General features: G+C 44.1%; 2 protein-coding genes across 2 annotated transcripts; both read left to right on the top strand.

Moving 5' to 3' along the window:
• The first annotated feature begins 2561 nt into the window (after nt 1-2561).
• On the top strand, nt 2562-373076 carry LOC115471048 (VPS10 domain-containing receptor SorCS1-like). The gene is made up of 3 exons (XM_030204717.1): nt 2562-3248; nt 372786-372853; nt 373070-373076. The coding sequence occupies exons 1-3, from the start codon at nt 2562-2564 to the stop codon at nt 373074-373076; spliced, it is 762 nt and encodes a 253-aa protein (XP_030060577.1).
• A 1141-nt stretch (nt 373077-374217) lies between these two features.
• On the top strand, nt 374218-962767 carry SORCS1 (sortilin related VPS10 domain containing receptor 1). The gene is made up of 27 exons (XM_030204718.1): nt 374218-374247; nt 477684-477793; nt 484003-484102; nt 600281-600439; nt 615354-615427; nt 668928-668992; nt 721964-722082; nt 729674-729763; nt 748977-749156; nt 753573-753719; nt 793194-793296; nt 796662-796738; nt 802335-802426; nt 806235-806342; nt 806607-806724; nt 813113-813243; nt 821467-821580; nt 838460-838631; nt 869567-869753; nt 902311-902444; nt 907281-907404; nt 915920-916032; nt 930981-931112; nt 942345-942444; nt 953333-953438; nt 953528-953688; nt 962327-962767. The coding sequence occupies exons 1-27, from the start codon at nt 374218-374220 to the stop codon at nt 962389-962391; spliced, it is 3111 nt and encodes a 1036-aa protein (XP_030060578.1). The 3' UTR covers nt 962392-962767.
• Nucleotides 962768-1153433: the final 190666 nt, after the last annotated feature.

Genomic DNA, 1153433 nt, shown 5'->3' on the forward strand with positions numbered 1-1153433 from the left:
GCTCCGTAACCTTTATTATAAATGTGCATTCCTTAATGTGCTCTGTTTATTCAGTGCACACTCCGTAGAGTGATCATTGCCTTGGCATTTCCTTAACCACATTAGCAAAGCTGCCACATATAGGGGAGCAATTCTATAACTGGGCACCTCCGTTTAGGTGACCTGAGGGCTTACAGAAGGAGTCTAATCTATAAAGGAACCTAGGCCCTAACTTCCATTATAGAATACTGGTGTAACTGGTGCAAACGTACAAACATTCTATATATGTTATTCCTGGAATTGTGGATTTTTCCCAAGTCCATTTAGTAGTGGACTTGTCCTTTAGGAAACCGTCCAAACCCTTTTTAAAGTCTGCTAAGCTAATCGCCTTCACCATGTTCTCCGGCAACGAATTCCAGAGTTTAATTATGCGTTGGGTGAAGAAACATTTTCTCCGATTTGTTTTAAATTTACTACACTGTAGTTTCATCGCAATGCCCCCTAGTCCTAGTATTTTTGGAAAGCGTGAACTTACATTGCGTGCACAAATCCGGTTGTATTCTGGATTTGCGTGTGCAATTTAATTAGCTAAGAAGCCAATCAATGCCAATAATTTCCACTTAACAAGCAATTATTGACACTAGTTAGCATTAATTAGAATTTATGTACACAACTATGTAAGGGCTCCTTTTACAGAGTGGCAGTAAGCCCAACGCGGGCTTACCACTCGCTCTTCGGGGACTACCACCGGCCCAATGTGGCCGTCAGCAGTACTTCCACCCTGAGCATGCGCCATTTCTGGGGGAAAAAGGACTTCCCCCCCAGAAATGGCTTGCCTGGCGGTAACCCAGCAATAATTAGCACGAAAGTCCTTATCACCACCTCAATGGGTGGTGGTAAGGGCTCCCCGTCGCATGGTCATGCGTGAGGGGAAAAACGGCTCCCACCGCTAGCGCAGGGCCCTTTATCCAGCAGCTTGGTTAAAAGAACCCCTAAGTGTATATTGTAAAGTGATGCACATAACTTCTAAGGTGCATAACTGAAAAGGGGGGCATGCAATGGGCGGGTCATGGGTGTTTCTAAAATCTATGGGCCTCTTTTATCAAGCCGCACTAGTGCTTCCCATCTGGCAATGCTGACGGAGCCCCTTCAAAGCAGGGGCGTAGCCAGACTTTGGCGGGAGGGGGTCCAAAGCCCGAGGTGAGGGGGCACATTTTAGCCCCCCTGGTGCCACCGACCCCCCCCCCCCCGGCGCCGCCACCACCAACAACTTTTACCCCCCTGCTGCCGACCCTCTAGACCCCCCTCCCGCTGCCAACCCTCCCCTGCCGCCGCCATCAGTTACCTTTGCTGGCGGGGGACCCCAACCCCCGCCAGCCAAGGTCCTCTTCTTCCGGCGCAAGGCTTTGTTCTGTTTCTGTGAGTCTGACGTCCTGCATAGGCATCGCCATTTACACCAGGATTTACTTGACGCAACTGTCCTATGTGTATTCTATAAACCACGCTGAAATGAAGGCGTATTTTATAAAGTATGCCTAAATTTAGGCATTCATTATTATTACTATTATTATTATTATTATTATTATTTGTTACATTTGTATCCCACATTTCCCCTCCCTTTTGCAGGCTCATTGTGGCTTACATTTAACTGTTAACGGTGTTAGCCGATTACGGTTTGAACGAATACATAGTATGAACGAATACGCTAGGCATATTTTTTTCAGTGCAGATATTTTAGGTGCCATATATATAAAATCTACCCCATTATATAAACAGCCAGATACAGTGGTGGTTATATATGTTGGTTATTATACACTTTTACCTATGTTAACACCCACTTTAAATGTAGACTCCTTAGGTTATGAGAACGTCCCTTATACTGTCCATCTTAACCAGCCCCTGGATATCAGACCAGCCTGACAGAAATGAAACTCACCTATAACTCTGGATCGATCGGGCAGCAATCACCCCCCCCCCCCCCCCCGAATAAAAGCCAAGCTCAGCTCGCCCAACTGCTAAAAGTTTATGACCCTAACAAGTGTGATCTCTCTCACAGTGCTCTACTCCCACGTGGATCGCCAGTGGCACACGAGTTTTTCCAATTTTTTTTTTCAGTAACCAAAGATGCATTATGCAAAAACAGAAAAAGAAATCCATGCACACAGGTATGAATGAAAATATAGCCGTAGCTGTATATAAAATGCATGCATAGGTCTGAGTGTTCATATACCCCCCCCCCCCCCCCAGTTCTTCAATAGGATGCACCCAAAGATGCTATGCATGACCCACAATCAGCAATCGGGAGCAGTACTTTGCCAGCCAAAGGCGCGGAGGCAGCGCGACCTGTAACTCGCTCCTGCGCTAATTCTTCGGCTTCCCGGGCTCGGGCTTGGCGTCGGCTCCTCCCGCTCGGCATCGCCAGCCCTGGGAGGCAGGCGCGGGGTGGGGGGAAGGGAAGGCGCTTTTTCTCCCGACCGCAGCAGCACAGCGCACCCCTCTCTCTCTCTCTCTCTCGGAAACTTCTCATGGAGTGGCCTGTCTGATCGCGCAGAGGACGGGCGCAAAACAATTGCGCTCCGAGCATGGGGAAAGTTGCTGGCGTTTGCCCAGGCTGGCGCGCTGCGCTCCTCTGGATCTGGCTTTTGCTCTGCACTTTGGAGTTGAGCGGCGCGGACATAAGTTGCCGGTCTTGCCGTGCCCCGGTGAGGCTGCAGCCCCGGGGGCTGCGGCGCCTGCCCCCGGCAGGAGAAGCGAAGGAGAGGCGATCTCCGGCCAGAAGCCACCGTCCTCCCGACAGGGCTGCTGTGCTCGGAGCGGAGGGCGCGGACAGCGCCAAATTCAAGAAACCGCGCAAAGGCAGAGCCCCTGCGTTGCTGGGAAAGCCCGCGGTCGGCGTGCCGCAAAAGTTGGCCCCCTTTGCCCAGCCTGGTGCGGCTGGTCCCGGGCAGCGAACCGCGCCGGTGGCCCGGGTGGACAGGCTGAGGCTGGACCCGGCTCACTTGCCACGTCGGAGAAGGAGCCAGCCCGGGGGTCTGCAGCTGTCCCCGGGCAGTCACGGCTGGAACCCCGCTGCTGAGAAGAGTGCCAGGGGATCCTCGGTTGAAGGGGCCAAAGGAAACGGGGGAGAGAGCCCCGATCCCGCCGGGGAGCAAGGGACGGTCAGCCGCTTCAGGGTGGACGAGCTGAAACTGACCAGCACCACCTTTGCGCTGACCGGGGACTCGGCTCATAACCAAGCCATGGTGCACTGGTCCGGTCACAACAGCAGTGTAAGTACCCGGTATTATCCTACTCACTTTGGGGAGCCCTGGCGCTGAAGGGGGTCCGGGGTTCAATTAGTGGCATTTATATTTATTAAGGATGTCCACTTTCTTCAAACGTTCAGCAAGGGTGGCTTTCAGAAAGTATTGCTCTAATCATTAATTAGAAACACAAGTTTGACCCAACGGCGTTTATACTTTAAATACTTCTGCTTGAGATCTCTTTGGACTTTGAAAGGTTCGGCAGTCAGAAACCGAAGGGTTACAGGTTCGGCAGCTGCATTTTCTTCCTTTTCTGTTGGGGTTACCTGTGGCAGAGAGAGAGAGTAGCACCGTGGAGGGGAGAAAAGGGGGCTGCAAGGTGATTTATAAGGCAATACCCCCCACCCTCCCCTTAAAGCGCTGCTGTAGGGTTTTGTTTTTTTTACTGCTCATGGTACAGTGCAAACTAATCTCCTGTAAACTAGAAAGTTGCCTCTCAAGTTTGAAGCTAGACACAGAGAACCCAGAAGGAGAGTGTGCATTTACGGAAAAGCTGGCTCAGTCCAGCTCCTTATTGACTCAGATCCTCTGCTGATAAAACAGTGAATTTCAGATTGCCAGCTTCACACGTGGCGTGCATTAAATAGCGATTCGTTTATGTATTTGCTTTATTTCTCGCTGCCTTTCTGAGCAAAAAAGTAGTTCGTCTGTTTCAAGAAGAAAGGATTAAAGCCTTTTTTTTTTCTCTACGTTAATCCGAATCCTGCCCCTTCCAAGAAATGCCATTCCAGCGTTCTGACCCTGGCTGCTGTGAACCCGCATCTTGAAAGCGCTTCAAAGCTTAAGGGTAGGGAGACAGATTGTGTGAGAGCTCTCCAAGGTATCAGTGAGGGAAAGCGCAGAGAACATAAAGGCAGGGAAGAGGAGACAAAATGTTGGAAGTGTTTTGTTTACTGCGATGTTTCGCATAACTCAAGAGTATATGCTCGGGTACTGTCAACCTTCAGATAACCTATAACCATGCTGAAGAACTTTTTAATCAAATAATTGAATCAGAAAAGTGTGATTTAGTTTTAATTCCATTTAACCCATATATCTTTATACTTTTTTTTATCCTGTAGAAAAAAAATAATAATGTTTAATGCTTATCTATCTATCTATCTATCTAGATAAATATAGATATTTCTTATACTGTGGCCACAAACATCACACACATGCTTATATATGTAAGTTTCTTGCTCCTGCTTTCTCTGGCCCATTGGATATATCTCTGCCCCCCCCCCCCCCCCTCCAAAAAAAAAAGACAGGATAATTTGCTGCTGTCATAGATGATGGTGGAGCTCTTTGCTGACCATCCGGTCAGGCTCGTTTCTTCCTTAAGCCTCAAGAGCAAAACCTCCAGGTGCTGGAGCCCAAACTCAACTTCCTTGTTGGCTTCTTGTTATTTCTTTCCTCAGAGACAGTTTCATTTAGCAATACGATTTTCAGGTTTTGGGTGTTATTGGCTATAAATTTGAACCCTTTTAGAGAAAAAAACAAAAGTGAGCAAAAAAATAGGTCAATGCCAACCCCTTTTTTATTTCGAAATAATTTAAGAGATATGCCCCTACTGTGAACAATAGCTGATATGTTTTAAATGTATGTTTCTGAAGTCTGGACGAGAGTCCATTCTTCAATGGAAAGATGATGTTATGGGTTCTTTTGGCTTTTTTTATTTATATGTGTAGTAAAATGAGGCAGATGTGCACAGATATGTCCATTTTCACGGGGGAGGGGACTTTGTTGCTATCGCTGTTTTCTTGTTAAATATTGCTCCACAGGAGAGAGGCAGGATTGCAAACTCAGAATAATGCAGTACTAAAATAATTGAGTGGTACAGGGGTTGAGATGGAGGGGATGGGAAGGAGAGGGGTGGGATGGGGGGAGGGAAGGGCGGTTTACAAGCTGTATGGTTCATGCATAGTATCTTATTGTTTGTAAGTTGGCAATATTGAGTATGTTGTGTGTTGTGTTGCTTAACTTTGAGTTATCAATAAATTTACTTTAAACTTAAAAAAAATAATAATAATAATAAAAAGGAGTCATCCTTTTTAGGCTGATGTGTATGAGAGACTTGTTTGTTCACTGTTTGTCTAATAACTTCTGTGAGTAGCGTCCTATCCACAGCAAATATGTAATAAGGTCAGCAGGTCCAAGGGGATCCTGACAATTTTTCTTTCACCCACACGTATGGATGGTGCAGGCAGCCCTTCCAGGCAGTGGGTTTCATTAGTTCTGCATGGAACTTTTTTCTTTCCTTTCTTTTAAATTATTTCAGCTTCTGCTAGTGAACTCGTGGTTGACTGCTCCCACATTTACTCTGAACAACAGGGTGATAAATCTCTCTGCTCGCAGAACACATTTTTATGTAACGAGTGAACTAATTGGCAAGCTCTACCTGTTGTGTACCGAACGCTACTTGCACTGTGGGCTCAGATGTGTTCATTTGAGTACCAAACTGCCCTGTACACTAGGCGATTCTTTGCTAGAGCAAAATTTGCATTCACTAGCACATCTACCATTTTTCCAGTAGCAACAGCCAGTGCCGTGCAGGTAGAGGGTTGATCTAGTGGCTTTAATGAGTTTATATGGCAAGTAAATTGTTGGTATGAGAATTTAGACTTTCACAAATGGATCTGGGCTAGGGATTCTCAACCCAATCTTCAGCATACATCTAGCTTGTCTGATTTTCAGAATATCCCAATGAATGTGCACGGGCTAGATTTGCATACACTGTCTTCATTTTATGCATATCTCTCTTGTGCATATGCATGGCGAATATCCTGAAAACCTGACTGGTATATCCTGAAGACTGAGTTGACAACTCCTGGCTTAGGCTAACTGGTACCCTGTGCAAAATTCTGAAGTTGGTGTTCGCCCCTCCCCCTTAGTTCTGATGGCGATGTAATGGTAAGGCACAGCACCTCTCCTTTAGTACAATATACCATTTTCTCTCTCCCCACCCCCCCTTCTGCCCAGCCTCCACTGCCCCCTTGCCCAGATGAGATGGAAGAATGCAAGCTTGGCTTCCATATGATGGCTAAAATGCAGTTCACTTGCAATTCCGTATTTAAAATGTGGAATTTAATAGCATGATAAGCAGTATTGATATTATTCTGCACTTTCTATTTTATTGTTTTGTATTGGAACTGAAAATATACCATGGGAGATTTCCTAAGACTTATAGTCTTGCAATTTAAATCAAGGCTTATGCTTAGTGGGGACGTTTACTCTCGATTGTAATGGATTACCCCCATCAATCTAGTTGTATGTGGCTTAAAATCAAGTTTTTGGGTTTTTTTTTTGGCACATCTGATACACAGGCCATTGGGATGGGTCTGTAGTGGTGGAAACCATTATCAAACTTACTTCCGCTCTGTACGTTCTTCTGCATTGATGTGGTGCACAGAGCAGTAGTATAATGAATGTGTAACCCATTAAGATAAACAGTGAACAGCAAAATTCAAGTTTGATAGGAATTATTTGGGATGGGCAGCCAGAAAATTTTCATTTTATTTTTTTATTTATTTATTTATCTATCTATTTATTTATTTATTTGTTTGTTTGTTTAAGAAATGTATAATCTGCACCATCTACTATTCTGGGTGGCTTACAGTACTACAATCACAATCATTTCAACATAAAACAACACATACATAATAAAATCCAGCATAAACCAAAATAAACTTACAAATCAACACCAGCATTATACTACAGTTAGGTCCATCTATAAGCATTAAACTGTAGCAGAGGCTTGTTGGAATTAAAATGTCTTTAACTGTTTCTGAAAGAGGAGGATCTGCTGAGTGTCATGCAGATACTGTGGTAAGCCTATTTTGTGCCATTTCCTGTGTCGTTCCCAGGAATGTTCATTTTAATCGCTGGTGTGCGGCTATTTTTCATCCCAGGAGCAAAGTTGTTGAGTGCACATATTTTTGAAACAGGATGTCTACTGAAAGAGTGCGCACTATGGCCAAAATTCTATCTACGGTGCTGAAAAATCGGCGTTGATTGCTAAGCACTATTCTACAAAAACGGCGCTCATAGTTGGGCACTTTATAGAATAGCATTTGGTGCCAGGATTCATGCCCTAATTTAGGCACACGGATTTACATCAAGTAAAACCTGGTACAAATCCTCATGCCGAAATGATGTGCAGATCTCCCTTATTCTATAAAAATGCACGTAATTTCTAGGAATGCGCCATATCTGCTCGTGCCCCCTCCCATGACCGTGCCCCTTTTTTGGATCCAAGTATAAAATTTATACATACAGTGGTGGAAATAAGTATTTGATCCCTTGCTGATTTTGTAAGTTTGCCCACTGACAAAGACATGAGCAGCCCATAATTGAAGGGTAGGTTATTGGTAACAGTGAGAGATAGCACATCACAAATTAAATCCGGAAAATCACATTGTGGAAAGTATATGAATTTATTTGCATTCTGCAGAGGGAAATAAGTATTTGATCCCCCACCAACCAGTAAGAGATCTGGCCCCTACAGACCAGGTAGATGCTCCAAATCAACTCGTTACCTGCATGACAGACAGCTGTCGGCAATGGTCACCTGTATGAAAGACACCTGTCCACAGACTCAGTGAATCAGTCAGACTCTAACCTCTACAAAATGGCCAAGAGCAAGGAGCTGTCTAAGGATGTCAGGGACAAGATCATACACCTGCACAAGGCTGGAATGGGCTACAAAACCATCAGTAAGACGCTGGGCGAGAAGGAGACAACTGTTGGTGCCATAGTAAGAAAATGGAAGAAGTACAAAATGACTGTCAATCGACAAAGATCTGGGGCTCCACGCAAAATCTCACCTCGTGGGGTATCCTTGATCATGAGGAAGGTTAGAAATCAGCCTACAACTACAAGGGGGGAACTTGTCAATGATCTCAAGGCAGCTGGGACCACTGTCACCACGAAAACCATTGGTAACACATTACGACATAACGGATTGCAATCCTGCAGTGCCCGCAAGGTCCCCCTGCTCCGGAAGGCACATGTGACGGCCCGTCTGAAGTTTGCCAGTGAACACCTGGATGATGCCGAGAGTGATTGGGAGAAGGTGCTGTGGTCAGATGAGAAATTGAGCTCTTTGGCATGAACTCAACTCGCCGTGTTTGGAGGAAGAGAAATGCTGCCTATGACCCAAAGAACACCGTCCCCACTGTCAAGCATGGAGGTGGAAATGTTATGTTTTGGGGGTGTTTCTCTGCTAAGGGCACAGGACTACTTCACCGCATCAATGGGAGAATGGATGGGGCCATGTACCGTACAATTCTGAGTGACAACCTCCTTCCCTCCGCCAGGGCCTTAAAAATGGGTCGTGGCTGGGTCTTCCAGCATGACAATGACCCAAAACATACAGCCAAGGCAACAAAGGAGTGGCTCAGGAAGAAGCACATTAGGGTCATGGAGTGGCCTAGCCAGTCACCAGACCTTAATCCCATTGAAAACTTATGGAGGGAGCTGAAGCTGCGAGTTGCCAAGCGACAGCCCAGAACTCTTAATGATTTAGAGATGATCTGCAAAGAGGAGTGGACCAAAATTCCTCCTGACATGTGTGCAAACCTCATCATCAACTACAGAAGACGTCTGACCGCTGTGCTTGCCAACAAGGGTTTTGCCACCAAGTATTAGGTCTTGTTTGCCAGAGGGATTAAATACTTATTTCCCTCTGCAGAATGCAAATAAATTCATATACTTTCCACAATGTGATTTTCCGGATTTAATTTGTGATGTGCTATCTCTCACTGTTACCAATAACCTACCCTTCAATTATGGGCTGCTCATGTCTTTGTCAGTGGGCACACTTACAAAATCAGCAAGGGATCAAATACTTATTTCCACCACTGTAGATCCCGGCACATAAAATTGAATTTATGCCAATTAGCACCAATAATTGATTATTAATGTCCAATTACCAGTGCTGATTGTCTTGTTATTTAATGAAATTGCGTGCAGAAATTGGACACGCACCCACATTTCTGCACACAATTTTGAGCACCAGATATAGAATTAGGCCTTATGGACTAGATTCTATATATAGCACCTGAAAAACTGGCACGGAAAATATTTCTGCCTAGGTGTGTTTTGTAAACCGCGCTTAGATTTAGACGCGGTTTATAGAATACACCTAACCAGTTTATAGATATGCCTAGCAGCCGTACCTGCACCTAACTCTAGGCGCGTCCGTTTACACCATGTAAAACATGGTGTAAATATCGTGCCTGCGTTAGGCATGAAGCAGGTGTATTCTATATCCATGAATGTAGATTTTTGGCATGTCCACGGTCCACCCATTCCATGCCCGTGGCCACACACCCTTTTTGGCAGGGCCCATTAGAATTTATGTGCACCACTTTACCTAATACGCCTAGCAAGCTGTCTGTGTAAATTCTAATTAAAGCCAATTAGTATCAATAATGGTTTGTTAAGAGGCAATTATTAGAGCTGATTTGCTTATTACGTAATTAAATTGCATGGGCAAATCCAGAATATGACTGCACGTGCAATGTCAGTCACACTATATAGAATCCGGGAGTATGCATGCTTGTGCATTAGTTTGTGTTTGTGTGATAGTTCACGCACGCACAATGGTCACCCTCAATGCAAATGGTGCACAATCTCTAGGAAGAGTGTGTGCACTATTATCAGGAAATGATGAAACATGAATTTTCTTTTTTTTTGTGCTTGTTTTCATTTGATAACATTGACATTCACCATATCATTGCAAACAATACACTCTATTCTATACCTGGACTAGCTTGCTACACACACTGCAACCTAGACCAGTTCTTTATATCTTGATTAACTATTCAAAGAACTTGCCTTTAGTTTAGCCACCCATCGATTTATCCCAACTGATTCTGTACCACGCATCTTGCCCCCATCTATATATCTGCATTTGGCACCTCAGCTATATGGTAAGCTGTATTGTGGAAAAGCATTAGTATCATAGCTGTGCTATTTGAATGTTCTTATTGTGTGCTTATTAGATATTCCATCACTATTATGCTTATATTGTATTACTAGTAAAAAAGGCCCGTTTCTTAACGCAATGAAACGGGTGCTAGCAATGTAATGAGTTCCTGCCATTAATGTTTCCACGGTTGTATTCTGAATATAATTGTTGTTTACATGTGTAAGATTTCTTTATATACAATATTTTTTGTGTAAACTGGGTTACAATGTGGTAAAGGTTTTCCTTGTTCAGGCCCTTCAATCAGTTTAACAATCACATCAGAAGAGCTCCTTACTCGTGAGAATGCAACATACAGTTGCCCATGTGAGAGACTGAGAGTGACAGTGTGTTTTATAGCCAGTGTAAGAGACAGATACACAGAGTGATTGTGTGTGTGTGTGATGTCTGTGTGCGCGTGTGCGTGTGTATGTGCGTGAGTGACAAAGTGATTAAATGTTTGTCTTCCCTTCCGTTCTGCCTCCACTGATGTTCGTACCTCCCTGTATATGATTGTTTGTTAGAGATTCAATCCACTCCACTTCCCTCCTCCAAGTTCCGTTCTGTCTGACTGGTTCTTCATTCCTGTGACATCACGTTTGTTTGCTTGGCAACTATGCAGCATTCCGTTTCCTCGACGTGAGGGCGGGTACAGTGAGAGCCAATGAAACGCTGAACTACAGACTTACGAACCCTACACTGTCACAGTGCCACGGAGTCAGCTTCAGAATATTGGAGGTGCTTTTTATTATATGGGATGTCTCTGTTATTTGAATTTCAGTGATGTTAACTTTGTATATTTTTGATCCTGTTTGATGGTAGTCTTATTATTAGGTTTCAATTAGCAGTTTTCAAGTTTTCCTCTTTCATTGTATTTATGTTTATACTTATACATTTTACTATTGTTATGCTGTTAACACAATTGTAAGTTTGATGTTAAACTGTATCTGCTGTACACCACCTTGGGTGAATCTCTTAATAAAGGCAGTTAATAAATCCCAATAAATAAAATGCCTATCCCTAGGAAATATTGATGTCTAATGATTCTGCAAGATCTTTTCTAGTCTCCGCCTTCAGTTCCGCAGGTTCTTCATAATGTACAGATTTACTCGTAGAGAAACTGGAGCTAAAGTATTCAATAAACTCGGAAAGAACATTTTAAAATTCAGTAGGACTTCAGCTGTAAAAATTGTTCACAATAACACACTCATCTCCCCCCCCCCCCCCCCCCCCCCCCCCCCATCAAACAAACTAAATATGCCTGACTGTAACTCACCTTGAGTTCAGGTTTGAAACGATGAACAATTACATCTAAAATCCACTCCTTGTGGAAATCTGAATATTATTATTCAACTTCTTTTCAGGTTAAAATGTGACTGGCTAAAAAGCCATCTATGCAAACAGTTGCACGTTTCCTTATAAGTCTCTTAAGATCATTAAGGCGGGTCAAGAGCAAGAAATTTGGGATCATTGATGTTAGGGATCGCTACAGAATTGCTCATGGTCTACTAATGATGCGTATTATGCAAGATGCATTGTAGCCCAGTAATGGATAGCAGGTGTGTGTGTGAGGAGGGGGATTTGGGAATTTCTCTGAAATCCTGTGTCTCATCTTCAACAAGTACCTGAAGCAAAGGGAATGCTCTAAACATGAGAGTTACAGTCCAACAGGAAGAGGTAAATGTATAAGGAACAGTTGAATTATTTTTTGGATGAGCAAAATCACGTGGCAATAATGGTGTGGATTTCGGATATGAGTGCTACGTTAAGTATTATTTGTGTAACTCTTATTATTATTATTGTCATGTGGAAGGCTAACACTTGCTTGGCTTAATGATCGATTCTTGTTCATCCTAGTGCGAGAATGGGGGATGGTTTTTGGAGACAGAGACCCTAGAGTTCGCCCAGATATTGGAACCCACCCATGGAAGGACGCACCGTTAAGTAACTATCTTTATGGGTGTAGAACTATATGAAAACTCTTACCGCGTTTTCGATGCAAAGCGAGTCCTGCTCAGATCTCTTCTCACACAGTATAGTCAAGACGTCAAGTAGGTATTTGAAACAGACGTGGCTTGCTGTATTGGCAGTGTCTGTTATGAAATACAGTGTAGAATCCCAGCTATCACCAGTTCTTTTCCTCTTCAAGGCCAAACCTTAAGAAGAGGCGAAGCACAATAAGGCTTCCTTGCCTGCCCAGAGTAATGAGTGCTATTTGGGAATCTGGCACCTTTTCACTGCAGTTCGATGCTTTTTATAAATATTACATTAGCCATATCATCGCCGTCTCTTCTTACCATTGTTCCACTGCCAAAAGTGTTCATTTTAAAGAGCTTTTTAATGATTCATAATGGGAATTATGATGATGCATATTACATGGTCTAATCAAGAAGTGATTAGCTATTGCAGCCAAAACTATTAAAGTGGCAAGAAATGGTAAAAACGATAAGCAGATTTTGTGGCACACACTGAGCAATTGATCCTGGGGAAAGCGGGGTGCAAATACTCTACTCATGTCATCTGTGCAGTTATATTGGTAGGTATGACATAGACTTCTTCAGGCTCAATAAAGTCCATTTGTGTAAGAAGTGTAACCTATTTGCTGATAGTTCATTCTTTTTGTAGAGTGAATACTAATTAGGGTAATGCATTCTAAAGCTGCAATTTCCATGTGTAAATTCTACTACTTACATATGTAAATGCTGTCTGTCTGTCTTCTGAAATAACCTCTCTAGTGAAGTATTGTGTGGCCATATGTCTTCTTCAAAAAGTGAATGATAAGAAAATAGAAGTGGGGAGAGAAATAATGATTGTAAAGGACATAAATGGATTGTATACTGGAGGGTTAATACAAAATATAGATGCCTGATGACAATATTGTAGAGCATGCAACTCCTTTTAATTTTTTTTTTTTTTTTTTTTTTGGGGGGGGGTGTTAGGGGTTGGAGAAAGACAGAACAACTTTCTTTGTGTTTGGGTTTACAGCTCAGTTAGAACTAGTTTCTATCCTGTCATAAGTCTTCACTTGCATTTACCCAGCCCTTATCCTCTCATTTGTAACTTGTCTCAGAGCTTAGGGGCTCATTTCCTAAGCCGCACAGATGCCTACGTGCACCCAATGCGCATCAATTTTGAGTTACCTCCCAGCTACCACGTGACCCTTGCGGTAATTTCATTTTTGACGTGCCTCCGCTAGGCACGCTGGAAAATATTTGTATTTTCTGGCGCGTGGGCGGTAATCAGGTGGTAATTGTCACTCTACACGCGTAGGCCATTACCGCCTGGTTACCACGTGAGACCTTACCGCTAGGTCAATGGCTGGCGGTAAGGTCTCAGACCCAAAAGGGCCACGCGGCAATTTTCATTTTGCCGCACGTCCATTTTCGGCAAAAAATGTTAAAAAGGCATTTTTTACAGGTGTGCTGAAAAAAGATTCTGTGCGTGCCTAAAACACGCCTCTATACTGCCACAGGCCATTTTTCAGCACACCATTGTAAAAAGGCCTCTTATTCATTTAGCTTGGCAGAGTTTAAAAAGGGGTTGGACGGTTTCCTAAAGGACAAGTCCATAGACCGCTACTAAATGGACTTGGGAAAAATCCACAATTTCCGGAATAACTTGTATAAAATGTTTGTACGTTTGGGTAGCTTGCCAGGTGCCCTTGACCTGGATTGGCCGCTGTCGGGGACAGGATGCTGGGCTCGATGGACCTTTGGTCTTTTCCCAGTATGGCATTACTTATGTACTTATTGTAATGACCATCCTTGGCCTAGTGCCACCAACCATGGGTCCCTATGGTACCTGCAACCACAAGAAGAGCGGAAGAAACCAAAAGGATCAGACTGAAGACCACAAAGAGTAACAGCACCAAAATAGTTTTATTAGGTCCTAATAAAACTATTTTGGTGCTCTTATTCTTTGTGGTCTTCAGTCTGGTCCTTTTGGTTTCTTCCACTCTTCTTGTGGTTGCTTGTGCATTTTGTGGGAGATTTGGACCCTCTTTTGGTTGGTCCCTATGGTACCTCTCAGTGCCAGATGACGACAGCGTTTGTGTTCGTCCTACAGCTGTACTTTCTTCCTTTGAGCAGACCTTTCTGTTGGTTATCCAGCATATTGCACCAAGTACAACGCACTACAGCAGTCACAGAAGGGTCCTTTTACAAAGTGCTTTTAGCGTGCACTAAAAATAAGCATGTGTTAAACGTTAAAGTCGCCCATATATTTCTATGGGTGTCACTAGCGTTTAGCGTGTGCTGATTAGTGTGCCATAAAACTGTTAGCACACCTTTGTAAAAGGACCCCAGACTGTTTGTACGTGATCTCTGAAGCAGGTGGATTGTCCGCTGAAACACAGACCCATGTTGGGTCTTTATTGTTGGTGCTATAATAAAGTGGTCTGATCTGCAGCTCCCAGCCTGTGAGTCACGTATCATCCTACTACAACTACTATTACTTAACATTTCTAGAGCGCTACTAGGGTTATGCAGCGCTGTACAGTTTAACAAAGAAGGACAGTCCCTGCTCGAAGGAGCTTACAATCTAAAGGACGAAATGTCAAGTTGGGGCAGTCAAGATTTCCTGAATAGAGGTATAAAGGTTAGGTGCCGAAGGCGACATTGAAGAGGTGGGCTTTGAGCAAGGATTTGAAGATGGGCAGGGAGGAGGCCTGGCGTATGGGCTCAGGGAGTTTATTCCAAGCATGGGGTGAGGCGAGGCAGAAAGGGCGGAGCCTGGAGTTGGCGGTGGTGGAGAAGGGTACTGAGAGGAGGGATTTGTCTTGACAGCGGAGGTTACGGGTAGGAACGTAAGGGGAGATGAGGGTAGAGAGGTAAGGAGGGGCTGCAGATCGAGTGCATTTGTAGGTTAGTAGGAGAAGCTTGAACTGTATGCGGTACCTGATCGGAAGCCAGTGAAGTGACTTGAGGAGAGGGGTGATATGAGCATATCGGTCCAGGCGGAAGATACTCTACTCCTTTGTTTTTGTTGGATTGTCGTAGAGGGACTTCCTGATTTTTGCTCTTTTGGATCCCTGTGGTACCTCTACAGCATTCCCACCCTTGGTTGACTGAAGGCACAGGAGCCAGGCTTCTCGATCAAACTTGGAACTCTAATAAACTTGTTTTCTTGTACAACCTAATTTCATGCTGCTTTGTTGAACTGTATTTAACTCATGGTAAAAAAAAACAACAACCCAGAACAATTTATTCCCTGTCCCATCAATTTTTCATGCAATTCCTACAGGACTCATCAGAGAGATGTCATTGCTACACAGCAGATGGTAATATTTAGTGCACCACTGGTTTGCTCATTTAGGGACTGATATTATTGGTCTTGGCATATGACGATTCTGTTATGCCTCATGTCCCTTGCATGTTCTATGTAGTGCAACCAACATCTGATAATTGGAAAACTACATTAGATGGGCCAAACAGATTTAGAGCAACTCAAATTCTCTAAAAAAGAATCTTCCTGTTAAAAAATACTATCACTGCTAATTTTAAAATTTGAAACAAGGAATATTTTTTTTGTTTGCTGGATGAAGACCAGAGGAAATACATAGTTAGAACCATTTGTATCTGAGATCTCCCGTATGGTAGCGCTAATGTTTTTTCAGAGAGTAGCAAGATCTATCAATATTACATTTACATTGATTTTGTTGTATTTAATAAATTGCATTTGTGAGTGAAAGGATGTTTTATTTTCATGTGTTCAGACTGTAAATTAGTAATATCAGATGGCGCCTTTCTTTAATATCAGATGAAAGCTTTTCATGCAACAGATTTAAGCTTGGAACAACTGTCTACAGTTGATTAGCATGTCTGACTGTAGCTTAGCCAAATGTCTTGCTGGTAATACAAAGTACATAATCCCTTTAATTTTGCTGGTTTTAATGCTCCACAACATTGTCCAAGTCAAGCGTTTCAAAATGAATTGGCTTGATTCGGCGACAGCAGGAAGAACTCCTACTGCATTTTGACAGGTTCAGAGGCACGGAATTGATCAGTAACTTCAGAAATGTGTTGCAAACGGTTACATATAAATCAAAGCAGCAAACCGATAAGAGATTCGGCTGGCATTACGATGGAGGGAAATGTAAAAGTGTTTGGTTACGAGATTGGTTAATGAATTAACCTAGTTGATTGTCATCAAAAGTTTTTTTGGGGTTTAATAAAGTTACTGTGGGGTCCTTTTACTAAGGTGCGCTGAAAAATGGCCTGTGGTAGTGCAGGTGCATGTTTTGGGCGCGCACAGATCCATTATTCAGCACGCCTGCAAAAAATGCTTTTTAAAAAAAAATTTTGCCGAAAATGGACATGCGGCAAAATCAAGATTGGCGCGTCCATTTCGGGTCTGAGACCTTACCGCCAGCCATTGACCTAGCGGTAAAGACTCACGCGGTAACCGGGCGGTAATGACTTATGCGTGTCAAATGCCATTCGGCACGCATCCAATACCTGCGTCTGAAAACAAAAATTCTTTTTCAGACACGCGTATCGGACTTGCGCCAAAAATGAAATTACTGCAAGAGCCACATGGTAGCCAGAGCGCTAACTCCATTTTGGTGCACGTTGGGTGCACATAGACGCTTATGCGGCTTAGTAAAAGGGTCCCTGTGTTAACAAATCTCATTCAATTTTTTTTATATTTTTGTTTTCAAAGTTCCAAGTAGAAGTTTCATGTGGGAGATTGGAGTGTGCATGAGGAAATTTGTACTCAGCATCGGCTATATTTTCGTGTAAGATGGATGGACAAGTTCTGTTGTGTGGCTCTCTGGGGTAACTTGCACGAGAAAGGAATTAATGAATCTAGGTTGCTGTACTCACAATGGGAGACACATATTCAATACAGCAATACATACTAAATCAGAGGAAAAAGGAAGCATAAAGGCAGATTGTATAATGCAGAGTCAGGAGCAAAATAATTAGATATACGAGTGAACCCAATTCCAGGTTGAGAACAGGCGACTGATGCTTAACCAACTTGTACTGAAATGCAAGTGCTGACTTGCTAGAAACCAAGTGAGCTCAATATTTTCTCATGAATGAATGACTCTTAAACAATTTCTTTGATCTATTTACTATCAATATGCTTCCGAATCAGAGAATGCAGAGAAGAACCAGAGGGTCCATCTAGTCTCATTCCTGGTGTAATGCCATAAGACAGGCTGCCCGATATTTAAAACCATTTAACCAGCCAGGAATGGCTCTTGGATGGTTCAATGGTACATAAACGGCTATCCGGCAATATTCAGTGGGAGATAGCTGATTATCTCCCGCTGAATATTACCAGTTAGCGCTTAGCGGATAGACGGTTACATCGCAGCGATATAACCGGCTATCCGCAGAAATTCAACGCATCACCGGCTAAGGGGCCCTTTTACTAAGCTGCGTAAGTGTCTACACATGTCCAATGCATGCTAAAATGTGTGGCTTTTGTGGTAATTTCATTTTTTTGGCTTGCATCTGATACGTGCGTCCGAAAAATATTTTTGAACGCACATATCGGACGCGCGCCAAGTGGCATTTGACACACGTAGGTCATTACCGCTCGGTTACCACGTGAGTCTTTACCGTTAGGTCAATGGCTGGTGGTAAAGTCTCAGACCCAAAGTGGACACAAGGCAATTTTGATTTTGCCGCATGGCCATTTTCAGCAAAAAAGTTTTTAAATGGATCAGTGCGGCTGCTTTTCCTCTCAGGGCATGCTCGGTTTCAAAACCCATCATGCCTGAGATGAACAGCGGAATGGGCGGAAGAGCAGCACTGGAAGAAGCTCCGGGTCCTCCCCAGCCTCAAAGGGAGGCCAGGCGCCTTCTTGGCGGCCCTGATAGATAGATAGATAGATAGATAGATAGATAGATAGATAGATAGATAGAAGCTGCCTTTCTTCCGATTCCCCTCCCTCTTGCCCAACCCCCTCAGAAAAAAAAAACCTTCCATTTCCCCCTCCTCCCAACTCCCTCAGAGGCAGTCCTCCTCCTGATCTTCCTTTCCCCCTCCCTCTCCAGCCCCTTCTCAAAGGCTAGAAGAGCTGACCTATTCTATTGGTGTTGTATTGTTCGTTAATGGCCACATCCCTCCTGCAGGAGACTTCTTGGGCTGGTGGCTGCTGTGCTGGATAAGCAGAATAAAATGTATTGAACCTTTGCGGGATCTTGCCAGGTATTTGTGACCTGGATTGGCCACTGTTGGAAACAGGATGCTGGCCTTGATGGACCTTTGGTCTGTTCCAGTGTGGCAATACTTATGTATTTCTGTACTTATGTCAGCTAAGCCTGTCCCTGCTGCAGCTTCCTGGAGGTTTTTCTTGGGCTCTGGGGATTGGCTGTCTTCCCAAGAGCTGTCCTCCTCTGCTGGTATACTAGGGTAAGCCACACCTAAGGAGCCTTCTCCCTCACTGGGCCTAGTCCAGATCGCACCCCAGAGTCCTTCCCCCTCGTTGGGTCCCTAATGCCAATCGCACCCTGGAGGTTTTGTCCCTTGCTGGGCCCCTAGTGCTGGCTGCACCCCAGAGGCCCTCACCCTCATTGGGCCCATAGCGCTGATTGCAACCCGGAGGCCCTCACCCTCTCTGGTCCTCTCTTCAAGAGGAGCCTCTGGGGTTTCTCCCTGCTGGGGTTCAGGATTACCAGACCTTAGCAGGGCTCTGCAACCACCAGTCCCAGGGATGCCCACTAGAGGGCTGCCTCTGCTCTTCCTGGCTGTAGGCACCAGTAGTGCCCCTGCAGGCCATTTTCTTCTGCCCTTAGCTGCTCCCTAAAGTTTCTTTGCTTTGAGCCTGCTTCTAAGCGCTACTGTCTCCTTCTGCCTCTAAGGATACTCTCTTTACTTAGATTCAGAGTTCCTAGCTCTTAATAAGACTCTGAAACCACCAATAGCAGGATTTTCCCACTAGAGGGTTAGCACCCACTCCAGCCACAACCATCAGAGACACTGCATCATGAAATAAATACCCTCCATAGGCTCTCCTCTCTCTCAGCGAATTCCCAATGTGCGCTTGTCTTCTGTCTGTATTCTTGCATGAGACTGTACTTTCCTATTCTGCATTGTAGTTCCTTTCCAACTTTTTTGTTTAGTCTGTAAACCATTTAAATCTGTTTCCAGTTTAGCGATTTAGTAAATGCACGAAAAAAAAAAAACATATTTTGTTAAGGACACCTGGGCGCTCAGGTGTTCTTATAAAATTCCAGCATAACCCAGTTGGTGCATCAATTTCTTATTGAGTAACTTACGTTCCTTTCATGAATCTAATCACATTATTGAATTGATTTCCTTAGATTTGTCCATGGCTTTCAATCTGGTTGACCAAAGGGTCATACACTTAGGCTACAAAAATCCAAGGGAACGGTACAATATAGGGGGTGAAGTACTTCTGTGTATAAAAGAAGAGTGAGACTTGGGTGTGATTGTGTCTGATGATCTTAAGGTGGCCAAACAGGTAGAAAAGGCAACGGTCAAAGCTAGGAGGATGCTCTTGTATTGGCAAACCAAACAAAAAGGTTCCCCACACTGAGCTAAAAACGACAGTTTAGCTCAGTGCGGGAAACTTTAGTCTGAATATCATGTCTGTTCCTGCGTTGCCTGTTTGGCATCATTCAACTAAGTACAATTGTCTTTTTCAAGACAATAAGTATTTCCTTACAGTGGATGATTGATATCCTTGGAAACAGATATGATCTATAGACACCTGACGCAGGAATGTTTAGCTGAAACACGGACCGGGTTGGGTCTCATTAATAAAGTGAAGCTCAGACGACCCTAGCTTGAAGGCTTCTTGTGCTTTTTTGCTATTTTGTTAAAGTAGAACCTCGCACCTGTACTTGCTCCTCTGAACTGATGAAATATGATTGAAAGCAATGGAAAACCGTAGAACCAGTCCCAAGTTCCGGCAATCGTCATAGCAATTTGTAGTCTACAGAGACAAAGGCATCAGAAATGTCCAAAAAGAGAAATGCAAACCCATTCTCCTTTGTCCCCAGACAATCATTATTATTACTGGTATAATTTTCACAGAGGAAAAGTCATGGAATTTAAATAATGCATGTCAGTGGCCATTAAAGCAATTCAAAGACAGTAACACGGTGACAGGGTCACTGTGTTCTCACCAGTGTTTATTCCTATAAGGTTGTCTAAATTATAGTTTTCTGCGTTTTAAATGTTGATTTAATAGAAAAATAAGTACTGGGTGGTCTGACATATGCCCTAGTTGTTCAACTACCTGTAAACAATTAAAAAAGCAAAGTAGCAACCTACAATATCTATCTATCTATCTATCTATCTATCTATCTATCTATCTATCTATCTATCTATCTATCTATCTATCATAAGTATAATCTGGGTGGGCATATGGATTGTACACCCCTCAAATGTTGTGGGAATTAATTCTGTATTTGTTCCTCTCTCTCCCCCTCCCCCCACTGCCAACATGAGTTCCTTACCCCTCCCCCCCCAAAAAAAAAAGTACGCAAACTACATTTAAGCCATCTATTACTTCAAATAAGGATCGTAATGTTGACTTGCAGAGAAGGGAGAGGTTGTTATGATTTGTATGAGAAATTCAGCTGTAGTGAGTGCCTTTTGGCAGCCAAGAACTATAACAAATATTATGAGGCAAAAAGATGGTCATACTCCTCTGGGGACTGTGCGACATTTTAAAGAAAAGGTTTCACTGAACCGTAAAGCATAAAAACAAATTGTTTTTCTCTTCTTTGTACTTGTTGAGTATTCAGATGTCTTAAAGGCTCCAGTTACATTGTACTTTAACAAGCAATGAAATAATGTCTCACAGCAGAGTGCTGAGAAAAAGCAGATTGGGAGGCTGCACAGCAGGAGAGAGCTTTAGTGCAAGCAATTGATTTAAGGGTCTGTGATACCCCGAGTTGGGGTTTGAGGGTGGGCCTGCAAAATAACACTGCCAGGCAAAGGTATACAAATGAAAATACGTGTTTTATTAACTGAAGCCTGATATGCCACAGGGCCAGGAACACAAGATGAAATCCCTCTGTAATTCAGTAAATACAGTCTCAAGCAGGCTTCTGGCTGGCAGGACCAAAACATAGTCTGTGGCTGGGGGGCTGCCATGCCCAAGCACAGCCTGTCAGTTCTTCTTGGTTCTTCTCTGAGCAAGGCTTGCTGTTCTCAAGTCAGGAAATAAAAGTGACTTACCTCAGCCAGGCCACAATCATCCTATATAATAAAAAGCACCTCCAACATTCTGAAGCTGACTCCGTGGCACTGTGGCAGTGTAGGGTTCGTAAGTCTGTACTTCAGTGTTTCATTGGCTCTCACTGTCCCCGCCCTCACGTCGAGTAAACGGAATGCTGCATAGTTGCCAAGCAAACAAACGTGACGTCACAGGAACGAAGAACCAATCAGACAGAACGGAACTTGGAGGAGGGAAGTGGAGTGGATTGAATCTCTAACAAACAATCATACACAGGGAGGTACGAACATCAGTGGAGGCAAGTGCACAGAACGGAAGGAAAGACAAACATTTAATCACTTTGTCACTCACACACAGACATCACACACACACACTCACACACACACACACACACACACACACACAGAGTACAGACCTGTGGTGAAGAGGTGCTGAAAGGAGAGCTGCTGTACCCTGTGGCTGCTGAACAATGCAGAGGGGAGGGGGCCCCCCTGCAGGAGGGCCCCAGGCTGAAAGGCCTAGCACACTTGGAGCTGAGAAACACTATGACGGGGAGGCTTCCTCCACCCAAGCCCCAAGCATGCAACCAGGAGAACCAGGAGAGCCCAGGCCTGTGGACGGAGGAAGGACCAGAGCCCAGCAGCGCTTGCTGAGGAGCCAGCTCACCCTGACTGTAAGTCCTGGCCATAACATTCCTAAGCTGGGTGAAGAACAGGGGGCAAGAAGGCAGGGCCCGGGTTCCAGAGCAGGGTTCTCTGCATCCAGTATCAGAGGAGAGGTGGTGGAAGAGAATAGCGGAGAGTCTGAAGAGGACGTTAGTGAGGAAGAAGAGGAGGAGAAGGAATCCAGGCCTAGGGCCTGGCAGAAGAAAGAGGCCCAGCATATGACTCCTGAAGAGGTTATTAGATCAGTGAAGAAAATGAATCGAGTAGAAGGTGAAATAGAGGTACTGAGGAAGCGGCTGAAGCTAGCAAAAACTATGTGTAACCTGGCTTCCACTGGCCCACGAGACAAGTATGTTAAGGGAGTTGAAGCACTCCAGAAGCGGCTTACAGCAAAACAAAGGCAGCTGCAAAAACTAAAGAACTGCAGAGATAATCCCCTTCGTGAGGTTTTCCTGAACAGGGAACGCATGCAGCAGACCCAGACGCAGTCCCAGATCCAGCAGGAAGCAGAACCCAGAGACACACAGGACTCCGTGGTTCCAGACACCCCAGAGGCTATGCTGGAAGGGACAGCAGGGGAAGAGAAACAGCAGCAGCCAGAAGGAGGAAAAGACAAGACTGACACAAATAATTCCCAGTTATCACCAGTATTTTATTTCCTACAGGATTCCCAAGAGCTAGGTGCTCCATCCACTTACCAGCCTTGTAGAACAGAGGCTCCTAGTCCAGTTGTGGCAGGTACTGTGGATAAGGAGGGGCTCCAGCACTGCATGCAGCAAGAGAGCCTGGCAAGTTTGGAACACAAAAGAGCTATGAAACTGAAAAAAATTCAAAAACGTCCCTTATACTTAGAGAGCTGGCAGGGCATAGCCGAACCCACAGAGAAGAGCTCAGGTTTGCTGGGAGAGACAGAGAAGAAAGACAGCCTGGAGAATCAGAACAGTTTGAATGCTGAGGAGAATCAGAACAGTTTGAATGCTGAGGTAGGAGAAGAATCACTACACACTGAGCAAGTACAGAAGTTACCAGGAACAACGGGAGGGAAAGTAGAGCAAAAACAAGGGGTTTTGCAGATGGAGACAGAGACTAAAGAGGATGGGAAAGTACAGGAATGGAGTAGTGGAGTACTACAAGAGATGGAAGAAGCTGAGAGCAAATATGGTGGACAGAGGGCGGGAACATCGTGGGAACACCACAGTCACTCATGGACAGAATTGATAGGGCAGACCTCTGAGCAGGGCTGTCCAAGAGCTGCCATCCAATCTCAATCAGAAGTGCTGATGACATCATGGGGGAAGCTCAGTGACAGGCAGGGGCTCCCAATAGATTCTGCCACTCAGAAACAAGAAGAAAGAGCAGAAGGGAGCTTCTCAGAAACTCATGCCCATCAAAGCAGGAGTCCCAGAAAGGAGAGAGAGAATTGTGGAGAGTGTCAGCTGCACCAGGAGGCGGAGCCAAGACCCAGATCGAGTGAGACAGGGCATGGAGGAGAGTGTCAGCTGCACCAGGAGGTGGAGCCAAGACCCAGACTGAGTAAGACATTGCCAGATACAGAGAGAGTACATGAAGGAGAGTGTCAGTTGCACCAGGGGGCGGAGCCAAGTCCCAGACCCAGTAAGACAGAGCATGGAGGAGAGTGTCAGCTGCACCAGGAGGCAGAGCCAAGACCCAGACTGAGTAAGACAGTGCCAGATACAGAGAGAGTACATGAAGGAGAGTGTCAGCTGCACCAGGAGGCGGAGCCAAGACTCAGACTGAGTATGACAGTGTCAGAAACAGAGAAAGTGCATGGAGGAGAGTGTCAGCTACAAGAGGAGACAGATCCCAGACCTGGTCTGAGTGGGACAGTTGCAGAGCAAGGGAACGAGTGCTGGTTGGGAACAGCAGCAACTGGCAAAGGACTGGAAGTAGAATATTGCAGAGGGGGAAGAGACAGAAACAGCACAAGTGAACTGAACATAGTGGGGTTAGTGGACATGGGAGAGGAGGGAGGGGAAGAGAGGGGGAGGGGAGGAAGGCAGGAAGGGAGTGGGGAAGGGGGGAGCATACTGGTATCAGCCCCTTTATCCTTTGCAGCAGTAGTACGGGGAGGAGGGGCAGAGACAGGGAAGGAGGAGGGGAGGCAGGAGTCAGACATGGAGACAAGGGGAAATCCATTTTCTGGTCCGTTGCGGGGTCCCGGGAGCGGTGTTACCCCAAAACGTCGAAATGTTGTCCAGCTGCGTTGGGTGGGCACAGGGGTAGCACCACCTAGAGAGGTTGTTTTAAGAATGGTATTCTCCCTTGGCTTTATCCCTGAAGATTTGTATGCATGCATACACCCTGTGGGAATCCCTGAATATGATATTAGTTTCTTAACAGGGCGAGGTTTGGACCTGTTTTGGGAAAAGTACACAGAGGTGCAGCATCAGGGTAGATGGGTGGATTTTAAGGCTGTCCCCATCAGTAGACAGGACGCAGTCCAGATTACCATTTTGGTACGTAATGAATCTCTTATGGCTGCAGACCTGTCATACTGGTTGGGACGGTATGCCGAAATTAGGACCCCATTAAGCAAAATACCAGACCAGAGTCGTGTGTGGGCGGGGGGGTGGAGTGCCCTTGTAAAATTAAAACAGGCAGGCTATGTCACCCAACATATACCTTCAGCCGCATACATTGGAAGGGATCGAATTCAATGCTTTTATGCAGGACAACCCAGACAGTGCTACAGGTGCGGATCTTTCCGTCACTTAAGCATGTCATGTACAGTGTTAAAGTGCTCGCGATGTGGTAGTGCAGATCATGACACCAGCGACTGCACTACCATACGCTGTAACCTGTGTGGAGGCTTGGGGCACCCTTTTAGCAAGTGCCCACAAGCATCGCACAATCAGGTAGAGGAAGAGAGGAGGGGGGAGGAAGGGGCACAAGCAGAAACTACAAGGATACAAGGACAGAAGCGGGAAGCATTAAAGGGATTAATGGATAAATCAAATACCACTATTCATACAGAGGCAGGCACTAAGGGAAAGGGAAAGGGGGAGAAAAGGGCATCAGGTTTGGATCACATTCAAAGAAGGGGTATTTGTGAAAGGATGGAAGAAGGAGGTGGGGAGAAGGGGGGAGAAGAAGGGGAAGCATGGACCCTGGTAGGGAAACATGGAGGGAAGGGGGGTCGGAGGAAGGAGGGGAGGGGGCTAGCCCGAGCGGGGAGAACAGATATTCTGGAGAAGAGCCAGAGTAATCGATATGCAGTGTTTCAGGTTTCAGGTGAAGGAGAGGGTGATCTTGAGATGAATCCACCCCAAAGGGAGGTTTTGGAGGAGAAGAGGAGGGAGGGGAGGGGAGCAAGGAATGAATCATCTGAAAGACTTAACAGAGAGGAGCCAGCAGTGTTACCCCCCAGTCTAACATCACATCCTACTAGTTTAACGAAGGGCCTCATGCAGGAAATAGAGGAGGGTAAGGAAGGGATGAAAGGGGAAAGGGCTGGTCCAGAGGAAACCAAGAAAAAAAAGGGTAGAAAGAAAGCCGGGGAAGATGACTCAGAATGGGAGGATTTGGAATTAGAAGAAATTATAGAGGATCCTGAAGAAATGATGGGGGCAGGAATATCTGTGAAGAGGGATTGCGGTGAAGAGATGAGGAGGGGTAAGAAATTTAAGAAATAAACCATGGCTGCCTTATCCTTAATCTTTGCAACTCTGAATGTAGCCAGCATAAAGGCAGAGAGAACTAGATTTGTCGCCTTTAGCGATTTGACCCAGTGCAAGGTAGACTGCATCCTGTTGCAGGAGACTCATTTGGATTCTTTGCAGCTCCTGCACCGGGCCAAGAGAGATTGGAAAGGGGGGCCCTCATTCTGGTCTCTGGCCAAAGAAAGATGCGCAGGGGTGGCTATTCTTTTTGCCACCCGAGAAGTGGAGATTACGAGGGAAATAGAGGTGGAGATAGGGAGGTGTGTTGTCTTAGACGTTTTCATTAGAGGGGTAGCAGTGCGAATCATTAACTTTTATGGGCCCCAGATTAGTTGGGAACGCAAGCAGCTGTTGCTCCGGGTGAAACCGTATTTATATACAAGCAAATTGGTGGTATTTGGAGGAGACTTTAATATGGTCTTACAGCAAGCAGATAGAAAGGGGTCCAGGCGTCAGGTGGGTTATGACAGCCTCCAGCTGGCAGCAATTGTAAAACAGGCAAGACTGGAGGTGGCGGGAGGGAAGGGGTTCACTTTTAGAAGGGGAGACACGGAGAGCCGTATTGACTGGCTCTTTGTAGGCGGGTTGGCTAAGTTTCAGGGGCAGCCGAATAGATGGACGGAATATTCAGATCATGCCTTAGTTTCCACAGTCTTAACAATATGCGAAGGGGCGCAGAAAGGCCCAGGATTTTGGAAACTGAGTGCAAAGTTATTAGAAGTAGAGGAAAACAGACAAATATTTGAGGGTTTTTTAGCAGACCAAGAAACACTATGGGAGGTGATGGATGATAAGGGAGCCTGGTGGGACATGGTAAAGGGGCGAGTCAAGGCCCTTTTCCGGTCCCTAGCCAGGAAGCAGAGTCTGGGGTTACAGGCACAGTGCTGTCGTCTTCGTAAGCAATTGGACCACGCGGTCTCCAACCATTTAGAGAAGGGAGAGATAGAAGCTTTGCAGGCCCAGTTGAGGCTGTTGCAATATGATCGATACGCTGCTTTGCTTCTGGAAAGGGAATATGGGCATCGGTATTCCCCGGATCCTTTCCAGAATTGCAAGGTAGCAGTAGGACACAAGGTCATTTATGCTATGAGAGATGAAGCAGGGCAGCGATTGACGAACCAACGTTCAATCGAGGCCAGGGTCATTCGGTTTTACACCCAATTGTGGGGGAAAGAGAGCTTGGTTTCTAACTTCATGCTATCATACGTGCAGAGTGCCCCAGGCTTGGAAAAGGTTTCGGAGGGGGAGATGGAACAACTGCTTAGGCCCATTACCACAGGAGAGGTAGATGATGCTATTGATACGCTATCAGCACGTACAACTCCGGGTCCCGATGGGCTGACCCCAGAGTTCTACAAAAAATTCCGTGTGGTCCTGATTCCAGTGTTAGCTGCAATTTTTAATAATTGTTTGCAGAACGGGCGTTTGGCCCCTTCACAGCAGTGTTCTATTTTGGTTCTCCTCGCAAAGAAGGGAAATCTGGAACTTATCGAGAACTGGAGACCCATAAGTCTTCTGAATGTAGATAGGAAAATAATGGCCAGGATTATTTACAACCGCCTGGCTGGGGCAGTGGGTGGTCTCTTGTCCTCAGCACAGTTTTGCTCGGTGAAGGGGAAAGGGGCAGTGGAAGCAGTTTGTACCATCCGTGAAATAGTGGAAAGGAGTCAAGGTGGGACAAAGGGAAAGTATTTGCTGACCCTTGATCAGTCTAAGGCTTTTGACAGGGTGTCCCAGGAGTACCTATGGCTAGTGCTTCGGTGCTATGGGATACCCGACCAGTTTATAGGGTGGATCCAGACTTTGTATCGCAATGCAAGGAGTAGCACTCTAATAAATGGTTGGGTGGGCAAGAGCTTTGCAGTGAGGTCAGGGGTACGGCAGGGGTGTCCCCTCAGCCCCTTGCTGTACGTCCTTTCCTTAGATCCTTTCCTCAGAAGGTTGAGTGGAGGGTTTAGCGGTCAACTAGAGGGCATCTCTTTGGGTTCACACACATGGCGATGTGTCGCCTACGCAGATGATGTCACAGTAGTAATCAGTAGCAAGGAGGAAGCCGAGCGAGTTCAGACCTGGATGGCAGAATACACACAGGCTGCGGGGGCCCAGATAAACCAGGATAAGAGCTCCGCAATTTGGGTAGGACAGGGCAGACCAGCTTTCAAACTTCCCAGTCAGTACCCAGTAGCAAGGGATGAAGTACGGATCCTGGGTCTCTGGGTAGGCAGACAGGACTATGATACGATCAACTGGGAGAAGGGGCTGGGGAGAGTCGAGGAAAGGGTGGCCCAGTGGAAATCATATAAGTTGCGGTTTGTGGAAAAACTGCATGTCATTAAGACCTATCTGATACCCCTTCTCCTGTTCATATCCAAGGTCTGTTTACTGCCTATATCGTTACATGCCAGAGTATACAGCTTGTTTTTCCAACAGCTATGGGGGAACAGGATGAATATTATCCGGAGGGAGGTGACCTATTTGCCCAAAAGGGAGGGGGGGTTGGGAATGGTCAACCCTGTGGTACATTTTAGTTGTTTCTTTTTCCAACAAAATCTGGGAGGGGTCTTGCGGGAAGGGAGGCCGGCTTGGGCAGACTGCATGGCCTCCTGGCTTCAGCGGTACTTGAGGGATTGGGTGAGGGGAGGTCAGGCAATGCCCCTGCGAGGGAAGGCGGGATACTTGCCACAGTACATCTCACCTCTGTTGAGATTGGTGAAGAGATGGGGTATCACAGTACAGGAAATCCAGAAGGAGGACAGGAGGCAGCTACAACACCGCATTATTCAGACACACTTTTCAACACGTCTAGCCTTGAGGGACTGCCCAGGTCCACTACAGGAGGAAGGTCTGGCTTTCCTCAATTCATCACGCCTCCCCCGGAAGATTGCGGACATGGCCTGGCTGACTTTCCACAGCCGGCTTTATGTTCGAGCTAACATGAAAAATAGAAACAGCAATGATCGTAAGTGCCCGAGGGGGGGAGTGCGTGACGGAGGATGAAACAATGGACCACTTCCTCCTCAAGTGCCCGTTCAATCAACAAGTCTGTCAGGCAGTAGCCCGCCAATTAGGGATTCCTTTCTTCCACCAGCTATCTTATGCAGAATGGGCCTATGGAGGGTTTCCAAAAGGAAAGGGGTGGTGTAGGGAGACACTGTATATCATCGCTGCAGCCCTTTGTTACTTCCTGTGGCAGGCACGCTGCCAAGCTTCATTATATCGGAAGTGGCTGTCTGTACAGGAGGTGGCAGGGGATGTGGTACATTTTGTCCAGCAGCTGGCAGTGAGGGAGAAGGAGCATTGTTCTGGACTACAGTGGGCAAGGCATTGGAGGGGTTTTTCGTTTCAGCCTCCCTGAGTGGGAGGGTTTGTTGAGGGGCGGGGGTATTGGCCAGTAAGGTTTTATTTATGTATTAGTTAGCGGGTTTTATTGCTTGTTTTATCGCTTGTTTGTATGCTTGGTTTGTCTTGTTGCAAGTTTCAATAAAGACAATATGACACACTCAATCACTCTGTGTATCTCTCTCTTACACTGACTGTAAAACACACTGTCACTCTCAGTCTCTCACATGGGCAACTGTATGCTGCATTCTCACGAGTAAGGAGCTCTTCTGATGTGATTGTTAAACTGATTGAAGGGCCTGAACATGGAAAACCTTTACCACATTGTAACCCAGTTTACACAAAAAATATTGTATATAAAGAAATCTTACACATGTAAACCACAATTATATTCAGAATACAACCGTGGAAACATTAATGGCAGGAACTCATTACATTGCTACCGCCTCTTTCATTGCGTTAAGAAACGGGCCTTTTTTACTAGTTAGACATAAGCTGTAGTTGCATGTGCTGGGGCTCCCTTTCTTCCTTCTCTGGGCCTCCTTAACCTCAGTATCGCCCTGCCTTATATACTTCTTGGTTTTGACTCCACTCTTCCCGGATCACTTCCTCCCGGGGCGGGACCAGTGACATTAAGGTGACTCAGGTTATTCTAGGGACAATTCTTAAGGGTGATGGGCAGTGTTCTTTAACCCCTTGTCAGAGGGTCCTTTTCAAAGCTGTGGTAAGCACTAGCACATGCTTACCACAGGTGAAAAGGCCTTACCGCGGGGTGTGTTGAAGTGTACCATATTAATTTTGCAATGTGCATGCACAAACTATGTGCTAAAATTGTTTAAAAACTATTTTTTTGCCAAGGGAGCATACCTGGCGGTTAGAAAGTGGGTACTTCTGCCATTGTAGAATAGACTCTTATTATGTGGCATTGGGTATACCTAAATAGAGGCACCCACTTATAAAATTACCCCATAAATGAGTCTCTCATGACCTTAGTTGGTATGCACGAAGAATGAATGCTTATTTCCATAAAAAAGCAGGACTATCATGTGAAATTAGGCCTTAGCAGATATATTGGAAATAGCATGTCATTTTCTTCTTCAAACAACATGCGAAGAATAGCAAAGTAAAAGCTTCACAGCCGATAAAACCAAGGCCACTTTGCTTCGTCAACTAAAAGGGAACAGTCAATTGTCCAACCGCATTCCAAACACAGAGTAAAGGACCTCAGAATAAAACACCTCAAGCTTGACTTGTACAGGTTGCAAATTTTCAATCATAGGTCCATAAAAAACCCACTCAGGGGGTATCAGGAGGATGTTCTAGTTGTGGACATTGGAAGTTCTATGAAATAATCTGACAACAACTATAGTCTGAACAAGGCAAAGATGGAAGCACCATGAATAATTTTGTGGACTAGTGTGCATACTTTAAAAGTGATGCGTTCCTTGAGTGGGAGCCAGTATAGCTTCTCTCGTAAGGGTTTCGCTCTTTCGTATTTTGGTTTCCCGAAGATGAGTCTGGCTGCTGTGTTCTGGGCTGTTTGGAGCTTCTTCAGTAATTGTTCCTTACACCCTGCATATAGTGAGTTGCAGTAGTCCAGATGGCTGAGCACAAGTGATTGCACTAGGCTTCGGAAGATGGATCTTGGGAAGAATGGTTTTATTCGTTTCAGCTTCCACATGCAGTAGAACATCTTTTTGGTTGTGTTATTTGCGTGGGTTTCAAGTGTTAGGTGGCGGTCAATAGTAACTCCAAAGATCTTTAAAGTTTCTGAGATTGGAAGATTTAGTTTTGGTGTGTTTATAGCGGTGAATTTATTCGTGTTGTATTGGGAGGTAAGTATCAGGCATTGAGTTTTTTCTGCATTCAGTTTCAGTCGAAATGCATCAGCCCAGGTGTTCATGATGAGTAGGCTTTGGTTGATTTCATTAGAGATTTCTTTAATGTCTTGTTTGAATGGTATGTATATATTCACATCATCAGCGTATATGTATGGGTTAAGGTTATGGTTTGATAGTTGTTTGGCCAAGGGTGTCATCATTAGGTTGAAGATAGTTGGTGAGAGGGGTGATCCTTGCATGACTTAAGTAGATATCCAAGATATGTTTTAGAGACTGTGCTTAAGCAGCTGAACCTGAAGTCCCTTACAAAAGGCAAGGAAGCTAAGAAGGATGGTGAAGAGGCAGCCTTTTGCCAATCATAGTTGAGCACCACTTTCCAGTCTTTCTACTTGTGGTCCATGTCCTTCTGATTGAACTACTACTGCATGCTATGGTTGGACTGAAGACCACAGAATGGAAATAAATAGCTTTGGATGATGGGGTACGTATTGTTAGTTGCTTGAAATCACTTTGCTGGGGTATGGCAGTGGTCGTAGCTTTCATTGATGCAGTTAGTCTGTTCCAAGATGACTGCAGGATTGCTTGGAAACTTTACAGAAACTGCTGTCAGAGCATCTACGACTTTTTCCTTATCAGACATTCGTATTGATTAGGCATGGAGGGAAAATAATATTTGTAGTTTGTAGGCTCTCTGAAACTGTCATATTTTTGCTTCCCAATATTGCAGGGTGTTCAGTTCATTAGATATGAGATGTTTCAGTGTCGATACCCTCCTGACTTCTGCTAATCATATATGGAGTAGATGTGCCAAGCATGGCCAAAGCTCCATCTGAAACCAGTCCTTTTCTTCTTCCAGGCTATCCAGACCGGATATCATATATCATTGAGCCTGCAAATAGGTGGGAAAATGTGGGATACAAATGCAGCAAATAAATAAATATGAGGTTATGGGTCTGTCCGTTGTGGTGTGCACGACCTTAAGACTGAAACTATTGCCTGCCTGCTCTCATTCCTGTATTTCAGTAATAGTCAGGGACAGATGTTGTAATATATCCAGCATTTCATCCTGCTCTCCACAAACTGACCACACCTGGAAAAAAGGGAACGATCAATGTGGTGTGTTGCCGGAGCAGGTACATCTCTATCTTCATTTGAAAAGTCAGACTCCCCTGACCTGAAGTAGGTGCTCCACCAAGACCCCAGCCAGCCCTCTGATAGTGCTTTGAGTTTGCGTGGCTGCTAAGATGTATTGTTTTGCTTTGCCTGAAGCTACTCTTTACTGCCTCTGAAAAGCTGTTGTGGTAGGCGACCATCTACTGTAGTCTGTCTAATGGTTCGGGTGGCCCTGGCTAGTGTGTATTCCGGAATGTTGCTATTCTTGGGGGTTCACCATGGAATGTTGCTACTGTTTCAGACTGTGCATGGAATCTTGTCAATGGGACTTGATATACCACCTTTCTGAGGTGTTTGCAACTACATTCAAAGCGGTTTACAAATATTCAGGTACTTATTTTTGTACCAGGGGCAATGGAGGGTTAAGTGACTTGCCCAGAGTCACAAGGAGCTGCAGTGGGAATCGAGCTCAGTTCCCCAGGATCAAAGTCCACTGCACTAACCACTAGGCTACTCCGAGATGCCCATAGGAGTATAACAGGCATCTCGACTTTTACCACTAGCTGATTTCTGCTGCGAGCTAAAAAAACACTACCGCAGCATAGTAAAAGATCCCCTAAGTTAGACACACAATTGGCACTATTTTAAAGCTTGTGTGATAGTTGAAAATTTGGGAGTGGAGCTTTATAGAAGCTGGTGGAATATATCTTAACAATACACAGCAGCAATATTGTGAACCCTTTTCCTGAAAGGCACACTCTGCAATTCATATTGTGCGCTTTTTCAACTAAAGAAGATTTCCGACTTTTTAAAATGATTCAAGTAGCAAGCTAACAGTTCTAAACTCCGGAAAGCAACCCATTAGCAAGAGGTCCGTCAATGCCCCCTCATTTACTGAATCCAATTATGACATTCCGTGATTTGCATGAGCTGGTTGGTTTCCAGTTCACGTAAGGTTATATGGGACACTTTACTGAACAGGGCTGCTCCCAGGGGTTCAGCAGAACTGCAGAGGAAAAGCTGAAAATTGATCAAAACAACAATTTCATAGTCTATTTTGGGTTAATAGAGAATGCAAATTCCACTGCACAGCATGCTGAGGGTACAGCTTTCTCTGAAATATCTCATTCAGTCCAAGATATTATCCCTGCGTTAAACAACAGGTGTGCAACTGCAACCAATTTCGTTTTGAATAAATCAAACCCTGTCTGTGGCAGCAGTATCTAAGGAATTGCCGTGGGGCAGGCATGTGAAGGTCTTTTTTTTTTTTTTTTAAGTGAATACATTCAAATCAAATCAATGTGCGTGATCCCAAATTTCCTGCCCAGTAATCCCATCATCAGGACTACTGGCTGAGAGCTGTGGCTGCTTGAGGCTACAGGATGGGGAATCATGCTGTTAACTGGAGGAAGCCAATTGGACTGCGGCATCTCAGGCGACCAACTCACAGCAGGACTGGGAAAATCTCAGACAGCAATTTGTATAGAGCAGACTCTTAAAATGGAAAAAAAAAAAGCCCTACTGGAAAAAAGCCAGGCACAACTGTATAAATTGAGAGGTGATAGGATTAAGAGTTAATGGTTCACGAGGTCCGGTTGTAGCACTTGTAATGAATGCCCTGCTGTTAGGGCAGGTGTACTCTTTACAAATGGTTTTGGTTGACAGGACAGCCCTGCAGAACTCCATCAATCAAAGGGATGCCACCAGAATATTCAGCTCACTGGTTATCAATTAGCATAGGAATGATCGATTCAAGCCTCCTTTATCCGAAAAAAAAAGGTGATTACTGATGCTTTCAAACTCTGAAAACGGATGTTCAGTCAAGAAGTGAATTCTGGGAAATCATTTGGGGGACAGGGTAGGGTTGAAAAAGTGTTAACACTGTATCATCAAATCCCTTTCACCATTTGCCTTTATTCTTTGTACTGTTTTCTAGAGCATCTGTGTCTGGGCTTCCCAAAACAGTCCGAAGGATCCCCAGATTTTTTTTTTTGTTACATTTGTACCCCGCGCTTTCCCACTCATGGCAGGCTCAATGCAGCTTACATGGGGCAATGGAGGGTAAAGTGACTTTGCCCAGAGTCACAAGGAGCTGCCTGTGCCTGAAGTGGGAATCACTGTTCCTCAGGACCAGAGTCCACCACCCTAACCACTAGGCCACTTCTCCACTAGCAACATTCCATGTAGAAGCCTGCCCTTGCCGCGCAGGCTTCTGTTTCTGTGAGTCTGACGTCCTGCACATACGTGCAGGACGTCAGACTCACAGAAACAGAAGCCTGCGCAGCCTTCTACATGGAATGTTGCTAGTGGAATAGCAACATTCCATGTAGAATCTCCAATAGTAGCAACATTCCATGTAGAATCTCCAATAGTATCTATTTTATTTTTGTTACATTTGTACCCTGCGCTTTCCCACTCATGGCAGGCGCAATGCGGCTTACATGGGGCAATGGAGGGTTAAGTGACTTGCCCAGAGTCACAAGGAGCTGCCTGTGCCTGAAGTGGGAATCGAACTCAGTTCCTCAGGACCAAAGTCCACCACCCTAACCATAACCACTAGGCCACTCCTCCACTGTTGCTACTATTTGAGATTCTACATGGAATGTTGCTATTCCACTAGCAACATTCCATGTAGAAGTCGGCCCTTGCAGATCACCAATGTGGCCGCGCAGGCTTCTGCTTCTGTGAGTCTGACGTCTGGACGTCAGACTCACAGAAACAGAAGCCTGCGCAGCCTTCTACATGGAATGTTGCTAGTAGAATAGCAACATTCCATGTAGAATCTCCAATAGTAGCAACATTCCATGTAGAATCTCCAATAGTATCTATTTTATTTTTGTTACATTTGTACCCCGCGCTTTCCCACTCATGGTAGGCTCAATGCGGCTTACATGGGGCAATGGAGGGTTAAGTGACTTGCCCAGAGTCACATGGAGCTGCCTTTTTCAGGATATTCCCAACAAATCTGCATGAATTACCTCTATTGCATGTAAACCTGCCCATGTTTATTCATTGGGAATATCCCGAAAACCTAACTGGCTTGGACTCCCCCAGGACAAGTTTGTGAAGCTCTGCTCTTGGCATATGACGATTCTGTTATGCCTGCTGTCCCTTGCATGTTCTATGTAGTGCAACCAACATCTGATAATTGGAAAACTACATTAGATGGGCCATACAGATTTAGAGCAACCTATTTAGAGCAACTCAAATTCTCTAAAAAAGAATCTTCCTGTTAGAAAATACTATCACTGCTAATTTTAAAATTTGAAACAAGGAATATTTTTTCTCTTTTGCTGGATGAAGACCAGAGGAAATACATACTTAGAACCATTTGTATCTGAGATCTCCCGTATGGTAGCTATAATGTTTTTTCAGAGAGTAGCACCAATCCATGTAGGATAATAAGGATGTGCATTCATTCTCGAAACGGGAAACGTTAATCACAAGAGAAGCAAGACGACATGCCTTTGCATAAGGTAAAAACAGAATTGGACCAGTCTGGTCTAGAAATATGAAGTCTAGTAGCAACCCCAAATGTAAATCTCATTCTTGAAAACTTCATATATTAATGCACGTGGTGTAGACTGTGATGGGAGGACAGATGGCACTCAAAACCCACCTCTTTACCACTGCTTTTGACTCCTAACTCACTTGCCCTGTCCTTTATCCTCACCTCTTTATTCCCTTACCCTTAATTGTTCCGTCTGTTTACCTGTCCTATCTAGATTGTAAGCTCTTTGAGCAGCGACTGTCTTTTGTGTATGGTGTACAGCGCTGTGTATGCCTTGTAGCGCTATAGAAATGATAAGTAGTAGTAGTATTTTAGTTTTGTTGCCTTATCAAAAGGAGAGACAGTCCCTTGTACCAGTGAAGATATTACTCACTGGAACTCTGGATATCTGACAGCTGGTGACTGGGACTGAGAAAACATTGTTCATGTTGGGAACTCAGGAGAAGAGGGTAGAATAAGTGGAAGCCAAGTGACATCTTTACAAACCCATATTAAGGGTAAGGGGCATGAATTTGATATACTGTCTTTCTGTGGTTTACCTTTATTATATACAGGTACTGTTTCTGTACACTGTGGGCTCACAATCTACGTTTTTGTACCTGGGGCAATGGAGGGTTAAGTGACTTGCCCAGAGCCAAAAGGATCCACAGTGGCAATCAAACTTGGCTTCCCAGGTTCTTAGCCCTCTGCACGAACCATTAGGCTACTGTTCCATAACAGGCTGGAGACTGTAGGGCTAATAAGTTAAGAATTCTGATTTTTTTTTTCAAACAATAGGGTAGCCTGGCTCTGGAGTTATTGAAGATGTACATGGGAGATGTGTTAGGAGAGGCCATTGTGGTCTCCAGAATGTTCCACATCCTGTATGGTAGCAGAAATAATGAGTCATGGACAGAGAAGGGGGTGTCATGCGAGGAGCTAGCTGCCACCATAGGATTGTGCTCCAGATGGTACCAGGGAGATGTGGGAAGAGAATGGACAGGCCTCAAAGTTATCTAGTTAGTGTCAGGGGTGTAGTCAGAAAACCATTTTGGGGGAGGGCTGAAAAGTGGATTGAAGAGGACAGGTATTCTCTCCACCTTCCCCGCCCCCTCCGCTCCCGTCCCACCTGACCCACATTAAAGTATACCTTTGCTGACGGGGATGCCAAGCCCTGCCAGCTGAAGAGTCACTGAACTGAGCATGTGCGAGAAATCTAGCATGGGTGGCCTAAGCATGCCTGATGATTGAAGTGCTGCTCAGACAGCACAGGTAGGATTTGCGTAGGAGACATCTTCAGATGGCAGGGCTTCGCATCCCTATTAGCAAATATATAATAATAATAATAATTATTATTATTATTATTAATTACATTTGTACCCCGTGCTTTCCCACACATAGCAGGTTCAATGCAACTTACATAGTAAATAGAATTACAAAGTCTTGAAGGAGAATGTTATAAGTTGTAGTAAACATAGTAGTGGGGTTTTGAGGATATGTAAATTGATCATGGAGAGGTAAACAAAGATAGGATGAGCAAAAGGAGAAGAGATTGGGAGGGGTAAGGAGTAGGAAGGATGGAGAGGAAGAGATTGAGGAATGAGCATAAGGAGATTGTGAGACATGGTCAAAGGTATAATAATATATACTTTAATATGATGGGGTGGGGTGGGGTGGGGTGGGGTGGGGCAGGAGTGGTGGAGGCAGGTGGTGAGAATATCTGGCCCCCTCAGTCCACCTATGGGCCACCCCCAAAATAGACCTGCCAGCCATTAAAACAGAGGGGGCCCAAGGCGAAGATAAGGAGGCCTCGGCCCCCCCCAAGTCCCCCGCCCGTGGCTGCGGCGGACTTGGGGTTAGTTGTGACATTCAATTCTTTAAGTGGATAACTGGATAAAATTCAGATAGCAGTTGGCCTTCAAGGAGCCAAAGAATAGGTACAGCAAAGGCAAAGATCATCACCGATTCATGTATCCGATCAAATACATATGTAAGCATTTATTCTACCAGAACATACACACTCAAAGTTATTGCTGCCTCGGAGCATCTGTACTTTTGTCTGGCAGATTTTATAAAGACAAATATGTTGCAACATTTGTGCCTGTGTGTCTTCACAGCTTAGGCATTCTGTTACAAAATTATTTTCCTTAGGAGGAATTTTAAAACGCTTTTTGATAGGTAAAAGAGTGTTTGTTTTTAATTTATACATTTTTAACCAGTACTTCAAGGACCATTACCCGTAAAAGAGTGCTTTCTAGATCTGTGAATTATGCTTCTGCAGCAAACCCAGCCCTGGCTGATCCAGGGTTCAAACTCAGGCTCTTTTTGTATGTAGTGGGATAAACATAAAGGAATCCTGTTCGGATGGAATGGATCCTCAGAAGCTTAGCCGAGACTGGGTGGCAGAGCCGGTGGTGGGAGGCGGGGCTGGTGGTTGGGAGGCGGGGCTAGTGCTGGGCAGATTTATACGGTCTGTGCCCTGAAAATGACAGATACAAATCAAGGTAAGGTATACACAAAAAGTAGCACATATGAGTTTATCTTGTTGGGCAGACTGGATGGACCGTGCAGGTCTTTTTCTGCCGTCATCTACTATGTTCCTATGTTACTATTGACAGTGGTTGAGTTGGGCACACAAGTGGATGATGTCATCACAGCTTAGTAAGAGGGAGGGAACTGGAATTTTAAAATGTGTACTGTGATTAAAATGTTCAGTTGTTACCGTTTCCTAACATGTGATGCATTCGGGAGGGTTGTGGGGAGGGGGTTCAATAAATGGCACCCAAAGTTAGGTGCCAGGGTGATTCATACTAAGGGGCCCTTTTACTAAGCTGCAGTAAGAGGGGCCCTGCGCTAGCAGCGGCTGTCATTTTTGCCGCACACTGAGGCCCTTTTTACCACAGCAGGTAAAAAGACCGAAAAAAAAAGAATTGGCCATGCAGTAAGATTGCACTTGTCACGTGGCCATGCGGGGGGAGCACTTACCATGACCCGTTGAGGTGGTGGTAAGGGCACACACGCTAACCCAGCGGTAACCGTCCGGCACGTGGTGCTGCCAGATTACTGCCGGATAACCCCGTGTGGAAATAGTTTTCAAATATTTCCACTAGCACTGGAAATGCCGTAAGCTGGGGGCGGAGCTGCCATCAGTGCCTGCATTGGGCCGGCAATAATTCTGGATTGCCATACGGTAAGCCCGCTTTGGTCTTACCGCTGCTTTGTAAAAAGACCCCTAAGTATTCTTTATAGAGTGCTCTGAGCCAGGGGCATAGCTACGTGGGGCCAAGGGGGCCTGGGCCCCCGTAGATTTGGCCCTGGACCCCCCTGCCGATGACCCTCTCGAGCCCCCCTCCGGCTGCCAACCCGCCATCGCCATCGCCGTCGCCTACCTTTGCTGGCGGGGGACCCCAACCCCTGCCAGCCGAGGTCCTCTTCTTCCTTCGTTCTGCAGGACGTACGTGCAGGATGTCAGACTCAGAAACAGAACGAAGGAAGAAGAGGACCTCAGCTGGCGGGGGTTGGGGTCCCCTGCCAGCAAAGGTAGGCGATGGCAGGGGAGGGTTGGCGGCGGGAGGGGAGTCAAGAGGGTCATTGGCGGGGGGGGTCAAAGTTGTTGTTGGTGATGCTGGTGGTGATGGCGGCGCCGGGGGGTCAGTGGCGCCGGGGGGTGCTAAAATGTGCCCCCTCACCTCGGGCTCTGGACCCCCTTCCCGCCGAAGTCTGGCTACGCCCCTGCTCTGAGCAGAGCAACCTTTAAAGAATAGTAGCTTAGCATATATTTTGCCCCTAGTTTTAGGTGCGAGCATTTATTCCTGTCAAAGGCGGGTGTAAACACTCACACCTAACTAACGGCAGTTAGGCATGGAAATGCATTACGCCTAAATTCCAAGAATGCCCCTGACCTGCCCACGCCCCTCCCATGGCCACATCCCCTTTGAAAAATGAGTGCACTCGTTATAGACCAGGGCAGATCCACGCGTAACTCCTAATGACTGCCAATTAAGTGTTAATTGCTATCACCAGTTTAGCTGATTACTTTGTGATTCATGCACAAAACTGAAGACCCTTTCGACAAAGGCATGCTAGAGATTTTAGCGCATCCTAAAAATAAATGTGTGCTAAACGCTAGAGACACCCTTATATTCAATAGTCCCTTTCCCATATGTCCTTCTGTCTGTCCTACCTTTATCCCTTATTTGTCCTGTCTGTCTGTCCTGATTTAGATTGTAAGCTCTTTGGAGCAGGGACTGTCTTTTCTTCATGTTAAATTGTGAAGCGCTGCGTATGACTGGTAGCGCTATAGAAATGATTTATAGTAGTAGTAGTATATTCCTATGGGCGTCTCTAGCATTTAGCGTGTGCTAAAACGCTAGCGCACCTTTATAAAAAGACCTCCTGAGTGCCTGATTTTGGGCAACATATGAAGAATCTTCCCTATACGTATTACGTTTGTGCAATAAAAAGGCATTACCTGTAACTTGTATGTGCCAAGTACATCCATTTTTTAAACATGATGTCCCTTCCCCTTTTGCAGTCAGAGTTAAGTGTACATATTTGGCTTCTCCCTAGCCCTGCCTAAACACCTCCTGGCCACATGGACATGTTACAAGAAATGATTTATTTTGGGGAAAATAGCTCGAGAGCAACTCGCCTCTCTTTATAATTTAAGAGCAGGTGCTGTATTTATAAGTTTTAGGATATTAATTTCTCCACCAATCACCAAAGGTGATAATTGCAATAAATTAAATAAATTAAGTATCAGAACACAAAGAGACCGTATTTAGCTTCAAAAAGGTTGATTTAATATACAATTGCACACGAGAGGTAGGTTTTAAGAAATCTTTACAGGTAATCTGTGCTTAAAATAGAACAAAGTAGCAGGTAGGTTAACTTACAAGTCCTTGTTACAAGCATGCTGTGGTCCAGCTGATTGATGAGCACATGTTTCAGGAGCAAAGCATCAGCAGACCCCAAGAGAGCAGCAGGTCCCAAGAGGAGGCAGTTGATGAGAATCTGACTCTTGGGAAACAGCTTGTCCTTTTATATCTTGCAAGCTGCAGGAGGATATGCCATGTGGATCTTTGTCCTGGTTTCCACACAACCCTTGGGCATTTGCAAAGCATTGTGGTATCTTGGTCTCATGTCTGCACACGACCCCTGAGTTGGTCTCATGTCTTATGACATCACGAGACTTACAGTCTGGATTTTCTTTTGATGTCCTGCTCAGTCTCTGGGGCAGATAGACATTACAAGTCCTTCCTTTCTGCACATGTCTGAAAGCTGATGGGAGGGGCAGGTATACCTTTGACAAGCAAATGTCCTGTTTATGCTTCCTCTGAGTTCTTTGTTTTATTCAGGTGCCCACCTTAGTCCATCTTTTGTTAGGTGGGAGGGCAGAGGAAGCTCTTTTGTGTTTGTTAAGTGTTTATAATTAACTATCCCTGCTCTGAGAAGTTCCCAGAAAAAAGAATGGAGAGAGAGGGGCTTGAAATGAAACTATTCTCTAAAAGCTGCACAAATATATATTTTTAAAAGATACACAAATATATTGGTGTATATATAATCCAGCAAATATGCTACATATTTCAGTAATAAACTGATACCATTACAGACATACTGCAGTTTTAAACATCCATATCGTGGCTTTATAAAATCGAGAATTCAATATGGATGTCTCAATGCTGGTTTTCAGACATCCAAAACACGAAGAGCCCCTCAAATAATTACCATATTTTTTCTTTTTTTAGACCTTTTTCAGTTCGGAGTTCTTGAACTATTTGTGTCCAGTTAAACTACAGGCCTGGAAATTTTTCACAAGACAAGCCACATAGAACGTTTCAAGGATCCCTCTGAGAAAATGTGCTGTGCAGTGAAAGAGTTTGCTCATCTCAGTTTGTTGAGCTGGAGACACCGTCTCCGTTTCCTTGATGGTTTCAAATGCTGGTGAAGCGCAGAAAACATGGGACAGATACTAAGAAAGGGGAAGGCAAGGGTTAGCACACTTGCCAGCTTATAATTGAAAAAGAAAAACGCCTATATTGCGACCCAAATCGGGAGATAGACGTTTATCTCACAAAAACGAATAAAGCGGTATAATCGAAAGCCGAATTTGGACGTTTTCAACTGCACTCCGTCGCGGATGCGGACAAAGTTGATGGGGGCGTGTCGAAGGCGTGGTGAAGGCAGAACTGGGACGTGGTTATCGGGCGATCAGAGATGGGCGCCTTTCGCCAATAATGGAAGAAAAATATGCGTTTTTAGCGAGAATTTAGGGCACTTTTCCTGGACCCTGTTTTTTCATGAATAAGGCCCCAAAAAGTGCCCTAAATGACCAGATTACCACCAGAGGGAATCGGGGATGACCTCCCCTGACTCCCCCAGTGGTCACAAACCCCCTCCCACCACAAAATATGCCGTTTCACAACTTTTTATTTTCACCCTCAAATGTCATACCCACCTCCCTGGCAGCAGTATGCAGGTCCCTGGAGCAGTTATTAGGGGGTGCAGTGGACTTCAGGCAGGTGGACCCAGGCCCATCCCCCCCCCCCCACCTGTTACACTTGTGCTGGTAAATGGGAGCCCTCCAACTGCCCCCAAACCCACTGTACCCACATGTAGGTGCCCCCCTTCACCCCTTAGGGCTATAGTAATGGTGTAGACTTGTGGGCGGTGGGTTTTGAGGGGGATTTGGGGGGCTCAACACCCAAGGGATGGGTGCTATGCACCTGGGAGCTCTTTTACCTTTTTTTTTGTTTTTGTAAAAGTGCCCCCTAGGGTGCCCGGTTGGTGTCCTGGCATGTGAGGGGGACCAGTGCATTACGACTCCTGGCCCTTCCCACGAACAAATGCCTTGGATTTATTCATTTTTGAGCTGGGCGCTTTCATTTTCCATTATCACTGAAAAACAAAAACGCCCAGCTCACAAATTGTCGAATAAAACATGGACGTCTCTTTTTTTCGAAAATACGGTTCGGTCCGCCCCTTCACGGACCCGTTCTCGGAGATAAACGCCCATGGAGATAGACGTTTTTGTTCAATTATGCCCCTCTTGGGAGTGTAGCAGATTGCCAGTAATAATATTTCTACATTTCTCAAGAGTTGGCAACCCCTACAGAAACCTCTGGGAACCATGTCTCCTTCCACTTGCTCTCCCCTTTACCATAAATCGCCTCCCTTGTCTTTTCCCCTTCTTCGACATCTCTATGCCTTTCTGTCTGATATGCATAGCGCTATTTAGTGACAATAACTACATAGCAAATAACCATATAGAAACTCACAAAAATAGCTGCTTTCGGGGCTTACATGTTCTGTCATTCTTGGTTTGTGAAATGTTGCATCTTTCCCGAATCGCGGTATATACTTCTTCACCAGCTGCCATTGTCCTTAAGAATTGAGTAGATAGTTGGTCATTAACACCCAGGTGGAGATCACTCTGGTGAAAATGCATTTTTCCAATTTTAGCTTTATTTCTCACTTGTTGGAACAATGTCTATAGTTCACTCCTGAAAAGAATATTCTTCATGTAATCCAGTGATATGTCAGTAGCTCAGCCTTCAGCTATCAGATTTCGGGAGCAGTAAGTTTGAGCCCACAAAACAAGCAGAATTAGCCCCCTAACAACAAACCATTAAATGGTGAAAAGAAGAAAGAGCAGGGGGTAGTCCAAATCTATTTCCAAATAGTGGGTTTATTTAAAAAAAAAAACTCGATAGGTATATTCAAACAATTTTTATTCAAAGGACACGATGCAGTCCTGCGTTTTGGTGCTAACCGCACCTGCCTCAGGAGTCAAACAACTACTACTACTACTATTTAGCATTTCTATAGCGCTACAAAGCTTACGCAGCGCTGCACAAACATAGAAGAAAGACAATCCCTGCTCAAAGAGCTTACAATCTAGTAGACAAAAAATAAAGCAAACAAATCAATTAATGTGTAGAAGAAAGAGGAGAGGAGGGGAGGTGGAGGCGAGTGGTTACAAGTCAAAAGCAATGTTAAAGAGGTGGGCTTTCAATCTAGATTTAAAGATGGTCAAGGATGGGGCAAGAAGTAGGGGCTCAGGAAGTCTATTCCAGGCATAGGGCGCAGCAAGACAGAAGGAGCGAAGTCTGGAGTTGGCAGTAGCGGAGAAGGGAACAGATAAGACGGATTTATCCAGGGAACGGAGTGCACGGGAAGGGGTGTAGGGAAGGATGAGTGTGGAGAGATACTGGGGAGCAGCAGAGTGAGTACATTTATAGGTTAGTAGAAGAAGTTTGAACAGGATGCGAAAACGGATAGGGAGCCAGTGAAGTGACTTGAGGAAAGGGGTAGTATGAGTAAAGCGACCCTAGTGGAAGAGAAGACGGGCAGCAGAGGTTTGAACCAACTGGAGAGGGGAGAGGTGACTAAGTAGGAGGCCAGCAAGAAGCAGATTGCAGTAGTCCAAACGAGAGGTGACAAGGGTGTGGATGAGGGTTTTGGTAGAGTGCTCAGAAAGAAAGGGGCGGATTTTACGGATGTTGTACGGATTTCTGGTCCACTGATGATAATAATAAACAGGCTAAATAATGCAATGGTACAGCATAAACAAATGTAAGACAGCAAAGTGTCACTGAGGAAACACGTTCCAAGCAAAAAGCGTGTCTACTAAAGAGAAGCAGTAAGTTTGAAATAATTTCTAATGCTGTGTAGTTTATTTTGTATTCATGGCAGTAAAGCTTCATTTGGAGTCTGCCAAGCAAGTTGTCATTCAACTTACCACAGTTAAAATTTATTCTACCCCAGTACTTCCTTATCTATAGGGAAGAAAAGAGAAGAAAGACTGAAAACAGAGTCCTTTATATTCTTAAAAGACTAATACTACACTTATTGCCATATTTACTTGGAAACAGAGAAAATGACAGCAGATAAAGGCCATGCGGCCCATTCAGTCTGCCCATCCATATCATCGTCTTTCTGTTCCCCCTTCTAAGTGATCCCACATTTCTGTCCCATGCTTTCTTGAAGCACAGAAGAAAAAAGTAGAGGCTGACCAAAGACGATTCACCACTAGAGACTTGAATCCAACAGTCTTTATTGATGTAAGTAAAAGAAGGACCCTTCTTTTACTTATGTCAATAAAGACTGTTGGATTCAAGTCTCCAGTGGTGAATCGTCTTTGGTCAGCCTCTACTTTTTTCTTCTGTGATTTGTCTTCGTAGAGGATTCCCCTGTTTTGTACTTTGGATTTTGGTATCCATGCTTTCTTGAATTCAGAAACAGTCCTTTTCTCTACCACCTCCACAGGAAAGTCGCTCGACGCATCCACTACCCTTTCTGTAAAGAAGTATTTCCTTAGATTATTGTTAAATCTATCCTCTTTTAACGTCATCTTATGGCGTCTTGTTCCAGAGTTTCCTTTCAGTTGAAAGAGACCTGCCTCTTGTAATTTTGTGCCACAGAGATATTTAAAGGTCTCAATCGTATCTCCCCCTCTCTCTCATCGTTCTTCCAAAGTATACATATCGTGGTCTATATGTCTGTCTCTATATGCTTTATGATGAAGATCACTGACCATTTTAGCAGCTGCCCTCAGAACCGACCCAATCCTGGTTATATCTTTCAGAAGGCGTGGTCTCCAGTAAATGGGGCCTCACCAGAGACTTATACAAAGGCATTATCACTTCCTTTTTCCTTCGTCAGGAGTTCTAAAAAAAAAAAAAACAGAATAGACAACAACAATATCAACAACTTTTAAATGATATTTTAAGAGTAAAAAGATGTGAAAGATTGAGCAAAAGCCTCAAAGAGCTCCAAGACCAGAACTTGATCTCACGGATCTCAGGCTGCAAATGGGGATCCCGCCATGCTCTCTATGGCAGTGTGAGACCCTGAAGAAGCAGCAAAACGCTGGCCACCGTCGGCTCAGGGCAGCAAGTGGAGGACCGCATAGCGGAGAGCAGCATCCAGTAAACACTACTCGATTAAAGATAAGTAGTGCAATCGGATAGCGTGTTTAAGCTACAGTGTTCTATGCTCAGATAACTATTTGTTTTGGTATATTATAAAAGAACAAAAAATAAAAAAAACAAGATGTATTTAGCACAATCACCACAGGCACTTAAAGTTTTTTCGATCTGTGGTATCGGGGTTTTTTTGGCCTATGATGAAGAAAGGACCGTTTGGTCCACTATCAGCTCCCTGAGATCAAGTTCTGGTCTCGGAGCTCTTTGAGGCTTTTTCCCCTGAACATTGAGCCATTTTGAACTTTGTGGAATTTGTTGTTCATTTTGAGATTTTTTATACGTCCGTACCACGTGATTAGTTGTTTAAAAGATTGAGCAAAGCAATAAACTATAAGTAAGCACGTTCAAAAATTCATACAGGATCAGTTGATCACAACATCACAGATCACAGGAATGTGTGAACAAAAGATAATTACAAGGAATTATGATCACAGATCACGGATCACAATTCCTTGCAATTATCTTTTGTTCACACATTCCTGCCAGGATTATTATCCTCACCGTTTTCTGTATAATCACAACATAGAGTCATCGTACTTTCTCTGTACTTCCATATTTCTCTCTAATCTGTAGTCAGAGAACGCAGTCTTTTACAAATGTTTTTTAAGCAGTCATCTTTGTTCGCATTATTATTCCTTGCCTTGTTTTCACTCTTTTCTCACTCCATCACAATACACAATCACTAGCACTTACTTTGCTCAATCTTTCACATCTTTTTACTGTTAAAATATCATTTACAAGTTGGTCATATTGTGGCTATCTGTTTCCGTTTTTGAGGACTTCTTTCATGAAGTTTAATTTTTGCTTTTTCAAATTATTCACTGGTTGTCTTCATCTCCTGCTTAACAAACATATGGAGGGGCATAATCGAATGAAAACGTCTATCTCCATGGGCGTTTATCTCCAAGAACGGATCCGTGAAGGGGCGGACCGAACCGTATTTTGGCAAAAAATAGACGTCCATGTTTTATTCGACAATTTGTGAGCTGGGCGTTTTTGTTTTTGAGCGATAATGGAAAATGAAAGCGCCCAGCTCAAAAACGAATAAATCCAAGGCATTTGTTCGTGGGAGGGGCCAGGAGTCGTAGTGCACTGGTCCCCCTCACATGCCAGGACTCCAACCGGGCACCCTAGGGGGCACTTTTACAAAAACAAAAAAAAAGGTAAAAGAGCTCCCAGGTGCATAGCACCCTTCCCTTGTGTGTTGAGCCCCCCAAATCCCCCTCAAAACCCACTGCCCACAAGTCTACACCATTACTATAGCCCTAAGGGGTGAAGGGGGGCACCTACATATGGGTACAGTGGGTTTGGGGGGGGTTGACGACTAAGCATTAAGTAGCACAATTGTAACAGGTGGGAGGGGGGGATGGGCCTGGGTCCACCTGCCTGAAGTCCACTGCACCCCCTAACAACTGCTCCAGGGACCTGCATACTGCTGCCAGGGAGGTGGGTATGACATTTGAGGGTGAAAATAAAAAGTTGTGAAACATCATTTTTTTGTGGTGGGAGGGGGTTAGTGACCACTGGGGGAGTCAGGGGAGGTCATCCCCGATTCCCTACGATGGTCATCTGGTCATTTAGAGCACCTTTTTGGGACCTGTTCGTGTGAAAAAAGGGTCCAACAAAAGTGTACTAAATGTTCGCTAAAAACGCCTTTATTTTTTCGATTATCGCCCTAACGCGTACATCTCTCCTTGGCCGATAACCACGCCCCAGTTCCACCTTTGCCACACCTCTGACACGCCCCCATCAACTTTGTCCGCATCCGCGACGGAGTGCAGTTGAAAACGTCCAAAATCGGCTTTCTATTATACCGATTTAATCGTTTTTGTGAGATAAACGTCTGTCTCCCGATTTGGGTCGAAATCTAGGCGTTTTTCTCTTTCGATTATAAGGTGGATAGTCATGTTTCAACAATAATATGGAAAAACAACTGATGCAGATCTTCTTCAGTGTATTCAATGTCCGTTGTGCTAAAGGCGACTCGGGTTTCTGAACTTTGTTCTATTTCACATCCGTAACAGCAGATGCAGCCTACTGAGGGGTCCTTTTACTAAGGTGCACTGAAAAATGGCCGCGGTGGTGTAGGAGCACGTTATGGACATGCACAGAATCATTTTTCAGTGTACCTGTAAACAAGGCCTTTTCTTAAATTTTTGCCAAAAATGGACATGCGGCAAAATAAAAATTGGCGTGCGTCCAAGTCAACATGGATTTAGTGAAGGGAAATCTTGCCTCACCAATCTACTACACTTCTTTGAAGGGGTGAACAAACGTGGATAAAGGGGAGCCAGTTGATACTGTATATCTGGATTTTCAAAAGGCGTTTGACAAAGTACCTCATGAAAGACTCCAGAAGAAATTGGAGAGTCATGGGATAGGCGGCAGTGTCCAATTGTGGATTAAAAACTGGCTAAAATATAGAAAACAGGCAGTAGGGTTAAATTGTCAGTATTCTCAATGGAGAAGGGTAGTTAGTGGGGTTCCCCAGGGCTCTGTGCTGGGACCGCTGCTTTTTAACATATTTATAAATGACCTACTACTACTACTATTACTATTTAACATTTCTAGAGCGCTACAAAGTGTACGCAGCGCTGTACAAACACAGAAGAAAGACAGTCCCTGCTCAAAGAGCTTACAATCTAATAGACAAAAAGTAAAGCATGGGAGTAACTAGTGAAGTATTTAAATTTGCTAATGACACAAAGTTATTCAAAGTCGTTAAATCGCAGGAGGATTGTGAAAATTTACAAGAGGACCTTACAAGACTGGGAGACTGGGCGTCTAAATGGTAGATGATGTTTAATGTGAGCAAGTGCAAAGTGATGCATGTGGGAAAGAGGAACCCGAATTATAGCTACGTCATGCAAGGTTCCACGTTAGTAGTCACGGACCAAGAAAGGGATCTAGGTGTCGTCGTTGATGATACGTTGAAACCTTCTGCTCAGTGTGCTGCTGTGGCTAAGAAAGCAAATAGAATGTTAGGTATTATTAGGACAGGAATGGAAAACAAAAATGAGGATGTTATAATGCCTTGTATCGCTCCATGGTGCGACCGCACCTCGAATATTGTGTTCAATTCTGGTCGCTGCATCTTTTCTATTACCAAATGTACATTCTTTTCTATTTCCAGTATCCACAATGAATTGTAAGCCACATTGAGCCTGCAAAAAGGTGGGATAATGTGGGATACAAATGTAATAATAATAATAATAATAAAAGATATAGTGGAATTAGAAAAGGTGCAGAGAAGGGCGACAAAAATGATAAAGGGGATTGGATGACTTCCCTATGAGGAAAGGCTAAAGCGGCTAGGGCTCTTCAGCTTGGAGAAAAGGCAGCTGAGGGGAGATATGATAGAGGTCTATAAAATAATGAGTGGAGTTGAACGGGTAAATGTGAAGCGTCTGTTCACAGTTTCCAAAAATACTAGGACTAGGGGGCATGCGATGAAGCTACAATGTAGTAAATTTAAAACGAATCGGAGAAAATATTTCTTCACTCAACGTGTAATGAAACTCTGGAATTCGTTGGTAAAGGCGGTTAGCTTAGCGGAGTTTAAAAAAGGTTTGGATGGCATATAAGCAGTATAAAATGTTCTGTACATTTTTGGGATCTTGCCAGGTATTTGTGACCTGGATTGGCCACTGTTGGAAACAGGATGCTGGACTTGATGGACCTTTGGTCTTTCCCAGTATGCCAATACTTATGTACCACCAGCCATTGACTTAGTGGTAATGTCTCTCATATTAAGCGTGCGATAATCACCTAAGCATGTCAAGTCAGAGTTACCACCCGATTTTCACCGTGCACCAGGAAAAAATATATATATTTTCTGGTGTGCGTCGTGGACGCATGTAAATAATTAAGTTACCACACGGGGTACACGGTAGCAGGGCGGTAACTCTGAATTGATATGTGTTGGGCGCGCATAGGCGCCTATGCAGCTTAGCAAAAGGGCCCCTGAGTCCCCCTATTTAGGACAAATATCTTTGTAAACAAAATGGCTTTGCTGATGTATTTTTTTCAGATCTATTTTTATAGCTTATCCAAATTCAAGCTTTTATTATTTTCTCTGCTATCTGTAAACTGTGTTTTTACAGCTCGAATCTCATATATTAAAAAAAAAAAAATATCTATGTGTCAAGACTATTCCTAAACTCCTACTTGTATTAAAATTATGACCACCAATTTAAAAACACATTTGCTGGTAACTCAATGAAGTTTATAAGGCATGGAGAATGACTTGTATGAGGTATTTGCTGTTGTATCATTGAATCTCACAGTTCTATCATGTAAATAAGTTGAACACATTTTTGCAATGGTAAACTCATAATAATTCAGGATATGGCTTTGAAAAAAAAATACTATGGAGGGAGTTTAGAGAATTGTGATGTCACGATGGATCACACATATGCCATTTGCACTGCAGGTCAAAATGAGTCTCTTTGCAGGACACATTCTCATTTCAATCTTCTCCAGTAAATTAAACAGTCTGTAAGACTTCTACTGTGCTCTTTGCAAAGCTGCATGAGACAACCAACAGGGATGTGCATTCGTTAGTACCTGTTCCTTCTATTCATCGCATGCCTTGAAATATTCAGGGGCAAAGTTATATTTGTGGGCAACAGTTAAGATGGTTTATTTTACTGTTAACATAGGTTATTAGTAACTAGGTTTCACTGCATAAAATAGTTCATCGACACTAACTTTGACCCCAATGATACATCGGACTTTATTCACTAATCCCCTTATAATCAATCCCTTATCTTCTCCCCTCCATCCTTTTACCATTTCCCTCCCAATCTCCTTCCCTTTCACCTATCCTATCCTTGTCTACCTTCCCTATTCCAACTCAACGTGGCCACGTTTCGCCCTCAGGCTGCGTCAGGGGTACAAACTATAAAAACAAAACACAAATATAAAAACATATATAACCATTTAACAATGTCATAAGCATGATTCAACTAATAAAAAGCAATTATTTAAAACGCAATTATTTTAAAAAGACAATTCAATGAAGAGGGGAAGACATTTCTTTATACATACGTTTTGTGTTTGTATCCATTTGTTTAGATGAGCTTTTACTAATTTAGATCATGTTTTGTCATTTTTATGAACATTTTACAATTAAGTACTGTTTATTTTGTAATTTGGCTCTCAAATGCAAAATATTTATCTGGCCCTTTAAGGTAATTGCAATGTGCTTAGAGATGACCTTTAACCTCATGATGATGCTATATGAGTCATGGGTCTCACAGAAGCTAGTAACTTTAATGCATATCAGCAGTGTTGCCAGGTGGCGGTTTTACTGCCCAATTGGGCGGTTTTTCGCCAGCGGCGGGGGGAAAATTTCGCCGGCCGCAGGATGCGGTTTTTTGGGCAGTTTTCCCGTTGCCACTGTGCGAGTTCGGCGTTTTTTTCCGGGGCTTCTATTGGTCCAATTCGGTCCAATAGAAGCTTTTCCGGGGCTTCTATTGGTCCAATTTGGTCCAATAGAAGCTTTTCTGGGGCTTCTATTGCCCCAAATTGGACCAATAGAAGCCTTTCAGGGACGGGGTGATGTCAGGGATGACGTAGGGGGCAGGGTTAGTGACGTAGGAGGCGGGGTTAGTGACGCGGGGGCAGGGTTAGGTGATGCAGGGGCGTGGTTAGGTGACACGGGGGGCGGGGTTCGGTGACGCGGGAGACGGGGATTGGCTACGGGCGGTTTTTGGGCGGGTTTACGCTCGTTTGGGGCTGGGAAAATTTTTCCCAGTTGGCAACCCTGCATATCAGTTCAGTTGGAAGTAACAGACAATTTGAACAGGTTATTTATTCCTAAAGAATTTTTGTTTTTTGTGTTAAGAATATCAGTGGAGAAACTAGAATGTCTAGAGTCTTTAAAAAGATATGCATCTTATCTGATGATACTTTATTTTTTGTTTTTACATCTGTGTAGAACTAGATTTTTGGAATAACTGTTCTGATCTCAGTACAAGTGTATATGATATACTTATATACACTTTTGATAGGTATGTATAAAGAAATGTCTTCCCGTCTTCATTGAATTGTTTTGATTCTAACTGTATGATTTTAACATTTTTTTATTGAGAGGTATAAATGTGATGTGAGTAATTGTAGATTAAAAATGTTACATGATGTATGATTTTAATGATAATTATAAATATTTGTTTTATAGATGGTATCATGTAGGTCCATACATGTTTTTTTAGAACTTTTGAAAGATTGTTTTATATATGTTGAATCTTTTTTAAATAATTGCGTTTTAAATCATTGCTTTTTATTAGTTGAATCATGCTAATGACATTGTTAAATGGTTATATATGTTTTTATATTTGTGTTTTGTTTTTATAGTTTGTACCCCTGACGCAGCCTGAGGGCGAAACGTGGCCACATCGGGTATTATTCCAAATAAATGCATTTGATTCCAAAACAGGGGTGATATGATACAGACGTTCAAATATTTGAAAAGTATTAATCCGCAAATGAACCTTTTCCGGAGGTGCGAAGGCGGTAGAACGAGAGGACATGAAATGAGATTGAAGGGAGACAGACTCAAGAAAAATGTCAGGAAGTATTTTTTCATGGAGAGAGTAGTGGATGCTTGGAATGCCCTCCCGCGGGAGGTGGTGGAAATGAAAACGGTAACAGAATTCAAACACGCGTGAGATAAACATAAAGGAATCCTGTTCAGAAGGAGCTTAGCCGAGATTGGGTGGCAGAGCCGGTGGCGGGAGGCGGGGATAGTGCTGGGCAGACTTATACAGTCTGTGCCCTGAAGAGGACAGGTACAAATCAAAGGAGGGTATACACAAAAAGTAGCACATATGAGTTTGTCTTGTTGGGCAGACTGGATGGACCATGCAGGTCTTTTTCTGCCGTCATTTACTATGTTACTATGTTTTGTAAGCAGTTGTGTGCCTTTTTGGTTTTTTTTGGCCTATTCCAACTCATACATTCCTGGGCGCTGTTGCCAATGTGTTTTTCTCAGTTCATAATATTCTTTTCACGTGTCCTTTGTAATGCTTTTCCCCTATGTAAGTAGTTATGATCATCACAGCTTATAATACTCTTCCTACATTTCCTTGTTTTGCTTTATTTTCTACCATGTAAGATGCTTTCTTTTACTACGTAAGCCGCACTGAACCTGCTGTATGTGGGAAAGAGCGGGGTACAAATGTAATAAATACATAAATAAATAAAATAACTTGCCTTAACGGTAGTCAGTGTTGATAACTTCCCTCCTTAGTGTGCACTAAATTGATTTAATTGCAAGCTAATCACGTTAGTTGATTGGGCTCAACGGCATGATTTGATCTTGTAAAAGTAAACCTCTGACCATTAAGCCAATGTTGCAAGATATTGTTTAAGGATGATATTATTACCTTGGGTTTTCATTGTGATAATTCATTGAGGTTCAGCTTGCAAACTGGCAGTGTTTTGCAATTTTGATTTTTCCAGTTATGTATGATCCATCAGTTAATACCATTTCTCAATAAACCTAGGGGCCCTTTTACTAAGGCACATACGTGCCTATGCGCGTTCAACGCATGTCAAATTGGAACTATCGCCCAGCTACCAAAACACGCGGTAGAAATTTTCTACTGCGTAGTGCCTACCTGGCTGTAATGGGCAGTGTACGTACGCTGACCATTACCGCCCGGTTAACAAGTGAGACCTTACTGCTAAGTCAATGGGTGGCGGTAAGGTCTCAGGCCAAAAATGGATGCGTGCTTGTTTTTAAGTTTGCCGCATGTCCATTTTTGGCCAGAAAAAAAGCCTTTTTTGCAAGCATGCTGAAAAATGGACCTGCATGCATCTAAAACACGCACCTACACCAGCGCAGGCCATTTTTTGACTAGCCTTAGTAAAAGAGCCCCCTAAGTTGGTAAAGATGGGCTATCGTAACTCATTTTTTCAAGGACTCACCAAGGCTAGTTTAAAGAGACTTCAATTGATGCAAAACACAGTGGCACACCTAGAAGATTGGGAGGGGGGGGGGACGTATTTCCCCAATCTTATCTGTAATCCATTGGCTACTAGTTTCTGCAAGAATCATGTGCCTTGCCTATAAGGCAGGGGCGTAGCTAGGTGGGGCCACGGGGGCATGGGCCCCCACAGATTTAACCTTGGCCCCCTCGTTTTCACTGCCCACGCCGACGCTGACCCTCCCCGCCACATTCGACCCCCCCCACCACCACCGCTGCCAACCCTCCCCCGCTGCCGCCGTCAGGTACCTTTGCTGGCGGGGGTCCCCAACCCCCACCAGCCGAAGTCCTCTTCAGCGCCAGTCTCCGGCGCGTTGCTGATCTGGATTCTGTTACTGTGAGTCCTGAACATAAGAATTTGCAGGACGTCAGGACTCACAGAAAAAGAATCCAGATCAGCGAACGCGCCGGAGTTGGAGACCAGCGCTGAAGGGGACTTCGGCTGGCGGGGGTTGGGGACCCCAGCCAGCAAAGGTACCTGGCGGTGGCAGGGGAAAGAAGGGGGATGAAAGGGACAGGGGAGGGGCGCCGGGGGGGGGGGGGGGCAAAAGTGGCAGGGGGGGCAGAGGCACCGGGGGGGGGGGGGGAGCTAAAATGTGCTCCCTCACTCGGGCTCTGGATCCCCCTCCCGCCGAAGTCTGGCTATGCCCATGGTATAAGGCCTTTTGTATAAGCCTTGTATGCTTTCTCCGTTGAACTATGCAGACAAGTGCATCAGTGTCTATTGAGCTCTTCCCAGCATAGCTTGATCCAACTTCTTTCACTCAGTACAGTTAAACTGACTTCTAGGTAAAGAACCTTTTGTTATACGGGACCCTTTTTGTGTCAGTTTAAATTAGCAGTATTACAAGCCAGGGGCGTAGCCAGGCTTCAGCAGGAGGGGGGTTCAGAGCCCGAGGTGAGGGGGCACATTTTAAACCCCCCCCCCCAGCGCCGCTGACCCCCCCGCCATTGCCGCCACCACTAACTTTGACCTCCCCCCTGCCAAAGACCCTCTCGACCCCCCTCTCGCCGCCGCCGTCGCCTACCATTGCTGGCGGGGGACCCCAATCCTCGCCAGCCTGGGTCCTCTTGTTCTGGCACAAGGCTTCGTTCTGTTTCTGAGTCTGACATCCTGCACGTTAACAGAACGAAGCCTTGCGGGGTCCCCTGCCAGCAAAGGTAGCCCACGGCAATGGCGGCGGGGGGGGGGGGGGAGGGTTGGCGGCGGGAGGGAGGGTCGAGAGGGTCGTTGGCAGGGGGATCCAGGGCCAAATCTATGGGGGCCCTGGCCCCCGTGGCCCCATGTAGCTACGCCACCGTTACAAGCTATGTTGGCTTTCTCGAAGCCTTAAAGACCTGCACTTTTGGTTTGTTCATTTTCCTTCACTGTAATATTTTTCGACACATTGTTGCGAAGCTGTTATGTTCTGTTTGCTTTGTTGTAAACCACTTTCAAACCTTCCTGTGTTGTGATATATTAAATTAATGAGTCAAATCAAATCAAAATAATGCATGTTAACCTATGAATTAACGTGTCTTAAGTTGTTCACGCATCTTAAAATGTTTTAATGCACATTGAACAATTCTTTTAAAACAAATGTGTGAAATGAACTGAAAAGAACACCTGAAAATCGGGGAAACAAGTCCAAATGAGCCAAAACTTAATCAAAAATTTTTTTGCCTCCTGCATGTCTTTAATAATTAGTTATAAAGAAGGTAACATTATACGGGGATGACTAGTATAAGTGTGTTTTCAGGTGACTATTTTTTTAAATGTAGGCACCCACTAGTGCAAATGACAGAAATTGTACCTATGCAGACATCGAGGGGCATAATCGAAAGTCGCCGGCCAAATAGATCGCCGGTGATCTATGTTGGCGGCGGCGCTACAGCTGACTGGAACCGTATTATCGAAAAAGATGGCCGGCCATCTTTTTTTTCAATTACGGTTTAGCCCAGCCAAATGCCTTGGAGTTCGCCGGGTTTGAGATGGCCGGGTTTGTTTTTCAGCGATAATGGCCATCTCAAACCCCGGCCAAATTCAAGGCATTTGGCCGTGGGAGGAGCCAGCATTTTTAGTGCACTGGCCCCCCTGACATGCCAGGACACCAACCAGCCACCCTAGGGGTCACTGCGGTGGACTTCAGAAAAGCTCCCACGTGCATAGCTCCCTTACTTTGGGAGCTGAGCCCCCCAACCCCCCCCCCCAAACCCACTACCCACAAATGTACTGCACCCACTAAAATTGCTCCAGGGACCTGCATACAGCCTCTAGGACTTATTGCTGCTGTTTGACTTTGGTACACCAGTTCACACCTGAAGACTAATCTCTCTGAAAAAGTTATTTCTTGAAATAACGACCTTTACTCACAGTTAACTGCAGATCAGAGGTTGTGCCCCACTGGCAAAGAGTCCCCTGGTACTAAGATTAGCAGTAGGTCAGAGCTGGCAGAATGGTGTACAGTGCCCTCTTTCAGCACCATTCAAGGTAAGAACTACATTCTCTAAGGTGGGTAACAGAGGAAAGGGAACTAAAACTGGCTTACAAAAATGGCCACTACCGCATGGACTACAACAGGAAACAAAACAGGGCACACTCTGACCCAGTTAGCAGGGGGGAAAAGCACCATGGGAGTAGAGCCCAGTACCCTACACCCACCACAATGCATTGCTAATGTGACTTTGCAGGGCACCTAACAGAAAAGGTGTCACACTCACCCGAGAGCCACATCGCAACCAGGGAAAGGCTGTCGGAGGATACAACACATTCTCTGTCATGTAGGTGGGTACGGCATTTGAGGCTGGCATACAGGCTGGCAAAAAAGGCTTTTAGTTTTATTTTTTTAGTATGGAAGGGGGTTGGTGACCACTGGGGGAGTATGGGGAGGTCATCCCCCATTCCCTCCAGTGGTCATCTTGTCAGTTGGGGCACCTTTTTGAGGCTTGGTCGTGAAAATAAAAGGACCAAGTAAACCCGGCGAAATACTGCTTAACGTCGCTTTTTTTTCCATTATCGGCGAAAGTCGGCCACCTGGTAGCCACGCCCATGCCCACCTTCTCTAATCTACCGACACGCCCCCTTGAACTTTCGCCGGCGAAGCGACAGGAAAGCGGTGATGCTGTCTAAAATGCCGCTTTCGATTATACCAATTTCGTCGCTTTTAAGAAATCGCCGGCCATCTCCCAATTTGTGTTGGAAGATAGCCGGCGAGCACTTTTGATTATAAGCTGGTTTGTCACCTTCCTGCCCTGGAACAGATGTAAATGGCCATGCCTATAATTTTTAAGTGTGCACATAGATTTCTGTATTTTATAATCTACTTTCAAGCTCATTTTCAAAAGAGATGGACGTCCATCTTCCGACATAAATCGGCACTTGGACGTCCATCTCTCAGACATGTCCAAATCGGTATAATCGAAATCCGATTTTGGGCGTGTCTAGAGAAAGTCCGTCGCAAGGATGTCCAAATCTCAAGGGGGCGTATGGGAGGTGTGGTGAAGGCGGGACTTGGGCGTTCCTAAGAATTGGACGTCTTTGAGCCATAATGGAAAAAAGCAGAGACGTCCATGTCTAACACTTGGAACGTTTTCACCTGGACATGTTTTTATTATGAATAAGGTGCCCGAAATGACCAGATGACCACTGGAGGGAATCGGGGATGACCTCCCGTTACTCCCCCAGTTGTCACTAACCCCCTCCCTCCCTCAAAAAACATCATTAAAATATTACGTGCCAGCATCTATTCCAGACTCAGATGTCATAATCAGGTCCATGACAGTGCATGCAGGTCCTGGAGCAGATTTAGTGGGTGCAGTGCAGTGCACTTCAGACAAGCAGACCCAGGCCCATACCCCCCCCCCCCCACCTGTTGCATTTGTGGAGGAAACAGTGAGCCCTCCAAAACCCACCAGAAACCTTCTGTACCCACATATAGGTGCCTCCCTTCACCCGTAAGGGCTATGGTAGTGGTGTACAGTTGGGAGTAGTGGGTTTTGGGGGGTTGGGGGGGCTCAGCACACAAGGTGAAGGAGGTATGTATGTACCTTAGGAGCATTTTATGAAATCCACTGCAGTGCCCCCTAGGGTGCTCAATTGCTATTCTGGCATGTCAGGGGGGACCAGTGCACTAGAAATACTGGCTCCTCCCACAAGCAAATGGCTTGCATTTGGACATATTTGACTTGGACGTCTATGGTTTCGAAAATTGCCAAAACTCAAAGACGTTCAAGTCTAGGGATGTTCAAATCTAAGGACGTCCTTGGTATTTTCAAAATGAAAGATGGACGCTGTTCCCCGCCTCCGGATTTGGACGTTTTACAAAGACGTCCAAATCCCAACTTAATTTCTTTTGAAAATGCCCCTCCACATAACCTAAAGTCCACCCCTGTACATGCCTACCGGCAACACATACACCATCATGTCAAAGTACATACATTTACACTGGTCATAATTTTATAACCGGCAAGTTACTTGCCCATGTGGACACACATGACCAAAAATTACTTTATAAAATTACCCCAGAATAGTCCAGAAACCTGGTCTGGAAGGGAGATTTTAAGACAGTGCTGGATTTCTGACAACCCTATCCCAGTGCACTGTGGGAATGGAACCAGGACCTCATTAGGTAGGATTAAGGACTACAAATACCTCACTGCTTTGTGATATGAGTTCAAAACCAGAACTGGCCAAGATGTCTTCCTCCTGGAACTTGGCAGCTCAGAGAAACTAACAGATCTGCAGCAACTACTGTCCAAGAATACATTACCATTATATGTAAAGTTCAAAGTTTGCAGTAAATGTTCTAATTCAACTAATTTGAGTCTTAGGGCTGAAGCACAATCCAGCTCCCTTCATCAACTTCACATATAGAAATATTTTGCAGTATAAGAAGATCAGATTCTATAAATGGATCTGAGCAATTGGCGCCAAAACATTTAAGTACTGAGCGCTATTCCAGAAAGGATCCACGCCCTTTAGAGAATAGCAGCTAAGCGCGGAAATGGCATCTAACTTAAGGCACTGGGAATTACTCCTGTTGAAAGCAGGTGTAAACGCTGCCACCTAAGTGCTCTCCACACCAGAAATCTCAGCCGAAATCCAGGCCAAAGTATCAGCCTGCCTGTCTGACATTGCTGCCTGGATGTCTCAGCGCCATCTGAAACTAAACATGACCAAGACTGAGCTTCTTATCTTTCCCCCTAAACCAACCTCTCCTCCTCCCCCATTCTCTGTTTCTGTGGATAACACTCTCATCCTTCCAGTCTCATCAGCTGGTAACCTTGGGGTCATCTTCGACTCCTCCCTCTCCTTCTCTGCACATATTCGGTAGACTGCTAAAACCTGTCCTTTCTTTCTCTATAATATCAGCAAAATTCACCCTTTCCTTTCTGAGCACACTACCAGAACCCTCATCCACACTCTTATCACCTCTCGCTTAGACTATTGCAACTTGCTTCTCACAGGTCTCCCACTTAGCCATCTCTCTCCTCTTCAATCTGTTCAAAATTCCGCTGCACTACTAATATTCCGCCAGTGTCGTTATGCTCATATTAGCCCTCTCCTCAAGTCACTTCACTGGCTTCCTATCCGTTTCCACATAAAGTTCAAACTCCTCTTATTGACCTATAAGTGCATTCACTCTGCAGCTCCTCAGTACCTCTCCACTCTCATCTCTCCTTACATTCCTCCCCGGGAACTCCATTCACTGGGTAAATCTCTCTTATCTGCACCCTTCTCCTCAACTGCTAACTCCAGACTCCGTTCCTTTTATCTTGCTGCACCATATGCCTGGAATAAACTTCCTGAGCCGGTACGTCAAGCTCCATCTCTGGCCGTCTTCAAATCTAAGCTAAAAGCCCACCTTTTTGATGCTGCTTTTAACTCATAACCCTTATTTTATCATCCTCACTTTAATATTCCGTTATCTCCTATTTGTCCTGTTTGTCTGTCCTAATTAGATTGTAAGCTCTGTTGAGCAGGGACTGTCTCTTTATGTTCAAGTGTACAGCGCTGCGTACGTCTAGTAGCGCTATAGAAATGATAAGTAGTAGTAGTAATACCTAAGTTAGATGCTGATCAGGTCTCTTGTATAACAATGTGAGTAAATTCTGGGAACGCCTGTCAAAATGCCCCCAGCCATTCCCCCTTGAATTTATGTGCTATTGGATTTCTGCGTGCATCATTACAGAATGCAATGGACGTGTAAATCCCAATTAAGGTCAATTTGCCTCATTAATCAATTATTTTGTGGTCACAAATTGTCTACGCACGCTGATTTGCATGCACAAGTTTGATCACCATATATGGAAACGTGTAACATCGGTAAAGACAATGGAACAAAATGAAAAATTATTCTAATTTTAAAAAGGGTAGGCTGTTTGTACTATTCTTATTAATAAACAATGTAGTTTCTGGGATTCATATGGAGCCTAATTTGCGAAAACTTTTTTTTTTTTTTCAAATCTGTGTGTATAGACCCTTTAGAGTCTTTGATAATACTTGTTAAAGTTATTTTTTTTTCTCTATGTCTGCTACCGAGCAATTCATTCCACTTGTTTTGAAGTTCTGGCATGTAAAGATGACAGTCTCCCGTTTCTCGTATTCATTTCTCACTTTCTGTCACTATAGCTACTAAATTCTGTTTCAATTCCTTGGTTAACAAAAGGCTCAGCCTAGAGAGATACGTACAAATGAATGGCTCCAGACAGTTATGATCCCATTCATTTGCTCTTGTCTGTTTGCTGTATCTAGAGAGCAATTATTGTTGCAACCAGTGTTCTCATACTTACCGAGTATGTCAATAGAAACCATCGAAAAGAGGCTAGTGTGAGACTGTGTTAGCATCTGAGGCCTCTATATAACCCTTAATGTCTTCAATGGCAAAAAGTGAAAGTATAAAATGGAAATATTGCTTCTGGCTCAAGTAATCTGCATTGGTTTCCCCATTTTTTATTTGCTTTGGTGACACAGCGAGGATCTTGTTTTATTCCTGGTGAGCTCTTCCTGTGTCTGAGGTATATAAAAACACTAGGATCCAAATTGAAGTTAAGCTGTATGTTCTGAGTTTTTGCTTCAGTTTAGAAGATTACGCCTTTTTCTTTTCAAGTCCCTAAATTTGGCTCCATTGTGCAGACAAACTAAAGAGTCTAAGGTGGCAAGGTGAGGCAACCAGAACAGTGTCATCAGTGGAGTGGAGGAGTAGCCTAGTAGTTAATGCAGCGAGCTTTGATCCTGGGGAACTGGGTTTGATTCCCACTGCAACTCCTTGTGACTTTGGACAAGTCACTTAATCCTCCATTGCCCCAGGTACAAATAAGCACCTAGTAACATAGTAAATGATGGCAGATAAAGACCTGTATGGTCCATCCAGTCTGCCCAACAAGATAAACTCATTTACATGGTATGTGATACTTTATACCCGAGTTTGATTTGTCCTTGCTATTCTCAGAGCACAGACCGTAGAAGTCTGCCCAGCACTGTTCTTGTACTAAAAGTTCTGAAGATTCTGGAATCCTAAAGAGTTACAAGGTTCTGGAATCCCAATTAGTAGCAACATTCCATGTAGAACCCCAAAGAGTAACATAGTAACATAGTAAATGATGGCAGATAAAGACCTGTATGGTCCATCCAGTCTGCCTAACAAGATAAACTCATTTTACATGGTATGTGATACTTTATATGTATACCCAAGTTTGATTTGTCCTTGCCATTCTCAGGGCACAGACAGTGGAAGTCTGCCCAGCACTGTTCTTGTACTAAAAGTTCTGAAGATTCTGGAATCCTAAAGAGTTACAAGGTTCTGGAATCCCAATTAGTAGCAACATTCCATGTAGAACCCCAAAGAGTAACATAGTAACATAGTAAATGATGGCAGATAAAGACCTGTATGGTCCATCCAGTCTGCCCAACAAGATAAACTCATTTTACATGGTATGTGATACTTTATATGTATACCCAAGTTTGATTTGTCCTTGCCATTCTCATGGCACAGACAGTGGAAGTCTGCCCAGTACTGTTCTTGTACTAAGTTCTGAAGCTAACATTGAAGCCCTTTAAAATTTACACTCCAGCCCATCCCCATCCCCATCCCTATCTATTCAGTTACGATCAGGGCGTAGACCGTAGAAGTCTGCCCAGTTCCCATTTCGTTTCCCAATTACCGGCATCACCACCCAATCTATGCTAAGATTCCGTGGAACCTGTATATACTATGTAAACTGCTTTGAATGTAGTTGCAAAACCCACAGAAAGGTGGGATCAGTGATAAGGAGTGAATTATTAGGAGTAGTTAAGGGTATTCATTTTGGTTTAATATTTACTCACAGTCTGGGTTTGGGTACGTTATCCTGGTCCCTGAGGCTCCGCAACTCGAGCTGTGTCGATGGGTGGAGATAGGAGCTGGGAAATGAAGCAACAACCTCAGACTACGCTGCTCTGCACCGGGTCGTGGGCCGGTGGCACTGGGCTTCACTGCCGTGCTGCTTTTGTTTCGTTTTCCGCTGCCGTTGCTCCGATCGTCTGGGCCACGAGGCACCATCAGTCGAACCCTCAGCGATCCGGAGGTCTGCTTTGAACACCTTCACGTCTCCCAGCCTCTGTTACATGGGCGGCCACGCTGGATGCGGCACCTCGTTCCACGCTGCTTTTGCAGAGTAGGCATACAGAGTTGTGAGGTGGGGGTCAGACATCCGTGTGGTCACAGTGTGAAGGAGCTCAGTCGCCTCTCGTTGCTCCGGGCGGGCAGGCGGGCGTGAGGCAAGGCTGGATGCGTGAACACTGCCGCGCGGGCCTCGCACGGTCCCCCATGGGGAGAGGTTCTGCTGCCTCTCCCTGCACCGGGGGCGGCTACAGTATCGCTTGCTGCCTCCTCTCGGGTTTCGTCGTCCGGTTTGGCTCAGAATGCCATTTAACACCACCGGTCTCCACCTGGCACTGCTCCGAAGCCTGGAGCCTAAGTATCTGCAACTTTCTCAGTCGCCCTCTAACAGGCCTGACTTTTTTTTTGTTGTTACATTTGTACCCCGCGTTTTCCCACTCATGGCAGGCTCTATGCGGCGGGCAATGGAGGGTTAAGTGACTTGCCCAGAGTCACAAGGAGCTGCCTGTGCCGGGAATCAAACTCAGTTCCTCAGTTCCCCAGGACCAAAGTCCACCACCCTAATCACTAGGCCACTCCTCCACTGACTAACATCTGAGACTGTCATAGAGGCTGGTAAGTTATATTTTTATTCACTTATTTGGGGGGGGGGGGGGTCAGTGACTACTTGGGGGGTATTGGGTAGTCATCCCTGATTACCTCCAGTGATCATCTGGTCATTTAGGGCACCTTTTTGTGCCTTACTCATTCTGAAAACAGGTCTAGACCAAAACGTCTTGATTTTTGTCCTTCACATTTTTGTTTTGTTCCATTATGGCTGTAAAACGTTCAAGTGTTAGGCACACACCCTAATCCCACCTTCAAAATGCTCCCAACACATCCCTTTGTGATTTGAATGCACTTTTGACGGACCTCACAGAAAAATGTCTACACTATGGTTTTGAAAATACTAATTTTGGATGTTTTTCTCTTTTGAAAATGAGCCCCATAGTAACATAGTAGATGATGGCAGATGGTCCATCCAGCCTACCCAACAAGATAACTCATGGCATAAGGTATGATGTGATACTGCATATGCACACTTGATCTTCATTTGTCTTTGTCATTTTCAGGGCACAGACCATAACATAGTAACATAGTTAATGATGGCAGATAAAGACCCGAACGGTCCATCCAGTCTGCCAACAAGATAAACTCATTTTACATGGTACGTGATACTTTATACCCGAGTTTGATTTGTCCCTGCCTTTCTCAGGGAACAGACCATAAAAGTCTGCCCAGCACTGTTCCTGTACTAAAAGTTCTGAAGCTAACGTCGAAGCCCCTTAAAATGAACACTCCAGTCCATCCATATCAATTCAGCCACGATCAGGGCGCAGACCATAGAAGTCCACCCAGTACTGGTTTTACTCTCCAATTACCGGCGTCGCCACCCAATCTCCGCTAAGATTCCGTAGATCCATTCCTTCTAAAGAGGATTCCTTTGTGTTTATCCCACGCATGTTTGAATTCCATTAACGTTTTCATCTCCACCACCTCCCGCGGGAGAGCATTCCACATATCTACCACCCTTTCCCTGAAAAAATACTTCCTGACATTGCTCCTGAGTCTACCCCCCCCTTCAACCTCGATTCATGTCCTCTAGTTCTACCACCTTCCTGTCTCCGGAAAAGGTTTGTTTGCAGATTAATACCTTTCAAATATCTGAACGTCTGACCATAGAAGTCTGCCTGGCAATGGCCTTCTTCTCCAACTACTGAAGTCATCATTGAAGCCCCACTCCAGCCCATCCAAATCTGTCCAGCCATGATCAAGGCACAGACAGTAGAAGTCAGCCTGGCACTGACCTATCTGTCCAGTCATGATCAGGACACAGGTTGCAGAAGTCTGCCCAGCAGTAGCTTTGCTTCCAAATTTCTGGTGTTGCCTGCTAAGCTTATTTGGTTCCATGCCTTCCATACAGGATTCCTTTGTGTTTGTCCTATGCATTTTTGAATTCCGTTACCATTTTTATCTCTACCACCTTTTCCATGAAACAGTACTTCCAGACATTATTCTTAAGTTGGCTCCCCTGAAATCTGAATTCATGTCCTCTAGTTCTACCACCTTCCCATCTCTGGAAAAGGGTTGTTTGCAGATTAATACCTTTGAAATATTTGAACAACTGTATTATGTCACCCCTGTTTCTCCTTTCCTCCAAGATAGACATGTTCAGGTCCTCAAGTCTCTCCTTATACTTCTTGCTATGCAAACCCCATACCATTTTCATCACTTTTCTCTGAACCGCTTCAAGTCTTTTTACATCCTTAGCAAGATGCAGCTTCCAAAACTGAACTCCTAGTGGGGTCTCACCAATGACTTGTACAGGGGCATGAACACCTCCTTTCTTCTGCTGATAATACCCCTCTCTATGCAGCCTAGCATCCTTCTGGTCTTGGCCGCCACCTTGTCACATTGTTTCGTCACCTTAGGTCCTCAGACACCATCATCCTAAGGTCCTTCTCCTGAGCTCTGCTTATCAGTCTCTCTCCTCCTATCTGGTACATCGCCTTTGGATTTCTACACCCCAAGTATATCACTCTACACCTTTTGGCATTAAATTTAACTGTTGGACCTTTAACTATTTGTCTAATTTTTGGAGATCATACAATATGCGTAACTGATAATATTCTATAAGTTGTGCACGTTGCTTAGCAACATATCCATAACATGTCCATGCTCCATCAATATGTACATCCCCTTACAGCTGCATGCTAATTTAGATATACTGTTAATAGAATAGTGCTGTCATGGCTCTAGGTTGGTGAGCTCTTGCAGTTGGGGAACACCAAAGCCAAGCTATAGGCATAGTAGCCCCGACAGACAACAGGCAAGACAAGCCTGGGAGAACTGAGCTAACTAGGATGTCTGAGAGTAACCCAGGAAGCAGGTTCAACAAAAAGATGAACCTGTGGATGGCTCTGAAAAGAGCCCTTGGGGGCAGGCCTGACAGATCAGGACCTGGAGGTGGCTATGAAAAGAGCCCTTGGTAGCAGGCCTGGTGGACAACAATCAGTACGCTAGCTGCGGAAGCCTACGAGAATACATTTATTTATTTTGAAATCTGTTTATTAAATTTCAATATGTGAAAATATATATTGTGAAGGGGAGGATAAGGGTTTTGAACAGATGGAAGTGGAGGGGGGAGAAGGAAGGAGGCTCAAGAGCCGAGGGAGACAGAGCAGAGCCTTACCTTTAATCATTCCTCAGGGAGAGAGAGAGAGAAGGGAAAAGGTAGTGCCCCCTAGAAAATGGAGGTGGGAGAAGGACTACATTTCCCAGCATCCCCAGGGAAAACCCTGGTATAGGGATTATTGGCCTCAGCATTCCCTGGGAGAAGGCTCTGACAAGGCAAGGGAGGGGCACCTGGAACCTAATCAAGTAAGAGAGGAACAGCCGCCCAGAATGGAGGAGAATGAGCTCATGGACTGGCAAGCTGCTGGAGAGAAGGAGCAGGAGGCAGGCTCTGAGGAACCCATGGACCTTTCTGCCTGGGCTCATGCCCTGAAAGCTAAACTGAAAAACCAGGTGAACTCTTGGTGTCACAGCTGGGCTGAAAGTGGAAAGGGGAAAGGTCATGCGGGAGAAGGGTCAGTGAAGTAATAGAGTGACCCAGAAAGGGGGGGATCTTTTCCTCTTTCCCAAAAGAGTTCAGGCTGTGTTCCTTGAAGAGACTGTGTGTCTGAACTGAGTGCTAAGGCACTAAGCACTGTGGACTTTGAACTGTTGGGGAAACGAACCTTCTTTTGTGTGGGGGAGGGGAAAGTAAGCTACAGTGTTTTTTTTTCCTTTTTGTGGGCTGAAGTCCACAGAACTGTGTGTTTTGAACTGTTTGCAGAAACCCCGTGGGGGTGGACAAGATACAGGGATTCTTTTGGGGGTGTGAAGTTGGACTACAGAGGAACCTATCTGTGGGGACTGTTAATTTGGCTCCAGCTGATTTGTGCAGCAGCTGAAAGGGGACGTGGTTGTGTTTCTGCTGTACCTGGGCCCTGAGAGAAAAAAACAGGAGCAACTGTTTTGAAGGGCTGCAGGATTCCTGTTGAAAGTTACTGGACTGTGAATCCCTGACAATAAAGGAGCTTGGTGACTTTTACCTTTTTGGAGTTTATTTTCTTCGAGCCCTGCCCTGTGGACTGCAGTGGGCCGGGAGGCTGAGTGGCCAGGGTGGAGGCAAGATCCCCAAGACCCTCCGGCGGAGGGAAGGATCTATCACAACATTCTAACTAATACAATCACATTACTCATATTACAGAGGCTTGGTGTCCATCCAATAACATATATATATCATGAAGAGCCTTGGTTCTTATAGCTCTTCATTATAGTCCCCGCCTCAGAGAGTTACTGCATCTTAAGTATTCCCAGAGTTAAGTACTAATTAACAGAACTTCAACACTCATATAATTCTAAGATACACTTGATTGGCTACCTATGTTCTGTGGTGTTACTAAGGTCAAGACTGAAATCAATCCTATGTCACAAACCCAAATCTGAACCTAGGCAAAGTCCATGTATCTCTCAAATCTTAGGCATGCTAAACGTGCCCAACACCTAACATTCCTAAAGGTAACTCCCCCCCCTTTAGTCCTTCCCCCTCCCATTCCTCCTCCCATACCCTCCCCTTTCCCCCCCTTGTATTCTTAACCAGTCTCCTCTGCAACGTAATGACCATTTCAATTTACATGTTTAGTATGCGTCCTCTACCCCCTGGGGGTATAGTCTGCCAGAAAGGGGACCAAATGCGATAAAAGTCTTTTGTAGTAAATCTCCGATCCCGTTTGTAGTCTGCCATTTTCTTTTCAAACATCATATAATCCATCATCAAACCTCGCCACTGTTGTTGTGTGGGTGTTTTATTTGTAATCCACTCTGTGAGAAGCCTACGAGAATACATAATTACATTCTTGAGATAAGAATTTAAGGGCCCTTTTTAGCACAATAGAGACAAACATAGGAATATATGTGTGTCTCTAGTCTTAGCAAGTGCTAAAAACGTTAGCGCACCTACTTAGTAATCAATACCCTAAGGCTTCTCCATTTATAAGAAGATGTTGTCAGTTATATCACTCAGGGAAAATATCTGGGCAATGTATGTAAGTAACAGGGGCAACAGGTACACTTGTGCGTTTAGCTTCTGCTTGAGTAATCTGTATTCTAGGGAAGTGTATTTGTTAGTGATTTCTTTGGTTATCTAAAAAAAACTTTTGTGCATGCAAGCTTCATTGTAGCACGTAGACCAATTTATTAACCCAAGTATAATCGGTTTGCTTGTGTTAAAAATAGTAAACAGGAGTCTTCAAAAAAATGTATTAAAGTGTCTGTGTAAAATGAGCTGAAAAAAAAAATCAAAAGAAAATTCAGAAAAAAAATTTTTTTTAAAGAAAAATCCAAAAACATACTAAATGTTTTTTGGCCTCGCACATACCGTGTTTCCCCGAAAATAAGACAGTGTCTTATATTAATTTTTGCTCCCAAAGATGCGCTAGGTCTTATTTTAAGGGGATGTCTTATTCAGGAGTAGTAGGGAGACTGTGGCGGTCGGGAACAGTATTGAAGTGGGGGACGGTATCCTGCAGGAGTAGGCCGTGGCTCGCCTATCTGCCCACAGTGACCGCAGGACTCGAGCAGAGCAGAGCCGCCCTGGCCGGGCTGGGAATGGAGGAGGGGTATGAACTAGGGAAGGTAATGGAATGTGGGGCCGGGCTGCTCTGGCTGGGGGTCTCGGGAGGTTGTGAGAGGGCTTAGGGTGCAGGATCATCCCTACCGTATTACAAACGTTAAAAAAAAATTCTACGGTAGCTCCGTTCCCCGTTGGTGGCGCTTTATGCGCTCCTCCTGTACATTCGCAACACTTTCCATCCTTCTAGTCTGACTTAGCCCTTGGGCGATGGAGCAGCGCCGAAAGGGCTCAGTTACTCATTTTCTTTCCTTTTATTATTTCTGCAAGGGGGATGTTTCTTTTCTTTCCGGGCTCACTTTTACTGGTAGTTGATCTTCACAAAAGCGTGAAGGAGGATTGTAGGAGTCCGCTGGACGATAGATTTTCCACCTCAGTCTTGTTTCTTGCATTTCTTTTATGTTATTTCGTCTTTGGGTTGCAGCGAAAAAAATTAAGGTTTCTGTGTCCATGTCCCATCGGGGCCAAACAAAAACTTTGCTAGGTCTTACTTTCGGGGGAGGCCTTATATTTAGCAATTCAGCAAAACCTCTACTAGATCTTATTTTCAGGGAATGTCTTATTTTCGGGGAAACAGGGTACCTACAGCATTCTTCCTACCACCATCTTCTTATCTTGTTTTTCTAATCATTTCCCATGGAGAAGACAGTTACTGTACAGTACTTTTTTAAAACAGTAACTCAGTTGAATAACAATGTGGAACATTTATTTTTAATCGCCATAGCTGTAAGGAGCAGTGATGTGAAAGCACTTGTGTCTGCCAGCTAACAAGTATAAAACCTTTTTTATTATGTTTTTCCTAACAAAGGTCAAACACCTTCTGTACTCTAATACCAATTCCTCCTGTCCTCCAGTCAAACATTAATTACAAGGACTTGCCCTCTTTCAGAATTACTTAAATAAAGATTTCTCCATGGTGAAATAACAAATTAGCTTCTGTTTTAGATAGCGAAAGGAAATAATTAAAACAGTAGCATCGATAACTCACTATTCCTCTCCTCCCCAAATGGTTTCATCAATGACTGTAATGATAAGAGTAAAAGATTGCTGGTCAAGTTTGCTGGAATTTCCAAAACAGAACATTGCATCAGAATTTAAGACTCCTACATAGTATGAGACCCCAGAGTGTTAGATATCTCGATATATAGAGTCAGACATGCACAGCCCATGAGCAAATACATGTATAGTTTTAATTGTGCAAACACTATTTGTCGTTAGTCATAGAATTTTTCATGCAAATGGTATAAAAAGAGATGCAGAGACTGGTGGGTTATTAAAATTTTGTAGCTAAGTTGGATAGTAATTTGGAAATGCAAACTAAGAAGGCAGTCACGTTTTTTTTTAAGAGTAAATGTCACACACTTCATTTTTTAAATTATCTTTATGAAACTTTCTGATTGAAAATTCAGTATCATTCAGTATATTTGAATTTAGCTTTGGGAACGCATGACAAGATGCATTCAGGTGCAATAACAGTAAGTAATTCCTTATCCCAAGAGGGTTACAGGCTAAGGGCTTAGGGGTCCTTTTACTAAGCTGCAGAAAAAAGGGCCCTGCGCTAGGAGCAGGGCCTGTTTTTCCCAAGTGCCAGGGCCCTTTTTACCGCAGTGGGTAAAAAAGCCCCCAGACACACATGGCCATGCGGTACATGCGGTATAGAACTCTTACCACATGGCCGTGTGGCAGGGAGCCCTTACTGCCACCCTGCAATAAGGGCTCCTGCGCTAAACCGGCGGTAACCGGGTAGCACGAGGTGATGCCAGATTAGTGTCAGGTTACCGCTGTGCAGACCATTTACGGGGATTTTCTTTTTCACTTGGAAATGGCACATGCTTGGGGCGGGACTACTGCTGGCAGCCGCATTGCGCCGGCGGTAGTCAAAGAAGAGCAAGTGGTAAGCCCGCACTGGGCTTACTACCGCTATGTTTACTAACTTATCTATTCAGACCTCATTCATAATATAGAGACTTATGGTTAAAAAAAATGTTAAAAAATCATATTATTACAGATTATTAAATTTAGACCTAAATTTGTACCTGAGCAAGTGGAGAGTAAAGTGACTTGCCCAAGGTCACATAGCATAAGTATTGCCATACTGGGACAGACCAAAGGTCCATCAAATCCAATAGTAGCCAATCCAGGTCACAAATACCTGGCAAGATCCCAAAAAAGTACAAAACACTTTATACTGCTTATCCTAGAAATAGTGGATTTTCTCCAAAGTCCATTTAATAATGTTCTATGGACTTTTCCTTAAGGAAGCCATCCAAACCTTTTTTAAATTCCGCTAAGCTAACCGCCTTTACCACATTCTCTAGCATGTCAGTGGGAGAAGTGAAACAGGAATCCTGTTTTCTCTGGTTTTCAGTCTGCTGCTCTGCTAAGCTATTCCTCCATTCATTGTGGTCACTGTCTGTGTATCTCTTACTGATGCAGTCACTACATGGCACTCTTCTCGTGTTCATTGTCTAGACAAAATTGCTCTTTGGAAACAACATAGTTTGAAAAGATCTAAAAGTGCACCATTGTTTTCTGACATGTTAAAACCACTCACTCCTGCCTCTTGTGGCTGCCTGTAGAAAATGGCTGCCTTGACCTTTTGTACACAAGTAACCACAGGCTGCCACAAGAAGTCACAGCAGCCAGGGCCGGTCCTAGGGTCTCTGGCGCCCCCCCCCCCCCCCATGAGACTATGAGTTGACACCCCCCTGATCTCCTTTCTCTCTTCTCCCACCCTGCCCCTGTCCAGCGATTCTCCTTCACCCCATCCCCCGCCATACCGCGCCACCCTTGGTACATTAAATCTTTAATTTACCTCCGTTCCAGCAGCCGCGTCATTTGAAAGCCCTGCCCTGTCTCTAGCCTTCCTTCCCTTCGTGAGTTTGTTCCCTCAGAATCCCGCCCTCGAGGAAATGACGTCAGAAGGCGGGACTGCGGAACGAACTAACGAAGGGAGGGAAGGCTAGAGACAGGGCAGGGCTTTCAAATGACGCGGCTGCTGGAACGAAGATAAATTAAAGATTTAAAGCACTAAGGGCGACGCGGTATGGCAGCACCCTTGAAGGCAGGCGCCCCCCTGCGGTGCTTACCCCGCTTACCGGGTTTGACTGGCCCTGACAGCAGCAATTTATAAATTATATTAAAAAAACTACTTTATTGGCCAAAATAGATTACTTTAATCATTCTATTGCCAGTTCACTATCTGCTCCCAATGAATTATTTAGAATTGTGAGAAAACTGACATCAATTCCAACATGCACTTTTGATTTGATGAATTTTGTAAAAATGTTCAGGATATTATTTCTTCTTTTAAGAATGCTGAACTACCATTAACAGACAATTTGAGCTATGACACTTACTGGACAGAGTTTCCCCCTATTACTTATCGACAGGTTGCAAACATTATTAAGAGCTTAAATCCTTCACATTGTCCTTTGGATGATTGTCCTACAATAATTAAATACTTGAGAAATGATTTGACAGAATTAATAGTGAAATTGCTTAACAAACCTTTTGCAGAAGGTTGGCACCTTCATATTTTGAAACATGCTGCTGGTAATCCACTGTTAAAGAATGAGAAGTTCTTGTTAGAGGGAATTATCGTCCTGTGTTTCCTGCGAAGGTTATGTAGAAGGCTGTCTTGAAACAATTACAGGAATTATTGGACACGAGCAATACTTTGGATACAGTCCAATTTGGCTTTAGGCCAAGAGAGTTGACAGAGACACTTCTAATTCCGGTATTTGACTCTTACATGTGCTGGATTTGACTTGCAGTACACAATATTTTCATGGTTATCTTAGATATCACTATGGCATTTGACGTGATAACACCATAATATTTTGCTGCATTGTTAAAAAAAAACATAGGAATTGAAGGGAAGCTACTACTACTACTATTTATCATTTCTATAGCGCTACAAGGCATACGCAGCGCTGTACACCATACACAAAAAAGACAGTCCCTGCTCAAAGAGCTTACAATCTAGATAAGACAGGTAGACAGACAGAACAATTAAGGGTAAGGGAGTAAATAGGGGGTTAAAGGATAGGGCAAGTGAGTAGTGATTAGGAGTCGAAAGCAGTGGTAAAGAGGTGGGCTTTAAGTTTGGACTCGAAAACGGCTAAAGATGGGGCTAGACGCACAGGCTCGGGAAGTCTATTCCAGGCGTGGGGTGCAGCAAGGCAAAAGAATCGGAGTCTAGAATTAGCAGTAGAGGAGAAGGGGACAGATACGAGAGATTTATCTACAGAACGGAGTATTCGAGGGGGGACGTAAGGAGAGATGAGAGTGGAGAGGTAATGGGGAGCAGCAGAGTGAATACACTTATAGGTCAATAAGAGAAGCTTGAACTGAATACGGAAACGGATAGGGAGCCAGTGAAGTGATTTAAGGAGAGGGCCAATGTGAGCATAGCGACTCTGGCGGAAAATGAGCCGTGCAGCAGAATTTTGGATTGATTGAAGAGGAGAGAGATGGCTAAGAGGGAGGCCGGTGAGAAGCAGGTTACAATAACCAAGACGAGAGGTGATAAGAGTGTGGATAAGAGTTCTGGTAGAGTGCTCAGAGATGAAGGGACGGATTTTGCTAATGTTATAAAGAAAGAAACGACAGGGTTTGGCAATCTGTTGAATATGAGCAGAGAAGGAGAGAGAGGAGTCAAAGATGACCCCAAGGTTACGAGCTGATGAGACAGGGAGAATGAGAGTGCCATCCACAGAAATAGAGAAAGGGGGGAGAGGAGAGGTAGGCTTAGGGGAAAAGATGAGAAGCTTAGTTTTGGCCATGTTACGTTTTAGATGACGTTGGAACATCCAGGCAGCTGTTAGTATGGGTCTTTTTAAAAAATACTTTGAGGTTCTTTAACAAAAGAAGTGCTGAAAAATGGCTTGTGATAGTGTAGGTTTTGGGCGCATGCAGATCCATTTTTCAGCGCACCTATAAAAAATGCTTCTTCTTTTTTTTTTTTTTGCTGAAAATGGACATGCAGCAAAATCAAAATTGCCGCGTGTCTGAGACCTTACCTCCAGCCATAGACCTAGCGGTAAAGCAGTTGGGCAGTAATGACCTGCGCGCGTCCCTTTTGCGCGCCAGAAAATATATATTTTTCAGATTCACGTAGCAGACGCACACTAAAAATGGAAATTACCGCAAGGGCCAGTTGGGCGGTAGCTCCAATTTGGCGTGCATTGGGCGTGCATAGGCGCCTACACGGCTTAGTAAAAGGGACCCTTTCTTTTTAATTTCCAGTAACTTGTTAAAGGAAAAAGGAAAGCATTGAGAACAGTAGAAAACATTCATAAAGGGAATCAAAATAACTCCTTCTCAGACCACAATTATAGAGGGGGGTGGGAAAAAGAAAAGATAAGGAGATCATATAAAGCTAATAATAATAAAATCATTGAAAGGCTTTAATGTAAAAAAAACCCTATCAAAATCTCTAAGCCAACCCTCATATTAAGTGCCCCCAGTTATGATTTTCTTGAAGTCCCACCCAACTGCTCTGGAGTAAAAAAAATACCTATTTTATTCCAGCATATCTAACCAAACATTTGCACAGATAACGTAGGGGGTCCTTTTACTAAGGTGCACTAACGTTTTTTTAACTCATGCTAAAAATCAACTGGCATGTCGGACAATTGAACCCCTGGTCCGACTGAAAGAGAGTTTAAAAAGATAAGTGAATTTACCTAAGAAGTGTGTTTCTAGAAAAAATTGAGTAATACATGAAGATGCTGATGTTATCTGCATTGCCATAAAATAACCTCTGGATTGTTGGCGATGAACATCACTGAGGTCACTAAAATATATATAAAAATATATTAAGAATAAATGCAAAGTTAATGAAGTGAATTAAGAGCTAAAGAAGTAGATTCTGACCTTCATTCAGACGAATTAAGTCTATTGAGTACTGACTGGATACCGAGAAACCTGGGAACTGTTATTTGTATGGTTTCAGTTAAAATACTTTGAATCAAGCCCCTAGCTTAGTATTTTCTAAAGCCATGTGGAACAGAATTTTAGAAAGGACGTCCAAGTCGGAAAAGGAATGGTCACGTCAGTACATCTCTGGTTTGTTTGAATACATCCAGATTGACTAGCCATTTTACAACCTTGAGCATCTAAACTATGGACGTAACCAGGGGTGTGCTGGTAAATTTTTAACAACAGGCTCTTTCTCCGGACGTAGCCAGCTCTGCAGTTGGAAGGGCTAGGGGTGGCCGGGATGAGGGGGAGCAACACTTGCCTTTCTCTCCTCCCTCCCTTCGTGCGGGCACGCTAGGCATACCTTTGCTGGCAGCAAATAAATGGACTGCCACCACTCCCAACGTCTTGCTCTGAGCAGCATGCTGAAACTTCTCACACATGCTGGAGAAGTCCCAGCCTGCTGCCCAGAGCTGGAAACAAGGAGCGGGGAGCAGCAGCAGTCTATTTACTTGGCTGGCAGGGCTCAGCATCCCCACCAGCAAAGTAAAAGAGAATTCAGCAGGGGGCCCAAGCCCACATTTTGGGAGCCAGTTGTTAAAGTAGCCATGGAGGGCCCTACTTTAACAACCGGCTCCCAAAATTCTTAAAAACTTAACAACAGGCTCTCGTGAGCCTGTGAGAGCCTGCTTCATCACACCACTGGACGTAACTAAACCAGAGCATGCTCTAAAATGGCCACGTAGATGTCAATATGCCAGGGGACATGAATGTCCATGTCAGACATTTTAGTACCATGAACATCCATCTTTCCTGGAACTGTGACATAGCCCCATTTTCCTCGCTAGTGTCACTTTCTGGGGGATGGAGATGGAAACCGTATGGGGAATAATACCTTCAGGGAAGCTCTGCTCACTCCAGGCACCTTTCTGTAACCTGGATATTCCCGGAAGCAGATCTAAATACCAACATTCATTTTATGGACATAGAAGTCTGTTCCCCTTCTATAATAAGGAATAGCTGGCACATGAATACCCACGCGTCAGCCCCTCTAGTCTAGTCTAGTGTAGCCTCTCTAGTCCTACCCAAAACGTGCCCAAAGCACATCTTCTTGCCTTTTGGACTTTCTGCTGTTTTGGACAGCCCTCTCCAAGCAATGTAAAATCAGCATTTGGGAATTCTTGCACTTTGGACATCCAAAATGTGAAAATAACTACAATAGGCAGACTTCTATGTGACGTTCAAAGATTCTTTTTTCTAGCAATCTTTTATATTATATAGCATTACCCAAGCTTCATATTTGTTTTAATTATCCCAATTTTATTGTAAGTTTCCTGAAACTCTGTATAATTGTGCAGTTTGAAAGCATGGTTATAGATGTACTTAACACCACTGGGGAAATTGCATTAACTGACATTTTTCTGAAACCCAGAAAAATGAGATGCTAAACATTTTCTTATATTTAATTACTGCTCTATTAGAAAACTGAAAAACCCGTCATGATGAAAACTATGGTTGTTAATAATGAGCTTAAAATGTCCTTGTTTGAGTCATGATTCAATTTCTACTCCTATCAGAGAGAGAAAGCTATTGTGGCCTACTTCTCTTAAAAATAAACAATGATGGTTAGATTGCTTTGGTTTGAAAATGTCAGACTAAATTTTAATGGTGGCAGATGAAATGAGACACTCAGTTGCTGATGCTTGGGACCCATTCTTAGCTGGTTTAATATTCAATCCTCTGTAGTACTGCACAAAGGCTGAAATTTATTAAGCTGCATTAAGCATGTGTCAGCTGTTAACAAGGGGCTTCTAATTACCATATTAAATGCCTAACATGGAGTTTCACTTGAGGGGTGAGTAAGGGGCAAAGAGTGTGCTTTGCAGTGAACTCAGATGTTTCAAGTTTATTAGGACTTTTTATCCCACCCAACAGTGAGCTATCTAGGTGGCATACGATTTAAAATAGGAGAAGAAAGAGCTGACATACAATACTGACATAAAACAAAAGGAACCAGGGCAGCACTATGATATAGATAGGAAAGAGGGGTAATGTGGAAAAAAGGCAAGGAAGTCTGAATGCCAGGTACCCATAACGTTATCAGTGGAAGAGTTAGGAGTAAGCTCTATTTTTGAAAAGAAGTAGTGAGATGTATTGTGTTAAATAAGAAAGCAGACAATTCCATAACTTAGGACGTTGAAAGGAAAACACAGTATGTCTGCTGTGCTCGTGGTAGAGTTCTCGATGTGATGGAATAGCTAGAAGATTAAGTTGTGCTGATCTAAGTGTTCCTGTCTGCATATACAGGGTGAGATATCTTATGATATGAAGAGGTTCAGAAGCAGCTAGAGTTTTGAATATCAATATTCAAATAGAAATAGGGAGCCAATGAGCGGATCTAAGATAGGGAGTGACAAGATGAATTTCTTTAGATGATGAAGGACTCTGATAGCAGTATTTTGGATTAATTGAAACCAATATTGATCTTTGATTCAAAGACCTAAATAAAGGGAATTGCAGTAGTCAAGTTGAGAGATAACCAAAGAATGTATCGGGATGTTCGGGCAGAGGGAGTTAATAAAGGCTGTTATGGATCTGATAAGGGTTTTCAAGAAAGAGCGTCGGATAACTTTTGAGATTTGGTCTTGAAATGAAAGAGAGGAGTCAAATATAAATCCCACCCAGGATGCATGTGGATAGGACTTGATGAATAGGAAAACCATTTAGAAGTATAGGAGAGGATAAAGATGGGTAACCAGCTTAATTTTGGATTTCTCTAGATTAATAACCAGTTTAAGAGCCAAGTTGTAATATACTGTGCAGACCATGCAACTTGACATGAATACAAATGTTCTTTACCATTGGCTGCTCAGTAATGCTGACAGTACAGTAAAACAATTGTCTAGAAAAAAAACTGACAAGTTTACATTATTTTAGATAAGTGAAATTGAGCAACGAAGCAGCTCAATTTCACTTGTCTAAAACTACTTTGAATTTCTGTTGGCAAGCTTTCCATAGGTCCTGAACTACTATCATGAGAGCAATGATACTGAAAGCAGTAACAAGTCCACATGCACACTCCAAGGCCAGAGACAGGTTGATCTCATAGGAATCTTCATCGACAGTTTCTTGGAAATTCACAGGTCCTTCAGCTGTCTGTGGACTTAGCCTTGACTGATCCAAGGTCAAACTCTTAGCTCTTTTATTTCTTGGCTTGCAAATAGTTGAACAGGATTCCATTGGAGAAGTTAACTCCATTCCACATTTTATTTTTCTTACATTTGTACCCCATGCTTTCCCACTCATGGCAGGCTCAATGCAGCAGGCAATGGAGGGTTAAGTGACTTGCCCAGAGTCACAAGGAGCTGCCTGCGCCTGAAGTGGGAATCTAACTCAGTTCCTCAGTTCCCCAGGACCAAAGTCCACCACCCTAACCACTAGGCCACTCCTCCAATCATGCTTCGAAAGGGTAGTGTAGATAAACAGAAGAAGGATGTGGTCCTGATATTGGTGAGTGGATAAAAAGCAAGGACGAAGCAGGCAATGGAAAGCGTCTTATCAAAACATGCAATCGTTATTAAAACATACAGTTCATTCAATAAGAAAATTTGTGACATTCAATAACATCATTCTGTAGCATGAAGGACTGTATTTGTGACATTCAGTAACATGAATCCATGGCATAAAAGACTTGACATGGCCAAGTTTCGGCACTAGTCCTGTGTCAGGAGTCAACAATACTAAATCATGATTGTATCACTGGTGAGCTAAAAACAACTTTGATGAGTAGTTTAAAGCATCAATATAGACACTGCATGGAGAAGTCCAGCCGCACGCATCTGTACCTCAAAAGCACTCCTATAAAATGCCCTCATAGATACATAGATTATAGTAGGCATAAATTTGTGCAAGATAATGTGTGTACCCTTAATAAAGGCACATAGGATCCTATATTGCCTTTGTAAAATAGACATAAGGCAGGCACATTTTGGACATTTTAGAATGAGAGGGCATAGGATGAATGTTCAGAACTCTGCTGCACGTCTCATATTCCGCCAGAACCGATATACTCATATCACCCCTCTCCTCAGGTCACTTCACTGGCTTCCGATCAGATACCGCATTCAATTCAAGCTTCTCCTTCTTACCTACAAATGCATTCAGTCTGCTGCCCCTCATTACCTCTCTACCCTCATCTCCCCTTACGTTCCCGCCCCGTAACCTCCGTTCACAGGATAAATCCCTCCTCTCAGTACCCTTCTCCACCACCGCTAACTCCAGGCTCCGCTCATTCTGCCTCGCCTCACCCTATGCTTGGAACAACCTTCCTGAACCCTTACGCCAAGCCCCCTCCCTGCCCGTCTTCAAGTCTTTGCTTAAAGCCCACCTCTTCAATTCTGCATTCGGCACCTAACCCTTACCGTTCAGTGAATCCAGACTGCCCCAATTTGACTGCCCCTATCGGACCGACCGTTCACTTGTCTATTAGATTGTAAGCTCTTTGAGCAGGGACTGTCTCTCTTTGTTAAATTGTACAGCGCTGCGTAACCCTAGTAGTGCTCTAGAAATGTTAAGTAGTAGTAAGTAGTAGTAGGATAGACTCAGAAGAAACCTGAGGAAATACTTCTTTATGGAAATGGTGATGAATTTGAGGAACGACTTCATGTTGGAAGTGGTGGAGACGAAAACAGTATCTGTATTCAAGAGAGCTTGGGACAAGTACATAGGATCTCTAAGAGAGTGATAGGGAGAATAGATGGCATGGATGGACAGACTGGATAGGCCATATGGTCTTTATCTGCCTACATTTTTCTGTTTCTATAACTGTTGTTGTCTTGTGTTCTCTCTGGCTCTGTTTGCTTTTGTGAATTAGAACATAAAGTTGTATTTACACATTATAACTCAGCAGATGATATTATGTTATTAGAACATAAGTGACAACATATGTTAGTCAACACTGAGCCAACAAAATACATATGTCACGACAATATAAACTTCTGCATATTGAGAAGATATGCTAGCTTATTTCCCTGTTTGTGCAATATGATATATTGTGAAAATAGTTCTGAATTTCTTTAAATTTAGTGGGGTAGTTATCAATGTAAGCTACTGTTACGATGTGTTATTTTACCACTAACTGGTGCCCTTTTAATACAGATACCATTTATGCAATGAGACCTAGGAGTCCTTTTACTAAGCCGCGTAAGCACTTATGCGTGCCCAATGCCTGTCAATTCTGAGTTACCACCTCATGGTTCGGGATAAGGTATCTTTCAAAGATATCACCATAAAGATATCACCATAACAGGGAAGATAGAGTATCCTGATAGTGAGGTTGCAAAAGAGATTGTAGTAGATCGGGTATCCTTAAATAACAATAAAAATCAGACAAAAGATTGCCAATTAATACTGTCAAGTACTAAGCATGATGTACTTAGGAACAACAAACATAGTTTGAAATGTCTATATGCGAATGCCAGGAGCCTAAGAAATAAGATGGGGGAGTTAGAATATATTGCACTAAATGAAAAATTAGATATAATAGGCATCTCTGAGACCTGGTGGAAGGAGGATAACCAGTGGGACACTGTCATACCGGGGTACAAATTATATCGTAGTGATAGGGTGAATTCGGATTGGTGGAGGGGTAGCATTGTATATTAACGAGAGCCTTGAATCAAATAGATTGAAAATTCTGCAGGAAACAAAACACTCCTTGGAATCACTGTGGATTGAAATTCCATGTGCAAAGGGGAAAAGGATAGTGATAGAAGTGTACTACCGTCCGCCTGGCCAGGACGAACAGACGGATGCGGAAATGTTAAAGGAAATCAGGGACGCAAACAAACTGGGCAACACAATAATAATGGGGGATTTCAATTACCCGCATATAGACTGGGTTAATGTAACATCTGTACACGCAAGGGACATAAGATTTCTTGATGAAATCAAGGACAGCTTCATGGAACAGCTAGTTCAGGAGCCGACAAGAGAAGGAAAAATACTAGACTTAGTCCTTAGTGGTGCTCATGATCTAGTGCAGGGGGTAACGGTACGAGGGCCGCTTGACAACAGTGATCATAATATGATCGGTTTTGATATTGGCATTGAAGGAAGTGAAACTAGGAAATCAAGTACGCTAGCGTTTAACTATAGAAAAGGTGATTACGACAAAATGAGAAAAATGGTGAAAAAAAGACTGAAAGGAGCAGCTCGCAGAGTAAAAAACTTGCGTCAGGCGTGGATGCTGTTTAAAAACACCATCCTGGAGGTTCAGGACAAATATATTCCACGTATTAGAAAAAAGGGAAAAAAGACTAAACGTCAGCCGGCGTGGCTAAACAGTAAGATAAAGGAAGTCATTAGAGCCAAAAAACAATTCTTCAGAAAGTGGAGAAGAGAACCAACTGAAAGTAACAGGATAGATCATAAGGAATGCCAAGCCAAATGCAAAGCGAAGATAAGGAGGGCAAAAAAGGACTTTGAGAAGAAATTAGCGTTGGAAGCAAAAATACATAGTAAAAATTTTTTTAGATACATTAAAAGCAGGAAACCGGCCAAAGAGTCGGTTGGGCCACTGGACGAAAATGGTGTTAAAGGGGCGATCAGGGAGGACAAAGCCGTAGCGGAGAAATTAAATGAATTCTTTGCTTCGGTCTTCACCGAGGAGGATTTGGGGGGGACACCGGTGCCGGAAAGAATATTTGAAGCGGGGGAGTCGGAGAAACTAAACGAATTCTCTGTAACCTTGGAGGATGTAATGGGTCAGTTCAGCAAGCTGAAGAGTAGTAAATCACCGGGACCTGATGGTATTCATCCCAGAGTATTAATAGAACTAAAAAATGAACTTGCGGAGCTACTGTTAGAAATATGCAATCTGTCCCTAAAATCGAGTGTAGTACCGGAAGACTGGAGGGTAGCCAATGTTACTCCGATTTTTAAGAAGGGTTCCAGAGGAGATCCGGGAAATTATAGACCGGTGAGTCTGACGTCGGTGCCGGGCAAGATGGTGGAGGCTATTATTAAGAATAAAATTGCAGAGCATATACAAAAACATGGACTGATGAGACAAAGTCAGCACGGATTTAGTGAAGGGAAGTCTTGCCTCACCAATCTAATGCATTTTTTTTGAGGGGGTAAGCAAACATGTGGACAATGGGGAGCCGGTTGATATTGTATATCTGGATTTCAGAAGGCGTTTGACAAAGTGCCGCACGAAAGACTCCTGAAGAAATTGCAGAGTCATGGAATCGGAGGTAGGGTATTATTATGGATTAAGAACTGGTTGAAAGATAGGAAGCAGAGAGTAGGATTGCGTGGACAGTATTCTCAGTGGAGGAGGGTAGTTAGTGGGGTCCCGCAGGGGTCTGTGCTGGGTCCGTTGCTTTTAATGTATTTATAAATGACCTAGAGATGGGAATAAATAGTGAGGTAATTAAATTCGCCGATGACACAAAATTATTCAGGGTCGTCAAGTCGCAGGAGGATGTGAACGATTACAGGAGGACCTTGCGAGACTGGGAGATTGGGCGTGCAAGTGGCAGATGAAGTTCAATGTTGACAAGTGCAAGTGATGCATGTGGGTAAGAGGAACCCGAATTATAGCTACGTCTTGCAGGTTCCGCGTTAGGAGTTACGGATCAAGAAAGGGATCTGGGTGTCGTCGTCGATGATACGCTGAAACCTTCTGCTCAGTGTGCTGCTGCGGCTAGGAAAGCGAATAGAATGTTGGGTGTTATTAGGAAGGGTATGGAGTCCAGGTGTGCGGATGTTATAATGCCGTTGTATCGCTCCATGGTGCGACCGCACCTGGAGTATTGTGTTCAGTACTGGTCTCCGTATCTCAAAAAAGATATGTAGAATTGGAAAAGGTACAGCGAAGGGCGACGAAAATGATAGTGGGGATGGGACGACTTTCCTATGAAGAGAGGCTGAGAAGGCTAGGGCTTTTCAGCTTGGAGAAGAGACGGCTGAGGGGAGATATGATAGAAGTGTATAAAATAATGAGTGGAATGGATCGGGTGGATGTGAAGCGACTGTTCACGCTATCCAAAAATACTAGGACTAGAGGGCATGAGTTGAAGCTACAGTGTGGTAAATTTAAAACGAATCGGAGAAAATTTTTCTTCACCCAACGTGTAATTAGACTCTGGAATTCGTTGCCGGAGAACGTGGTACGGGCGGTTAGCTTGACGGAGTTTAAAAAGGGGTTAGATAGATTCCTAAAGGACAAGTCCATAGACCGCTATTAAATGGACTTGGAAAAATTCCGCATTTTTAGGTATAACTTGTCTGGAATGTTTTTACGTTTGGGGAGTGTGCCAGGTGCCCTTGACCTGGATTGGCCACTGTCGGTGACAGGATGCTGGGCTAGATGGACCTTTGGTCTTTCCCAGTATGGCACTACTTATGTACTTATGTACTTATGGCTACCGAGTGGCCCAGGTGGCAATTTCATTTTTGATGCACGTCCAATACGCGGGTCAGGAAGTATTTTTATTTTCTAGTGCGTGGACGTGATTCAGCATTCTGATACACATTGACCATTACTGCCTGGTTAACACGTGAGACTTTACTGCTAAGTCAATGACTGGCAGTAAGGTCTCAGACCCAAAATGGACGTGCACCAATTTTCATTTAGCCACACGTCCATTTTCAGCCCCCCCAAAAGACATTTTTTTTACAGGTGCGCTGAAAAATAATCCAGCGCATGGCCACAACCCATGCCTACACTACCACAGGCCATTTTTCAGCGCACCTTAGTAAAAGGACCCCCTAGTTACTAATAACTGGTGTGTTAACAGTAAAGTAATATGTCTTAACAGTATCCCATGTTGATAACTTCCCCCATAATTAATTTAAAGAGAAATGTCTCTAGAAATCATAATCACTGCTATATGTAATAAAAGTGAGGCAAGAATTTATTTTTGTTACATTTGTACCCCATGCTTTCCCACTCATGGCAGGCTCAATGTGGCAATGGAGGGTTAAGTGACTTGCCCAGAGTCACAAGGAGCTGCCTGTGCCTGAAGTGGGAATTGAACTCAGTTCCTCAGGACCAAAGTCCACCACCCTAACCACTAGGCTAGCCTCCACTCCTGGTAATCAAGCCATTGTGACATCACTGATGAGGTTGGCTCTTAGGCATTGGTGGAATGAGGCTTTATGACATCACAATATCAGCTCTGGTAAACCGGAGACTGAAACTTTTCACAATAAGGGGGGTAGCTATCAATGTGGCTACTGTTAAGATGTATTATTTTACCACTAATTCCTAACTTGTCACCTGCTCGTAACCTTTATCTTGTCTTCCTCTCTTCAATAGTCCCTTTTCCCTATGTGTCTTATCTGTCTGTCCTACCCTTATTCCTTATTGGTCCTGTCTGTCTGTCCTGATTTAGATTGTAAGCTCTTTTGAGCAGGGTATGTCTTTTCTTCATGTTCAATTGTGAAGCGCTGCGTACGACTAGTAGCGCTATAGAAATTATTTGTAGTAGTAGTAGTTTTATGCAATGAGACCTAGGTACTAATAACTGGGGTTAGCAGTAAAATGACACATCTTAAGCCCAAGTTGATAACTCTCCCCCCTCCCCCACCTTAGAATTTCTAGGGAAGTCCTGGAAGCTAAATTTTTGTAAACGTTTTAAGGAGCCCTGATGAACTGAATGCATGCTAAAAAAACGCACAGCCCTAGTTTCTAATTTCCATCTAGGTCAGAGATGCAGGAGTTCTGGCCTCAACTGCCACAAACGGTCTAGGTTTTTATGATATCCCCAATGAATATATATGAGATACATTTGCATACAATGGAAATGAATATGCACAAGATAGCTCTGCACAGATACTTCAAAGCTGCAAGTTAAAATCCAGAGCATCGAGGGTAGTATTCTCAGAAATGCTCCCTTGTTCCATGTGCTGGACCCAAGAACAAGCATTGCTCCAGAATCTCACTTGGGGAAACTTTAAATGGGCTAGTTTTGCACATACTTTGACAGGAATGAACCTCTCTCCTATAAAACTTGCATTGTGCCAAAGGGAGCTTCCTTCTGGAATTAGTAAGATGTAGCACGTGTGTATGTCCTCAAAGCTCCTTAAATGCCAAGACGACACAGCGAACCACTAGTCCGATGACTCCTCAATGTTTTACACATTCCTTGGTTGCACTTTGACCATCTCAACGTTCCTTCTGGTAGCTCTATAACACACTGTAACTTGTTCATTCCATTCTGTCTCACTTTGACGACCACAATGATGCATCGGGGTATTCTGAGTTCAACTTTCACCTCAGTGCTCAACAGTGCCGTACTGCCATGACCATAATAAAGTTTTGTATATGGCATAGTTGCTGTGCAATGCTTATAAAATATGTGTAACTATTAAGCAACCCAGACAAGAGTGGATAATGAATATGCACGAGAGAGACTTGCATGCCCAGTACTTCTTCTGTATGCACATCTCTCTCATGCATATTTATTAATATTTATCTAGCAAGTACCTTATTCTTTTTCATTTTTCTTACACTTCTTTATTTAAACCTCTCAACAATAGATCAATAACAAATATATAATATATTCTACGCAATGTTGACCTCACTCTTCTCATTCAATCTATCTGTCATTCACATGGATACACTCAAGCACAATATTTTTGTCACCATAAACATTTCCAATACCTACTTCCAAAAGATTACACCATAATTCAAAATACATTTACTTTCTTTCACGAATAATTTCAAAATTCCTCTCTTGATAAGTGTCCAACATCTTTCACTTATTTTGCCAATATCCACTTATCTCCATTACAGTATTGCAGGGGGTCCATTCCCCATGATTATCTTCGTAGGTTGTAGCCATGTGCATGATAGAAAGATTGAATGGTGTGAATGAGAAGAAGTGTGAGGTCAACATTTTGTAGAATATGTTATATATTTGTTATTGATCTATTGTTGAGAGGTTTCAGTAAAGAAATGTAAGAAAAATTAAAAAGAGTAAGGGGTACTTTTACTAAAGTGTGCTGAAAAATGTCTTGCGGTAGTGTAGGCGTGGGTTTTGAGTGCGCACTGAGCCATTTTTCAGTGCACCTGTAAAACAAAAAGGCATTTTTTAAAATTTTTGCCCAAAATGGATGTACGGCAAAATCAAAATTGCTGCGCGTCCATTTGGGATTTGCGACCTTACTGCCATCCATTGACCTAACGGTAAAGTCTCACACGGTGACCAGGTGGTAATGACCAAGGTGCATCACATGCCACTTGGCACGTGTCCGAAAATAAAAATTGTTTTCTGCCCATGTGAATCAGACGTGCCATAAATGATATTACTGCAAGAGGCACACGCAGGGGCGTAGCCAGACACCCAATTTTGGGTGCGCCTGGGCCCAAGATGGGTGGGCAGAACTCCGCCTTGTTCCACAAGTGATTTGGTCTCTCCCTCTCTCGCCTGCATACCATATGGTCTCTCAAACATCCCCCCCCCCCCCGCGCATACCTTTTAAATAGATTTTCACCGGCAGCGAGCAGCAACTAATACACACTGCTCATGTTGACCCTACAGCATGTATCAGTCGCTGCTTTCTGCAGGTGAAGATCTATTTACAAGGTATGCAGGAGGGACAGTTGTTGGGAGTTTTCGGCTGGTGGGGCTTGGGAAGAATGCCTGCCAGCCACATCATAGGTGTACTGCTATTGGATGGGCCTGAGCCCAAAGTGGGTGGGCCTGGGCCCACCTGGGCCCACCCTTGGCTACGCCACTGGACACACAATAGCTAGTAAGTAACTCCATTTTGGCATGCATTGGGCATGTGTAGATGCTTATGCGGCTGAGTAAGAGGGCCCCTAAGGTAGTTACTAGATAAATACTAATTTGCACTGTAACTAGACTGAAATGGAGATACTCTGAAGGTGATTTGTATGCATATTTATTAGGGATATCCTGAAACCCTGGCCTGTTTTTGGTCCTTGAGAGCTGGACTTGGACAAGCCTGATCTAGTGCATGTCATTGAATGTCATTTAGTACTGATATATTTCTTTTGGAAATAAACACATTTTGAAGGATGTACAAAATGGTATAAAGGAATTATATAGGAACTGTAGAATAGAGATTCAAGCTGCAGACTATTACAAAGATTTGTGCTAATTATAGCAGTGTGTATTCTACCAAGCATAAACAATTAATGTGGATAATAATTTAGATATCTGCTTTGCTTGCGTTTGTACTTCAGGAACTGACTAATGTCCTGTGTAGTTTGCTGCCTTCCTATTGGTTGCAGCTGGAGCTAGCCAGGAGCTGCTACTGGCCTCAGTGGAGCAGTAAGGGGAGCTTGGGAGATAGGAAGGATACAGAGTCTGCATGCACACAGACAGGCAGAACATGGCAACCGCACTGGAAGTTGAGAAAGTGCTTCTGTACGGAGGGGGAGGAGCCCTGGGGTCTAATTAAATGGAACATTTTAAGTCCAAAATCTGGGTATGCAATGAACATTTAAATAATAACATTAGCTTCTTTCCAGTATGATACAGTTACAGTTCTTATATTCCGCTTTTCCCAAATTTAGGGCTCCTTTTACCAAGTTGCGGCAAAAGGGGGCCAGTACTGGCGTTGGCACGTGTTTTACACTCACGGCAAGGCCCCATTTTACCGCAGCTGGTAAAAGGGAAGTCTCACCTTCCTGCAGGAAATGGCCATGCGGCAAGTAAAGTACTTGTGGGTAACCCTACACTCCAGTGCTACAAAAATAAATTTTTGTAGCGCCGGAAATGACTGCGCGTCAGGGGTGGGAAGTACTACCGGGCTACTGTGGTAGCCTGGCGGTACTTCCTGTATAATGAGCGGTAAGCCCGCCTCTTAGTAAAGGAGCCCTTAGTTCTAAGCAGATTACATAAAGAGTGCTAGAACATACATCTACGATCATACATGAATGTGTGAGATATTAACAATACCTAAAACATGTTTTTCGAATAAATAGGTTTTCATTTCTTTCTTGAAAAGGTCACAACTGAATAGAGATCTAATCATGTTTGGGAATGATGATCAAAAGACAGTTGTTTGCCGGATCCTACTGGGAAGCGACAGCCTTCGATCTTGGCGAACTAATGTCCCTACTGCTTTGTATTGATGTTGCCGGGCCCGTCGGCATCTTGGGCCCCGCCTTCATTGAGTGCGGTCAGCTGTGCGGCCGAGCGCTGTCTTATCTCCAGCATGGACCATTGCGGCTGGGACATTGGGCCGTTTGGAATTGCGTCTCCTGGCTGCTGCAGCCATCGTCTGAGAAGCTGGAGTGGACGGTTGACGAGCTGCTTTTGGCGCTTTCTGCAGCCTGCTGTTTCGACTCTCATCACATCCTGCCCCACACGGTCCTGCTCGTGGCATGCTGCTTCTTTTTCCTGGTCGAGCTATGATATCTCATCTGCACTCTTTTGGATTGCCTTGCTGGAAGTTGTTCTAGTCCAGTGATGGCGAACCTTTTAGAGACCGAGTGCCCAAACAGCAACCCAAAACCGAATTATTTATCGCAAAGTGCCGGTACTCATTATAGGCGGGGTCACCACATATGACTCCACCCCTATGATAGCCACACCCCTTACACCAGCCATGGCGCATATAAACAGACATCATTGAAAATATTATACTAGTGTAGGATAAAAAAAATAACATGATTTTCTTCCATTATAAATCATTTCTGTAAGCTGTTACAGCTCCAGTATGCCCAGTGCAAAATAAGACAGCAGATGTAAATTCTCCAATTCGACATATTCCAAACACTAAAATGAAAATAAAATGATTTTTCCTACCTTTGTTGTCTGGTGATTTTGTTTTTCTATCCATATTGGTTCTAGTCGCTGATTCTGCTGCTCTCTATCTGTTCTCTTAACTCCGTTTCCAGGGCTTCCTTTCCATTGATTTCTTTACTTTCCTCCTTTCTTCTTCATTTCTTGCCCTCCATCCATGTCCAGCAACCATCCTCTCCCCTCCAGCCACAAATGTCCAGCAGCCCTCCTCTCCCCCCCTGCCCTACCTCCCAGCACCTGGCAGCACCCAGCACCAGGCCTCCCTCCCACCCAGCACCCACCATCAGGCTTCCCTCCCACCCAGCACCCACCATCAGGTCTCCCTCCCACCCAGCACCCACCATCAGGCAGGCCTCCCACCCAGCACCCACCATCAGGCCTCCCTCCAACCCAGCACCCACCATCAGGTCTCCCTCCCACCCAGCACGCAGCAGCAGGCCTCCCTCCCACCCAGCACCCACCATCAGGCTTCCCTCCCACCCAGCAGCACACAGACAGCACCAGGCCGGCCTCCCGCCCTCCCTCCAACGCAACGAGCATCAGGCCACCCGTCCATCCTCCCTCCCTCCCGCACCAGGAACCCCCCTCCTCCTAAAATTTAAAAAGCGTACCTCCTCAGTCGGGGTTAAGGCGGCGTGCATCGGCAGCGAAGCACTTGTGCTTCGCTCGACGCGCCTTCGGCCTTCCCTGTCTCTCAAGGTGGGACCAGAGCTTGAGAGACAGGGAAGGCCAAAGGCACGTCGAGCGAAGCACAGGCACTTCGCTGCCGACCCACGCCACCTTAACCCCGACTGAGGAGGTACGCTTTTTAAATTTTAGGAGGAGGGGGGTTCCTGGTGCTGGGAGGGAGGGAAGAAGGGAGTGAGGACGGGCGGGCTGTTGCTCGTTGGGTTGGAGGGAGGGCGGGAGGAAGGCCGAACTGGGAGGGAGAGTGGGCGTACCAGCGATGGCAATGGCGCGCCATCACTGTTCTAGTCGTTTCAGCGCCTGGACACCAACTTTGACTGGCCTGTCTTGGATAGCCTCCTTCTGTATCACCTCATCTTCCTTTCCCTCTTTCTAGCCCTTTCCCCCTTTTCTTCATCCCTCTTCCGTCTATTCTTCTTTTGAGATTTGTAATTCTCCAAATGTAGTTTGGCCTATTCTGCACATTGTAAGCCACATTGAGTCCGCACGACTGTGGGGAAAAAAGTGGGGTATAAATGTTCAAAATAAAAATTGGCGCTTGTCCATTTTGGGTTCTGAGAACTTCCAGCCATTGACCTAGCGCTAAAGTCTCATGCGTTAACCAGGTGGTAATGGTCTACATGTGTATAATGCCAATTATTGCCCGGTTAGCGCCGCACACTGGAAATTTTCCGGCACGCTTAGTGGATGCGCGTCAAAAAATTTAAATTACCGCCCGGGTCACGCAGTAGCTGGGCGGTAAAATTGATGCACGTAGGACTCGCATACGCACCTATGCGGCTTAGTAAAATGGCCCTTAACTTGTCTTCGGAGCCCCTGCTACTCAACGTCCTTTTCTCTGGATTTTCAGCAGCCTTTCTAGTTTTAATTGACAGGCATTTACCAGTCTCTTAAGTAGTCTATTAAGTGTCTGACTATCAGATATTTAATCACAGAAAAGGCCAAACTGGTTCATCTGAGCAGTTCATTACACTTCCAAACTGGCCTCTTGGTGTGATTGTGCATGCGTAGAGGCATATAACATTCTATTTTGCCAAATACCAGGTCTGCCTACTAATTGCTTGAGACTAGAAGGGTAAGAGAGTTTCTAACAGCAAGAGAACCATTTAAAATATAGTTCTCCCACAGAGAAAAAGAATACGGAGCTCAAGGTTTCAGCTTTGGGCAATATGCAATATTTAAAAGAAGGAGGGATCTAATTACATGTATTTGTAACACAGTGTGCCTGTAAAGAAGCCACGGCAAAAATAATTTAGCACAATAACATCTGCTTAACTTTGTAGGGACTCTGCCAGCAATGGATGGGCCAATCTTCACACCTAATGCTCTCCTCTGGGCTAATCGCACGCATGTATTAATAAACACTGCTTATGAGTTCCTTGTTGACAGCATAAGCAAAGCTAATTATTTGCACATCAACCATAGGTTAGAGCCTGCCGTTACCTCTCATTTTTCTGTTGTTTCCTTGATAACGTAATACAGCAATGATTAATTATGTTGCAGATCCAATTTTGCCCCTCCTTGTGATCTTCCTAAATCAAAGTGCCCCAGCGTAAATTACTAAACTGTGTCAGGCCACGTTGATTAAAGAATTAAACAAATACTTTCTGTGTATTCCATTCTCCGCTGGCTGCAAGCTTTGGACTGAAGCCCAGAGAGAGAGGAGAGAGAAAGAAAGAAAAATTCATTTGATGGAAAAGACTTTGCAATATTTGGCACAATTTTTTATCGAGGGAAGAAGATTGATAACCAGCATTAGTGAGACAAAATTACAGTGATTTGTATGGATCCTCGGGAGGCTAGGTATAGCATTAAGAAAATACCGTGTGACGGTCTAGCAACAAAGAACTTTTGAATCCTTCTAGTCTATATCTTTCCTTGTAATGCACTGGAAAGGTCACATAGGGGACAACTTTCAAATGTTTGCATTTATTTTATTAATTATGGTTTATTAAGCTCCTTCGTAATGAGTTTCGCCAGAGGCAGTGTACAGCAGGTGTAGCTAGACATTAGCAACTTACACTGTAGTAACACTTGTTTATAATAAAATGACTAGATGTCTGTGTAGAACACAATTAGAACATAAACCTTGCTATACTGAGACCAGTGGCGTTCCTAGGGGCGCTGACACCCGGGGCGGATCGCCGATGCGCCCCGCCCCCCCGGGTGCAGCGCCCCCCCTGTGCAGCGCGACCGCCCCCCCGCGAAAGGACGCCCCCCACCCCGGCGAAAGAAACCCCCCCCCCGGGTGCACACCGCTGGAGGGGGTGCCGCACGCCAGTCAGCGTCGTTCATTTCCATGCTCCCTCTGCCCCGGAACAGGTTACTTCATGTTCTGGGGCAGAGGGAGCATGGAAACGAACGACGCTGACCGGCGCGTGGCACCCCCCCCCCCCAGCGGCGTGCACCCGGGGTGGACTGCCCCATCGCCCCCCCCCCTTGGTACGCCACTGACTGAGACAGACCAAAGGTCCATCAAGCCCAGTATCCTGTTTCCAACAATGGTCAAACCAGGTCACAACTACCTGTCTGCCTGTCTGTCCCAGTATGGCAATGTTTATGTTATAATTTTCTTACAATTGCCTTGCTAGACAGACAAGAAAAGGAAGATAGAAGCACTGATATTACAAAAAAAAGTGGATGGCTAGATTGAGAGTACATTTATTATATAATTGAATAAAGTAGTGCAGGGCCGTGCCAAGGGTCTGTGGCGCCCCCTGCAGATGATCAGTTGGCGCCCCCCCTGCAGATGAACAGTTGCACGCCCCCCCCCCCCCGCTCCGTGAAGGTGATCGCTGCCCTCCCACTCCCTGTGCCATGTCCCAACTGCCCGCACTCTTCTCCCCACCCCCAAGATCCCTTTTAAATTTATCTCCGGCAGCGAACGAAGGCGCAGCGTCAGTGAAGGAGGCGGCACTCCCGACGTCTCTAGTCTTCCCTTCGCTCAATGTCCCGCCTTCTTCTGACGTCATTTCCTTGATGTCAGAAGAAGGCGGAACACTGAGCGAAGGGAAGACTAGTAGAGATGTCGGGAGCGCCGCCTCCACTGACGCTGCGCCTTCATTCGCTGCCGGAGGTAAATTTAAAAGGGATCTTGTTGGGGGGGGGGAGAAGAGGGTGGGCAGTTGGGACATGGGAGAGGGCGAGGTAACCATGGCGCGGCGGGGCGCCCCCCAGGGGACGGCGCCCTCCTGCCGTTCTTACCTCGCTTACCGTGTTGGCACGGCCCTGAAGTAGTGCAAGTGGTCTTGTTAGAAGCCATGTAGCAAGCTAGTCCTGATGTAGTATGAGTGATTGACTGGTCAGTCAAGACTTGGGAGATGAGCCAGGATTTTACCTGCGTCATGAAATAGACGCAGATTTGCATTAGTTGCATTAGCTGTGAATGAGTTCCAGCGGCGTACCGAAGGCAGGGCGGTGGAGGCAGTCCGCCCCGGGTGCATGCTGCAGAAGGGGGGGCATGGAGCAGCCATGCAGCTGTCGGCACCTCCAGTTCCCTGCTCCCTCTCCTGTTGCTTCCTGTTGCAGGGCAGAGAGAGCAGGGAAACAGCGGAACTGACAGCCTCGTGACTGCTCCCAGCACCCCAGCAGGTAAGAAAAATGCACCGGGGGGGGGGGGGGGGGGGCTTGGAGGTGATGCACCGGAGGGGGGACAATGCTGTACCTGGGGGTGTCGCGCTGCACCTGGAGGGGGTGCGTAGTGGTGATCCAGCGGTCAGCTTCTGAGCTGGCTTCTGTCTGTTCTTCCTGAGTTAGTTCTGTCTCTGTCTCTGTGGGCTGGCTGCTTCCAGCATGGCTCTGATTATTCCACTATACTGCACCTGTGTGTGTTAAGCCTCTATGTGCTTCAGTATGCTTTCTGCCTGTGTCTTGGTTTGTGTTCCTCTTGCCCTCTGGTGGCCAGAACCGGTGGCTGCCATAGACTTTCCAGACTTTCTTTCTGGTCCGGTCCGGTCCAGATATTCCAGCCCTCCAGACTTGGTTTGAAGTTTGGCAGCTAGCCTCACCCGTAGCTGCCTCATGATTGCTGAGTTTCAGCTGCTGATGGGTTTATTACCACCTGGAAACCTTCTGAGTTTGCCTTTGCATCGTCTAAGGTCCCTGGTTTGTTGGTGCTTGTTGCATTTCTGCCTAGTCTGGTTTCTTGTATAGTTCCTTGTCTGATTCTAGTTAGTCTGTGTGTAGTTTAGCTTAGGTTTATTTGCTTATTTCCCTAGTCTTGTTTCTGGTCTGTATTCCTTGTGTTGGGTAGTGCAGATTTAGATAAGATCATGTTGAATCGGATGTATTTCTAATTGGTAAGCCCCGAGATACATGACAGACTTGAAGTCTGTCATGTAACTCGGGGCTTCTCTGTAGATGATTTTGGGGGGCATAATCGAACGTCGCCGGCGGAATAGATCGCCGGCGATCTATTTTGGCGGCGGCGCTACAGCTGGCCGGAACCGTATTATTGAAAAAGATGGCCGACCATCTTTTTTTTCGATAATACGGTTTAGCCCGGCCAAATGCCAGAGTTCGCCGGGGTTGAGATGGCCGGTTTTGTTTTTCAGCGATAATGGAAAAAAAATGCTGGCCATCTCCAACTCGGCGACATCCAAGACATTTGGTCGTGGGAGGAGCCAGCATTTGTAGTGCACTGGTCTCCCTCACATGCCAGGACACCAACTGGACACTCTAGGGGTCAGTGCGGTGGACTTCAGAAAACGCTCCCACATGCATAGCTCCCTTACTTTGGGTGCTGAGCCCCCCACCCCCCCCCAACCCACTACCCACAAATACACAACACTACCATAGCTCTTAGGGGTGAAGGGGGCAACTACATGTGGGTACAGTGGATTTTGGAGGGCTCCCATTACCAGCACAAGTGTTACAGGTAGGGGGGGTGGGCATGGGTGCGCCTGCCTTGAGTGCACTACGGTACCCACTAAAAGTGCTCCAGGGACCTGCATACATGCAGGCCTCTAGAACTTATTGCTGCTGTATATCCTTGGCACACCAGTTGACACCTGAAGACTAATCACTTTGAAAAAGTCCTTTATTGGAATAAGCACGTTTACTCACAGTTAACTGCAGGTCAGAGGTTGTGCCCCACTGGCAAAGAGTCTCCCTGGGACTGAGATTAGCAGCAGGTCAGAGCTGGCAGAATGGTGTACAATTCCCTCTTTCTGGTAAACAGAGTAATAACCAATTCAGGTAATAATTAGTTGTTTGAGATATGGTTGCTCTTTGTGAGGATTTGTTTGAATAGGAACAATTTGAAGAGTTTGAAGAATCTAGTATATTCCTGTATATTTCTTATTTTGGGTGGTAAGGAGTTCCACCATTTGGTTCCTAGGTAAGTGAAATCTGCAGAGTGGATAGTTTTGTAGAGCACTTTTTGCAATTTGGGAGGTGTGGAGGGGCATAATTGAACGCGAACGCCCATCTCCATGGGCGTCTATCTCCGAGAATGGGTATGTGAAGGGGCGGGACAAACCGTATTTTCGAAAAAAATGGGCGTCCATCTTTTTTCTGATAATACAGTTCGTGCCAGGCAAATGCATCGGATTTGTGCGGATTTGAGCTGGGCGGTATCGTTTTTCAGTGATAATGGAAACCAAATCCAAGGCATTGGGTCATGGGAGGGGCCAGTATTCGTAGTGCACTGGTCCCCCTCACATGCCAGGACACCAACCGGGCACCCTAGGGGGGCACTTGTAACAATTAAAAAAACAAAGCAAACTACCTCTGAAGTCCATAGCTCCCTTCCCTTGGGTGCTGAGCCCCCCAAATCCCCCCAAAACTCACTCACCACAACTCTACACCATTACCATAGCACTTATGGCTGAAGGGGGGCATCTAGATGTGGGTACATTGGGTTTTTGGGGCGGTTTGGAGCACTCCCATTTACCACCACAAGTGTGATAGGTAGGGAGGGGATGGGCCTGGGTCCACTGCACCCACTAACAACTGCTCCAGGGACCTGCATACTGCTGTGATGGAGCTGGGTATGACATTTGAGGCTGGCATACAGGCTGGAAAAAAACGTTTTTAAGGTTTTTTTTTTGTGGGAGGGGGTTAGTGACCACTGGGGGAGTCAGGGGAGGTCATCCCCGATTCCTTCCGGTGGTCATCTGGTCATTTAGGGCACTTTTTTGGGACTTGTTCGTGAAAAAAAGGGTCCAAAAAAAGTGCTCCAAATTCCCGCTAAAAGCACCTTTCTTTTTTCAATTATCAGCCGAGGACGCCCATTTCTCCTCGGCCGATAAACACGCCCCCAGTCCCGCCTTCACCACGCCTCCGGCACGCCCCCGTCAACTTTGGCCGTTTCCACGACAGATTGCAGTTGAAGACGCCCATAATCGGCTTTCGATTATACCGATTTGGGCGCCCACGGGAGAAAGATGCCATCTCCTGATTTGGGTCGAAATATGGGCGTCTTTCTCTTTCGAAAATAAGGCGGATAGTGTGAGATATGTGGGTACAGTAGGGTTTTGGTAAATTTGGGAGGGGTCACAGTTTCCACCACAAGTGTGACAGGTAGAGGGAGATAGGGAACTGAATCCCCCGCTCCATAGTGCACTGCACCGACCACTAAACTACTCCAGGGACCTTCATGCCTGCTCTAATAGACCTGACATTAACATCTGAGGCTCTCATAGAGGCTGGTAAGTCATATTTTTATTCATATTTTTGTAGGGTGGGAAGGTGTCAGTGACCACTTTGGGGGTATTGGGGGGGGGGGGGGTCATCCCTGATTCCCTTCAGTGGTCACCTGACCATTTAGGGCACCTTTTTGTGCCTTATTCATTATAAAAACAGGTCTAGCTCAATCGTCTTAGCCTTAGTCCTGGACGGTTTGGTTTTGTTCCATTTTGGCTAAATGGAATGTTTCTACTATTTGGGTTTCTGCCAGGTACTTGTGACCTGAATTGGCCGCTGTTGGAAACAGGATAATGGACTTGAAGGACCATTGGTCTGACCCAGTATGGCTATTCTTATGAGTTTAAGCAGCTTGTCAAACTCACCAACTTTGTTTTTATGTAATACCTTGTCCATATTAATTTGCAAATAAATATGTTAAGAAAGGGCCTTGTTAGAGCTGCAGTAAATACTTTAGCTCCTACCTGTGACTAATGAGTTTATGGTTGTTGAATGTCTACATTGTTCTCTAAATCAAATATTATTGCTGCATAACACGTAGGGAGACTAGGCATAAAAAGAGCTGTTACACATCCTCACAGATTTTCAGTTGGGAGTATACTGACATATTTTTAGATCTTGCTATTTGTAAAATGTCACTGTTGTAGAGAATGTCATACAGTCGTATACGAGATTAACTCGGAAGGCACTTAGGGGCAAATTCCATATAGGTCACTAAACATTAGGTGCCAAAAACATAGTAACATAGTAGATGACGGCAGAAAAAGACCTGCACGGTCCATCCAGTCTGCCCAAGAAGATAAATTCATATGTGCTACTTTTTTTTATTTGTACTGTCCTCTTCAGTGCACAGACCGTATAAGTCTGGCCAGCCCTATCCCCGCCTCCCAACCACCAACCCCGCCTCCCAACCACCAGCTCTGGCACAGACCGTATAAGTCTGCCCAGCACTATCCCTGCCACCCACCACTGGCTCTGGCACAGACCGTATAAGTCTGCCCAGCACTAGTCCCCCCTCCCAACCACCAGCCCCAGCACAGACCGTATATGTCTGCCCACACTAGCTCCGCCTCCCAACCACCAGCTCTGCCACCCATTCTAGGCTAAGCTCCTGAGGATCCCTTTCTTCTGCACAGGATTTGTATTCTATAACAGGGGAGTTGCTCACCAGGGGGTGAATTCTATATATGGTGCCGAAAAAATCAACACTAACTACATGTAGTTTCGAAAGATGTTAAAGACTTTTTTAAGGAAATTTCTTTTAATGTAGGAAAATTAATTGAGCTTTTAGTTTCAAACTACACTAATGGTATTTTTTGTAAACTCAAGCTCACTGCACTATTTTTTTCTAGGAATGTAATTCTGTTTTTATTATTGTAAAGTCATTTTATGATTTCTGCTGTAATATTCTTGTAATTGACGTAAGCCTCATAGGACCAAAGAGAATTTAGATTTTTGTGGGTTATAAATACTAATAAATGAACTGAAATGGTGAAATGGGCAGTGGTGATATTAAAATATAGAAATTTAAGGATTATTGGATTTTATGCAATCTCACCACTAGGCTAAGGAACTAAAATGCAGGCTATTTTTTAAATACTTGCATAGGGGTGGTTATGCATGCAATTATAGAATAAGGGGGCTCCATGCGTAAATTTAGGCAGAGTGTACTGTTCTAGGCAAAGCACAGAGTAGCAAACAGCCAGCTTAAACCATACCCAAGTAGAAGATTTTCCAATAGACTCTCAGTTCTTAAGCAAATATTCTTTATTTTAGCATTCATAATAAACAAAGAAAATCCAACTTACAGTTCAGTTGCTTAGAAGAGAATTGTTGCCTTCTGCACATAGAGTCTGTATCTAGCCACCCCAGAGGCAAGGAGATGGCCAGAATCTCATCCCAGCTGAGAGGAAGAGCAGTAACACATCATTTTAAGTCAGATGCCTCCATGACTCATTACTGTTTGCTATATCGATGCTTTATTTATTTATTTGTGACATTATATCCCACATTATCCCAAACAAGTTTGAGTTCAATGTGGCTTACAACAAACAGTATAGGATACATAACAAAGAATAATGTATAAGAAATTAATTTGTTGTAAGAATCCAATTTTACAATACAGTATCATAAACATACTGGAATAGCTATGGATGTTTAACATTTAGAAAATCTATTATGAATGAGAAATTGTACATGAGGCAAAGAGAAAGTTAATGGTAACTAGAGTAATTACTGATGTTGTGCTTAACATTGCTTATTTTAATGAATCATCCTTCAAGCAGAAAACTGCCTTTGACCTAAGACACTGATATCATTGACTCCTGAGGCTGGCGCTTGTGGGCCAAGACACAGATCTGCGTTGAATCTTCCTTATTTCTTCAATACAACTTTTTTTTTACATTTTGCCAGGTATTGGTTTTAGATTGGTGCGCCCCTATCTTTTTCTCCGTTTTTGGATATGTTTTGTGTTAGGGGAAGATCTTATTCTTCTTTTGGCTACAGTTCCATAATGACATCTTAATGTCAAGATTCCATTACGGAATATTTATTTATTTATTTAATTGCTGCATTTGTATCCCACATTTTCCCACCTCTTTGCAGGCTCAATGTGGCTTACATTATGCCGCCATGACAGTCGTCATTAACGGTATGAGAAGAACAGAATATTGTTACAATTAAGGTACATAGGATATCAAGAAAATTAAAGTAAAGAAATAATTAATACATATCAGAGGATAAAGTATAACGTTAAATAACAGTATGATTAAAGTAACCAAATTGAGGAGTTCAATGTTGATTAGTTCTAATGCAGATGTGATAGTGAGTCTTTTATGAAGGATTCATATTATAACTCTCGTTGAATAATTTAGTTTTCAGTGACCTCCGGAAGGCTGTTAGATCGTGAGTTGTTTTAACATAATGTTGGCATTGGTGCATCCATGTTTAGGCATGTCCTATTATGCCATGTCAATGGCACATGAAAGTTAGTTTACCTAAGTGTACTAAGTGATGCATATAATGTATAGCATTCTATAAACTGTGCACAGAACTGGGAGATATCACCCATTCTCAGTGCGTTTATTCTAGCAAAAAAGGTGCCGAAAAATGACCAACCCTACAATAGCCAGGGCCCTTGCAACTAGTCACAGAATCTATGACAAGGCAGAATTGGTGTGTAGAGCCTGAGCTCGTTCATTAAAACTTGGGGACCAGGGGTCAGTTTTAGCAGTCAATAGAAAAGGTGCTGGTACTCAGTACCCCCAAGTACCCCTCAAAAAAAGCCCTGCCCATTCTCTGCCCACATGTACAGCCCCCCTTGAAGCTAGGCACAATGGCATTTAGAGGAGAAGCCTAATGGTTAATGTAGTGGGCTTTGATCATGGCATCCTAGCTTCAATAACCACTGCAGCTCCTTGTGACCTTGGGCAAGTCACTTAGGGACCCTTTTTTCAAAGGCTCATAAGGGCCTACACGCATCCAGCATGCACCAAATCAGCATTACTGCCTAGCTACTGCGTGCCCCAGGGGGTAATTCTGAATTTGGCATGTGCTGAAAACACGCGGTAGAAAATATTTTCTATTCTCTACCACGTGACGCTTACCCGGCAGTAAACAGCAGTGGCGCTTGCTCCATGCCTACTGCCCGGGTAGCGCATGAGACCTTACCGCTCAGCCAATGGGTGGCGGTAAGGTCTCAGGCCAAAAATGAACGTGCACTGTTTTTTTATTTTGCTGCACATCCATTTTCCAGCACCTTAAAAAAAAAGCCCCTTTTCCAGGACGTGGTAAAACTGGCCCAGTGCGTGTCGAAAAGATGCGCTTGCACTGCCGCAGGCCACTTTTTGCTGCGGCTTAGTAAAAGGCTCCCAGAATTCTCTATTGCCCCAGGTGCAAAAAACTTAGGGGCCCTTTTACTAAGGCGCATAGGCGCCTATGCACATCCAATGCAGGTCAAATTGGCACTACCACCCAGCCACCACATGCCCCAGGCGGTAATTTTGTTTTTGGTGCGAGCCAAAAACACACGGTAGAAAATATTTTCTATTTTCTACCCTGTGGCACTTACCCTGCGGTCATTGTCAGTTAACACGCGCTGGCTGCTTATCACCTGGTTAGCGTGTGTGACCTTACCATTAAGTCAATGGGTGGCGGTAAGGTCTCAGGCTGAAAATGGACACGCGCTGGTTTTAATTTTGCTTCGCGTCCATTTTCCAGCACAAAAAAAAGTTTTTTTTCCAGGCGCGCTGAGAAAATTGACCAGCGCGTGTCCAAAACATGCACCTACACCAGTAGTGCACGCCACTTTTAGGCGTGCTTTAGTAAAAGGGCCCCTTAGATTGTGAGCCCTCTAGGGACAGAGAAAGTACCTGCACATAACATGTCTAGCAGCACTATAGAAATTTTAAGTAGTAGTTGGTGCTACTTTATAGAAAAATGCCTAGTGTACATGGAGGGGCATAATTGAACGAAAACGCCTATCTCCATGGGCGTTTATCTCCGAGAACGGGTCCGTGAAGGGGCGGACCGAACCGTATTTTGGAAAAAAATAGACGTCCATGTTTTATTCAAGAATGTGTGAGCTGGGCGTTTTTGTTTTTCAGCGATAATGGAAAATGAAAGTGCCCAGCTCAAAAACGAATAAATCCAAGGCATTTGTTCGTAGGAGGGGCCAGGATTCATAGTGCACTGGTCCCCCTCACATGCCAGGACACCAACCGGGCACCCTAGGGGGCACTTTTACAAAAACAAAAAAAAAGGTAAAAGAGCTCCCTTCCCTTGGGTGTTGAGCCCCCCAAATCCCCCTCAAAACCCACTGCCCACAAGTCTACACCATTACTATAGCGCTAAGGGGTGAAGGGGGGCACCTACATGTGGGTACAGTGGGTTTGCGGGGTTGTACAACTAAGCATTAAGCAGCACAATTGTAACAGGTAGGGGGGGATGGGCCTGGGTCCACCTGCCTGAAGTCCACTGCACCCCCTAACAACTGCTCCAGGGACCTGCATACTGCTGTCAGGGAGGTGGGTATGACATTTGAGGGTGAAAATAAAAAGTTGTGAAACATCATTTTTTGTGGTGGGAGGGGGTTAGTGACCACTGGGGGAGTCAGGGGAGGTCATCCCCGATTCCCTCCAGTGGTCATCTGGTCATTTAGGGCACTTTTTGGGGCCTTATTCATGAACAAACAGGGTCCAGGAAAAGTGTCCTAAATTCTAGCTAAAAACGCATACTTTTTTCCCCATTATCGGTGAAATGCGCCCATCTCTGTTCGGCAGATAACCACGCCCCAGTTCCGCCTTCGCCACACCTCTGACACGCCCCCATCAACTTTGTCCGCATCCGCGACGGAGTGCAGTTGAAAACGTCCAAAAATCGGCTTTCGATTATACCGCTTTATTCGTTTTTGTGAGATAAACGTCCATCTCCCGATTTAGGTCGGAACTTGGGCGTTTTTCTCGTTCGATTATAAGCAGGATAGGCACCTGTCAGTGGCACCTTTGGCATGTACCTCTGGGACATCAGTTTATAGAATTGCCCTGTAGATGCATAAAGTTATTCTTTTTGTTATAGTTTTGCATGCTGGCAATATAAGATTTCCTCCAGTTTCTGTATAGGCTGCCCAAATTTGGCACGAATCCCAGAATCACACATAAACTAATTAGTCAATTAGGTTCTAACAATCAATTATCAGAGTTAACATGCACTTAATTGGCAGTAATTAGGAGTTACGTGTGGATCTACCCTACACCCTATTCTATAACAAGTACGTCTAAGTTTCGCAGTGCATGACTCCAAAGGGGATGTGGCCATGGGAGGAACATGGGTGGGTCAGGGGCATTCCCAGAAATAAGGCGCACTGCTATACCTGCATTTGTGCACTTAACTGCCATCGTTTCGGCTCAAGAATTTACACCAGCTTTTGGCAAGCATAAAGAGTCGGGCCCAAAGTTAGACTTGAGAAGCACGCCAAGCTAGAACTCTATAAGACGCGTTCTGCACGGAACACCCTATCTTAGCATGGATCATAATGGCACCTAACTTTGGCTAGAGGATGACTCACGACTTCCACACGTGAATGGAGAACAGAACATCTTTATTGAAGCATGTAACCGTGACCTGACAAGGGGCCGTGTCAGGTCTTGATTTGGTGCTTCAATAAAGAACTTCTGCTCTCCATTCACGTGTGGAAGTCGTGAGTCATCGTCTACTTCTTCGGTGTTTGTTTTGGACTTACGTAGAGGTTTTCTCCACTTTCCCCCGTGCAGTAATTCCATTTTTGGCACGCACCCAAAACACACGATAGAAAATATTTTCTATTTTTTTTACCACACGGTGCTTACCCTGTGGTAATCAGCAGTTTATGCACGCTGGCCGCTTACTGCCCGGTTAGCACGTGAGACCTTACCTCTAAGTCAATGGGAGGCGGTAAGGTCTCAGGCCGAAAATGGATGTCCGCCGGTTTTAATTTTTCCACACGTCCATTTTCAGCCACAAAGAAAAAAAAAGCCTTTTTTTTCCCAGGCCTGCTGAAAAATTGACCTGCATGCATCCAAAACACATGCCTACACCATCGCAGCAGGCCATTTTTAGGTGGAACCCTTTGGGTTCCATCTACTAAGTCTAGCCCTATGTGTAATAATTATACTTGCTATTTTGTGCCAGCAGTTGCACTTATATATTTAGTGGCTGCTGAACAAATAAGTTGTAAGACTACCCTCACAGTAACTGTAAAGTTATACTGTCTCATCACCTCTGTCTATCCATTACCCCTTTTATTGAACTACTAGTGGAACCATGCCCGTTTCCTCAACAATGAAACGGGCCCTAGGTAGGCTGTCCTGTAAGCTTTTTTTTCTCTCTCCCCTGCCCTCCCCTCCATGTCCAGCGATTCTTCCCTCCCCTCCATGTCCAGCGATTCACCTCTTTCCTGCCCTCCCATCCGTGTCCCGCGATTCTCTCCTCTACTGTCCTCCCGTCCCATCCATGTCCATCAATTCTCCTCTGCCCTGACCTCCCCTCCCCTTCTCTTCCTTTCCTTCCTTCCTCCCTCCCTCCCCCCTTCCATGTCCAGCGATTCTTCCCTCCCCTCCCCTCCATGTCCAGCGATTCTCCTCTTCCCTGCCCTCCCATCCGTGTCCCGCGATTCTCTCCTCTACTGTCCTCCCGTCCCATCCATGTCCATCAATTCTCCTCTGCCCTGACCTCCCCTCCCCTTCTCTTCCTTTCCTTCCTTCCTCCCTCCCTCCCTCCCCTCCATGTCCAGCGATTCTTCCCTCCCCTCCATGTCCAGCGATTCTCCTCTTCCCTGCCCTCCCATCCGTGTCCCGCGATTCTCTCCTCTACTGTCCTCCCATCCCATCCATGTCCATCAATTCTCCTCTGCCCTGACCTCCCCTCCCCTTCTCTTCCTTTCCTTCCTCCCTCCCTCCCCTCCATGTCCAGCGATTCTTCCCTCCCCTCCCCTCCCCTCTATGTCCAGCGATTCTCCTCTTCCCTGCCCTCCCATCCGTGTCCCGCGATTCTCTCCTCTACTGTCCTCCCGTCCCATCCATGTCCATCAATTCTCCTCTGCCCTGACCTCCCCTCCCCTTCTCTTCCTTTCCTTCCTTCCTCCCTCCCTCCCTTCCATGTCCAGCGATTCTTCCCTCCCCTCCATGTCCAGCGATTCTCCTCTTCCCTGCCCTCCCATCCGTGTCCCGCGATTCTCTCCTCTACTGTCCTCCCATCCCATCCATGTCCATCAATTCTCCTCTGCCCTGACCTCCCCATCCCTTCTCTTCCTTTCCTTCCTCCCTCCCTCCCCTCCATGTCCAGCGATTCTTTCCTCCCCTCCCCTCCATGTCCAGCGATTCTCTTCTTCCCTGCCCTCTCATCCATGTCCCGCGATTCTCTCCTCCCCTCGATTTGTATCTGAACGTTCTCTGGCTGGCTGGCGCTGGCTTCCCATTCGTAACATCCCTCCTAACGTCAGCTCGCCTCCAGTGTTCCCTTCCCTCTCATTATTCCGCCCTCTGACGTCATTAAGTTTTGACGCGAGGGTGGGGCAATGAGTGGGAATGTATGTTACGAACCCAGGCATCCAGACGTAGAACGTTGGAGGTGCAAATTATTATATAGGATAATAGTACATGCAGAAAGCACAGAACTTAGATCACTTTCTACTATTGAAACCCAGTGAATTGTTTTTTTTTTTCACTGCCTGAAGAGAGGATAACTCTTGAAAGCTTGTCACAGATATATTTAGTCCAATATAAAGGTGTCACCTACAACTTTTTTATTTCTCCAGAAAGTGATAGACCTAATGCGTACTTTATTGAGGTGGCATTTATAGCGTCTGAGTCATTGTTTGTGATGGCCTGTCTGCATGTGTATAGCTTTGAAAAACTCCTTGTGGTGGCTGAGCTGAAAATATTCTAAACCTGAGGCAAGTCTAGGCTGAAAACTCCTGAGCAGCGTTGACTACCTTTGAACAACCTGACTTATCGACGTGTTCTATTCGTTTAAAAATGTCATTGTTTTACTTTATGTGAAATGACTAATTCTACAGCAAATGGTTTTTGACACGGAAGCAGCCTGAGGGAGCCACGACTGATCCCAAATCAAGGTCTTTCAACAGAAAACTTTGTGAGAGAAATATAATCTTTCAAGCATATTTTAGTTTTATTTCTGTGTGGGTATAGCCTTCCCTCTGCTCCCCCCCCCCTCCCCAAGAAAAAAAAGAAGTTTGCAAAAATAATCTTTGACCTTCAAGAAATGGCTACATGAGACAGCCCTGTTTGACTGCATCTGAAAAAGTGCTATACAAGAAATGACTGAAACAACAGCAAAACACTGGAAACTGTACTCGGGTGAAACTCCACTGGTTTCTGGTTCAGGCCCAGATTGTATTCAAATAGCTCTACCTGGTTTCAAAATCTTAACAGGATCAGCTCCAAAATAAACATATGATTGATTTTTTTTGTTATATTTTATTGTATCTAAGATACCTGTTTGTTCTACATAACATTTAATTTTATCAGTGTCATTGGTTAAAAAATTGTTCTTTTATATAGCAATCCTGCTCAGAAGGAATGGATCCTCAGAAGCTTAGCCAAGATTGGGTGGCAGAGCCGGTGGGGGGAGGCGGGGCTAGTGGTTGGGAGGCGGGGCTAGTGCTGGGCAAGACTTCTACGGTCTGTGCCCTGAAAATGGCAGATACAAATCAAGGTAAGGTATACACAAAAAGTAGCATATGTGAGTTTATCTTGTTGGGCAGACTGGATGGACCGTGCAGGTCTTTTTCTGCCGTCATCTACTATGTTCCTATGTTCCCATGGAATGGAATACCCATGGAATGTAGATTGCATCAGAAATTATACTTTTTGTCGCATCATTAAGACATTACTGTCTTATTATTGTTAAGACATACATTCTTAGGGCCAGTATGGAATCAATTTTTTATACTCTGTTTTAATTGATATTATTTAATGCATATCTTTGGTCTTGCCTGATCCTCTTTCCTTGATACCCGCTTGAAACAGTTTGGGAATTAAGCAGGATATAAACAACGATGTTAAATTAGATTAGATGCTGCTTGGGAAAGCAGTAGAACTAGAGGACATGAATTGAGGTTGAAGGGGGGCAGACTCAGTAGTAATGTCAGGAAATATTTTTTTCATGGAGAGTGTGATGGATATGTGGAATGCCCTCCCGCGGGAGGTGGTGGAGATGAAAATGGTAATGGAATTCAAATGTGCGTGGGATAAACACAAAGGAATCCTGTTTAGAAGGAATGGATCCACGGAATCTTAGCGGAGATTAGGTGGCGACGCCGGTAATTGGGAAGCGAAACCGGTGCTGGGCAGACTTCTACGGTCCATGCCCTGATTGTGACTGAATAGATATGGATGGGCTGGCGTGTAAATTTTAAAGGGTTTCAATGTTAGCTTCAGAACTTAGTACAAGACTTTTACGGTCTGTGCCCTGAGAACGGCAAGGGCAAATCAAACTCGGGTATAAAGTATCACATACCATGTAAAATGAGTTTATCTTGTTGGACAGACCGTTCAGGTCTTTATCTGCCATCATTTACTATGTTACTATGTTATTCTTTGGGGTTCTATATGGAATGTTGCTACTAATTGGGATTCCGGAATCTTGTAACTCTTCAGGATTCCAGAATCTTCAGAACTTTTAGTACAAGAACAGTGCTGGGCAGACTTCTACGGTCTGTGCCCTGAGAACGGCAAGGACAAATCAAACTCGAGTATAAAGTATCACATACCATGTAAAATGAGTTTATCTTGTTGGGCAGACTGGATGGACCGTACAGGTCTTTATCTGTTGTCATTTACTGTTTTATGTTATGTTTTAAGTTTCCTACCTTACAGCCTCATTTCCTGCCCTTTAGTTCTGTAGTCTTTCCATGTTTGAAAGATACAAATCAACAAACAAACCTTTACCCAAACAGGAAAGGCTACAGAACCAGAAGACATGAAATGAAGCTGCAACAAGGAAAACGTAAAAGCAGCACCAGGAAATACTATTTCATGAAAAGGGTGATGAAGGCCTGGAACATTCTTCCACTGGAGGTGATGGAGTCAAAAACTCATAGGATAAACCCAGAGGATTCCTGTATGGCAAAAGGATAGAGTAAAAGTATACAGTAATTCTACTTCAAGCAATTTGACTTTCATGTAGCGTAGGGTTAACTACTACTACTACTACTTAGCATTTCTATAGCGCTGCCAGGGTTACGCAGCGCTGTACAAGTTTAAACATGGGGAAGGACAGTCCCTACTCAAGAGAGCTTACAATCTAAAGGTAAAAACTATGTAGTCAGTGTAGGTATCAGGAATGGGAAGGTGGTTAGGCGCCAAAAGCAAGGGAGAAGAGATGGGCCTTGAATAAGGACTTGAAAATGGGCAGGGAGGGCGCATGGCGTATGGGCTCAGGAAGTCTGTTCCAGGCATAAGGTGATGCTAGGCAGAAGGGGCGGAGTCTGGAGTTAGCGGTGGTGGAGAAGGGTACAGATAGGAGTGATTTGTCCTGAGAGCGGAGGTTACGGGTAGGAACATATGGGGAGAGGAGGGTAGAGAGGTAATGGGGGGGCTGCAGATTGAGTGCACTTGAAGGTCAATAGGAGAAGCTTGAACTGTATACAGCAGCGGATCAGGAGCCAGTGAAGCGACTTGAGGAGAGGGGTGATGTGAGAGTATCGGTTCGCGCGGTAGATAAGACGTGCGGCGGAATTTTGGACAGATTGAAGGGGGGATAGATGGCTAAGCGGGAGGCCAGCGAGGAGACGGTTGCAATAGTCAAGACGAGAGGTAACGAGCGAGTGGACGAGGGTTCGGGTGGTCTGTTCAGAGAGGAATGGGCGAATTTTGCTAATATTATAGAGGAAGAAGCGACAGGTCTTAGCTGTCTGCACAGAGCGGCAACCTGACCCTGCTGGACTTTACCTGTCATCATTTACTGTGGGGAACATTTTCTAAACAGAAAAATGTCCAAAAAATGGCACAAAGACGGATGTTTTTTCTCGCAAAAATCGTTATTTTTTTTTTTTTTAGAAAACTCATTTTAAGATCTTTTTCTATTCTGTTCATCTTAATTTCAAGGAAGCGTGTTGAAGGCGTGTTTTGGATGGGACTAGGGTGGGCTTACAATATGCTTTTCTGTGATAATGAAACATTGTAAAAACATCCAGAGCAAAACATAGTATATGTTTCGTTAGACCTGTTTCAATAATGACTAAGGTGCTTTTTACTAAACTGAGGCAAAAAAGTGGCCTGCGGCAGTGCGAGCAGGTCTTTTGGGCGTGCGCCAGGCCAGTTTTTGCCACGTCCTGGAAAAGGGGCCTTTTTTTAAGGGGCTGGAAAATGGGACGTGCAGCAAAATAAAAACCAGCGCACATCCATTTTCAGCCTGAGACCCATCACCGCCACCCATTGACTTAGCAGTAAGGTCTCATGCGCTACCCGGGAGGTAGGTATGCAGTGTGTGCCCACTGCCGTTAACCGCTGGGTAAGTGCCATGCAGTAAAAAACGGAAAATATTTTCTACCGCGTGTTTTTGGTGTACACAAAATTCAGAACTACCGCTCGGGGCACGTGGCAGTCAGGTGGCAATGCTGATTTGGTGCATGCTGGATGCACGTGTGCCCTTACACAGCTTTGTAAAAGGGTCCCCCCTACCCGCCTTATTTTCGAAAGAGAAAGATGCCCATATTTCGACCCAAATTGGGAGATGGGCGTCTTTCTCCCATGGGCGCCCAAATCGGTATAATTGAATGCCATTTTGGCTGTCTTCAACTGCACTCCATCGCGGAAACGGCCAAATTTGATGGGGGCGTGTAGGAGGCGTGGTGAAGGCGGGACTGGGGCGTGTTTATCGGCCGAGGAGAAATGGGCATCCTCGGCTGATAATCGAAAAAAGAAAGGCGCTTTTAGCGCAAATTTGGGTCACTTTTTTAGACCCTTTTTTTTCACGAACAAGTCCCAAAAAAGTGCCCTAAATGACCAGATGACCACCGGAGGGAATCGGGGATAACCACCCCTGACTCCCCCAGTGGTCACTAACCCCCTCCCACCAAAAAAAAACAACTTTAAAAACTTTTTTTTTCCAGCCTCTATGCCAGCCTCAAATGTCATACCCAGCTCCATCACAGCAGTATGCAGGTCCCTGGAGCAGTTGTTAGTGGGTGCAGTGGACTTCAGGCAGGTGGACCCAGGCCCCCCCCCCCCTACCTGTTACACTTGTGCTGGTAAATGGGAGCCCTCCAAACCGCCCCCAAAACCCACTGTACCCACATCTAGGTGCCCCCCTTCAGCCATAAGTGCTATGGTAATGGTGTAGAGTTGTAGGCAATGGGTTTTGGGAGGGGATTTGGGGGGCTCAGCACCCAAGGGAAGGGAGCTATGGACTTCAGAGGTAGTTAACTTTATTTTTAATTGCTACAAGTGCCCCCTAGGGTTCACGGTTGGTGTCCTGGCATGTGAGGGGGACCAGTGCACTACGAATCCTGGCCCCTCCCATGACCCAATGCCTTGGATTTGTTCGTTTTTGAGCTGGGCGCCTTCAGTTTCCATTATCGGTGAAAAACGAAACCGCTCAGCTGAAATCCGCACAAATCCGATGCATTTGACTGGCACAAACCGTTTTATCGGAAAAAAGATGGACGCCTATTTTTTCCGAAAATACGGTTTGTCCCGCCCCTTCACGTACCCATTCTCGGAGGTAGACACCCATGGAGATGGGCGTTAGCATTCAATTATGCCCCTCTATGTGCCCAAACTGACCAGATGACCATGAGGGATAAAGGCATGACCCCCCCTTAATCTCTCCAGTGGTCATTGACCCCCCTCCCACGCTCCTAAGAGGTGAAAGTGACAGTACATACCAGGCTTTATGACAACTGTAGAGATATAATGGCCATTTCTCTTAGAGCAGCAAGCAGGTCCCTGGAGTAGCCTAGTACTCAGTGCAATGCAGTGGCGTAGCCACGGGTGGGCCAGGGCCCACCCACTTAGGGCACAGGCCCACCCAACAGTAGCACAAGTTTAGCCGTAGCTGGTGGGAAATCCCAAGGTCCACCAGCTGAAGACTTCCCCTGATGGTAGCGAAAACACTACTCTCCACGATACCGGCATCTGCGCATGCTCAGTTTTCAGCGCATGCCTGCTGCAGACTGCCAAAGTGGAAAGAAGTGTTTTTCTGCCAGCTGAGATATTTTTATGGTGGTGGGGGGTGGGGGAGAACACTTGGTGCCCACCTACTTCTTGCCTAGGCCCACCCAAAATCTCTTGTCTGGCTATGCCCCTGGTGCAATGGACTGTAGGGAAGGGGACCCAGGCCCATATCCCACCCTAACGTTTACACTTGTGGTGGAAAGTATGAGTGCCCCAAAAATCACAAAATACCTACTGAACCCACATATAGGTGACAGCTGCAGGTATAAGGGCTATTGTAGCAGTGTACAGTTGGGTCCAGTACATTTTTCGCCATTCTTGGATGGATCACCATATTCTATAAGGGGGTTATGATATGATGTATACCTGGGATCTTTTATGTGAAGTTCACTTCGGTGCACCCGAGGCTGCCCCACTGCTCTGCTGGGATATCTACCTGGTCAGTCTAGTAAGACTATTGGCCCCCAGACATCCCAATGGTTTGTTTTTGTGCATTTCTCCCTTGAATGTTTTTTATTTGACAATGGCCCTTAAAGAAAGATGCACCGAGCACAAAAAAGTCTAAACTAGGATGATTTTCAAATCAAAAACATAGGCATTTGTCTGGTTCGATAATGACCATGTTTGGCACTGGATTTTGGACTTTTTTTTTTAAGCAAAATGTCCAAAATTGGATTTGGTCGTCATATCGAAAATTCCCCTTCACGTAACTGTTACTATGTGTATGTTGGGAAAATAATCAGGTGATATGTTGTGGATTTCGTTTTTCTAGAAAAGAGTGATGCAGCAGACACTTTACCTGGCAATTTACGGATAATAATTTTGGTCTTTTTTAGTCTTTTTTTATAATTTGTTTCCAGTAGCAACGGTGAGTAACAAGATTCAGAACTTGACTCATGCAAATTCCTATATTTAGAAACATTTCTAGCAGAAAATGCCCATGTCTGTTTTAGGGGTAGGCAGCTGGAAATGCTTCTTTTTGTATTATTTCCCATGTCATTTATGGGAATCTTCATTGTGTCCAGTTATTTCTTTCCCCGTGTCGTTGTTACTGGAACAATATCACTCTGATAACAATGTCCGCTTTTTTTGCATATAGTATGAACTATTTATGAAAAGGGTGCACTATTTTTCAAAGAGTATTTATTTATTTATTATCATCTCATTTGTACCCCACAGTTTCCCAACAATGTCAGGCTCAATGTGGCTTACAGTGCACCACAGAGGCAGACGCCAATGCAGTAAACTGAATCTAATACAGCAAACCTACAAGAGATAATGGGGAAGAATAGGAATGGATGGAGATAGAGGGCAAACTGTGAGGGAAGGGGGATATGTCCAAATGTCTTTAGGTCGGTGTGGTTCCAGCAGTGGAGTCACTGGGAGAGCCCGCAGGGTAGGCACTTCTGAATAACATGGTCTTCAGTGATTTCCGGAAAGTTAGATGATCTGTAGTGGTTTTGATGGACTTCGGCAAAGAGTTCCAAAACTGAGTCCCAATGAAAGAGAAGGAGGTAGCGTACGCAGTCTTGTACTTGACTCCATTGCAGTTTGGATAGTGAAGGGTAAGATACTAGCGGGAGAGCCGGGACGCATTCCGGAGCGGTAGGGAGATGTGATCTATCAGATAGCCAGGTACATCACCATAAAGGATTTGGTGGACTAGAGAGCAAAGTTTAAAGGTGATGCGTTCTGTGACAGGGAGCCAATGTAACTTCTTTCGAAGGGGCGTGGCAGACTCGAACTTGGACTTACCACAAACCAATCTTGCCGCTGTGTTTTGGGCAGTCTGCAGCTTCTTAAGCAGTTGCCGTTTACATCCAGCATGCACTCCGTTACAGTAATCCAGGTGGCATAGTACGATGGTTTGTATGAGGCTCTGGAAGACTACTCGAGGGAAGTACTCACTAGAGAGTTGCATGGGGACAGAAATCTTACCCATCCCCGTCCGTCCCTGCTGGAATCTTACCTGTCCCCACCCATCCCCACTGGAATCTTACCCATCCCCACCCATCCCTGCAAAACTTTAACCCATCCCAACCCGCCCCCGCAAGAATTTAACCCATCCCCACCCATCCCCGTAAGAATTTCATGTACATAAAAGAAAATTCCGGTCAGCTCCCTCAGTCTCTCTCTGGATTTGAGCCATAGCATTGTAGGCAAGGAAGGAAAATGGAAGCTGAAACTTGGAACACTCTGGTGTGCACATGTAAAATTTGTCTCTGATTTCTGGCACTGTGTGCTGAGAGGTCACCACATGCACGCGCCAGTAGGTCAGGTGACATCCGATGCTCTTGCCTGTGTCAGAGCTGAGGTCTGTGCGTCAGCCCAGGAGCAAAGAGGATTAACTGTAACATAGTAAGTGACAGCAAATAAAGACCTGAACAGTCCAGCCAGTCTGCCCAATAGTCACACTCATTATCAATTCATGATTAAATCAACAAGTGTGATATTATATACTTGATTATGGTCTTTCGTGGGAGGTTGCTCAGCTGTATCCCTTAAAGACCACGGTAAATTGTTGGTGGTGTTATATGTATCAGACAGTGTAACATGCTAACACAGTAGATAGTAGTAACAACGTGATGGCAGAAAAAGACTGTACGGCAGGAGTGTAGCTAGATTTTGCATTAGGGGGTGCAGACCTTTTGTAAAATAGGCACCGGTGAGAGGCTGAAGAACCAATCCAAACAGGTACCATTTCATTCAAAATTTGTTTGGGGGGGGGGGCAACTGCTCCCCTTGCATTCCCCCCTAGCTGGGGGCTATCCAGTCTGTCATACGGGCTATCCAGTTTGCCCATTTATACCAACGGAACTCTACAATCTTTTCCTTTCCCTCGGAGATCCCTGTTTTGCCCCATGTTTTCTTGAATGTAGGCATCGTTCTTGTCTCCAGGGCTTCCATTGGCAATGAGCAGCATTTTAGAGGGGGCCTCCAACTCATAATAAGAACATCCAGGTTGATAAGTCACCAGTGGTGCTAGTATTTAAGAACAGGATCTTCAGACGTACAGCCTGTTTTAAAACACATGAGAAATGGACATCCAGGTGCTGGTAAGCTGTCCTGTCCATGCAGGCTCCTATCCCAAAATGGCTGCAGTGACCTCCAGCGGCAATCTCATGAGACTGCCACTGGAAGGTTGTGGCAGATATTTTTGCTATGGAGATAGCATGGACAGGAGCTTGTGGGGAATCCCTCCTGCCCCAGCTTGCTACTAGACCACCAGGGGGGACTACAGTTGGGTCAGGGAGGGGAGGGGGGGTTGTCTGCTGTGCAGGAGGGGTTTGGTCTGGGGAGGGAGGAGGGATGGTGGAAGTAGGAGTGGGAGCTCTTCTGGTTCGAGAGAGGAGCGAACGACTGGAGTGGCGGCGGAGGAAGGACACCACGGAGGAGGGAGGGAACAGGAGGAATGCGGGACACCGTGGGGTAAGGGAAAGAAGAGGAAAACTCGAATATAAAACCTTGGTTTTTATTTGAGATAACATTTTTCCACTCTGTTTTAGGGGAAAAATGTTATCTTGATTTATGTTCAGATGAGTTTATATTCGAGTATATGGTACATCCAGCATGAGCATCCATTTTACAAACTGAAATGTCCAAACTATGAATGGGGCAAAACAAGTGATGTCTAGTCATGAAAACACTGGATGAGTGATTTCTTTTCTTTTGAACAGCACTCTTTAATTGCTACAATTTTTCTAACATTCTAGCTTCACTTTTTCTCATGAGATATTCAGCACTAAGGGACCGTCAAGCCTTCTCTTTTGCCCTTTGCTGCAATACAAGGTTCCTTAAAGTCCCCTGGCAGCAGCAGCCGGGCTGTGGAAGGCCTCACTAGGATGTGATTAACTTGCTGTCTAGTTTTATTGGCCTTATAAATAGTCTATCTGCAATAAAAGTGAAAAGATAAATTATAGTGTTTTTATGATACGGTCTGATGTTGAATGGTAAGCTACCTAGAGGGCACAAGTTAGATTTTGCTCTAACTGGGTCTGAGATTAAAGTTGTCTTTTTCTTTTTTAATCTATTTAGAAACTGTAATCACCAGGATTTTAACTTTTTTTTTTTTTTTTTTACAAGAACTGTGGGAAACTGCCATTGTTGAATCATTCATCTTTTTTTTTTCTGTTGTAGTCAGTGTCTAAGATTTTATTATCCTTTCAGTTTGTACAATATGTATGTTGATATTTATTTATTTATTTTATTTTTTGTTACATTTGTACCCCGCGCTTTCCCACTCATGGCAGGCTCAATGCGGCTTACATAGGGCAATGGAGGGTTAAGTGATTTGCTCAGAGTCACAAGGAGCTGCCTGTGCCTGAAGTGGGAATCGAACTCAGTTCCTCAGTTCCCCAGGACCAAAGTCCACCAGCCTAACCACTAGGCCACTCCTCCACTGTTGCTACTATTTGAGATTCTACATGGAATGTTGCTATTCCACTAGCAACATTCCATGTAGAAGTCGGCCCTTGCAGATCACCAATGTGGCCGCGCAGGCTTCTGCTTCTGTGAGTCTGACGTCCTGCATGTACGTACGTGCAGGACGTCAGACTCACAGAAAGAGAAGCCTGCGCAGCCTTCTACATGGAATGTTGCTAGTGGAATAGCAACATTCCATGTAGAATCTCCAATAGTAGCAACATTCCATGTAGAATCTCCAATAGTATCTATTTTATTTTTGTTACATTTGTACCCCGCGCTTTCCCACTCATGGCAGGCTCAATGCGGCTTACATGGGGCAATGGAGGGTTAAGTGACTTGCCCAGAGTCACAAGGAGCTGCCTGTGCCTGAAGTGGGAATCGAACTCAGTTCCTCAGGACCAAAGAGTCCACCACCCTAACCACTAGGCCACTCCTCCACTGTTACTACTAGTTGAGATTCTACATGGAATGTTGCTATTCCACTAGCAACATTCCATGTAGAAGTCGGCCCTTGCAGATCACCAATGTGGCCGCGCAGGCTTCTGCTTCTGTGAGTCTGACGTCCTGCACGTACGTACGTGCAGGACGTCAGACTCACAGAAACAGAAGCCTGCGCAGCCTTCTACATGGAATGTTGCTAGTGGAATAGCAACATTCCATGTAGAATCTCCAATAGTAGCAACATTCCATGTAGAATCTCCAATAGCATCTATTTTATTTTTGTTACATTTGTACCCTGCGCTTTCCCACTCATGGCAGGCTCAATGCGGCTTACATGTATTCCTTCTTTCCCTGGTTAAATGTATTACTTTTTTTTTCTTAACCCATTAGTGCCCAATGTTCCCATAATAAAATCCCATATGGGAACGTTGGACACTAATATGGTTATGGTGAGCATTAGTGCAGTGTCTGACTAGTGGATTCGAAAGAAGTCATCTCAGTACTAGTCCCCGAGGTCCACGAATAGGACTCATATTCAGAGTAATCAAGATATGCATGGAGACCTCTGAACTAGAATGATGGCTCTCCACCTGATCTCCAGGTACTGCCTAGCTAGTGTGGTTTCCAGGATACCCCTAAGGAATATGTATATGTTTGTCTGCACTGAGCATTGTCAGCAAAATCACGCATTAATTTGAATGTACCAATGGAGCTGTAGTTAAACTACATTGGGTATGATTGTTTCACTTTTCTAATGCAAATGTAGACAACTGCAGGCTCATTTTCGAAAGAGAAGGACGTCCATCTTTCGACATAAATCGGAACATGGACGTCCATCACCCAGAGACGTCCAAATCGGTATAGTCAAAACCCGATTTTGGACGTCTCCAACTGAAGTCCGTCGCAAGGACATCAAAATTTCAAAGGAGCGTGTCGGCGGCGGAGCGAAGGCGGGATTTGGGCGTGCCTAACACTTGGACATCTTTGACTCATAATTGAAAAAAGCAAGGATGTCCATGACGATCACTTGGACATTTTCACCTGGATGTGCTTTTTTTAAGAATAAGGCAGAAAAAGGTGCCTAAAATGACCAGATGACCACCGGAGGGAATTGGGGATGACCTCCTGTTACTCCCCCAGTGGTCACTAACCCCCTCCCACCCTCAAAAAACATGTTTAAAATATTTTGTGCCAGCCTCTATGCCAGCCTCAGATGTCATACTCAGGTCCATAACAGCGCATGAAGGTCCCAGGAGCAGTTTTAGTGGGTACTGCAGTGCACTTCAGACAGGTGGACCCAGGCCCATACCCCCCACCTGTTATATTTGTAGAGGAAACAGTGAGCTCCCCAAAACCCACCACAAACCCACTGTACCCCCATATAGGTGCCCCCCTTCACCTGTAAGAGCTCTGGTAGTGGTGTACAGTTGTGGGTAGTGGGTTTTGGGGGGTTGTGGGGCTCAGCACACAAGGTAAGGGAGCTATGTTCCTGGAAGCATTTTATGAAGTCCACTGTAGTGCCCCCTAAGGTGTCCGGTCGGTGTCCTGGTATGTCAGAGGGACCAGAGGTTCCTCCCACGTCCAAATGGCTTGCATTTGGACGTTTTTGACATGGACGTCTTTGGTTTCGAAAATCGCCAAATGTCAAAGACGTCCATGTCTAGCGACTTCCATGTCTAGGGACGTCCAAATTCAAGGACATCCTTGGTATTTTCAAAACGAAAGATGGACATCCATCTTTTTCCAAAAATATGGTTTTCCCTGCCCCTGGATTTGGATGTTTTACAAAGACGTCCAAATCCAAACATAGACGTTTTTTTCGAAAATGCCCCTCCTGGTGATTTAAATCTTGCAGGAAAAGACTTCAAAAGCCCCACAATGCCCAATCAATCACACAAGGCTTAGCAAAAATCTTCAAATTTGAAATAGGACAATAATTGTTGAGATCATTTATATCACTTTATTGACTCTTCATAAATGGAATCACTGATACTTTTTTCAAATTGGAGGGAACAATAGCTTCTGATAAATACTTATTAACCAACCCATTTATAGGGCCTACCAAATCATTTTTTAAAAACCTGTATTACAGAGGGAAAACAAACTTCCAAAGAACACGTGGAGGGGCATAATCAAACGGGGCGCCCAAGTTTTCCTGAGGGCGTCCTCGCAGGACGTCCCCATGAAGGGGCGTGGAAACCTGTATTATTGAAACAAGATGGGCGGCCATCTTTCATTTCGATAATACGGTCGGGGACACCCAAAGCTCAACATTTAGGTCGACCTTAGAGATGGTCAACATAAATGTTGAGATGGTCGACCTTAGAAATGGTCATCCCCGGTTTTCGGCGATAATGGAAACCGAGGACGCCCATCTCAATAACAACCAAATCCAACTCATTTGGTCGTGGGAGGAGCCAGCATTTGTAGTGCACTGATCCCCTTAACATGCCAGGACACCAATCGGGCACCCTAGGTGGCACTGCAGTGGACTAACTGATCCACTAACTGAATGGAAAAAGCCCTTCCCTTACCGATCCCTTAGCGATTCGGAAAGGAACGGGCATGCATGAAGGAAATCGCATGCAAATGAGCTGCTCGCTGTTAGCTCATTTGCACACGATTTCCTTCCTAAGGAGGGGAAGCCAATGCACAGCAGCCATGCGTTATGCGTGGCTGCTCTGTGCATGCCAAAGATGGCGTGCATAATAGCCATCTACAAACTTTAAAAAAATACAAGTCTAGGTGAAAACATCCAAGTGCTTGTCTGGGATGTCTTTTTTTTTTTTTTTTTTTTAGTATGGGTGAAAAACATCCAAGTGCCTTTGCTATGCCTCTATGATGGGCAGTTGAGGATGTCCAAAGGGTGGATGTTTCTATGAGAAGGACATCCATGCCTTTGCTATGTCTCTGACACCCCCTTTATTTATTTGGATTTTGGATCACAAGTAGCAGTAGTGGTCACCTCTGGATTGCAAGACCAGTGCTCTAACCATTAGGTCACTCCTTGCCCTTGAAATGTGGCCGTCCCTGGAGGGGGGCAGTTCAGGACGTCCAAAATTTTTGAAAGAAGGACGTTCACGCCTTCGCTATGCCTTCCGCTGACATACACCCCCCCCCCCCCCCCAGGGACCTGCATACTGCTGCGATGGACCTGAGTATGATATTTGAGGCTGGCAAAAAACGTTTTTCAGGGTTGGAGGGGGTTAGTCACCACTGGGGGAGTCAGGGGAGGTTATCCCCGATTCCCTCCGGTGGTCATCTGGTCAGTTCGGGCACCTTTCTGAGGCTTGGTCGTAAGAAAAAATGGACCAAGTAAAGTCGGCCAAGTGCTCGTCAGAGACGGCCTTCTTTTTTTCATTATCGCTCGAGGATGCCCATGTGTTAGGCACGCCCCAGTCCCGCCTTCGCTACGCCTCCGACATGCCCCTGGGAACTTTGGTCATCCCCGCGACAGGAAGCAGTTGGGGGCGCCCAAAATCGGCTTTCGATTATGCCGATTTGGGCGACCCTGAGAGAAGGACACCCATCTCCCGATTTGTGTCGAAAGATGGGCGTCCTTCTCTTTCGAAAATAAGCCTGATAGACTCTTATTCAACCCTTTCAGAATCTCTTCTATCTGTCTGAGAGTAGACAAAATAAAATCAGACCAAATTATAGATGAAATATTGAAGTCACATTGAGAGACTGAGAGACCTGGATAAGACTGAACCTACCCATTCTTGGCTCAGGCCCACCCAGCAGCGGCACCGCACTGCTTTCTCCCCTCTTTCCTCCATGGTGTCCAGGCATCTGCCCTTCTGTCTCTGAACACCATCCCTCCCTGACACCTGCAGGGATTCATTTTTGCTGCTTGTGCTGGCCCCGCAGGCTTCCATCTGCCAAGTCCAACCTTCGCTGACGTCATTGACTGTTTGCTGTCTGGTAGGATGTGGGAGATAGAAGCCTGCAGGGCAGGTGCAGGCAGAAAAAATGAATTTGTGCAGGTGCCAGGGATGCCTGTAAGGTACACTGGGGAGGGATAGGGTTAAGAGATAGAAGGGCGGATGCCGAGTTGCCGCAGAGGAGAGAGGGGAGATATGTTGGATGCGGTGTAGGTGAAAAAAAATGTCTCTGGGAAAATTGGTGGGGGGGGGGGGGGGATGTGTGGAAGGGCCCATCCAAGTTAACTCTGGGCCCATCCAAAATACTGGGTCTGGCTATGTCACTGCCTGTTAAATATGCTAATTCAGTGGTTCTCAAGTGGAAAAAAGCCAGAATCATTGCTACCGGTAAAGTCAGGCTATCCATCCCACACCCTGTGCATAACACTGCAGACGGCAACAGGAATTGCCAAGCAACTACTTACCTGCTGTTTTCTCCTCTGTCAGTTTTCTCTGCATTAGCACAATGAAGTACCGAGTATTCTTGCAAGACCCACTGGCACCACCTGCAGAAGAAAGTAGGTAGACAGGAAGGAAGCAGCAGTTAAGAAGCACTTCTCATCAACTCCTGGCTGCTGAAGAGGGAGGTTGGAATGATGGAAGTGATTATGCAGGGAGTGCTGTGTGTGTATGTGAATGGGGGGGGGGGGGGGGGGGTGTAATGATGCAAAGGGGTGGGGTAAAGATCAACACATTGGTATTCACACATTCGTAGGGGTTTAAAATATTACAGTGGGGATCCAATATACTTGTTTGCTTAGGGCCCACTAAAGGTTTGGTTGAATCCAGTCCTGCAAGGCCTGTGCTCTCTGGGGAGAGTAGATCTTTCCACCTATGTGTTTACAGGTATCAGGCGAGTTCCCACCTGGACAGTTCCCACTGGACTAATGCCCCCTCCCCCGAGACAATTCCCCCCAGGACAATTCTCACTTAAGGGGGACAATTCCCACCGAGGACTCCCCCCCTCCGGTCATTTCCCACCCTCCCTAGCAAAATTATAACATATTGAATTTTATAACTGAGCCCCCTCCCAAGGGCACATAGAATATTGTGACTTAAGTGTCTAATTGCCATTAGTCAGATGCCAGCATTTACGCAAACATTTGGTAGGTATAAATTCTCAGGTCCAAAGTTAGGTGCGAATTGTGAAGGTCATTTTGCGCAGAGTGTTCTTTTGCAGAATATTAGGTTACTGTGGATCATCAAAAATACTAGGACTAGGGGGCATGCGATGAAGCTACAGTGTAGTAAATTTAAAACGAATTGGAGAAAATGTTTCTTCACTCAACGTGGTGGAAATACCGGCGCCTAAGTTAGGCACGGTGCAGGGGTGTTCTATAACCATGTGAATAATTTTTTGTAACGCCCACGATCCGCCTATTCAACACCCATGGCCACACCCTCTTTCTTGGCTGTGCATCTTAGAATTTATGCGCACTACTTTATAGAATGTGCCTGGCAAGTTGTGCTTGTAAATTCTAATTGAAGCCAAGTAGTGTCAACAATTGCCTATTAAGCAGCAATTATCAGCACCGATTGGCATAACTAATTAAATTATGCATGCAATTACACCTGGATCTGCACATGCAATTTTAGTCACGCTATATAGAATCTGGGGGATTAAGTGCAAAAACGTAGGGGCCCTTTGACTAAATGGTTGCTCAGCGTCAACAGGTTTGCCGTGCGGCAACCCAGAACTACCGCCAGCCTAATGTGGCCGCCGGCAGTAGTTCTGCCTCAAGCGCACACCGTTTTTGGCACCACAGGAAATCATTTCATAATTTACAGCGCAGTGCTACCGGTGGTAATCGAGCAAGCACCGCTCGCTGCCCGGTTACTGCCAGGGTTACCGCGAGAGCCATTACCACCACCTCAATGGGTGGTGGTAAGTGCTCTCCCCCGCATGGCCATGTGGTAAGAATAATCTGACCGCATGGCCATGTCTTTTTGGGGGCTTTTTATCTGCTAGGGTAAAAAGGGCCCTGACGCGTAGCAAAAACGGCCCCTGCCACTACCGCAGGGCAGGTTTTCCGCAGCCTGGGAAAAGAACCCCTTAGTGCACTGTAGTAAAAGGCTTCCTTAATTGTAACGAGAAGTAAATATTTGGCCCGTCCAGTATTGCTTTTATCCTAACTCTTTCTGGAGAACTATTAAAGAGCTATTAGTAAGTTAGTCTGTTGACTTTAGCGCTGTCAGTCCTGCTGCATTATTACTCTGGCTAATATGTTTCCCATCCCGAAAGATTATGCTCCGTGCAAGTGGTGTATTTGGGGGCTATCAGTTAAAGAACGTTATCACCTGTGTTTAATTAAAGCAGCAGATCAGGAGATAATTAAAAATAATTGAAAGCTCGCAACAACAACAAAAAGAGCTCAATAGCAGCTTGGCAAGGTATGCTAAAAAGAGCAGCCATTACTAGCTCCTTAAATTTGACCTTGGCTAATCTGCCAGTGTGGGAAATGGGATAATGAGACTCAGAGCAGAAAAGCAGTGGCGAAGGTAAACCAGAAAAAAAAATGGTAATTTTTTGAAGAGGTCTGATTACATATGTGTGCATATATTTACTTCTATTTGCGGATTGCTTTTTCTAAAATTACTTGAAGCAATTTACACAATCCTTTAGAGATACATTTTCAGAACAAAAAAAAAACATTAAAATAAACAATAAGCATAAAAATAGCAATGATAATGCAGCATCTATGTGAGCAATCAATTATTATACCAGATGCAGATGTGACAATACAGAGGATCAAAAAAATACAACTACAGTCACAAAAAAATATTTATTACGTAAAAATATACTGGATGTAAAACATCTAAGATTGACTTTTAAGGTACCCTGGGGTACTTTGTGTATTTTATGAGTGGCTTCCCTTTTCCCTTGAGTGCTGTGTGGAATACACAAGGTTGGCCATGCAGCACTCAAGGGTAAAGGGGAGCCAACTGTAGAAATACGCTCTAGGCTGTACCATACAGCATTCAGGGAAAAGGGAAGCCACTCATTTTCCCTGAGTGCTGTATGGTACAGCCTAGAGTGTATTCCTATAGTTGGCTCCCCTTTACCCATGAGTGCTGTGTGGCCAGCCTTGTGTATTTTATGAGCGGCTTCCCTTTTCCCTTGAGTGCTGTGTGACACAGCCTACTGTATTCCTATGAGAGGCTTCCCTTTTTTCCTTGAGTGCCTAGTGGAATACACAAGGCTGGCCACGCAGCACTCAAGGGTAAAGAGGAGCCAACTGTAGAAATACAGTCTAGGCTGTACCATACATCACTCAGGGAAAAGGGAAGTCACTCATAGGAATACACAGGGCTGGCCACATAGGACTCAAAAGTAAAGGGAAACCACTCATAAGAATATACAAGACTGGCCACACAACACACAAGGGTAAAGGGAAGCCACTTATAGGTATACACAAGGCTATGCCACAGAGTCAAATAACAGACACTAGAGACAAAGGGAAAAGTAAGCAAACAGGGAAAGCTACCTTTACATACACAGATCAGATAAGGAGCAATGCTCACAAGAATCAGGAGACACAGCAAAGAGTTAAAGCATGCTAAAGGGAAGGGCTGCTTCTAAGACACATCAAAAAGAAGCAGGGCTTACACTGAAGTCAAAGGTTTAAAGCAAACAAAGGGAAAACAAACAATGTTCTTACCATAACTCAGCCAGGAAGAGAAGGGAAAGGCAGGCAGAGACAGAGCACACCCAGCTACATGGGAGCAAGGTAATCAAAGAAAGCAGCTAGGCTGTGGAAGCAAAGTAATCAAGGAAAGCAGCTGGGCTGGTGTCAGACTTGTGAGTTCTTGTACCAAGTAGAGTGCTGCTGAGCCCGGTACTTGGACCAGGTTCTGCTTGGCAGTCGGACAACCCTGGGTTTCACCTGCGCTGACCACCGTTCCTCAGAGGTTGAGCCCCTAGGTGCGGGCAGCCTGCAGGGGTTACGAGACGGAGCTGGAAGCGGGGTAGTGAACGTATCGACCAGGCAGGCAGCAGGCAAGAGAGTGATCCAGGTACAGGCAAAGTCAATAGGCAGGCAGCAGGCAGGGGAGTAATCCAGGTACAGGCAATGTCAATAGGCAAACAACAGGCAAGAGAGTAATCCAGGCACAAGTAAAGTCAATAGGCAGGCAGCAGGTCAAGAGAGTAATCCAGGTACAGGCAAAGTCAGTAGGCAGGCAGCAAGCAAGAGAGTAATCCAGGCACAGGTAAAGTCAATAGACAGACAGCAGGCAAGAGAGTAATCCAGGTATAGGCAAAGTCAGCAACGAGGGACAAAGAAGAGAAGAAGCAAACTAATGAGCAAGTAGCACCTACCAAAGTAGAAGCTGAAGCATGGAGTCCAGGAAGAGCTCAGCTGATAAAGTGCTGGCCTCTGACATCAGCAGGAACCAGCAGGGAGAAGGAGCACAGCCATAGGACAAGACCAGGGGAAGGAGGAACCGGAAGACCAATAGGAGAGAAACAAGAGAAGCCAGGCAGAGGGAAAGCAGACACAGGTGGTTGGAAGCAAAGCAATCAAGGAGCCTGGAAGCCAGGCAGAGAGAGAACAGACACAGGTGCATAGAAGCAAAGCAATTAAGGAGTCTGCAACCACTGCTCTCTGAACAAACCCAGAGAAGAACTACACACACATGGCTCAGGGCAGTGCCAGTCAAGTGTGCGTGTCGACGGGACCCCGCAAAGCCCGAGGACGCCGCTTGCATTGAGGTAGGGGACATGACAGCTGGCAACAACTGGCTCTCTGAACAGTGAAAGGTAACAAGGGAACTACACAAGGAAACAGAACAGGCTTAAGCTGGGGAGCCTAAACAACAAGAAAATAATCTATTCTGATTCAAAGCAAAATCACACACAGAAAAACAGGACAGGGCTTTGCTTGGAAGTAAAGTTAACAGGCTAGTAATCCATACAGGTTTAAAGCAGAACAATACACACAGAGAAACAAAAGAGGGTTTTGCTTGAGAGCAAACCTAACAAGGAAGTAATCCATACAGATTCAAACCAAAACCACTCACACAGGGGCTCAGGGCTGTGCCCAAAGACACAGCATAACAAGAAGACCAGTTCCCTCAGAATCAAACAACAGTACAACAAGGAAAGGAAAATAGACCTGTTGCAAAGGCAACGCAGGAAAGCTCCCTGGGTCCTTATAAAGGAGTAGATTGATGATGTCACAAGTAGGAAATGAAGCAGAAGCAGGGAGACCAAAGCGAGGCTTGGCTAACAGGAAGAACAACAACAGGAATAAAGGCAGACTGGAGAGGTTACCGAGCTAGATACAGAGAAACAGTAGGTCTGAACATAAGGGCACGGCCACGACCTTGACTGTGCCCAAGTTACCTGATTTGTGCAGGGCACATCTACTCTCCACCCATGGACATGCTTCTCATGCTGAAAAATAGAAAATATTTTTCATTGTGCATTAGCATGCATTGAGCAGTGCACCACTGTGGGATGCCTGAGTGTGTCCCATGGTAGTGCTTTTTAGCATGTGGTAGCCCTTAACTAGGGCTATTGTGGCTTACTAAAATGGCCCCAAAGATAGGGCAGCCTTTCTGCTGGCCAAAATGTATCCACATAATTACACAGCACAAAAAAAAAAAAAAAAAATTTTCGTGTGCTACTGGGCAAAAACCATTTGTCCTATACTAAATTCAGTGTGTGTATTCCAAATCCGGTCAGAATTTTTGTAACACGTCAGGAAATTTTGTTATGTATAAGTTTGCCCAAATGAATTAAGCACTTGGAAAGCATTGAATAATTTTTTACAGAACGAGTTTTACTCCAACAATTACCTGATCTACATCAATGTTTTCGTAGTAAACAGTATCAATTTCAAAAAAGTCTCGTGTTCCATTTTAAAAGTCTTACTTCAGCAAGGCCCAGTACTGTAAAAAGTGCTTCAGGCATTTACTTTTGCGTTTGTGACCGGTCATATTTTCCCGTTGCAAAAAAACAGCAGTAGTCCCTCTTCATGTTGGGATTCCAGCGGCCTCGATATCTGTTCTCCATTGTAGAAATGTCTTTATGGAACCTCTCTCCATGTTCGTCACTTACGTGTCCCAAATTGGGTGGGAAAAAGTCAAGATGGGTGTGTAAGAAATGCATTTTCAATGACATTCGGCAGCCGAGTTGTTCATACGCTTTAAGCATGTTGTCTACTAGTTCAGCATAGTTTTCAGCTCGTCTGTTCCCAAGGAAGTTCTGCACTACTAGCACAAATGCATCCCAAGCATTAAAATTATAAGTGAATAGGCTTTGCATGTATAACTTAAAATCTAGACGTGTCAGGCAAATTCGGAGTTCATATTTGGAATTGGCGGGTTCAATTTAGTATAAATCACATGTTTTTCTCTCAGTAGCGAAATCATTGTTGCGTTGTGTTATCAGTTAGCAGAATGAATATTGATGCTAACCAGATTATTCAGTGAGCCACTCTTGCTCCACCCACGGCCGCCCTAGCACTATTCAGTGCCGCGGTGATCTCTAAGGATATTAGGTACTGCTAACTAAGGGGCCCCTTTTACAAAGTATCAGTAACCCAATGCGGGCTTACCACATGATAAACCAGAACTACCGTGGGCCCAACTTGGATGCTGGCGGTATTTCTTGCTTGAGTGTGCAGCATTTCCTACGTGCCGTAAAAAAAATTTCTAGCACAGCGCTAACCTGTTGGTAATCGGGCAACGCGCACGCTACCCAGTTACCACCAAGTTCCTGTGGTAGCCCTTACTGCCACCTCAGTGGGTGGCAGTAAGTGCTTCCCGCCGCAAGGCCACGCAGTAAGAGTTATCTTGCAATATGGCCATGGGGGGGGAGGGGGGGCTTTTTACCTTCAGCAGTAAAAAGGGTCTTGGGGAAAATGTCTCCTGCTTCTTCCCCAGGGCCCTGTTTCCCGCAGCTTACTAAAATGACCCCTGGGTGATTTCCAATGAATATTAGACAGTATGAGCTAGATTCTATATATAGCACCGTAAAAATTGGCATTGAAAAAATACATCTAGGAGTATTCTATAAACTATGCCCAAAGTTTGGCGTGGTTTATAGAATATGCCTAGCACCTGTCCGCACGACTAAATTTAGTTGTGGACATGTACTTCAAGCAGTGGCGATCCTAGGTCGGATGCCACCCGGGGCGGATCGCCACTGCGCACCCCCCCCCCCCAAGTGCAGTGGCGTCCATCCCCCCAGGGTGCAGCACGGCACCCCCCTCCCTGGCGTATCAAGCCCGCCTGGCGCATGACACCCCCCTCCCCGGTGCATCAAGCCCCCCCCCCCCCGGGTGCATTCTTGGCTGCTGGAGAGTGCAGAGAGCAGCCGCGCGCCTGTTGGCTCCACTGGCTTCCTGCTCCCTCTGCCCCGGAACAGGAAGTAACCTGTTCCAGGGCAGAGGGAACCAGCGGAGCCGACAGGCGCACGGCTGCTCTCTGCACCCTCCAGCAGCATGCACCCGGGGTGGACCGCCCCCACCGCCCCGCCCTTGCTACGCCACTGACTCCAAGTAAAACTTGGTGTAAATGTCGACGCCTAAGTTAGACGCAAACTGGGTATATTCTATAACAATGCAGCGCATAGTTTTTAAAAATGCCCATGACCCGCCCATTCCACGCCTATGGCCATGCCCCTTTTTCAAATATGTGTCTTCGAATTTATACTCATTACTTTACAGAATACGCTTAGACAGTTGTGTGCGTAAATTCTAATTAATACCAATTGGTGTCAATAATTACTTATTAAGTGGCAATTTAGGTGCTGATTGGCTTGTTAAAACAATTTAGTTGCATGCGCTAATCAGAATATGACCTGATTTGCGCACGCAACTCAAGTCATACTATATAGAATCAGGAATATATTTTTGTGATTTTTAGTTTTATTCTTTTGATGTTATTTGTCACCTCTGCATGGTCAAAACTCTTCAATAAAAACATGGGGTTTTTTTTGGTGCATTCGATGACTAATTTTTTTGCTGATCTTGCTCCCAACAGTGTGAGAATTCTTGTTTTATTTCCAAAAAGAACGTCTCTCCCTAGTCACTTAGGAGAGTAATTATTAAAATGTTGCAAAAGTTGGGGTTTTATGGCTCTTTCATTTCTTGTGGAAATGACTAATCTGCTCTATCTCAGAATCACAGGTTAGTCGTTCCCATAGTATGTGAATATCACAGCTTATGATCAACATCACAAGCTGTACTATTCATACTGCCTGGGAATATCAGGCACTAAGCTACAGCCCAATGCTCCCAGGCTGCATTTTGGTTACCCAGAATTGCGTTTGGTATTTGTGCGTCTTAAAGGAGCCAGCTATTAGTTTGTCCCATTACCTTCAGTGCCTGCAATATCAGATCCCCCGTCCCAATGTCTCCATATTATAAATCCCTCAAAGTGCAGAAATCTCACCCATGCCCAGCCTCTCTACACACATACCCTCCTGTAGGCTCCTCTGAGGCTAACTTTACTCATCTCTGGGCTCTAATGGATATGAGCCAGGCATGATCCCCAGTAACTCCTGTCCCTGCTGGTGCTGGGTTCAAAATGATGCTGGTGGCTCCTATCAGTACTCTCAATGCTGCTACTGCTAGGGGACATGCTGCCGTATAAGGCCTTTATATAGCATTTTGATCCTTAGCAGTAGTACATGAAACTACTAGGGGTTGGTGGTCCCATTTTAAACCTAGGAATGACAGGGGGGGTGCTCTTGCCCCATACCCACTAGACCACAGCGATTTGTAAAGTTAGGCCCGGGAGGCCTACAGGAGGATGGGGATTTGGAAGGAGAGGACGCTCTTCAAGGGGATATGATATGAAGGCATTGGGAGGGAATATCTGATATGAGGGGCATAGGCAATGGGATCCAATATGGAGGGGCATCAGGGGTAAAGCACTGCACAGGCCCTTAAGGTTGCTCCCAGCCAGGAAAATCATGCCTTATAAAAGCTGGCATTAGTTTTCCAGAAGTAATATCGTTTACATTGTTCACCACATGCAGCGTTATTCAGTTTATGTGGAGGGGCATAATTGAACAAAAACGTCTATCTCCATGGGCGTTTATCTCCGAGAACGGGTCCGCGAAGGGGCGGACCGAACCGTATTTTCGAAAAAAAATAGACGTCCATGTTTTATTCGACAATTTGTGAGCTGGGCGTTTTTATTTTTCAGTGATAATGGAAAATGAAAGCGCCCAGCTCAAAAACGAATAAATCCAAGGCATTTGTTCGTGGGAGGGGCCAGGATTCGTAGTGCACTGGTCCCCCTCACATGCCAGGACACCAACCGGGCACCCTAGGGGGCACTTTTACAAAAACAAAAAAAAAAGGTAAAAGAGCTCCCAGGTGCATAGCACCCTTCCCTTGTGTGTTGAGCCCCCCAAATCCCCCTCAAAACCCACTGCCCACAAGTCTACACCATTACTATAGCCCTAAGGGGTGAAGGGGGGCACCTACATGTGGGTACAGTGGGTTTGGGGGGTTGGACGAGTAAGCATTAAGCAGCACAATTGTAACAGGTAGGGGGGGATGGGCCTGGGTCCACCTGCCTGAAGTCCACTGCACCCCCTAACAACTGCTCCAGGGACCTGCATACTGCTGCCAGGGAGGTGGGTATGACATTTGAGGGTGAAAATAATAAGTTGTGAAACATCATTTTTTTGTGGTGGGAGGGGGTTAGTGACCACTGGGGGAGTCAGGGGAGGTCATCCCCGATTCCCTCTGGTGGTAATCTGGTCATTTAGGGCACTTTTTGGGGCCTTATTCGTGGAAAAAACAGGGTCCAGGAAAAGTGCCCTAAATTCTAGCTACAAACTCATACTTTTTTTCCATTATCAGCGAAAGGCGTCCATCTCTCCTCGGCCGATAACCACGCCCCAGTTCCACCTTCGCCACGCCTCCGACACGCCCCCATCAACTTTGTACGCTTCCGCGATGGAGTGCAGTTGAAAACGTCCAAAATCGGCTTTCCATTATACCGATTTATTCGTTTTTGTGAGATAAACGTCTATCTCCCGATTTGGGTCGAAATCTAGGCGTTTTTCTCTTTCAATTATAAGGTGGATAGTAATGTGGTGCTTTGCATGCATTTACATATTTTGCATCTCATTACTAAGTATCCTGCGTTAACTAATATCAGTGTGCATTACAGTAATATAATGTGCATTATTGTCATTTAATACATGTTAAGGGGCACATAATGCGCGTTACGACCATCATGCACCTTAATAACAATCCTCCTTACAGGAAAATAGCCTAGTGGTCAGATCAGTGGGCTGAGAGCAAGATTCAAATCCCATTGATGCTCCTTGTAACCTTGGACAAGTCAATTCACCTTCCATTTCTTCAGATATAAACTTAGATTGAAAGCCCACCGTGGACAAGATACTTGAGCTTCTACTGAAAAGGCCTAAGCTAAATCAAAATAAATATAATTGTGGAGAAGAAAGGCAGGATTGGTAAGAATAAATTTCTCTGTCTGTCACCCTTGTTACATGATAAGTTGACCCAACCCATGAACCCTCTGTAAGAGATTAAGGCCGTAACGAGGTATGTATGGCCAGTGTAGGAAGGTGGGGACATCAATATTGCACTCCACTCATTGGCCACCAGGCAGCGAGTGGGATGGAAGCACTTGGAGGCGTACTGCACAGGGCATATTTCTGGTTTGGGGCACTCTTGTAAGAGATATACAACTCTAGATCTTGAGTGCCACAAGCCAGTTGGGTATTCAAAATATCCACAGGCTAAATGTGTATCAGATGTATTTGCATGCATGTTCATTGCAGATACCTTAAACCCTTGGCTGGTTTGTTGCTCTCTAGGACCAGAGTTGCCTTCTCCTGTCCAATAAAAATGAGAAAATTTGTCATCCCAGAGAATTCTAGATAACTTCTGCTTCCTACATTATTAAATTGTCAGTCTCGAAGACAGATGGGGAGTTAATACTCCCTTCAAATGGTCTGTTTCTAGTCACTGGAATCTGTGATTGATGCTAATTTTTTTTTTTTAATTAAATTGAATGATTTTCTTGACTGTGAACATGCCAATTAAGAGGAAAAAAATGTGCCAAAATTTAGACCATTGCAAAACTCCTGGATGTATAGGTACAGGCCACATTGCCCGTGCTAACAGGCATAGCTGTTTAGTCAATACATTTACAAAGTATTCTCCACTATTTTAACATCAAAGGACTATGTGATATAAACATGTTGACACTCTTTTGCTCATCTAAGAAAGTTAATTGATATATATTGATCTCAGATTAAGAAGCTAGTGTACTGTCCTGTGGAATTTCCCATGGGGTTTCCCACACACTCAGCAAATGCGCTCCATAACAACAGCGCCTGCAGGAAAAATAATTACACCTCATTGAGATGTAGCAGTTGCAGAGATTTAAAAGAAGCACATGACGTGTTTGCATGCTGGGTTTTGCTGATTTATGAACCGATGACCTACTTTACATGGGATTCCTCCCAGTAGCTCATAAATTCAGATAAGAACATTTTGTGCATAGCAGACTCCGCAAAAAAAGTTTACTGGTGGTGGTGGTTGAGGCATTAGTTTGGCACAAAACAGTAACATTTCAGCATTCTTGCATGTTTCAAGGTATTTTGTGCCTTTTTTTTTCCACATTTTGACTTTATTGGATTATTGATTTTTCCTGGCACAGAGCTGTCCTAACGAGAGGTCCAGACCTCTCGTTAGATTTCCTGCCTTTTTCCTGCGTAAAGGCAATCGGAAAAGGTTAGTGCATGTCGTTTCAATGGGGTTTTCACACTAATTGCTCATCTCCATTCCATTTTCGTTAGCTGCTAGCTTCCTCGGTAAAAGCCCTTTGATGCATGCAACGGATCAAAATTTCCTCGTTGGAGGGTCATTAAAGGCTTATTTAGCTTTAGTGCATCTGCCTCTAAAACTGGAAAGGATAGGATTGAATTGGATTTTTTTGAAATCATGTTGCACTTTAGAACTGCATCCTCTAAGGTAGATGGCACAGTGGGCAACTTCATAAATACTACTACTACTACGATAAATCACTTCTATAGCGCTACCAGTCGTACACAGTGCTTTACAATTGAACATGAAGAAGAAAGACAGTCCCTGCTCAAAAGAGCTTACAATCTAAATCAGGACACAGACAGGACCAAAAAGGATAAGGGAAGGACAGACAGAAGGACACATAAGGATAAGATAAAAGTTACAAGTCAGGAGTCGAAAGCAGCACCAAACAGGTAGGCCTTTAGCCCGGATTTGAAGGCAGCCAGGGATGGAGCTAGACGTAACGGCTCAGGAAGCCTATTCCAGGCATAAGGTGCGGCAAGATAGAAGGAGCGGAGTCTGGAGTTAGCGATGGAGGAGAAGGGTGCAATTAGGAAAGATTTGCCCAGTGAACAGAGTTTTAGGGAAGAAGTGTAGGGAGAGATGAGGGTGGAGAGGTAGTGAGGGGCTGCAGAGTGAATGCACTTATAGGTCAACAAGAGGAGCTTGAATTGTATACGGAAACTGATAGGGAGTCAGTGAAGTGACTTCAGGAGAGGGCTGATATGGGCATAACGACTTTGGCGAAAAATTAGTCGTGCGGCAGAGTTTTGAACAGATTGAAGAGGAGAGAGATGGCTGAGTGGAAGACCTGAGAGAAGCAAGTTGCAGTAGTCTAAGCGAGAGGTGATGAGAGTGTGGATGAGGGTTCTGATAGTGTGTTCAGAAAGGAAAGGGCGAATTCTGGCGATATTATAAAGGAAGAAATGACAGGTTTTAGCAATCTGTTGAATATGGGCAGAGAAGGAGAGGGAGGAGTCGAAGATGACCCCAAGGTTGCGAGCAGACGAGACAGGAAGAATGAGCGTGTTGTTGACAGAAATAGAGAATGGGGGAAGGGGAGAGGTTGGTTTAGGAGGTGTTTTAATATGGGGGGTTTAGAGAGTTCAGTTTTGGACCTATTGAGTTTCAGGTGGCGGTGAAACATCCAGGTAGCAATGTCAGAGAGGCAGGCAGATACCTTGGACTGGATTTCTGCCGAGATTACTGGTGTGAAGAGGTAGATCTGGGAGTCATCAACGTAAAGGTGATAGTGAAAGTTCTAACATGTTAGAACTGATCCATATACAAAGCAGAAAAGCAGAGGCATCACTAAGGGATCCCTTTACTAAGGTACGCCAAAAAATGGCCTGCCGTGTTGTAGGCATGTGTATTGGATGCACGCAAGTCCATTTTTCAGCACGCCTGCAAAAAAAAAGGACTTTTTTCTGCCAAAAATGTGCGGCAAAATAAAAATTGGCACGCGTCCATTTTGGGCCTGAGACCTTACCGCCACCCACCGACTTAGCGGTAAGGTGTCATGCGTTTACCGGTCAGTAATTGTCAATGCACATGCACTACTGATTACCGCCTGGTTAGCGCCACGCGGTAGAAAATAAAAAATATTTTCGTGTGTGCGTATCGGACACACGTGGTAGCCGGGCGGTAATTCCAAATAGACATGCGTGAGCGACTGCGCACCTTAGTAAAAGGGGCCCCTAAATACATGAGAAGAGACTCGAAGACCCCAATATGAATACCCTAGAGGAAAGGGGGGAAGTGGTGTATGATACAGATGTTTAAATACTTAAAAAGTATTAATATGCAAACTAAACTTTTTCAAAGACAGGGAAGTGGTAGAACTAGAGGCAATGAGTTGAGGTTGCTGGGTGGGAGACTTAGGAGCAATTTCAGGAAATACTTTTTAACAGAAAATGTGGTGGGTGCTCAGAATACCCTCCCGTGGCAGGTTGTGAAGACCAAAATGGCGATGGAAGTCAAGAATGTGTGGGATGAACATAGAAGATCACTGTATAGAAAAGGGATGGAATCTAAATTGAAGCAAAACTAAAATGACCATATAGCTGGTGTGAGCGATGGCAGTTTTAGAGGTTGGGAAGTGAGACCAATGCCAGGTAGACTTCTAAGCAGTGGTGTGCTGGAGCAGGCTCTCACAGGCTCGCCAAGAGCCGGTTGTTAAGTTTTTAAGAATTTTTGGGAGCCGGTTGTTAAAGTAGGGCCCTCCATGGCTACTTTAACAACTGGCTCCAAAAATGTGGGCTTGGGCCCCCTGCTGAATTCTCTTTTACTTTGCTGGTGGGGATGCTGAGCCCTTGGTCCCTTTTTTTCACGACCAAGCCTCGACAAGGTGGCCGAACTGACCAGATGACCACCGGAGGGAATCGGGGATGACCTCCCCTTACTCCCCCTGTGGTCACCAACCCCCTCCCTCCCAAAAAAATAAAAATTAAAACACATTTATTTTCAGCCTCATGCCAGCCTCAAATATCATACCCAGCTCCATGACAGCAGTATGCAGGTCCCTGGAGCAGTTTTTAGTGGGTGCAGTGCACTTCAGACAGGCAGACCCAGGCTCACCCCCCTACCTGTTACACTTATGGTGGTAAATGGGAGCCCTCCAAAACCCACCCGAAACCCACTGTACCCACATGTAGGTGCTCCCCCTTCATCCCTAAGGGCTATGGTAGTGGTGTAGAGTTGTGGGGAGTGGGTTTAGAGGGGCTCAGCACACAAGATAAGGGAGCTATGAAGCTGGTAGCAATTTGTGATATCCACTGCAGTGCCCCCTAGAGTGCCCGGTTGGTGTCCTGGCATGTGAGGGGGACCAGTGCACTACAAATGCGGCTCCTCCCACGACCAAATGCCTTGGATTTCCATTATCGGTGAAAACCGAGGTCGCCCATCTCTAAGGTCGACCTAAATGTGAAGATGGTTGACCTAAATGTTGAGATTTGGGCGTCCCCAACTGTATTATCAAAATGAAAGATGGACGCCCATCTTGTTTCGATAATATGGGACGCCCCGTCCTTAGAGATGAGTTCCCTTAAAGATGGGCAAAACATGAGTGGCACTGAAAGATAGATGTCTAGGGCCAAAATTAGGATATTTTTGGCTAGGCCTAAGTGACCAAAAGGTGCCCTAAATGACCAAATAACTACTGGAGGGATTAAAGCATTACCCCCTTGCTCCCTCAGTGGTCACTGACCCCTCCCACCCCCCAAAGTTGTGAAAGAAACACTACGTACCAAGCTCTATGACAGCTTCAAATGTTATGGCCAGTCCTATTAGAGCAGCAAGCAGGTCCTTGGAGTAGCCTAGTGGTTGGTGCAGTGGACTGTAGAGAAGGTGACCCAGTACTATAACTGGTACACTTGTGGTGGAAAGTGTGAGCCCTCCAAAACCTACCAAAAACCTACTGTACCTGCAGACATAAAATCTATTGTAGTGGTGTACTGTTGGGTATAATAGGTTTTTTGGTGGAGTAATGATGAGATGCTTACATGGGACCTTTTATGTGAAATCCACTGCAGTACCTCCTGGGGTGCCCCCGAGGAGATGCTTACATGGGACCTTTTATGTGAAATCCACTGCAGTACCTCCTGGGGTGCCCCACTGCTCTGCTGGGATGTCTGTGTGGTTGGTCCACTAAGAATACTGGCCCCTCCATACATCGCAATGACTTGTTTTTGTGCATTTTTCATTGGGCTTTTTTTTTTTTAATGGTCCTAAAAGCTAGACACACTGAGCAAAAAAACGTCTAGCAAATGGTCATTTTTGAAACAGAAAGTGGGATGTTTTTCTGGTTAAAAAATGGTCATGTTCGATACTAGATTTTGGGATGTTTTTCGCATAATGTCCAAAACCGGATTTTTGACGTCATATTGAAAATGCCCCTCTAAGTATGCCAGTGCTTAATCATGAAGATGTGGAACCTGGGTTGAGTGCCAGATTCAACTCTGGCCACCTTGTTGGGTAGACTGGATGGACCATACAGGTCTTTATCTGCCAATATTTACCCCGTTACTATGTTACTATATTTGATTTAAGGGGTTGGGAGAGGGAGGGTTTGCTCATTTGACCTGTCCTTAAAGGCACAGAGCCTCATGGCTCAGTGTGATGATAGCGACATTTGGGTTCTATCTCTTAGAATTGGGGCATGGAGCCTGTATGCCGGTACCTAGCAATGAACCTGTGGCAAAGCTTGTCCATAAGTAAATGTCCTAGTTACAAAATACTATTTTTTTTTTTTTAATAACAGAGCCTTCTCTAAGCTGGGCTCTTGCTGTCAGTTTAAAGGCAGAGCAACAGCTGGTTCTCTATTCCTGTTCACTTGCATCTATTTTCAGGTAGCATTGGCCTTCCATTCGGAATCTGAGCTTTTCCATCAGCTTCAAAGTACAAGTGCTGTTATGGTTTATCCCCTCATAAATATACATGCAGCAGTAATCTTAAAAGTTTAAATTGGATTGATCTGTTATCCCGATATAGGAAATGCCATCTCAAGTCAGAGATGGAAATGAAATAATAGAAATAAATGTGTATTGCTGCCAATGTGGATATTCCTTTTGTATTGCTAGCATCCACCTTCCATTGGTTAAGGTCTTAAAATACGGAGATAAGTATTCGTTGTCAGATTACAGCATGATCAACAGAAGTAACCTGGCAAACTGGTGTTTGGAGTTATGCATTTGGGAGATTTATGAATTCAGTCTAGATTTTCTAGACATTTCACATGTGTTGCCACATTTGTGGCGGCATCAGTCTTGAAAGTAACATACATAGTAGATGACGGCAGAAAAAGACCTGCACGGTCCATCCAGTCTGCCCAACAAGACAACTCATGTGTGCTACTTTTTGTGTATACCCTACTTTGATTTGTTCCTGTGCTCTTCAGGACACAGACTGTATAAGTCTGCCCAGCACTATCCCCGCCTCCCAACCACCGGCTCTGGCACAGACCGTATAAGTCTGCCCAGCACTATCCCTGCCTCCCAACCACCAGCCCCGTCTCCCACCACTGACTTTGGCACAGACCGTATAAGTCTGCCCAGCACTATCCCCGCCTCCCAACCACCAGCCCCGCCTCCCACCACCGGCTCTGGCACAGACCGTATAAGTCTGCTCAGCACTATCCCTGCCTCCCACCACCGGCTCTGGCACAGACCGTATAAGTCTGCCCAGCACTATCCCCGCCTCCCAACTGTTGGAATGTAATTGTATTTTACATGCATTGCCTGTCACCTATTATTTCTCTGTGATTACTCTGTGACCTCTGATGTGAATTACTTAGAGAGGTCACACAGCTATGTAACTTCCTGTGGGGGTTAGATACAGCAGACACAGCACATGCAGCACATGGAGCACATGGAGCTCATGATCTCTCCTAACCTGAGAGGATCTATGGTGGTGTGAGCATCCATTACCATCTAAGCACATGGAAGGAGCTGATAATACAAATGTATAGTAATATGTATATATAAGCCTGTCTGATTATAATCTAACTACAAACTGTGAGTAAACAGATGTTTTGTTACTTCAACTTTAAAGTGACTCAGCAGTGAATTATTCAGGGGTGAATGAGAGAGAGATGAAGAAAGAAATTAACATTTCTAAAGCTGAAGCTGTGTGTACTAAAATCTGCTAATTATTTACTACAAATAATCCAACAAAAGGGTTATGGGCCCAGGGTCCAGGAATTGAAAAAGAAGAGAAATATTACCAGGCAGAAAAAAAGGCCACATTTTTCTCTTAAGTTTTAAAGGAAAGATTCAGTCTGTCTCTCTCTCCCCCCACACAGCAGACAGAAGGCTAAGAAAATGGCTGAGGGAAGAAATTCACCATTGTTCTATTCTCTCAAGGTGCCTAGATTAACTGAGTTTAATTATCAGCAATGGGAACTAAGATTCATATGTCTCCTTCGAGCAAAAGGATTAAATATATGCTTAGACCAAGACAGAACAGCTGAAAATATGGCTGAATGGGACAATGCAAACTATTATGTGAAGTGCATGCTTTTGGAAGCTCTCTCAGAGAAACAAGCCATATTAGTGGAGGGAAAAGATACACCAAAGGACATTTTATATAAACTGAGAACTATGTATGCAACTACATATGCAAAGCAGCAACCAATTTGGTTGGCAGAGTTGAATGAAACCAAATTAAGGGATAAAAGTAAATGTAATGATCATAAGTACATAAGTACATAAGTACATAAGTACATAAGTAGTGCCATACTGGGAAAGACCAAAGGTCCATCTAGCCCAGCATCCTGTCACCGACAGTGGCCAATCCAGGTCAAGGGCACCTGGCACGCTCCCCAAACGTAAAAACATTCCAGACAAGTTATACCTAAAAATGCGGAATTTTTCCAAGTCCATTTAATAGCGGTCTATGGACTTGTCCTTTAGGAATCTATCTAACCCCTTTTTAAACTCCGTCAAGCTAACCGCCCGTACCACGTTCTCCGGCAACGAATTCCAGAGTCTAATTACACGTTGGGTGAAGAAAAATTTTCTCCGATTCGTTTTAAATTTACCACACTGTAGCTTCAACTCATGCCCTCTAGTCCTAGTATTTTTGGATAGCATGAACAGTCGCTTCACATCCACCCGATCCATTCCACTCATTATTTTATACACTTCTATCATATCTCCCCTCAGCCGTCTCTTCTCCAAGCTGAAAAGCCCTAGCCTTCTCAGCCTCTCTTCATAGGAAAGTCGTCCCATCCCCACTATCATTTTCGTCGCCCTTCGCTGTACCTTTTCCAATTCTACTATATCTTTTTTGAGATACGGAGACCAGTATTGAACACAATACTCCAGGTGCGGTCGCACCATGGAGCGATACAACGGCATTATAACATCCGCACACCTGGACTCCATACCCTTCCTAATAACACCCAACATTCTATTCGCTTTCCTAGCCGCAGCAGCACACTGAGCAGAAGGTTTCAGCGTATCATCGACGACGACACCCAGATCCCTTTCTTGATCCGTAACTCCTAACGCGGAACCTTGCAAGACGTAGCTATAATTCGGGTTCCTCTTACCCACATGCATCACTTTGCACTTGTCAACATTGAACTTCATCTGCCACTTGCACGCCCATTCTCCCAGTCTCGCAAGGTCCTCCTGTAATCGTTCACATTCCTCCTGCGACTTGACGACCCTGAATAATTTTGTGTCATCGGCGAATTTAATTACCTCACTAGTTATTCCCATCTCTAGGTCATTTATAAATACATTAAAAAGCAACGGACCCAGCACAGACCCCTGCGGGACCCCACTAACTACCCTCCTCCACTGAGAATACTGGCCACGCAATCCTACTCTCTGCTTCCTATCTTTCAACCAGTTCTTAATCCATAATAGTACCCTACCTCCGATTCCATGACTCTGCAATTTCTTCAGGAGTCTTTCGTGCGGCACTTTGTCAAACGCCTTCTGAAAATCCAGATATACAATATCAACCGGCTCCCCATTGTCCACATGTTTGCTTACCCCCTCAAAAAAATGCATTAGATTGGTGAGGCAAGACTTCCCTTCACTAAATCCGTGCTGACTTTGTCTCATCAGTCCATGTTTTTGTATATGCTCTGCAATTTTACATTATGCATCTTATGTCTTCATTTCAAAAGCTAGAACTTTCTGGAATTCCCATGTGTGATGCATTGAAAAGAGCATTTCTTTTTACCTCACTATCAAAGAAGTTTGATGTTTTTAGGTCTGTAAATGAGGCCATTGAAGGGCAATCTTTTGAACAGACAACATCAAAACTAAGGCAGGAATGCATAATAAATGATTCTGAGGAGATGTGTTCTCAAAGCAAGTCAGAGAGAAATGAAACAAATTTCTTGGCAAAGAACAGAGGAAGGCGGAGCTATGGGAAAACTCCACCCAAGGGCAAGCTGATTTGCTACTCATGTGGAAAGGAGGGACATGTATCTAAATGGTGTAAGGAAACACAAAACACTCCCTCTAGCTCACCTAAGCCAATGGAACTAAAGAATTTTCAAACCAGGAAATGTATGAAGGACAAAGATAAACACAAGGGCTTTCTAATGGCAGAAAAATCTTTGACTATGGTAAATAATAATTCAAATGAAAGTACTTGGATTTTGGATTCAGGGAGCACATGCCATTTAACCAATTGTAAGAATTTCTTTCAGGAAATGTGTCCAGAGGAAGGTATTCTTAAAACTGCAAACGCAGGGACTGCTAAGATCCAAGCAAAAGGTATTGGATTCTTAAATGCAAAGTGTCTAATGAAGTTAAAGAAATTCCTGTAAGTGATGTCTTGTATATTCCCCAAGCAGTTTGCAATATGCTTAGTGTATCTACATTAGATAAGAAGGGATTTGCGATTCATTTTGAAAACAGTAAGTGCACAATCTCTAAAAATGATGAAGTGTATGCTGAAGCTTTTATGCATAATGATGTTTATAAGCTGAACATTTCAGGTGAAGCCTCACATATGGCGCAAGTAAGGAAGAATGATGGTAAATGTAGTCTGGAAATCTGGCACCGCCGCCTGGGACATCGTGATTCTAAGGTGATCCAGGATCTTTAAAGTAGGCAACTAGCCACAGGCATTCAGATAAGTGCAGATGCTGGTAAAATGGAGAAATGCATAGACTGTGTTACTCAAAAAGGTGTGAGACCCTCATTTCCTGCATACACAGGAAATAGGAGTAATAAAGTACTGGACTTAATACACAGTGACTTATGTGGACCGTTTAATATCCCATCATTGGGAAATAACAGATTTGTGCTAATATTCTTGGATGATTTCTCTAGATATTGTGTGGCCTATTTGCTGAAAGAGAAAAGTCAAGTCACAGACATGCTGAAGAAATACGTAGCCATGGTGAGCAACAAATTTGAAAGAAAACCAAAGGTTCTTCAGACCGACAATGGTGGTGAGTTCACTTCACAAAGCATGCGCACATTTCTAGAACAAGAAGGCATTCAGCATATCACAACAGTAGCTTATACACCAGAGCAAAATTCTGTTGCAGAGAGAAAATTTAGGTCACTTGTGGAAATGACCAGATGTATGCTGTCAGATAGCAATCTCCCTAAAAGACTATGGGGGGAAGCCATTCTCACAGCAGTGTACCTACAAAACAGAATGCCAACTAAAGACGCTGAGCGCACACCACATGAGACATGGCATGGTAGGAAGCCAAACCTGTCACACATAAGAACATTTGGAAGTACAGCATATGCTCATGTACCAAAGCAAAGAAGGCATAAGCTGGATTCCACAACAGAAAGGGGCATTTTAGTTGGCTATGCTCCAGGACACAAAGGATATAGAATTTTGAATCTGAAAACTGGCATTGTTGGCATAAGACATGTTACATATTTTGATGAAAACAAAAGGGTTGATAAAGGCTGGATTATCCCAGATGAGCCTTATCATCCAGAATATGAAACTAGAACCATAATAGACATGCCAGTGTATATAAATGCCATACCAAGGCAGATGTCTGAAAGCAACTCATCTGTATCTAACGAGGAACAGGCAGAGGAAGCAGACACAGAAAGGATCATTGAAGAAGACAGTACAGTTGGAGAAGGGGAATCAATTGGAGAAGAACTCTCAGATTTAGAGGATGCAGAAAGGTCGGACCAACCTGTTGTCAGACGCTCATCCAGGGAAAACAAAGGTGTTCCACCCCCAAGACTGTCTTACTTAACAAAGTCAGCAGAAGCTCAAGAGCTCTTAACATGGGATGAGATTGAGAAAATGCCAGCAGAAGAAGCTGCTGAATGGCATAAAGCTGCACAAGAAGAAATTGATGCATTGGATAAAAATAATACTTGGATTCTTACAAAATTACCTCCTGGCAAGAAAGCTATAGGATGCAAATGGGTATTCAAGTTAAAAAGGAATGCACAAGGAAAAGTGGAAAGGTATAAAGCCAGATTAGTGGCAAAGGGATATCTTCAAAAATATGGAGAAGATTTTGATGAAGTGTTTGCACCTGTAGTGAAACACACGACAATCAGAACACTTCTGAGCATTGCAGTCTCAAAAGGCATGCAAGTCAACCACATTGATGTGAAAACAGCATTTCTTCACGGAGATATAACTGAAGACTTGTACATGGAACAGCCAACAGGTTTCATAAATACAAAACAAAGACAGCTAGTGTGTAAATTGAACAAAGGTCTTTATGGATTAAAGCAAAGTGCAAAATGTTGGAATGAAAAATTGCATGAAATATTGACAAATTTAGGATTTAAGCAAGGTGAAGCAGATAAATGCTTGTACACTAGGTGCAGAAATGGACAATATGCATACATTTTAGCTTTTGTTGATGATCTGCTCATTGCAAGCAAAAGTGAGCAAGAGTACAAGGACATTGTAAAGTGTTTAAACCACAATGTTGAGATAAAAGAACTGGGTAATGTGTCATACTATCTTGGTATAGAAATTGAGAAACAAAATGATGGTTCTTATCTTCTAAGCCAGAAGCAGAAAATAAATGAGCTTATTGAAAGTTTAGGTATGCAAGATGCCCAAGTTGTAAGCACTCCCATGATCACTGATTTTCTGAAGGATGAAACAGTAAGAGAACCTTTACCAGATAACATCCAATATAGATCAGCCATAGGTAAGCTTTTATATCTAGCTACCACATACAGGGCTGATATAGCAAATGCAGTAGGAATTTTGAGCAGAAGGGTCAGCTCACCTACCAAATCAGATTGGACTGCAGTTAAAAGGATGGTAAGGTATTTAAAGGGTACCATTGATTGTAAATTAAAGGTTTCAGCCAATAGTAATCCAAAACTAATATGTTACTGTGATTCAGATTGGGCAGGGGATCATTCTGATTATAAATCCACAAGTGGATATGTGTTTATGTATGGAAATGTACACATTTCATGGGCCAGTCATAAACAAAGTATTGTGAGTTTGTCTTCTACAGAAGCTGAATATGTGGCCGTATCGGAAGCGTGCAGAGAACTGATGTGGATTGAAAAACTTTTGCTGGATTTTGGAATAGCTGAAAAGAGACCAATCCAGATAATGGAAGATAATCAGAGCTGCATCCGACTGTCACAGAATGACAAGGTTCAGTCACGCACCAAGCACATCGCAACGAAATACCACAACGTGCGAGAGTTGGCGAAAGAAGGGGTCATCAGTCTACACTATTGTCACACCAGTGAGATGACAGCTGACATCATGACCAAACCGTTACCCAGAGAACATTTTGTGAATCTGCGTATAAAGCTTGGACTTTGTATGAATAAATAATTGCATGACAGTTATGCATGAGAAGGGGTTTGTTGGAATGTAATTGTATTTTACATGCATTGCCTGTCACCTATTATTTCTCTGTGATTACTCTGTGACCTCTGATGTGAATTACTTAGAGAGGTCACACAGCTATGTAACTTCCTGTGGGGGTTAGATACAGCAGACACAGCACATGCAGCACATGGAGCACATGGAGCTCATGATCTCTCCTAACCTGAGAGGATCTATGGTGGTGTGAGCATCCATTACCATCTAAGCACATGGAAGGAGCTGATAATACAAATGTATAGTAATATGTATATATAAGCCTGTCTGATTATAATCTAACTACAAACTGTGAGTAAACAGATGTTTTGTTACTTCAACTTTAAAGTGACTCAGCAGTGAATTATTCAGGGGTGAATGAGAGAGAGATGAAGAAAGAAATTAACATTTCTAAAGCTGAAGCTGTGTGTACTAAAATCTGCTAATTATTTACTACAAATAATCCAACACCAACCACCAGCCCCGCCTCCCAACCATCGGCTCTGGCACAGACCGTATAAGTCTGCCCAGCACTATCCCTGCCTCCCAACCACCAGCCCCGCCTCCCACCACCAGCTCTGGCACAGACCGTATAAGTCTGCCCAGCACTATCCCTGCCTCCCACCACCGGCTCTGGCACAGACCGTATAAGTCTGCCCAGCGGTTGGTACTGCATGAGGAGCTGGCCTGTATCTGTTCACGTACGATTTTCTTCAGCTTGCATTCTTACATTGAGCCGCATCTATTCACCAGGAGTAGGGGCGGTCCAATGTACCAAGAAATTCTTTCTACATGGCAGAATTCTATTCTGAAAGAGGTACTGTTGAGCTGAGCATGGGAGCTATACATGTTTACAAATGGTGTCATTTATGCAGTTAATAAGTGCGTGCACTGAAAATGTAATGGGATCATACCATGATATTCTATGATGTGGCTTGTTAAATTGAATTGAAAGGAAGCTGTTTGTCTCATAGGAAGCAATGACTTCTGATTGATATTGTACCACAGCAACACACTGGGGAAAAAAAATCACTTTATTAAATACAGTGCACTCCATTTAAGTGCACGTCGGATAAGCGCATGCTCTGTTTAACTGCATGCCGTACTTCGGTCCCATTTTTGGCGCCAACAATTTCTATGGGGACAAACTTCGGTTTAGCGCACCACTGATAAATGCAAGATTCACTTATATGCATGGTTTAAGACCGCTCCTCTGCAAGAAAGACTCCGCATAAGCGCGCGCACGGAATATGGAAGCCAAATGGCGCGTGGCAACCAACGAGATTTCAAATTTACCGCCCCTTTAACTGCCACAGGCAAAATAAGCGAAAGAATGTTGTTAGAGTGTACACTGGAGTCGTCGTCGCGCAACTGTAAGACTTTAACACTGGCTGAACAAATAGAAGTTCTTAAAAAATTAGAAAACAAAGTCAAGCATCTATTGCTAAAGAATATGGTGTCAATCCCAGTCAAATTTCACATATCTTGAAGCAGAAAGATCAGCTTCTGGAAGACTGGCAAAACAATACAAATCCACACCGGAAACGAAAACGGGCAGGAAAAGCTGAGGAGGTAGAAGATGCTCTTCTTCGGTGGTTTTCTCAAGTCAAGAGCAGACAGTTTCCTGTCAGTGGTCCACTGCTTTTGGAGAAAGCTAACCAGCTAGCTGAAAGTCTCGGACTAACTGAATTCAAAGCCACTGTTGGATGGTTGGAAAGATGGAAGGAGAGGAACAACATAACATTCAAGAAACAGCATGGTGAGAAACAAGACGCTGAGGACTTTGGTGCTGAAAATTGGGTTGTTTCAGTTCTTCCTACCATCTTGAACGAGTTTGCACCTCGTGACATTTTCAATGCTGACAAAAACGGTCTCTACTGGCGAGCGATTCCTGATGGAACACTTGCATTCAAACAAACCACCTAGGAGGAAACATTGAGCCTTTTGTATTTATCTGTGAAATTTATATCCTTCACGAACTAAACAAATCCTTGATGGTTTACTGTCAAAATCATTCATAATTAAATTTTACAGTAAATCCAAACAATACGTTTATAAACATAGGCAATGTTCATTAAAATCATCGAGTCGGCCAGCTATATATAATGCTTCAACAAGCTTAAACCTGCAATTAATTTCAGATGTATTCAGTTTGTTTATTTATGAATATGTATACTCCAACCCAGGAGTTCTCAATCCAGTCCTCAGGACACATCAAGCTAGTCTAGATTTTAAGATATCCACAATGAATGTGATTGAGGTAAATTTGCATTCAGTGTCTCCATTGTATGCAGATCTATCTTGGATATATTTATTGTGGGAATCCTGAAACCTGACTGGCTAGCTGTGTCCTGATGACTTCGTTGAGAAACCCTACTTAACCTGCAGTCGGTTCCTAGTCAAGGCCATAATACTGCTGGCACAAATTAGTCTGCAGTCCTCTTTAAAAATAAGTCAAATTTCTTTTAATATTTTCAATTCCAGAGGTAGGGAATTCCAGTACTTTGGGCCAATCACTTGAAGAATAGAAGATCTATATTCTTTTGGTCTTAGCTCCTGAAAAGATGTAACGTCTGATATTTATTCACTCAGGGGCCTGCAGCAGTGCGGTTGCATATTTTTGGTGTGTGCCAGACCCTTATTGTACTGCGTCTGGAAAAAAAGGGATTATTTTAATGGGCCGAGAAATGGATGTGTGGCAAAATGAAAACCGTACGCATCCATGTTCAGTCTGAGACCTTACCACCACTCATTGACTTAACAGTAAGATCTCATGTGCTACCCAGGCGGTAAGCATGCAGCTTGCCCCAACTGCCATTTACCGCCAGGTAGGCGCTACATGGTAGAAAATATTTTCTAGCGTAATTCAACTCTGGAATTCATTGCTGGAGAACATGGTGAAGGCGGTTAGCTTAGCAGAGTTTAAAAAGGGGTTAGACGGTTTCCTAAAGGACAAGTCCATAAACCGCTACTAAATGAACTTGGGAAAAATCCACAATTCCAGGAAAAACATGTACAGAATGTTTGTACGTTTGGGAAGCTTGCCAGGTGCCCTTGGCCTGGATTGGCCGCTGTCGTGGACAGGATGCTGGGCTCGATGGACCCTTGGTCTTTTCCCAGTGTGGCATTACTTATGTACTTATGTGTGTTTTCAGTGCATGCCAAATTTGGAATTACTGCTTGGGGCATGCGGTAGCAGGGCAGTAATGCCAATTTGGCGTGCTGGACATGCGTAGGCCCTTATGCACCTTTGTAAAAGGGCCGCTCAAGGCGGTGTACAGTAAGAATAAATCAAACATAAGCAATAGACAATTACAGCAGTAAAAATATTCAAATAACAATACAAAGTATGGTATAGTATACTACTTGTGAAGAATCAGTGCTTTATTCTTTTGTTACATTTGTACCCTGCGCTTTCCCACTCATGGCAGGCTCAATGCGGCTTACATGGGGCAATGGAGGGTTAAGTGACTTGCCCAGAATCACAAGGAGCTGCCTGTGCCTGAAGTGGGAATCAAACTCAGTTCCTCAGTTCCCCAGGACCAAAGTCCACCACCCTAACCACTAGGCCACTCCTGTTGCAAGAAGTCCTTGAGCTTTGCAAAAGACTCTCGACACGGAACAGTGTTTCGGCTAGTGCCTGCCTCAGGAGTCTTAAAGTAATTGGTTCAAGCGATAACACTAAATAGCTACCAAACAAGGTAATCCAGAGGTCTTGAAAAAGACCATGTTAAAAAAAAACAAAACAAAAAGTAATACAACACTCTGTTCTAATTTCTAAAGCAGCACCGCGCTTCTTAAGATGAAAAAGTCACGTCCACAAAGGAATGGCAATACATCAGGATCATGTCTGGGCAGCGAATAGGCAGGACACACCGTTACATGCGTAAAATGACAGCATACTGTAACATATCAAGCTAGCTATGAGTATTTTCTCCAGCTCTGTGGCTGATATAGGAAGTCACACCTAAAATGTATGCACACATTTGCCTTGCTGTGCTAGTACCAGAAAAAAGAAAAAGAGAGAACCAGGTAGGTGCACCACAGTAAAGGCCAGCAAAAGAAGAGTGTACACAAAAAAAGTAACAGCAGCCATTTTATGGCCGCAGTTGACATGGGCAGGAGCAACTAGGAATTGCCTCTGTCTTAAAGACCCTGTTGGACCATCAGGGAAGGTTAAGATAGGCTTTGGAGGTCCAACAGAGTTGGAGGTGGGAGTTCAGGAAGGGGCCTTCTCCTTGGGGTGGTCGGAGGAATAAATGGGGCCTCCTGCTCTTTGAGGGGTTGGGAGAGAGGGAGGGACATATTGCTTTTTTGGGGGGGTCAGGAGGTAGGGAGGGGAATATTGCTGTTTGGGGGTAGAGGGAGGGAGGGGGAGAGAGGGGCCTCCTTTAGGAAGGAGAAAGGTGCTGTATTTCTCTTTGGGGGTTGAAGAGAGGCAGAGAGACTACTGCTTTTTGGTGGGGTTCAGAGGGAGGTAGAGAGACTGTTGCTCTCTGGAGGGGGGTGAAATGTAATCAAAGGGCAGGAAAATGGATATACCCTTATATAGGTTCTGGCTGAATATTGGTGTGCACAAAATGAAGGTCATGGCGGTCATTATGGGGCTGCACCATTTCCACATTGCAAAGATAAATTCATGTTATATTTTGATGCAGTGACTACTGTACAGGTAATCGTAAGAGCAAAAAAAAAAATCTATCTATCTATATATATATATATATATTTTTTTTTTTAAGCCAGAGTGGAGGCAAGGTACCTTAAGCACTGCATGATTCTTAATCATTTTGGTAAGGAGTGCCTTGAAAACGGTCTGGCAAATTTTGGTCTTGCAAAACTGATTTGGCTTTAATAAAAGCACAAGTACTCTTGCAGGCTTAGCTGCAGGACACAGCTAAGTTAATTTTGCTCAAAGTAGAAATGTACCCAGTAAGAACAGAAATTCTATTTACCGCAGGGACCTCTTGTCTGTGCTAGATTAATCATTCAGTGCAATGACCGCATTTAATGCACCGTTCCCTCAGCTTTTCCATCAAATTAGTTTCAGCTTTTCTTCCTGCTGGAGATCATTTTCTCTTACCTTTCTGGATAAGATTAGCTGTACCAGAAGTGGCAAAAGAGAGTCTATGGTTTTTAATTACCCATTTTGGAGTGGGGGAGTAGCCTCATAGTTAATGCAGTGAGCTGTGATCCTGGGGATCTGGGTTTGATTCGCACTGTGGCTGTGACCCTGCACAAGTTACTTAACCCTCCATTACCCCAGGTACAAAATTATTTTTAAAAAACACCCCTTCGCTTGTGAGCCCAATAAGTAACCTGCCTATAATATGTATAGTGCTATAGAAATAGCATAGTAGCGTGACAGTAACATAGTAGATGACGTCAGAAAAAGACCTGCACAGTCCATCCAGTCTGCCCAACAAGATAAACTCATATGTGCTACTTTTTGTGTATACCCTACCTTGATTTGTGTCTGTCATTTTCAGGGCACAGACCGTATATTGAGGTGGGAAAATGCAGGATACAAATGCAATAAATAAATAAATAAGTCTGCCCAGCACTATCCCTGCCTCCCAACCACCGGCTCTGGCACAGACCGTATACGTCTGGCCAGCACTATCCCCGCCCCCCAACCACCCGCCCTGCCTCCCACCACCGGCTCTGGCACAGACCGTATAAGTCTGCCCAGCACTATCCCCACCTCTCGCCCACCAGCCCTGCCTCCCACCACCGGCTAAGCTTGTACTTATAAAAATTGACACTACTCTAACTAAATGACTCCCATTTCTCTACAGAACCGATAAAGTGCAGACAGTAGCAAGTCAGGCTTCCTGCTTATACCCTCTCAGGATGGTCTGGGAGGGTTACCTTTCTTGGCTCCAGTGCGTTTTTTCTAGCAAAAAGGGTGCCGGTACTCAAATGCTAGGCCACCCTTCAGGGGTAGGGTGATCATTGAGGGACCTACCGCACAATAGCCAGGCCCCCTACAACCAGTCACAGAATCTATGACAAGGCAGAATTGCTGTGTAGAATACTACTACTACTACTACTACTTAACATTTCTAGAGCGCTACTAGGGTTATGCAGCGCTGTACAATTTAACAAAGAGAGACAGTCCCTGCTCAAAGAGCTTACAATCTGATAGACAAGTGAACACTCGGTCCGATAGGGGCAGTCAAATTGGGGCAGTCTGGATTCACTGAACGGTAAGGGTTAGGTGCCGAACGCAGCATTGAAGAGGTGGGCTTTAAGCAAAGACTTGAAGACGGGCAGGGAGGGGGCTTGGCGTAAGGGCTCAGGAAGGTTGTTCCAAGCATAGGGTGAGGCGAGGCAGAATGAGCGGAGCCTGGAGTTGGCGGTGGTGGAGAAGGGTACTGAGAGGAGGGATTTATCCTGTGAACGGAGGTTACGGGCGGGAACGTAAGGGGAGATGAGGGTAGAAAGATAGTGAGGGGCAGCAGACTGAGTGCATTTGTAGGTAAGAAGGAGAAGCTTGAATTGAATGCGGTATCTGATCGGAAGCCAGTGAAGTGACCTGAGGAGAGGGGTGATATGAGTATATCGGTTCTGGCAGAATATGAGACGTGCAGCAGAGTTCTGAACAGATTGAAGGGGGGATAGATGGCTAAGTGGGAGGCCGGTGAATCTGAGCTCTTTCATTAAAACTTGGGGACCATGGGTCACTTTTAGCAGACAATGGAAAAGGTGCCTGTACTCATTACCCCCCAAGTACCCCTTCAAAAAAAGCCCTGGTTTTGGCTCATTAATCCTTTTGCAGTGACAGTCAACTCGTCCAAACTAATGCTGTTTCTGAGGGGTTTGTTATGTATTGTGTAAACCTGTTTGTTTGTTTTTTTTTAAACATGAAGATTACAGCAAGATGCTTTTCTAAATTAAAAAGCAACATACAATCAACCCTGACTCCACCTCATCTGTGCAAATTCTCAGGTGAATGTAGAACTTTTGTCACGACCTGTAGAGCTGGAAGCCAGTAAGAAAGATGCATGCTGAATCATTAATATCTGGACAACAAACTCTGAACCATGCAGCTGCCAGAGAATGTGGTAATGGCGGTTAGCTTAGCGGAGTTTTAAAAAGGTTTAGACGGCTTCCTAAAAGAAAAGTCCATAGACCGTTATTAAATGAACTTGGAGAAAATCCACTATTTTTGGGATAAGCAGTATAAAATGTTTTGTACATTTTTGGGATCTTGCCAGGTATTTGTGAGCTGGATTGGCCATTGTTGGAAACAGGATGCTGGGCTATAAGCACATAAGCACATAAGCACCGCCATACTGGGAAAGACCAAGGGTCCATCAAGCCCAGAATCCTGTCTCTGCCAGCGGCCAATCCAGGCTTCAAAAATCCGGCAACCCCCCCCCCCAAAAAAAAAAAATAATAATAATAATAATGTTCAATGGACTTTTCCCTCAGGAATCTGTCCAAACCCCCTTTAAATTCCGTAAGGCCAGCTGCTGTCACTACGTTCTCCGGCAACGAGTTCCAGAGTCTAACTACACGCTGAGTAAAGAAAAACTTTCTCCTGTTTGTTTTAAATCTACCATATTCTAGTTTCATCTTGTGTCCCCTGGTTTTGTTGTTGTTTGAAAGTGTAAACAATCGCTTCACATCTGTCCGCTCTACTCCGCTCATTATCTTGTAGACTTCTATCATATGACCCCTCAGCCGCATTTTCTCCAAGCTGAAGAGCCCTAACCTTCTCAGTCTTTCCTCATAGGCTCGATGGACCTTTGGTCTTTCCCAGTATGGCAATACTTATGTACCTATGCTTCTACAGCCTGCTGGTCAGCATTTCACATGCATGAGTTATGCCTTATTGAATAGCAGTTGCAATCTTGATGATAATAGCAGTTGCATGGTCTCAAATACTTTTGTCTGTGGGTTCCTCTGGTCTGCAAGAAAAGTGTTTTGAAAATGATACATTGCACCAGGAAATTTAGCTGTCCTTTTTGTAATAGCATGGAAGACCAAAGCCCTTACTACGATTGTCTTATCTAAAATAAATACTTTATAATTTGCCGATGGCATTTGTTTTCAACCTTGTGGTTCAGCAGTAGGTATTGCTTTCAAAATGCAGTGTTACAGCATCAGAATTCATGTCACAGTTCTGCTATTTGGCGAGACGGCTTGCAGGCGAACCTGGATCAGAGCAAAACCAAACTCTCTGCACTCTTAGAGGTGATTTCTGATTATGGGAGACGCACTTAATCAGCTTTTGGGCGCACAGAGTCAAATAAACGTTTGAAAAAAGAGCTAGAATCAATGAAAATATGAAACGTTGTTATCCCAGTTATAAGCCAGTTTAAGAAGTCACATTAGGTGGAAGAAAATCATAAGATAAAATAGTTTTTAGCTTCACTCCTTGTTGTGCATTTTCTGTTGCATTTCAATTGCATGATGAGTGGGAAGGTTTCTTGCAGAAGAGATCAGGATACAGCCCTTAACTATACAGTTTGTTTGTGACTGCAATCTTTAACCCGTGTGGATGTTGAGGATGAGGGAATCACCGTCCTGATGTGGTGCCTGTGATTTCGTTTTGGCAGAGTACTGCAGTGCTTTTCCATTGTCCTCTACAGCCCACAGTGGATGTGGTTAGTTTGAGTTAGCTCAGATTTGGAAAGACGTGTAATTAATTCAAACTGTCCACTTGCCCCCAAGTTTTCTGTCATTTATGTAAATTATGCAAGCATCATATCTATGGTATGTGTTGCTTATTAAGGTGGACGTGGCCAGAAGGATGTTAGACTGCATAGAGAGGGGTATAACCAGTAGCAAGATGTACGAGAAGAGATTTGATGACCTGAACATGTATACCCTGGAGAAAAGGAGAAACAAGGGTGATGTGGTACAGATGTTCAAATATTTGAAAGGCATTAATCCACAAACAAACCTTTTTCAGAGACGAGAAGGTGATAGATCTAGAGGACATGAATTGAGGATGAAGGGAGGCTGACTCAGGAATAATATCAGGAAGTATTTTTTCACCGAGAGGGTGATGGATGTTTGGAATGCCCTCCCATGGCAGTTGGTAGAGATGAAAACCATAACGGAATTCAAAAATGCATGGGATAAACATGTAGAAATCCTGTTTAGAAGGAATCAATCAAAAGAAGCTTAGTGGAGACTAGGTGGCAACACTGGTAATTGGGAAGCAAAGCCAGTACTGGGCGGACTTCTCCGGTCTGTGCCCTGATTGTGACTGGATAGATTTAGATGGGCTGGAATGGAGCTTTACAATGACTTCGATGACAACTTCAAACGTTTTAGTACAAGGACAGTGCTGGGCAGACGTCTACATTCTATGCCCTGAAAATAGTATGGACAAATCAAGATCAGGTATACATTTGTTATATCATCTCATACCGTATGTAATGAGTTTATCTTCTTGGGCAGACTGGATGGACCATACAGATCTTTATCTGCTGTCATCTACTATGTTACTTTGTTTCATTTGTTCTGTGCTAACGTTGTGAGCATTAGGGATGGAGATCCCCAAAAATTTTGTTTTTGTGTTCTTTATTTTTCAACTTGTACTCTTGAGAGTCCCAGCATCAATGTTTGTTCACGGAGAATCAGCAGTAAGTTGACAGATACTACTGCACAGTTTTTAACAAGTATACAACATTATATGAATTTTCAAAAAGGATAGCTAGGAAGTCTGTACATTCAATAGAAGACTCCTGAGGCAGGCAACTCAGGTTGAGTCCCGGATGTTGTAAATAAAGCTTCAATATATTGGACATCGTCTGCTGTTTAGTTTTATTGTCGCCCTCACTGTGTTTGACTTGCTTGAGAGACTGTGTTGGTCTGTGTTCTTCTGTTGTTATTGCCAAGTATTAGGGGTGGACACTCCCAAAAAGTTTTGTTTTTATGTTCATTATTTTTCTTATCAATGTCAAATGAATGTTGTTAAGAATGCGCTCTATACGAACAATTGCACATATGCGTCCTCTCAGCAAAGAGTGTACACCATCCTCCGGATTAAATATATGATAGTTTGATTTGTGCATGCTTCCGAGATGCACATGCAAATAATTGGCTAACAAGCCAATTAATATCAAGAATTGGGTGCTTACAACCAATTATTGAAGTTAATTGGCACCTATTAACATTTGCACGTTCAACTGGCTGCGTGCTGTTCTACAAGGCATGGGCCTCACTCTACTAGCGAGTAACTCAAAAGGGTGTGGCCATAGATGTGTTAGGGGCATTCTGAAAAGTTGTGTATGTAGTTACTGAACGCTGTCTCACTGTGCGTAACTTGGGCGTCAGCATTTACACCAGGTTTCAGCAAATGTAAGTCTGACACCTAAAACTAGGCATGGGAATCAGTGCTAAACGTGATTCTGTAAAGGCCGCGTACCTTTATAGAATCATGCTTAGCACCAATTTTTTCCAGCTCTGAATTTTGAGTACCATTTATAGAATCCCCCAATGTGCTATTTATTTATGACATTTGTATCCCACAATTATCCCAAACAAGTTTGGGTTCAGTGTGGCTCACCTTAAAAGTAGAACATTTGATAACAAATCCAAGTTACATTAGTTACAAAGACAGAAACTTATATGAACACAATTTAATAACAATAATAGAATGCAAAACTCAACAGGAATAGTACATCTTAAAGACGGAACAATGAATTAGTTGCTTTCGTCAATGAGAGATGATCTTAATAAGCAGGTTTTGAGCAATTTACGAAATATACTATGCTGTTCTAATGTGTACACTGCTGAAATTGTACAACATTATTGCTATTATTAGGATACAATCAGTTCAATATTCAAAAGCAGTTAACCAGATAACAGTACCCGCTGTCCAAATAAATGTTTCTGAACGGGATATTCTGAGGCACACAGACAACGTATCCAGATAACGTAGGACAGAAATTGTCCTAAGGTATCCAGATAGCAAATTGAATAATGCCAGATAAGTTCTGGCATTAAATACCCATAATGTGCTCTGAAGTTTACCTGATTGTTCTAACTTTGTATTGAAGTAAAATTTAGTCATTTTGCTATTGTTATGCTGTTAATACAATATTCATTTTATGCCACCTTGGATGAGTCTCTTCATAAATAATTCCTAATAAAGAGGTTACTATTATACTACTGGTGATATTGATATGGCCAACTGCTCAGATATTGTTGTTATGGTTCCCAAGTGCACTTGTTGATATGGCTGATTTGTGTGTTCAGATTACACAAGATCCACTGTTTATCCCTAGGAGTGAGCAAGAAGTTTTTGGGTTCCTGTCAGGCGACCTGAATTCATAGGTAGTGGAATGGGGTGGGCCACTGGGACTGTGGCCTTACCAATGTTGTCACAACACAGCATCAGCAATAAGAGAGATTGGTTTGCATGGCCCCTCCAGTGAAAACGTGTTCTGTTGCCCGTTCTTGGATTGGCCACTGTGGGAGATAGGATAGTGAGTTCAGTGTGGTCTAACCCAATATAAAACACCTTTTGTTGTTAGGATGCAACCGATTTCCAGCTCTCAGGTTTATAGGTAACACATTAATATAGTAAATTCTGGCAGATAAAGACCTGCACGGTCCATTCAGTCTGCCCAACAAGGTGTCCAGAGCCACACCTGCCACTCTGTGCGGGCCCCAATCATCCATGCTTAAATCTTAGTTGTCAAGTCTCCACCATGCCAATCTTATAGGCAGCCAAACACGACGAGGGTGATATGTGGTTATAACCAAGACTCTTAAGTATTGCTGACAGTATTAAACTGACCAGTCAAGATGTCTTCCCTCCCCTCTAAGCTACACAGCACCCTCACTTGCATCACATGCCAATAAAGTGATCTACAACGCAGGAGTTACTGAAGCATCACCTGTCTTTTGCCATTTGTGGGACAAAGACCATAGAAGTCTGTCCAGCAGCAGCCTCAGTTTCCCCAATGCTGGAGATGCCGAATCTTCTTTTGATCTTTGCTATTTTTTTATTTATTTATTTTTTGTTACATTTGTACCCCATGCTGTCCCACTCATGGCAGGCTCAATGCGGCTTACATGGGGCAATGGAGGGTTAAGTGACTTGCCCAGAGTCACAAGGAGCTGCCAGTGCCTGAAGTGGGAATCAAACTCAGTTCCTCAGGACCAAAGTCCACCACCCTAACCACTAGGCTGCTCCTTCGCTGTTGCTACTATTTGAGATTCTACATGGAATGTTGCTATTATAGTAGCAACATTCCATGTAGAAGTCGGCCCTTGCAGATCACCAATGTGGCCACGCAGGCTTCTGCTTCTGTGAGTCTGTGGTCCTCCATGTACGTGCAGGACGTCAGACTCACAGAAACAGAAGCCTGCGCAGCCTTCTACATGGAATGTTGCTAGTGGAATAGCAACATTCCATGTAGAATCACCAATAGTATCTATTTTATTTTTGTTACATTGGTACCCCGCGCTTTCCCACTCATGGCAGGTTCAATGCGGCTTACATGGGGCAATGGAGGGTTAAGTGACTTGCCCAGAGTCACAAGGAGCTGCCTGTGCCTGAAGTGGGAATCAAACTCAGTTCCTCAGTTTCCCAGGACCAAAGTCCACCACCCTAACCACTAGGCCACTCCTCCACTCCACACACCTTAGAAGTCTGTCTGGCATCAGCCTCAATTCTCCCAGTGTTGATGTTGCCAAATTTTCTTTCAGTCTTTTGCCATTTGCAGGACACAAACTGTAAACGTCTGTCCGGCATCAGCCTCAGTTCCCATTACTCTTGCCCAAGATAGTATCTCAAAAGCCATGTTGTGATCCCATCTTCTTTCCATTTAGCCATCCCCGTGTCTATCCCATGCATTTTTGAATTCGCTCACCGTTTTTGATTCTACCACCTCTCCTGGAAAGGCATTCCAGATGTCTACTACCTTCTCTGTGAAAAAGTATTTCCTGATGTTACTCCTAAGTCTGCCTACCTTCAACCTCCATACATGTCCTCTAGTGCTACCGCCCCTTCATCTCTGGAAGAGGTTTGTTTGAATATTAATACCTTTCAAGTACTTAAATGTCTGTATCATATCACCTCTGTTTCATTTTCTCTAGCATATACATGTTCAAGTCCATCCTGTACCATTTTTGTCACCTTCCTATGAGCTGCCTCAAGTCTTATTATGTCCTTGGAGAAATGTGGCCTCCAAAACTGGACACAGTACTCCAAGTCGGGCCTCACCAACTTGTACAAGGGCATGAACACCTCCTTTCTTCTGCTGGTCATGTCTCTCTCTATGAGTGTAGATCTTTAGCCACTATCAAAAGAACTCTAAGTAACCAAGAAGATGCTTTTAAACAGAACAATGGATAATCCACTCTGGGCCCCTGCTTTCAGATTCTGAGAAAAGCAAGATGCAATTTTCTGCCTAGTGAAAGGCATTCGACTGTTAGTAATGGATGAACGGTTGAGAGAATGCGGGTACAGAATAGTTCTTCGGGGTTACATGTCTAAAGCGCAGTTGGCTCATGTGTTGGAGCCAGTTAGTTCTGCCTGTTCTAAGTGTGTGTGTGTAGGGGGGTCCTAGCTTCTTTTACCACGCATTGTGGCAATGCCCAAAGGTGCGAGCATTTTGGCAACGGGTTTGAGGGTTTCTGATCAGGCTAGGGAATAAAATTGAGGGCACGGTGGGGCAGTTTTTGCTAGACCAACCAAAGGTTTTTGCCTCTTTGTGCACTCCTGCAACTAGGCTATGCAGAAAGCTTGGTAGCTCAAAAGTGTATAATGCAATATTGGACCTCTTCGGAAGCGCCCGCCTACTGGCATTGGCGTAATCAGGTGCACCATTTAGCTTATTGGGAGGCAAGAGATTCCAAACTGACGCCTAAGCGTAGAAAACAATTTCTCCAGATATGGATGCCTTATCTTCAGGTTCTAAGCCCAAGGGGTTGGAGTTTACTTATTAATGCACATTGATTTTAGATGAGGAGTGGGCTGCCAATAAGACCTGGGTTACTGGTCCAATTGTACTTACTGGAATCAACACGGATAGCAACAGGAAGGTGGGAGGGGGGTTGGGTTGGAGGGGAGGGGAGGGGAGGGGGGAAACAGGGCGATTTACCAGCTGTAGGGTTCATGCATGGTATCTTATTGCTTGTATATTGGCAATATTGAGTAAGTTGTGTTGTTTAACTTTGAGTTATCAATAAAGTTAAATTAAAAAAAAAAGAAAAATACAAAAAAAAAAACAGTTTTAGGAAATATTTCATATAGAAAACCAGGAAAATGTAAGATAATATGCATTTTCTTTAGAAAGCATGCCACTATTTAAAAGTTTTAAAAAAAAAACATTTAACTTGATACAGTATTCTTTAGAGAGCATACTAATACTTTTTAAAATTTAATTTAACTTAACGCATTTGAAGCACATCTGCTGCTCATTGTTATGGTTGAAACTGTGATATCACGGCTACTGTTAATTCTGCTAGTTAGTATTAGTAGATGTTCGTAGTATTGTTTCCGCTTTTTGCTTTATCTTTTGAAGCACATCGGTTTGCTCATTCCTATGACTGAAAATGTGATATCTTGACTATTATTTCATACATTTTTGTTGTTGTTCACTGAAAAAATGTTGAATAAAGATTATTTGGACATTAAAATTGGACCTGATGCAGTACATTTGAGTTGGTGCATTATTGTAAACACTGGTGACACAATCCTGCAGACTTTCAGCATTTGCACTTAGTTCAGATGAAACTGGGGGTGCTGTGTTAGGGAAAAAAACACTCGATTGACTTTACTGTATCATAAAGGGTGTATGCAATTACAGTCTGAGTTCTAGGCCACTTCACTTTTCCATTCTCTTTTGATCTTTACGGCCTTTTCTTTTTTTTTCGTGAATTCCCATTTCACATCGAGTCCCAAATGAATTCTAACTTGCAGATGAGGTCTTAGGTCACCTTGAAGTGAGCTTAGGGAAACAATAATTAATGATGTAAGCATGCCCTAATGCTAGAAGTTGTAGATGAGGGGAGAAAGAAAGCTTAAAATGAAAGTGTCGTTTAAAAATAAAAAAAAGATTTGTGACATTTATGGCCTTCAAGCTGCTACAATACTGTAAGCCTTCTCGATCAATATCTTTACACACCATTGATCCAGGGGAATGTACTATAAAACTTCAGTAAAATTGCATCCCATGTGCCAATTTTCTCTCCCTGCCCCTGGTTTGACGCTACATGCACGGGGAGATTGAACTACACCATAAAATTCAATGAATAAAACTTGTCATTAGGTTTCATGCTGCAGGAGGAGTTGTTAATTTACAGATTTTTCTTTTTTACTTATGCTCAAATGTATACCTGATAAAGAATAGGAAAAGATCAAATATATAAGGGTTTAAAAAATCTGTTTATATTGCTATCATTTTCATATGATTATTGTTAGCATTGAGTTTGATGTTGTGCCTTGCATAGGGCATTTTTTTTAAGTTCAATACATTTTATTGAGGTTTTTGAAGAAAGAAAGCAAAACAAAAAGATAATGCAGACAATGTTTGAATATCCCAAATTATGAATGCTATAAATAAATAAATATACACAAACCAAAAACAACAACAACAACAAAAAACCCTGATTTATTCCTAATACACATTACTCAAACTTGAACCATGGATTGATAGAGGGATATGTTTTATTGTCTATTCCGTCCTGAATAATCTCTAGCATTCTATTCTCTTTCTAAGCCAGTGCCGTAGCGAGGGCGGCTGACACCCGGGGCGGGTCGCCGCTGCGCACCCCGCCCCCCCGGGTGCAGCACGGCGCCCCCCCCTCTGGCGCACACCCTCCCCCCCAGAGTGCATTCTTTCTTACTTGCTTGCTTTAGAAGTGAGGGGCGGGCGAGAGGCCCTATCCGCCCCCGAGTCCACGTCGCTGGGAGCTGCGTCGGCTCCATTGGTTCCTTGTTCTCTCTGCCCCGGAACAGGAATAACCTGTTCCTGGGCAGAGGGAGCAAGGAACCAACAGAGACGACACACCCCCAGTGGTGTGCACCCGAGGCGGACCGCCCCACCCCCCCCCCCTTCCTACGCCACTGTCCTAAGCTAAGAATTTTCAAACTGTAGTCCAGGATGAATCAAAGATCTATGTTTAAGAGAGCAATAAAGGCTACTCTGTTCAGTGAATATGTTATATCTCAAGAACAGTAAGCTGTTATTTATTTTATTTGGTCACTATTCCCTGGATTCTATATAGTGTGACCAGTGGCGTACCAACGGGGGGGGGGGGCGGTGGGGGCGGTCCGCCCCGGGTGCACGCCGCTGGGGGGCTGCCACGCGCCTGTTGGCCGAGTCTGCTTGTTTCCTCCCTGCTGCTTCCTCTGCGCGGAACAGGTTACTTCCTGTTCCGGGGCAGAGGGAGCAGCAGGGAACGAGCGGACTCGGAGCCGACAGGCGCGCGGCACCCCCCCCCCTGCAGGTAAAAATGCACCCGGGGGGTGTAATTTCTCCGGGGGGGAGAGGGGTAATTTCACCGGGGGGGCCGCGCTGCACCTGGGGGGGCGCATCGGCGATCCGCCCCGGGTCTCAGCCAGCCTAGGAATGCCACTGAGTGTGACTTGAGTAGCACAAGCAAATCAAGGTTGTCTTCTGATTAGCACACGCAACTTATTTATCTTAATAAGCCAATCAGCACCGATTGCCACTTAACGAGCAATTATTGACACTAAATGTCATTAATTAGAATTTGTGTACAACTGTGTAAACATATTCTGCAAGGTGATGCATGTAAATTCTAAGGTACATATTTGAAAAGGAGGCATGGCCATGGGTGTTTAATGAGCATTTCTAAAAATGATGTGCGCTATTATAGAATAAACCTGTTCCATGCCGAACTTAGGCGCAGGTATTAACACCAAGTTTTACTTGGTTTAAAAGCCTGCGACTAAATTTAATCGCTCTGATGGATACTAGGCATATTCTATAAACTGCGCCTGACTTTAGATGTAATTTATAGAATACGCCTAGGCATATTTTTTTCAGCACTGATTTTTAAGGCACAATATATAGAATCTAACCCTGTTTGATAAACTGTACTTCTATAAAGGATGCACGTCCTTTATAGAATTGCACTTAGCACCGACATTTTGTGAGTTATAAAATCTGGCCCTAAGCTTGTGTTTTACATGCAAACCACTTATGTAGTTGTTTTGAACTGGAACAATGCCCAGGAAAGAGGAAATACACAAATGTTTTCAAAAGATAAAATGCTATTTATTTATAGCTAGCCCCAAGCTTTAAAAGCAAATGCAATATATATATATGGGTCTAAGCAGGTTAGGGACACCATGTGGAAGGGAGGGTGGTAAGGACTGGACAGAGCAGCTGCTACGGCCGACAAGGGCCAGAAGGGGGAGCCGGGATGACAAAGCTCAATTCCCTTGGGTCAGAAATCAGTACAAGATTCCTCCCACCTGGGAGTCAGGAGGGCCCAGCACACCAGGTTTGGAGGAACCGATTGACATGGACTGTAATTGTACTCTGGGGCTGAGTTGAAGGGATTGAAGGCAGGGGGTGGTCACAGGAGTCAAGTAGCTGTGTTGTGGGAAGTGTGCTGCCATTCTGCAACCACCCAAGCGGAACGACTTTTAAAACTGAAACCCAGGCGGTTGGAACTGGGAGAACTTGGATTTAAATGGAGAGTTTTTCTTTTTGCTTTGTTTGAACTGAGTTTTGTGAAGGAGGGGAAATAAACTGGTTTGAATTAAAAGCTGGGTTGTCTGGAAGGACTTTGTTGTGGACTGCTGAAGGGAGCTACAACCCTCCAGAGGGATTGCTACCGGGATGACAGTTATTACAATATATATATTGTATATATATATATATATATGAATTATAAAAGCTAATGGCCCAGTCACCATATTCAACTCTGGCTGGGAAAGTCCCTTCGACTACTGGAGTCAGGAGTGATACTGCAGGAGGGTCTGGCGACATGTCTGCCCTGGTGCATGAGACTTCAGCTTCTGGAATTCTTCAACTGAGTTAAATAATATTGTCTCTTCCTCATTCTTATCCTGCCCATTTGGGTCAGCCGGTAAGACCCAGACCAGCATGCTTTGCTTAATTCCTTTTATGGGTCTCTCTCTCACTGAGCATGCAGTGATCATGCGTTTACACCATGATCTGAACAAAACAACATATATAACATAAAGCAGTAAGGTCATTTACAGGACAGCAGATGTTGTAAGAGTCAGCTGACCGGTTTACACAGCATAGGCCCGAGGGCAATGGACAATAATCTAAACTATTACTACTATAGCAGTGAAGACCTGCTGCCTGCCTGGATTCTGCCATACCAAAAGCTACCAGTCTCTGGAAAGCAGATATTTTCAGGTAGCAGGTTTAGATTCTATGATTTTCATTTGGGAAACTATGCCAAACAGCTGTGAAATGTTGCCATGATGATCAACCTCCTCATTCCTTCTCTCCTTTTTAAGCATAATGGAATTGTATGAAAAATACAGTCTAGTTGAAAACCAAAAAACGTTAGAAGGATGTAATGACACTAATGTAAAGCTCCATTAGGTTCCTTACTAAGCAGTGTGACCTAGTAGTCTGGTCATGTTGTGTAGTGTAGACTATAGGAAATTGCCATGAGAGGTTGCTACAATAGTTCTATTACTGCTATTTTACTGCAGCGAAGCTCCACTGGCTCCCCATCAAAGAAAGAATAAATTTCAAGATCAACACAATGACCCATTAGATCATACACGGAGAACCCCCCCCCCCCCCGACTACATGAGTGATTTGATTGACCTCCCTTCCAGAAATAGATCTTTTTCTTCACAAATTTATCTCAACCCACACCTTCCCAATTGTAGAGGAATTAAATACAAGACCTACTACGTGTCCAGTTTCTCCTTTTTAGGCAGCCAGTTATGGAATGCTTTACCCAGACCAATCCGATTTAATTAACGACTACTTGCCCTTTAGAAAAATGCTGAAAGCTCATCTCTTTAAGCAAGCCTATCCTAATGTCCCAACCTAATCTCACCAACTTCCACTCCCAATTCTGTTCTGATTTAGATAACGACCCCATCATTGGTTCTACTTACCTCTCCTCCCCCATTCCCCCTCTACCCATCCCATCCTTCTCTTCCCCATCTCCCCTTTTTATCCCTCCTTACCCCATTTCTCCCAAATTTATACTATCCTATCCATCTACCTTCTCTTATTCTAAGCATACATTATCAAGATCAACTTATCATACACTGTCAAGCTCAACTTATAATGATTTGAAATTTCTATTATATGACTTTGTATTTCAAATTACTATGTAAGCCGCATTGAGCCTGCATTGTGTGGGAAAGCGTGGGGTACAAATGTAATAAATAAATAAAAAATAAATAAATAAATGTCTATAAGTGGATTTATTTTGCACATGCCATGACAGAAACGAATCTCTCTCCTCTTTCAGGATGTGCTGGAGATTATCTCAGTCTCTTAGCTCAGTGAGAGACCCCTAGAATCTGAGTTGGACTTCAAGACAGTGGAAGCTTTTGTCTCCTGCTCCTGTTTATTTGATTTACAGGCCTAATGACTTGAAACATAATCCTTGGTGTCCAGTAATAATTTAACACCCATTGGCTAGTGAGTTCTCTTTTGTAGTTTTGTTTTGAAAGGAAAATTTTGTCTGGCCTCTTTTCCTCAAAAAATAGAGCAGAGGTTACCTAAGGTGAGAAAGAAGGCCTAAAGTTTCTCTAAGGCCTGGTGTCTTGAGAGAAAACCCCACCGTAATATATATTATTTTTAATGTAAGAATTTCTTTTATTTGGGGGGGGAGTGGCTAGAGATTGCTATGATGTTTTTGGAATCTTTTCAACCATCCCTGTGTTCTTCAGCTTGTGAAATACAGTGCCACCATGGCAGAGATCTAAAGAAGGTGTGGCTACCCAGCAGATGCCATGTTGGGAAGAGAGAAGTGGTAAAGAAGAGCCACCCATATGGCCCTCATCCAGCAATGAAAGCAGAAAGAAGCTGCCTACAAAATAAAACAGAGAGGGAATGAATTGAAGAGTATAGCTCAAGCAGTGGATCTCTGGGGCAGAGGGAAATTTATATTAGCTAGGAGGAACCTTCTCACCCTATGTAGGGGCAGTCTCAAAGTTCAAAAAGGAACTGAGGAAACACCTTAGGAGAAGAACAACAGAACACAGTTTTACTAATTCACTGCTTTCATTTGAAGTGTGGATATATTAATTTGTTGAACAAATTCTTAAGTTAACTTATATAGAGGGGCATAATCGAACGGAAACGTCTATCTCCATGGGCGTTTATCTCCGAGAACGGGTCCTTGAAGGGGCGGACCGAAGCGTATTTTCGAAAAACATGGATGTTTATCTTTTTTTGAGCTGGGCGTTTTTGTTTTTCAGCGATAATGGAAACCGAAAGCGCCCAGCTCAAAAACGAATAACTCCAAGACATTTATTTGTGGGAGGGGCCAGGATTCGTAGTGCACTGGTCCCCCTCACATGCCAGGACACCAACCGGGCACCCTAGGGGGCACTTTTACAAAAAAAAAAAAACAAGGTAAAACAGCTCCCAGGTGCATAGCACCTTCCCTTGGGTGTTGAGCCCCCCAAATCCTCCTCAAAACCCACAAGTCTACACCATTACTATAGCCCTAAGGGGTGAAGGGGGGCACCTACATGTGGGTACAGTGGGTTTGGGGGGGCGGTTTGGAGGGCTCCCATTTACCAGCACAAGTGTAACAGGTGGGGGGGGGTGGGCCTGGGTCCACCTGCCTGAAGTCCACTGCACCCCCTAATAACTGCTCCAGTGACCTGCATACTGCTGCCAGGGAGGTGGATATGACATTTGAGGGTGAAAATAAAAAGTTGTGAAATGGCATATTTTGTGGTGGGAGGGGGTTTGTGACCACTGGGGGAGTCAGGGGAGGTCATCCCCGATTCCCTCCAGTGGTCATCTGGTCATTTAGGGCACTTTTTGGGGCCTTATTCATGGAAAAACAGGGTCCAGGAAAAGTGCCCTAAATTCTCGCTAAAAACGCATATTTTTTTCCATTATTGGCGAAAGGCGCCCATCTCTGATCGCCCGATAACCATGCCCCAGTTCCGCCTTCACCATGCCTTCGACACGCCCCATCAACTTTGTCCGCATCCGCGACGGAGTGCAGTTGAAAACGTCTAAATTCGGCTTTCGATTATACCGCTTTATTCGTTTTTGTGTGATAAACGTCTATCTCCCCATTTGGGTCACAATATAGGCGTTTTTCTATTTCGATTATAAGCAGGCTTGTGGAACACCTCACTAGAGTCCAATGATTGCTGTTGCACAGAACTATATTTTATTTATTTTTGTTACATTTGTACCCCGCACTTTCCCACTCATGGCAGGCTCAATGCGGCTTACATGGGGCAATGGAGGGTTAAGTGACTTGCCCAGAGTCACAAGGAGCTGCCGGTGCCTGAAGTGGGAATTGAACTCAGTTCCTCAGGACCAAAGTCCACCACCCTAACCACTAGGCCACTCCTCCACTGTTGCTACTGTTTGAGATTCTTCATGGAATGTTGCTATTCCACTAGCAACATTCCATGTAGAAGTCGGCCCTTGCAGATCACCAATGTGGCCGCGCAGGCTTCTGCTTCTGTGAGTCTGACGTCCTGCACGTACGTCAGACTCACAGAAACAGAAGCCTGCGCAGCCTTCTACATGGAATGTTGCTAGTGGAATAGCAACATTCCATGTAGAATCTCCAATAGTAGCAACATTCCATGTAGAATCTCCAATAGTATCTATTTTATTTTTGTTACATTTGTACCCCGCGCTTTCCCACTCATGGCAGGCTCAATGCGGCTTACATGGGGCAATGGAGGGTTAAGTGACTTGCCCAGAGTCACAAGGAGCTGCCTGTGCCTGAAGTGGGAATTGAACTCAGTTCCCCAGGACCAAAGTCACAGTCTATCCATTCAGTGGCAATCCTGGGGGTGGGGTGGGGTGGAGCGGCAGTGGTGATGATCCTGGGGGGGGGGATGCGGTCCTGCCTCGGGCCCGGCTCAGTCTCTCGTTGGCCCTGGGTGGAACACCTGCTTCCATATTTTCAAAGCCGAAGGCTAAGTGGAAGCTCACCTCTGAAGATCTATTATTGAAACTATAAATAATCTAGTATCGTGTTAGATGGTTAGACAACAGTCTGTCAAAGAATACTGCACTGTCTTTGCAATGTGTACTATTGAAACTTAGTGTGTGCATGCCCCCTGAAATAATTTTTTTTTTAATAAAGAAAAGAAAACTGCTATAAATGATCCAGAAACTAAATAGAACAACATTTTGCCCTGCATCCCTCTACCTGGCATGCTGTTTAAGGATAGCTGATGGCTGGGATGCAAATACAGTAAAATTTCAATATAGCCAAATTAGAATTGAATAGACTTCGTCATTTATTTTACTGACAATGAAAATGCATCGCTTTTTTTTTTTTTTTTTTTTACCTCTGCTGTAGGTGCACCGTGTAGCACATCGAGTACTGGAAAGCAATCTGTTCTACAAGAAAAACACATTACTTCAGTCTAATTTCCTGGGATTTTGTTTTCCATTCCAGAAAGATGTGTCTCACTATTATTATTTTCTGAAAGATATGGTACTTTATGTACAAATCTTTTAAGCTTCTTTCATTGCAAGATACAAAAAAAGAAAAAAAAAAACCTCCGAACTAACAAACCACAAAGCAAAACAAAACCAAAAGCTTCAGCAGTTTAGCTGCACTCCTGAGACTTCATAGAAAAATATGTTGGCGGAGAATAGTCCTTACTTCCTCGATCTGATTGGTTTCAAAAGGTCAGGACAGACTTTAGCTTGAACTGTTATTATTTTACCCCTGAACTTAAATGATGTGCATACATGGTTTAGCCATGCACCACCCAGAAGGTTAAGTAAGTGGACCTTGGGAAGAAAAAAGATACTCCGTTCTAATGTGTTCTATGCCTGCCGCTAACCGTAGCCTGGATTTATTTCCCATATATTCTTGCTTAGGTGAATAAATTGACTGCTCGCTGGAAATAGTGGAAGGAACATGAAAAACAATGTAGAGATATTAGCTTTTCAGAAGACTTTGAAAAGTTTCTAGATGCATGGCCAAGAGTTCTGCTTTCTCGGTGAACTCTTATGAGCTTATTTTGAACATGAAACTAGATTATAATGGTTTTATCTTCTCTTAGATAAAGGTATTAACGTACTGTAGAATGTTTATCCACTATCATCAGCTTCTGCTTGGATTAATACAGCCTACTCCTTGTGATTTCAATGGTACGATTTGTCAACAGTTCAGTGGGGACACGGCAATTATATAGCGTATGTTCTTGGTTGTCCTTTTTTATTCTGTGTGTTTTTACTGACAGCTGCTTAGTGTATACCGTATTTTTCGGACTATAAGACGCACCGGACCATAAGACGCACCTAGGTTTTAGAGGAGGGAAATAGGAAAAAAAAAATTTTCCCTTTTCCCTCCTCTAAAACCTAGGTGCTCCAGTGCATCTTGTCCGAGTTCGGGATCACCCTCCCCTACTCACGTCACGCGATGTTCCCTGGTGGTCTAGTGATGTCAGGGCAGGAATGAGCCCCCTCTTTCCTGCCCAGCGCGCTGCTCTCCGTCCTCCTGTATGCTGCTTGACGGTCTCGGCGAGATTCAAAATGGCCACCGAGAATTGAAGTCTCGGCGGCCATTTTGAATCTCGCCGAGACCGTCAAGCAGCATATAGGAGGATGGAGAGCAGCGCGCTGGGCAGGAAAGAGGGGGCTCTTTCCTGCCCCGACGTCACTAGACCACCAGGGAACATCGCGTGACGTGAGTAGGTGATGGCGATCCCGAACTCGGGGGGAGGGCAATCCCGAACTCGGGGGGAGGGCGATCCCGAACTCTGACCTCGCTACCTTTGGACTATAAGACGCACCCCCCATTTTCCTCCCAAATTTTGGGGGAAAAAGTGCGTCTTATAGTCCGAAAAATACGGTAAGTGTGTAATAAATAAATAAAATGCCATGGCAATTATGAAATCCCTCTTCTCCAAAAAAAAAAAAAAAAGCATTGGCCTCTTTTATCAAGCTGTGCTAGCAGTTCCCGCCAGGGGCGTAGCTACGTGGAGTCACAGGGGCATGGGCCCCCTCTACATTTGACCCCCCTGCTGTCACCGCCCGCCCCGCCGCCGCATCAGGTACCTTGTTTGCTGGGGGGGGGGGTCCCCAAACCCCGCCAGCCGAAGAGTTTTCTTCAGCGCCGGTCGACTCCGGCGCCTTCATAAGTACATAAGCACCGCCATACTGGGAAAAGACCAAGGGTCCATCAAGCCCAGCATCCTGTCTCCGACAGCATGTAGCCCTGTGCAGGACGCAAGGCGTCAGAAACAGATGATCCCACAACGAAGGCGCCAGAGTCGACCGGCGCTGAAGAAGACAATTTTGTCCCGATTTTGAAGGCTCCTGTTGCTTTCTTTCGCTATTAGGACTTTGCTTCCTACTTTGTACTCTCTCTTTGCTGTGCTAATTTAAGATTGGACACACGGCAACCAAAGCCAAAAAGAACAATATTTGCATGCTTATGAAACTTGTGCGCAGTAGGGTAAGTTTGCACAATTTTCACTCCCATGCTTGATAAATGAACATTATAGAAGTAAAAAAAGAGCCGTGCCATTACTTTGTTAGGAAGAAAAAGGTGCAAAAAGTAACGAAAGCCATTAAGAAAACTCATAAGGAGAAAGTGGAGGAGAAAAAGGAGACAAGGAAATGCAAGCCATGTGTGAAAAAAAGGAAGACAAGCACAAAGAAATATTATGGCCTTCTGAAATTCCCAACTAAATGGTGAAATAGAAAACTATGTAAGGAAGAAAATGCATATGCCCTTGATTAAATGGTTCTTTGCACAATGAACATTGTCAGTGAGTTTTCTAAATTTCATCCCGTGTTTCTTGCTGACAATGTGGAGCCTTGATGAGCTCAGCTGCTTTCATTGAGGTTGATTTGGCAGCTGCCCATGGGACTCTTCGAAATTAGTTTCGAAGATACCACTGCAGACGAAGGGAGAAGAAAGATGGCGAGTCCCATTTGTACTCTAATGAATGCAATTCCTTCTACGCTAAGCAGCAAAATTTACACTAGGGATGTGTGAACTTTTAGTATTTGGGGAATGGAAAAATCTCTAGCACATTATGAATAGCGTTAAACGTTTTGCAAAAATCTTCTGAGGTTCAAAGCTTCTAAAAAATGTGTGTGTGTATTTATTTTTTTTCCGTTTTAATAATAAAGCATCAAGCTAACTAGAAACCTAAGCTGTGATGCTGATAGAGAGTTTAGCACAGTAGGTGAATCTTCAGTCTTGAGGCCTTTCCTTCCCTCCCAAAATTACTACTGACTTCAGCTCCATGACACCATTCTCTCCCACTAGCAGCTGTAGTGCACATTCCCTCCTGTTGTAGCACTGTCTCTTACACAGCATTTCCCCTCTTTCTCTGTACTTTCTCCCCAGTATCCTACTACTACTTAACATTTCTAGAGCGCTACTAGGGTTACGCAGCGCTGTACAGTTTAACAAAGAAGGACAGTCCCTGCTCAAAGGAGCTTACAATCTAAAGGACAAAATGTCAAGTTGGGGCAGTCTAGATTTCCTGAATAGAGGTATGGTGGTTAGGTGCCGAAGGCGACATTGAAGAGGTGAACTTTAAGCAAGGATTTGAAGATGGGCAGGGAGGGGGCCTGGCGAGTGGGCTCAGGGAGTTTATTCCAAGCATGGGGTGAGGCGAGGCAGAAAGGGCAGAGCCTGGAGTTGGCGGTGGTGGAGAAGGATACTGAAAGGAGGGATTTGTCTTCAGAGGGGAGGTTACAGGTAGGAACATAGGGGGAGATGAGGATAGAGAGGTAGGGAGGGCCTGCAGATCGAGTGCATTTGTAGGTTAGTAGGAGAAGCTTGAACTGTATGCGGTACTTGATCGTAAGCCAGGCGGAAGATAAGATGTGCAGCAGAGTTCTGAACGGACTGAAGGGGGGATAGATGGCTAAGTGGGAGGCCAGTGAGGAGTAGGTTGCAGTAGTCAAGGCGCGAGGTAATGAGAGAGTGGATGAGAGTTCGGGTGGTGTGCTCTGAGAAGAAAGGGCGAATTTTGCTAACGTTATACAGGAAGAAGCGACAGGTCTTGGCTATCTGCTTCCTTCCTTTTGCAAGCATCTGTGCCTGCCTCCTCCTCCATCCCCTCCACATCATCTGTCCCCTGCATTCTTTCCCAGCATCCATTTCTTCTACCCACTTCTCTAGAACCCTTCTTGCTTGGCTCTCCTCCATATTCCCCAGCATCTGTCCTGATTCTCTCTCTGAAGCATGTGTCTTCAACACCTCTTTCCTCCCTCTAGTAGCATCAGTACTTCTCCCTCCTTTGAGTATCTAGACCCAGATGCACAAAGGTCCCCATAAAGAACTGCTCTGTATTTCCGCCTCTGTAAAAATTACTGATTTGGAAATATAGAGCAATTCTCAAAAGTGAATCGCATGCAAATGAGCTGCTCGCAAAAGCAGTGAGCAGCTCGATGGAGGAGAAGCCAGTCGGTCAGCTGAGCATGTGCAGAACAGCAAATTGCTAAGCGTGGCTACTCTGTGCATGCTCAGAGTGATGCATGTATAGTGCTTTCATACATGCAAAGAAGCTGCGTGCATTCAACTTCCTTTTGACACTGCCAGAGGAAATAACTTCATAACAGGAGCCGTGACCTTTTGTTTACTTCTAGCTTGTCCTTTCCTTCTGGGGAGGTTTCCTTTTCTTTGGTGCTGTTTGACTCACATAGCCCTTTTTAAACTGCTTTCCTGGGGCACTCGAGTCTTCCTTAACCCCCCCGCCACAGTCAACGATCTCCCTGTTCCAGCGTGCGGATCCTTCTCCTCCTGCAGAAGCGGCAGTGGACCTTTGCAACCAGGAAGAACTGTCAGGACTGACAGCTCCAGACCTTCCGTTAAATTTTCCACGGTAAATGTAGGGGCTGCTTCTGTGCATCTTAATTTTGCATGCACATTTGTATAGTACTTAGCTCATTATAAAAAGTTTGCTTACAATTTTCGTTAGCTGCTACCGTGACAGGAAAAGAGCTCAGAGAACTCTTTTGTTCATGATTCGCTGTATTCTATGTTTGCTGAACCACCTACAACCAGTGTAAAAACCATGTTGCTGGCTTATTAGGTTTTGTGCATCTGAGCCCTAGTTCCAGTTCTTCTCTTCTCTTCCTTCCTCTCTAAAGCGAACAGCACCAGAAGCCTCTGCTGCGGCTCCCTACTGCTACATGCCAGCAGGGCCACCAAAAGACTCTAAGCTAGGTCCAAGGCAGGGCCGCAGCTGCTGGCCCCCTCAGGATCATAACTGCTGGGCCCCCCCAGGACTGCATCTGCCACCCCCCCCCCCACACACACACAGACCACCATGTAGCCAGATAACCAAAATTGGGGGGGGGGGGGAGCCCAAAGTGGAGGGGCACAGTTTGCCCCACTTCCCTGCCCCCCCCCCCCACAACTCCACATTGGACGGCAGGGGTCCCCAAGCCTTGCCAGCAGAACCACTGTTCTCCGCCGCATTGCCTGCCCCATGGCTGCTTTTCTCTTCATGTCGCGCATGCTCGTTTGCTGTTTTAGGCACTTATCTAATTTGAGCACATTGGCAGTATTAGCAGGAAAATGTAGCAGAGGTGGCCTATAGGAGGTAGTCTTGAGCCAAAGAAAATACTTTTTTGATTAAAGATGCATTCTTATAAGATTGACCAGACTGTATAGATCCGTGCTTGTCTGTGCATGGGAGTGGAGATCATGGAAGCCTAGCCACTGGACCTATTACTGACTTTCCTATCTGCTGCACTATTTAAATTGTAATTTCTTTTCATTTTCTACTACTAGTAAAAAATGCCTGTTTCTGGGAGAGATGAAACGGGCGCTAGCAAGGTTGTGGTGTGCAGGGATGCTCGTGTCTCCTGGCGTGTGCAGCCTCCCCAGCCATCGGCACCCACAGTGAGCGACGCAGGTGTCCCCCAACCGCCGGTTTTGGTGTGCAGCGATCCTCGTTGGGGCCGGCGCGTACAGCCTCCCCAGCCATCCGCACGCATCGTGAGCGACCCAGCTGTCCCCCAAGCCCCGTGCAGACAGGGGGAGATCATGTTTCCAGCGCCGGCACCCCATCCGCACGCATCGTCAGCAACTCAGCTGTCCCATGGTCAGCGACCCAGCTGGGCCGGAAGCTCCCTCCAGGCACTTGCGCACTGTGTGATGCGGGTCCCGTCTGAGCCACCAACATGGCCGCCGAGGGGCAGGGTGAGATCGCGTGTGCCCGTGGACTGTGCTCCGCCCTCATCGTCATGACGTTCTGACACGAGGGCGGGCCACAGGACACCTCAGAGTTCCGGTTTTGAGACATGGGCAAAAAGGATATCTCTGGCGCCTCACACTTCCGGTTTGTAGGCTTCATTTCGAACGTTGGGGTCGTGAATTATGTCCAGAAGGGGCGTGGCTGAGGGCGTGTCTATGAGTGACAGTGAGTGGTGTATGAGTGAGAGTGAGTGAGCTGACAGCCTAGCCTTTACTGTTTCCCTCCCACAGAGTGAGCTTCAGAATGTTTTCCAGGTGAGAATTATTAATATAGATTATCTATTAGTTGTAATTTCTACAGCACTCAGAGACTTTTCTGATGGACAGTATGAGAAGCATTAAATAAACTTGAAACTTTATTCACAAAAGTCTGATGACTTGACATGCCCAGGTTTCAGCTAATTGTATGAATCAGGGGGTTCATTAATCACAGAAGAGCCTGAATATTTATAGAACCTCTGATGCAGGCAATTAGCTGAAACATGGCTGTGTCAGTTTCTTAAATTTTTGTAAATAACCTACATATCTGCTATGTTGTGATGAAGACAACCTGCTTTAGGCCAACTGTGTTGTGTTTCCCTGGTTCTAGAGTTGTGGAGTTTGGTCTGTTCTCATTTTCCATTACATTATCTTGAAAGTTAATAATATAGAAACAAATCTTTTCCAGAGACAGTAAAACTGAGGACATGAATTGAGGTTGTGGGGTGATAGAGTTAGGAGTAACGTCAGGAAATTCTTTTTCATGGAGAAGGTAGTCGATGCCTTGAAATCCCTCTTGAGGGAGATTGGGAAGATTAATAAGTCAATCAACGCCGATAATCGATAATTAACCACACTAATTGGCTTTAATTAGAATTTACATGCAGAAGTTTCTAGGCATATTCTATAACACGGTGCATGTAAATTCTAATATGCACAGTTGAAAAGGGGGAGTGGCCATAGGTTGTGGGTGTTTCAAAAAACTATGGGGGTCTTTTACTAAAGATTAGCTCAAGTTATCTGCAGCAGGGCCCATAGGAATAAAATGGGCCCTGCTGCAGATAACTACTACTACTACTACTTAACATTTCTAGAGCCCTACTAGGGTTACGCAGCGCTGTACAAATTAACAAAGAAGGATGGTCCCTGCTCAAAGAGCTTACAATCTAATAGATAAGAGTGAGACAAATATAGGACAATCAAGCCATTGTGACATCACTGATGAGGTTGGCTCTTAGGCATTGGTGGAATGAGGCATTATGACATCACAATCTCAGCTCTGGTTAAATCACTGCTATATGTAATACTACTACTACTACTTAACATTTCTAGAGCGCTACTAGGGTTACGCAGTGCTGTACAATTTAACAAAGAGAGACAGTCCCTGCTCAAAGAGCTTACAATCTAATAGATAGGAGTGAGACAAATATAGGACAATCAAGCCATTGTGACATCACTGATGAGGTTGGCTCTTAGGCATTGGTGGAATGAGGCATTATGACATCACAATCTCAGCTCTGGTTAAATCACTGCTATATGTAATACTACTACTACTACTACTTAACATTTCTAGAGCCCTACTAGGGTTACGCAGTGCTGTACAAATTAACAAAGAAGGACGGTCCCTGCTCAAAGGAGCTTACAATCTAAAGGATGAAATGTCAAGTTGGGGTAGTCTAGATTTCCTGAGTAGAGGTGTAGTGGTTAGGTGCCGAAGGTGACATTGACGAGGTGGGCTTTGAGCAATGATTTGAAGATGGGCAGGGAGGGGGCCTGGCGTATGGGCTTTAGTAAAAGACGCAGGTATTTAGGCCTAGGTTTAGGTGGCCTAAATGGGTGCACCTAAATTTTAGTCAAAAGAATGGCACGTGAGCATATTATATAGACTACTCTTAACTTTAGGTATAGTTTACAGAATCATGCTAACCCACGTGATTTTATGGCGCTGATTTGTACGGCATCAGATATAGAATTTCCCCCATGGTCTAATTATTATATAATTTTCTTGTAATGGGCTAAGACGATCTCTGATCAGTAAGAATTTTGGGCTTCTTTTACAAAGCCTCGCTATTGAATCCTGCATGGCAAATGAGAGGAAGCCCGTAGGAAATGAATGGGCTTTCTTTCGTTTACTGTGCAGGAATTGCTGGTGCAGCTTTGTAAAAGAAACCCTTTGTCTTCTCCACATTCAACTATAGATGATTTTTTTTTTCCAGCCAGACCTCTTATTAAGCAGATACTGGAATGAATATCATTTTTAGACAATTCAAGAAAAGATGAAATAGGAACGAGGACAGTTATATCGTCTGTGTAGATAAAAGATTGAAAACCAGCATTTTCTAATGTAAGCCCAAGAAAGAACATGAATCAAAATAGGTGAGAGCGGGGAGCCTTGTGGCACCCTGCCTGGATTTGTCCAGCTTGTTGAAAATCCATCCCTCATTCGAACCCTATAGGTTCTATTATGGAAGCTCTTAAACCAATTCAATGCATTATCAGACATTCCTAAGCTCTTTAAAATCTGTAAAAGAATTCTATGATCCACTGAATCAAATGCTGATGATAGATCGTACTGCATTTTCAAAGCTGTTCTGCCTGCACTATTTAATGTCCTGATAGTATCCCAAAGAGAATCCACTGCCATCTTTGTGCTGTAACCCGAACAAAATCCCGACTGAGAGTTATGCAAAATATTACGCCGTTCCAAAAATCGTCCTGAATGAAGGGCAATGATACCTTCCATAATTTTAACAAATAAGGGAATGGAAGCAATAGGTCAATAGTTAGATACAGAGGTTGGGGGGGGGGGGGGGTCTTTGGGATTCTTCATGATTAGAGTAAGAATGATTTCACTCAAATTAACTGGAAACTTTCCAGTTTGTAATAAAGCACATAACCAATTCAAGGGTATAGATATAAAGTTTGTAGGAGCAAGTTTCATAAGATAAGGGGGTCATGAATCAAGTATATGATAAGAATGAACATATTTATTGAATGAAGAGGTAATATGTAAAAACTATAACTATTAGTACAACTAATAATTTCTAGATGTATGCAGCGCTGTACACATTATGAGCAGGTACTTTCTCTGTCCCTAGAGGGCTTACAATCTAAGGGGTCCTTTTACGAAGCCACATAAGCGTCTATGCATGCCCAGCGCGTGCCAAAATGGAGTTACAGCCCGGCTACCACATGGCTCTCGCGCCAAGTGGCATTCAACGCACATAAGTCATTATCATCCGGTTGCCGTGTGAGACTTTACCGCTAGACTCAAAATTGACGCGTGAACATTTTTGCTTCAGTTTCTAGTTACTCTCTGGATGTAGGCTTAATACTGAAGTCTAGGGGGACTGTTAATCTATTTTGATTTATATTACAGGGGAATGTCCTTGAGACAGCCCATTATGGGCGAAACGTGCATGTCGGGCAGATGATCCCCTGAGTCCGACAAGTGTGATAAATTGAACAGATAAGTGATATATATTTAAAATTAAGAAATTAGAAAAATTAGAAAAAGAACCGGTGAAGAGCTTGATGTTATTGAAATCGCTTTTATCTAAAAGGATAGCGATTAACATCACTGAGGTTCTGAGATAAATATATGATCAATTTTTGATTTTGAAGTATCTGTGTTATAAGCTGTGCTTTTGTAAAAGGAATCTATTATACTAAAGATCTAAAGGCTCTAAAGAAAATCTAATCTGGATTGCATTGATAATAATAGCTATTTGTTATAATCCAGCTTTAAAAAGATTTATTTTGCCTATATGCTGAGTGGCATGCTATTCCACTAGCACGTCAGACTCACAGAAACAGAATCCTGCGCGGCCACATTGGTGATCTGCAAGGGCAGGCTTCTACATGGAATGTTGCTAGTGGAGGAGTAGCCTAGTGGTTAGTGTAGTAGACTTTGATCCTGGGGAACTGAGTTCAATTCCCACTGCAGCTCCTTGTGACTCTGGGCAAGTCACTTAATTGTCCATTGCCCCTGGTACAAAATAAGTGCCTGAATATATGTAAACCACTCTTGCAAAAACCTCAAAAAGGCAGTATATCAATTTCCCTTTGCCTTTTGATTGACCCATGTTAAATGGGACCATAGATGAGAAATCCCTGACAAGTGTTACTGATTTGCGACATGGTATTGCTACACACCGTTGATATGCTTATTGCACCTCTGTGTGCTCCAGATGCTGTTCTTTGAATGTCACTCTTTTAATACCCTACATATAAGTAGGTCTTCCATGCACCATTAAGCATGATCTGCCATGCGTGGCCTCGTAGATCATGCTTGCATAATAGCTGCCTAAGACTGTGCTTTCATTTCAAACATGAGCAGCCATTAAGTGATTTAGCCAAGCTAAGCTATCAGCTTTTCTATCGCTTCTGAAATGGATTGGACTAGCACAGTAGGAAGAGTTACATTCCCGATTGGTGATTCTGTTATCGTTGTTTATGCTATGTAATGAAAGCTAATGTATTTAGCATGCATTATAAAAGGGATTCTCTTTGAGATGACCGTTGGTGGTGGCCTGAAGAATTGGCAGTGCCCTGAGAATGCACAGGTCTATAATATGCACCCTTATATTAACCAAAGCAAAGTTCCAGTAAATTGGACATTATAGTTGAATGAACTGGCATGAAACTAAAATGTCTGTCATTAAGTGGGTGTAAAAACTGTAATCCCTGGCTCTCACCTAGAAGCCAGTGATCAATCTGGCATAGGCAGGCTGGTGAGCAGATGGAGAGGAGGATTGATTTTTCCTCCATTCCAGATGACCACAGAAATTTGTACGGCCTTGGTGAAATTGTACAATGTGGGAACTAAAAAAGAGCCGAACCCTATATTGTTGGGCAGCGCATGGGCTCCATCCTTTTCAGGTGGTTTCATTCTGCAGAGCAATTCCACCATGATTATCCGGTGTAATTAAATGTTGTCGAAAAACAACATCAATAAAATAAATTACCATGTAGGTCTTCACACATAAAAACATGAGCACTTAGAGAAAATTAACATAGTAAACAGAGGGAAATAAGCTGGTAATTGTACAACACACACACATACGCATCTCATTATGTAGTGTTTATTCCTAGGATGTATACTGAAAACTGTCAACTGTAGCAGAACCTCACTAAAAATTGTTCAACCTCATTTCGGTTTCTCTTTGTGTAACCAGTTGCTGGTGGTAGGGTGCAACTCCCATCCCTGGTTACTGGGGTTCTTAGAATGACAGTCAAGCAAATGGGGCTGGATTCAGTAAATGGGTCTACAAAATCCTGAGCGGTGTAGAACGAGTAGAAGTAAATCGATTTTTTACTCGTTCGAAAAGTGCAAAGACTAGGGGGACACTTGAGGAAGTTACATGGAAATACTTTTAAAACAAATAGGAAGAAATATTTTTTTCTCTCAACGAATAGTTAAGCTCTAGAACTCTGCCGGAGGATGTGGTAACGATGATTAGTGTATCTGGGTTTAGAAAAGGTTTGGACAAATTCCTGAAGGAAAAGTCCATAGTCTGCTATTGAGACAGACATGGGAAGCAACTGCTTGCCCTGGGATTTGTAGTATGGAATGTTGCTACTCTGAGATTCTGCATGGAATCTTGTCACTCTGTAGGATTCCAGAATCTTGCTACACTTTGAGATTCTTCATGGAATCTTGTCACTCTTTAGGATTCCAGAATCTTGCTCCACTTTGAGATTCTTCATGGAATCTTGTCACTCTTTAGGATTCCAGAATCTTGCTATTCTTTGGGGTTCTACATGGAATGTTGCCATGATTTGGGTTTCTGCCAGGTACTTGTGACCTGGCTTGACCACTGTTTGGAAAACAGGATACTGGGCTAGATGGACCACTGGTCTTACCCAATATGGCTACTCTTATGTTCTAAATGGCACCCAAAGTTAGGCACTAGAAAGATCTATGCTAAACACGGTGAGCACTCTTTATCAAATACTAGCTTAGCGCCGATTTCAGGCTAGATTCTATATATCATGTCTAAAAAATCAGCACTGAAAAAAATACATCTAGGCATACTCTATAAATTATGTATAAATTTAGGCATACTTTTTAGAATATGCCTAAATTTCCATGCGATTTATAAAATACACCAAGTGCCCATCTGCGTGACTAAATTTAGTCACGGGCAGTTACACTGATACCTAAATTAGGTGTGGACCTGGAATATTCTATAACAATGTGCATAGATTTTAGAAATGCCCATGACCGGCCTATTCCATGCCCATGGCCATACCCTCTTTTCAACTATGCAACTTAGAATTTACTTGCATCACATTTCAGAATACACTTAGTTGTACATGTAAATACTAATTAAAGCCAATTAGTGTCAACTGCTTATTAACATCCAATTATCGGCGCTGATTGACTTCTTAATTAAGTTGCATGCTCAAGTACAGTATACGTCTGTGCACGCAACTTAAATCATGCTGTATAGAATCTGGGAGTTCTCACCTAACTTCAGGCACTAGCATTGACGCCTGCTGAAAACCTGGTGTAAATACTGGTATGACGGTATTCTATTACATTGTACCTAACTTCTAGGAATGCACCCTGATCCACCCATATCCCTCCCATGGCTATGCTCCTTTTGAATTGTGTGCTGGAAAGGTTATGCTTAGATGTTATAGACCAGAGACTAGGGCAGATGTGTGTGCATATACAAATTGTTGCCAGTTAACCAAGTTTTGGTTGGTAACGCCTCGTTAACTAACTGATTTATGCTTACAACTTGCCCTGGGTACCTAAATTTGGGCGACCAACTTCGGGCAACCTATATAGAATCCTGGGGATGGTGTAGTGAACTCTGCAGGAGGTAATGTTAGTTTACTGGTCAGAGATACCTATCCCTCCATTGCCGCTGAGAGGGGGCAGGGAGGGAAAGATTCCTCAGGCCCGGCGCCAGCGATCAAAAGAGACTGCTGTGTCGGCCTCAGGTCCTTCTTCCTGCTGCATCCTACCTATGAGGAACCAGGAAGTTACTTCACAGGAGGCAGGACATGGCAGGAAGAAGGACCTGTAGTTGGCAGAACACTCTCTCTCTCTCTCGTTCTCTGCTGTGGAAGGGGCAGAGGTGGCAGTGAGGGGGAGCAGCAGTGGCAGTGGCAGGGGGGGGCAGAGGTGGTGGCAGTGGGACCCTGAAGATTGTTTGCTCGGGGCTTAGCTTTGTCACTCGGCAGCCGTGCCCTAAATGAACACCTTCTTCATACTGGTATGTTCAGTCCAACCATGAAATGGTGGCCCGCAACAATGCTTAGCTTTATTCAAATACTATAGGATTCCTCGGTAGAAGTCTACAAAGGCAATATATCAGCACTGTAGTTGCACATAAATCATCCCATCATTTTGTATTTATCTCAAGGCACATCCAGTACAGTTCATCAAAAATATTAGAAAATCCTCTAGCTTACTGTTGAAAAAGGCATATATGATGAAGCTTCTGTAACTAGAGTCTCCATAACCCTACCAGGGACTGATCAGAAAAGAAAGGCTACAGGCTTAGGAGAAAGGCATTTTAATTGTTCCCTTTATGGCACAAACTGAAAAAAAAGAGAGATAATCTCTTTCACAGATGATCAGAAAGTAAAAATACAACAGCAAAATAACTCCTCTCCCCATCTCAGAATTTAAAATATATAAATAAATAAATATATACCAACCGATCCATAAAAATCCCAACATAACCTTGTCTTGGCATGTTGCCTACACCAGGAAGTCATTAAAAAAGGTCCCCTCCCAGCCCCCCAAATTCAGCCCATAGTAGTCAACGTATTTAACACCATGTGGTACTGAATATTCAGGCATAACTTGGGTGCTGCTACTCTTTTTTGCACCAAAGAAATTCAAACTAGGGGCCTGTTTTTATGTATCTGCGTTGAATAAAGATCATTTTATTTCACTACGTGCCTCTTCTTTTTTGCTATTCAGTGTTGTATCCATAAAGGGGCCTGCACTGATATCTGGGTCTAATTCAGTCACAGATGGCCAACATTTAAAAGAAATGTTGGCATGTCTATGGCTGAATATTGACCATCATACCTGTAAGTGCAGCTTCTCACAGATGGGAATGCTTTAAAAATGACCTCAATTATCACACTGGGAGCAAACTGCAGCTGTAAAGATCATTGGTGCTAAATAAGGTCAAAAATGTAACTTTCATATCTAGAATAGTAACCAAGAATTTGGAACACCAATGTGTTAGAAAAGCAAGGCCAGGCCTACCGCTGGGTGACTGTTTTTTTCGTACATGGCTCCACTTTTCAGCCCCTACTAACTTATGCAAATGAAGCCTCAGGAAGAGTATCTGCCCATAGCCCCATCTCTCTTTGCATTTTTCATAGAATGCTCCTTTAGAACAGAACAGAAAAACCATTAGTGAACCATTGATCTTTCCGCTGCTTTTGACACTGTCGATCACAGCATACTTCTCGATACCCTGCCCTCACTTGGATTTCAGGGCTCTGTCCTTTCCTGGTTCTCTTCCTACCTCTCCCTCCGTACCTTTAGTGTTCACTCTGGTGGATCCTCTTCTACTTCTATCCCTCTGCCTGTTGGCGTACCTCAGGGTTCTGTTCTTGGTCCCCTCCTCTTTTCTATCTACTTCCCTTGGTTCATTAATCTCATCCCATGGCTTTTCCTACCATCTCTATGCTGATGACTCCCAAATCTACCTTTCTACCCCTGACATCTCACCTTGCATTCAAACCAAAGTTTCAGCGTGCTTGTCTGACATTGCTGTCTGGATGTCTCAACGCCACCTGAAATTAAATATGACCAAAACCGAGCTTCTCATTTCCCCCCCCCCCCCCAAACCCACCTCCCCGCTCCCCCCGTTTTCTATTTCTGTTGATGGGTCTCTCATTCTCCCTGTCTCCTCAGCTCGAAACCTTGGGGTCATCTTTGACTCTTCTCTCTCCTTCTCTGCTCATATCCAGCAGATCGCCAAGACCTGTTGTTTCTTTCTTTACAACATCCATAAAATCTGCCCCTTTCTTTCCGAGCACTCTACCAAAACCCTCATCCACACCCTTATCACCTCTCGTTTAGACTACTGCAATCTGCTTCTTGCTGGCCTCCCACTTAGTCACCTCTCCCCTCTCCAGTCGGTTCAAAACTCTGCTGCCCGTCTCATCTTCCGCCAGGGTCGCTTTACTCATACTACCCCTCTCCTCAAGTCCCTTCACTGGCTCCCTATCCATTTTCGCATCCTGTTCAAACTTCTTCTACTAACCCATAAATGTACTCACTCTGCTGCTCCCCAGTATCTCTCCACACTCGTCCATCCCTACACCCCTTCCCGTGCACTCCGCTCCATGGATAAATTCTTCTTATCTGTTCCCTTCTCCACTACTGCCAACTCCAGACTTCGTGCCTTCTGTCTCGCTGCACCCTACGCCTGGAATAAACTTCCTGAGCCCCTACGTCTTGCCCCATCCTTGGCCACCTTTAAATCTAGACAGAAAGCCCACCTCTTTAACATTGCTTTTGACTCGTAACCACTTGTAACCACTCGCCTCCACCTACCCTCCTCTCTTCCTTCCCATTCACATTAATTGATTTGATTTGCTTACTTTATTTATTTTTTGTCTATTAGATTGTAAGTTCTTTGAACAGGGACTGTCTTTCTTCTATGTTTGTGCAGCGCTGCGTATGCCTTGTAGCGCTATAGAAATGCTAAATAGTAGTAGTAGTAGTAGTAACGGCCCCAAAACAGCTCACTCAAATCTAAAATACAGATATAAGATAAAATGTTGCTCTAGCTCTAAGGTGAATGTCACAATTAGTGTTATTATTAATAGTACCAATTGCTGCCTGTTGACGCAGTAACTTCTGATGCTATATAAAATATTCCAGACGCAGGTGGAATGACTTCTATAGGTACTTTCAGATTCTCCCAAAAGTAATTCTTGATTTATTTATTTTATTTTTTATTTGTTACATTTGTACCCCACATTTTCCCACCTATTTGCAGGCTCAATGTGGCTTACATAGTACCGTAACGGCGTTCGCCAGTTCCGGTATGAATAAATACAAGGTGGAATAGTGGTAGAATAAGGTTCATGTATGGTAGATACATTGGGGGAACATTAGAGAGGAAGAGGGAGAGTTGGGGTGTGTTTGTTACGATCTTTGGTTTAGTTGTGTTGCAGATAACTTAGGTTCTTATGTTGGGTCGGTGGGATATGCCTTTCTGAACAGGTTTGTTTTTAGTACTTTCCGGAAATTTAGGTGGTCGTACGTTGTTTTTACTATTTTTGGCAGTGCGTTTCATAGTTGAGCGCTTAAATAGGAGAAGCTGGATGCATACGTTGATTTGTATTTGAGTCCTTTGTAGCTTGGGTAGTGAAGATTTAGGTATGTTCGTGCTGATCTTGTAGTATGTGCTCTGTTCATATCAAGGGAGATTTGGGAAGTTAATAAACTAAATATTAAGGGATCCTTTTACTAAGATGAATAGGCACCTATGCACGTACAATAGGTATAAAATTAGAACTACTGCCCGGCTACCGTGTGCCTCCGGAGGTAATTCTAATTTTTACGCACGTCCAAAATGCACAGTAGAAAATAATTTTTATTTTCTACCGTGTGGCGCTAACTGGGCGGTAATTGGCAGTGTACGTGCTAACGATTACTGCCCGTTTAATGCGTGAGACCTTACCGCTAAGTCAGTGGTTGGCAGTAAGGTTTCAGGCGCCAAAATGGACGCACGCTGATTTTTATTTTGCCGCTCATCCATTTTTGGAACAACAAAAAAAGAGGCCTTTTTTGCAGGCACGCTGAGAAATGGACCTGCGTGTGTCCAATACATGTGTCTACACCAGTGCAGGCCATTTTTCAGTGCACCTTAGTAAAAGGACCCCTAAATCTCCGTGCATGATTTTTCCATTTTCCTTTGTAAAAGGGCTCCTAATTTTGTGATTACTGTGTAGCAACTGCAAATAATTAGCACAGGTAATTGGTTACCACCATGTTAGCGCAGGAGCCCTTACCACCATCTCAGTGGGTGTCGGTAAGTGCTCCCCCCAGAACTGTCCGGGCAGCAAGTGCTTCAGTTGCCGCACGGCCATTTCCTGAAAAAAAGAAAGACCTGCCTTTTACCCACTGCGGTAAAAGGAGGGCATCAGCATGCGGCAAAAACACGTGCCGACACCAGCACAGACCCCCCTTTTGAGCAGCTTCATAAAAGGGGCCATTAATGCAGCAGTAATTTTCAGGGTTATTGTATATAGTATGCCACAGTAAGTTTGGAGAGCTAGTTTCACAGTAAAGCTATGGCTCTACCATAAGGCTTTCTGCATTGACCCCAGGCTTAGAGAAATAGAGATGCAGACAAAGGGGTAAATTCAATAAATGGTACCAAACCTTAGGCACCAGGATGATGTGCATTGAGTAGGAATTCTATAATGGCAGCTCTACACGGAACTGCCATTATAGAATACTAGAATAAATTCATAGTTTCATGCCTAACCTTAAGCATAAGTTCTTGTGCCATGTCAAAGGCTGGTATACGTACTCATGCCTAAATGTTGGTAGTTAAGCACATAACCCCTAATATTCTGCAATCTGCATGCATAACTCCTAGGCATGCTCTGACCCACCCATGTCCCTCCCAAGACCACACCCCCATAAGACATAAGCATCGCCACACTGGGACAGACCAAAGGTCCATCTAGCCCAGCACCCTGTCTCCGAGAGTGGCCAATCCAGGTCACAATCACCCGACAAGATCCACGGAGCAAAGCATTTTGTACTGCTTGTGCCAGGAATAGTGGATTTTTCCCTATATCCATTTAATAACATTCTATGACCTTTTCCTGCAGGAAGCCATCCAAACCTTTCTTAAACTCTGCTAAGCTAACCGCCTTAACCACATTCTCCAGGCAACAAATTCCAGAGTCGAATTACGCGCTGAGTAAAGAAACATTTTATTGTATTTGTATTAAACTTACTGCACTCCAGCTTCATCACATGCCCCCTTGTCCTAGTATTTTTGGAAAGCGTAAACAGATGCTCCATAGCTACCTTTTCCACTCCACTCATTATTTTATATACCTCTATCATATCACCCCCATAGAAGTTGCATGCACACCATCTAGAATAGTAACTAAGGACAGTTGCAACGCAACTGCCAATTGGTGGCATCATCAATTAACAATAATGTAAGCCAATAATTGTCTGTTAACAACAATTAACCACTGATTTATTAAGCTGGACGCACAACGGACCTTAAAGTTGGGCATCCTTTTTTGCGGAATTAGGGGGATCATATATACCGTGTGTGTATGTGTTAAACTCATATACTGTTCATTGTATATTTGGGCTGGAAGGCTAAGCATTTTTGAGCTTCTAAACTCTAGCACAAAACACCTCATAAAATGCAGCCCTCGGGGTTGCTTAGCCGAGAATCTTTCCTGACTTGAAAAGCACGTTAATGACCTGCACCTGCTGCATATGCTGTAGGGATCTATAACCTTCTTAGTTGTCTTAGTGTTTGCTGTAGGGAGTAAGTAAAGACCTTTGAAAGATGAAGCTTGTGAATCTGATTCTCTTACTAGAGATTATGTAGAAACTAGTAAAAAGGTCCGTTTCTGTTTGAAAGGAAACGGGCGCTAGCAAGGTTTTCCTCTGAGTGTGTATGTTTGAGAGAGTGACTGTGTGAGAGAGGCTTCTGTTCCTGCTGCTGTGCATTCCCCGCGTTGTGCTGATTCGCTGCTCCCTGTATCGTGGCTCCGCCCCTCTCCCTTCTACTGGCCAATCTGGTGTGGGTTGTGTGACATCACTATTATCTACTCCAACATGATCCACGGTTCCAGGTAACCTCAGAATGTTGGAGGTGAGAATTATTATCCTATATAATAAAACTCACCCTCAACGTTCTGAGGACACTGACGTCACTGTCAGGTCCTCCGGGCACTTCCTTCCGGTTCGAAGCCTTCGTGGTGGTGAAGCCACCGAAAACACTGTGTTGGGGCCCCGCCCTCGCGTCAAACGTGATGACGTCGAGGGCGGAGCTATGTCAGCAGATTGAACGTGGTGCCAAGGTCTGCAACAATGGCGGACGAACGCCGACGGGGTGAGTAGGGATGGGGGGGGAGGTCCGGAAGGAAACCGTGCTAGCGCCCGTTTCATTGCCGCAAGAAACGGGCATGTTTTACTAGTATAGGATAAAGGTCAAAATAAATTGTGGTTAACACCTTTTTATAGGACTAACTTAATACAGTACATTTGTGAACAGCCTCCGGTGCTGTGCTCCCTTTATATTGGGTCAAAACAAAAGTAAGCTGAATACGGTATCAACTGAGCACCACAATGCCCTTGAAAGTCACTGACCTTTGGCATAATCATTGGTCCAAGCTGTTTCCTGTGCTAATGGTACGAGAACTGCTATTTCAAGCGAATAAAACGTTGTGTTAAGAGCGGTTTCTCTTGGGTAGAGCAGGGGTTCTTAACCAGCGGTGCCTGTAGAAAAGGTCAAATGGGGAGCAGAGAAGGGTCTTGAAATCTGAGGCAATTTATTGCAACTTTCTAGACAGAGTGAAGGCAGTTATTAGGCATTTTACAGGTTTTTTTAGAAGTGCTCATTTTGGCCAGGGCTCTCTATGAGGAATTACAAGTGTCAATTTCCTTAATCTACTACTACTACTTAACACTTCTATAGCGCTACAAGGCATACGCAGCGCTGTACACCACACACGTAAAGACAGTCCCTGCTCAAAGAGCTCACAATCTAAATATGGAATGTTGCTAGTGGAATAGCAACATTCCATGCAGAATCTCCAATAGTAGCAACAGAATCTCCAATAGTAGCAACATTCCATGTAGAATCTCAAGTAATAGCAACATTCCAGAATCTCAAATAGCAACAACATCCCATTTTGCACTGCACTAACCACTAGGCTACTCCTCCACTAGCAACATTCCATCTAGAAGCCTGCCCTTGCAGATCAGCAATGCAGCCGCCAGGCTTCTGTTTCTGTGAGTCTGACGTCCTGCACGTATGTGCAGGTCGTCAGACTCATAGAAACAGAAGCCTGCGCAGCCGCGTTGCTGATCTGCAAGGGCAGGCTTCTACATTACTACTACTACTTATCACTTGTATAGTGCTACAAGGCATACGCAGCGCTGTACACCACACATGTAAAGACAGTCCCTGCTCAAAGAGCTCACAAACTAAATATGGAATGTTGCTAGTGGAATAGCAACATTCCATGTAGAATCTCAAATAGTAGCAACAGAATCTCCAATAGTAGCAACATTCCAAGCAGAATTTCAAGTAATAACAACATTCCATGTTCCACTGCACTAACCACTAGGCTACTCCTCCACTAGCAATATTCCATGTAGAAGCCTGCCCTTGCAGATCAGCAATGCGGCTGCGCAGGATGTCAGACTCACAGCAACAGAAGCCTGCGCGGCCGCGTTGCTGATCTGCAAGGGCAGGCTTTTACATTACTACTACTACTTATCACTTCTATAGCGCTACAAGGCATACGCAGCACTGTACACCATACACGTAAAGACAGTCCCTGCTCAAAGAGCTCACAATCTAAATAGGACAGACAAACAGACAGAACAATTAAGACATAAGGGAATTAAAGAGGTGGGGATAAAAGGTACAGGCAAGTGAGCAGTGATTAGGAGTCAAAAGCAGTGTCAAAGAGGTGGGCCTTTAGCCTGGATTTGAAAATGGGCAAAGACGGGGCTAGACGTACATGTTCAGGAAGTCTATTCCAGGCGTGAGGTGCAGCCAGGTAAAAGGAACGGAGTCTGGAATTAGCAGTAGTGGAGAAGGGGACAGACAAGAGAGATTTATCTACAGAACGGAGTGCCCGAGGGGGGGGGGGGGCGTAGGGAGAGACAAGTGTGTTAGCACCTCCAAAATGAAGCAAAGTTAAAAAGGTGGCTTTGCTACTTAACTGGTGGCACTTACCCATGTGCGTCTGTAAAATGGGGCTCCTAAAAGTGGCTGGTGCCACTTAACACATAGGAGCTACGAAACATCCACTTCCACATGTATGGGCTGCCACCTCCAGACGTTATGTGCAATGTTATAGAATACTGTCATTTGCACATCTAACTGCCATAAGGGTCGGTGTTAGGGGTGGGCAAACAGGGCAATTGCACTGGGCCCCATATCACTGGGGGCCCCAAACTTTATTTAGGTTGAAAGAGGGACAATCTGCAAGCAAGCTTTGGGGCCCCCTCCCTGTGTCTGCTCTGGGCCCCATCATGCCTAGCCAGTGGCGCAGCCAGACCCAGTATTTTGGACGGGCTCTAAGTTAACTTAGGCTCTACCCTTCCACACCATGCCACACCCATCCCCCTGAGATCTAAAAAAATGTGGGGGGTTTTTTCACCTACTTCAACAACATCTTTCGTCCTCCGCAGTGTCTTGGCATCTGCCTACTCATCACTGAACCCTGTCCTTCCCTGGTATACCTTAATGGCGTCCCCGGCACCTGAAGTGATCCATTATTGCTGCCTGTGCCGGCCCCGCAGCTTCTCGGCATCTGCCCGCCCGTCGCTAAACCCCATCCATTCCTGGTGTACCTTACAGGTGTCCCCGATACCTGCAATGATCCATTATTGCTACCTATGCCGGCCCTGTAGGCTTCCATCACTGGTGTCAGCTAAACGTGCTGTGATTTGCTGAGAGAGATCTGGAGGGACATAATCGAAAGGGACGTCCAAATAGTTTTGATTTTGACGTCCTCGCACGTCCCGATCCCCGATTCTCTCCGGCATGGTCATTTCGGGCACGTAAGAAAAACACATCCAAGAGAAGGACGCCCATCACAAAATCTGAAGGGAAAAACGTTCACGTGCTTGTCAGGGACGTGTTTTGAGTGCAGGGCGTGTATGAAGCCGTCTTTGGTATGCGCAGAGCAGCCAGCATAACGATTGGCTGCTCTGCGCATGCTCAGCTGGCCAACTGGCTTCCCCTCCTTAGGAAGGAAATCGCGTGCAAATGAGCTAACAGCGAGCAGCTCGTTTGCACGCGATTTCCTTCATGCATGCCCGTTTTTTTACCGATTCGCTAAGGGATCGGTAAGGGAAGGGCTCTTTCCGTGGGGTTAGTGCATCTGGCTCTAAAAGACAGCGCTCTGGCTGACAATGTTTTTGAAACAAGTTTCAATAATCTAGCATATTTATCTGGCCCTAAACTGCCTTTGTACTACTACTACTACTATTTAGCATTTCTATAGCGCTACAAAGCATACGCAGCGCTGCACAAACATAGAAGAAAGACAGTCCCTGCTCAAAGAGCTATGTAATAAAAGTGAGCCAAGTATAGGACAATCAAGCCATTGTGACATCACTGATGAGGTTGGCTCTTATTGGTGGCCTGAGGCATTATGACATCACAATATTAGCTCTGGTTACAAGAGACTACTAACCTACTATTTATCACTTCTATAGCACTACAAGGCGTACGCAGCACTGCACAAACATAGAAGAAAGACAGTCCCTGCTCAAAGAGCTTACAATCTAATAGACAAAAATAAAGTAAGCAAATCAAATCAATTAATGTATACAGGAAGGAGGAGAGGAGGGTAGGTGGAGGCGAGTGGTTACAAGTGGTTACGAGTCAAAAGCAATGTTAAAGAGGTGGGCTTTCAGTCTAGATTTAAAGGTGGCCGAGGATGGGGCAAGACGTAGGGGCTCAGGAAGTTTATTCCAGGCGTAGGGTGCAGTGAGACAGAAGACGCGAAGTCTAGAGTTGGCAGTAGTGGAGAAGGGAACAGATAAGAAGGATTTATCCATGGAGCGGAGTGCACGGGAAGGGGTGTAGGGAAGGACGAGTGTGGAGAGATACTGGGGAGCAGCAGAGTGAATACATTTATAGGTTAGTAGCAAAGAGTTACAGCAGTTAAAAATGTAGCATGTTGCAACGTGGGAGCTGAAAACAATTTCTCAAAATGCCTCACTGCCTACAGTCTCTCTAGCTCTGGCAACCAGCGAACTCATTCTGACACCCTTTCTCTCTGGGCATTGAATGATAATGAACATAAACCAGGAATGTTCAAAGGGTTCATCTTTCATTTTGAAAACCTGGAGTAGTCAGCACAGAGAAAAAGTGTGCGCCTTCTTTTCCCCTCTGACTGCAGTTTTAAAATCACCCTCTTAAAACACGCTGATCTGCAGGAATCAGTGGGGAATACCCAGCACTCACATATGTGGAAAAAATGGTGCTTATTAGAATCAGAAAGCAAATAGCCAAATGCCTTAAGAAGCTGCAGGGAATGAGAAAGTGCTGATATGCAAGCCTAGCATGTGCCCATCTGTAAAAAAAAAAAAAAAAACTTTTTATATTTACACAATTTATATTTACACAATCCTTTGCTCGCAGTTATCCTTCCCAGGGAGGGGCAGCATTTGCAGGGAGGCAGTCATATATTTTCCCTTTGCATATACCTTAAATTCCTCAATCCCCCCCCCCCCCCCCCAATCATTTTCATACCATTTTGACCCTTCCACTCACATCTACAAAGCTAGGGGCAGTCTAGCTGCATGGTGGAGTCCAGGCCACAGAATATGCAAATACCTTTGGTGTCATCTACATAAGTACATAAGTATTGCCATACTGGGACAGACCAAAGGTTCATCAAGCCCAGCATCCTGTTTCCAACAGTGGCCAATCCAGATCACAAATACCTGGGAAGATCCCAAAAAAGTACAAAACATTTTATGCTGCTTATCCCAGAAATAAGCAGTGGATTTTCCCCCAAGTCCATTTTAATAATGGTCTATGGACTTTTCCTTTAGGAAGCAGTCCAAACTTTTTTTTAAACCCCGCTAAGCTAACTGCCTTCACCACATTCTCTGGCAACAAATTCCAGAGTTTAATTACACGTTGAGTGAAGAAAAGGTTTCTCTGATTCGTTTTAAATTTATTACTTTGTAGCTTCTCTGAATGCCCCCTAGTCCTAGTATTTTTGAAAAGAGTGAACAAGCGATTCACGACTACCCGTTCCATTCCACTTATTATTTTATAGACCTCTATCATATCTCCCCTCAGCCATCTTTTCTCAAAGCTGAAGAGCCCTAGCTGCTTTAGGGAAGTCGTCTCATCCCCTTTATCATTTTTGTCGCCCATCTCTGCACTTTTTCTAATTCCACCATATATTTTTTTGAGATCTAAATCCATATCACTTTGAGTCTACCCTTTACTTAGGAAAACCCTTTCAAGAGTAAAAGAAGGAGGTCAATTTAGTAGCACTGGTGCATGGGTGTAGAGGAAGATAGGCCAGTTTATCCCACCGAAGTGTAGAAGCAGCATATAGCTAGTATAACTTGTTTATACGAGAGAATTCTAATATCCCTATTGGGTTGCGACAGCCATTTTCTTAGGGGAGCTGCAAGGAACAGGAGCAAGGAGGCTTTGTTTCTGCCTCCAAGGATCCCACAGGCCATCAAGGACATCAAGTAGGCCTGGGGGACTTACCTAGAGTGTGTCATATTGTCTTTATTGAAACTTGCAACAAGACAAACCAAGCATACAAACAAGCGATAAAACAAGCAATAAAACCCGCTAACTAATACATAAATAAAACCTTACTGGCCAATACCCCCGCCCCTCAACAAACCCTCCCACTCAGGGAGGCTGAAACGAAAAACCCCTCCAATGCCTTGCCCACTGTAGTCCAGAACAATGCTCCTTCTCCCTCACTGCCAGCTGCTGGACAAAATGTACCACATCCCCTGCCACCTCCTGTACAGACAGCCACTTCCGATATAATGAAGCTTGGCAGCGTGCCTGCCACAGGAAGTAACAAAGGGCTGCAGCGATGATATACAGTGTCTCCCTACACCACCCCTTTCCTTTTGGAAACCCTCCATAGGCCCATTCTGCATAAGATAGCTGGTGGAAGAAAGGAATCCCTAATTGGCGGGCTACTGCCTGACAGACTTGTTGATTGAACGGGCACTTGAGGAGGAAGTGGTCCATTGTTTCATCCTCCGTCACGCACTCCCCCCTCGGGCACTTACGATCATTGCTGTTTCTATTTTTCATGTTAGCTCGAACATAAAGCCGGCTGTGGAAAGTCAGCCAGGCCATGTCCGCAATCTTCCGGGGGAGGCGTGATGAATTGAGGAAAGCCAGACCTTCCTCCTGTAGTGGACCTGGGCAGTCCCTCAAGGCTAGACGTGTTGAAAAGTGTGTCTGAATAATGCGGTGTTGTAGCTGCCTCCTGTCCTCCTTCTGGATTTCCTGTACTGTGATACCCCATCTCTTCACCAATCTCAACAGAGGTGAGATGTACTGTGGCAAGTATCCCGCCTTCCCTCGCAGGGGCATTGCCTGACCTCCCCTCACCCAATCCCTCAAGTACCGCTGAAGCCAGGAGGCCATGCAGTCTGCCCAAGCCGGCCTCCCTTCCCGCAAGACCCCTCCCAGATTTTGTTGGAAAAAGAAACAACTAAAATGTACCACAGGGTTGACCATTCCCAACCCCCCCTCCCTTTTGGGCAAATAGGTCACCTCCCTCCGGATAATATTCATCCTGTTCCCCCATAGCTGTTGGAAAAACAAGCTGTATACTCTGGCATGTAACGATATAGGCAGTAAACAGACCTTGGATATGAACAGGAGAAGGGGTATCAGATAGGTCTTAATGATATGCAGTTTTTCCACAAACCGCAACTTATATGATTTCCACTGGGCCACCCTTTCCTCGACTCTCCCCAGCCCCTTCTCCCAGTTGATCGTATCATAGTCCTGTCTGCCTACCCAGAGACCCAGGATCCGTACTTCATCCCTTGCTACTGGGTACTGACTGGGAAGTTTGAAAGCTGGTCTGCCCTGTCCTACCCAAATTGCGGAGCTCTTATCCTGGTTTATCTGGGCCCCCGCAGCCTGTGTGTATTCTGCCATCCAGGTCTGAACTCGCTCGGCTTCCTCCTTGCTACTGATTACTACTGTGACATCATCTGCGTAGGCGACACATCGCCATGTGTGTGAACCCAAAGAGATGCCCTCTAGTTGACCGCTAAACCCTCCACTCAACCTTCTGAGGAAAGGATCTAAGGAAAGGACGTACAGCAAGGGGCTGAGGGGACACCCCTGCCGTACCCCTGACCTCACTGCAAAGCTCTTGCCCACCCAACCATTTATTAGAGTGCTACTCCTTGCATTGCGATACAAAGTCTGGATCCACCCTATAAACTGGTCGGGTATCCCATAGCACCGAAGCACTAGCCATAGGTACTCCTGGGACACCCTGTCAAAAGCCTTAGACTGATCAAGGGTCAGCAAATACTTTCCCTTTGTCCCACCTTGACTCCTTTCCACTATTTCACGGATGGTACAAACTGCTTCCACTGCCCCTTTCCCCTTCACCGAGCAAAACTGTGCTGAGGACAAGAGACCACCCACTGCCCCAGCCAGGCGGTTGTAAATAATCCTGGCCATTATTTTCCTATCTACATTCAGAAGACTTATGGGTCTCCAGTTCTCGATAAGTTCCAGATTTCCCTTCTTTGCGAGGAGAACCAAAATAGAACACTGCTGTGAAGGGGCCAAACGCCCGTTCTGCAAACAATTATTAAAAATTGCAGCTAACACTGGAATCAGGACCACACGGAATTTTTTGTAGAACTCTGGGGTCAGCCCATCGGGACCCGGAGTTGTACGTGCTGATAGCGTATCAATAGCATCATCTACCTCTCCTGTGGTAATGGGCCTAAGCAGTTGTTCCATCTCCCCCTCCGAAACCTTTTCCAAGCCTGGGGCACTCTGCACGTATGATAGCATGAAGTTAGAAACCAAGCTCTCTTTCCCCCACAATTTGGTGTAAAACCGAATGACCCTGGCCTCGATTGAACGTTGGTTCGTCAATCGCTGCCCTGCTTCATCTCTCATAGCATAAATGACCTTGTGTCCTACTGCTACCTTGCAATTCTGGAAAGGATCCGGGGAATACCGATGCCCATATTCCCTTTCCAGAAGCAAAGCAGCGTATCGATCATATTGCAACAGCCTCAACTGGGCCTGCAAAGCTTCTATCTCTCCCTTCTCTAGATGGTTGGAGACCGCGTGGTCCAATTGCTTACGAAGACGACAGCACTGTGCCTGTAACCCCAGACTCTGCTTCCTGGCTAGGGACCGGAAAAGGGCCTTGACTCGCCCCTTTACCATGTCCCACCAGGCTCCCTTATCATCCATCACCTCCCATAGTGTTTCTTGGTCTGCTAAAAAACCCTCAAATATTTGTCTGTTTTCCTCTACTTCTAATAACTTTGCACTCAGTTTCCAAAATCCTGGGCCTTTCTGCGCCCCTTCGCATATTGTTAAGACTGTGGAAACTAAGGCATGATCTGAATATTCCGTCCATCTATTCGGCTGCCCCTGAAACTTAGCCAACCCGCCTACAAAGAGCCAGTCAATACGGCTCTCCGTGTCTCCCCTTCTAAAAGTGAACCCCTTCCCTCCCGCCACCTCCAGTCTTGCCTGTTTTACAATTGCTGCCAGCTGGAGACTGTCATAACCCACCTGACGCCTGGACCCCTTTCTATCTGCTTGCTGTAAGACCATATTAAAGTCTCCTCCAAATACCACCAATTTGCTTGTATATAAATACGGTTTCACCCGGAGCAACAGCTGCTTGCGTTCCCAACTAATCTGGGGCCCATAAAAGTTAATGATTCGCACTGCTACCCCTCTAATGAAAACGTCTAAGACAACACACCTCCCTATCTCCACCTCTATTTCCCTCGTAATCTCCACTTCTCGGGTGGCAAAAAGAATAGCCACCCCTGCGCATCTTTCTTTGGCCAGAGACCAGAATGAGGGCCCCCCTTTCCAATCTCTCTTGGCCCGGTGCAGGAGCTGCAAAGAATCCAAATGAGTCTCCTGCAACAGGATGCAGTCTACCTTGCACTGGGTCAAATCGCTAAAGGCGACAAATCTAGTTCTCTCTGCCTTTATGCTGGCTACATTCAGAGTTGCAAAGATTAAGGACAAGGCAGCCATGGTTTATTTCTTAAATTTCTTACCCCTCCTCATCTCTTCACCGCAATCCCTCTTCACAGATATTCCTGCCCCCATCATTTCTTCAGGATCCTCTATAATTTCTTCTAATTCCAAATCCTCCCACTCTGAGTCATCTTCCCCGGCTTTCTTTCTACCCTTTTTTTTCTTGGTTTCCTCTGGACCAGCCCTTTCCCCTTTCATCCCTTCCTTACCCTCCTCTATTTCCTGCATGAGGCCCTTCATTAAACTAGTAGGATGTGATGTTAGACTTGGGGGTAACACTGCTGGCTCCTCTCTGTTAAGTCTTTCAGATGATTCATTCCTTGCTCCCCTCCCCTCCCTCCTCTTCTCCTCCAAAACCTCCCTTTGGGGTGGATTCATCTCAAGATCACCCTCTCCTTCACCTGAAACCTGAAACACTGCATATCGATTACTCTGGCTCTTCTCCAGAATATCTGTTCTCCCCGCTCGGGCTAGCCCCCTCCCCTCCTTCCTCCGACCCCCCTTCCCTCCATGTTTCCCTACCAGGGTCCATGCTTCCCCTTCTTCTCCCCCCTTCTCCCCACCTCCTTCTTCCATCCTTTCACAAATACCCCTTCTTTGAATGTGATCCAAACCTGATGCCCTTTTCTCCCCCTTTCCCTTTCCCTTAGTGCCTGCCTCTGTATGAATAGTGGTATTTGATTTATCCATTAATCCCTTTAATGCTTCCCGCTTCTGTCCTTGTATCCTTGTAGTTTCTGCTTGTGCCCCTTCCTCCCCCCTCCTCTCTTCCTCTACCTGATTGTGCGATGCTTGTGGGCACTTGCTAAAAGGGTGCCCCAAGCCTCCACACAGGTTACAGCGTATGGTAGTGCAGTCGCTGGTGTCATGATCTGTACTACCACATCGCGAGCACTTTAACACTGTACATGACATGCTTAAGTGACGGAAAGATCCGCACCTGTAGCACTGTCTGGGTTGTCCTGCATAAAAGCATTGAATTCGATCCCTTCCAATGTATGCGGCTGAAGGTATATGTTGGGTGACATAGCCTGCCTGTTTTAATTTTACAAGGGCACTCCACCCCCCCGCCCACACACGACTCTGGTCTGGTATTTTGCTTAATGGGGTCCTAATTTCGGCATACCGTCCCAACCAGTATGACAGGTCTGCAGCCATAAGAGATTCATTACGTACCAAAATGGTAATCTGGACTGCGTCCTGTCTACTGATGGGGACAGCCTTAAAATCCACCCATCTACCCTGATGCTGCACCTCTGTGTACTTTTCCCAAAACAGGTCCAAACCTCGCCCTGTTAAGAAACTAATATCATATTCAGGGATTCCCACAGGGTGTATGCATGCATACAAATCTTCAGGGATAAAGCCAAGGGAGAATACCATTCTTAAAACAACCTCTCTAGGTGGTGCTACCCCTGTGCCCACCCAACGCAGCTGGACAACATTTCGACGTTTTGGGGTAACACCGCTCCCGGGACCCCGCAACGGACCAGAAAATGGATTTCCCCTTGTCTCCATGTCTGACTCCTGCCTCCCCTCCTCCTTCCCTGTCTCTGCCCCTCCTCCCCGTACTACTGCTGCAAAGGATAAAGGGGCTGATACCAGTATGCTCCCCCCTTCCCCACTCCCTTCCTGCCTTCCTCCCCTCCCCCTCTCTTCCCCTCCCTCCTCTCCCATGTCCACTAACCCCACTATGTTCAGTTCACTTGTGCTGTTTCTGTCTCTTCCCCCTCTGCAATATTCTACTTCCAGTCCTTTGCCAGTTGCTGCTGTTCCCAACCAGCACTCGTTCCCTTGCTCTGCAACTGTCCCACTCAGACCAGGTCTGGGATCTGTCTCCTCTTGTAGCTGACACTCTCCTCCATGCACTTTCTCTGTTTCTGACACTGTCATACTCAGTCTGAGTCTTGGCTCCGCCTCCTGGTGCAGCTGACACTCTCCTTCATGTACTCTCTCTGTATCTGGCACTGTCTTACTCAGTCTGGGTCTTGGCTCTGCCTCCTGGTGCAGCTGACACTCTCCTCCATGCTCTGTCTTACTGGGTCTGGGACTTGGCTCCGCCCCCTGGTGCAACTGACACTCTCCTTCATGTACTCTCTCTGTATCTGGCAATGTCTTACTCAGTCTGGGTCTTGGCTCCACCTCCTGGTGCAGCTGACACTCTCCTCCATGCCCTGTCTCACTCGATCTGGGTCTTGGCTCCGCCTCCTGGTGCAGCTGACACTCTCCACAATTCTCTCTCTCCTTTCTGGGACTCCTGCTTTGATGGGCATGAGTTTCTGAGAAGCTCCCTTCTGCTCTTTCTTCTTGTTTCTGAGTGGCAGAATCTATTGGGAGCCCCTGCCTGTCACTGAGCTTCCCCCATGATGTCATCAGCACTTCTGATTGAGATTGGATGGCAGCTCTTGGACAGCCCTGCTCAGAGGTCTGCCCTATCAATTCTGTCCATGAGTGACTGTGGTGTTCCCACGATGTTCCCGCCCTCTGTCCACCATATTTGCTCTCAGCTTCTTCCATCTCTTGTAGTACTCCACTACTCCATTCCTGTACTTTCCCATCCTCTTTAGTCTCTGTCTCCATCTGCAAAACCCCTTGTTTTTGCTCTACTTTCCCTCCCGTTGTTCCTGGTAACTTCTGTACTTGCTCAGTGTGTAGTGATTCTTCTCCTACCTCAGCATTCAAACTGTTCTGATTCTCCTCAGCATTCAAACTGTTCTGATTCTCCAGGCTGTCTTTCTTCTCTGTCTCTCCCAGCAAACCTGAGCTCTTCTCTGTGGGTTCGGCTATGCCCTGCCAGCTCTCTAAGTATAAGGGACGTTTTTGAATTTTTTTCAGTTCATAGCTCTTTTGTGTTCCAAACTTGCCAGGCTCTCTTGCTGCATGCAGTGCTGGAGCCCCTCCTTATCCACAGTACCTGCCACAACTGGACTAGGAGCCTCTGTTCTACAAGGCTGGTAAGTGGATGGAGCACCTAGCTCTTGGGAATCCTGTAGGAAATAAAATACTGGTGATAACTGGGAATTATTTGTGTCAGTCTTGTCTTTCCCTCCTTCTGGCTGCTGCTGTTTCTCTTCCCCTGCTGTCCCTTCCAGCATAGCCTCTGGGGTGTCTGGAACCACGGAGTCCTGTGTGTCTCTGGGTTCTGCTTCCTGCTGGATCTGGGACTGCGTCTGGGTCTGCTGCATGCGTTCCCTGTTCAGGAAAACCTCACGAAGGGGATTATCTCTGCAGTTCTTTAGTTTTTGCAGCTGCCTTTGTTTTGCTGTAAGCCGCTTCTGGAGTGCTTCAACTCCCTTAACATACTTGTCTCGTGGGCCAGTGGAAGCCAGGTTACACATAGTTTTTGCTAGCTTCAGCCGCTTCCTCAGTACCTCTATTTCACCTTCTACTCGATTCATTTTCTTCACTGATCTAATTACCTCTTCAGGAGTCATATGCTGGGCCTCTTTCTTCTGCCAGGCCCTAGGCCTGGATTCCTCCTCCTCCTCTTCCTCACTAACGTCCTCTTCAGACTCTCCACTATTCTCTTCCACCACCTCTCCTCTGATACTGGATGCAGAGAACCCTGCTCTGGAACCCGGGCCCTGCCTTCTTGCCCCCTGTTCTTCACCCAGCTTAGGAATGTTATGGCCAGGACTTACAGTCAGGGTGAGCTGGCTCCTCAGCAAGCGCTGCTGGGCTCTGGTCCTTCCTCCGTCCACAGGCCTGGGCTCTCCTGGTTCTCCTGGTTGCATGCTTGGGGCTTGGGTGGAGGAAGCCTCCCCTTCATAGTATTTCTCAGCTCCAAGTGTGCTAGGCCTTTCAGCCTGGGGCCCTCCTGCAGGGGGGCCCCCTCCCCTCTGCATTGTTCAGCAGCCACAGGGTACAGCAGCTCTCCTTTCAGCACCTCTTCACCACAGGTCTGTACTCTGTGTGTGTGTGTGTGTGTGTGTGTGTGTGAGGGGGGAGGGGTACGGTGGGGGTTCTGAATGATGGTGAGCTAGGGAACGTCAGGACGTCAGGACGACTCACACAGAAGAAACAGAATCCTAGGCTTCCACATCAGCTGCAGCAACGCGCCTGCCCGGCTGAGGAGGACTTCGGCTGGCGGGGGTTGGGGACCCCCGCCAGCAGAGGTACCTGACAGCAGCGGCGGAGGACTAGGGGGAGGGTTGGCGGCGGCGGAAAGGGGGGGTTCGAAAGGGGGGAGCATCAGGGGTCAAAGGTGGCAGGGGGCCCGTGGCACCGGGGGGGGGGGGCTAAAATGTGCCCCCTTACCTCGGGCTCTGGCCCCCCCCTCCCGCCGAATTCTGGCTAAGCCCCTGGCCATGACATTTGAAACATTGCAGTAAGCAAATAAGTGTTCATGTTTGGTTGATGTGTGATTATCAGGATTGTTTTAACAGTTTAAGTAGTTATGATCAATTATGTTGGTATTTATATGCCTGGTGCAGAAGCAGAAAGGAGATAAGTGAAGCACAAATGAGAAAGTTGACCAAGTGATAAGAAATTTGAACCCAAAGGCACATAGCTAGCGTTATAAGAGACCTTATGCCATGGAGCACCATTGGTTCATGCTCTTCCCTCACTTGGGGGCCCTTTTACAAAGCCATTTAGGTGCCTACACACGCCCAACATGCGCCAATTCAGAACTAGCACCTGGCTACTGTGTGGCTCGGGTGTTAATTTCATTTTTTACACGCACCCACTACACGCGCTGGAAAATATATGTTATTTTACGGTGCTTGGCGCTAACCGGGCGGTAATCGGCATTGCACATGCACTGACGATTACTGCCCGGTTAACGCATGAGACCTTACCGCTAAGTCTCAGGCCCAAAATGGACACGCGCCAATTTTCATTTTGCCGCCTGTCCATTTTCGGCCAAAAACAAAAGAGGCCATTTTTGCAGGTGCGCTGAAAAATGGACCTGTGCGCATCCAGTACATGTAGCGCAGGCCACTTTTCGGCGCACCTTAGTAAAAGGAACCCTTGGCTTTTTATTTGTTTTTTTGTACGCTGCGTATATTTTTGGGCTTGTTACTGGGCAGGGATTGGCGAGCCTTACTTTTTCTTAGGATATTGATTTTAGTACGGAATTCATACAGTAACCCTTCTTTGGTCTGGAATAGCCAAGGTCATAAAGGGGTTCGACGGCTGTAAAAATATACAACTGCTTCTTACAGGTGTCAATAGGAGGCTTTACTTCTAATTTTCTTGCACCCATTTTCTTTTTTTCTGTTACAATTTGCCGCATGCATTTAGTCTCTGAGCACAAGGAGCTCTCCGGTCCAATAAATATTCCTTAAGCGCTGCCGTCATTCTTCACTTAGCTCTTAATTACAGTGTGTAAATATGCAGACAGCTCTGTTATTGATGGTAATCCCAAAGCTGATAAGACAGCATGGAGGAGAATGGGAATACATTTGTGAATGGATAAACTGTATTCTCTCATTAGTCTTCCAAAAGCAATCACATTCCCCCCCCCCCCCCCCCCCCCCCCCCCCCCCACTGGAGATAATATATATCCTTCAGATACACACCACACTAATTACTTTTGGCTTCCTCCATCCTAGCTCTCCTTGAGCTAGAACGGAAAAAGGTATGAGCTAAATCCAAAATTCCATCCCCTTTCCTTCCATCAGACGGGTATCTTCATTTACCTTCCCAGGATGATCAAATAACTTTAGATGCCAGTTTATTCATATTGTGCTGACCTCCTCGCTGAATTTTAAGAAACTACACGTCTCAGTGTCAGAATAGGCACAGTGGCTGCTCCTTCTGCTTGTCGCACTTGAAATTCCTTCCAGCTGTGAAGGAAAATATACAGATCGATAAAAGTAATCCAGGCATGCGATATTACCTATAAGTGTATCATCTGGGTTCACCTGCTAGAGGCCAATGGCTAAAGAAACTGCTGGAGAGAGAAACTGAGGCTGAAGGATAAATAATTGCTCTGAAAAAGAAATGCAGGCTGGGTTTTGAGACCACATGTAGATGGCAGAGGCTGGGCAGCACTGGAGATCGAAAAGCACGGAGGGATTTTAGTTGCGGACAAGTGAAGATGACAGCAGAGGGCATGCGGGTTCTGCAGTGTCGTGGACAAATTGAATATCAATATCCTAAGGCTCAATTTTTTTTTTCCAAATGAATCGGTAGCAAATAAAGATTTAAGTGCCTAACTACAAATAATTATTCTATCCATACCTAGATTTGCACATTTGCTTATAAATTGTAATTGAAGGAAAAAATTAGTAGACATGGAGTAAATTGCAAAATAAGAAATTATTATGCTGCTGAGTGAATATTTCTGGTGGAAGTCTAATTTACACCAGATTTCAGTTGGTGTAAATCCTCATACCCCAAATTGGGCGCGGATCCTGGTGCTAAGCGCTATTCTATAAATTGCGGCCAACTCCGAGTGCCATTTATAGATAGAAGAGCACTTGGCCCTCATATTTTCTGCTGCCCAAATTTGAGCATTACTTATTGAATTTAGCCCATCCTGCTTATTTTCGAAGGAGATCACCGGCCATCTTCCGACACAAATCGGGAGATGGCCGGCCATCTCCTGAACCCGGCCAAATCGGTATAATGGAAAGCCGATTTTGGCCGGCTCCAACTGCTTCCGTCGCAGAGCTGGACAAAGTTAAAGGGGGCGTTTCGGAAGGGTATGGAAGGCAGGACGGGGGTGTGGTTATGAGATGGCCAGCATTGGCTGATAATGGAAAAAAGAAGGCCGGCTCTGACGAGAATTTGGCCGGCTTCATTTGGTCCATTTATTTTTTAGGACCAAGCCTCAAAAAAGTGTCCCAGTTGACCAGAGGACCACCGGAGGGAATCGGGGATCACCTCCCTTTACTCCCCCAGTGGTCGCCAACCCCCTCCCACCCAAAAAAAAAAAACAAACAAAACATTTTTTGCCAGCCTGAAATGTCATACCCAGCTCCCTGACAGCAGTATGCAGGTCCCTGGAGCAGTTTTTAGTGGGTGCAGTGCACTTCAGGCAGGTGGACCCAAGCCCACCCCCCCACCTGTTATGCTTGTGGTGGAAAATGGGAGCCCTCCAACCCCCCCCCCCCCCCCACAAACCCACTGTACCCACATGAAGGTGCCCCCCTTCACCCCTTAGGGCTATGATAGTGATGTTGAGTTGTGGAGAGTGGGTTTTGGGGGGGATTTGGGGGGGGCTCAGCACCCAAGGCAAGGGAGCTATGCACCTGGGACCAATTTTTGAAGTCCACTGCAGTGCCCCCTAGGGTGCCCGGTTGGTGTCCTGGCATGTCAGGGGGACCAGTGCACTACAAATGCTGGCTCTTCCCATGACCAAATACCTTGGATTTGGCCGGGTTTGAGATCGCTGGCATTAGTTTCCATTATCGCCGGAAACCAATGCCGGCCATCTCTAAAGCCGGCCCAAATGCTGAGATTTGGCCGGCTCCAACCGTATTATCGAAACGAAAGATAGCCGGCTATCTTTTTTCGATAATACGGTTGTGGCGCCGTTCGATTATGCCCCTCCATAATACTTGATGGATACATGTGGAGGGTAATTTTAAAACAGGGCACCTAATTTAATAGGGCAACAAAGCTCCTATTTAGCTTATTTAAGATATATGGAGAGGCATTTTCAAAAGAAACGTCTACATCAGTATTTGGACGTTTTACAAAGATGTCCAAATTCTGAAGAAGAAAGAAGGTCATTTTCAAAAAAGATGAACATTTATCTTTTGTGCTTGAAAATACTATGGACATCCTGTGATTTGGACGCCCTTTTTTTTGGTCCATTTTCGAACAAATGACGTCCAAATGCAAGACATCTAAAACAGAGAAGGAGTGGCTTAATGGTTAGTGCAGCAGGCTGTGATCCTGGCAACATGGGTTCAGTTCCCATTGCACTCCTTTTAACTTTGGGCAAGTCAATTGCACAAGGGCTTTTTTTCATACAACATCTAAGTCTGAATTTGGACGATTTTTGTAAAACGTCCAAAATCAGAACAGGAAAGGTCATTTTCTACCAAAAAAGTGGAGGAATGGCCTAGTGGTTAGGGTGGTGGACTTTGGTCCTGGGGAACTGAGGAACTGAGTTTGATTCCCACTTCAGGCACAGGCAGCTCCTTGTGACTCTGGGCAAGTCACTTAACCCTCCATTGCCCCATGTAAGCCGCATTGAGCCTGCCATGAGTGGGAAAGTGCGGGGTACAAATGTAACAAAAATAAAATAAAAATATCTTTTCCTTTTGAAAGTGCTGTTTGGAAAAATGTTTTGTGATTTGGGGGAGTAAGGGGAGGTGATCCCCGAGTCCCTCCAGTGGCCATCGGGTCATTTGGGGCACCTCTTGTGTGGCATGGAGAAGTAGACTAGTGGTTAGTGCAGCACACTTTGATTCTAGGGAAGTGGGTTCAATTTCCACTGCAGCTATTTGGATGTCTTTGTTTTGTTCCATTATGGCTGAAAAGACATCCATGTCTTAGGAACGCCCAAGTCCCACCTCGAACACGCCCCAGGCACACCCCTTGAGATTTGGACGTCCTTCTGATGGACTTCAGAGAAAGACATCCAAAAAGAGGTTTTGATAATACTGATTTGGACATTTCTGTGAGATAAACGTCCAAACTCTGGTGTCACCTTTTGGATGTATATCTCTTTTGAAAATGAGCCTGATAGGCACGTATTTTTCTTTACAAAATACTGACATGAATTCTGCAGTGACAGTGCCTAGATCGAAGACATAGACACCATAAGCCTGGAATAAACTTCCTGAGCCGGTCCGTCAAGCCCCATCTCTGGCCATCTTCAAATCTAGGCTAAAAGCCCACCTTTTTGATGCTTCTTTTAACTCCTAACCTTTACTCACTTGTTCAATACCCTTATTTTATCATCCCCACCTTAGTAATTCCCTTATCGCTTATCTGTCCTGTTTGTCTGTCCTAATTAGATTGTAAGCTCTGTCAAGCAGGGACTGTCTCTTCATGTTCAAATGTACAGCGCTGCGTACAACTAGTAGCACTATAGAAATGATAAGTAGTAGAAGAGAATAGAACATTTGAAGGGAATAAGTTTTCCCTGTGACCCAGGTTAGACTGAGTTGAACCTGTTGGAGCGTGAGACCTGGGTTACGGATAGCTAAAGTGTCAGTATATTTTTCATAGTTTAGCCCTCTACAGCTCTCTGATCTTTCCCTTCCAGTGCAGAGACTGTGTGGAATTAAACCAAAAGGAAAGCTTGTAGTCACGGGAAGTTGTGGCTGAGCTCAAGTGCTGTGGAGAACACTGAGCTCTGCATGGGACCTTGGAAAGAGCCAGTGAAATCAATGAGCAGTGGCGTACCGAGGACAGGGCAATGAAGGCAGACCTCTCTGGGTGCATGCTGCAAGGAGGTGCAGGAAGCAGTTGTGCTGTTGTTGGCTCTGCGGGTTCCCTGCTCCCTCTGATGTTACTTCCTGTTCCGGGGCAGGGAACCGGCAGAGCCGACAGCCATGCAACTGCTCCCAGCACCCCCAGGAGGTAAGATGCACAGGGGGGAGGTGATGTGCCGGGGGGGGGGGGGGTGCATAGCAGCGACCCGTCCCAGGTGCCAGCCAGCCTCAGAATGCCACTGTCAGTAAGTGTTGGTTGAGGCAGGGGAGTGTTGTTGAGGAAAGATAAGAAGATAAGAAATGAGGGGAGGCCTAGTGGTTAGGGTGGTGGACTTTGGTCCTGGGGAACTGAGGAACTGAGTTTGATTCCCACTTCAGGCACAGGCAGCTCCTTGTGACTCTGGGCAAGTCACTTAACCCTCCATTGCCCCATGTAAGCCGCATTGAGCCTGCCATGAGTGGGAAAGCGCGGGGTACAAATGTAACAAAAAATAAAATAGATACTATTGGAGATTCTACATGGAATGTTGCTATTCCTAGCAACATTCCATGTAGAAGCCTGCGCGGCCACATTGGTGATCTGCAAGGGCCGACTTCTACATGGAATGTTGCTAGTGGAATAGCAACATTCCATGTAGAATCTCAAATAGTAGCAACAGTGGAGGAGTGGCCTAGTGGTTAGGGTGGTGGACTTTGGTCCTGAGGAACTGAGTTCGATTCCCACTTCAGGCACAGGCAGCTCCTTGTGACTCTGGGCAAGTCACTTAAGCCTTCATTGCCCCAGGTACAAATAAGTACCTGTATACAATATGTAAGCCGCATTGAGCCTGCCATGATTGGGAAAGCGTAGGGTACAAATGTAACAAAAAAAATGTGAGGGGGTGGTTTCTGTAGGCTAAGAAAAAGGAGGTGCAAGAACTTTACATGATGGTGGGCTGATTGGGGGTGGCACACTGAATGATCCCATTAGCAGCAGGCAGCAGCACAACATCAGGAGAAATAATGTGTGAGTGTTTCAGTTTGACTGAAAAGTGAGGGTGCATTTGTGTATCTACAAATTAAGGGATGCAAAGGAGATGAGGGACATGAGAGATAAAGTAAAAGGTTGGAAGGGGAGGAGACAGGAAAAAGGAATTGAGGGATAAGAAAGACTCAGAAAGAACGAGAAAAGAGATGCCAACAGGCGTTTGACAAGGTACCTCATGAAAGACTACAGAGGAAATTGGAGGGTCATGGGATAGGAGGAAAAGTCCTATTGTGGATTAAAAACTGGTTGAAGCATAGGAAACAGAGAGTGGGGTTAAATGGGCAGTATTCACAATGGAGAAGGGTAGCTAGTGGTGTTCCTCAGGGGTCTGTGCTAGGACCGCTGCTTTTTAATATATTTATAAATGATTTAGAGATGGGAGTGACTAGCGAGGTAATTAAATTTGCTGATGACACAAAGTTATTCAAAGTCGTTAACTCGCAACAGGATTGTGAAAAATTACAGAAGGACCTTATGAGACTGGGCGGCTAAATGGCAGATGACGGTTAATGTGAGCAAGTGCAAGGTGATGCATGTGGGAAAAAAGAACCCGAATTATAGCTACGTCATGCAAGGTTCCACGTTAGGAGTTACGGACCAAGAAAGGGATCTGGGTGTCGTCGTCGATAATACACTGAAACCTTCTGCTTAGTGTGCTGCTGCTGCTAGGAAAGCGAATAGAATGTTGGGTATTATTAGGAAAGGTATGGAAAACAGGTGTGAGGATGTTATAATGCCTTTGTATCGCTCCATGGTGCAACCGCACCTTGAGTATTGTGTTCAATTCTGGTCGCTGCATCTCAAGAAAGATATAGTGGAATTGGAAAAGGTGCAGTGAAGGCCGATTAAAATGATAGCGGGGATGGGACAACTTCCCTATGAAGAAAGACTAAGGAGGCTAGGGCTTTTCAGCTTGGAGAAGAGACGGCTGAGGGGAGACATGATAGAGGTATATAAAATAATGAGTGGAGTGGAACAGGTGGATGTGAAGCGTCTGTTCACGCTTTCCAAAAATACTAGGACTAGGGGGCATGCGATGAAACTACAGTGTAGTAAATTTAAAACAAATCGGAGAAAATGTTTCTTCACCCAACACGTAATTAAACTCTGGAATTCATTGCCGGAGAATGTGGTGAAGGCGGTTAGCTTGGCAGAGTTTAAGAGGGGGTTAGACGGTTTCCTAAAGGACAAGTCCATAAACCGCTACTAAATGGACTTGGGAAAAATCCACAATTTCGGGAATAACATGTATAGAATGTTTGTACGTTTGGGAAGCTCGCCAGGTGCCCTTGGTCTGGATTGGCCACTGTCGTGGACAGGATGCTGGGCTCGATGGACCCTTGGTCTTTTCCCAGTGTGGCATTACTTATGTACAACATAAAGTTAAGAAATAGAAACTTATACGAGAAAGATGTAAAATGACTGAAGAAATCAGTGACTTTTAATGTTCAGAATAAGTCTTGGCTTCTAGCCAGGCAGAAATAATTTATTTCCTGGTGATGCATGAAAGTGTGGTGTAAACTCCTACTGAGAGTTACCAAGCTGTGTTCCATCACTTCATTTAAGAACGAGGGCTATGTATACCTCTTCAAATTAGACAATTGATGCTGTGCTCCCTGCTAGAAACAATACGTCTTTATTTCAGATGACAGCACAATAGCGTTGCATTAATGAGAGTGTGTAATGTGCGTTAGATGAAGAGTGTGCTGCTTACAAATAGGTTTCTGTGTGACTCATGCCGGATTTGATGACTGTGACAGAGGAAAGTATCTGTGATGGTCAGTTTCAATGGTTTTTATGCCAGGTTTTCAAAGTCACAAAAGAGGAAGAGAAAGATAGCCATTGATGTCATTTCTGGGCATTTGCAGTGTCATGTACAAGGCTTCGCACACTTGTATATCTTTCACATTCTGTCGTCTAAAAACTGCAATTCAAAACGCATTAAAATAGGAGCTTGTTTCACCGATCCACACACCTTACTCCACACTTTCAGCATGAATGAACAATTACTGAAATATTCCAGAAGTCAATATAAACCAACATGTCTTCATACTTCCTATGAGGAAAGGCTAAAGCGGCTAGGGCTCTTCAGCTTGGAGAAAAGGCGGCTGAGGGGAGATGTGATAGAGGTCTATAAAATAATGAGTGGAGTTGAACGGGTAGATGTGAAGCGTCTGTTCACGCTTTCCAAAAATACTAGGACTAGGGGCCATGCGATGAAGCTACAATGTAGTAAATTTAAAACGAATCGGAGCACATTTTTCTTCACTCAACGTGTAATTAAATTCTGGAATTCGTTGCCAGAGAATGTGGTAAAGGCAGTTAGCTTAGCGGAGTTTAAAAATGGTTTGGACGGCTTCCTAAAGGAAAAGTCCATAGACCGTTATTAAATGGACTTCGGGAAAATCCACTATTTCTGGGATAAGCAGTATAAAATGTTTTGTACATTTTTGGGATCTTGCCGGGTATTTGTGACCTGGATTGGCCACTGTTGGAAACAGGATGCTGGGCTCGATGGACCTTGGTCTTTCCCAGTATGGCAATACTTATGTACTTATGTACCTATTGATTCAAGGCTTAGTGAAAGACCCTTTGCAGCTACCAACTTTGCATCAATAAATAGTATGGAGTAGAAATTAGGAGAACACCACCAAATCCCAATAAATTCAATTTTTTTCTTCATATAAAGGTTAAGAACATAAGAATAGCCATACTGCGTCAGACCAATGGTCCTTCTAGCCCAGTATCCTGTGTCATCTGCAAATTTAATCACCTCACTTGTTGTTCCGATTCCGAGATCATTTATAAATGTGTTATATAGCACCATCCTCAGTACAAATCCCTGTGGCACTCCACTGTTCACCCTTCTTTTAACCTTACCCTCTGTTTTCTGTTCAATAACCATTTCCTAATCCAGAAATGAACATTGCCTCCTATCCCTTGACATTTTAATTTTCTCAGGAGTCTCTCATGAGGAACTTTGTCAAAAGCTTTCTGAAAATATAGATAAACTACATCAACTGGCTCACCTTTATCCACATATTTATTCAAACCTTCAAAGAAATGAAACAAATTGGTGGGGCAAGACTTCCCTTGGCTAAACCCATGCTGACTCTGTCCCATTAAACTATTTTTGTCTACGTGTTCCGTAATTTTATTCTCTATAATAGTTCTAATCAAATTTAATCTAATCTGAGATTGTACATCACACTACTCCCAGATTGAGGTTCAAGGTGGTTCACAAACAAGAAACTCACAATAACATAAGGAATTACATAAAGTCAAGAAAATGTTTTAAAAAACTTGTTATTTGTCAACTAAATTTTTTTTAAACCTTCAACGTAGGTGCATATAGTTTGCCTCTGAGCAAATACGCAATGGTATTGCATTACAGATAGAAACTGCACGAAAAGAGAACATAGCATCAAAATTGCACTTTAACCATAAACTGTTAAATGCTGAAAATTTTAATAAAACGTTATCATGCACCCAAGAGGAAGTAAAAAGAAAGTCCAAAGAGAATTGAATACGCAATTCTGAAGTATTACCATGAAAAACATGAAAAAAAAATCATACAAACAGTTTTAAACGCAATAGGCGTTTCAACAGAGAGCCAATTAAGTTTCCTCATATAAAGAGTGATACTATTGTATTTTTTCAAGCGAAAAATCATTCACACAGCAGTATTCTGTATCATTTGTGTAAACGTTTGGCATTCAATCCAACACAGAGCTACAATAATCCTGATGGGATAACACCAACATCTGAACCAGTACAGAAAAAACATGATTGAAAAAAATAAGGCCTAATCAGACGTAGTTGACGCATGCGATAGAAAATTCATCTCCACAGGTTGGTAATCTGTGGTCCTAAAGATTGCCTGGCACTGATGTCAGTCTTACCGGTCTGTAATTACCTGGATCACCCCTGAAATCCTTTTAAAAAATTGGTGTTACGCTCCAATCTTCAGGTATTATGGGCGATTTTAATGACAGGTGACAGATCACTAACAGCAGATCATCAGTTTCATGTTTGAGTTCTTTCACTGCCCTGGGATGTATACCATCTGGTCCTGGTGATTTATCACTCTAATCTTGTCGATTTGGCTCAGTACGTCTTCCAGGTTCACCGAGATTTATTTTAGTTCTTCCGAATCATCATCCTTGAAAACCATTTCCGGTATTGAATGAGGAGGAGTTACTCTGTGAGTGAGAACATTGCTGCTAGCTGCTTAGCTGTTAGTTCCTGCTGTGTTTATTTGGACTAACAACTATTAACTGCAAGTGCCCTTTGGGACTTTAATAGTTGTTGCCCCTCTAGGAAGGTGTAATGTGGACATGTCGGACATTGTTTGAGTTTGAAGTGGTGGAAATAAAAACCTTTTAAGAACATAAGATGTGTGTTCTGCTTTTGTGGACTGCCCTGACAGGTAGATCTCTTACATCTTCTGTAAAGTCTTCACCCAATCTCTCTGTCTCATATACCTCACCAGCCTTCACCTGTTCTCTCTCTCTCTCATGTAGCCCCTCACCAGTCTTCACTTAGTCTATCCCTCTCTTGCTCTCTCTCTTTCATATATTCCTTGCCTTCACCCAGTCTCTTTCTCATATCTTCTCAGCTTTCATCCAGTATATTTCTTTCTTATACCCCCCCAGCTCTCATAAAGTCTCTCTTTCATACCTCCTCCCCAGTCTTCACCCAGTCTCTCTCTTGTTCTCTCATACCCCATACATCCAGTCACTCTCACATACCCCTTCCCTCCCCCTCCCCTCACTTTTACCCATTCACACTCATATATGACTCCCAGGCAACTATCATGCTTGGGAGTCTGGTACCTACTACTACTACTACTACTACTATTTAGCATTTCTATAGCGCTACAAGGCATACGCAGTGCTGCACAAACATAGAGAAAAGACAGTCCCTGCTCAAAGAGCTTACAATCTAATAGACAAAAAATAAAGTAAGCAAATCAAATCAATTAATGTGTACGGGAAGGAAGAGAGGAGGGTAGGTGGAGGCGAGTGGTTACAAGTGGTTACGAGCCAAAAGCAATGTTAAAGAGGTGGGCTTTCAGTCTAGATTTAAAGGTGGCCAAGGATGGGGCAAGACGTAGGGGCTCAGGAAGTTTATTCCAGGCGTAGGGTGCAGCGAGGCAGAAGGTGCGAAGTCTGGGGTTGGCAGTAGTGGAGAAGGGAACAGATAAGAAGGATTTATCCATGGAGCGGAGTGCACGGGAAGGGGTGTAGGGAAGGACGAGTGTGGAGAGATACTGGGGAGCAGCAGAGTGAGTACATTTATAGGTTAGTAGAAGAAGTTTGAACAGGATGCGAAAACGGATAGGGAGCCAGTGAAGCGACTTGAGGAGAGGGTAGTATGAGTAAAGTGACCCTGGCGGAAGACAAGACGGGCAGCAGAGTTTTGAACCGATTGGAGAGGGGAGAGGTGACTAAGTGGGAGGCCAGCAAGAAGCAGATTGCAGTAGTCTAAACGTGTCTCACAGTGTGTCATTTGTATTGTGATTCAGCCCTTTCTAAGCTTGAACCACTCAGTGGAGGAAGTTTGGAAGTCTTGCAGTTTCAAGTCAACCTGAAAGAGTGAAACCAGCCTGAACATTTTGCACCCTGTGGCTCAAGCTTAGAGAGAGCCAAATCACAGTGCAAACATGGGAGATATACTTTTTGTGAGGCACCTCTGCAAAACAAACAACATTCAGGGACATGAAATCCAGGTGCCAGTGTGAGCATTCCTGTACCAATGTTGCAAAGCAAGCCCAGAGAATACTTCTGGCACTACAATGCTTTATTTAGGGTTGGTGACACAGACAACATTTCCCCCAATCTCAGTTAGGCACCTTTGTTGTTTTTAAAATATAGAAACATTGTAAATGATGGCAGATAAAGACCTGTATGGTCCAGCCAGTCTGCCCAACAAGATAAACTCATTTTACATGGTATGTGTTACTTTATATGTATACCCGAGTTTGATTTGTCCTTGCTTTTCTCAGGGCACAGACCGTAGAACTCTATCCAGTACTGTTCTTGTACTAAGTTCTGAAGCTAATGTTGAAGCCCCTTAAAATTTACACTCCAGCCCATCCCTATCTATTCAGTCACGATCAGGGCATAGACCGTAGAAGTCTGCACAGCTCCTGTTTTGTTTCCCAATTACCGGCGTCACCACCCAATTTCCGCTAAGATTCCACGGAATCATTCCTTCTAAACAGGATTCCTTTGTGTTTATCCCTCGCATGTTTGAATTCCATTACCGTTTTCATCTCCACCACCTCCCGTGGGAGGGCATTCCACATATCCACCACACTCTCCGTGAAAAAATACTTCCTGACATCAGGGGCGTAGCCAGACACCCAAGTTTGGGTGGGCCTGGACCCAAGGTGGGTGGGCAGAACTCCGCCTTGTTCTACAAGTGAGTTGGTTTCTCCCTCTCTCGCCTGCATGCCATATGATCTTTCAAACATCCCCTCTCCCCCATATACCTTTTAAATAGCAGATTTTCAACGGCAGCAAACAGTTGTTGGGAGTTTTTGGCTGGTGGGGCTTGGGGTCCCTGCCAGCCACATTACAGGTGTGCTGCTACTTGGTGGGCCTGAACCTAAAGTGGGTGGGCCTGGGCCCACCCCAGCCCACCCTTGGCTACGCCACTGCCTGACATTAGTCCTGAGTCTGCCCCCCTTCAACCTCAATTCATGTCCTCTAGTTCTACTGCCTTCCTGTCTCTGGAAAAGGTTCATTTGTGTATTAATACCTTTCAAATATTTGAACGTCTGTATCATATGTCTCCTGTTTCTCCTTTCCTCCAAGGTATACATGTTCTGAGAAGAGAGCAAGGGTTCAAGCACTGATATTGTAATTCACCTGGGGACAAATGACCTGGCCAACAATAGCAAGTTTACAGCACAGAGAGCGTTCCAGAATCTTGGGGAGGGACTGAAATCTTTGGTTCGGACTGTGACTTTTTCTGAAGTAATTCCTACATTGGGGCGGAAAGACTATGCAAAACAGAGGAATTCAATAAGTGGCTTGAGTCTTGGTGTAAAGAAGAAGGTTTTAGATACATAGGAGAATGGTGTAATACGTGGAAAAATAACAGGCTGTACTGTAATGATGGGCTACATCTTTCTGTGATGGGAAAAAGGATCCTTGAGGAGAAATTCAGACAGTATGTTTCTAGACATTTAAACTAAAGGGTGGGAGTGACAAAAGGAAACAGGGGATTTTGGAAAGTTACCCCCAGAATAAACATGATTGCAGAGGGAAAGGTCATGTAAATATAAAAAACCGCCCAAACTCACTAAGCACATGGAAAGCTATGTGCACAAATGCTCGTAGTCTAAGTAAAATGGTTCAAGACTTGCAAGCCCTGATGGTTGAAGAAAATGTGGATATAGTTGCTATTATGAAGACATGGTTCAACGATTCTCATGAACGGGATGTGACCGTACTGGGCTATAATCTTTTTAGGAAGGAAAGAGAGGGCCGAAGAGGTGGAGGAGTGGCTCTGTATGTGAGAGAGAATATCAAAGCGACTGAAATGCAGTGAACCTGTAGAAATAATTATAGGGTTCACATTGGAGGAATAACCTGACTGAGTCAGTGTTTTGGTGATGGCAAACTGTTTCGCACGTTACAGTGATAGGCCTGGCAGCTCACCAAGGGATACTCAAAAACATAAAAATGTTCTTGTAGTCATCCCCCAATCTGTATTTTTGCATAACTTTATCCCAGAATTCTTTCTACAGCTCTGTGTTTGGTATATTTAGTCGAAATATACAAAATACATTCAGATAAATCAGTACAAGCCACCAAGAGGCAGGAATAAGCAATTGGAGAAAAGACCTTAGTGAACCTTGAAGGTACGACAGTAAATAGCTTACTCAAGGGGAGTATCACTGGTCAGAAAAGCTCTAATACCCCACTCAATGCAAACATTGTAGTCTATATAATAAATTTCTTCCTTAGAATTCCTTCACAATGTATTTAAAATTCAAACTTAACTCTCCACAAAAACAGTGCACGTGGTGTCTCAGATGGGTAGAGCTTCCATCAACCTCCAGGCAATAAGGCGTAAAAAAGTGCAGGCAGAACACTGGTAAAGCAAGTCATCTGGCTTGTCTAAGCACTGCTCCAAAGGGACAACCTCAGATTCCCAACAGATGCCCTGTTTCACTCAAGCGGCTTCAGGGGAATCAACTTCACAAACCATGTTCACTTGTTATGTTTAGACCTTTGCTTCAAATTTCTTGCTTACGATGAGATTGTCCCCTGTATATTCAGAAATATTTGAATGAGCTCAGCAACTGTGACTGAACACAAGAAGGTTCTGTCAAATGTATTGTGGGCCTTGTTAAGGCAATTTAGGTTAGCTATAACAAATGGACTAAAGACTAGGGGTTATTTTAGCAAAAGTTGTGCAATTCTAGCTGTGTCCCATTTTATGCAGGCTAAAATAGCACAAGTTAGTGGTAAAAGAACCCATCTTAACGGTAGTCCATGTTGATAACTTCCCCCCTTAAGCATTCAATGTTTTTTTGTTTCATACTCTTAATTACTTTTTGATTATTCGTAAAATTGTTCTTTCACGTTGAAAATACACAGTAAATTGTGTAGGTCAGTGAAACAAAGTCCTATTTTTAGGAAATGGAACATTGGAAAATGGACAAGGGTGGGAAAACTTTTATAAGGCACTGTACTATTACATTTATATATAAAAAAAAATTAGGATCAGTATTACTTTACTGCCAATAGCCATAGTACCCAAACTGAAGTTTGTGCTAAAGATTAGTTCCTGTGCAACCCATAAATACATAGTCCCACCAGGGCTGTTAAAATTACTTTTAAAGTGCAATGAATTAGATTACTGATTATTTGCTAACGAGTAATTAGTTATTGATTGCTTCTGGAAAGGTAATTATTATTGATGACTAATTACTGATTACTTGAGTACCAACCAGGGAGAACAAACCATGCATAATCTAGTAACAAAGGAAATGGTGACTGAAAAAGAGGAATCAACGTTCCTGATGTGCTCAGTTCATCCTGTCCGTACTGCCAAGGACATATCCCAGCATACCAGCCATAGAGTGTGGCTGCCTGCAATATAAAAGTCTATATCCAAGACAGGTGTTTGACCTTTGTATTCAGTCCAGTCCTGTATTTGGATTTAGCTCGTGCCTTTCCCAGCAGTGGCTCAAAAGTGAGCCCCTTGTGATATAACTCATCATGAGCAAAAAATCAGTAAGATGGATTATATGTGCTCAGTTAACATGAACAAACAAAGTAAACACTGGGCCTTCAGGAATGAGAAAAATGCAGTCCTTTATTTATGATGAAAACCCGACACGGGCCGTGTTTCGGCGTACAAACGCCTGCATCAGGGGTCAAAGAGCTCTTCTAGGTCAGCTAATTAGCTAGTTGATAAAGATGATAAACAATCAGGTTATATTCCCCGATGTTTGAACAGCTCGTAAATAGAACGCCTTCAGCCGCATAAACCGCCAAACATTGGGGAATATAACCTGATTGTTTATCATCTTTATCATCATAAATAAAGGACTGCATTTTTCTCATTCCTGAAGGCCCAGTGTTTACTTTGTTTGTTTGTTTGGTTGCTTTTGTATGCTGTTTTCCCTCTTTTTTGTGACTGTACTCAGTTAACATGAGGCATGAATAGCCTACCAGAAAGAATAACTATGTGAGTACCTGTTTTCCCCCTAGAATAAGGATGTCATACATAAGGGCCATGGGCTGCTTCCAGCCAGATGATCCTCTTCATTCAGCCCATCGGCTGAATGGCAATACTAGCGGAAATGCTCAATGGCTTCCCCATCCTGTGCTGTGCCAACCTGCAGTTAGGAGGAGGAAGATAGCAGCTGTGCGTCCAAAACGACTCCCTCCTTTTGCAGGCACTGAGGAGTTAATTCTATAAAGTAGATACTGACATATATATGTCAGCTAAAGGTGTAAATATTTAGAACACTAGGCATATATGTGCTTGTATGTGCACATATATGACAATGTTTTGCCAAAGTGCTGTTCTGTAATTTTGCACGTCTTCATTAATACATCATTTTGCAAGTGGGTCTACCCAAGGAGCATGGGTGGGATGCACAGTTATATGTGTAATTTACAGAATACCAGAACCTAGGCACACACAATTACGGTAGCTCTTTCATTGGCATTGGGAAAGGTGGTAGATGTACCTCTCCACTCTCATCTCTCCCTACACTCCTCCCCCGGCAACTCCGTTCACTGGATAAATCTCTCTTATCTGCACCCTTCTCCTCCGCTGCTAACTCCAGACTCCGTTCCTTTTATCTTGTTGCACCATATGCCTGGAATAGACTTCCTGAGCCGGTACGTCAAGCTCCATCTCTGGCTGTCTTCAAATCTAAGCTAAAAGCCCACCTTTTTGATGCTGCCTTTAACTCCTAACCCTTATTCACTTGTTCATAACCCTTATTTTATCATCCTCCCTTTAATATTCCCTTAGCTCTTATTTGTCCTGTTTGTCTGTCCTAATTAGATTGTAAGCTCTGTCGAGCAGGGACTGTCTCTTCATGTTCGTGTACAGCGTTGCGTACGTCTAGTAGCACTATAGAAATGATAAGTAGTAATAGTAGTAGCAGTAGATGGGAAGGTGGTAGAACTAGAGGACATGAATTGAGGTTGAAAGGAGGAAGACTCAGGAGTAATGTCAGGAAGTATTTTTTCACGGAAAGGGTGGTAGATACATGGAATGCCCTCCCGCGGGAGGTGGAGGAGATGAAAACAGTAATGGAATTCAAACATGCATGGGATAAACACAAAGGAATCCTGTTTAGAAGGAATGGACCTACGGAATCCTAGCGGAGATTGGGTGGCAACACCGGTAATTGGGAAGCAAAACCGGTGCTGGGCAGACTTTTACGGTCTACGCCCTGATCATAACTGAATAGATATGGAAAGTTCAAGAACAGTGCTGGGCAGACTTTTACAGTCTGTGCCCTGAGAAAGGCAAGGACAAATCAAACTTGGGTATACATATAAAGTATCACATACCATGTGAAATGAGTTTATCTTGCTGGGCAGACTGGATGGACCATACAGGTCTTTATCTGCCGTCATTTACTATGTTACTGTGAGGAAATTCTATAAGTGGGAGCCTGGACAATGCTGAGCAACTGATATAGCCACAAGACTTGCTCGCAACCTCAAATGTTTCTCACCCAATAACCGAGGGGGTGTTTTACTAAACTGCAATTCCGTTTTTAGCTCGCAGTAGAAATCAGCTGGCGGTAAACACCGAGAAGCCCATAGGAATATAATGAACGTCTCTGCTTTTACTGCCATCTGATTTCTACCGCAAGCCAAAAAACTCTACCATGGCTTAGTAACCCCCCCCCCCCCCCCCCGCTCCCCCAGTCTCTTGCAGGAGCACAATTGTGGCTGTATTGAAGATAAGATAAAACTCTCTTCCATTTTATTGGATGATTTATCTCATTTGCATTCCAAGTAGTTAACCTATATTGCATAGTCACTAAATATGAAAATGCAAAACCCCTAAGAGAGAAACTTCATTGGCTCCCACTTAAGGAACGCATTGCGTTCAAGATCTGCACAATTGTACACAAAATCATCCACGCAGTCGCCCCAACTTACATGCTAAACCTCGTGGACCTACCTCCCAGAAATGCCAGAAGATCATCCCGCAAATTTCTCAATCTGCACTTCCCCAGCTGTAAAGGACTAAAATACAAGCTGATGCATGCCACTATCTTCTCTTACTTGAGCACACAGTTATGGAATGCATTACCTACAGACCTGAAAACAATCGATGAAATAACTAACTTTCGCAAATCTCTGAAGACATAGTTCTTCAACAAAGCCTACAAAGAGAACCTTTAGCCTCATTAATCCACTTCACCAATACACCCAGTTATGAAAGTCCACCTTCTATACTCATCCCCTAATCACTTCCTTCCTTCTTCCCTTACTTAATCTTTGCACCTTACTAATAACTGTATCTGATAGCCTGGAATGACAATGTAATAACAAAATTATGTAAGCCACATTGAGCCTGCAAATAGGTGGGAAAATGTGGGATACAAATGCAACAAATAAATAAATAAATAAATAAAATACTCGTAAAGCAAAACATGTCAGGGTTTGATAACAGAAAACCAATGTTGCTTATAGTGTTTTCCTCTCACCACTCATACCTAAAAAACCCAAACACAACACAGCAGGCAGTAAAAACGTTCCGCCAAAGACACGCGTCTCAAAATACACCTGAGATGGAAGTGACTTTCTCCTCATCCTGAAAAATAGAGCTAGTTGCTTCATCATACAACATCATAATTATCAGAGCAGGGAACCTATCTCTTAAGACCATTATTAGTAATAAACTCCAATAAAGCAGCGATGTGTTTCTCAGCAATGATAGGTAATGTTGATATAGAAGCCATTTAAGGAAGCTGAGGAACAGCTGTGTCCACAGCTGTGACTGCAGAAGTTTCTTGAGATTCAGAAATATGCCAACTGTCACTAGCTTTCTTGAGGTGTTTCAGCATATTGTTTCCATCCATCAACGTTTGTCTTCCTCACTTTAGAAATATAAATGCGTAATTTCCTAGTGCTCTCACAGAGACCAGTACCACTTTCCAGTTTGTTTGTTTTATTTATTATTTTTATTTTTGGGGGGGGGGGTGGGGAGAGGGGGAAAAACTACTGGAAGGAATGGATCCTAAGGAGCTTAGCCGAGATTGGGTGGCAGAGCCGGTGGCGGGAGGCAGGGATAGTGCTGGGCAGACTTATACAGTCTGTGCCAGAGCCGGTGGTGGGAGGCGGGGCTGGTGGTTGGGAGGCGGGGATAGTGCTGGGCAGACTTATTCGGTCTGTGCCCTGAAAAGGACAGGTACAAATCAAGGTAAGGTATACACAAAAAGTAGCACATATGAGTTTATCTTGTTGGGCAGACTGGATGGACCGTGCAGGTCTTTTTCTGCCGTCATTTACTATGTTACTATGGGGGCAACCTTCCCTAATCCCTCCAGTGAAGAGTTGTTCAATAGAAGCATTTTCCAGAATCCTAAATGTCCTTTAGGATATGGATGTTTAGTCCCCTTCTAAAATGGGGGATTAAGGGCTAGATTAGCACAGAAAAAAGCACTGTTCTATAAGCCACGTTTAAAGTTAGGCACAATCTATAGAATAGCATCCGAGAATGGTGCTTAACTTTAGGCATGGCCATTTGCAACAACTGAAACGTGGTACAAATGTGCGTGCCTACATTAGACGCGTATCCCCATTTTTCTACAACAATACGTGTTAATTGTAGAAGCGCCCCCTATCATGCTCACGACCCTCCCATTTCCATGCCCCCTTTTTTCGGATCACATGTACATTTTAGGCACAGACCCCACACCTAAATGTACACATATAAATGCCAATTAAATCTAATTAGTGCCAATAATTCCTTCTTAGAAGGACAATTATTGGTGCTAATTAGCTCATTATTCATTTAAACTGCATTTGCAAATTGGGATAAAACCAATAGAGAGGGTAATTCAGCATACATAGAAAGTATACAAACAAAAAAAGCAACACTGGGCCTTCAAGACTGGGACAACTGAAGTTCTTTATTGACAAGTGACCCCGACAGGGGCCGTATTTCGGCGTTAATCAACGCCTGCCTCAGGGGTCAAGATATAGTTCTGTAATAGGTAAGTTGTATAGGGTCGTTGCCCCAAGATGTTTAATGATGATTATGAATCGCCGCACTTGCGAAGGTAGACTTAGATTTAAACTGGTCAGACATATACGGTCTGTCCCGGGGCTGGTGGTTGGGAGGCAGGGATAGTGCTGGACAGACTTATACGGTCTGTGCCAGAGCTGGTGGTGGGAGGAGGGGCTGGTGGTTGGGAGGCAGGGATAGTGCTGGGCAAACTTATAAGGTCTGTGCCAGAGCCGGTGGTGGGAGGCAGGACTGGTGGTTGGGAGGCGGGGAAAATGCTGGGCAGACTTATACGGTCTGTGCCAGAGCTGGTGGTGGGAGGCGGGACTGGTGGTTGAGAGGCGGGGATAGTGCTGGGCAGACTTATATGGTCTGTGCCCTGAAAAGGACAGGTACAAATCAAGGTAAGGTATACACAAAAAGTAGCACATATGAGTTTATCTTATTGGGCAGACTGGATGGACCGTGCAGGTCTTTTTCTGCCGTCATCTGCTATGTAACTATGTAGAGCTCTATGAAGAGCCTTCTCATTTGCACAAAAGCGCTAATTAGCTCATTATTCATTTAAATTGCATGTGTAGTAGAGAGGTGTATGCTTAATTTGCACATGCAATTTTTGGTGACTTTTATAGAATTAAGGATCAATGTCTATTAAGATGCCACACCCTTGTCCCACCTAAAACACGCCCAGACCATGCCCCCTTGTCATTTGCACTCATTTGGGTTTGAGACATACGTATCTTGCCTTTGTAATATAGGGAGTTAGGCATTTATGCAAGACGAACATTTAAGTGGAACAGAGGAGCGGCTGGTTAAAGCACCAGTCTTGACATCCTGAGGTGGCCAGTTCAAACCCTGCTGCTGCTGCTCCTTGTGATCTTGGACAAGTCACTTAACCCTCCCTTACCTTAGGTGCAAATTTAGGGCCCCTTTTACCAAGCTGCGGCGAAAGGAGGCCTGCGCTGGCATGGTCACGCGTTTTTTACGCCAGCCGAGGCCCCCCTTTTTTCCGCAGCTGGTAAAAGGGAAGTCTCGCTTTCCTACAGGAAATGGCCATGTGGCAAGTAAAGCACTTGCTGTGCGGCCATTTCGGGGGGAAGCCCTTATTGTCACCCATTGTGGTGATCGTAAGGGTTCCCACGCTAACCTGACAGTAACTGGGCAGCTCGCGGCGCTGCCTGTTTTCCGCCGGGTATGCTCCAGCAGTACAAAAATAAATACATTTCTGTAGTGCCGGAAATTATAGCGCGCTAGGGATTGGAAGTACCGCCGGGCTGCTAGCAAGCGGTAAGCCCGCGTTGAGCTTACCGCCGCTTAGTAAAAGAAGTTTTTAGATTGTGAGCCCTCCAGGTACAAGGAAATACCCAGTGTACCTGAATGTAACTCACCTTGAGCTACTACTGAAAAAAGTGTGAGCAAAATCCAAATAAGTAAGCACTGGTTTATGCATTACTTAAATGTGAAGAGTCCTAAAATGATTGCAAAAGTGTCAGGTTTATTAGTTTTAATACATCACCTTTTTGGTAACGGCAAAGTGGTCTACTACTAGTACTACTACTACTTATCATTTCTATAGCGCTACAAGGCATACGTAGCACTGTACACCAAACACAAAAGACAGTCCCTGCTCAAAGAGCTTACAATCTAGATAAGACAGGAGACAGACAGAACAATTAAGGGTAATAAAGAGGTGAGGAAAAAGGACAGGGTAAGTGAGTTAGGAGTCAAAAGCAGTGGTAAAGAGGTGGGATTTGAGTTTGGACTTGAAAACGGCTAAAGACGGGGCTAGACGTACAGACTAGGGAAGTCTATTCCAGGCGTGAGGTGCAACGAGACAAAAGGAACGGAGTCTTGAATTAGCAGTAGAGGAGAAAGGGACGGATAAGAGAGATTTATCTACAGAACGGAGTACTCGAGGGTGGATGTAGGGAGAGACAAGAGTGGAGAGGTACTGGGGAGCAGCAGAGTGAATGCACTTATAAGTCAATAGGAGAAGTTTGAATTGAATACGGAAACGGATAGGGAGCCAGTGAAGTGACTTAAGGAGAGGGCTAATATGGGCATAACGACTTTGGCGGAAAATGAGTTGTGCAGCAGAGTTTTGGATTGATTGAAAAGGAGAGAGATGGCTAAGAGGGAGGCCGGTGAGTAGTAGGTTACAATAATCAAGACGAGAGGTGATAAGAGTGTGGATAAGGGTTCTGGTAGAGTGCTCAGAGATGAAGGGACAGATTTTGCTAATGTACAATAATACAAATCAAAAATAATTGGTAGGTCATAGAAAAGAACTATAATGCTTAGGGGCCCTTTTACAGAGCGGTGGTAAGCCTAACATGGGCTTACCGCTCGCTATTCCGGGAATACCGCTAGCCCAATGCGACCCTGTAAATGCTTTTGCAGTGATAACCTAGCGGTAACCAGACATCGCCGTGCATTGCCCGGTTACCACTGGGTTAGCTCAGGACCTTATTGCCACCTCAATGGGTGGTGGTAAGGGCTCCCGCCGCACGGCCAAACGGTAAGAGTTATCTCACCATGTGGCAATTTTTTTTCATTTTTTACCGGCTACGGAAAAAACGGCCCTGGCGTGCGGGAAAAACAGCCCCAGCTGCTAGCACAAGGCCTTTTTTTTCCACAGCACGTATGATTTGTAGGACCCGGAGGGATGACAGAGTAACACCTTTACTACATCAACTGCATTGGCTTCCGGTTGAAGCAAGAGTTAAGTTTAAAGCCTTAGTTTTGACCCATAAGGCTTTTTATACACTGAACCCTGACTATCTGTCAAATCTAACTATTCCTTACACTGCCACACGAACCCTTAGATCCCTGACAGACAACAGGTTAGTGATTCCTCCTCTCGCTAGGGCTAGATGGGAATCTACACGGAATTCGGCTTTTTTTCTATTTGTCTCCCTCTCTTTGGAATGGCCTTCCAAAAGAGATCAGACTTGAGAAATCTTACTTTCATTTTCGGAAACTTTTGAAAACCTTCTACTTTATCAATTATGTAGAACAGAATTTAGAATAATGGAAGAAAGGTTATAAATGGGCATCTGTAATATATATTAAATCAAAACTGTATTGTTTGTCTGTGTAGATTATATTATGTATTTAATCTTGTATTTGCGGTGCTCTCCTGTATACTAAATCATGAGTTATACTGTTTTTCATCTTATGTAGCTAGTTTGTGGGTTTGCTGTGCTTTCCTGTAATGACTGGAGTTCTAATGTTTGTCCAACCTGTACATATTGTATTGCTTCTTTTTATAAATTGTAAACCGTTGTGTCTTGCAGTAGCAATAAGATACGGTATATAAATTGACGTAAGTAAATAAATAAATAAATAAATAAATAAATAAATAAATAAAAGGACCCCTAAAACAGGTAAGAAAAGAGAACACAGAGAATATCAGTAGCACATACTGGTAGCTGTGACAGAGAGCACAGTGCAATTTAATGAATTTTGTATTTATTTTCATTAGCTGCATTTGGATTTCAAGAGGGCAATTTTTCAACTAAGGGCTCCATTTACAAAGCTGCACTACTGATTAGTGGCGTCCTGAATGCGAAGAAGTCCATCGTATTCAGTGTTCCGCTAATGGCAGCGCAGCTTTGGAAAAGGAGCCCTAAGTGAGGCGACTGCAAACCAGCGGGAACATACAAAATTTCTAAAGGCTATTTTATAAAAGCTAAACATTTTTAAAAACTCACTTAGGGCTAAATTCTGTAAATGATGCCTAAAAAATTTGGTGCTGAAAAAACTCTGCTTAAACGGTATTCTATAAGCCATGCCTAAAGATTGGCACATTTTATAGTGGATGGGTCGTGTGTAAATTTAGGTGCCACCATATGCACCAATGAAAACGTGGTGCAAATACCCGTGCTTAAATTTACGTGCTGAGCACCATGATTCTATAATTATGCTCGTAACCTCAAAACCACACACCCAATCTGCCCCCAAATACCCATGACCCTCCCGTTTCCACACCCTCTTTTTCTGACCAAGTGTACATTTTAGGCATGGATCTCGTGCCTAACTTTATATGTGTAATTCCTAATTAAATTTAATAAGTATCAATAATTGCTTGTTAAAAAGCCAATTATTGTATTAAATTCTGTTTGCAAACCAGGGGTTGGCTGCTGTTGTGGACAGGATGCTGGGTTCGATGGACTTTTGGTCTTTTCCCAGTGTGGCATTACTTATGTACATTTGCCTGTGCAACTTCTATAGAATCAGGGGGTTAATTTATTTATATGTTGCTCACACTTTTTCAGTAGTAGCTCAAGGTGAGTTATATTCAGGTACACTGGGTATTTCTCTGTCCCAGGAGGGCTCACAATCTAAGTTTGTACCTGAGGCAATGGAAGGTTAAGTGACTTGCCCAAGATCACAAGGAGCAGCAGTGGGATTTGAACTGGCCACCTCTGGATTGCAAAACTGGTGCTCTAACCACTAGGCCACTCCTCCACTAGCAACATTCTGTCTAGAATCTCAAATAGTAGCAACATTCCAGAATCTCAAAACATGGCAACATTCCATGTAGAATCTTCAATAGTAGTAACATTCCATATATTTATTTAGATTTTCCTCACACCTTTTTCAGTAGTAGCTCAAGGTGAGTTATATTCATGTACAATGGGTATTTCTCTGTCCCAGGAAGGCTCACAATCTAAGTTTGTAGCTGAGGCAATGGAGGGTTAAGTGACTTGCCCGTGATCACAAGGAGCAGCAGTGGGATTTGAACTGGGCACCTCTAAATGCCAAGATTGCTGCTCTAGCCACTAGGCCACTCCTAATGCAGCCCAACATCAAACTGAGTTTCATACCTCTGCTCTAGAACTTGAGGAGGTCAATTTTCAAAGCCATCTATGCAAATAAATAACAATTTTATGCATAAATTAACTATCTGAAAATTACTTTTCTTCATTCCTGCTAAACGTGCACATGTATTTAATTATTCTAAGAAGCATGTTGAATGCGGGATGTAGCAGTGCATGTAGATTTTTATCAAAGTTGGAGCCCTTGCCAGCATGGGCTTTTTGAAAATGACTTCTGCTTCACAAAGGTTAGGCCATTGTCAGTAAGGTAACTCGGAAAACTGTGGGTGAAGCCTGGCCAAGTAGTTCATGTACAATTATCTTGCCTCTGAATCTGATGGCTAAATGGATGGATTGAGTTATCCGCTAAGCACTCATCTACATGCACAAAGACAAGTCTTATAAAGGCTTTTATTTCAGTGCACTGTAAACACTGCTCTTGATATCCAGAGCCCTCCATTATTCAGAAGGGTCTTGATGCATTATTTATTTTCCTTTACTTGAGAGTATGTAATGTACATTAGATGTGGCGCTAGCTCTGTGTGCTGGAGAATAGCTAAAATGTTGAATTTCAACGGAACAGCTATTGAGAAATGGGGGAGAAGTAACTAAGGAGGGAAGAGTTATTAACATGGGCTATCATTAAGATGTGTTATTTTACCACTATTTTGTTGTTATTTTAGCATAGGTCCCATTGTATACATAGTAACATAACATAGTAGATGACGGCAGAAAAAGACCTGCACGGTCCATCCAGTCTGCCCAAGATAAACTCATGTGTATACCTTACCTTGATTTGTACCTGTCTTTCTCAGGGCACAGACTGTATAAGTCTGCCCAGCAGTTTTTCCTGCCTCCCAACCACCTGTCCCTCCTTCCATCACCGGCTCTGGCACAGACCGTATAAGTCTGCCCTCCCCTATCCTCGCCTCCCAACCACCAACCCCTCTTCCCCCCACCTGCTCTGCCACCCAATTGTAGCTAAGCTTCTGAGGATCCATTCCTTCTGCACAGGATTCCTTTATGCACATCCCACGCATGTTTGAATTCCGTTACCGTTTTCATCGCCACCACCTCCCGCGGGAGGGCATTCCAAGCATCCACCACCCTTTCCGTGAAAAAATACTTCCTGACATCTTTCCTGAGTCTGCCCCCTTCAATCTCATTTCATGTCCTCTCGTTCTACCGCCTTCCCATCTCCGGAAAAGATTCGTTTGCGGATTAATACTTTTCAAATATTTGAACGTCTGTATCATATCACCCCTGTTCCTCCTTTCCTGTCAGGCCTATTTCACGATCAGTGAGCCCCTGTGCCAAACACGTCTGGCAGCCAGACAGTTCTGATCTTACCTGGAGAATCAGGACAGGAACTTCCCCAGGGAGGAAGGACTGGAACCCAAGAGGGACAGCAGACAGATGGCCAGAGCCCAGCACCAGGTCAAAACAGAACTTCAAGGCAGACGGCAGGCAACAGCTAAGTCCAGGTCCAATCCAAGGTTCTGGGCAGGCGGCAGGCAAAAGCAAAGTCCAGGTCCAATCCAAGGTTCAGGGCAAGCGGCAGGCAAAAGCAAAGTCCAGGTCCAATCCAAGGTTCAGGGCAAGCGGCAGGCAAAAGCAAAGTCCAGGTCCAATCCAAGGTTCAGGGCAAGCGGCAGGCAAAAGCAAAGTCCAGGTCCAATCCAAGGTTCAGGGCAAGCGGCAGGCAAAAGCAAAGTCCAAGTCCAATCCAAGGTTCAGGGCAAGCGGCAGGCAAAAGCAAAGTCCAGGTCCAATCCAAGGTTCAGGGCAAGCGGCAGGCAAAAGCAAAGTCCAGGTCCAATCCAAGGTTCAGGGCAAGTAATCCACAAAACACAGAACTCAGGAACCACACAAGCAGAAGCCGAAGCAACGAGTTCTGCCAGCCTCTGTCCTTAAGTAGCCCCCTCCATCAGGAAGACAATCCTCAGCTGTCCAGGGGGTGGCGCCTGCAACCCGCTCCAGGGCTCTGGATAGGCTGGTCACCGAGAGAGGGCGGAGTCCCGCCGCGACCAGCCAATCCAGGCCTCGAAGGAGCGTTCTCCCTGCTCCCGGGCCCCGCGCCCGGAAGAGACTCTCCAGCTTGTGAGCGCCGGCCATTATGGCAGCGCCGGCGCTCTCCAGCCGCCACCGCGCAATAGCGGTGAACCGGCGCCGTCCAGGAGGTCAGCACGATTCCCTGCACACGCCGCCCGTAGCCAGCGATACCCCGCTCTCTCCTGCTCGCGGAGCGAGGCATCACTGCGGGCAGGGCGGCACAGGTAAGGGACGTGACAGTACCCCCCCCCCGTAAGCCCCCCTCCTCCGTCTAGGCCCTGGTTTTTTAGGGTAACGAGAGTGGAAATCGTGCAACAAGTCAGGGGCCAGGATGTTACCAACTGGCTCCCAAGAGTTATCCTCAGAACCAAAGTTCTTCCATGAGATCAAATAAAATAATCATCCTCTCTGGAATCTAGAATCAAGAATTTCTTTTACCTCAAACTCAGCATCAGGATCCGCGTCTGGAACCAGAATCTTCTTTGGTGCAGGATGCCAGCGGGAAGTCCGAAAAGGTTTAAGCAGAGATACATGGAAAGCATTGTGAATGCGAAGGTTCCCAGGTAAGTGAAGACGATAAACCACCGTCCCCACTCTAGACTTCACAGAAAAAGGCCCGATGAAGCGAGGAGCAAATTTAAGGGAAGGAAGTCGAAGTTTGAGGTACTTGGTGCTGAGCCATACTCGCTGTCCTGGCTGGAATACGGGAGCGGCACCTCGATGTCGGTCAGCAAACTGCTTATATCGTGCGGCCGCCTTCCCCAACTGCTGACGAACCTTCCTCCAAGTGGCATGAATGGTGGTAAGAGTAGACCGGATCAGTGGAGAGGCTTCATTCAAAGGAATCGGAGGTGGCAGACGAGGGTGACGTCCGAAAACGGTAAAGAAGGGTGATGTCCGAGAAGCAGAATGGAAGCTATTGTTGTAGGCAAATTCAGCCCAGGGCAGGAGATCAGTCCAATTATCTTGCCGATCATTTGTAAAGGCCCGGAGAAATGCTTTAAGGGTCTGGTTAGTGCGTTCTGCCATGCCGTTGGTCTGGGGATGGTAAGCTGAAGAGAAATGCGTGGTAACTCCAAGGGCTGAGCATAAGGATCTCCAAAATCTAGAGGTGAATTGAGAACCTCTATCACTGATGATGCGGTGTGGTAGTCCATGTAACCGAAAAATGTGCTGGATAAAATGGGAGGCAAGAGCCGCCGCAGATGGCAGGGACCGCATGGGTACGAAGTGCGCCATGCGGGAAAACCGATCCACCACCACCCAGATGATAGTGTTGCCCTTGGAGCAAGGAAGATCCGTTATAAAGTCCATCGAGACCTCCTGCCAAGGTAACTGGGGTATCGGCAATGGTTGAAGAAGCCCCCAGGGCTTGCCCGGCAAAGACTTGGTACGGGCACAAGTAAGACAAGTAGAGACAAACTGCCGAATCTCCTGAGCCATGTGCGGCCACCAAAAATAGCGGGAAATAAGATGAAAAGTCTTACGAAACCCAAAATGTCCCGAAAAAGCAGCAGAATGACCCCACTGGAGAACCTTGCGACGAGACCGGACAGGAACAGGAGTCTTAAGGTAGGCGGATGCCCCCACCATAGGGGAAAGGCAAGCAGGATTGAGCATAGGATAGAGCTCCTCAGGTTCCTCTGGTACATCAAAAGCTCGGGAAAGAGCATCCGCCTGTATATTCTTCTCCGCGGGACGGAACACCAAGTGAAAGGTAAAACGCGCAAAAAACAGGGACCATCGGGCCTGCCGGGGATTCAAGCGTTTGGCATCTTGTAAATAAAGTAGGTTTTTATGGTCCGTAATGACCGTAATGGGGTGAGCCGCCCCCTCCAGCAGGTATCGCCATTCCTGAAAGGCGAGCTTCAGAGCCAGCAGCTCTCTGTCACCGATGGTATAATTACGCTCTGCTGGAGAAAACTTCTTAGAAAAAAAAAAACAAGGATGTCTCTTACCAGAGGAAGCAGTCTGGGACAGTACGGCCCCCACCCCCAAAGCAGAGGCATCCACTTCCACAACGAAAGGTTTAGTGACATCCGGACTTCGGAGCACAGATGCAGACAAGAAAGCCTCCTTCAAGGTAGAAAAGGCGTCCAGAGCAGCTGGAGACCAGTGCCGAACATCCGCACCCTTCCGAGTAAGGGCTGTTAAAGGAGCTGTGAGGAGAGAATAATGGGGAATGAATTGTCTGTAGTAGTTAGCAAATCCAAGGAACCGCTGCAGAGCCCGGAGACCTTGGGGAAGAGGCCAGTCCCGGATAGCCTGTAGTTTAGTAGGATCCATTTGTAATCCAACAGCAGAGATAATATGTCCCAAAAAAGGAATAGTGGATTGATGGAATGCACATTTTTCCAATTTGGCAAACAGTCGGTGATCCCGGAGCCGTTGAAGTACCGTGCGCACATGCCTGGGATGATCCTGAGGAGAAGTGGAGAAGATCAGAATATCGTCCAAGTAAACAATGACTGAAGAATAAAGGAGATCCTGGAAAATGAAGTTGATGAAATCTTGAAACACAGCCGGAGCGTTACAAAGACCAAAAGGCATGACACGGTACTCAAAGTGGCCTTCATGAGTATTAAACGCAGTCCTCCACTCGTCCCCCTGGCGGATCCGGATCAAATTGTAGGCCCCTCGGAGATCCAACTTAGTAAAAATGACCGCCCCCTGGAGTCGATCAAAAAGCTCCGGAATGAGCGGAAGAGGATAACGGTTCTTGACCGTGATGTTGTTAAGCCCTCGATAGTCAATGCAGGGTCGCAAGGACCCATCCTTTTTGGAGACAAAAAAAAAAACCTGCCCCGGCAGGAGAGGAAGAAGGTCGAATGAACCCTTTACGAAGATTCTCCCGAATATAGTCCCGCATAGCTGCAGATTCATCCCGGGACAAGGCATATAATCTTCCTCTAGGAGGCATCGTGCCCGGCAACAATTCAATGGGACAATCAAAAGGGCGAATGGGTGGGAGGGAATCCGCCTCCCGGGCATCAAAGACATCCGAAAACTCATCATATTCCTTCGGCAGACAGGCCTCACAGGGATGGAGGATTCCAGGCAGAGCTAGCACCTTAGTAGGAGGAGGGTGCACTGGTGTCAGACAGGTCTCAAAACAACGAGTACTCCATTGACTGATCTCTCCTGAAGGCCAGTCTATGCAGGGCGCATGCAGCCGCAGCCAGGGCATACCTAAAATTACAGGATGAATGGCTTGAGGTAAAATAAGAAACTGTATTTCCTCATGATGAAGAAGGCCCACCTGCATCCGAAGCGGAAGGGTGAGATGAGTAATCGGCTGGGGAAGAGTAGAGCCATGAATAGAAGTCACCTGCAGAGCTGGTTTACAGGGAACCACCGGCCTTCCTAGCCCCTGAAGTAGGCTAGCATCAATGAAGTTGCCCCCTGCTCCTGAATCCAGTAAAGCTAGGGTGTTTATTCTAAAGTCTTGCCACAGTAAGATAATCGGTACAGTCATCAAATTGTCCGGAAGGGTTCCTGACTGACCCAAAACCACCCCTTCCACAAGGCTAGGGTCTAAGCATTTCCCGGCTTGTTGGGACATCCCTTCACAAAATGCCCAGGTTTCCCACAATACATGCATAATTTATTACTCCTCCGGTGGGCCCGCTCAACAGCTGATAGTCGGTGTCTGCCAATCACCATAGGCTCCTCCGCTCCCTCCGTAGCTGGACCCGCAGCCCCCTGAGGGGAGACCGTACGGTGTCTTTGAGGAGAGGTCCTTCGAGACATACGAGAGGCACCCTGTTCTCGTGCCCGTTCCTGGAAGCGGACATCAATCCGGATACATAGGGTGATTAAGGCGTCCAGAGTACTTGGAATCTCACGGCCGGCTAATTCGTCCTTAATACGCCCACTCAAGCCTTGCCAGAAAATGGCCGTAAGGGCCTCTTGATTCCATTTAAGTTCCGCAGCCAGGGTGCGGAATTGAATAGCATAGGCTCCAACCGAGCTGTTCCCTTGCTGAATCCGTAGTAGCTCACTAGCAGCGGAAGAGGGACGCCCTGGGACATCAAAAACCATGCGGAACCTACGTAGGAATTCTCCTAGTTCTGAGAGGAGAGGATCCTGTTGTTCCCAGAGTGGTGAAGCCCAGGCCAAGGCAGGACCGGAGAGTAACGAAATGATGTAGGTAATCTTTAATTTGTCCGTAGGGAAGGAGGCAGGTTGCATGTCAAAGAGCATTTGACATTGATTCAGGAATCCGCGGCATGCGGAGGGTGTGCCGTCAAATCGGGGAGGTTCGGGCAAACGAAAGGCAGGATGGGATGGAGACGTCCTACTTGCTCCAGACGACGACCCTCGCTGTGCTGACATCTGAGAGCACACATCCTGTAGTACCCCAGACAATCTGTTAAGCTGAGCCTGCTGTTGTTGAAGGGCTTGGGCCAAGTCGGTCAGATCAGGCTTATCTGGCGAGCTCATGGCTTCGGCTTTCTGTCAGGCCTATTTCACGATCAGTGAGCCCCTGTGCCAAACATGTCTGGCAGCCAGACAGTTCTGATCTTACCTGGAGAATCAGGACAGGAACTTCCCCAGGGAGGAAGGACTGGAACCCAAGAGGGACAGCAGACAGATGGCCAGAGCCCAGCACCAGGTCAAAACAGAACTTCAAGGCAGACGGCAGGCAACAGCTAAGTCCAGGTCCAATCCAAGGTTCTGGGCAGGCGGCAGGCAAAAGCAAAGTCCAGGTCCAATCCAAGGTTCAGGGCAAGCGGCAGGCAAAAGCAAAGTCCAGGTCCAATCCAAGGTTCAGGGCAAGCGGCAGGCAAAAGCAAAGTCCAGGTCCAATCCAAGGTTCAGGGCAAGCGGCAGGCAAAAGCAAAGTCCAGGTCCAATCCAAGGTTCAGGGCAAGCGGCAGGCAAAAGCAAAGTCCAGGTCCAATCCAAGGTTCAGGGCAAGCGGCAGGCAAAAGCAAAGTCCAGGTCCAATCCAAGGTTCAGGGCAAGTAATCCACAAAACACAGAACTCAGGAACCACACAAGCAGAAGCCGAAGCAACGAGTTCTGCCAGCCTCTGTCCTTAAGTAGCCCCCTCCATCAGGAAGACAATCCTCAGCTGTCCAGGGGGTGGAGCCTGCAACCCGCTCCAGGGCTCTGGATAGGCTGGTCACCGAGAGAGGGCGGAGTCCCGCCGCGACCAGCCAATCCAGGCCTCGAAGGAGCGTTCTCCCTGCTCCCGGGCCCCGCGCCCGGAAGAGACTCTCCAGCTTGTGAGCGCCGGCCATTATGGCAGCGCCGGCGCTCTCCAGCCGCCACCGCGCAATAGCGGCGAACCGGCGCCGTCCAGGAGGTCAGCACGATTCCCTGCACACGCCGCCCGTAGCCAGCGATACCCCGCTCTCTCCTGCTCGCAGAGCGAGGCATCACTGCGGGCAGGGCGGCACAGGTAAGGGACGTGACATTTCCTCCAGGGTATACATGTTCAGGTCAGCAATCTCTCTTCATACGTTTTGGAACGCAAATCCCATACCATCCTCGTAGCTTTTCTTTGCACCGCTTCCATTTTTTTGACATCCTTCGCAAGGTACGGCCTCCAAAACTGAACACAGTACTCCAGGTGGGGCCTCACCAACGTCTTATACAGGGGCATTAAAACCTCCCTTCTTCTGCTGGTCACACCTCTCCCTATACAGCCTAGCAATCTTCTAGCTACGGCCACCGCCTTGTCACACTGTTTCGTCGCCTTCAGGTCCTCGGATACTATCACCCCAAGATCCCTCTCCCCGTCCGTGCCAATCAGACTCTCCCTGCCTAACACATACGTCTCCCTTGGATTTCTACTCCCTAAGTGCATCACTTTGCATTTCTTCGCATTGAATTTTAATTGCCAAACGTTAGACCATTCTTCTAGCTTCTTCAGATCTTTTTTCATGTTTTCCACTCCCTCCGGGGTGTCCACTCTGTTGCAAATCTTGGTGTCATCCGCAAAAAGGCAAACTTTACCTCGTAACCCCTCGGCAATGTCACTCACAAATATATTGAACAGAATGGGCCCCAGCACCGATCCCTGAGGCACTCCACTACTCACCTTTCCCTCCTCCGAGCAAACTCCATTCACCACCACCCTCTGGCGTCTGTCCGTCAACCAGTTCCTAATCCAGTTCACCACTTCGGGTCCTATCTTCAGCCCATCTAGTTTATTTAAGAGCCTCCTGTGAGGAACCGTGTCGAAAGCTTTGCTGAAATCTAAATAGATTACGTCCATAGCACGTCCTTGATTTAATTCTCCCGTCACCTAGTCAAAGAATTCAATGAGATTCGTTTGGCACGATTTCCCTTTGGTGAAACCATGTTGTCTCGGATCTTGCAACTTATTTGCTTCCAGGAAATTCACTATCCTTTCCTTCAGCATCGCTTCCATTACTTTACCAATAACCGAAGTGAGGCTTACCGGCCTGTAGTTTCCAGCCTCTTCCCTATCACCACTTTTGTGAAGAGGGACCACCTCCGCCGTTCTCCAGTCCCTCGGAACCTCTCCCGTCTCCAAGGATTTATTAAACAAATCTTTAAGAGGACCCGCCAGAACCTCTCTGAGCTCCCTCAATATCCTGGGGTGGATCCCGTGCGGTCCCATGGCTTTGTCCACCTTTAGCTTTCCAAGTTGTTGATAAACACTCTCTTCTGTGAACGGTGCTCTATCCACTCCATTCTCAGGTGTACTTTTGCCAGTCCCTAGCGGTCCTTCTCCAGGATTTTCTTCTGTGAAAACAGAGCAAAAGTATCTATTTAGCAAATTGGCTTTTTCTTCATCATTTTCTACATAGCGTTGTGTTGTATCTTTTAGTCTCACAATTCCGTTTTTAGTCTTTCTCCTTTCACTAATATACCTGAAGAAGTTTTTGTCTCCCCTTCTTACATTTCTAGCCATTTGTTCTTCCGCTTGCGTCTTCGCCAGACATATACAATGAGGTAATTTTACTAAACTGTGGTAAAAGGGGGCCTGCGTTATTGTCAGCATGTGTTTTTGATGCGCTTTGAAGCCCCCTTTTACCGCAGCAGGTAAAAGACTGTCTTATTAGGTCAAAAAGAAATGGTCATGCAGTAAGTGTCACGGTTGTGACTGTGCCCTTATGTTCAGACCTACTGTTTCTCTGTATCTAGCTCTGTGACCTCTCCAGTCTGCCTTTTTTCCTGTTGTTCTTCTTCCTGTTAGCCAAGCCTCGCTTTGGTGTCCTTGAAGCAAAGCCTCCCATTGGTCTCCCTGCTTCTGCTTCATTTCTTACTTGTGTGTTCTTCCTGTTAGCCAAGACTTGCTTTGGTTTCTGCTTCTGCTTCATTTCCTACTTGTAGAATCGTATAATCACTATGTATCCATATATCTCTGGTAAATATATCCAAAATAACTCATCAAAACCAGAAAACTATTCGCCAACTGCTAATATTATTCTTCGTGATCGTGATCTTCTTGATTAAAGAGCACCCTCAGATATTCCCACTAGAATTAACACATAGTAAATTTCTGTGGCTGAATGGTGTAGCACCTCATTCATCGGGTTGCTCTAATTTTTTTAATTTTATTAAAAACGCCTTATCCCAATAAAAGTGCTATCAGACTGGTGCAATTATTTTTATATGATTTTTCAATGAGAAATTTTTTTGTACCCAACAAGTCCTACATACTTAATCGCTGCCTCATAGTTATTACTTCTGTCTCAACGTGTATGTAATAATGTTAGGCAGCTACCATTTAAACATAAGCAATCACTTATCTGAATCGTGCATCTGAAGCTTCTTATCCTGACTGCATTGTTATAACACTGTATGTCTCCATGTTCCTCCACGTAATTGGGGATCACATATAATCCTTCGCCTTCCCCTTTTTTGTTTCTATGTGTGTGTTGTTCTGCTTTAAACCTGTATGGATTACTAGCCTGTTAACTTTACTTGCAAGCAAAGCCCTGTTCTGTTTTTCTGTGTGTGTGGTTTTGCTTTGAACCAAAATAGATTCTTTTCTTGTTGTCTAGGCTCTCCAGCTTAAGCCTGTTCTGTTTCCTTGTGTGGTTTCCCTTGCTACCTTTCACTGTTCAGAGTGCCAGTTGTTGCCTGCCCAGCTGCTTTTCTTGGTTACTTTGCTTCTACAGCCTAGCTGCTTTCTTTGATTACCTTGCTCCCATGCAGCTGGGTGTGCTCTGTCTCTGCCTACCTTTCCCTTCCCTTTCTGGCTGAGTTCTGGTAAGAACATTGTTTGTTTTCCCTTTGTTTGCTTTAAACCTTTGACTGCAGTGTAAGCCCTGCTTCTTTCTGATGTTTTAGAAGCAGCCCTTCCCTTTAGCCTGCTTTAACTCTTTGTCTGCTGTGTATGTCTCCTGATTCTTGTGAGCATTCCTCCTTATCTTATTTGTATATACAAAGGCAGCTTTCCCTGTTTGCTTATTTTTCCCTTTGTCTCTAGTGTCTGTTATTTGATTCTGTGGCACAGCCTAATGTATTCCTATAAGTAGCTTCCCTTTACCCTTGTGTATTGTGTGGCCAGCCTTGTGTATTCTTATGAGTGGCTTCCCTTTTTCCTTTGAGTGCTAGGTGGCACAGCCTAGAGGGTATTCCTATAGTTGGCTCTCCTTTTCCCTTGAGTGCTCTGTGGCACAGCCTTATATATTCCTAAAAGTGGCTTCCCTTTACCCTTGTGTGGCCTGCCTTGTGTATTCTTATGAGTGGCTTCCCTTTTTCCCTTGAGTGCTGTGTGGCATAGCCTAGAGTGTATTCCTATAGTTGGCTCTCCTTTTCCCTTGAGTGCTCTGTGGCACAGCCTTATGTATTCCTAAAAGTGGCTTCCCTTTACCCTTGAGTGCTGCATGGCCAGCCTTGTGTATTTTATGAGTGACTTCCCTTTTCCCTTGAGTGCTGTGTGGCACAGCCCAGTGTATTTCTATGAGTGGCTTCCCTTTTCCATGCTGGTAGGAGTAGCTTAGTGGTTAGTGCAGAGGAGTTTGATCCTGGGGAACTGGGTTCAATTCCCACTGCATCTCCTTGTGACTGTGGGCAAGTCACTTAACCCTCCATTGCCCCAGGTAAAAAATAAGTATCTGTATATATGTAAACTGCTTTGAATGCAGTTGCAAAATACAACAGAAAGGCGTTATATAAAGTCCCATTTCCCTTTCCCTTTCCCATGTGTGCTGTATGGTACAGCCTAGAGTGTATTCCTATAGTTGGCTTCCCTTTTTCTCTTGACTGCTGTATGGCACAGCCTAGAGTGTATTCCTATAGTTGGCTCCCCTAGTGCTGTGTGGCCAACCTTGTGTAGTTTTATGAGTGGCTCCCCTTTACCCTTGAGTGCTGTGTGGCACAGCCTAGTGTATATTCCTCTAGTTGGCTCCCCTTTCTTTTCCCTTCCTTCTGGTATGATTCGGTTCCAGATTGGCCATGAGGCCCATCTTCTTGATGTGCCTCTAGGGGTCCTGCTGTGGCCCAGAATATCAGCTCTTAGAAGAACTTTACAACCAACAGTCCCAAGGTTCCCCACAGAGGGCAAACTCTTATCTTCCAGTCTCCAGGAGGAGACCATAGGGTACCTATCTCTGCTGTATCCCAGGATACCAGCTCTTAACAGAGCTCTCCAACCATCAATTCTAGGGTTTCCCAATATAGGGCAACCTCCTGGCTCATCCACAAGACCAAGGACAGACTTTCTGAATATCAGAGAACTGAAGACCCAGAACCCCCTTCCCAGTCAAAAGGTCACTACCAGTATGTTCCTCTTTTATTATTGTGAGTACATTTTCTGACCCACCCCCCACACCCAATTAGCTTCAGCTATCCTTCCACTGTGTACTTAAATTACTAAACCAAAATTACTTTTATCCCCTTTAATGGATAACATTCCCAAAGTGTGTACAGTAAATGTGGTTCCCTCAGCCTTTCCTACAGTGGACAACATAAGGAGCTGCCCACCTCCCTCTCTGCATAGGTCAGCCGTGTAACATTTCCTCCAACTGATATGTTTCTCCTACAGGGTAGCTGCCCAGGCAAAATGACAGAAACCTTTCCTGTTTTCTCAGTTTAATACAGACAGAGTAAATCTGCTTTTGAAACTCACTGTGACCAAAGATCTCTTTTCTCCCCAACCTCTCATTAAAGGGGGGAAGGGGTGCTCAGTTCCAATGTTCCCTCTGAGCTGTGCGAGAGTCCTCCAACCTCATTTATGCCTGTGAGGGGGTGATGCTTCAATATCATGTTTTAATCACTAGGGACAAGGAGGGACCTCTGGAGTCCTGCAGAACCTGCCTATGCCTCGCTATTGAAAATGTGATATTGAAACAGCACCCCTACTGGCAGGAAAATATTTGGAGGACTCCCACACAGCTTAGAGGGAACATCGGTTCCAAGACAAGGCAGCAGAGACTAAAGAACTGGCAATGCAGCTGACACATAGGCTGCAATTTGAATATTCAAAGGGTACCAAGGGGAAACACACTTGTGCAGTCATACCATTAGTTTATCATTGTAGTTGGGTTTGACTTCCTGAATCCTCGGTTGATTACAGGCTCTGCACAAACATGTGCCATATTCCACATCTCTGGTGCACCAGGAAAACGTGACATATGAGGATGTATTGTTATGATTAATCTGTTGCCTGCCTTAAAAGCCTTGTATCATCTTTTTAAACATGGTGATTATTTGGCAGGGAGAGGGGCAGCAGTTGATGAATGATAGTGAAATGATGCATGACAACCATTTCCTTTTTTTTGTTTTTTTTTTAAATCTGCTACCCTTTCATTTTGTAGCTATTGATTTTCACCTTTTTTGGACTGTATACTACAGATAACAGCCCCAAGGTTGAAACTGACTCTTTTGGGAAAACACAGCATTTATATTTCTCGGTACCCGGTCAAAATAGACCCGACAAAACAGCCCGAAATAAAAAAGCTCCCGACATAATAGCCCCTGACATAACAGTAACTGGAGTGGAGGAGTGGCCTAGTGGTTAGGGTGGTGGACTTTGGTCCTGGGGAACTGAGTTTGATTCTCACTTCAGGCACAGGCAGCTCCTTGTGACTCTGGGCAAGTCACTTAACCCTCCATTGCCCCATGTAAGCTGCTTTGAGCCTGCCATGAGTGGGAAAGTGCAGGGTAGAAATGTAACAAAAATAAAATAGATACTATTGGAAATTCTACATGGAATGTTGCTACTATTGGAGATTCTACATGGAATGTTGCTATTCCACTAGCAACATTCCATGTAGAAGGCTGCGCAGGCTTCTGTTTCTGTGAGTCTGACGTCCTGCACGTACGTGCAGGACGTCAGACTCACAGAAGCAGAAGCCTGCGCGGCCACATTGGTGATCTGCAAGGGCCGACTTCTACATGGAATGTTGCTAGTGGAATAGCAACATTCCATGTAGAATCTCAAACAGTAGCAACAGTGGAGGAGTGGCCTAGTGGTTAGGGTGGTGGACTTTGGTCCTGGGGAACTGAGGAACTGAGTTCGATTCCCACTTCAGGCACAGGCAGCTCCTTGTCACTCTGGGCAAGTCACTTAACCCTCCATTGCCCCATGTAAGCCGCATTGAGCCTGCCATGAGTGGGAAAGCGCAGGGTACAAATGTAACTTTAAAAAAAAAACTGTCAAAATGGCCTGCCTACAATATTGCCCTTGACAAATTAGCCCCCCGACAAAAGGACCCGATCAGGCTGCCCAGAATATGGCACTGCATTTTTTTTCCTAATAACTTTACCTTGCCAAACAGGCTAAGGTTGGTAAGACTATGAAGATTATGACAATATTGTGGGTTTTTTTTTTAAAATTTGCATGTTGATGGAAGATAGTTTCCTTAAACAGCAGAACAGATCATGAATATGTATTTATTTGTACCCCACATTTTCCCACCTATTTGCAGGCTCAATGTGGCTTACATGATACTGGAGAGGTGTTAATAGACTCCGGAGTAAAGCAAGTACAGATAATGGTTAAGTTGGGGTAGGAAGGGTAGGGACCACATGAAGGAACATATGGGGGGACCGTATAGAGGATAGCAAGAACAGATGAGATTGGTGATCAATACGAACTATGGTGGTATAGTGTCGCTGATTTCAGGCATTTAAGTTGGGTCGGGGGTGGGGGGGGGTTAAGCCTTTTGGTATCAGTTGGTAGCTATAGAACTTTATTTATATATGCTTTATACAATGCAATGTGGGTAGGAGCCTTTACCAGTGAAGATTACACTAGTAGTTTATCATCTTTTTTTGTGATGTGTTATTTTTTTTCTAGGGGGCTATTTTGTCAAAGGTTATTTATTTATTTTTGGGTTACATTTGTACCCCGCGCTTTCCCACTCATCGCAGGCTCAATGCGGCTTACACGGGGCAATGGAGGGTTAAGTGACTTGCCCAGAGTCAGAAGGAGCTGCCTGTGCCTGAAGTGGGAATCAAACTCAGTTCCTCAGGACCAAAGTCCACCACCCTAACCACTAGGCCACTCCTCCACTGTTGCTACTGTTTGAGATTCTACATGGAATGTTGCTATTCCACTAGCAACATTCCATGTAGAAGTCGGCCCTTGCAGATCACCAATGTGGCCGCACAGGCTTCTGCTTCTGTGAGTCTGACGTCCTGCACGTACGTGCAGGACGTCAGACTCACAGAAACAGAAGCCTGCGCAGCCTTCTACATGGAATGTTGCTAGTAGAATAGCAACATTCCATGTAGAATCTCCAATAGTAGCAACATTCCATGTAGAATCTCCAATAGTATCTATTTTATTTTTGTTACATTTGTACCCCAGGCTTTCCCACTCATGGCAGGCTCAATGCGGCTTACATGGGGCAATGGAGGGTTAAGTGACTTGCCCAGAGTCACAAGGAGCTGCCTGTGCCTGAAGTGGGAATCGAACTCAGTTCCTCAGTTCCCCAGGACCAAAGTCCACCACCCTAACCACTAGGCCACTCCTCCACTCCAAAATGGGAGGGCCCATTTTGTCAAGGGCTATTTTGTTACAAGGCTGTTTTGTCGGGGCTATTTTGCCAGGGCTATTATGTCAGGGTGCCATGTTTTTCTTTACTATGGAGTAAGCACTAATGCATGCTTACCACAGGTTAAAAACCCCACTACCACCAAAAAGTTTAGATTGTGCAGTCCATAAGCCCTGAAAAGAAATAGTTTGGGGATCGGCGCACGCCCTGGGGACGTCTCTGAGAACGAAGAATAGTCGTGTACTGCTGGCGGAAATGCCCCGCACTGGGGATAGCGCTGGCCACGTTTTAGCACAGGTCAGTAAAAAGGGCCCCTGTGTTTGATATGCTGCTTTACTTATACAGAGCAAAGCAGTTTACAGTACAATTAAATCAGCATCTTATAAAAGCATAAATATAAATAAAACCTCTCAAGACTGTGAAAGAACAAAACAGTTTATTTGTGTGAAAGGTGAAGAGGATTTATTCATTATTATTTTATGTTTTAGAGGATAATGGAAAAGGTATCATTTAGCAGTGATGTATAATTCAAATCCATTCAGGGGGAAACAAAAAGAAAGGTATGGTGCCCTTTTCTAATGTAGAGAAGATAATAGCAGTTCTGTTTTATTGGACATTTGAAAGTGGATGACATTGCTCATTTTCACACTGGTTTAATTTAATAGTACTTAGAAACAACTTGGAGTGGAGAAGTAGGCCTAGTGGTTAGTGCAGCAGCCTTTGATCCCGGGGAAGTGGGTTTGATTCCTACTGCAGCGCCTTGTGACTCTGGGCAAGTCACTTAACCCTCCATTGCCCCTGGTACAAAATAAGCACCCGAATATATGTAAACCGCTTTGAATGTAGTTGCAAAAACCTCAGAAAGGCGGTATATCGTCCCATTTCCCTTTCCCCCTTTCCCTTATGACATCACAATATCAGAAGTGAGCCAAGTATCAGGCAATCAAGCCATTGTGACATCACTGATGAGCTTGGCTCTTATTGGTGGAATGAGTGGAGGAGTAGCCTAGTGGTTAGTGCAGTGGACTTTGATCCCGGGGAAGTGGGTTTGATTCCTTCTGCAGCTCCTTGTGACTCTGGGCAAGTCACTTAACCCTCCATTGCCCCAGGTGCAAATAAGTACCCGCAAACACTATGTAAACTGCTTTGCATGTAGCTGCAAAAATCACAGAAAGGCAGTATATCAAGTCCCATTTCCCTTTCCCTATTTGAGATTCTACATGGAGTGTTGCCGGGGAACTGGGTTCGATTCCCACTGCAGCTCCTTGTGACTCTGTGCAAGTCACTTAACCCTCCATTGCCTCAGGTACAAAATAAGTACCTGCATATATGTAAACTGATTTGAATGTAGTTGCAAAAAAACCATAGAAAGGCAGTATATCAAGTCCCACTCCCTTCCCTTAACACCTATGTTAGTCTGCCCCAGTATGGCTGTTCTTATGTAAAACTCTGTACAAAAAAGTCTCATTGTGACAGGACGTGTATTACCTCTCAATGGGAAGCCCATGATATCAAAGTAGAGCACAAGAGGTTAAACCACAGCTTCCCAAACTGTGGGTTGAGCCTCAGTTGGGGTCATAAAACCTGTTTGGGGTCATGACTTGAATGAGCTCTCCATAGGCTCATCGTAGGGGTCACACAGTTTTATTTGACTGTGATCATGAGGTCATGGCCACAAAAAGTTTATAAGTACTGGGTTAAATCTTGGTTACCATGTGATGCTGCAGGGAGCTCATAGATGTGCAGTGGCGTAGGAAGGGGGGGCGGTGGGGCGGTCCGCCCCGGGTGCACGCTGCTGGGGGGGTGTCAGCTCCGCTGGTTCCCTGCTCCCTCTGCCCCGGAACAGGTTACTTCCTGTTCCGGGGCAGAGAGAGCAGGGAAGCAGCGGAGCCGACGCAGCTCCCAGTGACGTGCACTCGTGGCGGTTCGGCCCTCCCACCCATCCCTCGCCACTTTCCCTCATCGCCTTCCCTCGTAAGTACGTGCTCCGGGGGGGTGCTCTAGAGAGGGGAGGGTGCGCTGTGCTGCACCTGGGGGGGGGGGGGTGCGCAGCGGCGACCCGCCCCGGATGTCAGCTGCCCTCGCTACGGCACTGTAGATGTGGACTAAGGGTTGAGCTGTTACATTCAAGCTGTCATGAAGGTGTAGGGACAGGTGATCCACCTAGGTGGATGAACAACGAAATCCCACAGATCAACAAGAGTATGGAGAGAAATTAGTATGGAAAGCAGGAACAAAGTCAAGGCCAGAACAGGGACCTTAATACATAGGTAAGGGATAGCAATCAGCAGGAATGAACTCTGGCGAGCAGGTGATGCGTACACAAAAGTAGGTCAGGGAAAAGTACAAGCGTGACACCGACAGCTCTGACTAGTACCAGCAACTCTCTAAAGCTAACCAGAAGGTATAACTAGAGAATGAGGATTAGTCTTTAGATAGCCAATCTTGAGCAAATGGTGCCTGTATATTAAAAAAAAAATTATAGATTTTTTTTCACCTACCCCCACATCAACATCTCTCCTCCTCCACGGTGTCTCGGCATCTGACACCTGTTGCTGAACCCTGTCCCTCCCTGGTGTACCTTACAGGCATCTCTGGTGCCTGCAGTGATTCAGTTATTGCTGCCTGCGCCGACTCAGCAGGATTCCATCGGCCAGGTCCCACCAGACAGGAAATGATGAAAGCGAGGGTGGGATCCTGCCGATGGAAGCCTGCAGGGCCAGCGCAGGCAGTAATAATTGAATCACTGCAGGCGCCAGGGACACCTTTACGGTACACCAGGGAGGGACGGGGTTCAGCGACAGGCGGTCAGAAGCCAGGACACCACAGAAGAAGAGAGATGTTGATGTGGGGTGCTGCCGCTGGTTGGGCCTCAGCCAAGAATGGGTAGGCCTGTGCCCACCCAGGCCCACCCGTAGCTATGCCACTAAATGGTGCATGGCCAGGATAAGCTCTATGAGCCCAATAACTTATTTAGGTTTCTAGCAAACCGACAGCTTGCTACCTCATTTAGGGGTCCTTTAACTAAGCCGTGGTAGGCTCTACGTGCATGTAGCATGTGGCCAAATGAGACTACTGCCAGGCCAGTGCACCCTCCTGGCGGTAATTTCAGATTTGGCGCATGCCCATAACGCGTGGATGAATTATTTATTTATTTCTTCTTACGCACATCGGCTCCAGCGGTAATCGGCTCTTGACGCACACCGATCAGTCACCACGTGTGTAGCACATGAGCCTTTACCGCTAGATCAATGGGTGGCATTAAGGGCTCAGGCCAGTTTTGGGCACACGCTGGTTTCATTTTTACCACAGGCCCTTTTCCCGTCCCATCTACATAAGTACGTAAGTATTGCCATACTGGGACAGACCAAAGGTCCATCAAGCCCAGCATCCTGTTTCCAACAGTGGTCAATCCAGGTTACAAATACCTGGCAAGATCCCCAAAAAATAGAAAACATTTTATGCTGCTTATACCAGAAATAAGCAGTGGCTTTTCCAAAGTCCATTTTAATAATGGCTTATGGACTTTTCATTTAGAAAGCGATCCAAACCGTTTTAAACCCCACTAAGCTAACTGCTTTTACCACATTCTCTGGCAACGAATTCCAGAGTTTAATTAAACATTGAGTGAAGAAATATTTTCTCCAATTTGTTTTAAATGTACTACTTTTGTAGCTTCATTGTATGCCCCTAGTCCTAGTATTTTTGGAAAGAGTAAACAAGCGATTCACACCTACCTTGTTTCGTGGTGCTCAGCAGTGGTGTTCCTAGGGGGGCTGACACCCGGGGCGGATCGCCGATGCACCCCCCCCGGAACAGCGCGATGCCCCCCCCCCCCAGTGAAAGAACCCCCCCCCCCCCGGGTGCACGCCGCTGAGGTTGGGGGGGTGCCGCACGCCTGCCGACTCTTCGTTTTCAAGCTCCCTCTGCCCCCGAACAGGAAGTAACCTGTTCCGGGGCAAAGGGAGCATGAAAACGAAGAGCCGACAGGCGCGAGGCACCCCCCCCCCCCAGCGGCGTGCACCCGGGGCGGACCGCCCCCACCGCCCCCCCCTTGGTACGCCACTGGTGCTCAGGAATGGTCTCTTGGACGCCTCTTGGATCTGCTGTGTGTATCTATATATTGTGTGAACATGTGACTCTTTGCTATGATATTTCTTTCCTATTTTATTTTAGTGTTCCTTTCTCATTTTAATATATTTTATTATTGTGAACTGCCTAGATTTCGCTTGAGCGGTATATCACATTTTAATAAACTTGAGAATTCTCTCAAATGCACAGTGCCAGAGTTTCCTTCTAGGTTTCTTAACATGTGACGTGTATTATAAGCAACCCATCAAAGTGTGCCTGGAAATTGATTTTAATAAAGCCTGAGGCACCCAGTAGAATGGAGACTATCACTGTTTCCTTCTGCCATATTGTTTTGGTCTCTGACTGCATTTCATGGTACTTGAGGATCTTTTCCCTTTCCACACAATATACAGAATAATCACTGGGCACTGACATCTCTGTTAGCACTGCTGTTCTTGCATTTTTCTTTAGCATGCTGTCTGTTTTTTTTTTTAATTTTTTTTGCATTGCCCTTTTTATCGGTTGGAATGGGAATATCCCAGGTGATCACAGCCTATTCATTCTCCACAGTTGTCTTGGTTCTTGATTCCAGTGCTTTTCTGGTATAATATTACAGTATTTCCTACAGTTTCTGGTGGATAAGATGTGCCAGCTTAATGTGTCTTTCTGTGGATAGATTTTCTACGATCAGATATTTGTTTGCATGCAGCAATTCAATGAATAACTGTTCCCAGCTCTTTCGTAACAGATCATGCATTTGTCTCTTTTACTAATTTTCTTTTTCTATGCTTGCTGTGAACCTTATAATCTGTGAGCTGAAGCTTAAAATTTTCAGTTTGATAATTGCCTGAGCGCACCCTGCAATAATTCCTTTTGGTATTTCAGCACCTTTTGGCCATTAATTTAGAAATATGCCCATGTGTGCATAGCAGTATTTGCACATATGTAAATACCGATTTAAGCATACCCCTCATTCTATAAATGAGGTGCACAGTTGCATGCAAATTTATAAAGTTGTACTGCTTATGCACAAAACTTAGGGCTCCTTTTACCAAGCCTGCGTTGGCATTGGTGCCTGTTTTTGATCCGCGCCTTGGCCCCCTTTTTACCGCAGCGGGTAAAAGGGTAGGTCTTTCTTTTTGGCAGGAAATGGCCATGTGGCAAGTAAAGCACTTGCCGCATAGCCATTTTGGGGGGGGGGGGTGCCCTTACTGCCACCTATTGAGCTGGCGGTAAGGGCTCCCACACCAACCCAGCAGTAACCAGGCACTGTGCAGCACTGCCCGATCACCACCAGGTACACACCGGCGCTACAAAAATAAATATTTAATTATTTATTTTATTTATTTGCTGTATTTGTATCCCACATTTTGCCACCTCTTTGCAGGCTCAATTATGCCACAATGACAATCGCCATTAACGGAGCAGAGTATTGTTATAATTAAGGTACATAAGATATCAAGAAAATTAGAAGTAAAGAAAATAATTAATACATATCGGATATGCAAAATGTAGGGTAAACTATAACGAGGGCAGCAGTCTTTTTCAGCGTTCCTGGCAGCGGTAGTGATGTACACGCTGCCTTCGGTCTGCCCCGGAAGCCTTCTCTTCAAGTTCCTGTTCCCACCTATGCGGGAACAGGAACTTGAAAAGAAGGCTTCGGGGCAGAGCTGAAGGCAGCGTGTACATTGCTACCGCTGCCAGGAACGCTGAAAAAGACTGCTGCCTGCGCCGGAGGGAGGGAGGAAGAGAGGGGGGTAGATGGACACGCTCCTCTCCATCCGCTAATGACTTCCCTGCCCTCTCTGTCTGCGTCCCACCCGAAAGGAGGAGGGCGGGACGCAGACAGAGAGGGCAGGGAAGCCAAGCGGACGGAGAGGAGCGCGTGCCTGCTTGTTTATTTTTTTTAAAACTATTGGCGCGGCGGCGCCTCGTCCTCGTTTGGGGGGGCATTGCCCCCCCTCGCCCCCCCCCCAGTCTACGCCCATGGGCAATGGATGTAAATTGTCTAGCACATAACTGCAAAGGGGAGGGGCCAGGGCAGGTCACGGGTGATCCCACTATTCTCATGCATGCTTTCTAGAAAATTCTCATTTACACATGCGACTGACACTTTAGACTCTAACATTCAGAGGAAGGCGACAAAAATGATATGGGGCTTGTGACAAAAGATGTACAAGAAGAGACTTGAAGACCTCAATATGTATATCCTAGAGCAGACTTGTCCAACCTACAGTCCGAGGGCTAGAACCCAGCCCACCAAGTGTTTTTTTTTTCTGGCCTTCAGAAGCTTGGTAATTCTTGTGGTGCTTGCAGCAAGATTCCTGCTTTCCCACCTCGACTCGGCTCTCTGTGGCTCAAACTTATGGAGAGCCATGGTAGGGAAGCAGAAATCCTGCCATTTTCTTCTGAAGCCGAAGCCAGATGAGAGAAAAGAAACTAGGTGAAGGCTGCTGGTGTGTGTGTGTGGGGGGGGGGGGGGGGGGGGGTACATGAATGAGAAAAAATAGGTGAAAGCTGGGGGGGGGGGGGGTTACACGAACGAGAGCGAGACTGGGTGAAAGCTGGGGAGGGGATGATGCACCCTCATATTTTGCCACTATTTGACAAAACATGCAGCAAACTGTACTCTTACTGTACCCCGCATTGAGGCCCCCTTTTACAAAGGCGCGTTCACATTTTTAATGCGTGCTAAAATTAGGCATGCGCTAAATTTATTATTTATTTATTGTTCGCTTATATCCCACATTTTCCCACTCATGCAGGCACAATGTGGCTTACAAAACATTAAATAAAATTACAGAATAGGAAGCTTAGAAATGTATACAAGGAGTAAGCAGGGGGAAAAGCATCAAACAGGGTGAACTAGCGGGGTAAGGGACAGGAGGGGTGTATCAGTCAGCGGTATAAAGTGAGGGGTAGGTCTTGGCAAAGAAGTAGGTCTTCAACAACTTCTTAAAGAGGGCGTGGTCCGCTTGAGTTTTGAGGTGTTGCGGAAGAGCATTCCAGTGCTTAGGGCTCCAATAGCGGAAGGACGAGGCGAAGATCTTCTTGTACTTGACACCCTTACAGTTTGGGAAGTGCAGATGAAGGTAAGAACGAGCAGCAGGATTGGCGTTCCTGGGCGAGAGGTCGATCAAGGGGTGCATATACTCCAGGGCAAGCCCATAGATGATTTTATGGGTCAAGGAGCAGAGCTCCTAAAAAATGTATTGGCATCTCTACATTTAGCGTGTGCCCAATTAAAGTATGCACTAAAAATGTGAACGCGCCTTAGTAAAAGGGGGCCTGAATGAATTCTTTCAAAAAGGTGGTAAATATATCCTAATCCTATATATTAATTCTCACCTCCAACGTTCTGACTTGCTGCCTGGGACCGTGGCTCATTCCAAGTTGGTCTGCTAGGCTCCATAGATCAGGCTGACATCATAGCCATTATAATGTCAACTTCAGAACCCGGGGGGGAAAAAACATGCCTCACAGCTGATCCATGTCCAGAGGAGGGTCGCTGGACATGGGTGGCTGGAGGGGGGCAGGGGAGAGAGGAGGGTTGCTGGACATGGGTGGCAGGAGGGGGGGCAGGGGAGAGAGGAGGTTCACTGGACATGGGTGGCTGCAGTGGGCGGAGGGGGAGAGGAGGGTCGCTGGACATGGGTGGCTGCAGGGGAGCCGAGGAAAACCTTGCTAGCGCCCGTTTCATTTGTGTCAGAAACGGGCCTTTTTTACTAGTGAATATATAAAACACAACAATGTGTGTTTTGGCCCTTTGAATGTTACAAAATATAAAATGTGGTCCCCGATGAAAAAAGGTTGGACAAACCTGCCCTAGAGTAAAGGAGGGATGGGGGGGGGGGGGGGGATATGATACAGGCAATTAAGTATCAAAAAGATAGTAATATGTTGCAAACTAATCTTTTTCAGAGACGGGGAAGCGGTAGACCCAGAGGTCATGAGTTGAGGTTGCAGGATGGGAGACTTAAGAGCAATGTCAGGAAATACTTTTCACAGAAAGGGTGGTGGATGCCTGGAATGTTCTCCTGTGGGAGGTTGTGAAGAGAAAACTGGTGACAGAATTCAAGAATGTGTGGGACCAACACAGAGGAACACAATGTAGAAAAAGGTTTTAGCTAGTCCATACTTGGACTCGTGGTTCTACTGTTCTGACTGATTTCCATTTTAAAAAAGACTGCATTTCAGTTGACAGCTTAAGGGACGTTTTCACATGATTTAAATTTCAAAAGCTTAACCAGCGGGCGTCTTGAAACAGCCTCGGCGAAACATGGACCATGTCGAGATGCATTTTTCAACTGAACAACCTACGTGAAAGCCGATCATTTTCAATTATATAAATTAGCTTTTTTTTTTGTACAGAAATAACACTATAAAGGGTGGCACTTGGAGGCATCCTTTCAGAATAATGGAGATGTGCTGTGATTAAATGCCTGAACGGTTTTTGAAGATCTTGGAAACAGTGATTGTCCGAAGAAAACACACGAGCACGTCCTTATACACTTTTTAAAAATAGGTATAATAGATTTTTAAGAGTTCATATGTGACATTATAGATGTTTTTTTCAGATGGGAAGTTAATATCAGGTGGTTGTTTTTTATTATCCTATCTAGGAATCAACCAGATTTTTTCACGGGGCAGTGGGCAGCACTGCCGCTGAGTCACCATGTCAGGTCAAAATACCTAATCATAAAATATAAGATTGGTTATAAGCTTTATTTTGTGCAATTATCTAAAATTCTTATTAATTTGCTTTTCAGAAAATGGCACCAAGCTCAAGGAGAGCAAGGTTTCAAGTTTCTAAAATGTCACCTCAGTGACTGTTTAGAATTTCCAGACGTCTGCCAGTGGAATGCTGTAATTACTCTAAATGTCCTTTTAGCATACCGTTATTAGTAATTGCAAGGTAACTAGGACTGTAATTTTAATTTGGTTCTAAAAGTACTATATAAATGTCAAATAAACACAAGTGCAAAGCACCATGTTAATTACTTTGCTGGAAGCCACTGGCATGGGCTGCGGTGTGTAGCAGAGATTAGCTCTGTTAATTCATGATTATTACTTCTACACCCTGTGCTAAAGTAAGGATCCATGCTTTACCCCTCATCAGGGCCGCCAAGAGGGGGGGGGGGGACAGAGGGGACAAAATTCCCCAGGCCCGCCCGCCCTCCGTCGCTCCCTGGCATTGAATTTAAGCGCCTCACCTTCGAAAGCGCAGCAAGCGGCGGCAGACCACTCCTTCCTTCCGTGTCCCGCCCTCGCCTGACGTAACTGCCGTGAGGGCGGGACACATAAGGAAGGAGTGGTCTACCGCTGCTTGCTGCGCCTTCGAAGGTGAGGCGCTTAAGGTCAGTGCAGAGGGCCCGGGGGTGGAGAGAGGGCCCAGTGGCGGGTGGAGGGGGGGGGCGGCGACCTTGGGGGGGCGGCCTTGTCCCGGGCTTGGTCTAGTTTCTCGGCGGCCCTGCCCCACATATGAAAAGTCTTCAGGATTTCACAGGCTAGTGGAGTTACAACAGGTTCCAGTGAATATCCAGTTAAGGCTTTGAAATTACATAACTTTATACATTCAGACACCGCATTCTTGAAAACTTGGAAGAGTGCTGATCCACACAGTTGGTTTACAAACAAATCCTCCCTAACGAAACATAGTGCCCCTTTTACCAAGCTGTGGCAAAAGGGGGCCTCGGCACTGGCGTCGGCGCACGTTTTACATGCGCGCCGAGGCCCCCTTTTACTTCAGCTGGTAAAAGGGAAGTCTCGCCTTCCTGCAGGAAACTGCCATGCGGCAAGTAAAGCACTTGCTGCGTGGCCATTTCGGGGGGGGGGAGGCAGAGCCCTTACCGCCATCCATTGAGGTAGCGGTAAGGGCTCCCACGTTAACCCAGCAGTAACCGGGCAGCGCGTGGCACTGACCGATTAGCACCAGGTTTAGTCTGGCGTTACAAAAATAAATACATTTTAGTAGCGCCGGAAATGACAGCGTGCTAGGGGTGGGAAGTACCACCAGGCTGCTGCGGTAGCCCGGTGGTGCTTCCTGTATAGCAAGCGGTAAGCCTGCATTGGGCTTATCGCCACTTAGTAAAAGGAACCCATAATAAGGCAAACCATGGCTCATGGTGGTTTTTGGATACTTTTGGAAGGTACATTTGTTTTCCATGTTCATGCTGCTTTTAGATTTAACATCATGAGAAATTTAGCTGTAAAGGGCCAGATTCTATATATGGTGTCTAAAATTAACATGCATTAGGCAATCATGCCTAAGCTATTCTAAATATGTGGTATTCCGGAAAGCATTAAAAACTAACCTGTTCAGAAAAGCATACCCCACCGACCCAACATAAAATACCTGGATACCTGCGACATAACGTAACCAAAGACTGTAAATGATATATCCTAACTTTTCCTCTCCCTCTCTAAGTTCCCCCCAATTGTACCTGTACCTGCCATACATGTACCTCATTCTACCACAATATCACCTTCCAGCTTATAATTGAAAGACAAAAACGCCTATATTGCGACCTAAATCGGGAGATAGGCGTTTTTCTCCCAAAAACGAATAACGCGGTATAATCGAAAGCCGAACTTGGACGTTTTCAACTGCACTCCATCGCGGAGTTGACGGGGGCAAGTCGAAGGCGTGGTGAAGGCGGAACTGGGGCGTGGTTATCGGCCGATCAGAGATGGGCGCCTTTCGCCGATAACGGGAAAAAAATATGCGTTTTTAGCGAGAATTTAGGGCACTTTTCCTGGACCCTGTTTTTCCACGAATAAGACCCCAAAAAGTGCCCTAAATGACCAGATGACCACTGGAGAGAATCGGGGATGACCTCCCCTGACTCCCCCAGTGGTCACAAACCCCCTCCCACCACAAAATATGCCGTTTCACAACTGTTTATTTTCACCCTCAAATGTCATACCCACCTCCCTGGCAGCAGTATGCAGGTCACTGGAGCAGTTATTAGGGGGTGCAGTGGACTTCAGGCAGGTGGACCCAGGCCCATCCCCCCCTACCTGTTACAATTGTGCTGCTTAATGCTTATTAGTCGTCCAACCCCCCAAACCCACTGTACCCACATGTAGGTGCCCCCCTTCACCCCTTAGGGCTATAGTAATGGTGTAGACTTGTGGGCAGTGGGTTTTGAGGGGGATTTGGGGGGGGCTCAACACACAAGGGAAGGGTGCTATGCACCTGGGAGCTCTTTTACCTTTTTTTTTTGTTTTTGTAAAAGTGCCCCCTAGGGTGCCCGGTTGGTGTCCTGGCATGTGAGGGGGGACAGTGCACTACGACTCCTGGCCCCTCCCACGAACAAATGCCTTGGATTTATTCGTTTTTGAGCTGGGCGCTTTCATTTTCCATTATCGCTGAAAAACAAAAACGCCCAGCTCACAAATTGTCGAATAAGACATGGACATCTATTTTTTTTCGAAAATACGGTTCGGTCCGCCCCTTCACGGACCCGTTCTCGGAGATAAACGCCCATGGAGATAGACGTTTTCGTTCCATTATGCCCCTCCACGTATTCGCTCAGACTGTGAAAGAACAAAACAGTTTATTGGCGTGAACGTTGAAGAGGATTTATTTATTATTATTTTATGTTTACAGGATAACGGAAAAGGCGTCATTTAGCACTGATGAAAAATGGGAGGAGGTTAGCACTTATTTTCAGTATTAGGCTCTAAACAAATTGCAGTCCTACATTTTTAGGAGCGTACCAGTTAGGGTTACCATTTTGTGTCCTCTGAAAAAGAGGACACATGTCACGCCCCCTACCCCGCCCCGCCACGCCTCATGCCCCGCCACGCCCCCTTCGGGTCCTCGTTCCGCCCCTATTCCCCGCCCCCCCGTCACATAGTCCCCTCCCTCCCCCTCTCACATACCCCCCCCCCTCACTTACTATCTAGCCCTGGTGGTCTAGTAGCGTCTTCTCTTCGGGGCAGGAAAGAGCCCCTTTTTCCTGCCCGGAGCGCTGCCTGCCCTTGCCTGCTGCATCCTCCTCAGTCTGGCTGGGGATTCAAAATGGCCACCGAGAGTTGAAGCGGCCTCGTGAGAGTTCAACTCTCGGCGGCCATTTTGAATCCCCAGCCAGACCGAGGAGGATGATAGACAGCGAGGCAGCACTCCGGGCAGGAAAGAGGGGGCTCTTTCCTGCCCCGAAGACATCACTAGACCACCAGGGAACATGGTAAGGAAGGGGAGGGGAAGGGAGACCAGACCCACGGCGCCGATCGCCCGCCCACATGCATGCGCCTGCCCGCACCCGCGCCCACGTTTGTCCAGAAATCCGGACAAATGTGGGTGCAGGCAAAATCCGCCGGACGCCCCGGACATGCCCTCAAAAAGAGGACATGTCCGGGGAAATCCGGACGAATGGTAACCCTAATACCAGTCAATATTCAGCCCATAGCAGTCAGTGGGCTTTTTTTTTTTTTTAATACTGACCACCTGTGGGAGGAATTAGCCCCATGTATGGGTACCAGCATGGAATACCCGGGGCTAATTAAAGTTGTGCTGGCCAGTGAATCTTATGCGGGTCCTGGCTTAAAATTGGTAAGCGACATGATCACATTGCACCATTTTTTGCAAATATTTTACTAGTAGAATACCGGGCTAAATTTAAAACGCTATGTCTAATTTTTAAGACTCTTAAAGGAAATGGCCCAGAGTACTAGAAGAACAGGATCTCCCCCATTGCATCTCCAAGCCCAGGAAGGTCCTCCCAAGGAGTATCCCTAACCACACCCTCTCCAAAGGCCATCATGTAATGTGATATCGCCAGCAAGCCTTCTCCGGAGAAGCCCTCTGCACTCCAATGCATTCCCTGAAAGGCTTTGCTTAACACAAGACTATCTCTACTTCAGGAAGCAGGTGAAAGCTTGGCTCTTCACCCAGACGTTTAATGGAAAAAGAAGCTAACTTGCTAGTCACACAAGGAGTAAGAATGGCTGCACATACTGGGACCTGGGACCGATATTCAGTGCTATTTAACCGTCCAGAGATGGCTCCTGCAAGGTTAAATAATGTTTAGCAAGCTAAGGAGTCCTTTTTACTAAGGTGCGCTAAAAATTGGCCTGGGCTAGTGTAGGCGCATGTTTTGGACACGTGCAGATCCATTTTTCAGTGCATCTTGTAACCAGGCCACCCTTCCAGGTGAGAGCCGGGGTCGACCCTGCTTAGCTTGGCTAGCTTTTCCCCGGTACGAGCTGCAACCACCGCCTTGCTGCACTGCTTGGCCTAGTTTAACTGCTGCCCAGCTGACCTGCGCCCAGGATCCGCTCACGACTGGGACACACAAAACTCCAGCAGTCTTATAGTTCTTGAAAACCACAGGTCTTTATTCTCTCAGCATCTTTTAATACAGCTTTAATCTTCAAGCAGTTTCTTCATCAAGAATGCAAGAGTCAGTTCAGTTTTTCCACATTCAGCTTATTAACACAGTCCAATCTTAACTCAGAATATCACACCCAGCAAACCTTTGTCTTGCTCCCAATTGTAGCCTCTCCTCATCAGCACTATCTTCTACCCTTAGATAGTTTATGGGTTAGTTTCTTCCACCCGTGGCTTCCCCACTGGATTATTTTATCCTCTCCAAGTATGCACAGCTTGGGCCACACTCCCGCCACCAGAGCCTTTACCTTTCCTGAGGAAGTTTGAGCAAGCCCTCCAACCTCCATGCACTCCTCCTTACCTTCTCCTTCTACCTCCTCTTTATTCCACTCCATCTCCTCCTCCCCAAGCTCCACCAGCTGTTCCCCATCTCCAGGATCAGACCTCATCTCCCAATCAGTCACTCCACCCTCCCCCTCCTGGGAGTTCAGCTGACCCTGCACTGGCTTCTGGGGAGTGTAGTTTTTTTCCTGCATTACAGCTTTCCCTGGCAGTTTGATCCCTAGAGGGCGCCCTGTTCTCCTAGCTGGACTGAATGAACGGGGATGATGCCGGCTGAAAGACCCACTATCCCCTTTCCCTCGCACCAGCCCTCCAGAGTGCTCACAATCTGTAAAAAATGACTTTTTTTGGCCGAAAATGGGCGTGCGGCAAAAATAAAAATTGGTGCGCTTCCATTTTGGGTCAGAGACCTTACCGCCATCCATTAGCTTAGTGGTAAGGTCTCATGTGTTAACTGGGTGGTAATCGTCTATGTGCATACGATGCTGATTACCGCCCGGTTAGCTCCACGCGCCGGAAAATAAAATATATTTTCCTGTGCATAGTGGACGCATGTAAAAAAACTGAAATTACCACCCGGGCCACATGGTAGCTGGGCGGTAGTTCCAAATTGGCGCACATTGGGCGCAAGTAGGTGCCTATGCAGCTTAGTAAAAGGACCCCTTAGTGTTAATATTCAGCATGAGATAGTCAGTTATATCTGCTACATACAGTGGGGGAAATAAGTATTTGATCCCTTGCTGATTTTGTAAGTTTGCCCACTGACAAAGACATGAGCAGCCCATAATTGAAGGGTAGGTTATTGGTAACAGTGAGAGATAGCACATCACAAATTAAATCCGGAAAATCACATTGTGGAAAGTATATGAATTTATTTGCATTCTGCAGAGGGAAATAAGTATTTAATCCCTCTGGCAAACAAGACCTAATACTTGGTGGCAAACCCCTTGTTGGCAAGCACAGCGGTCAGACGTCTTCTGTAGTTGATGATGAGGTTTGCACACATGTCAGGAGGAATTTTGGTCCACTCCTCTTTGCAGATCATCTCTAAATCATTAAGAGTTCTGGGCTGTCGCTTGGCAACTCGCAGCTTCAGCTCCCTCCATAAGTTTTCAATGGGATTAAGGTCTGGTGACTGGCTAGGCCACTCCATGACCCTAATGTGCTTCTTCCTGAGCCACTCCTTTGTTGCCTTGGCTGTATGTTTTGGGTCATTGTCGTGCTGGAAGACCCAGCCACGACCCATTTTTAAGGCCCTGGCGGAGGGAAGGAGGTTGTCACTCAGAATTGTACGGTACATGGCCCCATCCATTCTCCCATTGATGCGGTGAAGTAGTCCTGTGCCCTTAGCAGAGAAACACCCCCAAAACATAACATTTCCACCTCCATGCTTGACAGTGGGGACGGTGTTCTTTGGGTCATAGGCAGCATTTCTCTTCCTCCAAATACGGCGAGTTGAGTTCATGCCAAAGAGCTCAATTTTGTCTCATCTGACCACAGCACCTTCTCCCAATCACTCTCGGCATCATCCAGGTGTTCACTGGCAAACTTCAGACGGGCCGTCACATGTGCCTTCCGGAGCAGGGGGACCTTGCGGGCACTGCAGGATTGCAATCCGTTATGTCGTAATGTGTTACCAATGGTTTTCGTGGTGACAGTGGTCCCAGCTGCCTTGAGATCATTGACAAGTTCCCCCCTTGTAGTTGTAGGCTGATTTCTAACCTTCCTCATGATCAAGGATACCCCACGAGGTGAGATTTTGCGTGGAGCCCCAGATCTTTGTTGATTGACAGTCATTTTGTACTTCTTCCATTTTCTTACTATGGCACCAACAGTTGTCTCCTTCTCGCCCAGCGTCTTACTGATGGTTTTGTAGCCCATTCCAGCCTTGTGCAGGTGTATGATCTTGTCCCTGACATCCTTAGACAGCTCCTTGCTCTTGGCCATTTTGTAGAGGTTAGAGTCTGACTGATTCACTGAGTCTGTGGACAGGTGTCTTTCATACAGGTGACCATTGCCGACAGCTGTCTGTCATGCAGGTAATGAGTTGATTTGGAGCATCTACCTGGTCTGTAGGGGCCAGATCTCTTACTGGTTGGTGGGGGATCAAATACTTATTTCCCTCTGCAGAATGCAAATAAATTCATATACTTTCCACAATGTGATTTTCCGGATTTAATTTGTGATGTGCTATCTCTCACTGTTACCAATAACCTACCCTTCAATTATGGGCTGCTCATGTCTTTGTCAGTGGGCAAACTTACAAAATCAGCAAGGGATCAAATACTTATTTCCCCCACTGTATTACTACTACTACTTAACATTTCTAAAGCGCTACTAGGGTTACGCAGCGCTGTACAATTTAACATAGAGGGACGGTCCCTGCTCAAGGAGCTTACAATCTAATAGACAAGTGAACGGTCGGTCCGATAGGGGCAGTCAAATTGGGGCAGTCTGGATTCACTGAACGGTAAGGGTTAGGTGCCGAACGCAGCATTGAAGAGGTGGGTTTTAAGCAAAGACTTGAAGATGGGCAGGGAGGGGGCTTGGCGTAAGGGCTCAGGAAGGTTGTTCCAAGCATAGGGTGAGGCGAGGCAGAATGAGCGGAGCCTGGAGTTGGCGGTGTTGGCGGTGTTGGAGAAGGGTACAGAGAGGAGGGATTTGTCCTGTGAACAGAGGTTACGGGCGGGAACATAGAGGGAGTGCTTAGCAGATGGGGTGAATTCTATAAATGGCACTTAAACAATCATAGTAATGTGAGTAACATAGTAGATGACAGCAGAGAAAGACCTGTACGGTCCATCCAGTCTGCCCAACAAGATAAACTCATATGTGCTACTTTATGTGTATACCTGACCTTGACTTGTATCTGCCATTTTCAGGGCACAGACTGTAGAAGTCTGCCCAGCACTAGCCCCGCCTCCTAACCACTAGCCCCGCCTTCCACCACTGGCTCTGCCACCCAATCTCCGCTAAGCTTCTGAGGATCCATTCCTTCTGAATAGGATTCCTTTATGTTTATCCCACGCAGTTTTGAATTCCGTTACCGTTTTCATCTCCACCACCTCCCGCGGGAGGGCATTCCAAGCATCCACCACTCTCTCCGTGAAAAAATACTTCCTGACATTTTTCTTGAGTCTGCCCCCATTCAATCTCATTTCATGTCCTCTAGTTCTACTGGCTTCCCATCTTCAGAAAAGGTTTGTTTGCGGATTAATACCTTTCAAGCAACACAACTATTGTTGAGTGGAGGAGTGGCCTAGTGGTTAGGGTGGTGGGTGGACTTTGGCCCTGAGGAACTGAGCTCAATTCCCACCTCATGCACAGACAGCTCCTTGTGACTCTGGGCAAGTCACTTAACCCTCCATTGCCCCATGTAAGCCGCATTGAGCCTGCCATGAGTGGGAAAGTGTGGGGCACAAATGTAAAAAAAAAAAAAAAAAACTACAACTACATTACCCATCTTGCAGGGGTGTTAAATACAAGCTTCTTTTTGTCTCTACTTTCCACTACTCCAGCCCGAAGACTTGGAATGCTCTTCCCCTGTACCTAAAATCACAAGCTGACCACCATCTTTTCAAGAAGCTGCTGAAAATGTACCTTTTTAAAAAAGTGTATTCCATCAGTAACTCTACTGTTTAGGCGTCCTAATTGCTGCTAGTGTTTTATCCTTATTCTACTATAAAATTCATGTGTTGTATCTTTTAACTTTTGTAATTCATGGAAGCCACATTGTGCCTGCATTTGTGGGAAAATGTGGGATAGAAATGAACCATAAATAAATAAATAAATAAATAAATAAATAAATAAATAAATAAAATAAAAAACCCCGCTTGTGTTACTCTATAAGCCATGCCTAAAGTTTAGCATGGTTTATAGGATAATGCTTTAGCAGAAAGTCACTAGTAAATTTAGGCACTAAGTAAATCTAATTGGCACTAATTGGCTCAGTATTCTATTAAATTGCATGTGTTAATTGGGGATGCCTAAATTTGCACACACAATTTTTGGTGACTTTTATAGAATCAGGGGGATACCGGCTAACCACCTTCATCAGGCAATATAGCCTCCGTGAATATTCAAGCACTGGCCAGCTAAGTCTAGCATGCAGATCAGACCGTATAAATATCAGTCCTCTCTTTGCCTGCTATTAACTTAACCGACCAGTGCTAAATATTCACATAGCCAATTAAGTTAGAGCCAGCCAAAAAAAAACCCTGGATAACCAGTCGGTCACTGCAAGCAGCTCAGCACTGAATGTCCAGTAAAAGGATCCGAATGAAGAAAATAAGAAGCAATATAAGCACTGTCAAGTTAGACGAACTCTCGTCCACGCTCTCATTACCTCTCGCCTTGACTACTGCAACTTACTCCTCCCCGGCCTCCCACTTAGCCATCTATCCCCCCTTCAATCCGTTCAGAACGCTGCCGCACGTCTTATATTCCACCAGAACCGATATACTCATATCACCCCTCTCCTCAAGTCACTTCACTGGCTTCCGATCAGATACCGCATACAATTCAAGCTTCTCCTCCTTACCTACAAATGCACCCAGTCTGCGGCTCCTCACTACCTTTCTACCCTCATCTCCCCCTATGTCCCCGCCCGTAACCTCCGCTCACAGGACAAATCCCTCCTTTCAGTTCCCTTCTCCACCACTGCCAACTCCAGGCTCCGCTCATTCTGCCTTGCCTCACCCTATGCCTGGAACAATCTTCCTCAACCCCTACGCCAAGCCCCCTCCCTATCCATCTTCAAATCTCTGCTTAAAACTCACCTCTTCAATGCTGCTTTTGGCACCTAACCTTTCGAGAAATATAGTATGCCCTATCAGATCGACTCTACACTTGTCTTTTGACTGTACACTTGTCTTTAGATTTACACCTGTCTTTTAGATCGTACACTTGTCCTTAGATTGTACACCTGTCTTTTAGATCGTAAGCTCCTTGAGCAGGGACTGTCCTTCCATGTTAAATTGTACAGCGCTGCGTAACCCTAGTAGCGCTTTAGAAATGTTAAGTAGTAGTAGTATCAAGTTAGATGCAAAGCACTGATAAAGAAGGCTAAAAGAGAATATGAAGAAAAACTTGCTGTGGAAACAAAAAAATCATAGTAACACCTCTTTTCAGGTACGTCAGAAGCCGAAAGCTTGTGATGGCATCTGTGGGACCATTAGATCATGAAGGAGCAAAAGAGGCACTCAGGGAAGAAAAGGCCATAGCGGAGAGATTGAATAAATTATTTGCTTCAGTCTTTACAGGAGATGTAAGAGAACTACCTGTACCAGAAATTGTTTTCAAGGTTGACGATGCAGAGGAACTGAATGAAATCTTGGTGAACCTTGTCGACATACTGAGCCAAATCGACAAGGTAGAGTGATAAATTACCTGGACTAGATGGTATACACCCCAAGGTACTGAAAGGACTCAAACATGAAATTGCTGATCTGCTGTTAGTGATCTGTAACCTGTCCGTAGTACCTGAAGATTAGACGCTGGCCAATGTAATGCCGATGTTTAAAAAGGGTTCCAGGGGTGATTCGGGAAATTACAGCCCAGTAGCCTTACTTCAGTGCAGGGCTAAATAGTGAAAACTGTTATAAAGAATAAAATTCCTCATGTTGTTGGTGCACAAAATCATCTATGGCGATGCCCCTTCCTACATGGACACTCTCTTTACCCTACCGCCCAGGAATTCCCGAAGGTCGGCCCACTCGTACCTCAACCTCCACTACCCTGCCCCTCATGGCCTCAAATATAAGACCATCTATGGTTCCTCTTTTCCTTACCTCAGCACTCAATTGTGGAACGGGTTGCCTCGGGAGGTTAAATTCACTTCCGATCACCTGACCTTCAAGAAGCGGCTCAAGACCTTCCTCTTTGGCAGTGCTTACGCTAAGAACCCTACAGGTGCCATACCCTTTTAGGCCACGACTCCTTCCGTGCTGATTTATCACCTCTCCTCCCTTCCTCTTCCTCCTTCGTTGTTTTCTCTCTCTCCTATGACCTTGTCTACTGTACTTTGTACTATTGTTTGTTTATTAATTGTTGCACGCCACATTGAGCCTGCCTACGGGTGGGAATACTGTGGGATATAAATGTCATAAATAAATAAATAAATAAATAAATAAAATTTCTTGTTTTTGAACAATCTTGAACCTCAAACTGGGAGTAGCATGATGTACAAATCTTAGATTAGATTAGAACTATTATAAAGAATAAAATTATGGAACGCATAGACAAACATGGTTTAATGGGACAGAGTCAGCATGGGTTCAGCCAAGGGAAGCCTCGCTTCACCAACTTGCTTCGTTTCTTTGAAGGCGTGAATATACATGTGGATAAAGGTGAGCCGGTTGATGTAGTACATCTAGATTTTCAGAAAGCTTTAGACAAAGTTCTTCATGAGAGATTTCTGAGAAAATTAAAAAGTCATGGATCTAACCACATCTGGAAAGATCCAGATTTTATGACCACAAGATCGTAGAAAAGCATTTCTTGCCTACAGAGAGGAGGTTAAAGCATTGGGAGCCTCTTTTGTATTGGCCTATCCATGCAAATGCTGTATTAAATACCTGGGAAATAAGTACATCTTTTTTGAACCAGGTCAGCTCAAAACGTTTATAGATAGTAAGAAACTGTCCAGATAGTGATTGATGAGTATTAAGAAATAGTATATAAAGCTGGAGGTATACGAGCCAGGCCATTTACGTTAATGTATTACTTTTATGTTTCTCCTTTAACTAGATGTCTCCTCTCCCTATATTGATTGTGGTCTAAGAAAGCGATTTATTTCTTCTTTTTATGTTTATTTTACCTATTTTTAGAGAAAGCATATTAGTTGTGGAGATTAATATTTTTTCCTTTTTGGATATTGATGAATAATGCTATTTCTCTAATTACTTCGCTGTATTTCTGATTTATAAGTATCATCTTGTAAATTTTGAAAACTTAATAAAGAAATTAAAAAAAATAAAATAAAAAGTCATGGAATAGGAGGCAATGTCCTTTTATGGCTTAAGAATTTGCTATTGGACAGAAAACAGAGGGCAGGCCATTTTTCTTAATGGAGGAAGGTAAACAGTGGAGTGCCACAGGGATCTGTGCTAGGGTCGGTGCTATTTAACATATTTATAAATGTTCTGGAAATCGAAACGATGAGTGAGGTGATTAAATTTGCAGACGACACAAAACTATTCAAATTTGCCAAAATATATGTGGATTATGAAAAATTGTAGGAGGAACTTAGGAAACTGGAACATTGGGCATCCAAATGGCAGATGAAATTTACCCCTCTGTTTACTAAGCTGAACTAGCAGCTGCTGTGTGCTAATGCCGACACAGCCCATTCACTTTGACCCTGGTGGTCTAGTGGCCTATGCGGGGGGGGGGGGGGGGGATCATGTTCTTTTCTGTCCACTGCGCTGCTGCTATTCCCCACATGCCAGCGCCACCATGTTTTCAAAATGGTGGCTGAGATTTCTCGCGGTAGTCTCCAGGTCTTGACAGTCTCACGAGACTTCTGCAAGGAGGCTCGTCTGCCATTTTTGAAGTACCGTGGTGTCAGGCAGGGGGAATAGCAGCAGCACAATGGGTAGGAAAGAACATGATCCTTCCCCCCACAGAGGCCACTAGATCACCAGCGGCGCACCTTTAAAGGTAGGACTGGGGAGGGCTGTAGTGTGCAGCAGGTATTCGGCCAGAGCCTCTGGGACCCCTAGAGCCTCTGGACCCTCGGACACAGCCCGGCTGCCCGAATGTTCAGTCCGCCCCTAACTATGATCCCCCAACACACAACATAATGCCCCATCCCCTGATTCCTCCAACACACAGCATAAATCTATCTACTCCCAAATCCCCTCCAGCACCCAAGATAACTCCCCCACCCCCTTGAACCACAATGTGTAACTCTCCCTTCCAAACCCCGTTGGCACCCTCCGGGACTCCCCTATTGTCCAGTGGGTGAACAGCAGTGATCCCCAGTCACTCCTGTGCCATTGATTGCCTGAGGCAGAATGGTTCCAGTCAAACCCTAATGACAATCTTGCAGAGTTACAGAATCACTAAGGAACGAGTCAGGGAATATATTTATGATTTTAAAAAGTGATACCATGATTGTCGTTGCACACCAAATAGAGCAGTTTGGTTGTACACGTAAGTAAATAAATACATGTGGTAAATCAAGTTAAATTTAGGTGGTTATTTTCTCCACTTAGCTGCTGCTTGATAACTGACCCCCTAAACCCTTTCAAATTTGTGCTGGATCTCACTTTTCCTCTGCTTTGTCCCTTCTCGCTATGAATATCGGTTTCAGACTTCTTTTTCTTCCTTATTTTGAGGAATATGTAATGAGGCTTCTCGACACTCCTTTCAGAATGCTAATGCTGCAGTAATAGTGACTAATAAGATTGCTTATGAAAATGCCTATAAATTATCCACGGTTCTGTTCACCAGGCAAGTCAATGTAAGTATTCGTGCTTGGGGTTTCCAGTCTTCCTCTGATATCTTTATCACTCATGAAATAAGTTCAGTAGTTCATAATGAGCAAGAATCATGTGTGAGCAGAAGTGCTTGCAATTAATATAGTTATGATGTGTCAACAGAGTGTGTCGCTCATTGAATTAAATAGCCTCATTTTCATAAAATGAAGGGAACTGTACTGGTGCACTACAGAGGCAACTAATCCTCGTTTTGATGGAAGAAAAGTAACGCCCTGCAAGAACTAATCAGAATAGGTCTTATATATGGATTTTCTGCCTTACAAGCATATGCATAGGTTGAGCTCAAAAAGTGATCCTAAGCACAGGTCAGAGGGCAATTTCCAGAAGCCATTTACTCAGTTAAGTGACTTTTTATTTATGTATGTGGATTTTCAGAAAATGTTCCACCTTTAACCTGGCTAAAAGCTTATGCAGGTTCCACAACACACTTTTGGCAACTGTGAGAGGAGGTGTGTTTAGGTCACAGTACAAAAGCCCTAATGCTTCTAGCTAACATTTCCAAACATTTGCATATTATGTTTCATGAAAAAGTACCGGCGGACAGAAATGGGAATGAGCGTTTTGTACCTATAACAGCCTAATATATAGTTCTGCATCCTGAGTAGAGCCATGTGTGTTCAAAATTGCACTAACCATTTGCCTCGTGCAATCAATTTGTGCACCTATAATCTCTATACACATAATTTTACTACTACTACTTAACATTTCTAAAGCGCTACTAGGGTTACGCAGCGCTGTACAATTTAACATAGAGGGACAGTCCCTGCTCAATGAGCTTACAATCTAAAAGACAAGTGAACAGTCAGTCCGAAAGGGGCAGTCAAATTGGGGCAGTCTGGATTTACTGAACGGTAAGAGTTAGGTGCCGAACGCAGCGTTGAAGAGGTGGGCTGTAAGCACACCTGAACGGTGTGTGATGAGGTTGGTACACACATCCCCATTAGGAAGCAGAATACCCCAAGACTACAATACCCAGAACCCCTTGTGAGACAGGGTGGGAAAGGTCAGTCCAAAGAGCAGGAGTGGAGTCCTAGCAAAGATTTGGGGGGGGGGGGAGTAGCTCAGAGAAAGACTTGCCAGCAGTGTTGCCAGGTGGGCGGTTTTACCGCCCAATTGAGCGGTTTTCTGCGACCTGCCGCGGGAAATTTTTGCCCGCGGCAGGTTGTGGTTTTTTGGGCTTGTTTTGTGTCTTTTGGGCAGTTTTTTAAGCATTTTTTTCGGCCACGGGGGGCGGGGTTAGTGACATTTTGGGCGGGGTTAGTGATGTTCTGGGCAGGGCCGATGACGGGGGAGGCGGGGTTGATGACGGGAGGCGGGGCCGATGACGGCGGGGCGGGGTTGATGACGGCGGGGGCGGGGGTGATGACGCGGGGTGGGGGTGTCAGGGGCGGGGTTTGAGTTTGGGTGGGTTTTGGGCTGGATTTGGGCTCGTTTGGGTGGGAAAAAAATTTTCCACCTGGCAACCCTGCTTGCCAGTTTTCCCAGCCCCCACTAGAGGGAGTGTCAGGGATGAAGCTCAATACCCTTGGCTGAGAAAGCAGTATGTAATTCCTTCTGGGTGTGGCAAGCAAAGGGAGGAACATATGAGGGCTATCTGAGAACAAGAAGCTCATAGAGGTGGCTCTGACGGGGAAGAAACTATGGAACAGTGGTATAGCTACATGGGGCTTGGGGGCCTGGGCCCCCCCCCCCAAATTTCCTCTGGGCCCCCGGTTTTGTTGGCGTAAGTCCCCAACCCCTGCCAGCTGAAGCCTTGTCCGGTGCCGGTCTCCGACACAACCATGTTGCCTGCCTTGCTCTCTCTTCCCCCTCACGTCCTGCACGCTCCTTGTAGTGAAACTGAGCATGCTCAATTTCACTAAAAGGAGCGTGCAGGACGTGAGGGAGAAGAGAGAGTAGGGCAGGCAACGCGGCGGGGCTGGAGACCGGCACTGGAGAAGGCTTCAACTGGTGGGGGTTGGGGATCCCCGCCAGCCAAAGTATTTGCTGCAGCAGTGGGTAGGGAGTGGCAGGGAAGTGGGGGTGGGGGGGGTAGGGGGTAGGGGGTGAATAAGTACTGTGTAGTGGGAGGTGTGCTGCCAGCTCTTTTTAATAGAAGGCCTTCTTGTGTGAACTGGAGAAGTGAAAGTAAAAAGGTTGCTGGTATTTTTGCAGAATTAATGAACTTACTAAAATAAACTGTTTGAACTGCTTGGGAGAGGGGGAATTGGCTGAAGCCTTACCAGAGACTTAAGGGCTATAGCTAGGGGCTGCTGGCCCGGAAGCCTATAAACAGTTGTAAAGAATTGCTCACTGGGATCATTATTAGGGGACCTTTTTTCTCTGCTGCATAACCAGCACCAACCTGGATGAGGAGAATTCAACTCCAGGGGAATACTCTAGATGAGGCCCCATCTAGAGTATTGTGTTCAGTTTTGGAGGCCGTATCTTGCTAAGGATGTAAAAAGAATCGAAGCGGTGCAAAGAAAAGCTACGAGAATGGTATGGGATTTGCGTAACAAGACGTATGAGAAGAGACTTGCTGACCTGAACATGTATACCCTGGAGGAAAGGAGAAACAGGGGTGATATGATACAGACGTTCAAATATTTGAAAAGTATTAATCTGCAAATGAACCTTTTCCGGAGAGGGGAAGGTGGTAGAACTAGAGGACATGAAATGAGATTGAAGGGGGACAGACTCAAGAAAAATGTCAGGAAGTATTTCTTCACGGAGAGAGTGGTGGATGCTTGGAATGCCCTCCCGCGGGAGGTGGTGGAGAGGAAACGGTAATGGAATTCAAACATGCGTGGGATAAACATAAAGGAATCCTGTTCAGAAGGAAAGGATCCTCAGGAGCTTAACCGAGATTGGATAGCAGAGCCGGTAGTGGGAGGCGGGGCTGGAGGTTGGGAGGCGGGGATAGTGCGGGGCAGACTTATACGGTCTGTGCCAGAGCCAGTGGTGGGAGGCGGGACTGGAGGTTGGGAGGCAGGGATAGCGCTGGGCAGACTTATACGGTCTGTGCCAGAGTCGGTGGTTGGGAGGCGGGGCTAGTGCTGGGCAGACTTATATACACAAAAGTAGCACACATGAGTTGTCTTGTTGGGCAGACTGGATGGACCGTGCAGGTCTTTTTCTGCCGTCATCTACTATGTTACTATGTTACTATGAATCCTACCTGGACCCTTGGGGGTCTTTTGAAGTGAACTGTGTGTTTGTGAGAGGAAACAGGGTTTTAGAGAAGGACCTACTGCAGCTCCAAGAGCCTTCAGCCACAGCCCCGAGGGATTACAGGTGCAGAGGCATTCCTGGGATTAGGGTTGGGGAGGAATTTGAATTTATATGCACATTAAAAAATAAATAAATGCATATGTATGTAAGTTAGCCCCACCCCTCCCCCCAAAAAAAAAAAAATTGTGAATGACAAAAGGTAAGTGTATGTGTACTTGCAAAAACTTTCCCAGCTAACTTTGAACACAGAAGTCTGCATGTACTTTTGTTTTGAAATTTTGCTGGTTCTTGCACAGGGAAGAGTGAATCCTCACTATTTATGCGTACCAGTTATAAAATTACCTCTTCTTAGTGTACTTTGATTTCTGCTGAGTAAATGTTGGAGCAATATTTTAGAGATATTTTGCAAGTGGCCTAGTGGTTAGAGTGGTGGGCTTTGGACCTGGGTTTGATTCCCACTGCAGGCACAGGCAGCTCCTTGTGACTCTGGGCAAGTCACTTAACCCTCCATTGCCCCAGGTACAAATAAGTACCTAAGCCGCATTGAGCCTGCCATGAGTAGGAAAGCGTGGGGTAAAAAAAATGGCCTACAGTGTCTAAAGCATTTTATGTTCCTGGTATGGTTAAGTCCATTCTAGAGACTAGTTTAAGTGATGCCAATTTACATAAGAATAGCCATACTGGGTCAGATCAATGGTCCATCTAGCCCAGTGTCCTGCTTCCAACAGTGGCCAATCCAGGTCACAAGTACTTGGCAGAAACCCAATTAGCAGCAATATTCTATGATACTAATCCCAGGGCAAAGAGTGGCTTCCTCATGTTTGTCTCAATAGTGGACTATGGGTTTCATCCAGGAACTTGTCCAAACCTTTTTTAAATCTAGATATGCTAACCGATGTTACCACATCCTTTGGCAGTGAATTCCAGAGCTTAAATATTCTATGAGTGAAAAAAATACTTCCCTCTCTTTCCATGTAATTCCATTGAGTGTCTCCTGGTCTTTGTACTTTTTGAAAGAATGAAAAATCAATTCATTTTTACCCATTCTACACTACTCAAGATTTTATAGGCCTCAATCATATCCCCCCTCAGCTGTCTCTTTTCCAAGTTGAAGAGCCCTAACCTCTTTAGCCTTTCCTCATATCGGAGAATTTCCATCTCCTTTATCATTTTGGTCGCTCTTCTTTGAACCTTTTCTAATTCCACTATATATCTTTTGAGATATGGAGGGGCATAATCGAATGGGGGCGGCCATCTATAAGGGCGGGCATCTCTAATGACGGCCCCGTTAAGCGGCGTACCCGACTGTATTATCGAAACAAGATGGCCGGCCATCTTTCGTTTCGATAATACAGTTAGGGCCGGCCAAATCTCAACATTTGGCCCACCCTTAGAGATCGCCAGCGTTAGAGATGGCCGCCATTGTTTTTCGCCGATAATGGGAACTAATGGCGGCCATCTCAAAACCGGCCAAATCCAAGGCATTTGGTCGTGAGAGGAGCCAGCATTTGTAGTGCACTGGTCCCCCTCACATGCCAGGACACCAACTGGGCACCCTAGGGGGTACTGTAGTGGACTTCAGAAATTGCTCCCAGGTACATAACTCCCTTACTTTGTGTGCTGAGCCCTCCAAAACCCACTACCCACAACTGTACACCACTACCATAGCCCTTACGGGTGAATGGGGGCACCTAGATGTGGGTACAGTGGGTTTGTGGTGGGTTATGGAGGGCTCCCATTTACCACCACAAGTGTAACAGGTAGGGGGGATGGGCCTGGGTCTGCCTACCTGAAGGGCACTGCAGTACCCACTAAAAACTGCTCCAGGGACCTTCATAGTGCTGTGATGGAGCTGGCTATGACATTTGAGGCTGGCATAGAGGCTGGAAAAAAATGTTTTTAAATTTCTTTTTGGGTGGGAGGGGGTTGGTGATCACTGGGGGAGTAAGGGGAGTTGATCCCCTATTCCCTCTGGTGGTCATCTGGTCAATTCAGGCACCTTTTCAAGGCTTGGTCGTGAACAAAAAAGGACCAAGTAAAGTCGGCCCAAATGCTCGTCAGAGCCAGCCTTCTTTTTTCCCTTATCGGCCGAGGCCGGCCATCTCTTAACCACGCCCCACCTTCGGTACACTGCCAACACGCCCCCTTGAACTTTGGCCGGCCCTGTGACGGAAAGCAGTTGAAGCCAGCCAAAATCGGCTTTCAATTATACCGATTTGGCTAGCCTTAGGAGAAGGCCTGCCATCTCCCGATTTGTGTCGGAAGATGGCTGCCCTTCTCCTTCGAAAATAAGCAGGATGGTGACCAGAATTGAACGCAATACTCAAGGTGAGTTTGCACAATTTGACAGTTGTCTTGGATTCTTCTGTGCAGGCAACGGTATGTAAGGGTACCATGGTGGTTACTTTCACTAATACCTCCAACTAGGATTTATATTAGGTTTTTTTTTTAAGAAACAGTTGACTCCTTTTCATGGTTATAGTATTTATGTCTATACAGAAGTTTCTCCCAAGACCTAAGAGCTTAATAGAGAATTTTTTAAGGGGCCCTTTTACTAAAGGGTGTTAAGCCCTAATATGTGGGGAAATGCTTATCACAAAATGTATTAAAACAATTATGCATTTTCTGTATGCTAAACGCATGAATTTTGAAAATTATTTTATAGAAGTTGTATTAGAATCCAAAATACAAATATAAAGCAAAATGTTCAGAGTTACAGGAGAAAAAATCCACATCATAAATGCAACACCTGCAAGCCTGAAACACAAAAAGTTAAGTGGCGACCAAACAAAGCTCCTCATGGATTCCATGACAGAAATCAGGAACAACAAGAACAATATTCCATGAAACACTTCTGAGTTTTACAAGTTTAACATATAACCCCGAAAATCCCCAAGAAACTCACCCAATTCCCCACAGTCCACCCACACCCCAGTTTCAATGAGCAATATGAATTAAGACTAGGAGACAAGGCAAGAAACCACTTAGCGGAAACACCAATATAATGCACAATAAATCAGGGAGAGCAATGGGTCAAAAGACGCATCCAAATCTGTTCCCAAAGAGGCAGAGAGTGGGTCCAATGGTCAACTAAACGCTCCATCGCACAAAGGTACCATGCTTTAGTCATCCATTTAACCAATGAATAGACTTGCGACTGTTTCCAATGACAAGCCAGATTGAGCTTCACCGCATTCAGTGCCTGGCAAAGAAACAACGATTAAAAATAAGAAAGACCTGTTGGTCTCATGCCTAAAAAGAAATACCAAAGGATTCTATTGAATAGAGCGGTCCATCCAATGCTAGAGACGATTCTGTATAGTTCTCCAATAAGTCTCTGCTGCCCGTCTCGTCTTCCGCCAGGGTCGCTTTACTCATACTACCCCTCTCCTCAAGTCTCTTCACTGGCTCCCTATCTGTTTTCGCATCCTGTTCAAACTTCTTCTACTAACCTATAAATGTACTCACTCTGCTGCTCCCCAGTATCTCTCCACACTCGTCCTTCCCTACACCCCTTCCTGTGCACTCCGCTCCATGGATAAATCCTTCTTATCTGTTCCCTTCTCCACTACTGCCAACTCCAGACTTCACGCCTTCTGCCTCACTGCACCCTACGCCTGGAATAAACTTCCTGAGCCCCTACGTCTTGCCCCATCCTTGGCTACCTTTAAATCTAGACTGAAAGCCCACCTCTTTAACATTGCTTTTGACTCGTAACCACTTGTAACCACTCGCCTCCACCTACCCTCCTCTCTTCCTTCCCGTTCACATTAATTGATTTGATTTGCTTACTTTTTTTTTTTTGTCTATTAGATTGTAAGCTCTTTGAGCAGGGACTGTCTTTCCTCTATGTTTGTGCAGCGCTGCATACGCCTTGTAGCGCTATAGAAATGCTAAATAGTAGTAGTAGTAGTAGTAGTGCTATAATACACAGCCACCAGATCTGACCCATGGAACCCGATGCCCCACCGCCTTTCCAGCATAGCACAGATACAGTAGGAAACATATGATGAAGCCTAGAAGGTGTCAAGTAGCATCTATACAAAACTTTAATAGCATTCTCCTTGACTGAGACCAACTGAGAAATCATGAGCAGAGATTTCTCTATGGTAAGCCCACCTCTCTGAAGTAACTTCCTGTTTCCTCAGAAGCGGGCTGGGCTGTAGTAGAGAGAAGGGGCTGGGACAAGTAGCAGGGCAGCCTATGGGAATTGCTGCATCCACCTCCGCCTTTTAAAAAAACAAACAAACAAAAAAGGTACGTTCAAGGAAGGGGGTTTGGGAAGGAATGGAAGAGGGGAGATGCTGCCTCAGAAGAGTGTCGCCTGAGACCCCAGCCTCAGGAGGCTTAATGGTAGTGCTTCCACTGGGTGTGGAGACTCATTATTCTATAACATTGTGTGCAACCTTTTGGTGAGAGGAGTAGGACAAGCTGACTCTACACAGCTGCTGTGTTTTGGCGCAAAGGCACCTACCTCAGGAGTCTTGTGGTGTGATAGAATTATATTACCTTGTTTTCAGGTTATTAGTAAAAGTGACGAAGTACTGTTGAAGAAACCAAGAAGGTTCAATATACTTCTGGAGTCTGCCAATGTCTCTCTCGTTGTTTGGAAAGGGCCAGCTTGTCCTACTCCTTTTCTCTCGTCAAGACTGACTCTCGTAGCAATCCAGAGTACCTCCACTTTTGGTGGTTTCTGTTCCGTGCAACTTTTTGAAACACCCATGACCTGCCCATGCCCCTCCCATGGCCACTCTCCATTTGGGGGTGCACGCTATGGGATTTAGGCACCCAGCGTTATAGAATAGTGTGCAGCCAGATGCATGCAAATCCTATTTGGTGCCAATTAAAGTGAATTATTGGTTGTTGGCATCCAATTCTTGAGGGTTAACAGCTTGTTAAAGCAAAACACTGACAACTGGAGAGCAAATTAATGATCACTCAAAATACTTGAAACAGCTACAGTTGACTTAGAACTGTTAAAACAGACACTTGCTAAGGATATATGCTTATAATGTAAATAACACAAAGCCTTAAACACCCCGAGGAAAGTCTTAGACATTTTAACAAACTTCAGCGGGGATTCAATCACAGGCTTCCATATGGCTGAATAAACAATGGTGGAAAACAACTCCCTGAATATAACAAAATATTGTTTAGGGAGAAAAAGCCACCACTGGAAAAAAAAAACACAGACACAAACCATCCTCAAAAATCAACGTGTTCCAGTGGCGTAGCCACAGGTGGGCTTGGGTGGGCTGGGGCCCACCCACTTAGGGCTCAGGCCCACCCAACAGCAGCACACATTTAATAGTAGCTGGTGGGGATCCCAAGCTCCGCCAGCTGAAGACTTCCTCCTGATGGTGCTGAAAACATTGCTCTCCACTTCAGAAGTCTGAGCTTCCTAAGCTGCCGATACTGGCAACTGCGCATGCTCAGTTTTCAGCGCATGCCTGCTGCAGGCTGCCAAGGTAGTGAGCAGTGTTTTCTTGCTAGCTATTTTTTTAAGTTGGTGGGGGGAGGGGGGGAGAACATGTGCCCACCCACTTCTTGTCTAGGCCCACCCAAAATCTGCTGTCTGGCTACGTCCCTGACGTGTTCACTTAACTACCTACCCAGTTATGAAAGTCCACCTTCTACACTTCCCATATTCACTTCCTTCTTTCTTCCCTTACTTAATCCCTACTACTTAACATTTCTAGAGCGCTACAAGGGTTACGCAGCGCTGTACAGTTTAACAAAAAAGGACAGTCCCTGCTCAAAAGAGTTTACAATCTAATAGGCGAAATGTCAAGTTGGGGCAGTCCAGATTTCCTGAAAAGAGGTCTGGTGGTTAGGTGCCGAAGGCGACATTGAAGAGGTGGGCTTTGAGCAAGGCTTTGAAGATGGGCAGGGAGGGGGCCTGGCGTATGGGCTCAGGGAGTTTATTCCAGGCATGGGGTGTGCTCTGTAATCCCATAACTTTTATAACATTCAAACTCCACCCCAACTATGACATCTCTTGACACTTACTTTCCCAATACGTCCCTCTGGGCTGGGCTCTTCACCCACCCACTCACATTGTTCCTCCCCCTACTACTACTACTTAACATTTAGAGCGCTACTAGGATTACGCAGCGCTGTACAGTTTAACAAAAAAGGACAGTCCCTGCTCAAAGGAGCTTACAATCTAATGGGTGAAATGTCAAGTTGGGGCAGTCTAGATTTCCTGAAAAGAGGTCTGGTGGTTAGGTGCCGAAGGCGACATTGAAGAGGTGGGCTTTGAGCAAGGCTTTGAAGACGGGCAGGGAGGGGGGCCTGGCGTATGGGCCTGCACATTGCTAATTGTATCTAATTGTATCTGATATCCTGAAATGACAATGTCATACCAAAACTATGTAAGCCACATTGAGCCTGCAAATAGGTGGGAAAATGTGGGATACAAATGCAATAAATAATAATAATAACTCAGTTCCACAACAGCCACTTTTATAACAGTTCCATGAAAATAAAGCCAAAACGGGATTCAAAAGATACAGCTCTCGTGCATTTGGTCATAAAGACTATAAAATTCCTCAAGACATCCCGTATCATCCAGGCTCAAATCCTAAAACCCAACAAGGGGCCCTCTTGTTTCGCTGAAGTTGCATCAAGAGAAGGAAACTTTTTCTCCCTAAACAATCTATTGTTATGTTCAGGGAGTTGTTTTCCACAATTGTTTTTTTCAGCCAGACGGAAGCCTGTGATTGCATCCCCATTCGGGTTTGTTAAAAAGTCTAGGAAGTTCCTTGGGGTGTTTGAGGCTTTGTGTTATTTAAATTATAAGCATATATCCTTAGTAAGTGTCTATTTTAATAGTTCTAGAAGCAAACGTAGCTGTTAACAGCTTGTTAGCCAATTAAGTCATATGCATATTTCAGCAGTACACCCAAATTTGGGTGTCATATACAGAATCCGGGGATAAGTACATAAGTATTGCCACACTGAGGCAGACCAAAAGGTCCATCAAGCCCAGCATCCTGTTTCCAACAGTGGCCAATCCAGGTCACAAATACCCGAAAAGGTTCAATACATTTTATGCTGCTTATCCCAGAAATAAGCAGTGGATTTTCCCCAAGTCAATTTGATAATAGTCTATGGAATTTTCCTTTAGAAAGCCATCCAAATCTTTTTTAAACCCCAGTAAGCTAACCACCTTTACCACATTCTCTGGCAACGAATTCCAGAGTTTAATTAAACGTTGAGTGAAGAAAACTTTTCTCCAATTCGTCTTAAATTTACTACTTTGTAGCTTCATTGCGTGCTCCCTAGTCCTAGTATTTTTGGAAAGAGTAAACAGGCGATTCACGTCTACCTGTTCCACTCCACTCATTATTTTATAGACCTCTGTCATATCTCCACTCAGTCGTCTCTTCTCCAAGCTGAAGAGCCCTAGACGCTTCAGCCTTTCCTCATAGGGAAGTCATCCCATCCCCTTTATCATTTTCATCGCCCTTCTCTGTACCTTTTCTAATTCCACTAAATGCTTTAAGGACACAACTAATACACAAGAGGTGTCCGCATTCACTACTTGATGACCAGATATATACCAGGAAGTGCTTTAGGAGGACTTTTATACCAATTATTCACTAGAACCCCAACCTGGTGTAAGGTAGATTACATAGAAAACATGTAAGGTTGAAAAGGACTTCTACTGTTATCACTACGTCAGTGTGTTTTTTTTCTAGCAAAAAAGGTACTGGTACTCAAATGCTAGGCCACCCTTCAGGGATGGAGTGATCATTGAGGGACCCACTCCACAATAGCCAGGCCCCCTGCAACCAGTCACAGAATCTATGACAAGGCAGAATTGGTGTGTAGAGCCTGAGCTCTTTCATTAAAACTTGGGGTCCATGGGTCAATTTTAACAGAGAATGGAAAAGGTGCCGGTACTCTGTACCCCCAAGTACCCCTCAAAAAAGAGCCCTGCTACTACTTATCATTTCTACAACAACACTACTAGATAGATGCAGTGCTGGGCAAAGACAGTTAACTGTCGTCGTCCCCCCCCCCCCCCCCCCACACACACACAAAATGTGTGACAAGAATAATAATGTACATCCTTTATTCCACACACAGGCATAAGTGTATTAGCTCAGAAGACAAATGAGGTCTGTGAATTAAACCAGAAAAGGAAGCAATGGAACAAAGAAACAGCTGTATTAACATTTCAAACCTTTTAGCTGGCGCTGTTGTAGAGCCTGTGTCCAGGTTTACATTTCTCAGAAATCAATAACTTTTTAGCAGTCAGCGTAATTGAGGTGTTAAGTTTGTGTTTTGGTGTTCCCTTCTCCTACAGTGATACCAGGGTGAAACATGTATATCAAAGGGGTAAATTTATAAAATATTGACTGTGTGTAAATCTTGTTTTTCACATGGAAACTGTCGCATACAAAATAGAGCACAGCTGCACACATGAAAATATAGGCCCACTGCAAGATCTGCACTCAAAAATAGAGTTGGACAGCAATCAAAGTCAGAAGGATGTTGTCTGTATGCAGACAGTGTTCTGTATGCAGATGAAAGCTCATACACTGGATATTGATATTGCTTGCAAGATGTGGCCTGGATTTGACTTGTGACTGCTTCCGGGGCATATGATGTTACCCAAGTGAGAAATCTCAGGCAAAATGGTCTTTTCAATACCCAGTGAGGGATTGAGGTACATTCCCTTATTGAGAAATCTCAAGATATCCAGAAAAGAGCAATGATTGATTCCTCTCGGTGTCTCCGAATCTGTTGCATCTTCTCCACCTCCCTCCCACCATCACTGCTTCTCTAGACCACCAGCACGGGCAAAACAAGCTAATCAAGAGGCTGCACTGTGCATAGGCCCAACTGCCAGCTCTACCCTAGAACAGGAAAATGACATCAGAGGAGGCAGGACCGGCAGCCAGGGTTGCCAGGTGGAAAATATTTTTCCAGCCTAAAGGAGCCCAAAATCCAGCCCAAAACCCGCCCAAACTCAAACCCCGCCCCTGACCACCCCCGCCCCCGCGTCATCACCCCCGCCCCCGCCGTCATCAACCCCGCCCCCGCCGTCATCGGCCCCGCCTTCCCCGTCACTAACCCCGCCTTCCCTGTCACTAACCCCGCCTCCCACGTCACTAACCCCGCCTCCCACGTCACTAACCCCGCCCAAAATGTCACTAACCCCGCCCACCGCGGCCGAAAAAGCCACCTAAAAAACCGCCCGAAGCACAAAAACCAGCCCAAAAAACCGCAACCCGCCGCGGGCAAAAATTTCCCGCGGCGGGTCGCGGAAAACCGCCCAATTGGGCGGTAAAACCGCCCACCTGGCAACACTGCCGGCAGCCACACCTATAGCCAATGATGGGTTTAGTTTGTTTTGCCACCACTGCTGCTGGTCTAGAGAAGAAGCAGCAGTAGTGGAAGTATGTGTGAGTGGGGGGGGGGGGGGGGGGGGGGGAGGGGACAGAAAGAGAAGGATGATATTGATGGAAGGGGCAGAGAGAGACAGAAGACACTGAATGAAGGGGAAGAGAGGGGGAAGAGAGAGGGCAGAGAGGAGAGAGAGCAGATGCTGGATGGAAGGGGAGAAAGAAGGCAGATGCTGGATGGGAGAGGGAGAGAGAGGACAGATGGAAGAGTGAGAGAGATGACAGAGAGAGAGGGCAGAAATTGGATCGCATGAGAAGAGAGAAACAGCAGCGAAGGAAAGCAGACATTGGATGGAAGAGTGACGAGAGAGGGCAGATGCTGGATGGAATGGGAGAAAGAGGTGCAGTTGCTGGATGGAAAGGGAGAGAGAGGGCAAAGAGAAAGAGAGAGGGGGAGAGAGAGGGGGGTCAGATACTGGATGGAAGGGGAGGAGAGAAGGCAGACCCTGAATGGAAGATGAGATAGAGAAGGAAGATGCTGGATGGAAAGGGGCGAGAAAGGGCAGAGAGAGAGGAGAGATAGATGCTGGATTGAGGGAGGAACAGAGAAGAGGCAGATGATAGACTGAAGGAGGAAAGAGGGCAGATGCTGAATGGAAGGGGAGAGAGAGCATAGATGCTGGATAGAAGAGGGAGAGAAAACAGACACTGGATGAGAGAGAGAGGGCAGACAGATGGAAGGGGTAGAGAATGCAGACAGATGGAAGTGGAGAGGACAATTGCTGGATAGAAGGGGAGAGAAGGCAGACATGGGATAAATTGGGGATAGAGAAGGCAGATGTTGGATGAAGAAGGGATGGAGAGAGCAGATTCTGGGTGGAAAGGGGAAAGAGAGGGCAGAGAGAGAAAGCAACCATTGTGGATGGAAGGGCAGACGAGAGCACAGAGAGAGAGAGAGAGAGAGGGTGGATGGAAGGGGGAGAGAGAGGGCAGAGAGCAAAAGTAGAGATAACCGATGTAGGGATAACAGAGTAGATTCTAGATGATGGGGGGGATAGAGAGAAAGATAGGGCAAACACAGCATAGAACAGGAAAAAGAGAGGGCAGGTGCTAGACTGAAGGAGGGAGAGAGGGCAAATTCTGGAATGAAGGTGAAGAAAGAGAGGTCAGATACTAGATGGAGGTGAGAAAAAGGACAGATACTGGATGAAGGGGGGCGAGATAGAAGATAGAGTTTTTGATAGACTGGGGAGTAAGTAGAATAGGAGAGCTGAAATGAGGGAAAGAGATGGAAAGCTGTAGGTAAATATAGCAAAAAAGAGAGAAATTGAAGACTGGGCAGGAAGAAAGAATTATATCTGGATACAGAAGTAGCAAAATAAATTGAATAAATTTGAAAGGAAAAAGAGGAGAAAGAAAACATGATGGACAGGAAATCATAGCAAGACAAGAGAAGATGAATAAAGCAGAAACCAGAGACTGGGACCAACACACTTGGAAAAAGTAAACGGCCAGACAACAAAGATAGAAAACATATTTTAGGTTAAAATAGTGTGGTAGCTTTGTTAATAAATAGAATAAAGTGATATAGTTGTATTTTATTAATTTTAAAATATGTTTGTCTTAATTTAATTGGAGACCAAAACCTCCGTCCCCAGATCAGAACAGGATACCATAGCAGCAGTATACTGTCCTCACCTGAGGAAGCAGGTTTTGGCCTCTGAAAGCTAATTGAAATATTTTTAGTCCAATAAAATGGTATAATCTTATTTTCTATTTTTTGTTTTACTGGTATTTGTCATATTTTGCACTACACGGGGGGTGGGAGGGTGGGGGGGGGGGGGGTGCATCACTGTTTCTCTTTCTGTCTGCACAGTCTGGGTTCTTGAGGGTTTAGTTTATTTTTTCTCGTGCTTCCTTCCCAATTCAGTGGCTCAATAAACAGAAATCATGTGTGGGGTCATAGATCTCTGCATGCCACTGACAGCTCTGCTTGTCCGCCCCTATGCTGTAGCTTCCTGTTTGGGTGGATCAGTCAGCGGCGCACAGAGCTCTATGACTCCACGCATGGTTTCTGTTTATTGAGCCATTGAATTGGGAAGCTGGCAAGTCAGGCAGGCAGGCGGTGGGGAGGTGAAGCTTCCATTTTTTTTCTTGCTGCGGCCAGGAAGAAGTGCCCATGAGCGAGTGGGTAGGGAGGAAAAAGAGAGATGGGACTCTGTGCTGGAATTGAGAAATGGGAGGAAAGAAAGAGAGGATGATGGGGAGAGGGAAGAGACGGAGGGGCAAAGCTGGATAGTGGGGGAGGGGAGGAGGGAGAGGTAGGGATCATAAGAGTAGCTATACTGGGCAGATCAATGGTCCATCTAGCCCAGTATCCTGTTTCCAACAATGGCCAAGCTAAGTCACAAATACTTGGCAAAAACCCAAATCATGACAACATTCCATACTACAAATCCCAGGGCAAGCAGTTGTTTCCCATGTCTGTCTCAATAGCAGACTATGGACTTTTCCTCCAGGAATTTGTCCAGAACTTTTTTAAACCCAGATATGCTAACCGTTGTTACCACATCCTCTGGCAAAGAATTCCAGAGCTTAACTATTTGTTTAGTGTAAAAATATTTCCTCCTATTTGTTTTAAAAGTATTTTCAAGTAACTTCCTTGAGTATCCCCTAGTCTTTGTACTTTTGGAATGAGTGAAAAATCGATTTACTTCTACTCATTCTACGTCACTCAGGTGTCTTCTTACTAAGGTGCGCTGAAAAATGACCTCCACTAGTATAGGCGCGGGTCTTGGGCACGTGCAGATTCATTTTTCAATGCGCCTGTAAAAAATGCCTTTTTTTATTTTTGACAAAAATGGACATATGTGGCAAAATCAAAATTGGTGCGCGTCCATTTTGGGTCTGAGACCTTACCGCCAGCCATTGACTTAGCGGTAAGGTCTCATGTGTTAACCGAGCAGTATTGATCTACGCACATATAAAGCCACTTGACGCACGTCCGCCACACGCGACACTGACTGACTGACTGAGGGTGGGAGGCGAGGCACACACACAGAGGCTTAGGAGTGAGGTTCATTCCTGTCTTACTATGAGAAAACTAACCCACTTGGAGAAATTGCCCTCCAAGGAGATGCACTATGGCAGAAAAGCAGGAGGGTGCTGGGTGAGGGAAAGAGATGGAAAGCAGTAGATAGACACAGGAAAAAAAAAATTAAGCCTGAGTGGACAAAGAGCCAGAAAAATGAAAGAAAACAGAAAGGAAAATAGTGTCAGAGATGGATATTGCAGAAGCTGTGGAGACATGAGGTAAGAGAAAAATGACAAATGGACAAGAGTCTATGGAAAGAGTTAAGAGAAGACAGGAAAACAGTAACCATAGGACTGCAAAATTAGAAAAAGAAATTACATGCCAGATAACAAAGGTAGAAAAAAAGAGTTTTATTTTTAATATAGAGTGAAATAGTGTGGTAGCCTTGTTAGTTCACGTTAAAGGTTAATAAATAAACAAAAAAATGGAAAATAAGGTGATAATTTTTTTTTTAACTGGACTAAATAGATTTATGACTACCTTTCAGATTTAGTGAGTGGAATGTACCTTTTTTTTTAAAATTTACATCTGCTATCTTTGGTGGTCTTTTACAAAGCTGCAGTAGCATTTTTAGCTCATGGTAAAAAATCAGCTGGCAGTAAATGCCAAGACATCCATAGGAATATAATAGGCATCTCGGCATTTACCACCAGCTGATTTCACTAAAATGAGCGTGCACACTACGTGAGTGGAACAGAAGGGCAGGCAATGTGGTGGAGACCAGCGTTGGAGAAAAGCTTCAGCTGGCGTGGGTTGGGGACCCCCGCCTGCCAAACCAGGGACCCCAGAGCCAATGTGGGAGGACCCAGGTCCCCGTGGCCCCCGTAGCTACGCCATTGATTGCCATGTGGCTTGATAAAAGAGGCCCTATTTGATTAGCACTAATGCCCACTCTCTGCCCCCAGGCATGGCCCCTCAGCCAAAAAATAAAAAAAATATTTTGGGGTGTATGAGTAGCGGGCACACTTGCAACTTACCACGGGACGCCTCAGTGTGCTCTGCATTACCATTTCAAGCTGCGGTAAGTACACAGTAGTGTTTACTGTACTCGGCAAAAGGGCACCTTATTGTTTCAATAACATGTATTTACTTTCTTGCCTATTTTTATGTTTTATTTATTTTTAACTGTTTGCGGTTCTTTTCTTGAGTTTGCATTCTTTGTTTTCCTAATTCATGGCACTGCTTTCAATTCTTCCCTATCCCAGCCTAAAATTATTTGGATAATGTCAGGCCATTTAGCAGTTTAATCAGCCTGTATAATTTCTAAAAATCTACAAATAGGGGAATTGTGTGTTGGCCATCTGGCGGCCAGTGCATAATTCCCTTTGAGTATCGGGCTGAATAAGTTTGCCAATGATACTTAGAAAAATAAGCAGATGAAGTCTCAGTTTGCCAGTATCTCAGGATCAGATAATATCAAAGATTCTCATGCTTACTGCAACTGCGTTTCCTGTGCTGGAAATTAGTCTGAAGTCCAGGCTGCCATAGCACTACACTCTGTGATATAATGGGATGTTATTTTATGCATATTAGATTGATTAATAAAGAATGCTGGCCATTGATTTTTTTTTTCAAAAGCATGTAGTAATTAAGCATGGTGAGAATACTTGGTAATGTACAAAAAATGTACAACACAATCCTTGCCTTCACACCACAGAGGTTTAATAATTACATGATCAGTTCTTATGATCTAATTAAATCTGGAAAAAAAAAACCATGGAGGCAGAGTAATCTGGATGAAGTCTAGTCAGGCCCAGTATCATGAGGGAGTCTTGGGGGCTTTGTCTCCACAGTTTTCCCAGTCCTCCCTCCTCTTCTCTTCCTTAGCTCAGTCTCATCTCCCTTCTCCCACGGCTCAGTCTCCCTCTCTCTATAATGCAGCAGGAGAGTAGCAGTTAGCGTATCTGGTTTAGAAAAGGTTTAGACAAATTCCTGGAGGAAAATCCATAGCTTGCTATTGAGATGGACATGGGAGAAGCCACTGCTTGCCCTGGGATTCGTAGCATAGAATGTTGCTACTAGTTGGGTTTCTGCAACGTACTTGTGACCTGAATTGGCCACTGTTGGAAGCAGGATGCTGGGCTAGATGGACCATTGGTCTGACCCAGTACGGCTATTCTTATGTTCTAACGATGATTTAGGTTATGATTGCCTCCTCCAACACTTTGGCTGTTTGAATGCATTGAACTCCATAGTCTTGTGGGTTCTGCTGACACCATGTGTTCAAGTCTCCAAAGTGAAGCCAGCTCACAAAGCAGAAAGACATGGCATGAAAAGGATTAAAGACGAAGACCATATGACCTGTCTAGTCTGCTCATCCATACCTCCCACTCAGGTCTAAAATTATCTCTCTCCCTTAGAGATCCACTGTGCATCCTTAATGATTTTTTGAATTCTGATACTCATCTCCATTATCTCTACTAGGGAAAAACAGCCTCTCTGAAGAAGGTCGTACGCTCTGTACAAAAACGTTTCCTGTGGTTCTCCCCAGAATAGGGTTACCATATGGCTCCAGAAAAAGGAGGACCGATTGATCCAGTCTGGGTTTTACTTCCATTGTTTTAAATGGAAGCAAAACCCGGACTAGATCAATGTGTCATAAGTACATATAAGTACATAAGTAATGCCAAACTGGGAAAAGATCAAGGGTCCATCGAGCCCAGCATCCTGTCCACGACAGCGGCCAATCCAGGCCAAGGGCACCTGGCAAGCTTCCCAAACGTACAAACATTCTATACATGTTATTCCTGGAATTTTGGATTTTTCCAACTCCGTTTAGTAGCGGTTTATGGACTTGTCCTTTAGGAAACCGTCCAACCCCTTTTTAAACTCTGCTAAGCTAACCGCCTTCACCACTTTCTCCGGCAACGAATTCCAGAGTTTAATTACACGTTGGGTGAAGAAAAATTTTCTCCGATTTGTTTTAAATTTACTACACTGTAGTTTCATCGCATGCCCCCTAGTCCTAGTATTTTTGGAAAGCGTGAACAGAAGCTTCACATCCACCTGTTCCACTCCACTCATTATTTTATATACCTCTATCATGTCTTTTTCTGGAAACAATAGTACGAGGATCACCGTAAAGGACTCCAAAATAGAAGGTCACCAAACAGACAAAGAGGAATCCAACAAGACCTATATGGAAATATAATGTTTGATTTCTTACAGAATATTTCAAAAAAAAATTTCAAAAAAAGCAAGGAAAAGACCTCAAAACGCCCGACCGCTTACTTTCAAATTTCAGCGGCTTTAATTGGGGGCGTGGTGTTCATCACTGGTCATAAAAGCCTTGCTTAGAACAATTACTTCAATTACTTCAATTTTATTTTCAAAAGTAATTTTATGCTTTTTTTATTCTTTAACCAAAATTTATTTTTATTTTATCAATGCTAACTTCAAATTTTGTTTGATTTGGAGAACCTTTACTAATTCTTTATGAGATACTATGAAGCAGCTATTTTCACATATAAAGTAAGGTCGAGCACTTACGGGTCCTTATGCATCGATGACACCAACTTGAAAGAAAATGGTAAAAATCTCACCTTGACGAAGACAGGTTCTGCTGTAAGAAATACATGGCAGTGTACCACCAGACTTTATCACCAGCCAAAAAATAGTATTTCAACTCATTGAACAAGCTGCTAATTCAACCAAGCAACTATTTAAAATAGTAAATAGCTTACTGCACACCCCATAACAGAACCAGCCTGCCCAGTCATAACTAACCAGCAGTGATTTTTGCCACATACTTTACCAACAAAATTAAAGATCTCCTTCAGGACCTATAGACTGTCCCATCATGGCATGGCATGGAATCCTAATACAGACTGAGGCCAGTGCAGTGCCAAAAGGAAAGGTTTTATTCTGTACAAAAAGTGGAATAAACATGCCTGCTTCCTCACAGGCTTTTCACGTTCAAGGAAATCTGTTAAACATAATCCTGGAACCTTGTCAGACAACAATCAGTTCAACAACATGGAGGGGAATAATCGAATGGCACCGGCGAAATAGATCGCCGGCGATCTATTTTGGCGATGGCGCAACAGCTGGCCGGAACCGTATTATCAAAAAGATGGCCGGCCATCTTTTTTTTCCGATAATACGGTTTAGACCGGCCAAATGCCTTGGATGTCGCTGGGTTTCAGATGGCCGGTTTTGTTTTTCAGCGATAATGGAAAGAAATGTTGGCCATCTCCAACCCGGCGACATCCAAGGCATTTGGTCGTGGGAGGAGCCAGCATTTGTAGTGCACTTACATGCCAGGACACCAACTGGGCACCCTAGGGGTCAGTGTGGTGGTCTTCAGAAACAGCTCCCACATGCATAGCTCTCTTACTGTGGGTGCTGAGCCCCCCCCCCCCCCAAACCCCTACCTACAAATGTGCACCCACTAAAAGTGCTCCAGGGACCTGCACACACTCAGGCCTCTAGGACTTGTTGCTGCTGTATAACCTTGGTACAGCAGTTGACACCTGAAGACTAATGTCTTTGAAAAAGTGCTTTATTTGAATAAGCACGTTTACTCACAGTTAACTGCAGATCAGAGGTTGTGCCCCACTGGCAAAGAGTCCCCTGGTACAAAGATTAGCAGTAGTTCCGAGCTGGCAGAATGCTGTACAATGCCCTCTTTCAGCAGCATTCAAGGTAAGAACGTTTTCTAACGTGGGTAACACATGAAAGGGATCTAAAACTGGCTTACAAAAATGGCCACTACCTCATGGACTACAGGAAACAAAACAGGGCACTCTCTGACCCAGTTAGCAGGGGGGAAAAGCACCATGGGAGTAGAGCCCAGTACCCTACACCCACCACAATGCATTGTTAATGTGACTCTGCAGGGCACCTAACAGAAAAGGTGTCACACTCACCCGAGAGCCACATCGCAACCACGGAAAGGCTATCAGACGATACAACACATTCTGCTGTCATGGAGGTGGGTACAGAATTTGAGGCTGGCATACAGGCTGGCAAAAAAGGTTTTCATTTTAACTTTTGTAGTATGGGAGGGGGTTGGTGACCACTGGGGGAGTAAGGGGAGGTCATCCGCCATTCCGTCCGGTGGTCATCTGGTCAGTTGGGGCACCTTTTTGAGATTTAGTCGTGAAAATAAAAGGACCAAGTAAACCCGGCCAAATACCGCTTAACGCCGCTTTTTTTTTTTCCCTTATCCCGGAAAGCCGGCCATCTGGTAGCCACACCCATGCCCGCTCATGCCCCGCCTTCGCATTGCCGGTGACACGCCCCCTTGAACTTTTGCCGGCGAGGTGACGGGAAAGTGGCGATGCTGTTAAAAAGCCAGCTTTCGATTATACGCTTTTAGCCGCTTTTGCGAGAATCGCCGGCGATCTCCCGATTTGTGTCGGAAGATGGCCGGCGAAAAGTTTCGATTATAAGCTGGATGGTTACCTTGGGCACTGAACTGTGGGGTGCCACAGGGATCCATACTGCCTCTCATTTTATTTAATATCTACTTCAAGCCTCTGGCTAAGCTGCTGTGGTAGATGGACACAAAATTCTCACCGACCATCTAACTGTTTTTTTTTTAAATTTATTTTCTATTTTTGGCTTCATTTGTCTAAGATCAATAAATGTGTCTTTAACTGGATTTCTACTCAAAGCGTCGTCCTCTTCATTTTTGACTCATCTTCGCTGTTTTGGGGGTTTTTTTGCACAAAATTCTATATCCATGCTGATGATGTGCAACTGCTCATACTCATTGAACCAGGTCTACCCACATCCTTGAGTAAATTGAGTGCCTGTCTGACCGCAACTCAGGAATGGGAAAACAACAACAAAATCTTCCTGAACCCAAGTAAAAGAGAGATTTATTGGGTACCTAAAACAAGTGGACAAATACCTGCCTTGAGAATACCTTTGGGAAGTATGAACTCCCCCTAAAATCACAGGTCAAGGATCTTGGGATACTGCTAGACTCATCACTCACTCTGACCCTACAAATTCAAACAATCTTTAAAAATTGTCTCTCTCAACTGTGGCAGGTGATTCTTACTTTAGAAGGTCTATTTATGTTTTGGACATCTGAAAACCAGAATTTAGACATCCATTTTGCATGGATTGCCGAAGGGTTAGAAGGTAAAGTTTGCCTATTTGCGGATGATACTAAGATCTGTAACAAAGTGGACACCCCAGAGGGAGTGGAAAACAGGAAAAAGGATTTGAAGAAGCTAGAACAATGGTCTAAGGTCTGGCAATTAAAATTCAATGCGAAGAAATGCAAAGTGATGCACTTAGGGAATAGAAATCCACGGGAGATGTATGTGTTAGGTGGCGAGAGTCTGATAGGTTCAGACGGGGAGAGGGACCTTGGGGTGATAGTATCTGAGGATTTGAAGGTGACGAAACAGTGTGACAAGGCGGTGGCTGTATCTAGAAGGTTGTTGGGCTGTATAGAGAGAGGTGTGACCAGCAGAAGAAAGGGGGGTGTTGATGCCTCTGTATAAGTCGTTGGTGAGGCCCCATCTAGAGTATTGTGTTCAGTTTTGGAGGCCGTATCTTGCTAAGGATGTAAAAAGAATCGAAGCGGTGCAAAGAAAAGCTACGAGAATGGTATGGGATTTGCGTAACAAGACGTATGAGGAGAGACTTGCTGACCTGAACATGTATACCCTGGAGGAAAGGAGAAACAGGGGTGATATGATACAGACGTTCAAATATTTGAAAGGTATTAATCCGCAAACGAACCTTTTCCGGAGATACGAAGGCGGTAGAACGAGAGGACATGAAATGAGATTGAAGGGGGGCAGACTCAAGAAAAATGTCAGGAAGTATTTCTTCACGGAGAGAATGGTGGATGCTTGGAATGCCCTCCCGCGGGAGGTGGTGGAGAGGAAAATGGTAACGGAATTCAAACATGCGTGGGATAAACATAAAGGAATCCTGTTCAGAAGGAAAGGATCCTCAGGAGCTTAACCGAGATTGGATAGCAGAGCCGGTAGTGGGAGGCGGGGCTGGAGGTTGGGAGGCGGGGATAGTGCTGGGCAGACTTATACGGTCTGTGCCCTGAAGAGCCCAGGTACAAATCAAAGTAGGGTATACACAAAAGTAGCACACATGAGTTGTCTTGTTGGCATACTGGATGGACCGTGCAGGTCTTTTTCTGCCGTCATCTACTATGTTACTATGTTATAAAGTAAAAAAATGGACACCGAAAACTGTTGTATGTCCATGTGGAGCATGTCCCAACCTGAATGAATCAATTGCTAACTATGCAAACTGGGACTTCAGTTTAACAAAGACTAGAAAAAAGACTCGATAATTTTTTTTTAGGCCCTATGACATGAACATGCTCATGTCTAATAAAGATACAGACCCTGGAATAATTAGCAAGGAATGCTGCATACAAATCACCCAGCATGTAGTACAAACCCTGGGGGGAATATTCAGCTGTCAGTGCCAGGCTGCCATATAAATGTAAGTGGATATCTTTGTCAGGAGACATTCCTAAAGAAATGTTTTGGTGGGGGAAGAAAAATAATACATGCAGATTGCATTTTTCAGTTCAGGTAAAAATGAAAGCTTGATTTTGTTATACAAGATTTTTGATTATTAAGCTGAATCGCAGCATTCTTTGGATAATTTCCCTGCTAAAATTCTGCTACTTTCGTTGTAATTTTTTAATTGTCCCTTGTGAGGGAGTATATAGAACACTGCCCCTCACCCTTAAAAATAGTCCCCCAGATAGCCTGAGCCAACTTAAAACCACTAGTCCTGCCCAGGGAGGAAGTGATATATATGGGAGGGGTGGAGTCAGGGCTGCCGAGAGGGGGGGGGGGGGGACAGGAGGGACAAAAGTCCCTGGGCCCAGGCCTCCAGGGGGGCCCGGCGCCGCCGCCGCCTGGCCCGCCCTCTGTCGCCGCCTGGCCCGCCCTCCATCACTCCCAGAACTAACCTTTAGCCTCCTTTCACTTCGCAGCAAGCAGCAGCAGGTCAGGACACTCCTTCCTTCCATGTCCCGCCCTCGCCTGACGTAACGTCCGCGAGGGGGGGACACGGAAGGAAGGAGGAGAGGTCTGTCCTGCCGCTGCTTGCTACGAAGTGAAAGGAGGCTTAAGGTTAGTTCCGAGGGCCCGGCCCGATAGCGGGTGGAGGGGGGCACGGCGACCTCGGGTGGGTGGGCAGCGGGGGGGCCCAGCGATCTCGGGTGAGCAGCGACCTCGGGGGGGGGGGGGGGCGGGGGCGGCCTTGTCCCGGGCCCGGCTCCAGCTCTCGGCGGCCCTGGGTGGAGTCAGAAAACCAGCAATTATAAAAGGCAGGGCTAGAGTGAAGTTAAGGAGGCCCAGGGAAGGAAGAACTCGAGCCCCAGCATATGCCTTTACAACCTATGTATAGCGACCGTGACCTGGCTGAGGTAAGCCAACTTTTGGATTTGAGACTTGTAAGCCCTGTTCTGAGGTTTGGCTGGAGCCAGACCTGGAAACTCAGAGAGAGAGAGAGGGGCTGTGTTTGGTGTGTGGCAGTCATCAGCCACGTATTGTGTTTTGAGGCTTGTCAGCCACAGGCCCTGGTTAAGACTGTGTTATCTGAACTAAAGAGACTTTTCATCTTTCGTTCCTGGCCCTGTGACATAACAGGCCTCAGGTTTCTGTTAATAATGCACTACAGTTAGCATTGACATCAAACTGTAACTGTGGCATTTAAATTCAAATCCAGATATTAAACTCTGGACCATACCTAGATTTCAACTGTCGTGATATTCATTTGTGGTCCTGAATAACTATCCAGACAAGTCAAGTGAGGACAGTTTTTTATAATTAAGATTTATATTTCACCTTTTTAAAAAACAATTCACCCAAGGAAGTGCACAACAAGAATAAGTTGAACATAGGTAACACATTGGGGGGGGGGGGGGGGGGGCGGTGCTGGTAAGCACCAAGTAGGATGACAGCACAGAAGGAAAGCTCCTGGAGGAATCTCTATAAATTCTCAATTATCTAGCTTTTTCAGCACTCCTTACCATAGGAGCCAACTTTTCAAAATGATTGGGGGTGCTGAAATTTTTTTTTTTTTTTTTTTACAGGCAGTGTCCCCCACCCCCCCCATACCTTAAAATTATATCTACTGCAGTCTTCACCTGGGCAGTGGCCGCGCCACTCATAGGCTGCCTGCAACCTGCACCAGGACTTCTTCCCTGAACAGTCCCACCCCTCAGTCCCCCTGTACTGTGCAAATATAAAGAGATGCAAATTTCAAAAACTGACATATTTCAATCACTATACTATAGGTTAACAAATACAAATAAAACAAAAAATAGAAAATATGATACATTTTTCAATTAGCTTTCAAAGGCCAAAACCTCTTTCCTCAGGTCAGGACAGTATACTGCTGTTATGGTATTCTGTACTGACACAAGAAAGGAGGGTTTGGTCTCCAAACATTAGTCAAAAATGTATTAAAATTAGTCCAGTAAACATTACTTCCATTTTCTGTATTTATTAACACAGCTACCACACTACTTTATCCTAAACTAAAAATAAAATTCATTTTTTCCTACCTTTGTGGTCTGGCCGTTTACTGTTTCTAATTGTGTTGGTCCCAGTCTCTTGTTTCTTCTTTCCTCAATCTTTAACTTTCCCCCCTTTCCATCCATCGTCTACCCCTCTCTCCCCCTTTTCCTTCCAGCATCCGCCCCCTCTCTTCCCCCTTTCCATCCAGTATCTGCCCCCTCTCTCTCTCCTTTCCATCCTTCATCTGCCCCCTCTCTTCCCTCTTTCCATCCGGCGTCTATTTTCTTCATTCATGTGTAGTTTTTCTCCTCTTTTCCCTTTCCCTCATCTCTGTCAGTATGCCTCTCCTTCCTCTTTCTTCACTCTCCTCCATCCATATGCAACTCCTTCCTCTCTCTTCCCTCTCCTCCATCCATGTCCACCATTTTTCTTCTCTCCGCCCCTCCATCCATGTTCATCTCACTTCCTCTCTTCCCTCCCCGCCATCCATGTCCAGCATTTTCCCTCTCTCCCCTCCATCCATGTGCATCTCCTCCTGTCTTCCCTCCCCTCCATCCATGTCCATCATTTCTCCTGCCCTCCCCTGCATCCATGTACAGCAACTTTCATCTCTCCCCTGCCCTCCCATCCATCCATGTTCAGCAACTCTCCTCTCTCCCCTGCCCTCCCCTGCATCCATGTTCAGCAACTCTCCTCTCTCCCCTGCCCTCCCCTGCATCCATTTCCAGCAACTCTCCTCTCTCCCCTGCCCTCTCCTGCATCTATGTCCAGCAACTCCCCTGCCCTCCCCTGTATCCATGTTCAGCAAATCTCCTCTCTCCCCTGCCCCCTGCCCTCCCCTGTATCCATGTTCAGCAAGTCTCCTCTCTCCCCTGCCCCATGCCCTCCCCTGTATCCATGTTCAGCAAGTCTCCTCTCTCCCCTGCCCTCCCCTGTATCCATGTTCAGCAACTCTCTTCTCTCCCCTGCCCTCCCCTGAATCCATGTTCAGCAACTCTCCTCATTCCCCTGCCCCATGCCCTCCCCTGTATCCATGTTCAGCAAGTCTCCTCTCTCCCCTGCCCTCCCCTGTATCCATGTTCAGCAAGTCTCCTCTCTCCCCTGCCCTCCCCTCTATCCATGTTCAGCAAGTCTCCTCTCTCCCCTGCCCTCCCCTGCATCCATGTTCAGCAAGTCTCCTCTCTCCCCTGCCCTCCCCTGTATCCATGTTCAGCAACTCTCCTCTCTCCCCTGTCCCCTGCCCTCCCCTGTATCCATGTTCAGCAACTCTCCTCTCTCCCCTGTCCCCCCTGTATCCATGTTCAGCAACTCTTCTCTCTCCCCTGCCCTCCCCTGTATCCATGTTCAGCAACTCTCCACTCTCCCCTGCCCCCCTGTATCCATGTTCAGCAACTCTCCTCTCTCCCCTGTCCCCTGCCCTCCCCTGTATCCATGTTCAGCAACTCTCCCCTGCCCCCTGCCCCCTGCCCAGCATCAATGTTCAGCGATTTCTTCCCTGCCCTACCTCTTAAAACTAATTTTACCTGACTGAACGAAAGAAGCAGAGTACAGCCGGCTCCGTCTTCACCTTTCTTCTTCCCTCTCAGCTGTGGGCCCGCCCTCATTTCCTGTTTATGCAAGGGCAGGAGCACAGGTGAGAGGGAAGAAGAAAGGTGAAGACGGAGCAAGTACTCTGCTTCTTTCACTGCCGTTCAGTCACCTAAAATTAGTTTTAAGCGCTGGCTGAGCGGCAGGAAAGCAAGGAGGGCAGGTTTGAAAATATTGGCCCCCTCTACATTTGACCCCCCCCCGCCGCTGCATCCCGCCCTGCCCCCGCATCAGGTACCTTGTTTGCTGGTGGGGATCCTCAATCCCCGCCAGCTGAAGAGTCTTCCTTGGCGCCGGACAACTCCGGCGCCTTCGTTGTGTGATCATCTGTTTCTGCCACCTTACGTCCTGCACCGTGCATGTAGCCCCATGCAGGACGGAAGGCGGCAGAAACAGATGATCGCACAACGAAAGCGCCGGCCGAAGAAGACTCTTCGGCTGGCGGGGATTGGGGACCCCTGCCAGCACACAAGGTACCTGATGCGGCGACGGGGCAGTGGGCGGGCAGGCAGTGGCAGTGGGGGGGGGGGGGGGGTTGCGGTTACAGTGGCAGTCCAAAGCGGTGGGGGGAGGCGCCTAAACAGTGTCCCCCCCACCTTGGTTTCTGGCCCCTCTCCTGCCGAGGTCTGGCTACGCCCCTGGTGCAGGGCTTTCCCAGGCGCTGAAGACACTTTTAATGCGGCTGTCAAATGGCTGCATTTCCTATTTTCTTTATTAATAGCTGTGCACTATTAATAGTGCACTATTAATAGTGGCCATTGGCGTGAGAGCCCCTACCGCCACCTATTTACTAGGCTCCCATGCTAACTACATGCTAATTTGTTAGCGTGCGGCTATGCAGCTGCTCTAACTGATTAGAACTGGGCATGCCTACTCTCTGCCCCTAAACGCACAAGGGTATTTATTTATTTAAAAAGATATATATTCTACCTACAACTAAGTGGATTACAATAACACATACATAATCAAGTTTAAACAAATAAAACTCAAATCAAAAACAAATGTAAAATTATAATAAAAATGTAATTTAAATATATTATCAGCAATTTAAAAAAGAAAAAAAAAGAGAATGCTTTGCTGTAGCAATATACAAAATTTGACATATTAGCTCCATGCCTATACACACAGAAAGTTATGGAAAGATGTCAGATTACTACACAATCTGAATGAGCAAGCATGTACCAAACACAAAATACTGCAGGATGCCTGAGCATGCCCTGCATAGTGGATTTTAGCCCGCAGTAAGCAAGCATTAGTGCTTACTGCAGCTTAGTAAAATGGCCCCTTAGATTTTGACCAGAGATTTTTGCTCTGCATGGATCAGGTTGAGCTTTGTCAGTTACAAGAGAGGTTGATGAACTGCACAGCTTCTTCTAATCTGAGGCAAACATCTTTAGAATTTTGTGATTGATTTCCTGTCAAAAAAAAAAGGGGAAGGATAATGAGCTGGTGCTGGTTGACTTGGCATTTTCTTTCTGAAAAGCTGGGAATGACTGGGGACAGAACTTTTGCTTCCATCAAGGGCTGTGTTGTACAGAAGCATTGCCTTGACAGAGAACCTGGGGTGACCTCTTTAGTTGCACACACACTGAGGCTTAAAGTTTGAAATCACATGAATATCAACACTTCATTGCCAGGCTCCTCATTATCAACTCTCTCTCTAGCTTATCTCTCCCTACACCTCTCCTTGCAAATTGCACTTATCAAGCAAGATAACTCTTATCTATGTCCTTCTCTTCAGGCCAAAACCTGACTTCAGGCTTTTCACCTTGCAGTGCTGTATTCCTGGAATATTTATTTATTTATTTCTTATTTATTAGATGTATGTTTATGTTTGTTAGATTCTTCATATACTGCCCTTCTGTGGTACAACCAAAGTGGTTTGCAAATTGCATACAGGTACTTTACTCGATCATTTCACAACAGTTTTTAATTATAGTGATGAGGAGCAAGAAAATGTATGCGTCATGTCATTCCCCGTGTCATTTACAGGAATGTATTTTTTTTCCACCTGCACTTTTCCTAAAGTGTGTATTGTTGAAAGTGAGTGTGCACGCTTTACCTGATAGTGCACACATGTGTGCATGCACAGTGGTTCACACATGCATGCACTGTTAGGAAAATAGTGCACACTCTTTGCTATTAGTGCAGATTCTTTATGAAGACTGTACCCTCTTTTCTGAAATAGTTCACGGTCTACAAACAGTGCACATTCTGTTCAAAAAGTGTGCACTATTATCGGCAAAAGGGAAAAAAAAAACACGTGCTTTATCTGCTAGTTTTTGGTTGTTAGAGGCAGATGCAGCAACCAAACGTAAAAAAATCTAAATCGTTAAAGTCCCTAACGATTTTAAAATAACGAAAAATGCACCAAAAAAAAAAGTCACACATGCTGAGATCGGTAGTGAAACGTACAATGTATCAAAGAATCACAATACACATCGGTCTGGACCTCTCGTTAGGACAGCTCCGTGGCAGGAAAAAGTGTTAAGTGAAAAAATAAACAAACTTTGAGCCAATCCCAGAGCATTAGCAGAGCTAAAAGCGCTGTGATTGGTCCAAAGGACCTCAGAAAACACATAAAAAAATAAAAATAAAAAAAGGATCGGGAGGGGGCAAGGGCGCTCATCAGGAGCGTCCTGTACGGACGGCCTTGCCCCCCCCCCGCTGCTCCCCACTTTCCGCCGCTCCCCCCACCCCCGAAAAAGCAAACTTCTAGAAGCCCCTGCCCCCCTCCCTTCCTCACTACTCTCACCTAAGCTCCGCCTCCCGACATCCTCCGTCCGTGCCCCGCCCCCTTTTGGGGTCGTCGCCGCCATTCCCCTCCTCCATCGGGCCCCCCTTCCTCTTACCGGGCCCGTGCAGCGCCTCTCTCCTCTGTCCGAAGGCGCTGCACGGGCAAGAAGAACGCTGAATCAGCTGATGCCTGCCTTCGCCTAGCTTCCATAGAGCGTCTGTTTTCTGAGGTCCTTTGGACCAATCACAGCGCTTTTAGCTCTGCTAATGCGCTGGGATTGGCTCAAAGTTTGTTTATTTTTTCACTTAACACTTTTTCCTGCCACGGAGCTGTCCTAACGAGAGGTCCAGACCTCTCGTTAGTTTTCCTGCCTTTTTCCTGCGTAAAGGCAATCGGAAAAGGTTAGTGCATGTCGTTTCAATGGGGTTTTCACACTAATTGCTCATCTCCATTCCGTTTTCGTTAGCTGCTACTACCGTCGAAAAATAGGCTTTAGTGCATGGAAAGGATCGGAAATTCTTCCCCGAGGGCTCCTTTAACGATGAAAAACGTTTAGTGCATCTGCCTCTAAATGACATCCAGCATCAGACGTTCCCCATGTCATTGCAAATGAGAGCCCTTCTTTATACCATAGCTATACAAAAAAATAATTTGTGAGCTGTTGTTCTGTATTTGATTAGGGTCTTTCTGTGTTTTGGATATGTGGTATTCTGTCTGTATGTAGTTTCTGTGTAGAACACGTTAGCAGTTCCACTGGTTCTGTTTTGCCTGTAGTTGGTGTATTTTTTTTTTTAGGGCCAATATAATGGTTGTAGTGCTGCCTATTCATAGGTAGGGTTCTTGCTGTTTGAACCATAGGATTACTGTCATATGACATGTTTGTTATATTTATGTTGTTAGGATTTTTACAGGTTTTGTATTTCACAATGAGCCTGGAGGTGGTGAGATTTATGTTGTTACTCCTCAGATGACATGAGAATCAGAATATGTTTTTTTTTTGTATGGTGACTTCCATGGAGAAATTATAAGTACATAAGTAATGCCACACTGGGAAAAGACCCATCGAGCCCAGCATCCTGTCCACGACAGCAGCCAATCCAGGCCAAGGGCACCTGGCAAGCTTCCCAAACATACAAACATTCTATACAATCAAACCATTGTGACATCACTAATGAGGTTGGCTCTTATTGGTGGAATGAGCCACTATGACATCACAATAGGTTAAATCACTGCTCTATGTAATAAAAGTGAGCCAAGTAGAGGACATAAGTGCATAAGTAATGCCACACTGGGAAAAGACCAAGGGTCCATCGAGCCCAGCATCCTGTCCACGACAGCGGCCAATCCAGGCCAAGGGCACCTGGCCAGCTTCCCAAATGTACAAACATTCTATACATGTTATTCCTAGAATTGTGGATTTTTCCAAAGTCCATTTAGTAGTGGTTTATGGACTTGTCCTTTAGGAAACCGTCTAACCCCCTTTTAAATTTCCTAGTTCTGATCTGCACCTGCTGTTGGGAAGAGGTTGGAGTTTTGTGTCTGCCGAGTATGTGTACATTTAACCAGGGGTGTGCTGGTAAATTTTTAACAACAGGCTCTCTCCCCGGTCCACCTCTGCACCCCCCCCCCCCCGTCCACCTCTGCGCCCCCAATCCACCTCTGCGCCCCCCCCCCCCCCAAAAAAAAAAAATTGCAGAGCTGGCTATAGCCGGGGGGCGGGAGGACAATGCATTACTCTCTCCAGGAAAAAAATTTAAATGATCCCAGGTTCCAATCTAATTCATGTTTAATGTGGGATAAAATGCCATAAATAAGTAAATAAATATAAACTTTTAATGCTGAGCACCTGATTCTCAAAGTGAACATATTCCAAACACTATAATGAAAATAAAATGATTTTTTTTCTACCTTTGTTGTCTGGTGACTGTTTTTCTGATCATGCTGGCCCAGTATCCGATTCTGCTGCTATCTGTCCTCTTAACTCCGTTTCCAGGGCTTCCTTTCCATTTATTTCTTTCCTCCTTTCTTCTTCATTTCTGGTCCTCAGCTTCTGCCTATTTTCTTCATCCATGTGCAGTTTTTCTCCTCTCTTCCTTTTCCCTCATCTCATCTCCTTCCTCACTCTTCTCTCCCCTCCATCCATGTCCAGCATTTCTTCTCTCTCCCCTCCTCTCTCCTGCCCTGCATGCACCCATGTCCAGCAGTGACCCTCCTCTCCCCTGCCCTGCATGCACCCATACCCAGCGACCCTCCTCTGCCCTGCCCTGCATGCACCCAGATGTCCAGCAGTGACCCTTCTCTCCCCTGCATGCACCCATGTCCAGCAGTGTACCCTCTCCCCTGCCCTGCATGCACCCATGTTCAGCAGTGACCCTCCTCTCCCCTGCCCTGCATGCACCCATACCCAGCGACCCCCTCCATCCACCCTTGCCCAGCAGTAACTCCCTTTTCCCCCCTGCCACCCCCTCCCAAGTTGTTTTACAAATTCTTCTCCTCCCTCCCTCCCTCCCTCCTGATCCGGTCCCTCACCACCCGCTTGTTTTTTGAATTCTTCGGGGCAGGCAGTCTTGCCTGCCCGCTTCCAGCGCCGACTGTCCTCCCTTGCCAATTCGCGCTTCAAAATGGCCGCCGAGACTTCAGCCGAAGTCTCGCGAGGCCGCCTCTGGAAGTCTCGGCGGCCATTTTTAAAGTGCGAATCGGCAAGGGAGGACAGTCAGCGCTGGAAGAATTCAAAAAACAAGCAGGCGGTGAGGCGGATCCGGAGGGAGGGAGGAGGGAGGGAGGAGAGCCAGAGCTGGCTCACTATTTTCAACAACCGGCTCGCAAGCTGGAAGAAAATTTAACAGCCGGCTCTTGCGAGCCGGTGCGAGCCAGCTCCAGCACACCACTGATTACAACAGATGCAGAGCCAGTAATCTGTCAGATGGGAGGTTGGTGAGGGCATGACCCTTATTGCCCGGGGGCCCAGATCCCTGTCTGTCAGCCCCTGACTATAGTAATATATCACTTTACACATAATAAAGTTTCCTCAAAGGTACTTTGTTCTGGCCGCTTCACACTTTGTTCTGAGCAGAGAATAAAAATGTCAGCTGCACATGATAGAGAAAAAATGTTCTGTTCAGCCAAAGAGCTCAGATACATATTAAATAACAGAGGAGACAGAAGAGATCCTTGAGGGACTCCGCAAGAAGATGGCCAAACAGAAGATTCTTCCCCATTTTTTTCGGACATTCTATGTTCTGCTTTTCAAAAATGCCTGAAACCAATTAAATACCCTGCCTGTAATTCCTATCTCACTCAATCTGATCAACAATAAAGAGTGGTCTATAGCATCAAAGGCTGCAGAGATGTCAAACTGCAAGAAAACTACTTTCTTTCACCCAAATACAAAATTGTTCTCATTTCCATTACAAGTTTAAGTGAAGAGTCTCGGTGCTATGTATTGGGCGAAAGCCATGCTATGATGAAAGTAAATGTGTTGATATAGCAAGATAATTTGAGAACTGCATGTTGATACAGGTCTAAAATTTTCTATAGATATCAAATCTGGCCCAGTGCCCTTCAGTATATTGTAAGGAGATGTAGGATCTGGAATCCAAGTTTATGTTATAAATAATATTCCTGCTTATAAATTGCTAATTATGACCTTGATCAACTGCAATTTATTGCACACCGAATGAACATTAAAATGAAGACATTCAGTAATAATAAGTTTGCAAACAGAGTGAACTCAAGATTCCAAAGTTATAGGAATAAGATTCTCAAATCTTCTTTTTCTCTCTTTGTAAGAATTGCCTAGTTTTATTGCCATATATAACTTCAGGTATTCGCAAAGGGAGAGCAAGACAATCAATTACATTATAACAATTATTTTGTCATAAAACATGTTGTTTGCTACATCAAGACCAGTTTTATATTGTTATCAAAAAAGAGTTTAATCTCCCCACATTATTTAGCCTTTCCCCTCCTAAAAGGTCCAACCCTAAATGCAGCAAACACAGAAACTTAAGATAATGCATTTTAAAAACCATTAGAATAAATAAACAATGCTAAAAATAAACAGGCAACTTCTCTACTGCCATAATTATTTGAAGATCATACGAAAGTCATATGAAGGGGCGTACAAAGGGGCATGTCCTGCCTCTTTGGCGTGCCCCTTTGGCTCGATGCCAGAGAAACTGGTGTCTCTTTGTAAGTCAGTTTAGGTGAAGTCACTGACTTGCGCTTCGCTCCTCCCACAGAACTTGATGTTAACTTAAAAAGTAAATTTTCAGATGACAATGACGGTTCTTGAAAGCAGGAAAGAGCTGAATCCAACTGGTTCCTGTGGGTAATGACTCAGTCCTTGCCTCAGAAAGTGGCGTCGCTTTGTAATCAGTATAGGTGACATCACTGACTTGTGCCGCACTCCTCTGCTTCTATGCATCTATTTCATGTTTTTATGCTATCTCTTGTTAACACCAGGTGATTTACCTGATTGAGGGGCCCTTTTACTAAGCCACATAAGTGTCTATGCGCGCCCTACGCGTGCCCAACACACGCCAAAATGGAGTTACCACCTGACTATTGCGTGGCTCTTGTGGTAATTTCATTTTTGGCGCGTGCCCGATATGCTAATCTGAAAAAAAATATATATATATTTTGGGCACGTGTAATGGACACGCGCCAAGTGGCATTTGTCACGCTTAGGTCATTACCGCCCGGGTACCGTGTGAGTCTTTACTGCTAGGTCAATGGCTAGCGGTAAGGTCTCAGACCCAAAATGGACAAGTGGCAATTTTCGTTTTGCCCCACGTCCGTTTTCAGCAAACATTTTAAAAAGGCCTTTTTTGACAGGCATGCTAAAGAATGGATTGGCACACACCCAAAACCCGCGACTACACTACCACAAGCCATTTTTTCAGCGCACCTTTGTAAAAGGACCCCCCTGACTCTTTAACACATTTTAATAAACTTGAAACTTAAAATGATTAAGTGGGGGGAGGGGCAGGAACAATCCCTAGAAACTCTTGCCCTTTGAGTGCTTGGTTACAAAATGATGCCTGTAGTCCCTTTGCTGCAGTAGAATTTCTTGGTGCCCAGCTGCTAAATTGGGGCTGCCCTCATCTGGCAGCTTGAACCACTAGCTGTTACGCTGTGATGCTACTTATAAGGGTTAAGCAGAGCTATTTTGCACCCTGGCACCCATAAGGCAAAAGAGCATATGAATCCCTCTTGATCCTACTATTAGCCACCAAGAAAACCTTCTTTAGGTTGGGGAAGAAGCCATCACTGGTGAGTTTTGGATTGGGGTTAGAGTGCTTGATGTTGGGGGTTAGGTGGTACCTGATGTCTTGGGGGGGGGGGGGGTTGGGGGTCAGGGGTTTGATGCTGTCGAGAGCTGTGATTGTAAAAGTCTGCAGTACAGGAATGCTCTTTATTCCCATGCTCAGGAATTTAAAATCATTGCTCCCACTGCATGTGCCGTCAAGATGCCACACTCAACAGAACATTTTGTATCATGCAGGGGGCCTAAGCATGTCCCGACCTGGATATTTCAATTCCTGTCTCCATGACCTATCTAAAATGTGGCTTTACCATCTTCTTTTGTTGTTTTCTGATTAGAATTTGAAATAGGCATAGAGAAAATTCAAATATAAAAAAAAAAGGTTGCATGGAACTATGTTCTTTTCTTCACATTGAAATACGGCAATATTGCATTGCTTTAGATTTCTAGCTCAGATAATGTTCTGCTACAACATTCACAGAAATGATATGAAACATCAATTACACAGACATTTTAAGAGATAGAAATTGGAAAAAATATATCACTTTTTATAAGGAAAGAATTATGACAGGCAAAACTGTTTTTATAAAAAGTAATAGCTGTGATGATTACATATAACAAATCTAAATTGAATAGAAAAGGGGCAGAAGAAAGCAAAACAATGGAAGAGAAAATAATAAATGACCCTAGACTTGTGTTTTAATAAAGGATAAGAAAACATGATCACACTAGAGGTCAATTGATAAACAATAGAATAAGTATTATATCATAGTAACATAGAGGGGCTTCCTTAGACCTCAATAATAGGGGGATAGGAATTAGTGAAGATAACACAATCATAATATGTAAATAAAAATTAGTATGGTTCCGTCAGTCCCATATATATCTCAACTCTATCGTTGTTTATTGTCTAGGAAGGTCTGAAGCTGATCAGGCATATAATATATATATTTAACTTGATTTAACCTGATGACATATTTACAGGGATAGGCCAGGAGGAAAGAACCTCCCAATTCCAAAACTTTTGACCTCATAGAGAGAAACGTTTTACGTTTTTCTTGTGTAAACTTAGTCACATCCGGATAAAGCCAGATTTTCTGGCCAACAAACACACGGTTAGTTGATTTAAAGTAAAGGCGCATTACTGCGTTTAAGTCCTGTTGAAATACAAAAGAAATTATCAACGTCCCTCTTTCAGATGGTTCTTCAATTGTTTGCTCCAAAATGGCTGTGACATTTTGTAGATCTATTGAATTCTCTGTCCCAACCTTTTTCATCGTACTTGATATGTAATAAATCTTGTTCAAAGGAGGAAATACTTCTTGGGGAAAATTTAAGTTTTCTTTTAAATATCTCTGGAACATATCTTTTGGGGGTACTCCCAGTATTCTAGGAAAATTCAATATTCGGAGATTTAATCTCCTATTAAAGTTCTCTACTTGTTCCAATTTTCTTCTAATTTCCATATTATCTTTTATCACAGCCATTTTAAAATCATCAGTTTGCTTTGTCTCTCTCTGTAAGGCATCGATCTTAGAAGAAAAATCTTGTTTTGCCATATCTAAAGAGTTTTTCACTTCCTGCACATTCAAACTCAGAGTCTTTACCGCGTCCGAAGATTGTCTCAGGGTTTTTTCTATTTCCAGTAACTTCAGCCAGATCTTACCCACGCTCACCTCCGTCTCTCCTGCAGCTGCTTTTGTCCTTACAGAGTTGGACTCCCCTCTGAGCTCCTCGGAATCACCCTTTCCGGGTTCCGAGAGAAACCCTGTCCCGCTCAAGGCAGTTGCAGGGCAAGGAGGCGTCGTAGAGAAAGGCGGGGAGAGAGATATTTCTGTTTCCTGCAGGGGGATCGCTTCACCTTGTCCCTCCCGCTAAGGACTCTGCTCCGCTTCTTCGGGACAGTGCGGGGAAGAAGCGCTCCAAACCTCCACTTGCCGGCGTGGACGTCGCGGGGTGTAGAGGAACCCCCCGAATCGTCCCCTTATGTTTGGTATGCGGCATATCTCAAAGCAGGTAATTAAATCGAATTTCAGCAATTAGTAGGCAGGAGCTCGCTTCTAACGCCACCGCTCACGGCGCCATCTTGACACGCCCCCTTGTATTTATTTATTTATTGGGATTTATTAACCACCTTTAAGAAGAGATTCACCCAAGTCAATGTACAGCAGGTACAGCTTAACATAAACTTATAATTTTGCTAACAGCATAACAATAGTAAAATAACCAAGAATAAACTAAATACAATAAATGAGATAAACTTGAAAACAGTACTTTGAAGCCTAATAATATAACTCCCATGAAACAGTATCAAAAATATACACATTTAACAGCACTGGAATGTTTTTACTAGATGATAGAGTTTTTCAGTCGGTCAGAAAATTTAGACTCCATTCAAAAACTGACGGAACTCACAGTTTTTGAAAGGAACCTACATTTTCTGACTGACCCTGATGCAGCTAACGAAACGCTGGCCACCGTTGGTCAATGTCTGATTTTTTTCGGCATAGCTGGAAGAACGAGACTCCACAGCTAAGTATTTAAAGCTTGGGTTTTTTTAAAAACATTTTTGCTATTTAAAGTAGGCTCTTTACAATTAAACTTTATTGGGGAGGTTGTTTTTGTCAACGATGAAGAAACCCTGTTCTTTCAGCAGTTAGCTGAGAGCTTCTTGAGGATTTTTCCTCCGTTTTTTATCAAGCAATATAATTTCATTGCTTAGAAACATATATAAAAAAAATTCTCTGTTTTTTTTTTTCATTTACTGTATAACAGTGCATGGCCATTAATTGTGAAAATGAAAAACTGGACATTTACTGGCTGCGAAAAATGACCTTGGTGCACAGGAAATTCCCGCATAAGAGCATGCTAAGGCCACATTTTACTGCAGCCTAGTAAAAGGACACCTGAGAACTTTATGCCTCTTTAACTGTGTGTCCCATAGAGAAGAGGCACACAGCATAAAGTGAAAAACAATTACAATATTTATTTATTTAGATTTTGCTCACACCTTTTCCAGGTGAGTTACATTCAGGTACTCTGGATATTTCTCTGTCCCAGGAGGGCTCACAATCTAAGTTTGCACCTGAATGTTTAGGTTTAACACCAGCTAGTGACAATAACTTTGCTCTACAATTTACTCATTGTGGTAATGAATGCAAGTCATTCTTAAATCACTACGTTAACGTTTATACACTTTCTTTGGTACATCGAGTTAATGATATCCAAACTGTGAAGATTAATAGGAACAATTAAAAATAGCAAAAATGGAAACCTTATGGAGACTGATGTTGAAAAGCTCTTATGGTTAACAAATGTCTTACTTTTAATTGATTATCCATAAGATCTTTTCAGCATTAGGCTCCATGAGATTTGTTGAAAAAGTAGATACGTGAACTCTGTATAAAGTAAAAGTGCCGTTGACAAATGTAGTTACTCGTTTCTTGTGATGTATTGCCTGCCTTTGTGAAACTGAATACACCCGAGGTGGGAGACAGAGGCTTAAAGAAGCCGAAATGATGGAAAAGCCCATCTAGTTAAGCTATTATTGATGAAGCACAGGAGAAATGATCCTCACGCATAGTTATCGCTATAATGTTACACGTACTGAATCAGATAAATAATGATAATACATAGAATAAATACATGGCTGTGAGACAAACAGTTAACTTTCTCAGCTGTTGGTAGGTCTGGATCCACAGATAAGAGATGATGTGCGTGAGAATAAAAGTGTAGGGGTTGATATTCAGCCCATGGCAGCGAGTGACTTATAAGTCGCTCGCTGCTACAAGCTGAGTTAACCCCGAATATTTAATGCCAGAGTATGTCTGGCCTCTTGCACTGAACTAACTGTAACTAACCTACCTCTAACTCTTGTAAGCCACATTGAACCTACAAATGTGGGAAAATGCAGGATACAAATGCAGATATAAATAACTGGCTGAAATTCAGGCTGGGGCATGATTAGCATGGCAGATAAAGGCTGTCCTAATTTTATCTGCTCACTGATCAGGGTAGTGGACTGTTTATCATCTCTGCCCTCATGCCGCCTCTGGACCATCCCTAACCTACAGGCCCTTTCAAGGTGCGTCAGATTGGTACTACCGCCCGGCTTCCACGTGCCCCGGATGGTAATTCCATTTTTGACCCTCGCCCAAAACATGTGGTGGAAAATATTTTCTATTTTCTACCGTGTGGCACTTATCCGGTGGTAATCGGCAGTACACGCGCACTGGCCACTTACCGCTCGGTTAGCGTGTGAGACCTTACCGCTAAGTCAATGGGTGGCAGTAAGGTCTGAGCCCGAAAATGGATGCACGCTGGTTTTATCGTTGCTGCACATCCATTTTCCGGCACGCTGAGGAAATGGATCAGCGCACATCCAATACATGCGCCTATACCAGCGCAGGCCACTTTTAGGCATGCCTTAGTAAAAGAGCCCCCTGGTCGGTTAGTGCTTTGACAGGCAGAGAGGACAGTCAGTGACATAGGCGCCGACTCCATGGGTGCTGTGGGTGCTCGAGCACACCCAATATTTCACCCACCGGAAGTTTGTTCCCTCCCTCCCTCCTCCCATCGAGTTCCAGGCCCCCTCCCTCCAAATTTTAAAAGTCATCTATTTTACCTCGTCGGGGTTAGGGCGGCAGCAGCGGTAAAAAGCATGCAGGCTCGGTTCGGTGCTTAGTTGTTTTCCCTTCTCTCTCTCTCAGCTCTGGTCCCGCCCTTGCGGAACCAGGGACTGGAACTTGGAACTGGGAGGGGGGACCCTGGGACTGGGAGGGAGGGAGGAGGGGGGACCGTGGAACTGGGAGGGAGGGGGCCCTGGAACTTGGAGGGAGGGGGAGGGAAAGGAGAGAGAGAGTGGAGGGAGGGGGCCTGGATCTCGGAGGGACGTGGAGGGGGGATGGGGACAGAGGAGGGGGACAGGGAGGGAGGGGAGGGGGAGAGGGAGGAAGGGGGGACAGGGGACAGGGAGGGGGGAATGCACTACCTGTAAAAAAAAAATTCAGCACCCCCAATCATTTTGAAAAGTTGGCTCCTATGGTCAGTGACACCATCTGGTTAAGTGCCACTGAATTTCCAGGAATGGCAGCTCAGTGTGCTTTAAACATGCAGGAGCCTGTCCTGCCCAGTCAAACCCTTTTGAATATTGACCCTATCAATTTTAGTCAAAAGACTGCATCAGATAATTTAGTGGATGAGGTAAATGTTGAACAAAATGGGGGTAGTTTAGATCCATATGTGATCTAATCTAATCCAATCTGAGATTTGTACAATGCACTATTCCCAGTTTGAGAATCAAGGTGGTTTACATACAAGAAACTCACAATAACATGAGGAATTACATGAAATTAAAAAAGATTTTTAAAAAACAAAATATTTATCAAATAAAAACGTTTTCAACCTTCCGTGCAATTGCATATAATTTACTTCTAAGCGTATACAGGATGGCAGTGCATTCCAAATAGAAACTGCAAGAAAAGAGAGCATAATATCAAACTGGTACCATATACACTGTGAAATGCTGGAAATTTTAATAAAAAGCTGCCATGCACCTAAGAGAGAAGTAAAAAAAAAAGAATCTGAAAAAAATTGAATGAGCAATTCTGAAATGTTACCATACAAAACATGACAAATCATAGTTTTAAACACAATCCACCTTATAATTGAAAGAGAAAAACGCCTAGATTTCGACCCAAATCGGGAGATAGACGTTTATCTCACAAAAACGAATAAATCGGTATAATGGAAAGCCGATTTTGGACGTTTTCAACTGCACTCCATCGCGGAAGCGTACAAAGTTGACGGGGGCGTGTCGGGGGCGTGGCGAAGGTGGAACTGGGGCGTGGTTATCGGCCGAGGAGAGATGGACGCCTTTCGCTGATAATGGAAAAAAAGTATGCGTTTGTAGCTAGAATTTAGGGCACTTTTCCTGGACCCTGTTTTTTCCACGAATAAGGCCCCAAAAAGTGCCCTAAATGACCAGATTACCCCCAGAGGGAATCGGGGATGACCTCCCCTGACTCCCCCAGTGGTCACTAACCCCCTCCCACCACAAAAAATGATGTTTCACAACTTTTTATTTTCACCCTCAAATGTCATACCCACCTCCCTGGCAGCATGCAGGTCCCTGGAGCAGTTGTTAGGGGGTGCAGTGGACTTCAGGCAGGTGGACCCAGGCCCATCCCCCCCTACCTGTTACAATTGTGCTGCTTAATGCTTAGTCGTCCAACCCCCCCCAAACCCACTGTACCCACATGTAGGTGCCCCCCCTTCACCCCTTAGGGCTATAGTAATGGTGTAGACTTGTGGGCGGTGGGTTTTGAGGGGGATTTGGGGGGCTCAACACCCAAGGGAAGGGTGCTATGCACCTGGGAGCTCTTTCACCTTTTTTTTTGTTTTTGTAAAAGTGCCCCCTAGGGTGCCCGGTTGGTGTCCTGGCATGTGAGGGGGACCAGTGCACTACGAATCCTAGCCCCTCCCACGAACAAATGCCTTGGATTTATTCGTTTTTGAGCTGGGCGCGTTCATTTTCCATTATCACTGAAAAACAAAAACGCCCAGCTCACAAATTGTCGAATAAAACATGGACGTCTATTTTTTTCGAAAATACGGTTCGGTCCGCCCCTTCACGGACCCGTTCTCGGAGATAAACGCCCATGGAGATAGACGTTTTCGTTCAATTATGCCCCTCAATATATGCCTCAAGAGAGAACCAATGAAGTTTCCTCACACATGGATTGATACTATCATATTTTTTTTCAAACAAACAAACAAGCAAACAAAAAAAAAAAAAACAATCGTAAAGCAGTATTCTGTATCATTTGTAATTTGTGTAAAAATTTGGCATTCAGTCCAACATAAAGGGATTTACAGATAACTCAGATGAGATAACACCAACATCTGAACAAGCACTGCAAAATGTGATTGAAAAAAATAAGAGCTAATCAGACATAGTTGATGCACACAATAAAAAGTACTTCTCAGGTTGCCAATCTGTGGTCCAAATTAAATGAGGAGTCCAGAATCCCCCCCCCCCCCCACCAAAAAAAACAAAAAAACTCTAGTCTGTTTATCTACCTTTAAGGTTGTACCATTAGCCAACAGTATAGTAGAAGTAATGGCCAACACAGAGTTGGAAAATCATAGCACTTTAGATTTATTTGGATTTAATTTAAGCATATTTGCTAAAGCCCAGTTCTGAATTTTATCCATGCAGCTGGAAACTCGGATACAAGTATCATCCAAGGTAGAACTGACAGGAACTGAAATCAGAATATCGTTTGCATATGAAAACAAGCGTTCACCTTCAGTAAGAGGAATGGATGCAAGAGAACTCATGAAAAGATTACACAGCATAGTGGATAGTGGTGAGCCCTGAGGCACCCCGCAGTTCAAACGCCAGCTTTTAGACTGGATCATTACATAAAAATTCCTTAGACTAATTGAAAACAGGACCTATCAAACCAAGATCACTTAACTTCCGTGTGATGGGGTCTACAGAACATTGCCCCTCTCCCTTAAGGAAAGTCCCTCTGATTGGCAGGACCACCTTAAGAAACATCCTTCTGTAACTAACCAGGGCCACCTTAAGAGCAAAGGTCCTGCCATGGGAGAAAATGAGACCCACAGAGTGGAGTTGAGATGGAAGAGTTTAAAGGGAAGGGCCAGACAGAGCTAAAGGGAGCCTAGTGGACAGGCCCTAGTGTATGCCTTGACTGAAGACATCCCAACACTGTGATTGGGCTGGGGTAAGCCCTTGCTGTTAACCAGTGGCGTACCAAGGGGGGGCGGTGGGGGCAGTCCGCCCCGGGTGCACGCGGCTGGGGGGGGTGCCGCGCGCCGGTCAGCGTCGTTGGTTTCCTTGCTTCCTCTGCCCCGGAACAGGAAGTAACCTGTTCCGGAGCAGAGGGAACATGGAAACCAATGATGCTGACCGGCGCGCGGCACCCCCCCCAGACGCGTGCACCCAGGGGGGGTTCTTTAGCCAGGGCGGGGGGGTGTCCCTTCACCGGGGGGGGGGTCATGCTGCACGAGGGGGGGCGCTGCACCCGGGGGGGGGCAGGGCGCATCGGCGATCCGCCCCGGGTGTCAGCACCCCTCGGAACACCACTGCTGTTAACTGTTTGAACTTTGCAAGTTTGCTGGAGGTCTGACCGGAGCCAGACCTGAAGAGTAAAATAGAACTGAAAAGCTGTGTTTGGAGCATAGCAACCCCGCAGCTGTGGACTATGTTTGAGACTACAGCCAGAGGCAACTTATTGCTGTTTACCAAAACCGCCAGGGTTTTCCCCTTCTATGCCCCAAGCTCTGTGAAGAAACAGGCCCAGGAATTTCTGTTCTTGTAAATAAATACGTATTTTTGCATTCTACCTTTTGTCCAGCTGTATTATTTTCTCTGGCCGTACCCAACCCCGCAGTGACTTCATACTGTAAAAGGAGTATCCGTTTAACGCTACATAAATAACTTTGAATTTCAGTTGTTAATAAGGAGTGATTCAGTACTGTGCTGAGATCTAGAACCAAATTGTGATGAGTGAAGACATGAATAAGTCTATATGTTGAGATAATTGTTTGCTAACAAAGGTCTCTAGTAGCCTAGTCAATAAAGGAGTCCCTGCAATTGTTCGAAAACGGGAAACAAGAGACAGATCTAGATTCTGTGATTTGAGTATAGGGGTGACTGCTATATGGCCCATTTCTAAGGGGAGTTTATCTGAAGTCACAGAACTATTAAAAAATGATACTAGCCATAAGATAATATTAGATGATGGATTAGTTAACAAATAAAAAGGACAATTATTCAACGCATGATGACACTTTGTAAGTTTAGGCATTAAAGAAAGAACATCTTCCATTGTAGCAGGCTCTAAAACACTCTATATTTGATCAGCAGTAACACCTGAACAAGGAATTGTGCTATTCTCAATCTGTTGTACTGTAGACAGTGGCGTACCAAGGGGGGGGGGGGGGGGGGGGGGGTGGGGGCGGTCCGCCCCGGGTGCCAGTGGGTGGGGGGTGCTCCGCTCCCGCCGCCTCCCATGGCCGTTCCCGCGGCGCCGCACATTTAACCGGCGAAGCAGCGTCGCAGGCAGCGCCTCGTGCCCTGCTTGTAAAAAAAAAATCAAATCTCCTTCTCCTCCTCGTCTTGACGTCGACTCGGGCCTTCCAATCAAATTGATTGGAAGGCCCGAGTCGACGTCAAGACGTCAAGACGAGGAGAAGGAAGGAGATTTGATTTTTTTTTTACAAGCAGGGCACGAGGCGCTGCCTGTGACGCTGCTTCGCCGGTTTTAACGGGACTGAGGTGGGGAAGGAGAGGGGCAAAAGGGACTCGGGTGGGGGTGTTCAGAGGGGAGAAGGGGACTGGGGTGGGGGTCTCAGACAGGAGAAGGGGAGGGGAGAAGGGGACTGGGGTGGGGGTCTCAGAGGGGAGAAGGGGACTGGGGTGGGGATCTCAGAGGGGAGAAGGGGACTGGGGTGGGGGTCTCAGACAGGGGAGGGGAGAAGGGGACTGTGGTGGGGGTCTCAGACAGGAGAAGGGGAGGGGAGAAGGGGACTGGAGTGGGGGTGTTCAGAGGGGAGAAGGGGACTGGGGTGGGGATCTCAGAGGGGAGAAGGGAAGGGGAGAAGGGGACTGGGGTGGGGGTGTTCAGAGGGGAGAAGGGGACTGGGGTGGGGGTCTCAGAGGGGAAAAGGGGAGGGGAGAAGGGGACAGGGGTGGGGATCTCAGAGGGGAGAAGGGGACTGGGGTGGGGGTCTCAGACAGGGGAGGGGAGAAGGGGACTGTGGTGGGGGTCTCAGACAGGAGAAGGGGAGGGGAGAAGGGGACTGGAGTGGGGTGTTCAGAGGGGAGAAGGGGACTGGGGTGGGGATCTCAGAGGGGAGAAGGGGACTGGGGTGGGGGTCTCAGACAGGGGAGGGGAGAAGGGGACTGTGGTGGGGGTCTCAGACAGGAGAACAGGAGGGGAGAAGGGGACTGGGGTGGGGGTGTTCAGAGGGGAGAAGGGGGCTGGAACTGGGGGCTGAAAAAAGGGGCAGAGAGAGAGAGAGAGGTGACAGATCCTAGATGGAACGGGGAGCGAGAGGGAGGGCAGACCATGGATGGATGGGAGAGGGAGGGCAAATGGTGGATTGAAGGGGCAGAGAGAAAGGGCAGGCAGTGGATGGAAGGGACGGCAGAGAGGGCAGACACTGGATGGCAGAGAGAGAGAGAGAGAGAGAGAGTGAAGACAGATGCTGGATGGAAGGAAGACGGTGAAAAGAAGATGAGGAAAGCAGAAACCAGAGACAACAAGCTGTAAATAAAATATATTTTTTTATTTTTTTTGCTTTAGGATAAAGTATTGTAGATATGTTAAATGTTTATAATAGAACATGTAAATAAGGTAATCTTTTTATTGGACTAATTTTAATACATTTTGACTAACTTTCGGAGAACAAAACCCCCTTCCTCAGGTCAGGATAGGATACTGTAACAGCACTATACTGTACTGACCCGAGGACGGAGGTTTTGGCCTCTGAAAGCTAAATGTATTAGTCCAATAAAATGGTATTATTTTACTTTCTATATTTGTTTTATTTCTATTTGTTAATTTGTAAAGTGGTGATTGGTACTTGTTAGGTTTTTTTCAAATTTACATCTGCTGTCTTTATATTTTGCACTGTACTAGGGGACAGTTTCTGTTTCTGTGGTGTTGCATTGTATGCAGAGTCTGGCATTGGGGGTTCAGTTTAATTTTTGTCTAAATAGAAAGTTTATGATTACTTATTCTATAGTGGATTAGGGTGTATCTGTGTTTGTGAAAAAGACATGGCTTTCAGTTGGCATTGACTGTGCAGGATCTACGATCTGTACTATTCTGTCTGGTTTCGTTTTACAATAGGTGAATTGATGTTCTAGTGCTCACTGTAGTGTTTAAGATGCTTTCCTTTTCCTTGTGTGACTCGTAGAAATGACTGCTTATGGTATGGTAGAATTGCTCTATAGGTCCTGAGTGTTTTGTATTCTCGGCATGCCTAGTACTGGATTTGGGGGGGGGGGGGGTGTTAAAAAATGACCGGCCCCGGGTGTCAACTACCCTAGGTACGCCACTGACTGTAGATACTTGGATTTTGATCACTTATCAATTCTTCTCAGATTAATTCTATTTTCTTTAGAAAACAAAACAAAACAGAAAGCTCCTGAGCTGTAGGTTGTAAATTAGCAGCAGAGCCAGAAGCAACAGGAAGTGATGTCAAATTCCCTACAAGTTGGAAAAGCTTCCTACAGTCTCCAGAATAGATACCAAGAATCTTTGCATAAAAAGTTCTTTTTTTGCTTCTGCAACATAAAATTTGTATGACCTCAAAGCTTCTCTCCATTTATGTTGAACAGAATCAACCTGTTTTTTTGTTTTCGCCAATTTCTCTCTAATTGGCTGCATCTCTGCCTCATTTCCCTTAATAATTCATTAAACCAGTGAGCTGGCTTTCTGAACTTTCTGAACTTTCAAAGGAGCAATTGAATTTAAAACATTTCCTACTGCATAATCCCAGGTTTGTTTCATAGCAATCAAATCAGTCTCAGTTGAATCAATATTAACAAAAACTAAAGGCCAAAATATATTAGCATCTACCTTTCCCCTTGTCTTAAGCGAACGCTGAGAATGTGTATTTAAGCCAGGTGTCATTAAAATTAAAATCAGCTTTAAAATGGACAGATCATGGAGTGGCAGACCAGACAATATCAGGATGAAGCCCAAGATGGGGATGAGAAGCATCAGCACCATGCTGAGCTATAATTACATGGTAAAATAGTAAATGACGACAGATAAAGACCTGAACGTGTGTGATACTTTATACCCCAGTTTGATTTGTCCTTGCCATTCTCAGGACACAGACCGTAGAAGTCTGCCCAGCACTGTTCTTGTACTAAAAGTTCTGAAGATTCTGGAATCCTAAAGAGTTACAAGATTCCAGAATCTCAATTAGTAGCAACATTCCATGTAGAACCCCAAAGAGTAACAAAGTAATATATAGTAACATAGTAAATGATGGCAGATAAAGACCTGTACGGTCCATCCAGTCTGCCCAATAAGACAAACTCATTTTACATGGTATGTGATACTTTATATGTATAACCGAGTTTGATTTGTCCTATTGCGCACTGAGACTCGTTCACTAGCATACTCCTCTCATCCCACCCACTTCGCCACCACCAATGAGGTGAGATGGCTGGTTTGGAGCAGTTTTTATGCCTCTCCATATTTTAATTATTATAGTGTCCCAGACACTTCCAAATATCTTAATTTTTATAGACTAATATATCTTCCACAGTCAAAGTACATCAATGACTTATTTCAAAAGTTTTCCAACGGGGATCATCAGCATCTTTGACAGCATACACCATCTGGGAACAACGCCCCAATGTAGGGGCCCCAATGAAGGATTGCACTACCAAAAAAAAAGGAAAAAAAAAGCTATAAAAAATAGATAACATACGGATAGATCAATGACGATGTGTGCAGCGCCATGATTACATTGGGGCGTTGTTCCCAGATGATGTATGCTGTCAAAGATTCTGATGATTCCCGTTGGAAAACTAACGTTTTTGAAATATGTCATTGATGTACTTTGACTGTGGAAGATATATTAGTCTATAAAAGTTAAAATATTTGGAAGTGTCTGTGACATTATAATAATTATATACTGAAGTAGTCCCCACACTAGAATTGTAAGGTCTCTTTAGGTCTCCATATTTTAAGGCAAAGACTTGTTATTCTGATTTCTTTATTGAATTCCCTAGGAAAAAACAAGAATATAAGTCCCAGCATGCACTGGAGCAAACCTTGTCCTGCGAATACGGAGCCAGTTGGCAGCCTTACCATGTTTGATCCATGTGGCTACACTGCTCACATAGCCCTTGGTGCAGTGCTGTGCCACAGACTGTTGCCCATCAGACAGACAGGATTTGAAGTAGGTTAGAATTTTGCCTGTCAAACCAGCCTCTTCCAGCTGTGATAGCTTAACGGTTTGACCAACAGCGCCGATTGCTTCTGAGAAGCCAGAAAAAGATAGACAAAACTCCCTAATGCAAAGCAAAAACAAGAGATGTAACACTATTAGTTAAGATAAATTTTAGTGTAAATAAGGGCTCCTCTCAGTTATCCAAGCTGCGGTGCTCCCGCACCTAAAGCTCCTATAGGCAATCAAGAACTATGAGCTTAGCATGTGGGACCCTCATTTGATGCCTAGATACATCCCAAAGGAAACCATAATCAAGGTGAATATGCTATATGTGCAAAATCAAACAATTCTACCTGTCCAATTACTGGTGGGTAAACACTGGAAATGGCGCACACTGGGGAAGGGAACTACCGCTGGACTGCTGCAGTAGCCCAGCGGTAGTTCCAGAATAGTGAACGTTAAGCCCGTGTTGGGCTTGCCGCTGCTTAGTAAAACGGCCCCTCAGTAATTTTTAAAAAAATGTCTGCACATGGGGCTCCTTTTACTAAGCAGCGGTAAGCCCAATGCAGACTTACCGCTCTCTAAACAGGAAATACCACAGCAGCAGCCTGGCGGTACTTCCCACCCCTAGAACGCCGTCATATCAGGCGCTGCAAAAATAGATTGACTTGTTGTTAACATGTATAAGGGCCCCATATGAGGGGAATTCAGTAAATGGCATCCAAAATTAGGGGCTGAAATGATTGGTGTTAAACTACTATTCTGCAAAGGGCGCCCCATGCAGAACGACCTTTATAGAATACGAGCTTAGCACACAGTTCACGCTTAACTTTGGGGTGCAAGTATTTACGCCTGCCAAAATCTAACTAATGTCTTGTTGGCTAACTATCCAAAAGTATTTAAAGGAGTTTGTCTATAAATTGTTTTATGAAACACCCTGGCTCCAAGTTATCTCTCCCGATAATGTTCTTTACGTTCCAAATTTAACACAACGTTATAATCTTCCTTTAGATATTCTTCAAGAACCTCAGTGGTGCTCACTGCTAATTTAAGAAAGCAATGTTTACAGTATCCAATTCTTCATCGGCTCTTCCGATGACCTCCTCCTCTTTTATATATATATATATATTTTTTTTTTTTAAACCATTTGTTTCATTTGTTATAACTTTAAATACCCATACTTATCTTATGGGTTGCGTCTGGCTCAGGGGTGGGAGCGTCCGACACGCGTGTTTCGCCCTCCCTCGGGCTGTCTCAAGGACCTTCCCCCTTAGCCGTATCTAGCCCCAGCTCTGCTGCTATTTTAAAGTTATAACAAATGAAACAAATGGTTTAAAAATATCTGTCTATATAAAAGGCAACACCAACATTCTATGAAGCCTCCAGCCGGAAGTGTGAAGGGGGCGAGATATCCGGTTTCCCTATGAGTGTCTGCCCCGCCCTCTCTGTAACACAGTCAGTGAAGGAAAACAGCAGAGCACGAAATCAAATCGCTGGCTCTGTAACAGTGAAGGACTCAGAGGGGGGAGGGGAGAGAGGCCAGAGGGCAGGGACACACACACTCCCACATGCACACAGAAGAAAACCTTGCTAGCCCCCGTTTCACTTGCATCAGAAACGGGGCTTTTTTACTAGTTATCTCTCTATATAAAAGGCAATACCAACGTTCTATGAAGCCTCCAGCCGGAAGTGTGAAGGGGGCGAGATATCCGGTTTCCCTATGAGTGTCTGCCCCGCCCTCTCTGTAACACAGTCAGTGAAGGAAAACAGCAGAGCACGAAATCAAATCGCTGGCTCTGTAACAGTGAAGGACTCAGAGGGGGGAGGGGAGAGAGGCCAGAGGGCAGGGACACACACACTCCCACATGCACACAGAAGAAAACATTGCTAGCCCCCGTTTCATTTGCATCAGAAACGGGGCTTTTTTACTAGTATATATATATATATATATATATATATATATATATATATATATATATATATATATAAAAGAGGAGGAGGTCATCGGAAGAGCCGATGAAGAATTGGATACTGTAAACATTGCTTTCTTAAATTAGCAGTCAGCACCGCTGAGGTTCTTGAAGAATATCTAAAGGAAGATGATAACATGGTGTTAAATTTGGAACTTAAAGAACATTATTGGGAGAGATAACTTGGAGCCAGGTGTTTCATAAGGTGCCCAACTAATGACAGTTAGGTGCATAAATGACAGCATTCTATAATATTGTGTCTAAATTCAGTGAACACCCCTGATCCACCTATGCTCCTCCCATGGCCACACCCCCTCCAGAGTTCCACACTCTGAAAATTAGGCATGCACGGTATAGGGTAGGGCTTAGGTCAGATCCACGCACAACTCCTAATTACTGCCAATTAGCAGCAATAATTGTTTTTTTAATCACCTAATTATGTAGTTAATTTAGGTGCAGATCTCAGATACACACCCAAACCTGTGTGCGTAGCTTTGAATGACCTATACAGAATCTGGCGGTATGTGTCTTTATGAAATCCCAGTTTATGTGGTAGAAGTGCTTTTGAATGCAGGTGTGGTGCTTTTACACCTGCTCTAGAGAGCACTAAAGGATCATCATCTTCACTTTAAATTATAGGAATTTATTAAACAAACCTATCTCTAATTTAAACATGATACCAAAGCAGATTTACAATGCTAATTAAGTAGTCTTTAATATGCTTCATTTTAGATTACAGTTGTTTCTTCCACAGAGCACCAATTCTATCACTGAAGAAATATCCAAAATCTGATCTATACTTAAATGGAACCAGCAACTACAATTCCCGGAAGGTTTGTTGTCAATTAACAAGCAAGAGAAGAAACAATGTAATAAAAAGTTTATATGAGAACAATTCTACTCTCACTAATTTGAATCAAATCAACTTTTACCGCTCATCCACTTAGAAAGCGATACACAAATTTCCCAAGTCTCAGTTTTTATGCTTTTAATGTAGACATTGTTAATGTATATAGAAAACAGCCAGACATTCTTTCTACTACTACTACTACTACTTAACATTTCTAAAGCGCTACTAGGGTTACGCAGCGCTGTACAATTTAACATAGAAGGACAGTCCCTGCTCAAAGAGCTTACAATCTAAAGGACAAGTGAACAGGCAGTCCGATAGGGGCAGTCAAATTGGGGCAGTCTAGATTTCCTGAAAGGTAAGAGTTAGGTGCCGAAAGCAGCATTGAAGAGGTGGGCTTTAAGCAAAGACTTGAAGATGGGCAGGGAGGGGGCTTGGCGTAAGGGCTCAGGAAGGGTGAGGCAAGGCAGAATGAGCGGAGCCTGGAGTTGGTGGTGGTGGAGAAGGGTACTGAGAGGAGGGATTTGTCCTGTGAACGGAGGTTTCGGGCGGGAAAGTAAAGGGGGATGAGGGTAGAGAGGTAGTGAGGGGCAGCAGACTGAGTGCATTTGTAGGTAAGAAGGAGAAGCTTGAACTGAATGCGGTATCTGATCAGAAGCCTAGAGAGATTAGGGGACAAAAAAGATATTGGGAGAGGGGGTGGGGGCTTACCGATTTCTTTCTGAATTATTCTGAAGTCAGACAGCTATTGGAGAGTAAAGAAAGGTCATCGGGCAGATGCTTTGTCAGATGACAAGGAGGTATTCTTGCAGCCAGGAGAGAATTATTGATATGGCCCTAGTTGAAGAGTGCGGAACTTGATTCTCCTTAGATATTGAGACGAATGGGTGTTACCACAAAATATAGGGAATTCCATTTGGCCACAGAGATGAGCCCAAGTTTGATTCCATGAGTAACTCCAGAGCTCAGACGGTAGGTATGCAGGCAGAAAGGTCGAGCTGCTAAGTTTTGAAAACAATCTCCTTTCTGTAAGTATTTATTGCTGTAAGGATGCCATTCTGCACAGACACACATAACCAAAAAGTCTATTATTCAAGGACTCTGCCCTTATCTCCCTTGTACTTGCCTTGTGGCCACGCACACCATTCAATAAGTCTGTCAACTACTATCTTTGCCTTCTGACAGACTACTAAACCGTGATTTATTTTTTGGAATACACTTTGCTTTGCTTAAAGTGATTTGTTTAAGCAACGCCAAAATGCTAAATAAATTATTCATTGCATGCTAATTCTTCACTTCATGCACTGTAGGATGCTTCAGAAGAAGCGGCTTTGGAGACGCTTGTGTACCACATTTCTCCCGACTGATTATGTTTTTTTTTTTTTCCAAAGTCTCTCTGCTTGAAGGTCTTTCACTTCACCTTTCCCTCTAATGGTTACAGGAGTTTTAAAGCATGAGCTGATAATTTGTGCTCGGCACTCTCTGGGGTAACTGGCCTTACTGTGAATGAAGATCCTTAGGAATTTTACAGGGCCAAGAGAAAGTATCTATTAATACAGCTTTCCAAATTCATTCTGTTCTCCAGAGGTGACTGCAAATGGTGAAAGGTCAGACTGTTGCATGGACCATTCATACATAAACTCATTATGCTATTAGGTTTGTTTCTTTTATTTATTTATTTATGGGGCTTCTTCATGCATCTTTCACTTTACACTGCTGCAGCTCTTTCTGTATGTAAATGGTGCATTGGTTTGATGAGATTATTTTTTTTTGTTACTGTTTGATGGATTTGTTTTATATTAGAATCCTCTAAATAATCAAAGTAGTGGTAGTGGAATTTGAATGGATTATATTATTATACTAGTAAAAAAGGCCCGTTTCTGACACAAATGAAACGGGCGCTAGCAAGGTTTTCCTCGGAGTGTGTATGTTTGGGAGAGTGTATGTGAGAGTGACTGTGTGAGAGACAGAGTGAAAGTGTGAGTGTGTGTGTGTGAGAGAGAGAGTGAGTCTGGGTGTGAGTGTGTTTGTGAGAGAGTGTGTGTGTGAGAATGAGTGTGTGCAAGTGTGTATGTGAGACAGTGTGAGAGAGCGTGTGTGTGTGTGCGAGAGAGAGAGAGTGTGTGTGAGACACAGATTCTCTGTGAGAGTGAGTGTATGAGACCAAGCGAGTGTGTGAGTGACTGTGTGGCACATAGAGAGTGAATGTGATACAGTGTGAGACAGAGTGTGTGAGAGTGTGAGTCAGAAAGACATTGTATATGAGAGAGAGAGTGTGAGCCCTGCCCTCCCAATCCATGTCCATCTGTCCCCTGCCCCCTCCATTCATCCTTTTCCAGCAATTCCCCTGTCTCCCTGAGCCCTGCCCTCCCAATCCATGCCCATCCATGCTCCTCTGTCACCTGCCCCCTCCATTCATCCCTATCCAGCAATTCCCCTCTCTCCCTGAGCTCTGCCCTGCAATCCATATCCATCCATGTCCATCTGTCCCCTCCATTCATCCCTATCCAGCAATTCCCCTCTCTCCCTGAGCCCTGCCCTCCCAATCCATGCCCATCCATGCTCCTCTGTCACCTGCCCCCTCCATTCATCCCTATCCAGCAATTCCCCTCTCTCCCTGAGCCCTGCCCTGCAATCCATATCCATCCATGCTCCTCTTTCCCCTGCCCCTCCATTCATCCTTTTCCAGCAATTCCCCTCTCTCCCTTCCATGACCCCCCCTCGCATCCATGCTCCTCTCTCTCCCATGTCCCAGCCTGGCCCGCCCTCTTTCCCCCCCCCTTCGCATCCATGCCTCCCCCCTTCGCATCCATGCTGTCGTTTCTCCCCTGCCCTCACGCTCCCATTTTTCAACTTTACTGCCCACCCTCTTCTCTCCCCCCAACATCCTTTTTTTTTTTTCTTTTTAAATTTACCTCCATGGCGGTTCTGGCAGCGCAGCGTCAGGGAAGGAGGCGGCGCTCCCGACGTCTAGCCTTCCCTTCGCTGTGTTCCGCCTTCTTCTGACGTCATCCTTGACGTCAGAAGAAGGCGGAACACAGCGAAGGGAAGGCTAGAGACGTCGGGAGCGCCGCCTCCTTCCCTGACGCTGCACTGCTGGAACCGCCACCACGAAGGTAAATGTAATATAATAAAACGCACCGTGCGTGGGTGCGATCCGTTTGTTTTGTTTTTTTCCGCCCTCGACGTAATGATGTTTGACGCGAGGGCGGGGCAGAGAAGGCTGGCTGGCTGGCTTCACACCATGAATCCACGAACCCTACAGCCAGGGAGTGTTTGAGTGACTTCAGAACGTTGTCTTCAGAACGTTCACGGTGCGTTTTATTATATTAGATGATTCACTGGCTATATGTGAAAATTTATTTGAACTGAAAAGAGGGGCATTTAAAGCCGATATTTATTTATTTATTTATTTTTTGCATTTGTATCGCACATTTTCCCACCTATTTGCAGGCTCAATGTGGCTTACATAATACCGTGATGGCGATTGCCAATACCGGTATGAGAAATACAGAGTGGTAATTGCATTAAGGATCAATAAGTGATAGGGTACATTGGGTAGTCAAGGAGGAAGGGTTACATTTTGTCCAGTTCTTGTATGAGTTTCGTTGTGTTGTGGGGTTCCGGTGTTTAGGTTGGGTCGTTATGGTACGACTTTTTGAACAAATTGGTTTTTAATAATTTCCGAAAGATTGTTAGGTCATGCTTTGTTTTCGTGATGTTTGGTAGTGCGTTCCATAGTTGGGTGCTTATGTAGGAGAAGCTGGATGCGTAGGTTGATTTATATTTTAGTCCTTTGCAGCTTAAGTAGTGGAGATTTAGATATGTGCGTGATGACCTTTTTGCATTTCTGGTTGGTAGGTCAATGAGGTCTGCCATGTAGATCGGGGCCTCGCCATGAATGATTTTGTGAACCAGGGTGCAGATTTTGAACGCAATTCGTTCTTTGATTGGGAGCCAATTTAGGAGCACGCATTGAACAGTAACGTGTCCTGAAAATAGAAGCTTTTTGCCAACGATGAGGAACAGATCATTTGACCAACATTAAGGTCAGTTTTGATCGATTTTGCTCATCAGACCTGCGGGTCTTGAGTGCCTTGAGGCTTTTCCTTCTTTCAATGGACAACTGAGTATTCATTTTCTGCTATCATTGCTAAGTGTGGATCTTTTAAAGAGAGTTACTTCAGTTTGTTTTATATTATGAATGTTTTTATTGTAACCCCCCTTTGTTTTTTAAAACTGGGATATAAGTCCATGAAATAAATAAATAAATAATAAATACGTACTTTATGGGGGGGGAGTTATCAATGTGGGCTACCATTAAGATGGATTATTTTATCACAAGTTGTGCTATTTTAACACAGGGGACCATTTTATAGAAACGAGACATGACTTATGGATGGTAAAATAACTCAAGCTAATAGCAAGTCATGTTGATAACCACCTCTCCTAAATCTATCTATAACATGCAACTTCAGGTTATATCTTTTAGGGCACTGTTTTATTGTGTTGGGATGACCTAATGACTCCAAAACATTACAGCAATGTCTCTAGTCACGGCATAGCATATCTGGGTTTAAAAAAAGGTTTGGACAAGTTCCTGGAGGAAAATTCTCTAGCCTGCTATTGAGACAGACATGGGTAAGTCACTGCTTGCACTGGGATTGGTAGCTTGGAATGTTGCTACTTTTGGAGATTCTGGAATCTTGTTACTCTTTGGGAATCCGGAATGTTGCTACTATTTGGGTTTCTGTCAGGTGACTTGGATTGGCCACTGTTGGAAGCAGGATACTGGGCTAGATACCACTGATCTGACCCAGTGTGGCTATTCTTATGTTTCTGAAATCTTATCATTTTGTGGCAAAGCAGATGGGAGGGCATGTGGAATCTCAAACTGTAAAGGTTTACTCATTCCCAATTCTTCTGTATGCAGGGTAGCCATTTTGCTTCTTGGTTATGCTCTAGAGGGTCCTTGTATAAGTTTCTGCAGCGTATTTGTGTTTCAGCTTTAGTTGGTAGTGTTTTCACTTGTATCGATGTTCTTCCCCAGTTCCCTGTTGGACTGATTTTGGTTTTCTCTAAATAATTTATTTTGATATTTCTCTTTTCTGCTTTTTTTTTTAATATCTCTGCAATTTTTCTGCTTCAGCTGTTACTTTCAATGTATTATTGGAACATATAAATTTAAGCTCTTCCTCTGTTGATGTAGCATATTTCATTTTGATGTTTTGTATCTTCCTCAGTATCTTTGGTGATCTTGATTCGTTTAGATACGTAGCTATCTAGGACAACTCTGCTTGCAATGATTTAATTTTCCCTGAATGTGATTTTTCCAAACAGGAGTTGTTATCTTTCTCTTTTGTCTCTGGCCCTGCATCCTGGTGTGTAAAATTCTCGCAGTAACAATTTTGGCTGCGCAATACGGTTAATTTCTGCAATATCAGTAAGTTGTCTCTTTACACAGGTTATGGGCTTATTCATCTTACATATCATACTCATTACTTTATATCAGCGAGTCCCAAACCTGGTCCTGGAGGCACCCCAGCCAGTCAAATTTTCAAGATACCCACAATGAACATTCATGAGAGAGAGATTTGCATGCAGTGGAGAACATGCATTAGCGTGGCAAAATCAGACGAGACAAGCCACAAACTCTACCACAGTAATTAGTAGCTAATTACCTTATTAGCCCTACAGGCTCAGTCGGGTGTTCTGCTGTAATTTGGGGATCAGTGTGCGCGCTCTCCACGCTGTAAGAAATATATATTTTTCTGCACTGGGGGCAGGTCTGGGGGTGAAGAGTAGGCATGTTCTGTGCTAATCAGTTAGCGCAGCCACATTGCCATTCACTAGACGATTAGCGTGTGCTTAGCGCATGAGCCCTGACTGCCTACATAATGGGTAAATTAGCATGTGGCCGTTAATAAGGAAAATAGGAAAATTGTCCATTTTACCCCGGCTTGGGATATATTTCCTTCCTTTCCATTTAAGTAGGCAGACCTATGTCCAATGATATGGCCGTTCAATTATATAGCCTTTCATGTCATCCCCCTCAAGGAGTTGTAGTCCATTTTTCATAAAGTTTTACTTACATATAATATAATTTTATGCAGGTCCATAACCATTTGTTTTTGTGTCTCTGGATGAGCCGTTTTTTTCAGGATATTGTCCATACATGTGAGTCTCTATATATATTTTTTCATGATATCTTTTTATCATATGTTTTTTCTATATATTTTTTCTTTTTAATTGTTGATCCACATTTCTCTTTTTATTTTTTATTTCTTATCTATGTTTTTAGTTGCCTTTACCAAGCATACCTTTTGTTTGGTAGTGAAGAACCACTCTTTAGGTGGGTGTCCTTTACAATATATTATTGAAGATGGCTGTCTGGTGTCTAGTAAACTTCTGTGTTCATAATTATAATTATCTCTATGTACTTTCCATGTGTCTTCTCTAGATGTTTGTACAATATGTTTCTGGACTTCTGTAATATATATGTGAATATGTATGTTGTAGATACATTAGCCACTTTTAAAATTTGAATAATGAGCCTGTGGGACTTTGATATTATACACTTTAATGCCATAGCTTCATTAGTATTTGGCTCTCAATAGTACAAGTTTGCATCTGACTGTATTTTAATGTTGTCTTTGTAAATTTATATAATTTCTATGATATCATTTTATATTATTATTATATGATTTTTATTTAGATGTTTAGATTTGCTATTTATTACCTATTTATTATTATTATTTTTTTTTTTTTAGCCCCTGAAGCAGCCCAGTTGGGCGAAACATGGCCTGTGTCGGGCTATTCTATGTATACGGACTATTGTATGCATATTTTATCTTTATCATATTAATAAAATATCTCTTTGGTTTATCTACGATCTGCTTTGTACAGTTTCCACTTTGGAGTTTGCAGATCGTCTGCCCCTTTGTTTTCTTGGACCCTCCCTTTTAGGCATTATAGAACCTGTTTTTACAGGCAACATGTCTTTTTCACCGTGGAAGGATATTCTCAGTTTTAAGGACGATTGTCTACAAAATATGTTACCACCAGATCCCTTCTTCAAAGAACCAGATGTTTTAGAGGACTATCTGAAACATTGGGAAGAAGTGGTGAAGTTAAGTAAAAGATGGAAGAGAACAGAACTTCATGGGTCGGCACTGCTAGAATATTGCAGATACAAAAGGATACCAAGAGGGTTACGTATTAATAAGGCATCCACTATGTTTACCGATGATAATACATTTATGCTACAATGGGAAGCTATTCTAAATAAATGCTCACTAGATCTTATGATCCTGCTTATTAAAACCTGTAAAGAGAAAGAGCAAAAAGTAAAGGAAGAGTTAGATAAGGAATTAATTTTTTTGAAAGAGAATGACACTTGTTTTGACATATTACACGAAGATTTTAAAAAAAGCACTGACCAATTTGAACGTGATCTCAGACTGATTAAGTTTGAGAAGTTTAGAAGAGACGATCAGGATTATAAATACCATAATGTATACCCATGGCATAGACAAAGGAATCAGAAGAATAGAAGTACTTATAGATATCCAACTAAACGGATGGATAACCCTCGTAGGACTATAAATCATAACACCCAATATAATAAGGTGATAGGAAGCAATATTCAGACAAGTCCACAAACCGTAAGAGAAAGAAAACGACCCAGAAGTGACCAAGATGATATATTCGATCCATCAGCCTCCCTCTATACCACACCCCCGAGAATGAATGTTGATAAACAGGTACATCATTTAGGTCAACTCTGGAGGAAAAAATCTGCCATAGGCAACTCCACCTCTGAGTATCCACGAGGATACTCATCATATAGAGGTAGGGGCCGTGGTAGAGGCAGAGGAAGAGGTGGCATTTTTCAACAAAGATATGGACAGGAAAACATAAACGGGTATTGAATACAGTATACAACCTTTCAGATAGAAAACTAACGGATACAGAGAAGAACGTTTTGAGCAAGGGTCTGTCATTTATACCTACGCCAAAATATAATGCTTTTAAAACTAGAATAGAATTTTTTTAATTTATACGCAAACTGAAAATTATGGAATTCTTTTCAAAAAAACCATCAGAATATAATGACCAATCTATAGTTAAAAATAATAGCAAATGGCTCCCGCCTGCCAACACCCATCATCTAATACAAGCCTATGAAACTGTCGTACTTAAAGACATAGCAACTTTAGAGAAACAAGGTAAGAAAAGGACTTTCTATAATTTAACAAGGGAAGAAAGCACTGCTATTAAGATATTACAGAAAGACCATAGTATCATTATCAAACCGGCAGACAAAGGTGGAGCCGTTGTAGTCATGAATAGGAAAGACTATATAGACGAGGTTTATAGACAACTTAATGACCAGTCCTTTTACAAAATATTGAGCAAAGATCCCACAATAAATATTCAAAATGAAATTTTCTCTTTGGTTGAAATAGGAAGAAAAGCACAGTATCTAACTGAAAAGGAAGCTAGTTTCCTAGTGGTAAAAGAACCCACTATACCAACTATATATATTCTCCCAAAGATACACAAGTCCCTGTCCAGACCCCCAGGTAGACCAATTATATCTGCCTGTGGCTCTTTATTAGAACCGTTATCAATTTTCACTGATAAATTTCTACGTCCTCTGGTTCATAAAATTCCTTCCTATACACGTGATTCGTCTGATATTATCAATATGTTGAATAAAATCACACCAAGTAAAGATATGTTATTGGTGACTTTTGACGTAGAGAGTCTGTACACCAATATCCCACAGAAAGAATCAATAGAGATTATTAAGGAAAAACTGTTAAATCAAAATGTAAGACCTAGGATACCAACACAACTCATTGTTGAACTTGCCACAATAGCACTTACAAAGAATTTTTTTGCGTTTGATGGTAAATATTACCAACAGATTAAAGGTACAGCGATGGGTGCTACATTCGCACCATCCATTACTAATCTATACGTAGCCCAATTTGAGGAAAAATTTATTGTAAAGAATAGATATATAGATCATATATACATTTGGAAGAGATATATTGATGATATTTTTATGATATGGAAGGGCACAGAAGAGGAGCTTAAAGATTTTTACAATTGGTTAAATACTCTGGATACCAATTTAAAATTCCAAATGCATTTTGATGGTAGAAAAATCCCTTTCCTGGACATTAATATAAACATAATGGAAAATAAGTTCACTACTGACATTTACCGCAAACCCACGGATGTGAATAAATTTCTGCATTATGAAAGTTGCCATAGTAGAAGTTTGAAAGCAAATCTACCATATAGCCAATTTTTACGTCTAAGGCGGTTATGTTCAGAACAAAAAACATATACACTTCGTGCTCAGGATATGTCCAGGCGGTTTGAAGAAAAAGGGTACCCCTTAAAATGCATCAAAGAGGGATTCTATAAAGCATCCAATTATTCAAGAGAAACACTGCTCAATCCAATCCAGAGAACAAATGAGAATAAGATAGTCTGCACATTGCCATTTACCGGTATGTCTAGCTCCATAGTCAATATTATTAAAAAACATTGGCATTTGTTGGAAGGTCTAGAACCATTTCAGCAAAAGAGAGTAATAGTTGCATATAAACGAGAACGTAATCTAAGGGACCTTTTAGTTCCCTCTGCACTATCTAATGTTTCTACTGCATTGAACAAATTGCCAACCGGCATTTCCCTTGTAGTAAATGTTCGGTTTGCAAAGTTAACATTAAGACCAAAATCTCTATGTACCATCAGCAAATAGAGACATCCATCTCCGACATTTTTCAAATTGCCAAACTAGTAATGTGATATATATTGCTATGTGTCTTTGTAAATTGGCTTACGTGGGAAAAACAAAAAGGAAACTTAATACTAGAATTATTGAACACAGAAGTGCAATTAAACGAAAATTAATAGATAAACCATTAGTACAACACTCAATATCATTAGGTCACAAATTTGATGACTATAGGTTCTGTGCCATTTATGTATATAAAAGCAAATGGAGAGGTGGACCGACTGATATGTACTTATTACGGAAAGAACAAGAATTTATCTTTGAATTAAATACCCTCCATCCACATGGTTTAAATGGTGAAACGGACTACTCTGTATTTTTATGATCATGTCTGCTCATTAGACATCCATCTTAATAATATGTAATATATATTTTTTTTATTCTTTTTATTTTTTTATTTTTAACTATGGCACCTCTTTTAGTGCCCCTCGTTTTATTTTCCATTCATTCATTTTTTATTATTCCACTCACCATTCATCATTCTTCATTTACTATTTCCAGCTCTTGACTTTACACACATTACTCATCAATACAGTGATGATACTTCATCTTTACACTCATTATATTGCTTTTGGTTGTAGTGAACATGCGCAAGTGAGCGAGTGTCTGTTTAAACTCAGATGACCTTTGACCTGTACCTCCGTAGTTTGCCTCCCCATTTCATTAACTATTTTTTTTCATAAGGTTTTCATCATTCAATACACCTATCTCAGTTTTGATATGGTTTTTTTCTGTCCATATAATGATTTGTTTATTAGAGTTTATTTGCTTTTTTCGCTCATCCCGATTGGCTATTTTTCGGGCCTGCTTATATGTTTTTATTCGCACATTTTTATAATACAAGAACTTTTTATAATACAAGTACATTTTAACATTCTCATTCATTGATGATCACTATTCATCATTTGCACTGGACCTAATATATCTCTGTGATAAACACGGTCCTTTGACCTTTGACCCCTACCTTCCTTTAAATAACTTCCGGTTTTTTCGCTATAGTTTTTTTCGGCATATTCGGAGATTAGAGGCTGCTCATATGACCTCAGGTAAGTCTCGGGCCAAATTGATTTAATGTTTTATTATTTTTTCTGCTTCACTACGTCGCCCTTTAATATAGTACGGCATTTACACCTCCCGATATTGAGCCGGAATAAAATAGAGTAACGCGCCACCGTGTCTTTATAACGATTACCGCATCATTACAGGCTTTCTCTTTCGAAAACTACGTTTGCCCTTTAACTTAGCATAGTAATTATACTCTCCGATATTAAGCCCGAATTGATAAAGAGGCGCCGTGACATTACCATAGAGGACTACGGCTTGGGATATATTTCCTTCCTTTCCATTTAAGTAGGTAGACCTATGTCCAATGATATGGCCGTTCAATTATATAGCCTTTCATGTCATCCCCCTCAAGGAGTTGTAGTCCACTTTTCATAAAGTTTTACTTACATATAATATAATTTTATGCAGGTCCATAACCATTTGTTTTTGTGTCTCTGGATGAGCCGTTTTTTTCAGGATATTGTCCATACATGTGAGTCTCTATATATATTTTTTCATGATATCTTTTTATCATATGTTTTTTCTATATATTTTTTCTTTTTAATTGTTGATCCACATTTCTCTTTTTATTTTTTATTTCTTATCTATGTTTTTAGTTGCCTTTACCAAGCATACCTTTTGTTTGGTAGTGAAGAACCACTCTTTAGGTGGGTGTCCTTTACAATATATTATTGAAGATGGCTGTCTGGTGTCTAGTAAACTTCTGTGTTCATAATTATAATTATCTCTATGTACTTTCCATGTGTCTTCTCTAGATGTTTGTACAATATGTTTCTGGACTTCTGTAATATATATGTGAATATGTATGTTGTAGATACATTAGCCACTTTTAAAATTTGAATAATGAGCCTGTGGGACTTTGATATTATACACTTTAATGCCATAGCTTCATTAGTATTTGGCTCTCAATAGTACAAGTTTGCATCTGACTGTATTTTAATGTTGTCTTTGTAAATGTATATAATTTCTATGATATCATTTTATATTATTATTATATGATTTTTATTTAGATGTTTAGATTTGCTATTTATTACCTATTTATTATTATTATTATTATTTTTTTAGCCCCTGAAGCAGCCCAGTTGGGCGAAACACGGCCTGTGTCGGGCTATTCTATGTATACGGACTATTGTATGCATATTTTATCTTTATCATATTAATAAAATATCTCTTTGGTTTATCTACGATCTGCTTTGTACAGTTTCCACTGCAGTGGAGGACATGCATTAGCGTGGCAAAATCAGACGAGACAAGCCACAAACTCTACCACAGTAATTAGTAGCTAATTACCTTATTAGCCCTACAGGCTCAGTCGGGTGTTCTGCTGTAATTTGGGGATCAGTGTGCGCGCTCTCCACGCTGTAAGAAATATATATTTTTCTGCGCTGGGGGCAGGTCTGGGGGTGAAGAGTAGGCATGTTCTGTGCTAATCAGTTAGTGCAGCCACATTGCCATTCACTAGACGATTAGCGTGTGCTTAGCGCATGAGCCCTGACTGCCTACATAATGGGTAAATTAGCATGTGGCCGTTAATAAGGAAAATAGGAAAATTGTCCATTTTACCCCATGGTAAAAATTGCCTTAGTAAACGGGAATGACCCGCGTAAGAGTGCGCTAAAGCCACTTTTTACCGCAGGTTGATAAAAGGGCCCTCAATTTTTTCCTGCTTATTTTCATTTGATAACAAGATGCGACGACATGGGAGATACGTTGGCATTTCCATATTGCTGTAAACGAATGTCCATCTCTAATATAAACTAGAGATTTTCTCCATGTGTCCTTGTGATTTTAACAAAAATTTAGCTTCTGCTTTAAAAGAGGATCGAATTTGGTTATTTGTTTTTCAAACCCATGATCAAAGCAAGTTACAATTCAGGTGCAGTAAATAGGTTCCAGCTTGGGAGGGCTTTCAATTTAACCCAAAATCCGAGGCAACAGAGGACATACTCAGGGCTGCCGAGACACACAGCCAGGCCTGGGGCAGGACGGCCCCCACACCTGGGTCGCTGCCAAGCCACACACCCTCACACTCGGGCCACCTCCCACACTTGGGCCACCGCCCCCGCCCTAACCTCTTTAGCCTTTCCTCATATGAGAGGAGTTCCATCCCCTTTATCATTTTAGACGCTCTTCCTTGAACCTTTACTAATTTCGCTATATCTTTTTTGAGATATGGCAATTAGAATTGAATGTAGTGACAGCAGCTGGCCTTACGGAGTTTAAAGGGGGTTTGGACAGATTCCTGAGAGAAAAGTCCATTGAACATTATTAAAATATATTATTTTTTTTATGGGTTTTGCCGGGTTCTTGAAGCCTGGATTGGCCACTGTCAGAAACGGGATGCTGGGCGCGATGGACCCTTGGTCTTTTCCCAGTATGGCGGTGCTTATGTGCTTATGTACTCAAGGTGAGGTTGCACCATGGAGCGATACAGAGGCATTATTTATTTATTTATTATTTGTTGCACTTGTATCCCACATTTTCCCACCTATTTGCAGGCTCAATCTGGCTTACATAATGCCGTTGTGTCAGTCGCCACTTCCGGATCTGAGAAATACAAAGTGGTATAGCATGTACAAGATAGGATATCTTACAAAGTGGTGCTGCATTATAATATTCTTGGTCTTATTTACACGGTAGAAAATAGAAAATATTTTCTACTACGTGTTTTGGACATGCAACAAAATTGGAAATACCATCTGGGCCCCTCAAAATTTGGCACCAAAAAAAAAAATTTGGTGCTGAATGGTATTCTATAACATGCATGGGATCCATGCCTTTTATAGAATAGTGCATAGTGCCAGGATCCACGCTCAACTTTGGATGAAAGGAGTTTCGCCAACTGAAATCAATTGTATATCCCGGTGCATAACTTGGGTGTGAATCCCCACTATTCAGTAACACGGTGCGCTCTTAAGGGAATACCCATGCCCCTCTCTTAGCCATGCCCCATTTGCAGATCCGCACTGAGGGGTCCTTTTACAAAGGCGCGCAAGTGTTTTTAGCATGCGCTAAAAATATGCACATGTTAAATGTTACATAAGTACATAAGTATTGCCATACTGGGAAAGACCAAAGGTCCATCGAGCCCAGCATCCTGTTTCCAACACTGGCCAATCCAGGTCACAGATACCCGGCAAGATCCCCAAAATGTACAAAACATTTTATACTGCTTGTCCCAGAAATAGTGGATTTTCTCCAAGTCCATTTAATAACGGTCTATGGACTTTTCCTTTAGGAAGTCGTCCAAACCTTTTTAAAACTCCGCTAAGCTAACCGCCTTTACCACATTCTCTGGCAACGAATTCCAGAGTTTAATTACACGTTGAGTGAAGAAAATGTTTCTCCGATTCGTTTTAAATTTACTACATTGTAGCTTCATCGCATGCCCCCTAGTCCTAGTATTTTTGGAAAGCGTTAATGATGCCCATATATTTCTATGGGCCTCTCTAGCATTTAGTGCACACTAATCATTAGCATGCATTAAAATGACTAGCGCGCCTTTGAAAAAGGACCCCTGAAAAATTTAGCTGCTATCCTATAAATGGGCACATAAGTTTGTTTTCGCTTGGATCTGCTGTTTCTGTCCCATTACAGGCCCTGATGATAAAAACTGTGGCACTATTCCAATAGCGCTGTAAAAATACAGCTGGAACAGCGCAGAACAATTCCCTAATGCTCAGTGTTTATGAGATGCAAATATGGGTGCACTTATAGGATTCAGCATTAGGGAGGTCAGTGGGTGGATTCTGCTTGGGTGTGGCAGGATTGTACTGGCGCATGTGCGGAAGAGTTCCGTGGAAAGCTCGGCTCCTGTGCACATGCACCTGGTAAAACCCAAATGAGAAGCATACAGTGGTGTCTGTTTTCTGCAGCCTAAATTATAAGCATTTTAAATTTTTTAATAGCTTGGGTGCTTATAATTAGATGAAGGAAACAGATGCCACAGCTTCGTAAAAATAAACCCTAGTGCATTACATTTACCTTGCTCAAACTGGCTAATGCAGAGTTAATGCAAAACCACATACCATCTCCTAAATAAGCAGTACTACCAAGGTCGTGGCAGACATTTTGTTGAGGCAGCCACTAGGGGCAGGAGCGAGTGAGGTTCACTCCTACCCCATCACCCTGTGGGACCACCAGGGACTGGAGTAAGCCCAAGGGCCTTTCAGAGCTCAGAGGTGGCAGAGGGATGGGGTTAGATGCAGCTTCCGGGGGTGGGAGGAGGATTGTAGCTGCATTGGGGGAATTGGAGGTGGTTAGGATCTTCATTGGAGGAGGGAGGAGGATCAGAGCTGCTTTGGTGGGGGGGGGGGGGTATGAGGTGGTTAGGAGTTGGTTCAGAGGGGTCAGAGGAAGATTGGAGTACATTGGGGTGAAGGGGTGGGAGGAGGATCGGGGGCAAATTAGAGCTGGTACAGAATATATGAAGGAAATTTATGTGGGTCCCAGCCAATATTCAGCTGGGACCTATATAAGTTTTTTAATGTGGGTCTCTGCTGAATATCACTGGGGACTCACATAAGCTCTGGCAGTTAGAACCTAAAGAATTAGCTCCATACAGGACCTGGAATTAAATATCTGGGACAAATTCTGCCTGCAGCAGTCTACTTAAAAAAAAAAACATTGACTGATATGGGCTGAATATTGACCGGAATATTTCCAAACTAGTATTATTTCAGTGAATGGACTCAAAGCTTTATAGGTACATGCAAATTACATATGCCTCAACCAGGGGCGTAGACAGACAACAGATTTTGGGTGGGCCTAGGCAAGAATTGGGTGGGCACCAAGTGTTCTCCACCCCCCCCCCCCCCACCACCAAAAAAATACCTCAGCTGGCAGGAAAACACTTCTTTCTACCTTGGCAGTCTGCAGCAGGCATACGCTGAAAACTAAGCATGCACAGGTGCCAGAACTGTGGAGAGTAACGTTTTTGTTACCATCAGGGGGAAGTCTTCAGCTGGCGGAGCTTGGGATCTCCACCAGCTACTGCTAAATGCCTGCTACAGTTGGGTGGGCCTGAGCCCTAAGTGAGTGGGCCCCGGCCCACTCAGGCCCACCTCAACCATCATCTCGTCATCAGTCCGTAAAACTGTAAATATTGTAAATGTCCAGGTGCTCAATGTGCTTTCACTTTGAAAGAAAAATCTTTAAAACAAACCACATAAATGGTCTTCGTAACATTTAAATATTTAGAATGCAGCAGCAAATGACTTAGGGGGACCTTTTACTAAACCTTAGCGCATGTTAAAAGAATTACCACGCACTAAATTCTAAGAAGCCCATAGGAATAAAATAGCATGTGCTGATTCCATAGCACTCTAAGCTTTAGTTAAAGAGCCCCTTAAAGTTCAAAGTTTTCACTTAAGTGCTGTCACATTCTAAATATCCAAATGATCTTAAAAGCCCAAGTTCTCACTTCAACTAACTACAAGTTAACACTCGTTCATGATCGCTTCGGTGCATGCTCATGATCTTGTTGGCCATGCAATTTTAGAATTGCCATTTTCCATTTCTAATTCATGCTTTATACATTGATGCCTCTATAAGTTCACATTTTTCTATATGTCAGCATTGAGTTTTACAGCACTTTCTCTGGAATAGCAATCAGAATCTGTTCCCTTCTCCACTACTGCCAACTCCAGACTTCGCGCCTTCTGTCTCGCTGCACCCTACGCCTGGAATAAACTTCCTGAGCCCCTACGTCTTGCCCCATCCTTGGCCACCTTTAAATCTAGACATCTAGACTGAAAGCCCACCTCTTTAACATTGCTTTTGACTCGTAACCACTTGTAACCACTCGCCTCCACCTACCCTCCTCTCTTCCTTCCCGTTCACATTAATTGATTTGATTTGCTTACTTTATTTATTTTTTTGTCTATTAGATTGTAAGCTCTTTGAGCAGGGACTATCTTTCTTCTATGTTTGTGCAGCGCTGCGTACGCCTTGTAGCGCTATAGAAATGCTAAATAGTAGTAGTAGTAGTAGAATATACAATGAGCTATCAAACGGTCTGGAGACAGCACCCCCACCCATGTTAAGGGCAATTTTCAGAATGTCCACTTTGCGACAAAGTCTGCAAATACATTTCATGGATTTTACGCCAAACGTCAAAGAAAAAGTGCGCAAAAATCACCCCTGAACATTTGTCTCTGTTTTTTTTGTGTGGGTAGATTTTCTACAGCAATTAAGATGAAAGGCCATTGTACTAACCTGTGCAATTCCTGATAAGTTAGTGGCTTCTTTTCCCACACATGCCTTTTCAGATACCAATAACCTCTGTAACAAATTTGCATGAGAAAATCAGCTGCTATAAGGCCTGAAGAAAGAAAGAAAGAAAGAAAGAAAGAAAGAAAGAAAGAAAGAAAGAAAGAAAGAAAGAAAGAAAGAAAGAAAGAAAGAAAGAAAGAAAGAAAGAAAGAAATATTGACACCTCATTGAAATGTAGCTTTCTGTTTGGCAAAAACCAGCCCTAGGACATGATTCTGCATGCCAGTTTTCACTGAACTCTGTTTTAATTACCTGCTTTGCAAGATATTGCATTACAGTAGCTCATTAGAGCATAAGACTATAAGGTGTGCCATTATGGATCCGATCAAAGGTCTATTGAACCCAGGCCCAGCATCCTGACTCATTCAAAGGTCAATCCTGCAGACTCCGAGGAGTAAAAATAGTCCCAAAACTGTAGCTTTTCTAAACCTACCTACTGACGAGCTACAACTGAAAAAGGCATGAGCCAAATCTTAATAAATTAATGATAATAATATTGAAAGACCTGGAACATCTGAACATACTGGCCATTGACAAAATCACTATCTGTCAACTACAGAAGGCTGCATTGCTTGGAACTGCCCTGTGTCACTTCCTCTGAATATCCAAAGTTCTTGGGAAAGATTCAGTATAGAGTGCCTGTGAAGAAAGTGTGGTTTAACCCTGTAAGATGTATTGGATATTTTCCTGCATTAATTATGTCTTGAAGTATATTTCTCCTATTTGGTGGTGTTTCTTTCTTGTAAAGCTGTTACAGAGAACTGGATGTTCCTTTTTTTTAGTTTAATACAAGCAGGAAGCAAGCAACAATATATTTTTGAAATCTTGTTGATTGGATTCTGAGTGGCCCAGGAGCTCATTTATTTTAAAGTGTACTAGTTTTGCCTCCAGTTTCAGTCAGGAAGAAAAGAAAGCAGGATCTCTTTGCTGAGGCTCAGTAAAAACAAAGTTATATGTCCTGATCTTCCCAGGTACTTTTTAGAAAGCAAACAAATGTTTAGTTAGTTATAATTGATCCATATTTCAGTTACCTGTTATTGTTTGCTGATTGCACATTTTCTGTCCACTGTTCAATATTTTTATGAGAATAAACATAATCATTTTTTCGCCCTGCTTGTCTGGACTGATAAAGAATCCTGGTGGTTTGTGCGTTGGGTATGTGAGTGCTTTCTGGGAACTGTGGGACCACTGGGAGCGTGACCCCAGTAACCTAGAAATCACTGGGGATAATTTGAGAGCGGGAGCCTCGCACATAAGCAGTTGTGACCCAGTCAATAGGAGGAGGGTGCTAGTGTAGAGCACAAGTGGCAGGTGCAGGTGGATCTGAGCTGTGCTGGGGATAGATCCTCTAAGTGGTCACGAGTAACCCTAGGCAGGTGACTAGGCATTTTGTGACAGTGTCAAATCCAGCCAAGAGCTTCTGGTAGGATGTATGAAGTCACAATAATAATAATAATAATACAAGTAGTAGTAGATTTTTCTCCAGAATCTTGTCCAAGCCAATTCTAAAGCAGGCTATGTTACTCACTTTGGTCATATCCTGCACTTTAAAATGTCATCATTTTCTGTTGACTGAAAAGATACTATTTTAAATGAGTTTTAAATCTGATGCCAGTTTGCTTCATGCAGGATTCCCTAGGCCTAGTTCTATATGAAATGATAAATAATCACTCTCTGTTAACCACGAGTACCACACCGCTCATGATTCCGTAGATTCTTATACTAAACCTTTATTCTACAAGCTGAAAAGCCCTATTCTGTTTAGCCTTTCTTCATGGGGGGGGGGGGGGGGGGGGGGGGGGGGCTGTTCCATTCCGTTTATCATTGTTGCCCTTCTCCATTGCTAGTTCTAATTGGGAATTGTATTGAACTTTTGTGCATAGTGGACTCTGTGTGTACTTTTAGCCGTATTGAGAGAAGGCAGTGTTCAGACAGTCAATTTACATACATAAATTACCAGATACCCACGTAAATGATTTGGAAAGTTTTCTTTGTTATACACTGTTCCGCCTCCCCATACACATTGTCAGATTAATTCCAGATACCAATTCTAGCACAGTGCAAAAATGCTTGGCATGAAGTGCGACATATTTTCTTTTCTGTGCTATGAACTGAAGACAAATTGACAGCATTGACACGCCTAAATCCATGGGGCACAGTTATGCTATTTCGAAACTTTGAAAGTAAACTTACAGACTTTTTGTGTTGTTGTTTTTTGTTTCACCCAGTTTTAGGGAATCTATTGTGTTTGTGCCTGGATGGCCCCTTAGGATTTTAGTAATAGAAGCTCGGGGACTAGACAGCTGTGACACATGAAAGGAACAGTAAGCGCTCGGATTATTTCAGCAAAGCTTAAGACACCCTATTGCTGAATTCTATAGGCTATAGGGGGTCTCACAAAACCAGTAAGGGCTTAAAGGCACAGAGTGATGTGGTATGAGAAGGGCCCCCAACTAACACTTTTGAGCATCTGGAAATATCTATTTATTTATTTTATTTCATACTGTTTAATATGCCGCCATCCATTTAAAAGTTACATATCAAGGTGGTTCACATTAAAAATTACAATCGGCTTAAAAACAAATTAGCCCAAAACAGCACAAATCACAAAAGGAAGGGATTCCAAATAGCACAACAATCATATCCAGATAACAATGGCAAAACAATTAGCAGAGATAGGCCATGAAAAACACAGATACCAACTCCCCAATTACCACGGAAAACAGCAACAGTCAAAACATTGCCTGAACAACCGTGCCTTCATCGGTTTTTTAAATCTCATCATCCCAGGTAACCACTTATTACAGTGATTGGACTGTTTTAAAGAATTACAGTGATGTACCCTTAGCTGGATCCAGGGCCGCCGAGAGACTGGGCCAGGCCCGGGACCCCCCACCCGAGGTCGCCGGGCCCCCTCCACCCGCCACCGGGCCCTCTCTCCACCCCCGGGCCCTCTGCACTGACCTTAAACACCTCACCTCCGAAAGCGCAGCAACAAGCAACGGCAGACCACTCTTTCCTTCCGTGTCTCGCCCTCGCGGAAGTTACGTCAGGCGAGGGTGGGACATGGAAGGAAGGAGTGGTCTGCCGCTGCTTGCTGCGCTTTCAAAGGTGAGGCGCTTAAGTTCAATGCCAGGGAGCGACGGAGGGCGGGCGGGCCGGACTGCGGCGCCGCTGGGCCCCCCCCCCACCCCGGAGGCCCGGGCCCGGGGAATTTTGTCCCCCCTGCCCCCCCCTCTCTCGGCAGCCCTGGCTGGATCAGATTCTGGTTTAAAAAAACCATTCCAACGGAGTTGATGGAAGTGGCAGAAGCAAAACAGCATAAAACATACACAGAGCAATTCTACAGCAGGGCAATCGAAAGGGCACTTGTGGGAGCTTATTCTATACAGGAACATAGGTGCCTAGTTTTCTTTGTAGAACACTACAGCAACCAAGTATATACGTGCCTAACATTTAGGTGTGAGCTCTTATACCAGCCATTGAGCAGGTGTCGCTGTTAGCATCAAAGTGTTGCAGATACCTGCGTTACAGCAGTTTATAAGTTAACTGTCAAACTCTATATATTGCACCTTAATTTCCACGCAGAAATCGAAGCATGTTTTATAACAAAACTCATAACTTAATTGGTTAACTAGCTAATCAGCACTGTTAATTGGATGTTGACAAGCAATTATCAGCACTAATTGGCATTAGATATGATTTACGCGTACAACTCGCTAAGCGTATTCTGTAATGTGGAGCGCATAAAATCCCAAGTTGCATAGTTGAAAAGGGGGCATGGTTATGGGCATGGAATGGGTGTTTCTAAAATCTATCCACGCTATTATAGAATGCACCCACTCTGCTCCTAATATAGGCGTCGGGATTTAGGCCAAGTAAAACATTACCTAAATGGATGTGACCAAATGTGGTCATGTGGAGATTAAGCGCTTGGCATATTTTATATATTTCATGGGAATTTAAGCCTATTCTATAAAACTTAGGTGTATTTTAAAGAATATTTTTCCACTCGGATTTTTTAGGTGCCATATATAGAATCTAGCCCTATGTAGATAGGTTTGAGCCCTGCCCAGGCTCCTCCTATGTGCATGCTTCCTTGCAATTATACTTGGAATGCCCTCCCGCAGGAGGTGGTGGAGATGAAAACGGTAACTGAATTCAAAAATGCGTGGGATAAACATAAAGGAATCCTGTTCAGAAGGAAGGGATCCTCAGAAGCTTAGCGGAGATTGGGTGGCAGAGCCGGTGGGGAGAGGCGGGGCTAGTGGTTGGGAGGTGGGGCTAGTGCTGGGCAGACTTCTACGGTCTGTGCCCAGAAAATGACAGATACAAATCAAGGTCAGGTATACACATAAAGTAGCACATATGAGTTTATCTTGTTGGGCAGACTGGATGGACCGTGCAGGTCTTTTTCTGCCATCATCTACTATGTTAGTATGTTACTATCCAGCTTATTTTCGAAAGAGAAAAACGCCTATAGTGCGACCTAAATCGGGAGATAGACGTTTGTCTCGCAAAGGCGCCCAAATCGAAAGCCGATTTTGGGCGTTTCCAACTGCACTCCGTCGCGGAAACGAATAAAGTTGATGTGGGCGTGTCGGAGGCGTGGTGGAGGCGGAACTGGGGCGTGGTTATCAGCCGAGGAGAGATGGGCGTCTTTAGCTGATAATCGAAAAAAAGGCGTTTTTACTGTGATTTTGGGTCACTTTTTTTTTTACCCTTTTTTTTCATGAACAAGTCCCAAAAAAGTGCCCCAACTGCCCAGATGACCACTGGAGGGAATCGGGGATGACGTCCCCGGACTCCCCCAGTGGTCACTAACCCCCTCCCACCAAAAAAAACCCCACTTTAAAAACTTTTTTCCCAGCCTCTATGTCAGCCTCAAATGCCGTACCCACCTCCATGACAGCAGAATGTGTTCGATCCTGTCACAGCCTTTCCCTGGGTCAGATGTGGCTCTCGGGTGCACTACAGGGTCACATCAGCATTGCATTGTGGTGGGTGTAGGGTATTGGGCTCACAATCTCACAATGTTGGTAGTTGGTAGGCTCTTCTCCCATGGTGCTTTTCCCCCTGCCTACTAGGTCAGAGTGTGCCCTGTTGTGTTTCCTGTTGTAGTCCATGCGGTAGTGGCCATTTTTGGAAAGCCAGTTTTAGTTCCCTTTCCTGTGTTAGCCACGTTAGACAACTTAGTTCTTTCCTTGAATGTGGCTGAATAGGGCATTGTACAGCATTCTGCCAGTTCTGACCTACTGCTCATCTCAGAACCAGGGAGACTCGTTGCCAGTGGGGCACAACCTCTGATCTGCAGTTAACTGTGAGTAAAGGCGGTTATTCCAATAAAGGACGTTTTTGTAGAGATTAGTCTTCAGGTGTCAACTGGTGTGCCAAGGTTATATAGCAGCAACCAGTCCTAGAGGCCTGCGTGTATGCAGGTCCCTGGAGCAGTTTTAGTGGGTACCGCAGTGCATTTCAGCCAGGTGGCCCCAGGCCCATCCCCCCCACCTGTAACACTTGTGCTGGTAAATGGGAGGTCTCCAAAACCCACTGTACCCACATGTAGGTGCCCCCTTCACCCCTAAGAGCTATGGTAGTGTTGTACATTTGTGGGTTTTGGGGAGGGGGGTTGGGTGTTCAGCACCCTTGGTAAGGGAGCTATGCATGTGGGAGCTTTTTCTGAAGTCCACGCACTGACGTAGGGTGCCCAGTTGGTGTCCTGGCATATCAGGGGGGCGAGTGTACTACGAATCGTGGCCCCTCCCACGACCAAATGGCTCGGATTAGGACGTTTTTGAGCTGGGCGTTTTTAGTTTCCATTATCACTAAAAAAAACAAACGCCCAGCTCAAAAACGTCAATTTTTTCGAAAATATGGTTCGGCCTGTCCCTTCACGGACCCGTTCTCGGAGATAAACGCCCATGGAGATAGGCGTTTCCGTTCGATTATGCCCCTCCACGTATTTCATTTTTAGCATGTGTTAGGTTTTTTGACTCATTTTGAAATAAAATAAAAAGAATGCGTTAAATTTTGTTTCAAAATAAATTTGCACCTCTAATTTCTAGAACTTCCACTGTGGGATCAGTCCTCTTAAAGATTTGTTTAATAAATCCTTGGAGACGGGAGATGTTCCGAGGGATTGGAGAACGGCGGAGGTGGTCCCTCTTCACAAAAGTGGTGATAGGGAAGTAGCTGGAAACTACAGGCCGGTAAGCCTCACTTCGGTTACTGGAAAAGTAATGGAAGCGATGCTGAAGGAAAGGATAGTGAATTTCCTGGAAGCCAATAAGTTGCAAGATCCGAGACAACATGGTTTTACCAAAGGGAAATCGTGCCAAACGAATCTCATTGAGTTTTTTGATTGGGTGACAGGAGAATTGAATCAGGGACGAGCTATGGACGTAATCTACTTAGATTTCAGCAAAGCTTTTGACACGGTTCCCCACAGGAGGCTCTTAAATAAACTGGATGGGCTGAAGATAGGACCTAAAGTGGTGAACTGGATTAGGAACTGGTTGACGGACAGACGCCAGAGGGTGGTGGTGAATGGAGTTAGCTCGGAGGAGGGAAAGGTGAGTAGTGGAGTGCCTCAAGAATCGGTGCTGGGGCCAATTCTGTTCAATATATTTGTGAGTGACCTTGCCGAAGAGTTAGAAGGTAAAGTTTGCCTTTTTGCGGATGATACTAAGATTTGTAACAGAGTGGACACCCCGGAGAGAGTGGAAAACATGAAAAAGGATCTGCAGAAGCTAGAACAATGGTCTAAGGTCTGGCAATTAAAATTCAATGCGAAGAAATGCAAAGTGATGCACTTAGGGAATAGAAATCCACGGGAGACATATGTGTTAGGTGGCGAGAGTCTGATAGGTTCGGACGGGGAGAGGGACCTTGGGGTGATAGTATCTGAGGATTTGAAGGCGACGAAACAGTGTGACAAGGCGGTGGCGGTATCTAGAAGGTTGTTGGCTGTATAGAGAAAGGTGTGACCAGCAGAAGAAAGGGAGTGTTGATGCCCCTGTATAAGTCGTTGGTGAGACCCCATCTAGAGTATTGTGTTCAGTTTTGGAGGCCGTATCTTGCTAAGGATGTAAAAAGAATCGAAGCGGTGCAAAGAAAAGCTACGAGAATGGTATGGGATTTGCGTAACAAGACGTATGAGGAGAGACTTGCTGACCTGAACATGTATACCCTGGAGGAAAGGAGAAACAGGGGTGATATGATACAGACGTTCAAATATTTGAAAGGTATTAATCCGCAAACGAACCTTTTCCGGAGATACGAAGGCGGTAGAGCGAGAAGACATGAAATGAGATTGAAGGGGGGCAGACTCAAGAAAAATGTCAGGAAGTATTTCTTCACGGAGAGAGTGGTGGATGCTTGGAATGCCCTCCCGTGGGAGGTGGTGGAGAGGAAAACGGTAACGGAATTCAAACATGCGTGGGATAAACATAAAGGAATCCTGTTCAGAAGGAAAGGATCCTCAGGAGCTTAACCGAGATTGGATAGCAGAGCCGGTAGTGGGAGGCGGGGCTGGAGGTTGGGAGGCGGGGATAGTGCGGGGCAGACTTATACGGTCTGTGCCAGAGCCAGTGGTGGGAGGTGGGACTGGAGGTTGGAAGGCAGGGATAGAGCTGGGCAGACTTATACGGTCTGTGCCAGAGCCGGTGGTGGGAGGCGGGGATAGTGCTGGGCAGACTTATACGGTCTGTGCCAGAGCCGGTGGTTGGGAGGCGGGGCTGGTGGTTGGGAGGCGGGGCTAGTGCTGGGCAGACTTATACGGTCTGTGCCCTGAAGAGTACAGGTACAAATCAAAGTAGGGTATACACAAAAGTAGCACACATGAGTTGTTTTGTTGGGCAGACTGGATGGACCGTGCAGGTCTTTTTCTGCCATCATCTACTATGTTACTATATTATGATATGATAATATGCTTTGATTTAGAGTGATACCCAAATCTCAGTTATGCTTCTGATTTATTTGGTCCTCAACGTGACCTGCTTAAAAAAAAAAACCTTTTTGTCCATTCTTCTTACCCTGAAAACACTCATATACCTTTTCCCTCCCCTCACACCATATGGGAATGCGACAATAAAGTCTGACCATCCTTTCTTGGGACCAGCAAATTTTTCAGCACAGTGTTCAGTTTTTCTGAGATGATCACAATGTGTTCTCAGTTCAAAATAAAAAAAAAAATAAATCTGACATCTGGCCCCACTAGGAGAAAGACTAAGATTAGAGAGAAAAAAATATTGACCCCCCTAATTCTATAAAGGTTACCAAAAATTGCACCCAATTTAATTGAATTAACAAGCTAATTAGCACCAATAATTGACTCTTTAACAAGCAATTATTGGCACTAGTTAAATGTAATTAGTATTTACACGTGATCTGAAAAAGGGGGTGCGGAAATGAAAGGGTAATCGGCGTAAGGGAGGTATTCCTAAAATTAACATGCGTTGTTACAGAATAACGGGGATATGTGCCTAATGCAGGTGCAAATGGCCACACCTAATGTTAGGTGTGATTCCCCGGTGTGAGCGCTATTTTGGGGCCCTTTAACAAAGCGGCGGTAAGCCCAACACAGGCTTACTGCTCACTGAAAGGGAAGTACCATTGGGCTAACCCAGCAGCCTGGTGGTAGTTCCCGCCCCCCCAGCATGTGCCATTTCCGGCGCTACAATGGGTGGCGGTAAGTGCTGCCACCCAAAATAACCTGCTTTTTACCCGCTGCAGTAAAAGGGGGCCTCAGCGTGTGTCAAAAGCACGCACCCATGCCAGCGTGGCCCTCTTTTGCTGCAGCTTCGTAAATGGACATGAAATGAGATTGAAGGGGGGCAGACTCAAGAAAAATGTCAGGAAGTATTTATTCACGGAGAGAGTGGTGGATACTTGGAATGCCCTCCCGCGGGAGGTGGTGGAGATGAAAACGGTAATGGAATTCAAAAATGCGTGGGATAAACATAAAGGAATCCTGTTCAGAAGGAAGGGATCCTTAGATGCTTAGCGGAGATTGGGTGGCAGAGCCGGTGATGGGAGGCGGAGCTAGTGGTTGGGAGGTGGGGCTAGTGCTTATAGAATAGTGCATTTTTTGGTGCTAATTTTTATGGCACTATATATGAAATCTAACCCTGAATATACCTACTGGAATGCTATGAGCATAAAAGGTTCACTTTTACAGGGGCGTAGCCAGACACACAACTTTGGGTGGGCCTGGGCTGAAGATGGGTGGGCAGAACTCTGCCCTATCCCACAAGTGATTAATCTCTCCTCTCGCCTGCATGCCATATAGTCTCTCAATCATCCCCCTCCCCCATATACCTTTTAAATAGCAGATTTTCACCGGCAGCAAGCAGCAACTAATGCACACTGCTCATATTGGCCCCACAGACTTCCCTCTGATGCAACTTCCTGTTTACGCATAGGCAGGAATACATCAGAGGAAACGCTGTGAGGCTGGTGCGAACAGTATGTATCAGTCGCTGCTCACTGCAGGTGAAGATCTGCTCTATACAAGGTATGCAGGAGGGACAGTTGTTGAGAGTTTTTGGCTAGTGGGCTTGGGGATCCCTGCCAGCCACATCATAGGTGTGCTGCTACACCCACCCAGGCCCACCCTTGGCTACGCCACTGAGTAAGGTGATTTCCCTTTGGGCAAGAAATGATAAAAAATATTATTAATTAGAATTATCATATTGCAGTTCTTTGTTTTGTTAGATAACATTTATTCTGCCTGCCTCTTTTTCGCTCTCCCTGACTGATGTTACTGGCACCTTGCAGCACCCAGTCAAAAGCAGAATGGAATCCCCAACTCAAGTAATAAAGCTAATAGAATGCAACACAGACATTGGAGCTAATAATGAACACTGTGCAGTACATCTTGTCCCCATTCTCCTTAGAAACATATTTTTAAGAATCTTAGATAATTTTTTTAAAATGGCTAAAGTGATTACATTAAATACAGTTTAATTGGAAATTACAAAAGAGCTAATAATTTAAAAAAAAACATGCCTTTGCAGTTAAGATAATGACTATCACACCTAGATGTGTGCTACAAACACCTCAAAGTTGCTGTAATTACTGTAATTGGGACTTTACTGTTAATTATGAATCCCAATCAATTTGCGGTACACAAAACATTGAACATTAAGGGGAAAAGCTGGAAGAGAAACTCTAAGGTAAGGGTAAGTCTACAATAGGATGCCTAGATAATAAAATAGATACCCACAAATTCTAGAAATGGTGCTCAAAATTGTGCACACAAATTTGCATGCACAATTTAATTGAGCAACGAGCCAATTAGTGCCAATAACTGGGCACTAATAATTGTTGGCACTAATTTGAATCAATTTGAATTTACGCATGCATCTTCCTAGACAACTGTCACAGCCCTCACCTGTTTTCCATGATCTCCAGCAGCGTTCTGTGCCAGAAGAGTCCAATTTACTTCCTGGAAACCCTGCACTTCCTGTATAGCCCTGCAAGAGGGTGATGACTGATGTCATCACTTCCTGTCTGGTAGTATATAAGAAATTTCCTGACTCCCATCCAGTGCTTTTGCAACAGGCCTGGTCTAGTGTGTGTTTCAGCCTTGTTCCAGCTTTGTTCCACTCCTGTTCCAGCCAGTGTTCCAGCCTGTATTCTAGTCCTGTTGTAGTCCATGCTTTCAGCCTTGTTCCTGCTACTCCCTGGCCTCAATTCCATCCGGCTAGCCCCAAAGGACTCTCTTAAGAGCCACTCTGATTTGGTATTTGGCAGGGCATGACTCACCTGCCACCAGCAAGTGCCCACCTAGACTTTGGGATGGGTAGGAAGCATAAACCCGACTGCAGCCCGAGAGCTTACCCCAGAAGTGTAGTGAGGTTGAGGGTGTGAGGGGAGCAGAGAGCGGACTGCCGATGGTGCTGGTGTGTATTTTAAAGGCGACGGATTGCATGAAAAATAGGCACTGTCGGAAGTCCATTTGGGTGTGCGGCCACTCCCTTGGTGACCCATCTAGCTACGCCTCTGGCTTACCCACCCTGAGCCATGACAATGATATTCTATAAAGATGTACATGCAATTTTTTAGAGTGCAAATGAAAAGGGGTCATGGCCATGAAAGGGGCATTGGCGGGTCAGGTGCATACATTTAAGATGAGCACAGTATTATACAACATGGCAGATCTATGCCTAATTTAGAAGCGAGAATTTATACCAGGTTTCAGTCTATGTAAATCCTTGTGTCCAAAATTGGCTGCGGATCCTGGCATTAAGCGCTAGTCTCTTAATGTCGCCCAACTTGGAGCGCCATTCTTAGAACAGCACTCAGCGCTCATTTTGTTTGACTAAATCCAGCCCACAAGGAGCATTTGTTCTGTATTTTTATAAGGGCAATGCATACACTTATATGTCTTTATAAAACAGCTTGCCTGAAAGTTTCCTTACAAAGCTACACCTGATCTGAGGTAGATTTAACTTTTTTGCCTATATTCAGGGCTTTATGTGAAGTTTTCAAACAAGCTAAGTCAATATCTCACTTCACTATAACCATGTTCAGCTTTGTCATTAGCTAGACTTGCTGTTCTCACTTGAATATCAGTCAAAATCTAAACAAATGTGGAGGAAAAAGTCTCAGATAGTACAGGTCGTTTTAATTCTTTGAGTTCTTTGAATAAACCTACTGCATAAATCACTGACATAAAAAGCTTGTCCCGATACCAACTGAAAACATTTATCTTTAACTCAATATTGTAATATTTTTTTAATCTATTTTGTAATTTATACTTTCATGGTATTATCAAAAAATCAGCTACAGTGGGGGAAATAAGTATTTGATCCCTTGCTGATTTTGTAAGTTTGCCCACTGACAAAGACATGAGCAGCCCATAATTGAAGGGTAGGTTATTGGTAACAGTGAGAGATAGCACATCACAAATTAAATCCGGAAAATCACATTGTGGAAAGTATATGAATTTATTTGCATTCTGCAGAGGGAAATAAGTATTTGATCCCCCACCAACCAGTAAGAGATCTGGCCCCTACAGACCAGGTAGATGCTCCAAATCAACTCGTTACCTGCATGACAGACAGCTGTCGGCAATGGTCACCTGTATGAAAGACACCTGTCCACAGACTCAGTGAATCAGTCAGACTCTAACCTCTACAAAATGGCCAAGAGCAAGGAGCTGTCTAAGGATGTCAGGGACAAGATCATACACCTGCACAAGGCTGGAATGGGCTACAAAACCATCAGTAAGATGCTGGGCGAGAAGGAGACAACTGTTGGTGCCATAGTAAGAAAATGGAAGAAGTACAAAATGACTGTCAATCGACAAAGATCTGGGGCTCCACGCAAAATCTCACCTCGTGGGGTATCCTTGATCATGAGGAAGGTTAGAAATCAGCCTACAACTACAAGGGGGGAACTTGTCAATGATCTCAAGGCAGCTGGGACCACTGTCACCACGAAAACCATTGGTAACACATTACGACATAACGGATTGCAATCCTGCAGTGCCCGCAAGGTCCCCCTGCTCCGGAAGGCACATGTGACGGCCCGTCTGAAGTTTGCCAGTGAACACCTGGATGATGCCGAGAGTGATTGGGAGAAGGTGCTGTGGTCAGATGAGACAAAAATTGAGCTCTTTGGCATGAACTCAACTCGCCGTGTTTGGAGGAAGAGAAATGCTGCCTATGACCCAAAGAACACCGTCCCCACTGTCAAGCATGGAGGTGGAAATGTTATGTTTTGGGGGTGTTTCTCTGCTAAGGGCACAGGACTACTTCACCGCATCAATGGGAGAATGGATGGGGCCATGTACCGTACAATTCTGAGTGACAACCTCCTTCCCTCCGCCAGGGCCTTAAAAATGGGTCGTGGCTGGGTCTTCCAGCACGACAATGACCCAAAACATACAGCCAAGGCAACAAAGGAGTGGCTCAGGAAGAAGCACATTAGGGTCATGGAGTGGCCTAGCCAGTCACCAGACCTTAATCCCATTGAAAACTTATGGAGGGAGCTGAAGATGCGAGTTGCCAAGCGACAGCCCAGAACTCTTAATGATTTAGAGATGATCTGCAAAGAGGAGTGGACCAAAATTCCTCCTGACATGTGTGCAAACCTCATCATCAACTACAGAAGACGTCTGACCGCTGTGCTTGCCAACAAGGGTTTTGCCACCAAGTATTAGGTCTTGTTTGCCAGAGGGATTAAATACTTATTTCCCTCTGCAGAATGCAAATAAATTCATATACTTTCCACAATGTGATTTTCCGGATTTAATTTGTGATGTGCTATCTCTCACTGTTACCAATAACCTACCCTTCAATTATGGGCTGCTCATGTCTTTGTCAGTGGGCAAACTTACAAAATCAGCAAGGGATCAAATACTTATTTCCCCCACTGTACGTAACTCAAATGTAGCAATCATAGCAGCATAGGTGGTCGGTGGCCCAACTGTTTGGGGAGGCTAAAGGGGGTGGGGTTAGGGGTGGGGCCAGGGGTGCAGCTTAAATCCATAATTGTCTGATAACATGCAGAAAAAATAAATAAATAATAATAAAAGTCACAATGAATACCTTTTATTAAATTTAGATATTAGCTATGTATCATATGTCAAAGAATAAAGTGGTTGCTCAAAGCATATTCTAACCACAGTCACTCAACTGCAAAACACTATGCACAACTTTGTCCAAAAACACACTCAGAACCTTACTGTACCATAAATGTTACACTGGGCAGAACCTAATACACCAATATACCACCCATACGGAAAATGCAGACTGTCAACAATATGAAACAAGGGATCATATCATCACAATTCTCATGTAGAGTCACAAAACACCCTAATTCATGTTTAATGTGGGATAAAATGCCATAAATAAGTAAATAAATATAAACTTTTAATGCTGAGCACCTGATTCTCAAAGTGGACATATTCCAAACACTATAATGAAAATAAAATGATCTTTTCTACCTTTGTTGTCTGGTGACTTTTTCTGATCATGCTGGCCCAATATCCGTTCTGCTGCTATCTGTCCTCAGTGCAGGTCAGGAAGTCATCCTCCTTAAATATCTCCCTGGCAACCCAGGACACCTCCAGCCAACCCCCCCACCCCCTGCTTTCCCAGCAGTAAGGTAAACACACCATAAACCAATTTCTACAACTGCTAGAGGGCTTTCACTGCAGCTCCTGCTGTGAGGATGGAGGTAAATCAACAATTTAATCCCCTCAGACCAGCTGGACTCCACAGCTGATCCATTCTGCTGCAGCAGGGGGGAGGCTTAGCCTCTCCAAGCCTCTTATACCGGGCGCCTATGCATAGCAGCTATATCTTTTACCCCGATGCTGGCCACCGTTTCGCGGGACCCATCCACTGCTTTAGGGGGGACTTTATTAGACACTGCAAAATGAAAAAAATATATATTATCAAATACTCTTAAAATACTTTCCTTCAAACCAACAAATAGAGCACTTACTACAGCTAATGATAAAGCTGAACATGGTTATAGTGAAGTGAGATATTGACTTAGTGTTATTGTATAAGATACACGCATCATTGCTGCTCCCTCCTTCATCCCAAGGAATACCTGTGCATATATCAATTAATTTAATTTAACAGAGTCTTATAATCCACAACTTTCAACAAAGCACCATACAGTGTTGACGTCCTGGTGCTGATTCAAAATGGTCGCCAAGAGTAGAAGCGGTCTCGTGAGACTTCAACTCTCGGCGGCCATTTTGCATCGGCACCGTGACCATCAGCAATCAGCATTGCAAGGGGAACAGGATGCAGGGCAGCGCTCCGGGCAGGAAAGAGGGGGCTTTTTCATGCCCCAAAGAGGTCACTAGACCACCAGGGCAGTAGAGTAAACAAGGGGAGGGGAGGCTTGGATGGGACACCATTAGGCCCGCCCACCAGTCTACCCGTTTGTCTGGAAATCTGGACAAATGGGCAGGCTGGCAAAACCTGCTCGGTTGCCCAGCCATGGTTCCTTTGCACAAAAGTGGAAGGAAGAGGTTGGGAATTACAGACCTGTCAGTCTGACCTCGGTGGTGAGTAAGCTAATGGAAACGCTTCTAAAAAGGAGGATTGTGACATTTCTTGAACTACATGGAATGCAAGACCCGAGGCAGCATGGCTTCACTAATGGCAGGTCGTGTCAGACGAATCTGACTGTCTTCTTCGACTGGGTGACCAAACAGTTGGATGTGGGAGGGGCGCTTGATGTGGTATACTTGGATTTCAGAAAAGCCTTTGACACAATTCCGCACAGGCGACTGATAAATAAATTGAGTGTCCTCGGTGCGGGACCTAGAGTAACTGATTGGGTAAAAAATTGGTTGAATGGTAGGAGACAGAGGGTGGTGGTAAATGGAGCTTGCTCTGAAGAAAAGGATGTCGTCAGTGGAGTACCGCAGGGATCGATCCTAGGGCCGGCTCTTTGTAAGCGATATTGTGGAAGGGCTGCCTGGTAAGATTTGTCTCTTTGTGGATGATACTAAACTCTGCAACAGGGTGGACACCCTGGAGGGTGTGAAGCTAGAGGAATGGACCGATATTTGGCAGCTAAGGTTTAATCCCAAAAAATGCAGGGTCATGCACTTGGGTCGCAAAAATATGAGGGAACGGTACAGTATAGGGGGTATAGTGCTTCAGTGTATGAAGGAAGAGCGGGACTTGGGGGTGATTATGAGGGGCATAATCGAACGTCGCTGGCCAAATAGATCGCCGGCGATCTATGTTGGCAGCGGCACTACAGCTGGCTGGAACCGTATTATCGAAAAAGATGGCCGAACATCTTTTTTTTTCAGTAATACTGTTTAGCCCGGCCAAATGCCTTGGAGTTCGTCGGGTTTGAGATGGCCGGGTTTGTTTTTCAGCGATAATGGAAAGTTATGTCGACCATCTCAAACCCCGGCCAAATTCAAGGCATTTGGCCGTGGGAGGAGCCAGCATTTTTAGTGCACTGGCCCCCCTGACATGCCAGGACACCAACCAGCCACCCTAGGGGTCACTGCGCTGGGCTTCAGAAAAGCTCCCACGTGCATAGCTCCCTTACATTGGGAGCTGAGCCCCCCAAACCCACTACCCACAAATGAACTGCACCCACTAAAATTGCTCCAGGGACCTGCATACAGCCTCTAGGACTTATTGCTGCTATATAACTTTGGCACACCAGTTCACACCTGAAGACTAATCTCTCTGAAAACGTTCTTTCTTGAAATAACCACATTTACTCACAGTTAACTGCAGATCAGAGGTTGTGCCCCACTGGCAGAGAGTCCCCTGGTACTAAGATCAGCAGTAGGTCAGAGCTGGCACAATGGTGTACAATGCCCTCTTTCAGCACCATTCAAGGTATGAACTACATTCTCTAACGTGGGTAACACAGGAAAGGGAACTAAAACTGGCTTACAAAAATGGCCACTACTGCATGGACTACAACAGGAAACAAAACAGGGCACACTCTGACCCAGTTAGCAGGGGGGAAAAGCACCATGGGAGTAGAGCCCAATACCTTACACCCACCACAATGCATTGCTAATGTGACTCTGCAGGGCACCTAACAGAAAAGGTGTCACACGCACCCGAGAGCCACATCACAACCAGGGAAAGGCTGTCGGAGGATACAACACATTCTGCTGTCATGGAGGTGGGCACGGCATTTGAGGCTGGCATACAGGCTGGCAAAAAAGGTTTTTAGTTTTATTTTTTTAGTATGGAAGGGGGTTGGTGACCACTGGGGGAGTATGGGGAGGTCATCCCCCATTCCCTCCAGTGGTCATCTGGTCAGTTGGGGCACCTTTTTGAGGCTTGGTCGTGAAAATAAAAGGACCAAGTAAACCCGGTGAAATACTGCTTAACGCCACTTTTTTTTTTTCATTATTGGTGAAAGCCGGCCATCTGGTAGCCACGCCCATGCCCGCCCATGTCCCGCCTTCGCTAATCTACTGACACGCCCCCTTGAACTTTCGCCGGCGAAGCGACGGGAAAGCTGCGATTCTGTCAAAAATGCCGCTTTCGATTATATCGATTTCGCCGCTTTTAAGAAATCGCCAGCCATCTCCCGATTTGTGTCGGAAGATGGCTGGTGATCACTTTCGATTATAAGCTGGTATGTCTGGCAACCCTAAAGCTTTCAAACAGGTAGAAAAAGCGACCGCCAAAGCCAGAAGGATGCTTGGGTGCATAAAGAGAGGCATGACCAGCAGGAAAAGGGAGGTGATAGTGCCATTGTATAAGTCTCTGGTGAGGCCTTATTTGGAGTACTGCGTGCAGTTCTGGAGACCGCACATACAGAAAGATATAAACAGGAATGGAGTCAGTCCAGAGGGCGGCTACGAAATTAGTAAGCGGTCTTGAATGCAAAAATTATAGGGACAGGCTTATGAACCTCAACATGTATACGCTGGAAGAGAGGAGGGAGAGAGGAGACATGATAGAAACGTTTAAATATCTCAAGGGCATTTATGTACAGGAAGAGAGCCTTTTGCAAATGAAGGAGAGCTCTGGAATGAGGGGGCATATGACACAGTTAAGAGGGAATAGGCTTAGGAGTAACCTAAGGAAGTATTATTTCACAGAAAGGGTGGTGGAGACGTGGAATGGCCTCCCGGTGGAGGTGGTGGAGTCGAGGACTGTTCCAGAATTTAAAAAAGCATGGGATAAGCATGTGGGATCGCTTAGGAAGAATTAGGAGTTACAGAGGATGGGCAGACTGGATGGGTCATATGGCCTTTATCTGCCGTCATGTTTCTCTGTTTCTAAAATCAGACATATGGTAACCCTACCCATGCAAACTCTTTTCTCTCTCTGAAAATAAGAGAGTTTTCTTTTATTCGAGGCCTGTGAGAAAACAGGCCTCAGATTTAAGTTAATAAAAGCACTTATTTCATGTTTACAGTCTTGTTCGACTGTGTTATTGACAGGGCCATCCCATAATTCTTGCCTGGGGGTCTCACAAGGTGGCGAGGGCTCATGTGCTAATCTTGCACTAGTTAGTTAACCCATGGTATGTAGATGTACTGATTAATACAGAAACACCCACTCTATGCCCCAGACATGCCCTCTCCACAAGAAAAGATGTATATTTGCTGCGAGGGTAGCATGCACAAATTAGCAACTTATCACAGAACACCTTAGCATGGTAAGCACTCAAGCTGCATAGGCGCCCCGGTATAAGAGGCTTGGACAGGCTAAGCCTCCCCTGCTGTGCTCTGAGGGGTTTAAATTGTTGATTTACCTGCAACCTCACAGCAGGAGGTGCCGTGAAAGCCCTCTAGCCTTTTGTAAGCAGTTGTAGAAATTGGGTTATGGTTTGTTTACCTTACTGCTGGGAGGGGGGGGGGGGGGGTTGGCTGGAGGTGTCCTGTGTTGCCAGGGAGATATTTAAAGAGGATGACTTCCTGATCTGCACTGAGGACAGATAGCAACAGAATCGGATACTGGGCCAGCATGATCAGAAAAAGTCACCAAACAAAGGTAGAAAAGATCATTTTATTTTCATTATAGTGTTTGGAATATGTCCACTTTGAGAATCAGGTGCTCAACATTAAAAGTTTATATTTATTTACTTATTTATGGCATTTTATCCCACATTAAACATGAATTAGGGTGTTTTGTGGCTCTACATGAGAATTGTGATGATATGATCCCTTGTTTCATATTGTTGACAGTCTGCATTTTCCATATGGGTGGTATATTGGTGTATTAGGTTCTGCCCAGTGTAATATTTATGGTACAGTAAGGTTCTGAGTGTGTTTTTGCACAAAGTTGTGCATAGTGTTTTGCAGTTGAGCAATTGTGCTTAGAATATGCTTTGAGCAACCACTTTATTCTTTGACATATGATACATATCTAATATCTAAATTTAATAAAAGGTATTAATTGTGACTTTTATTTTTATTTATTTATTTTTTCGGTGTGCTATCAGACAATTATGGATTTAAGCTTCACCCCTGGCCCCACCCTAACCCCGCCCCCTTTAGTCTCCCCAAACAGTTGGGCCACCGACCGCCTATACTTGCTTGATAATAAATTGAAATCATTCCCAATTCTACAAATACAATTTGGATTGCATCCAAATCAACACTATCGGTGGATCCAGTTACAGCACTTTATGGTGTCCAACCATTATCCCAGTTCTTTATGCACTCTCCAACCTTCCATATATCAATTTATCATCCCAGTTCACCAAAAAGGGCATGTGGCATCTCAACTCTATTCATTTCTCATTCAATCCACTTTAAAGGAAAAGATAGGTCTGCGTTCCGTATGGGAAGCTGACTTGCAATGTTCCTTTCCTGATCATCAATGGAATACTTTTTGGGCTAAAACAAGCAAACGCATTGCTTCCTCAACCTTCCTTCAATGGCTTTTTTTTTCTCCATCGTAGGGTCTTACGGACTCCTCAAAAAATGAAGGTGGCTGGTTTGTCAAAGGATAATTCCTGTTGGTCATGTCGTGGGCAAAAGGGAACTCTTCTCCACTTACTCTTTGAATGCTATGATACTAATCATTTTTGGACCAAAGTATGGCAAATTATCTCATCCATATTCAACTTTACTGAAATTCTAACCCCTGCAAAGGTAATATTTGGTTCAATAAAGTTGGATCATTTTTTGGATGGGTATGATTCTAAACTTTTTGACACAGTGGTAGCAATAACTCTCAAATATATTTTATCCAATTGGAAGAATAATTCAAAACTCAACATTCACTTTTGGTGGAATAATGTTATACTAATTCATAAATATTGTACAGCCTACACTGGTCACTTCCAGATGTCTAATAACAAAGTTTGGTTAACCCTGCAGCAATATTTGGAATCAAATACTGATAGGTAGTCATCTACTACTACTACTATTTAGCATTTCTATAGCGCTACAAGGCACACGCAGCGCTGCACAAACACAGAAGAAAGACAGTCCCTGCTCAAAGAGCTATGTAATAAAAATGAGCCAAGTATAGGACAATCAAGCCATTGTGACATCACTGATGAGGTTGGCTCTTATTGGTCGCCTGAGGCATTATGACATCACAATATTAGCTCTGGTTACAAGAGACTACTAACCTACTATTTATCACTTCTATAGCACTACAAGGCATACGCAGCGCTGCACAAACATAGAAGAAAGACAGTCCCTGCTCAAAGAGCTTACAATCTAATAGACAAAAAAAAAAATAAGTAAGCAAATCAAATCAATTAATGCGAACGGGAAGGAAGAAAGGAGGGTAGGTGGAGGCGAGTGGTTACAAGTGGTTACGAGTCAAAAGCAATGTTAAAGAGGTGGGCTTTCAGTCTAGATTTAAAGGTGGCCAAGGATGGGGCAAGACGTAGGGGCTCAGGAAGTTTATTCCAGGCGTAGGGTGCAGCGAGACAGAAGGCGCAAAGTCTGGAGTTGGCAGTAGTGGAGAAGGGAACAGATAAGAAGGATTTATCCATGGAGCGGAGCAATATTTGGAATCAAATACTGATAGGTAGTCATCTGAGCACAACCATCTGATCCCCTTTTCCCCTTTCTTCATTTTCCCCTCTGTCCTTTGTTTATTTTTCCCCTCCAAATTATCATTTATTTTTATGCCTCTTCCATTTTTGTATACCTGTTGTATACTTAATTCAATTTTATGATCTATACCAGTATTGTAGTCAGTGTGTTTTCTAGCACAAAAGGTACCGGTACTCAAATGCCAGGCCACACTTCAGGGTTGGGGTGACCACTGAGGAACCCACCCCACAATAGCCAGGCCCCCTGCAACCAGTCACAGAATCTATGAGAAGGCAGAATTGGTGTGTAGGGCCTGAGCTCTTTCATTAAAACTTGGGGACCATGGGTCAATTTTAGTAGACAATGAAAAAGGTGCCGGTACTCAGTACCCCCAAGTACCCCCTCAAAAAAGCCCTAATTGTAGTTATATGTTTGATATCTTATGGTTCTTCTTATGGAATGGCAATTACTTTGTACTTTGTAATGCATTTGGATGGATGTTATACTTAAAACTAATTAAAAAAAAGGACCCCACAGAATGAAGAATTTTGCAGAATTTTAAAATGTATGTACAGAAATTTCAAAATTTTGAACAGAATTCCCCCAGGAGTAACCAGGACCACACTGTAATAGGTGCTGGACACTGGCATCCTTGCAAAAACGGAGGGAAACATTTCACAGCTTGATACAATCAATGGTACTAAGCCATGTAGACTACTGCAACGGAATTTATGCAAGATGCAAAGAACAAATTATAAAGAAACTTCAGACCGCTCAAAACATGGCAGCCAGGCTTATATTTGGAAAAATGCAATTCGAAAGTGGCAAACCCCTCTGAGAAACCCTGCACTGGCTCTCAATCAAAGAGCATATTGCTTTCAAAATCTGCACCCTGGTTCACAAAATTATCTACGGCGAAGCCCCGGGATACATGACAGACCTCATAGACCTACCAACCAGAAACACAACAGGATCAACATGAACATAACTAAATCTCCACTACCCAAGCTGCAAAAGACTCAAATACAAATCAACTTATGCATCCAGCTTTTCCTACATAAGCAGACAACTATGGAACGCATTACGAAAAGCCGTGAAAACAACTTATGATCACCTAAACTTCCAGAAATCATTAAAAACTAACCTGTTCAAAAAGGCATACCCTACCGACCCAACTTAAATGCCTGTACCCTGCAACACAACGAAACCAAAGAGCGTAATGGACATATAATAACTCTTCCTCTCTATGATTCTCTTCCTCTCTACGATTCCCTAATGTGTCTGTTACACATGAACCTTATTCTACCACAACATTACTGTATTTGCTCATACCAGAATTGGCGAACGCCTTTACGGGACTATGTAAGCCACATTGAGCCTGCAAATAGGTGGGAAAATGTGGGATACAAATGTAACAAATAAATAAATAAATGTAAGTGGTGCATCTATATGCATAGTAGTGTAATCAGGAATTTTTAACAGTGGGTGCGTCTCCTGCACCCCACCATGCCCCTTGTCCCCTGTACTACCTTAAAATCAACTCTGCTCTAGTCTTCGCCTGGGTAGCAGCAACAGCCCTCATAGGCCTGCCTACGGCCTGTACGGGGACTTTCTCTCTAACCCGTTCCACTCTTTGCAAAACATAAATTTTTATCTGTCACAAATATTTTAGTGTGGAAGTGAAAAGGGGACATGGCCATGGGAGGGGCACTGGCAGGTCAAGGGCTTACACTTAAGATGAGCACAGTATTAAAGAATATGGGAGATCGGTGTCTAATTTAGGAACCTTTGCTGCCTGAGCGACGACTGGAGCAGAGGTGATTTTAAGGCATGAGCAGGGGGTCAGGAGGCTGGGTCTGACGGGGTGCAAATGCAACATATGCACCTTGAATAAATACGCCATCGTAAGTGTGCCATGCAATGCGCGTGACTGATAGTATTCTATACATTGTGTAGATCACTTGATGACACACTCACGACATGCCCATGCCCCCCTGACAGATGTACGCAAGCTAAGTAATCTAGGCACACTTTTTTTTACAATAGCATCTAGTTCTTACAAGCGTAACTGGCAATGACTGTCATCACTCACACGTATAAGCACCACTATTCTATAAGCTAGGCTTACTATTGGCTTCTAAATGTAGACACCAGCTTATAGAATTGCCTTTCACATCTATTTTTGTGAATGGAAAGCTCAAATATTTAAAAAAAGATTGATGGAAACAATATGTAGAGAGATTGGAGATTCTGGAAAGAAGCTCTTCAATATCAACTTAAAGGAATAAGAAAGCTGGCCACCAAGAACCAAATGTCTCCTAACACTGGAAGAATGATGACGACCTCAAAGTGCAGGCACAGAAATAGCCCAACAGGCCAACCAATCAGCATACACCTTGTTCAACATATACTTGAAAGTACAGATTTCCACATCATATGTATTTCTTGCTTTAGCAATAACATACTTTTTCATAATGCATATATTTTCAGACATGTTGTTTTCATTGTACACCAATTTATGAGCTACTAGTAAAAAAGGCCCGTTTCTGACACAAATGAAACGGGCGCTAGCAAGGTTTTCCTCGGAGTGTGTATGTTTGAGAGAGTGTATGTGAGAGTGACTGTGTGTGAGAGAGAAAGTGAATGTGCGAGTATATGTGTGTGAGAGAGAGACAGTGAGTCTGGGTGTGAGTGTGTCTGTGAGAGAGAGTGTGTGTGTGTGAGAATGAGAGTGTGTGCAAGTGCGTATGTGAGACACAGTGTGAGAGAGAGTGTGTTTCACACAGATACAGTGTGTGCGAGAGAGAGTGTGTGAGGCACAGACTCTCTGTGAGACTGAGTGTATGAGACCAAGAGTATGTGAGTGACTGTGTGACACATAGAGAATGAAAGTGATACAGTGTGAGACATAGAGTGTGTGAGAGACAGTGTGTGAGAGTGTGAGAGAGAAAGACATTGACTGTGAGAGAGAGAGAGTGTGTGAGAGACAGAGAGTGTGTGTGTGACAGAGATACCTCCCCCCCCTTCTCTGGTGTCAGGCCCCCCTCCCTCCCTCTCTCTGGTGTCAGGCCCCCCCCCCTCTCTCTCTCTGGTGTCTGAGCGTTACTGTGCAGGACGCTGAGCTCTGGCTGTGCTTCAAGGAACTGACCAATCCTATTTAATAGAATGCACCTCCAACATTCTGAAGCCGAGAAACCTCGTGTGGTTGGTCACTTCTCCTTGTGACGAACCCGGAAGTACGTGATGTCAATTCAGGAGATGGATACAGAGAGCAGGACTGCCTCAGCCATGCAGTCAGCTTCAGAATGTTGGAGGTGCATTTTATTATATAGGATAATATATTGAGTGTTTTTCAGGGTTTTTTTTTCTGATTTATAGGTTCCATGTATTTCTGAATACAATTTAAAGTGCTTTATAGTAGCATTTTTAAGGCAAGCAAATTATGTCAGAAGACAAGCTTTACAGTGTATCTGAAAGCATCTAAACTTAAATAACCTTGAAGCCGTCATCTATGAAAATGGAGTGAATTTTGAACACGTAGAATGAAATTTGGTTAATGGCCTTTATATCCATGTCTCCTTCTATTGGAAGGAGGCCCTTTTGCTTTCCATTAGGAGAAAGATCCATTTGTCGTCTTAAAATCCTCAGGAGAAATACACTGGTTTATTGTGTAATCACATATTTGTCTTAAAGTGTAGCAATTTTCATTTTTTAGCTTGTAAAATGTTAAGAAAGAACCTTGAAATACCAAACTGAGTCTATTTAATTCCCCTGTGAGTCTGTTAACATAAGCAGATGGAATTCACCCCTCCCCCCATAGTATACACTCCTAGTTGTCCCTTGCAACAACACCAGGTAAAGACAGTATACAACTGGATGGGTTATCAAAACATAGTAGCTTTATTAACACACTTCAACAACAATAACTGAACAACCTGAGCCTTTGCTTACCAGCCCATCCCTCCATAAGCTTGGGGTTCACCCCATTGCAGATACACATGTAACTTGCCTTACTTACCAACCTAGGTTCTCATTCTGCATTTTGGTTGACCCCTGGCCCACCAAAACAGCACCCTCCATGCCAATCAGCTAGGTGCTCTGTATGCTTGCTAGTTGGCTAACTGTTCTCCCTGGTGAATTCTGTTTATGTCACGTTTCACCTTGTCAAATAACACTTTCAGGTGAATTTTCGAAAGAGAAGGATGCCCATCTTTCGACACAAATAAGGAGATGGGCTTCCTTTTCTCAGGGTCGCCCAAATCGGGCATAATCGAAAGCCGATTTTGGGTGTCCTCAACTGCTTTCCATCGCGGGGATGACCAAAATTCATGGGGGCGTGTCGGCACCGTACCGAAAGCGGGACTGGGACGTGATTTAGAGATGGGCGTCCTCGGCCGATAATGGAAAAAAAGAAGGGCATCCCTGACAAGCATTTGGCCAACTTTACTTGGTCCATTGTTTTTTACGACCAAGCCTCGAAAAGGTGCCCGAATTGACCAGATGACCACCGGAGGGAATCGTGGATGACCTCCCCTTACTCTCCCAGTAGTCACCAACCCCCTCCCACCCAAAACAAATAAATTTAAAAACATTTTTTCCAGCCTCTATGCCAGCCTCAAATGTCATACCCTGCTCCATCACAGCAGTATGCAGGTCCCTGGAACAGTTTTTAGTGGGTGCAGTGCACTTCAGGCAGGCGGACCCAGGCCCATCCCCCCCCTGTTACACTTGTGGTGGTAAATGTTGAGCCCTGAACCCCCCCAAAACCCATTGTACCCACATGTAGGTGCCCCCTTCACCCCTTAGGGCTATGGTAGTGGTGTACATTTGTGGGGAGTGGGTTTTGGGGGCTGTTGGAGGGCACAGCACTGAAGGTATGGGAGCTGGGAGCAATTTGTGAAGTCCACTGCAGTGCCCCCTAGGGTGCCCAGTTGGTGTCCTGGCATGTGAGGGGGACTAGTGCGCTACGAATTGTGGCTCCTTCCAAGACCAAATAGCTTGGATTTGGTCATTTTTGAGATGGGCGTCCTCGGTTTCCATTATTGCCGAAAACCTTGGACGACCATCTCAAAAATGACCTAAGGATGACCATCTCTAAGGTCGACCTAAATTTCATGATTTGGGCATCCCGGACCGTATTATCGAAATGAAAGATGGACGCCTATCTTGTTTCGATAATATGGGTTGCCCCGCCCCTTTAAGGGGCCGTCCTGCGAGGACGCCCTCATGACAATTTGGGCACCCCATTCGATTATGCCCCTCTTTGTGTCATCAAGGTTTGGATGCTCCACAAAGCTGCAATAATTTATAAACAAAATATCAAAATAGCATGAATTAATGGCTGTTGTACAGAATTAAATTATTTGTCATCAGGAGAGTGCTGGATAGGCAGGGATGATCCAGTAGTTAATTATGCCCTATTTAAATAGAACCAAATCACAAATGTGCACAGAACTATCAGTGGAAGAGAATGTGGCTATGCCATTGCCACAGGTACAGCAAATCAAAGTAGATGGGTGGGGTGGGGTGGGGTTTGGTGACCTGTCATGATGCCAAAAATAGTGCTGGGGCATTAGTTGCCCTTTAAGAGCCAGAAGCCTCTCTGCGCTTGATGCCTGCATGTGAAAATCATACATGTGATAGCCCACCTTGATGGGCTTTTGACTGTCCTTCAGGACAACCAAAAGGGGAAGGAAGGGTGGGCGCAATCCAGGATGCCAGCCAATCACCTGCTACCATGTTAACAGCAGAGTCAGTCTCAGCCTTTTCTCTAACATAGGCAACTGGGCTTCCCCCCTCCCCCCCCCCCCCCCCCCCCCCCGTTCTCCCTTACAAAATCAGGAATGACTATTGACTAACACATAAAAGACTGTACAACTGGATGGATTATCAAAAGCCCACAGCTTTATTAACACACTACAACAATAACAATAACTGAGCAACCCAACCCTTTGCTCGACATACTAACTCCATTCAACAGCCTGCCTCCTGCCCCTTCTGCATAAGCTAGGGGGTTATCCTATCATAAATACACAGGAAACCCACTTTGCTACCAAGCTAGGCTTCCATTTTACATTTTGGATAATTCCTAGCCTAGCAAGATAACACCAGGCATGTGGACCAACTAGGTGCCTTGTATGCTTGCTATTCAGCTAATTACTATTCCAGGTGAACAGTGGCTGTGTCATGTGTAAAAGACAGTAATTAAGTTCCAAGAGAGACACATTAACTATTTGATTACTGGGACATTGTTTGTACTTCTTTAACTGTTCCCTGACTTTTAGAGTGCTTGAAAGTCCAGTAGTGCTGACAAAGGAGTGCTTATTAGAGTTTGAACTATATAGTTGAACACATTGACTAGTTAAGCATGAGGTGCACTGGACACTTCAATACAGGAGTTATGCTGATGACTACAATAGGCTTTTAATACCACTTAACCAGCTAGACAAAATAATTGTGACAAGAAGATGTTTCTTGCATGGTAGGTCTAATATGAGCTTCATTCTGAGGCTTCTTCCTATTTCTTAACTATATTTTGGTGCATTTTGGGACAAATTTGATTTATTTCATATTTAACCCAGCCATCGATAAAAATTTGTAGTCATCAAGTTTCAGGTGCTCCACCACTGATCCAGGGTAGCGGAGCTTGCCCCATGTCCCCACAGAAGCAAAGATCCAATAGCCAGGAAAGATTAATTCCAGTACCTACAGTATATCATTCACGAACAAGTTCTGAGTGACAATGACAAGTAAACTCTGTCCCCCTGAAGCATCCAAGGTGTTTTTCACACCCTTGCTCCTTTTGAAATTGGAAAACTGGGCATCCAAATGGCAGATGAAATTTAATGTGGACAAATGCAAAGTGATACACACTGGGAAGAATAATCCGAATCATAGGTACCTGATGCTTGGGGTCAGCACCGAAGAAAAAGATCTAGGTGTTATTGTAGAAAATATGCTGAAATGTTTTGCTCAGTGTGTAGCGGCCACCAAAAAAAGCAAACAGGATGCTAGGAGTTATTAGGAAAGGGATGGTTAATAAGACTGAAAATACTATAATGCCTCTGTATCGCTCTAGGGTGCGACTTCACTTTGAGTATTGCGTTCAGTTCTGGTCACCGTATCTCAAAAAAGATGTAGCGAAATTAGAAAAGGTTCAAAAAGAGTGACCAAAGTGATAGAGGATAGAACTCCTTCCGTATGAGGAAAGGATAAAGAAGTTAGGGCTCTTCATCTTGGAAAAGAGACAGATGAGAGGAGATATGACTGAGGTCTACAAAGTCCTGAATGTAGAAGTGAATCGATTTATTACTCGTTCCAAAAGTACAAAGACTAGAGGACACTCAAGAAAGTTACATGGAAATACTTTCAAAACAAATGGGAGAAATATTTTTGCACTCAATGAATAGTTAAGCCCTGGAACTCTTTGCCTTGGGATGTAGTAACAGCGGTTAGCGTATCTGGGTTTAAAAAAGATTTGGGCAAGTTCCTGGAGGTAAAGTCCATAGTCTGGTATTGAGACAGACATGGGGAAGCTACTGCGTGCCCTGAGTTTGGTAGCATGAAATGTTGCCACTATTTGGGTTTCTGCCAGGTACTTGTGATCTGGCTTGGCCACTTTCGGAACAGGATACTGGGCTAGATGGACCATTGGTCTCACCCAGTATGGCTATTCTTATGTTCATTCACAGACTGCAGAGGAGCTATCTCAAGTACTGGAACAGCACAAGGTCCTTGGAAGAGAATGTTTCAGAATTAGAGATTGTTAATGGTTCATTGGTAAATGAAAGGGAGTATCTGAGTAGATGATTGGAGTTCCTGGAAAACCAACTGAGAAAGAACACAATGCATTTTCTAAACTTCCCTTAGTCACCTCTGATATCTCCTTCTGATATGGTACAGAATACCAGTTGGAAATTTTGAAAATGCCTCCAGAGTCTATTCCTCCTATTACAAGGGCACAATATTTGTCTCTGGTTTTAAGAGACCAAGGTCAACTATCCAACAAGGAAGGAATGTCTCACCAATGAATCTTATAAAATACTGGGAATCATCTCTGCATGTAGTCACTCAGAGTCACATTAGAAGTGATTTTTGCTCTGGAACTTGACTGGAATGAAGCCTAGCGGATATATTTCTGTTTTATGAATTCTGAGTATACTAGTAAAAAAGGCCTGTTTCTGAAACGCATGAAACGGGCGCTAGCCAGGTTTTCCTTGTAGTGTGTATGTTTGAGTGAGTGTGTGTGTGTGTGTGATAGTGACTGTGTGAGAGAGAGAGTGTGACTGTGGGATTGTGTGTCAGAGAGAGATTGAGAGTTGGTGCTTGTGTATCTGTGAGTGAGTGTGTGTGTTTAAGAATCAGTGTGCGCGAATGCGTATGTGAGACAGTTCTGGGTGCTTTTGTATCTGTGAGTGTGTGTGTGTGTTTCAGAATGAGTGTGTGCGAGTGGGTATGTGAGACACAGCGAGTGTGAGAGAGTGTGTTTTCCCGCCGTTCTCCCTTCCCCCACCCCTAGTGTTCCCGTTTGCCCCCGTCCTGTTCCTCCTTTTCGCCCCTCCCCTCTCTCCCTTTCTCCCCCCACAATTGGCATCCTGCAAAGTTTGTGGCAGATTTGGAACCATGCGACTGTACCACAGCGAAGCGTCGCTCAGAGAAAGGGTGACAGCGAGTCCTGACATGTGCAATCTGGCAAACTGTAAGGCTTGTTTGTTAGATGTGTTCACGGTGCACGCAACTTTCTGCCCTCCCTCTGACTGAAAAAGTTGAGAGCAGCCTTACATCATGCGGGAGCGGGGAATAGCCGCTGCCTGGCGAAGAGGCAAGTGGTGCTATGCCCCATGGAGCAAGGACAACAGCTGTGGCTGCAGCAGTTGCTGACTCACACGTCCTTGTTTGTGTCAGCGCAGGTACCGGAAATGACGCTCCCAGCTGATGGTGTCGGCTCGCACACACACCTCCCATTTGGCGCTCGTGATTGGCCGCCTTTATTTCCCTCGGCTTTCCGCAAAAGCCGCTGCTGCACCTCCTTCGCAACCCTGATGGAGGAGGTCGGGAAGAAAGGGGAAGGGCTAGCAGGAGGAAGAAGGGTTTACTAAGCTCCATGGCTGGGAGGGTTGACGCGCGAACTCAGGCGGTGGCACTTGCGGCACCTTCGAGTGGTTGGAGGTCGGTCCTGTAGCCGGGTCGCTGTGGCCAGAGCGTGCGGGCAGTGAACATCGGGGAGGAGGGTGAGTGAGGGAGGGATGAGGGTGGGGTGATGTGCAGTGGCGCCGGCGACTTGAGAGAGGAGGGGGCCCGGGGGGAGGGAGAGAGCGTGCTGCAGGTCCAAGGGCAGGGCTGGAAGTTGGAGGGGAGAGAGGAAGGGTGCTCCATGGAGCGGCAGGAGGCAATCATAGCCAATCGGAGAGGGAGTGTGAGTGCTCTGCCCTCGTCATCACATTGTGACGCGAGGGCGGGGCACACAGTAATGGGCAAAAAGTGGTCTCGACGCCTTAACTTCCGGTTGGAGGCTTCATTTAGAACGTTGGGGTTGCAAATTATGTCCGGAAGGGGCGTTGCTGAGGGCGGGTCTATGAGTGAGAGTGAGTGGTGCATGAGTGTGAGTGAGTGTTGCTGACAGCCTAGCCTTCAGTGTTTCCCTCCCACAGAGTGAGCTTCAGAATGTTGCTGTTGAGAATTATTTATATAGATAGGATCGAAAGTGAGAATATTTCCTGATATAGGCATGGCGACTGAAAAAAAGGTGTCATGAGTTCCTATCCTTGAGATCTAGGTCCTGGCCCTAAGAGCTACTTTCTTTTTTTGATTACCGTGTTCATGTGTAGTTGTTCATCTTGCTTATGTATTTTTTCACCCTAAACAATTGTTAGATTATCATTGTGAATAAAGAACAACTTACTGTTTCTGCATGAGGATCTCAGAATTATATCGTTAAGGCTGGCTGGGATTAACGCGCAGGAATTAGGGGCCCTTTTACTAAAGGACGGTAGGGCTACCACCGGCTTGGCACGTGGAAAATCAGCCCTACCACCAGGCCTCACCCAGGAGCCCGGTGGTAGTTCAGGTTTTCCTAGGCACCAGTTTTGGTGCTAGAAAATACTACTACTACTATAAATCACTTTTACAGCGCTACCAGTCGTACGCAGCGCTTTACAATTGAACATGAAGAAGAAAGACAGTCCCTGCTCAAAAGAGCTTACAATCTAAATCAGGACAAACAGACAGGACCAAAAAGGATAATGGAAGGACAGACAGATAGGACACATAGGAATGATTCTAAATGGAATGTTGCTACTATTTGAGATTCTACATGGAATGTTAATGTTGCTATTCCGCTAGCAGCATTCCATGTAGAAGCCTGCCCTTGCAGATCAGCAACGCGGCCGCGCAGGCTTCTGTTTCTGTGAGTCTGACGTCCTGCACGTATGTGCAGGACGTCAGACTCATAGAAACAGAAGCCTGCGCGGCCGCGTTGCTGATCTGCAAGAGCAGGCTTCTACTACTACTATAAATCACTTCTATAGCGCTACCAGTCATACGCAGCGCTTTACAATTGAACATGAAGAAGAAAGACAGTCCCTGCTCAAAAGAGCTTACAATCTAAATCAGGACAAACAGACAGGACCAAAAAGGATAAGGGAAGGACAGACAGAAGGACACACAAGAATAAGATAAAAGTTACAAGTCAGGAGTCGAAAGCAGCATCAAACAGGTAGGCCTTTAGCCCGGATTTGAAGGCGGCCAGGGATGGAGCTAGACGTAATGGCTCAGGAAGCCTATTCCAGGCATAAGGTGCGGCGAGATAGAAGGAGCGGAGTCTGGAGTTAACGATGGAGGAGCTTTGTATTTTCTAGTGCCTGGGGGGGGGGGGGGGGGTGCCCAGTGGTAATCAGGCAGCGCCACACGCTGCTCGATTACGGCTAAATAGAGGCAGTGAGGGTTCCAGCAGTAAATGTCTATGCAGCAATTTTTAATTACCTCATGACCATTTACTGGACCTTTTTTTTTTTTAAAAAAAAGCATTTTTACTGCTGGTGGTAAAAGGTGGCCTCGGCGTGTGGCAATCCCACCGTTTGATAAAAAGGGCCCCCTGCAGAATCATATTGTCAAACCACTTAGACTTACAAAGTTACGTCAGTGTCCTTTCTGTTTTTTGATCTTTTAAAAACTTTTCTAATTTCCTGTGTGCTGCCTCCATTTTCTAAATTGTAGATGAATGTAGGTTTAGTTTATTTCATAAATATTATGATGATGGCAGCAGACCCGATATGCCATGCGTCAAGCCTATGCTACCCCTTCCACCCTTTATTAAAGTGCCCCTTAGTTTCTTATATTTTGTATTATTTTTTTACGTTTTGATCAGTGCATTATTTCTAGCAAAAAAGGTGCCGGTACTCAAATGCCAGACCATCCTTCAGGGATGGGGGTGATCACTGAGGGACCCACCCCACAATAGCCAGGCTCCCTGCAACCAGTCACAGAATCTATGACAAGGCAGAACTGGCGTGTAGAGCCTGAGTTATTTCATTAAAACTTAGGGACCATGGGTCAATTTTAGTAGACAATGGAAAAGGTGCTGGTACTCAGTACCTCCAAGTACCCCCTCAAAAAAAGCCCTGGTTTTGATCATGTATTTGATTTTGATTCCACTTTTTATTGTTCCGACTCTTATTGTGAACCGCCCTGAGCTCTTGGTTGAGCAGCGTATAAAAATAAGGATTATCATGATGATGATGATCAACTCATGGTATTTTTCTGAGAAGTATTTTTTTTATTTCAGACAATCATTTTTTGCACCTGCTTGCAGACTGAATAGTTGTAACAATACTTATTTTCCTACACGCTGCCTTTCTCCTCTTTGAAGTTAGTCAGTAATCCCTGGATTCTATATATAGCGCCCAATTTTAGGTGCCAAAATTTCGTAGCTGTGCGTGAAAATAAATTGTATAACAACCCAAAACAATCGATCATTGATGTTATTTGGCAGTGATTTAGATTTGTGTGTGCATGTGCCTGTGTGCTATTTCATAACTCCTGGACACCTAAATCTCATTGGACTTTTTTTTACAAAACCACACTAGTGATTCCTGCGCAGCAAATGAGAGGAAGCCCATTCAGTTCCTATGGGCTTCCTCTCATTTGCCACATGGGAATCGCTAGGGCTTTGTAAAAGAAGGCCATAGTGCACAACCCAAAAGGGGGCATGGGCAGGTCAAGGGTGTTATGAAATAAGGGGGTCTGTATGTTCAATTTGGGTGCTAGGAATTACACCACGTTTCAGCAGGCGTGGTGTAATTCCTAGCACCCAAACTGTCAGTGCAGTGGCAACTTCCAAGCTCATGCTCTACAAGATGCAGTCCCTCATTGGCTCATTAAATTTCACCTGCTTGGTCGTCCCAATGGGCAGAGTATTCATCCACAGACTGGCAAGGGCCACGGCAGGCATAACACGCAAGCACCACTACGTGCAGGTTACCTTGTCAAATCTATGAATCTGGTTGAGCTTCCTATATGACTAACAGGAAAGCCTTGATCCAGTCAGAGGCAATGTCAAGCATTGACCTCAACCTCTTCACGAATGCAGCAGGAGCAACAGGGTGTGGAGCGTATTGCAATGGGGCCTGGTTCGCAGCTACATGGCCATAGCAGTGGATCCAGCTGGGACTCACCAGAGACATCACCTTCATCATACTATTCCCTATAGTCTCCACCTTGCATGACTGAGGCGATAGACTGGCAAACAAAAATGCCATCCTTTGGTTGGACAATATGGCTGTAGTGGAGACCATTAAAAAGCAAACAGTGTGCTGCCCGTATGTCACTGAGATGATCCAGATTTTTGTACTCCGTTGCCTGAAAATTAACCTGATTGCCTATGCAAAGCATGGGCTGGGAGTGCACAACTGCATTGCAGATGCTCCCTCATGATTTCAATTTTCACTCTTTCAGCACCTCAATCCGTCAGCGGATGAAAATCCCACCCCAGTACCTAAGGACTTATGGCAACTGGGGAATCCACAGCAGACTTGCTGATCACCAGCTCCTTAGCACACTCTACATGGCATGCTTATCAGAAGGCCTTTGACCATGTCTGTGCCTACCTGCTACAACAAGGATGGGAAAGTGGACCAGTTTCGGATCATCTCACTACATTATAGACACATTTGAAGGAGGCATCACCAGCTCACACATTACAGGCTTCACCTTCTTTGCCAAACTTCAAGGATGGGGCAACCTATGAGCCAGTGTCCTGATTTGGATACTGCTGAAAGGATGGGTCAGAAGCAGTGGTGTGCTGGTAAATTTTTAACAACAGGCTCTCTCCCCGGTCCACCTCAGAGCCCCCCCCCCCCCACCATCCACCACTGCGCTCCCCCCCCCCCCCCGTCCACCTCTGCACCCCCCCCAAAAAAAAATTGCAGAGCTGGCTATAGCGGGGGAGGGGGGCAATGCATTACTATCTCCAGGAAAAAAATTAAATGATCCCAGGTTCCAATCTAATTCATGTTTAATGTGGGATAAAATGCCATAAATAAGTAAATAAATATAAACTTTTAATGTTGAGCACCTGATTCTCAAAGTGAACATATTCCAAATACTATAATGAAAATAAAATTATTTTTTTTTCTACCTTTGTTGTCTGGTGACTGTTTTTCTGATCATGCTGGCCCAGTATCCGATTCTGCTGCTATCTGTCCTCTTAACTCCATTTCCAGGGCTTCCTTTCCATTTATTTCTTTCCTCCTTTCTTCTTCATTTCTGGTCCTCAGCTTCTGCCTATTTTCTTCATCCATATGCAGTTTTTCTCCTCTCTTCCTTTTCCCTCATCTCATCTCCTTCCTCACTCTTCTCTCCCCTCCACCCATGTCCAGCATTTCTTCTCTCTCCCCTCCTCTCTCCTGCATGCACCCATGTCCAGCAGTGACCCTCCTCTCCCCTGCCCTGCATGCACCCATGTCCAGCAGTGACCCTCCTCTGCCCTGCCCTGCATGCACCCAGATGTCTAGCAGTGACCCTCCTCTCCCCTGCATGCACCCATATGCAGCAGTGACCCTCCTTTCCCCTGCCCTGCATGCACCCATACCCAGCGACCCTCCTCTGCCCTACCCTGCATGCACCCAGATGTCCAGCAGTGACCCTTCTCTCCCCTGCATGCACCCATGTCCAGCAGTGACCCTCCTCTCCTCTGCCCTGCCCTACATGCACCCAGATGTCCAGCAGTGACCCTTCTCTCCCCTGCATGCACCCATGTCCAGCAGTGACCCTCCTCTCCCCTGCCCTGCATGCACCCATACCCAGCGACCCTCCTCTGCCCTACCCTGCATGCACCCAGATGTCCAGCAGTGACCCTTCTCTCCCCTGCATGCACCCATGTCCAGCAGTGACCCTCCTCTGCCCTGCCCTGCATGCACCCATGTCCAGCAGTGTACCCTCCTCTCCCCTGCCCTGCATGCACCCATTTCCAGCGACCCCCTCCATCCACCCATGCCCAGCAGTGACTCTCTTTTCCCCCCTGCCACCCCCTCCCGAGTTGTTTTATGAAATTCTTCTTCTCCTCCCTCCCTCCCGATCCAGTCCCTCACCGCGCGCCCGCTTGTTTTTTAAATTCTTCACTTCCAGCGCCGAGTCGCCGACTGTCCTGAGTCCTCCCTTGCCGATTCGCACTTCAAAATGGCCGCCGAGATTTCAGCCGAAGTCTCGCGAGGCCGCCTCTGGAAGTCTCAGCGGCCATTTTTAAAGCGCAAATCGGCAAGGGAGGACTCAGGACAGTCGGCGACTCGGCGCTGGAAGCGAAGAATTTAAAAAACAGACAGTGAGGCGGATCCGGAGGGAGGGAGGAGGGAGGGAGGAGAGCCAGAGCCGGCTCGCTATTTGCAACAACCGGCTTGCAAGCCGGAAGAAAATTTAACAACCGGCTCTTGCGAGCCGGTGCGAGCCGGCTCCAGCACACAGCATTCCCACCCCGCGTAATTCCTGGCGCCCCATCACCCATGAAATGCTGCACCTACTGTGATTGGCACTCGGGTATGTGTGTGCCACTGAATATGAGGCAGGATTGCTCAGGGCCACATTCTCATTGCCCTTTTTTGCAGCTTTATGTATTGGCGAGTTGACCATCCAATCCAAAATTAATGCCAGGGGCAGGCTGCATCTGGATGACATCTCCATTGCACAAGAACAAATCAGCATCTGCATTTCCAGGTCAAAAACAGACCAGAATGCTGAGAATGGAAAGGGCCACACTATCACCTTACATGGTGTCCCAAATCTGCTTACTTGCCCACTGGCCAACTTTCGGTCCTACTTGAAAGCATGACCACTAGGAGGCCAGGCTCTTCTGCTGCACCAAGATGCCAGCCCCCTTACCAAGTTTCAGTTTGTGGCAGTTTTTCATAAAGCTCTCTGCAAGGCTGTTCGTCTCTGGTCTGACATTATCTCTCAAATACAGGTGGGTGGATTCAAGACTGTGTTCCCAAGGAGTAAACAAGGTGAATCACAAAATTGGGATGTGGATTGAGCACCTCAGCAAAGTGAAGATCTGGCACAGTTGAACTTCCCCTCTCATCCCAGGATACTACAGGCAGGACACATTTCATCTGTCAGATTTTGCACAGGATCTGCTCATTAATTACTTCAAGGAGGCCTTGGAGAGACATTGCTAATGGGGATGTGAGGTTGGACCCATAGAATGCTTCACAACCCTTGATTGTGGTGGAGGCACCAAAGCCTAGAAACTGCTAGAGGTGCTGGGAAAGTGGGAGAAAGGGAGTTCAGCCCCTCGAGGCAAGGACAGGTGCACCCACTGGCTATGGATTGACCACCTCGCTGGCTCTAACGGCAGGTGGAATTCTAGACTGGGGTGAAGTCAGAAAGCAGACACTGCAGCCAAGCTGGAGAAGGAGGTATGGCTGGCCGCTGCTTCCTAGCTGGAAAGGCATGGTGGGGAGAAACCATCTACAACACAGAACTCAAGGCTCGGGTGCTTCCTAGGGGGTTATGATATTCTGTATTAATAAAGCTGTGGCCATTTATTCCCAAAGCTTGCCTCTTGCCCAGTTATTGTGTGCCTTCCGTATGTAGGCCGGGAGTGAGGGTGTGTGTGGCCTGCCTATGTTAAACTGGAAATGAGATAGTCAGCCTTAAAAACCCAGATATTCAATGCCAGTGCCCAGACGTGGCCCAGCATCGAACATCCATGCATAACGCCAGTAGCCTACCAAGGGCAGGGAGGTGGGGGCGGTCTGCCCCGGATGCAAGCCACAAGGGTGTGCATGGGACAGTTGAACAGCTGTTGGCTCTGCCGTTCCCTGCCCCCTCTGATGTTACTTCCTGTTCTGGGCTGGGCACTGGCAAACCTGACAACCGTGCGACTGTTCCGTGCACTCCCGTGCTAGGAGGAAGGGTGCTGGGGTGATGCATTTTGCGGGGTGATGTGCCTTGGGGACTGACATGCCTCTGGCATGCCACTGGATAATGCCGGTGGTGGCCAAAAAAACACGACCGCTGCAGGCTGAATATTTACCCTTTTAGACTTTTTGTACCTCCCTAAGCAGGGGAAAGTTTAGGTCCTAATCTCAACAGAATAATAATAATTATTATTATTAGCATTTGTATGGCGCTACCAGACGCACGCAGCGCTGACCACCTGAGACAAAGAGACAGTCCCTGCTCAAAAGAGCTTACAATCTAAATAATACAGACAGACAAGACAGTTACGGGTGAGGGAGTGATGGGAGCTAAAAAGCAGCAGTGAAAAGGTGGGTTTTCAGCATAGATTTGAAAACAGGTAGAGATGGAGCTAGACATATAGGTCCAGGAAGTCTATTCCAGGCAAAAGGTGCCGTGAGAGAAAAGGAGCGAAGCCTGGAGATAGCAATGGAGGAGAAGGGGGACGACAATTAGGCAGAGATGCACAAGGCATTTCAGCAACATTTTTGGAACTCACTATTTTATTTGCCCATGATGGTAAATACATTATTATTTTTCTAGAAATAATGTTACAGTCCTTCTTTTGGAGTGAATCAACCTCATTGAATACATGCATATAGTGACCAAGATAAATATGCAATGATTAAAACAAACCTAACCTAAAAATAACCTTGATACATATTCAATTCCTCGTGCAGTAAGCCAGACTAATTTTTCAGAAAACTGGCATTTAAAATCTAGGAAACTATAAAACCATCAATAGAAGGGATGCACCCCAATGGGCTGTAGGAGACCTTTTGGGTAGTGGATGCATATGATTAACAAAGAACCCTGCCAATTAAGAGCTAATAAGCACTACATTTCAATCACCACCAATCTCAGCGCACATTGCTCTGCCAGCAGGGAGGCTGTTTGCTGGAAACACATATCAGTGCTGCCTTTGTACCTTCGCACACCTACAGACCGGATCTATAAATCCCCCACTAAGCAAATGGTGATTGAAGCATGAAAAACGTTTGGATAGCTGCTCTCTTGATACAATGCCGAAATCAACAAAATAATGAAGTTTAGTCATTAGGGCTGTTTACCATTTACATCCTTATTTCAAAGTGGAACTAGGGGACTGCCAGTAATGAAATCTGATGATCAGCTCTGCAGCATGGCACGGAGAGCTAAAACTGTGAATATTCCTGTAGCAGGTCCGGATTACAGTTATGCCGTAATGAAACTACCAAAGGAGGTGGTTATGCTAGCCTACAGAAGCAAAAACGTCAGAGAGGTTGGTGGTATCTTGAAGATTAACAGATTTGTGGAAGGATAAGCTTTTTGAAGACAAATATAGTTTGGTGATCTGAGATTAATACTCAAAAGTTAACTGCAACTTTTTTTACACTTAAAAACTATATTATGCTGTTTTTCCAAGACTTTGTATAGCTCTGAGCCCTCCCTAAATTCAGTAGCAGTCTGAACTAATGTACAATTTGTTTTCTAAGGACAGATCAGTGTGTGTGTGTGTGTGTTAACCTACCCCCTTCTTAACTCATGAACCTGACTGTAACTCACCTTGAGCATGGATTTGAAAAACAATAAATCAAAATCCACAGATTCACGTGGAGGGGAATTTTCGAAAGGGACGTCCACGTTGCTATTTGGACGTCCTTGCAAAACGTCCCGATCCGGGGCGGGGAAACCCGTATTTTCAAAACAAGATGGACGTCTATCTTTCGTTTCGAAAATACCGTCAGGGACGTCCAAACCCTTAAATTTGGTCGTTCTTAGAGATGGACGTCCCTAGACATGGTTATCTCTGATTTTCAGTGATTTTTAAAACCAAGGACATCCATCTCAGAAATGACCAAATGCAAGCCATTTGGTTGTGGGAGAAGCCAGCATTTGTAATGCACTGGTCCCCCTGACATGCCAGGACACCAACCGGGCACTGCAGTGGACTTCATAAATTGCTCCCAGGTACATAGCTCTCTTACCTTGTGTGCTGAGCTCCCAACCCCCTCACCCCCCCCCAAACCCACTACCCACAACTGTACACCACTACCATAGCCCTTACGGGTGAAGAGAGGCACCTAGATGTGGGTACAGTGGGTTTCTGGTGGGTTTTGGAGGGCTCACTGTTTCCTCCACAAACATAACAGGTAGGGGGGTGGGGCTGGGTCCACCTGTCTGAAGTGCACTCACCCACTATATATATATATATATATATATAAGTATCGCATATCAATTAAAATGAGTTTATCTTGTTGGGCAGACTGGATGGGTCATACAGGTCTTTATCTGCCATCACTTACTATGTTACAATGAAAACATAATATTGAAGCACTACCCCCTACTGGTACCAATGCAGTTGCACCGAATAGCAGCAGATATTGAACTAGCCACCAGACTCTCCTGGCCAGTTAAATCACTTTGAATATCAAACCCAGTAGTTTTTAAAGGCACCTATGCTTAAAAATGCCCAGTTTCAGTGTCTGCAGTCTATCTTCTTAATTGATACATAACTCTCCTGCCTATAAAGATATAACACTGGCTCCAGATAAAGAGCATATTTTCCAAGCAATGATATGTGGACGGACGAACAGACAGACAGACTGACCCTTAACAATAGGTGCATCACCTGATGTGAAACATGTCTAAAACTCTCACTTTTTGCTAATTAGAAAGCATATCCACAGTACTTACTAAGGCAATTAGGCTACATTAATGCCCAATCTATCTCTTGCGGTAGAAAGGATATCAGAGTGCTTTTGTATACTTGGAGAGATTGAGTACAATTCTCAGTTAAATGTGACAGTCCTATGTACTTCTATTTCCTATAACTCACTTCTGTTGCTGGGAGAGTGACTCTTGATCTAACAGCACTTCAGCTGGTTTGACCTTTCTGCCAAACCCTGTGTGATAGAGCTGGAAAGGCGTTGTCAACATGGTTATATGCTAATTCAACCCTTTTGTGAGCATGTTGCTGTAAGTTCTGTTTATGTGGGTGTGCTTTTATGGCATATCAGAAGAGGGCATGAATTTATTTGTTATTATTATTATTTGCAACGCTTATACCCTCCCACTCATTAGCAGGTTCAAAGCGGCTTACATAGTACAACAAGTTAACAAAGTAATATAGAATGGATGTAACTGTAATATAGTAAACTAGTAAAAAAGGCCCGTTTCGTTATGAAATGAAACGGGCGCTAGCAAGGCAATCCCCCACCCTCCCTCGCTGTCTCGGTCTGTCCCTTCCGAGATCCAGACCCCCCTCCCACCCAGTTCAAGGCCACCCTCCCAGTTCAAGGCCTCCCAGCCTCCCACCCACCCAGTTCAATGCCCCCACCCAGTTCAATGCCCCCTCACGCCCCTCGCACCGAGTTCCAGACTCCGCCCTCCCTCCGATTTCAACACCCCCCCCTTTGGCGTTACAGACCCCTGGACCCCCCTGCCATGACCCTGTCGACCCCCCCCCTTCCCGGCGAAAAACGTCCCCCGCCGCCGTTGTGTACCTGTGCTGACGGGGGATCCCAACTCCCGACAGCTGAAGCTTTGTTGTCATCTGTGCCAGCATTGCTTGTTGAATGATCATCTGTTCAAGTTTCTGTGCGTGCGTCTGACGTCAGACGCATGCACAGAAACGAACAGATGATCATTCATCAAGCAACACCGCGCAGCCAAGAATAGGACTTCGGCTGTTGGGGGTTGGGGTCCCCCGTCAGCACAGGTACACGACGGCGGCGGGGGAGTGTTTTCGTCGGAAAGGGGGGGTCGACAGGGTCATGGCAAGGGGGTCCAGGAGGGGGGGGGGGGTTGAAATCGGAGGGAGGGCGGAGTCTGGAACTCAGTGGGAGGGGCGTGAGGGGGATCACGTCACTGATGGTGCCTAGCAGACCACAGGAGCCACCGTCCCAGGCAGGATAGAACGTTGGAGGTGAGTATTATTATATAGGACAAAGAGGTGGTCGTTTAGATATGGATAGGTATGATGGGCAAGGAAGGAGGATGGTAGAGGTAGGGGAATGAGAGGAGGGCGTGTATTGGGATTAGTGTATTGTTTCATGTGGGAAATGTAATGGAGGGTTATGAAGAGGGATGTATTAGAGGATGTAGGGGGGTAGGAAGAGGGATGTACTCGAAAGGATTAAGTAGGGGAGCATATTCCAGGTACTGTTTTCATGGTCTGATCTGGTAGTGCAGATGGACTCGTAGTTTAAGTCAGGTCATTGGTGTAGGCTTGTTTGAAGAGGTAAGTTTTTAGCAGCTTCCGGAAAGGTTTATAGTCATTGACTGTTCGAATGGATCTTGGTAAAACATTCCAGAGTTGGCTGCCTATGACGGAGAAGTTGGATGCCTAATAATTTAGGAAATATGAGGAGTAAAATTGAGACATTTGAAAACTTGATTAGACTTTTTATCTTCGCTTCTTGAATTTTCCATGGATATTAACAGTCCCACCTAGAGATATGCTGAAAGTTATTTTAGGGATGTTTTGGGTGTTGCTGAAGAGAATTTACCAACTTTTGCACAGGTTTATTATTTATCATCTAACCCATTAGAGAGACAGAATAATTTGGAGCAAATAAAGTTTCTTTAAATGTTTCAGCTATATTGGAACTTTCAGATACAGAGACGGCCACAGTGGCAACTTTGGTTGCTTCTGTGGCATTAACATCGGATAAAAGCTCCCCCTGTTTCTCACCTAACTGTCATTGAAACGCCTCCGTGTTTCACTTATATATATATATATATATACTGATGTTCGCCAACATTTGCTTATTTCTGATCTGAAGAAGGGTTACATTTGAAAGCTAATCAAAAAGTGTATTGTTAGTCCAATAAGAAGGTATCATCAGCTTAGGAGTGGAGGAGTAGCCTAATGATTTGTAGTAGTAGTAATAGTGGTTAGTGCAGCAGACTTTGATCCTGGGGAACTGGGTTGATTCCCCATTGCCCCAGGTACAAAATAAGTACCTGAATATATGTAAACCACTTTGAATGTAGCTGCAAAAACCTCAGAAAGGCAGTATATCAAGTCCCATTTCCCTTTCCCTATTTGAGATTCCACATGGAATGTTGCCACTATTGGAGATTCTACATGGAATGTTGCTACTATTGGAGAATCTACATGGAATGTTACTACTATTGAGATTCTGTTGCTACTATTGGAGATTCTAGATGGAACGTTGCTACTATTGGAGATTCTAGATGGAATGTTGCTACTATTGAGATTCAGTTGCTACTATTTGAGATTCTACATGGAATGTTGCTATTCCACTAGCAACATTCCATGTAGAAGCCTGCCCTCGCAGATCAGCAACACGGACGCATTGCTGATCTGCAAGGGCAGGCTTCTACATGGAATGTTGCTAGTGGAGGAGTAGCCTAGTGGTTAGTGCAGTGGACTCTGATTCTGGGGAACTGGGTTCAATTCCCACTGCAGCTCCTTGTGACTCTGGGCAAGTCACTTAACCCTCCATTGCTCCTGGTACAAAATAAGTACCTGTATATATGTAAAACCGCTTTGAATGTAGTTGCAAAATACCACAGAGAGGCGGTTTATCAAGTCCCATTTCCCTTTCCCCCTTTCCCTTATGACATCACAATATGAGAAGTGAGCCAAGTATCAGGCAATCAAGCCATTGTGACATCACTGATGAGGTTGGCTCTTATTGGTGGAATGAGTGGAGGAGTAGCCTAGTGGTTAGTGCAGTGGACTCTGATTCTGGGGAACTGGGTTCAATTCCCACTGCAGCTCCTTGTGACTCTGGGCAAGTCACTTAACCCTCCATTGCCCCAGGTACAAAATAAGTACCTGTATATATGTAAAACCGCTTTGAATGTAGTTGCAAAATACCACAGAGAGGCGGTATATCAAGTCCCATTTCCCTTTCCCCCTTTCCCTTATGACATCACAATATGAGAAGTGAGCCAAGTATCAGGCAATCAAGCCATTGTGACATCACTGATGAGGTTGGCTCTTATTGGTGGAATGAGTGGAGGAGTAGCCTAGTGGTTAGTGCAGTGGACTCTGATTCTGGGGAACTGGGTTCAATTCCCACTGCAGCTCCTTGTGACTCTGGGCAAGTCACTTAACCCTCCATTGCCCCAGGTACAAAATAAGTACCTGTATATATGTAAAACTGCTTTGAATGTAGTTACAAAATACCACAGAAAGGTGGTATATCAAGTCCCATTTCCCTTATGTTTTTTCTATGATTTTATTTCTATTTATTACCTTTGAAAGTGGACTAACACAGCTACCACATCACTTTTTCTCTTTATAATGATGTAACTCTCTTCCTATTTGAAGATTGATTTTTAAAATTGATTGTAAACCACTCAGATGGCACTGTCGATAGGTATATCAAGTAAGAAAGAAACTTGAAACTTCACGGCGGTCAGCGTTTAAAATAACCACTGACTGTTGCTGGGTGAATACAGGTAGATATACAGATCTCAGCTATATTAGTTATAGGTTAATCAACAATTTATGCCACAAATGCATTTGACAGTAGATTTATAAGAAGTCTGCACCAGCTGTCATTCATTGCGGATGACACTAAATATTTTAAACTCAATTATTTCAAGCACTTATCACCCTAAGCCACTTGTACACTTTTGGAAACAGTTCAATTATACTAGAAGATGTCTCAATAGGGCTGCATCCCATAACTTAATTTAAACCTGAGAAGACACAGGCTTGTAATATCAAAACATAATAATATCCCCTAAAGTGTTCTAATTCTCTGTATAATGTGATAGGCAAAATAATTAGGTACCACAATTTAGCACATGCTCTTCATCAGTGTTTTAGGGCAAATAATTACCTTATTAATCTGTATTAATAAAAACAGGTAAATACCTCTGAAGTCTCCTTTTCTATTGCAGTTTATAAATACACCAGAGGAATATCGTGAAGAAAGCACGTTATAGAAACATCAGGCCCAATCATGTAATACAGCAAATAGTAACCTATCCTATATAATAATTCTCACCTCCAACGTTCTAATCTTGCTGCCTCAGACCGTGGCTCCTTCGGAGTTGGTCTGCTAGGCTCCGTAGATCGCTGACGTCACCGGAAAAGAGACACCAGATTGGCTCGGTGATAAGGAGCAGGAGCAGAGCTTTCACTCCGAGTGTCAGGAGCTCCCTCCCTCCCTCCCAGATCCCTGAATTTCAGGGTCTCCCTCCCACTTCCAGGATCCTCCCTCCATCCCTCCTTCCCTCCCAGTTCAAGGATACCCCCTCGCTCATAGTTCCAGGATCGTCGTGCCTCCCTTCCTCCCTCCCTCCCGTCCACTGCCAGCCCCCCTCCTTACGAATTTTTGAAGTCTCACTTACCCAGTCGGGGTTACAGCGTACGGCAGCAGCAGCATCGGTAAACGGCGTACAAGCTCGGGCCGTCTCTGTCTCTCAGCTCTGGTCCCGCCCTTGCGGAAACAGCAAATGAGGGCGGGACCAGAGCTGAGAGACAGAGACGGCCCGAACCGGGGGAGGGGGGCTGTTGGATCACTTCGGGGGGTGGTGGAGGGGGGAACAGAGGCGACCTGGGGGAAAACCTTGCTAGCGCCCATTTCATTGTGCTCAGAAACGGGCCTTTTTTACTAGTTAATTTATAAATCTCTTCCTGGGTGCTCAAGAGGAAGAGTCCGATACTACAAAACAAGAACAATAATCTTAATCTGGCCAATGTTCAAAGCGAGTTAACTGGACAGGAACGGCCGCTGACAGGTTAACTCACTTATATGCAACGAGTTGGTCATTTTCGGTGACCCTTAACCAGTCAGCACCGCTGAAAATGATCAGTTAGTGCTGAAGTGGAAGCCTGCTATATGGGGTTGTTCTGGGGTGTTTCAGGGGAAGAGTTTGGTTAGCTCCCAATATTCAGAGCTAACCAGCTATGTTTAGCATATAAATAGGACCACAAAAATCTCCGGGGTAAAACTCCTGGTTCTTAATTATTGATTTTTGGCATAAAAATCCTTCCTGTTTATCCTTTATCTTTCAGTGTTTGCGTGCTTAATATATTTTCAAACCCAAACCATAAACAGTTTCCATGTCTAGAAGGGAGTCAGAAGGGGTCTAGATGTTGGGAGGATTGGGTGGGCATGTTGGGGGAGGGGATCAGAAGGTAGGTTGATACCATCAGGGGTGGGGGCCAAGGGGTGAATGCATGGCTGCTGTTGAGAGCAGTGATATCAAAAAGTGCTCCGAGATCAAAGTGGGATAGTACTGCATGTTTTTTCCCCATGTGCTGCTTTTTGACATCTCTGCTCTCATTGTACATGATGGAGGGACATACGTGTGCAGTCCTGCACCTATGTTGCAAGAGACTCAAGTTTTGGCAAAGCCTCTTGTAAAATATTATGGAAATTCTCTTTGTCCTGACCTACACATGTGAATTCCCCTTTCCATGTACTATTTTAAAATCCGCCTCTTAATGTGTCTTGATGTGTAGGTTTACATGCATCAAATTGTCATTGTACATACTAAAATTTGTAAGATGTGTTTCCAAATCAAAAGTGTACTAAGGAATGTGCATAACTAGTTTGTACATAAGTACATAAGTATTGCCACACTGGGACAGACCAATGGTCCATCAAGCCCAGCATCCTGTTTCCAACAGTGGTCAATGCAGGTCACAATTACCTGTCAAGATCCCAAAATATTATAAAATACATGTATATGCGCTAATCCTGCTCCTGCCCCACAAGACTATTCACATATGTGAATGGCAGTTCTGTAACAGGAGTCCTGGTAAGATCCTATTCTAGAAAGGAAAGGAAGTGCCTACTTTCCATTATAGAATACAAGCCTAAGCAGGTATACGCGTGCTTAGAATTTAGGCATGCCAGCCCTAGAGTGGTGTAATGGTGCATGTCTATATGGCGATGGTATGTGCATATTAGAGCTGCAAGAAATCACGAATTGTAATAGTGATTAATCGTGCGATTAAAAATGTTTTTCACAATTAATTGCACAATTAAAAGTTGCCTGCCAGTATGTTATTTCTGCATCTCCCTCCCTCCTCTTTGCCCCTCTTGATTCAACATCTCTTCCTCTCTCATCTCCCACCCCTACAGGTCCAGCATCTCTCCCTCTCTCCTCCCCTTTCTATGGACACCATCTCCCTTCTTTGTTCCATCCCCTATTTTGGGTGCTTGTCTCCACCCTCCCATCCCTTCCCTTCCTCTGCACTCTGATATCCCTCAATCTCCCCCCCCCCCCCCAGACTACAGTTCTTTCTCTTCTTAATTCCAAGGGTCCTGGCATCTCTGCCTGTCTCTCCCCTCCCCCCTGCACTCAGGTATCTCACCTTGCCTCCCCACCACCTCCCCCCTCCCCCCCACACATAGTCTGCTTGCTTCATTCTCTTGTGGGTCCTGACATCTCAGCCTGTCTGTTATGTTTTCCAGTCACTTTCTTTTATTGTGTATATGATATGTCAATTTTATGAGAACTTACTTGGATGTGCAAAATGCTGTTCTACACACCAGTAGCTTATATATTTACTAGAGATGTGAAACCCAAAAATCCCATGTTGGGTAGTTGTCCATGTCATTTCCAGGATTGTTCCATTTTAGAGAGAATTTTCTTTCTGAAAGGATATGCACTGTTAGCAAATAGAGCCGGATTATATCAATCGTGCTCAAAAATGAATGCCGGAAAAGATCGGCGCTAAGCGCAGTTCTTAAAGGGCATACAGCTTTTATAGAATCATGCTTAGCACTGATTCCTGCACCCATATTTTTAGTGCCAGACTTACACCCATTGGTGTAGCTATGGGGGGGGGCATGGGGGTCTGGGCCCCTGGTTTGTCTGGCAGGGGTGTTTGTCCAGCGCTGATCTCTGTCTCTCCACCACATTACCTGCCCTGCTCTTCCCCTCACATCGCGTGCATGCTCGTTTTAGTAACACAAATAGAGAGGGTAATACAGCATACATAGAAAGTATACAGACAAAAAAAAGCAACACTGGGCATTCAAGACTGGGACAATTGAAGTTCTTTATTAATGACCCGACACAGGCCGTGTTTCGGCGTTAGACAACGCCTGCTTCAGGGGTCAAAGAGAAACACTGTAAAATGCACGTGGTGTAGATTCAATGCCCCAACACGTAATATAAATAATCGCTTTTATGCACACGAGAAGGCTCCTCACAGAGCTTTATTTTCGCAAGTGCGGCGAACAGCAATTATTTATATTACATGTTGGGGCATTGAATCAACACCACGTGCATTTTACAGTGTTTCTCTTTGACCCCTGAAGCAGGCGTTGTCTAACGCCGAAACACGGCCCGTGTCGGGTCATTAATAAAGAACTTCAATTGTCCCAGTCTTGAAGGCCCAGTGTTGCTTTTTTGTCTGCATGCTCGTTTTAGTGAAACTGAGTGTGTATGCGATGAGAGGAGAAGACCTGGGCAGGCAATGCGGCGGAGACCAGTGCCTGACAAATGCTTCAGCTGGTCGGGGATCCCACCAGCCAAGGTATGTGAGGCAGCGGCAGGGAGGCAGGGAGGGAGTGGTGTGGAGGCAGGCCAAAATGTGCCCCCCCCCCCCCCCACACACACACTTTGGGCTCTGGACCCCATCCATGTTGAGGTTTTGCTATGCCACTGCTTACATCTGCTGAAACCAGGTGTAAATGATGGTGCTCAAGTTGAGCATGCTGAGTCCGTATTCTATAACTACACATGCAACGTTTTGGAAAGCACTATGGGAGCGCAACCAGATATGCGAGCAAATTCTAATGTGTGCCAATTAACTTCAGTAATTGGTTGTTAGCACTCAATTATTGATGGTTAGTAGCTCATTAGCCAATTAATTTGCGTGCGCGCCTCGGGAGTGCGCCCAAATTTAGGTGCTCAAATCTTGGAACCACATATAGAATCTGGGGGTAGTGTGCACTCTCTGTGAATAGTGCACACTTTCTGCAAACAGTGCACACTTTTCTGAAAGAGTACGTTCTCTTTTGGAAGAGTGCTCACTATTGACGTCAATGAAAAAAAAACATGCAATTTCATGTGTCTTTCAGCTTGTTTTCCTTGATGACATTTCTTATGTTGTTTCAAATGAATGCACATAGCTAAATAATATCCCCACTGTAAATATTATCTGATAAGCAGATTTTCTTTTTGAAACCCAGAACTCCGGGGAGGTGAAGCTGCACAGTGGTGGTCCGCATCCTACATTGTCTGGTCACTCCAGTGCAATGCCTACCAGGCTTCCCATCCACGTTAGTTTGAGGAAATACCTTAGCAATTCATTCAATTATATTAAATACCCATTAAATAAATGCTAATTCTTCCCTTGGGTTATTTCAATTATACTAGACAGTATAATTGTTTCTCAAACTAATCATGATTCTCTTTCCTGTTCTGCCTTCAGGTAATTCTGATTCTGACCAAGCTGTATGACTACAACCTGGGGAGCATCACCGAGAGCTCACTGTGGAGGTACGTAGATAAATTGAGTTACTAATTATCAACTTACTTAAACATGAACTCTGCAGAACAGCTATTTTGCTGAAATTAATTGGATTCCGTCCATGCATTGCGGCTGACAGCAGCCCTGTTCCCTTAGTCATCACTTGTCCTCTGACAACAGTCAGAGTTAATTGCCTGTGTGAGATCTGAATGTCTTCTTCAACTGATATTCTCTTTCAAATTTAGATATTAAGCCCTAAGGGGGGGGGGGGGGATATAACAATTGGACTGTAGTAGGTTGGAATATAAGTGTTGCTACAATAGTAGAAAATGCAAGAACATGTGAAGGGACATTTTTGATATGAATTTCAAATGGCGAAATACATTGTTTATCGGAAAACATTTAAAAATACAAGCCTATCATGGAAGAAAGAACTAAATGTTTTGTGAGATTTGAAAATACAAAAAAAATGTTTAGAACGAGGACTCGTTGCAAACGTCATAGACGTTTGGAGATGCACGTCTCTGCCAATCGGAAATGCACTACGCAAAATGTGCAATGGTGGTACTGGTCGCTGCATTGAGAAAACATCTGTGGCCATGAAATATAAGTGTTGCTACAATAGTAGAAAATGCAAGAACATGTGAAGGGACATTTTTGATATGAATTTCAAATGGCAAAATAAATTGTTTATCGGAAAACATCTAAAAATACAAGCCTATCATGGAAGAAAGAACTAAACTACCACTACTACTTCTGTACAATATAACATAGAAGGACAGTCCCTGCTCAAGGAGCTTACAATCTAAAGGACAAATTGGGGCAGTCCAGATTTCCTGAATAGGTATAAAGGTTAGGTGCCGAAAGCAACATTGAAGAGGTGGGCTTTGAGCAAGGATTTGAAGATGGGTAGGGAGGGGGCTTGGCGTAAGGGCTCAGGAAGTTTATTCCAAGCATAGGGTGAGGCGAGGCAGAAAGGGCGGAGCCTGGAGTTGGCGGTGGTGGAGAAGGGTACTGAGAGGAGGGATTTGTCCTGTTTTCTGAGATTTGAAAATACCAAAAAAAAAAATGTTTAGAACGAGGACTCACTGCAAATGTCATAGACGTTTGGAGATGCACGTCTCTTTCAATCGGAAATACACTACACAAAACGTGCAATGGTGGTAGTGGTCCCCGCATTGAGAAAACATCTGTGGCCATGGCAGGATGTTCCCTCCATGTGAAAAATTTGCATATATACCTCTGCACATAGTCATGTCTCTTCAAAGGGAGTCAAACGTCAGTGTGTCAGAGACAGAGCTCCTGGTCCTCCTGTGCCTCAAGCACAGGAGAGAAATCTTTGAAGACCACCACCACTTGCCTCTTCCCTCCCCACCAATGCCTCCATAAGGACATGGAGATCCATCAGAACCGTCCTGGCAAGGTGAGTGTGAAGCACTGCCCCACAGCATCACAGCACCACTCATGTGTAAGCACCATACATAGGCAACTTAACATACAGTGAGGTCCCTTTGTTGTTGCAATACATGTTATTGATGTTCCAATTTTTCTTCACCCAACATGTAATTAAACTCTGGAATTCATTGCCGGAGAACGTGGTGAAGGCAGTTAGCTTGGCAGAGTTTAAAAAGAGGTTAGACGGTTTCCTAAAGGACAAGTCCATAAGCCGCTACTAAATGGACTTAGGAAAAATGCACAATTCCGGGAATAACATGTATAGAATGTTTGTACGTTTGGGAAGCTTGCCAGGTGCGCTTGGCCTGGATTGGCCGCTGTCGTGGATAGAATGCTGGGCTCGATGGACCTTTGGTCTTTTCCCAGTGAGGCATTACTTATGTACTTATAAAATATAATAACAAAACTGGTGAAATCAGAACATCCAGAATATCCAGTGACAAGTAATCATGCCCCCCCCACACTAACCATTCAGTGTTAAAATGAGGGGCTGCACATATCTGGAACCTCTCCACCACAGCATCGTTCTTCATGCCTACATACCGATGGGAACATTGGCAGTAGCTTACTAAAGTAGAAGAAGCCACCCAATACACACCTGCTTTACAACACTGCCCATTCCCACCTCCCAGCAACAATGCACATGTTGCAAAGAAAGGCCACCAAGCCATCCTCTGTCCCCATGGTCACCTCAGCTCACCCAGCACATGTGCCTGTGCAATGCATACCCACAGATATATTCAGGGCACAAGCTGTAGAATCCATATTGGTTATAAAAGAATGGTTCAGGCTTTTATAGGCCCCGGACCAGCAAATAGCGGGAAAATACCCCTACAACACGCATGACAAATCATTTCAGTTCATACAAAACATACACAATAATTCTAGTTTTTATTCAGTCCCCTTCCAAAAAGTTTGGTTCTTAAGTTTTTGCATATTTATATGTGTAAAATTTTCGTTCCTCTTAAGCCATTTTCATTAAGAAAATTTGTTTATTTATAGTTCTTATTCTATTCTGGAGAGTACATTTTCTATTCCTATTCAGTTTTCGTTCTGAAAAACCCCCCATTGTTTTTTACTTCTAGTTCTCATGAACTAATGGCCCAAATTATTTGTTCTGATTCTTATGAAAACATCACTGGTAGGCAATAACATTTACACACTGGTTATGAATATGCCAATATTCCTCCTAGCCATTATTCCGTTACTATGTACATATTTTTAATAGCGCATAGTTTTCGGGTGAGCATACACGGGGGCAGTATCTGGGTGGGGTATTGATGGGCACAGATTCACAGACAGAATTGATAGAATGCTGTAAGTTTCATGTGTATCACTGGATACAGACCTGAATGGTCCATCTAGTCTGCCTAGCAGTCACATTCGTTATCAATTCAAGATTTAAATCAACAATGAATGTGATATTATATACTTGATCATGGTATGACTTTGGTGTTTCTGGTCCGCCCGGCTCTGTCCTTATGTTCCAACGACTGGAGTTGCCGTCAAAGCTCACTCCAGCCTATTCAAATCCAACTTGTCATTTGTGGGACACAGATCGTAAAAGTCAGCCTGGCGCTGTCCTCACATTCCAAATTATTGGCGTTTCTGTCAAAGCTCTCTACAGCCCATCCTAAACCGATTTGCTATAAATGGGACTCAGATCATACAAGCCGGCCCAGCACTGGCCTTAGCTGATACAGCCAGAGTTGCCGTCTAAGCACCACTTGACATGCAAACATACATGCAACCCTTTAAGTTTTGTTTTTCATATGATTCATTTTCTAATTAGAGATCTTCTGTGTTCATCACACACCCTTTTTGAAATCCGTCACAGTTTTTTTCCCACCACCTCCCTCGGGAGGTCATTCCAGGCAACCGCTACTCTCTCCATTAAAAAGATTTTTTTTTAATTAGATTTTAATTATACAACAAATTCAAAAGATAAACACAACAGAATAAAATACACAATAAAGCTGAGTTCAATTCATAATGTTAGTCCGCAGTTGAAAGAAAAAGGTCTAAAGATTTCCATTTTTGAAGACCAGTTTTATGACTAAGAATGGAAATTACTGCAGACTGTTCATATTTTTTGTAAAGTAAAATCCAGTTCCACCAAACCACCACATTTACTTGGGCATTGTCTTTCCAGTGCGAAATGACCAGTTTCAATGCAACTGAGACCAAGAAGTCAAACAATAAACTTATCATTTTCTGACGATAGAAAGGAAATGCAAGTGGATTTCCATATGATATATTTGGGTAAAAAAGATTCATCTCATCCAAAAATCTCTTTCAATTTCCCCCAAACATCTGACCAGAATATTACAAGATTAGGACATTCCAACAACAGGTGTACAAGAGTTCCAGTTTTGGTTTTACATGACCAACACAAATCACACCTAGAAGATCCAGACAATTTACTCTTTCTAGGCGTCCAAAGAGCCCTGTGATACATAAAGAAAAGGGATTGTGTTATTGCAGCCGACAAGGAAACCCTTGGGCCATACTACCAAATACAAAACCATTGAGTATCAGACAAGGTATCATTTAGATCCAGTTCCCACACATGTTGTGCGGAACTACGTGACGCAGCAACACGAGACCTCATAGCCTTGTAAAAAGAATTTTCTGACATTACTCCCAAGTCTACCACCCCGCAACCTTTATTCATGTCCTCTAGTTTTGCTACTTTCCCTTCCCCTCACCCTGTCAAGCTAGTATTCTATAAAGGAAAGTAGGCACCTCCATTAGTGTATAACATATGCTCCTACCTAGTGCTCTCTGGTCACCTAGTTATAAACACACAGTCATAGAATTACTGCCATATTGCCAAGCAGCCATGCCTGTCAAAAACGACAGAGAAAAATGGCTTCCGTGTATAGCTTCTCTCCCTTTGCAGCAGGTCATGTGCATCCTTCTATGTCTAGTGAAGCTGTATAAAGTAGCAAATTGTGACTTACACATGACTTTGTGCCCCAGGGAGTGGTCACAGACAGCGGGCACAAACCAGTTCCATTTTAGTAACTTGATATTCCACTATATGCAAAACAGTTAAGTGGTTTACAACCCAGGTTTCCCTGCCTATTACAGATTGCTCATGCCTTTAACCACAGAGAATTCAAACAGAGTAATGAAGCATAGTTAACTTATGCATACACTGTCAAGCTGACATTCAATTCTGTCCCAAACAACCCGACTTTTATAAGGTACACAGTCCAAAAATCACTTATTATTCAGAACTTCATCTTAATTATATTACTTTCTTTCCAGGGATCTTCAGAGTAACTAACAGCATAGACCATTTGGGATCAGCGTCCCATACATTTATGGCGCTGTACACATCGTCATCGATCTGCCCATGCTCATTGAATAGATGTCAAACGATATTTTCAATTTTTTTTAACTTTTTTAAAACTTTTCTTTATCATATCTAAACCACTTATAACTTCTAGTTTTAGCTTTTGAGATGCGTAATCATACTACTTAGCTTTGGCCGCACTTTTTCAACTGAGTCAAACCTCCGCCGACATGGCCAGGTTTCGTCTCCTTCTTCAGGGAAGAGGTTCGCATCTGCTGGTTTGCTCCTGCACATGAAAATATGGCCATTTTTTTCATGTGTAGGAGCAAACCAGGAGATGCGAACCTCTTCCCTGAAGATGGAGATGAAACCTGGCCATGTCAGCAGAGGTTTGACTCGGTTGAAAAAGTGCGGCCAAAGCTAAGTAGTATGATTATGCATCTCAAAAGCTAAAGCTAGAAGTTATAAGTGGTTTATATATGATAAAGAAAAGTAAAAAAAAAGTAAAAAAAAAAATTTGAAAATATCATTTTACATCTATTCAATGAGCACGGGTAGATCAATGACGATGTGTACAGCGCCATAAATGTATGGGACGCTGATCCCAAATGGTCTATGCTGTCCATTACTCTGAAGATCCCCGGCAAGAAAGTAATATAATTAAGATGAAGTTCTGAATAATAAGTGATTTTTGGACTGCGTGCCTTATAAAAGTCAGGTTGTTTGGGACAGAATTGAATGTCTGTTGGAGCAAGTCCCCACACCATTACTGTATGGTCTTTTAAAGTGGATTACACTGTCAAGCTAGCATGAAACAAGAAAAATGCTCCTATCAGTTGAATTTCTTCCTTAATATTCCCAGGGGACAAGGTTGGGTGAGATACTAGGAGGGAAGTGTGAGATGACATCATTCATCATATGTCCCAAAAAGTCATGGCAAATATATGTTTTCAAGCTTCACATACAAAGGGACCAACTCGTTCCGTGAGCAAATCATATTTATATAGCATTAATGTAATGAAAAGGGGTTTTGAGCCTTTCTTTCTGCCCCTTTTACTAAGCCGCGTAGGTTCCTATGTGCGCCCAAAGCATGCCAAAATAGACTTACCACCCGACTACCATGTGTCTCTTGCAGTAATTTCATTTTTTGCATGTGTCCACTACGTGCATCTGAAAAATAACGCACATAGGTCCTTACTGCCCATATTCTTTACCGCTAGGTTTATGGCTGGCGATAAAGTCAGAGACCCAAAATGGACGTGAGGCAATTTTGATTTTCCAGCACATCCATTTTCGGGGGGGGGGGGGGGGCGGGGGAAGAGGCCTTTTTTACAGGCATGCTGAAAAATAATTCTGTGCCCGCCCAAAACCCGTGCTAACACTACTGCAGTCCACTTTTTACCGCGGCTTAGTAAAAGGACCCCTTTGTCACTATACATTGATTTCATCTAAATATAGACCAATCTTTCCATGAATCAGGCCACATCAATTATGTTTTATGGCCTTTTTCTGTTGGATGTTTTCTAAGTTGATAGTTATTGATGCTTAGTCCATGAATTATAGGCTGATGCGCGAGCATACTGATGGCTGAAAAGGCCCATTCCACTTTTACTGAGTGATAAAGTTTGAAACGTTTGGGAAGGTTCCCCATGTCAGAATTAAGCATAAGCAGTTCTGGTTATAAACGGATCACAAATGTTCGTATTTTCCCCTCTCTCTTTTATTGTATTGATAACCATTGACATCAGAATCTAGAGATTCACAGCTGTCTAGTAAAATGAGTTCAAAATGTAAAAAAAAGGCTGCCACTTTATGGCATTTTCATGTCTTTCTACTTTATTAAAACCCCCATCCTAAAGTATCTTTGCTCTTGTATCTCTGTTTTTGTCCGTTGAAATAATAAGTTAAAATCTCAGAGGCTGTTGCGTGCGTCTATCATCCTTTCTCTGAAATAATATTTTTATTCTATAATTTTCTTCCACTGAAAATATGCTTCCTTTCTGTCTGTGCAAACAAAACCACAGTGGCACCTTGAAACTATATCATTATTTATTTATTAATGTATTAATACTACCCCACATTTTCCCCACAGACATGCAGGCTCAGTGTGGCTAACATAAAATAGAGAGAGAGAGAGAGAGCTCTCCGGGTGAAATCAGATACAAATGAGAATAATAGAGTAGAAGGGCAAGAAAGAAAGAATACTTTGCATAGACCCAGGGCTTTTTTTGAGGGGGTACTTGGGGGTACTGAGTACCGGCACCTTTTCCATGGTCTGCTAAAATTGACCCATGGACCCCAAGTTTTAATGAAAGAGCTCTGGCTCTACACACCAATTATGCCTTGTCATAGATTCTGTGACTGGTTGTAGGGGGCCTGGCTATTGTGGGATGGGTCCCTCAGTGATCACCCCACTCCTGAAGGGCAGCCTAGCATTTGAGTACTGGCACCTTTTTTGCTAGAAAAAAATGCACTGCATAGAACAGTACAGAAGAATAGGACTAAACAGGATCCGCATATGCCAGCTGGCAGAGGCCAGAGTCCTACATTGTTCCCGGTGAAAACGCTTTGGTAAACAGATGCGTTTTCAGCGTCTTGCGAAAGGTAAGGTAGTCTCTCAGACTGTTGATGTCTCTAGGAAGTGCATTCCATAGTTGCGCACTGATGAAGGGAAAGCTTGACGCCTGAATAGATCCGTGCTTACAGCCTTTCCAACTGGGGTAGTGCAAAGTGAGGTATAATCCTGAGGACGGGTCAGCATTTCTAGCTGGCAAGTCAACCAGGTTCAGCATGTAACTTGGGACGACCCCGTGGCGGATTTTGTGAACCATGATATTCGTGATATCTTTTGGCCATTCACAACAAAGGTCTTTCTAAAGACCACACATTTTTTTTTCAAATGTTTATTTTTGAAGATATTATCCAAAAAGATTGTTTGACACCTTGATCAAGATTCCTGGAGAAGGCACTTTTAGTGCTGAAACATGGTACCATGTTGAATCATACTTTAATAAACTTTATATCTGCACTGGATGCCTTTGGTCTATTTTTTGAAAAGCCTGATTTTGTTCCCACTCATTTTCTGCTCCTTCCTGTCTCTGTCATATTCTTGCCCTCTATCTGTATCTCTAGTGCAGTGTTTTGGAAGCAGGTATCCTATAACACTGTACTAATTTCTGGGAACGCCTCGGACCCAAACATTCCCTCCCATGGCCATGCTCTCTTTTGAGTTTCACTCTATGAAATTTAGATGTGCATGCTATAGAATATTGTGTAGAGCAGATCCATGTGTAACTCCTAATTACTGCTAATTAAAGGCCCCATTTATTAAGCGGCCGTAAGCCCAACATGGACCTACCACTGGCTAAACAGGAAGTACCGCCGGGCTACTGCAGCAGCCCAGCAGAACTTCCCACTCCTAGTGCACCATAATATCTAGCGCTACAAAACTATATTTATTTTTGTAGCGCCGGAGTGTATCCGGCAGTAATCGGACAGTGCCGCGTGCTGCCCAGTTACTTCTGGGTTAGCACAGGAGCCCCTAACGCCACCTTAGTGGGTGGCAGTAAGGGCTCCCCCCCTGAAATGGCCGCGCGGCAAGTGCTTTGCTTGCCGCGCGGCCATTTCCTCCAGGAAAGAGAGACTTTTCTTTTACCCACCGCGGTAAAAGGGGGCCTCTGTGCGTGTGAAAAACACACGCTGACGCTAGTGCAGGCCCCCTTTTGCTGCAGCTCGGTAAAGGGGGCCCTAAGTGTTTGCCAACTCCAATAATTCATTGTTATCACCTAATTGACTAATTAGTTTACGCACAGATGTAACATCCATACTCAGATTAGGGTAACCTATACAGAATCCGGAGTATGTGTGCACAGCATACATTTGCCAATGGGAAAAAAAAACCATAAACATTTTTTGGGTGCCCATTCCTAATAATTAAGGGAAAAGGGGATGGGACTTGATGTACTGCCTTCTCTGTTTACAAAGCTGTTCTAGCATTGCCGACACAGCCCATTCAAAGTGAATGGACTGTGTCGGCAGTACAGCACTGCCAGCTGCTAGTACGGCTTTGTAAACAGGGAACCAAATGTTTTATATATTATCTACAGGCACTTGTTTTGTATCTGGAGCATTAGAGGATTAAGTGACTTGACCAAAGTCACAAGGAGCTGCAGTGGGAATTGAACCCAATTTCCCAGCTTCTTAGGTTACCACTAGGCTACTCCTCCTTTGAGCAGACCATTAAATCAATGGGTGGTGGTAAGGTCTCAAGCCAAAAATGGATGCGCGCTGGGTTTAATTTTGCCGCATGTCCATTTTCGGCCACAAAAAAGGGCATTTTTTTCTAGGTGCAAAATTGACCTGCGCATGTCCGAAACACGCGTCTACATAAGTGCAGGCCACTTTTAGACGTGCCTTAGTAAAAGGGCTCCTATATTTGTAACTCTGGGAAATCAGGCCAGAGACAAGTAAAGTGTGTTGCTATACTGAGAGACAGTAATGTATGCTGTGACCCTGCAGGAGTGGCCACTGGAGAATCTTCATACATCTAAGGAACATTTTTATATTTTTTTTCTTTCCATCACCTGTGAATGGAATGGAAAAGGAAATGGGACTTGATATACTGCCTTTCTGAGGTTTTTGCAACTACATTCAAAGTGGCTTACATATATTCAGGTACTTATTTTGTACCAGGGGCAATGGAGGGTTAAGTGACTTGCCCAGAGTCACAAGGAACTGCAGTGGGAATTGAACTCAGCTCCCCAGGATCAAAGTCTACTGCACTAACCACTAGGCTACTCCTTCACTGGAACAAGACCTCTACCCAACACATATACTGCCAGATTCTATATAGCGTGCCTAGAGATCCGCGCCAAAATCCAGGCATATTCTATAATGACACACGTAACTAATTGGCTTAACAAGCTAATAAGCATTTTTAACGGCACTTAACAAGCATTAATGAACATTAATTGGCAAAAATTAGAATTTATACGCACAACTCGGTAAGCATATTCTGTAATGAACTGTGTCTAACATCTCACATGTGCAGTTCAAAAGGGGTATGGCTATGGATGGGGAAATGAGCGTTTTGTGGGCGTTCCAAAATTTACACCTGCAGTTATAGAATATGACTCAGTGCGCGTAAATCTTTGCGCAGGGATTTAGACCACGTTTTCATTGGTATAAATGGATGCACATATATAGTTTTAAGCACTAGGATTTCCGCCTAAGCGTATTCTATATTCCACGCCTAAATCTAGCCACCGCTAATAGAATACGCTTAAGCGGAAATCATTTTTACGTGGATTTTTTTTAGGCGCCATATATAGGATCTGGTCTATAATAAATAGTGTTTTCCTTTGCCTGCACCTGTTATGTGGTTCCAGTTTGTCCTGGCTCCGGGCCTGCCCTTGCTCGAGTTTCCACAACACACTATGCAAGACGCACATGCATTTACAGAGTAATGCTTAGGCAGAGTATTGGCATCTATATGTGTGCAAGTAAGCATATATGCCGCTGTTCTAATAAATTACAAGCATAAGCACCACATATCTTATAGAAATGCCCTGGTAAAGTGTACACATGCTTTACAGCCAAATGTGTTTGTCAGCAGTTTATTAGATGTAATATACTGCTTTTCCTGAAGTCACAAGTAAGAAAGAGAAATGGAAAGAAACGCCAATCTCCTTAGGAAGCAAAAAGAATCGGAAAGAGAGGGATGACATGTCAACCAAACTTCTGCAATTGAACAGGTCAAGCATGCAGTCACAGATAATCATGCACGTCACTCACAGCAGACCAACAGCAGCAAGAAACAGCAGAAACGACAAGAATCAGTGTACCTTGAGGCCATGCTGCTGCCTATTTGATCATCAAAAGCTTCAAAAAATAAATAAGTCGTTAAAGTGGAACTTACGTTGTGGTAGTTGAGTTCCAAATGTTTGGCAGCTGTTGGGGGGAAGCGCATGATGTCATCCAGCATGGACGCTTAGAGTTTTTTCTCCTGCCGGCTTTCTCTCTGATGCCACGATAAAGCACCTGAAAATTTCATTTTATCGCGTAGAACTTCACTCTCAGCGTATATGAACAAGATGGCTTCAAATTCCAATCGAAATGAAGGTTCGTACTCTCTCCACTCAGCCTCTAAATGAAACAAAACAGACCTCTCCACACCAGAAAAGACCTTGCAGTCACCGTTACCGCTACTGCGTGAGAAAACAGAATCTCTTGCAGACGATATAACGGCTCTACATATTTTAATGCAGCAAAATCTCAGCACCACCTCTGAAACTAAATCAGAATTAATCACAATCTCTACTCAACTTACCCAATTCAACGAATTTCTCGAAGACTGTATGTCAGCTCATGACGCACTTCATTTGGAAATGAACCATAAACTGAATAAAATTGAGCTCATGCTGCATGATATTGAGGACTTATCTAATAGTTTGACAAGAAATAATATTCACATACTTGGAGTACCTGAACAAATTGAGGGTAAGGATATGTTTCAGTCTTTGAGATCGTTCTTCATAAAAATCACTGACCTGCCTGCTGACACAGTTATAGATATAGAGCGTGCTCATCGTATTATGTTGCAGCCTACTCCTGGGAAAAATTACCCAGGTCCTATCATTGTTAAATTTCTTCGTCATGATCAGCTTATGTTGTTACTTAATACTACTCGTTCAAAATCTCCTCTGATGTACGCTGGAGTGAGAGTTCTTCTGGTACTGGATTTCTCTAAACCCACTGCAAAAAAAGCAAGATGTTTCTAGAAATGCGCCCTAAACTAAAAGCCATAGGCGCTCAATATGGCCTCTTATACCCTGCAACCATGAAGGTAACTTTTCAAAATAATACTAAATATTACAGTGATCCTGCTTGTCTGCAAAAATTTCTTGATAAAAACTCTTCTACTAATATATAATATTTGATCAGTTTAAAAGGCCTGAATTTCTGGAGAGTAGCAGTTAGAGAAGTTTTTTTTTAAGATATTCACAGATTCTCTAAATCTCTAATAATATATTTGCATTGGTGCTATATACAAAATCATATTTTTGCAAGCTGGCTTAAACTCTTTTTGTGTCTAAGTTGGTCACATGTACTCCATAAGCGATTTTCATCTCTCTTATACATGGAACAAACGTTTTAGTCTTGTTAAGATTATTATTTTTCTTGTTCCGTTTATTGACATCTTTTTATTTCTGAGGTTTTTACACCTGCTAATTATCTGCAAATCTCTCTTCATGCATGGATGTGTTATACTAATCAGTTGGATACAAGTCTTCAATATTATCAATGATGAAGCTACGTATATTATCCCTTAACATTAAAGGGATCTCTAATCCTATGATGCGAAAGAAACTCCTACTTTATCTGAAAAAAAACCTCTGACATTAGATACACAAGAAAGCTCCAAACGTATAAATAAATGGTTTGATCAATGCTATTTAAGCCCAGCAAATGGTCGTAAAAATCATGTTAATACTCTCATTTGAAAATCTTTGCTCTTTCAACTAATCTCCCATATTCATGATAATGAAGGCAGATGGTCTCGACTAGAAGGCTCCTTAGAGGGCAAACCTCAAACTTTAATTAATGTCTATGCTCCAAATGTAGATGACCCTAATTCCTTTCAAAAATTAACATTTCTGGGTCAAATGCTCTCAATTATCACACTGTAATTAGAGGAGACTTCAACTTCCCAATCAATCCTTTTCTGGATCGCTCTTCACACTGCAGACCCACCAAACTCAAAGTTCGAAATTCACTGAATGTTCTTATGTAGTCCAATGGGTGGTCTGATTTATGGAGATTACTGTATCCTACAGCTAGAGATTACTCTTTTTTTTCTGCTCGTCATCACACCTATTCAAGAATTGATTATTTTCTGGGTACTAAGGACTTGATTCCTATGTTATCTGCTGCTCAGATACATGAAATATCGATCTCGGACCATGAAGCAATTTCCTGTGACTTTATTTGGTCTTCCAATAAAGCAACTTCCTCTACTTGGAGACTTAATACTTCTTTACTCTCAGATCCAACATTGCTGCAACATATTTCTCAGAAATCTGTTGATTTTTTTTTGATAATAATAAAGACTCTGCATCATCTTATATAACAGCTAGTAAAAGAGGCCCGTTTCAGAGCAAATGAAATGGGCGCTAGCAAGGTTTTCGTCGCCAACACCCCCCCCCCCCCCGGCCAACCCCTTCGTTGTTCTGCCATTGCTCCGCCCCCAATGTCATGACGTTTGACACGAGGGCAGGGCCCGGAGCGATTTCCCCCCCCCCCCCGACCTCCCTGCCTCCCTCCCTGCCAACCCCTTCGTTGTTCTACCATTGCTCCGCCCTCGAGGGTGGGGCCCGGAACGATTTTGATGGCTTCACCACCACGAACCTTCGAACCTTTTTGAAGGAAGTCAGGGCTTGGCTTCACTGACGTCAGTGTCCTCAGAACGTTGAGGGTGAGTTTTATTATAGTAGATATAGGAAGCATTCAAGACATGGCTAAGAGGTGAAATAATTAGTTATGTATCTCATCTTCGTAAAACCAATTATGCTAAACTTAATAAACTTGACAAGGAAATTCACCAACTTGAAATGACTTTATACTTCTCATCATCTAAGTCTACACTTCAAAATCTCATATCCCTGAAAATACAGTACAATTCTCTTTTATCAAACATCTCCAACATTATCACTTTTAAGCAAAATGCTATGTATTATACAGATTCCAACAAAGCTGGTAAATTGCTACCATCTTATCTTAAAGACAAAAGAATAAAACAATGTTTAGCCATTATAAAATCTTCTACTGGAACCTCTTTGACATCTTCTCATCAAATACTTGAAGTTTTTGAATCTTTTTACACGTCATTATATTCTTCAGAATGCGCAGCTCATGATATTGAAATTTCTGAATTTCTTACATCACTAAATCTGCTTTGCCTTACTGATCAACAAAAGAGCCAGCTAAACCAACCCATTTCCCAAGAAGAGATCATCTCTACAATTAAAAAATTATCTTCTACAAAAGCACCAGGTCCAGACGGTCTACCAATGGAGTTTTATAAATCATTTCCCACCTCCATTTCATCTCATTTAATGCTTTACTATCAAACCTCGTTAGATTCATCATCTCCAGGCCATTTTTTTGATACAAATATTATAGTACTACCAAAACCTAACAGAGACTGTACCCTTGTACAAAATTACAGACCAATTTCTTTACTAAATGCGGACTATAAGATTTACACAAAACTACTATGTTGCAGAATGGAGACTATTATTCAATCGCTTATACAAAGAGATCAAGCTGGATTTGTAAAACTCAGATATGGTGCTGATAACACTAGGATACGTTGTCATCTCATCCACTTCACCCGGTTTGAAAAATCTCCTGTATTATCTGTTTCTCTGTATGCTGAAAAGGCTTTCGACTGGGTGAAGTGGAAATATTTGTTTAATGTACTTAGACATTTTGGTTTTCATGAATTTTTCATACATATGCTGCATTTATTCTTCTGCTCGAATTGTAGCTAATGGTGAGCTTTCTGCCCCATTCACACTACACAGGGGTACCAGGCAAGGATGCCCTATTTTTCCCATACTGTTTAATCTGGCTCTTGAACCTCTTTTGGTGACTATTTGAAACTCAAAAGGTATTACTGGAGTTGCTATGGGCAAAACTGAGTTCAAGCTTTCAGCATATGCTGATGATATTATGCTATATCTTACTAAACCACAGGTATCTACGAAGGCACTTATTCAGCTAATTTCTCAATTTTCAATGTGGTCTGGATATAAAATTAACTGGGATAAAACTGAGTTGATGCCTTTAAATGATGCCTGTATTCCTTTCACTATCCACCTTATAATTGAAAGAGAAAAACGCCAAGATTTCGACCCAAATCGGGAGATAGACGTTTATCTCACAAAAACGAATAAATCGGTATAATGGAAAGCCGATTTTGGACGTTTTCAACTGCACTCCATCGCGGAAGCGTACAAAGTTGACGGGGGCGTGTCGGAGGCATGGCGAAGGTGGAACTGGGGCGTGGTTATCGGCCGAGGAGAGATGGACGCCTTTCGCTGATAATGGAAAAAAAAGTATGCGTTTGTAGCTAGAATTTAGGGCACTTTTCCTGGACCCTGTTTTTTCACGAATAAGGCCCCAAAAAGTGCCCTAAATGACCAGATTACCCCCAGAGGGAATTGGGGATGACCTCCCCTGACTCCCCCAGTGGTCACTAACCCCCTCCCACCACAAAAAATGATGTTTCACAACTTTTTATTTTCACCTTCAAATGTCATACCCACCTCCCTGGCAGCAGTATGCAGGTCCCTGGAGCAGTTGTTAGGGGGTGCAGTGGACTTCAGGCAGGTGGACCCAGGCCCATCCCCCCCCTACCTGTTACAATTGTGCTGCTTAATGCTTATTAGTCGTCCAACCCCCCAAACCCACTGTACCCACATGTAGGTGCCCCCCTTCACCCCTTAGGGCTATAGTAATGGTGTAGACTTGTGGGCAGTGGGTTTTGAGGGAGATTTGGGGGGCTCAACACACAAGGGAAGGGTGCTATGCACCTGGGAGCTCTTTTACCTTTTTTTTTTTTTTTGTAAAAGTGCCCCCTAGGGTGCCCGGTTGGTGTCCTGGCATGTGAGGGGGACCAGTGCACTACGAATCCTGGCCCCTCCCACGAACAAATGCCTTGGATTTATTCGTTTTTGAGCTGGGCGCTTTCATTTTCCATTATCACTGAAAAACAAAAACGCCCAGCTCACAAATTGTCGAATAAAACATGGACGTCTATTTTTTTCGAAAATACGGTTCGGTCCGCCCTTCACGGACCCGTTCTCGGAGATAAACGCCCATGGAGATAGATGTTTTCGTTCAATTATGCCCCTCCACATCTGGTTATTCTCTTAAATGGGTAGTCTCTTCTATTAAATATTTGGGTGTCTTTTTTGATAGAGATTTTCCTACCATGATTAAAATAAACTCATAAGATTATAGTAAAAGTTGAAAATTCCCTTTCATCCTGGTCCCCACTTAACATGGTGGGGCAGACTTGATACTATCAAAATGATGGTAGTACCCAAAATTACGTATACTTTGAGCATGATTCCTGTCCTTTTTCCTAGTTCTTTCTATAAAAGACTGGAAAAATTACTCTCTAATTTTTGGTGGAATCTTCGGTCACTCAGAATCTCCTTAGGTAAATTAAAGCTACCTAAATCGCAAGGTGGGGTAAAATTCCCTGATCTATTAACATACCATAAAGCTTTTATTATTTGCCAGGGCTTAGAATAGATCACTCCTTTCAATACTTCTTCTCTGCCTAGATGGCTAATTCTTGAACAGTCCATTATAAATCCATTAATACACTCTCATCTAATGGGCATGCAACTCCCTAAAAATATTGCTTCTAATCCCATTATTAGCATCACTCACAAATCATTATCCTCTTTTGATAAGCAACTAAATATACCTTGGTCTGCTACCACACACATACCTATATGGAATAATTCTAAATTTATAATTAATAGAAAACAGATTTCCTGGTCACAGTGGCAGCGTATTGGTATTTGGGATCTTAGCAATTTCCTTGATTTAAAAAATCATACTTGGAAATCATTTTCTGTTATGAAAGCAGAATTCTCTTTATTAGACTCTCAATTTTATCAATGGTTACAACTTAACTCAATGCTAAAAAAAAGCAATTTACAAATTCAAAAAATGTCTCATGTGCCTGAACTTATTGATATGTCCAAATGATTCCAACTCTCTGGGCATGTGGCATCTAATATATAAAAACTAGTAAAAGAGGCCCGTTTCAGAGCAAATGAAACGGGCGCTAGCAAGGTTTTCATCGCCAACACCACCCCCCCTTCCCTCCCTCCCTGGCCAACCCCTTCGTTGTTCTGCCATAGCTCCGCCCTCGAGGGCGGGGCCCGGAGCGATTTTGGTGGCTTCACCACCACGAACCTTCGAACCTTTTTGAAGGAAGTCAGGGCTTGGCTTCACTGACATCAGTGTCCTCAGAACATTGAGGGTGAGTTTTATTATAGTAGATTTATCTTTAATAAATCTCCTATTGAATGTATAGGTTTACGTGAATGCTGGGAAGACGATATCCAACAACCTATCTCAGACAAAATATGGGAACAGAATGGAGTTCACTGTTTAAATGTTCTAGATCCTCATTGTTAATGCAATCTCTTTATTTTTTTCACGCATAGGTCCTTTTGGACACCTCTCAAATCACACATGATTGACCCTTCTATCTGAAATTTATGTTGGTCTTGCCATTCTCAACAAGGCACTATCAAACATATTACATTTGATTGTATATGTATTCAAAAATTCTGGAAGAACATATGGTCTTTATTAGTAGATATATTTCATCTTTCTGGTCCAATACTATATAAATATGTGATACTTAAAGATCAATGTTTTAGAAACACTTTAAAGACTAATGAATGTGCACTTGTTAATACCATGTTGAATTTAGCTCTGAGAGTAGTCTTTCTACATTGGAAAATTCTACATCAAGCTACTTATCAAGAATGGTGGAATCTGTTATTTCAAACTTATAAATTTGAAACATATTTTGCCAAAAAATCATCTCATTTTGCTTTGTATAAAGATAAGTGGTCTCCTTTGATATCTTATTTTCAAGATGTAAAATGAGAAGTGCTCTTGTATTTATAATATATTACATGCATGAATTGTACTCTGTTGTATACTTTTTTCTCTTCTCTTTCCTCTTTCTAAAACTTTCTTTCTATATTTTCCAATGTTAAGTCAAATTATATACTACATTTATTGTTACTCATGCTTCTCTTGTACTAAAATTAATAAAAATGCTAAGACTTAAAAAAAACGTATGGCAACTGGAAGTGAATTCCAGAGGAAAGGCACTGTGCAGTAAAATGCACAGTGCCTAGTAGAATCAAACCGTGCTTAGAAGAGGAACAATCGTTAAGAAATCACAAGACTCTAGGGGAGGAGTATATAGGGAATAACAAAAGAAAGGTAAGGGGGATTTAACTCTATGTAACATTTTATGGTAAAGGGTAGGAATCTGATACTGAATATGGTAGGTAATGGGACTCCAATGGTGAGAGATAAATAGAAGGGTAATGTGATCTATTTTTGAGTCCACTGGCTGCCCTCATTCAATCGAGAGGATTTCCTTTCACTTCTACACAGACGACATTCTATTACTTTTTTCTACAAATTCATCTAATCCTTCATTGGACCCTTTGCAGAACTGTCTTGACTTAGTCTTTAATTGGTTATCTGAACACAAACTGGTACTTAATAAAGAAATAATGTGGCCTTTTGGTTTAAAGGTGGTCTGATCATTTCTACCTCGACCTTGAATCTGTTTGGAATATCTATTTTACCAGTTGAATCATTTCATTATCTAGGGGTGAATTTTGACTCACATTTGACCCTTTCTCCTCTTATATTGTACTTATCTAAAATTTGCTTCTTTATACTTTGTCAATTATGTTCTATTCTTGGTCATTTTGACCAGGGCATTTTTCACTCTCTAGTTCTCTCTCTTCAAGTTTCAACTTCAAGGCTAGACTACTGTAATATCATTCATCTTAGCTGCACCCGGGCTAACTTAAGGAAACTCCAATCAATCTGAAACATGGCTACTAAATTGATCTGCCACTCAAAGAAATTTGATCATGTCACTCCCCTTTTACATAAATTTCATTGGCTTCCTATACACCATCAAATTATTTATAAATGTCTTATATTGACTTGTAGAGCTTATTTCTTCTATGTTTGTGCAGCGCTGCTTACACCTTGTAGCGCTATAGAAATGCTAAATAGTAGTAGTAGTAGTAGTAGTAGAGCTTTCAGACTTGGTCTCCCTGATTACTTGGCCTCTTTATTCCCTATTCACTGGTACATTTGTTACACTGTATCAATGATTTACGATTCTCCCTGGTTCCAAATCCGCCCAACTTGAGTCCACTCATTGCCATGCTTTTTTCTTCACCATACCATTCTACTGGAACTCCCTTTCTCATTCTGGTCAGAGCTGAGTCTTCATTTAAAAAATTCAAGTCTTTAATAATTGTGAAAACATTCAAGCATTACTATGACAGTCTGACAGGGTGGGAGGATGGGGGTGGGTAGGAGGTATGCATGGGGACATCAAAGCATATCATTGATATTCTAACAGGATAGGTGTGGATAGGTGAGGGGAGGGGGATCAACATAGAAATACAGCTTTATGGTTTATAATGGGCTAGAAACCCTAGATCCTTGTTAAGTCCTTTCTGTTGGGTGTTAAAATATTCAATCATTCTGACTTCAAAGGTCTTACGTTCTTGTATGGTTTTAAAGTTACCTTTCAGGATTCTCACTGTGAAGTCACTGGTATACCTCCTACCCACCCCCATCCTCCCACCCTGTCAGACTGTCATAGTAATGCTTGAATGTTTTCACTTATATACACTGTCAGCTAGCACATTTGCTTATTTCCGATCTCACGAAAAAGGGCAACCTTCGAAAGCTAATCAAGAAATGTATTAAGTTATGTCCAATAAAAAAGGTATTGTCTTATTTTCTTTTCCATGTTTTATTTTGTTTGATTTCTATTGATAACCTTAAGAGTGGACTAACACAGCTACCACACTCCTCTACTTAAGTCTTTAATAAAAAACCTGGCTTTTCAATTTAGGCCTACAATATGACTATCTGAGTTTGTGAGTACTCATTTTGGGTTACCATTGATTTTCTCACCTTTCCTGTTCCCTTTTCCCTTCTGTCTTCAACCCCTTTTGTTACCTGTTTGTTTACCCTCTTCTATACTACTTACAGATAGTATGCATGTTGAGCTCCCTTTGCTCATATAGAATGAATGGCAAGTATCTTTCCTATTTTACACTGGAGTTCCTTTCTGTTTTGTTTTATTATTATAAACTGCTCAGGTCTGCCAGTTATTATGGGCAGTATATTAAACTTTAATAAACATAAACATAAATATCAAATCTGCTGGTGCAAGAAAATATTTGTTTGGCTGTATTTTGCACAGATTGGTGATGATAATTGATCAATTGTGGAAGACCAAGATAAATCATGTTACAGTAGTCTAGACAAGAAATAAGGAGTGCATAGAAAAGAGTTATCTGAGGGGATTTATCTAGGTTGGACTGGATCATGGCTGTAGGGCATCTTTGAGTGGGGCATTTCCTGAGATGAGACCTTTGGCCAGATATTCCCCTGCCAGTTCTTGGGGGCACCCCAGCCCCTCAGGTGGTGAAGAGATGCCCAGGGCATCTGCCTGAGAGAGAGAGAGAGAGAGAGAGAGAGATGTGCAGGCATTGTTGCCATTGCTACACATCACCATTGCACTCTGTGGCCATCTGTCTCCTGGTTGTTCATAATCTGTGCATAATCCTATCACAATGTTGTCTACAGAGATCTGGTCTGTGGGATAGTTGGGGTTAATGGGGCCGCATGGTACATGACAAACATTTGTGGAAACCAGGATGCTAGGCCCCAAGCCCAGCTCCATGCTAGAGCATGGGGCCAAGTTCCCATTACAGGTGTCCCTTGATAAAGAGGATAGGTAGACCTTTGCACTGCTGTCCTCGGGAAGGAGGAAGCAGCTACTCATGTCAGCCACAATTGGCTAACACGGCTAAGTATCACCATATCTATGCCAACCAGCTTGCAGCAGGAGTCCAGCCCCATATACCTCCTCCACCCTGCAGACCCACACCCATTTTCCAGATTGCATACAGCTAATCTTAGTAGAGGTTTGTTGTCTTGCACTAATCACCAGTATGGTGCCAACCAGCTGGTGTTACTAGGCAGTTCCCAGACTACTCTTTTTAGTATGCTGCTTTGTCCACAAACAGCATGGCAGAGGGCTTAGGACGATATGCAAACAGCTGCTTTCTATCTACATATTTACATTTTTAAAACAACATATAAAATTACAGGTGAGGGAAGAGAAAACAACTTTATACAAATATGGAGGATATATGCATATTATAAATGTCTGTTATCTCACAATAGTGACAAGTCAGGTACAAACCAGCAGGCCTCCTTTGTCATTGCACAGACTAGAGTTTACTCTGTGTTCAGTAGGCCAGAAGGCAGTGGAATAGTCTAGGCAACCCTGTAGGGGGCAGGATTCACAGACCTAGGTGTGTATTTGTATGTGGACCTTGTGGGGTGTGGGTCATGGGTGTGGGTTCTAAGGTCATGTTGAGGGAGGTAGGGTGGTGATATAAGGGGAGGGAGTGGCTATGGGGGCTAGGAATCCCAGTACTGCTTACCTAGGAGCCAGCCACTGGTGATTTCCCCTCAGTCAAACTGCGGTAGTTTCCAGAATGTTGTAGAATATGTGCCTATAGGTTTCCTCAAGTACTCAGGGGAGGGAAGTAATCTGAGTGCAATGTATGTGCAGTTGATGTTGAAAATGAATGAGGGTAAGTAGTCTATGGCATATAACTGAGCCATGTTGTTCTGGAGGGCCTAGGTGGCAGTGGGGAGAATAATATATTGTGCAATGTAGGTGAAGAAGGCATTGAGGAACTGGGCAAGGCAGTTGGAGATGGTCAACTGGGTGAGGCTTGAATTGACTGGTAGCACTGACTGAAATCTGCCAGTGGTAAGAAAGGTGAGGGAGGCAGTGACCTTAAGGTGGCCTGGCACTGGATTATTCCTGCATGTCCTTGCCTGAAGGAGAGGTTGTAGCTTTTCACAGGTGCTGTATGGCAGCCCTATCAAAGCGATACCTAGTAAGGCATTGTTGGTCAGTGATGTCCATGAAGTTGGTCCTGAGCCTAAATATTCATGGATTGGGGTATCTCCTCCTGGGCCTCACCTCCAAACTCTCACCTACATCCATCAAAGTGACAACCACAATAGCATTCAACATATCCATGACTGACATGTAGGTGTCCCACTCCACAGGTGCAACCCAATAAGCCCAGTAACACCACTGTACACTCCACCACCTACTGTACCCAGTGAAACTCAGCATCAGCACCCAGAACTCATTCTCCCAGCACCAGCACATAGTCCTCACACAAATAGCAGCAACACACAGCACAGTCTCTCCCAGCATCAGAACACAGTCCTCAGACAAACAGCAGCAACACAAAGCACAGTGACAGACTGGGAGTGGACAAACAGAGAAACAATGAGAAACAAAAGACAAGCAGATAGGTGGTTTGGGAAAAAATGAGGGTTGGATGGGGGAAGGGGGTGAGATACAGAGCAAGGGATGAGGGTGGCTGGGAGACTGGCAGGTATAGGCAAGGACTTGGGGAGGTGAGACACAGAGGAGGCAAGACAGGAAAGGTGAGGGTCCAAAGGTTCAGACAGGGGCATAAGTACATAAGTATTGCCATACTGGGAAAGATCAAAGGTCCATCAAGCCCAGCATCCTGTTTCCAACAGTGGCCAATCCAGGTCACAAATAACTGGTAAGATCCCAAAAAGTACAAAACATTTTATACTACTTATCCCAGAAATAGTGGATTTTCACCAAGTCCATTTAATAATGGTCTATGGACTTTTCCTTTAGGAAGCAGTCCAAACCATTTTTAAACTCTGCTACGCTAACTGCCTTTACCACATTCTCTGGCAATGAATTCCAGAGTTTAATTACTTGTTGAGTGAAGAAAAATTTTCTCCGATTCGTTTTAAATTTACTACATTGTAGCTTCATCGCATGCCCCCTAGTCCTAATATTTTTGGAAAGGGTAAACAGACGCTTTTCATCTACCCGTTCAACTCCACTCATTATTTTATAGACCTCTATCATAACTCCCCTCAGCCGCCTTTACTCCAAGCTGAAGAGCCCCAGCCGCTTTAGCCTTTCCTCATAGGGAAGTCATCCATCCTCTTTATCATTTTCGTCGCCCTTCTCTACACTTTCTAATTCTACTATATAACAAAGGTTACAGTCCAGTCAGCAACTCTCCACAAACCAATAATTCCACCTCTCCACTCTCCAACTCAGGAAAATTACAAAAGGTTCCAAAGACAAGGTCTTGAGCTAGTCACTTTTAAAGCAGGTCTAATTCACAACGTTTTCCATTCTGGCATAAGAAAATCATTTTACTATCCATTATCACAAAAGAACATGCATTACGTAACCCTGCCCATCTCAACCCTCACTCTCAAAATGTTTTTCTTTCAGTGAATATTGGACTTAAAAACTTTTTAAAAAATTATTATACGGTTTAGATGTTTTCCTGTGAGAAACATGTCCATCTGCCCCTTGTGCCATTTTTTCTTTTAAAAAATGAGTCTTATAATGTTATGATAAAATATTGCAATATGCCTCATCAGGAAAAAAAGAAAATACATTGTTACTCTTTCTGTAATTTTGCACCTTATTCCTAAATGCTACACCTACACTGAAATGGACAGTCATTATGGGTGAATCACTACAACCACACTGCTTTTTCCCCTACGATCGATCAGGAAATCACTGCGTGAGCAGTGGGAGTGCAACTGGGGAGGGAATATATAGGTTATTTTGATGCAGTAATATTTGCAGCATGCATAACATCTTGAATGTAAATTTCTTTGTTGCTTTATGCTTATGTTTCTTACATGCTTAGTACTATACTAGGTATTTGTATTATTGAACCTGAGCCTACCTCTACGGTATTGTGTAAGCCACATTGAGCCTGCAACTAAGTGGGAAAATGTGGGATATAAATATGTTAAATAATAATAATAATAAATGGAACTGTTTTGAGACTGGTGTAATGTGGCCTGTACTGATTCATGTTAGCAAACTGCATAGGGAACGTTGCACAGACCAGTCAGTTTAAGATCAGTTGAATAATCTAAGTACGAGAAGACAGTTCACACTGTAGATCGCCTAAAACGCTAAGCCTCGCTTGGTCAATGCACATGATGGGAACCAGCGCCCCACTGGGACACAATGAGATTTTTGTACAGATTGGACGTGACTCTCATTATAGTGTAATCCCACAGTCATTCCCCACTCCTCACTTCCAGAATTCTAGAAAGAGTTAACAGTAAGGGAGGATTAGCTGACACCTAGCAATTACTTGTTAGGATTTTCAGGTATCACCAGCATCACACAGAGGATTAACTCGGAGACTTGGCCGCAACTACTGAAGCAAGAGCGGCTTAGAGTCGAGATAAATAAAATATGTGAATCTTGAGATCTGTAAAGGAAAGAAATCTTTGCAGGAGGTAATCACTGCTGGTGCTATACTTTTTTCTGCTCATCTAACCTTTGTATAGGTTTCTATAGAATAACGGACCCATTCTAATAAAATCAAGATTATGGCAGGAATAAAATGATTTAATGGATGACTGTATTTCTTAGAAAAAGGTAACATGTTTTAATCCATTTCAGTGAATCTACAATAGATGAGTGCTAAGGAAGAGTCTAGGGAGGTAACGCTAGGTGGTTTCAGGTCAAATATAAAAAGGAATGAGTGGATACATAAGAACACGAAAAGAGCAATGCAAGGTCAGATCATTGCTCAACCAAGCACAGAATCCTGTTGGAATCAATGTAGATAGCCACATGGTACAGCCAAGTGCAAATAGCTGAGTGCACTGTTTCTACCACGAACTTAAAACTGTGCCATGTAGAATGCTAAATAGATGTAAATTTTATGCATGCAGACCTTAGTTTAGTTTATTACTTATATTCCACCTTTATTCAAGATGAAGTACAAAAGATACATACATAATTAAAACAACAGACAATAAATATACAACACAATCTCAACTAGCACAGGTCATCGTTATATGATACAAGGCTCCCATCACCTGTCGCTTTAGTCAAGTTTGTGAGCAAGTTGGAACAAATACCTTTTCAACATCTTTTTAAAATGGTTTAAATTGGGATAGTTGTTATTCAGGACTGTAGTTGGCCTGATTCCTCGATGTATGGTTTCTCTTGTATGCCGACCAAATACTCAAATTCTCTCTACTTTTCTTTCCCCAGTCCTCGAGGGTGTATTTGAAGAAATTGTTTATAAGTTTATTTGCATATCAAGCAGTTAGCGTATGAAATTCCCTTTCATTTAAACTAAAGTATACGTCTAGTTACAAATTCTTTAAGAAGGGATTAAAGACAATAGTTTTGCAAATATATGATAAGGAAGTAATATGTTAACCTTAGTGAAGATGTGTTTCTGTTAGGTTATTGATGACCATGATATTAATATCTGTGATAATTCGGGATTATTTTCTTACATCCTTGATTTATTTTTTTTATCTAGTATCTTAATTGCAATCTGATATGAACTATGGGGTCCTTTTACCAAGCTGTGGGGGAAAGAGCCCTGCGCTGTTGGTGGGGGCCGTTTTTCCTGCATGCCAAGGCCCTTTTTATCACAGTGGGTAAAAAAAGCCCCTAGATACACATGGCCATGTGGTAAGAGAACTCATTGAGGTGGTGATAAGGGCTCCCACACTAACTTAGGTGGTAACTGGGCAGTGTGTGGCGATGCTCAATTACCGCCACACAGGCCATTTCTGGGGTTTTTCTTTTTCCTACTCACTATGTTTGAACGATACCTAGGATCTACCTACTTAATGTACTATCTCACTGAAAAATCCTAACCAAAAGAACCTTACGAATTTGTGTCTACGTGCTCTTTTACGGAGGGAAAAGCCTCAACAGACTCCTTGAACAAGCTCTCTGGCTTTTAAACGCCCTGAGTTCTTGCTGTCATCATTGGCAAAAAGACTCCTCCCTGTGCAGACTCACTTACTAATTATTATTTTCTACCAGTATATTCTAGCGAATGAAACCAGCACTGCTGCATTCAAACTGCTGTCGCTTAGTCGCTCCACTCCACGGCCAACGTTTTCACTTCCTGCCTCAGGGTCCGTGGTACTGGCGACTTTCACTGCAACTCATTCTTCTCTCAAGATATTCTCCCTTTCGAGGATCTAGTTAATAAATTTCACCTTCCTAGCGATCAATATTTTAAATATTTACAATTAAAATCTGCACTCACCAAGTGATTGAATAAATAATATACCACACATCAAACTTCAGATATTCTCCATATATTTGATTCTATTTCTAAAACAAAGGAAATAGCCTCACAATTTTATTCTGTATTATTACCACCCAACCACTCAAAAATTGTGCCTCTTCAAAATACTTAGTTAATGGACACTAACCACGCATTGTCAGATAAATTAAGGAAATTGTTTTGGACTAAATCAATGAAACCTATTGCTTCGGCCCCCATACTACAATATCTTTTTCTATTGGCTCATAAAGCATTATGGACCCCAGTTAAACAACATAAAATAGATTTTTTCCTTATCAAATCTGTGCTGGTCCTGTAATAGTGGTATAAGTACCCTAGAACATATGTGTTTCACTTGTCCTGACCTCCAATCATGTTGGTCAGCAGTTTAGGAAAGTATTTTATTTTAATTACATTTGTACCCAATGCTTTCCCACTCATGGCAGGCTCAATGTGACTTACATGGGGCAATGGAGGGTTAAGTGACTTGCCCAGAGTCACAAGGAGCTGCCTGTGCCTGAAGTGGGAATCGAACTCAGTTCCTCAGGACCAAAGTCCACCACCCTAACCACTAGGCCACTCCTCCACTGTTGCTACTATTTGAGATTCTACATGGAATGTTGCTATTCCACTAGCAACATTCCATGTAGAAGTCGGCCCTTGCAGATCACCAATGTGGCCGCGCAGGCTTCTGCTTCTGTGAGTCTGACGTCCTGCACGTACGTCAGAAGCCTGCGCAGCCTTCTACATGGAATGTTGCTAGTGGAATAGCAACATTCCATGTAGAATCTCCAATAGTAGCAACATTCCATGTAGAATCTCCAATAGTATCTATTTTATTTTTGTTACATTTGTACTCCACGCTTTCCCACTCATGGCAGGCTCAATGCGGCTTACATGGGGCAATGGAGGGTTCAGTGACTTGCCCAGATGTGTACTATTCTGCATATAGGGTCTCCTCTCTCATTTTACCTTATAATTTTTCGTTCTGCAGGGTTAAAACAAACGGCTCATAAATGTAAATATTAATTACCTAAACGTATTGAGTAGGGAATGGGAGAACAGTATCGCTAGATAACATAAATCAAAATTTAACCCATTATCGATTGCAGACCCACTAAGGCTTTTCATTAAACTATGCTGTACTGGAAGGAAAAAGGCCTCAAAGAGCTCCCTAATGTACCATTCTTAGCAAAGCTTAGCACAGTGATGGGCAACCTTTTGAGCTTGGTGTGTCAAAATTCACCAAAAAACCGAGCATAACTCGGGTGGTGTGTCACTTCAAGAAAATTCACTGCTACTAGGACCGCCCCCGGGCCCCCCCTACCCGAGATCGCTGCCCACCCAAGGTCGCCGGGCCCCCCCTCCACCCGCTACCGGCCCCGGAACTAACCTTAAAGCCTTCTTTCACGTTGCAGCAAGCAGCAGCAGGGCAGACCTCTCCTCCTTCCTTCTGTGCTCTGCCCTTGCGGACGTTACGTCAGGCGAGGTCAGGACACGGAAGGAAGGAGTGGCCTGCCCTGCTGCTGCGACGTGAAAGGAGGCTTTAAGGTTAGTTTCCGGGAGTGAGGAGGGAGGGCGGACCACACTGCGGCGGCGCGGCGTGTCATCGAAAATGGCTACGCGTGTCAGTGCTGACACGCGTGTCATAGGTCGCCATCAGGAGCTTAGCAGATTCATTTAATCCTGTCTTCATCATCGGCCTAAAAAAACCTTCCAAATGTTTTAATGTTCAAAAAATGAAACTTGAAATGTTCTAATTTTCTTCGTTTTTAAATTCTTAGCAGGTACGCTAAAACACTTTAACGGCTTCCTTAGAATACTAGTAGTATGTTAAAACATTTCAAGTTTCATTTTTTGAACATTAAAACATTTGGAAGGTTTTTTTTAGGTCGATGATGAAGACAGGATTAAATGAATCCACTAAGCTCTGCTAAGAATGGTACATTAGAGAGCTCTTTGAGGCCTTTTTCCTTCCAGTACAGCATAGTTTAATGAAAAGCCTTAGTGGGTCTGTAACCGATAGTGGGTTAAATTTTGAATTATACATTATTTGACACATTACTGGCTGTAGCGCTGGAAAAACCACAAACTAGTCTCTTTTTGTTTTTGGTGGGCTAATGTCTGTACAATTTTTTAATTCTATGCATTTGTTTCATAAAACATGGGACCCGGTAACTAAATTTTGTCAACATTAAGAAGATGGCCTTGATGTATGATTTAAGTTAAGACTTCTCCTTTTGTATGACTTTCTTTCAAGTGAACCTTTGCATTATTATTCTTTTTTATTTATATGAGGTTGCACGGATTTTCAGAATGACAATGCAATGTATAGAATATCTATGTTTCATGTATATGATTGTTTGTTGTATATGATTGTCTGTCGTTTCTTTCTTTACAACATCCGTAAAATCCGCCCCTTTCATTCCGAGCACTCTAACAAAACCCTCACCCACACCCTTGTCACCTCTCGTTTAGACAACTGCAATCTGCTTCTTGCTGGCCTCCCACTTAGTCACCTCTCCCCTCTCCAGTCGGTTCAAAACTCTGCTGCCCGTCTCATCTTCCGCCAGGGTCTCTTTACTCATACTACCCCTCTCCTCAAGACCCTTCACTGGCTCCCTATCCGTTTTCGCATCCTGTTCAAACTTCTTCTACTAACCTATAAATGTACTCACTCTGCTGCTCCCCAGTATCTCTCCACACTCGTCCTTCCCTACACCCCTTCCCGTGCACTCCGCTCCATGGATAAATCCTTCTTATCTGTTCCCTTCTCCACTACTGCCAACTCCAGACTTTGCGCCTTCTGTCTCGCTGCACCCTACGCCTGGAATAAACTTCCTGAGCCCCTTACGTCTTGCCCCATCCTTGGCCACCTTTAAATCTAGACTGAAAGCCCACCTCTTTAACATTGCTTTTGACTCGTAACCACTTGTAACCACTCGCCTCCACCTACCCTCCTCTCTTCCTTCCCGTTCACATTAATTGGTTTGATTTGCTTACTTTATTTATTTTTTGTCTATTAGATTGTAAGCTCTTTGAGCAGGGACTGTCTTTCCTCTATGTTTGTGCAGCGCTGCGTACGCCTTGTAGCGCTATAGAAATGCTAAATAGTAGTAGTAGTAGTTACCTGATTTTACTTTTTGAAAATCTAATAAACATATTTGAACTAAAAAAAAAAAAAAAGAAAAGGTACAGAGAAGGTATGAAAATGATAAAGGGGATGGGATGACTTCCCTATGAGGAAAGGCTAAAGCGGTTAGGGCTTTTCATCTAAGAGGAGACGGCTGAGGGGAGATATGATAGATGTTTATAAAATACTGAGTGGAGTAGAACAGGCAAATGTGAATCACTTGTTTATTCTTTCCAAATATACTAGGACTAGGAGGCACACAAATAAGCTACGAAGTAGTAAATTTAAAACGAATTGGAGAAAATATTTCTTCACCCAACAAGTAATTAAACTCTGGAATTCATTGTCAGAGAATGTGGTAAAAGCAATTATCTTTGCAGGGTTTTAAAAAGGTTTGGATAATTTCCTAAAAGAAAAGTCCATAAGTTATTATCAAGATGGAATTAGGGAAAATCCACTGCTTATTCCTTGGATAAGTAGCATACAATTAATTTAACTCTTTCTGGATCTTGACAGGTACTTGTGACTTGGATTGGCAACAGTTGAAATCAGGATTCTGTTTTTGATAGACCTTTGGTCTGTCTCACTATGGCAATTTGTTCTTATGTTCTTAAGGTTTGACAAAACTAATGCCCTTCTCTTTCATCATCATGGATATGACACTTGATAGCAAGTGTGCTGGGCTAAACTCCAGTAAGAACTTAGCTGCCTCTAGCCTGATGAACTGGACCCAAATGAAATTTCAGAGTTGGAAACTGGTCTTGTTGGGTGCCATCTTGTCTGTTCCTAGTAATGACTGACAGTTAAAGCATTTTGATGCTTTTTTCTGTAGAAACCTGGCAGTTCCTGACTGTATATCAGTACTCAAAGCATAGACAATTGCTGTATAACTAATTATTTGACATTTTTCTTTTTTCTTTTAAGACCGTCAGAGTTAGACCCTGACTTAGAAAGTCATCACCATATCAGTATTTTGTATGGAATAAAGGTTCTTGTCTTCTCCTCATCGGCCCAATTTATCTTTATATCTTTACAAATTTTCAAAATTATTTGTATTTTTTCAACAAATTTTTTTGATGACTAATCGTCTTTTACTTAGCTTTATATAGAAGGCTGAAGTCGGTTAGGCATTCTATTCTACTTCTTCCGAAGTTAATATCAAAGGTAACATGCCGACACGTGTTTCACCTCACAAGCTTTCTCAAGGCATGTACCTTAGTCTGTCCCAATATGAGTATGAACTGATTGCATTCTTGGCTGTCGGGAATGCAATCAGTTGATACTCGTATTGGGACAGACTAAGGTACATGCCTTGAGAAAGCTTGTGAGGTGAAACACGAGTCAACAGTATTTGACAACAGTTGTTATTGATGAGCTTTTGACTCAAAAGTATATTTTCTTGCCTAGATAAATGTGGCTTTAATATAGTATGGTCATAGAGTTTCTTAATGTTTGGAATTGATAGGAATACATTTGCCATATTCAATTGTTTTCCCTCCCCCCCCCCCCCCCCCCCTTTGTTTTGCTTAATTATCTAGACAGTGTCAGAGTGCACCGGGGGCAGAGCTTTGCTTTCTTAGAACTCAGAATTATCCAGGCACCTCTGATATTCAGCGGCTGTACCCAGATTGCTACCCGGTTAACTTCTGATAGATGCCCAAGACCCTGGTTTTCAGTCCTGATAGCCAGATATGGCCCAGCACAGAATATCCGTGTCTAAATCAGCCTGTGGCAGCCAGGATTTTTAAATATGCTGACTGCCATGGGCTGAATAATGGCTAGTATGTAAAGTATGGGAAGTCTAAGAACAATTGCTCTCTCAAATCAGTTATTTCAAACAGTTACCAAAATAAGCAGTTTGCTGAAACGTATGCAAACTTCAGAGGAGATGCAAAAGCAGATGTGATATATATATACATACTGTACAGTCTCGATTATCCAACCTTCACTGATCTCACCATCCGGCATATCCAGCAGACCCCCGGTGACATCACGCGCTTCTCTTTCCATTTCCAGAACCCAGAATCCTACTTTCACTGCCTCTGTTTCTGCATTGTTTGAGGAGTTACCATTGTTTTCCATATTATCTGACAGGTCAATCCTGTTTAGGTTGGATAATTGAGACTTTACTGTATATGTTTTCTCAATGTGAAATAAGAATTACATGCAGAGCTGTATCATTTTTAAGCCATCTAAATTATACCCAAAACATACCCCCCCCCCCCTGTTTTTATGTATTGATGCCATATGTGGCTTCTACAATGACTTCCTTTAAATATTGAAATTTGTAAACTTTGGTGTTCTGAAGAGCAAAACATACTTTTATAGAATGGGTAAAGAGTTTGAAAGTGCTTTGAGTAACATAAAAGTGCTGCTCTTCATTATCTGGTCTTTTTCATAGGTTTCATAGATTTCATGGCTTTCAGAGTGGTTAGAAAAGGAACTTAATGCAGTCATGTTGTGAACATCTAAAAAAGAATCAATACAATGTGGAGTGCATCTGAACATTTTGAAAACAGTGGTTTTACTCTCATATTAAAATTCTATAGAAATGGAGAAAATCAATGCTTTTCAGCTATACTTTCTACTACTACTACTACTTAGCATTTCTATAGTGCTGCCAGGGTTACGCAGCGCCTTACAAGTTTAAACATGGGGAAGGACGGTCCCTGCTCAAGAGAGCTTACAATCTAAAGAGCAAGAGAGAAGGCCATGAGTTAAGCAAAAGGACCAAAGCTTTATTCTGGAATATAAGAAGAAAACATTCAGCCTATCAAGGCTATGCATCAGTAGCAAAAAAAAAAATTGTCAGCCCTGTGCTTTGCAGGAAATCAGTGGAAGTTTGATAGTAGGGGAACTTAACAATGGTGTTCGGTTTCTCACAGTAAGCACTTCAGTAAGTGTTAATGATTAGGCCGGAAGAGCTAGGAAGTAGGTTCAGGACCTTGGAGAGTACCTTGAAAAGCCTGGGGACAGCATAATTAGAATGGTGGAAAATGTCTTCTGCCAGCACAGTGAAAAGAAGCAAGAAAAATAGAGCTAAAATAGGATGGTTTATAACAAGTAAGAAAAAGGCAATCAAGCATCAAAGATTTTCAAGAAGTTGAAGTGTGGATAGTTTTCTCTCTGATCTTCAAGTTTTAGTTTGTTTGTTTGTTTTCCTCCAGTAGCTGTGCTTTTCCTGGAGAAAACTGCATTCTCTTAATGGACCAGTTAAAACAATATTTAGTGATAATTTTATGTTTAATCTTTTGAGATTGTAGAATTTGATGAATGGGATTATGTGATCTCTAAAGCTAAAGTACAACCAATATTTTTGGCTGTTATATTCATCCCACATATAGCATCATACTCATTGCTGAAGGATGGGTAAAACTCATTTAGTATATTTGGGTTTTGAAAAAAAAGTTTAGGTGAGTTCCTGGAGGAACAGTCAATAAAATCTTGCTATTTTGGGGAGATTCTGCCAGGTATTAGAAGTCTGGATTGACCACTGTTGAAAGCAGGATACTAGGGTGCTTGTTTTAGAAGCCCCTTTGTGATTTAGACATTTGAATCCTGGAACATAAACATCTACTCGTGGAAAAAATATATAATCTGATTCTAGGAAGCCAAGATTTAAACATCTAAGTCAGCAACATGTCTATCTGGAAAAGATGTTTGGTTTCGGTAAGACTAGGGTGGGATTAGGGTGGAATGAAAACATAGATTTGCATTTCCCATTTTAGAAGGGGAGTGCACATCTGTGACCCCTGAGTTAAATATCAGTAGTTAGTCCTGCTCTTGAGGACATCTAGGGCCCTGTTTACTAAGCTGTGCTAGCATTTTTAGCACCCGCTAAAAATAGTTCCTATGGGTGACATGGATGGGGCATAATCGAAAGGGATGCCCAAGTTTTGCTGAGGACATCCTCGCAAAACGTCCCAATGGAGGGGCAGGGAAACCCGTATTATTGAAACAAGATGGACGTCCATCTTTTGTTTCAATAATACGGTTGGGGACGCCCAAATCTTGAAATTTAGGTTGTCCTTAGAGATGGTCGTCCCTAGACTTGGTCGTTTCTGATTTTCAGCGATAATGGAAACCAAGGACACCCATCTCAGAAACGACCAAAATATTCTGTGACAGCCTGTATACCAGCCTCAAATGTCATACTCAGGTCCATCACAGCAGTATGCAGGTCCCTGGAGCAGTTTCAGTGGGTGAAGTGCACTTCAGGCAGGCGGACCCCAGCCCATCCCCCCCTACCTGTTACGCTTGTGGTGGTAAATGTGAGCCCTCCAAAACCCACCACAAACCCACTGTACCCACATCTAGGTGCCCCCTTCACCCGTAAGGGCTATGGTAGTGGTGTACAGTTGTGGGTAGTGGGTTGTGGGGGCTCTGCACACAAGGTAAGGGAGCTATGTACCTGGGAGCAATTTCTGAAATCCACTGCAGTGCCCCCTAGGGTGCCTGGTTGGTGACCTGGCATGTGAGGGGGTCCAGTGCACTACAAATGCTGGCTCCTCCCATAAACATGAAACTGCAGTTCATGTGGGATGGCAATGCCCACCCCCAAACTAGGCTTCAACCTAATTCAGCCCCTCAAAATGACACACTGATTATGATTTATAACAAATTACTACTTTACCTATGAAAAGTTATTGTTATTATACGTCCTCTATACATCCGTATGCTGTTCTCTCCTTGTTCCAGATGTCATTAAAATCCTGGATCCTGGATTAAATATGAATTAGATTGAAACCTAGCTTGGGAGGGTGTGGGGGGGGAGGGGCATTGCCCCCATATACAAACTGCATGTCTGGAAGAGGGAAGGGATGTGTAAAAGATAATATTGGGGGGGGGGAGTGTGAGGGGGGTATTGCCCCCTCCAAATGATCTGGAAAAGAAAAGGGAGGGAGATTATTTGTCCTAGTGAGATTATGGATGGGAATTGTCCTCCCTGGTGTGGTGGTAATTGTCCAGGTGGGAACTGACCTAGAACCATACTAGCTATATTTACTTTCAGGCTTTTCCAAAAGCATGAACTCGGTTTCTGAGCCCTTGGGCCACTGCTGAGGAGCAGCAGTGGCAGGCAAAACCACCCCACACAAGGATAAGGCAGAACTCTGACAGGGCCAACTAGACTTCACCTGCACTTGACCACCGTTCCTCAGGAGTTCAGCCCCTGAGTGCAGGTGGCCGGCAGGACTTACCGGACAGGGCCAGAACTGGATACCAGCAGGATACACTCAGGGACTAGAGCACACAGGGATGCTGGGCAGACTACCAGACTAGGACTCTCAGACAGACAAGAGACGGAACTGAAAGCTGCAAGCAGCCACTGAAACAGGGAACAAACACTGGTAGATAAGACAGAACTGAAAGCTGCCAGGCAGCCACTGAACAAGAAACACAGACAACCTAGAACTAGACAAAGACATACAAACAAGAAACAATACTGGGAAACAAGCAATACAGTAAACAAGCAGTACAGAACACAAAGCTACACAAAGACTAAACTAGAATCAGGCAAGAATACAGACTATAAACTGGACTAGGCAGAAGTGCAGCAAGCACCAACAAACCAGGGCCTTAGGCGATGCAAAGGCAAAGCAGAGAGTTTCCAAATGGCTAATAAGTCCAGCAGCAGCTGAGATTCAGCTGCAGCAATCACCAGGCAGCTATGGGTGTTGTGCAGGCTCAAACAAGCCAAGCAAGTCTGGCAGGCCGGAAGATCCGGACTAGACTAGGCTGAAGTCTGGAACGGAAAACAGCACAAAGACAATCCAACGCAGCCACCAGGTCTGGCCACCAGAGGGCAAGAGGAACACAAACCAAAAAACAGGCAGAAAGCATACTGAAGCACAGAGAGGCTAAACACACACAGAAACAGAACTAACTTAGAAAGATCAGACAGAAGCCAGCTTAGAAGCTGACCGCCAGAAATAAGGTAAGGCAGAGAGGGGTCACGACCACAGACGTGACATTTACAGTGCTACTGAATATAGGAATAATTTGAAATATCTAAAGTAGATATGTTCAATTATTCCCAAGACGTTTTACTGAAAACTGACCTAAGTGTTGTAGCCCTTTAAAAATGATAAACAGTCAAGTAATAGCAGTAACGGTACTTGTAGTCTTCACAAGGAAAAGATCCCGTAATAACGAGTGATGTTTTTGATTAGAGAAGAAAGCAAAATATTTCCTGTGTAACTTTGTAACTCTGTGTGCTTTGAAAATGAGCACCTTACTTGTCTCCGCCTCTTCCGCATCATCAAGGACACAGGCCAAACGCAGGTCTCCACTTTTTGAAAGTACAGTAATAAAGTTGTGAAATGCTGTCGCTTGCACTCATACCTTTGCAGGTTTCCTCATGTGTTTAAATATAGAAGCAAGGAATTAGGTTAAAAGAAACCTTGCCTGAGCATTGAATGGCAACAGCATGCTCTAAAGTAAACTAAGTATGATAAGGAATTCAGCTTCTCCAGAAACAATAGACTGGCAACTGTCAAACGTCAATTCAAAGTGATATGCTGTTAAGATTTGGCTGCCAGAGACCACAGAGACGGCCCTTCATCAGAACAATTTCAAAGTGCTGATATAATCGCCCTGCCCCTGACAGCTCAAACTATATGTAAGATCAGCCATGGTAATTATGGTGCTAGGCATGGATATCTCTCTCTTTTTTTTTTTACCACCTAGATGTGCGATCGATTAGTTCTAAATTTACCATGTCAGTTCCTGACATTTCCATGATATTTTTCTAGGGCCAACTAAGAAAGTAGTTGTTTCAGGCAACTGCAGCTTGGCAATTATATTACAACTTCAAAATTGCATTTAACGCATTAAGAAAAAGAATATGGCATATCAGTAAAAGACCTTTCCGGTAATGTCTCACCAGTGATAATGTTTCAGTTCCAGTTGTCAATAAAGTGACACCAGGGAATATAGCAACCAGTGACATGCCTTTAGTAACTGCAGATAATTCACTGCACTTCCACGCTGTCGTTCTAAAATGCAGTATTCTGCTGAGATATGCCAAGGTTTACTTCACACCATGTCAGTTTTTTGCATATCATTGCTTCATAGCTGCCAATTAGAGGTTGATCATTTTAAAACATTTATTGTTGATGGATGTTGCTTGTGACTGTCTAAGATAGCAAGTGTAGCCCCTCGTCCATCATCCCATAAAATGCTGGTGCTTTTTGGGTAGTTTGGGAGATAATCTGTTCTTCTTGGTTGGTCATGGTTTTGATATACCACCTTTCTGTGGTATAACCAAAGTGGTTTACATATATTATATGTGGGTACTTTCTCTGTCCCTATTGGGCTCACAATCAAGGTGCCTGGCTTCTTTCCTGATAGGAAGTAATAATCCTTCAAGATTCTAGACTTCTGGAATGATCCTCTTGCAGTGTTTGTATTTAAAAACTGAAGTAAGCACATGGCCACATAATGAAGTGTTGTTCCAAACTAAATCTGTTACTGGGCTATTTGATGCAAATGAATAATCCGGCATACAGTGCATTCATACAATTCATACACCAAGTGAAAAAAGTATGGATCCAAATAATTCTCAAATCATTGGGACTTTCTGCACATGCTAGGGTTTCTTCAACCACTCCCTCCAAGTCAAGGCACTCTAATGATAACCCCGCTCCCAGCCTTCACCTTCTTGGTGCCCATTCTGAAGGTGCAGGTCTCTGTTGTTTCACAAACTTTTGAAAAGCTCTTGACAAATGGAGGTGATCGTCTTCTAACTCTTCAAAACTGCAAGCCTAGTGACTTCCACCTGAAATGCAAAGCTATGGATGCGTAAAACATTTCTCAGTAAACTTTAGCTTACCAAGTTCAGCTTCTGGTTTTTACTCATCTTCAGAGTCCATTTGGATCTTCAGATCCCCGGTTCTGGGTGCCCAAAGGCAACTCCTGCCTCAGCACACTTCCAGGAACGAATAGAGAACATTAGCAGGTGATCGAAACCGAATCTGCGGCAGAAATTAGCCACTTGATTTCAAATGAAACTGAGAGGGGATACCAGGCTCTATGACAGAATCAGCTATTATTGGCATGTCCAACAAAGCAGCAAGCAGCTTCCTGGGAGTAGTCTAGTGATCAATGCAGTGGATTGTGAACAAGGAGATCCGAGTCCAAATCTCACTCCACCTAGTACATTTGTGGTGGAAATTGTGAACCCTCCAAAACCACCAAATGACCTACTGTACCTAAATATAGGAGACACCTGCAGGGTGGAAGGCAATTATAATGGTGTATAGTTCAATACAGTAGATTTTATTCTGTTCTTGAAGGGCTCACAATACAACATAAAGGAGTTATGGTGGGAATTACACCTGGGTGCCATTGCTTAAAGTCCACTAAACTGACCACTAGGCTGCCCCTCTGAACTGCAGGGATGTCTTTGTGGCCATTTCTCGCAAAATGATGCCATATGGATGTTCTTGTGTCTGGTTTTAGGGAGTTTATAAGTTGGATGTGTCAGTTTGGAAAATGGCTCTTCCAGATGTTTTCCTATTCCAAAATGACTCTTAAGATGGGCTTTTTTTGTTGGACATAATGCCCTAAATGACTCAATTCTCATTTTTTTTCAAAACTGCCCCTCTAGGTCTATGCCTTTTCCAACTGAAGGTTTTATTTTCTGTCCTATTCCTGCAGAATTACTCATCATATTCCTCAACGTCCTGTAGGCTTCATATCTTATATTGCGTTAAATTACTTGTCGACAGTATGAAGTCTTTCAACAATACATCTCTTCAGTTTGGCCTTTCTGAATACAAAGAACTCTATTTGAATTTTACCCACACCCTTTTCTTAATCTCGTTTCCCATCTAGTCCTGCCTAATTATGTTCTCACCTACCCACCCTTATTTGTTTGTCCTTGAGATAGTCTAAATCCCTGGTTACTTACTGCACATGTAGTAATTTGCTTCTTGAAGTTATTATCATTTGTGTTATATTCTGTACATTATTATGTTTTATTCACTTTATTGTTTGTTTGTAAGCCACATTGAACTTGAGTCTATTTCGGGCTAATGAGAGGTATATATGTCATGAATAAATAAATAAATAAATAAATAAATAAATAAATATCGTTGGCTTTCTTTTCATCTGGTTTGCAATTTTCCCTGGCAAATTCCAACTTGCTTTATTAAACAACTAGCCGTTGAGCCCGTAAAAACGGGCTGGTATTGGGGTTTTCCTTCCTTCCTTCCTTCCCCCCCCCTCCCCCCCCCCCCCCCCGTGAGGTCACCACCGCTACCGTTCCCCCCCCCCCCCCCGGAGTCGCTGCCGCCGCCACCATCCCTCCACCCGGCCCGGGCCCTCTCTCTCTCTCCGCTACTAAACTTACACATCCATTCGCCGGAACGCAGCACGCACATCAGCTGAGCTGCCGTCGGCCCTTCCTTCTCTGCCTGTGTCCCGCCCTCCTGTGACGTAACGTCAGCGAGGGCGGGACACAGGCAGGGAAGGAAGGCCAACGGCAGCTCAGCTGATGTGCGTGCTGCGTTCCGGCGAATGGATGTGTAAGTTTAGTAGCGGGCCGGGTGTGTGTGGGGGGGGCTGGGGGGTAACGGTAGCGGTGACCTCGGGTGGGTGGGTGGGGGGGAGCGGTATCAACCTCGGCGGCGCAGTTTCCCTCTCTGTCCCGCCCTCGTCATCATGTATTGACGCGGGGGCGGGACAGAGAGGGAAGTCTCTACTGCGCATTTGCGAGTGAGTCGGTCACTCGCCGTTTATATGTTTGATGATCATATATCAATATATTCATTTTTCCAGATGTTTTCCTTCACTTCTGAGGGTATGTGGCCTCCCAGTGTACTGGCAGTAAATATATTTTAGAAATGTTTAGCAACTGTTTACCCTCCATTGCTGTTCCCTATACTTTCCTGCCTCTCTCTACTGTCTCTTTCTTGCTTTCATTGTGTGATTTAACCACTTCATTTTAGTTGTTAAATCCCACAGTTCATGTGCAAGCCTGACCTGGATGCTGACCTCAGGGCATACCTACCCAGAAAAAGAATTCTGGACACACTGAAGACCCAGCATTCTAGAGTCAGATTGTAGTGGCTTAAATACTCACCACTTCTCAAAAAAAAGATATAGTGGAATTAGAAAAGGTACAGAGAAGGGTGACGAAAATGCTAAAGGGGATGGGTCGACTTCCCTATGAGGAAAGGCTAACATGGCTAAATCCTTCAGCTTGGAGAAAAGATAGCTGAGGGTAGATATGATAGAGGTCTATAAGATTATGAGTGGAATGGAATAGGTCGATGTGGAGCGTCTATTTACGCTTTCCAAAAATACTAGGACAAGGGAGCATGCGATGAAGCTGCAGTGTGGTAAATTTAAAACGAATCGGAGGAAAATTTTCTTCACACAATACATAGTTAAACTCTGGAATTCGCTGCCGGAAAAAGTGGTTAAGGTGGTTAACTTAGCGGACTTCAAAAAAAGGTTGGACGGCTTCCTGGAGGAAAAGGCCATAGAATGTTATTGAATGGATGAGGGAATAATATACTATTTCTAGGAGGGGCGGGACAAATTGCTTGTTCTTTTGGCCGCTGTCAGTGACAGGGTGCTGGGCTCGATGGACCCTTGGTCTGTCCCAGCATGGCGATGCTTATGTACTTATGTAGGTCTATAAAATAATGAATGGAGTGTAACGGGTAGACATGAATCGCTTGTTTACTCTTTCCAAAAATACTAGGACTGGGGGCACACAATGAAGCTACAAAGCAGTAAATTTAAAACAAATTGGATAAAATATTTCTTCACTCAACACATAGTTCAACTCTGGAATTCATTGCTACAGAATGTAGTAAAAGCAGTTAGCTTAGCGGGGTTTAAAAAAAGGTTTGGATAGCTTCCTAAAAGAAACGTCTATAAGCCATTATTAAAATGGACTTGGGTAAAATCTACTGCTTATTTCTAGGATTGGCCACTGTTGGAAACAGGATTTGGGGCTTGATGGACCTTCTGTCTGTCCCAATATGGCAATACTTATGGACTTATCTATTTTCATAGTCCCATTTCTTCCCTCAGGTAGTTTTTGAATGGTGTATGCATCTCCTTTAACTCTTAATATATTATCAGTCTGTGCACCCCACACCTGCTGTATTCCTTCCCCCTAGCATAGCAGATGAAACACTACCATTCTTCATATTTGCTTGGTCTTTTACTGTCTCCCCTTGCCTTGTGGTGCCCCTTATGCTAGCGTACTCCCCCTATTGGGTGGGATCAGGCTGGTTTGGCATAGTTACAGATGTTGATTCGCTCTGTTGCCAATATTCTCCTATTGCTTTCTCTACTTGTTGGCCTATTTTTCTCTTCATGATGAGCTTTGTTAGAACTCACCAGGTAGGGCATGCTAGCATCCCACTCTGTGTACTAGTTCTCGGATCCGTGTCTTCTCTTCCTGTGATCTAGATGACATGTTTGAGTGCTGTGCTGGTTCATCAACAGCTCTTTCTTCTAGCCACTGAAGATGGTACTCCACCAATCATGGAGCTCTGTTTCTCCTCCTTCTATGTGCCAACTATAAGGTGTTTCTTTATTTTAACCCTTTTATTTGTTAAATGCTAAATAGTAGTAGTAGTAGTAGTTGTTTCCTTATTTATTTATATTCTACCTAAGCGCAAGTTGATCACAAGTCAACATACATAATGAAGCAATAGTGTGTCATGGTGATGGCCCGCTAGTGCTGAGTATTCTTTAGGCTAAGATTGACGCAGACCATTTGACCCTGAGGCAGGTGACGAAACGTTGGCCACCGTTGGTCATGGTCGCATTTAGCGTCTCGAGAGCCTGGATGGGATACAAGCTAAGTAATTTACATATTTGACTTCTAAGATTAAAAAGAAAAATTAAGTAAAAATAGAGAAAAAAATATTTGCAGCAGATCATTTAAATGCCGTGGGGTGTTTGCCGATGATGAAGCAGTCCAGCCTCCCGAGAGCTCTTTAATCATTGAGCCGGGGGCTTCTTGAGGCTTCACCTCTTTATTTAATGAATTTATGATCAGAGTGAAAGCCAGTTGAGTCTCTACCTATCTGCTTCATTATATATGGTTTTTCAGATAGAAGTATTGGAAGGAGATTGCCTTCAGTATTAGTTCTAATCATTGGATACCTACTGCTTTTCATTTCCTTGGCACTCTGATCTTCTCAAAAATGGGGGTGGGCTTCTGGATGTATTACCTTCCTTATGCTGCCATTCTTGCAATTGTTGCTTCTCCTGCATTGCTGCCTAGCTATTAATTTGGATCTTTGTGTGTGGTACCAGTCTTCATATCCTTGATAACGTGCTGCAAGTGATTGTCTATTTTACAGCTCATGTGCAAGCCAGACCTGGATGATACCCTCACAACTTTTAAGATGGTTGCAAATGGTCCAAAACACTGATATTCACATTTCTATTAAGCCCACTATTATGACCACCATAGTATTTACAGAGTTTCATTTTTACATGGGGAACCATGTGTCCGCGGGGTTTAAACCGGGAAATTGAGTGGCAATAATTGGGACAAAATGGTGTGCTCTTCTTTAAATAACGGAATAGGGGTTTGATCATGGTATCTTCCATTTAGGAAGTGGTGTATTCCGGGCTTGGGATCCCCACTGGGAATGATGGCCGCTGCAGGCAGGTAAATACTATGATTGGACTGTCAGTAGCTTATAACACAGAGTATTTGTTTTGTGCTGTCTTTATGCTGTAGCGTTTCCTTCTGAAGAAGCAATTTGCAAAACCCTGCAACTCTGCATGAGCTTCTGCATGAGCTAAGGAAATACACTTTTGTGGTTTTTAAGGGAATACGCCATTGTGGTTTCTTATAAAAGGCTACACCATGGACAGGGCCGGTCTTAGGCAGAGGCGACCAAGGCGACCGCATAGGGCCCCGCGCCTAAGGAGGCCCCGCACGGCACGCCTAAGGGGGCCCCGCGCAGCGCTTCAACTCTGCCTCGCTCGTGCCTCCACTCCGACCTCCGCCGCTGCTCGCCTTAGTCACCTGAGATGATCCCCATTCCCGCGGCTCGGCCACTCCGCTCCTGCCACCACCGGCGCGGCATCCACCCCCCGGCTTGGGCCCGCTACTAATTGTAGTGGACTTGAACTGAATAATTTCTGGGGAGGTGAGGTTTCATGATAGCATTGTGCTTATTATTTCAATCAGTTTTTTTTTGTACAAGTTTAGCTTCATTTGTCTTTATCTGAAATTTCGTAAATAAAAAAATGTTCTAAAAATGGAATAATCTTATCAATGGGGTGGAGCTAGGGTGGGGGCGGGGCTAGGGTAGGCGGGGCTAGGATGGGGCCCCACCAAATTGGTCTGCATAGGGCCCCGCACTTGCTAAGACCGGCCCTGACCATGGAAGTAGTCTAGCACTGGCAAAAAGACTGACTTTTACATTTTCAGAGAAATATGTCAGCTCCAAAGAACAGGAATAGGGTTACTTTAGTTATATAAGTAATCCAAAAGAGATAATTTAAAGACAGTCAAGGAGTGACTGTTATTTTATCCAGGATTGGTCACATTTCCCTTTTTTTCATTTAACATGTTTACAACATTGGATAACTGCAATCACGAAGTTCATTAATATCGTGGTGGAGAGGAGAGGTGTAATTGTCCATTGGGATTTTTGCTATATGGACATAATCATCTTAATTTAGACTATCTGGATATTGTAACGATGACTTTTTAGACAACATTTAGCTGTACCTTTTAATGATGTTTATTTAATAAAGAATTGCATGTCAAGCATTTCTGTTTGCTATTGAAAAAGTCCATTGTTTATGAAAGGAATGGGTTTAGTTTGGCTAAAAAGTTTATATATGATGACATTTTAAATTAAATCAAAGGGATTAATTGTGCTGAATTTAGATAGGTGTGTTTGTAGAGCACAACATTATGTTGATTATATTCCCAGATATAGAGATTAGTTAAACTTTAATGCCAAGAAGTACAAAGTGATGCACTTGGAGTGCAGAATCAAGTACTTTCAAAAGCCTTGGACACCATTGCCCCTTATAAACTAATTAAACAGAGATTGAAATCATCTCAACCATGGTATCACACTGGGCTAACATTATGTAACATAGTAACATACTGTAGTAGATGACGGCAGAAAAAGACCTGCATGGTCCATCTAGTCTGCCCAAGATAAACTCATATCTTGAATTTGTACCTGTCTTTTTCAGGGCACAGACCGTATAAGTCTGCCCAGCAGTATTTCCCGCCTCCCAACCACCAGTCCCGTCTCCCATCACCGGCTCTGGTACAGACCATATAAGTCTGCCCTCCCCTATCCTAGCCTCCCAACCACCAACCCCTCTTCCCCCCACCTGCTCCGCCACCCAATTTCAGCTAAGCTTCTGAGGATCCATTCCTGCTGCACAGGATTCCTTTATGCATATCCCATGTAAACAATAGGTACGTAGAGCAGAGCGCCTATGGAGGAAAGGAAAATCAAACAAATTAAAAAATATCTGTAAGCAGTGTCAGCGATACTAGATATCGCAGATAAAAATAGCCAAGACTACATATTATTCAAAACAAATACAAGCTGCATCGAATTCATCTAAAGAATTATTTTTCATAATGAAACAATTAACAAGTAAACCTAAAGCATCCACTGAGGAATGTCTTATAGAATCTGAACTTTTGGCTAAATTCTTTATATCTAAAATAGAAACACTAAGAACTAATTTAGTTTAGACTACTGCAATCTGCTTCTTGCTGGCCTCCCACTTAGTCACCTCTCCCCTCTCCAATCAGTTCAAAACTCTGCTGCCCGTCTCATCTTCCGCCAGGGTCGCTTTACTCATACTACCCCTCTCCTCAAGTCGCTTCACTGGCTCCCTATCCGTTTTCGCATCCTGTTCAAACTTCTTCAACTAACCTATAAATGTACTCTCTCCACACTTCCCATGCACTCCGCTCCATGGATAAATCCTTCTTATCTGTTCCCTTCTCCACTACTGCCAACTCCAGACCGCGCCTTCTGTCTCGCTGCACCCTACGCCTGGAATAAACTTCCTGAGCCCCTACGTCTTGCCCCATCCTTGGCCACCTTTAAATCTAGACTGAAAGCCCACCTCTTTAACATTGCTTTTGACTCGTAACCACTTGTAACCACTTGCCTCCACCTACCCTCCTCTCTTCCTTCCCGTTCACATTAATTGATTTGATTTGCTTACTTTATTTATTTTTTGTCTATTAGATTGTAAGCTCTTTGAGCAGGGACTGTCTTTCTTCTATGTTTGTGCAGCGCTGCGTACGCCTTGTAGCGCTATAGAAATGCTAAATAGTAGTAATAGTAGTAGTAATTTGAACAAAGCAATAATGCCAACAGCTGTATGCCTGTTACCATCTTCAGAATCATGGACTACATTTGAGATCCCCTCATTAAATTCTTTTTCAATAATTATATCACAACTTTCTTTAACCTACAATCAACTAGATCCAATACCATCAACCTGGTTAAAAAAAACTCTTCCTTAGAAATACAAAGTTATCTCTACTCAATTATTACAAAGAGCCTCATAGAGGGAACAGTCCCTTAAGTTCTTGAAGAGGATTTAGTAAAGCCTATTCTAAAAAAAAAAAACTACATTAGACCCTCAACTTCCAGGAAACTATCGCCCAGTTTCCACTCTTCCTGTATATCTAAAATACCGGAAACGGTTGTGTTTAAGCAACTACAATCCTATGTTGAGAAGAAGAATATATTACATCCTAGACAGTCTGGTGTTAGAAAAGGCTACAGTACAGAAACGGTTTTAACATCATTTTTAAGCGAACTTCATTCCAGATTAGAACAAGGTTGTGTTGCTCTAGTTGCTTCATTTGACTTGTCCGCAACGTTTGATCATACTTTATTACTACAACGGCTAAAAGAAATTGGGATTTTATCTAGAGAACCGCTTCTTTAAAGTTATTCAAAATCAATCAACTTCTAATTCATATTTCAGCATCTGTGGAGTACCCCAGGGATCAGTGTTATCTCCTATGTTGTTTAACTTATATGTCAGCACACTTTCTCTACTCATCCAACCTTTAGGTATTAGTTCCTATTCATATGCCAATGATTTTCTTCTAATTCATTATGTTAAAGCAGATAGATAGATAGATAGATAGATAGATAGATATTTTTTCAGTTTTGGATTACTTTTTTAGAGTCTCTTGCTGTTGTGTGGGGTTTTTTTTTTGGATGAGAGATTTAAGTAATGTTTTACATTGGTTAGATGGTATAGATGTTCTCATTATTCTGTATATTTTTGACAACGTTTATTTTGTATTCTAATTGGTTTTTGAAGTGTTATTCTTGTTCAAGGGTCCTCCTTTCTCTTTTTTAAATTTTTACTGTTGCTTGTATGTCTTCTAGAACATTTATATACAGTGCACTCCATTTAAGTGCACGTCGGATAAGTGCATGCTCTGTTTAACTGCATGTCGTACTTCGGTCCCGTTTTTGGTGCCATCAATTTCTATGGGGACAAATTTTGGTTTAACGCACCACTGATAAGTGCAAGATTCGCTTACATGCATGGTTTAAGACTGCTCCTCTGCAGGGAAGATTCCGCATAAGCGCGCATATGGAATATGGAAGGTGATTGGCGTGTGACAACCGACAAGATCTCAAATTTACCGCCCCTTTAGCTGCCATAGGCAGAATAAGCAAAATAATGTTGTTAGAGTGTACACTGGGGTCGTCGTCGTTGCGGCGGAACTGTAAGATTTTAACACTGGCTGAACGAATAGAAGTTCTTAAAAAATTAGAAAACAAACAAAGTCATGCATCTATTGCTAAAGAATATGGTATCAATCCCAGTCAAATTTCACGTGTCTTGAAGCAGAAAGACCAGCTTCTGGAAGACTGGCAAAACAATACAAATCCACAACGGAAACGAAAACGGGCGGGAAAAGCTGAGGAGGTAGAAGATGCTCTTCTTCGGTGGTTTTCTGGAGTTAGGAGCAGACAGTTTCTTGTCAGTGGTCCACTGCTTATGGAGAAAGCTAACCAGCTAGCTGAAAATCTTGGACTACCTGAATTCAAAGCCACTGTTGGATGGTTGGAAAGATGGAAGGAGAGGAACAACATAAAATTCAAGAAACAGCATGGTGAGAAACATGCCGCTGATGACTTTGGGTGCTGAAAATTGGGTTGTTTCAGTTCTTCCTACCATCTTGAATGAGTTTGCACCTCGTGACATTTTCAATGCTGACGAAAACGGTTTCTACTGGCAAGCAATTCCTGATGGAGCACTTGCATTCAAACATGCCGAAACTACTGGAGGTAAAATGTCAAAGGACCGACTGACGATCCTCCTTTGCTGCAATATGGATGGGAGTGAGAAGTTGTAACCCCTCATTATTGGAAAGAGCAAACAGCCCCGTTGTTTCAAGAAAATTAAGTGACTTCCTGTGTCATACGAGGCTAACGCAAATTCATGGATGACTGGGGAGATTTGGAAGCAGTGGCTAAAGAAGTTAGACACTAGAATGCGGGCACAAAAGCATCATATTTTGATGCTTTGTGATAATTGTGCTGCATACAGGGATGATGTCAGGCTGTCTAACGTCAAGGTGGTCTTCCTGTCACCAAACACTACCTCTCTGATCCAACCTATGGATCATGGCATAATACCAATTTCAAACAACATTATTGGGCTCTTGTGCTACGTCATCTGATGAGCGTTATGGATGACCAGACTGGCAAGGATAAATGTGCTGTTGAACTGGCTTGTAATCTATCACTGTTGGATTCCCTACATATGCAGAAAGAAGCCTGGAATCATGTTACACAGGCAACCATTGTGAACTGCTACAAGTAGGCAAGCTTTGTTAAGGATGTGGAGAGGGACGAAACAGATGCAGCTGTTGCAAACACGTCAGATGAACAGGTTATTGACATTCCAGCCAGTGTTACTGAAGAGGAGTTCCATCGCTACGTAGTTGTTGATTACGATCTACAAACAGCTGAAGACAGCACTGATGTCGAGATATGCGCCTACACACAGGCAACAACGGCTGATGATGGAACAGATGATGAAATGAGCAGCGAGGCACATGCTGACGAAATTCAACAACCTCCTCCTGTCACTTTTACAAGAGCGCTGGAGAGTCTCAACACCGTGCAGGCCTATCTGGAGGCCACTGGATGTCAGTGCTATGACAGTTTTTACCGTCTGGCAGACGTAGTCTATAGAACTCACAGACCCAATAGTGTACAGAGGACTATAACTGATTACTTCAAGTAAGCCCAACATCAGTTAACAGAGACGGTATACTGTATGTATAATAATAAACAGTACTGTACATATGTTTATCAGATGTCAAGCTTCTTTCAGTCACAACGGTTAAGTGCACGCTCCAGTTAACAGCATGCATTTCTTTGGTCCCAGACCCTTGCACTTAAGCAGATTGCACTGTATATCCATATATAGAGACATTTTTAGCACTGTAAATATTTTGTTCCCTTTCTGTTTATTTAATATAACATACATATTTATTATGTTTGTTTGTAGGCTGTTTGCACTTTTATGCTTTGTTATGCCAGTGAAGAATTGTGCGTTTGGTAATGCATTGGTGATGTTTTGATATTCATTATACATATATTTTTAAATATTTATTTTTAGTTTTGTGTGTTTTATTTGTTATAATTATTGTTTTATGTATGCTTAAAGACCCCTGACGAAGGCATAAGTGCCAAAACTTGGCCAAATGGGGTTATTTTCCAATAAACTTTGTTTATGGCTGAACTTGATCTCTTCTCTGCCCTGGACTCACTCTGTTTTGTTTTTGTTTGCTTCTTTTGCTTGTGCAGAGAAGTTTTGCTTCTGTTTTTTGTTGATTAGAAAAGCTACAACCATCTCAAAAGTTGTGATACGTACCCTGCCGTATGTATGTGACCTCAATTATGCATGGTTTATGGCCTGTATAACTTCAGGCGTATAAATGTAAAGCACGTCAATGCTGAGTTATGCCAGTGTTTTATAACAGAATCTTGGCACCCAGATGTCATTATAGAATAAGAAGGTAATACACATGTATTATAGGTGGTCCCAGATGTGAAGAAATTTCTAAAATGTCAAGATAAGGCGTTTGACAAAGTACCTCATGAAAGACTCCAGAGGACATTGGAGAGTCATGGAATAGGAGGCAGTGTTCTATTGCGGATTAAAAACTGGTTAAAAGATTGAAAACAGAGGGTAGGGTTAAATAGTCAGTATTCTCAATGGAGAAGGGTAGTTAGTGGGGTTCCCCAGGGGTCTGTGCTCGGACCGCTGCTTTTTAACATATTTGTAAATGACCTAGAGATGGGAGTAACTAGTGAGGTAATTAAATTTGCTGATGACACAAAGTTATTCAAAGTCGTTAAATCGCGGGAGGATTGTGAAAAATTACAAGAGGACCTTACGAGACTGGGCGTCTAAGTGGCAGATGACATTTAATGTGAGCAAGTGCAAAGTGATGCATGTGGGAAAGAGGAACACGAATTATAGCTACGTCGTGCAAGGTTCCACGTTAGGAGTCACTGACCAATAAAGGGATCTAGGTGTCGTCGTTGATGATACGTTGAAACCTTCTGCTGTGTGCTGCTGTGGCTAAGAAAGCAAATAGAATGTTAGGTATTATTAGGAAAGGAATGGAAAACAAAAATGAGGATGTTATAATGCCTTTGTATCGCTCCATGGTGCGACCGTACTTCGAATATTGTGTTCAATTCTGGTTGCCGCATCTCAAAAAAGATATAGTGGAATTAAAAAAGGTGCAGAGAAGGACGACGAAAATAATAAAAGGGATGGGATGACTTCCCTATGAGGAAAGGCTAAAGTGGCTAGGGCTCTTCAGCTTGGAGAAAAGGCGGCTGAGGGGAGATATGATAGAGGTCTATAAAATAATGAGTGAAGTGTAACGGGTAGACATGAATCGCTTGTTTACGCTTTCCAAAAATTCCCTAGTGACTAGGGGGCATGCGATGAAGCTACAATGTAGTAAATTTAAAACGAATCGGAGAAAATATTTCTTCACTCAACGTGTAATTAAACTCTGGAATTTGTTGCCACAGAATGTGGTAAAGGCGGATAGCTAGCGGAGTTTTTAAAAGGTTTGGACGGTTTCCTAAAGGAAAAGTCCGTAGACTGTTATTGAATGGACTTGGGGAAAATCCACTATTTCTGGGATAAGCAGTATAAAATGTTTTGTACTTTTTTGGGATCTTGCCAGGTATATTGTGACCTGGATTGGCCACTGTTGGAAACAGGATACTGGGCTTGATGGACCTTTGGTCTTTTTCAGTATGGCAATACTTATGTACTTATGTATAAATCTATTTTTAAATATTGAGATAAAAAGGTTTTATACTGCTTATACTAGAAATAGTTGTACTAAGGTGCACTGAAAACTGGCCTGCGGTAGTTTAGGTGCGTGTTTGGGCATGCACAGATCCATTTTTCAGCATGCCTGCAAAAAATGCCTTTTAAAATTTTTTGCTGAAAATGGATGTGCAGCAAAATAAAGATCGGCTTTTGCCCATTTTGGGTCTTGGACGAATGCCAATTTTTATTTTGCTGCACATCCACCAGCCATTGACCTAGCAATAGATTCTCAACACGGTAACCGGGCTGTAATGACCTATGTGCATCAAATGCCACTTGGCGTGTGTCCAATACGCACATCCGAAAATAAATTTACCACAAGAGCCACACAGTAGCCGGGCAGTAACTCCATTTTTGTGAGACGCTTATGTGGCTTAGTACAATGGCCCCTTGGTCCCTTGTAATGAACTACATTAGGCCCTAATGCATACGTAATGCAGCTTGAAAGGCCGTACAGTTGGACATGCTCAGGCATCATGCAGTAACTACCAAATTAGTATGTATTAACGTCGCACTAAAATATTTTTAATGCTTTTTGAGGAGGAGTTTCAAGGGGAAGAAAGTAGGCATTCCTGCGCTAATTAGTTTGAGCAGCCAAATCAGCATATTACTAACTGGTTAGCGCAGGAATACCTCATGAGCCCTTACCATCCACAAAATGGCAGTAAGTGCTCACACAGTAAAATTGTTTAATGGTGCGTGCTAATGGCGATATTACCGCATAGCCTTTAATATAAAACACTAAGACCACTGTTGCTGCAGCTTAGTAAAAGGTCCACTTTGAGAATTATTGTTTATTTCTGGACATCTTAAGAGATAATCAGAGAACAAACAATTTCTCCTTTTGAGCCCAGGAATGTTACAACTGGGGGATTTATTTATTTTTCTTAAATTTCCTTGCAAGTGTGTAATTAAATATCAATCTATTTGGTTATTTTCTTTGATCTGGCCCATTTGATTAGTTTTCTGGCCTCTAAAAGGTCTTTGGTGACTGCTTCACCCCCTGTGCCTGTCGCATCTGTTGCTGATTAACTTTCTGATATACTTTATGAATCCTAATAAGCATGGCTCTGTGCTGCTTGTTTATTTTTCATTTTTTTTCTTACAAGGATAATTCCTCTGTAATTATCTTACCCCTGCATATTGTAGACTTGAACTGATAATATGATTGAGATATTTTCTTCTTTATTTGATTTTTCTTTTATGGTGTTCTTCAACTTTAACACCTTTCTGTACAATAGCTATTCTTGATAAAAATGTAAAAACGTTTCTATAAAAATAAGAAAAAAAAAAAAAAAGAAAGCAGTACAGTATAGGGGATGGGGATGAGGTTCTTCTGTGCAAGAAAGAAGAACAGAACGTGGGGATGAAAGTATCTGGTAATCTTAAGGTGGTGAAGGAGGTAGGCAATGCAAAAGTTCTGAAGACTGCACCTTCAAAAGACACGTGAGAGAATGGAATATAAGATATAACAATACTGGGCTTAATGGACCTTTGGTCTTTCCCAGAATGGCAATACTTATGTATAAATCTATTTTTAAATATTGAGATAAAACATTTTTGAGTTTTACTAAGGTGCGCTGAGAAATGGTCTGCGGTAGTTTAGGTGCGTGTTTTGGGCATGCACAGATCCATTTTTCAGCATGCCAAAGATAACAATAGCCAATCTAGGGCACAAGTACCTGGCAGGATCCAGGGACAAGCAGTGATTCCCCCCCCGAAATCCCCCTTAATAATATTTTGTGAACTTTTTCTCCAACAAAATCCTTTTGTCTAAATCCTTTTTTAAACCCAGATACACTAACACCTGTTACCAATAAAATTACAAAGCTTAAACATGCATTTGAGGGGCCCTTTTACTAAAGGGATGCTGAATGGCAACAGGCTTGCCGCAGGGCAACCTGGAACTACCGCCAGCCCAACATGGGTGCCGGCAGTAGTACCACCCCAATGCGTGCCATTTCCGGCACTAGCAGAAATAGTTTAAAAATATTTCCACAGGGGGGTACCCAGCGGTAACCAGGCTGCGTCGCGCCCTACCCAGTTTCCATCGGGTTAGCGTGGGAGCCCTTACTGCCACCTCAATGGGTGGTGGTAAGTTCTCCCCCCTGAAATGGCCATGCGGAAAGTGCAAACTTACAGCACAGCCATTTCTTTTGTGGCCTTTTTACCCACCTCACTATAAGGGGCCCTGGCACGTGGCAAAAATGGCCACCACCACTAGCGCAGTGCCCCTTTTACTGCAGCTTATAAAGGGCCCCTGAGTGAACAAATATATTTTCCAATTAATTATAAATATATTACTTTTTATCTTCGTTTAATTATATTGGAAATTAACAAAATTAACTAACAGATGGGCGTCCTCGAGCGATGATGGAAAAAAGAAGGGCGTCAAAAAGGTGCCCGAACTGACCAGATGACCACCGGAGGGAATCGGGGATGACCTCCCCTGACTCCCCTAGTGGTGACTAACCCCCTCCCACCCTGAAAAATAACAACTTTAAAAACTTTCTTTTCCAGCCTCAAATATCATACTCAGGCCCATTGCAGCAGTATGCAGGTCTTTGGGGGGGAAGTTGTGTGTGTCAGCGGAGGCATAGCGAAGGCGTGGACATCCTTCTTTCAAACATTTTGGACGTCCTGAACTGTCCCCCCCCCCCCCCCAGGGATGGCCATATTTCAAGGGAGTGGCATGGAGTCTAGGAGTGGCCTAGTGGTTAGAGCACTGGTCTTACAATCAAGAGATGGCAGGTTCAAATCCCACTGCTGCTACTTACAATCCAAATAAATAAAGGGGGTGTCAGAGACATAGCATAGGCATGGATGTCCTTCTCACAGAAACACCTACATTTTGGACATCCTCAACTGCCCGTCACAGGGACGGAGGCATAGTAAAGGCACCTAACACTTGAACGTCCTTCACCCATTCTCAAAAAAAACCAGAAAGACATCCCTGACTAGCACCTGGGCTTGTGTTTTTTAAGGTTGTAGATGGCAATTTATTTAAGGTTGTAGACGGCTATTATACATGCAGCTTGTCTGCATGTGTGAAGCCGTCTTTGACATGCGCAGAGCAGCCACACATAATGCTTGGCTGCTCTGCACTGGCTTCCCCTCCTTAGGAAGGAAATCATGTGCAAATGAGCTAACAACGAGCAGCTCATTTGCATGTGATTTCCTTCATGCATTTCCGTTCCTTTCCGAATCGCTAAGGGATCGGTAAGGGAAGGGCTTTTTCCATTCGGTTTGTGCATCAGTCCACTGCAGTGCCTCCTAGGGTGCCCGGTTGGTGTCCTGTCATGTCAGGGTGACCAGTTCACTACAAATGCTGGCTCCTCCCACGACCAAATTAGTTGGGTTTGGTCATTTTTGAGTTGGGCATCCTCGGTTTCCATTATCGCCAAAAACCGGGGATGACCATCTCTAAGGTCGACCTAAATGTTGAGATTTGGGCGTCCCCGACAGTATTATCGAAACAAAAGATGGCTGCCCATCTTGTTTCGATAATACGGGTTTCCCCGCCCCTTCGCAGGGACATCCTGCGAGGACGCCCTCAGGAAAACGTGGGCGCCCCATTCGATTATGCCCCTCTATAAGTATCCCTATCTCCCTACCGCTTGTTTTGTTGTTTGATAAATCACAAACCTCTCCGCTGTATTGTCACATGAAAGATTTTTTATATGTCAGTCAGAAATCTCTGCATTATGCTGTGGTCTTAAAAGCTTATGAAATCTCGAAAGTCTTCACTTATCTTGTAGGGACATGCTGTCCCACACGTTCTTTAATAGTGTTGATTGGTGGGTTATGGCTCAAGTTATCCGTTCTTTTTTTCTTCATTTTCTTTTGATTATTCCATGCTCCCCAGTTCCATCTGTGAATAATGTAGTGCTACACGCTGGGTTCTCTGTCTTAGTTCTTTTAGTCCCATTCACTACATTTAATGAGTTACCCATTAGCTCAATGATATGCACCCGGAACTGAGCACTATTACACACACACACATATATATATATATATATATATACTAGCCGTTAAGCCCGTAACAACGGGCTAGTTTTTTGTTTTCCTATCCCCCCCCCCCCCGGGTCCACCAACCCTGCTCTCTCCCCTGCCCTCCCCCCAGCGTGTTTCCCTCAGTTCCGCCCCCTCCTTCCCTCCCTGCTCCCTCCTCCTCCGATTTCCACGCCCATGTCCAAGCCCTTCTCCCTATTGGGCTGTACTGCTGGTGGAGGCGGGGCTTGGATTTCTACCCTCTTAGCGTTCTGAGTGACTCTACTGCGCATTTGCAGGTGAGTCGGTCACTTGTCGTTTCTATGTTTGATATATATATATATATATATATTCATTTATACACTTTTGAGAAATGAATTAGGTTTCTTTACTATTTTGAGTATTTACCAATTATGAAACCGGAACTTTTATTTGATTCCCCAGAGTGTAGCAATTAAATTTTAACTGCCAGACCCTCAACCGTTCTTCTAACTTTTGGAGATCCCTTCTCATTTTTTCTACTCCCTCCAGGGTATCAACTCTATTGGCTATCTTTGTGTCATCCACAAAAAGGCAAACCTTTCCTTCCAACCCTTCAGCAATATCTCTCATAAATATATTAAACAAAATGGGCCCCATCATCGAACCCGGAGGAACCCCACTGCTCACCATCCTTTTCTCCGAGTGGATTCCATTTACCACCACCCTCTGCCACCTGTTGGTCAACCAATTTTCTATTCAGTTCACCACTTTCGGTCCTAAGTTCAGCCCTTTCAGCTTGTTTACGAGTCTTCTGTGGGGGACAGTATCAAAGGCTTTGCTGAAATTCAAGTAGATTACATCTAGTGCACGGCCTTCATCCATTTCTTTTGTCACCCAGTCAAAGAATACAATGAGATTCGTTTGGTAGGATTTTCCTTTGGTAAAGCCATGTTGCCTTAGGTCCTGTTACCCGTCGGCTTCTAGAAAGTTAACTATCCTTTCTTTCAGCAGCGACTTCATTATTTTTCCTACCACTGACGTGAGACTTACCGATCTGTAGTTTCCCACTTCTTCCCTCCCTGTCTCCACTTTTGTGAAGAGAGACTACATCCACTCATCTCCAATCTCGCGGAACCTCTCCTGTCTCTAAAGATCTATTAAAGAAATCTTTAAGAGGTCCCGCCAGGACCTCTCTGAGCTCCTTCACTATCCTGGGATGTATCTCATCCGACCCATAGCTTTGTCCACCTTCAGATTCTCCAGCTGTTTATAAATTCTTTCTTCCGTAAATGGCACAGTATCCACTCCATTACCAAATATTCCTTCGGTAGCCAACCGCGGTCCTTCACCAGGATTTTCCTCCATGAACACCAAAGAGAAGTAATTGTTTAGCACATTCGCTTTATCCTCCTCACTTTCAACATAACCATTCTCATTATCTTTCAGTCTCGCAATTCCATTCCTATCTTTTCTCCTTTCTCCAATATATCTGAAAAAGGTCTTGTCACCTCTCTTTACATCTTTAGCCATTTTTTCTTCCACTCGCGCTTTCGCTAGCCATATTTCCCCTCTTTGCTTCTTTGAGTTTAATCCTATAATCTTTTCCATGATCCTCTCAATGCGTTCTTTTGTATTTCTTGAATGAAGCCTCTTTTGCTTTTATTTTTTCAGCTACTTGGTTGCACTTTTTGAAAGAGTAAACTATCGATTTGCTTTATTTATTTATTACATTTGTACCCCGCGCTTTCCCACTCAAAGCAGGTTCAATGCGGCTTACATAGTAATTGGGATTACAAAGTATTGATGAAGAGAAATAAGTTGGGTGTTAGCGGAGTAATAATCCTACTTAAGATTTTGTAGCTCTCTATGATATCTCCCCTCACCCATCTGTTCTCAAAGCTGGAAAGCCCTGAACTATTTAGTCTTTTCTCATAGGGAAATACTACTACTACTACTACTTAACATTTCTAGAGCGCTACTAGGGTTACGCAGCGCTGTACAATTTAACAAAGAGAGACAGTCCTTGCTCAAAGAGCTTACAATCTAATAGATAAGAGTGAGACAAATATAGGACAATCAAGCCATTGTGACATCACTGATGAGGTTGGCTCTTAGGCATTGGTGGAATGAGGCATTATGACATCACAATCTCAGCTCTGGTTAAATCACTGCTATATGTAATACTACTACTACTACTACTACTTAACATTTCTAGAGCGCTACTAGGGTTACGCAGCGCTGTACAATTTAACAAAGAGAGACAGTCCCTGCTCAAAGAGCTTACAATCTCCATTCCCTTTATTATCTTGGTTACCTTTATTTGTACCTCTTCTAATTCAGCTATATTTTTCTGGAGAGCTACCATCAGATTCTATAAATCTAGCATTACGTGCCAAAATCTAAGCATATTTTACAACAACATGTGTAACTTAATTGGCTTAAGCCAATCAATATTTTTAACAGCACTTAAAAAGCAATAATGAGCACTATTTGGCAATAATTAGAATTTATGCGCATAACTCGAGCGTATTCACACACAGTGCCTAAATTCTAATGTGTGGAGCCAAAATGGGCATGATTATAGGTGGGGAAATGGGCGTTTCATGGGCATTCCAAAATTTACGCACACTGTTATAAAATATGCCCCTCTGTACCTAAATCTATGCTACAATATTTATACCACATTACCCTTGGTGTAAATGGATGCGCATAACCTCTAGGCGTAGGGATATCAACTAAACATATTCTATATATCACACCTAAATCTAGATGCCATTTATAGAATATGCTTAGATAGAAATGTATTCCACGTGGATTTTTGTGCCATATATAGAATCTAGCCCATAGTGACCAGATTTGCACAGAATACTCGAGGTGAGGCCCCACCATGGAGCAACATACAGACATTATGATATTCTCTGTTTCATTCTCCATTGCTTTCCTAATAATCCCTAACATTCAACTTGCTTTCTTGGCTGCCGCATTTGATTATCTCAGATAAATGAATAAGTTGATTGTATATCTCACTAGAAATGTTGTAGAGGGAATTGTAAAAGGCATTGTTAACTGGGTCTGGATCTGTGTGCCATACAGGGGCAGACTGAGAGTACTGTGGGCCCCTGGGCACCGAAAGTATTCTTGGCCCCCCCTACCACTGCTGCTGCCCCCACCCCCCACTGCCACCGCTGCCACCCCCTGACCCTCGCCACTGCCCCTGACCGTCACCACCCCTGTTGCCTCTGCCTCCCACATGCTACCGCTGTCCCCGCAGCCCTTACCTTCATCCATGTCCAACAGCATGCCCTCTGATCTCCCCTTTCCCAATTTCTTCCATCCCTGCTGCTGCTGCCCGCAGTGGCTCCATAGTTTAAAATGGCATGTGACCTCTAACAGTAGCCTCATGAGAGTTCGCAGCCACGATTTTAAACCACGGAGCCAGCACAGGACACAGGCAGCGGCAGTGTGTGGAGGCAGCAACAGCGGCAGCGGAGGACAAGGGCAACTGGGCAGAGCCTCTGGGCCCTCGGGCACTGCCCGGTTGCCCTAATGGTGCCATATTTGTGAGGTTGCTCCTATCTGGGTCAGGCTTCATTCTTCAAGATCTCATGTCTGCACTGTATTAACTATACTATATGTATTGCTGTAGAAAATGTTCCAGATATTTGCCTTGTTTCCTTCTTTTCTTTGCTCAGTAAGCAAATTAAAAAGAGTAAGACCTTTCTTCCCAAGGACTGTCTTCCGCAACCTTGTACAATCAATGGTACTCAGTCATTTAGATTACTGCAATGCACTCTACACTGGCTGCAAACAGCAAATAATCAAGAAACTTCAGACAGCTCAGAATACTGCAGCGAGACTCATATTCGGCAAATCAAAATATGTAAGTGCTAAACCCCTATGAGAAAAGTTACATTCAGGCTCATTTTCAAAGCACTTAGCCTCCCAAAGTTCCATAGAAACCTATGGAACTTAGCCTCCCAAAGTGCTTTGAAAATATGCCTCATTGGCTCCCACTCAAAGAACGCATCACGTTCAAAATATGTACCCTAGTTCACGTGGAGGGGCATAATCAAACAAAAACGTCTATCTCCATGGGCGTTTATCTCCAAGAACGGGTCCGTGAAGGGGCGGACCGAACCATATTTTCGCAAAAAAATAGATGTCCATGTTTTATTCGACAATTTGTGAGCTGGGCGTTTTTGTCTTTCAGCGATAATGGAAAATGAAAGCGCTCAGCTCAAAAACGAATAAATCCAAGGCATTTGTTCATGGGAGGGGCCAGGATTCGTAGTGCACTGGTCCCCCTCACATGCCAGGGCACCAACCGGGCACCCTAGAGGGCACTTTTACAAAAACAAAAAAAAAAAAGGTAAAAGGGCTCCCAGGTGCATAGCACCCTTCCCTTGTGTGTTGAGTCCCCCAAATCCCCCTCAAAACCCACTGCCCACAAGTCTACACCATTACTATAGCCCTAAGGGGTGAAGGGGGGCACCTACATGTGGGTACAGTGGGTTTGGGGGGGGTTGGACGACTAATAAGCATTAAGCAGCACAATTGTAACAGGTAGGGGGGATGGGCCTGGGTCCACCTGCCTGAAGTCCACTGCACCCCCTAACAACTGCTTCAGGGACTTGCATACTGCTGCCAGGGAGGTGGGTATGACATTTGATGGTGAAAATAAAAAGTTGTGAAACATCATTTTTTTTGTGGTGGGAGGGGGTTAGTGACCACTGGGGGAGTCAGGGGAGGTCATCCCCGATTCCCTCCGATGGTCATCTGGTCATTTAGAGCACTTTTTTGTTCGTGTGAAAAAAGGGTCGAACAAAAGTGTCCTAAATTTCCGCTAAAAACGCCTTTATTTTTTCGATTATCGCCCTAACACGTACATCTCTCCTCGGCCGATAACCACGCCCCAGTTCCACCTTCGCCACACCTCTGACACGCCCCCATCAACTTTGTCCGCATCCGCAACGGAGTGCAGTTGAAAACGTCCAAAATCGGCTTTCGATTATACCGATGTATTCGTTTTTGTGAGATAAACGTCTATCTCTCGATTTGGGTCGAAATCTAGGCATTTTTCTCTTTCAATTATAAGGTGGAAAATCATCCACGGAGACGCCCCAGCCTACATGTCAGACCTGATAGACCTTCCATGCAGGAACACCAAAAGATCATCCCGCACATTCCTTAATCTTCACTTCCCCAACTGCAAAGGTCTAAAATACAAACTTACACATGATTCAACCTTTTCCTATGTGAGCACACAATTCTGGAACACGCTACCGCGCAACTTAAAAACACTCTATGAACTATCCAACTTCCGCAAACTATTGAAAACCCATCTCTTCAACAAGGCATACCACAAAGACCAACAATTATGAACTCCAATTCAAATATTCAGAACTGCCTTACAATATTTGCTTGTTAAACTACTAGTATGTTCTATCTTTTTCATGTACCCAAGATCCTTCTATAATGTTAAATGTATATCTTCATATATGCTTCCACTGTTCATGATGTATTGTAAGCCACATTGAGCCTGCAAAGAGGTGGGATAATGTGGGATACAAATGCAATAAATAAATAAATAAGGATTGCTTACCAGAGAGCTTTCGTCCTTAATGATCCTACTTTCAAGCTATTCCACGTATTACATAGTAACATAGTAAATGATGGCAGAAAAAGACCTGCATGATCCATCCAGTCTGCCCAACAAGACAAACTCATATGTGCTACTTTTTCGGTATACCCTACTTTGATTTGTACCTGTCCTCTTCAGGGCACAGACCGTATAAGTCTGTCCAGCACTATCCCCGCCTCCCAACCACCAGCCCCGCCTCCCACCACTGGCTCTGGCACAGACCGTATAAGTCTGCCCAGCACTATCCTCACCTCCCACCACTGGCTGGCTCTGCCACCCAATCTCTTTATTTTCAGCCTTAATTAAAAGCTGAATCAAAAGATGCTCATACCTATTTACAGTTCTCATCTAAATTACAAAGAAATAGAAATATGTGGGTTAATCTTCAGCCAGGGCAGTTGTTGTAAAATCTTCCCCCACCACAGGAATAAACCTTAATTTTCAGCACCGGTAAGACAAAGAACATCTGGATTCAGTGGCAACCACTGGTACTGTCCAGATAATGGCAATATTCAGATGTTGCTGCTTCCTGTATATGGCTTTGAATATTGAGCTGGTAGTTAATAAATATCAAATTGCAATACAGAAGTTATACAAGAAAACAGTCAGCACACAAGAAAATAACAAATGCATTAAAAATTTTGATAAACCATTTAATCATAATTCAGTATAAAAGTATGAACCATAAACAACCCATAACACTCCAAACATATCGTTCTGATCCAAGTTGTCAACCACACGGTCTACTAAATTCAAATCAGTAATAGCAAACTGTAAACCTGTATATGCATGGGATATCTGGCAACAAGGAGTCAAAATCTTTCTTCTTATTAACAACATAAACCTGAAATGCTCTCATTGTTTTCCTCATATTTATTAATGGACAAGGCCAAATAATCACATAAACTACTGCCAGTGTCTTAACATGATCGTGCACACAATCATAAGGATAACTCCACTTAAAATAACAAGAACCCATATCATATGCTTGCAGTTTAAATTCTTCATCAGAACAAATGTGTCACAAACTGAAATGAAGCCTCCTGGTAAATCAGTTCTTCCATTTATCGATGGATCCCCCTGTTGTGGCTCATTTGCTATCCTTGATTATGTTGGTAAGAAATTGTGGAGGAGGTGATCCACCAAGGTGGATGAACACTAACTCCCACGACAAATCAACAGATAAGGGGAAGTGGGAAGTGGACCAATGACTCCAGGGAAACGGGATACTGGTGTACAAAGTACCACTTTATTCATAGACTCGACACAGTACCGTGTTTCGGCCACAGGCCTGCTTCAGGAGTCTTAAATGATTCTGGTACTAAGAATCGATCTGGAGATAAGGAAATAAGGATCAGTCGGAAGGTAAAATGGTCTTTAGAAAGACCCTTGAAGTTTTGTAGTCTGTTAACTGTTGGTCAGTTGTAAACAACAGTTAACAGACCTTCCGACTGATCCTTATTTCCTTATCTCCAGATCGATTCTTAGTACCAGAATCATTTAAGACTCCTGAAGCAGGCCTGTGGCCGAAACACGGTACTGTGTCGAGTCTGTGAATAAAGTGGTACTTTGTACACCAGTATTCCGTTTCCCTGGAGTCATTGGTCCACTTCCCACTTCCCCTTATCTGGTAAGAAATTGTTGCATGTGAACAGCAATAGATTTATAAACTGAAAACTATGGCCCCTCATGAGCTAAACTCTTAACCAGAGTGGTCTGCGTGCCATTGAGCTGCTGTAATGGTGCTATCCATGTCTGTGTATATTTTAATGGAGCTATACTGTCCTGAGAGTTTGAATGGAACAAGTGAAATGGTGATTGGCTCATGAATAATGATGATGTAATTTGGGAGGTGGGGTTTGAAGATGCTATAATAACAATAGTAACAGGTCCAGTTTACTCAATGGCTTGTTTCAATATGATTAGCTTCTGTGAAGATTCCTCCAAAGAAAAGCCGCCTTTTCTTCTAGTGGGGGTTCCCATCTCTCCACAGGAGTCATTCCTAGACTGTTATGGTCTGGTATGTACCCCCAAAAGAGTGTTGCTGATACAACCCTCATAATAATAAGTTCTAGAATATAACCATCTCTGTCTTGCCTTTATCCATCACCGGAAACACTGAGGAAAATATCACATGGCCCTGTCTGCGGCATCATCTTACTCATATCTATCCAGTAACTTTTGATAAACTCCAGGTGGCCCCTTGCAGTATTATTTGTGCATGGGACAGTAGTCTTTTGACTAGATTTGTAGTAACTCTTCTATAATGCCTTGAATCTTACCTGTTGGTAGACAACACATATCCAGGGGCATTATGTAAGGATTTTATTTTATGAGTCATTCAGGATAATATACTCAAAGAGAGACTCCCACTGCAACTGAGTTTATAATAGTGCATTTTTTAAATTTAAAAGTGATCCTTTAATTGTAAATATTTACAGTGGAAATCAGAAGTGAAATATGAGCAACGGCTTTGTATTAGAAGTGGGACTTGGCAGACTAATGTAGTTAATGGGCCTTATCTGCTTACATATTCCATGACAGCAGTAGAAACAGGGTTAGAGATTCAGAATTGTAAACAACTCAAGAGCCTGGGCAAGAGGACAAGTAATATGGATAAAATAAGGAATAGAAACGCAGCCTAGAGATACTGTACACCATGGGGTAGTCAGGATGGTACCAGCAGGCTACAGCTCACCACAAACCAACCAATTAGGTTCCAGCACATTGGTGGTGGACAAATAAATGTGTTTGGGCATGCTAAGCATGTATGTGCATATTTTATAAAGTATATGTTGTGACAAGCAAGCTAGGGCAAAACCCTCGGGAGCCAAGAGATTAGAATTTAAAACTTGTGATCACTTGGGAAACCCTCTATTCCCATTGGAGTCAAAAGGAGAATATTTAATAATATATCCTTACCTGCTTGCTTCTTTGTCTATGTCCAAGGAACTTCCTGTAATCAGGCAAAGCAGAATGCATAGGGGAGGAGTATTAACAGGAAGTAGTATGCAGAAAGTACCTCCAGCGGCCAGATGGGGTCAGAGAGCAGAGCCTCTTGGGACAGGTAGTCCAGGAGCTAGTATCTCCCTAGCAGGGGCAGATAGCTCATTAGCTGCCTGGGCAGAAGCAAGAGGGTGTGTTTTGAAGCACACACTGCCGGCAGTATTTGAGAGAGAGAGATCACAGAGGGGAACAGACTCAGGCTGAAATTCCTTGGATATGGGAAGGTTCCTAAAGCATTGAATCTAGCAAAGGGGAACACACGCAGGCTGAAATTCCTTGGGTAGTAGATATACCTTAAAGCATCAGGAACACAGACCGTCTGAAATTCCTTGGGTATTGGATAAACCCTAAAGTATTGAATCTACCAGGAAGGTAAAAAGAGGCTGGGAGAGAAATGCCTTTGGGGAAAGTATAAAGGATTTTATTGCGGCCTGGAAAGAGAGCCTGGAAAGAAAGTTTGGGCTGGCGGAAGCAAAGCTATAATTGGGGAAAAATCTCAGGCAGCCACAGCAGGGCCTGGGTGGGCTCGGGCCCACCCACTTAGGGTTCAGGCCTGACCAACAGTAGCACATGTTTAGTGGTAGCTGGTGGGGATCCCAAGCTCTGCCAACTGAAGACTTCCCCCTGATAGTAATGAATACGCTACTCTCCACGATACTGGCACCTGCGCATGCTCGGTTTTTAACGCATGCCTGCTGCAGACTGCCAAGGTGGAAAGAAGCATTTTCCCGCCAGCTGAGATATTTTTTTGGTGGTGGGGGGAGAGAACACTTGGTAACCACCCATTTCATGCCTAGGCCCACCCAAAATCTGTTGTCTGGTTATGCCTCTGCTGTGGGCTGAGCTTTGTAACCCAAGGGAACAGTTCTGGTGGGCTGAACAGGGAAAAAGGTTTGAGATCCTAGGTGTGGCACATGTTATATGCATGGAACAGTGGTTTAAACCAGTGGCGTAGCTACAGGTGGGCCTGGGTGGGCCACAGCCCACCCAATTTGGACTGAGGCCCACCCAAAATTGTAGCACTCTTGCTGTGGCTGGTGGGAATCCCCAAAGCCTAAAGATTTCCTCCTCAAGCAGCCAATGCTCTTCCAAACAGCAGCTGGCACCACATATCGGCCCCTCTGCACATGCTCAGTTTTCACCCATGCAGAAGCACTGAGCATGTGCGGACTACTGGCAGCAGTGTCAGCTCAAGTCAAGTGCTGCCACCTGCTGTTTGGAAGAGCACTGGCTGCCTGAGGAGGAGGAAATCTTCAGCTAGTGCAGTTTGGGGATCCCCATCAGCTCAGGCATTTAACATGTTGTGTTTGAGAGTAGGGGGAGAGGCAGAATGCAGAGCAGAGTGGAGGGGGGCCAGGAGGCAGTGGCGTAGGAAGGGGGGGCGGTGGGGCGGTCCACCCCGGGTGCACGCCGCTGGGGGGTGTCGGCGCCTCGCTGGTTCCTTGCTCTCTCTGCCCCGGAACAGGTTACTTTCTGTTCCGGGGCAGAGAGAGCAAGAAACCAGCGAGGCGCCGACACCCCCCCAGCGGCGTGCACTCGGCGGATTGGCCCTCCCGCCCGCCCCTCACCGCCTTCCATGTATGTTCTCGCGGGCGGGGGGGGTGTTGCGCTACGGAGGGGGGAGGGTGCGTCACACTGCACCCGGGGGGGGGGGGTGCGCAGCGGCGACCCACCCCGGGTGTCAGCTGCCCTCGCGACGCCACTGCCAGGAGGGACTGAATTCCGTGCCCATCCATTTTGGGCTCAGGCCCACCCAAATTTGGCTGTCTGGCTATGCCCCTGGTTTAAACCTCTGTACAGTGTTGTGCAAACAATAGAGAGGGCACTGTTAGGCTGAACCTGGAAGAGAGGAATTGCCCATGAGTAACTAGTACTGTGTGGAGACAGAGAAGGGCTTTGGTAGGAGTAAATCTTCACTGCTAATATGTTTGATGCCGTACTGTTTGTCAAGAAAGGAGAATTTTACTTTATTACTGGTGCTTTTGTGTGTTCTGAAAACCCTGTAAGCAAATGCCAAGAATAAAGGCTCGTATTTTCTATTTGTTATAACCACAATAAAAGCTTGGTTTGGGGAAATGCTGGGAATTGTGGTCATTTTAAGGACAAGGCTTTCGTAGGGTTAGGTTGAGCTAGTTCTGGGGGAAGTAGGAATAGCAGGAAGGCTGCAGCTCCCTCAGTACCAGCCTTACCTGTGTGGAGACACCTTCAAGGACTGCTCCCTCACCCTACCAGCCTTTAGGACCTGGACTTGCACCCTAGGGTGCTCCCTAGGGGACGAAGAGAGCGGAGGTGCCTAAGTGTGAGGAAGAAAGAGGAAACCACATGCGCAATATACACTAAGGCCATTTTTACCACAGCAGTAAAATGGCCAAGTTTCCAATTTTTGTATTAATGGCCATGTGCTAATATTGTCAGAGTGTGACCGTTAAAAAAATGTAGTGCGTGTATACTTACTGACACCTATTTTGTAGGCAGTATGGGCTTACACACTAATCCTGCATTAACCAATTTTATTTATTTATTTTTTTGCATTTGTATCCCACATTTCCCCACCTTTTTGCAGGCTCAATGTGGCTTACATGATACCGTAATCGACGTTAACCGATTTCGGTATGAACAAATACAAGGTGCGATTAATATCAAGGTGATATTATGGTAGAGTGAGATACATGTATGGTAAAGACAATTGGGGAGAACTTAGAGAGGGAAAGGAAGAGTTAGGATAAGTCCGTTACGATCTTTGGTTAAGTTGTGTCGCAGATGTCCAGGTTTTTTATGTTGGGTCAGTGGGGTATGCCCTTCTGAACAGTTCTGTTTTTAGTGCTTTCCGGAAATTCATGTAGTCGAGTGTAGTTTTTACTACTTTTGGTAGTGCGTTCCACAATTGTGCGCTCAGGTAGGAAAAGCTGGAAGCATAGGTGGATTTGTATTTGAGTCCTTTGCTGCTTGGGTAATGGAGGTTTCGTTATGATCGTGCTGATTTTATGGTGTTTCTGGGTGGTAGGTCGATGAGGTCTGTCATGTATCCCGGTGCCTCGCCGTAGATGATTTTGTGAACTGTTGTACAGATTTTGAATGCGATATGTTCCTTAATTGGAAGCCAGTGCAGTTTTTCTCGGAGTAGTTTGGCGCTGTCAAAACGTGTTTTTCCATATATAAGCCGTGCTGCTGTGTTTTGTGCGGTTTGAAGTTTCTTTATGATTTGTTCTTTGCATCCCACATAGATTCCGTGGTGCCTTAAGTTGTGCACACTAATTTGACCGCATGGCCAAATTGCCTGCACACTTTAATTGATAAGCCAATCAGCACTGATAATTGGTAATTAACAACATAGGCATAGCTAGGTGGGTCGCCAGAGGAGCAGCCCCCAAATGGACTCCCAACGGCACCGGCACCTATTTTTCATGCAATCTGTCTCATTTAAAATACGCACTGGCAGTGTCAGCAGTCCGGTCTCTGCTCCCCCCGTGCCCTCAACCTGGCTACACTTCTGCTTAACAACCACTTAGCGGCACTAATTGGCTTTCATTAGAATTAGTGTGCACAACTTTCTAGGCATACTCTATCATATGGTGCATGTAAATTCTAATATGCATAGTTGAAAAGAGGGCATGGCATTATAGTCAATGTAATCTGTGGAGTAGAGGAGTGCCATAAAGCCCTATCAGGAAGACAACAATCTATGAACTGGCTCATCTCTCTTCAATCTTTTAGTCAAGTAACCTGGAGCTCCCGTCTGAAAACATGTGTGCATCAAACAGGCCATTTCAAACATAGGCCCCAGAACAGGGGGAGCCATAGGTGCCATGGCACCTCCAAAGTTTTGCTACCCTTCCTCTCTCCCCATGAGGCCTTTCTTCTCTTACCTTGCTTCTGCGCATACTCAAGGCTGGCCAGATAGCTTCCGTCCCCTCTGAAACAGAAAGTTCAGAGACGGTGGAAGAAGGTAGGCCTTGAACATCTGAAGGCCTTGCATCAGGCCAGCTGTACAATGTCTCCAACGTAGCTTACAGAGTTGCCACCCCAGGGGAGCATGGTAAGAGAATAATTATCTCACAGACACAGCAGAGAAGAAGAGAAATGCTGAAGGTGACAGGGGGGTAGGTTTGAATGATGGGACACCACAGGCAGAAGGGGGAGAAGAGGAGAGAGATGCTGAAGGAGAAGGGAAGGAGAGAGATCCTGAAAAGAGGAGGGTGAGGGGGCCAGAAGGGAGAGATGAAGACCATGGCGGGTTGAGAGACAGGAAAGGAGAGATATGCTGACCATGGGGGGGGGGGGGGTGGAAGTAATGTTGACACCACAGGAGGAGGGTGAGGGGGCCAGAAGGGAGAGATGAAGACCATGGCGGGTTGAGAGACAGGAAAGGAGAGATATGCTGACCATGGGGGGGGGGGGGGGGAAGTAATGTTGACACCACAGGAGGGACACCACAAGCAGAGGGGGAGGTAAGGAGACATGCTGAAGAGAAGAGGGGGAGAGCAGGGGAGGGGAGAGATGCTGTAGAAAAAAGGGGGTGTGAGAGGGAAGGAAAGAGAAAAATGCTGGAGACCTTGGGAGGTGGAATGCTGGACACTACAGGTAGGGGGTGGAAGAAGGTAAGGAGAGATGCTGAAGGGGAAGGGAAGGAAAGAGATACTGCAGACCATGGGTGGAAGGAGAGATGCTGTAGACCATGAGGGGTTGAGAGGGGGGGGGGAAGAAGAGAGATGCTGGATAAGATGGGGGAAGGGAGTAGGGAAGGAGAGAAATACTTAACAATATGGGGGGGAGGTTGAGAGGGACAGAGAGAAGTAGAGATATGATGAATGCCATAGGAGGGGACCAGGATGGCATGGAAGGGTTGGGGGCAGAGCTTTGGCACTCTCAAACAAAAAAGTGTTCTGCAGCACCTGATTTCAAACATACCACCCCCCCTGATTACAAAGTTGCGCTAGCGGCTGTTCTGGGGCCTATGTTTGAAATGGCCTGTTTGATTCACACATGTTTTCAGACGGGAGCTCCAGGTTACTTGACTAACAGATTGAAGAGAGAAGAGCCAGTTCATAGATTGTTTTCTTCCTGATAGGGCTTTATGGCACTCCTCTACTCCACAGATTACATTGACTACAATGCAGGTAAAAACCAACACATATAAAGTCCCTTCCATCTGGAATAGGCTTCCATTGAAGTTGAGAGAGGAGACTAGTTCCATTTTATTTAAGAAGCCTCTTAAGTTTTTCTATTTCATTATGATTGTCTTGTAGATTATTAGTTTGCTTTATGCTTATTAAGATGATTTATTATAATTATTTTTTTATTTTTGTTACATTTGTAACCTGCGCTTTCCCACTCATGGCAGGCTCAATGCGGCAGGCAATGGAGGGTTAAGTGACTTGCCCAGAGTCACAAGGAGCTGCCTGTGCCTGAAGTGGGAATCGAACACCAATGTGGCCGCGCAGGCTTCTGCGAGTCTGACGTCCTGCACGTACGTGCAGGACGTCAGACTCACAGAAACAGAAGCCTGCGCAGCCTTCTACATGGAATGTTGCTAGTGGAATAGCAACAGTCCATGTAGAATCTCCAATAGTAGCAACAACATTCCATGTAGAATGTCCAATAGTAGCAACATTCCATGTAGAATCTCCAATAGTATCTATTTTATTTTTGTTACATTTGTACCCTGCGCTTTCCCACTCATGGCAGGCTCAATGCGGCAGGCAATGGAGGGTTAAGTGACTTGCCCAGAGTCACAAGGAGCTGCCTGTGCTGGGAATCAAACTCAGTTCCTCAGGACCAAAGTCCACCACCCTAACCACTAGGCCACTCCTCCACTAGCGTTATTTGCATTGCAAATGTTAGAACAACAAGTTAATAAATAAAATAAAATGAAATTTAGAAAGGTTTTCAGTTCACTTCAAGAAAAGTAGATGCTGATGTTCTTTGCAAATGTATTTGTGATCGTGGAAACACCCAACGTATTCCGTTTCTGTAATCTGATGTCTGTTGGACTGGTTATGCTGAAAAGAAACATAATGTTCCTTTAGGCTGTCTGGCAGCAAAGCAAATACCTCACATGAGGATTTTGGTGATGTATTAGATAAGAAGAAATATTTTACCTTGGCAACTAGGAGTGGATGAGTTTTAGGGACTGTGAATATTACAGCTTCTGATAAGAAATGCCCCTCATCCACTGGCAACATATAATGCCTACTAGGGCTGATATGCTTGCAGTATATATGGACAAGGACTTGTACATTGGCTGATAAAATCACACTGAGCTTAACGATCATGGCTTATCTCAATTCCCTGTACCCAGATCACACAAACAAGTCAAAATAGCATGACGTGCCGCAAACACTTCTGGCGTTGAGCTGGAAACAAGCTCACAATCAATTCAGAAGTATGATTACATCCTCTAGCTCTGCTCAGAGTGTTATTAATGTAATTAAAACACAATTAAAATACATTTGATTGGGCTGTTGCCTTCCTCAATTGAGCTGTTCTTTACTTTCCAACAAGTCCTGCTGAGTCAGTCTACTTATCAGAAATAAACCACGCTTCTTAAGAGAAATGATTTTTGGATGCAATATTTCATACATATTCAGGGGTAGAAAATAAAGAGGAAAATGCAATTATGGCAGAGTACTTCAGTTCAAAAATTGGTTTTCCACCTGGAGTTTATATTGGTTCTTCCTGTGGAGGAAACGCAACCACCGCTGTATCATTGAATATTGTTCAATTTTAGCTTTGCTGTTGCATAATTGATATACAGTGCATGGTCTACAATAGCACCATTGAGAAATAAAGAACAGACAAATGTGAAGGAGTCTTCATGGGAGAATAAAAGGCTGTCAGAGATCAAAAGCCATATTTTCCCAACCAAAGGGACACCACCTTGTAGTGGTGGAGGTGCTTCTGTGTTTCAGTGACTCAGAGGGCCATGCTGAAGGGTTACCTATATCAGACAGGCCTCTGAGGAGAAACCAGACAAAGAGTGTCCCAAACTGGGAGAGTGGTAAGATGGTTACCTGAAGTTCATATGCCCAACGGCCCAGCTGCCCTCTGAAGTTTTGTCTTCTTTACGTAAATTTCCTCTCTGCAATTGTAGTTACCTTAACTGAGAGGAAGGGGACAACTGGAGGTCAGCCGCCAATGGCCAGCGTTTTGTCCCCTGAGCAGCAAGTGCGGGACCGCTGCGCGATGAACTGCCTACAGATGAAAGGGTTGGCGAGTCCTTTGATTAGCGCTGGCGAAGGAGCATCTACGCTCTTGGATCTGGAAAAAACAACTCCATTGCTCCCGAATTATTCAACCACCATGTCCAAAGGAGTGGAGGAGTGATTTAGAGGCATATGCTGAAACGGAGGACGTTTACAGAAGAGCCCGAATTGGCAGAACCACTCCTAAACACCTAAGAGAAATCAACTTGGAGTTTTTGACTCCCGTGGAGGTTACATTGAATACCATCTGGAAGGTGCTTCGGGACCTAACGGTGGCAGTAAATAATTTTGTTTCAGATATAATTTTATTAGAGAGTTACATGGACAATTTAACTGAACCCTTTGAGAGTAAAAAATTGATACAACAAATGATTCTACACGAGCAGGAAGTGGTTATGATTTTGAAAATGATAATAGACCAGAAACTTTGAATAATAAAATGAACATTATTATAGATGATCAATATCGAGATTATTGTTTTTCCCAGAGTTCCGGGTATGACTCCTAAATCTTTCCTCAGAAATATTTCCTCAATTATTACTTTAAAAGGAGTGAAGCCTGTGAAAACTGGGATTACTTTAATCAGTGGGATCTGAATTAGAGACTTAAGTATATGTATTGTTAAATAACTTCTGGTTTTTAAAAGAGAAAGAATGTAATCAGATGTATTATTTCTAACTAATATTGGACAATAAGTATGTTTTCAATGAAATGATTTGACTATACACCGTATTTGCCTTGAAGAAGCCAACCAGATGATCAATGTGGAATAATGAATTAGACGAGTAATATCTGGGGATAATCAGGTTAAAACTACGTTTTTTTTCTGTTTACTGTTTAATTGATCTCTTTGTCTTGTTTCACTCTCCTTATTTAGTGGTCTAAGGAAGAGAATAGAATTACCTGACTGAAATAATTCCTATATATTACTTTCTCTGTATTTCTGGCAAGTTGTTTTATCGCTTGCAAAAATTTAAATGGTTATAAATAAAATTTAAAAAAATAAAATAAAAAAGCCATATTTTGACTACTGTAATGGTCTATTATTAGGGATTTCTCATTGTTCACTTACAGCCTTTCAGGTTGCGCAAAATGCAGCCACTAAGAGTGTTCTTTTATAAGATCTACATTGGCTTTCTATCGAATATAGCAGTGGTTCCCTTGTGGAAGGACTGTCTGGTAAGGTTTGTCTCTTTGCAGATGATACCAAACTCTGTAATAGTGTGGACACCCCAGAAGGTGTGGATGGCATGAGGAAGGACCTAGCAAAGCTTGAGGAATGGTCCAATAATTGGCAATTAAAATTTAATGCTAAGACATGCATGGTCATGCACTTGGGTTACAAAACTCCAAGGGAACGATACAATGTAGGGGATGAAGTGCTTCTGTATACGAAAGAAGAGTGGGACTTGGGGGTGATTGTGTCTGATGATCTTAAGGTGGCCAAACAGGTAGAAAAAGCAACGGTCAAAGCCAGAAGGATGCTCAGGTGCACAAGGAGAGGGATGACCAGCAGAAAAAAGAGGTGATAGTGCCCTTATGTAAGTCTCTGGTGAAGCCCCATTTACAGACCTGGGTGCAATTCTGGAGACCACACCTACAGAATGATATAAACAGGATGAACTCGGCCCAGAGGGCACCTCCAAATTTGTAAGTAGTCTCTGTCATAAAACATATAAGGACAAGCTATTGAACCTCAACATGTACACACTGGAAGAGAGGTGTGAGAGAGGGGATACGATATTTAAATACCTCAGTGGCATTAACGTACAGGAGGTGAGCCTTTTTCAAATGAAGGGAATCTCTGGAATGAGAGGGTATAGGATGAAGTTAAAAGGAAATAGGCTTAGGAGGAATCTAAGAAAATAATTTTTCATGGAAAGAGTGTATGGATACGTGGAATGGTCTCCCGGAGGAGGTCATGGAGACAAGGACTGTGCCAGAATTTTAAATTTTTTAGGCTCATCCACTATGTGCGTTGGAAAATATATTTTAACTTAGACCTGCAATATTTATTTATTTATTTATTTATTGCATTTGTATCCCACATTTTCCCACCTCTTTGCAGGCTCAATAGCTAACCTAACCCAAAAATATGAATGGGATAACATTGAATATCGGTGTCATCTGGTTTAATTTTTAGCCATAGTCCCGGTATGTTCTTCAATCTGTCTTAATATTAACTAATTTAATTTTATGTGGACAAGTTATCTAGTTAAAAAGCAACTGGACAGTGGACCTGAATTTATAATCTTAAAGACTTTGCTCATTAACTTCCAAAGTTAAATGAATAAATCTGCATTTCGACCCCTTTACGGTTTACAGCTGCTGCATCTGCTGTTGTATTGAGTGTCTTTGATGCTACTGAGCGATTATAGACAATACTGTTCTACTTTAAGGTTCTGACAATCTATGGGTGCTATTGTAGATGTGGAGGGGCATTTTTGATATGACTTGTAAGTCTGATTTTGGACATTTTGCACATAGGAAAGAAGGTCATTTTCAAAGAAGAAAAATGTCTATTTTTTTTTTTTTTCGAAAATATGGTTTTCTGCTTTGGACGTTTTGTTTTTTGACTCGTAGCCACTTGTAACCACTCGCCTCCACCTACCCTCCTCTCTTCCTTCCCGTTCACATTAATTGATTTGATTTGCTTACTTTATTTATTTTTTGTCTATTAGATTGTAAGCTCTTTGAGCAGGGACTGTCTTTCTTCTATGTTTGTGCAGCGCTGCGTACGCCTTGTAGCGCTATAGAAATGCTAAATAGTAGTAGTAGTAGTAGTTGATCCATTTTCCGAAAAAAAAAGAATAAGTGCAAAACATAGAGATTCATGCCATTGGAGGAGCCAGCATTTTTAGCAGACTGGTCCCCCAAACATCCAAGGAGAGAAATGGGGCACCCTAAAGTGCACTTCTGTGCACTTCATAAAAATTCTCCCAGGTACGCATCTCACCTTTGCTCTCTTAATTTGTCCCCTGAGCCCTCCAAAACACACCCCAAACCCACAGTCTCCCACTGCACACCATTACAATAGCCTTTATAGGTGAAAGGGACACATATATGTGGGTAAAGTAGGGTTCTGGTGACCTTGGAAGGGGTCACAGTTTCCCCACTGTGTACTGCACCGACTGCTACACTACTCTAGGGACCTGCATACTGCTCTAATAGACCTGACTGTAACATCTGCAGCTGTCATAGAGGCTGGTAAGTCATATTTTTGGGGGTGGAGGGGGGTCAGTGACCACTGAGGGGGGTATTAGGAAGATCAGCCCTGATTCCCTCCAATGGTCATCTAATCTTTTAGGGCACCTTTTTGTGCCTTATTCAATCTGAAAACAGGTCTAGACCAAAACGTATTGGTTTCAGTCCTGGACATTTTTGTTTTGTTCCAGTATGGCTGTAAAATGTCCAAGTGTTAGGCAAGCCCTAATCCTACCTTTGAACACCCCCAATAAGCCTCGTTGAGGGGCATAATCGAACAGGGCACCAAAGTGTTCCTGAGGGCATCCTTGCAGGACATCCCCATGAAGGGGCGGGGAAACCCGTATTATCGAAACAAGATGGGCGGCCATCTTTCATTTCAATAATACGGTCGGGGACGCCCAAATCTCAACATTTAGGTTGACCTTAGAGATGGTCGTCCCTGATTTTCGGCGATAATGGAAACCGAGGACGCCCATCTCAGAAACGACCAAATCCAAGCCCTTTGGTCGTGGGAGAAGCCAGCATTCGTAGTGCACTGGTCCCCCTCACATGCCAGGACACCAACCAGGCACCATAGGGGGCAGTGCAGTGGACTTCAGAAAAAGCTCCCAGGTGCATAGCTCCCTTACCTTGTGTGCTGAGCCCCCCAACCCCCCTATCATAGCCCTTAGGGATGAAGGGGGGGCAACTAGATGTGGGTACAGTGGGTTTGTGGTGGGTTTTGGAGGGCTCACATTTACCACCACAAGTTTAACAGGTAGGGGGGGGGATGGGCCTGGGTCTGCTTGCCTGCCTGCCTGAAGTGCACTGCAGTACTCACTAAAACTGCTCCAGGGACCTGTATACTGCTGTCATGGAGCTGGGTATGATATCTGAGACTGGCATGGAGGCTGGAAAAAATATTTTAAATTTTTTTTTGAGGGTGGGAGGGGATTAGTGACCACTGGGGGAGTAGTGGGAGGTCATCCCTGATTCCCTCCGGTAGTCATCTGATCATTTAGGGCACATTTTTGTGGCTTGGTCATAAAAATAAAAGGACCAAGTAAAGTCTGCCAAGTGTTCATCAGGGACGCCCTTCTTTTTTCCATTATCGGCCGAGGATGCCCATTTGTTAGGCATGCCCCAGTCCCGCCTTCACTATGCTTTCGACACGCCCCCGGGAACTTTGGTCGTCCCCGCAACGGAAAGCAATTGAGGATGCCCGAAATCGGCTTTCGATTTTGCTGATTTAGGTGACCCTGGGAGAAGGACGTCCATCTCCTGATTTGTGTCGAAAGATGGGCGCCCTTCTCTTTCAACAATAAGCCTGTTTGTGATTTGAACAGGCTTTTGATGGACTTCATAGAAAAATGTCTAAAAATAGGTTTGGACAATATTGATTTGGACTTTTGTTGTGAGAAAAATGTCCAGATGCTGCTTTATGCCACTTTTTAGAAATGTATCTCTTTCGAAAATGAGCCCCATAGTATTGTGGCACCACTGGGTTAATACAGATGGAATTGTATGATAAATATTCAGTACTATAGAAATAAATACTACTGCAATTACCTTGTAAATGTAAGGACCTCGGGGCATATTGTAAATATGTATTTTTGCAATATGAATTGAGTAAGTGTGTGATGGAAGGGAAATGATGTAAGGAAAACAATATGTGACCATCTCTGGGAAAAGATGACTGAAGCTTCCAGAAACAAAAAAATGAGGTTTTAATGAATTCTATTAGACAAACAATGTGTAATACAGCAGTCCAAACCTCATCCTTTTATGTAAAATAATAAAAAATGGTACAGAAATTCAAACATGTAACTTTTCCAGACGACCTAAGTACCTATGACATAAAAAAATTGGCCATTCTCAACATTTTAGATCTGCTACTTTAGGGCCCCATTTACTAACCAGCTTATTTTCAAAAGTGATCGCCAGCCATCTTCCGACATAAATCGGTTGATGGCCAGCGATCTTTCAAATCGGTATAATCGAAAGCTGCTGTTTTGACACCATTGCCGCTTTCCCATCACCGAGCGAAAGTTCAAGGGGGCGTGTCGGCAGCGTAGCGAAGGCGGGACATGGGTGGGCATGGGCGTGGCTACCAGATGGCCGGCTTCACCCGATAATGGAAAAAAGAAAGCTGGCCGTAACGAGAATTTGATCCACTTTATTTGGTCCCTTTTTTCAGGTCCAACTCCCAAAAATGTGCCCAAACTGACCAGATGACCACTGGAGGAAATCGGGGATCACCTCCCCTGACTCCCCCAGTGGTCACTAACCCCCTCCCACCCTCAAAAATACAAATTTAAAAACTTTTTTTGCCAGCCTCTATGCCAGCCTCAAATGTCATACTCAGGTCCATCGCATCAGTATGCAGGTCTCTGGAGCAGTTTTAGTGAGTGCAGTGGACTTCAGGCAGGCGGACCCAGGCCCATCCCCCCTACCTGTTACATTTGTGGTGGAAAATGGGAGCCCTTCAAAACCCACCCGAAACCCACTGTACCCACATGTAGGTGCCCCCCTTCACTCCTTAGGGCTATGGTAGTGGTGTATAGTTATGGGGAGTGAGTTTTGGGGGGGAGGTGGGGGGCTCAGCACCCAAAGGAAGGGAGTTATGCACCTGGGAGCTATTTTAATTTTTTTTTTTTTACTTTTTAGAAGTGCCCCCTAGGGTGCCCGGTTGGTGTCCTGACATGTGAGGGCGACCAGTGCACTACGAATCCTGGCCCCTCCCACTACCAAATGCCTTGGAATTGGCCGGATTTGAGATCACCGGCTTCGGCTTCCATTATGGGGAAAAATCGATGCCGGCCATTGCAAACCCGGCCATCTCTGACATTTGGCCTGCCTCAACCGTATTATCGAAAACAAAGATTGCCGGCCATCTTTTTCGAAAATACGGTTGGCTCCAGCCAGTTGCGGAGCTGGCCTCGGAGATGGCCGGCCATGGAGATGGCCAGCTCCATTCGATTATGCCCCTCTATGCCACGTAGGTGCCTATCCACCTTATAATTGAAAGAGAAAAACGCCTAGAGTTCGACCCAAATCGGGAGATAGACTTTTATCTCACAAAAACGAATAAATCGGTATAATGGAAAGCCGATTTTGGACGTTTTCAACTGCACTCCATCGCGGAAGCGTACAAAGTTGACGGGGGCGTGTCGGAGGCGTGGCGAAGGTGGAACTGGGGCGTGGTTATTGGCCGAGGAGAGATGGGCGCCTTTCGCCGATAATGGAAAAAAAGTATGCATTTGTAGCTAGAATTTAGGGCAATTTTCCTGGACCCTGTTTTTTCACAAATAAGGCCCCAAAAAGTGCCCTAAATGACCAGATTACCACCAGAGGGAATCGGGGATGACCTCCCCTGACTCCCCCAGTGGTCACTAACCCCCTCCTACCACAAAAAATGATGTTTCACAACTTTTTATTTTCACCCTCAAATGTCATACCCACTTCCCTGGCAGCAGTATGCAGGTCCCTGGAGCAGTTGTTAGGGGGTGCAGTGGACTTCAGGCAGGTGGACTCAGGCCCATCCCCCCATACCTGTTACAATTGTGCTGCTTAATGCTTTGTCGTCCAACCCCCCCAAACCCACAGTACCCACATGTAGGTGCCCCCCTTCACCCCTTAGGGCTATAATAATGGTGTAGACTTGTGGGCAGTGGGTTTTGAGGGGGATTTGGGGGGCTCAACACACAAGGGAAGGGTGCTATGCACCTGAGAGCTCTTTTACCTTTTTTTTTGTTTTTGTAAAAGTGCCCCCTAGGGTGCCCGGTTGGTGTCCTGGCATGTGAGGGGGACCAGTGCACTACGAATCCTAGCCCCTCCCACAAACAAATGCCTTGGATTTATTCATTTTTGAGCTGGGCGCTTTCATTTTCTATTATCGCTGAAAAACAAAAACGCCCAGCTCACAAATTGTCAAATAAAACATGGACGTCTATTTTTTTCGAAAATACGGTTGGGTCCGCCCCTTCACGGACCCGTTCTCGGAGATAAACACCCATGGAGATAGACGTTTTCATTCAATTATGCCCCTCCACGTGTGCCCAATGTGCGCCAAACTGGACTTACCACCCGACTACCGTGTGGCACTGGCAGTAATTTCATTTTTGGAGTGTGTCCGATATGCGTGTCTGAAAAATATTTTTTTTATTTTTGGATGCATGTAGCAGATGCATGCCAAGTGGCATCTGATGCGCGTAGGTCATTACTGCCCAAATTCTTTACCACTAGGTCTCCTATTCCCTTCTGTCACTCAGTCCCCATTACCACATTCTACCCTCTATACACCAGGGGCGTAGCCAGACACCCAATTTTGGGTGGGCCTGGCCCCAAGATGGGTGGGCAGAAGAACCTCGCCCCGTCCCACAGGTGATTTGGTCTCTCCTTCTCTCGCCAGCATGCCATATGGTCTCTGAAACATCCCCCCTCTCCCGTATACCTTTTAAATAGCAGATTTTCACCAGCAGCGAGCAGCAACTAGTACACACTGCTCATGTTGGCCCCACACCCTTCCCTCTGATGCAACCTCCTGTTTCCACCTAGAAATACATCAGAGGGAAGGCTGCGGGGGCCGGTGCAAGCAGTATGTATGTCACTGCTCACTGCAGGCGAAGATCTGCTACTTACAAGGTATGCAGGAGGGACACTTGTTGGGAGTTTTCGACTGGTGGGGCTTGGGGATCCCTGCCAGCCATATCATAGGTATGCTACTACTGGGTGGGCCCACCCATCCTCTTACTGTTTTTGACTGCTCCCGTGGATTTCCCCACAAAATTCCATCATGCCCAGAATAACCTCTTTCTCTATCCTTTTCTTCCCCTTATTTGCAGCCCATTTTCCCCTCTTTCCACCTCCCAACACACTTCTAACCTAGAATCTTCATGTCCCCTCTTCCATTCTACACCCATCCCAACAGTGCTGGATTATTGGCAAAGCAAAAACTAAAGCGAGAAATCTTGTGGTGAGCACCTTTAATGCCCATAGTCAGGAAAACATACAATTGCTATGAATATAGGGAAAGGGGACTTGATATACTGCCTTTCTGTGGTTTTTGCAAATACATTCAAAGCGGTTTACATGGTATTTGCAAGTACTTATTTGTACCTGGGGCAATGGAGGGTTAAGTGACTTGCTCAGAGTTACAAGGAGTTGCAATGGGAGCTGAACCCAGTTCCCCAGGATCAAAGTCTGCTGCACTAACCAATAGGCTACTCCTCCACTTATATGGGGATGGGGTGGGGGTGTGATTATAAAGATTGCCCAAATTTGAGCTCTAAAATGCAGGGCATTGAGCGTGAATTCTATAATAGCATCTGGGCACCCAGTTTCTCTTACAGAATAGAGTATAAGTCAACATTTGTACCAAAAAAGAAGTATTAAAAGCAATGTCTTTATTGAAAATAACCCATCTGACTGTGGACAAGTCACTTAGCCTTTCACTGTCCCATCTCAACACTTGCTCTCCACCTGGTTTATCCATCCAAGAAAGGAACAGAATGATCTCTCTGATCATTCATGGGAAGGCTTTTGCAGTGTTCAGCTGAAACCGTGTAATTCCATTATTATAAGCTGCAGAAAGGATCAAACAGCTAAATAAATGTCTGCCAAGGACAACGAGTCAGATAATGTGCAAGGATGAGAAGTTCATCTCAGAGGAGCAGAGAAATGGATTGGCAATAAAAGAACTGAGCCACTGTCAATGAACAGAAGGCAAGAAGGCACATTACTTGGCCCTAGGAAAAAGAATTCCAGATTGTTCTGCTGAATCCTTGCATGTATAAGGCACCTTAACCTTCAGTTGCTTTCTTTAAAAAATTTATGGGTGCCATTATGGCTGATTTTCAATTTCCATTAATAATATCTGCAACTGATATACATTTAAGTGAATTTAATCATGCTCAGTGACAGGTTTAGCTTAGAGCAGGCCTTCCCTTAGAACTATAAAGAAAATTCCTGTTGAAAAGGTCAGTATCTAACATTTCACAAGATGGTCCCAGACAAACTACATTTTACTCTTCCTGTCTAGAGGGTAGAATAATACTTTGGAGGGGGTGGGGAGGATTTGTTGCCAGCAGTTTCCTGAAGCCCTCATCCTCTTCTGGAAAGTTTGTCTTTCAAACAATATGAGAATAGTTTTATAATAGACCACCTAAATTTTGCAGCAGGCATTCATGTAGGTAGCTATCTTTCAAGGGAAACTATGCAGATACATTCTTTTAGAACAGGGGTCCTCAACCTAGTTCTCAGGACATACCTAGTCAGTCAGGTTTTCAGGACAACCACAATGAATATGCAAGAGATAAATTTGCATACAGTGGAGGTAGGGCATGCAAATCTATCTCATGCATATTCATTGTGTGTATCCTGAAAACCTGATTGGCTAGGTGTGTCCTGAGGATCAGGTTGAGAACATAGTAACATAGTAGATGACGACAGAAAAAGACCTGCACGGTCCATCCAGTCTGCCCAACAAGATAACTCATATTTGCTACTTTTTGTGTATACCCTACTTTGATTTGTACCTATGCTCTTCAGGGCACAGACCGTATAAGTGTGCCCAGCACTATCCCCGCCTCCCAACCACCAGCCCCGCCTCCCAACCACCGGCTCTGGCACAGACCGTATAAGTCTGCCCAGCACTATCCTCGCCTCCCAACCATCAGCCCCGCCTCCCAACCACCGGCTCTGGCACAGACCGTACAAGTCTGCCCAGCACTATCCCCGCCTCCCAACCACCAGTCCCGCTTCCCACCACCGGCTCTGGCACAGACCGTATAAGTCTGCCCAGCACTATCCCCGCCTCCCAACCACCAGCCCCGCCTACCAACCACCGGCTCTGGCACAGACCGTATAAGTCTGCCCAGCACTATCCTCGCCTCCCAACCATCAGCCCCGCCTCCCAACCACCGGCTCTGGCACAGACCGTATAAGTCTGCCCAGCACTATCCCCGCCTCCCAACCACCAGAACCCCTGCTTTAGAAAAAAAATACCCCAGAGAATGAATAAGCAAAGCTTTATCCCTGCTATCTAATAAGCACTGATTTCCTGACTTATTTCATCTGCATATGTGTGTATTTTTCTCTGTTTTTGACTGTCTATGGGTTGTTCATTTATGTTTTGATGAATGTTTTTTATGCAAACCACTTGGTTCAATCACTAATTTGTATTGTGTAGCAGTATATAAGAATCTTAAGAAAAAAAAAAACCTGCATGTAAAAACTACCTTCAGAGTTCTTTTCCAGGGATGCCTCCATTCAAGTTTAGCTAAACGTAGGAAACTTGAATACAAAAAGAGTTATCCCACATTTTTTTAGGAATATTAGATGAAGGTCATAGCTCATTGCTCATTGCATCAACATGTCTCATAAGCTACCATACATGTATCAATAATCATTGCTTCCAGTTTTCAATCCATGCAACCTTCTGTGTCCAATACAGTGTTAAATACTGTAGTCTCTTTTCTTCAAACACAATAACAAATTACTTCCCTTCAGGAGTTCTGTTGGCATAAAGTTTAATTTTGAAAACTTCCTGGCACCCATAGAGAGAAAAGTATTTCACCAATTGGTCACTAGTGTGCTCTGTTTTAAAATGATCCCATTAGGAGGGTATTTTATAAGTAACTTGATCGTGTAAAACAGAATTCTCAAGAGGATGCCCATAAAATAGCCTAAATTCCATAAATGATGCCTTAAACATCGGCACCGCAAAACCACGCGTGTAGCTTGATTCTATAATATACGCCTAAAGTTAGATTTAGTTTATACAATATGCTCATGCACTGTTCTTGTGACTGAAATTTAGGCGCATCCTGTTATGATTCTGTTAGAATTCTGCTAGTCAGACAGGGGAATGCTTGGAACCGCTCCTGATTGGTCCGTCACGGGCTGAGCTGATGTCAGTCTGAACTACTTAAGCTGACCGTCCCCTACATCCCCTGCTTTGGGGTTACTTCAATTCTGCTGAAGCCTTACCTTTGCTCTCTCTGAGCTATTAGCTCTGTGCTTGCGTGGAGTTATTACTCCTTTCCTTTGCTTGCAGTGTCTGTTGCTCTGTCTCTGTCTGCCGGCTGCTGCCTGCGTGTGTCTAATTACCTCTCTCACTGCACCTGGGTTTCTCTGTTTGGGCTGTAGTGCTGTGTGGTGAGCTCCTACCTCGTTCTGTTCCAGTTTGTTTGTTTTGCTTCCCCTTCCTTCGGAGTTCCCTTTGTGCACTGTTTGTTTTCTGCTTGGCAGGTCCTGCCCTGGTCGTAGACTCGGGACCCTTTTGTTTCTCTCCCTGGGGGTTGTTTGATTGCTGTTTCATTGTGCTCCCGATTACTCCATTGTCTGCAGTCTTCCCTGCCTCTGGTTGCTGTGTGTGTGCTGAGCTTGGGTTAACCCTTTGTCTGCAGAGATTCTCTGCTTCTGGCACTTGTCTGTTTACTGCAGTCTTCCCTTTGTGACTGTTTCAGTCCTTTCTTTGCTGTACTACCTCCTGTATTGCAGAGCACTGTCCCCTTCTGTGCGGGGTGTGGGTGTGTAGCTCCGCACTCCGTTTTGTGGCCTTTTCCCTTCCCTGTCTGCTGAGGGTCTCTGCCTACAGTATCTTATATTCCAATCCCTATCCTTCTTTGTGTGTGGTGGGCTACGGCTTGACATGTTTCTGTGTAGGCTTCCCTTTCTCCTTGATTACCAACATCAAGGGTGTTGCTGGTGCTCCAGTCCCTGTGGGGTACCCCTCGTTTAATCTCTTTCTCCCCTCCCTAAGTATGAGTCGGTTCCAGTTAGGCCATGAGGCCCGCATGCTTGAATTCTGAGTGAATCGGTAACCAATAGGCCGTGAGGCCCGCCTGATTGCCCTATCTTCCCTTTTCTGGAGGTGCAAGTTGGTTGCTGCGTGTGTGTACAGGGCTTGGTAGCTGGGGTAGTGTGTAGTGCCTGCTCGGCCCACCCTAGGTCTTGGCCTAATCCCTAAACTAGGCCTCAGCCGGGGCCCAAGGGCTCACAACCAGACTAACATTCCATTTAGGCCACCTAAAACCAGGCCTAAAAACATGCTCCTAACTTAGGCGCAGATCGGGTGTATTCCATAATGGTGCACATTATTTTTTTTTAAACACCCATGACCTGCCTATTCCACACCCATGGCCATGCCCCATTTCGGCTGTGCGCATTAGAATTTACATTCACCACATTATAGAATATGCTTAGAAAGTTGTGCATGCAAATTCTAATTAAAGCAAATTAGTGCCACTAATTGGTTAAGTACCAATGATCAGTGCTGATTGGCTTGTTAGTCAATTAAGCTGTGTGTGCAATTTGGCCATGCGGCCAAATTAGCACGCACAACTTAAGGCGCCATTTATAGAAATTGGGGATATGTGTATACATGCATAAAAATAAGCACTATGAAAAAAAAAGGGCCCAATATTCAAAAGGAATTCTTTAGATAACTAGAACCATTATCCTGATAATTTCCTTAGTTGGTGGTCACCGTGAATGTTCAGCAGTACTATTCATGTGGAAAAAATACTATAAGTAGTTGCCTTCTTTGTAGACACTCCAATGTCATGCAGTGAGAGCTTATTCTCTAACAAATCTGGATTCCTGGATTACATTAAAAAGTACTATCATAACCTTGCATTGGTGCACCTACATGCATGTGAATGCATTTATACCAGCCATAGACCTGGTGTAAGTGTGAAGTTGACAGTATACTGTACATTTACAATGTAAGGGTTCTATTACAGAATCACCCTTAGAATGCTTCTGAATATGCTTACAAAATGCCACTTTGGCCTTATAAAATAATAATTTTGTGTTTAACAATGAGATCTATTTACAACTTTCTGGAGTAGTGATGGAGGCATCCTTTGGCCTGTCAGTTGCAAATGACAGGCCAACTCAACATACCTATCTTACGGTATCAAGCGAGTTCAAAACAAACCAAATGTAAGTATTATGACACCTATATAGAATCAGGCCAACTGAACACCACAACACTATTCGGTATAGTCAACATCCTCCTCGACACCCAAACAGAGTGTCATCCAATGAAACACAACCCACAGCCACCGAACTATTTCATTGGATGACACTCTGTTTTGGGTGTTGAGTAGGATGTTGACTATACTAAATAGTTTTTTGGTGTTCAGTTGGCCTGATTCTATGTAGGTGTCATAATATTTACTTCAAGCAGAAAGTAGCCAAGATCATACAAACCCTACCCACAATGAGACTACACCCTGCAAACTTCCTAGAAGACATAACATGGGAAACTACTCCCATGAAGGAGAACAACACTTGGACCACCTTTGTGACACCAACTTCCTAAGTCATTTATAAGCTGATGAAAAAATACACAAAACCCCTTTGTCAACTTGATGCCTGCCCAACTATCATAATGAGAGATGCTGCAGATAATTTCATAACACTCTTGACAAACCACATAACTACACTACTACACAAAGGCCTCTTTCCTAAATGCAAAGGTAGTATCATACGGACCCCCATCCTCAAGAACAACCTGGACAAGAAGGGTGATGTATCAAACTATAGATCGGTGGTGTGGATTCAAAACAGATACAATCTATTTTAGGGTGTTTTGGGGGCACCTGATAGTCCAGACCTTCCTGGATCAGCATGGTATCAACAGTATCCCTTGTTGAACATGTACAGAGGAAAACTGTACAACTCCTCACTCCACTCATCCCAATAGTTAATATAATCAGAGTGTCTCATCAGAAAGATAACGGATGTTAAATTCGATCTCTGCCATCCTAAATCCACACTGACTATAAGAAGCAAATATACTAAATGAAGAGTAATTACAGTAATGAAATGAAGAAGCACTGTTTTGGTAACAGGAATAAGTAATGTGTTTTTACTGTTTTTACAGAGATTACTCCTTTCTCTGTTGCTGCTATTATTCAGTAGTTTCTAGCTCACACTACTGCCAATTAATTAGGTCCATATAGCCAATTACTCTTCTAGGGAACAGCCTTCTAATATGGACAATGTGGTTCACTGTCTGTATATAACGAACAGACCTCCATGTCTATGAACATATAAAACAGGCTGTCTCTGAGTTTTACAACACAACTCTCATGCTTTGAACAGCTTATTAGACTGTTCTCTCACTTAGCAGAAGTGAAACCGTGTTCAAGGACTTTAATCTGGGAAGTATGCCAGAAGTAAAATTATTATATAAACATGTTCTCAACTAACTATAAACAAAGATAATAAGCTACTGGGAAGCAGTCCAAAGCTTCTAGTAGCATGGTTAATGATGCTAAATGACAGATAATAAGTAAGCTGAAACCCTTGGACCCTAGAATTTAATATTGGAATGTAAAGTAATTAATAGCTTGTATACATATCTGGATAACTATCTTGGTGGAACCTCCAAAGCTATGGGTGCAAAACAGATACACTCTGTTTCAGGGTGTTATTGGGGTACTTGACACTTAATGTTAGTTATAACAAAATTGGGTTCCAACCAGACTAGCATTGGTTATGGAAGTGTCAGAAGTAAATGTATCAACCCTTATCCTTAGATCCAAGCCCTATGAGCCAAAATAATAAAATAAACTAACTCCACACCCAAATATTACAAAAATAGAGTCTTATTTATTTTCAGTAGCAGCAAATGACATAGAGTAAATAGCAATAAAGGAAAAGACAATCCTATTACAGAGACAGCTTGGAGTAAATGTATTTAAATCCCTATCTAGACTCTAAAGTGTAAAGAGTCAATCTAACCACAGGGCACTATACAAAGATGTTTGGCACCTCTATGTATGTTATGTAGGTCCATATAGAAGGGCATAATCAAACGAAAATGTCTATCTCCATGGGCGTTTATCTCCGAGAACGGGTCTGTGAAGGGGCCGACCAAATCGTATTTTTGCAAAAAATAGACGTCCATGTTTTATTCGACAATTTGTGAGCTGGGCGTTTTTGTTTTTCAGCGATAATAGAAAATGAAAGCGCCCAGCTCAAAAATGAATAAATCCAAGGCATTTGTTTGTGGGAGGGGCTAGGATTTGTAGTGCACTGGTCCCCCTCACATGCCAGGACACCAACCGGGCACCCTAGGGGGCACTTTTACAAAAACAAAAAAAAAGGTAAAAGAGCTCTTAGGTGCATAGCACCCTTCCCTTGTGTGTTGAGCCCCCCAAATCCCCCTCAAAACCCACTGCCCACAAGTCTACACCATTATTATAGCCCTAAGGGGTGAAGGGGGGCACCTACATGTGGGTACTGTGGGTTTGGGGGGGTTGGACGACTAAGCATTAAGCAGCACAATTGTAACAGGTAGGGGGGGATGGGCCTGGGTCCACCTGCCAGAAGTCCACTGCACCCCCTAACAACTGCTCCAGGGACCTGCATACTGCTGCCAGGGAGGTGGGTATGACATTTGAGGGTGAAAATAAAAAGTTGTGAAACATCATTTTTTGTGGTGGGAGGGGGTTAGTGACCACTGGGGGAGTCAGGGGAGGTCATCCCCGATTCCCTCCGGTGGTAATCTGGTCATTTAGGGCACTTTTTGGGGCCTTATTCGTGAAAAAACAGGGACCAGGAAAAGTGCCCTAAATTCTAGCTACAAACGCATACTTTTTTTCCATTATCGGCGAAAGGCGCCCATCTCTGTTCGGGTGATAACCATGCCCCAGTCCCGCCTTCACCACACCTCCGACACGCCCCTGTCAACTTTGTATGCTTCCGCGATGGAGTGCAGTTGAAAACGTCCAAGTTCGGCTTTAGATTATACCGCGTTATTCGTTTTTGTGAGATAAACGTCCATCTCCCGATTTAGGTCGGAACTTGGGCGTTTTTCTCGTTCGATTATAAGCAGGATAGTCACATGGATGGCTATGCATAGTGCCTAGTGGTTAGTGCAGCGGAGTTTGATCCTGAGCAACTGGGTTTGATTCCTACTGCAGCTCCTTGTGAATCTGGGCAAGTCATTTAACCCTTCATTGCCCCAGGTACAAATAAGTACCAGTATATATAGTTACAGAAACCACAGAAAGGTGATATATCAAGTCCCATTCCCTTCCCCCCTCATAGTGCTTCAGTAGTGCTTCAGTAGGTTTGCTCCTATATGTGGCATCCATCCAACTACTGATCAAGGTCATCAAAGGGCTAGCATCACAATAACTGATGAACTACCTACTGTATCTAATCACTCCATACTTCACCAATCACAGTCAGGTTTCAGACCAGGTCATAGCATGCAAACAGACCTGATATCCGTCAAAAGTGACACAAGGAAAGAAGTAAGCATGGGCCACAAGGATTATTGTTACAATTTGACTTATCCAGCGCCTTCAATGTGGTAGATCATGACATCATTTTCTACCTACTTGACAACACAGACATTGGAGGCATCATGCTAAGATAGTTTGAAGGTTTCCTAAAATCAAGATCAAGTTGCTTGGCCATCACTTCCCTCACTGGGCCCCAGAATGTGGAGTACCACAGGGATCCCCTTATCCCCCATCCTGTTCAATATCCTGATTACCCCCATGGGCAACAAGTTAGAGCTCTAAACAGCTCAGAACACCACAGCAATATTAATCTACAGAGCAAAAAAATACCAAAGAGCCACCTCTCTATTACACACTTTACACTGGCTACCAATAAATGCCAGAATACACTTTAAACTTACAACACTCATTTACTCCATCGTATATGGATCGGTACCAGACTATCAGGCTCATTTTCAAAGCACTTAGCCTCCCAAAGTTCCATAGAAACCTATGGAACTTAGCCTCCCAAAGTGCTTTGAAAATATGCCTCTATATGTACAAATCCCATCAACCTCCCACTTAAAAACACTCTGATAGGTGCCAGAAACTTTGTTCTCCTTCAGATGCCTAACTGTAAAGGAGTATCGTTCAAGTCCATTTTCAGCAAAGGGTTTCCATTTCTGGCCAGCTGACATAAGACAGTCTTTAGACTATCTATGCTTCAGAAAAAGACTAAAGACTCGTCTATTTATGAAATACCTAATAGAGAACGGTTAATGCTTCAGACTCCAATGATTCACTCCATACACTAATTGTCATGTCATCTAATCTGTACATATTCCCCAAAATAATGTAAGCCACATAGAAAAGGTTCTACTATCTTTTGTGCATCTCTTTTCACATCTTAATCAATCTTTTGTGTATCTCTCTGCAAAACTACCTAATTTGTATATCTTCCACTAAAATATGTAAGTCACATTGAAATGAAATGGTTGTACAATATGGGATATAAGTACTGATGAATTGAAACTGAAATTTATTTATGGCCCATTTGGAACATCCGAAAATATATTATTCTTTGAAATTTGAATCTATAATCTGCTGGTGGTGCAATATTGGTGACATCTTCATGCTTTGGTATGATACAGAGCTTGCTCTGCAGGAATTTGTTGATGAATTAAATAGTGTTCACTCGACAATTAAATTCCAATATGTTTGCCAATGGTCTGAGATCAAGTTCCTGGATGTCAAGGTTGAGTTTCAGCAGGGTCGGTTTAGTACCACTGTTTTTTTTAAACCTACAGACCATAATACACTGTTGGCCTTTAATAGTATGCATCCATTCCATATGAAGAGCAGTTTGACATTTTCTCAATTCCTGTGGTACCGCTACATTGGTGATTCGGTACCTTCATTTAAAAAAAGCATCTATACAGCTGGAGATTAAATTTCTCAATAGAGGTTACCTGTGGAAAGTGATTAAACAAACTTACAAGTGGGATCTGTTTAATAATCATGAACTTTTACTTCAGGCTAAAGAAAAGTCAACATTGGAGTGTGTGGTTTCTTGCACATAGAAATATATTGATGTCTTGCCTAAAATAGCAGACATCATTAAGAAACATTAGAAAGTACTATCTGTGCATGAAATATTTAGGAAGTCTCAGTGCACGATTGCTTATTCAAGAAATAAGAACCTGGCAGACCTTCTGTGTAAATCGGATGTGTGGTCAAGTGTTTCTACTGCACCACCTGAACACAGGAAGTGTGATAAAATGTTTGATTTGTGCAGTGACAGAAGGCTATGAATTTTGGTGGGAGAAGGAAGTTCAGATGTTCCAGCTCTGTTGTTCCACTTTGTGTATATCCACTGGTGTGATCTATAGAATTACATGTCCTTGTGGACTTCTTTATATTGGACAAACTGCGAGCATGTTTTAAACAAGGGTATTTGAATATAAGTATTATATTTCAGCTGGGAAAATGTTTTGAGTTCCATCAGTTTGAAGATTTGTGGTGTATGGTCACTGATCAAACTGTACAAATAGGACATCGGAGTGATATTTCTAAGTTATTGCACCAAAGAGAACAACGTTGGATTTATAGATTACAGACGGTAATACGAGATGATGTCTTAAATGGCACTATTGAATGGGAAACATTTTTTCGATCTTCCTGAGATTTTTAAACAGCTGCCTTGCAGTATCTCTGGCTCTTTTAATTTGAGTACAATTGTGATTGGCTATAATACAGTTCTCAACACCTTTTTCCCTCAGTGCCATCTTGGGGCTGCTGATTTGGATTTCATTTCCTCCTGCTAAAGCAACAGATAGTAAAACAAGGGAGCCCTTGTAGGCGATTTGAAATTTGTACTACAAGAGTTTGTCTCTAAAGAATGAGCTTGGAATTTGTGTTTGCCTTGCTGTTCAGATAAGTGGTGGCAAGCTTTTTTTTCACTTTTTCTGTGCACAGTTTTTTCTGGAACATATTTTGTGAAGTGCCTATTTTTTATTTGCCAGTTTAAGCGCATATCATACCAATGTTACTGCATATTTATATAGATTCCAGTTTTTTTTGAGTAATGTTTTTTTTCTCCCACATGAGGGGAGCTGTTTTCCATTATTCTTTTTTCTGGTCTCAAGTGGAAACTTGTGATAGTTTAACCAGTTGAAAGGTTTGTTAAAAAGTCTGTGACATGTCCCTGGGTGAGTGAGGATTCTTCCTTTTTAATATATTCTTTGTATGGATTTGGCATAATGTCCTCTTAGCTATCGTATTAAGCAAAATTTGATATTAATGGTATATGATTTGATTCTTTGCTCTCTGTATTATAATAGTTCAGATAGTATCCAAATGGCACATGGATATAGCAAGGTTGGAGAGTTATCTGAATAATTATCTGGATAGATTGGGGTTTGGGTTTTAATTAAGAATCACATCCTTCAAGAACCTTGTTTATCTGGTTCAAGTTTATTTCACTTGATCAACCGCTAAGAGAAAATCTTTCAAAGTGGAATATAATATAAAGGGATTCATATTGTCCGAAAGGAACTCCAGTATCATGATAAAAAAGTAAAGATTCTGTCTACCCCTGCTGCATAGTTCCAGCCAAACCAAGCACACTGGCCACACAAGTAACAATAAACAAATTAAAAAATCAACATCAAATGCTTTCCCCCCCCCCCCCCCAAAAAAAATGTGTTTTTAAATATTTCTTAAAGGAAGACAGGGAAGACTGAACATATTTACCACCAGCTAATTTTTACCATGAGCTAAAAATTCTAGCATGGCTTTGTGAAAGACTCCCTAAGATAACTTGAGAAATAGAATATTTTTTGTATGGCGAATTCCATGGAGACATGTCCTAGTTCTGATCTGCACCTGTTGTTGGGGGCAGGTTGGATATTTTGTGAATGCAGAGCATGTTTACATTTAACTAATCAAAACTGCTATCCTCAGGTATTTATATTTTGCATTTGGGCAGGGGGCATGGTGGAAGGGGGGGAACATTTGGTGCCCCTCTCCAATCAGCTGACCAGCTACCCCACTGAACACAATACAAAGAGATCTGTGATGTACAAATTCCAGTTAATAAATTCAAAATAAAACAATTTTTTCTACCTTTGCTGTCTGGACATTTTATTTTTCTATTAGGTTGGTCCTGGTTTGTCTCTTCTGCTTTCCTGTGTCTTCTACTAATTCTCTTTCCAGTGGTTGCTGTCCATTTGCCTTGACTGGAGAGAGGAGAAAAGGCAAATGGACAGCAACCACTGGAAAGAGAATTAGTAGAAGACACAGGAAAGCAGAAGAGACAAACCAGGACCAACGTAATAGAAAAATAAAATGTCCAGACAGCAAAGGTAGAAAAAATTGTTTTATTTTGAATTTATTAATTGGAATTTGTACATCACAGATCTCTTTGTATTGTGTTCAGTGGTGTAGCTGGTCAGCTGATTGGAGAGGGGCACCAAATTTTCCCCCCTTCCACCATGCCCCCTGCCCAAATGCAAAATATAAATACCTGAGGATAGCAGTTTTGCTTAGTTAAATGTAAACATGCTCTGCATTCACGCACTGCACCTGTCTCTGATATACTGATCTTTCCCTTTCAGTTCTTTCCTCTTATTTTCTTTTCTGCTTCACTGTCCACTCAAAATTCACCCTCTTTCTCAACCTTCTCCTTTTTTCTTTTTTTTATACTTTTGCCCTAGCAATCCTATTTTTCATTTTGCTCCTTCCCCAGCCTCCTGTTCCTTTCTATCTTTCATCTACTCCTTACCACATTTTAACCTCTCTACTCACTATCCTCCTTTCACTCATCTCCTTGCCCCACCCCCACACATGATGACACCATGTCCAGCATCTCCCATCCTTCTACTCTTTTAGCTCAGCATCTCCTTTTCCTCTCTTCCCCACCTCATGGCCTGACATCTCTCTGTCCCTTTCCTTCTACCGTTGTTCTGTCCGAGCTGTCTTACTTCTTGCTCCCTCCCCCATGGTCCATCATCTCTTCTCCTCTTTATCCTCTCCCACCACAGTCCAATATTGCTCTCTCTCTTTCCTGCTGTTCTTCCCTTTTCCCTCCCCTTAATCTAACATCTCTCCCTTCTTCCCACCCTTCCACCCCCAGGTCCAACATTTCTCCTTCTCTCCTTTCCATTGTCCAGCATTTCTCCCTCCCTCTCTCCCTCCTATCTCTCTCTTTTTTTCCTGACTACTTTCCCATCCAGCATCTCTCCTCCTCTAGATCCAACATATCTCCCTTTCTTTTCCTTCCCTCCATCTCATTGTCCACCATATCTCTCTCTCTCCTCTGTTTCCGGGCCCATCATTTCTTTCTCCAGTCATCTTCCCCCAACTCCAGTCCAGTATTGAAACATACTAGTTGATGGCAGATAAAGACCCATATGGTCCATCCAGTCTGCCCAACAAGAGAAACTCACAGCACATGGTATGATGCAATACTAAATACATATACTTGATCCTGATTTGTCCTTGCCATTTTCAGGGCACAGACCTTAGAAGTCTGCATGGCACTGGCCTTGTGCTCCAGATACTGAAGCTGAATCAGGCTAGCCACGATCAGGGCACATACTGTAGAAGTCTGCCCAGCACTGGCTTTGCTTCCCAACTACTGGTAACACTATACTCCAGGGAGCCCTGGGGTCCAGCATCTCTTCTCTTTCTCCCCACCCTGTTCTTATGTCTCCCTCACCTTCCAGGACTACGTTACAAAGCATTTCCCTTCACTTAGGGTTACCAGCATTCTTTCTGTTGCTTGCCACCCCATTCTGACACAACTTCCTGTTTCCGCCAGGATGGAATGAGGCAGAGGGAAAGTTTTGTAGCAGCACCAGGCAGCGTATCAGAATAGCTGCCGTGCTGGCACTAGTCCATCAGACAGTAATAGTAGTAGTAGTAGTAGTAGTAGACAGGTTGTATTGTTAATGAGCTGAGAAAACAATATTGAAATTTACCAGCTCTTTACTGTGACCATAATTTATTGACCTGTAACTCACACACAAGGCTTCACAAACTTCACCTCATCTGACAGAAGAATGCTTGGTATTGATATATTTGAACATCTCACCTTGACCATGTCTGCCTGGGTCTCACTATATAGCAAAATGGAAGTCTTCATTGAACAGAATGGCACGCTGCACACTTTTCCTGGGGTCTAAAACTGTATTCATTTATCCTCTCACTTCACATTCTTGTAGAAATTTATCTTCTTGCACCAGAGTTGACCTAAGGTTAGATATGAAGAGAACAAATTACTGAATGCATTTTCTTCCAAGGATTGCTATAAATAGCCTGCTTCCCTGCATAAGCCATTTGATCTCTAGATACACAGCAATAAATATGTTCCTCCTGCCCAAAAGTGTTATATAACTCTTTGGAAGCTGTGGTTGATACATCAAGTGTAAAGGAAAAAAAAAGGCCTTTGACTATTTCATTTGAATTATTCATGCAGGTTTTAAAATGCCAGTGGTTCATTTGTGAGCTTTAATGCAATAATCCGTTATTCTTATCTTTTCAATCAGCTGATAGCTAATTTGTTTTCAATTCTGAAATTGCTCTTGTTTGTGACATTTTAAAAACCCAGTGATGTGAAAATAGCATCAAACTGTATTAGGTCCATGGTTTGAGTACCTCGATTGCTTTGGTTTAGCTTAAAAGGCATTGATTTTGATCTTATATTTTCTTTGCCAAAGGGTCATGCCAGTCATTGCATAGTGCAATGATTTAGAAATGGGGATGACCGTTTGCTGCATGAGGTTTCACTTGCTGTGGTTCTGCCCCCAGCCCACCAATCCCATTTAATATTTTTTACTTATTTTTTGTTACATTTGTACCCCGCGCTTTCCCACTCATGGCAGGCTCAATGCGGCTTACATGGGGCAATGGAGATTTAAGTGGCTTGCCCAGAGTTACAAGGAGCAGCCTGTGCCTGAAGTGGGAATCAAACTCAGTTCCTCAGGACCAAAGTCCACCACCCTAACCACTAGGCCACTCCTTCACTGTTGCTACTATTTGAGATTCTACATGGAATGTTGCTATTCCACTAGCAACATTCCATGTAGAAGTCGGCCCTTGCAGATCACCAATGTGGCCGCGCAGGCATCTGCTTCTGTGAGTCTGACGTCCTGCACGTATGTGCAGGACGTCAGACTCACAGAAACAGAAGCCTGCGCAGCCTTCTACATGGAATGTTGCTAGTGGAATAGCAACATTCCATGTAGAATCTCCAATAGTAGCAACATTCCATGTAGAATCTCCAATAGTATCTATTTTATTGTTGTTACATTTATACCCTGCGCTTTCCCACTCATGGCAGGCTCAATGCGGCTTACATGGGGCAATGGAAGGTTAAGTGACTTGCCCAGAGTCACAAGGAGCTGCCTGTGCTATTTAAGCTGTACCTGAAGCAATGGATAGTTAAGTACTTACCCAAGTTCACAAGGAACTACAGTGGGATTTGAACCGGGTTTTCCTCGTTCTCTGCCTGCTGCTCTAACTATTATGCTACTCCTCCACTCTGAAGTCAATAAAAAAAGTGGAGTCAATCAATGAAGATAGGAACCAGATGATTCTTTGATATATTCAATGACTGAAGATGGGGTAAACCCGACACGGCTATGTTTTGGCACAACACGTGTCTGCTTCAGGGGCATAAACTCTAAAAACAAATATAAGAAAAAAACTTAATAAATAAAAATGTATTGTAAACATAAATACATAAAAACAAAGCAAATGGAAAGTAAAACCTAAAACACCAGACATCAGTTCATAATTATCGTAATTATTATCTGAAAACTATTGACCTCATCAACTTTCGAATAGCACTAAAAACTTTTCTTTTTAACAAGACTTACCAGAATGATCAACAATAGGAACTCTAACACATCGCCAATTACTTGTTAATCTAACTGTTTTCTGATATGTTTTTTTTAATTGATTATATCCATTATGTTACACCTGTTCTTTATGTAACCAATTGTTTATCTACTCTTGATTAACACTTGCTTTGATGTACTATTGTAAGCCACATTGAGTCTGCAAATAGGTGGGAAAATGTGGGATACAAATGCAACAAACAATCAAACAAACAAATAATACAGTATGTCTTAGTGTGCTTTCAATTACTTCTTCAACAAAAGAAACATACGAACTGATGTCAGATAAAGATTATATAGCCCATTCAATTTGCCCATCTGTTCCTCTGATCTCTTTCCCACCCATCTACTCAGCTCTATCTCCCTTACAGTTATCCTTTCTATCTGTCATACACTCAAATCACTTTCCATTGCAACTGTTCCTGATGTCTTCAGACATACTGTGGTTACACCATCCCTTACTAAACCATATCTGCACTTCTAACTATTGTCCTGTTTCCCTACTTCCTTTCTTAAACGTGCTGTTCATTGCTGCATCTTGACTTTCTTTCATCTGAAGCCAGGGGCGTAGCCAGACAACAGATTTTGGGTGGGCCTAGGCAAGAATTGGGTGGGCACCAAGTGTTCTCCCCCCCCAAAAAAAAAAAAAAATCTCAGCTGGTGGGAAAATGCTTCTTTCCACCTTGGCAGCAGGAATGCACTGAAAACTGAGCAGGCGCAGGTGCCGGTGTCGTGGAGAGTAGCGTTTTTGTTACCATTAGGGGGAAATCTTCAGGTGGCGGAGCTTGGGATTCCCACCAGTTACCACTAAACATGTGGTACTGTTGGGTGGGCCTGAGCCATAAATGGGTGGGCCCTGGCCCACCCAAGCCCACCTGTGGCTAAGCCACTGTCTGAAGCTATTCTTGATCCACTATGATCTGGATCTCACCCTCTAGGTTCTATAGAAATAGCCCCTGCCAAGTTCTCCAGTGACCCATCCCTGGCCGGATCCCAGGGCCTTTACTGAATCCTCATTCATCTTTACATTTTTACTGCTTTTGCTATTGTTGATCATCACCTATTCATTGATATGCTGTCCTACCATCATTAAGTCTTGGAAATTGGAAGGCTTTAAACCCAGAAAAGAAATATCATTCTAGTAGAAAACAAAAAAAAAAACCCATCTTCAAAACACAATCTCAATCCCTGGCCAAAGGAAAAACCACAAATAATGTAGAAGGCACAGGGTCCACTTCCATTGAAGTTTGCAAACTCTGAGACATCTAAACTCAACGGATACCCGAGAGGTACTCTGCATAAGCAAATCCAAGGAAGAAATCTTTTTAACTGGTACATAGTAATACTTTTTGAACTACCCTCTGGCTGAAATGATTGGATTATGATGAAAATTCAAAATTTAAATCTTCTCTGATAGTCGTCCATGTTCTCAAGTTTAACAGGGAAGTTTGAGATAATGTAGAAAAGTCCAAGAGATCTTTTTCAAGACTTTGAAATGTATTTAGCATGTTTTACCAAAGAATTGTCATAAATCCTGCATTTTCCCTGGAAATCCTTAGTCAAAGTTGTAAGGTGATCATATCCCAGATAAAATCTAAAGTAAGCACTGCTGGTTTAACCACTCCAAGCTGACCTGAGATCACCACAATTCCGTGACCTCAGAGATTCCTCCTTCATCAATAATTATCACCTTTCATGGAAAACTCAATTTCTGTGTCTCCAAAGAGAGAACATTGCTCCTGTAGCCAAGAAAGTCTCTCTGAATCTGTTGACGTCGGACCAGTGACTAGCTAGTTAGTCTTCTCTTGTAGCAACCAAGGAGCACACTTCGGTTCAGCTCTATGGATCCTGAAACAGGAACAGTGGAGGACTCTAAAGTTTGGAGGATAGACAGCTAAAGGAAGATAGAGCGGATGTCTATAAAATCCTAAGTGGAGCAGAAAGGATAAACATGAATCAATTATTTACTTTTTAAAGCACCACTAAGACTAGGGTATATGCTGTGAAGTTAGTGACAGCTTCAGTAGTTGGAGAACAAGGCCAGTGCCAGGCAGAATTCTACAGTCTCTGCCCTGAAAATGGCAAGGACAAATAAAAGATCAAGTATGCATATTGTGAAGGAGAGGACCTGGGGGTAGATAGGATGGAAGTGGAAGAGGAAGAAGGGAGGCGGCTCACGAGCAGATGTAGGCAGAACAGAGCCTTGCCTCCATTCCATCCCCAGAGAGCGAGAGAAGTAGTAATGCCCTCTAGAAAATGGTGGAGGGAAAAGGACTACATTACCCAGCATCCCCCGAGAGAGAGCAGAGAAAGGTTCGTGACCCCTGTAAAATGGAGGAGAGGAAGATACTACATTTCCCAGCAACCTCGGGGCAAAGCCTGGTACAGAGATTACCTTCCCCAGCAGGAACAGGGGGAGAACTCTAACAAGGAAAGGGTGGTGCCCCTGCAGGGTAATCAAGGGAAAGAGGAACAGCTGCAAAGTGGGTGGGACGGGGAGCCCATGGAGTATCAAGAAGCTGGGCAGAGAGAAAGAGAGGAGAGCGAGGAAGAGCCTATGGACCTCTCAGCCTGGGCTCACTCCTTAGGTAACAAAATAAGAGAGCAGGTAACCTCATGGTATAGTAGCTGGGCTAAGTGAGGAAAGAGGAAAGGTCATGTGGGAGAATGGGTCAGTGCTTAGAGAGAGTGACCCAGATGGGTGGGGCCTTTTCATTTTCCAGAGCTCAGGCTGTGATTGAACTGTGAGTTTAAAGAGTTCTGGTTGAAGAGGGATGAGAGATTTTCTCAGAGTGGGCTGAGCCCCAGCAGGAGGAAGGTGGAGTGTGAACTGTGGCTAAAAAGCCTAAAAGAAGCTGAAGGGGTTTGAGCTGTGTGCTGAAGCCTCAAGAACTGTGTTGGTTTGTTTTTTTGGAACTGCTTGCAGTATTTTGCCCCCTCCCAAGGGAGAGGGGGGGGGGAGAAAGAAGACCCAGGGCTATAAAACTGTCTGAAAGGAACCCAGCTGGGTGCTGGAAGCCTGGGAGTTAAAAGTTGTTTTTTTTCTTGCTGTGTTTGTACCCCTGAGAGGAGCAACAGGGGAAATTGTGAGGTTTTTTTTTCTGCTTCAAGTATTTTGTCTTTTTGAACTGCTGGACTGTTGGATCCCAAGCAAAATGAAGAACTTGTTAGTTTTGCTTTGAAGTTGATTTCTTTGAGCCTGCCCTGTGGACTGCAGTGAACCAGGAGGTTGGGCAGCAAAGGATGAAGAGGAGATCTCGAGGACCCTCAGGCGGAGGGTAGGATCATTTTTACAATATATAGTATCACATCATTCCTTATGCCAGTGGTTTCCAAACCTGGTCCTGGAGGCACCCCAGTTAGTCAGGTTTTCAGGCTGTCCACAATGAATATTCATGAGAGAGATTTGCATGCAATGGAGGCAGTGTATGCAGATTTCTCTCCTGAATATTCATTGTAGATATCCTGAAAACCTGACTGGCTGGGGAGCCTCCAGGTCCAGGTTTGGAAACCACTGCCTTATGCTATGAGTTTATTTTGTTGGTAGAGTAGGTGGACCGTACAGGTCTTTATCTGCCATCATCTACTACAGTGGTTCCCAAACCTGATCCTGGAGGCACCCCAGCCAGTCAGGTTTTTGGGATATCCACAATGAATATTCTTGAGAGAGATTTGCATGTAGTGGAGGCAGTGCATGCAAATATCTCTCTTGAATATTCATTGTGAATATCCCCAAAACCTGACTGGCTGGGGTGCTTCTAGGACCAGATTTGGGAACCACTGATCTACCATGTTACCATGTAACATTTACAAAAAAGAGGAGAAAAATATTCTTTTTGCTCAACACAGTTAAGTTCTGGAACTCATTGCCAGAAGATAAATGTTCCCTTTATGGCATGAAGATGGAATGAAAGTATGACGGGCAATTTTATAATCTTGGCATATGCATTAGTGTGCCCCTTGAACCTGTAATGCTTAGAATACTAGCACTTGTGTGCATCGGTGTACACTTCTCCAAAAAAATGCAAGCAGGGTGCATACAGATGGGTGAAGCATGTGAAGGCTATGGTCTGGGCTCCTAGTTCAGTGACTACCATAAGTTGTATCAGGGACGTAGCCAGACTTCGGCGGGAGGGGGGTCCAGAACCCAGGTGAGGGGGCACATTTTATCCCCACCCCCGCCATTTCCGTCCCCCCCCCCCGCCGCCTTCACCAACTTTGCCCCTCCTGCTGACGACCCTCTCAACCCCCCCTCCTGCTGCCAACCCTCCCCTGTCGTCGTCGACTACCTTTGCTGGCGAGGTCCTCTTGCTTCCCGTGTAAGGCTTCGTTCTGTTTCTGACGTCTGTCAGAAACAGAACGAAGCGCTGCGCGGGAAGCAAGAGGACCTCGGCTGGCAGGGGTTGGGGTCCCCCACCAGCAAAGGTAGCCCACGTCGACGGCGGAGGAGGGTTGGCGTCGGGAGGTGGGTCAAGAGGGTCGTCGGCAGGGGGGTCCTGGACCAAATCTACGTGGGGCCCAGACCCCGTGGCCCCACGTAGCTACGCCCCTGAGTTGCTTGTCTCCCTGATACAGTCACACGTTTGTGGTTACGTCAGGTCTGTAAGTGCGTAAATGTTAGGTGCACCAATACTGGGTTACACTAGTATTCTAGATCAGAATCTGGGTGCCCATGTTCCATTATAGAACAGGATCCTACTGCATGCCGTTGGGGTGCCTATGTGGAAGTGCCCATTTATAGAATTACCCCATGCTACATGAAGAATGTAAGTTGCGAGAAAGCACACAAACTGTGTTCTTCATGTTCCTGGAAGCATCGGGTCCTATGTCACAGCCTGATACGCTTGGGTGGCAAGTTATAGGGGCTTTAGCAGACCCCTGGTTCTCATCTACCTCTGAGGCTCCTTCCAGTCTACCTTAAGGATTCTGCGTTGTCTAATAGGTTTGCGGCAAGACTGAATCCCTATCGCTCTTGACCCTGCCAGCACTAGGTTTAAAATGGCACCAGCAAACACTAGTGGTAGTCTTGTGGTATTACTGCAGGGGCCAAGTTGCCTTATCAGGCCTTAATGTAGGCCCAGAGTGCCTACAGGGAGGGGGGGAGAGGTCTTATGAGGGAGTTTATTTGAGAGGGGGAAGCTCTCCAGGGGGAGTGGGAAGCAGGAAGCCCTTGGATGAGGGAATTGTTTGGGAGGAGGAAGCTTTTCTGGGGGGGGGGGAGATGAGATTGTTAGGGAGGGGCAATGGGGCGGGGGGGGGGGTCCTCAGGAGGAGGTAAGGATCAGGGTTCTGTTAATGCCCCTATAAAATTATTCCTGGAAGCAGTGGCTTAGGAAGGGGGGCGGTGGGGCGGTCCGCCCCAGGTGCATGCGCTGGGGGGGGGGGGTCGGCTCGCTGGTTCCCTGCTCTTTCTGCCCCAGAACAGGTTACTTCCTGTTCCGGGGCAGAGAAAGCAGGGAAGCAGCAGAGCCAATGCAGCTCCCAGTGACGTGCACTGAGGGTGGATCGGCCCTCCCGCCTGCCCCCCGCTGAAAGGTAGGGTGCGTTTTGGGGGGGGGTGCGCTCCGGAGGGGGGGGCGCTGTGCCCTGCACCCGGGGGGGGGTGCGCGGGTGCGCAGCGGCGACCCATCCCGGGTGTCAGGCACCCTCGCTACGGCACTGCCTGGAAGCATTGTCTGCCAGCTCTCTGACGGCTGTACTTTTCCAGGAATAACATGGCATGAACCATGTTTTTAAATTTACATATTAATAAGCTGTTTGCATGCATTCTTATACTTTCTCATTACTATGTAACCCACAGTAACTTCAAACAATGTGCATTACAGTAATATAATGTACATTAGTTCCTTTTAACACATGTCAAGAGGCAAATGACACATGTTACTCTGAAAAGAAGACAGAAAAACTCCACAGCAATGAAATATAAAGCATTAGCAATATTTCTTAAGGAAATGTTTTGATAGGTATTCAGAAGTCAGGAAACTCATAACTATTTGTTCTGCACAGCAGAGGAGCAGAATTTGCATATGCACAGAAACCTGCATTCAGATAGGGAAATGAACTTCTACAACATTAAAAGCAGACAAATAGGAATCAGAGTCAGAAAATACATTCATTTTGACAGTTCATTTAAGAAAATTACATTTTTCTCCAAAGTTTTCATCCGAACACATCAATTAGTTGAAAAAAAAAAGGTGGTTCCAATAGGTTGTAATGTAATTTTAATTCATGAAGGCAATAATTTGAAAGTCAGAGCCCTTCTCTTTACAAGAAAATCATTAGCACTTTTTTTTCTTTCAGACCTTCACATAATGTCACCGCTTAGGAATGGCAGCTTCCCAGAATGAAGGATAGTGAACTTGTGGCTCATAGAACATGTCAGTCACTCTGGCAGAGTTGTGGAGGAGCATAGGCGTAGTTTGACTGTTTCATTTGGGGGGGCAAAGAATGGGCGGAGCATATTAGCATATCATTTGCATATATACATATGCAAATTAATATGCTAATATGGAGGAAGGAATTGAAATTTACAGGCAAAATATCACAGATGCACATTTCAAAAAGCTGACACATTTCAATTAATAAATTATGAATAAAATACTTTTATCTACCTTTGTTGTCTGATCATTTAGTTTTTCTATTTGCTTTGGTCCCAGTGTCTTCTGTTTTATGCAGTGTCTTCTTTCCAGTAGGCTTCCCTCTGCTCCACACCCCTCCCAGTCCCATCCATCTTCTGCTCCTTCCCTCTGCTGTGCCTGACCTCTCCCAATCCCATCCATCTCCTGGTCCATCCCTCTGCTCCCCACCCCTCCCAGTCCCATCCATCTCTTGCTCCTTCCCTCTGCTCCCCACCCCTCCCAGTACCATCCATCTTACTACTACTACTTAGCATCATCTTCCCTCTGCTCCCCACCCCTCCCAGTTCCATCCATCTTCCTTCTACTGCCCCCCCCCCCGCGAGGTCCAAGATCGTGACTCCGTTTACCCCCTCTCTTCCTGCCTCCCTCCGGCGCAGGCAACAGTCTTCAGCTTTTTCAGCGTTCCTGGCAGCGGTAGCGATGTACACGCTGCCTTCGGTCTGCCCCGGAAGCCTTCTCTTCAAGTTCCTGTTCCCACCTATGCGGGAACAGGAACTTGAAGAGAAGGCTTTGGGGCAGAGCCGAAGGCAGCGTGTACATCGCTACCGCTGCCAGGAACGCTGAAAAAGACTGCTGCCTGCGCCGGAGGGAGGGAGGAAGAGAGAGGGGTAGACGGACACGCTCCTCTCCGTCCGCTTGGCTTCCCTGCCCTCTCTGTCTGCGTCCCGCCTTCCTCTGAGGAAGGCGGGACGCAGACAGAGAGGGCAGGGAAGCCAAGCGGATGGAGAGGAGCGCGTGCCTGCATGTGTTGTTTTTTTTTAAACTAATGGCGCGGCGGCGCCTCGTCGTCGTTTGGGTGGGCATTGCCCCTCCCCCCCAGTCTACGCCTATGTGGAGGAGACAGGGGGTTTATCGCCTAGCCCAATGGGGTAGATCTTCAGCTGAAGATGATGGCCGTCACCAGTGTTATTCCTGGGTTTTTCATGCCAGCTCATGTCCAGGCACCGGCTTAGAATATCCAGGTTTATGCAGCCAGTTATCTTTTTATGCGGTTAAGGGGTCCTTGTACAAAGCAGCGGTAAGCTCACCACGGGCTTACCATGTGGCAGTCTGGAAATACTGTTGGCCCAATGGGGTTACCGCTATATGAACACCCGCGGGAGGTGGTGGAGATGAAAACGGTAATGGAATTCAAACATGCGTGGGATAAACATAAAGGAATCCTGCGCAGAAGGAAGGGATCCTCAGGAGCTTAGCCTAGAATGGGTGGCAGAGCTGGTGGTTGGGAGGCGGGGCTAGTGTGGGCAGACATATACGGTCTGTGCTGGGGCTGGTGGTTGGGAGGCGGAACTAGTGCTGGGCAGACTTATACGGTCTCTGCCAGAGCCAGTGGTGGGTGGCAGGGATAGTGCTGGGCAGACTTATACGGTCTGTGCCAGAGCTGGTGGTTGGGAGGCAGGGTTGGTGGTTGGGAGGCGGGGATAGGGCTGGCCAGACTTATACGGTCTGTGCACTGAAGAGGACAGTACAAATAAAAAAAGTAGCACATATGAATTTATCTTCTTGGGCAGACTGGATGGACCGTGCAGGTCTTTTTCTGCCGTCATCTACTATGTTACTATGTATATATGGAGTGAACACTATAAGAGCAATTCTTTAAGACACCCCCAATCCAGTCCAAAACTCTTTCTTCCTCCCAATCCAAATGAGCTGAGGACTGATAGCAATATATCATGATCTACCAAGTGGAAGGCACAAGACATCAAACTGTAGTAGGCCTGCCCTGTGCCCTCTGCTCAGCAGAGAACTTCCCTTGGCCTATAATGTCCCTATAACAATTTTGGTACTGAACTGTCTATGGAAACCTGACTGAGTAGTGTAATAGCTCATATTTCTCCAGATATGATTGTAATTATGTGATTACAAATCCTTCCATAAATTTTAATAAATAGTGAAATGGATGTGCAATTTGTGACGACATGCAACCCTACCTTTGGATTTTTTTGGACTAGGTGTCAAAATTATTCCGCCCCCTAATGGAGGAAAGTTCCCATGGGTAACATATCAGAGATCCAGATCCTGAGACACTCCCCAAAAAAGAGATGCAGCCTTCATCAGAGAGTTTGGACAACAATCTAAAGTACAAATAACTGAATTATATTTATTGAAAAGTATATTAAACTCACTTATGATTGGTGCACTAAAAACTTCCCAGGTTCTGTCTAATGGTACATCCTCATTACTGACCAACAAGAAAAGGTCTTTCCCTTTAAAAAAAAAAAAAAACTAATCTAAGTTGTTTGCCCCAACTTGACATTTCGTTCTTTAGATTGTATGCTCCTTTGAGCAGGGACTGTCCTTCTTTATTAAATTGTACAGCGCTGCGTAACCCTAGTAGCGCTCTAGAAATGTTAAGTAGTACCGTGTTTCCCCAAAAATAAGACACTGTCTTATATTAAATTTTGCTCCCCAAGACCTGCTAGGTCTTATTTTCAGGGGAGGCCTTATTTTTCGGGGAAACATCGGGGTCACCCCCCCACCCGAGATTGCCGGCTCCCCCCCTCGATCGGCGGCTCCCCCTGCCCTCAGTCGCTCCCGGAACTAACCTCTTAAACGCTTCCTTTCACCATTCATCTTCGCACTCGCCGCAAGCAGCAGGGCAGGCCACTCCTTCCTTCCGTGTCCCGCCCTCGCCTGACGTAACGTAACGTCAGGCGAGGGCGGGACACGGAAGGAAGGAGTGGCCAGCCCTGCTGCTTGCAGCGAGTGCGAAGGTGAAAGGAAGCGGTTAAGAGGTTAGTTCCCGGAGCGACTGAGGGCGGGGGGAGCCGCCGATCGAGGGGGGGAGCCGGCTATCTCGGGTGGGGGGGTGACCCCGATGTTTCCCCGAAAAATAAGGCCTCCCCTGCTAGGTCTTATTTTCGGGGGAGGCCTTATATTTTCAAATTGCAGCAAAACCTCTACTAGGTCTTACTTTCGGAGGATGTCCTATTTTCGGGGAAACACGGTAGTAGTAGTTAGCAAGGGAGCCCTTACCGCCACCTCAGTGGTAAGTTTCCCTCTACATGGCTATGCGGTAAGTGCAATCTTCCTGCATGGACATTTATTTTTTTTTTATGGCCTTTTTACCTGCTCTGATAAAAAGGGCCTCAGCATGCAGTAAAAACAGCATGGAATTTTATATCAGCTGGTGACCCAATGCCCCTGATGCAGCCATTTTATACTTGCGAAACATGGCCATGTCGGAGATTTCTTGTTAAATTTCTGGGAGCTTTTAATCTATTAATAAAAACTATGTTTTTTTAACAAGGTCTGCCTTGTTGTTTTATCTTCCATGTTAGATTTGGCAGACCACCTGCCTGGCTGCTTTTTGTTTCATTTCTTTTTTTGGCCTTTTTACCTGCTGCGGTAAAAAAGGCCTCAGCACGCGGCAACAACAGAAGCTGCCACTAGCGCGAGGCCCCTTTTACCACAGCTTAGTAAAAGGGCCGCAAAACAATAGGACTATTTATTTTATTTTATTTATTTTATTTGTTACATTTGTACCCCACATTTTCCCACCTATTTGCAGGCTCAATGTGGCTTACATAGTACCGTCAAAGGCGTTTGCCCAGTTGGTGGATAACAAATACAAAGTTGTATAGTGATCATATGAGGTATAAGTGGAGGGTCGGAATGGTTGAAGATTGCGTGTTGTCCTGTTCGATCATAGTCATGCTGTGTTGGTAGGTGAGGAGGGTTACATGAGGTCATTGGGGGTAGGCCTTTTTGAAAAGGTTGGTTTTTAGTGATTTCCTGAAGTTCAAGTGGTCGTGGATTGTTTTCACAGCTTTTGGGAGCCCATTCCATAGTTGTGCGCTTATGTAGGAGAAGCCGGCTGCGTAAGTTGTTTTGTATTTCAGTCCTTTGCAATTTGGGTAGTGTAGGTTTAGGTAATATCTTGACGATCTGACTTTGTTTCATATTGGTAAGTCTATGAGGTCTGTCATGTATCCTGGGACTACGCCGTATATGATTTTGTGGACTAAGGTGCAGATTTTGAAGATGATCCGTTTTTTGATTGGGAGCCAATGCAACTTTTCTCGGAGGGGTTTGGCACTTTCAAAGCGTGTTTTGCTGAATATCAGCCTGGCTGCTGTATTTTGGGCGGTTTGGAGTTTTTTTTTTATGAGTTGTTCTTTGCAGCCCGCGTAGATTCCGTTGCAATAATCTATGTTTTATGCAGTCTGATGTGACTGCTTAATTTAGGGGGTTAAGTACTGAATATTGGCAGTTAACCATGTAAGTGCTGACTCCACCCATGGACCACCCACAAAAATAGTTCATTTTTACGATAGTGGTCTGTGGTGATATTTAGCCGCACTACCCATTTAAGAATTGGTGAATGTCAGCCGATAGCTCTGCACCGGCAGCTTAACTGGCCAAGAGCCTTTTCTGACCAGTTAAATCACTTTGAATATCGACCCTGATCTGTCTTAGCATCTGAGATTCAGGCATAGTTAATCTTTCTCCAATTAGTTAGTTATGCATCTAAGCATTAATTAGTAACAAAGCTGCTTTGATTAGGTTACTAACTGGTCCATAATAGTATTATACAAAAAATAAATTATGAAGAATACTGTCTCACTTTTGAGAGCCATTCGAAACACAGAAAATGTCAATTATTTTTCTGTGTAACATCTGTTTATAAATTCTCCATAGATCATCAGAATTTTTAGCAAGCTGGATATGGAACCAGTTGTATTGAAACATTTTCTAGATAAAATAAATACCAATAGATGTTGGTCTTTTTGTGTGTGTGTGTGTGTGTGTGTGTGTGTATGTGAAAATACCAGTAAATATGATGCAACCACCTTCACTTAAAAATTTAATGTGCTGTCCATGAAGAACAGATGGGTTGGAGCAGTGAGCCCACCTCTTTAACGCTGCTTTTGACTCCTAACCACTACTCACTTGCCCTGTACCCTTTTATCCCCACCTCTTTAATTCCCTTACCTCTTAGTTGTTCTGTCTGTTTTGCCTGTCCTATTTAGATTGTGAGCTCTTTCAGCAGGGACTGTCTTTTCATGTATGGTGTACAGCGCTGCGTATGCCTTGTAGCGCTATAGAAGTGATAAATAGTAGTAGTGGGCTGAGAGTTAGGGGACCCAGGGTCAAATCCCACGTCATCTGTTTGTGATTTTTCTTTTCAATTGTGAGCCCTCCAGGAACAGAAAAATACTTATTATACCCGAATGCACACCACTTCAATAGCCTTCAGGTTTGCAGGTGTCTTATATACTCAGATAAAGTAGGTATTTTTTTTGTCCCTGAAGGGTTCACAGTTTGAATCTAGATCCCTTGTTTCTCAGTCTACTGTACTAACAGACCTGCATGTGGTTCTGTTAAGAATGTCCATAAATACCCAAAGCTATCGTAAAGCCTGGTATCCCTTGCCAGTTTCACATTCAGAGGAGAGGGAGCAACCATTGGGAAATTAAAGAGGTGCCTTAATATCTCCAGTAGACAACTGCTCAATCAGAGCAACCTTCTGTAACCTGGAAGTGACAAATACCAGGTCTAAATAACGATGTTCCTCCTTTTAGACTTGGATGTCCCCTTCTCCTTCTGTGATCAGAGTTGGAGATCAATATTTTGAGCCCTCCCTAGTCTACTACTACTACTACTACTTAACATTTCTAGAGCGCTACCAGGGTTACGCAGCGCTGTACAATTTAACAAAGAGAGACAGTCCCTGCTCAAAGAGCTTACAATCTAATAGACAAGTGAACGGTCGGTCTGATAGGGGCAGTCAAATTGGGGCAGTCTGGATTCACTGAACGGTAAGGGTTACGTGCCGAACGCAACATTGAAGAGGTGGGCTTTAAGCAAAGACTTGAAGACGGGCAGGGAGGGGGCTTGGCGTAAGGGTTCAGGAAGGTTGTTCCAAGCATAGGGTGAGGCGAGGCAGAATGAGCGGAGCCTGGAGTTGGCGGTGGTGGAGAAGAGTACTGAGAGGAGGGATTTATCCTGTGAACGGAGGTTACGGGCGGGAACGTAAGGGGAGATGAGGGTAGAAAGATAGTGAGGGGCAGCAGACTGAGTGCATTTGTAGGTAAGAAGGAGAAGCTTGAATTGAATGCGGTATCTGATCGGAAGCCAGTGAAGTGACCTGAGAAGAGGGGTGATATGAGTATAACGGTTCTGGCGGAATATGAGACATGCAGCAGAGTTCTGAACATGCTCAGACCACGCTCTGTTGCCATTTGGCCATACTGGTGGGTTAGATGTCCATATCCTGCCTTTGTAAGATTGGGATTTGGCCATCTATGAAATGTGGATGTTTAAATGCCAGTTTTCAGATGTCCAAAGCAAGAATAGAGTTTCTAAAATAACCACCTTACTATCCAGGAAGTCAATCAATTCACTAAGCTACCTCAAAATGCTTTAACACTATTAGCATCAAACGTTCATTTATCAGTTCTTTAGGGATCATACCTCTATTGATTCCCGTTGTCTATTGTACTATTGCTGCAGCCTGAGAAATACATTTAGAGCTACTGCCTTGATGGAAGGTGACCAAATAGAGTTCTATTTAAATTCTGCATTGTTAGTATACTGTAATAGAAATGTCAGTTGCTCTGATTTATTATACTGCTCATGCATAATAATAGTTACTTAAATGCTTACATTCTTGCAAACTTTATTTTAAATAATTCTTATTTTAGATTTTTAGCATCTTAATATACTGCTACGATAGTTATGGATTCAGCGCATGGCTCGGTGTTATACGCAATGAATTTATTCACACTGGAATGAACTGGTGGTAATGAAAACCTTTTCACATTTGTTTCATTCCAGGAGGTTGCTCTAGATTAGAGTTAATGCTTTTCCTTTGAATATCAGATTATGCCCTATTCTGATAGTTCTTTGGAGAAGAAAAAGTTACACTAAGGTCAACGTTCAAAGGGTTCGCTGCCGCTGATAGATATCCAGAGATATCTTAAAAACAGATTGGCAACTGCACAATTTGTCTAAGTTAGACCACTGAATGTATGGCCCCAGTAGCGTAGCCAGAAATGTTTTACAGGGGGGTGCGTCTACCCCCCCCTAGTGCTGCCCCCATGCCGCCACCACCCCAGTCTCTCCCTGCTCCCATGTCGCCCCTGCCACTGACCTCTGTCAGCCCCCGCCCCTGCCACCACCCCCTGTGTCCCCTCTCCCGCCCCACTGCACCTTAAAATTCCCTCAGCTTTAGTCTTCACCCGGGCAGCAGCACTCATAGACTGCCTGCTGCCTGCTCCGGGACTTCTTCCCTGAAACGTTCCACCCCTTCTGATGTAACTTCCTGTTCTGTGAAGGGCGGGACAGTTCAGAGAGGAAGTCCCGGAGCAGGCCGCAGGCATCCTATGAGTGCCACTGCCTCTGCCCAAGTAAAGACTAAAGCTGAGAGGATTTTAAGGGTCTGACAGGGGATGAGTATGCCACTGATTCACCTAGTTTAAACGCACCACTCTATGGCCCTGAACTTAAAGAGGTACTGTAAGTTATCTGGCTAGTGTTGAATATTGGCTTAATCTATATAGGAGGCACTTCTATAGCCAGGCACCATCCCCCAGATCCTGTGTATGACACCTAGACTTGGGCACGCTTCCAAGATGAGCGTGCAAATTCATTGGCTAATGAGCCTATTAATGTCAATAATTGAGTGCTAGCAACCAAATATTGATGTTAACTGGCACCCATTAAAAGTTGTGTATTTATTTATTTGTTACATTTGTATCCCACATTTTCCCACCTATTTGACGGCTTAATGTGGCCTACATAGTACCGGAGAGGCGTTTGCAGACTCCGGTGTGAACAAATACAAAGTGATGTTGTGGTAAGATACAGTTCATGTAGCACAGCCACATTAGGGAATCGTGCAATGGAAGAGTTATGTCCATTACGTATTTTAGTTTTGTTGTGTTGCAGAGATCAGGTATTTAAGTTGGATTGGTAGGGTATGCCTTTTTAAACAGGTTAGTTTTTAGTGATTTCCGGAAGTTTAGGTGGTCGTACGTCATTTTCAAGGCTTTTGGTAGTGCATTCCACAGTTTCATTCTATATATGGATCTGGCTATGCTTTCTGTACTGCATTATTATTAGAATCCCAGCGCCAAACTCAAATTTAAACACTAAAAAGAGCCATCAGTGGCAACTTGTTTCACGTGAGTTACAGCTCAAGCCTTTCTCTTCATTGGCTCCTATTTTTCCTAAATCCCTTTTTAATATCAATTTATCAAAATTTTCAATCTTTTCAAAATTTTCAAACATCTTTTATATAAAATCGATAGAGCCCAAATATACTATGCATTTATCTGAAATTATGCAGACCACCAATATGGACCCTTTTTCATCTCTGCGTCAGGGTAGGTCGTCGGCATATACTGTCCCTCTCTTCATAGCATCTGCTCTATCGTTAAATTGAATATAAGGTGATTCTGTAAGGGATGGCACCTATGTCTAATAGCACATAACTCAAAAGGAGGTAAGTTCATGGGAGGGGCATGGGTGTATCGGGGGCATTCTGAAAAGTTACGCACTTTGTTACAGAATACTGCCTCCAAGAACCTAATTTGTGTGCCAAAATTTATATCAGGTTTCAGCAGGCATAAGTCTGGAGTTAAGTTTAGTGAAGCGTGGGAATCTGCGCAAAGCGCAGTTCTATAAAGCATGCATGGCCTTTATAGAATCCCGCTTAGCACTATTTCTTTTCTGTTGCCAAATTTTGAGCACCATTTATAGAAATTCCCCACTCATATTTTCTTTGGTAGTGAGCCTGCTGTATAAAAACACTTGCACACATATGTGTTCCTATGGAAACTAACACAAACCAGTGGTGTAGCTTTGGGGGGGGGGGGGGGGCACGGGGGCCTGGGCCCCCACAAATTGGCTCTGGGGCCCCTGGTTTGGCTGGTGGGGGTCTCCAACCCACGCCAGCTGAAGTGGTTGTCTAGCTTTGGTCTCCACCACATCGCCTGACCTGCTCTTTCCCTCACATCTCATGCATGCTCGTTTTAGTGAACCTGAGCGTGCACGGCACTTCGCGGCGCATGCTCAAATTTCATTCAAACATGTGTTCAAACAGCCCAAAACACTGCAGCCAGACTCATATTTGGAAAAACAAAATTCAAAAGTGCCACACCCTTAAGAGAAAAATTGCATTGGCTTCCACTTAGGGAACGTATCACGTTCAAGGTTTGCACCCTGATTCATAACGTTATTTATGGAGATACTCCGGTCTACATGTCAGACCTTATTGACATATCAAACCAGGAACTCTAAAAGATCTTCGCGCACATTCCTAAATCTTCACTTCCCGAGCTGCAAAGGACTAAAATATAAATTAATACATGCATCCAGTTTTTCCTACATAGGAGCGCAGCTTTGGAATGCATTACCACTTGATGTGAAAATAATTACCGACCTAATCAACTTTCGGAAATCACTGAAGACTTATCTCTTCAATAGAACGTACCACAATGACCCATCACCTGAACTTTAGTGCATTACAACTTTAACTGTCATTTTATTATTGAGCCCGTTATAACTTATTTATTTATTGCATTTGTATCCCACATTATCCCAACTTTTTTGCGGGCTCAATGTGGCTTACAATTCATCGTGGATATGGGAATTGGAGGGGAACATACATTTATTGTTAACAGAGTTTTGGGTTAAATGATAGTACTGAAGCAAAAGATATTAAGGAACATTTCTGGAAAGTCCAAGATTATACAGTTACATGTGTTGATCTTTGTTGTATATCTTGTCGAAGAGATAGGTTTTCAATAGTTTGTGTAAATTTGTCAGTTCGTAGACAGTTCTCAGGTTGCGTGGCAACGCGTTCCAGAGCTGCGTGCTTGTATAGAAAAAGGTAGATGCATGCATTGATTTGTATTTTAGGCCTTTGCAGTTTGGTGGATGAAGGTTGAGGAAAGTGCGAGAAGATAAACTAATGCTTTATCTCATTTGTTACATATATACTTCTGTAATTATTAATTGTATCTTTACTCTGCTATGGCAATAACCAGGGCGGAATATTGTAAGCCACATTGAGCCTGCAAATAGGTGGGAAAATGTGGGATACAAATGCAACAAATAAATAAATATGACTGGATTTGCGCATGCAACTTAAGTCACACTATATAGAATTTGAGGGATAGTGCCTCTATCCCAAACCATAGGTATTGCTATTCTTCACCAGTACTAGCCAACTACACGGGTCGATCAATAGGCGTCAGTATTGTATTTCTTTAGGGCGTATTTATCACTCCTAATATCGTGGTCAGAATTAGAAGTAGATTACCGCTGTATGAACAGAGCCTACTGTGGCTCCGTTTCCCTTAGACCTTGACACCGATTACGATGGTACCATAGGCATGATAAAGTTACCCCAGAGTGATAACAACAATGACAAATTTTGCAAATCCTTTGCTTTACTGTTTTCAAAGAAGCTAACGTGCCTCCTGCCTCACAGTCAACGTTTAAAACTCGTTTGGTAAGGATAGGTACTACCAAACCCCATTCTCTTCCTTTGGAGTTTTATAATTGTAAAGGTTTATGGGAATTACCCATAGGAAATGTTGCTACCGTTGTACTCTGTGATGGAAGCCCTATCTGTTGTCTTCAGCCTATTCTTAGTTACACCATTGGCAATCTTGAACAACCAGACTCCCCTTACTAGTGTCTCTCGTACTTACTATCCACTTCTTAGTGCTGATGATTGGGTGGCCATGATGGGTAAAGTAAGGCCCGGGAATCCCAACCTGCTTAGGGATTTTAGAATGCCTGCAACCTAAGACAGCCTACAAACAGAGCACTAACCATGTCCTTTTTGAGCTGTATGTTTAGTAACACTTAAGAAAGCTATATAGTTCAATCACTTGGTTTCACAAATAAAGTGAAATATACATCTAAATCACTAAAAACCAGCCCATCAAGGCATGTGTGTGACAACAGGGAGGGGCAGGGAGGAGGAGGGGTGCATGCATGTGTGTATGGGTTAACTCTGGGTATATGTGATACAAGGAGAAAAGATGGGAGGAGATGGAAAGTTTGAAATGAGCAATTCCCTAATTGCTATCTTTCAGTGTATAAATGTTTCTGGGCTGCAGCTACTGAATCTGCCTCTCTCATAGAATTATGTTGGGCTATTTCTTGGGGGACTTTATTTCTCTGAAATCTGTGGTCCAATTAGTCCCATTTTCAAACTTGATGTGATTGTTCCCCCCATGCCAAATTTGGTTCCGTAAGTTTTTTTGGTGAGTTATTCTACCCCTGGATAGATCGACGGACATTTTTCTCCTTATGTGTAATTTCTTTACAATATTCCACTGAATTAGACTGAATACAACATTAACGAGTGCACATTTTGAACAGAAAACACAGATTTCATGATATTTCTGAGCTATTTGCATTCTGCTTGGTCATAAAACCAAATGTGAAAACAACAATTAAGCAACTGTGTATACAGTCCAAATCATTTCCAGCCCCCATGACAGTCGTGATGCTGAGTGAAGCACCGACTGCTCTAAAAAGCGTCAAAGTGAGTTGTGCCTTAGTTCGCTATTAAATATTTGCCCTGATTAAAATTTCAGTTTGACTTTGCAGGTCAACGGATTATGGAACCACCTATGAAAAGCTTAATGAGAAAGTTGGCCCGAGGACCACCTTGAGCTACCTTTACGTCTGCCCGACGAACAAACGCAAGGTAAACAACAAAATTATACAAATATGTGCTTATTTCCAAGGTGGCTTCTGTTTTGGTTGACTAACTTTATTCCTAAAAAGGACTCTTTTACTAAGCCTGGCATGCGTCTACACGCGCCAAACGCGCGTCAAAATGGAGTGACTGAATGGCTACTGCGTGGCCCTTGTGGTAATTTCATTTCTGGCGAGTGTCCGCTATGCGCACTTGAAAAATATTTTTTATTTTCTGGCGAGCATCAGCTATGTGCGCCAATTGGCATTTGGCATGCGTAGCTCATTACCGCCTGGTTACCGCACGAGACTTTACCGCTAGGTCAATGGCTGGCGGTAAGGTCTCAGACCCAAAATGGACACGTGGCAGTTTTCATTTTGCCGCACATCTATTTTCAGTAAAAAATTTAAAAAGGCATATTTTGCAGGTGCGCTGAAAAATGATTCTGCGCAGGCCCAAAACACACGTCTACACTACCGCAGCCCATTTTGCAGCGCACCTTAGTAAAAGGACCCCAAAATGCATTACTGCTACTACTGTAGGTGAACACAGAAGGTACTGTCTTGCACATAATCATTTCTGAACTGCTTGCTGGGGGAGGTGGGGAGGAGAAAGGACTCATTAGGATTTTATGAATGATGTGAGAGAGATGGACTTATTGTTGGATAAATTGCTTATTTATTTTATTTTATTTGTTGCATTTGTACCCCACATTTTCCCTCCTATTTGCAGGCTCAATGTGGCTTACATAGTACCGTCAAAGGCGTTTGCCCAGTCAGTGGATAACAAATACAATTCTACCTGTGAGAGAACGAATCACATTCAAGATCTGCACTCTGACACATAAAATAATCTACGGCTTAGCTCCAGAATATATGATTCCTCTCATAGATCTCCCGCCTAGAAATGCCATCACAACAGCACGCACCTTTTTACAACTACATTACCCATCTTGCAGGGGTATTAAATACAAGCTTCTTTTTGCCTCTACTTTCCACTGCTCTAGCCCGAAGACTTGGAACGCTCTTCCCTTGTACCTAAAATCGTAAACTGACCACCTTCTTTTCAAGAAGCTGCTGAAAACGTACCTTTTTGAACAAGTGTATTCCATTAGTAATTCTACTGTTCAGCCACCCTAATTGCTGCTAACGTTTTATCCTTATTCTATTGCTAAATTCATGTATTGTATCTTTTAACTTTTGTAATTCGTGGAAGCCACATTGTGTCTGCATTTGTGGGAAAATGTGGGGTAGAAATGAACCGTAAATAAATAAATAAATAAATAAATTGCTTATTAGCTGCCCGCAATAGTAAGCTGCAGTCAACAGAACCGGTTGTGACAAAATATTACAGGGCAGTGCCTTTCAGCAAGGCGAAAGCTTTTAATCATGCGTGTATCCTGACGAGGAAATGTAAAGAAAAGAAAAAAGTGTGTGTTAACCAGAGCCACTGTGATGTTTTTGAAGAAAATAATGGAGACTCTGGACAGCACAGCATGGATTTGAATTACGGTACTTTAGTGGCTGCTGTATAAATCAGTACAATCCTGACAAAATATAATTATCGGTGTTTAGGTGATGCACATGTAGATAGAGTGTTTTTTTACTACAAAGTTTAAAACAGTTCACGGTACAATCAACTTTGATACCAATAGAAAAGTCCTCCTAGCTTTAGGCATGGTTGCTGCAGATGACCAGGACAGGATTTGGGTACGGCAACAATGGAGACAACCCTCAGTGTCAAATTTTAAAGGCATCTGGTCTGCCTCTGTCGTGGTTCTGAAAAATCTCCCAGTCAGCGGTGATTTGGGAGTGACTACAGCAGCAGTGACCGAAACAAAAGCGCCAGCAAGCGCTCATAGGCCTTGCAATGACCCAGCTCCTTCTATAGGTTTCCATAGTAACAGGAAGCCTGTGGAAGGAGGGGGCACTAGTCCAGAGGTCGTGTGCTGATGTTTTATTTCCTTTTTATTTGCTGCTGGGGGTCACTGAGATGAAGAAGGATGTGGGAAGAAGCCATATAGAGGATCCAAGTAGGAGTGGAGTAGAACAGTAGAAGTAAATTACTTGTTTATTCATTCCAAAAATACTAGGACTAGGGCACATGTAATAAAGCTACTAAGTAGTAGGTTTAATACAAATTGGAGAAAATATTTCTTCACTCAATGTGCAATTAAAGTCTGGAATTAGTTTCCAGAGAATGTGGCAAAAGCAGTTCCTTTAGTAGGGTTTTAAAAAAAGGGATGGGACGACTACCTTATGAGGAGAGGTTAAGAAGGTTAGGACTCTTTAGCCTGGAGAAAAGGCGGCTGAAGGGTGATATGATAGAGGTCTACAAAATAATGAGTGGGGTAGAGCGGACAGATGTGAAGCGTTTGTTTTCGCTTTCTAACAATAATAGAACCAGGGGACACAAGATGAAATTAGAATGTGGTAGGTTTAAAACAAATCGAAGAACGTTTTTCTTTACTCAGCGCGTGGTTAGACTCTGGAACTCATTGCCAGAGAAGGTAGTGACGGCAGCTGGCCTTGCTGAGTTTAAAGGGGGTCTGGACAGATTCCTGAAGGAAAAGTCCATTGATCGTTATTAAATTTTGGCTGCTGTCGGGGGGGGGGGGGGGAGGGGAGTGCTGGGCTTGATGGACCTTTGGTCTTTTCCCAGTGTGGCAGTGCTTATGTACTTATGAAAAGTCCGTAAGCCATTATTAAGATGGACTTAGGAAAATCCACTGCTTAACCCTGGAATAGGGAAAGGGAAAGGGAATGGGACTTGGTGGTTTTGGCAACTTCAAAGCAGTTTACATAGTATATACAGGTACGTATTTGTACGTGGGGCAATGGAGGGTTAAGTGGGTTACAGTCGGAGCTTTTCAATCATTGGTCTGAAACTACATCTTTAGATTTTAAGGGCGTCTTTTACTAAGGTGCGCTCACATTTTTAGCGCGTGCTAAAATTGTTGGTGCGCTAAATGTTAGAGAGACACCCATAAGAATGCATTGGCATCTCTAACGTTTAGCGCACCCACAGTTTTAGCGCGAGCCAAAAACATGAGCGCGCCTTAATAAAAGACCCTCTAAGATTGTTGAGATCAGTTTTAACTGGTCTTTTTCTTCACGTCAATAGACTGGGCGGCTAAATGGCAGATGACGTTTAATGTGAGCAAGTGCAAGGTGATGCATGTGGGAAAAAAGAACCTGAATTATAGGTACGTCATGCAAGGTTCCACGTTAGGAGTTACGGACTGAGAAAGGGATCTGGGTGTCATCGTCGATAATACACTGAAACCTTCTGCTCAGTGTGCTGCTGCGGCTAGGAAAGCGAATAGAATGTTGGGTATTATTAGGAAAGGTATGGAAAACAGGTGTGAGGATGTTATAATGCCGTTGTATCGCTCCATGGTGCGACTGCACCTTGAGTATTGTGTTCAATTCTGGTCGCCGCATCTCAAGAAAGATATAGTAGAATTGGAAAAGGTGCAGAGAAGGGCAACTAAAATGATAGCGGGGATGGGACGACTTCCCTATGAAGAAAGATTAAGGAGGCTAGGGTTATTCAGCTTGGAGAAGAGACGGCTGAGGGGAGACATGATAGAGGTATATAAAATAATGAGTGGAGTGGAACAGGTGGATGTGAAGCGTCTGTTCACGCTTTCCAAAAATACTAGGACTAGGGGGCATGCGATGAAACTACAATGTAGTAAATTTAAAACAAATCGGAGAAAATGTTTCTTCACCCAACGTATAATTAAACTCTGGAATTCGTTGCCGGAGAAAGTGGTGAAGGCGGTTAGCTTAGCAGAGTTTAAAAATGGGTTGGCCGGTTTCCTAAAGGACAAGTCCATAAACCGCTACTAAATGGACTTGGGAAAAATCCACAATTCCAGGAATAACATGTATAGAATGTTTGTACGTTTGGGAAGCTTGCCAGGTGCCTTTGGCCTGGATTGGCCGCTGTCGTGGACAGGATGCTGGGCTCGATGGACCCTTGCTCTTTTCCCAGTGTGGCATTACTTATGTACTTATGTCCGCCATTGACCTAGTGGTAAAGTCTCACGTAGTAACCTGGCGGTAATGACCTATGCGTGCCAGAAAATAAAAAATATTTTTTGGGCGCGCTTAGCGGACGCACATCAAAAATGAAATTACAGCAAGGGCCATGGGTTGCCGTGCAGTAACTCCATTCTAGTGTGCGTTGGGCACTCGGGCACACTTATGCGGCAAGAATAAATGGATTAAGAGCAGGAGTCTGCACTGGTAATGAAATACTGGGTTTAGCTTCCTGATAAGACATTGTGGGTTCCTTTTACCAAGCTGCGGGAAAAGAGCCCTGCTGTAGCAGTGGGGTCCATTTTTCCTGTTTGCCAGGGCCCTTTTTACTGCAGTGGGTAAAAAAGCCCTAAAACTAAAATAGCTATGTGGTAAGAAAACTCTAACCATGTGGCTATGCAGCAGGGAGCCCTTACCACCACCTATTGAGGTGGCAGCAGTGGCATAGCAAGGGTGGGGCAGTGGGGGCGGTCCGCCCCGGGTGCACGCTGTTGGAGGGTGCAGAGAGCAGCTGCGCGCCTGTCGGCTCCGCTGGTTCCCTGCTCCCTCTGCCCCAGAACAGGTTACTTCCTTTTCCAGGGCAGAGGGAGTAGGGAGCCAGTGGAGCCAACAGGCGCACGGCTGCTCTCTGCACCCTCCAGCAGCCAAGAATGCACCCTGGGGGGGGCTTGATGCACCGGGGAGGGGGGTGTCATTGTGCTGGGGGGGGGGCTTGATGCGCTAGGGAAGGGGGTGTCATTGCGCCGGGGGGGGGGGTGTCATGCTGCACCCTGGGGGGATGGATGCCGCTGCACCCGGGGGGAGGGGGTGCGCACAGCGATCCTCCCCAGTTGGCAGCCGACCTAGGATCGCCACTGGGTGGCAGTAATGGTTCCGGCAGTAACCGGGCAGCAATGCCCAATTACTGCTGGGTTACCATCACACTAACCATTTACGAGGGGCTGGGGGTTTCCCTCAGAAATGGTATGTGCTTGACCCAGAACTACTGCTGGCGGCCAGGGTATTCCAGAATAGCGAGCGGCAAGCCTGCGTTGGGCTGACCGCTGTTCTGTTAAAGGACCCCTGTGTGAGATGCTCTGTTAAGATCAGGATAATGATTAAAAGATGAGGTGAAATAGGCTATTTATCCAAAAGAGCATTTTCATAAAATGGAAGAAGTATTTGAATGAAGAAAACAAGAAACAACATAAATACTGGCAAGTTAGATGTGATACAGACATTTAAGCATTTGAAACGAGCCTCTCCCTGAGATGTGGAAAGAGGACGGGACTTGATATACAACCTTTTTATGGTTACAATCAAAGCGGTTTACTACTACTACTACTTAACATTTCTAGAGCGCTACTAGGGTTACACAGCGCTGTACAGTTTAACAAAGAAGGACAGTCCCTGCTCAAAGGAGCTTACAATCTAATGGGCGAAATGTCAAGTTGGGGCAGTCTAGATTTCCTGAATAGAGGTATGGTGGTTAGGTGCCGAAGGCGACATTGAAGAGGTGGGCTTTGAGCAAGGCTTTGAAGAAGGGCAGGGAGGGGGCCTGGCGTATGGGCTCAGGGAGTTTATTCCAGGCATGGGGTGAGGTGAGGCAGAAAGGGCGGAGCCTGGAGTTGGCGGTGGTGGAGAAGGGTACTGAAAGGAGTTTACATAGTATATACAAGTACTTATTTGTACCTGGGACAATGGAGAGTTAAGTGAACTGCAGTTTCCCAACTGTTGCACTAACCATTACACAACTCATCCACTAGGACTAGAGAACGTGATCGGAGGCTGCAGGGCAGTAGAGTTAGATGTAATGTCAGGAAATACTTTTCATAGTGAGGGTAGTGGATGTTTGCGACACCCTTCTCCAGGAGAGGTAGTGGGGTCAAAAACAGTGAAGGAATTTTAATAAATGCATGGGATAAGCACAAGGGTTGCCTAAATAGGAGGATGGTAACAAACCAAGGCTGTTGAGGTATTTTGATGGAGAAGAGTAGTTAGGAAATAAGGCCAGTGCCGGATGACTTTTATGGTCTGTGACCCATAAATGGCAAAAGACAGATGTGGATCAGGGAACTAAGGCTAATGCTGGACCGACTTTTACAGTCTCTTTCCCCCAAATGGCAAAAGAAACAGGTGTGGATTAAGGAACTGAGGCCTGTGCCAGACAGACCTCTATGGTCTGTTTCTTACAAATAGCAAAGTACAGATGAAGATCAAGTGTGTGTATTGTATATCGCTTTATTATCATATGGTACGAGTAAGGGTGCTGTGTATCTCAAGGTGCAGGGTAAGACATCTTAATTATAAAATTAGCATGTTATCCACTCCAATCCTAGCTGAGGTAATATTTAACCATCTCTCTGACCTCATGTGCAACTTTCTTTAAATTAGTCACCTTATTTTCGAAGTCTTCTTACTCTCTTACCTATCTATGGGCCCTGTTTAGGCACGCTAATGTTTTTAACACATATACAATTAGCGCATGTGCTAATCGTGTAGGTGCCTATAAGGATATTGTAGGCGTGTATACTGTTAACATGCGCACATGGTTAGCATACATTAAAAATGCTAACGTGCCTATAACATGGCTTAGTTAACAGGGCTCTATATGGTCCATCTTTGCTTATTCCCTTCACTATCAATTAAAATGTTCTATTATGTATTGAGTTCACATTGTAAGTAGTATATACTATGCCATACTTTGTATTGTTATTTGAATATTTTTATTGCTGTAATTGCCTATTGCTCATGTTTGATCTATTCTTACTGTATAACACCTTGAGTGAATTTCTTAAAAAAGGAGGCAAATAAATCCAAATAAATAAATAAGTACTATTAGAACTTGGATTTTGATTATTGGACCAAAGCTACTTTTATTCCATTTGAAGTTCAATGAGTCTTTGGAGTGGGTAGGGAGTATAAGATAGAGCAGTGGGTACAGTGAGTATGTTTAGGGACATGCTATAAATAATCAAACACCTGCTTAAGCCAATCCATTTCTTAATCTGAAGAGATAAAATACGAAGTGTTTGTGAAAGGTTAAAAGATCATAAATATGGGCTGTCTTAGATTTCACCTTCTGCATTAATGAGTATGAATGAATGAAGTTTTTTCAGTTGTAGATCTCAAGGACACCTTTTTGAAAGAGTAACATTTGAAAACATTTTGGGACATAGAATGTCCTTAAAATCAAGGTAAAAAAAAATCAATAAAGTTAACAGAGAGTGGGAGTACATAATTTCTCTTGCTGTAAGATGACATTGTCCGAATGAAATATGAATTTTATATCTCCAAAAAGTTATTTGGGTATCAAAAGGCTTCTGCTACTCAAAGAACCTGACAAAACCTGGTAGATGACAGAGATGTCTTAAAAGACGTAAGCAAGATGTGGAGAGTTGCTGCAACGTTTTGGAAAATGTAAACTTGTAGAAGATTGAAGCATTTTTCCATCAGCGACCGAATCTAAGATCAGTCTTACAATTGGCTTGTCTACTATAATTCTGCTTTTCTAGAGTTGCCCGATTTCCTAATTAGGGTCATATTGAGTTGTCCAGAATGTGGAAGCTTAATGTTGCTTTTACAATGGCATCACATTATAGCATGAATTCCTTTTACAATCTTAAAAAAAAAAAAGATATACTTCCTTCTCATGAAAGACCAGTTTTGTTATAGTCCAAAATAGCCAGCCAATAGGTATAATTAGCAATAATAGTAATTATAATTAGTAGCGTGGCATAGAGACAATAAAAGTATACTAAAATCCCAGTTGTGTCCCACTCCATCTAAGAGGCTCTTTTACTAAGCCGTTGCAAAAAGCACTGCCGAGGGGTGCGCTGAGGTGTCCCCGCGGTAGTGTGCTCCTTAACGCGCTCTAATAACGTGCTAAAAAATATATATTATTTTTCAGCACGGAAGGCATGATTATGGGTGGACAGTAGGACGTGCCCTGTGTTAATCGGATAGCACAAGCACATTGCCGCGTGCTGCCTAATTACCTTGGGATTAGCGGGGAAACCCTTAGCACCTACACAGTAGTTGTCGGTAAGGGCTACCACGATAATGGCCACATGGTAATTGAGAAATTAACATGTGACCATTAAAGAAAAATATGGAAATGTGTCTTTAATGGTCACCGCCATGCTAAAAGTGTCCGCAGTGCATGGAAAAGCCCACTTGCTGCAACAGCGCCAGACACTTTTTTTTAGTGCGGCTCAGTAAAAGGGCGTCTAAATCTTTTTGGGGCCCTTTTACTAAGCTGCCTGAGTCAATGAGTTTAATGCACCCTTACACAGATCTTTCCCGTGTGCTAAGCCCACTGTAGTTTGGCTATACATGAGGTACTTTTCAATTATATTTTTTTCTGGTTGCGCATTAATGTTTGCATGGGTTGCATCGAATATGTCTGTGTTATGGTGGACTGCTCCTGAGGAAGAGTCTAATCGAAACAGAAACTCTGTCAAGCAGCTGCCTGCTACAATTCTGAAAGATAAGTGTCGGCTCCTTGAATATTTAATGTAAGACTAATGTTGATAAGAAATCAACAAAAATCCACAATATGAAAATGTTCATATAAGGAAGGAAAAGGCCTGAAAAAGCTCAAAATTTAAAGTGATTTACAGAGCTGAACAGATCAAAAAAATCTCTTCCTCATTGGCAAAAAAACCCCTTCCTTATTAATCTCTTTAATCTTTTTTAGATTGTAAGCTCAAAGGAGTTTACAATCCTTTAGATTGTAAAATCCTTTGAGCAGGGACTATCCTTCTTTGTTAAACTGTACAGCGCTGCGTAACCCTAGTAGCGCTCTAGAAATGTTAAGTAGTAGTAGTAGTTTTTTATCCAAATTTTTCACACCCAAAAAAATTATTTTTGTTTTAGTGAACAATGTTGATAAGACATTTCCGTGTGACTAGTCACAATATTGTGTGGTTTGTTTCACCACTTTATTGAAGAGGGCATGCAGGACTTAAGTGACCTTTAAACTAGTCAACTTTAGGAAGGTTTTATGAGGTGAGGAGAGATTTTTGAACAGCATATTGATTGAAGGCAAGTTCAGATTTATGGCTCTCGGGCTGTGGTTCAGCCCTTCGTTTTATCACCTAGGGCAGTGATGGCGAACCTATGGCATGTGTGCCAGAGAGGGTACGCAGAGCCCTCTCTGTTGGCACGCGCGCCCAGCCACTTTCCCTTCATCCTTCGTGGCCACTACAAACAGAAAAAGAAAAAAAAAACAAGCAATCGCAGCCCAGGCAGCCATCGCATTGGCTGTTCGGCTCTGCAGCCAGTAGGGGGGGTGTCGCCGGCATGCACCTTCCACTTATGCCGCGTTCGCTGCCTCGCTCACTGCGTCGTCTCCTCCCACTGCGTCATCTCCACCTCTCTCCCGAGGCCCGCCCAAGGAAGTTTGCTCCGTCTCCAGTCCAGCCCATCTGGACTAAACGTCACGGCGTGCATAGAATGACGATTACCGCCCGGTTTCTGCCGCGCACCAGAAAGTAAAAATTATTTTCCGGCGTGTGTAGCAGACGCATGTCAAAAATTAAATTACCGCAAGGGCCATGCGGTAACTGTAAATTGATGTGCATTGGCCACGTGTAAGCGCCTACGCAGCTTAGTAAAAGGGCCCCAGATTGTATGTGTATGGGAGGGGGATAGGGCTGGGTAGATGATGGGATTCTCTTGACACGCATTCTTTTTTGTTTAACTATGATATAGGGCAATTGATGTGCTTCTTGACTGCCAGTAGCGCTGCTGTATTTTATTGCCACCTCTTGAGGTGGTGGTTGGGGCACCCATGCTATCAGCTGTCCGGACAGCTAGCGCGTGGTAACATCCCATGCAGTAGCTGTCACTGTCGGCCAAACCCCATCACCACCCAAGAACCCCCCCCCCCCCCCCAGCTCCTTCCTCTGCCTACACTGACCAGCTAGTTGAGGATTTTTACCACACTGGGCTGGTTGTAGTGTACAGTAGCCATTAGCACAGGTCCAGGTAATGGCTATTGTACACTGTACACCTATGCTAACTGCTATCTTCTTACAAACTAAAATGATCAGTTGTCTTCGTCATAAAGCCCATGGGAACAGACTTAAAGATCTCAATATGTATTCTTTGGAGAAAGGCTGGAGAGGGGAGATATTTATTTATTTATTTATTTGTTGCATTTGTATCCCACATTTTCCCACCAATTTGCAGGCTCAATGTGGCTTACATTATGCCGTGATGTTGATCGCCATTTTCTGGTAGAGAGTTACAGGTGGTATTACATTAAAACAGAAGAATAGTGCAATAAAATACAAAGAGGTATTGCAATGACATTACTCAATGAGTTAAAAAGTAAATTAAATAATCAGATATAGAGAGTTCATTTCCGGCATGAGCGATACACTTCGTTCCGGCATGAAAGCTAAAGTGGTGGTGTGAATTGTGTTGCTTTATGAGTGGTAGCAAGAGGTTAGATCTGGTGCTGCGAGTTCATTTTCATCTATTTCCGGGGTGGCTAATTATATTTATTTAGGATTGGTCGTTGTGGTATGCCTTCTTGAATAGGTTGGTTTACAGTAGTTTTCGGAAGATTGTTAGGTCGTGAGTTGATTTTATGGCCTTTGGTAGTGCGTTCCATATTTGCGTGCTTATATGAAACAGATGTTTAAATAATCCATGATATAAATGCACAGGAGGCAAATCTCTCAACTAAAGGAAGCACTGGGGGCATAGGATGACGGTGGAAGGGGAGAGCCTCAAGAGTAACCTAATGAAATATTGTGGAGTGGACTCCTGCTGGAGGTGGTGGAGACTGTTTCTGATTTCAAGAAAGCTTGAGACAAGCATATAGAATCTCTAAAGGAGAGGAAGGAGAGTAGATGGTATGGATAGGCGGACTGGATAGGCCACGTGGTCTTTATCTACCTTTTTCTGTTTCGTCGTTTTTATTTCGTTCTCATATTTCTACATTTCCGTTTGTAAGAGCTCAAGGCAGGAACACAACAGCAGTAAAGCAGTTGTCATAAGAAATAACAACCATTCCAAAATGCTTCAAGATGTGCAGTGTCAGTTTTCCAACTACACCTATGTTAGTTTGCAATCCTCTTCTGGGACACAGGCTACAGCAAATATCTTTTTAAGAAAATAAGCTATTCTGACTGCTAAACAGCAGTTTAAAAAGCGCTGCATTGATTTATCTCATAAATAAAACAAGCAGCCACATGTGATATCTTGATGAAGATTCATGTCCAGAGATTCCTTGTGGCCTGTGTCATCAATCACAGTGCAGGATGACATTTGCAGAACTGCAGACAGAGTACAGTTAACATGTTTTTGTAATATCTTAGGCCACGGTGCCGCATTAATGGAGTTCCGTAAAGTACTTTGAAAAGTGATTCTTGTGCAATTTTTATACAGACCACAGAACTGGAGTCCAGGTAGGACAGGGGTAGAAGCTTGTTTTGTATGTTGAATACTCACTGTAAAAGGAGGTGCTAGAGTCTGTAGGTATTTTTCCTTCCGCTGTTTTAAGGTAAAAGTATTACAGACTTAAAATTCTGAAAATTCATGCAATGTCCTTGGGTAAAACAAATTCTTATTTATTGATTTATTTGCTGCATTTATATCCCACATTTCCCTACCTATTTGCAGGCTCAATGTGGCTTACATTATGCCGCAATGGTGGTCACCATTAACGGAATTATAATACAAAGGAGTGGTACGATCAAGGTACATCAAAATATCACTTAAATTAGAAATGAAAGATAAAAAAATCAAGTGAATTAGGAGAGATAGATAATTTTGTAGCAGGTGCATAAAAATAGAATAGTCCATGTAAAACGTTCAATATTGCTAATATAAATTAAAGTAATCAGATTGGAGAAATCAGTGTTACTTTGTTCTGATGCATTTTAGGTATTAAGTCTTTAGTGAATGGTTCGTGTTGTAAGTCTCTTGACTTACATGATATCCAAAGGGCAGTTGATCTCAATGTACCAAACTCTATATTTAAATCCATGGTACACGACAGAGGGAATCCAAAGAGCACACAAGCAAGAGCAGGTAACCAAAAAAAAAAACACACACACACACATTCTCTAATAGGAAGGGAAGTATTGGATAAAAGAGCAGGGCGCCCACCAACTTTACCATGTCACATAAAGGAGTAGCCTGAAGGATTGCACTGAGACATATAGGACCAGATTCTATATATGATGCTTAAAAAAATCCATGTGGAAAACATTTCCACCTAAGTGCATTCTGTAAGATTTAGGCACAGTATATAGAATGTGCTTAGTTGATATCCTAGTGCCTAAAACTATACACATTCATTTACACCAATGAAAATGTGGCATAAATTTCAGCACGTAGATTTGGGAGGAGCAGTGGAGGAGTGGCCTAGTGGTTAGAACACCAGTCTTGCAATCCAGAGGTGGCCAGCTCAAATCCCAATGCTGCTCCTTGTGATCTTGGGCAAGTCACTTAACCCTCCATTGCCTCAGGTACAAACTTAGATTGTGAACCCTCCTGGGACAGAGAAATACCCAGAGTACCTGAATGTAACTCACCTTGAGCTACTATTGAAAAAGGTGTGAGCAAAATCTAAATAAATAAGATTCTGGAATCTTAAAGAGTGACAAGATTCCATGCAGAATCTCAAAGAGTAGCGACATTCCATGTAGAACCCCAAAGAATAGCAAGATTCTGGAGTGGAGGAGTGGCCTAGTGGTTAGAGCACCAGTCTTGCAATCCAGAGGTGGTCAGTTCACTACTGCTCCTTGTGATCCTGGGCAAGTCATTTAACCCTCCATTGCTTCAGCCTTGTGATCCTGGGCAAGTCACTTAACCCTCCATTGCCTCAGGTTGTGAGCCCTCCTGGGACAGAGAAATATCCAGTGTACCTGAATGTAACTCACCTTGAGCTACTATTGAAAAAGGTGTGAGCAAAATCTAAATAAATAAATAAATAAATAAGCATAGTGGGCCATATTCTATAGCAATACACACATAAATTTTAGAACACTCACAAAACGCCCATTTCCCCGCCTATAACCATGCCTCTTTTTGCCTAAGTGCTTTAAAATTTAGGCACAGTGCATTACAGCGTAGGCTTAGGGAGCTGTGTGCGTAAATTCGAATTATTGCCAATTACTGCTTATTATTGCTTGTTAAGCAAAGTTAACAATGCTGATTGGCTTGTTAAGCCAATTAAGTTATGTGTGTTGTTATGCTTGGATTTTGGTGTGAAATGCTAGGTGTGATATATAGAATCCGGGGTATAGGAGCTCATTCCTCCCCCCACCCAAAAGAAAATCCAAAAAAATGTCATAAGGTGGTGGTAGATGGTTGTTTTTCTCTCAAAAAGTCCAAGTTGCGATTTTTGACACTCCGATTTTAGGCGTTTTTCTCAACAGTTTGTCCAGATTTCAAGGGGGCTTGTTGGGGCATGTTTTGGGCGGGACATGGGTGGCACCAAAAGACAGATGTTTTTCTGTAATAATGAAACAAAACTAAAACATCTCAGACAAAATTAAGACATTTTTGGCTAGACGTTTCAATTATGAGTAAGTGACCAAAAGGCGCCGTAAAATGACCAAATGACAATTGGAGGGATTAAGGCATAAACCCCCTTACTCCCATCGTGGTCACAGACCTCATCTCATCCCCCCGAAATGTGACAGTGACAGTACATACCAGCTTCTATGACAGCTTCAGATGTTATGGCCAGTTCTATTAGACCAGCAAGCAGGTCCCTGGAGTAGCTTTGTGGTCAGTGCAGTGGACTTTAGAGAAGGGGACCCAGGCTCATATCCCATTCTAACTGGTGCACTTGTGGTGGAACTTTGTGAGCCCTCCAAAACTACTAAATACCTGATCTATCTACATATAGGTGATACCTACAAGTTTGAGGGATATTATAGTGATGGGCAGTGAAGTACAATATACTTTTCTCTGTTCCTGGCGGGCTCACCATACAAATAAGGGAGTTTTGTGATATGTACCTGGGAACGTTTATGTGAAGTCCACTGCAGTACCCCTTAGACTGCCCCATTGCTCTGCTGAGATCTCCTAACTTTGAGAGTTATGCTCATAAATTGGCTTCTTTGAATATTTTATATGTACGTTTCTAAGCAATGAAATTATACTGGTTAATAATAAACGGGGAGGAAAAAGCCTCAAGAACTTCCCAGCTAACAGCTGAAAGAGCAGGGCTTCTTCATCGTTGGCAAAAAAAACCTCCCCTAGCTGTGGAGTCTCTTTCTTCCAGTTATGCTGAAAAATTATGACCGTGACCAACGATGGCCAGCATTTCGTTAGCTGCATCAGGATCAGTCGGTCAGAAAGTCTGCAGGGAAAAGAGAAAAATAACATCATACAATCCATAATCACCTATTACTTATCATTTCTATAGCGTTACCGGACATACGCAGCGCTTCACATTTGAACAGGTGATTTCACTGGCCAGGAGGCATTTATGGCCCGTTAAAACAGTTTGAATATCAACCCTTCGGTAAAATTGTCATTATGAATTTATGCATTCAGCCCTGGTAAATATTCAAAGAAACAAGCTAAAAAAATAAATGAAAACGAATCAAAAGAATATAACCACATAAATAAAAAAAAATATATAAATTCTTTTTTCATATATTTTTTTTCATAAATATGTTTTCATTTATATGGTTGGAGTCTAAGTAAGCAATGATGAATGGGCAAATCTCACTTATCTGCACCCTTCTCCTCCACCGCTAACTCCAGACTCCGTTCCTTCTATCTTGCTGCACCGTATGCCTGGAATAAACTTCCTGAGCTGGTACGCCAAGCCTCATCTCTGGCCATCTTCAAATCTAGGCTAAAAACCCACCTCTTCGATGCTGCTTTTAACTCCTAAACCTAAACCTTCAACTGTCCCCTATCCCCGATATGTCCTGTCTGTCCTAACCCTTATCCCTTACTTGTCCTGTTTGTCCTAATTAGATCGTAAGCTCTGTCGAGCAGGGACTGTCTCTTTATACATAGTAACATAGTAACATAGTAGATGACGGCAGAAAAAGACCTGCACGGTCCATCTAGTCTGCCCACGATAAACTCATATGTGTATACCTTACCTTGATTTGTACCTGTCTTTTTCAGGGCACAGACCGTATAAGTCTGTGCAGCAGTATTTCCCGCCTCCCAACCACCAGTCCCGCCTCCCATCACCGGCTCCGGCACAGACCCCGTATAAGTCTGCCCTCCCCCATCCTAGCCTCTCAACCACCAACCCCTCTTCCCCCCGCCACCCAATTTCAGCTAAGCTTCTGTGGATCCATTCCTTCTGCACAGGATTCCTTTATGCCTGTCCCACGCATGCTTGCATTCCGTTACCGTTTTCATCTCCACCACCTCCCGCGGGAGGGCATTCCAAGCGTTCACCACCCTCTCCGTGAAGAAATACTTCCTGACATCTTTCCTGAGTCTGCCCCCCTTCAATCTCATTTCATGTCCTCTCGTTCTACCGCCTTCCCCTCTCCGGAAAAGATTCGTTTGCGGATTAATACCTTTCAAATATTTGAACGTCTGTATCATATCACCCCTGTTCCTCCTTTCCTCCAGAGTATACATGTTCAGGTCAGCAAGTCTCTCTTCATACGTCTTGGAACGCAACTCCCATACCATCCTCGTAGCTTTTCTTTGTACCGCTTCCATTTTTTTAACATCCTTCGCAAGGTATGTTCAAGTGTACAGCACTGTGTACGTCTAGTAGTGCTATCGAAATGATAAGTAGTAGTAGTAGTAGTAGTTATGGAAGCCATAAGATATATGTGCAAGCACCAAGCCCATTCTCTTCCACCAGTTCTCCACCCCTGGCCACATCATGTTGTGGGGGTAATTTCATAATAGAGTATCTGAAACATTTTCAAAAAAGTGCCTATTTTAAGTTTGTATTAAATAGGGCCTCGGGGTTTTCTTTAGTAGTGCAGAAATGCTCTCGGACGCATTTACATCCTCTCCAAAACAGATATCAATGCATGCGTTTTCTCTACATGTGCATTCGTGTATTTACATAAAGCACACACCTACATCACGTACATCAACCCAGCTCTGCCTAATGATATGCGTTGGAATTCTTCTTAATGTTCTCAAGGAGGGCATTTCAGTTGTGCGATGCATCTTGAGAGTCTTGGTAGCGCAGTATAATCTAGGGTTGCCATCGGATACTTTGTTGGATATTTTTGCATGATTAAGGTCCCTGGCTTTTCCCACATTCAAATTGATTTTTACTTTTTGCATGTCAGCATTTTGTAATGGGTGGCTTGGCTTTTCTTTTCAAGTAGCTGAATGTAATCAATGTTCCACACTTGCTGTCATGTAAAAAAAAATAAATGAACCTCCAGTGCTTTTCATTGTTTCATTTTCCTTTTGTTTATTCAGATGATTAACGTCTTTATCAATGGAAATTATGGATTGCCTGCCTTGCGCCTTTCCAACACGCATAGCCTTTATAGCGATCATAATTGGAAGGGTTTTATTTTTAGTAGGATCATAATAAGTCTTTTCATGGTGGAGCCACACATTATTATTCTTAAGCTGGGTGTTTTCGCTGCAATAAAGTTTTAATTACTGCGTTTTCCAGACACAGTAGGCTGTGATTAATGTACTGTTTACTGCAAGATCATTATTGTTATATTATCAGCATCAAAACTGGAAAAAACACACTGGCTGCCCAATGCATCTTAAACAGTCTCCCATTAGTTTTCACAGCAAGGATTCTTCTTGCCAATTTGAATCCAGTCGTTTTTCTTCCCATCACCTTGTCGGCCTCAGTTGTTCAAATATAAAGAAGTTTTCTTTCAGAAGTTCCTACCTAGATTTCAATATTTATAGAGGAACATGACTAGCTGTCACATTCTCCTGTGATATTTGTAGGCTTGGTTTGTAAACTGGTTTCTCTGGTTCCTCTCCGGAGATGAAGGTATTCTCCTGAAAAGTCTGTTTTGTGTCTAAGTGCCTCCAGGTCTATTTATCATGATCAGTGGCTTGACATATCTCCAGTGTGAGATTTACATGCAACTTCTTTAAGGATATGCATTTTTTTCTACCCATCTATCATTTTAAGCCCAATGTGATTTTCCTAAAATAAATGGATATAGATGAGTAGCCAGCACAATAAACACATAGCCTAGATTACAACACTGTAGTTGTTTCAGAACAATATATTAGAACCGTTCTCTTAAGCCAAATGTTAATTTGAGTTCGATGAAGTAAAAAGTCCTACAGAACGTGCATTTTTGTATTTCCTTCCCCTCCCCCAGCCCCAGACTCTCACTCCAAGAAGAATTCCAGCACAGTAGAAGATTATTAAAGTAGCCAAGACATTTATTGCGAGCTGAAATTGCGGTGAGCTTCATTCTCTTTCTGTCTGTCTTCTTTATTTCTTACATTCACAGATTGCTAGGTTTGTAAAGACCCTCTATTGTACAAACTCCAGTGCTTTACAAACAAAGGAATGTAGGCAGGTTAAATCTCTATGGAAGAGAATCAATTATCCCTTCAGGGGTTGGCCCAGATATCTTTTGTGTTTCTCAGCATGAGAAAAAAAATATGTATTCCAAAAATTGGTCATTTATACATTTCATTGGCAAACAAAAACACCCAAGCTTTGCCCAATCCACTTTTTGCCCCTTTTATCACCAAAACTAATCTGGTACTCATTTCCGTGGGTGCTGAGCACCTCCAAAATGGGATATGGGTCATTCATTTAATATACTGCCTTTTGTTGGACAACCAAAGTGATTTACGTTTATTGCATACTAGTAAAAAAGGCCTGTTTCTGACACAAATGAAACGGGCGCTAGCAAGGTTTTCCTCGGCTCCCCTGCAGCCACCCATGTCCAGCGACCCTCCTCTCCCCCTGCGCCCACTGCAGCCACCCATGTCCAGCGAACCTCCTCTCTCCCCTGCCCCACCTCCAGCCACCCATGTCCAGCGACCCTCCTCTGGACATGGATCAGCTGTGAGGCATGTTTTTTTTCCCCGAGTTCTGAAGTTGACATCATAATGGCTACGGTGATGTCAGCCTGATCTACGGAGCCTAGCAGACCAACTCGGAATGAGCCACGGTCCCAGGCAAGTCAGAATGTTGGAGGTGAGAATTATTATATATGATAGGTGCTACCTGGGGCTATGGAGAGTTAAGGGGCCCTTTTACAAAGCCACATAACGGCCCATGCGCATCTAGTGCATGCCAAATCTGCATTACCGCCTGGCTACCATGTGCCCCGGGCAATAATTCTGAATTTGGTGCATCCGAAAAACACACAGTAGGAAATATTTCTGTTTTCTACCGCATGGCGCTTACCCAGAGGTAAACAGCAGTGGGTGCATGCGCATGCCTATCGCCCAGGTAGTGCGTGAGACCTTACTGCTATGTCAATGGGTGGCGGTAAGGTCTCAGGCTGAAAACGGAAGCACCCTGGTTTTTATTTTGCCGCATGTCCATTTTCCGGCCTCTTTAAAAAAGGCCGTTTTTCCAGGACGTGGTAAAACCTGGCCCACATACACCCACAGGATGCACTCTCACTGCCGCAGGCCACTTTTTACTGCGGCTTAGTAAAAGGGCCCCTAAGTGACTTGCTCAGGGTCACAAGGAGTCGCAGTGGGGATTGAACTTGGTACCCCCAGTTCTCAGCCTACTGCACTAATCATTAGGCTACTCTGCCACTTGATATTAAGCAAGCTCCTTCATTGTGTCCAAGGATGGATAATTTGAAATTGTGTTTGCCCCTCCCCCCAATTAGCTGGAAATGTTGGCACCTATGGTACGCACACTCTTCCACATTCTCTTGATTTCTGCTTTATTGTTTTTACTACTACTTATCATTTCTATAGCGCTACTAGACATACACAGCACTGTACACTATTATTATTATTATTATTATTATTATTATTATTATTATTATTATCACGATTGAAGTTTAATCTTATACCTTTTTACTTCTCAGCATGAAAATGAACTTTCTTTACCTGAATATCTAATCCACTCTGTCACCTCCATCTTAACTATGTATTTTCTCTTTTCCGGAATTGGTGTTCACCATTACGGAACAATGTAAGCCACATTGAGCCTGCAAATAGGTGGGGAAATGTGGGAAATAAATAAATAAATAAACATGTAAGACACAGTCACTGCTTGACAAAGCTTACAAGCTAATCAAGACAAACAGAACAAATAAGGGGCAAGGGAATTACTTAAGGTGGGAATGATAAAACAGACATGGGCACTGAATAAGTGAACAGGGGTTCGGAGTTAAAAGCAGCCTCGAAAAGGTGGGCTTTTAGCCTACGTTTGAAGATGGCCAGAGATGGAGCTTGGCGTACTGACTCACAAAGCACTTAGCCTTCCAAAGTTCCATAGAAACCTATGGAACTTTGGAAGGCTAAGTCCTTTGAAAATATGCCTCAAAAATCTATTCCAGGTGTATGGTGCAACAAGATAAAGGAACCAAGTCTGGAGTGGGCAGTGGAGTAGAAGAGTTCAAATAAGAGAGGCAGAACACTCTGTTATGTGCTCAGTGGTACCCTAATCATAGGCCGGGCCAGTCTTAGCAATTGTGGGGCCCTGGGCAGACCAGTTCAGAGAGGCCCCAGCCCCACCTAGCCCCACCCCTGCTGGCAAGATTTTTTTAAAGTTCTTTTGTTTAAGTTTTATAGCAGAAAACACAAACTGAAATAAATATTCTAAATTTAAAAAAAATTGTATTTATGAAATGTCAAATAAAGACAAATCAAGCAAGACTTGTACAGAAAAACTGATTCAAGTAAGCACAATGCTATCATAGGAAGCCCAATATTAAGAGATGAAAATAATTAAAATAAATGATTTAATTCAAGTCCAGTAGAATTAGGCATTCCAGTTCTCATAACGTAGAGGACAATAAAGCAAAAAATATTAATTAACTCACCCCCCCCCCCTTTTACAAAGCCTTGTGGCAATGCCAGTGGCATAGCGAGGGCGGCTGCCACCCGGGGCGGTTCGCCGCTGCGCACCACCCCCTGGATGCAGCATGACACACACCCCCCAAGGTGCACCAACCCCCCCCCCTTGGGCGCATCACCCAAGCCCCCTCCTGAGTGCATTCTTGCCTGCCGTGTGCACGACGCTGGGGGGGGGGTGTCGGTTCCGCTGGTTCCCTGCTCCCTCTGCCCCGGAACAGGAAGTAACCTGTTCCGGGGCAGAGGGAGCAGGGAACCAGCGGAGCCGACACCCCCCCCCCCTCCAGTGGCGTGCATCCGCGGTGGACCGCCCCCACTGCCCTGCCCTTGCTACGCCACTGGGCAATGCCAATGTCAGCATTAACACACAGCATTGTAAAGGGGGGGGGGGGGGGGTGTAAGAATAGATGCGGGTATATGGACAGAGTACTTTCAAAATTCCCTATTCCTGTCAAATGTTTATGTTTATATTAATGATTGGATGAATTGCCAAATCCTGGGAAATCCCATATCTAAGCGATATACAACATTTCACTAATATATAAAAAGAAAAGAAAACAGAATGCCATTGAGTGACAGGACAGGTCACAGGTACACCAGAAAACAGACGCTCCCAAAACTAACTTTAGAAGGCTACAGAGGAAATTAGAGGTGACTAAAGCTTGACAAATAAAAGCTGTAACTAATTGTTATTGCTGAAAAGTTCAACAGAACTAACACCAGGGATTTTTTTTTTTTTTGAGGGGGTACTGAGTGCTGCCACCTTTTCCATTGTCTGCTAAAATTGACCCATGGTGGCCAAGTTTTAATGAAAGAGCTCAGGCTCTGCCCAACAATTCCACCTTGTCATGGATTCTGTGACTGGTTGCGGGGGGTCAGGGCTGCCGAGGGGGGGGGGCAGGGCTCCCGGGGCCCGGTGCTGCGGTCCCACCTGCCACCGCCACCGGGCCCCTTCCACCTGAACCCCAGCCAGCAGAAGTGCTGTCTTCTGATTCCGGCGTGCGCGGCCCACACAGACGCGCTCCTCTCAGCTGATCTTCACTGTACTCTGCAGGGCTTCTTTGTGTCTGTGAGTCTGACATGCAGGACGTCAGAAGCCCTGCAGAGTACAGCGAAGATCAGCTGAGAGGAGCGCGTCTGTGTGGGCCTCGCACGCCGGAGTCAGAAGACAGCACTTCTGCTGGCAGGGTTTTGGGTGGAGTAGAGGAGTGGCCTAGTGGTTAGGGTGGTGGACTTTGGTCCTGCGGAACTGAGTTCAATTCCCACTTCAGGCACAGGCAGCTCCTTGTGACTCTGGGCAAGTCACTTAACTCTCCATTGCCCCAGGTACAAATAAGTACCTGTATACAATATGTAAGCCACATTGAGCCTGCCATGAGTGGGGAAAGTGCAGGGTACAAATGTAGCAATAAAATATTAAGTTATGTCCAATAAAAAAGGTATCATCTTATTTTCTTTTCCATGTTTTATTTTGTTTGATTTCTATTGATTACCAAGAAAAGTGGAGTGACAGAGTCCCAGCATCTTGCTCTTCACAAAAATAAAGAGTGGCTTCTACATAAGTATTATTTTTCAGTGGTATTCCACATAATGCAGCTGAAAATTACCACTGACCACCCAATGCTATCTGGACAGTGGTATGGTGATCCATGATCCAATGGTGGCTCCCCAACCTTATCAAATTCAAAATGGCTTGTTTGGTCTTTCAAATCTTATATGGAATTACCTCAAGCCTATTAATCAATACAGTGTCCCTAAACCTAGCCCACTTCTTGAGACTGAGTGACCAAGCTGTTCATTTCCTTACAGCCTCAGAAGGGAATGAAGCTACTACTACTACTACTACTATTTAGCATTTCTATAGCGCTACAAGGCATACGCAGCGCTGTACAAACATAGAAGAAAGACAGTCCCTGCTCAAAGAGCTTACAATCTAATAGACAAAAAATAAATAAAGTAAGCAAATCAAATCAATTAATGTGAACGGGAAGGAAGAGAGGAGGGTAGGTGGAGGCGAGTGGTTACAAGTGGTTACGAGTCAAAAGCAATGTTAAAGAGGTGGGTTTTCAGTCTAGATTTAAAGGTGGCCAAGGATGGGGCAAGCTCTGGAAAACCTTTGGTTTGTTCTTTCCTGTAGTCAGAACCTCCCTTTGGAACTCTCTACCCATCGGAATTAGGACAAAAAAGGATTACCTCAGTTTCAGAAAGAAACTACAAACTCACCTGTTCCACAAATCTGCCACTTAACTCTCTTTCTTAGCCTGGATTGAATTTCTTGCTATCCATTGTAATCTCTAACTAATCTATGTAAACTGCACTGAACTCTATTTAGGCAATATTAGCAGTATATAAGACCTCACTTGAATTGAATTGAAACTAAGATGGAGTCAGGAGTTACCCAGTTGATGGTGATATTCTGGCTGCTAACCGAGTGATTATCTTCATAAAGTTAGGACAGCAAAAAGGCTGTCCTAATTTTACCAGTCTAAGGGGTCCTTTTACTAAGCTGTGCTAAACAGTGGCCCACTCTATTTCTAGGGCATGGGTTTCATGTGCTAAGGCCACTTCTAGTGAGGCTGTAAACATGGCCGCATTTTCCATTTCTTCAATTAACGGCCACTCGCTAATTTCCCAATTAGCACGTGGCCATTAGCGCGGGAGCCCTTACCAATACCTATTTACTAGACAGTAAAGGCTCCCGTGCTAACCATGTGCTAAACAGTTAGTGCATGGTGATGCAGCTGTGCTAACTGATTAGTGCTCAGCACACCTACTCTCCACCCCCAAACACACCCCCTGCACTAAAAAAATAATTTCTAATTTTTAGCACCTGGGAAGCGCACACCGATCCCCAAACTACCACAGGATTCCTTAGCACCCCCCCCCCCCCCCCCCCCCCCCCCGGTAGGTGTTTTTAACCTGCAGTAAGCATCTGTTAGTGCTTCCGACAGTGTAGTTAAAGGGCCCCAAATATCATCAGTAGCTGGTTAACTTCAGAATCCTCCTTAGCGCCTTAGCTCCACTCCTGGATGCCCCCTTCCGTAGTTCATAGAATGTAACACGTACAGGCAACTTGTCAAGACATGCTTGGACGTTCCTTTCAATCAAGCCATGCCACATTTTCTTGGGCTCTGACTGCATTACTTTGTACTTGAAGATCTTCTCTTTCTCCATCCGATGCATAGAATAAGTACTTGGCACTGAGAAATGCCTGTTGTACCTGAATGTTACTGTTTCCATTCTGTAGTTTTTATTTTTAAAAGTGTTCTTGTCAAGGTTGAACACCCAAACTAAGCCAGTTGAGAAGAATAGCTTGAACATGCCGTTACTGAACGTCCATAAGCCAGTGGTGTGCTGGAGCAGGCTCTCACAGGCTCGCAAGAGCCGGTTGTTAAGTTTTTAAGAATTTTGGGAGCCGGTTGTTAAAGTAGGGCCCTCCATGGCTACTTTAACAACTGGCTCCCAAAATGTGGGCTTGGGCCCCCTGCTGAGTTATCTTTTACTTTGCTTGTGGGGGTGCTGAGCCCTGCCAGCCAAGTAAATAGACTACTGCTGCTCCCCGCTCCTTGTTTCCAGCTCTGGGCAGCAGGCTGGGACTTCTCGAGCATGTGAGAGAAGTTCCAGCATGCTGCTCAGAGCAAGACGTTGGGAGTGGTGGAAGTCCATTTATTGGCTGCCAGCAAAGGTATGCCTAGTGTGCCCGCACGAAGGGAGGGAGGAGAGAGAGGCAAGTGTTGCCTCCCCCCCTCCCCCCCCCCCCCCCCCCCCCCGCCACCCCTGGCCCTTCCAACTGCAGAGCTGGCTACGTCCGGAGAAAGAGCCTGTTGTTAAAACTTTACCAGCACACCCCTGCCATAAGTCATTCCCTTTTAATTCTTGATAGCCACTAGGAATTCCAGTATCCCAGAGAGTGTCACCAGCGACCTCAAGAAGAATGATTCAGGTCTACAGGTGTTTTATACTCAGAAATCAGCAAACAAATTTCTACTTGCTCAACTCTTAGCTGGACAAATGCCTCTAGAACTGGCCTCGGAATAGTAAATATTTGTAGGGGAGGAGAGAGGTTTGGGATGTCTAATGACCCCGTTATCAATATGAACCATCAAGATACTATTATGCATAATACGGTTTCTCACATTTTTACCATTTTGGCTGCTCTTTAGAGTTTAAACATTATAACATAAAAGGAGATTTAGGAATACTTTTTATTTGATATGTTATTAAGTCCTTGCCACATGCTCATTTAAAATATTGCCTAGTACACGGTGAATACAGTTTCCTCTTGAGACCTTATATCATATGATAAGTTGTTCAGTCTCCCTCTGTTATCCTTCACCTCCCACTGTCTTTTCTTATACAAGATATATTACCTTGAAAATATAAACTTCTGCAAATTATCATTTCCCTTGGCCTTTCCAAGTGTGTAATGACAAAATGTCCAGGTGCCATCAAACATCTGTGAGGTCACACATAGAGCAGTATGTCGCCAAATGCAATATAAAAGGAGAAAATTACTGTGCTCCTATTTGCTTTTCCTCAAACTAATAATATGTCTTGCAGAATAAAACTTATTTTTTTTCAGTAAGTATAGTGTGAATCTCTGTTCACAAGTCTGATGGGAAAGTATTGTCTCATCAGTACTAAGGCTAAGCATAAACAATCAGAGCTAATGCTGAAACCCAGAGCAAGAGCCTTGCTGTTGATGTACTACCTTATTACAGAAATGTGTTGAACATTCGTATTTTTAAATTTTATTTATTTATTTGTTACATTTGTATCCCACATTTTCCCACCTTTTTGTGGCTTCCATAGTACCGGAATTTACTGTTTCCGGTGTGAACAAATACATTGTGCTGTTGTGGTAAGATGAAGTTTATATGGCAAAGTCGTAATGCGGAAGAGTAGTGTTGCGATCATGCGTGCTTTGGTTTTCTTGTGTAGCCGAGGTTAGTCTTTTATGTTGGATTGGGATGATATGCCTTTTTTGAACAGAGTGGTTTTTAGCATGTTCCGGAAGTTTAGGTGGTCGTAGGTCATTTTCACTGCTTTTGGTAGCGCGTTCCGCAGTTGTATGCTTATGTCGGAAAAGCTGGATGCATAAGTAGATTTGTATTTAAGACCTTTGCAGCTTGGGTAGTGTAGGTATAGATATGATCATGTTGATTTGGAGGCGCTTTCGGGTCGTAGGTCGATTAAGTCTATCATGTATCCTGGCGCATAAGCCTAATGGGTTAAGGGTCACTTGATGCTCCTTGAGAGGATCTTAGAGGTCTCAAATGTGTGTAAAGGGTTAACTTATTCTTTAAGTACTCTGGCTCATTTTGTCTGAGAGCCTTGATAATCAAACATAGAGTTTGAAATTTAGCTCTTTAAGGTACTGGTTAGAGAATGACACAGGGATGGGGACCCACGGTAACCGTGGGGATTTGGATGGGGATGGGGATGGGGACAGAGCCTGCAGGAATGGGGCGGGAACAGATCAATGGAACAGGGTGGGGATGGGGACAGATCCCATGGGTATGGGGACAGAGCCCGTGAGGACGGGGACAAACGTTGTCCTCATGTCACTTTCTACTTTGAAATGAACTGGGCTGTTATTTGTTTGATTGATGCAGACGACAATATTTTTATTTTTTTGGAGAAACAAGCAAACATGCTGACCACAGCTAGCAAAATTTGCATGGGGGATCCTGTAAATAATCATGATTTCTACTATTATCTATTTTCCTAAATAAATTTCTGCAGTCGCTAAGTCTTATTATGCTGTGGGGCCAAGTTTTTCTTTGTGGTGATTCAACATAATACTACCACTGACACTTTCATAGTCCCAGCAGACGTTTTGACCAAAGACACCTGTTGTTCTTTCCGAGCTGACCTTTCCCCTTGAGCACCAAATTAGAATGTATTGCTTTTGCCCCTGCTGTGCTTGCAGTAATTGGATGTCTTTGACATTCTTCAAGACTTAAATACATTTATATGAAATAAATCAATAAAGACAATGATGTTTAAGTAGAGTATCATGTTTCTACAAGAACAGAAACTGTCATCGTAGAAATGAAGGGTTTTAATTATGCTATTTTTAATCGGCAACAGAAGCAACCTCTTCTCCTCTATTAACACTTTTTTACTGGAAGGTGAACTGGTGGAGTAGCCCAATAGGGTGGTGAGTTGGAAACCAGAGATAGTGGGGTTCAAATCCCACTGACAATTTGTGATGTTGGGCAAGTCACTTCACTCTCTATTGCTGTAGGTATGATCTTAGATTACAAGCACTCTAGGGATGGAAAAATATATACTGTGTCTGACTATAACTTGCATAAACTCAATCCCAGTTCTTTCCCTTTCATAGTAACGTGTTAATTCTAAAAAGTTTTAGGGGTCCTTCTACCAAGCCACATAGGCACCTACGCGCGCCCAATGCGTGCCAAATTGGAGAAACCACCTGATTACCGTAATTTCAATTTTGGCGCACGTCTGAAAAATATTTTTTATTTTCTGAACCGCAGCAGCTATGCACATCAAGTGGAATTTGACGCGCATAGACCATTACCGCAGGGTAACCGCGTGAGACCTTACCACTAGGTCAATGGCTTGCGGTAAGGTCTCAGATCCAAAATGGGCGTGTGGCAATTTTCGTTTTGCTGCACATCCATTTTCAGGAAAAAAAAAAGCATTTTTTGTAGGTGCGCTAAAAAATTATTCTGTGTGCGCCCAAAACACGCGTCTACACTACCGCAGGCCATTTTTTCAGGACCCTTTAGACAGCAGAAAGGCATATAAATTCTCGTCATTTGCATGCATGAGTGGTCTTCTGTTATGGAATATGTGTACATGTTGCCAGTGGGCAAGGTTTGGGAGGAGTGTGGGTAGTGCACATAGTTATGCAAGTAAATTACAGAATTCTGTCACTCATGTTAACATCTAGGTCAGAGGTTTTCAACCCAGTCCTCAGGGCACACCCAGCCAGCCGGGGTTTTCAGGATATCCCCATTGAATACAAAAGGGATATCCTGAAAACCCTGACTGGCTGGGTGTGCCCCGAGGACTGGGTTCAAACCCCCTGATCTAGGTGTACACAGCAAAACAGGGAAACACCTCTTCATGAAGTCCAAGAAGAAAGAAGAAGTAGAGAGTGTGACACAAGCTTCAACGCAGGGAGTGTCTGTCACAATTCCTTTATTGCACCAAACAAAGACCTGACACGGGGTTGTGTTTTGGCGGTAAGAGCCGCCTGCCTCAGGGGTGAAAAATACAATGTCTGTTGTTGAATGAATTAGAAATTAATAGTGCCCAAAAGGAAATGTGTTGATTACACAGGGTCCAAATGTGTGCAAAAAAGGCCTTGGCACCAAAATCACCACTGTAGCATTTCCTTTTGGTCACCATTAATTTCTAATTCATTCAACAATAGACATCATATTTTTCACCCCTAAGGCAGGCGGTTTTACTGCCAAAACATGGCCCCGTGTTGGGTCTTTGTTTGGTGCAATAAAGGAATTGTGACAGACACTCCCTGTGTTGAAACTTGTGTCACACTCTCAACGTCTAGGTATAGCATTTACACCAGCCATAGGGCTGGTGGAAGCAATAGCTCCTTAACATACATGTGTTTTTGGCCATTTGTTCCAATGATCATAAGTACATAAGTAATGCTACACTGGGAAAAGACCAAGGGTCCATCGAGCCCAGCATCCTGTCCACAACAGCGGCCAATCCAGGCCAAGGGCACCTGGCAAGATTCCCAAACGTACAAACATTCTATATATGTTATTCCTGGAATTGTGGATTTTTCCCAAGTCCATTTAGTAGTGGTTTATGGACTTGTCCTTTAGGAAACCGTCTAACCCCTTTTTAAACTCTGCCAAGCTAACCGCATTCACCACGTTCTCCGGCAAGGAATTCCAGAGTTTAATTATGCGTGTTCTCCAATTTGTTTTAAATTTGCTACACTGTAGTTTCATCGCATGCCCCCTAGTCCTAGTATTTTTGGAAAGCGTGAACAGACACTTCACATCCACCTGTTCCACTCCACTCAATATTTTATATACCTCTATCATGTCTCCCCTCAGCCGTCTCTTCTCCAAGCTGAAAAGCCCTAGCCTCCTTAGTCTTTCTTCATAGGGAAGTCGTCCCATCCCCGCTATCATTTTAGTCGCCCTTCGCTGCACCTTTTCCAATTCTATATCTTTCTTGAGATGCGGCGACCAGAATTGAACACAGTACTCAAGGTGCACCATGGAGCGATACAAGTAGGCACCAACTTTTCTTTATAGAATAGGCTTAAAATAGATGTGATAACCAGCGTTTACAGAGGGCGCACAGTTATAGAATTACCCTCCACTTTGCTTACTTCTAAAAGCTAGGCATCCAGGTGTCCTGTGCCCCCTCCTGTCAGACAGCTCCTGGGGTACTTAGGTGTTGAAGAAGTGTTCAGTTGACTTACAATGAGTCTCACGTAGTTGAGAAAAACGGTTCATTAAAAAAAATATGTTCTTCAGTTGAAGGTGTACAGCATGACACGTGATTGGAGGAGTAGCCTAATGCTTAATGCAGTAGCCTGTAAACCAGGGGAAGAGTGGGAACAATAAGAGATTGACAAAACCCAATAGCATAGGCCAGCGGTATATCCAATGCAAAAGCATTCTTTAGCTGCTGTCACACACCGGTTCAATATAGTTTTAAGTAATTACAATAAAATAACAATTGCAAAATGCTTCCTTTCTCACAATTACAAGACCATCAATTACTTAGCAAATTGGGGGGGGGGGGGGGGGGCTACAGAGCCATACTTCAAAAATGACTGCTTAAAATGGAAGCTCCACACACATCCTGAAACATCCTGCTTTCATATCTGGTGGGTGTTTTGCCTTTGGAAGATTGTTCCCTTTCACTTATCACTATGGGTAAGCATAGTAAACTCAATTTTGCCAGTGCTTCTGGTCAGACAGCAAATAGATCAAAGCCTGACTCCCCACTGACAAAGCCTGGAACTTAAGATGCAGATGTCTCTTTGTCAGCTGTTATGAAGGAGATCCTGTAGGTGAAGGATCTGCTTCAAGATAATAATATCTCTATTAAATCAATTCAAAAGGATTTGACACATAGTACATAACAGCTGTTGATACTTATAACAAGGATGGAGACTTTGGAAAAACAGAGAGGGATTTTGAAGACTCAGGTTATGGCAAAAGAATAGTTTAGTGGACTTCCCAGAAGGTACTGAAGGCTCTGATGTGCCGTCATTTCTTGAGCATTTTCTTCCAGAGCTTCTTGGCTTCAGTTCAGTCGGTCATTTGAAGTGGAATGTGCTCACTGGGTATCATCAAATAACACTAACGGCTCGAAATCTTCTAGACCTATTATAGCAAATGTGTTGTGATAGCTATAGGTTGTCCAGATTATGCAAATAGCTAGATTGAAAGCCCCTCTTCAGTTTCAGGGGAACAATTTAGGGCTATAGAAGATCTACCTTGGAGCAAAACACCTGGACTAGATGGTCTCCCATCTGAGATGTATCAATTGTTTGTGAAAACATTGGCCCCAACCTTTCTGGCAGTATTTAATGGGGAAAGGGGAAGATATTTGATATATCACCTTTCTATGGTACAATCAAAGCAGTTTACAAATTATATATACAGGTACTTTTTCTGTCCCTAGCGCAATCTTGTTTTGTTTGTTTTACTTGGGGCAACTGAGGCTTAAATGCCTTGACTAGAGTCAAGGATCTGAAGTAGGACTTGAATCTGGTTCCCGTGCCTATTTGTAAAATGGTTCAACTTTAGGGTCCTTTCTGGAATTGAAAATAGTGGTGGCTCCTAAACAAAATAGGGATTCCAAATTATTAAGAAATTATAAATCAATTTCATTAATAAATGTGGAATGTAAAATGTATGCAAAAATGTTGGCCCTTTGGTTGGATATTATTCTTTCTTCCTTAATTCATAGAGATGAAAATGGATTTTGAAAGGGCGTTCCACCACTGATACCTCTTTGTTATGTAATATATTGTCACAGTCAGAAAATTCAAATGAGTCCTTGTTTGTCCTGTCTTTGGATGCTGAAAAGACATTTTTTTTTTTTTGGGGGGGGGGGGGGGCAATGAGGCTTGTAACTACATTCAAAGTATATATAGGTACTTATTTGTACCTGGGGCAATGGAGGGTTAAGTGATTTGCTCAGAATTATAAGGAGCTGTAGGGGGAATTGAACCCAGTTCCCCAGAATCAATGTCTGCTCCTCTAACCACTAGGCTACTCCACCACTAGCAACAGTCCATCTAGAATCTCAAATAGTAGCAACAGCAACATTCCATGTAGAATCTCAGATAGGGAAATATAAATGGGACTTGATATATTGCCTTTCTGTGTTTTATTTTTTCAGCTACATTCAAAGCGGTTTACAAAGTATATACAGGTACTTATTTGTACCTGGGGCAATGGAGGGTTAAGTGACTTGCCCAGAATCACAAGGAGCTAGTTCCCCAGGAACAGAGTCTGCTCCACTAACCACTAGGCTACTCCTCCACTATAATTATTTGATATGTATTTTACAGTGCTTTGGCTTTGGGCCATTGTTTTATGGTTTAGTTACTTTATACTAATTCACAAGCCCAAGTGTTGATTAATGGTCTCCTGTCTGGAAGTTTATTACTGAAGGGAGAAAATCGGCAGCTTTGTCTTCCTTCCCCTCTGCTGCTCGATATAGTTTTGGAACCATTAGCACTTGTTGTCAAACAGGAGTCTACTATCATAGGCGTTGTTGCAATGGAGGTTCATTACAAGCTTTCTATATATGCAAATGATATTTTAACTTATCTGCATGCTTCTATTTCATCTTTGTTTTCCCTTTTCACAGAATTCTTGATGGTGTCAGGCTATCAGATTAATTGGGACAATGGGCCACTATGCTATGAAGGTTCTGATAAGTGGGAGGGGGATAATCGAACGGGGGCGCCCATCTCTAAGGGTGCCTATCTCTAAGGATGGCCCCGTAAAGGGGCGGGGCAACTCATATTATCGAAACAAGATGGACGTCCATCTTTCGTTTCGATAATACGGTCAGGGACGCCCAAATCATGAAATTTAGGTTGACCTTAGAGATGGTCGTCCCTGGTTTTCGGCAATAATGGAAAGCGAGGATGCCCATCTCAGAAATGACCAAATCTAAGCCATTTGGTCATGGGAGGAGCCAGCATTCATAGTGCACTGGTCCCACTAACTGACTGGAAAAAGCCCTTCCCTTACCGATCCGGAAAGGAAAGGAAATGCATGAAGGAAATTGCATGCAAATGAGCCGCTTGCTGTTAGTTCATTTGCACATGATTTCCTTCCTAAGGAGGGGAAGCAACAGCAGTTGAGGACGTCCTTCCCTGCCACGGCAGTTGAGGGGGTCCAAAATGTGGATGTTTCTATGAGAAGGAGGTCCCTGCCTTTGCTATGCCTCCAACACCCTCTTTCTTTATTTATTTATTTGGATTACAAGTAGCAGTAGTGGGATTTGAACCTGCTACCTCTAGGTTGCAAGAGCAGTGCTCTAAGCACTAGGCCACTCTACTCCACTCCCTTGAAATTTGGCCAACCCTGTGGGGGGCAGTTGAGGATGTCCAAAATGTTTGAAAGAAGGACGCCCACGCTTTCATTATGCCTCCGCTGATACACACATACCTCCCCGCCCCAGGGACCGGCATACTTCCCCCCCCCCCCACCCCCCAAGGATGGACATATTTCAAGGGCATGGTTTGGAGGAGTGGCCTAGTGGTTAGAGCACTGGTCTTGCAATCCAGAGGTGGCCAGTTCAAATTCCACTGCTGCTACTTGTGATCCAAAATCCAAATAAATAAAGAGGGTGTCAGAGGCATAGCAAAGCCATGGATGTCCTTTTCACAGAAACATCCACATTTTGGATGCCGGAGGCATTGCGAAGGACATACTCTAAAAAAAAAAGTTTTTAAAGTTGTTTTTTTTCAGGGTGGGAGGTGGTTAGTGACCACTTGGGAAGTCGGGGGAGGTCATCCTCGATTCCCTCTGGTGGTCATCTGGTCAGTTAGGGCACCTTTTTGATGCTTGGTCGTGAAAAAAAATGGACCAAGTAAAGTCGTCCAAATGCTCATCAGGGACGCCCTTCTTTTATCCATTATTGGCCGAGGACGCCCATCTGTTAATCATGCCCTCGTCCTGCCTTCAGTACACTGCCGACATGCCCCCTTGAACTTTAATCATCCCCGCGACAGAAAGCAGTTGAGGATGCCCAAAATCGGCTTTCGATTATGCCGATTTGGGCGACCTTAGGAGAAGGACGCCCATCTCCCGATTTGTGTCAGAAGATGGGCACCCTTCTCCTTCAAAAATAAGCAGGTGGATATCCTTTTTGTTGGACCCCTTTTGGAATTCTTTGTTTGGGAGTCCATTTCTGTTCAACGCTTGATGAGATGAGGCGGAATGAGGAGGAGCTGGTCTCCACTCTGTCTCTCTTGATGGGGCAGGCTGAAGGCCATTAAAATGACTATTGTGCCAAAGATAAATTATATTGTGAGTGCTAATCTCCATGAATTTCCAATTGACATGTACATGGTGTTGGTGCATAAACTGGTTGCATTTTTGTGGAAAAATATGCCACCTCGCCTAGCTTTGAATATTAAAATGTACAAGAAAGGAGCGAGATTTCTTGATTGTTAGAAGTATTATTTGGCATGGAATCTTGCGACTATTTGGGATTCCAGAATCTTGCTAATCTTTGAAAGTCTATCAGGTACATATGACCTGGATTGGCCACTGCTTGAAGCAGGATACTGGGCTAGATGGACCATCGGTCTGACCCACTATGGCTATTCTTATGTTTAAATATCCTCCAGACAAATCTCAGACAGCAAAGAGCTGCACTTGAGAACCCTCTAGTTTTATAGCATTATATTAGTTTTATTAACTCTAGCATTCCCATACTTTTAAATGGTTCTTTCAGGTCATTTTTTCTATCACCTTAAGCCCAGGTAGCTAAATTGCTTTGACTTAATCCTACTTATAATAGGTATTTTATCCCTTAAAGTCCTGGGATCATCTATGTCTACCTTCACTGTGCCTTCTCTATACAGAGAATTCTTTCAGATGGAAAGATGGGCAAAAGTATGCAGTATTTTATTGTGTTCTCTTTCCACGTATTTATTTATTTATTATACTTGATCTACTGCCCTTTGGGTAAAAACCCATCAAAGTGGTTAACATTTGAATGGCTCGGGTGATATATCTAAATAATTCATAAAGGTCCGTATATCGTGACATCCTTTCATGGAAGATCTGCATTGAGTCAATGGCTATTTGTTTGGTAAGCTTTCAGTTCTTTTCTTTCTGATGCACAAATGTTTTGTAGTGTTGATTTTAGTCATTGTTTTTTAAAAGAAGAAAGAGTGCTGTATGTCTAGGTGCTGTCTGTCTTTTTGACTGTCACTCTTCGTGTATGCACCAGGTCTGTGCAATGTCCTCATACCATACCACAGATTCTATAAAGGTCACTCAAATTTGGGTGCAGATCTTGAGATTGTAATACCGTCTCCCTTTCCTGGGGAATGTATGTAGCAATCTAGACCTCTGCAGCCGAGAGGGGGGGACAGGGGTCCCTGGGCGCTGCCGACGTCCGGCCCGCCCGCGCTCCGTCGCTCCCGGAAATTAAGTGCTCCTCCCTCACCTTCGCGCAGCAAGCAGCAGCAGGCCACTCCTTCCTTCTGTGTCCCGCCCTCGCCTGACGTAACGTCAGGCGAGGGCAGAGCACGGAAGGAAGGAGAGGTCTGCCGGTGCTTGCTGCGCGAAGGTGAGGGAGGCGCTAAGGTTACTGCAGAGGGGGGGGGGCGGCAGCAGGTGGAGGGGGGCCCGGTGACCTTGGGGGGGGGCGACCTTGGGGAGGGGCCCGGGGGGCAGACCTGTCCCAGGCCCGGCCCAGTCTCTCGCGGCCCTGCCTCTGCCTCCACGCTTGTGCAGCACTCTTGAAGCAGGACTGTCAGAGCAGAAAAAGATTTAATACCAACTCCATCGGCAAGCAAACCAAACCAAATCCTCTTACTATTGGGGCCCAGTTTTAATTATCCACACTGTCCCCTTCGCTTGATAGCAAAGTTCTGTTTTCCCTTATTTATTCAGGTTTACCTTTAACCCAGTTCCACTCCGCATTCAGCACAGTTCAGTTCTACTTTTAGCAAAATTTCACCCAGCATTTAGCAAAGTTCAGTTCAGCATTCAGCCGAGTGCAGTTCAGTCTTGAGCAAAATTCAGTTCCAAAAAAGAATACTCTCCAAAGGAAGAGGAAGAAATTATATGAAATAGGAACATCATACCAGTGGCATAGCCACGGGTGGGCCTGGGTGGGCCGAGGCCCACCCACTTAGAGCTCAGGCCCATCCAACAGTAGCACACGTTTAACGGTAGCTGGTGGGGATCTCGAGCTGTGCCAGCTGAAGACTTCCTCCTAATGGTAACGAAAACGCTACTCTCCATGATACCGGCACCTATGCATGCTCAGTTTTCAGACTGGCAAGGTGGAAAGAAGCATTTTCCTGCCAGCTGAGATATATTTTTGGTGGCTGGGGGGGGGGGGGGGGGGGGGGGGGAGAGAACACTTGGTGCCCACCCACTTCTTGCCTAGGCCCACCCAAAATCTGTTGTCTGGCTACGCCCCTGCATCATACCTTTCCTTCTCCAGGTCAAATGCAAAAAAACAAACAGACAAAAAAAAGCCAGGACCAAAACCTCTATGTGCGTATGACAAGCATCCAAGAAAGAGTACAGGATGATGCAAATGATGATGAGCTGTAGGGATGAAATCTTCAAATATTTATTAAAAGCACTAGTGAAAGTACACCCGACACGGGCCGTGTTTCGGTGGGCACAGCCACCTGCCTCAGGGGTCACAAGCAGGGGCGTATCTGAGTGGGGGCCACAGGGGCCTGAGCCCCCGCAGATTTCGCCCTGGCCCCCCCCTCCCACCACCAACCCTCCCCCGCTGATGTTGTTTACCTTTGCTGGCGGGGGACCCCAACCTCCGCCAGCCGAGGTCCGCTTCCGCCTGCTTTTAAAAATAATTCTTCAGCCGGCGGGGGACCCCAACCCCCGCCAGCTGCCGAGGTCTTCAAAGTTCTTGTTCGTCGCACCACGTTGTACGCACGCACGTACAACGTGGTGCGACGTCAGACTCCGAATCAACAGCGTACAGCATGGCCACGGACGGAGGACGTCGACCAACAAGAACTTTGAAGACCTCGGCGGCTGGCGGGGGTTGGGGTCCCCCGCCAGCTGAAGAATTATTTTTTAAAGCAGACGGAAGCAGACCTCGGCTGGCGGGGGTTGGGGTCCCCCGCCAGCAAAGGTAAACAATGTCAGCGGGGGAGGGTTGGAGGTGGAGAGAGTCGTTGGTGGAGAGAGTCGTTGGTGGCAGGGGGAGGCTCTGGCAATGGCGGGGGGGGAGTCGTTGGTGGCAGGGGGGGCTCTGGCAATGGCGGGGGGGGGGTCGGTGGTGCCGGGGGGGGGGGCTAAAATGTGCCCCCTCCCTCTGGCCCTGGCCCCCCTACTGCCAGAGTCCAGATACGCCCCTGGTCACAAGTATTACTCTAGACTAGTATCAAGCTGAAAAAAAGTGTCTCTGATGCACAACATGAATACAGCAGACAGAACTTGACTGTACTGTGAACGCGGTACACAGTATAACTGAAATGAAAGCGTTGGAGATGCTTTTAATATGGATTAATGCTTTACATTAATGTTACTGCTTTTTAATACATTAACACCAGAAGAGTAGAACTGGCTTGATTCCGAAGCCTGAATTCTGTTTTTTTTCAGGCTGGGAGTGGTGTTGACAGTGCCCCTGAGAGGAAGGCTCAGTCATCACCCAACAATGATAATTACTGGCCAGGCTCAAGATGTGTGCAGACTGGATTCCATTACCCTCACTCTTCTCAAAGTAAACAAGCAAATAAATAAATAATAAAATAGATTAATAAATTGGACTATGATGATTTATAATTTGCAAAAACTAAAAAGTGTCATTTACAGATGATTGCAAAGTGTGCTGTCTATATTACAGAAAGTCCATTTTACAATGCTCTTTCATTTATTTTTACACAATTGAGCTTGAAACACATTTCATTTGAGTTGCAAAGTCAAGTGCACCAATTTCAAGCTCATTTAACTTACGTTAAAGCATGAGGATCAGCAACACAATTAAAAACAAATCACTAATTCCCTTTTTCATTGGACTTTTATTTCATTCTTTGTAGTGATAAATGATTTTCAAAAATTCCACTGGCTCAGCTACTCCCACCACTGTGAATCTCAGAAAGTCCTGGAGTAATTGTGTTGATCTGCGTCAGAATGCCATGCTGTCTCGCTCATAAACTCAAGGAGGATGGCAATATTTACAGAGTCTCTACTCTTGGTTTCCTAAAATGAAAATATGGCAAAACAGAATAATCAAACATATAAACGGCGAGTGACCGTACTCACTCGCAAATGCACAGTAGAGACTTCCCTGTCTGTCCCGCCCCCGCGTCAATACGTGATGACAGGGGGGGGGCGGGACAGAGAGGGAAACTGCGCCGCCGAGGCTGCTACCCCTCCCCCCCCCACTCGGAGTCGCCACCGCCGCCACCCCTCCACCCGGCCCGGGCCCTCTCTTCCCTTCTGAACTTACACATCCATTCGCCGACTGCAGCAACGCACATCAGCTGAGCTGCCCCTTCCTTCTCTCCCTGTGTCCCGCCCTCGCTGACGTTATGTCACAGGAGGGCGGGGCCACAGGCAGAGAAGGAAGGGCCCATGGCAGCTCAGCTGATGTGCCTTGCTGCATTCGGCAAATGGATGTGTAAGTTCAGAAGCGAAGAGAGGGCCCGGGCCGGGTGGAGGGGTGGTGGCGGCGACTCCAAGGGGGGGGGAGCGGTGGCGACCTCGCAGGGGGGGGGGGAAGGAAAACCCCAATACCAGCCCGTTTTTGCGGTCTCAATGGCTAGTGATCTAAATAAAAGGCAAGCACTTAATGGCATTGTACAAAAAAGCAGGCAAGTTGATTGTTTGAAGAATGAAGACTGTACAGTAGTATGAGATGTGTAGTTAAAATAAAGACAACATTAGCCATGTTTTGACATACATATTAACATAATTATGAAAGGGAAGTTCATGCCAGCCATTTTTCATTACATTTCATTTGGGAGAGATGCAGGGGTTTGGTTACTTTTGTTCAAAACTTCTATTTTGTCCACTTTATTGTATTTCATTTGTAGTGAACATAGGGCTAGATTTACTAAAGTGTGTTACTGCATAAGTATGAGATAATACCATAAGTACAGAAGTAATGCCATACTGGGAAAAGACCAAGGGTCCATCGAGCCCAGCATCCTGTCCCCGACAGCAGCCAATCCAGGCCAAGGGCGCCTGGCGAGCTTCCCAAACGTACAAACATTCTATACATGTTATTCCTGGAATTGTGGATTTTTCCCAAGTCCATTTAGTAGTGGTTTATGGACTTGTCCTTTAGGAAACCGTCTAACCCCTTTTTAAACTCTGCTAAGCTAAACGCCTTCACCACATTCTCCGGCAAGGAATTCCAGAGTTTAATTATGCATTGGGTGAAGAAAACATTTCTCCAATTTGTTTTAAATTTACTACGAGAGGGTGCGCAGCGGCGATCCACCCCGGGTGACAGCCGACCTTGCTACGCCACTGCTGCCGGGTGCACACTGGCGCTACAAAATTAAAATTTTTTTGTAGATCTGGATATGACGCGTGCTGGGGGTGCGAACTACCGCTGGACTGCTGTGGTAACCCAGCGGTACTTCCCTTTTAGTGAGCGGTAAGCCCGCATTGGGCTTACCACTGCTTTGTAAAAGGGCCCCATAAGAAGTACAAGGGTTCTTTTACTAAGCTGCGCTAAAAAGTGGCCTGCGGCATCAGTAGTGTGAGCTTTCCTCCACTGAGGCCACTGTTACCTCGGCTGTAAAATGGCCACAATTTCTATTTCTCCGTTGATGGCGTTGAGCTAATTTCTCAATTAGCGCATGGCCATTAACGTGTTAGCCCTTACCACCACCTATTTATTAGGCAATAAGGGCTCACACGCTAACCCCGTGCTAATTGGGCTTTATGTAGTGATTTACCCGTGCTACCTATTTAGCGCAAGGCACACCTACTCTCCACTTCCAAGCACAAAATCTATTTTTTAGCGTGCGCTGATCCCAGGACTACTGCAGGATGACTTGGCACAACCTGCAGTAGTGTCTTTTAGTTTGTTAGCCCACTTAAAGGACCCCCCACAATCAGCCCACATTAAGGGATCCTTTTATTAAGCTGCATTAAAACATGAACTTAGCGCACCTTTACTCAGGTCTTTCCTGTGCACTAAGGCCATTTTCACCGCTGCCGGAAAATGGCCAATTTCCCATTTTCCCAATTAATGGCCATGTGCTGATGTTATCATTACTGCATGTCTTCTACCAGAAAACTGTAGAATGCAATGTAAGTTGCTCATAAATATTCTTAAAAACTAAAGGAGACAAAGACCTCAAAAGACCCTGATGCTCAAGTGACCTTGTCACTGAAGTACTTTCACGGGCCATTGTATCATCATTGGCCAAAAACCTCCCTAAGTATATTTTTGTACTTTTTTGTGTTCAAAAAACCATATTGTGCTCATCCATATATACGAACAGTGAGATGACGCAAACTTATAAGAAAAACAAAAATGTATATAGAGAGCGACTTAGCTTCTCATTTAATCCAGCTGCAAAACTCCTGACGGGGACCCGTTTCGCCCTCCGGCTTTTTTCAAGGGAGATAATGGAAGCACTTTTTTCTTCTTCCTCAGGGCATAATTGCATAATTGAGGTATGTTTGTGCTAACACCGCAGATTAGTAAACAGAGCCCTTAGGGGGTCTTTCACTAATCCACAGTAGCGTTTTCAGTTTGCAGTAGAAATCAGCTGGCAGCAAATGCCAAAGCGCCCATAGGAACGTAATGGACGTCTCGGCGTTTAACACCAGCTGATTTCTAGCATAAGCTAAAGACACTACAACCGGCTTAGTAAAAGACCCCCTCAATCAGGAAAGCCTTCAAAACTCAATAAAGAAATCTCAAATAGAAAACAAAAGATTCTTCTTATTTGTGTCTCTTTGTTAATTTCATACCGAGGCTGGATGATTGTTCATCAGGCAAATAATGGCCCTTCATCATTTTCGGTTTGATTGAAGAACTGAGGTATTGCACAGGTGACAGGTTTCACTTAACGGGTAATTGTGCCTTTTATTATAGTGGTGAGATGAAATGCCCTTCTCTGATGTGCTGTTATATTTTTAGCTATTTTTAAGATCCTATGGATGGTGAACAAAATTAAATTGAATCAGCCACACGAAAACTGGCAAGGATGGGGGTCCAAGGCTAAGAAACAGAGAAGGTGTCTTTCAAAGACAGAAATTTGATTTTAGAGTTGATCGGACACACAAAAATATTGCAGATGGATTAAAATCATCAGCCGCAAAGAAACTGACAGAGGTGCATAGAATTAAAAGTCAACAAAAACGTTGTAGATGATGCATTTTGAGACTAGCTTTGGGCAGCTATATTTCACAAAGGGGATAATTCTATGAAGGACAAGAATTGTATAATGGATGCACAGGAGAGCATCCATTATACAACAGGTTCAGATGCTGCGTTCGGCACCTAACCCTTACCGTTCAGTGAATCCAGACTGCCCCAATTTGACTGCCCCTATCGGACTGACCGTTCACTTGTCTATTAGATTGTTAAGCTCTTTGAGCAGGGACTGTCTCTCTTTGTTAAACTGTACATCGCTGCATAACCCTAGTAGCGCTCTAGAAATGTTAAGTAGTAGTAGTAGTAGATGTTAGCCATCTATCCCCCCTTCAATCTGTTCAGAACTCTGCTGCACGTCTCATATTCTGCCAGAACCGATATACTCATATCACCCCTCTCCTCAAGTCACTTCACTGGCTTCCGATCAGATACCGCATTCAATTCAAGCTTCTCCTTCTTACCTACAAATGCACTCAGTCTGCTGCCCCTCACTATCTTTCTACCCTCATCTCCCCTTACGTTCCCGCCCGTAACTTCCGTTCACAGGATAAATCCCTCCTCTCAGTACCCTTCTCCACCACCGCCAACTCCAGGCTCCGCTCATTCTGCCTCGCCTCACCCTATGCTTGGAACAACCTTCCTGAGCCCTTACGCCAAGCCCCTCCCTGCCCGTCTTCAAGTCTTTGCTTAAAGCCCACCTCTTCAATGCTGCGTTCGGCACCTAACCCTTACCGTTCAGTGAATCCAGACCGCCCCAATTTGACTGCCCCTATCGGACCGACCGTTCACTCGTCTATTAGATTGTAAGCTCTTTGAGCAGGGACTGTCTCTCTTTGTTAAATTGTACAGCGCTGCGTAACCCTAGTAGCGCTCTAGAAATGTTAAGTAGTAGTAGTAGTAGATGTTGGCATAAATCTTAGCAATCAAATGCAGTGGGCCCATACATAGGATATCCAAATTGAGGAGCTAGCAAGATGGAATTCCAGTTGTACAACATTTTTTATCTATTGTTTTATTTATTTATTTGTTGCATTTGTATCCCACATTTTCCCACCTCTTTGCAGGCTCAATGTGGCTTACAATACATCATGAATAGTGAGAATGCATGAGAAAGTATACAATTAGTAATAACAGAAGGATTTTGGGTAACATGATAATGATAAAACATGGTAATGTTTTAGCAAGCAATCACAGTAAGAAATATATAAGAATTATATAGAAAATGTACATTTAGTAATAGCGAGAGAAAAAAACCTGATAGTGGTTTGGCAAGCAAATATTGTAGGGGCAGTGGATCTGTGTACAGGAGTTCATATTTATTGATCACTAGTAAAAAAAGGCCCGTTTCTGTCACAAATGAAACGGGCGCTAGCAAGGTTTTCCTTGGAGTGTGTATGTTTGAGACAACGTATGTGAGTGACTGTGAGAGAGAGAGTGAATGTGTGTGTGTGTGCTCCTCGGAAGGAACAATAAACGTCTGTGTGCTTGATTTTGAGTGTATGGGAATGACGGCTTTGTTGGGGAGTGGAAACAGAGATTAACCAATGGGCTTCCTTGCTCGTGTGTAGTAATCGTCGTGCACCATGGCCGGAGTTGGAGAGGAGAGGGAGGGCGGTGGAACGGTGAGCGAGCGGCTGCGGAAGGGTGGGTGAGGGGGACTGTGGGCGGGGGGACGGGGTCCAGCGCCGATGTTGGTTGGTTTTGAGTGTATGGGAATGACGGCTGCATTGGGGAGTGGAAACAGAGATTACCCAATGACAATCCGATTTGTTGAGTGTCATTGCTCCGCCCTCAACGTCATCACGTTGTGACGCGGGGGCGGGGCAGACACTCATGGGATCTTGCAACTACAAATTTAGAACGTTGGAGGTGCCTTTTATATTGAGAGATTGTTGTATGCCTTGTTGAAGAGATGGGTCTTCAGTAGACTTCAGAAGTTGGCATGTTCATAGGTCGTTTTTAGGGATATTTATTCACCAAAATTTATGCTGCCTAACTATGCTTAATTATGGGAAGCTGGTCCAGACTGTGAAATTGGCATTACAGGATTGAAAAGATGTCTGTATCCTGGTTAGGAAAAGTCATTGTAATCAAAGTGCTTATTTTATCCCAGATTTTGTTTACCTTCATGCTAATTTTTAGCATGCCCTAAAAACACTAGTGCACCTTAGTAAATAGGGCCCCAAGAATTTCTTCCTCTAGTCTTACCCAATGAAAAGAGGGGTGGGGTCAAGGGGTTAGATCTTCCAAATGTATTAGTCTGTACCTTGAGAGCATGCTCATGGGCTGTTCATTTTTGGTCTGCTGAAACTAGCATCCCTATTTGGGTTAAATTAGAGCAGATTTGGGTTCACCCACTGCCACTTACAACTGTGCTATTTCTTCCAGGTGTAGAAATTTGACAAAAGATACTGAGACATCCTTTTCTTGAGCTGTTATGGGGTTTCTTTTTCTGGAAAAGGATCTATAAATTGAAATAAGTATCATCTCACATTACTTCATATGCTTCTCTTGAAGATATGCCCAGAAGTATTTGATGGAAGAAGGTGAGGGATTTGGGTTCCCCACATATTGCTTTGCTTTTCTATGGGGCGGGGTAGACGTTTGTTCCAGGGAGGGAAAGCTGAAGGCATTTTGAACATGGTTTTTGCCACAGGATTATGGAATTTTGGTTATTGATAAAACAAATGAGCTTGTTAATTGTTAAAATATATTTAGCAGTAATATGGAGGGCTTTGTCTTAAGAGCTGATTTTCCAACTTGCAGATTTATTTTTTTATTTATTAGGATTTATTTACCGCATTTTTGAAATAATTCACGCAAGACAATGTACAGTAAGAATAAATGAAATATAAGCAATAGACAATTACATCACTAAAAATATTCAAATAACAATACAAAGTATGGCCTAGTATACTACTTACAATGTCAACACATATGGATAATCCTGTTTAGAAGGAATGGCTCCATGGAATCTTAGCAGAGATTGGGTGGCGACGCCGGTAATTGGGAAGCAAAACCGGTGCTGGGCAGATTACTATGGTCTACTCCCTGATCATGACTAAATAGATATGGATGGGCTTGAGTGTAAATTTTAAGGGACTTCGACATTAGCTTCAGAACTTTTAGCACAAGAAGAGTGCTGGGCAGACTTCTACGGTCTATGCTCTGAGAATGGCAAGGGGAGGGGTTATTTGGCCATTTAAGGTAGCGAAGGCGGGACGGGGGCATGGTTACAAGATGGCCGACTTCGCCCGATAATGGAAAAAAGAAAGCCGGCCCTGACGAGCATTTCGCCAGCTTCACTTGGTCCATTTATTTTTAGAACCAAGTCTCAAAAAAATGCCCCAATTGATCAGATGGCCACCGGAGGGAATCGGGGATCACCTCCCCTTACTCCCCCAGTGATCACCAACCCCCTCCCACCCAAAAAAATATATATTTTTTCCAGCCTCTATGTCAGCCTGAAATTTAGTGGGTGCAGTGCACTTCAGGCAGGTGGACCCAGGCTTAGCCCCACCTGTTACACTTGTGGTGGTAAATGTTGAGCCCTCCAAAAAACCCCAAAACCCACTTTACCCACATGTAGGTGCCCCCTTCATCCCTTAGGGCTATGGTAGTGGTGTAGAGTTGTGGGGAGCAGGTTTTGGGGGGATTTGGGGGCCTCAGCACACAAGGTAAGGGAGCTATGCACCTGGGAGTAATTTTTGAAGTCCACTGCAGTGCCCCCTAGGGTGCCCGGTTGGTGTCCTGGCATGTCAGGGGGGCCAGTGCACTACAAGTGCTGGCTCCTCCCATGACCAAAAGGCTTGCATTTCGACGGGTTTGAGATGGCCAGGCCCGGTTTCCATTATGGCCGAAAACCGAAGCCGGCCATCTCTAAATCCGGCGATCCCTAATCCCGGCAATCTCAACATTTGACCTAAATGTTGAGATATGGCCGGCGCCAACCGTATTTCCGAAAGAAAAGATGGCCGGCCATCTTTTTTGATAATACGGTTGGCGTCGCCCCTTTACGGCACTAGCCATATAGATGGCCGGCCATATAGTTAGCTGGCGCCTTTCAATTATGCCCCTCATAGTAACATAGTAAATTATTTCAGATAAAAACAGTCCATCCAGTCTACCCAACAAGATAAACTAATTATACATAGTATGCGATACATTATATGTATACCCAAGTTGATTTGTCCATGCCGTTCTCAGGGCACAGACCGTAGAAATCTGCCCAGCACTGTTCTTGTACTAACCTCTCTAGAGATAGCTGCCTGCCTATTCAATCAGCCGTAGACCCTCTCCCAAGCTCGCCTTACTTTCAAATAGTCCTTCTTGTGACCAGGCTCTGGGAACAGCTTCCTCATTTGAGGCAAAAATGAGCCTGGCCTGCAGGAGGATGTCCTCCTTACTGAAGCTGGGCATACAGATGGATGCTATTTTCTTGGATGTTTCCTTCCTGTGATGTTATTGCATAGGTCATGGGTATAACAAAAGAGAGGGAACAAAGTACAAACTAAAGTCCAAACAAAAAAAACAGCACCACGGGCCTTTAAAAATGGAACACAGTTCTTTAATGAATGAGCCTTGACAAAAAGACCCGACACGGGCCGTGTTTCGGTGACTAGCACCTGCGTCAGGGGTCTACATAGAATACAAAACATAGAAATAATATATTTTTAAAAAAATTTTTAAAATATAATGAGTAAAACCAAAGATTAATATTTAGACTCATCAAGCATACATATATAAGCCTATATAAACACCTAAAGCATTTAATATTTTAACATTGCATTTAATATTTTAACATTCTCATATATTATTATATAGTAGTTTGAAAATAAATGGATAATTAATCAAAACAAAAATGGTAACTCACCACAGTGATGACGTGGAAAACTTGGGGAATAACTCGAAATGCAACCGTTTGCTTAGAACACTGGGCATACTGACACATTTGAGCCCTAAGGGACCCTTTTACTAAAAGGGTTGCTGCCTGGCAACCTAGACCTACCGCCGGTCCAATCTGGGTGTGGGTGGTAGTTGCAGCGCCAGCATTCACCATTTCTGGTGCTAGTGGAAATATTAAAAAAATGTCTTTAGGGGGTTACCCGGCGGTAATCGGGCAGCATTGCACGCTGCCTGGTTACCGCCGGAGCCCTTAACACCACCTCAGTGGGTGGCGGTAAGTGCTCCCCCCCTGAAATGGCCACATGGCAAAGTGCAAACGTACTGCATGGCCATTTCATTTATGGTTATTTTCACCCGCTACGGTAAAAGGGGCCCTGGCACGCAGTAAAAACGTCCACCGCTTCAAGCGCAGGGTCACTTTTATTGCAGCTTAGTAAAACGGTCCCTCAGTTTTTTATCAACATGCCTGCATGCCCATTATAGAATGATTGTGAAGGATGCTTGGGTGCATAAAGAGAGGCATGACCAGCAGGAAAAAGGAGGTGATAGTGCGGACCCATTTGGAGTACTGTGTGCAGTTCTGGAGACCGCACCTATGGAAAGATATAAACAGGATGGAGTCGGTCCAGAGGGCGGCTACGAAATTAGTAAGCGGTCTTGAATGCAAAAATTATAGGGACAGGCTTATGAACCTCAACATGTATACGCTGGAAGAGAGGAGGGAGAGAGGAGTCATGATAGAAACGTTTAAATATCTCAAGGGCATTTATGTACAGGAAGAGAGCCTTTTTCTAATGAAGGAGAGCTCTGGAATGAGGGGGCATATGACAAAGTTGAGAGGGAATAGGCTTAGGAGTAACCTAAGGAAGTATTATTTCACAGAAAGGGTGGTGGAGGCGTGGAATGGCCTCACGGCAGTGGCGTACCAAGGTGGGGCGGTCCTCCCCGGGTGCACGCCACTGGGGGGGGGTGCCGCACGTGCCTGTCCTTCGTTTGTTCCATGCTCCCTCTGCCCCGGAACAGGTTGTTCCGGGGCAGAGGGAGCATGGAACGAACGAAGGACAGGCACGCGCGGCACCCCCCCCCCCAGCGGCGTGCACCCGGGGGGGAGGTTCTTTCGCGGGGGGTGTCCTTTTGCCGGGGGGGTCGCGCTGCACCCGGGGGGCACTGCACCCAGGAGGCGGGGCGCATCAGTGATCCGCCCCGGGTGTCAACCCCCCTAGGAACGCCACTGCCTCCCGGTGGAGGTGGTGGAGTCGAGGACTGTGTCATGGGATAAGCATGTGGGATCGCTTAGGAACAGGAAGAATTAGGGGTTACAGAGGATGGGCACACTGGATGGGTCATATGGCCTTTATCTGCCGTCATGTTTCTACTCAATTGTGGCTGCTCATGTAGATGGGTACCCTTTATTGAGTGTGTCCATATGCATGCAAATGTTTGTAACGGGCACCCGAATGCTGGCATCTATGTTACAGAATTATGCCCATAACACATAGGGGTGAATTCTTTAAATGGTGCCTAAAAGTTTAGCGCTGAAAAAATAGGCACTTAAAGTTTGGCGCGGTTTATAGAGTAAAGTGTAAGCATAGAGGTCACGCGTAAATTTAGGCACCTCCATTTCTACCAACAAAAGCGAGGTGCAAATGCCCGCACCTACATTTGTGCACAGAGCACACATATTCTGTAATTACGCATGTAACTCAAAACCACGCTCCAGATCCTCCCCGAAATGCCCATGACCCTCCCATTTCTGCACCTCCCTTTTTGGGCCACACAAAAATTTTAGGCGCAGAACCCATGCCTAAATTTACGTTCATAAGCCCCAATTAAATCTAACTAGTGCAATAATTACTTCTTAAAAGGCCAATTATTGGCACTAATTGGCTTGTTATTCTATTAAATTGCGCGTGCAAATCGTTGGTGTTCCTAAATTTGTGCGTGCAATTTTTTGACGAATTCTGTAGAACCAGGGGGATAGTAGTGGGTGGAGTGCAAAACCCAACAGGGACAAAGAAGGAAACAAAACAAAAATCCTGAATAAAGGGAGAGACGGGAGAAATGTGGAGAGTAGATTTCCAGGAAACAAGACATAAATCGGAAGGGAGAGGAGTGGGGAGGGTTAAATAATCAACAAGGAGACTCAGCTATAGTCTAGGAACAGTCAGAAGCTGAAGAGAGAGAGAGACACATAATAAATGCGGCAAAACAACAAAGATTAAATACATAATTTATTATTTTTTTTCATTACCTCTGTATGAAACTCTGGTAAACTTTATATTTATTACTAGATTCAGCTTTAATTATCCTAGAAGAAAAGCACATTCATTCTGTGAACTTTTAATGCACTGTACAAAGCAGTATTTTACATACTGTCCTACTGTAATTTAAATGCAAATGATCATTTCAACCCATTTCTTTACTAAAGGCTCATGCGGTATGGATTTGACTTGTGTTTAATCAGCTTGGCCTCTTGGTGGGTGTTTAAATATTAATCAGGGAACCAATCAGAACACCTTACTCAGAGTTATTTTGGAAGTTCCATCATCTTTAATTATGACAAAGTTCTCTCTCTCTCTCTCTCTCTCTCTCTCTCTCTGCATTTCTATTTATAATTTGATAAAGCAGTATAACGTATCCTAAAAACAAATCCCATTGATTTATTTTTTTTAATAATTAATTCAGCTGCCAAGGGTCAAGGTCAGACAGTTGCCAATGGCTAGGTTCTGTCCAGGAGAGCTCCAGAGACCTGTGACACCCAATGTCTGGGTGACAATTTAATTAGTTTTGGTAGCCGTTTAAATTATTAGAAAGTTAGATTTGCGGATAGAGCAGGTAATACATATCTTAAATAAATAAATAAAGTAAGACTTGAAGGGCTGGCGGAGGGGAGGTGGAAGTAGGTGGCGAGTGCTGTATTATTTATGGGATTGTGATAGAGTATGAGAGGTTTGAGCCTGGGTCTTCTGAATTACAAGCAGACAAAGGTAGAGAGAAAACCAACACAAATGCTGAAGCCTGTTCCTTCACAGGCACAATGAATGAGGAAAACGTCCCTGGAAACTCAGATGCAATCTCATAGGGGCCTGTTGTTGCTGACAGGGTGCAAGTCACGGTTTACGCAGGCTTCCTGCAGATTTGCACAACCGCTGGTCTGGCTCCAACCAGGCCTCAGGACCAGCTTCCTCATAATACCCAAGTTGAAGTTTGGCCAACCTTAGCCAGGTTCAGGTACCTTATATATAAGTTGCGAAGGCATATGCTGTAGGATGATTTCTTTCCTCCTGAGCCCTCCCTGCCTAGGGTTACCATACGTCCAGTTTTACCTGGGCATATCCTCTTTTTGACGACGCTGCTGGGCATCCGGGTGGGTTTTTCCAGCCTGCCCGTTTGTCTGTAATTGCAGACGCGGGCAGGCGAGCCTCAGGGTGTCCTATCCTCCCCTCCCCTCCTTTACATTATTATTGTGCCCTGGTGGTCTAGTGGCCTCATTTGTGGAAGAAACAGCCCTCTCTTTCCTGCCCAGCATGGCTGTAGACCTCTCTTGCTCCTGGCGCCGCTTCAAAATGGTTTTGAGTTCAATGCTAACTGCAATATTCGGCGGCACTAAGCTAGTTAAGTTCCACTGAGGATTAGTGGCTGGCTTCAACCAAGCAATTTAACTAGTCAGCAGCAGGGGAGTAGCTACATGGGGCCACGGGGCATGCCCCCCCAGATTTGGCCCTGCCCCCCCCCCGCCGACGACCCTTTCGACCCCCACTTCCCACCGCCGCCAACCCTCCCCCGCTGCCACCGTCAGGTACCTGTGTTGGCGGGGGTCCTCAACCCTCGCCAGCCAAAGTCCTCTTCAGTGCCGGTCTCCGAGCCGGCGCGTTGCTGCAGCTGATCTGGATGGAAGGATTCTGTTTCTGTGTGAGTCATCCTGACCAGGGGCGTAGCCAGACTTCGGTGGGAGGGGGGTCCAAAGCCCGAGGTGAGGGGGCACATTTTAGCCCCCCCCCCCGCCATTGCCGACCCCCCCCCTTGCCGACCCACCACCACTTTTCACGACCTCCTGAACTCTTGACCCCCCCTCCCGCCGCGAACCCTCCCCCACCGTCGCCTACCTTCGGTTTTGCTGGCGGGGGACCCCAATCCCCACCAGCCAACTCTTTATCCTGCAGTCAAAAAAGTCTTCGTTCTGTTCTCTGAATCTGACCTCCTGCACCTACAACGTGCAGGACGTCAGCATGCAACTGAACAAAGACTTTTTTGACTGCAGGACGAAGAGGACGTCGGCTGGCGGGGATTGGGGTCCCCCGCCAGCAAAAGCGAAGGTAAGCGGCGGCGGGGGAGGGTTCGCGGGGGGGGTCGAGAGGGTCGTTGGGAGGGGGGTCCAGGACGAAATCTACGGGGGCTCAGGCCCCCTCAAGCCCCACGTAGCTACGCCACTGGTCCTGACGTCCTGGTGGCAGCGGGAAGGGGGGTCGGGGGAAGGTCAAAAGTGGCGGGGGGAGTCGGCGGCACCGGGGGGGGGGGTAAAATGTGCCCCCTCACCTCGGGCTCTGGACCCCCCTCACGCTGAAGTCTAGCTATGCCCCTGGTCAGCAGCTGGCTAACTTGTTTTGAATATCGGGTTCTGTCTATACAAAATTACCATGTGCAAAGCTTTAACCAAAAAGAGGAATAGAACAACATTATGTCAAGCCTTGGTGTAAGTCTCAATGCATTTCTAATGGCAAAATTTTTAACTTTGCACCCCTCTGAAACCACCTCCCAGCTTTGAAAACTAAAATGGCCTGATGACCTCACCAGCTCCATACCAAAGGGCCCCTTTCACAAAGCTGCAGTAAGCACTAACATGTGTTTACCGCAGCAAAAAATGGCTTATCGCAGATTGCGCTGAGGTTTCCTCAAGGTAATTTGCAGATATAAGTGCCTTTCCCATGTGGGTCTAAGGGCGAAGAGTAAGCATGTTCTGTGCTAAGGGCCAGATTCTATATATGGCACATAAAAAATCTACGTGGTAAATATTTCTGCCTAAGCGTATTCTATAAGTGGCACCTAGGTTTAGGCACGATATATAAAATTCCTTAGTTGATATCCCAGCGTTGGAATGCCCATTTCCCTGCCCATAGCCGTGCCCCTTTTGAACAGTGAACATTAGAATTTAGGCGTAGTTCATTACAGAATATGCTTAACAAGTTGTGTGCGTAAATTCTAATTATTGCCAATTAGTGCTCAGTATTGGTTGTTAAGTGCTGTTATCAACGCTGATTAGCTTGTTATGCCAATTAATTTACGCACGTTATAGAATACACCTGGATTTCCACACAGATCTCTAGGGGGCCCTTTTACAAAGACGTGCTGAAAATGGCCTGCAGTATTGTAGCCGCGTGCTTTGGGCGTGCGCAGAATCATTTTTCAGCGCACCTGTAAAAAAATGCTTTTTTTTTTTTGCCGAAAATGGGGGGGGGGGGGGGGGGGGGTAATGACCTACATGCATCAAGTGCCAATTGGTGAGTGTCCAATACATGCGTCTGAAAACAAAAATTGCTTTTTGGATGTGCATATCGGACATGCGCCAAAAATAAAATTACCGCAAAAGCCATGCAGTAGCTGGGCAGTAACTCCATTTTGCTGCACATTGGGTGCACGTAGACACGTATACAGCTTAGTAAAAGGGCCCCTAGGTGCGCTATTTAGAATCCGGCAGTAATTAGTTGGCAAATGTGCATTGCTTCCTGTTGGGTAAAAGGGCCTACAAGTATGGTCAAGTCAGGTGCAGCAGTTCTAAAGTGATGGAGAGATAAACACAATGGAAGACGGAAAAAAAGACCCCATTAAAACTATAGTATCATTTTAACAATTCTCTGTTTCCAGCTGTGGCTAAAAAAGGGTCTGGCCTGGGGCTTAGCATGAGTGGGGCTTTCAAATTTGTATAGTGGAGGAGTGACCTAGTGGTTAGAGCACTGGTCTTGCAATCCAGAGGTGGCCGGTACAAATCCCACTGCTGCTCCTTGTGATCTTGGGCAAGTCACTTAACCCTCCATTGCCTCAGGTACATACTTAGATTGTGAGCTCTCCTGGGACAGAGAAATATCCAGAGTACCTGAATGTAACTCACCTTGAGCTACTACTGAAAAAGGTGTGAGCAAAATCTACATAATGACTGCACAAAGAGCTAACTTAAATTTAACCATACAAGGTTTATAAAGGCAGATTTAGGGATGAAGATATCAACATGGGCTACCAGTAAGATGGGTTATTTTAGCACTAACTCATGCTATATTAGTAAAGGTCCCATTTTATGTAATGAGATTTAGGGCCCAATATTCAAAGGATTTATGCTCCTAACTTTGAGAGTTATAAATTGGCATCTTCGAAAATTTACTAGGGATGAATACATAAATTGTTACTCAAAATTTTACTAAGGGGTCAATATTCAAAGTGATTTAACCAGCCAGAAATGCTCCTGGCTGGTTAAATTGCCTGTTTGGGCCTAACCGCTAATTTGAAGTGGCATTTAGGGGGGGGGGGGGGGGGGGATTCTATATATGGCACCAAAAAATTAGCCAATGAAGGTGGAGTGGCCTAGTGGTTAAGGTGGTGGACTTTGGTTCAGGGGAACTGAGGAACTGAGTTCAATTCCTGGCACAGGCAGCTACTTGTGACTCTGGGCAAGTCACTTAACTCTCCATTGCCCCATGTAAGCCGCATTGAACCTGCCATGAGTGGGAAAGTGCAGGGTACAAATGTAACAAAAATAAAAATACTATAAGCGGTGCTTGGATTTAGGCACGGTATCACAGTGAAAATGTGGCATAAATCCTGTTATGTAGATTTACATGCTTATTTTCGCAAGGGATCGCCGGCGATCTTCTGACACAAATCGGGAGATGGCCGGCGGTCTCTTAAAAGGTATAATCGAAAGCAGCTTTTTTGACACCATCGCCGCTTTCCCGTTGCCAAGCCGGCAAAAGTTCAAGGGGGCGTGTCGGCGGCGTAGTGAAGGCGGGACATGGGCGGGCATGGGCGTAGCTAACAGATGGCCGGCTTCAGTGCATAATGGAAAAAAACAAAAGCGGCGTTAATGAGTATTTCGCCGGTTTTACTTGGTCCTTTTATTTTCATGACCAAGCCTCGAAAAGGTGCCTGAACTGACCAGATGACCACTGGAGGGAATCGGGGATGACCTCCCCTTACTCCCCCAGTGGTCACCAACCCCCACGCACCCACCCACCAAAAAAAAACAAATTAAAAAAAAACATTTTTCCACCCTCTATGCCAGCCTCAAATGTCATACCCAGCTCCATCACAGCAGTATGTAGGTCCCTGGAGCAATTTTTAGTGGGTAGTGCAGTGCATTTCAGGCAGGCAGACCCAGGCCCATCCCCCCTACCTGTTACACTTGTGGTGGTAAATGTGAGCCCTTCAAAACCCACCCGAAACCCACTGTACCCACATGTAGGTGCCCCCCATTACTCTTTAAGGGCTATGGTAGTGGTGTACAGTTGTGGGTAGTGGGTATTGAGGGGGGGTTTGGGGGTTCAGCACCCAAGGTAAGGGAGCTATGCACCTGGGAGCAATTTGTGAAGTCCACTGCAGTACCCCCTAGGGTGCCTGGTTGGTGTCCTGGCATGTGAGAGGGGACCAGTGCACTATGAATGCTGGCTCCTCCCACTACCAAATGGCTTGGATTTGTTCGTTTTTGAGATGGCCGTCCTCGGTTTCCATTATCAGCGAAAACCGAGGTCGGCCATCTCTAAGGTCGACCTAAATGTTGAGATTTAGCCATCCCCGACCGTATTATCGTAACGAAAGATGGACGCCCAGCTTGTTTCGATAATACGGGATGCCCCACCCTTTCGCAGGGGCACCCTTAAAGATGGGCGCCCAGTTTGATTATGCCCCTCCAGGTTAACTTCATAAATAAAACTGCATAAAAGTCATTCCTATCTGTAACCCAGAGCTGGTTGTAATCTGAATGAATTCGATATCAGAGGCCAGACATGGCCTGGCATTGAATTCCCAGGTTTAACACCGGTTGCAGTCAGCAAAATGATGATGATCTCCGGCTGAATATCGGGCCCTAAAGTCCTAAATTTAAGAACATTAAAAGTGGGTGGCCAAAGGGCGGATTTATGTTGGCACTGATGTTTAGCGCTAGGCTCATTAATCTGGGCAAACAAATGTAGGCTTAAATTTATGAGCATAATTTTCAAGCTGCTAAATTAAGATGAATTTTCAGAGGAAACGTTATGCTCTTAAATTTGGTTGAAAATATGGTACACATTTATGAGCCTAACTTAGGAGCATAAATTGAGGAACTCAGCATTTTCTGACTATTGGGCCCTGACGTTACTAATAACCTGGGTTTACAGTAATGTAAGCTGTATTAATGGTAGCCAGTTCCCTGCAGCTAGACAAATTTAACTGGTTAAAATTAACTATCAACTTTTGCCATTTGTCAGTCTGAAAATCAACCCATAACTGTTAATTCTGACTTTCTCATAAGCTAAAAAGAGCCATTCTCCATAAACGAATGAATAAGCAAACAATGCGTAATGAGGAGAGAGGAGCAAAGCCCAGAGTTAAATTCTGAATAATCTAGTTTAAGCAGAAATTGATCTCAAGGCTGTGATTTGTTTCCCTTGACAACATAGGAAATCGAAATGCATTAAAAGATTTAGAACTTGCAAAGTGCAGAAGGAAGCTATTACACAAGCATTTTGAGGTAAGGTACGGTTAGGTACATGACAAAAATGAACGTCTTTTCTTTTAGGCATCCATGACATTTATTCTGTTGACTGCTCGATGTTCTGCTCATTGGCTTTGCTTTATAAAAGAGCTGGTGGAAGTAAATGTGCAACGTGCAGGCCGGGACCGGCTCCTTGTGCAACAGTTCCTAAAAGTTCAACAGTATAATGATAGCTGCTTTGTCATAAGGTTCCTGATCCTCATGGGTGAAGCTGTCAAAAGGAACAACCCTGTACATCAAATGAAAAAAAATGTACTTCTTGTAGGCTGGGAATATAGATCGAAGAGTGTGGTAGCATTCTGAGCCACCTGTCATGGACCAATGGTGTCTGTCAGTGACAAGAATGTTCATACTTCCGTTTTTAGCAGAGTGGTGTACATGTTCCTTCTGTGATCCTTTCTAAACTGTCAGTTCTGTGTTTAATAGTCTTTAATAGTCTCTAGGTCTTCGTAAAGAGAAGAAGATGATTGCTAGCTTTCTTTCTGCATAACTAGCCCTGGAAGCATAATATACATCACACATTATCTGAGATGCTGGGTTCATTGAGAAACTCTCCCTGACATCGAGGGCTAGATTCTATATATGGGATCTAAATCGGTGTCGAAAAAAATAAGTTACATAAGTATTGCAATATTGGGACAGACTGAAGGTCCATCAAGTCCAGCATCCTGTTTCTAACAGTGGCCAATTCAGGTCACAAGTACCTGGCAAGATCCCAAAAAAGTGCAATACATTTTGTGCCGCTTATTCTTGAAATAAGCAGTGGATTTTCCCCAAGTCCATTTTAATAATGGTCCATGGACTTTCCCTTTAGGAAGCCATCCAAATGTTTTTAAACCCCGCTAAGCTAACCACTTTTACTACATTTTCTGGCAATGAATTCCAGAGTTTAATTACACGTTGAATGAAGAAATATTTCTCTGATTATAGAATAGCACTTATGCCAAGGAATTGTGGTGCAAACCCTTGCATATAAATTAAGTGCACAGCCCCCTTATTCTATAACTATGCATGTAAATACTAGGAATGCCCCAATTCACCCTTGACCCTCCAATTTCCATGCCCCCTTTTCAGACTTGCACATAAAATTTTGGCACAGATCTGGTGCCTAAATTTACATGTGTAATTGCTAATTAAATCCAAGTAGTGTAAATAATTGCTTGTTAGGACACCAATGAGTGCTAATTGGCTCATTATTCAGTTAAGTTGCATACACAAATTGGGTATACACACAAATGTGCACACGCAACTCAAAGCGCCATATGTAGACTCCGGGCGTAAATGCAGTTAATTACTTAAGAGATTGTTTTGAGGCATCTGTAGATTATAGAGAATTCAAAGATTTTTATTGAGCGTTCTTTGTAATTATATCCTTATCCGATCAATTTGGAGCACAGCCTTTCACCTCATCTCTATCCAGTAATACCATATTGGTTGATCTCAGTTTTGTTCTGAACTTTTACGTTGTAATCAACTGAAAGTTGCTCTTCTAGGCAGATATGTAAAGCTCTCTCCCACCTTGTTTTTCCAAAATGACGTCCCACCTCTCCAACATCATAGACTGGCAGCTTTTACCCACAGCTAGATACCTGTTTAGGGTAATGAATATGATTTCTATGTGATTATTTTTTCTGCAGAGATCCTATTGTACCAAAATCTCCTTCCTTTGGATGAATTTTAGCCTTTCCTCATAGGGAAGTCATCCCATCCCCTTTATCATTTTCAACACCCGTCTCTGTGCCTTTTCTAATTCCACTATATATATGCGGTGACCAGAACTGCACGCAGTATTCAAGGTGCGGTCGCACCATGGAGTGATACAAAGGCATGATAACTTCCTTATTTTTATTTTCAATGCCTTTCCTAATAATACCTAAGATTCTATTTACTTTCTTTGCCGCCTCAGCACACTGAGCAGAGGGTTTCAATGCATCGTCAACAATGACTTCCAGATTCTTTTCCTGGTCGGTGACTCCTAACGCAGAACCTTGCATCATGTAGCAATAATTTGGGTTCCTCTTTCCCACATGCATCGCTTTGCACTTGTTCACATTAAACATCATCTGCCATTTGGATGCCCAATCTCCCAGTCTCGTAAGGTCACCCTGCAATTTTTCACAATCCTCTTGCGATTTAACAACTTTGGATAACTTTGGACATAGGGCTTTATATAAGTACTACTAAAAAAGGCTCGTTTCTGACACAAATGAAACGGGCGCTAGCAAAGTTTTCCTCGGCTCCCCTGCAGCTACCCATGTCCAGTGACCCTCCTCTCCCCCTGCCCTCCTCCAGCCACCCATGTCCAGCGACCCTGCTCTCTGCCCTGCCCCCCCTCCAGCCACCCATGTCCAGCGACCCTGCTCTCTGCCCTGCCCCCCCTCCAGCCACCCATGTCCAGCGACCCTGCTCTCTGCCCTGCCCCCCTCCAGCCACCCATGTCCAGCAACCCTCCTCTGGACATGGATCAGCTGTGAGGCATGTTTTTTTTCCCCCCTGGGTTCTGAAGTTGACATCATAATGGCTACGGTGATGTCAGCCTGATCTACGGAGCCGTCCTGACCAACTCGGAATGAGCCACGGTCCCAGGCAGCAAGTCAGAACGTTGGAGGTGAGAATTATTATATAGGATCTCCCTCTTTATAATTTCTTCAAACCTTATAATCCTTGCAGAAATCTGCAATCTCAAACTCTAAACCAGTTGTCAACTCCTCCCCTGGCAATCTCTCTGTTGAATTCCACTAGGCAGCCAGCTTGAGTTTTTATCCCACTTCTGTTCTATGGAACGCGTTACCTTTATCATTAGGCTCTGAACCTAAATTTAATAAATTCAAAAAAAGATCCATAGACCTATTCTTTACAATAGCCTTTCCAGATTCCAGTTCTAGATATCTGATTGAGAGCTCTTGGCTGCAAGAACAGATAATGGGCTTTTATTAATCTTTTCCCTGGTTGTGCTTCAATTTGTCATGCCTTATTTAGTTTGGTAAACTACTTTGATTTCGGTATGTGAGGATCAGTATAGCAAATGTAAAAAGAAGTAATAAACATTTAAACAGGATAAAGGACTCCATTTGGCATAAAAGTAGTTAAAACAATTCTGCAACTACAGAAGATTTGAAAACAACCTTACAGATAAAAGGACTTACATGAGCCGGTTTTTGTGCACGATTAGAGAATAAGAAGGATCTGAGCGTTTCCTTTTGTGATAAGCGTGTCTTTAACCAAGAGTCCTGAAGTACTGGCCAGAATCTTATATGTCATGGTAATTAACCCCCAGATTCTATGTATGGTACTCACAATTGGGCACCGATCCAAGATGTGCACCCAACTAAATTGGTAAATGAGCCAATTAGTGTCAATAATTAGGTGCTAATTGGTACTAACTACCACCAATTTGAATTTGCGCGCACATCTTGCTTTGCGCTCTTCAACAATGTTCACCCAAATCCCATCGTGTGCAACCCAAAAGGGGGCATGGCCATGGAAGGTGCATGGGTGGGTCAGGAGCATTCCAAAAATTTGTGTGCAGTATTATTGAATACCCCAGATGTGGGAATTACTGTTGGTTTCAGGGCACCAAAATCAGGGCACCAAAATCAGCACTCATTGCTATTCTATAATGGGTGCTCATCTTTATGCGTTCATTATTGACTAGCATTGAGCACTGATTTTTTTCAGTGCCAAGGTTTGAGCACCATTTATGGAATTTAGTCCTAAGGGTCTAATACTGTTGACTTTTGACGTAATGATCTCTACATTCACTGGTGTGTAATTTATCTAGCACCTGGCCTGGAAAGAAGCGTGTGAGCAGCTGAACCATTCAAAAATATATTTTTTTTACCTTTTCCTCTGTCTCAAGAACCTCCTATATTCCATGACCTCTTCTGGTCCTTCGGTTACTTTCTATCCTCGCTTTTTCTACTCTCCTTTCATTCCCCAAGGGACTGATATTCAGACCGCGGGAGATAGCCGGTCTGCCTCCCGCAGTCAATGCTGAGCCCAGATATTCAATGCCAGGCCAATTCCAGAAACAGGCATTGACTATCTGGTCTATTTTTGGACAGTTCCAACTTAACTGACCAAGCCGATATTCAGCACTGGCTAGTTGCATTTGAACCACCCAAAGATATTCCAGGTATTGACGCAGCCATATTTGGTCGCCAAACTTGACTGGCGACGTACTGAAAATTGGTGCATAGCCAGTTATATCACGCGATATAACCTGCTATCTACTATGCGAGAGACAGCCGACTATCTTCCACTAAATATCACTGGCTAGCCTGCTAAGTACCATTTAACAAGCCAGGTGCCATTCTTGGCCGCTTAAATGGTTTTGAATATCGGCCAGCTTATGCAGTGATTGTAATTTCTCCTTTTTCTGATTCTTTCCTTTTCTCTTTAGTCTTTAATTTTGTGGTATGATTGGTGGTACAGCAAGCCTCTGTGTGTGTGTGTGTGTGTGTGTGTGGATAGATAGATAGATAGATAGATAGATAGATAGATAGATAGATAGATAGATAGATAGATAGATAGATAGATAGATAGATAGATAGATAAAGTAAATAAAACCAGAAAGGACTAGTTTTCCTGATTGCATTACTACCCAACATGTGACTCAAGTTCCTACAAATGTCAATATAATATCATAAAGAGCTTAATAGGATATCACTTATAATCAAAGTTCACATCACAGCCAACAAAGATATCCTAACTAGTCCTGAAAATTCTAGATATTAGGAGGAAAAAACCTCAAATTATAAAGGCACACTCCTATTGTTGGTATCACCAACTATTGGGAGGTCCTTTAAATCATCACAGGTAAAAAACCTCCTTCTTTTTTGTTATTTTGCAACTACTATAATATTTGTTCACTCTATTTAAACCAAAATAACACACCCGTCTATTTCTAGTACGGGGAAAGGCACTTATCTTATCCAATTTACAGTCAACTCGACACCTTCCATGGCCCGACTTGGCCTCAGTTTCATGTCCTTCTTCAGGGTGCCGTGGTGTCTGACTGATCGAATAGAGTGCTCTCCAATCTGTTCACGCTTCAAGTTCCTACAAGCTAACAAGGCAATTATATGAGTTCATCTTAAGCCTCTCTTTTTCTCTCTGGTTCTTCACCTGAAAGATAGAAGGGCTCTCTTTGTTTCCACTACTCCCCCTTCCCCATCCACTCTGCAAGCAAGACAACTTTCATCTCTACATAGGGTTACCATACATCTGGTTTTACCCGGATATGTCCTCTTTTGGAGGACATGGCTGGGCATCCGGGTTGGTTTTGCCAGCCTGCCCATTTATCTGTATTTGCGAACAAACAGGCAGGCTGGTGGGCGGGTGGACGGGCAGGTGGGCATCCTCTCCTCTCCTCCCCTCCTTTAACTTAGTATGGTGCCCTGCTGGTCTTTCCTGCCCGGAGCATCTGCACACTGTCTTGCTCCTGGCACCACTTCAAAATGGCTGCTGTGAGTTCAAGCAACGGCCTTCCGAGACTTCCGCAGAAGTCTTGCAAGGTCACTGCTTGAACTCTTGGCAGCCATTTTGAATCAACGCTGGGAGCAAGAGAGGTCTACAGCCACACCGGTCAGGAAAGAGAGGGCTCTTTCCTGCCCCAAAAAGGAAACTAGACCACCAGAGCACTACAATAAGGTACAGTAGGGGAGGAGAGGGGTAGTGAATGGAGTAATGCGGGTGCAGGGAGGCTGGAAAATTGGGGAGGGGATATACATGAGGGGAGAGAGAGGGAATCTGGCTTTCCTTGGGTGGGGTCAAAGTGACAGGGGGCGGGGTGGAGTGTGACGGGGCATGGCGGAGTGCGACAGGGGGTGAGGTGGGGTGCAACAGGGGGTAGGGCATGTGCCCTCTTTTTCCTTTGGGCAAATATGGCAACCCTATCTCTACAAGAATCATCAGCAAACTCCTTTCTAAAAACAAGAAAGCATCGCTGCAGAACCATGTTCAGAAATATCCAGAGAAATACAACACACTGACCTGCGACAGGCAGAAGAACGATGCTTTCCAGACCTAGAGCCTGGCTACTGTATATTTGCCATTCGCAGTGAGTTCACACTGATCCAGAGTAATTAATAATGCAAGATTTAAATCAATATTCATCTTGATGCATATTCTCTTTGAATAGGCTCCCGAAAGAAAATTTATGAATAAAGCTAAGTGCTGTAATGAATGCCAAGCTTGTAATTATCTTTAAATAAAAGTGCTCTGCAGCTTAAGAAAGAAAGCCTAGTCCTTCCTTAACTTTATGAATATGTTTTATTTATGTATTTTGTATATTTATATTTAAATTTGTTTATTGATTTATCATTTAAACAAAATGAACTAAATCCACAAGAATAATCTTGCTACAGAAACACAGCTCCATATACAAAACATTGTTGTTTTATACATATATATATATATATAGATTTGATACATTTAAAGTTAGCTTCCTTAGACCACAATAAGTGTGGGGCGTACTCAATTTAGGGAAGATTCAAAGGAAAAGAGGAAAAAAAAAACTATTTCTAAACTTGACGAGTGCATGTCTCTATTTATTCTATCTAGCGTCAGTTCTGTTGTTTAGCATCCAGAAAAAACTTGAGCTGCTCCGGTACAAAGAAAACATGTTTGACCATCCCTATTTTCACTATACATTTACAGGGGTATACTAACAAAAAGGATCCTCCCAGCTCTAAAGTCTTTGATTTTAAATTCAAAAATTCTTTCCTCCGTTGTTGCGTTTGTTTAGTTACGTCTGGGAACATCATTATCTTTGCTCCACCAAAAGGAGTTTTTGCATTTCGAAAATATAATCGTAGTAAGGAGTTCAAATCCTGTTCAAACACAAAGAATATTTATTTATGGTTCATTTCTACCCCACATTTCCCCACCAATGCAGGCACAATGTGGCTTCCATGAATTACAAAAGTAGAGAGATACAACACATGAATTGTACAGTAGAATAAGGATAAAACGCTAGCATAAATTAGGACGCCTAAACAGCAGAGTTACTGATGGAATACACTTTTTCAAAAAGGTACGTTTTCAGCAGCTTCTTGAAAAGATGGTGGTCAGCTTGCGATTTTAGGTACAGGGGAAGAGCATTCCAAGTCTTCGGGCTGGAGTAGGGGAAAGTAGAGGCAAAAAGAAGCTTGTATTTAACACCCCTGCAAGTTGTAGAAAGGTGCGTGCTGTTGAGATGCCATTTCTTGGTGGGAGATCTATTAAAGGGATCATGTATTCCGGTGCTAATCCGTAGATTATTTTATGTGTCAAAGTGCATAAATGTTTGCAATGCATGTTTTCAATGAAGGCTAGATAAAACAAAAAGGAGGTAAAAACCCTCACGAAAATGAATGAGGATACCAAATAATTTGTTTATTCACATAAAAAATTACGTAATTCGCATTAAAAATGACCCGACACGGCCGTGTTTTGGCCCAAAGGCCTGCCTCAGGGGTCTTTGTAACCTCAGAGAGTACGACTTGAAATGTGTACTCCAAGGGAAATAATGAGACAAAACTCTCTTGGGTCTCCTCTCTTCCAAAAAAATGTTAACAAAACGGAACGAACTTGTTATACTCCTCTCCAAAGAGATGTATACAAATGTGTCGGGTCATTTTTAATGCGAATTACGTCATTTTTTATGTGAATAAACAAATTATTTGGTATCCTCATTCATTCTCCTCACTTTTTGTTTTATAATTCAATGAAGGCTAGTGCATATTCCTTGATTTATATCTATATTTATATATTATAGAGTCAATATGCAAAGGCTTTACACTGTGATGAGAAGCTCCTGCCTAATTAAACCCCACTAATCTGCCCAGCCGTCAATATTCAGCAGTATTTAACCACGCAGTGCCACTGATTATTGGTTTTAACTAGTTATTCCCTCACCGGCTCGGTTAGAGGCAATCTGGGGTGGAATTTCGGCAGAACCACTGCTTTATGGGCAATGCTGAGTCTGCTAACCAGTAACTCCAGGATTCTATAAATGGCGACTAAAGTTGCGTGCGCAAATCAGCGTGCGTAGTCGATTTGCACGTACAAATCATGTGCAAATTAATTGCGAAACAAGCCAATCAGCGCCAATAATTGGCTGCTATCTACCAATTATTGGATTTAATTAGACATTAATTTGTCTTAATTAGGATCTGCACATAAATTTTAACATTTAAGTTTTTAGGGGCATGGCTTGGGGCATTCCAAAACTTTACACATGTAAATACCTAATTCAGCCGAACTGCACCTAATTTAGGTACCGGCATTTACACCAGGTTTTAGCAGGCATAATTGCCAGCACCTAAAGTTAGGTACGGTTTATGCCCTAAGCGCTATTCTATAAAGGATGTATACTCTTTATAGAATAGCGCTCAGCACATATAGGAGTAGATTCTATATCTCGTGCCTAAAAAATCAGTACCGAAATGAAATTCACCTAAACGTACTCAATGTGGAGTGGACAACTGGAGGAGTGGTCTAGTGGTTAGAGCCCTGGTCTTGCACTCCAGAGGTGGCCGGTTCAAATCCTGCTGCTACGTCTTGTGATCTTGGGCAAGTCACTTAACCCTCCATTGCCTCAGGTACAAACTTAGATTGTGAACCCTCCTGGGACAGAGAAATATCCAGTGTACCTGAATGTAACTCACCTTGAGCTACTACTGAAAGAGGTGTGAGCAAAATCTATATAAATAAATATATGGAATGTTGCTACTATTGAAGATTCTACATGGAATGTTGCCACTTTTTGAGATTCTGGAATGTTGCTACTATTTGAGATTCTACACCAAATGTTGCTAGTGGAGGAGTGACCTAGTGGTTAGCGCACCAGTCTTGCAATCCGGAGGTGGCAGGCTCAAATCCCACTGCTGTTCCCTGTGATCTTGGGCAAGCCACTTAACCCTCCATTGCCTCAGGTACAAACTTAGATTGTGAGCCCTCCTGGGACAGAGAAATATCCAGAATACTTGAATGTAACTCACCTTGAGCTACTACTGAAAAAGGTGTGAGCAAAATCTATATAAATAAATATATGGAATGTTGCTACTATTGAAGATTCTACATGGAATGTTGCCACTTTTTGAGATTCTGGAATGTTGCTACTATTTGAGATTCTACACAGAATGTTGCTAGTGGAGGAGTGGCCTAGTGGTTAGAGCACCAGTTTTGCAATCCAGAGGTGGCTGGTTCAAATCCCACTGCTGCTCCTTGTGATCTTGGGCAAGTCACTGAACCCTCCATTGCCTCAGGCACAAACTTAGATTGTGAGCCCTGCTGGGACAGAGAAATATCCAGAGTACCTGAATGTAACTCACCTTGTGCTACTACTGAAAAAGGTGTGAGCAAAATCTCAACAAATAAATGTAGTACACCTTAATTTAGACATACTTTTAGAATAAGCCTAAATTTCCATGCAATCTATGGAATACAGTGAGCACTGGTCCACGCAACTAAATGTAATCACGGGCAGTTAGGCCAAGTAAAGCTTGATGTAAATCCCGAAGCCTAAATTAGGCACAGTCCGGGTGTATTCTATAACAATGTGCATGGATTTTAGAAACACCCATGAGACACCCATTCCATGCCCATGGCAATGCCCACTTTTCAACTATGCGAATTAGAATTTACACGCATCACATTATAGAATACACTTAGTTCTGCACATAAATTCTAATTAATACCAATTATTCTCAATTGCTTGCTATTTGGCAATTTTTGGTGCTGATTGGCTTGTTAACTAATTACGTTGTGCACGCATATACAGAATATAACTGTATTTGTGTGTACAACGTTAGTCTCACTATATAGAATCTGGGGGAAAATGTTCAGCGCTGACTTTTAGGCACCACTTATAAAACTTAACCCCTAAGTGGATAAAGTTAGGTCAGCAGAAAAGGCTATTGTCTGAATTTTGCCTAGTGCCCTGTTCAGTGGCGTAGGAAGGGGGGTGGGCGGTGGGGCAGTCCGCCCCGGGTGCACGCCACTGGGGGGGGGGGGGGTGTCGGCTCCAGTGGTTCCCTGCTCCCTCTGCCCTGGAACAGGTTACTTCCTGTTCTGGGGCAGAGAGAGCAGGGAACCAGCGGAGCTGACGCAGCTCCCAGCAACGTGCAGTCGGGGTGGATCGGCCCTCCCGCCCGTCCCTCGCCACTTTCCGATGTAAGTACGCGCTCCATGGGGGTGCGCTCCAGAGGAGGGAGGGTGCGCCGTGCTCTACCCGGGGGGGAGGGTGCGCAGCAGCGACCCGCCCCGGGTGTCAGCTGCCCTCACTATGGCACTGGCCCTGTTAACTTCTAGCTGCCTCACTAGAATGGTGAAGTAACCAGAGGGAATGGCCTGGCATTGGATATCCAGGGTTAATTCAGGCCATGGCTCTGAGTGGCTTATAATCCACTTACCACTACAGGCTGAATATCAGGCCATATAAATTATATGTCTCTATCTATCTATGTACATCTATTTCTTTCTATCTATCTAGATAAATATATATCCCACCGACCCAACATAAAAAACCTGGACACTTGCGACACAACGTAACCAAAGACCGTAATGGACATATCCTAACTCTTCCTCTCCCTCCCTCTCTAAGTTCCCCCCAATTGTCTCTACCATACATGTACCTCATTCTACCATAAAATCACCTTGTAATTGTTCATACCGGAATTGGCTAACGCCGTTTACGGTACTATGTATGCCACATTGAGCCTGCAAGGAGGTGGGAAAATGTGGGATACAAATGTAACAAATAAGTAAGTAAATATATATATATATATATATATATGCCTCGATCCTGCAACACAAGGAAACTACTACCCGACCTGGACATAACTTAACCCTTCCTACCTGTTCCCTAATGTGTCTATCACACAGGAACCTTCTACTATATCACTCTGTATCTGTTATACCGGAACTGGCGATCGCCACCACGGTACTATGTAGGGCTCTTCAGCTTACAGAAAAGGCGGCTGAGGGGAGATATGATAGAGGTCTATAAAATAATGAGTGGAGTTGAACGGGTGGATGTGAAGCGTCTGTTCATGCTTTCCAAAAATACTAGGACTAGGAGGCCTGCGATGAAGCTACAATGTAGTAAATTTAAAACGAATCGGAGAAAAGTTTTCTCACTCAATGTGTAATTAAACTCTGGAATTCGTTGCCAGAGAATGTGGTAAAGGTGGTTAGCTTAGCGGAGTTTAAAAAAGGTTTGGCCGGCTTCCTAAAGGAAAAGTCCATAAACGTTATTAAATGGACTTGGGGAAAATCCACTATTTCTGGGATAAGCAGTATAAAATGTTTTGTACATTTTTGGAATCTTGTCGGGTATTTGTGACCTGGATTGGCCACTGTTGGAAACAGGATGCTGGGCTCGATGGACCTTTGGTCTTTCCCAGTATGGCAATACTTATGTACTTATGTAAGCCACATTGAGCCTGCAAATAGGTGGGGAAAATGTGGGATGCAATAAATAAATAACCCACTGTATTATGATTAAATATTAATCCCTTTTAATTAATATTTAATCATAATACAGTGGGTTATTTATGGTTTTTACCACAGGCAGATTGTGCCAATTGACTCTGACTGATTTTTTCATTTTGGAGACTAGAGATTTAGACTGAGGGACGGTGCCGGACATGGTTTCCTTGGGTTTTTAGCAAAGCTTTTGATACTGTCCCACATAGGAGACTCATGAATAAAACTAAGCAGGCTGGCATAGGATCCTGTGGGTGGTGGATTAAAAATTGATTGACTAACTGAAGATAGACGGGAGTGATAAATAGAATTCACTCAGAGAGAAAGATGGATAGTGGAGAGATTCAGGGATAGGTGCTGGGGCCACTTCTGTTCGATATCTTCATGAATGACATTACAGAAGGATTAAAATGAAAAGTCTGCAGCAAAGTAGACAATATGAGACATTTAATTTACTGACAGATTTACTAGACCACCTTTTGGTCGAATAGCAGCAAGGTGGTTTAAAACTAAAAGACATCATGTAACAGTAAAGGGCAGAGAGAGAGAGAGGGAGAGAGAGAGAGAGAGAGGGAGAGAGAAAGAAAGAGAGAGAGAGAGATGGAGGGAGGGAGAGAGAGAGAGAGGGAGAGAGAGAAAGAGAGAGAGAGAAAGAGAGAGAGAGGGAGGGAGAGAGAGGGAGAGAGAGAGAGAGAGGGAGAGAGAAAGAGAGAGGGAGGGAGAGAGAGAGGGAGGGAGAGAGAGAGGGAGGGAGAGAGAGAGAGGGAGAGAGAGAGAGAGAGAGAGAGGAGAGAGGGAGGGAGAGAGAGAGAGAGAGAGAGAGAGGAGAGAGAGAGAGAGAGAGAGAGAGAATGAATAGAAGAGATGCTGCTGCTGAAACCACTCATCCCCTAATTTTATAAAGGTTGCAAAAAATTGAACACGTAAATTAGGGCGTGCACCCAATTTCTGCATGGAATATTAGTGAATAATGAGCCAATTAGTGCTGATAATTGGCTTTTTAACAAGCAATTATTGACACTAATTAGATTTTATTGTTAGCTACACACAAAAAGTTAGGCACGGGATCCATGCCTAAATTTTACACATGGCCCAAAAAAGGGGGTGTGGAAATAGGAGGGTCATGGGTGTTTTGGGGTGGAGTGTAGATGTGGTTTTGAGTTACATGTACAATTGGGGCACTGGGCATAAATTTAGGTATGGACATTTGCACCAAGTTTTCATTGGTAAAAGTAATGGAACCTAAATTCAAGCTCAACCCAGGGGCAGGTTTACAGTGGTCAGGGCCCCTGGGCAGTAAAGGTCATTGGGGCCCCCCCAGCCACTGTACGCCACCTCACCGCTGCATGGTTGCACTACCGCTGCTCCCACACCACCGCCACACTCCCTGGTCCTACCTTGAAGGGCCTGGTGGTCTAGTGTCTTCTTTGGGTGGGGGGGGGGGGGGGGCAAGAAAGAACTCCACTTTATCCTGCCCACTATCGCTACTCTGCTCAGCAGCTGTGAGTGTTTTTCAAAATGGCTGTTGAGACTTACCGTGATAGTTTTGCTGGTCTCAGCAGTGTCGTGAGACTTCCACAGGAGGCCTCGGCTAACATTTTTTAAACACGATGGCGCTGGCTGATCGTCATGCAGATTGGTGTTAGCAGGCAGGAAAGAGTGGGATTCCTTCCTTCCCCCGCAGACCCTTCAAGGCATGGCCCAGGCGGTAATTTCATTTTTTACATGCACCCGCTAAGCGTGCCGGAAAATTTTCCAGCGTGCAGCGCTAACCGGGCGGTAATCGGCATTGTACTCGCACTGACGATTACCACCTGGTTAACATGTGAGAACTTACCGCTAAGTCAGTGGGTGGCAGTAAGGTCTCAGGCCCAAAATGGACAAATGCCAATTTTCATTTTTCCGCAAGTCCATTTTTGCCCCCCCCCCCCCCAAAAAAAATGTCCTTTATTCTAGGTGCACTGAAAAATGGACATATGCTCATCCAATACACATGTCTACACCAGCGCAGGCCATCTTTCAGTGCACCTTAGTAAAAGGACCCCTCAGATGGTGATTATCTGACTTGTGCATTGATTTTAGACCAATTTAAGAATGGCCCAGAGCGATCTTTATAGAATAACAAGTAAAACAGGCCCATTTCTGACACACATGAAATGGGCGCTAGCAAGGTTTTTCTCGGAGTGTGTATGTTTGAGAGAGTGTGTGTGAGAGTGACTGTGTGTGAGAGAGAGAGAGAGAGTGAACGTGCGATTGTGTGTGTGTGACAGAGAGAGAGTGAAACCGTTGGGTGCGAGTGTGTCTCCTCTGTCCCCTACCCCCCTCCAGCCACCCAGCAATTCTCCTCTCTCCCCTGATCCCCCTCCATCTACCCAGCATTTCTACTCTGTCCCCTGCCTCCCCTGTAGCCACCCAACGATTCTCCTCTCTCCCCTGCCCCCCCTCCAGCCACCCAGTGATTCTCCTCTCTCCCTCCTGCCCCCCTCCAGCCACCTAGTGATTCTCCTATCTCCCCTGCCCCCCTCCAGCCACCCTGCGATTCACCTTTTTCCCTTGCCCCCCTCCAGCCACCCAGCGATGCTCTTCTCTCCCCTGCCCCCCTCCAGCCACCCAGCAATTCTCCTCTCTCCCCTGCCCCCCCTCCAGCCACCCAGTAATTCTCGTCTCTCCCCTGCCCCCTCCAGCCACCTAGCAATTCTCCTATCTCCCCTGCCCCCCTCCAGCAACCCTGCAATTCTTGTCTCTCCCCTGCCCCCCCCCTCCAGCCACCCAGAGATTCTCCTCACTCCCCTGCCCCCCTCCAGACACCCATCGATTCTCCTCGTTCCCCTGTTTACCTCCGTCAAAGCGGCCGCGTCTTTGAAAGCCCTGCCTGTCTGTAGCCTTCCCTTCGACTTTGTTCCCTCTGAGTCCCGCCTGCTGACGTCATTTCCTATTTCCGCGAGGGCAGGACTCTGAGGGAACGAACTCGAAGGGAAGGCTATAGACGTTGAGTCTGTGCCTCGTGCTGCTATCCTGTGGTTGGTCAGTGCTGTCTGTGACGAACCCGGAAGTACGTGATGTCAATTCAGGAGATGGATACAGCGTTAGAGGCAGCACGAACCCTTCAAAACTTTCACTGCCACGGAGTCAGCTTCAGAATGTTGGAGGTGCTTTTTATTATATAGGATGTTGAGCGTCAATTTTTATCAGTGCCTAATTTTCGATACCATGTATACATTTCCTTCAGTATGATGGCATTGGGAATGTAGAATAGGAATGGGTGTTGCCAAGCATCAAATTCAGTCAAATGCTGATGCTAGGCTCCGCTGGAAGTTCAACCATGAGTCTTTTCACAAGGGCACTTGCATCAGAAATCTTTCCTATGAAATGATCTACATTAGATGCAGCAGTGACGTCACTATGGCGTCTCTTTAACACAGGAGTCCTGTACACTGTGCCCGGGTACTCAAAGGGAAGGCTGAAGAGAAAGATGAAAACAGGTCTGAATACGAAAAGAAGACTCTGACTCTGCATCCCCCCACCCTGACCATGGTTTCCATGGTTACAGTAAATGGTTAGAATGAATGTGTTTGTGATACTGGGAGCCTTATGAGAGCACAAGAAAGATTTCATGGGTCCTGATCTTAGGGTTCATGAGTTCAAACCAGAAGATTGAGGAAGAACGTAGCTATCCCTTTGTTTAGGGCTTGCTCCATTGCTATTAGCTGCTCAGAACAGTCATTGACAATCAACCTATTTTGCTCTGAAAACATTTCCCTGAAGACTTGGTACTGCTGTTCACAAATTGGAATGTTCTATGCATAAATTTCGCCATCACCAAAATTTTATGTGCAATAAATTTTTGCAAGGCTGATGTTTATCTGTAGAATAACAAGTACCTACTGTACACCGCCTTGGGTGAATCTCTTCATAAAGGTGGTTAATAAATCCCAATAAATATATTAATAAATTCCAACACATGCACAGATGTGTGCTGATACCACAAAAAATCTAAGGGACAACTTTGTGTAGAAAATTGTTGGGAAGTTTAAAATCCACAAAATAAATCCCAGCAAACCATTACATTTTTTAATAAAATGTTTAAATATTTATTGTGCTCATATATATTGACAGACTGTTGACATATCATTTGACATGCTGCCAACTAAGTCTCATATTAATATAATCATTGCATTATTAATATTTTTAACACTCCCCCCCCCCCCTTTACAAAGCCACAAAATGAATGGGCTGTGTTGAAATTGATACACGGGAGCTGCTAGCACGACTTTGTAAAAGGTGTGTGGGGGGGGGGGGGCGGAGGGTTAGTTAACAACAAAATATGAAGTCCTTTTCCTAAGCTGCAGTAAACACTGTGGTAGTTGTGTGAAGGAGACCGTATGGATGGTGTAAAAGTCTATTAGATAACATCAATAGGTGACGACACAGCTGCTGTGTTTCGGCGCCAAAGCGCCTGCCTCAGGAGTCTACAAAAATACGTATCAATAAAAAAGAAGACCACAAAAACTACAAATATAGTGAAAGAAAACATACATAAAAAAAAATAAATAAATAAAGGATGTTATATAGAGACAAACTTAATCATGCCTATATTTATAATACAAAACCATATGAATAAAAATACATATATATAGTGTAACAGGACACTATCTTTATGGTGAAAATTGTCATGACAACCATTATACTTGCAAGAGAATGCAAGTATAATGGTATAAAACTCATTAAAATCTTGCATACATGAGAACAATTAAAAATTATATAAAAGACGAACATAATGTAAGATAATACAAATAGGGATACATCTTCTATGTTTGCATTCTCTTACCAGTGTTTTTACTGGCATTTTTCTATATAAGTGTTGTCATGACAATTTTCATTATAAAGATAGTGTCCTGTTCCACTTTATATATGTATTTTTATTCATATGGTTTTGTATTATAAATATATGCATAATAAAGTTTGTCTCTATATAACATCCTTTATTTATTTTTTTTATGCATGTTTTGTTTCATTATATTTGTAGTTTTAGTGTTCTTTTTTATACATATGTATTTTCGTAGACTCCTGAGGCAGGCGCTTTAGTGTCGAAACACAGCAGCTGTGTCGAGTCACCTTTTGATGTTATCTAATAAAGACTTTTAACCATACTACTACTTATCATTTCTAAGGCGCTACTAGACGTACGCAGCGCCGTACACTTGAACATGAAGAGACAGTCCCTGCTCGACAGAGCTTACAATCTAATTAGGATCCGTACGTCTCCTTCACTGCTTGGGAAGAGCCTACTCTTCCTACTCCTTCTCTGCTGTACCTTGAACCGATTTTCGTAGGGATCAAGTGCACCTCCACCTCTTGTGGTTTCTCTCACATCTACCCACATGCTAACGTATAGAATCTATTTTCTAGCACTTGGGATGTGTTTGGGGGGGGGGGGGGCAGTGAGTAGGCATGCCCAGCACTAATCAGTTACCACAGCTCCATCACCACATGCTAACTGATTAGCGTGGGGTTAGCGTGGGAGCCTGTACCATCTGGTACATAGGTGTTGGTAAGTACTCCTGTGACGCAGCCGTTTTACAGCCATGCAAAAAGTGGTCTCAGTGCATGGGAAAGTCCCACACTACTGATAACATAACTTTAGTAAGAAGGGTCCCTACATCGTGATCGTCAGTCATCATTAGAACTTTATCAAAATCTATATGCAAAATACTTCAAGGCCAGGGCCGCCGAGAGACTGGACCAGGCCCGGGACAAGGCCGCCCCCGGGCTCCCCCCCCACCCGGGGTCGCCGGGCTCCCCTCCACCCGCCACTAGGCCCTCTCTCCACCCCCGGGCCCTCTGCACTGACCTTAAGCGCCTTACCTTCGAAAGCACAGCAAGCAGTGGCAGACCACTCCTTCCTTCCATGTCCCGCCCTTGCGGAAGTTACGTCAGGTGAGGGCGGGGCACGGAAGGAAGGAGTGGTCTGCCGCTGCTTGCTGTGCTTTCGAAGGTGAGGCGCTTAAGTTCAATGCCAGGGAGCGACGGAGGGCGGGCGGGCCGGACTGCGGCGGCGCCGGCCCCCCCCCCCCCCCCCCCGGAGGCCCGGGCCCGGGGAATTTTGTCCCCCCTGTCCCCCCTCTCGACGGCCCTGTTTAAGGCAAACCCCCTAAAGGTCATTCATACAACTTTATCTCAAAGAAGATTTCAAGCGAGCTCTCTGGGTTTCGACATGAGCCGTGTTTTGCCAAAGCTTTTTCAGGAAACCCACTACAAAAGTAAAGGCTTTTGAATTTATAACCACAAAGAACTGGCATCTCCTTGAATTTTGAACGTTGGTGTTTTTTTTTGCCAGTTGAGAACTTTCATGATGAGACTGTGGTTATTAAATCAATAAGCTTCTATTTCTGTAGCCCCTCCCATGATCACACCCCCTCTTGGGTTGCATGCTATGGGATTTGGGTTCACAGTATAGTAGAATAGCGTGTAAGACGATGCACGCGCAATCCCAATTTGTGCCGATTTACATCAATAATTGATAGTACCCAATTATTCCCCAATTAAACGGAAGGGGGATGGGACTTGATATACTGCCTATCTGTCTTTTGGGCATGTGCTGGGTCACTTTTTACCAATCAAAGCAGTTTACAGATTATATACAAGTACTTATACCTGGGGCAATAGAGGGTTTAGGGGGTCATTTACTAAAGCACGCTGGCATTTTTAGTGCTCGCTAAAGATAGGCGCATGCTAAATGCTAGACGCCCATAGGAATACATTGGCATCTCTAGCGTTTAGCGCACAGCTATTTTTAGCACACACTAAAAATGCCAGTGTGTTTTAGTAAAAGACCCCTTAAGTGACTTGCCAGCTCATTTTTGAAAGAGAAGGGCGCCCATCTTTCGACACAAATCGGGAGATGAGCATCCTTCTCTCAGGGGCGCCCAAATCGGCATAATCGAAAGCTGATTTTGGGCGTCCCCAACTGCTTTCTGTCACCGGGGTGGCCAAAGTTCCCTGGGAAGTGTCAGAAGGGTAGCGAAGGCGGGACAGGGGCATGCCGGCGCGTGCTTAAGAGATGGGCGCCCTCGGTCGATAATGGAAAAAAGAAGGGCATCCCTGGCGAGAATTTGGTGCACTTTATTTGTCCCTTTTTTTTTCAGGTCCAAGTCCCAAAAAAGTGCCCGAACTCACCAGATGACCACCGGAGGGAATCAGGGATGACCTCCCCTGACTCCCCCAGTGGTCACTAACCCCCTCCCACCCTCAAAAAAACTTTAAAAACTTTTTTTGCCAGCCTCAAATATCATATTCGGGTCCATCGCAGCACTATACAGGTCCCTGGAGCAGTTTTAGTGGGTGCAGTGAACTTCAAGCAGGCGGACCCAGGCCCATGCCCCCTCTACCTGTCACACTTGTGGTGGAAAATGGGAGCCTTTCAAAACCCACCTGAAACCCACTGTACCCACATGTAGGTGCCCCCCTTCACCCCTTAGGGCTATGGTAGTGGTGTATAGTTGTGGGGAGTGGATTTTGGGGGGTTTAGCACCCAAGGTAAGGGAGCTATGCACCTGGGACCAATTTGTAAAGTCCACTGCAGTGCCCCCTAGGGTGCCCGGTTGGTGCCCTTGCATGTGAGGGGGACCAGTGCACTACGAATCCTGGCCCCTCCCATGACCAAATGCATTGGATTTGTTCGTTTTTGAGATGGGCGCCATCGGTTTCCATTATCACCGAAAACCGAGGGCGCCCATCTCTAAATCCGGCGATCTCAGCATTTAGGTCGACCATCTTTAATGTTGACCTAAATGTTGCGATTTGGGTGCCCCCAACCGTATTATCGAAACGAAAGATGGACGCCCATCTCGTTCGATAATACGGTCGGCCCCGCCCCTTCTTGGCTCCGTCCTCGGAGATGGGCGCCCTTAGAGATGGGCGACCCCAGTCAAAAATGCCCCTCTTGCTCACAGATGTAAGGAGATGCAGTGGGAATTAAACCCAGTTCCCTAGGTTCTCAGGCTGCTGCTCTAATCACTAAGCCTGCTCCTCCAATCCTCCGCTTCATTTCCGAGATGCATGCATATCTCAGGATTGCACCCAAATTTGCGTGTCCAACTTTGGCTGCCATGTATAGAATCTGGGGAATAGTGTCCTGTGATAGGGCAGGAATAAGAGCTTCACTTTCCCATCCGACATAAGGATGATTGGTTGTGTTATTAACATCTGCTAAGCCACACTTACCTGACCATTAAATTACACTGGCCTGTGCTTTTCCATCTGAAAGAATGAAATGTTTCTCTTATACCCGTGCAGTGCTGACACTGGTTAAATGACCTTTTGCTATGCTGCAAGGCATTGGGATGTGACTGTGTTAAGCTGGGTTTACAGGAGGTGATGAAACTCACTGGGAGCAACATCTTCTGGCTGTGTTAGCATTGAGGTGTATTTTGCATTTAGCCCCACTGCTACTCTGTTTCCCTTCCACTATCTGTGAAATGAATTGTTACATATGGAAAACAGAGAAATGCTGCACTCTGATCAGTTACTTTGTGGCACCCAACAGGAAAAAAAAATCTAAAGTTTTTCCCCTGTAGAACTGTAGTTTTATATATTTTTTTCATGACCAATCCTGTTCCTCTGTTTGTGAAAATGCCACTGATTTTAAGCTGCAAAATCCCCTCAATTTTAGGTCTGTCACTTTCCGAAGTACTTTTTAACTTATGCCTACAAAAGCAGCTGTTGGTTTTAATGTTTCCACTCCGCAGAATCCCAGAGTGGCATGCAGTGCTAGAGGATGAATTCGCTTTATGAAGCCTGTTTCCTTCTGATGTGTTTCTAAACGGAGACACTGTGCCTGTACAAGTCGTTGGTGAGGCCCCACCTGGAGTATTGTGTTCAGTTTTGGAGGCCGTACCTTGCGAAGGATGTTTAAAAAAATGGAAGCGGTGCAAAGGAAAGCTACGAGGATGGTATGGGATTTGCGTTCCAAGACGTATGACCAAAGACTTGCTGACCTGAACATGTACACCCTGGAGGAAAGGAGGAACAGGGGTGATATGATACAGACGTTCAAATACTTGAAAGGTATTAATCCGCAAACAAATCTTTTCCGGAGATGGGAAGGCGGTAGAACGAGAGGACATGAAATGAGATTGAAGGGGGGCAGACTCAAAAAAGATTTCAGGAAGTATTTTTTCACGGAGAGGGTGGTGGACGCTTGGAATGCCCTCCCGCGGGAGGTGGTGGAGATGAAAACGGTAACGGAATTCAAACATGCGTGGGATATGCATAAAGGAATCCTGTGCAGCAGGAATGGATCCTCAGAAGCTTAGCTGAAATTGGGTGGTGGAGCAGGTGGGGGGAAGAGGGGTTGGTGGCTGGGAGGCTAGGATAGGGGAGGGCAGACTTATACGGTCTGTACCAGAGCCGGTGATGGGAGACGGGACTGGTGGTTGGGAGGCGGGAAATACTGCTGGGCAGACTTATACGGTCTGTGCCCTGAAAAAGACAGGTACAAATTCAAGATATGAGTTATCTTGGGCAGACTAGATGGACCATGCAGGTCTTTTTCTGCCGTCATCTACTATGTTACTATGTAAAAGAGTATTTATTTATTTATTTATGTATTTATTTATTGCATTTGTATCCCACATTTTCCCACCTCTTTGCGGGCTCAGTGTGGCTTACAATAGGATATGAATAATAGAAATACATTTGTTACAATTTGGTTATGGATTACATTGTGCAAAGATATACGAGACATTCAAATATCAAATTAGGAATATGACAATGGGACATCAACATAGAAATAATTGGAAGGGGACAATGGGAAGCTAAAAGATAACTACCATGTTTTCAATATTAATCCCTTGGCAGTTAGGTGCTGGTTCCCTGCACAGCCTCTGGATTTCTAAAAGCGCAAATGCCCTGAAATAAGCACACACTGACACAACATAAGATTCAGCAGTTTAATGGTGCCTGGTTCTGTTGTCTGACACCATTTTCCTGCTTTGCTTCCTTTCTTGGCTTGGATCTGAGCTTTCCTGTGTTCCTATCCTCAGGGCATGCATTAGCAGGCTGCAAACTGGGAAATTGCTCTGGGCATCTGAGCCACAAGGGGCCTCTAATCTAGACCTGGGCTGAACTGAATGTCATCCACAAATAACAGTGTGCCTTCTGGATAAAGAGCGCACAATATCCTCCGGATTCTATATATCATGCTGAAATTTGGGTAAGACCCCGAGACGCGTGTGCAACTTAATTGGCTAATGAGACACTAACAAGAAATAATTTGACAGGAACAAGCAATTATTGATGTCGCCTGGCAATCATTGGGATTTGTGTGAGCAGCAGATTTGTTTACGTCAAGCTCCATCTCTGGTCGTCTTCAAATCTAAGCTAAAAGCCCACCTTTTTGATGCTGCTTTTAACTCCTAACCCTTATTCACTTGTTCAGAACCCTTATTTTATCATCCTCACTTTAATATTCCCTTATCTCTTATTTGTCCTGTTTGTCTGTCCTAATTAGATTGGAAGCTCTGTCTAGCAGGGACTGTCTCTTCATGTTCAAGTGTACAGCGCTGCGTACGTCTAGTAGCGCTTTAGAAATGATAACTAGTAGTAGTAGCTAGCTGTGCGCTATCCTGTAATGCTAGGCACCCATATCACATACCCCCGGAATCTATATATCGCGACTGAAATTGTATGTGCAAATCTGGATGTACTCGGGATTTGTGCAGCACTGATGATTGCCACTTAAAAAATGATCGACACTAATTGGCATTAATTAGAATTTACGCACACAACTTGCTAGGCATATTCTGTAAAAGTGGTGCGCGTAAATTCTAAGGTGCAGTGCCACATTAGAATTTAAGTGCCATGGGGTGCCATGGGTTGTGGACAGACAGAGTGGGTAATACAGCATACACAAGAAGTATACAAAACAAAAGAAAGTAACACTGGACCTTCAAGACTGAGACAACGGGAGTCCTTTATTAACAAATGACCCAACACGGGCCGTGTTTCGGCGTTAGATAACGCCTGCCTCAGGGGTCAGGATTCAGTTGTGAAGTATGCAAAAATATATTTATTTATTTATTTGTTACATTTGTATCCCACATTTTTCCACCTATTTGCAGGCTCAATGTGGTGAAAACGGAGGGACGGCAGAGTCTGGAACAGCGAGGGAGGGTGGGGGATGGCCTTGCTAGCGCCCGTTTCCTTCCCTTTTGAAACGGGCATTTTTTACTAGTGAGAGAATATTACTGTGCGCACACATAGCATTTCTGTGCATGAGTGTGACATTCATATTCATACGTGTTAAGTATTTTATAATTCTCAGTACACAAATGGACTTACATTTAGGTGTTGTTATAGACATAGGGGGATAGTGTGTATTCTTTTCACATTAATGCATACTCTTTAAGAAGGGTACAAAAAAACTAGGAAAAGAAAAAAACAATACAAAAGTGTTCTGGCTGCTGATCCGTACCCAAACCTACTTGACATCCTGCCAACAGGTTTTGGGTTTTCATGCTTAATGTTGGCCCAGATGAAAACAAACAAACAAAAAAAAAAAACAACAACAACAACAACAACAACAGATAACTGCTATGAATCAAGGCACAAAGCAAAAAAGAAGGTAGGGAAGGACCAGTACAATTCCAACTCAAGGGTAAAAAGCAATTTTATTAGTCACACTCAATACAGATCTGCATTTCGGTGTGGGATCGCCTGCCTCGGGAGTCAACAAATCAATCCAGATAGGCAGGGCCGCTGAGAGGGGTGGACAGGGGTGGACAAAATTCCCCGGGCCCAGGCCTCCAAGGAGGGCCCGGTGCCGCAGTCCCACCTGCCACCGCCATTGGGCCCCTTCCACCCGAACCCCCTCCAGCAGAACTGCTGTCTTCTGACTCGTCTCTGGCGTGCGCGGCCCACACAGACGCGCTCCTCTCAGCTGATCTTCGCTGTACGCTGCAGGGCTTCTGTGCATCTGACATCCTGCACGTGCAGGACGTCAGACGCACAGAAGCCCTGCAGCATACAGCGAAGATCAGCTGAGAGGAGCGCGTCTGTGTGGGCCGCGCACGCCGGAGTCAGAAGACAGCACTTCTGCTGGCGGGGGTTCGGGTGGAAGGGGCCCGGCCCGGTGGCGGAGGCGGGTAGGACTGTGGCGCCGGGCCCCCCTGGGTGGGGTGGCGACAACCTGAGGGGGTGGCAGTGGGGGCGGGGGCGGCCTTGTCCCGGGCCTGGCCCAGTCTCTCGGCGGCCCTACAGATAGGTATGGATACCAGTGCACGCACACTCATGCAGACCCTTTACAAGGCGTGCTAAACAACAGTGTCCTTTGTAATACAAATACCAACTGAGTGAAATATTCTGTCCTTCAATTAAATTGCAGGTGTCCCCCAAATTAATGTAGTCACAAGGAACAGCAATGCTGGCCCAGCCCATTTTCTTTCTCTGACACCGGGTTAGGTCCACAGCATGTCTTCACTTCATTTGGCATTTAATGTTGTAAACACATGCTCTTGGCTCTCCTTTTTGCTAAATAATTGTCTTTTATTTATAGTAAGTAGAAACACTATAAATAAAAAGCAATTATTTAGCTAGTTGTTAGCAAAGGGTCACGTATGGCTTTGAAAAAAATTATATCTTAATTTAATGAAAGGTATCACAGCCTACTTAAAATTCATATAAAAACATACAAAAATGTAGGCAGATAAAGACCATATGGCCTATCCAGTCTGCCCATCTACTCTCCATATCGCTCCCTTTGGGATCTTGTGCACTTGTGAGTCTATCCCATTTCACCTTCATTCTATGCCCCGTCGTTCCAGAGATTCCTTTCAATTAAAAGAGACTTGCCTCCTGTGCGCTTAAGCCGCATAAGTATTTAAATGTCTCTATCATATTTTTCTATCTCCCGCCTTTCTTCCAAAGAATGCATATTGAGATCTTTAACACTGTCCCCATACGCTTTATGAAGAAGACCATTGACCATTTTAGTACCTGCCCTCTGGACCAACTGCATCCTCTTTATATCTTTTTGAAGGTGCGGTCTCCAGAATTGTACTCAATATCCTAAATGAGGTCTCACCAGAGTCTTATACAGGGGCGTCATCACCTCCTTTTTCCTACTGGACATTCCTCTCCCTATGCACCCAAGCATCCTTCCAGCTTTTACCATCACCTTTCCTACCTGTTTGGCCACCTTAAGATCATCACATCCAAGTCCTGCTCCTCTTTCATGCACAAAAGGTTTTTAGCCCTAAACTGTAATGTCCCCTCTGGTTTTTCCAACCGAAATGCATGACCCTACATTTTCTAGCATCAAATCTAGGCTGCCAAATTCTAGACCATTCCCTTCGAAAATTCCTTCTTCATGTTATCCACACCATCAGGGGTGTCTACTTTATTGCACATTTTGCTATCATCCGCAAAGATGCAAACCTTCCCAGATAGCTCCTCAGCAATATCGCTTACAAAAATGTGGAAATGTTTGATGGACCAGGCCCAAAATATCATTCCTCACTGGACAGGCTGAACACATGTTGGTGGTGAGACTAGATATGAATAATCCAGAATGGTTTTTGCAAGTTAAAACAAATAACTGGCAATTGCTAAAAGACAGACTAACTAATTCTACAAAGTTGTGCACTTAAATTATAGGAAAGTTGCATGTAACTTAAGTTAACAAACTGGTAATTGGTGTTAACAACCAATTATTGACTACTAGTAAAACAGGCCCGTGCCTGACACAAATGAAAAGGGCGCTAGCAAGGTTTTCCTTGGAGTGTGTATGTTTGGGAGAGAGAGTGTGTGTGTGTGTAAGAAAGTGTGTGTGAGAGATGGAGTGTGTGTGTGTAAGTGAGAGAATGAGTGAGACAGACAGACTGTGTGTGTATTTGTGTCAGAGAGAGTGTGTGAGAGACAGAGTGTATGTGTGTGTGAGAGTGAGTGTGTGAGATAAAGTGTATGTGAGAGACAGAGAGTGAGTGTGTGTGTGTGTGGGGCTCCAAGTTCCATGACCCCCTCCTTTCCTCCCTCCCTCTCCTCCCCTCCCCTCCGAGTTCCAGGCCCCCTTCTGTCCGAAGTGCAAGCCCCCCTCCCTCCATCCCTTGCTCTCTCTCCTCTCCTCCCTCCCTCTCTCTCCTCCCCTCCAAGTTCTTGGCCCCCCCTTCCCTCCGAGTTCCATGCCCCCTCCCTCTCCTCCCCAGCGTGTTCCATGCCCCCCTTTCCTCGGAGTGTGTATGTTTGAGAGAGTGTGTGGGTGAGAGATGGAGTGTGTATGTGAGAGAGAATGAGTGAGAGACAGACAGACAGAGTGTGTGAGTCTGTGTGTGAGAGAGAGAGTGTGTGAGAGAGAGTGCATGTGAGAGACAGAGAGTGAGTGTGTGTGTGTGTGTGTGTGTGTGTGTGTGTGTGTGTGTGTGTGTGTGTGTGTGTGTGAGAAAGTAAAGCCTTCAGGCCTTGAAGCATTCGTTCACTGTAAGGCTCCATCTCCTCAATTGACGACACATAGTTCCGGAACGTTGCAGGAATGCTTCAAGGCTTGAAGGCTTCACTTTCTCAGCTTCAGAACGTTGGAGGTGTGTTTTATTATATAGGATAATTGGTGTTAATTGGCACTAATAAGCCGTAATTATCAGTTATGCATGTAACTGCCCCTAGTTGGTATTCTATAAACTGAGCACACAAATTACAGATCATGCAACGGCAAGGGGGGCGTGGACATCAGAGGGGCAGGGGCAGGTCAGGGGCTTGTTTGGCAATTTAATATGTGGGTTATAGAATACCTGTAGTTAGGTGCCTAAGGGGTCCTTTTACTAAGCCACGGTAGGGCTAACACGTGGGTAGCGCACACTAAATCAACACTACTGCTGGGGTAGCGTGGGTGCCCGGCGGTAATTCTGAAGTTGGTGTGCATTGCTTCTAGCGGTAGAAAATATATTTTTTTGTTTTCTACCACAGGGGCATTCCCAGAGTTAATCGGCAGCTGTGCGCTACCTCATGAGTAGCATGTGAGCTCTTACAACCAAGTAAATAGGTGGTGGTAATAGGGTTACCATATTTTGTCCCCCAAAAAGGAGGACAAATGCCCTGCCCCCCCCCCAACTCACACACCACCCGTCCCCTTTCACGCCCTCGCTCTGCCCCTGTCACATTTTCCCCTCCCCCATCACACACCCTGTCATCCCTCTCCCCATCACCCCCCTCCCCTTACCTTACTACTGCCCTGGTGGTCTAGTGACCTCTTGGGGGCAGGAAAGAGCCCGCTCTTTCCTGCCTGGAGCGCTGCCCTGCATGCATCCTTCCTGTGGCTGATCTCGGCGCCGATTCAAAATGGCCGCTGAGAGTTGAAGTCTCGCGAGGTCACTTCAACTCTCGGCGGCCATTTTGAATCGGCGCCAAGATCAGCGACAGAAAGGATGCATGCAGGGAAGTGCTCCGGGCAGGAAAGAGGGGGCTCTTTCCTGCCCCGAGGGCAAAAGAGGTCAGTAGACCACCAGGGCAGTAGTAAGTAAGGGGAGGGGAGGCTAGCAATCTGCCCGTTTGTCCGGATTTCTGGACAAACGGACAGGCTGGCGGGCGGACCGTCTTATAGGATGGCCTGCCCACCAGGCAGGACGGTCCGCCCGCCAGCCTGCCTGTCTGTCCAGAAATCCGGACAAACGGGCAGATTGGCAAAACCCACCCGGTTGCCCGGACATGTCCTCAAAAAGAGGACATGTCCGGGAACATCCGAACATATGGAGGGGCATAATTGAACAAAAACGTCTATCTCCATGGGCGTTTATCTCCGAGAACGGGTCCGTGAAGGGGCGGACCAAACCATATTTTCAAAAAAAATGGACGTCCATGTTTTATTCGACAATTTGTGAGCTGGGCGTTTTTGTTTTTCAGTGATAATGGAAAATGAAAGCGCCCAGCTCAAAAACGAATAAATCCAAGGCATTTGTTCTTGGGAGGGGCCAGGAGTCGTAGTGCACTGGTCCCCCTCACATGCCAGGACACCAACCGGGCACCCTAGGGGACACTTTTACAAAAACAAAAAAAAAGGTAAAAGAGCTCCCAGATGCATAGCACCCTTCCCTTGTGAGCCCCCCAAATCCCCCTCAAAACCCACCGCCCACAAGTCTACACCATTACTATAGCCCTAAGGGGTGAAGGGGGGCACCTACATGTGGGTACAGTGGGTTTTGGGGGGCGGTTTGGAGGGCTCCCATTTACCAGCACAAGTGTAACAGGTGGGGGGGATGGGCCTGGGTCCACCTGCCTGAAGTCCACTGCACCCCCTAATAACTGCTCCAGTGACCTGCATACTGCTGCCAGGGAGGTGGGTATGACATTTGAGGGTGAAAAGTTGTGAAACGGCATATTTTGTGGTGGGAGGGGGTTTGTGACCACTGGGGGAGTCAGGGGAGGTCATCCCTGATTCCCTCCAGTGGTCATCTGGTCATTTAGGGCACTTTTTGTGGCCTTATTCGTGGAAAAACAGGGTCCAGGAAAAGTGCCCTAAATTCTCGCTAAAAACGCATATTTTTCTTCCATTATCGGCGAAAGGCGCCCATCTCTGATCGCCCGATAACCACGCCCCAGTTCCGCCTTCACCACACCTTCAACACGCCCCCATCAACTTTGTCCGCATCCGCGACGGAGTGCAGTTGAAAACATCCAAATTCGGCTTTCGATTATACCGCTTTATTCGTTTTTGTGAGATAAACGTCTATCTCCCGATTTGGGTCGCAATATAGGCATTTTTCTTTTTCAATTATAAGCTGGATGGTAACCCTAGGTGATAACGGCTCAGGCACTAAATAGCTATGCACTACTTTTAATATTAGCACATGTCTATTTATCGCCCTACTGAAAAAAGCCATTTTACCTGCCATGGTAAAAAAATGGTCCAGCGCACACTAATTTCACACGTCCAAAGTAGCGCTGGCTACTTTAGGTAAAGGGCCCCTAACTTGCCTACAGTTAGGTGCAGGAATTTACACCAGTCATTTGGTTGCCGTAAGAGATCGCCCCTAAAGTTAGGCGTAAAACCGCAAATTTACCCTAGCATTCTAGAACCATTGCGCACACAACTGCTGTTATAGAGTACACACTCGGCAGGCAGCATCCTGGCACCTAATTATAGATGACCTTTGAGAATTTCCCTCAGAGTTTTGCTTTCCCAGGAAATCAGCCAGACGCGGTACTGGGGATTCTAGTAGTGTCTGATTATTTACGGAAAACATCAGAAATCACAAAATCCATTAACACAAGAGTTCTTGCATAATACCCCAGGAGGATGCTCAGACTCACAGTTTAATACCCAAACCACCATCGCCCATAAGATGATGTCCTTACTCCTTACCTCTCTGAGATGTAAGCACAACCCTCTCTTCCCTTTCCAGTCACTTTCTGCAGACAATTTACACAAACAGATTTGAAGCTAATAACTCTCAGGCTCTCCTGTGAATTAGGTGGTTAGCTTTTCCAGGAAATCAGAAGCAAAACAGGTGTTCTGCATATTCCTCCTGGCATTTGTTAAAGAAGAATCTGAATTTCCAGTAAGAGCTTTATAGGATATTTCCAACTAACATACAACAATGTGATCAAACCACAATATCCTTGAATTCTATCGATATTTAAAAAAAAAAATTTTAATCGAAGGAGAAAAAGCCTCAATTATAAGGGATTACTCCGTCGTTGGTGCACCAACATAAGGGAGGTCCCTCATATCATCATGGGCAAAAAGCTCCTTACATAATATAAAGCTACTGCTCTAAATGTTTTCAAAAAGTATATAATTGTAAACATACGGCTACTGCTCAATTGCGAATCTTGTGCACTTATCTTTTAAGTCTTTTGGACACCTTCCACGACCCGACTTCGGCCTAAGTTTCGAATCCTTCCTCAGGGTCCGTGGTGTCTCTAAAGATCTATCAAAGAAACATAAACATATATCAAATGAATCTCTTTGAACATGACTTCAACAAATCTATTCTCCAACTCAATGGTTCTTACAGGGTACTTAATGATCTATTCTTTCTGGCTTCTCAAAGCTATAAAAATGGCCGCACTTTATCTAAGCTGGAACTTGAAACCAGGAGCTTGATAAATGCGGATTGGTTGACTTCTTTCTGGAGAATACTCAGCACAAAACCTTGTTACGACAACTAGAGTCCTCATCACACTCATTCCCAAGGTCTCTGGACTCAGCTTAAAGACAGATCGTGACATAGAACAGCGAAGAGCACTGTATTTATAGGACACTAGCTACAAACGCAAGACACCGCTGAAATCAGTGGTACAGACACATTAAGATTTCCGGTTCTGCCGCTGGGAATGGAGGGGGAGGATACTTGGAAGAAGGCACCATCGCCTATTCAGCAAGTACATAGAGAGGCTGAATTATTCAGGGGCCCTTTTACAAAACAGCGGTAAGCCCAATGTGGGCTTATCGCTTGCTAAAAGGGAAGCACCGCCGGGCTACCGCAGCAGCCTGGCAGTAGTTCCCTCCTCCAGCGTGCGCCATTTCCGACGCTGCAAAAATATTTCAATTTTTGTAGCGCTGGTGTGTGCCCGGCGGTAATCGGGCAGTGCAGTGCCGGATTAGCGTGGGAGCCTACTCACTGCCTCCAAACATGCCTCCCCCACCATGCTAAAAAAAACCCTTTTTCAGCACATGGGTAGCCTGCGCCAATCTCAGAAATACCACGGGACGCCTGAGCGTGTCACGCATAGTGCCTTTTAATGCATGGTAACTGCTGCTTAGTAAAAGGGCCCCAAAATGTGTTAATTTATGCATGAACTGGTACAATCCACCAGGCAAGGGCATTTACACTTCCTCAAGGGCAGGCATAAGTATTTGCACCTGCAAGGTAGATGCAACATTTGCCATTTAGGCTACTATTTTGTGCCTTTAGAAAATAGTGCTTAAGTAGACATCTACCCCCAAATTCTGTAAATAGCGTCTAGAATTGTGTGTGTTAAATTGGAGCACATTCCCAATATACCCACACAACTTAATTGGATAACGAGTCAATCAGTTCTGGTAATTGGGTGGTAACAGTCAATTATCCCCACTAATTGGGTTTAATTGGGAACTAGGCGCACGTCAGATATACGCCTATGATGTTACGTGCACATCCGACATGCGTCTAACTTCAGTCACGCGTAACTATATAGGGGCCTTGTTAGGGGCCTTGTGAGGGCATTCCCAGTACTTGTGCACATAAATCTAGAATTGTTCCAGACACCTACATTAGGTGCAGTTTTGCGCTAAGTGGAATACTATAATGGACGCATACCCCTTATGGAATCACGCTATTCACATTTTTTTGCGATGATTTTATAGGTGTCATAAATAGAATTTGACCTCTACTTTCCATCTTAAACCAGGTTCCCTGTTATTAAGTTACCCAGAAAATGTGGGGTTTTACATTGGTGGGAATCCACAATGAATCTGACTTCTCTAGGCCCCAGGGGCATAGCCAGACTTCGGCAGGAGGAGGATCCAGAGCCCGAGTGAGGGGGCACATTTTAGCCCCCCCCCCCGGCGCTGCCGACACCCCCCCCCCGCCATTGCCGCCACCGCCGCCACCACCACCAACAACAACTTTGCTCCACCCTTGCCGATGACCCTCTAGACCCCCCCTCCCGCCGCCAACCCACCCCTGCCGTCACCTACCTTTGCTGACAGGGGACCCCAACCCCCGCCAGCCGAGCTCCTCTTCTTCCTTCATTCTGTTTCTGAGTCTGACGTCCTGCACGTACAACGCGCAGGACGTCAGACTCAGAAACAGAATGAAGGAAGAAGAGGACCTCAGCTGGTGGAGGTTGGGGTCCCCCGCCAGCAAAGGTAGCAGACGGCGACGGCAGTTTGACGGCGGGTTGGCGGCGGGAGGGGGGGTCGAGAAGGTCGTCAGCAGGGGGGTCCAGGGCCAAATCTACGGGGGCCCAGGCCCCTGTGGCCCCACGTAGCTATGCCCCTGGTAGGCCCCAAGAAGCGGGGTGCCTGTACTAGAAATTATCTTCTAAATTTTTCCAAGCTAATGAGCCACTATGGACTTTTGCATAGATTTAGGGGTCCTTTTACTGAGCGGTGGGAGAAAGGGCCCTGCGCTAGTGGCAGGGGCTGTTGTTCACTGCGTGCCTGAGACCTTTTTTACCATAGCGGGCAAAAAGCCCCCAGACACACATGGCCATGCAGTAAGAGAACTCTTACTGAGTGGCTGTGTGGTGGGGAGCCAGAAACATAGCCAGGTTGAGGGCACGGGGGGAGAGGAAAGCAGACTGCTGAAGGCACCTGCACGTATTTTATTTTATTTTATTTTTTTTATTTTTTTATTTATAAGTTTTACAATTACATTTATGACATTTACTCATAAATTCACATATTAGAAATAAACAAAGCTCAGGAAAAAAAAAAAAAAATTAGGCATACTATCTTAATACATTTAGTCCACAATTAGGTGATCCAAGATCTAGGAAAATTCTTAATTTCAGATGAATTAACTCAAATATTAATAATCAAAGCTGAGAGAACCTAGCAGTCGCAGCCGAGATCAAGCACTTAACAATCAAGAACTACTACAACAATTATTCTTTAGAAGTAATAAATTCTAATAGTTTCCCTGGGTCAAAAAACATGTATTTGGTTAAATTTAAGGAAACACAACATTTACAAGGAAACCTAAGTAGGAAAGTTCCTCCTATTCGGAGAACTCTCTCCTTCAACAGCAAAAATTCTTTTCTTCTTTTTTGTGTTTCTCTAGCAAAGTCAGGGAAAATCTGTATCTTTGCTCCAAGGAAATTTGAGTTCATGTGACGAAAATAAAGTTTAAATATATTATTGCGGTCTAATTCCAGAGCAAAAGTGACCAGCAGTGTAGTTCTTTCGGTTATAACCTCCATTGAACTCTCCAGAAATTCTGTTAAATTGAGATCAGACTGAGGAGGATTAGGTAAAGTTCCCGTTCCAGCACCAGAGATATATTGCATTTTAGTAATAGGTGGGAAACCCTCAGGAAGGATACCCAATGTTTCTCTGAAGTATTTTTTTAACATCTCTAGTGCTGGAATCAAAGGAGATTTGGGGAAATTTAAAAAACGTAAATTGTTTCTCCTAATCTGATTCTCCAGATATTCCATCTTACGCTGATGGAGGTTATTACTTTTTATCAAAAAAATAACTGAGGAATTCACTGCTTTTAAATCCTTATCAAAAAGTTCCATTTTTGTAGTTTGCTCTGCTATTTTAATTGTGGTCGTTTCTTGAGCCTGCTTTAATTCAGTCACATCTCCCCGTAGAATACCTGAAATCTGTTGTAGGCTGGAATTCAGTCCTTGAATTGCTTCCCATAGTTTATCCAACGTTACAGTTACTGGTTTTATCATTATACCACTTCCGAGGGACGAATCGCCGTTTTCTCTCTCAGGCGTCAATCCTGCCTGAGACGCTGTTCCTATCGGCGTCGAAGAGGCTGCGGGGTCTCCACTCACAGTCGCAGGGGTCCGACTTCCGGGCTCCAAACTCTGCGCACTCGCTGCTCTCAATTCGTCCCCAGGTCGTGGAGGAACTGTAGCGGGAGGCGGACTAAGCGATACTCCCTCAGCGCTCTGGTCTAGAAGATCTCCCGGACCTCCCGAAGCGAACAGCTGGGCTCCCGGCACTCGTATCCCCGACTCCTCTAGTGTCATCTGTCGCAGGAGAGGTGGAACTGTCCTGCCTGTGGAGGTAGGCAGATTAGACTTTCCTTTCCGTTTACCCATTACGGGTTCGAGGAACCTCTACTTTGGCAGAGTTTAGAGGTTATCAGAGGGTAGTTCGCGCACGTCAGCTTTAAGCGCCATCTTGGATCGACTACCTGCACGTATTTTAAACGTGACAGATCACGTCAAAAATGGGTGCATGCCATTGGAAGTCCGTTTGAAGCAGCGGCCACTCCTCTGGAGACCCACCTAGCTAAGCCTCTGTGGGGAGCCCTTGGTGCCACCCATTGAGGTGACGACATGGGCTCCCGAGGTAACCCGGCAGTAACCAGACAGCATGCGGTAATGCTCGATTACTGCCGGGTTACCGCTGCGTAAGTCATTTCCGGGGATTTTCTTTTTTTTCCCCGGAAATGGCATGCACTCGGGGCGGGACTACCTCCTACAGCAACATTGGGCCAGTGGTAGTCCCGGAAGAGCCAGTGGTAAGTACCGCCGTTCTGTAAAAGGGCCCCTCACCAAAGCAGTTTGCAAACTTTTTAAAAAGATATTTCCCCCACTTGTGCTCCGTTGGACATTTCAGAAACGTTTCTCTTCATGTGCATGGACTTTCTTTTAAAACTCATTTCAGCCATTGTGATAATGACATTTAACTTTCCATTCTCAGAAAGACACTGAGTGAAGAGAAAGCAATTACTGTCTGCCACAGTTAGAAAAAGGTAGGCATATTTTTGCTTCTTGCCAAGCTGTTCATCTGGAAATTTTGCCATTAGTATAAATACTTTCTATTAATAACATAAATCATAACATAGAGAACTAAATTCTATAAACGGTGCCTAAGAAATCAGCGCCAAAAAAAGTGCTAAACCCTATTCTATAAACAGCACTCAGAGTTAGGCACTGTTTCTAGAATAGTGCTGGGCGTTGGGAACCGAGACTACTTTTAAGCATGGCCCTTTAGACCAATAAAACTCTGGTGTAATCCCTGCACCTAAATTAAGTGGAAATCCGTCATGTTTCTAACTTGAATAATTGGTTATTTGCACCCAATTATTGATAGTTAAGGGCCCGTTACTCAATTAATTTGCATGCACATCTTGGGAGCGTGCACAAATTTAGATGTGCAAATCTGGGTGCCATATCTAGAATCCAGGGGTATGTGGGCATGCACAATAGTTTGCACATGTGCAATGGGCTCTTTGCAAATAGTGCACACTCTCTTGAAAGAGTGTGCACTATCATTAACAAATGATAACATTCTCATTTTCCTGTTTGTTTTTATTTGATAACAACATGCAATGGCATGCGATTGACGTTTCTCATATCATTGCAAATGAATGCTCATCCCTTATAAGCACTGATCCTTACATGTATAGGGTAATGAGTGATGCCACTCTTTTTATACACGTTTTCTTTTCTGAAATTATTATTATTATTATTACATTTGTACCCCGCGCTTTCCCACTTAAAGCAGGTTCAATGCGGCTTACAGGAGCTTAGCCTAGAATGGGTGGCAGAGCTGGTGGTTGGGAGGCAGGGCTAGAGCTGGGCAGACTTATACGCTCTGTGCCGGGGCTGGTGGTTCAGAGGCGGGACTAGTGCTGGGTAGACTTATGTGGTCTGTGCCGGGGCTGGTGGTTGGGCGGCGGGGATACTGCTGGGCAGACTTATACGGTCTGTGCCAGAGCCGGTGGTGGAAGGCAGGGATAGTGCTGGGCAGACTTATACGGTCTGTGCCAGAGCTGGTGGTGGGAGGCGGGACTGGTAGTTGGGAGGCGGGGATAGTGCTTGGCAGACTTATAGGGTCTGTGCCAGAGCTGGTGGTGGGAGGCAGGACTGGTAGTTGGGAGGTGGGGATAGTGCTGGGCAGACTTATACGGTCTGTGCCAGAGCTGGTGGTGGGAGGCGGGACTGGTAGTTGGGAGGCGAGGATAGTGCTGGGCAGACTTATACAGTCTGTGCTAGAGCTGGTGGTGGGAGGCGGGGTTGGTGGTTGGGAGGCGGGGATAGGGCTGGCCAGACTTATACGGTCTGTGCACTGAAGAGGACAGTACAAATAAAAAAGTAGCACATATGAATTTATCTTCTTCGGCAGACTGGATGGACCGTGCAGATCTTTTTCTGCCATCATCTACTATGTTTACTATGGATTACAGAGTATTGATAGAGAAAATATAAGTTAATTATAGCAGAATAATAAAAGAGATAGGTAGGTAGAGATGGGCAAGGGTGAGGGGAGTAGGAGAGGTATGAGCAAGGGGTTGGTGGGCATTGGAGGAGGTGTAGAGGAGGCGGGAGGGGGGATGGAACACGGGAAAAGCATAGGGAAATTTGGTGGGAAATGAAGTCTGGGTCATTGTCGTTGTTGAAAATAAATGGTAGAAAACAAAAATAAATAAATAAATAAATAACCTTAAATGGCTGCAAGGGGTGGATGTGTGAGTGACACTTTGATGGCTACTCCGGCTGTGAAGAACTAAGGCCGGTGCCAGGCAGACTTTGTAGCTCTGTATCTGTATATGGCAATCCAGTTTAGGATAAGCTGGAAAAGGCTTCAATGGCAACTTCAGTAGCTAGAACCGAGAACAGTGCTAGGTCCCGCAAATGACAAGATAGATTTGGATAGGCTGGAGTGAGTTTTGATGGCAACTCCAGTAGGTGGATTCCTCCTGTTCCATATTTAGGAAAATAAGGGGGTCTTTTACTAAATATTAGCTCGAGTTATCTGCAGCAGGGCCCGTAGGAATAAAATGGGACCCGCTGCAGAGAACTTGAGCTAACCTTTAGTAAAAGCCCCCTAAATGTGTACTCCCCTCCACAAGGCCTGATACATATTTTACAAAAGGCTCCACGTTCAGCAGGTCTTTGGAAAATAAGGTAGATTATGAATGCCCGAACTTGGATGTTCCATTTCTGAGCCATAGGGTTCATGATTGTGCCATCATGAATACTTTTGTGCAATAGAGCACACTATTGGTGACATTGTCCCTGAAACAAAGAAAAAAAACACCCCCCCCCCCAAATTAAATCTAAACGACCTAGACTCCATCTCCCGCCTCATTTTCCCCTGCTTATCCCATGTTCTATCCCCTTTCGCCTCATTGAGCCCTCCCCCAATGCTCACCTACCCTTACTCACACCTCTCCTACTCCCTTCACTCTTGCCCATTCCCCTCCCCCTCATCTACCCTCCAATTGCTCACTTACCCTTACTCCCCTCATCCCTGCATTTCTACATTCCTATTTCTTTTATTACTCCGATAAAACTCAACTTATTTCTCTCCACCAATACAGTTTAATTTCTTTTATTGATTTTTGATACAGATAAAATCAAGAGCTCACAACATAACAACAAGTAACATTTTACAAAGTAAGGCAATACCGGAACTCACATGTAAGAAGTAGCTACCTATATCTAGGTTGAAAGTTAAGAAGAAAAGAGATAGGCAGAAAAGAGAAAAAGTAAGGAAAGGGGGAGGGGGCGGGCTGAAGAGTACAGATCAAAATAGAAAACATGCATAGTTCATAAAATACATCTAGGGAAGTGCTTATCGCTGTACAATGTCAAAATATGATGCAAGTGGTAGCCATTTCTCCAGATATACAGCAAAGCGAGAAGATGTCTTTGCAAGGTGTGATTCGTATTTGTAGATTTGGAGCACTAAGTTCCAGAACGTGACCTTAACTGGCATGGACGGCTAAGGTGGATCTCCTCGTCTCTCACCAATACTTTGTAATCCCAATTACTATGTAAGCCGCATTGAACCTGCTTTGAGTGGGAAAGCGCGGGGTACAAATGTAATAAATAAATAAACAATCCCACTTCCTCGGGTGTTTCTGAATTGATTCTCTCTATTGTGGTCTAATCTTTGAAGGTTAATTACTATAGGAGACCTTTTACAAAGCAGTGGAAAGCACTAACACATGCTTACTGCAGCAAAAAATGGCTTACCACAGGGCGTGCTGAAGCGGTAATTGTGGGATATGTGCGTGCAGTTCTGGGGGCAGAGAGCGGTTGTGTTCCGCACTAATCGGTCAATGCAGCTATATTGTCATGTGTAACAGATTAGCGCATTCTAGCGTGTGATTCCTTACTGCCTACATAGTGGGTGATGGTAGGGGCTTATTGGCTAATGGTCACGTGATAACAGGAAAATTAGCATATGGCCATTAATAAGGAAAATAGAAAAATTGGTCATTTCACCCAAGCAGTAAAAATGGCCTTAGTACATAGGAATAATCTGCATAAGGTCATGTTAAGGCCACTCTTTACTGCTGTTTGATAAAAGGGCTCCTTGTGTTTATGATTTAGTTGATGTGATATTACGGGGCTTATTTTCGAAACAGAAAAACGTCCAAAAAGTGGCACACAATGGCAGATAGACCTCTTTTTTTTGGCTATACGTCCAAATTGCTATTTTCGAAATCCATTTTGAGATATTTTTCTATGCAGTTTGTCTGCCGTGCATGCAAATCAGAAAGGGGCGTGTCAGGGAGCATGTTGGGGGGTGGGATTTGGGCATTCCTAGAACTTGGATGCTTTTCTTCTATAATGGAATAAGGCAAAAACATCCAGGGCTAAAAGTTAGACATTTTGGTCTAGACCTGTTTCAATCACGACTAAGTCACAAAGAGGTGCTCTAAATGACCATTTGAAAAATTAAAGCATGACCCCCTTACTCCCCCAGTGGTCACTTACCCCCTCCCACTCTCCAAAGATGTGAAAGAAATATCTCCTTACCTTCAGATGCCATGACCGGTCCTATTAGGGCAGCAAGGAAGTCCCTGGAGTAGCCTAGTGGTCAGTGGTGTGCACTGTAGAGAAGGGGACCCAAGCTCATAACCCACTCTAACTGTCAGGTACATGTTTTGCTTGCTGACGATGTGCTGCTCAATAGTTCTGCACAGTGCATTGTTCTAGCAAAAAAGGTGCCGGTACTCAAATGCCAGGCCATTCTTCAGGGGTGGGGTGATCACTGAGGGACCCATCCCACAATAAACAGGCCCCCTGCAACCAGTCACAGAATCCATGACAAGGCAGAATTGGTGTGTAGAGCCTGAGGTCTTTCATTAAAACATGGGGACCATGGGTCAATTTTAGCAGACAATGGAAAAGGTGCCGGTACTCAGTACCCCCGAGAACCCCCTCAAAAAAAAGCCCTAGTTCTGCAATACTAATGAATACTGCAGTCTCATTTGGTTTACTTTAATGGTTGTAAAGCGATCATAGAAATATATTGCATTGCTGAGAATTTGTAGTCTTTTTAAAGACTATATCCACTGTTTGCATCTTTATGAAGCTTTTGTTGTCACAATTGGGCTTCTTATCTACATAAAGACTCCTGAGGCAGGCACTCTGGACAAAACATGGTACCGTGTTGAGCCAATATATTTTATGAAATAAACTGTTTGCAACTACTACCGTCATCCTGGTGTGTTTGTACATGTCCTGTTGACCACATGACTTCATTGTTTGACTTGTTCGTGTGCGTAGTGGTCCCAGCTCCTCCAAGTCAGTGGTTGTTTTTTGCAGTCTCATTGGTAACGTGGAGGGGCATAATCGAACGGGGCCGGCCATCTATATGGGCGGCCATCTCTAAGGCCGGCCCCGGAAAGCAGCATACCCGACTGTATAATTGAAACAAGATGGCCGGCCATCTCCCGATTTGTGTCGGAAGATGGCCGGCCTTCTCGTTCGAAAATAAGCAGGATAGATAGGCAGGCTGTTGCAGGTGGGAGCCAATGTTTTTTTTTTTAAGTAGTCAACCTCCTTCGAGATGAGAGAATGGTTCCCTCGAAGTTTTGCTGCATTTGCTTGTACTTCTGAGGTAACTACTGGATTCTGCAATGTCATTGGTCGGATAGATGGGCGGGGCTGTTGAAGAAAGGGGACCAGTGTTTCTTCAACAAAAAGTAGTCTATGATCTTTTTCTGAATGAGAGGATGCTCTCTGCAAAGTTTGGTTGTATTTCCTCTTACTTATGAGGTACTGTCAAACGTCGCTGTCTTATTGGCCAGATAACTTGACTACTATAGTCGGGGGAATTATGTTTTTTCAACAAAATGTAGTGTCGACCTCCTCTGGAATGAGAAGGTTGTTGCTACAAAGTTTTGTTGCCCTTTCTTGTACCATGTCCCAATACACGGAGAACAAACAAACATACAGCCAAACTTTCATGTTTAGAAGGATGCATTTATTGCGCCGTATTGTGACCATGTCTGCACTTGTTTTGTGGAGATATAATGGGATACAAATCTCTAATAATATAACATAACATATGTTGTACATACAGTTTAAGGTGTACGTATTTTAATGTTTACCTATGTGTATATTATTTTACGGATGTAATATATACCGGTAAACTACTAGGCACCATTCCTTTCAAACTTGGAACAAAAAAGTATGTTTTTGCTGTTGTACTGAGAAGAAATTAAAATTATTTTAAAGTATATTAAATAAAATATTATATGGGACTGCAAATTCTTTTAGACCATAATACAGGCAGAGCCAGAATACAGAAAATTGAAGAAGTACATAAGTAATGCCATACTTATGGACCAAGGGTTCATCGAGCCCAGCATCCTGTCCACGACAGCGGCCAACCCAGGCCAAGGGCACCTGGCAAGCTTCCCAAACGTACAAACATTCTATACAATCAAGCCATTGTGACATCACTAATGAGGTTGGCTCTTATTGGTGGAATGAGCCACTATGACATCACAATAGGTTAAATCACTGCTCTATGTAATAAAAGTGAGCCAAGTAGAGGACATAAGTACATAAGTAATGCCACACTGGGAAAAGACCAAGGGTCCATCGAGCCCAGCATCCTGTTCACGACAGCGGCCAATCCAGGCCAAGGGCACCTGGCAAGCTTCCCAAACGTACAAACATTCTATACTGTTGCATCTATTTATATAGGTGACTTATAACCCCCCCCCCCCCCCTGGAAAATAATCACAGTCAGTTGCACGTGCTCTAAGGTAGGCACAAATGTATATTTTATGATGCTGTTTCTCCCCCGAGAAAAGCTTTATAAAATTAATCCTATTTTATAAAATGTGTGGCAAGGTGTACAATATCCTGCTGCACTAAGGTGTTTGATAGAATTTATTTTTCAGTCAAATGCTCTTTTATCAGTAGTTATTTTTGCTGTTCAGCTGATAAGGAGCACCTTATCAGCAAATGAACACCTATCTTTTTATGTGTGTTGATGGCAAGCTGAATGTCAGATCCAGCCAGCCTTCTCCAGATAACAGCTCACGTTTGAAGAAGATGCTAACCTCATGTCATTGATGGATCTTTGTAGTATTTTTAAACTCAGAGGGTAACGCTGAGGTGACTCCTACACACTAGTTATTAAAAGTATGCCTTGAGTGTCTGTTAATACGTTTGGAAGACCAGTGAATCAGTTCTCTGTACCTTGCAATGCCTTAATATAATTTGATGCTTATTGAAGCTTGTGCTTTTCAGATGTGTTTCAAGAAAAGAGAAAGTGTTGATGAGGGTCTGTCCATCTGTCTCTCGCCTATGTTTACTAAGCGGCGCAATGGGCGCATTAGCGTTTTTAATGCTATAGAAATGTATAGGCGCGTTAGTGTTTAACGCACCTTAAATTTACAGGTGCGTTAAAAATGCTAACGCACTTTAGTAAACATACCCCTCTGTTTGTTAAATGAGCCACAGGGTGATAGGGAAAACAAGACCCACATCCCGAAGATCACACAGGCTTTGGTGGATTCAAACCCCCAACAGCACACGAAGGACAGGAACCCAACCCCATGGACACCAAGAGATGAGGCAAGCATTCTGGTGTGGTAATTTCATTTTTGACTTGCGTCCGCTATGCACGCCAGAAAATATATTTTATTTTTCTGGCACATGGCAACTCCGAAATGATACGTGTAGATGATTACCGCACGGTTAACGCAAGAGACCTTACCGCTAGGCCAATGGCCGGTGGTAAGGTCTCAGACCTAAAATGAACACACGCCAGTTTTGTCGCACGTCCATTTTCAGCAAACATTTAAAAAGGCCTTTTTTTACAGGCGCACTGAAAAATGGATCTGCGTGCGACCAAAGCATGCACCTACACTAGCGCAGCCCATTTTTCAGTGCACCTTAGTTAGAGGACCCTTTAAAACCATTCTGCAGTTTTATTTTACACTTTTTCAGGCTCATGTTCAAGGCCAGGCCTTTGCTTAATAGAAAGAAAGGTCATCCTTTGAAGTATAATTTCTCCTCTAGAAAGGAGAAGTATCTGTAAATCCAGTGGCGTAGCTAGGTGGTGCGCCAGGGGAGCGGCCTCTCCCCCAAACGGAGTTGCACCGGTGCCTATTTTTTTATCGTCGTGTTGCATTGAAAATGCGTGCTGGCAACGGCGGAGGTCCGCTCTCACTCCCCCTGCGCCGTCAACCTGGCTCCGCTTCTGTGTAAATCCCATTACCACCGGGGCCCAGTCCCACTTTTCACTTCTTGAGTCAAAGCCTTCTTTAATTACATCACTTTGTGCTTCCTGTCGAAACAATTCTCCTAGTTTCCGGTGAGAAAAAAGTAAAATTGTGACAAAATATCCAAGAAACTATTTGCTCTCAGGCTCTGCTGCACTTGTCGATCGATCAGAAATCTTGCTCCAGAAAATGGCAGTTGGACTATTCATCTGCTGGAATGGTGTAGGCTGTTCCCCAATGTGTAGTTTAAAAATGTTAGACTAGAATGAATTTAAAGATTTGTTTTGAGAAACTAATAAGTGACAGGCGAGATGTCTGTATGGTGATCTCCATCGCTAGTGTACAAAGGAAAAAAAAGAGATAGGGGCTAGATCGAATGTCAATCGAAGCAGCAGGTTTGTTAATAAAAGAATTGAGTGGCCTAGTGGTTAGAGTGGTGGACTTTGGTCCTGAGGAACTGAGTTCGATTCCCACTTTCAGGCACAGGCAGCTCCTTGTGACTCTGGGCAAGTCACTTAACCCTCCATTGCCCCATGTAAGCCGCATTGAGCCTGCCATGAGTGGGAAAGCGCGGGGTACAAATGTAACAAAAATAAAATAGATACTATTGGAGATTCTACATGGAATGTTGCTATTCCACTAGCAACATTCCATGTAGAAGGCTGCACAGGCTTCTGTTTCTGCTTCACAGAAGCAGAAGCCTGCGCGGCCACATTGGTGATCTGCAAGGGCCGACTTCTAGTGGTTAGGGTGGTGGACATTGGTCCTGGGGAACTGAGGAACTGAGTTTGATTCCCACTTCAGGCACAGGCAGCTCCTTGTGACTCTGGGCAAGTCACTTAACCCTCCATTGCCCCATGTAAGCCGCATTGAGCCTGCCATGAGTGGGAAAGCGCGGGGTACAAATGTAACAAAAATAAAATTGCAAAAGTACAAAGCTGTACAACAATTCAGTTCCAAAGACTCTACTCAGTCCTGCGTTTCAGCTCTAACGCACCTTTTTCAGGAGTCAAATGAAAAATCTCAGCCACTGATGATTAAAAAAACCCACAGAAACTGGCTAGAGAATCCAAAATACCTCATCACACTGAAACGCGATGAGCACTGGTCAAATCGGCACAAAGCCAAGTGCGTGTCAACAACGGACAAAGGCTCGTCGCGTTTCAGTGTGATGCAGTATTTTTGATTCTCTAGCCAGTTTGTGTTTTTGTCATCAATGGCTGACATTTAAATTTATACGTGTACATATTAATTGATTCTGGAGTGCTGCTACTATTCTATTAGATTGTAAGCTCTTTGAGCAGGGACTGTCTTTCTTCTATGTTTGTGCAGCGCTGCGTATGCCTTGTAGTGCTATAGAAGTGATAAATAGTAGTAGTAGTAGTCTCTTGTAACCAGAGCTAATATTGTGATGTCATAATGTCTCAGGCCACCAATAAGAGCCAACCTCATCAGTGATGTCACAATGGCTTGATTGTCCTATACTTGGCTCACTTTTATTACATAGCTCTTTGAGCAGGGACTGTCTTTCTTCTATGTTTGTGCAGCGCTGCATACGCCTTGTAGCGCTATAGAAATGCTAAATAGTAGTAGTAGTAGTAGTATTTGGGATTCTGCCAGGTACTTGTGACCTGGATTGGCCACTGTTGGAAGCAGGATACTGGGCTAGATGGACCACTGGTCGGACCCAGTATGGCTATTCTTATAGTCTTATGTCATGTTAATTGTGGGGGATATGCAGTTGTTAGTATGCATTTGGTTCTTTTTTTGCACCTTAAACTCGACTGTGCAAGTATAACCTGATAAATTAACATGTATGCAATCAATTTGCACATGTTGGAAAGTTCTAACAAGCATACAGGAGGCAGTTCTGTAACAGGCTGCCAAAATTTAGGGGCCAAATTTCTACAGGCTGAGAACCTAGTCTATAAGAAGACTTACATGCATACTGGCATTGGCATGCCTAAATGTAGGTTTCGCACATATATACCAGGTCTAAATTTGGCCTTTCTGTATGTAACTTACAGTATTCTGCCATGCCTTGGACTTGCCCATGCCCCTCCCCTATGAATATTTTTTTTTTTGTTACATTTGTACCCTGTGCTTTCCCACTCATGGCAGGCTCAATGCGGCTTACATGGGGCAATGGAGGGTTAAGTGACTTGCCCAGAGTCACAAGGAGCTGTCTGTGCCTACAGTGGGAACTGAACCCAGTTCCCCAGGACCAAAGTCCACCACTCTAACCGCTAGGCCACTCCTCCACTGTTGCTACTATTTGAGATTCTACATGGAATGTTGCTATTCCACCAGCAACATTCCATGTAGAAGTCGGCCCTTGCAGATCACCAATGTGGCCGCGCAGGCTTCTGCGAGTCTGACATCCTGCACGTACGTGCAGGACGTCAGACTCACAGAAACAAAAGCCTGCACAGCCTTCTACATGGAATGTTGCTAGTGGAATAGCAACATTCCATGTAGAATCTCCAATAGTATCTATTTTATTTTTGTTACATTTGTACCCCACGCTTTCCCACTCTTGGCAGGCTCAATGTGGCTTACATGGGGCAATGGAGCTGCCTGTGCTGAGGTGGGAATCAAACTCAGTTCTTCAGGACCAAAGTCCACCACCCTAACCACTAGGCCACTCCACTCGCCTTTCATGTACGCACTAAGCCATTTGAGTGCATGAATGCAGAAGGTAACATTCTTTAGGTGATCTGTTATAGAATAAGAAAGCACAAGAACAGCAAAGGTGGTCCAAGAAGGAAGAACAACCAACAATGCAAGTAGAAAAACTTTTAATGATGAAGGATCAAACTTGGCCAAGTTTCAACAATAAAGCCTTCAGCAGGGGTCATCAGATCCTTCAATAATAGCTACAATGGTCACATGGGTATGATGCAAAGCATCTATGAATGTTGTGACTCTGGTCATGTTTGGCAGTCAGTAAAACCCAGTAAGGGGGGATGACGCATACTTTAAAAATAAATATGTGCACCTAATTGAAAAATAAAAACACCGAAATGGGGAAAAATTAAGAAAATATGAAAATGAAACAAATATTTTTGTTCATCCCTACCTTCTGATGCCGCTAATTTTGCGAAGCTATGTTCAATCACACAAGAAGCATTCTCTTCATAGAGCGGATATTTGAACCCTTCTACAGCTTAGTTAGTAAGAGTGAGAAAAGTGGAATTTTAAAGTGGGTACTGAGATTGAAATGTTCCTATCATGTGCCCTGAAAAAGGCAGGTACAAATCAAGGTAAGGTATACACATATGAGTTTATCTTGTTGGGTAGACTGGATGGACCATGCAGGTCTTTTTCTGCCGTCATCTACTAAGTTACTATGTTACTATGATGTAGACATGCTGGAGATCAGTAGGGTTATGCATTATTTAGTTTTCAGTTGTTTTCCTTTGACGTTAAAATGTGGTGATTTTTATTTTGCATGCACTAAATAGCTCACAGTAACATGAAAAAGCATGCACGGGACTAAAAACTGAGGAAACCCAGGTCGAATCATGCTGCTGCACCTTGTAATCTAGGGCAAGTGACTTAGGGGTATTAATAGCTCTTAATCTGAGTTACTGTATTTTAGCACAGGTTCCACTTTACGCAATGAAACCTAGTTACTAACAGGGGCGTAGCCAGACTACAGATTTTGGGTGGGCCTAGGCAAGAAGTGGGTGGGCACCAAGTGCTCTCTTTCCCCCCTCCCCCCCCCCCCGCCCCCACCACCAAAAAATATCTCAGCAGGTGAGAAAACGCTAATTTCTACCTTTTCAGTCTGCAGCAGGCATGTGCAGAAAACTGAACATGAGCAGGTGCCGGTATCGTGGAGAGTACTATTTTCGTTACCATCAAGGGGAAGTCTTCAGCTGGCTGAGCTTGGGATCTCCACCAGCTACCACCAGACATATGCTACTGTTGGGTGGGCCTGAGCCCTAAGTGGGTGGGCCCTGGCCCATCCAGGCCCACCTGTGGCTACGCCACTGGTTACTAATAACTGGAGCTAACAGTAAAACAACACATCTTAATGATAGCCCATGTTGATAACTTTGCCCCTTAAACCTCCTTTTCCTTAGGTAGAAAATTAGATTGGAAGCCCCCCTGGGAACAGGAAAATACTTGAATGCAACTCATCCTGAGCTAAAGGTGTGAACTAAATGTAAATAACAATGTTAGCTCATGCTATTCAATATTCCTGCTAATCAACTTTTAAGTCATGTGGGCATTCATTGCTCTCAATCCTGCCAGTGTGTATGTGTGTGTGTGTGGGTGTCAGTACTGTGACTAAAAATTCAGAATTGATGTACCAACCTCCACCAGCAGGGGTGCCAGTGGAAAACTCTCACACAGTTTCAAGCTGTTTAACATGAGCATTGATTCTCTTTAATTACCACCATGAGAAAAAAATAAAAAACCTAAACAAAATGAAATAACCATTTTACAATGGCATGGATGGGCATATGCCCCTCCCCAAATATTCAGCCGGCGGCAGCGGTCATCATTTTTTTAAATGCTAATCGTCGCCAGCTAACTTATCCCCCGATATTCAGTGCCGGGCCATGGCTGGGCACCAGCACTGAATATCGGGGAATTTGGGGGCAGGCTGGGTGCCCGGCACTTACGCGGGCCTGGACGATATTCAGCCAGGGCCGCATAAAAGTTATCTGGCCCTAGCTGAATATCGGGCTGGCCAGCCTGCATAACATTAAAAAATTTTTTTTTCTTTTTCTTAACTAAACCCCTGAACCACCTCATGCCCCCCACCCGCCCATGTTCCCTTCTTTCCCTCCTTCCTCCCAGCTCACATCAAGACCCCTTGCCCCCCCCCCCCCCCCCAGCCATGCAGACAGCCCTTCCCTCTGGACCTACCTGTATCCCTGGTGGTCCAGCGGGGTCGTTGGGTGCAGGAGCACAGCCCCCTTACTCCTGCCCCTTGCGGTGCCGATCTAAAATGGTTTCCACGACCTCTCGCGGCAGCTCACGGTACTCAAGGACTGACATTTAGCACCCCCTACCTGAAGGGCAAACTGCTGCTATGCAGATCTACTAATACACAGATCTAGTGCTTTCTGAATAAAACACTCATAGACACTGAAGTTACATCATCAATCATTTACCTTTCATGCTAATCAGAGCGATGAGTCATGCATTGCATTAACAAAAAGTTAAGAAGGCTCAGACAGATAGTCATAGACTTGCTGAAAGATCTTGAACCAAAGAGAAAAGGTGAGAGCCGAGCACTCAAAAATAGATACAATTAATATTCTCAGACACCCTGTTGTCAGAGCATCAAACAGCCAAAAAGTATGATGTGCGTCACCTCGACAAACTGTATTTCATTTTCATTTGTCACATGTAAAAAAACATAAATGGAGTTTCTTCCCGTCTCAAGAGGAGGTGATGGATTGTTACCTTGAATCTGGGTGAAGGAGTCTATGCTGACTTTATTGACTTTCTAGGAAGAGCGATTAATATGACCCATCAGTGACTGCAGGAGTAAACCTGCTCTGATAACGTCTGGACTGTTGGGCAGAGGAAATATGAGTTCTATCTGATGGAAGATGAAGCTTTTCTGTCCTCACAGTAAACGACAGTACACACTGCATATGAAGGGCAAAGTGTGCAGAATTCGATAAGCTGGAAATGAAAGATGAAAGGACAACTTTCTGAAACTTAAAAACAAATCAAAGATATGCCTTTCACTTTGAAAGACAGAAAGCTTGGGGGGGGGGGGGGGGTTCTTGGACGATATGGGTAGTTTTATTTGCAAATTATACAAGTATGAGCCTAATTTATGATGTGGACACATATCCTATATAATAATTCTCACCTCCAACGTTCTGAAGCTGCCTGGCATCCTGGCTTCCACCGTGGTCTGCTAGGTGCTGTAGATCAAAATGACGTCACGAATCCCACTGATTGGCTGCGCCTCGGGTGATGTCACCAGCCGGACGCACAGCAACAAACCGCGACCCAGTCAGCAGCAATCAGTGACCCAGGCAGGGGGAGGAGTAAGTTTCCCTACTCCTCCCCCTGCCTAGGAATCACTCAAGACTGGCTGTAAACATCCCAAAACACCCGCGCACAGTAACCGCCATCAAAAACCGCCGCCGCCCTCCCTCTCCTCTCCAAGTCCGGATTTGGAGAGGATGAAGAGGAAGGAGAGCGCCTGCAGCAACTGTCCAATGTGGAGGAGGCGGGTAAGGGCTCAGGGTTGCAGTCGGGGTCTACTGTCGACTCGGAAGAGGGGGGAGGGACAGAGCAGCAGATCCGACTCCAGCGCAGCTGTCATCCCCGTTCACTCAAAACAAATGAAGCAAACCTATGAGATGCTGCAGGACGTTTAATGCACAGGAGTGGAAGTGAGCAACGCAAGTCTACGGTAAGCAAGGAAGCCCATTGGTTAATCTCTGTTTCCACTCACCTACGCAGCCGTCATTGGTATACACTCAAAACCAAGCAAACCTAAGAGCTGCTGCTTCACATTGGCGTTTTAAAATTGTTGTTCCATCTGAAACAAGTCTAAAGCTGTTTCAACTGGATAGACAGTGTCTTAAAACGTGGAGGACAAAAGGAGGGGGGGAGACAGACAGACCCTGCAACTGGGAGGGAGGGAGGGAGACTGGGAGGGGGGGCCCTGCAACTGGGAGGGAGGGGGGACCCTGCAACTGGGAAAAAGGGAGGAAGGAAGGGAGGGGGAGACCCCCTTGCAACTGGGAGGGAGGGGAGACCCCCCTGCAACTGGGAGACAGACCGGGGGGGGGACAACCCTGGAACTGGGAGGGAGGGGGGACCCTGGCACATACTCTCATTCTCACACACACACTCGCACCCAGTCTCACTCTCTCTCTGTCACACACACACACACACACACACTCGCACATTCACTCTGTCTCACACAGTCACTCTCACACACACTCTCTCTCAAACATACACACTCCAAGGGATACCTTGCTAGCGCCTGTTTCCTTTAAAACAGAAACGGGCCTTTTTTACTAGTAGTTAAATAATACAATTGTCATTTGTATTCTGGCACAATGACCTGAATGCATAGAGTATTAAACATATTTAAATCACCCTAGAGCAGGGGCATAGTCAGATGACTGATTTTGGGTGAGCTTAAGCTCAAGGTGGGTGGGCATGGAATTCATTCCCCCCTCCCCACACATAAACTATTAAATATTGGCGCTGACAGAGATCCCCAAATCCCACTAGCTGAAGACCTCCTTCTCCTCGGGAAGATAGATCTCTTCCAAAAAGCAGCCAGCAGCATTTGCCTCGAGCTGACACTGCCACCAGCAGGCTGTGCATGTGCAAAAAACTGAGCGTGCGTAGAGGGGCTGGTGTCGGTGTCATCTTGAAGGAAGTGCTGCCGGCTGCCGTTTGGAAGAGCACTGGCTGCCCAAAGAGGAGGAAGTCTTCAGCTGGCCGGGCTTAAGGATCCCTGCCAGTCACAACAAGAGTGCCACAATTTTGGGTGACCCTTAGGCTTATTTTTGAAAGAGGACGCCCATCTTTCGACACAAATCGGAAGATGGGCGTCCTTCTCACAGGGTCGCCCAAATCGGCATAATCGAAAGCCGATTTTGGGCGTCCCCAACTGCTTTCCATCGCAAGGATGACCAAAGTTCACGGGGGCATGTCGGAGGCATAGCGAAAGAGGGAATTGGGCATGCCTAACACATGGGCATCCTCGACACATAATGGAAAAAAAGGGCGTCCCTGACGAGCACTTGGACGACTTTACCTGGTCCTGTTTTTCTTACAAGAAAGCCACAAAATGATGCCCGAACTGACCAGATGACCACCGGAGGGTATCGGGGATCACCTCCCCTTACTCCCCCAGTGGTCACTAACCCCCTCCCACCCTCAAAAAACATCTTTAAAAATATGTCGTGCCAGCCTCAAATGTCATACTCAGGTCCATCACAGCAGTATGCAGGTCCCTGGAGCAGTTTTAGTGGGTGTAGTGCACTTCAGGCAAGCGGACCCAGGCCCATCCCCCCCTACCTGTTACACTTGTGGTGGTAACTGTGAGCCCTCCAAAACCCACCACAAACCCACTGTACCCAATCTAGGTGCCCCCTTCACCCGTAAGAGCTTTGGTAGTGGTGTACAGTTGTGGGTAGTGGGTTTTGGGGGTGTTTGGGGGGCTCAGCACACAAGGTAAGGGAGCTATGTTCCTGGGAGCAATTTGTGAAGCAGTGCCCCCTAGGGTGCCCGGTTGGTGTCCTGGCATGTGAGGGGGACCAGTGCACTATGAATGCTGGCTCCTCCCACAACCAAAGGGCCTGCATTTGGTCGTTTCTGAGATGGTCGTCCTTAGTTTCCATTATCGCCGAAAATCAGAAATGACCAAGTCTAGGGATGACCATCTCGAAGGATGACCTAAATGTCAAGATTTGGGCGTCCCCAACCGTATAATCGAAACAAAAGATGGACGTCCATCTTGTTTCGATAATACGGGTTTCCTCGCCCCTCCATTGAGATGTTTTGCGAGGACGTCCTCAGCAAAACTTGGGCGTCCATTTCGATTATGCCCCTCCCTGAGTCCAAGGCTCACCCATGGCTATGCCACTACCCTGGAGATTCCAGTTAAAACTATGCATATGAAACCCAGTTCAGTGTAGATTGCCTAAGTTGGAAAAGAAACATCCAAATCAATGTATTCACAATTTGCAGTGCATTTAAGTAGGGATACACACCTTGGTTCTGTTATAGAATAAGCTTCTACAGTGCGCACTTGGGACACCTAAAAGGAGATGCCCAGTTATCTATATATATAAAAGGCAACCCCAACGTTCTGAAGCCTCCACGGAAGTTGAGGCGCCCGAGATATCCGGTGTGCCCTGGAGTGTCTGCACCGCCCTCGCGTCAAAACGTCATGACGCGTCAAAACGTCATGACGTCGAGGGCGGAGCTATTGACACTCGAGGGCCGAAACGGCCCACAGCGAACAAGGCAAGTAGCTTCGAGGGACGGAGGGAGGGGGCCCCTTGCTAGCGCCCGTTTCATTCCGCTCAGAAACGGGCATTTTTTCCTAGTAGAACATAAGAATAGCCATACTGGGTCAGACCAATGGTCCAAATAGCCCAGTATCCTGCTCCCAACAGTGGCCAATCCAGGTCACAAGTACATGGCAGAAACCCAAATAGTAGCACCATTCCATGCTACCAATCCCAGGGCAAGCAGAAGCTTCCTCTGTTTCCATCTCAATAACAGACTATGGAGTTTTCCTCCAGGAACTTGCCCAAACCTTTTTTTAAAACTCAGATATTCCGACAGCAAGTTCCAGAGCTTAACTATTCTTTGAGTGAAAAAAACTATTTCCTTCTATTTGTTTTAAAAGTTTTTCCACATAATTTCATTGAATGTCCCCTGGTCTTTGTACTTCTTTGAAAGCGTGAAAACTCAGTTCACTTCTACTTGTTCTACACCACTCAGGAATTTATAGACCTCAATCATATCCCCCTCAGCCGTCTCTTTTCCATGCTGAACAGCCCTAATCTTTATAGCCTTTCCTCCTATGGGAAGAGTTCCTTCCCCTTTGGTCGCTCTTCTTTGAATGTTGTTTAATTCTGCTATATCCTTTTTTGAGAATTGCTCCCTATCCACCTAATTCTGTAAAGGCCCATAGTGCTCAAAAAAGCACTATTCTATAAGGCATGCTTAAAATTAGATGTGGTTTATAGAATAATGTTTATGCCTGGGAATTGCATCTAACTTTTGGCATGGCCATTTGCACCAATGGAAATGTGCAAATATATGTGCTTAAATTATTATTCTATAATGTGCATTAATTTTAGGAGCTCCCCCTTCTCGCCTTTACCCTACCCATTTCCATGCCCCTCCTTTTCAGATCATGTGTAAATTTTAGCCATTAGTACCAATAAGTGCTTATTAGAAAGCCAATTATTGGTGCTAATTAGCTCATTCAATTAAATTGTGTGTGCAAATTGCGCACATGCCCAATTTTGTGCGTGCAATGTTTGGTGTGTTGACAAAAAGACTTGTACTTTTATGCAGGCAACGTGTAGGTGTGTTCTAGGGCAGAGTTTGGGTGGACCATGGGCAGAATCTCGATTTATGTGCACAATTTATATATGTGCCCATATGCAAAAACGTATGTCTGCTCCCGAGCAGGCAAAAATTTCAATGGCTTCAATCTAGCTGCAATTTCTGCCAGTTTACCTTTGTATTTTATGTCTGAATCATGTTCATTAAACAAACATAAAGATATAAACCCAATTCAAGATAGTTCAACTTTTAACAACAACAACCAAATATAAGTCATTATTAAACATGTTACCATAAGAACTAGTCCAAAACCTCAAAGTACCCCAAAATGAAAACCCCTCTACATCCCATCCTCTCCCCCCCCCCCTACAAATCAAAAGACCTTTGTATTGTATACAGACATACCAACCAATACTCAGCCCGTGGGAGGCAGGCTGCCTAAGTGCCTTGATCAGCACTGAGCCCAGATATTAAATGGCAGGCTATTTCCGGTGATCGGCTTTGAATATCCATTTTTTTGGACGGTTTAAACCTAACTGGCCAAGTTAGTATTCAGTACTGGCCAGTTAAGTTTATAGCAGTGAAAGATAGGACTGCTCAGTGTGCGGCAGCAGCCAAAAAAGCAAACAGGATGCTAGGAATTATTAGGAAAGGGTTGATGAATAAGACCAAAAATACTATAATGCCTTTGTATCGCTCCATGGTGTGTCCGCACCTTGAGTATTGCATTCAGTTCTGGTTACCGTATCGCAAAATGATATAGCGGAATTAGAAAAGGTTCAAAGAAGAGTGACCAAAATGATAAAGGGGATGGAACTCTACTACTACTACTATTAAACATTTCTATAGCGCTACTAGACTTACGCAGCGCTGTACAAATTAACATGAAAAGACAGTCCCTGCTCAACAGAGCTTACAATCTAAATTGGACAGACGAACAGACAGCTAGGGGTGGGGAAATTGCAGTGGTAGGGATGATAAGTGAGGGTGTTGAGTAAGAGAGTCATGGTTAGGAGTGGAAAGCAGTAGCAAAGAGGTGGGCTTTAAGCCTAGACTTGAAGACAGCCAGAGACTGAGCCTGATGTACCGGCTCAGGGAGTCTATTCCAGGCATAGGGAGCAGCGAGATAGAAGGAACGGAGCCGGGAGTTAGCAGTGGGGGAGAAGGGGGACGACAGGAGACATTTACCCAGCGAACGGAGTTCACGGGGAGGAGTGTATGAGGAAAGACTAAACATGTTAGGGCCCTTCAGCTTGGAAAAGAGACAGATGAGAGGAGATATGATTGAGGACTACAAAATCCTGAGTGCTGTAGAAAGAGTAGAAGTAAATTGATTTTTTTTTACTCATTCTAAAAGTACAAAGACTAGGGGACACTCAAGGAAGTTACATGGAAATACTTTTAAAACAAATAGGAGGACACATTTTTCACTCAACGAATACTTAAGCTCTGTAACTCTTTGCCGGATGATTTGGTAGCGGCGGTTAGCTTATCTGGGTTTAAAAAAGGTTTGGACAAATTCCTGGAGGAAAATTCTATAGTCTTCTATTGAGACAGAGATGGGAAGCAGCTGATTACCCTGGGATTTGTAGTATGGAATGTTGCTACTCTATTGAGATTCTACATGGAATCTTGCCACTCTTTAGGATTCTAGAATCTTGCTATTCTTTGGGGTTCTACATGGAATGTTGCCACGATTTGGGTTTCTGCCAGTTACTTGTGACCTGGCTTGGCCACTGTTTGGAAAACATTATACTGGGCTAGATGGACTATTGGTCTGACCCAATATGGCTACTCTTATGTTCTTATGTTCTTATGCTATTTAGGTGGTCCTATTTGGCCGCTTAAGTTAGCTAGCAATGTGCTGAATTTTGGCTGCTAAAGTTAGCCGATTGTTCGCGGTAGCCCGTGGTCATCTGGTCATTCAGGGCACTTTTTTGTGGCTTGTTTGTTAATAAAACAGGTGTAGACCAAAACATCCAGCTTATAGCCCTGGATATTTTTTTTTGTTCCATTATGGCAGAAAAACATCCAAGTGTTAGGAATGCCCAGATCCCGCCCCTAACACGCCCATGACACACCCCCTTGTGGTTTGAATGCATTTGTGACAGACTTCATTGAAAAATGTCTAAAAATTGGTTTTGAAGACACCAAGTTGGGCGTTTTTGTGAGAAAAACGTTCAAATGCAGATTTATTCCACTTTTTGGTCGTTTTTCTCTTCTGAAAATGAGCCTCCTAGGCACCTACATTTTCTTTATAAATATGTTTACAATGGGCACTTTTTTTGAAATTTGCACATAAGCTCCTTATTTCTCTACCTCTAGAGCTGCTATGTGAACCTGGAACTCAGACGGGACAGGAGCAATCGGGAGGTCTCTCCTTCTATCCACTAGACACTACAGTCCACCAGTAGGACTTGAGTGATGTCAGTGGGTTGGGAGACTTTTTTTTTTTAATTTGGCTCAAAATATTTCAGTTGTAGCTCAAGGTGAGTTACATTCAGGTACAGTAAATATTTTCCCTGTCCCTGGAGAGCTTATCATCTAAGGGGCCCTTTTACTAAAGAGCATTAAGCCATAACCCGTGATTAGCATGTGGAAAAAAGCTTACTGCAAAATATATTAAAGCGTTTTCCAGTAATTTGCCAGTTTGCATTTGCAAATTGAGTGCTATTTATTCTTTTTCAAAATATTTTTGGAAGGAGGTGACGTAACCAGACGAGGGCGGGCCCAGGAGGGAGGAGGGACGTCGGAGACTGCAGAGGAGACGATCAGCTGTTCTTCCCTGTACAGCGCCCTCACACAGAGGTGAGAGGCGCTGCACGGCCCGGTAACAAGAAGGGGGGCACCGGTGGAGGGGGGAATGGCGGCGACTTCAGGGAGGGCGGTGGGGGCGGGGCACGGGGCAGAGAATAGCGGGAGGCGGAACTGGGAAGAAAGAGAAGAGAGGGAGGGGTGAGCCGGGGCAGCTTAAACTTTGGATTTTTGGCAAGCGGGGAGCAGCATGGAGCAGCGGTGACTTTGGGCGATGGGGGGGGGGCAAGGACGCTCATAAAGGATGCTCCTGATGAGCGCCTTTGCCCCATCCCGATACTTTTTTTCCCCCTCTTTTTTTAAAATGCAGGGGGAGCGGGGAGCAGCAGGGACCTCGGGCGTCAAACTCCTGATGCCCGTTTTTTCCCCCTCCCTCCCGATTTTTTTTTCATTACATTTTGGCAGCTGGGCAGCTCTAACAAGAGGTACAGACCTCCATTAGATTTCCTGCATTTTTCCTGCGTTAAGGCAATTGGACAATGTTAGTGCATCTTGTTACAATGGGGTTGGTATACGAATTGCTCATCTGCATTCCGTTTTCGTTAGCTGCTACCTACGCCAGAAAAAGGCCTTTAATGCATGTCACGGTTTAAAACTTGTTCGTTAAAGGGTTGTTAAAGTTTAGTGCATCTGGGCCTTAGTGTAGGTGTTGAGGTGTTAACAGGAGGTGGGGTGGGAGGACATCATTGATTGTCAGAGGTATTGGATGGAAGGAATGACGGTGGGGGGCGGGTCAACATTGACTGATGAGAAAGGTGCCAAGTGGGGCATCATGAGTGTGTGTGTGTGTGTGGGGGGGGGGGGGGGGTGTCAGAATTGACTGTTGTAGAAAGTGTCAGATAGGGCAACATGGAGGTCAGCTTGGACAGTTGAGGATGGTGTTGGGGGTTCAGGGAACATGTGAATGCACCTACCTCGCGTCAGGTGGCTTCATTTACCACCACTTTAGATGTGGAAGTAACAGCACACACGTAAGTCCTATATACTAACTGGTCTGTACAGTACACGCCCACTCTCTCCTCACTTCCTGCTCCATAAACAGGGCAACTTCTATAAACACAAGCCCAATAGTATAGAAGGTAAAATAGGTGACATTAGAAGAAAGCCTGTTTTATTAGGACACTGGCACACAACAAAAATAGTAAGTATTGTGTGAATTATGAATGTGAGAGGGGGATCTCAGTAAGTAGGACTGTACGATAGTTCACAGAGCCTGCTATTATATGCCAAGGCTAGAGCTCCGGCTTATATATCCATCATCAATCCTCCCCTAATGTGCAAAACTGATCAAAATATGTGTAGAGCAACACTCAATAGTGTATATTTAGTAAAAGTCAATGTTCAAAAGATTATTGTTAGTCCGCTTAACACTGTAAACAGGGCATGCAGTTAGCATACAAATTAAAATGCACTGTCTTGCTAACATGGGCACAGCTACTGCTTTTGTACGCTAACCCCAGATGCTATAAAGGTTGCCCAAATTTCGGCTTCCAAATTTAGACAGGATCCTGAGTTGTGTGTGCAACTACATGAGTTAACGAGCAATTAACAGTCAATAATTGTCAGCTAATAATCCATTGTTGGTGTTACTTGGCGCTAATTGGGAGTCAGATGTACAACTGCTTTATGCGCAATTCTATGAAGAACTGTGCCTAAATGTTCTCATGAGCGACACAAAAGGAGGTGTGGCCATGGGAGGGATATGGGCAGGATAGGGCATTCCAGAAAGTTACATACAGTGTTACTGAATTTGGGGGCTGCACCCCCAATTGGAATGCCAAGATTTACACCAAGTTTCAATTGTTCTCAGTCCTCACACCCAAAAATGGACATGGGGATCCTCACTATGGGGTCATTTTGCTAAGTTGTGCTAATAATTAGTGTGCACTAGGGGCGTAGCCAGACTTCGGTGGGAGAGGGGTCCAAAGCCCGAGGTGAGGGGGCACATTTTATCCCCCCTCCGGCGCCGCCGACTCCCCCCGCCATTGCCGACACCCCCCCACACACACCATTGCCGACACCCCCCCCCCCCCGCCACCACTACCACCAACAACAACTTTGCCCCCCCTGCCAATGACCCCCTCGACCCCCCCTCCTGGCACCAACCCTCCACCGCAGTCGTCGTCACCTACCTTTGCTGGCGGGGGACCCCAACCCCCGCCAGCCGAGGTCCTCTTCTTCCTTCGTTCTGTTTCTGAGTCTGATGTCCTGCACATACAATGTGCAGGACGTCAGACTCAGAAACAGAACGAAGGAAGAAGAGGACCTCGGCTGGAGGGGGTTGGGGTCCCCCGTCAGCAAAGGTAAGCGACGGTGGGTTGGCGGTGGGAAGGGAGTCAAGAGGGTCGTCAGCAGGGGGGGTCCAGGGCCAAATCTATGGGGGCCCAGGCCCCTGTGGCCCCACATAGCTACGCCCCTGGTCTGCGCTGCCCATTATTCCCCTGGATCCTATATAGCGTGTCTGGAGATCCACGCTGAAATCCAGCTATATTCTATAATACATCACGCCTAACTTAATTGCCTTAATAAGCTAATTAGTGTTGATAACAGCACTTAACAAGCAATAATGAGCACTAATTGACAATAATTAGAATTTACACGAGCAACTCGCTAAGCATATTCTATAACACAATGTGCCTAGCTTCTAATAACGTGCAGGCAAAAGGGGTATGGTTATGGGGGGGGTGGGCATTTAATGTACATTCCAAAATTTATGCTCATAGTTATAGAATATGGCCCAGTGTGTGTAAATCTACATGCTGGGATTTACGCCACATTTTTGTTGGTGTAAATGGAGGCGTGTAGGTTTAGGCGCTGGTATATCACCTAAGCATATTCTATATTCCATGCCTAAATCTAGGCACCACTTATAGAATATGCTTATTCTGCAATGTTTTTCACGCAGATTTCCAGGTGCCATATATATAGAATCTCCCTCTATGTCCCTATGGCCATCTTATCATTTAGCGCACTCTAACTCATTAGCGCATGCTAAATCTATTAGTGCGTCTTAGTAAAAGAACCCCTAAGTGTTATTCAATAAAGAGCGCTCAGCCTGGAGTGCTCTTTATAGAATAGCGCCGAGCATGGATTTTTCCTGGTGTCTATTTTTCGGTGCCATTTACTGAATTACATAAGAGCATAAGTACATAAGTAATGCCACACTGGGAAAAGACCAAGGGTCCATCGAGCCCAGCATCCTGTCCATGACAGCAGCCAATCCAGGCCAAGGGCACCTGGCAAGCTTCCCAAACGTACAAACATTCTATACATGTTATTCCTCGAATTGTGGATTTTTCTCAAGTCCATTTAGTAGTGGTTTATGGACTTGTCCTTTAGGAAACCGTCTAACCCTTTTTTAAACTCTGCCAAGTTAACTGCCTTCACCACATTCTCCGGCAACGAATTCCAGAGTTTAATTATGCGTTGGGTGAAGAAACTTTTTCTCCGATTTGTTTTAAATTTACTACACTGTAGTTTCATCGCATGCCCCGTAGTCCTAGTATTTTTGGAAAGCGTGAACAGACTCTTCACATCCACCTGTTCCATTCCACTCTATCATGTCTCCCCTCAGCCGTCTCTTCTCCAAGCTGAAAAGCCCCAGCCTCCTTAGTCTTTCTTCATAGGGAAGTCGTCCCATCCCCGCTATCATTTTAGTCGCCCTTTGCTGTACCTTTTCCAATTCTGCTATATCTTTCTTGAGATGTGGCGACCAGAATTGAACACAATACTCAAGGTGTGGTCGCACCGTGGAGCGATACAACGGCATTATAACATCCTTACACCTGTTTTCATCCTCATAACATCCTAACATACAACGGCATTATAACATAGAAGAGTAGCCATACTGGGTCAGACCAATGGTCCACCTAGCCAGCATGCTTAGCTCACTTTAGTAAAGAGGTCCCTTTTACTGCTTTGCAATAGATTTGGGTCTCTTTCTATTTGTGTTCCTTTTGTTGACATGTACAGCATGAGACTCATCAAGTCAGCCACAGGAAACCAGGGTGTAATGGACTGGAACTTCATTAGTTTGATTAGCAGAAAAATAAATGACAAACTTTTAATGAAAACATTCATAACCTCTGAATGTAGCAGTAAACAGAATGTATTTATTTCATTCCATTTTAGCAAATGTTGCTCACAAGAATCTTAGAGTGATGTACATAAAAACATTTGGTGTAAACCATGTCGCAAATCCGTTCAGCGCAAAATAATCCAGCCGTATAAACAGCAGGATTTTTTAATTGCTCATCTTCAGCAACCGTCTAGAAGCCCCTAGAGCAGAGGTGTCAAACTGGAATCCTGGAGGGCTGAGAAGCAGTTTGGCTTTCAGGATATCCTTAATGAATATTCATGAAGTATAGCTGCATGTAACTGAGGCAGTGCATGAAAATATAACTCATGCAGAAATGGCATTGTTGCTCACCTGTAGCTAGGTGTTCTCTGTAGACAACAGGATAGATGGGGCAAACAGTCCCTCCCATCTCCCTGACAGTTGTGTTAATTCTTCAGCTACAGAACTACCACTGCTTTTGACTCCTAACCACTACTCACTTGCCCTGTCCTTTTATCCTCACCTCTTTATTCCCTTACTCTTAATTGTTCTGTCTGTTTACCTGTCTTATCTAGATTGTAAGCTCTTTGAGCAGGGACTGTCTTTTTGCGTACGGTGTACAGCGCTGTGTATGCCTTGTAGCGCTATAGAAATGATAAGTAGTAGTAGTACCCTTCTCTGTACCCTTCTCCACCACCGCCAACTCCAGGCTCCGCTCATTCTGCCTCGCCTCACCCTATGCTTGGAACAACCTTCCTGAGCCCTTACGCCAAGCCCTCTCCCTGCCCATCTTCAAGTCTTTGTTTAAAACCCACCTCTTCAATGCTGCATTCGGCACCTAACTCTTACCGTTCAGTAAATCCAGACTGCCCCAATTTGACCGCCCCTATCGGACTGACCGTTCACTTGTCTCTTAGATTGTAAGCTCTTTGAGCAGGGACCGTCCCTCTATGTTTAAATTGTACAGCGCTGCGTAACCCTTGTAGCGCTTTAGAAATGTTAAGTAGTAGTAGTAGTAGAACTAACTGAGGAGCTGAGGAAATCATTGTGTACAGGAAGGACTGCATGTACTCAGAATCTGACACTAACTTTCTTGATGATGTGTGATGGCTTCACCTACTTATACCTCATCAACACTGCTGTCTATGGAAAACAGCAGTTATAGGTGAGCACCAATGCTGCAGTTACTCATATGCATTGTAAATACTTTGAGGTATGGCGATAAAATTCCTGATTGTTTATCACCACTATATAGTACTACATAAAAACAATGTAGACATGGTAGGTATTTTAATTCTATTAACATGTTGTTGTACAGCTGTGTTAAAAAATTGGGGGGGGGGGGGCATTTCTAGAGGATAAAATATTTTTACTGCTGTAATTGTCTATTTCTCATGTTTCATTTATTCTTACTGCACACCACATTGAGTGAATTCCTTCAAAAAGGCAGTAAATAAATCCTAATAAATAAATAAGAATTATTAGCTGGAAAAGTTAGTAGAATGCAACTACCTGCTGCTGAGAGTTTTGAGTCAAGAGTGATCTACTCATTGCAGTCTATTCCAAGTGAAATGGTTTGGCTACTGTTGAAGACTGATGCTTAATGGACATCTGGTCCTAACCAATATTGTATGTGTTACATAGAGATCTAGGGAGTTGGGTGTTCATGCGGCAGCCTCACTAATTTTGGTATGTGTGCAGTTAGCATGGGTACATTTAGCACCTCCTCAAGATGACGCATCAAAAGAGCAATACTATAAAGGGTGCACACTCTGAACTGACATGGCAACATCAAAATGTGTGTGTGTATTCTTTAACTGGTGTGTAGACAGGTGCACCTTTTACAGAATACGTGCGTACGCTGTTACGGTGTCCAGTGATTGGAGCATATTTGCATGCATACAATTGAGGTGTTAATGTTGCTGGCATGGGGGTACAACAAAAATTCTATAACAGTGAGGCTACCAAATTGCAGGGCATCAAGACTACTAGTACTCATTTCTACAGCACTGCTAGATGTACACGTGGAGGGGCATAATCGAACGGGGGCGCCCATCTCTAAGGGTGCCCATCTCTAAGGATGACCCCGTAAAGGGGTGTCCCCGACCGTATTATCGAAACAAGATGGGCGGCCATCTTTCGTTTCAATAATACGGTCGGGGACGGCCAATTCTCAACATTTGAGTCGACCGAAGAGATGGCCGGCATTGGTTTTCGACGATAATGGAAACTAAGGACGTTCATCTCAAAACCGGCCAAATCTAAGCCATTTGCTCATGGGAGGAGCCAGCATTTGTAGTGCACTGGTACCCCTCACATGCCAGGACACCAACCGGGCACCCTAGGGGGCACTGCAGTGGACTTCATTAATTGCTCTCAGGTACATAACTCCCTTCCCTTGGGTGCTGAGCCCCCCAAACCCCCCCCCCAAACCCCCCCCCCCAAAACCCACTCCCCACAACTGTACACCACTACCATAGCCCTTATGGGTGAAGGGGGGCACCTACATGTGGGTACAGTAGGTTTGGGTTGGGTTTTGCAGGGTTCACATTTACCACCACAAGTATAACAAGTGAGGGGGGGGTGGGCCTGGGTCTGCCTACCTGAAGTGCACTGCACCCAGTAAAACTGCTCCAGGGACCTGCATACTACTGTCATGGAGCTGGGTATGACATTTGAGGCTGGCATAGAGGCTGGAAAAAAGTGTTTTTTAATTTTTTATTTTTAGGATGGGAAGGGGTTGGTGACCACTGGGGGAATACGGGGAGGTCATCCCTGATTCCCTCTGGTGGTCATCTGGTCAGTTCGGACACCTTTTTGGTTTGGTCCTGAAAATAAATGGACCAAGTCGGACAAATGCTCGTCAGGGCCACCCTTCTTTTTTCCATTATCGGCTGAGAGCACCCATGTGTTAACCACACCCCAGTCCCACCTTCGCTATGCCTCCAATACACCCCCTTAAACTTTGGCTGCTCCTGTGACGGACTGCAGTTGAAGGCGACCAAAATTGGCTTTCGGTTATGCCGATTTGGCTGCACCTGAGAGAAGAGCGCCAATCTCCCGATTTGTGTCGGAAGATGGGCGTCCTTCTCTTTCAAAAATGAGCAGGATAGTCCCCTATATTCTGTATAGCGTGCCTAAAGATCCGTTCTGAAATCCAAGCAGATTCTATAACAATGCGTGTAGCTTAACAAGCTTCACAAGCTAATGAGAACTGATAACAGCACTTAACATGCAATAATTTATTTATTTATTGATTGATTGATTGCATTTATATCCCACATTTTGCCGCCTAATGGTAGTTTCAATGTGGCTTACATACAACAGGGCATACAATTACAGTGCTTCAGTGTGATTGAAGAGTATCGTTACAACAAGGCAGACGATTACAGTGATTGACCACTAATTGACACTAATTAAAATTTACGCGCACAACTCGCTAAGCATATTCTGTAATGAAGTACGCCAAACTTCAAACGTTTGCAGGCCAAAAAGGGGTGTGGTTATGGGTGGGAAAATGGGTATTTCGTGTGTGTTATGAAATTTACACCTGTAGTTATAGAATGTAGCCCAGTGCATGTAAATCTACACCCTGGGATTTATGCCTTGTTTTTGTTGGTGTAAATGGATGTGTGTGGTTCTAGGTGCTGCGATATCAACCTAGCATACTCTGTATACCGTGCCTAAATCATGGCACCACTTATAGAATATGCTTAGTTGGCACTGATTTCTGTGCTGATTTTTTAAGCATCATATATATAGCATCTCCCCCTTTATGCAGGTACTTTCTCTGTCCCTAGAGGCTCACAATCTAAGTTTTTGTACCTGGGGCAATGAAGGGTTGAGTGACTTGCCCAAGATCACAAGGATCTACAATAGGAATCAAGCCCATGTTACTTGGATCAAAGTCTGCTGTGAAAACCATTATGTTAGTCTTCTCTGTCTTGGCCATCCTCCATCATCCTCTTGGCCAGGGAACACGGATTGTTCCCTGTGCCAGGCAGGAGGAGGTATCATATACATCATCTTTATGTACATGATATTCTGTACATGTGTGGGCCTGTTTTCCCATAAAGAATATCTCTGAGCTCTTCCCTGGCTTTGGGGCAGCTTGATATTTATTTATAGAATTGCCACCTATAAGTAGCAAGATTCCAGAATCCTCAAGAGTTACAAGATTCCAGAATCCTCAAGAGTAACAAGATTCCAGAATTCTCAAGAGTAGCAAGATTCCGGAATCCCAAAGAGTAGCAAGATTCTGGAACCCCAAAATCCTACATAGTCTAAAGGTGCAGTAAAGAACTTTTCAGTGCAGTATATGTAGGGGACTTGATGGGCATTTAAGCCTTTGCGCTTATCATGCATTACTATCTGCTGTGGAAGCCATTCAAGGGCAACAACTTGCCACACTTTAGTAACAGTTTCCCTATGAGTTTAGCATTCAGTCAGGTTATACCAACTCATTTTTGAAATGTTTCTTCTCTACAGATTATGCTGCTGACAGACCCAGAGATCGAGAGCAGTTTACTGATCAGCTCGGATGAAGGGGCCACCTATCAAAAGTACCGGCTGAACTTTTACATACAGAGTCTGCTCTTTCATTCCAAGCAGGAAGACTGGATTCTCGCTTACAGTCTTGACCAAAAGGTAAGCCACGCTTAGCAGCTTTCTCGGCAAGCAACAGAATGACCTCTGCTTTTCTGCAGAGCTGATTTTCTTACTCTATTTCCTAATCATAATTACGATTGTGACATTTTAAAAAGGCAGAGTTAAGTCAGGGGTGCTGAATTTACAGATAAATGTACATCTCCCATCATTTTGGTTTTAAGGAGGTGAAAATAGGGGGAGGAGAAGGTTCTAGGGTAGAAATCTTACTTACAAACATACATACACATAAACATACATGCATGCTTTATCCTGTGCATACTTAGGTGAATTTTCTAAGTGGCAATACATATGTATTTCTGCTTTGAATGTTACTTCAGGTAAATTATAGAGACCCATGTATACCTTCTCTTTGACGTGCACAAGTCTCTGTGCCTCAGACAATATGCACTCTCATACTGCATCTTCAGGTGTTTCACAACAGAACCAACAAACTAGGTTATAACATGTTTTGTCATTTCTGCACTCCAGTGCCGTAGCCACAGGTGGGCCTGGATGGGTCAGGACCTACCCACTTAGGTCTCAAGCCCACCCAACAGTAACACACTTTCAGCAGCAGCTGGTGGGGATTCCAAGCTCCACCAGCTGAAGTCATTCCTCTGATGGTAACCAGTGGCGTTCCTAGGCTGGCTGACACCCGGGGCAGATGGCCGATGCCCCCCCCCCCCCGGGTGCAGCGCGACCCCCCCCTGGTGAAATTACACCCCCCCCCCCCCGGGTGCATTTTTACCTGCTGAGGGGGTGCCGCGCGCCTGTTGGCTCCGAGTCCACTCGTTCCTTGGCTGCAGCCAGAAAATGTTTGTTTTGTGTTGTTTCCAGATTTTTCTTGTATCATCATGGGAACAATGGGGTTGATAGTCAAAGCAATTTAACTGGCCAGTTACATCACCTCAGGGCTGCCAAGAGGGGGAAGGGTGGCAAAATTCCCAGGCATAGCCTCCAAGGGGGGGCCTGGGCCTGGCGCCGGCAAGCTTCTTCCTGCCTGCCTGCTTCTGGGTCTGTCCTCTCCTGCTCCTATGTCCCGCCCAGGACTTGGATGATTTCGTTACAGTGATATTGTATTAATGCAATCATCCGGGTCCCAAATCTCGATATGGACAGGTGCAGGAGAGGACAGACTATGGGAGCAAGCAGGCAGGCAGGCAGAGGCTTGCTGGTGCCGGGCTTGGGATCCCACCCTTGGAGGCAGAGACAGAAAGGTAGGGGTGGATGGGCAGGAGACAGCGGCAGCACAAGTGGGGAGGCGTGGTGCGTGGAGGTCCAGTTCTTCCCTGCACCCGGCTGTATGTCTTGGCAGCCCTTCATCACCTTTTCCAGGTCTAACTGCTCATTTTCAGTGGCATTTAACCAGTTGGTGCCACAGAAAATAAACAGAGTCTCCAGGAGCATCTGTGAACCATGGAGGGGAGTTTGCTACCATCAGGCTTGTGACTGATAAGAGATTCTTGCGGAATCACAAGGCCTTTCATTGTCATGACCGTGAATTCTGCTGGACAGAAGTACACAGTTTGTGATTGGTCCGTATACATCACCTGATCCAGAGGGATGCCCGTGCTGGACAAGAGAGAGAGAAAGAAAGAAGGAAGGAAGGAGAGAAGCAAAGATTTGATAGTGAATGGATCTCTCTCTGAGAGGACAGACTAATTTGACACAAACATCTGTGAACTGAACTCTGTGCTGAGCACTGCACGAAAAATTTCAGAAGCGGCTCTGTGGCTTTCTATGAACTGAGTAACCAGCTGTACAGAGTAAGGACCTTGAACTATTCCTGATCTATCAGAGCTCGCAGGAAATCTGCTAGAGCCTAGAAAAGAAGCTGATACAATACCCCCTTGGACTCTGAACATATGGTACCTCAAGGGTGAGATTCAGGATTTTTCTTCTTATAGCTCAGGGTGTAGTTAGTCTTGGTTTTGCCTGTGAAGGACTGGTTTGTCCCAGGATCTGTGGTAATTAGCCTAATTTTGCTGCTAAGTGGTAATCTTCTCTCTGGATATATTATGGTGGTGTAATTACTCATAAGTGTGTGTATATCAGTATTTTGGTAGTGTACATGGTTTTGTAACTTGCTTTGCATTTTGCCATATTGTTATTGTTATATCTATAATAAATAATATAGTTCCATTTTGGCATTATTCCTTTCATTGTTGTACAGCCTGACAAGAACCTGAGGGCCACATTTAGGTACTGATCATCCCCTTGTGCCAAACCAGTCCAGAGTAATTGCTGCAGTTACCTTACAAAGTGCCTTTACACATCACATGGCTGGTTAATTGCAGATATCAGCACTTAACCGGCCAAGTTAACCGCATTAGTAGGAATGCATAAAAGACAGGCCTGTTTTTATGTGGTAACCCATAACTGGTTAAGTGCAGAATATCACTCTTAACCAGTTATGCGTTACCTGGCTTCAGAAACCTGGAAATTCAATGCTGCCTGATATTTGGCTAATTGCTGCCAGCAGCCTGCCACCCACTCCAAAAGCTACCCCTCCTGCAACTGCCCCATTGCTGGACAGATCTTGGAGAGGATGTGTGGGGGGTCAGGTCCACTGGACCATCAGGATTTCTTTTGCAGGAGGGGTGTGGGCTGGGGGTTGGGGTCCAACGGAGCACCATGGAATTGTTACTTGGGCTTCAGAGGGGGGCAACAATTTTTGTATTCCTGGACCAGCAGGGATGATTTAGTTGGAAGGAGCAGGAGATCACTAAACCAACAGGGATTTTTTTTGAGTTGTGCGGGGGGGGGGGGGGGGCTTGAGAGGGGGGATCTGCTGGACTCCAGTGGACGCCACTCTCAAGCCCCCCCCCCCCACCCCTGTGGAACTCAAAAAACTCTCTGGCAAGCTGTCAAAGCTCCAAGTTGCAAACAGCGACCGATGCTCAAAAGGGGATCCGTGCATCTCATTTGTATGAGATCCCCTTTGTGCATCGGTCACTGTTGCGACGTGGTAAATTTTCCAATGGCACCTGCACTTAACGTGTTCCACTGTGCATTGGGCCCTAAGTCCTTACTTAGACAACTAAATCCTTTTGAAAACAGTCTTCTTAATATATTGCATTTAACTCAGGGCTTTGAGGCACAGAAGTGACAGCAGCTTCTTATGCATGCATTTATTCACGTCACTTGGAAAGGAGGAAACAATTCCCATCCAAAATTAGGAAATGAATCATCATTTAGAAGAGAAAACAAATCACGCTTCACAACTTGAGGAACAAATAGAGAGTGCTCTCCTAGTTCTGAATAGGAATAAGTATTTCCTTTCCAAAAGAGTTAAACGTAAAATTAGCTGTTGTCTCACCAGGCTCACCAGTACACCTCCCTGGCATGGGCTAGAGGTCCCAGGAAGAGCAATTTACTTCTATGTGATTAGCCTCCTAATTCTATAAACGTCAAAATTGTACGTTCGCCCATTTTTCACATGCAATTTAATTGAATTAACAAGCCAATTAGTGCTAATAATTGGCATTTTAAAAAGCAGTTGTTGGCACTAATTAGACTTAATTGGCACTTACGCGTGGCCCAAAAAAAGGGTCACAAAAATGGAATTGTAATGGGCATTTGGGAGAAGATCGGGGTCATGGCTTTCAATTACACACCTAATTATAGACACGAGCATTCCCACCACGTTTTCAGTGATGATAACGGCAGCACCTAAATTAGGCACTATTCTGTAAACCGCGCCTAACTTTAAGCACGATTTATAGAATAGCTCTTTTTTTCGGTGACAATTTGTTTGGGCACCATATATAGAATTCACCCCTATATCATTTTGATTTGCAAATACTAACTTTGTTAAGCAATTTTTGTATCCCTGGGCCAAATAATCGGCTGTAATGATTCCCTGGGCAACCTGGAAAGTATAGCTGTTCATTTTTGGTGTTAAGTAAATAGAGAAATGATTGCTATCTTTAGGCAATTGAGCAGGCTGGAAGATTTTCATTTATTTGTAAAGGTTTAGACATTGTAGCTGAATGTTGTGATGTTAAGTCTGCTTTTATCACCTGCAGCTGTGAAAATGAGACTAGCACCTTCTCCGCCCTGCTTGAGAATTTAAATTAAAAAAAAAAAAAGCTCAGGAGAACAAGTATTTTTGAAATATCTTTTCTATCATTGCATCTTGTTTTTGCTGTGCAGGAGACCCGGGGAGGGGGGGGGGGGGGGGGCACATCTTCATTGAGGCAACACTGGTTTTGCTGAGGTTACCCTGCTGGGGTTCTGGGTCCTAGGTCAGGACCAGCTTAACTGACAGACTGCTGACTTCCTGGATCCACGCTTTCTACAAGTCACGACCACTTTCACAATCTAAAAGTTCAGTCTAGGATGTATTCTGAACCAATAATTTACTTAAGGTTGAAGTAGTAAAAGGGAAAATCAAAAATTCAAATGATAAGCAAGGGTTTCAAAATTAGTTCAGATATATGCATTTCTTCTGGAGATCTCCTTTGCTATTGAGGCTTGGAGATGGGAGAGGTTCCGTGGGACTGGAGAACGGAGGATGTGGTCCCTCTTCACAAAAGTGGTGATAGGGAAAAAGCTGGAAACTACAGGCCGGTAAGCCTCACTTCGGCTATTGGAAAAGTAATGGAAGCGATGCTGAAGGAAAGGATAGTGAATTTCCTGGAAGCCAATAAGTTGGAAGATCCGAGACAACATGGTTTTACCAAAGGGAAATCGTGCCAAACGAATCTCATTGAATTCTTTGACTAGGAGACCGGAGAATTGAATCAGGGATGTGCTATAGACGTAATCTACTTAGATTTCAGCAAAGATTTTGACATAGTTCCCCACAGGAGGCTCTTAAATAAACTGGACAGGCTGAAGATAGGACCTGACGTGGTGAACATCCAAAATGTGGATGTTTCTTTGAGAAGAACATCCATGCCTTTGCTATGCCTCTGACACTTTGTTTATTTATTTGGATTTTGGATCACAAGCAGCAGCAGTGAGACTTGAACCAGACACCTATGAATTGCAAGACCAGTGCTCGCTCTAACCACTAGGCCACTCCGCCACTCCACTCCCTTGAAATTTGGCCATCCCTGGGGGGGGGGGGGGGGGGGGGGGGGTAGTATGCAGATCTTTTGGGGGGGGGTATGTGTGTGTCAGTGGAGGCATAATGAAGGCGTGGACGTCCTTCTTTCAAACATTTTGGACATCCTCAAGTGCCCCCCACAGTGATGGCCAAATGTCAAGGGAGTGGAGTGGAGTAGAGTGGAATAGTGGCCTAGTGATTAGAGCACTGTTCTTGCAATCTAGAGGCAGCTGGTTCAAATCCCACTGCTGCTACTTGTGATCCAAAATTCAAATAAATAAACAAAGAGGGTGTTGGAGGCATCCTTCTAACAGAAACATCCACATTTTGGATGTCCTCAATTGCCGTTCCCCTCCTTAGGAAGGAAATCGTGTGCAAATGAGCTAAGAGCAAGCAGCTCATTTGCATGCAATTTCCTTCATGTATGCCTGTTCCTTTCCAGATCGGTAAGGGAAGGGCTTTTTCCATTCAGTTAGTGGGACCAGTGCACTGCGAATGCTGGCTCCTCCCACAACCAAACAATTTGGTCGTTTCTGAGATGGGTGTCCTCACTTTCCATTATCGTCGAAAACCGGGGACGACCATCTCTAAGGTCGACCTAAATTTCATGATTTGGGTGTCCCCAACCGTATTATTGAAACGAAAGATGGACGTCCATCTTGTTTCAATAATACAGGTTGCCCCGCTCCTTTACAGGGCCGTCCTTAGAGATGGGCGCCCATCCCGTTCGATTATCCCCCTCCACGTTACTATGTTTTATTTAAACTCATTTTTAAATTTGTTTTTTGTTATGTTTTCTACAAAAAATATTGTATCATTCTATGCTAATTTGGAAATAAGGTACACATACAGTGGGGGAAATAAGTATTTGATCCCTTGCTGATTTTGTAAGTTTGCCCACTGACAAAGACATGAGCAGCCCATAATTGAAGGGTAGGTTATTGGTAACAGTGAGAGATAGCACATCACAAATTAAATCCGGAAAATCACATTGTGGAAAGTATATGAATTTATTTGCATTCTGCAGAGGGAAATAAGTATTTGATCCCCCACCAACCAGTAAGAGATCTAGCCCCTACAGACCAGGTAGATGCTCCAAATCAACTCGTTACCTGCATGACAGACAGCTGTCGGCAATGGTCACCTGTATGAAAGACACCTGTCCACAGACTCAGTGAATCAGTCAGACTCTAACCTCTACAAAATGGCCAAGAGCAAGGAGCTGTCTAAGGATGTCAGGGACAAGATCATACACCTGCACAAGGCTGGAATGGGCTACAAAACCATCAGTAAGACGCTGGGCGAGAAGGAGACAACTGTTGGTGCCATAGTAAGAAAATGGAAGAAGTACAAAATGACTGTCAATCGACAAAGATCTGGGGCTCCACGCAAAATCTCACCTCGTGGGGTATCCTTGATCATGAGGAAGGTTAGAAATCAGCCTACAACTACAAGGGGGGAACTTGTCAATGATCTCAAGGCAGCTGGGACCACTGTCACCACGAAAACCATTGGTAACACATTACGACATAACGGATTGCAATCCTGCAGTGCCCGCAAGGTCCCCCTGCTCCGGAAGGCACATGTGACGGCCCGTCTGAAGTTTGCCAGTGAACACCTGGATGATGCCGAGAGTGATTGGGAGAAGGTGCTGTGGTCAGATGAAACAAAAATTGAGCTCTTTGGCATGAACTCAACTCGCCGTGTTTGGAGGAAGAGAAATGCTGCCTATGACCCAAAGAACACCGTCCCCACTGTCAAGCATGGAGGTGGAAATGTTATGTTTTGGGGGTGTTTCTCTGCTAAGGGCACAGGACTACTTCACCGCATCAATGGGAGAATGGATGGGGCCATGTACCGTACAATTCTGAGTGACAACCTCCTTCCCTCCGCCAGGGCCTTAAAAATGGGTCGTGGCTGGGTCTTCCAGCACGACAATGACCCAAAACATACAGCCAAGGCAACAAAGGAGTGGCTCAGGAAGAAGCACATTAGGGTCATGGAGTGGCCTAGCCAGTCACCAGACCTTAATCCCATTGAAAACTTATGGAGGGAGCTGAAGCTGCGAGTTGCCAAGCGACAGCCCAGAACTCTTAATGATTTAGAGATGATCTGCAAAGAGGAGTGGACCAAAATTCCTCCTGACATGTGTGCAAACCTCATCATCAACTACAGAAGACGTCTGACCGCTGTGCTTGCCAACAAGGGTTTTGCCACCAAGTATTAGGTCTTGTTTGCCAGAGGGATTAAATACTTATTTCCCTCTGCAGAATGCAAATAAATTCATATACTTTCCACAATGTGATTTTCCGGATTTAATTTGTGATGTGCTATCTCTCACTGTTACCAATAACCTACCCTTCAATTATGGGCTGCTCATGTCCTTGTCAGTGGGCAAACTTACAAAATCAGCAAGGGATCAAATACTTATTTCCCCCACTGTATCTTAATCAACTGGACCAACTGCTGACATGGGCCGTGTTTCATGGTCTGCTTCAGGGGATTATCCTTACATGAACTAGTGCGCACTGTTAGTCTCCTTCTGTCTGACTAAACAGCATAAAATGTATTGTACTGTTTTGGGACTTGCCAAGTACTTTTAGCCTGGATTGGCCACTGTTGGAAACAAGATATTGGGTCTGATGGACCTTCAGTCTGTCCCAGTATGGCAACACTTATGTTTTTATGTTCTTAAGCGGCTTGTAAGCTGCCGGCTGATGTAAGACCGGGGGCCTGATAGTCATACTATCAGGTAGCTGGACTGCCTCCTGCGGTCAACGCTGGGCCGGATATTCAATGTCTGGCCATTTCTGGTGACTGGCGTTGAAATATCCGGATTATCTTTGGCTGCTAAGAACATAGCCAAATCAATAGTCAGCCCTGGCTGGCTAAGTTTCTAGTGGAGAAAGACAGACCTGATATTGACGCTGCCAGATTTGGTCGCAAAGCTTAGCTGGCGATGCACTGAAAATCAGCAGATAGCCAGTTATATTATGCAATTTAACTGGCTATCCGCTAAGTGCTAGCAGACAATATTCAGCGTAAGATAACTGACTATCTCCCACTGAAATTTACCAGATAGCTGGCTAAGTACCATTTAACCGGCCTGGTGGCATTCCTGGCCAGTTAAATGGTGTTTAACATCGGCCGGCGGATATTCAATGTTGGGCCATGTCCGGCTTGTGGCATTGAATGTACAGGTATGTGTAGTCACCCAGAAGTTAACTGGGCACCAATTGATATTCAGACCAGTGCCTCGTTAAATTAGTGGATACAGTTAAGACAGCTTTTTTGCTGTCCTAACTTTATCTGGTCACTTTGCTGTTTACTGGGCTGAATATCGCTGCTAACTGGTTACGGGACTTAGGGCCAGCAACAGCTCTAGTTGTAATGGTCAAGAGAAAGGGTAACTATTCAGCCAATGGCGCTCAACAGTTTTTTGGCTGCCTCCAGTCTTATTCCCAGATATTCAATGCTAGGCCATGTCCAGGCACTGGTATTGAATATCCAGGTTTATGTGCTGCTATTGCCCAGTCCACCTTTAACCAGTGGCATTCCTAGGGGGGCTGACACCCGGGGCAGATCGCTGATGCGCCCCCCCCCGGATGCAGCACGCCCCCCCCCCCCCGCGAAAGAACCCCCCCGCCCGGGTGCAAGCCGCTGGAGGGGTGCCGCGCGCGCCTGTCCGTACTTCGTTCCATGTTCCCTCTGCCCCAGAACAGGAAGTAGCCTGTTCCGGGGCAGAGGGAGCATGGAATGATGGAATGAACGACTGACAGGCACGCGCGGCACCCCCCAGCGGCGTGCACCTGGGGCAGACCGCCCCCACCGCCCCCTCCCCCCAGGAACGCCACTGCCTTTAACGTAGCTGGTTTGTACATGGCCAGTTAAAGCCAATATTCAGTGACACTACCCAGTTAAGTGCCACTGAAGATCAGCAGCTGGCCAGCTTAGCAGGGTTTAACTGGGCAGGACGTGAATGGGGATGTGTATTGCAGCTCCCAGGCACCACAGTTAACTCAGAAAGAGTTAACTGGCCGGGAACAGCCACCGACCAGTTAACTCACTTTTCAGTGACCAACCGGTCATTTTCAGTGGGATCTAACTAGTTATTTTCACTGAAAATGACCAGTTAGCGCCTAATTTGCAAATCGGCTATGTCAGAGCCGTTCGGGGGACAGAGTCAGGTTAGGTCCCAATATTCAGACCTAACCGGCCAGGTTTAGCACATAAATAGGACCATATAAATAGCTGTCCTATCTTTATCCACTAATCCATGGCTAGTTACTATAAATCACTTCTATAGCGCTGCCAGTCCTACGCAGCACTTTACAATTGAACAGTTAAGTCTAAATATTAACCTAATTGGTTTGCGCTAGCTGTCTTTAAAACAAATGGAAATTCAGTGCTGAAACATGCACAGGGACATCATTGAATTTCCAGTTTGAATTTCCAGTTTTAACACCGGCTGAATTTTGGCCAGATATTGTCTATGTTATACAGTAGCCTACTTAACTTGGTTGCCACCTGGGGAGTGTCACCCCTCCCCGGATGCGCATCACCCCTCCCCCCCCCAAAGTGCATCACCCCACTAGCCTTCCTACTAGCAAAGGGGTGCACTGAGCAGTTGTGCGGCTGGCGGCTCTGCCGGTCCACTGCCCCAGAACAGGAAGTAACGTCAGAGGGGCCATGGAACCGGCAGAGCTGACAGTCATATGAATGCTCCATGCACCCCCTTGGTGCCAGCACCCGGGGTGGACCGCCCTCACCGCCCTGTCCTTGGTGCGCTACTGATGTTACATAGTCTATGTTGGACAGAAATCAGACTGTTTTATGAAGGTGGCAGTTGATGGGTTTCGAAAGCCTTTTGTGCCAAACAGATATTAACACTGAGCAAGAGAAACCCTAGAACTTTCCGTTAACGAGTACTCCAGTTAATACTATTATTATTATTATTTATTGCATTTGTATCCCACCTTATCCCAGCTATTTGCAGGCTCAAAGTGGCTTACATAGTATTGATAACATAGTTATTCCAGTGAATCAAGTATAGTTAGTATTGTGTAGAGATTAGTTAAGGGAAGGAAGAAGAAGGAAGGGATTTATTAGGTTATTTATAGAGGTGGGCTTTCATAACTGAATGGGTTGGTGAAGTGGGTTAGTGGGGCTGTAGGTTCTCATTGTAGGCCTTGTTGAAGAAATATGTCTTCAGAAATTTGCGAAAGGTAGTTGTTTCGTCGATTGTTTTTAGGTCTGTGGGCAATGCATTCCACAACTGTGTGCTCATGTAGGAGAAGGTGGTGGCGTGCATCACCTTGTATTTTAGTCCATTACAGCTGGGGAAGTGTAGGTTGAGAAATTTGTGAGATGATCTTGTGGCGTTTCTAGGAGGTAGGTCCACGAGGTTTAGCATGTAGCTTTTCTTACTATAGTGATAGTGATGTCTGTAAGGTTTGCTGTTGTGGGGGTTTCCCCAACCCATCCTGATGTGACTAAAAAACATAACAGACCGTGGTTTACACAAGGTAATCATTGGGACCAGGAAATAATGACATAGCATTAAATATGGGCCTAGCAATTAAGGAACACGAGGTCAAACGCCTAGTGGGAAAAGTGACACTATCTTCTCAGACACTGGATCTATATCTACCAGATCCAAGGAAGAATAGACACATTACGGTCAGTCTGAAACCTTCAATTTCATGGAGAGCAAAGGCTGTTACAACTTTATCTCTTCTGCACCGTTACAATATTAGAGAGGGTTTTTTTTTTGTTTTGTTTTTCTTTCTAAAGCTGTTGGCAAAATGACAGAAACAAAACAAAAATAAAAAATTAAGCCTCTAGCAACCTGCGCAGAAGGAAATTGACTCTCTCTCCAATTCTTCTGGATTTTATGTGCCTTCCTTTGAGTGGTGTGTTCTCAAGGTATCAGCTATAAAGTGAGGGGTAAAGACTATTTTCACACTGCCGCTGGAAACATAGTCCATGTAGTAAATTAGGAAGAGGTTAGTTGGAAGGATCTGTCATAGTGTTAGTCGTACCTGGAGGGAATCTGTTTCTCTGGTTATTGTTCTGAATTTACACAGTAGGGACACAATAATGGCCAGGTCGGGTCTTTTGCAACATGCACTATCCTTCTACATAGGGTTTACCTGTGAGTGGAAATGATTGGAACTGTCAGTTTAGCAGTAGTAAGATAACATGTGAGGAAACTGCTGGAGGTGACCTGAGGTAATTTAGAGCTTTAAAAGAATTTCAAAACAGCAAAAGACTAAAAGGACATTTCTATGAGTGAAGGGCACCCAAATGAAGGTGTCAATTGCACGCATTAATTTATAGACTAGGCACATAATGCTAATTTCTGATGTCATTCACTTGCGTAATAGGCAGCTCAATGTGCTGCGGCGGCTAAGAAGGCGAACAGAAGGTTGAGTATTATTAGAAAAGGGATGGAAAACAAGCATGAGGATGTTATAATGCCGTTATGTCGCTCCATGGTGCGACCGCACCTGGAGTATTGTGTTCAGTTCTGGTCGCCTCATCTCAAAATGGCCTAGTGGTTAGGGTGGTGGACTTTGGTCCTGGGGAACTGAGGAACTGAGTTCGATTCCCACTTCAGGCACAGGCAGCTCCTTGTGACTCTGGGCAAGTCACTTAACCCTCCATTGCCCCATGTACGCCGCATTGAGCCTGCCATGAGTGGGAAAGTGCGGGGTACAAATGTAACAACAAAAAAAACAGATATAAAGAAATTGGAGAAGGTGCAGAGAAGGGTGACAAAAGTGATAAAAGGGATGGGATGACTACCCTATGGGGAGAGGTTAAGACGGCTAGGACTCTTTAGCCTGGAGGAAAGGCGGCTGAGGGGTGATATGAGAGGTCTACAAAATAATGAGTGGGATAGAGCGGACAGATGTAAAGTGTTTGTTTACGCTTTCTAACAATAATAGAACCAGGGGACACAAGATGAAATTAGAATGTGGTAGGTTTAAAACAAATCGGAGAAAGTTTTTCTTTACTCAGCGCGTAGTTAGACTCTGGAACTCATTGCCGGAGAAGGTAGTGACGGCAGCTGGCCTTGCTGAGTTCAAAGGGGGTCTGGACAGATTCCTGAAGGAAAAGTCCATTGATTGTTATTAAATTTTGGGGGTTTTGCCAGGTTCTTGGGGCCTGGATTGGCTGCTGTCGGAGACAGAGTGCTGGGCTTGATGGATCTTTGGCCTTTTCTCAGCTTATGTGCTTACGCATGTGAATGACATCAGAAATTAGCATTATGAGTTAGATTCTATATATGGCGACAGAAAAATCCACTCAGAAAAAAACCCCACCTAGGTTTATTCTCTAAAGTATGCTTCAGTTTTATAGAATAGGCTTAAATTTCCCCGCGGTATATAGAATACGCCGAATGCCTCTCCATGCGACCAAAGTTGGTCACGTCCATTTAGGCCATGTTTTACTTGGCATAAATCCTGACACCTATTTTAGGCACAGAGCGGGTGTATGCTATAATAACGCGCATAGATTTTAGAAACACCTACAACCTGCCCATTCCGTACCGATCACCACGCCCCCTTTTCAACTATGCGACTTGGAATTTATGTGCACTATGTTACAGAATACACTTAGCGAGTTGTGCGTATAAATCAATGCCAGTTAGTGCTGATAGTTGCTTGTTAGCATCCAATTGACAGCGCTGATTAGCTAGTTAACCAATTAAGTTACGTGCACTGTTATAGAATACACTTCGATTTCCACGTGGAAATTAAGAAACGATAAATAGAATGTCAGGGTATGTGTGTATAAGTACATAAGTAATGCCACACTGGGAAAAGACCAAGCGTCCATCGAGCCCAGCATCCTGTCCACTACAACGGCCAATCCAGGCCAAGGGCACCTGGCGAGCTTCCCAAACGTACAACCATTCTATACATGTTATTCTTGGAATTGTGGATTTTTCCCAAGTCCATTTAGTAGCGGTTTATGGACTTGTTCTTTAGGAAACCGTCTAACCCCTTTTTAAACTCTGCTAAGCTAACCGCCTTCACCACGTTCTCCGGCAACGAATTCCAGAGTTTAATTATGCGTTGGGTGAAGAAAAAGTTTCTCTGATTTGTTTTAAATTTACTACACTGTAGTTTTATCGCATGCCCCCTAGTCCTAGTATTTTTGGAAAGTGTGAACAGACGCTTCACATCCACCTGTTCCACTCCACTCATTATTTTATATACCTCTATCATGTCTACCCTCAGCCGTCTCTTCTCCAAGCTGAAAAGCCCTAGCCTCCTTAGTCTTTCTTCATAGGGAAGTCGTCCCATCCCCGCTATCATTTTAGTCGCCCTTCGCTGCTAGGCATTACTCTATAAAATGAGCTGGACCAGTAGGCAGAGTCTGGGCATGACATGGGCATTCCACCTTGCAACATGTGCACCGTATAAGATAATATCATATGTATACTGCAAGGCACACTTAGTCGAACCAGCTTCCGCCTGCCATTGACCTGGCATAAACTGTGTCTCCTGAGTTTCAGTGCACCAAAGTGCTTTTGTGGTAATATTCTATAATGGGCTAGACACACCTTAACTCTGATATACACAAGCACTAAGCTCCAGGGCCAACTCAACCTATGGACCAGGGTGATGCTGATAAAGGGCACCAGTCTGGTCTACCTTCAAACTCCTAGAGGGATATATGCCAGAATAGGATTGTGATGACCTTTATCATCAGCGCCCTGAGCCAGTGCCTGGTCCAGCAGTCCTCCCTAACTTGAGAGGGAGGGGAAGATACTGGATCACATGCCGGAGGAATAGGAGATATCAGCTTACAAGTGTGGAGGGGGGATGTCAAAGCAAAAGCTGGCTCGGGAGGGGGGGCACCACAGTACCTTGAGCTAGCTTTGCTAAACTTGTCCTTTTTGTCATGCCTTCGTGTAGATATCAATTTCCTCCCTGTTTGCAAAGCTGCGCGAGTGGCTGCCGCGCTGCATTGCCGACAGCCCATTCAAAGTGAATGGGCTGTGTCGGCAGTACCGCACCGCCAGCCGCTAGAGCGGCTTTGTAAACAGGGGCCTATGTCCTCTAACTGCTTTGGAGGAATTTGTGAGGAATTCTAAAGTCACGGGATCCCTTATTTCCATGCTGAATAATGTATTTGTAATGTGAGGCACTGCTATTTAGCATTCTGACCTGAACATGTATACTCTGGAGGAAAGGAGAAACAGGGGGTGATATGATTCAGACGTTCAAATATTTGAAAGGTATTAATCCGCAAACGAACCTTTTCCGGAGATGGGAAGGCGGTAGAACGAGAGGACATGAAATGAGATTGAAGGGGGGCAGACTCAGGAAAGATGTCAGGAAGTATTTCTTCACGGAGAGGGTGGTGAACGCTTGGAATGCCCTCCCGCGGGAGGTGGTGGAGATGAAAACGGTAACGGAATTCAAACATGCGTGGGACAGGCATAAAGGAATCCTGTGCAGAAGGAATGGATCCACAGAAGCTTAGCTGAAATTGGGTGGCGGGGGGAAGAGGGGTTGGTGGTTGAGAGGCTAGGATGGGGGAGGGCAGACTTATACGGGGTCTGTGCCGGAGCCAGTGATGGGAGGCGGGACTGGTGGTTGGGAGGCGGGAAATACTGCTGGACAGACTTATACGGTCTGTGCCCTGAAAAAGACAGGTACAAATCAAGGTAAGGTATACACATATGAGTTTATCGTGGGCAGACTAGATGGACCGTGCAGGTCTTTTTCTGCCGTCATCTACTATGTTACTATGTTACTATATTCTCTTGTAAACCAACTCTCACAATACTTTTCTTTCCTCTAGAAATATTTTATATGTTAATCCATTTTTTTTGTTTTATAGCTCTACAGTTCAGCTGAATTTGGAAGACGATGGCAGCTTCTCAGCGAAACAGTCGCACCTAACAGATTCTACTGGTAAGCAGGGGATGGTGATGTACATCAAAGTTACCTTTGTATTTGAATAAATCAGGGGCTATGATTAGTTATTCATGCAGAGCTTTTTTTGAGGGGGTACTTGGGGGTACTGGCACCTGTTAAAATTGACCCATGATCCCCAAGTTTTAATGAAAGAGCTCAGGCTCTACACACCAATTCTCCCTTGTCATAGATTCTATGACTGGTTGCAGGAGGCCTAGCTATTGTGGGGTGCGTCCCTCAGTGATCACCCAACCCCTGAAGGGTGGCCTGGCGTTTGAGTACCAGCAACTTTTTTGTTAGAAAAAAATACACTGTATTTATGACTAGGGTGCCTACGCATAAAAGCTTAGGGGAGGAGTGACCTAATGGTTAGTGCAGCAGACTTTGATCCCAGCATCCTGGGTTAAATTCCCACTGCAGCTCCTTGTGACCCCGGGCAAGTCACTTAACCCTCCATTGCCTCAGGTGCAAAAAAACAAGATTGTGAGCCCTCTAGGGACATAGATAGTACTTGCTTATAATTGGACTGTAGCCCACACGGAACCTGAACTCCGTTTGGGATAATGCGGGATACAAATGTCATTATAAATAAATAAATAAATAAAATAAAGGAAAGTAAGAGGCTGATTTTCAGACCACAGGAGTTAGACTGGCTAACTCCCACAGTCAGCGCTGAGAGCTGATATTTAATGCCAAGCATTGTCCGCTGACCGGCATTGAATATCCGGTTTAATGTAGACCAGTCAGATTTTTAAACAGCCAAGCTGATATTCAAGGCTGGCCAGCTTGATATTCCAGGGTTTCACATGGCCAAATAGGGCCACCAAACTTGGCCTGTCAGACTTTAAAAAATCGTCGGATAGCCAGTTATATTGGCTGATGTAACTAGCTATTTGCTAACCAGCAATATTCAGTGGTACATGGCCGGCAATGTCTCATTGAATATCGATGGATAGCCGGTTATCCTGCATTTAACCAGGCAGGTGCCGATCCTGGCTGGTCAGATGCAGCTAAATAGGTGTGGGGAGGGCGGTCTGCTTTCCTTTTTAGCATTCTAGCATTACTGGGTATTAACAACCTAAGATTTAGGTGCTCGCACTTACACCAGCTGTTCAGTTGCAGGTACCCAGAGTACTTGAAGAACAGGATCGCCCTCTACACACCTCCAAGGTCACTATGGTCTTCCCAAGGATTATTCCCTAACCACACCCACTCCAAAGGACATCACACAATGTGATATCAATCAGCTAGCCTTCTCCGGGGGGGGGGGGGGGGGACAGTGAGGGGAATGGAACGCTGGAGGCTGGAGGCTGGCTGATGTCAGGAGATTTACGGACCCAGGCAGCCAGGAGATGTTACGAACCCAGGCAGCCAGACATGGAACGTTGGAGGTGCAAATCTCTCTATATAAAAAGCAACACCAACGTTCTATGAAGCCTCCAGCCGGAAGTGTGAAGGGGGCGAGATATCCGGTTTCCCTATGAGTGTCTGCCCTGCCCTCTCTGTAACACAGTCAGTGAAGGAAAACAGCAAAGCACGAAATCAAATCGCTGGCTCTGTAACAGTGAAGGACTCAGAGGGGGGAGGGGAGAGAGGCCAGAGGGCAGGGACACACACACTCCCACATGCACACAGAAGAAAACATTGCTAGCCCCCGTTTCATTTGCATCAGAAACGGGGCTTTTTTACTAGTTATTATATAAGATATGTTCCATCTTTGCTTACACCCTATGCTGTCTATTAAAATGTTTTATTGTGTATTGTGTTGACATTGTAGCGTAGCATACTATGTCATACTTAGTATTGTTATTTAAGTATTTTAACTGCTGTAATAGTCTATTGTTTATGTTTGACCTATGTTTAAATTATTCTTGCTGTACACCACCTTGAATGAATTCCATCAAAAAGGCGGTAAATAAATCCTAATAAATGATTAGATAAACTTACAGTATTCTGCAAATTACATGCATAAGTGGGAGCCCATCCTATGTTCCACCAATGCTCCACACCTGCATATACCCCTCACACACACCTGCATATACCCCCCCCCCCCCTTTCAAATATGCACTATGTAAGTTAGGTGGATATTTGCAGACTAACATTTAAGCACCATTCTAGCACATACAGGGCTAAAGCCTAGTATTCTAAATATTTGTGTGTGTAATATGATGCCTGAAGCCTGCCCTGGAGCCTTCCCTCTGATGCATCCCACCCCTCTGGAAACAAGTTTGTATTGTCACATGGGCGACCTTTAGCATTAAAGACAAATGTGAACATAGATGATGGGGGGGATGGGGGTTGAGAGAAAGGGAAAGGATTGAAAGCAGAGGGGAGAAGAGGGGAGGGGAAGGATACATGCTGGATTGTAGGCAAGGGGGAGAGGGGAGGAGGAAATACCAGACCTAAGATGGAGGGAAGTAGGTGGACATGCTGGACAATGGGAGACAAGGAGAGGTATATGGAGCTGAAAGGTAGGAAAGGAGAGATTGTAGACAATGGAAAGGAAGAAAGATGAAGAGATGTTGTAGCATGGGAATGAGTAAGTGCAGGAGAGAAAAAAAAGAGGGAGAGATTCTAGACCACGGGGAGGGGGAGGGGGAGGGGGAGGGGAGAGATGAGAAATACTGCATCATAGAGACAGTGATAGGGGTGTTGCAAGATTGTTGCCCTCTACGCCAAGGGTCCCCAAATGATCGCCCTAGAGCTGATGCTAGGGCTTGGAATTGGGGTGGGGAGAAGGGGTTTGAAGGTTGACACATGACTAGGGATTGCAGAAAGGGGCTGATGTTGACAGCAAGGTTGGCAGAAAAAGGATGAAGTTGGCAGATGGTGGGGAGGTAGAAAGGGGTTCATACTAGGGCTTGGAAAAAGGACTGATGCTAACACTGGAGCTAGCACAAGAGTTTTGGATTGGAGAAAGGGCAGATGTTAAGGGACGGGTGTATGAGAAGGGTTCTAGTGCTGAGCCTAGAAGAAGGGGGCTGACACAGGTTGGGGTTGACAGGGAAGCGGATGAGAAAAGGGGCTTGAGGCTTGGAGAGGGGTCTGATGCTGGGGCTGGGAAGAGAGGTAGGGGCTATTGCAGAACATGAAGAGGCAGAAGGTGAGAAGGAAGTCAGAGTGCAGATATAGAGTGAAAAGACAGAGTGGAATGGACTGGAGAGAAGGGGTCAGAATGGAAGGAAAGAAAGAAGAAAGTGATGAGAAGGGATCAGAATGGAGATGAAAAAGCAAAAAAAAAAAAATTATAGAAGGAGGGGAATAAACAGGGAAAAGACTGGAAGGAGGGAAGGGATGAGAAGGGAAAAGTTAAAGTATCTGGAGAAGCTGGGAAAGGACTTAGAGGGACTGTAAACAAAGAGATGGAAGGGAGAGATCTGAGAGGGGAATGAGGAAACTGGGTAGCAGGCAGAGAAAGAATAATTAAGCTCTGGAACTCATTACCAGAGGATATGGTAACATTGGTTAGCCTATCTGGGTTTAAAAAAAGATTTGGACAAGTTCCTGGAGGAAAATTTCATGGCCTGCTATTGAGAAAGACATGGGGAAGCCACTGCTTGCCTTGGGATTAGTAGTATGGAACCTTGTTACTTTTTGGAATTTCGGAATCTTGCTACTCTTTGGGATTCTGCCAGGTACTTGTCACCTGGATTGGTCATTGTTGGTAGCAGGATACTAGGCTAGATGGACCATTGGTCTGACTCAGTATGGCTATTCTTATGTTCTTAAAGAGGCTGGATGCCAGGAGAGGCTGAATGATAGATAATGATTTGGAGCTGGTGAGGGAATGAGAGGAAGATAAATGAGAGCTGGGGAGAGGCGTGAGTGGAAGATGGAAATCTCCTAGGTAGGTGAGATGTGAAAAGAGGAAAACTGAGGGCTTGAGGGTGAGAGAAGGGGAGAATTAAGAGTAAAATCTAGGTGCTGAGTAGAGATGCACAGAAGTAAAAACTAGAGGAAATGATTAAAGGGAATAACCAATGTCAGAGACAGATGTAGACAGGAAAAGAAAACAGGAGAAGAAATAAAATTGAGACCTTGGAAAAGAACTTAGCTACAGACAACATAATAAAAGTTGAAAAGAGAACCTGGGACAAAGCAAATTAGTAAAAGACAATTCCCAGACAACAAGGGTAGATTACAATTTATTTTCAGTTAAGTAAGTAGGGTATGTCATCTTGAAATGTGCAACCCTGATAACATTAAAACCCGATTGGCTGGGTGTGCCCCGAGGACTGGGTTGAAACCCCATGTTTTACACAGTATAAAAGGAAATACGTTTCCGTTTCTTCAGTGTTCCACTGCATTCGGACCTTTTCGGAGTTCCCGTTTCTAGTTTGTGGTCACTTATTCTGTGTTTGAGGTTCTGTCTGTATTCTGCAGTGAGTAATAGAAATGAAATGTTCTGCGAGTGTTTCGTTTTTGTGTAGGGATCTGACTTGTTCTATGTTTTCAGCGGGAAACATATCAGTATCCTAGTACGCTGCCTTTTTACAGGTAGGGTCGTTGATACTGAGTCATGGACTTTAGTGCATCTTTATTATTTGTATCCCATATTTCCCCACCTATTTGCAGGCTCAATGGGGCTTACATAGTTTTGTAACACAGTTAATCCTGGATGTCAGGTACAATTATTATTGTGCAGAGATTAATTAGGGAAGAGAGTAGAGAGAAGAGGGAAGGAATTTATTAGGTATTGTAGAAGAAGGACTTTCAGAAGTGGATTAGTGAGGTTCTGTTCTTCTATATATGACAGGTCTTCTATATAGCTCAGGAATGGATACTTTACAGGGTTTGGTTACTGGAGCTCTGAAGTCCTCCCCTCCCCCCCCCCCCCCCCCCCCCCCCCCCAGTCATCCCTACTACCTTGGAAAGATGGTGTTATAGGGGGCCCATCCCACTTGTGGCCCATTCATTCCTAGCTATACCACTGTTAGAACAACTTTTTCTCTTTTTTTTTTAAATTTTCTCCTGGATGCCAGAAAGAAAGAGTCTATTATTAAGAAGGAGCGTGTTTGAGATGGTGAAAAAGGGATGGAAAAAATATGAGACAGAAATAAAGCAAACTGCGTGCAGAGGGCTAAGGTACAGAGGCAGGTATACCCACGGATTAGATTGTGAGTCAGAGAAAAGTCAGGCTGTGTGGGTGCAGGGCAAACAGACTCCTTCTGAGTAGCTTGGTAGTGAGAATAGAAAATACATAGAAAAGAGCAGAACAGCAAACACAGTTGGGGCTGAGGAATTGGGGGTGGGTGAGGAATACAAACCTTGTGTTTGTGTGAGTTCGAATCGCATGCTCTCTGCATCTATACAGACTATCAAGTAACTAGCTTTGCTGTAATGTCTGCTGTCTATAATAATATCTGGTGTGATGTGGGCACCAGTGGCGTAGGAAGGGGGGGGGCGGTCCGCCCCGGGTGCACGCGCTGGGGGGGGGGGGGTGTCGGCGCCGCTGGTTACCTGCTTTCTCTGCCCCGGAACAGGTTACTTCCTGTTCCGGGGCAGAGAAAGCAGGGAATCAACGGAGCCGACGCAGCTCCCAGAGACGACGTGCACTCGGTGGGGCGGAGCGCCAGTGGTAATGATGCACTCCGGGGGGGGGGGGGTTGCGTGCACCAAGAGGGGGGTGCACCGCGCTGCACCCAGAGGGGTGAGCAGCGGCGACCTGCCCCGGGTGTTCGCCGGCCTCGCTACGCCGCTGGTGGGCACTGTATTGTCCATTAACAATAACCACTAACATATTGCACAATATAAGAAGCATTTCACTCTCATTGAATCATACCAATGCTTGGAAAATGGGAAATGGACTGGTGGGGGAAGCAGAGGAGGAAAGATAGTTTGATCCTTCAAAGAGATATACAGAGCTGCCAAGGGGGTCAGCTCTGCCCCAACACACTCATAGCTCCAGCCAACCTGCCTACAGATCTGCCTAGAACCGCCCACATCTCTGCCCAGAACCGCCCATAGCTCCGCCCAGAACTGCCCACAATTCCGCCCCTACTAAACAAAATAAACCAGGACCTTGGCCACCAATTATTAAACTAAAGTCTCAGCTAACACCAATGCACTAGTCCACTCATCCGATATTTATAATACAATGCACACCCATAAGTAGCAAGGGAAGCCTTAGATGATTTTGCCACTTCTCATGCAGTCAAATATACTGCTCTGAAATGGTATAGCGTTTCTTTCATCGGGTATCCCTGCAGTGAGTTCGGAAGACTTTTTTTCTTTTTTTCTGTATTGTTGCTTCCCGACACCACTGTGCTACAAACTTTCAGTCTTTTTAAACCAAATGTGCAAAGTAAAAAACTGAATACTTTAAACTTTTCAATCTTTTAAAACAAATGTGCAAGGTGAAAAGCTGAGTACTTATCCAGTCTCGTGGGAATTCTTCCACTTTATTCCTCTTTATTCCACACTGCCTTCCCCTGAAACCGCCGGACTCTGCAGGTTTCAATTGCTTGCTTCAGGGACCAGGGTTAAGGCATGAAAAACAAAAGAACTCCTTCCTCTGGCTCAAATTGAAACGAGACAATTCCGCCCCGGCACAGCCTCCCTTTCCTGCGACAGCAGGAGACACCTTGTAAAACATCGATTCCTGCTGCCGCGAAACCAGCAGGAGATGACATTTAATGAAGGCATTTCCTTCTGTCCCCGGAAACGGAGCTGTTCAGCAGGAGATCCGGGAGTGTGGGAGATGACTCGCAAAAGCGGGAGTCTCTCACTGAAAGCGGGAGACTTGGCAGGTCTGGATATAGGGCCAGCAGCAGCTCTAGTCTTAATGATCAGAGACTTGGGTAGGTCACCAGCCAAGATCAAGAGCAAGGGTAAATATTCAGCTGACGGCCTCTGCCACCATTATTCTCAGATATTCAATGCTGGGTCATGTCCGGGCACTGGTGTTAAATATCCAGGGTTATGCAGCTGGCTATTCCTTATCTGATTAAGTGCAATATTCAGCATTTAGAGACCCTTTTACCATAGCGGGTTTTTTTTAAAGGAAATGGCTGTGCGGAAAGCACCAAAATGATAGGGGGGATGGAACTGTTCCCATATGAGGTAAGGCTAAAGAGGTTAGGGTTCTTCAGCTTGGAAAAGAGACAGCTGAGGGGGGTCTATTATAGATTCCAGGGCTCTGTCCTTTCCTGGTTCTCTTCCTACCTCTCCCTCCGCACCTTTAGTGTTCACTCTGGTGGATCCTCTTCTACTTCTATCCCTCTGCCTGTCGGTGTACCTCAGGGTTCTGTTCTTGGTCCCCTCCTCTTTTCTATCTACAATTCTTCCCTTGGTTCATTAATCTCATCCCATGGCTTTTCCTACCATCTCTATGCTGATGACTCCCAAATCTACCTTTCTACCCCTGATATCTCACCTTGCATCCAAACCAAAGTTTCAGCGTGCTTGTCTGACATTGCTGTCTGGATGTCTCAACGCCACCTGAAATTAAATATGACCAAAACCGAGCTTCTCATTTCCCCCCCAAACCCACCTCCCCGCTCCCCCGTTTTCTATTTCTGTTGATGGCTCTCTCATTCTCCCTGTCTCCTCAGCTCGAAACCTTGGGGTCATCTTTGACTCTTCTCTCTCCTTCTCTGCTCATATCCAGCAGATTGCCAAGACCTCTCGTTTCTTTCTTTACAACATCTGTAAAATCCGCCCCTTTCTTTCCGAGCACTCTACCAAAACCCTCATCCACACCCTTGCCACCTCTCGTTTAGACTACTGCAATCTGCTTCTTGCTGGCCTCCCACTTAGCCACCTCTTCCCCCTCCAGTCGGTTCAAAACTCTGCTGCCCATCTCGTCTTCCGCCAGGGTCGCTTTACTCATACTACCTCTCTCCTCAAGTCGCTTCACTGGCTCCCTATCCGTTTTCGCATCCTGTTCAAACTCCTTCTACTAACCTATAAATGTACTCACTCTGCTGCTCCCCAGTATCTCTCCACACTCGTCCATCCCTACACCCCTTCCCGTGCACTCCGCTCCATGGATAAATTGTTCTTATCTGTTCCCTTCTCCACTACTGCCAACTCCAGACTTCGCGCCTTCTGTCTCGCTGCACCCTATGCCTGTAATAAACTTCCTGAGCCCCTACGTCTTGCCCCATCCTTGGCCACCTTTAAATCTAGACTGAAAGCCCACCTCTTTAACATTGCTTTTGACTCGTAACCACTTGTAACCACTCGCCTCCACCTACCCTCCTCTCTTCCTTCCCGTTCACATTAATTGATTTGATGTGCTTACTTTATTTATTTTTTTGTCTATTAGATTGTAAGCTCTTTGAGCAGGGACTGTCTTTCTTCTATGTTTGTGCAGCGCTGTGTACGCCTTGTAGCGCTATAGAAATGCTAAATAGTAGTAGTAGTAGTAGTAGTCTACAAGATCCTGAGTGTTGTGGAGCGGGTGGAGGTGAATTGATTTTTCACTCATTCAAAAAGTAGAAAGAACAGGGGGCATTCAATGAAATTGCATGGAAATACTTTTAACACAAATAGGAGGAAATATGTTTTCACTCAAAGAATAATTAAGCTCTGGAGGATGTGGTAACGGTGGTTAGCGTATCTGGCTTTAGAAAAGATTTGGACAAGTTCCTGGAGGAAAAGTCCACAACCTGTTATTGAGATGGACATAGGGATGCCACTGCTTGCCCTGGGATTGGTAGCATGGAATGTTGCTACTATTTGGGTTTCTTCCAGGTACTTGTGACCTGGATTGGACACTGTTGGAAGCAGGATACTCAGCTAGCTGGATCACTGGGGGGGGGGGGGGGGAGGAGGGATTGTCTCCAAAAAACGAAAAACAGATTAAAGGTTAGGTGTCCATATTCAATTATAAAATGCTAATAAACTCATTCTGGGAGAAGTACTCAAGTCAATTTTGATTGTTCTATTTAATATTTTGGTTGAGGAGGGGCTAGATTCCTGAAAGATAATTGAAGGCCCCCCCTACAGGTTTGCATAGTGATTAGAGCACAAGACTTGATATCCAGGAGTGCTCAGTTCAAATCTCACTTTTGCTCCTTGTGATCTTGGGCAAATCAAATTACCCTCCATTGCCTCAGGTGCAAAATTAGATTATGAGCCGTCCAGGGACAAGAAAATACCTAGGGCCCTCTTTACAAAGGCGCACTAGCGTTTTTAGCACATGCAAAAAATTAGCGCACACTAATTTATGGGCTCATTTTCGAAAGAGAAGGACATCCATCTTTCGACATAAATCAGAAGATGGATGTCCTTCTCTCAGAGACATCCGAATCGGTATAATGGAAACCCGATTTTGGACGTCTTCAACTGCAGTCCATCGCAAGGACGTCCAAAGTTCAAGGGGGCGTGTTGGAGGCGTAGCGAAGGCGGGACTTGGCCGTGCCTAACACTTGGACGTCTTTCACCCATAATCGGAAAAAACAAGGAAGTCCCTGACGTAAACTCGGACGTTTTCACCCGGATGTGTTTTTATTACGAATAAGGCACAAAAAGGTGCCTGAAATGACCACAAGACCACCAGAGAGAATCGAGGATGACCTCCTGTTACTCTCCCAGTGGTCACTAACCCCTCCCACCGCGTAGGTGCCTATGCACGCCCAATGTGTGTCAATTTGGAGTTATTGCCTGGCTACCGCGTGTCCCGGGCAGTAATTTATTTTTTATGCACATCCGCTACATTCGCTGGAAAATAACTTTTATTTTCCAGCATGCAGTGGAAACCAGGCGGTAATTGTCTTTCTACACACGTAGACTATTGCATGGTTAACGCATGAAACCTTACTGCTAAGTCAATGGGTAGCGGTAACGTTTCAGGCCCAAAATGGACACGTAACCATTTTTATTTTGCCTCACGTCCATTTTCAGCCAAAAAAGGTCTTTTTTGTAGGTGCGCTGAAAATGGACTTGTGTGTGTCCAATACATGCGTCTTCACCAGCACAGGCCATTTTTCAACACACTTCTTTTTGTTACATTTGTACCCCACACTTTCCCACTCATGGCAGGCTCAATGTGGCTTACAAGGGGCAATGGAGGGTTAAGTGACTTGCTCAGAGTCACAAGGAGCTGCCTGTGCGTGACATGGGAATTGAACTCAGTTCCTCAGGACCAAAGTCCACCACCCTAACCACTAGGCCACTCCTCCACTGTTGCTACTATTTGAGATTCTACATGGAATGTTGCTATTCCACTAGCAACATTCCATGTAGAAGTCGGCCCTTGCAGGTCACCAATGTGTGCAGGCCGTCAGACTCACAGAAACCTGCGCAGCCTTCTACATGGAATGTTGCTAGTGGAATAGCAACATTCCATGTAGAATCTCCAATAGTAGCAACATTCCATGTACAATCTCCAATAGTATCTATTTTTATTTTTGTTACATTTGTACCCCGCGCTTTCCCACTCATGGCAGGCTCAATGCGGCTTACATGGGGCAATGGAGGGTTAAGTGACTTGCCCAGAGTCACAAGGAGCTGCCTGTGCCTGAAGTGGGAATCAAACTCAGTTCCCCAGGACCAAAGTCCACCAGTAAAAGGACACCTACGTATATTATGATATTACAAAAAGATATGTCTTCAATTGTCTTTGAGAAAGATAGTAAGAAGGTATTAACGACATTGGGGAGGATCCCAAGATGGCGGCACGCAGTGATCGCGGGTGAGACCGCTCGAAGTTTGCAGAGATTTTCTAACGTTTTCCTTTTCTTAACAATGCCACATACAAAAAGAAAAGGAGCAGTAAGGGTTGGAGCCTCATCGGCCCGAACCTCTTCTCCCTCGCAGCAAACTATCAAAAAGTTCCCCGTGAGAACGCCGGACCTGCTTACCGGGGAGCAACCTGCTGTCTCTTTGGAAGGTGAGCTGAGAGACCTGGGATTAGATGTCACCGCCCCCCGGAACTCAATCCACCGCCTCCGCCTGAAAGCATTCCATCTAGAGGGAGGATTTCCGAGTCGGAAGTCGGCGACGGATACTCCCGGTGAACGAGGCCCAGTGCATGAATGGCTGACGGAGGTCCTGCCGGCGTCTGACCAGCAGACTCGAAGAACAAAATCTCTTCAGAAACCGGAGCCGGTTACATTAGAGAGCATTTGGATGGCTCTCCAGACAACTTGATACCAAGCTGACTAATTAGTCAGAGGAAATAGCACACTTGTGAGTACAGTTGAAAACTTAACCAGATCTTTAGACGTATTAAGACTGACTTTAAAACTCAAATCTCAGATTTAAAAACAGATGTGAATAAGACTCGAGATACTTCAGAGGCAATTATTAAAGACAATATAATTTTGCACAGGAAAATTGAAAAAATAGAAAATTATAACCGACTTAATTTACGTTGTTTGAATTTTCCTAAGGCACCAGGGATAACTCCCCTTGATGCCTTTAAAAGGTACCTTATTGAAGTCTTGAAATACTCCCCAGATCTGATTCCTCCAATAAACCGTATTTATTATTATACCATATAAGAAAAAGATTCAGAGCTGGACAAGGGAATATACTGCAAAATTCAAAATTTTTTTTCCCCATCACCTGTCTGAGATCTTAGAGACTTCTATTACTGAAGAATCTGAAAGAATGACACTTATTATTTCCTTCATATTTGAGCAAGATTTGGAAGCTGTAAAGCGTTTATTCTTTAGGAATTCACGAGTTTTGTTTTACGGACAAAAGATTTGGATGTACATGGATGTCACCAAGGAAACTCAGGAAAGAAGAAGAGCATTTTGGCCATAAGAAAAGGGGCCCTAGCAATAGGGGCCTCGTTTTACCTTAACTACCCGTGCAAATGTGCATTAAAATACTTGGGACTTAAATATATCTTCTTCTCTCCGCAACAATTAAGTGATTTTTGTAATTAAAAAATTAGTATCAGCTTGATATCTATGATTGAGTTATAGAATGGAATTGAGGCCGTATAAGGCGTGCAAAGCGATATTCTTTAAATTGCTTTAATGTTTATCTCCTGAATAATTAAATCCTCCCCACTTTTTTTTTTTTTTTTTTTTTTGGTGGTCTAAAGATGTAATAAGATAATTCCTATTAGTTAAATATTTTTTTTCTTTGTTGTAATAATAAGTCTGTTTTTCCTCTCAAGTGTAAGCTTCTGTTTTTGGTTATATGTAAATTCAATAAAATAAAATAAAAATTAAAAAAAAGAAGGTATTAACTGGATAGCAAAAGAAAGTGACTTCCAATTTTAGCAGACTGGAAACAGAATGAACTTTTTAAAAATCATACCCGTCGCTAGACCACTGTATGTATCTCATAAAATTTGTGCTGAAACAAACAAACAAAAAAAAAACACCCTGTTTTTCAATGGCTTGTGTAACGATGTTCATAAAGAGATGATTGACTTTTCACACATCATCAATAATCATGAATGAGGCAGTGGAGAACTGCCCGGGTGCTACATCTTGGGTAGATGTCTGGTCACAGGTGGTTGAAGATGCCATTAGTAGAAAAGTGATCAACGAGATGAAGAAGGTTGACATGGACAAATGTGCCATATTCTACGGCAGCATTACCCAGGCTTCTAAATCTTTAAGGAGTTCTTCCAGATCTGAGCAGACGGAGGGCAGTTTTGTACGGTGTTCTTAAGAAGGCAAATATGCACGTGTCTGGTTTGCAAAATGAAACATCAGTATACAGCAGTCCTGGGGAGCTGACGATCACACACTCGGGGACAATTCTATGATGGTTGCTAAAAAGTTAGGCATCAAAATAGCAATAAGACACTAACCTCCCCCCCCCCCCCTCGATATTCAAAGCTATTTAACGGCAACACATGACCATTGACCGATTAAATAGCATATCAGCGGCTAACCGCAGATATTCAGCGAGAGAAACCAGCTACCTCTGTCTAAATTTCAATGGTTAGCATCTAGCCCCTATCCAGCTATATCGTGCGACATAGCTGGTTAGGTGTGGATATACAGTGCTTAACCGGTTATGGTCAGTGGTTAAAATAGGCTGCATAAACAGCAGGCCTATCTTTAACTGCTACAAAGTTAACCAGTTAGTGTTGAATATTGGCTTAACCGGTTAACTTTTTAGCTGTTAAAAAACCTGATATTCAATGGCGATCACAGTCCAGCATTGAATGTCTGGGTTTAATGCAAGCGATTGACAGCAAAAGCTCTGCCCGCCACCAGCTGAATATCGGACACGCATTCTATAACAGCATCTAGAATGGAACAGTCTGTTTGCGTGCCAGCATTTAAGGTCCTTTCACTAAAGGTTTGTTAGGCCCTAACGCAGGCTTAGCACCAGTGGCGTAGCCAGGGGGGGGGGTGCCAGGGGAGCGGCCGCTCCCCCAAATGGAGTTCTGCCAGCTCCGGCGCCTATTTTTTTTCTCAATGGTTGCATTGAATATGTGTGCCAGCGCCGACGGAAGTCCGCTCTCGCTCCCCCCGCGTCGTCAACCTGGCTCCGCTTCTGCTTAGCACATGAGAAAGGTTACTGCAAAACTTGTTTAAAGCGGTTTTTCGGTAATTTTGCCTGCTTGCGTGCGTTAATGTGTGTATTACATATTTTTAAAAATAGTTTCACAGAGGGTGTGTCATGGGCAGAGAATGGGAGTGGAAGCATTAACCATCTAGCAGGTTAGGATTCGTACGTGCTAACTGGTTAAGAAGGGTTAACATGGAAGCATTTAAGACTAGATTGATGGGGATTTGTAAGGGGGGGGGGGTGAGATGCAATTGGTTGTTTTATGACCCCCTGCTCCAAAACATAGATTCAGAACTTTGAAAACATTGCATATCTAGAGATAGACTGTTGGTGCTTTAGACAGGTGTAAGGGGCGGGGGGGGGGGGTTGTCCCAGTTTTGGGGTGGTCCATCGCTGCATTAACATCCCAGGGGCTCCACAGAATGTTTATTTTTCCCAGTCTTCTCTCTCTAACCCTCTCAGCATACACACTCTTTTCAAAACGTGCAGGTTCTCCTTAGGGGGAGGGGGATATCCCTTCAAGGCCCTAGCATAGAAATGCATCCAAATAATACTGACAGGCTGAAGTGGGGTGATCCAGCTTTCTTAATTAAACTCAAGTGCATAACAGTTACAGTTCTGAGGTAGTCTTTCAATCCTGAGGTTGCACAGCATTGACTAAACTGTAAGCTGCACACTTTCTCTATATCTGTAATTGTGATCCCTTGATTGCATCAATTAGTAGGGTGGTTGGCTACACCAACTCTATCCAGAATACAATCTTTCAGGGGTAAGAGGTTATCCTATTCTTGTTTCATACACGGTTGCTCTTTCTGGGATCAATTTTGACACACAAATGTTTCTGTCAGCAATCGTTGTCTAGGTTTGGTCCCGGGGTCCAGTTCACAGAGGCAGTGAGTTCGTAGAGGCAGTAGGTTCCCAAAGAATACACAATCCACACGAGTTTGGATATATAAAGTGTATTATATTTGTAGATATGTATAGGCTCACAGCACTTAGTACAGGTAAATGGTACAAGCTGTCTCTGGGTGTGTGTTTAGAGAGAGAAAGAAAGGATATGGTGTTTGTTCAGAGGAAGAGAGAAGCCTTGGGGGTTGTGCTGCAAGAGGTATATATGTGTGCAGAGAGAAAGGAAGAGAGAGAAGGGCCTAGAACGCTAAGCATGGGCTCTGGGAGAGAAGGCTTTGGGAAGAAAGGGGGGGCCAAAGCCAGAGCTCTGGTGGCTGGAGATGGGAAGTGCAGAGGTAGAGACAAAGAGAGACAGGGTTGCCAGGTGGAAAATTTTTTTTCTAGCCCCAATCCAGCCAAAAAAACCCAGCCCAAAACCCGCCCAAACACAAACCCCGCCCCTGACACCCCCACCCCCGCGTCATCACCCCCGCCCCCGCCGTCACCGCCCGCCCCCGCCGGTCACCGGGCCCCGCCTCCACGTCACCGGCCCCGCCTCCCCGTCATCGGCCCCGCCTCCCCGTCATCAGCCCCGCCTCCCCATAATCGGCCCCGCCTCCACATCATCGGCCCCGCCTCCTACGTCATCGGCCCCGCCTCCCACGTCATCGGCCCGCCCAAAACGTCACTAACCCCGCCCAAAAAACGTCCACTAACCCCGCCCCCCCGCGGCCCGAAAAGGCAAAAAGCCGCCCGAAAAACCGCACAAGAAACCCAAAAAGCCGCCCAAAAAACCGCAACCCGCCGCAGGCAAAAATTTCCCGCGGCGGGTCGCGGGGAAAAACCGCCCACCTGGCAACACTGAAGAGAGAAGTGGTGCAAGCACAGCCCTGTGCTCTGCTTGCTGAGAGACAGAGAGAGAGTGCCCCCAAAACCGAGAGAAGTGCCCCAGCTTTATACCTAATAAGAACAGAGAGGGAACTGGAGCAGAGAGAGAGATCAAAAACTTCTCTCCTTCCCAGTTATTTCCTTTACAAAACTCCAGGTTACTTTCTGAAGTCAGGAAAGGTGAGCATTTTCACAGGTTCTCCTGTTTGAAGTCCCAAGCTATGGGAGCCTCTCTGTCTGGCTTCCTTTGTTCTTAGAGAGCCCTGCTCCCAGATGGAACAAAAGGTATGCTAATCAGGAGTAATTAAGACAACCCAGGGCTAGCAGGTCTCTCAGCACCATTTGGTCTATGTCATCCTCAGTGATTCCTGAGGGAGGGGGAGAGAGTTATCAGAAGCTGGTTTAATATTAATCTAAGTATGTCAAGCTGGTTTCATATTAATCCAGTAATCCTGACATCCAGCAATCCTGACAGTTTCCACTTAGGAACAATCTTATATACACACTAATCCACTTCAGAATGGGACTTCTCAGTTCTGTTCATGTTGGATTGAGGTCCACTATACCTCTCCATTCCTTAATCAAACAGCAGGCAAAGGGTTGGGTAAAACCTCTAACCTGTCGCCATAGGAGCCAACTTTTCAAAATTATTGGGGGTGCTAAGCCTAATGGAAATAACTCCTCCATGGACACATACAAGGAATTTGCTCAATATTGGGGGTGCTCGAGCACCCACAGAATTGGCTCTTATGCCTGTCACAGTCATTTTGGACACAAACTGAAAGAGTCAAGGGAGTCTTCATGCAGGGGAAAACATAAAATTGAGGCCCAAGGTCTGGGTCTTCACACTCAGCCTCTGAACTCCTTCCCAGTCACCACCACCACACCACTAGGGTCTCTGATTTATAAAGGGGTGGACAGTACCATTGCAGTGATTCCTTGAAGGGGGATGCTGTAGCTAGATGGTATGCATCTTCTTTCTGCTCTAACGTTGTATGGTCCTGTGGTAGTAACATAGAGAACTCGTGAAGGTTTCGAAAGGAACCTTACACCGGATTGTCTGAAAGACATTCAATAGAGTCAGCAGACTTGGCTGATTTTTTTGTAGTTTATTTTTATTTAATTATTTGTTACATTTATACCCCACATTTTCCCACCTATTTGCAGGCTCAATGTGGCTTACAAAGTATCGTAAAGACGTTTGCCATTACAGTTGGTAACAAATACAAGATTGTGTTGTGGTCACATGAGGTAGAAGTATATCAGGCATCATGGGGTCGAGGAGGAAGAGGGAGTAATTGTCCAGTACGATCTTTGATTATGTTGTGCTGCTGGGTGTGGGGATTTATGTTGGATCAGTGGGATAAGCTTTTTTGAAGAGGTGGGTTTTCAATGATTTCCTGAAGTTTAGGTGGTATTATAGAGTATTAATAGAACTAAAAAATGAACTTGCGGAGCTACTGTTAGAAATATGCAATCTGTCCCTAAAATCGAGTGTAGTACCGGAAGACTGGAGGGTAGCCAATGTTACTCCGATTTTTAAGAAGGGTTCCAGAGGAGATCCGGGAAATTATAGACCGATGAGTCTGACGTCGGTGCCGGGCAAGATGGTGGAGGCTATTATTAAGAATAAAATTGCAGAGCATATACAAAAACATGGACTGATGAGACAAAGTCAGCACGGATTTAGTGAAGGGAAGTCTTGCCTCACCAATCTAATGCATTTTTTTGAGGGGGTAAGCAAACATGTGGACAATGGGGAGCCGGTTGATATGTATATCTGGATTTTCAGAAGGCGTTTGACAAAGTGCCGCACGAAAGACTCCTGAAGAATTGCAGAGGTCATGGAATCGGAGGTAGGGTATTATTATGGATTAAGAACTGGTTGAAAGATAGGAAAGCAGAGAGTAGGATTGCGTGGCCAGTATTCTCAGTGGAGGAGGGTAGTTAGTGGGTCCCGCAGGGGTCTGTGCTGGGTCCGTTGCTTTTTAATGTATTTATAAATGACCTAGAGATGGGAATAACTAGTGAGGTAATTAAATTCGCCGATGACACAAAATTATTCAGGGTCGTCAAGTCGCAGGAGGAATGTGAACGATTACAGGAGGACCTTGCGAGACTGGGAGAATGGGCGTGCAAGTGGCAGATGAAGTTCAATGTTGACAAGTGCAAAGTGATCATGTGGTTAAGAGGAACCCGAATTATAGCTACGTCTTGCAAGGTTCCGCGTTAGGAGTTACGGATCAAGAAAGGGATCTGGGTGTCGTCGTCGATGATACGCTGAAACCTTCTGCTCAGTGTGCTGCTGCGGCTAGGAAAGCGAATAGAATGTTGGGTGTTATTAGGAAGGGTATGGAGTCCAGGTGTGCGGATGTTATAATGCCGTTGTATCGCTCCATGGTGCGACCGCACCTGAGTATTGTGTTCAGATACTGGTCTCCGTATCTCAAAAAAGATATAGTAGAATTGGAAAAGGTACAGCGAAGGGCGACGAAAATGATAGTGGGGATGGGACGACTTTCTATGAAGAGAGGCTGAGAAGGCTAGGGCTTTTCAGCTTGGAGAAGAGACGGCTGAGGGGAGATATGATAGAAGTGTATAAAATAATGAGTGGAATGGATCGGGTGGATGTGAAGCGACTGTTCACCGCTATCCAAAAATACTAGGACTAGAGGGCATGAGTTGAAGCTACAGTGTGGTAAATTTAAAACGAATCGGAGAAAATTTTCTTCACCCAACGTGTAATTAGACTCTGGAATTCGTTGCCGGAGAACGTGGTACGGGCGGTTAGCTTGACGGAGTTTAAAAAGGGGTTAGATAGATTCCTAAAGGACAAGTCCATAGACCGCTATTAATGGACTTGGAAAAATTCCGCATTTTAGGTATAACTTGTCTGGAATGTTTTTACGTTTGGGGAGCGTGCCAGGTGCCCTTGACCTGGATTGGCCACTGTCGGAGACAGGATGCTGGGCTAGATGGACCTTTGGTCTTTCCCAGTATGGCACTACTTATGTACTTATGTACTTATGTATTGTTTTCACTACAAACGGGAGTCCATTCATAGTTGTGCGCTTACGTAGGAGAAGTTAGATGCGTGAGTTGTTTTGTATTTCAGCCCTTTACAATTGGGGTAATTGTAGGTTTAGGTATGATCGTGCTGATCCGAGTCTGTTTCTGGTTAGTACTACTACAAAAATTCATTTTTCCATCACATGGTTAGCTTGGAGAAAATTGAACACAATGTAAGAATGTGAGCTCAGTGGCGTTCCTAGGGGGGCGGACACCCGGGGCGGGCGCCCCACCCCCCCCCGGGTGCAGCACCCCCCCCCACGATACAGCGCGGACCCCCCCAGGTGCACGCCGCTGGGGGGGCAGAGCAGAGGGAGCTGCAGCGAACGCGCGAAATCAGCGCTCAGAGCAGGCGTGCGCCGCAGCACCCCCCAGCGGCGTGCACCCGGGGCGGACCGCCCCCACCGCCCCCCCCCCCCCTTGGTACGCCACTGTGTGAGCTCATGATGTTAATTAAGGTCTTTTTTTTTTAATCAGTATTTTATTCCGGCAGCTGGACTCATATTAGCAAATAAATCCAGCAGCTTCAGTTGATATGGAAACTGTATGAGTTTTGGATTTAGAAAAAACACACCGGTGGACTTACCAGTTCAAATGGCACCGTTGGCCAGCTGTTTACAAAAGCTGCTTGGGTTGCTTAACTTGACCTTTTAATCACTGTGAGCAATTCCTGAGGGCTTCAGTATAAGCAGACGAAAGATAAGAGAGTGCCAATCAAAATGACATGGCAGAGGAAGATCAGGAAATTGTCTGCTGAACATTAATAATGCCAGCACTGCAAAAAAAAAAAAAACCCGAATAATAAGGGTTGTGTGAGAAGTCTTCAATAAAAAGCGGTATATACATAATTCATAGACACTGAAGTATGAGGTTAATGCTTGCTGAGATTACAAACCAATGCCCAATTCAGTTTTCCAAATTAAGACTTTTTGTCTTGGGAAAATATGAAATGGGAAAGGACAAGTCAAAAGTTTAGAACTTTTCATTATGTGCTCTTTCACTGGTTTTTAAGGAATAAAAATGTCAGTGCACAGCAAACAGCGTTAGACAAAGTGAGGCAGTGCAATGGGAAAATTAATCATAGGCACATTTCAAGAGCATTTGAAAAGGAACAATCTGAAAACAGCCCGAGTTAATAAGCTAATGTAATTATAGGCCACCCAGCAAGATGTCTGGGTTTTGGCCTGCAGGAAGGTAAACGTTCAACAGAATTTTTAGAACTTCAACCTAACTGCCGGTTGTTATCAAGAGAAGCATGCAGCTTCTTAATTACATCCACAAAGGATCTGACCTTGTGATAGGCAGGGCTTGACCTAGTTGCGTTATGTCACTCATCCATTCCAGGCCTAAATTAAAAAGTCATGAGCTTGAGGATTTTTTTTTTTTAATAGATTTCCAAAGCAAGTGATGAAGATAATGGGTTTGAGTTTCTATGACGGAAAGGAATGAGTTCTGGTCAATGAATGATGATGATGTATGGCCACTGTCTCGGGGAAGCGTACTCAGAAGACAGCTTTTGAAATAGTTTTATCAAGGTGCTTTACTTAGCACCATTTATAATGATGTTGAATAGAGTATGAGCTAAAGACAGAAAATTCTGCATAACAGAATTATGGTGCGCTTTAACTCATCTCCGATAAAAAGTGGCCTTAGCATGCCCTTGTGCAGGTTTTTCCCACGTGCTAAGGCCATTTTTTTGCCATTAAAAAATTAGTGTGTATTTATTTATTTATTTATTGCATTTGTACCCCACATTTTCCCACCTATTTGCAGGCTCAATGTGGCTTACATAGTACCGTCAAAGGCGTTTGCCCAGTCGGTGGATAACAAATACAAAGTTGTGTAGTGATCGTATGAGGTATAAGTGGAGGGTCGGAATGGATGAAGATTGCGTGTTATCCTGTTTGATCATAGTCATGCTGTGTTGGTACACTTATCACCACCCATTTTGTAGGCTGTAAGTGCTCACACTCTATTCCTACCCTAGCCATTTAGTGAAAACAGCTAAGAAGCACAGTATAAAGCAGACCAATTGGTGTGGGAGTATGTAATTTCTTGATACAAGCTAACATATGTTCCATCAAGGGTCTATCAAGCAGCTTTCTCTTGATGGAACTTCTATGTTCTATTACACGTTTGTCTTACCAGTACACAATTGTTTGCACATTCAAATTGCCTCATACACTATGTGCTCCATCTTGCAGTTCAGTGGCGTAGCTCCGGGGGGCCTGGATGGGCACAAGGCAAGACTGAAGCGTTTATTGTCACTGTGTATGCGATGTTGGGTAAATGCAGGCATTTGCCAGAGTCAGTGGCTGCAGTGAATGTATTATCATTTGCTTGCCACGGCGAGATGGACCATAGGGGTAGGGTTAAAATATGTCCGGATTTACCCGGACATGTCCTCTTTTTGACCACCAGGGCAAGTAGTAAGGTAAGGGTAGGGGGTTTACGGGGTTTGTGACGGGGGGGAAGGGAAAATGTAACAGGGGGCGGAGCAAGGGCGTGAAAGGGGGCGGCAGCGAGGGTGTGAAAGGGGGCGGAGCGAGGGTGTGAAAGGGAGTGGAGCGAGGGTGTGAAAGGGGGTGGAGCATGTGTCCTTTTTGGGGGACAAAACATGGTAACCCTAGCACAGGCCCACCCATTCTTGACTCAGGCTCACCCTGTCTGGCCTCCAAAATAGTTCAGCAGCAGCTGCTTCACTTCCCTCTTCTCCACCCACGGATCTGAAATTTGTCTTCCGCCCGCAGCTCCACAGCACCTCCCTTCCTCTGTTCTACTCAGCACCTTCCTCAGTAGCAGCAGCGATGTATATCCGCTGCCTCCATCAGACTAGAGGCTTCCCATTGCCCTGCCCTCACTGACATCACTTCCTGTTTCCTCCCTGGCAGGACGCAGCAGAGAGAAGCCTGCAGGGCTGGCCAGGCAGGGAATGTACATCACTGCTGTCGAAAGTAGTGAGGTATGGGGGTGGTTTCAGAGATGGGGGAGATACTGGGCCTCAGGGAGGGGGGAAATTCTGGATCTGGGAGTGGAGGAGAGGGGAAAAGATGCAGGACAAAGGAGGGGGGGATTTTGGAAGGCCCACCCATCCAAAGTCTGGGCCCACCCAAAATGAAAGTTCTGGCTATGCCCCTGTTGCAGTTACTGTGCAGTAATGTAGCTATGCTAATTGATTAGCTCAGGAACACCCACTCTCTGCCCCCCCAGACACACCCCCTCCAAAAATTTAAAAATATTTTTTAGTGCGCACACTCGGTTAGCGCATGCATATTTGGCATTTACCACAGGCCGACTGAGCGCATCCTGCAGTATGCAAATTTAAGCTGTGTTAGGCATGCTTTAGTACCTAAAGCAGCTTGGTGAAAGGGCTCCTTTGTTTTTATCCATACACCACATTAGGGACTGTGAGGGGGTTTACAGAACACTGCACCTCACCATTAAGAAGGATTCCCCAGGTAGCCTAACCAGCTTATAATCGAAAGTAATCGCCGGCTATTTCCCGACACAAATCGGGATATGGCCGGCGATTTCGCAAAAGCGGCTAAAAGCGTATAATCGAAAGCTACATTTGTGATAGCTTCGTTGCTTTCCCTTCGCCTCGCCAGCGAAAGTTCAAAGGGGCGTGTTGGCGGCGAAGCGAAGGCGGGACATGGGCAGGCTTGGGCGTGGCTACCAGATGGCCGGCTTTCGCGGATAATGGAAAAATAAAACCCGGCGATAAGCAGTATTTCGCCGGGTTTTCTTGGTCCTTTTATTTTCACGACCAAGCCTCAAAAAGGTGCCCCAACTGACCAGTTGACCACCGGAGGGAATGGGGGATGACCTCCCCTTACTCCCCCAGTGGTCGCCAACCCCCCTCCCACACTAAAATTATTAAAATACAAACCTTTTTTGCCAGCCTGTATGCCAGCCTCAATGTCATACCCAGCACCCTGACAGCAGTATGCAGGTCCCTGGAACAGTTGTTGTTGGTGCAGTGGACTGCCAGAAAGGCAGAGCCAGGCCCATCCCCCCCCCCCACCTGTTCCACTTGTGGTGGGTAATGTTGAGCCCTCCCAAACCCCCCAAAACCCACTGTACCCACATGTAGGTGCCCCCCTTCAGCCCTTAGGGCTAGGGTAATGGTGCACACTTGTGGACAGTGGGTTTTGGGGGGGATTTGGGGGACTCAGCACACAAGGGAAGGGTGCTATGCACCTGGAAGCTAATTTGGTTGTTTATAAAGATGTTTTGAAGTGCCCCCTAGGGTGCCCGGTTGGTGTTGTGGCATGTGAGGCGAACCATTGCACTAAAAATGCTGGCTCCTCCCACGGTCAAATGCCTTGGATTTCGCTGGGTTTGAGATCGCAGGCAGTTTTTTCCATTATCGCGGAAAAACAAAATTGGCGATCTCAAACCCGGCGAAATCCAAGGCATTTCGCCGGCCCACACCGTATTATCGAAAAAAAGATGGCCGGCCATCTTTTTTGAAAATACGGTTTCGGCCTGCTGTTGCGCCGCCGCCATAATAGATCGCCGGCGACCTATTTCGCCGGCGACGTTTGATTATTCCCCTCTAAGCCACCTTAAGCCCCTCAACCAGGAGGGGTGGAATCAGAACCAAGAAGTATAAAAGGCAGGGCCAGACTGAGGTTAGGAAGGCCCAGGAAAGGAAGAATCGAAGCTCCAGCATACACCACCACTACTTAATGATTGTGACCTGGCTGAGGTAAACCACTTTTGTTTCATGTTTGAGACTTGCAAGCCTTGCTCTGAGGTCTAACTGGAGCCAGACCCTAGAACTTGGAGGAGAACTGAGAAGGACTTAGAGGCTGTGTTTGGGGCGTGGCAGCCCCACACTGTGTCCTGGGTCTGTTTCGGCCTATCTGGCTAACACTTGTGGTTAGACGCCAGACAAGAGAAATTCAAGACGTTGTTCCTAGAGACACTACAGCACGACTACGAGCTTCACCTTTAAGAAGACAAAGAAAACTGGTCAAATTATATGGTGAAAGATCAAAGAAGTGACCTTTCGGATGGTAAAAAGACTCTTGATGCAGGCCAGATAGGCCGAAACACAGCTTTGTCGAGTCTTGCCCACCAACCTTTTTATTGTAATACATTTCTTTGTCTATTGACTATTAAATTGTTTTTGTTGGACTTTCAACTGAAGTGTTGTCCAACTTAGGAGTTTTTTTGTCATCTTCACTGTTTTGGTTCTGTCTTCCACCCAACTCGGAGCACCATTTATAGAATAGCACTTAGGGCTAGATTCTATATATAGCTTCTGAAAAGTCCACGTGGAATAAATTTCCGCTTAAGTGTTTTCTATAAGTGACGCCTAGATTTAGGCATGGTATATAGAATACACTTAGTTGATATCTCAGTGCCTAGAACTACATCCATTTACACCAAGGGAAATGTGGTGTAAATCCCGGCACATAGATTTACACACACTGGGCCATATCTATAACTACGTGTGTAAATTTGGAATGCCGTTTTCTAGTCATAAATTTCTCTGGAGTGAGTTCCAAAGGGCAGGAGCAAGTAAGAAAAATGCTGAGGATCTTGTAGAGTCCCATTGTGCTTTTGAATGGAGGGGGTAGAACAAATCTGTTATCTGTCAATGATTGAAGGGTACGTGTAGGTGTCAGTGCCGTAGCGGGGGTAGCTGACACCCGGGGCGGGTCGCCGCTGCGCACCCCCCCCCGGGTGCAGCACGGCGCACCCTCCCCCTCTGGAGTGCCCCCCCCCGCAGCACACACTAACAGTGGAAAGCGGTGAGGGACGGGCGGGAGGGCCGATCCACCCCGATAGCACGTTGCTGTGAGCTGCGTCGGCTCCGCTAGTTCCCTGCTTTCTCTGCCCCGGAACAGGAAGTAACCTGTTCCGGGGCAGAGAGAGCAGTGAACCAGCGGAGCCCGACACCCCCCCAGCGGCGTGCACCCGGGGCGGACCGCCCCACTGCCCTCCCCTTCCTACGCCACTGGTAGGTGCACAGGGTATTGTTAGAGAAGCAAGATGGAGTGGTGGTAGACGTAGTGTCTTGTGTGTCAGTATTAAAATTTTAAATTTAATTCAATATTCTATAGGAAGCCAGTGAAGACATTGCAATAGCGGGGAAAAAAATTCTACTTTATTTTAAATTGAAAATGTAAAAAAAAATGTTTTATTGCTTTTGTTGTTTATTTTGTTTTCAATTAGCTGGCTGGCAGCCCTAGACCCCCTTTTCTCTGAAAAATTGCTTGCTGCTAAAATAAAATAGAACCCTAGGACAGTATTCACTCCAGCCCTTAGAACCACCACCCTCTTCCCTCTTCCCTCCTTCCACAAATGTTTAAAGAGAGCGTGTGTGACCCCCAGTCAAGTATTTGACTTGAAAATGGTGTTGTCTGACCAGAGGCCAACACCATTTTGGGGGTGTCCTATCAGTAGGACAGGATTAACTAGTAATACTTAAGGAACTTAAGGAACGTGTCACTTTTAAAGTATGCACCTTAGTCCACAAGATCATTTATGGCGAAGCCCCAGCCTACATGTCCGAGTTGATAGACCTGCCACCCAGAAACGCTAAACGATCATCCAGAACATACCTCAACCTCCACTTCCCTAATTGCAAGGGCTTGAAATGCAAGACTCTACACGCGTCAACCTTTTCCTACATGAGCACGCAGCTTTGGAATACACTGCCGCGCAACCTAAGAACAATTCATGAACAAGCTTCCTTCTGCAAATTATTGAAGACCCATCTTTTCGAAAAAATTTACGGAAAGAGCCAAAACACATAGAGTCCACACTCACTAATCTTCAATGTGCCATATACCCACTTCTGATCTCTCATCCCCTGTAATCTCACATTACTCATACATTTACTCACAGAAAGATGTACACCATAGTCTTTGTGTCTTAATTCTGCCCTTTAAGCTTCCCATTGTCTCCTTCCAATGTTTCAATGTCTATGTCCCATTGTTACATTCTTAACGATACTTCGATCGTCTCGCATAACTCTGCACAATGTAATCCATAACCAAGTTGTAACATATTGTATTTCCATTATTCATATCATATTGTAAGCCACACTGAGCCCGCAAAAAGGTGGGAAAATGTGGGATACAAATGCAACAAATAAATAAATAAATAAATAAATAAATAGGGTCCTCAAGGGTAAGGGTAGCTGGAACCAGTAGGACAGGATTAACTAGTAATAGGGTCCTCAAGGGTAAGGGTAGCTGGAACCAGTAGGACAGCATTAACTAGTAATAGGGTCCCTAAGGGTAAGGGTAGCTGGAACCAGTAGGACAGGATTAACTAGTAATAGGATCCTCAAGGGTAAGGGTAGCTGGAACCAGTAGGACAAGATTAACTAGTAATAGGGTCCTCAAGGGTAAGGGTAGCTGGACCCAGTAGGACAGGATTAACTAGTAATAAGGTCCTCAAGGGTAAGGGTAGCTGGAACCAGTAGGACAGGATTAACTAGTAATAGGGTCCCCAAGGGTAAGGGTAGCTGGACCCAGTAGGACAGGATTAACTAGTAATAAGGTCCTCAAGGGTAAGGGTAGCTGGACCCAGTAGGACAGGATTAACTAGTAATAGGGTCCTCAAGGGTAAGGGTAGCTGGAACCAGTAGGGCAGGATTAACTAGTAATAGGATCCTCAAGGGTAAGGGTAGCTGGAACCAGTAGGACAGGATTAACTAGTAATAGGATCCTCAAGGGTAAGGGTAGCTGGAACCAGTAGGGCAGGATTAACTAGTAATAGGATCCTCAAGGGTAAGGGTAGCTGGAACAAGTAGGACAGGATTAACTAGTAATAGGGTCCCCAAGGGTAAGGGTAGCTGGAACCAGTAGGACAGGATTAACTAGTAATAGGGTCCCCAAGGGTAAGGGTAGCTGGAACCAGTAGGGCAGGATTAACTAGTAATAGGATCCTCAAGGGTAAGGGTAGCTGGAACCAGTAGGACAGGATTAACTAGTAATAGGGTCCCCAAGGGTAAGGGTAGCTGGAACCAGTAGGGCAGGATTAACTAGTAATAGGATCCTCAAGGGTAAGGGTAGCTGGAACAAGTAGGACAGATTAACTAGTAATAGGGTCCCCAAGGGTAAGGGTAGCTGGAACCAGTAGGACAGGATTAACTAGTAATAGGGTCCCCAAGGGTAAGGGTAGCTGGAACCAGTAGGGCAGGATTAACTAGTAATAGGATCCTCAAGGGTAAGGGTAGCTGGAACCAGTAGGACAGGATTAACTAGTAATAGGGTCCCCAAGGGTAAGGGTAGCTGGAACCAGTAGGGCAGGATTAACTAGTAATAGGATCCTCAAGGGTAAGGGTAGCTGGAACCAGTAGGACAGGATTAACTAGTAATAGGGTCCCCAAGGGTAAGGGTAGCTGGAGGGAATGACAGAAAGCTTTGGAGGCTTTTTCTTATTTTGGTAAAGTTTTACTGCTTTTTTTTTTCTTTGGCAGACCATTATGTCCTAAAAACAAACCTTGTCAACATCTTTCTATAGAAATACTTTGTGAAAACATACCTGGGGATATACAAATCTACATCTGTTTTGTGCCTAATTACATGATAACAATTCTAGCAGAAAACGAACAATTTACCTCAAAACGTGGTGGAAACTGTCGGAGAACTGGTTTAGCTCTTGAGAGATTTATGATAAAGTCTCTGCAGTTCTGGCAGAGTTCAGGGAAGATAAATTCCCCAAAGAGCAAGTCCTACCTATAATTGAATTACAAAGACATTATCCTGTGCTGAACAGGGGTTTTATTGTGACAGAGTAAATCTTGCAAGAATATTTATGTACATCAAACAATTCCACTGTAAACAGCTCCAGTAATAAGCTGTGCCTCCGCCTGCTGGTTATGTCTAATTAACCTTCTAGGATAATGTCATGGATGAATAGGAAGCCACAATGCATGAAAAGAGCTGTAAGGAAATGAAGCAGATATTGCACTAAGCTTTCTCGCCACAAGAACAAAAATTCAGCAGTTTTCTGCAGGTCATACTAGGAAAACGCTTCTGTTTGTAGGGCAGAACACAATGCAGCATGGGAACAGACTTAATTTAATTTAATGTGTTACAAGGTTTTTGTTTTGTTATCAGCTGTATGGCTTGCGCATATATTATAGTCTCTAACTTTCCTTTATTGAATAGGCACCACACAGGTGTGTAAATGTAGGTTTACTGTCATGAAATACCCTCCAATCGTTCAAGTCACAAACTTTATTGCTGGATTCCTGGGACTTTTGAAATAGAAATAAAGGCGCAGATTTTGGGACTAGCACATTTCTGAGAAATATAAGTACATAAGTAATGCCACACTGGGAAAAGACCAAGAATTGTGGATTTTTCCCAAGTCCATTTAGTAGTGGTTTATGGACTTGTTCTTTAGGAAACCGTCTAACCCCTTTTTAAACTCTGCCAAGCTAACCGCCTTCACCACGTTCTCCGGCAACGAATTCCAGAGTTTAATTATGCGTTGGGTGAAGAAACATTTTCTCCGATTTGTTTTAAATTTACTACACTGTAGTTTAATCACATGCCCCCTAGTCCTAGTATTTTGGAAAGCGTGAACAGACGCTTCACATCCACCTGTTCCACTCCACTCATTATTTATATACCTCTATCATGTCTCCCCTCAGCCGTCTCTTCTCCAAGCTGAAAAGCCCCAGCTTCCTTAGTCTTTCTTCATAGGGAAGTCGTCCCATCCCCGCTATCATTTTAGTCGCCCTTCGCTGCACGTTTTCCAATTCTACTATATCTTTCTTGAGATGCGGCGACCAGAATTGAACACAATTTACTTTACTGCATACTGAAGTATTCTGAAGATGTATGAATAAATTTCACCTAACATTCCTTGAATACTGTTTGAAGCACCTACATCTCCACCTTGAAATTTGGAAAACTTATGACTAGGAGAGGAATACGTCTATGGATACATCCTATTCAGAATCTAGTCTAACCCACGAGCCTGATTTTCACAAATCTTAAACTGAACTCTTACATTTCTGAGCGATTCACCTTCTAAGCAGGTACACTGCTTCCCTTGCTATTGGTTAAAATCTGAGAAAAACCACATTTCTAATTTAATCTGAACCTAAATTAGTGGAAATAGATGGCATCTGTTCATCAGAGAATGAGTAGAAATAGTTCAGGTTTGCTTCACTGAATCCATGGATTTGTAATTATAATTTATGTATGAAAAACAGAACTAAATAAACGCAGATGCAGTAAGAGAAAACCACAACTGACACAAATGATTTTGTCTCTATGTTGAAATTAATATGCCAATTCCGATCTTCGAGATTCTAAGAAACGATGTCTAGAATAGATTTTAAGGGAACCAAAGTGTGCAACATTGTTCACTGATATTAAATAATTCAAACTTGTCTAGGGCGGACCTCAGGGACTGGATATGAAAAAACTATGATATAATTACAGTTGCTTAAATTGTGTAGGATATAATACTACTCATTCACGGTCACCTTGGGTCAGCAAATGGAAATGTGATAGGGCCGTGCATTTGTTAGCAGGCATTTCTTCTTCTTCAAGATTGTTTAATCAATTGATTCTTCGTCCAGTATCCAAAAGTTATTATTATTATTTTTTTTATATATTTAAATTATTATTGATTTTCAATTTCACAAGTACAACAACTTGCATAGGAAACACAGAAGGAAATAATATCAAGAATCAATTACAAAACACTTCCTTGTCTAAAATATGACAATTTTCATTCTTCCTTAGACCTCAATTATGGAAGGGGGGGGGGGGGGGCGGCGTTAAGAAACATGAGGAGAAGTTTATAAACATAACTATTAGTTAAATAAATCGGCTAACCTTTATTCCACAAACTGTCTTAATTGGTCTGATGTTATTACACTGTGGGGGTCTGAATCCTCTTAGCTTCCACAAAAACTTTTAGCTGTGATGGTTCAGAAAAAACATACTTATTTCCCTGGAAGTTAACTCTGCACTTACAGGGATAAGCTAACAAGAACGATGCTCCCAAAGCTTTTACATTCTTTCTAAATCCAAGAATTGTCTCCTTCTTTCCTGAGTTGCCTTCGCACATTCGTGTACATCCAGATTTTTTGTCCATAAAACAGCTTAACAGAATTCTTGAAATATAACTTAAACACATGATTCAAATCTTTCTCAAATACAAACTGAACTAACAATGTTCTTCGGTCTGTAATCTCAAATTAGAGTCCTCAAGAAATGCAGTTAAATTTTGAGGTTTCTGAGCCTCCCCTTGTGACAATCCTGCAACATCTACAGTCGAAACTTTCTTTTGAGGTAAATAATATATTTTTGTATAAGGAGGTAAGTTGAATCTAGAAACTGCAGGATATCCTTCAATACATTGAAAATAGCTCATTTGCTTTCAATAAAGGAGAAATGGGAAAGTTCAAAAGTCTCAAATTCAAACGTCTATTATAATTCTCCATTGACTCGATTTTCCTATGAATTATTTGTTTATCCTTAATTAATTCGTCACTGAGGATTTTAAACCAGTCATTTCCTCATGTGTCTTTTGTGTTTGGGCATCCACATCATTCTTAATTTTCTCCAAAGATTGATCAAAGTTTTCAATTTTACTCACTATTATAGCGAACTCTTTTGTTGAGTTTGAAACAGCTAACGTCAATGCCTGTACTGCCTTCCAGACTGCCATCAGGGTAATCTCTCCCAGTTCTTCCTGGGACCCTAAGTCCTCCCCGTCCGATCTTCGAGGTACCATGCCGACCAAAATCCCACCAGCAGCGCCTTCCACATCCAGCGGGGTTTCCGGCCCTCGAGTCGAAGCAGGGCAAGGAAGCGGGGCCAACTCCGGCGGCGTGAGAGAAACCTCGCAGCCCAGGAACGCCGACGCTCCTCCATCGGGGCTCAACAGCGGGCTCGCCATGCTGGTCACTGGTGGAATATTCTGCCAGAGTCTATCGAGCGACTGCTGCACTGGGGTCGACGCCATAGCCTTCGGCAACACGCTTTTTGTCGCCCCTTTTCTCTTGGTATGTGGCATGTTGTTGAGAGGAAAAGTTTCCAGCTACCACTCGTTTCCTCTAGCAGTACTCAGGCGGCCATCTTGTAACGCCCCTCCTTCATCAAAAGTTATTTAATACAATTTTTGTGGTCATTGCTGTTCCTTTTAAGGAATTCTCTTCCACGGCGTATTAGAACTGAGAGAAATTACTTAAAGTTTGTAAGATGATAAAGACATATCTGCAGGCTCAATTCACTAAAAGGAGTATGCAGGACATGAGGGAAGAAAGAGCAGGACAGGCAACGCGGCAGCGCCGGAGACCGGCGTTGGACAACGCTTCAGCTGGTAGGGGTTGGGGACCCCATCAGCCAAGGTATTTGCTGCGGCAATGGGTGGGGAGTGGTAGGGCAGTGGCGGCGGGGCAGCAGACCAAAATGTGCCCCCACCTCGGGCTCTGGCCCCCTCCCACTGCGAGGTCCGGCTATGCCCCTGGCTGGATTGTAAACGAATCCTCCATTTTCAAAATGGCACATGAAAAAAAGAGAGGACCCAAAGTACACTAATCAGACAGAACACAACAAAAAACACAAATGGACCTTCAGGAACCAGACAATGGGAAATTCTTTATTGAAAGGACCTGACACGGGCCGTGTTTCGGCGTCTATGCGCCTGCATCAGGGGTCACAACAATCTGCAGAAATCTCAATGAAAGAATTAGCAAAAATGCCACTGACAGGGTGCAGCACTACAATCCCTCAACAAGTTGCTAATACACACTTGAAAAGTTGGTTCTTGTAGACGGAAAAAACGCCATTGGGAAAACTGCCAAAAATATTATTCCGCAACTATGGGAACATGCTGCCAGTTGTAATGCTCAATTGCTCCCCAATGCGGGACCACATTTCACTGCTCTTCTTCAGGAGGAACAAATAAAACCTTTGTAAAAGAGAACCACACCTGGTGATCCAAGATGGCGACTAAAACAGTGTGAGCGTCAGAGCTCCCGAGCACCCGGGAAGGAAAAACGCCAGAGTCCCGATTGAACATCATGGGGAAGAGAAAGGGGAAAGCGAAGGCTCTTACCTCCCCGAGCCAAGCTGTAAACCCCGCTGTGCGCCAAACCGCACTGGAGTCCTTCGGAGTGAGGACGCTCGGAGAGCAGCTACCTGCGACTACGAGATCAGCTTCATTGGAAGCTGATCATAGCATTGAGGGCGTATCGCTTAGTCTGCCCTCCAACACAGCCCCCACCCCCCACGACCAGGAAGTGATATGATGCTGACGGAGGAACAGAGGGCTGGGTCAATTGGTGGTGTTCAGCCCCTGCCAGCTGAACCAGGAGGGCCCGTTGGCGCTTCAACGCCGGCCAAATTAACAACGGAGGAAAGAGCTTCTTCGTCTTTTGCTCGAGCTACTAACGATTGAAGACCTATCTCTTTGAAAAAACATACTGCAAGGATCAAAACACATAAATCCCATATACACCATAATAATGCCTCAAGACATTACCTCACATACTCCATTTCCCAGTACTTTCTCCCATTCAATAATCTACCCACAGATAAAAACTGTTATACCCCATCGCTCTCTTGCTATTATTTGATCACCCTAGTAATCCCCAAAATCATATCCTATAGTTTCTACGCCCCAAAGATGATTGACCTGACTCTGTCTTCCTTAACTATTCACAATGTAACCCATAATCGTAATGTAACAAACTGTATTTCCATCATTTACAATGTATTGTAAGCCACACTGAGCCCGCAAATAGGTGGGAAAATGTGGGATACAAATGCAACTAAATAAATAAATAAATCCCTGAAGGAACCCGAGGAACTGTAAGACTTGCTGTGGTTATGTTAGACATGCTCTGGGACGCCATTCAAGGTATTCACACTGCCTTACAAACAATGTAAACTCCCTTAAGGGAGAAGTTACTGATTTGAAGCAAAATTATCAGGAAATTGCTGGAAAAGTCCAATATAACTCAGATAAGGTAACAACCTTGAAAGGAGAGGTTACTAAATTACAAAATTGCAAAATGTTACAGCCACATTAATCAAGGAGAGAGAGATTCAATTTCGTAAGTTAGAATTTCTTGAAAATCAAAGTCGTAGGAATAACTTGAGGTTTATAAATTTCCCCAAATCTCCGCTAACTCCTGCTGTTGATATGCTGAGAAAGTACTTTGGAGAAGTTCTGGGAATACCAGCAGAAGGTTTTCCACCTATTGCTAGAGCCCAGTACATAACGGGATTTAAAAAAGCAACTGACGGACAACATCAAGCTTTACCGGACTTAAATTTGACTGAATTCCTAGAAAGCTCTTTGGAAATTGTGACTGAAAGAACTACTTTAATTGTTACCTTTGCTCTAGAGATAGATCGAAATAATATCTTTCGGACTTATTTTTGTCATGCAAATGCGGGATTTATGGGCTCAAGGATACAAATCTTTCCTGACTTGACAAGGGATACGTAAAAAAGAAGAAGAGAATTCTTGTCTTATAAGACAAGAGCTCTCAACTTAGGAGCTATTTTTCAATTAAAATTTCCTTGTAGATGTCTGATATCCCTAAATGCAAACAATTATGTATTCTTTGATCCCTTAAAACTGTTTCAATTTATCCAATCACAAGAAAGTGTTGATATACGTTTAGTTGCTACTCAGTGAGAAATGCCATAAGTAGGCTAGGAGGGTTAAGTTTGCTCTTCAAGTTTCGCTGATAAAAGATTTGTTATTTTCCTTTTATTTTCCTTGTACTTGGATCATTGTTTAGTGGACGAAGTGTATAGAGATATTGCCTTTTTATTTTTATTTCTATATCTACGTGATTTCTTGAATAGTGCCATTACATTTATGCTGTGAATGTAATTATAAAATGATATAAATAAAGTATATATAAAAAAGAGAACCACACTTATAAAGCACCCAATATCGCTACCTTAACAAATAATATCATTATAATAAATCAATATAAAGTTTGCAAAAATCAGTCTTACAGCTGCTTACGAGAGGGACTATATCCATACCAAGTCCGCGAAGAATGCAAACCTCAAGCAAGAATGCTCTTACAATCTATTTCCGGATTTACATAGAAACCCACTGATCTGCTGCACATGAAATCATTCAAGACCAAAATAATTAAATCACCACTCCACCTCTAAGTTTAACCCTCCAGGAACCACTGTATTCCAATAAAAAATAAACCTTTGCTCCGTAGTCAACAGTATCTCAGTAACATCGCCCCCCTCTGTACAAAATAACCTGTAATAGCGCTGAAAATCATAAATCATTCACAGAGTGACCCGCGGAAGCCCAGTGAGCCACCAACAGAGCTTCCATTTTCAAATGTTTAATGTTACTGATATGTTCCGCCACTCTGTTTCAATTTCCTTTTTGTTTGACCAATGTAATACAGGTGGCAAGGGCACACAATACAATACACAACCTGATGGCTATCACACTTGGAGGGGCATAAACGAAGGGGACGAGCAAGTTTTGCTGAGGACGTCCTCGCAAAACGTCCCGGTGGAGGGGCGGGAAAATCCGTATTATCGAAACAAAATGGACATCCATCTTTCGTTTCTATAATACGGAGCCAGCATTCGTAGTGCACTGGTCCCTCTGACATGCCAGAACACCAACCGGACAGCCTAGGGGGCACTGCAGTAGACTTCAGAAATTGCTCCCAAGAACATAGCTCCCTTACCTCGTGTGCTGAGCCCCCCAAAACCCACTACCCACCACTGTACAACACTACCATAGCCCTTACGGGTGAAGGGGGCACCTAGATGTGGGTACAGTGGGTTTTTGGTGGGTTTTGGAGGACTCACATTTACCACCACAAGTGTAACAGGTATGGGGGGGATGGGCCTGGGTCTGCCTGCCTGAAGTGCACTGCACCCACTAAAACTGCTCCAAGGACCTGCATACTGCTGTTATGGACCTGAGTATGACATCTGAGGCTGGCATAGAGGCTGGCACAAAAGATTTTTGAAGATTTTTTTTTAGGGTGGGAGAGGGTTAGTGACCACTGGGGGAGTAAGGGGAGGTGATCCCCAATTCTCTCCGGTGGTCATCTGGTCAGTTCAGGCACCTTTTTGTGCCTTGGTCGTAAGAAAAACAGGACCAGGTAGTCGTCCAAGTGCTCGTCAGGGACGCCCTTTTTTTTCATTATGGGTCGAGGACGACCATGTGTTAGGCATGCCCAAGTCCCGCCTTCGCTACGCCTCCGGCATGCCCCCGTGAACTTTGGTCATCCCCCTGACGGAAAGCAGTTGCAGACACCCAAAATCAGCTTTTGATTATGCCAATTTGGGTGACCCTGTGAGAAGGACACCCATCTTCCGATTTGTGTCGAAAGATGGGCACCCTTCTCTTTTGAAAATAAGCCTGACAGTCTTACTTTTCAAAATAGAATTCTTTAGTGCTCCCTGGAATGGGTAAACTATCAGTAGTCAATGAAAGTTTGCAATAAACACATTTACCACAAGGGGAATGCCCTCCTACAGTCTGTTCAAAACATGCGGCTTTTAATATCTCACCAATATTAGCTCTTTTGAGTGTTCCTGAAGCCCCAAGTGTACATCAAGTACATTCCAGTGTTTATGGATAATACGTGCAATGGCACACTGTGACACCCCTCCTCACTTTCTGTTGAGGTAAAAAAAAAAAAAAACCATGAACAGTGAACAGATAAAGCCCATTTATATGCTCTTTTCATTGTCTTAACTGGATATCCCCTCTGAATAAATCGATCTGCCATGCTGACCGCCTGAGTCTTAAACCCATCCATGGAAGAGCAAACTCATCTAAGTCTAAGGAACTATCTATCAGGAACACCTCTTTTCAAAGATTTAGGATGGAAGCTAGAATAATACTATTATCAGACAATTTTCTGACTTTAATATCCAAAAACACTATTTCTGATTCATAGATTAATGAATAAAAGCCGAAAGCCGAAATATGAAAGCGCCAAACCTCTTAGAGAAAAATTACATTGGCTCCCATTAGAAGATCGAATTGCATTCAAAATCTGCACCTTAACTCATAAAATCATTCATGGAGAGGCCCCATCATATATGTCAGACCTAATTGACTTACCAACACGAAATACCAAAAGTTCATCACGCACTTTCCTAAACCGCCACTACCCCAATTGCAGAGGTCTTAAACACAAATCAATACATGCATCTAGCTTCGCCTACCTCTGCACACAATTATGGAATAAACTACCGAAAACTATAAAAACTACGCATGACTTGACAACCTTCCGGAAGTTACTGAAGACGTACCTGTTGAAAGAGACTTACAAAAAGAATCCTCCTTAATGACTTGTTTCCTAATCTATACCAGAACCAACCAATATTGATCCCTTCTGATTTGATTATTTTATCATATCATCATTATTGAACATTACATTTTTCCTACTCTCACTTATATGTTATATATTATCATTTTATTTACCCTACCTACCTGTTATTCTTGTACATTAATTGTAACAATATGCTGAACCTCTTACTCTGTTAACGGTGATGCCATTGCTATATAATATAAGCCACATTGAGCCTGCAAATAGGTGGGAAAATGTGGGATACAAATGCAGCAAATAAATAAATAAATAAAACATCAATCGGACCCCTCCAGATCATGATGACATCATCAATAAATCTTTTCCACATCACGTTCTATATAGCAAGAGGAGTAAACATGGCTATTCTCAAAGGGGCCATTTTACTAAGGCGCGTCAAAAAATGGCCTGTGCTGGTGTAGGTATGTGTTTTGGATGCACGCAGGTCCATTTTTCAGTGCGCTGGAAAAAAGGCTTCTTTTGTGACCGAAAATGGACATGTGGCAAAATTGAAACCAGCGCGCATCCATTTTCAGCCTGAGTGTGCGAGTTTTGATATTAGTGAAGGCCTATTTTCTTGGCCCATTAAAAATGTGGTAAAAAGTGGCTCAGCAAGCACCCAAAAGATGTGCTCACGCTACTGCAGGCCACTTTTATACTGCGACTTTGTAAAAGGACCCCCCACGTGAGTCACATAGGGGAAGTTGGATTTGAACTCTTTCATATCCAGTAAAGAAATTTTCTTGTGCTCAGTCTACTACTACTACTACTACTACTACTATTTAGCATTTCTATAGCACTACAAGGCATACGCAGCGCTGCACAAACATAGAAGAAAGACAGTCCCTGCTCAAAGAGCTTACAATCTAATAGACAAAAAATAAATAAAGTAAGCAAATCAAATCAATTAATGTGAACGGGAAGGAAGAGAGGAGGGTAGGTGGAGGCGAGTGGTTACAAGTGGTTACGAGTCAAAAGCAATGTTAAAGAGGTGGGCTTTCAGTCTAGATTTAAAGGTGGCCAAGGATGGGGCAAGACGTAGGGGCTCAGGAAGTTTATTCCAGGCGTAGGGTGCAGCGAGACAGAAGGCGCGAAGTCTGGAGTTGGCAGTAGTGGAGAAGGGAACAGATAAGAAGGATTTATCCATGGAGCGGAGTACACGGGAAGGGGTGTAGGGAAGGACGAGTGTGGAGAGATACTGGGGAGCAGCAGAGTGAATACATTTATAGGTTAGTAGAAGAAGTTTGAACAGGATGCAAAAACGGATAGGGAGCCAGTGAAGGGTCTTGAGGAGAAGGGTAGTATGAGTAAAGCGATCCTGGCGGAAGATGAGACGGGCAGCAGAGTTTTGAACTGACTGGAGAGGGGAGAGGTGACTAAGTGGGAGGCCAGCAAGAAGCAGATTGCAGTAGTCTAAACGAGAGGTGACAAGGGTGTGGATGAGGGTTTTGGTAGAGTGCTCGGAAAGAAAGGGACAGACCAAAGGTCCATCAAGCCCAGTATCCTGTTTCCAGCACTAGCCAATCCAGGTCACAAGTACCCGGCAAGATCCCAAAACAGTACAGTACATTTTACGCTGCTTATCCTAGAAATAAGCAGTGGATTTTCCCAAGTTCATTTTAATAATGCCTTATGGATGTTTCTTTTAGGAAATTAGCCAAACCTTTTTTAAACTCCGCCAAGCTAACCCCCTTTACCACATTCTCTGGCAACAAATGTCAGAGTTTAATTACATGTTGAGTGAAGAAATATTTTCTCTGATTTGTTTTAAATTTACTACTTTGCGTGCCCTCTAGTCCTAATATTTTGGAAAGAGTAAACAAGCGATTCATGTCTACCCGTTCCACTCAACTCATTATTTTATATACCTCTATCATATCTCTCCTCAGCCGTCTTTTCTCCAAGCTGAAGAGCCCTAGCCGCTTTAGCCTTTCCTCGTTGGGAAGTCGTCCCATCCCCTTTATCATTTCTATTACCCTTCCCTGTACCTTTTCTAATTCCACTATACCAGTTCTTGACCAAATTTGTGCTAGAACGCAGCAACTGAGGAAGGCCTTGGAACCCACCTACCGCGAGCAAGTTACTTTTATTTCAAAGACCATTACATGTTTCTAATGCATTTTAGACAGCTTTTTAGGGGGTGAAATGAAGGCAGGAGATGAACAGAATTTATGAAAAATCTGCAAATAAGAAGCGGGGCCTATTTAGTTCTCGCTGAAGAAACATTTACACACGTCTGCTCAAGGCCTAGGGTATAAGAACATTACATTATTTTAATTCTGCGAGCACTTCCTTATTAAACTTCACGGTGTTCAGTGCTTGAGCTAAGCTCAATTTCTTGCGCTGTCAATCTGCCACCTTTCATGAGAAGGATGTTAAAATAATAATAGTAATTATAACAAACAGTGATAAAAATCTGCCTACTGTTCTAAGCAGAGTGCATTAATTTATTTCCATATATGTCAGTTTCTCCACCCTCAAGCAGAGCAGATGGTTCAGCAGAATTAGAAATTATTATAATTACAGAAATTAAAGCACCTCTTCCTGTCTGGACCCAAAGGAGTTTTGTTTAGTTTTGCAGCTGGAAAGTCAGCCATGTGAAACAGAAGCAGCCATAATTGTATCGGAGAAGGCATTTTCTGTATAATATACTGATTGTAGCTTTTGTTTCCTGTATTACACCTAAATCCAGTTTTGAATTTGTTGCAAAATTTCTCCAGTTTTAAGGACCTGAAGCTCATTGTAAAGAAAGAAAATGCTTTAAGATTTCTAATTTTCTACAACCTGATTTCCCTTCATTATAATTTAGGGGTCCTTTTACTAAGCTGGTTTAGGCACTAAGGCACACCTAACACAGCAAAAAAGAAAACAGGATGCTACGAATTATTAGAAAAGGGATGGTAAATAAGACCTAGAATATTATAATACCTTTGTTTCGCTCCGTGGTGCAACCTCACAGGTTTTTTTACTCTTTTAAAAAGTACGAACACTAGGGGATACTCGCTAAAGTTACTTTTAAAACAAACAGGAGGAAATATTTTTTTTCACTCAAAGATTAATTAAGCTCTGGAACTCATTGCGGGAGGATCTGGTAACAGCCATTAGCATATCTGGGATTTAAGAAAGGTTTGGACAAGTTCCTGGAGGAAAAGTCCATAGCCTGCTATTGAGGCAGACATGGGGAAATCACTGCATGCCCTGGGTTTGGTAGCATGGAATATTGCTACTCTTTAGGGTTCCGGAATCTTGTTATTGTTTGGGATTCCGGAATGTTGCTACTCTGGAGTTCTGGAATCTTGTTATTCTTTGAGATTCCGGAATCTTGCTACTATTTTGGTTTCTGTCAGGTACTTGTGACCTGGCTTGGCCACTGTTCGAAACAGGATACTGGGCTAGATGGACCCACTATGGCTCAACAGACAGATGATCAAAAGCAAATGCCGGTGCTAGAGGCTGTTAGCGTCATACTAGCACCAGCGTTTGCTACCGCCCCATGATCAGAGCTCTCGAGCGCGTGAAACAATGCGCCTGAAGGCTCTTAGCGCAAGTAGCATGCAAATGCATGCTAAACAGGGCTCTTAGCACAAGTAGCTTGCAAATGCATGCTAATCAGCGCTTAACACATTCATCCCCGATGATCAGCGATCAGCGCACCAAAGATTGGGTTGCTGGCCGCGAGAAACCCTATGCCAGCTCCGAGCTGGCGTTAGGGTTTGCAGATCATTGGGGAGGAATGGTGAGCCCTGTCCAGCATGCATTTGCATGCTGGCAGGCCCCCATTCCCCTCTACAGCAAACCTGCCAGTGAGGGCAGTTGAGGACGTCCAAAATTTGGATGTTTCTGTGACGGGGCAGTTGAGGACGTCCAAATTTTGGACGTTTCTGCAATTGGCAGTCAAGGACGTCCAAAATTAGATGTTTCTATGAGAAAGACATAGAAACATCTAATTTTGGACGTGCATGACTGCCCATTGCAGACGTCCTCTACTGCCCCGTCACAGAAACATCCAAATTTGGGGCATTCTCAACTGCCCCGTCACTATACCTCCGACACCCCCTTGAAATGTGGCCGTCCCTGCAACAGGGCAGTTGAGGACATCCATCTTCTGATTTAAAGATGGGCGTCTCCAGCCCAGACCTGTCAAACAAGTGCGGGAGGATTGTGCTGAGCGCATGCTCAGGTACAATTCTCCCGCACTTCTACCCCATGATCAGAGATAATTGCACTGCTTAAATTTGCATGCATTATCTCTGATCATAGGTCTAATAGCACCCCGTATTGTTCCAGCGCTATTTTAGAGCGCTGTTTGGAACAGCGCGGGGCTTTTGATCATCTGCCTGTAACTGAGGGCAGAATGTGGGCAGAGCTATGACTTAACCAGTTAGTGGCAATATTTGTCCGTAATCAGCTACATAATTTTTTTTTTGTTACATTTGTACCCCGCGCTTTCCCACTCATGGCAGGCTCAATGCGGCATACATGGGGCAATGAAGGGTTTAGTGACTTGCCCAGAGTCACAAGGAGCTGCCTGTACCTGAAGTGGGAATTGAACTCAGTTCCTCTCAGTTCCCCAGGACCAAAGTCCACCACCCTAACCACTAGGCCACTCCTCCACTGTTGCTACTAGTTGAGATTCTACATGGAATGTTGCTATTCCACTAGCAACATTCCATGTAGAAGTCGGCCCTTGCAGATCACCAATGTGGCCGCGCAGGCTTCTGCTTCTGTGAGTCTGACGTCCTGCACGTGCAGGACGTCAGACTCACAGAAACAGAAGCCTGCGCAGCCTTCTTCATGGAATGTTGCTAGTGGAATAGCAACATTCCATGTAGAATCTCCAATAGTAGCAACATAATCTCATATTTTAGCAACATTCCATGTAGAATCTCCAATAGTATCTATTTTATTTTTGTTACATTTGTACCCCGCGCTTTCCCACTCATGGCAGGCTCAATGCGGCTTACATGGGGCAATGGAGGGTTAAGTGACTTGCCCAGAGTCACAAGGAGCTGCCTGTGCTGGAGATGGGAATCGAACTCAGTTCCTAAGTCCACCACCCTAACCACTAGGCCACTCCTCCTTTTACTAAGCTGTTACATACTAATGTGCACCTAACGCAGAAAAAAAAAACCCACTAACAAGGGATGAGCTAATCTTTATGTGGCTGTGACCCAATGATTGCAGCCAAATACAATTCTGTGATCCTCTGGAGTTTTAGAATAATGATATACCTATGAAGAGCCCACCTACGTTGTGACCACCATCAATGGAGGTTAATGCATTGTTATTGAAAGGTTCTCCTTCACAATGGGATCCTTTTACAAAAGGCTTGCTAGTGGTTTTAGGGCACGCTAATCATTAGCGCATGCTAAACACTAGCGTGCGCTAATGATAATGATAATCACGGACCAAGAAAGGGATCTAGGTGTCATAGTTGATGATACTTTGAAATCTTCTGCTCTTTGTGCTGCTGAGGCTAAGAAAGCAAATAGAATGTTAGGTATTATTAGGAATGGAATGGAAAACAAAAATGAGGATGTTATAATGCCTTTGTATCGCTCCATGGTGCGACCGCACCTCAAATATTGTGTTCAATTCTGGTCGCCGCATCTCAAAAAAGATATAGTGGAATTAGAAAAGGTGCAGAGAAGGGCGACAAAGGGGATGGGACGACTTCCCTATGAGGAAAGGCTAAAGCGGCTAGGGCTCTTCAGCTTGGAGAAAAGGCGGCTGAGAGGAGATATGATAGAGGTCTATAAAATAATGAGTGGCGTTGAACGGGTAGATGTGAAGCGTCTGTTCATGCTTTCCAAAAATACTAGGACTAGGGGGCATGCGATGAAGCTACAATGTAGTAAATTTAAAATGAATCAGAGAAAATATTTCTTCACTCAACGTGTGATTAAACTCTGGAATTCGTTGCCAGAGAATGTGGTAAAGGCGGTTAGCTTAGCGGAGTTTAAAAAAGGTTTGGACGGCTTCCTAAAGGAAAAGTCCATAGACCGCTAATAAATGGACTTGGGGGAAATCTACTATTTCTGGGATAAGCAGTATAAAATGTTTTTTACATATTTGGGATCTTGCCGGGTATTTGTGACCTGGATTGGCCACTGTTGGAAACAGGATCCTGGGCTCGATGGACCTTTGGTCTTTCCCTGTTTGGCAATACTTATGTACTTATGAGAGCCATAGAAATATATAGGCAATAATGTTTAGTGCATGTTTATTTTTAGCACGCGATAAAAACACTAGCACATCTTTGTGAAAGAACCCCAATGTTCTCTGGACAAATGCCCTGTTTTTCTATTTCCTTCTATTCCATCTGCTCTTTTACAATGGATTACTCTAGAGATTAATAATTTGGTGCTTTCTGGTTCCTTGAAATTGGATATGGGGTGTATTATTTTGACCTCCATACCTAAAGGGGCTGATTTAGATCTGACAACTCCATCTAACTATCGTCCAGTGACTAGTATTCCTGTATTTACTAAACTGATGAAGTCTTTATGTAAGACGTCTCTTTTCAACTTGCTTGAACAGATTTTTCATGTCTAAACAGCTCTCAATTCAGAGTCAGAACAGCTCACAGTACAGAGTTCCTTCTAATTTTAACTTCGTTTGTGAAGGAATAATTGACTGCTGGCACACAAACAGTTTAGTTACAATTTGACATTTCAGTGGCTTTCGATGCTGTTGACCATATTGTTCCTGAAAGAACGTTTAAGTGGGATTGGAATCCATGGAACTGTTGTTAATTGGTTCCAGGAGTTCTTGGTCAGTCTCACTTGTTGGGTATCTCATGCTGGTCAGAATCAGTATCATAGCTACAGGTGGGCCTAGGTGGGCACAGGCCTGCCGATTCTTGGCTCAGGCCCACCCGGTGCCTGCAGTGATTTAATTCTTACTGCCTGCACCAGATTCACAGGCTTCCATCGGCCAGGTCCCACCAGACAGGAAATGATGAAAGCTAGGGCAGGACCTGGCCGATGGAAGCCTGCAGGGCCGGTGCAGGCAGCAATAATTGAATCACTGCAGGTGCCGGGGACACCTGTAAGGTACACCAGGGAGGGACAGGGTTCAGCGACGGGCAGGCAGATGCCAAGACGCCGCGGAAGAGGAGAGATGTTGATGTGGGGTAGGTGAAAAAATCTATAATTTTTAAAAATATCTCTGGGGGGGTGGGGGGTGCTGTGGAGTACCGTGCCGTGGAAGGGCCTATCTAAGTTAGCTCTGGGCCCATCCACAGGGGTCTTCTCTCCCCCAATGCTCTTTAACTTTTTGATGGCTTCACTTGATAAGATCAAGCTGGGGATGGAGGAATTACTACTTTCATATGCCGACAAATATTCTTCTATTGCTGCCAGTTTCCTCTGACCATTCTAACCTTGTTAATGAAGTTTCTAGATGTCTGGATAAGATCCAAGAATGGGCATCACTTAACCAACTGAAATTAAACCCAAACAAAACTAAGGTATTGTGATTCAAAGTTTCTAATATTAGGGACCATTCACAATTGTCCGGTCAGATGATAGTGTTTTGTCAGTGGAATTCAATAGAAATCAAACAAAGTAAAACATGGAAAAGAAAATAAGATGATATCTTTTGTATTGGACATAACTTAATACATTTCTTGATTAGCTTTCGAAGGTTGCCCTTCTTCCTCAGATCGGAAATAAGCAAATGTGGTAGCAGATAGTATATATGAGAGAAACATCAAAGCATTACTTTGACTGTCTGACAGAGTGGGAGGGTAGGGGTGTGCATGGGGACATCAAAGCATTTCATTGATATTCTAACAGAATGGGTGTTGGTAGGTGAGAGGAGGGTAATAAACAGAGAAATAAACAGAGAAATACAGCTTTATGTTTTATAATGAGTTAGAAAACCCAGATCCTTATTAAGTCCTGTTTGTTGGGTGTCAAAATATTCAATCATTCTTATTTCAAAGGTCTTACGTTCCTGTATTGTTTTAAAATTACGTTTCAGTATTCTTACTGTGAAATCACTGGTGCAGTGTTCTGGTCTTGTAAAGTGTTGGCCCACAGGGGTGGGGGCCTAACTGGCACCGGCTATTTTCATGTGATGTCTGTGTAGATTGAATCTTGTCTTAAACATCTGGCCTGTTTCTTCAATATAACATCCTTCATTACATTTCTTACACTGAATGATATATACCACATTGGAAGATGAGCATGTAAAATAGTCCTTTATGTTGAATATTTTTCCTTTGTAAATGACTGTGGGGAATCCAGAGCCTTTGGTGTTCTCTTGATCCTGCTCTTACAATTCCCACGTTCATCAGCTATGGGGTGAGACTTGTATTAGGCTCAGGCAGTTGCATCTTAATAAGGTCTTATTTTGTTCAGGATGTTTTTGCTCTGTTGGTCCAGATGACTATCCTTCCCCTCCTAGACTACTGTAATGTCTTGTATCTGGGATTTGCTGCCAAACTTTTAAAAAGAAATTACAATTTATTCAAAATACATCTGCTAGATTGATTTTCAGGATTGGCAAATCTTCTCATATCGTTAGGCCTCACTGGCTCCTGCTACATAAACACATTTCTTTTCAAACTGTTTGTTCTTTCAGATATTATATGTAAGTACCTCTGAATGACTGATTAGTATTGTGTCTGGACACTGTTTCCATTTCCAACATCGTTTTTGTATTATGTTAAATTAATATTGGTAAAATTCACTTTCTTAAAATACTTGGAACTATTTTTTTCAACCATGGGATTAGTGCTCTGGAATTTCCTTCCTATCTACATAAGTGCATAAGTGTTGCCATACTGGGAAAGACCAAAGATCCATCAAGCCCAGCATCCTGTTTCCAACAGTGGCCAATCCAGGTCACAAATACCTGGCAAGATCCCAAAAAAGTACAAAACATTCTATACTGCTTATCCCAGAAATAGTGGATTTTCCCCAAGTCCATTTAATAATGGTCTATGGACTTTTTGTTTAAGAAGCCGTTCAAACCTTTTTTAAACTCCGCTAAGCTAACCGCCTTTTACCACATTCTCTGGCAACGAATCAGAGTTGAACAAAGTTCTTTGCCATTTCACATTTTTGTTCAGCAAATCTTGAGGTATATATATATTTCTATAGTATATTTGTATAATATATTTCTATAATTTACACTTTGTTGACTATGTACACCACATTAAACCCTGATCATGGGGAATTAGCAGTTTATCAGCCTTAGACTGATTTTGATATTGACCCCCAAAGGCAGGTCCTATCTGAGGTCCTGACCCACAGTTTGGGAAGCTGAGTGCTAAAGCATCCTGTATTAGTTTTGGCATGCACACACTATTTTGGGGGTAGAGAATTTTTTTTGAGGGGGTATGCCAGGAGCAGAGAGAGGGCATTCCTGCACTAAACAGTTAGCACGTGTACATCAGGGGCATAGCTACGTGGGGCCACGGGGGCCTGGGCCCCCATAGATTTGGCCCTGGACCCCCCTGCCGACGACCCTCTCGACCCCCACTCCCGCCACCAACCCGCCGTTGTCGTCACTGTCACCTATCTTTGCTGGCGGGGGACCCCAACCCCCGCCAGCCGAGGTCCTCTTCTTCCTTCATCAGACGTCAGACTCAGAAACAGAACGAAGGAAGAAGAGGACCTCAGCTGGCAGGGGTTGGGGTCCCCCACAGGCAAAGGTAGGTGATGGCGATGGCGGGGGAGGGTTGGCGGCGGGAGGGGGGTTGAGAGGAGCATTGGCAGGGGGGGGGTCAAAGTTGTTGTTGTTGGTGGTGGTGGCGGTGGCGGCGGGGGGTGTCGGCAATGGCGGGGGGGGGGGGGGTTGGTGGCTCCGGGGAGGGGCTAAAATGTGCCCCCTCACCTCGGGCTCTGGACCCCCCTCCTGCCGAAGTCTGGCTACGCCCCTGGTGTACATTACCGTGCACTAATTGGTTAGCTCACATTTAACATATGGATCCTTTACTGCTATCTAAATATATATTTTTTAAATGGTCGCACATTAATGGTAATATTAGTCCATGGCCATTAACGAAAGCAATAGAAAAAAGCCCATTTGTCAGCAATGGTTAAAGTGGCCTTGTCCTGGCATTGAATATCTGGGGTTATTTCAGTCTGTGGCTGTGCATATCATGCCTTTAGCTAATTTTATTAAAACATAAGAACATAGGAATTATACTCTGGCCAAAGGTTCACCTAGTCCAGTATCCTCTTTCCAACAATGGCTAATCCAGGTCACAAATACCTGGCAGGATCCCAAAAAGTATCAAATTTTCATGCTAATTACCCCCCAGGGGTAAGCAATGGATTCTCCTAGATCTATCACAATAGTTTTTGGAGTTTTTATTCCAGGAATTTGTCCATATGTTTTTTAAACCTTGCCATGCTAACTGCTTTTGCCACATCATCTACTATAATAAAACTCACCCTCAACGTTCTGAAGACAACGTTCTGAAGTCACTCAGTCACTCACTCACTGAAGGGTTCATGAATTCATGGTGGTGAAGCCACAACACTGACCATGTGTCTCTGCCCCGCCCTCGCATGACGGACTAATCAGAAAAAACACCCTCAACATTCTGAAACACAAAGGACCATCACAACACCGTTCCCAGGCAACACTAGGCAACGTAAGACGGACCAATCAGAGGAAACTACGTGACAATAAGGGAGGAGCATTCCCCAGCAGAATGGCTCATTATCTGTGCAGCAGGGAGAGCACAGAACCACCGCTGGAACGAGAGAAGAATATTCCTGCTGTGGGTATGTGCAAAAATAGACCGGGGGGGGGGGGGGGGGGGCAGAAATTTTTAAATGCCTAATGCCAGTACTGGAGAGTGCCAGAGGCCTGCGCACTGTTCCCGTTAAGCTGAGTGTTGCATTGCTACCAGTAGGGGGAGGGGGTGTGGTTGTGCTTCAATATTGTGTTTTCAATCACTAGGGACTGGCAGTTTCCCTGGACTCCTGCAGAACTTGTCTGTCCCTCACTATTGCAAATGCGATAGTGAACAGCGACCCCCCCCCCCCCCCCCACCACACCACTGGCAGGTCTGTAGATGAAGGTCACCTGCTCAGCTTAAAGGGAACTGTGGTTCTGCAACAGATGGCATGCAGTAATCTTTAGTAATCCCCTTGATCTCCTTAGTGTCTTCACTCTAGTTATTACTTCAGATTTGATTATGTTGTTATGACCACTGTTGCCAAGTGGTTTCCAGGAAAGGTCTCCACTCTGAAACTCAGTTACTACTTAATGTTCCCTCAGTGTCTCAGATGGAAAATAAATGTGTGCATACTTTATTACTCTGCTATCAGTCGGAAAGAATTTGGAATTCCTTGTCAAATGTGATTAGATCAGAATTGAGTTATATAAGATTCAGGAAGAAGTTGTGAGCCTATTTATTAACTCCTTACTTAAACGACTGAATTTTGAGGGAGCTTTAATTCTGCAGTTTCTGAGTTTGAGTCGACTGGTTGTTCTCGTTGTAATCCACCACACTGAACCTAGAATGTAACTGTGGAATATTAATGATATAGTTGCAATTTCAGAAGTCAACTGGACAGATTTTGTAGGGATGTGCACAGGGATGTGTTTTTGGAATTTTCAGAATTTTCCCCAGTTGTCAGGGGTGGGGGGTGGGGAGGCAATTCAGTTTAATAAAAAAAACTTGTAATGCTTATTAAAACTTTTTGATATATGCATATTGATTGTGTTTGGTTTTATTCTTACGTTAATGTGTGTAAAATTGATTTTGTATGCGCTTGTTTTAAGACACACTAACAAAAACAGAATGTGTACTAATGCACATCCCTAAAATCTTTGAATCAATATTTATATTCTTGATATCATTTTTTAATGTAGGGATTTAGCCTTTAACTATGATCCTCCTAATATAGAACCCATACTGAGTCAGACCAAGGCCCATCAGGTCCAAAATCCAGTTTCCAGCAGTTGCAGGCCTTGGGTCAGAAGTACCTGGCAGATCCCAGATCTTATTTCTCATAGCCTAAACCGGTGATGGCGAACCTATGGCACGCGTGCCAGAGAGGGCACGCAGAGCCCTCTCCCTTGGCACGCGCGCCGTCGCTGGTCCACCCACGCTCTCTCCCTCTGAACACCAGTTCGCTGCCTCCCGCCCTCCCTCCAACCCAACAAGCATCAGGCTGCCCGCCCATCCTCCCTCCCTCCCAGCACCAGGAACCCCCCCCCTCCTCCTGTGAAATTTAAAAAGCGTACCGGCCTCCTCGGGATTAAGGCAGCGTGCAGCGGCAGCGAAGCGCATGTTCTTCAATCGGCGCGCCTTTGGCCTTCCCTTCTGTCTCTCAAGCTCTGGTCCCGCCCCTCAGGCGGGACCAGAGCTTGAGAGACAGAAAGGCCAAAGGCGCGCCGAGCAAAGAACACGCGCTTCGCTGCCACTGCACACTGCCTTAACCCCGAGGACGGTACGCTTTTTAAATTTCACAGGAAGAGGGGGGTTCCTGGTGCTGGGAGGGAGGGCTGCCTGGTGCTGGGAGGGAGGGCAGGGGGAGAGGAGGGTGGCTGGACATGGGTGGCTGGAGGGGAGAGGAGGGTTGCTGGACATGGATGGAGGGCAAGAAATGAAGAAGAAAGGAGGAAAGTAAAGAAATAAATGGAAAGGAAGCCCTGGAAATGGAGTTAAGAGAGCAGATAGCAGCAGAATCAGAGACTGGACCAATATGGATAGAAAAACAAAATCACCAAACAACAAAGGTAGAAAAAAATTGTTCCTGGTTACTGCCGGGAGACCCTATCGCTACCTCAATGGGTGGTGATAAGTGCTCCCCTTGAAATGGGTGCGAACTTACCACATGGCCATTTCTTTTTTTCCACCTTTTACTCGCTGAGATAATAGGGGACTCTGGGAGTGGCAAAAACATGAGCTGCCACTGTCGCAGGACCCCCTCTACTGCAGCTTAGTAAAACAGCCCCTAAGTGACTGTTGACTTTCCCCTGTATTCTAGTTTAAAGTTAGCAACAGTCAGGGCTTTTTTTTAGGGGGTACTTGGGAGTACTGAGTACCGGCACCTTTTCCATTGTCTGCTAAAATTGACCCATGGTCTCCAAGTTTTAATGAAAGAGCTCAGGCTCTACTCAATAATTCTGCCTTATCATAGATTCTGTTACTGTTTGCAGGGGGCCTGGCTATTGTGGGGGTGGGTCCCTCAGTGATCACTCGCACCCCTGAAGGGTGGCCTGCCATTTGAGTACCGCTCCCCCCGTTTTCTATTTCTGTTGATGGCTCTCTCATTCTCCCTGTCTCCTCAGCTCGAAACCTTGGGGTCATCTTTGACTCTTCTCTCTCCTTCTCTGCTTATATCCAGCAGATTGCCAAGACCTGTTGTTTCTTTCTTTACAACATCCGTAAAATCCGCCCCTTTCTTTCCGAGCACTCTACCAAAAGCCTCATCCACACCCTTGTCACCTCTCGTTTAGACTACTGCAATCTGCTTCTTGCTGGCCTCCCACTTAGTCACCTCTCCCCTCTCCAGTCAGTTCAAAACTCTGCTGCCCGTTTCGTCTTCCGCCAGGGTCGCTTTACTCATACTACCCCTCTCCTCAAGACCCTTCACTGGCTCCCTATCCGTTTTCGCATCCTGTTCAAGCTTCTTCTACTAACCTATAAATGTACTCACTCTGCTGCTCCCCAGTATCTCTCCACACTCGTCCTTCCCTACACCCCTTCCCGTGCACTCCGCTTCATAGATAAATCCTTCTTATCTGTTCCCTTCTCCACTACTGCCAACTCCAGACTTCGCGCCTTCTGTCTCGCTGCACCCTATGCCTGGAATAAACTTCCTGAGCCCCTACGTCTTGCCCCATCCTTGGCCACCTTTAAATCTAGACTGAAAGCCCACCTCTTTAACATTGCTTTTGACTCGTAACCACTTGTAACCACTCGCCTCCACCTACCCTCCTCTCTTCCTTCCCCTTCACATTAATTGATTTGATTTGCTTACTTTATTTATTTTTTTGTCTATTAGATTGTAAGCTCTTTGAGCAGGGACTGTCTTTCTTCTATGTTTGTGCAGCGCTGCGTACGCCTTGTAGCGCTATAGAAATGCTAAATAGTAGTAGTAGTAGTAGCACCTTTTTCACTAGAAATTATGCACTGGCAGCAGTTGTCCCAGTCATCCCTCTCTAAAAGGAAGGGTCCATCCTATGTAAATAGGCTCCCCCTTATCCAGAAGGTGGCCCATATTCTAGCAAATTTACATGGGAGAAGGGTTTCGATATCTAGAAAAAAAAAAGTGTGCTGCAGGATAGAAACAGCATCTCTCCTGTCCAAATTAGAATTCATCTTGCTTAAAATAAATACCCTTCTTTAGTTCAACAAAAAGGAAATTGTGGAGTACTAGATAGACTATTTAAAGAGAAAAAGATTTGCTCTGCCAAGCTGACAGAATCTAACTTCAATCCTATAAAATTCTCTCTGGATCCAAAAGAATAATTACTTTTTGTGTGGGAAAGACAAACTGAATCTGGAGTCTGTAAAGTATAAATGTTAAGACACAGAAAGACACTGTGAATCACTTTGAAATACACAATGAAAGGCAGTGTATCAAATACTTAAACTAAACTCAACCAAACATGGGTTTGTGATTTGTTAAATATAGATTTTTCTTTATTCCTTTGAACATGATCTAAGGCTTTCAGATTCTGACCTGCTGGCTATGCTGAACGAAAGAGAGGCGGTCTCAAAGCATTTTACAATCTCTGGTTTCTCATGTGATGAAGCACGGAGCAAAAACTGTGATGCCCTAATTACTTGGCATCTGTCTAATTTCTGTTTTAGAAATAATTGCATCGTCTTTACAGTAAAACATACTTTTATGTGAGTTAACAAATGTAAATGATGTTTTGGCTGAAAAAAAAGTGACTTAGAAGAATGAAAGTAAGAAGCAACATAGAGAATGGGAAAGTCCCACCTAATCAGGATGCAATCAGATATGTACATAAGTACATAATTTATTTATTTAGATTTTGCTCACACCTTTTTCAGTAGTAGCTCAGGTAATCTGGATATTTCTCTATCCCAGGAGGGCTCACAATCTAAGTTTGTACCTGAGGCAATGGAGGGGTAGGTGACTTGCCCAAGAGCACAAGAAGCAGTGGTGGGATTTGAACTGGCCACCTCTGGATTGCAAAACCGGTGCGCTAACCACTAGGCCACGCCTCCATGCCTCAGAGTTTAGACACTCCTATACTGATTTTGAGTGGCAAAAGGTACATATAAATGCTTGCACTTATACTGTACATGGAAGCGGATGAAAGATACTGTTCGTTTTGTTGATGACTATTTGTGTAAAATCCCTGCTCCCAATATACATGACAACATCCTTATATGCATTTTACAAAAGGGTCCACATAGCTTTTTTGAAAATACCAAAGAAATGTGAATGTCCTGACCTGGACATCCCATTGCAAACTGGGGCTTCATTAATCCAAATCCTATGGGATGCAACATAAGAGTTAAATATATAAATAAAAGGAAAAATAGAGAGGAAGCATATACCTTGACGTAATCAGCAATGCATGAAAAGTAAGTTTTTTCAGAGGAAAGAATATTCTAGAACAGGATGTCATGGTATGAGGCTCCAAGGAGCAGACTCAGGAGCAACATCAGGAAATATTTACTTCACTGAAGGAGGAGTAGATGAATGACATGGAGGGGCATTTTCGAAAGAAACGTCTAAGTTGGAATTTGGACGTCTTTGTAAAACGTCCAAATTCAGAGGCGGGGAGAAGGTCATTTTCGAAAAAAGATGGACGCTCGTCTTTGGTTTTAAAAATACCATGGACATCCCTGGATTTAGATGTCCCTAGATTTGGACGTCTTTGATTTTGAGCGATTTTCGAAACCAAAGAAGTCCAAGTCTAAAACGTTCAAATGCGAGCCATTTAGACGTGGGAGGAGCCAGCATTTGTAGTACACCGGTCCCCTTGACATGCCAGGACAGCAATCAGGCACCCTAGGGGGCACTGCTGTGGACTACGTAAAATACTCCCAGGTACATAGCTCCCTTACCTTGTGTGCTGAGCCCCCCAAAACCCACTACCCCCAACTGTACACCACTACCATAGCCCTTACGGGTGAAGGGAGGCACCTATATGTGGGTACAGATGGTTTGTGGTGGGTTTTGGAGGACTCACTGTTTCCTCCACAGATGTAACAGATAGGGTGTATGGGCCTGGGTCCACCTGTCTGAAGTGCACTGCACCCACTAAAACTGCTCCTGGGACCTGCATGCGCTGTCATAGACCTGAGAATGACATCTGAAGCTGGCATAGAGGCTGGAAAGTAATATTTTAATGATGTTTTTTGAGGGTGAGAGGGTGTTAGTGAGCACTGGGGGAGTAACGGGAGGTCATCCCCGATTCCCTCCAGTGGTCATCTGGTCATTTGGGGCACCTTTTTGTGCCTTATTCGAAATAAAAACAGGTCCAGGTGAAAACGTCCAAATTTTAGTCATGGACGTCTTTGCTTTTTTTCCACTATGGCTCAAAGACGTCCAAGTCTTAGGAACGCTCAAGTCCCGCCTCCACCACGCCTCCGACACGCCCCCTTGAGATTTGGACGTCCTTGCGACGGACTTCCGATAGAGACGTCCAAAATCGGGTTTCGATTATACCGATTCGGACGTCTCTGAGAGATGGACGTCCAAGTGCCGATTTATGTCAAAAGATTGACGTACGTCTCTTTCGAAAATGAGCCTGACAATCTCTCAGGGGGAAGAAGACAGAAATGGGCATAATTCAAGACAATGGTGGGATAAGCAGACGATTCCATGCTGTTGAAGCAGCGAGCAGCGTGGTCTACAGCACTGCAGCAAGAATGAAATCAGATGGAATGGATGACTTTTAAGTTATCTGCAGACATGCTGCAGGTTTCTGTGTTTCATGTAAGTGGGCTTTAACAAAGCTGTAAGAAATTTATGGCTGAGAAAATCAGGAAAGATTGATTTTGCTGGCTTCTGTCTATTAGATTATGTTTGAATAAGTGTGTGTATTAGCTGGTGTATTTGCTGCAGTACAAATGGGGACTTGTCAGGGTTCCTCAGAGTGACTTAGAACGTAATATATTGTAACTTTAGTAATCAGATGTTTGGAAGTGGTACAATTCGGCCAGTTGATTGAGCTGTAGATAGTTAATGGTGCATCGTGCTTTTTTTTTTTTTGTCAGCGGAAGAAACATGTACTACACTGTGTTAATCTATTGCAACAACAACAACAATAATGAAGCAATAATACAATCATTTTTCAAGTGATCAGACACTGTAAAGGGTTATCTTGTCTATTAAGCTATTTTTAAAGACCTCGCAAGTAGATATGATAATGTACAGGTAAACTTTTTATTTGAAGAAAGGAATTAAGTTCTACTGGAAGAGTAGGCAACACGTCCTTGTAGGTTCCCAAAATCAAGCTTTCAGGCAATGCACAATGAATATTCATAGGCTGTATTTGTATATACCAGGGGCGTATCTGCGTGGGGCCACAGGGGCCTGGGCCCCCGCAGATTTCGCCCTGGACCCCCTACTGCCGTCAACCCTCCCCCGCTGCCATTGTTTACCTTTGCTGGCAGGAGACCCCCAACCCCCCGCCAGCAAAGGTAAGCAACGGCAGCAGGGAGGGTTGGCGGCGGGGGGAGGAGGGTGAAGAGTCGTTGGTGGGGGGATCTGGCACTGGCGATGGCGGGGGGGGGGGTCGTTGGGGGGGGGGTAAAATGTGCCCCCTCCCACTTGCTTTGGCCCCCCCTACCGCCGGAGTCCAGATACGCCCCTGGTATATACATAATTTAAGGCCAAACATGCATACTCTTGAGGTGTGATATGTACAAAAGAAGTATGACTAGTAACTAGTGTAACTAGTTTGTTCATTCTCTTTTCCTTTTTTTAGGTCCATAACAAGCTCCAATAAAGTTTCTGACCTGATACATTTGGAAACAAAGACTGTGGATGGACGTAAGTCGCAATATTATCATACATCCATCTTGGGGTTTCACTGCAGTGAGCATCGTTATTCTGTTTAGGATGTGGTTTTTTTGTTGTTGTGGATTTAGTACATTGACATTATTTCAGCTTCTAACAGAGTTCAGATAAAAGATTAGTCCAGGATTAGCAGCGCCATTTAAAGTAATTCACTTTGTGTGCAAGGGGTTGTGACTAATCGCTGACCTGTTTTAGAAACTGAGTGCTTTTAGTCTGTTTTCAGAAGTAATTTGGTTTGTTCAGTGTTTAAGAAACACTGACATTCAGGTTCCTTCTGCTTTATTTTGTGTGTACTGAAGCTTAGAAATGTATGCTGAGGGGCTTCATAAATATGCAGCTCCTTTGCATGCCTGGCTTTTAATCTTGAATAATATTTTGAGTGAGTGTATGTGTGCGAAAGAAATACATACATCGTGTTCAATAGTGAGCTCAGCTGATGCTGATAAAATTAATGGAATGCCAATCAACTTCTCTGCTGATGGTACAGTCACCTTCTTCTTGCTGCATTGAGAAATATTGGTCAAGTAACGTAGGACGGAAGCTATCAGTACAAAAACGTAGGGTGGATCAAAAAATCTCATCAGTCAAAGGTCAGTAGAAGCAACTTTATTCTGCACCACATGTGTATGTGACTCGACACGGTGCTGTGTTTCAACAGAACAACCGTCTGCTTCAGGGGTGAAACACTTACAATTGGAAATCACAAAGTATGGCATAAGTACATAAGTATTGCCATACTGGGAAAGACCACGGTTCCATTAAGCCCAGCATCCTGTTTCCAACAGTGGCCAATCCAGGTCACAAATACCTGGCAAGATCCCCAAAAAGTATAAAACATTTTATTCTGCTTATCCCAGAAATAGTATATTTTCCTCAAGTCCATTTAATAATGGTCTATGGACTTTTCCTTTAGGAAGCTGTCCAAACCTTTTTTAAACTCCGCTAAGCTAACCGCCTTTACCACATTCTCTGGCATCCATCGAGTTTTCACTGATTCATATCGGTTTTATCAATATATCACTCTGTATCCAAACTTTGTGATTTCCAATTGTAAGTGTTCGACCCCTGAAGAAGATGGTTGTTCCGTCGAAACACGGACCTGTGCCGGGTCCTATACACATGTGGTGCTGAATAATGTTGCTTCTACTGACCCTCGGTTGATGAGATTTCTTGGTCCACCCCTACTTTTTTGTATTGGTGTTTGGACTATACGTGTGTGTGCGGGGGGTTCTTACCTTCACATTTTGGTGCTGTTTTCGTGTACTTTGGAGGGAAGTTATCAAAGCAGGTGACCGATAAGATGGGTTATTTTACTACAACTCATGCCATTTTATGCAGTGATACCTAGTTACTAACAACTGGGGTTAACAGTAATATAACATGTCTTAACAGTAGCCCATGTTGATAACTTTTCCCCTTAAGTAAAGAAACGTCTCTAGAAATCAAAATCACTTCTATATGTAATACAAGTGAGCCAAGTATAGGGCAATCAAGCCATCAAGTTCATGTATTACTATAATTTATTCTTCCAATTTCTTACTCAAGAACTTTCATGTATTACCATAATTTATTCTTCCTTAACATATATATGCACATGATCTATATCTATACAATGATCTGTTCACGTACGTTATGTTACATGTATGTTACCATGTATGTATGCAACTTAACACATTACCATTTGTAATTCTGTTACCCGGAAATGGCAACCGCCATTACGGCAAATGTAAGCCACATTGAGCCTTCAAATTGTTGGGAAAATGTGGGATACAAATGTTGGTTCTTAGGCATTGGTGGAATGAGACCATTATGAAATCACAATCAGCACTCTGGTCACCAGAGACAAACCATCCGATATTAAAAAAAAAACTGCCGCTAAGACAACCCTTATTCAGCACCAAATAGCCAGCTATCCGTCACTGAATATCACCGATTGGCAGCTTAAAGATAGATGGTTATAATGTGTGATATAACTGGCTAGCCGCTGATTTTTAAAGGCACACCGGCCAACTTTGGCGGCCATATTTGGCTACCAAAATAGGTAGAATAAGTTTGGCCAGTCTGACTTTAACCATCCAGCACTGAATATCAGCTTGGCCAGTTAAAGTCAGACCAGTGAAAGTTAAAACCAGATTCAATGTCGATCACCAGAAACAACCCAGCATTGAATATCCGGTTATCTGCCACAGTCTGAATATCAAGCAGTAAAACTCTTCACACTAAGGGGGGGGAATGACATGTTATTTTACCACTAACTCATGCTAATTTAGCACCGGGGGGGGGGGGGGAGGGGGGAAGGGTCTGTCGGATGGTCAGATAAGCAAAGGTTGGACAATTGAGACTGTACTGTACTTAATTTCTAATTGCCTACTACTCATGCCCCCTGTATGGTACACAGCATTCTTATTGCATGAAGGGAAGACTATTTAAGTCGTTCCTTGCCCCTTCTTTTACATGTTGTAGCTGCTGTTAAAGCATCACTACCCCTCGCATTCTTGATCAACATTTTTTTATTTATTTTATTGCATTTGTATCCCACATTTTCCCACCTATTTGTGGGTTCAGTGTGGCTTACAATACATTGTAATGATGGAAGTACAATTTGTTACAACACAATTATGGTTACATTTTGAGGAGTTAAGTTAGAACAAGGTCCAGGTATCGTTAAGAGGAGTAAAACAATGGAGAAAGACGATTGAACACTAGAAGAACAACGGATACTGGTAGGGCAACAGAACATTAGCAGGAGAACTTTCGGGCTTAATGTTTTTTACCTGTAAAATTTAGGTTTAAGTTTGTTGAAGTTACAGGGGATAGTAGTACTGAGGAGAATGTATTGCTGCATTGTTTACAGTGTGTGTGGACTTCATGTGTTTTGATCTTTTCGATAGACTTTTTCAAAGAGATGAGTCTTTAATAGTTTACGGAAGTCGGTTAATTCATAGTTCGTTTTCAGATTTCGTGGTAGTTTATTCCAGAATTGCGTGCTCATATAAGAGAAGGTTGATGCGTGCAGCATTTTGTATTTTATGCCTTTGCAATTAGGGAAGTGGAGGTTGAGGAAAGTTCGGGATGATCTTTTAGCGTTTCTGGGTGGTAGGTCTATTAAGTCAGACATGTAGGCTGGGGCTTCACCGTGAATGATTTTGTGGACTAGTGTGCATACTTTAAAAGTATTGCATTCCTTGATTGGCAGCCAGTGTAACTTCTCTCGTAGGGGTTTCGCACTTTCGTATTTTGGTTTCCCGAAGATGAGTCTGGCTGCTGTGTTCTGGGCTGTTTGAAGTTTCCTCAGTGTTTGTTCTTTACAACCTGCGTATAGTGAGTTGCAATAGTCCAGATGGCTGAGTACGAGTGATTGCACTAGGCTGCGGAAGACGGATCTTGGGAAGAATGGTCTTATTCTTTTCAATTTCCACATGCAGTAGAACATCTTTTTGGTTGTGTTGTTTGCGTGAGTTTCAGGTGTTAGGTGGTGGTCAATGGTGACTCCAAGGATTTTTAAAGTTTCTGAGAACATATGACCCTTAAACCGTATGACCCATCCCACTGAAGTCCGGGTTAGCCGCTGTCCTTGAGTTCTGTTTATCCCATTTGCTTCCACTAGCCGTAGAAGCTGATTACTATAAAATTGTGCTTTATTAGAATGTACCACAGAAAAAACATTCACACACGGTTAAGCACAAGACCAAATGAGGTCATAGGCAGGAGCAAATGGAGATCACATTTCAATCACAAAGGATATTCAGGTAGGCCTAAGAAGCCTATGGGAAGGGGTCTGCAGGGAGGAAAGGATTGTCTGCTCTTGCGGAGGCGTACATGCAATGAGGTTTGTCTGCCCTTTGGGGAGGGATTTGAAGGGGGGGGGGGGGCTGAAATGACATTGCACCTGTGACGACAAAAGGAAGCAAACTCCCGAAGAAATTGAAAATGACCTTAAACGACACAGGTAATGAAATAAAGCAATAATCTTCCGACTACCCATCCCTAAATGGTAGCTCCCCAAAAGATGCAGAGATTACCCTTCAAACAATCATGGAGAAAATATTATCTTTGAAAGGTCTTTTAAAAGAAAAAGTGACAGCTCTTACTGAATTACGATAAGAAATTGGAGATATTAGAAAACAACTCAGCAAAATGTAAATCAACACTGGCATACCTATGTATTTCTTTATTGATTTTAGTGCATTTGATATACCGCTAAGCCTACATATAGACATGAAATGGTTAACAATTAAAATTTAAACAGCACTCTCATATCAATATCAGCAGGCTATGAATTGCAGGCCAAGGCCTTAAATTTGGTATAGCACCATCCCTAAAGCAATAGCAGCTTTACAGAGATATCTTGAAGGTCAATAGAGCCCGCTGTAATAATCTTTGGATCTTGGAATTCGAGAAGGTGCAGAAGAAACTTTGGCCTTAAATTGTATTACCCTTTCAACATTGAGCGGGATCATCATTCTCCTACTTCAAGACCTGCAATATTGAGTAACTAAGACCCTTCATTATTAAAGTGATTTGCTATCCACAAGTTTTAGCCACTATACAGATAGACAAACATAAAACTCGCCTCCAATTCAGAAAGTCCAAAATAAAGATATTCTCAGATTTAAACAAGATGACAATCCAGGGAGGGAAAAAAAAATCTTGGCTATGTGAGATCATTTACAGAAGTTAGGCACACAGTTTGAATTATTCGATCCTATTCGGATGCAAGTCACTTTAATACCAAGAATTTTAATGATGCATATGCTTTACTGCAATGTTTTATTTATTTATTTATTTATTTGTATCTCACGTTTTCCCAACTATTTGTAGGCTCAATGTGGCTTACATAGTACCGGAGAGTCCTTTGCAGGCTCCGGTGTGAACAAATACAGGATGATGTTGTGGTAAGATCAAGTTCATGTGGCACAGCCACCACATTAGGGAATCGGCGAACGGAAGAGTTGTGTTATGTTCATTACGTGCTTTGGTTTGGTTGTGTTGCAGAGATTAGGCATTTAAGTTGGATTGGTAGGGTATGCCTTTTTAAACAGGTTGGTTTTTAGTGATTTCCGGAAGTTTAGGTGGCCGTACGTCGTTTTCAAGGCTTTTGGTAATGCTTTGGTAATATCTGGAAAAGTTTAAGGTTGTGCTGATAAGGAGTCCATCTCTTCCTCCTGGACTAATTCAGATGATTAAAATGTGATTGGATTGTCATTTAAAGGTTAAAATGGATCTATACTGTTTTAATAGTGGAGGAGTGGCCTAGTGGTTAGGGTGGTGGACTTTGGTCCTGAGGAACTGAGTTTGATTCCCTGCACAGGCAGCTCCTTGTGACTCTGGGCAAGTCACTTAACCCTCCATTGCCTGCCGCATTGAGCCTGCCATGAGTGGGAAAAAGCGTGGGGTACAAATAAAATAATTAAAAAAAAAAATCCCAAATTTCATATGCTTTATAGCATATTCACAACTACTACTTATCATTTCTATAGCGCTACCAGATGTACGCAGCGCTGTACACTTGAACATGCTCGACAGACAGAAAGCTTTTTACTGTTTCTGTTCTTTCCGGAACATTTTCGTTCTTCTAAAAGCATATTAAAACATTCTCAAAGTGTCTTTCGTTATCTCCTATTTGTTCCAATGTCATTGAGTTCTAACTTTAATTTGGAAGATTAAAGGAAGAAATCCTGTCTTCTGGACTGGACGCTTGAGTACTTCCATAACAAATTGTCCACTAACATAGCATGGTTGCACTGAATCGTTCTTCCATGACGAACACATGTACGATGGTTACTGTATAATTATAGAATGAGTGGTTATTGTGGTGGGAATGATGTGAGATGGGAGGATGGCTAATTGATATTGTTTTATGTATGGTGAGTTAAATTGTCAGGGAAACTGGGTTTGATTGCCTCCGTGGTTCCTTATGACCCTGGGCAAGTCATTTAACCTTCCTTTGTCCCAGATACAAAAAATAACCTTAGATGATGAGCCCAACAGGGGCAGGGAATGTACCTGTACATAATTGGGGCAAATACTTTTGGGCCCCACCATTTGGGCATTTGTGCCTTCGGCACCTAATCACTACATCTCTTCTCAGGAAATCTCATCTACCCCAACTTGACATTTCGTCCTTTAGATTGTAAGCTCTTCTGAGCAGGGACCGTCCTTATTCGTTAATTTGTACAGCGCTGCGTAACCCTAGTAGCGCTCTAGAAATGTTAAGTAGTAGTATTGGCACCCAAACGTCCTACTGGCAGTCTGAGAACGAAGCGTCTGATCCCTGCTCCTTGCCACATTACCACTTTCCTCTGTACCCTGGGCTCATCTCCCTCTTGTCAGCAGCTCATTGCAGAGCTGGTGCCTGCCCAGACTTCCTGTAGCACTGGTGGCAGCAGAACTCACATGCTACCATGGTCTGAGCATGTTACGACATATTTGAAGTGTTTACGGTGGTTGCCTGTTGCTTCCCATGTGAAGTTTAAACCGTTATTATTGATCAATTGAGCATTTTATCAAGATTGCTTTTTTTATTTAAAAAATGCTGTTCAGTGGTATGTTCTGTTCCATCCATTGTGATGACCACGGGGCATAGCCAGACCTCGGCGGGAGGGGGGTCCAGAGCCCGAGGTGGGGGAGGCACAGTTTAGCCCGCTTCCCCCAGCCGCCGAACCCCCTCCCGCTACTTTCGACCCCTGCTGCCACCTGCCACTTTTTACTCCCCCTCCCGCCGCCGACCCTCCCACACCACTTTCGATTCCCCCTCCTGCCACCACCGCTGCCTGGTACCTTTTTGCTGGCGGGGGTCCCCAACCCCCACCAGTGAAGGTGGGGGAGGGTTGGCAGCTGGGGAGGGTCAGCAGTGGGGGGGGGGGGTGAAAATAGAGGGGGCCAGGGCTAAATCTGTGGGGGCCCATGCCCCCGTGGCCCCACCTAGCTACGCTCCTGTTGTGGTCTGCAATGAGTTGTGATCTTGCTGTGCTCCCTCTACAATAGTCGCACTGGGAACTAACAAAGAAAGGAGCTTTTTTAGTTTCTAGGCCACTTGAATGGAAGAAATTGCCTTTACGACTAAAAAAAGACACCCAACTAGTAGCATTTAAGCAGCATTTAAGGGACTACTTATTGTGTCTGCCGAATGAGGACGTTTCTTTGTTTTACCTGCCTAGTTGTTTCTAGACTGCTGGTCTTTGTTGGCTGATTGCTGGTTGTATTTGAATAAGTTTTGTTATTTTTTTTGTTACATTTGTACCCCGTGCTTTCCCACACATGGCAGGCTCAATGCGGCTTACATGGGGCAATGGAGGGTTAAGTGACTTGCCCAGAGTCACAAGGAGCTGCCTGTGCCTGAAGTGGGAATTGAACTCAGTTCCCCAGGACCAAAGTCCACCACACTAACCACTAGGCGACTCCTCCACTAGCAACATTCCATGTAGAAGCCTGCACTTGCAGCTGCGCAGGCTTCTACATGGAATGTTGCTAGTGGAATTGCAACATTAACATTCCATGTAGAATCTCAAATAGTAGCAACAGAATCTCAATAGTAGCAACATTCCATCTAGAACCTCCAATAGTAGCAACATTCCATGTAGAATCTCCAATAGTATCTATTTTATTTTTGTTACATTTGTACCCCGCGCTTTCCCACTCAAGGCAGGCTCAATGCGGCTTACATGGGGCAATGGAGGGTTAAGTGACTTGCCCAGCATCACAAGGAGCTGCCTGTGCCTGAAGTGGGAATTGAACTCAGTTCCTCAGGACCAAAGTCCACCACCCTAACCATAACCACTAGGCCACTCCTCCACTGTTGCTACTATTTGAGATTCTACATGGAATGTTGCTATTCCACTAGCAACATTCCATGTAGAAGTCGGCCCTTGCAGATCACCAACATGGTCGCCCAGGCTTCTGCTTCTGTGAGTCTGACGTCCTGCACATACGTGCAGGACGTCAGACTCACAGAAACAGAAGCCTGCGCAGCCTTCTACATGGAACGTTGCTAGTGGAATAGCAACATTCCATGTAGAATCTCCAATAGTAGCAACATTCCATGTAGAATCTTCAATAGTATCTATTTTATTTTTGTTACATTTGTACCCTGTGCTTTCCCACTCATGGCAGGCTCAATGCAGCTTACATGGGGCAGTGGAGGGTTAAGTGACTTGCCCAGAGTCACAAGGAGCTGCCTGTACCTGAAGTGGGAATCAAACTCAGTTCCTCATGACCAAAGCCCACCACCCTAACCACTAGGCCACTCCTGCACTCTATGTGTATATTATATATGCAGTGATTTTTTTGTGCCGGTACACCCCCTTTAGCCTCCCCAAACAGTTGGGCCACCGACCACCTATGGGAAGTTGATACATCTAAGACAGGAAATAGTGGCATTACCCTGTTCTCATTTGTGTACCTGAAGCACACAAATGAGAACAGGGATGGCCAAGGGACATAATACATTGGGATGCTGAAAATGCACTACAAAATGCTGATGCCTCTCTGGCAATTCTATTCCACATCTTCTCTTTGGAGATACAGAAAGTTAAGGGAGAGAGAGAGTATGATCGAGAGCAGATACAGACCATCTCCAGAAAAGTGGGAACAAGAAGGAGACAGACAATGTGAAGATGTGAAGCACCTGTTCACGCTTTCCAAAAATGCTAAGATTAGGGGGCATGCGATGAAGCTACAGCGTAGTAAATTTAAAATGAATCGGAGAAAATGTTTCTTCACTCAACGTGTAATTAGACTCCGGAATTCGTTGCCAGAGAATGTGGTAAAGGCGGTTAGCTTAGCGGAGTTAAAAAAAAGGTTTGGCCGGCTTCCTAAAGGAAAAGTCCATAGACCGCTATTAAATGGACTTGGGGGGGAAATCTACTGTTTCTGGGATAAGCAGTATAAAATGTTTTGTACATATTTGGGATCTTGCCAGGTATTTGTGACCTGGATTGGCCACTGTTGGAAACAGGATGCTGGGCTCGATGGACCTTTGGTCTTTTCCAGTATGGCAATACTTATGTACTTGGGATTCTGAATGGAATCTTGCTATTCGTTGGGGTTCCAAATGGCATGTTGCTACACTTTGAAATTCTGCATGGAATCTTGCTATTCTTTAGAATTCTAGAATCTTGCTATTCTTTGGGGTTCTACATGGAATGTTGCTTCTATTGGGTACTTGTGACCTGGATTGGCCACTGTTGGGAACAGGATGCTGGGCTCGATGGACCTTTGGTCTTTCCCAGTATGGCAATACTTATGTACTAATGGCAGATATGTTAGTCTAACTTTGGTAGAGAGCAGCCCTAGGTAACAGCTACTAAATTGCATTGCTTTCTTTATTTGCTTCCAGTTTACACTCCTTCTAGCAATAGCTAGGAGCAATTTAAGTCAGAGCAGCAGTTTATTTTCATAAGAATGATCTTAAAAGCACAGCATAAATATTGACCTAAATATAACAATAATCCCACATGAACTTCCATCACACGGTTATACCAACTCCAAAACAAACAAAATCCCAAACTATCTTTTTCAATTATTAATAAAGCAATTCATACCTTTTACAAATAATTTATAGCTCATACCTCAACGTATAAATGAAAAAAAATAAAATAAGAACTCATAACAGAAATTTTGAAACCACAGAAAAGAAATAAAACTGTAAACATACATAACGGTAACCATCACTAGAAGGAGAAAAATAATGAAGTGAAATCTAATAGAACAACCATGTCTCGGTTATCCTCTGAAAGTAGAGTAAACTTCTCAACTGAGCTTCTCTTGAGAATGACGCTGAAGCATGTGAACGATATGAAAAAAAAGACAGTATCTTGAAACAAGCAAACTACAGAACCGTAGACAAGATTGTTTTAGAAAGAGAAGATCTTATCAGGCTAACAAGGGAGTTGTTTCATGAAGAATCAAAAAAAACTGAGAGATTAGAGAAGCAAGTGGATAATGCTTATCTGGACTTCAGTAAGACTGTCTGAGGCTGCTCCACATAGCTGATGAGTAGCCAGTACGGGAATAGTACTGAAAGCTGTTATTTAGGTGAGGAACGAATCGAGCAGAATTCAAAAAGCGGTGGTCAGCAGAGTCCATTCTGAGGAATTTGAAAGGGCCAAATCTGTAAGTGGTCACCTCCTTTTTGGGACCCTAATGTTGCACAGCGAGAGCCTATGATTCCATTACAGAACTAGCGTAACCCTGCATCAGTGCATCTTATATTTACATGTCTGTAATTACCCCAGCTATAGACCTGGGGTAACTGCGGGTATCAAAATATAGCAAGGGCATGAGGAGTGGCCTAGTGGTTAGGGTGGTGGACTCTGGTCCTGAGGAACTGAGTTCAATTCCCACTTCAGGCACAGGCAGCTCCTTGCGACTCTGGGCAAGTCATTTAACCCTCCATTGCCACATTGAGCCTGCCACAAGTGGGAAAGCGCAGGGTACAAATGTGACAATAAATAAATAACTTCCTGCATTCTGAAATTTGCCATGATTTTAATGCAGCGGTAGTTTTCATGCTTATTGACTACTATAAATGCTAAATAGTAGTAGTAGTAGTACTAATAAAAAAAGGCCCGTATCTGACACAAATGAAACGAGCGCTAGCAAGGTTTTCCTCGGAGTGTGTATGCTTGAGAGAGTGTATGTGAGAGTGACTGTGTGTGTGTGAGAGAGAGTGAATGTGCGAGTGTATGTGTGTGAGAGAGAGAGAGTGAGTCTGGGTGTGAGTGTGTCTGTGAGAGAGAGAGTGTGTGTGTGAGCATGAGAGTGTGTGCAAGTGCTTATGTGAGACAGTGTGAGAGAGAGTGTGTTTCACACAGATACAGTGTGTGCAAGAGAGAGAGTGTGTGTGAGATACAGACTCTCTGTGAGACTGAGTGTATGAGACCAAGAGAGTGTGTGAGTGACTGTGTGACACATACAGTAGAGAGTGAATGTGATACAGTGTGAGACATAGAGTGTGAGAGAGAAAGAAAGACATTGACTGTGAGAGTGTGTGTGTGACAGAGATACCTCCCCCCCCCTCTCTGGTGTCAGCCCCCCCCCCCCCCCTCTCTCTGGTGTCTGAGCGTTACTGTGCAGGACGCTGAGCTCTGGCTGTGCTTCAAGGAACTGACCAATCCTATTTAATAGAATGCACCTCCAACATTCTGAAGCCGAGAAACCTCGTGTGGTGGTCACTTCTGCTTGTGACGAACCCGGAAGTACGTGATGTCAATTCAGGAGATGGATACAGAGAGCAGGAATGCCTCAGCCATGCAGTCAGCTTCAGAATGTTAGAGGTGCCTTTTATTATATAGGATAGTATGCTGTGGTATTTTTGTAGCAGTAATTTCACGGTAGAGTGTGGACTTTACTGCAAGATTTACTGCATGGGCCTCTAAGTGACTGGAGCTGTATTAAAGTAGTAAGTTCGTTACCTCCCTCTACTCGGGAGTTAGCGTGGGAGGGAAGGTTGAAGGATTAAGGGGAAGGTTGGGGGCTGGGTTATCTATTTTCCTCAGTAAAAGACAGCTCTTTCTCAGCAAATACTGGCTTGGGCACAGCAGGGCCAGATTGGCCAGTCTGGCATTTGGCGGGCAAACTTCAGTGGGCCAGTCTGCCCAGTCACATGTTGAAAGATGTTAAGTCATTGGCAGACTTCCAAACAAACAAACAAAAACTCTTTCAAAGTATATACTAATCATAAGAGACTAGAAAAAGAACTACTTTTTTTTAAATTATTGATATATACACACACTAATAAATATTAATAGTGAGCATAGGAGCCCTCAGTTGTATACCATGGCAACCAGCCCTCAGGAAATAGAACAATATAGTAACATAGTAGATGATGGCAGAAAAAGACCTGCACGGTCCATCCAGTCTGCCCAACAAGATAAACTCATATGTGCTACTTTTTGTGTATACCTTACCTTGATTTGTATCTGTCATTTTCAGGGCACAGACCGTAGAAGTCTGCCCAGCACTATCCCCGCCTCCCAACCACCAGCTCCGCCTCCCACCACCGGCTCTGCCACCCAATCTCAGCTAAGCTTCTGAGGATCCATTCCCTCGGAACAGGATTCCTTTATGTTTATCCCACGCATGTTTGAATTCCGTTACCGTTCTCCTCTCCATTAATGACATTACCTCAAACACGGGCATATATGTATTTCTTTATTGATTTTAGTGCATTTGATATACTACTAAGCCTACATATAGACATGAAGTAGTTAACAATTACAACTTAAACAGCACTCTCATATCAATATCAGCAGGCTCATACTGTATGTATAAACTGTGCTTTGTGCTTCATCAATAAACGGAATTTGAATACATAAATAACATACCACCTTATAATCGAAAGAGAAATCGGGAAATAGACGTTTATCTCACAAAAACGAATAAATCGGTATAATCGAAAGCCGATTTTGGACGTTTTCAACTGCACTCCGTCGCGGATGCGGACAAAGTTGATGGGGGTTTGTCAGAGGTGTGGCGAAGGTGGAACTGGGGCGTGGTTATCGGCCGAGGAGAGATGTACGCGTTAGGGCGATAATCGAAAAAATAAAGGCGTTTTTAGCAAACATTTAGGACACTTTTGTTGGACCCTTTTTTCACACGAACAGGTCCCAAAAAAGTGCTCTAAATGACCAGATGACCATCGGAGGGAATCGGGGATGACCTCCCCTGACTCCCCCAGTGGTCACTAACCCCCTTCACCCCTTAGGGCTATAATAATGGTGTAGACTTGTGTGCAGTGGGTTTTGAGGGGGATTTGGGGGGCTCAACACACAAGGGAAGGGTGCTATGCACCTGGGAGCTCTTTTACCTTGTTTTTGGTTTTTGTAAAAGTGCCCCCTAGGGTGCCCGGTTGGTGTCCTGGCATGTGAGGGGGACCAGTGCACTATGAATCCTGGCCCCTCCCACAAACAAATGCCTTGGATTTATTCGTTTTTGAGCTGGGCGCTTTCATTTTCCATTATCGCTGAAAAACAAAAACGCCCAGCTCACATCTATTTTTTGCGAAAATACGGTTCGGTCCGCCCCTTCACGGACCCGTTCTTGGAGATAAACGCCCATGGAGATAGACGTTTTCGTTCGATTATGCCCCTCATAGTCTATATGATTAATTAGAAATTGCTAGACAGTTTCAAGTTAGGTTTCTTAGTGCAAATTATAGTAAGACTCTATACAGTTCCAAAATTATTCAAATTTAATAGAACTTATCTAAACAAATGGTGCTTGCTGTCAGGACACTATCGTCTCTTTTTTTTCCTGCTTGCCATTCCTCTCCCTATGCTCCAGATCATCCTTATGGCTTTTGCCACCACCTTTTCTACCTATTTAGCCACCTTAAAATCATCAGATATGATCACCTTCAAGTCCCGCTCTTCTTTCGTACTCAGAAGTACTTCACCCCCGATGCTATACTGCTCCCTTGGATTTTGCAGCCCAAGTGCATGACCCTGCATTTTGTAGCATTGAATCTTAGTTACCAATTTCTGGATAATTCTTCAAGCTTCGCTGTATCCCTTCTCATACTATCCACACCCTCTGGGGTTCTACCCTATTGCAAAGTTTGGTATCATCCGCAAAGAGGCAAACCTTACCAAGAGGCAAACGTGTCTAACAACATTCAATTAACAATTTTCTGTTCTATTCTCAGATTATCTGAGAAAGTGGGGCTACCACTCTCAATTCCAGTTAACGTGGTCCCTGTCTGCATCATACTTCAAATCTGTCTGAATGAAAACACAGATCCCGTGGGATGCCAATTACTGTTGCAATTATTATAGTTCCGTGACCTGTGAAAATCTTGCAACCAACGTTGGAAATGAAGATAGCACAACTGATTAGCTGAATTCTTGAAATGTTTATCACACTAACTGCACGTGTGGAGGGGCATAATCAAACGGGGCACCCAAGTTTTCCTGAGGATGTCCTCGCAGGACATCTTGGCGAAGGGGTGGGGAAACCCATATTATCGAAACAAGATGGGCGTCCATCTTTCATTTTGATAATACGGTCGGGGACGCCCAAATCTCAACATTTAGGTCGACCATAGAGATGGTCGTCCTTAGAGATGGTCGTCCCCGGTTTTCGGCGATAATGGAAACCGAGGACGCCCATCTCAGAAACAACCAAATCCAAGCCATTTGGTCGTGGGAGGAGCCAGCATTTGTAGTGCACTGGTCCTTCTGACATGCCAGGACACCAACCAGGAACCCTAGGGGGCACTGCAGTGGACTTCAGAAATTGCTCCCAGGTTCATAGCTCCCTTACCTTGGGTGCTGAGACCCCCAAACCCACTCCCCACAACTGTACAACACTACCATAGCCCTAAGGGGTGAAGGGGGGCACCTACATGTGGGTACAGTGGGTTTGTGGTGGGATTTGAAGGGCTCACATTTACCACCACAAGTGTAACAGGTAGGGATAGATGGCCCTGGGTCACATTTGTGAACATATAATGTTACTAGGGTCTCTCCCTGATCAGTGAAGGTCCACGTCAGTCTTTTCCTCCAGCAACAGAATCCAGTGACCCCAGTGGTACGGTCAATTGGTGCAGATAATCCCTCTCCACATAAACCTCCAAACCTTTCACTGCACCTCTAGATCTTGGACCTAAGCTCCAGTCACTCAATCCATGCTCAGATTGTAATGGATTAATCCCAGACTCATAGGCCCTGCCCCTTCCCCAATATGGAAGCTCAGAGGGTGGTTGGATTAGCCCTCCATTCACTCCAGCCTAGACCTGAAGTGTGTGATCAAGGCCCGACACTAGGCTCAGTTTACTTGGGCAGTCTCCCAGATCCGGCACTGCCGGATCGCGTGGAGAACTGGAGCTTGGACACCACATTAAAAAAGCCTTCAAGATGCTGCCAGGTGATCTTGTTTTGTAATCGTTGGACCAACTTTATGGAGTGCTCTTCCTTTGGAGATCCGTTCTGAGCCCTCTTTGAAGAAATTTAAGGTTGATTGAAAACATTTTACTTTCAATAAGCTTTTCTGTCAGCCCTTAAATGACAGTTCAGGCATTGATTCTGGTGGCCTCTCTAAGGGGCCCTTTTACTAAGCCGTGGTAGGCTCTATGCGCGTGCAGTGTGCGCCCAAATGAGACTACCGACAGATCAGCCTGCCCTCCTGGTGGTAATTTCAGATTTGGCACACGCCAATGTGTGGATTATTTATTTACTTTCCCCTACGTGCACCGGTTCCTGCAGTAATCGGCACTTGGTGCACGCCAACCAGTCACCGCGTGTATAGTGCTTGAGCCTTTACCACTAGATCAATGGGCTCAGGTCGGTTTGGGGCGCACGTTGGTTTCATTTTTACCAGAGGCCCATTTCCCATCCCACTAAAAAAAGCCATTTTTTTGTAGATGTGGTTAAAAACTGGCCCGGCGGGTGCCCAATATACGTTCCTATAATACCGCAGGCCACTTTTTACCCCGGCTTAGTAAAAGGACCCCTAACTAACTAGTGCTGTTTCCCCTTCTCCCTCATTGTCCTGTCTTCTATTTACTCACTACCCAACCTTCGATGTATGTTTCGAAGTAATGGTAATTGAATGTAATGTTTTAATTTTATATTTAATTACTACCTAATATTTATTTATTTATTTGTTGCATTTGTACCCCGCATTTTCCCACCTATTTGCAGGCTCAATGTGGCTTACATAGCACCATGAGGCGTAAGCCGCCTCCGGTGATGAAACAAATACAGAGTGATGTGGTAGAGAATGAGATGTACGTGTTACAGACACATAATAGAATCGAGAGAAGAAGAGTTATGTAATGTTCGTTGCAGGTTATGGTTTCATTGTGTTGCTGAGTCCGAGCACTTAAGTTGGATCAGTAAGGTATGCCTTCTTGAACAGGTTGGTCTTTAGTGATTTCTGGAAGCTGAGGTGGTCGTGTGTTGTCTTTATGGCTTTTGGTAGTGCATTCCATAGTTGCATGCTTATATAGGAGAAGCTGGATCCGTGAATTGATTTATACTTGAGTCCCTTGCAGCTGGGGTGGTGAAGATTTAGGTATGATCGTGATGATCCAATTGTGTTTCTTTTTGGAAGGTCTGTAAGGCCAGACATATAACCTGGTGCTTCGCCATAGATAATCTTGTGGACCGGGGTGCAGATTTTGAAAGTAATACGTTCTTTGATTGGGAGCCAGTGCAGTTTTTCTCGTAGCGGTTCGGCACTGTCGAATCACGATTTTCCAAATATGAGCCTGGCTGCTGTGTTTTGAGCAGTCTGTATTTTCTTTATGAGTTGTTCTTTGCATCCTGCATAAAGTCCATTGCAATAGTCAACATGGCTTAATACCATTGATTGAACCAGGTTGCAGAAAGTTGCCCTCGAGAAGAATGGCTTTACACGTTTAAGTTTCCACATTGAGTGGAACATTTTCTTGATTGTGGAGTTAACTTGGGCCTTGAGTGTAAGGTTTCGGTCAATTGTGACACCCAGGATTTTCAGGCTATCTGAGATGGGGAGGGTGCAATCTGAGGTGACTAAGTTTGTGGGTATATTCGTGTTGTATTGGGATGTGAGGATAAGGCAGTGCGTTTTTTTCTGTATTGAGTTTTAGTTGGAATGTGTTTGCCCGTGAATTCATGATATGGAGGCCGAGATTGATTTCGTAGGTGATTTCTGTTAGATCATGTTTGAAAGGGATGTATATTGTGACGTCGTCTGCATAGATGAATGGGTTAAGGTTCTGAGTGGATAAGGACTTGGCTAGTGGGGTCATCGTTAGGTTGAACAGGATCGGTGATAATGGTGATCCTTGAGGTACTCCGCAATCTGCATTCCAAGGTGATGATATGTTGGAGTTTACTTTCACTTGATATGTTCTGGTGGTTAGGAATCCCTTGATCCAAATGAGTATTGCTTCTTATCCCGAAGTAGTCTAGGATTCTTAGTCTTAAACGTATGTGTATTATTGAGATTGATTGGATGTATATGTTATTGTAATATTGGATTTTTATTGTAAATTTTGTTTCCCTTAATCAGATAGTGTGCACCAAATCGACCCTACCACCGGCCATGTACTGCCTCATTTTAAAAAAGGCCTTTTCCCCACCACAGTAAAAAATGGCCCAGCGTGAGCCAAAACTAGCTCAGGCCACTTTTTACCGTGGCTTAATAAAAGGATCCCTAGGTTTAGTAACCTGGATTACACATTGTGTTTTTTTTTCTATTTTAGAACTAGTATAATAGAGTTTTCAAAAGTAATGAATTCTTCTTGGAGAATAAAAGCTGACTTTGGGAATAAAAATCTCTTATGTTATGTGATAAGTTGCATCACTCAATAACTGAAACAGTTTAATTACTATAAAGAGTCTCTAGATACCCAGGATTCTGACCTCAGTGATGGTTAAATAGAAAGGATTCGTTAGTTGTTATGACAATTAACTGGTGACCCTTTTGAGGTTCTGCAGCAGGCAGGAGGATTCCACCAGGGTTTAAGGCATTTTTTTCCTGACTTGTGCTTTTGGATGTAATAGACTGGATACAGTTTTGATGTTGATGGACTAAAATTGCTTACTTAACTGCAACAAACTCACTCTTGGGAAGTATTTTACCCATCGCTTCATTACTTTACCAACAGCACATATTTATTCTGTTGTAAACACTGGTGTCTCAAAAAAACAATTGAGAAATAAAACCAGAGAAGCACTTTTGGTCAATAAAAAAATGCAAGAAGACAAAAAATAAGATGAAAACTCGGAGCACTACATTTTGACTACAGTACACACTCGTATCAAGATCTGTTTCCGCCTTTACTTCAGGCCCAACTGATGAATTTATTGCAGAGAGATCACACGATGGCATTTTCTGATCTGCATCCACACCTGCCCGCCCACAGAAAAATAAACAAACCTATACCTGAAATCTAACCGTGTTCTGTAAAAAGTATATCCAATGGGGGATCATGAAAAGGGGAAAGCTCAGGGTCTGGGGACCAGGCTTGTTTTCTGGGGAGGGGTACTTCTTCTCTAGGGCCTTGACATTGTCGGGGACATCAGAGGGCAGTGGTGTAGCCACAGGTGGGCCTGGGTGGGCCAGGGCCCACCCACTTAGGGTTCAGACCCACCCAACAGTAGCACACGTTTAGTGGTAGCTGGTAGGGATCCCCAGCTCCACCAGCTGAAGACTTCCCCCTGATGGTAATGAAAACGCTACTCTCCTTGATACTGGCACCTGCGCATGCTCAGTCTTCAGCGCATGCCTGCTGCGGACTGCCAAGGTGGAAAGAAGCGTTTTCCCGCCAGCCGAGAGAGATTTTTTTTTTGATGGTGGTGCGGGGGAGGGAGGGGGAGAACACTTGGAGGCATATTTTCAAAGCACTTAGCCTTCCAAAGTTCCATAGGTTTCTATGGAACTTTGGAAGGCTAAGTGCTTTGAAAATATGCCTCTTGGTGCCCATCCACTTCTTGCCTAGGCCCACCCAAAATCTGTTGTCTGGTTACGCCTCTGTCACTTGATATTGTTGGAGGTAATTGGATGTGCCTCCTCAGCAATGATTTTACTTTTTCCTGTCCTCTCACCGTGTTACAGATAGTGTCCGATAGCATGGTGACAGCATGGGTACTCCTATACTATCTGGCACTGCATGTAATGCAGTGTCTGTGTAGTACATCTCCGCCCTGTGCAGTAAATGCAGGAAAGATGCTGGACACATCCCCTGCATTAACCACAAAAACACTGCCGTTGCCATATGTTAATTCTTGCATTTAAAAATGTGGTAACTGCAAAACCTTCCTCACTTTGGCCCCAAAATGTTCTTTCTGCCTAGATTATGGCAAGGACAAATCAAGGTCAGGTATAAATATAAAGTAGCACATAAAGTAATTTATCTTGTTGGGCAGACTGGATGGACCGTACATGTCTTTATCTGCCGTCATCTACTATGTTACAATGTTACTATTTATATTACAACTTCTTTTTTTCCCATCTGCCTATTTACATCTCTAATTCTTTTATTTCTAGAATTAAAGTACTGCTTTCAAAAGTGTATTAGGAACAGGAAAATTGCACACAACAAACATGACCCACTTATTACTCCTGAAAAAGGAGGCTTTCCTAACTTTCAAACATATTATTGGTGCACTTATCTTAAAGCTTCTCATTATGGCTAAAGCTGGTACTGCATTAGACCAGATAAGTGCATAAGTAATGCCACACTGGGAAAAGACCAAGGGTCCATTGAGCCCAGCATCCTGTCCACGACAGCGGCCAATCCAGGCCAAGGGCACCTGGCAAGCTTCCCAAACGTACAAACATTCTATACATGTTATTCCTGGAATTGTGGATTTTTCCCAAGTTCATTTAGTAGCGGTTTATGGACTTGTCCTTTAGGAAACCGTCTAACCCCCTTTTAAACTCTGCCAAGCTAACCGCCTTCACCACGTTCTCCGGCAACGAATTCCAGAGTTTAATTACGCGTTGGGTGAAAAAACATTTCTCCGATTTGTTTTAAATTTACTACACTGTAGTTTCATCGCATGCCCCCTAGTCCTAGTATTTTTGGAAAGCGTGAACAGACGCTTCACATCCACCTGTTCTACTCCACTCATTATTTTATATACCTCTATCTTGTCTCCCCTCAGCCGTCTCTTCTCCAAGCTGAAAAGTCCTAGCCTCCTTAGTCTTTCTTCATAGGGAAGTCGTCCCATCCCCGCTATCATTTTAGTCGCCCTTTGCTGCACCTTTTCCAATTCCACTATATCTTTCTTGAGATGCGGCGACCAGAATTGAACACAATACTCAAGGTGCAGTCGCACCATGGAGCAATATAATGGCATTATAACATCCTCACACCTGTTTTCCATACCTTTCCTAATAATACCCAACGTTCTATTCGCTTTCCGAGCCGCAGCAGCATACTGAGCAGAAGGTTTCAGTGTATTATCGACGACGACACCCAGATCCCTTTCTTGGTCCGTAGCTCCTAACGTGGAACCTTGCATGACTTAGCTATAATTCAGGTTCTTTTTTCCCACATGCATCACCTTGCACTTGCTCACATTAAACGTCATCTGCCATTTAGCCGCCCAGTCTCCCAGTCTCGTAAGATCCTTCTGTAATTTTTCACAATCCTGTCGCGAGTTTACGACTTTGAATAACTTTGTGTCATCAGCAAATTTAATTACCTCGCTAGATAGACTTAGAACAATATTTGGTCGAATCGATCCCACTTTCTGCTTTACTGCAGTAGTGAACACTCTGAAATACCCTTTTCAAAAGAACATCCTTTTATTCCTCTTCTTCCAAAAATATGGAAATATGGAAAAAGGCTTGCAAACTATTTTTCAGTCTGTACTTCCTTAAGAGCTCAGAATTTTTCTAGGCAAATGGGAAAAAAAACACTCTGGGGTCCTTTTTCTAAGGTGCGCTGAAAAATGGCCTGCTGTAGTGTAGGCGCATGTTTTGGCCACACGTAGGATCATTGTTCAGCGCATCTGTTAAAAAAATGACGTGTGTCATAAGTGAAATTACTGCCCGAGCCACCCGGTAGCCGGGTGGTAACTAGGAATTGACGCATGTTGGACGTGCATAAGCGCTTACATAGTTTAGTCAAAGGACCCCTCTGGGAGGTCCCTGATAACTGGGGACACTCCCTTTTTGCTCATTTTTTTTCTAAATTATGAGTAGCTCATAGAAAAACGTTTGCAAAGCTTTTCAATTATTTCCAAATCTGTCATTGTGTCACTCACCCCAATAGAATAAATAGTTTATTAGACCAGCAAAGCCTTTTGAGAAAATCTTATTGTCAGGAATTACTTCAAAGAGTATGGTTGACTGCATATATAACCAGTGCATTTTTTTCTAGCGGAAAAGGTGCCAGTACTCAAATGTCAGGCCACCCTTCAGGGGTGGGGTGATAAATGAGGGACCCATCCCACAATAGCCAGGCCCCCTACAACCAGTCACAGAATCTATGACAAGGCAGAATTGGTGTATAGAGCCTGAGCTCTTTCATTAAAACTTGGGGTCCATGGGTCAATTTTAGCAGACAATGGAAAAGGTGCCGGTTCTCAGTACCCTCAAGTACCCCCTCAAAAAAAGCCCTGTATACAACACATACATTTTTCTAAAAATCCTACTGTACATACTTATCTACAACAGCCACGTGGTCTCCGGCACTGAGGGGTCCATTTACCAAGCTCCAATAAAAAAGTGGTCTGCGGTATTGTGGGTGCGTGTTTTTGGCACGCACTGGGCCATTTTTTTTAACCGCAGCTGAGGAAAAAAGGCATTTTTTAAGAATGGAATAGTAAATAGACATGCATTAAAATTAAAAGTAGTGTGCAGCTACCTACTGTCTGAGCCCTTACTGCCACCCATTGACCTAACTTTAAAGGCTCACGCACTACTCATGCGGAAATCAGACAGCACGTGCTAATGTGGCCACGCTGCCGATCACCACTGGGAATGCGCCCCCCCCCCCACGATAAAAAATTATTTTTTACCACGGGAAACAGCTCACTCCAACTTCAAAACTACTGCAGGGTGCCCATGCCACCCCTGTGGTAGTGCCAATTTGGTGCACGCTACCCGCGCATTAGCCCTAATGCTGCTTAGTAAAAGGGCCCCTGAATACTGAGGCACCTGTCTAGCTTCCAGCTCCTCTCCGACTCCACCCTTGGAAGCAGTGGCATTCCTTGGTTGGCTGCCACCTGAGGTGGATTGCCCCTGTGCACCCCCCCACACCCAGATGCAGCGTCGTCAGTCCAGCACGACACCCCCACCCCCACCCCCAGGTGCAGCGTCCCCCCTGGAACATCACCATCCCTCCTGATGCATCACCTCCAAGCCCCCCCCCCCCCCGGGTGCATTCTTCTTACCTGCTGGGGTGCTGGGAGCAGCTGCTCTGCTGTCGCCTCTGCCGTCTCTTCCCTGAAACAGGTTGTAACAGCAGAGGGAGCAGGGAACCGGCGGAGCCGACAGCCGCACAGCTGTTCCCTGCACCCCTCCTGTAGCATGCACCCGGGGCGAACCGCCCCCACCACCTCACCCTCAGTACGCCACTGTTTGGAAGGCCCTTCTCCAGCCCACTTCCAAAATGGCTAATCAGAGCTGATATGTAGCAGTATTTTCCTGAATATCAGCAGCCGGCCCGCTGAGCATGATTTAAGTGAACAGGAGCCTCTCATGCCCTCTGAAATCACATGAAACGTCAACCAGTACGTTTTAAACCAACAATACGGACAGCTTTTCCTTTTGAAAATTGCCACACAAGCCAGGTGCCTGCAAATCTTTGCACTTGCTATTGTGAATAAATTTTGTCCTAAGCAGACTGTACTTGTCACTGTAATAATACCCCTGTATTTGTTCACACCAGAGTCTGTAACCACCTCTCCGGAACTATGTAAGCCACTTTTAATAAGGGGGAAAAGGTGGGATACAAATGTTAACAAATAAAATAAAGGGACCCTTTTACTAAGGCGCACTAGAAAGTGCCTGGCGCTGTGGGTTTGCCGCATTCTCCCGCCATTTTCCAGGATGGCGGAAAAATGCTGGAACTGATATTTGTTTCGCTAATGGCCGTGCGCTAATTTCACAATCGGTGCACGGCCATTCCCGCCTGAGCTCTTACCGCCAACTATTTAGTTGGCGGTAAGGGCTCACGCACTAATCCTGCAGTAATTGGACAGAACACAGGGATGGCTATGTGCCGCCTGATTACTTAAGGGTACGCCTCGTGGTGATCAACGCACACTGATCGCAGCAATACTGTGGGATGCCTCAGCTTGCCCGGCGGTGGTGCTGTTTTACCACACGCTTGTAAAAGGGTCTCAAAGTTTGTTAGCAGTTAGACAAGGTAGGGTTAAAGGGGACTAAACAGGTAGCTTTCTGTTATTATGGGTAAATATAGTGGAATTGCATTAGCGATGCCCCAGCCTACATGTCAGACCTGATAGATCTACCATCCAGGAATGCTAAAAAATCATCTCGCACATTCCTTAATCTTCATTTCCCTAACTGTAAAGGTCTAAAATACAAATTAATGCACGCATCAACCTTTTCCTATATGAGCACGCAATTCTGGAACGCACTGCCACGTAACCTAAAAGCGACCTATGAACTGACCAACTTCTGTAAACTACTAAAGACCCATCTCTTCGACAAGATATATCACAAAGACCAAAACATGTGAAACTCCCACATATATCCAGAAATGTCAATAATGCCTTCAATTATATTACTATCATGTATTCCATTACCATGCAACCCAAAATCCTTCTGTAACACCAAATGTCTATTCTCTTCTCATTTCCACTATTCATGATGCATTGTAAGCCACATTGAGCCTGCAAAGAGGTGGGAAAATGTGAGATACAAATGCAGCAAATAAATAAATAAATAAAGCATGTGAAATTAGAAATGAGGGAAGAGATTTGAACTTTTGGAAGATGATGAATGCATGACTTTTAATGATAGGGTGTAGGAATGATTTAGATTATATAGGGCTTAGAGATGGAATTTTTTAAGGGGACTTTGGTTGAGGTTGATTGGGAGGGGTTTAAATAGGAATGGGCAATGTTTTATTGTACATTTTCTATTCCGCCTTGATGTTCCAGTTACAAAAGGCAGAATATCAAATACAGTGCATTCCATTTAAGTGCACGTCGGATAAGCGCATGCTCTGTTTAACTGCATGCCGTAATTTGGTCCCGTTTTTGGTGCCATCAATTTATATGGGGACAAAAACTTCAGTTCAGCGCACCACTGATAAGTGTAAGATTCGCTTATATGCATGATTTAAGACCGCTCCTCTGCAGGGACAACTCCGCATAAGCGCGCGCATGGAATATGGAGGCCGATTGGCGCATGACAACCAACGAGATTTCAAATTTACCACCCCTTTAGCTGCCACAGGCAGAATAAGTGAAAGAATGTTGTTAGAGTGTACACTGGAGTTGTCGTCATCACGGCGAAACTGTAAGACTTTAACAATGGCTGAACGAATAGAAGTTCTTAAAAAATTAGAAAACAAACAAAGTCAAACATCTATAGCTAAAGAATATGGTGTCAATCCCAGTCAAATTTCAAGTGTCATGAAGCAGAAAGATCAGCTTCTGGAAGACTGGCAAAACAATACAAATCCACACCGGAAACGAAAACGGGCGGGAAAAGCTGAGGATGTAGAAGATGCTCTTCTTCGGTGGTTTTCTCAAGTCAGGAGCAGACAGTTTCCTGACAGTGGTCCACTGCTTATGGAGAAAGCTAACCAGCTAGCTGAAAGTCTTGGACTAACTGAATTCAAAGCCACTGTTAGATGGTTGGAAAGATGGAAGGAGAGGAACAACATAAAATTCAAGAAACAGCTTGGTGAGAAACAAGACGCTGATGACTTTGGTGCTGAAAATTGGGTTGTTTCAGTTCTTCCTACCATCTTGAACATAGTAACATAGTAACATAGTAGATGACAGCAGAAAAAGACCTGCACGGTCCATCTAGTCTGCCCATGATAAACTCATATGTGTATACCTTACCTTGATTTGTACCTGTCTTTTTCAGGGCACAGACCGTATAAGTCTGTCCAGCAGTATTTCCCGCCTCCCAACCACCAGTCCCGCCTCCCATCACCGGCTCTGGCACAGACCCTGTATAAGTCTGCCCTCCCCTATCCTAGCCTCTCAACCACCAACCCCTCTTCCCCCCGCCACACAATTTCAGCTAAGCTTCTGTGGATCCATTCCTTCTGCACAGGATTCCTTTATGCCTATCCCACGCATGTTTGAATTCCGTTACCGTTTTCATGTCCACCACCTCCCGCGGGAGGGCATTCCAAGCGTTCACCACCCTCTCCGTGAAGAAATACTTCCTGACATCTTTCCTGAGTCTGCCCCCTTCAATCTCATTTCATGTCCTCTCGTTCTACCACCTTCCCATCTCCGGAAAAGATTCGTTTGCGAATTAATACCTTTCAAATATTTGAACGTCTGTATCATATCACCCCTGTTCCTCCTTTCCTCCAGAGTATACATGTTCAGGTCAGCAAGTCTCTCTTCATACGTCTTGGAACGCAACTCCCATACCATCCTTGTAGCTTTTCTTTGTACCACTTCCATTTTTTTAACATCCTTAGCAAGGTACGGCCTCCAAAACTGAACACAATACTCCAAGTGGGGCCTCACCAACGTCTTATACAGGGGCATTAAAACCTCCTTTCTTCTGCTGGTCACACATCTCTCTATACAGCCTAGCAACCTTCTCGCTACGGCCACCGCCTTGTCGCACTGTTTCATCGCCTTCAGATACTATCACCCCAAGATCCCTCTCCCCGTCCGTGTCTATCAGGCTCTCCCTACCTAACACATACGCCTCCCTTGGATTTCTACTCCCTAAGTGCATCACTTTTCATTTCTTCGCATTGAATTTTAATTGCCAAACCTTAGACCATTCTTCCAGCTTCTTCAGATCTTTTTTCATGTTTTCCACTCCCTCCGGGGTGTCCACTCTGTTGCAAATCTTGGTGTCATCCGCAAAAAGGCAAACTTTACCTTGTAACCCTTCGGCAATGTCACTCACAAATATATTGAACAGAATGGGCCCCAGCACCGATCCCTGAGGCTCTCAACTACTCACCTTTCCCTCCTCCGAGCGAACTCCATTTACCACCACCCTTTGGCTTCTGCCCATCAACCAGTTCCTAATCCAGTTCACCACTTCAGGTCCTATCTTCAGCCCTTCTATTTTATTCAAGAGCCTCCTGTGGGGAACGAGTTTGCACCTCGTGACATTTTCAATGCTGACGAAAATGGTCTCTACTGGTGAGCGATTCCTGATGGAACACTTGCATTCAAACAAGCCAAAACTACAGGAGGTAAAACGTTGAAGGACCGACTGACGATCCTCCTTTGCTGCAATATGGATTGGAGTGAGAAGTTGGAACCCCTCATCATTGGAAAGAGCAAACAGCCCCCTTGCTTCAAGAAAGTTAAGTGACTTCCTGTGTCATACGAGGCTAACGCAAATTCATGGATGACTGGGAAAATTTGGAAGCAGTGGCTAAAGAAGTTAGACACTAGAATGTGGGCACAAAAGCGTCAGATTTTGTTGCTTTGTGATAATTGTGCTGCACACAGGGATGATGGCAGGCTGTCTAATGTCAAGGTGGTCTTCCTGCCACCAAACACTACCTATCTGATCCAACCTATGGATCAGGGCATAATAGCCAATTTCAAACAACATTATCGGGCTCTTGTGCTATGTCGTCTGATGAGCGTTATGGATGACCAGACTGGCAAAGATAAACGTGCTGTTGAACTGGCTCGTAATCTATCACTTTTGGATTCCCTACATATGCAGAAAGAAGCCTGGAATCATGTTACACAGGCAACCATTGTGAACTGCTATAAGCGGGCAAGCTTTGTTAAGGATGTGGAGAGGGACGAAACAGATGCAGCTGTTGCAAACGCGTCAGATGAACAGGTTATTGACATCCCAGCCGGTGTTACTGAAGAGGAGTTTCATCGCTACGTAGCTGTTGATTACGATCTACAAACAGCTGACGACAGCACTGATGTCATGATATGTGCCTACATGCAGGCAACAACGGCTGGTGATGAAACAGATGATTAAATGAGCAGCGAGGCACATGCTGATGAAATTCAACAACCTCCTCCTGTCACTTTTGCAAGAGCGCTGGAGAGTCTCAACACCATAGTAACATACATAGTAGATGACGGCAGAAAAAGACCTGCACGGTCCATCCAGTCTGCTCAAGAAGATAAATTCATATGTGCTACTTTTTTTATTTGTACTGTCCTCTTCAGTGCACAGACCATATAAGTCTGGCCAGCCCTATCCCCGCCTCCCAACCAGCAACCCCGCCTCCCAACCACCAGCTCTGGCACAGACCGTATAAGTCTGCCCAGCACTATCCCTGCCACCCAACCACCAGCCCCGGCACAGACCGTATAAGTCTGCCCAGCACTATCCCCGCCGCCCAACCACCAGCCCCGGCACAGACCGTATAAGTCTGCCCAGCACTAGTCCCCCTGGAGGCCACTGGATGTCAGTGCTATGACAGTTTTTACCCTGGCAGACGTAGTCTATGGAACTCACAGACCCAATAGTGTACAGAGGACTATAACCGATTACTTCAAGTAAGACTAATGTCAGTTAACAGAGACTGTATATTGTACATATAATAATAAACAGTACTGTACATATGTTTATCAGATGTCAAGCTTCTTTGGGTCACATCGGTTAAGTGCACACCCCGGTTAACTGCATGCATCTCTTTGGTCCCAGACCCTTGCACTTAAGTGGATTGCACTGTATTTGTAAATCAAAATAATAATAATAATTAATTTTTGCTAGAATAGCATGCATGTAAATTTGAAAATGCAATCTAGATATGTACCTTTCCTCCTACTTCCCTGAGAACATCTCCCCTAAATGAGGACAAAAGCATGCAACACTGTGGCATATCACACCTACTTTCAGCCATCTTGAGAGACAGCAATTTTCCAGCTGTCCATTTACATGTGCCCATTGCTCTCTCCGCACACAAATGTCTTCAAAACCCGCCCTCCAAACTGCTAGAATTATCGCTTCAGGTGTTTCGACTGACAGCACAACTGTCTGCACAAAGTATGTGGCAATTATTAGGCAAATGTCTGTAGAAGAGCCTTGTATGAGGAAAAATTACAATCTGTAGAACAGATGTCGGTCATTGTGAACTAAATGGAAAATAGATTATCTGTACTGGTTTTTTTTTTCTTCGTGTTAATTAATTCTGGATAAATCTTCTCATTATTTGGATTTGCTCCATCATTCTTGGGTTTAAATGTATTGCAGGCATTCAGAGAAGTTAATATGATTATCTTTTTTTATGTTAATTGAGTTGTGTGATGACACATGGCTGACATTGTGAAGAGAAGTGTACATTTCCGCAATCTCTCGATATATTTGATCTGTATCATGCTTTTATGCACAAAGCTCCTGGGAAACTAGCAGCCATTAAGAGAATAATTTTGTAACCTTTAAAAATTAATTTAAAAAATGCCTCTTTTTTACCTATTTTAAAAGTCAACATTAACATATATTTGCCTTTATATAGAGGCCTTTTTGCTAAGCTTTTATAAGAAATGCAAGGGAACTGGGTTTGTGGGAATCCCGCGGCAATCCTCTCTGGGGCTGAGGGATTCCTGCAAGGATGGAAGCAGTTCCTGCAGGGTTCCTGTGGAAGTGTAAGCTTCATCTGTGCCAGCCTTTCACCTACCAAGTACCAAGTTCATTGAGTGCCACCTCCTCTTTGCTTTAACAGCACAGGTGCGGAAAGTCCATTAATCCTTTCTGCTCCCTGGCTGATGTGCGGCCTCAGCTCTGACATAGGCACGTGCATGTGATGACCTCTTAGCACCCAGTGCCAGCAAATCAGAGAAAAGTCTTACATGTGCGCATCAGAGTGTTCCAAGTTTGAACTTCTGTCCCTTCCTTGCCTGCAGTGCTGCAGCTGAAGCTCAAAGAGAAACAGAGAGCTGACTGGAATTTTTTTTTAGGTACTATTAAATTCTTGTGGGTACGGGTGGGGATGAGTTGAATTCTTGTGCGGACAGGTAAAATTCCAGCAAGGATGGGTGGGGACAGGTTAGATTCCAGTTGGGTTAGATTTCTGACCCCTGCAACTCTGTACTTAAGGCCAGATTCTTTATAAGGTGTGGTGAGTAGCACACGTTAAATTGTGCATGCAGCCAATTTATGCATGCTACTCAATTGAGTAATGAGCTAATTAATCATGATATTTGGCCAATAACAACCAATTATCAATGGTTGGCAAAAATTGGAATTTATACGCGCTTTTTTTAGGCATATTCTAAAAAGAGGTGCATTGAAATTCCAACTCGTACAGCTGAATAGGAGGCATTGCCGTGGGAGGATCATGGTCATGTTTGGGTGTCAATCATATTTACCCATGTTGTTATAGAATTTGGGGGACAGCAAATCCAAGAAGACAGGAGGAGCCTCCACGGAAAATCAAAGCAAAACAGCAAAAGTAGAGGCTGACAAATGCGCACACCAATCGGGAGATAATATCAAAAACCAGTTTATTCTGAGTATTCATATCAAGGACCCGGCATGGTCCGTGTTTCGGCGCCAAAGCGCCTGCCTCAGGGGTCACAATCAACTTTCTCTGAGAAGAAGCTGATAGGCTCAAATAATTCCTTTATGTATGCAAGTTAATCCACAGAGAGAACAAAAGAACAGCCAACTGATCAGCAAACACCATTTGACAAGAAACACGCTGTGAAGAAACAATCAAGCTCAGTTTCAAAGCACTTAGCCTCCCAAAGTTCCATAGAAACCTATGGAACTTAGCCTCCTAAAGTGCTTTGAAAATATGCCTCATAGTGTTTTAAGCCTGTAAAATGCATTGGATATTTTCCTGCATTAATTATGTCTTGAAGTGTATTTCTCCTATTTGACCAGCAAGTAGTGTGTATTTACTGTAAAGCTGTTACAGAAAACTGAATGTTCTTTTCTTTTTGTTTTAGCATACAAATAGGAAACAAGAAGCAGTATATGTTTGAAATGTTCTAGTTCTGGGCTCTGATTGGCCCAGGAGCTCATTTTCATTTGAAGAGTACTGGCTTTTGCTCCAGTCTTAGACAGGGAGAAAAGCGAGACAGATCTCTTTGTTGAGACTCGGTGAATTACATGTCCTGATCTTCCCAGGCACATTTTAGAAAGTAAAACAAATGTTTAGGTAGTGTTATAATTGATCCATATTTCAGTTACTTGTTATTGTTTGCTGATTGCACATTTTTGTACACTGTTCAATTTTTAAGATAATAAACAATATTTAGTTTATTGCCTCTTTGTCTGGACTGATAAAGAATCCTGGTGGTTTGTGTGTTGGGTCTATGAGTGCTTTCTGGGAACTGTGGGACCCCTGGGAGTGTGGCCTCCGGTAACCTAGAAATCACTGGGGATAATTTGAGAGTGGGAGACTCGTCCAGAGGTGGTTGTGACCTAGTTGGCAGGAGGAGAGTGCTAGTGGAGGAATAGTCTAATGGTTAGTGCAGCGGGCTTTGATCCTGGCAACCTGGGTTTGATTCCCACTGCAGCTCCTTGTGACCTTAGGCAAGTCACTTAACCCTCGACTGTCCCAGGTACAAAATTCTTATATTGTGAGCCCCCTAGGGAAGAGAAATTACATGTATATAATGTGTACAGTGCTGTGTATGTCTAGTAGTGCTATAGAAATGAATAGTAGTGTACAGTATGAGCAGCAGGTCTCGGGTGGTGTAGGTGTCGGCTGAGCTACAAAAGTGGGGAACACAGATATTTATTATAGTCATGCTCTCCATCAGATGCACATTTGACCACTACATATTCCAGTGTAGTTTGGGAGTTCATCATGGTATGAGGAGTGGCCTAGTGGTTAGAGCACTGGTCTTGCAATCCAGAGGTGGCTGGTTCAAATCCTGCTGCTGCTTCTTGTGATCTTGGGCAAGTCACTTAACCCTCCATTGCCTCAGGTACAAACTTAGATTGCCTCCTGGGACAGAGAAATATCCAGTATACCTGAATGTAACTCACCTTGAGCTACTACTGAAAAAGGTGTGAACAAAATCAAAATAAATAAATATATGGAGATTAGAGACCAACCTTTGACTATTGGCTATACATTGCCACCCATTGTTTAGAGTAACCCTGTTAGAGTGTTCAGGTATGGTGAGAGCTCATTCAGCAGCTCCCTACCTCCAGGATTCAGGACTGCTATCTGTGCTACACCTGGCCTGGGGACCTTTACTATATTGGGGACTTTATTGAGCACCTGTACTTTGTGGCACCATAGGTGGTTACCTACCCCCAAGTGGCTGCCATACAGATGAACAATGCATGGAGAGGGAGCTCATAGTCTGTGCATTTGACACTGCGGAGTTACTCACCTGCCTATGCCAGTAGCTGGCATCTCAACCCTCAGAGATAGTCCTACTTGTGCTACCTCAAGTACCAACCGTATTTTCTCAAATGCTCATTCTGTATGGATACAAGGGGTGAGAAGAGAGAGAGGGGGGTTTAGGGGCAAGTACTCAAAGCGTTCTTTATAGAACAGTGGTCTGTGCTGATTTTCCACTGCCCAAACTAGGGCGTCATTTATCGAATCCAATCCAATGCGTTTTTGTGCTCTAAAGTTCATTAGTGTGTCTTAAAACCTGAGGAAATAAACTTATCTTCCAAAGGATTCTCATTGCTGATAAAGATCATGTTTCAAAACTTTCTTCGAGGAGTCAAGAAATACTTTTGTGCCTGTCATAGTTAACACCTGCTTGAAAACTCCATTCTCAATGCATTCACAAAAATTACACTTTTGTTAAGATATTTGGCATAGTAAGATTGTTGGCTCATATTTAGCCTTATTGTTTGGTTTTTGGATAGCAGTTGGATGCTTTCAATTGAACTCAGGAAATGCTTTATAAAGTACACCCCTAAATCCTCCCACCAAAATCCTCCTCAGAATACATCTCTTTAAGAAGAACACAATTGGATATAGAAAGACCTTCCTTGTTTGCGAGAGAGCCTTCTTAGGTCATCACATACCCACTGTGCCCTGAAACAGCAAGATTTACTAAAGATTTTCTCCCACTTTTTGGCTGCTGGAAATATCTATAGTAAGCCTGAGCACAGTTGAAAAAGCACAGCTTTGAAATGGAGTTATGGACCTAGACAAAAACAGCCTTAACTGATTGGTCCCCAGTAGCATTACTGGAAGCCAGAACAGTGACGATTTATGCCTTGAATGAGGGGTGGCAGCTAATCAGTTGGGGTCAGTGGATTGCAAGAGTTATTAAAGCCGGTAGCACATTTATCCTTACATCTATACTGTTTTGGATTTATGACCCTTCCGTGTGTAGTGGAGAAATGTTCAGATAACATGCTAAGAACTTATAAGTCGCATGAGTCCATGGGTAAAGTCTGAGAACTGTATATGCTTTGGGGTCTTTTACTAAGGCGTGCCGGCGTTTTTAGCGCACGTTAAAAATATGTGTGCACTAAACGCTAAAGATGACAATGCATTCCTATGGGCGTGTTTAGTGTTTAGGGTGCGTCTGTTTTTAACGCGCACTAAAAATCTAAATTTGATTCTGCCGAGCCCCTTCGTGAAAAATTACATTGGCTTCCCATTAAAGAACGTATCGCTTTTAAGATCTGTACCTTGATTCATAGGATCATTTACAGAGAAGTTCCCAATTATATGATAGATCTGGTGGATCTTCCACCTAGAAACAATTTCAATTCCTCCCGATCCTTCCTAAATTTACATTACCCAGATTGCAGTACAAATCTACCTACGCATCCAACTTCTCCTTCATAGGCACACAACTGTGGAATGCACAGCCTAGAACCCTAAAATCAACTCAGAACTATCTAAAGTTCAGAAAACTATTGAAGACCACCATGTTCAAGAAGGCATATCTTACAGACTCAACCTAATGTACTTCTACCTGTTTTTCAGCATAATCCATTGACTTTTTTACAATCTTTTGTTACCAGTTGTTGTTTTAAATGATACCAATATGCTAATAACCTACTACTACAATGTTTAATTATACTTTCTGAACCGTAGCCTACCCTGCGGTTTTGTGTAAGCCACATTGAGCCTGCAACTGGTGGAAAAATGTGGGGTATAGATGTATTAGTAAATAAATAAAAGACCCTCCCCACTTTGTGTTGCAGCTATACTGTAAATTATTTGCCTCTTCCTCTGTTACACAGAGATGTGGATTTGTTTAGAAACAAATGAACAACGGAGCAGGTCAGGATCCTTCCACTTGCTTTATTTCTAAATGAGCTTTATTCTTCCCCCCCCCCCCCTTTGGTTTTAACACGCATCAGGATATGTCTACTAATGTGTTCTAGTAAATGGTCTTAGCACATGTTAATGGGGACCTTCCTGTTACAAGCCAATCAGCACCGATAATTTATTTATTTTATTTTATTTATTTATTTAGATTTTGCTCACACCTTTTTCAGTAGTAGCTCAAGGTGAGTTACATTCAGGTACACTGGATACCCTACCGACCCAACCTAAATTGCCTGAAACCTGCAACACAATCAAAACCAAAGAGCGCAATGGACATAACACAACTCTTCCTCTCTATGATTCCCTATTGTGTCTGTTATACATGAACCTTATTCTACCACTGCATCACTTTGTAATTGTTCATACCGGAATTGGCGATCGCCTTTACGGTACTATGTAAGCCACATTGAGCCTGCAAATAGGTGGGAAAATGTGGGATACAAATGTAACATATAAATAAATAAATATTTCTCTGTCCCATGAGGGCTCACAATCTAAGTTTGTACCTGAGGCAATGGAGGGTTAAGTGACTAGATGTTAATAAGCAATTATTGGCACTAATTAGTGGTTAGTGCAGTGGACTTTGATCCTGGGGAACTTGGTTCAATTCCCACTGCAGTTCCTTTTGACTGTGGGCAAGTCACTTAACCCTCCATTGCCCCAGGTACAAAATAAGTACCTGTATATATGTAAACCGCTTTGAATGTAGTTGCAAAATACCACAGAATGGCGGTATATCAAGTCCCATTTCCCTTACTACCACCTATTGAGGTGGTGGTCAGGGCTCCCGCGTTAACCCAGGTAGTGAAGGTTTAGGTATGATTGTGCAGATTTTGTGGTGTTTCTGGTTGGCAGGTCAATAAGGTATGTCATGTATCCAGGTGCCTCGCCATAAATAATTTTATGAACAGTCATGCAGATTTTGAAAGTGATACGTTCTTTGATTGGTAGCCAATGCAGTTTTTCTTGGAGTGGTTTGGTGCTGTCAAAACGCGTTTTTCCAAATATAAGCCTGGCTGCTGTGCTCACTAATTCTAACATTTTTATAACCTACCAACACCCTCACAACTATGACACCCCACGTCACTCATTTTCTGGTAATACTTGCTGTGGGCTGGGCTCTTCCCCTTCCCATTCATGTTGTTCTCACCCCCCCCCCCCCCACCCCCAGTGACTCTGGAGAATTCTACAGCAGGTCTAGTAATCCCTCTGATAAAATTTCCAAACTCAATTTACTAGGGGAGTACACCAATAACAGGGTTAAAGGCTATAAAAGTTTGGAGGGATAAATTACAGATGAAACTTGGTAAGAAATTTGATCACAGGCCATAAAAAACATGGACAAAATTTTATCCGTAAATTCCTATGGATTACAGAGATATACTACTACTACTTATCATTTCTATAGCGCTACTAGACGTACACAGCGCTGTACACTTGAACATGAAGAGACAGCCCCTGCTCGACAGAGTTTACAATCTAATTAGGACAGACAAACAGGACAAACAAGAGATAAGGGAATATTAAAGTGAGGATGATAAAATAAGGGTTCTGAACAAGTGAATAAGGGTTAGGAGTTAAAAGCAGCATCAAACAGGTGGGCTTTTAGCTTAGATTTAAACATTTTAAGGGGGTCTTTTACTAAATCTTAGCTCGAGTAATCTGGAGCAAGGCCCATAGGAGTAAAATGGGCCCTGTTGCAGATAACTTGAGCTAAGCTTTAGTAAAAGACCTCCTAAGTTTGTTATTTCTGAAAAAGTGTACTTTTTTATTGATAAACATTTCTCATTTTTTTAAAGATATAATTAGTCCATACCGGAGGCTAACATTTTGCAGGATTATGGATTTGATATCCCTCTATCTTGTGGAATAAATAAGTCACATACCAAACTTTTGATACCTTTTTCCTCAGCAGGTTACATATATATTCCTGGTTTTTAACAATTTTTATTATATACTTTTGTAAACTTCTGAAATATTTGGTCATCTTAAAATCTACTACTTAAATATATAAACAGCGAGGCACATATTAGCAAACCATCCAGCATCACTGAAAGTTGGACTATTGTTCTCCAATCTGCTCTTGAGGTTTCAGCAGCTTCTTAACAGTTTGTAAAAGGAGACAAACAAAATGTTGGAAGAGAGAAGAAACTCGGAGTAATCTGCAAACTCTTCTTATCTCTTTTTCTTCCTCCTTAACTGGACAAGCTATTATAAACCTCATCAAACTTCCCTAACAAAATGTCATTCATAAAGAACTCTTCTTAAAGATATGATGAATCTTTGTACTTCCACTTTTTGCAATTCCAAAAGAACTGTATGGAATTTTTCAGCATTACTACTACTACTATTAAACATTTCTATAGCGCTACTAGACTTACGCAGCGCTGTACAAATCAACATGAAAAAGACAGTCCCTGCTCAACAGAGCTTACAATCTAAATTGGACAGACGGACAGACAGCTAGGGGTGGGCAAATTGCAGTGGTAGGGGTGATAAGTGAGGGTGTTGAGTAAGAGAGTCATGGTTAGGAGTCGAAAGCAGTAGCAAAGAGGTGGGGCTTTAAGCCTAGACTTGAAGACAGCCAGACACTGAGCCTGACGTACTGGCTCAGGGAGTCTATTCCAGGCATAGGGAGCAGCGACAGGAGACATTTACCCAGCAAACGGAGTTCACGGGGAGGAGTGTAGGGAGAGATGAGAGCGGAAAGGTACTGAGGAGCTGCGGTGATTTAACCAGAGCTGACATTGTGATGTCATAATGCCTCAGTCCACCAATGCCTAAGAGCCAACCTCATCAGTGATGTCACAATGGCTTGACTGTCCTATACTTGGCTCATACTACTACTATTAAACATTTCTATAGCACTACTAGACTTACGCAGCGCTGTACAAATCAACATGAAAAAGACAGTCCCTGCTCAACAGAGCTTACAATCTAAATTGGACAGACGAACAGACAGCTAGGGGTGGGGAAATTGCAGTGGTAGGGGTGATAAGTGAGGGTGTTGAGTAAGAGAGTCATGGTTAGGAGTTGAAAGCAGTAGCAAAGAGGTGGGGCTTTAAGCCTAGACTTGAAGACAGCCAGAGACTGAGCCTGACGTACCGGCTCAGGGAGTCTATTCCAGGCATAGGGAGCAGCGAGCTAGAAGAAACGGAGCCGGGAGTTAGCAGTGGGGGAGAAGGGGGACGACAGGAGACATTTACCCAGCGAACGGAGTTCACGGAGAGGAGTGTAGGGAGAGATGAGAGCGGAAAGGTACTGAGGAGCTGCGGAGTGGATGCACTTGTAGGTCAAAAGCACAAGTTAATGAATTAATGAATCTCTGTTTTTTTTTGCCAAAAAATTAAATGGGTGATCAACCTCTGTTAAGTCGCCTGGCTCTCACTACAATCACTTTAATCATTTACAAACTCATTGGATCTGCTATATGAAACTTGTAAAGACAGTAAACGTATTCTCAGCGATTTGTGTCTATTGTGGCTGAGAAGAAACCAGAATTCCTCTTGGGTAGCGTTAGAGTGGTCTCTGGTGACCTTCTTAAGAATACTCAAAATGAGCGGAAAAACAAAACCATGTTGTTCCTTGCTGCTCTCTTTCACTTGTTCTTCTCTTGGCAAATGATGTCAATTGCTTGTTTCTGCAGCCCCTTGACCTGAAGGTCAAATGTAGTTTACCTGGAGGTGGAAAATAAGAAAGCTTGTTGATAATTATGACTGACCACTGCTGCAAGAGCCCATGTGGGATTTTTGTTGGGTTAAAAGTGACTGTACTATTTCTTTTGATTGTATATATACAGTATCAGAGGTTTGGCATTTAGGGGTCATTTTTACTAAACCGCAGTAAAATCTGTAGTTACAAAAGCTTAACATGGGATTTTACTGCATTGTAACTGCACATTTAGGGGTAGATTCTATATATGGTGCCTGAAAAATCGACATGGTGAAAAAATACACCTACATTTTATAGAATAGGCTTAAATTTTCACGCAGTATATAGAATAATGCTGAGCACTTCTTCACGCGGCCAAATGTGGTTGCGTCCATTTAGATCATGTTTTAATTGGTGTAAATCCTGACCCTTGGGGGTCAGCACTCAAAAGAAGATCTAGATGTCATTGTAGATAATACGCTGAAATCTTCTGCTCAGTATATGGTGGACAAAAATGCAAACAGGATGATAGGAATTATTAGGAAAGGGATGGTGAATAAGATTGAAAATACTATAATGCCTCTGTATCGCTCTATGGTATGACCATACCTTGAGTATTGTGTTGGTCGACGTATCTAAAAAAAGATATAGCGGAATTAGAAAAGGTTCAAAGAAGAGTGACCAAAATGATAAAGGGGATGGAACTCCTCTCGTATGAGAAAAGGCTAAAGAGGTTAGGGCTCTTCAGCTTGGAAAAGAACCGGATGAGGGGAGATATGATTGAGGTCTACAAAATCCTGAGTGGTATAGAACGAGTAGAAGTGAATCGATTTTTTACTTGTTTCAAAAGTATAAAGACTAGGTGACACTCAAGTAAGTTACATGGAAATACTTTCAAAACAAATAGGAGGAAATAGTTTTTTTCACTCAACGAATAGTTAAGCTCTGGAACTCTTTGCCGGAGAATGTTGTAATAGTGGTTAGTGTATCTGGTTTTAAAAAAGGTTTGGGCAAGTTCTTGGAGGAAAATTCCATAGTCTGCTATTGAGACAGACATGGGAAAGCACCTGCTTGCCCTGAGATTTGTAGCAGGAAATGTTAGAAAACACTCTAAATTTAGACCTGGGAATTTCAAACTATCTTAATTCAAATTCTAAATCTCTAAGAGTTTGAAATATAGGTTTTATGGGCATCTCACTTTGCAATTTCCAAGGTTAAATAACCAGAATGTTTTTAAATAAATCAACTAGGAACCTCAAACCTCCTAATAGGGAATACTCAGCAAAAAAAATTGCACCTTCCACTATTTTCTTCAGGAGTAAAATACTATCACTGGTTCCAATAGGGAGAAGAAAAAAGAGAGAAAAACTCCAATCGCAAAAACTCATATATACATGAGAAAAACGAATGGTACAAAAACTCTCCTTAGTCTTCTCTCTCTCGATTTTAGAAATTAACAAAATGAAACACCTCCTCTCAAAACCCAAAAACCAGTGATTAACCCGGCGTATCTTAAGGCATCCCAAACTAACACTTCACATTCGTCCTATTAAAAACTAACCCCTGTTTTAAAGTGAGCAAAAGTTTTTCAAACAAATGTCTTTCAAACAGTTAGCAATCACTTATCTTCTTGTATAGTTCTTCCAATTGGGTTAGTAATAAAATACATCAAGGTTGAAGATCGTGTAGTTGGATTCCTCGATTGTAGTCTGTTTTAATCCGGAAAAATTAACACCATCCCGTGTATCCCATGGCATGGAAATGTTGCCATGATTTGGGTTTCTGGCAAGTGATTATGACCTTTCTAAGACATTCTAAGAGAAGAAAGAATTTCTCTGGTAAGTGAACATTATTTTGCTTTGTGCTTTGGGAAATTAAAGATTGGGGTTTAAAGGAGGAATTATAGGTTAGTGATAGGCAGAATAAAAATATATAGAAAAGCAAACTTTATCAGCTAATCTCCATACTCTTTCCCCCCTAGTTTTAAAACTTTAACTTTGTACCACAGCATTAACAGAGTCTCTTTCAGGCACAGCAGGGCCTAGTTTAGTCTTCTTCCCACCCACCTTTCCCAACACCTGCCCACTCCTAGCACAACTCTTCATTTCTAGTCAGTTATTGAAATTAGGATAACAAGTGAGAAGTGCTTTTTCAGAGTTGTAATTACGTTTCATTACTTTCTATGAAGAAAACACTAAATAAATCACACAATATACCATATAAACTAAAGACATTTTTATATTAGGCTAATATCCTTAATACCTTAGCAAGCTAGAAATTATTGAAAAACTCAAAAATACTAAAATGGAGTCAGCAGTCCAGCAGCGAGAGGGGTGCTATCCAGTTTTTTGCATTAAATGTTGCATGCATGATTATCTCCCAGTTGGTGAGCATTTATATGTGTGTACCCGATGCAAAGAGCTCCTTGCTCTCAGAGAACGGATCCGTTCTCTTGAGGCTAGAGTAGCAGACTTGGTAGAGCTGAGGGAGACAGAGAGATGTTGTAGAGATATCTCACATCCAGTCTGGCAACCCTTGTGCAGCCATGGAGGAGGGAGGTCTCCAAGAATGAGAGCATTACCCTGGTGAAGTAGGAAGTAGTCCTGTAGCCAGGACCTGCTCACCAGGGGATGTACTATCCTCTCGCACCGAGGATATGTCTCCACAGTGCATTCTTTCTAGCAAAAAAGGTGCCGGTACTCAAATGCTAGGCCATCCTTCAAGGGTTGGGGTGATCACTGAGGGACCCACCCCACAATAGCCAGGCCCCCTGCAACCAGTCACAGAACCTATGACAAGGCAGAATTGGTGTGTAGAGCCTGAACTCTTTCATTAAAACTTGGGGTCCATGGGCCTATTTTAGCAGACAATGGAAAAGGTGCTGGTACTCAGTACCCCCAAGTACCCCCTCAAAAAAAGCCCTGTGTCTCCAAGAACTTCTGCCCAGGAGGAAAGAGTTAGGACAGCTGTTGTAGTTGGCAATTCAGTCATTAGACATATAGATAGCTAGGTGGCTGGTGGACATGAGGATTGCCTAGTGACTTGCCTGCCTGGTATGAAGGTGGTGGACCTCATGCGTCACCTAGACAGGATCTTAGATAGTGCTGGGGAGAGGCCGGCTGTCTTGGTACATGTGGGTACCAATGACATAGGAAAATGTGTGAGAGATGTTTTGGAAGCCAAATTTAGGCTCTTAGGTAGAAAGCTGAAATCCAGATGCTCCAGGGTTGCAGTTTCTCAGATGCTCCCCATTCCACACACAGGACCATAAAGGCAGGCAGAGCTCCAAAGTCTCAATTCATGGTTGAGATGATGGTGCAGGGTTACGGGATTTAGATTTGTTAGGAACTGGGCATCATTCTGGGAAAGGGGGAGACTGTTCCGAAAGGAAGGGTTTCACCTTAACCGGGATGGAACCAGACTGCCGGCACTAACTTTTAAAAAAGAGATAGAGCAGCTTTTAAACTAGAATGTGGGGAAAGCTGACAGTCACCCAGAAGTGCATGGTTCGGTGTGGAGTATCCTTGAAGGATACTATTGAAACAGGACGTTTACGGAATCCCAGTAGAGAGGTTTCACTATTGCTGAAAGTAAGCCCGGTGTGCTTAATGAGAAAGCAAGATAAAGGATGCACATTATCCCCTTCTCTAAGCAGATTGTAGATCAAAGGAAAAACACGTACCCGTTCTCGGACATAGACGCCCATGGAGATGGGCGTTCGCATTCGATTATGCCTCTCCACGGGACCTGAAGTGCTGATTTCAATTGGTGTTCAGGGACTACAAAGAGAACACTGAATTGGGGATACAAGTTTTAAAATACAGTCGTGGTAAAAAAAAATTCTCCCTTCTGGAATTGGGTAACTTGGCAGCTCTGGAGCAGTGGGCTGAGAAACAAGAAAAGAGGGCAAGTGATTTTCACTTTCCATTGCCTCTAGTACAACCAGAGATGCCAAGGCTAGACTGTCCCAAGGAGTAAGATTTAAGGGCAGTGTATCTGAGGTATAAATTTACAAAGTGTAAAATGCTTCACAATTGAAAGCAGAACAATACTTAACTTTTTTTTCGTGTGTGTGTGCTTCTGAAAGGATATAGGCAGAATGAAAGCAGTATTAGGACAGTATTCAAAGGAATTTGCCCAGGCAATGTAAAAGCAGGAGGGCTGAAGGCTTCCGTTCACTTAGTATGTGCATAGGTACATTTGCACCATTGGACTTCTCTATTCCAGCCCAGATTTTCAAAGAGACACCGAAACATATTCAAGTGCATGCATTCCCTTGCTTTCTTTTCTAGAGCTGTCCTGCTGCTCATGTGCTCATTCAGGCAGTGTCCCCACCAGGTCTGCCCCACCATCATGTAAAGTTCTTGCATTTGCTGCCAGTTCTTTTTCTCAGTCTGCAACAGTCCCTTCATATCCCCCTCCCCACCCATTCTTCATTCCTACAGTACTTCTTTTCACCCACCCCTAATGCCAAGGTACTCACTTATTCCACTGGTTCAAAGACCCTGAAAAGACTTCAGCTTCCTCCACAGTCCTTGCAGCTCATCCCCTCCTTCCTGTGACTAAAGCAGCCTCCCCATTCATTGAATCTTACCATAGAGTCTGCACTGGAAGAAGGAAGGATTGGAGAGCTGTACAAGGCTAAACTCTGAAAAATATCCAGACACCTTAATCATCTTTCTAGATTCAATACAGTTAATTTACACCTTTCTATAACCCTGAAAAACAACCCTACACAGTTAAAATCCTAACCTGCTACTGAATGCTGAGCACATCTGACATGGCCCCCTCTTTAGGCCCTAGGCACCATGCTTAGTTTGCCTATGCCTTAATCCATCTCTGTGCACCCATCTGACTAAGCCTTGGTGCCCAAATGCAACCCAAAAGGGGATGTGACCATGGGAGGAGCATGGGCGGATCAGGGGTGTTCTCAAAAGATGCGTGCGGTGTTATAGAATTAAAACTAACAAGGATGCTCCAACTTGCATGCCAGGATTTATACCAGGTTTCAGCTGGCGTCAGGGCCGGGCCCGGTGCAAGGCGGCCCCCAGGGCCCCGCCCCTGCCGCCCTCGCCGCCTCACCCCCACTGAGGTTGTCGCCACCACTTCCCCCTCCACCCCCCGAGGTCGCCACCGCTCCCCCCCAAGATCGCCGCAGCCGCCGCAGATCCCCCCTCCGTCCGCCACCGGGCTGGCCCCCTGCATTGAAATCGCAGTCTCACCTCCATGAAAGCAGCGCTGCAGGCAGCAGAACGCCTCCCTTCGGCCCTCCTTCCCTCCTTGTTTCCCGCCCTCGCGGAAGTTACGTCAGATGAAGGCGGGACACAGGGAGGGAAGGAGGGCCAAAGGGAGGCATTCTGCTGCCTGCAGCGCTGCTTTCACGGAAGTGAGACTGCGATTTCAATGCAGGGGGCAGACAGTTGATGACGGAGGGCGGGTGGGACTATGGCGCCGGGCCCAGGGAATTTTGTCCCCCCTCTCGGCGGCTATGGCTGACGTAAGCCCTTACACCCAAAGTTGGGACGGGAATCCCCACTAGGTGCTATCTTCAGCTCGGAGCACCCTTTCTAGAATAGGACTGAGCATTGATTTTTTCCTGCTGCCTATTTTTCAACACCATTTACTGAATCTGGCCCCAAGCCCATTTCAAGCACAGCCATCAAAAAGGGCTTTTTAAAAAAAAAATTACTGCATTTCTGGCCAAGCACAAATGTTAGCATTAGCATTTGATCACTTACTGCCTCCTATTTAGGAGGTGTTAAGGGCTTCTGTATTATGAACTTGCTAAAAAAACCCACATAAATGATATTATAGAATCAGCACTTAAGCAGAGATGTTGCATGTGAATTTAGGCGTGACCATTGTTACAAACAAGCATGCTTAAAGTTACGCGTAGAGCACCATTATTCTACAGTCACACGCATAACTCAAAACCATGCTCCGATCCACTCCAAAATTCCCATGACCCTCCCTTTTCTATACACCCTCTTTTGGACCACGCATATGTTTTAGACGTGGATCCCATGTCTAATTTTATGTGGGTAAGTCCCAATTAAATGTAATTAGTGCCAATAATTGGCACTAATTGCACAAACAAATTGGGAAAACACTTAAATTTGTACGTGCAATTTTTGGCGACCTTTATAGAATCGGGGAAGTATGCGTGCACTAGCTAATTTGTGCATCCACACCCATTCCTTGCCCCGATACACCCCCTGCAAAAATAAATACCGTACACAGTGCGCACAGATTCTCAAACTAATGCAGAATGCTTCAGCACGTCCTGCATTAGGCCATTTTCCTGTCTTAGGCATGTGTAACTTGCCTCACACAGCTTACTAAGGGGCCCTTTTGCTAAGCTGTGTAAGTGGCTACACGCGCCCAACGGACGCCAATTTGGAGTTACCGCCTGGCTACTGTGTGGCTCTTGCAGTAATTTCAGTTTTAAAAATAATTTGTATTTTCTGGCGTGCATCCGCTATGCACGCCAAGTGGTATTTCATGCGCATAGGTCATTACCGCCCGGTTAACACATGAGACCTTACTGCTATGAAACCTAGTACTAAGAACAGTAAAATAGCACCTCTTAGGAGTATAGTTATCAACGTGGGCTACCATTAAGATGGGTTATTTTACCACTGATTTTTGCTATTACAGCACAGGTCCCATTTCATGCAATTACCATACTACTACTCATCATTTCTATAGAGCTACAAGACGTACACAGCAGTGCCGTACCAAGGGGGGGGGTGGGGGTGGTCCACCCCAGATGCACGCCGCTGGGGGGCTGCCACACGCCCGTTGGCCGAGTCCGCTCATTCCCTCCCTGCTGCTCCCTCTGTGCGGAACAGGTTACTTCCTGTTCGGGGGCAGAGGGAGCAGCAGGGAACGAGCAGACTCGGAGCCAACAGGTGCGCGGCCCCCCCCCCCCCCCAGCAGGTAAAAATGCACCCGGGGGGGGGTGTAATTTCGCCGGGGGGGGGGGCGCACTGCACCCGGGGGGGGGGGCGCATCGGCGATCCACCCCGGGTGTCAGCCAGCCTAGGAACGCCACTGGTACACAGCGCTGTACACCTGAACATGAAGAGACAGTCCCTGCTCGACAGCGCTTACAATCTAATGAGATCTAGATCCTAACAACTGGGCTTAACAGTAAAATAACAGGTCTTAACGATAGCCCACATCGATAACTTCCCTTCTAAGAGGCCCTTTTTAATAAAAGGTTGGCTCGATGCAATGGGCTTGCTGTGCGTCAATCCAGAACTGCTGCAGGAGTCCCGACGGTAGTTCCCACCCCCAGCGCGTCATTTCCAGTGCTTTTCTATTTTTATAGGACTGGTGCTTACCTGGTGGTAATCGACCCAGTTACAGTCAGGTTAGCACGGGGGTCCTTACCGTCACCTCAGTGGGGTGGCGGTACGTGCTGCCCCTCGAAGTGGCCGTGTGGCAAGTGGGTCACTCACTGCATGACCATTTCTTTTCAAGAAAAAAAAAGACAGCCTTTTACCCTCTGCAGTAAAAGGGGGCCTCAGTGCGCCTCAAAAACACACAGCTTAGTAAAAGGGCCCCTCAGTATTTTAGTTCTTTGAGCTCCTATCTTGGTTAGGCAAAATAGAAATGTGAGAATCGAATCAAATCTAATTAAATTCTCTGTTTTATGTTTTGTTTGGTGATGAATACCTCGTTGTACTGTATCAAGTATTTTTGACTTATATATGATTCAGAATGCAAAGAAACCTGGGATGGGAAAAATGATGCAGAGAAATTAATGAGAGTTTTAAGTGAGAAGCTTTCACTTGCATTGGAGACGAGCTTTGGTAGGATGGTAGAACAGGGAAATCCTCCCATGTCTAGATGAGAGAGCTCCTGTTAAATATCGATATGAAAAGTGAGAGTTTCAGCAGTTGTGGGTAATTAAAAGAGATTTAATACAAAAAGTAATTAGAGAATTATACTTTATGAAGAAGATACACTTACATGGAGATTGTAGCGCGAAGACTATCAGGTGCATATTCAAACTTACAAGTCAGTGGTTCATTTAAATGCTGGCTGCAGTGTTTGACATTATAACCAAATGTTCAGTGCTATTTGTTATCCAGATGTTGGCACTGAATATCTGGTTATAATGGGCAGAGCCATAATTATCCAGGTCATGGAGAATTTCAGTGCTCTTTGCTGAATAACCATCTAGATAACATAGGACAGCTTTGTTACCGTTCTAAGTTATCTAGGGACCCTTTTACTAAGCCGTGGTAAAAAATGATCTACGGTAGTGTAGGCGCATGTATTGGGTGTGTGCCGGGCCAGTTTTTACGACATTTACAAAAAAGCAATGGTGCTTTTTTAATGGGACGGGAAAAGGGTCTATGGTAAAAACGAAATCAGCACGTGCCCAAAACTGGCCTGAGCCCTTGATGCCACCTATTGATCCAGCAGTAGAAGCTCACGTGCGCCACACATTCTGTGACTGGTCAACGAGCGCCAAGTGCCGATTACCGGGCGCACGTAGGAGGAAATAAATAAATAATTCATCCATTCATTATGGGCGCGTGTCAAATCTGAAATTATTATTATTTTTTTTTTATTATTTATTACATTTGTACCCCGCGCTTTCCCACATAATGCAGGCTCAATGCGGCTTACATAGTAAATTGAAATACAAAGTCATATAATAGAAATTTCAAAACATTATAGTTCAGCTTGATAGTGTATGATAAGTTGAGCTTGATAATGTATGATTAGGATAAGAGAGGGTAGACAGGTTAGGATAGTATAATTTGGGAGAAAAGGGGTAAGGAGGGATAAAATAAAGGGGAGACGGAGGAGAAGGATAAGATGAGTAGAGGGGGAATGGGATAAATAAAACCAATGATGAGGTCGTCATCTAAGTCAGAACAGAATTGGGAGTGGTGAGGATAGGTTGGGACATTAGGGTAGGCTTGCTTAAAGAGACGAGCTTTCAGCATTTTTCTAAAGGGCAAGTAGTCGTTAATTAAGCGGCTTGGTCTGGGTAGAGCATTCCAAAGCTGGCTGCCCAACAGTGGCGTAGGAAGGGGGGGCAGTGGGGCGGTCCGCCCCGGGTGCACGCCGCTGGGGGGGGGGGGGGGTGACGGCTCGCTGGTTCCCTGCTCTTTCTGCCCCGGAACAGGTTACTTCCTGTTCTGGGGCAGAGAAAGCAGGGAAGCAGCAGAGCCGACGCAGCTCCCAGTGACGTGCACTGGGGGCGGATCAGCCCTCCCTCCTGCCCTCCGCTGCAAGGTAAGGGTGCGTTTCGGTGGGGGGGGGGTGCGCTCCGGGGGGGGGGGTGCGCCGTGCCCTGCACCCGGAGGGAGGGGGGCGCAGCGGCGACCCGCCCCGGGTGTCAGGCACCCTCGCTAAGGCACTGCTGCCCAAATTACTGCCGGGAGGGCACGCTGGCACATGCTGCACGCACATAGAGTCTACCGCAGCTTGGACCCCTGAGATAGTTATCCAGTACTGAGTACTGATGTGAATATTTCTGCTCCCTGGCTCTACCTGGGCTCTGCCCTGGACCACCCTGGCACTCTTCGGACAGTGCTGGGGCAGGCTGCAGAGATTTTCAGCAGCTTTATCTGGACAATGCTTCTGAGAATCTGGGCCCAGTCAGTGTCACTTATTTGGGAAGCAGAATCTGCTACCCAGATAAGTGCTGTTAGCTATTAGGTTCTATATATAGTTTGATATGAGCATTTTATTTTTTGTTGCATTAGCTATTTCGACTATAGGAATTCATCAAAGGACCTTGCTTGGATAGTGACTGATTTGTTGGGTTCTACAGGGCCCATTGTTGATTTTTAATTTGTACACTACTTTGCCATTTTTATACAAAAAGCGGTATATCAAGCTCAATAAACCATAAACCATTGTTGAGAATAACTCTCTAATGCCTGATATGAACATTTTTCCTGGTGTGAAGTCAGAAATATCCATGAAAAAGTAACAGATTTTGTTCACATACCATCTTTGGAGAATCCATAGTATCCAGCTCTCAGAACTGAGTTTTGACCCAATAGACAATGAACTGCTGAGGAAGTGTGATTGTGCTAAAGGCTTCTACCAATGCACTAGGTCTTTCATTTCAGGTAATTAGAAAAGATAATTATGGGGCCCTTTTACTAAGCTGCATAGGCACCTAAGCGTAGCCAACCGCCTGTCTACCGTGTGGCCTATGCAGTAATTACATTTTTGATGTGGATCCGCTACGCGTGCCTGCTGGTGTGCAGCAAAAATCGGGTAGTAACTCCGACTTGACACACTTAGGTGATTACGGCACGGTTAACGTGAGAGACCTTACCGCTAAGTCAATGGCTGGCAGTAAGGTCTCAGATCCAAAATAGACGCGCACCAATTTTTATTTTGCCGCACGTCCATTTTCGGCAAAAATTAAAAAAAAAAATTTTCTACAGGCAAGCTGAAAAATGGATCTGCGTGCGCCCAAAATATGCGCCTACACTAGCACAGGCCATTTTTCAGCGCACCTTAGTAAAAGGACCCCTATGTTAATTTGAGAAAGCTTTAGCAAATAATGCTTTGCTGGAGGATGACAAAGAAGGGGTTTTGAATTTAGCGCATATCTTTCTCATTAGTAGCCCAAGGTGGGTTCAATTCAGGTACACTAGCAGGCTTATTTTCGAAAGAGAAGGGCGCCCATCTTTCAACACAAATCACAAGATGGGAGTCCTTCTCACAGGGTCGCCCAAATTCACATAATCGAAGGCCGATTTTGGGCGTCTTCAACGGCTTTCTGTCGCGGGGATGACCAAAGTTCACGGGAGCGTGTTGGAAGCGTAGCAAAGGCGGGACTGGGGCGTGCCTAACACATGGGTGTCCTCGACCGATAATGGAAAAGAGAGGGGCCTCTCTGACGAGCACTTGGGCGACTTTACTTGGTCCATTTTATTTTACGACCAAGCTTCAAAAAGGTGCCCAAACTGACCAGATGACCACTGGAGGGAATCAGGGATGACCTCCCCTTACTCCCCCAGTGGTCACCAACCCCCTCCCACCCAAAAAAAAAACCTTTTTAAATATGTTTTTGCCAGCCTCTATGCCAGCCTCAAATGTCATACTCAGGTCCATCACAGCAGTATGCAGGTCCCTGGAGCAGTTTTAGTGGGTGCAGGGCACTTCAGGCAGGCAGACCCAGGCCCATCCTCCCCTACCTCTTACACTTGTGGTGGTAAATGTGAGCTCTTCAAAACCCACCAGAAACCCACCATACCCACATGTAGGTTCCCCCCTTCACCCCTTAGGGTTATGGTAGTGGTTTACAGTTGTGGGGAGTGGGTTTGGGGGGGATTTGTGGGGCTCAGCATACAAGGTAAGGGAGCTATGCACCTGGGAGCAATTTGTGAAGTCCACTGCAGTGCCCCTAGGGTGCCCGGTTGGTGTCCTGGCATGTGAGGGGGACCAGTGCACTACGAATGCTGGCTCCAAATGGCTTGAATTTGGTCATTTCTGAGATGGGCGTCCTCGGTTTCCATTATCGCCGAAAATCGGGGACGACCATCTCTAAGGACGATCTAAATGTTGAGATTTGGGCGTCCCCGACCGTATTATCGAAACGTAAGATGGACGCCCATCTTGTTTCGATAATACAGGTTTCCCCGCCCCTTCGTGGGGACGTCCTGCAAGGACGTCCTCAGGAAAACGTGGGCGCCCCGTTTGATTATGCCCCTCTAGGTGTTTCCCTGGCTCCGGAAGGCTTGTACCTGAGACCATGGAGGCTTAAGTGACTTGTGGGTGCAAACATCCACAGTTTAAAAAATGTTCTTATTTGGCTTCTTTTAAAGATGCTCTTTATGGAGTCCGCTTGCTGTGAAAATTGCCGGCCAAAACTCCATTCGTTAGCAAAGATTATTGAACATATAGTTACTGTAAATCACAGCCCAGGCATTCTTGAATGAGTCATGAGGTCTTCACCAGCAGCTACTGAGTTCAGGGTGGATTTCAGCACCAAGAGTACTTTGCCCTCCCTATTTGACATGCGGCTGAAAGCTTTCTTCAGGTTTTTCACATAAGAATAGCCATACTGGGTCAGACCAATGGCCCATCTAACCCAGTATCTTGTTTCCAACAGTGCTATTGTTCTTATCCTGCACATTTGATATGGTAGATCATTTCTCTCCAAGGGTTCTAATTCCATTTTTAGTACAGGACACCCAATGACTATTCGTGACATAATTTTGCATGCACTGCTTTCATTGTATGCAAATCTATATCATGCATATTCATTGCGGGTATCCTGAAAACCTGACTGGTTAGATGTGTCCCAAGGACTGGGTTGAAAACCCTTCTTCTGTTGTACCAGCTAGAGAAATTAGGGAGTAAGGGAGATGCAAATAAATGGTTTGTTTTCAATAGAGAAGCAGTATTAGGAAAAAATATTGGGGAAAACATATCAGGAACTAATGAGTGTGAATTGTTTTCAAGAGAGCTGGAAAGTCAAGCCACCAAAGTCACAGTGGAAGGGACCCTTTAAAATTGCAGGGACTATATGTGGTGAAGGATCCATTCAATTGGGACATCAGTGAAAGTTCACCACTTCCTTAAGTGAGGGCAAATTTATTAAAAAAATGTATAAAAAATTCCACTTATACATTTTTTACACATGAAAATAAGTACATAAGTAATGCCATACTGGGAAAAGACCAAGGGTCCATCGAGCCCAGCAACCTGTCCACGACAGTGGCCAATCCAGGCCAAGGGCACCTGGCAAGCCTCCCAAACGTACAAACATTCTATACATGTTATTCCTGGAATTGTGGATTTTTCCCAAGTCCATTTAGTAGTGGTTTATGGACTTGTCCTTTAGGAAACCGTCTAACCCCTTTTTAAAACTGTCAAGCTAACCGCCTTCACCACGTTCTCTGGCAAGGAATTCCAGAGTTTAATTATGCGTTGGGTGAAGAAAACTTTTCTCCGATTTGTTTTAAATTTACTACACTGTAGTTTCATCGCATGCCCCCTAGTCCTAGTATTTTTGGAAAGTGTGAACAGACGCTTCACATCCAACTGTTCCACTCCGCTCATTATTTTATATACCTCTATCATGTCTCCCCTCAGCCATTTCTTCTCCAAGCTGAAAAGCCCTAGCCTCCTTAGTCTTTCTTCATAGGGAAGTCGTCCCATCTCCGCTATCATTTTAGTCCCCTTTCGCTGCACCTTTTCCAATTCTGCTATATCTTTCTTGATATGCAGCGACCAGAATGTCCTTTTATATAATTTTATATAATTACTTACATCATGGCATAAGCATGTATAAGTATGCAAGGTGATAAGAAAGCATTTATTGGTATGTGCTCCGAATGTATTTATTCCTGCAGGCACAGTTTGAGCAGAGCAGGGGTGGAGTTGCAATGTACGATCATATTTTGTAAAATGTATCAGGCCATGCATAGAGTACATGTACACATTTACTCCTGATTCAGAACAGGTACAAATACATGTTTTGATATTCACCTGCTGTAGGATCTGATCCTGGGAGTCTATTATGTAAAGGTTCTACTGGTGTCCTGATATAGCTTGAGCAAAGCTTTTTTAAGCACAAGCAGCAATTATAAAATCAGGGGCCCTTTTACTAAGCTGCACTAATAAATGGACTTGGCTCAGCCTAATGCAGGACTTTGCCATGCGCTAAGCCCATTTCTAGCGCAGTCGTAAAAGAGGCATTTTTTTTCACATTTGTTGAATATCGAGCCATGTGCCAATGTTAACATTAGCGCATGACCATTTTTCAAAAATGAATACGGGAGCACTTACTCCCAGTGGCGTAGCAGGGGCGGCTGCCACCCGGGGCGGATCGCCGCTGCACCCCCCCCCGGGTGCAGACCAACACGACACCCCTCCCACCGGCGTGGACACCCCCCACTGGCATAGCGCCACCCCGATACGGTCCTCACCTGCCTACGAGCTCCATCCATCTGCAGCGCTGCTGTAAAGAAGAAATCGCTTCGTCGGCCATTCCCTCACTCACTGTGTCCCGCCCTCTGACGTAACTTCCTATTTCCTCAAGGGCGAGACACAGTGAGTGAGGGAATGGCCGACGAAGCGATTTCTTCTTTACAGCAGCGCTGCAGATGGATGGAGCTCGTAGGCAGGTGAGGACTGTGTCGGGGGGGGGGGGGGCGCTGCGCCGGGGGGTGTGTGGACGGATGCACCCCCCCACCCATTGACACCCGGGGCGGACCGCCCCCACCGCCCCGCCCTTGCTACGCCACTGCTTACTCCTTCTTATTTAAGGGGTGCTAAGGGATCTCGTGTTATTCATGCATGGAAGAAGTAACTAACTTGTTAGTCTCACTCACACACACAAGGATTGACTCGGGCTGCACATACTGCAGCGGGACATGTTTATCCACTCCTACCCTAGCTGAGGTAATATTTAACCATCTCTCTGACCTCACGCGCAACTTTCTTCAAATCAGTCACCTTACTTTCTAGTTCTTCCTACTTTTTTTACTCATCTATATGTTACAACTTTGCCTTACCCTTCACCACCAATTATAATGTTCTAGTACATATTCCTACTTATAATCGAATGAGAAAAATGCCCAAGTTCCAATCTAAATCGGGAGATGGACGTTTATCTCACAAAAACGAATAACGCGGTATAATCGAATGCCGAACTTGGACGTTTTCAACTGCACTCCATCGCGGAAGCGTACAAAGTTGACGGGGGCGTGTCGGAGGCGTGGTGAAGGCGAGACTGGGGCATGGTTATCACCCGAACAGAGATGGGTGCCTTTCGCCGATAATGGAAAAAAAGTGCTAGGGCACTTTTCCTGGACCCTTTTTTTTCACGAATAAGGCCCCAAAAAGTGCCCTAAATGACCAGATTACCACCAGAGGGAATCGGGGATCACCTCCCCCGACTCCCCCAGTGGTCACTAACCGCCTCCCACCACAAAAAATGATGTTTCACAACTTTTTATTTTCACCCTCAAATGTCATACCCACCTCCTTGGCAGCAGTATGCAAGTCCCTGGAGCAGTTGTTAGGGGGTGCAGTAGACTTCAGGCAGGTGAACTCAGGCCCATCCCCCCCTACCTGTTACAATTGTGCTGCTTAATGCTTAGTCGTCCAACCCCCCAAACCCACTGTACCCACATGTAGGTGCCCCCCTTCACCCCTTAGAACTATAGTAATGGTGTAGACTTGTGGGCAGTGGGTTTTGAGGGGGATTTGGGGGGCTGAACACACAAGGGAAGGGTGCTATGCACCTGGGAGCTCTTTTACCTTTTTTTTGTTTTTGTAAAAGTGCCCCCTAGGGTGCCCGGTTGGTGTCCTGGCATGTGAGGGGGACCAGTGCACTACGAATCCTGGCCCCTCCCACAAACAAATGCCTTAGATTTATTCGTTTTTGAGCTCGGCGCTTTCATTTTCCATTATCGCTGAAAAACAAAAACGCCCAGCTCACAAATTGTCGAATAAAACCTGGACGTCTATTTTTTTCAAAAATACGGTTCGGTCCGCCCCTTCACGGACCCATTCTCGGAGATAAACGCCCATGGAGATAGACGTTTTTGTTCGATTATGCCCCTCATTATGTTGTCATTGCAAGTAGTATACCATGCCATACTTTGTATTGTTGTTCGAATATTTTTACTGCTCTAATTGCCTCTTGCTCATGTTTGATCTGTTCTTACTGTACAACGCCATGAGTGAATTCCTTCAAAAAGGCGGTAAATAAATCCTAGTAAATAAACAATAAATAAACCAGTTAGCCTGGCGATAATTTGTGTTTTTTTGCCAGGTACTTGTGACCTGGCTTGGCCACTGTTTGGAAAGCAGGATACTGGGCTAGATGGACCATTGGTTTGACTCAGTATGGCTACTCTTATGTTCTTATGCTATGTACTGTAAGCATTGCCATACTGGGCCAGACTGAAGGTCCTTGAAGCCCAGTATCCTGTTTCCAACAGTGGCCAATCCAGGTCACAAATACATGGCAAGATCCCAGAACAGCAAAACAGAAATAAGCAATGGATTTTTCCCCCAAGTTCATCTTAATAATGGGTTATGGACTTTTCTTTTAGCACACTAGGGGGTTCTTTTACTAAAGCAAGCTAGCGTTTTTCAGCGTGCGATAAAAATAAGTGTGCGCTGCTAGAGACGACCATATATTTGCATGGGCATTTCTAGTATTTAGCGCACGCTAAAACCACTACTGCTCCTTAGTAAAAGACCCCCCCCCCCCCTAGCTGAATAGGGCTTCCATGCCCATTCTCCGCCTCTGGCACTCTCCCTCCAGAAAGTAATTAAATAAATACTGAATGCATAGCGTGCACAGATGGCAAAACTAACACAAAACACGTTAGCCTGTCTTGCATTAGGCCATTTTTCCTGCTATAAGTACAAGTAGAAATAAAGAGCACAGGGAAATTAAGGGAATCAAACTGTTCTAATGGGATGTTGTACCACGTCACTATCAGATATCTTTGTTTTGCTTGCTGCAGATGCCCAGTATATAACCTGCAGGATGCAGAACTGCAGTGAAGCTGGGAGAAGTCGTCCGTTTCCAGGCTACATTGACTCCAACTCTCTGATAGTCCAGGATGATTACGTGTTTGTTCAGGTATGGAAGTCCACCTGTGTTCATTTGTTCCAAATGTATTCCTCTGACTGAGCGTTTCAATTGTACCTCTCATGTGGCCTAGCCAGTGCATTTTTTCTAACGAAAACGGTGCCGGTACTCAAATTCCAGGCCACCCTTCAGAGGAGGGGTGATCATTGAGGGACTCAACTCACTATAGCCAGCCCCCCTGCAACCAGTCACAGAATCTATGACAAGGCAGAATTGGTGTGTAGAGCCTGAGCTCTTTCATTAAAACTTGGGGACCATGGGTCAATTTTAGCAGATGATGGAAAAGGTGCCGGTACTCAGTACCCCCAAGTACCCCCACAAAAAAAGCCCTGGGCCTATCTGGATGTTTAAATTCCAAGTCTTTAAATGTTGGATCCTTATTCTGGAGAGAGAATGAAAGAAAATGCTAATATGCCTCGGAATGTCTTTACTGCGTATGTGAAGGTTGACTCTATACCTGAGCATATTCTTTATGTAACATTTGCACGCATGAATGTACAGAATACCAGCATTTTCATGGTTAAGTGTACACTTATGTGCAGCAAAGTGACTATCATATTTTTATGTACCGTATTTTTCGGACTATAAATCGCACTTTTTTCCCCCAAAATTTGGGAGGAAAATGGGGGGTGCGTCTTATAGTCCGAAGGTAGCGTTTTTGAATATCGCCGAGACCGTCAGAAAGCAGTGAGGAGCACGGAGAGCAGCGCGATGGGCAGGAAAGAGGGGGCTCTTTCCTGCCCCGACGTCACTAGACCGCCAGGGAACATGGAATCGTGTAAGTACGGGACGGCGGTCCAAAACTCAGACAAGACGCACCGGAGCACCTAGGTTTTAGAGGAGGGAAAAAGGAAAATTTTATTTTTCCTATTTCCCTCCTCTAAAACCTAGGTGCGTCTTATGGTCCGGTGCGTCTTATAGTCCGAAAAATACGGTATATAAGACCAAATTCTATAAATGGCAGCTAAAAAATCAGCACGGATAAAAACATTCTTAGCGCTATTCTATAAACCTTGTCTAAAATTAGGCACGGTTTATAGAATATGCATAGCGTTTGTCCCCACAACTAAAGTTTAGGTGTGACCATTTACACCAACAAAAACCTGGTATACATGCCCACCCTAATTTAGGCACAGATCGGGCGCATTCTATAAAATTGCACATAATTTTTAGGTGGCCGTGACCAGAAGGATGCTACATAACATAGTAACATAGTAGATGATGGCAGAAAAAGACATGCACGGTACATCCAGTCTGCCCAACAAGATAAACTCATATGTGCTACTTTTTGTGTATAACCTACCTTGATTTGTACCTGTCCACTTCAGGGCACAGCCCGTATAAGTCTGCCCAGCACTATCCCCGCCTCCCAACCACCAGCCCCGCCTCCCACCACCGGCTCTGGCACAGACCGTATAAGTCTGCCCAGCATTATCCCCGCCTCCCAACCACCAGCCCCGCCTCCCACCACCGGCTCTGGCACAGACCGTATAAGTCTGCCCAGCATTATCCCCGCCTCCCAACCACCAGCCCCGCCTCCCACCACCGGCTCTGGCACAGACCGTATGTCTGCCCAGCACTATCCCCGCCTCCCAACCACCAGCCCCGCCTCCCACCACCAGCTCTGCCACCCAATCTCGGTTAAGTTCCTGAGGATCCATTCCTTCTGAACAGGATTCCTTTATGTTTATCCCACGCATGTTTGAATTCCGTTACCATTTTCATTTCCACATAGAGAGGGGTATAACCAGCAGAAGAAAGGAGGTGTTGATGCCCCTTTACAAATCATTAATGAGGCCCTACTTTGAGTATTGTGTTCAGTTTTGGAGGCCGTGTCTTGCTAAGAATGTGAAAAGACTTGAAGTGGTTCAAAGAAAAACTACAAAAATGGTATGGAATTTGTGTTTCAAGGCATATGCTGACCTAAAAATGTATACCCTGGAGGGAAGGAGAAACAGGGGTGATATGATGTAGACGTTCAAATATTTGAAGGTATTAATCCGCAATCAAACCTTTTTCTGAGATGGGAAGGCAGTAGAACTAGAGGACATGAATTAAGGTTGAAAGGGGGCGGACTTAGGAATGATGTCAGGAAGTATTTTTTTCACCAAGAGGGTGGCAGATACCTGGAGTGCCCTCCTGTGGGAGGTGGTGGAGGTGAAAATGGTAACGGAATTCAAAAATGCATGGGATAAACACAAAGGAATCCTGTTGAGAAGGAATGGATCCACAGAAGCTTAGCAGAGAAATGTCTTTGTAGTAAGTGAACCAGTTGTCATATGGCCATTTCGGGGGGGGGGGGGGGAGCACTTACCGCTACCCATTGAGGTGGCAGTAAGGTCTCCAGCGCTAACCCAGGTAAGCACTGGCGCTACAAAATAGAAACTATTTTTGTAGTGCCAGAAGTGGCACACACTTGGGGGTGGAAACTGCTGCTGGGATCCTGTGATAGTTCCAGATTGGTGAGTGGCAAGTGTGTTACATGTGCGCCAGCCCTTTAGTGAAAGGGCCCCTTAGTTAAAAAGCCTCTATATCAGGGGTGTAGCCAGACTTCGGTGGGAGGAGAGTCCAGAGCCCGAGGTGAGGAGGCACATTTTAGCCCCCCCCCCCCCGGTGCCGCTGACCCCACCTGCCATTGCCGACCCCCCCCCCTGCCGCCTCCATTACGAACAACAACTTTGGCCCCCCCCCCTGCCGACGACCCTCTCGACCCCCCTCCCACCACCAACCCTCTCCCGCCGCCACCGTCACCTACCTTTGCTGGCGAGGGACCCCAACCCCTGCCAGCCGAGGTCCTCTTCTTCCGGCTCAAGGCTTCGTTCTGTTTCTGTGAGTCTGACGTCCTGCATGTACAATGTGCAGGACGTCAGACTCAGAAACTGAACGAAGCCTTGCGCCGGAAGAAAAGGACCTCGGCTGGCGGGGGTTGGGGTCCCCCGCCAGCAAAGGTAGGCAATGGCGGGTTGGCGGCAGGAGGTGGGGTGGAGAGGGTCGTCGTGGCCCCCATGTAGCTACACCACTGCTCTATATGTTTGCACAATGAGATCCATTAAGGGAATGACCTCTGAACAGAGACATGTAAGCAAGGTTATAATCAGTAAAGTACTACAACACTTTCCATCACACTATAGCTCAAATGCCTTTTCTGAAAAGTATCCCTTTTTCCCTTTTCAAAACTAATCTTAGCAAGTAAGAAAGATTAGAGCAAGTGCTGGGTAATGGCTGGGGATCCGGACCTTCCCCTCCTATCTTTAAAGGTTGCTGCTTCAGAAGCTGTTGACCCCAATAACAGTTCTGAACAAGCCTGAGCTGTTTCAGATGTGGACGATGGCTGTCTGTATTGCCGCAAAAGAAATTGCAGATGTGCCTCATGCTGAATAGGCCAAGCAAGTGACGGAATGACAACCTGTCCCTGGGGACAATACCAATTTCTTTCTTTCAATTTGTCTCCGAGAAATCAAAATGAAATGCCTGCAGCAGGCCTTTAAAGCCCTACGGACACTCGGCTTGGTTTTTGCTCACTAAAGGCAGAATTAGAAACAGGTTAAAGATTCATGAAAAATAGAGGGGGAACAGCAGACTGTCACTTGAAATAACCAGCAGTTTTGAATCAATAATAAAAAAATGAGCTTACCTATGGGCCTTTTACAAAGCGGCGGGAAGCCCAACGCGGGCTTACCGCTCGCTAAAAAGGAAGTACCGACGGGCTACCGCAGCAGCCCCGCAGTATTTCCCACCCCCAGCGTACCATCATATCCGGCACTATAAAAATATATTTATTTTTGCAGCTACAGGGTCTAGTGTGGGAGCCCTTACCGCCACCTCAGTGGGTGGCGGTAAGGGCTCCCCCCCCTGAAATGGCCACATAGCAAATGCTTTACTTGCTGCACTGCCATTTCCTACAGAAAAGAAGCACTACCCTTTTACCAGCTGTGGTAAAAGACTCCCATCAAAAACACTCACCGACAGTGGTGTAGGAAGGGCGGGGCAGTGGGGGCGGTCCGCCCCGGGTGCACACTGCTGGAGGGTGCAGAGAGCAGCTGCGCGCCTGTTGGCTCTGCTGGCTCCCTGCTCCCTCTGCCATGGAACAGGTTACTTCCTGTTCCGGGGCAGAGGGAGCAGGGAGACAGCGGAGCCGACAGGCGCGCAGCTGCTCTCTGCACCCTCCAACAGCCAAGAATGCACCCCGGGGGGGGAGGGGGCTTGATGTGCCGGGGAGGGGGTGTCATTGCGGTGGGGGGGGGGGGTGTTGTGCTGGGGGACAGACGCCACTGCACCTGGGGGGGGAGTGTGCAGCGGTGATCCGCCCTGGGTGGCAGCCGACCTAGGATCGCCACTGCGCACCGATACCAGTGCAGGCCCCCTTTTGCCACAGCTTGGTAAAAGGGGCCCTATGTATCTTGCCTTTAGGATATGTTTATTGTGATGAAATATATGGCCAAATAATTCTGGATGGTTGTATTTAAAGAGGCTAATATTCAAACCGCGGGAGGTAGACGGGATGCATCCCACCGTCAACGCTGAGCCTGGATATTCAATGCTGGACTGTTTTTGGTGACTGGCATTGAATATCCAGTCCTATTTCGACCTAACCAACTTCCGAAAATCGCTAAAAAACAACCTGTTTAATAAGGCATACTACAATGCTACATCCTAAACACCAGACAACGAAACTTACACCAGACCTGACAAAACCGAACTCTTTATACGTTGATTGCATCAGGTACTTCGACACGAATGAACTTTAACGTACCACCTCTTTATTTCTCTTCCCGAAAATGAATTCTCTATACTTGACTGCTTAATCTACTCTATCACCTATGATCTGTAATGCAATACCAACTTGTATTTCTCATGCCGGGAATGGTGATCGCCATCAAGGAACAATGTAAGCCACATTGAGCCTGCAAATAGGTGGGAAAATGTGGGGTACAAATGCAACAAATAAATAAATAAAAAATCCAGGTGTTTTTTGGCAAGTTTAAATTTAACTGGCCAAGCCGATATTCAGCGCTGACCAGTTAAGTTTAAACCAGCCAAAGACAGGCCTGCTATTTCAGTGGCCTGATGTGGCTGCTAAACGTAGCTGGCGATGCGCCAAATATTAGCAGATAGCTGGTTATATCGAACAATATAACCAGTTATCTGCTAAGCACTAAACAGCAATATTCAGCGGGAGATAACTGGCTGCCCACTGCTGAATTTTGCCCAATAGCTAGTTAAGCACCATTTACCGTATTTTTCGGACTATAAGACGCACTTTTTTCCCCCCAAATTTGGGAGGAAAATGGGGGGTGCGTCTTATAGTCCGAAGGTAGATTTGGCTGGCTGGCTGGCTGGCTGGCTGGCAGGCCGCCCGCCCGCCCTCCGAGTTCCGGATCGCCGTCAGGGTTACCTCCTTCCCCCCCCCCCCCGGCCCTGTCACCACTTCTCCCTACTCACGCGATCTTCCCTGGTGGTCTAGTGACGTCGGGGCAGGAAAGAGCCTCCTCTTTCCTGCCCAGCGCGCTGCTCTCCATCCTCCTGTATGCAGCCTGACGGTCTCGGCGAGATTCAAAATGGCCGCCGAGACTTCAATTCTTATGGTCCGGTGCGTCTTATAGTCCGAAAAATACGGTAACCAGCCAGGAGACATTCCTGGCTGGTTAAATGGTTTAAAATATTAAGCGTAAAAAGTTTAATTATTATAAATTTATTAGGGGCCTTGTTACTAAAGCGTAGCACTAAATGCTTCATGTCCTATTGAATACCTATGAGCCACATGACACTTAGCTCATGCTAATGTCCATTAGTGTGCACTCAGCTCTAGTGAAATAGCCCCTAAATGGTGAATTCATCAAAGATTTAGCACGCGCTAAATACATTAGCGCACCTTAGTAAAAGGTATTAATCCGCAATAAACATTTTCCAGAGACGGGAAGGCAGTAGAACTAGAGGACATGAATTAAGGTTGAAGGGAGGTCGACTCAGGAATATTGTCAGGAAGTATTTTTTCACCGGGAGGGTGGTAGATCTCTGGAATGCCCTCCCGCGGGAGGTGGCGGAGATGCAAAGATCCAAAGAAGCTTAGCGGAGATTAGGTAGGAAGGCCAGTACAGGGCAGACTTCTACAGACTGTGCCCTGTTTGAGGATGAATAGGTTTGGATGGGTGGGGTAGACTTTTTCAGGGGCTTTGACAACAATTTCAGAAATTTTAGAACAAGGCCAGTGCTGGGCAGACATCTATGGTCTATGTGCTAAAAATGGCAAGGATAAATCAAGATCAGGAATACATATTATTCACAATATTATGTAAGCCACGTTGACCCTGCAAATATGTGGGAAAATGTGAGATACAAATGTAACAAATAAATAAATAAATATGATGTATCACATCATACCATATGTAATGATTTTATCTTGTTGGGCAGACTGGATGGACCGTACAGGTCTTTATCTACTGTCATCTACTATGTTACCATGTTATGTTTTAGTTAGTGGGTATGTGCCATTTGTTGATAACTTTGTGTACCCATTAATTTTATACCATAAGTGAACTTTTTATTGTGACTGTAATTTATTAATTGACCCTAGTTCCTTATACTGTATGGGCAAATATTGTCATGACTCAGTTGATGTGATCCTTTTGGTCGCAGTGATTTACAATTTATTATTATTATTATTATTATATATCCAGAAGCTTAGGAATTATCATGGTATCTTCATAAAATGTAGCTTGAACCATGAAAAACTGTCTTCTGTAAGAGTGCTGTTGTCAAATCTTGAAAGGTTCTAGGACTGAGCGATTTTGGTCCTTGATCTATTGTGTGGACATTTTAAAACTATTTACTCATCAGGACGCAGGCATTTTGCACCGAAACATGGCCCGTGTCAGGTTTATGAATAAAGGACCAGTGTTTATCCCAACCTTGACGGCCCTTAGCGCTGTTTTGTTCACTGCTTCGTGATTCTGTGCTTTGACCCTCTCTGCGTTGCTCTGTTGTCAAGTCTGAAATTATAGAAAATGAAAATTGAAAACAGCGCACGTACAGAAAACAGCTTTCTTTAAGCTACATTTTATGTTAAATCTTAAAAATTCAGATTTGACAAGAGCGGACATACAGACAGTAAACCTTGAAATTATTATTATTATTAATAATAATACAATTATTTTTCACTGTTACATCATTTGTAAACAAATTACAAAAGTAACATTCAAATAGTCACCTAAAAAGAAACATTACATTATACACCACCCCAAACAAACTTAACTCACCCCATTCCCCACCCCCCACCCCACCCCACCCCAGTACAAATTCCCGTTTCCCATAGAAGCCTAGAAATAACACCATTGGGAAACATAACTAATTATCATAGACTTTATGAAATAATCACAGCTTCAGCCTAATAAAATTGCAGATCTATGGCAAGTTTAACGATTTTTGGTAGTTTTTCTTGATAGGTGTTTTGTGGGTAGAACTTTTAATTTTCTTGAAATCAACGTTTGCTTCATGCTCGGGTTCCTTTAAGGTCCTCTGCTTTATGAATTGTCTTGCTAATAATCATCATCATTATGATAAAGGCAATTTTTTGATATTGCAGTTAACTTCGGGAGGAAGGCCTCATTACTACGTATCATACAGGAGAGAGTCTTTTGCACAGATGAAGCTGCCTAAGTACTCCCTGCCGAAGGTTTGTATTGCTTGGTGTATATTAAATAATATATTTCCAGGAACCAGGCCTGCTGTTTTCCCAGATGGTAGTGCTACCTAGTGGTAACATTAAAAAGAGAGCATTTCAGATTCAGAGTGGTTTTTATTTCCGTTATAAAATCGTTCCTGATGGGTTCAATTGCTTATCTGAGCAAAGTCAATTAGGCTGCACACACACACACTCACACAAACGAAAATGAATGATCAGTGTGAGAATTAGTTGAATGTTGTTTTTCTTATTTTGTCAGGGCTGCTCAGGAAAACCAAACGGCTCTAATTAGAGATCGATACATATACAGACACTAAGACTGTAGAAAGATCAAACCAGCCGTGGAAGATGGTTAGGTGGGATGTCACTAGGCAAGGCCTTTTTACCTCAGGTCAACCAGAAACGGTTAATCCAGGCCTGAGTTTGTCCCATCCTAGGCCTGAAGTTACCATTCCACTTTCCCCCCAAAACTGCACACAACAGGGCAAAATCAAGACGGAATCAGCCTGTCCTGTTTAACCTGGCTTGTTATTGCTCACCTAGGGGGTCTTTTATTAAAGCTTAGCTTGAGTTATCTGCAGCTGGGCCCATTTTATTCCTATAGACCCTGCTGCAGATAACTCGAGCTAAGCTTTAGTAAAAGACTCCCCTACTGATTAATATTCAACAGTGCAGCGGCGTAGCAAGGGCGGGGCGGTGGGGGGCGGTCCGCCCCGGGTGCACGCCGCTGGAGGGGTGCAGAGAGCAGCCGCGTGGCTCTCGCCTCCGCTGCTTCCCTGCTCCCTCTGCCCCGGAACAGGTTACTTCCTGTTCCGGTGCAGAGGGAACAGGGAGCCAGCGGAGCCGAGAGCCGCGCGGCTGCTCTTAGCAGCCAAGAATCCACCCGGGGGGGGGGGGGGGGGGGTGTCATTGCAGTAGAGGGGGGTGTCGTGCTGCACCCAGGGGTGGGGGGGGGGGTGCGCATCGGCGATCCGCCCCGGGTGGCAGCCGACCTAGGAACATCACTGCAACAGTGTATTTTGTTCTTTTTAAATTTTTGTTTGCTATGGTAAGCAAAAAGAAAATCTAGCACAGAGAAACTCGATTGTTTTTTTGCTTCCCAAGAGACCGTTCACTAAGAACCTGCAAAATTTAATTGAATAATGAACCAAGTAGCACTGATAATTGGGCCCTAACTATCAATTATCGGTGCTAATTGACATTAATTAAAATATAAATGCATAAATGTACACAGATGGCTTGGCGCATAAAATTCACGCGTGAATGCAAAAAGGGGGTGTGGCAAAGAGAAGGGCATGGATTGATCAAGAGCATACACAGAATTTATGCACGCTATTAAAGAATAAAGGGGATCCGTGCATAATTTAGTCACGGGGATTTACACCAGGGTTTTGTTGGTGTAAATGGTCACACCTAAAAGTAGTCTCAGTTCCCGGCATTAAGGGCTATTTTTTGGTGTTGATTTTTAGGCGCCATTTATCGACTTTAGTCCCAAATGTATTCTTCATCATTATTGGATCTTAATTAGAAGACTCCTTTCTTTACCAGCCTTGTTCCACTGTGGGCTAGATTCTATAGTTTATAGAATATGCTCACGCGGCATTCTTTTGACTAAAGTTTAGGCACACCCATTTAGGCCAGCTAAAACCAGGTCTAAGTACCTTCAACTAAGTTAGGCGCAGATCAGGTGTACTCCATAATAGTGTCCATAGTTTTTTGACATTCCCACACCCATGGCCATGACCCCCTTGTCGACTGAATGCATTAGAATTTATGCGCCCAGACAGTTGTGTGTGTACATTGTAATTAAAGCCAATTAGTGACCTTAATTGGCTGTTAAGTACCAATTATCGGTGCTGATTGGCTTGTTAATAAATTATGTGGTACACTCAATTTGGCCACGAGGTCAAATTAGCGAACACAAGTTAAGGTGCCATATGTAGAATTTTGGGGGTTTGTATATTGTTTTTGCATTCTTAGATTGTGAATTAGAGAAATTGTAATTTTAGACAGCCATATATTTGAGACTGATGGGTACCACAGAAATATGAACAGCCACATCAGGCAACACATATCCTTTTCCTTTTAACTTGTTTTCTATTATAGCTCTGCACCATGTCACATTATAGCTGGTTGTGCTGTTTTCATGGATCAGGATGGTGCCAACTTGAAGCTTTGAGAATTACGTTCACAAGCAAAATATTTTGCAAGGGCTTTTTTAAAAACTTTTTTTATATATCATTCAGGTAGAGGAGGCATTTTTTCTGGCCCTGGAAGACTTTTTACTAAAATGCATTGAGTTTTGCAATTAATGTGGTATTTTCTTGCACATCAACTGCAAATCTAACACAACACGTTTCAAACATTTTATTTTATATTTTTCTGTAAATCGTGTACTAATGTTGTCGTTAGTGCATCTATGTTAGAGCCAGTGCCGGCCCTAGGGAAGATGCTGCCTGAGGCAGAGCTAAGATGCCCCCCCCCAGGCTGAAATGCCACCCCCCCCCCCCCCCGTTCATGGCATTTACCTGTTTCATCACGTTCCAAACCCAGCAGCGGCAGCAATTCCCATATGCTGCCTTTCCGCCGGCACCCGCATCTTCCCTTTACTGCGGCTGCCTGAGCCTCTAAGGAAACAGGAAGTTACATCAGAGAGGCGGCTGCAGTAAAGGGATGAGGCGGGTGCCAGCTGCAGGGCAGCATATGGGAATCGCTGCCGCTGCCGGGTTTGGAATGTGACAGAACAGGTAAATGCCATGAACGGAGTGGCCACTGCCTGATGAGTGGAGAGATGCCGCCCCTGAAGAGTGCGGCCTGAGGCCCCAGCCTCAGGTGGCCTAATGGTCGAGCTGCCCCTGGTTAGTGCACACAACCTAATTGCTTAACAAGCCAAACAGTGCCGATAATTGGTACTTAACATTTAGCGGCACTAATTAGCTTTAATTAGAATTTACACGCACAATTTTCTAGGCTTATTCTATAACACATTGCGTGTAAATTCTGATGTGAACAATCAAAAAGTGGGCATAGCCATGGGTTTGGAATGGGCGGGTTGTGGGCATTTAAAAAAAAAAGTTATGTGCAGTATTATGGAATACTCCTGATCTATGCTTAACTTAGGTGAGGGTATTTAGGCCTGGTTTTAGGTGGCCTAAATGGGTGCTCCTAAATTTTTGTCGCAAGAATGGCGCATGACTATATTTTATGAACTATGCTAATTGCATAGTTTTTCAGTGCTGATTTTTAAGGCGCCATTTATAGAATTTGGCCCGAACTGGCTAAATCATTCACACTCACTCTCCGTCCATACACGCCCCCTTCCCCAAAAAATATTTTTGAAAAATAACTAATATGTGGTTTAGTATGCAGAAACAGGACAAATATTGTAAAATGCTTTACTAACTTTCTGCAGTTGCCCGTTTTCACACATTAAATCCGGATTCTGTATATGGTGCTAAATTTGGTTGTGCTCAAGCTGTCTTCCGACACAAATCGAACTGCTTTCCGTCGCAGGGCCAGCCAAAGTTCAAGGGGGCGAGTTGGCAATGTACTGAAGGCGGGACGGGGGTGTGGTTAACAGATGGCCAGCCTTGGCCGATAATGGAAAAAAGAAGGTCGGCCCTGACGAGTATTTGGCCTACTTGGTCCCTTTTTGTTCACGACCAAGCCTCAAAAAGGTGCCCAAACTGACCAGATGACCACCGGAGGGAATCTAGGATCACCTCCCCTTACTCCCCCAGTGGTCACCAACCCCTTCCCACCCAAAAAAAAAATTAAAACACATTTTTTTGCCAGCCTCTATGCCAGCCTCAAATGTCATACCCAGCTCCATCACAGCAAGGAGCCCTCTCCTCCTTCCAGTGCTCTGGTGATCTTTCTTCAGCTTTACACACCTGAGCCCCCGCTGCCATCCAGACTGGCTATGTTGATCCCCCCCCCCCACTGCCGCAGATAGTGGAGGGGGGGGGGAATTTTCCAGTACCATGCTTGATTTTAAAAATAAATTATTACTAACAATAGTTCTGCAAGTTCAATTTTCAATTCTATCAGTACCCTGGGATGAATACCATCCAGTTCAGGTGATTTGCTACTCTTCAGTTTGTCAAATTGTGCCATTACATCTTCCAGGTTTATAGAGAATTAATTCAGTTTCTCCGACTCATCAGCTTTGAATACCATTTCTAGCTCCAGTATCTCTCCCAAATCTTCCTCGGTGAAGACCAAAGCAAACAATTCATTTAATCTCTCCACTTTGGCTTTGTCTTCCCTGAGTGCTCCTTTTATCCCTCAGTAATCTAGTGGTCCAACTAATTCTTTTACTGGCTTCTTGCTTTTTGCAGCACCAGACCAGCCCCCTTGTACTGACTAGACTATGAAAATCCCTCTTCATTCCCACAATACAACTGGGTACTGCATTCTCAAAACAGTTTTTAGAAAAACAAAACTCTAAGCAATAATCTAATACATTAGATTTTCTCCACCCTGAAGACAAATCATAAAAGAGGGTAAACTAGCTTCCCAATTGGTGGGAAACTCACTGTTCAATTACTTGGTCCACGACATTCGGAAAAATCAATGGAAGAGCTCTCATGTTGTCTGACTTTGGAGAAAAAAATCTGGTACTTCTGTGCTCCTTAATCTTCCAATTCTTTCTGGAAAGCTGTAGGGGGCAGTATATTAGCATTTGGAATGATTCATTGTAGCAACTCCCATAGAGATGCTGTATTCCCCAAATATGTTTTCTATAAAACACACATCTTCTTGATAAGGATTCAGTGGTCCTTCTCTCTCTCTCTCTCTCTCTCTCTCTCTCTCTCTCTCTCTCTCTCTCTCTCTCTCCACAAGAATGCTCCAAGAATACTTTTCTATTATTTATTTATTTAACACATTTATACCCCACATTTTCCCACTAGTTGCAGGCTCAATGTGGCTTACACATTAACAAGGGTAGGCTATAGTTCAATATAATATCATTAAACAATGTCATAGTATAAAAATAATCGTAAACGTAACGTCTAAAACAACAAAGATAATAAAAGATCATGGAAAAACATTAAGGGTCCATAAATTTTGCTGAACAAATAAGAAATAAACTAATTAACATCCGGATGGTACGCCTTCTTGAACAGGGTGGTCTTCAATAATTTCCTGTAGATTAAGTGATTCTGAGTTGATTTGAAGAGTTTAGGCAGTGCATTCCATAGCTGAGTACCTATGAAGGAGAAGCTTGATGCGTAGGTAGATTTGTATTTGAGGCCATTGCAATCTGGATAATGTAACATCAAATAGGATCAGGAAAGACTGGAACTATTTCTGGGTGGTAGATCTATTAGGTTTAGCATGTATCCTGGAACATCACCATAAATAATCCTGTGAATCAAGGTGCAAATCTTAAAAGCAATACGTTCCTTGATGTAATTTTTCTCGGAGGGGCTTGGCAGATTCGAATTTAGATTTTCCAAAGATCAGTCTCGCTGCTGTATTCTGTGCCGTCATAATAACTTATCTGGTCATGTAACCCTCAAGACACAATCACATCCTCTCTTTGATAGTCTTCATCCTTCTTGAATTCTCATAGGGGGTCTTGTACTAAGCGGTGGTAATCCGAACGCTGGCTTACCGCTCGGTAATCTGGAACTACTTCTGGGCTACTGCAGCAGCCCAGCAGTAGTTCCCACCCCCAGCACATGTCATTTCCAGCACTATAAAAATAGTTAAAATTTTTGTAGCACCGGTGTTTACCCAGCAGTAAACGAGCAGTGCCCGCGCTGCCTGGCTACCACCAAGTTAGCGCGGGAGCCCTTACCGCCACCTCAATGGTTGGCAGTAAGTGCTCTCCCTGAACTGGCTGTACAGAGCAATTTCTTAAAAAAAAAAACAGCCTTTTACCCACTGCGGTACAAGGGGACCTCAGTGTGCATCAAAAACACTAGCGCAGGCCCCCTTTTACTGCAGCTTAGTAAAAGGGGCCCATGGTTCTGTCAGAGTTCAGTTGGGTAGCAAAACCCCAGTCGAACTCATTAGACAGTGAGAATGGAAAATACTATCGTGCAGAGAAACAGAAAATCTGTCGTCATATTATTCTCTTTAGAAAGACACCAAGGGGCCCTTTTACTAATCCACATAGAGGGGAATAATCGAACAGCGCCGGCGAAATTGATGGCCGACCATCTTCAGGCCCAGCGCCGTAAGCGTGTGGAGCCAAGCGTATTTTCGAAATACACTTGGCGCCGGCCAAATCGGTCGCCGGGTTTAGAATAGGATCGCCGGCGGATCGCCGGGTTTAGATGAGATGACCGGCTCCAATTTTCAGCCATAATGGAAACCGGACCCGGCCATCTCAAACCCGGCAAAACGCAAGGCATTTGGCTGTGGAAGGAGCCAGCATTTGTAGTGCACTGGCCCCCCTGACATGCCAGGACACCAACCGGGCATCCTAGGGGGCACTTAAAAAAATCTTTAAAAAAAATCAAAATTAGCTTCTAGGTGCATAGCACCCTTCCCTTGTGTGCTGAGCCCCCCAAATCCCCCCAAAACCCACTGCCTACACGTCTACACCATTACCATAGCCCCAGTGGTGTACCTAGGGTAGTTGACACCCGGGGCCGGTCATTTTTTAACACACCCCCCCCCCCCCCCAAATCCAGTACTAGGCATGCCGTAAATACAAAACACTCAGGACCTATAGAGCAATTCTACCATACCATAAGCAGTCATTTCTACGAGTCACACAAGGAAAAGGAAAGCATCTTAAACACTACAGTGAGCACTAGAACATCAATTCACCTATTGTAAAATGAAACCAGACAGAATAGTACAGATCGTAGATCCTGCACAGTCAATGCCAACTGAAAGCCATGTCTTTTTCACAAACACAGATACACCCTAATCCACTATAGAATAAGTAATCATAAACTTTCTATTTAGACAAAAATTAAACTGAACCCCCAATGCCAGACTCTGCATACAATGCAACACCACAGAAACAGAAACTGTCCCCTAGTACAGTGCAAAATATAAAGACAGCAGATGTAAATTTGAAAAAAAACCTAACAAGTACCAATCACCACTTTACAAATTAACAAATAGAAATAAAACAAATATAGAAAGTAAAATAATACCATTTATTGGACTAATACATTTAGCTTTCAGAGGCCAAAACCTCCGTCCTCGGGTCAGTACAGTATAGTGCTGTTACAGTATCCTATCCTGACCTGAGGAAGGGGGTTTTGTTCTCCGAAAGTTAGTCAAAATGTATTAAAATTAGTCCAATAAAAAGATTACCTTATTTACATGTTCTATTATAAACATTTAACATATCTACAATACTTTATCCTAAAGCAAAAAAAATAAAAAAATATATTTTATTTACAGTTTGTTGTCTCTGGTTTCTGCTTTCCTCATCTTCTTTTCACCGTCTTCCTTCCATCCAGCATCTGTCTTCACTCTCTCTCTCTCTCTCTCTGCCATCCAGTGTCAGCCCTCTCTGCCGTCCCTTCCATCCACTGCCTGCCCTTTCTCTCTGCCCCTTCAATCCACCATTTGCCCTCCCTCTCCCATCCATCCAGGGTCTGCCCTCCCTCTCGCTCCCCCTTCCATCTAGGATCTGTCTCCTCTCTCTCTCTCTCTCTCTGCCCCTTTTTTCAGCCCCCAGTTCCAGCCCCCTTCTCCCCTCTGAACACCCCACCCCAGTCTCCTTCTCCCCTCCCCTTCTCCTGTCTCAGACCCCCACCACAGTCCCCTTCTCCCCTCCCCTGTCTGAGACCCCCACCCCAGTCCCCTTCTCTCCTCTGAACACCCCCACCCCAGTCTCCTTCTCCAGTCCCCTTCTCCCCTCCCCTGTCTGAGATCCCCACCCCAGTCCCCTTCTCCCCTCCCCTTTTCCCCTCTGAACACCCCCACCCCAGTCCCCTTCTCCCCTCTGAGATCCCCACCCCAGTCCCCTTCTCCCCTCCCCTTTTCCCCTCTGAACACCCCCACCCCAGTCCCCTTCTCCCCTGTCTGAGATCCCCACCCCAGTCCCCTTCACCTCTCCCCCTCCCCTGTCTGAGATCCCCACCCCAGTCCCCTTCTCCCCTCTGAACACCCCACCCCAGTCCCCTTCTCCCCTCTGAGATCCCCACCCCAGTCCCCTTCTCCCCTCCCCTGTCTGAGATCCCCACCCCAGTCCCCTTCTCCTCTCCCCCTCCCCTGTCTGAGATCCCCACCCCAGTCCCCTTCTCCCCTCCCCTTCCCCCGTCTGAGACCCCCACCCCAGTCCCCTTCTCCCCTCCCCTTCCCCCGTCTGAGACCCCCACCCCAGTCCCCTTCTCCTCTCCCCCTCCCCTGTCTGAGATCCCCACCCCAGTCCCCTTCTCCCCTCCCCTGTCTGAGACCCCCACCCCAGTCCCCTTCTCCCCTCTGAGATCCCCACCCCAGTCCCCTTCTCCCCTCCCCTTCTCCTGTCTGAGACCCCCACCACAGTCCCCTTCTCCCCTCCCCTTCTCCCCTCTGAGATCCCCACCCCAGTCCCCTTCTCCCCTCCCCTGTCTGAGATCCCCACCCCAGTCCCCTTCTCCCCTCCCCTTTTCCCCTCTGAACACCCCCACCCCAGTCCCCTTCTCCCCTCTGAGATCCCCACCCCAGTCCCCTCCTCCCCTCCCCTTCTCCTGTCTGAGACCCCCACCACAGTCCCCTTCTCCCCTCCCCTTCCCCCGTCTGAGACCCCCACCCCAGTCCTCTTCTCCCCTCTGAACACCCCCACCCCAGTCCCCTTCTCCCCTCTGAACACCCCCCACCCCTTTCGCCCCTCTCCTTCCCCACCTCAGTCCCATTAAAACCGGCGAAGCAGCGTCGCAGGCAGCGCCTCGTGCCCTGCTTGTAAAAAAAAAAAAATCAAATCTCCTTCCTTCTCCTCGTCTTGACTTCTTGACGTCGACTCGGGCCTTCCAATTTCATTTTTTATGCTTGTCCACTACGCGTGCCGGAAAACATATATATTTTTCGGCACTCGGCACTAACTGATCTATAATTGGCAGTGTATGCGTGCTGACGATTACCACCCAGCTAACGTGTGAGAACTTACTGCTACATCAATTGGTGGTGGTAAGGTCTCAGTCCAAAAATGGACACGCACCAATTTTTATTTTGCCACAACGTCCATTTTCACCCCCCCCCCAAAAAAAGGCCTTTTTTGCAGGTGCGCTGAAAAATGGACCTGCGCATCCAATGCCTGTGTCTACACCAGCACAGGCCATTTTTCAACGCAACTTAGTAAAAGGACCCTCCAAGAAACTCTGACAGCAGAGCAGAAATAAGCTGAACCAGCAACAGAATCAGATGAATTTGAGCCTAATTAACGTTCAGTGGAAATTTTCAAATTTACCACAAAAACAGTGAGGGGAATTCACGGAATATTTCCCTGACAAATCTAGGGAAAAGCTTGAGCGGATGTGGATTTACTCATTGGGGTCCTTTTACTAAGATGCGCTAACGGATTAGCTGGCGCTCAATGTTTTTACTAAACCGTGCTTGTGATTTCCGGCGTGGCAATGCTGACAAAATCCATTCACTTTGAATGGGCTTCCTTGGCATTGCCGCCTGGGAATCACTAGCGTGGTGTGGTAAAAGACACCCTCAATCTTTTAGCATACCTTGGTAAAAAGGACCTGTTTGTGAACTGGCAAATCCCTTTAAAAAGTGAAAGCAGTTTGCAATCTATGTTGAAGATTTTGCTTTAAAAAAAAGTTCAGCAAACTGATTAGGGTGAACTTGTGAAAGTCTTGCAGGGTTGCCTAATTAGTTTGGGAAGGTGTTTTGCAAAGTTAGTATGGCTTTGCTAATGAGCAAGGGCATATGCGAAGATATTAGCCTCCCTGCTCTTTGGTGGATTGCTTTGCTTGCACAGCCCAATGCATGAACTTGTCAACTTAGGGCTTATAATAATTGTGCACAAGGCTGTCGGCTGAGCCATGGAAATATTTCAGCAACCTTCGGTATTTAAGCTTTAGCTCATCCTGCTGTGCTCACCTGGGTCTCAGCATCCCCAGCTGAGCAGAGAGAACAGTGAAAGATCCTTGTAGAATATGATTATAAAAAAAATTTGCAATGTCCAGGTTATATATTATCTAGCATCTATTAGTTCTGTTTGCTAAAATGTATGCAGTGTGCCAAAGAGAACCAGAAAGGGAAGTTACACAAATGTAGCCCAACCAAGCTAGAAAGTCAGAAACAGCCTGGGATCAGCAATGGAAATTGATGAAAGTTTGATGAAGCATGACTTCAGAGCAGATTGTATCAGTTTCTAATTATAGCACCATTTCTTGACAATGTGTCACCAACACTTTGCCTGCAGCATGCCTTGGGAATCCCACAGCCCTGTACTGAACACGTGTACTGTGAGTTGGCTGTGATTATTTTCAGGAAGCACAGTGGGGTGCCTACAGCAGGCCTTCAGTCCAACCTCTAAATAATTGGTTCAAAGAAATCTATTACATTTGGAGAGTGAGTTATGCACAGCAAAAAAACCCCCAAAAAGTATAATAACCAATGTTCATGCATTCTTATCCCCTACAAAAGGATGTACTTTTCCCAGCTATCTTTGTATATCTACCAGAATGGAAAGATATTACTGTGTGGTAGTTTATTAAATTGGTACGCCTTTGTTTTTCTTGTTGCTGTTATTGTTGCTTTACTGGGCTGGAGAGTTGACCTGGGGTTGAACTTGGGGATTATAAGCAAAAGATTGAGCACAGATACTCTTTTAATGAGATCTGAGGAACATTACAGATAATTCTGTTACTTGATGGCTGTTATGTGCTATTGATTGGACATTAAAGAAAATGGTGAGCGCACAGGGCAAGGACAATGGGAGAGAAATTTGCATTAACGCTGCTTTTGACCAGGTGCACTGTAGATAAGAACAGTACCTATATTATTTATCGCTTTCATTGCCACTGCGCTTATGGTAAATTCAAAGGAGATTTCAAATATTAACTAATAATGAATAAATAATCCCCAGATTCAAAAGGAATGGCAGTCTGTTACAATTGTTTTACTGAAGAATAAGGTTCAGATGCATAGGCTCTGAGGACGCCTTTCAAAGCAGGTTTTTAAGAATATGACACATAGATCATGATGGCATATAAAGACCATAGAGATTATCTGGTCTGCCCAGCCGCACATTCAGTGGGTGCTTATTAAAATTGAATAAAGCATTGTGTTATTCAAAGAGGCAGGTAGTTAAAAAGGCTCTTTCTGCTTGGATTCACTTTCATCTCTATTGGTTGTAGCGTATTGAGGGACGCTGATTCCTGGAGAGACTGTTCACGCGAGCAGGGCCTATGTGCTTTATTGTTTTTACCGTTAAGATTTCGATATATAGAACCTTTTTGAAGACAGATGAGTTTTTGTTTCTTAACCGGCGGGAACAAGTTGCCAATTCCAATGATCTGTGATTCACAGGAGGACTTTCATGTGGCAATCCCTGCTCCGTGTACTGTGATATACAGTAGGAACCAGCAGGTGGCACCCTAGCGCAATGACAATTTTAAAAGTGAGCATTTTCAAAGAAAAAGTTACTTTGCCATTGAAGTACCTTTAAGTGAAGCAGTCAGGGGTCCTCTTTCTGCCTCTTCACTTTTTTTTTAAATGCTCCATTTCTGTGTGGAAAATATAGTGTCCATTTCATTCCAGGCAAAGTTTATTCTGCCTTAAAGTTCCTGGGACTTTTTGGATTTTCCTTGGCTCTGCTGGATGTTTGTCTAAGTTTTCCCAGTGAACTGGCAGAGAAATTAACAATTCTGACCTGGCTGAAACCAGATTAACTGGTTCACAGGAATCCATATCAAATCTGCATAATATGAACTCCCACCAATCCACTCAGACATTGGTGCAGATTTGCTGGTTGGAGAAATTATGCATGAGATTCTATTTTTAGTTCAAAAACATACCCCCCCCCCCCCCCCGCACCTCCCCCCACACACTTTGCTTGCCTCTATTTCCAACAAAGGGAGCAAGCTGTCCCCAAAATACAGTCACCTGAAAAGGCACAGTAGAACAAATTCTATAACTTAGGCCCCAGCATTTACACCTGTCAGCACAGCTCCTAAGAACCTTTCTGTGATAGCAACATAGCGAGAAAATTGAAGTGGGACGTACACGTGGGTGGAGCAGGGGCGGGGCTTCCATTTATGTGTGTAACTTATAGAATACTGTATGTTACCTGCATTTTTACCATATTTAGGCACTTGTATGCAGGGGCGTAGCCAGAGTTCGGCGGGAGGGGGGTCCAGAGCCTGAGGTGAGGGGGCACATTTTATCCCCCCCCCCGCCATTGCTGACCCCCCCCCCTCTGCCGCCACCAACTTTGACCCCTCCGGCCGATGACCCTCTCAACCCCCCCTCCCGTGCCAACCCTCCCCTGCTGCCGCCGTCGCCTGCCTTGTGGGAGACCCCAATCCCCGCCAGCCGAGGTGTTCTTCCGGCGCAAGGCTTTGTTCTGTTTCTGAGTCTGACGTCCTGCACATACAATGTGCAGGACGTCAGACTCAGAAACAGAACGAAGCCTTGCGCCGGAGGAAGAGGACCTTGGCTGGCGGGGGTTGGGGTCCCCCACCAGCAAAGGTAGCCCACGGCGACGGTAGCGGGTGGGAGGGTTGGCGGCAGGGGGGGGGGTCCAGGAGCAAATCTACGGGGGCCCAGGCCGCTGCCTGGGTTAGCGTGAGAGCCCTTATTGCCACCTCAGTAGGTAACTATAGTAACAGAGTAGATGACGGCAGAAAAAAGACCTGCATGGTCCATCCAGTCTGCCCAACAAGATGAACTCATATGTGCTACTTTTTGTGTATACCTTACCTTGATTTGTATCTGCCATTTTCAGGGCACAGACCGTAGAAGTCTGCCCAGCACTATCCCCGCCTCCCAACCACCAGCCCTGCTTCCCACCACCGGTGTTCCCCGTCACATAGCCATGTGTGCCTGGGGTCTTTTTACCCGCTGCAGTAAAAAGGGCCCTGGGATTGGGAAAAACAGTCAGTGCAGGGCCCTTTTTCCCGCAGCTTGGTAAAAGGACCCCTTAATATTGAAATTAAAATCCAGAACCACAAAAATGACGTTTCAAAGATTTGCTAGATTATCATGATCCTATTTAACATGCTTGTTCTCCTTGCACGGCCCTTCCCCCCCCCCCCCCCAAAAAAAAGGACATAATTTATTGATGTAGCAAATAAATTATTCATATACTTATGCATATGATTACCATATGCTTAACAGAAAGTCAGATTGAAAAAATGAAATCGCGTAGTACATGTTATGGAAGTAAATGTGTTATTTCATATTCATAGAAAAATTAAGTCCTTTCTAAACAAGCACCTTAATTAAGGATTTATTTTTCCAACCCTTTGACAGGTTTCCAATACATTGCATGCAAAACAAACACTGAAGCAGTTGAAGGATCCCTGTTGGTAACTTGATTTGATGAAAAGAAGTTACTCAGGGATTCATGTTCCATAAGGACATAGATATACAAGGTGAAGCAAAAAAGTAACCCCCCCCCCCCCCCCCCACCGTGTTTTTTTTTTTTTTTTGCTGTTTTCTCAGCAACCACTTGGAATTTCAATGTGAAATTTTACAGCTTTATTTGTTGTTACTATCTGCGTTCATAGGAGCCAACTTTTCAAAATTATTGGGGGTGCTAATCCCAATGGAAATAACCCTTCCCTGGCCATATACAAGGAACTTTTCAATATTGGGGGTGCTCAAGCACCCACAACACCCACAAAGTCGGCTCCTATGCCTGCGTTTATGTGCTGAGTGGAATGAGACTATCTTTAAACATGGCGAAGTTACAGACTTTTTAGTGTGACTGTAACCCGAACCAGTCACCCTGGGTAGGTGGGCTGAAGAAACTGGTCTTCATTTAGATCCAGGTCCCGTCAGCTCATCCATTCAGGAACCACATGACACTCAGAGGCTTAAGGACAATTGGAACATTTATTGAACTGGATAACTGATGATTTTCACTGCATTGATCTTAATACAGTCCAGGTTTAACTCATAATTGCTTTTCAAGATGGTCAGAAGCCATGGTCTTTTCTGGGTTAACACATATGCAAAACTCTTATGCCAGTGCTATGGCCTGATTGAACCCCAAAGCGGATTTCACTCTCCCGATCTAGTTCAATGCCATCTGGGCTAGACTCCTTATAACTGTCTTTTCCTTTCAGGCTGCCACCCCGAAAGTCTCAACTCAGCCATAGGTAGACTTTATCCTACCCGAGCGCCTTTTACGGCCGGACTCCCCAATCCACCGAGTTTCTGGCTTCTCAAATGGCTGATGCAATGTGACAGCTTACTGTCTGTGAATTCAATCCACTGGGTTTGGCAATACAGGACCCCCCCCCCCCCCCATTTTATTGCAATGGGTCACCTGGCAGGGGGCTATAAGAAGCTCAGACCTCAGGCAACCAAGGACAATCCTTTATTTATTTTATTTTGGTGCATTTTTACCCCACATTTTCCCACATAAGCAGGCACAATGCGGCTTACATTAAGTCAAGAGCCGCCACTATCCAAGCTGCATTGGACTCAAATCAACCTATGCATCCAATTTCTCCTACTTAGGTACACAAATATGGAATGCACTACCAAAGAGTGTGAAAACGATCCATGACCATCTAAACTTCAGGCGATCATTAAAAACCTATCTGTTTTGCAAGGCCTACTCTACTGATCCAACTTAAATGCCTTAACTACGTAATGCATCAAAACCTCACATCGTAATGGACATTGTATATTCCTTAGTTCCTTGAGCCTTGTTGTACTTGTATACCCTAACCATACCTGACCCTTATTTTAAACTGTATTTGTTTAATATCTACTGGACTTGGCGATCGCCTTGACGGTATTATGTAAGCCACATTGAGCCTGCTAATGGGTGGGAAAATGTGGGATACAAATGTTACAAATAAATAAATCTGAACATGGAACATTGTATAACCTGTCCTATTTGAGACTGAAATGAAACTTTAGTATCTATAAGTACAACGAGAATACAAGTAACTGAGGCTTCTGCAATGCCTGTACCCACTATGTTCTAGAAGAGTGCATCCACATTAGGAACCTAGAGTGGAGGAGTAGTCTAATAGCTAATACAATGGGTTGGGAACCAAGGGAACAGGGCTCAGTTCCCACTGCAGCTGTACAAAAAATAACCTTGGATTATGAGCCCACTAAAGACAGAGAAAGTATCTGTATGTAATACATAAACCACTTTGGTTGAATTACAGAAAGGTGGTATATCAAATGCATGACCTATGTAGCACCTAATAATAGAAAGTAAGTACATTTATTTTCAAAATACTAGCATAAGAGGTCAAATATACACCTATAATTTAGGCACGAGCAACTACATCAACTGTAGAGCTGGTGTAAATGTTCTCTCCTAAATTGCTAAACAGCATAAATGATAGTTTTCTACCATTTACTCATGCAGTTGTGTGCCCCATCCATGCTTAATTCAGACTCCGCCCATGTGTACGCCCACCTTCAAACTACCTACATGCCATTGCATTTAGGCACTTTTTTTTAAATAGAAAAGCATACTGCAAGAATATTGGAATTTGCACATGCATGTGTACACATATGCACAAATGTGTCAGTGTTCTGGTCATTTATGCACATACCTGATATCTAAATGTTGGCAACCACTTTAGAACATAAGAATAGCCATACTGGTTCAGACCAATGGACCATCTAGCCCAGTATCCTGTTTCCAACAGTGGCCAATCCAGGTCACAGGCACCTTTCAAACATTTCATGCTACCAATCCCAGGGCAAGTAGTAGCTTCCCCATGTCTGTCTCAATATCAGACTATGGACTTTTCCTCCAGGAACTTGTCCAAACCTTTTTTAAACCTAGATGTGCTAACTGCTGTTACCACATCCTCTGGCAATGAGTTCAGCGCTTAACTATTCGTTGAGTGAAAATTATTTCCTCCTATTTGTTCTAAAAGTATTTCCATGTAACTTCATTAAGTGCCCTCTATTCTTTGTACTCTTTAAAAAATTAAAAAAATCGATTCACTTTTACTCATTCTACACCACTCAGGATTTTGTAGACCTTAAGCATATCTCCCCTCATCTTTCTTTTTTACAACTGACGAGCCCTAACTTATTTAGCCTTCCCTCATATGAGAGGAGTTCCTTGCACTTTATCATTCCGGTCGCTGTTCTTTGAACCTTTTCTAATTCCAATATATCTTTTTTGAAAGCAATAACTCAAGATAGGTTTACCATGGAGCAATACAGAGGCATTATAATATTCTTGGTCTTATTTACCATCCCTTTCCTAATAATTCCTAGCATCCTGTTTGCTTTTTTGGCTGCGACCGCACACTGGGCAGAAGATTCCAGCATATTGTCTACAATGACGCCTAGATCTTTCTCTTGGGTACTGACTCCCAAGGTGGACTCTAGCATCAAGTAACTATGATTTGGATTATTCTTCCCGATATGCATCACTTTGCATTTGTCCACATTAAATTTCATCTTGCATTTGAATGCCCAGTCTTCCAATTTCCTGAGGTAACTCTGCGATTTTCACAGTCCACATATGTTTTAACAACTTTGAATAATTGTTGCCCAGTCTCCCAGTCTCATAAGATCCTCTTGTAAGTTTTCACAATTCTTATGATTTAACAACTTTGAATAACTTTGTGTTATCAGCAAATTTAATTAGCTCACTAGTTACTCCCATCACTACATTATTTATAAATATGTTAAAAAGCAAAGGTCCCAACACAGACCCCTGGGGATCCCCACTATCTACCCTTCTCCACTGAGAATACTGACCATTTAAGCCTACTGTGTGTTTTCTATCTTTTAACCAGTTTTTAATCCACAATAGAACACTACCTCCTATCCCATGACTCTCCAATTTCCTCTGGAGTCTTTCATGAGATACTTTATCAAATGCCTTTTGAAAATCCAGATACACAATATCAAAGCTCACCTTTATCCACATGTTTGTTCACCCCTTCAAAGAAATGTAATAGTATGGTATGCAGCGCTGCATATGCCTTGTAGTGCTATAGAAATGATAAGTAGTAGTAGATTGGTGAGCAAGATTTCCCTTCAATAAATCCATGTTGGCTTTGTCTCATTAATTCATGCTGACTTCATTCCAGATATTAGCTCAATCTTGATCATGTTATGATCACTGTTTACCAGCAGATCCAACACCATTAACTCTCATACTATGCCCTGCATTCCACTAAGGACTAGATATAAAATAGCTCCCCCTCTTGTTGGTTTCTGGACCAGTTGCTCCAAGAAGCAGTAATTTATTATGTCTAGGAATTTTACCGCCCTACCACTCCCAGATGTATCATTTATCCAATCAATATTGGGGTAATTGAAATCACCCATTATTATACTATTTCACAATTTGCCAGCTTTCTTAATTTCTGTAAACATTTTTTTTCCTGTCTGTTTGTCCTGTCCTGATGGACGGTAGTACAGCACTACAAGAATACTCCTTCCCTTCATAAGTGGAATTTCTATCTATAAGGATTCCACACTGCTGTCTGTTTCATGTAGAATGTTTATTTTGTTTGACTCAATTCCCTCTTTAACATATAGTGCACCCTCCTCCAATTTGATCCACTCTATCATTGCAATATAATATGTACCCTGTTAACACAGTGTCCCTTTGATTGTCCTCCTTCCACCAGGTCTCTGAGATGCCTATTATATCTACCTTATCATTTAGTGCTATACACTCTAACTCTTCCATCTCATTTTTTAGGCTTCTAGATTTGTATACAGATGCTTCAAATTCTGTTTTTAACTTGCATCTTCAAGCTGCTTAGAAGTTGACAGGGATAATTTGTATCTCTTCCTCTGCTCTCCCCTTAAACACACCTGGCTTTCATTATTCTTGAAACCTCTGTATTGGGATTTCCTAAATGTCCTGTTTCAATAGTATCCTTCAAGGATATTCCGCACCAAACCATACACTCCTGGGTGACTTTCAGCTTTGCTGTCCATTTTAGTTTAAAAGCTGCTCTGTCTCCTTTTTAAATGTTAGTGGCAGCAGCCTGGTTCCATCCCAGATAAGGTGGAATCTGTCTTTTCGTAATAGGCTCCTCCTTTCCCAGAATGTTGCCCAGTTCCTAACAAATCTAAATCCCTCATCCCTGCACTATGCAGAACCCATGCGTCTTTGGTCCTCTGCATGGAATGTGGATCATTTCCGAACATGCTATCCTGGAGGATCTGGATTTCAGCTTTCTACCTAAGAACCTAAAGTTGGCTTTCAGAAACTCCCTCACAAAGTGGAGCAACGATCAGTCCCTATGTACGTCAGGAAGAGGGAAACCAAGGGGTAGGGTAAATTGGCTCTTCCACAATACTGAAGATAGCTCAAAAAGGCGATCTTTAGTAGAACAACTCAAAGGAGTTGACACAGCTGCTGTGTTTCGGCGTCAAAACACCTGCCTCAGGAGTCTACAAAAACATATACAACACTAGTATAAACATATATGTTTTTAGTTTTTAATGATATATATGTTTATACTAGTGTTGTATATGTTTTCATAGGCTCTTGAGGCAGGCATTTTGTGCTGAAACACAGCAGCTGTGTCAAGTCTTTTGAGTTGTTCCAATAAAGATCACCTTTTTGAACTATCGTCTCCCTCGGTCTTTTGGAAGAGCCAATTTACCCTACTCCTTGGTTTCCCTCTTTCAGAACCACCCTCCCACATTTTCCTATGTCGTTGGTACTCACATGTACCAAGACAGCTAGCTCCTCCCCAGCACTATCTAGAATCCTGTCTAGGTGATGCATGAGGTCCATCACCTTTGCACCAGGCAGGCAAGTGACCAGGTGATCTTCACATCCACCAGCCACCCAGCTATATACATGCCTAAAAATCGAATCACCACCTACTCTAACCCTTCCCTCCTGGGCAGAAGCTCCTGGAGACACATCCTCGGTACAAGAGGATATTGCATTGTCTGGTGGGCAGGTCCTGGCAGGTTCTCTCTTGAATGCGGTTGACTTGTCGGTGCACATTTCAGAATATCAGATTGTAAAGAATGATTGCAGAGATGAATTATTTTAAGGCGCAACAAACTATTGAAAATTGCCCTGTATAGGTAGGCAGAAGGCTTGTGACTCTCTGAATACATATAATTAAATTATTTTCTTTGCATTCTTCTGCAGGACATGCATGTTATCAGTACAGATGAAAACCAAGTATTTGTCGCCATTCAAGAATGGAACCAGAATGAAACGTACAACCTTTACATATCTGACACTCGAGGTGTCCTTTACACATTGGCCTTGGAGAATGTGAAAAGCAGCATCGGGCCAGAAGGAAATATTATGATTGACCTTTATGAGGTATATCACAAGTGCAAACTGCAGGGTGCTATATTTTGCCTGTTTCCGTGAAGTACAAGAATGTTTTTTTGTAGTGTCTACTGTAATTGGGCATGTGATTAGCTCTAAAAATCATTAGAACACCGTTAACTAGAGGTGTACATGGAGAATCATGAATAGCTTAATCCCTTCAGACCTCGGAGATCACATTCTGACAATCTTTCAAGCTAATTCCAGGTATTTTATCTGATCTAAATGACTTTGTACACATTTTAAAGATCACTGAAAGGATTGAACAAATAACACATCTTGGGGCCTATTTATTAAAGCTCAGTAGGGTTTTCACTCACCGGCACCAGAAGCATATCCAGGTTTGATGTCAGGGCAGCAGCGTGAAGCTGAAGGACTGATCTGCAAAGGCGCCATTTTGTTCAAAATCTGTTTGGGGAAGCGGCTGCTCCCATTGCACTTCACCTAGTTACGCCTCTGGCTGGCTCTAGAGGCAATTAGCGTCATCAATAATTAGCACAGAATGCTCAGAAGACTCTAGCGCAGGAGACGATGTGCACACCAAAGGTTAGAGCAAATGGCATGCAACTATAGTCAAATGGATGTTAATGAGGTCATTTCCTATTCCCTTTCCAAAGCTCAGAGGACAGCTCACAAAACAAAGCCACACTTACAGTTGAAAAACCAGCTCAAAGTAGGCATTAGGGTGTTTGAAGAGAGGATTTCTCACAATTCTTTCTTTAAAATCTGCCAGTTTTGATTTCTTTTGGAAGTGAAAGTCCATACAAGCCTGGAAGCACCGGTACTAAGAAATAAGTATTTGCGATTCCGAGCAAACCTAAAAGTGAAAGCACACATTGGCATCTGTTCCCTGCTCTTAAATATAAGCCTTACAAATTAAAAACAAATTGAAAAGCTTATATTTAAAGGTGCAGAAAAGAGACACTAATGTGTGTTTCATTTTCCGGCTTGCCTGGCATGTGTGCACGAGCTGAGCTTATGGCAAAACTCTTCTACACACAGGGCTGGTCTTAGGGTGAGGCGACTGAGGCGACCACATAGGGCCTTGCGCTCAAGGGGGCCCTGCGCGGTGCGCCTGAAGTCGCCCCGCCCCGACTGCCCAAGCTCCAGTCCCTCCGCCCTCTGAATGTTAAAAGTTACCTCGTCGTCGACGTCGGGTTACAGGCAGCGGCCAGCAGGTAGCAGCAGCAGTGAAAAGTGTGCAAGCTGCTGGGCGGCGCTTCGGGAGACTTCCTTTCCCTCGTTCAGCTCTGGTCCCGCCCTACTTGTACATAACTCATACCGGAAACATGACCCCTAGCTAGGGGCTTCATTTTGACAGGTGGCACCAGAAGGGTAGAAAAAAACGGGATCATTTCTGCCTGGGGAACCCCTAGACCACCAGAGATTCTAGATATTGACACAATGGTGAGAGGCAAGGGGATCCTTTGGAGGCAGGGGATTTGATTGAGGATGGACTTTGGATTGGGAGGGGGGGGGCTGGCCTAGAACTCATGGTTGGGGCATCGTGCCGTAGCTTGGTGGCCTGATGCTCCCAAGCAGTACAATAACCCCAGCTATTTTACTGTAATGCTATGATCATAACACAACTTGGGATGTGCACCCAGTGTTCACTGCAAGTTTTGAAACGGAATTTATAAAGAAATGAGCTGCTTTACACGAATTTGCATGTTTTGCATCTCATTATCATGTAACCTGCAGTGACTTAAATATCACTGTGTTAGTGCAAGACAAATTGCGTTAGTGCCCTTCAAGTCATGTTAAGGGGCAAATAATGCAACTTATGCCGTTAAATGCTAACGTTCCCATAGAAATGTATAGACGCGTTAGTGTTTAACGTGCCTTAAATGTACAGGCGCGTTAAAAACGCTAATGCACCTTAGTGAACATACCCCTTAGAGCCCTAATGCAACTTGATAAAAAAAAAATGCCTAGGAGACAGTTGACTTGTTAATAAAAACACTGCATTAAGGTCGATTTGAAGAGATGTGATTTCAGGTTGCCATAGCAAAGTTTGTAACAAAAAAGGATTTGGATAGCCTGGAAACTCCCTCTGTTTGATCTGGACTCCTGCATTCTGTGATAGTCTCAAAAGTAAGATGATAAAATATTTAAACAGTGGTCCTGCCCGCTGCAGCTTTTGTTACAATGCGGCTGCTGTGAGGAGGGATCCCTAAACCCTGCTGTTACAACATCTGATGTAATCAAGAAAAGGCACCGTGCTTCTCCCCTACTATAGAGAAGGCAGATTTGAAGCTGATTTGATGGGATCAGTAGCCAGGGTGAGGCCGATTACGAGACGGAATACAGGCTGACACTAATACTCCCAGAAATGCTCCTTCGCACTAGATTGTTCCGTCTTGAAGGGGGTTTGAAGGCCAGCTAGCCCACATCTCTCAATAAGACTGTTGTGAATGACGAATGCTCAAGGGGGAATGGAGAGGAGGAAAATCTATACCTTAATTAAATAGCTGCGGATGGAGGGGGCCAGCAGGGCCTTGGCAATAAAGCCAGCGAATTTAGAAGAATAAATTAAAATAAAGACGCCCTGGATTAAATGCTCTGACAAGACTCGCTGAGAGGGTGTATATGCTCTCCTATTAAATCAGTCAAAAAAAAAAAAAAAAAACAACAGCCCAGAGCATTCCCTTTCCTCCAGAAATCCCTTAGTATTGAATGTGGAATTTCAAACTATAGGGATAAAAGAGTACCATATTAGTGTGGATTAAAGGTTAATAAATAGGAATTAAATTTCAAAAGACTAGTTCCATTTTTGATCAGCTTTCAGAGGCCAAAGCCTCCTTCCTCAGGGCTGAATCACAGAACCAGCTATGCACCCCTGGATTTAATGAACTCAATTAAATATTGCATTTAAAATAGAATGTAATAACTGTTTAGCCCTAGGACTAGGTAAGACTGTACTGGTTTCTTACGTTCCTCTGAGCATGTCTTAATCTGTGAAGTCCAGGCTGAATTGATAAGAAGTACTTTGCTTACTTTGAGGTCGGAAGGAAAAGTGGCTTCTCCACTGGTTCCCCAACCTAGTCCTGGAGGCACCATACATTAAGGGGTTAACATTTACATTACATGAACATCTTAATCTTAAAAATCCAGAATATACGTGTGAAAAACGTGTATATGACTAAAAGGCATTGTCTGTGTGGGTTTTGGGTGAGGCTACGGTGGGCTAGAGACATGAAAATGTATTACATAGTAACATAGTAACATAGTAGATGACGGCAGGAAAAGACCTGCATGGTCCATCCAGTCTGCCCAAGACAAACTCATATGTGTATACCTTACCTTGAATTTGTACCTGTCCTTTTCAGGGCACAGACCGTATAAGTCTGCCCAGCAGTATTTCCCGCCTCCCAACCACCAGTCCCCCCTCCCATCACCGGCTCTGGTACAGACCGTATAAGTCTGCCCAGCAGTATTTCCCGCCTCCCAACCACCAGTCCCGCCTCCCATCACCGGCTCTGGTACAGACCGTATAAGTCTGCCCAGCAGTATTTCCCGCCTCCCAACCACCAGTCCCGCCTCCCATCACCGGCTCTGGTACAGACCGTATAAGTCTGCCCAGCAGTATTTCCCGCCTCCCAACCACCAGTCCCGCCTCCCATCACCGGCTCTGGTACAGACCGTATAAGTCTGCCCAGCAGTATTTCCCGCCTCCCAACCACCAGTCCTGCCTCCCATCACCGGCTCTGGTACAGACCGTACAAGTCTGCCCTCCCCTATCCTCTCCTCCCAATCACCACCCCCTCTTCCCCCCACCTGCTCCGGAAATTACTAATTTCCAAAGGGCAGTTCACATCAGGATAAATATCAGAATTTACATGTTCTAACTGGGATATCTAGGGTTCAGAAAAGCACTTCTACTGACCAGTGCTCCACTGGAGGGATTAGGGGAAGTCAGTGGTTGATTCCCCCCCCCCCCAAAAAAAAAAAAAAAGAAAAAAAAAGTAAAATTGACTAGGGATATCAGGCTTTGTGAAATCTTTGGGAACATTAAACATTTATGTTCCAGCACAAACATCTATATTCCCATTTTGATCTGCTGATATTTTAGGCATTTATGTTTTTAAAAAATGGTTCTGAAATGGACGCCCCTGCTGCGTGTGATGAGATCATAAGCATCCATTTCTCTGTTTATTTTAAAACAAGCTGTACAGTGTATCAGCAGATCCTGTTAAACAAATGTTGGAAGAACTGGATTTGTACGTGTTTTCTAAAATACCAGTCCAGATGTCTCTGTCTGTCTGTCTGTCTCTCTCTCAGAGAGAGATTTGTTTCATCAGAGGTCACCATTTCTCTCTTGCCATGTTTGAGTTTCACACAGTTGAATACACAGAGAAAGTCTCTCTCCAACAGATATATTTTTTAAGCTTTGTCGATTTCTCCTAGGTAGCAGGCATAAAGGGAATGTTCTTGGCTAACAAGAAGATTGATAATCAAGTGAAGACTTTTATCACATACAATAAAGGCAGAGACTGGCATTTGTTGCAAGCCCCTGAGACCGATCTGAGAGGGAATACGGTTCACTGCGTCCTGGTAAGCTATTTGCCTTCAAAACCTGTCTGTGGTTGACTCCATGACATTGGCTATTAAAACTAAACGCATTCAGTGCATAGGTGCAGTAGCACGCTTGTTCATTGTAATTGAGTCTGTTGCCTTGAGCAACTATCTTGAGGGGTGCTAACACGTTTCAACTTAAATTGAACACTACTTTGTTAAAAACAAAGGGAAAAAAACTGTAACGAGGCTTTCTACGCCTCTTTACAAAGGTACTGGAATATGCTGGTGTATTCTGAACGTTATCTGTTGATGATAAAGAGGTGAAACAGAAGTTTATCTGCAGATAATGTTCTCATGCAGTTAGGAGTCTGTACACTAGATGGGGCGAAGGAGCTGTAGATGAAAGTGGCGACCTGTATCTTTCTGCTTCTAATTTGTATTTTCATAAAGAAATGGTTTGTGATATGAAATTTCACTCAAAAAAGCTCTTTTATAATCGGTATAAACCCTGGACTTCAGGATTGCAGATACATTCTTAAAGAATTTGAAATTATATATTTAAACAAATGGAGTCTCACCAGTTTAGGGTGCCTACATAGATGGCTAACCCCTTAACAAACTTATCATCATAGGCTCTTCTACCCCAATCGAAACCCACCACAGTGTCAAAAACTCCCTATCGGAGAAAAAACTATGTAGAAAAAAAAAAAAAAAAAAGGAGGGTGTAGAAGTCACCAAAGTTTTCACCAAATTCCACAAACGTGAAGTCACAGGTTATAACAGTATGTGTGCCTGAAAATGGACTGAAATATTACTCTTAAATGTCACTTATAATATAAAGAAATGTAAATGGTATCCAAGTATCAGCAAAATGATCACTTAGCTTCTTTCATCGACGTGACAATTTGTGAACATTCCAACACCGGAGAGTCATTGATTTCAACTGTATCCTGGAGCCATGAACATCAACCAAATCCCTGACAATGGGATCTCCTGTTTCGTTACTGCCTCAGGAGGAAACAAACACAATTTTACTGTCAGTCCTTCCAAGCATAGTGGATATGAAATGCAATTTTACTGTTGGGCTGTATTCTACCAGTGTAGATTCCTAGAGGTAAATGCTGGAGGTACAACGTTTTGCGGAAATCTGGGTGAGGTTTGGGTTGCTGAACACCTCTGTCCAGTGACAAAATAACTTTGACTAGTGATGGTTCATATGTAGTTATAGTGATTACCCTACTGCAATGAAGAAACCAGAAATGCTAAAACGGACATGAATGAGGGAAGGGTGAAGATGGAGAGATAGTGGAGGAGTCCATGGAAGGGTGGTGCAATGAGGGGTGGAGAAGCATAGAGGTTGGAGGTTGAAGGATAGGTAGAGGGGTGGACAATGAAAACTGTGTTCATCCCACTGTCTGCTTTTTCACCTACCAACTTGACTGAAGGGAATGAAACAGTTGCTTAACAGTGTTGGTTCTACCATTTTTCAGGTAGCGAGACCAAGGGTGAAACATGGGGTTGAGTAAAAGAACAATAAATACAAAAACTGAACAAAGCCAAATATATAACTGAAAGAGCTCAAGTAGGAATGAATTGTATACCCTCATGGAGGGATATTATTACAAGGAGCCATTTGAAGCATGTCTAAGATTTCTGGGCCCGATATTCGGCCCATGGCAATCAGCGGTTCTAAGTTGCTGATAGCCAGGGACTGAATTAGACCAGCATTGAATGTCCAGGCTCTGGTACTGAATATCCAAGTAAGTGCTTTCACCTGGAATTTAACTGGACACTGGCCAATATTCAGAATGGTGCCAGCTTAGTGGGGTTTAGCTGGTTAGGAAACCTGTCCTGTCCGATTAAGCCCTTTTGAATATTGGGCTCTTTCTTTCTTTTCTTTTTAAAACAATCCCCTGAGTTGACTTGTGAATGTGCTCTTGGGATTTCATGGTTAAAATATCTCGATCCATATCTTAAGGTTGTTAAGGGAGGAAGACTCTCCCCGTATACATAAGAATGTGTACCGGAAAGAACAGAGGAGCTGAGAGTTTCAGCCTGAAGTCAATGTACATTGCTTTAAGGGGCCCTGTTACCAAGGTGCAGTAAAAAGGGCCCTGTGAGAGTGGTGGCGGCTGTTTTTGCCCCACACCCGGGCCCTTTTTACCTCAGTGGGTAAAAAAGGCCGAAAATCAACATGGCCATGCAGTAAAATTCCTACCACATGGCCATGCAGGGGGGGGGGCACTTGGGTGGCGGTAAAGGTTCCCACGGTAACCAGGCAGTGCATGGCGCTGTCCAGTTACCACCAGGTTAGCGCCGTGCTAATACTTATGGAAAAAAATTCCGTAGCGCTGGAAATGGCGCACGCTTGAGGTGGAACTACTGCCGGCGGCTGCGTTGGGCCGGCAGTAGTTCGGGGTTGCTGCGCGGAAACCCTTTAGTAAAAAGGCCCCTAAGTGAATTCCTTCAAAAAAGGTAGTGAATAAATAAGAGGCCGTTTTACTAAGCCGCGTAAGCATCTACGCGCTCCCAACATGCGCCAAAATGGAGTTACCGCCCGCCTATCGCATGGCTCTTGTGGTAATTTCATTTTTGGCATGTCTGATACGCGCATCTGAAAAATAGTTTTGGACGCACGTATCGGACACCCCATCGAGTGGCATTTGACGCGCGTAGGTCATTACCGAGTGGTTACTGCGTAAGGCTTTACCGCTAGGCTCAATGGCTTGCACTAAGGTCTCAGACCCAAAAATGGATCAACCCACGCCTACGCTACCGCATTTTTCAGCACCCCCAAGTAAATAAATAATGTGCAAGGTCTAAATATTCTGCACATCCACTTCACCCCCAGGGCAGCCGAGAGACTAGGCCGGGCCTGGGGCAAGGTCGCCCCGCCTCGGCCCCCCACCGCTGCCACTCCCCGTCGCTCCCCCCGCTGCCGCAGTCCACGGTCTCACCTGCCTGCCTCCACGGCTTCGGGCCCCCTGCATTCAAAGCGGCAGTCGCAGATCGCCTCTCTTCTGGCCTTCCCTCCCTGTGTCCCGCCCTCGTCTGATGTAACTTCCGGTTTCCGCGAAGGTGGGACACAGGGCGGGAAGGCCCGAAGGGAGGCGATCTGTGACTGCCGCTTCGAATGCCGGGGGCCTGGAGCCGAGGAGGCAGGCAGGTGAGACCGGGGACTGCAGTGCCAGCGGCCTGACCCCGGCGCCGGGCCCCTCTTGGAGGCCCGGGCCCGGGGAATTTTGCCCCCCCTGCCCCCCCCTCTCGACGGCCCTGTTCACCCCTATTCAGATAAGAGCCACAGCAAAGCAGCAATGTGGGGAACAGGTTTCTTTCCCTTCTCACCTCTCCAAGTACAAAGGGGTAAATGTTGTAAATAGTGTGGGCAGATCTGGCTTTTTTTTTAAAAAAAATTCTCATCCTAATCTCGGTGCCCAGCTTGCTAAACCAGACTCCTTGTTTTACTAAACTTCCTGCCCAATGCTTCTGTAGCTGAAATCTGCTGCTTTGTTTCTCTCAAGAAACAGAGCTGCTTATTCATTCACCCTTTTGTTGTTTTATTCATTTCTGCTTACTACACATGAAAAAAAGTGGAAAAATAAATAAATAAATAAATAAAAATAAAGTTACAGCGAGAACAAAAGGCTACGGCTTTCCTTTCCCTGTCTTCATTATTTATTAAGGCACATATGTCTGCAGTTACGAATTGCTTTATACAATGTACTTTCTATTTTAAAACATCTAGACAGAAAAGTGCATACCGTGTATCGCCTAGTATAAAGCATTTTGGATAGAAATATTATTTAGCAACAGAATTCGTACTAGGAATAATGATAAATGACAAATATGAACAAGGGGACGTTTCACTAAAGTGATTTAAACAGTCAAAGCAGGAATTAGTCCACAGCTCGGGTAACTGTTACCACACAGGCACGACACTGCTAATTCACTTGCCAAGAATATAGCTTGGAAATGAGCAGAAATGGGCAGGTTACGGGACCGTTAAGGGGCATGGACCGTGCCTTGCAGTAATGCACCACATGCTCTTCTTACCAGTGCAGATAGAAGAGGGTTTTAAGTGTACTTAATACACAGTAAAGGTCTTCTCTTTGCATTAACCCCTGGATTCTACATATGGCGACTGAAGTTGTGCCCGCACCCAGTGGTGTGCTGGTAAATTTTTAACAACAGGCTCTCTCCCTGGTCCACCTCGGCACCCCCCCCCCCATCCACCTCTGCGCCCCCCCCCCCCCCCAAAAAAAAAAAAAATTGCAGAGCTGGCTATACCCCCGGGGGGAGGGGGGGCGGCCAACACATTACTCTCTCCAGGAAAAAAAAATTAAATAATCCCAGGTTCCAATCTAATTCATATTTAATATGGGATAAAATGCCATAAATAAGAAAATAAATATAAACTTTTAACATTCAGCACCTGATTCTCAAAGTGGACATATTCCAAACACAATAATGAAAATAACATTATTTTTTTCTACCTTTGTTGTCTGGTGACTTTGTTTCTCTGATCATGCTGGTCCAGTATCTGATTCTGCTGCTCTCTATCTGTTCCCTTGACTCCGTTTCCAGGGCTTCCTTTCCATTTATTTCTTTTCTTTCCTCCTTTCTTCTTCATTTCTGGTCCTCCGCATACTTGACTGTACAGTGGATCCAGCTTCTGCCTATTTTCTCCATCCATGTGCAGTTTCTCTCCTCACTTCCTTTTCCCTCATCTAATCTCCTTCCTCTATCTTCCCTCCATGTCCTGCATTTCTTCTCTCTCCCTTCCCTCCGCTCCATCCATGTCCAGAATTTCTCTTGCTCTCCCCTCCATCCATGTCCTGAAACTCCCCTCTCTCCCCTGCCTCTCTCTATCCATCCATACCCAGCAATTCTCTTCTCTCCCCTGCCCCCCTCTACCCACCCATGCCCAGCAAGTCTCTCCTCTGTCCCCTCTACTCATCCATGCCCAGCAAGTCTCTCCCCTGCCCCCCTCTACCCACCCATGCCCAGCAAGTCTCTCCCCTGCCCCCTCTATCCATCCATGCCCAGCAAGTCTCTCCCTGCCCCCCTCTACCCACCCATGCCCAGCAAGTCTCTCCCCTGCCCCCCTCTACCCACCCATGCTCAGCAAGTCTCTCCCCTGCCCCCCTCTACGCACCCATGCCCAGCAAGTCTCTCCCCTGCCCCCCTCTATCCACCCATGCTCAGCAAGTCTCTCCCCTGCCCCCTCTATCCATCCATGCCCAGCAAGTCTCTCCCCTGCCCCCCTCTACGCACCCATGCCCAGCAAGTCTCTCCCCTGCCCCCCTCTACCCACCCATGCTCAGCAAGTCTCTCCCCTGCCCCCCTCTACGCACCCATGCCCAGCAAGTCTCTCCCCTGCCCCCCTCTATCCACCCATGCTCAGCAAGTCTCTCCCCTGCCCCCTCTACCCACCCATGCCCAGCAGGTTTCTCCCCTGCCCCCTCTACCCATCCAGCGATTCTCCTCCCTCCCCTGCCACTCTGAAGCATGTCCAACAATGTCCTTTACCCCCACCCTCCCCTCTGTCTTTTTTTAATTACCTTCGTCGAAGCGCGCACCATTTAAAGCCCTGCTGCATGCTGGCCGTCTCCAGGCTTCCCCTGCTTGCTTTGGAATGGATGATGTTCGTGCCTTAGTCCCGCCTTCATGAAAAAAGGAAATGACGTCAGAATGAAGGCGGGACTAAGGCACGAACATCATCCGAAGCAAGCAGGGGAAGCCTGGAGACGGCCAGCACACAGCAGGACTTTAAATGGCGCGCGCTTCGACGGAGGTAATTAAAAAAAGACGGAGGGGAGGGGAGGGTGGGGGCGAAGGACATGGTTGGCTATGCTTCGGAGCGGCAGGGGAGGTAAGCATGGCCTGTGATGGCGCCCTCCTGCCATGCTTACCTCCCGCAATGGAGCCGGCTCGCCCCCAACAACAACCGGCTCGCAAGAGCTGTCAAAATTTAACAAGCGGCTCTTGCGAGCCGGTGCGAGCCGGCTCCAGCACACCACTGCCCGCACCCCCTGACATTAATCGTACCCCCTCCTCCAAAGGCCAGAGCCTCCTTGTCATCAGTCACCTATTCCCCAACCTCCCCCTGCCATTGAACCTCACCCTCTGAAAGCACTAATGTGTGATCAGTGCAAAACGTAAATGCAGGGGATGTGCCCCATTTCTGCCCTGTATTTATTGCACAAATGTGTTTTATTGAAATATTGCAAACTGCCTGGGTGGTGTATCAAGAAACTAATAAACTTGAAAACTAAAACATTTGGACCAGTGAAGGGTTGACATCATTTCGTGAAACAATGGTGTGTAAGCAAAAGGAGCATTTTTCAAACTGACATGTTCCAAAGAGGGGGGAAAAAAAACCTTAATGTTGTAATATATTTATAGAATACACCAAGATGGAAAAAAAATGTTTGTTTGCTGCAAGCCTGTCCTGGGGCTCTGCTACATATAGATATATATAGATATATAGATTTAACATTTGAAAATGATACAGTTGCAGAAAACTAATAAAGAAAGGAGGCAAGGTGAAAACTTTCAGGCACCGAAAAATAGGACACTGATGGGCAACATTAAATATGTGATATGAATCACGGAATGAAGAGAGGTGCATATGTAGGCAACTGAAAAGTGAAGTGCTGAACTTCAATGGATAAATTAATCATGATGAAGCTGTAATGATAGAGGAAAATGTTTTCTCAGGCTCTTTGTCTTTACCAATGTATTTTAATGGAGGAAAAGTTTTATGATATTGAATGCTATGGCCAACATTTGCTGGATAAAACAAGACATTTCAATTCAAATATCATTTTAAACTTTCACTTTTATGAATACAGAAATAACAGAATTTCAAAATGTCTTCATAGCTACTGAGAATTGATTTTTGAAAATTGGTGTTTGGACTGGGGTCGGGAAGGGGATTAGTTACTCGGGAACAGTAAAACTTGGTGTTTTTCCACACCTTTGTTTACCAAGCAAATCAACAACCTATGGAATCTCAGTGCCTCTTGCCCTCAGACATCCATTCCCCAATCCCCCCAAAGAAAAGCACACCCCCTGCCATTGATCCCTCACCCACTGGAAGCAAAACTTGTATAGTAAATCCAGGGGGTGTGTCCTGCATCTGCCCTGCATTTACCACACATGGCATACAGTTAGTGCACGGGTACTGCGTTACATGCTTGGGCTGACAGTATTTTCTGATATGGGTCTGAACATTTAATGCAGCCCAGGGTGCTGTCACAATGATACCTGGTTGGAGTGGTACAACTATATCTTGGGTCACCCCCCCCCCCCCTCCTTGATGCAGCACTCTAACCCCTTGACACCTTTCTGACTCTTCCAAGAACATGCTGCCCCCTCCCCCATGGAAGGATGACTCTTAGCAGTAGTGCCATGAGACTGCTGCTAGGGGTCATGAATGCCATTATGAATGATGGCTCCAACCTGTGTGAAGTTGTTAGAGAGGTTAGGTAGTCAAGACCACCAGTCAGAGAGAAGACCTACTAGATATGGGCTTAGAAAAAAGTATGGGGGTAATATTCAACTGGCAGTGGTCCACATCTTTCTCTCTCTCTTCCCTCCCATTGTCTAGCATTTCTTCTTTCCTTCCATCCACACACAGGTTTAACACCTCTTCTTCTCTCTTCCCCTTCTCCCTCCCCATTTTCCAGCATCTTTCCTCTCTCTTCATTTCTGTTATTCAGCATCTCTCTGTCCCTCCCCTCTGCCCTCAGGTCCAGAATCTCTTCCTTCACTCCCCTCTATCTCTTGCCTACATTTTGGCATCTCTTCTTTTCTCACAACCTCTTCCCTCACTTCTACCTTTTACTGCTAACGTTTGCTGGAAGGTACAGTGTTTTACACCTGTTCCTTGCAGCCTACCCTAGAGCCTTCCCTCTGACATGCCCTGCCTACATGGAAACAGGGAGGGAAGTTGAGAGAGAGAAAGAGAGAGAGATGCAGAATCATGGATAGCAGGGGAGGAGAATGGAGAAATGCTAGAATACTGGACCCAGGGGCAGAGGGGAGGGAGAGAGAGAGTCTGGATAATGGAAAGGAAGAGAGAGGAAAGATGCCGGACCATGGGTATAGAGAAAGGAGAGATACTAGACAAGAAATGGAAAAGGAGGGATGCTGGATCAAGGGAAGGAGGGGGGATTGGAGTGGAGGAGAGATGCTGGACCACAGGGAGAATGGGTTGATAGAAAAGCAGGCAAACTGGAATGTGGGTAGAAATGGAGGAAAGTGGGGGAGAGATGCCAAATGTTGGGGGAGGAGAGTGGTGAGTATCTCCGTCCTAAGTCAGGCAGCAGGTGGCCCCTATCAGAGGGAGGCCCTAGGCTCTCTCCATGATAGTTTTGCCCTTGGCTTGGTGAGAACAGTTATGATCCATCTGTGGAGGACCATGACATGGAATAACAGGTGGTGAGACAAGACGAAGGCCTTCCTGTAGGGAAGTAAGAGATGCTGTTATATTGCCTCCGCCGTCTCCCTTCATAGACGTGTCAGTCTGCAGAAGAGATTCCTGGATGTAACAGTAAAGCAGAAGGTGTGGCTTCATGGAATCAGAACCAACTGGCTCATTGTGTTGATCAACTGCTGCAGCAGAATGAAAAGCTTCTATCACTGTGGCAGAAAAAAATAGCACTCCAGCAGAAACAATATGACCAAACAAAGAGGCCAATGCTAGAATTGAGAGGATGTCCGGAGATGTATCAGAGAGATTAAAATTCAGCTGTAGCTCTAACAACAGCAAGAGGCAGGCATGAGGTTGCTGCTGTCTTTATACCCCTGCCAGTTGCTGCTGCTTCTCTACTGTGGCCATGCCTCTACCTGGACCACCCCTGTGATACCCCAGGGTCTTTCCTGATTTCTTTGGAACATCTTGCTATTCAGGTAGTTAGACAGTGAATATGTGGCCCCTTCAGAGACAGATGCCTGTATAGTACACTGGCAGGTGTGGAAGAAGGGGAGGGTGGATCAGTGATACCATGGCACAGGCATCCCTATAAACAAAAAAAATGTATAGTTGTTGTTGTATTTGTGCCCCGCACTTTCCCACTCATGGCAGGCTCAATGTGGCTTACATATTATATACAGGTATTTATTTGTACCTGGGGCAATGGAGGGTTAAGTGACCTGCCCAGTCACAAGGAGCTGCCTGTGCTGTGAAATCGAACTCAGTTCCCCAGGACCAAAGTCCACCACCCTAACCACTAGGCCACTCCTCCTCCACTGTTGCTACTATTTGAGATTCTACATGGAATGTTGCTATTCCACTAGAAGTCGGCCCTTGCAGATCACCAATGTGGCCGCGCAGGCTTCTGCTTCTGATTCTGTGAGTCTGACGTCCTGCACGTATGTGCAGGACGTCAGACTCACAGAAACAGAAGCCTGCGCAACCTTCTACATGGAATGTTGCTAGTGGAATAGCAACATTCCATGTAGAATCTCCAATAGTAGCAACATTCCATGTAGAATCTCCAATAGTATCTATTTTATTTTTGTTACATTTGTACCCTGCGCTTTCCCACTCATTGCAGGCTCAATGCAGCTTACATGGGGCAATGGAGGGTTAAGTGACTTGCCCAGAGTCACAAGGAGCTGCCTGTGCCTGAAGTGGGAATCAAACTCAGTTCCTCAGGACCAGAGTCCACCACCCTAACCACTAGGCCACTCCTCCACTGTTGCTACTATTTGAGATTCTACATGGAATGTTGCTATTCCACTAGCAACATTCCATGTAGAAGTCGGCCCTTGCAGATCACCAATGTGGCCGCGCAGGCTTCTACATGGAATGTTGCTAGTGGGAATCAAACTCAGTTTCTCAGGACCAGAGTCCACCACCCTAACCACTAGGCCACTCCTCAAGCAGTGTCTGTGAATCAAGTCATTCCTCGCAACCAGGCCCTGCTGGTGGGGGTTTTTCACTGGACCTTTTACTACCAGGTCTGGCTGTAGAAAAAGCACCTGAACCTACCCTTTGAGTGGGTTCTTGTACAATGAACACTGATGCACGTACTTTAGGAAACCTTAAAGTATATGTAAGCGTACGCTCCTCCTCCAGGAACCCTTCCTCAACTGGAAAACTATACCCACGTATGTTGTGCACATTTTCAAAGTGAAAGCATGTGAGCAATTTCACTGAAAATTATCCTAGGGAATTTGTGCATTTGCATTTATATCTTCTGTTTAGTATGTACATATTTTCTGTATTAATTTATATGTGTATGGCGGAATTTTCAAAAAGCAACTTCTGTCCCTCCCTTTCATACTCTGGGAATACGATTGTTGAGGCCAGCTACAGTTATGCACGTAGAGGCTGCATGAACTTAACTTTACAGACACAATCGAGCACACATTTTTTTTTATGCCTTAGAAATGCTCCCTGGTTCCAATAAGAGTAACAGATTTTGAAGACAATTTAATTCAGTATTTATTACCCACACCATGCCCTGCAAAATGACCTAGATAGTTAATAGTCATAGATAGTTAATAGTCATGTAAAAAAAAAACAGCATGACCCAAAGAAACCCACTGAGTTCTAGTTAGATCAGGAACCTGTTTCCTGCCTGTGTGAAAGTTTAATCTTTATATACAAATACCTTAAAAAAACAATATTTTTGATGCACCAGCTGGGGGCAATCTGGTACCATGAATTCAATATTAGCAAAAGGAGTCTGTAATAGCTCAGTGACAGTCCTGCATTATTCACCTGCTTTAAGTTATTTTTTTCTAAGCTAATAATATTCATATTAGTTACAGCAATTTTAACAGTGTGACATTATATGTATTTATACACATTTATCTGCACACTTAAAACAATGCTGTTTCACCATCATCACAGATACTCTGTAAGCACAGAATACAAACTATCACATATCATGCTATGTTGCAATGTGCAACAGCGTGAACCCTATTCCTGTGACCTCCACCCAATGCTATACAACAAAAAAGTGTTGGTTGTATTGTGACAGGCACAGGTGGTGTCCTTTCTTGGAGTCGCCACAGGGGGAGCTCTCACTCCCTGTTTCCAGGATAACATTAAATACACAAAGGAAACAGTGTTAGCCATTTTAAGTTGACGGGTTTAGGTACAGGGACCTGTCAGGAAAAGAAAAGGGGTCATTTTTCGCATATAAGAAAAGGAAAGGGAGGGAAATTGCAACTCCCAGAAAGCCGAGGCAAGAGCCAGGATTTCTAGACCCAGAAATGGAAGGGGCCAGCTAGGAAAGTTCTGGCCCTAGCTGGAAATAAATGAGAGGAGTGGGGACAGGGAAGCCTGCAACCCCAGCAGGAAGCAATGCCTATATTAGGAGAGGCTAGGAGGGACTAAACCAAACTAACTGGGAAGAGAAGGACCCAAGCTCCCTGAGAGGTTTGAAACCTGATAAGCAGGAAGAGGCTTGGTGTTTAGAGGTCTTGAAAAAGATCTCTTTAGCTCTGGAGGAAGGTGAAATTGGTGAGGGAGATAAGGGAGAGTTACAAGGCTTAAGAATCTCTAGCCTAGAAGTCTATGGGGGAAGGTCTACAGAGGGACAATTGGACAAGGTGCTTACCTTGAAGAGAGGATTAAGATGCCTTTCTGACTTTCTTGTTACTTTTTTGTTTTGATGTTTGTTTTGAACTTAGATTAACAGCTGGGGGTGGAGGACAGGACAACAAGGTCAAGTTGAGTGTTGTCCTATCCAGGGTGTGGAGGCTGATTAACTGAGTTCCTTCTAATAACTTTGTCAGTGTTTTGTAAACTGACGGAGAAGCAATTTTGAATAGAAAAATATTCCCCCCGCCCCCACAGAGCTGGTTAGAAGGAGAGATGGGAGATTATTTGCATAAGACTGGAAGGTGGCTAGAGCCTAATTCTATATCTCAGTACTCTAATAAAGCCTGTGTTCCTTTTAAAGAAGAGAAGACAGGAGGTTCCCGGTCTATTGGTCTTTTTTTAAAATTACAGAGGGCAAGGCGTTCAAGGGGATTGCCCTAAAGTTAAGCTATCTTATAAATCAATTCACCCTGAGTGCAATAGGTACTAGAAATAGATCAGTGCTGGAAGAACTAAGTCTTCAGACTTTCTCTGAGCTTTTCATAGAGGCTGAGTCCTCTCTGCTGCATTGAAAGGCTAGTTACCAGCCTAATCTCCCACAAACCTGTAAGGGAGACAGAATCTGTTTTGACCTGAAGAGCTTGAGGCCCAGGGCCTCACCACAGTATTTAACTTGTAATTAAATATCCATTGATAAAAACAATACATTTTTGTAAACTCTCATGTTTTTTCTAATAAGGGGTATCATATTCATATCCTGTATGATGTCTGCCAATGCAGGTCTAATATGGGTGTTTTTAAACAAATTTTCATATATTGTTATGTAAAATTGACTTTTAAAACATCTTAAATAAAAAAATGAAGTACTGAACTTTGAAATGTAGTAGTGCTTAATGAAAGATAGAAAAATGTAGGCAGATAAAGACCAGATAGCCTATCCAGTCTACCCATCTGTGTTATCTATGTCTTATTACTCCCTTTGAGATCCTATGTACTTGTCCCAAGCAATCTTGAATTCAGATACTGTTTTCATACTCACCACTTCCACCGGGATGCCATTCCACAAATTCACCGCCCTTTCCATAAAGAAGTATTTCCTCAGGTTTCTTCTGTGTCTATCCCCTTTCACCTTCATCCTAAGCTTCCTTTTTCTAGAACTTCCTTTCATTTGAAAGAGGCTCGCCTCCTGTGCATTTATGCCATGTAGGTATTTAAATGTTCCTATCATATCTCCCCTCTCCCGCCTCTCTTCCAAACTATATATATTGAGATCTTTATGCTTATTCAAATATTTATATACCGCCTTTCAAAAAAACAGTCAAAATGATTTACATTCTCAATCAGAAATGGAAAGGAACTACAAAAAAACAGGACCGTAGAAAGAGAGAGACAGAAAAAGAAAATTATTAATTAGGTAGCGTTTCAAGGTAGGTCCTGACCCAGGAACCTGCTCAGTCCGTGAATGCCTGGGAGAAAAGAAACAAATTTACAAGAGTCCAAAAATGGGGATAGGACAACTCACCACGGATATTCAAAGGCAAAGAATTCTAGTGGAAAGTGGTGACCGCAAAAAAGGCTGAATGGCCTGTGGATTTGAGCATTGTTAGATATAAAGGGGGTGTGGAGAGCTGATGACCCAAAGAAGAACAGAATGTCCGAGAAGGTCTATACGGAGTGATAAAACATGCCAAGCACAAAGAGGTACCATGATGAAGGGTCTAGAATGCTAAGGTTAGGAGCTTGTGAATTATGGAAGAATTAAGTCTGCAGACTGTCTCTGAGATGTTTCACAGAGGCTGAGTCCTGTCTACTGCACTGAAGGGATGGTTAACGGTCTAATCTCCCATAAACTCGGGTATAAAGTATCACATACCATGTAAAATTAGTTTATCTTGTTGGGCAGACTGGATGGACCGTACAGGTCTTTATCTGCTGTCATTTACTATGTTACTGCGTTACTAAGGGAGGCAGACTGCCCCATGCGCTTTATGACAAAGACCAACTGACCATTTTAGTAGCTGCCCTCTGGACTGACTCCATCCTGTTTATACCTTTTTGAAAGTGTGGTCTCCAGAATTGTACACAATATTCTAAATGAGGTCTCACCAGACTCTTATACAGGGGCATCATCACCTCCTTTTTCCTACAGTTCATTCCTCTCCCTATACACCCAAGCATCCTTCTAGCTTTTGCTGTCACCTTTTCTACCTATTTGGCCACCTTAAGATCATCACATATGATCAAACCCAAGTTCCGCTCCTCTTACATGCACAAAAGTTCTTCACCCTTTAAACTGTACTGTTCCCTTGGTGGTTTCCAGTCGAAATGCAAGCTGCCAAATTCCAGACCATTCCTCTAGTTTTGCTAAGTCCTTCCTCATCCTATCCACAACATCAGGGGTGTCAACCCTATTGCAAATTTTTGGTATCCTTTGCAAAGAGGCAAACCTTATCAAGCAGCCCTTCAGCAATGTCGTTTACAAAAATGTTTGAAAAAAACAACCCAAGAACCGAACCTCGCGGCACGCTACTGGTAACATCGTTTTCCTCAGAATGAGCTCCATTTACCACTATCCTCTGTTGCCTTCTACTCAACCAGTTCCTAACCCAGTCAGTCACTTTAAGGCCCGTACTGAGGGCACTCAGTTTATTTATTATTCATCTGTTTTGGGTTTTTTTTTTATTTTATTGATATTTATTTTAACATTACAAGATTAACTTGCAAACTGCAAAACAGCATGCTCAATTTCACTGAAAGGAGCATGCAGGATGTGAGGGGAAGACAGACCAGGGCAGGCAACGTGGTGGTGCCGGAGACCGACGCTGGACAATGCTTCAACTGACGGGGGTTGGGGACCCCCATTAGCCAAGGTATTTGATGTGGCAGTGGGTGGGGAGTGGCATGGCGGCGAGGCGGGGGTGGTGGCGGGCAGCAAGCCAAAATGTGTCCGTCCCCCCCCCCCCCCCCTCGTGCTCTGGCTCCTTCCCACTGTGAGGTATGTCTACGCCCCTGTTTCTAACTTTCTGACTTTCCAGAAAGGACTAGAAGATGCAAGAAACTTGTAGAACAGTAAGAGTAGCTAATACAATAAGAAGATGCAAAACCAGGGGCTCTGAGGAAATTTAGGGGGGCCCAGGCCCCTGTGGCCCCACCTTGCTACGCCACTGGTTAGAAAGTTCACTTAAAGGACCTAACTTTCCTGCCTACCTACAGGTGAGGTCAAACAGAGGATTTTATTCTATTGGTGGATTACAGCAGCAGCAGTGAAGATTTCAGTAGAAGCATTGAGGATTATTTATTTATTTATTTTCATTTGTACCCCACATTTTCCCACCTATTTGCAGGCTCAATGTGGCTTACGTAGTACCGTTAAAGGCATTTGCCCAGTCAGTGGTTAACAAATACAAAGTTGTATAGTGATCGTATGAGGTACAAGTGGAGGGTCGGAATGGATGAAGATTGAGTGATGTCCTGTTCGATCATAGTCATGCTGTGTTGGTAGGTGAAGAGGGTTACGTGGGTTCGTCGGGGTAGGCCTTTTTGAAGAGGTTGGTTTTTAGTGATTTCCTGAAGCTCAAGTGGTCGTGGATTGTTTTCACCTCTTTTGGGAGCCCATTCCATAGTTGTGCGCTTATGTAGGAGAAGCCGGCTGCGTAAGTTGTTTTGTATTTCACTCCTTTGCAATTTGGGTAGTGTAGGTTTAGGTAAGATCTTGATGATCTGACTTTGTTTCTTATTGGTAAGTCTGTGAGGTCTGTCATGTATTCTGGGACTACACTGTATATGATTTTGTGGATTATACTAAAGGCACTAAGGATTCAGGCAATCTCATCACGGCTGAATTCCTCAGTTGTTACAGTTAAGTTTTATCTCATTCCATCACTTTACACAACACTGTACCAGGTAGTTCACATAAATGGAGTACAATGAAATTGCATGTTAGAGAGAATATCGAGGCAATCACTAGAGGTATAGAATAGTAATATTCCCACAGAAAAGGGATAATTAGAGACCATCAAAACTGTACAGTCACCGCTAAAACATGTTTTTAATTAGCAATCAGCCACCTTTAAGTTGACCTACATATTATTTATTTATTTTACTTGTTACATTTATATCCCACATTTTCCCACCTATTTGTAGGCAGAATGTGGCTTACATAGTAACGGAGAGGCATTACAGACTCCGGTGTAAACAAATACAAAGTGATGTTGTGGTAAGATAAAGTTCATGTGGCACAGCCACACTAAGGAATCGTACAGCGGAAGAGTTGTGTTATGTCCATTACGTTCTTTAGTTTTGTTGTGTTGCAAAGATCAGGCATTTATGTTGGATCGGTAGGGTATGCCTTTTTAAACAGGTTAGTTTTTAGTGTTTTCCGGACGTTTAGGTGGTCATTCGTAGTTTTCAAGGCTTTTGGTAATGCGTTCCACAGTTGTGTGCTTATGTAGGAAAAACTGGATGCGTTAGTTGATTTGTATTTGAGTTCTTTGCAGCTTGGGTAGTGCAGATTTAGGTACGTTCGTGTTGATTCGGATGTGTTTCTAGTTGGTAGGTCAATCAAATCTGTCATGTGTCCTGGAGCTTCACCGTAGATAATTTTGTGAACCAGAATGCAGATTTTGAAAGCAATGCGTTCTTTGATTGGGAGCCAGTGTAGTTTTTCGCGAAGGGGTTTTATTTATTTATTACATTTGTATCCCACTTTTTTGCAGGTTCAACGTGGCTTACATAATACCATGAAGGCGTTCGCCAACACCGGTAGAGAAACAAATACAATAAGGTGTGTTTGAATAAGGTTCATGTGTACAGACACATTTAGGAATCATTAAGAAGAACAGAAGAGTTAGTTTATGACCATTACGAGCTTTGGTTTCCTTGTGTTGCATGGTTCAGGCGTTTAAGTTGGGTAGGTTGCACTTTCAAATTGTATTTTTCCGAAGATAAGCCTAGCTGCCGTGTTTTGAGTGGTCTGAAGTTTCTTTAAGGTTTGTTCTTTGCATCCCGCATAAACTCCATTGCAGTAGTCTACATGGCTTAGTACCATTGATTGTATTAGTTTGCGAAGTGTTCCCCTCGGGAAGAATTGTTTCACGCGTTTGAGTTTCCACATTGAGTGGAACATTTTCTTTGTTGCGGATGTCACTTGGCTCTCTAGTGTTAAGTTGCGGTCCATTGTAACGCCGAGGATTTTCAGGCTGTCTGAGATAGGGAGGGTATAATCTGGGGTGTTGATAATTGTGGGGTTATCCGCGCTGTGTACGGATGAGAGGAGGAGACAGTGTGTTTTTACTTTGTTTAGTTTTAGTTGAAATGCATTTGCCCAAGTGTCCATGATGTTCAAGCTGATCTTGTGTCAGTTTAGATTTGTAAGGAATGAATATTGTGACATCGTCTGAATATATTTATATAGCGGTAGAAAAGGATCTCAGAAACCAAATCCACAACTGCACTTATTTTTTCAAAGTGACCTCCACTTGAAAACTTTAGCAACAACTTGTCACTCACTGATACATATTTTTCAGAAAATGTCTGAAAATAATTTTTCTATGTAGAAACACCAGATGCTGAGGTGTTATTGATTTTAAATACTTTGACCCTGATGCAGCTGTTAAACTCAGCGAAACGGGTTCTCTTGGGAACTATAACCTAAGTGCTAGCTGCTGTTTAAACATCAAGTTAGCCAGGTTGTTCATCGGACGTTTTATACACTTACTAGTAAAACATGCCCGTTTCTTGCGGCATTGAAACGGGCGCTAGCACGGTTTCCTTCCGGACCTCCCCCCATCCCTACTCACCCCGTCGGCGTTCGTCCGCCATTGTTGCGGACCTCGGCACCACCTTCAATGTGCTGACATTGCTCCGCCCTTGACGTCATCACATTTGACGCGAGGGCGGGGCCCCAACACAGTGTTTTCGGTGGCTTCACCACCACGAAGGCTTCGAACCGGAAGGAAGTGCCCGGAGGACCTGACAGTGACGTCAGTGTCCTCAGAACGTTGAGGGTGAGTTTTATTATATAGGATGGTTAATTTGATCCATATGACAATTGCTTGAACATTCAGCTCTCAATATATTGGTCCGCTCCCTTGTGATTTCAAAGTTAGTTTATTGTAATTCTCTCAATAAAGGGATTAGAGTAAAGAACCGCAAGCGCTTACAGTTACTTCAAAATACTGCTTTACGACTGATACACAGGATAGGTAAATTTGATCACATTACGTCCCATATGAAAACAGCCCATTGGCTGCCTGTACAAAAAAAGGGTCATTTACAAACTTCTTCTTTTGGTTTTTAAAACCTTACAAAGAGACAAACCCCTTTATCTTAATCGCAGTTTAATTCGCTACGTTACTGCCCGCACTCTTAGATCCGACGGTCGTTCCCACCCCTAGTGCTCACCATTTCCGGCGCTGCAAAAATACATCCTATTTTTGCAGCGCTGGAACTTAATCAACAGTAATCAGGCAGTGCCCTGCTCTGCCTGGTTACCGCTGGGTTAGCCTGGGTGACTTACTGCCATCTCAATGGGTCGCAATAAGGGCTTCACCCCAAAATGGCTGCACGTTAAGTGTTTCACTTACTGCACGGCCATTTCTAGCTCTCGGAAAAAAGACAGCCTTTTACCTACTGCGGTAAAAGGGAGCCTCAGCGCGCATGGAAAACACTTTCTTGATGTGAATGCAGGCCCCCCCCCCCTTTTACCGCAGCTTAGTAAAAAGACCCCTGACTAGTTAGTTTGCAAACGCATCTGGGATCCGTGTCCAAATATTGGCAACCTATATAGAATCGAGGGGCAAGTTAGGCAGAGCACAGCACGTGCAGGTACTTAAAAAAGAAATTGTAAGCCCTCCAGGACAGGGAGATGTCAGTGTGCCTGAATGTAATTCACCTTGAAAAAGGTATGAAATAAATCCATATAAAGAAATGGCTAAATAAAGAGTTCTGAAAAGTGGGCTGGAGTATATGAACTTTTTTTATTATTATTTTTTGTTATTACATTTGTACCCTGTGCTTTCCCACTCATGGCAGGCTCAATGCAGCAATGGAGGGTTAAGTGACTTGCCCAGAGTCACAAGGACCTGCCTGTGCCTGAAGTAGGAATCAAACTCAGTTCCTCAGGACCAAAGTCCACCACCCTAACCACTAGGCCACTCCTCCACTGTTGCTACTATTTGAGATTCTACATGGAATGTTGCTATTCCAACATTCCATGTAGAAGTCGGCCCTTGCAGATCACCAATATGGCGCGCAGGCTTCTGCTTCTGGGAGTCTGACGACGTGCAGGACATCAGACTCACAGAAACAGAAGCCTGCGCAGCCTTCTACATGGAATGTTGCTAGTGGAATAGCAACATTCCATGTAGAATCTCCATGGAATGTTGCTAGTGGAATAGCAACATTCCATGAAGAATCTCCAATAGTAGCAACATTCCATGTAGAATCTCCAATAGTATCTATTTTATTTTTGTTACATTTGTACCCCGCGCTTTCCCACTCATGGCAGGCTCAATGCGGCTTACTTGGGGCAATGGAGGGTTAAGTGACTTGCCCAGAGTCACAAGGAGCTGCCTGTGCCTGAAGTGGGAATCAAACTCAGTTCCTAGGTTGCAAAGGGCACCAAAAGGAACGGGGAAAGGAAAATTGTAATTGGAAGACCCAGCGAGGAGAAGGAAGCATGAGGGATACCCGCAGAGGGGATAGCCGAGTAAGAAACCCCTTCTGAGGAAAGAGTAAGTTCAGAGATAACATTTGAACTACAGAATTATCCTCTCACATGGCACTTTGTGCCCCAGTGGTAGCTAACAGATAAGACTGTGCTACACTGTTGGAAGTTTATTCCTCATCTCTCTTTTGTTGCTACTGTGTTTCTGCCAAGCTTAAAATCTCAAAGGAAATATCTTCAGCTTTTTATTACGTTCATACCCCAGGCCTTCGGCTGGATTCCTTTGCTTCTTTTGTAAAGCAAATATTAACCTTTTGTAGTCCTGTAAAGCTGTTTATTGATGGCTTAATGCTGTGGAAAGATGGTAATGAAAGAAAGTAAATGATTCCAAAGACTCCAATCAATGAGGTTAAAAAGTAGAGAAATGATGTGGAGGGGTTAAGGAAGAAAGTGACTCTCACCTCCACTGACAGTTAATTGTAGATATTACAAAGGAATCCCTGTGGACTAGTGTTTGTTATTATTCCTCTAGAAATGTTTAAAGTTTGAAATAATGATCATCTGTAAGAGCATGAATGAAGGAACTTTTGTAAATGACTTCTTGGGTTGAAAGGGAGCAAAAATGTTAAATCCATTTCTTCATCCAAGGCAGCACTTTGGGGACAATTTTTTTTAATTTGATGCTTTTAATTAGGCACCCAGGGGCATATGGTAGGAAATCTGTTCTATTAAAAAAGAAAAACAAAAAATAGGGACCTATTTTCTGGTAGTGTAATTAATAATAATGTGCCTAACGCTTAGCTACTTACCCTTGTAATAGACATAAGCTGGTGTGGACCCATGTGCGAGAGCGACACACGTAACTACAGTGGGCCTAATGTTCAAAAGTAGGCCAAGTGTGAGGGGGATGCACGTAACAACAGTGAGTCCAATATTCAAAGTTGGATCAAGTGAGAGAGGGACACGTGTAACTACAGGGACACACGTAAGTACAATGGGTCCAATATTCAAAAGTTGACCAAATGCGAGAGGGACACATGCAACTGTTAAAAGAATTTTACCAATGATACGAACACCACGAGACCAAGTCAGGCTTAAAGCAGTTTTATTTAAGTATTTAAAGTACATAAGCATTGCCATGCTGGGACAGACCAAGGGTCCATCGAGCCCAGCACCCTGTCACCGACAGCGTCCAAAAGAACAAGCAATTTGTCCCGCCCCTCCTAGAAATAGTGTATTATTCCCAAGTCCATTCAATAACATTCTATGGCTTTTTCCTCCAGGAAGCCGTCCGACCTTTTTTTGAAGTCCGCTAAGTTAACCACCTTAACCACTTTTTCCCGGCAGCGAATTCCAGAGTTTAACTACGCATTGAGTGAAGAAAATTTTCCTCCGATTCGTTTTAAATTTACCACACTGCAGCTTCATCGCATGCCCCCTTGTCCTAGTATTTTTGGAAAGCGTAAACAGACGCTCCACATCGACCCGTTCCATTCCACTCATTATCTTATAGACCTCTATCATATCTCCCCTCAGCCGCCTCTTCTCCAAGCTGAAGATCCCCAGCCTCTTCAGCCTTTCCTCATAGGGAAGTCGTCCCATCCCCTATATCATCTTTGTTGCCCTTCTCTGCACCTTTCCAATGCCACTATATCTTTTTTGAGGTGTGGCGACCAGAATTGAATACAATACTCGAGGTGTGGTCGCACCATGGAGCGATACAATGGCAGAAAAATATCCTTATTTTTGTTTTCCATCCCTTTCCTAATGATACCCTACATTCTATTTGCTTTCCTAGCCCCAGCAGCACATTGAGCAGAAGTTTTCAACGTATCATTAATGATGACACCTAGATCCCTTTCTTGCAAGGAGACAAATCCAGCATACCCCTCATGAAGTTGTCTGCCCTCCCCATACCTTCTCATTTCTTATATACCTTTTTAGACTCTGAGCTATGTGCAGCTTTACATGAAGCATATCTTTTAAAGCTTGGATGAACATGTTACAGTTTTAGACCATTAGGAGGATTTTACAAGCTAGCCAAAAAGCACATCTAAGAACATTCAGTTCTTCTTGTAACACACAAGGTCAGAAGCCGTTTCTTTTCTTATAATCTACATTTGTTTAGTATATATTAAAATGATTAACTCAATAATTCCCTACATTTCCCTCCTGTTTATCATTGCTACATATACTTGCTCAAGTCTCTAAATAGACTCTTCTTCAAGACTCTTCAATCCGATCAAAATTCTGCTGCATGACTAATATTCCGCCAGTGTCGTTATGCTCATATTAGCCCTCTCCTCAAGTCACTTCACTGGCTTCCTATCCGTTTCCGCATACAGTTCAAACTCCTCTTATTGACCTATAAGTGCATTCACTCTGCAGCTCCTCAGTACCTCTCCACTCTCATCTCTCTCTACACTCCTCCCCGGAACTCCGTTCAGTGGGTAAATCTCTCTTATCTGCACCCTTCTCCTCCACCGCTAACTCCAGACTCCGTTCCTTTTATCTTGCTGCACCATATGCCTGGAATAGACTTCCTGAGCCGTCAAGCTCCATCTCTGGCCGTCTTCAAATCTAAGCTAAAAGCCCACCTTTTAACTCCTAACCCTTATTCACTTGTTCAGAACCCTTATTTTATCATCCTCACTTTAATATTCCTTTATATCTTGTTGTCCTGTTTGTCTGTCCTAATTAGATTGTAAGCTCTGTCGAGCAAGGACTGTCTCTTCATGTTCAAGTGTACAGCACTGCGTACATCTAGTAGCGCTATATAAATGATGAGTAGTAGTAGTCCTGGGGATTCATGTAGTCTTGAGTCTGTTATATACCAATGGGAGATATGTAGTCTTTTAAGGAAGCCTGGCTATTGTCCTCATTATCAGACTCTTCATGCTGGTACATAGTCTTGGTCAACATTGCATCAATTAGTCTTTGGAGTAAACCACGAATACATGGAATGCAGCAGCATCCACATGTCACTAGTATGACTGTAGCCACAGCAACAGAGGTAAGTACTGAAGCAATCAGGCTGCTCCAACTCCCAAACCAATCTTCCATCCATTTGGTGAATGGGTCATTAAAGCCAGAAATCTCCGCCAGTTTCTTTGACAAGGCTGTCAGTCCGGCCAACACCTTGGTGATACTTCCATCGGAGCTGTATTGTTCGGGATGTATGTACAACAAAACTCTCCAAACATCTAGCAGACTCCGCCTTTTTCCGCCAGCAGCATGTCCAGTGCCAGTTGATTCTGCCATGCCATCGTTGAAGTGGCATCAAGTTGCTCAGCAATTCCTTTTACATCATCTCGGGTATAGTTGACAAATCTCTGCTTATTATAATATATATAGTTGATCCAGTCTACATTTTTATTGATTGTTACCCACCAGAAAAGGAAGGACTCAAATCCAGCAGTAATCTGGTTTCTTGCCTTGAATTCTTTGGGTACCCCTCGAGGCACTCCGATGTTATCTATATATATCTACTATAATAAAACTCACCCTCAACGTTCTGAAGACAACGTTCTGAAGTCACTCAGTCACTCCCTGAAGGGTTCATGGATTCATGGTGGTGAAGTCACAACACTGACCATGTCTCTCTGCCCCGCCCTCGCATGACGGACCAATCAGAAAAAAACACCCTCAAACATTCTGAAACACAAAGGACCATCACAACACCGTTCCCAGGCAACACTAGGCAACGTAAGACGGACCAATCAGAGGAAACTACGTGACAATAATGGAGGAGCATTCCCCAGCAGAATGGCTCATTATCTGTGCAGCTCGGAGAGCACAGAACCACCGCTGGAACGAGAGAAGAATATTCCTGCTGTGGGTATGTGCAAAATAGACCGGGGGGGGGGGGAGAAACTTTTAAATGCCTAATGTCAGTACTGAAGAGTGCCAGAGGGCCTATAGCACAGACTATATTTGGGATCGCTTGACATGGAGTCAGAGGAGCCGGAAAACAACGTGCCCGTCACCATCTGGGACGTGGGCGAACAGGACAAGCTGCGGCCCAGCTGGAAGGATTACCCGTGACCCAGTCAGCAGCAAACAGCTACCAAGGAAGGGGGAGGAGTACTCCTTCCCTGCCTAGGAATCGCTGGAGACTGGCTGCCAAACTAACGAAACACCCACACACCGACGCACCACCTCCATCATTCGAAAGGCATCCACTCTTTCTTCAACAGAAATGCAAACTAATAATACAAACAACAAAGAATAATGGTTTCTCTGGCAGCTGCAGGTAACTCCCCACCCACTTCCTCTTCCCCTTTTGCCGAAGCGGCCAAGGACGTGCCCAACCATCCCCAGCCTCAGGCAAGCTGCCTCCACCTCGAGGATTCCCCGAGCACCCGGAAAAAGACGGCGCTGATTCCTGCAACGCATAATGTTCCAGCATTCCCCTGCAGCCGGCCTGAAATGGACCAAACATACCGGATCACCCCCGACGGCCCAAGACCGTGCTCATTCTCCCTTCCGCCAACTAAAACAACCATCCCCGTCCTCAGGCAAGCCGTCACCCACCTCCAGGATGCCCAGAACACCAGCCCAATGGAAACAAGATGGCGCTGCTTCCAACAGCACATTTCTCTTCCAGCATTCCCCTACAGCAGCCCTGAAATGGCCAAAAAAATACCGACAGACAAAGAACGTGCTCCTCTACCTTCCCGCCCATCTAAAACAACATTGCTGCCTCAGCACAACACAAAAAAAACCTGGAAAAAAAAACACTCAGCAAAGGCTGACCCCCCCTACAACCACATTTACATTTCACCAACAGAAAAGACCCCACCCCCCCCCCCACAACACCTCCTTGACAGACAAAACCACACACACACAATACAACAGAAACACACCCTCAAAGCCACACACCAATCCAACCCACTTTGCCAGCACAGCACAGCACAGCCATCCCCCAACCCCCAAGCAAAAAACAAAACAAAACAAATAAAGACACACATCAACAACCTGCACACACCGCACCCTCACACACACACTCACACACACACACACACACACACACACAAAATAACTCTGTGACACATACACACACCCACACAAAAAAGCCACATTGCTAGTCCCGTTTCATTGGTTTCGGAAACGGGCCTTTGTTACTAGTATATATATATATATGTGTGTGTGTGGATCAACATGATCCCACCAGGTGTCATTGTCCTCTTCATTCTATGTGGACTTGATTTTGTTAGTTCCAGTGTGCCTGTGGGTAACATATAGAAAGGCAATGACGACTTGTAGTAATGCACACTCCCCGTACCGTATTGTGGAAGATGGTGTCTAAGAAGGACGATCTCCACACATCCACCAGATATCAGCTCTTCCTTGGTCTTGATTCTGGAACCAGTCGAGATGGTGTTTACGGCTCTGTTTTCCCATCAAGTTGAACCAATGATTGCTGTGTGAGTCTGGGTAGTGGCTTCAGATTTTGTCGCTTTCCTCATCCTTTTATAGAGAAGCAGGTGTAGTTACCCGGGTATGATGTTACTGCTGGTGGTCTAATCCTTCCTTTAGTGGGGAGAAAAAGGTGTGACATTATAAGGCAGGTTCCATTGGGTCTATAACTTCTGTTATATAGCTGGACCATGCACTGCAGTCCTTCAGGATCATCAAGACCCAATCTGAAGGGTATGGTTCTAAGGAAGGTCTTGTTTTAGCACAAGCCACACAGTCAGACTTGTTCATTTTTGCAGTAGTATAAATTACCCATGCCATTCATTCATTTTTTTTCCTGGTAACCCGTTCGCGTCCCAATTTTCTGAGATGGTCGTCCCCGGTTTTCGGCGATAATGGAACCGAGGACACCCATCTCAAAAAAGACAAATCCAAGCCCTTTGTCATGGGAGGGAGAGCCAGCATTCGTAGTGCACTGGTCCCCCTCACATGCCAGGACACCAACCGGGCACCCTAGGGGGCACTGCAGTGGACTTCACAAATTGCTCCCAGGTGCATAGCTCCCTTAACCTTGTGTGCTGAGCCCCCCAACCCCCCCCCCCCCCCACAAAAAAAAAACTCAACTCCCCACAACTGTACACCACTACTACCATTAGCCCTAAGGGGTGAAGGGGGGCACCTACATGTGGGTACAGTGGGTTTCGGGTGGGTTTTGAAAGGCTCCCATTTACCACCACAAGTGTAACAGGTAGGTGGGGATGGGCCTGGGACCGCCTGCCTGAAGTGCACTGCACCCACTAAAGTGCTCCAGGAACCTGCATACTGCTGTGAAAGAGCTGGGTATGACATTTGAGGCTGGCATAGAGGGGAGGGGGTTGGTGACCACTGGGGGAGTAAGGGGAGGTCATCCCTGATTCCCTCCGGTGGTCATCTGGCCAGTTCAGGCACCTTTTCGAGGCTTGGTTGTGAAAAAAAAATGGACCAAGTAAAGCCAGCCAAATGCTCGTCAGGGATGCCCTTCTTTTTTCCATTATTGGCCGAGGACGCCCATTTCTTAATCACGCCCCAGTCCCACCCACGTGAACTTTGGTCATCCCCACAATAGAAAGATGTTGAGGGCGCCCAAAATCGGCTTTTGATTATGCCGATTTGGGAGACCCTGAGCGAAGGATGCTCATCTCCTGATTTGTATCGGAAGATGGGTGCCCTTCTCTTTTGAAAATCCCCCCCCCCCCCCCCTGATAGTATATAAAGGTACTTATTTGTAGCTGGGGCAATGGAGGGTTAAGTGACTTGCCCAGAGTCACAAGGAGCTGCAGTGGGAATTGAACCAGTTCCACAGAATCAAAGTCTACTACACTAACCACTAAGCTATTCCTCCCTGCTAATCCAGCAACACAAACTAGAGTTTTGGTGGATTCATTGGTATCTGTACCCCCAAATCAAGATATGGTTCTCGCAACCTTTTCTTGAAACATATATTGAACAACACAACTATGATTATGACTTTCACATCTGATCTTGACAGTGATAAAATAGTGAGGCTGTTCTTTCTACGTAAAGATTCTCTTTTTTTGTAGCTTAAATCATATTTTCCCAGATGTTGCGCATTTAACACAGAAGAAAAGGTCACAGTTCTTCTTTTGCATCCAAAGTATTACTGATCAGTGCAACTTTTCTACTGAAATATCCATGTAAATGTTTTGTGAAATATAAGGATGTAAACTATGCATTTTTTGAGTTTTCACAATTATTTTTTTTTCCTTTATCATATTTTCGCTTAAAACCTCTACTCCTCGTTAGTTTCTGATTAATTTGAACTTTTCCTGCCTCTGTGAAGCAATAACAGGAAGAATGCAGTCATATATTTCCATAATTAAGTTTTTTCCTTTTCAATAGCTTCTACTGTGGTTGTCCATTTCCCTCATTAATTGGTGGACTCTAGGGTGTGTAGTGAATTTGTAAGAATTATTTTCCTTTTCTGTTATAGGTTGAGGCTTTTCTTTCTGTGTAATTCTATTCACTCTCACTTTCCCTTTCAACTGGTAATCTTGTAATAATATTTGAAATTTCTATAAATAAAAAATGTGTTAAGAAAGAAAATTGATGGAGAGTAGATTTATAAGTTCATTGACCCAGATAAGTTCATGGGTGAAATTCAGCTGCTGAACCAATATCTCACATTTATAATTGGCAAAAGAGACATAACAAGTGTAAAATTCAAATAGAAAAGTAATCTATGTAAAGGGTGTATTTGGATTTTTAGTGATGTAATTTACAGGTTCTCACCTGAGGGCTGAAACACAGCCGTGTCGGGTCGTTTTTTATACAATAAAGTGTTTTTTGGTATCCTCACTTGGTTTTTCCTCACTTTTTTTTTTTAGTTTCACAATTTACAGGTTCTCTACACTGTTCCCTGTGGGCTCCTTTCACAAAGCTATGGCAAAAAGTGCCGGCGCTGCTGTCGGTGAGAGTTTTTACACTCGCGCCCGAGGCCCCTTTACTGCAGCTGATAAAAGGGAAGTCTCACCTTCCTGCCAGGGGCGTATCTGCGTGGGGCCACAGGGGCCTGGGCCCCCACAGATTTCGCCCTGGGCCCCCCTCCCTCCGTCAACCTCCCCTGCTGCTGTACCTTTGCTGGCGGGGGGCCCCAACCCCCGCCTGCCGAGGTCCGCTTCCTCCTGCCTTTAAAATATTTCTTCCGCTGGCGGGGGACCCCAACTCCCGCCAGCCCCCGAAGTCTTCATATTTCTTCTTCGTCCGACTCCTCCGTGGCCATGCTGTAAGTAATGCTGTTGATTGAATTGAATCCACAGTTCCTAGCGGATTACAAAAGTAACATACATAATTAAAAATAACGAAATATATATATATACAGTAAAACAAAGTACATTACATATACCAAAGAAAACAAATTAAACAATTAACCAAAATCACACTAGAAATACCTCAGTAAATCATAAAAGTAAAAAAGAACAGTTGAGAACCAATCCCAGCCTCTATACAACCTTTTTTCAAATACCTCCTGGAATTAAAAGGCCTTTAGCTGTTTTCTAAAAGAAAGGTATGAGGTAATTTTCCATATTTCAACAGGCAGAGAATTCCATAATGTAGGCCCAGCTACCTGAAATGTTGAAGCTCTAAGTCCATGTAAATTAAGTTACAGGATAGAATTTAGCATCCGTCAGATACTGGGCTTGGGTTAGGGTGGTAAGGGCAGGGTTAATCTTTGGTGGTCGCTAGGTAAACAACCATGTTAGGCCTCTCACCATGATATACATTTTTAAAACCTCCTTTAGCAAGCATTTCGTTCGCTCTTCACCCAGACCCCAGCAAGCGGTCTCCACTATTCCCCTCGAATCAGAAAGCACTCTCTTTTTCCTCAAAATTTTATTAACCACTAGCCCACTCACCCCCTCCTTCTAGACCCAAGCTATCACTCTCCCCAGCCTCTAAACCCCTTCCCCCATACCTCTTTGGAGCTGAGGACAGGAAGGAATAAGAGAATCTGGAACCAAAGATGGGGCGCATGAGCAGAACTTGTGAGTGGAGATGGTGAAAGGAACAGTGAGGATAGGGGTGACATGATATTGATAAGAGAAAATGGTGGACAAAAGTGGAAGGGGAGGTATGAAGAGAAGGGAGTGAAAACACATGGTTGATAGGAAATACCAAACGATGAACATATGGAGATATAAGTAAGTGTAGGCCTAGGATAACGATAAAAAGGTCAGAGCTGAAGTGGTTGGAGGGACCAAGAAGACAGACTGCCCCTCCCCCCCACCCCCCCCCCCCCACCCCCACCCCCCAACACACACACCTTTTTTTTTCTTCTTTCAGCTCTGGTCTAGTTCCAGTAACCTAAAACTTATAACACAACAAAATATATTGGGAAGATGCTAATTTCAGGTGAGAAAACCTTACCAAAAAAGTTCCAGCCAGATTTAATGGGACTGTCCATAAAAACTAATATTAATTAATGGGCAAGTAAAACTCAGAAAATTGAGAAGCTCGGCACTGTAATTATGGTCTTCCTGGTCAGTGTGGGGGATTGTAAGCAACATAGCATTGTCATTCTTTTAATACATGACAGCAAAGTGGAGTAAACAAGGTGTCCCAGAAAAGAGCTGCCTCCGATTCTAGATAGTTCGGTCATAATTAATAAGAGCAGTCAAAAGGTCAAAAGACTGACAGTATGACAGTTACGCCATGAATATACAGGGTTGCCAAAACCATGACACAGCAGTGACAATTATCCTGACTGTGCTGAACGAGAGTCTAAAGACTTAAGGGATAGAAGTGTCACCTCCAGACAGGTAAATTAAGCTTCCATCAGCAGCATGTCTATTGGTATTGACGTTGCTTGAGGATTGATAACAGCATGACATGATAACTCATACTGAGTGAAAACATGCACAATTGAGGCAGGTATTGAAAATGAGGTCACCTGGGGATGAGGGCTGGTGCAGCTTCTGCAGGAACATAGTCAGATATATTGGGAGACTAGCATAGACAAATATAGGGATCTGTAATATTTAGAGCATGCTCAAAACGCTAGTGCACCTTTGTAAAAAAAAGTCCCCTTAGCGATATGGGGTCCTTTTACTAAGGTGCGCCGAAAGTGGGCTGCACTGGTGTAGACGTGTGTGTTGGACGCGTGTAGGTTCATTTTTTCAGCGCACCTGCAAAATGGCCCTTTTTTTTTGGCTGAAAATGGATGTGCGGCAAAATGAAAATTGGTGTGCATCCATTGTGGGGCCAGAGACCTTACCACCACCCATTACTTAGCAGTAAGGTCTCAAGCATTAACCGGGCGGTAATCATCAGCACGCGTACAATGCTGGTTATCGCCCAGTTCGCTCCATGCACTAGAAACTTTCCAGTGTGCACAGTGAGCGCATGTAAAAAATGAAATTACCGCCCGGCCCACGAGGTAGCTGGGCAATAGTTCCAAATTGGCGTGCATTGGGTGCATGTAAGCGCCTACACAGTTTAGTGAAAGGGCCCCTATGATACTATATACTACTACTACCAAGGCAAATACATTTCATTGACAAAAACACCTAAAGAAACTTGTTGCAAATCTCTTCCAGCCAAACGCAACAAGATTCTGTAGGTGTTTTTCTCAACACGATTTATTTTCCTTGCTAATAATATATAGTATTATAACCTCTATCACAAGGTTAGCTAGCAGTTTAAACATCCGCTAGAAGACTCTTGAAGCAGGCCATTAGGGCCGAAACACGATTCGTGTTAAGTCTTGGATGTTTTAATAAAACTATTTATTACAAGACTGTCAGGTTCTCAGGTTCAAAACACGCAGGCACGGACTCTGGAGCAATCGTGAGCCCTTCGACTCCTGCCGAGGAGCGGCAGCGGCAGGCAACACCTCCCTCAACCAGCACTGGCTTACACACCAGCAAGGCAGGGACTGCAGGCACAGATAAGCAAGCCAGAACATATGGACTGGAACACATTGGATGGAACTAGGCTTCACCTACACTTGACTGCCGTTCCTCAGGGGTTGAGCCCCTGGGGTGCAGGCAGCCGGCAGGGCTTAGAGTAAAACTGGTACTGGAGCAAGCAGGCAGGAACACCAGGAAACTCACACTAGAAAGGATTCTAAAACAAGCTTGGCCAAAACAGGGTTCAGGATAGGAATCAGGATTCAGGATTTCCAAACAGGCTTGACTGGAAGGAAACTGAAAGCAAGCAGGGCAGACACAAGCAGGAGGGGAACTGAAGCTGGAGACAACCAGCCACAAACAGAGGAAGAACAGATAAGGACTTTCAAAACAAGCTTGACTAACCAGGTAGGGCAGAAGCCCGAGGTGAACAGAGAACCAGACAAGACAGACTAGACAGGACACAGGGTCTCAAACAGGCAGGGAAACAAACATAAGCTTGGGTAGAACAGGGTTCAAGGTACAGGGTCTCAGACAGGATGGGCAGGAAACCAAAAGCAGACTGGATACAGAAGTGTCCACCAGCCCCAGACAAGAGCAAGGCTGAGGAGCTAACTGCACAAGGGATTCAGGGTTTACAGACAGGAGGGAAAGGAAGCCAAAAGCAGACAGGATTCGGAAGTGCCCATAGGCACCCAGACAAGAGCAAGGCTGAGGTGCTAACCGCACAAAGGATACAGGGTTCTCAGACAGGAGGGAAAAGGAGCCAACAGGACTGGATTCAGGAAAGGATTCAGGGACTAACAAGCAAGGAATACAGACTAGGAACCTTAACTAAGAAGCAATGCAAGCAAGACAAGGCAGAAGTGCTAACTGCACCAACACTAACCTGGCCCTGACTGATGATGTCACAACTACAGGACACAGGCAGAAAGCATACTGAAGCACAGAGAGGCTTAACACACACAGGTGCAGTATAGTTGAGTAATTAGAGCCACACTGGAAGCATCCAGCACACAGAGACAGAGACAGAGCTAACTCAAGAAGAATAGACAGAAGCCAGCTCAGATGCAGACCGCCGGAAATAAGGTGAGTCTGAGAGGGGTCACGACCACAATCGTGACAAAGACATCATCTAGCCCCCTTTTTTTCCTCCTTTGCTGTGTTTGGTTTGTAGGTGAGATTGCCTGTTCTTCTGTTTATATTAGAGTCATGATTTATGCATGCAGGGCCCGATATTGAAAACAATTTAATCTGCCAATTTTCATTTTGCCACACGTCCATTTTCAGCAAAAATTTTAAAAAGGCATTTATTTTACAGGTGCGCTGAAAAATGATTCTACGTGCACTCAAAACATGCATCTACACTACCGCAGGCCATTTTCAACGTGCCTTTGTAAAAGGGCCCCTGGGTCTTTTGAAGATATGAATTCAAACATTGTAAATGTTTTTTTTCTCCTTTAATTGTGCTTCTGTCCTGCACTAATTTGTAGAACAGTAAAACTATTTTGCAAATGGATTTCTTTTGAAAATAAAATGCCATCATCAAATTCTCAACTGGAAATTTTTCTTTCTCTTTGAAGAATGCCATGATGTCTGTGAATGCCGTCATGACTGTTGAGGTCATCTATGATATGTGACCTTGTGGTGCCTGCACTACAGCGATTACTACTGGAATTAACAGGAACTAGTGCTCTTTCTATCACTGGCCCAGTAGAATAGAACAGATTGGCGTTACGGCTAAAAAATGAGTCAAGGTTGCCAGTGTTTAAGAGACAGTTGAGAGAACACTTATTCCGCCAAATATTTAGCGCTATTTAACCGGTCATAACAGGTGCTGACTGGTTAAATAGCGTTTAACCGGCTATTCGCCAATATTCAGCCAAGGATAACCGGCTATCCTCTGCTGACTATCCACAGCTGCTGGCGGATAACCAGTTATATCACTTGACATAAACGGCTACCTACTGATTTTTTATTTTTTATTTTTTAATTCTTTATTTATAATGTTCATATTTACATCTCTTGACATAAATCAGGAAATATCAGTAATGCTCAAATAACAACAACTTTTAGTTACTTATTACCTATATAGGTTCTAAGTCAAGATTAACAAATTAATATTAGTCCACAATAATTTGAGACAGGATACTAGGAAAAAAAAAAAAAGAAAGAAAGAAAAAGAGGCCTATAAAAATAAGCCAAATATTCTTAACGGAAAGGGCATAGTTGAAATTCACAGCCGACGTATCAGCGCATTTAGGATAGCAACACATTAGGTTCTAGAACATTTTCCTTGGATGAAATAAATTGTAATAATTTTTGTGGGGAAAAAAATATATAGTTATTAGAACCAAACATAATATGACATTTGCATGGGAATTTCAAAGAAAAGTGGCACCTAATTTCAAAACTCTAGATTTATAAAGTAAAATTCCTTTCTTCTCTTCTGTGTATTCCTAGCTAAGTCAGGAAAAATCTGTATTTTTTGCCCCAAAAAACATCATTTACATGGCGAAAATATAATCTAAGAATATTTTGTTTATCAAGTTCAAGAGCAAAAGTCACTAACAATGTTGTTCTCTCTGTAATACATTCCAGAGAGGTCTCAAGAAATTCAGTCAAGTTCAAATTTGCTGTAATCTGAGGTTGCTCTTTCAATAATTTCACATTTCCAGTAATATACTGGAGCCGTGTAATAGGTGGAAATCCCTCTTTCAAAATCCCCAGTACTTCACCGAAATATTTTTTAAGCATTTCATCTGCTGATATTAGAGGGGATTTGGGGAAATTCAGCATCCTCAGGTTATTCTTCCGAGTATTATTTTCCAAGTATTCTAATTTTCTTTCCTGGATTTCTTTGTCCTTTACTAAAGTTATAGTTAAATTCTTTAATTTCTCAACCTCATTTTCCATCTGAAAGATCTTTTCCTTGTGCTCTTGGACATTTAGAGATAAATCTTGAACAGTTTGCTTCAATTCACCAATCTCACCTTTAATAGACTTATTCATCTGTAGTAACGTTCCATTGACCTCCTGTATTGCGTCCCACAGACTTTCCATAGTCACCGACATTGGTCTTATTCGTCCTCCATTCTTCTCGGAAGGCAAACCTCGAGTAGCGGGGGTGGCGTCCTGCGTCTGCCCCTGCTTTGTTGTTTCTAAACTCGAGGTTAATCCGGCGGTGGGTCCTCCTACCACTAGCATCGGAGAGCACGCTTCCAACTGCAGTGACCCCACTGCTAACGGTCCACTTCCGGGTTGTGGAGGCGCGGTGAGAACGGGAGGACTCAGCGTCGCTCCCTCTGCGCTGCACTCATCCCCGGAGGGGTTTGAGACCGTCGAAGTGGATACCAACTCGCCAAGGACCCCGATGCCAAAGTTCTCCAAAGTCGATTGCCTAGAGATTGGTGTCGACGTTGGTGCCACGGAGGTAGGTACCAACGTTTTTCCCTTTCTTTTCCCCATCTAAACTATCGGGGAAAGAAGTTCTCAGGATCAAACAAAGAGAGATCTGAGGAGCTTCGGGATCACACATCCGTTATCGCCGCCATCTTGTCTCGTACCTACTGATTTTTTAACCGGTTTTGGCGGTCATATTTGGCCACAACAAACCCTGGCATATCTTTGCCCGGTTTAAAGATAACCGGCAATGTCTGAATAACGGAATTCAAACATGCGTGGGATAAGCATAAAGGAATCCTGTGCCGAAGGAATGGATCCTCAGGAGCTTAGTCAAGATCGGGAGGCGGGGCTGGTGGTTGGGAGGCGGGGGATAGGGCTGGGCAGACTTGTACGGTCTGTGCCAGAGCCGGTGGTTGGGAGGCAGGGCTGGTGGTTGGGAGGTGAGGATAGTGCTGGCAGACTTATACGGTCTGTGCCCTGAAGAGCACAGGTACAAATCAAAGTAGGGTATACACAAAAAGCAGCAAATATGAGTTATCTTGTTGGGCAGACTGGATGGACCGTGCAGGTCTTTTTCTGCCGTCATCTACTATGTTACTATCGACATAACCAGTTGTCGTCAAACTGGCTGAAAAAAAAACATGGATATTCAATTCTGTTCACTGGAAAGTGACTGGCATTGAATATCCAGGTTCAGCACAGACCGCAGGAGACAGCCCGGCTTTCTCTCACGTTCTCTATATTGGGGCCATTGTTCTTGGCACATCACGTACCTTCTTGAAGAGGACTGCCTTGTATTTGACTGGGGTGGATTGTTGGAATCGAAAACTCCTGGTAGTTTATTTGGAACTGCGCTGGATGCCTCTTTCTTTGTCTAGTATGCTATTGTTTACAGTTGTTGATGTGGAATAGTTGTTTATTTTATGTATGAGTTTTTTTTTTCCACCCTGGATAAGGGTGAATAAGATACAATAAATTCTAATTCTAAAGTTTTTAGTGCCATATAAAGGATATTAAATATATATAGGATATTGCAGCATTTCCCAAACTGGGTGCCGTGGCACCCTGGTGCACCATGGGAAACTCACAGGGGTGCCACGGAGGGAGAGGCAAGCATATGCTGATTGGTTGCCAAGACACGGGTTATTGCATCTTAATGTGTTAACGCTGTTCTTCCACTTGCTATATCAATCCGTTCTTTTATGCAAACTTTATGTATACTGCTTGGATTCCCATCCAATCCCTGCACCGGGTTTATTTATTATTTATTGCACTTGTATCCCACATTTTCCCACCTATTTGCAGGCTCAACGTGGCTTACAAAGACCTTATATGGCGTCGCCATACCAGGGTAAAGAATACAATTGGTGTTACAAAGAAGTGAAGGAAAAGAAGAGGAATTGGTCAAGCAGTTATAAAAAGATACATTCTGATAAAGGTGGATAGGTGTTGTGGTTTAGTCAGTTGTGGGTTTTCGTGGTAGGCCTTATTAAAGAGAGAGGTTTTCAGGTACTACCGCATATATATTGGTGGTTGCAATGTCGACTGTGGGAGAGGGGCGGGCACAGTGGCCGTGTGAAGGGTTGGTTGCACTGCGGGTGGTGTCAGACGTTAGGAGTTGGCGTTTGCAGTGTCTAAAGGCAGACCTGGAGAAAATGTTCCCAGGACTGCTGGATATCGTAAGTAGCTTGATATTTAGCACACTTTCTAGCAGAGGAGGGCTTCCAGTGTTTAGCCACAGACAGGATAAATTTTTTTTTTAATTTAACAAAGTAGATCTCCATGCAGCACTGAGTGGTCAGTGAAACCAAGTCGACGGGGCATGAAATTTGTCATGCTCCAAAGTTTGTGCTGAGAAACACCCAGTCCACGGCTTGCCTAACTGTAGCTGGTATAAGATTAGCTGTGCTGTATAGCAGTGCCTGCATTAAGGATTTCAAACACTGTATGCCGGGTCTTATTCAGCATGTACATATGTCCTGCACTCCATTTATACCCACCAATAATGCCAGCCTCTTTCTTCCAGGTATTTGTAAATTTAAGGGCCCTTGAAAATCATAGAACAAAGCTGATACTAACCCAATTTTGAAAAGGGTTTCCCCCCCCCCCCCCCCCAGAATAACTTTTTTATTTGTATTGTGGGGGGGAGAGAAATATATGGCGGGGGGCACCATGAAACATTGCATGGACACTAAGGGCACCACAGAATGAAAAGGTTTGAGAACCACTGGGATATTGAGTGTGTGCACGGTATATAATATACTCTATATAGAGACTGTCATTGTTTTTCTATAAAGTGCGCCTTCTGGCTAATTTCCATGTAGACTTTCGATCCCATATATTTCTGTTCCATTAGAAAATCGCCTTCAGTAGCATTTAAATCATTTTGGTGCAGTAAAGGAAAATCACAGGAAGGGTCATTTTCTAAAGCATTGATGTGTAAAGCTGTGATTTATATACAGAAATTGTGTGTGTGTGTGTTTTTTAAGTTGTCAGACTGAGAAGCGAGATGTAGTTGTCTGGCCCAGACTGAATGGAGGCACTCCTGGGGCGGGGGGAGGAGTTTCATATTTATATACGTATTTTTCAAAATCCAAACTTACATATGTAACTTAAGGGCTCTTTTACTAAGCCATGTAAGCGTCTACGTGCGCCCAATGCGCGCCAAAATGGAGTTACCGCATGGCTATCACACGGCTCTTGCGATAATTTCATTTTTGCCGTGCGTCTGATACGCATGGCCAGAAAAATAATTGCTAATTTCTGCCGCTTGTATCGGATGCGCGCCAAGTGGCATTTGGTGCATGTAGGTCATTACCGCCCCGTTACCGTATAAGACTTTACCGCTAGGTCAATGGCTGGCGGTAAGGTCTCAGACCCAAAATGGACGCGCAGCAAATTTTCATTTTGCCGCACGTCCTTTTTCGGCAAAAAATGTTAAAAGGGCCTTTTTTACAGGTGCCCTGAAAAATGATTCTGCGTGTGCCCAAAACTGGCGCCTACACTACCGCAGGCCATTTTTCAGTGCATCTTAGTAAATGGACCCCTTAACTTGGAAAATTTGTATATGGTAAAAAGAATGGATGTAAAAGTAACTGGTTACATTCTCTGAGGTAATTTTTGAAATAGAAATATATGGAAACATTCATTTGAAAATTTATGGAAGCCTGCACAGGGAAAAAGTGTATGTGTGTAATATTTATGTCTGCACAGTTCTTAAATTACCCCATAAATGCCGAAGTTGTAAAACACGTACATTAGATCGTATAGAAGGTTGTAATCAAAGACATTTCTGTGACTAATATAACATTTTAACTGCAGAAGTGGGCTTTTTGAATATTGCACACTCTGTGCTGTTTATTGGCCTTCCGGGGGGAGGGGGACGGAGGCTGGGAAAGGACACCCTGAACTAATTTTCATCTCACTATATATTTACCATGCTATATTGTTACATGTTTAACTAGGTAATTCCATTTAGGATTTCATTTCCCTATCTAATTAGCGCTATTAGAAGCTTACTAATGAGTGAAAATTGAGCTTGTTTTCTGGGCACACAAACCATGGGCCTAAAATCTCATTTAAGTGCTTTCCTCATGCATGTCTGTTTGGAGACTCGGTGTGAAATGACTCAGTGAAATGCATCTTGTTAGGTGACAGGGGATGCACGATGAATGTGTCTTCATGTGTTTCTGTGAGTCAGTGTGTGTCTTTTTGTTTATGTATATCTTTGTGCCTGTGTCTGTGTGTAAGGTTTCCATATATCTGGATCTACCCGGACATGTCCTCTTTTTGAGGATATGGTCAGGCATCCGGGAGGATTTTGCCAGCCTGCCCTTTTTTCCAGATTTGCGGAGAAACGGGCAGGCTGGTGGGGGGCAGAGTAGGGCGGGCCTCAGGGGTGTCATATCCTCCCCTCCGCTACCTTAGTGTGGTGCCCTGGTGGTCTAGTGACCTCTTTCGGGGGGGGGGGGCTCTTTCCTGCCTGATGCGGCTGTAGACTTTTCTTGCTCCCAGCACCAATTCAAAATGGCTGCCGAGAGTTCGAGCGGTGGCCTCGCAAGACTTTCACAGAAGTGCAGTAAAAGTACACAGAAGGAGGGGGTAATGAATGGAGTCATGTGGGTGAAGGGAAGGAAGGCTGGAAAATTGGGATGGGGATAACATAGGGTGGAAAGAGAAGGAATCTGGCTTTCTTCGGGGGGTGTCAAAGTGACAGGGGGTGGGGTGGGGGGTGTGACAGGGAGTGGGGTGAGGTGTGACAGGGGCGGGGCATGTGTCCTCTTTTTTTTCTTGTGAAAAATATGGTAACCCTATCTGTGTGTCTTAAGGATAATTCTATAAGCGGCGCTTACATTTCGGTGCCATTTACATGCATTGATTTGTGGAATAGGAGCACCATTGTACGCAGAGGATTGCAATAATTGGCAATTATGCACTTAGGAGCTATTCTATAAACAGTCCAGTCGATATTCAGCGATGGTGGTCAGTCTTTATATGCCCGCCGCAGGCTGTATTCCCGTCAGTACTGGGCTATATCCAGGCAACAGCATTGAGTATCTGGTTATGTGGTCAAGTGGAGGAGTGGCCTAGTGGATAGAGCACTGGTCTTGCAATCCAGAGGTGGCCAGTTCAAATCCCACTGCTGCTCCTTGTGATCTTGGGCAAGTCACTTAACCCTCCATTGCCTCAGGTACAAACTTAGATTGTGAGCCCTCCTGGGTCAGAGAAATATCCAGTGTACCTGAATGTAACTCACCTTGAGCTACTACTGAAAAAGGTGTGAGCAAAATCTAAATAAATAAGTTCAATATTCAGCCCTTGACCACATATGCTGAGCTGTCTAAAGATAGGACTGCTACTTATGCAGCCTAATTTAACCGACTATCATATGTGGTCAAGGGTTGAATATTGGCATTTAAGCACATAACCCAGAATGCCCACAAGTTAGCCAGCTTCAGTGCAGGAACAATCTGCAAATAGTCAGTGGTGTTGACTGGTTAAGGGCTCCTGATTTTAGCCACAGGCAAGTGATTTAAGTGGGCAAGAGCCTCTCTTGCCTGCTTTAATAATTTTGAATATTGGCCGGAGTGCACCTAAGTTGCACAGCACACAACCGCAAGGGGGCATGAGCATAGGAGGAGCATGGGCGTGTCACCAGCGATGGGCACAATTTCTAGACTTCCAGCAGTTGTGCTCATTGCAAGGTGCACTTAGACACGCCCACTTATATGGATAACTTACATGACAGACGTGTATGTGCTGACCATTAGGTACTCCAAAATGGATCTACTCTACTATTCTCTATCGGCTTAGGTATGCCCCTTTGAGGCACTGTGTAGAATTGCCACCTTTCTGTCCTTATGTATATATATATGATGTGAATTGTTAAGCAACTGTTGCAACAATCAAATATATTCAATCTTTATTAAATGTAAAAAAAACCATAATAATAAGTATTACGGAAACCACACATTCCATCATCCATCCACACTCATTCCACACCATTCAATCATACATCTACACTCCATAAAATAGTTCCACATATAATTACATTCCACACTAACAGTTACTACACATATTAGTTGCAAACATCCCCCAATATTAATCCTCGTATTTTATGGAGTGTAGATGTATGATTGAATGGTGTGGAATGAGTGTGGATGGATGATGGAATGTGTGGTTACCGCAATACTTATTATTCTGGATTTTTTGACATTAAATAAAGATTGAATATATTTGATTGTTGCAACGGCTGCTTAACAATTCACATTGTATGACATATGCAACCATTATTTTATTTAACCTAGATAGTAATTGTGTTGGTATATATATATATATATATATATATATATATATAAATGTGTGTGTGTGTGTGTGTGTGTGTGGTGTGTGCCTTTGTACCTAGGCATAGAGATGGACAGAGCCTCCCCAGTAGGCGCTATGATTTGGGTGAAATGTCCCTAGAATCTGGTGTAAGATAACGTACAATTCTTGCTGTTCTGCATTGATCTTTAAGGAATTCCAACCTGTCATGTACCTTTGATTTCTTCTAGCCATACTGCTCTCTTCATCTTCACCTGAAGGTCTCAGATAATCCTTACACCTCAGGAAACATTGCTAGCAGAGATACTGCACCAGGCATTATAGTGGCATCAGGTACGGAATATTCACTTACTTACCGTAGGCAAGACTGCACGTTTTTAACCACAGAGGTAGGAAATGTGATTTGGACCATCTGGAATTAGCTGTTGATGTTTTATGCAAACTACTCTGTTGTATGATTTTACAAACGGCCTTTTATGTCTATGAAAAGTAAACGGAGTGATATTGAAGGCTGCCTTCTTCGGTAATGTAGGGCTTAATGTTCAAAAACGCTGAGCCCCTCATTCTGTAACTTGAAGCCTAAAGTTAGGCAGCAACCTCCGGATTCTATAAATGGCGACTAAAGTTGGATGCACAAACAGCACGTACCAATTTGCACGTTCAACTTAATTGCTTAACAAACCAACCAGTGCTAAAAATTGGCTGCTGACAACAAATTAATGGCATTAATTGGCTGCATTTTATAACGATCTGCTTGCAAATCCAACCATGTGTAAATGTGTGTGGGGGGGGGGGGGGCGTGGCTAGGGGCATTTTGTGGGTGTTCCAAAATTGTACACGCACAAATACAGAATTCCGCTGAACCACACCTAATTTAGGCACTAGCATTTACACCTGCTTTTTGCAGGCATAATTGCTGGCACCTAAAGTCAGGCGCGGTTTATGCTCTAATCGCTATTCTATAAAAGACGCCTACCCTTTATAGAATAATGTTCAGCCCATAACATTTTCAGCACTGACTTTTAGGCGCCATTTATAGAATTCAGCCCCCAAGTGTGCACATATGTTACAGAATAATAGCGCATTTAAGCATCGGAGGCGCCAACGATTGGCAGTAAAGTGCATAAGTGGTAGATGCTGTCCTGTAAAGTACATTCCAATCACTTAATGGTAAATTCAGTAATGTTTTCTGAAAGTTAGGTGCAAAACTGCTGGATGCTAAGCATGAATTCTTTATCAGCAATTGTGCATAATTGCTGTTATAAAATACTAGCATAAGTTTGCAATTTCACGCATAATTTTAGGCACAAGCACTTACGCCATCACGGAGGCTGGTGTAAATGCTTGTGCTGAAGAAGTACAAACAGTATCCCAGCAACTAAAATAATTCTTATCAGATGTCACCAATGCAAACAAACTTCATCAAAATGTTTTCTCACATTTTTAAATTTTTGTTGTGGATTCTCAGAAGCTTGGGTAGTTGATTGCCTGCAATTTTTTCAAATGAATACGCTGCCCTTTCGTCACTATCCAAATTTTAAAGACTTCAATTCTTATAAACTCATATTGCCAAGTCCTTATCCAACCATGGCCTTCACCCTTTCATATATGCAGATGAGGTCACAATATACATTACTTACAAGGAAAATACATAGCCTACAAACTACCTCAACAAATCACACAATCACTACAGCTCACCTTTAACTTACCTAACACTTCCCGTCTATCCTCCCTTACCCAATCTTTAAACAATAAGAATTATACTTGTTAGCATGAAATGAATATGCTTATCTTCTCTTACCAGCATTCAAACTTTAAAAATTGTACCTGTTATTACGAAATGATTATGTCATAACCACACTCTGTAAGCCACTTTGAGCCTACAAATAGGTGGGAAAAAGTGGGATACAAATGCAATAAATAAATAAAATTCTAAAACAAGCTTGGCCAAAACAGGGTTCAGGATAGGAATCAGGATTCAGGATTTCCAAACAGGCTTGACTGGAAGGAAACTGAAAGCAAGCAGGGCAGACACAAGCAGGAGGGGAACTGAAGCTGGAGACAACCAGCCACAAACAGAGGAAGAACAGATAAGGACTTTTCAAAACAAGCTTGACTAATCAGGGTAGGGCAGAAGCCCGAGGTGAACAGGGAACCAGACAAGACAGACTAGACAGGACACAGGGTCTCAAACAGGCAGGAAACAAACATAAGCTTGGGTAGAACAGGGTTCAAGGTACAGGGTCTCAGACAGGATGGGCAGGAAACCAAAAGCAGACTGGATACAGAAGTGTCCACCAGCCCCAGACAAGAGCAAGGCTGAGGGGCTAACTGCACAAGGGATTCAGGGTTTACAGACAGGAGGGAAAGGAAGCCAAAAGCAGACTGGATTTATTGGGACCCTACACGGTCCGTGTTTCGGCCAAAAAGGCCTTCTTCAGGGGTCTTGGTTTTCTCCATTACTTCAGATCCTTAAACGTGGTTCAGATCCTATCTATCAGGCAGGCAATAATCCATAATGTCTGAACCAGTTTAGCCTGTCTTCATCCAGGTGAGATTTACGCCATGTCCTTTCCAGTTTCCATCCTTCACGTTTAAGGATCTGAAGTTCTGGAGAAAACCAAGACCCCTGAAGAAGGCCTTTTCGGCTGAAACACGGACCGTGTAGGGTCCCAATAATCAATTTGGTGTTTTTAACATCTGTGACTTCAGTCTGGTTCACATTCAGGAACAGTATGTCATTCCCTGTCTCTGGATGGGTCACCATTTAAAATAACAGAGTTGCAGTGGAATATGAACCTGGGCACCCTGGATTCAAGTCCACTGCACTGACCACCATGCTGCTCTCTGCGTGGTCATTTTTCTACAAATACTGCCGGGCATATGTCCTTGTCCCTGTTTTTTTTGGCATTCATAATTTGGACTTTTTATTTTGGAAAATGGCTGTTCATTTTGGATGTTTTCACATAGTTTTGAACAGGAAACTCTGACATGTGTGTGTGTGTGTGTGTGTGTGTGTGTGTGTGTGTGTGTGTGTTTGATGTTATGAGCAGAACGTCCTAGTTCAGACTTGGACATTTAAAAAAAAAAATGCCCTTCCATGTTACACACATGAATATTGTCTGTCAGGTGTATCACGACAGAAGAAAGGCTCACAACCATTGCCCTAGTGAAACGTTGACAAAAAGTTATTTTTATCTCTACTAATATTTGCTCACAAATATAAGAACATAAGAAGTGTTGCCATACTGGGATAGACTGAAGGTCCATCAAGTCCAGCATCCTGTTTCCAAAAGTGGCCAATCCAGGTCGCAAGTATCTGGCAGATCTCCAAAAAGTAAAACAGGTTTTGTGCTGCTTATCCTAGAAATAAGAAGTGGATTTTCCTAAGTCCAGCTTAATAATGGTGTATGGACGTTTCTTTTAGGAACGTGTCCACAAAAGGCCCCTAATCTCTGGTATTTACTGCAAGTTACTGCCTCTGTCTCATTTTCTGGATAATTTGAACATAAAAACCAAATTTCATTACTGTAGTGTACAATGCTCTATCTAGGCCAATATGTTTGTGTTTATTCCAGACTTGATATACTATTGTCTTTCTTTTACCAAAACAAGAAGCGTCATACACGAATTGTAATTAAACTTCACAAATGAAGAACAAAACTGATTCTTTTTGGCTATGCATTCTGATTTTCCAGGAAATATAGGCTCAGAACTCACAGACAGTGATATCAGCATGTTTATCTCATCTGATGCTGGGAACACATGGATACAGGTAAATTATGAGCTCAGGCTTTTTTTTGAGGAAGTGAGTCATTCAAGATCATGTAAAAGAGGGGACTCAAACCTAGGTCACTGTTTTGTGCTGCGATCCCTGGGCTACGTGACTTTATTTCCAAATCGGAGCAGGGAGGTTGATTTCTGTTCTCCACTTCTATTTAAAAAAAAAAAAGGCACTTACATTTACAACATGGGCCTGGGTGGACACAGGCCCACCTATTCCTAACTCATGCCCACCCAGCAGCAGTGCTTCGCTCTCATCTCCTCTTTTTCTCTGCTGGCAGCTGAGCATCTGCCCCCTATCTGAGTCCCCCCATCCCTCCCCAGTGTACTTCACAGGTATCCTGGCGGCTGCAGTGATTCATCGTTGCTGCCTGCGCCGGCCTCAGCAGGCTTCCCTCTGCCCCATCCTGCCCTCGCTGACATCACTTCCTGTTTCCTCACTGGCTGGATGCAAGCCTGTGGGGGCCGGTGCAGGCAGCAAAGATAAATTGCTGCCTAGATGTCTCGGGGGGGGGGGGGGGGGGGGTTGGAATGGCTCACCCAAAATAGAAAGACTGGCTATGCCATTCATTTGCAAACTGATTGCATATGTGTACATGTGTAGAATAATGGCATTCACATATGTGTATATGTGCACATAGACATATAAGTGCCAAAATTATGCCTACCTTTACATGTTAGTGGCACTGTTCCCTCTAAGCTGAGCAGGAGTCCTCCAACTGCATTGCTGCCAGTAGGGGGTAGTGCTTCAATATTGTGTTATCAATCACTAGGGAGAGTCAGGTTCCCTGGAGTCCTGCAGAGCTTGCTTGTCCTTCACTATTGGAAATGTGATAGTGAAACAGCTCCCCCTACTGGCAAGTCTGTAGGTGGAGACTCCCATTCAGCTTAGCGGGAACAGTGGTGAGTGGGGCATAGGTAGGACTCACAGTTATGCACATAATTTATAGAATATCGTAACTGACATGCATATCTCTGGCAGTTATCAACAGGATTAAAGGCAGACCCAAATATCAACCTTTATCTAGAGACCATAAATACTGATTCACACTTCACCTGTCCCAGATATTAATTCTCCCACCTTCCACTTTACTAACTATCGCTTATTATTTTTTAAAGAAACTTCCACAACCCTTGCCTCAGTGGTGCTTAATTGTCCAACATTAATTTTTGGCAATTGAAAGTAGCACTCAACTCTTCATCGGCTTTATCTTAACTTTAAATAGACTAAACACACTTATCTTTTGGCATTTTCTATACGGGGATTCAAACTGCCCGACATGCATGTTTCGCCATCTGGCTGTGTCAAGGACTTCCCCTGCAAAAAGATAACCAATTAACGTCTTAGCCACGGGGTGAAAAGATCATAATTCTACTACCCACCACCATAGCATAATCTAACAAAAAGATCTTAATTACCCTTATGCCGTTCTACTGCCAGCCTGACCACATTACTTAGGAAATATTCCTGTCAAGATGGCGACAGCATCTTACACACACCCATTTAAAGAACTCATCATCATGACGTATTCGGAAACTCCGGCCCCCATTGGACAGAACCGAAACCTACCCCTAAATTAAAGAGCCCCACTCTAATTCAGCATTCAAACCCTTTGGACTCACTGTATTTAACCAATAAATATACCATTGTTCACGGTAACTTATCTCTGGCAGTTAGGCACTCACAGGCCAGCTCTATGGCTGGTATACATGCTGGCACCTAAGATTTATGCATTTATTTAAGCAATTAGGCTAGTATTCTATCAGGAAAGTAGTTACTTTATAAAATAGCTTCTTCCGGGCCCCCAGTTATAGAATCACCCTCACTGTGTGCAGCTTATGTGATGGATCAATCATAAAAATGGCTTGAAGTTGAGGTCAAAGTTCATGTACTTTATTAAATCAACTGACAGTCTTGAATGCACCCACTTATATATCTGTCTGTATAAAAAAATAATTACAATTCTAAACAAATGTATATATAAAGAGCCTATTCTTATTTTCAAAAGGAAGGAGGAAAAGACCTCAGACACTCAACTGTTGATGTTCATAGTTTGCAGTACCATAACTTCTTTGTATTTCATTGAGCTCTTTTGTCGTAGGTCTCAAAAACCTCTACCTTTTTCTATGTTTTTCAATATTAGGCTATTTTTTATATTTCTTTTTTTTTTTTTTTTTTAGTTTATATTTATGTTTACCTTTGATCCATCACAGTAAAGACAGCTGGCAAAGAGAAAGGACTTAATGACAGAGACACAGGAGTAGCTCTTGAGAACGCTATTACAAAACTGTAGCACTCTGTTTATTTTATTTTATTTGTTACATTTGTATCCCAACATTTTCCCACCTTTTTGCAGGCTCAATCTGGCTTACATAGTACCGTAAACGGCGTTAGCTGATTCCGGTTTAAACAAATACAGGTATGAACAATACAAGGTGAAATTGTGGTAGAATGGGTTACATGTATGGTAAATACAATTGGAGGAACTTAGAGAGGGAGAGGAAGAGTTAGGATATGTCCATTACGGTCTTTGGTTATGTTGTGTCGCAGGTATCCAGATTTTTTATGTTGGGTCGGTGGGGTATGCTTTTCTGAACAGGTCTGTCTTTAGTACTTTCCGGAAATTTGGGTGTTCGAGCGTAGTTTTTACTACTTTTGGTAGTGCGTTCCATAGTTGTGTGCTTAAGTAGGAAAAGCTAGATGCATAAGTGCATTTGTATTTGAGTCCTTTGATGCTTGGGTAGTGGAGGTTTAGGTATGATTGTGCTGATTTTATGGTGTTTCTGGTTGGCAGGTCGATAAGGTCTGTCATGTACCCCGGTGCTTCGCCATAGATAATTTTGTGAACTGTCGTGCAGATTTTGAAAGAGCAGACTGTTGAGCAGACAGGAGGCTCTACAAGCCAGTTAAGTCATTAGTTATCAGTTTTCATACTAAAAAGTATGAAAATAAGTTAAACATAAATATAAAAAATAAAGGAAATATAAAGAATAGCCTAACATTGAAAAATGTAGAAAAGGTGGAGGTTTTTCAGACCCATGACGAAGGATTTCAATGAAATGCAATCTATAAACAGCAACAGTTGAGTGTCTGAGGTCTTTTCCTCCTTCCTTTCAAAAATAAAGAATAGACTCTTTACATACGTACTTTTTTATTATTGTAATTGTGTAGTCCAACATAAAAGTGGTAAGCCAGATCAAAAATTAGTTGTATAAAAAAGTAACCATTTACAAAAGAAGCTGGGAGGGGGAAAATAAACAAAGCAATTTTGCAACTTGGCACCTTGATTTAGATGCTATAATGGGATGCACTTAGCGTGAATCTATAACTGCACTTAGGTGCACCTAAGTCATTATAGAATATTAGCACAAACCCACATTGGTCTGCCAAAACTTAGATGTTCACAAAATTATCTACGGTGAAGCTCCGGAATACATGACAGACTTGATCGACCTACCAACTAGAAACACATCCGAATCAACACGAACATACCTAAATCTGCACTACCCAAGCTGCAAAGGACTCAAATATAAATCAACTTACGCATCCGGTTTTTCCTACATAAACACACAACTGTGGAACGCATTACCAAAAGCCTTGAAAACTACGAACGACCACCTAAACTTCCGGAAAACACTAAAAACTAACCTGTATAAAAAGGCATACCCTACCGATCCAACAGAAATGCCTGATCTTTGCAACACAACAAAACTAAAGAACGTAATGGACATAACACAACTCTTCCGTTGTACGATTCCCTAGTGTGGCTGTGCCACATGAACTTTATCTTACCACAACATCACTTTGTATTTGTTTACAACGGAGTCTGTAACGCCTCTCCGGTACTATGTAAGCCACGTTGAGCCTACAAATAGGTGGGAAAATTTGGGATATAAATGTAACAAATAAATAAGTAAAATAAATGTGACTCCTTAAGCTGTGTGAATGGCAGGTGTAAACACAAAGGCGCTCATTTTTGAAGTAGATGAATGTCTCAAACTGGCCAAAAAGAACCCATCCAAATCATGATTTTGAAAGGCAGAATGTGGACATTTTAAATTCAGTGTGTCCAAAAGGGGGCATGTTGGAGGCATGTTTTGGGCGGGACTAGGTTAGACCCCAAATTAGGAGATCTTTCAGTGATAATGGAATGGAAAGAACTGCTCAAGGCAAAAAGGACATTTTTATTCTGCGTGTGACACATGCATTTGAGACCCTTCAGCCCACATGCTAAAGGGGCCTGATCTCACACATTGACTCTCTCCCTGCTTCCCAGCAGTTTGGCATTGGCTCGTACCTTCCTCTATCCCCCTCCCCCCTTCCCTCCTGCAGGTCCTGTGTTGATTTCCTACCTAACCTCTGTTATCTCCCTCAAGCCTACAGACCTGTGGTATTTACTGGCACTGCAGGCAATAATTATCATTTATTTATCATTTATTCCTTTTATATACTGTTTCTTATTGCAAATTGCAAAACAGAACGGTTTACATTAAAAAAAAATACATCTCATAACCAAACAAATAAGAACTCCAGTCAATAATAGGAAAGCACAGCAAACCAAAAATAATGAGACCATAACTAATAAAACACAATTATCTAAATTAAATTACAACCTTCTCTCTCTGGCCAGCTCCGGGGTTCTTCCCTCTGTTGCAACTTCCTGTTTCTGAGTGGGCAGAACGTGGCAGAGAGAAAGTCTTATGGCAGCTGAAGGGAGCCTGTTGTAATCACTGACTGCAGTGCCAGTGAACACCGCATGTTTATAGGGCCCAGGGAGGGGGACAGATGGAGATAAGAAGGAAATCACTCCGGACCCACATGAGGGAAGGGGGGGATATAGAGAGAAGAAGAGATGTGGACCTGCAGGAGGGAGGGGGAGAGGGAGAGGTGCACATGAATGAAAGGAAAGGGAGATGAGGCGAATGCTGTACATAGATGGAAGGGAAGGGAGCGGGGCAAATGCTGCACATGAATGGAAGGGGAGGGATGGGGGGAAATGCATGTGAATGGAAGAGAAAGGAGAGGAGGGAAATGCTGCACATGCTGTAGGCATGAGCTTATAGTATTACTCTGAAAGCACCTGGTCCATTTTGCTGAATTCTACAATGGTTTTTCCTTTCCAAGAAATCACGGAATGCGGAGTGCACTCATAAATAGGTCACATGCCAGCAGGCAATGATCTGAAAACATTTGATTTCAGTAGAGCTTTTCAAGTGAGAGAGACTTGACAGACAAAACCTAAATCCAACCTTTCAAAAGCCTTTCCTGTCCTGTTGCTTCAGCCCATACATCTAAGAATTACTTTGCTATTACATTTTATTAAGTGGAAAACGTTGATTCTTTTATTGGGGAATGCCAGTGGTATCCAACAGAGGAGCTTTACAGACCACACAGATGGCAAGAATGGGCCTCTCTGATCTCGAAAGCTCAAGTACATCATTTCTGGATAATTCTTTTGTTAGTCCTCTGTAAGCTATCACTACCTGCAAAGAACTGACTGCTCTTTAGGATCATAACGACTACAAAAACTTGTGTTAAATTAAAGAAACATATATCCATTTGTGCATGTTTTTTTTTTCCCCTCTAGATCTTTGAAGAAGAGCACAGTGTACTGTTCCTGGATCAAGGTGGTGTCCTGGTTGCTATGAAACATACATCACTTCCCATTAGGCATTTATGGTAATGTCAAACAACAGTTGTAAGTCTCCAATGGTGTTGCTTCTAGACAAGACTGTAATTAAGATCACCCTGTATAAAGAGGTTTGACAGTCAAGTCCGACTACCCTTCACTTATGCTGAAGTTATCCTTCAGAAATGTAAGAGCTTTGAACTACTAATGCAGCACAGGCATGGAAGTAATGAAAGCCATTTCTGCTGGTAAAATAGTATTACTGAAAACCGAAGCATTGATTATTGCCCAATCTGTCAAAGGGTAAAGATATTTGTGCTGCTCAAAAGTGTGGATGCTTTTACCCATGAACTAAAAATACAGGGGTAAAATGAAATGTAAATAGCAGAACCATAAACTATAACTCAAAAAATACATTTATAGAATATACAAAATGTTATTTATACTACTATAAGCCTTTACATTTAAATTCCACTATTAGGAATGGAATTGCGAGACTGAAAGATAATGAGAATGGCTATGTGGAGAGTGATGAAGATAAAGCGAATTATTTCTCTTTGATGTTCACGGAGGAAAATCCTGGAGAAGGACCGCGGTTGTCTGCCGAGGGAACGTCTGGGAATGGAGTGGATACTGCTCCGTTTACGGAAAAAAGAGTTTATAAACAGCTGGAGAATCTGAAGTTGAACAAAGCTATGGGGCCGGATGGGATACATCCCAGGTTACTGAAGAAGCTCAGAGAGCTCCTGGAGGGACCTCTTAAAGATTTATGTAATAGTCTTTAGAGATGGGAGAGGTTCCACAAGATTGGAGATGAGCGGATGTGGTCCCTCTTCACAAAAGTGGAGACAGGGAAGAAGTGGGAAACTACAGACTGGTAAGTCTCACGTCGGTGGTAGGAAAAATAATGGAGTCACTGCTAAAAGATAGTTAACTTTCTAGAAACCGATGGGTTACAGGACCCAAGGCAACATGGCTTTACCAAAGGAAAATCCTGCCAAACGAATCTTATTGACTTTTTTGACTGGGTGACCAAAGAACTGGATGAGGGACTTGTGCTAGATGTAATCTACTTGGACTTCGCAAAGCCTTTGATACGGTCTCCCACAGAAGACTCATGCATAAGCTGAAAGGGTTGAAATTAGGACTGAAAGTGGTGAACTGGATAAGAAACTGGTTGACCGACAGGTGGCAGAGGGTGGTGGTAAATGGAATCCGCTCGGAGGAAAGGAAGGTGAGCAGTGGAGTTCCTCAGGAGTCGGTGCTGGGGCCTATTCTGTTTAATATATTTGTTGGAGATATTGCTGAAGGGTTGGAAGGAAAGGTGTGCCTTTTTGCAGATGACACAAAAATAGCCAATTGAATGGATACCCTGGAGGGAGTAGAAATGATGAGAAGGGTCGCCGAACGTTAGAAGAATGGTCGAGGGTCTGGCAGTTAAAATTTAATGCTAAGAAGTGTAGAGTGATGCACTTGGGGTGTGGAAACCCAAAAGAGAGATACCGGATAGGAGGGCAGAGATTATAAGCTCGACTCAGGAGAGAGACCTTGGGGTGTTAGTGTCTGAGGATCTGAAGGTGAAGAAACAATGCGACGAGGCGACGGCAGTGGCCAGTAGGATGCTAGGCTGCGTAGAGAGGGGCATAACCAGCAGAAGAAAGGAGGTGTTGATGCCCTTCTACAAGTCGTTGGTGAGGCCCCACTTGGAGTATTGTGTTCAGTTTTGGAAGCCGTATCTTGCTAAAGATGTAAAAAGACTGGAAGAGGTGCAAAGAAAAGCTACGAAAATGGTATGGGATTTGCGTTGCAAACCGTACGAGGAGAGACTTGCCGACCTGAACATGTATACCTTGGAGGAAAGGAGAAACAGGGGTGATATGATACAGGCATTCAAATATTTGAAAGGTATTAATCTGCAAATGAACCTTTTCTGGAGATGGGAAGGCGGTAGAACTAGAGGATATGAATTGAGGTTGAAGGGGGGCAGACTCAGGACTAATGTCAGGAAGTATTTTTTCACGGAGAGGGTGGTGGATATGTGGAATGCCCTCCTGCGGGAGGTGGTGGAGATGAAAACGGTAATGGAATTCAAACATGCGTGGGATAAACACAAAGGAATCCTGTTTAGAAGGAATGGTTCCGTGGAATCTTAGCGGAGATAGGTTGGCGACGCAGTTAATTAGGAAACAAAACGGGAGCTGGGCAGAATTGATAGGGATGGGCTGGAGTGTAAATTTTAAGGGGCTTCGATGTTAGCTTCAGAACTTAGAACAAGAACAGTGCTTTGCAGACTTCTACGGTCCGTGCCCTGAGAAAGGGAAAGGACTAATCAAACTCGGGTATATATATATATCACATACCATGTAAAATGAGTTTATCTTGTTGGGCAGACTGGATGGACCATATGGGTCTTTATCTGCCATCATTTACTATGTTACTTTGAGTTCAACTGTATACAGAACTATCTCATGCATATTCACTGCGGAAATATTGAAAACCCAACTGGCTAGATGTGCTGCCAAGACAGGATTGAGAAATACTGCTATCAGGCATCCTGGGAAGGACAACATTTAAATTCTGAAATTGATTCATATTACTATAATTTCAAATATTGAATGGCTAGAGTTTTTGAGACCACATAGGTCCTGTCCATGATATCTGAAGACTATTTGGGGTCTCAAAAGTTCTTATTCTACTATGGATTAGTTTTCTATGTGTGACATCACAATCTCCCCTCCCCTCCCCAAAATGGCCAAGCTGCAAGGAGTGGAGGAGTAGCCTAGTGGTTAGTGCAGTGGACTTTGATCCTGGGGAACTGAGTTCAATTCCCACTGCAGCTCCTTGTGGCCCTGGGCAAGTCACTTAACCCTCCATTGCCCCTGGTACAAAATAAGTACCTGAATATATGTAAACCAATTTGAATATAGTTGCAAAAACCTCAGAAAGGCAGTATATCAAGTCCCATTTCCCTTTCCCTAGTTGAGATTCTACATGGAATGTTGCTACTATTGAGATTCTGTTGCTACTATTTGACATTCTACATGGAATGTTGCTATTCCACTAGCAACATTCCATGTAGAAGCCTGCCCTTGCAGATCAGCAACGTGGCTGTGCAGGCTTCTGTTTCTGTGAGCCTGACGTCCCGGGCAAATCACTTAACTCTGTATTGCCCCTGGTACAAAATAAGTACCTGAATATATGTAAACCACTTTGAATTTAATTGTAAAAACCTCCGAAAGGCAGTATATCAAGTCTCAATTCCCTTTACTTGCTGCACCATTATTTCCTGCAGAAAAGAAAGACTACCCTTTTACCAAGCTGCAGCAAAAGGGTGCCTGCGCTGGCATCGGCCCGTGTTTTCGACACACACCAAGGCCCTCTTTTACCGCAGCTGGTAAAAGGCTTGTCTTTCTTTTCTGCAGGAAATTGTAGTGTGGCAAGTAAAGCATTTTCCACGTGGCCACTTCGGAGGTGAGCCCTTACCACCACCCATTAAGATGGCGGTAAGGGCTCCCATGCTAACCCAGCGGCAACCGGGCAGCGCATGGCACTGTCTGATTACCGCCGGGTACACCCCAGCGCTACAGAAATAAATCTATTTTTGTAGCGCCAGATATGACGGCGTGCTGGGGGTGGGAAATACCACTGGGCTGCTGCAGTTGCCTGGCAGTACTTCCTTTTTAGCGAACAGTAAGCCTGCATTGGGCTTTGTAAAAGGGGTCCTTAGTTTTCTCAAAGACCAATATGGCCGGTCAAATTCATGATCAAAATGTGACTGCATTTGTATAGGTAATAGCTCTACAGCTCCACTCAGACATTATAAGACAATGCTGTATTTTGTTGTTATTTGGACAATAGGTTAAGTTTTGATGAAGGGAGGTCGTGGAACAAGTACAGCTTTACATCCAGTCCGCTTTTTGTTGATGGTGTGTTGGGTGAACCAGGAGAAGAAACTCTCATAATGACGTAAGTGAATATATTATATAGGCATACCACAACGGCCAATCCTAAATAAAAGATAACTAGATGTTACATGAACTAGACAAAAATGAACCCTTTACATTAGATAGATAACCTTCGCTGACAAGTCATGGAAGTTACACAATACACACTGCCACTCTATCTCTCATGCCGAAATGAACTTTATTTCTCATGCCGGAGATGAACTTTCTAGATTTGATTATCTAACTTATTTTATAATTCACTCTGTTTTGATGTATTCTTCCATAGAGTTTTTGGACACTTCAGCCATCGTTCGGAGTGGCAACTGGTAAAAGTGGATTATAAGTCTATTTTTGACAGAAGATGTGCCCAGGAAGATTACCGGCCATGGCAACTCCACAATCAGGTAAGGCAAGCAACAACTTGTTTCAAGCACTGGTTTATGGAAGGATTTGAAACGCAAATACAAAAGTTAAAAAGTAAAATAAAATAGGCATATCTCTAGTTAACTTTAGAGCCATGGAAACTGTCACCATAAAGCCAGATTTTGCTGTACAAAAAACTATGGAATCAGTTTTAAGTATTATTTAACCTGGCAGGAGCATCTTCTCTCTCTCTCTCTCTCCCTCTCTCTCTCTCCCTCTCTCCCTCCCAATGTCAGCTCTGACTGGTGCAGCTCTATCTATAGGTGAGGCAAAAAAAGTAACCCCCTAGAGTTTTTTTGCTGTTTTCTCAGCAACCGCTTTGGAATTTCAATGCAAACTTTTACAGCTTTATTTGTTGTTTACTATCCACGTTTATATGCTGAGTGGAATTAGATTATCTTTAAACATGGCAAAGTTACAGACTTTTTAGCGTGACCCAGGGGCGTAGATACGTGGGGCCACGGGGGCCTGGGCCCCCGTAGATTTGGCCCTGGACCCAGCTGCCAATGACCCTCTCGACCCCCCTGCCGCCGCCAACCTACCGTCAACCCGCCGTCACCGTCTGCTACCTTTGCTGGTGGGGGACCCCAACCCCCGCCAGCTGAGGTCCTCTTCTTCCTTCGTTCTGTTGGGGTCCCCCGCCAGCAAAGGTAGGCGACGGCAATGGCGGGGGAGGGTTGGCAGCGGGAAGGGGGGGTCGAGAGGGTCGTCGTCGGGGGGGGGGTCAAAGTTGTTGTTGTTGTTGGTGGTGGTGGTGGCGGGGGGGGTCAGCAATGGCGGGGGGGTTGGTGGCGCCGGGGGGGGGCTAGAATGTGCCTCCTCACCTTGGGCTCTGGACCCCTCTCCCACCGAAGTCTGGCTACGCCCCTGGCGTGACCACCCAGCAATTTTCGCACATTCAAAAATGTTTGCGCTGTAAAACTACTGGTATTTGAAAAAAAACAACTGGGGTACCAGCTTACTGTTAGTGATGTCACAGTAATGTATACTTTTATCTGGGGAGCAACGTTGGAGGCTAATCAAAAGCTCCACCCCAAACCGCAAACAATCGCCAAACTGAAGAAAGCACTGCGGATGATCTGGGACAGCCTCTTATAGGGTCCGATCAAGAAGGCTGTTAAGAACTTCCCAAATTGACTGAAGGTCTGTGTTAAAGCTAGAGGTGGACACTGAGCAATTCACAGTGACTGTGAAATTCTGGCACATTGTTGTTTGAATCATTTGAATGACCTTATTTTACTGTGCAGTGGCGCAGGAAGGGGGGGGCGGTGGGGCGGTCCGCCCCGGGTGCACGCGCTGGGGGGGGGGGGTGTCGGCTCGCTGGTTCCCTGCTCTTTCTGCCCCGGAACACGTTAATTCCTGTTCCAGGACAGAGAAAGCAGGGAAGCAGCAGAGCCGATGCAGCTCCCAGTGACGTGCACGGGGGGTGGATCAGCCCTCCCACCTGCCCCCCCGCTGAAAGGTAGGGTGCGTTTCGGTGGGGGGGAGCACTCCGGAGGGGGGGCACCGCACCCTGCACCCGGGGGGGGGGGGTGCGCAGCAGCGACCCGCCCCGGGTGTCAGGCACCCTCGCTACGGCACTGTTACTGTGTTTTAGCTCAAACATTTTTAACACGCAAAAAATCGCTAGGTAGTAACAGTAAAATGTGAGTAACATCAACATAGCTTAAGGTAATTATATGTTGTTTACCAGTAATACGTAAGTATGATGACTAAATAAGTACAGCATGCAGGACGTCAGAAACAGAATGAAGCCTTCCGCAGGAAGCAAGAGGACCTCGGCTGGTGGGGGTTGGGGTCCCCCGCCAGCAAAGGTAGGCGATGGCGGGGGAGGGTTGTCGGCAGGAGGGAGGTTGAGAGGGTCGTCGGCAGGGGGGTCCAGGACCAAATCTATGGGGGCCCAGGCCCCCGTGGCCCCACGTAGCTACGCCCCTGGTACATGCCTATATTAGGCTTGTATGCCCATTATCCTACTATATAAATGAAGAGTGACCGACGTGCCGCACATGCGCGGCACGTCACACCTCTCCTGACATTGTTAGAGGTAGGAACACAGCTGTGGGTGACCGGCAAGCACCGGGCGGGGATTGTCCGACAGTGGCTCCGAGGCACAGTCCGACAGGTCCGATCAGCTGTAGCCACCGCTGCTGCTGTGACCACAGGCCGGGCTGGGAGCTGGCGTTTCCCTCTGCGACTTTCCTGGGCAGAGGTTCGGCTGCACCCGGCGGGGCTCCAACCGCTTTCTTGACGGTGCTTCTTTTGCCAGTTTTAATGGGCTCAACTGCTTGTTCTATGATAATGTGTGTAATGTGTGTTCATTTTAGCAATGCTCCCATTCTGCCAATGACTCTCTGATTTTAGCGCCTCCTTTTTCAGATTGTAGGCATGGATCCCATGCCTAAATTTACACATGTAAATTTCAATTAAATCTAATTAGTGTCAATAATGCCCTGTTAAGCCAATTACTGCCACTAATGAGCTCATTATTCAATCAAATTACCCACGAAAATTGAGAGCATACTCGAATTTGCACACACGATATTTGGCAACTTTTATAGAATTAGGTGGTAGTGGATTAGTTTCCAAAGGTACATAAACAGTTCAGAGATTGTAATTGTTGCATTGTGAAACTTTGACTAACAATGGCAACGTCTACCATTGGTTTAAAAATTAGCAAGAATAAGGAGGTTATATAGAAGCATTCCCACATTTAATTAGTAGCATTTACACATTTAGATTGGTGTAGGAGTGCTCCAATACCCTCTCTCACAGTGTTCTAGGCGTTATTGTGGTGTCTTTCTGGTGCTTCCCTACCTTGCGAAAGTCAGCCAGTTGTAGTCTGCAGGACTTTAAGCTACAGGATCCCGAGACATCGTGACACTTGGAAGCCACATCTGCTAGTTTGTATACTGCCTAGATATTGTTGCTCCTGAAGCAGGTGCTTGTGCGCCAAAATGCAGATTTGCTTCGAGTCGTCTCTTTTTAGGGCCAATATGTAGACTGCGGGAGTTAGCCCGGCTAGCTCATGCGGTCAGAGCTAATGTCGGATATTCAATTCTTGGCTGTTTTCCATGACAGACATTGAATATCTTTATTTTTGGGCAGTTTGAACTTAACTGGCCAAAATGATTCCGTTTGGTAAAGCTCAAACTGGCCAACGATATATCAGCCATACAAGCAGTCAAAGATGGCTGCCAAACCCACACTAAAAATCAGGGGATAGCCAGTTATATTACGCAGTATAACCGGCTAGCTGCTAACTGGCAATATTCAGCAGGAGACAGCTGGCTATCTCCTGTTGAATATCGCTGGAGAGCCGGCTGTGTACCATTTAACTGACCAGGTGCCGTTCCTGACCAGTTAAAAGATTTTGAATATTGGGAGGTTTTTGTTTACCCTGGTGTTGGTATTTGATTGGTCCTCCCCCACTTTTTTCTTTTCCATATGGGTGTAAATTTTAGAACAGGATGTATTTCAACATGGGATACTTGCTACAATGAGATTTCCAGCAGAGAGCAGGAGGAGGGTGTGGTAAGGGCGGGCCTACAGTATCGGCATGGATTCTCAATCTTACAAGGGGAATCCACATTGATTAGAGTAAAAGTAGACATCAGCATTTGCACCTGTCCCAAAGCACGCATAAGTGCTTGAAGGGGCAATGTCTGGGCCACTCCACATTTACTTCCCCCACCTCAGTCCCCCCCACCCCCAATTATCACAGAAAACACCAGATCTCCTCCCTGACACCCTCTGACAGCCAAGTCAGCCCAAAATACAGCAGCCAGACTCATATTTGGAAAAACGAAATACGAAAGCACCAAACCCCGAAGAGAAAAACTACACTGGCTCCCACTTAAAGAAAGTATTGCGTTCAAAATTTGCACCCTGGTTCATAAAATCATTCACGGCAAGGCCCCGTCCTACATGTCAGACCTTATAGATTTACCAACCAGGAACACAAAAAGGTCAGCACAGACATTCTTGAATCTCCACAACCCCAGCTGCAAAGGACTAAAATATAAATCAACGTATGCATCCAGCTTCTCCTACATAAGCACGCAACCATGGAACGCACTACCAAATGTCACAAAAACAATGCACGATCTAACAAACTTCTGAAAATCACCAAAAAACCAACTTGTTCAAAAAGGCGTACCACAATGATCTATCCTAAATACCAGACAACGAAATTTATACCAGAACTGAACAAAACCAAACGCTCTATACTTGATTGCTTAGATACTTTGTCACTAATGAACTTTACCAGAACTGAACAAATATTTCTCATTCCGGTAATGAACTCTCCATACCTGACTGCTTAATTTACTCTATCACTTATGAACTTTAGTGCAATACCACTTTGTATTTCTTATTCTGGAAATGGCGATCGCCATTACGGCATAATGTAAGCCACATTGAACCTGCAAATAGGTGGGAAAATGTGGGATACAAATGCAACAAATAAATAAATAAATAAATAAAGTCCCTATAAGTTCTGATTCTCCCACTCATTATATCAACTGACCCCCCCCCCCCCCCCCCCCACCTGTAGCTCCTCAGCATTAAGACTCCCCAGGTAAGAATGAACCCATCCTTCTTTGGTAGCCTGATCCTTAGCAGGACTACCTGAAGATTACTATTAGGGGTCAAACTGCTTATATTTGAACCCACAGCCATACCAGCAGGAGTGAGTGGACATTCCTTCTGCTCCCATTAGTCACCACAGTCCATAGTAAGGCTGGAGATAGGGATTGGGAATGGAGGTTTTGGTACGAGGTGGGCCTCGGAAGGGTTCATTGTTTCTGAAGTGTCAGATGGGATGGTTGCAGGGGAGGTTGGTTGCTTTGAGGGTCAGTGGGGAGAGGTTCTGCTAGCTCAGGGCAGCTATTCGTCTGCAGAAGGAGCAGCAATTTTAAAAGCTGCTCCCAGGTATAAGTGGGCAGTATTTGCCCAGTTTTCCCCCCTCACATGCAGCTTTGCAAAATTGCTACTTCTGCTGCATCTACAGAGACATCCACATGCAGTTCAGCACTATTTTCTAAGAGGCTCAACCTCTGGCAGAACTTCTTATAAAATACTGTGGGAATTCTCCATGCTCTGATGTGGATGTGTGAATTCCCCCCCTTTTTTTTGGTTACATTTGTACCCTGCGGTTTCCCACTCATGACAGGCTCAATGTGGCTTACATATTGTATACAGGTACTTATTTATACCTGGGGCAATAGAGGGTTAAGTGACTTGCCCAGAGTCACAAGGAGCTGCCTGTGCCTGAAGTGGGAATCGAACTCAGTTCCTCAGGACCAAAGTCCACCACCCTAACCACTAGGCCACTCCTCCACTGTTGCTACTATTTGAGATTCTACATAGAATGTTGCTATTCTTCCATGTAGAAGTCGGCCCTTGCAGATCACCAATGTGGCCGCGCAGGCTTCTGTTTCTGTGAGTCTGACGTCCTGCACGTACGTGCAGGACGTCAGACTCACAGAAACAGAAGCCTGCGCAGCCTTCTACATGGAATGTTGCTAGTGGAATAGCAACATTCCATGTAGAATCTCAAACAGTAGCAACGTTCCTTGTAGGATCTCCAATAGTAACAACAGAATCTCATATAGTAGCAACATTCCATGTAGAATCTCCAATAGTATCTATCTTATTTTTGTTACATTTGTACCCTGCGCTTTCCCACTCATGGCAGGCTCAATGCGGCTTACATGGGGCAATGGAGGGTTAAGTGACTTGCCCAGAGTCACAAGGAGCTGCTTGTGCCTGAAGTGGGATTCAAACTCAGTTCCCCAGGATCAAAGTCCACCACCCTAACCACTAGGCCACTTCTCCACTGTTGCTACTATTTGAGATTCTACATGGAATGTTGCTATTCCACTAGCAACATTCCATGTAGAAGGCTGTGCAGGCTTCTGCTTCTGTGAGTCTGACGTCCTGCACGTATGTGCAGGACGTCAGACTCACAGAAACAAAAGCCTGCACAGCCTTCTACATGGAATGTTGCTAGTGGAATAGCAACATTCCTTGTAGAATCTCCAATAGTAGCAACAGAATCTCATATAGCAGCAACATTCCATGTAGAATCTCCAATAGTATCTATTTTATTTTTGTTACATTTGTACCCTGCGCTTTCCCACTCATGGCAGGCTCAATGCAGCTTACATGGGACAATGGAGGGTAAAGTGACTTGCCCAGAGTCACAAGGAGCTGCCTGTGCCTGAAGTGGGAATTGAACTCAGTTCCTCAGTTCCCCAGGAGCAAAGTCCACCACCCTAACCACTAGGTCACTCCTCCACTCCTCCTTTTCACATGCTTTCTAAAATAAGGGTCTAAATGCAATGCTATTTGATATACCTCTGTTTTCAGGGAGAAGCATGTATCATGGGAGCTAAGAGAACATATAAAAAACGCAGATCGGAAAAGAAGTGCATGCAGGGAAAATACGCAGGAGCCATGTCGTCGGAGCCCTGTGTGTGCACAGAAGCAGACTTTGAGTGGTGAGCAATCCTTATGTTATGATGCATTTTTTAAACGTATGTTAACAGATGGATCTTGTGTACTGAGTGGACATGAGGATGTAGATATATATATAAATTTGTACTGTTAATCAGCAAAACATATGGTATCCCGACAAAATGTATTAATATATTATAAACATGAATGAACACTTTAAAAATGTTTTTTTAAAAATATTTTGAAAAGGTGTCTTAGTCCATGACAACACTAACAAATACATCTCTGGAAAGTAGGGGTGATCAATGTACACTGGACCCAATATTCAAAGGATTTATGCTCCTAACTTGGCCTCTTTGAAAATTTACTACGGCTGAGTCTAACTTTAGACTCAAAATTCCACTAAACACCTAAACGGGGACATTTCTTCATAGACTTCAAGAATACAAAAAAACAAACCAAAGGAAAAAAAAAAGTTTGATTTTGGTGTTATTTCTTTACCAGGCATACTATGAAGTAATACAAAATCCTACAGAATCACTCAGGTGCTATAGAGCAAATCTCCCATACAGTAATAGCACCAACCTTTTGGTGCTATTACTATTCTCATCCACGCTCTTATCACCTCTCGCTTAGACTATTGCAACTTGCTTCTCACAGGTCTCCCACTTAGCCATCTCTCTCCTCTTCAATCTGTTCAAAATTCTGCTGCACGACTAATATTCCACCAGGGTCGTTACGCTCATATTAGCCCTCTCCTCAAGTCACTTCACTGGCTTCCTATCTGTTTCCGCATACAGTTCAAACTCCTCTTGTTGACCTATAAGTGCATTCACTCTGCAGCTCCTCGGTACCTCTCCACTCTCATCTCTCCCTACATTCCTCCCCGGGAACTCAGTTTACTGGGTAAATCTCTCCTATCTGCACCCTTCTCCTCCACTGCTAACTCCGGACTCCGTTCCTTTTATCTTGCTGCACCATATGCCTGGAATAGACTTCCTGAGCTGGTACGTCAAGCTCCAGCTCTGACCGTCTTCAAATCTAAACTAAAAGCCCACCTTTTTGATGCTGCTTTTAACTCCTAACCCTTGTTCACTTGTTCAGAACCCTTATTTTATCATCCTCACTTTAATATTCCCTTATCTCTTGTTTGTCCTGTTTGTCTGTCCTAATTAGATTGTAAGCTCTGTCGAGCAGGGACTGTCTCTTCATGTTCAAGTGTACAGCGCTGCGTACGTCTAGTAGCGCTTCAGAAATGATAAGTAGTAGTAGTCATCGCGATTCCAGAATCTTGCAACTCTTTGGGATTCCGCATGGAATCTTGCAACTCTTTGGGATTCCGGAATCTTGCTACTCTTTGTCCTTATCCCTTATTTGCCCTCTTCTCCGGCACGGCCGCGTTGCTGATCTGCAAGGGCAGGCTTCTGTTTCTGTGAGTCTGACGTCCTGCACGTACGTGCAGGACGTCAGACTCACAGAAACAGAAGCCTGCCCTTGCAAGCCCACCTTTTTGATGCTGCTTTTAACTCCTAACCCTTATTCACGTGTTCAGAACCCTTATTTTATCATCCTCACTTTAATATTCCCTTATCTCTTGTTTGTCCTGTTTGTCTGTCCTAATTAGATTGGAAGCTCTGTCGAGCAGGGACTGTCTCTTCATGTTCAAGTGTACAGCACTGCGTACGTCTAGTAGCGCTTCAGAAATGATAAGTAGTAGTAGTCATCGCGATTCCAGAATCTTGCAACTCTTTGGGATTCCGCATGGAATCTTGCAACTCATTGGGATTCCGGAATCTTGCTACTCTTTGTCCTTATCCCTTAATTGCCCTCTTCTCCGGCAAGCCCACCTTTTTGATGCTGCTTTTAACTCCTAACCTGTATTCACTTGTTCAGAACCCTTATTTTATCATCCTCACTTTAATATTCCCTTATCCCTTGTTTGTCCTGTTTGTCCTAATTAGATTGTAAGCTCTGTCGAGCAGGGACTGTCTCTTCATGTTCAAGTGTACAGCACTGCGTACGTCTAGTAGCGCTATAGAAATGATAAGTAGTAGTAGTAGTAAGTTCCAAAACTCACACAACAAGGGGCCTATTCTGAAAAAGCAGCACTGCAAATATTACAGTGGGTTCTAGAACATTGCTTCCGTGGCTGTCAACCTCATAGCCCCTAATGCTTCAGAGGCTGCTAACCGCTCCTTCCATGTCTACCCAAATGCTACTGCTCACAGAAAAAAAAAAAGAAATAATAATCACAGGGCTTTTCAGACTCCAGCGTGCTTTTAACACCTGTTGGTCCCACACCCTCTGACACTACCTCTGATGTATCCTTTCAGAGGGGGTTGGTCCAGCAGGGTGTTTAACGCTTGCTGGAGTCTGAATGGTCTACAATTATTGTTTCCGTTTCGTGTAGATGCCGGTGGGGGGGGGGGGGGGGAGCGGAAGCGGATCCATAGGAGGTGGGAGGGTGGCATAGATGGCAATGGGGTGAGGGGTGGGAGATGCAGGCTGTGGCCGCAGCTGCCAACACACGTCACAGGGTAGAGATGCTGTTGCTAGCCAGGAGAATATGACCTATACATCAAGTATCACAGTTTTTTGACACTTCATGTTTATTCATGTGTTTGATATACTGCTTGCCGGAAGCTGATTCGAGAGGTTCACAATTACATAAAGTTTACGCAGTTTAGAAAAGGAATGTCATTTGATTAAAAAGGGCAGATAATACAATCGCTCAGGAGAGGCCAGATAAAAGGTTCAAGGACAAAGTATAAGGGATAGGAAACTGATAAGCAGAGTGCATTCTAATCTTCCAGACCTGGCAGTTCAGAAAAAAAAGTCAGAATGCGACTTATACGCGAGTCCAACCTATATGTGAGTATCTACAGTGATCTCCAGACCACTAAATCAAGATAACTAGCCTATAATTTCCTGTTTCCTCCGTGCTTTCATTTTTAGAGACAAATACCCGTTTTTTGTTTTTTTTTTATTGAAATCTGACTGTGTAGTTGCCTGTAAGAACAAAACCGGGACAAGCCCACATGCCCAAGCCCTGCAGAGCACAGCTGAAAGACTGACAAATCCATCAAACTCTACAATCAGGTGTTCTGAATAACTGCCCATATTTTTATGAAACCATAGATCAAGTCAGATCTGTTGCAGCAGGCAACATTTGAAAGTCTGGATGGACCAAGTGGTTGCATTGTTCTGATAGCTTCCAATGTTTCTCTGTTTAGTTGTCAATCAAAATGTATAACTGTTAATGTTTCAGTTTTCCTTTTATAAAGCATTGAACTCTACTGACTGAAGATGGCATTCTTATCCCGTAATGGAAAGCTCATAACATCTGAACACCTTATCCTAGCCCTTATCTCACTACACATATATCACTAATGCCCTCTGCTGGTTGTTGGCTTTACTGCTTGATATGTTCAGCTATACTTTGATGTGACTAAGGGGTCCTTTTACTAAGGTACAGTGAAAAATGGCCTGCGGTAGTGTAGATGCGTGTTTTTGGCACGCGCAGAATTATTTTTTAGTTCACCTACAAAAAAATGCTTTTTTTTATTGCCAAAAATGGGCATGCGGCAAAATGAAAATTGCCGCACGTCCATTTTGGATCTGAGACCTTACCGCAAGCCATTGACCTAGCAGTAAGGTCTCATGCGTTAACCGGACGGTAATGGTCTACGTGTATCAAATTCCACTTGACGCGCGTAGCCGCTGCGCGTGAGAAATTAAAAAATATTTTTCAGACGATCGTAGCGGATACGCACCAAAATTGAAATTACCACAAGGGCCACGCGGTAACCAGGAGGGGCATAATCAAACATCGCCGGAGATCTATTTTGGTGGCGGCGCAACAGCTGGCCAGAACCATATTATCTAAAAAGATGGCCGGCCATCTTTTTTTTCGATAATACGGTTTAGCCCGGCCAAAAGCCACTACCATAGTCGTTATGGGTGAAGGGGGCACCTACATGTGGGTACAGTGGGTTTTGGGGGGGGGGGGTTTGGAGGGCTCAACACTTACCACCACAAGTGTAACAGGTAGGGGGGGATGGACCTGGGTCTGCCTGCCTGAAGTGCACTGCGCCCATTCTCCAGGGACTTGCATACTGCTGTCAGGGAGCTGGGTATGACATTTGAGGCTGGCATACAGGCTGGCAAAAAAGGTTTTGTTATTTTTTTAGAGTGGGAGGGGGTTGGTGACCACTGGGGGAGTATGGGGAGGTCATCCCCCATTCCCTCCGGTGGTCATCTGGTCAATTGGGGCACCTTTTTGAGGCTTGGTCGTGAAAATAAAGGGACCAAGTAAACCCGGCAAAATACTGATTAATGCCGCTTTTTTTTCCATTATCCACGAAAGCCGGCCATCTGGTAGCCACGCCTATGCCCGCCTTCACTACGCCGCCGACACGCCCACTTGAACTTTCGCCGGCTCGGCAACAGGAAAGCAGCGATGCTGTAAAAAAAGCAGCTTTCGATTATACGGATTTCACTGCTTTTGAGAGATCGCCTGCCATCTCCCGATTTATGTCGGAAGATGCCCGGTGATCACTTTCGAAAATAAGCCTGCAGGCCTATGCGGCTTAGTAAAAAGGCCCCTACATTTTTAAGCAGAAGCTGTATGCAAACATGTAGGATGATTTCAAGGTTACTTTCAAAAAGTGACCAACAATGTCCTGCAAAGTCCTATCATACCCGTACTGGCATTCTTTGAAAAGTGAAACATCAAGACACACTCCCCCAGATTTTATATATTGCGATTTGAGCCTAGATTTCTGTGCGGAAATCCAAACAGATCCCATAACAATGTGCATAACCTACTTGGTTAACAAGCCAGTCAGCGCATTAATTAGAACTTACACGCAGAACTCACTAAGCGCGTTCTATAACGTGGTGCATATAAATTGTAATGCACGTTGTCAACAAGGGGGCGTGGCCATGGGTGTGGAACGGAAGGGTCGTGGGCGTTCTGACAACTTACGTGCAGCATTATAGAATATACCTGCTCTGGGCCTAGTTTAGGCGTCAGGATTTAGACCAGGTTCTACTTGGCATAATTCCTCGCGATAAAATATAGTCACATGGACCACCATCAGCGTATTCTATAATCCACGCAGAAATTTTGTAGAATTCGCTTAGGTGAAAGTGATTTCTGCACGGATCTTCCAGGCACCATATATTAAATCTAGCCCACTGTGTGCATTTGCTTGATAAAGAATTTTAAAGTAACCAAATATGTAAATGTGTTGCTTGCACTAAAATATGTATGTAAAGTACAATACTGCACATTTGAATCAGCAAGCTGATAATTACTCATTTTTCAAAAGCAAAAGCTAAAAAGGCAGTTCTGTAAAATGGTATCTGAATTTAAGCACCAAGGGCAAGATTCTATAAATGATGCAGAACGTTAGGTGCCCCCCTCTGGGCCCGAATGCGCCCCCCCCCCCCCTTCAGGCCTGCTTACGTGTCTCCTCTCCTGCTCTGCTCTGCTGCACGACACAGGACCTTTTTCCTGCCACGTCCAAACAGGAAGTACTTCACACAGGAAGTGGGACATGGCAGGAAGAAGCACCAGCAGAGCAGAATTAATGAAATAGCATGATAACTCTGCTCTGTGGCGCACAGGAGCAGGATAGCCATGCTAGTACTGGGCAGACACTGGGCCCCCCTTGAAGGCTGGGCCCTGGGAATTTTGCCCCACCCCCCACTCGACGGCCCTGAGCGTGTGCACCTAATTTTCTTAGCATGTAAATCCAAAGGGGGATTTGCAAAAGGAGAGGCATGGGAGGGTCAGGGGCATTATCAGAATTTAGATGCAGTGTTACAGAATACCTTCAATTCCACACTTAACTGCCTAAGATTTGTGTGCAAATTAATTAGCTTATGAATCAATGAATTGATGCGAACAATCAGTTATCACAGTTAATCGGCAATAACTGAAATTTGCCAGCGCATCTCCCCATGCCCTATTCTATAACACCTCACTCCTAATCCTCTAGTGTGCAAATCAAAGGGGGGCATGACCAGGGGAATGGCAGGGGTTATAGAATAGCCTCATTTCTGTGACAAAATGCCAGGAGTTGGGTGTCAGCATTTACTCCAGGTTTCAGCTAGCGTAAATATCGGCACCCAACATTTGGTGTGGAAATAGGCTGTAAGCGCTATTCTATAAATTGTGCTCAACCGTGTTTATAGAATATTTATTTTATTTATTTATTTATGGGTGAGATGCTCCAGAAAAACTTTATTAAGGACCCAACACGGTCCGTGTTTCGGTTTTTAAAAAAACCTTCATCAGGGGTCTATAAAATAACAACAAAACAACAAAACACATATATAATTAAATGAAAGATAGATAAAAACAAATTAAATCGAATGTATTACAACAAATTGCTTTTGTTAACATATCAGATTTTATGTCAGAAAATTTGATTTACATTAGGAATGATCAATATTTTTAATATATATATTTTTTAACGTTACATTGAGGTTTTTTGAAATTTGTTGTAATACATTCGATTTAATTTGTTTTTATCTATCTTTCATTTAATTATATATGTGTTTTGTTGTTTTGTTGTTATTTTATAGACCCCTGATGAAGGTTTTTTTAAAAACCGAAACACGGACCGTGTTGGGTCCTCAATAAAGTTTTTCTGGAGCATCTCACCCCTTGTCTTGGATTGATCCCTTGAAGTTGTTTTTCCACCTGTTTTTTCTGTGTTGGATCTTTGTGGAAATTTTTGGACCTCTTTTGTTTCTGCGATTTATTTATTTATTGCATTTGTATCCCACATTATCCCACCTTTTTGCAGGCTCAATGTGGCTTACAATATATCATGAATAATGGAGATATGTAAGAAATAAGCATTTAGTATTATAGAAGGATCTTGGGTAACATATAGTGTTAAAGCATGATATTAATATAACAGATAGTAAAGGTATTTCCAGGTATGTGTAAGGAGTTCATATTTGTTGGTCTTTGTGGTATGTCTTGATAAAGAGATGGGTCTTCAATAGTTTGCGGAAGTTGGTTAGTTCGTGGATCGATTTTAAGTTCCGCAGTAGTGCATTCCAGAAATGTGTGCTCAAGTAGGAAAAGGTTGACGTGTGCGTTAGTTTGTATTTTAGTCCTTTGCAGTTGGGGAAATGAAGGTTAAGGAATGTGCAGGACGATGTCTTAGCGTTCCTCCTTGGTAAGTCTATCAGGCCTGACATGTAGGCTGGGGCATCTCCATGAATGATTGTGTGGACTAAGGTACTGTACATATTTTGAACATGATGCGTTCTTTAAGAGGGAGCCAATGCAGTTTTTCTCGGAGGGGTTTAGCACTCTCATATTTTGTTTTCCCGAATATGAGTCTGGCTGCTGTGTTCTGGGCTGTCTGAAGTTTCTTGATTATTTGTTCTTTGCATCCAGCGTAGAGTGCGTTGCAGTAGTCTAAATGACTGAGTACTATTGATTGTACTAGGCCTCGGAAGACGGTCCTTGGGAAGAAAGGTCTTACTCTTTTTAGTTTCCACATTGAATTGAACATCACTACTATTTAGCATTTCTATAGCGCTACAAGGCGTACGCAGCGCTGCACAAACATTTACCGTTAACTTTCTCTTTGCTTCATGTACAATTTCTCATTCATATTAGATTTTCTAAATGTGAAACATCCATAGTTATCCCAGTATGTTTATGATAATGTATTGTAAAATTGGATTCTTACAACAAATTACTTTCTTAATGCATTATGCTTTGTTACGTATTCTATACTGTTTATTGTAAGCCACATTAAACTCAAACTTGTTTGGGATAATGTGGGATATTATAAATAAATAAATAGAGCATAGTGCAATTACATGCGTAAATGCCAATTATCTTGGCCCTTACATGTACAACAAGTGCAAAACTGCAGGTTCCCGGAGATAGAATTGCCCTGTCCATTCAATTTTTCCTTTAATTAGTCACACTTATCCTCTATTTAAACTCGTTCTTATCTGTCTGTGTGTTCCATCTCTGCTTACCCCCTATGCTGTCTATTAAGATCTTTTAACGTGTATTGTGTTGACATTGGAATTAGCTTATTATGTCATAGTATGTACTATTATTTGAATTTATTTATTTTTTTACTGCTGTAATCACGTATTGCCAGTATCCAGATTATTCTTGCTGTGCACTGCCTTAGAAGGCAACATATAAATCTTAATAAATAAATATTACCCAAGAGCCTGTTCATTCTATTTACTTATTATTTCTGTCTTTTATAAAACAGTGATTACGGCTACGAGCGTCACAGCAATGGCCAGTGTTTGGCAGCATTTTGGTATAACCCATCTTCACCATCAAGAGACTGCAGCTATGGACAAAGCTATCTAAATAGCACTGGGTAAGTGACCTTGAGGCTATCAATATTCTTTATCACTGCCACTATTCTTCTTCAAAGTCTCTTTTCCTTGTCTTCTCCTTTCTTCCATCTCATTGTTATTAGCTTTCCCAGATGTCTTTATATATTTTTTTTGTTACATTTGTACCCCGCGCTTTCCCACTCATGGCAGGCTCAATGCGGCTTACATGGGGCAACGGAGGGTTAAGTGACTTGCCCAGAGTCACAAGGAGCTGCCTGTGCCTGAAGTGGGAATCAAGCTCAGTTCCTCAGGACCAAAGTCCACCACCCTAACCACTAGGCCACTCCTCCACTGTTGCTACTATTTGAGATTCTACATGGAATGTTGCTATTCCACTAGCAACATTCCATGTAGAAGTCAGCCCTTGCAGATCATCAATGTGGCCGCGCAGGCTTCTGCTTCTGTGAGTCTGAGTACATGCAGGACGTCAGACTCACAGAAACAGAAGCCTGCGCAGCCTTCTACATGGAATGTTGCTAGTGGAATAGCAACATTCCATGTAGAATCTCCAATAGTAGCAACATTCCATGTAGAATCTCCAATAGTATCTATTTTATTTTTGTTACATTTGTACCCTGCGCTTTCCCACTCATGGCAGGCTCAATGCGGCTTACATGGGGCAATTGCTCTTTCATTCCCATTCCTTTCAATAATTAAGATTTCCATTCATTAAGGGCCCTGTTTATTAAGGTGCACCAGCGTTTTCAGCACTTGCGTTCTAAACACTAGAGACACCCATATATTCCTTTGGGTGTCTGTAGTGTTTAGCGCACGCCAAAAACGCTGGTGCGCCTATAGCATGACTTAGTAAACAGGGTCCTAAGAACTGCTCAGTTGTACAATCTCTTCCTCTTCCCACACATCCTCTGGGTTTCTCCTATGCTTTCCTCAATCCGTGTCCCCACCTTTCTTCCTTTTTCCATTTGGCCATACCTCTCCCTGTGCACCAAAGCATCCTTGTGTGTTTTTTTCCCATTATCTTATTTAAATATTTGGCCACCTTAAGATCATAAGATAGATCACCATTGGATCCTGCTCTTCTTTTATTCACAGAACCTCACCCCTTATGTATTAAATCTTAACTGCCAAACTGTAGACGTCAGCTTTGTAGACCCATTCTCATGTTTTCCACACCTTCCAGGATGATCATTTTGTTGCAGATTTTGGTATCATCCACAAAATGGCAAACCCTTCCCAACATCCCACCCACAATGTCATCTATGTGTAAGTGTTATTGGCAGTGGTGTGCTGGAGCCGGCTCGCACCAGCTCGCAAGAGCCGCTTATTAAATTTACTGGCATCTTGCGAGCCGGTTGTTGGGCAGTGCGAGCCGGCTCACCTCTGCTCCCCCGTTACCCCGGTCATCCATCATCCATCTGCCCTCTGCTCCCACCCCGACAGACCTGGTTTCCTTCCTGCGCCGCTGCTTGCCTTTAAAAATTTTATTTTCCCTGGAGGCGCGCCGCTGTTGAAGCGAAGGCAGCAGGCTCAGCTGAGTTCCAGCCTTCCATTCTGTTCTGTTCTCTTCCCTCGCATCATGGCTCCGCCCTCTTCGGACGTATTTCATGTTTGCGCCAGGGCGGAGCCATGATGCGAGGGAAGAGAACGGAACAGAACGGAAGGCTGGAACTCAGCTGAGCCTGCTGCCTTCGCTTCAACAGCGGCGCGCCTCCGGGGAAAATAAAATTTTTAAAGGCAAGCAGCGGCGCAGGAAGGAAACCAGGTCTGTCGGGGTGGGAGCAGAGGGCAGATGGATGATGGACGACCGAGGCAGCGGGGGGAGGGGGGGGCTCGAAGAAGGCAGATGAAGGGGAGGAGGGCAGGGGGGAGACGAGGGTTGCTGGACATGGGTGGATGCAGTGCAGGGAGGAGAGGAGGGTCGCTGGACATGGGTAGATGGAGCATGGATGGCAGGGGGGAGAGGAGGGTTGCTGGACATGGTGGATGGAGGGCAGGGGAGAGGAGGGTTGCTGGGCATAGGTGGATGGAGAGCAGGGGAGAGGAGAGGAGGGTTGCTGGACATGGGTAGGTGCAGGGCAGGGGGGGAGAGGTTTGTTGGACATGGGTGGATGCAGTGCAGGGGGGGGAGGAGGGTCACTGAACATGGGTGGATGGAGGGCAAGGGGGAGGAGGGTTGCTGCTGGACATGGGTGCATGGAGGGCAGGGCAGGGGCAGAGGAGGGTTGCTGGACATGGATGGAGGGGAGGGAAGAGTGAGGAATGAGATGAGAAGAGGGAAAAGGAAGAGAGGAGAATAACTGCACATGGATGGAGAAAATAGGCTGAAGCTGGATCCACTGGACAGTCAAGTCTGCGGAGGACCCAACTTTTACTTACAGATGTAGGGCAAGAAATGAAGAAGAAAGGCGGAAAGTAAAGAAATAAATGGAAAGGAAGCCATGGAAATGGAGTTAAGAGGACAGATAGCAGAATCAGATACTGGGCCGGCATGATCAGAAAAACAAAGTCATCAGACAACAAAGGTAGAAAAAAAATCATTTTATTTTCATTATAGTGTTTGGAATATGTCCACTTTGAGAATCAGGTGTTCAACATTAAAAGTTTATTTTTATTTACTTATTTATGGCATTTTATCCCACATTAAACATGAATTAGATTGCCCCCCCCCCCCCAGGCTCTCTCCCCGGCTATAACCAGCTCTGCAATTTGGGGGGGGGGCGCAGAGGTGGACGGGGGGGGGGGGGGGGGCGCAGAGGTGGACCGGGGAGAGAGCCTGTTGTTAAACATTTACCAGCATACCACTGGTTATTGGGGTCAATATTTAGTCAGTGGAAGGCAGCTCGCATAAGTGCTGCGATTGACGAGGACCCTAGATATTCACTGTTGGGCCATTTCTGCCAATATACCTGGTTAGCCACCAACTGGGATATTCAGCAGGAGATAACCGGTTATCTCCCACTGAATATCCATGGTTAGGTACTTAAATAGTTTTGAATATTGGGGGACTGAAAGTGGGCTTTTTTCAGCACCACCAGTGCTTAGAATGGCTAGGGATCAGTTGTACCGAGGGGCCCTTTTTACCATACTGTGGTAAAAAGTGGCCTTAGCACAGCCTTATGCCGGTCATTCCCATAAACTAAGGCTATTTTTTTGCCACAGGGTAATGGCCGACTTTTCTATTTTTTGTAGTAATGGCCACTGCGCTAATTTTCCCATTAGCACATGAGCCACTACCACCACCTATTTTGTAGGTGGTAGAGACTCACGCGCTAAACCTGCGCTAATTGGTTAGTGCGCAGCAATGCGTACATGCGAATGATTAGTGCCGAACACGCCCACTACTCTGTTCCCAGGCCCTTCCCAAGCATGGGTAGTGCATGCGCATGCAAAAATTGCCGCGGGACGCCTCAGCATATGTGAGTCATTGAAGTACTGTATCATGGGATTAGTTTCCCCAAAGTTTCTTTAGTTAGTGTCATAGCCTAAGGAGAACAGTGTTTTGGCTTAGTACCAATCCAATCTCAGGGAATTTATTTTGACCAAATTTGTCATACACTACATAGGGAAATATCCTCACCAATTATTTTAATATGCACCATAATGACCAATTTCCTCTGAGCCATTCATCCTGTTGTTTCATGATGGTTTATAATGATTACATTACAACATGACTTATAATTTGCAGTTAACTTCTTGGCTCTGCGCGGATTACACTTTGAGAGGCTGGATAGTTACCAGGAACAGTCAGTATTAAAAGCTAAGTACAATCACTCAGAATCTAACAAAACTACAGTTCTATACTATCCAGGGCTTTTTTTGAGGGGGTACTTGGGGGTACTGAGTACCGGCACCTTTTCCGTTGTCTGCTAAAATTGACCCATGGAACCCAAGTTTTAATGAAAGAGCTCAGGCTCTACACACCAGTTCTGTCTTGTCATAGATTCTATGATTGGTATAGGGGGCCTGGCTATTATGGGGTGGGTCCCTCAGTGATTACCCCACTCCTGAAGGGTGGCCTAGTATTTGAGTACCGGCACCTTTTTCGCTAGAAAAACAACACTGATACTATCACTCTTTAGGATATCATTCTCTAGCATTCAGGACGTTCATTTTTTAAGGTTGCTTCTGAATTACATATAATCAACTGCAGTTAACAAACGTCCCAAGAGCTCCTTATTTAAGTCTTGCTGCTTGAAATGAAATAGTACGAACAATTTTAACTCTTTTGGTTTTCAAAGAGGGATAGGCAAAAACTTAAAATTCCAAGTTGATTTGGTAGATATTTGAAAAGAATAATGGATAAGTAGGTACAGAGGTGAGGTACCAAAAATCGCCTTAAAAGTTAGACATAAGAATTTAAAAAAGAATCTAAAAAGAAATCCGCTGGCAGGCGGAGAACTCAAAATGCCCCACGGTAAATATAACAGTGCAAAGACAGTGGGAGAACGACAAAGGATACCAAAGACAGGAAGATGTTCCTTAATAAAAGTGTTTATTTGGAGGAAGAAGACTCGACACGTCGTCGTGTTTCGGCCGTTAGGCCTGCATCAGGAGTCTATAAAAATATACATGTAAATATAATATAATATAAAAATGAATAAAAGAATAATGAACATATATAATATACACATTTTAATATGAAAGTAATATAATAAGATATGGAGAAAATAGAGGTACAAAAAATAATAATAATACTAAATAAACTATAATCAATAATATAAAACACTAGTAAAAAAGGCCCGTTTCTGACACAAATGAAACGGGCGCTAGCAAGGTTTTCCTCGGAGTGTGTATGTTTGGGAGAGTGTATGTGAGAGTGACTGTTTGAGAGTCAGAGTGAAAGTGTGAGTGTGTGAGAGAGAGAGTGAGTCTCTCCCTGAGCCCTACCCTCCCAATCCATGGCCATCCATGTTTCTCTGTCACCTGCCCCCTCCATTCATCCCTATCCTGCATTTCCCCTCTCTGCCTGAGGCCTGCCCTGCAATCCATATCCATCCATGCCCATCTGTCCCCTCTATTCATCCCTATCCAGCAATTTCCCTCTCTCCCTGAGTCCTGCCCTCCCAATCCATGCCCATCCATGCTCCTCTGTCCCCTGCCCCCTCCATTCATCCATTTCCAGCAATTCCCCTCTCTCCATGGGCACTGCCCCCTCCATTCATCCCTATCCAGCATTTCCCCTCTCTGCCTGAGGCCTGCCCTGCAATCCATATCCATCCATGCCCATCTGTGCCCTCCATTCATCCCTATCCAGCAAGTCCCCTCTCCCTGAGTCCTGCCCTTCCAATCCATGCCCATCCATGCTCCTCTGTCACCTGGCCCCTCCATTCATCCCTATCCAGCAATTGCCCTCTCTGCCTGAGGCCTGCCCTGCAATCCATATCCATCCATGCCCATCTGTCCCCTCTATTCATCCCTATCCAGCAATTTCCCTCTCTCCCTGAGTCCTGCCCTCCCAATCCATGCCCATCCATGCTCCTCTGTCCCCTGCCCCCTCCATTCATCCATTTCCAGCAATTCCCCTCTCTCCATGGGCACTGCCCCCTCCATTCATCCCTATCCAGCATTTCCCCTCTCTGCCTGAGGCCTGCCCTGCAATCCATATCCATCCATGCCCATCTGTCCCCTCCATTCATCCCTATCCAGCAAGTCCCCTCTCCCTGAGTCCTGCCCTTCCAATCCATGCCCATCCATGCTCCTCTGTCACCTGGCCCCTCCATTCATCCCTATCCAGCAATTGCCCTCTCTGCCTGAGGCCTGCCCTGCAATCCATATCCATCCATGCCCATCTGTCCCCTCTATTCATCCCTATCCAGCAATTTCCCTCTCTCCCTGAGTCCTGCCCTCCCAATCCATGCCCATCCATGCTCCTCTGTCCCTTGCCCCCTCCATTCATCCCTTTTCAGCAATTTCCCTCTTTCCCTGAGCCCTGCCCTCCCAATCCATGCTCCTCTGTCCCCTGCTGCCTCCATTCATCCTTTTCCAGCAAGTCCCCGCTCTCCCTTCCATGGCCCCCCCTCGCATCCATGCTCCTCTCTCTCCCATGTCCCAGCCTGGCCCGCCCTCTTCTCCCCCCCTTCGCATCCATGCCCCCCCCCCCTTCGCATCCATGCATCCCTTTTTTGTTTTTTTTATTCTTTTTAACTTTACCTCCGTGGCATTTCCGGCAGCGAAGCGTCAGGGAAGGAGGCAGCGCTCCCGACGTCTAGCTTTCCCTTCGCTGTGTTCCGCCTTTTTTTGAAGGCGGAACACAGCGAAGGGAAGGCTAGACGTCGGGAGCGCCGCCTCCTTCCCTGACGCTTCGCTTCCGGATTTGTTTGTTTAGACGCGAGGGCGGGGCAGAGACGGCTGGGTGGCTTCACACCACGAACGCCACGAACCCTACAGCCAGGGAGTGACGTCAGATGGCTTCAGAACGTTGTCCTCATTAGAACGTTCACGGTGCGTTTTATTATATTAGATAGGCTAAATATTAAAAACGAATCAAATTTGGAGGACAATATATATGAAAAACATATACATATATGAACTTTATAAAAAGAGTGTGCATATTAGTAATGTTTGGATGGTCATAATCGTTGTAGGTACTTTTAGCTAAAAAGCAAAGCATTAGATAAACGTGTCAACCTGATAAAAAAAAGGGGTTGTTTGAAGTACACTATGGTAGTGGATGAACTACCATGACAAAACAGAGCACACAAACAAATACTGATTTAATAAATTTGAAGTGAGGGATGATTAAGGGCCTGATTGCAACTGAATTAACTATGGCTAAACACTGTAGAGATGTAGAGGAGAAGCCTAAATAAATGTAAATGGCAATTTTAATGAGGTATTGATTAGTATGGAAGACCAGACTAGTGGATGTAGCGTGACTGAATTAAAACAAAAAAGACGTTTAGAGCAAACACTAACCTCTTGTGCAAAGTGTTGCTGGTCAATGTTGAAGACAGTCTTCAAAGTAGTATATCAATCTGTTTGTGGAATGTCAAACATTGAAAAATGGAGGGTAACATGATGAAAGATGGTGATAAATGTGATATATAAATGTGTATATTATACATGTTCATTATTCTTTTATTCATTTTTATATTATATTATATTTACATGTATATTTTTATAGACTCCTGATGCAGGCCTAACGGCCAAAACACGACGTTGTGTCGAGTCTTCATCCTCCAAATAAACTCTTTTATTAAGGAACATCTTCCTGTCTTTGGTATCCTTGGTCGTTCTCCCACTGTCTTTGCACTTTAAAAAAGAATCTGACATATACTGGTAGCCAGTGAATTTATATGTAGTAAGATGATCAACTGTCATATTTATGTAAGGAATAGATGAAATGTAAAGCAGTATTATGTATAGTTAGAAGCTTTTTGAATACATGTTTGGAGCAACCCCGATTAATGATATTACAATAGTCTAAAAGACAAGACAAGGGATTGTACTGTTCAAATATTGTTGAACACGACGAAGGTTTCACACAACTAAAAGGCCTTTAGAGTTAAGGTGTTAATTTGCATTTGTAATGTGAATCTAGAGTCATGAAAAACTCCCAAAATTCTAATAGTATAGGAAAAAAATATGTTATTTTTATTTATTTCTTTGTTGCATTTGTATCCCACATTTTCCCACCTATTTGCAGACTCAATGTGGCTTACAATAATACATCCTGACAATCGCCAATCAAGAGTAGATAAAACAATTGGTTATATAAAGAACAAGTGTAACATAATGGATATAATCAATTCAATAAATCAGAAACGGACTGATTAAACAATTCGATAAATCAAAAACCAGACAGATTCTCAGTAATGATGTGATGGAGTTCCTATTATTGATTATTATGGAAAGTCTTGTTAAAAAGGTAGGTCTTTAGTGATTTTCGAAAGTTGATAAGGTCATGAATATTTTTTACGTCAAGTGGTAAGCTGCGTGCCAATGTAAGAAAAGCAGGACGCGCGAACTAGTTTGTATTTTAAACCTTTACAACTAGGGAAGTGGAGTCCTAAGAATGTACGTGCTGATTTTTTAGCGTTCCTGGGAGGTAGATCAATAAGGTCTGACATATATGCCGGAGCATTTCCATGAATGATTTTATGAACCAGTGTGCAAACTTTGAACACAGAACGTTCCTTAACTGGGAGCCAATGAAGCTTCTCTCTTAGGGGTTTTGCACTTTCGTATTTTGACTTTCCAAAAATGAATCTAGCTGCGGTATTATAACACAGAAATATGTATGCAGCCCATTGACAGTATGGCTGGGAATGTTTAACACTACACAAAAAGATAAATGTTCTGCTTCTATAACTCCACTCTTCATTTGTTTAGAATTTCTGTTGATCCATCTGTCTACATAGCTGTTGTCCAAAATACAATACCAATAACGAAACATGAATAATGTGCTTTCATACAAAGCACATATTGAGAGAACATATTGTCCCACCGTAAGCGAAAATGGCTACAAGCTCACATATCACAAAAAAGTGCATTTCAAAAATACGCAGCTGTGTTTGCGTATTTAATTGCCAGTGAAGGGCACCTGCTCAGATAGACACTACTGACTTAGGCCCAGATGCACAAAACGTAACGAGCCAGAAACGTGCTTTTTGTACTGGTTCTAGCCAGTTTTAGCGATGACAGAGTTCAGTGACACATGCTCAAAAGGGTTCTGTGGGCTCTTTCCTGTCACGGTAGCAGCTAAGGAAAATTGTATGCAAAGTTATTCTAATGAACTAACTACGATTCAAATGTGCGTTCCAAATGATGTTTTCCTGGCGAAGCACAGAAAGGGCCACCTACCTTTACGATGAAATTTTTACAAGGGGTCAGGATCTGCCAGTACTGCTGTTTCCTTCCCATTACCAGCTGCCGGATGGCTGAGCAGAGCTGTGGCATTTCTACTGCCCTCCCCCCCCCCCCCCCCACACACACACGCACTCGCCAAGCATGCACACAGGCAGCCTTTCACTCTCTCCTTCACCTCGCTTTTCCTTGCTTCCCTCCCTGCCCGTACTTCTGCTGAGGGTCTAGCGTCGATAAAAAACAAAAAAGCTACACACTGTTTTCATACACGCAACTTGTATACATATATGAAAGACTTCTCTAGCATATGCAGTGCAGCCACGCTTAGCGATTGGCTGTTCTGTGCATGCTCAGGTGACCAATTGGCTTCCCCCCTGCCGAGCTGCTCACTGTTTTTGTAAGAAGCTCATTTGCATGCCGATTGTTTTGAGCATCCCTCGCTATTTCCACCTCGATAATTTTTACCGAGGTGGAAATAGCGATCGGTGTTTACAGAGACTTTGGTGCTTCTGCCTCTTAGTTTATGTGTGCATTCTTGCCTGAGGGTTATACCTAGTCCATGCTAGGTTCCTGTCTATATAAGGGAGAAAGAAGTGAGGGGTCCTTTTACTAAAGTGCGCTGAAAAATGGCCTGTAATAGTGTAGGCATGTGTTTTGGGTGCTCGCAAATCCATTTTTCAGCGTGCCTGCAAAAAATGCCATCCATCCAATCTGTCCTACAAGATAAACTCATTTTACATGGCATGTAATACTTTATATGTATACCCGAGTTTGATTTGTCCCTGCCTTTCTCAGGGCATAGATCGTAAAATTCTGCCCAGCACTGATTCTGTACTAAAGGTTCTGAAGCTAACATCGAAGCACCTTAAAATTTACACTCTAGCCCTTCCATATCTATTCAGTCACGATCAGAGCACAGACTGTAGAAGTCCACCCTGTACCGGTTTTACTCTCCAAGTACCAGTGTCGCCACCTAATCTCCGCTAAGATTCAGTAGATCCATTCCTTCTAAACAGGATTCCTTTGTGTTTATCCCACACGTTTGAATTCCATTACCATTTTCATCTCCACCACCTCCCGCAGGAGGGCATTCCAAGTATCTACCACCCTCTCTGTGAAAAAATACTTCCTGACATTACTCCTGAGTCTGCCTCCCTTCAACCTCAATTCATGTCCTCTAGTTATACCACCTTTCCGTCTCTGGAAAAGGTTCATTTGCGGATTCATACCTATCAAATATTTGAACGATTGTATCATGTCGCCCTTGTTTCTCCTTTCCTCCAAGGTATACATGTTCAGGTCGGCAAGTCTCTCCTTGTACGGTTTGCAACACAAATCCCATACCATTTTTGTAGCTTTTCTTTGCATCGCTTCCAGTCTTTTTACATCTTTAGCAAGATACGGCCTCCAAAACTGAACATAATATTCCAAGTGGGGCCTCACCAACAACTTGTAGAGGGGCATCAACACCTCCTTTCATCTGTGGGTTATATCCCTCTCTATGCAGCCTAGCATCCTTCTGGCCATGGCCGTCACCTTGTCACATTGTTTCTTCACCTTCTCCTATTCAGTATCTCTCTTTTGGGTTTCTACACCCCAAATGCATCACTCTGTACTTCTTGGCATTAAATTTTAACTAATTAATAAACTCTGGGGAATTAATGCTACTTCCAGTTTCCCTCTTAATGGACTTAAAACCTCTATGGAAACATGATTACCTTTAAGCTATGAATTATAAGATCTTTCTTTATGTGTGATAGTGCTCAGTATTGGGTGCATATTGTAGAGCTAATGAGTAACTCTTCTTACAGCACCAACGCCCTCCATCATATCACTATCAGGCTTATTTTCAAAAGAGAAGGACGCCCATCTTTCGACACAAATCGTAAGATGGGCGTCCTTCTCACAGGGTCGCCCAAATCGGTATAATGGAAAGCTGATTTTGAGTGTCCTCAACTGCTTTCCGTCGCGGGGACTATCAAAGTTCACAGGGGGGGGGGGTGTCGGAGGCGTAGCGAAGATGGGACTGGAGCGTGCCTAACATATGGCGTCCTTGACCCATAATGGATAAAAAAGGGCGTCCCTGACGAGCATTTGGATGACTTTACCTGGTCCTGTTTTTCTTACGCCCAAGCCACAGAAAGGTGCCCGAACTGATCAGATGACCACCGGAGAGAATCGGGGATGACCTCCCCTTACTCCCCCAGTGGTCACCAACCCCCTCCCACCCTCAAAAAAAATCTTCAAAAATATTTTTGCCAGCCTCTGTGCCAGCCTCAAATGTCATACTCAGGTCCATGACAGCAGTATGCAGGTCTCTGGAGCAGTTTTAGTGGGTGCAGTGTACTTCAGACAGGCGGACCCAGCCCCCCCCCCCCCACCTGTTATGTTTGTGGTAGTAAATGTGAGCCCTCCAAACCCACCACAAACCCGGTGTACCCACTAGCTGCCCCCCTTCACCCATAAGGGCTATAGTAGTGGTGTATAGTTGTGGGGAGTGGGTTTTGGTGGGGGTTTGAGGAGCTCAGCATGCAAGGTAAGGGAGCTATGTACCTGGGAGCAATTTCTAAAGTCCACTACAGTGCTCCCTAGGGTGCCTGGTTGGTGTCCTGGCATGTGAGGGGTACCAGTGCACTACGAATTCTGCCTCCTCCCACGACCAAAGGGCTTGGATTTGGTCATTTCTGAGATGGGCGTCCTTGGTTTCCATTATCGCCAAAAATCAGAAACAACCACATCTAGGGACGACCATCCCTAAGGATGACCTAAATTTCAAGATTTGGGCGTCCTTGACCGTATTATCGAAACGAAAGATGGACGTCCATCTTGTTTCGATAATACGGGTATCCCCACCCCTCTGTCGGGACGTTATACGAGGACGTCCTCAGCAAAACTTGGGCGTCCCTTTTGATTATGCCCCTCCATGTGTCCCTACCTCCCTACCATCTATGCTTTACTTTATAGTGGATCATAAACATTTTTGCCTTTACAGCTTTATATCTAAATGCTTATCCTATCTGAGACTTCTATGTCCAGCTGTACTGTACTCTGCATGTACCGGCGTTTTACTGACCTGGGGCGGACTGTTAATCGGTCCACACCATAGGACAGTCGAAAAATGTATTCATTCCCCTGATGATGCGTAATGCGAAACATGTGAGCATGTTGGGAACGGGAGTTGAATTACTGAGATAGGGAACACGATGAATATCACTGAGGGAAACGGGGAGCAGATCACGAGCAAAGGAGAAAAGAAAAAAAGTGGGTATGATTTGAGCTTCTGCCTATCTGTGGCACTATATAGAGACAACATATCCCTGTAAGATAAGTGGATTTTGTTCATAAACTTTGGTTGATAAAGTATAAGATCCGGAGTATAGTGCTATGATGGTGGGCGTTGGTGCTGTAAGAAGAGTTACTCATTAGCTCTACAATATGTACCCATAACTGAGCACTATCACACATATAAGGAAAGATTTCTTATAATTCATAGCTTAAAGGTGATCAGGTTTTCATAGAGGTTTTAAGTCCATTAAATTGTAACTGCCAGACTCTCGACCATTCTTCTAACGTTTGGAGATCCCTTCTCTTCATTTCTATTCCTTCCACTCTATTGGCTATCTTCATGACATCCCCAAAAAGCCACACCTTTCCTTCCAACCCTTCAGGAATATCTCTCACAAATATATTAAACAAAATGGGCCCCAACACCGACCCATTTTTCTCAGCATCCATCCAAGGTTAGTAGCTGTGCTTTTCAGTGTTACCCTCCTGAAGGGGGTTCCCATTTTCTGTGTGGAGGTTTCATTGGAGTGGGTTGGATGAATATACATATTTTGTGATGTAAATGTACTTAAACACCTGGGGGTCCCATTTGCTAAAACCCAACAAAACAATAATGAGCTAATGTGCCCAGCAGGAAAACATTATTAAATTATAGTTGATCAGGATTTGGCTCTACAGAGTTAAAATTAAGACTCCAACTTGGAGAAATTGCACTGGGATAATATTTGGTCAATGTTAGATAATATTCCTGCGAAGCATTTTTACTCTGCAGTATTTAGAATGAATATTTTAGTGTGTTGATTTCCATCTAAAAAATTTACTTTTTTCCTCTCACCAGTTTCCTAAGAAACCATTTGCTCAGAACAGTGATATTATGAGTTAATGGGTACTATAGTACAATACTGACATAGGCTAAGTGCAAATTAGCGGTGATAGTTTTAAGAGTGGATTGCTTTAGGGTAGCAGAATTTAACACAATTAGCAATCATTATTCCCTGAAAGAACAAAGGCAATCATTTACATTAGTAACTCTTTTAACCTGACAAGAAATACTTTGATTCATGCTGCGTTAACTTTGTTGTTGAACTTTCCTTATTTATTTATTTGCCACCTTTATGAGGAAATTTACCCGATACGCTATGCAGCAAGTGCTAAAAAGTACGCACTAACAGGCAGATGATCAAAAGCAAACACCGGCGCTAGAGGCTGTTAGCGCCATACTAGCTCCGGCGTTTGCTACCGCCCCATGGTCAGAGCCCTCGAGCGCGTGAAACAACGCGCTCGAGGGCTCTTAGCGCAAGTAGCATGCAAATGCATGGTAATCAGTGCTTAACACATTCATCCCCAATGATCAGCGTCCAGCGCCCCAAAGATTGGGTCGCTGGCCGCGACAAACCCTACGCCAGCTCGGAGCTGGCGTTAGGGTTTGCAGATCATTGGGGAGGAATGGTGAGCCCTGTCCAGCATGCATTTGCATGCTGGCAGGCCCCCATTCCCCCCCCCCAACAGCAAACCTGCCAGCGAGGGCAGTTGAGGACGTCCAAAATTTGGATGTTTCTGTGACGGGGCAGTTGAGGACATCCAAATATTGGACGTTTCTGCAATGAGCAGTCAAGGACGTCCAAAATTAGATGTTTCTATAAGAAAGACGTCTTTCTCATAGAAACATCCAATTTTGGACGTCCTCAACTGCCCCGTCGCTAAACCTCCGACACCCTCTTGAAATTTGGCCGTCCCTGCAACAGACAGTTGAGGACGTCCATCTTCCGATTTAAAGATGGGCATCCTTCTCTTTTCATTGGTCTCCAGTCCAGACCTGTCAAACAGGTGTGGGAGGATTGTGCTGAGCGCATGCTCAGGCACAATTCTCCCGCACTTCTACCCCATAATCGGAGATAATTGCGCTGCTTACATTTGCATGCATTATCTCTGATCATAGGTCTAATAGCGCCCTGCGCTGTTCCAGTGCTATTTTAGAGCGCTGTTTGGAACAGCACGGGGCTTTTGATCATCTGCCTGTAACTGTATTGTGAGGTAGCAACTGAGCAGATCATGGGCTGAGCCTGCACGTGAACAGCACTTGGGAGTTACTGCTTGGCAAGATTACTATATGCTAACTGGCGTGGCTGCCAATGGCACAAGTGCGCTTAGTGGGTAATTAGAAGAGACTTCTGCCTGTTTAAATCACACTCTGGCTGCCAGTATTTAACTGGGTAGTGCTGCTGAATATCGACTCTTGCCAGCCATTTTTAAAGTGGGCCGGAGAGGGACGTTGTGAGGAGTCAGGGAGGAGCTAACAGCTATATGGGTGTCAAAAATGTTCAGTGTCAGGGCATGCAGGACCACTTAAATAGCAGTCCTAACTTTGGTCGCTTAGCCAGAGCCGCTGAGAGACTGAACCAGACCAGGGGCAGGGCTGCCACCACCTCAATGATCGTCATCGCTGCCGCCCCCTAGTCATTCTCCTCTGCTGCCCCCCCCCCACGATCATCACCACTACCTCCCCCTCCACCAGATCGCTGCCGCAACTGCATTTGAAATACCTTGGCTGGCGGGGGTCCCGAGGCCCTGCCAACAGAAGAGGTCTTCCTCTAGCGCTGCTCTTCACTCTGCCGATTGCTTGCCCCTACGGCTGTTTTTTCTCTCGGGGAATGCTCGGTTTCAAAACCAAGTGTGCGTGCCTGAGAGGATAAGCAGCCGCTTAGAAAGCAATGGGCACAGTAAAGAGCAGTGCTGGAGGAAGACCTGCTCCTCTGGGTCCTCCCCAGCCTCCAAGGAGGTCCCAATGCCAGAGTTTTCTCTCTCCTGCTCCTGTCGGGGCGCGATCACCCGGGTCCCGTCAGGAGCAGGAGAGAGAGACCCTGGCGCTGGGCCCCCCTTGGAGGCCCAGGCCCGGGTAATTTTGTTCCCCCCGCCCCCCCCCCCCCCCCTCTCGGTGGCCCTGCACTTAGCTATGTGGGTGTAAAAATTGTTCCTTGGAGGACCACTTAAATAGCAGTCCTAACTTTGGTTGCTTAGGTATATGGGTGCCACACTGAATATGGACCTCACATGCATAGCTTCTGGGTAGTAACCAACCTTGTTGGATGTGCTCCCCTATCTCCCACCTCCCTATGATCATGCCCCCTCTGATTGAGACCTCTGAACACCCCCCAGCTGATTTAGACCCCACGAACACCCCTGACCGATTCAAACCCCTTAACCCCCCACAAATTCAGATCCTACTTACGTCTATGGTGGTCTATTGGGGGTATCTGGACAAGAGCTCATGGTACTAGTGTTATAGATCAGCTTTCCATATATTTTATTTATCTTATTTATAACCCGCTTTTATTCAAAGCGGGAGCAGAGTTACATACATAAAAACATTAACAGCCAAAAAAAAAAAAAAGTCAGACCCTTAACGATCTACTTCATTCTTTAAAAAGGGCTTTACAAAATAGTGAGTCTTTAAAATACATTAAATGTAGAGTATTTTCACAGGTTCTCAACGTCCCAGTGAAGCATCCATAATGATGGATCAGCAATTGACAAGACTCGCAGTTTTGTCTCCATATAACCATATGATTTTGGAGCAGGGGCGTAGCCAGACTTCGGTGGGAGGGGGGTCCAGAGCCCGAGGTGAGGGGGCACACTTTAGCCCCCCCCCCCCGCAGCCGCCAGCACCACCACCAACAACTTTGACCCCCCCTACCGATGACGCTCTCGACCCCGCCCGCCATCGCCGTCTGCTACCTTTGCTGGCGGGGGACCCCCACCCCTGCCAGCCGGTCTTCTTCCTTCGTTTGGTTTCTGAGTCTGACGTCCTGCACGTACAATGGCGACGGCAGATTTTGGGCGGGTTGGCGGCGGCGGGGGGGGGGGGGGTTGAGAGGGTTGTCGGCAGGGGGGTCCAGGCCCCCGTGGCCCCATAGTAGCTACGCCCCTGTTTTGGAGAAGGCAGGCAAAGTTGTTGAGAAACATCAGATCTCAAAGCAATTCCTGGTTTATACATGTTCAAAACATTACAGAAGTATGTAGGCATGTCCCATATATACACTGATGAACCAACACAAGCACTTTAAACAAAACTCTGTGTGTAAAGGGAAGCCAATATAGCTCTTTTAACACTGGCGCTGTATGTTCAGATTTTGAAACTCCCATAATTAATAGTGCAAATGCATTCTGAATGACCTGCAGTGCCTGCAGTCGAAAAGAAGAAATACTTAAAAACAACAAATTATAAAAATCAAGCTTGGTTAAAATCAGGCTCTGCACGATCATTCAAAAATCCTGCACTGATACCATTCCATATAGAACTCAGCTTCCATGTATGGATGGCTGACCTCTAGTGGTAGAACCTGAGTCCATTGCTAGAGCTCACGGCAGCCATTTTAGTACACGGAGCACTAGTAGCAAGAGTGAGTGGGAATCACTCCTGGCCGGATACCCACACTGGATGGGGGTGGTCAGGGGTCTGAGTTGGCATGGGGAGAGGTGTTTTGGAGATCTGATTTGCTGGGGGATGTTTGGGGGGGATAAAGAAATTGATGGAGGCACTTAGGTCCCAGCTGATATCCAGTCGGGACCTGCGTAAATATGGGTGGCCAGCAGCAGTCCATTCAGGCCCAGATATTCAGTGTCTGTGCCCAGGCATGGCCTGACATTGAATATCCGAGTCTAACTTAGCTGGTGATGGTCAATATTTAAAAGCACGCTGACTACCACCGACTGAATATTGACCAGTCTCTTACCGGGCTTTTGATCTGAGAGCACTTATGTTATCGTTCATCAGGCGAGGCGTATTTTATTCAGGTCTTTTTCTTACAGATACAGGAAGGTGGTGTCCAATAACTGTACGGATGGCGTGCGAGAGCAGTACACGGCTAAACGTCAGCAGTGCCCTGGCAAGGCTCCACGGGGCCTCCGTATCATCACTTCCGATGGCAAGCTGATAGCAGAACAAGGGCACAATGTGACTTTTGTACTACAGCTGGAGGAGGTATAGTATAACTTCCCTTTCATGTCTTCTGTGTCTTTTCCCCAGTAAAGTCGTACGTTTACGAGCGTGGACTCTATGCTTAACAGTGAACAAACAAAATATACCCAGAGCTTTCTGAGCTGCATGCTTACTGCTTACAGCTCCTCAGTTATTTCAACATTTCTTTTCTAATAGGGAGGAGTGGCCTAGTGGTTAGAGCAGTGGCTTAGCCACAGGTGGGCTTGGGTGGGCCAGGGCCCCACCCATTTATGGCTCAGGCCCACCCAACAGTAGCACATGTTTAGTGGTAACTGGAGGGAATCCCAAGCTCCGCCAGCTGAAGATTTTCCCCTGATGGTAACGAAAACGCTACTCTCCATGACACCGGCACCTGCGCATGCTCAGTTTTCAGTGCATGCCTGCTTCCAAGGTGAAAAGAAGCATTTTCCCACCAGCTGAGATAAATTTTTTTTTTTTTTGGGGGGGGGGGGGTAGAACACTTGGTGCCCACCCAATTCCTGCCTAGGCCCACCCAAAATCTGGGTTAGAGTGGTGGAGTTGTCTGGCTACGCCCCTGGGGAACTGGGTTTGATTCCCACTCCAGGCACAGGCAGCTCCTTGTGACTCTGGGCAAGTCACTTAACCCTCCATTGCCCCATGTAAGCCGCATTGAGCCTGCCATGAGTGGGAAAGCGCGGGGTACAAATGTAACAAAAATAAAATAGATACTATTGGAGATTCTACATGGAATGTTGCTACTATTGGAGATTCTACATGGAATGTTGCTATTCCACTAGCAACATTCCATGTAGAAGCCTGCGCGGCCACATTGGTGATCTGCAAGGGCCGACTTCTACATGGAATGTTGCTAGTGGAATAGCAACATTCCATATAGAATCTCAAATAGTAGCAACAGTGGAGGAGTGGCCTAGTGGTTAGAGTGGTGGACTTGGTCCTGGGGAACTGGGTTTGATTCCCGGCACAGGCAGCTCCTTGTGACTCTGGGCAAGTCACTTAACCCTCCATTGCCCCATGTACAAATAAGTACCTTTATATAATATGTAAGCCGCATTGAGCCTGCTATGAGTGGGAAAGTGCAGGGTACAAATGTAATAAATGTTCCGTGACATTATTATATGGTTATAGTTTGAAATTCCATGCTTATCAAAAAAGTGCCTGATTTGGTCATTTTATTTGGACCTACTGCTACTACTTAGCCGATGTGTACACAGACATGGAGATCACGCTTTTATCAGTAGTTAGCTCACCTAGATAGGATTTTATATAGTGCTGGGGAGGAGACGGCTGTCTTGGTACATGTGGGTACTAATGACATAGGAAAATGTGGGAGAGAGGTTCTGGAAGCAAAATTTAGGCTCTTAGGTAGAAAGCTGAAATCCAGATCCTCCAGGGTAGCATTTTCTGAAATGCTACCTGTGCCACGCGCAGGGCCCAAGAGACAGGCAGAGCTCCAGAGTCTCAATGCGTGGATGAGACGATGGTGCAGGGAGGAGGGCTTTAGATTTGTTAGGAACTGGGCAACATTCTGGGGAAGGGGGAGCCTATTCCGAAAGGATGGGCTCCATCTTAACCAGAGTGGGACCAGGCTGCTGGCATCGGCGTTTAAGAAGGAGATAGAGCAGCTTTTAAACTAGAAATGGGGGGAAGGCCGACAGTCGCTCAAAAGAGCATGGTTCGGGATAAGGTATCTTTCAAAGATATCACCATAACAGGGAAGATAGAGTATCCTGATAGTGAGGTTGCAAAAGAGATTGTAGTAGATCGGGTATCTTTAAATAACAATAAAAGTCAGACAAAAGATTGCCAATTAATACTGTCAAGTACTAAGCATGATGTACTTAGGAACAACAAACATAGTTTGAAATGTCTATATGCGAATGCCAGGAGCCTAAGAAATAAGATGGGGGAGTTGGAATATATTGCACTAAATGAAAAATTAGATATAATAGGCATCTCTGAGACCTGGTGGAAGGAGGATAACCAGTGGGACACTGTCATACCGGGGTACAAATTATATCGTAGTGATAGGGTGAATCGGATTGGTGGAGGGGTAGCATTGTATATTAACGAGAGCCTTGAATCAAATAGATTGAAAATTCTGCAGGAAACAAAACACTCCTTGGAATCACTGTGGATTGAAATTCCATGTGCAAAGGGGAAAAGGATAGTGATAGGAGTGTACTACCGTCCGCCTGGCCAGGACGAACAGACGGATGCGGAAATGTTAAAGGAAATCAGGGACGCAAACAAACTGGGCAACACAATAATAATGGGGGATTTCAATTACCCGCATATAGACTGGGTTAATGTAACATCTGTACACGCAAGGGACATAAGATTTCTTGATGAAATCAAGGACAGCTTCATGGAACAGCTAGTTCAGGAGCCGACAAGAGAAGGAAAAATACTAGACTTAGTCCTTAGTGGTGCTCATGATCTAGTGCAGGGGGTAACGATACGAGGGCCGCTTGATAACAGTGATCATAATATGATCGGTTTTGATATTGGCATTGAAGGAAGTGAAACTAGGAAATCAAGTACGCTAGCGTTTAACTATAGAAAAGGTGATTACGACAAAATGAGAAAAATGGTGAAAAAAAGACTGAAAGGAGCAGCTCGCAGAGTAAAAAAACTTGCATCAGGCGTGGATGCTGTTTAAAAACACCATCCTGGAGGTTCAGGACAAATATATTCCACGTACTAGAAAAAAGGGAAAAAAGACTAAACGTCAGCCGGCGTGGCTAAACAGTAAGATAAAGGAAATCATTAGAGCCAAAAAACAATCCTTCAGAAAGTGGAGAAGAGAACCAACTGAAAGTAACAGGATAGATCATAAGGAATGCCAAGCCAAATGCAAAGCGGAGATAAGGAGGGCAAAAAAGGACTTTGAGAAGAAATTAGCGTTGGAAGCAAAAATACATAGTAAAAATTTTTTTAGATACATTAAAAGCAGGAAACCGGCCAAAGAGTCGGTTGGGCCGCTGGACGAAAATGGTGTTAAAGGGGCGATCAAGGAGGACAAAGCCTTAGCGGAGAAATTAAATGAATTCTTTGCTTCGGTCTTCACCGAGGAGGATTTGGGGGGGACACCGGTGCCGGAAAGAATATTTGAAGCGGGGGAGTCGGAGAAACTAAACAAATTCTCTGTAACCTTGGAGGATGTAATGGGTCAGTTCAGCAAGCTGAAGAGTAGTAAATCACCGGGACCTGATGGTATTCATCCCAGAGTATTAATAGAACTAAAAAATGAACTTGCGGAGCTACTGTTAGAAATATGCAATCTGTCCCTAAAATCGAGTGTAGTACCGGAAGACTGGAGGGTAGCCAATGTTACTCCGATTTTTAAGAAGGGTTCCAGAGGAGATCCGGGAAATTATAGACCGGTGAGTCTGACGTCGGTGCCGGGCAAGATGGTGGAGGCTATTATTAAGAATAAAATTGCAGAGCATATACAAAAACATGGACTGATGAGACAAAGTCAGCACGGATTTAGTGAAGGGAAGTCTTGCCTCACCAATCTAATGCATTTTTTTGAGGGGGTAAGCAAACATGTGGACAATGGGGAGCCGGTTGATATTGTATATCTGGATTTTCAGAAGGCGTTTGACAAAGTGCCGCACGAAAGACTCCTGAAGAAATTGCAGAGTCATGGAATCGGAGGTAGGGTATTATTATGGATTAAGAACTGGTTGAAAGATAGGAAGCAGAGAGTAGGATTGCGTGGACAGTATTCTCAGTGGAGGAGGGTAGTTAGTGGGGTCCCGCAGGGGTCTGTGCTGGGTCCGTTGCTTTTTAATGTATTTATAAATGACCTAGAGATGGGAATAACTAGTGAGGTAATTAAATTCGCCGATGACACAAAATTATTCAGGGTCGTCAAGTCGCAGGAGGAATGTGAACGATTACAGGAGGACCTTGCGAGACTGGGAGAATGGGCGTGCAAGTGGCAGATGAAGTTCAATGTTGACAAGTGCAAAGTGATGCATGTGGGTAAGAGGAACCCGAATTATAGCTACGTCTTGCAAGGTTCCGCGTTAGGAGTTACGGATCAAGAAAGGGATCTGGGTGTCGTCGTCGATGATACGCTGAAACCTTCTGCTCAGTGTGCTGCTGCGGCTAGGAAAGCGAATAGAATGTTGGGTGTTATTAGGAAGGGTATGGAGTCCAGGTGTGCGGATGTTATAATGCCGTTGTATCGCTCCATGGTGCGACCGCACCTGGAGTATTGTGTTCAGTACTGGTCTCCGTATCTCAAAAAAGATATAGTAGAATTGGAAAAGGTACAGCGAAGGGTGACGAAAATGATAGTGGGGATGGGACGACTTTCCTATGAAGAGAGGCTGAGAAGGCTAGGGCTTTTCAGCTTGGAGAAGAGACGGCTGAGGGGAGATATGATAGAAGTGTATAAAATAATGAGTGGAATGGATCGGGTGGATGTGAAGCGACTGTTCACGCTATCCAAAAATACTAGGACTAGAGGGCATGAGTTGAAGCTACAGTGTGGTAAATTTAAAACGAATCGGAGAAAATTTTTCTTCACCCAACGTGTAATTAGACTCTGGAATTCGTTGCTGGAGAACGTGGTACGGGCGGTTAGCTTGACGGAGTTTAAAAAGGGGTTAGATAGATTCCTAAAGGACAAGTCCATAGACCGCTATTAAATGGACTTGGAAAAATTCCGCATTTTTAGGTATAACTTGTCTGGAATGTTTTTACGTTTGGGGAGCGTGCCAGGTGCCCTTGACCTGGATTGGCCACTGTCGGTGACAGGATGCTGGGCTAGATGGACCTTTGGTCTTTCCCAGTATGGCACTACTTATGTACTTATGTACTTATGTACTTATGTACTTATGTACTTATATTCAGGTACACTGTGGGGTTCATTTTCAAAAGAGAAAAAACATTTAAAAAGTGGCACAAAGTAGCCATTTGTTCAAATCGCTATTTTTGAAACTCACTTTCTAAACGTTTTCTTATGCAGTTAGTTGGAAGTGCTTTCAAATCACAAAGGGGGTGTGTTGGGGGCAGGATTTGGCTTTTCCTAAGATTTGAACATTTTTTCTGCTATGATGGAACAAAACAAAAATGTATGGGGCTTACAATTTAAACATTTGGTATTTCTTCACGGAGAGAGTGGTGGATGCTTGGAATGCCCTCCCGCGGGAGGTGGTGGAGAGGAAAACGGTACCGGAATTCAAACATGCGTGGGATAAACATAAAGGAATCCTGTTCAGAAGGAAAGGATCCTCAGGAGCTTAACCGAGATTGGATAGCAGAGCCGGTAGTGGGAGGCGGGGCTGGAGGTTGGGAGGCGTGGCTAGTGCTGGGCAGACTTATACGGTCTGTGCCCTGAAGAGTACAGATACAAATCAAAATAGGGTATACACAAAAGTAGCACACATGAGTTGTCTTGTTGGGCAGACTGGATGGACCGTGCAGGTCTTTTTCTGCCGTCATCTACTATGTTACTATGTTAGACCTATTTTTGTCATGACCAAGTCAGAAAAAGGTTCCCTGAATGACCAGATGACCACTCTAGAGATTAAGACATGACCCCCCCCCCTTACTCCCCCAGTGGTCACTAAGTCCCTCTCATCCCCCCAAAATGTGAAAGAAACGGTACATACCAGCCTCTATGACAGTTTCAGATACTATAGCCAGTTCTATTACAGCAGCAAGCAGGTCCCTGGAGAAGCCTAGTGATTGGTGCAATGGACTTGTGGTGGAAAGTGTGAGCCCTCCATAATGCACCAAACACCCACTGTACCCACATATAGGTGATGCATACCATGTAAAATGAGTTTATCTTGTTGGGCAGACTGAATGGACCATACAGGTCTTTATCTGCCGTCATTTACTATGTTACTATATATTAACTTTGTCCATTTTTCTTTTATGCTTAAGAGTCCTTTTACTAAACTGTGGTAAGCACTGCAGTCAGGTGTCCTGCAGTAAATTTTTCTTGTGCATATGCTACCCATGTGCTAAAAAAAAATAGCGCTGGGGGCGTGTCTGGAGGTGGAGAGTGGGGTCTGTTCTGTGCTAATCGGTTAGTGCAGCTACATTGCCGCATGCTAACTAATTAGCACATGGTTAGCGTGAGAATCCTTATGTCTACATAATGGGTGGCATTAGGTGGTCACCCACTAATGGGAAAATTAGCTCATGGCCATTAATAGTGAAAATAGAAAAATTGGCCATTTTACCAATGTGGTAAGAATGGACTTAGTGTGCAGGAATGACCTTCATAAGGACGTGCTAAGGCCGCTTTTTACTGCAGTTTGGTAAAAGGGGCTCCTGAATTTGGAGAAAATGACTATTTCATATGACACCATTGTTCCAACAGAACACAGAATGATATGATCAAGACACTGTGACATATGGTATATCACACCCTGACTTTATCAGATAATAAGCTTTCACTCTTACACTGCTGCTTGAAATTACTTTCAACCAAAAGCTTTTTGTTGGATTATTTGTAGTAAATAATTAGCAGATTTTAGTACACACAGCTTCAGCTTTAGAAATGTTAATTTCTTTCTTCATCTCTCTCTCATTCACCCCTGAATAATTCACTGCTGAGTCACTTTAAAGTTGAAGTAACAAAACATCTGTTTACTCACAGTTTGTAGTTAGATTATAATCAGACAGGCTTTTATATACATATTACTATACATTTGTATTATCAGCTCCTTCCATGTGCTTAGATGGTAATGGATGCTCACACCACCATAGATCCTCTCAGGTTAGGAGAGATCATGAGCTCCATGTGCTCCATGTGCTGTGTCTGCTGCATCTAACCCCCACAGGAAGTTGCATAGCTATGTGACCTCTCTAAGTAATTCACATCAGAGGTCACAGAGTAATCACAGAGAAATAATAGGTGACAGGCAATGCATGTAAAAATACAATTACATTCCAACAAACCCCTTCTCATGCATAACTGTCATGCAATTATTTATTCATACAAAGTCCAAGCTTTATACGCAAATTCACAAAATGTTCTCTGGGTAACGGTTTGGTCATGATGTCAGCTGTCATCTCACTGGTGTGACAATAGTGTAGACTGATGACCCCTTCTTTCACCAACTCTCGCACGTTGTGGTATTTCGTTGCGATGTGCTTGGTGCGTGACTGAACCTTGTCATTCTGTGACAGTCGGATGCAGCTCTGATTATCTTCCATTAACTGGATTGGTCTCTTTTCAGCTATTCCGAAATCCAGCAAAAGTTTTTCAATCCACATCAGTTCTCTGCACGCTTCCGATACGGCCACGTATTCAGCTTCTGTAGAAGACAGACTCACAATACTTTGTTTATGACTGGCCCATGAAATTTGTACATTTCCATACATAAACACATATCCACTTGTGGACTTATAATTAGAATGATCCCCTGCCCAATCTGAATCACAGTAACATATTAGTTTTGGATTACTATTGGCTGAAATCTTTAATTTACAATCAATGGTACCCTTTAAATACCTTACCATCCTTTTAACTGCAGTCCAATCTGATTTGGTAGGTGAGCTGACCCTTCTGCTCAAAATTCCTACTGCATTTGCTATATCAGCCCTGTATGTGGTAGCTAGATATAAAGCTTACCTATGGCTGATCTATATTGGATGTTATCTGGTAAAGGTTCTCTTACTGTTTCATCCTTCAGAAAATCAGTGATCATGGGAGTGCTTACAACTTGGGCATCTTGCATACCTAAACTTTCAATAAGCTCATTTATTTTCTGCTTCTGGCTTAGAAGATAAGAACCATCATTTTGTTTCTCAATTTCTATACCAAGATAGTATGACACATTACCAAGTTCTTTTATCTCAACATTGTGGTTTAAACACTTTACAATGTCCTTGTACTCTTGCTCACTTTTGCTTGCAATGAGCAGATCATCAACAAAAGCTAAAATGTATGCATATTGTCCATTTGTGCACCTAGTGTACAAACATTTATCTGCTTCACCTTGCTTAAATCCTAAATTTGTCAATATTTCATGCAATTTTTCATTCCAACATTCTGCACTTTGCTTTAATCCATAAAGACCTTTGTTTAATTTACACACTAGCTGTCTTTGTTTTGTATTTATGAAACCTGTTGGCTGTTCCATGTACAAGTCTTCAGTTATATCTCCGTGAAGAAATGCTGTTTTCACATCAATGTGGTTGACTTGCATGCCTTTTGAGACTGCAATGCTCAGAAGTGTTCTAATTGTCGTGTGTTTCACTACAGGTGCAAACACTTCATCAAATCTTCTCCATATTTTTGAAGATATCCCTTTGCCACTAATCTGGCTTTATACCTTTCCACTTTTCCTTGTGCATTCCTTTTTAACTTGAATACCCATTTGCATCCTATAGCTTTCTTGCCAGGAGGTAATTTTGTAAGAATCCAAGTATTATTTTTATCCAATGCATCAATTTCTTCTTGTGCAGCTTTATGCCATTCAGCAGCTTCTTCTGCTGGCATTTTCTCAATCTCATCCCATGTTAAGGGCTCTTGAGCTTCTGCTGACTTTGTTAGGTAAGACAGTCTTGGGGGTGGAACACCTTTGTTTTCCCTGGATGAGCGTCTGACAACAGGTTGGTCTGACCTTTCCGCATCCTCTAAATCTGAGAGTCCTTCTCCAATTGATTCCCCTTCTCCAACTGTACTGTCTTCTTCAATGATCCTTTCTGTGTCTGTTTCCTCTGCCTGTTCCTCGTTAGATACAGATGAGTTGCTTTCAGACATCTGCCTTGGTATGGCATTTATATACACTGGCATGTCTATTATGGTTCTAGTTTCATATTCTGGATGATAAGGCTCATCTGGGATAATCCAGCCTTTATCAACCCTTTTGTTTTCATCAAAATATGTAACATGTCTTATGCCAACAATGCCAGTTTTCAGATTCAAAATTCTATATCCTTTGTGTCCTGGAGCATAGCCAACTAAAATGCCCCTTTCTGTTGTGGAATCCAGCTTATGCCTTCTTTGCTTTGGTACATGAGCATATGCTGTACTTCCAAATGTTCTTATGTGTGACAGGTTTGGCTTCCTACCATGCCATGTCTCATGTGGTGTGCGCTCAGCGCCTTTAGTTGGCATTCTGTTTTGTAGGTACACTGCTGTGAGAATGGCTTCCCCCCATAGTCTTTTAGGGAGATTGCTATCTGACAGCATACATCTGGTCATTTCCACAAGTGACCTAAATTTTCTCTCTGCAACAGAATTTTGCTCTGGTGTATAAGCTACTGTTGTGATATGTTGAATGCCTTCTTGTTCTAGAAATGTGCGCATGCTTTGTGAAGTGAACTCACCACCATTGTCGGTCTGAAGAACCTTTGGTTTTCTTTCAAATTTATTGCTCACCATGGCTACGTATTTCTTCAGCATGTCTGTGACTTGACTTTTTTCTTTCAGCAAATAGGCCACACAGTATCTAGAGAAATCATCCAAGAATATTAGCACAAATCTGTTATTTCCCAATGATGGGATATTAAACGGTCCACATAAGTCACTGTGTATTAAGTCCAGCACTTTATTACTCCTATTTCCTGTGTATGCAGGAAATGAGGGTCTCACACCTTTTTGAGTAACACAGTCTATGCATTTCTCCATTTTACCAGCATCTGCACTTATCTGAATGCCAGTGGCCAGTTGCTTACTGTAAAGATCCTGGATCACCTTAGAATCACGATGTCCCAGGCGGCGATGCCAGATTTCCAGACTACATTTACCATCATTCTTCCTTACTTGCGCCATATGTGAGGCTTCACCTGAAATGCTCAGTTTATAAACATCATTATGCATAAAAGCTTCAGCATACACTTCATCATTTTAGAGATTGTGCACTTACTATTTTCAAAATGAATCACAAATCCCTTCTTATCTAATGTAGATACACTAAGCATATTACAAACTGCTTGGGGAATATACAAGACATCACTTACAGGAATTTCTTTAACTTCATTAGACACTTTGCATTTTAAGAATCCAATACCTTTTGCTTGGATCTTAGCAGTCCCTGCGTTTGCAGTTTTAAGAATACCTTCCTCTGGACACATTTCCTGAAAGAAATCTTTACAATTGGTTAAATGGCATGTGCTCCCTGAATCCAAAATCCAAGTACTTTCATTTGAATTATTATTTACCATAGTCAAAGATTTTTCTGTCATTAGAAAGCCCTTGTGTTTATCTTTGTCCTTCATACATTTCCTGGTTTGAAAATTCTTTAGTTCCATTGGCTTAGGTGAGCTAGAGGGAGTGTTTTGTGTTTCCTTACACCATTTAGATACATGTCCCTCCTTTCCACATGAGTAGCAAATCAGCTTGCCCTTGGGTGGAGTTTTCCCATAGCTCCGCCTTCCTCTGTTCTTTGCCAAGAAATTTGTTTCATTTCTCTCTGACTTGCTTTGAGAACACATCTCCTCAGAATCATTTATTATGCATTCCTGCCTTAGTTTAGATGTTGCCTGTTCAAAAGATTGCCCTTCAATGGCTTCATTTACAGACCTAAAAACATCAAACTTCTTTGATAGTGAGGTAAAAAGAAATGCTCTTTTCAATGCATCACACATGGGAATTCCAGAAAGTTCTAGCTTTTGAAATGAAGACATAAGATGCATAATGTGATCATTACATTTACTTTTATCCCTTAATTTGGTTTCATTCAACTCTGCCAACCAAATTGGTTGCTGCTTTGCATATGTAGTTGCATACATAGTTCTCAGTTTATATAAAATGTCCTTTGGTGTATCTTTTCCCTCCACTAATATGGCTTGTTTCTCTGAGAGAGCTTCCAAAAGCATGCACTTCACATAATAGTTTGCATTGTCCCATTCAGCCATATTTTCAGCTGTTCTGTCTTGGTCTAAGCATATATTTAATCCTTTTGCTCGAAGGAGACATATGAATCTTAGTTCCCACTGCTGATAATTAAACTCAGTTAATTTAGGCACCTTGAGAGAATAGAACAATGGTGAATTTCCTCCCTCAGCCATTTTCTTAGCCTTCTGTCTGCTGTGTGGGGGGAGAGAGAGACAGACTGAATCTTTCCTTTAAAACTTAAGAGAAAAATGTGGCTTTTTTTACTGCCTGGTAATATTTCTCTTCTTTTTCAATTCCTGGCCCTGGGCCCATAACCCTTTTGTTGGATTATTTGTAGTAAATAATTAGCAGATTTTAGTACACACAGCTTCAGCTTTAGAAATGTTAATTTCTTTCTTCATCTCTCTCTCATTCACCCCTGAATAATTCACTGCTGAGTCACTTTAAAGTTGAAGTAACAAAACATCTGTTTACTCACAGTTTGTAGTTAGATTATAATCAGACAGGCTTATATATACATATTACTATACATTTGTATTATCAGCTCCTTCCATGTGCTTAGATGGTAATGGATGCTCACACCACCATAGATCCTCTCAGGTTAGGAGAGATCATGAGCTCCATGTGCTCCATGTGCTGTGTCTGCTGCATCTAACCCCCACAGGAAGTTGCATAGCTATGTGACCTCTCTAAGTAATTCATATCAGAGGTCACAGAGTAATCACAGAGAAATAATAGGTGACAGGCAATGCATGTAAAATACAATTACATTCCAACAACTTTCAACCAAAAGCTTCAGACTTTTACAGACAGGTAGCTTTATTCTTGTGAAATATATTACTATCATGAAGCACATGCAAAGAATTAACTCCAGACATAAATTTCTAAAAACAGTCTGGTCAGTAATTGCTACACAAACAAGGGCATTTTCGAAAGAGAAGGACGCCCATCTTTCGACACAAATTGGGAGATGGGCATCCTTCTCTCAGGGTCACCCAAATCGGCATAATCGAAAGCCGATTTTGGGCGTCCTCAACTGCTTTCTGTCGCGGGGACAACCAAAGTTCCCAGGGGTGTGTCGGCAGTGTGCCGAAAGCGAAATGGAGCGTGCTTAAGAGATGGGCGTCCTCGGCCAATAATGGAAAAAAGAAGGGTGTCCCTGACGAGCATTTGGCCGATTTTACTTGGTCCCTTTTTTATCACGACTAAGCCTCGAAAAGGTGCCCGAACTGACCAGATGACCTCCCCTGACTCCCCCAGTGGTCACCAACCCACTCCCACCCTAAAAAAAAAAATTAAAAAGCATTTTTTCCAGCCTCTATGCCAGCCTCAAATGCCATACCCAGCTCCATCACAGCAGTATGCAGGTCCCTGGAGCAGTTTTTAGTGGGTGCAATGCACTTCTGGCAGGCGGATCCAGGCACCCCCCCCCCCCTACCTGTTACACTTGTGGTGGTAAATGTGAGCCCTCCATAACCCAACCGAAACCCACTGTACCCACATGTAGGTGCCACCTTCAAATGTAAGGGCTATGGTAGTGGTGTACAGTTGTGGGGAGTGGGTTTGGGGGGGGCTTGGGGGGCTCAGCACCCAAGGTAAGGGAGATATGTACCTGGGAGCAATTCATGAAGTTCACTGCAGTGCCCCCTAGGGTGCCCGGTTGGTGACCTGGCATGTGAGGGGGACCAATGCTCTACGAATGCTGGCTCCTACCACGACTAAAGGGCTTGGTCGTAAGAAAAACAAGACCAGGTAAAGTCGTCAAAATGCTCGTCAATTATGGGTCGAGGACGGCCATGTGTTATGCACGCCCAAGTCCCGCCTTTGCTATGCCTCCGACACGCCCCCGTGAACTTTGGTCATCCCCGCGATGGAAAAGCAGTTGGGGATGCCCAAAATCGGCTTTCGATTATACCGATTTGGGCGACCCTGTGAGAAGGATGCACATCTTTCGATTTGTGTCGAAAGATGGGCGTCCTTCTCTTTCGAAAATAAGCCTGTAGGGTTACCATGCGTCTGGATTTACCCAGACGTGTCCTCTTTTTTGAAGACATAGCCGGGCATCTGGGCGGGGTTTACCAGCCTACCTGTTTGTCTGGATTTGCAGACGAATGGGCAGGCTGGCGGGGGTGGGGGTGGGCGGACCTCAGGGGTGTCCTATCCTCCCCTCCCCTACCTTTGTGTGGTGCTCTGGTGGTCTTGCAAGGTCACTGCTTGAACTCTTAGCAGGCATTTTGAATCGGCGCTCGGAGCAAGAAAGGTCTACAGCCACACCGGGCAGGAAAGAGGGGGCTGCCCCGAAAAAGCCGCTGGACCACCATGGCACTACAGTAAGGTACAGGAGAGGAGGGGAAGTGTAGTGAATGGAGTCATGTGGGTGGAGGGAGTCTGGAAAATTGTGGAGGGGATAACATAGGGGGGAGAGAGAGGGAATCTGGCTTTCTTTGTGGGGTATCAAAGTGACAGGGGTCGGGCGGGAGTGTGGCATATATGGGGTTGGGTGCAACGGTGAGGTATGACAGGGGCAGGGTGAGGGTGTGACCGGGGCAGGGCATGAGTCCTCTTTTTGGGGGAGAGGGGGGGTAAATATGGTAACCCTAAGTGCCACAGAATATGCCCGGTTAGCTCCTTAGCTGAAACTGGCTATTTTATGGATGTTCTGGAGGTGAAGTCAGCACTTACAGAGTTAAATGCTGATTTTCAGCACTTAACTACATAAGGTAACTGCATAAATAGGACGGAATAAAACACAGTATTACCTTTATGTGCATAAGCACTGAATATCGCACTTAACTCCATATGTTTTAACTGGCTGTGTATGCCTGGTATTCTGTGCCAGTTCCCAGACATTGCCCAGCATTGCATATCCAGGGATAAAGCCAACAGCAGCCAAAATATAGGCAGGACGCAACAGAGACAGCCTGTATTAATCATTGCCCGCCATAGCACCTGAGCAACAACATAGACACTGCTGTCTAGCTGACACCAACCGGCACCTATTTTGTAAAAGTCTGCTCCCCCTGAGATCAGAACCTGGCTACGCCTCTGCACCCCTGGTTCTCCTTTCTTCCAGGGTATACATGTTCAGATCATCAAGTCTCTCCTCGTATGTCTTGCTATTCAAACCGCATACCATTTTTGTCGCGTTTCTTTGAACCACTTCCAATCTTTTTACTTCTTCAGCAAGATACGGCCTCCAAAACTGAGGCCCTGGTTAGTTTCAGAGGGATCTTTCTTAAGGGTGAGGGGCAGTGTTCTATAAACCCCATCACAGTGCTGAAAACATAACTAGTTATATCTCATGGTAATATTCAGCGCAGACCGGCTAAGTTTGGCAGCCAAATCAGATCACCTAAATAGCAGTTCTATCTTTGGCCGCTATAAACTTAACTGGCCAGTGCTGAATATTGACATTGCCGATTAAGCTTGAGTGGCCAAAAAAAAAAAAAGGATATTCAATGCTGGTCACCAGAAATGGCCTGACATTAAGTATCCAGGGTCAGTGCCGATCACAGCTGAATACTGGCCTCGGAGTTTGGAACACGATGCCAGTCTACAGGTAAGCAGAGATGAAAAATATATATTTCTTACATAATTTGTGTTTCTATATAATGTCAGCAAAGTACTTTGTGATCTTATATATAATCATTTATTTATACCAGAACAGGCAAGATGGAATTATATGACCCATAGCCATCAAGGTTAAACACTGACCTCTTCAGAAGCATGAACACACATGGGGAAATCTGAGTAAATTCATTCAGCTCATGCAGCGTGTATAAAGCATGCCAAACCAGGCTGAAAAATGCATGCTTCTGTGACTTTGCTTGAGGATATGTGAATTAGATTCCTGAAAGAATAAGGAAAAAACAGCTCAATTCTTTCCACTTCAGAAAGTTCACACCAAGGTTCCTGAGGTGAAGGCTCTGCTGGCTGACCTTTTCAATGTTTCACTAGAGTCGAGAGTGGTCCCGGAGGGCTGGAGAAGAGCAGATGAGGTCCCTATCCACAAAAGTGGAAGTAAGGAAAAGGTTGGGAACTACAGGCTGGTAAATCTGAGTTATGTGATAAGTAAACTAATGGAAATGCTTTTAAAACAGAGAATAGTAAAGTCTTTGGAATCCAATGAATTACAGAACCCAAGGCAACATGGTTTCACTAGAGACAAGTCTTGTCAGACAAATCTGATTAATTTCTTTGACTGGGTGACCAGAGAGTTGGATTGAGGGAGAGTGCTTTAAGCGGTGTATTTAGATTTTAGCAAAGCCTTTGACATGGTTCTACGTAGGCGACTAATAAATAAACGGAGTGTCCTTGGTATGGGCCCCAAAGTGACTGACTGTGTTAGGAGCTGGTTGAGTGGAAAATGACAGAGGGTAGTGGTAAATGGAGCCCATTCTGAGGAAAAGGTGTTACCAGTGGTGTGTCGCAAGGTTTGGTTCTAAGGATGTCTGGTAAGGTTTGCCTCTTTGTGGATGAAACCAAAATCTGCAATAGGGTAGACACACCTGATGGTGTGGATAATACGAGGAAGGACTTAGTGAAGCTAGAGGAATGGTCTGGAATTTGGCAGCTTAGATTGAATGCTAAAAATGCAGGATCAACTCAGGGGAACTTCAGGCACAGCTCCTTGTGACTGTGGGCAAGTCATTTAACCCTCCATTGCCCCAGGTACAAATAAGTAACTGTATATGTAAGCCACATTGAGCCTGCCATGAGTGGGAAAGCGCGGGGTACAAATGTAACTAAAATAAAAAGTTTAGGGGGTGAAGAACATTTGTGCACGAAAGAGGAGTGGGATTTAGGTGTGGTTGTATGTGATGATTTTAAGGCGGCTAAACAGGTAGAAAAGGTGACAGCGAAAGCTAGAAGGATGCTTTGGTGCATAGGAAGAGGAATGGCCAGTAGGAAACAGGAAATGATGATGCTCCGATATAAGACTTGGGTGAGATCTCTTATAGAATATTGTGTACAATTGTGGAGATCGCACCTTCAAAAAGATATAAGCAGGATGGAGTCGGTCCAGAGGGAGGCTACTGAAATGGTCAGTAGTTTTCATCATAAAGTACATTGGAGACAGACAAGATCTCAATATGTATTCTTTGAAAAAAGACTGGAGAGGGGGAAATATGTACATACCTTTCTCGCATAAATGCACAAGAGGCAAGTCTCTTTCAATTGAAGCTCTGGAATGAGGGGGCTTAGGATGAAGGTGAAGTAGCCTGAGGAAATACTCCTTCATAGAAAGGGTGATGAATTTGTGAAATGACCTCTGGTGGAAGTGATGAAGATGAAAACAGTATATGAAGCTTGGGACAAGTACATAGGATATCTAAGGGAGTGATAGGGAGAGTAGATGGCTTGTATAGACAGACTGGATAGATTGGAGGACGATATTCAAACCGGTTGGCGGTGAGACTGGATATTCATTGCCTGGTCATTTTGACCGGTTTAAAATTAACCGGCCAAGCCATTATTCAGCACTGGCCGTTTAAGTTTATGACAGCCAAAGATAGGCCTGCTATTTCAGCAGTCCTATTTAGCCGCCATACTTAGCTGGTGATGCGCTGAATATTAGCGTACTAGACTTTGAGCCCGTAAAAACGGGCTATTATAGGAAGGGGGGGTTGAAACGCCCGCCCCCACCGCCGAGTTCGCCGCTGCCCCTCCCCCTCCGAGTTCGCGCCCCCCCACCGAGCCGTCACCACCCACCTTCCACCCGGCCGGGCCCTCGCTCCGCTATTGAAACAGCGAGGGTCCGGGAACGCAGCACTGAGCTCTGCTGAGCTGCCGACGTCGGCCTTCGTTCTTCTTCTCTGCCTGTCCCGCCCTCGTGTGACGTAACGTCGTCGAGGGCGGGACAGAGGCAGAGAAGAAGAAGGAAAGGCGATGTCGGCAGCTCAGCAGAGCTCAGTGCTGCGTTCCCGGACCCTCGCTGTTTCAATAGCGGAGCGAGGGCCCGACCGGGTAGAAGGTGGGTGGCGGCGGCGACTCGGGTGGGGGGAGCGTTAGACGGCGGTGTCCCTCCCTCAGCATTAATGCGCAGTACAGACCCTCTGTGTTCCGCCCCCCGTCATCACGTATTGACGTGGGGGCGGGGCAGAGAAGGTCTCTACTGCGCATTTGCGAGTGAGTATGGTCACTCACCGTTTATATGTTTGATAGTCAGTTATATCGTGCAATATAAGCGGTTAGCCACTAGGTGCTGATCATGAGTACTCAGTGGCAGACAACTGGCTATAACCACTGAATATTTGTGGAAAGCTGGTTAAGCACTATTTAAATGGCAGGAGCCATTCCTGGCTGGTTAAATAGTGCTGAATATCGGGGGGGGGGGGGGGGGGGAGGTCTTTATCTGCCTACATTTTTCTCTGTTTTTCATGTAAATGTGTTTCTTAGAAAATGCAGCTACTGTACCTTGGAATGTGTGACAGAAAAACCTTTGCCAGCATCTTTACAATGTGTTGAATGTTATAATATAGTGTACTAGTAAAAAAAGGCCCGTTTCTGACACAAATGAAACGGGTGCTAGCAAGGTTTTCCTCGGAGTGTGTATGTTTGGGAGAGTGTATGTGAGAGTGACTGTGTGTGTGAGAGAGAGTGAAAGTGTGAGTGTGTGTGTGAGAGAGAGAGAGTGTGAGTGTGTCTGTGAGAGTGTGTGTGTGAGAATGAGAGTGTGTGCAAGTGCGTATGTGAGACACAGTGTGATTGAGAGTGTGTGTGTGTGTGTGTGTGTGTGTGTGTGTGTGTGAGAGAGAGAGAGTGTGTGTGAGACAGAGATTCTCTGTGAGAGTGAGTGTTTGAGTGACTGTGTGACAAATAGAGAGTGAATGTGATACAGTGTGAGACAGTGTGAGAGTGTGAGTCAGAAAGACATTGTATGTGAGACAGAGAGTGTGTGTGTGACAGAGATACCTCCCTTCCTCTCTCTCTCTCTCTCTCTCTCTCTCTGGTGTCAGGCCTCCCCCCCCCCCCCTCTCTCTCTGTTGTCTGAAATTCCAGCCACTGCACCCAAGCAATTGGTGTGCTGGAGGAGCGGGAGAGAGAGAGAGAGAGAGAGAGAGAGAGAGAGAGAGAGAGTGTGTGGGGGGGGGGGGGAGGGGGATGTGTTGGGGGAGGGGTTCAGCTTGGAAGAAGAGGTGTGCGGGGGGTTCAGGAAGCGCTACCAGATGCGAGTGAGAGAGTGAGTGTGTGTGTGTGTGTGTGTGTGGGGGGGGGGGGGTTCAGGAAGCGATGCCAGATGACAGAGTGAGTGAGTGTGTGTGTGTGGGGGGGAGGGCAGGGGGTTCAGGAAGCACTGCCAGATGAGAGAGAGAGAGAGTGAGTGAGTGTGTGTGTGTGTATGGGGTGTCAGGAAGCGCTGCCAGATGAGAGAGAGTGAGTGTGTGTGTGTGTGGGGGGGGGGAGGGTTCAGGAAGTGCTGCCAGATGAGAGACAGAGTGAGTGAGTGAGTGTGTGTGTGTGTATAGGGTTTCAGGAAGCGCTGCCAGATGAGAGAGAGTGTGTGTGTGTGTTGGAGGGGGGGTATGTTGGGGGGGGGTTCAGCTTGGAAGAAGAGGGGTGTGGGGGTTCAGGAAGCGCTGCCAGATGAGAGTGAGAGAGACAGTGTGTATGTGTGTTGGAGGGGTGTGTGGGGGTGTGTGTGTGTTGGGGGTTTCAGCTTTGAAGAAGAGGTGTGTGTGGTGCTGCCAGATGAGTGAGTGAGTGTGTGTGTGTGTGTGGGGGGGGGGGTTCAGGAAGCACTGCCAGATGAGAGTGAGTGTGGGGGGGGGATTCAGGAAGCGCTGTGAGTGAGTGAGTGTGTGTGTTGTATAGTTCAGTTTTGTGGGGGGGGGGGGATCCTGCTTTGAAGAAGAACGAAAAGGAGTGTGAAGAACGAAGGAAGCGCCTCCTCCGCGCGATGCACCCCCCCACCCGCCATCCCACCCACCGTGATGCACCTGACCGCCACCATCCCACCCACCGTCGCCATCGCACCCACCGCCGCGTAGTTTTGCTGGCGGGGGACCCAAAATCCCGCCAGCAGAAGTCCTGTGTTGTCTGCTAAGTCTCACTCCAGCGAACTTCGGCGTTGCTAGCCTGTGCAGGTAGTGCTTCTGTGCGTCTGACGTCCTGCACATGCAGGACGTCAGACACACAGAACCCCGCCCTGCACAGGCTAGCAACGCCGAAGATCGCTGGAGTGAGACTTAGCAGACAACACAGGACTTCTGCTGGCAGGATTTTGGGTCCCCCGCCAGTAAAACTACGTGACGATGGGTGGCTTGGGGGGGTGTTGCGGGGGGGTGTTGCACCTCCTGCATTCTGTGGTCGGGGCTTCTTTTGAACTGCAGCTTTGGGGGGGGGGGGGGACGGCACGGGGGGGTGGGTGTTGGAGGTCCAGCATTCTGTGGGCGGGGCTTCTACTGCGGAGCTTTGTTGGTTGGCTTGGGGGGTGTTGGACCTCGAACAGTGGGTCTCCGGAGTCATTTGGACTCCGGAGCTTTGGAGGTGGTTTCCCTCCAGTTTTTTTCAGCGTGTGGGTCGGGAGGTTGGTAGCGTGCGTTTCCTAGGCAGGGGGAGGAGTAGGGAAACACACGGAGCATGTTTCCCTACTCCTCCACCTGCTTGGTTGAGATCCCTTCCTTTAGTTTACTGTTTTCCGCCCTCGTCGTCATGACGTTTGATGCGAGGGCGGGGCACGGGTCTGTGAAGTGGCTTCACCACCATGAATCCACAAACCTTTCAGGGAGTGACTGAGTGACTTCAGAACGTTGTCTTCAGAACGTTGAGGGTGAGTTTTATTATAGTAGATGATTACTGCAACGGAATTTATGCAGGATGCAAAGAACAACTAATCAAGAAACTTCAGACCGCCCAGAACACAGCAGCGAGATTGATCTTTGGTAAATCAAAATTCGAATCTGCCAAGCCCCTTCTTGAAAAATTACACTGGCTTCCCATTAAGGAACGTATTGCCTTTAAGGTTTGCACCTTGATTCATAGGATTATTTACGGAGAAGTTCCTGGATACATGTTAAATCTAATAGATCTACCACCCAGAAACAGTTCCTGCTTTTCCCGATCCTTCCTAAATTTACATTATCCAGATTGCAACGGCCTTAAATACAAATCTACCTACGCATCCAGCTTCTCCTTCATAGGCACACAGCTATGGAATGCACTACCCAAAATCTTAAGATCAATTCAGAACCATCTAAATTTCAGGAAATTACTGAAGACCACCCTGTTCAAGAAGGCTTACCTTCCAGACTCAACCTAGCTTACTTCTTCTTTGTTACAGCAAAATTAATGCACTCTATTGTCTTTAATTATCTTTTGATTAACTCTGTTGTTTTATACGTTGCATATTCGATTCTATCTTATTATTACATTGTTTAATTGTATTTTACTAACTGTAGCCTGCACTGCGGTATTGTGTAAGCCACATTGAGCCTACAACTAGTGGGAAAATGTGGGGTATAAATGTGTTAAATAAATAAATAAATATGGTTTATATTGGGAGATAATTATTGGAGGTTGCCACAAACAGGTCCTTTGAAGGTGTTCTATTGCATGGCCAAAATTACATTTTCTTTCAATATTATTAATGTTCAGAAACGAGAAGGTTTTGGTGGGTGGAGGCAGGCACTGTTGAGCCGCTGAATGATACGACTGTTTGAAATTGCTACCCCTCTTCCATGGTTTCTAATGCTTAGGGGCCCTTTTACTAAGCAGCAGTAGAGCTAACGGGGGGGGGGGGGGGGTAGCATGTGTCAAATCGGCACTACCGCCGGGGCAGTGCGGGCACCCGGCAGTAATTTCGAAGTTGGCACATGCTGTTTCCCATGGAAGAAAATATTTTTCTATTTTCTACCATGGGGACATTGCCAGCACTAATTGGCAGCACAGTCACATTGGCACGCACTGCCTGATTACCGCAAGAGTAGCGCGTGAGCCCTTACCTCTAGGTCAATGGGTGGGAGTAAGGGCTCAGGCAGTAAATAGCTGTGCACTACTTTTTATTTATTTATTTATATTTTTTTCTTTATTTATGCTTTACAAGTTACACAAATTTCACTTGCAAAATTGAAACACAGAGAGGAAAAAGTATCAAATGAATATCAATACAACAAAATTTTTACATCTCTTGATTAGAACCATAAATCTAAGGGAGAAACATAGGGAGCGTATTCCAAAAAGGTTAAGGAGAACCTATCACAAATAACTAATTATCAGAAACTGGCCTGACCGTTTAATTCTCTCATTTTATATTTTCCAACTTCTCTCACTTCTTGGGTCCACTGGGTATACTTTTTGAATCTAAGAAAGCTTTAAGTTGTTCCGGCTCCCAAAAAATATATTTATTGTCCAGATATCTTATTATACATTTACAGGGAAATGTTAGTAGAAACTTCGCTCCTATCAAATTTGTTTCTTTTTGAAGAGCCAGAAATTTCCTCCTTTTGTCCTGAGTAGATTTTATGACATCTGGATAGATCCAAATTCTGTGTCCACAAAAAGTTTTAGTGCAACTGTGCACTACTTTTAATTTTCCCACATGACCATTTACTGCCCCTATTTAACAAAGCCCTTTTTCCCAGCCACGGTAAAAAAAAAATGGTCCAGTCCATGCCAATTTCATTCATCCAAATTACCGCAGGTCACCTTTTACCGCAGTTTAGTAAAAGGACCCCTTAAAGAGCAGCCTTTTCCTACTAATGGTGGCTCAGAAGAATGAATATTTGCTTGTTTGAATGGCCAGCTGGATTTGCTCTGAATTGCCTCTGCTTCCATGCTCCTGCTATTGAACATTCTCTACGGTGAAGTTCCTGGTTACATGTTGAACCTAATAAATCTACCGTCCAGAAAAACAGTACCAGTCAATCCCGAACTTACTTAAACCTGCATTATCCTGTCTTCAACGGGCTTAGATACAAATCAACTTATGCTTCCAGCTTCTCTTACATAAGAACACAGCTATGGAACGCCCTGCCCAAAACTCTGAAATCTATCCACAACCATCTTATTTTCAGGAAATCATTGAAAAACCATCTTGTTTACGAAAGCCTACCTTTCGGAGCCAAATTAAAGTCCTGCTAAATGCGACTGTTTTTACCCTTTTATCACCTCCCCTCCTATTTCACTGTTGCTTTATACTTATGTTACTTTATGCTCCTACTTTATATTGCATTTGTATTAGTGTAAGACACATTGAGCCTGCAACCAAGTGGGAAAATGTGGGGTATAAATGTATTAAATAATTAAATAAAACATAAGCTGTGGAAAATAGCAGAGCGCTTCACACAGAGTGGTAGACCATTAGTAGCAGTGAGAATTGGAGGGTCTCTAGCTGCATACAAAAGCACTGTATGTTGATAGAGGGCTGAAATATTACATTTGTATTCCAAAGTGAAGATCTCCTTAGTAAGAACCTCTCTCCCCACCCCCACCCCACACTAACATATCCAAGAGTCACAGTAGATTTTTGGCTTTGGTTCTGAGTGCAGGTAGCTGACTGTGAGTACCTTCAAGCAGGGGCGTAGCTACTATGGGGCCACGGGGGCCTGGGCCCCCCGTAGATTTGGCCCTGGACCCCCTGCCGACGACCCTCTCAATCCCCCCCCCCCCCGCCGCCAACCCGCCATCAACCCGCTGTCTGCTACCTTTGCTGGCGGGGGACCCCAACCCCCGCCAGTCGAAGTCTTCTTCCTTCGTTTTGCTTCTGAGTCTGACGTCCTGCACGTTGGGGTCCCCCGCCAGCAAAGGTAGGTGACGGCAACGGTGGGTGGGAGGGTCGAGAGGGTCGGCGGCGGGGGGGGGGGTCAAAGTTGGTGGTGGTGGTGCTGGCGGCGGCGGGAGGTGTCGGCAGTGGTGCCGGGGGGGGGCGGCGGCGCTAGGGGGGCTAAAATGTGCCCCCTCACCTCGGGCTATGGACCCCCCACCCGCCGAAGTCTGGCTACGCCCCTGCTTTCAAGTACAGATTTTCCCCAAACTTTGATCTATGAGCCAGTCAACTACCTTCCTGGGGGCTCCAGGGCACATTTCAAGTGGGAGGAGACACCATTGTTTGTCTGAAGATGAGATCTGAATGTGCTGTAGACTATAGGAAGTAATGATATCAGTATGCTGTAACTTTCTGGTTTGCAAAGGGGTCCTTTCACAAAGGCGTGCTGAAAAATAGTTTGCGGTAGTGTAGGTGCGAGTTTTGGGTGCATGCTGATCCATTTTTTAGCGCGCCTGTAAAAAAGGTCCTTTTTAAAATATTTGCCGAAAATGGACGTGTGGCAAAATGAAAATTGCCGTGCATCCATTTTGGGTCTGAGACCTTACCGCCAGCCATTGACCTAACAGTAAAGACTCACGCGGTAACCGGGCAGTAATGACCTACGCCCAGCAAATGCCACTTGGCGTGCGTCCATTACGTGCGCCCAAAAATAAAAAAAATATTTTTCAGACGCACATATCGGACGGGCACCAAAAATGAAATTACCGCAAGAGCCACACGGTAGTCGGGCGGTAACTCCATTTTGGCGTGTGTTGGGTACGCGTAGATGCTTACGCGTCTTAGTAATAGGGCCCCAAAATTTATTGTACACCGTTACAGAGAGTGTTTAGAAGAACTATACTCCCACAATGGCATGCTGTTAACTCTATCATCCTGTGGCCTGCTTTGGTATTCTATCATAGAAAATATTGTTTTTAGGAACTGAGTTAGGTTAACATCACTGGAACAGGAATCTATTATTTGTAACTTCATCCTGAAACTAATAGTTACATGGGGAGCAAATCCTCGTACTCCCAATGCCTAGCTCAATTTGCTCAACAACCCCAACACTGTTTTCACATAGGGCGGCTCCAGGAAGAGAAACACCTTGACTTTTGGAAGCAGGGACATCTGCCCCAGTTATAAAATCAGACCTTCTGGTGGTGGCATCAAAAACCATGATGTTAAGGGCTGATATCAATGCAACTATTGCTGATATGAAATCGGAGTTCAGCTCACTAGATACTCATAAGAACGTGAGAATAGTCATACTATTGGGTCAGACCAGTGGTCCATCTAGCCCAGTATCCTGTTCCCAGCAGTGCCCAATTCAGGTCACAAGTACCTGGCGGAGACCCAAATAGTAGCAATATTCCATGTTACCAATCCCAGGGTAAGCAGTGGCTTCCTCGTGTCTCTCTCAATAGAAGACTATATAATTTTCCTCCAGGAACTTGACCAAACCTTTTTAAAACTCAGTTATGCTAACCGCTGGTACCACATCCTCCAGCAATGAATTCCAGAGTCAAACAATTCATTGAATAATGTATATATATATATATATATATATATATATATAATTTCCTCCTATTTATTTTAAAAGTATTAGAACAAGATTCACATTGGAGAACAATTTGATTTGGTGGCCTATTTTCAGATGAACATAAAATCTTTGGAAGCAGAAAAGAGAGATGTAAAAGGAAAGCAAGAGGACATGGAGAATAGAGAATGGAGAAACAATCTATACATACTCGGCATCCCTGAGCTAGAAAATGATCCTTTTCATATTGTGTGATCTTTTTTGTTTGCTTTGTTCTGATTGAGATCCCCAGAGCAAAAGGTTCTTCTAGAGGGATCACATCAAGTCTCTGGCAGCGGTCCACTGAAAACTTACCAAGGTTCAAGTTTAATACTCAATGTTTTGAGTCCCTGTTGTCCTAGCATTGTTGCTTTCGGTGAGCCTGGTAGCTAGAGATTCCCAGCTGTGAGAATACAACAACCTGCTTGTCCTTGGATAAAGCAAAATTACTCACCTGTAGCAGGTATTCTCTAGGGACAGCAGACAAAGTATTCTCACATGCACTCCCACCTCCCCTTGGAGTTGTTGGGTTTTTTTTAGCTTTTTAAAAATGACTGAGGAACTCAAGCCCATGCGTTGGGAGGGAAGGCACCATCACATCATGGTGGGATGCTACTAGAAAGTTTAATGTTGATATTGCTAGCCGTCATCCATGCCTGGCTCTGTCAGAAGATGTCACCCAGCTGTGAGAATACTTGGTCTGGTGTCCTCAGAGAACATCTGTTACAGGTGAGTAACGTTGCTATTCTATGTATTCACATGCACGAGGGGCACATACATGCGAGCACCCCGCTTTTAAAATGACTTTATAAAACTCCACTAAAGATGTGCCAGGCTGGTTCGGATTTACATAGTAATATAGTAGATGATGGCAGATAAAGACCTGTACAGTCTATCCAGTCTGCCCAACAAGATACATTCATAGCATAAGGTATGGTGTGACATAACATATGTATACTTGATCTTGATTTGTCCTTGCCACTTTCAGGTCACAGACTGTAGAACTCTGCCTGGCACTGGCCTTGCTCCCCAACTGCTGAAGCTGTAGTCAAATCCCCATTCCATCCCATCCAAATGTGTCTAGCCATGATCAGGGTACAGACCATAGAAGTCTGCCCGGCACTGGCTTTGCTTCCCAATTACTGGAGTTGCCATCTAAGCAGACTTAAGGTCCATGCTTACCACCAGGCCACTGGGAAATACCTGTCAAATCCCAAAGAGTAGGAAGGGAACAGGAAGGGATTTTGGATTCGGCTAACACCTCTTTCAGCAGTAGCTCAACGCAACTTACATTCAAGTACAGAAGGAAGACCCATTCCTTTTTGTTCACTCCCAGGGATAAATAGTTCATGAACCTTTCCTCCAGGAACTTGCCTAAGCTCCTATTAAACCCAGCTTTATACTAGAAACCAAAACTGGGCAATGTATTCCAAGAATGGCCACAAATGGCAATGCCACATCTAATTTATTAAATACAAGAATCTCTGCATCGCTTCTTGAATGTTTGATGCAGCACTTCTGAGCTTGTGTGCACAATCGTTCAACGTTCAGTCAACACTGTGATGATAACTGCGTTTCCACAGCAACCAAACAGCACACTAACCAATTAGTGATCAGACATTTTAAGACACACAGTAGGGTATGTTCAAAATGGGAATGGGGGAATGAGGTGACCAAAACAGTGTATTAAGAGTGCAGTAGATAATTAAATCTGCTTTAAACAGATGTAAGGATAAAGAGATTCGCTCAATGCATAATTGAAGACTTCTAAATGAAATCTGTGGTGAGGGACCCAAGAATAAAAACTTTGAGCTGTATCTCATTGTTTTAATGCTTCCATTTATGCATGAAGACTAACACATTAAAAAAGGAAATTCATGAGTACAACCATCCTGTTGAGAATTAAATCCTAAGTCTAAAGTCAGAGTTCTCATTAAATTGGTTTGTATGAACCATATTACTTTTGCAGGCTGATAAACTGAGCCAGTGCTCGCATAAAAGTAATAAATTGTAATACAAGGCTGGAAGCAGTGTAATACCTGAAATACTGCGGTATAATAGATGGTTCTTATTCTTTTCAGCTTTGCAGGGCAAAAAGATCTCCTTTGGCACAATGTCTCGCTATCTACATTCTGGTTTTGGCAACATAATATTAGGTAATTCCTAAACAAATGCATTATATCCACCATCATTGCACAAAGTCCCCCCTGCCTCCCAAATTGCAGGTATCAAAATGTCTCAAAAAGCAGCTCAAAAAGCAAAAACAAAATTATTTATCTGCAGGGATGTAGATCTTCAAAACGCATCTTCTGGTGCAATAATCTCTGTTCAGGGGCAGCTCCTGTATGATCGGAACAAAAAGGCATTGTGATACCTGCAATTTATTTTAGAATTGTTAGGAACGCAGGGGGGACTGTGTGCGGTGATGGTGGATAGTGCATTTGTTTAGGAGTTGCTTCTCCAATGATCAATATGCACTTGGTCTCAGCACTATATAAAAATGTACTAAATTTTTTTTTCATAGCAGATATATATTTTAGATTACATTTTTGTTTTTTGTTATTTTGAATGTAAATTTCTGAAAATCGATCCTTGGTACCCCCCCCCCCCCCCCCCACATATAGTGGCGGAGTGGCCTAGTGGTTAAGGTGGTGGACTTTGGTCCTGGGGAATTGAGGAACTAAGTTCAATTCCCACTTCAGGCACAGGCAGCTCCTTGTGACTCTGGGCAAGTCACTTAACCCTCCATTGCCCCATGTAAGCCACATTGAGCCTGCCATGAGTGCGAAAGCGTGGGGTACAAATGTAACAAAAAAAATTATATATATATATATACACACACACACACACAGTGCACTCCATTTAAGTGCACGTTGGATAAGCGCATGTTCTGTTTAACTGCATGCCGTACTTCAGTCCCATTTTTGGTGCCATCAATTTCTATGGGGACAAACTTCGGTTTAGCGCACCACTGATAAGTGTAAGATTCGCTTATATGCATGGTTTAAGACCGCTCCTCTGCACGAAAGACTCCGCATAAGCGCGTGCGCGGAATATGGAAGCCGATTGGCGCATGACAACCAACGAGATTTCAAATTTACCACCCCTTTAACTGCCACAGGCAGAATAAGCGAAATAATGTAGTTAGAGTGTACACTGGAGTCGTCGGAGTCGTCATTGCACAACTGTAAGACTTTAACACTGGCTGAACGAATAGAAGTTCTTAAAAAATTAGAAAACAAACAAAGTCAATCATCTACTGCTAAAGAATATGGTGTCAATCCCAGTCAAATTTCACATATCTTGAAGCAGAAAGGCCAGCTTCTGGAAGACTGGCAAAGCAATACAAATCCACACCGGAAATGAAAACAGGCGGGAAAAGATGAGGAGGTAGAAGATGCTCTTCTTCGGTGGTTTTCTCAAGACAGGAGCAATCAGATTCCTATCAGTGGTCCACTGCCTATGGAGAAAGCTAATCAGCTAGCTGAAAGTCTTGGACTAACTGAATTCAAAGCCATTGTTGGATGGTTGGAAAGATGGAAGGAGAGGAACAACATAAAATTCAAGAAACAGCATGGTGAAAAACAAGACGCTGATGACTTTGGTGCTGAAAATTGGGTTGTTTCAGTTCTTCCTACCATCTTGAACGAGTTTGCACCTCGTGACATTTTCAATGCTGACGAAAACGGTCTCTACTGGCGACGATTCCTGATGGAACACTTGCATTCAAACAAGCCGAAACTACAGGAAGTAAAACGTCGAAGGACCGACTGATGATCCTCCTTTGCTGCAGTATGGATGGGAGTGAGAAGTTGGAACCACTCGTCATTGGAAAGAGCAAACAGCCCCGTTGCTTCAAGAATGTTAAGCGACTTCCTGTGTCATACAAGGCTAACGCAAATTCATGGATGACTGGGGAAATTTGGAAGCAGCTAATTATTGTCAATAATCTGGCACGTGCCCGATTTGCTCGTGTAATTTAATTGCATAATGAGCTAATTATTGTCAATAATTGGCTTTTAAACAAGCAATTATTGGCACTAATTAGAATTAATTGCCATTTATGCACACACATTTAGGCATGGGATCTATGTCTAAATTTTACTTGTGCCTAAATAAAAGGGGTGTGGAAATGGGAGGGTCATGGGTGTTTCAGGGCGGATCAGGGACGTGGTTTTGAGCTACTCTTGTAATTATAGAATATGCATACTGAAGGCAAACCATCATTATTCATAAAAACCTCGCTTCCTACCAGTAATTTTTTTTAATGAGATCAGTCGAAGATCATCAAATGAATGTGCACAAGATTCACAATGAGCAACCATTGGTGCCTCACGTTTAGCATGCTGGAGACAAAAACAATGTTCATTCATTCTAATTCTCAGTGGACGGGTGGTTTTCCCAATATAAAATTTTGGACAAGGGCATCTCACCACATAAATCACATACACACTATTGCAGTCTGTATGATGTTTCAGTTTATATCTCACATCATCCACTGGGTTAACAAAGTCTTGCATTTGAAGCATAATCTGACAGGTTGTACATCTGCCACATTTAAGTGGTCAATTGGATCTCGCAATGTAAAATTTCACGAGTAGTTCAGGTTGTTCTCTTAAATTCCTTCCTCTAGAAAAAGCTAATCTAATGTCTTGATCATAAAAAAACAGGATGATACTGAATAATCCATCAACGGTTCTTCACTATCTGTCCTAGGCCTCATCAGATACCTATGGATTTTTTTTTTACTGTGACTGCCAAGTATAGCACATAAGCACCGCCATACTGGGAAAAGACCAAGGGTCCATCAAGCCCAGCATCCTGTCTCTGACAGCGGCCAATCCAGGCTTCAAGAACCTGGCAAAACCCCCAATTTTTTTAACAATGTTCAATGGACTTTTCCTTCAGGAATCTGTCCAAACCCCCCTTAAACTCCGTAAGGCCAGCCGCTGCCACCACTTTCTCCGGCAACGAGTTCCAGAGTCCAAATACACACTGAGTAAAGAAAACCTTTCTCCTATTTGTTTTAAATCTACCATATTCTAGCTTCATCTTGTGTCCCTGGTTCTATTATTGTTTGAAAGTGTAAACAAACGCTTCACATCTGTCCGCTCTACTCCGCTCATTATTTTGTAGACTTCTATCATATCACCCCTCAGCCGCCTTTTCTCCAAGCTGAAGAGCCCTAACCTTCTCAGCCTTTCCTCATAGGGAAGTCGTTCCATCCCTTTTATCATTTTTGTCGCCCTTCTCTGCACCTTTTCCAATTCCTTTATATATTTTTTGAGATGTGGCGAACAGACACAATTTTTTTACAGTTGTTTTTGCAACTGAAAGGTGTGGAGATGGGTGCCACACTTGCTCCTTCAGTTATGCATGGTAACTGCTGTCAAAGTTAATGCCTTGTAGTAGGTCTCAGGCCTTTTCTCATATTTGGCTTACTGTTGTCTTTTCAGAATAGTAAGTACAATTTAGAAAGCGCCTGTTACATGACCTCAAACATAGTATACCCACATACTTCTTCTCAGAGTTTTTTGAGATGTGGCGAACAGACACAATTTTTTTACAGTTGTTTTTGCAACTGAAAGGTGTGGAGATGGGTGCCACACTTGCTCCTTCAGTTATGCATGGTAACTGCTGTCAAAGTTAACGCCTTGTAGTAGGTCTCAGGCCTTTTCTCATATTTGGCTTACTGTTGTCTTTTCAGAATAGTAAGTACAATTTAGAAAGCGCCTGTTACATGACCTCAAACATAGTATACCCACATACTTCTTCTCAGAGTTCTTACTATACCATGGGCCCGAGATTCAAAAAGGTTTAACCGGGCAGGAGAGGCCCCTACATAGTTCAACACCCCTGAGCTGGCCATCCACTAACATTCAATGGCACTTAACCGGAAACTGCCACTGAATATTGTCTATGACCGCCCAGGTGAAATCCAGGCAGTGGAGGAGCAGGCCAGGGGCAGAGTCAGAGAGAAGCCAGGAGTTATATGGGTACTAATATTCACTGTCAGAGCCCACATAGCTGAGCAGCACATATCTATATGTGTATGCAAGCTACATGTGTAGATGCTAATAAAATTGAGACCATAAATCTCTACAGCCTTTAGGCTTTGAAGTGTGCGGTGAGTACTGTTCATTTCCATGGCTTTTTATATTACATGAAGGACTGCTGGATCAGTTTTTTTGATATTCTGGTCACAGGATTCATTAAAATTTAATTTAGTAGTGGTGATAGAACATCAAAATGCATTTCAGAATATCTACAGGTAACTGGGAATGCATTTTAATATGAAATCTATGGTTGGGTTTTTTTTCTGCTAGAGTCTGCAACACCAAGGGGTCCTTTTACTAAGGTGCACTGAAAAATGGCCTGCGCTGGTGTATATGCATGTGTTGGACGCGCGCAGGTCCATTTTTCAGCGCACCTGCAAAAAAAGACCCTTTTTTTGGCCGAAAATGGACGTGCGGCAAAATTTAAATTGGCCCGTGTCCATTTTGGGCCTGAGATCTTACCGCCACCCATTGACCTAGCGGTAAGATCTCACGCGTTAACCGGAGAGCAATGGTCTACATGCGTACAATGCCGATTTCTGCCCGGTTAGCGCTGCGCACTGGAAAATTTCTGGCACACTTAGTGGACCGTGTGAAAATTAACATGCGTAGGATGCACGTAGGTGCCTACGCAGCTTAGTAAAATGGCCCCCAAGTGTCTAGAGATAACCCAGTAGACAGTTGCTTGCTGTGTATTGACTGTAATTGAAATCCTTCTTTCCTTCTTTGTCTTTCTAGGGTGATGTTCAACGAACAAATATCCAAGTGGATTTTGGAGATGGAATTGCCGTTTCATATGCTAATATCAGCTCAACGGAGGATGGCATTAAGCATGTTTACCAGAATGTGGGGATATTCCGAGTGATGGTGCAAGTGGACAACAGCTTGGGATCAGAGAGTGCCGTCCTGTACTTACATGTAACTTGTATGTTATTACTATTGTTGGCTTATCAAATTTTTCTTAAAGAAACATTATGCCCATTTTAAGAACATATCAGTTGATTAGTTTTGTCTGGTCCAGCCCTGCCCTGGTCACAGCTCCATTGTGAGATGTTCACCTAGAGCAATACAATTCTGGAAGTGGCCTTGCCTTCACTCTCTGCAAGGCCAATCCTGTCCTTAAAACAAAACAAAAGTGGCTGGTATGGGCCCTTGAACAGACAGGTGCCCTCAAGGAATACCATGCCCCATCCCCTCTAAACAGGAAGTTTTGGAGGAAATGGGACATGGCAAGCCTTGAGTGCAGAGATCTGCTCAAGACCTCACACTATCCACTATGGCTCTGCTTTATGGGCAGAGCTGGCTTTGTACAGGGTGGCAGCAGCAGCAGCAAAAGGTATGGCACCCCTGACCCCCAGCAGGAAGAGTATAGGGAAGATGCATTCCTGGATGGGGGTGGAGGGGGTGAAGGAGCAATACTGAACTCTTGGGAAGTAGGAAAGGGCAATGTAGGACACTTGAGTGAGGGTAGGGAAAGCAAGATGCTAGACCCCCTAAGAAGGGATTCTTGGAGTGAAGGAAAGGGCTATGCATAGTATAGAGTCAGATCCTCAGGAGCTTAGTCGAGATCGGGTGGCAGAGCCGGTGGTGGGAGGCGGGGCTGGTGGTTGGGAGGCAGGGATAGTGCTGGGCAGACTTATACGGTCTGTGCCAGAGCCGGTGGTTGGGAGGCAGGGCTGGTGGTTGGGAGGCGGGGGTAGTGCTGGGCAGACTTATACGGTCTGTGCCAGAGCCGGTGGTTGGGAGGCGGGGCTGGTGGTTGGGAGGCGGGGGTAGTGCTGGGCAGACTTATACGATCTGTGCCATGAAGAGGACAGGTACAAATCAAGGTAGGGTATACACAAAAAGTAGCCATATGAGTTATCTTGTTGGGCAGACTGGATGGACCGTGCAGGTCTTTTATGCTGTCATCTACTATGTTATTACTGCTACTCTTTGTATCTAAGTTAGGGAATTTTTAAATCAGGGAGTCCATTCTGTCATGCTCCAATTTGATATTTCTGGAGCTTTTGATACAGTGGACCATGAACTTTTGTGGTGTAAATTGAGTGAGTATGGAATATCTTGAGCAGTTTATAACTGGATAGAAGGTTTAAAAAAAATAGATTGTATTGTTGGAGACATACCACAATGATCCATCCTAAATACCAGACAACGAAACCCATACCAGAACGGGACAAAACCTAACTCTCGACACTGGATTGCTTAGCTGTACTTTGGCACTAATGAACGTTCTCGTTTTACCACTCTACTTCTCATTCCAGAAACGAACTCTCTACACTTGATTGCTTAACTTTCCCTGTCACTCATGAACTCTATAGCAATACCACTCTATTTCTCATGCCAGAAATGACTCGCTACACTTGATTGCTTAATCTACTCTGTCACTTAAGAACCATTTTGTATTTCTCAATCCGGAAATGGCAATCGCCATTACAGCATTATGTAAGCCACACTGAGCCTGCAAATAGGTAGGAAAATGTGGGATACAAATGCAACAAACAAACAAACAAATAAATAAATAAATAAATATTAGACACCCAACTAACAATGGAATCTCAAATAAATTACTTGAGTAAAAAGATATGTTTTTTAAATTGCGACAATTTAGAACAATCAGATCAGTCTTTTCTTTAGAACACTTTTATATGCTGGTACAGGCTATTCTTTTATCTCAATTGGACTATTGCAGTGATCTGTATGCTGTATTAAATTTAAGACTTGTTAATAGATTGCAGTTGCTGCAAAATACTGCAGCTAAAATGATATATGGTCGTTCCCGATATGATCATGTGACGCCTTTACTCAAAAGCCTACACTGGTACCAGTTTCTGCTCAAATTGATTTTAAGACTGCTTTACTGTGTTTAACTTCTTAACGGGGAATTGTTCTTCTCTTCTTCCACAGTTAATAGCTTATCCAGTGGAGGAGTGGCCTAGTGGTTAGGGTGGTGGACTTTGGTCCTGAGGAACTGAGTTTGATTCCCACTTCAGGCACAGGCAGCTCCTTGTGACTCTGGGCAAGTCACTTAACCCTCCATTGCCCCATGTAAGCCGCATTGAGCCTGCCTTGAGTGGGAAAGCGCGGGGTACAAATGTAACAAAAATAAAATAGATACTATTGGAGATTCTACATGGAATGTTGCTACTATTGGAGATTCTACATGGAATGTTGCTATTCCACTAGCAACATTCCATGTAGAAGGCTGCGCAGGCTTCTGTTTCTGTGAGTCTGATGTCCTGCAGGACGTCAGACTCACAGAAACAGAACCCTGTGCTGCCACATTGAGTGGCCTAGTGGTTAGCGTGGTGGACTTTGGTCCTGGGGAACTGAGTTTGATTCCCACTTCAGACACAGGCAGCTCCTTGTGACTCTGGGCAAGTCACTTAACCCTCCATTGCCCCATGTAAGCCGCATTGAGCCTGCCATGAGTGGGAAAGCGCAGAGTACAAATGTAACATAAATAAATCCAGCCTTTTGGAAGAATTCTCATGTTTACTCTTCACTTTTACTGGGATTTCTGACTCTTAAAAAAGTTTGTTACTAAAAAGTTATTAATGGCTCTTTTATTTATCAAGCTAGCAAATTGTGGAATTCTATACCTGAACGAATTTGAACACTTTTTGGATATTTACAATTTTGTAACATATTTTTAGAAAATATTTAGCTAAATAATATAATAGGGCTATTGATACCTTTAATTGTGTGCCTTGAACTTCATGTAACCTGCTTAGATTCTTTACCGATTGCACTGGGATATAAATACTCAGAATAGAATACAATAGAGATGCTGAATTCTTTGGGAGGGGGAGGGGAGACACTGGATACTTGAGGAGGCAGAAAAGCGAAAGGGAGACACTGGATTCCTGGGGGGGTGAGGTGGGAGATGCAAAAGAGAAAGAGAGATGCTGGGCTCCTAAGGGAGGAGCTAGGGAAGGCAAGAGGAGATGCTGGACTGCTAAGGGGGGAAGGGAGGGGAGATGGTGGATTACAGAGTAGTAGGACCTTGACCTGCTCCTGAGGAGGGGCGCATGGCTGAAGACATGCCTAGGGAATCAGGTCTCCTTAGGTTAGCCGTGCCTGGACACACACCTAACCAACGTGGCTTTTGGATAGCCACATTGAACATGCACTGGGTATCTGGTTGAAACCATTGGTTTAGAAAGTGTACATGAAACCTAAGGCTTAGGGAAGAATAACCATGAAAGGCAGCTATAAGAAAGGAATTATTACTGAGTACAGAGAAAAACAAATCACGGGCCCTGTTTTCAAAAGCTGTTTTCTCTTCAGTGCTGAATACGAGTGTGCTGATTTAAAAAAAAATGAGAAATACATATTCAGGAGAGAAACAGTATGGAAACAGCATATTGTACACATGATACGGTATCACGTATAAGCTTGTTGGAAGTTGTTGAAGTAATCTTTCTATGCTAAACTCAATCCTCTGTCTAGCCTCGAGAGATGTGCATTCATTTTTAAATGAAATGAAAACACAATGAAACAGGCTGGTTTCATTTCATTTCAAAATGAAAGAAAGCCACAACACCTTTTTTTTCTTTCATTTCAGTTTATCTGTAGTTCAAATTATTTGCAGATAAAACCCAATAAAATTGAAATTTAATGAAACAAAAAAACAGCATGAAAATCACTCACTCCTCAAGCAAAATGAAAAACTGTTCCTGTGTGTGTCCCTAAAATAAATAAATAAAAATATCCAGTGTACCTGAATGTAACTCACATAAGTACATAAGTAATGCCATACTGGGAAAAGACCAAGGGTCCATCGAGCCCAGCATCCTGTCCACGACAGCGGCCAATCCAGGCCAAGGGCACCTGGCAAGCTTCCCAAACGTACAAACATTCTATACAATCAAGCCATTGTGACATCACTAATGAGGTTGGCTCTTATTGGTGGAATGAGCCACTATGACATCACAATAGGTTAAATCACTGCTCTATGTAATGAAAGTGAGCCAAGTAGAGGACATAAGTACATAAGTAATGCCACACTGGGAAAACACCAAGGATCCATCGAGCCCAGCATCCTGTCCACGACAACGGCCAATCCAGGCCAAGGGCACCTGGCAAGCTTCCCAAACGTACAAACATTCTATACATGTTATTCCTGGAATTTTGGAGTTTTCCAAGTCCATTTAGTAGCGGTTTATGGACTTGTCCTTTAGGAAACCGTCCAACCCCTTTTTAAACTCTGCTAAGCTAACCGCCTTCACCACTTTCTCCGGCAACGAATTCCAGAGTTTAATTACACGTTGGGTGAAGAAACATTTTCTCCAATTTGTTTTAAATTTACTACACTGTAGTTTAATCGCATGCCCCCTAGTCCTAGTATTTTTGGAAAGCGTGAACAGACGCTTCACATCCACCTGTTCCACTCCACTCATTATTTTATATACCTCTATCATGTCTCCCCTCAGCCGTCTCTTCTCCAAGCTGAAAAGCCCTAGCCTCCTTGAACTACTACTGAAAAAGGTGTGAGCAAAATCCAAATAAATAATAATAAAAGGCTATTTTTTCCTCCTAACCCTTCAGCAATATCACTCACAGATTTTGAACAGAACAGTTTTCAGAGCTGGTCCCTGGGCCACTCACAGTAACATAGTAAAAGACGGCAGAAAAAGACCTGCACGGTTCATCCAGTCTGCCCAACAAGATAAACTCATATGTGCTACTTTTTGTGTATACCTTACCTTGATTTGTACCTGTCCTTTTCAGGGCACAGACCGTATAAGTCTGCCCAGTACTATCCCAGCCTTCCAACCACCAGCCCCGCCTCCCACCACCGGCTCTGGCACAGACCGTATAAGTCTGCCCAGCACTATCCCCGCCTCCCGCCACTGGCTCTGCCACCCAATCTCGGCTAATTAGGATCCATTCCTTATTCTGTCTTCTAACAGTCAGGGCTTTTTTTTGAGGGGGTACTTGGGGGTACTCAGTACCGGCACCTTTTCCATTGTCTGCTAAAATTGACCCATGGTCCCCAAGTTTTAATGAAAAGAGCTCAGACTCAACACACCAATTCTGCTTTGTCATGGATTCTGTGACTGGTTGCAGGGGGCCTGACTATCTTGGGGTGGGTCCTTCAGTGATCACCCCACCCTTGAAGAGTGACCTGGCATTTGAGTACCGGCGCCTTTTTTGCTAGAAAAAACACACTGCTAACGGTCGACCAGTTTTAAATCCAGCCCAGCTCCTTGGGGGACCTTCCTCAGGCTGCTTAAACTTACATAAATATAGTGAATAAATAGTAGCCGAACTGAACACATCTCTATATATAAAAGGCACCACCAACGTTCTATGAAGCCTCCAGCCGGAAGTGTGAAGGGGGAGAGATATCCGGTTTCCCCATGAGTGTCTGCCCCGCCCTCGGTCTCTCTGTAACACAAACAGTGAAGGAAAACACAGCAAAGCAACCGAAATCAAATCGCTCTCTCTGTAACAGTGAAGGACTCAGAGGGGGGAGGGGAGAGAGGGAAGAGGGCAGGGACACACACACTCCCACATGCACACAGAAGAAAACCTTGCTAGCCCCCTTCATTTGCATCAGAAACGGGGCTTCTTTTACTAGTATGTATATAAGGCTCCTTTTACAAAGTTGCACTACTGATTAGCAGTGTGCTAAATATGAAAAAGCCCATTGTATTCTCACGGGCTTTTTCGCATTGAGGGCGCCACTAATGGAAGCACAGCGGTGTAAAAGGAGTCCATATTTTGTAGTGTTGAAAGTTAGGGCAATTGCAAAATAATAATAACTAGTAAAAAAAAGGCCCGTTTCCGAAACAAATGAAACGGGCGCTAGCCAGGCTTTCCTCGTAGTGTGTATGTTTGAGTGAGTGTGTGTGTGAGAGTGACTGTGTGAGAGAGAGAGAGTGACTGTGCGATTGTGTGTCAGAGAGAGATTGTGTCTATGTGTATCTGTGAGTGAGCGTGTGTGTTTCGGAATGACTGTGTGCGAGTGCGTATGTGAGACACAGTGAGTGTGAGAGAGTGAGTGTGTTCCCCCCCTCCTACTCCTCTCTTCCCCTTTGCCCCCCCTCTCCCCCTCCTCTTATGATAGTTAAAGTAGTATTCCTTCCCTTACAGGCGAGGGCAGGGCAAACACTCATGGGCAAACTTTGATCTAGACCACCACAGATTTAGAATGTTGGGACTTATGGAGGCTTCATTAGAATGTTAGAGGTGCATTTTATATATAGAGATAATATATACAGTATATATAAAAGGCACCTCCAACGTTCTAATGAAGCCTCAAGCCAGATGAGGCACCCGAGATATCCGGTTTGCCCTGCAGTCACTGTAGCTCCGCCCTCGTGTCAAAACGCGATGACGTCGAGGGCGGGGTGGCGAAGGCACAATGCACGAGTTCCAACTTGCAGAGATTCTGACAGCAGCAGGGGGAGAGCGCTGCGAACTTTGACCACAAACTCGCAAACAAGTTAGTGAGGAACGGAGGGAGGGACAGGGGGCTGTGGAACTCGGAAGGGAGGGACGGAGGGGGGGGGGTCTGGAACTCAGGAGGGAGGGAGGATGGTGCGGGGGGGATTATCTTGCTAGCGCCCGTTTCATCTGTTCCTGAAACGGGCATTTCTTACTAGTAATAAATAAAACATAAAAATTCAAATGTATTACTTAGCTGTGTAGTGATATATGAATTTGGGGTGTTGAAAGTTAGGGCAACTGTAAAAAGCAAATAAATAAATGAATAATTGTTGTTCCAGCTGATATTTGAATTATGGGGGTCCTTTCACTAAGCAGTGTTAATTGCTAACACACGTTTAACGCAGCTCAAATAGCTAAAGTTTTATGTGTTAGTTTTGCCATGCGTGCACTCTAAGAGTGCAGCAATTAAACTGTCATTTTTAAGGGGGGCGTGTCGGGGCAGGAAGTGGGTGTTCCTGCACTAACCAGTTACTGTATCTACATTACCAAGCTTTGAGAAAGGGGGGTCTGTGCTGGCATCAGTGCATGTTTTTGATGTATTTATTTATTTTATTTATTTAGATTTTGCTCTCACCTTTTTCAGTAGTAGCTCAAGGTGCTTAAATGCTACTACTACTACTACTACTACTATTTAGCATTTCTATAGCGCTACAAGGCATACGCAGCGCTGCACAAACATAGAAGAAAGACAGTCCCTGCTCAAAGAGCTTACAATCTAATAGACAAAAAATAAATAAAGTAAGCAAATCAAATCAATTAATGTGGACGGGAAGGAAGAGAGGAGGGTAGGTGGAGGCGAGTGGTTACAAGTGGTTACGAGTCAAAAGCAATGTTAAAGAGGTGGGCTTTCAGTCTTGATTTAAAGGTGGCCAAGGATGGGGCAAGACATAGGGGCTCAGGAAGTTTATTCCAGGCTTAGGGTGCAGCGAGACAGAAGGCGCGAAGTCTGGAGTTGGCAGTAGTGGAGAAGGGAACAGATAAGAAGGATTTATCCATGGAGCGGAGTGCACGGGAATGGGGTGTAGGGAAGGACGAGTGTGGAGAGATACTGGGGAGCAGCAGAGTGAATACATTTATAGGTTAGTAGAAGAAGTTTGAACAGGATGCGAAAACGGATAGGGAGCCAGTGAAGGGTCTTGAGGAGAGGGGTAGTATGAGTAAAGCGACCCTGGCGGAAGATGAGACGGGCAGCAGAGTTTTGAACCGACTGGAGAGAGGAGAGGTGACTAAGTGGGAGGCCAGCAAGAAGCAGATTGCAGTAGTCTAGATGTGGTGATGCTTCTGCTAAGATTGGCCACTGTTGGAAACAGGATACTGGGCTATATGGACTGTTGGTCTGATCCAGTATGGCAATGCTTATGTTCTTATATTCTTAAAATAAGGGCCATTCTTTGTCTATGAAGAATATAGATTTGTCACTATAGTATATCAATATCTTTGAAGGCATAGGCTTGAGTTTTGATATATCTGTGTAGAAATAAGTGTCAACATCCAAAACAAAGGCTACAGAACCGGCATTGGGTGTGTTTGAATTGAAGGAGTAATTGCCTCCAGAGATAGCTGCCCTTTTTTTCATAAGATATGTAATTGAAGCAGACTAAGAACACTGATAGTGTTTTATGAGTTATGGTGGAGTTGACACTTTTTAATAAAGCCTATACCAAATATTGTTGTTGTTTTTTTTTAGAACCGTGATTGAAACATAGAGGTGATGGAAGGTTAAGAGGCTCTCAGGCTTATTTTCGAAAGAGAAGGACACCCATCTTTCGACACAAATCGGAAGATGGGTGTCCTTCTCCCAGGGTCGCCCAAATCGGCATAATTGAAAGCTGATTTTGGGCATCCCCAACTGCTTTCCGACGCGGGGATGACCAAAGCTCACGGAGCCATGTCGGAGGCGTAGCGAAGGTGGGACTTGGGCGTGTCTAACACATGGGCGTCCTCGACCCATAATGGAAAAAAAAGGGTGTCCCTAACGAGCACTCGGACGACTTTAACTGGTCCAGGTTTTCTTACGACCAAGGCACAAAAAGGTGCCCAAACTGACCAGATGACCACCGAAGAGAATCGGGGATCACCTCCCCTTACTCCCCCAGTGGTCACTAACCTCCTCCCACCCTCAAAAAAATTCTTTAAAAATATTTTTTTGCCAGCCTCAAATATCATACTTAGGTCCATCGTAGCAGGTCCCTGGAGCAGATTTAGTAGGTGCAATGCACTTCAGACAGGCAGACCCAGGCCCATCCCCCCACCTGTTACACTTGTGGTGGTAAATGTGAGCCCTCCAAAACCCACCAGTAGCAGATGGTAAGAGAATAACTCTGGACTCATTTTTATGCAAACTTAAATAACATAGCTTGTTTTACCTGTGGGGAGAAAAGACCAGCATTGATCAGGTATTTTGTTTCTTCCCACAAGAGTGTCAGGCTACTGACGTGTGGAAGCCTCTTAAAGGGGCTGGTGGCAGTTCTCACTCCAAACCCCCCCCCCCCCCCATATTTAGAGTATAACCCTGCACCCTCTGATCCTTCCAGAACCAAGCATTAACACCCCTTGCTAGTAGTGGATTCCGTGGTAGTTAGTTGGAAGTAAGGAGGGATTCCTACATATTTCTCTCCTATTGGTGTCCAGGTTCTAAACTGCACTGATTAATCCTAGTGATAGTATTATGGTACATCTTCCAGTGATTAAGCTTACAAATAAGAGCGTGTGCCGATATTTGGCCACCTGACCTTTAGCAGTGCCACAAGACTATTGCTAGGTATTAGCCAGCAGCTTTTAGGCATGGGCAGTCATCGGGAGAGGAGCAAGTGAGAATTGTTCCCCGTGAACCCCTTGGAATGAGTCAGGATACCAGGAGGGGTTGGTGTGCTTGGGAAAGAGAAGACCAACACTCAATTTCACTTAGTTGAGGGGTGGAACTTTGGAAGGGGGATTTAAAACATGTTAGCTCTATGTCGAGCCTGGGAAGGGGCTTCCAAATTAGTTGGGTCCCTTTTAGTTTGCTTCCCTCTGTGCTGCAGCGGAGAAGCTGTCTTTAACTTGCAGACATAGAGGGGCATAATCGAAGGGGATGCCCAAGTTTTGCTGAGAACATCCTCGCAAAACGTCCCAGTGGAGGGGCGGGGAAACCCATATTTATTTATTTATTTATTACATTTGTACCCCGCGCTTTCCCACACATGGCAGGCTCAATGCGGCTTACATAGTAACAATATAAAGAATTACAAAGTCGTAAGAAGAATATACAGTTTGTAGTAAACTTAAAATTGATGGGGTTAACGGATAAGTGAATTGAACATAGGAGGGATTAGGAGCAGAAGGAAATGGGCGTTGGGAGGTAGGTGTAGGAAGATGGAGAGGAATGGATATGGGGTAGCAAAAAGGATAATGGGAAACATGGTCAATGAATAAGAATTGCCAATAAGAATCATGTAATCTATCTGCGTCCATGCATAAAGTATGTGTCATCATTCACACTAGCTCTTGAGCTGGTGCCCGCATTCAAGGTGCTTTCTGTGCCACATATGCTAGTATTTCATATAGACAAGTAGGTAGCTAATGGTCTTTATAAAATAATACCTATGTAGGTGCATCTGTAGATGCTTACCCATGCTGCCCTGCCTCGATCTGCTGGATTCTATAATGGTGACCTAAATATGCATGCCCAAATTTGGGCACAATTGTGAGATGTGTGCACAACTTAATTGGTTAGTGAGCCATTAACAATCAATTATGTTACTTGGCATCAATCAGGATTTGTGCATGCATCTGACTGCCCACTATTGTATCTCTTTTTCAATCTACTTCAAATTGGATAGAGGAAACAAGAGAGTACATTAACCTCTAAACCAGACTCTGCTCACTTGCCAGCAATTTACTGATGCTTTCATTAAAAGGCACTCTAGCCTGTCAGGTTTTCAGGTCTTTCACAATGAATATTCATGAGAGAGATCTGCATGTACTACCTCGACTGCATGCAAGTCTCTCTCATGAATATTCACTGTAGGTATCGTGAAAACTTGACTGGCTGGGGAGCCTCTGGGACCAGATTTGGGAACCACTGGAGTGGACATCCATCTTTCATTTCGATAATATGGTCATGGACGCCAAAATCTTGACATTTAGGTCATCCTTAGAGATGGTCGTCTTTAGACTTGGTAGTTTTTGATTTTCGGCGATAATGGAAACTAAGGACGCCCATCTCAGAAAGGACCAAATGCAAGCCCTTTGGTCATGGAAGGAGCCAGCATCGGTAGTGCACTGGTCCCTCTGACAAGCCAGGACACCAACTGGGCACCCTAGGGGGCACTGCAGTGAACTTCAGAAATTGCTCCCAGGAACATAACTCCCTTACCTTCGGTGCTGAGCTCCCCAAAACCCACTACCCACCACTGTGCACCACTACCATAGCCCTTGCGGGTGAAGGGGGGCACCTAGATGTGGGTACTGTTGGATTGTGGTGGGTTTTGGAGGGCTCACATTTACCACCATCAGTGTAACAGGTAGGGGGGGTGAGCCTGGGTCCGCCTGCCTGAAGTGCACTGCACCCACTAAAACTGATCCAGGGACCTGCATACTGCTGTGATGGACCTGAGTATGACATTTGAGGCTGGCACAAAAAATTTTTAAAGAGTTTTTTTGAGGGTGGGAGGGGGTTAGTGACCACTGGGGTAGTAAGGGGAGGTGATCCCCAATTATCTCCGGTGGTCATCTGGTCAGTTCAGGCACCTTTTTGTGGCTTGGTCATAAGAAAAACAGGACCAGGTAAAGTCGTCCAAGTGCTCATCAGGGATGCCCTTTTTTTACATTATTGGTTGAGGACGCCCATGTGTTAGGCACGCCCAAGTCCTGCCTTCGCTACGCCTCTGACACGCCCCCATGAACTTTGGTCATCCCCACGACGGAAACATAGTAACATAGTAGATGACGGCAGAAAAGACCTGCACGGTCCATCCAGTCTGCCCAACAAGATAACTCATATTTGCTGCTTTTTGTGTATACCCTACTTTGATTTGTACCTGTGCTCTTCAGGGCACAGACCGTATAAGTCTGCCCCACACTATTCCCGCCTCCCAACCATCAGCCCCACCTCCCAACCACCGGCTCTGGCACAGGCACAGACCGTATAAGTCTGCCCAGCACTATCCTCACCTCCCCACCACCAGCCCTGCCTCCCAACCACCGGCTCTGGCACAGACCGTACAAGTCTGTCCAGCTCCATCCCCACCTCCCAACCACCAGTCCCGCTTCCCACCACCGGCTCTGGCACAGACCGTATAAGTCTGCCCAGCCCTATCCCCGCCTCCCAACCACCAGTCCTGCCTCCCGATCTTGACTAAGCTCCTGAGGATCCATTCCTTTGGCACATGATTCCTTTATGCTTATCCCATGCATGTTTGAATTCCGTTACCGTTTTCATTTCCACCACCTCCCGCGGGAGGGCATTCCAAGCATCCAAGCAGTTGGGGATGCCCAAAATCGGCTTTTGATTATGTCGATTTGGGTGGCACTGTGAGAAGGACGCCCATCTTCCGATTTGTGTCGAAAGATGGGGGTCCTTCTCTTTTGAAAATAAGCCTGATAGGGTCCCCATCGATATACCCCAAACCACTACTACTACTACTATTTAGCATTTCTATAGCGCTACAAGGCGTACGCAGCGCTGCACAAACATAGAAGAAAGACAGTCCCTGCTCAAAGAGCTTACAATCTAATAGACAAAAAATAAAGTAAGCAAATCAAATCAATTAATGTGAACGGGAAGGAAGAGAGGAGGGTAGGTGGAGGCGAGTGGTTACAAGTGGTTACGAGTCAAAAGCAATGTTAAAGAGGTGGGCTTTCAGTCTAGATTTAAAGGTGGCCAAGGATGGGGCAAGATGTAGGGGCTCAGGAACCAGCCACTGCCATCCGTGCTTTTTTTTTGTTTCTGTTTTTATGCCATTCAGTTTCCAGTCCCCAGGAACTGCTTTCCATACCACAACCCTGTTGGGTTGGATCTTCCTGCCAACACTGTGGGACCTATTTTTTTTAAACGTATACAAGAGCTTCTTTGTACAAACGCAAACAAACCCATACAAACAGAAGGATGGACACAGACAGATGGATAGGCTTTCCCTAATAGGCGCTATCACTGTAGTGTAATCATTCTTAATCCAGTCCTCAGGATACACCAGCCAGTCTGGTTTTCAAGATAACCTTGAGGAATATGCATAAGGTAATTGCATGCACTGCTTCAATTGTATGCAAATTGATCTCATTCACATTAATTGGAGGTATCCTGAAAACCTGACTAATTGGGTGTGTCCTGCTCTAGTAACATGAACCTAAGAAGAAGCTGGATACTTATAGATCCATAAATAGCAACAAGATGGAAGCCAAATATTGAACACTTCAGTTCAAAATAGCAGTGAAACAACATTTGCTTTTTAAAAAGGCATGTGGGGGTAACATGCATGGAGAGGCCGTTTTAACCCTAAATAAAAGCTTGGGGGGGGGGGGGGGTAATTTGCATCGAGTGACAGCTGTAATCCAAACCAATTTACTGTTTCAATCTTTATGCACTACATGTACTATTTATATATTAGGCTTTATTAACTGCCTTTATGAAGAGATTTGCCCAAATCCATTAACTACTATGTTAGTATAATACTATCAGTTTATTTTTGAAAGAGAAAAACGCCTATAGTGCGACCTAAATCGGGAGATAGACGTTTGTCTCGCAAAAGGCGCCCCAATCGGTATAACTGAAAGCCGATTTTGGGCGTTTCCAACTGCACTCCGTCGCGGAAACGAATAAAGTTGACGGGGGCATGTCGGAGGCGTGGTGGAGGCGGAACTGGGGCGTGGTTATCAGCCGAGGAGAGATGGGCGTCTTTAGCTGATAATCGAAAAAAAAAGGCGTTTTTACCGCAATTTTGGGTCACTTTTTTTGGACCCTTTTTTTCACGAGAAGTCCCAAAAAAGTGCTCCAACTGCCCAGATGACCACTGGAGGGAATCGGGGATGACCTCCCCGGACTCCCCCAGTGGTCACTAACCCCCTCCCACCCACCAAATAAACCCCACTTTAAAAACTTTTTTTCCAGCCTGTATGCCAGCCTCAAATGCCGTACCCACCTCCCTGACAGCAGAATGTGTTCGATCCTCTCACAGCCTTTCCCTGGGTCAGATGTGGCTCTCGGGTGCACTACAGGGTCACATCAGCATTGCATTGTGGTGGGTGTAGGGTATTGGGCTCCGTGATTTCATTAGCTTGTGTTACAGTCTCACGATGTTGGTAGTTGGTAGGCTCTTCTCCCATGGTGCTTTTCTCCCTGCCTACTGGGTCAGAGTGTGCCCTGTTGTGTTTCCTGTTGTAGTCCATGCGGTAGTGGCCATTTTTGTAAGCCAGTTTTAGATCCCTTTCACGTGTTAGCCAAGTTACAGAACTTAGTTCTTCCCTTGAATGTGGCTGAAAGAGGGCATTGTAAAGCATTCTGCCAGCTCAGACCTACTGCTAATCTCAGTACCAGGGAGATTCGTTGCCAGTGGGGCACAACCTCTGATCTGCAGTTAACTGTGAGTAAAGGCGGTTATTCCAATAAAGGACGTTTACAAAGAGATTAGTCTTCAGGTGTCAACTGGTGTGCCAATTTTATATAGCAGCAACCAGTCCTAGAGGCCTGCGTGTATGCAGGTCCCTGGAGCACTTTTAATGGGTACCGCAGTGCACTTCAACCAGGTGGCCCAGGCCCACCCCCCCACCCCCACCTGTAACACTTGTGCTGGTAAATGGGAGGCCTCCAAAACCCACTGTACCCACATGTAGGTGCCCCCTTCACCCCTAAGAGCTATGGTAGTGTTGTACATTTGTGGGTAGTGGGTTTTGGGGGTAAGGGAGCTATGCATGTGGGAGCTTTTTCTGAAGTCCACCGCACTGACCTAGGGTGCCCAGTTGGTGTCCTGACATATCAGGGGGGCCAGTTTACTACCAATCCTGGCCCCTCCCATGACCAAATGGCTCGAATTAGGACGTTTTTGAGCTGGGCGTTTTTAGTTTCCATTATCGCTAAAAAAAACAAACCCCCAGGTCAAAAACGTCCATTTTTTCGAAAATACGGTTCGGCCCGCCCCTTCACGGACCCGTTCTCGGAGATAAACGCTCATGGAGATAGGCGTTTCCGTTCGATTATGCCCCTCCACGTAACATTCAAAAGGAGATTGTGGGCTTGATCTGGAAGACCAGTCTTTGCTGTTAGGAGGGGGCCGGAGCAGGGGTATGGGTATCTTGGTGGGGGGTGTTACTGTGTTGTTGGAATGGGGGACATCACGGTTCAAACAAATCTTATAATTGCTGTCTGTGATCATGAATTAGTTCTAGCTCCTGCAAACCTCTGTGTTTCAAGCCCATTAGTACATCAGGCATTTAATACGATATATAACAGAGATAACATCCATGATAAAACCAGCGGTTAATGTGCATTAATGAGTCGTTTAATGTAGCTTAATACGTAGGTCCCTGCAGTCAGATTAATCTGCAGAAAAAATAAAGATCAGGATTACTTTGTTCTAATTATATTTGCAGAGCAACCAACATCCCTTCTTAATGCACAAAGATCTCTACGTTGTAAGTACATCACTAAAGGTACACTTTGCAAAGAAAATAGAAACTGTCATATTGCCTTCATACAAATGCAGTACGTCATCACATCTTGTGATTTGCCTAAACAAGAGCCCTAGTACAACTCTTAAAACATGCAGAGCAAAAGGTACATAACGTGCTTCAGAGATGATTTTATCTGCATAATTTAGATTTTCTGTGTATTTTTCCCTTTCTTATAGTTATATGAATTTAGATAGTCGATGACCTAAAGTATGTTACAATCCAATTTATTAATCAGGAACCTTCTTGCATTACCATAATGTATTCTTCCTTACCATGTATATGCACATGATCTATATCTATACCATGATTTGTTCCACGTATGTTATCTTCCATGTATGTTACCATGTATGCATGCAACTTCACGCAATACCATTTGTAATTCTGTAACCCGGAAATGGCAACCGCCATTGCGGCAAATGTAAGCCACATTGAGCCTGCAAATTGGTGGGAAAATGTGGGATACAAATGCTACAAATAATAAAAAAATAGGGGGGGGGGGGGTAACGGTGAGATGTGTATATGGGAGCTTTTATATGAAGTCCACTGCAGTGTTCCCTAGGGTGCCCCACTGCTCTGCTGGGATATCTGTGTAGCCAGTCTACTAAGAATGCTGCCCCCCCCCCCCCCATACATCCCAAAGGCTTGTTTTTGTGCGTTTTTCTCTTGGACTTTTTTTTTTTAATGGTGTTAAAGGATAGAAGAACCGAGTACAAAAACAACTAGCAAATGGCCATTTTTGAAACAAAATAAATAGACATTTTTCTGTTTTGAAAATGGCCATGTCCCCCACTGGATTTTTGGACTTTTTCTGAAAAAATGTCCAAAATCTGATTTATAATCTAATCCTACAGTCTACGGTAACAAATGACAAAATAGTAGACTAGAACCAAGACTAATCGCTGCTACATAAAAACCCAAATGCTTCATTTCTATACATAAAAATGGTACTTCACAATTTCTACTAATTACTTTTTTCTCTTTTTTTCTTTCTTTTTTTATATATATATTAGAGAGCCCTCAGCAAAAAAAACACTTTTTTTCAGGCAATACATTTCTTTGCCAAGTGGTATAGCACCTCTTTCATCGGGCTACTCTTAATTTTGTGTATGTGCTATTGCCTATCTCAATAGTGCTCCAATTCCAAATGAAAAAATCAAAGCGTGAACTTATCTTTAAAACGTTTTTTTGAATATTGCTTCACTCTCCATAAGATCGCTATCTTCGACCAATTAATTGGCTTCCCCTAGAAACGCCCGGCACCAAGTCTTTCCTCAGGGACTTGGGTTAAGGCCATCCACAAACTTGGCGTGAAGCCTCTTCTCTCGACAACCAAAGTTTTTCGATGCTTCTTCTTGGCACTCCTGTAGCTTTTGAAGGTGCCCCTCTCGTGGTATAAACCGGAAATGATGCTCTTGACGTCAGTGTTTCTGGTGTGTAGACTCTGCGACCATGGATAAATATCTTTTACTAACATCAACCTTTTGATAAGCTATTTTTAGCTCCAAAATCACATACTGACTGCCTGATATTGAAAGCGATGTCAGCAGGCAGGAGAGACTCCTGCCCACTTAAATTGCTTATGGCCGCCCAACCACTGATATTTAGTGGCAATTAACTGGGCAGTACCATTGAATATTGGCTCTGACTGGCCATTGCAAAAGTCGGCAGGTCAGGGGCAGTAAAAGGGCAGGGTTGAGGAGGAGGAGGCAGTTTTGCGGGTGCTGGCATTATTCAATGCCAACACCCATACAACTAAGGAGGGGGGAAATTTAGGATTGCTTCTGAGCATACAGTCACATGGATGACGAAGATACAAAACCTGGCCATGTTGGCAGAGGTTCTCTCTAGAAGCAAACTTGCTGCCAGTTAAGTAACGCCATGTGATTGTATGAATTACTACTAAGATCACAAGGGTTATAGTGAAGGCACTTTAAACAAATGGTTGAAAAGTTTAAAATGTATAAAAAAATATTTATAATTTTCAGTTCCAAGAAGTGGTCACCTTAGGACTTTATATTTAAAAAAAGAGACTGTGGATGAATGACGAATTGCACATTGCTGCCTAATGATTAGTTCAACAAGCAGCCTTGATGCATGAATTTCTGATGATCCCAGTATATAATAATTACAAACTTTATAAAGACATCATTGTAAACTAATAGTTTCATGCCTACTCTGTTGGTGTATGTTAGGACAATATTATTGTGCCTGGGACTGATTGCTAGTGGATATACACATCTAACTGTAGTATAAATGATAGTATTTTACAACCTTTGTGCCTAACTGCCTATGAACCATACATGTCCTTCTCAGGTTCATGGCCCCCTTGAAGTTATGTGCTCTGTAATTTGAGCATGCAACTTATAGAATAGCAACTATAACTGCTAATTATAGCCAATAACTGGCTGTTAATTCACATTATTGAATTAAGTTATGCATTTAACTGACCTTATTCTATATCTTGTGTGTGCACATTTGTACACTCGTTTTTGGAAATGTGTGCGTGCCATGGGCAATAATCCCCCAATGTAGACTTCTGCAGTCAAGATCCACACCAAGTAAACCAGGGATGGACAATTCTGGGCCACCGTCTTGTTAGACTTTTAGAATATCAAAGGTGAATATACATGAGATAGATTTGGATACCGTTAAGTAAGTATATATAAAAATCAATATTGTATATATATTTTTTGCAAATGTCCTAAAATCTTGACTAAATAGCGACACTCAAAGACTAGATTTCACTACCTCTGCACTAGACTGCTACTCTCTACATGAACAGAGCACGCAGAGATATTATGATGGTATAAGTAGACTCGTATTATGCAAGAGAGAATTTACTGGTATAGTGAATACTTCCTAAAGTAAATGTTCTTTCCTCCTAATCAAAACATCTGTTATATGAAATAATTACAGGGCGGCACATGCTGCTTTAATGAGCACATCTCTGTTTCCAAGCCTCCCACATCTGTTCGTTGCTTATATTATAAATGAAATAGAAAGCAATTCTCAAGTTCATCATAACAAAGTATGATATATTACGAATGGTATAAATATCATGTTGTGTGTGTATCTATAAGTGCGTGTATTGCAAATATAAATTTAACAAATCTCCAGACTAAAAGATGAGAAAAAAATCATCCACTTAGAGCAACAAAGCTCGTCTGTGTAAGATAGAGCTACCACTGACTTTATTCCTCATGAAGCCTTCTTATGCTCAAAAACTGTGATTCAAAGGAAATTAACAAAATTGTATAAGTATCTCAGGGGCCCTTTTACTAAGTCGCGTAAGCGTCTATGCGCGCCCAATGCCTCGTGACTCTTGTGGAAATTTCATTTTTGATGCGCGCTCGAAAAATAATTTTTATTTTCAGATGTGCGTATCGGACACGCTCCAAGTGGCATTTGACACGTGTAGGTCATTACCGCCCGGTTACCACATGAGTCTTTACCGTTAGGTCAATGGCCAGCTGTAAGGTCGCAGATCCAAAATGGACGAGCGGCAATTTTCATTTTGCCGCATGTCCATTTTCGGCAAAACTTTTTTAAAAGGCCTTTTTTACAGGCGCCCTGAAAAATGGATTGGAGCGCGCCCAAAACCCACACCTACACTACCGCAAGCCATTTTTCAGTGCACCTTAGTAAAAGGACCCTTCAATATCTCAGTTCTTTCTGTTTCCCCTTATGAAGGGGGGGGGGGGGGGGAGAAGAGAACATAACCATAATCTTTTTATTTGATTATTCTATATAAGATCAAATTACAAATAGCAAAAGACATAGAGTATCACATCAACATTCCACTATAGTACATTATATTAATACTTTTTTCCTGTTTCCATAGAAATAGATAAACTGAGGAGTATAAATTATATGTATAGTAAGAATGTCACAGAAGACCTTCCTTGTGTCTTAGCTTAATGGCACACAAATACTGAGTAGAGATACACACATCATCTTCTTCATTATCATGAAATGACATGAAATATACATATGTAGTATCGCATCATATCTTATACCAGGGCTTCTCAACTCAGTCCTCAGGACACACCTAGCCAGTCAGGTTTTCATAATATCTACAGTGAATGTGTATAAGATACAATGGAAGCAGTGAATGCAAATCTCTCTCATGCTTGTTCATTGTGGATATCATAAAAACCTGACTGGATAAGTGTATCTCGAGTACTGGGTTGAGAACATATACCTAATACTATGAGTTTATCTTGTTGAGCAGAGTGGATGGACCATACAGGTCTTTATCTGCTGTCCTCTACTATGTTACTATACAGCTCATTTTCGAAAGAGAAAAACATTTAAAAAGTGTCATCAAAGTGCCACACCACTCCGTGAAAAACTGCACTGGCTTCCTATCAGAGAAAGTATCTCTTTCAAAATCTGCACCTTGGTCCATAAGATTATCTACGGTGAAGTCCCAGGTTACATGATTGACCTGATCAATCTCCCAATCAGAAATAGTACCAGTTCATCACGGTCTTACCTGAATCTCCACTATCCAAATTGCAAAGGACTAAAATACAAGACTACCATATGTGTCCAACTTCTCTTACATAAGCACGCGTCTGTTGAACACACTGCCACATGTGGTGAAAACAACTTACGATCACCTAAAATTCAGAAAATTATTAAAGACTCACCTATTCCGAAAGGTATATCCGACTGACCCAACTTAAATGCCTCAACCCTGCAACCCTTCACTATCAAAGATTGTACTGGACATTAATAAACCCTTCTACCTCTAACCCAACTTGACTGAATCTTATCTTACCCATCCCACCATCACATCTTTTGTACTTATCCCCTACTGGACTTGGCGAATGCCTTTACGGTATATGTAAGCCACATTGAGCATGCAAATATGTGGGAAAATGTGCGATACAAATGTAACAAATAAATAATTAAATTTGGACGGAAATCTTCTCAAAATGTTCAAACTGGTATTTTGGAAACCTGTTTTGCAAACATCTATCTATGCAATTTGTCTGTAGTGCATCCAGATCACAAGGGGGCATGTTTGGTGTGTTTCGAAGGCAGGATTAGGGTGGGCTTAGGATGTGCATAACACTTGGCATTGTTACAGCCATAATGGAATAAAACGAAAATGTCCAGGGTGAAAATCTAAACGCTTTGGTCTAGACTTGTTTTTAGAACAAATAAGGCACACAAAAGTGCCCTATATGACTAGATGACCACTGGAGGGAATCAGGGATGTCCCCAGGGGTGTGCTGGTAAATTTTTAACAACAGGCTCTTTCTCCGGACGTAGCCAGCTCTGCAGTTGGAAGGGCCAAGGGTGGCCGGGGGGGGGGGGGGGGAACAACACTTGCCTCTCTCTCCTCCCTCCCTTCGTGCGGGCACACTAGGCATACCTTTGCTGATAGTCAATAAATGGACTGCCACCACTCCCAACGTCTTGCTCTGAGCAGCATGCTGAAACTTCTCACACATGCTGGAGAAGTCCCAGACTGCTGCTCAGAGCTGGAAACAAGGAGCGGGGAACAGCAGCAGTCTATTTACTTGGCTGGCAGGGCTCAGCATCCCCACCAGCAAAGTAAAAGAGAATTCAGCAGGGGGCCCAAACCCACATTTTGGGAGCCAGTTGTTAAAGTAGCCATGGAGGGCCCTACTTTAACAACCGGCTCCCAAAATTCTTAAAAACTTAACAACCGGCTCTTGCGAGCCTGTGAGAGCCTGCTCCAGCACACCACTGGATGTCCCTTCTTATTCCCCCCAAGTGGTCACTGACCTCCTCCCACCCCGCAAAAATGTGAATAAAAGTAGTACTTACCAGCCTCTATGACAGCCTCAGATATTATAGCCAGGTCTATTAGAGCAGCATGTAGGTCCCTTGAGTAGTCTAGTGGTGGATGCAGTGCACTGAAGACAGGTGGACCCAGGTTCATACCTCCCCCTACCTGTTATACACTTGTAGTGAAAACTGTGATCTCTCCCAAACAACATAAACCCACTTTACCCTCATACAGGTGCCCCCTTCACCCTTAAGGGCTATTGTAGTGGTGTGCAGTTTGGGATAGTGGGTTTTGGGTGGTTTTTGGAGGGCTCAGCAGACAAGATAAGGCAACAGTGAGATGTGTATCTGGAAGCATTTATACAAAGGCCACAGCAGTGCCCCCTAGGGTGCCCCATTGCTCTCCTGTGATGACTGGGGGACCAGTTTACTAAAAATGCTACCCCCCACTACATCTCAATGCCTTGATTTTCTACGTTTTTCACTTGTGTGTCTTTCTTTTCTCCTGAAAAGGGCCTGAAAAGAAAAATGCATGAGCACAAAAACTTGTTACAAATGGTATTTTCTGGAAAAAAAAAGATAGATGTTTTGCGGTTTTGAAATTGGTCATGCTTTCTATTTGGATTCGGAATGTTTAGCGCAAAATGTCCGAAGTCAGACTTGGAAGTCATATTGAAAATGCCCCTCTAGGGGTAGCTTCTTGAGTTGGTAGAGCAGCCGAAAATTTGCTGCTGCCTTGAGGCAGAAAAATAAAAATTTAGAGATGTGCTAACAGAATTACGTCTGACCCTCTCAATGGCTTAAATTCCTGAGTACAAATGTATAAATTAAACCTAATGTCTATGGTTGAAGGTAAGCTCTGAAATATCTGGCTAAGTTAATTACTATAGAAAAAGGTTGTAATTCTGCTGTCACCTCTGTAGCAGTGATGCTAGCTCTCTCCATTAGCAGGCACTTTGTGAAGTAACAAAAGCCCTTTAGAAAAGACACTCAGAAGGCAGCTGTACAGCAGATCTTCCCACCAAAAACTGATGTCAAGAATGTAAATAGAAAAATGTCTACATGAAAAGGCAGCACTGGAATAAGACCTAGAAAACTAATAGTCTTCCTATTGGGAAAGGAGGCTAAATCAGACTAGTACAGATACCTATAACGGAACTAAACATTAGCTTATACCTTACCTCAGAAACTCATACAGATCTCAAATCAAATAGGACAACACGCAATCTTCATCCATTCCGACCCTCCACTTATACCTCATACGATCACTATACAACGTTGTATTTGTTATCCACCGACTGGGCAAACGCCTTTGACGGTACTATGTAAGCCGCATTGAGCCTGCAAATAGGTGGGAAAATGTGGGGTACAAATGCAACAAGTAAATAAATAAACCCTCACCATATACAGAATTAGTGACTATATACATTAGACACAGAAATATATAGAAAGATGATTTTAACTTTGCTTTGTTGACCACTCCAAGGCTATCATCAAGAACAACTTCCTCTCCTGCCGCTCCTGCCCCTGGACAGAACCATCAGATCCCCTTGTCTGCCCTCTTTCTCAGACCAGCACTATAAGTATCCCCTTCTCCCTCCTCTCCTTCCAAGGGCAGTACCAGTAACAATTACTGATTTCGGCTTTGGGGAGGGGGGGGGGGGGGTGAGAACAGATTAAATTCTTCTCCTATGATACCCATCCAGCCCCCAAGGTCAGCCTCAGTATTCGCTTCTTCTTCTCTCTCTTTCAGGCCAGGACCTCTCTCCTCTTCTCCATGCCTAAACCTGCAACATGCCCCTTCTTCTGATTAGTGTGGTAAAGTAAGCAGTATGTGGAGTCTGTTATAACTCAGGTACTGTGCAAGGCTCATTTCTTGCAGGTTACCTTTATATAATTTAGATAACAGATGGTGTATTGCTAATTAACCTCAATGTAATATTACACAGAGCAATTAACCCTCTCAATAATTTGCTGCTGGATCGTGAATGAGGAAAAGACTTCAGATGCTCAACCTTCTCTGTTAACGATTAAATTAACTTTACGTGGTTGATGCCTACAATATCCCACATTGAAGTGAATTTCTTCTTGAAGAGGATATCGGGCGAGCTTGTCATCAGTAAAAGACCTCCTCTTCATGCTCCCTTATCTCTTTTACGGGAAACATGGTCTGTTTTTTACAGAAATAATAGCTGTACTTATCTGAGCTTATATCGGTAATCTGGCTGGGGACGCTCCATGTTTCCCGTAAAAGAGATAAGGGAGCATGAAGAGGAGGTTTTTGACTGATGACGAGCTCGCCCGATATCCTCTTCAAGAAGAAATTCACGTAAAGTTAATTTAATTGTTAACAGAGAAGGTTGAGCATCTGAAGTCTTTTCCTCATTCACGATCCAGCAGCAAATTCTTGAGAGGGTTAATTGCTCTGTTTAATATTACATTGAGGCTACCTTTATAGCAAGCTGAGGGCTTCACCATTAGCAGTGCAGTAGTGGAGGTAGTGGCTGCTGGGAAGCCTTCATAGTCAACATTCATGTGGTGATGGACATGAATGCAGCAGGACCAGCCTTAAGCAGGGACAACAGGGAGCCCTATGCTCCTAGGGGCCCTATTCTAGCATGTCCCCCTGTCTTTGAACCTCCTTCCCCCACTCTACCTTAAAATAGCATTTCTCTGTAGAGGGCTCAGGGCAGTGGCAGCAATTTGCATAAGCCATCTGACACTAACTCCAGAGACTGCTCTCTGTTGCATCCTGTCCCTTTCTGATGTAACTTCCAGCTTCTGTAAGGCTGGGACAAAGCAGAGAGCAGGCTCTGGGGTCGGCAACAGAGAGCCTATTTGAATGCTGTCCTGAGCTCGTACAATGAAGTGCATATTTTAAGGTAGGGAAAGAGTCAGAGACAAGGGGTCATACTGGACTGCTGGAGGGACTACCTTAAACTGGTCCACACAGGCCCCACAATCATTGTTGCCAGGGTTGCGGTCTTCCCGCAACACTGGGCGGGTTTTCTACCAGCAGCTGCGGGCAAATTCCGGCGGCTGCGGGATGCGGGTTTGGGCTTTTTTTCCTGTGGTGCTGTGCTGCTTTTTTCAGGGGCTTCTATTGGTCCAATTTGGTCCAATAGAAGCTTTTACAGGGCTTCTATTGGTCCAATTTGGTCCAATAGAAGCTTTTCAGGGGCGTGATTGACGTCAGGGGCAGGGTTAACGACGTCAGGTGTGACGTCAGGGGGCGGGGTTGGTGACGTGAGAGGCGGAGTCGGTGACGTGGGAGGCGGGGTTGGTGACGTAGGAGGCGGGGTCGGTGACGTGGGAGGCGGGGTTTGAATTTGGGCGTTTTTTGGGCGGGTTTTGGGCTGGGAAAATTTTTCCCATCTGGCAACCTTGCCCACAATTGGTAATGCCAGTCTGATCAGAAGCAGCAGTCTGGTGGGCAGCAACAGCAGTTCCATTGACTCCATAGTTCCTGTTCACAGCTGACATTGTGCCTGCTGAGCTTGGAAGGGGGTGATACAGTAAATTAACTAGTTTGGTTCTGATTGATGGTGCACAGCACACTTTCTGTTTAGTGCTTGCAAAGTATTACTTATATCAGGCTTGACGATGAGTTTAAATCAGAGTATAGAACATTACTATGAGAAGAATCAGAACTCGTGAACCAAAATCTTCTTTAATGCAGTAATTAGATAAGGAAAAATAACTTACAGTTCAGATGTGCTGGACAAGAGTGCTGGGGTTTTGTTCTCCACCAGCTCTTTCTCATGCAATAGAGGCTGGGAGAAACTCAGCCACACGCTGAACAGTGGTACTGTTTATACTATTACACTGTTGAAATCTTGATAGAGTCACAATACAACAGAATACATTATAGGCAGTTTCAGTTCACAGATGAGATATGCTGCAGACTAACTCTTACAGACCCGATGGAGAGAGAAAGTGTGTGTGTGTGTGTGGGGGGGGGGGGGGGGGGCAACCTGCCCAACAAGCTTAGAGAACAAGGCAAGCCAATAGAAAGAGTCCCATAAGACACAGGAGACTGCACATGTGCTCTGAAAGAACCTATTACAGGGAACTATAGGATTACAGGGATATGTAGTTCAGGCACAACCCAATTTCCTGCCTCTATGGAAATGGGAGAAGAATACTTCCTTTTGAAGTTGGTGTCACCATTGATAAGTACATAAGTAATACCACACTGGGAAAAGACCAAGAGTCCATCGAGCCCAGCATCCTGTCCATGACAGCGGCCAAGGGCACCTGACGAGCTTCCCAAACGTACAAACATTCTATACATTATTCCTGGAATTGTGGATTTTTCCCAAGTCCATTTAGTAGTGGTTTATGGACTTGTTCTTTAGGAAACCGTCCAACCCATTTTTAAACTCTGCTAAGCTAACCGCCTTCACCACATTCTCCAGCAACGAATTCCAGAGTTTAATTACGTGTTGGGTGAAGAAACATTTTCTCCGATTTGTTTTAAATTTACTACACTGTAGTTTCATCGCATGCTTCCTAGTCCTAGTATTTTTGGAAAGCGTGAACCAGTGGCGTAGCCAGACTGCCAATTTTGGGTGGGCCTGAACCCAAAGTGGGTGGACACAAAATTTTCTCTCAACCCCCCTCCCCCAGCAAAATTTAGTCACACTTTTCAGTGAGCTTTCAGAGGCCAAAACCTCCTGCCTCAGGTCAGTATAATGCTGTTACAGTATCCTCTCCTGACCTAAGGAAGGAAGTATTGGTCTCTGAAACTTTATTAACACAGGTACCATATTACTTTATCCTAAATTAAAAATAAAATTATTTTCTTTACCTTTGTTGTATGGCCATTTACTTTTTCTCATTGTGTTGCTCCCAGTCTCTAGATTCCGCTTTCCTTCGTCTTTCTCTTGCCAGGGTTTCCTGTCCATTCATCACCTATGGCTTTTCATCTTTTCCTCACCCTTGTTCGCCACATGCCCCTTCCTCTTATTCTCCAGTCTTTCCCTACTCTGTCCTCTCCCTCTTTCCATCCAGCAGCTCCCCTCTTTCTCTCCCCATCCTTCCAGTGTCTCCCCTCTTTCTTATGCATCCAGTGTCTCCTTTTTCTCCCTACCCTTCCATCCAGTGTCTTCCCTCTTTCTCTCCTTATCCTTCCACTCATCTACCCTCTCTCCTGATCCTTCCATCTAGTGTCTCTATCTCCCCTCTCCTTCTATCCAGTGTCTATCTCTCTACCCTTTTCTGTTCAGTGTCCTCCATCTCTCTACATCCTTCTAGTTTCTCCCCTTTCTCTCTGCATCCTTTCATCCATCTCCCCTCTTTCTCTCCCTATCCTCCCATGTCCAGCAGCTCTCTTCCCTCTAGTCCCTTCTTCCTCTTCCTTCCTTGTCCAGCAGCTCTCCAGCCCCTTCCTCCTCTCCCTCCCATGTCCAGCAGCCCTCTCCCTTCCATCCAATCCCCTCCTCCTCTCCATCCCATGTCCAGCAGCTCTCTCCCTTCCTTCTAGTCCCTTCTTCCTCCCTTGTCCAGCAGCTCTCCAGTCCCTTCCTCCTCTCCCTCCCATGTCCAGTAGCTCTCTCCCTTCCCGCCAGTCCCTCCCAAGTCCCAGCAGCTCTCTCTTCCCGTCAGTCCCTTCTTCCTCTCCCTCCCATGTCCCAGCAGCTTCTCCCTTCCTTCCAGTCCCTTCTTCCTCTCCCTCCCATGTCCCAGCAGCTTCTCCCTTCCCTCCAGTCCCTTCTTCCTCTCCCTCCCATGTCCCAGCAGCTTCTCCCTTCCCTCCAGTCCCTTCTTCCTCTCCCTCCCATGTCCCAGTAGCTCTCTCTTCCTTCCCTCAAGTCCCTTCCTCCTCTTATGTCCCAGCAGCTCAGCCACTTCCCCCCCCCCCCCAGGCCAGCGAATCCACATCCTTCCTGCGCTGTCGCTACCCTTTTGTCCCGTGGAGGCAGCGTTCAGCGTTTCCTTCCTGCCCTGTCTTCTCCCCAGGCTCCGCTGCATCGTCCCTGCAAGTGGAATCCTTTTCCTTTTCGGCCGTCGCGCTGCGCTGCCATACACATAGGCAGCTTCGCTCCTCCCCCGCCGCATCCATTCTGGCCCTCTCTGATGCACTTCCTGTTAGGGCTGGATGATCGCGGTGGGGGAGGAGCGAAGCTGCCTGTGTGTATGGCAGCGCAGTGCGACAGCCGAAAAGGATTCCACTGGGACGATGCAGCGGAGCCTGAGGAGAACACAGTACAGGAAGTAAACGCTGAATGCTGCCACCGCCGGACAAAAGGGCAGCGACAGCGTACGAAGGATGGGCGGGCCTGGAGGGAAAATGGGTGGGCCTGGGCCCGTCCAGGCCCACCCATGGCTACGCCCCTGGCGTGAACAGATGCTTCGCATCCACCTGTTCCACTCCACTCATTATTTTATATACCTCTATCATTTCTCCCCTCAGCCGTCTGTTCTCCAAGCTGAAAAGCCCTAGCCTCCTTAGTCTTTCTTCATAGGGAAGTCGTCCCATCCCCACTATCATTTTAGATGCCCTTCGCTGCACCTTTTCCAATTCCACTATATCTTTCTTGAGATGTGGTGACCAGAATTGAACACAATACTCAAGGTGCGGTCGCACCATGGAGCGATATAACGGCATTATAACATCCTCACACCTGTTTTCCATACCTTTCCTAATAATACCCAACATTCTATTCGCTTTCCGAGCCGCAGCAGCACGCTGAGCAGAAGGTTTCAGTGTATTATCGACGACGACACCCAGATCCCTTTCTCGGTCCGTAACTCCTAACGTGGAACCTTGCATGACGTAGCTATAATTCGGGTTCTTTTTTCCCACATGCATCACCTTGCACTTGCTCACATTAAACTATGCCTCTCACTCTCTCCACCTTGCTTATTTCACAGTATGCCTCTCTTTGAAAGATTCTCAATCCTTTAATTTTGCAAAATCTGGCTATTAATTTCTTGATTAAAATAGTCCCAAGTTAGGGAAAAATATTCTATATACCCTTCTATCACTTTCCAAAGTATTTTCATCATGCCTGTAGCGTAGGCGCCTGATCTGTGGATGCAGTGTTGAACACCTCCATAATCAAGAAAAAATCATTCATCACATCCAATGATGAATAATTTGTGTTGTGTCTAGGATCCACAATGATTTTGTTATATTAGCTCTTCTGCCTTCAGCTACCAATTTGTGCTTTTAATGTGACATTCAGTTGGTAATGGATGGTGTGATGTCTGGAGAAATACAGGGAATTTAAGATTTTAATGGTCATTTTCTTGTTTCCTCATTAATTCAGTGTAGACTGTGCGATTTTTAAAGAAGGAAAGACTCTTGAATAAGAGTTCTAGAGGTGGTCTTCCCAGGGTCCGGTAAAGTTCATTCTGACAGATTTTAATGTTGATGTGTTGCTGCTTTCCATAGTGTGTCATTATTTTTCAGTCAAAGAATCAGGTTATAAGCTGTGGGTTCTGCTGCGTATTTGTTGTACTATAATTCTATTACTATTTATAGAAATAGGAGTGTATTTTATTGGGATATATTAATTATGTATTTCATATGAAATTCATCGTTGTCTCCACTGTAGGAAAACAGGTTTCTATTTCCCCAAAGTACTAGAGATACTTTAATGAACATAAGAACATAAGTGATGCCATACTTGGACAGTCCGAAGGTCCATCAAGCCAACAGTGATTCCAACAGTGGCCAATCCAGGTCACAAGTCCCTGGCAAGATCCCAAAGCAGTAAAACAGATTTTATGCTGCTTATCCTAGAAATAAAGGGTGGATTTTCCCAAGTCCATCGTAGTCATGGCTTATGGAATGTTCTTTTAGGAAATCATCCAAACCTTTTCAAAACCCTGCTAAGCTAACTGCTTTTACATTCTCTGGCAACTGAGTTTTACCGCATTCTCTGGACACTGAGTTGTCCCCACACAATGCCACAGACACAGGAACTACTGCAAGTATGGTTCACTACTCTAGGAAGCTCTAGTTACCTCGAGTTTCTCCATCCTGGGCTCTGTTAGTTTACCTATATGTAAGGATTATGTAAACTGCTTCCCTTAAGCAAAAATATATTGTACCTGGCTTGTAAGTATTTTGGACTAGTAAATTGGACCATTTGTAGGATGCACTACATTTTACTGGTCCCGCATCGGTGTTATCTGTAGTATATAAACTACATGAGTTCTTAAGATCCAGTGGCGTACCAAGGGGGGGCGGTGGGGGTGGTCTGCCCTGGGTGCACGCTGCTGGGGGGTGCTGCGGCGCGCGCCTGTCGGCTGCGACTTTGAATCGCTACGCTAAATTCTCTCGTTCGCTGCAGCTCCCTCCCTCTGCCCCGGAACAGGTTACTTCCTGTTCTGGGGCAGAGGGAGGGAGCTGCAGCGAACGAGAAAATTTAGCGTAGTGATTCGAACTCGCAGCCAACAGGTGCGTGCCGTGGCACCTCCCCTAACGGCGTGCACCCGGGGGGGGTGTCATTTCACCAGGGGGGGGGGGGCGCGCTGCACCCGGGGGGGGGGTGCATTGACGATCCGCCCCGGGTGTCATCGACGCTAGGAATGCCACTGTTAAGATCATAGGCCCCATGTTCCCACCAAACCTACTTCTGATTTTGAATCCGAGTATCTAATTACAGAAACAGGGCTCTATATACTAGCAGTTCCCCTGTTTTTCTAGACTCCTTCCCTAAAATATTTGGGCCTGACATTCAAAGGGTTTATGCTCTAACTTCTTGAGTTATACTCATAAATTGGCCTCTCTGAAAATGTACTAGGACTGAGTGGCTAAATCTTTATTCAAAATTTCACTAAACTCTTAAATTTAGGAGCATAAAAAGTGGGTGGCAACGGGGGAAGGTTTAGGATGGGGAAAAGAAGTTAGGAGCTTAGAACTGATTTTCAATACTGGGTGGGGGGGGGGGGGTGGGGAGTCTATAAATGGCCTTGAAAAATATGAGTTAGAAAATAAATCAGTGCTTAGGGGTCAATTCTATATACGACCCAACCTAAACACCGGAACCCCACAACACAACGACACTCATACAAGAACTGGACAAAACTTAACCCTTCCTCCTTGACTACCCAATGTACTCTATCGCTTATTGATCCTTAATGCAATTGCCACTCTGTATTTCTCATACCGGAATTGGTGGGGAAATGTGGGATACAAACGCAACAAATAAATAAATAAATGTAGGGCGCCAATAAAATTGGTGCAGAAAATAGCACTATTCTATAAACTCAGCTTAAAGTTAGGAGCAGTTTATAGAATAGCACTTATGCCTGGGAATCATGCCTAACTTTCGGCACGGTCATTTGCAACAACATTATATATGTATGCTCCCCTCATTTTACAACACCGCACGTAAATGTTAGTTTCACCCATGACCCTCCTATTTCCACACCCCCTTTTTGAACTCACCTGTAAAATTTAGGTTCGGATCCTGCACCTAAATTTACACACGTATATCCCAATTGAATCTAATTAGTGCCAATGATTGTTTAGCAAGTTATTCAATTAAATTGCATGCGCAAATTGGGTGCATGCCAAAATTTGCGTACGCAATTTTTAGCAACTTTTGAATTAGGGAGTATGCACTAGTCCATAAAGGGCACTCTGGGTTGATCACTCTTTATAGCATAGCACCTAGAGCTAATTCCTACACCCAAAGTTGGGCGCCGGTGTTTATGCCCGCTTGAACCTGGTATAAATGCCAGCGCTCAACTCATAAATTAATCCTTATCAATACCCAGCTCCAGTTGCTCCTTATCAATATCCTTTACATAATACTTAAAGGGTACTGAGTATTGGATCCATCAGATAACCATGTCACCACCATTTCAGGCTGAGCCAGGCATTTTGTTATGGTGGGCATGTATTCATCATTGATCCATATTTTTCAGCATTTTAACTTTCTACTTTCACCCAATAGCTTGAATTTTCAATATTCAATCTTATAATCTCAAATGCACTTAGCTTAGATGAACTTTCACTGTTCTTTTTTTCTTTTTTATTTCTTTTAAGAATTATTATTCATCTCGGAGACATCATCTGATCCGACGTGAAATCATGTTTCGCACAAAATGCTGTGTCAAGTCATGTCTCCTCTATATAAGCTGGAAACGTGGCATTTGGGCACAAAAATGCCGCTATTCTATAAAACCATGTATAAAAATGTTCAGAATGCCCATACCACTCCCTGGCAATGCCTCCTTTTGAGTTGCGCGCTAGGGGATTAAGGCGTTCAGGGGTCCTTTTCCAAAGGCGCTAGCATTTTTAGTGCATGCTAGCATTTCTAGTGTGCGCTAATGATTAGTGCACGCTAAATTCTAGAGATGCCCACAGAAATATATGGGCGTCTCTAACATTTAGCACGTGCTTATTTTTAGTGAGCGCTAAAAACACAAGCACCCCCAGTCTTATAGAATAGCATGCAGACAGATGTGCACACAAATCCCAATTACTGCCAATTAACTGTAATAATTGTTAACATCAATTAATTGCTGGCTCAATAAACAATTTATTTTTGTGCACATCTTCGCTCCACACTGAAATTTCAGCGTTCAGATTTGGGCACCATATATAAAATTTGAGGGTAGGCTCATCAATCTATGCAAATGAATAGCAGACTTCAATTTATAAGCATAACTTTTAAGCTCCTAAATTAAGATACATTTTCAGCTGTAAAGTTATGCTCCTAAGTTTGGCTGAAAATAGGGCACAAATTTAGAAGGCTAACTTAGAAGCATAAATTGAGTAGCTCTGCATTTTTCTGAATATTGGTCCCTTTAGATTTTGAGCCTTGTGCTTCCAGTAAGGACTCCTGTAGGTGCTTCATGCATGCAGGTGGTTTCCAGTATGTTGTAGCATTGCCTTTACCAAGAAAGTTGGAAATGTGCTGCGAAGTTAAGGGGAAAGGGAAGACATCTTAACTGGTAAGTTGAATACTGTCAGCAATGCTTGGGGGAAAATATGTGGTCATAACCAAGGCTCCATCGTGTTTGGCATGGTTGGCATGGTGGAGACTTGCCAACCAGTGTTTTAGAATGGGTGGCTTTGGCCCGCACTGAGTAGCAGGCCACCTTGGGCAGTCTGGATGGACTATACCGTCATTTACTTTGCCACAGATGTCACTTATAGGTAGTAGACTTTTATGATTCCAAGCCCAGTGCTTTATTTCCGTTGCCTGTATCATCTATTTCCGTTGCCTGTTCAGGCCTTCTGCTCTTCCTTATCCTGCGGGACTGATCACTCTGATTCTCCTGACAGAAAAAGTACTCTGTGAAGACCTGGCAAGGATCCTGGGCCGAATTTCATTCAAAAGAAACACAAAAAGCAAACACTGGGCCTTCAGGAAAGGGAAAAATGTAATCCTTTATTCCAAAAGATGGCCTGTGTCGGGTCATCTTTTGGAATAAAGGATTACATTTTTCCCTTTCCTGAAGGCCCAGTATTTGCTTGTTGTGTTTCTGTCGATTTTTGTATGCTGTTACCCTCTCTTTTGTGACTCAGAATTTCATTCAAGCATTAGGTTTATGGTTTTTTTTTTACCATTGAAATTTGATTAATCTGAAAGAATATATGTGATGTTTAACATGCTCTTACCAGGTCACTGGTTCCTGTCTTTCCACAGGCTCCCTGGAACATATCCACCTGTCTCTTCCATTTGTCACAACAAAGAATAAAGAGGTGAATGCAACGGTGGTGCTATGGCCCAGTCAGGTTGGCACTCTGACTTACGTGTGGTGGCTCGGGAACAACACTGAGGTTTGTACTGTCTTCTCAACGTATTGTTTTAGAAGGTTAAAAGCTGTATTTTAGCACTGCACTGCCCTTCATTCCATGATGGAGTAGAATAAGAAATTTTAGTCAATAATATATAGAGAGATGCATTTTGCTATTCCTGATCAATGGCTGAATTAACATTGCAAGCAAACTTGGATAACACCAGTAGAATATCTATAGATTTTAGTGAATAAATGCAAGCAACATATTCTAGTAATTAAATCTGTGAAAACAAAGCAACATATGAAGCTCCTTCACCCCTTCATAGTTCCAATATTTATTTAGATGCAGATTTTGAAGATGATCCGTTCTTTGATTGGGAGCCAATGCAGCTTTTCTCGAAGGGGTTTGGCACTTTCGAATCGTGTTTTGCTAAATATCAATCTGGCTGCTGTATTTTGGACGGTCTGGAGGTTTTTTGTGAGTTGTTCTTTGCACCCCGCGTAGATTCCATTGCAATAGTCTACATGGCTTAGGACCATTGATTGTATTAGGTTTCGAAAGATTTCTCTTGGAAAGAAAGGTTTTAGTCGTTTGAGCTTCCACATTGAATAGAACATTTTCTTTATTACAGAGTTTACTTGGCTCTCGAGAGTAAGGTTGCGGTCGAGTGTGACACCGAGTATTTTCAAGCTGACTGAGATGGGGAGGGTGTGTTCTGGGGTGTTTATGGTTGTGGGTTTGTACTTGTTGTGTTGACAGGAGAGGATGAGGTAGTGTGTTTTTTCAGTGTTCAGTTTCAGTTGGAATGAGTTTGCCCAGGAGTCCATGATGCTCAGGCCATCGTTGATTTTATTGGTTATTTCTGTCGTCATGTCTGAAGGGGATGTAGATTGTAACATCATCTGCGTAAATGAACGGGTTAAGGCCTAGATTGGATAAGGACTGTGCCAATGGGATCATCATCATATTGAAGAGTATTGGTGATAATGGTGATCCTTGAGGTACTCTGCAGACAGTTTTCCACGGTGGTGATATGTTTGAGTTTGATATTACTTGATAAGTTCTGGTGGTTAGAAAGCCTTTGATCCAGTTAAGTACATTTCCTTCAATCCCAAAGTGGCCAAGTAGTCTTAGTAGTATGTTGTGGTTTACCGTGTCGAATGCGCTCGACATGTCGAACTGGAGGAGGAGTAAGCTTTTACCTATGGTTATCTCCTGATTGAATTTGGCCAGGACAGTTTCGGTACTATGGTGGGATCGGAATCCTGATTGTGAATTATGTAGTATTGAGAACTTGTCCAGGTAATCCGTAAGCTGTTTAGTCACCAAACTCTATCATTTTTACTACTAGTGGGATAATAAAAATAATAAAAGCCATTTTTCAGTGATTCTTTATAACTAGGTGCCATCCTCAATATAATAACTGGTGTGTGAAATTGTAGAATTAGTTCAATCCACACCTGGTAGGCACCTGCTTTTAGTAGATGTAAGTTCTGCATCCAACAGTTAGGTACAGATCCATGCCTAAACACGATTCTGTAAAGCACGTGTGCCCTATATAGAATCGCAGTTAGTGCTGATTTTATTTTTTAGCACAATTTACTGAATTACCTCTTTTGTGTAAAAAATGAACGAACTAAATGCACGGTAAAATAAAATCCACATTCCTAATACTAATACGTATTTGGGTTTTAACCATAGTCTCTCTGTAAAGACTTCCCTTTCACAAGTCTACCAAGTTTTCCAGTAATCTACACATCTATCAAAACCAGAAAAACATTATCCAAAACTTCTGACTTCCATATGGTGGTTGGGTGAACCGTGGCTATATCATGCAGGTTAGCCTCGTACGTTTATGAAAGCGGCTAGAGTTTTAACTTGTTATTCCTTCATGTCGCCCCAGACTTGTTCGAAGCCCAGTGCAGTTTTGCAATCATCGAGTGTGGAGGAGTGGCCTAGTGGTTAGGGTGGTGGACTCTGGTCCTGGGGAACTGAGGAACTGAGTTCGACTCCCACTTCAGGCACAGGCAGCTCCTTGTGACTCTGGGCAAGTCACTTAACCCTCCATTGCCCCAGGTACAAATAAGTACCTGTATATACTATGTAATCCCCACAGAAAGGTGGCATATCAAGTCCCAGTTCCCTTTCCCTATTTCAGATTCTACATGGAATGTTGCTACGAAATAAGATGGGGGAGTTAGAATATATTGCACTAAATGAAAAATTAGATATAATAGGCATCTCTGAGACCTGGTGGAAGGAGGATAACCAGTGGGACACTGTCATACCGGGGTACAAATTATATCGTAGTGATAGGGTGAATCGGATTGGTGGAGGGGTAGCATTGTATATTAACGAGAGCCTTGAATCAAATAGATTGAAAATTCTGCAGGAAGCAAAACACTCCTTGGAATCACTGTGGATTGAAATTCCATGTGCAAAGGGGAAAAGGATAGTGATAGGAGTGTACTACCGTCCGCCTGGCCAGGACGAACAGACGGATGCGGAAATGTTAAAGGAAATCAGGGACGCAAACAAACTGGGCAACACAATAATAATGGGGGATTTCAATTACCCGCATATAGACTGGGGTAATGTAACATCTGTACACGCAAGGGACATAAGATTTCTTGATGAAATCAAGGACAGCTTCATGGAACAGCTAGTTCAGGAGCCGACAAGAGAAGGAAAAATACTAGACTTAGTCCTTAGTGGTGCTCATGATCTAGTGCAGGGGGTAACGATACGAGGGCCGCTTGATAACAGTGATCATAATATGATCGGTTTTGATATTGGCATTGAAGGAAGTGAAACTAGGAAATCAAGTACGCTAGCGTTTAACTATAGAAAAGGTGATTACGACAAAATGAGAAAAATGGTGAAAAAAAGACTGAAAGGAGCAGCTCGCAGAGTAAAAAACTTGCATCAGGCGTGGATGCTGTTTAAAAACGCCATCCTGGAGGTTCAGGACAAATATATTCCACGTATTAGAAAAAAGGGAAAAAAAGACTAAACGTCAGCCGGCGTGGCTAAACAGTAAGATAAAGGAAATCATTAGAGCCAAAAAACAATCCTTCAGAAAGTGGAGAAGAGAACCAACTGAAAGTAACAGGATAGATCATAAGGAATGCCAAGCCAAATGCAAAGCGGAGATAAGGAGGGCAAAAAAGGACTTTGAGAAGAAATTAGCGTTGGAAGCAAAAATACATAGTAAAAACTTTTTTAGATACATTAAAAGCAGGAAACCGGCCAAAGAGTCGGTTGGGCCGCTGGACGAAAATGGTGTTAAAGGGGCGATCAAGGAGGACAAAGCCGTAGCGGAGAAATTAAACGAATTCTTTGCTTCGGTCTTCACCGAGGAGGATTTGGGGGGGACACCGGTGCCGGAAAGAATATTTGAAGCGGGGGAATCGGAGAAACTAAACAAATTCTCTGTAACCTTGGAGGATGTAATGGGTCAGTTCAGCAAGCTGAAGAGTAGTAAATCACCGGGACCTGATGGTATTCATCCCAGAGTATTAATAGAACTAAAAAATGAACTTGTGGAGCTACTGTTAGAAATATGCAATCTGTCCCTAAAATCGAGTGTAATACCGGAAGACTGGAGGGTAGCCAATGTTACTCCGATTTTTAAGAAGGGTTCCAGAGGAGATCCGGGAAATTATAGACCGGTGAGTCTGACGTCGGTGCCGGGCAAGATGGTGGAGGCTATTATTAAGAATAAAATTGCAGAGCATATACAAAAACATGGACTGATGAGACAAAGTCAGCACGGATTTAGTGAAGGGAAGTCTTGCCTCACCAATCTAATGCATTTTTTTGAGGGGGTAAGCAAACATGTGGACAATGGGGAGCCGGTTGATATTGTATATCTGGATTTTCAGAAGGCGTTTGACAAAGTGCCGCACGAAAGACTCCTGAAGAAATTGCAGAGTCATGGAATCGGAGGTAGGGTATTATTATGGATTAAGAACTGGTTGAAAGATAGGAAGCAGAGAGTAGGATTGCGTGGCCAGTATTCTCAGTGGAGGAGGGTAGTTAGTGGGGTCCCGCAGGGGTCTGTGCTGGGTCCGTTGCTTTTTAATGTATTTATAAATGACCTAGAGATGGGAATAACTAGTGAGGTAATTAAATTCGCCGATGACACAAAATTATTCAGGGTCGTCAAGTCGCAGGAGGAATGTGAACGATTACAGGAGGACCTTGCGAGACTGGGAGAATGGGCGTGCAAGTGGCAGATGAAGTTCAATGTTGACAAGTGCAAAGTGATGCATGTGGGTAAGAGGAACCCGAATTATAGCTACGTCTTGCAAGGTTCCGCGTTAGGAGTTACGGATCAAGAAAGGGATCTGGGTGTCGTCGTCGATGATACGCTGAAACCTTCTGCTCAGTGTGCTGCTGCGGCTAGGAAAGCGAATAGAATGTTGGGTGTTATTAAGAAGGGTATGGAGTCCAGGTGTGCGGATGTTATAATGCCGTTGTATCGCTCCATGGTGCGTGCAGGACGTCAGACTCACAGAAACAGAAGCCTGCGCGGCTGCAAGGGCAAGCTTCTACATGGAATGTTGCTAGTGGAGGAGTCACCTAGTGGTTAGTGTGGTGGACTTTGGTCCTGGGGAACTGGGTTCGATTCCCACTACAGGCACAGGCAGCTCCTTGTGACTCTGGGCAAGTCACTTAACCCTCCATTGCCCCAGGTACAAATAAGTACCTGTATATAATATGTAAGCCGCATTGAGCCTGCCATGAGTGGGAAAGCGCGGGGTACAAATAAAAAAAAACAAAACTGCTGCATTGTGCAGGTTTCCCCAGTGCTCTCTTGAATGCTCCATAGTAGATGTCTGCTGTAGTGTTCACTGTGTCTCTCTCTTTCAGCCACTGATCACCCTGGAGGGTAGCATCTCTTTGGCATTTGCAGTGGAAGGAATGAACACCATCACAGTGCAGGTCTCCGCAGGGAATACCATTCTGCAGGACACAAAGACCATTGCTGTTTATGGTGAGGCACTATCAGTGGCTATTGATTCCCACCCCTTTCCCCCATAATAGAACTGCAGTAGCAGAAAGCTGTTTTCAAGGAGAACCATTGACAATGCCATTGTTTTACGCCTTATTCATTAGGTTCAAGGAGAAAAAGCATGTTGTTGCTGAAGGCAAATTTCATTTGGAAAGTCTGCTACAGCGTACTAGAAATATGTTCATTAGCTTATCTTGCTGTCAGGGTTCTTGCTGTTAAACCAGATGTAGAAGGTGTCAAATTGTAGTGTACATAATAATGCTTAGCAGGGATTAGGGGATCAAAGAGCTTTTATTGTGCTGGGAAAATGAAAGAAATAAATACTCTGTGTTAATTACAGCTAATTCTGAAGGCATGTGGAGAGTAATTTTATATCAAGCTGCCTAGGTAGGAAGCCCAAGTAGGTGCCTATTTTGTGGTCATGCCAAAAAGACAATGGGGTAAATTCTATAAGTAGCGCCTAAAAATCGGCACCAATATTGTGACACACTTAGTGCAATTCTATCATGAGTATGCTTCCTTTATAGATTCGCGCTAAACATTGAGAAGTTAAGGGGGAGGAACATGCCTGCAGCATGTGCACAAGAGCTGTGCGGTCAGCACAGATCTTGTGCGTATGCCAGGGGCGTAGCCAGACTTCGGCGGGAGGGGGGGTCCACAGCTCGAGGTGAGGGGGCACATTTTAGCCCCCCCAGCCCCATTGCTGACCCCCCCACCCGCTGCTGCCGCCGCCGTCACCACCGCCACCAACTTTGCCCCCCCCCTGCCGACGACCCTCTTGACCCCATCCTGACGCCAACGCTCCCCCACCACCACCGTCGTCGCCTACCTTTGCTGGTGGGGGACCCCAATCCCCGCCAGCTGAGGTCCTCTTCTTCCCGCGCAAGGCTTCGTTCTGTTTCTGACGTCCTGCACGTACAACGTGCAGGACGTCAGAAACAGAACGAAGCCTTGCACGGGAAGAAGAGGACCTCAGTTGGTGGGGGTTGGGGTCCCCCGCCAGCAAAGGTAGCCCACGGTGGCGGTGGGGGAGGTTTGGTGGCGGGAGGGGGGGCTCGAGAGGGGCGACGGCAGGGGCGTCCAGGGCCAAATCTACAGGGGCCCAGGCCCCCGTGGCCCCACGTAGCTACGCCACTGGCACATGCACGATCAAAAGATAGGTGCTTACTTCTGCCTGGCTTGAACTCCTGCACGCACTAGTCCCGGACTCCAATTTCCAGTTCACTCCTAAATCTTTGGTGTCGGCATTCTGGTGGATATTTCCAGCCCAGATCTGCCAGCGCAGCTTTTATAAGAACTATCTGGGGCAGATTCAGCAAGTGCTCTGTTCCTGGGGCTATCTGGCGCTACTGTTGATCAATAGAAAGGTTGCCAGTTTGGACATGAGGAGAGAACCCAGTGCCGGGACTTGCAACAGCAAACCAGGGTCCGATGAGAAATCTCTCTTCAGCCACTCTAACACCAGCTTAGACTGGCACTCTACATGTTAAACCTAGTGTACCTACCGCCCAGAAACGCCAAAAGATCAGCCCGCAAATTCCTCAACCTGAACTTCCCCAGCTGTAAAGGACTTAAATATAAGCAGGCATACGCCACTACCTTCTCATACAGAAGTACACAGCTATGGAACGCTCTACCCACAGCCCTGAAAACCATGGACAATGTAATTAACTTTCGCAAATCCTTGAAGACACATCTCTTCAACAAAGCCAACAAAATGAACCCTTAACGACACAAATCACCACCTAACTCACTCAAGTATCAAAATGCAACTCTTACACCACCCTAACACCTCCGTCTCTAATTCCTCATACATCTTCTGCTTAATACTGATTGTATACAAGAGCCTGTCATGACTATGTCATAACTACACTCTGTAAGCCACATTGAGCCTGCAAATAGGTGGGATAATGTGGGGTACAAATGCAATAAATAAATAAAATAAATAAATAAATTAGGTTTTCTGTAGTAAAGGCGGCTTTGTTTTGTGCGATGTGCTCTCAGTATTGGGAGGGAATAGGTAATGACCTATCATTGGTTCGACTACATTTGCATGCTATTTGCGGTAGTATTCGCCGCCCACATTATCCCCTGCGCTAGAGCCCCTCTGAAAATACTGTGGACTCTAACACTGGCGCTAGTCCTAAGCTAATTAACTCTAGCGCCGGCGTTAAGTTCTGAGAATCGGCCCCTCCGTGCATATTTTTTTTACTTGGAATGACCACAGGGTGGAGCTGTTGAGGTATTTAGTTGTACATGTGTACTCTATGCTATAAAACCACACAGATATATGTACATTTGATGATAAATTTGTGCAAGATGGTATAAATGACCAGTGTGACATTCCAGGGGTAATTTTATAAAAGCATTTCAGCGTAGAAGTTCTTTATAAAACAGGCATAACTTACACATGCATATATGATGCACAAGTTAAGGGCATTTTGTTATAAAATTACCCTCCACATGAATCCCAGTTTATAGTAGCATGAGGTAGGCATTGTACCCTGATAGTCTCAGAGCCTTATTTATAAAACTTTTGGGCTCATTTTCGAAAGAGAAAAACATCAAAAAAGTGTCATAAAGCACCATTCGGATGGATTTCTTCTCAAAACACCCATATCGGCATTTTCAAAACCTGTTTTGTAGACATCTATGTATTTCGTCCAAATCACAAGAGGGTGTGTCGGGGGCATTTAAAAGGTGGATGTGCCTAAACACTCAGACATTTTACAGCCATAATGGAACAAAATCAAAACCTGTAGGTGAAAAGTTCAGCGTTTCGGTCTAGACCTGTTTTTCTAACAAAAAAGACACAAAAAGGTGCCCTAAATGACCAGATAACCACTGGATTCAGGGATGACCCAACCCCCAAAAATGTGAATAAAAATAGTACTCGTCAGCCTCAATGACAGCCTCAGAACCATTAGAGAAGCATGCAGGTCCCAGAAGTAGTGTAGTGGTCAGTGACTTGCACTGTAGACAGGTGGACCCAGGTCCATATCTCCCCCCTACCTGTTACACTTGTGGTGGAAACTGTGAGCCCTCCAAAATTCACCAGAAACCCAATGTACCCACATATAGGTGCCCCCTTCATCCATAAGGGCTGTTGTAGTGGTGTACAGTTGGGGGTAATGGGTTTTGAGTGGGTTTTGGAAGGCTCGGCAGACAAGATAAGGGAGTAACACTTATACAAACATTTATATGACGTCCACAGCAGCGCCCCCTAGGTTGCCCCATTGCTCTCCAGAGAGCCAGTCTGCTAAAAATGCTGGCCCCCTCCTACATCCCAATGGCTTGTGTTTTTAACTTGTGCATTTTTTAATGACATAAAAGATAAACGCACAAAGCACAAAACCTTGTTCAAGAAGCTATTTAAAAAAAAGAAAAAGATATTTTACAATTTTTTGAAAATGGGTATATTTCTTATTCGGATTTGGTACACTTAGCGCAAAATGTCCGAAGTCCAACTTAGACACACTACTGAAAATGTCCCTTTTTATGTCCCAAAGACAAAGCATGAGAACAAAAGCTTGGTGAATCAGACTCTCAGGAACTTGCAAAATCACGTCTGCTAGGTTTTATATATTTTTAACACATTAATCTGGCCTCTAACAATATCCCACTTGTGTCCAGCTAAATTTGTCTGTATACAATTTTAGTGCAGCCAAAGCTGTCTGGGCTTAAAGGCAGTGAGGAATGTGGTGAGGGCTTATGCAGTGTGAGATAAAAATGAAATATTTAATTATCTCCATTTGGTGGCAGACATCTTCTTTTGCATACATAATTTTGCAACCACATCCAAAGCGATTTACCTGGAGCAACGGAGGGTTAAGTGACTTTACCCAGAGGGAGCCCCAGAACCAGCAGTACACCCTATTCCTGACACTTCTAGGCGTCCAAGGCAAGGCTCTGCACCCCTGGTTATGGACCCATATTTCTAGATTAGTATGACAAAGGAAATAAAAGGAGTTTGTGTCTGCCACTTCTGGATGTGGGCTCAAATTTATAGATTAGTGCTATGGTGTAGCCATGGGTGGGCTTGGGTGATCACAGGCCCACCCACTTTGAACTCAGGCCTACATAACAGTGGCACAGCTGAGATGTGGTTGGTGGGGATCCTCAAGCCCCATTAGCTGAAGATTTCTGGTACCTCTCCCTGCCCCCCCCCCCCATACAATTAGTGTTCTCTTAACTCTACTCCTCCAGCTCCCTGGTACAATTTAACTAGAAAGTTGCATCAGAGGCCTGGGGCTGGTGCGAGCAGTGGGTATGAGTGGCTGCTCGCTGCTGGTGAAGAACTAAAGGACGTACCAGTGGGTGTGGGGAATAGAATTAAGAGACACCCAAGCAGTGGCGATCCTAGGTCAGCTGCCACCCGGGGCGAATCGCCGCTGCACACCCCCCCCCCCCCAGGTGCAGCGGCATCCATCCCCCCAGGGTGCAGCATGACACCCCCCTCCCCAGCGCATCAAGGCCCCCCCCCCCCCCGGCGAATTCTTGGCTGCTGGAGGGTGCAGAGAGCAGCCGCAGACCTGTCGGCTCTGCTGGCTCCCTGCTCCCTCTGCCCCGGAACAGGAAGTAACCTGTTCCGGGGCAGGCGCGCTGCTGCTCTCTGCACCCTCCAGCAGCGTGCACCCGGGGCAGACCGCCCCCACCACCCCGCTATTGCTACGCCACTGCACCCAAGGCTACACCCCTCGATTACACACACACACACTCTACCTACCTCTGTGAATCATTACGGGCTTGGCATGCACACATTTGTCTCAAATTTAGTTGGATAATCAAGGGGTACTAGGGGGTGGGGGTACAAATACAAGATTAATAACACTGAGACACCATTCTCAAAGATGCCAAGTTACCCAGTTCCAGGCTGGAGATGTATTGGCCAGTCCCAGTGCCGTAGCGAGGGCAGCTGACACCCGGGGTGGGTTGCCGCTGCGCACCCCCCCCCCCCCCGGTTCAGCACGGTGCATCCTCCCCCCTCTGGAGCGCACCCCCCTGGAGCGCCTACTTACATCGCAAAGTGGCGGGGATGGGCGGTAGTGCCGATCCGCCCCGACTGCACGTTGCTGGGAGCTGTGTCGGCTCTGCTGGTTCCCTGCTCTCTCTGCCCCGGAAAGGAAGTAACCTGTTCCAGGGCAGAGCGAGCAGGGAACCAGTGGAGCCGACACCTCCCCCCCCCCCCCAGCAGCGTGTACCCGGGGTGGACCGCCCCACCGCCCCACCCCTTCCTACACCACTGGGCAGTCCTGATTTTGAAGTTGCATCCGAAAGCAGTGTGGCGCCTGATCCTGCCCATTGAAATCAGTGCTGAAAGTCCCTTAATGCACCAGGATGGGGTTGTCAGAAAGCCAGGACTGACCCAAAATCTCCCACCTTGAACTGGATATCTTGGTATCTGTACACTCTCAGCACTGGGGACAGTGTGAATTTTCGAATGCTTCCAACAGAAATATATAGCTGTGACTATAAATCCAAACTGGATGAACAAAAGCTAAAAGGGATGACTGGAGAGGAATTGTCATATCCGCATATATGTAGCCTCCATTTAGAGCAAAAGCAGTAAGAGAATTCAAGAAAGCATGAGTCGAGAACAGAAAATCTTTAGTTCTAGAGAACAGAAGTCAAATTCAGTGATTAAGTAGACTCTGTCTTATTTTAACAGCAAGGGAATCCAGGGAAAGGAAATGGACACTGAGGTCTTTATTTGCCGGCATGTTCTATGTTTATAGGCCCCAGGCTGTAGATGGATCAGATTTATCTGTTAGATTCCCAGCCTGCTCCAGTCCAACTGTGGTTATCTAAAGTCACTGTTCAGATAGTTCTTGGATTTCATCCAAACTGGTTTTTCTCATCCTTGCTATATAGATTATATCCTGGGTGATGCACATGCCGAAAAGTGTGTTTTCCCATAGCACAAATGCTTTTGAAAACAGAGCATGTGATGTTTATAGGCATGCTCATTAAAAAATGTGCATACCTGTAACTATCTGCTTTTATCCTACAAATTTCCAGGAATGTTATTGTCACAAAATGCCTAACCACCTGCCTGGGGTTAGTCTGCGGACATTTAGAGGGTCTATCTCCAGCACAGCTCAGGTCCGCCTGCACCTGCTACTTGTGCTCTACATTTATTTATTTATTTATTTAGATTTTGCTCACACCTTTTTCGGTAGTAGCTCAAGGTGAGTTATATTCAGGTACACTGGGTATTTCTCTGTCCCAGGAGGGCTCACAATCTAAGTTTGTACCTGAGGCAATGGAGGGTTACCTGCCTTTGAGCGAGTATCTGGCTCTCAAATTATCCCCAGTGATTTCTAGGTTACTGGGGCCACACTCCCAGTGGTTCCACAGCAGTGGCGTTCCTAGGGGGGCTGGCACCCGGGGCGGATCGCCGATGCGCCCCGCCCCCCCGGGTGCAGCGCCCCCCCCCCGATGCCACGCGAACCCCCCCCCCCGGCGAAAGGACACCCCCGTGAAGGAACCCCCTCCCCACCGCCGGGTGCACGCCGCCGGGGGGGGGGGGTGTGCCGCGCGCGCCTTTCCTCTGTTGTTCGATGCTTCTTCTCTGCCCCGGAACAGGAAGTAACCTGTTCCGGGGCAGAGAAGACGCATCGAACAACGGAGGAAAGGCGCGCGCGGCACCCCCCCCCCCCCTGGCGGCGTGCACCCGGGGCGGACCGCACCCACCGCACCCCCCCCCCCCCCAGGAACGCCACTGTTCCACAGTTCCTAGAAAGCACTCACAGACCCAACACACAAACCACCAGGATTCTTTATCAGTCCAGAGAGAGAGGAAATAAACTAAATTATTTACTGTCTTAACAATTCAACAATGAACAAAAAATGTGCAATCAGCAGAACAATAACAGGTAACTGAATTATGGATCAGTTATAACATTCACTAAACATTTGTATACTGTCTCAACAGTACCTGGGAAGATCAGGATATATAACTGTTCACAGAGCCTTAGCAAAGAGATCTATCTCTCTCTTCTCCCAGGCTAAGACTGAAGCAACAGCCAGTACTACTGGTTAATGTTTCAAACTCCAGGACAATCAGAGCTCAGTCAACAAGTTTTAAAAGTATACTGCTGCTTGCTTCCTACTTGTGTTAAAGAAAAAGAACATTCAGTTCCCTATAACGGCTTTACAGCAAAGAAACACCACCTGCTGGCCAAATGGGAGAAATACACTTTGGGACATAATTAAAAGAGGAAAATATCTATATAAATAAAATCCCCCTCAGACATTCTGAATCCCCCTCAGACGTTCTGAAGCTCACCTCTCTCCAACTGTGGCTCCTGACCTAGGCTATTCGGACTCCCGCACTCAGCCACGCCCATCTGCGCCCTAGGCCACGCCCCATCTGCACATAAAAAGCACTCTCAACGTTCCATTGACCACTGACGTCAATGAAGCCAGTTCGTTTGTTCGAAGCTCTGTAGCAGCAGATGTGGGCCCCGCCCTGGCGTCAAACGTAATGACGTTGAGGGCGGAGCACATTCAAGGAGCCAATCAGTAGCCGAAAGCAGGAGAGAGGCCAGGTTCACACTCTCGCACAGGACGAAGACGGAGGGCGGCAACACGGCGAGCAAATGGCTGCGGCGAGTGTCCAATGTGGAGGAGGCGGGTGAGGGCTCGGGGTCGAGGACCACTGGCGACTCGGAAGCGGGGGGGGGGGGGGGGGAAGGAAACAGCACTCACTACGACTCCAGCGCAGCCGTCATCCCATTCACTGAAAACAAAAGAAGCAAACCTATGACATGCTTCAGGACGTTTAATACACAGGAGTGGAAGTGACCCAAGCAAGTGTATGGTAAGCAAGGAAGCCCATTGGTTAATCTCTGTTTCAACTCCCCCACGCAGCCGTCATTGCTATACACTCACAAACAAGCAAACCTAGGAGCTGCTGCTTCACATTGTCGTTTTTAAATTGAGGACAAAAGGAGAGGGGACACAGACAGACCCTGCAACTGGGAGGGGGGACCCTGCAACTGGGAAAAAGGGACGGGGGGAACCCCCCTGGAACTGGGAGGGAGGGGGGAATCCCCCCTGCAACTGCAACTGGGAGACAGACCGAGGGGGGGGGGAGAGACCCTGGCACATACTCTCATTCTCACACACACACTCGCACCCAGTCTCACTCTCCCTCTGTCACACACACACACACGCGCGCACATTCACTCTCTCTTACACACTCACTCTCTCAAACATACACACTCCGAGGAAAACCTTGCTAGCGCCCGTTTCATTTCTGTACGAAACGGGCCTTTTTTACTAGTCTAATATATTTTACAGGTTTAAAATGCACTGTTTCTTCATAACTATGTTATACATACACCAAGGTTGCTGTGTTTTTAATTGATCTTAGTTAAAGAGCTTGATTTATTACATGCATCAATGCCTTAATATAAAAAAAAACAATCCTACGTATATACTAGTAACTGTATTCTGAATTTTAATTTACTGAATCTTTCCTATTCTTTCCAAGAACAATTTCAATCTCTTCGTTTATCATTTTCTCCAAATTTGGATGACTACAACCCGAATATTCCAGAGTGGAGACGTGACATCAGTAGAGTAATCCAAAAAGCTTTGGTGGAGGTAAGCATGAAATAGAGAAGGGTAAATCTAAGATAAGTGAGATTTGGACTAGAATTGGAGTTTGCATTTTCCATATTCAGAATCAGTTTGTATGTCCACTCAGGGCTATCTTTAGCATTGTGCTCAGGTCATAAATAGAAATAAATCAAAACAGAGAAAATAAAATAAGATAATACATTTTAATTAGCTTCGAAGGTAACCCTTCTTCTTCAGATCGGAAATAAGCCAAATGTTGACAAATATCAGAATATATAAGTGAAACACAAAGGCTTTACAATGACAGTCTCACAGGAAGAGGGTGGGGTGGGTTAGGTGAGAAACAGGGAGAGATGGACGGATGATAAGAGGGTGACAAAGCAGTATAATTTTATGGTTTATAATGGGATAGAAAGCCCAGATCTTTGTTAAATCCTATCTGGTGGGTGTCAAAATATTTCATCATTTTGACTCCTATGGTCTTACGTTCCTGGATTGTAATACAATTTCCTTTTAGTATTCTTACCAGGGGACACAAGATGAAGCTAGAATATGGTAGATTTAAAACAAAAAGGAGACAGTTTTTCTTTACTCAGCGTGTAGTTAGACTCTGGAACTCGTTGCCGGAGAATGTAGTGACAGCAGCTGGTCTTATGGAGTTTAAGGGGGGTTTGGACAGATTCCTGAGGGAAAAGTCCATTGAACATTATTATTATTATTTTTTTTTTTTTTGGGGGGGGGGGGGGGGGTTGCCGGGTTCTTGAAGCCTGGATTGGCCGCTGTAGGAGACAGGATGCTGGGCTTGATGGACCCTTGGACTTTTCCCAGTATGGCGGTGCTTATGTGCTTATGTAAGTAGTAGTAGTAGTAGTATCTTTTACTCCACCCTGTCTCACATTAGTCTCGGAGGGCAGGATTCAGTAAATGGCACACAAAGTTAGATTTAAGTAATAATCAACTCAGGGTTAACCACTATTTCCGGTTTTCTAAATTACTGAGGTATATATTAATTATTGTTTCTCAAACTCTTTTAATCCTTTTTTGTGTGTTTTTTCTTATGCTCTTAATAATGTATTTATAAATAAATATACGTAGTGCTCAGTCCTGTACATCACACCAGTTTAACTCGGAACTCGGTGATGACGTTCACCTTGCATCATCGCACTACAACCCTCCCTACCACCTGTTAGTACCTTGGCTTGCCCCCACGGACCCCGTATGTGTTAAAATCAAGCACTTATCTCAGGGTTGTTAGTCCTTTTCCTGGTGCCAGTTCTTGATATCATATGTATCCGGTGCAGTGCAAAATTTCTTGTGAGTGCATAATCTTCCCCTTCTCTCCAAAATATGGTTTAATGGTCTCGAGTGGGATTAAGCTCCATTCCAGACACATACAGTTCTCCTGAAGATGCTCACAGAGGCGAAACATGGCCCGTGTAGAGAACTAAAGAATTTGAGTCTGTGGACCCAATTGAATTATATTTTGGAGAGAAGGGGAAGATTATGCACTCACAAGAAATTTTGCACTGCACCGGATACATATGATATCAAGAACTGGCACCAGGAAAAGGACTAACAACCCTGAGATAAGTGCTTGATTTTAACACATACGGGGTCCGTGGGGGCAAGCCAAGGTACTAACAGGTGGTAGGGAGTGCTATAAAAATAGGCCACGGTAAGTCTGGGCTTAGCATGTAGGAAAGTCCTGGGTTAGCACGCACCAAGCCCAGATTTTGCCACCAACTTAGTAAAAGGGCCCCTGACTGAATTACTACTACTTACCATTTCTATAGCGCTACTAGACGTACACAGCGCTGTACACTTGAATATGAAGAGACAGTCCCTGCTCGACAGAGCTTACAATCTAATTAGGAGAGACAAACAGGACAAACAAGAGATAAGGGAATATTAAAGTGAGGGTGATAAAAAAAGGGTTCTGAACAAGTGAATAAGGGTTAGGAGTTAAAAGCAGCATCAAAAAGGTGGGCTTTTAGCTTAGATGTGAAGACGGCCAGAGATGGAGCTTGACGTACCGGCTCAGGAAGTCTATTCCAGGCATATGGTGCAGCAAGATAAAAGGAACGGAGTCTGGAGTTAGCAGTGGAGGAGATCCCTGAGGTACACCAACTGACTGTGGGATAGACCTAGAGGAGGATCCACTAGAGTATATACTAAAGGTTCGCTGGGAGAGATAAGAAGAAAACCAGGAAAGAATAGAGCCCTGACATCCAAGTGAGGACAGTGAATCTTGTGAACCTTCAAGTTCAATCTTGTGACAAACAGGACAAACAAGAGATAAGGGAATATTAAAGTGAGGATGATAAAATAAGGGTTCTGAACAAGTGAATAAGGGTTAGGAGTTAAAAACAGCATCAAAAAGGTGGGATTTTAGCTTAGATTTGAAGATGGCCAGAGATGGAGCTTGACGTACCGGCTCAGGAAGTCTATTCCAGGCATATGGTGCAGCAAGATAAAAGGAACGGAGTCCGGAGTTAGCAGTAGAGGAGAAGGGTGCAGATAGGAGAGATTTACCCAGTAAATGGAGTTCCTGGGGAGGAATGTAGGGAGAGATGAGAGTGAAGAGGAGCTGCAGAGTGAATGCACTTATAGGTCAATAAGAGGAGTTTGAACTGTATGCGGAAATGGATAGGAAGTCAGTGAAGTGACTTGGGGAGAGGGCTAATATGAGCATAACAACACTAGTGGAATATTAGTCGAGCAGCAGAATTATGAACAGATTGAAGAGGAGAGAGATGGCTAAGTGGGAGATGTGTGAGAAGTAAGTTACAATAGTCTAAGCGAGAGGTGATAAGAGTGTGGATGAGGGTTCTGGTAGTGTGCTCAGAAAGGAAAGGTCAAATTTTGGTGATATTGTAGAGAAAGAAATGACAGGTTTTAGCAGTCTGCTGAATATGTGCAGAGAAGGAGAGGGAGGAGTCGAAGATGACCTCAAGGTTTCAAGCTGATGAGACAGGAAGGATGAGAGTGTTATCCACAGAAATAGAGAATGGGGGAAGAGGAGAGGTTAGTTTAGGGAGAAAGATAAGAAGCTCAGTCTTGGTCATGTTTAGTTTCAGATGGTGCTGAGACATTCAGGCAGCAATGTCAGACAGGCAGGCTGATACTTTGGCCTGGATTTCGGCTGAGATTTCTGGTGTGAAGAGGTAGATCTGGGAGACATCAACGTAAAGATGATACTGAAAACCATGGGATGAGATCAGAGTACCAAGGGAAAAGTATAGATGGAGAAAAGAAGAGGTCCCAGGACAGATCCCTGAGGTACACCAACTGACAGTGGGATAGAAGTAGAGGAGGATCCACTAGAGTATACACTAAAGGTACGCTGGGAGAGATAAGAAGAAAACCAGGAAAGAACAGAGCCCTGAAATCCAAGTGAGGACAGCGTATCAAGGAGTAGGCTCTGATCAACAGTGTCAAAAGCAGCAGATAGGATGAGGATAGAATAGAGACCTTTGGATCTGGCCAGGAACAGATCATTGGAGACTTTAGCAAGTACTGTTTAAGTTGAATGAATGGGGCAAAAGCCAGATTGAAGTGGATCAAACTGTCTTCTTGTATTTTTAGGGAATGTTTGAGGTGGTGGTGTAGTGTATGTGTGTTTGTTGTGTGGGGGTGGGGTGGGGTGGGGTGGGGCAGGGGATTTAACATCAGAGAGGAAAATACAGTTGTCCCCATTGGCTCAATCTCATGGTTTTAATGAACAGGTATTCAATATACTCTTGCCTCAGAGCAAGCATAAATGCTGATATCCATCCTCCCGATATTCTGCGCAATTTAATTGGTCAGAATGGCTGCAGTCTGGTTAAATAGTGCTTAACTGGCTACCCACTGATATTCAGCAGGGGCTAACCAGTTATCACCCGCTGAATAGGTTTGCAGCTAGCGACTGGCCGGTTATATCGGCCAATATAACCAGCTATGTGCCGATTTTTAAACCGGGTTTTGCAGCCATTTGGCCAGTTTAAATATAACTGGCTATGTCTGAATATTGATGTAGCCGGTTATCTTTAAACCTGACAAAATTAAACTGGATATTCAATGCTGGTCATTGGAAACAGCCTGGCATTGAATTTCTGGGATTAGTACCAACCACGAGAGCTAGCCTTTCTAACTCCTGCGGTCTGAATATCAGCCCCTATATCTTTTAATGCAAAATGTATCACTGTTGAAAAATCAGAAGTACATACTGTGAAGGATCCCTCCGCTCCTTTAAGGGAAACCCTTGCCTCCGGCCCAAGTTTTATATATGATAATCCACCAGGATATATCACCCTGTGATCCGCAGATGTGCCCTCCAACCTGGGGTACGTCAGCAGCGCTATTTCAGCACAATTCCCGAAATATACAATCAGGAAAATAACTCCAGCAGTTTCAAGAATGTAGTTCCAAAAACAAACAGTTAAAAAAAAACCCCAGTAGTTTTTAATAACGCAGTTCCAAGCAAAACAGTTCAGGAATCTCAACAGCTTCAAAAATGCAGTTCATAAACACCCAGCTCAGAGATCCCCCATCAGCATCAATACTGCAGTTCAACACAGGGCAAGAATCTCAGCAGTCACAATGATGCAATTCAAAATACGCAGTTCAAAGAAAACAAGCACTTCCAAACAGGCAGTTCAAAAACAAACAGTTTAAAAATCCCACCAGCAGTTCAGAGGGAGAGAGCCTCCAGGGGTCCCACCCTTCTCTGGCCAGCTCTATCTCCTGGCTTCCTCCCACTTGACCCCATCGCTTCCTGGTTTCTCCACGATAGCCACCGCCTTCCTTTTTTTTAGCGAGACCCCGCACCAAGCGGTTACCTGCTGTTTGAACTTTCCACCATTCGATCTTGCCAGAGCTGCAATATCCATGGGTTCCTCTTGCCTCACTTCCTCCTCCTTTTCTTCCCCCTTCCATTCCACGGGCTCCTCGCCCCACCCATTCTCCAGCTGATCCTCCTCCCCTTGATTAGTTCTGCTTAGAGGCTCTCCCTCCATTCCTGGCCTCCCGACCGTGTCTTGGGTTTCACCTTTACCTGCCTTTCCCTTGGGCTCCACTGGAGGCTGCTGGGATAGGAAGTCTTTGATTCTGTTGTAAGACCTCCTCAAGGGCTGCTGGGAATCGTAGTTTTTACCCTGCCCCCAGCCCTCTGGGGAAAATGATCTCTGCCTTCTCCTGACATGTGGAACTTGAGCTAAGAATCTGGGTTGTCCTCTCCTCTGGGCCTTATCTTCTCCTCCACCGGTACCCCCCCCCCCCCTCTCTGTTCCCTTATCGCCTTCTTCACAATACATAATTTACTGTATACAATCATATGTACCTGGTCACACTAGTATCTTATAAAGGAAAACAGGTGCCCCATTATAGAATTGTATTATATATATATATATATATATGAGATATTAGGGAAGGAAAGAAGAGTCAATGCAGAACAGCAGAGGGACTACATTAGTAAATGGGAAAAAGCACTGTGAACTAAATGCACTCCGCTCCATGGATAAATCCTTATCTGTTCCCTTCTCCACTATTGCCAACTCCAGACTTCGCGCCTTCTGTCTTGCTGCACCCTACGCCTGGAATAAACTTCCTGAGCCCCTACGTCTTGCCCCATCCTTGGTCACCTTTAAATCTAGACTGAAAGCCCACCTCTTTAACATTGCTTTTGACTCGTAACCACTTGTAACCACTTGCCTCCACCTACCCTCCTCTCTTCCTTCCCGTTCACATTAATTGATTTGATTTGCTTACTTTATTTATTTTTTGTCTATTAGATTGTAAGCTCTTTGAGCAGGGACTGTCTTTCTTCTATGTTTGTGCAGCGCTGCGTACGCCTTGTAGCACTATAGAAATGCTAAATAGTAGTAGTAGGTAAAGAACCAATGAACTGCTGTGAGAAGATCACTAACATGGGTTAATGAGCACACTGTAAGGGCCCATGTTAACTGCATACAAATGAATTTGGAGGTAAATAATCTGTTTTAAATTCCCTGCAATAACGAATCCATTATCAGAGAAAAACAACTATAGCTCCCTGAGGTGTAGTTAAGTTTTATCACAATAATGGCTGCATGTTGACACTCACACTTTTTAATGTGCAGTAGTTAGGTATGCGGTGTCAGGTAATGAGCTGATTTACATAATAATGCAGGTTTGGTACACAACAGCTAAACAATGTTTTAAAACCGCAAGTAACATGCATAACATTTCACAAATAGAATAACAGAAGTTATTTGCTGTTATAGTGTATAGTAACATATTCAGAATCCTTGGTGCTGGTTCATGTATTAGATTTTTAAAAACTACTACTACTACTACTACTATTTAGCATTTTATAGCGCTACAAGGCGTACGCAGCGCTGCACAAACATAGAAGAAAGACAGTCACTGCTCAAAGAGCTTACAGTCTAATAGACAAAAATAAAGTAAGCAAATCAAATCAATTAATGTGAACGGGAAGGAAGAGAGGAGGGTAGGTGGAGGCGAGTGGTTACAAGTGGTTACGAGTCAAAAGCAATGTTAAAGAGGTGGGCTTTCAGTCTAGATTTAAAGGTGGCCAAGGATGGGGCAAGATGTAGGGGCTCAGGAAGTTTATTCCAGGCGTAGGGTGCAGCGAGACAGAAGGCGCGAAGTCTGGAGTTGGCAGTAGTGGAGAAGGGAACAGATAAGAAGGATTTATCCATGGAGCGGAGTGCATGGGAAGGGGTGTAGAGAAAGACGAGTGTGGAGAGATACTGGGGAGCAGCAGAGTGAGTACATTTATAGGTTAGTAGAAGAAGTTTGAACAGGATGCGAAAACGGATAGGGAGCCAGTGAAGCGACTTGAGGAGAGGGGTAGTATGAGTAAAGCGACCCTGGTGGAAGACGAGACGGGCAGCAGAGTATTGAACCGATTGGAGAGGGGAGAGGTGACTAAGTAGGAGGCCAGCAAGAAGCAGATTGCATTAGTCTAAACGAGAGGTGACAAGGGTGTGGATGAGGGTTTTGGTAGAGTGCTCGGAAAGAAAGGGGCGGATTTTACGGATGTTGTAAAGAAAGAAACGACAGGTTTTGGCGATCTGCTGGATATGAGCAGAGAAGGAGAGAGAAGAGTCAAAGATGACCCCAAGCTCACATTGAATGCATGATATAGTCTTTTGCAGGCAATACTAGACAAAACAGTACCTTTTATGTGATTTATAGTGTTTTAAGACTACTGGCAAAAAGTAATTCTCTGTATCACATAATTAAAAAAAAAATCCTGCAGCTAAAAGTCACTTTTGAAACCTGGTCAGCTCTTCCACTGCAGAGCAGCTGAAATTGTTTCCTGAAACAGTGCCCCGAGAGACTGCACATCATAGGAACTGACCTTTCAAAAGGATCGGGGCGTTAAGTTCAACACTAATTGCCCCTCTAAGGACACAGGAAAGGAGTTTTCTCAATATTATGAGGGGAGGGGTGCACTCTAGCACCCACAGAGCAGGTACCTATGCTGCTCATGGAATGGGATTCGATTGGGTGAATGTCACTGGTAAAGGGTGAGGTTGCAATCCTGTCCAAGCCAGTGAGTTTGAGATACTTCAACACATTATCAGACCTCATAGACTTGCCTATGAGGAACGCAAAGAGATCATCACGCACATACCTCAATCTCCACTATCCTAACTGTAAAGGGCTAAAATATAAATCCACATACGCGACCAGCTTCTCATACATCTGCACGCAACTCTGGAGCGCATTACCAAAGGCCATAAAAACAACACAAGACCTAACCATCTTCCGAAGACTAATGAAAACAGATCTCTTCAAGAAGGCATACTATAAACATCCATCTTAAATACTAAATAATAACACTACACACGATCTATTCAAAACCGAAATCTAATCACAGGACAAACACTACCACCCTAAACCTTATGTAAAACAGGGTCTCTCTATAGTTGATGACCTAATGTAGATTATAATCCAATTTATTACTCAGGAACCTCATGCAATACCATAAAGCATTCTTCTTTACCATGTATGTACACACATGGTATAAATATATACCATGATCTATTCCATATATGTTATGTTCCATGTATGTTACCATGTATGTAAGCACCTTAACGTAATACCACTTGTAATTCAGTTACCCGGAAATGGCAACCGCCATTACGGCAAATGTAAGCCACATTGATCCTGCAAATTGGTGGCAAATAAATAAATAAAAATCTTGCTATCATGCAAGGACCTTGACAAGAACTGCATGGTTACCAGTCTTTAAAACTTACAGAAAGAAAGAATAACAGTAGCAAAGTTAATCAATGAAGGCCTGCTTAGGCAGTTTGGAAATACTGCACAGTCCACAAGAAGAGCCAGCTGTCTTTGTAGCACTTTGGATTTACTCTTTAGAGCTGGTAAGGTTTGAGATGTGCTTTGCTTGATTGATCCCTTGATTAATCTGATATTTATTTTATAGTTACTTGTTTGTGATTCTTCAAAAAAAAAAAAAAATACCCCAGCAAATGAGGAAAGCTGTATTTCCCATCCCTGTCTAATTAATTGCATTTGGACTAATTGAATTGCATGTCTAATGGGAGATAAAGACGAGGGGCTGAGCTTCTTCAGTTCTTTCTTGTCTTGGTACTGCTGCTGGTTAATAGCATTAGATTCAGCACTAAAAGTGCCTACGGCAACATCCAGAGGCACTGACGGATGTGTAGTAGAACCAGAAGCTGCCCTCGAGCTGGGCCAGCCAATTAATCAGTCAGCTTGCAGAAGCTCAGCAGTGTAAAACAGACTCTTCCTCCTACTTTTCCTCCAGAGAGAATGTACTTCCAACCACAGCCTTCTCACCTGCTGTTCGCCATCTGGAAACTTTCTGCTAATTAGCATTCCAGGGATTTCAACTACCTTCTGAGTTTAGCAAAAGCATCCAGCAGCTGGTTTCTTACTTGTTCTTCAGAGCATACTTGCTTTCCAAGATTCCCTTAATATTAGGAGTGAGCAGCGTAGGTTGCACGTTAGTTGGAATTGATCAACAATTGTAAAATGAATGAGATTCCCTTCCATTTTATTCTTAATATTCTATTGTACCAAATTAAAAGTGTTAAATCATAATGCATTTGAAATTGAATAAATAAAAGCTTGACCAATAGGCTCAACTGCATTCATGTGCATACTTTGGGGCTGATTGTATGCAAGGGCACCTACTGTATACCTAGTTTATTAAGGCAACAATATATGAGAGTGAGAAGAAAAAAAACTCACGTAAAGCATAAATTAAAATATTAACTTTAGATGGGCCTTCAGAGGAGAGCAAGAGCACCCAAATCTTTCATTTAAGTGAAATATTGCCTCTCCATCTCTTACTCTCAATCATCAGTCCATTCCTATCTTCTTTTTTTTTTCAATTTTTCTTCTATTGCATTATTATGTATAAACTTTTAAAACAAACTTCTGTCTTGAAGAGCAGAAATCCACTTAAGTCCCAGAGTCTAAAGATGGAATATGCATGATCTCTGTTCACAATCCAACGTCAGTCATCCCAGAGTTAGTTCAAATATTCTTTAGTCTTCTCAACCGCTTTCTAACTGCTCTCTGGTTTTCAATGCAGTTCTACTGCATGTGGAGCCACAGCTCTGCCTCAGGGAAAAAAGAATCCACATCAAAAACAAACTTTGAGAACTTGCAGTCTTCATTCTGCCGTGATTCAATTTTCTATGCTTCATTTCACCATAGACACTAAGTTTTCAAAATGATTGGAAGTGTTGAACTCAGCACATGATACTATATCTATAGAAAGAAAAGCTCACCTTATACAACTATCCTAATCACTCCCTTCCTTCTTCCCTCTTCCCTTCCTCGATCGCTACACATTACTAACTGTATCTGATATCCTGATATGGCAATGTCAATAAATCTATGTAAGCCACATTGAGCCTGCAAATAGGTGGGGGAATGTGGGATACAAATGCAATAAATAAATAAATAAAAATATGGTGGGTCATGGATTTAACTGGTCATCTGCACACACAGGGAGAACTTGTGGCATAAAGATTCCACCAGTATCTCTTTCTCCCCCAAAACCAACTCGTTCTCACCAGTTTACCTACACCTCATAATTCTTCTCCATCGTCCCACATTCCTCTTCCTCCCTCCCACCTCTTCAGCCTATCTACATGATACTCTTCCTATCCCTTCCAGTCCAGTCTAACCATCCATAATACCCGAACCTTGAGTATTGCATTCAGTTCTGGTCACCATATCTAAAAAAAAAACATATAGCAGAATTAGAAAAGGTTCAAAGAAGAGTGACCAAAATGATAAAGGGGATGGAACTCTTCCAATATGAGGAAAGGCTAAAGAGGTTAGGCCTCTTCAGCTTGGAAAAGAGATGGATGAGAGGAGATATGATTGAGGTCTACAAAATCCTGAATGGTGTAGAATGAGTAGAAGTAAATTGATAATTTACTCATTCCAAAAGTACAAAGACAGGGGACACTCAAGGAAGTTACATGGAAATACTTTTAAAACAAATAGGAGGAAATTTAAGCTCTGGAACTCTTTGCCAGAGGATGTCGTAACAGTGGTTAACATATCTGGGTTTAAAAAAGATTTAGACAAATTTCTGGAGGTAAAGTCCATAGTTTTCTATTGACACAGTCATGGGGAAGCAACTGCTTGCCCCAGGATGGATAGTATGGAATGTTGCTGCTAATAGGGTTTCTGCCAGATACTTCTGACCTGGCTTAGCCACTGTTTTACAGACAGCAGAAGAGATCTACAGAACCCGCTATTACGCGCTAAAGTCTTTGTGACAACCAACACGGTGTGTTTACCGCTACGCGGTCTATTTGCTCATTGACATTTGAGACGTCTACTCCTTGACCCCTGAGGCAGGCGCTTTGAGCGCCGAAACACGGCCCGTGTCGGGTTACCTTCCATTAAGGTTGCTACGTTATTCCAACTTTGAAGGCCCTTTTGTGCTTTGTTTGTGTTAGCCACTGTTTTAAACAGGATACTGGGCTAGATGGACCAGTATGGCTACTCTTATGTACTTAAGATAAACAGATGTACTCAACTGACTGAAATAAGGATACAAGTTAGTGAATTTCCTGAGCATTTACTTTACCCTTTTAGAAATAGAACCTGGTGATTTTATTAAAAGTGAATTATTTACTGCCTAGAATTCAAGGACGCATGAGATAATGTATGCCCCCTAGTCCCATGAGCTGACTCTGTCCTACATGTACCTGAATAGGATTTAAGTGTGTACTGTAATGTTACCTCAGACAGAGAGTGCTCATGCAAATACAAAGCGAAAAGCTTCATTAACAAACTAACCTCATCTCAAGTTCCCAAAAAAACTTGAGAGGAAAAATACGTGAAAATCTAGAGAAAAGGTGTTACATTCCAAAGGAAATTTTTTTGTAAGTAATTATATACAGGATAATGAAAATATGACCAACTGTAAAGTTTAACAGAATATGTTTATTCCACAAGACGTGATTTACTTAAGGACTAGTTAAACTATAAAAGGTTTATAGAATCTTGGTTAACAGGAGTGTAAGAAAACAAAACTCAATCTATTAAGGCAGGGATAAATGCAAAGTAAAGTTACAATTCAAATGTTTCTTTCCTCCCATTTAACAATAAACTACATGGGAACTCCTCTTATAGCTCAGGACACTTTGGTATATACAAAAATCAGAACACCCATTTTTCTTACCGCAATATCAGATAAGAGGTTCTGCAGAAAATGTGGTATCCCACTCTAGTACCCGTACACTTGCTCTCAGGATCATGAATCAACAAAGGAAGTATGGCTTCATCCTCTGCTATTACCCTCTTTGTGTCAGTCAGTGGCGTACCAAGGGCGGGGGGGGTGGGGGGCGGTCCACCCTGGGTGCACGCCGCTGGGGGGGGGGGGGGGGGTGCCGCGGCGTGCACCTGCTGCACAAGTTCGCTAACTTCTCTCGTTCACTGCAGCTCCCTCTGCCCCAGAACAGATTACTTCCTGCAGAGGGAGCTGCAGCGAACGAGCAAAGTTAGTAAACTCGCAGCAGGCGCGCGCTGCGGCACCCCCCACAGCGGCATGCACCCGGGGGGGGGGGTCTTTCGCGGGGGGGTCCTCGCTGCATCGGGGGGGGGGGCGCTGCACCCGGGGGGCGGGGCGCCGCCCTGGATGTCCGCCCCCCTAGGAACGCCACTGGTGTCAGTGTCTCTTTAGCTCAAAGAAAACAGATAGAAAATTTAGTCTAGTTCCTGGATGTCATAGGTGCAACTGCTGAAGACTTATCTGGCAGTTCAAGATTTCCTTGTGTCTTCTTCTTATGTGGAAATGGTGAGGCCCGTCTTCTTCTTTGTCCTCCTTCTGCATAGGGTGATGAATAATCAGCTGCAGTGGAACCTACTGCCTACTACTAAAACCAAAACAAAATGGAGAGAAAACTACCTCCTTATCTAAAAGTGTGTGCAACTTCTCACTACTACTACTACTACTATTTAACATTTCTAGAGCGCTACAAAGTGTACGCAGCGCTGTACAAACACAGAAGACAGACAGTCCCTGCTCAAAGAGCTTACAATCTAAATAGACAAAAAGTAAAGCATTTAATATTTAAGCAGTCAAGCACAAGAGAACAGTCACAGAAGGACTGAAGATGTTGAAGGGTGGTCAGTGTGATTAGGTGTAACTCTGGTTGGAGTAGTGGGAGAAGGTGATAGAAGAATAGAAATGGGTGATGTAAAAGTAATGAGTGGGTTGATAGGGAGGTTATATAAGACATGTCACTCTAGGGGTGGGTGGGTAGAGAGGTAGGGTGGGCGGGACTAAGTCTAAAGCAGGAGAAGATATTCTCACTCAGGATATGTTCCTAAAAAAAAAAAATCTCTTTTAGTTTAAGAATCTGAATGCTGGTTTCTCTTATAAGTACATAAGTACATAAGTAGTGCCATACTGGGAAAGACCAAAGGTCCATCTAGCCCAGCATCCTGTCACCGACAGTGGCCAATCCAGGTCAAGGGCACCTGGCACGCTCCCCAAACGTAAAAACATTCCAGACAAGTTATACCTAAAAATGCGGAATTTTTCCAAGTCCATTTAATAGCGGTCTATGGACTTGTCCTTTAGGAATCTATCTAACCCCTTTTTAAACTCCGTCAAGCTAACCGCTTGATATATATCATTGATATATGCTAAATACTGTCTGACTATCTCAGACTTTGTTTCACCTCACTAACTACCTGCTGTCTTCTTGGTTGACGCTCTTCAAAAATATTATTCACTTCACACACACAGTAGCAATCACTAAGACAAGATTACTGTCTTACAACAAAAAATATATATATAGCTGTTGTAGTAGCATCTACTACACTTTTAAGTCCCCAGTGACAACGAAGCCACTGATGAAAAAAAAAAACCCTACCCCACCTCAGAATTCTCAGGAATTCAAACACACTCTGAATTACACCTGAAGCTGAGACATATCTCCAGGGGCGTAGCCAGACAACAGATTTTAGGTGGGCCTAAGCAAGACGTGGGTGGGCACCAAGTGTTCTTCCCCCGCCCCCCCCCCCCCAACCACCACCAAAAAATATCTCAGCTGGTGGGAAAACACTTCTTTCCACCTTGGCAGTGTGCAGCAGGCATGCGCTGAAAAATGAGCATGCTCAGGTGCCAGGATTGTGGAGAGTAGTGTTTTTGTTACCATCAGGGGGAAGTCTTCAGCTGGCCGAGCTTGGGATCCTCACCAGCTACTGCTAAACGTGTGCTATTGTTGGGTGGGCCTGAGCCCTAAAGGGCCCACCCAGGCCCACCTGTGGCTACACCACTGCATATCTCAACCCTTTCGCAGTTCAGATTTATTTCTGTATGAAATTTAGATTAACTTCAATAAGTCTTCCCTATAGAATACCACAATAATAATAATAAAATGCTCCTCAAGCTGTACATACTTTGCAGGGTTCTCACAGAACTTGTATGTATTTTAATTCTCTCCCCTTCCCTTTATGTTCTCACAGCTTTTCAGTTAGATGAAAAATCTCTACTAGGTAATTCTGATAATTCTCAGAACAAATTTTTACTTTATACTTTAGAGCAGAACTTCCTCTCACCAAAGTGTCACAAGAAGGTTAACGTCTATCCAAAACATAGTCACACTCTAGCTCTCAATTCCACTCACCAAACTTCTTCATATATTGGTCAAACAAATTATGTATTTCTTCAACTCACACTTTAACCTCCCAGATTCTCAGACGTCCGCCCTGCCTGTTCAGAATCCAGCCGTCTACTCTCGTCTCCCTTGGGCTCAAGAAAATTCCCCCAAAACAGGTTCCTGTGGTGAGCTGTGCAGCCAATCAGATTCAAGCTATGCAAATCTCTGTAGAAGAGGGTTTGCCAAAGTGAGTCCTACACAGTTAAAACGGTCAAAAAATTATCCTAAAGAAACCTCTCATTCTCACTTTTAACATCAAACAACACCTTATAGCCAATCTTTGTGGAGAATTGTGTGAAAATCTGCACTTTTAAACCTCAGAGAAACTCACAATTTAAAGTGTTTTACATATTAAACTTCCTCAAAAAAGATCATAGCACCACTTTAGGATCTCTGGGTACCTCAGTTCAATAACTTATAATCATACACAACCATCAAAACATTTTTAAACAATTTAGCTTATCTACTGGTCTCAGTGCCATTGTGGACTATTTCTGGGCTACCTTGAGCCTCCCCTGCCTGAAACGATCTTCCCCTTTCAGGTAAACAAGATAATATTTAACTTCAGGTTACAATAAGCACAAGTGATCACTGTTGTGAGAGGAAAATTGGAAATCAAGTGTGGTGTACAATATTGCATTAAGAAGTAAATTGGACAGAATGGATGGGTCTCTGGTTCATATATGACTTTTGTGTTCAAGGATGACCTACAGAGCCTGCCTATCCTTAAAAACTCTGTTTTGATGTTGAGTGTCCATTGTATTGCTGTTGGTTTACTTCAATTGTTCTGTCTAGGCAACGGGAATCCACAGTAAGCACATTTTGGTAGCGGTTCTCCCTGGTCTGCCAACGTCTGCGGAACTCTTCATTTTACCTTTTAAAGACACTGAAAGTGAAAACAAAAAAACAGCAGATGATCTCAAACAGGTAAGAACTCTGAGGTCAATGTTCAAAGGTTGTTATATGTTTACCAGAGTAGGGGTGAACCAAGAAGACACTTGCAGCCAAATGGGTAGAGTAAAAATCTTTATTAGGCACCATTCATACATGAATGGTACCTCATGTTCAAGTGTACAGCGCTGCGTACGTCTAGTAGTGCTATAGAAATTATAAGTAGTAGTAGTAATAGAGATTTGTATTCCACCCATTTAGTTGCAAGTGTCTTCGTAGTTCACCTCTACTCCTGGATTTGACTGTATGCACTTAGGGGTTCCTTTTTCTTTTTTGGTTTTGGTATGTTTACCAAAGGCTATATATATTGAGATTATGCTGGGGTGAAATATGTCTTTTTAAGTTCACAACTTCATTAATTTAAATTTAAGCACAAATCAGCAAGGAAACTTCAACACATCATTACCAGATGGTGTGACCACCACCCTCCCCCAGAACAGCGGGAGAAATAATGCCCCTATGATCAGAGCTAATAGCATGTAATATTAGGCCCACTATTAGCTCTGATGATTGGGGTATTTCTGTGGAAAAATTGTGCCTGGACATGTCCTTCTGCAGAAGTTGTTTGACAGGTCTGTGCTGTTAAAAAAAAAAAAAGCCCGGACCTGTCAAACATTAACAATGCAAGGGGGTGGAGGTCTCCCCATAGAGACCCCATTGATCAATTTGACCTAGAGGGCTGGAGATCTGGTGGAACTCCCAGTCTTCCACCCTAGTGGTCTAGTACCCCATGAACCCCGACAGAAAATCCAACCCCCAGACCCGACATCCCCCAGACAGAAGACCCAACTCGAAGTTGCCCAGGGTCAGGGTTCTCCTGGTTATCAGCCCACTGCACTAGCCATTAGGCTGCTTCCCCACTCAAGAAGTTTATTTATTAGAGATGTGTGACAGAAGAGAAGGGTGAAGGTGACCATTGTCATTGATAATTTAGACCCCCTTTTACTAAGGCGCGCTCACGTTTTTAGCTCACTCTAAAACTGGGCATGCGCTAAACAGAGACGCCAATGCATTCCTATGGGTGTCTCAACATTTAGCATGTGCCCATTTTAGTGCGCACTAAAAACATGAGCATGCCTTAGTTAAAGACCCCCTAAATCATTTGAAATGCAGATAGCTGGGTGGCTGGCGAGTTCAGTATCACTTGGTAACATGCCTGCCTGGTGAAAAGTTGGAAGACCTCATGCATCACTTAGACAGAATTCTAGACAGTATTGGGGAGGAGCCAACTATCATATTATACATGGGTATCAATGACATAGAAAGGTGCAAGAGGGAAGTTCTGGAAACCCAATTTAGGCTTTTAAGTAGAAAGCTGAAATCCAGAAATTCTGTTTTGTAAATTTCCAAGGTGACCTTGCAATAAGGGGTATATCAAGATGTAAATAAACCTGAAACTTGAAACTTGATCCACAGGCAGGCAGAGTTCTGTGAATGAGACAATGGTGTAGAGAAGAAAGCTTTAAGTTTGTTAGGAACTGGGCAACATTTTAGAGAAGGGGGATCTTATTCCAAAAGGATGGGCTCCATCTTAACCGAGTTGAAATCAGGCTGCTGCACAGACTAACGATTAAAAAGAAGGTAGACCAGCTTTTAAACTAGATCATTGGGGAAAGCTAGCAGACACTCATAAATGCATTGTGCAGAATAAAGTATCTTAAAAAGATACTGGTAAAATGCTGTAGTTAGAAAGTCCCAATAGAGAAATTATGGTAAGAGCTAAAGTAGCCCAGATGCATTTAAATAAAGAACAGACAGAGATAAATTGATCCAAATTACCCCTATCAAGTGCTACTCAGGATGGAAATGCAAATAAAAACATACTTTAATATCTCTGTACTAGAATGCAAGAAGTCTAAAAAATAAGATTGGAGAGTTACAATGTACGGCACTAGATGAAGATCTAAACTAGAGAGTTGCATGGGGACAGAAATCCAACCCGTCCCCACTGGAATCCAACCCGTCCCCATTCGTCCCCATAGGGAATCTAACCCATCCCCGCCTGTCCCCACAGGGAATCTTGCCCGCCCCGCAAGAATTTAACCTGTCCTCACCCACAAGAATTTAATGGTACATTAAAAAAAATTCCTGTTAGCTCTCTCAGTCTCTGGGTTTGAGCCGCAACACTGCAGGCAAGGAAGGAACGGAAGTTGGAACAATCTGGTGCGCACATATAAGACTTCTCTGATTCACTGGCACTGTGTGCTAAGAGATCACCACATGCACGCGCCAGTAGGTCAGGTGGCATCTGATGATCATGCCTATGTCAGAGCTGAGGTCTACACATCAGCCTGGAAGCAGAGAGGATTAATAGTAATAGTAAATTACAGCAGATAAAAACCGGATCGGTCCATCCATCCAGTCTGCCCAATAGTCACAATCATTATCAATTCATGATTAAATCAACAATGAATGTGATATTATATACTTGATTATGGTCTTTCTGTGACGTTTCTGGGACATAGACCCTAGAAGTCCGCCTGGCCCTATCCTTATGTTCCAACTGCTGGAGTTGCCCTCAAAGCCCACTCCAGCCTATTCATCTGTCCAGAACCGTCCTTATGTTCCAGCCACTAAAGTTGCTGTCTAAACCCTTTCCAGCCCATCCAAAACCAGATAGCCATATATGAGACACAGACCGTACAGGTCTCCCGGTATCGGCCCTCGTTCATCACAGCCAGAGTCACCATGTAAGTGTCACGCGACACATCCACACACATGCAGCCATTTAAGTTTAGGTTTTTTATAACTTCCATTTTCTAAATAGAGATCCTCTGTGTTCATCCCATGCCTTTTTGAATCTCGTCACCATTTGTATGTCTACCACCTCCTTAATGGAGGCTTTCCACATCTGTGCTGTTAAAGCAAGGAGGAGGAGGAGGAGGAAAGAACTCGGTAGGTGAGAGGCTGGCGCAAGTGCAGCATACATTTCCACGAGAACCCCACAGGAACAGCTTCTGTTCCCACGGGAACCCCACAGGAACTGCTTCCGTCCCCACGGGAACTCCACAGGAACTGCTTCTATCCCCACGGGATCCCCGCAGAACTGCTTCCGTCCTCGCGGAGGATAACCAATTGGACACCGATGCCAGGATTCAATTTAGAACTGTACTGATTCACATATTTTACTATTTGGCCAAATACAAATAATGAAAAATATTATTTGACTGAATACGAATAAAGGGGATTGAGCTTTAACATAACAAACAATAAAGGAAGCAACTTGAAATCAGAGATCATGTGCTTATTTCAGTAGGATTTAGCACAGTAGAGCCCTGGATTATTTGTATCCAAAATTAAATCACTATTCGGATACATATAAATAATGGATTCGGGGCACTATTTGGGGCCGAATCAAATCGAATATGAATATTTGGTACAGCCTTAATACAAATTCTATCAAAGTTGTAGAGGGATGCAATGTGGAATTTTTATGACTAGAATGTGATGGGAAAGAGCATAGTAATATTAATTTTTAAAAGAGAAAATTAGAAAAAGCTGAAAGGAGAGTTTTGAACGGTTTAAGGGTTACTTGAGGTGAGGAAGATGTTAAAAAATACCACCCTGAAATGCCCAGAATAGATGTATTCCACGCATTATGGACAATACATTGAAATCTTCTACTTAGTTTGCCACACTGGTCAATACCTTGAGTATTGTATGCAGTTCTGGTTGCCTCAACTGAAAGACATACCATAATTAGAGAAAAGCTTAGAGAAGGGTGACAAAAATGATACAGGGGTATGGGACAGCTTCCCTGTGAAGAAAAACTAATGAGGTTAGGGCTCTTCAGCTTGCAGAAACTGCAAGTAGGTCTGTCTCATGCATGTTCACTGTTTCTCCACGATTTTGTAGGAGCCCTGAAGAAGGCTTGTATGCTGAAACACAGCCCGTGTTGGGTCTTATTCCTTGAGCTGAATTGAGGTTTAACCAGGGCTTTTTTTGAGGGGTACTTGGGGGTAATGAGTACCGGCACCTTTTCCAATTGTTTGCTAAAATTGACCCATGGACCCCAGTGAAAGAGCTCAGGCTCTACACACCAATTCTGCCTTGTCATAGATTCTGTGACTAGTTGCAGGGGGCCTGGCTATTGTGGAGTGGATCCCTTAGTGATCACCTCACCCCTGAAGGATGGCCTAGCATTTGAATACCAGCACCTTTTTTGCTAGAAAAAAACGAACTGGGTTTAACCAATTATGCAATACCTAAGTACTCCAGGCCCAGCCCAAGGTCATTATGATCCACCCCAGCACTTTATGAATAATGCCAAGGCAGTCTGAATGGATATTTGTTGGCATTATCCAGATAATGCCATTGAAAATGTAGGCATGGACCTGAACAGTAAGACTTACTATATAGGGTAGGAACCATTTCTACCCAGAGAAGTCCTGTTGTATATCAGATAAGGAAGATACTTGATAAAGAAACTGATTTCTCTCCAAAAGAGAAAAATGCAAAAAAAACTCTATAATAAACTTCTCAAACACTTCTTTCTGGGCAGTAGGGATACAAAAGGGTTCAGTCGCTCATACTAAGGTTGCATTTCTCAGAGGTCAAGGTGGGATGCACCATTCTGGTTCCATTTACCACCTGAGCTGTGAAAATCAGTCCACCATCTGGACTCTACCAGATATCTGAAGACTTGCAACTCACAAGCCTTTGCTGCTTTCAATCCCTGGCTCCCTTCCCAAGACCTTTTCCTGGTCTGTACCTCTTCAAATCTCCTTTGGCTAGACCTAGACGGCTTAGGAGATTTGTTCTCTCTTTCTGTCATGCCAAGCGGGCCATCCGGAGAGGCAGCTCCCCTTGCTGTTCATATTCAGCCCTACTTTTCTCCCCCCCCTCCCCCCCCCCAGCACCATCTAAGTGCTGGAATTCAAAACTCTTTTACATCTCTAATTGTCAGGATAATTTTCAGCATTGCCATAGACTATCCTTCATCATTGGCCTAAAAAAAACCTCCTCCAAAAAAGCTAAATTTTTATTTTTGATGTCCCATCAATAATCTTCTACTTTATATTTTATGTCCAATCAATAGTCTTCTATATTTTCACCATTTTTCGTAAACCGCTGATTTTATAAAAAATGGTGAGAATACAGAAGACTATTGATGGGACTTTAAAAAATTTAGCTTTTTTGGAGGGATTTTTAGGATAGCCTGTGGCAGTGCTGAAAATTATCCTGACATTTGTCAGTGAGCACGTTTCAGTTTTTGGAAACATCAGTGCAGGGAGAAGAGATTTTACACTGCAGTATTTGTTGGTTGGGTATTCTAAATCATCTGTATGGTAGTCCATTATTGGCTGAAGGTGAGGTGCCGTAGAGATAAGCAGGATAATACCTGAATAAGCAGCAGAAGCTTCTGAGGAGAGGAGGAGTTTTAGTCCAGTAGGTGGAATTGGTTTTACTGCACCACTGGGTTGTTATATGCTAGCCCCTGACGCAGCCCTTTAGGAGGGCGAAACGCAGCCGTGTTGGGCCTATTTTAAATAATGTGGTGAATAAATTATTTTTCTCAACATTGCCATTGGCGATTCACATCTTTTTTTTCTATTCCGTGCTGACTCAGTTCCTAGCCATTTTACCATAAGGTTTATCTCTTTCACTAGAGTGAGTTTCATAACTGCTGTGGTATCGTTAAAGTTAGATTTTCACATTCTAAACTTTTGGGGGCAGTCATGGAAAAGAGTGAGCCCCATGTTTACCATCTTTTTGTGAGCCAGGTATGTTGCAAAATCGCCTCTCTCTCTAAAGTCTCTAGAGTGCTGGCATTTAGGCGCGTAAATGGAAGTATTTTATAAACTGCACCTAAATGTAACTGACAAGCTCAAGCTCTTTCCTTTCTTGTTGGTTCTGTGTTGTAATGGTGAGCGCTCTGAAATCTGAATCCAGCAATCTGAGTTCAAATCTCTGTGGAACTTAGCACTTTGGAACTAGCACATATGTTAAGTGACTTTCTTCTTTCAAGATTCTGTATCCGAGGACTTGCAGAAAGTTGAGAAGAGTGCACAAACCGGTTTAGATCTTTGATTAAAGGATTGGCCACAAAGGTCAGGACTTCAAATCAGTCATAGATGTTGTTTAAAAATGCCATCTTGGAAATCCAGACCAGATGTATTCTACGTAGGGCTTTTTTTGAGGGGGTACTTGGGGGTACTGAGTACCGGCACCTTTTCCATTGTCTACAAAAATTGACCCATGGACCCCAAGTTTTAATGAAAGAGCTCAGGCTCTACACAACAATTCTGCCTTGTCATAGATTCTGTGACTGGTCGCAGGGGGCCTGGCTATTGTGGGGTGGGTCCCTCAGTGTTCACCCCACCCCTGAAGGGTAGCCTGGCATTAGAGTACCGGCACCTTTTTTGCTAGAAAACACGCGCTGATTCTACATATTAAAAAAAAGGTGGAAAGAAGACCAAATGACAGCCAGCGTAAATTAAAAGATTAAGTGAAAGAGGCTATTAGAGCCAAAAGAACATCCTTCAATGAATGGAAAAGGATCTGAATGAAGAAAATAAGAAGCAACATAAGCACTGTCAAGCTAGAAAGCATTAGTAAAGGAGATTAAAAGAGACTTCGAAGAAAAACTTACTGTAGTGGCAAAAACTCACAGTAACAACTTTTTTCAGGTACATCAGAAGCAAGAAAGCCTGTGAGGGAATCTGTGGGACAGTTAGATCATGAAGGAGAAAAAAAGAGAACTCATGGAGGACAAGGCCATAGCAGAGAAACCGAATGAATTATTTGCTTCAATCTTTACAAAAGAAGAGATGTAAGAGATCTACCTGTACCTGAAATGGTTTTCAAGGGTGATAATGTGGAGGAACTGAAAGAAATCTCGGTGAACTTGGAAGGCATACTTATCCAAATCGACATGTTTAAAGAAGGATAAATCACCTGGACCGAATGGTACACACCACACGTTACTGAAAGAAATCAAACATAAAATTGCTGATCTGCTAATGATCTGTAAGTAAAAGTAGTAAAAATTGGTGAAATTATTACTTTTGCAAAAGCAAAAGTGTAAATAACAAATGATTCCTGTACTTCTTTAAAAATAAAAGTGACAAAATTTTTATTTAACTGCATGTAACTAGTTAGTTTAACTTAGTTACGATCAAGCACTGTTTACCTGTAGACTTTAAAAGAGTAACAGCTTAGGACTGATGAGGATTGCGATACTACCCTTGAAAGAAAATGCTCGACTCATTTTAGCCAAAATAAGGGAATGTACGCTGATCTGACAGATCCTACTATGATTCCTTGACTCAATTGACCTTATGAATATTTAAGTGAATGTGATGAAGCAGAGCGTAAATTGAATTATTTGACTGTGAGCTCCCTTCGATGATAATAATAATCGGTGCTTACTGTTTATTTTACCTGTAGACTTTGACATCAATTTTTAAATCACAAGTATATATGCACTTTCTCTCTGGAATTTGTTGAGGGTATAATGTTTGTGTTCTCATTAGCACTTGATTTTTCTGTGTGTAGAAATGTCCTAGAAAGTGCATGGAGAGATTGAAAATACCACATGCATGCATGTTTTTTTTCCTCCAATATAAACATGTCTCCCTGTGAGCACTACCTCTCGGTGCTCCTGAATTTTTGGTCAATAACGTGTGGCCTTACACTGAAAAAAGACAACCTTCAGACAACCTCGTTGTGCCTTGAAAAGAGAGAAACAGAAGACTCGTATCCAGTTATTTTTCTGTTTCACAGCAATCCGGACTGACTCAAAGTAAAAAAAAATAAACTAAACTTTGGTACAGAATTTCAAAAGTGTTCCTTACAACCCGAATCGCATGACCTAATCAAACCTAAAAGAAACAGGCCAACATCTTCTAGCACAGGCCCCCTTATTCATAGACTTCATATTATGCGATCAAGTACCCATCCATTATAGTTCTGTATATGCTGATAATAAACAGTGTAGTAGGTAATGTGAAACTATGTTTGGCGGGTTATTTATAATACCATCTAGCTTTTCCTTCCTATAAATCATAAGGAAAGCAGTGCAAACGCTAACAGATTTACAGCTGACTGCTCTCCCCTCTAGTGTTCGAATGCTTATTGTACTCAAATAAATTATTATTCTTATTTGGGTAATACTCTGCCTCTCTGTGGTTATAAATAAAGGGAAACACTTGAATTCTACCACAATATTTTTCCAAAAATGAGATAGACGTCCCAATGGTTTGATTTGCTTTCTTCTGCAAGGAGCTGCTCTTTTACAGCTTTACAGCTTCGTTTCATCCATGAGTTGATTTTTGTTCACCTTCTCTTTTTCACTGTATAGTCATGTTTTTATTTTCCCCATCATATTTTTGCATATTTTGTTTTTAATTTACATCAAATAACACATTTACTAAGTGGCGGTAAGCCACTTAGCTCGCTAAGCAGGAAGTAGCCCGGCGGTACTTCTCACCCCTAGTGCACTGTCTCACCCCTGGTGGTAATCGAGCAGTGAGCGTGGAAACCCTCACTGCCCGAAATGGCTACGCAGCAAGTACTTTACATGCCGCGTGGCCATTTCCTGCAGGAAAGAGAGACTTCTTTTTTTTACCTGCTGCAGTAAAAAGGGGGCCTCCGCACGTGGAAAACGCACACTGATTCCAGCGCAGGCCCCCTTTTGCCGCAGCTTGGTAAAAGGGGCCCTTGCTGAACAAACTCTATTGTCCGTTGCCTAGATGTCTAAAAAAAATTGATGACCATCAGCTTTTTAAGAAATCCTCAAAAACATTTCTATTCGAGAAAGCTTATCCACCCAATCGCAATAAGTCCTCACCTTCATCTACTTGACTTCACCTGTTAAACCACCGACTGCATCAACCTCGTCATCCATCCTCTATTATCTTCATGTTCTACCCATTCTACCGTCAATGAGTTTTAACCTTAAGTAACCCTGTAAGCCGCATTGTGCCTGCTCTAGTGGGAAAATGTGGGGTATAAATGTACTAAATTAATAAATAAATATTGTCAGACTAGTCTCTGTACAGGGTTGCAGATATATGGCAGTACTGCAGGATAAAGCAAGCGCTATTTTGTTTGAGGGATGCAAAGGTCAGCTACCACAACAGTGTGAAAATGCCAACAGTATGAGAATTTTCTTTCAGTGCCAAAGGACCGTTGGATGAGCAGTGCTTTGGTTCTTCCAGTTGAGCACTGCTGAAGTGGCAGCAAATCCAATTTTGACCGGAAGCATTGCCATATTTGCAGTGTCTGTGGCAGCTGCTGCCAGAGACAAGGCGCCTAAGTTGCCTCCCTGTTTACTGAAGCAGGGGCAGTCAGAGTTGCTGCAAGGTGCTTCAGTTTCTCGCCCTGCTGCCCCTTGGTTTCCTTTAGACCTCCAGGAGCGGGCAGATGAGGCTAGCTCTGCTTCTTTTCTGATGTGGCCTCTGTCTATTCAGAGGAGTCACACAGGAACTTCACTTTACCACAACATCACTCTGTATTTGTTCGTACCGGCATTGGCGATCGCCTTTACGGTATTATGTAAGTCACATTGAGCCTGCAAATAGGTGGGAAAATGTGGGATACAAATGTAACAAATAAATAAACAGAAATGGGGCCTATTTACTAAAGAGTATTATCCGCCAATTTTTTTTTTTATTTGATTTTTTTTGTAAACCGCAAGTAGCACAAAGAATAAGCAAATGCCAAAATACCAGCAGAGGGCCAAAAAGATGACCAAAATGAGGGAACCACCGGAACATACCCCTGGAGATTGCACCAAGGAACTTGTCCATTAACATGGGGGTCACCATGTGGCAATGTAGTCATGGACATTTACATCAAGTTTTTGTCAGTGCAAATGGCAGTGCTCTCAGCTAAAGTATTAGTCTATAAACCACACCAAACTTTAAGCAAGGCTTATAGAATATTTTATTTTTGTACCCTGCGCTTTCCCACTCATGGTAGGCTCAATGCAGCTTACATGGGGCAATGGAGGGTTAAGTGACTTGCCCAGAGTCACAAGGAGCTGCCTGTGCCTGAAGTGGGAATTGAACTCAGTTCCTCAGGACCAGAGTCCACCACCCTAACCACTAGGCCACTCCTCTACTGTTGCTACTATTTGAGATTCTACATGGAATGTTGCTATTCCACTAGCAACATTCCATGTAGAAGTTGGCCCTTGCAGATCACCAATGTGGCCCCGCAGGCTTCTACATGGAATGTTGCTAGTGGAATAGCAACATTCCATGTAGAATCTCCAATAGTAGCAACATTCCATGTAGAATCTCCAATAGTATCTATTTTATTTTTGTTACATTTGTACCCCGCGCTTTCCCACTCATGGCAGGCTCAATGCAGCTTACATGGGGGTTAAGTGACTTGCCCAGAGTCACAAGGAGCTGCCTGTGCCTGAAGTGGGAATCAAACTCAGTTCCCCAGGACCAAAGTCCACCACCCTAACCACTAGGCAGGGGGTTTTTGGCAGTGATTTTTTAGGTGCAATTTATAGAATGCACCCCCTTATGTCTACTGGGATTCAAAGTGGATTACAATACAAAGTTTACATAGATTTACAATACTAGAAATAACTGAATGGACTAGATTACTTATATCAGTGTGAACCCTACAGATACCTTTGCATCAATAGGAAACTAAAACTTCACGGGGAGTTTTGCTTTCATTATTGCCCAGGGAAAAAGTAATCGCAAAGATTCACACTCGCTTTTTCTGTGGGTACGTTTTTAATCTAAAACAACATGCTTATTATTTGCTTAAAACTTTTTTTTATTTGATAAATAATTTATTGTGATTGCTTTACTTATTATAATTTTTGGAACATTTTTATGTTATTGTATTAATGTTTTGCTGCTTTGTAATTGAATTGTACTTTGCTGTAAACCACATTGGACCCACATTTGGTGATTTAGCGGTATGTAAGAACTGGTATGGGCCAATTGAACACAGAGATCGATTCCCATCCTCTCCCTACCCCTGCTGACACCTGTATACAATGCATGTATTTTTATAAAACTCTATTTTCTTGGAAAAATGCATTTTTACACACATAAATGTTTTCCATTATTGGCTTCTCTGCGTGCATTCCTTCACAGAATCTGTATGCTCATTTTCTTTCTGAAGCTCTAAAGCATAATGGTTACCTGAATAGATGATTTCTCTCCACCTCCTCTATTTTGCAGCGTAGACGTAACAGAGCACATTCATAGACTTTGATCTGACCTTTCTTTGCAGATTTCTGAAATCTTTATCAGCAAACTGAATCAAGACTTTGTCCAGTTTGAATTGAAGCCTGGTATTCGGATCCTAATTCATGTCGCCCATTTCACAGCAGGTATCTTTTTGTCATTATCAAGCTTCTGCTGGTGTTTGTTACCATGCGTCACAATCTTTCAAACATGTCCTAACAGTTTTGCTTATGTAGAACGATAGCACATTTTCGGGGCTCTTTTATTAGCTGTTTAAGCGTCTACGTGTGCCCAACGAGCGCCAAAATGGAGTTACCGCATGGCGCTTGCGGTAATTTCATTTTTGGCGCAGTCTGAAAAACCATTTTCATTTTCATATGCACTTATTGGGCGCATGCCAAGTGGCATTTGACGCACGTAGGTCATTACTGCCTGGTTACCGCGTGAGACTTTTCCGCTGGGTCGATGGCTGGCGGTAAGGTCTCAGACCCAAAGTGGACGCGCGGCAACTTTCATTTTGCCGCACATCCATTTTCGGCAAAAATTTTTTAAAAGGCACTTTTTTGCAGGCGCGCTGAAAAATGATTCTGCGCGCGCCCGAAACACGCGTCTACACTACCGTAGGCCATTTTTCAGCGCACCTTAGTAAAAGGACCCTTTTATCTTTCCTTCTTCCATCGCAAGGGCTCCTCTCTGTCTCTTTATGAAGGTTTTGGTAAAGATTGTATTTTTACAACCCAGTAGTTTTATTTCCTTTGTTCTCTGTACCGCTTTCCATAGCCTGCTTCCTAGCACCATGCTTCTTAAGATTTATTAATCTCCTTGCCCTGACACAGCAGATAAAAGTGATTATAGCAGGTGTGTGAGGGAAGGAGGATCAGCAGGAAAGTTGGGGCATTCCATTTCTAGCCTTTATTCTTCCAGTAATTCAACAATTTGATGGATAGTCCTGACTCTCACTGAACTTTTCTATGGGGAAAACATTCACTAGCCTTGCAAGAACCTTCAAAAGACTACGTCAAAGCACAGTTGCTGAGAAGTCCAGGAGGAGGGAAAGAAGGCTTGAGGGGGAGATAGCAGAGTGGTGGAATACACTTTTACAATAAACCTCTTCAACGCTGGCAGCTTTTTGTGCTTCCCAAGCAGGATCGCTAGTAACTTCCAGGGGAATATCAAATCATGATCTTGCATTCCATTAACAGCAGAGCAGATGTTCACTGGCCTTCCTCAGAAATGAAGGCCCAAAGCAGCTGACTGAAGAGAAGCTGCCACATAATCGGAATTGGTCACTGAAGGAAATGAAGACACTGAAGACACTGGCCTCAGTTTGGATTTTAACCCTGGCAAGGTCAATTGATTTTGATTCTTTCACCTCACCAATATTAACAGTGACATGAATGAGAAGATTCAAACCTGCCCTCTGATGGTTACATGTTAAAAATATATATATACTAGCCGTTGAGCCCGCAAAAACGGGCTGGTATTGGGGTTTTCCTTCCTTCCCCCTCCCCGCGAGGTCGCCACCGCTACCGTTCCCCCCCCCCCCGAGTCACCGCCGCCGCCATCCCTCTACCCGGCCTGGGCCCTCTCTCTCTCCGCTACTAAACTTACACATCCATTTGCTAGAACGCAGCACGCACATCAGCTGAGCTGCCGTCGGCCCTTCCTTCTCTGCCTGTGTCCCACCCTCCTGTGACGTAACGTCAGCGAGGGCGGGACACAGGCAGGGAAGGAAGGCAGACGGCAGCTCAGCTGATGTTCGTGCTGCGTTCCGGCGAATGGATGTGTAAGTTTAGTAGCGGAGAGAGGGCCCGGGCCGGGTGTGTGTGGGGGGGTAACGGTAGCGGCGACCTCAGGTGGGCGGGTGGGGGGGAGCGGTATCAACCTCGGCGGTGCAGTTTCCCTCTCTGTCCCGCCCTCGTCATCACGTATTGATGCAGGGTCGGGACAGAGAAGGAAGTCTCTACTGCGCATTTGTGAGTGAGTCGGTCACTCGCCGTTTATATGTTTGATTGGTTTAAGGACTGTTAATATTTTTATAATCCCCTGCTTAACAAAGGAGAAGTGTAAAACAGTAGAATATAGTATCAAACTGTGCCAAAATAAGGCCTTTTGGTAAGATGACATCCACAGTGAACAATTAAAAATCTGCATCGTTATCACAATTACTCAAGTGCCGGTGGATCTTCCTGTTCACTCATAGCCAATATCATTAAGGAATGTGTGTTTTGCTTGGTGATTTAGGAAAAAAAATATGTACTTTCTCTATTTATCCTTTTTTTTTCAGCCATTGTGTGCTTCTGTGCATTGTAAGCTTTGTAATGCCTCTGTAGAAGTCATTAGTGAAACTGCACATGGAATACTGTGTTTAGTTTTAGAAGCTACTACATATTTTGAAAGACATAAAGGACTTATATACGTCACACCTAAAAAATCAGTACCAAAACGAAATACGCCTAGGCGTATTCTATAAAATATGCCTATATTTAGCCATTCTTTATAGAATAAGCCTAAATTTCCACACGGTTTATAGAATACGCTGAGCGCCCGTCCGCACAACTAAATTTAGTCAGGGGCAGTTACACCAAGTAAAACCTGGTGTAAATACAGATGCCTAAATTGTGAGCGGACCGGGTGTATTCTAGAACAACGAGCATAGATTTTAGAAACACCCTTGACCCGCCCATTCCATGCCTATGGCCTTGCCCCCTTTTCCAGCTAGGTGACTTAGAATTTACGCGCATCATGTTATAGCAGGGGTGTAGCTACGTGGGGCCATGGGGGCCTGGGCCCCCGTAGATTTGGCCCTGGACCCCCCTGCCGACGACCCTCTGGACCCTCCCTCCCGCCGCCAACCCGCCATCAACCCGCCGTCGCTGTCTGCTACCTTTGCTGGCGGGGGACCCCAACCCTCGCCAGCCAAGGTCCTCTTCTTCCTGTCTCTGAGTCTGACGTCCTGCACGTACAAAGTGCAGGACATCAGACTCAGAAACAGAACAAAGGAAGAAGAGGACCTCGGCTGGCGGGTGTTGGGGTCCCCCGTCAGCAAAGGTAGGCGACGTTGGCGGCGAGAGAGGAGTCGAGAGGGTTGTCAGAGGGGGGTCAAAGTTGTTGTTGGCGGTGGTGGTGGTGGGGGCTAAAATGTGCCCCCTCACTTCGGTGTCTGGACCCCCCCTCCCGCTGAAGTCTGGCTATGCCCCTGTGTTATAGAATACTCTTAGGCAGTTATGCGTGTAAATTCTAATTAATGCCAATTAGTGTCAATTGCTTGTTAACTGGCAATTATTGGTGCTGATTGGCTTGTTAAATAATTAAGTTGTGTGCGTAAATTCAGAATACGACTGGATTTTGCACATACAGCTCAAGTCGCTCTATACAGAATCCGGGGGAACAAGACTCAAAAATATTCAGAGGAAAGCAACCAAAATGTTATGGAGTCTGCGCTCAGTGGCGTACCAAGGGGGGGGGGGGCGGTGGAGGCGGTCCGCCCCGGGTGCACGCCGCTGGGGGGTGCCGCGGCGCACACGCCTGCTCTGAGTTCACTAAACTTCATCGCTCGTTCGCTGCAGCTCCCTCTGCCCCGGAACAGGTTATTTCCTGTTCCGGGGCAGAGGGAGCTGCAGCAAAGTGAAGTTTAGCGAACTCGGAGCAGGCGCGCGCCGCGGCACCCCCCCCCCCCCCCAGCGGCATGCACCCGGGGCGGACCGCCCCCACCTACCACCTGGGGAGGTGTCATTTTGCCGGGGGGGGGGAGGTGTCAGCGGGGGGGGGGCGCTGCACCCAGGGGCGGGGCGCATCGGCGCTCCGCCCCGGGTGCCATCCAGGCCAGGAACGCCACTGTCTGCGCTGGAAGATGTATAAGAAGAGACTTGAACATGAATACCCTAGTGGGGGGGGGGGGGGGAGGAAGGAGAACAGAGGAGATATAAAACAGACATTTAAATTCTAGAAAACGAGTAATGAGCAAACACCTTTTTCTAAAAATGAAGAAGAACTAGAGGCCATGAAATGAATTTTCAAGATGGAAAACTTAAAAGTGACACCTGGAAAAACTCTTCCATGGGAAGTTGTGGGGTCAAAAACAGTGACAAAACAAACATAGAGGATCCCTATATTGCATAAAGATGGAATTAAAATAACTTTCACACTAAAGAAAAAATAGACAAGGGTGGGGGGGGGGGAATGCACTGGGCGACCGTTACAACCCTAATGCCAAAGAGGGAATAACCCACATGGAACTGCAGGTACAACCCAGGACTGGATGGGCCATACTGGTCTCTATCTGCTGTCATTTACTATGTGTTTAACTTTCTGCTCAATAGCTTTGAACATGCTGTCAAACCAGATTTCAAAGCTTTTCGAATTGAAAATGCAAGTTAATTTTACAGTCTAGTGGTCCGATTTATAAATGCTATTGTTTTTTCTTCTTTTTCATCTATGGAGAAAAAGCTCACTAACAGGGACATTTTTAATATAGCGTCTAAATCCGATTTTGTGCGTTTTGCTGAAAGCGTCCAAAACTCTACTACTACTACTACTACTATTTAGCATTTCTATAGCGCTACAAGGCATACGCAGCGCTGCACAAACATAGAAGAAAGACAGTCCCTGCTCAAAGAGCTTACAATCTAATAGACAAAAAAAATAAATAAAGTAAGCAAATCAAATCAATTAATGTGAAGGGGAAGGAAGAGAGGAGGGTAGGTGGAGGCGAGTGGTTACAAGTGGTTACGAGTCAAAAGCAATGTTAAAGAGGTGGGCTTTCAGTCTAGATTTAAAGGTGGCCAAGGATGGGGCAAGACGTAGGGGCTCAGGAAGTTTATTCCAGGCGTAGGGTGCAGCGAGACAGAAGGCGCGAAGTCTGGAGTTGGCAGTAGTGGAGAAGGGAACAGATAAGAAGGATTTATCCATGGAGCGGAGTGCACGGGAAGGGGTGTAGGGAAGGACGAGTGTGGAGAGATACTGGGGAGCAGCAGAGTGAATACATTTATAGGTTAGTAGAAGAAGTTTGAACAGGATGCGAAAACGGATAGGGAGCCAGTGAAGGGTCTTGAGGAGAGGGGTAGTATGAGTAAAGCGACCCTGGCGGAAGATGAGACGGGCAGCAGAGTTTCGAACCGACTGGAGAGGGGAGAGGTGACTAAGTGGGAGGCCAGCAAGAAGCAGATTGCATACAAAACTCAAGAGGCAAATATAGCAATTTTCCAACCAGAAAAACATCTTATATTTTTGTTTCAAAAGTAGTCATTTGCTAGATTTTTATTACATTTGTACCCTGCGCTTTCCCACTCATGGCAGGCTCAATGCAGCAGGCAATGGAGGATTAAGTGACTTGCCCAGAGTCACAAGGAGCTGCCTGTGCTGGGAATTGAACTCAGTTCCTCAGGACAAAAGTCCACCACCCTAACTACTAGGCCACTCCTTCATTCTAAAATGGTTTTGTGCTCAGTGCAATTATCTTTTGGACCATTTTAGAAAAAGAAATAATAATGACACAAAAGCAAAACCTTTAGGATGTATTGGGAGGGGGGGGGGGGGGGGGTCCAGCATTCTTAGCAGACTAGCCACACAGACAAGAGGTATTGCAGTGGACTCTTCACATAAAAGGTCCCAGGTACACATGCCATCATTATCCCCTTAATCATCGTATGATGAGATCTCCAAAACCCACCAAAAACCTACTGTACCCAATTGTACACCACTACAATAGCCCTTATGGCTGCAGCTATCACCTGTATGTGGGTACAGTAGGTTTTTGGTGGGCCTTGGAGCAGGGGCGTAGCCAGACAACAGATTTTGGGTGGGCTTAGGCAAGAAGTGGGTGGGCACCAAGTGTTCTCCCCCCCCCCCCCCCCCCACACATACCCAAAAAATATCTCAGTTGGCGGGAAAACGCTTCTTTCCACCTTGGCAGTCTGCAGCAGGCATGCGCTGAAAACTGAGCATGTGCAGGTGTCAGTATCATAGAGAGTAGCATTTTCGTTACCATCAGGGAGAAGTCTTCAGCTGGTGGAGCTTGAGATCCCCACCAGCTACCGCTAAACATGTGCTACTGTTGCGTGGGCCTGAGCCCTAAGTGGGTGGGCCCTGGCCCACCCAGGATCACCTGTGGCTACGCCACTGCCTTGGAGGGCTCACACTTTCTACCACAAGTGTAACAGTAAGAGTGGGATTATGGGCCTGAGTCCCTTTCTCTACAGTTCAATGTACTGACCAGTAGGCTACTCCACAATGAATATGCATGAAAGAGATTTGAATATAATGGAGGCAGCATATGCACATCATGAATATTCATTGTGGGTATCCTGAAAACCTGATTGGCAAGGGGGTACTCCAGAACTGACTTGGGAAATACTGATTTAGGGCACATTTTTGTGACATAGTAGTGATTGAAACAGGCCTAGACCAAAATGTCTAACTTTTAGATCTGGACATTTTTGCTTTGTTCAATATTGACAGAAAAACGTCCAAGTTTTGGGAACACCCCCCCCCCCTCCCTCCCCTGACATGCTTCCTTGTTATTTAAATGCAGTGCATACAAACTGCATAGAAAAACATCTTAAAAATGTGTTTCAAAAATGGCAATTCAAACCTTTTGGCAAAAAAAAAAAAAGAAATCAATTTGCTTCTTTGTGCCTCTTTTCAACATTTTTCTGTTTTGTAAATGAGCCCCTAAATCAGTTCCTTCGAGAGGTTAGGCACTGGTTTCCAAATTCATTTGTTAGGCTACATGGGGCAATGAATGGCGCCTTCCAATAACACAGAATAAACTATTCTGATTCTATTGCCGTTTTGCGGGTGTCAGAGTTCAAAGGGCGCAGGAAGCAGGTCTTATAAAAACAACCATACTGGATCAGACTATTCTGTGGTTTACATATAAATCACAGATGTGACTGACATAAGAGCAGCTCCTTTTTAAATATGGACTTAAGCATGAAGATGACACACATTAATTCTGGATGTTTTGAGGATCACAGAATACCAACCGCCTTTTCTATTTCTCAGCAAAGCCCCTCCCCCTGGCCACCCTGAATAAAATCTGCAGTTGTGACTGTCCTAAGCAGTGACATAAATGTTTATCATACTTTTTCAGCACAGTAATTTTAAGCATACTTTGCTGTCCTCTCTACCATCAAACATATAAATGGCGAGTGACCGTACTCACTCGCAAATGCGCAGTAGAGACCTTCTCTGCCCCGCCCCCACGTCAATACGTGATGACGGGGGGCGGAACACAGAGGGTCTGTACTGCGCATTGCTGAGGGAGGGACACCGCCGTCTAACGCTCCCCCCACCCGAGTCGCCGCCGCCACCCACCTTCTACCCGGTCGGGCCCTCGCTCCACTATTGAAACAGCGAGGGTCCGGGAACGCAGCACTGAGCTCTGCCGAGCTGCCGACATCGCCCTTCCTTCTTCTTCTCTGCCTCTGTCCCGCCCTCGACGACGTTACGTCACACGAGGGCGGGACAGGCAGAGAAGAAGAACGAAGGCCGACGTCGGCAGCTCAGCAGAGCTCAGTGCTGCGTTCCCAGACCCTCGCTGTTTCAATAGCGGAGCGAGGGCCCGGCCGGGTGGAAGGTGGGTGGTGACGGCTCGGTGGTGGTGGCGCGAACTCGGAGGAGGAGGGGCAGCGGCGAACTCGGTGGTGGGGGCGGGCCTTTCAACCCCCCCTTCCTATAATAGCCCGTTTTTACGGGCTCAAAGTCTAGTATATATTAATCCTAGCAGCGTCATACTGTGTGCTCCTCGTTTAGCAAAGAGATACCTTTTAATTTGGAGTGTATCAAAGCTGCAGCCTGTCATTTATAGAATCCAATAGGGCATTTTCTATTACTAATAAAAATATAATAGTTTTAAATAGTTTGTTATACTGATATGGGTGATTGAAATAAAGGCATAGAGGTTAACCTGCACACAGAGTGGCAATTATTTAGATCAAAATTCCTTGCATGTTTTGATTCTTTCCTTATTTACCTCTAAGTTAGACTATCGTAATGGTCTAACTGGGCTGCGGTCATTTCCAATTAAAAAAGATCCAAACCTTAGAAAATACTGCCTTGAGACTCCTGTGTAATGCCTGTTGTACCAACCATATCTCTCGACTCCTTAAAACTCATCATTGGCTTCCTGTAGAACAACATATTATCTTTAAAGTTCTTCTTCTTGCTTTCAAAGCATTCCATATTGGCCTACCCGTTTATCTCTCACCTCTCACTATCCTATATTGCACCCCTTGAACACTCTGTTCTCTTAACGATCATCATCTAATTTCCCCAAACCCGAAACAAAGTCTTCCTAGAATCAACTAGACATTGGGCATCTTTCTTTGCAGCACCAGCCCTTTGGAACTCCTTATCCCCTCCCATCAGAGCTGAAACATCCCTGAAAAACGTTGTCATTCCTTAAGTCCTGTCTTTTCCAACAAGCTTTCCCTTCTACTTAATTGACATTGCTCTCAGCCCTTTCACTGTGACCAAAGACCAAGACCCTGTTGTCTCGAATCTATTATTGTCTCATCTTTGTTGTTTCTTTTGAATGCATGGTTATCATTTCTTTCCTATCAAACAATAGTAGTTATGTTTTCTACATGTTTAATATTATTACCTTTGATTGTTAACCGCTGTGGACTACTTGCTAGAAATGGCGGTATAGAAAGTCTCAAAAATAAATAAATATATAACCATCTTGGGAAGATGGAGAGACCATGCCGATCTGAATCGTCAAGCATTTATTATATTACATTGGTAAACCTATAAAAACATTTTTTTTCTAAGATTTCAGCTTGTTTTCATTTTTTTCTATTAATGCTACCACCTGATCAGAGCTATCCAAAATGGCTTGGTCAAGTTCTGATTTCAACCTATTATGTGAAAGTATGATACCATCCATATTTCCCTAAAAGTATTAGGATAGATCTCCCTGTATGCCCTAGGACAAAACTAGGACTGGAGCAGCTTATCTGCTACAGTAGGAAATCCTGGACAGACGTTAGAATCCTTTTCTTATCCCAGCTCATACTACTACTACTACTACTACTTAGCATTTCTATAGCGCTGCCAGGGTTACGCAGCGCTTTACAAGTTTAAAGATGGGGAAGGACAGTCCCTGCTCAAGAGAGCTTACAATCTAAAGGTAACAAGCTATGTAGTCAGTGTAGGTATCATGAATGGGGAAGGTGGTTATGCGCCAAAAGCAAGAGAGAAGAGATGGGCTTTGAGTAAGGACTTGAAAATGGTCAGGGAGGGCGCATGGCGTATGGGCTCGGGAAGTCTGTTCCAGGCATAAGGTGATGCGAGGTAGAAGGGGCGGAGTCTGGAGTTAGCGGTGGTGGAGAAGGGTACAGATAGGAGTGATTTGTTCTGAGAGCGGAGGTTACGGGTGGGAACATACAGGGAGAGGAGGGTAGAGAGGTAATGGGGGGCTGCAGACTGAGTGCACTTGAAGGTCAATAGGAGAAGCTTGAACATAACTGATGGAAAGATGAAAGGTAGTTTCAGCAGGGGCTAGCTCATAATAGGTTAATGCTAAACTGGACAGAGAGTTATTCCACAGTGGATACCTCTAGTGGTAGAAGGTCATTGGTTATAATCAGTCATGAGGGCAAATTTCAAAGCTATTTATATGATTATATACTGATTTCCCCAGATAACTTGGCCTGGCCTGTCTGAAAATTACATTCAACAGGGGTTAAAAGCTATGCAAGGGTGCTGAAGAGATCACATGAGCCTACCAAAATGGAAGGGTAAAGGGCAATGGGATTTGATATACCAGGTTTCTGTGGAACAATCAAAGCACTTTGCATCATTATAGGCAGGTACTTTCTCTGTCCCTAGTGGGCTCACAATCTAAGTTTTTCAGCCAGGTACAATGGAGGGTTAAGTGACTTGCCCAAAGTCACAAGAAATTACAGTGGGAATCAAACGCAGTTCCTAAGGTTCTCAGTACACTGCACTAACTGTTAGGCTGCTCCCCCACTCCTGAGAGCTTTTCTCCTGATGGTAATCTCTGGATTCAGACGTATTTTAGTTTCCTTCCAGCCTTGATCTGACCAGCAAATCTGTCTCCTAACAAGAATTCCAAAGTCAATGCAATGCTTTTGGTTCATTTCAATATTAAATGCTCTAAATGTGGACCATCAACTCCTGAAGAAATGTCAACGTGCAAAAGTAGATGGCAAAACCAATGATAACATACTTACATAACTATGTACTCCTCAAGTCAAGCAGCAAGATAACTTCACCACCACCACCACCACAGAGGTTACAATTGGAAGTTGTGAGCCTTGCGACACAGTTCACATCAGCAATGTCGGGGAACTGTCAGAATTAGTTTGGATTCTCATGACTTCCTGCTATAGGAGTTACATCAAAAGGTGAAAATGACTAACTCCCTGCAAAGAGATCTTGAAGATTTGTCAAATTGTTCCCACTGCAACAATGTCATACCAAAAATGCCCCTGCACTTGTACTTAAATATGTAATCCACCTGCAAGCCTGAAGGCTTTTGAAGTGATGTACATTCAGGTGCAGTAGGTATTTTTTTTTCTGTTCTTGGAGGGTTCACAATTACAAATTAATAATAATAATAAAAACACAAAAGAAAATGGAATTTGACCCTGGGTCCTTTGGTTTACAGTCCACTGCATTAACCACTAGGCTGCCCCTCTGTAGATGTCTGTGTGACCGTTTTCTAAGAATGCTGCCATACAGAAGTCCAACTCCCTTGTTGTTCATAATTTGGACATTACAGTTTGTAAAATGGCTGCTCATGCTGGATGTCTCACAAATTTTCAAACAGGAAATCTCTATGTATTTCTTGTTCAAAATTGCATGTGGGATGGATGTCCATTTGGGATGTTCTGATGCGGACGTCGCCATTCTGACTTGGACGTCCTTTTGGAAATGTCCCTCTCCATGACTACAGATTTGGGTATTGGCATTGCTTTTATATTGCTTGACAATGTTTTTACTATTGTTTCCTGCCTCCACTGTGTTGACCCTTATGCTGAACTCTATGGTAATTTCTCTCTGTAGCTCCCCTAGTGGATCTAGCACCCAGCCACAGTGGTTCTGCCATGCTGATGCTGTTGTCCGTGGTGTTTGTTGGGTTAGCTGTCTTCGTGATTTATAAGTTCAAAAGGTATGCCAGTCCTGTTTTACGATTCCGGATCTAAAAAGATGCGTATTGTGGCCTGTACGCAACAATGATGGTTTCTGTTAATATTTTAGGAAGATTCCGGGGATTAATGTATATGCACAGATGCAGAATGAGAAAGAGCAAGAGATGATCAGTCCAGTCAGTCAAAGTGAAAGCTTGCCCAATGTCCCTCAAAGTCAGCTGATGAGCCCTGAACAGCTCTTAGATGAGAAGTTGGATACACGGGCCATAGGTAAATAATTTCCATCTGACAAGTGGCTGATTCTGACTTCCTAATTGGCTAAACTTGTCCCCCAAACCACACCCCACCACTGTATTAACTGTTCTAAAAGTAACTCATTGTAGTGGAGATAGGACTTATTTCTCCCATTTGCAATAGAGGATTATACCACAACATATGCACAGGATAGGTTGGGCAGAAAGCGTTCTTGATATCTGTAACAATTAAGCTGTGGAATTAAGAGGCCCTTCTAGGAAAGCATAGCGTGCGCTAACAGGATTAGCACATGCTAAATGCAAAAGAGCCCATAGGTATAAAATTGATTTCTTAGCATTTAGCGCACGCTAAGCTTTAGTAAAAGGACCCCTAAGTATCTTCAGCATGTGGAAGGTGACCCCTAAGTATCTTCAGCATGTGGGGGGTGTGCTGATATTTTCAGTTAACCAAAAGATACAATTATATACATTAAGGGCCAGATTCTGTAAATGGCATCTAAAATCTAGACGCATCCAATTAACGCGCCTAGCACTATTTTACATAACATGCCTAAAGTTAGGCGCAGTGTATAGTATAGCACATAGGCGCAAGGATAGCGTCTACATTTAGGCCTGGCCATTGATGCCACCGAAAACCTGGCATAAATACTTGCGCCTAAATGTAGGTGTATTCCTCCGAATTCTATAACAATGCGCAGAAATTCCAAGTAACGCCCCGACCTACCCACACTCATCCCATGGCCACACCCACTTTTCAGCTACATGCATTAGCATTGACACATGTTTCTTTTTAGAATACGCCTAAAAAGAAGCATGCTCAAGGGCTCTTTATACAAAGACATGAAAGGGCCTACGCGCGTCCAGCTCGGCCCAAATCGGCATTACCGCCCGGCTACTGTGTGCACCGGGAGGTAATTCTGAATTAGGTGCATGCCGAAAACACGCGGTAGAAAATCTTTTCTATTTTCTACCACGGGGCACCTAAAAGCAGTTGGCACGCGCTGGTTGGCGGTAAGGTCTCAGGCCAAAAATGGATATGCGTTGGTTTTCATTTTGCTGCACGTTCATTTTCCGGCCCATTAAAATAATCTATTTTTTCCTGATGCCACAGACCAGTTTTTGGTGCATCTTTGTTAAAGGGCCCCTTAAATTCCAATCATTGCCAATTACTGATGATTATTGATTGGTATTGGTCAATTATCATCACTGATTGGCTTGTTACTGAATCAAGTAACACGTAAATTGGCCATTTGTACAATTTAATGCATGCTACTCACCGTGCTTTATTTAGAATCTGGGGGTTAATACTTCTGCACCCAAAATACAAAAAATATACACTCATAAACAAAAAAAAAGTTTATTTTTCAAATTTAAAAATCCCCTAACTTTTGATTTCTGTTCAGCTTTTCAGATGTCATCAGTTATTATTACACCTGCCTTCTTATATTCTGCTGACATATAATTTATTGACTGTGAATCGAAGAATATCACAATTCTTGATTTATGTGAAACACAGTGGATCGCCACTGAGTCTTGCCTTAGTTGAGGCACTGATTTACAGCAGGTGACTGCGCAGCCCAGAGCTATAGGCATGGGGCAGTAGATCAATGAAGTTATTTTTTTTTTCCTTCAAAGAATTTTGGGTTTTGGAAGCCAGAGGTGTTCAGACTGATAGCGCAATCAATGTTGTTGGCTTACATTAATTATTCCCAAAGATTACTTCAAACTAGACAACCCGAATTGCAGATATTACTCGTATATAACGCAATAGAATGACTGCAATTATATATATTTTCACATGTGTTGAGAGGTTCACTTAAATATGGAGGAAAAGGTCTCAAAATGCCAATTTGCCCATATTCATGAATAAATCATAAGGCATATCTCAGGCTAAACTCATCATCGACCTGAAGGAGGCTTTTTAGGTCGATGATGAGTTTAGCCTGAGATATGCCTTATGATTTATTCATGTACGTGGGCAAATTGGCATTTTGAGACCTTTTTCCTCCATATTTAAGTGAACCTTTCAACACGTGAAAATATATATAATTGCACTCATTCTATTGCGTTACATTAATTATTCAACATTATTTATATGAGCTGTACAGATATGATTGCAAAGAAACTTCAAACTCTGTTAAATATGACCGCCCAATTAATATTTAAGGTATCCAAGTATGATAGAGCCACACCATTGTTGCTTCAATTGCACTGGTTACCAGTACAGGCACTTAGTTGTTGTTTGGTTCTTCTAAATGTGAATGGTGAAACATCGGCTTATATATCGTCTAATTTGATTATGGGCTAAAAATGTTAGTCCTGGATCCAGACGATTTTTAATTCTTCAGTACCCAGATCCAAAAAAAAGGTGGTTTATAAGAGATTTTCTGCTGGTTCATTTGCATAATTTGTGGCCAGTAATTGGAATGACCAACCTATAGAAAATCAAATGCAATTTAACTATGCAGCATTTTGAAAATTATTGAAAACTTTAAACTTTTTTTTAAATTTGGAAATTATTTGAATTTGAATTAATTAGCTTTGATCGGTTGTTTGTTTTTTTTAATGATCTATACTTTTCAGCCACACTGACCTTTAATGGTATGTGTGGGATACAAATGTGTGGGATACAAATGTCATGTAATGTAATGTAATGTAACGATGAACGTATTTGTTTTAAGAAATCATTTGGGTGGGTGGGTGGGGAGAGGGGAACACAGAAAAAATCTAAGATGATATCCCCACACTAACCAGTTCCCTCTTAAAGGGAAATAATCATTTTTATATTTGATAATGCGTATCCAGCTCTAAAGTTTTGAAAAATATCATATGAAATGCTAGATAGATTCAGAGGTCTATTTACTAGCCCTATTAAACCTGCAGTACAAATTATTGCATTATTATTATTATTATTAAATTATTGCACTAGTTAATATGTGTTATTTTCCACAGTCACTAGTATTTCTAATGATGCCCGTTCATTAAATAATGCACGTTAACTTGTGTTGACATTATTGTGGGATAATACAAAGTTACCACATGAGATGTACCATGGCATATGTTGTGATATATCCCAGTATATGGGGAAATAAGACTTGTCAAGGCTAGAATTTCTGCCCTTACTAAAACAAGCCTTTCTAATCTAGTTTCCTTAATCTCCTTTCTACTTACGAAGATATATACTGTCATCCCTTAACATCTATTGCCATAGTTTGTACCATTTATACAATTAAGGAAAAACACTGAAACTTTGCACAAGGCTAATGCAATCCTGTAGAACAGGGGCTGTTCAAAAAAGGTTGACAAGGAATCAGGCAAGCTTGATAGATTGTTGCTGGAAATGGCCCTACTGTTGATTTCACAGCAATGATAAACTATCCATTAGGAGAGTAATTTCTAAGAGGTGATAAAAGTTGGCCTTTTACAGCATCTTAGTTTACATGGGAATCACTAACCTGTATTATCTCAGTATCACAGGTTAGTGAGTCCCATGGAATATGAATAATACAACTGCAAACTGTGTTATTCATCCTCTCTGGGAGTATTGCTGATACTCCCACGGAATCCTCATAAAGGTGCCACAGCTGAAGCTTTGAGTATCCCTTTAAGACCCACTATGAAGGGATTCCCAAATAAATCCATCAAATATCCCTTCTGAACCCCCCTCCCATAGAGACCCCTTCCCTCTAGAGCCCCCAACCCCCCCCCCCCCACCTTCCTGTAGGCACCCCCAGGGCCTAATGTTTTTAATCCACAGTGGTCTAGGGCTGCGGTGGGCAACCTTAGTCTTCGACGGACACAACCCAGTCAGGTTTTTCTGGATTTCTCCAATGAATATTTGCATGCACTGCCTCCATTGTATGCAAATAGATCTCATGCATATTCATTGGGGAAATCCTGACAACGAGACTAGGTTGTGGTCCTCAAGGACCACCCCTACTCTAGGAGGTTCCAGACGGAAGCAAACCCTAGTTACCCCTGTCTCTGCTGGCATTGGGTTCAAAATGACACTAGTACTCCCTAGTGGTAGTCTCATTGTATAAATGGTTTGATGCTCCTAGGCAGGAAAAATAATGTCAGCTTTGAGATGGCATTATTTTTCCGGAATAAAAAGGGGGTTTGGTGCTTTATTCAATTTGCATAATAATGAGGTGTTTTGCATGCTTTGCATCTCATTATTTAGGTTTCCCACAGTTGTCTACTCTGGCCACATATGATGCTGAGAGGTCAAGTAGGTGGTACTCTGTCCATCACATTATTATTGCTGCCTCCGCAGTCAGCTGTAGGCTCTTCTTCCTGTCCTGACAATTCACATAGGTCACTGCTGACACATTGTCAGACAGAACTCAAGACAACATTTCCCTAAGTGCCAATTAAAATGCCAGATGAATGGGACCAAGTGAATGGCCTTCAACCAAAGGCCCTGAGCTATATGTCCCATACAAAGCCCTCCGAGCTCTTGAGGCTGGCATCTGTCATCACTACAGTAGTGTCCACTTTGGCCTTTCCAGATTCATTCCCCTTTCCAAATGGGAAGATTACGACTGCCACACCAGTTTCTTCTTTGCCTCCCCCAGAAGCTTCCAACATGTATCAAACTGTAATATAACATACATTATTGTGTTTAAGGCATATTAAAGAGCTTACAACACATGTTATTGCTTTAATGCACCTTAATAACTACTCCCCTCAGTTTCTTAATGTACAACTTGTTAACATAGTCTTTAAATTTAATGGAGACTTGAAGAATTCCCAGTCCGTAATAGGAATGTTCTATAGCTACCAAAAGTCCTTTTCCCAATCATAATACCTTTTTTGTACATCAGATATAAAAGAAGATTGAAGGCACACTTATCCTATATAATAATTTGCACCTGAAAAAGTTCCATGTCTGGCTGCCTGGGTTCGTAACATCTCCTGGCTGCCTGGGTTCGTAACATCTCCTGACGTCAGCCAGCCTCCAGCGTTCCATTCCCCCTCACTGTCCCGCCCTCGCGTCAAGATGTAATGACATCAGAGGGCGGAACAGTGAGAGGGAAGGGAACGCTGGAGGTGAGCTGACATCAGGAGGGATGTTACGAACGGAACGGAAGCCAGCGCCAGCCAGCCAGAGAAAGTTCAGGTACAAATCGAGGGGAGGAGAGAATCGCGGGACATCGAGGGGAGGGAGGGAGGAAGGGAAGGGAAGGGAAGGGAAGGGCAGGGCAGAGGAGAATTGATGGACATGGATGGGATGGCAGGACAGCAGAGGAGAGAATCGCGGGACATGGACGGGAGGGCAGGGAAGAGGAGAATCACTGGACATGGAGGAGAGGGGAGGGAAGAATTGCTGGACATGGGTGGGGGGGGGAGGGCAGGGGAGACAGAAATAAAAAAGCTTACATGACAGCATTCCTAGGGCCCGATTCATTGTTGAGGAAACGGGCATGGTTCCACTAGTAAGTACATAAGGTCTAGGTGTAAGGTGCTAGTGAGGAAAAAATGATTAGGATTACAAGCAGTGAGGGAAAAAAAATAATCATTTTGTAGTGTCGACCTTAATATTTCTTATATCTTGCTCACATGCAAGAACTCTTCTAAAATTTCATCCGTCCGATATTTAAAACCGTTTAACAGGACAGGAACAGCTCCTGGCTGGTTAAACAGCACTTAGGGGCCCTTTTACTAAAGGGTCGGTATGTGGCAACAGGCTTGCTGTGCATAGTTGCCCCGTATAAGAGGCTTGGGGAGGTTAAGCCTTCCCAGCCCAACCATGACCTTCCTTTCCTCCCAGCTGCTGGGACGCTGCTTCTCAACCTGCGGGACAGCAAGAAAAACAAAATCGAGCTTCACCTCTGCACCGCCTGCCTGCCCGACATTCCACCTTCCCGATTCAATGGCTCAATAAACAGAAGCCAAGCATGTAGTCATAGAGCTCTGCGCGCCACTGGCAGCTCTGCCGGTCCACCTGAACAGGAAGTTACATCATAGGGGTGGACCAGAAAGCTGTCAGTTGTGCACAGATCTCTATGACCCTGTGCTTGGTTTCTGTTTATTGAGCCACGAAATCGGGAAGCTCGATTTTGTTTTTCTTTTTTTTTAAGATGCTTTGTTCTTCTTGCTGTGGCCGGGCGGAGGTACCCATGAGCAAGTGGATGGGGAGGAAAAAGAGAGATAGGGCTCTATGTTGGAGGTGAGAAATGGAAGGAAAGAAAGAGGGCAATGGCGCGGGGGGGGGGGGGAAGAGACAGACGGGCAATGCTGGGTAGTGGGAGGAGGAGAGAGATGGGCAATACTGAATGTTGGGGGAAGAGAGGCAGAGGGGTGATAGTAGATGGAGGAGAGAGAAGGGGGACATTGCTAGATGGTGGGGAGGGTAGAGATAGAGAGGCATCATTGTAAAGGGGGAGAAAGAGACAAAGAAGAGAACTGGGATGGCTAGGGGAGGAGGGAGAGAGAACAGGTGCTGCTTGGCAGGAGGGAGAGAGATAGATAGAGAGGTGATGTTGGATGGGGGGGGGGGAGAAACAGAAAGGAGATGTTGCATGGCGAGGAGAGAGAGAGACACACACACACACACACACACACACACACACACAAACACAAACATACATACACACACAGACAGAAAATCCTGGATGGTGAGATGGGTCAGACAGAGAGACAGTGGAGATCCTGGATGTCTGGGGTGGGGTGTCCTTCTCTGCTGTGTACAAACAGGTGTCAACACCCCAAGGATTTAAATTTGTCCCATCCCACACTGCCTTAGGCCCACCCCAATCCCATCCGATTCTAGCCTCCCCAAACATTTGAGACACCGACCACCTATGTTGCCATGCACCAATCCGGAGCTACAGGTAGGCTACTGCAGGAGCCCAGCTGTAGTTCCCACCCCCAGTGCGGGCCATTTCTGGTGCTGCAAAAATATTTTCTATTTTTGTAGCGCTGATGCTTACTCGGTGGTAATCGGGCAGTGCCGCACACTGCCCAGTTACCGCCAGGATAGCGAGGGAGCCCTTATCGCCACCTCAATGGGTGGCAGTAAGTGCTCCCTCCGAAATGGCCACACGGCAAGTGGTTCACTTACCGTACAGCCATTTCTTTTGGAAAAAAAAGACAACCTTTTACCCGCTGCAGTAAAAGGGGGCCTCGGCGTTTGTGAAAAACACGCACTGACGCTATCGCCGACCACCTTTTATCGCAGCTTAGTAAAAGGACCCCTTAGCCGGCTATCCAGCAATATTCAGTGGAAGATAGCCAGCTATCTCCTGCTGAATATTGCCGGTTAGAGCTTGGTGGATAATCGGTTATATCGTGCAATATAACTGGCTATCAGCCAATATTCAATGCATTGTCGACTAAGGGCCCCTTTTACAAAGACACGCTAGCCTTTTTAGCGTGCACTACACCCTAAGATATCAATAGGAATAAAACGAGCACCTTAGCATTTAGTAAACACTAAAAACACTAACGCGTCTTTGTAAAAGACTCTCTAAGTTTGGCAGCCAAATTTGGCCACCAAAATAGCAGCTATAACTTTGGCCGGTTTAAACTTAAACGGCCAGCGCTGAATATTGACTTGGCTGGTTAAATTTAAATCAGCCAAAATACACCCGGATATTCAATGCCGATCACCAGAAATGGCCCAGCATTCAATATTCTGGCTCAGCTCCGACTGTGGGTATCAGCCCAGCTAACACCCATAGTCTAAAAATATATATATACTGAATAAGGGACCAATATTGTTTCTAAAATAATTACTGTTGAGGTACTGGTAAGTATATATTTCAGAGGCCCTTTTACTAAGGTGCATATGCACCTATATGCGTGCAACGCACATCAAATTGGAACTACCCGGCGGTAATCGGCAGTGTACGTACACTGACAATTACCACCCAGTTAAGGCACGACACTTTACCACTAAGTCAGTGGGTGGCGGTAAGGTCTCATGCTCAAAATGGACGTGCTTTGGTTTTAATTTTGCCACACACGCCCATTTCCGGCCACAAAGAAGGCTTTTTTTTTTGCAGGTGAGCTGAAACAAATGGACCTGCGCGCGTCCAAAACACGCACCGACACCAGCGCAGATCATTTTTGAGCGCGCCTTATTAAAAGGGCCCCTCAATTTCATCAGTCTGTGCATCTAGGACTGAAGCTGTTCATTGCCACGTGAGCTGATGTTTTGTGGAATCCTTAGCCTGAACTTACAAAGGCAACAGAAATGCATCAGTTATGCACAAAAAGAAAAAAAAATCTGCAGAGATTTAGACTGTAGTCAGTGCATCTTCCTGGGGTCATCTGTGTCATTCTCTCTACCACGTTTTTCTGGTTGTGCATGATAGTCAATTAGCCGACATTGTCAGAGCTTTCTCTTTTTACTGCACAATCTTTACTTTTCATTTTCATGTTTCCAGTTCAGAAGTCACCAAGATCAGTGCATGCTCTAAATGGGTTTATTTTTTCTTAGATAGCTTGAATATTTTAGTGCTGCCCTGTGTGGGTGGCAGAGGATGTAAAGTCTTCCTTCTTTCTCAGTAAATATTTAATTCCACACAAAATATAGTATCTTAGCAGTAGCAGTAGGGCACAAGGTTTGATTCGTTATGTTGATATGGTCGATTATATTAATGATGATTTTTTTATGTATATATTTTATTTCTCTTTTTTTTGCCCAGGAAGTATTTCCATAGCTGCTGAGAAGCAAAGCACAAAAGAAATTCCTACCTATGTAAATGTTTGAACTGAGGATGACAATAAACTGAATTGCAATGAAACTTTTTGATTCTTCTCACACAAAAAAAAGGGTTTTTAGCTTTAAGCCTGTGCATGTGAACATTTATGAGAACCATGGGAACTGCAGTGTACAGGTGCTTGGATTTATGGAAAATATCCCCCCGCCCCTGTTTTTGGATCCGTTTGTGTTTGTAGAAGATTCCCGACGATTCAAAACCAAGAAGTTGCATGCTTTTGAAATATTCTTGGCTTTACAGTAGGTTGAACTGCTATGCCAATTGGACTCTTGACAGTTGCCTGGATGGCTTAAGCCGTTCTGGCAATTTCTAGTGCTCTTCATATGTACCACAAAAAGAAAATATTTTAAACCACCTGGACAGCCAACTCCATTTGATCATCAGTTTTGTTGGGTGGGTTGGGGGGGGGGGGGGTCTGGCTTTCTCACATTTCCTGGCAGGGTTTCTTTTACAGCTGTCTACATTTCTAACGAAGCAACGGATATTACTGCAATAATAAGTACTGGCAGGTGAAGCAAATTCCTCTTTTTCAGAACTGATCTCAGCGAAAAGCAGATTTTAGAATCCTGCAGCTGGCAAACACCAAGTTTGCGGCTTTCTCTCCGTGCAGCTGCCACGCACAGACCAACTCTGGATGCTTCATAGCCTGTTTTGGCACATTCCTCCATGATACAGTACTTTTGGGTGTTGGAAATTATTCTGTGTGAAATCTATTTAGAGTTCAGTAATTGTCTCAATAAAAGCCGATATGCATTTTCTGCAAAACTTACTGCCGATAGCCACGGACAAATGCTTACCCTTTTCCGACTATAGGTAAGAGCAGTGACGTAACTATGGGAGGGAGGCACGGCGGCCTGGCTCCCCTCCCCAAATTGGCTCTGGGGCCCATGGTTTGGCTGGCAGGGGTCCCCAACCTCTGCCAGCTGAAGCATTTGTCCTGTGCTGGTCTCGCTGAATTGCTTACCCTGCTCTTCTCAGTCACGACACGCACAGTCGTTTTTGTGAAAATGAGCATGTGCGACACTCCGCTCATGCTCAGTTTCATGAAAACGCTTCAGCTGGCGGGGGTGCAGCGGTGGTAGGGGAGCGGTGATGGGGAGGCGGGCCAAAATGTGCCCCACCACCACTTTAGGCTCTGGACCCCCCCCCCCCCCCCTCCTGTCAACATCTGGCTACATCCCTGGGTCGGAGGAGCATGATATCAGAGGGAACTGCAAACTATTGAGTAAGAGGAAACAAGCAGCACTGAAGGTTTACAAAAAATATATATTGTTTTATGCTATATTTTCTGCCTTTGTAATACAGTGGGTTGCTTGGAGGTCAGTGTTTCTATGACAGTTGTTGCACATTTCTACATTGCTAACAAGAGGTGAAAGTATTAAGTTAATCACCACATTGTGGAGTATGATATTCAAAAATTTGAATAGTTCAAGGAAGTTGCTGCAGTATAATTCTTGAAACAAAGATGAAGCATCTTAGCAACAGTTATTGAGCACAAATCAGCACACGTGGAGGGGCATAATCGAACGGAGCGCCCAAGTTGTCCTGAGGGCATCCTCACAGGATGGCCCTGTAAAGGGGCGGGGCAACCCGTATTATGGAAACAAGATGGGCATCCCTCTTTCGTTTTCGATAATATGGTCGGGGACGCCCAAATCGTGAAATTTAGGTCGACCTTAGAGATGGTCGTCCTTAGGTTGTTTTTGAGATGGTCATCCCCGGTTTTCGGCGATAATGGAAACCGAGGAGGCCCATCTCAAAAAAGACCAAAACCAAGCTATTTGATCGTGGGAGGAGCCAACATTCATAGTGCACTGGCCCCCCTCACATGCCAGGACACCAACGGGGCACCCTAGGGGGTACTGCAGGGGACTTCACAAATTGCTCCCAGGTGCATGGTTCCCTTACCTTCGGTGCTGAGCCCCTCAACCCCCCCCCCCCAAAACCCACTCCCCACAACTGTACACCACTACCATAGCCCTAAGGAGTGAAGGGGCACCTACATGTGGGTACAGTGGGTTTAGGGGGTGGGGGTTGGAGGGCTCAATATTTACCACCACAAGTGTAACAGGTAGGGGGGGGGATGGGCCTGGGTCATCCTGCCTGAAGTGCACTGCATCCACTAAAAACTGCTCCAGGGACCTGCATACTGCTGTCAGGGAGCTGGGTATGACATTTGAGGCTGGCATAGAGGCTGGCAAAAAATGTTAAAAAACATTTGGGGGTGGGGGTGGGAGGGGGCTGGTGGCCACTGGGGGAGTAAGGGGAGGTGATCCCCGATTCCCTCCAGTGGTCGTCTGGTCAGTTCGGGCACCTTTTCGAGGCTTGGTCATGAAAAAAAATGGACCAAGTAAAGTCGTCCAAATGCTCATCAGGGATGCCCTTCTTTTTTCCATTATCGGCTGAGAACGCCCATCTCTAAATCACGCCCCAGTCCCGCCTTCAGTACGGTGCCGACACGCCCCTGTGAATTTTGATCGTTCCCGCAATGGAAAGCAGTTCAGGACGCCCAAAATCAGCTTTCCATTATGCCGATTTGGGCGTCCTCCCGATTTGTGTCAAAAATTCACCTGATAGTGGCCCTTTTACTAAGTCACGTAGGCATCTACACATGCCCAGTGCACGTCAATTTGGAGCTACCATCCAGCTACTGCATGGCCTGGGTGGTAATTTCAGTTCTTATGCATATCCGCTATGTGGTAGAAACCTGGCGGTAATCGTTATTCTAGACGCGTAGATGATTACCGCATGGTTAGTGTGTGAGACCTTACCACTAAGTCAATGGGTGGCGGTAAGGTCTCAGACCCAAAATGGATGCACGTCCAATTTCGTCAAAAATTTTTAAAAGGCCTTTTTTTACAGGTGCGCTGAAAAATGGATCTGCATGCGCCCAAACCACGTGCCTACACTAGTTCAGCCCATTTTTCAGTACACCTTAGTAAAAGGATCCCTCAGTCGATTTGTGCATGCAACTTAATTGATTAATGTGCCAATAATTGGCTGCTAGTAACCAATTATTGGTGCCAATTGTCCTTAATTGGGAGTTACATGCATATCGTATTCTATAATGATATGTATGTAACTCCTATGGCATGTAATTTCAAGATAGCATGGTTATTTTTATAGCCATGCCTAATTAGGATGCCAGCACGTATACATGGTTTCAGCAGGCATAAATGCAGGCGTCTTAAGTTAGGTGAGGATTAGACACTTCGGCGTCATTCTGTAAATTACGCATACCATTTATAGAATAGCGCTTACTGAATAATTCTTTTCTGCACCAATTTTTTGGCCATGATTTACTGAATGTAATCCTCAACGTGAGAGTTTATTGCATCAGACCTGAATACAAACTACCATTCCAGTGTTCAGTCGGCTTGATCTTCCTCAGTGTGCACTTTGAATAAAAATGAGGATATGGTGGAAATATATAGATAACTAACAGGTTTCCCTAACATTCACGAAAGTGACCTTTTCTACAGAACAGGAAATTCAAAAAGTCACAATATGAAGTTAGAGTCAGGAAGGTTCAGAGGAAACATTAAGAAATGTACCTTTAGTGAAAGGATGGTTAATGTTTGGCATAGCCTACCAGACAGATAATATAGTTTAATAAACACCATAAACCAGTGTACATAGCCAATGCGAAATATATATATACTTATTTGAATAGGTGGCCAGTCATAATCGCATACAAATACATATGTGAACGAAATACCCACAGAATTTCTGCATTCACTCATATAGTTTCCACAAAGGGACACCTAAAAGGTGAGCATAATTTTGTCTCTTTCATTGGGTCATTTCAAAACCAACACCAAACTTTAAAATCATATGTGTTAAAGGTGTTATGTCCCACTTTTAGTGCAATATGCATTCAGAAGTTATCTTGAGGTACTCTGTGTGTCTCCACGTTGTGGCTGTTATCTCCAACAGAGTGTCCTCCACTGCAACTCTCTGTGGATGCCCCTTATGATGTCACACATGCCCAACCATGGGTTTCATCTTGCTAGACTGTTTCAAGGACTCAGGTAGCATCGTGGAACTCAAATGAAACTTCAAAATCACTTCAGAGTGATAGGACAGTCGACCTTAGTGGTTAGGGTGGTGGTCTTTGGTCCTGGGGAACTGAGGAACTGAGTTCAATTCCCACTTCAGGCACAGGCTGACTCTGAGCAAGTCACTTAACCCTCCATTGCCCCATGTAAGCCGTATTGAGCCTGCCATGAGTGGGAAAGCGCGGGGTACAAATGTAACAAAAATAAAATAGATACTATTGGAGATTCTACATGGAATGTTGCTACTATTGGAGATTCTACACGGAATGTTGCTATTCCACTAGCAACATTCCATTTAGAAGGCTGCGCAGGCTTCTGTTTCTGTGAGTCTGACGTCCTGCACGTATGTGCAGGACGTCAGACTCACAGAAGCAGAAGCCTGCGCGGCCACATTTGTGATCTGCAAGGGCCGACCTTTACATGTAGAATCTCAAATAGTAGCAACAGTGGAGGAGTGGCCTAGTGGTTAGGGTGGTGGACTTTGGTCCTGGGGAACTGAGTTCAATTCCCACTTCAGGCACAGGCAGCTCCTTGTGACTCTGGGCAAGTCACTTAACCCTCCATTGAGCCTGCCATGAGTGGGAAAGCGCCATGAGTGGGAAAGTGCGGGGTACAAATATAACAAAAAAAAAAAAACATGGTCATTAGCGTTCGCTTTTATTTGCTCCAGTCTACCAGCAGAGGTTGTTACAACTAAACATGTGATGGAATTCAAGCATTCTTAGGACCTATACAGAGTACTGTGACAAGAGCAAGGGATGATAAAAAAAATATAGCGAGTGAAGAGAGTAAGGTATTCGTCTAGAGATGGAAACACGTGTTTTTTCTACTAAAATGGGTAGAGGATCGAAAAGGGGGAAGCATCAAAGCTGACAGGAATGGACTGGTGGAACAACTGTATCAAGTCCCCAGGACAATTAGACCGACAGGAAATAGCGCTGGGTTTTGGATACTGACTCAGGTATGATGGGGAAAGGGGCAGGTTCCTGATCAAAATTAAACCATGTTGAATCGTCAGTAGTAGGATACCAAACTGACATTGGTTCTTTTCCTTTCGAATAAATGTGCTGCAATATTTGGGGTGGGGTTTTTTTTTCCAGTATTATGGACAAATACACCTTTCTTTCTCTTTCAATTGTTTCATATTTCATATGAGGAAAGTCATTTTCAAGAGTGAATGACTGCTCACCCAGGTATATACACTGGAAATGACCCATGCTTTCCTTGGGTAAAAGTAAGCAAGGAGGAGATGAACAGCTTACAGACTTTTTTGTATTTTTTTTAACACACGGGAAAAGTAGTCAGGCTCAGAGGCAGTGTTAAGTCAGGAGAGGCATCAGTGCCAGTGGCGTTCCTAGGGGGGCGGACACCCGGGGCGGCGCCCCCCCCTAGGTGCAGCGCCCCCCTGATGCAGCACGGACCCCCCCGCGAAAGAGCCCCCCCGGGTGCATGCCGCTGGGGGGGGGTGCTGCAGCGCGCGCCTGCTGCGAGTTTACTAACTTTGCTCGTTCGCTGCAGCTCCCTCTGCCCCGGAACAGGAAGTAACCTGTTCCGGGGCAGAGGGAGCTGCAGCGAACGAGAGAAGTTAGCGAACTCATGCAGCAGGCGCGCGCCACAGCACCCCCCCAGCGGCGTGCACCCGGGGCGAACCGCCCCCACCGCCCCCCCCCCCCTTGGTATGCCACTGATCAGTGCACATGAGTTTTTCGTCTGTAGAGGGAAAACTATTGGTGGGAAGTGTTTTTGCTGATAAAGCATGGGCAGATCTTTCTGCGGATACTCTTTCCCCCCCCCCCCCCCATTTTTCCTTTGTCAAAAAGAAAGTGCACATGTTAATTCCCTTTCAGAACTGATGCAAAATCCATGGGTGAAAGCAGTTATGGACTTTGCAACCACCTACATAGTTTTGAAAGTTGCCTCAAGGGTTAAAATGGAAAGCAGCTTGTGTGAGAACGGTATGCTGAAAATTGGAGACTAAATTTCAGGGGCCTTTTAACCGGGTTTTGAATCTGAAAGAAAGTATTGATATTTCTCAGAATCACAAGGAAGGTTCATTCTAACCTTTCTCTGCAAATCAATGGCGTAGCCAAGGGTGGGCCCAGGCCCACCCAGTAGCAGCACACCTACGAAGTGTCTGGCAGGGATCCCCAAGCCTTACCAGCCGAAAATTCCCAACAACTGTCCTTCCTGCATACCAGCCGTCCCTCTAATGTATTCCCGCCTAAGTGGAAACAGGAAGTTGCATCAGAGGGAAGGCCGTGGGGCCAACATAAGCAGTGTGTATTAGTTGTTGCTCGCTGCTATTTAAAAGGTATGGGGGAGGGGGATGTTTGAGAGACCATATGGCATGCAGGCGAGAGAGGGAGAGACCAAATCACTTGTGGGACAGGGCGGAGTTCTGCCCATCCATCTTGGGCCCAGGCCCACCTAAAATTGGGTGTCTGGCTATGCCCCTGCTGCAAATTAGTGGAAAATTTAACCGATTCAAGGTGAATTCACCCAAATAACTTGGAATCAGTATTATTCTCTTGAAATGTCCCCCACTAATAAATCAATCAAATCTCAGTTTTGGTGCAAAGTTCACTGATTCATGTTTTGAGAGAGAATTATTATAGAAGCTAAGAGACTCTTTTACTAAAGTGTGTTAGGCATCTTAACACATGGCTAACGTACAACAACACACTTCTACACAAAAACATTAAAGTGTTTTGTGGTATTTCCCCTGTTTACATGAACTAAACCATACAACATTGAATTTTTAAGAATTTTTCTATCTGGTGGCTTGGAATGGGTAGAGAGTGGGCATGGAAGTCATAACCAAGTAGGATGTTAAGGACTAGATTCCATACATCATGCCTAAAAAATCAGTACCAAAATGAAATATGCCCAAATTTTGGTGTACTTTATAGAATAAGCCTACATTTCTATGCAGTTTATAGAATATGCCGAGTGCCTATCCATGCAGCTAAATGTAGTCGTGGGGAGTTACGCCAAAGAAAACTTGATGTAAACGCCGACACCTAAAGTATGCACAGACCGGGTGTATTCTATAATCACACACATAGATTTTAGGAATGCTCATAACCCGCCCATTCCATGTCCATGACCACACCCCCTTTTCAACTACTTGACTTAGAATTTACATGCATCACATAATAGACCACACGTAGACAGTTCTGCCCGTAAATTCTAATTGATGCCAATGAGAGTCAATAATGGATTAAGTGGCAATTATCGGTGCTGATTGCCTTGTTAACTAATTAGGTTGCACGCTCAAATCCAGAATATGACTGGATTTGCTTGTGCAACTGAAGTCACGTTCTACAGAATCTGGGGGTAACTGACTAATGCAGGGTAAATGCCTAAAATGTAGATGATAAGTTCTCCCGCGTTAACGTTCAGCAGGTAACGCATGAAAATAAAGTGGAAAGCCATGCAATATTTGTAGTTGTTTCGTGGTAAAATACTGCATTGAAAAGTATTAACGGCACATTTTAGCACACGTTCATAAAAAGGTGCCCTAATTCACCAAGGGGCCCTTTGACCAAAACAACAGTAAAAAACGGCCTTATTGTGCCCTTATTTGCGTCTTTCCTGCGCGCAATGGCCATTTTTACCACTGGGGCAAAATGATCAAGTTCCCTACAGGCCACTAGCTAATTTTGCCATTTAACATGTGAGCCCTCCACCTACTATGTAGGCTGCAAGGGCTCACGCACTAAGTATGAGTTAATCAGTTAGCATGTGGCAATGTAGCTGCGCTAAGGGTAGGGTTACCATATGTCCGGATTTACCCGGACATGTCCTCTTTTTGAGGACATGTACGGGCGTCCGGACGGGTTTTGCCAGTCCGCCCATTTGTCCGGATTTCTGGACAAACGGGCGGGCGGGCCTATCCTAGCCTCCCCTTCCCTTACTTACTATCTACTGCCCTGGTGGACTAGTGACCTCTTCGGGGCAGGAAAGAGCCCCCTCTTTCCTGCCCGGAGCGCTGCCCTTGCCCTGCATCCTGTTGCTGTGACGGTCTCAGCATTCAAAATGGCCACCGAGAGTTGAAGCGGCCTCGCGAGACTTCAACTCTCGGCAGCCATTTTGAATCCCGAGACCGTCACAGCAACAGGATGCAGGGCAAGGACAGAGCTCCGGGCAGGAAAGAGGGGGCTTTTTCCTGCCCCAAAGAGGTCACTAGACCACCAGGGCAGTAGATAGTAAGTAAAGGGAGGGGTGGTGACCCGGGGGAGGGGAGGTGATGAGGGAGCAGGGGAGGGAAATATGTGACCCGGGGGAGGGGAATATGTGACAGGGGTGGGGTGAGGATGCGAAAGGGAAGGGGTGTGGGCGGGGAAGGGGCGGGACATGTGTCCTCTTTTTGAGAGGACAAAATATGGTAACCCCAGCTAAGGGGGGGATTCTATATACGGTGCCTATATAATCGGTGCAGAAATCAATGCCGACTAAGTGCATTCTATAAGCGGTACCTAGATTTAGGCACATGTATAGAATACGCTTAGTTGAAATCTCAGCACCTAAAACTACTCGCCTCCATTTACACCAACCAAAATGTAGTGTAAATCCCAGTGCATAGATTTACGTACACTGGTCCATATTCTATTCTTTCGTGTATAAATTTCAGAACGCCATGCCCCTTTTTACCTGTATGCATTAGAAATTAGGCGCACTGAGTTACAGAATACACTCGGGAGCCCTTTAACTAAGGCGCACCGAAAAATGGCCTGCGCTGGTGTAGGCACGTGTATTGGATGCGCGCAGGTCTATTTTTCAGCATGCCTGCAAACAAAGGCCTTATTTTGACAGAAAATGGACAGGTGGCATCCATTTTGGGCCTGAGACCTTACCGCCACCCATTCATTGACTTAGCGATAAGGTCTCAGTGTTAACTGGGCAGTAATCATCAGCGTGCGTACACTTAAATAAAAAATATTTTCTGCTGCATGTATCGGACACATGTAAAAATTAGAATTACCACCCGGGCCGTGCGGTAGCCAGCCGGTAGTTCTAACTTGACGCAAGTTGTATGTGCACAGGCACCAAAGTGCCATAGTAAAAGGGCCCCTTAATGAGTTGTGTGCCTAAATTCTAATTGTTGCCAATTAGTGCTCATTATTGCTTGTTAAATGCTGTTATCAATGCTAATTATCTTAAGTTAATTAAGTTGCATGTGTTGTTATAGAATACGCTTGGATTTCAGCGCAGACCTCTAGGTGCACTAGATAGAATCCGGGGGTAAGCGATTATCATGAAAAATACCCACTCTCCAATCCTAGAAGTCCTTTCTGTGCCTGCACATCCCGGAATTACTGTGGGGCGTCTAAGCGTGCCCCACAGTATGTCATCTTTGGCTACGGTGAGCATACATTAGTGCTTACCACAGCTTTGTAAAAGGGTCCCTGAATCAAGGCTTTTTTTGAGGGGGTACTTGGGGGTACTGAGTACCGGCACCTTTTCCATTGTCTGCAAGTTTTAATGAAAGAGCTCAGGCTCTACACACCAATTCTGCCTTGTCATAAATTCTATGACAGGTTGCAGGGGGCCTGGCTATTGTGAGGTGGGTCCCTCAGTGATCATCCCACCCCTAAAGGGTGGCCTAGAATTTGAGTAGTGGCACCTTTTTTTGCTAGAAAAAATGCACTGCCCTGAATATACAACTTCACCAGCCTGTTTGGAACAGTTCTCACACCGTTGTTCCATGACTTTGAACTGCGTACAGTGACAACTTTCTAAGAGATCACATGTATAATTTTCCCCACAAATCTAACCAACCATCAAAGACAAATATTAGCAAACTTATTTTTATAGTAAGCAAATTTAAAGTTTTCTTATAGCACTTGAAATCCTGCTAATTTTAAAATAGAATTTTGATGTATTTTTCTTTTTTTATGTTAAAATATAATGTAGTGCGATGTACACTTGCTATTGTTTATTGCTTTCACAGTCATATTTATTAAACAGATTATGTCTCTAAATGAATGCGTTGGAGGTTTCTTTCTCACAAGCATATCTGTGTACACGTGTCTTGGTGTGCAAGCATGTGTCCGTGTAAGATGGTTAAAAGAAAGAGGGGTCCTTTTACTAAGCTGCGTAGGCGCCTATGCGCACCCAGCACGCGCCAAATTGGAGTTACCGCCTGGTAACCGCGTGGCCCTTGTGGTAATTTCAATTTTGGCGCGCGTCTGCAAAATATTTTTTTTATTTTCTGATGCGCGGCAGCTACGTGCGTTGACCATTACCGCGTCAGACCTTACCGCTAGGTCAATGGCTTGCGGTAAGGTCGCAAACCCAAAAATGGATGAGCGGCAATTTTCATTTTGCCGCATGTCCATTTTCAGCAAAAATAGAAAAAGGCATTTTTTTTGTAGTAGGTGCGCTGAAAAATAATTCTGTGTGCACCCAAAACACGTGTCTACACTACCGCAGGCCGTTTTCCAGTGCAACTTAGTAAAAGGACCCCAAAGAGAGGAATCGATCTAATATATCCCACTAGCAATGCCTCAGGTATCACATCATTATAAGATTACACTTATTATGAATTATCATGCTGTCTGTGGATATGTCACTTAGAGGGTTGTAACTGAGAATTGTATAGCACTATCTTCAGAATTGCTGCTATAATGCAATGATGAAATGCTAAACCCTGTTCCTGATCTTATGGAAACACTAGTAAAAAAGCCCCGTTTCTGATGCAAATGAAACGGGGGCTAGCAATGTTTTCTTCTGTGTGCATGTGGGAGTGTGTGTGTCCCTGCCCTCTGGCCTCTCTCCCTTCCCCCCTCTGAGTCCTTCACTGTTACAGAGCCAGCGATTTGATTTCGTGCTCTAAAAAGCCCCGTCTCTGATGCAAATTAAATGGGGGCTAGCAATGTTTTCTTCTGTGTGCATGTGGGAGTGTGTGTGTCCCTGCCCTCTGGCCTCTCTCCCTTCCCCCCTCTGAGTCCTTCACTGTTACAGAGCCAGCGATTTGATTTCGTGCTCTGCTGTTTTCCTTCACTGACTGTGTTACAGAGAGGGCGGGGCAGACACTCATAGGGAAACCGGATATCTCGCCCCCGTCACACTTCCGGCTGGAGGCTTCATAGAACGTTGGTTTTGCCTTTTATATAGAGAGATCATGAATCGTGATTCCTAATATGGTCAAAAGCGAGTGTAGAACACATTAACACACTGTTAGCTTTGACAATTTATTCAATGAAATATATTTTCCAATTGTTTCAAGTTTCAGGCTTACAAATAAATCTTACAAATTAAGATCTGATAAAAACATTTTCATAACAATATTGTTACAAGCAAAATAAGATGTAAACACTGGTGATTATACACACACAAGCATGTTGTCATGTCTGTTTATTTATTTATGCAACACTGGGCCTTCAAGACTGAGACAACAGGAGTATCTTATTAATAAAGGACCCGACATGGGCTTGCTTGGGAGTATCACATCGTGTAATGTCTTTTGGAGAGGGTGTAGTTAGTGAAAGTCCTTGGGAGGACCTTAGTGCATGTTAAGCTAAAAGCACAACACATGGGCCCTGTTTCCGCACATTAAACCACATATTACTTAATTGTTCAGAAATTTTCTACCAGGAGTCTTGGCATGGGCGAAGAGTGCGGAAGCATTAGACAGCTAGCGCATTTGACACTTATTGACTGGCTAATGCAGAGTTAACACATTTAGGGGTCCTTTTACTAAGCTGCGGTATAAAGTGTCCTGTGGTAGTGTAGGTGCATTTTTTTTTGGCACCTGCCGGGCCATTTTTTACCCCGTCATTTTTTTAATGGGCCTGGACATGGACGTAAGCTAAAATTAAAAGTAGAACATAAGAACATAAGCACTGCCATACTGGGAAAAGACCAATGGTCCATCAAGCCCAGCATCCTGTCTCCGACAGTGGCCAATCCTGTCTCCGAGAACCTGGCAACCCCCCCCCCCCCAAAAAAAAAAAATAAAAAAATAATGTTCAATGGACTTTTCCCTCAGGAATCTGTCCAAACCCCCTTTAAATTCCGTAAGGCCAGCTTCTGTCAGTACATTCTCCAGCAACGAGTTCCAGAGTCTAACTACACGCTGAGTAAAGAAAACCTTTCTCCTATTTGTTTTAAATCTACCATATTCTAGCTTCATCTTGTGTCCCCTGGTTCTATTGTTGTTTGAAAGTGTCAACAAACGCTTCACATCTGTCCGCTCTACTCCGCTCATTATCTTGTAGACTTCTATCATATCACCCCTCAGCCGCCTTTTCTCCAAGCTGAAGAGCCCTAACCTTCTCAGCCTTTCCTCATAGGGAAGTCGTTCCATCCCTTTTATCATTTTCGTCGCCCTTCTCTGCACCTTCTCCAATTCCTTTATATCTTTTTTGAGATGCGGCGACCAGAATTGGACGCAATATTCGAGGTGCGGTCGCACCATGGAGTGATACAATGGCATTATAACATCCTTGTGTCTGTTTTCCATCCCTTTCCTAATAATACCCAACATTCTGTGCGTGCCTATTTACGGCCTGAGCCCTTATCACCACCCATTGGTCTAGCAGTAAGGGCTCACGCGATGTACATATGGTAACTGTTCGGCATATGCCAACTGCCGATTTGCCACTGGAAATGCTGCGTGCTGTAGAAAATAATTTCTACCGCCGGAATGAGCGCACATCAAAGCTGAAATTACTTCCAGGGGGCCGCGCTAGCCTGGTGGTGGTCTCATTTTGGCATGAACGTTGGCCCTACCGTAGCTTAGTAAAAAGGCCCCGTAATGTCTTATTAATAGGAAACACTAAGGGTAGAAGTTATCAACATGGGCTACTGTTAAGATGGGTTATTTTACTGTTAGCATAGGTTATTAGTAAATAGCTCTCATTTCGTGGTACAATAACCCATCTTAACGGTAGCTCATGTTAATAGCTTTCCATCTAATAGCTTCTACATTAAACTGGAGAAGGTACCATGATTTAATCTGAGAAATAACACGTGACCCTTCGTGATACAGCATTAGTTGTGGTTTATGGCTTATTTTATTTATGGGCTTGTGGCATGTTAAAATTCTTCTTCGTAGTGCACAGCATCTGGGTTGTGATATCGGCAATTCCAATGGTATTTAAGACAGGATCTGCCGATCCTGTTCTAAAATACAAGCAGGAATACACATGGGGGGAATACACGTGTAGGTAGGAGTTGTCTAGATGCAGTAGGAAGTACCATTTAAAAAAGAATAAACGTGAAAAAAAAAAGAATCAATGGGAAAAACACAGGGACTTGTGCAATTAGATGCTTGAAACCTACATGTGTAGTTTTTAAAATAGCAACATGCACATGGAGGAGATGATACACCTACACATGTATGACCCAGCATGGAATCATATCAGGTTGTGGCCGGTAAGATGTGATTAAAGGTTTTACTGCACCTTAATGGTTTTTACTGCACCATACTTGCTACCCCAACTCATTTTGCAAGACCCTCCAATAAAGTCACCAGAATATTCCCCCCTCCAAAGGGTAACCCACCTGATCACATACCACTCCCCCTCCCCCTGGGGAGAGGCCCCAATCACATAATTCCATTGGGCAGAGAACCCCCATCAAACCCCTTTGATCAGAGACCTAACCCTCCTCCCCCCAGAGCAGGAAGTAACTCCCAGAAAAAGTCCCTCCCTCCCCCCAGATACCCTGGGACTTATCTGGAGATCATTTCTGTTGATCTAGTGGTATGGAGTAGGCGACATCCCCATCTTCTCTCACCCTGTCCAGCTTTGCATTTTAAAATTACTTCAATAACTGTAATATTAGTCTCACGGCGTCACCACTAGGTATCAAGTTGCCATAGAAGGGAAAATGCCCTTATATGGCAGCTTCATCTCTGCTGACATTACTGCAAGATTACCATTGGGGCTCAGTGATGACATTTTGAAACCTGGAGCCAGATGGTGAAGGAACTGATTGGGATTGCTCCCACCTTGTACCCCTAGACAACCAGGGATCACTTCCTACTTAGGGTTGGGTAGGGGGTTCAGAGCTGGGAGAGGGGTGTTTTGGTACAAGAGGGAGTGGCTTTTTTGTGGGAAAGGCTTAGCAGTTATTGGAGGTCTATGATTGGGGGATTTGATGGTGTATGTCTTGGGAGTGCTATATGATTGGGGCAGATGGGTCTTTGCCCAAGGGAGCTCTTCCTAGGGCTGGGGTATGTGATCAGGGGCTTTTCCTTCAGGAACAATACTCATGGAGGGTTTCTGGGGGAGGGACTAAAAGGTGGGAAGGAGATAGCCAGTAAAAGGGCCTTTTTACTAAGATGCGTAGGCGCCTATGCGTTTCCAACGCATGACAAATTAGAACTACCACCCATCTATCGTGTGCCCCGGGCAGTAATTCAATTTTTGACGTGTCCAAAACATGCAGTAGAAAATATTTTCTTTTTTCTACTGCCTGGCACTTACCCCGCTGTAATTGGCAGTTTACACGTGCTGACATTTCCGCCCGTTTAGTGCGTAAGACTTTACTGCTAAGTCAATGTATGCCGGTAAGGTCTCAGGCCAAAAATGGATGTGATTTTCTGTCACAAAAAAGGCCTTTTTTCCATGCTTGCTGAAAAATGGACCTCTGCACGTCCAAAACACGTGCCTACACCAGCGCAGGCTACTTTTCGGCACGCCTTAGTAAAAGGGCCCCATAGTGCAGTAAAATGGCACCTTTTACTGCACCTTACAGGCCCTTTTTCTACACATTTATGTGAGAAGAGACAGACATAAATCCTAACATTTAGGTGTAAGGACACACATGTATATTGCCTTCTAAGATAGCGAATTCTTATGTATGTTGTAGTCCCACCCTAACTACTTCCACACCATGATCCCTTCCATCATAGATGCAATACACTTATACACCTGTAAAAACTGGCTTTCTAAATTCAAATTTTACACATGTAAGCTATAGATAGATAGATAGATAGATAGATAGATAGATAGATAGATACAGACATACATACCAGGGGCGTAGCCAGACCTTGCGGTGGTAGGGGGCCATAGCCCGAGGTGGGAAGGCACATTTTGGTCTGCTGCCCCGCCACCGCCCCTCGCCGCCTTGTCACTCCACACCCACTGCTATAGCAAATACGTTGGCTGGCGGGGGTCCCCATCCCCCACCAGCTGAAGAGTTGTCCAGTGCCAGTCTCTAGCACCGCCACATTGCCTGCCCTACTCTGTCTTCCCCTCACATCCTGCACGCTCCCTCTAGTGAAATTGAGCATGCTCAGTTTCACTAAAAGGAGCGTGCCGGACGTGAGGGAAAGACAGAGCAGGGCAGGCAATGTGGCGGCGCCAGAGACCGGCGCTGGACAACACTTCGGCTGGCGGGGGTTAGGTACCCCCCACCAGCAAAACTAGGGGCTCAAAGGAAATTTGGGGGGCCCAGGCCCCCATGGCCCCGCATAGCTACGCCACTGATACATATGTACATGTAGGTGCTGGTTTTCACATAGGTATATTATTCTACAATAAGGGATACAATGTATTAACCAAAAGCAGAAAATATTTTTCTAAAATCTCAACCCATAACCCACCCTTGAAAATTTACCCACCACAGACTTTAACCATCCAGAGATGCCTGGCTCAATTGCTATACCTTTGTTTCTTTCCCGAAGGACAAATCATTTTGCTCCAACTTAACTCTAATGGAAATAGATTCTACTCTGCTGGACCAGTCTAGGAAAATATTCCTTCATAGCTGACTTTAATCATATTTCAGTAGACAATGGAAAGTTCAGTGAGCCTTTTCTAAAAGAAGAGACAGGAAAAATGGCTGGTCTTAACTATAATATCTTGCAGGTGTAGAAGAATCATTTAAGAAATCAACAGCATATTAAGTATGAACAATTCCCAATCAGCAGATCATTGTCTAGCTTTTTAATGCTTTATCAGAATATACTGAAGTTCCAAAGTAATAAAAAGGGAAGTGATTTCATGTGAAATGAAATGCTAAATTTTAATGAATTTTCCAATTTTTGTTTTGTCTTCTAGTAAGCAGCCACCAGCCTTGGCCTGGGTCCAATGGCATTATTTCCCCAGCAAAAAAAATAAATACCTAAATACAATACAATACAAAAGAATAAAAATGTAATAAATACAAAAATATGATTAAATACAATCATCAAAAAGACGCCCACACCTGCGCAGGTGGACGATTCCACCGGCTGCTTGCTGGGGCGAGTTTCTGACTACGGAAAGTAGCTAAATGAAAGACCTTTGAAGACACTAGTTGGCGAAACATGGCCATGTCGGTCTTTTCCGAATCTTACCAACAGTTGAGTTGATCTGTATCTACTGCGGAGGAGGCACTGAACAAGATTGCTTATGTTGAAGCGGAACAACTACTGAATGAGATGCTACCTTTTTGACTGACTCTTGCGGTGTTTATTGACTACTAGGAATAAATGCCCGTTTCTGAGGGCAATGAAACGGGCGCTAGCAAGGGGCCCCCTCCCTCCGAGCTACTTGCCTTGTTCGGTGTTGGCGTCGCTGTGTGTGGGTAGGGTTTTGTTTTTTTTTTTGTTTGCTGCGCCTCGGTGGCCGTGCCTGTGGCGTTTCGGTTTCGGGCCTCGAGTGTTATAGCTCCGTCCTCGACGTCATGACGTTTTGACGCGAGGGCGGTGCAGACACTCCAGGGCACACCGGATATCTTGGGCGCCTCAACTTCCGTGGAGGCTTCAGAACGTTGGGGTTGCCTTTTATATAGAGAGATTATTGCAATAGATCATGCAGACTCTGTGAGCATTTTGCCACTTCACAGTATATGGGATGATTTAGTGGTGAACACGCACAACAAGCTCATTTTAAAGTTTATGTATCAAGCTGTGACTATTTATATCTGCTCAGAAGGAGCACCAGTGGCGTAGCCAGACCTGACATTTTGGCTGGGCCCAGAGATAATATGGGTGGGCAATATATATATATATATATATATATATATATATATATATATATAAAATTATGATTTTAAAAAAAGCATATACAATTGTATTACCTGCTGGGCTGGCACAGGCAGGAACTCGATTCTCAAATGATCTCACTCGGACTCGAACCTTTCCATTTTCCACAGGGCAGGGCCAGGCTGAGACTCTAGTTCAATACTCAACCCGGCCTGCGTGCACCTGCAGCTATTTTTTTTTAGCCTGCCCTCAGATGCGAGCGGAGCACACCGCCGCGCACAGCAGCCACGTCATAAAGTACTACCGCGTAGGATCATATGGATGGAGGGAACTACGACGCACTGCGCGGCCGCGACGGGACCTGCTGCTGCTGGAACGAGTGCATTTTCCTGCGCCCCCCCCCCCGAGCCGACGGTAGGCGGGATGAGTCTGCTGGAGAGATCAGCTGAGCCGGCCCTGAGCGGATGGCCATGACTGCGCGACGTGGTACGTTGCTGCAGTGTGTGCGCTTGCCACGTGGGTGGGTCGGTGGGCGGGCAGGTGGGCCTGAGCCGAAATCGGGCTGGAGCCTGCCCTGGAGAGATCAGCTCAGCTGAGCTAGAGCGAGCGGGTGCCGTTTCTGCCGTGGTCGCTACGCCGCTGCACAGTGTGTGCGCACGCTTCGGTGGGCGGGCCTGAGCTGAAATTGGGTGGGCCTGGGCCCACCCAGGCTCACCCGTAGCTACGCCCCTGAGGAGCACACTACCAGAACCCTCTACTCCCTTTTTTCCTGCTTCTCCCTCCCCTTCTGCCCAATCACCATTTTCTGGATGTGACCTGCTCCCTTCCTGTTCAGCACACTCTGAGGAAGTAGCCCTCAGTGTAGCCCTTTAGTAGCATAGAATGTCTTATGTGGCCCTTTCCAAGAAAAGTTTTGAGATCCCTCTCATAAGACTGATCGTTCTGAGTTTCCAAATGCATTGCATCTTTGTATAATCATGTTTACAATAGCAGAGTGTGTTCATCCCCTACTATCAGGCACCACTTAATGTATCCCATCAATACATCTTAATGTTATTTTCTGATAATTGAAAATCTTAAAAAAGAAAAAAAACTAACACTTGGAAATGGATTCTATTAAACTATTTGATATGGAATTAGAATTAAATTAGTATTTCTAAATTAGTTTTATAAATATAGACTTGCCAACGTGTCTGGAAATGCATCAAATAGTTGGAAATGTGTTCCAAACTGCTGAGATAGCATGGTTATATCATATGCAGTTTATCATCTGTTTTATATACTTGGCTCCTATGAGTAACCAGATAATAGTTCTATAGCATGGAGTGGAGGAGTGGCCTAGTGGTTAGGGTGGTGGACTTTGGTCCTGGGGAACTGAGGAACTGAGTTCGATTCCCGGCACAGGCAGCTCCTTGTGACTCTGGGCAAGTCACTTAACCCTCCATTGCCCCATGTAAGCTGCATTGAGCCTGTCATGAGTGGGAAAGTGCAGGGTACAAATGTAACAAAAAATAAAATAGATACTATTGGAGATTCTACATGGAATGTTGCTATTCCACTAGCAACATTCCATGTAGAAGGCTGCGCAGGCTTCTGTTTCTGTGAGTCTGACGTCCTGCACGTACGTGCAGGACGTCAGACTCACAGAAGCAGAAGCCTGCGTGGCTACATTGGTGATCTGCAAGGGCCAACTTCTACATGGAATGTTGCTAGTGGAATAGCAACATTCCATGTAGAATCTCAAATAGCAGCAACAGTGGAGGAGTGGCCTAGTGGTTAGGGTGGGAACTGAGGAACTGAGTTCAATTCCCACTTCAGGCACAGAATCTGGGCAAGTCACTTAACCCTCCATTGCCCCATGTAAGCCGCATTGAGCCTGCCATGAGTGGGAAAGCGCGGGGTACAAAAAAATAAAAATAAGTATAGAAACATGGAAACACAGAAATTACAGCAGATAAAGATCATATGGTCTATCCAATCTACCCATCTTTACTATCCCTTCCTCTCCCTTAGAGATCTTCTGTGCTTGTCCAATGCTTTCTTGAATTCAGATACAGTCTCCAGCAGAACGCTGTTCTATATATCCTCTAACTTCAAACAAATCCGCAATCGAGGGGAGAACTCGAACGCCCCACAGGAGAATACAGGTATAGGAGAAAGTGGGATGTTTGACCAAGGTAAACCAAATCCTGGATACATAGATGTTAAAAACACTTGTTTATTGATGAAAAAAAGACTCGACACAACCGTTGTGTTTCGGCCGTTAGGCCTGCATCAGGAGTCTCGGTTGATAGGCGAACATCTGATAAACACGTTTAAAAGTACGCGGTGAGGCGATCCGTATAGTGGGTCTGTAGCTCAGTCACCGGAGAACAGCTGATGCAGACGTTGAAAAACCCACAGACCAGCAGCTGCTTCATGCTGGCATTCCATTTGTCAATGAGCAAGTTTTGTTGAAAAAGGTCTTAAAGACCCACCTCATAGATCAACACATTACGTGTTTGTCAATGTCTGCATCAGCTGTTCTCTGGTGACTGAGCTACAGACCCACTATATGGATCACCTCACTGCGTACTTTTAAACGTGTTTATCAGATGTTCGCCTATCAACCGAGACTCCTGATGCAGGCCTAACGGCTGAAACACAACGGTTGCGTCGAGTCTTTTTTCATCAATAAACAAGTGTTTTTAACATCTATTTATCCAGGATTTGGTTTACCTTGGTCAAATATCCCACTTTCTACTATACCTATATATCCTCTACCCTACCCATAAAGCAGTGGTGTAGCTACAGATGGGCCTGGGTGGGCACAGGCCCACCCATTCTTGGCTCAGGCTCACCCAGTGGTGATACTTCACTCCCCTCTCTCCCTCTCCTCCGCCTCTACATAAAGAAGTAATTCTATAAAGTAGATGCCAACATATTCATACTGGTTATGCACATCAATGTTTAGAAAATTAGCATATATGCCAATCACATATATGCCAACATTCCACCTAAGCACCATTCTACACCTCTCTCTGACCATGCCCTCGCTGGTGAACCTCCAAGGCATCACCGGCAGCAGCATCAATTCATATTCGCTGCCTGCGCTGGCTCCACAGATTTCCCTCGGCCGCATCCCACCAGTGAGGAAACAGGAAGTAATGTCAATAAGGGTGAGATGCAATAGAGAGAAAACTGCAGGTCTAGCACAGGCAGTGAATATGAATTTCTGCTGCTTCCAGTGATGCCTCAGAGGTACATCAAGGGAGGTTCAGAGAAAGGGAGAGTTGCTGGTCTGTGGATGGGAGGATTTACACCAAGTAAGCCCTGGTGTATATTCTCGAGTCAAAATTAGTCATGGATCCCCCTTATTCTAAAACAGCATTCTAGGAACACATCTGATCTACCTATGACCCTCCCATAGCCATGCCCCCTTTTTGGAGCCGTGTGTAAAATTTATGCGTGGATCTACGTAACTAAAACTGCACACATAAATTTCAATTAAGGCCAATTAGTGCCAATAATTGATTATGAGCACTTACTTAGTGTTAATTGGCTCGTTACTCAATTAAATTGCATATACAAATTGGGTGCACATCCCAAATTTAAGCATGCAATTTTAAGCACCAGTTATAGGATTTTAGGGATAGAGTGATAGGCTAGAAAGATAGTCCAACTTAGAAAACAGGATCTTCCAATATACAGCTTGTTCTAAAATACATAAGAAATGGACATTCATATTATGATCTCATCCATTAAGGGCATCCATTTTACAAACTAAGGGGTCCCTTTACTAAGGTGTGGCAAAAAGTGTCCTGCAGTAATGTGGGCACGTCTATTTGGTGTGCGCCAGGCCACTTTTTACCCCGTCTGGGAGGGAAGGGCTTTATTTCAAAGGTCCGGGAAAAGGACCTGCGGTAAAATTGAAACCATCATGTGCCTATTTCTGGCCTTAGCCCTTTATGCCACCCATTGAGTAAGGGCTCAAGTGCTGCTACACATGCGGTGACCGGTCAGCATGCACCAACTGCCGATTAATGACGGAAATGCCGCGCGCGGTAGAAAATTAAAAAAAATAATTTGTCACGGCATTATGAGTGCGCTCCAAATCTGACATTACCACCAGGGGGTACCCTGTACCCTTTTATCCCCACCTCTTTAATTCCCTTACCTCTTAGTTGTTCTGTCTGTTTGCCTGTCCTATTTAGATTATGAGCTCTTTGAGCAGGGACTGTCTTTTCATGTATGGTGTACAGCGATGCATATGCCTTGTAGCGCTATTGAACTGATAAGTAGTAGTAGTAGTAATGTAGAAGCCTGCCCTTGCAGATCAGCAATGCAGCCACGCAGTACATGCAGGACGTCAGACTCACAGAAACAGAAGCCTGCGTGGCCGCGTTGCTGATCTGCAAGGGGCAGGCTTCTAGATGGAATGTTGCTAGTGGAGGAGTAGCCTAGTGGTTAGTGCAGTGGAACATGGGATGTTGTTACTATTTGAGATTCTGGAATGTTGCTATTACTTGAGATTCTACATGGAATGTTGCTACTATTGGAGATTCTGTTGCTACTATTTGAGATTCTACATGGAATGTTGCTATTCCACTAGCAACATTCCATTTTTAGATTGTGAGCTCTTTGAGCACGGACTGTCTTTTTCATGTATGGTGTACAGCGCTGTGTATGCCTTGTAGCACTATAGAAGTGATAAGTAATAGTAGTAATGTAGAAGCCTGCCCTTGCAGATCAGCAATGAGGCTGCGCAGGTTTCTGTTTTTGTGAGTCTGACGTCCTGCACATACGTGCAGGACGTCAGACTCACAGAAACAGAAGCCTGCGCGGCCGCGTTGCTGATCTGCAAGGGGCAGGCTTCTAGATGGAATGTTGCTAGTGGAGGAGTAGCCTAGTGGTTAGTGCAGTGCAACATGGGATGTTGTTGCTATTTGAGATTCTGGAATGTTGCTATTACTTGAGATTCTACATGGAATGTTGCTACTATTGGAGATTCTATTGCTACTATTTGAGATTCTACATGGAATGTTGCTATTCCACTAGCAACATTCCATTTTTAGATTGTGAGCTCTTTGAGCAGGGACTGTCTTTTCATGTATGATGGATAGCCATATGCCTATGCCTTGTAGTGCTATAGAAGTGATAAGTAGTAGTAGGGGGTGTGCCAGCCTGGCGGTAGTCTCATTTTGGCATGTGCTCCACACGCATAGAACCTACTGCGCCTTTGGAAAAGGGCCCCTGAAATATCTAGATCTTGGTCAAACAAGGGACTCAATTGTCTTTGTGGACAAATTAGAATTGTCTGTGTTATAAAATGGCTGCATAGACATCCTTGCAGAGCAGAGGGGTAGCCTGATGATTTGAACACTGGGTTGAGAATTAGGGGACCCAGTTTTAAATACCTCTTTAGCTATTTGTGAATGTTTTAAAATTGTGAGCTCTCCAGAGACAGAAATATATCTACTGTACCTGAATGTACATCACTTCAATAGCCTTCAGGCTTGCAGGAATCTTTATATATTCAAGTACAATAGGTATTTTTTATGTCTCTGGAGGGCTCACAATTAAAAAAAATATATCTGAAGTGGGACTTGAAGCTGGGTCCATCAGTTCCCAGGCCACTGAACGAACTATTAGGCTACTCCATCAGACCTACATGTGGCACTTTTATGAATGTCCATAATACCTGAAGATGTCAGGGAGCCCATTATTCCTTACTGGTTTCACATTCAGGGAAGAGGGAGGGGAAAAACAACCACTGGAGGATTAGAGAGGTGTCATGCCTTAATTCCTCCAGTGGACAGATGCTCAATCAGAACAACTTTCTGTAATTTCGATGTGACAAGTACCAGATCTAACTACGGATGTCAATCTTTTTAGACTTGGACGCCCCTTCTCCTTCTCTGAGTGGCATCAGGCAGACATCCATATTTTAGGCCGTCCTTAGTCCCGCCCAAAACACTCTCATACCACACTGTCTTGCCATATGGATCTAAGCAGTGTTACATGTCCATAGCTTGCCTTTCTAAAATTGGGATTTAGACATCTATGCGATATGGACATCTAAATGCCAGTTTTCAGATGTCCAAAACAAGAATAGAGCTTCTAAAATAACCATTTTAGGCAAACAGTGCGTAAATATGACTTGTTATAGAACTGCACTTATTGGGGCCAATATTCAGACTGTGGGAGGTAGCCGAGTGGATGGCAGTACCCACCATAGCTTTAAAAATCAGGATAACCAATTCCGTGGTTAGCGCTGACCTACATATTCAGTGTCGGGCCATTTCCGGTGACCAGCATTGAATATCCAAGTTTATTTTGGCCAGTTTCAACTTAACTGACCAAGTCGATATTCAGCACTGGTCAGTTAAGTTGAAATCAGCCAAAGATAGGCCTGATATTTCGGTGGCCTATCTTGGCCGCCAAACTTAGCCGGTGATGTGCTGAATATCGACGGCTAGTCATGCAATATAACTGGCTATTATTATCCATTTCACCTCGAAGACTTTGACCTCTTTTTTATGATCCAAAGATTAGTCTCTTAAGTCTAGACCAAAGAAAGCCATTTCCATTCCAGCTGTTGTTTTCCATATGCTTCTAAGCATATCAATTCATTAATTACTTATTAAATTGACAATGTTTGATATCCATCAACAAATCAGGGTGCTTCACCATCATGCAATTTATTTATTTAGACTTGCTATACCGTATTTACTAACCTATAGTTCAAAGTGGTGTACATATAACACACAGAAGTAGAACTACAATTTATGATAGGAAAGCACAAAGCTAACATTTTAAAAAGGGGACAGACAAGACAGCAAACCATTCAGAGAATAAAATTACACAAAGTGAGATAGCCAAACAAAATCACTCTAAGTTGTGAGGAAAGCTTGTTGAAAAAGCAAGCAAGGCTGTCAAAGGACAGAACATCGATACCGGGCAGACTTGTATGGTCTGTGTCTCATATATGGCAATCTGGTTTAGGATGGGTTGGAAAGGGCTTAGACAGCAACTTCAGTGACTGTGGAACATGAGAACAGTGCTGGACAGACTTTTAGGGTCTGTGTCTCACAAATGAGAAGATGAATAGATTGGAGTGGGCTTCGACGGCAACTCCAGCAGTTGGAACATAAGGATAGGGCCAGATAGGCTTCTATGGTCTACGTCCCAGAAACATCAAAGAAAGACCATAATCAAGTATACAATATCACACTTGTTGATTTAATCATGAATTGATAATGAATGTGACTATTGGGCAGACTGAATGGACAGTTCAGGTCTTTATTTGCCGTCATTTACTATGTTACTATTAATCCTCTTTGCTTCCAGGCTGGTGCGCAGATCTCAGCTCTGACACAGGCATGAGCATCAGATGTCACCTGACCGACCTACTGGCGCGTGCATGTGGCGACCTCTCAGCACACAGTGCCAGTGAATGAGAGACAAATCTTACATGTGCGCACCAGTGTTCCAACTTCCATTCCTTCCTTGCCTGCAGTGCTGTGGAATCCAGAGAGAGACTAAGAGAGATGACTGGAATTTTATTTTATCCACCATTAAATTCTTGCTGGGAGGGGTGGGGATGGGTTGGGATGAGTTAAATTCTTGCGGGGACTGGTAAGATTCCAGCAGGGACAGGCAGGGATGGATAAGATTTCTGTCCCTGTGCAACTCTCTAGTTCTGAGGTCCTTTTTCTTCACTTTTTTGATATTTTAAATATTGGCATTAAGTAGCAGAATCACAATTGAATCTGTTGAGCTGAATTTTTTTGTTTTCTGATATTCTGGACTGTATGCAGCTTATATTCCTGTTTTATTTTTGTTATTCATATATATATAAGTGTGAATCATAAATGCTCCCATTTAGTACAAATAAAGTTGTTTGCCAATAGGTTGATATAATCATTTAACCCTAAAGTTTTGTGAAAAATACATTCAGCCAGCAGTGGTCAGCCTTTTGTTTTTTAAACACTAACCATCACCGACTAGATCAGCTACAGATTTCAGTCCCTGGCCATGTATGGGCACTGGCACTAAAATATTGGGGGCTATATCTGGTGGTGCTTATTGCTGGAGTTCTTGTGAGTCCCGGTCAATATTCAGCCAGTGCCTACATAAGATAGTTATGTGGGCCCTTGCTAAATATCGGCCGGGACCTACATAAGTACATAAGTGCATAAGTACATAAGCACTGCCATACTGGGAAAAGACCAAGGGTCCATCAAGCCTAGCATCCTGTCTCCGACAGCGGCCAATCCAGGCTTCAAGAACCCGGCAACCCCCCCCCCCAAAAAAAAACAATTAATAATAATAATTAATAATGTTCAATGCCCCTCCCAGCCCTCCAAAATGAGCCCCCTCCTTTTTACTCCCTCCCCAGCCCATGAGACACAAACTCCTCCTCCCCCTCAATAGACCCCCAACCCTCAACCTCGCGTTGACGTCGGGTTACAGCGCCGGCAGGTAGCAGCAGCAGCAGTCAGTGAAAAGCGTGCGAGCTGCTCGGCCCTTCCTTTCCCTCGCTCAGCTCTGGTCCCGCCCTCGTGGAAACAGGAAATGAGGGTGGGACCAGAGCTGAGCGAGGGAAAGGAAGCGCCAAGCAGCTCACATGCTTTTCACTGACTGCTGCTGCTGCTACCTGCCGGCGCTGTAACTCGTCCCGACTTTGACGAGGTAACTTTTAAAATTCAGAGGGAGGAGGGAGGGAGCTGGGTGGAAGGGAGGGGGGCCTTTGGAGCTGGGAGGGAGGGAGGGTGGCATTGGAGCAGGGAGGAGGCCTTGGAGCTGGGGGCCCTGGGAGGGGAGCCCTGGAGCTAGGGGCCCTAGGGGGGAGGGGGCCTTGGAGCTGGGAGGGAGCTGCTCGGAGGGAGCGGCGGCCGGCCCTGGAGCTAGGGAGGGGGCGGGGCTAGGGTGAGGCCCCATCAAATTGGTCTGCTTAGGGCCCTGCACTTGCTAAGACCGGCCCTGACCATGAGGAAGCTGCAAGAAGTCACAACAGGCATTTTCATTGTCCTAACAACATCCTGACCCCTGACGCAGGCATTCGCCGCAACAGGGGTCGTGTTGGGTCCTCGAATAAAGTTGCTTCCTCCATATCCTGACTCTGCTTTGTTGTTTCTTCCATGGCCCTCTACACTATTATCGATCCACGTTCTTCTGTGTTGCTGTTTCCCTCTATTCAGAGGAGATGAAATCAGTAACGGAATTCAAACATGCGTGGGATAAACATAAAGGAATCCTGTTCTGAAGAAATGGATCCTCAGGAGCTTAGCCGAGATTGGATAACAGAGCCAGTAGTGGGAGGCGGGGCTAGTGGTTGGGAGGCGGGGATAGTGCTGGGCAGACTTATACGGTCTGTGCCAGAGCCGATGGTGGGAGGCGGGGATAGTGCTGGGCAGATTTGTACGGGTCTGTGCCCTGAAAAAGACAGGTACAAATCAAGGTAAGGTATACACAAAAAAGTGGCACATTTCTTGGGCAGACTGGATGGACCGTGCAGGTCTTTTTCTGCCGTCGTCTAATATGTTACTATGTTATTCTGCTTGGAGTGCCTCCAGGACCAGTTTTGTGAATCGCTGCCGTGTTGGTTTCAAGCTGTCTGTGCTGAAGTACAGACATGCAGTGCTTCTGTTTTCCAATACACTTTAACGGCCTACAAACTTTAAATGCAAAGGGAACAAAATAAAAATGAAACTAGACAAATATTTCTTTTGCTGCCTTTATTTTGATTCACATGAAAATGAATCAAAAGTCCTTTCTGTTGCGCTTTTCATTTCATTTTCAAAGGAATGCATACATATCAAATTACATCAAACAAAGCCATTAAGGTGTGGGAGCTTCCGTACAAGGCATCAAGTACATTTTTACAAATTCTATCAGACAACCTAGATCTTGTCTAATTGTCTATAAAGTATAATGGATGAGCAAATTATGAGGCTTATTTTCTCCCATTCTGTTTCTTAGTGAATCAGACCATACTGTCCAGTAATAGATACAGATGATGGTGATAATAATATGATACAGCTTTTGCAACAGTTCCAGGGGATCCTGAAAAAGCACCGTGATTCACACAGTATTGAGCATGTAGAAAATCTTTAAGTACAAAAAAAAAATGCATTTCTTTTCCTAAGGAGAATCTAGGATTAATATAACGTGATTACTATTGCCAGTTCCTCTACCCTCTCTCCAGAAAGACAATAAAATGCAATGGTAATTTGGAATATAAATATTTAATTTTGTCTAGAGACTATGCTGACTCTGTTTTTGACCTGGATGGGGGGGGGGGGGGGGGGGGGAAGCAAACGTTAAAAAAAAAAAGGTAATGACTCCTTAATAAATTCAGCTTCAATTTAAGCTGTTAGAAAAAAAAACTAAATCAAAATAATTGCAATATTAAAATAGTTTGTGCATTTCCAATCACCAGCTTATTACAGCTCTGGATAGTTTCCAAAAACACAATAACAGCATGAATACATTATGTTGCTTCCTTCCTTAATGCCAAACCTATTTGAGGAGGAGATGTGATTGATAACCTACATTAAGAAAACATAAACATGGGCTGATTTATAAAGAAACTTCGTAGGGGGTCATGCAACATATTAGTGAACTATTGCAAAATATATTTTAAAATGTTTCAACACGGTTGAGCTCTCGTGTATTGCAGTGGGAGCTGCATGGTTGAATCCGTGCTTTCTACTCATTTGTCTACAAGGAATGCTTTCTGGATTGCTTGAGCAGTCTGTGTTTGGTTTTGTGTAGACCGTCTCTCACTCAAGGGTTGCATGTAGCAATGGAGGCGCTTCGTAAAAGAAAAGGGCGGAAACCCAACCAATGGAACTTAGCAAAAGGTGAGGAAACTGGAAACAATGAACAATCCTTCAAAAGTCAAGGGTCTAGGTTGGCTGGAGGGGCTATCACATTTGGTCCTAAACTGGAGTGAATAGATAAGTAAAATAATCACTCCAAACCCTGTATAAAGACAAATGAACACCAAAGATATCTTTAGATGAAACACCTTTATCGGTGATTCCCTGAGCAAAGAAGCAATACGCAAACAAAAGGTCAAAAGCCAATCAAAATTCAGAAAAAAAGATAATTTTAAGTCCATAAAAATGAAGAGGTGTAAGAATGTAGGAGGTGCCTTACTGGGTCAGACCAACGGTCTATCTAATCTAGAAGCCTGTTTCTAACATTGGCCAGTCCAGGTCATAAGTACAGTCCCAAAAGTAGCTTTCCCCAGGTCTACCTTAATAATTCCTCCAGGAATTTGGGGAAACCTTTTTTAAGCCAAGGTATTTTAATCCCATTGTTCTATAATCTTGTATGCCTATTTTTGTGCCATGGGGAAAATTCTATAAATGACAATCAAAATTCAGTGCCGAAAATATCAGCACGAATGGTATTCTATAATGGGCATTCCAGGCTTGGCATCCTTTACAGAATGGTGAGCAGCACCGGGATCCATGCTCAACTTAGGATGCGAGGAGTTATACCAACTGCATTCTCCCTCATTAATTGCCTTGCGCTAACCAATTAGCACAGGTATAACATATGAGTCCCTACTGCCTACAAAATAAGAACATAACATAAGAACATAAGAGTAGCCATACTGAGTCAGACCAATGGTCCATCTAGCCCAGTATCCTGTTTTCCAAATAGTGGCCAAGCCAGGTCACAAGTACCTGGCAGAAACCCGAATCGTGGCAACATTTCATGTAGAACCCCAAAGAATAGCAAGATTCTGGAATCCTAAAGAGTGACAACATTCCATGCAGAATCTCAAAGAGTAGCAAGATTCTGGAATCCTAATGAGTGACAAGATTCCATGCAGAATCTCAAAGAGTAGCAAGATTCCATACTACAAATCCCAGGGCAAGCAGTTGCTTCCCCTGACTGCCTCAATAAAAAACTATGGACTTTTCCTCCAGGAATCTGTCCAAACCTTTTTTAAACCCAGATACCCTAACCGCTGTTACCACATCCTCCGCCAAAGAATTCCAGAGCTTAACTATTCGATGAGTTAAAAGATATTTCCTTCCATTAGTGAGAGGCCATTATTGAAAAATTCAGTAAATTGGCCATTAATCCAGCAGTAACAATGTCCCATGTAAAGGCACACTAACAAGGGCATGATCGAAAGAGAAGGGTGCCCATCTTTTGACACAAATCGGGAGATGGGCGTCCTTCTCTCAGGGTTGCCCAAATCGGCATAATCAAAAGCCGATTTTAGGCGTCCTCAACTGCTTTCCATCGTGGGGAATGCCAAAGTTCACGGGGGCGTGTTGGCAGCAGGGACGTGGTTAAGAGATGGGCGTCCTCGGCTGATAATGGAAAAAAGAAGGACGTCCCTGACGAGCATTTGGCCAACTTTACTTGGTCCCTTTTTTTTCATGACCAAGCCTCGAAAAGGTGCCCAAACTGACCAGATGATCACTGGAGGGAATCAGGGATGACCTCCCCTTACTCCCTCAGTGACCACCAACCCCCTCCCACACAAAACAAATTAAAAAAACATTTTTTGCCAGCCTCAAATGTCATACCCAGCTCCATCACAGCAGTATGCAGGTCCCTGGAGCAGTTTTTAGTGGGTGCAGTGCACTTCAGGCAGGTGGACCCAGGCCCAACCCCCCACCTGTTACACTTGTGGTGGTAAATGTGAGCCCTCCAAAACCCACCTGAAACCCACTGTACCCACATGTAGGTGCTCCCCTTCATCCCTAAGGGCTATGGTAGTGGTGTACAGGTGTGGGGAGTGGGTTTTGGGGGGGCTCAGCACCAAAGGTAAAGGAGCTATGCACCTGGGAGCAATTTGTGAAGTCCACTGCAGTGCCCCCTAGGGTGCCCGGTTGGTGTCCCGGCATGTGAGGGGGACCAGTGCACTACGAATGCTGGCTCCTCCCATGACCAAATGCCTTGGATTTGGTCGTTTTTGAGATGGGCATCCTCGGTTTCCATTATCGTCGAAAACCGAGGTTGCCCACCTCTAAGGTCGACCATCTCTAAGGTCGACCATCTCTAAGGTCGACCTAAATGCTGAGATTTGGGCGTCCCCGACCGTATTATCGAAACAAAAGATGGACGCCCATCTTGTTTCGATAATACGGGATGCCCCACCCATTCGCGGGGACGTCCTCAGAGATGGGCATCCTTAGAGATGGTCGTCCCCGTTCGATTATGCCCCTCCATGGCAGCTTTTTAACGCTATTTAGTAAAATAACCCCTTAATGTGTTTTTCTATTACTGTTTTTTCCTTTTGTTCTTCTCCCTTTTTTTCTTTCTCCTCTATATTGATTCCCCCTTTATCTTGTGGACTTCGTATCAACAGCAAGATTACTCATATTGCAGATAGCCAGTTTTTCCTGTTTATAATTTCTGTGTTTTGTGTATAGATTATTGCTTATTCCTCTGATATTCCTTGTCTAAGTGCCTATTTGTGCTAATTTCTGTTTAAAAGTTGCATGAAGAATTAAAAAAAAAAAGTCTGAAAAAGGAGATTTAAAATAATGAAAGTTAAACTGCTTATCCTTGATTCTCAGTGATGAATGTTACAGCTCCGTGTTGATATTCTTCAGAGACTCAGGTATTTATAGATTATCTCCTTGCATGATCTTTGGTGCAGTCCCAGAAGAAAAACATTTCAACGCTGCACAACCAAATCTGCATTTGCTTTCAAACACACATCCTTACCTTTCAATTTTTAGCTTATAATGATGTTTTTTTTTTCAAAATATTTGCCCTGCACAAGCTGTTCTAACATTCTAAGCTAGTTTACCAACAATGAATATTAGTTTTCTGGTATAATATGCTAATTAATCCTGCATAAATTTAGTTGGGGACCTGGTAGCAGAGAAGCAAAAATAATTAGAATGACAATGGGAATTTGGTAGTCAGACTGAATTTACAGTATCCTTGACACAATGTTCCATGGAGCAGACTGTCTGTGTTACCATGTGTGCACCCCAGAGAAGAAAAGGAAAGGCAATATGGTAGAGAATTTCAGAAACCTCATTTATGAATAATGCACAAAAACATAAGTACATAAGTAATGCCATACTGGGAAAAGACCAAGGGTCCATCAAGCCCAGCATCCTGTCCACGACAGCGGCCAATCCAGGCCAAGGGCACCTGGCGAGCTTCCCAAACGTACAAATATTCTATACATGTTATTCCTGGAATTGTAGATTTTTCCCAAGTCCATTTAGTAGTGGTTTATGAACTTGTCCTTTAGGAAACCGTCTAACCCCTTTTTAAACTCTGCCAAGCTAAGCGCCTTCACCATGTTCTCCAGCAACAAATTCCAGAGTTTAATTACGCGTTGGGTGAAGAAAGATTTTCTCCTATTTGTTTTAAATGTACTACACTGTAGTTTCATCACATGCCCCCTAGTCCTAGTCCAGACATTTTTTTTTGCAGTGAGAAGGCGGTTCTTGATCAGTAGGTCTCAAACCTGTTCTGGGGAACCTCAGTCAGATGGGTTTTCAGGATATCCACAATGAATATGTTGATGAGATAGATTTGAATTCCTTACTTTCACTGCATGTAAATTTACCTCATGAGTATTCATTGCAGAAATCCTGAAAGCTTGATTGGCCCGGGGGGGTCACCAAAAAAAAAAAAACAGTTTTGGAAACCCCTGTTCTACAGGAAGAGAGCATGCAATGATGGTGAAAGGGGATAGACTTGCGAGCATCACATTTCTTCACAAAAAAGACAGTGGGTGCAAAAGAGGTGATAGAGACAGTAACAGTACTAGAATTTAGGAGACAAGCAAAAAAGGACCCTTTTCTTTTTTTTTTTAAAGAGCATTAGATTTTGCAGTTACCAAACCTTAACACAAAAACTTAACTTGTGGTAAGTGCAAATATAACCGGGTAACAATTGGGGGTGTGCCCAGCACATTCTTTCGCTGTTCCCACATTGAAATGTCCAACAGCATGTGGTAGTTGGGTTGTATTTAACATAGATGCACTCAATTGTGTTATTTTACTTTACTACCTGGGGCTAATGTCATGTCTTGAATGACATAGGACATTATAGTACAGTACTGCGTAGTTCAAAACATGATAGTCAGGTTTAGCAAATCCTGAGACATAGCACTGCCATTATCCTTGTCTTCTTCCTCCTCCTTTGGATTAGTATAGGGTGTTGTTTGATCATTTCATTTTTCCAGTTGGGTTGGTCTTAGTCTCTAATACTAAGAGACTGCTGCTAGGGCTCATAGCAGCCATTTTGAGGCTAGGCCCATGACAGGCAGGGCATCAGTCCTGCTTATACAACCTCCTAGACAAACAGGGAGGTTCCAAATAGGCCCAGGGGACCTACAGGGTGAGGCGGTATGGGCTCGGGCCAAGACCTTCATTGTCCTGGGGGGGGGGGGGGGGGGGGGGGGAGGGATAGGAGATTTGGATGGGAGGCACCCAAAATCCTTCTTGCTGTAACTGGAAGTTAACCAGGTACTGGCCAATATCTAGACTGGTGCTCGATTAGCTCCACAACTAAAGTTAGGACAGCCTTTTTTCTGTCCTGACTTTAGCCACCTACTTAATGGTTAGCGGTCTGAATATTGTCACTAACCAGTTAAGTAATGGCTCCTCCCACTGTATAGGAATGATTAGTGGTGATATTCAGTGGCACTGTCCAGTTAAGTGTCGCTGAATATTAGTGGTTAGGTGGCTACAGGTGACATCACTGGGCAGGAGCTTCTCCTGCCCTTTAAATCACTTGGAGTATCAGGTGGATTGATCCAGGAAATGGTGCTAGGACTTTGGAATTATTTGCCACCTTCAATACATTTGAAAAACTGCTACCAAAGGTTACAAAATCTGTGGGAAAGCTGGCCTTTTAAAATAAGTTCTATAGTTATTTTGTAATTGTGTTAGATTTTCCATGTTATTTCTTTTTTATATTATCCTTCTGATTTTCTTCTAATTGTTTACATCTTTTAATTATATCTATTGATTTTATTGTAAACCACCTGGAACGTTTGGTTGGAGTGGTTTATGTCAGTATGAATGAGTCACTTATATACCGTGATATCCCTTTGCAGGATCATTGCGGTTTACAAAAGAAAGTGAATTATTTTTATTTTTGTTACATTTGTACCCCGCGCTTTCCCACTCATGGCAGGCTCAATGCGGCTTACATGGGGCAATGGAGGGTTAAGTGACTTGCCCAGAGTCACAAGGAGCTGCCTGTGCCTGAAGTGGGAATCAAACTCAGTTCCTCAGTTCCCCAAGACCAAAGTCCACCACCCTAACCACTAGGCCACTCCTCCACTGTTGCTACTATTTGAGATTCTACATGGAATGTTGCTATTCCACTAGCAACATTCCATGTAGAAGTCGGCCCTTGCAGATCACCAATGTGGCCGCGCAGGCTTCTGCTTCTGTGAGTCTGACGTCCTGCACGTACGTGCAGGACGTCAGACTCACAGAAACAGAAGCCTGCGCAGCCTTCTACATGGAATGTTGCTAATGGAATAGCAACATTCCATGTAGAATCTCCAATAGTAGCAACATTCCATGTAGAATCTCCAATAGTATCTCTTTTATTTTTGTTACATTTGTACCCTGTGCTTTCCCACTCATGGCAGGCTCAATGCAGCTTACATGGGGCAATGGAGGGTTAAGTGACTTGCCCAGAGTCACAAGGAGCTGCCTGTGGCTGAAGTGGGAATCAAACTCAGTTCCTCAGTTTCCCAGGACCAAAGAGTCCACCACCCTAACCACTAGGCCACTCCTCCACTGTTGCTACTATTTGAGATTCTACATGGAATGTTGCTATTCCACTAGCAACATTCCATGTAGAAGTTGGCCCTTGCAGATCACCAATGTGGCCGCGCAGGCTTCTGCTTCTGTGAGTCTGACGTCCTGCACGTACGTGCAGGACGTCAGACTCACAGAAACAGAAGCCTGCGCAGCCTTCTACATGGAATGTTGCTAATGGAATAGCAACATTCCATGTAGAATCTCCAATAGTAGCAACATTCCATGTAGAATCTCCAATAGTATCTATTTTATTTTTGTTACATTTATACCCCGTGCTTTCCCACTCATGGCAGGCTCAATGCGGCTTACATATTATATACAGGTACTTATTTGTACTTGGGGCAATGGAGGGTTAAGTGACTTGCCCAACAGATCACTAAAATTAGTGATCACTAAAATTAGTGATCTGTTGGGCACTAAAATTAGATACCAAAGACACAGCATTAAATTTCAAACAAAAAGGTTTTCAGTTTCCTTCAAAATGTTGCAAAAGAACTTTGCAACCTTATAAAAGAAGGTAGAGAATTCCATACAGAAATTGCCATGAAAATAAATATTATTATTATTGTTTTTTTCTTACTCTGTCCATGAAAGGGGAAAATGCATGTCATTCAAGCCAATACAATTCTTTGAGGATATACCTCAATGAGGTGTTTATAATAGGAAGTACACATAGAAGCAGAGAACATGATAGCGGATAAAGATCATACGGCTATCTTGTCTGCTCATTTCTACATTTCTTTCCTTTCCTTCAGAAATCCTGCTCTGTTTATCCTGTGCTTTCTTGCTTTCAGATTTTATCCTTGTCTCTTCCACCTCTACTGGGATGCTTTCCCACAAATCTACCTTCTTGTAAAGAAATATTTAGATTTCGTTTGAGTCTATCCCCTTTCACCCCTTATACTATGATCCTTTGCCCCAGAACCTCAGTTCCATCAAAAGAGGTCCACCACAGACAGTTCTGTGAAGTAGGTTGTGTCAAAGCACTACTGTGCCCTTATCAGCATGAGGAAGGAAAATCAATCCCTATGACATTAATTGCCACTGTAGTGCCACTGAAGCTATAAAAGGTGGGTTTGTCCATAAGGCAGCGGGCTGTGAAGACAGCAAAGCCTGCTGATCCTACAGCTTGCACCTACACTGATTAGTAAGGCTTTGGCTTGTTACCAGGACCTAACAGCTGCAGTTATTAGATGCTACATGACTGAAAGAAAATGGAATTAAATAAATATACCCTTGAGGTAAAAGAAAGGAGTGAGGGAAGGGAACAAGAAAGGGGGAACATTTTTGTTGAGAAAGCTAAGGCTTCCATTCTCCTGCTAGCAACAGATAGGGGTTAGAACAGCCTAAAGGCTGGGCAGAAACTCACATACTGCAGGGGAGAGGGATTCATGTAGCAGACTGTGCCAAAGAGGTTTGATAACAGGACATGGCATGATATCACAAGGCTGAAGCCAGTCTCTACTCACTCCACCCAAGGAGGTTTTAATTCTCCCCAATGCAGCTGCCACCATCTTGGTACATCCAAAACAATGAAATTGATAGGGCGTCAAGCTCTGTGTTCTGGCTTCAGCCCACATAATGGTCCAGATAGGCTCATGCCCTGTTATAAAACCTCCTTGGACTGTGCAGTGCTGAGAGAGGGGAAACCTGGAGAGATGTTTGCAACAAAGATAACTGGAAGCTGTGCTAGGGATGAGCTGCAGTGGAGTGGGTCCACGGCACAAAGGGTAGATATTCAGTTGAGTGTGGGAAAAGCAAGGGTTACAGGTGGAAAATGTTAATGGGAAAGTCTGGACTAGAATGAAGGTTAGAGCAGACCAGGAACTACTGTAAGCTTGACTGAGATGGTAAACAATTCATGAAAAGAAAGGACCCAAGTGAGATTACTGCAGGTTAATTATCAAAGCTGGTCTGAAATGTGGTTTAGGGCAGACCAGGAACTCAGCATGGCCAGGGTAGTAAAAGCTACTGGAACAGAATTAAATAAAGATACTAAAGCAGATAAAGCTAGTTGGAGAATATGGTCTGGGGAATTGTTTACAGGAGACCAGATACTTAGTCAGCCCAGGGTAGTAAAAGCTACCAGGACAGTAGGACAAGGAAAACCTAATTGCAAAATGATGAAGGGAACACTTTGGGATAGTATTTATGTTTAAGATTTAATGGAAGAAACCTAAGCTGTATAAAGAGGGGAAATCCTTTTTGTTATACTCCAAAGCTTAGGGAAAGAAACTCAAGCAATGTAAAGAGAGGAAAACCTCTTTGTAAATAAATGAGTGCTTTGGACCTGAACCTTCATCTTAGTTTCTGGGGTCTTGACCAAGAATCCTGAAAAGAGGTAAGTTAATTGGAAGCAACAGGGTCTAGAGCTAGTGGGAGTGCCTCAGGGCCATGGTGGCATCACAACATACTCAGAGTTATGTGTCAATTATACGTATTTCATTTGAATAGTCAACCAGAACACAGAGAGAGAGAGGCCACAGGACCACAGTTAAAGAACAAAATTCCAAGATTGGTCCAAAAGAGAAAATAAAAAACTGATGGAGACAACCAAAAGTCAAACACACAAAAATCTTTATCAGAACCTAATCAAATACAACACCCAGCGTGGTCATGTTTTGCCCATGTAGCTGCATCAGGAGAAATGATAAGACACAAACAGCAAACAAATATATCAAATATAAATAAATAACAATCACATAGAAATAGCCCAATAAGGCAATGAGCATATATAAATGACTTATTAAAAAGGTAATCAATGAAATAGAAAACCTGTACAACTTATATCCATGAAAAAATTGACACGCACATAACCATATCAATGGCTGCAACAAAGGTTATGGACAAATTCTTAGGGACAAAGCTATCAATGTGGGCTACTGTTAAGATGTGTTATTTTACTTGTGCTATTTTTGCACAGGTTCCATTTCATGCAATGAGACCTAGTTACTAATAAATAGGGTTAACAGTAAGATAACAAGTCTTAACGGTAACTCACATTGATAACGTCCCCTCTTAAAAAACTCCAAACAGCCCAGAACACCGCAGCCAGACTTCATCTTTGGAACACCTAAATACGAAAGTGCGAAACCCCTCAGACAGAAACTGCACTGGCTCCCGCTCAAGGAACGAATTGAGTTCAAGATCTGCACGATTGTACATAAAATCATTCACGCAGATGCCCCACTCTATATGCTAAACTTAGTGGACTTAACGCCCAGGAATGCTAAAAGATCGGCCCGCAAATTCCTCAACCTGAACTTTCCCAGCTGTAAAGGAATGAAATACAAACAGGCTTATGCTACTACCTTTGCGTACAAAAGTACACAGTTTTGGAACGCACTACCCATGGCCCTAAAAACCATGACCAATCTAACCAGCTTTCGCAAAGCTTTGAAAACACATCTCTTCAACAGAGCTTACAAAAGTCACCCTCAATGAAACAAATCATTCCTTAAACCACCCAAGTACACCAAAACACCTCTTACACAACCTTACCTAACACCTTTTACCTAATTCCTCTTTCACCTCAGCTTATGATCGACTGTTTTCCTATATCATGGAATGACGTTCTCATTTCCATATTCTGTAAGCCACATTGAGCCTGCAAAAAGGTGAGAAAATGTGGGGTACAAATACAATAAATAAATAAAACCAAACACAAAACCATATGACACTAAAACTCAGAAACCTTTATGGTTTACACAATACTTCTAAATCCAAACATATGTCTATGATATCCCCATTTAGGACTCTCCATAGGAAGACAAACAGCAATTTTATTTTTTAAAAGGCCATATCTAAGTGCTTTTCAAGTGTCAGGAAATCTTATAGGCTACAAAACCAAATTGTAAAACAAACGTTGGCTCTTTTCTCTAAAGACCTAAAACCCTGGTGATCTGGTAGACTCCATACCCCCCCCCCCCCCCCGAATAGAGAAAACCCTGGTGGTCCAGTGGGACCCCTGGCCAGGACCCCCCTCCAAAGACTACCACTGGTGGCCTAGCAGTGGACCCCCAACCTCCTCCTACCTTGAAGAAGGAGTCTTAGTCCCTTCTCTTGTTGGACGTGTCATCAAAATGATGGCACCCTGCCTGCCCGATGTATCCTGGGGTGCACTGGGTGGGGCTTAACCAACATATAAGGGAGTTTTTCCCTTTTATAGTAGTTAGAAAAGAAATTCTACCTTACAAATATACTTATTAACGTTGTTTTAGTATTATTCTAGGATTCTAGAATTTAGTAAGGTCACTCACATATGACCCCTTTACTGGAGGTGAATTATATATATATATATATTGCAGTTCTACAAGCCCAATCAACTAATTGGGTAGATAGAACCACACAAAAGGCAGTCTTACCTTGAACTCAGTTAGATATGTAGATGCCGGCACTGAATATTGGCGGCACCCACATAACTTCTGGGTCTATGACTGACCCGGATATTCAGTTCCGATGTCTGGACATGGCACTCGGCATTGAATATCCAAGTTAGATTTAGGTCACAGCGATCAGCTGTTTTAAAACTGATGACTGCAATGAGCTGAATATAGGGCAGTTATCTACTCTTCGATTTGTACCTTCACCGTTCTGATTACTTACCCTGTTTCTTTTAGGTCTTACAGATATTCCTGTCCATCTTCCTGTTTCAGCAATCTCTTGTAGTGTATGCAACTTTTCTTCCTAGTCAAAGGTTTCTTTTTAATCTTAACTTTACTTTCATAACAAAAGATTTGTTTTCTTGGATTTGGATAGGCTGGAGTGGGCTTCAATGGCAATTCCAGTGGCTGGGCAAACTTCTATGGTCTATGTCTCAGAACGGTAAAAGAAAGACCATGATCAGTATTTTATATCACATTCATTGTTGGTTTAATCATGACTTGATAATGAGTGTGTCTTTATCTGCTGTCATTTACTCTTCGTCTTTACATTATCGACTAGCAGTTTTACCTACTTTTCTTCTACTTTCCCTAGATTTTCTCATTCATTATTGCAAAGTGGTATGAATGTGCAAAAAGAAATGAAAGTTAAGAAAGAAAAGAAGAGGTCCTGGAATACAAAGTCATAACAAAGTGGATGTTTCAAACTATCCAGTACTATAATTTATTTAATTACTAGTAAAAAAGGCCCGTTTCTGGAGCCAATGAAACGGGCGCTAGCAAGGCTTTCCTCTGCCCCCCCACCCACCCACCCAACCACCCAACCAACGCACCTTCGTCGTCACAGACGCCATTGCGCCGCCCTGCTCGCCGTCGATGTGTGACTGAATTGCTCTGCCCTCCAAGTCAGACCCAGCTTCAATGCTTTTCAACCTCGTTTAAAAGTCCCAAACATATGGGCTAAAAACCAGTGTTCCAGAAAGCTAAAGTCAAACCAGAACACAAGGCGGAAATTACATCACTTGTCACAATGCAATGTGCCAGAAGACCGCAGCCTCTCAATGCTTAGCTTTTACACTAATCTCAGGGCATGTGCTTACTCTAAATTATATTTGTGCACTGGTGCTAGGAGAACAGGTTGTCTACATCACCACAGAGTCTGCAAATTCCTTCTTTCTTCCAATTATGAGGCACCCAAATTTTTCAAAATGTAATTAGTCTGTCTCTATTAACCACACTATCACGTAATTTTTTCCGCAGAATATTGGGAAGGTTTCATTTAAATTGATGACCTATTCATTTCAAAACAACAAGACTCTTAATTGGAACAGATGAGTCTCTACTTAATGCTGCCTTCCAGCAGAAAGAGTTGCAGAACTATATATATGGGAATGCTTTTTGAGCAGCGCATTTCTACTTGCTTAAGACATTTCCAGAATACTTTGTCTGATGGCGACTGTTCAGTAAAGTACACACACTTCAGTACCAGTTAAAAGCTGATAACTACTTTCTATAATTCTTAAGATAGAAGGAATGGCCTTCTTGAAGATGGTCTTTGTGGATGTTCCTGGAAGGTTACTTTTTAACCAAAGAATAATCAGAGAGAACATTGAGGAATACTTCATTCTAAAAGGCTGTTATTTCATAGAAACAGAGAAAAATGTAGACAAGGACCATATGGTGTATCCAATCTGCCCATCCATGCCATCTACTCTCCCTATCACTCCCTTAGAGATCCTATGTATTTGTCCCAAGCTCTCTTGAATTCAGATACTTTTTTTTGTCTCCACCACTTTCACTGGGAGGCCATTCCATGAAAACACCACCCTTAACATGTAGGTTACTTCTGAATGTATCCCCTTTTACCTTCATCCTATGTCCTCTCATTCCTGAGCTACCTTTCAATTGAAAAAGACTCACCTCCTGTGCATTTATGCCATGTAGGTATTTAAATGTCTCTATCGTATCTCACGTCTTCCGCCTTTCTTGCAAAGTATGCATATTGAGATCTTTAAGTCTGTCCCCATATGCTTTATGATGAAGATTACTGACCATTTTAGTAACAGTCCTATGGACCAACTCCATCCTGTTTATAACTTTTTGAAGGTACAATCTCCAGAATTGTACACAATAGTCTAAATGTGGTCTTACCAAAGTCTTATACAGGGGCATCATCACCTCCTTTTTCCTAATGGCCATTCCTCTCCTTATCGCCTTTTCTACCTGTTTGGCCACCTTAAGATCATCATATATGATCACGTCCCTCTCCTCTTTCATGTACAAAAGTTGTTTACCCTTGTCATGAATTCCTAGCCACCCACCTGGGGTTACCCTGTGGCCACTTAGAGGGTCTATTCCCAGCACAGCTCAGGTCCACCTGCACCTGCCACTTGTGCTCTATACTAGAAACCTCCTCCCACCGACTTGGTGACAACTGCCTCTGGGTGAGTATCCCGCTCTCAGATTATCCCCAGTGATTTCTAGATTACTGTGGCCATACTCCCAGTGGTCTAACAGTTCCCAGAAAGCACTCATAGACCTAACACAAAAACCATCAGGATTCGTTATCAGTCAAGGACATCAGAGCCAATAAACTAATAGGTTTATTGTCACAAGATTAGAACAGTGAAACTGAAAAAGTGCAATCAGCAAACAATAACAGGTAACTGAAATATGGATCAATTATAACACTAACTAAACATTTGTATACTAACTAATTAGTACCTGGGAAGATCAGGGCATATAACTGTTCTCCGAGCCTTAGCAAAGAGATCCTACTCTCTTTTCTTCCTGGCTAAGACTGGAGAAAAACCAGTAACTCCTGGGTAACTTCAAACTCCAGGCAAATCAGAGCGCAGAACAACAACATAAATGGACGCACCTAGAATTAGGTGCAGGCATGGCCACTAGGTGTATTCTATAAACCAGCTAGGCATATTCTATAAACTGTGCCTAAATCTAAGTGCAGTTTACAAGATACACCTAGGCAGAAATATTTTGGGCGTCAATTTTTCAGATGTCATATACAGAATCTAGCCCAATGCTACTGATTTAGAAGGATTAAGAACTAGGGGGCCCTTTTACTAAGGTGCACTGAAAAATTGCCTGTGCTGGTGCAGGCATGTGTATTGGATGCACGCAGGTCCATTTTTCAGCACGCCGGCAAAAAAGGCCTCTTTTTTGCTGAAAATGGACATGCAGCAAAATTAAAATTGCCATGTGTCTATTTTGGGTCTGAGACCTTACCGCCAGCCATTGACCTAGCGGTAAGGTCTCATGCGGTAACCGGGCAGTAATGGTCTACGCATGTAAAATGCGATCACCATCCAATTATCACCTGCGCATCAGAAAATAAAAATAGTTTCCAATGTGTGTAGCCAGACCATTCCTAGCTGTAACCTGTATTTCTGGTATCTAAATTCCTATTTCCTGATTGTCCCAGCTGGGACCAACTCAGGCCAGCCTTGAGCATTTCTATCCCATTTCCTGGCTTCTTCCTGTTGTTTCGGGTTTTTTTCTTGTCAAGCCAGGCATTTTGTTTTTGCCTTGCTTCTTGGTGCCCCAGGATTCCAGCTTCTTCCTTCCAGTAATTCTTCTTTGGTTGCCCTTTTGTGTTGGCTGCACTTCTTAGGGGTACAATGACATTAAGACTTACCTTGAGCAATCTTATTTCTTGTCTTCCTCTAGTTTAGCATTCAAGCCTCAGTAGTCCCTAAATAAAAAAAAAAAAAGCTGATAGAAGAACTCAGCTAAGTTTGAGTGCCCACAGCAGCAGAGTTTCCAGGTATGAATAATGTTTCAATAATATCCTTTCTCCCATCTCTCTTCTCCTATGACTTATGATGCAGACCCCACACTATTTTCATTGCCTTCCCTTGAATACCTTTGATTGAAAGGCTTTGGTACAGTAAAGAAATAGCAAATGTATCAAAGAAAAATAAATTCAGCAAGAAAATATCTAGACTAATATCAGATAGACGAACGCCATCTGGACAATAATGCTCAGGACAGTCCACTTAAAAGATCATGGAATAAAACCAACCCTCCCAATCTGCTAACAAATTTGATACTTCTGCCTTGACTATCTTACACAATGTTTCCACAGTCTACCTTCTTTGCGTCCCGCCATACTAATCGAGGTATTATCTGGGACCAAATTAAACTAGCCTGTGGAATATAACAATGCACTACTAACAGATCTCTTTTTATTGAACAAATAAGTTCTACCCCTTTTACATAACATAAACCACTGCCCCCAACATTAATCAAATTTAACACTGGCGAATGACAAATCTGTCTTTCTTGGAATAATGTAGGCAGTAATTGCTCCACCAAAATGCCTCTCAACCCCAGCCGCCGTATTTGAACTCTCAAAGGCGCAAGGTGAGGATGAGTACCCCAGTGTGATTTCCCTGCTCTTTTCCACACCCAGAAGAAATATGAATGGCCACAAATCCAGACGCAGATCTCAGTAGAAAATGACATCGAAAAGGAAACTGAAATAAAAAATGAGCAGAACAGTAAATAGCAGCTTAATGAACATAACTTTTATATTGATAAGAACACCAGTGCCCTCATTTTTTAATCAGTACTCGTGACACCCCCATCACTGCTGCAAAGGTAGCTGTTCCTATTCTGAATGAATGTGCACCAAAACACTGGGCATACTAATCCGTATTGATGCTAATATTTTTTTAGAATGGCATTAAATTGAAACCTAGTCAATGGCAGCCCAGACGTATGTAACAACCAAAATAAACTAGCTGAGAGCAGACAAGCCAGGAAAGAACTTGCACACTGCCAAGGGCACATCGATAAATATTTAACTTGACGTAACATTATTGAACAGCCTTTACCTCTTTGATCCATTTTTGAGCAGCGAATCCATATTCGTACTGCATCCTCCAAAACCACAATCATCTTTGAGCAAACCTCCACTTCCTTGATCCTTTCAGTGCCCCATAAAAAGCAAAAGAAAACGCGACTTTAAATAACAAAACTTCAAATGCAGAAAAATAAACTAAAAGGGAGCACACTAAATAGCTCCTCTAAAACATTATGAGGCTCATTTTCAAAAGAGAAAAAAAAAAAGCCAAAAACTGGCATACATCTGCTTTTAGATGTTTTTCTCACATAAATGTCCAAATTGGTATTTTCAAAACCAATGTTTAGACATTTTTCTATGAAGTCCACCAGAAGTGCGTTCAAATCACAAGGGGGGCATGTCAGGGGCGTGTTATGGGTGGGATCTGGGAGTTCCTTACACTTGGACATTTTTCTGTCATAATGGAACAAAACATCCAGGGCTATAATTTGGATGTTTTGGCCTAGACTTGTTTTATTAATGAATAAGTCACAACATAGTGCCCCAAATGACCACTGGAGGGAATCAGGGATGACCTCCCCTTACTTTGTCAGTGGTCACTAACTCCCTTCCACCCCCCCCCCCCCAAAAAAAAAATGTGATTAAAAACATTACTTACCAGCCTCTATGCCAGCCTCAGATATTATACTCAGGTCCATTCGAGCAGCATGCAGATCCCTGGAGTTGTCTAGTGGTGGGTGCAGTGCCCTGTAGATAGGTGGACCCAGGCCCATATCTACCTGTTACACTTGTGTTGGAAATGTTGAGTCCTCCAAAACTCTTCAGAAACCCACTGTACCCATATAGCCCCTTCACCCACAAGGGCTATTGTAGAGGTGTAAAGCTGGGGGTAGTGGGTTTTGAGGGGCTCATCATATAAGGTAAGGGACCAATGGTGAGATGTGTACCTGGGAGTGTTTATTTGAAGTCCACTAAAGTGCCCCCCTAGGGTGCCCCAATGCTCTCCTGGGATGTCTGTTAGGCCAGTCTACCAAGAATGCTGGCTCCTCTTACATCTTAATGGCTTGATTTTGTGCATTTTTTTACTTGGATATGTTTTTTGTGTTGTTGTTTTTTTTTTTTTTTTCAAAAGATAAATGCACAGAGCACAAAAAACATCTAGCAAATAGCCATTTTCAAAAATAAAAAAAGATAGATGTTTTTTCTGTTTTGAGAAAATAGCTATATTTCCTACTTGAATTTAAAATGTTTTTAGCAAAACATCCACAGTTGGATTTAGGTGTCATATCGAAAATACCCCTCCACATCTAATAGGAAGTCGCAGAACCACTTTATTAACAAGTCTTGATTTCATATTAAAACCTTGCTCTAACCTTTTTATTAAATAAGAAGAACTCACATCTTCTTTACCTTGTAATTTACAAAGAAATCTAATACTATAAATAGGAGCATCAACTGCATGGCTAGACAACCCTATTGTAGTTGCATAAGCAAAGAAGTCTAATAATAGAAATGAGCTATTAAAGAAGTGAAATACTGATAACGCTTTGGACTTTAAAAAAGGTCTGGACTTTGTTCCAACCACTCTCATACATCTTCCAAGCAGTGGCGTAGCTATGTGGGACCTGAAGGGGCCTGGGCCCCATAGATTTGGCCCTGGCCCCCTCCCGATGACCCCCTTGAACTCCCCTCCCGCCACCAACCCTCCCCCGCTGCTGTCGCCGCCTGCCCCGCCACTTCAGGTAACTTGTTCGCTGGCCCGCCAACCGAAGAGAGTCTAGTTCTTCAGCGCCGGAGTAGCGCCTTCATTCAAGGAAGTTCCTGACATGATCAGCTGTTGCTGACGCCTTACGTGAGTCTACTAGACATTTAGGAGCCGTTTTACTGAGATGCGTAGGCGTCTACTTGTGTACAACGCACATCAAATTAGAACTACCACCCATCTACGGTGTGCCACGGGTGGTAATTCTAATTTTGATGTGCATCTAAAATGCACAGCAGAAATCCTTGTGGTGCTAACCAGGCACACTGATGATTACCGCCCATTTAAAGTATGAGACCTTACTGCTAGGTCAATGGGTGGTGGTAAGGTCTCAGGCCCAGAATGGATGTGAGCTTGTTTTAATTTTGCCACACGTCCATTTTTTTGTAGGTGCATTGAAAAACGAACCTGAGCGCATCCAATGCATGGATCACAAGCAGTGCAGGCCATTTTTTGGCCTGCCTTAGTAAAAGGGCACCTCAACCTTTTATTTTTTAGCCTCCAAGTTATGGAATGGCCTCCCTTGTCATATTCACTCTGAACAATGCTTCCAGAAATGTAAAGTAGTCCTTAAGATACATTTTCTCATGAAGCATTTGGAGATATGACTGGAGAATCTAGTATCTGACCGACTGCCTCTGACAGCAGTGTGTGTTTTGATTGCTTCTAGCCTGTTATTATTGGTGTTCTTTTAATAATTTTATGATTTTTTTTAGAAATTGTGCACAACCTTGATGTGCTCGTTAGTTAAGGCCATACAATATTATTGTTACATTTGTATCCCACATTATCCCACCTTTTTGCAGGCTCAATGTGGCTTACACAGTACCATAAACGGCGTTAGCCGATTCCGGTCTGAACAAATACAAGGTATGAACGAATACAAGGTGATATTGTGGTAGAATGAGCTACATGTATGTTAGGTACAATTGGGGGGAACTTAGAGAGGGTGAGGAAGAGTTGGGATATGTCCATTACGGTCTTTGGTTGCGTTGTGTCATAGATAAAGGGGATGGAACTCCTCTCGTATGAGGAAAGGCTAAAGAATTTAGGGCTCTTCAGCTTGGAAAAAAGATGGTTGAGGGGAGATATGATTGAAGTCATACAAAATAAATATACAAAATAAATATAAACAAAGCAAAATCTTTTGATACGCATAAAAAGAACTTTACAGCCTCATAATGGATATTCCTTTATCATTCTTTCATATTTTTTTTTCAGAGGCCCATGCCAAACAAACAGGATTTTGTAGGAAGTCTTCAAATATCACTTTGCTTAAGAACAATTCTTAATAAATGAGTTCTTCCTGTGCGATTTCAGTGATTCTCAGACATACTTTGCAAAATAGTTATGTGGTGTTATACCTGTACTGGTAGCAAATGTGGGGTTTTTTTTCCCTATTGAAATCATGAAGTCTTTATCTCTGCAATAGACATTTTTGTTATCAACCCCCACCCCGTATTTTAATGTTCCTTGGTTATGTTTCTGCCTTTTTGAGCTTCTTTTTGCATTTATCTTTTCTTTTTTGAAATATAAAAGTAAAAGCATCAAGCATGAAATGAGAAAATGGGAAGGCGACTCAAATGCCTGCCATGGATGACTGAACACAAAAGTTTTAAATAAAGCAATAGTTTTATCAAGAGGAGCTCAGCTTTGCAAAGGAATGCATGGTAAATTGGCATAAGTTTATTCTACACAAAATGGCCTCTCAAGGCTTTTCTATTCAAATTAATCAAGGACAATGGCCAAACACTATTTCCTTATGTTTACATGAATGATCGCCCTTTATTTCTTGCTGAAAAGATGAACACTTCATGAGAGGCCATTTTGTGTAGAATAAATTTATGCCAACACTTCACAGACCTCATAAAAATGGGCAAGGCCTAGAAAACAGAGAAAAGTGTAGGCAGAAAAATACCATATGGTCTATCCGGTCTTCCCATCCATGCCATCTACTCTCCCTATCACTCCCTTAGAGATCCTATGTACTTATCCCAAGCTCGGTTGAATTCAGATACTGTTTTTGTCTCCACCAGTGCCACCGGGAGGCCATTCCATGAATTCACCACCCTTTCCATGAAGAAGTATTCCCTCAGATTACTTCTGAGTCTATCCCCTTTTTTTCTTACATTTGTACCCCGCGCTTTCCCACTCAGAGAAGGCTCAATGCGGCTTACATGGGGCAATGGAGGGTTAAGTGACTTGCCTAGAGTCACAAGGAGCTGCCTGTTCCTGAAGTGGGAATCAAACTCAGTTCCTCAGTTCCCCAGGACCAAAGTCCATCACCCTAACCACTAGGCCACTCCTCCACTGTTGCTACTATTTGAGATTCTACATGGAATGTTGCTATTCCACTAGCAACATTCCATGTAGAAGTCGGCCCTTGCAGATCACCAATGTGGCCGCGCAGGCTTCTGCTTCTGTGAGTCTGACGTCCTGCACGTACGTGCAGGACGTCAGACTCACAGAAACAGAAGCCTGCGCAGCCTTCTACATGGAATGTTGCTAGTGGAATAGCAACATTCCATGTAGAATCTCCAATAGTAGCAACATTCCATGTAGAATCTCCAATAGTAGCAACACTCTATGTAGAATCTCCAATAGTATCTATTTTATTTTTGTTACATTTGTACCCCGCGCTTTCCCACTCATGGCAGGCTCAATGCGGCTTACATGGGGCAATGGAGGGTTAAGTGACTTGCCCAGAGTCACAAGGAGGTGCCTGTGCCTGAAGTGGGACTCAAACTCAGTTCCTCAGTTCCCCAGGACCAAAGTCCACCACCCTAACCACTAGGCTACTCCTCCACTCCTTCATCGTAAGCCTTCTCTTGTACATTTATGCCATGTAGGTATTTAAATGTTTCTATCATATGTCCCCCTCTCCAGCCTTTCCTCCAAAGAATACATATTGAGATCTTTAAGTCTGTCTCCATAAACTTTATGATGAAGACCACTGACCATTTCAGTAGCCGCCCTCTGGACCGACTCCATTCTGTTTATATCTTTTTGAAGGTGGAGTCTCCAGAATTGTCACAATATTCTAAATGAGGTCTCACCAGAGTCTTATACCAGGGTCATCATCACTCCTTTTTTTCTACTGGCCATTCCTCTCCTTATACATCCAAGCATCCTTTTAGCTTTCACCATCACCTTTTTTACCTGTTTGGCCACCTCAAGATCATCACATACAATCGCACCCAAGTCCTGCTCTTCTTTTATTCACAAAAGCTCTTCACCCCCTAAACTGTACTGTTTCTTTGGGTTTTGCAACCCAAATGCATGACCCTGTATTTTTTAGCATTAGTGCAAAGGACAGAGAGAAGGCTAAAAAAGAGGTGATGGGATGATGAAATAAGAAGAAGTAAAGAAAATAGACAAGACAAAGTGAGACAAACCAAAGTGGTACACAATGCTGTACACATTCTATGCAGGTACTTTCTCTGTCCCTAATGGGCTCACAATCTAAGTTTTGTATCTGGGGTAACAGAGATTTAACAATGACTTGTCTAGAGCCACAAGGAGCTGTAGTGGGAATTGAACCCAGTTCCCCTGCTGCTGCATTAGCCATTAGGCTACAAGAGGCCAAAATCCACCTATCCTTTCTCTAAAACACTTGCTCAGATCTGAACTCAGCAGGTGTTAAAGTTATCCTGTCTGAGTATGCATTGCTATAGATAAAATGGTTCCAGAGGGATTTACAGAATGCTAAATTCATTTACAAAATATATATATTGTTGTATCGTTGTTCAATTCTGGTCACAGCATCTCAAGAAAGATATAGTAGAATTGGAAAAGGTGCAGCGAAGGGCGACTAAAATGATAGCGGGGATGGGACGAATTCCCTATGAAGAAAGACTTGGAGAAGAGACGGCTGAGGGGAGACATGATAGAGTGGAGTAGAACAGGTGGATGTGAAGCGTCTGTTCACGCTTTCCAAAAATACTAGGACTAGGGGGCATGCCATGAAACTACAGTGTAGTAAATTTAAAACAAATCGGAGAAAATGTTTCTTCACCCAACGCATAATTAAACTCTGGAATTCGTTGCCGGAGAACGTGGTGAAGGCGGTTAGATTGGCAGAGTTTAAAAAGGGGGTAGACGGTTTCCTAAAGGACAAGTCCATAAACCACTACTAAATGGACTTGGGGAAAAATCCACAATTCCAGGAATAACATGTATAGAATGTTTTGTACGTTTGGGAAGCTTGCCAGGTGCCCTTGGCCTGGATTGGCCGCTGTCGTGGACAGGATGCTGGGCTCGATAGACCCTTGGTCTTTTCCCAGTGTGGCATTACTTATGTACTTATGTCCTTGAAATCTGGATCAGCTGAGATGTACTAGGATCCTCAGGAACCATGGATATTTGGGCCCCCTTTTACTAAGGTGCGCTCACGTTTTTCGTGCACATCCAATTTTAGCACATGCTAAAAACATGAGCGTATTTTAGTAAAAGGGGGCCCAATTGGTTAGTAAAGTTGGTTTAAAGTAGAGGCTCTGGAAACATCTGCAGGCTCCCATACTGAAAGATTCCAATGACCTTCCATTTGTCTGTTGCATTACTATGTCAGCCTTCTGGTTCTTTCCTATAGTCTCAGTTGTTCTCTTAAGAGATAGTAACATAGTAACAAAGTAAATGACGGCAGATAAAGACCTGTACGGTCCATCCAGTCTGCCCAACAAGATAAACTCGTTTTACATGATATGTGATGCTTTATATGTATACCCGAGTTTGATTTGTCCTTGCCTTTCTCAGGGCACAGACTGTAGAAATCTGCCCATCACTGTTCTTGTACTAAATTCTGAAGCTAATGTTGAAGCCCCTTAAAATTTACACTCCAGCCCATCCCTATCTATTCAGTCACAATCAGGGCATAGACCGTAGAAGTCTGCCCAGCTCCTGTTTTGTTTCCCAATTACCGGCATCACCACCCAAAATGACTGCATTTCTGAGCAGGTACACTAATTAAAACGGACCTTTTTGGTCTAGGCAATGTACCAGAAAAATAAATGCCAATGAACTCCAACCTGCCTAACCTTAATGAAACCCCAGTAGAGAGGAAGAATGATATATTTTAAGGATTTCAAATATAAACTACAATTGTTTTTCTATTTTATATGTATACTAGTAAAAAAAGGCCCGTTTCTGACACAAATGAAACGGGTGCTAGCAAGGTTTTCCTCGGAGTGTGTACGTTTGAGAGTGTATGTTTGAGAGAGTGTATGTGAGAGTGACTGTTTGTGAGAGAGAGAGTGAATGTGCGAGTGTGTGTGTGTGTGTGAGAGAGAGAGAGTGAGTCTGGGTGCGAGTGTATCTGTGAGAGAGAGAGAGTGTGTATGTGAGAATGAGAGTGTGTGCAAGTGCGTATGTGAGACACAGTGTGAGAGAGTGAGAGAGAGAGAGGGTGTGTGTGAGACCCAGACTCTCTGTGAGACTGAGTGTATGAGACCAAGAGAGTGTTTGAGTGACTGTGTGACACATAGAGAGTGAATGTGATACAGTGTGAGACATAGAGTGTGTGGGAGACAGTGTGTGAGAGTGAGAGAGAGAAAGACATTGACTGTGAGAGTGTGTGAGAGAGAAAGTGTGTGTTTGTGACAGAGATACCCCCCCTGGTGTCAGGCCCCCCCCCCCTCTCTTTTTACATCTTTAGCAAGATACGGCCTTCAAAACTTAACACAATACTCCAAGTGGGGCCTCACCAACGACTTGTAGAAGGACATCAACACCTCCTTTCTTCTGCTGGTTATGCCCCTCTCTACGTAGCCTAGCATCCTTCTGGCCGTGGCCGTCACCTTGTCACATTGTTTCTTCACCTTCAGATACTCAGACACCAACACCCCAAGGTCTCTCTCCTGAGTCGAGCTTACTAATCTCTCCCCTCCTATTCGGTATCTCTCTTTTGGGTTTCTGCACCCCAAGTGCATCACTCTACACTTCTTGGCATTAAATTTTAACTGTGTAAATCATTCTCCAGAATTTCATATATAATTATATCAAATGTTTACCTTTATTATGCTATAATTTAAATATAATACATGCCTTAACACCATTCATTCATACTCGCTACTATATCACATCACACTTCATGTTATTCTACTTATCGCTACTAGTGCTTCATGGGACTGTTGTTGCTAAATTTCAGTAGTTCAACTTCTCATATCAGCAGTTAACATAAAGTGGTTTCACCCATTTTTCTCTTAATCACGATGTTATCAAGGTTATCAAAGTTCACAGTTCTTCAACTCCTTAGACTCAAACAGTCTTTCAAAGAAGCACGTAAAAGTGCAATCCTTAATGTGTTACTCAAACACTGTGATGATCTCTTTGCTGTCATATATTTATCTCATCAGTGACCTCACGTCACTATGTGTTCAATGATGACAACAATCCACTTTCAACTGATGATCACGCAATCCACGTCCTCATGAAAGCCACAGGAATAAATATCCGTTCCCAAAAACAATGATCTTTTTTGTCATCCCGACAGCCTCTTCCACGTATTACTTCAATTATCCTGAATAGCTCTACTTGCTTGTGTATCTTCGTATTGAAACTTGGACCCCTGTGCTTTTTTCCTTTGTGTGATACTTATAAAATTACCCTCCACAGGTATCATATGCAGTGCTGTCGTGAACACTATAGACGCGGAAATGTATAGAGAACTTTCAAATTGCCATTTCCCATGATGTGTTGAACCCTAGAATACAAATGCTCTGTGAAAGATTGACATGAAATATTTGCCAAAAAAAAACCCCTGTCATAGATCACATTAATAAATATGAGTTTAGAATGCCTGTTCCTGTATTTAGGATTTCATTTCATCTTCCCCATGTTTTTGGTCTTTTCAAAGGACAGAATGATTTATCAGCAAGATTTAAATTGATAATTAAAGATAATATATTCCTCCAGCTAGGATCACTCAAAACAATTTATGTTCTATGTGTGGAATATGTTATACATAGAATTTTGATTTGTCATGCTTGACATTGCTTACAAGGAATATCTTTACTATATCCCAAGATTTATTTGTATATGAAAAAAATATAGGCTGCTTGACATTAATTTACTATAGACAGCAAATCTTTATTTGCCAATAATCATATTTGCTTACAGAAGTTGTTGACTGTAAGTTATTCCATTTATCAGCTCAACTACAGTAGCTACTTGTCTTCCTATGTGTACAGATGCCAAGGAGAATTAAAATGCCATTGTGTGCCATTTTGGATCTCTGTAGCATGAGGAAGGGGGACTTTATCCTGTCCGAATTTCCATGCTGAAGACCTCAGAAGGGGTAACTTGTAGAAAGAGGATAGAGTGAACTAGGGGAGGGTAGACATTAACGGAAGAGAAAGGGTGGTTAGGCCATTTTAGGTCCTTAATTGCAGTACTCTAGGGAAGGAAGATTGGGCCATGGAAAACCATTGATGACATCACTTAGGGGGAGAAGAGGGACAATCAAAGTCGTATTTGGGGTTGCATTAGGTGCCAAAAGGTAAGACTTTATTTAGTATGATTGACTAGTTAATTCAAAGCATGTTGTGTATCTCAAATTTCTCTAAAATATATTTAGCTATTCATGAGCTGCAGAATATAAATTTCCATTCCACACTGTTACATTTGCATTCATCTTAATCTGAACTAATGAACTAAAATGCATTAACAAGCTTTTAACACAAGTTTAAACTCGCATTAAATGCTTGTGTTTGCATTAAGGAGTTTGAGTACCCTTTCATTTCTCCCAGGGAAAATGTCTTGGTTAAAATGAGTGTCACTTCAGAATTTATACGTTGACACTGTCGCTCTGCTGAAGCAGTCCTGGGAACAGGATCTAGGTTTTGCTGCGTCAGAATTCGACTGGTACACCTTCTGGGTTGACTCCATGCATCCAACTAAGTCAGCAGCGAAATCCCAATCCTCATATTTTGTATTCCACAGAGCCTACTGGACCCCTGCTCTAGTAGCAAGGACCACTAAGAGTGCTAACTTCAAATGTTGGTCTTGTCAGGAGGAAGATGGATCCTTGGCACATATGGTCTTTTTCTGCAAAAACGTCAGAGCATACTGCCGACTTATTTGGGCGAAATTGTGTCTTATTTTCCATCTACCTGAGACTGCAGCAATCTCCTATGAAGTTGTGATTTTGCGTGCCTCTTCTCCTTCTATCTCTCTTCTTGAGTCAGATAAGAAACTGTTTAATATACTGTTAGCTGTCGCTTTGCATTTAATTGTTTCACATTGGAAAAATAATATGCATCTGAATTATAATGAATGGTGGAGCTACGTCTGTGTAATAAGAAAATATGAAGCACTTCTTGCCCATAAACATCATAGGGTGAAGTCTGTCTTGAAGACTTGGGCTTGCTTAGACTTATTTTGTCAGGCATCCCATAGCACTACTTGACCTTTGCCTCTAGGTATTGTCATGTAACGTTCTTATATTTACACTTAGATGCCATGGTGTGTTCATATTTTTTTTTGTTTGCTTTTGTGTATCCTTTTATGTTATATACTGTTTGCTTTTGTGTATTCTTTTATGTTGTATTTTGAAAACCTTTAATAAAAATATGATAAAAAAAAATGAGTGTCACCTTCAGAAACACAAGGCCAGCCGGAACTCCTGTAGTGATGCCAGGATGTTCATGACAAAAGCCTTAAAAAATTTCCATTCAAGCCACTGAAGTTCTCCCAAACCAACAATTCAACCATCCACAAGCAAGGACAGCAATTTGCTTGTTATTCATTCCTCCATTTCAGTTGCAATCCTAATGCTCTGCACCCTAACCTCAAAACATCCTGAAAAAACTTAGAATAGCCAAACTTATATTTGAAAGTTAGGCCCCATCAGGCCGATAGAGGACTGGACAATACATAGTTAGCAAGTCATGATTAGAAGCCAAACACCCACACAGCATATCAAACTTAGGGGCCCTTCTACTAAGCTGTGATAAGCAGTAGAGCATTCGTATAACAGCTTAAAATGGCTTACCGCAGAACATGCTCAGGCATCCTGAAGTAAGTTCAAAATTAGTACACACTAACCATATGCTAAAAAATAGTTTAACATTTTTGTTGGACGATACATGTCTGGGGTAGAGAGTAGGTATTCTAATCAGATAGCACATATGCATTACCGCATATTAAAGGGTTTCCTTAGGATTATATCAATAGCTAATACACTTCACTAGAAACATGTTCAGTACACTGCTTTCTAAATTATTTAAAAAAAAATGGAGAGGAGAAAGCCTCAGATATTGTAGGTCAATCCAGTAATTCAACTGAGCCTGTTATATCAATCATTGACATAATAAAACATCCCCAGACTTAAAGATTTACATTCTTTTCTTAAATATTTTATTTTTAATTTTTACTTTTTATATATTTTTTTCAAATTTAATTCAAAAAATTCCAGAAACCAGTCACAGAGCTTCAGTAAAACGGTATAATAGCTGTATTAGTCTCCCCAACGCTGGCCACCATTTTGCAGAGGCTGCTTCAGGGGAAAAGAACATTCAAATGCTGTAAATAAAGAAACAGAAGCAAGTGTTATCAGTGAAGTCATTAAAAGCATCAGTTCCTTGTACGCAAAAGCTAACCACCTATTGCTCTCTTATCATCAGTTTCTGAGCAATAACAGGAGTGTGGTAGCCGTGTTAGTCCACTCTTAAGGTTATCAATAGAAATCAAACAAAATAAAACATGGAAAAGAAAATAAGATGATACCTTTTTTATTGGACATAACTTAATACATTTCTTGATTAGCTTTCGAAGGTTGCCCTTCTTCCTCAGATCGGAAATAAGCAAATGTGCTAGCTGACAGTGTATATAAGTGAAAACATTCAAGCATTACTATGACAGTCTGACAGGGTGGGGGGATGGGGGTGGGTAGGAGGTATGCATGGGGACATCAAAGCATATCATTGATATTCTAACAGAATAGGTGTGGATAGGTGAGGGGGGGGGGGGGGTGATCAACAGAGAAATACAGCTTTATGGTTTATAATGGGCTAGGAAACCCAGATCCTTGTTAAGTCCTTTCTGTTGGGTGTTAAAATATTCAATCATTCTGACTTCAAAGGTCTTACATTCTTGTATGGTTTTAAAGTTACCTTTCAGGATTATCACTGTGAAATCACTGGTACAGTGTCCTGGTCCTGTAAAATGCTGACCAACAGGGGTGGGAGCCCTACTGGCACCAGCATTGTTCATGTGATGTCTATGTAAATTGAATCTTGTCTTAAGCATCGGGCCTGTTTCTCCAATATAACATCCTTCGTTACATTTTTTACACTGAATGATATATACCACATTGGAAGATGAGCAAGTGAAAGATTCCTTTATGTTGAATATCTTTCCTTTGTGGATGACTGTGGGGTCCTGTGAAATGTTTTGGCATAGTTTGCAACAGGATAAATTACAGGGAAGTGTGCCCTTCTGTTCCTTTTCAGTCTGTGATGGAAGTTTACTTCTGATTAGCTTGTGTTTTAAGTTGGGTGGCTGTCGGAAGGCCAGTACTGGTGGGGATGGGAATATCTCTTTCAGTAATTCATCCTCCTGGAGTAGAGGTTGTAGATCTCTTATGATTTTCCTCAGTTTTTCCAGCTCTGGATTGTATGTCACTACAAGGGGGATTACAAAATGGCAACTTGATGTTCAACAGGTCTTATTTAAACATAGAGGCAGCCAATCAAAGCCCACCTTCAATTCTATTGGTTATATCAATTAAATGGACTTTAAAAGGGATTTTCAATGCAGATTGTCAGGATTGCTGGAACTCAAAGTTATTGCTGGACATACTTATATTAATATGAAACCAGCTTGACATAATATTAAACCAGCTTCTGACCTCTGAGAACTTCCTCCTCCCCTTCAGGAATCAGAGGATGAAATGGACCAAATGGCCTAATAGCCCTTTTGTTTCTCAATTGCTCCTGATTAACATACCTTTTGACCAGAGCTCTGAGAACAAAGGAAGCCAGAAAGTGAGGCTCCATGTCTTGGGACTTCAAAAAGGACAACCTGTGAAATTGCTCACCTCTCCTGACTTCAAAGAAAAGTACACTGGAGTTGGCTGGGAAAGAAGATAAGTTTTATGATCTCTTTGTTCTGGAAGTATATCAATAGAAATCAAACAAAATAAAACATGGAAAAGAAAATAAGATGATACCTTTTTTATTGGACATAACTTAATACATTTCTTGATTAGCTTTCGAAGGTTGCCCTTCTTTGTCAGATCGGAAATAAGCAAATGTGCTAGCTGACAGTGTATATAAGTGAAAACATTCAAGCATTACTATGACAGTCTGACAGGGTGGGAGGATGGGGGTGGGTCGGAGGTATACATGGGGACATCAAAGCATATCATTGATATTCTAACAAGATGGGTGTGGATAATTGAGGGGTGGGGTGATCAACAGAGACATACAGCTTTATGGTTTATAATGGGCTAGGAAACCCAGATCCTTGTTAAGTCCTTTCTGTTGGGTGTTAAAATATTCAATCATTCTGACTTCAAAGGTCTTACGTTCTTGTATGGTTTTAAAGTTACCTTTCAGGATTGGTTTTTGTATTTTTGAATCAACCTCTATGCTAGTGAAAGACTTGCTGAACATATTTTGCATATGTTCAGAATACATGAGACTCTCTACTGTTTTATTCTTCCTTCCTCTTACATCTATATCTGGATGCCTTGATAATTTTATTGATTTGGTCATTTCTCTATGCTTACCCTTCAGTTCTACATCTATATCTGGATGCCTTGATAATTTTACAGAGTCTCATGTATTCTCAAGATATGCAAAATATGTTCAGCAAGTCTTTCACTAGCATAGAGGTTGATTTAAAGCCCCCTCACTAGCAAAAAAATGGGGCATACCGGTGTATTTGAATTTAACAAACTTTATTCACCACAGATAAGATAAAACACTCCACACACCCGGCATGGCCATGTTTCGCCCACTCAGGGGTTGCATCAGGGGCTGAATACAAACCAGCAGGTGTGATACAGAATATTCGCCTGTCTGGTAAAAACAAGGTAGCTCATAATCACAGAGTAACAGGCAGCTTTTTCTTGAGCCTGCCTCAGCCTGTCAAAAAGGCTGCTTGAATGTGTATGCGTCTGTGTGGGCGAAACATGGCCATGTCTGAACTCTGCTGCACGTCTCATCTTCCGCCTGGACCGATATACTCATATCACCCCTCTCCTCAAGTCACTTCACTGGCTTCCAATCAGGTACCGCATACAATTCAAGCTTCTCCTGCTAACCTACAAATGCACCCAATCTGCAGCCCCTCCTTACCTCTCTACCCTCATCTCCCCTTACATTCCTACCCGTAACCTCCGCTCTCAAGACAAATCACTCCTTTCAGTACCTTTCTCCACCACCGCCAACTCCAGGCTCCGCCCTTTCTGCCTCGCCTCACCCCATGCTTGGAATAAACTCCCTGAGCCCTTACGCCAGGCCCCCTCCCTGCCCATCTTCAAATCCTTGCTCAAAGCCCACCTCTTCAATGTCGCCTTTGGCACCTAACCACTATACCACTATTCAGGAAATCTAGACTGCCCCAACTTGACATTTGTCCTTTAGATTGTAAGCTCCTTTGAGCAGGGACTGACCTTCTTTGTTAAATTGTACAGCACTGCGTAACCCTAGTAGCGCTCTAGAAATGTTAAGTAGTAGTAGTTGTTGTTGTAGAGGGTGTTTTTATCTATCTGTGGTAATTAAATTTTTGTTACATTCAAACACACCGGTGTACTCAATGTTTTTGCTTTTCTAGATCTTACAGATCACTTGCCTGTTTGATTTTTGGAACCCCTCCCCCCCCCAACTCACACACAGATACCTCCTGTTTTCTAACAGATCAAACTCGACAAAGAAATACCAAATGTTATCACCTTTAGATTCACAACTGTAGCCAGACCAGAAGATAATATTTGGAACTTGCCTAAAGGATAATCAAGGTCTCTAATCAGTACAACATACTGGAAAATAACATTCTTGCATGAATTCCATTTTTGAAGGGTAATCTCTTTTAAATTTCTATGAATATAATTAAATGGAGCTTCTGCATCTCTGCATAGACACAAATGGAGGCTGTTTGTTTTAAAACAGCATGCTGCAATATTTAGTAATAGCAATCTGAAGAGCTAATGTGTAGCAAGAAGGGGAATTAGACTGTCCCTCACTGTACTAAGAATAAATTATTTTGCACGCAGACATCTTTAACTATATTAAAGAGCAAAAGAGAAATTTAAGGAAAACTGTTTTCTTTTCGATTCATCTGCATTGCTGGTAAATTAAAGAGAGCGTTTTAAATACTAGGGAAGGCAGTTCGGTTTGCTAAAGGAGTTTTCTGATTTTATACCTGTGGGAACAACACTCAGAAAAAATGAAATCTTTTCACAGTGTGCTGGGACAAGAATCTCTAATAACAAATACATTATCTGGGACATAGAGAGTATCTGCAAGATGAAAATTCTGTAATAAGCAGAGATAGAGATAGATAGAGTTTTTCAAGAGACTACATTTTTGAAAGTGTTTCAGATTAAAATATTAGATAGCGAAAGGGAAATGGGTGGATAGAGATGCAGGATTTATATGACCTTATTTGATAATGAACCCAATAACTTATGACCCTATTTATTGAAGCGTCATAAAAAATATAGTTAAGGTGTCTTGAAAACAAACATTAACTGTCAGGCTCTATATAGGTCACTCAAAGTTGGGTGCACAACTTTGGGTGTGGATCGCAGATCTGCGCATAAACTAATGAGCGAGTTCAAAGGGGGGTCTGGACAGACTCCTGAAGAAAAAGTCCATTGATCGTTATTAAATTTTGGGTTTTTTGCGAGGTTCTTGGGAGACAGAGTGCTGGGCTTGATGGACCTTTGACCTTTTCCCAGCGTGGCGGTGCTCATGTGCTTAAAAATCAATTATTGACCTTAGCAAGCCATATAGATTAGATTCCATATATGGCACCTAAAAAACTGATGCTGAAAAAAAGCGCTATTCTATAAGCCATGCTTAAAGTTAGGCACAGTTTATAGAATAGCGCTTACTCTGGGAATCGCACCTAACTGTAGGCATGGCCATTTGCACCAACTGAAATGTGGGACAAATGTATATTTATTTATTTTCTTTATTTATATTTATTTATTGCCTTTGTATCCCACATTTTCCTTCCTTTGTGAGAAAAACGTCCAAATGCTGCTTTATGCCACATTTTAGACATTTTTCTCTTTTGAAAATGTGCCGCCAAGTGGACTAGTTAGAGTGAGTTATGGGCTTGGGTTCCCTTCTGTACAGTGCATTGTACTAATCACTAGGCTACCCTAGGGACCTGCTTTCTGTTCTGATAGGACTGGCCATAACATCTGAAGCTGTCATATACTGTTTATTTCACATCTTTGGGGAGTTGGGATGGGATCAGTGACCACTGGGTAGATAAGGGGGGGCATGCCTTAATTTATTTTTGTTACATTTGTACCCCGCGCTTTCCCACTCATGGCAGGCTCAATGCGGCTTACATGGGGCAATGGAGGGTTAAGTGACTTGCCCAGAGTCACAAGGAGCTGCCTGTGCCTGAAGTGGGAATTGAACTCAGTTCCCCAGGACCAAAGTCCACCACCCTAACCACTAGGCCACTCCTCCACTGTTGCTACTGTTTGAGATTCTACATGGAATGTTGCTATTCCACTAGCAACATTCCATGTAGAAGACGGCCCTTGCAGATCACCAATGTGGCTGCGTAGGCTTCTGCTTCTGTGAGTCTGACGTCCTGCACGTACGTGCAGGACGTCAGACTCACAGAAACAGAAGCCTGCGCAGCCTTCTACATGGAATGTTGCTAGTGTAATAGCAACATTCCATGTAGAATCTCCAATAGTAGCAAAATTCCATGTAGAATCTCCAATAGTATCTATTTTATTTTTGTAACCTGCGCTTTCCCACTCATGGCAGGCTCAATGCGGCTTACGTGGGGCAATGGAAGGTTAAGTGACTTGCCCAGAGTCACAAAGAGCTGCCTGTGCCTGAAGTGGGAATCGAACTCAGTTCCTCAGGACCAAAGTCCACCACCCTAACCACTAGGCCACTCCTCCACTCCAGATGATCACTAATCCCTCCATTGGTCATCTGGTCGTTTGGAGGCACTTTTTTGAGACTTAATCATGATAAGAACAGGTCTAGACCAAGACATCTAATTGTAGCCCTGGACGTTTTTGTTCTGTTCCATTATGGCAGAAAAACATCCAAGTATTAGGAATGCTCTAATTCCATCACTAACACCCCCTGACATCCGCCCTTGTGATATGGACATACTGTCAACAAACTGCATAGCAAACCATTTTAAAATGGGTTTTGAAAATAGTGATTTGGTCATTTTGGCAAATAAAACATCCAAATGCCACTCTTTGGGTGTTTTTCTGTTTCAAAAATGAGCCATATAATAATCTGTGTAACTTTGCAAGTCTATCTGGTTTGAAAATTAGCTTTGTTACATGTATATAAAAAACACAAAAAAATGATCACTCTTGAAACAAATATCAATTTTTGTCAACGTACTGTTCTATGCATTTTATTGCTCTTTAGCCAATATTTATACTGTGCGAATGCATAGGACACAACAACTAACTTTCTACTAAGGTGCGCTAAAATCTGGGCTTAGTGAGTACTAACGTGTAAGACCTTCCCTCATACTAAGCCCAGATTTATTGTAACATTAAAGTCAGGCTTTTTTTTTTGCAGGTTTTGTGCTAATGTTCATATTAATGTGCTGCACTTGCAATAAAATAATGCTGGAGAACTTGTCGCCTCCTATTGAGAAGGCAATAAGTTCTCCCTTATTAGTTAATGGAGGCTAATACAAATGTGCTGAGGGATAAATTCTATATATATATCTCTCCAAACAAATCGGTGCTGAAAAAAACTGCAATTAGCGCTATTCTATAAACCTCGCAGCCAATGACTACAATTTAGGTGCCAACTAAAACTTGGTGTAAATTCCCACATCTTATTTAGGCATAGAGCAGGCATATCCTGTAACAGTGCATGCAATTTTTAGGATCGCCCATGCCCCACCCTTGCCCCTCCCATGGCCATTCCCCCTTTTGTGATCTGCACATTAGAATTTACGCACACCACTGTACAGAATATGCTTAGAAAGTTGCGTGCATAAATTCTAATTGGTGTCAATTAGTGCCTACAATTGCTTGATAGTGGCCAAATCAACACTAATTAGCTTGTTTGTTTATTTATTTATTTGCTGCATTTGTATCCCACATTTTCCCACCTCTTTGCAGGCTCAATGTGGCTTACATTATGGTTGGGAGGCGGGGCTAGTGTGGGCAGACATATACGGTCTGTGCCGGGGCTGGTGGTTGGGCGGCGGGGATAGTGCTGGGCAGACTTATACGGTCTGTGCCAGAGCTGGTGGTTGGGAGGCGGGGTTGGTGGTTGGGAGGTGGGGATAGGGCTAGCCAGACTTATACGGTCTGTGCACTGAAGAGGACAGTACAAATATAAAAAGTAGCACATATGAATTTATCTTCTTGGGCAGACTGGATGGACCGTGGCGTGCAGGTCTTTTTCTGCCATCATTTAGTATGTTACTATGACAATCGTCATTAACGGAATGAGAAGAACAGAGTATAGTTTCAATTAAGGTACATAAGGTATCAAAAAAATTAGAGTAAAGAAATAATTAATACATTACAGATAAACATATTTTACAAAATGTAAAAACCTTATCATTGAAGAATGAATCTAGGATGATGATTTCTGTGCTTGATACGGATGGAAGAGTAGAAGAGTACCAGTAAAATAATTATAAACATAAAAAAAAATAATAATAAAATATCTATCTATATCAATATCTATATCTATTTATCTATCTATAGATAGATAGATAGATAGATAGATAGATACAGGGCTTTTTTGAGGGGGTACTTGAGGGTACTGAGTTCCGGCACCTTTTCCATTGTCTGTTAAAATTGACCCATGGACCCCAAGTTTTAATGATAGAGCTCAGGCTCTACACACTAATTCTGTCTTGTCATAGATTCTGTGACTGGTTGCACGGTGCCTGGCTATTATGGGGTGGGTCTCTCAGTGATCACCCCAATCCTGAAGGATGGCCTAGCATTTGAGTACCGGCACCTTTTTTGCTAGAAAGAACACAGTGGATAGATATAGATGTGTGTCTGTGTGTGCGCGCGTGTGCGCACTGTAAAAGACCTGCTCGGCACTATAGTGGTTACTTTTTCTATAGCTGATGAAGACATCGAGCTATAGTAGCTCAAGTGCTCATTTTTGGAAAAATGTCCAGCTATTTCAAATCATAGTCAAGCATCATAAACTTTAATAGCCAAATCTTTCAAAGCTGTGTAATTGCTCTTGAACTGATCCAACTTGCTTTAGCACTTGCCACAAAGATTTATCACCTTCTTATTTTTTTTGTGGAACATTTTTAAGAACATACACAGAGGGAGAGAAATCAGGCTCTCTTACCCAGATATCCTGAGGGAGCTGAGTGATCGTCTGCTGCTTCACACAGCCTTGTCAAATGCCAAATAGGTAAGCTAGAACTCCTGGTGCCGGGTGTGTCGGCTCATGTGAAGTCATGGGCTAGAGCTACAGGGTGGTGAATGAAAACATGCTGTCATATAACGTGTAGCTGTAGGTGCATGCCTGAAGAGATTATTATTTATTTATTATTTATTGCACTTGTATCCCACATTTTCCCACCTATTTGCAGGCTCAATGTGGCTTACAGAGACCTGTTAAGGCAACGCCATTCCAGGTTAAATAATACAATTGGTGTTACAAAGAAGTCAATGAAGGCAAGAGGATTTGGTCAATCAGCTGTAGAAAGATACACTCTGAATAAAGTTGGGTAAGTGTTTTGTTATAGTTAATTAAGGGTTCTCTTGGTAAGTTTTGTTAAAGAGATGTATTCAAAGGGGAACACCCCTTTGCAGCTCCTTAAGAAAATCCTAGCAATGCCTTAGGAGCACAGAGGAACATTGCAGGAGTTCTATATGGATATCATAGGGTCACTGAGTGCACACTGAAGGAACAAGTTGAGGAAACTGGCATATTGGAGGGCCAGGGGTAGATCCCTGTTCAAATGAGTTGTTGAATGGAACGAGGAGAAGGAAGATCACAAGTAAAAATTAGCATGTCTCAAGTGCCTGACCACCCATTATTCATGTTTCCAGGACCAAGTTTCACCCACACCTAGTCCTTGTATAGTTTCCAGATTTTCTCAAGGCTCCCGAGATATCCTCTCTTAATCATTGTCAGTTTATTGTAGGTGTATATCACCTGTACAAATGAGTAGTCTCTCGCTCCTCCATGCAGGAACAATTTCACCACAAGCAGCCACAATACAGTGTTTTATTAGACCTTTTGAATCCTGAGTGTCTTATAGTAAAGCAGAAATACATTTGGATCTCTTGGGTTTCTGGTATCTATCTTCTCATACTACAGCATATGTGCTTGTTTGTGTGTGCGTGCACATGTGCGCGAGGGATTTCTTGATCAGAGTGGGTTGTAGTTCAGATATATAGAGAAACAAAAGGGGTAAGACAAAGGCATTGGGATAATAAAGAGTGGCTAAATTGAAGTCAGATTACATGCACAATTATAAAACGTATGTGAAACTGACTTTAGTTACAAGGGTATGGTAAGCTAGTCCAGATGCGGAGTGAGCAGACTCAGTAGCATTTATAGACATTAAGCCCCCCCCCCCAATTCTAAATAGCGCACCTAGAGTTACGCGCAGTTCTGTGTGTAAATCTTGGCATATTCTATAGAGTGTGTGTGTGTGTCACAGGTGGTACTCGTACGTTAGAATGAGACCTGCTGATGGTAGAGAAACGGACTGATCATCGCCACAATGAACATCCATTTCACAAACTGAAGCATATGAATGGGTCAAAAAACAGGCACATGGACGACAATGTGGCAGCATAAGAACATGCATGTTATAAAATAGCTAGGGACACAGCGAAGATGACACAAAAAAATAGTCTTAGACGATGTATAAAGGTCCTCTTTATTAAATGAGTTTAAGCAGTGGGCAGATTGTAAATAACCAAATCACTTCACCTCTCCTAATAGGATCAGCTTAGTTTCAATACTGTAAAATACAGCCAAATCCTATGTTCTTTACAGGTATGTGCATTATTCAAGCTACTTATGAGATGCAATAGAATGAATGATTATTATTTGTAGCATTTGTATCCCACATTTTCCCACCAATTTGCAGGCTCAATGTGGCTTACATTTGCCATAATGGTGATTGCCATTTCCGGGTAGCAGAGTTACAAATGGAATTGCGTTAAGGTGCTTACATACATGGTAGCAAACATGGAGTATAACATATATGGAATAGATCATGGTGTATATATATATATATATACTGTAACATGTGCATACATACATGGTAAAGAAGAGAAAAGTTGTGGTAGTGCATGAAGGCTCCTGAGTAGTAGATTGGTTAGTAACATGCATTAGGTCATCGACTAAGGAGAGTCCCTATTCCGTATAAGGTTTAAGTGAATTGCTTCATCAATAATCTCATAGAGGTTAGTCAGTCATGTGTTAAAAGTTCGGTTTTGTGTAGCTCATATATATGGATGCTTAAGGTATGCCTTCTTGAAAAGATCTGTTTTCAGTAGTCTTCGGAAGATGGTTAGATCTTGCGTTGTTTTTATGGCATTCGGTAGTGCGTTCCATATCTGTATGCAGACGTATGAAAAGCTGGTCGCGTATGTGGATTTATACTTTAGTCCTTTGCAGTTAGGAAAATGGAGATTGAGGAATGTGCGTGATGATCTTTTTGCATTCCTAAGAGGCAAGTCTATGAGGTCTGACATGTAGGTCGGAGCTTCTCCGTGAATGATTTTGTGGACCAGGGTGCAAACTTTGAACGTAATACGTTCTTTTAGTGGGAGCCAGTGTAGTTTTTCTCTTAGGGGTTTGGCGCTTTATTACCATGGAGGTAGGCTTGAGTTAGCTGTAGCATTCTCTGAGAATGAGCTCCAGACTGAGGGGGGCTATTCCTGCACTGCTCCCCCTTTTCCTCTACTGTTCATCTTATCCTTAGTGACCTTTCCACTTGTTGGTTGCCAACCTCTTTCAAGGTTCAAAGAGTTGTGCTTGCAATGAACTTGACCACCACAATGATAAAGCCCACTCCCCTACTGCCCCATTGAACTCCTCTAGTCTCAAGGATGGAAGCTTTCTTTCCATGTGGAGATTATTCTCTCTCGCCTGAAAGACCCCAAGGCATCCAATTTCTCTCCAATCTCTAACTTGACATTTTGCTCTATAGTTTAGAAGTTTGTTGCAACTAGAGCTATACCAAACAACATTTTTTTTGTCTATTCAGTAAAATACAAGTAATTGAAGACATTATTTTCTGAATATGATTACTGAATATGAATAATCAGCATTAGCACATTAACATGAAACAATATAATTTTTCATTTTTAAAATATTAGGAATGGTCATTATTGCTACTTACATGCTCAGGGAGTCTTTTGTCATTCTTTCATTATGCTTCAATAACACCACTAATATTCTTTACTTCTACCTTGCAACTAAAGAGAATTGGTTTTAGAAGGACTATAGAAAGTTTGCTAAGATTGATTTCAGAAACATCAAATGTTCACTATTTCTGAAAACTGTCCCCAATTGCACCGAACAGCCTCTCGTTTGGCACACTAGTGGAAGGCATGGCTTTAGAACATATACTCAGGTTTGGGTAAGTCTGTTGATTTAGTTTCCATGGGAGAATTAAGGGGTCTTTTTACTAAGGTGCGCCAAAAGGTGGTGTGCGCTGGGGTAGATGCGTGTATTGGACACACGCAGATTTATTTTTCAGTGCACCTGCAAAAAAGCCTCTTTTGGGGGGGAGGGGCAAAAATGGACGTGCGGTAAAATGAAAATTGGCGCACGTCCATTTTGGGCCTGATACCTTACCACCACCCATTTAGTGGTAAGTTCTCACGCATTAACCGGGCAGTAATCGTCAGCGCACTTACAATGTCAATTACCGCCCAATTAGCGCCACGCGCTGGAAAATTTCTGATGCACCTACTGGATGCACATACAACATGAAATTACCGCCCGGGCCATGCGGCATTCGGACAGTAGTTCCAAACTGGCACACATTGGGTGCACGTAGGTGCCTACGCAACTTAGTAAAAGTGCCCATGAGTCTTTAGCTGTCGGTAAACATGGCTTTGCAAAGAATTTGCTAATTTCAGTTTCCAGATATGAAGCTGTTGAAATTTTTCCTTTAGAGCACACTTGAGAATGTCAAGAATCCCATGCAGCCCCAAAATAGAGTGTATCCAAAGAATTTTCTTGACATGTTTTCTTTTAGGGAAGTTATATAGTTTCATCTTCCATCTCAGTTAATCCCAGATTATCTGAGGCTGGAATGAATGTGACTATTCAACAACTTCATGTATAATTGAGAAGAGTTTTATTTTTGCCTCAGTCTGTTTTACTTATCATTTGTAATGTAAACCTTGGATCGATGCTTGTGGGAGCTGTAAGAAATGCATCTTTGAAGAGATTTTATTGTCTCTCAGAGTGCTTTCTTTATTTCAAAATCAGACACTTCACTGAGGTACAGAAATAAAAACCACTGCAGGCAAAACAATGAAAAGATATAACGGGGAACTACTTATTTCACAGGTTAACTGTTCAAAAGGCTTTAATGTAGTATAAAACTGTTCAACAAGGTCCATCTCTGAACATTTACTGCCTAATTACATGAAAGTTGCCAAAAATTATGTGGGCAAATTCTTTTGGCAGCATATATAGAATCTAGCCCTTAGTCCCTTAACATCATCCAGTTCAGAAATGTAAACGAGTGTAGCCTCATAAGAACATAAGCGTTGCCATCAAGCTCAGTATCTTGTTTCCAAGAGTGGCCAATCCAGTTCACAAGTACCTGGCAAGATCCCAGAACTGTACAATACATTTTATGCTGCTTATCATAAGTAGTGGCTTTTCCAAAGTCCATCTTAATAATGGCTTATGGACTTGTCTTTTAGGAAGATAGCCAAACCTTTTTTAAACCCTGCTAAGGCAACGGCTTTTACCATATTCTCTGGCAATGAATTCCAGAATTTAATTACACGTTGAGTGAAGAAATATTTTCTCTGATTTGTTTTAAATTTACTACTCTGTATGTTAATTGTGTGCCACCTAGTCCTAGTATTTTTGGAAAGAATAAAACAAACGATTCACACCTACATGTTCCACTCCACTCATTATTTTATATACCCCAATCAAATATCCTTAGTCATCTTTTCTCCAAGCTGAAGAGCCCTAGCTGTTTCAGCCGTTCCTATAGGGAAGTTGTCCCATCCCCTTTATCATTTTTGGTACCCTTCTCTGTACTTTTTCTAATTCCACTATATGTTTTTTGAGATGCGATGACCAGAATTGCACACAGTATTCAAGGTGTGGTCACACCATGGAGCGATACAAAGGCATTATAACATCCTTATTTTTTTTCCATTCCTATCCTAATAATACCTAACATCCTATTTGCTTTCTTAGCCGTCGCTGCACACTGAGTAGAGGGTTTCAACGTATCATCAACAATGACACCTATATCCTTTTCCTTGGCAGTTACTCCTATTGTGGGACCTTGCATTACATAGCTATAGTTCGTGTTCCTCTTTCCCACATGCATCACTTTGCACTTGCTCACATTAAATGTCATCTACCATTGGGATGCCAAGTCTCCCAGTCTCTTAAGGTCCTCTTGAAAATTTTCACAATCCTCTTGCAATTTAACAACAATGAATAACTTTGCGTCATCAGGAAATTTAATTACCTCACCTCACTAGTTATTCATTTATCTAGATCATTAATATGTTAAACTACTACTACTACTACTACTATTTAGCATTTCTATAGCGCTACAAGGCGTACGCAGCGCTGCACAAACATAGAAGAAAGACAGTCCCTGCTCAAAGAGCTTACAATTTAATAGACAAAAAATAAAGTAAGCAAATCAAATCAATTAATGTGTACAGGAAGGAGGAGAGGAGAGTAGGTGGAGGCGAGTGGTTACAAGTGGTTACGAGTCAAAAGCAATGTTAAAGAGGTGGGCTTTCAGTCTAGATTTAAAGGTGGCCAAGGATGGGGCAAGACGTAGGGGCTCAGGAAGTTTATTCCAGGCGTAGGGTGCAGCGAGACAGAAGGCACGAAGTCTGGAGTTGGCAGTAGTGGAGAAGGGAACAGATCAGAAGGATTTATCCATGGAGCGGAGTGCACGGGAAGGGGTGTAGGGAAGCAGCAAACATTCCAGCATGTAATATGTTGAGTTCCATCTAGTCACATAAACTAAAAGTTGATGCTGAGGCAAACCCAGTCCACACTGAATAGCACGTAGACAAGATGCAACATTGAATTAATGTTTAAAATGTCCAATTAATTTTGTTGAAACGTTAATCAATGTTTTTATAGAAGCTTAGAAGAACAGAATTGTGAATGCATAATTGGAGTTTGTGAGCAAAGCAACTCATGTCACATATCTCTACATCTCTCAGGGCTTTTGTTATATTGGTCCCATTATCTTGTAAGATAACATGATTTGGGATTTTCTGAATATTCTAATTTTCTGGCATTTATGATAATGCTTCAGCTAGGTGACTTACATGAAAATACAATGTAAAACAGCAAACTGTTGCTGGAAGTCATTGATCCAATGAGCAGTAAGACTTACAGAGGATTCAATTGTGTTTTCAGAAGTCTGTGATTCAGTGGTGAAGGGATATCTTTTGGCTTTATCGATGGAATTTTGCATGTTATCTTCAATCCATTCATACATTCACAGGATAATCTTTTCTTTAAAAAACAATCCCTTGATGGCATTTTATATCTAGGATATAGAATGGCTGAATATCAATGGCTATTATTTTGCTGATAGCCTCTTGCACCCTTCAGGCCTCCGAGCTGTCTATGCCCCACTGCTCTTTCTTCAGCTGATGTTCCAGATTCTTGTTTGAATTTCAAACCAATGGCATCTCATGTTTCACCAGCATGCTTTTACTCATGGGTATGTTTGTTCTTTAAATGATTATTTAAAGCAGCGGTTGTGTAGTTTTTTGACTGTCCTACACCTCGACAAATCAATGCCTTACACGTCTTCCATCTGGCTTTGAGCTTCATCCACTACCATAAGGTACATCCATACAGGCTTTTGTTTATCCATTTTCTTTACGTAAGATTTAACAATACTATTAACATACAAAAGCCTAAATTACTGTATATTCCTTCCTATGCAAGACGTGTTATATGGTACTAGGCCTGTAAGATGGCCCTGCTAGCCCTTAGCTTTCCTAGCCTTGCTGTCTTCAGCATATTTTTAGTTTATTCCTGCAGTTGCATGTAAGTTACAGTGCTTTCTCAGAATTATTATTATTATTTATTATTTATTGTATTTGTATCCCACATTTTCCCACTTATTTGTAGGCTCAATGTGGCTTACAAAGTCCTGTTATGGCATTGTCTTTATAGGATATCAGATACAATAAGTGATGTACAAAGATTGGATAAGGGGAGAAAAGAAAAGAGTTAGGTGGATCAGGATAGGTGGGTAAATATAGAAGGTAGACTTTCTTAACTGGGTTGGGTTGGCGACGTTGTTTAGTAAGGCTATAGGTTTTCTTTGTAGGCCTTGTTGAAGAGATAAGTCTTCAGAGATTTATGAAAGTTGGTTATTTCGTCAATAGTTTTCAAGTCAGTAGGTAATGCATTCCACAGCTGTGTGCTCATGTAGGAGAAGGTAGTGGCATGTATCAGCTTGTACTTTAGTTCTTTACAGCTGGGGAAGTGCAGATTGAGAATATGGAAAGTACATGTTAAATGTCAAGGTGACATTTGGAAGGAACTGGGGTTATGCAGTCCATATATGGCAAATACAATTGGACATAACCTTGGTGGTGATGAGAGACTGAGGACCCTGCAACTCCACGATCTTCCAACAGAAATATGTGTTCAGAGAGGAAGGACACCAGGTGTTTTATAATATCTACTTGCTTGCTACATGATTTTTTGCATGCTGTGAGCATGCATAACTGGTAAGGAATTAGCCAATTGCAACAAAGTGTGCATCTGAACACAAGTAGGAGAGGATGGTAGAATACAGGAAATTGCCATTATTGTATATTACTATATTGTGTGATAGAAGGAAACAGGAAAATCCATATATGACCATGTTAGTTTAGGAGAAATCACATGATTTGGGAGAAACGAAACTTACAAAAGTATATTTGTGATGGCTAGGAAAGTTTTGCTGAGCAGTTTTGTTATTTAGTCTGTGCATCTGGCTACTGGGTGACTACCTGCTCCAGAGAGAACAATTATTTTGTATTGCCTTCGTGAGATACCAATAAAGAGTTTTACTGGTTGCGCCTATATCTAAATCTGATTGTCTCTCTTATTCCAGCCTCTAGGGCTGAAGTGTTTTCCACTCCCCAGGGGCAAGGGACAGGATTACACATTACGCCACTTTAAATTAGTCAGATTTACACAATGTCACTTCATAACAGAAAGGTCGAACTGCAAGTAATAAAGTATGAAGGAAAGTCCAATCCTAGCTCAGAAAAGATACCAGAGAATCTTGTGTGAAATTTTTAAAGTGTGTATATATTAATGTTTGGTTTCAGACTGTTACTCAACTGAATATGAGTAATGTCTTCAGTGTACTATTTGGGGTTAAATTGGTTTGAATATGAATATTCAGTACAGATTTACTTGCAAACCAGCTCTTATTTAGTCAAAACTAATGTTCCATATCCGAGGCAGACTGGGTTTTGCCCCCAAACACTGCAATGAGCATTACTTTCTGGTGCTAGAGGACTATCAGGCTTATTTTTGAAAGAGAAGGGTGCCCATCTTTCGACACAAATCGGGAGATGGGCGTCCTTCTCTCAGGGTCGCCCAAATTGGCATAATCGATAGCCAATTTTGGGCATCCACAACTGCTTCCCATCGCGGGGACGACCAAAGTTCCCAGGGGCATATCAGAGGCTTAGCGAAGGTGGGACTGGGGCGTAACTAATAGATGGGCGTCCTCGAGTGATAATGGGAAAAAGAAGGGTGTCCCTGATGAGCACTTGGGCGACTTTACTTGCTCCATTTTTTCTTACGACCAAGCCTCAAAAAGGTGCCCGAACTGACCAGATGGCCACTGGAGGGAATTGGGGATGACCTCCCCTGACTCCCCCAGTGGTCACTAACCACCTCCCACCCACAAAAAAACAACTTAAAATTTTTTTTCCAGTCTGAAATGTCATACTCAGGTCCATCGCAGCAGTATGCAGGTCCCTGGGGGGGGGAGGGGGTATATGTGTGTCAGCGGAGGCATAGCGAAGGCGTGGGCGTCCTTCTTTCAAACATTTTGGATGTCCTGAACTGCCCCCACCCCCATAGGGACAGCCAAATTTCAAGGGCGTGGAGTGCAGGAGTGGCCTAGTGGTTAGAGCACTGGTTTTGCAATCCAGAGGTGGCCAGTTCAAATCCCACTGCTGCTACTTGTGATCCAAAATCCAAATAAATAAAGGGGGTGGCAAAGGCATGGACATCTTTCTCACAGAAATATCCACATCTTGGATGTCATCCCTGACAAGCACTTGGACATTATCATTTGGAATTGTATTTTTCTAAGGTTGTAGACTGCAATTTATTTGGGTTGTAGACGGCTATTATACACGCAGCTTGTCTGCATGTATGAAGCCGTCTTTGGCATGCACAGAGCAGTCACACATCATGCTTGGCTGCTCTGCACTGGCTTTCCCTCCTTAGAAAGGAATCATGTGCAAATGAGCTAACAGTGAGCAGCTCATTTGCATGCAATTTCCTTCATAAATGCCCGTTCCTTTCCGAATCACTAAGGGATCGGTAAGGGAAGGGCTTTTTCCGTTCAGTTAGTGCATCAGTTAGTCCACTGCAGTGCCCCCTAGGGTGCCCGGTTTGTGTCTGCACATATTCAACAGACTGCTAAAACCTGTCGTTTCTTTCTCTATAATATTGTTACAAGAAAAAAATTGTCCCTTTCCTTTCTGAGCACACTACCAGAACCCTCATCCAAACTCTTATCACCTCTCGCTTAGACTATTCCAACTTGCTTCTCAAAGGTCTCCCACTTAGCCATCTCTCTCCTCTTCAAAATTCTGCTGCACGACTAATATTCCACCAGTGTTGTTATGCTCATATTAGCCCTCTCTTCAAGTCACTTCACTGGCTTCCTATCTGTTTCCACATACAGTTCAAACTCCTCTTATTGCCCTATAAGTGCATTCACTCTGCAGCTCCTCAGTACCTCTCCACTCTCATCTCTCCCTACATTCCTCCCCGGGAACTCTGCTCACTGGGTAAATCTCTCTTATGTGCACCCTTCTCCTCCACTGCTAACTCCAGACTCCGTTCCTTTTATCTTGCTGCACCATATGCCTGGAATAGACTTCCTGAGCCGGTACGTCAAGCTCCATCTCTGGCTGTCTTCAAATCTAAGCTAAAAAGCCAACCTTTTTGATGCTGCTTTTAACTCCTAACCCTTATTCACTTGTTCAGAACCCTTATTTTATCATCCTCACTTTAATATTCCCTTAGCTCTTGTTTGTCCTGTTTGTCTGTCCTAATTAGATTGTAAGCTTTGTTGAGCAGGGACTGTCTCTTCATGTTCAAGTGTACAGTGCTGCGTACGTCTAGTAGCGCTTTAAGAAATGATAAGTAGTAGTAGCAGTTATAGTAGTGTCCTGGCATGTCAGGGGGACCAGTGAACTACGAATACTGGCTCCTCCCACGACCAAATGAGTTGGATTTGGTCGTTTTTGAGATGGGCGTCCTCGGTTTCCATTATCGTCGAAAACTGGGGACGATCATCTCTAAGGTCAACCATCTCAACATTTATATCGACCACCTCTAAGGTCGACCTAAATGTTGAGATTTGGGCTTCCCCAACTGTATTATTGAAACAAAAGATGGCCGCCCATCTTGTTTCGATAATATGGGTTTCCCCGCCCCTTCGCGGGGATGTCCTGCGAGGACGCTCTCAGGAAAAATTGGGCTCCCCATTCGATTATGCCCCTCCACATCAGAATCAACCTAGATTAGGATGTTTTCTCCTGGTATGAATCTTCCCCTGTCTCTTTTCCACTGTAACCTATAAAGGTTCAGATTCCCTTTCAGACCTGTGTTAAGGTTCTAGGTGTCACTTTTGATTTGTAGGTCTCCAATCTTGTGAAGAAAACAGTTTTCACCTTGAAGCATCTTGAAACAATCCATTCACTCCTGGACCATAGAGCAGTATGTCTAGTTCCACGTTCTGAAACTTTCACATGTTAGAAGTCTACAGCTGATCCACAATACCCCTATATATATATCAAGAAATATGACCATGCCACTCCCCTTCTGGCTTCTAATTTAATTTTGTATTCTATTTAAAAACCTCATTATCACTCATCAGATTTTAATTCTGGGCATCCGTCTTTCTTGTTATGTCTGCTTATACTATATAGGCCCACTTAAGCCCTTCATTCTCCATAGCATAACCTTCTCTCCATAGCATAACCTTCTTGTTAGTCCTGAAAATTCATAGATTCCCTTAGACTGTGTAAGGTACTCATACTTTAGCATGCTGGCTTCCTATCTTTGGAATAGCTTGCATCTTGATATATTTCTGGATACCTTTTACAAGAAATGTAAATTGGCAGTGAAAACCTACTGTTTTGATCAGGTTTTTCCTGATATAAGTGTCTTAGATATTGGTGGTTTGGCCTGTTTGCAGTAGCCAATAATATGTTTATACTTTTAATAGTACCCCTCCCTCCACTGTCTCTTAATGACTATTATTAGCTAATATTATAATTGATATTTATAGTATGCATACTGCTATAACCTAGGTGTGATGGGGTATATGCTTTATCACTGGGAAAGGAGATCCTCAGAACAGAGGCACCATGTACAACTGTATGTAAGGTGACATAATTAGAGTGAACACCTGGGACTCTGCTTGGGTGGTAGTAGTCAATCTGAGAACACAATGTGGGAGGTGGCAGGGGAAGTACTTACACATTCCGGGGAAGGATAGGGTTGTTTCAATGTTTTTCCAGAGGGCTGGGGAAAAAGGAAAGATTGGATTAAATTCTAATTAGCATATAATTTGCATATAACTTTTCTTCCTTTTTGATCCTACTACTACTACTATTTAGCATTTCTATAGCGCTACAAGGCCTATGCAGTGCTGCACAAACATAGAAGAAAGACAGTCCCTGCTCAAAGAGCTTACAATCTAATAGACAAGAAATAAAGTAAGCAAACCAAATCAATTAATGTGAACGGGAAGGAAGAGAGGAGGGTAGGTGGAGGCGAGTGGTTACAAGTGGTTACGAGTCAAAAGCAATGTTAAAGAGGTGGGCTTTCAGTCTAGATTTAAAGGTGGCCAAGGATGGGGCAAGACGTAGGGGCTCAGGAAGTTTATTCCAGGCGTAGGGTGCAGCGAGACAGAAGGCGCGAAGTCTGGAGTTGGCAGTAGTGGAGAAGGGAACAGATAAGAAGGATTTATCCATGGAGCGGAGTGCACGGGAAGGGGTGTAGGGAAGGACGAGTGTGGAGAGATACTGGGGAGCAGCAAAATGAATACATTTATAGGTTAGTAGAAGAAGTTTGAACAGGATGCGAAAACGGATAGGGAGCCAGTGAAGCGACCAGCAGTGGAACAAGTGACTTTTTTTTTTAATCTGACTCCTGACTTCCTTGAGTAGAGCACACTTTTCCTCTCTTGGCCAATTCTCCTTTGATGCTTATGGGATATGTCGCTCCTCTCTTCTATGTAGGAGGTTGGGTATGGAATAAGAGCAGATGCTACGCTAGGTTCTGGTTTCATTTTTTTGTTGTTGAATGAACAGAGAATGAGAGACAGACATCTCCTTACTAGTTTGGTGGGACAAGCTGTACGGAAGAGGAAACAGCTGGCCCGCCTGCTCATTCCCAATTCTTCTGTGCTTTAGATTGAGGCAGAAGGAACTGTATCATGTGATGGCTATACCAGGACAGTACTAGTTGCCTCCTGCCATCCCGTTTCCCCCTCTGTGAATAGCCCAACCCTACTTCTCCAGGTTGAGTATTATTTCTATAAATTCAGACAGTATATACTGCTAACAGTGAAAGCTGACAGGTAATTGCAACATTTTGTGTGCACGAAAGGTGGAAAATAATTGTCACTCTCACATGGAAATCAATGGAATACAGAAGTGACATTTCAAACTGCAAATGCACAGCTCACAGCAATAGGTACTCAAAAGTGTAACATCTTAATGACAGTGCAGAATTAATCAAGGAGAATAAGAAAGCATTGCCATCACAAGTTGGGTGCCTTTTCTGAAAGCTTGTGAACATGGAAATATGATGTATCGTGCCATTAGCCTGTCAAATATAAGAACCTCACATGTTGACAATTATCAGGTAGCATAAAAAGTGCTTTAAAATAAGGCATAGGCCTACCACAGATGTTTCAACTCCAAAGCTGTATCGATATGCTATTCTGAATATTTATACGAGAAGCGTTATATCTGGCTATTTCTTTTTATGAATCTAAGTTGGGCAAAGACAGCTCGCTACACCATACCTTCGCGAAGAACTACTGAAAAGTCTTGCAATAGCAATCGCACAAAGTAGGCCTACCTTTTACATCCACAAGCCCTGACTGTTCTTGATTGTGACTTGCTCATATTTTGCTATCATATTTTTAGCACCTCTTCCCTCCTTCTGAGACAGATATGTGGTACCAAAGATCAGGGCTGCCGAGAGGGGGGGCTATCTTGGCAGAATAGTACTGCTCCTTTGCACTTTGGACAGTGACTTTGTAGGATTTAGCCCAGGCCAAGAAATGGTCAAGAAGTAAGTTTTTGCGCCAAAGGTGTTCCGTGTGTCTAAGGTGGCATTTTTGCAGCTAAGGTCAGAGCCATACCAGCCAACCACCCTACTAGTGGGCTTCCTGATTTGTCAAGTTTTTAATGGAGCCAGCTGGTGGTAAACCCGGGAATTTTCAGAGTCCCAGAGGGTAGTATGTGAGTCTAGAGATGATGAGGCAAACATGGTGGAACTAAGCGAGAACTCGTTATTAAAATTATCTGAAGTGAGATTGGTTGGATCCCTTCCCTAAAGCTAACCTCTATAGAGGAAGGGGTAGGAGTGAATGAGGGGTATGAAAGAAAGAAAGAAAGAAAGAAAGAAAGAAAGAAAGAAAGAAAGAAAGAAAGAAAGAAAGAAAGAAAGAAAGAAAGAAAGAAAGAAAGAAAGAAAGAAAGAAGATAGTGGTCTGTCCATGGAGGAGGAGTGGAAATCTGGAGTTGAACAGTATCAGGCAAGGAGGAGAGAATGACACCAAGAATATGAGAAAAATCCTGTACTAAGCTAGTAAAGTCTGATGTGAAAGTGGCCCTGGGATCATCCAGATGAATATTAAGGTTGCCAAGGAATGCCAATATTTTTTTCCACTAAAGCGTGGTAAAATCTGGGCTTAACACAATTTAACTCTGGACTTTTCTTTGTGCTAAGTCCAGATTTAATGCAACTCTTTTTTCTTTTTATTTGTAGCTCATGCACTAATGTTCCCATTAGCATGTGAGACCTGCAAAAACTTAGGGGTCCTTTTACTAAGCTGTCCTAAAGAGTGGCCAGTGCTGGTGTCAGCACATGGGTTTTCCACTCACTGTGGCCTCTTTGAGTGCAGCAGTAAAATGGCCACCTGCCATACTTTTTTGTAATGGCCACGCACTAATTTCCCCAATAGTGTGGCCATTACCGTGGGAGCCCTTATCACCACCTATTTAGGAGGCAGTAAAGGCTCCTGGGCTGCTCCAGTGCTAATCAGGTAGCACACGGTAATATGTCCGTGCTACCCTATTCACACAGGCATGCCTACTCTCAGCCCATGAACATACCTCCTGTGCTGGAAAGTAAAAAATATATTTATTTATTTATTTGTTACATTTGTACCCCGCACTTTCCCACAGATAGCAGGTTCAATGCGGCTTACATAGTAGTAAGATCACAAATGTGTAGTACAGAGAAAACAGGTTAAGCTTAGCAGAGTAATGGGGATATGTAGATAGGTAATAATAATATAAGGGAGAGGGGGTAGAGGAGGTAGGAGAAGGTGCTAGTTTTAGGCTAGATTGGGATAGTCAGGGGATAGGGTCCGGGTGAGCATTGGGAAAAATTGGAGGAGGGGTGGTCTGAATCATTGCCGTTGTCGCAGGAACAGGTGATGAATAGGAGGGTTCATAGAGTTAGGTCATGGCATTTGGATAAGCTTCCTTGAATAGATGGGTTTTTAGTGATTTTCTGAAGGGTAGGTAGTCTTTAATAGAACGAATGGGCCTGGGAAGGGCATTCCAAAGTTGACTGCCTGTGCTGGATTAATGCGCGCTGAGCGGGAAACTAACATGGGTGTGACTCAATGTGCCCACAATAGTGCCCTTTTAGCATGCAGGAGGCAGGCATTAGGCCTACCATACCTTAGTAAAAGGACCCCTTATTGCAGGAGCACTTACGGCCTCCTATTTAGGAGGTGCTAGGTGATCCTGTATTAACTCTATATTATCCAGGTAAAGTGCGCTAATTATAATGCGCTGGCTGGATAATACAGGAACGCCCACTCTCCATCCATGACCACCCCCTCTGAAAAATGTTTTATTTTTAAATTCAATACTGCATTGGTTATTGTGTGAAAAACAGCAAAATACCACAAAACAATTTAACACATTTTGCAGAAGTGTATTCCCATGTGCTACCCATGTGTTAAGGTCTTAGCTCCCTTGCCCCTAACAGGTACCTGGAAGATGGGGGTGGGGCATTTCCCAGAAGCATATTGCATGCCAGCCTTAGAAATATTTAATAATAAGGGCAGTGAAATTATCCAGCCATAATGACCCTGACATGCTTTTGTCAATGGAGTATTAATCTCACAAAATTATTGTAGAATTCTGGCTTTATCTCTGTTTCCGTTAGCCTCAGATTTCAACCTTTGAGTCAATGAAATACTAAGCACTTTCAAAGCTGGTGTTTTAACTTAGATTGCTTACCTATTCAATTGCAGGAACTAATTATTTTTCAATATAATGACAGTGAAAATAAGTTTGCAAATGTTCTGCTTCACATACCTACAAATAATTTAATTCCATTCTAAAGCTGCATGACTTATTACATGCAGTAATCAGAAAATAACTTGCTTGCTTATATTGAAATCAATTATTCTGAACTCTTTAGTAATGTAGCATTTCCTAATGTACATTTATTCTTAGTAATCATTTCCATTTCACAATAGAAGAAGAGATTAAGGAACAGAAATACCAAGCAGATAAACCTGCTATCAGAACAGAACTGTAAATGACATCATTTACAGGCTTATTTTCGAAAGAGAAGGGCGCCCAAATCGGCATAATTGAAAGCCGATTTTGGGCGTCCTCAACTGCTTTCCGTCGCGGGGATGACCAAAGTTCCCGGGGGCGTGTCAGAAGCATAGCGAAGGCGGGACTGGGGCGTGCTTAACACATGGGCGTCCTGGGCCGATAATGGAAAAAAGAAGGGCGTCCCTGACGAGCACTTGGACGACTTTACTTGGTCCATTTTTTTCTTGCGACCAAGCCTCAAAACGGTGCCCGAACTGACCAGATGACCACCGTAGGGAATCGGGGATGACCTCCCCTTACTCCCCCAGTGGCCACTAACCCTCTCCTACCCTAAAAAAAAATTTTAAAAATATGTTTTGCCAGCCTCTATGCCAGCCTCGAATATCATACCCAGCTCCCTGACAGCAGTATGCAGGTTCCTGGAGCAGTTTTAGTGGGTGCATTGCACTTCAGGCAGGCAGACCCAGGCCCATCCCCCATACCTGTTACACTTGTGGTGGTAAATGTGAGCCCTTCAAAACCCACCCGAAACCTACTGTACCCACATGTAGGTGCCCCCCTTCACCCCTTAGGGCTATGGTAGTGTTGTACAGTTGTGGGGAGTGGATTTGGAGGGCGGTTGGGGGGCTCAGCACACAAGGTAACGGAGCTATGCACCTGGGAGCAATTTCTGAAGTCCACTGCAGTGCCCCCTAGGGTGCTCAGTTGGTGTCCTGGCATGTCAGGGGGACCAGTGCACTACGAATGCTGGCTCCTCCCACGACCAAATGGCTTGCATGGCTTGCATTTGGTCGTTTCTGAGATGGGCGTCCTCGGTTTCCATTATCGCCGAAAACCGTGGACAACCATCTCTAAGGATGACCATTTCTAAGGTCGACCTAAATGTTGAGATTTGGGCGTCCCCGACCATATTATCCAAACAAAAGATGGCCGCCCATCTTGTTTCGATAATACGAGTTTCCTCGCCCCTTCACCGGGACGTCCTGCGAGGACGTCCTCAGGAAAACTTGGGTGTCCCGTTTGATTTTGCCCTTCCACGTGTCTGATTCAGTAATGTCTTTTATTTTAATTTTTTTAATCATAAAACATAGGCACTATAAATCAATCTAGCTACTCTTTATGTGCCACTCCCTACATCTGCCCTATGTTTTTTACTTTGATTGTCAAACCATTGGTATTTTAATTGAGAACCCCACATTTTCTCATGGGGGGGGGGGGGGCATGTAGCTAAGTTCAACCACCAGGAGGGATGAGCTGAAGGGGATTCTTTTGGAATTTTCTAAGGGAAATAATGTCTGACACTTTTTGATTATTTGAAATGATAGAAAAAGGTGAGACAGGGAACAGGTTTTCCAGGCTTGTGGCAGACAATATCAGTAATAATATTTCTAGTTTTCTTGAATTTGGCAGTCCTGCCCCACTTTCAACAAACTCCAGCTAGGAGTTATCATATCTGATGAACTTAAGGTAGGCAAACAGGCAACATAAGAAGAATGCTTGAGTTCATAGGGTAATTTTTTGTTACATTTGTACCCTGCACTTTCCCACTCATGGCAGGCTCAATGCGGCAGGCAATGGAGGGTTAAGTGACTTGCCCAGAGTCACAAGGAGCTGCCTGTGCCGGGAATCAAACTCAGTTCCTCAGTTCCCCAGGACCAAAGTCCACCACCCTAACCACTAGGCCACTCCTCCACAGAATGTCTAGCAGATAGAAGGCAAGGTTTTCTCAATATAAGTTTCTATTGAGACTTCATTTGGAATACTATGTGCGACCGCACCTGGAGTATTGTGTTCAGTACTGGTCTCCGTATCTCAAAAAAGATATAGTAGAATTGGAAAAGGTACAGCGAAGGGCGGCGAAAATGATAGTGGGGATAGGACGACTTTCCTATGAAGAGAGGCTGAGAAGGCTAGGGCTTTTCAGCTTGGAGAAGAGACGGCTGAGGGGAGATATGATAGAAGTGTATAAAATAATGAGTGGAATGGATCGGGTGGATGTGAAGCGACTGTTCACGCTATCCAAAAATACTAGGACTAGAGGACTTGAGTTGAAGCTACAGTGTGGTAAATTTAAAACGAATCGGAGAAAATTTTTCTTCACCCAACGTGTAATTAGACTCTGGAATTCGTTGCCGGAGAACGTGGTACGGGCGGTTAGCTTGACGGAGTTTAAAAAGGGGTTAGATAGATTCCTAAAGGACAAGTCCATAGACCGCTATTAAATGGACTTGGAAAAATTCCGCATTTTTAGGTATAACTTGTCTGGAATGTTTTTACGTTTGGGGAGCGTGCCAGGTGCCCTTGACCTGGATTGGCCACTGTCGGTGACAGGATGCTGGGCTAGATGGACCTTTGGTCTTTCCCAGTATGGCACTACTTATGTACTTATGTACTTATGATTATATAGACCACAACTTCAAAACTATGTAAAATTCCAGAAGGTGGTCTATGATATCATCATAAAACATGTGGGATGAGACTTAAACATCTTAAGATGTATACCCTGAAAGAGAAGGGAAAAGATGAAATTTAGAGCCATTTAGGGGTGTAGTTATCAATGTGGGCTACCATAAAGACATTTATTTTACCACTATCTCATGCTGTTTTACACAGGTCCCATTTTATGCAATAAGACCTAGTTACTTTTAACTGAGCATAAGAGTAAAATAATAGTATGCATTTTCAAAGCACATAGACTTACAAAGTTACATACTAACATATGTAACTTTGTAATTTATTTGTAGCATTTGTATCCCACATTTTCCCACCAATTTGCAGGCTCAATGTGACTTACATTTGCCGTAGTGGCTATTGCCATTTCCGGTCAGTAGAATTACAAATGGTATTTCATTCAAGTGCGTACATACATGATAGAGGAATACATTAAGGTATTGCAAATAGATTCTTAAGTAATAGATTAGATTGTAACATATGTTGGGTCATCATTTATAGAGAGATCATTTTCGACATTAGGGTATTTATTTATTTATTTATTGCATTTGTATCCCACCTTTTTGCGGGTTCAGTGTGGCTTACAATATAAAATGAATGATGGAAATACAATTTGTTACAAATTGGTTATGGATTACATTGTGCAGAGTTATGCGAGAGGTAGAAGTGGTAACGTTTGTACATTAAAAGCAGTGAGGCTAGCCAGTCAGTTGATTAGAGATCGATTCTGTCTCGTTCCTGATCAGTCTTATTGTTTAGTAATTATGATGGTTGTTTGTGGTATGCCTTCTTGAATAGGTCAGTTTTCAGTAGTCTTCGGAAGCTAGCCAGATCTTGCGTTGTTTTTATGGCCTTTGGTAATGAGTTCCATAGTTGCGTACAAATGTAGGAGAAGCTGGTGGCATATGTGGACTTGTATTTGAGTCCTTTACAGTTGGGGTAGTGGAGGTTGAGGAATGTGCGTGTTGATCTTTTTGCGTTCCTAGTAGGTAGGTCTATAAGGTCTGACATGTAGGCCTGGGCTTCCCTGTGTATAATTTTGTGGACCAGGGTGCAGACTTTCAAAATGAGCCTCAATATATCCTAAAGGTAGCCCACATAGTCCCCCTCTTTTCCCCCTAGTTAACAGATAACCTCTAGCAGACACAGCAGGACCTAGTTTAGTCTTGGGGGAGGGGGGAGAGAGAGAGAGAAAAGCAAGTATTATTAAATTGTTTCCATAGTGTAAAACCCTTTTCCCATAGTTTTAAACTGAAGCGTTTTCTATAGGTAGAAACTTAACAGTCAAATAAATTAAAAAAGGATAGTAAGAAGGCTCAAATCTTGTTCTAAAAGAGTTATTTTCTGTTCTTTTGTTGCTGGAGAGGTAGCACTGCTACTGAACTGATTACGTGTTAATTAAGGTGTGAGGAAGTAGAATATTTCAAAAGGTTATTAAGGACTGAGTTAGCTTGAAAGGGTCTGTCTGAAGCAGTCCCCTGAGATTCAAAATTTTATAAAGAGGAAAGGCCCCACTTAACATTCTTTATGAGAAGTTCTGAGAGAAGAGGACATTTCTCTGGTAAGTGAACATCATTTTGCTTTGTGCTCTGAGAACTTAAAGATTGGGGTTTAAAGGAGAAATTGTAGGTTAATGATAGGCAGAATAAAAATATATATTAAAAAAACTTTATCAACTAATCTTCATACTCTTTCCCCCCCTAGTTTTAAAACTTGAATTATGTATAATATCATTAACATTAGTTTAGTCTGGGATGAACCCGCAAAGGAAATATACTATAGATGCATTTTTGAAAGGGTGACTATAATAAAATGAGGAAAATGGTTAAAAAGAAACTAAAAGGATCAGCTGCAAAGTTAGGACACCAACCTACTTATAGTCGAAAGAGAAAAACGCCTATATTGTGACCCAAATCGGGAGATGGGCGTCTTTCTCCCGTAGGCGCCCAAATCGGTATAATCGAAAGCCGATTTGGGGCGTTTCCAACTGCAATCCGTCGCGGAAACGGGTAAAGTTGATGGGGGTGTGTCTGAGGCGTGGTGAAGATGGAACTGGGGTGTGGTTATCGGCCGAGGACAGATGGGCGTCTTTAGCTGATAATCGAAAAAAAAAAAAAAAAGGCGTTTTTACCATGATTTTGGGTCACTTTTTGTGGACCCTTTTTTTTCACGAACAAGTCCCAAAAAAGTGCCCCAACTGACCAGATGACCACTGGAGGGAATCGGGGATGACCTCCCCGGACTCCCCAGTGGTCACTAACCCCCTCCCACCAAAAAACCCCCACTTTAAAATCTTTTTTCCAGCCTCTATGCCAGCCTCAAATGCCGTACCCACCTCCATGACAGCAGAATGTGTTCTATCCTGTGACAGCCTTTCCCTGGTTCTGATGTGGCTCTCGGGTGAGTGTGACACCTTTTCTGTTATGCGCACTACAGAGTCACATCAGGAATGCATTGTGGTGGGTGTAGGATATTGGGCTCCGTGATTCCACTAGCTTGTGGCAAATGCTCACAATGTTGGTAGTTGGTAGGCTCTACTGCCATGGTGCTTTTCCCCCGCTTACTGGGTCAGAGTGTGCCCTGTTTTGTTTCCGGTAGTCCATGAGGTAGTGGCCATTTTTGTAAGCCAGTTTTAGATCCCTTTCACGTGTTAGCCACGTTACAGAACTTAGTTCTTACCTTGAATGTGGCTGAAAGAGGGCATTATACACCATTCTGCCAGCTGTGACATACTGCTCATCTCAGTACCAGGGAGACTCGTTGCCAGTGGGGCACAACCTCTGATCTGCAGTTAACTGTGAGTAAGCGTGCTTATTCCAATAAAGGACGTTTTCGGAGAGATTAGTCTTCAGGTGTCAACTGGTGTGCCAAGGTTATATAGCAGCAACAAGTCCTAGAGGCCTGTGTGTATGCAGGTCCCTGGAGCACTTTTAGTGGGTACCGCAGTGCACTTCAGCCAGATGGACCCAGGCCCACCCCCCCTACCTGTAACACTTGTGCTGGTAAATGGGAGGTCTCCAAAACCCACTGTACCCACATGTAGGTACCCCCTTCACCCCTAAGAGCTATGGTAGTGTTGTACATTTGTGGGTAGTGGGTTTTGGGGGAGGGGGTTGGGTGCTCAGCACCCGTGGTAAGGGAGCTATGCATGTGGGAGCGTTGTCTGAAGTCTACTGCACTGACCTCTAGGGTGCCCAGTTGGTGTCCTGGCATATCAAGGGGGCGAGTATACTACGATTCCTGGCCCCTCCCACGACCAAATGGCTCGGATTAGGACGTTTTTGAGCTGGGCGTTTTTAGTTTCCATTATCGCTAAAATAAACAAACGCCTAGCTGAAAAACGTCCATTTTTTCAAAAATACGGTCTGTCCCGCCTCTTCACATACCCATTTTCGGACATAGACGCCCATGGAGATAGGCGTTCGCGTTCGATTATGCCCCTCCAAATCAGGCATGGACATTATTCAAAAATACCATCTTGGAAGCCCAGTCCAGTTGCATTCCACATATTTGCAAAGGTAGAAAGAAGAGAAAACATCAGCCAGCATGGTTAAAATGTGAATTAAAAGAGGCCATTACAGCCAAAAGATTGTCCTTCAAAGAATGGAAAAGGGATCCAAATGAAGAAAATAAGAAGCAACATAAGCACTGACAAGTCAGATGCAAAGCATTAATAAAGAAGGTTGAAAGAGAATATGAAAGGAAACTTGCCACAGAGACTAAAACTCACAGTAACAACTTTTTCAGGTACATCAGAAACAGAAAGCCTACGAGGGAATCTGTGGGACCATTAGATCACGAAGGAGCAAAAGGGGTGCTCAGGGAGGGCAAGGCCATAGTGGAGAAACTAAATAAATTTTTTGCTTCTGCCTTTACAGAAGAAGATGTAAGAGATCTGCCTGTACCAGAAATGGTTTTCAAGGGTGATAATACAATTGAAAGAAATCACGGTGAACCTGGAAGATGTACAGAGCCAAATTGATAAATTAAAGAGTTGCAAATCACCTGGGTACTCATTGAACTCAAGCATAAAATTGCTGATCTGCTGTTAGTAATATGTAACCTATCATTAAAATCATCTATGGTACCTGAAGATTGGAGGGTGGGCAATGTGACACTGATTTTTTAAAAGGGTTCTAGGGGTGATCCGGGAAATTATAGACTGGTAAGCCTGACGTTGGTGCTGGGCAAAATACTGCAAACTATTATAAAGAATAAAATTACACAACACGTATACAAACATGGTTTAATGGGACAGAGCTAGCATGGGTTCAGCCAAGGGAGGTCTTGCCTTACCAATTTGATTAATTTCTTTGAAGGCGTGAATAAACATATGGATAAAAGTATATCTAGATTTTCAGTAAGCTTTTGATAAAGCTACTCATGAGAGACTTCTGAGAAAATTAAAGAGTCATGGGATAGGAGGCAAGGTTCTAGTGGATTAGGAATTGGTTATTGGGTAGACAACAGAGGGTAGGGTTAAGTGGTCACTTCTCTCAATGGAAGAGAATGAACAGTGGAATGCCGCAGGGATCTGTACTGGGATCGGTGCTATTTAACATATTTATAAATGATCTGGAAAATGGAAAAAATGAGTGAGGTGATTAAATTTGCAGATGACACAAAACATTCAATGTTGTCAAAACACAGGAAGATTGTGAAAAATTGCAGGAAGACCTTAGGAAACTGGAAGACTAGGCATCCAAATGGCAGATGAAATTTAATGTGGACAAATGCAAAGTAATGCACATTGGGAAGAATAATCCAAATCATAGTTACTTGATGCTATGATCCACCTTAGTAGTCAGCATTCAAGGGAAAGATGTAGGTGTCATTGTAGATAAAACAGAGAAATATTCTGTCCAGTGTCCAGTGGTGGCCAAAAATGCTAGGAATTATTATGAAATGATGCAACATAAGATGAAGAATATTATAATGCCTCTGTTTCTCTCTATGGTGCAACCTCACCTTGAGTATTGCATTCAATTCTGGTCACCGTATCTCAAAATAGATATAGCCGAATTAGAAAAGATTCAAATAAGAGTAACCAAAATGATAAAGGGGATGGAGCTCTACCCATATTAGGAGAGGCTAAAGAGGTTAGGGCTCTTCAGCTTGGAAAAGAGATGGTTGAGGGAGCATATGTTTGAGGTCTATAAAATCCTGAGTGGTATAGAAGTGAATCGATTTTTCACGCCTTCAAAAAGTACAAATACCAGGGGGACACTCAATGAAATGAAATGGAAAAACTTTTATAATAAATAGGAGGATATTTTTTTTTCACTCTAAGAATACATAAACTCTGGAGCTTGTTGCCAGATCATGGGGTAACAGCGATTAGTGTATCGGAATTTAAAAAAGGTTTGAACAAGTTCCTGGAGAAAAATCCATAGTCTATCATTGAGACAGACATTGGGAATCCACTGCTTGTCCTGAGATCAGTGGCTTACCAAGGGGGGGGGGGGGGGCGTTGGGGGTGGTCCGCCCCAGGTGCACGCTGCTGGGGGTGCCACGGCGCGCGCCTGTCGGCTGCGAGTTCGCTATGCTAAATTCTCTCATTCGCTGCAGCTCCCTCCCTCTGCCCCGGAACAGGTTACTTCCTGTTCTGGGACAGAGGGAGGGAGCTGCAGCGAACGAATTTAGCATAGCGAACTTGCAGCCGACAGGTGCGTGCCACGGCACCCCCCTCAGTGGCGTGCACCCGGGGGGGGGTCAAGTCATTTCGCTGGGGGGCATGCTGCACCCGGGGGGGGGGGGGGCGCATCGGCGATCCGCCCCGGGTGTCGTCGAGGCTTGGAATGCCACTGCCTGAGATTGTTAGTATGGGATGTTGCTACTAATTGGGCTTCTGCCAGGTACTTGTGACCTGGATTGGCGGGTTAGATGGACCATTGGTCTGACCAGGTAAGGCTATTCATATGTTCTTATAAACCAGAAAGGCGTATTCTATAAACCTACATCTAGGCACGGTTTACATAATATGCCTAAGTAGAAATATTTTTGGCTCTGATTTTTCAGGCAACACATATAGAATTTAGTACAAAGCAGTTAACAATGATTAAAAAAGTAGAGCAGAGTAAAAGTTATATAAAATTATGAGGAGGACGAGAAGGATACAAAGAACAGGTGGGTTTTCAAGACTTGTTTAAAAGCAGAAAGGAAGGGCTCATTCCAGACATGGAGGGTGAGGCGTTTCTACAATTTAGGTCCTAAATAACTGAAAGTTGATTCGCATGTGGTGGTCAGATGAATTTGTGAGGAAGGATAAGCAGGTTGTGGTCGACAGAAAGGAGAAAATGTAGGGGAGTATTGGGGATGAGTAGGTTGAAGGTAGGAAGAAGCAGATGGGGATATGGATTTGAAGACATGCATGAGGATTTTGAATTGTATGCAAACAGACAGTGGGAATCAGTGTTCAGAGCGGAGAATAGGTGTGACATGGTCAAATCTGTGAGCATTGTGAAGTAGTTTGACAACAGTAGATTGGATAAGTTGCAAGCATTTAAGAGTGCAGAGGAAGACCAGCATAGAGAGTGTTACAATAGTCAAGGTGTGAAATAACGAGAACCAGACTAAGGGGACGAAGTGAGGCAGTGGTGAGTAAAGGATCGGCAGAGCGAAGGGGCATAGAAAGAAAGAGTGGAGAATAGCATTTATTTGGGGTTTAAAGGAGAGAACCAAAGTCAATAAGTCTGGTCTGAAATGATGATAATGATAAGGTTATTGCTGCTATCTCTGATTTTAGCTCCCGGGTGTTCTCAAAGTGCTTGGAATTAAGGTCTCTCAGGGCATGAAGTTCCTCAAGCACTGAGTCTGCCATTGTTTGTGAGCCCTTACCCGTCGCCATCTTCTCAGGGGATGGTGGATCTTGTTTTAGTCTTTTGGAGCCAGCGGATAAAGGGGAAAGGGAAATGGGACTTGATATACTGCCTTTCTGTGGTATTTTGCAACTACATTCAAAGCAGTTTACATATCAACAGGTACTTATTTTGTACCTGGGGCAATGGAGGGTTAAGTGACTTGTCCACCGTCACAAGCAGCTGCAGTGGGAATCGAACCCAGTTCCCCAGGATCAGAGTCCGCTGCACTAACCACTAGGCTACTCCTCCACTATATATAAAGAGCTTTGAGACTCTATTCTCGATAGTTTGGATGCAGACATCTTCGGAGAGCGTGGAGAGAAAAAAATTATTTATTTTGATCTATAAAATTTAAATGTTGGAATGATGCTCTGTGTATTTAAGGGGAGAGAAGATGGTTTATGAGTCCATTCCCATCAAGAGCTCACTAACACTGAACAGCACTGAAATACAAATAACAGAGATATGTTAGAATTTTACAAGCACACATGCTAAATCAATCGGAACGTTTCTCCTTACCTCTGTGCCTCAACCCTATCTCTTCTGTGCTTGTTTCAGTTTAATTTTTTATGAAGCTCCTCAATATTGAGCAGGGGCGTATCTGAGGTTCGGCGGTAGGGGGGCAGGGGCTAGAGTGATGGGGCACATTATAACCCCCCCTACCGCCGCCCCCCCGCCATCGTCATCATCGTCGTCAACCCTCCCCCCTACCGCCGTTAACTCTCCCCCGCCTACCGCCAACTCTTTCCCCGCCTACAGCTGTCACCTACCCCGAGGTCCGCTCCTGCCGGCTTTTTAAACTATTACTTCAGCTGGCGGGGGACCCAAACCCCCGCCAGCCCAGCCGAGGTCTTCTTTAACTTCTTCATCCTCGTGCTGTTAAAGCTGCATGATGCATCCTTCCAGTTGGAAGGAGTTTGACGTCGCAGCACATTGTATGGACGTCAATGTGCTGCGACGTCAAACTCCGTCCAACTGGAAGGATGCATCATGCAGATTTAACAGCACGAGGATGAAGAAGTTAAAGGAGACCTCGGCTGGGCTGGCGGGGGTTGGGGTCCCCCGCCAGCTGAAGTAACAGTTTAAAAAGCCGGCAGGAGCGGACCTCGGGGTAGGTGACGGCGGTAGGCGGGGAAAGGGTTGGCGGTAGGCGGAGGAGAGTTAACAGCGGTAGGGGGGTCCAGGGCGAAATCTGCGGGGGCCCAGGCCCCTGTGGCCCCAAGCAGATACGCCCCTGGTATTGAGTCTGTTCTGTACTCAAAAGCCTGACTTTTCTCTGGCACACAGGTTTAATCAGTGGCCAGCCTCTCTTTGCCTAAGAACTGTGTACTCATTTCTTTCTGTTTCTCTGAGCTTGATTCATTTCACCATAGACAACAGATGAGGAATGACACAGATGTTAAGATGAATGTCATTAACCGGTCTTTATTAAAACATTTAGGGCTATATTCTATATATCACGCCTAAAAAAATTGGTGTGGAAAAAAAATACGCCCATGTGTATTTTATAAAGTACACCAAAATTTAGGCACGGTTTATAGAGTACGCCTATAGCCCATCCATGTGACTAAATTTAGTTGCGGAAAGTTATGTCAAGTAAATCTTGGTGTAAATACTGTCACCTAAATTAAGCATGGACCGGGTGCATTTTATAACAATGTGCATACTTTTTAGAAAACGCCTACAACCCGCCCATTCCATGCCCCCTTTTCAGCTATGCACCTTAGAATTTACGTGCATTACTTTACAGAATACAATTAGACAGCTGTGTGAGTAAATTCTAATTAATGCCAATTAGTGTCAATAATTGCTCATTAATTGACAATTATTGGTGCTAATTTGCTTGTTAGCTAATTAAGTTGCGATGCAAATTCAGAATATGACTGTATTTGCACAAGCAGTGTAAGTCGCACTGTATAGAATCCAGAGGTTAGTCTATGACAACAGCTCAAAATACAAGTTGAAATCAATATGAGTGTAGAAATAAACATATACAATATTATTATTATTATTTACTGCATTTGTATCCCACCTTTTCCCACCTATTTGCAGGCTCAAAGTGGCTTACATAATGTTGTTAACAATGTCATTACAAGATATCAGATACAGTTAGTACTGTGCATAGATTAAGTAGGGAAGATAGAGCAAGGGAGAGAGTGATCGGGAGTTATGTATTTTCATAACTGATTGGGTTGGTGAGGTGAATTGATGAGTTATCAATTATCGGTTTTCATTGTAGGCTTTGTTGAAGAAGTATGTCTTCAGAGCTTTGTGAAAGATAGTTATATCATTGATTGCTTTCAGGTCTGTAGGTAGTGCATTCCATAATTGTGTGCTCATGTAAGAGAAGGAATATGGCACAGATAATAAAAAACATTACTCAAGAAATTGAATTGTTAAAAAGTGATTTCATAATATAGTACACCAGAGTCATATAATATTTGTCCATAACATGGTGCATATCAAATGAAAACTTAAAAAAGGAGATCTTACCCCGTGTATGCATTAATTACACAAAAACCCACATGGAATTGTGAAAAATATATGCACGATTCAAAGCAGGTATAAATGATGATAGGAATTTTGTTGTTGTTGGAAAATATTTTAATTGCCATTCAAAAAATAAAAAATGTATATATGAGCCCTACAAGTCAATTTTAAGCGGCAGTGAGCCATTTTTTTTTAAACACCAGCTACTCAGCCCCTTTGGAAGTGCTGGTAGGGGAAAGCTCCATGGTCCTGATGGTATGGTCTAGCAACAGGAATAAGTAGAACTGGATGACTAGGAAGTGGATTCTCTATATCTACTGGGGTCAGACAGCTTTCAGGTTGCTCCTTAAACACCATAGCAATAAGTAACAATTCACAGAGAACATTAGGTTAGGAACAGTAGCTTATTATGCACAATTTTGCAAAACCTTTTTTTTTTTAACCTGGTGAGAGTAGAGTAGTCCTTAGGGGGAGGTTGAGGCAGTCCAGAGTCAAGTTGGGCCGATCCTGGGCTGATTCTGGGCTGGTGGGGCTAGGTTAGGACCCATTTTGGGACTGGTGCCTGCCGGTACTTAGTTTGCAGCAGGCACATTTGGCCACTGCCATGCCAGCTGGGAGTCCAGGGAGAGTGAGGCTGAATTGCCCAGGAAAACAGCAGGCTTTTGGGGTCTGACTTGCCAGTGCTTTGGTTCATGTGCAGTTTTTCGCAAATGCATGATTGTGCTCCTGGAGTTCTAGTAGGCCCAAATTGAAGCCGAGAGCTACATTTTTAAACTTAATCTGCCGGGCTGCCATGAGAGGTTGTAACGCGAGAAGTCATGATTGATGAATTTCAAAGGTGGTGGCCACCTGAGTGATGTCTTGGGACCCAGGTAAAGTGTCTCCTGGGTTTTGTTTCTATTTATTTTTTTACTTTTATGAGTCATTTTTGGGGCTGTGGAGGTTGGGCTCCAGGAACACCTTTAAAAATACTATTTTTGGTGTCCAGCGGGTTTGGGGGTGGGGTCAGGAGGTTCTGAGGGGCTGAGGAATTTTTTTGACCTGATATATTACATATTGTGAGTCAAAATTGTTATTTTGTCTGTGGCTAGGAAATGGGATAAAGGACACTTGTTAAGAAGACTTGCCAGCTGGGAATGTGATAGGGGTTCTATTTCAATTTTTGATATGGATGTCAGCAGGTTTAGGATGGGTTTTTAGTGAATGTATGTGAAAAAATGTGTAAATGTGATCCACTGTACTTAAATTAGTTTTAAGATGAGACTAAATATTGTATGAATAATTTTTGTCTAATATAAGTGGGTTTGAGTGAAGTGCTTGGTATTTTCTGTGAGAAAACTTTGACTATGTGAAAGAGGCAATTAAAAATGGAGATTTTGACTTATAAACTAGAACTACCCACATGGAAGTTATAAAGAATATTCTTAGTACATGCATTCGATTGATGCAGTGACTTGGGGTGGTGAAAGATGACATCATGGATGATACCAGTGGAGTCAATCACCTAGGAGATGGAGTTAGTTTCCTAGGGAACGGGGGCAGTTGCAGTTGGGAGAAGGGTTGAAGAACTGGAGCTGACAAGACATATGTGAGAGGTGCTTCTCCGACAGGAGTGGTTCTGAGTGAAATAATGAATGTTGGGATTGTGGGAATGAAGGATGGTGAGCTCATGGCACTGTGAAGTGAGTAATGAGTGATTCCTGGGGAAATTATTAAAGTAAGTGGTTAAAGGAATACAGAGGTGATAATAATATGCTTGTTTACATGAGTTATTGGTTTAAAAGAGTGCAATCATTAATCAGAGCCTGAAAAATAGCTGGTATTTTGCCTGCATATTTTAATCTGCTTATCTGGAAAAAGTGGAAGGTGAATAAACTGACTGCAGAGAGATAGGTCTGTGAGTCTCAGAAGCTAGGCCCACTTGAGTAGGATACTGCTGTTCCTGTGGTGTGGTGTATTTGACTAGGTTTTGTGGAAACCCTGCTTCATATCTGCTGTGAGGCTGCCGTACTGGGGCAGACTGATAGTCCAGCTAACCATTATTGACCATTTGATGGTGTTGCATGTTATTTAAAGACTCCTGATGCAGGCTACCAGTCGAAACACACTACTGTGTCGTTTCACCATTAAATTATTCATGATCGACTGAAGTCTCCTCGTTTGTCTCTGGATTGTCTGGTCTATTTCTCACTGCTATGTTTTTGCTGCATTTTATTTTAAGCATACACTTTTGATCTATTGTTCATTTTGTAGCACCCTGAAGCAGGCATTTGCTGAAACACGGCCCATGCCGGGTCTTAGAATTAAGGTTGTTCTTTATACCCATTCTTGAGGTCTACATGTTTTTCTTTAGCTACATGGATTTGGCTGCACCATTGAGGCCCTCCACTTTGCTTTGACTGAAGAGAGGCAGTCTAAGGGTATCTGATGTATTAGGCAGATCAGCTGTGTGCCCCCTCATGTCCAGCATCTTCCCTTCCCCACACCTCCCCATGTCCAGCCTCTCTACTTCCTTTCTCTATATATCTCCCTTGGCCAGCATCTTTCCTTCCCCTTTCTGCCCCTCAAAGAAGTCTAGTATATCTCCTTATATGCACTCCCCCTTCCTCCCACCAGGCATACGTCTATCTCTCATTGCTGGCTTTGCTGTTGTCACTGTTGCCACTACCACCTCATCTGGCACCAAGTAGAGTCTGTGCAGCCAGGATAGGGCCTTGAGCACATATCCATGCTTGAAGTCTACCACCCTCTTCAAACCTTCTGCTTCAGAGAGACAGGACATGTCAGGTCTCAGGCACATGCATGTACTCAATGCCCCATAATAGTCACTTCTTCGTTGCTGCATTTCACTGTCCCACTGATGCACAGTGCCACCCCAACAATTGTGCCACCCTAGGCAAACACCAAGTTTAGCATTTGGACTGCAAGAGCTGAATAAAAGATACCTACATACCAGGATAAAACAATGCCCATAGGGAAGTTCTTGGGTGGAATAAAACATAGTGAAGGCATTAATAAAACATCAATTGTGATGCTTTTTCACACTTAGAATATATATATATTGTAATAGCTGTAATCCCGGTAGCAAACCTTCAGGGGTAGTAGGCTCCCTTTAGCAGTCCACAAACAAAGTCCTTCCAGACAACACAGCTTTTAGTTCCAAACAGTTTATTTCCCCTCCTCCACAAAAATCTCAGTTCAAGGGGTTAAAGTCCCATTCATTTTCCAAAATAAAGCAACAAGAAAAAAACTTCCCTTTAAATCCAAGTTCTCCCCCCAGTTCAACAGCCTGGGTTTCAGTTTTAAAAGTCTTTCCGCTTGGGTGGTTGCAGAATGGCAGTACACCGCCCACAACACAGCTAATTGACTCCTGTGACCACCCACTGCCTTCAGTCCCTGCAACTCTGCCCCAAAGTACAATTACAGTCCATGTCAACTGGCTCCGCCAAACCTGGGGTACTGCTCCCTCCAGACTCTCCTTCCTCCAAGCACTCCATTAACTCTGCCTCTCTGCTAGGCTGTTGGTTGGCGACCTCCTCCTTCTCCCAGGTGGAAGGAATCTTGTACTGATTTCTAACCCAAGGGTACTGAGCTTTGTCATCCCTGCTCCCCCTTCTGGCCCTCGCCTGCCATTGCGGCTGCTCTCTCCAGTCCTTTTCCCCCTCCCTTCCACGTGGGGGCCATACCGGGTTTTGGGACCTACCACCCCGCTCCCTTCTCTCAGGGCCTTGTGGGGAATGTAGTCTGGCCCCATACCTCCTCCTGAGCTGCTTAGACCCTCCAACCTCCTTACAATATATGTGTGTGTGTGTGTGTGTGTGACTTACATAGTACCGAAAAGGCGTTCGCCATTTCGGTTGATAACAAATACAAGGTTATATTGTGGTCGAATGAGATCGGTGTGTATCAGGCACTATGATGGTGTCGGAGGGAATGAAGATTGTACATTGTCCAGTACGATCATTGGTTATGTGGTGTTGCTGGGTGTGGGGAATTACAGTGGGCCAGTGGAGTAAGCCTTTTTGAAGAGGTTGGTTTTTAGTGATTTCCTGAAGTTTAGATGGTTGTGGATTGCTTTCACAGCTTTTGGGAGTCCATTCCATAGTTGTGCGCTTATGTATGCGTAAGTTGTTATATATAATACTGTAGCAAATCATTTTTACCTGTTGTGGGTGTTATTCTTTGCATTCCCATTCTCTTTGTATTTCAACTGTGAAAAAAAAAGCATTTGCCTCAAGGAACATATGTCAATAGATGGGAGGGAGTATTGCAGGGTACATTCTCAAAGGAGTGTTGGAAAAGGGGTTATCGCTATCTTTTTAAACCCTCTATGGCCCAAAATGCAATTGAAAATGGATTTAAAATTTTTTACTGGTGGTACTATACGCCAGATAGATTACAGCAAATATATCCAGAGACATCAGGAGACTGCTGGCGACAGTGTGGGGCTAGAGGCACGTTTATGCATATTTGGTGGGAATGCCCCAAGATAATAGAATATTGGAAGAATGTGATAGCAATGATAACGACAGTACTTCAGTGCCCCTTCCCCTGCAAGCCGGAGTACTGCCTCCTTCACTTCAAGCCAGCTTCAGCGACAGGGCCCCAGCACAAACTAGCCATACAATACCTGGTGGCAGCTAAACTGGTTATAGCCAGAGAATGGAAAAGCCCACAGCCGCCTGAAATGAGGCTGGTTATGCAAAGAGTGGACTTCCTGTACCAGATGGCAAAGCTGACGGCTATGAGAAGAGGGCGAATGGGAGCCTTTAGCAAAGTGTGGCAACCATATGAACATTTACATGAACAGACAATAGCACCACCATGATACGGGGGGGAGGGGAAGGGAGGGAAGGGAATACTAGCAATAATTGGCATAAAATTGTAGCGTATTGTTATGAGTGATAAGATGTAAAAATGAGAAATGTTTTGTATAACTGAAAATCAATAAAAACAGTTTAAAAAAAAAAAAGCATTTGGATGAATTGGATCTCCTTAGTAGATGAACACGTGTACTGTCACATGAATTTACAATGTTATACGGCAAGGTAAAAAAATAAAGCTATTTTTTGGTACTATATAGTTGAGAACATAATTCTTTTCCAGGCTGCACTACACCCAATGCCTATTATCATTTTAGTATCTTTGTTATGAAATAACAATGGTGTATCTTCTTTTGAAGGGCTGATTATCCTTTCAATGTCCTTATTCTCCATCTTTTAACAGCTGTATATAGACTGAGTTAATGTAGTGAAATAATTGGGAAGATTTGTTATCACTACAGAAGTGCTCAGTGATTTTTGTTTTCGTGGAAGAAAAGATGAATTTCTTGAGGAAAACATCTTAATGCTTGCTGTAAAATTATTTATTTATTTTTTTTTACATATGGGAAGCTACAACAATAGAGATGCCCATTAAATGAAATGTTGATTTTTTTTTTACAATCCATTAAAACATATTTCCAAGGATTTTCATGAAGCAGTTTTTTATATTGCATCAATAGAGCAGAAGGCTGAAAGAAGAGAAGTGGAGAAAAGAAAGAAGGGAAAAAAAAACACTCAAAACTAGATGAAGACATTAAGGGTCCTGTTATTAAGCTGTAGTGAAAAGTGGCCTTAGCCCTTACACAGGTTTTTCACACGCACTAAGGACATTTTTACTGCAGCCCTAAAATAACCAATTTTCTATTTTTTTCTATTAATGACCATGCATTAATGTTGAGTAGCAGAAGAAATACCCACAGGAGATGAAGGAACAACACACCCTACGACTGTGAAGAATCAACCAAGGAGTAGGGCAGAGACGATACTTCCAAAGACCATGAGGAAGACACAGAAGTTAAACGTTAGTGATGTTTATTGGGAATACACCAAAAGAAAGACTTTTGGTGTATTCCCAATAAACCTTTTGAGAATTGTTAAGACATTTTGAGCAACAGATTGAGACTCGGGGGGTAGGGGGGGGTTGGATCCCTCTTCTACCAGGGTCTTAAGTAGTCATGCAAACAGGGTGTTGCTGGGAGTGTGATATTGAGGCCACAGAGTTGCCATGGTTTTCTGTTTGATGTTGGGTGCCAATGTGGGGTAATATTTTTTATGCTAGTCCTTTAAAAGATGATGGATCCAAGTTGGGGTCTGCTATCCCGTACTGTTGTAACTAGGATCGCTTAACAGGTGGATGTGATGCGTCTGTTCACGCTTTCCAAAAATACTAGGACTTGGGGGCATGCGATGAAACTACAGTGTAGTAAATGTAAAACAAATCGGATAAATTTTTCTTCACCCAACACGTAATTAAACTCTGGAATTTGTTGCCGGAGAACGTGGTGAAGGCAGTTAGCTTGGCAGAGTTTAAAAGGGGGTTAGATGGTTTCCTAAAGGACAAGTCCATAAACCACTACTAAATTGACTTGGGAAAAATCCACAATTCCAGGAATAACATGTATAGAATGTTTGTACGTTTGGGAAGCTCACCAGGTGCCCTTGGCCTGGATTGGCCGCTGTCGTGGACAGGATGCTGGTCTTTTCCCAGTGTGGCATTACTTATGTACTTATGTAATGTTCCTGGCCACAGTAGTACATGCTATTTCTGTGGGATTTTACTAACCTGTGCTACCACATACCACAGATGAGTATTCCTTCCCACATAGTAGACAGACAATCCTTTATTGTCATTTAGTATATAGACTCTTAGTTCTTTTCATAAAGAAGCTCACAAATCTCTATTTCTCTGATAAGGCACATTAGGTATCATGGAGAATAGAAGGGGAAGAGATTTTGCTACAGTAGCAGAAAGATTATGATGATAATTGCTAGTATTTTTTTTAAAGTTATTTTTTTCCTATAAAGGTTTTATGCCACTACAATAAATATTCTTTCTTTCACATTGTGTCTCCAAAGAGCTGGTTGCAACAGAACTCTGGAATAAAGAATAGCAATCATCTTTGATTTGCTTCTTTCAGTCGCTAAGAGATCCGATATTAGATGGCTCATTCTTTCTCTGCCTGCTCATAAATTCCCAGATGGTAGATAAACAGGACTTCATTTTTCATCAAGGGAAGCATTTATTCCTTTCTAAATTCTCTGAAATTAGGTTGAACGCTGGCAACGGAATTCATTACCAGGGCTAAGGTTATGTTGTTGGATAATTCATTCCCTCCCTTTGTCAATCATTGCTTAGTCCAGAGAGCTAAATACAGATTTCAATAAAGGTAGAACACTGATCGGCATCACAATATGCTTGAAGTCTATTGATAGAATATAATTTAAGGTACGTTTCATATGTAGCTAAGGGTCCCACAGTAATTAACCCCTTCATGGTAATATGGCCAAGATTCATTACCTGAATCAATATTTCCACTTGATGTGCACAGCAGACAGATAATCCCAATTTATGGTCATGCCGGACAGTAATCGAATTTAATACCATCACTGTCTGAAGACCCAGCAAATAAATGTTAAAGCCTGCCATTATGAGGTTGCAAAGCAATTTCTCACAGTACAGATCTTGTCCATAACCATTGTGTTATAGGTGCAGGACAATTAAGTATATCTTCTTTCATGATATTTTACGGGGGCATTGAAATCTTATCTAAACTTCCCTGAACATAGAAACTTCCACATTTGAGTGATGTCTTCCTTCCTAGACATCCAGTAGGCTTTCTTCAGAATGCAATAGATTATATCATATAATTCTAGTAAAAGGAGAACACACAGATATTTTTTCTTCTCAACTTTGAGCAGCAACAATAGTAAAGATTTTTGTAGCTCATCTAATGAAAATCCCAAATTTAAGAAAAAGAATTGACACCAACCTCTCGGGTTTACTTTCTCCAATATGCTGTTACATAGTAACATAGTAGATGACAGCAGAAAAAGTCCTGCACGGTCCATCCAGTCTGCCTAACAAGATAACTCATGTGTGCTACTTTTTGTGTATACCCTACTTTGTTTTGTACCTGTGTTCTTCGAGGCACAGACCCTATAAGTCTGCCCAGCACTATCCGCGCCTCCCAACCACCGGCTCTGGCACGGCTTTGGCACAGACCATATAAGTCTGCCCAGCACTATCCCCTGTTCTATAGATAAGAAACAGATGGATTGAACAAACATCCACATGCTTATTCCTATAGAAGAATTCTGTTAATCCTGTACAGAGAATTGACCACTCAAGGCATGTTTAATTATTATCTAGCTTTAAAATGGCAGTGACGTTTTTTTAATGCATTACATACTTCTCAAAGAAATCATGTAATGTGGGTGTAAACCAATCACTGAGCCCTGGATCACAGCAACGTCATCATTCAATTTCCAAATTTAACCCTCTAGGGGAAATTGTGTTCAACTTAACTATCCAGTTTTGTTTATGGTAATTCAATATGTTATCTATATCACCATCCTCCCACCCTACTTCAAATTGAACTATAACTTGCCATCTAATATCTTGCAGTGAATGCTGTTTTTCTACGCAGTGTTGAACCAGTGGAGCCTGCAAAGATCTCGTATGGATACAAGATTTGCGTTCATTAAGTCTAACCTTTACCGGACGGCTACTCTGTCCTACATACAACAGATCACATGGGCACAGAATAATGTAAGTCGCATCATTGTTGTCTCGTGTAGTTTTTCTCTTTGCCCTCAATTCATAATCTATTCCCGGGGGTGACCAAACTGGGCCATTCCCAAATTTTGTATGGATCCCACATATCCTGACCTCCATTTGCTTCCCATATCTTTGTGGGGTCAAAATCTCTCCCAAAGTTCTGCCCTGTGAGTAAGCCACTATGGAAAACTTTAAAAAAAAAAAATGGGTACAACTATATCATATGCCAATGGTTTCTCATCAATTGGACAACGTCTTTAGATATTTGAATAAAACGCAGTATACAAGTTAATCTGTCATCAATAACAGATCTTTTTGAGTGTATCGTGCAGTGCAGACAGGTGGACCCAGTCCCATACCTCCCCTACCTGTTACACTTGTGGTAGAAACTGTGAACCTTCCAAAACTCACCAGACACCCACTATACTCACACATAGGTGTCCCTTCACCTATAAGGGCCACTGTAGTGGTATATACAGTTGGGGGTAGTGGGTTTGGGGTAGGTTTTGTGCAAAATGTCCAAAGTTGGACTTAGACATCATATCAAAAATTCCCCTTCACGTGTAGTATTTCAGAAATACTCAAATCAACTATTTATTTATTAGAGTGGCCTAGTGGTTAGGGTGGTAGACTTTGGTCCTGGGGAACTGAGGAACTGAATTCAATTCCCACTTCAGGCACAAGCAGCTCCTTGTGACTCTGGGCAAGTCACTTAACCCTCCATTGCCCCATGTAAGCCGCATTGAGCCTGCCATACTACTACTACTTAACATTTCTAGAGCGCTACTAGGGTTACGCAGCGCTGTACAATTTAACAAAGAGAGACAGTCCCTGCTCAAAGAGCTTACAATCTAATAGACAAGTGAACTGTCGGTCCGATAGGGGCAGTCAAATTGGGGCAGTCTGGATTCACTGAACGGTAAGGGTTAGGTGCCGAACACAGCATTGAAGAGGTGGGCTTTAAGCAAAGATTTGAAGACGGGCAGGGAGGGGGCTTGGCGTAAGGGTTCAGGAAGGTTGTTCCAAGCATAGGGTGAGGCAAGGCAGAATGAGCGGAGCCTGGAGTTGGCGGTGGTGGAGAAGGGTACTGAGAGGAGAGATTTATCCTGAGAACGGAGGTTACGGGCGGGAACGTAAGGGGAGATGAGGGTAGAAAGATAGTGAGGGGCAGCAGACTGAGTGCCATGAGTGGGAAAGCGCGGGGTACAAATGTAACAAACAGCAAATATAATCAACCAAACACAATTGCATTTTCAGCTACAGAACGTTCTGCTTTATAGGAAAATATACTCCATTAGTAGATTATTGTAGATCTTCCAGCAGGCACAAGCCCTCTTCTCAACAGCATTCTAAAACAAACAAACAAACAAAATGGTCTCATGGTGTTTTAAAGACAACCCAATCAAAAACCAGCAACAACTGTCAATCAAAAATTTAAATCAAATTGAACCAATCAAAATTACTCATTCAAGCCTGCAGGCTGAATAGTAGCTAATGTTAAAATCCAGTAAAGCTCATGCAAATATAAAAGCTAATCTTGATTCCTAACAAGCTCCCTCAGAAGAACAATATCAATAATTCTCCATGTAAGATAATAAATAGTATGTTCTTTCCAATGTGCAACTAACAAAGCATTTACAGCCTTAGTGGCCCTTTTACTAAGTTACAGTAAAAGGTGCTCTAAAGGTGCTGAGGCCACCTTTAGAGCAGCTATAAAATGAATGAGTTTTAATTAACCAGAACTCTTATCCAAACCCTTGTCACTTCTCGCTTGGATTATTGCAATTTGCTTCTCACTGGTCTTCCACTCAGCCATCTCTCTCCTCTCCAGTCTGTCCAAAATTCTGCAGCATGACTTATTTTCCGCCAAAATCCTTATACCCACACTAGCCTACTCCTCAAGTCACTTCACTGGCTCCCTGTCCGCTTCCGCATACAGTTCAAACTTCTCTTACTGACCTTTAAATGCATCCATTCTGCAGCCCCCCGTTACCTCTCCACTCTCATCTCTCCCTACATTCCTCCCCGTGAACTCCGCTCACTGAACAAATCTGTCTTGTCGTCCCCCTTCTCCTCCACTGCTAACTCCAGACTTTGTTCCTTTTCCCTCGCGGCACCTTATGCCTGGAATAGACTTCCTGAGACTGTACGTCTAGCTCCATCTCTACCTGTTTTCAAATCTATGCTGGTTATCAATAGAAATCAAACAAAATAAAACATGGAAAAGAAAATAAGATGATACCTTTTTTATTGGACATAACTTAATACATTTCTTGATTAGCTTTCAAAGGTTGCCCTTCTTCATCAGATCGGAAAAAATCTATGCTGAAAACCCACCTTTTCAACACTGCTTTTGGCTCCTAGCCACTACTCAATTGCCCTCCCCTTGTTCCTTTCTCACCCAGTACTTCCCTCGCCCTTAATTGTCTTGTCTGTCTGTATTTTTAGATTGTAAGCTCTATTGAGCAGGGACTGTCTCTCTGTGTCAGGTGTTCAGCGCTGCGTGCGTCTGGTAGCGCTATACAAATGCTAATAATAATAATAATTTCCTCAATTAATGGTGCACGATAATTTCCTAATTAGTGCACGGCCATTAGCGCATGAGCCCATACCGACACCTATTCAGTAGGTAGAAAGGATCTACATGCTAATTGGCAATGTAGTTGCATTTACCGATTAGCACTGGGCATGCCTACATTCAACCCTCAAACATGCTCCCAGTATTTTTTAGCACCGGGAAAGCATGCACAGATGTCAGATCCACTGCAGGATGCCTAAGTGTCCCACGGTAGCGCATTTTGGTGCAGGAAGCACACATTAGTGCTTCCCAACGCTTAGTAAAAGGACCCCCTTCATTCTCAATTTATTCTTATTCTCAGTAAGACATGATCAAAGCTTGCACTAGGTATGGCAAGCATAATTTCTGTGATCCTATCAATTTCTCCCTGAAAATCGGCAGTGAGGCAGAGCCAGCTACCACAATCACTCACCTTTCTATTATATCACACATACAATCATATAGATCACGTCACCAACACTGGAAATATATTGAAGCTGATTACTGTAATTATTGACTTATCAACCATCCTCTGGACTGAATCCATCCTGTTTATGTCCTTTTGAATACACAGCCTCCACTACCACAGCCCTTATGGGTGAAAGGAACACCTAGATGTGGGTACAGTGGGTTTGTGGTGGGTTTTGGAGGGCTTGCTGTTTCCCCAACAAAAGTAACAGGTAGGGGGGGGGGGGGGGTTGGGGCTGGGTCCGCCTATCTAAAGTGCACTCACCCACTAAAACTGCTCCAGGGACCTGCATACTGCTGTCATGGACCTGAGTATGACATCTGAGGCTGGCATAGAGGCTGGCACAAAAATATTTTTAAAGATGTTTTTTTGAAGTTGGAAGGGGGTTAGTTACCACTGGGGAAGTAACGGGAGGTCATCCCCGATTCTCTCTGGTGGTCATCTGGTCATTTTGGGCACCTTTTTGTGACTTAGTTGTAATAAAAACAGGCCCACGTGAAAACGTCCAAGTGCTCATAAGGGACGTCCTTCTTTTTTTCCCATTATGGGTCAAGGTGTTAGGCACGCCCAAGTCCCATCTTCGCTACTCCTCCAACACACCCCCTTGAGCTTGGCCATCCCTGCGACGGAGTGCAGTTGGGGAGGTCCAAAATCGACTTTCGATTATACCGATTTGGACGACCCTGGGATAAGGACGTCCATCTTCCGATTTATGTCGAAAGATGGGCGTCCTTCTCTTTCAAAAATAAGCCCAATAATGTTCTTGTGTGATAGAATAATAATAACCTGTTTCACAGTTGGGTAATATTATTGATCTTTTTGGGGTGGGTGGGAGGGAGTCAGTGACCACTAGGAGAGTAAGGGGGTGTGATCCCTGAATCCCCCCAGTGGTTATCTGGTCATTTACGACACTTTTTTTGCATCTTATTCATTAGAAAGACAGGTCTAGACCAAAACGTTGACGTTTTCACCCTAGATGTTTTGGTTTTGTTCCATGAAGATTGTAAAACATATACGTGTTAGACATGCCCTAATCCTGTCTTTGAAAAGCCCCTGGCATGCCTCCTTGTGATTTGGACACACCGAAGGTGAAATGTACAAATAGACGTCTGCAAAACAGGTTTTGAAAATGCTGATTTGGGTGTTTTGAGAAGAAATTTGTCAAAATGGTGTTTTAGGACACCTTTTCACATTTTTCACTTTCGAAAAAGAGCCCAATAACTTATGAAGTTCAACACAAGCTATGCTATTCATTTTGCATAATAATGAGATGCTTTGATTGCATTTGTATGCGCCATAGTTCATTATTATTTAATGCACATTGAGGTAAAAAAAAATCCATGTTAAGCTTCATTATTGATAAATAGATTATGTTATTTGTCATTAAACACTTATTTAGCAAATAATGCACATTGTTGCCTTAACACAGTTTAGTAAAAAAAAAAAAAAAAGTGCTTTAGATTGAAAGCACTCTAGGGACAGGGAAATACTATAGGCCCCTTTTGCTAGAGCGGGGGTTTTGTGGGGAAAAAAAAGGAAATTGCTGTGCGGTAAGTATCACAAATAAACAATCTGCAACGAGTGTGTAGTTATAACAAAGAAACAAGGAAATTGGACATTTTTGCCAGAAGGATAATATAAATTGGACACTTTAATTTTGGAGAAACCCCACAGACTGTGAAAATCTTATGAGGCTGTACTTCTGTCAGGACAATTTGGATGTTCTGAGCTAAGTAAAGTTTACTTTTTGTTAGAATTAGAATCCATTCATTAGTAAGGATGGAAGTTTAAGCAATTCTAGTAATGTTATAAGAGTTCTTGCTCTATTTTGAGTTTTCTTTACTTGCAGGAAGGCTTCTTTTTTTGAATGAGGATTTTAGTCTAGTGAGGGATTGCTAATTAGTGTCTATTTGGGTGATTTATATTCATAGTGAGATTTAGTGTTGTGGGTATTTGGATCTGTATTGTGTTAAATCAGGGGCGTAGCCAGACACCCAATTTTGGGTGGGCCTGGGCCCAAGATGGCTGGGCAGAAGAACCTTGCCCCGTCCCACAGGTGATTTGGTCTCTCCTTGTCTCACCTGCATGCCATATGGTTTCTCAAACATCCCCCCTCTCCCGTATACCTTTTAAATAGCAGATTTTCACCAGCAGCGAGCAGCAACTAATACACACTGCTCACGTTGGCCCCACACCCTTCCCCCTGATGCAGCTTCCTATTTCTGCCTAGGCAGAAATACATCAGAGGGAAGGCTGTGGGGCCAGTGTGAGCAGTATGTATGTCACTGCCCACTGCAGGTGAAGATCTGATACTTACAAGGTATGCAGGAGGGACACTTGTTGGGAGTTTTCGGCTGGTGGGGCTTGGGAAACCCTGCCAGCCACATCATAGGTATGCTGCTACTGGGTGGGCCTGAACCCAAAGTGGGTGGGCCTGGGCCCACCCAAGCCCACCCTTGGCTACGCCACTGTGTTAAATTGTGTTACCCTCCCTTCTGTTTTTTAAACACAGACTTTTCTCCCACTTCTTTACAATTTTTGTAATATTCTGGGAGTTTTTCTCTGTGGTTTGTTTTTCTCGGAAGGTGGTGGAAGCCTGTGATGGTAATATTTACAGTGGAGCATAAAAGTCAGGCTCTCTGTTACACTGAGGCTATTTTTTAAAATTTAAAATATTTTATCTTTCAGATCTGAATCCTCAGTGTGACACTATATTGGAGTGATGTGTTTGATAGTTTCTTTGTGCAGTAAGTATACAAACAAAAAATTGATGGAAAAAAAAATCCACTGAACATCCAAACAGTAAGCAGTACAAAAAACAAAACAGCGGAATGCACAGCAATCTCAACTAAATGTCATCAGACAGAACTGGGATATTATGACTACTCATCCAGCTTTTCAGGATCAGCAGGTCTGCTTTGCCTTTTCCAGAACCCAAAATCTCAAAGAAATACTAAGCCCATGGACTGCTATAGATTTACAGCCTGTCTCACTGACACAGACTACCCAATAAGTACCGTGGATTCTTTTGGATTTGTAATAAGTAAATGAAACCTTTTTTAAGGAAGCTAAATTCTACAATGATTAAGATATATACAACTGATTAGCACATATACAATTATTAACTCTATAAACACAATGGTAAGCTGCATAAACAATCATTACATCACTGGTCTGTACATCTAAGCAATGCAAACAGTTCTTAGACCAGGAAAGAAACAATAATTACACTATACATACAATTATCACTGGTCTGGAAGCTCAGGCTCTTATCTCATCAGCTGGGAGGTCTGTTGCGGCGAAAGCTCAGAGTCTCCTTATTGACCAGGAACAAACCTTCTGCACAACACGTCTGCCCACAGATGAACCTCGACCCCCCCCCCCCCCCCCCCTCCCGTGACAAGCCCTCCCTTTTTATTAGGCTCTGAGCCCATGTCCAGAGCTAAGGAAAGTTACAGAAAGCTTCTATGGAAAATTACAGAATGCTTCCCTGCTTACGTCTTTCCCAAGTCCAGGTGGCCAAGCTGGGCCCGGAAAAACAAGTGCCATCCTCCCCTTCACATACCAAATTAGTTAGAGCTGTGTCTTATCATCTGCATTCCAACTTATTTTCACACAATCAAAGTTAAACAACCATTTTTATACAGAATTACTTCTAATCAACAGACCCCGAGTGCACTGGTCGGTCCAGACAGGGTTGAAAAACAATCTTTAAAATTCACTTCCATTACAGACCATCAGTGTTATCTGTTTTTCAGCAATCCATGACAAAAGCAGGGAGCCATAAATGCTGTGGTATTTCCATTGCATGCAATTATAATGTTAGAAACCTCTTTGTTTATTAATCCTTATGACAGCAAGCAATATGTCTGGAGAGGGCAGCACGAATTGCAAGATTGACCATCCCAAACCTGGTCCTGGAGGCACTCCAGCCAGATATTTGCATGCAGTACCTCCACTGCATGCAAATCATTCCCATGAATATTCATTGTAGATATCCCAAAAACCTGACTGGCTGGGGTGCCTTCAGGATCAGGTTTGGGAACCACTGATCTATGCTCTTGAATGCAGATGTAACATGTTATACATAGGTTAAACCACTCATAATACCCCACAGGTCACTGACTGGAACTGCAGGTAATTTTAGAAGGTTTAGAAGGAGGAACAGGGCACTGACAAGTACCCTGACGAGTCAGGCACGGACGTCGCTGACGACGACCGTAATACTGACCAATTACCACCAGGTAAGCCCCCACAGTAATGGTGCATGGTGGGGGCGGGAGCTCTACAGTCACTTTGTAAAAGGGTCCCTATGGTATTTAGATGCAACTTCCCTTGATTACTACTGAAAAGACATATGGGAAAGGGGATGGGATTTCTGTGGTTACAATCAAAGCAGTTTGCATATTATATATCATGAACATATCTAAATCTCCACTACCCAAACTGCAAAGGACTTAAATACAAATCAACTTACGCATCCAGTTTCTCCTACATATGCACACAACTATGGAATGCACTACCAAAAGCCTTGAAAACAACATACGGCCACCTAAAATTCCGGAAATCACTTAAAACTAACCTATTTAAAAGGCTTATCCTACTGACCCAACTTAAATTGCCTGAACTCTGCAATACCGCAAAACTAAAGTACGCAATGGACATACCGCAACTATTACACTTTATAATTCCTTAATGTGACCACTCCACAGGAAACGTATTTTACCACATCATCACTTTGTATTTGTTTACGCCGGAGTCAGCAAACGCCTCTCCGGTATTATGTAAGCCACAATGAGCCTGCAAATAGGTGGGAAAATGTGGGATACAAATGTAACAAATAAATAAATATACAGGTGCTTATTTTGTACCTCAGACAATGGAGCTGCAGTGGGAATTGGACCCAGTTCTCCTGGTTCACAGGCTGCTGCACTAACCATTAGGCTACTCCTGCAAGCAGAAAACCTGTCATTGGCCCATTCTTTAGTAACTATGTTAAATTCTGTCCTTTTGCATTTCATGTGCACTTTTAACTTACATGCAACTATATCCAACCTTAACTTCAGGAGAAAATATGAGCAATGATCTATTAATCAATGTCTGTTGCAACATTGGGACTTTGGAACTTGTTTAGGCAAACAATATAGTGGAACCATTATGATTAATGAGGTAATACTTTATTTTTATAGTAGGCTAATATTAGATCTTTTTTCTATTCAACCATAATATTACTGTTAACCGATGCTAATATTACACATCTTCAACCCATATGACGTGCCACTGACTTTATTAATGCATTAGAATCTAACAGATGCCACATTTGCATGCATGAGCCATGATTAACTACCACTACTGTTTTAATCTGAACTATGGCATCTTTGTAGGTTGTGATAACGTTTAGTGGACCAACAAAAAAATGATGTTTTCGTTAAACCAGAGCTTCAAGAACACAAAGACAGATAGATTGATTCATTTGCCATTGAGTCAAAAATGACTCCTGGTGACCACGTAGATTGACTTTCTCCAGAACGTCCTGTCTTCTACTTGTGCATGAAGGTTTTTAACGAGTATTCGTTGTTGTGATTGTGTAAATCCATTTTATTGCCCTCTTTGTCCTTAAACTTTTCCTAGCACGAGTGCCTTTTCCAGGGACTCTGGCCATCACATAATATGACCAAAATATTATGGTTTCAGTCTAGTCATGGAAGCCATGTGTGAGATTTCAGGTTTTATTTGGTCAAGAACAGGTGACTTACAAAAACAGACACAATTCTATGCACATTTATTTTTGTTACATTTGTACCCCACGCTTTCCCACTCATGGCAGGCTCAATGCGGCTTACATGGGGCAATGGAGGGTTAAGTGACTTGCCCAGAGTCACAAGGAGCTGCCTGTGCCTGAAGTGGGAATCGAACTCAGTTCCTCAGGACCAAAGTCCATCACCCTAACCACTAGGCCACTCCTAGACACAATTCTATGCACATGAACTGTGTCTGTTTTTCTGAGGGAAATTAAATACATAAGTATCTCTATATAGTTTCTCCCTAAATAGTATCCACATATATTTACACCTGCATTTTTGAGACTCACACAAATGCCCTAGAAAATTGTACTTACGCATGCGTGCATTTCATATCATACATGTACTGAAAGGAATATCCCCCAAGATTTAATATGAAGTCTTTTCACCCTCACTCCTACAAAGAACCAAAACAACTCATTTAGAATGCTGTGGCATGGTTAATATTCTCAGTAGGTAAATTTACACCAGCCATTCCTTTGCTGGTTAGCCTTCACTGGCTACCAGTTCAAGCCAGAGACAGGTTTAAGTTAATCAGAGCTGTATTTAATATCGTATATGGTGTTTGTCACAAAATGCCTAGCCACCCGCCATCCTACTCTCTTTTTTCCCGGGCTAAGACTAGAAGCACACAGTCCCCTTTTGATCCTCCTCCCTCCTTCCCATCCCCTCAATGAGGAAAAACCCTCCTCCCAGTCTCACTCAGGTCTATACCCTATCCCAGCCTTCACTACTCAGGATATCCCCATCGCCTGGGCTTATCTAATGTCCCTGTTGGTATAGTAGGTGCAGTGGGTGTAGAAATAAACCCCACTTACTCCTTACCCTGGCAGCAGTCATTCTCTAGAGGTAACTTCTAGGGGCAGGAGCAAGTGGGATTTGATCCTGCCTCATTCACCCCCCTCTGGCCCACCAGAACTTTAGGTAGGTGAGTGTGGAGTTGGGAAGAGGTGTAGACCTGGGATGGGGGAATCTTGCCTCATTGAGGGAATGGGAGGGGAAGGAGGGGGATCGGAAGGGGTCTGAGTGCTTCCAGGAGGGGGCGAGAGGGAGGGGGGATGACAACATGCATGGCTAGGATCCAGAAGTTAACTGGTGCTTTGGTTAACTCTCCACATAAAGCTAGGAAAGTCCTTTTCTGTCCTAAATTTGTGTAGTTGCTCAGCCAGTTAGTAGACTGAAAGTCATCAACAACCGATTAACCTTCCACTGTGTCCTAACTCTCTGCTTTTAGACTGCCCACAGACTAGTCAGTTTCAGCGCTATCCAGTTAAGTGCCACTGAATTTTACCTGCATAGCCCTGTACAAGTGATTCACATGGACAGAAGTCTTTTCTACCCATTTAAAATGCTTTCAATATCTACCACAGAATTTCTGCAGTACAAAGAGACTTCCAAAACTATAGGGGAGAGAATTTAATCTTTAGTCAACACTATAGCATTTTCATGAGTTCTACCTGTTCATGGAAAGGGAGATGAAAGGTTATATTGTACAAACAGCTTCAACACTTGGTTCCAAACCTAGTATAAACACGAACGTTCTAGATAGGTGGCCGGGACAATAGCAGGAGGAACAAGAAACTATAATGTGATAATGGACTGCATCTTTCTGTGGCAGGCAAAAGGATCCTAACTGAGAAATTCAGTCAATATGTGAACAGGCATTTAAACTAGAAGGGAGTGGCAGAAGAAATAATTTCAGGAAGTTGCTCCAAACATAATGGGCATAAAAAATAAAGAGACACACAATCTCAACAAAGGGAAGAATGTGACTAAAATCAAAACAAAAACTTGATAACACACAAACACTAAAGGTTAATGGAAGGCTATGAGCATGAGGGCTCATAGTTTTTAGCCAATGAAATTCCTGATCTGGAATCCTTAATGGTGGATATATTTTCATGAGTCTCATGAATGAGATAATCACCATACCTAGCTATAATCTATTCAGGATGGATAGAGAGGGCAAAAAAGAGAGAATGAGTAGCTCTCTGTGTAAAAGATAATACTAAAGCAGTGGAAATAGAAAAGGTACTCTATTCCACACTGGTGTAGTCTATAGACCTCTGATTCAAATGTATGAATTGGACAGAAAACTTGGTTGATGATATTCTAAGAGTGGGACAGAAAGGGAAGATGTTGATACTGGGTGACTTCAATCTATGGGATATGGATTGGAGTATCCCATCTGCTAATCTGGAAAGAAGTAGAAAGATCAGGGATGTCCTACAAGGGGTCTTGCTTAAACACATGGTGAGGGAATCAACCAGGAATGGGTTTTTGCTAGAGGCTTAGCGGAGATTGGGTGGCAGAGCCGGTGGTGGGAGGCGGGACTAGTGGTTGGGAGGCAGGGCTAGTGCTGGGCAAGACTTCTACGGTCTGTGCCCTGAAAATGGCAGATACAAATCATCTTCTTACCTCGTCGGGGTTACGGTGGCAGCAGCGGTAAAAAGCGTGCAGGCTCGGCGCTTAGTTCAGTTTTCCCTTCTCTCTCAGCTCTGGTCCCGTCCTCATTTCCTGTTTCTGCAAGGGCGGGACCAAGAGACAAGGGAAAACTGAACTAACCACCGAGCCTGCACGCTTTATACCGCTGCTGCTGCCGTAACCCCGACAAGGTAAGAAGATGAATTTTAAAATTCGGAGGGAGGGGGCTTGGAACTGGAAGGGAGGGACGACGACCCTGGAACTGGGAGGGAGGGAGGGGGGACCCTGGAACCCGGAGGGAGGTACCCTGGAACCCAGAGGGAGGGGGGACCCTGGAACCCGGAAGGAGGGAGGGGGACCCTGGAACTCGAAGGGAGGGGGGACGGGGAGAGAGGGAGGGGGAGGGGAATACACCACCTGTAAAAAAAAAAAAAAATCAGCACCCCCAATTATTTTGAAAAGTTGGCTCCTATGATGTGGACAAAACCATGGGACCTGAAGAGATACATCCTAGGATACCGAAAGAGATTAGAGAGATATTGGTGGGCCCACTAAAGGAAATGTATTATAGGTCCTCAAAAACAGAAGTAGAGTGAAGTAATAGCTGTTTTAGTCCACTTTTAAAGGTAATAAATAGAAATAAAACAGAGAAAAGAAAATAAGATGATACATTTTTTATTGGACTAACTTAATACATGTTTTGATTAGCTTTCAAAGGTAACCCTTCTTCTTCAGATCAGGAATAAGCAAATGTTGATAAATAGCAGTATTTATAAGTGAAACATGAAAGCATTCCAATGACAGTCTCACAGGAAGAGGGTGGGGTGGGTAAGGTGAGAAACATGGGAGCTGGGTGGATAAGAGACAGGGAGAGATGCATGCATTGCTTGTCAAAAACCAATTATTGGCGCTAATTAGCTCATTATTCAATTAAATTGCACATGTAACTTTTATAGAAATAGAGGGTTAATGCAGTTTAGTGAACGAGCCCCTCTGTGCAGGTTTCTCTGCTTCATGATTGAACAGTAGAACAAAAAAAGCACCAAGGGCCTTCAAAAAAAGGGAATCAGAACCTTTAATCATATATGTGTTTCAGCGCCTGCATCAGGGGTCACAACAGATTGCAAAGGAACGTGCAGCAGTGTTGTGATACTCAATGCTGTAGTAAAGAGCACGTGCAACTTAATTGAATGATGCAGGAGTGCGTTTGTTCAATAGAAAATTTTCAATCTATTGTGACCCCTGACGCAGGCGCTGTGCGCCGAAACACGGACCGTGTTGGGTCCATTTTAGAATTGTTTCATCAACATATATGATTAAAGGTTCCGATTCCCTTCTTTTGAAGGCCCTTGGTGCTTTTTTTGTTCTGCTGCTTTTTGTTTGTGCTTCGCTCCCTCTCTCCGCTAAACTCACGATTGAACAGTGACATCGCAACAAGGGCAGTCAGCAATTTTTAATCATTTCTATCCAGTGGCATTCCTAGGGGGGCGGACACCCGGGGCGGCGCCCCCTGCCCCCCCGATGCAGCGCGGACCCCTCCCGGGTGCAGCACCCCCCCACGATGCAGCGCAGACCCCTCCGGGTGCACGCCGCTGGGGGGGGTCCCGCAGCGCGCGCCTGCTCAGAGTTCCCTGACTTCGCGCATTCGCTGCAGCTCCCTCTGACCCGGAACAGGAAGTAACCTGTTCCAGGGCAGAGCAGAGGGGGAGCTGCAGCAAACGCGCAAAATCAGCGATCTCAGAGCAGGCGCACGCCGCGGCACCCCTCAGCGGTGTGCACCCGGGGCGGACCGCCCCCACTGTCCCCCCCTTGGTATGCCACTGTTTCTATCACATACACGCAGTTCTGTATGGTGCCACAATATCAAACCACCTTTCAGTAGTCACATTCATTATCAATAATGAGTTAATCAATAAACCAAATATTTTGCTAACAATGTTGAATTCTCTAATTTCAACCTTAAGAATGTCTTTCTTTCCCCCATAGAGATACAGTGCATAACACCTGCACCAGTGATTCTCAAACCTGTCCTTGGGGTAACCCCCACCAGTCAGGTTTTCAGGATATCCACAATGGATATGCAAGGAGGCAGTGAATGCAAATCAATCTCATTAATATTCATTGTGGATATCCTGAAAACCTGACTGACTGGAGTTCTCCTAGGACAGGTTTGGAAATCACTGACCCACACTCATAGTGCATGATATAAATGTGAAATAAAATATGCGTGCTTGATGCTGAACCGAGTCTTCCAGGCAATGGCCTTACTTCCCAAACTACTACAGTTGGCATTGAAGCCCACTTTAGACCACCCTGATCTGTCTTTTCTAGATTGCATATGTACGGAAAGCATATGTGTGTATTTTAAAAAGAGCAAGATATGCTTTCTTCACATGATACTTACTGTGAACTTGTTAACAAGAAAACTTTTGACTGCCTTGGAGCAAGTTGTAAATTTTTAGCCAGCCCAGTGCTGGGAAATCCCTCATGCTTGCTTGCTATTTTATCATTTTCAAGATGAAGGCATGATTCTGTAACATATATTTCATTTATATATAGAATTCTCTAGGGGGGAGGGGGAATTGAGAGTTTATACAAAAACTGTTTCAGTCCTAGAGAAATCTGGAATCTTACAAGGCTATGATACCTTTTACTGGATCTACAAAAAGATATATGGCAGATGAAACAGAGGTCCTTTTAGGATAATTTTTCCAAGAGTTTAAGAACCTGACTGCAGGGGCTCATTTCCTAGCTTAGTGGGAATGAGCCATAACTTGGCTGAGCCAACACTGTGATGAAAAAAAGAGATTAGAATTAGGTGGTTATGGGGGGTGGGCTAATTTGCCTCACTACTACTACTACTAACTAGCATTTCTAAAGCGCTACTAGGGTTACGCAGCGCTGTACAATTTAAACATAGAAGGACAGTCCCTGCTCAAAGAGCTTACAATCTAAAAGACAAGAAAACAATCTAAAGACAAGTGAACAATCTAGAGGACGAGTGAACAGTTAGTCTGATAGGGTGGATAGATTGGGGTATTTTATATATCTCGAGTGGTTAGGCGCCGAAGGCAGCATTGAAGAGGTGAGTTTTAAGCAGAGATTTGAAGATGGGTAGGGAGGGGGCATGGCGTATGGGTAAAGGAAGATTGTTCCAGGCATGGGGTGAGGCAAGGCAGAATGGGCGGAGTCTGGAGTCTGCCTCAGAGCTAAGGAGACAGAACAAGGCAGAGGGGACTGTGGCTGCTCTGATTCGTATATGAGCAAGGATTAGGATGGAACCAATCAGAGCTTAGCTGCGGAGGTTTGGGGGTGGGGGCTTGTTGTGAGGAGCCCAGGCAGGAAGCCGACTTTTGACCCTACTTTCCTTCCCTCGTTTGTGGATCTGAATTTGTTAGATAGCTGGGTGTTTTGGTTTTTTTGGGGGGGAGGGGGTCTAGTTGCAGCAGCATTAAGGCAATCCCCCTGGGGATGACTACAAGGGGGTTTGTTGTCTGGAACAAGACTACTGAGAATACAGAGGAAAGGGATAGGGTTCATGTATGATACCATCATGAATCCCGGGATATAGCAGAGTGTAGCATACCCCGCCTTGGGTCTTCAAAGTCCGCCTGAATTGTAGATGGTCATGTATCGTTTTCACTGTATCTATTTTTATAGCGCCGGAGTGGAATCAGGCAGTGCTGCACGCTGCCCAGTTACTGCCGGGTTAACGCAGGAACCCGTACTGCCACCTCAATGGATGGCAGTAAGGGACCCCCCCCCCAAAAAATGGCCACACGGCAAGTGCTTTACTTGACGCATGGCCATTTCCTGCAGGAAGGCAAGACTTCCCTTTTACCAGCTGTGGTTAAAGGGGGCCTCAGCGTACGGATAAAACACATGCCCACGTCAGTGCCAGCCCCCTTTTACCGCAGCTTGATAAAAGGGGCCCTAAAAGTGCTATTCTATAACGGCACCTAACTTTAAGCATGGCTTATAGAATAAAGCTTTTTTTCAGTGCCATATAAAGAATTCACCCCTAAATGCTAACATATGCTTAACATGGGAAAAAGGGTTCACTGCAAAAGGCTTTAAAACGTTTCAAGGTAGTTTGCCTGTTAGTATGCGCTAACTTGAGCATTAGCTATTTAAAAACAAAACAAAAAAAAATTAGGTGGCCTGTCATGGGCAGAGAATGGGTGTGGAAGCAATAACCAGCTAAAATATTCAGATTACTGTGTGGAACTGGCTAAGGTGGAGTTAATATGGGAGCATTTAGCATCTCCTAAATAGATGTTAAATATTCCTGTGTTAATTTCTTCACGTAGCGTGAGCTAATATGAAAATTAGCGTACGACCTGAAAAAAAAATGGAAAAATGCCTAAAATACTCTAACTCGGCAGTATTTTAGGGCTTAGTCCCACATTAAGACACTCTAAGCTCATTTCCTAGCATGCATTAGTAAAGGGGCCCCAGAATGGTGAGTACAGCTCTGGTTGCCTTGATGGGTAGACTGGATGGACCATGCAGATACATAAGTACATCAGCATTGCCTTACTGGGAAAGACCAAAGGTCCATCGAGCCCAGCATCCTGTTTCCAACAGTGGCCAATCCAGGTCACAAATACCTGGCAAGGTCCCCAAAAAGTACAAAACATTTTATACTGCTTATCCCAGAAATAGTGGATTTTCTCCAAGTCCAATTAATAATGGTCTATGGACTTTTCCTTTAGGAGGCCGTCCAAACCTTTTTAAAACTCCGCTAAGCTAACCGCCTTTACCACATTCTCTGGCAACGAATTCCAGAGTTTAATTACATGTTGAGCAAAGAAATATTTTCTCCGATTCATTTTAAATTTACTACATTGTAGCTTCATCGCATGCCCCCTAGTCCTAGTATTATTGGAAAGCGTAAACAGATGCTTCACATCTGCCCGTTCAACTCCACTCATTATTTTATAGACCTCTTATCATATCTCCTCTCAGCTGCCTTTTCTCCAAGCTGAAGAGCCCTAACCACTTTAGCCTTTCCTCATAGGGAAGTCGTCCCATCCCCTTTATCATTTTCGTCGCCCTTCTCTGTACCTTTTCTAATTCCACTATATCTTTTTTGAGATGCAGCGACCAGAATTGAACACAATATTTGAGGTGCGGTCGCACCATGGAGCGATACAAAGGCATTATAACATCCTCATTTTTGTTTTCCATTCCTTTCCTAATAATTCCTAACATTCTATTTGCTTTCTTAGCCACAGCAGCACACTGAGCAGAAGGTTTCAACGTATCATCAATGACGACACCTAGATCCCTTTCTTGGTCTGTGACTCCTAACGTGGAACCTTGCATGATGTAGCTATAATTCGGGTTCCTCTTTCCCACATGCATCACTTTGCTGTCATTTACAACTCAATCATCAGCTCAGAATAAAAGTCCACATCTCAGCTGGGGACCTCATTCATCCATTTTTGCCAGATTTGTCAACTATGTAATGATCAGGCTGTCAGGCCTTTGGGACATCTATTTACCCCTGCCCAAAAGAACTCCTTTGATTGGCTTTTATAATTTTTTTTGCACCTTCTGAAGTTGACAAATGAATACACAACCCTCAGCAGGATCAAGGTTATACAGAAATGCTTCTTTAAATGGAAAATTGACAACCTGGAACCTGTGCTGTCTATACTGTAGACAATTAAGCTAAATCCTCTGTAATCAACGATAAGCATAGTAAAGCAATCTCATTATACAGCAAAGCTGAGAACTGCCCTTTGGAAGGTCGTCCTGCTGCACCTTTCAGATTGCTATTAAATTGGATATTCAGTTAGTAAAACAGCAACACATGGAATTCTCTTGTGTAACTGAAAAGGGCATTCTTGTGAATAATGTTAGTGGAATAATCTTTGACCCACAAGTAAATGTTGATTTGATCCATTTTACCTGCTTTTGTGTTGCATTAAAAAACATTTTGACTTTTGTTTCCCTCAGTGTATCACTGTTACTGACTACCTTGATTTTGTGACTGATTATCTGGAAGTTTTAATGAATTTATGTATATGTCATCAAAATATCCTGGCTGGTTGCGTTATAATTTTAGAGTTGCCAAATTATCCAGTTCTAGGAGGAAGATTTTAGGCCACATCAGAAAACTGATGCATTATGGGACCAGCAGCACTGAGTTCAAGGGTAGAATCAAGAATTAGAAATACCACACTGCTTTGGGATGTAAGTTTGATAATCTGCCCACCTACTAAATATTCATAAGAATCACATCTGGAGCCAGTGTTTTAAGTAACAGATAAGGGGAAAATATTGCTTATGAATGGAACAATACAGATGGGGATTACATAAGATTGTGAACCAAATTCAGATTTACTTGACAGGGCCTGACTTGTGGCTTGCTTTTCTTAGAGAATACATGAGGAAATCAGAAGCTTAGCCGGTGGTGGGAGGCAGGGCTGGTGGTTGGGAGGTGGGGATAGTGCTGGGCAGACTTATACGGTCTGTGCCAGAGCCGGTGGTGGGAGGCGGGGGTGGTGGTTGGGAGGCAGGGATAGTGCTGAGCAGACTTATACGGTCTGTGCCAGAGCCGGTGGTGGGAGGCGGGGCTGGTGGTTGGGAGGCGGGGATAGTGCTGGGCAGACTTATACGGTCTGTGCCCTGAAAAAGACAGGTACAAATCAAGGTAAGGTATACACAAAAAATGGCACATGTGAGTTTATCTTCTTGGACAGACTGAGTGGACCATGCAGGTCTTTTTCTGCCGTCATCTACTATGTTAGAACTACAAGTCCCCCTGCATGCAATAGGATAAACCCAGGACTGTATCAACCCTGTCAGGTGAATTTGGATCTAGATGGCAATTCTAGGATTGCATTATATAGTGTTTGCTTGAGGCTATAGGTGCATTTTTAATGTTGATATTAAAATTAATAATGTGTGAACATTTAAGATCATTTGAACTAGGAGAATTTTAGGATGCTTTCATTATGAGGAAAATGTTGGAGATTTCGCAGATCCATTAGGGTAGGGATTCCTTATCTGTTCAGGTGACTTCCATGCCAGACATGTTTTTAGAATATTCTCGATTAAAAAATGCATGAGAGAAATTTGTATGTTTAGAAAATAGAAATGTATCCCATACATAATCATTGTGGCTATCCTGAAAGCCTAAGTGTGGAAACTCTAGCACTAGAAACACAAAAACAGAAAATCATGACTGATAAAAGTTATATGGCTGGGTCTATTCAGCCTGCTCATCCACCAACCTTGCAGTTTTACAATGCCTTCATCTCCCTCAGAGATCCTCTATGTGGTTGCCCCCATGCTTCCTTGACTTCAGAGGCTATCTTTGCTTTCACAGCCTCCAAGGATAGGCTGTTCCAGGTATCGTCACCCTTTCTGTAAAGAAATATTTCCTTTCATTTCCCACGAATCTATCCTTTTATCGTACTCATCCTGTGGCCCCCCCATTCCAGAGCCTCATTTTTACTGACAGAACATCCTGTGCATTTAAGTATATCTATCATGCCTTCTCCATCCTGTATTTCATGCAAGATATACATATTTAGATCTCATATGCTTTATTATGAAGACCATTGACCATTTTAGAAATTTCCCTCTGGATTGACTCCTTCCATTTTTTTTTTCCAGGCGAGATCTCCAGAATTTTACACCGTATTCCAAATGAAGGTTTATCCCTTTCGACTTGCTGTTCATTCTTGTCCCTGTGCTCCCAAATAACATTATGACTCTGAGGTATGATTTCTTCTACTTATTTGGACACCTTAAGATCAGATTAGTATCCAGATGCAGTATGAGCTGCACAATACGGCACAGCCGAGGGGTTACAAGGTAAGGTTTGCCTTTTTGCTGATGACACCAAGATTTCCAACAGAGTGGACACCCCAGAGGGTGTGGAAAACTTGAAAAAAGATCTGAAGAAGCTAGAAAAATGGTCTAACGTTTGGCAATAAAAATTCAATGCGAAGAAATGCAAAGTGATGCACTTGGGGAGTAGAAATCCAAGGGAGACGCATGTGTTAGGCGGGGAGAGTCTGATAGGTACGGACGGGGAGAGGGATCTTGGGGTGATAGTATCTGAGGACCTGAAGGCGACGAAACAGTGCGACAAGGCGGTGGCAGTAGCTAGAAGATTGCTAGGCTGTATAGAGAGAGGAGTGACCAGCAGAAGAAAGGAGGTTTTAATGCCCCTGTATAAGACGTTGGTGAGGCCCCACCTGGAGTATTGTGTTCAGTTTTGGAGGCCGCATCTTGTGAAGGATGTTAAAAAAATGGAAGCGGTGCAAAGAAAAGCTACGAGGATGGTATGGGATTTACGTTCCAAGACGTATGAAGAGAGGCTTGCTGACCTAAACATGTACACCCTGGAGGAAAGGAGGAACAGGGGTGATATGATACAGACGTTCAAATATTTGAAAGGTATTAATCCGCAAACAAATCTTTTCCGGAGATGGGAAGGCGGTAGAACGAGAGGACATGAAATGAGATTGAAGGGGGGCAGACTCAGGAAAGATGTCAGGAAGTATTTCTTCACGGAGAGGGTGGTGGACACTTGGAATGCCCTCCCGCGGGAGGTGGTGGAGATGAAAACAGTAACGGAGTTCAAACATGCGTGGGATATGCATAGAGGAATCCTGTGCAGAAGGAATGGATCCTCAGAAGCTTAGCTGAAATTGGGTGGCGGAGCAGTTGGGGGGAAGAGGGGGTGGTGGTTGGGAGGCGAGGATAGGGGAGGGCAGACTTATACGGTCTGTACCAGAGCCGGTGATGGGAGGCGGGAAATACTGCTGGGCAGACTTATATGGTCTGTGCCCTGAAAAGGACAGGTACAAATTCAAGGTAAGGTATACACTTATAGGTTTTTCGTTGGGCAGACTGGATGGACCATGCAGGTCTTTTTCTGCCGTCATCTACTATGTTACTATGTTCATAGGGTTTTTGAATCCCACTTCCAAAACATTTCTGAGCACACAAACTTTAAACCAACCAAAACTAAAGCATAAATAAACTTAGCTTATAGTATGGGTAGCTTAATAACCCCATTTTTTTGAACGGGGACCATAACGTTTCACCCAATTCAGGGCTTCATCAGGAACCACCAGTTTAATCAAGATGGGGGTATCAATTTCCTGCTGTTAAAGCTTCACTTAGGAAATGGCGAAGATATGAACACCTCTGGATCCTGCTCTTGCTTTGTGCACAGAACTTTACCCCCTATATTGTAACGCTCATAGGCGGTCGGTGGCCCAACTGTTTGGGGAGGCTAAAGGGGATGGGGTTAGGGGTGGGGCCAGGGGTGGAGCTTAAATCCATAATTGTCTGATAACACACAGAAATAAAAATAAATAAAAATAAAAGTCACAATTAATACCTTTTATTAAATTTAGATATTAGATATGTATCATATGTCAAAGAATAAAGTCGTTGCTCAAAGCATATTCTAAGCACAATCGCTCAACTGCAAAACACTATGCACAACTTTGTGCAAAAACACACTCAGAACCTTACTGTACCATAAATATTACACTGGGTGGAACCTAATACACCAATATACCACCCATACGGAAAATGCAGACCGTCAACAATATGAAACAAGGGATCATATCATCACAATTCTCATGTAGAGCCACAAAACACCCTAATTCATGTTTAATGTGGGATAAAATGCCATAAATAAGTAAATAAATATAAACTTTTAATGTTGAGCACCTGATTCTCAAAGTGGACATATTCTAAACACTATAATGAAAATAAAATGATCTTTTCTACCTTTGTTGTCTAGTGACCTTTTCTGATCATGCTGGCCCAGTATCCGATTCTGCTGCTATCTGTCCTCAATGCAGGTCAGGAAGTCATCCTAGTTAAATATCTCCCTGGCAACCTAAGACACCTCCAGCCAACCCCCCTTGCTCTCCCAGCAGTAAGGTAAACAAACCATAAACCAATTTCTACAACTGGTTACACAAGGCTAGAAGGCTTTCACTGCAGCTCCTGCTGTGAGGATGGAGGTAAATCAACAATTTAAACCCCTCAGAGCACAGCAGGGGAGGCTTAGCCTCTCCAAGCCTCTTATACCGGGCACCTATGGTAACGCTCCTTTGAATATTTACAATTTTAGGGGCCCTTTTTACAAAGCGGCGGTAAGGTCTCAGAAGCCCGGAGGTAGTTCCCACCCTGAGCACATGCCATTTTTGGCACTGCAAAAAAATATTTTTATAGTATCGGTGTGTACCCAGCGATAATTGGGTAGTACTATTTATTTATTTGTAGCATTTGTATCCCACATTTTCCCACCTATTTGCAGGCTCAATGTGGCTCACACTATGCCGTAATGGCGATCACCATTTCCGGAATGAGAAATACAAAGTATTATTACATTTGAAGTACAGAAAATGATAAAAATAAATTGTAAGTAAGTAGATATACAGTTCATTTCAGGCATTAGAGATCAAGGGTGATGCATAACATTCATTGGTGACAAGGTGATTTAGGTAAACAGGTAAAAAAAGAGTTCAGATAACTTGGTCTGGTCAGGTTTTGATATCAGGTCACTTATGAGGAACATTATGATAAGTCTTTTTGAACAGGTTAGTCTTTAGTAATTTCCGGAAGGTTACCAAGTCGTGCGTTGTTTTGATGGCCTTTGGTAGTGCATTCCATAGCTGCGTGCTGATGTAGGAGAAGCTAGACGCATATATTGATTTATATTTAGATCCTTTGCAACTGGGGTAATGGAGGTTCAAGAATGTGCGTGATGATCTTGTTGTGTTCCTGGCTGGTAAGTCTATGAGGTCTGACATATATACCGGGGCCTCATCATGGATGATTTTATGAACCAGGGTACAGGTTTTGAATATAATTCGTTCTTTTAGTGGGAGCCAGTGTAGTTTTTCTCTGAGGGGTGTGGCGCTTTCGTATTTCACTATGTGCTGCCCGGTTACCGCTGGGGTAGCACGGGAGCCCTTACCACCACCCCAATGGGTGGCGGTAAATGCTCCCACCTGAAACGGGCGCACGTTCATTTCTTTTTTTTAAAAAGCATGTCTTTTACCCACTACAGAAAAATGGGGCCTTGGTGCATGTCAAAAACAAGGGCTGATTCCAACGCAGGCCCCCTTTTGCCGCAGCTTCGTAAAAGGACCCCTAAATGCATGATGTTCGTTTTGAGCATTAATTCCGTGTTTGTTAGATCTGTCCTTATGGTTTCCATATCTTCCAGGGTGTCTCTTCTGTTGCAGATTTTGGTATCATACACAAAAAGACAAACCTTTTCCAACAGCCTTTCAAAAAAAAGAAAAAATCACTTGTGCAATTCTGTAAACCACACCAAAAGTTAACCTGGCTGCTAACCTCCTAAATTTATAAAAGTCACCAAAAACTGCACATGCAAATTTGTGTGTGCGCCCAATTTGTGTGTGCAATTTAATTGAATAACGAGCTTATAAGTGCCAATAATTGGCTTTTTAACAAGATTTAATTGGCATTTATGTGCATAAATTTAGGTGTGGGATCCATACCTAAAATGTGCACGTGATCTGAAAAAGGGGGCACGGAAATGGGAAGGGCATGGGTGGAACGGGGGCATTCCTAAAATTAATGCATATTGTTATATAATAACAAGGATATGCTCCTAATTAAGGCACGTACATTTGCACCACATTTCAGCTGGTGCAAATGGCTACACCAAAAGTTAGGTGCGATTCCTGGGCATAAGCACTCTTCTATAAACCGCAACTAACTTTAAGCATGGCTTATAGAATAATGCTATTTTCAGTGCAAATTTTTTGGGTGCCATACATAGCCGTCGAGGGGAGGGGCAGGGGGACAAAATTCCCCGGGCCCGGGCCTCCTAGGGGGGCCCAGCACCGCAGTCCCACCCGCCCTCCGTCGTCGACCGTCTGCCCCCTGCATTGAAATCGCAGTCTCACCTCCGTGAAAGCAGCGCTGCAGGCAGCAGAACGCCTCCCTTCGGCCCTCCTTCCTTCTCTGTGTCCCGCCCTCGTCTGACGTAACTTCTGCGAGGGCGGGACACAAGGAGGGAAGGAGGGCCGAAGGGAGGCAATCTGCTGCCTGCAGCGCTGCTTTCACGGAGGCGATACTGCGATTTCAATGCCGGGGGCCCAGCCCGGTGGTGGCGACCTCAGGGGGGTGGAAGGGGGGAGGAGGGGGGGTGCAGTGGCTGTGGTGACCTCGGGGGGGGGTGGGGTGGAGGGGGGGAGTGGCGGCAGCGACCTCGGGGGGGGGGGGGGGGAGGCGGTGCCCCAGGGGGGCGGTCTTGCCCTGGGCCCTGCTCAGTCTTAAGGCAGCCCTGGTGCCAAATATAGAATCTAGCCCTAGGCATGAATTCTGTAATGGCATCTAGGCATCCACATTCCATTATAGAATACTAGCATAAGTTAGCATATATATGTGCCAACATTTAGGCGCACCCACTTATGGAGAGAACGACTACAAGATGTGGAGGAATGCTGTATCCATCAGGGGCCTGGGCCCAATTTTGGGTGGGCCTGGGCCCAAGACCGGTGGACAGAAGAACTCTGCCTTGTCCCACAAGTGACTTGGTCTCTCCCTCTCTCGCCTGCATACCATATGGTCTCTCAAACATTCCCCCCCTACCCCCCGCATACCTTTTAATCAGCAGATTTTCACCGGCAGCAAGCAGCAACTAATACACACTGCTCATGTTGTCCCCACAGCCTTCCCACTGATGCAACTTCCTGTTACCGCAATAAGTGGGAATATGTCAGAAGGAAGGTTGTGGGGCCATGCGAGCAGTATGTATCAGTCGCTGCTCACTGCAGGCAAAGATCTGCTATTTACAAGGTATGCAGGAGGGACAGTTGTTGGGAGTTTTCAGCTGGTGGGGCTTGGGAATCCCTGCCAGCCACAACCTAGGTTTACTGCTATAGGGTGGGCCTGAGCTCAAAATGGGTGGGCTTGGGCCTACCCGGGCCCATCCTTGGCTACGCCACTGGTATCCATATGATTGTAGCACACACAAACCAACGAGTAGGGTGGGTTGGCTCTTCCAAAGGATACAAGGGAGACGCGATAATTCTTATGCATGATCTTATTGAAAATACACCAAAAGACTCGACACAGCGGCTGTGTTTTGGTGCATGAGTTCCTGCCTCAGGAGTCTCAAGCCTGGGTGCTGACAGTGACTAATCTTGGTCGCAAGTGCCTGGCAGAATCCCAAATAGTAGCAAGATTTCATACTACCTATCCCATCCCAGTGCAAGCAGTGGCATCCCCAATGTCTATCTCAACAGCAGACTATGGATTTTTCCTCTAGGAACTTTTTCAAACCTTTTTTAAACACAGATATGCTAAGCACTGTAACCACATCCTCTGGGTTTCCGGTCCTCCTTGTGAGAAGTTTGGAGGAGTGAGATGCACACAGAAGATACAGAAATGAGCTAGCCCTTGTTAGCTACCCTGTTAGTGAACCATTCTATATACCAGCCTTGATAAGGGTTCCAATCTGGATGGCTAAGCACCCTCATTATCCAAGGTTGTATATTATCTGTTGGTCAGGTGTACATGATACCTGATTGGTCCAAAAAAATCTCCCCTTTTTTCAAGGAATTCAACTCTAAAAAGGAGCTGAAGGCCTTGAAACACTTACTAAAGAAAAACAGTGTATGAACTCTTACCCAGCATAAATAAAACCTAGTGGCATGAACATGAAAGTTCTAGCATTAATACAACATATTACTGTACACCACCTTGAGTTAATACCTTCAAAAAGGCGGTAAATAACTACTACTACTACTACTACTACTATTACTTAACATTTCTAGAGCGCTACTAGGGTTACGCAGCGCTGTACAAATTAACAAAGAAGGACGGTCCCTGCTCAAAGGAGCTTACAATCTAAAGGACGAAATGTCAAGATGGGGCAGTCTAAATTTCCTGAGTAGAGGTGTAGTGGTTAGGTGCCGAAAGCGACATTGAAGAGGTGGGCTTTGAGCAAGGACTTGAAGATGGGCAGGGAGGGGGCCTGGCGTATGGGCTCAGGGAGTTTGTTCCATGCATGGGGTGAGGCGAGGCAGAAAGGGCGGAGCCTGGAGTTGGCAGTGGTGGAGAAGGGTACTAAAATAAATGCTAGTTCTAGTGATAAAGCAATTCAATGACCTTAACAACAAAGATGAACATATGGATCATATGAAGTGGTCCTAAGGTTTGTTTTAGGGTTGCAAGTAAATTAAATGTGGAAACATCAATGACTGTCCATAAAAGCCAAATGACTCATCAGTTCATTGGAAAAGGAACATCACTTGTAACAACTTGATGATGACACAATGATGTTGAAAACTTGCACGATGAAGATTAATACCAAGTAAACTTAAAATACCCATCCAAATGGTATTTTCAAAACCTATTTTACAGACGTTTATCTATGCAATTCATCTGCAATGCCTCTAAATCACAAGGGGACATGTTGGGGGCATTTCAGGGGCAGACTCAGGGTGTTCTTAGCACTTGGATGTTTTACACCTATAATGGAAGAAAACCAAAATGTCTGGGGCTGAAACATCAACATTTTAGTCTAGATCTGTTTTCAGAACCAATAAGGCACAAAAATGTGCCCTAAATGACCACTGGAGGGAATTGGGAGTGACCCTGCAATACACCCCCAGTGGTCACTGACCCCTCCCACCCTCAAAATTGTGAGCACAAATATGACTTACCAGCCTCCATGATAGCCTCAGATGTTATAGCCGGGTCTATTAGAGCAGCATTCAGATCCCTGGAGTGGCTGGTGCAGTGCACTATGGAGTGGGGGACTCAGGTCCCTATATCGCTCTACCTGTCAGACTTGTGGTGGAAGCTGTGACTCCTCCCAAAGTCACCAAAACCCTATTACATAGTAACATAGTAGACGACGGCAGAAAAGGACCTGCACGGTCCATCCAGTCTGCCCAACAAGATAAACTCATATGTGCTACTTTTTGTATATACCTTACCTTGATTTGTACCTGTCCTTTTCAGGGTACAGACCGTATAAGTCTGCCCAGCACTATCCCCGCCTCCCAACCACCAGCCCCGCCTCCCACCACCGGTTCTGGCACAGACCGTATAAGTCTGCCCAGCACTATCCCCGCCTCCCAACCACCAGCCCCGCCTCCCACCACCGGTTCTGGCACAGACCGTATAAGTCTGCCCAGCACTATCCCCGCCTCCCAACCACCAGCCCCGCCTCCCACCACCGGTTCTGGCACAGACCGTATAAGTCTGCCCAGCACCATCCCCACCTCCTTGTACCCACATATAGGTGCCCTCTTCACCCATATGGGCTACTGTAATGGTGTTTAGTGGGGGGGTAGTGGGTTTTGGGTGGGTTTTGAAGGGCTCAGGGGACAAGATCAGGGAGCAAAGGTGAGATGTGTACCTGGGAGTATTTTTATGAAGTACACAGTAATGCCTCCTAGGGTGCCCCATTGCTCTCCTGGGATGTCTAGGAGTCTCTTCTACATCTTAGTGGCTTGATTTTCTATGTTTTGTACTTATTCATTTTTCTTCTAAAATGGACCCAAAAAAATAAGGTCCAAAGTACAAGCCCATGCTCGAAACAGTATTTAAAAAAAAAAAAAAGATAGATGTTTTGCTTTTTTTTTAATTTCTACTTTGGATTTTCAACATTTTGCGCAAAACTTCCAAAGTCCAACTTAGACATCATATCGAAAGTGCCTCTCCACATCAATGAGCTCTTTGAAAAGTATAGTTTTGGATCTGTAATCTGTGACTGGAGCATTGATAAAAGGCAAAATTTATTTAAATAAGAAACACGAGAATTACACTAAGGGGTCCTTTTACTAAGTTGTAGTACGAAGTGGCCTTAGCGCGGTCTTTCCCTGCTCTAAGGACATTTTTACCACAGTTTTCAATTTTTCACATTAATGGCTATGAGCTAATTTTGCCAATCCTGAGCTAATCAGTTAGCACATGGAAATGTGCTAACTGATTAGTATAGAAATGCCCACTCCCCCCCCCCCCCAGATACGCCCCCTTGTGCTAAAAACTAAAATATCTTGTAGCGTGTGGTTTGCGCACCTACATCCAAAAATTATCGCAAGAGACCTGAGCATATCCAATGGTAAGCCATTTTAAGTTGCAGTAAGCATGCACTAGCCAAAAAGCATCCCTAATTTAAATGGATAGTGCCATCATGGTCACTGGTCCATCTGTACATTATATGCTGCTCCCTACACACAAATTAAGTTAAGTTCCAGTTCTGGCACTTAACTGAATTGTGGACCATGCCAGCTGGAAACCCAGTCCCATGTAGGCATGTATGAGCACAAATATGTGATACATTGTTCAATAGCACCCTGTGGCCTGTATCATGAGCGATTTGGACCAGCCGGGCATTCTCCTTTATGTGCAGAATGCAGGGTATTCCAACTCAGTCATCTGTAGTCCTTTTATAGAATGACAGTCAGCTGAATTTTATAGCATTTCAAGGTGAGCTTGAATCGCAGCCAAGTCAGAGCTCTATGCCTGTGATATACATATATACAGTGGGGGAAATAAGTATTTGATCCCTTGCTGATTTTGTAAGTTTGCCCACTGACAAAGACATGAGCAGCCCATAATTGAAGGGTAGGTTATTGGTAACAGTGAGAGATAGCACATCACAAATTAAATCCGGAAAATCACATTGTGGAAAGTATATGAATTTATTTGCATTCTGCAGAGGGAAATAAGTATTTGATCCCCCACCAACCAGTAAGAGATCTGGCCCCTACAGACCAGGTAGATGCTCCAAATCAACTCGTTACCTGCATGACAGACAGCTGTCGGCAATGGTCACCTGTATGAAAGACACCTGTCCACAGACTCAGTGAATCAGTCAGACTCTAACCTCTACAAAATGGCCAAGAGCAAGGAGCTGTCTAAGGATGTCAGGGACAAGATCATACACCTGCACAAGGCTGGAATGGGCTACAAAACCATCAGTAAGACGCTGGGCGAGAAGGAGACAACTGTTGGTGCCATAGTAAGAAAATGGAAGAAGTACAAAATGACTGTCAATCGACAAAGATCTGGGGCTCCACGCAAAATCTCACCTCGTGGGGTATCCTTGATCATGAGGAAGGTTAGAAATCAGCCTACAACTACAAGGGGGGAACTTGTCAATGATCTCAAGGCAGCTGGGACCACTGTCACCACGAAAACCATTGGTAACACATTACGACATAACGGATTGCAATCCTGCAGTGCCCGCAAGGTCCCCCTGCTCCGGAAGGCACATGTGACGGCCCGTCTGAAGTTTGCCAGTGAACACCTGGATGATGCCGAGAGTGATTGGGAGAAGGTGCTGTGGTCAGATGAGACAAAAATTGAGCTCTTTGGCATGAACTCAACTCGCCGTGTTTGGAGGAAGAGAAATGCTGCCTATGACCCAAAGAACACCGTCCCCACTGTCAAGCATGGAGGTGGAAATGTTATGTTTTGGGGGTGTTTCTCTGCTAAGGGCACAGGACTACTTCACCGCATCAATGGGAGAATGGATGGGGCCATGTACCGTACAATTCTGAGTGACAACCTCCTTCCCTCCGCCAGGGCCTTAAAAATGGGTCGTGGCTGGGTCTTCCAGCACGACAATGACCCAAAACATACAGCCAAGGCAACAAAGGAGTGGCTCAGGAAGAAGCACATTAGGGTCATGGAGTGGCCTAGCCAGTCACCAGACCTTAATCCCATTGAAAACTTATGGAGGGAGCTGAAGCTGCGAGTTGCCAAGCGACAGCCCAGAACTCTTAATGATTTAGAGATGATCTGCAAAGAGGAGTGGACCAAAATTCCTCCTGACATGTGTGCAAACCTCATCATCAACTACAGAAGACGTCTGACCGCTGTGCTTGCCAACAAGGGTTTTGCCACCAAGTATTAGGTCTTGTTTGCCAGAGGGATTAAATACTTATTTCCCTCTGCAGAATGCAAATAAATTCATATACTTTCCACAATGTGATTTTCCGGATTTAATTTGTGATGTGCTATCTCTCACTGTTACCAATAACCTACCCTTCAATTATGGGCTGCTCATGTCTTTGTCAGTGGGCAAACTTACAAAATCAGCAAGGGATCAAATACTTATTTCCCCCACTGTATACTAGTAAAAGAAGCCCGTTTCAGAGCAAATGAAACGGACGCTAGCAAGGTTTTCGTCGCCAACACCCCCCTCCCTGGCCAACCCCTTCGTTGTTCTGGCATTGCTCCGCCCCCAACGTCATGACGTTAGACGCGAGGGCGGGGCCCGGAGCGATTTCCCACCCCCACCCCCAGCCTCCCTCCCTGCCAACCCCTTCGTTGTTCTTCCATTGCTCCGCCCTTGAGGGCGGGGCCCGGAGCGATTTCCCACCCCACCCCCAGCCTCCCTCCCTGCCAACTCCTTCGTTGTTCTGCCATTGCTCCGCCCTCGAGGGCGGGGCCCGAAGTGATTCCCCCCCGCCTCACTGCCTCCCTCCCTGCCAACCCCTTCGTTGTTCTGCCATTGCTCCGCCCTTGAGGGCGGGGGCCCGGAGCGATTTCCCACCCCCCGCCTCCCTCCCTGCCAACCCCTTCGTTGTTCTGCCATTGCTCCGCCCTCGAGGGCGGGACCCGGAGCGATTTTGGTGGCTTCACCACCACGAACCTTCGACCCTTTTTGAAGGAAGTCAGAGCTTGGCTTCACTGACGTCAGTGTCCTCAGAACGTTGAGGGTGAGTTTTATTATAGTAGATATATATATATATATATATATATATATATATATACACACATTTAAAGTGATGATAAGGGTAATGCATACTGATTTTCTGTAGTACAACCAAAGCAGTTTACATATTAAATACAGGTATATTCTCTTTCCCTAGTGGACTCAAGTTTTTGTACCTGGGTCAATGTAGGGTTATGTCAAGTGATTTGCCCAGGTTCTCAGCCACTGTACTAACCACTAGGTATTTGAGGTTTGTTTCAAAGATTTTCTGCCGCTGCATAAACAGAAGAAAGGAATAGCAGCTTGACACTTCCCAGATGATATTTTTCAAATAACAATCCTGTCATAAACCACTAAGATGATCCTCCCACCCCTAACTGTTATGGGTAGTTTGTTGCATTATGAATGCCTTGTCGAATAAATCCAATATGTTTGCAGCTGTACGCAATGGAACATTAAGTTCTCTAGTCCCACAGCAACGGCAAGTTCGGTATTCAAATATTACAAGGGCATACACTGTATGATGAGGACACTGCTATGCACTGAAAAATGTCTTTGATAGATGAAATAATTGGATGTGCAGGAAGGTGATAGGGTTGTTCTTTTTACAGTATGTATGATAGGACTACTGAGTTATGGGTCCTGGAGGTTCACAGACAGGCCAGAATTTTAGGATATTTACAATAAATCTGCATGAGAGAGATTTGCATGCACTGCGTCCTTGATATGCAAATATCTCTCACGCATATTCATTGTAGATATCTTGAAAACTTGGCCTGCCTGTGGACCTCAAGGACCGGAACTGTAGCCCTGATGTATGAGAATTTGTAAGAGAATAGCCAAAGCCCAATTGAAGACCTCAGCTCTTTAAATAAAACATTGGCAAATGCTGTCCCCCCCCCCTCCCCCACCAACTATCAAGAATCAATTGCATAGGGCAAAACCTTACTTGGTATGAAACTTCCATCCTCTAGAAAGAGCTGAGCTCCCGTGCCTACTGTTTAGTTTTTGAGGAATGAGTGTGTGCTCTGGTGTTCTTGTCTGTTTCTGATGGGTATGGATGTCCTATTTCTTGTCTGGGTGTGTCTTGCTTTGATTGGCTATTCTGGGGTCAGTCCAAAGAGCTGGGGGGGGGGGGGGGTTAATCTGTGCTGCCTATAGGCAGGGTCAGTGCTGGTTCATTTGGGATGTCCACATGGCAAAAAGTTTTATTTGTTTATTTTTTTTTATCCTGCCCTTTTTGTTCTTTTACATAACACTAGATCAGCCATCCAGAGTCAAACCAAGATCCATTGAGCTCTGCATCTTGTCTCTTACAGTGAACAGTTCTGGTTGCAAGTACTCAGCAGAGCCCTCATAGTTTATTTCCAGGGATGAATAAAGGTTCTCCCAAGTCTACTTGGCTAATGCATTTTTATAGACTTTTCCTCCAGGATCTTGCCCAATCATATTTTGAATCCTGTTATGTTGGTTGCCTTGGCCACATCCTCCGGCAGCAGATTCCATAGCTTAATTATGTGCCGCGTTAACAAAATAAAATTCTATGATTTCTTTTCAAACTTCTGGTCTTTAGTTTCATGGAATGCCCTCTTGATTTATGTAGTTTGACAAGTTAAACAACCATCCTCAATTTAACCATTCCACCTAATTCATAATTTTATACGCTTGGGGTAAATTCAATAAATGGTACCCAAAGGGATCTTTTTACTAAGGTGTGCTAATGGATTTAAGGTGTACTAATGATTAGACTGCGCTAAATGATGGTTCGTCCATATTATTCCTACGTGTGTCATCATTTGGCGTGCGCTAATCATTAGCACGTGCTAAGTCTGTAGCACACATAAATAAAAGGACAACAATGTTAGGCATCAGGATGACACACCAGAAAGGAGTAGAGGTTGACTGAACGACGAGCCAACTCAGGAGATGTTGCTTGCAATTATTTTTATTCAAATCACCAGAAGAAGGGTCTTTCTCCTGGTGCTTTGAATTATCCTGGATTTATGACATTCCTAGTCTGGTGAATTATGAAACCTGAAGCATTGATTTCAATGGTTAGAATCAAGAACTACAAATAGCACACTGAATCGGATGTAAATTTAACAACAGGGCTAGCAAAAATGTCTCCAGCCTGGAACTGGGTAACTTGGCTACCCTGCAGCTATGGACTGGCAACCGGAGTAGTTGGGCAAGCCATTTTCTCTCTCCCTATCTCTGGTACAGATCAGCAGTGCCAGAGTAGACTGCCTCAAAGTGTGAGATTTATGGTCAATGTGTCTGAGATGTAAATTTACAAAGTTTTATATGTGAAAAGGCTTCACAAATGGGAAGAACAATATAAAATATGTAGTTCTTTTTTTTATGCTTCTGAAAGGATACAGACAAAGTGAAGGTAGTGTTAGGACATTTTTCAAAAGGAATTTGCCCACTTAACTTAATAGATAGCTGAGTAAACTCCTCGATCTGAAAACGTCTTTTCACTTAGTATACCCATAGGTACATATAAACTTCTCTACTCCAGCCCAGATTTTCAAAGGGAAGCTGTATTTAATAAAGGCTAGAGATAGTGGGCTTCTGCACTTTTATTAATGTGGACAGTTGTCACAATCTATATCCCTTTCAAGGCTGGTCTTCCAGATATTGTTCCTAAGTTTAGGCTTGGTCTGGATTTGTTGGAATTCTGAGCATCCAAATTTAAGGTTACGTTAAATACTACTACTACTACTATTTAGCATTTCTATAGCGCTACAAGGCATACGCAGCGCTGCACAAACATAGAAGAAAGACAGTCCCTGCTCAAAGAGCTTACAATCTAATAGACAAAAAATAAATAAAGTAAGCAAATCAAATCAATTAATGTGGACGGGAAGGAAGAGAGGAGGGTAGGTGGAGGCGAGTGGTTACAAGTGGTCACGAGTCAAAAGCAATGTTAAAGAGGTGGGCTTTCAGTCTAGATTTAAAGGTGGCCAAGGATGGGGCGAGACGTAGGGGCTCAGGAAGTTTATTCCAGGCGTAGGGTGCAGCGAGACAGAAGGCGCGAAGTCTGGAGTTGGCAGTAGTGGAGAAGGGAACAGATAAGAAGGATTTATCCATGGAGCGGAGTGCACGGGAAGGGGTGTAGGGAAGGACGAGTGTGGAGAGATACTGGGGAGCAGCAGAGTGAGTACATTTATAGGTTAGTAGAAGAAGTTTGAACAGGATGCGAAAATGGATAGGGAGCCAGTGAAGGGTCTTGAGGAGAGGGGTAGTATGAGTAAAGCGACCCTGGCGGAAGATGAGACGGGCAGCAGAGTTTTGAACCGACTGGAGAGGGGAGAGGTGACTAAGTGGGAGGCCAGCAAGAAGCAGATTGCAGTAGTCTAGACGAGAGGTGACAAGGGTGTGGATGAGGGTTTTGGTAGAGTGCTCGGAAAGAAAGGGGCGGATTTTACGGATGTTGTAAAGAAAGAAACGACAGGTCTTGGCGGTCTGCTGGATATGAGCAGAGAAGGAGAGAGAAGAGTCAAAGATGACCCCAAGGTTTCGAGCTGAGGAGACAGGGAGAATGAGAGAGCCATCAACAGAAATAGAAAACGGGGGGAGCGGAGAGGTGGGTTTGGGGGGGAAAATGAGAAGCTCGGTTTTGGTCATATTTAATTTCAGGTGGCGTTGAGACATCCAGGCAGCAATGTCAGACAAGCACGCTGAAACTTTGGTTTGGATGCAAGGTGAGATATCAGGGGTAGAAAGGTAGATTTGGGAATCATCAGCATAGAGATGGTAGGAAAAGCCATGGGATGAGATTAATGAACCAAGGGAAGAAGTGTAGATAGAAAAGAGGAGGGGACCAAGAACAGAACCCTGAGGTACGCCGACAGGCAGAGGGATAGAAGTAGAAGAGGATCCACCAGAGTGAACACTAAAGGTGCGGAGGGAGAGGTAGGAAGAGAACCAGGAAAGGACAGAGCCCTGGAATCCAAGTGAGGACAGGGTATCGAGAAGTATGCTGTGATCGACAGTGTCAAAAGCAGCGGAAAGATCAAGAAGAATGAGGATGGAATATTGACCTCTGGATTTAGCCAGTAATAGGTCATTGGAGACTTTAGTAAGCGCAGTTTCGGTTGAGTGGAGAGGGCGAAAACCAGATTGTAATGGGTCAAGAATAGCATGTGAGGAGAGAAAATCAAGGCAGCGGCGGTGAACAGCACGCTCAAGTAATTTGGAGAGAAAAGGAAGGAGGGAGATGGGTCGGTAATTAGAGGGACAAGTAGGGTCAAGTGAAGGCTTCTTAAGGAGAGGTGTGACCACAGCATGTTTAAAGGCAGCAGGGACAGTTGCAGTGGAAAGTGAGAGGTTGAGAATGTGACAGATAAAAGGAATAAGAGTAGGAGAGATGGCATTAAGAAGGTGGGTGGGAATGGGATCAGAGGAACAGGTGGTACATTTTGAGGAAGAAAGGAGAAGTGTAATTTCCTCAATAGTAACTTCAGGAAAGGAGGAAAGGGAATGAGGGGAAGGAGAGAGAGGGGAACGGACTAGTGGAGGGAGAGGTGGTGAGGTAGAGAAAGCAAGGTTTATCTTTTGATAAGATAAGACTAAGGGGCCCTTTTTTCTAAGCCGCGTAAGCGTCTATGGAGTTACTGCCCGACTACAGCGTGGCTCTTGCGGTAATTTCATTTTTGGCGTGCGTCCGATACATGCATCTGAAAAATATTTTTTATTTTCGGGCGCTTAACGGAGGAACGCCAAGTATCATTTGATGCACGTGGGTTATTTTGCCTCACATCCATTTTCAGAAAAAAAGGCCTTTTTTACAGGCGCGCTGAAAAATGGATTGGTACGAGCCCAAAACCTGCGCCTACACTACCGCAAGTCATTTTTCAGCGCGCCTTAGTAAAAGAACCCCTAAATTTCTTGTGGTAACCAAACCCTTTGACCATTCCACATATAATAATTTTACTATTGACAAACTGTTGTACACCCTAGATTCTACGCTTAGGGTACTGGGTGTATTAATTGACGGTCACCTCACGTTTGAGCTTCAGGTTTCCTTAGTTGTGAAAAAATCATTCAGGTCTCTTTGGAAGCCGAGGAGAATCAGATCATATTTCTCACCAGGCATCTTTAGACTGCTTGTTCGTTCCTTGGTGTTAACTCAGTATGATTACTGCAATTCCATCTATGCTGGATGTAAGAAAGGTGTCCTAAAAAGGCTGCACACGGCCCAAAATACAGCAGCTAGCCTTGTCGTCAAGGTTCGGGTTTTGACAGAACCACTCCATTATTATGCAAGCTACACTGGTTGCCAATTAAAGCCAGGATTATTTTTAAATTATGTTTTTTTCTTTCAAATATTGTTTTTTTGTTTGTTTGTTTTTTACTAAAGCTTAGCTCGACTTATCTGCAGCAGGGCCCATTTTATTCCTATGGGTCCTGCTGCAGAGAACTCAAACTAAGCTTTAGTAAAAGACCCCCATTATATGGTGAGACACTGGATTATATGCAGCCCTTAATAACTATTCTACTATGCAATATAACCTCTGGTTCTAGGGACTACCTTAGACTTCATTTTCCAGATTTATTTATTTGAAGCATTTGTATCCCACATTTTCCCAACAATTTGCAGGCTCAATGTGGCTTACATTTGCCATAATGGCGGTTGCAAGAGAGTGCGCTATAAATCAGTTCTCTCTGTTGACTTTAGATACCAGGGTGCTAAGTGGTGGAATTCACTGCCAATGGCAATCTAGGGTCAGCCTGAGTACTTGGTATTTTGTAAAAGACTGAGAACTCTCTTCTTTGAGAGGTTTCTATCCATCGATGGGGTATATTAGATTGCAACTGGCCATCAGTGATCTATATTTGATATTTTGTTTATGGCTTTGTAAACCTTGTCTGTTATTTAGGGGTCCTTTTACTAAGGTGTGCCAAAAAGTGACCTGTGCTGGTGTAGACGCGTGTATTGGACTTGCGCAGATCCGTTTTCTTCAGTGCACCTGCAAAAAAAGGCCTTTTTTTGGCTGAAAATGGACGTGCAGCAAAATAAAAATTGGTGCATGTCCATTTTGGGCCTGAGACCTTACCGCCACCCATTGACTTAGCGGTAAGGTCTCACGCATTAACCGGGTGGTAATCGTTAGCGCATGTACAATGCCGATTAACGCCCGGTTACTGCCGCACGCCAAAAAATAAAATATATTTTCCTGCGCAAGTAGCGAACGCACATAAAAAATGAAATTACCACCCAGGCCACGCGGTAGCCAGGCAGTTCCAAATTGGCGTGCGTTGGGCGTGCATAGGCGCCTACGTGGCTTAGTAAAAGGGCCCCTTTCTGTTAGCCACATTGAAGTCGAGTATGTTCAGGATAATATGGAGTATAAATGTCAAAATAAATAATTAAAATAAATGTATACGAGGCTGTCCAGAACACAGCCACTTACACGCATACATACACTTTCATTCTTCAGTCACGCACAAGCACATGTATGTATTTTTGTTCTTCAGAAAATGTGCATGCACATTCATGCACACTCTCTTCAGTCCGCACAAACACAAATGCATGCGCTCTCTCAATTTTCAGTCACACAAGCATGCACATGCATGTATTCTCACTCTTCAGACATGCATGCACTCAAATGAGGATGCACTGTCTCACTCTTCAGTCACATACACATGCATATGCATACACTGTTACTTTTAGAAGCATACATGGTAACATAGTAGATGACGGCAGAGAAAGACCTGCATGGTCCATCCAGTCTGCCCAACAAGGTAACTCATATGTGCTACTTTTTGTGTATACCTGACCTTGATTTGTATCTACTACTACTACTTAACATTTCTAGAGCGCTACTAGGGTTACGCAGCGCTGTACAATTTAACAAAGAGAGACAGTCCCTGCTCAAAGAGCTTACAATCTAATAGACAAGTGAACGGTCGGTCCGATAGGGGAAGTCAAATTGGGGCAGTCTGGATTCACTGAACGGTAAGGGTTAGGTGCCGAACGCAGCATTGAAGAGGTGGGCTTTAAGCAAAGACTTGAAGACGGAGGGGGCTTGGCGTAAGGGCTCAGGAAGGTTGTTCCAAGCATAGGGTGAGGCGAGGCAGAATGAGCGGAGCCTGGAGTTGGCGGTGGTGGAGAAGGGTAATGAGAGGAGGGATTTATCCTGTGAACGGAGGTTACGGGCGGGAACGTAAGGGGAGATGAGGGTAGAAAGATAGTGAGGGGCAGCAGACTGAGTGCATTTGTAGGTAAGAAGGAGAAGCTTGAATTGAATGCGGTATCTGATCGGAAGCCAGTGAAGTGACCTGAGGAGAGGGGTGATATGAGTATATCGGTTCTGCCGTTTTCAGGGCGCAGACCGTAGAAGCAGGGGCGTAGCCAGACATCCAACTTTGGGTGGGCCTGGACTCAAGATGGGTGGGCAGAAGAACCCCTCCCTGTCCCACAGGTGATTTGATCTCTCCTTGTCTCACCTGCATGCCATCTGCTATTTACAAGGTATGCAGGAGGGACAGATGTTGGGAGTTTTCAGCTGGTGGAGCTAGGGAATCAGCATAGGTGTGCTGCTACTGGGTAGGCCTTAGCCCAAACTGGGTGGGCCTGGGTGCTACGCCACTGCGTAGAAGTCTGCCCAGCACTAGCCCTGCCTCGCACCACCGGCTCTGCCACCCAATCTCGGCTAAGCTTCTGAGGATCCATTCCTTCTGAACAGGATTCATTTATGTTTATCCCACGCATGTTTGAATTCCGTTACCGTTTTCATCTCCACCACCTCCCGTGGGAGGGCATTCCAAGTATCCACCACTCTGTCCGTGAAAAAATACTTCCTGACATTTTTCTTGAGTCTGCCCCCCTTCAATCTCATTTCATGTCCTCTCATTCTACCGCCTTCGCATCTCCGGAAAAGGTTCGTTTGCGGATTAATACCTTTCAAATATTTGAACATCTGTATCATATCACCCCTGTTTCTCCTTTCCTCCAAGGTATACATGCAGGATCTCATTCTTCAAACACACACAAACACACATATGCAAACTCAGTCTTCAGGTACACACATGCATGCGCTCTGTCACTTTCAGACACTTTCTCACTTTTTAATGTGTCCTGCTGCTCATTTACTCACTCCTCACACTTACCCATTCCAGTGGGGCTCTCTCTCTCTCCAAAGCTCCCTCACAGCTCAGCCCCTCCTCCTTGTGACTAGAGTAGCCTACTACAGTCTCTCGGCTGTATGTGGGGGGGGGGGGGGGGGGGACTGAAAAGCAGTAGAGAGTTAAAATCTGAAAAATATCCAAACCCTTTAGCCATCATTCTGTCTTCAAGACAGTTTAATTTAGAAATCTGAAGAACCCTAAAAAAAAATCCAAACAGCTAGCAATCATAGCCGCCTGAGTCTTCAGCGTATCTGACAGGACACCACTAAACATTTGTGCCCTAGGCATATGCCTAGTCTGCATATGCCTTAATTGGGCTCTACTTGTAGATTGCTTCACTCTCAGGAAGTGTGAACTGAATGGCTTTGGGGCTGCAAATTCTGGGCCTACCCTCATCTCTAATGATGATTCCTTTACTCTCCCTCATCCTGTCTTTTTTAGCTGTTATGATTTATCTCTGTCTCTTTCTTCCTCTGCTGTTTATTTTATTTATTTATTTATGTGCTTGCTAGACTGCTGTAGCCACCAGGGTGGAACAGAGTGGTGTATAGACTAAAATAACAGAAAGAAAGGAGAAATGAGCTCCACTGATGATAGGAAAGCAATTCAATCTTGAAAAAAGAGAGGCAAAGTGCAACAATTCACTCAATGTCCTGTGCAAACATAGGCTTTTATTCCTGATACATTTCTGCAACTAATGACACCCTTCAGATGTCAAGCTTTTTGTCGGAATTGCATATCATGGAGTGTTTACTTCTCATTACAGTTTAGTAGATACTGTTAGAATGGCTAATTATCTCATTATTCTTCATTTGCATGCCCGTTGAATTTGAATCTGTGATCATTCTTACAGTACCAGCAAGAGACTCCTATTTAGTGCGTCTTAATGAGGGATAACCTCTTAGTATACAAGGTAGTATTCTAATTTGTACAAAACCTTATATCGCTACTCTGATGCATCAGCACCAGGGTCGGATTAAGACCAACGGATGCTCTAAGCACAACCCGACAATGGTACCCCTCAGCCCTTCCATTGCTCAACTGACAACTCATTAAGACTCAATAAGTGTTGAGAAATATCATTATTGTATGAAATAAAACATCATATAAGTAATGCCACACTGGGAAAAGACCAAGGGTCCATTGAGCCCAGCATCCTGTCCACGACAGCGGCCAATCCAGGCCGAGGGCATCTGGTAAGCTTCCCAAACATACAAACATTCTATACATGTTATCCTGGAATTGTGGATTTTTCCCAAGTCCATTTAGTAGTGGTTTATGGACTTGTCCTTTAGGAAACCGTCTAACCCCTTTTTAAACTCTGCCAAGCTAACCGCCTTCACCACGTTCTCCGGCAACGAATTCCAGAGTTTAATTATGCGTTGGGTGAAGAAACATTTTCTCCGATTTCTTTTAAATTTACTACACTGTAGTTTCATCGCATGCCCCCTAGTCCTAGTATTTTTGGAAAGCGTGAACAGACGCTTCACATCCACCTGTTCCACTCCACTCATTATTTTATATACCTCTATTGTGTCTCCCCTCAGCCATCTCTTCTCCAAGCTGAAAAGCCCTACCCTCCTTAGTCTTTCTTCATAGGGAGGTCGTCCCATTCCCGCTATCATTTTAGTCGCCCTTCGCTGCACCTTTTCCAATTCTACTATATCTTTTTTGAGATGCGGCGACCAGAATTGAACATAATACTCAAGGCTGGATAATGGGAGTGGCAGACAGCAGTGAAACAGTTAAGGGCATAATAGCTAGTGGAAAAAAACTCTGTGGTGCCTTCCCTTGGGGGCTCTTTCCTTAAGCTGCAGGATGTAGTGGCCTGGAATAGTTTGGACGAGTGAAATTGGCGCACACTGGGCCAATTTTTACCGCGGCTGGGGAAAAAAGGCTTTTTATGGGGCAGTAAATGGCCATGCACTAGAATCAAAAGTAGTGCATGGATATTTTCTGCCTGAGCCCTTACTACTACCCACTGACCTAACGGTAAGGGCTCATGCACTAGCCACACGTAATTATGCAGCACTCACCAATGTGGTCGGGATGCCGATTACCACAGAAAACAGCGCATGCCAACTTCCAAAATTACCACCAGGTGCCCGAGCTATACACACAGTGTGTTGATTTGGTGTGTGCTACCCGTGCATTAGCCCTACCGCTGCTTAGTAAAAAGGCCTCTTTGGAGGGGCATTTTCGAAAGAAGCGTCTAAGTTGGAATTTGGACATCTTTGTAAAACGTCCAAATTCGGAGGCGGGGAAAAGGTCATTTTCGAAAAAAGATGGATGTCCATCTTTGGGGTTTTTTTTAATACCATGGATGTCCTTGGATATGGACGTCCTTTGGTTTGGTCATCCTTGGATTTTTGGCCATTTTTGAACACAAAGACGTCCACATGCAGGGCATCCAAAACAGAGGAGGAGTGGTTTAATGGTTAGTGCAGTGGGCTTTGCTCCTGGCAACATGAGTTCAATTCCCTCTGCTGTTCCTTCTGTCTTTGGGCAAGTCAAATGTACAAGGGGCATTTTTCGATATGACATCTAAGTCTGAATTTGGACGTTTTTTGTAAAATGTCCAAAATCAGAACAGGAAAGGTCATTTTCTACAAAAAAAAGTCCATCTTTTCCTTTTGAAAGTGCTGTTTGGAAAAATGTTTTTTGATTTGGGGGAGGAAGGGGAGGGGATCCCCGAGTCCCTCCAGTGGTCATCTGGTCATTTGGGGCACCACTTGTGTGGATTAAAGGAGTAGCCTAGTGGTTAGTTCAGCAGACTTTGATTCTGGGGAAGTGGGTTCAATTCCTGCTGCAGCTGTTTGTTATAAAAACAGGTCTAGCTCAAAACATCCAAGTTTTAGTCTTGGATGTCTTTGTTTTGTTCCATTATTGCTAAAAGACGTCCATGTCTTAGGAACGTCCAAAAAGAGGTTTTGATAATACATGGAGGCATATTTTCAAAGCACTTAGCCTTCCAAAGTTCCATAGGTTTCTATGGAACTTTGGGAGGCTAAGTGCTTTGAAAATAAGCCTCATAGTAACATAGTAGATGACGGCAGAAAAAGACCTGCACGGTCCATCCAGTCTGCCCAACAAGATAAACTCATATGTGTATACCTTACCTTGATTTGTACCTGTCTTTTTCATGGCACAGACCGCATAAGTCTGCCCACCACTATCCTCGCCTCCCAACCACCGACCCTTCTTCCCCCCACCGGCTCCGCCACACAATTTCGGCTAAGCTCAATATATCAAATTATACTGATTTGGACGTTTCTAAGAGATAAACGTCCAAATGCTGACCTATGTCACTTTTTGGATGTCTATCTCTTTTGAAAATGAGCCTGTTGGTGCCCTAAGCATGTGCTTATTTTCCTTAATGGTTAATCCAGGGCTGATCAGCACTGATTTCTACTGCCATGCCCATGTGCAAATTTACTTCTCTCTGGAAACAATTTTATGAAAGCAGAAAAATGCTTATGATTCTGATTATAAAACAGTGATGCCTGTTTATCTTCCCTACTTAGGTGCTGTTTTATGCATGTTATTTATCTATGAATTTATTGTAACATTACTGATGTTCTCCACTCTGAGATCAGTCAATAAATGCAAAAAATAAATACATCTAAAAATAATGGTCTACTAATAGGTCAGTCAAGAAATCAGTCAAGAAATGTATCAAAGTATCCAATAATATTTTTTTTTGTAAACCTTTATTTCCTTGTCTGTGCACTTTCACTAATGTCTCTGGTTATGGTTAGGTAAGATGTTCAATTTAATTTGCTTGATTTATGCATCACTTTATATGCAAAGCTATAATGAGATGCCATTCGGAAAACTGAATTTTTGAATCAGATGCCTTTCTTTGAAACACCACCTGCTGAAAAAGTTTGCACTTTGTCTAAGCTGGTGTGAACATGATAAACGGCAAGATACAGCGGGTATCCTATCAGCAGGATGGAATATATCAAGTGCCCCAGTGGGGGAAGTAGATTACAGATGCTTTATGTTATGGCAGTTTGATTGTTTAGTGACTTAGTAAACAATATCTATTTTTTTTTAGCAAAACTAGAAGTACACTCAAGCTAAATTATGTTTTTGTAGAATGTTAAGGATCACAAACATGAAGCACTTACAACACGAATAGCATATTTCACTTGTAATTTTTTAAGACTTTAAATCAAGCCAAGAGCTTAGTGAACTAACCTGAGCTAACGACAAAGGAACATTAACATGTTTGTTTAAAACTTAATATATTGCTTACTTTTATGAAAACAAAGTGATTAAGAATTCAAAATTACATAATTGAAAAGATGAAAAGAAGTCCATAAAATGAAAGGACAGACTTACTACACCCATAATAAAAATACAATCATACCCTAGCTAACATACACAAGAAAGCCAAACACATCCCGATTAAACTAATTAGCATTACTTCAGGTTGGCTGATATTTAACGTGATTTAAGCGGGCAGGAGCTTTTCCTGCCCGCTTAAATCACTTACCATCGCCTAAGTGTTGCTATTTAGTGACACTTAACCAGACAGACCCTATGCTTGGAATAAACTTCCTGAGCCCTTACGCCGAGCCCCCTCCCTACCCATCTTCAAATCTTTGCTCAAAGCCCACCTCTTCAATGTTGCTTTCGGCACCTAACCTTTATACCTTTCAGGAAATCTAGACTGCCCCTATTTGACTGACTGTACATTTGTCCTTTAGATTGTAAGCTCCTTTGAGCAGGGACTGTCCTTCTATGTTAAACTGTACAGCGCTGCGTAACCCTAGTAGCGCTTTAAAAATGTCAAGTAGTAGTAGTAGTAGACAGTGCTGCTGAATATTGCCACAGACCACCCAACAAAAAAGTAGGCAGGTCAGGGGTGATATTAGGGAGGAGCCAGGGTTTATGTGAGTGCCGGCAGTATTCACTGCCTGGATCTACGTAGCTGAGTAGGTTGATTTATGGCAGTTCAAAGTACCACAAGTTGCTGCGAGAGGTCATGGCAGCCATTTGTAAAGGCCAGCCACAAAGGTCAAAAGCAAGAGGGCTTGGCTCCTGCCCCTAATGATCCCCACTGATCACTAGAGACATCAGGTAGACCTAGGGGAGGCTCATTTAGTAGGGGAGGGGAGGCCAATATTCAGCCACAGCAAATTAAATGTCTTATACGAGCCCCAGCTGAATATCTCCTGGGACCCACATAGGCTGTGGCATCCATTCCCACCAAATCTAGCCCCCAATATCCAGTGTCAGTACCCCATGCTCAGATTTGACCCAGCACTGAATATTAGGGGCTAATCTAGCTAACAACACTAAATTAAAAAGAAAGAACACTGACCACCTGGCTAAATATTGGTGGGAGTGTTTTCAGGAAAAAATAATGCATTTCCCCTCCTTCATCCAACTGGACATGAAAAGCTTGTTTGAAAAAGTAAGTTTTTAAGCCAGATTTTAAATTTATTAAACGTTAATTTGGCCCAAATCTCTTGCAGGAGGCCGTCCCAAAGTGTAGATGTGATCCAGAAGAAAGCTCTCGCTTTGAGTGTATTAACAGGGCAATTCTATAAAGTAAACCCTAGCAGAGATGCATGGATTATGCAGGTTATTAATTAGCATAATGGCATATATGTGCATAAATACCCAAATTTCAACTAAGCGCTATCTTAGCGCATATTTTACAGGTGAGCGTACACCTAGGTATAAGTGCTTGCTGTAACTTATCGGCGCTTATTTTCACTGTTAGGCTTGTACTCTACAAAGAAAGTAGGTACCTGTATTCCTTGATTAACCCCCCCCCCCCCCCCCCCCCCCCCAGAAATGGCTGCTGATCAGTTAAATAGCATGTCAGCGTCTAATGGGTGAAAACGATACATGACCATCTAGAATTCAGGCAAACTTTAAAGACCTATCTGTTTTGTAAGGCCTACCCTACTGATTCCGCTTAGCTGCCTCAACTCTGCACTGATTTAAAAGACAATGTTATTTCTTATTTCTTTGTCATTTATTGTTCCCATTTACCCCTACCTTCCCTTACCCTGTTTTTAATTGTATTTGTTTATATCGACCGTACTGGTGCTCCCCAGTGCAGTGTCTTGTAAGCCACATTGAGCCTGCTAAGGTGTGGGAAAATGGCGGATACAAATGCTGCAAATAAATACTTAAATGGTAATATTCAGCGCTAGATAACCGATTATCTCCACTGAATATTGCTGGTTAGAGCAGAAATGAAAACTGCTATATCACACGATAACTGACAATATTCAGCGCTGACCAGATAAGTTTAGTGGCCAAATCGGACTGCATAAAAAACAGTCCTATTTTTGGCTTCTACAAACTTAGCTGGCCAGTGCTCAGTATTGACACAGTTGGTTAAATTTGAGCCGGCCAAAACAACTCCAGATATTCAGTGCCAGTCACCGGAAATGGCTGAGCATTGGATATCCAGGGTCAGCGCCGATTGTGGCACTTAGGCGGGCTGCCTCCCACGGGCTGAATATCCGCCTCTAGTTTCCAACAAGGTAACTGATTACAGAACTGCTCCCTAAGGGGCTTAGATATAGGCACCCAGAAACAAGGTGGGGAACACTCATTTTATACTGACACCTGGGCACACAGATTCTGCTATAAAGTATGAACATAAGAATAGCCATAAAATGGTCTATCTAGCTCAGTATCCTGCTTCCAACAGTGGCCAATCCAGGTCACAAGTACCTGGCAGAAACCCAAGTAGTAGCAAGATTCCAAAATCCCAAAGAGTAACGACATTCCATGCTACCAATCCCAGGACAAGCAGTAGTTTCCCTGTGTCTGTCTCAATAGCAGACTATGGACTTTTCCTCCAGAAACTTGTCCAAACCTTTTTTTAAAAACCCAGATACGCTAGCCACAGTTACTACATCCTCTAGCATAGAGTTCCAGAACTTAACGCAAACCTGCATCAGTGTTCCTAAACATAGAAGTGCCCTTTTAGGCCAGGTCCATGGCAGGCATAAATGGAAATCCCTAAGGTCTCCTATTACTAAGCTGTGGTAAGCAGTACCGCGTGTTTACTGTAGCTTAAAAGGACTTACCATAGGATGCACTGAGGCGTCCCATGGTAAGTTCCAAATGTGCTTGCAGAAACCATGTGCTAAAATATTTTGTACTTTTTATGGGAGAGGGTGTGTTTGGAGGGTAGAAAGTAGCCATTTCTGCATTAATCAGTGCATCTACATTGCTATGAACCAACTGATTACTGCGGGATTTGCGCCTGAGCCCTTACTACCTATAAAAAAGCTCATGTAATAATTTTTCGTAATGGCTGTGAGCCTATTTATTTATTTATTAGGATTTATTTACCACCTTTTTGAAAGAATTCACTCAAGGCGGTGTACAGTAAGAATAGATCAAACATGAGCAATAGGCAATAAAAATATTCAAATAACAATACAAAGTATGGCATACTTACAATGTCAACACAATACGTAATAGAACATTTTAATTGACAGTGTAGGGTATAAGCAAAGATGGAACATATAGATAGGTGAGAGTTAGAAAGTAAGGTGACTAAAGAAAGTTGCACATGAGATCAGAGAGGTGGGTAACATATAGCGGTAAACAGCAGTTGGCGCATGCTTCATGCTTACCGCCTGGGAAGCGCGCAAGACCTTACCGCAAGGTCAATGGTTGGCAGTAAGGTCTCAGGCCAAAAATGGACACGCACTGGTTTCCATTTTAGCACACACCCATTTTCCAGCCCCTTACTAAAAAGGCCCCTTTTCCTAGACGCGGTAAAAAAAAATGGCTCGGCGCGTGCCCAAAAGACGTGCTCGCACTACTGCAGGCCCTTTTTACTGCGACTTAGTAAAAGGGCCCCACAACGTATAAATGGAAGAGGGGCATACACAGGGGTGGAGCTTGGTGAGAACATTACCAGTTCCGGCGGTAATTTGCTTGCGCCAACCGGTCACCACACGTGTGGCACATGAGCCTTTACTGCTAGATCAATGGGTGGCGTTAAAGGCTCAGGCCAGTTTTGGGCGTGTGATGGTTTCATTTTTACTACAGGCCCTTTTCTCATTCCATTAAAAAAAAAAAAAAAAATTTTTTGTAGCTACAGTAAAAACTGACCCTGTGCATGCCCAATACACACGCCTACAGTAAAAGGACCCCATAGTTCTTTTTTTTTTTTCTTCATATTTTTATTAAGCTTTTTCAAGTATAACACAAAACAAACAAACAAAAAAGTTACAATAATCCATGGCAAAGTTAATAACAAAAATGAAAAGACAGAACAACAAAAAGACCTGCACAATAGGCTTCGGAGAAATTCAATTCAGCTGGTCGGCTTGCCGGAGGGAGCAGAAGGTCTGCTTTTGATCACCTTCCTATAAGATTTCTTGCCGAAATTGTTGGGCCTTAACGTGGAGCAGCGGTTAGAAATTGAACAGGCGAATAGAACGCCATCTTTCAAACGGCTGAATCAGTCGACGCCGAGGCCTGTTGTTATCAAATTCCTCCGCTATCCGACAGCGTTACTCTGTCTGCAACGAGCTAAACTAAAGACTCCACTTACCTATGACGGTGCGAGGACCCCATAGTTCTTAATACTGAAAATCCACGCAAGTGCTATTCTGTAAATATGTGCATATTATTTATTTATTGTGAACACTTATATCCCACATAATCCCACTGAGGCAGGCTCCATGTGGCTTACAATAATGTGCAAAAAGTGGGAGTACGACCAAGGATGCCAGAAACTGGAGGATGTTCTTAAATGAAAAAACTTTATTAAAGGTTTGAAGACTCGACACAACGTCGTGTTTCGGCCGTCAGGCCTGCATCAGGAGTCTATAAAAAGTACATTTATAAAGTTTTTTCATTTAAGAACATCCTCCAGTTTCTGGCATCCTTGGTCGTACTCCCACATTTTGCACATTATTGTCTTTACCGTGGGGTGCTTGAGTTCTCCGCTTGCTGGCGGATCTTCTTCCATGTGGCTTATAACATTTGAGGAAAAGAATAACATAGTAATTCTAGGACAACAGAGGATAAGGCAGGTGAGGGGAAGGGAGGGAAACAACAGGAGAAAGGGATGCGGGATTGCAGGAGATCAAGCAGCACAGGAGTATGATCCATCACACAGGTAGGTATTTAGGGACTTCTTGAACAGACTGTGATCAGCTGTCTCTCTTAACGGTAATGGTAGCGAGTCCCAGTAATGGGGACACATAAAGCAAAAAGAGGAGGCAAAGAGCAGTTATCTTATAGAGCGTGTATTTTACAGGTGGGTGTCCACATCGGCATGATGATAGAATTTTAAAGTAATAGGAAACTGTTAGCTACTCACGTTTATCTCTTTAATTCCCATTCTTATATAATCCATCAAAGTGGTAGGATGGTTGAAAGGCTTTTATTGTAATGGGCTTTTTAGATAACCTGTTCATTATGATGCAAAATTGAACTCTACAGTTTTGATTGCTAAATTGAGATGTTAAAGGTGTGAGGAGAGGACAAATGGATCTCAAGAGGGGCACAAAGCTTCATAAAGAAGACCAAAATATCTTTAACAAGTAAGACATGTAACTCTTTCACCTCAAGATTATTCCATTGTTACAAGAACAGCCGCTCTGGGTGAGAAACATGGTCCTTCTAGCCCAGTATCCTGTTTCCAACAGTGACCAATCCAGGTCACAAGTACCTGGCAGAAACCCAAATCGTAGCAACATTCCGGAATCCCAAAGAGTAACAAGATTCTAGAACCCTAAAGAGCAGCAACATTCCATGTAGAAACCCAAATTGTGGCAACATTCCAAGCTACCAATCCCAGGGCAAGCAGCAGCTTCCACATGTCTGTCTCAATAGCAGACTGTGGACTTTTCCTCCAGGAACTTCTACAAACATTTTTTTAAACCCATATAAGCTAACTGCATCTTCTGGTAAAGACTCTGTGATTGAACTTGGCATGGTTAATGGCTCCTTTAGGACCTATATTCAAAAACACTTGTCTGTATAGCAACAGAGTCTGTGAATTTCAGTAACACTATCCAGATAGTATACTGAAATTTATTTATTTATTTTATTTCTTATTTGCCACCTGCAAACCTGAAAGATATTGAAGAGGTATACATTTAGTTTCAGTAGATATTTTTCTCTCTTTGGAAGGCTTACAATTTAAAGGGCCCTCCTCCTTATCCAATCAAGGCCTCAACCCATTCATCTATGCAGACAATGTCACAATTTACATCCCCTTCAGACACGATCTGACAGAAATCACCAGTGAAATCAAGCTCGGCCTGAACACCACGGACTCATGGGCAAACTCATTTCAACTGAAACTGAACACTGAAAAAACACACTGCCTAATCCTCTCATCCCAATACAATAATTACAAACCCACAACCGTAAACACCCCAGACCACACCCTCCCTAATTCAGATAGCCTAAAAATACTCGGCGTTACAATTGACCGCAATCTTACACTTGAGAGTCAAGTAAACTCCATTACAAAGAAAATATTCCACTCAATGTGGAAACTTAAAGTGTAAAACCTTTCTTCCCGAGGGAAACATTCCGTAACCTAATACAATCAATGGTACTAAGCCATGCAGACTACTACAATGGAATCTAAGTGGGATGTAAAGAACAACTCACAAAGAAACTCCAGACCGCCCAACACACAGCAGCCAGGCTGATATTCGGTAAATCACGATTCGAAAGTGCCAAACCCCTCTGAGAAAAATTGCACTGGCTACCAATCAAAGAACGTATCACCTTCAAAATCTGCACCCTGGTTCACCCAGGATTGTCTACGGCGAAGTCCCAGGATACATGACTGACCTCATAGATCTACCAACCAGAAACAGGACAAGATCATCACGAACATACCTAAACCTCCACTATTCAAACTGCAAAGGACTCAAATACAAAGCAACCTATGCATCCAGCTTTTCCTATATAAGCACACAATTATGGAATATAATAATTCTCACCTCCAACGTTCTGTCTTGCCTGGGACCGTGGCTCCCTCGGAGGTGGTCGGGACAGAGACGTCACTGGCAGCATTATGACGTGGTCCTAGCAGACCAACTCTGAGGGAGCCACGGTCCTAGGCAAAACAGAACGTTGGAGGTGAGAATTACTGATAGTGTTGCTGAAGGAGCTCCGTGAGGAAAATGTGGAGCGCGAGAGTCGAACATAATGGCGCCGCAAACACCCCCCTTCCCCATTCCCCCACTCTGTCTTTTCAGGACCCCCTCCCACTCCCCCCCCCCTTCTCTGGCCCTCCCCTTCGTAAGAGCCGGCTGCTTAAAAGTTTTTACCTCCTGCACGCAGGGACGCCGCTTCAGACAGACTCTTCTTTCACTTGTGTTTCAGCTGTTCCTGTAGTCCCGCCCTCAAGGGCGGGACCACAGGAACAGCTGAAACACAAGCGAAAAAAAAAGCTGCCTGAAGCACCGTCACAGCGTGCAGGAGGTAAAAACTTTTAAGCAACAGCTGGCTCTTATGAGGGGGAGGGCCAGAGAGGTAGGGAGGGGGGTCCTGAAACGACGGGGGGAAGGGGGTGCTGAAACTACAGAGGGGGTTCCTGGAAATCCACTGGAAGGGGAGGGGCGGGTCCTTGAACTGAAAGGGAAGGGGGGTCCTGGATCAGGGGTAACAGGGGGATGGGAAGAAGAGGGAGGGGAAGAAGGAGGAGGAGGAGGAGAGGAAGAAGGAGGACAGGGATCCTGGAACTCGGAGAGGGAGGGAGAGGCGGAACAGGAAGGGGAGAGGGGGGGATGGACTACTGCAATCTGCTTCTTGCTGGCCTCCCACTTAGTCACCTCTCCCCTCTCCAGTTGGTTCAAAACTCTGCTGCCCGTCTCGTCTTCCGACAGGGTCGCTTTACTCATACTACCCCTCTCCTCAAGTCGCTTCACTGGTCCCTATCCGTTTTGACATCCTGTTCAAACTTCTTCTACTAACCTATACAAATGTACTCACTCTGCTGCTCCCCAGTTTCTCTCAACTCTCATCTCTCCCTACACCCCTCCCCGGGAACTCCGCTCGCTGGGTAAATCTCTCTTATCTGCACCCTTCTCCTCCACCGCTAACTCCAGACTCTGTTCCTTTTATCTTGCCGCACCATATGCCTGGAATAGACTTCCTGAGCCGGTACGTCAAACCTCATCTCTGGCCACCTTTTTGATGCTGCTTTTAACTCCTAACCCCCACTCGCCCGTTCAGAACCCTCACCTTATCATCCTCACTTCAACTGTCTCTTATCCCTTATATGTCCTATCTGTCCTAACCCTTATCCCTTACCTGTCCTGTCTGTCCTAATTAGACTGTAAGCTCTGTCGAGCAAGGACTGTATCTCCATGTTCAAGTGTAAAGGGCTGTGTACGTCCAGTAGCGCTATAGAAAATCCGCCCCTTTCTTTCCGAGCACTCTACCAAAACCCTCATCCACACCCTTGTCACCTCTAGTTTAGACTACTGCAATCTGCTTCTTGCTGGCCTCCCACTTAGTCACATCTCCCCTCTCCAGTCGGTTCAAAACTCTGCTGCCCGTCTCGTCTTCCGCCAGGGTCGCTTTACTCATACTACCCCTCTCCTCAAGACCCTTCACTGGCTCCCTATCCGTTTTCGCATCCTGTTCAAACTTCTTCTACTAACCTATAAATGTACTCACTCTACTGCTCCCCAGTATCTCTCCACACTCATCCTTCCCTACACCCCTTCCCGTGCACTCCGTTCCATGGATAAATCCTTCTTATCTGTTCCCTTCTCCGCTACTGCCAACTGCAGACTTCGCTCCTTCTGTCTTGCTGCGCCCTATGCCTGGAATAGACTTCCTGAGCCCCTACGTCTTGCCCATCTTTAAATCTAGATTGAAAGCCCACCTCTTTAACATTGCTTTTGACTCGTAACCACTTGTATCCACTCGCCTCCACCTACCCTCCTCTCCTCTTTCCTCTCCACATTAATTGATTTGTTTGCTTTATTTTTTGTCTACTAGATTGTAAGCTCTTTGAGCAGGGACTGTCTTTCTTCTATGTTTGTGCAGCGCTGCGTACGTTTTGTAGCGCTATAGAAATGCTAAATAGTAGTAGTAGTAGTAGTAGGAAGAAGTGGGAGGGGTTTCTGAACTCGGACAGGGGTGGAAGGAGGGGAAGGAGAGAGGGGGACGGGGGAAGGGGGTTCTGCAAACTCTTGATCTCATACACTCTCGGTCTCACAAAGAGTCTGTGTATCGCGCACACACTCTCACACTCGCTCTCTCTCACACACACACTGTATCTGTGTGAAACACACTCTCTCTCTCACACTGTGTCTCACATATGCACTCGCACACACTGTCATTCTGACACACACACATTCTCTCACAGACACACTCGCACCCAGTCTCACTCTCTGTCACACACACATACTCGCACAGTCACTCTCTCTATCTCACACAGTCACTCTCACACACACACTCTCTCAAACATACACACTACGAGGAAAACCTTGCTAGCGCCCGTTTCATTTGAGACAGAAACAGGCCTTTTTTACTAGTATGTATATAAAATGGGTGTTGGTGCTTTGTCATACAGGTTAGCTCTTACCCATGTTTAGCTTTGAATTGCTTTACTAATAAGAGCACTTGCGTTTTTGGATGTGAATACTATATATAACATGTGAAGGGTTAATGCACCAGTCCTTTGAATGCTGATCTCTTCTCCTCAGCGATGCAACAGTAACATTTGATTTAATTTCTAACACACATGCAAGGAATAACAAATTACATCAGTCATGTATAATTGACCAGAAAATATGCACACCAATTCCCTCCCTCCCACAGTTCATTATCTGGTATTAGCCGAGTTCTCCTCACATGCTTTAATATAAGAACATATTTAATTTTGTTTCCTTTGATTTCAGATTCCCGATAAGAGTGCAGTACTTAGCAAGCCATATTCCCCATGCCCTTCCTTTATCAAGCGGCTGAGACATCTCTTTCCTGAATGAGTGTATCTGTTTGGAGTTTAATTTGCAGCCTAAATTCACAAGAACAAATGTTCCATACTTTTGCTAAAGTACTTTATATTTTCAATATGTCAGTCATCCCTTTGGTGAATTCTTTACTCGTTTCATCAAAACCAGTAACTAATTGACAATGGGATGTCAAATGGTTTTTACTGCAAATTGGCAGGGAGGTTTTGCACAGTGCTCCCTATGGAATGAAAATGAAGGGGAAAAGGTTTTAGGGGGGGGGGGGGATTTGAATTTGAAGGTTAGATTGGTGTGACATACTGCATTCTCTTCTCAAAACTAGAAGACTTCATATCATTTTTGTTACTTTGTCTTTCAAATAACATGAAGGACTAATTACAAAGTTGTGGAAATCTGTCAACTAATCTGCTTATGCTGTTTCCTAGTGTTAATGCAAATGTATTCATCTTTAGGTCACACCTTTTTGTTGTTTAGTCTAGAATGGTTGCATTTAGGTACATTAGGTATTTCCCGCTTACTAAGCAAGGCTAGTGGCGCACTAATGCCAACACAGTGCGGCTTAGCAAACAGGGGCGTAAGTTTGTATATGATGCAATGCATGGCAGCTACTAGCGTGCCTTAGTAAACGGGGGGGGGGGGGGGGTTAGTAATTACTTGGGGAAATAGTTCTTTTTGGTCTTATTTACTTGAGAGGTATAGCATTATTGGCATTGCTTACATTCCCAACGAGCAGCTGGGGTGTTATCTTTTTTCCAGTGTCTTCCTGCTTTCTATATTCGCCTTTTTAATAGCAGAAGAGCCATATGGTACCAGGGCTGATGCCTTTGACTAGAGTGATTCAAGTAATGTAAATGGGCTAAGTAGTCTAGTGTATTACATATTTAAAAAAATATCCAAGCATTGAAACTGATCCTCTAGTGAATGTGCAGAAAAATCTGCAGGAAATAAGTTAGAAAAAGAAGGTAACTGGAGGAAGCAAGAACTGGGTTTACGAAAAGTGACAAAAAAAACAAACCAAGAAACGGTAATTGGACCAGGAGATTGAAGTAAAATAAAAACCATCCAAGTGTACTGAGGAGAAAAATAGGGAGTCACTAGGTCAAGAATACGTATGGCAGTATGCATGAAGGCTTGATTATGCTGCTCTACACACCCAGATTATTTAAGAAAGATAAAAACCAAACTGCTTTAGGATAGTCAACAATGTCCACGTGTTGATTAACATCTCCCACAATGAGGAGATTGGGCCACTTAGTGGTAGCATCTGCTAAGGATTGATAGACCAGATCCCATTCTGCACTTAAGAGAGAAGATGGGCAGTAAAAAAAAATCAATTTAGTTGCCTGCAAGAGAAGGGTAATGACATTGGAAGTAGATGGTGCTGAGGAACAAAGTAAAAGATTATTTACCTTTCTGGATTAGGTCAACCACAGAAAAGAAGAAAGTGGTTGATAACCCCAGATTGGCTGAGGGCAGTCCTTTCAGGTAGTCATAGGGTTAGCTAGAAGAAGGAGCTATCCTATATAATAATTCTTACCTCCAATGTTCTGAGGCTGCCTGGAACCATGGTTTCCTGCCAGAGCTGCTCAGCAGGGTTGCCAGGTGGAAAAAAAGTTTCCCACCCAATCGAGCCCAAATCCAGCCCAAAACCCGCCCAAAGTCAAACCCCGCCCCTGACACCCCCACCCCCGTGTCATCACCCCCGCCCCAGCAGTCATCGGCCCCGCCTCCCCCGTCATCGGCCCCCGCCTCCCCCTTCATCGGCCCCGCCCAAAACGTCACTAACCCCGCCTAAAATGTCACTAACCTCGCCCCCCCCCCCGGCCGAAAAAAACGCTTTTAAAACCACCCAAAAGAAGCCCAAAAAACCGCAACCCACCGCGGGCAAAAATTTCCCGCGGCGGGTCGCGGAAAACCGCCCAATTGGGCGGTAAAACCGCCCACCTGGCAACACTGCTGCTCAGGAAAGTGGAGTAGATAAAAGTGACATCATTCCTGAAGTGCCACTGATTGGCTGCTATGACATGCTGCAGAATGTTCAATAGACAGGAGTGAAAGTGAACAAAGCAAGTCTATGGTAAGCAAGGAAGCCCATTGGTTAATCTCTGATTCCACTCCCCAAAGCAGCCGTCATTCCTTTACACTAAAAAAAAAAAAAAAAAAAAAAAGGAAACATAGGAGCTGCTTCTCATTGCCGTTTTTACAGCTTTTTCCACTGGACAAAAGGAGGGGGGAGACACACAGACCCTGCAACTGGGAGGGGGGAGGGGGGACCCTGCAACTAGGAAAAAGGGAGGGGAGGGGGATCCTGCAACTGGGAAAAAAGGAGGAAGGGATGGAAGGGGGACCCTGCAACTGGGAAAATGGGAGGAGGGGGGACCCTGCAACTGGGCTATGGTAGTGATGTACAGTTGTGGGTAGTGGGTTTTGGGGGGATGGGGGGCTCTAAACACAAGGTAAGGGAGCTATGTACCTGGGAGCAATTTCTGAAGTCCACTGCAGTGCCCCCTAGAGTGCCCGGTTGGTGTCCTGGCATGTGAGGGGGACCAGTGCACTATGAATGCTGGCTTCTCCCACAACCAGATGGCTTGGATTTGGTTGTTTCTGAGATGGTCGTCCTCGGTTTCCATTATCGCCGAAAATCGGGGATGACCAGACCATCTCTAAGGTCAACCTAAATTTCACGATTTGGGCATCCCCAACTGTATTATCGAAACGAAAGATGGACGTCCATCTTGTTTCGATAGTATTCCCTGCCCCTTCGCCGGGACATCCTCAGGAAAACTTGGGCACCCATTTCGATTATGCCCCTGTATGCCATTCTTTGTATTGTTATTTGAATATTTTTCCTGCTGTAATTGCCTATTGCTCATGCTTGATCTATTCTCACTGTACACCGCCTTGAGTGAATTTATTTATTTATTTATTTATTTATTCGTTACTTATATCCCACATTTTCCCACTCATGCAGGCGCAATGTGGCACACAGAGAATTAAATAATAGTACAATCTTAATAGCTTAGTCAAACATAAAGAAGTAGGTTGGAGGGAAGAAACTAACAACGTGAACTAGATAGGGTAAGGGACAAGGGATGTTTTAATCAACATGGCAAGTTGAGTGGTAAGTCTTGGCAAAGAGGAATGTCTTTAACAACTTCTTAAAAAGGGCATGATCCTCTTGAGTTTTAAGGTGACGAGGTAATGTGTTCCAGTATTTGGGACTCCAATAACAGAAGGACGAGGCGAAGATTTTCTTATACTTGACTCCCTTACAATTCGGAAAATGGAGGTGGAGATAGGACCGAGCAGCAGGGTTGGCATTTCTAGGCGGAAGGTCGATCAAGGGGAGCATGTAATCCGGGGAGGCCCCATAAATGATTTTATGTGTTAGGGAGCAGATCTTAAAAGCGATGCGCTCCTGTACAGGCAGCCAATGAAGTTTAAAGCGCAGGGGTTCAGCATGTGCAAAACGCCTTTCTTTAAGGATGAGCCTCGCCGCAGTGTTCTGAGCCGTTTGGAACATTTTCAATAAGGAGGCCTGACAACCCACGTAAATACCACTACAATAATCCAGGTGGGATAGGACAAGCCAGTGGACAAGGGTACGAAACAAGTCTCTGGGAAGGAGGTATCTGATGCGCCGAAGCCTCCACATGGCCTGGAACATTTTTTTGGAGACTAATTGTACGTGATCAGCCAGCTGGAGATGTGAATCCAGATGCACTCCTAAAAGTCTCAGGCTTTTAGTAATCGGGAGGGTAGAGCCCAGAACTGGAAGCATTGAGTCAGATATATTAGAGTGCGTGGACGAGAGGATGAGACAATGAGTTTTTTCCCTGTTTAGCCTGAAGCAGAACACCCTGGCCCAATGTTCTAAAGTGGAGAAACAGGCATCTATGAGGTTGGTAACTTCTGATACTGTGGATTGAAAAGGGATGTAGACTGTAATATCGTCCGCATAGATGAAAGGGTTGAGGTCCAGATTTGCAAGTGCTGTGACTAAAGGCATCATCATAATATTGAATAGTGTCGGTGAGAGGGGAGAACCCTGAGGGACCCCACAGGAGGCATTCCACGATTCAGAAGTATTGGAATTCACCATTACCTGATAGGACCTAGAAGTCAAGAAACCCTTGAACCAATGTAAAACTGGCCCTCCTATACCAAAAGAATCCAGTAGATGGAGCAGGAGTTCATGATCCACCATGTCAAAAGCACTAGACATATCAAATTGTAGCAGAAGAATTTTCCGTCCAACAGATAGTTCACGTCTAAAGTTGGATAAGAGGGTGACCAGGACGGTCTCTGTGCTGTAATGAACTCGAAAACCTGATTGCGAATGGTGGAGGATATCAAAATTAGTAAAAAAAAATTCGTTGAGCTGAACATTGACCAGACTCTCCATCAACTTGATAACTAGAGGTATAGAAGCCACTGGGCGATAATTTGAGATGACATCTGGTTTGATCTTTGGATTCTTTGGGATTGGGGTGAGAAGAATGTTTCCATGACCTGCCGGGAAAAGTCCTGCGCTTAACATATAATTGAGGTAACAAGTCAGTTCTTCAATATAAGATTTTGGTGCGACTTTTAGGAGATGAGTCGGACATACATCTAATTTGCAGCTTTTATTTGTGGATTTTTGTAGAGCAGCATTCACCTTGTCAGGCAACAAGCGATTAAATTTTATCCAAAAGCGGTCTGCAGGACAAGCGCCCGAAGGCTCGACCAAGGATGCCAGGAAGTCATCCACATCAGAGAGGCAGCTGACGGTTGAAGACCGTAGGGTAAGAATTTTCTCCTTGAAGTAAGATCCCAGTTGTGTAGCTGACGGAGGATCAACACTGGAGCGTTCTAGCTTGCGAGTATCTAGAAAGGTGTTTAGAAGCCGATATATCTGTCGTATGTCCCGGCCAGCCGCTTTCATCTTAGTTGAAAGGTAGGTGCGTTTTGCATTTCGGGTAGCGTATTTATACTTGCGGTGACTACTTTTCCAGGCTTCCCTAGCCTGATCAGATTTACATTTTCGCCAAGTTCTTTCTATACGTCGTACCTCACATTTCAATGCTCTCAATTCTGCTGAGAACCAGGGTGATACTCTACGAATGTACGAGGATTTGAGCCTCAGGGGTGCAATTGTATTCAGCACAGTATTGCAAGTGTGGTCCCAGTCAGTGAGATAAGTGGGCGAAGATGGTTGCAAATCCAAGCCGTGATTATAAAGAGACCTCCAGAACAAGTTTTGGTTAATGATGCCTCTGGTGTAATATTGGTAAGACTGACGAGGCCGAAGGGGATCTGAGGTTTGCCAACACAGGGTGAACTGTAGTTTAAAGTGATCCGACCAAGCCGTTTCCATCCAGCCAGTATCATGAATAGAAAAATTCTGATCGTCTTGAAATTTAAATGAGAGGAGGTCAAGTGAATGACCTTTACGGTGAGTTGGACCTGAGATAGGGCATTCAAGGTCACAAAGGTGGAGAAAATCCAGGAACTGGGATACTTCTGGGGAGGTGGGATTATCCAAATGGAGATTGAGATCACCCAAGAAAAGTATGTTCGAGTTGTTCATACAGGTATTAGAGATTAAATCCAGAAGCGTAGATTGACTGCTTGACCAGGTAACTGGAGGCCTGTAAAACAGCACACAGACCAGCTGGCCATGAAGGGAGGGGTGATGAACCTTTACTGCAGCAACTTCCAGCGACGAGGAGATCGAATCCAAAATTACATCTACTATGAGGTAGGAGCGGAAGATGAGCGCCAACCCACCCCCTCTCTTATCTACTCTGTCCCAGTGGATAATCTTGTATCCTGCTGGACAGAGATCCAGCACAATGGGATCTTTAGGTGTTCTTATCCAGGTTTCCGTGATGAACAACATGTCTAGAGCGTCAGAGGAGATCCAATCAGATATCAGGTCGGGATTACTCACTACGGATCTCGCATTTATATAGCCCACGTGAAATGATTGGAATTGTACTTGTTTTGCATGCACAATGGGAACCCTAGTGTGAAGATATTGCTTGCGAGGATGGGACTTAGAGATAACCGAGGCAGATAGATGAGCGACTTGCGGCGAGTTGCGAGGTGGCATGCGGGATGAGAGCTTCCTGTGTCCGGTGATGATGGGGATGTGAGTGTAAGAGAGTTCAGTAACCGTTAGGGCAGAGTGCAACAGAGCTGACAAGTAGAGAATTTGAGTTGTGTAGGACGGGAACATGATTATGCCAGGAGGTAGTAGGAGATGAGATGAACGAAGACTGTAATCCAGTTAATGAAGCTGGGAGGGACAGCTGGTATATGAGAAGGTTGAAATTAAATCTACAGGGGAATCCACAGGTTATAGGCTAGCAGAGTAAGTCGGTCCAGTCCTGCACTTAGAGCGAACAGAGTCAGAGTCAGGATGGATACAAGAATAATAGTAAGAAGAGGTTCCTCGCATTTGCCGTTATCCTGATGTTTAGTCGGCGGCCATCTTGATTTTAACTGTAATTAATATTTTATAAGGCAAAGTAATTTCTTCCATGAAGCAGCCACGTCCTTTCCTGCCACTTCCTTCTTAATAAATAAATAATCAAAAGCTGAGACTTACCTAGTTATCAGTAATATTCAAACTGCTAACCGGATAAAAAGGCTGTCAACTTTATTTTCTGAGCTACCTAGACATCGGTATGAATATCATCCGGTGCCCGAGTAACTTTTGGGTAGCTGCACTGACCCAGATATTCACTAGCTGGTACCCAGACATGACTCAGCATTGAATATCCAGAATTAATTCAGCCCACGGCCATAAGCAGCTTAAAAATTGCTGACTACCGTGGACAGAATATTGGATCATGAAAATACAATATCATCCAACAAGGACAGGGTCCATTTCACCTGCCAATTCTGCATTCTGACTGCAATATTTTTTTTGTGGGTGGGGGGGGGGGGGGATTTTGCTCACACCTTTGTCAGTAGTAGTTCAAAGTGAGTTACATTCAGATATACTTGGTACTTCCTTCTCCCTGGAGGACTCACATTCTAATTTTGTACCTGAAGCAATGGAGATTAAGGAGCCCTTTTACTAAGGCACGCTGAAAAATGGCCTGCGCTGCTGTAGGCGCGTGTATTGGACGTGTGCAGGTCCATTTTTCAGCGCACCTGCAAAAAAGTCCTTTTTATGGATTAAAAATAAACATCCAGCAAAATTAAAATGAGCGTGCATCCATTTTGGACCTGAGAACTTACCGCCACCCATTGATTTAGCAGTAAGATCTCACACGTTAACCGGGTGGTAATCGTCAGCACATCTACACTACTGATTACTGCTCAGTTAGCACCATGCGGTAGAAAATGGAAATTATTTTCTGCTGTGCTTTTTGGACGTGCGTCAAAATTAGACTTACCACCCGGGGAACGCGGTAGATGGGCGGTAGTTCTAATTTGACACATGTTGTACGCATGTAGGCGGCAACAACACAGAAGAAACAAACATCTGAACTGGAAAACCAGAGTAAAACGTCACAGCAAAGGAGACAAAATTGATGATGCCAAAAAAAAACAACTTCTACTGGACTCTAAAAAGTTCACAGCAAAAGTTTATTGAAACAATCTGGACTCGACACGAGCCGTATTTCGGCCGCTCTGGCCTGCCTCAGGAGTCCCTGTATGTCATTGCTATAATAATTGCTGGAAGACAAAGAGGTCTTGTAAAATTGTACCGCTAGCAAACTCAAGTGTGCACCGTTGTGACAAGACGAGAATCATCTCGTTATCTTTGGCAGGCATTGCCCGATTACTGCTGGGTTGAAGCATGATCCCTTACTGCCTACTATATAGGAGGCGGTAAGGGCTTATGCGGTAAATTGCAAGGCGCTAATTTTGAAATTAGTTCCTGGCCATTATTGCTGTAAATGGAAAATTGGCTTGTTTTGCATAAAAGGCCCCCCCTACAATTGTTATGGAGCCTTAATGAACCAAATATACACTAACAAATGCGCATCCCTGTAAGGCATCTATCTGATCTGTATCCCACTTTGTCTCTTCAGTCTTAATTCTCCTCTGAACTGTTTTATGTTCGCACCTTGAGTATTGCGTTCAGTTCTGGTCACCGTATCTCAAAAAAGATATAGCGGAATTAGAAAAGGTTCAAAGAAGAGCGACTAAAATGATAAAAGGGATGGAATTCCTCTCGTATGAGGAAAGGCTAAAGAGGTTAGGTCTCTTCAGCTTGGAAAAGAGACGGATGAGGGGAGATATGATTGAGGTCTACAAAATTCCGAGTGGTGTAGAAGTAAATCGATTTTTTTACTCATTCCAAAAGTACAAAGACTAGAGGACACTCAAGGAAGTTACATGGATATACTTTTAAAACAAATAGGGATGAGTCGATTCCAAGATGGCGCTTTGATTACACGCACCTGAGTAAGCTCCCTGGGGACGCTGTGAACTGTTGCCTCTTGCGGGTCCCTCGTCTCGTCGTTCGCGATGGGAAAACGGAGGGGGAAGGTAAGGGAGCTCCCCTCAGCTCCTGGGCCCTCGTCAGCATTGAAGCAATCGATTTTACAGTTCCCCAGGACGCCACCGGGACCTCTATGTACTTCGACTCCTTCTGCAACTGTCGACGCGCCGACGTCGATGAGAAGCGGAGACGGGGTTTCTCTGAGCCCCGCAGACCGCAGGGATCCACCACAGCCAGGAAGTGAATTATTCGCTGCAGCCCAGCCAGTATCCGACACCGAAGGGGTAAATTCGGGAGGGGAGGACAGCGGCGAATTTGAGTGGGACCTCGGACCCTGTGTTTTCAGCCGAATTGGCCGTAAAGGTACTGCCGCAAGGTATTGTTAATAAGCTCTCTCGTACTGAGACCCCACCACACCTCCTTTTACCATCAGGTGGAATAAGCAAGCCCTCTATCGTGACACTTGAGTCACTGTGGGATATGGTATATAACACCCACTCCTCTATGCAAAGTATGCTAAAAGAAAATACTAACGATATTAAAACTCTTTCAGAAGCAGTTCTGATACAGGCACAGGTGACAGCACAGCAGTCCTCTAAGATTGAAAAAGTGGATACCAAAATTCAAGAAATGGGGTCTTTGGAATCCGCTTTGGTTAAGGATAATAATTTTTTGCATAAACGTTTGGAATACCTTGAAAATCAGTCTCGGAGACTTAACCTTCGGTTCCTTAATTTCCCCAAGTCTCCTTTAATTCCTCCAATTGAGATGGCGAAAAAATATATGATTGACATTCTGGGAATGGACAAAGATTCATTGCCTCCCATAACTCGGGCCCATTACATCTGGAATATCAGGGGGACATTGGGAGACCCCCCTAGACGAGAAATGGGTGAAGAAATGAACCTTACTTCCTTCCTGGAAAGTTCACTGGATGTGATTACCCAGAGGACTACAATGTTAGTCACTTTTGCGCTGGAGCCGGATCGGAACGCAGTGTTAAGACTTTCCCTGAGGCATTTAGATGAACTGTTTATGGGCTCCAAACTTAGGATTTTTCCTGATCTTTCTAGGCTGACACAAGCGAGACATAGGGCCTTTTTGGAACTACGTCCCAGAGTAGAAGCCTTGAAAGCAAATTTTGTTTTACGTATTCCTTGTATATGTATCGTATTGCTTGAGGGCAAACAAGTTCAATTTGTAGACCCTAAACAGCTTAAAGATTTCCTAGATGCTAGAGTTGAAGTGACTGTTACATGCCCTCCTACATAGCAGGCTGGAGTCTGAACTTACAGGTAGCAATTGTGTAATAATAATCTAATATTTTTGCTTTTTTCCTTTTCTTGGAATCGCTTTTCTTTTTATAGTGGACGGAAAATAGTGTTTACTGTTTCCTCATATTTTTAAGTAAAAAGATTTTCTTGTTATCTGAATGTGAATTGCATAATCACATTGTTGTGTGAATTGTTAAATGATTAATAAAGGATTAAAAAAAATAGGAGGAAATATTTATTCACTATGAATAGCTACGTTGTGGAGCTCTTTGCCAGAGGATGTAATAACAGCAGTTAGTGTATCTGGGTTTAAAAAAGACTTGGACAAATTCCTGGAGGAAAAGTCCATAAGTCTGGTATTAATCTATTGAGACACACATAGAGGGGCATAATCGAACGAAAACGTCTATCTCCATGGGCGTTTATCTCCGAGAACGGGTCCGTGAAGGGGCGGACCGAACCGTATTTTGGGAAAAAATAGACGTCCATGTGTTATTCGACAATTTGTGAGCTGGGCGTTTTTGTTTTTCAGCGATAATGGAAAATGAAAGCACCCAGCTCAAAAACGAATAAATCCAAGGCATTTGTTCGTGGGAGGGGCCAGGATTCATAGTGCACTGTCCCCCCTCACATGCCAGGACATCAACCGGGCACCCTAGGGGGCACTTTTACAAAAACAAAAAAAAAGGTAAAAGAGCTCCCAGGTGCATAGCCCCCCAAATCCCCCTCAAAACCCACCACCCACAAGTCTACACCATTACTATAGCCCTAAGGGGTGAAGGGGGGGCACCTACATGTGGGTACAGTGGGTTTGGGGGGGTTGGACGACTAAGCATTAAACAGCACAATTGTAACAGGTAGGGGGGGGGGGATGGGCCTGGGTCCACCTGCCTGAAGTCCACTGCACCCCCTAACAACTGCTCCAGGGACCTGCATACTGCTGCCAGGGAGGTGGGTATGACATTTGAGGGTGAAAATAAAAAATTGTGAAACATCATTTTTGTGGTGGGATAGGGGTTAGTGACCACTGGGGGAGTCAGGGGAGGTCATCCCCGATTCCTTCCGGTGGTCATCTGGTCATTTAGGGCACTTTTTGGGGCCTTATTCGGGAAAAAACAGGGTCCAGGAAAAGTGTCCTAAATTCTAGCTAAAAACGCATACTTGTTTTTCCATTATTGGTGAAATGCGCCCATCTCTGTTCGGCCGATAGCCACGCCCCAGTTCCGTCTTCGCCACACCTCTGACAAGCCCCCATCAACTTTGTCCGCATCCGCGACGGACTGCAGTTGAAAACGTCCAAAGTCGGCTTTCGCTTATACCGATTTATTCGTTTTTGGGAGATAAACGTCTATCTCCCGATTTGGGTCGCAATATAGGCGTTTTTCTCTTTCGATTATAAGCAGGATGAGGAAGCAACTGCTTGCCCTGGGATTTGTAGTATGAAGTGTTGCCATGATTTGGGTTTCTGCCAGTTACTTGTGACCTGACTTGGCCAGTGTTTGGAAAACAGGACACTGGGCTAGATAGACCATTGGTCTGACCCAGTATGGCTATTCTTATGTCCTTATATTCTTATGGAGGTAGATTTGATAGTTGGGGTACTCATGTACCCACAATGCCCATTCTATAGAGCCCACTTGATTTCTGGCATTACCCTCACTACCTTACGTCTAATGGTCCTACTTGTCACATGCTTCAGTTTTTGGTTTGCTCCCAGCAGACTCCATTAAGGGCTTGTTCTCAGAGAGTCATAGCTTCCATTTTCAAGTTCTGTATCAGCACACTGCTTTTTAATCTCCATTGCTTAAGTTGGCAGTCATTCCGCTAGGGCACAAGTACCTGAAGCATGAAATAGGAGAAGTGAAATATTTGTGGTTGAAATGCACACATATTAATTGCTGGATAAGCTCGTGACTGTGCTTTTCCTGTTTGTGTAGTCAGAAACCAATTTAAAGAAAAAATGTAAAAGCTACCATCCACATAAATCTTCATTCTCCTTCCCTATGCAGATGATATGTTTATTAGAAAGCAGCTGTGCTTCCCCACACTTTATTTACATTAGAGTTTATTAGACGCATCATCTCAAATATCTGAATTTATCTATGATTAAGGTCACATCGGTGAATCAGCAGATTGTTCATTCTATCAGCTACAGTTACAGTTAGTTAACTCATAGCCATTTACATAGTTCATAGTCAGCCTTATTTTCGAAAGTGATGGGCGCCCATATTTTGACCCAAATCGGGAGATGGGCGCCCCATCTCGCAAAGGCGCCCAAATCGGTATAATCGAAAGCCGATTTTGGCGTCTTCAACTGCACTCCGTCATGGGAATGAACAAAGTTGACGGGGGCGTGTCGGAGGCGTGGTGAAGGCGGGACTGGGGCGTGTTTATCGGCCGAGAAGAGATGGGCGCCTTCGGCCGATAATCGAAAAAAAAGGTGTTTTACCGCTATTTTGGGTCACTTTTTTTGGACCCTTTTTTTTCATGAACGAGTTCCAAAAAAGTGTTCCAACTGCCCAGATGACCACCAGAGGGAATCAGGGATGACCTCCCCGGACTCCCCCAGTGGTCACTAACCCCCTCCAACCAAAAAAAAGAACTTTATAAACTTTTTTTGCCAGCCTCAAATGTCATACCCAGCTCCATTACAACAGTATGCAGGTCCCTGGAGCAGTTGTTAGTGGGTGCAGTGGACTTCACCCAGGTGGACCCAGGCCCATCCCCCCCTACCTGTTACACTTGTGGTGGTGGTAAATGGGAGCCCTCCAAACCGCCCCCAAAACCCACTGTACCCACATCTAGGTGCCCCCTTCAGCCATAAGGGCTATGGTAATGGTGTAGAGTTGTGGGCAGTGGGGTTTGGGGGGGATTTGGGGGGCTCAGCACCCAAGGGATGGGAGCTATGGACTTGGGAGGTATTTAAGTTTTTTTAAAAATTGTTATGTGCCCCCTAGGGTGCCCGGTTTATCTCCTGGGATGTGAGGAATCCTGGCCCCTCCCACAACCCAATGCCTTGGATTTGTTCGTTTTTGAGCTGGGTTCCTTCGGTTTCCATTTTCACTGAAAAACAAAACCGCCCAGCTCAAATCCGCACAAATCCGATGCATTTGCCGGGCACAAACCGTATTATCGAAAAAAAGATAGGCGCCCATTTTTTTCAAAAATACAGTCTGTCCCACCCCTTCACATACCCGTTCTCGGACATAGACGCTCATGGAGATGGGCATTTGCGTTCTATTATGCCCCTCAGTGGGTTACAGCAAGAAAACTAGAACACAAAGAGGCTCATTTTCAAAAGAGAAAAATGTCTTAAAAGTGGCATAAAGCAGTATTTGAATGTTTTTCTCACAAAAATGTCCAAATCAGTATTTTCCAAAACTATTTTTAAATGTTTTTCTATGAAGTCCATTTGAAGTACGTTCAAATCACAAGGGGGCGTGTTGGGGGTATTTGGAAGGTGGGATTAGGACATGCCTAACACTTGGATGTCTTACAGCCATAATGAAACTAAAACCAAGATGTTTTGGTCTAGACCTGTTTTCAGAACGAATAAGGCACAAAATTGTGCCCTAAATGACTAGATAACCACTGAAGGGAATCAGGGGTGATCCCCAATACCCACCCCCAGTGGTCATTGATTCCCTCCCACCCCCAAAAAATTTGAATAAAAATATTGCTTACCAGCATATATGACAGCTACAGACGTTAAATTCAGGTCTATTAGAACAGCATGCGGGTCCCTGGCATAGTATAGTGATCAGTACAGTACACCGGGTCCCTATCTCCCTCTACCTGTCAAAGTTGTGGTGGAAACTAACTGTGACCCCTCCCAAGGTCACCAAAACCATATTGTACCCACATATAGGTGCCCCTTCATTATTGCAGTGCTGTATAGTGAGGGATAGTGGATTTTAAGTGGGTTTTGGAGAGATCATGGAACAATATAAGGGAGCAAAGGTGAGATGTCTAGGAATAATAGATGGAAAAAGAGTAACATTTAAAATCATTTAACATTATCAATAAATGAAATAAAGTAACCGGTGGAAAAAAAAACCCCTCCAGAACTTTGCATCTGAAACACAAATAAACATTTAAAGAGATTCTTGGAAGCAATGCCTCCTGGACTTATTTTATTTTTTTGTTAGATTTGTATCCCACATTTTCCCACCTATTTGCAGGCTCAATGTGGCTTACATAATACCGTAAAGGCGATCGCCAAGTCCGGTATGGAAACAAATACAATTTGATATTAGGGTCGGGTAAGGATAGTATCTTCAGGTACATCGGGATAGAAAATAGGAAGGAATATTTAGAAAACAAAAAAAGAAAAGTCTTTGTGTGTTATAGGATTGTCTCAGAGATGGATAACATAACATACAAATCATATATTGTGGAACCATTCCCCTGGAGGAAAGGAGGAACAGGGGTGATATGATACAGACGTTCAAATATTTGAAAGGTATTAATCCGCAAACGAATCTTTTCCGGAGATGGGAAGGCGGTAGAACGAGAGGACATGAAATGAGATTGAAGGGGGGCAGACTCAGGAAAGATGTCAGGAAGTATTTTTTCACGGAGAGGGTGGTGGACGCTTGGAATGCCCTCCCGCGGGAGGTGGTGGAGATGAAAACGGTAACGGAGTTCAAACATGCATGGGATATGCATAAAGGAATCCTGTGCAGAAGGAATGGATCCTCAGAAGCTTAGCTGAAATTGGGTGGCGGAGCAGGTGGGGGGAAGAGGGGGTGGTGGTTGGGAGGAGAGGATAGGGGAGGGCAGACTTATACGGTCTGTACCAGAGCCGCTGATGGGAGAGGGGGTGGTGGTTGGGAGGCGGGACTGGTGGTTGGGAGGCGGGAAATACTGATGGGCAGACTTATATGGTCTGTGCCCTGAAAAGGACAGGTACAAATTCAAGGTAAGGTATACACATATGAGTTTGTCTTGGGCAGACTGGATGGACCATGCAGGTCTTTTTCTGCCGTCATCTACTATGTTACTAGCCAGCTTATAATCGAAAGACAAAAACGCCCAAGTTCCGACCTAAATCGGGAGATGGGCGTTAATCTCACAAAAAAGAATAAAGCGGTATAATCGAAAGCCGAATTTGGACGCTTTCAACTGCACTCCGTCGCGGATGCGGACAAAGTTGACGGGGGCGTATCGAAGGCGTGTCGAAGGCGGAACTGGGGCGTGGTTATCGGGCGAACAGAGATGGGCGCCCTTCGCCGATAATGGAACAGTTTTGAGCTAGAATTTAGGACACTTTTCCTGGACCCTGTTTTTTGACGAATAAGGCCCCCAAAAGTGCCCTAAATGACCAGATGACCCCCAGAGGGAGTCGGGGATGACCTCCCCTGACTCCCCCAGTGGTCACTAACCCCCTCCCACCACAACAAATGATGTTTCACAACTTTTTACTTTCACCCTCAAATGTCATACCCTCCTCCCAAGCAGCAGTATGCAGGTCCCTAGAGCAGTTGTTAGGGGGTGCAGTGGACGTCAGGCAGGTGGACCCAGGCCCATCCCCCCCCCTACCTGTTACAATTGTGCTGCTTAATGCTACTAGTCGTCCAACCCCCCCAAACCCACTGTACCCACATGTAGGTGCCCCCCTTCACCTCTTAGGGCTATAGTAATGATGTAGACTTGTGGGCAGTGGGTTTTGAGGGGGATTTGGGGGGCTCAACACCCAAGGGAAGGGTGCGATGCACCTGGGAGCTCTTTGACCTTTTTTTTTGTTCTTGAAAAAGTGCCCCCTAGGGTGCCCGGTTGGTGTCCTGGCATGTGAGGGGGACCAGTGCACTATGAATCCTGGCCCCTCCCACAAACAAATGCCTTGGATTTATTCGTTTTTGAGCTGGGCGATTTCATTTTCCATTATCGCTGAAAAGCAAAAACGCCCAGCTCACACCTTGACGAATAAAACATGGGCGTCTTTTTCTTTTAAAAAATACGATCCGCCCCGCCCCTTCACGGACCCGTTCTCGGAGATAAACGCCCATGGAGATAGGCGTTTCTGTTCCATTATGCCCCTCCAAGTCATATATTGTGGAACCATTCCATTCATAATTTCCCATAGCAAACAACCTAACTTGAAAAATATTCTGGCTTCAACCTTCAACCAGTGCAACTTGACAAAGGATGTAATCCCCTTTGATTTTTTAAGAGAATAGATCAAACAAACAGCCATGTTGTGAACTGTATGCACTTTCCTTAATGAATTCTGTGGTAAGCCAAGATGGACAATATTGCAATAATCAAGTTTACTAAGAATTAGTGATTGCACCACAAGTCTAAACAGGTCTTCTGTCAGATATTTAAAAATACCCCTCCATTTTCTCATAACATAAAAAAAAGCTTCTGACAATAGTGTTAATCTGGTCTGCCACACCTAATTTGTTGTCTAAACAAATACCCATGATTTTTATAGGATGATCTTGTGAAAAATTACAAGAGGACTTTACGAGACTGGGAGACTGGGCGTCTAAATGGCAGATGACGTTTAATGTGAGCACATGCATGTGGGAAAGAGGAACCCGAATTAAATCTACGTAATGCCAGGTTCTACATTAGGAGTCACCGACCAAGAAAGGGATCTAGGCGTCGTTGTTGATGATACGTTGAAACCCTCTGCTCAGTGTGCTGCTGCGGCGGCTAAGAAAGCAAATAGAATGTTAGGCATTATTAGGAAAGGAATGGAAAATGAGGACGTTATAATGCCTTTGTATCAGTCCATGGTGCGACCGCACCTCGAATATTGTGTACAATTCTGGTCGCTGCATCATAAAAAAGATGTGGAGGGGCATAATTGAAGGGAATACCCATGTTTTGCTGAGGACATCCTCGCAAAACGTCCCGATGGAGGGGCGGGGAAACCTGTATTATCGAAACAAGATGGACGTCCATCTTTCATTTCGATAATACGTTCGGGGACGCCCAAATCTTGAAATTTAGGTCGTCCTTAGAGATGGTCATCCCTAGACTTGGTTGTTTCTGATTTTCGGCGATGATGGAAACTAAGAACGCCCATCTCAGAAATGACCAAATGCAAGCCCTTTGATCATGGACTTGCACTGGTCCCCCTGACATGCCAGGACACCAACCGGGCACCCTAGGGGGCACTGCAGTGGACTTCATAAATTGCTCCCAGGTACATAGCTCCCTTACCTTGTGTGCTCACCCCCAACCTCCCCCCCAAAACACTACCCACCACTTTACACCACTACCATAGCCCTTACGGGTGAAGGGGGGCACCTGGATGTGGCTACAGTGGGTTTGTGGTGGGTTTTGGAGGGCTCACATTTACCACAAGTGTAACAGGTAGGGGGGATGGGCCTGGGTCCGCCTGCCTGAAGTGCACTGCACCCACTAAAACTGCAGTTCAGGCACCTTTTTGTGGCTTGGTCATAAGAAAAACAGGACCAGGTAAAGTCGTCCGTGCTCATCAGGGACGCCCTTTTTTTTCCATTATAGGTCAAGGATGCCCATGTGTTAGGCATGCCCAAGTCCCGCCTTCACTATGCCTCCGACATGCCCCTGTGTACTTTGGTCATCCCCGCGACGGAGTGCAGTTGGGGACGCCCAAAATCGGCTTTTGATTATGCCGATTTGGGCGAGCTGTGAGAAGGACGCCCATCTTCCGATTTGTGTCTCTTTCGAAAATAAGCCTGACAGTGGAATTAGAAAAGGTACAGAGAAGGGTGACGAAATGATAAAGGGGATGGGACGACTTCCCTATGAGGAAAGGTTGAAGCAGCTAGGGCTCTTCAGCTTAGAGAAAAGACAGCTGAGAGGAGATATGATAGAGGTCTATAAAATAATGAGTGTAGTGGAACGGCTAGATGTGAATCGTTTGTTTACCCTTTCCAACATACTAGGACTATGGGGCATGCGATGAAGCTACAAAGTAGTAAATTTAAAATGAATTGGAGAAAGTAGAGGGGTGGCAGGGCTAAGTCTATGGGGGCCCATGCCCTCGTGGCCCCATCTAGCTACGCCCCTGACTCTATGCAAGAATAAGACAATAGCCCATTATTGGCTTAATTTATGCTTTGATTATTGATACTCTCGCTGCTCACTTCTACGTTCAGTCTTAATAATAGCTGTTCAGGAAATTAGAACGTCAATCAATGAAATGGAGAGTGCTATTGATACCTTACATTCTAGTGCTATTTTAGGGCACATTTTCATGCTACAATAACTTCTCACTTCATATTTTCAGTTTAGTTTTTTACTATATCATCCTAACAGTTCAAGATGACATTCAGTACAAAAACCACCTTAAACCACACTTTCATCTAATATTGAGCTATGTCACACAAAACATGCTTGATTCCATGACTGCAATAAGTACACTACAAAATACATGCATAGAAATATGCATTTGTTTTTGGATGAATGATTAAGGGACCCTTTTACTAAGGCGCGCCTAAAAGTGGCTTGAGCTGGTGTAGGTGCATGTCTTGGACACGTGCTGATCCATTTCCTCAGTGCGCCTGGAAAAAAGGAGGGGATTTTTGTGCCAGAAAATGAACGTGCGACAAAATTAAAACAAGCACGTCCATTTTCAGCCTGAGACCTTACCGCCACCCATTGACAACAGTAATGTCTGATGCGCTAACCAGGCAGTAAAGGTTCAACGTGCATAAACTGTTAATTACCGCTGGGTAAGCATCACATGGTAGAAAATAGAAAATAGTTTCTATTGCAAGTTTTGGGCGCGTGCCAAAAATGGAATTACTGCCCGAGGCACATGATAGTTGGGTGATAGTGCCAATTTGTTGTGCGTTGGACATGCGTAGGCACCTACACACCTTAGTAAAAGGGCCCCTAAATGTGGCATCTCCAATCTGTGAATTTTCAGAGGCATTATACAGATATAACAGTAGATAAATGCCATATGGACTATCCAGTCTACTCATCCATATAATCCGCTATCTCTTCCTCCCCCTAAGAGATCCCATATACTTATCCCATGCTTTCCTTGCTTCCACCACCTCCACAAGGAAGTTGTTCCCCACATCCACCACCCACCCTTTCTGTACATAAGTATTTCCTTAGATTACTTTTGAGTCTGTCTCCCTTCAACTTCATCTTGTGGCCTGAGTGGAGTAGCCTAGTGGTTAGGGCAGTGGACTTTGATCCTGGGGAACTGAGTTTAATTCCCACTGTAGCTCCTTGTGACTCTGGGCAAGTCAGTACCTGAATATTATTATTATTATTATCACATTTATACTTGACATTTTCCCAACAGCATCAGGCTCAGTGTGGCTTACATCATACCGCAAAGGCTGACGCCGATCTGGTAAATTAAACTAATACAAGATAAATCCTACATAAGAAAGAATGGGGAGGAAATTGGAGGAACAAGAGGGATCCGGGAAAACAGGGAGAGAGGTGGGAAGGGTAAGTGTGTCCAAGATAATCAGTAGATTGATGTGCATCAAGAAGTGGTAACAGTGGGTGAGTCTTTGGGGTAGGCTTTTCTAAATAGGATAGTCTTAAGAGATTTCCTGAAATTTAGATGCTCTTGGATGGTTTTTATAGCTTTTGGCAAAGCATTCCATAGTTGTAAACTAATGAAGGAGAAGGATGAAGCATATGAAGATTTATATTTGATACCGTTGCAGCTTGGATAATGAAGATTCAAGAATGGACGGGATGATCTTAATGTGTTCCTGGGAGGTAGTCATATAGCCGGGAACTTCCCCATAGAGGATTTTGTGGACTAGGGAACAGATTTTAAAGGTGATACAATCTTTGACAGGAAGCCAATGCGATTTCTCTCGGAGAGGTTTAGCACTTTCGAATTTTGATTTATATATGTAAACCGCTTTGAATGTAGTTGCAAAAACCTCAGAAAGGCGGCATATCAAGTCCCATTTCCCTTTCCCTCCCTCTCATTCAAGAGCTTTGATTCAGCTGAAAGAGACCTACCTCCTGTGCATTTGTGCATATGTCTCAATCGTATCTCCTTTCTCTTGTCTTTCTTCCAAAGTATACATATTGAGGTCTGAGTCTGTCTCTATATCCTTCACGATGAAGGCCAATTATTGAATCTATCTCGGAGTGTATTCTATTATCTCATATTCTTCAAAGAGAAGCAAGCACCTATTTCCCTTTTATAGACTGCTAGAGTAAGGAGCATATATGAACATATGCGGTTTGACACGAGCATTATGCCATCCACAAGGCTGGGGTAAGTGTGTGCCAATGTTCTAAAGATACACATGTAAATTATACTATTCTATATCTTACACACATAAGTTTGTACTCCGTCCATGCATATGCGTACTTGAAAATTACTCACTATCAGAGATATATGTGTAGTTATACAATAGCCATTAGGTGTGTATCTTGCATGTAAGCATGAATGTGCACACATATGCACATATATGCTAGAATTATGAACATTTGCACACATGGAGGTGAATTCTATAAATCACACCTAAAAGATTGGCACCAAAAAAACTCACTTAAGAGCTATTCTATAAGCCATGACTAAAGTTGGGTGCAGTTTATAGAATAGCGCTTAAGTGCAGGGGTCATGTATAAATTTAGGTGCATCCATTTGTAAAAACGAAAATGTGGTGCAAATGCCCCTGTCCCTGCCTAAATTTAGATGCATAACCTCCATATTCTATAAACTCGGTAGCACCTCAGGGATTGAATGACAGTATTGAATGGAATGCTACAATTTGATAGGTCCTTTGTCTCTCTTTAGATGATGTAATAACATAATTGATGCAGATCTGTCTTTCTAAGGAATGTCCGCTTCCGCTGGATAAATTCAAGATGGAGGATATTTCTACATCCCACACTGGTGTCCCTGAGGATGATTTTTGAAATGGAAATTTCTGTAGGTTGTTTGGAACTTACAGTGTATGAACTACGAAGTTACAAGTTCAGATATGTCTGCTCCTGTTTGTTTCTCTACCTCCAGTGTCATTTAGAGTTAATGAGGTTAAAAGACATTAACTTCACTCAATACTCAAAGACGTTTATTCATTTTCTCCATCTAGTGGATTCTGGCAATGCAAGATGTCTGCAGAGAACTTTACTGTATAATTCATTTGTTTAGTTTTTGATTTCACCAATTTTGGGTTCATGCACGATATTTAATCACAGTTTAATTTGAGAATTCTTTCTGGAGAGTATTCTATGATGTATGGAGCTTTCAAGTGAGCCGCTTTTGGCGGAATGACTCACTGAAGTTTTGCTCGGCTGTATGTGCAGCTTATACTTGAACTCTCCCAAAATTGATTTTTTAATTATTATATATTTGATCTTTATTTGTGGCGTTCTCTGCTTACATCCTGGATTTCTTTACTTCACCAGATTTCCACATTTGTTTGGGATTGACTCTTTTTGTAATTAATAGCACATCCATTTACGGCAAAAAGAAAAAAAGGCATTTTTTACAGGCGTGCTGAAAAATGGATCTGCGCGTACCTAAAACACGCGCCTACACTATCGCAGGCCATTTTTCAGCGCACCTTAGGTTGTGTAACAGTATAATACAGGTTCAATTTTTTAGCACGTTTGTAAAAAAGACCTTTTTTAAAATTTTTTGCCAAAAATGGACGTGTGGCAAAATCAAAATTGCTGCACATCCATTTTGGGTCTGCGGAAAAGTCTCACGTGGTAACCGTGCGGTAATGACCTATGCGCGTCAAATGCCAGTTGGTACACATCCGATACGCGCGTCTGAAAATAAAAATTATTTTTTGGCCCCACGTATCGGATGTGTGCAAAAAATGAAATTATCGCAAGAGCCATGTAGTACCTGGGTGGTAACTCCATTTTGGCACGTGTTGGGCATGCATAGACACTTGGCGTAGTAAAAGGACCCCATTGGATCTTAGTCAAAATATCCTTTTCCATTCTGTGGCAATAGCAATAAGTACTGATCCAATAAAGACCATTGTCAGAAGGGTGGCTCATCAATTTCATCATATTGAAACGACCCCAGCAGCAACCAACATGCTGCATCCTATGTAAAGAAAGTCTGCTGTTTTGGAGAAGCCTTCAGTACCCTTACAGAATGCCCAGAACTGATTGTCATTTGTTAATGACTCAAAAGCATGGTAGTTGTCCTGGAGTTTTATCCAGTATCTGTGGCTAGCATGCTTGACTTAATTCATAATGTATACTGGTGTGATTTGCTGTAAGCCAAGTTTCATAAGCGTTATTGCACGGGGAGCCAGTATGTTTAATTATTCACTCCTTGAAATGTGCTGTTAAAAAGGCATTCTTCCTATCAAATTGTTGTTACTTTGAAATTGATATTGGGTTGTAGTATACAGTGCAAATTGCCTTCCTATGTCTTGTAGCTCTGCATCTCTTTGATTTCAATTCAAAAGAGGCTTCCGTGAATCTACCCTATTTTGAGGTTAATGGCGTTTGGAAAGCTAGATTACGCAGATCATTATTCTATTCTTTTTTATTTTTTTTAATCAAGTGTATCTTCCAGCGTGACAGATGGAGGAAGAAACATTTTGATCTTTGCTCAGTATCAGCTGCCCAGCACAGGACATAAAACATAGCTGCATATTTGGAATGACTGTGAGATGTGAAAATGAAAACTATAGGGAAAGACAGTTCCAAATAACGATTTCCAGTGCCATTTTGCTAAGATGAAAGGCATCACCAGGCTCTGCTTACTGCAGCGTTTCTAGTTTGAACGGATGGCACATAATAGCTCAGATCGTATGCTATTGATTTAAAAATGAAATACACTTTCCTCTGGATGCACGATATGAAGTCAGGCACTGACCATCAACAAATTGGCACCTTTGACTAACTTTCCGATCCATGTGATTTTCAGCTCCTGAGAGGCAAACTTTAAATCTTTCTGCTGGTGATGGTCAAATAAGTAGCTTGATGGTAGCATCAGTCACAAATATTTCAAATGTTGTCTGGCCAGCATCTTTTTCTGGAATGGATTTAAAGAAGCCATTTGGCATTGTAATTCCTCTGGATTTTTAGAGCCCACGACATCAAAGCTTATATTGAATAGAAAGAATCAGCAAAGGAACAGAGCCTGCTGGGAGACCAAGCACCTCTTTTCGGTTACTTTCATCCTGTCACTCTACTTCTTGTATCTGAGCATTGGCTGTCTGTGGCTTACAGAGCGTTCTTCAAGATTCTGACCATTGCTTTTCATACCTTTTACTTGGGTCTTTCTGAACTCTTGATTCCTTATATTTCCTCTTGTCCCTTCACTATTCCCTTCTGTTGTGTGATAAGACTGGATTACACATGTGATGCTTGTCTCAGTGCTCTGGCTCCTTTCCTTTGGACATTCGGATGGAGCAGTCTTTTAAAAAGTCTAAATCACTGCAGAAGTTCTACTTGGGATCAGCGTGTGCTATCCAGTCGCTAAAAAATAAAATGCCTTTTTTAGCACTGAGGGGTGGATCTGAGGGCAGAGAGTAGGCATGTTCAGAGCTAATCGGTTAGCGCAAATTGAGTGAATGCTTAGTGCGTAAGCCCTTAACGCCTATACTACTACTACTACTTAACATTTCTAGAGCGCTACTAGGGTTACGCAGCGCTGTACAATTTAACAAAAAGGACGGTCCCTGCTCCAAGGAGCTTACAATCTAATGGGCGAAATGTCAAGTTGGGGCAGTCTAGATTTCCTGAATAGAGGTATGGTGGTTAGGTGCCGAAGGTGACATTGAAGAGGTGGGCTTTGAGCAAGGCTTTGAAGATGGGCAGTGAAGGGGCCTGGCGTATGGGCTCAGGGAGATTATTCCAGGCATGGGGTGAGGCGAGGCAGAAAGGGCGGAGCCTGGAGTTGGCGGTGGTGGAGAAGGGTACTGAAAGGAGGGATTTGTCTTGAGAGCAGAGGCTACGGGTGTGAACATAAGGGGAGATGAGGGTAGAGAGGTAGGGAGGGGCTGCAGAAAGAGTGCATTTGTAGGTTAATAGGAGAAGCTTAAACTGTATGCGGTACCTGATCGAAAGGCAGTGAAGTGATTTGAGGAGAGGGGTGATATGAGTATATCAGTCCAGGCGGAAGATAAGATGTGCAGCAGAGTTCTGAACGGACTGAAGGGGGGAGAGATGGCAAAGTGGGATGCCAGTGAGGAGTAGGTTGCAGTAGTCAAGGCGAGAGATGATGAGAGAGTGGATGAGAGTTCAGGTGGTGTGCTCAGAGAGGAAAGGGCGAATTTTGCTAATATTATAGAGGAAGAAGCGACAGGTCTTGGCTATCTGCTGGATATGAGCATAGAAGAAGAGGGAGGAGTCGAAGATGACTCCGAGGTTGCGGGCAGATGAGACGGGGACGATGAGGGTTTTATCAACTGAGATAGAGAATGGAGGGAGAGGAGAAGTGGGTTTTGGAGGGAAGACAATAATGCCTATATAATGGATGGTGGTAAGGGCTCATGCACTAAAGGCCAAATGCTAATTGGAAAATTAGCATGTGGCTATAATAAGGAAAATAGGATTTACCCTTGTGGTAAAAATGGCCTTAGCACGTGGGAATGACCCAAGTAAGGGCACACTAATATCCCTGACTACTAAGCCGCATTAGCAGCTGCAGTGTGGCAATGCCGACACAGCCCAATCAAAGTGAAAGGGCTGTACCAGTATTAGCGCACGGTAGCCTCTAGTGTGGGTTAGTAAAGAAGGGAGTAAGGCTACATTTTACTGCAGTTTGGTAAAAGGGCTCCTTTATTTGATGACACGCCTCACCAAAATAGTTTGAGGTGAATTACAAAATAAAACTACGCGCCTCCAGTTACACCAACAAAAATGTGGTGTAAATCCCAGCATGTAGATTTAAGAGCACTGGGCCATGTTCTATAACTACGTGAGTAAATTTCAGAACACCCACTAAATGCCCATTTCCCTACCCAAAACCATGCCCTTTTTTGCCTGCGTGCGTTAGCAGTTCAGCACACTTTTTTTTTTTTTTTTTTTACAAAATTTGCTTACTGAGGTATGGACATACATTTTAATAAGTGCTAATTAGTGCTCAATATTGCTTGTTAAGTACTGTTATCAGCACTCATTAGTTTGTTAAGTTATGTGCGTTGTTATAGAATCCGCTTGGATTTTGGCACAGATCTGTAGGCACACTATTAGGCTTATTTTCGAAAGAGAAGGACGCCCATCTTTGGACACAAATCGGAAGATGGGCGTCCTTCTCACAGGGTTGCCCAAATCGGTATAATCGAAAGGCGATTTTGGGCGTCCCCAACTGCTTTCCGTCGCGGGGATGACCAAAGTTCCCAGGGGTGTGTCGAAGGCGTAGTGAAGGCAGGACTTGGGCGTGCCTAACACTTGGACATCCTCGACCCATAATCGAAAGAAACAAGGACGTCCCTGATGAACACTTGGACGACTTTGCCTGGTCATGTTTTTCTTACGACCAAGGCACAAAAAGGTGCCCAAAATGACCAGATGACCACCGTACAGAATCGGGGATGACCCCCCCCCTTACTCCCCCAGTGGTCACTAACCCCCTCCCATCCTCAAAAAATATCTTTCAAAATATTTTTTGCCAGCCTGTGCCAGCCTCAAATGTCATACTTAGGTCCATCACAGCAATATGCAGGTTCCTGGAGCAGTTTTAGTGGGTTCAGTGCAGTTCAGACAGGTGGACCCAGGCCCATCCCCCCCTACCTGTTACGTTTGTGGTGGTAAATGTGAGCCCTCCAAAACCCACCAGAAACCCACTGTACCCACGTCTAGGTGCCCCCCTTCACCTGTAAGGGCTATGGTAGTGGTGTACAGTTGTGGGTAGTGGGGTTGAGGGGGGTTGGGGGGGCTCAGCACACAAAGTAAGGGAGCTATGTACCTGGGATCAATTTTTGAAGTCCACTGCAGTGCCCCCTAGGGTGGCTGGTTGGTGTCTTGGCATGTGACGGGGACAAATGCAATACAAATGCTGGCTCCTCCCACGACCAAATGGCTTGGATTTGGTTGTTTCTGAGATGGGCGTCCTTGGTTTCCATTATCGCCGAAAATCAAAACAACCAAGTCTAGGGACGACCATCTCTAAGGACGACCAAAATTTCAAGATTTGGGCGTTACCGACCGTATTATCGAAACGAAAGATGGACATCCATCTTGTTTCGATAACACGGGTTTCCCCGCCCCTCCGTCGGGACATTTTGCGAGGACATCCTTAGCAAAACTTGGGTGTCCCTTTCGATTATGCCCCTCCACATAGAATCTGGGGGAAAATGCCAATATTACAAAATAAAAATACAGCAACACAGACTAAACATCCAGCATAAATATTTAAGAACAATATTTTTTCTGAAAGCACCAAGGTTTCAACTGTTTCTTAAAAGTAGCAAAAGATACCATGATCCTCAATTCCACAGGAATCTCATTCCACAATTTTGGCCCCATATATCCTAAAATATGAGAGGATGTTGATACATACTTAATGCCTTTTGGGATTTGCAAAAATAAATTTTTGCAATGAGTGTAACATTCTAGAAGGTGCATAAAATTAAAATAAATCTTGAAATGGATATGTGCTCCAGACATGAGGAAGGATCCATAAAAAGCACATTTCCTGGGACACAGCAGCTGTTTCCTCTAAAAAGAGTGTCCTGTGATGAACGAAGCAATCACACAGTTTTGTAAAATGCGAGCTGGCTTCCTAAATTAGCAGTGCTCCTGCCTCAAAAGCTTTGACAGCATTACAGGTGATCTTAAACATTAAACGATTTGACACAGGCAACCTATGCAATTTGGCAAGAGCCAGGGACACAGATTCCCTGGAACTGACACCAAAAGCAATGTGAGCAGTTGTGTTTTGACACTGGGCATCTATATAAATAATTCTCACCTCCAATTCTGAAGCTCACTGTGTGGCAGGGAAACACTGAAGCCCTGTACTGTTGCAGCCTCTCACACCACTCATTCTAACTCTCACTCATACACCCCCCCCTCAGCCACGCCCCATCTGGACATAATTTGCAACCTCAACGTTCGAATGAAGCCACTCAAGCTCCACCCACTTTCGTGAAGGGTTCGTGGATTCATGGTGGTGAAGCCTCTCCACTGCCCATACCTGTCTGTTACGCCCTCGCATCCACCGTGATGACGTCACGACCAATGTCACGACCGAACTGACATAGGGAACGAACGGGCCATGAGGAGGTGGAGCCAGGACGCAAGTGGCGAATCCGGGGCATCGGAGGCATGAGAACAGTTCCCGGGCCCCGCAGCCGCAACACAAGCAATGCCGGTGAGTAGGGGGGGGAGGAGAGGGTTCAGGAGACGTAGGGAATGAACGGGTCATGAGGAGGTGGAGCCAGGACGCAAATGGCGAATCCGTGGCATCGGAGGCATGAGAACAGTTCCCGGGCCCCGCAGCCGCAACACAAGGAACGCCGGTGAGTATGGGGGGAGGAGGGGGTTCGGGAGGAAAACCGCGCTAGCGCCCGTTTCATTTGCGCCAGAAACGGGCATGTTTTACTAGTATTTAAATATTAACCCAATCAAGAGGGAATCAGAGAGACTCCCGTGCTTCTATTTTCACTTTGAAAATCACCCCAGGAAAATGATGCACACACATTTATACCTGATATTTGGTTCTTATTCAGGACAATTGTCAACAGTGGGGTTGAGTCTATTTTTAAAAATGCTGACCGTGGGATTTAAAAATATATGGGGTTAATATTCAGCAGTAGTAAAGCAAGCAGGAATAGCATCTTTACGGTTGACTGGCTCCCAATATGACAGTCAGCAATACCTGATAGTGCCACTGAATGTTATGTTTGACCTAGTCATGTTCCTATGATGGCTGCCACCCAGGGTGTATCACCGCTGCGCACCCCCCGGCACATCACCACCACCACCACCCCTTAGCGCATCACCTCTTGGGGATGCGGGGAGCAGTTTTGCGGCTGTTTGCTCCACCGGTTCCCTGCCCCAGAACAGGAAGTAATGTCAGAAGGAGCAGGAAACCGACAGAACCCTGCCCTGGAACAGGAAATAATGTCAGAGAGAGCAGGGAACTGGCGGAACCAACATCCCTGTGGCTGCTCCTTGCATCCCCTTGCAGCGTTCACCTGGGTGGACAGTCCCCACCACCCTGCCCATACTATGCCTCTGGTTTGACCACCATGGCACTACCTGGTTAGTGCAAGGGCAGATTGGGGCCAGAACGGTGTAGGAAATTACCCAGGCACTGCTAATGTAAATGTCAGTCCTAACTTGCCTGGACAGCTATCTAGGTACAGGTTTCGATTTTGAATATCAGTGGTATCCTGCTTCTATGTGCCTTTCTAACATAGTGCCTAACTAAGCCTCTGCTTGCCCTCTTAAACCAGGCACCCTGTTATAAATTATTCTCTCTGTACTCAGATTTTGTTGGCCATCTAGACTCATCTGGGAGGCATATAACAGGGCCAAACTGCATTCTCCCTCTTCTCTGGTCATGATGGGGGTGAGTGAGAGGAATTGGTAGACGTGTGGGGGTTGGGTTAGAGCTGATTGTCAACCAGTGGAACATAACCGCTGATTGGCCGCACAGAAATCTCAACTCAGTGGTTTCTCTGACAGGACTAGCAGGAAATACCATTTGAATGTTAGTTTTGTGGAGCCTGGGGTGGGGGAGATGACCCTGTTTACTCACTTGAGTTGGTAAATAGAGCTTTTTTTTTTGGGGGGGGGGGAGTGATGGACAGACATTGCTTTATGGGCAAATTGTTCTTTCACAGGGAAAAGTTGGGGAGTGAAGTCATCTCAGTAAAAGATGTCTATCAATAGCTCTGGGAGTGGTTGTTACATTTATTTGTGGGTAGTTTGTTCCTATGTATGGGTTAAAGATGACTCAGGTTTGGTTTGGTGTTACTGCAAACCATGATAGTACGCATTCAAAGTAGGGTGGTAGACTTCTGCTCCCATCATCTTGAGCTAAACGTGACCGACTAGTGAAGAGTTGGATGATGAAAAGAGTTATTGTTCTTATTGTATTTCGATCAGGCCCATTGAAAAGATGACAATTTATCTGTTACTGAATTTAGTTGTTGGAAAATAAAGCTGTGGTTGGTTTATGCCACATATCATTTGGCGTATTGCTTCATTTGAGGAAAGTTCGGGAGGGCTGGGAGTGAGTGCTTGCGATTGCCTACTTTATGCCTTTACTTTATTATGTCACAGTCCATTGCAAATGTGTCTAGTCTAGAAGACTAACTGTGCTTTTATTCACTGTACATTATAAGTGGAGGATTCAGTTGAACATGTAAAAGTCTTCATGATCTGTGTCTAGAAAGCATTTATTTCATATGGTTAATTTCACAGCTTAGCTCATAAGCACCACCATACTGGGAAAAGACCAAGGGTCCATCAAGCCCAGCATCCTGTTTCCGACAGTGGCCAATCCAGGCCCTAAAAACCTGGCAGAACCAGGCTTGAGTTAATAACATCTAGTTAACCTGAATAAACAAGGTCATCTTGTCAGATTTTGTTTCAGTCTTGCTCAAAGTAAATTCGGGTTCACCACAATCTTCAAACACTTTAAAACTTAGAATGAAAAGATTACATTGTCTAATTATAAGCAGGCACATATTCGTAGATGGCTCGAGATATGTGGGGGCGAGAGCTCGTAGTGTAATACATTACTTATTATAGAATTTATCATCATTTAATTAGTTTATTCTGAGATAGAAGATAATGCATTCTGGTTCATGTGCAAATTATACAAATGCAAGGCCCACTTTGTAAATGATGTTAATAATTAGAGTTAAATGTTATTTCACTGCTCTTGCCTTTGGACTTGCCTATTTGCATTGTCAACTCCTAAAACCTTTGCTATTCATTCATGGGGTAATTTAAAACAGGCCTTTGTGGTGGCTATTCTGTAAAGGACAGGAAGGTGAAATACACACCTATAATTTTGTTGTCAGTGTATATTACAGCCATGGACCTGGAGTAAGTTCTCACACCAATGTCAGAGATAAGTACATAAGTAATGCCATACTGGGAAAAGACCAAGGGTCCATCGAGCCGAGCATCCTGTCCATGACAGCCGCCAATCCAGGCCAAGGGCACCTGGCAAGCTTCCCAAACGTACAAACATTCTATACATGTTATTCCTGGAATTGTGGATGTTTCCCAGGTCCATTTAGTAGCGGTTTATGGACTTGTCCTTTAGGAAACCGTCCAACCCCTTTTTAAACTCTGCTAAGCTAACCGCCTTCACCACTTTCTCCGGCAACGAATTCCAGAGTTTGTTTATACGTTGGGTGAAGAAACATTTTCTCCGATTTGTTTTAAATTTACTACACTGTAGTTTCATCGCATGCCCCCTAGTCCTAGTATTTTTGGAAAGCATGAACAGACGCTTCACATCCACCTGTTCCACTCCACTCATTATTTTATATACCTCTATTATGTCTCCCCTCAGCCGTCTCTTCTCCAAGCTGAATAGCCCTAGCCCTCCTTAATCTTTCTTCATAGGGAAGTCGTCCCATCCCCGCTATCATTTTAGTCGCCCTTCGCTGCACCTTTTCCAATTCTACTATATCTTTCTTGAGATGCGGCGACCAGAATTGAACACAATACTCAAGGTGCGGTCACACCATGGAGCGATACAACGGCATTATAACATCCTCACACCTGTTTTCCATACCTTTCCTGTTAATACCCAACATTCTATTCGCTTTCCTAGTCGCAGCAGCACACTGAGCAGAAGGTTTCAGCGTATTATCGACGACAACACCCAGATCCCTTTCTTGGTCCGTAACTTTATTAAGGTGTGCTAGAACCTTTTAACCTATGCTAATGCTAGAGTCACCCATAGGAATATATGGGTGTCTCTAGCATTAGTGCATGTTCATTTTTAGTATGCACTAAAAATGCTAGCACCTACAGCATGGCCCTATGGGGTTCATTTTCAAAACAGAAAAACATCTAAAAAGTGACACAAAGTTGCAGGTAGACTTTTATTTTTTTTGCCAAAACATCCAAATTGCTATTTTCAAACCCCATTTTAAGATTTTTTTTTTCTATGCAGTTCCTATGCAGTGCCGGGAGGACCGCTCACCCTCCATTCAGGAGGTGCCGATGCGTAGGTCATCTGGCAGCCTGGTACCGGCTCTCAAGCCCCCTCAGATTCTGCAACCGACTCCTGCACCGGCCCCTCAGCCTTTTCCGATGGAAGCTCTCGACGAGCGCATCAGGGCCCTTCTTCCAGAGCTTCTGGAAGGGTTGCTTCGCCAGTCTGCCTCGGTGTCAGGGATGCTTGCGCCTTCTATACCGACTGCAGAGGCGGCATCTGGGCCATCATCTGTGAGGAGGTCCCCGTCCTCGGTACCGCTTGCGGTACCGGTGTCGGCTGCCACCCGGGCCGATTCCCCCTCAAGCTTCGCCGGAGTCCAGGCAGGAGTCGACTTCTCGACACCCCCCCACGAGGTCATCGATCCTCGATGTCAAGACAGGCTCGGGTTCCTCTTAGGGAGCTTTTGTCCGATACCGATGAGGAGCGCTCGTGCGAAGAGGAGGAAGACCCCAGATACTTTTCGGAGAGTCGTGTGGGGTTCCCTCTGATCCTACTCCGCCAATTGGAGAGTAGAATGTCTCCACCTGAGAGTCTCTCTTTTTGATCTTTTGTTCGGGAAATGTCTAAGGACATTCCATTCCCTATGGAGGTTGTGGATGAGCCCAGGGCCGAGGTGCTCGGTCTTGGATTATCCTTCTTCGCCTGCTCAGGTTGCTACGGCCCCCTTGCATAATACACTGAGGGAAGTGCTTATGCGAAATTGGTTGTGCTACAGGTATGTATCTTCATTTTTCCTTGCCTCTTCGCCGGGACGTCCTGCGAGAACGTCCTCAGGAAAACGTGGGCACCCCTTTCGAATATGCCCCTCCACGTGTTAGCTGGTTTTAAAAATAACTGGATATTCAAAGCTGAAGCCCTCACAGATCTCGGCTTTGAATACCTGGGAAGAACTCTGTCGGCGGTGAGCAAAACATTGACCACCACCATCTGAATTTTGGACCCCCATGTGTTTATTCATTGGGATTCATTAACCACCTTTATGAAGTGATTTATTCAAGGTGATGTACAGCAGGTAAGTTAACAGCATAACAATATTAAAATTATAAGCATAAGTACAATCAATATAAATAAAAATCAGGACTAGTATTTAAAATTAAATTAAGGGTAGCCTTTTGAATATTGGGCCCTTGGAGTCCAGCTTAGTTGAAAAGTTTACACAATCATAGAGGTGAAGTATTTCAGCTCAGAAATTATGTTAGCAAGCTGTGTGATTCTCACAGTAAAATATAGCCTGGTCTTCCTTGACCATAAATTTTTTTATTTTAATGACATGAGAAAAAAAAGAATTGCTTTTGCTTGAAAATAAAATGCATTGTATTCCTGGCAACCAGAGTTATTACTATTCAGATTTCACTTCCAAACAGTATCTTCAAAGCATTGCATTTCTGATGTATTTCCAAATATTGAAACAAAATAACTTGTGAGAGCTCATTTTTCAACACAGGCTCCTGCTATAATTCTGTAATTTAACTGCTCTAAGTACCTTTGACTATCCCAGTGGGTGGATAGAAAATTCACCTTTAGCACTGTATTAAAAGTACAGAAAGTGAACTTTCAGCAGCTCAATATTGAGCACTATTTATTATGCACTAAGTAAATTCCACTATCATTACTTGCAACTCAGAAAATTTGGGTAGAAACAAAAGACACTAATGTCATAAAATGACAATATTGTAACTATATTTCCAGTATAATTTCTCCTCCAAAGATTTTAATCTTCTGTGCTATGTGCCTCACCTAACGAAATAGCAAAGCCATAATGAATAATAGATAGAATTGAGGTAGTCCATATAGAAGGTCCTTTAGCACTGCAAGTTTGACCCTGTACTCCGGTGCATAATGATCTCATGATGAGATAGCTAGCTCTGGTTTTACTTTTCATTATTCAGCAATGGCAGATTTGGCATGTTTGCTAAGGCACGTTAGCATTTCTATGGGCACATAAGCATTTAACTTGCGTAAACCATTTACGCGCATTAAAAATGCTATCATGCCCATAACGCACCTTAGTAAACATAGGCTTTAGTTTCATTTCCAGTTCATGTAGGGATTTAAGTGGTTCAACGTTTCCTCATGAAATCAAAAATGACAAGTCTATGCAAGCAGTGGAATAAAACCACCACTGGATCTTGCTGCTTTGAGAATAAAGAATCAGCTACTAACCCTAGACTTCAGATGTTCTTGAATTCAAGCTCAGTAGCAACTCCAATGTAGGGTTTTACAGGCCAAGCAAAAGGAAGGAGAACTGCAAAGTATTTGCTTGTTATGCGTTTGGGAGGGACAGAGCAAATGGAAATAGTCCTATGGCCACTTTGTTTCAGTCTAGCAGCCCATTACAACATTTTAGTGGAGAGGTGTGGTAGCCGTGTTAGTCCAGTCTTAAAGGTTATCAGTAGAAATCAAACAAAATAAAACATGGAAAAGAAAATAAGATGATACCTTTTTTATTGGACATAACTTAATACATTTCTTGACTACCTTTCGAAGGTTGCCCTTCTTCCTCATATCGGAAATAAGCAAATGTGCTAGCTGACAGTGTATATAAGTGAAAACATTCAAGCATTACTATGACAGTAAAATAGATACCATTGGAGATTCTACATGGAATGTTGCTACTATTGGAGATTCTACATGGAATGTTGCTATTCCACTAGCAACATTCCATGTAGAAGCCTGCGCGGCCACATTGGTGATCTACAAGGACCGACTTCTACATGGAATGTTGCTAGTGGAATAGCAACATTCCATGTAGAATCTATAGAAATCAAACAAAATAAAACAAGGAAAAGAAAATAAGATGATACCTTTTTTATTGGACATAACTTAATACATTTCTTGATTAGCTTTCGAAGGTTGCCCTTCTTCGTCAAATGGGAAATAAGCAAATGTGCTAGCTGACAGTGTATATAAGTGAAAACATTCAAGCATTACTATGACAGTAAAATAGATACCATTGGAGATTCTACATGGAATGTTGCTACTATTGGAGATTCTACATGGAATGTTGCTATTCCACTAGCAACATTCCATGTAGAAGGCTGCGCAGGCTTCTGTTTCTGTGAGTCTGACGTCCTGCACGTACGTGCAGGACGTCAGACTCACAGAAGCAGAAGCCTGCGCGGCCACATTGGTGATCTACAAGGGCTAACTTCTACATGGAATGTTGCTAGTGGAATAGCAACATTCCATGTAGAATCTATAGAAATCAAACAAAATAAAACATGGAAAAGAAAATAAGATGATACCTTTTTTATTGGACATAACTTAATACATATCTTGATTAGCTTTCGAAGGTTGCCCTTCTTCGTCAGATCGGAAAGAAGCAACTGTGTTAGTTGATAGTATATATCAATGAAATGAAATGCTTTGATGTACCCATGCATACATCCTACCCACCCCCATCTTGCTAGACTGTCATTGAAATGCTTTGAAGCTTCACTTATCTATACTATCAACTAACACAGTTGCTTATTTCCGATCTGACGAAGAAGGGCAACCTTCGAAAGCTAATCAAGAAATGCATTAAGTTATGTCCAATAAAAAAGGTATCATCTTATTTTCTTTTCCATGTTTTATTTTGTTTGATTTCTATTGATAACATTTTAGTGAAATGCAGATTCTCTGCAATCCTCAGTAACAGAAAGATGAGAATTTTCAGGTGGTTTTATCTGGGCAACTAAACACCCAGGTAATATAAGCAACTGAAAATTGTTCTCTTCTCTGGGTACCTTTACTACCCATGACAAAAATGGATGGAGCAGGGGGAGGGGGGGGGGAGGCAAGAAGGATAGATTCAACAGACAATACATCAGAGGCTACATTTTGAAATCTTTGCTGGTTGTTAACAGATCAGTCTTTACATCTGCTGTAAAATCAGATGTTTTGTGTTCCTTGGTCCTTTTTTTATGCTTTTATTGTTTCCGATCATTTTGAAAAGAGAAACTGAAACAAGCTTGTTTTGTTATATTATTCCATTATATTTCTAAATGAAATCAATGGAAAACAAAAGTGAGGACGTTATAATGCCTTTGCATCGTTCCATGGTGCGACCACACCTCGAGTATTGTGTTCAGTTCTGGTCACCGCATCTGAAAAAAGATATAGTGGAATTAGAAAATGTAGAGAAGGGCAACAAAATTGATAAAGGGGGATGGGATGACTTCCCTATCAGGAAAGGCTGAAGCGTCTAGGGCTCTTCAGCTTGGAGAAAAGACGACTGAGGGGAGATATGATAGAGGTCTATAAAATAATGAGTGGAATGGAATTGGTGGACGTGAATCGTTTTACTCTTTCCAAAAATACTAGGACTAGGGGGCATGCAATGAAGCTACAAAGTAGCAAATTTAATACAAATCGGAGAAAATCTTTCTTCACTCAATGTGTAATTAAACTCTGGAATTCCTTGCAGAATGTGGGAAAGGCAGTTAGCTTAGCGGGGTTTAAAAAAGGTCTGGATGGCTTCCTAAAGGAAGAGTCCATAGACCATTATTAAATTGACTTGGGAAAAAAACAGCATAAAATGTATTAAACTTTTTGGGGATCTTGCCAGATATTTGTGACCTGGATTGGCCACTGTTGGAAACAGGATGCCGGGCTTGATGGACATTTGGTCTGTCCCAGTGTGGCAGTACTTATGTACTTATGAACTTATGAATGCATATCCTTAATGTATAGTTTTTATACTACTTATTTCTATAGGGCTACTAGACATACACAGTGCTGTACACTGGACATGAAGAGACAGTCCCTGCTCAATGGGGCTTACAATCTAATTAGGACAGACAAACAGGACAAATAAGGAATAAGGGAATTACTGAGGTGGGAATGATAAAACATGGGTACTGAACAAACGAATAAAGGTTAGGAGCAGCATAAAAAAAGGTGGGCTTTTAGCCTAGGTTTGAAGACGGCCAGAGGTACAGCTTGAAGTAGCGGCTTAGGAAGTCTATTCCAGGCATATGGTGCAGCAAGATAAAAGGAACAGTCAGGAGTTGGCAGTGGAGGAGAAGGGTGCAGATAAGAGAGATTTACCCAGTGAATGGAGTTCCCAGGAAGGAGTGTAGGGAGAGATAACAGTGGAGAAGTTCTGAGAAGCTGCAGAGTGAATGCATTTGTAAGTCAGTAAGAAGAGTTTGAACTTTATGCAAAAACAGATAGGGAGCCAATGAAATGACTTGAGGAGAGGGCTAATATGAGCATAGCAACACTGGCAGAATATAAGTCATGCAGCAGAATTTTGAACAGATTGAAGGGAAGAGAGGTGGCTTAGTGGGAGACCTGTGAGAAGCAAATCGCAATAGTCTAAGCGAGAGGTGATAAAAGTGTGGATAAGGGTTCTGGTAGTGTGCTCGGAATGGAAAGGAAAGGATGAATTTTGGTGATTTTATAGAGAAAGAAACGGCAGGCTTTAGCAGTCTGTTGAATATGTGCAGAAAAAGAGAGAGAGAGGAGTCGAAGATGACCCCAAGGTTACGAGCTGATAAGACAGGGAGGATGAGAGTGTTATCCATAGAGATAGAGAATGGGGGAAGAAGAGAGGTTGGTTTAGGGGGAAAGATAAGACGCTCAGTCTTGGTCATGTTTAGTTTCAGATGGCAGTGAGACATCTAGGAAGCAATGTCAGACAGGCAAACTTATACTTTGGCCTGGATTTCGGCTGAAATTTCTGGTGTGGAGAGGTAGATCTGGGAGTCATCAGCATAAAGATGATACTGAAAACTGGGATGCGATCAGAGTACCAAGGGAAGAAGTATAGATGGAGAAAATAAGAGGTACCATGACAGAAAAGGATGAGGATAGAATAGAGATCTTTGGATCTAGCCAGGATCAGGTCATTAGAAACTTTAGCAAGTGCTGTTTCAGTTGAATGAAGAGGATGAAAGCCAGTTTGAAGTGGAATAGCTTGAGATGAAAGTCAAGACAACGGCAGTGAACAGCATGTTCAAGTATCTTGGATAGGAAAGGGAGGAGGGAGATGGGGCGATAGTTGGAAGGACAGGTAGGGTCCAAAAAAGTTTCTTTGAGGAGTGGTGTGACTACGGCATGTTTGAAGTCATCAGAACAATCAAAGTAACAAGACAATAAGATCAAAAGGGTACCAGTCTTCACCCCGGCAACATTTATACTGTATAATGTTTTTAATGTGTCTTCTCAGATTATCGGAGTTGTTAATCAGGCTGTATATAATAGTAACATAGTAACATAGTAGATGACGGCAGAAAAAGACCTGCACGGTCCATGTGTCTTCTAAGTACTTAATCAGACTATATATATAATATTGTCTTGCCCAAAGTTAGCCTGGTGATATGACTTTTGGAACTATAATACAAAGGGAGTGTTGCGTGTTTGATATATGATTGTATATGGTTTTATATAAAATGCTTTTTATGTTTTACTGTACCCCGCCAAGAATGGTAGACTGTCAGGCTCATTTTCGAAAGAGAAGTACGCCCATCTTTCGACACAAATCAGAAGATGGGTGTCCTTCTCACAGGGTCGCCCAAATTGGTATACTCGAAAGACAATTTTGGGCATCCCCAACTGCTTTCCGTTGCGGGGATGACCAAAGTTCAAGGGGGCGTGTCAGAGACATAGCAAAGGCGGGACTTGGGCGTGCCTAACACATGGATGTCCTCGACCCATAATGGAAAAAAAAGGTGTCCCTGACGAGCAGTTGGACGACTTTACCTGGTCGTATTTTCTTATGACCAAGGCACAAAAAGGTGCCCAAACTGACCAGATGACCACCGGAGAGAATCAGGGATGACCTCCCCTTACTTCCCCAGTTTTCACTAACCCCCTCCCACCCTCAAAAAAATATTTCAAAATATTTTGTGCCAGCCTCTATGCCAGTCTTAAATGACATACTCAGGTCCATCATAGCAGTATACAAGTCCCTGGAGCAGTTTTAGTGGGTGCAGTGCACTTCAGGCAGGGAGACCCAGGCCCATTCCCCCCTACCTGTTACACTTCTGGTGGTAAATGTGAGCCCTCCAAAACCCACCACAAACCCATTGTACCCACATCTAGGTGCCCCCCTTCACCCGTAAGGGCTATGGTAGTGGTGTACAGTTGTGGGGAGTGGGTTTTGGGGGGTCGGGGGGCTGAGCACAAAAGGTAAGGGAGCTATGTACCTGGGAGCAATTTATGAAGTCCACTGCAGTGCCCTCTAGGGTGCCCGGTTGGTGTCCTGGTATGTCAGGGGGACCAGTGCACTACAAATTCTGGCTCCTCCCACGACCAAAGGGCATGCATTTGGTCATTTCCGAGATGGGCATCCTTGGTTTTTATTATCGTAGAAAATGAGAAACAACCAAGTCTAGGGACGACCATCTCTAAGGATGACCAAAATTTCAAGATTTGGGTGTCCCCGACCGTATTATCGAAATGAAAGATGGACGTCCATGTTGTTTCGATAATACGGGTTTCCCCGTCCCTCCATCGGGATGTTTTGCGAGGACATCCTCAGCAAAACCTGGGCGTCCCTTTTGATCATGCCCCTCCAAGTGGTATAGAAATTTATAGAAATAAATAAATCAATCCATGGGTTCCCCAATGAAGTGGCATTTCACTGGTTTCATTTGATAAAGCAAATTAATGTGGTTAAATGCAAAAAAAAAAAACCCTGCTCTTTGGAAGTCCTGGAAAATGTATGATTTGGGATCTACTTGTGCTCAGAGATGGAGATTAGGATGAGTTGATTTTTTTCTGGAATAAGAATAAAATGTCCAATAAAGACATCAATGGAGAACCTTGAAGTACATACTGAAATACTTACAGCATTAAGGGGTCCTTTTACCAAGGTGCACCGAAAAGTGGCCTGCGCTGGTGTAGACGCATGTAATGGACGTTTACATGTCCATTTTTCAGCACACCTGTGAAGAAGGCCTTTTTTAGCCGAAAATGGATGTGCGGCAAAATAAAAATCGTCGCACATCCATTTTGGGTCTGAGACCTTACCGCCACCCATTGACATAGCAGTAAGGTCTCATGCGTTAACTGGGCGGTAATTGTTAGTGTGCATACGATGCCGATTACCGCCTGGTTAGCGCTGTGCGCTGGAAAATAAAATATATGTTCCGGTGCACATAGAGGGGCATAATCGAACTCGAACGCCCATCTCCATGGGCGCCTATCTCCGAGGACAGATACTCGAAGGGGCGGGACAGACCTTATTTTCGAAAAAGGTGGGCGTCCATCTTTTGTTTCGATAATATGGTTTGTGCCGGATAAATGCATCACATTTGGGCGGATTTGAGCTGGGCGGCATCGGTTTTCAGCGATAATGGAAACCGAAGGCGTCCAGCTCAAAAATGAACAAATCCAAGGCATTTGGTCGTGGGAGGGCCCAGGATTCGTAGTGCACTGGTCCCCCTCACATGCCAGTACACCAACCGGGCACCCTAGGGGGCACTGCAGTGAACTTCACAAATTGCTTCCAGGTGCATAGCTCCCTTACCTTGGGTGCTAAGACACCCAACTCCCCCAACACCCACTCCCCACAACTCTACACCACTACCATAGCCATAAGGGGTGAAGGGGGGCACCTACATGTGGGTACAGTGGGTTTCGGGTGGGTTTTGGAGGGCTCACATTTACCACCCAAGTGTAACAGGTAGGGGGATGGGCCTGGGTCCACCTGCCTGAAGTCCACTGCACCCAGTAACAACTGCTCCAGGGACCTGCATACTGCTGTGATGGAGCTGGGTATGACATTTCAGGCTGGCATACAGGCTGGCAAAAAAAAAAAGTTTTTAAAGTTCTTTTTTTTGATGGGAGGGGGTTAATGACCACTGGGGGAGTCATGGGAGGTCATCCCTGATTCCCTCCGGTGGTCATCTGGGGCACTTTTGGGGGACTTGTTTGTGAAAAAAAGGTCCAAAAAAAGCGGCCCAAATTCTCGCTACTGCCGCCCTTCTTTTTTCCATTATTGGCCAAGGGTGCCCATCTCTCCTCGGCCGATAAACACGCCCCAGTCCCGCCTTCACCACGCCTTCGACAAGCCAGTGGTGTGCTGGAGCAGGCTCTCACAGGCTCGAAAGAGCCGGTTGTTTTTTAAGAATTTTGGGAGCCGGTTATTAAAGTAGGGCCCTCCATGGCTACTTTAACAACTGGCTCCCAAACTGTGGGCTTGGGCCTCCTGCTGAATTCTCTTTTACTTTGCTGGTGGGGATGATGAGCCCTGCCAGCCAAGTAAATGGACTGCTGCTGCTCCCCGCTCCTTGTTTCCAGCTCTGAGCAGCAGGCTGGGACTTCTCCAACATGTGTGAGAAGTTTCAGCATGCTGCTCAGAGCAAGACGTTGGGAGTGGTGGCAGTCCATTTATTGGCTGCCAGCAAAGATATGCCTAGCATGCCCGCACGAAGGGAGGGAGGAGAGAGAGACAAGTGCTTTCCCCCCCTGCCACCCCTGGCCCTTCCAACTGCAGAGCTGGCTACGTCCGGAGAAAGAGCCTGTTGTTAAAAATTTACCAGCACACCCCTGCGACAAGCCCCTGTCAACTTTGTTTGTTCCTGCGACAGACTGCAGTTGGAGGCGCCCAAAATTGGCTTTCGATTAAACCGATTTGGGTGCCCATGAGAGAAAGGCGCCCATCTCCTGATTTGGGTCGAAATATGGGCGTCTTTCTCTTTCGAAAATAAGCTGGATAGTGGACACAC

This window comes from Microcaecilia unicolor, chromosome 5 (assembly GCF_901765095.1).
Source record: "Microcaecilia unicolor chromosome 5, aMicUni1.1, whole genome shotgun sequence".
Taxonomy (NCBI): domain Eukaryota; kingdom Metazoa; phylum Chordata; class Amphibia; order Gymnophiona; family Siphonopidae; genus Microcaecilia; species Microcaecilia unicolor.

Coding starts and splice junctions, on each gene's coding strand:
- LOC115471048 (XM_030204717.1), top strand. CDS start 2,562: ATGGGGAAAGTTGCTGGCGTTTGCCCAGGCTGGCGCGCTGCGCTCCTC. Junction 3,249..372,785: donor GGTCCGGTCACAACAGCAGT/GTAAGTACCCGG, acceptor TTCTGCCTTCAG/GTAATTCTGATTCTGACCAA.
- SORCS1 (XM_030204718.1), top strand. CDS start 374,218: ATGGAGATCCATCAGAACCGTCCTGGCAAG. Junction 374,248..477,683: donor ATCAGAACCGTCCTGGCAAG/GTGAGTGTGAAG, acceptor TTGTCCCTGAAG/GGTTCACAGTTTGAATCTAG. Junction 477,794..484,002: donor CAAAGCTATCGTAAAGCCTG/GTATCCCTTGCC, acceptor TTGACTTTGCAG/GTCAACGGATTATGGAACCA.